The following is a 1153433-nucleotide window of genomic DNA, read 5'->3' on the forward strand; positions in this document are numbered from 1 at the left end:
AAATACTATTATTGTAGCTTAGTATGGAGATGGATACAAGAGATGTTGAGAAAGTCAAATCAACAAGATTCAGTCAGAGAACAGATGTGGAGGGAGGAAGGATTTGGAGTCTGGAATCACTTCTGGGTTTCTTTCAGAATTAGAATATTGTATGTCATAGAGAATATAGAGCGAAGGATTTGGAGAAGGAAAGACAATGATTTCCATTTTGGTGAGGTTACATTCATGTTGCCTGTGGAGATCCAAGGTGAGATGAGCTACAGATCATCAGATATATGTGCCTGGAATGCAGGAAAAAGATCTGGAGGTACACATTTGGGAATCAATACACAGGCAGCAGGTAAATCTTTAGGCATGAATGAGATTATTCAAGGTGAGACTATAGCGTGAAAGGGGAAGAGGGAAGTGGATGTGTGGTGACTGAGAAAGAAAGTAGGGTGGAAAATTGCACCATATCATTCTTCTTCCATTTTCCCCATCATTTTGGCCCATGGGACCACAAAGATAACAGTGCAACTTAATAAAAGCTCTATAAACAGAAAAGATATGTTTGCTATTCAGGCCCTTAGGCCACTCCAAGGTAAGTGAAATGGTGAATCTTAGAAACCTCCCTGTGATCTATCCTGACAATGACAATGGGGAAATCTCTCTAACCTCATCATATGTGATTGTGTGTAATACCAGTGTATGTATAATTGTGTGTAATACCAGTACAGTTATAATTCAATATTTAAAAATTAGTTATATTAAAATAGGACTTTGAGTTTTGGAGCACTTCTGGTTATTAAAACTTAATGCCTTAAATAATTTAGAAACTACTGAACAGGAATACCTCTGAATGTGATTCTTAGATATAGCAATTTCTTTTTCCAAGTTAAAATGTGAACAAACACATAGTACATCTTACAGCAAGAGAAAAGTTAAGAGTGGACATATTATTCAAAAGATTATCTGTTTTCGTTACCAAGAAGAAAGAAATATCTTTTTCGTCACAGGAAGAGAGAGTATAGGGAATGCATGATCATAATGTATAGATGAATTATGACAAATGAAGGTGATAGGAGAATTCCCTTGAGTCAGGTGTGTGGTGAGTTAAATCACGCAAGCTATCTGTGATGGTTGACACATGATTTGGTGCAGGCATTTCTTAGTACTAATATTTTTCATGCTCCTTCACACTTATTCAAACACTGCAGAACTTCCTTACCAGCAATAAGAGGAGTTTTTAGCTTGCTAGAGTACCATATTTCACTCAGTACTGATCAATAGAAACAGTACCATTTTCCACATCTGAGATGTGAAAGCTGATCTCCCTTGTCTAAGGCCCCGGGCAGGGGCCTACTTTTCTACAATGGGTCAATGAACAGGCGGGAGAGAGGGAGGAGGCCGCAGCTTCTCAGCTAGAACAGTTAAATCAATCTTGGCAAATCGAGTAACATGCCTCAACCAGGCTACTCTTATCTCCATGTGGTCAATTAGAGAAAAATCTCATGAGGAAAGAGAAGAAAAAAAAAGAATGATGTAATTTCTTCTCTAGCCTCCTTGGCATGATTCATATGAATATTCATTATTACACATGGGAGGTATATATATTATCAGATCTGGGCTTAAATATAGAGGCACCTTTGTAAGGAAAGAATAATTCAACATAAACTTTGTATTTGTCTTAAGGAGGCATGAAATATTCAGAGCTCATATAAATTTGGGACATAGGCATATGCCACACTGTTTTCAAATGTTTATTTTCTGCTCTATTCCCATAATTGTCTAATTTTGGCAGTAACTATTTTTGTCTTAAAGTGAAAACATGCTTTTGATACAAGTAAGAAAATTATGTGCGGTAACTTCAAGTTAATTTTATAATAAGAAATATGTATTAGCATTAGGTAATATAATTAATTTTTATGATTTTATTTTTTAACTAGAAGTCTTTAAGAAGGCTATGCTTTTGTCTTCATTGCACTACTTAGTTATTTTTATAAAAACAAAGATTTTCCACGTCACATTTTCAAATATCTTAGGAAAAGAAATTTTCAAAAGGATTTTAAAGCATTGACAAATATGTGGCAAATTTTATTTTAAGCATATTTTTAAAATATCTATTTTACTGATGAATAAATAGGAGATATTTAAATGACATTTCAAAGTTAGACTAGAACTAGAAAGAAAACTGGGACATACTTTTAAGTTCTCTTTAACCCTGACCTATCCTACTACAGACCTATATGTGAGCTCTGCTTGGATGTCTAGTGTCTCTATTTAATATGTTACAAGTGGAACCTATCATTATTTTCTCCCAAACCTACTCCTTCACTACTCTTCTTCATCTTGGACTGTGGTATTACCATTCATCCAATAACTTAGGCCAAAATCTTGGATTCATCTTTTATTTTCCTTCCTTCATTTATCCATCTTTCAGCAAATCCTGTTAGTTCTACTTCTAAATATGTAAATAGAATTTTTTGATATTCCGTTACATTCAACCTAGTGTAGGGCACCAACACCTCTCATTGAGATCATTGCAGTAACCTCCAAATGTCAAGTGTGTGCTAAGTTCAATAATTCAAGCTATCTCATTGTTATTTTTGCCCTTCTACAATCTATTTTCCACTCAGTGGCCAAGTAGTATTTCCTGAAACAAACAAACTCAGAACCAATCACTGATCCATGTAAAAGTCTCTGCCTTTAGAAGAAGTCTTCTTAACCTGGCCTATACACCCTGCATGATCTGTCCTCTGCTTTTCCCCTCTAGCTGTGTCTCTTCTATTCTCCCAGTAGTACAAGTACTTTCTTTTTTAAAAAATTTTTTAAGTTTATTTATTATTTTGAGACAAAGATAGAGTGTAAGTGGGGGAGAGGCAGAGACAGCAGGAGAGAGAGAGAATTCCAAGCAGGCTCTGCATTGACAGGGGCCCAAACTCATCAATCACGAGATCATGACCTGAGCCAAGTTGGACACTTAACCAACTGAGCCACCCGGGCACCCCAGACAAGTGCTTTCTGATTTGCTCACCACTTTATCCATGGCAGAGTTCTGAGCATGAGAGTAGACACTCAATACATTTGTCAAATGCATGAACAAATATTTTATATATTTTTCTGAGCCTAAATGAAGTTCTCCTAAGGCTTTGGTGCTAAGCAGAGCTCAGATTAAATCCTTACATGGGTGTTCATTTGAGATTTTGGTATCAATAATCACTGAATGAAAGCTTAGGGCAGTCAGGGTTTGCTTTGCAACCTGTGCTATGCCCCTTCCTCGACATTTCCTGTAGACTTAGCTACACCTGGGCTCTGAGATCAATCCTGAGTTAAGATAGGAGTGATTCAAGGGCCTGGCAGGTGACTCAACTTGACGGTTCCTTCCTATCAGTCCCACTATGACTTTGTGAATTTCTGCCTTATTTCTAAGCCCAGGTTCATATCTTGATCCTTGTTTTGTTACTGGATTTTAGCCTACTTTCTTCTGCTTCAACAACTGCTCAGTAATCCCCTTTTTCCAATTCCATGATCAAACTATACTAATGTCCACTTGAGGTGACCTGTATTCAACTTTGTACCATATTGGAATCATCATAGATCTCTTCTAAAACTGATTTAGGATCCTAGCTGAGATCCCATAGTACCAAAGCCATCCAGAAGAGAATGAGTGAACAGTCATAATGTTGAAACTAAGCCTTTAGAAAACACCCAAAGCTATTTATGCATAAATCATGTGAAATCTCTTACATGCAATTAAAAAACAATTACAACAAAATCCCATGGTGTTCAGTATTTGCATAGTTCCAAAATAGTCCTATTTCCTTTAAAGAGAAAAACCTGAGTGGGGAAAGCTACATGGTAATATATTTATTCCATATGTAATCATTAACAATATTTCACTATGGCCCATTTTTGGGTAAGTTGTCAATACCTCAGGATCTCCAAATTAAGGGAATTAAAAAGAAATTGATTCTAGTGAAGGTGTATGGCCTACAAAAAGCTGATGTAGGAAACAAATTAACTTATTTTCAGAGCTAATCCTTTTAAGCTTGAAGGAAAACCTACCTCACATTTCTTAATCAGTATCTTCTGTAAAGCTTCTTCCCTGACAGAGATAGGAATTTGGGAAGGGATAAAGTGAGCTGTCCTTTCCAACACTACAGCTAAGATTTTCATCTTGCTAGGGTCTGCAAAGCACTCTCAAACTCAGCAGGAAAATATTGAAGTTAAGTTTTGCTATCCCTTCTGATTTTATCAGATTTTCATGCCACAGAGAACAGTGAACAAGCTAGAGAGGCAGAGATAAATGAAAATTCCCTTTGGTGAAGGGAAAAAGCAATCACTACTAGTGTTGTAGTTTTTTTTATTTTTCTGCTGATGACAAAAGGAAATGGTTTAGTACTTTGTGGGTAACTATTGTGTCATAAGGGAAACATGCTATTTAATTTACTTGTAGATAAAGTGTAAATTAATAAATTATAAATGAATCTCTTTTTATCAACCGTTGAATATTATATAACCCTATCATTTTAAGTTTTTATCCCTCTTTTTCTTGAGAAAAAGCATAAGAACCCCAAGAAATAACCCTTTGGTGCTTGTATTATCTGCTTGGGCTGTCGTAACAAAATGCTATAGACTAGGCAGCTTAAACAACAGGAGCTTATTTGTCACAGTTCTGGAGACTGGAGGTCCAAGATCAAGGTGCCAGCTGGGTCAATGTTTGGTTAGTGAGAACCATCTCTTTGGGTTGCAGACATATACCTTCTTGATGTGTCTTCATATGGTCTTTCTTTAGTATATGCAGGTGGAGAGAAAGACATAAAACAAGCTCTCTGGTATTTCTTCTTCTAAGAGCACCAATCCCATCATGAGGGCCCCACTCTCATGACCTCATCTAAATCTAGTTACCTACAAAAGGCATATCCCAAATATTATCACATTGGGGGTTGGGGCCTCAATATATGAGTTTAAAGAGGGACACAATTCAGTCCAGAGCATTCAAACCCTAGACCCCCAAAATGCATGTCCTTCTCACATGCAAAATATATTCATTCCATATTCACAGCCCTTAAAGTCCTAATTTATTTCAGCATTAGTTTTAAAGTCCAGAGTCTCATCTAAATATCATCTGAATCAGTTATGGATGAAACCTGAGGTATGATTCATCCTAAGGCAAAATTCCTCACCAGTTGTGAATCTGTGAAACTAGACAAGTTATGTGCTTCCAAAATACACTGGTGAGACAGGCATAGGATAGACATTCCTGTTTTGAAAGAAAGAAACAGGAAAGAAGGAAGGGACTGGGTTCCAAGCAAATCCAACACCTAGCAAGACAAATTTCATTGGATCTTAAGGCTTGAGAGTAATCCTCTTTGGCTTCATGTCCCACCTTCCAGGTCCACTGGGTTGGCAGGGTCACCCCCATGTCTCTGCAGGATGACCCTGCTCCTTTCACATTCTTATTTTCAGTAATGTGTTCCTCATTTTCATTTGTGTCTTGACAAGAATCACCCTTAAAATCCATGATTCTAGCATGTGCCTCAAAACTCCTCCAATCACTATCATCCAGTCCCAAAGCTGCCTCCACATGGTTAGGTATTGTTACAGCAGTACTTTTTTACATAAAATAATTTTATGAGACCTTTTGATAATGACACCTGGGAAGTTACAGTCATCAAGATGATTTTAGAAAATCTCCTATTAATTTGTACATACCCAGAGCCAAATGAACATTGCAAGAATAAAATTAATCCAAACCTGAAAAAATATTATGGATTTCAAATAAAGTATTTTTATCCAAATAATAGGATCTGTGCCTACAGAATGATGTAAAATTGGAACCACTACTATTTTATTTCCTCATTGGTTAGCATTTAAAAATCAAATTTATATGTGCACATAGTTAAATGAGTCAATTAATCCTATAAGATTTATTAAGGTAAGCAAAGACTTCATTTCCCCCCTTATATTTGGGGGAAGCTGGTTATGTTAATAGATGATAACAGTTGATAAAAGAAGGCAGAGCTAATTAACTCCTGTTTTGCTTCTATTTTCTCTAACATAAACAATGGTTTTAAAATGGGAACGTACTTATTAAATAACATGAAAAATATAATCTATTGTAGGTTAAGATGCAAAGAGAAAATAACAGCCTACTTTAGATGAATTCAAGTGTTAAAGCCTTAACAATTATATCTAAGGATGCTGAAGAAACTTTTTATGTTCATTTCAGAATTCTTTGAAATTCCATGTAACCACCGAAAAGGGGAGAGTGAGAGAATGAGAGATATGGAGAAAGAGTAGGTCTAGGATAGGTAAATGTCCTAATTTTTTTTAAAGAGGGAAATGCCTGGTTAAATTCTTAAGAGGATTTTCCAAATTCATGAGCATTTAGAAGCAAATGAGTGGTCACTAAAAGCCAGTCTGATTTTTCTCTCCGTGGATTCCCAGAATATACAGTGTATAGGGGAATATAGTTAGTAGCATTGCTTTATTTTCTCTGCTCTGCTCAAAACTCTAGCTGCCAACATCCCTTCAGCTTCATCCAAGGACTTCTCAAGAAATCTCTTTTCAATAAGTTTGGAAACACATGGTATAGTGATGATACAGGTAGGCTTCAGTAAACCATTTGAAAACATCAGAATGTCTTTGTGACTAATATGGAGAAATATAGGCTGAATGATAGCACAGTGCAGTGATCCTGTGGTTATGCGAGCTGTCATACTTTCTTCCTCCCTTCCTCACCTATAAAAAGGTATCAACCACCAAGAGAACTGAGTGAATCACAACTGTTGAGATTTCAGGCATCAAGGAGGAAATGGGGAGACTTTTTTTGCAAGGGTATTGTTGGCATCCCCTCAAATAATATCAAGTTGGCAACTTCTTGGTTATAGTTTCTGAGGACAGTATCCCTTGAGTAAATATCTTGAAAGCCACAAAATGAGCTTTGCAAAGAATGAGAAAAGCAAAACAAAGGAGTGTTTCATATTTAAGATTTAAATCTCTGTTCTTGGACCTGTGCCTAGTTCTAGCAAAACAGCAATATCTATCCAACAAATCTCATACAGACTATCTACAGAAATGTTGATTTTCCAATTGAATTATAAATACATAATTGAAAAACTACTTTATTCTTCTTATACTTCTTTTTAAAAAGCTCTTTAAAAAGTTAAATGTGCTTTATAAGTGTCATCTCAGAAAACTTCTCATTTTAACCATGGAAGATAGTTTTCTTTTATTATAATATTTTTACAAATGGAAAATAGAACATTGCAAAATACGTGAGTTGACCAAGATGACTAAATGAAAAAAACTGGCATAGGATCAACATTTCTCCTCTTCTTTTCTTGTGTAAATCTCACTAACCTTTTTTTCTTAATGAAAGTTTTCCTTAACAAGTATTTATCCAGGGGACACTGGCATACAAAATGCTTTTTCATTGTGATATATTGCTATATTTATGGAAGTCTTGCGTCTATGCTCTGACAATTTTCAAAGAGGAGAAAAAGCAGTTTGGTTCACTATTTAGGGTGTTACTGCTTGGTTGTGCAGTTTTAATAAATCCTACCGTGTTGTGGTTCAGCTTTATTTAGTTTTGTGCTCACCCAAACTCTTGAGAATAAACCAAATGGCTCTCTCTCTCTAGTGCTGTTTTAGCTCTGTGCCTTGAATGGAAATTAAATGCAAATGCTTTCATTGCACTATCCCCTTGTTAATTTATCACATGTTTAAACACAGCAACATATTGGAAAACCTTGTTATTTCGTAATCTTCAGATTCTTTGCACAATGATATTAAGAACAGAATAATGAGTAAAGATAAGCCGATGGGAAGCACATGTCTACAGGGCAACTGGCAGCAGTCCCACAGCCATTAGTCTGTGGTATCTGGTGAAACTGCTAGAGTCAGCTTGCACTCCAACTGCATGACAGAGCAAAAAAGAAGGAAGAAAAATATCCCTGAAATTAAAGGAGGTGAGCCTTGAAAGCACCACTTTCAAGCCTTAATTATGCTCTCAAATAGTTTATTCTCTCTTTTAAAATGTATGGTCTGATAAAACTCATGCTCTGCAGCAGATTTTTAGTTAAAAGTTAATAAGGGATGATGATGATGGTGATGATGATGATGATGATGATGATGATGATGATGATGATTTTAGTAATGCAGTAACAATACAGAAGGCCAACTTCTAGGTAAAGATGAAATTAGAGAAGTGTTTTTCAGGATGAAGAACAAGATCTTGTACTCGAGAACACCCAAAAAATATTTGTAGACTTGATTGATGGTGAATGAGAGAAGTTAAGGGAATTAAAGTGTTCCTTTGTTGTCTTGATATATTGAAGGTAGAAATGCTAATCATAACCAAATGTTGGTGATCATGTGGGGTTAAATTCATGAGCAAGGATATGCGCTCAGTGATGATTATACACCCATGGAGAAGGAGATAAAGAAAAAGTGTAGATTTTTCCTTGTCTTTCTTCTTTCTTAGTACATGTTTTTATTCAAATTTGGAGCTCCGATTCATTAGATTTGGTTTTAAAATGTGTTTTCAAATAAGCAAACATCACCCAGTATGCATTTAGATAATATTTCACAAATGGCTGTATCCTAAAGTTACTTTACTTAATATAAACCATTTTCTTGGACTTTACTCAGTCTCTGTATCTCAACAATCGTGTTTCAAGAACAGCTAGTATTGTTTTCAGCAGATTTTTTTTTTTAATTGGCAGAATATCGATGAGCTTGATTGCATGTTAGGTCATTTTATAATGGCATTGCTGACCCTATCATCTATTTTTTAAAATATTGACCTCTGTGATGCCTGTCTCTCATTCTTAAAATTTGAGTTTAAAATCTGGGTCAATACATAAAACAAACAATTCCTAAAGGCAGTTTTTAAAAGTGCTTTGTGCGCCTAAATTCTATTTAAAATTTTGTCTCTGCTTACATACTTCTCAATACCACATTATATTCCTATTAACTGGTTGTTTCCCCAACCCCTTTCCATTACTACCTACCTACCTATCTTCCTCTCTTCCTTCCTTCTTCCTTTTCTTTCTTCCTTTCTTCCCTCCTGCCTGCCTTTTCCCCTTTTTTCCAACATGATGGATGGTGGTATCATCCACTGAGATGGGCAAGACTGAAAGAAAGAGTAGTCCTTGAAGGGGAAATCAAAAAGTTTAGTGTAGATGTATCATGTTTGAAATGTTTACAAATCTCCATGTGAAGATGTTAACATGCAAGATATATAACATAGGAGTCCAGAGGAAGGGGTTGGCCTGTAGATATAAATTTGAAAATCAACAGTGAACTAATATGTGTAAAGCCACAGGATTCAATACAATCATTTAAAGAGTGAGTGCAGATGATGATATGATACCCTACATGGAAAACGTGAAAGACTCCACCAAAAAACTACTAGAACTGATACATGAATTCAGGGAATTTGCAAGATATAAAATCAATGTATAGAAATTGGTTGCATTTATATACACCAACAATGAAGCAACAGAAGGAGAAATCAAGGAATCGATCCCATTTACAATTGCACCAAACCCATAAGATACCCAGGAATAAACCTAACTAAAAGGTAAGAGATTTATATGCTGAAAACTGTAGAAAGCATATGAAAGAAATTGAAGAAGTCACAAAGAAATGGAAAAATATTCCATGCTGATGGATTGGAAGAAAAAAATATTGTTAAAATATGGATACTACCCAAAGCAATCAACACATTCAGCGCATTCCCTATCAAAATAATACTGGCATCCTTCACAGAGTTAAAACAATCTTAAAATTTATATGGAACCACAAAAGACCCTGCATAGCCAAAGTAATGTTGAAAAAGAAAACCAAAGCTGGAGGCATCACAATTCTGGACTTCAAGCTGTGTTATAAAGCTGTAATCACCCAAAGAGTATAGTACTGACACACACAAAAAAAACACATTAATCAATGTGACAGAATAGAGAACCCAGAAATGGACCCACAACTATATGGCCAACTCGTCTTCGACAAAGCAGGAAAGAATATCCAATGGAAAACAGACAGTCTCTTCAGAAAATGGTGTTGGGAAAACTGGACAATGACATGCAGAAAAAAATGAACCTGGACTATTTTCTTACACCATACACAAAAATAAACTTAAAATGGATGACAGACCTGAATGTGAGACAGGAAACCATCAAAACCCTAGAAGAGAAAACTGGCAGCAGCCTCTTGACCTTGGCTGCAGCAACTTCTTACGAGACATGTCTTTGGAGGGAAGAGAATTAAAAGCAAAAATGAACTATTGGGACCTCATCAAGATAAAAAACTTCTGCACAGCAAAGGAAACAATCAACAAAACTAAAAGACAACTGATGGAATGGGAGAAGCTAGTTGCAAATGACATATTAGGTAAAGGGTTAGTATGCAAAACCTGTAAAGAACTTACCAAACTAAATACCCAAAAAACAAATAATCCAGTGAAGAAATAGCAGAAGACATAGACACTTTTTGAAAGAAGACGTCCAGATGGCCAACAGACACATGAAAAGATGTTCAACATCACTCATCATCAGGGAAATACAAATCAAAACCACAAAGAGATACCACCTCACACCTGTCAGAATGGCTAAAATTAACAACTTGGGCAACAGATGTTGGCAAGGATGTAGAGAAAGGGGAACGCTTATGCACTGTTGGTGGGAATGCAAACTGGTGCAGCCACTCTGGAGAACAGTATGGAGATTCCTCAAAAACTTAAAAATTGAACCACCCTGTGACCCCACAATTGTACTACTAGGTATTTATACAAAGAATACAAGAGTGCTGTTTTGAAGGGGCACATGCACCCCAATGTTTATAGCACTGCTATCAGCAATAGCTAAATTATGGAAAGAGCCCAAAGACACTGATGTCCATCGACTGATGAATGTATAAAGAAAATGTGGTATGTGTATATATATATATATATATATATATATGTGTGTGTGTGTGTATGTATATATGTATACATATGTATACATATGTGTGTGTGTGTATATATATATATATATATATATATACACATACATGGACTATTCACCATTAAAAAGCTAAATCTTGCCATTTGTAACAATGTGATGGAACTAGAGTATATTATACTAAGCGAGGTAAGTCAGAGAAAGACAAATATATGATTTCACTCATATGTAGAATTTTAGAAACACAACACGTGAACATAGGAGAAGGGAAAGAAAAATAAGATAAAAACAGAGAGGGAGGCAAATCATAAGAGACTCTTTTTTTTTATTTAATTTTTTTTAACGTTTATTTATTTTTGAGACAGAGAGAGACAGAGCATGAACGGGGGAGGGTCAGAGAGAGAGGGAGACACAGAATCTGAAACAGGCTCCAGGCTCTGAGCTGTCAGCACAGAGCCCGACGCGGAGCTCGAACTCACGGACCTCGAGATCATGACCTCAGCCGAAGTCAGACGCTCAACCGACTGAGCCACCCAGGCTCCCCAGGAGACTCTTAAATACAGAGAACAAACTGAGGGTTGCTTGAGGGGAGGTGGGTGGGGGGATGGGCAAAATGGGTGATGGGCATTGAGGAGGCCACTTGTTGGGGTGAGCCCTGGGTGTTATATGCAAGTGATGAATCACTGGGTTCTACTCCTGAAACCAGTACTACACTGTATGTTAACTAACTTGAATTTAAATAAATAAATTTAAAAAATAAAAAAAAGAGAGTGCTGTGAAAAAAGAGAAATGGCTAAGGACCAAACTTAGGGTGCTCCAACATTTAAAATCAGGAAGGAAAGAGGAAAAAAATATTTAAATGTATTAATACAATTTTATATTAAGGAGTTGCCTATCCTATTGATCACTTGTCGTTATTTATTTTGGAGTTGGCATGGGACATGGTTTTCTCTTTTTAGAACTTGAAAAATTTGCTGTCTAAAGTCTACAGAACGTGTCTGATTCAAGCGGTTTGGTCCACTACTGTGAAGCAGATCCATATTAGTTGGTTGTGAGGCCGTTTCTTATATAATGAGGCTTCCCAAGATTTAGCCAAGTAAGGTACATTATCAAATACCAGAACTACAGGTGTCAGTATATGTCAGGTGGAAATGTAAAATGCAATTTAGGGATGAGACAGGAGTGTCTGGAGCTTAGAGTCTCACAAAAGTGGAAAGGTAAAATAGACAGGAAGTGAGATAAACAAAGGTAATAGTGGTAGGGTCAAAATAAAACTGTCTGACATGAGGCTGGTAGACTGAAGACCGGTAGGTTGTATTCAATCTCTTGAACACATTCTGGCATATGCCTTTCAAGCCATGCTTGAAACAGCCAGATCAGATCAGAGAAAACCTACCATCAGCCTTTTTTTTTTTTTTTTGCATTTCTAATTTTAAAGTGAACAGTCATCTTCTCCCAAATGTTCTCACTTTCACTTCTGATGGTTAGAGTCATGTCCACTGCATCCTTCTAAGGGTAAGACTCAGATTCCTATTTCATTAACATGGCTGTCAGCTATTCACTGGGTGCCGGGCTGGTATGTGCACATATATCAATTCTTTTAGGGATTACATTGTCATCTTGGCTGAGGTAGAATTTCATATAAATAACTTGTATTGCCACAGTTTAAAAGCCATGTGTAAATTTCCTAAATCCTCTTGTGTGTAATATTTGCCTAATAGTTTGTCTCATCTGGAATATTTGAAAATTTAGTTCCGTATGATTTAGATGTGGTGTCACAGGAAGTCTTTGCAGCTAATTTTCTTTCTCCGTGCAGAGAAGGACATATCTGACATAATATAACCAGTCATATTGCCAGGGTAAGAATAAATAGCAAGCTATAAACAAACAAATAAGAAATCAAGTCATAAAGGGAAAGAGCACTAGAAATGTGGCCAAACACTGTTATTGTGGAGGGACCTGAGACTGGCATTAAATTAAACAAGTGGGCCTTTGACTATGCTGTGCAAGTGATTATCTCCTCTGAGAGCAGTTGTTCCTTCCTGGGTTATCTGGGTCCTTAGGGCTCTTGTATGATCTAGCAGGGTCAGAGAATTGTTTTCAAAAGTGTAGGAACAGAAAGAACATCTTAACTTATCTTGGACAAAGCTTTGCATGTTTGCCCTTAACTTCATATTCCAATATACCCTATCATTTCTGACTGCCTTTTCTGACCCTGACACTTCAGTGTGTTTATCTAGCCCCAGTTCTGTATCCCCTTTCCAGTGGGATGTTGGTTATTTTATCATGAATTAATACTATGACTTCAAACTAGAATGCATGAGTAAATCAACACTTACCCACTACATGATGATTCCCTATCATATTCCTGCAGTGAGCCTGGTCTTCTGGAGAGATGAGATGAGCAGGAGAGAAGCCATAACCTCCATATCCCTCCCACCCCCGACAATGACATTCCCCATGTCTGCATTCCAGGAGCGTGGACACCCATCATTTCTCATTCTGGGTTCTCCAGTTCCCCTCCTGTTGTATACATCATGTGAACCCATGCAATAGGCAACTGCATGGTTTATTTACTTGATCTGGACCAGCAGGAGAAACAAAGATTCCATGGAACTCAGAAACTCTGATGTGCACATGCTTAAGTTATCTCCTTTGCATATAAGTCATATTCTTCCCCCTTCTTTGTCTCTAGTGAAAACTTCCCTCAGAATACCCCAAGAATAATAGTTTATAATTTGGGGTACTTATTAAAATCACCTGGGGAACTTATAAAAGTCAGCCTTTGAAAATCTCCCAAGTAATTCCAATACGCAGCCAACTTGAGCTCTATTGCCCTAGTCCTTCTACCAAGTTTGAGCTAACAAGGCCAAGAGTAACCATGCCTCTAATTATCATCTAATTATTAATTTGCATTTCCTCATGTAATGTCATTATGATTGGGTGGGGGCAACCAGGGGTGGAACATGTACAGCTGAGTTTAAGACTTTTGCCTCTACTTGGTAAAATGTCTTTCGGTGTTCTTGGCTGCTGTCTGTCACTTTTGAGGTTAAAAGAACGCAAACCTCTCCACACTTCTTCCAGTTTGCTCTTTTTGTTTTGTTCTTCTTGCTCCACCAGGTCAGGCTTTCTAGAAATTCTGGCAGATGATCTACAAAATTTCCCCAGAATTTACGGGGAAAGCTTAATGCTTTGATGACGTTCCTACCTCTTGACCACTTGACTTCCTTCTCTGATCGATGTTTGCCTCTCAATAGTAGATAACATTTTACAAAACAGAGTCTTCTGAGGAAAGAGAATACAAGAAACTTTGGCTGATGAAAGGGTTGGTGATTTGAAAAATGCCTGTGCTCAGGGAGTTTGTTACCTCCAGGATAGTGAGGGTTGAAGGTAGCTTGGGCTGATTTCTCTTCAAATTTGTATCAGTGCCTAACCAGGACCTTTACCAGAATTGGCCTCAGAACCCACAGACCAGGCCACCATCCTTGAGAATTGGCCTGCTTTGACCTTGGGTGGGTTCAAATTAGGTCAAATATTGTTGGTTTCACAAGGCCTCCAACTATAGCTGGGACCTCTTCTTGTATTCACACTGAAGCCACTTACGGCATGGTTCCCTTTGAAACATCAAAATTGGCTCATCCCATAACCACACATATTCATTCTGGGGTTATCTCTTGCCTAGCATCATGATCTGTGCTTCTTATTATGAAAGGGGACCCAGACTCCACTGCTTACCCTATTCAAACTTCATTCCATCATAAACCAGCTCTCCTAGATCCTCACTCTCTTTATAGAATGTTCTTGCTACTTCTTTCCCAGAACTAAAATATGGCTTTTCCATTAATTTATCATTTCCACTGTGTCCCTTCAAATGCAGAGAACCACAGAATTGCAGGATGTTGTCAGTTTTCTGCCTTCTCTACAAAACAACACCTATAATTCCATGCTTTTCTTTTTTACCTTCATGAAAAAAGATGCTGCCACTCGGAGCTTTCTGCCATCTGGAACGACGTCCTCTGGCCCTCTTAATCCCCGTCTTCTACTTTCCTATTGGGTAGTCCCTCATATTAATTAAAAATGCACGCAACTATTTTACCATCATCCTCTTGCTTGCAAACACAGAAAAATGAAAGCTTATATACTATAGATAACATGTAAATATTAGAATGTGTTTTTATTTTTTGTAAGTGATATCATTTTGCACTCTAACCTTCATTGCCTTCATAGAGGGAAAAATAAAACCAGGAAAAAATGCTGTCAAAATCTTAAGTGCATCCTTCTGATGTATGGAGTCTTTTAAAACTTTTAATAGTAATTTTTGTGTTGTTTCAGAGTCATTTGGATAATTGATCATTCAAGTCAAAGTTATACTCCTTACCAGGGCAATTTCTCCCCTTTCTTTCTTTTCTTTTTTTCCTAAAGTTTATTTATTTATTTTGAGAGAGAGAGAGAGAGAGAGAGAGAGAGAGAGAGCATGAACAGGGGAGGGGCAGAGAAAGGGAGAGAGAACATCCCACACAAGCTCCATTCTTTCAGTGCAGAGACCAACATGGGGCTCAAACTCATGAACCTTGAGATCATGACCTGAGCTGAAATCAAGAGTTGGACACTTGGGGCGCCTGGGTGGCGCAGTCGGTTAAGCGTCCGACTTCAGCCAGGTCACGATCTCGCGGTCTGTGGGTTCGAGCCCCGCGTCGGGCTCTGGGCTGATGGCTCAGAGCCTGGAGCCTGTTTCCGATTCTGTGTCTCCCTCTCTCTCTGCCCCTCCCGCGTTCATGCTCTGTCTCTCTCTGTCCCAAAAATAAATAAACGTTGAAAAAAAAAATTAAAAAAAAAAAAAAAGAGTTGGACACTTAACTGACTGAGCCATCAAGGCACTCCAATTCCTTCCCTTTCTTAAGAGCAGTTCTCTCCTTTCCTCTTAAGATCGCAGATATTAACAGACTCTCTGGCATGGAGGCAAGGGCTCCTGGTCTGAGCTTTCCCAAGGCCATTTCTAGCTTTAAATGCAGTGTGCCTAAGTTGATCTTACCTCTGGGCATTGGTGTTGGCTGGGGTGCAGCTGACTGCATCTGGTTCTTGCAGAAGGTATCCCGGCATTCATGGAAATCATTGGTGCCCAAAACAGATTCCATTTGCATGGGTCTTACATTGTGGTTTTCTCATCCTTAGCCCAGGCCCACTTCTGGTTCGCTGGCTCTGTCAGCACCTCTGTGTATCCTTTGGGGGAAAATTCGGGAGGCCTCAGATGCTTCCTCTGTGCCACACTGGAGAGTGTGCCACTGAACTTCTTTTACCTTCCTTTGCCCTTTCTCATCACTTGTCACAAGGTCTCCATAAGACTTCCAGCCAGAAGGTAAAACACAAGCCTCCCTCTGCTTTTAACTTCTCAAATCTCTGATTTCTGTGGGGATTTATGCCTTTTGTATCTTCCTTTCTTTTCATCTATACTTCTCAAGTGAGTGGCTTCTGCTCCCACCATGTTACTAAGACTACTTTTCATAAGGTCATGAGTAATCTAACTGCCCTAAATTTTTTTTTTAGTATTTTCAGTATTTTCTCACTGCATCTCTCTGCTTTGTTTGACACGCTGATTCCTTTATTTTCCAAACTCTGTGCTTTGCTGGTTCCACTCAGAACTTTTGGCCTATTTCCTATTTTGTTTTGCCTTTTATTGCTGGTGTTAATGAGAATTTTGTCCTTGAATTGTTTCACCTCTTATTATGCTAAGTCCAGGAAAAGGGGACGTTCTCCCTGGGTGATTGCTTTTATTCCCAGATTAAACTACATTCTTTACACTGCTATTATAAAAAAAACAACAACAACAAAAACAAACTAAAAAAGTATATCTCCAGTTCAGAACGTTCCTCCAAACTTTAGACTCATATATTTAACTACCTCCTGGATATTTCCAGGCCTTTCAAACTGAACTTGTACAAACTGAACTCATTATCCTTCCCAGCTTCTCAGGATGTATTTTTCAGTCTCGAATGACACCACTTTCTCCCTAGCCACTAGGGTTAGAGTACTTGGGAGTCATTTTTTGCTCTTTTAATTCTTGTATCTCCTATATTCTCACAGTGAATCACCAAAGCCTGCCAAATTTCTTCCTATTTTATACTAATTTATCAATGATCTTTCAGTCATCACCTGTGTATCTATGTCTGTGTATCTATGTATCTACATATCTATGTATCATCATATATCAATCATCTTCCATTATTTGTGTATGATGAAAATTTTTCTCTCAAAGTTTACATATTATTAAGTGGTTAAATGTAAATACAAATAAAAATTTAGGAATAGGGACTTCTGGATGGCTCAGTTGGTTAAGCGTCCAACTTCAGCTCAGATCATGATCTCACAGTTTGAGGGTTTGAACCCCACATCAGGCTCTGTGCTGACAGCTCAGAGCCTGGAGCCTGCTTTGAACTCTGTGTCTCCCTCTTTCTCTGCCCCTCCCCTGCTCACCTACTGTCTCTCTTTCAAAAATAAATAAACATTAAAAAAATTTTTGGAAGGGGGAAAAGAAATAGTATGTAGCTTGTAAAGACCCACATTGTAATTATTAGTGCTATAATTAAGCCTCAAAGTCAGTGCCAAACTTTTGGGTAGCCAAAGCAAAAATGAGATTAGGTCAGTTACCTAATTCTTTTTATCAGAGAAAACAAATTTTCGTAAGTTGTAAACTCTGATTAGCTGGTTTTGTGTTGGTAAAGCTATGTTTATCTTTCCCTTTAACCTTAAATTGCCCTTTTAACCAACTCTCCTTCCAGGGCAAATCTCCTTGGGTACTTAGTGCTCCTTGAGCATTTGAAGACCTCTCCTTCTCAAAAAAAAAAAAAAAAAAAAAAAAAGAGAGATCCTTCCCCATTTTTCCCAGTCTGTTCCAAACTTAGGGCCTAAGTTCTTTGCTTATGGGAGCCCCAATCCTTCTCTTTGTCCTGCAGCTATGTTTTTTGACCTTGTCTCTGTTTCTTAAAAGATCAAGTCTCTCTGCAACTCAGCATTTTAAAACTGTCAAACTCAATTTCTAGCAGATGTCTACATGTTAGAGATTTTAGTTGAGGTCTAACTTGTATTCTCTTTTGGATTAAGACATGCCTAGACAAGTTTGTGGGTCCACTGGGGCTGGCTCTCTGGTGCCTTATTTCATAAAATGGTGGGGAAGTCTTTGATGAAGAACTGTGCTTGCATTAATGCCAGAGGTAGGATATGAGAGTGCCATTTACAGTTATTATTTGTGAATGAAGCAAATAGAGTAGCCTTTAGGGAGATGCCTGTTAGCCTACATCTAGGCATGGAGGATAGTAGTGTCTCCTGGCTTACAGCAAGGAGGCCACGCGTATACAGCATCAGCATCAGCTATGCCGTCCTCTCCACTGGGAACACTGGCTGTGATGTGCCTTTGCAGAGGCTTCCAAGTATGGGGTGGCGGTGGAGAGCTCAGGCTGGGGTGCCAGACAGAGGTGGATTGGAGTCCTGGCTCTGCTCCTTCCTTCTTTGTAGCCTTGGGCAACTTCCTTTACATCTCTGACCCTGTTGTTGTAAGAATTAAAAATCGGTCATGTGGAGTACTCAACATCTTATTTGGCATATAGGTGAGGGCTGAATAAGTGGGAGTTGTTATTACTACTATTATCATCATCATCGTTATCAGGTATCATTGTAGGAACGAGGAGCAAGGGAGGAGGAAAATGGTAAGCTGCATGGGAGATGAAAGGTTGGCTTTCGGGGTTCAGGTGAGTCACACATAAAGGTTTTATAAACTAATTGAGGAAAGGAGGTTGAGGAAGGTTAGGATTCTTGGATCATATGATGTAAGAGAGCTGAAGAGTTATGTGATCTTATTTCCTATCTGTACAAAATGAATTATGGCCAGACTTAGGGGTATGGTTATAAATGTTAGGATGAAAAATGGGCCATCTTATATTCTAGAGAGTTTGTTTGTTTAGGTTTGGAACTGTTTCTGAAATTGGCCTTTATCCTATGAATACTGTCTAACCTATAAATACTACATAATACTTGACCTTTTATAATATTTTATAGAGTTGACCACTCCCTCTTTCTTGAAATTGTCTCCTTGCTGGAGGCTTCTACAAAACCATTTTCTCCTGGTTTTCTTCCTACCATTCAGATCCTTCTTTCTGGAAGTCAATTTTTTCCCCTTAAGTTTCTCCCTTTTTGGGGGTGCCTGGGTGGCTCAGTCGGTTGAGTGTCTGCTTTTGGCTCAGGTTGTAGTCTTGCGGTTCATGGGTTGGAGCCCCATGTTGGGCTCTCTGCTGTGTGTGAAGAGCCTGCTCTGGATCTTCTGTCCCCCTCTCTCCCTTTCCCTCCCCCGCTTATGTGCACGTGCTCGCTCTCTCTCTTGAATAAATAAATGAATACAAACTTTAAAAAAACTTAAAAAAAAACCGTTTCTCCCTCTTTGAAGCTCTTAACTATCCCTATGTCCCAGGACTATGTTATCTCTTTGCTCTTCTTATCTTTTAATGATCTGCAGGACATGCCAAACCTATGGCTTAAAGCACCATTTATAGGCATATGACTTGCAAATCTATTCCAAAGCCTGACCCCTCTCCGAGTTATTGGGTCTATATACCCAATCATGGCAGGTTGAGCAAAAAAGGCTTTAAACAGAATTGGTGGAACTAAACTGTAGCTATAGAAACAAACAGGGAAATTTCCATTTACACAGGGGCCCATTTGGCCCCTGATATGTTTCAGCCCCAAGTTTAGGTGGAGGCATCTTGGTGGAAGTGTACACATACTGGTCCTGACAGCTATGTCAGATGGTTTCTACCACTTGCCAGTTGCATAACCTTGGGAAGTTACTTAACCCCAGAAAACTTTCACTTGGTCATCTTTAAGATAGGGAGAATGTAGGGGCGCCTGGGTGGCGCAGTCGGTTGAGCGTCCAACTTCAGCCAGGTCACGATCTCGCGATCTCGCAGTCCGTGAGTTCGAGCCCCGCGTCGGGCTCTGGGCTGATGGCTCAGAGCCTGGAGGCTGTCTCTGATTCTGTGTCTCCCTCTCTCTCTGCCCCTCCCCCGTTCATGCTCTGTCTCTCTCTGTCCCAAAAATAAATAAACGTTGAAAAAAAAAGAAAGATAGGGAGAATGTATATGCCCTTTTTAGCCCAATGGATGCTTCCAGGATCTACATATATTCTTTTGTTGTTAGATTTTATAAGTTTTCTTCATAGAGTATTTTACTTTATTTATTTATTTAAAAATTTTTTTTAATTTACATCCAAATTAGTTAGCATATAGTGCAACAATGATTTCAGGAGTAGATTCCTTAGTGTCCTTTACCCATTTAGCCCATCCCCCCTACCACACCCCCTCTACTAACCCTCTGTTTGTTCTCTATATTTATGAGTCTCTTCTGTTTTGTCCCCCTCCCTGTGTTTATATTATTTTTGTTTCCCTTCCCTTATGCTAATCTGTTTTGTCTCTTAAAGTCCTCATATGAGTGAAGTCATATGATATTTGTCTTTCTCTGACTGACTAATTAGCATAATACCCTCTAGTTCCATCCACGTAGTTGCAAATGGCAACTATACATATATATAGATATATATACCATATCTTCTTTATCCATTCATCCATTGATGGACATTTGGGCTCTTTCCATACTTTGGCTAATGTTGATAGTGCTGCTATAAATATGGGGGTGCATGTGTCCCTTCGAAACAGCACACCTGTATCCCTTGGATAAATATCCAGTAGTGCAATTGCGGGGTGTAGGGTAATTCTATTTTTAGCTTTTTGAGGAACCTCCATACTGTTTTCCAGAGTGGCTGCACCAGCTTGCATTCCCACCAACAATGCAAAAGAGGTCCTCTTTCTCCACATTCTCCCCAACATCTGTTGTTGCCTGAGTTGTTAATGTTAGCCATTCTGACAGGTGTAAGGTAGTACCTCATTGTGGTTTTGATTTGTATTTCCCTGATGATGAGTGATGTGGAGCATTTTTTCATGTGTCAGTTGGCCATCTGGATGTCTTCCTTGGAGAAGTGTCTATTCATGTCTTTTGCCCATTTCTTCACTGGATTATTTGTTTTTTGGGTGTTGAGTTTGATAAGTTCTTTGTAGATTTTGGATACTAACCCTTTATCTGATACGTCGTTTGCAAATATCTTCTCCCATTCTGTCGGTTGCCTTTTAGTTTTGCCGATTGTTTTCTTCGCTGTGCAGAAGTTTTTATTTTGATGAGGTCCCAGTAGTTCATTTTTGCTTTTGTTCCCTTTGCCTCCGGAGACGTGTTGAGTAAGAAGTTGCTGTGGCCAAGATCAAAGAGGTTTTTGCCTGGTTTCTCCTTGAGGATTTTGATGGCTTCCTGTCTGACTTTGAGGTCTTTCCTCCATTTTGAGTTTATTTTTGTGTATGGTGTAAGAAAGTGATCCAGGTTCATTCCTCTGCATGTCACTGTCCAGTTTTCCCAGCACCACTTGCTGAAGAGACTGTCTTTATTCCATGGGATATTCTTTCCTGCTTTGTCAAAGATTAGGCGGCCATATGTTTGTGGGTCCATTTCTGGGTTCTCTATTCTGTTCCATTGATCTGAGTGTCTGTTTTTGTGCCAGTACCATACTGTCTTGATGATTACAGCTTTGTAGTATAGCTTGAAGTCTGGGATTGTGATGCCTCCTGCTTTGGTTTTCTTTTTCAAGTTCGCTTTGGCTATTGGGCGTCTTTTCTGGTTCCATATAAACTTTAGGATGATTTGTTCTAGCTCTGTGAAGAATGCTGGTGTTACTTTGATAGGGATTGCATTGAATATGTAGATTGCTTTGGGTAGTATTGACATTTTAACAATATTTGCTCTTCCTATCCAGGAGCATGGAATCTTTTTCCATTTTTTTTTTTTTTTTGTCTTCTTCCATTTCTTTCATAAGCTTTCTATAGTCTTCAGTGTATAGATTTTTCACCTCTTTGGTTAGATTCATTCCTCGGTATTTTATGGTTTTTTTGTCCAACTGTAAATGGGATCTATTCCTTGATTTCTCTTTCTGTCGCTTCATTGTTGGTGTATAGGAATGATTCCTGTGTGTTGATTTTATATGCTGCAACTTTGCTGAATTCATGAATCAGTTCTAGCAGTTTTTTGGTGGAATCTTTAGGGTTTTCCATACAGAGTAGCATGTCATCTGCGAAGAGTGAAAGTTTGACCTCCTCCTGGCCAATTTGGATGCCTTTTATTTCTTTGTGTTGTCTGATTGCAGAGGCTAAGACTTCCAATACTATGCTGAATAACAGTGGTGAGAGTGGACATCCGATTTGTTCCTGACCTTAGGAGGAAAGCTCTCAGATTTTCCCCATTGAGGATGATATTGGCATTGGGTCATTGATATATGGCTTTTATGATCTTGAGGTATGATCCTTCTATCCCTACTTTCATGGGGGTTTTTATCAAGAAAGGCTGCTATATTTTGTCAAATGCTTTCTCTGCATCTATTGAGAGGATCATATGGTTCTTGTGATTTCTTTTATTGATGTGATGAATCACATTAATTGTTTTGCGGATATTGAACCAGCCCTCATCCCAGGTATAAATCCCATTTGGTCGCGGTGAATAATTTTTTAAATGTATTGTTGGAGCCAGTTGGCTAATATCTTGTTGAGGATTTTTGCATCCATGTTAATCAGGGAAATTGGTCTATAGTTCTCCCTTTTAGTGGGGTCTCTGTCTGGTTTTGGAATCAAGGTAATGCTGGCTTCATAGAATGAGTTTGGAAGTTTTCCTTCCATTTCTAGTTTTTGGAACACCTTCAAGAGCATAGTTGTTAACTCTTCCTTAAGTGTTTGGTAGAATTCCCCTGGAAAGCCTGACCCTGGACTCTTGTTTTTTGGGAGATTTTTTATTACTAATTCGATTTCCTTACTGGATATGGGTCTGTTCAAATTTTCTGTTTCTTCCTGTTTCAGTTTTGGTAGGGTATATGTTTCTAGGAATTTGTCCATTTCTTCCAGATTGCCCATTTTATTGGCATATAATTGTTCATAATACTCCATTATTATTGTTTTTATTTATGCTGTGTTGGTTGTGATTTCTCCTCTTTCATTCTTGATTTTATTTATTTGGGTCCTTTCCTTTTTCTTTTTGGTCAAACTAGCTAGTGGTTTGCCAATTTTGTTAATTCTTTCAAAGAACCAGCTTCTGGTTTCATTGATCTGTTCTACTGTTGTTTTTTTTGTTTTGTTTTTTTTTTTTTTTTTGGTTTCAATAGCATTAATTTCTGCTCTAATCTTTATCATTTCCTGTCTTCTGCTGGTTTTGGGTTTTATTTGCTGTTCTTTTTCCAGCTCTTTAAGGTGTAAGGTTAGGTTGTGTATCTAAGATCTTTCTTCCTTCTTTAGGAAGGCCTGGATTGCTATATACTTTCCTCTTATGACCGCCTTTGCTGCGTCCCAGAGGTTTTGGGTTGTGGTGTTATCATTTTCATTGACTTCCATATATTTTTTAATTTCCTCTTTAACTTCTTGGTTAGCCCATTGATTCTTTAGTAGGATGTTCTTCAGTCTCCAAGTATTTTACAGTATTTTACTTTAAAGGGGAGAGGGTTCTATATACAATTGTGACCATGTTGAGGAATATCTTTCATTGGCACTATTTTGTTTTAAATTATTTCTTCCCTATTGGTTTAATCTAGCTGTCTGGAGCATGTATTGTGCTGTTTCCTTGGAAACCAAGCCTTTACACTATTGCTTAGAATGTCCCAAGGTTGTCCATTATATTCCATCACCAACTTACCCTCAAGAAAGCAAGCATCCAACATATTAGAATTGGCCTATAACCTCTAGCAATCTGTTACCTACATTAAAAAATCTGATATGGTTTTTCATTTATAAATTGTTTTTTAGATTTTTCTTTCTTCGTTGGCATGGAAGCAGAATTTCCCCCACAGTTTTTCTCTGAATGCTAGTCGTTGTAGTCTCTAGTGTTTATGACCAAGAAGTGTATTTTCTGTTGATGAAAGAAATAATCCAAAGATGTTCCCTTCTTTTAAGCATGCTTGCTTCAGCAATTCAAAGTAGGTGGGGAGACTTTCCCTCTGGAGTTTCTAGTATGCTCAAACAATGAAATAGGTTGAAAAGAAAATTTTAACCTGCTATCTTCAATTTATCTAAGCCTGTTTTCCTTTCCTTACCATCCTGCTTTGTGGGGAGTCTGGATTCCTTGTTCTCAGTAAAAAGATGGTGATAGCCTTTCAAACCCTCAGTATTAGTCTTCTTAATGTTTATTCATTGTTAAATCTGTTTATTTCCTCTGGCCCTAAGCTCTACAAATATATGGTATACATGATGTATACACCTCATTGCCCTTGAGAAAATCACTTTCTGCACTCTCAATTATTGGTATATGAAAAACATGAATGCTGATAAAAACAAAAAACAGAATTAAAAATAATGTTCTACTGGGATATGCCATTTAATTGTGTTAAAATTACAAACATGTCTATTCCTGGTTCCTTGTCAATGGATTTTGCTCTGCTTTTCCTAGTGATTTTTCCTTTTTTTTTTCCAAATGAACCCCTAAGTTGATCTACATATTTACTAGTTTCCAAATATGGCTTTTTAAATCATTAAGTTAACTTAAATAGATATACATTTAGGGCATAAACATTCTACTTGGGTGGATTAGTAAACATGATATTTATAGTACTTTAAGCCAAGTTCTCTTTTGAAAAATAAAGTAGTATATGAAGGAAATGTAGTATAAGACATGCATATAGCTATTGGACTTGCTTTTGAAGTCCTCTGTGTTAGCCTGTCTTGGAGCCTAGAGAAGAGAGTCAATATACTGTCAGAGAAAGAGCATTGCTCTGCACGTTGACATATGTGCATGATCTCAGCTGGGCCATGTACCAGCTATGTGACTGACTCATTTACATCCCCTTCATGGATTTCAGTTTCCTCACTTATAAAAGGGTGCAGGCTGTTAATATATTTCCCATTTACTGACAGGGTTATTATGAAGATTAGAGGAGAAAAGCTATAGAAAAGTACTTTACCTCAAACAGACTATGGAAAGAAATAAGAAATCTTGGGTGTAAGCCAGATCATGTACTGAAGAGTTTAACAAGTCCAGGGAAGAGTTACCATATTACCCTTACTACTTTGTAAGTGCTCTTAGAGCTAGCATACATGTCTTCCACTTTCGGCATCTCAACCCTTCTCAAGCTTTAAGGAGTTTTCTCACTTGCTTGTGAAACACAAAGCTGTCTTCTGCATCCTTTTTCTTTTACAGGTTGTCCTATCACGTGAGGGGCAAATAGCCTCTTTCCAGTCTTGCCTGTTCTCAGCATTAGTTGGAGAGAATTTTTCCATATCATATGTCCATGCTTTCCTTCTCCCTATACCTGAACTCATACTTGGAAGGCAGAATGATACTGTGAAAAGGGCACGGGACTGACTGAGATCCGGGAAGTAGGTTCCAGTCATGGTGCCAGTCATAGCCAGCTTGATAATAACACTTGCATGGCATGGAATCTGTCTGTGCCTCATATTTGTAGAGTTGCAGAATCTCTGAGTTTCAGAGAGAATAACAACAGCACAAGATCATCGGTGTATCCATCCTTTAAAAAATAAAAACCTGTTTGGGGCGCCTGGGTGGCTCAGTTGATTAAGCGTCCGACTTCAGCTCAGGTCATGATCTCACAGTTTGTGGGTTCGAGCCCCACATTGAGATCTGTGCTGATAGTTCAGAGCCTAGAGCCTGCTTCGGATTCTGTGTCTCCTTCTCTCTCTGCCCCTCCTCTTCTTCTGCTTTGTCTCTCTGTCTCTTAAAAAATAAATAAATGTTAAAAAAATTAAAAGTTAAAAACCTATTTAATTTTTTACTCAATATCTCCAATAATAGGGATGTGATAGGCATGTGATGTGATAGATTTAGGAGTCAGAATTAAATTTAAATCTCTGATTAGCTACATATTACTTGTGTGACCTTGGGAAAGTTATTTATACCCTTTATGCCCCCAGATTCTTCTCTTTAAAATGGAAATAATAATATACAAGATAGGGTTGTGGTGAGGACTGCATGAAATGATGCATGTAAAGCACTGGCACATGGTCAGGAACTCAACAAATGGTGATGGTGATGGTTGTTTCCTTCTTCTTCCTCTTCCTCCTTCTCCTCCTCTTTTCTGTGTAAAAACTTTTTTTATAGTTTATTTATTTTTGAGAAAGAGAGAGAAAGAGAGACAGAGCATGAGCAGGGGAGGGGCAGAGAGAGGGGGAGACACAGAATCTGAAGCAGGCTCTAGGCTCTGAGCTGTCAGCACAGAGCCCAGCATGGGGCTTGAATTCATGAACTATGACATCATGACCTGAGCTGAAGTTGAGTGCTTAACCAACTGAGCCACCCAGGTGCCCCTCCACCTCTTTCTTTTCATTATTCCTGGTACTATGTGGTTTCAGACTCAATGAGCATTGACAGCGATGGAAAATTATTCCCTTCTAAGATAGCCCACTCTTAATTTTGTAAAATTATGATGGTTAGAAAGTTTTCTTCCTAGTCAACACGAAATTACTTCACTTTATCTCTAGACATTCTTTTGTCCAAATTCTGACCTCTCAGATCATGACTGCTCTTTGTATATTTGAATATGGCTATCATGCACCCTATATTACTCTATTCTCCTCTAATTTCTTTTTCTTTCTTTCTTTCTTTCTTTCTTTCTTTCTCTCTCTCTCTCTCTCTCTCTCTCTCTCTTTCTTTCTTTCTTTCTTTCTTTCTTTCTTTCTTCCTAGAGAGAAAGAACATGAGGGGGAGAGGGCCAGAAAGAGAGAGAATCTTAAGAGGCCTGATGCAGGGCTCAATGTTACAACTATGAGATCATTGCCTGAGCCGAAATCAAGAGTCCAATGCTTAACTGACAATGCCACACAGGTGGCCATCTTCCCAATTTCCTTCAGTCAACTTTGATATACCAATTTTCAAATTACCTTTGAACTTACATGAACTTGATATCAACGCTTTTAATCAACATTTATATACTACGATGTAATCGTCTTTATTTCTAAGACCTTTAGTGATCCTTCAGGCTAATTTTCCCTTTCTGTGTCTGGAAAGGACCAGAGATCACTCAGAACATGGGTCTATCCTCATTTATGTCACCAGTTCTGCCCACTTTGATTCTGTATCTGAGAGCAGACACTTTTTTTCTTTAAGCTTACTGTGTTCTTTATACAGTTTATGGAGAATATAGGGTGGCATTTTTGATTCTATGATGATTTTTGTACAAACAAATGTGTGGAAGCACTAATCACATTTTTATGTACCCTAAAGGGTTAGATTGACTAATCAAATTGCATGTTTATTGTGTCCTCATGAAATTTGGACCTTTAAAACTAACATACGGTTTATCAACAGAATAAGCCTGTAAAACAGAGAGGTTGTAAGCATTACCCCTTCAGCTTTACAAAGATTTGAAACCGGAGGCTTCCCAGGGGCAATAATCAAATGACTTGTACAGTATGGTTTCTCCCAGCTAACCAGCCAGTGGATGGGTTTGTATGTCATTGCAGACTGGCCAATTTTGAAAACATACGTTCTATCCTTTCCCACAGAATCACCCTTTATATATTTGAAGACACAATTTTGTTTTTGTTTTTCTTTTTTTTTAATCTTTATTTATTTTTGAGAGGGGGAGGGGCAGAGAAAGAGGGGGATAGAGGTTCTGAAGTGGGCTCTGTGATGACAGCAGCGAGCCTGATGCAGAGCTCAAACTCACAAACCATGAGATCATAACCTGAGCTGCTCAATCAGCTAAGCTACCCAGGCACCCCAGAAGACACAACTTTGTACTTCACTTTGATACAGGGCAGGGAATTGGTTTTACTCTCCTTCGCATATCTTGTTCTAACATAAGACCCAACTCCAAACTTTCGCTCACTAAATCTTGTTAAATTGAATTGAAACAAGGACTGTAAGAGCTGAGTGAACAGGTGAATTTAGTTCTGAAGGAGACAGAGTATATAGACATCCATAAGGTGCATTATATTACCTGGAGTTGTTAAAAATTTTAAATCAGGTTGCCAATTCATATTCTTTATTTTTATCAGTTGATTATAGCATACATGGATCAATTTTGATTATATCTAAAGCCAAAATAATTCTCCAAATTGTTTTAGAATTCAATATTTATTACTATTAAATAATTAAAATATAATAATTATACTTTTCCATTTTTTCCTGCACTCATCATTAATGGTTACTATAGCATTGCTTATGAATCAAAGATGCCTTAGGTATTGTTTCTTGTTGAAAACCTTTCTTTCAATCATTTGTTTCAACATTTGTAGAATTCGCAGTAGGAAAAGGCAACATGAAAACAATACTTACTAATTATAATCAGTTTCTATGGGAGAGGAAAGGGTTATTTTTTATTTATGGCCAAGGGTAGCCACAAAACTAGAAAGGTTTTCTTTATCTACAACTATTCTTATATAAAAGGGTTACATATTTGAGTGATTGTTCAGTAAGTAATGGAAGGATACTATAGAAATAAAGGGTACATAATCTTTCTTAAATGCTAGATCCACAAAAGCTTGCTGTGTCTTCACTTTCTGAGTGAAAACTCTTTGTTCCAATGAGCAGAAAGAATAAAACAATATTTTTTGAAGGACCCTAGAGAAAATTCATTGTACTGGTCAGATGAATTGCATTCAAACAATGGATGTTGTGAGCATGTGAATCATTCCTTTCAACTCTTTAGTGCTAATTTTGCTATGATCTTTTCAAATACCTGTGATATTGTACTAGTCCACAGTCAATAACACTAGGACTCTTTTCTGCCTTAAAGGCAGGTAATAAAACTAGGATCTAATGGTCACTTAAAGACAGAAAAAGAAAGAGAGAAATGGACAGATGTATTTGACCTTGGTCCCCGTATTTTCCGGCTATTCCTTTAACCCATATCCTACCTAATACCTTTCTCATCAGGGACTGGTTTGGTGTAGTCCCAGACTGAGGCTCCAGAAAGAATTTATCTGAAAATCATTAATTGCTTGCATAATCTGGCCTAGGATAAGACTTCATTAGGACCTCTGAAAGGCTGGAATATTCAGTCGTTCAACAAATATTTATTAAGCACCTACCATGTACCAGACACGGTACAACCTTAGGCAACAGGAACCTCTGTGTAGTGTACCTGTATAATTTTGGACTACTTAGCATTTCTTCGTAGTTCTCAACACCATCATAATTTTGTTTTAGAGAGTTACCTCTCTCGCATGTGTGTAGTTTTGAAGGGCAGGAAAATCCAGATTTGTACCTCTTCCTATGGAATTCAGTGGGGCTAGATGCTTTCGGTCCTCCCCCTTGTTTGCCCAAGAGAACGCATTAAACCTCTGTTCAGCTAGTCAAATGTCTGTCCTGGCCTTGAATTTGAATTAGCTGAATCAAACACAGAAGTGATCTTTGGCACTCACTCATGAGGACATAAATGTTTCTACTACGAAGCCATTGCTGAGATTTCTTTCCCAGCCCTCCAAACTCTCTTGTCCACAGTGGAAACTTATTCTGATCTTCTGTCAATTCTGTGAGTATATTAATCCTACCCTCATATTCTTCCAATACATTCGTATGTAGAAGTTGGGCAGAATTCACTTCAGCTAAGGGCCTTTACTGACGTATCCTAGCCCAGAGCTAATGACCACTCTGGTATCCCAAAAGTTCCAAGGACAAAGCATTGCTTTAGAGGGGTTCAAATGACTGACTACCCTGCTTGTATTCATACATGAGAACACCTAAATTGTACCATATCGTGGATAGTGAGGGCTCAGCATTTCATAGGATGTTTGACTGACACCAAGAACTTAGGCAAGTCTAGGCAACAAAGTTGTTTTCAATAAAGAAGATAACAAAGGGATAGGAGGTTCTATGTCCTAAACAACTATCAGCAGAGGGAAGAAGGCAGAGGTGAAGACATACCTTACCGGCCTGTGTGAAAGGAAAGAACAGCAAAGCCTAGTTCAGCCTCAGGATGAAAAGGACTGTGGGAAGTGAACACAGACATTGCAATAGTTTCCAGATGGGACAGAGAGAAAAAGGGAAAATGAAATTCCCACAAGTCGTGAGAGAGTTGTGTGGAAATATGAAGGAGACAACTGCCAAATTTGGATAGTGACATGGTCAAGGCCTTGTCCCTGGGGAGTCCATGAGCCTATTAGCAATCATGCTTTCTTGGGAATGTTCACTTACACAGAGGCTTGTCTTATCTGCCCACACACAGACACTCTGGGCCTTCCTTGTTTTAGGCCAGATCCTATAGGGATTGTAGAACAGGGTACTTCCATGGCCTTACCTGCATGTGTGTGTGTGTGAGAGAGAGAGAGGTGGAAAGTGAAAGATGAAAATACAGACAGAGATAGAGACACACAGTGAGAATGAAAATGTGTATGAAGGAGAGATGGAGAGAGGTCAGAGTTCTAACTTCTCAGGACTTCATTCTTTTCCTTAAAGAGAAAACCTCCTCTGTAGTTCTTATGCAGTCTCTTCAAATCACCCCCTTTCTCTTGACCCCTCTTTGTTGCATACCTGCTTATTCTCCCTGCTCCTCCAAAGCAAGGCCCTGGTCCTCGAAATTTGCTTCTTCCTGTAGCAAATTTTGTTCCTGTCTCCATACCTTTCCTTTACCTTTCTTGGGGGACTTCAACAGACTCAATACTTGCTCATTTCTTCTGCCATGTAAGTAATTATCTTAATATTTTATTCAGTGAGAAAGCTATTCTAGAAATCTAATTTTCTTCCTAAGAATTGCAGAGCCAATTTGGGAGCTTCAAACATCTGTAATCCCAGGACAACGTTAGGGATTAAAAAAAAAAAAACTGAGACATATAAAAATTTCAAAACCATAAAGAACATTTGCAAGGTGAATGTCTTCTCATTCTAGATATTTTTATCTCTCCAGCACAGTTTCGCGGTAGCTTTTCCTTACCGTTCTTTTCAAAGCACTTCTTTGCAGTTACTGATTTTCAGCCTCGGTGTCTTTTCAAAGATGCTTTTCTGGGGACTGTTGATTTCAGGCCATTTCAACTGCATGAGTTATGCAAGTGTGAAAACTTTTTTAGTTCTAAAAAAAGATGCTCCAGCCTATTTTTTTGTACTCATAATAAAGGCAAAAGGATAAAGACTGAATTTGGGCATTGGTGGAAACTTTGCAAGGAAAGGAAGAGCTGAAAAAATTTGTATCCCAAATCAATATCACAGTCAAAGCTAGAACAGAGGACTGATGACAAATTAACACTCCAAGATATGCAAGGAACCACATTTTTATTATAGTTAAATTTACATTTTTATTAGTATCACCCTGGTTTTGCCTCTCAGATAATTTAAAAAAACACACAAAAAGTTATATTGAGTATGAGTAAGAAGTTATATAAAGACCTAGAAAATACAATGTATGCAATGAACAAAATGAGTATTTATCAAGTTCTAAAAGTGGTTTTTTGGTCAATTAATATTAGTTCTCCAGTAAGCGCATTGCACTGTGGGACAGTGCCTTTGAGAAATTTAGAATAAGGGAAATTTAAAATTTAACTACAATCTCTGTAGAGATTTAAATACAGTGTCTCCTGTGTTTCTTGGTGTCTATGTGTATATACACACACATATTTAAATGAAAGCTTAAAACATACCTTATATATAAGACATACATATAAAATATATACGAACCATCGCTTAGGAACTTTCTAGGCATTATTGAATTCCCTGATATCTCTTAGAAACAAAATATCTGTTTCTAATAAGCTTATTTATATGAATGCCAAATGAAATAAAATGTCACAGGCAAGATGCAGAACTCATTGAGGAGTTTGTTGACTATTTTACCAGTGGTTTTTCCATGTCTGGTGTTGATTCTATTAATGAAGAACATGTGTCCTCTTACACTTAATTGTGGAAAACTTCATTATCAGAGGTAGAAATAGCACAAAGATGAACCTCTGGACATGGATTCCCTCTCCTTTGTTTATCAGCATAACCTAGTCTGGATTTCCTCTCTCATCTCCATAGTCACCATCACAAAGAGGGCAGTGACTGTCCCACCTTAGAATCATGGAGTTTTCTTACTTTTACAATCTAAGTTTCTCTATTAGGATCATTCAGCTGCAAGTAACACTTTTTAAACAAAAGAGACTTTAATTTTCCTACAGAGTGAGAAGTCTGGGAATAGTTGGTTCTAGATTTGGTAAAGAAGACCAAAATTCATATCAAGGAACAAGGAGTTAGTCCTGTCTTTCTTCTCTGTCATCCTCAACTTTATGTTTGGTTCTTAAACTACAAGATGGCCACTGAAAAAGCATCATGGCCTCTTGACATGATGTTTGATTAGGAGCACGGGCTGGGGAAAAGAGCTCTTCTTGTTTCAGGAAGACACATTTCTCCCAGAGGTTCATTATTAGGCATTCCTTCATGACTCATTGGCAAGAACGAAATCACATATTCTGCCATTCCTACCCCCACAGCTGCACAGAATATTGGCGAAATAGCTGGCTAGCAAAGGAGAACAGGGTTTCTATGATTGGATTAGACAAACCAGAGTCATCTTCTGACGTTGAGCACATTGACACGCCCCCACCCTGCACCATTATGATTCCTTTGGCAAGGAAGAAGTGGGGAAGTCTGTTGAGTAATTACGTTTTGTCAGTTTCCCAGCTGTGATTTCCATGACATCTCCCTCTGTCTGATATGACTCAGCAATGGGAATCTTTTGGATGTTCACCTTGGGTTCTAGCCCTCCACTCAGGAAACCCCCTCATTATTGATTCAGAGAGAAAAACAGGTCTAACGCATCATTCCATAGCTCATCACATAATTCACAACTTCATATTTATGTGCTTTCTCAACTCATTTTTTTTAAACCTAAGAGGTCTAGTTTCAAAAATGCACCTTTATCTTTTTTTTGCCCGCAGCTATGGCTGCTTCTGTCTGGGTACAAAATAAAAGGGACAAAACGTCTGTGTGTCTGGTAACTTTTGGTTGTCTCCTCTAATTTCAGGACCCATAAGCCTCTGCCAGGAGATAGCTTGTGATGTAGGTCATCTATATTTTCTTGTTTCTACTTTTAAACACTCTGCTGGCTGTTCTACCTTTCCCATGAATGTTTAATATGTGTAATGATCCTGCCAGAATTGATTTTTCATTATAGAGGCCATTTTCCAAAGAGGTTTGTCACTATTTTTAAAATAGTATTTTAGCATGTTTATAAAAGACAGTTCTAAACTCAATTTTGTGCAACAGTTTTTTCACTGATAGAAAAAAGGATTTTTTAAAGGTATTTTACATTATTCATGTTACTGATAAGTTGGAAGGTTTGAAATTATCCACTTAGGTTTTAGTTACATTTTTAACAATTGATTCTTTAAATAATTGAAAATAGCTGGTAAGTTATTCATGTTCGAGGGTGTTATGTAATATTTACAAATCAGTGATTTGCCATCAACATAATACATTCCATCTAGTGACCAAGCCTGAATATTCTTGCCATCTAAAATGAAGAAAAATGTGGGTGGCTCAGTCAGGTGAGCGTCGGACTCTTGATTTCAGTTCAGGTCATGATCCCAGGATGGTGAGATGGAGCCCTGCATTGGGCTTTGTGCTGAGCATGGAACCTACTTGGGATTTTCTCTCTCTCTCTTCCTCTGCCTCTTTCACCTGATCGTGCTCTCTCTTGCTGTCTCTAAACAATTTTTAAAAATTATAAAATGAGGGGCGCCTGGGTGGCGCAGTCGGTTAAGCGTCCAACTTCAGCCAGGTCACGATCTCGCGGTCCGTGAGTTCGAACCCCGAGTCAGGCTCTGGGCTGATGGCTCAGAGCCTGGAGCCTGTTTCCGATTCTGTGTCTCCCTCTCTCTCTGCCCCTCCCCCGTTCATGCTCTGTCTCTCTCTGTCCCAAAAAATAAATAAACGTTGAAAAAAAATTTTTAAAAATTATAAAATGAAAAATGAGATGTGAATGAGAATGAATGTCTTAGTTTTGAAATGGGTGTTTCTTTTACTATTTTATATTAGAGCTTTCTTAATTGGATTTAATTGTTCTTTCTTCTCCCATTATTTATTCATCTTCAATTTGACTTTCATTGCTAAAAGAATGACTGGCTTTCCTATTACATTGTCTCTATTGCCTTGATCACCCGAAATCAGGTACAGGTGTCACAGTTAGTTCTTAATAGGAAGATTCAAAAAGTGGCTGGTGTTGAAGAGAGAAATAGGACTATAGAGGAAGATCCCAATTGCCCTCTCTGATAATTTATTATTTAAAAAAATTAAGGCTTTTTAAATATGGGGAGGCATCTTTACCCCCTATTTCTCCACACACCCACTCACCTTCCGCATACAAAATTCAAAAGGACTTACAGAAAGAAAAGAAAGATAGCAGTTATGGTTTCTTGGACCCTAAATCTTACCTGCAGATTTTTACAAGGAAATGGAGGAAAGAATAAGTCATTATTTCTTTCCTTCATGTTCTTCAGAGCCATGCATCCCAAGCTATCATAGAACTTAGCAAAATAGCTTGGATACTGATTGAAGAGGCAGACTCAGAGTCTAGAAATGCAAAATAACAGCCCATATGCCAAACCACATGCATTGTAAGGCTTGGTACTTCTGAGGGAAGATTTAAGAGGCGACAAAGAATTCCAAATTTGGAACCCACAGAGACATCTGGTATCTTAGAACTTTCCACTTTCCCTTGGCAGATATTTCAGCTAATTTTCCCACCTTGGTCAGAGTGTATAATTCTTTCTTAAGCTTATTTTAATTTTAACATATTCTCTCTATTCAACTGTTACTGTGAAATGGCCCTACTCTCAGGACCAGCCACTTAATTTTAGCACTTAAATCATTTAGCAATTTCTTAGAAGAACAAAAATAAGGGGGAAGAATTTAATTAACATAATGGGTACATCATCAACTTTTTTGTGACATTTATGTATATTTCCAACACTTGGTCATCAAACAGATGCATGTGGGAAAAAAATGACAGATGAATCAAAATGTAGAAGAAAACACTGCATTCCGAATTGTGATTTTCATCATCAGTGTGCATGTGATGGCTCTTCAGCTTCAAGTAGATATTACCAAAACTATCCAAGGAGGTATCTTCATTATGTTGTTGCTTTTTACAGACCAGTCACTGGTAGCTGATCTGTGTCTACTTGAAGAATTCATTGATTGGGTCCACATTTGCTCAATGTGGATAGTGGGATGGGAAGGGGATTTGAGATTAATGAGGTTTTGGGCCAGTTACTGTGCAGAATGTTCTAAGGGGTGGGGAGGGGGGAGGAGTTAAGATGGTAGAGAAGTAGGGGAACCCTAGGCTTTCCTTGTCCCTCAAACAGAGCTGGATTGAGGTCAGATTACTTGGAACACCCAGAGTGTCTGCAAAGTGGCAGAAGGATTTCGATAGTTGGAGAGAGACAGCATGGTAGGTGCGAGGTATGTGGAAGTGAATTGAGGGAGAGAAAAATTGCGGTGGCGCAGAGGGAAGAGAACACTTTTCATGGAGAGACAAAAGGGAGAGAAATAGAGAGAGATTGAGAGAGTGTGGCATTGGTTTTGCACAAGAGGAAGAATGTACTAAGGGGTGCATACAAGGATTATTGAGTAGCAGTGAGTACTTAGTTGAAATTCAATAGTATAAATATTCAACCATCCCTAGTCAATGACAGTAACAGTATCCTAGAATTGTGTTTATTTTAGAGCTAAAAAGGACCACCTAATTGAACTTTGCAGCTTACAGATGAGGAAACTGAGGCACAAAGAAGCTAAATGAGTGGCCTGGGTCTACAAAGCAAATGGCAGAGCAATTCTAATGCCTACACCAGATCTAAGGATAGTGTTTATAGGGATTTCAAAGTATGAGTAACTTTAAAGTAATTGAATTTCAGAATTTTCCATGGATTCTCTCCCTCTCTGTCTCTCTCTGTCTCTCTCTCTTTCTCTCTGTCTCCATCTCTCTCTCCCTCCACCCTTCTGCTGTCAAAGAGAACCTCTTGCTGGAATTTGATCTTGTCTTTGCGGAGCGATTTCTTGAACTCCTGTGTCAAGTCTTATCAGAAGCAAGAGAAAATGGCAAACATGGGAACGTATGTATCATCAATACAGCTGACCAAAGATTTACAATTAATAGATGGTCTCTTTTGTTTTTAATATCTACATCTGTATTTATCATTTGATAAATTTAATTTTCTCATGTTCTAAATTCATTTTTAAAAATTGCCACTTTCCTGAGAATCCTTTACGAAATGGTCTGAAGGGTAAGTAGTGCCACAACTCCCGTTGGACCCCTGCTTATCATTGGTACCACTTACATAGCTGCAATACCGTTGAATGTGTGCCCACTTCATACTTTTGTATCATGTGTCTAACCTGGTGGACATTGGGAACCGTCTAGTGTGGCTGACCCTTTGATCCCGTTTTCTAAAATGGGATATGCTCTAGGTTAAAGTACAAACAATGATGGGTAATCAGTGCTACATTAAGATATGACTTAGAGATTCCCTTGTAATAACACTTAATAATATAGAAGGATATTTTTTTAATGTTTATTTATTTCTGAGACAGAGAGAAACAGAGCATGAGTGGGGGAGGGGCAGAGACAGAGGGAGACACAGAATCCGAAGCAGGCTCCAGGCTCTGAGCTGTCAGCACAGAGCCCCACGCGGGGCTCGAACTCACAGACTGCGAGATCATGACCTGAGCCGAAGCTGGACGCTCAACAAACTGAGCCACCCAGGAGCCCGTGGAAGGATATTTTAAGTGTGAAAAATATTTCATAAAATAGATACCCCTAAAATATCCCTTTAGAATTACTAGTCATTATTTTTGGGTATTGAGATTATAATCATTTAGATATATTTTATATGTATATTTCAAAATTTCTACTAAAATGAGTCCCATTTTAAACAAGAAAAACATAAAATATTATTTTCATTAAAAGAATAGCCGGGGTACCTGGGTGGCTCCGTCGGTTATGCATCTGACTCTTAGTTTCGGCTCAGGTCATGATCTCAGAGTTCATGGGTTCACAAAGCCCCTGGTCCGGCTCTGTGCTGACAGTGTAGAGCCTGCTTGGGATTCTCTCTGTGTATCCCTCTCTCTGCCCCTCCTCCTCTTGTGCTATTTCTGTCTCTCTCAAAATAGATAAATAAACTCTAAAAAAATAAAAAATACCAGGTGAGTGTAAAAATTAAAGCATAAAAAAGGACATCTCTTTGCTCAAGGTAACAAATCATATGAAAATATATTGTGGCTTGGAGAATTTGGATGAATTTTAAAGAGAGTGGAGGTAAAAGTAACTATATTTTTCTGGTTGGTGTGACAGAGAATGTTGAGACGAGAATAACAACGTGCGCAAACAGAAAGTATCATTGGAATAATGTTAAGGGTGATAAGATTGAAACAATATTGTCTATAATAACAAAGTACCTAGTTTCTTACATGGAAACTCAGTTGATACTGTACTAGAAACACATGGGGAATATAAATAACCTGAAAATCAGATGTATGAATCAAATGGAGTAATAATACTTCATAGTTGGGAAGCATTCGCTTGTCTTCATTATCACTGTTTCTTCACATAGAATGGTGTACACAGAAAGTGCTTCTCTAGGTAGAATCCCACATGTTATAAGACAGCAGAGCAGTTATTTTGAATGTTCCTTTAATGAAAGAGGAAACGTGCTTGAAGAGAGCAGATGATCTGCTATGGCTGAAAAGGTCTTGATATCTTTTTCTAACCTTATGGTAAAAGTACCTGTTCTATATTTTTGTGCATAGGTTTGTATTTTGCCCTCCCTCATTCTCTTTTTGTTAACTAAAATGTTACCCTTATTCTTTATATACGGCTGTTTCCAAATCCTGCCTTACTATTCAAACTATTTTGATGAAAAAGAAGGGTGATATTTAAATTATTTGTCAACCGGAATGATGTGGGCAATAACTAATCAAATTGATTACTAGAATAGGTACCAATTCATCAGGATGTTCTACAAACAAACGCCATAGCCATGTAGGTATGTTTTAGCTAAATATCAACCTGCCACAGAAAACCCAACCCAAACAATGTTAAGGAATTCTGGGTAATTTTTTGACACACACATCTGGGCTGTCCAAATGTGGACTGTTTTTAGACACAACAGGATCCAGGAGCACAAACAATGTTGTCTCTTTCTCTTTGTTCTTCTTTTCTCTGTATTAATTGCAGTTTTAGAAGGGCTCTTACCTTGTGGTGCAAGATGACTTATAATGGCTCCTATTTCCTTAGGAAAAATGAGTATCTCTGTTGGTTGTCTGGTAAAAGTCTTGGGACTAATTTCGAATTGACTCTGATGAGTGTCCATCTTGTGGCCAAGGGGCTGTGATACAGTAAGTGCTGAGGACGGAATCCAACTCCATCCAAACCATCAGACTAACATTGGGGGAGGAGAGTTTTTGAAGGAAAACCAGGGCTGTACCCAAAAGAAGGGGGAAAATTAGTGACCAACTGTGGATGTCTACTCCACTCTGTTGCCTTCGAGCTCTCATAAAACTTTATTACTTTAAGTATTTTTCTAAATTATCAAATAAATACACTCTCACTTAGAAAGCTGAAAGATAAAGTAAAATATAAGAACAAAGTAAAAAAAATGACATGTTACTGAGTTAGAAATGAAGAAAAAGTTGTAATGTCTGTAACAGCATAATTCATTGCAAATAGTGAAGTGCAGAAGAGTTAGCTTACTATGACTTAAAATCTGCCAAATTGATTTTATTCTACTCTCTAGTATCTTTAATGTTTTCCTGTGTAAACACAGTTTTTATTATGGCATTATAAAATAAGACCGATAATAATAAGACCAAGAATTGTTTTTCATAGTGTTACTCGAACTTAGTGTTTTTATTTATTTATTTATAAATTTTTTTTTAATTTATTTTTGGGAGAGAGACAGCGTGTAAGCAGGGGAGGGGCAGAGAGAGAGGGAGACACAGAATCCGAAGCAGGCTCCAGGCTCTGAGCTGTCAGCACAGAGCCCAATGTGGGGCTCCAACCCACGAACTGCAAGATGACAACCTGAACCAAAGTCAGACGCTCAGTGGACTGAGCCACCCAGGCTCCCCTAGTGCTATTCTTTTATTAAAAAAAAATTTTTTTTAGTGTTTATTTATTTCTGAGACAGAGCATGAGTGGGGGAGGGGCGGAGAGAGAGGGAGACACAGAATCAGAAGCAGGCTCCAGGCTCTGAGCTATCAGCACAGAGCCCGATGCGGGGCTGGAACTCACAAACCGTGAGATCATGGCCTGAGCCGAAGTTGGTCACTCAACCGACTGAGCCACCCAGGTGCCCCCCTAGTGTTATTTTTTAAATATAAGGTAGGATAAAGTATATAATTTGTATACTGAATTATCAAGTAAATATTAAGTTACATATATACATATACATATAAAATATGTATATATATATACATATGTATATATATAAAATACACACACACACATATATATATATACATATAAAATACACATACTACATACTTTAAATAATGTATATGTTATAAATGTGAAAGACAGGTAAGTTGCATCCAGAAAAGTTGGTTCCTAAAATTCCAAGGTGTCATTAAATCTTAGGAAATTGTAGTGCCACAATCATATATGTCTTTGAAAAAATACTCTGACCAGATAAACCTAATACTGATCCCTGTGCTAGCTCTGTTGGCCTAATACTTAACATTTTAAATTAGTGTTTTGGGGCATTAACCCAAATGAGTGACCCTTTTTGGGATTCTTGAGTCAAAAAGTACAGCCATGACTGAACAAGAACTTTATCTTTGACAATCCGCTACAGCACTATCTAGTAGAAATGTAATGAAACTCACAAATATGCACTACATATGTCATTTAAAAGTTTCTATTACTCACATCAAAAACAAGTGAAATTAATTGTGAGGACATATTTTATTTAACCTAGTGTGTCCAAAGTATTATCAACATGTAATCAATATAAAACATTTTAATGACATATTTCACATTCTCTTTATCATGTTAATTTTTAAAAATCCAGTGTGGATTTTATACTTACAGCACATCTTAATTTGGACTAACTGCATTTCAAGTGCTCAATAGACACATACGTTCACAGATCTACTAGGCAAGCGAGAGTTATTTAGTCAATAAGCCAAGATGATAATGATGATGATAATAATAAAAATCTGAATAGAGACCTGAATTCCTAGTGCATTCCTTGACAATTTTAGTCCTCAGCCTGACTACATAAAATTGGATCGACCATGTGAAATTGGACAAGATTATCTGTTGAGGTTGTGTAAGCAGGCTACAGGGAATTTTGGCTTTACTGTAAACTATTTTCATGTATGTTACTTATACTGAATTTACACATAACTCATGTTTGTAAATTTCAGGTACCCAACATTGTTTAGCTAAACATCCTTACCCTTAATTCCAAAGCATAATGATTTAAAGTCAATACAGTCACTCACAACATACCCAGTAGCAGCAAGGGAAAGTTCAAGGTCTTGGAAGTACAACAGTAGGCTTCAAAGTGATGAGTAGGGTGTTGTTTTCCTGGTATAATGGCATGTTATACACATTGTAATCAATAAAGGTACAGTTGGAGAAAGACTTCTGCATCTTAGCTTATTTTAAATGGCCTCTTTTAACACTTGTTTTATTTAGGTCATGAAAAAAGAATTTTAGTATAAACCAATACCCAAAAGTTGTGGCAAGAAATGAGCTTGGTTCTGAATCACTGCAAATCTGGGGAAGTATGGGGAAGATACAATAGACATATAAGTTGGTTTTATGTTTTTTAAGAAATAAATCTAAAGCTAGTTAGGTGGATCAATTACTTAAGCAAATTTATTGGGTTGCACTGTACATATATTAAATGGAAAGAGTAAGTGGGACAGGCCTATATTTTAAACTAATGCATAAAATCAATAGGTACCAAGTAACTCTTCAACCTGACTATATTTATAATGACTTCATGTTCCACATTTACCAAAATTGTTCCTGTTCAACTGTTCCTGTTCCATTTTACCTCACTTTTGGCTTAATAAGCATATTCCATGTCTAAGATATATCTATTTCTATCTCAAAAATCAACAAACAATACCACTTAAACTTTGGGAAAAGTTTCCAAGCTAGATCCAGTGGTCATGAAATTTTCCCACATAAGGTAGAATTTGGAGCCAAGAAAAAAATATTTATGTTCAATGTCATTTTTTCTCCAAATTATCACCATGCTTGCTTACCAGGATCTGGTATGGATTTAGATTGTTATTCCTTAACTACAAGAGAGAGTACATTGATACCATTTCTGAACTGGGAAAGTCATATCACAAGTGTTGAATGAGGTATATACATGTTAGCATATATTATGAGTACTGAATACTTGCCAGGCTACCTTGAGGAAAATATTTATGACAGAATTTAGGAATGCTGGATATTGTATTGACTCACATATATTAAATCTCAACAGAAATAGAGATTCTTTGTCTTATAATTTATGGCACTTTATTGTTTTTTTCATTGTGGAAAAATTTTTAAGAAAAAAAATGTAGCTAACAAAAAAAACTTAAGTCCCACCTAGCAAAGTATACCCAAAAGGAAATTACAGTACAGGTAAGTTTTAAGTCAAATCCTCACCAATTCCTACAGTATTAGTAATGAGTCTCAATTTTCAAAACTCATTTTTTTTAAAAGCTTAAACTTAACCTAAAAGATTTTAAAGGAAAATAAACTAGAATGAACAAACATGAGAAATGTTTGTCTTTGAATGAGGGCTCTAGCACCTTGAGTTGTCCAAAAAAGTATGTCTCCCCAATGTGTTCATGGCAATGTGGTGTAAAAGATCCATTCAACGTACTTAAGACCACTTTAACTCAGATAACATCACTCTGAAATACACAACCAAAATGTTACTTGAGAAAAGCTGAAAATAGTTTTAGTTTACTCATTATCACATGCTAGAAGAAAGTTTGCATGAGAAAACACTGCAAAGGTAATTTTTTAATCCAGATTTCACAAACTCATGGTGCAAAATGGGTCCCACAGCTTCTTCTAAGAGTAATAATTGCTTTTCACTGCTTGTTGTATGCCTGTGAAAATTTGATTGCAATAGTGCAAATGTTCCTACAAAACTAATCATATCCACCCATGCTGTTCTGGCCTCAATAGCCAGCCCCATAACAGCCACTCACAGACTGGCTCTCGAGGCCACTGTAAGTAGGCTGGGCTGACACTCCCATGCCTTGCATCATCTGGCTGCTATACGCCCCATTGCTGGCCCCAGGAGTGGAATTCAGGAAAAGGTCTATGTGCCTGTGTTGCATGTTGACCTGGTCTTTGGACATAGCTGCCACAGCTTTTTCGTGAGTGGCAAACTCAACATCAGCTCCGCCGGTCACGCTTCCATCAGGCCCAGTCTCAATATGCACTCTCACAGGGTTGAGCGGAGAGAAGTTGTAAGTGTCGTTCTCTGTGGGTGTGTATGGCAGCCCTCTCATGTGGACACTGTCCAGTGCTACTCCCGACAGTGAACTCCCTGTCTCCATACCTGTGGTCATCCGTGCCTGAGGGACAATAGCTGAGGTCTCTCCCAAACACATCAGTGGTAAGCTGTAGCCATCGCTGAGGCTGCCGTTGTCCTCAGAGCCCCGATAGCCTGCACTATAATCACCAGACCTCATCCTCTCCGGGCCCGCTTGCTTGATGATGCCAATACACCTCCTGGCTGTGCCAGGACGATCTTGGGGCCTTGGCCGCTGTATAGACATGAACTTCACAGGGGGATCCGAGTATGACCTAACTTCTTCCTGACTGCTTTTGAACACTTCAGCATACCTGCACCTTATTCTCTCCTTATGCTTCCTTAGGGCCTTCTCAGCTAACTCCTGTGAGGCAAAACTACACAAAGGCTTCCCCTCTAATCTTGCCCCTGAGGTCCACAGGCAATGTGATCCTGCTTGGCATAATTTCCAACCCTGAGAACTGAACAATTTCTTTTTTGGTGCCTCCAAATGGGGGAGCTCGAAGCCGCACGAAGCCATCATTGGCGGTGTCAGCACCGTTTGGACCACGGGGCTTCAACACTCAGTCCATCTTGGTTTTGTGGTATGCTTTCCCTGTCTTTTTTAAGGGCCGTTTTTACATGGCCCTTACCACTCTCACCAAAAGCCTCACCACTCTGCCTGCCTTCTCTAGAGTAGATGAAATGAACACCTGCAGCCCCATCATGTATTGTGCAGTCAGAAAGGAAATTCTGCACATCCTCAACAGAGCAGGATCAGGGCAGGCCACGGAGCTTGACCACAAAGCCTTCACCTCCCTCGGGCGCAGCCTCATGGACACTTGAGAGAACAGAGGTCAAATAAACTTGGATGCAGCTTTTTTGTGGCTTAAAGAACAACTCTAGGATAAGGGTGGGATGCCCACAGTTGGAGACACTTCTGGTAGGTGACAAATTGCTGAGGGGAGCAGGACTGGTCAAACAAGTGCAGTTTACAGTCAAAGAACCCTTAATTCCGCCTGACGCTTGAAAACGCAGAGGGCTCCAGGAAAGTCCAGGTGCATCTCCTTCTGTTACTAGCCTGAAATGGAAACTCAACTAGCTGTAGGCAAAGGTTTCATAGGAGGGTTGAAACTGAGCTTTTAAGCTTGCAGCCCTCGGCCGCCAGGGGCGCATCTGAGCAATGTGTCTGTGGGAAGCACAGTGAAGGTCACCCGCACTGACAGGTGCAGGAGGAGCTCACTGAAATAGGCTGACAGCAGGCTTGTGACACTTTCTGAATGAGAGGATGAAAAGCAAGAATCGTCATCAATTATGGAAAATTATCCCTCGGAAGTAAATATTCCCTCTTTCTAATTCTCTTCATTTTCTCCACCTGGAATTCCAATGATAAAGACTTTAACCAATTCTCTATGACTTTTATCCTCTCAAAAATATATTTTGGGGGCCTGGGTAGCTCAGTTGGGTGAGCGTCCGACTTAGGCTCAGGTCACGATCTCACAGTTCGTGGGTTTGAGCCCCGCATTGGGCTTTGTGCTGACAGCTCTGAGCCTGGAGCCTGCTTCAGATTCTGTGTCTCCTTCTCTCTCTTCCCCTCCCCTGCTCGCACTCTGTCTCTGTCTCTCAAAAATGAATAAACATAAAAAAAACTTTTTAAAAATGTGTATTTTAAATATATATATTTTTAATTTTAGAGAGAGGGAGAGAGCACTAGCAGGTGCGAGGGGTGGGGAGGGGGAGGGGGAGGGGAAGGAAGAGAGAGTGTAAGAAAGAGAAAATCCTAAGCAAGCTCTACCGCTGAGCAGAGCATGGAGAGGCACCTCTGTCCTGTCTTTAATGTGTGTGAGTGCTGCATTCTGGATGATTTCATCAGATCCATCTTTCAGTCTACTAATTATTTATTATTTTAGCTCTGCTTAATCTACTGTGTAACCCATACAGTTTAAAAAGAAACATTTGTGAAAGGGAGGCCTGGGTGGCTCAGTCCCTTAAGTCACCCACTCTTGATTCCGCCTCAGGTCATGATGTCACAGTTGGTGGGATCAGTCCCACATAGAGCTCTGTGCTGACAGTGCAGTGCCTGTTTGGGACTCTCTCTCTCTCTCTTTCCCTTCCCTGCTTGTGAACGCACAGTCTTTCTCTCAAAATAAATAAATAAACCTTATAAAAAATGTTTAAAATAAACATTTATAAAGATCTTTGTATGCTGAGTTTTTTATATGGTATCTTGTTCTTTTGAAGAAAACATGAAATACGCATACATATGAGTGTAGAGCTTATTAATCATACTGAATATATTTTTCAGTGGGTTGCTTTCGGGTGCTACTTTTTCAGTTTTTTATTCTTTTTTGTCTACTTCCTGTGTTTAGAAATTATATGTCCTCTGGCTAATCATTTAGTGGTTAACACACATTTAATTGTGGTAAAATGACATTACATTCATCATAATCATTTTAAAGTACAATTCAGTGGCATTAACTATATTCACAATGCACAGCCAGCCCAAATTGCACACAATGTACAATTAGAACTATATATTTCCAAAATTTTTCATCACTCTAAATGGAAACTTGTACCCACTAAGCAGTCATTCCCAAGGTACCTGGGTAGCTCATTCAGTTAAGTGTACAACTTCAGGTCAGGTCATGATCTCACAGTTCATGGGTTTGAACCCCGTGTGGGGTTCTGTGCTGACAGCTCAGAGCCTGGAGCCTACTTTGGATTCTGTGTCTCCATCTCTCCCTGTCCCTCCCCTGCCTGTGCTCTGTTTCTCTCTCAAAAATAAATGTTTTAAGAAATGTAACCAGTCGTTCCCAATTCCCCTCTCCCCCCAGCCCCTGGCAACCACAAATTAACTTTCTGTCTCTGTGGATTAGCCTATTATGTACATTTCATGTAAATGGCATCATACAGTATGTGGTCCTTTGTATCTGGCTTGTTTCACTGAGTGTAAGGTTTTCAAGGTGCATCCATGTTGTAGCATGTATCAGTAACATATGCAATAATTGTCTTTATGGCTGAATAATATTCTATTGAATGGATATCTCACATTTTGTTTATTCATTTATCTGGTGATAGACATTTGAGTTGTTTTTACCTTCTGGCTATCGTAAATAGAGCTACTATGAACATTCTTAACTTTTTGTTTGAACACCTATGTGTAATTCTTTTGGGTGTATATCTATGAGGGAAATTACTGGATTATGTGGTAATTCCATGTTTACATTTTTGAGGAAGCACCAAATTGTTTTCCACAGCACTGTACAATTTTATATTTTTACCAGAAATCCATAAGATTTATAGTTTTTCTACATCCTTGCAAATACTTGTTATTTTCCTTTTTCTTTTTTTTTTTTTTTTTACTACAAATAGTTTCTCAGTGTGCTTTTCATTTGCATTTTCTAAATGACTAATTCAGTTAGCATGTTTTCATGTGTTTGTTGCCTATTTGGATATCTGGAGAAATGTCCATTTTTAAATTGGGTTTGTGTCTGCTGTTGAGTTGTAAGAGTTCTTTATATACTCTGGATACTAGATGTTTATCAGATACATGATTTGCAAATATTTTCTCCCAGTTTCTGAATGGTCTTTTCACTTTTAGAGTATCCTTTGATGGATGAAAGGGTTTTTTCAAATGTTTAAAGTTTATTTATTAATTTATTTTTTGAGAGAGAGAGAGAGAGAGAGAGAGAGAGAAAGAGCACAAGTAGAGGAATGGCAGAGAGAGTGGAAGAGAGAGAATCCCAAACAGCCTCCGTGCTGTCTGCATGCAGAGCCTCACGGGGCTTGATATCATGAACTGTGAGATCATGACCTGAGCTGAAATCAGAGCCAGATGCTTAACTGACTGAATCACCCAGGCTCCCCTATGCATGAAAGTTTTTAATTTTTATGAAATCTAGCTTATCTATTTTTTCCTTCATTGCTTGTATTTTTGGGGTCACATTTAATAAACCATTAACAAAGGGGGACTTAGGTGGCTCAGTCTGCTAAGCATCAGACTCTCGATTTCAGCTCAGGTCATTATCTCCTGGTCCACGAGTTCGAGCCCTGAGTTGTCTGAAGCCTGCTTGGTATTCTATGTCTCCCTCTCTCTCTGTCCCTTCCTCAGCTCATGCTCTGTCTCTCTCTGAAAATAGTAAACATGAAAGAAAGAAAGTAAGAAAGAAAGAAAGAAAGAAAGAAAGAAAGAAAGAAAGAAACCAGTGACAATTGCCAAAGCCAAGAAAATTTTCCCATTTTCTTCTAAGAATTTTATTGCTGTAGAGCTTAAATTTTGATCTGTTAACTATTTTGAGTTAGTTTTTGTACATCATTCTTTTACACGTGAATATCTAGTTGTCCCAGCACCATTTGTTGAAGAGACTCTTCACCATTGAATAGTCCTATGGAACTTGTTGAAAATCAATTATAAAGCCTCTCTTCTACCCTACTCCCCCCCAAAATTGCACTCCCTAGCTCTCCCTCCTAGGTTTTTGGCATGTCTTTTGTTTGTCCCAGCTTTCTCCCCTAGCCTCCTACCCCCAGGCAACAGCAACCTGCTCATTTTATTTGTTTTCATTGTTTTTGAGGACCACATAGCCACTCCACTCTGATAGAGTTCAGAGTTAGGCAAAACAAAGGGGAGACTCTTGCATAAGTCTTTGAAGGGAACTCTAGCAATGTCAAAACAGAGAAACACAGTTCCTTGGGAATCAGACCCTTTCTGTTCTTCTGGTTCCAGGTACCCACCCTGGGAATGCAGGCTGCCATTTTCAAGAATGCCACCATGACAGGAAAGAGGATGGAGCTAGAAGTTAGAATATCACAAAGAACTCTTACCTTATTTTGGAGGCTTTTCTGCTGGCTGAGTCTGTGCTTGGTTGCTGTAGACCTTCTGTTCTCTTCCAGGGTTGTGATTATAACAGGGTTTGTTTAGTTTTGTTTTGCCAAACATTTAGGGGTTTAGGGGCAGGATGGCTCCTGGAGGTCCATACTCTGCCATATTTTCTTCTATCGCCCTACCCAAATATTTTGACATGCATGTCAAATTTAACAAAGTCTAAAAGATTTTACCCTTCTCTCAAAAATATAAGGTTTTAAAAATGCTTTCATTCTAATTCCTCCTGCCCAACTTACAGGCTATTTTCCTCCATTATCTTAGTTTTTGGCTGCTTATATATCTTCCATGATAATAATGGTTATGATAATGGCAATGAGGATGATGATGACTGTTACAATGCTTAATTAAATTTTCTCTTATTTGCCAACATAATTCCTCATTATTCCATGGAAAATCACAAAGTCTCCATATCTTCACAGTCCGATGTGGTCGCCATTAGCCACATATGGCTATTTTACACTTGAGATGTGGTTAGTATGGCTGAGGAACTAAATATTGTTTTATCTGAGTCAGTGTAAATTTATATTTAGAAAAAAAGGAGTGGAAAATCATTTTCTGTTAAACATGCATGTAGTATTGTCATAGGACTCCATTTCACTTTAAATGTCAGCATTGCAATTTCACTGTGTTGTAAATATAAAATACACACTGGATTTCAAAGACTTATTACAAAAAAATAAATGTAAACTATCTCATCAGTAATTTTTTATTACTCAGTAATTTTTTAAAATGATATTTTTAATACATTTGGCTAAATAAACTATTAACATCAATTTTTCACCTTTTGTTTTCAATGGTCATAATGTGACTACCAGAGAATATAGGATTACGTATATGTTTCTATTAATAGTGCTGCTCCAATCAATGTGATTTCCATCTCTCTGATATATATATAAAATTTAGAATTTCCCTTACTGAAGGTGACAAGCTCTCTATGTTGTCTAAAATGTCTATTTTATTTTCATATTTCAAAGATAGTTTCTTTGGGTATAGAATGCTAAGTTGATATTTATTTTCTTTCAACACATTAAAGATACACCATTCTACTGTCTTCTGGCTTATACTGTTACCTTCAGGAAGTGAACATTCAGCCTAGTTGCCATTTCTATGTTAACAATCATTCATTATCCTCTCGATAGTTTTAAGATCTCCCTTAGGTTGATGTTCTCCTGTGCTGTGTCTAGATGTAGATTTCTTTTTATTTATCCTATTTGGAATATATTGGGTTTCTTTGAACTGAGGTTTTGTGATTTTCAATAATTCTGGAAATTCCAAACCATATCTCTTTACAGAGATCCTCTTTCCCATTCTTTCTATTTTTCCCCTTTTGGAACCCTAAATAGATATACATGAGACCATCTATTTCTAGATTTCATGTGTTTTCACTTTTCTTCATAGTTTTTATTTATCTTTCTTAGCTACATTCTATTATTCTATTGTTTAATCAACACTGAGTATTTTTATTTCATCTATTGTATATTTTACTTCCAGAAGTGCTGTTAGGTTCTTTTTGGTCATTTGTTGCTCATATATTCAAGCTTCTCATTTAACTCTTTAAATATGTTAATTATAATATTTTTCTATATCTGACATCGTCACTATCTGATTTCTGTGGGTTTGTTTCTGCAGCTGTTATTTCTACTTGTTTTCATTCATGTTATCTTCCTTTTCTTAAAATGTATTTTATGAGGGGTACCTGGGTGGCTCAGTCAGTTGAGCATCTGACTTCACCTCAGGTCTGATCTCACTGTTCATGGGTTCCAGCCCCGCATCGGGCTCTGTGCTGACAGTTCAGAGCCTGGAGCCTGCTTTGGATTCTGTGTCTCCCTCTCTCTCTTCCCCTCTGCCACTCACACTCTGGGTCTCTCTCTCTCTCAAAAATAAACATTAAAACATTTTTTTAATGTATTTTATGAAATTTAAGTGTAAGCTGCATTTTTCCTAGGACTACATCTTTAGGAATTTTTTGAAACTCAAACAAAAGGTAAAATCATCAAAGAGGATTCTTATTTGCTTTTGCCAGCCACCTAGGGGACATTGTTAACCCAGAACCACTTTAATTTTTCCACTTAGGTATTTTTTATATCATATAAGTAATATGAATGTGCAACAAAACCTGCAGGTGTATTGGTTTATGGATACAAATTTTTTGAAGAGGATTTTTTTCCTCCTCCATCAAATGGAAAGGCTGCATTAGGGCAACTTCCTGGCTTTCTCCTTCTATGTAGCGGGTTTATTTCTAATTCATTATTACACTGATAGAGGTAGGCTGTGTTTGTGTGTGTGTGTGTGTGTGTGTGTGTGTGTGTGTGTGTGTTGCAGTTTAAGATCCCTTATTAGGTTCCTAACTCAGGTGGGCCCAAAACTCCAACTTTTGTTACCTCATGTAGAAGAGTCTCATGTAGAAATTGAAATGAAACCTCAGGGTCTCCAGGTGGGCAACAGAAATCTTCAGGGCAACAGCCAGTTTTGGTGTCATTTTCCTTTTAGGATTTCAATTTTCAGTGCATTTTGAGGACCTGCAAATTCTTTGCTTTTGTGTCAGTGCAATAATGTGCTAAAAATATTTTCTTTATATAGTATCCAGCATTTAAATGCTTTCAATTAGTGGATCATTCAGTGTATTTTGTCTGTCATAATGTTAGGAAATAAAATGATCTTTTGTTCCTTTCTCATGGATTTCATTCCATCTTTTATTTCTCATGTATTTTTAACATAATTATTTTATAGTTTATATCCAATAATTCTTATATCTAAAATTTTTGACAGTCTAATTCTCTGTGTTGTGCTTTTGTTGTTTCTGTTGACCCTTGTTCATGGGTCAACCTTCTTTTCTCATGTGTTTTGGATGGTGAAATATGGGTAGCAGGGCTTCATATATGGGAGTCTTGTGAGGGAGACATCCCTTCATGCAGGATTATTTTCCTCTTTTAGGTAGCGTGGCCATTTACCAGTCTGGGCTATTTTAAGTGTTGTTGCTTTGGGCTTTCTGGGATTATATGTGTATAAAATCCAACACCAAACTCCTTTGAAGGCAGGCCTGAGCTATTAATTCTTTGACAGTCATGTTATACTCCTGCTCAGAGCCCAGGTTGGGATTCATGCATTTTCTTGCCTTCTTTTGCTGGTAGTAGGAAGTCTTGGTTTGTGTCTTGTTTCCTTGAGGATATAGCCTTCCTACATCTGTGCTTTGATCTCAACTGCAAGTCCCTCCTGGCTAGTCCCCAAGGTCTTGCTTGCTTCCTATCCCTCTCATGGCTGCTAAACGTTAGCCTCTTGGTTTCAGGATCAGGAGAAGGTACAAGATCAACCCTGGTTTACCATCAGTCCATCTTGCCACTCTGATTTCCAGCAACCTGGTCTGTGAGGCTTTCTAGTTCCTTTTATATCTCATTGTTGATTTATTTTCTCTTTCTAAATTTATTTTTGACAGAGATTTATTTGTTTCATTATTTTGACCCAAGAATCAGCTCAGATTTTTTAAGATTCCACTGTTTTGCTGTATTCTGACGTTAAAACTTAATTTTTTATCCTGCTTTTTGTTTTGTTTTGTTTTGTTTTTATCTTTGTTATTGTTCTTTGTTTTTCTTATTAATTATTCCCACACTTTTGCTTGTAAGCTTTCCCACACATTCTGTTTTGGATACATTTTGTTGGCATATATTGGCTGTCTTCACTTAGCACGTGTTGCATATCTTTAAGTCAACAACTAGTGGAATTAAAACGTGATATATATTGTTCAAGTAACTGAAGATGAAAACTAATAAGCATAGTTTATGTTACAAAAGATTAAAACAGTAAGTGAAAGGAATCACAGAACCTACTTTCATTAAAGGGAATAAAACATTTGTTATCTACCAGTTTATAGAAGAGGGAATGGTTTGAATCTTTATTTAGTATAGAAGTTTAAATAACTTATAACTGATGTATTTCTTTAAAAATTTTTTTTTAAGTTTCTTTATTTATTTTGAGAGAGACAGAGACAGTGTGAGTGGGGGAGGGGCAGAAAGAGAGGAAGAGAGAGAGAGAATCCCAAGCAGACTCCATGCTGTCAGCACAGAGCCTGATGCAGGGCTCGAACTCACAAAATGAGATCAAGACCTGCACCTAAACCAAGAGTCAGATGCTTAACTGACTGAGCCACCCAGGTGGCCCCTATAACTGATATATTTCATGCTTTCTATTCTTTGCTTTTGCTTTTGCCTTGTTACTGGTTTTTGTATTCTGCTTTTTGCTAAACTAGTATGACTATTTAGATTGTATTTTATGACCAAGAATATGAACACTTTGTAGAAATATTCTCCTGACACTTGAAAATGAAGATTTTACATAGCTAACTATATATTTGTTCAATTTATTTAATTATATTATTCTTCTGTATGTGACTTTCTATCTTTGTAGATATGTCAAAGGCAGGAAAAGGTATATTAAAGTCTCCCATAAAAACTATATTTTTGTATTTTTCTCCTTGTTTTGCAACCCGTTTCTGATGTGTGGGGTGTGTGTATTTGTGAATCTGGGACCATAGTTTACAGTCTGTTAAGGTTCATGATTTTTATATCTTTATTGAATATTGTACCTTTAAAAATTTTTTTTAATGTTTATTTATTTTTTGAAGGGGGGGAGAGAGAGAGCAAGCGAGTGTGCATGAGCACGAGCAGAGGAAGGGCAGAGAGAGAAGGAGACATAGAATCCGAAGCAGGCCTCAGGCTCTGAGCTGTCAACACAGAGCCTGATGCGGGGCTTGAACCCACGGACTGTGAGATCATGACCTGAGCTGAAGTTGGACACTCAACCGACTGAGCCACCCAGGCATCCCGAATATTCTACCTTTTGATTTTTAAATCTTGAATTACATAGTGTTTTACCCCCCACCCCAAATATTCAACCTATATTTATAGCCAATTGTAAATATCAGAAGTAAGGTATCATCTTTTATATTTTCTTTATGTAAAATGAGAAACTTAACACACCTTTACCTGCTTTCATTCATTCAATCAAAAAATACTTCTTGAATACCTATCATGATTCCCTAGGCACTATTCCAATTGTGAAAAATAAGTATAAAAGTCCCTGCCATCTTGGAGTTTAATTCTAGTGGAGAGAGACAGATAATAAACAATAAGTAAGCAAGTAAATGACCATATTTCATTGATTCAAAGAAGTATATTTTTTCCCCCACAATTTAACGTCTTTGAAATCAGGATGTCTTTACAATGGATGATTCATCATGTTCAATTGGCTGTGCTTTTTTGGGTAGAATATTTTAAAAATGGTAAGACTCGGGCGCCTGGGTGGCTCAGTCAGTTGAATGTCTGATCTCATGGTTTGTAAGTTGGAGCCTTGCATCAGGCTTACTGCTATCAGCGTGTCAGGGGAGATCCCGCTTTGGATCCTGTCCCCCTCTCTCTGCCCCTCCCCCACTTGCACTCTCTCAAAAATAAATAAACATTAAAAGAAATGGTGAACCTTATAATTAGTGATGTGTTATATTAAATGAAATATTATAGTATATCCAATGGTGATAAATGCTATGGAGGAAACGAAGGTGGAGAAGGGGTATGGACATTTCTGGAGAAGTGTTGCATTTTTAAGTAGGATGATCAGGGATGCCTGCCTCCCTGAGAAGGTGACTTCTGAGCAAAGACCTTAAAGAGATGAGAGAGTGAGTAGGACCACTGCGTGCAGTTGTGCAGGTCATACACTGCTTTACTTTCATGATTACCATTCATATGGATTATGTGAAGAGCCTTACAGCTATGTTCAATGCCTCTGGGAGGGAGCCATGTGGATATCAAGGGGAAGTAGGGTCTAGGCAAGAGTACATCATATGCAAGGGTACTGATTCTGGTGGGCACCTGGCATTCTCAAGGCACAGGGTGAGTAGGGGGGGAAGTAGTAGGGGATGTCAGAAGTCAGTAGGGGCCAACTTTTATAGAGTCCTGTAACCACATTGGGACTTTGACTTTTACCTTGAGTCAGACGGGAAACAATTTGAAGATGTGGAAAAGGCAACTGATAACATCTGACTTACATTTTTGAAAAGGACCACACTGACTACAGTGTGAAAAGAGACTACAAAATGGGACAAAATAGGATACGATGAGATAGGTTAGTAGGCTTACTGCAATAAGACAGGTGTGAGACGAAGGTGCCTAGGTGCAGGGGATGAGAAGTGGTCAGGGTCTGGGTACATTTTGAAGGTATGTAGGGCCACAGCATTTGCTTATGGATTAAATACAGGATGCGAGTCAAAGAGAGGCGTCAAGGATGTTTCCAGGTTTTGGGGGTCTAAGCAATTGCTCTCACTTCCCTGTTTGTTTATATAATCTAGGGTTTAAAACACAAATTATACATATAAAATTACTTTTTAATAACATATATTTTTGTTGAAGTACTGTTACAGATATTTATATTCAGTTTTGTAACAAAATTTATTATGCTTACATGGCACTAAGTTAAACTGGTTTTAGTTCCTATCTGCTTTATTATCATTCCTTGGTTTCTAGATTTTGCTATTATTTGAGCTGTCTCAATATTGACCTCTGTCCATAACGTTCTACTCTGTATTTTGTTATTAACAATTTTTAGCTCAATATGGGATAGGATGTATAGACAATGAGAACAAGGACAATGACACTTTGATTTCCTCTGTCTACCCATATGATAGAAAGATAGATGTTTGGTTTTCTGCTTGGTATAAACTGTTGTTTCTGAACCAGGGGAATGACAGAAGATGGAAAAGTGTCATCTATCTACGTATGACTCAGCCCAGCCCTTTCCTGTGGTGTAACAGGGGTAGGTCACTGATTTGATCTTTCAGTCTGGTTCCGTTGACCTTGCAATGAATAAATTTCCCTGATTCTGGAGGCAGAGTGATTATCAGGACTTGTTCTTGGTGTTGCTCTTTCTTTTTGCCTTGTTCTTTACCTTCACGTAATCTCATGCCGTGATGGTGCAATGTGTGTGTTAAGGGTGGTTTGTTAGACGTTATTTTAAGCTGGAATTCAGAGTCTTTAAATTTAAAACTAATTTAACAAGCTGCCTTAGTTGAAGAAGGCACCAGCTGAGAATAACTTCACTTGTTAAAGGGCCTTTATCTCCATTGGACTAGCAGGGTTTTGACTTAATATTTCAAAATGGCACTTTTGTCTTCCTATACAATTGTCATGTGGAGCATTTTTGGGAAATTATGTCTTGTGTGACATCATACATAACACCTTACTCCTTTCTCCTACAAAGACATTTAGTTTGCGTTTCCCTGAGCAGAATTTGAAAGTAAAGCTACTCCCATATATGCAAGACCACATTTGGATCCTGAGGGAAGTCTATTGCTTTCATGTAGACCCAGAGAATTAAGAAGTTAGTTCAGAAATTTAGGAGGTAACATTTGAATAATATAATGATGTGGTTTGTAGTCAACACCCTGCTCTGCCTCGGTTGTTCTGTGCATTGTCATGTTGAGGTATTATGGAAACTGCCTATATCTAAGCTCCTTGAATACAAGTGGAACAGCAAGTAACACTGGCTTTGCACAGTCCCCAGAAAGCCATCTCTAGGAATATAGCTTTTATAGCATATATATAGGAACAGTCAGTTCCTATATACTTCTGTATATATTTTTATTCCTGAATTATGTATGGGCATGCAGTAAGTATTCTGGGGTGAGTCTTTACAGACAAAATAATATTGTCCCTTTTCAAATGTTGGACACGGCTAGTGCCAGCCCACCAGGAAGGCCTGAAAGCCTAGCCATCTGTCAGCAGAAAGAAAGAAGTGTTACCAACTGAAAGCGAAATGGTCTTTCACTGAGAGGAGTTCTCCTTAGGATATTCTAGTCATCTTTTGTGAGTTTTGCTCCACTGAACAATAAAACCAAAGCCTGCTTAAGCATGGCTTCATGATTCTGCAATGAAGATTTTCTCTTATGGGTGGTTGTACGTTGACAACATTCTATTAAATGACCTTTTCATGTAAGTTAAGTTTAATGGGATCAGGAAATTGGTAGCTGTATACCTGGAATTGCTATTCCCGGAAAAACTTTAAGAAAATATTTTAATATCTGATGGAAATTACAAATAGCCACTCATCCAGAGGACATTGATAGAAGGAGAGAAAATGGGAAAGGATAATGTCAATTTATTTTTATTTCTTTGTTCTTCCCTAGGAAGTAATATGTGGTTGAAAACTTGGATGGATGGTGAGGGTTTTAGGCCATACTGTGAAACTGTTCTCTTGATTAAGCAATCTTATTTACAAATACAAATGTTATTTCTATGCACCTTCTATGTTTAAGTCCTCTTCTACATATTATGAGAACTTAAAAAAATGTTTTTAATGTTTATTTTTGAGAGAGAGACAGACAGTGCAAGTGGGGGAGGGGTAGAGAGAGAAGGAGACACAGAATCTGAAGCAAGCTCCAGGCTCTGAGCTTCAGCATAGAGCCCAGTGCAGGGCTTGAACTCACAAACCGTGTGAATGGTGACCTGGGCCAAAGTCGGACACTTAACCAACTGAGCCACCCAGACAGCATGTATAATGAGAACTTAAATAACAAACAACAAATATTAGAATAGTAGGAAGAAAGGTCTTTTTTTTTTTTTTAAAGAAAGTTTATTTATTTTGAGAGAGAGAGAAAGAGCACACACAAGTGGAGGAGGGGCAGAGAGAGAGAGAGAGAGGGAGAGAGAGGGAGAATTCCAAGCAGGCTCCTCACTGTCAGCGTGGAGCCCCATGTGGGGCTCGAACTCACAAACCAGTAGATCATGACCTGAGCTAAAGTCAGATGCTTAAGTGACTGAGCCACTCAGGTACCCCGAGAAAGGTCATATTTTATACAAACCATAGTAGAAAATAATCAGAATCAATTTGCATGGTCATTCCTGTCTGGTTGCTAAAGAGATTATTTTATTTTGTGGAATGGTGGGGACTAATGTTTTCTAGTTTTTATGAAAAATATGGTTAATTTTCTCAAGTAAAAATAAAGAACCTAAATATTAGCATTACAAATCCCTCAATTGCCTTAATCTTTATTGCGTACTATAAACAATATGCATAATCTTCCATAAATGTCTCTCAACCTCTATAACTTTGGGGAGATTAAAATGTTAAATTTCAATATTACACTTCAAATGTTTGAAGCCTAATAGATAACTAAATTAATGAGAACACTATGTGCCATTGGACACATTGTGGCTTTCTCTCTTTTGTCAATATTGATTGAAATGGTTGTGGAAAGTGGCCAAATTAGACTAGATCTTTTAAACAATAGAATGTGTAAGAATAAACTGTATTTACCTTTGGGAAGCATTAAGGTACATGATTAGAAAAACAAGGTCATTCCTATCTCTTGTTCTTTGATCCTAGTCTCTGTTGGTGCTTTGTCCTGCTGTCATAGCCTAGTAACCTGCTCTGGTGGAGAAGCCACAGCTGCCCAGCTGTGCTAAATTATCTCCAGAATTCATTCTCCATCTGTGGACACTGTAGAGCCTATCATTATAGCCTTCTTTTAGGAAAACCTGTACTACAAAGACAAACTCACAAGGCAATCTCACAGATCATTATTCACACTATAGAGGATTTGGGGCAGTTGGGATTTGCAAAGGGAGTTACCTTGTGATTCCTGAAAAAATCAATCTCCTGCGTCCAATAAAACACAAATTGACTGCTACATTTTTTATTTTTTATTTTTTTGGGCAGAATTTTCAGCAGGACTTACTGAGCAAGTAAGTAAATTGAATTCTTTCTAAGCATTTTTAGAAGAGAATATTGATTGTCACTCAAGAGATCCTCAAAATTGTTATTCCTTACAATTTTATGTCATTCAGATCTTGGGCAGGAATTTAAATCCAGATATTAAATATTTATTAATATTTCTTTCTTTGCTGGATTGCTTCCATTACCACCAAAGGATGGGTTTTGGTCCAGGAAAGTGATCGTTATAGCTTTTTAGTGGAATGACTTACTGGTTTATAATGTGAAAAGTCATCAAGAAACCTGTAGAATATTGGATGGCTATTCTTATAAACATTACTGTCTCCTATAAGTTACTACACCCTGAATTGTAATTGTCTTTATTTTTTGTGTTCATGGGCTTACATATATGCATGTGCTCACACACACACACACACACACACACACACACACACACACTTTGTATAGTCATTAGAGTGGGTGTTAAATTGCTATATTCCTTCAGTTAAAAAAATAAGGGTAGGAGATTTTCATATCTAAAACCTTAATATTGACATCAATGAAGTATGCACATGGGAATGTGAGCTATAGACTTGGGTCTTTTAATAGCAGTTGCTGGCTTGGAATGCTTTCTAAGGCCAGGTTCAAATCTGTTCTAAGGCAAAAGAAGATGTTTACCTTAAGAATCTAAGGCACAGGAGCTCAACTGGAGACTGTTTGCTGCACAAATAAATGCTAATGCAATGGAATGTTATTTGCGTCAGTCTATTCCTAAATACATTAATTTTCTCTTTTGCTATTCCAAATGTTCAATTAAATTCTTCAGCCTCTCCCCCCACTTCCCCCCTGCCCCCCGCCTCAACCCGCACCAGGAGCATAACTTGAACATAGAATTAGTTCCATCTGAAGCAAGACTTTTAACCTGTTGTTTCTTGGGCTGCATTTGTACATTTCATATACCAGTTTTAAAATGATTCAATAGTGAGTTTGCAAATCATGACATAAAGTAATACCATTAGTGCACTGAAATATGTGGCTAAATGAATGCTGATTTTTAAACCAGGATCATCTTTTAATTATCTTTCAATTAAGTTTTTTTCTAACTATAAACTTTTACAGCACATTTTTAGTCTGTATCTATTTTCATATTTATTTATGCTACTGAAAAGAAACTGCACTAAATGAAAAAAATGGATTTAACATAAAGACCCAGGTAGAGCTATGCAAATTGGAGATATAATAAGACAGTATAAATATGTATCCTTTTTTATGGAGCTAATGAAAAGATGTTGGGATTTTATTGTGCTTTTATTTTATAAATTAATGGACATTGTTATCATTTGAATCGTACTTTGGAGAATGCTTACCACTTTTTTTGAAATGTCTGTTTCCTACAATATGTCTCTATTAAGAGTTAACAGATTTATGTGGCACTAAAGGAGTAAAAAAATAATGTAATGAAGAGCCATCTATCATTGAAATAGACTCTCCTTTTGAAAGCTCATATTGGAAAATCTGAGGCAGAGTGATGTAAACAATATCTATAAACCTTGAACTTACAGAAATGATGAGTTACCATTTTTATGGAATCAAAATCAAAGGCCAAAAAGGAACAATTTGAGGCCATCAAAAAATCAGGGTCACTGCTTCATGTGCCTGCCCTGTTTAGACAACGGGTGAACTTGCTTCCATTCTTTAGTCTTTGCTGAAGGAATTTCAGTGCTTTATATAGGAATTTGATGCTCCATGCAACCAGAAGATTTTTACTTATATGAAAACAAAGTAAAACATCTCTTTATAATTTAGGTATGGAAAATAAATTTATAATAGTAGTGCATGTAATTATATATATGTTATGTAAAGCAAAAATACCTATTAAGATTAAAGGAGTCTTTGTAGACATACTACATGTAATGTGTGACTCTTGTTTGGATTCTGATTCAAAATGAGGTCTGAAAGGACACTTTGAGATACTGGGAAGATTAAACATAGTTTAGAATGTAGACAGCATTAGAAAGACTGTATTAAATTTTTTGGGTACCATAATAAAATAGTGACTAAAAAAATCCTTATCTGTTAGAGATAAGTAATGATGTATTTCTAGAAGAAATGATTTGGTGTGTGGGATTTGCTTTAAAATACTCCAGAAAAAAATCTGGAAGAAAGTTGAGAAGCAAGAACAGGAGAAAGTCGTTGGTTCTCAAAGCCGAGCAGAAACATCTGAAATCTTCCATAATGAAAAGTTGGGGGAAAAAAAAGCACTCATGTCAGCATATACATATTCAAGGGAGTATTATCTTAAAAGTCATCTTGGAAGGTTGTATGCTTATTAAATAGTTATTCCAGCAGTAACAACACCAGTTAAAACAGCTCTGAAAAGCGTCATTTGCAAATGTGCTCATGACAGTGGAATTCTCAGTATGTGGCCCACATAGCTCACGTCAGGGTCTGGGTTTCCCCGGGGGAGCAAGGTACAGAAGGGAGTCCTTTGTCAGCAAACATACTGCATCCAAAGGTAAGAGGGGATTTTTAAGTCAGAGTCTATTTGGAAAAAGAGTAGTTCAAACATTGGAGAAATCATTGCTAACTTTCAGTTCAAAGAGTCAGAAGCGGAATCCAGTACTGGATTCAAGATCTATGCATTGGAAACAGTGTGGAGATTGAGAGAAAGTTGAGAAATACTATTGAACTCAAACAAGCTAAGTAATCTAATGTTACTAGATAATAATGAACACCAGTAGGGTGTCTGTTGCTCTATTAGGTGTGCTGGTGGATGGGCGGGGGATAAACAAAGGAGCCAGCATAGGAAAATTAGACACACTCCTGTAGAACTGCACTTCACTTTGGAGCTCAGGGCATATCACCCAGTTTGCTCATCTACTTCTGATCACTGAACTTAGCTCTGAATGACTATTGTCAATTTTCACAAATTAGACACACCCTGAAGAGATGAAGCTTTGCCAGTCTGCACGATATTCAAAAGAATATGCCCCAGGTTCTGAAGCCCATTCCCAAATGAGGGTTTGCAAAAGACTGGAAAATAGAATCCTTGCAATAAACATGCAGCTTCTTTCCTTAAAGAGAACATAGCCTGTTTATGTAATATAAAAATTCCATTATGTTTTTTAGAATTCAGCCCTATCACTTTTAGTTATAGCTCATAATTGTTATTTACTGCAATTTCTAATTTAAAGATGTTAAGAGTGGGGTGCCTGGGTGGCTTAGTCCCTGCATCAGGTTCTGTGCTGGCAGTGCAGAGCCTGCTTGGGATTCTCTCTCTCCCTTCCCCTCTCTCTCTGCCCCTCCCCTGCACGCACATGCATGTGTGTTTGTGTGTGTTTGTGTGTGTGTGTGTGCGCGCGCGCGCACGTGTGTGCACTCTCTCAAAATAAATAAATAAACTTAAAAAATAAAGATATTAAGATTAACTAGCATAACTAGATTATAATAATTCATAGGAAAAGTGTGTGGGTGTGTCTGTGTGTGTGTGAGAGAGAGAGAGACAGAGACTTCTACTTCATTGTCTTTGAACAGCTGGGGAGTTCTATCCCCTTACCTCCTACTCTAAAGGAGGAACCTATCTTGGTTCTTATAACCTTGACTCTATCATCAATTCATGTGAGAAGCAACACTAACTCATCTAAAAGGTTGCCATATTCATTCATTAAATGTCATCTGCCTTGCCATATATCACAGCATGAGAAACCCTTACCTTCCGGTTGGGAACAAGAAGGATAAATATAGTCACTTCCTTTCCTTCCCTTGGAAACTCTGACCACCTAAGCAGACAAAGATGAGGGTGCAGCTGATAAATACAAAGCTTATGCCGACACACATCCCCATTAACACATTAGGCAGATGAACAAGAGCCCTTATGACTGCAGTCTAGGCAAATCACTGCGAAGGGGCCCTTGATCCTGCAGGTCCCTCTTCTGTCGCCACCTACATGAGCTGGAGACCACTTTGCTAGTGACACTACTTTGGGGAAAGGAGGGAGGAAGACATTATTAGCAAGAGTTGCTTCTTCTTTGTAGTTCTCACAGTTCTCTTGCACACCTGACATCTGACACAATGAATGCATTATCAAATCATTAGCCCCCATCAAATAGGAGGTGACTGCATCTTCTGTCTGTCAATGCTGTATAGATCCAGAAGAGAAGCAGTTAAGTGTTAATGGATTTGCTTTAGGCATTTTACAACCTATTGGTCCTAATTAGACTGAAAAAGGGTTGCTATAGACAACCTGGAATTTAAATAATGTATTTATTCTCCTTTATTCTTCTTAAACATTTCATCGAGAACTTAGGGGAAAAAAGAGAAATATTGTGAAACAGTGTAATTTTGCTTTTTCAAAACAGAGCCTAAACCTCACTGAGTTATTCTGTGCCATTGATGACGTGGCTTAGCAAAATTTTAAAATAGTATCTTGAGCATAGTGCACTCAAGAAGCTTACGTGAAGTATCACCTAAACAATGAGGTTGCAAGAGAAATTTGAATTGATCACTAGAAACACAAAGCCAGTTGTAGAAAAGCAGAGATTCTCCAAACAAGGAACAGGGATGGTATCTGAAAGCAGCATGGGTCCAAGTAGCCTTAAGCCTGAAGAAGTAAGAACAGAGGGGTCACTTATTATACGAACTTTAATGAGCTGTCTTAAAGCAGCAACAGCAGAGGTCTTTTGAAGTACCCAGAACCCTCAGAAGACAACATTTGGAGAGATATACAGACATTTGCAATAATCAATAGGAACAGTGGCAAAAGCATTAATTAAAGCTGTTGCAGTTCCTTGCAATCCAAGGAGGTTGAGATTTCAGATAATTGTAGTACAGTAAATGGAATAAGGAAGCCAAAGCTCTTTGTCTCAGATGCAGGCCAATTTTCCATGCACAATCAAATTTTACTTCTTATATCCCCTAACAGCTGCTCTAAACCCACTGAGGATTTGGAAGTCATGATACAATATTAGTAAGAAAATTAGAGTGGTAGCAAATCACAAGTTGCTTTCTGAGCAACACAGTAGGAGGTCAGTTAATATTAAATATCCATAGCCTGTGTGCACACACTCACATTTCCTAGGAGACTCTAAGCAAAATACAGCCTTTGGGGATACACACTTAGTAGCTTTTGCATAACAATAACCAAGATGCTGATACCAGCTAATGAAATTCTGATGCTGAAGAAGGGCCCCAAAGGCTCAGAACAAAGGCCTCTAGGAAAATAGGGATAAACTTCTTATTTAAACAGTAAACAACCAATCTCATATATTTTTTCATTTAACATATATTTATCGAGGGCCTTCTTCCTATCACTTTGGATAGGCCCCAGAGAAGTCATGGTGAGAAAATACAGACTCTGTCCCTGACCTCAAGGAGTTTAAACTTGGAGACAGACTTCAATGAAACATTCACATAAATAAGTGTATATTTACAAGCTGAAATTACTTTGAAGTGACGGTACCTGGTGCTATAAAAGCATCTAACAGAAGACACTGACCTTGACTATGAAGGGTGAACAGGGAATATGAGGGATGACCAGGAATTCTAGAAGAAGAGGAATTGAAGAGAGTTCTTGTTTGAAGGGAAAGTATGTGCAAAGAACCTGTGGCCTGAAGGAGCATAATGCTTTAAGAAACTAAGATAGGACATTTGGGGACAGAGAGCGAAGAGTAAGATGTAAAATGAGGTGGAAACACACAGGTAGGCACCAGACCATGCAGGGCATAAGAATATTCTATCCTGTAATTACAGCAATGGGAAACCATTGAAACTTAGGTAGATAGTTGTTGTGAGCCTTTTGGAGTGATCACTTAGGATAAAGTGTGAAGAATGAGATGGAAGAAATCAAGAAGATTGCTATAGGCAGTGGCTCAAGAAAGAGGATGGCAGTCTGGACAAAGATGGTAATGAAGTATGTGGAGAGCCATGAACAATTCATGGAGAGATATTTAGGAATTAAAATAGGAATTAAAGTTTTAGATATGAGAGGTAGTAAATGAGAGGGAAGTGTTGAAGATGAATCCTAGATTCCGACTTCCTTAATAGGATAGACAAGATATTATTTCCTTGAATAGACATCCCTGGAAAAGTAACTGGTTCATTACAAGTTCATAAGTTTATTACAAATACATTGAGTTTGGGGGGTAACTGATGCACATAAGTGGAGATTTTTCATTCCTATTAGATATTTGGGTGTATAAATTTGTGTGACATTGAAATGAAGCTAGTAATTGAAGTTAGGGATGTACATGAAATCATCAATAGAAAGAGTAGAAAGTAAAAAAAAAAGAATATGGCTATGACCAAGTCTAGAAGAATTGTATTATTTAATACAGTGGTCCTCAAAGTGTGATCCCTAAACCAGCAGCATGGGAATCACCTAGGAATCTATTGGAAATACAAATAAAAAATTCTGGGGGTGAGGTTCAACAACATGCCCCAAACATGTCTTCAGGTGTTTCTGATGAAGTTTGAGAACCACTAATAATGGAAGGGTGGAGGAGACATGTCTGTAAATATTACTGAGATTGAGATGCTTAACAGATGACAAAAGGAAAACCAAGAAAGTCATTAGAGCCATTAGGAAAAGGGAGGAAAGTAGTTCAAGGAGAAGATCAAATTCAACAGATTCAAATGTCATTGGGAGATCAAGTGAAATGGAGATACTTTCGACTCTAGAGAAAGCTGTTTCAATCAAAGATTGAGATGAAAATATACTGGAGAGATTTTGAAGCATGAGTGAGAGGGGAAGAAGGGGATAAGTATAGACAACTCTTTTTTTTTTTTAAACTTTGGATAGACTGAATCTGGAGGAGAAAGTGGAGATGTGTTTTAAAATATTAGTGTCATGAACATGTTTTAATGCTGAGTGAAATGATCAGCTTGAAAGAGAATGCAGAGGAGACAGAGGTAGTATATCAGTAATGAGGGTTCTTAAGAAGGCAAAGGGTATGGGTTCCAAAGCACAGATGGAAAGACCGTATTCAGATCCACTTTCTTATAGCTTACGGATGAGTAGAGGACACTGTCTCATCCCATTCTACTTCTTGCTTACTCTGTTCAAGCCACATGGACTTTTTTGTTGTTCCTGAACATGTAATAAAGTTGCCCTTCTTCAGGACCTTAGTTCTTGCTTTCCTTCTTGATCTTCCCATGAATGACTGGTGTCATGTGAGTCATAACTCAAATGCCTTCTCCTCAGAGAAGTTTTCCTTGACACTATATCTTGTGTTGCCATCCTCTCTCACCATCTCTGATCAAAACCTCATCCATTACCCTATCTCTTATTCCTCACAGCACTTTTCCCTCTCTGAGGGTATCTTGGGTATTTGCCCACTGTCAGGGAACACCATGGGACAGAAAGACTTCCCTGTTCACGGCTATAGCTCTAGAGTTCAGGACAGCACCTGGAGTGTGGTGGGCATTCTATAAACATTTGTTGAAGGAAAGAATAAGAGAATGGGTGCAGAAATATCTATCTGTTTGTACATTCAATAGAGGGAGATGAGGTGGAAGGGTTTCTTTCCACTAGATTTTATTTTCTCTCCAAGTATGTAAGGGAGGTCATCTTCCAAGACCAAAGGTCAGAGGAAATTGAGGATGTTGATTTGCTGAAGAGTGGAGAATGTTTTAGCTAGTCCAGTCGGTGAGAGACTGAGTAGACTATATAATCCAGGAGTTCCAGGTGGTATTGAGAATCAATTTGAGAATGATAACCATGAACTTAGAGCGGGACAAATTGCTCTGCTGAATGACTTTCTCCAGTGATACTCAGATAAATGGGAAGACACAGGAAAAGCTGATAGTACATTGGGATTGGTGTTTTCTCAGGTGGGGCCAGAGACTGTAGAGTATTAGCAAGAATGTTACTGAGTACCAAGGACTTTAAAGGGTTAGAGAGTTTAGCAGGAATAGTTGATCAAGAAACATGGAAGTTGGGAAAGTTGTAACCAAAGATCAGGATGCCCAAATTAGACATGTTCTGAGTCACGCTTTCATGATGACAGGAAGAGTGTGAGGTTGAGGTGGATGTGGGAGAACTCATTAGAAATAAAGGTCAGTGAACTGAGTTTTTCACTTCTAAAATCTTTTGAAGGCCCGAAACATCTTATAAACCAACCAAATATTTCAAATCATAATACAAAATACTTAACTAAAAATAACAACAGGTAAAAAGTGTCTTACCATAATGCTACCATGCCATTTTTGTGTTGGTCTTAAAGTGGCATCTCTGAATTATGAATGATAAAGTAAAACCTCATTACCTCATTTCACTAATTAATAATTAGTGATAAATTATTTAGCTGGGCTGATACTTTATTTCATTAGTAAAAGCTACAGAGTAAGAAATGGATTTGTATATTGATTCTATCACCTTTCTGTGGGTCTGTTGGCCTTGGGCTAGGTTCCTAACTACTGAGCCTCTGTTTTGGGATTTGTAAAAAGGAGGAAAAATTAAATGTCACACAGCATTATTGTGAGGTTTAAATGAGAACATGTAGGTAAAAATGTCTATAAATGATAGTTGTCATACAATTAGAAGGCCTTAGACTCTATAGAAAAGATATTTGTTATGGAAATAAAAATTATAATAAGACTCAGCCAGATGCTTATCTTTCTTACAATTTTTAAACCTTCTTAGAAACATTGTTTACAAATAATGCATATAATAATTATCATTCTTCATTAAAAATTTAAAGTGGACCAAAATAACTGTCCTGTTTGTCAACTGTACCTAAAATTTATGAAAATGTATATATTAAAAAATACTTTATAATCTTGATTTTTCCTGATGTCAAAGAGGCTTCTTTTCTCAGAATATACACTTATTTTGTTATTCTAAAATATGGCAATTCTAGCGCTATGCCTATGTGTGGGTAGGGGTGTGTGTGGGTGAAGGGCGTGGGTGGGTGTGTGTGGGTGAAGGGCGTGGGTGGGTGTGTATATATGTATATCATATCTGTGGCTTCTATAACTTTTTTTTTCACATAAAACTTGATACTCATAATTTTTATTCTCATCTGGACTGGTTTAATTATTGAGGCATCGATTTTCAATATCAATAAATAGAATAGATCGATACAACGTGTTTACTCAGATCTATGGTCTGACCAGCTCTTCCAAATCATAACGTGAAACACTTAACTGAAAATGAGAACACAGCATTATTACATAAAATAGACACGGAATATTTTATTGCACTTTTGTAGTACCTTTTTTTTTATTTTTAGGGAGACATGCATTTACCCAAACCTAGTATTTGGTGTTGTGAGCAGAAAGAGACAAAAGCGAAAGGTAATTTATTGTTTTATCAAGGGATGAGGACAAACCTCATTTTTACAATATGACCAAGATTCTAAAATAACTCCAAATTTTCTCCTTACTGACTTGACAACATGTGCATACCTCCCCCGCACCCTTTTTAGTTGGTAAATCAATGGGATAGAATTGAAAGCAGACTAATGACTCCTACGTATGAAAAATTATGTCTGTCTGCTCTCCAGTGTGTGTTGTCCACGCACTGCCAAATGAAGATGCCACTTGAAAGTTCCCATGAATATTTGTTTTGATTACTTACACTTAGGTTGTCTCGAACTATTAAGAGCAGGAAGCTGTTTTTTTCCACATCAACTCACTAGAGTCTGAGCTCACCTATCCATCAAGTGAAAATGGTATTTAATTGGCAGCTGCTGAGAAAGTTCAAAGAACAGTCATCAATACAATTTCCCATGCTGTAGCTGTTGCCTGAATGAGACTTGCCAGGATGCCGGCAAATGTGAACCAATTTTCAGTAAACATTCTGTTATTTTAAAATCCTTGGTGAGGAAATTCTTAATATATGTTTTTTCCTCCTCGTATTTTTGGGAAATATCTCACTCGGGAACAATACAAATCTTTGTATCGTAGGTAGGAGTAAGGGAAGTAGAATATTTAAATGTTGACAGAAGGGAAAAACAGGTTGAACACAATAATATTTGTAACAATGATGCGTGTTTTTCTTTTTTCCTTTCAAGTTGAATACAAAGTAGGAAATGTAATTAGGTGAACTAGGTTAGTTTCTTATTAATGCTGTCTGGTGATTGAAAAAAGCAATGATGCAAATTCTCCTTCATGTTTTTCCAGCTTGTTTTGGAAAATCCTAGTACCTTGTCAAACATCCGTGGTGTTCCAAAAACTGAAACAGGATAGGTGAAGAGGCCTGTAGATAGGCTTCACTGTCCTCCAGGCCTTACTTTATTTAAAAAAAAAAAATTTTTTAACGTTTATTTATTTTTGAGACAGAGAGAGACAGAGCATGAATGGGGGAGGGTCAGAGAGAGGGAGACACAGAACCCGAAACAGGCTCCAGGCTCTGAGCCGTCAGCACAGAGCCCGATGCGGGGCTCGAACTCACGGACCCTGAGATCATGACCTGAGCCGAAGTCAGCCGCCCAACCGACTGAGCCACCCAGGCGCCCCCAGGCCTTACTTTAAATGACTCTCTCAGCAATGCTTACTTCACTTTGGAATCTTTTTCCACCCTCTTCAGGGAAAAGAGCCCTTATGTGTCTGATATTCCCGGTGTCTGGCATCCCTACTAGAACATAAGAGGCATATAATAAATACCTGTTAAATGGATGAATGAATGAGTGAACTGCAACAACATATATACCATCTAACCTCGAGTTGAAATACAGCCCTGTTTCAATCATGAAGTCACATCTGTATTGATAAAACATCAGAGCTGCAATGGCAGGGGAAGGTCCATGTGTCTTGTTTTGGTCTAACCATTGACTAGGAGGCCTTAAAATGGGACTTTACAGGCTGATTAAAAATATCTATGTGATGACTTGGTTATTATTTATAAAAGAGTAAGATGTACGTGAATGATGGTATGAGTTATTTACGCAGTTCTAATTTTCCACAAATATTGAGCATTTGTGGCAATGAGTAGAAGTTTTAAAACTGAGAACAACAGGTTTTTTTTTGTTTTGTTTTGTTAAGTCTGAAATAAATAGGGCATCAGCAAAGCCATCTGAGGATGCCTTGCTGCCTGAGTAAGAGGAGGTGGGAAGACACATTCTAGAATTCGTATCACTTAAGCCAAGGCAGGAGAAACTCCTGCCGAGGATCAAGTTTGGATTTAAATTTGATGGGAGAAAATAAATGTTGGCAAAGCTCAGAGAGGCTAACAGTCATGGATTTGGGCATCCCTCATAGATCCCCAGCAGAGGTTTGAGTATCAAATTTGAATAGGATAAAGGATTTTTATTTTAATAATTTAATAGTTTGTCAGACACATAGAATTTGGGGAAAAGGACCATTTTCATATTTCACCATGACGTCAATACCTCTGTTGGATTGAAATGTCTCAATCATGTTAATTTTACCAAATAGCTCTTTAATATAGTGACTATGTTTGTCTATACTGCTTTTGGTTTGGCCTCCTTTATCTCTTTTACCTGGATCACTGGGTAGCCTTCTGACTGGCTCTTATTTGATTCTCTTTTTTTCATTCTTCAGTAAATTTGCTGCATTCATTGATGTGATCATCTAAAACAGGAACTGGCAAACTCTTCCAACTGCTGTTGTAGTGTGTAAGTAGCCATAGACAATACATAAATGAATGAACATGGCTGTGTTCCAATAAAATGTTTTCTATGGGCATTGAACTTCATATAATTTTCATGTGTCACAAAATATTATTCTTTTGATATTTTCCAGACATTTAAAAATGTAAACAACCCATCTTGCTCGTGGGCCATATAGAAACAGGAAGCAGGCAGCCTTTGGCTGGTAGACCATAGTTTGCTGATCCCTGTTGTAAAGCAAATTTAATTATAACTTCTTGACTTTCTATCTTTAAGTGGTAAGTTAGGTTATTAAATCACCTGCTGTGACAGTTGGCCACTATACATTGGCTTATTTTTGTGTACCAGTCTAAGTGTAATTAGGCCAGGGTATGTGTGGAAGCCCTATGGAGCTGGGGACCCAGGCATCTTCACTCTAGTTGGTCCTCAGTGTGCTGCCCTCATCTGCATGGTCCAAGTTGCTTCACCATCACTAAATTTACATTCCCAGTGGGAAGGAGAAGAAGGGAAGGAGAGGGCAAGTTTCATTTTAAAAGCATGACTTCAAATTGCACATATTACTTTTGTTCACTTCACATTGGTTGTAACTTGGTCGTGTGGCCACCGCTAGCTATTGAGGGAAGCTGGCAAGTACATTCTTTATTCTTTGCATTGAAGTGTCCAGTTTACAATCGTGCATGCTAATAGTATGAGAAAGAAGAAGGAATATGGGGGAGAGGGCAACTAGTGGTATTTGTTCTCTCTCCATTGTATTCTGAGGTAGTACCCTGGCTTTACTAACATGGCTCGATTTCCCATTCCAGTGCAATTTTCCATCACTTCCCAGTTTGAATCTGTCCCTTGCTAGAATATGAGCTGCCTGAGGGCAATATTTTATTTCATCTTTGTATTCCTACTAGTGTCACTTAGAAAAATCTCCATCTATATTTGTTGAATGAATAAATGACAGGATGCTTTTGCCCAGCAATATTAAGCTGGACTTTGCTGGCTGTCAGGAGTCTATTAGACCGTGTGAAATGAAAAGGAAATAGGATTAGTTAGGGTCCTCTGGTTGGAAGGAAAGAAAATTCAGTCTCAAAAATTTAAATAAAGTAGAGCTTATCAAAACTATACTACCGCACTCACAAAATCAAAAGAAATGCTTACAAAAATAACCAGGTAAGAAAGAAGCAAAGGTGCATGGAAGATCTTCGAGAGTTCTAACAATGGGTGCCCCAGCTCTAATGTCTTCAGTCTCTGTGGGTCTTAATTCAGTTTTCAGACACCTGGGAGAGGGAGGATGACTGGCCTAACTTGAATCAAAACCACCTTGTGCATAGGATATGGTGGAATATTGTCAGTGATATTTCCAACAAAGTAGAATGGAGTGGGTAAGGGGAAGTTCCTTAAAGAAAGGAGTTCATTGCCTAAAAACAACAAATAGAGGATCATCATAAAGGTTTTGGGCAGCAATAACATTTCTACTCCACCACTGCTCCTTGGAGATGCTACTCTCACTCTGCTGTAGAGATAGCGTATTGGTCTTGAAACTCTATTCTGAAATTGTGGCATGGGGGCTGGAAGGCAGTAGACTTTCCTTTCCTAATTTGTCATAAGAGTCTTAGCTCATGGAGATGAAAGGCTCTGTCCCCGTGAGTCTTGCCAGGGTATCCACTGCGAAAATTTGCCAGTCTTTCCACTATACTATCCAATACAAAAGAAGGATAAAAATGTAGAAAAATGCCTGATGACCTCCCAAGGAGAGACGAAATGCAAGAAATGTAGACTTCTTTTTTTTTTAATAGTCCTTCTTGGATCTAACTATGAATCATTGATTCACCTTTTTGATTCGGTGGTTTCTCCAACACAGGAAATAGAGACCATACTGAACAACCTTATTTTTGCTGCTGTGTTGTTATTGTTATTCTTCTTCCATAAACTCAAAGAAGAAGGATTTATTGTAAAATTTATATTTATCCAAGATAAAAAAAGAAAACTATAACTTCATCAAAATTGCAGAAAATATATATAACAAAATATCTTGAACATAAAAGTGACATCAGGATTGAGACAGAGAATGAATATAAGCAGGAATTTAGCAAAAAGCATGAGAGACTAAGCTAAAATTCGACTTCAGAGAGGAGACTCTTGGACAAAGATGTCCCTAGAATTTCTTGGACAATGACACAAGGTTGGTTGTAGAGCTTTGGAGGGGACCAAATTATCCTGAGGGAAATTGTGGGCAGACTCATAGGAAGCTGCATTAGGTGTAGCAGATACAGGCAAATGGACTACACAGAAAACGATTGAATACACTGAAAAATTACATAAAATGTCATCCATTGATCAGTTAGGGTTCATTCAGTGCAAGGAATTAAACACTACATCCCTTTAATTAGCAATCTATGAAATACATATGATGCTCAAGGTTGTTAGAAGGAGAGAAGAAGTAGGTTCTAGGATGGGCCTCCAGGAATAACTTCTGGAAGATTTCATAATTTGTTTAGGGGAGATAGCACCTTTAATATTATAAGTGGTGCTATGAGTTCAAGAACACACCCCATAACTTTGATACCAAATTAGTCATCTATAATGAACCAGTTCTGTAATGAAGCTGCTGCTGTGGACAACTTTCTCTCATTATCCAGGAATCTAGAGAATGGGCCCACAATTTTGATCCAAAGATTAGAATGAGATGACACGATCATTTCTTAACAACTGCACAGCTGGTAAACAGATTCTGAATCGTTGCCGAAAGTAACTTCCTTTTCCGCGACATTGATTGCCAATAAAAAGACCTAAGAAGGAACAAGACAATTTTTTCACCTGACTTTGTCTTCCAAATTTCACATAGGAGCATCCAATTGACATAACTGAATTTGCATGAAGAATCTTAGATTCAAAGGAGTCTAAATATTTTAAGTTTTCCAGCTTCTCCAACTAAACGGAAGATAGAATGGAGCTTGAAAAAGCTAAAGCTAACCTCCAATACCACATACCTGTGATGTTTACTTATCCATATTTATGTATACGTATTTGGTCATGTGGATGTATCATTTGTACCATGTGAAGCCTAACTATGCCTTATATGCTTGTGCTCTGTGTGTATGTGTGTAGTACTTAATTAACCTGTAACTGAAATGATTTCTGAGGAAAATAACACCTATAGGAAAAAAATATATATTTGTAGCTAAAGAGAGAAGTGAAGCAAAGTTGACCTTCTGTGTGGCTTAGTAACTAATGCATTTATACATAAAACAGGCTAATTTTTAAGAAGAGCTTCCAAAAGTCAATAACCTCCACCTTCAATGATTCTTTGAGTCTTTTATTTATAGATTGTCTTTCCCACTCTCATTTCCCCCTTACATCACAGGAACTCTGGCCTAATGTAAAGTGCTTCATCCTTGTGAGGTATCAGCTTGCCCTTTAGTTAGTCTTCTCCTTTATGCAGCAATACAGAGCAAATATAACCACAATGAGCTAATTTTTACCTAATTTCCTTCTCCCAGGGAGCAAGACAAGGGACTGTAGTTTGACCTCAATAAAACAAAATGGATTTGTATTAATGGCATACTAGTGAAAATCCATTAAAGTCATTTTAGATAAAAAAAATTGTTGAGATTTTCAAACCATATTAAGGTTTTTAGTATAAAATAACTTTATAATTTTTCTTATCACTGAAATAAAATTAAAGTGGAGTTCTTTTCTCATTTCTCTGGTTGGAAAAAAAATGCGAAGGGTTTGGGTTAACCACCCTACTGAGCTGAATGTACACAAATGCAAGTGAAGCTTTTCAAGATGCTAGGGGGCGATTCATCCAGGAAACAGAGATTCATTTGAGGCTATTCTTTAGCAGTACTTTTTGAGCCTAGGGGAAGCAGTACATTGGGGAAGGAAGAATCATGCTTGAAGAGTAAAGGTTCCCAGATGTCTCAGATAAACACAAATAAACAAACATAAATATTAATAACTTTTTGTAAAATGAGGTGATAAAAGGATTAAGAAGGAATGCTGTGTGGTTGTTGCCACTGTGGGGATTTTTAATTGGCTTTTTCACTCAATGGAAGATAAAGGCCCTATTTAGCTCCTTTTCTTCTGCCTCAGAGAATGTCTCAAGACCCTTTTGTCACTGCAGGGCAAGAATATGTATCAGGCAGACTGACCGCAGAAGGGCAGAAGGTCGTCAAAGCTAGAACAGAGAAAAGCCATTCCAGGTTAATAACTAATTCATGGCCAGCATTTTATACAGCACATTGGTTGGAGAAAATATACTTAGGAATAAAAAAAAAATGGGTAAATAATTATAAGGCAAATTTCAGCAAGTCCACAAATGGAGATTGAAAATGATATCCTCAAGGCAAAAGGGTGACATCCCAGAATAGGGCAATGTGGACCAGTAGATGCAGGACGCTGTGGCAGAAACTGACTAGATACAGCTGTTTCAAATTCTTTCCCTTGGTATTTTGCTTTTCTAAATCTCTCTACCCATTGCATGTGATTGAGCTCTGATCAACGCATGCGGATAAAAGGGGTTCCTGCCATTATAATAAGAATGTGCAGATCCCTTTCAAATTTTGCTCATTAGCTGGTGTGCATCTAGAAATTCTATAGATGGGCTCTGAGGTTTAGTCACTACTAGATAGAGCCCAGCAGAGCCACCAGTTGGAAGGAGCCTATAATGGTGTGGAGTGGAAGACCCTTCCATCTCATTCAATCTGTATTAATTGTGACCCAAGAAAGAAAGATACCCTTCTTGGATTAAGCCACTACAGCCTATGGGTTGTTCATTGCAACAATCAGCCTAATAATAAATCTAATAATTAATAATTTGATATTATTATTAAATTTAATATAATAAATCTAACTAATAAACCACAGAATAGCAGAACTTGGAAAGATGCAAGAAGAGATGTTCAGACAAAAATACAGAATAGAAACTAGAATAGACCGGAGAGTTACCTGATAAGGATTTTCTAGCAGAAATCCTTGGATAGTGTTCACAATCACTAACCACAAAATTTCATAAAATTTATTAAGTTCTCATTCAACTTTTAGGTTTACTTATTCTCACTTGACATTTTGTATTCCCTAAAGTGTTCCAAATTGAAGACCCTCTCCAGATTTTATTAAATAATTAAATCATTCTACCAGAAGTGGAAATTCCCTGAAGTGAGGTTCTGATGCTCCCAGTAGAAATATCATACGAGTATAGTATGCATTATGAATGCATGCTAAGATGCCATCAAAATCATTTGTTCATTCATTTGTTCATTCATTCACTCAATCAACAAACAGAAATGAGGAATACAGGTTCCAGGCACAATTACTGAGTGGGTGGGAGAGAAGGGTGGTGGCCCCAGTACCCCACCTGTGTTCCACACCCCATTATTAGTACACTTTTTCATTTCAGTGTAGCATTTTGAATGGTTGCTTCTGAGTCAGTGACAATAGTTTTGTTCACTTTTCTCTGCGATACCCATGTCTTTGACACTCAGCAGTTTCATAGAAAACAAAGGATATAAATCCTAAAAGACAAGACTTCAGTGAAAAGCCAAGTAAAGATTGGTAACCCCAGTTTTCATCATGATTTTTTTGTTTCTACATGTTATTAGTCCCCTTAGATTATTATGCTTACTTGAGTAAAAGAGGCCAGCTCAGTTACCTGTGCTTTCTAGGATGTACACAAATATGATATACAAATAGGATGTTTATTGGTCCTGAGTAAGAATGCAAGTCAGAGGATAATATCTTTCATTTGCAAGTTTGTAAATGATTTCTTTCAAGTTCAAATGTTGAAGCAACAATTTTGCTGCAGACATTTTTGAATGTGAGATTGAGCTTTTATTGCTTGAAAAGGAGTCATTTTTATACAAATAACAGAGCAAAACACCAGGAAACTTGATACAGAATCCCCAAATCAATTTTTACACCGGTTCTTCTCCCCACCAAGAAAATATCATAATTTTTCTTCTTTAGAGTCAGTATTAATTAAATTTCCCTTTAGCTTCTACTAGTGCTCTCTTCCAATGTCTACACAGGAAAAACAAAACAAAACATTTCTTTATATATTGTAATTACTCTTGCTTAGGATCTTCCTCACTAAAATTTGTTTTATGTTCTTTATGTAGATTGCATTTAAAAATTCAATTCCTTGAATAAATATCTTTATTGAACACTGTGTGCCAGGAGGGGTGCTGATGATCATTAAAAACGCTATGGCTTTTCCTCATGGAATGGGGGTGATGATATTTATCAAATAGTCACATAAATAAAATGACTACTTTGATAAGTATAATGAAGGGGAAACACATGAAAAAATGAGAGCTGGTGAGTGAGCTGAGTGCTTTCCTGAAGGATGTGACCACACAGCTGAAATCTGAAAGAAGAAGGAATAGAGTATCCTTAACCACTTGCAAGGTAGGGTACTTCGGGAGTCAGGGGTGCAGACAGATTTTCACCATGTTTTAAGTCCTTGAAGTGGAAGGAAACAAGAACTTATTGGAGAAATCAGAGGAAGGGGCATATAGTAGATCACAGAAAGCTAGAGAAGGTGGGAGGCTCTGGAGAAGGCATTTTCATAACATGGAGGCACAGAGTTGTTTCCCAACCTCCCAATAATAATGAAAAAAACCATTGATATGATTAAAACTTGGGGGTGGGGGTCCACCATATAATTTGTCTTTGGCTTATTTTCTCAGTTCAAGATATTAGTTTTAGAAAATTAATTATAGTATTTCCTGTCATAATATATAGTGAAACACACAAATATGAGCTACCCCAGACATAAAAATAGGGTCAATTTCACTCTCCACAGGAGCAAGAGTATTCTTTTTTCAGAAACAACAGGATTCGGAATTGAAGAATCAAGGCACAATTTGTGCATACTGAAACCTTACCAAAGCAGAGATAAGCCAGTCTATTCTAAAAAGTATTATTGCTTACTCGAAGGACCTTTAAGGTCTTTTCATTATCATCTTGGGTAAGATCATTCAGCTTGATGGGAGATTGAGTGTTGTGCCTAAGAAAATACTGTGAAGATGGTAATATTATATTCCCAGTGGATTGAAAGCTGCAGTTTCCGTGAAATTATGTAAAACATATCAGGGAAGCTCACCCTTTATGGCGATCTATACTCACAGATTAAATTTTGTTGATATATGTGCAATAGAATGGAGAGATTGAATAATGAATTATTTCTTGATATTTCACATAGAAAGAGAGGGACTTTTAACAGTTGTCTAAGTGTCTGAACTGAAAATGTAAATGTGGATTGGAAAGACAAGATTGGCAGGATTTCTACTCAGAAGAGGAAGTGGAGAGTTTCATTTCTTTTCTACCCTAGAAAAGGGCTCTTGGCTATATCATGGACAGCAACCTGGCAAAACTAATGTCTTCAGTCTAATGCCTACTCTGATACAAGGTGAGTAGCAAAGCTCCAATGCTTGGGAATACAACAGCAATGAGATTGGCAAAGAACCAAAGGGAAGAGCGTGACACTGTTAGGGACAACCTGGAGTTGTATGCATGACCAAGAGATGATTGGCCTTTCCTGACTTATTTTTTGAGCATTGATTTATATGTGTGGTACATAGTTTTTTCTCTTCCTGTTTTTCTCTAAACTAATTTATATTTCTAGATTCTATTTTTCCTAGAATGCTGTTATATAGGCAATTAAGGTACTTATATTTTCCATGAAAATGACTTTCCCCGAACTTCTCTCACCCACTAAGAGTAGAAATCTGATATTTGTGTTGTTGGAAGAAGGGAATGTGCTCAAAGGTGTTTGGATAGGCTCTTAGTTTTTGACAGATTTCATCCATGGGAATTTTTTACTCATTAGTACACCTCATGGATTCAAGGATTCAGATTCCTGTCTTTGGTAATTTTAAGGTGCTTCCAGAGAAAAATGCTAGTTCTTTTCCTGTAAGGCTTGTATTAAGTGCAAACACATGGAATCCTAGCCTTCCTAAATTGAACAAAATCTTAGAAGTCATATCATCCAGCCTCTTGGTTTTAAATTTTTGAGAAAAATAAGGTTTTGGTATAAACAGTCTAATGAAAAGATAGCTGAACTTGAAGCCAGAATAGTTGTTTATGACTCATCCATTGATTCACTGTGCACTGTTTGCTTGGCCTTTAATCTGTACTATATTTTGCAGTAAGCATATTATGGGAAGACCCACTAATCTGTGTAATCTCAGACAAATTATGTAAACAGAGACTCTGTTTCTTTATCTTTTAATTGGCAATAACAATAATAATCCCTTGTGGCCAGATTGGGTCGGAGGGAAAAACAAACAAGGTGGACGGACAAAAGGTCCTTTGCAAATCCCCTATGTTTCTGAAACAGCGGATGGCACTGACAGAGACCCAGGGCAAGGTTGATAAAAAAGAGTTGGTGGTTTCTACCCTCCTTTCTGCAGTAAGTAGAGAAGAGTTTGCAACTGCATCTCTTAGCCTCTGGCCTCTGGCTAAAGCTGAGGTTTCTCTAGTTTCTTCCAAACTTTGGAAGTTTATTTGGGGGAAGGACTATTGGTTTTACTGTAAAAGGAGTGGAGCTGAGTTTGAAGTTTGGTTGTACCTATCAGCTGTTTGACCTTGAGCAAGCTTCAATATTTCTTGAACTTTGTTTTCCCATCACTATAATGGGGTTTTAGAACATCTGTATGCTTTAGCTAAAGCAAAGAGATATAGAAATGCTTTCTTTCTCAGGGCACCTGGGTGGCTCAGTCAGTTAAGCTTCCGACTTCAGCTCAGGTCATGATCTCACGGTTTGTGGGTTTAAGCCCTGCGTTGGGCTCTGTGCTGACAGCTTGGAGCCTGGAGCCTGCTTCAGATTCTGTGTCTCCCTCTCTCTCTGCCCCTCCTCTGCTCATGCTCTGGTTCTCTCAAAAATAAATAAACATTTAAAAAAATAAAAAAAAAAAAAAAGAATTCTTTCTCTTACCTCTGCTGGGCTTAATCTTTTATTAGGTAAAGTTAGTTGGGTAGTATGATTTGGGAGAAGGTCTAAAATATCTGAGGGGCCCTTGGGTGGCTCTGTTGGTTGAGCATCCGACTTTGGCTCAGGTCATGATCTCATGGTTTGTGAGTTTGAGCCCTGTATTGGGCTTGCGGCTGTCAGTGCAGAGCCTGCGTCAAATCCTCTGTCCCCCTCTCTCTTTGTCCTCCTGCTCATGCTCTCTCTCTCAAAATGAATAAATATTTTTAAAAATGTTTAAATATCAGCTGATATTTCTCAAACTTCCACAAGTTAGGGAATATAAAATGATACAAACATTGGAAAACTGTTTTACTAGAAAGTAAATATACACCTACCTTATGGCCCAGATTGATCCCCCAAAAGAAAACATGTGTCCACACAAAAATTTCTGCATGAAAATTCAAAGCAGTTTTATTCATAAAAGCCCCAAACTGGAGAGAGCCAAATGTCCATCAACAAGTGAATGGATAAATAAACTATGGTAATTCCATGCAATGGAATACTATTCAGCAATAAAAAGGAATGAACTACTGAATGCATTTACAACAGCATGGATAAATCTCAGAAATACTATGCAAAGTGTAAAAAGGTCAGATGCACAAAAAAATATATCTTGTATGATTCCATTTATACAAACTTCAGGAATAGCTGCAATTAATCTTTGGTGATAGAAATTAGAACAGTGGTCGTTTAAAGGAAGGTTAGAATTGATTGAGAGGTAACCTGAGGAAACTTTCTGGGGTAGTCTAAATCTTGAGTGGGATGGTAGTTACATGAATGTAGTTAATACCAAACTCTTCATATTTTACATTTAAGACTTGTGTATTTTGCTGCATGTAAAATTTACTCAATAAAAATGTATCCACCAGTAAAGATCCATTCAACTTGGCAAGTTAAAGAAGAGGAAGCAGGAAGCGAGAAGCAGAGTGAATCATTCCCTTCCTAGTGTGGGTTAGTTTATTGTTTTTGTTATTGCTTATTACTTTTTATTATTATTGTTATTAGTTTATTGCTTTTATTAGTTTTATTGGTTTTGTTGACCAAGAGAAAGTTTAGAACTTGAAACACTTCTATTGAGAGTAAGCTTGGAGTTGGTGAGTTATGCTGAAACTCTGAAAACAAACATTTTCAATTTTATATGTATATGGCTCTAATGATCATCCTAAGGTATGTTTGGAGCGATAGGTCTCACCTGAGATGGTGCGTATAGGTTAGAAGCATGTGAGCTTTTTGGATTGCCAATTACAGGGAGTATAATTAACTGAGGGTCGCAGGTGTCAGGCTCTGATATTCACCACCAAGTTTGTGCTGAGGCCATGCCTCCCACAGGCTGTGCTCAGCCAATAACTAAACACACCTGGGATGTTAAGGCAGGTCTCTCCCTGGGAGGGATGGGTCTCCTCTAATAGGCAACTTTGGCTTGAGGACCTTCCCACCCATCTCCCATGACCTTTCCAAACTTCTTTTTGAGTGTCCTGCTAAGACACATCCTACCCTCCTCCCTTCTTTCTCTCTGCTCCCTTTCCACTAGGGCACACCTATGTCAACATCTCACTGCCCTCTCAGACTCTCCCCATTTTCTCTTACAAGTGGGTCCCTAATAAATTTCTTAAATATGCCATTCTGTCATGGTGTCTGCTTCTTGAAAGATCTGACAAAAGCATGTGTGTTATGTGTGTGTATGGGTGGAGGGAGGGAATCAAAATCTTGTGGTATCTTCTAACCATTCCCAACCTCCTGGCCCATTTCTGTTGGATACCCACAGGTTAACAGAATCGTTAAATTTCCAACACTGTGACAATATTATAAAACATTCACTAAGCCCTCTCATGCTCTTTCTTACAATAAATCTGTAGCAGAAGGCCAAGAGAAGCTACAGCTAAAAAACAGTTCTTAGGCCATTCATAATATTTAATTAAAGCTAAATTTTCACCTGTTTTAAATTTTGCCTGCTTTCTTTCAGGTCCTGTGTTAGCATATGTAGTTGTATTGTGTACTTTTATTATGTGCTAGTGTAAATCTAAATCTGGCTTATGTATACCTCTACATTTTTTCCTTAAAAGATAATTATTTTTATAATTATAGTGTACATATATAATAAGATACATTATTTCTCTCTGAGAATAAAATTTAAAAGGCCCTCATAAGATAAATCTAAATCTGGCTTATGCATACCTCTAGATTTTTTCCTTAAAAGATAATTATTTTTATAATTATAGTATATATATATATGTATATATATATATATATATATAAAATAAGATACATTATTTCTCTCCAAGAATAAAATTTAAAAGGCCCTCATAAGATAAAGTTTGAGTGAGCTGATTATGGTACACAGAACATTAAGAGTAGGGCTTGCTGAAGATTATTCATTAGTAAGCTATTTTTAAAAATATGCTTCTTTTTCCAAGCTGTGAGATGATACCTACATGAGTCAAATGACTTGATTAAATCCACTCAGAAGATTTGGAGCAGGTTAGGGTTAATCCTGTTGGAGACCATAGTCTAAAAGAAAAATGGGAGAACTCTCCTATTAAGTATGAATGATTTGTGCTTTGATAGAAAGGGCTTTCTTTAAAAGGAGACTTGAGGTTATGTAAAATATTTCTGAAAAGGTACCCTCAAAGCTATTAATGCTGAGTGCTTCTGAGGACTGAAACAGAGACCTGGGCTTGGGAAGAAATTTATACTTTGCATCCTACACTCCTGTTTGCTGTTAAAAAAGAAAAGAAAAGAAAAAGAAAAAGAAAGAAAGAAAGAAAGAAAGAAAGAAAGAAAGAAAGAAAGAAAGAAAGAAAGAAAAGAAAAAAACAGAAACCATGTGAATATCTTTTTAAATAAAAAAATATTCAAATAAAATCTAAGACATGCAACAAAGGATGTAATAAAGATATAATTTTGGTGAATTCCATTTACAGTTGTAAATGGAGAGCAGGAAAATTAATAAATGACTAGACATCTTCATGCTAACCTTTAGAAGAAAGAGTATGACTATTGCTAGAGAAATCAAGAAGGGGATTGTTCATTTATGATATATTATATTTAAAAAGGCTTTTTACACAAATCATGGTTGTAATTCTATAACTGAGTCATTTGGTGTCTACTGGTGATTCATAACTTACTGGATACTCTGGTTAAAATGTCAACACTGCTTAGAATGAAAATGCAGTGGTACCAAAAAGAGAACTGCAATATCTTGGGGAAACCAGCAGACCATTACTCTGTGACCAAGCTCTGTTAAGTGAGCATGATCTCATAGTTTTCTGTGGAATCAGTCTCAGTATGTATGAGCGTGATTAATATCATGCATTATGAAAGCTAATGCTGTGTATCTCTAATGCTCATGACTCTATAACCACAGATTAAAAAAAAAATTAACATGCAACACATATACAGGGATAAATTTCAAAGAACACTTACACATTCAGGAGCAACTTTATAAAATGGGTGTCATGTTTGTTTTCTTTCACTAGGTTCCAGAAAATCTTGATTTTAGAAATCTACAGTTGATTTTTTTTTTTAAATCAACAAAAGGATCTGAATATCCAGCTGTGTTCTTTTTTGCTTTTCAATTTTCCACCAGAACTCAACTGTGAATTGTATGGTTCCTAAAGCAGGATGTGATTCAGCTGGATCTTTCCACCAGTCTGCTATAGACCCAGTGGGGAAGGCCCTGGACAGGGACTAGAAGATTATTTTAGTAAATCTGTAATTCACAACCTAATCTCCTGATGCCTCATTTTCTTCCCTGCCCTTTCCAGAGCATTTGTGAAACTAATGAGGTGATAGATTATCCAGGAAGTGTTTTACATTCTTAGGAAAAGGGTCTGATCTGTGAAGTGAGTAGAATGGTAGCCCCGCAAAGGATGCATCCACACCCAGGACCTATGAATAGATTTAATTTTTTAATTTTTTAAATTTAAATGTTTATTTATTTTTGAGAGAGAGAGAGACAGAGAGAGAGCACGCACAAGTGGGGAGTGGCAGAGAGAGACACACAGAATGTGAAGCATGCTCTAGGCTCAGAGCCTGATATGGGGCTCAAATCCATGAACTGTGAGGTCATGACCTGAGCCAAAGTCAGACTCTCAACCAATTGAGCCACCAGGTGCCCTGAGACTTTATTTTTAAAAGGGATTTTTGCAGATGTAATGAAGGATCTTGAGATCATCCTGGATTCTCCTGTGAGCCTTAAATCTAATGACAAGTGTTCTTATAAAAGACAGAAGAGGAGGGGTGCTTGGATGGTTCAGTTGGTTGAGTGACTGACTTTGGCCAAGGTCATGATCTCATGGTTCAGGAGTTCAAGCCCTGTGTTTGCAGAGCTTGCCTGGGACTCCCTCTCTCTTTCTCTGCTCCTCTCCCACTTGTTCTCTCTCTCTTTCTCTCTCTCTCTCTCAAAATAAATAAATAAGTAAACTTGAAAAAAAAGAAGAGGACACAGAGAAGACTGTGAAGATAAAGGCAGAGATTGGAGTTCTGCAACCATAAGCCAAGGAATACCTGGAACCACCAGAATTGGGGAAAGGCCAGGAAGGATTCTCCCGAATCCTCAGAGGGAGTGTAGGTCTATTGACACCTTGATTTTGGACTACTTATTTCCAGAACTGTGAGAGAATAAATCTCTTACTCTAAGCCATCAAGTTTGTGGTAGTTTTTATGGTAGACACAGGAAACCAATACCTCTGGTCCTAAGTTATCATTGTTATCTGACATATAGTAGTGATTAAGCATGTGAAAATTATTGGGAAAACTATACAAGTGCTATTATAAAGGTGGTATGATGTATGACAGGTTTTCAGTCGGGGTTGATTTTGCCCCTAAAAGACATCTGGCAACATCTAAAGACATTTTTTTTTTTGTTTTGGTGGGGGAGGGGCACTGCTGGTATCTAGTGGGGAGAGCCAGAATGCAGCTAAACATTCTGAAATGCACAAGGCAGCCCCTTCCCCAAGTAATCACTCAGCCTACAATGTGCAGGGTGCTAAGACTGAGAAATCCTCATGTATGAGAAAGCCTAGCATTCTGAGATTAAAACCTTAGTTCTGCTCTGAATATGTGAGCAAGATGATTTACTCCGGGTAGTAGACCTTTTGGAGCTTTGTTTTTCTCATCTGTGAAACACTGTGATATTGATACTTGACAGTGCTGTATCAAGTGCCAATGAAATAATGTCAGGTCTTTAATAGTAATGGAGAGGATTTCATTATTGTTCCTATATATCTTTCGTACTAACAAAAATAAACCTTTGATTTTTAATTAATATAGCTAGGAAGACCACAATGAATGGATTCACTGGGCCTCAGGGGACTCACTTTTATATGTTTATGGTTATTATCTCAAAGAGAATAGTTCTCAGAAATTTCATGACTATTACTGTTTAATGATGTTTTTCAGTGGAAAAGATACTCTGGAAGTGCTCATAAAGTTTCTCTGGGGAGCTTATAGTTTATGTCAGATGAATAACAAAAGCAAAGCCAAATCGAGGGTTGGACAGAATTTTAATGTAATGCATATAATAAAAGCAGAGATAGCACTATGTAGCTTTTAGTGCTTTTTGGTATATTTCTTTCTAATAATGATTATTACAACAGTCCTGCGAAGCTAGTTGGACAAGAGTTATCTTCATCTGACTTATGAGAAAACTGAGGATTGGGGGCGTAATGTGCATAGTCAGCAAATGGCGGAGTTATAATTAGAACTCAGGTTTTTTCATCCTTACTCCACTACAGAGTATCCGTAAACACCAGCCCTTTAGAATACGGTTATGATAATGATCACGAAGTGTGTCCAGAAAAGTGGATATTTACCTGAGAATAAAAGGCAAGAAATTATTTGATAGACATTTCTAGGAAGAAAGATTTAGTCATTAAGACAGACAGAAAAATAATTAACCTTGTTTTGAAAGCAGGCTAGGAAAATTTCTGTGATGACCAGTTCTGGACCTTCTTAGCAGAACGTTTAGTGAACACCTAAAGTATGATGCATAGTGTCTCAGACACAGTGGAAGGGCAGAAGGGAGAAGAAATAGGCACAATTTTTTATTCAGAAGGGTTATATACTAACAAAAAAAATCATTTAGATCAACTTAGGCCAAAAGGGAATGGGATATAGAGAATGAATACATTTAAGGTGGTATTTTTCAAAAATAAGATTCATGAGACTTATACCTTGAGATATAGTTCTTTAAAAAGTGAAGGATTCTTCTTTGGTTAGACAAATTTGGGACTAAATATTTTGCCATTGATCCTAAGAGGAAATGTGTGTGCATGTGTATGTGTGTGTTTGTATGTTTTCAGTTTTAACATCTCTGAATTCAAGATGTGTCTTACAAATACAATCAGCTGACTAGCAGGTTCTAGATATGCGATATATTTGAATTCTTGGCTGGTTGCTAAAAATTTCTTTGACATCTAATAAAGAACATGCCAACTTAAAAATTTCCAAAATAGGTATAAGTGTCTTAGAAGCATATTCTAGAGATAATAGTGAAACACTTTTAGGAAATATTGCATTAGGAGAAAATGTTGTCTGGAAAAATGATAGTGAAACTCAGTTGAAAAGTGCTTCAGAAAAGTCAGACTTTGAATGTGAAGAAATTTGTTAATAATGTGATCAGTGACTTTTCCTTATACTTTCCTTTTTATATATGCATGTGAATGATACATGATCAAGGCTACCTATAAATCTAGAAAAACTCAGTATTTTAAAAATCATAAGTGACTCAAAAAACATCATTTCCTATTTACTTGGCATTATTATTACCTGTCTAGTTGTACCTAAAGTGATACGTGTTAGCATTAGATGGCATTTAGGTTCAATGAAATGTGATATATTTCCCTCTTGGAATATATAGAAGGGTATATATACTTCTACCTATTAGCATACAGAGATGCTAATGATTAGTATATTAAAGACTCTAAGAAGTTTTATAGTAGAAAAATTAATTTTCACATATATTTTATGATACCTCTCCTTTTTCTATAAAACTTACATCTTGGATGACTTAATTTTGTGTTTTCCTATCAGGTCGTAATACAACTTTGAAAAATACATGCAATATAGGCCTACCTAACTTTTAAAACCAGATTTTTTTAAAAAAAATTTCTTACTAGCAAAGCAGAATCTCAGGCCCTCAGGCCCCGTCCCAGACCCAGTGAAGTCGAGTCTGCATTTTGACATGATCCCCAGATGATCTGTATGCACATTAAATGTGAGAAGCACTTCTTTAGAATATTTTGAAGTCTTGCCTATAATTTGTGTTACTGAAGAAGAGTACAAAAGAACCTTATAATTATTTGACATTAATACTTCAGGAGAGACATAATAGGGGGATTGTAACAAGAAATTTTTTTTTAAAGAATTCTGCATAAGATTTGATGAACAATTTTGCAATGACAAAAAAGAAAAAGATTATCTTCAAGGGTCGCCTGGGTGGCTCAGTCAGTTAACAGTCCAACTCTTGATTTTGGGTCAGGTCATGATCTCACGGATTGTGGGTTCGAGCCCCATGTTGGGCTCTGTGCTGACAGTGTGGAGCCTGTTTGGGATTCTTTCTCCCTTTCTCTGTGCCTCTCCCCCACTCAAGCTTGCTCGCTCTCTTGTTCTTTCTCTCAAGATAAACTAATAAACATTAAAAAATGATCTCTGATTTTTTATTCTTAGAAAATTTCTAGATTTATCAGTTTTGAAATAATAATACACTGCAATGGACACCTGCTTATCTTTAAGGATTAACAAGAAGATGTCTGAAATTTGTTTTACAAAGAAACCTTACAGATATCAGTCTAAGCACCTCCAAACGTTTTAACATTTACTTAGAGTAGATTTCATAACTGGCCTATGATGACGTGTGGCCAATAGTCATGACCATTTACTAATAATATCTTGAATTTTCCAATGCTAAGAATAACACTCATACAGCACTCTATTGTTTTTAAATCAGCTTCACATACATCAATAGCCCAAGAGATTCTTTCCGTAAACTTGTGGAATAGCTATAGGGTATTTCTTCTGAAATACTTTTACAATTATTCCTTCACTTGTATTTTCATCTTTTTAAGTCAGAAAAGTCAGCTTGAATTTAAACATCATAAATATTTATTAACACTGTTCGAATAATTTTATTATTTTCAATTCTTTTTAGTTCTGCGGCCCACCAAGAGTAGACTGGCTTGTTGTTGTTGAGTGAATTCTATTCTGCTTTATATTTAATGTGGCAACAAAACCAAAAATTGCTGCCTTCCTTTTCAGTCTACCTGTCTCCTTTCGGTGTGCAATAGGGATATATCCACGTGTGATTCAGTGGCATCTCTGCTTCTGGTTTCTGGGGAAGTAACCATACTTAGTAATTATCACCCAAAAGTGACTGGCTATTGGGCAGAGATGGAGTTGCTGTTGTATCTGTACGTCTAGGATAGGATTTAGTTGTAAGAGCAAATCATAGCCTGTCACACTGTAATTTTATCTTGCCCACGGGACATTTAGGCTCAGGAGGTTACCCAGGGATGCCAGGGAGCAGCTGATGCAGCTGAGACTGGTTCCCTGTCCTAGGGAATTGGGCTGCTCATGTTTAGGGGGATGACAAGGATGAGAAGGTACTTGTCTTGGTTTAGATAAGGCAATATTTTCCTCTGCATACAGGAAATAAACTACCAGTTTAGAATGTTGCATTATTGGGGTACTGGGGTGGCTCAGTCGGTTTAAGCGACTTTGGCTCAGGTCATGATCTCATGGTTTGTGATTTCAAGCCCCGCGTTGGGCTCTATGCTGACAGCTCAGAGCCTGGAGCCTGCTTTGGATTCTGTGTCTCCCTCTCTCTCTGCCCCTCCCTCACTTGTGCTCTGTCTCTGTCTCTCAATAATGAATACATGTAAACAAAAATTAGAATATTGCATTATAATACTTGGTATTTAGAAGAGCTTAGTAATGCAAGCAATGAGGAAATTACTTGTTGGTAGCTATTCTACTTCACAGATAGATTTTTATACTTTTTAGCATACATCAGTGTGGTATGAGGCAAAATGATTTTGGGGGAGTAGGAGTATCGCTGCTATGAGACCAAACCTTTAAAAATGTTTTATTATAATAAATGATGTGAACAACATCTGGTTGTTTTTTAGAGAAGATTTGAAATTCCCTGGTGGATTTTTTAAAATAATTTATACACATAGAAATGGGTCAACAATTAGGCTGATTACTCAGAATTTATATTTCTTTGTAAAACCAGTTAACTGTTCACAAGGGTATAATGGAATGAAAAAGACTATGATTTACAAATGCAAAGCCATAAAAGCAAAGGGCAGGGAGACAAGGAGAGCTGATAAAGACCATAGACTCATTCCATGCATAATTATATGAAATTAACTCTTTGAGAGAGAATATAAAATTGCAAATTATTTTTAATTAATGTTAAAATTTCAACTTTTTTTTTTAATGTTTATTCATTTTTGAGAGACAGAGAGAGACAGAGCATAAGCGGGGAAGGGGCAGAGAGAGAGGGAGACACAGAATCTGAAGCAGGCTCCAGGCTGTGAGCCATTGGCACAGAGCCCGATGCGGGGCTCGAACTCAGGTACTGTGAGATCATGACCTGAGCCAAAGTTGGATGCTCAACCGACTGAGCCACCTAGGTGCCCCAAAACTTCAACTTTTTAACACTTACCATTGTAATCACTCAGGTTCTATCATAACCCCTCCAATCTCTCTCTCTTTCTAGGTTTCTTCCCACTTTTAAGTAAGTACTTTGCTCCACCTTGTTACAATAGAATAAAACAAAATAAAAAAAACCCTAGCTTGACCCTACTGTTTCCCGAGGTACCGCTTTATACTGTTCAGTTCTTTCCCTGCCAAATTTCTCTGTCTGGTTTCCACACCCTAGGACACTGCCGGAAATTTTTCTTGAAACATTTCATGTAAGTAAAAACACCTAGCACATAGTTGGCATTCAAACATTTGTACCTTTTCCTTTGCGTAAAATCCAAGGGTTTACTTTCAGACTCTGTCTTCTCTGATCCCCCCACGACATTCAATGCTATTGACTTCCATCTGGTTGAATTTCTCTTTAGGTTTTCCATGTCATCTCTCTTTTCAGATTTCTGTGTTTAACTGGCATTCATTTCCATTTCCAAGTCAACACTGCCCTGTCTTTTTGCCCATACTTTCTTTGACCTCTTTGATGACCCATATTTTTCATCCTACTCTTTACCCTAAATAAGCTCATCCATGAGGCTATAATCCTCTAGAAGTGAAATACTCCCAATTCTGTGTAGTAACTTCTAATCCTCAACCATGCTCTAAAACTGTCTATTAGATATTCCCACTTGCAAGTTCTACTGTTAACTCAAAACTAGTATTTCTCCAACTGAATTAATTTCTTATCCTAAATCAGCTACATTTACTTAACTCCCACTCATTCATAGCTTCAGCATTACTCTCATTGCTCAGACTTAAAATTTTATTTCACACTTGACTTTATTTTTTTCTTTCCTTGTTTTTATTTTTTGGTCTGTTAAGAAGTCTAATGCATTTTTAGGTTCAGTAAAGCTTTTCTTGAGAAATGACTCTATATCAACTAGAGTCGATATACCATCATTTCCACCCCCAACACCAACGTTGATACTTTCTCTAGTATTTGTTAAATCACAAGACACTTACTTGACAAATAGGAGACACCTTTCAATTATGTTAATATGTGCAGAATAGAATATCATATTTTACCTTTTTATTAAATCTCTTTCAAGAGAGGTGCCAAAATTTTGCCTTGGAATCATAAAAGGTGTCAACAGGCTTCATCTTCCTACAAAGATATACGGGTTCTTCAGTAGTAGGGTAAAACCACCTTTGATTCACAATGTTACCTTCCTCAGAAGAGTATTAGCTTTGTGTTTGGAGAATATAAGATGAAAAACCGCCTGACACCTGGGGAGGGAAACTGAAGTGGTCTCTGGGTGGCTGACATGGAACCAATCTGGACACCAAAATGTTGAAATGAAAGCTACATGCGGTGGGAGGCATGTAGTGAGGGCACTTTATTCTCGTGTAGCATTGAGGGGGTAGGTTCCTGCTTCCTTGCAGAGCCACAGTGGCTTGCACTTGGATCTGGATTGTCATTAATTCAGTGGTGGGTTGGCATTGACTCTGGAATTTTGTAGAACCTAGCTTCAACTGGGCCAACCATATAGCAGTGAGAAGCAATGCACATGACTTTAGTGTTCTTCCTGTTCAGGTGTGCACATTGGGTTGTATGAACACTGGGGGTTATGGTTGATGGGGCAAGGGAGGGTTCTAAAGAAGGTACATGACTACCTATAAATAAAGACATTAAGGGCTCAAGATATTATTTGGAAAAATGGATGAGATTTTATTGTATTTACATTCCAAGTTTTTAGGGCATTTTATATTAGTTTCTTGTGCAAGCACACTATAATTTATCAGGAATACAGGTTTGCTCAGGATGGTCTTAGTTTACAACAGTTAAACTGGTGTAGTTTTGAATAATTTTCTCTTTTACCTTCAAAGATTTCCTACATTGCAAGATATAGCATTACCCTCTCTAAAAATCTCCAATTCTGTGGGTTTGGGTTGAGGAGTGGCTTTTTACATCCCATAAAGTCTCTAGATCTTGGGACTTCGGTCCTCAGACAAAAAATGTCTTGTATATTTTGAGTCTGCATGCATGATGAAAAAGTTATACTTGACCAACAAAAACCTACCTAATTAACGAGCTTCCCACCAAGGACCAGGTGGCTGCCTCACACGTCCATTTTTAGGCAAGGCAAAGAAGGAAAGCAGGTTTCCAGCTTCTTCCATCCCACCCAATGGGTGGGATGTGTGAACTCTGCTCTGAGGTGTTTATTTCACAAAAACAAGAAGTATAGGATAGTTCTGTAGTGAAGGGGTGGGCAGGATAATTCATGCTTTTGAAAAACAGAGTTAAGGCCCACTAGCAAGACACAGCTCAATGAATCTCAGGCTCTCATCAACTGGATTCACCTCTCTCTTTTTTGGGTACATGTAAGAATGTTGCCTTTAGCTCTTTTTCCTCACAGGAGGAAATTTTATGGACAGTCCCCAAAATACATGGTGTATGCTCTTCAGGCTATGGTTTCCTGTTGGTGTCCTTGTTCCCCATATATCTCTTTTCTGATATAGTCTATGCTTAATCACTGCAAATGTAAAAATGAATTCAGTTGAACTTTCAGGGCTCTCTACTATTTAGACTCTGTTTATGACCATAATCTCACCTATCTTGTTATTATAGGCCCTGATCAAAGATTGCTTTTTTCCTACCAGTACAGTCTCAAATTTCATGGGCATGGAATTGAGCTTGGGATCTGGTGAAAATGAAGATTCTGATTCATGGGTCTGGCTTGAGGCCTGAGATTCTGCATTCATGTCTAGTTTCCAGGTAATGAATTTGCTCCTGGTCCTCTGTACTACATTTGGAGTATCAAGGCCGTATATAGCCCAATTAAAAGCTCATTTTAAGCCCATTTCCTCAGAACATTCAAATTAAGTGTTGCAAAATTGTCTTTGGTTGTTCTTAATGGCAGACTACTCATTTGTAGTATATCTTCTCAAGTATTACTATTTAAGTGCTTCATTTTCACATGCTGTCACCCCCGGTAGACAAAAAGTTTCTTTACAGCAAGAATTGTTCTCTGTAACTTTGGCAATCTCTTCTAGTGGGGGGTCACACTCCCACATAGTAGGTCCACAACAGATTTGCTGATTGATTAATCATCCTTAAGGAATGCCTTCTTACCATTCCATCCCGTGAGAACTCCTGAGATATATTTAAATTTACACTTTGGCAACAAAAAATGTTTTAAGCAAAATTATAAACTATAGTAAATGAGGAAATCTCAGAATACAGAAGAAAATGTGTATTTGAATTATTAAATTACAATGCTTATGCAAGAAGTAAAGGCCTTTGTTATATTAAAGATAATATAAGTCCAAATAGGCTTTAAACAGGACACCTGGGCGGCTCAGTTGATTATTTGACTCTTGATCTCTGCTCAGGTCATGATTTCGTGGTTCTGAGATTGAGCCCCACGTTGGACTCTGCACTAACAGTGCAGAGCCTGCTTGGGATGCTCTCTCTCCCCCTCACTCACATACTCTCTGTCCCTCTCAAAATAAAGAAATAAACTTTAAAAACAAAACCAAAACAAACAAATAGGCTTTATGGACAAGGTTAGGGGAAAGTATGCATTAATGTATTATTGCTTTGATTACTTGATATGTACTCTGGAAAACTCACAAATCATGAAATTATAGGTTATAATCCTGATGATTATTTCCAAAATTATTTTAACTGATTCTTAGACACAAATATGATCAACTTGTGTGGGTAGATCACATCCTTATGGAGTTCCTGTTAAAGAGTTTTGAAGGATTTCAATAGTTAGATGGTCTACAGAAATAACATGTAAACTCTCTTCTTTTTAGAATTTGAAACAGAGTTGGAAACCTCCCACAGACATCAGGATATAACAGCCTGTAGAAGGGCTGGTGAAAAGTTTAGGGAAAAAGAAAAAAGTAATAAAATGGTCATAAATCCTGACTACAGACTTTGGATCTCAGTTTTCAAATGAATATATTGATTGAGTCATTTCCTATAACTCTCAAAGGTAGTCAGATGCTCTTGAGTAAATTTTATGGATATATGTGTTTCAAAATAAGTGCTTTGCCAGGGGTTTACACTTGCCTTCAGTAGAACAAATATCTGTCTGTGATAACTTTAAGCTTTTCCTCATCACTTCTTAAGGATCTCAGAGTTCAGGAAATAAATTGGAAGAATGGCATATTTTCTTATCATTTATACAGTATACTCTATGAGATTTTTGTTCAATTTTGCTTCATTTTTAAATTAATGAATATTCCTTGGGCATGTGCCAAATATTCTTTGGCATAAGAATGGCCAGCAGTCCATTTATATTTCTGCACTCGAGCCCTGTTTGTAGCATTGGTAAGAAAGAACTGGTTCCTTTCTAGATGTTTTCAGATACATTAGTACAGATTTATTGTAAAGGAGATAATCATTTATCTTCACCAGCACCAGAAGCCATCATTCTAACTGAATACTGTATACAATTAAAGGTGGGAGACTTGAATAAACTTTGATTCTTATGCAGATTGATGATAACTGGTATTAACACAGAACAAACATAGTTGTTTGACAGGAGTAACTGCCACCTTTTTAAGTAAGACTCCTGATTAAGCTGGGAATAAAACTGGCTTCATAAGTGCTTATGACTTCAAGTTTATAAATTACTAGAAAAACCTCACTAGTCTGCAAAACATCAAGGAGACAGACATTAGCATTTCACATCTGCTTTCCTATGACAGTTATTACAGGAGCTGAGATATGACTCCTCATTCCCTGTCACGTGATTTCAGTCCCTATCCATCCTTTTAGGATCTCGGATTGCAGATTGTGACTTGAACCAAGTGTTTGTGCAGAAGAGCTATGCTGTGAGTAAAGTGTCCGGGGTTTCAAAATGAAGTATCTGGGTTTGTCATAAGCAGAAGTGGGGTACTTATTAAGTTAAATAATATGTTCCTTTTAAGAAAGAGGAAATATTTAAGAATTTTTTGAGAACAGGAAGTCAAAGCCCATGTGTACATACATTCTCTCATACACATGCTTATGATCCTATTTGGGGGTCAATAAGGAAGCATTTAAATAGTGGATTTTAATGAAATATATAAATCAGAAATATAGCTCATTCTCATCAACCATGTAGACTGAACTCCACGTGTAATATATTAGAACTCAGGTTTAAAAGTTTTTCATTCAGTAAGTCAGATTTATATCTAATCTATACTATATAAAATGTAACATGTAGGTTGAATATTTTGGGATTGCATGTAGTGACAGGTAGCTGTGGAGTAGATGAAGTTAAGGAAACAAGATGTCTTCATCTTATATTTAACTTATTATTTTGCCTGAGGGCTGTATCCTCTATTTGTCTGTTATTCATATTTTTTTTATAATAAGTTAATTTTCCTATGTTTGATTTCCTAACAGCTATGGTTAAGAGGGCATTTTGTGAGTGGAAGGAGCAAATCAATATGCTGGTCTGTGCTGGTGTTTTAGTTCCTAAAGGCACCTTGCCAAAAATATCAGAAAAAAACCAATAACCCATAAATGAAAGCTAATGAAATTCCTCCCCAAACTGGCCTTAGTCAATCCCTTGGTATTAGAAAAAGTTATACTCTTGTCGCCATGCTTGGTGGAATAAAACTGAGTACAATTTTACTAATATCTGTCCACACTCAGTTACTACAAAGGTTCAGGACTCTTCCCCCACCCCCCACCCCCCACGCCCCCATTCCATATAACTTCCAGTAGGACTTGGAACTCTAAAGACATAGAAATAAACAGGGTTCCCATTAGGGGAAACAAATTTTGCAAAAGATCTGTTGATTCTAAGGGCAGCACTCTCATGTTTCTGAGCTTTTGACATATTCAACTAGATTCTCTACAGGGCTGAATAATTAAGGGGTGATACAACCTTTTCATTTAGGACTTATTTTGTACTTATTGAGTTTTTCTTGAGAATGCGCCTCTGTATTCACTGATAAGTGCAATTCAATGTATGATTCCTCTCCCTATATATTGAACTACTCAAACAGAAATTCCCTTACCTGATTGTTTCTGAAAGGAAAGGAGAACACTCTTCTCTTGGTGTGTCTACCTTGCAAACACATCTTGAGATTTGATTTGCACTGTTAGTGTGAGGCAAGAAGTTGGGAACTTTTTCTAACTTTATCTTTTCTCTATATCCTCTGGCATGTAGAAAAAAAATCACTCTCTGTTCCATTTGATTTTCATGCTACCTAATTCTTCCATTTTTGCTTGTTTCCTCCAAAAGATAAGAAATGTGTGCAAGTCAGGGTTGACCAAATACTGGAAATCAGAATCTCTTTTTTTTTTTTTTTTTCTCCCTCCTACTTAGAAAATCTAACAGAAACAGAGCAGGTGCCTTGAAGAAATTGAATACACCTGGTTTATTTTGCTTCCATTTTTTATTTGTTATTTATGGGAATGTGGGTCTGCTAGGGAATTCTAAGTCATAAAGCTTAAGGCAGGTGCCAACTTCCTCTTATTCATGATCTGGGTGTGACTCAGGGGTAGGGATTGATTGTTGCAGGGCTTTTTAGAGGAAACCTTACCATGGGTTAGTAGGATCCGCATCCATGCAAATGTAGCATCAGGAAGGACATTTTAACGGGTCAAAAAATTCGTGAGAACAAGTAAAGGTGACTTAATGATGGAAAAATACAATACTGTGGACATAACATGGTTTTAAGGGTTGTGTACACTCTACATTTTCTAGAGGTTGATAATTTTACTGTCATAGTTGGCAGTGCAGAAAAGTATAAATCTCATACTGGTATTCAACTGAGTACCTCTGAGAAACTCACACAACTGCCGATAGCTCTTAAACCTGTCCTTAAAGAAGGTTCTTGGTGCTGCTCGTCTCCAGACCAACAATAAAGGTTGTTACGAGGCCTCTGGGAAAGAGAAATGTGATTCTGAGCACTGATGAGCACAGAAATGCAGGACTCACAGCTGGCCAGTCTTGCTCATTTTCTTCTGGGCAACCAAGGCTATAAACAAGGGGGAGTGGGAATGGCCTGGAAATCAATTTGCGGAATATTAAAAAGGTCACCATGGTGCAGAGAAATACGCTGCAATACTTGGAAGATATGATGGGCTAGACGTGTGTGCCACATCTTTAACGACAATAATTGTTACACAAGAGGGGGACATGTCGCCAATCTCCTGTTAATGGTTCTTCAGAACAGACCGAAACCTATTTCCAGGACCTTCATTTTGAGCTCTTTTTCTATTGTGACTTTGGGTAACGTATTTTGCAGCACTTTTGTTAACCAATTCTTTTTCAAATAAGCTTTTTAGTTTGAAAAAATTTTAAACCCACGGAAATGTGACGTCTATTACAACTCGCATCTATTCCCCTATGTCACCTTTCATTAACGTTTGTCACATTTGCATTTTCTCTCCTGATTATATCTATATCCAATCTATATATCTATATCTATATCTATATCTATATCTATATCTATATCTATATCTATCTATCTATATATATGGTGAGACACTTTCTTATTTTCATGTACAAATAAGAAACAAACCTTCTTATTATTAAATATTTGTTGTTGTGGCCATGTCCGTGTAAGTTCAACTGACTTCTCTTAAGAACAGGAACACTTTCTTATGTTACCTCACTGCTACTTTCAAATTCTATTTTTAAGAGTCGTCTGATTTGAAAATTTAGCTTTTTATTACCTTTTCCAAGGAGATCAACTCAAAAATGAAACAACCCCAGGTGTCTATAAATGACACTGTCCAAATGAAGCCCACCTTGTCATGCACAGCAATCTCTTTCCCCAATATTCCTACATGCCTTTTCTTGTCATTATCTTTATCTACTTTTTTTTCCTTCTACATTTCCTCATCACAATTGATATTTTTAAAGGCTACTTACTGCAGTTCTCCATTCACCTAAGCAACTTAATTACATTTCTTGGAACTGCCTTGCTTATTTAAGTGTATATGCCTATAAAAAGAAATCTATGTGACATTTTGCAGTTTGGCGGTGACTATTATTTCCTTCAGCCTGGGTAGGAGGAGACTTCATTCAAACTTTAAGAGCTTTCCAGAGTAAGCAGTTCAGTAGCTGATGTAGTAATTAACATTGTGGCTATTTGAAAAAGCACAGGCAAATACAGGCTGGTAGATCACCCTTAGAAAGCCTTTTCTCTTGTCAGCAACTCGGCACCTGATGTTGTGGCTGGCAGCTCTTTCGACCCTCTCCCAGGAGCCCTCATCGGTTAAATACAGAAATGCCACTGATCCTAAAGAAGTCTCAGAAAGAAAATGCAGTTTAACAGTCTATTTCAGAACTTTTTCAAAAGCAATTGCCAAGTAGAGAGGCAGGGTCTCCTACTCTAAAAAAAGAGCTTATCCCCAAAAGAGTCTCTCCTAAAGGATCCAGGTTAGTAGCCTGAAATCAATTCAAGCAGCTAAAAGGATGAAAGGAGATTTCATGGTCCGGGGTGTCTTCTTTTGAGTCTCTGGTTGGGGGTTTTCTTTGGCTGCCTGACTAGAGGCAAAGATTAGTGACACAGTGCTTGCTTTCAGTGATCTGTGCTTCTATGCTTTTCCCTGGAAGGAAGCCCAGGCTGTGGGAACGGGGGTGCTTTTAACATTTGTAGGTTAGGATGGACAGGATTTACATAGCTACATTCACACCAAGGCACCAAGAAGAAACAGTATTTACTTTTTGAGAATGACCAGGGTTTTCTTTCTTCTTAAAGCTACTACAGGAAGAGTAGCCTCTTTGGGGAAGGTAAATGGGCTGATTGGTGTAGCCAGAGAGGGCAAACTCTTCATCGGCTTTTATGCTCTAGATCTGGTGGTTTGGTTAGAGGAGGGAAGGGATCATGTTTTTTTTTCCCTAAAGTTTTTGTGCAATTTAGTACAATCACTGAACTCTTCACAGCCGTATCTATAACTGTGGTGCCTGTACCTTTTAGTTCTGAATACTGATTTTTTTTTTTTTTACCCAGTATGTAAGAGTAGGTAAAAACAAAACAAAACAAAACAAAGCAAAATAAAACAAAACAAAACATGTCGCATACACAATCATCCCATAACTTTATACTTTGGGGAATTAGGTACAAGAAATTTCTTTTAATAAGCTTGGTGCGGCCCCAACACATTGGTTTCATTTTGGGATAAGTTCTCTGGGAGAGCAGAATACATGCCCCCAAAATGTGCCACTTTGGCATGTGGAGGATTTTGAGCTGAAGGTAATTAAGACCCAGCAGACTCAAGGAAAACTTTTTTTTTTTGCTTCTCTTTTTTAATTGAAAATAATTTAGATAGAGAGCTTGTACCAGGACTGTATATGAAAGATAACTTTTTACATTAGAAATATTTATCTGTGTGGCATGGCAAACGTTTGTTTACCAAACATTTGCTCTTCTCATCTTCCTGTGAATTGTCTTCTTCCCCTTTGAAGCCCCAGATCCCCAACCGCTTCTCCTTAGCTAGTGCCTGTCTTTGGGGTCTTATACCTTTGGGGCTCCCATACATACGAAATTTGTTTTTTTCTTGTTAACCTGTCTTGGGTCGATTTGATTATTAGACCCACCTAAGAAGCCAGAAGGAAAGAAAGGAAGTTTTCCACCCCTGCAGTCCCTTTTGAAAACAAAAAAATGAAACAAATTTCAAGATTCCTAATAATTATAGGGATTGGCTCATAATGGGACAGTGGTTCTCAGAGTGTGATCCCTGGAACCACAGCACCCTCATCACTAGAAACTAGAAGTGACGGTCAGGACCACCATACTTAAGAGCTCAATAGCAGTTTGCTAAAGGTCATGCTGAATTCTTAAATCTAAAGGAGAATGATGCCACTAATACCGTGTTATAAGGCAGTGGGTCCCAAAGTTCAGTGTGTCTTAGAATAATTAGGAGGACTTGTTGAAATACAGAGTTCTGGAACTCACCACAAACATTTCTCATTCAGTGGGTCTGAGGTGGGAGGGAGTCAGAATCTGCGTTTCTAACAGGTCCCCAGATGGTGCTGCTGTTGTGGGGACTCTGCTTTGAGAACCATTGCTCTGAGACAGGTTTTCCTCAATAAGAACCTCTGCAGTGAGTGTGGGCGTGGTAGCCATTAAAATTTCTCGGGTGATCTCATGAATAGCCAGCTTTATGTCCCACTGCACATCATCTCAAAATAAGTGGTTCTCGGTACTGGTTGCCCATGAGAATCGTCTGGAAATCTTTAAAAAAATCCTGACACATAGGGGCACCTGGGTAGCTCATTCGGTTAAATGACTCTTGGTTTCAGCTCAGGTCATGATCTTGCATTTTGTGAGTTCAAGTTCCGTGTTGGGCTCTGAGCTGCTGGTGCGAAGCCTGTTGGGGATTCTCTCTCTCTCTCTTTCAATAAACAAACAAACTTAAAAAAAAATTCCGACATCTAGATGCCAATCCTGGAGGTTCTGATATAGTTGTTTTGAGATGCAACCTGGGCACTGAAAGTTTTGAGAACTCCCCAGGTGGTCCTAGTATGCAGCTAAAATTAGGAACCACGTCCCTTAAAGATACCCTCCAGCTGTCAGAATTTCATGATGTTAGCATAGTCCTATGTAAAGGACACAACACTCAAGGAAAACAAACATCCCTCTAGGGATACAAACATTCAGTCTATAGCAAGCATGCAAAGCGTTTAACCTAGTATCTGATACATGCAATAAATATTAATTCTCTCTTCCCCTCTGTCCTAATATTATTACTACTTCCCTTATGTCACTCTTTTGTCTTTGAACATCATTAGAATCATCAGTGATGAAAAATGTCATCTCACCCTCTCTCCCCTGCCCCCATGTATTGAGCTGCAACTTTCTGACCAATGTGCTAGGCACTTGGGGATACAGGGATAAATAAGCTACAGTCCCTGCCCTTAGCTTACCCAGTCTAATGAGGAAGGAGACAAATAAATATGTAAGTATTATACTTAAGGTGTGAAAAGTGGGTACAGAGGCAGCACAAAGAGTGAGACCTAAACTCAGATGTGGGACCCTGGAGTGTTTGGGGAGGCACCCTGAAGTTGTTTAGTTTTAGGGGTTGAGCAAGTTACCCAGATGCTGTACTGGGGGCATGGGGGAGAGTGGAGGGGAGAACATTTCTGGCAGAGAACAGCCTATGCAAGGTGGGGCTGAGTAGGTGCTATTTGGGAAAGCATAGCATAAGTTAGTAAGTTCACCTTGCTTGGGAACTGTGGGGCAGGTGTGAGGGATGAAGCAGAAGAAATAAGCAGGGGCCAGATCATCAAAGATCTCTGCCAGTGGTTCTCAAAGTGTGGGTCCCAGACTGACAGCATCAACATCACCTAGGATCTTGTTAGGTTTACGCATTCTTATGCCTCACCCTATTCCTTAGTGAAAGGGAAAAGTTGAGCATGAGTATGGGGCCTAGAAATCTTTTAATAAGGCCTCTAGGTGATTCTGATGCATGCAAAAACTTGAGAAACACTCTTCTATTCCATAATAAAAAAAAATGGCCATTTTCCTTGAGGAAATGGCGAAGTATAGAAGAATTTTATAATTTTAGATAGGACTACTATATTTTGAAGGCTTGCTCTGGAAGTCAGGTAAAAGACAAGATGCATGTATGGAGCAGGTGTGAGTCCTGGGGGTAAGATTGTCTGGAGAGGTAAAGAAGAAATTTAAGACACTTGAGTTAGAATGTAGCCTCCGTGTTTGTGTAGGGCTCATAAAAATATATAAGGTCTAAGATATAGGAATAATATATGACTCCTGCCCACAGGATGTTGGTAATTTAGACTTCGATTTATTCCTTCTGAGAATACTTTCTATCAACCCCAAAGAGTGTCATTCACATTTATTGACACCACAGGGAGAGCCTCCTTATTGCCCCCTCCCCCCAGGAAATTTGTGTTGAACTGGTACCAAAAAAGGCTGTTTAGTATATGAAGCAGTGAAAGGTGATTGTTTGAACAGCAAAATAAATTGATTGGATCATAATTTGATACTCCAAATAAATATGTGTACATTTATAAACACATTCTTTGGGCTGTATGTGGGGAACAGCACAAATGTGAGCCGCATTTGCAACGGCAGTGAGAGAAGTGGCCACTGAAAGCTGGTATAGCTAGGGATAGCAAAGGGCCAGACTCGATGCTTCTTTCTGCTAGATTCTTGCTTATTCGCAGCAACAGAAGCAAGCTTGCATTCATGGCTGTAGAGAAAAGGTGCCAACTGGAGGGTGATCTGTCGGAGGACACTTAACTAGAGGCTGGAATATACATTCAAGCCTGTTCTCCAGGGCTGAGAGGGAAGAGAAAAGGAGAGGCTTCCTTGGTTGAGAGAGGAAGAGAGAGAGAGAGAGAGAGAGAGAAAGATTTTTCAAGACAGTTGACAGCTGTATCTTCCCGCCACCACCTTCGCTCCAAACCCATGTGTCTCTCTGCTTGGTGTCTGACATAAAACAAGGAATGAACCCGCATTTGTCTCTGTGCTTTCAATGAAAAAAAGTCGGTGCACAAGGACGAAAACGAGCGCAGCTGAAAATAGGTGCATGACTTGTTGAGCATACAAATCATTTCCCCCTTAGTCTCCAAGGGAGGGGGGAAAAAAAGCCCTCTTACTCTCTCCTTGCAGCCTGTGTTCTGCATTCTGGAGAGGAGGCCGAGGCAGGTCTTCACGCACTCCCGCCGCCGTCCCCGCACGAAACTTTTCTCTCCCGGCCTGCTCTGTCCCTCCCGCCCGGGCAGAGACGGTGGGCGCCCAGCGTGCCCCTCTGAGGGCACGGGCCCCAGACCCCGAGAGGCGTCTGTCTCTTTAAATTCCAGCTGCGCGGTCGGGAAACAGCGCCACTCGGCGCCCAGGCCGGCTGGTGGCTGCGAGCTCGCTCGCGCTCTCGCTCCCGGCTGCGCGCCGCGGAGGGCTCGCTCGGCCCGCGGGCTGCTCGGCGGCGGCGGCGGCGGCGGCGGCGGCGGCGGCGCGGGGCGGGGAGGCGCGGCCCGGCCGAGGAGGGAAGAAAGAGCGAGCCGGGCCGGGAGAGGCGCCGCGCCCGGTCCCGCGCCCACGCTCGGCGGCCCCAGCAGTTTCCTTCGGGGTGACGAGGATGTGCCTGGGCTGCGTTTTTTTTTTTTTTCCTTCTCAAGACGATTTCCATAGTAACCTGATCAAGTGGCTCAGTATCGCAAACCTGAGGATTTCCGCGGCCCGCCGGCTTGACCTCAGTCAGGTAACGCTGGGCTCCCGTTCTCTTCCATTGCAAACCGCTGCGCTCCTTCCAAACTTCCTTTTGTGGAAAATCGCCCAGCCCGACGCAGCCCGGGGTATTTGCAACAGCGTGTTCCTTCCCAGGTGCCTGCCACGGGTCTCCTTCCCTGTGCTCCTCCAGGACCTATGACCACATTATTAAAAAAAAAAAAATTTTTTTTTTTTTTTTTTGGTCGTCTCCCTCCCCTTTTTGATTTTCCCATCTCTCGGCTTTTCCCTAGACTAGTGATGGGGGCGCCGGGAGCAGTCGGGGCGGGGGTGGCTAGCGCGGTCCAGGGAGTGGCGGGCTCGGCTGGGCGGGCTGCTGGGGGCTACTTGGGGCATCTCGGCGTGGCCTGCGCCGGGCTGGGGTCGCGGGGAGGGCTGTCCGCACCAGGGCGGCGCACCGGGGGAACCCCACGGCTCCAGACGAGAGAGCGAGGGAGGCAGGCTTGGGGGCGATGGAGCGCTCGGCTGGGTGGCTGGCGAGCGTCCAAACATCATAGCTTTCCTTCCTACTCCCCCGCCCCTCTTCGGGTTTCTCTCTTTCTCTTTCCCGTTCTCATTTCTTTCTTCCTTTTCTCATCATCAGCTCCATTCTGTTCCCTCCCTTCCCTCTTTTTCCTCCCCTCGGTTCGTTTTTTCGTCTCCCTCTTAAAAGAAAGGGAATCGTTGGTAACCCTTCCCTTCTGCCAACATGGGAAGAGCCGTGAAACCTGCAGCGTGGCCACCTCAGCCAGGTCGTTTTCAGACTTGTCCTCATCCATCAACATATTTGTTTCCTGAGTCTATTGATCTCCCTCGATTCTGCAGAAATGCATTCTAAGCTGGGCTGTATGTCGGAATCAGAGTTCTGCAGCTCGCTTCCGTGCTCCAAGTATGACATGTATTGTAAGGGCTGAATATGTTTTTAAATCCTCCTAAGCCATGGATGTAAAGAAATCTTACGTTTTTAAAAATACGATCTTCTACAGAAAGTCTCAAATTATTGATCTATACGTACTCTTCTTTGAATTTTTAATTTTCGGGCACTGGAGAGATACCCCCCTCCCCCTCCCCCAGTTTATGAGGAACATGCAACTTCTGTTGCCTTAATTATCTCCTCTTTAACCCTCATTCAGTTTTACACTTTCCAGTTACATGAATGAGTGGATCATAATTAAGGTTTAGAACCTTGCTTCCTAAAGTCCCAGCTGGCTGAAGTGGCATCCTCTGGTAGAAGGTGTAATAGAGTCAAGCGGGTAGAGGGTTCAGACAGACCATGCCAAGGAATAGAGAAGGCATAGCAACTCCTGTGTGAAAGACATAAGACCTAAAGACTAGATTCAGACTTTAGTCCTGAGGACACGATAGTACAATACAACCCGACTTTTGCTTTGGTTCTTAGCATGTGTAGAGCTGTACTACGTAGGTCTAAGTTAAAACTTATTTAAAAGTGGAGCCGCTCTAGTATGGAACCCGTTCTGCCTTGTTTATGTTTGAGGTACTTCCTCACTATGGTTTTATTTCTCCTTGAAACATGAGATGTCTGTATCATGTGGAAACAAAGGGATAAGACAGGACAGCTTCCTTTTAACCAGAAATAGAAATTTTGTGGATTTTTGTTTCCCGAAAGATCTAGTTGTTACGCTCTCAAGTTTTCCTGAGGTCGAAAGATTTCATGGGTGAAAACAATGCTAATCAGTGGTTTTCCTCTGGTCTGTTTCAGTGGTATATAGTTCATATAGAAAAAGGTCTCTGTTTTAGTGAGGTCCCCTTGCCTCCTTTCCTTTGTCTGCACAATTGTTTTTAAATTCAACTATCATTGGATCTTGGGGCAGAGAATGGATCAGGAAGAAGAGAAACTACTGATATATTGGGAAGTATAACCGATAATTCTAATCAAGAAAAGATCATTACTGCCATGCCACTCCACACTGTTGGCTTTGTTTTTACCCAATTAAGAAGCTGTAGGTTTTAAATGTATTTTCATCTTCTTAATTCTACATCTAATACTTTTCATACCGTAGGTCATGTTTATCCAGTTCAGATGAATATTTACAGAAGACTTAAAATTCCCTTGCCAGTGAAATCCAAAAAAGCATGTGTTTTTCTTTCAACATTTTCTTCTTCCTTCTAGTGAGCAGTGATAGTAGTAATTAATGGTCCTACGTTGTTGTTTTCACCTGACTTCTGATGTTTGGTGTTTCTTGGTTGAGTGGGTTTTCTTGACGTATGTACAAGATGTTCCTGGCGGACTGCATGGCACTTGAATGCACAGTTAATTATATATTCAATGAAATGTTCATTTTTCTTGCCTTTGGTTTCAGAGATGCCATGCTCACTTGTACATTTAATATTTTCATGTGACCGCTCCTCTTTTTGCATGTGTACATGAAGGATTTAACGTGAAGTCTGTTCTGATTAATCCTTGCATGATTTGAAGTTAAATGGTGTATTAGGGACACGTCATAAATTATTTACTTATTTTGAATACATTGATCCCCAAACCGTCTTTCCTCCTTGTGGTTGCATCTATATGTGAATCATTTAATGAAAGGTTGGTAATAATGAGTTACCTGTTTTATGAAAGGGGGAGAATCCCTCAAGTTTACTTACTTCAAGTCCCCATTTTCCTGCAGAGGGATTAACAGATGTTTTTGATCTGATATTTTAATAGACTGTATTGCTGAGCACTGCTAATTACCGAGAATATATTTTGTTAATTCTGAAAATGGTACAAGATAAGACATCTTTCAGGTTGTCTGGAGGGCTCCAAGTGACTCATCCTTGTTACCCATGGCAACAGGAAGTGGTTGTCCTGGGTGCAAGCCGAAGTGTGGACAGAAATCCACACTTTGTGATCATTCAGGGACTTGATAGGAAAAGTGTGTTGGCTCCTATGAATACTCTGATGTAAACTTTCTGACTTCACTCAGAACACTGATTCCCAGGCCTAGGTTTGCAGTTCTCCTTAGCTCCTTATTTACTTGAGGAGTGTTCTAAAGTTCTCAGAAAACACCTGAGTTTACTGTTATTTTTGTAAGAGAAAAGAATTTATGGAGACACGTGCATATGTGTCTGACTTTGTGTGTAACTGGGATCATTAGGGTGAGAATATCACCAAATCAAATGAGAGTCTGTGAACCTTAGAAATGCTGGGAGTCAGGGAGCTATGCATGAAGTAGAAGCCAAGAGACCAAGGTTATATATTCCTACTTGTCACTGGATCACAGTTACTCTTGGGATCGTCTCCTTATTCACAGATATTACTTAGTTTTGTTTTATCCAGGGGAAAAATGGGCACAATAATCTTGTTTTCCTATTTTTGAATTCTCCAATATATGCATATATGACATATATACATAGGTGTACCTTTGTAGCCTGGTGGATGCTAGAAGATACACACTGCACACATTGAGAGGCAGCAGACAAGTGTTCCGAATAAAGGAAATCTTTACTTGTGCCATTGACAGATGGGTAATGATGCTGAATATTTCTTTCCATTCGGGAGAAGGTGATTACTCTCTATGTTCTATGGATATGGGTAGTAGATGCTTAATGGCTAATCACATAACCTGGTATCCAGAACTGGACAATCCTAGCAGGTACCACCCTTTTACTTCAATGCAAGTAAGTAATAAATTTCTCCCACTTTAAAACAAAAAACAGTGTAAGGTCTCCTCTTCCAACACCAACCCCCACCCTCCCATTTTGTAAGGAAAAGTAATTTTCTGTAAGGTTAAGTGGACCTCAGGGTAGGAAAAAAATCCCCAGAGGTATCTTTCTGCCCAGACTTCATTTTTCCTCCCAAGTCTGACTGTCAACAATAATATCTGATATGAGCCTCTGGTGGTGATATTTCCGTAGGTCATCATCCTTCTCTGTCCCAGATGAAGTCTCAGGACAAGCAATGCAGTAGCATAGATTCTGTGTTTAATGCATCATTCAAGGTGGTTATGTAACTCAGCAGTCTTGTTAAAAAAAACAAAAAAACAAAAAAAACCTCCAAGTCTTTAAAAATTATACGTGTTTACTATTCTCTTATCTTAAAATGATTTTACAGTGTTCAGAGAAAATAACCCTGGTCCCTGTAGGGATTCAAAAGCTGCTTGTTCATGTCATTAGATTAAACAGCGTTTGTACAATGATACTTTTTGTTAAACTATGCAACGTTTTCATAAGAGCATAGCGGTTGGGACAATTGCTAGTTGTGCTTGTTTGGATAAGTACTTGACAGAATGGGGACCTCGAGATTTCACGATCTGGAAACGCTGCCAATGCACAGGGCCAAAGTTTTTTTGAGAAAAGAAGGGAAAATCCGTGTTTTGACAAGAAGTAATTTGTAACACTTCAGGTGTAGTCGGGAGGATTTGAAACAGACTCGTGTATTTCTTTAGTCTTGATTTGTATATATTTTTATGTAGTCCATTCATATGTTGAACCATGGGCCTCCTATCCAGCTTTCAGTTTTCTCTACTGGGGAACATCAAAGTCTCTAACCTTACTTGGTACCTTTTGGTAGGTTTGTAGGGGTAGCACTGAGGAAGAAATGGTACCTTTTTATATGCTAATGTTGCAAATACAAGTGAGACCGCAAAGTCAGACCATGAGGACCTTTTTCAATCAAAAGAAGCGTTGTTATTGAACACCTTCTTACATTACCTTATTATAGGGAACCAAACATGATGGCTACTTGATTTTATTGCCCCATTTTAAGGCAGCACTGCACAGCACTTAAAGATGTAGCTTCTGGAGTCAACTGCTTGAGTTCGAATCTCAGCTCTGCCACTTACTGTGTAGGTTGTCACTGGTAATTTTCTTAATCTGAATCTGTTTCCCCATTTGTAAAATAGTTGTTTAGAAGGATTTTTGTGAAGATTAAACGAGAGCCTCTATTAATTTAATATTTAGAAGTGTTCCTGGCATGTAGTAAGTCTTCATTGCACATTCACTATCATTATTGGTGTTGCTGCTGCTGTGGCTGAAATGTATCAGAAGGCTGTAGTTATTTTTATTAGATTTATTTTTCTTTCCAAGTCTGATATGACGCATACAGAACACTTATCTACATAGGAGCTGTGCCACTCTGTTTCTTTCCCTCTTCTCCCCAACCCCAACTTCGCTTTTCCCCATAGTCTTAAGCTGGAAATACTGACCAGGTGCCTGGGAGAAAATAATACAAGGTTTTTTTATTTATTTATTTATTTATTTATTTATTTATTTAAAAAAAAATTTTTTTTTTCAACGTTTATTTATTTTTGGGACAGAGAGAGACAGAGCATGAACGGGGGAGGGGCAGAGAGAGAAGGAGACACAGAATCAGAAACAGGCTCCAGGCTCTGAGCCATCAGCCCAGAGCCCGACGCGGGGCTCGAACTCACGGACCGCGAGATCGTGACCTGGCTGAAGTCGGACGCTTAACCGACTGCGCCACCCAGGCGCCCCTTTTTTTTTTTTTTTTTTTAATCCATTCTTCTAGTTTCCAGAAAAGTTTATCCTATTCTTTTTTTTTTTTTTATGTGTAGCATCAAGATTATCCATGGGTTTTTTAAATTCAGTACTTGAAACTTGAAATCAGGATTAGCTCCAGTAGTAGTATGTCTGTTAAACAACTTAACAAGCATAAAATTCCTACCTTTGGTATACAGTGCTTTTTAGTCACAACGATAACAGACTACTGTTACCCTAATGTAATCCTAAAGCAACAAGCTTTTGCTAAAGAGAGTTGCTGGACAGTTTTTGTGTGTGAAGTTATTTAAGTTCTTATGGATGAGAAGATGTCACTTGTTTAAAGATGTCATGTTTCATCTTGGCTTTTTATCTTTTGTGAGTTCCAATATTAAAGCTGTATTGAATAGGTAAGTTTCTTTATATATTAAGGGAATGTCTTCATCTGTAAAATGAATGTATTGGATTAGTATGCTTAAGTTTTTTTTTTTTTATTATTATGCACTGTTTTGAATAAACACAAAAGTGGAAAGGATGGTATACTGGATTCCCAAGGACCTGTCATTCAGCTTCAACAAAGTAGGTGACCTCTTAAGATCCTTCCTGATTCTCTGATTCTCTGACCATGGAAACTAACTTACTCAGGTTTTGAGAATCTAGAATATTTGATTTTAAAATAATATTGTTACTACTATCAATAATATGAATCTGAGATAAAAGTTACTAGATTACAGGACTGAGCATTTAATGGCAAGTCAAAATAATAGACATATCATATTTAAGAATCGTTATTAAGGAATTGGGCTATATAAAACCAGTCTGAAACTATATTGAGTGTTATCTTTCATTTGGAAGCTTATTTCAAGATTGCAGTAATAGCCAGCCTGCAGATGGTCCCCAGTGGTCATTGGTTGTTGCTATTCATGCCTTTCTGAAGTTTCCTCCTACATTGTACCAGGGTTGTTCTGTGTGATCTATAGGGTATGACGGAAGTGATGGCATTTGAATTGTGAGGCGAAGCCATAAAAGCCATTGCCACTTTTGCCTTGTTCTCTTGGATAACTCACTTTGGGAGAAACCACCTGCCATGTGGTGATGACATTCAAGCAGTCCATAGAGAATTATGTAGAACTGAGGCCTTTTGCTAATTGCCAGCAGTTTTTCAGTTTACCAGCCATCTGAAAGGGGTCCTTTAACCCTGGGGAAGTACCAGATAACTGCAGTGCTGGATAACACACTGTATACTCTTGAAAGACCACAAACCATCTAGTTAAGGCACTTCTGAATTTGTAACTCACAGGAGCTGCATGAGTTATTAAATGTTTACTATTTGTAATGGCTAAATTTTGGAGTAATTTGTTATGCAGCAGCAATATAAAAACCTTAAACTGCCTTAGGATTATTCTTATAAATACTAGTTACTGTTTTATAGATACAGCTAATAGAGTTCTGGTTGACAGAATGCTGTTTAAAGTCTACACAGTGAGTTATTGGCATCTTACCCTTTTATACTTTAACTCCTCAGAGTGACTCTTTTTTGGACATTATCCATAATTAAAGGAGCAGAAGACACGATGTTTCTTCTTTCATTAGTTGCTAACCTGGAACTTAATCCCAGCCCTTCCTTTTGGCAATCGTATATGTTAACAATTCTACTGTTGTGGAATTTTGAAAGAAATCAGGGCTGGGGGTTGAGTACTGGGACATGTTTTAGCTTATATTTAGGTAAATTTTGAGATAGTATCATAGTCTACCTTCAGGTTACCCCCAGCACACACGAAGTCCTTAATGATGTAAGCTTTCATTGTCCTACAGACATTTTTTCTGTTGCCTACTAAATAAGGTAAGATTAAAGTGCCCAAACTATAATATGCCCCAAATGAGACCCTGGTAACATTGTCTCTTGTAGCCATTCTTTATGAATTTGTATTTCAGGCTTTTGTGTGTATTGCTGGATTTCCCTTTTTAAAAAATTTTTTTTTTCTTTAACTTTGATTTTTGAGAGAGAGAGCAAGTGGGGGAAGGGCAGAGTGAGAGAAATACAGAGTCTGAAGCAGGCTTCAGGGTTTGAGCTGTCAGCCCAGAGCCGGACACAGGACTTGAGCCCATGAACCGTGAGATCATGACCTGAGCCTAAGTCAGACGCTTAAGCTTAACCCACTGAGCCACCCAGGCGCCCTTGGGTTTCCTTCCCTTCTTAAGTGTGGTTCTGGATCATATGTATCGATCTGTTCTTCTCATTGTTTATCTCATTAAAAGTTTAATGAACTCTAAAACTTGGATATTTATCATAGGTAGAATAGGTTCTATGTAAGTGCAAGGTTTTGATATATCTGAAAACGTATGGATTAGAGAACCAAGAAAAGACAATTCCGTCACTTTTTACTTAATCTGTTTTATCTATGTAAATTACCATCCATAAAAATTTAAAAGGTGACTGAATCCTTAATATGTATAAGTTGGTACTAGGAACCTTGGAGAATAAATACTAGGAAGTAAAGTTTTTAAGACTTTAGATTGGTGTGAGTGTTAGGCTCTTTTCATAAATGAGCCACCAGTCTTATGGTCTGGAGCATCAGGTGTTAGTACTTTTGCTGTGTGATTTGTTAGGTAGTATAATTAATAGGATTCTTGCTCCTGAGAATTTTTCAGATCCGTGGTTATCTTGGGATGAAACAGTAATGGTGTTCACTGACCTACACCAATATCATGCTCTCTGGGAATTGAAATTGATTTTTTTTTGGGGGGGTTCCTTGGCTATTTGAACAAACCTCACCTGGGAGGACTCAGAAAACCACTAAGCAGCCATTCAGAAATTAGTTTTTAGGCCCTCGGAAATAAGTTGCATCACCAGCCTCAGGAGAAAGTTAATGAAGTTACTAGTTTTTTATGTTTGAGCACAGTGTGCAGTAAGAACTACCTTTAGAATCGAGAATAAACAAACAGATCTGATTTTTTTGTTCTTTGTGAAATGTGTAGAAATTCAACCACTCCATGTTGCCAGTAAAAAGGATCTACAGCAGATGTGTATAAAGTCTGGGAGTGTTTTCTTAGATGTCTTTTGATAAGTGTGCTTTTGTGTATTTGATGGATAATGTGTCCCATCTTGTGTGCTTGTTGTATGTGCTATGCACATGTGGCATTGCATTAATTTACCCTACCCCATGATGTAAACATGATGTTTAAACAAAAGTAAAGTTTATAGATATACATTAATTGGCTTCTATGCTGTGATGAGGATATCAGGGGTACAGAAATGAGTAAGACAAGGTCCCTGCCCTGCCTTAGAGGCAGTTGAATGTGCTTAATTTGAATTTATTTTATTTTTTTTTATTTTTCAGAGTGTTTAGCTGCTTATTTATAGCTAGACTTCACAATTTATAATGGTGAAGCCGCACTCAACCTAAGATCAGGTTGAATTATGTTACCATAATTGAGAGTTATCCTGAGTTCTACACTGTTAATGAATGCTAATGCTCTTTTGAAGGTCTCCTATATATGGCCTCAGTAACCACAAAGGCTTTTCTGCCTCCAGCAGATAAACTCTCAATAATGTCACAGGAAGTTGCATTAGAAATTATGCCATTACCTATAGCTTTTTCCTTTTTTGTGAACTAACTAATAATGTCTCTTCAGGGTATTCCCTATAGGGCAAATGTCTGTATCATACTTTGGAAATGCATTTCCACTCTGGTAGGGAAAAAATACATCTCATGAACTTTTAAACTTCCTGATGTTAGTGCTTGTTAAATGTAGAGTTTAAGAATTGAGGTGGGATTTCTTTGGTAGTATGTTAGGGTCCCAGAAATATCTGAATCGTCCTTGCCCTTCCCTCCATCCCTGTGCAAGGACCCCAGGGAAGATCTTTGCATGCAATAGCAGCCGAATGGTAATCAGAATACCATTTTATTAACGCCTTGAGATGGTGCAATTTTCCCTTGATGCAGGCTTCTTTGGAAGATGGTTTAGAATACATACTTTAGTCTTGAATCCATATATGTATATATATTTAGTCTTGATATGCTCTGGTCTCATCACAGTTTAGGGAGTGGAAGTCAAAAAGAGAAAGAGGGATCCTAATTTAACTCAATAGCCATATAAAACCCAGAAGTCAAAGGAGAGTGAGAGGGAGTAGACCTTGATTTTGTGCTCTTTAAAGCATAATCACTCTGCCCACTAATAATTAAAGTTAAGTCACTGTTTTTGGATCTTTCCTAATAGAAGAGCAATTCCTCCTTTGAAGGGAGTGGTCAGAGGTGGCTCTGCTGAGGAAGGAGAGAACAAACAGTATGGATAAATTATGGCACAGGTCAGAATCTCTTACTGAAACCCTAGGGATAAGTATTTCAGAATGTGGACTTTCTTGTATTTTAGAAAGAAAATAGTGTGTGTCTGTGTGTGTGTGTGTAGTGTACACACACACGCGCGTGCACGCACACACACACACACACACAGTGCATTATGTAACAATCTGACCATGGCCTGGGGCAGTGTCTCTTGGTTCAATAAATGACTATTTCTGTAAGGAAATCCATAAATAATCAGAATAAGTGGGAATAGTAGACAGAAGAATGCCCCTCTCCCAAAATACCACATCCCAATCCCCAGAACCTGTGGATATGTCCCTTTTCATGGCAAAGGGGACTTTGCACCTGTAATTAAGGTTTAAGGGGTTTGTGGGCCCAATCTAATGACATGGGTCCTTAAGAAAGCAGAGAACCTTTCCCAACTGTGGTCAGAGGAGATGTGATGATGAGAACAGGGTCAGAGAGGTGTGACCTGTCTTTGAAAATGGGGAAGAGGAGCATGGGTGAAGAAACACAGGTGGCCTATAGAATCTGAATAGGGCAAGGAAACAGATTCTCACCTAGAGCCTCTAGAAAGGAATGCAGTTAGCTCAGTGAGACCCTGGTTGGACTTGAACTCCAGAACCTAAAGACAATACATTTATGTTGTTTTACGCTGCTAAAACTATGGTAATTAATTATAGCAGTGATAGAAAATGAATATGGTGAGAGAGACTATATAGCCTTATTTTACTTTCTAAAGTGAAATGGGTTATAAAAACCTTGTTGATTTTCAGAGCTTTCACTATATGAATTGGATTTAGGGATTGTGGACCAGTAGAGAGAACCAGGAATCTTGATGTTTTTACTGGATGACTTGACTTTGAGGTTTCCACTGGATGACTTAATGGTGTTTGAATTTTTAGCAGTGGGAAGAAGAGCTTCTTAGAAGAAAGCCTTTTAATTGTTACCATCCTAATCTTTGAGCCTTTGCTGATTTCTTTGTATTCATTTCTATTGCCTTCCTGGATCTTACAATGGTTGATGGTTGATGATGGCTCTGGTTCACTGTCAATCAGATCAAGGTAATGTAGGTGAAGGAACTCAAACTCCAAGGTACTATGCAAATGCACATTGGTCCTTGTTGATTGTGTTCATTATTATTGAGCAGCTGCCTCCTGTCCTTCCTTCCTTCTAGCCTGGTAGGGGGTTAGAGGGGAAGAAATACTGCAGGATGATTTTGTGAATGTGGCAGCAGCACTGTCTCTTCCTCTGGGCTGCCAGAAATCCTCTCCCCTCTACTATACCTCAAGTTGCCTACAGTGTGTGTGGCTACAAGGTAGGCAGCACCTGGAATGAATGTCTTATCACAGAAAGGGTGGATACCCTTGGGCTCATCCATGTACCTCATTGTCAGCCATTTACCTTTAATTACATTAAAATTTTAAGTAGAAGAACTCTCCATATTCTGCTTCTTCTCATGGCAGAATCCAGGGCAAAGTCTATGTGTAGATGGTTTATAGAAAATCTTCCACGAGGTATATGAAGTGCATTTTAGAACATGGGGCAGCAGTTTACATAAAAATACATTGTTTAGTTTCTTATGATGTTGTGCTGTTGTATTATATCCCATTATTATGAAATGATTGTAGTTGTCGGATTCACGTTTGAAGGTTATTCCATGAAATCTTTCAGAATAATGATACTAGATCTGAGTCAAATTAAGATGCTTAACCTCGAGCATGTCCCTTGCAGTGTCCTTGATTTGTAGCTGAATCTCTAGGATCATCAATTGTCCTATTGATTCTTTTGATGTCCAAGTGCTGGGAGAGTGAGTCTTACTTTGTTAGGTGCCTGGTGTGTGTGTGTGGTTGTGTGAGGTTGTCTTCCTGTTTGATCTTCATTTTCAGTAAATTGGTAGGTTTTGAGCTGTACTTAATGATCAAATGTGTGAATCCAAACTTTATTCCTTAGTAAAGACATATCTCCTTTTTGCCCCAGTGCCTACATTGCCCTTATCAATAACACAAGACTTTTCTTCATCAACATTTTCAGTAGGACATTTTAAATCTTTTCTTAGCTTTTTGGCAAAAGTGATTGCCATTCAAATACAACTTTGCAACTTGCTCTAGACAAGTACCTGTTTTGAGACCTCATGTCTATGTAATCAATAATAAGATTTTGCTATTTATGCACAATTTTAAATAGTTTTATTTAGATCAGGGCCTAAGTGAAAATCCGGCACATTGGAAAAAAAGAAAAAAAAAAATAAAAAAAAAAAAATTTAAAAAAAAAAAAAAAAGGGGCGCCTGGGTGGCGCAGTCGGTTAAGCGTCCGACTTCAGCCAGGTCACGATCTCGCGGTCCGTGAGTTCGAGCCCCGCGTCGGGCTCTGGGCTGATGGCTCAGAGCCTGGAGCCTGTTTCCGATTCTGTGTCTCCCTCTCTCTCTGCCCCTCCCCCGTTCATGCTCTGTCTCTCTCTGTCCCAAAAATAAATAAACGTTGAAAAAAAAAAAAATTTAAAAAAAAAAAAAAAAAAAAAAAAAAGAAAATCCGGCACATTGGGAACTCTGGAGAGAAATTTTGTCCCTTGAAATCTATCCTGTAATTGCTATGACACATAATCATAAGTTTGTTTCAACACTTACTGAATACTGAATTTTAATTCAAGTGTATATTTAAAAGTAGTTTCAGAACCTGGAGAGTGCCTTATTCTTCATGCCACGATGTATTGGGCTCTGGGCTATGTGCTAGAGATGATTGGGGAGCGAAGGATGTAGCCTTTGCCCTTAAGGGAAGGGAAGGGAAGACTTGTGGAAAGGAAAACGTGGCAAGTTCTGTAGACAAGTATAAGGATCCACGGAGGGGAACAGATAAAGGAGGGGAAGGCTGCTTCTGGATGGGGAAAATGCAGTATGCTTGATGGATTAAGTGGCTTTTGACCCATGAACACATGCAGAAGTACAAGGATGGATATTGTTATTGGGAAATGGGGTAGTAAAGTATGCAAGTAAACTTGAATCTGCTCCATGGCATACGGATCCCTGGGATTTGGCCCTGCCTCCTCTTGCGTCGGGTCATCTTTATCTCCCATTGAAGGCGAGTTGAGCTATTTGTAATTTCCTATAAGTGTCCTGCTCTTTCCACTTTGGATCTGTGCTAACAGGTACAGTTGCTGTACAGTGAGCTTTCCATATTGAGTTTTTTGTTTTTTTTTTTAAAGAACTCCCCTTAAGATGTAGGCATTACTCCCTGTAAATCACATCTTGATAGTTGTTCAGTCTGGCCAGCTACAAAGTTTAAGAGTTCCAGAGTTCGTAGTAAGGGATGTTTGTTGTTGAACACCACTAGTGCCTTTTATGTATTTGTTCCTTTGTTTTTTCCTGAAGCTCGTCTATTGCTGAAAAGGCACTGATGGCAAAGTAGCTGCTCTTAAGGATCTCACTGCTGGCGAGACCCTGAACAGTAGTTTTAATGTGAAACTTTCATAGCCAATCTAGATGTGTTAAGAAGATGCAGGGGAAAGCACAAGTGGGAGTGACCATTCCTCCTGATGGCAGGGCGTCAGGGAAGGATGCCCAGAGCGGAGATGCTTGAACTGAGTCATGAGAGATGAGTGGGAACCTACCAGATGGACAAAAGGGAGTAGGATGTTTCAGCATGTGACTCCACAAGTGGAGAAAGACCTAGGGGAACATGAGAAGTTTGGGAACAGTCAGTCCCCAGGAGCAAAAATGTGCGCATGGGTCAGGTGCAACATGGTGAAGCTGGAAGGGGAGGCAGCCCAGAAAGTGTATAATTCTAGATGAAGGAGTTTGTACTTTATTCTGGAGGTAGAAGCGATCATTGAAGAGTATTGAACAGGGATGCCATGTATAGAATTCTGTTTGAGAGGGGATATCACAATTACAAGATGGTAAAATTGTTTAGTGCAGAGCAGTACCAAATAAAAAGTCTAGTCTTTCAATATGATAACACTTCTTAGAGACTTTGTATGTGGACAAGTGATTCAGTTTCTCCAGATCTTAGTTTCTTCATCTGTAAGTGGGAATGATAATAGCACTTGTCTAAGAATTGAGGTGGCAATTAGGTGGACTATTGTTGCTAAATAACCCAACTGCGTAGTAAGTGTATAATAATTAAATTACGTTTATTATGCATTTTGATTTTATTAAGAATAGTGAATAGGTGTCCAGCGAGAGGTTGGCAGTGTAGAAACAGAATGCTTCATTAGAAGTCAAATGCAGTGTGTATTATTTTAACCTCACAACAAAGGCCAAAATCCATAAGCTGAATTTTAAATATTTTTTGAAATCTGAGATTGTCCTGTTTACCTGCCTGAGGAAAGAGCATTGGAAAATGAGATGTGGTATAAATTAAAAAGGAATCGCTAATGTGGCCAACGGTGTGTGGAACCCTGACTGGAATTAGTCAAATTTGAGTGAGGTTATTGCAATCTCATCCCATAATTAGCATTATTGTGTCCCTATATCAGTAATGTAGAGTCATTTCATGAGGCAATCTACAAAAAACAGGGGATGTTTAAGGTTGAAAGAGTTTTCCTCTGCCATGACTCAGTTGGTCCAGAGAAATGTGAGCTGAAGCCTAGGGCACCAAAATGGTATAAAGGTTGGTCATGGCTTCTGCTGGCCTTTTAAGGCTGAATAATTGTCAGTGACTTGTGGATAACCACAAAACTGTGTTTGAATATTCACTCGAAAATCATTCACATTATGGGTCAGCAGATAGTAACCATTTTTAAATGTAATAAAAAATATTTAGGAAAGACTAAGACATAGATTTAGTGGTTCTGTTGGTAAAAATGTGTGTATCAGTGAGTACAAATATTTCCTAAACAAAAACATTCTCACAGTATCAGTACTCTTGTATACCAAGATGTATTATATATATCGTTGGTCTTTCTGTTAGTAAAATACCAAATGATATTTTTACAAGATAGGCTATGAAGTATCAATCTATGGTTTTATTAATTGATAATTATATTTTCCTTGCTATTTTAAAAAGTGTTTTGAATTATCTCCCTATTACCGTAGCAAGATTTTTAAGGTAATTACCATGATAATTTCTTTGGCTGAGTGTGGTTTTATTTCACTGACTCTCCAAATGATGTTGAAACATTCTGTTTCTAAACAGCAGGACTTTTTTTTTTTTTAATTTTAAGTGTTTGTAACTTCTTATATAATCTAATAGAAAGGTGAAGTCAGACCTTGGTCTTTTTTGTTGAGCAGTTACTAAAGATGGAATGATGAATGATTGTTACTCTCTCGGTCATGTGAATCACCAGTACCAAGGAAGGCACAGTCTAGAGAAGTTTTTAATGATGAGTTGGTGCCATTAATGAAAAAGAAGTGGGTGGTAAATTATAGATCCAAGCCCTTGAAAATTAACCTCTCGCTCGTGTTATTAGTTGGATTTTTTGCCTAGAGCTACAGTTTAATTTTTTTGATAAAGCCATTTATTGCCTTCTAAAACATATTTAAATTAGAAAAATACTTCTTTTGTGTTGCTTACCCAAAAGGAGCAATTTACCAGTGGCCATGTTATGGTTGTTTTTCTCATTTGCATTCTTAACCCCCTCTTAGGGCTCTTGTTTGGAGCGGGTATAGATTTATTTGTAGAGGAGGACACATTGAATTGGATTTAGGATTAAATGAATTCCATGAATTAGAAGGATGACCTTGTAGACAGAAAAAGATTTCATTACACGTCTTCCCTGCTTCCACTATATTAGAATTTGTGTTGTGTGCCTCATGCTTAAACCTTTCGTGTGTGTGTGTGTGTGTGTGTGTGTGTTACATCAAAAGAATAGATGGAAATTCAGCACCCAGGCAGTGGACAATAAATTGACTGAGTTCTAATTGTGAAGATTGTAGTACTGCATTTCATTTTCCCTCCTGTCATTCTCAGCAAATAATTCTATTTACATTTCAGCCTCCAAACATCTTTGTTTGGGCATGATGGGAATACCATGCGGGCAAATGGTTTTATGGTTAGAATGCTGGTTATATGGATTTTTATTTCTTGTGTGTGTAGCCAAGTAGTGTAAAGTCTGGTGTTTTGCTCAGGTATTGAAGCTTTGCAGGACTGAGAGAGGATAAAATAGAGGGGGATGGAAGAGTGGAACTGCCCGTGTCTTTTTCTAGCAGAAATAGGGTTCATGGCTGTATGCTAGAAGGGGAGGCTTTGGAAGCTTCAAAAGGATCAAACCAAATAGCAGGTTCTAACAATTTACTGCTAATTGATGAGCTTTAGGTATAAGGGTGTGCAATTACATGCAATGGCAGCCAACTGTGGGTTTTTTATTTTTTTAATTTTTGTTGTTGTTAAGTTTATCTGACTTTTAAACCAGATTCATTTGCTATCTGTTCAAATTGGTTTTATTCTTCACGAGGGCCTGATTGATTTGACCAAGGACTGCACCTTCATGATAGCTAGCTGTTGACAATGGGGGGTAAATTAAAATAGCCTATGGCCAGGTCAGACTATCTCTGAGAGGTAACAGAAGAGTCCCTTAGGCCTGGTGACTCAAAGTGCTCAAATTCTATTTTCTACTCTGGTTAAAAACAATTTTAAAAATGGTAGCCTTTAAAGTATGTGAGATACAATAAATTGTTTCCTCTTTCTACAAATTGGTTTAGAAAAAATCTTTAGGAAGTATACAAAAAAATATGTTCCCATGGCGGTTTAATGTTACCAGGAAATCACCTAGTTTGTATTTGTTGCATTGTTGCATTTATATGGTTAGTTTGGCATATAGTAGTTTAAAGTTTGGAAGGATATAGTGCCTGTATTTGCTCCCAATTTATAGGCAACTAAACTGAGGCTCAGAATAAAATTCAATGGTTTATTTGAAATCACAGAAGTGATTACAGTGGAATTAGAACCCTGTTTCACAAACGTCTAGACTTTTGAATTCGCGACTGTGATTAAGCAAGGCATGTAGTTAGTTGCTCAGGCAATGGCGCAGGGATTCTATTACAAATTATTTCTGGGGCCTTCTCAACCATGATAGGTCTTTAGTTATGCCTCTGCAGCACTGAGGGAAGCCAAACATATTTTAAAATCAGTAATGACAGTGGAAGGAGGAAAACAAGAAGCCTGATCTGCTTATTTTACTAGGCACAAACGGAAGGAGCTCTTCTTTTAAAACACTTTTCTGTTTGTGTTTTGGGATCAATGTGTCTCATTTGTGACATAGGCTTCTGTAAAGTCAGTAGTTTGAATGAATGGTGAATTATAGTTACACAATGCAGTCTCTTTCTTCTATACATCATAAATCGATCAAATTTGACAATTTTTGTTTCCATTCTTGCTGAAAATGATCATTGTGGATACTTTGCTCAATTTCCCCAAGAGTATATGACTTAATATTATCATTTTTTTTCGTTCTTGAAAGGAGCTAATAAAACCTGCCTCTGGGATGAATAAATACATTATTATAGGTGTTGAAGTTGTTTAAATAGGAAATATTTATCCCCTCCTTGAGTGAAGCTATATTATCCCAAACATAAACATTGTCAATGAAAGAGTTTGAATGTGTCCTTCAGTCAACTCAAGATCACTTTGTATAGCTAGGGCTCAGTCAAATATCACTTTTAATCATTTAATTACATAAAGGAGATCAGGTTTTCCTGCCAAACAAATGACTGGGGAGGAATAATTCTGTAAGTGGACAGTCCTGCATGCCTCCCCTCCCCCAAACAAAATAGTTTTTTGAGGAAACAAGGCTCACAAGGTTAAAGTTGTATATGCCTTAAATTTTGGAATACTCATTACTTTAGAAGGACCATGGGAACATTTTATTGTATTTAGGAAAGAAAATTAGTTTGGCATTCTGCCCCTTCTCTCCCACCATCCCTGCCATTAGATTCTTGAGTCTCCATGTGTCCCTTTCTGTATTAACCTTTCTTCTCCAATTCTTCCAGGTGTCCTTAGGCTCCGAAGGCCAAGAACACAACCTTCTCCTTGGTGGCAACATCAGTTTGTCATAGGGACAGTATCCTGTGTCTCCTAGAAAACCGTTTTCAACTTCCTGTGGTTCTTTTTTTCGAAGCCATATGCTTGCATAGGGCTTTAGATATTCACAAAACCTTATGCAGTTTACACAGTTAATCATATGTATGTTCACCTCATTGAGGCCCAGTGAGGCTAAGAGATTTGCAGAAGCCATTTTGGAGTGGAGATAGGAGTGCTGGTCTGATCTTAGCATTTAAACTAGGAAATTCAAAGGTAGAACAATTGCCAGGGTGAAATAACCTATTCATCTTCCTTGTTACAGTGTGGTCTCGGTTGCAATAGGAAGTCCTGTCTCCAGCATCTGTTACCCTGAGCACATGCAATAAATATTTTCTAAAGCTGCAAGAGTTGGGAAAGTAACCTATTGTTCCACTGCAGGGACTATTGAAAAACATGGCAGAGCTTTTCTCATCACTGCTCCATTGCTTATTGCCTACTTCTACTGTTGAGTTTTTCTTCTGTCACTAGTAAGGTTTCAGGTGAATATTAGGAGATGAGTAGAGATTGACAAGATTTTTTCACATCAGCATGTTAGATTATTTCTGGGAACCTGAGAGTGTACGGTATTGGGAGTATATTGGTAAGGGGCTTGTAACCCTTGTCCAATTCTCTCTGCATTTGTGTTTTCTAGGCAGGCCTCTGGAGGTAGCAGGGCTATGCTGAGGTGATATGGCTGGGTCAGCATTTCCAGGGTACTGCATGATTTCATCCTGACTGAGGTTCAGAAGTCTCTTTCCCCTAGCTACCAAGAAGTCCTGTTGGGATGTTAATGGCCCACATAGGACTTGTTCCTAAGGATTGGGTGTAAAAACTGATCCCTTTTCAGGGAGGCACAAAATAAGGGACGCCCCATACACATATGAGGTCACGTTCTGAAAGGCAAGGATAGTGACCATGTGGCATGTCAGGACTATCAGCCATAAAGAGTGGTGCACCTGCAGAAACATTTATCAACTCACAGTACTTTTAAAGATGGGAGAAGACTGTAGTAAATGTGTGCCCCGAGGTTCATGGAAACCGGTAGGAAAGTGCTATGAAATCTCACCTGTCATCCAAAATCTGAATGCAGATTTTGCATTCAACTTCATAATTTTTGTGTTATTGGTTACATTACTCAAAAACATAAAATTGAAAATGTAGACATAAGAACTGTTGATACTGGAATTCTCCTATCCTTTAGTGCATGTTTCTGGATCATCTTCAGACAGTTTTTATACCTTAAGTCCTAACTCTACTGAAAAAAAAAATCCAACACCTGGCATAACTTTTCGAAAGGACCATACATGCAGGCTCTATGGTGTTTGGTTAATACCCAGGGTAAAGAGTCTGTGTGTTATAAGGGAAAATTTCCATTTAAATTTTTTCTATGCCCATTATTAGGTTATAATGGAATCATTTCCCCTGTTGGTGAAACATATTAAAACAAAAAGCAAATAAAACATTTATTTGATAAGAGAATAGTACCATACAGGAGGAAGACTTTTATGAGCTACGTTCTGATACTGGCTGAACCATGTGAAAATGTGGGGTCTTAGGCAGATCTATGACCTTTCTGTTGTGGGTGACTGCATCATTTGTTGTCCCTTTGTGGAGGTGCTTTTCAAAATTACAGTGAGTCATCAGACCTGAACCAGGACTGTCCTGGGCAAACTGATTACCCTTGCTTCAGTTTTTTTATGTTTGTTGGTGAAATGAGATGGGTGGATTAGGTTAGATATTTTTAAGCAGTTTTTCCTTCAAGAAGCCCAATTATAAAACAAATAAGAGGCAAGTTCAATTTGAAGCATGGGCAGGGGGCAGGGCTCCAGTTCCCCACCCTCCCACCCCTGCATACTCCGCCCGAAGATCCTGAGGGATCCCTGGAGCAGTTTGAAAACTCTCACACTCCAGTGTATCCCACCCATCATTCGCCTCTCGCTGGTTTCCTGTGTCCCATCTTCAGGACAGGAAGGCAAATGCCAAATCTAAGTATTGGGCCAGTGCAAATCCTAGGAAGAGAAAGGATGTAATCTCACCTAAGGCAACAAGGTATTCCTTTTGGGCTTCATCGTCTTCTTTCTGCTTCCCCTTAACTATTTGCTTTTCTCAGGGGTAGGAGCTTGGGCGAATTTTGTTTCTTCTAAACTTACTGTTTTTTGTTGGAAAGACCTGAACCTTCAAAATGTAATTTTAGGGGTGGAGACATAGATAAAGCCTTTAAAAACAAATATTAAACGAGGAATTCTTCTGTGTGTGTAGGAAAGTGATTGGGCCATTCCCTGACCCTCCACACTCATCAAGAAGAACATTCCAGTGCTGAGACCACAGGTCAGACACAATGTAAGTAAGCATAAGGCTATTTTCAGGGAGGTGTATGAAGGTACACAAGAAAAGTAATAACCTTGACTTGCCTACTAATTTCCCCAGTGCAACTAATGAGTTAATTCTATCATTTGCTCTTTATCTCCTTGTTTCTCTGCTGTATTCTTTTCTCTTCCCAGTCTCTTTAGTGCAGACATCTCCTCCATCTTCCTGCACATCATTTGGAGTGTTGTTCCTAAGATCACCCTAATCGCTGTGTCTCGACAGTTCTCTCAATTAAAGCTGCCTCTCCTCTATGCCTGTAACATCCAGACAGTAGGAATCCAAGGTCCTTGCAGAGGGTGGGGAATTAAGTCCCCCCCCCCCCCACCACATCACTGTTGTACTAGCAGATAAGCGGCTGAGAATGAATGTAACACTCCATCCACACTGGACGTTAGCTGTAACAAAGGGGAGCAGAAACCAGCTTCTGATCACTCCTGTATTTGTATTCCCTCATTATTGACTGGGGCAGGCTCTTGCATTTTTGTGTGTCCTCCCTTCTCAGTGATCATTGGGAGGTTCCTTCACATGAATGTCATCAGATTCGTAGGCTCAGTGGTCTTAGACCTGACCTGAGGCAAGTGGACATTTTTTTTTTCTGTTATTTCTTTTTAATGTACTATTTTTTTTTTTTTTTCTGATTTAAGTTCTAGCACTGCCTTGGGCTAATAATATTCCCATCTAGGTTTGCTCATCTTTGGAATTCAGCTGCTTCTTGGTTGATGTTCCCTCCCTTTCCAGTGCATTTAGTTGTCTGGACTATTGCAGGTGCGATTATCTGAGAATGAATGGCTAGAGGATGATCCCTATCTATAACTGTTTGATATGTGGTAGGAGGCATCCATATTGCTACAGGTAACAGACATGATCTGCAGTGGAAAATTAGATAACTGGTTTCTTGGAGAGGCATGAGATCGCCCTGGTTATGGACATCTCTCCACAATAATTCAGCAGCCATCATTTATTCCGTGTCTAATGTGTGCCATGCTTTATTCACATACTTTCCCACTTAATATATCGATATCAGTTGTTGTTAGTATCCTGTTGCTGCTGTAACAAATACTACCAATATAGTAGTTTAAAACAACCATAATATGTCACAGTTAGGAATTGAAAAGGTCACAAATTTCTTCTAGTGATGGAGGTCAAAAGTCCTAAAATCAAGGCGTCAGCAGGGCTTTGTTCCTCCTGGAAGCTCTAGGGGAGAGTCTGTGTGCCTGCCTTTTCCAGCTTCTGGAGGCTGCCCACATTCCTTTGGCTCATGGCCCCTCCTCCATTTTGTAAGCCAGAAGTGGGTCATCTTCAAATCTCTCCTCTGACCCCTGCATTTGTCCTCACCTCTTTTTCTCTGATTCTGGTTCTCCTTCCCCCTCCTTCTCTTAGAAGGACCCTTGTGAGTCCACCTGGATAATCCTGGATAATCCTCCCGTCTCTGGATCCTTTATTTAATCACATCTGCAAAGTCCCTTTTGACATATAAATGACCACAGGATTAGAATGTGGCCCTTTTTGGGGGCCCATTATACTGTCACAGGAGGAAAGAGCTCCTACCACTGGAACAGTAGCAGTAGTTTACAAGTATGAAGTTCCTACTCTTCATCTTACTTAATTTTCATCACAACCATGGGAGGATGGTATCTTATGGTAAGGCACCGAGGCTTGGTGAGGTTAAGTGACTTGTCTAAAGTCTTGCCACTTGCCACATGGCTGCACGCAAAGGATTGTGGTCCAGGCTCTTTGATGCCGGTGTGCATACTCTTAACCACTCCGCTATTCCACGTTTATTACCTTTCGGTACAGACAGGCGTAAATGAAAACAGGGTGTTTTCTCCGGCTCACCCAGGTAGTCGATAAACAGGGTCACTATTCAGACTGGATCTCTTGGGTTCCAAAGCCTCAGTCTGAAATGCTGTTGGCATGTGCTGATATTATACCTTTGTTCTACCGAGATTTTTGCTTTTAGCTGTGGTTCCCATGACCTTTGTTTTGTTTGTTTGTTTGTTTGTTTTTTCCTTTCCGGATTGTGCTTATTTATCGGTGAAGTCTGGTGGAGAAGGTTGTCACTTAGGTCATGATGTCATGTTGTTGACAGTTACTGGGCAAAGGCCTTTGGCCTGAAGCCGCTGAGCTATCCTGGTTTGTGGCTGCCGCCTGCTCTCTTCAAGTGGAGTTCTTGGACTGGCTTATAGGTTGAGGTGACCACTGCTGCCTCATTTGGAGCAGAGACCCTGACTTCCATTGAATTTTAAACACCGTCTCTGCAATGGAAAGCTAATGTTTTATGGAACCAGCCCCAATTTAGTTACCATAACAACTTGGTAATACTCCTTCTGTCTTGGCTTACTGCCTCAGAGTGTGATGTACAGCAGTCATTCTGGCCAGCTGAAATGGGCTCTCACCTTATTCTTGTCAGGCATATTGATAAATAGCTCTGTTTCATGACACATTTCAAAGTCATCACTTTTTTTTTTTTTTTTTTTTTATGTTGCTGACCTTCCCTTTAAGCTTCAGGTTGTATAAAGAGAAGCTGCTGGAGTCACACCATGATTGTGCTGCTTTTTTGTTCCTGAGCTATTTTCTCACAAAATCCTATGTCCATGTGGTGGGGGAGGGGGATAAGGAGTGAGATAAGTAGATGATTGTGTTCATATTCTTGGAGCAGACTATCGTAGAATCATAGCAGTGTCTTTATGTCATCTGCCAAAAAGAAAAAGAAAAAAGCTTGAAATAATGTTCAATTTAATCTCATTCTTTATGCAGTAAATTTGATGTCCTCTGGAAAAGGTGTGGGCAATACAATCAAAGAGAGGGTTCATTTCTTTCATTCAAGCATTTCGTATGCACTAAACCATTCATGTCTAGTATTGCCTTGATAATCAGTAACCTGTAGCAGAATTTAAATTTTGCATAGGAGAAATAGATGGGCTGGGGGAATTTGAGGGGAAGCAGACATAAGGATTTTGTCTTGTATTCTAGTAGGTAGGAGAGTGTTCTCTGTTTCAGGAAGGATTAATAGGTATTCCTTGGAGAGGTGGGGAGGAAAAGGCAGGGTAATGATGCATTCTTTATTCCTCTCTGGGAGATACAGAATCTATATTCACATTCCAAGGCTCTGAAAAGTCCAGCAGCAGAGAAACCTATTTAATTAACTGTTTTATTCAGCTGTGGGGGCTGTAGGGGCCCCCTTTCCAGCAGAGCATCTGTGAATATCTCCTAGAGCACGGGGAAAATGGTGCTTTAGAACAATAATGATAAAGAGGAAACCAAAGCCAGGATTTCACCTTGTGTTCTTAACCATTTTTGTAGTGATTCAGCTATGGGGAAGACTCAATACTTTTATTCTTCGTTATGAGCTGATGTGTTGTCTTCTCCCCTCTCCACATGTTTAAAATGGCCTTTCCTGTGGTTTGTGCCTTTCAGGATTCCATATATGCATTGATTTTGAGCAATTTGTGTAACATTCTGTTCACCTTTTCTTTCTCTAAATATGCAGCTTTATTGTTAAGATTATGAAGTTTCCTTGGGAGAATTCTAAGAAAAAGTACTGACCATTTTTATGGGATGGTTAGAGTTGAGGCTTCTAAGAAACAAGTAATACATCTACTGAAATCTGTATTTTTATCCTAATGATTTCATGTAAAAACCTGGAAATTTAATGGTTAGTAATAAATCCTAAGCTTTCTGTGCTTTGGAGAGAATCTCAATAAGTTAGTTAATATCTGTCTTCTAATGTTGCAAAAACCTCATTACCTAAAAACCGGAGTTCTTCAGTGTCATCAAGTAGGAAGACTGGCTGTAGAACTTGGAACTCTTGATTTCTGAGGAATGCATTTCCTTGTTTTGTTATTGGTAATTTTCAGCAATTGAACTAAGCAAAAATACTTAGCGAAGACATATGAAAACCCTCTTGATGGCATCCTTTCTTGAAGAGACAGGGTGGAAAGGTCTGTGTCCTCCTTGATGTTGGTTCTTTTTTTTTAATTTTTTTTATTATTTTTTTTAACGTTTATTTTGAGACAGAAAGACAGAGCATGAATGGGGGAGGGGCAGAGAGAGAGGGAGACACAGAACCGGAAGCAGGCTCCAGGCTCTGAGCCATCAGCCCAGAGCCCGTCGCGGGGCTTGAACTCACGGAACGTGAGATCGTGACCTGGGCTGAAGTCGGACCCTTAACTGACTGAGCCACCCAGGCGCCGCGATGTTGGTTCTTTAATATGTTGACTGTTTAAGATATCTTATTGAGGATGATTTTCAGTGTATATGCCTATCCAAGTGTTAGTTTTTTGTTTTTTTGTTTTTTTTTTGTTTCAATCCAAAAGATTGGAAAAAAGCATATTTGAGTAACTGGGTATGCAGGAACAAAGTTGTTGTCTACTATTTACTTCATAGATGTTCTGAGATCCATTCCTGGCCCAGCTGGCTTGCTGGATTAATTGACCACAATCCCATGAGTGCTAGTGGTCAGTGTATTGTATGTGATTTAGCAGAGTCAGTAGCTTTTCTAATTCAGAACAGCTTTTGTGTACTGTGTTGTCTACCCATGGTTCACATTATCCAAATAACAATGCCACACCATGATTTTGAGGCAATTGGTAATCTCTGTCTGATGAAGCTTCCCTATGTCTCATTTGTTTGAATTTAATGTGCCTCTTTGTTCCTTTTTAATTTTTTTTTTCAACAACAGCATTGTCTGGCATTTTTAGGTAATTGATTTTTGCATTTGCATTTTGGTTAGAAAAATGGCTGTGGTTCTAAGCAAGGGGGTTGGATTCATCCAGCACTGTCTATATTGTTAGCCAGAAGAATTGTACATTAGAGTAACTTGATAATAGAGCACCCAAATGTATACTTTCATTGAAAAATTTCAAGTAATTTTTCCTTTGGTGATACAAAATTAGAGCTAGTGACAATCAACGGATGATAACCCAAAGTGTTAACCCGAGATGTTTTGAAATATTTGGGTTATTATACACAGCTCAGGGAAAAGAAATAGCCATTCGTGTGTGTGACTGCTGAAATGCTGACCTTGTTTATTCTCAATAAACATAATAACTAGTTTCATATGAGTACATAATTTCTTGGAAGAAATTTGGAAGAGCTGGAGTAAAGTGGAATGTACGTAAGACCTATATATTTACCCACCAAAATATACTTCCTGATACAGTCACTCAATTTTTATTTTTAGGAGGGAAATCAGATAAAGACAATGTGTTAAAAATCTTTCTTGGCTTCAGGAATGTTAGTAGTTTGCATATTTTTTTAGGTGCTGTTAGCAGGGTTACTCATTTCCTGGCATGATTTGGTGCAAGTATGTCTTCATGAAGATTAAAATGAGAAGGAAAAGAGATCTAAGGATTGGGCTTCTTGGAAATTATCTCCCAAGGCACGGGAGACAAAGAAATTCTCTATGTTGCTTCAATGAAGCTATAAAAATAAGACTTGCTGTGGGCATGAGTAGGATCAGAACCCAATGAGAGTCAGTTAGATGTAATAAAGACAAGAAAGAATTTGTTACATTGTCATTTCACATACTTTATTTTTATTTTTGTCTTTCCTGATTAGATGCTGGGAGAAAGCATCTGATGTATGTCATTACATCTTTGTGTGTATGTCATTGAATATTTGTCATTTAATCTTTGGTTAGTAGGAATATGATTTAGCTTTTCCAGTCTGATCAACATTTTTTGTCACTGATAGAATTGAGCTAGTAAGAATCATACCCTGGATTGTGGTGAAATTCACTGAGTTTTAAAGTATGCCCTTTGAGTGGGTAGCCAGCCTCTCCTTTTAAACACTCCATACTCTCCCAATAACTTCCAGAGAAAGGGTATGCACTGTGGGGGCCTGAAGGGGGGGGGGAAGCCTACATTTTGACTGTCATTTCTTGATAGGTGGTGGTTTCTAGGGTGTGGGTAAGGGCCATAGTAGTTTTCAGAGATACTTGACTCTTGTAGGATTTGTCAGAGTTTTCAGGAGGCAAGCAGAGGTGAAGCAGGAAGGCATGTGTAGGGTACTAAAATTGTGTTGGGAGTGCTAAATTGTTGGAGCCTAGAGCACATGGTTGGAAAGGACAATAGTTGAAGTCTCCAAGGGCAGACAGGGACCACACAATGCAGGGTCTCACCCCCTGTGCTAAGGATTTAGGGTCTGTAGCATTGGAGAGAGTGATAGGCCTGCATTTCATAAAGATAAATTTGGGAGATGAATCCAAAGAGGGCTGAGGCTTGAGAGTAGGGGTTTAGTAATGACATAAGGAGATGGGGGTCTAAGCAGTTCCACTGCTAAGGTCATAGCAGTGGAAATGGAGAGGGAGGGAATGGCTACTGAGAAATTTGGGTGCTGTGATTCTAAAGACTTCGTGATGTATTAGAAAGGGGGAGTGAAAGATTGTGGTGTGAATTAAATGAGATAATATATATTTTTCATGTATTTAACACAGTACCTGGCACATGGGAAGCACACAGGAAATGAGAACTTGTAATTCTGTTATCAACACAGACAATAAGAAACCTGTTGGAGGTTCCTGTTTCTAGTAACAATAATACAGGGCTTCTACTCTATAGTCCCGTCTCCAAATATGCACGCTAGCAGATTTCATACTCTTATTTTTTGCTTGTTAGCGAGACTGTGGCCACATTGTATTCACTTTACCTGATGACTTGGCAGTAATACCGGTGCATGCTTGAAATCCAGCTCAACTGTGGAGCACATCTGTTTACCTTTATGCTGTCATTAAGGGAGAAAGGCCCAATCCCACAGTCCTATTTGATTATTTGTCTGAGGTTTTATCCTGAAAGTACTTTCTTTCCCTTCATGTCTTCAGAGTTATATTTTCATTCTTATTTCAGATAGGTTTCTTCCAGTTTAGTAAGTTAGGAGATGAGGTTATTCATAACTCTGTTGGTAGTTATGGCGAACAGTTCTTTGACAGGATGTTTTTGGTGTAAAACTAGTGAATTAGTGTAATTGGGCTGCCATAACAAAATGCCATAGACTGGCTTATACAACAAAAACTTCTTTTGTACAGTTCTGGAGGTAGGAAGTCCCGGTGAAGTCCAAGATCAAGGTATCCAGGGATTCTGTTCTTGGTGACGACTCTCTTCCTTGCTTGGAGACAGCTGCCTTTTCCCTGTGTCCTCACATAGAGGAGGGTGCCCTCTCTTTCCTTCTTATTATCCCTTCATGAGGGCCCCACCGTCACGACCTCATCTAACCTTAATTAGGCCTTCCAAAAGTCCTATTTACAAATACCATTATGTTGTGGGGGGTAGGTCTTCAATGTACAGATATTGGGTGGGGACACAGTTCGGTTCATAGCAACTGGGATTCAGAAATGTGAACTAGGGTGTTTGGAACTCTTATGCCTTATTTACTTTCTACCTTTTACAGATTTGCCTTGATGATTGTCTTAAAGCTGGTTGTGTTGGCTGTTTAAGATGTCTTAAAGAGTCATTCATTAGCCATTCATCAGATAGTTATAGAGCTAGGATTCAGAAGTCAATAAGATAATTTTGCCCTTAAAAGCTTTTAAAGCACAGCTGTAGTTTCTTAACTGGAAGGAAACCCAAACAAATGTGCCGATTGTTATGGGAGTAATTGTCTCTTAGGGGGTGGGAATCAGAGAAGGTACAACATCAGGATCTTGGCAAGAAGGTTATTCTCTGGAGATCGTTTTCAAGGCCAATATAGTACTTTATGTGCTGCTAAAAATGATATTGTGTCATGCTATAGTTGTGTCCTGTGATTAAAGTAATGATGGAATTAATCTTCACTACAGGCATGGATAATTTCCCTTCAGGTGTGGCCCTAAATTTAAAGGAAGCTGTTAATTTAATTACTTTGTTAGTATAATTTTTCTTTAATGCCAAAACACATTTTCCCACATTTTAAGATCTCTGAAATCAAGATGTATATTACACTCAATGATGCATCTTAATTGGCACTTTTTTCATTCCTGTTAGAGTATTTTATTTCTTTTATATTGTTTCCTCTTTTCTTATAATATTATAGTACATTTTATGGTTGACACCGAATATTCATTGAAATACAGTTGTAAAAGCTAGACTAATATGTACCTGAATGAGCTGTTTTCTTACTATCTCATTTAATGTTTACAATGACCTTATGAATTGTGTTTAATTTATAGAGGATTTGGTGATATTAAGTTACTTGTTGAAGGTCATTTTTTTCTTTAGTGGTTTAAATTATTTTCTTCATGAAATATATACAGTTTTTTTCTTAGCAAGATCACAAATCTTCTAGTAATTCTCCAAGACTGCATACTTTAAAGGAAAATATTGATGAGTTTTGCTCTGAATTTCATATGAATTTAAATGATGTAGTTTTCCTGGGGGAAATTCTATCTCCTTGTTTGTATTTGCAGATGTTCCACACACAATACAATATAGTAGTCTTGTCCTTCAACTCTATTAGAAGATGAAGAGTTCTTTCAGGACAGCTGGATTGACAGCCCTGGACCCTGGCTTCCTCCAATTCCAATTTTAATTCCATAGCTGGAGTGGGGGGTGGTGAATGGCTCAGTCGATTAAGCTGTTGATTAACAGCTGTTGATTAATCGACTGTTGATTTTTGATTCAGGTCATGATCCCAGAGTCCTGGGATCGAGCCCCATGTCAGGCTCCATGCTCTGTTTAAGATTCTCAGTCTCACTCCCTCTACCCCTTTTCCCCGATTGCCTGTGTGTACATGCTCTCTCAATCTCTCTTGCTCTCGCTCTCAAAAAAAAAAAAAAAAATTCCATAGCTGGGACTCCTCAGCTCTTGTATGTAAGATTATTTTCTTCCTAGTCTCTGAGGGGATTCTCTTTCTTAGAGGGAATTTCAGAAACCTAGGCAATTATCTTGTTTGGCTTAGCATAAAATTAATCATGATTCTGGTCTTGCTGTTTACAGTGGCTGTGTTCTGTTCGCTGGGTTCTCTTGTGAACAGGCTTCAAACCTAGTATAAGTAGCTTGAGTCTACATTTTCTCATTATGCTAGAGCTTCTGTAATGGTTCTTTGCCTGAATCTTCCAGGATCCAGGGCCTGCCTGCCTTGATCCTCCCTAAGGGCTGTGTCTCCTGTATCTAGACCTGCTGTCTAATGTTGACTACTTGGATCCATATTCTGCCTTTCTTTGGGAAATTGCCTAGGGAGCCCCTCTGGGATTACCTGGCCCTGTTTCTGGTGGATGGGGTCTGGGTCTCTGTTCTCTCTATTACCTACCCTGGGCTCTGATTCAGATATCCAAGATCATGCCTTGAATACTACATAGATCCGTCTTAGTTATTCAAGGTTTTCCAAAATCTGCCTCTCACTTTTCTTTCCAACAGTTTGCACTACCCGGCACTATCAAACTTCTTTACAGTAATTTGTTTTTACTGTATTATGATTTTTGTGTTTGTACCTTTGTCTAAATTTGTCTAGTATACTCTGAGCCCCTTGAACACAGGACCATGTCTTTTATATATAAAAGATAAAAAAGATCCCCCCATAGCACCTTGCATGTAGTAGTAAGCAGAATGAGTAAAGGGTAGAGTTAATGACTGTTGGGCACCCAATGTTTACCTGATGACTAAAAGCTTGTAATAAACAGACAAGCATTCATAGGAAGTGGTCCTTGATCACATGATCTGTGCTTTTATGGGGCCATATGTCTTGATTTTGGAACGGTGCTCTTTAGCTTTTAAGTATTTGCTTATTTTTGATCCATCTAGTGTATAATTTATTAACTTTCAATAGAGTTTGGTTGTTTTTTTTTCAACTTTTGAGGTCATATTTTACCTATGATTTACACATGAAGTATATATGTTATATAGCCTTTCTATATAAATGCATGTTTAAAATGATTTAAGCTTTTCAGAGTTTAAGTACTTTAAGAACCTTTTATTTTTTTTTATTAAATTTTTTTTAATGTTTATTTTTGAGAGAGAGAGGGAGAGAGACAGAGTGCAGGTGGGGGTGGGACAGAGAGAGGGAGACACAGAATCCCAAGCAGGTTCCAGGCTCTGAGCTGTCAGCACAGAGCCCGACATGGGGCTGGAACCCATCAACCGTGAGATCACGATCTGAGCCGAAGTCAGACGCTCAACTGACTGAGCCACCCAAGCGTCCCTTTAAGTACCTTTTAAATGTGTCACTAGAATATAAGCTTATGAGGGCAGTGGCTTTTTTAGTTTATTTCTACATGCTCCGTTCCTGGAATAATACCTAGGTACTCAACTATTGACTAGTAGGTGGCCCATAAATTGTGAATAAATAATTATAATCTCTGCTTTCCTGAGAGGAAAAAATCAGTGTCTGAAAATTCTTCAGATTTCATATATTGCTTACAATTTGATTCAGCTTTAATTTCCAGGTTGTATGAGTTTATAGACTCTTAGGTTTGGGAGGGAACTTAAAGCTATATATAGTCCAGCTTCTCTACTGTGGATCAGCTAACAAGTGAGTATCATACATGTCAGTAAGTAGAATATTTAGTTCAGAAATTGTTACTGGAAACCTAGGACTGTGACACTAGTGAGGAAAGACCAATTCCTCAAGCACTTTGCCCCTGTGCCCCCCACTTAAAGGATTGTTTATATGGGGACTACAGAAAATTACATTAAAGCGATTTGTGATGTCCGCTAAAGGTGCACAAAAGTGGCTTGTTGCTGATTTGAGAGATCAGAAGCAGTTCTTCTGTTGTGTTTATTCTGTTTCTGTTCCATCTTTTCTGCCAGTGGAAAATGGCCTCAGGATTAGGAGAAGGAAAGGGATATGAAACATTTGAGTTGTGTTTGGTGCCATATTGAATATTTGGAGCATTTATTTGCTTTGTTCGTTTGCTTAGCCCTATTTTGATTAAAACCATATTTCTAGAAAAAAAGGAAATAAATACTAATAACTTTTGTAGTTGACCAGTTGGCATTGGCACCAAGTAACGGGGTAGCTAATTAGTCCTTAGAGTGTTTGAGAGTAGAGTATATCATTTTTCTATTCTTGGTTAATGATTTCCAGTGATGAAATACCGTCTCTCTGGTCCAGAAACACCTGCAGTGTTATGGAGTCGTTTCTCTTAAGCTTGAATTTTCTCTATAACCTTCTTCTCAGGTGTTCTTTCAAGATGATCTTTCTACACTAACTTGCAAAGCTTTCTCTGTCTTTAAATGATGCTAATTTTTCAAAATAAAAATTTCCCTTATTTTCATGGTCATTTGTTTGCATAAATCTCTTACCCATTGTTACTAGTCTGATGTCTGGTGCTATCAAGAGCTTGTCTAATTCCCCTTGCATATAGCTCCTTCCTTGAGTTTCTTGGTTTCTGGAGAAGCCAACTACAGACCTCCAGCTACTTCTCACATTCATTTGCTGGACCCCCTTAGTTTCTTAGTATCTTTAGATTAGGTATATCTCTTCTGTTATAGGTATATCTCTTCTGTTATTTATTTTTGAGAGATTAAAAAAAAAAGGACGACATGAGCACAGAGTCATTATGTTCTTGGATATAATCATAAGGGTTTTTCTTGAAATAAGTGAAATTTTGTGTGTCATGAAGTAAAATTTTTCTGTTAACAAATGAGGCAAACATCCTTTTCTTCAATTTGTAGTGTGTTTGAAAATGGTCTCTAGGCCTCTGTCTGTATCTACTCTTATGATCTTTACAACAATTCCGTGATCATGGGTTTTCCCTCAAATATAAACATTTACAAACAGAAGGGACATAAACCTGAAATTGCATAGCTGAGACTTAGTGCTAGAAAGATTGTTTAATAATGTATTTAGCATACATAAATGAGATTAAAAATGAGAAGCTGTATCCTTTGCGTTTGCTCCAGCCCAATTCTTGTTTGTTAAAATGAAAAATGGTTCAGTCTATTTTGGAGCATTGCCATTATAAAAATAAATGTCAATATGTTGCGTACTTGCAGAGTTTTAGCACTTATCTACAAAATGCCAAAGGATGACTACACCAGTACTTCTGGGTGTGGGCAGTGTATTCACAGAGGAATGACCTCGATTACAAAAATGTAAGCTTGTGCTTGGCCTTAAAGGAGTTTCCCCGATGGGAAGGTTATTTGATGATAGCAAATGCATTCTTGATTGGTGAATTCTTAGAAGAAAGATAGGAACAGTTTAGGTGGGGAAGTATTTGGTGGTTTTCTCTCTACCACTTGCTGGCATCTAGTTCCCAGTCTTCTTTCATTTTCCCTCTGGCTTTTCTAACTTTCTCTTCAATCCTTTTTTTCCCCCTGCCTTGCACTGAGCAGTGTGGGTATTACTTTGTCCCAGTGGTGGCATAGGGATTTAATAAGATTGCTGACCTCTGGGCCACAATGACTCTTGCCTGGATGACAGTTGTTAACTCCTAGTGGGCTATGTAGGTAAGAAAAGTGAAGTGATAGAATTCACAGGAGCTGCTGAAACAGAAGGTGTTGAAGACGGGGGACCTCTGTCAACACTTTTTTTTTTCTTTTTTAGCACTGGGTCTGGGTGGGTAGTGATGTAATTCTTTTAGAATTAAATAACAGGAAGGGATCGGTAGATGTGCCTTCCATCTTGCTTTTAATCACGTCTTCACTACACTCAAGGCCTTACATGTGGCAAAAAGGAACGAGAACAGGATAAAGAGGTGCTGAAAAACCATTTGTGTTTTTCTTGTTCTGTCTTTGGAGAAAGGTTTCTGGTTTTGGGTGTGGAGGTGGAGCTGCTATATAAGTGATGAGAATTGGGACCTGGAGGGTGGGTTTGGATGACCTGGTTCTGGGAGTGTTGGGGCTGAGGCCATAACTTCAAGGACATGAGCAGAGTGGAGACCTTTAAGAAAATATGAGTTCACTGTTTGCACGAGTAAAGTTAAGCCAGCTTTGCAAATTATGTATTTCCCTAACTTAGTCCTGTTGACAGTAGAACCTGCTATGAGGCATACCAAAATTTCTCTCTAACTTTGGGAATTCTTACTACCAAATATATAGATACAGTTTTTTTAAATTAAAGATTCCATTCTAGAGGCTGATATCTTGTGACTTCTTAATACCTTATAATATGAATTCTCTCTCTTGTGTACCTGATTCAAAATAAAAAGCTCCTACAAGCTGTCCTACAAGGTACCTGTGAATTCCTAGTTGTGGCAACAGGCAGACCAGAATCAGTTAAATACTGCTTACTGATAGGTAACCGTTTTCTTTTTTTTTTATTTTTTATTTTTTTATTTTGAGAGAGAGAGAGAGGGAGGGAGGGAGGGGCAGAGAGAGGGAGACAAAGAATCTGAAGCAGGCTCCAGGCTCTGAGCTGTCAGCACAGAGCCTGATGTGGGGCCTGAACTCGTGAACTGCGAGGTCATGACCGGAGCCAAAGTCAGACACTTAACAGACTGAGCCACCCAGGTGCCCCAATAGGTAACCATTTTCTATAAAGAACTGGGAGCATAGTGGGTAAGTAGGTAGTTTTCCGTAATCAATGAGTTTTTTATCCAGCAAAAAATCAAGTAAGTAATCAATTTCTGTCCCTCTGCCCCTTCCCCCTCCAAATACTTGATTAGGATATATGATTTGAAATTTGAAAATACTTCCTGAAACTATTCTGGAAATATTTCTATTCCAATTATTAAAAATGAAAAGTCTTTTGGTTTATTTGATCTTCCTCTCTGTCCCATTCACCAGTAAAAAAAAAAAGAAACTTAGTATCAAGTAAGCATTTGATTAAGTTAGCAGTGATTTATGGGGAGCTCATTAACATACTGCACAGACAGGAATTATACAGATTTGATGAATCAACAAAGCAGAAAATGGAAAATACATTCCACTCCTGAATTTTTAAGTGAGGAAGAATATATCCTTGGCCATGGTCATCCTTTAATATCAGTCCTACAAAAAAGAAACAGATTTTCACTTGCGCTGATCTATTATGCTGTGAAAATACTGTGTGCATTTTCATCCTTAGAAAAGATTTCTGCAAACAGAGTTCTAAGAACTGAACATAAGTGATTGTGGAGATTGTTTTATTTATCCCTAAAAGCAATATTCTTCATGTTAGAGCAAGGGATTTAGATGGCAGAATCAATAACTTGGCTGCCGTATGGGACTTGCTTATACACAAATTAATGTATGATGCTTATGAACTTGATAAGCTTGAAAGGCCATATTCTCTTGGTCCTTTGTTGCCATGCAATCAAATGAAACATTAGATAGAAACAATGTAAGGGAATGAAACGATATGTATCATAATCTTTGGGGGATGTTAATTCACATGTGTAGTGACGACAGCTGATATCTTTGTACTAGCTAGTTGCATGGCAAACTCTTGAGACAAATCACTGGTATAACGTGTGATGTGTTTTCCTAAAGCAAAAATCAGATAAAACCTGGTAGTTTTTTTTTTTTTTTTATAAGAACTCCTCATTCTTTGGCATGTATAATTGGAAAGCATTGGCAAATAGACACTGACTATGAGATTCATTTCCTGAAATGCTCTTTTCAGAGTTCCATGTGAAAGCGTTAGCTGTGTCAATTAGTTGAGATGAAATGACATAATTTATTGACCTGTGGTGATAACTTCCTAAATACATTGAACATTTGGCGCCATATAACTGAATGCCTTGCTAATTGCTCAGATGCATGCCTGCTTTCGTAATCAATGCGCTACTTGGGCTAGCCTCAGCAGATTTATTGCCTCATTTTCTGTTTCAGACTGCTTAACTATTCACTGGGTGGTATCCGTGAAAATGACAGTCCCTAAGGATCAGAATCTGCGTGTCAGAGGGCAGAGGTCTCTCTGTTTCATGGCTTTGGAATCACTCTTTCATATTCTAAGGGGAAGGCAGAACTGGCAATTTGCATTTAAAGCACTGCTCTCCAAGGTTACATTCTGTTGAGTATATATTTCAGATAGTGGACATTTATCATAGTGTAGCTCTCAAATCTGAAATTGCTGCTGAAGGTATAGCCGAAGAGCCATCACAGTCTTGGAGAACAAGGTAATAAATCAGAAGCTGCCACATGATCACTATGGTAACCGTCAGGCCCTGTCACACTGCAGGCATTATTGAAGGGTAGGTTCAATGTTCAGCTCATCAAGTGTTTGTGATCATAAACCTATTGACACTATAGATTTGATATGACCATATTATTGTCTTTGTGAATTGAAAGGGACTGCTATCATATTTCAGGTAACATTTTGTGACTGTAGATTTGAATCTGGTTGTCAATGCCAATTGGTTTAATACAATAGTATGTAGTTTTTAAAGGTAAAACCTAGTTTTTCAACATTGTGAAACTAAACGTTTTTTTTCTAATGAGACCATTCATGCTGAGCTGAACCTGTAGACCTGTGTAATTATGTATCCACATTGATTCAAATCACTTAATTTGAACATTTTTTTTAATTTTTTTTTTCAACGTTTATTTATTTTTGGGACAGAGAGAGACAGAGCATGAACGGGGGAGGGGCAGAGAGAGAGGGAGACACAGAATCGGAAACAGGCTCCAGGCTCTGAGCCATCAGCCCAGAGCCCGACGCGGGGCTTGAACTCACGGACCTCGAGATCGTGACCTGGCTGAAGTCGGACGCTTAACCGACCGCGCCACCCAGGTGCCCCTTAATTCGAACATTTTAAACAATATTCAACACTGTTATTTGACACAATTTCTTTATCATAATTTTCAGAATTTATAAACATGAGATCTTGCAATAATGATTTATGCTTCATTTTTAAATTCATGCACATAATTGTTTTTTAAAATTTTATAACATGACATTTAGATATAGGTAGCATCTTGATGAACTTGTTGGGAACCATTAGAATACAAGGCCAACATCCTGAAAGGTAATTATTTTTGTTTATAAGAACTGTGCATTCCTGAAATCATGACAGCTTTAAGTAAATACATACATTCTCTAAGAGCAGAGTTCATGTATCCAATATATTTTATATGAATTTAGTGAGTAGTAGTATTTTTCAATTACATTTACTTATAATAGAAGGTGATTCCTCAAAATAGTTTTATCATAAAATTTTTTAGCATTTTATTTAAGAACATAGATTTAGAACTAATCAGAGTTGGGCGGGGGGACCTCACATGCATTATTATAATAAAGTTAGTATTTTCATAATTATAATTGCATTTGAACATCTTTCTTCAAACTGAACCAAAAGGGCATTACTAAATGTTAAAGGCAGTAACTATGGTAATTCCCTCTCGAGAAAGACAAAAACTCATTAAGATCATAATAAGGTAGTCACTTCTCCACATTCCTCAGAAGGTTTTGAATTTTCTTCCTTCTCCTTTGTTTTAAAAGAGTGATCGAACATGAAGTTGGTAGGCACATATCCATCATGACATGTTGAAAGCCTCCTATCCAACTTCCTATCCAAGGATACACATTGTAAAGTTTGTTCTGAGGATAGTACTTAGCTCTCTGTGTTGGAAGGCAGGAGGAAATGAAGGACAGAGGGAAGGGACATTTGAACATTTCCTGTCTCCTTTGCTGCACAGTGCAGGAGTTTGGAATCACTATATTTAGTGACTAGTAGAGGACGAGGCACTGCAGATATTTAGCAGTTTTCAAAAAAAAAAAAAAAAGATTTTTTCCTGCCATCCTTCTTTTTATATGAACGGCAGCCTACGGCAGGGGCCTGTTGCTACTGAAATGTAGTGCAACTCGGTGATATGGCCTGTGCAGTAGAGTGTGAACTAGATCATGAGTGCTGCTGTTTCATGTGGGATGCTGAGCAGCTGGCAGATAGGAACTACTTTGCACCATTTATGGGCTGGAGTTAAAGTAGTAGGCTGGAGAGGAAAGACTTAGGGCCAGTCGGCTAGCTTCTGAAGCTCTGTCTGAAAGTGTTTATAAAGGCAGCAGTTATGTCCTATTTGTTATCTTCACTGAGTTCACTTTTCCTGGTCTCCGTGTCCATTATTCTTATTACGTTATTACATTAGGTACTCAGAAGCACTTGCTCTAGCATTTTTATACATTTTGAAGAAGTCCAGGAAAATTACACACTGTAAAGGAAGAAGACTAACACTTTTCCCTTGCCGTGTGCTAGGTACCATGGTAGGTATTTGCATCCACACTTTAATCCTGAGAGCAACCTTAAGAAGTGTTACAGTTCCCGGTTTTAGTGATAAGAGGGTTGGGCCTAAGAGAGATTAAATGTGTGGGAAGTGGTGGAGCTGGATTTGCAACACGATATTCTTTGGTGCCAGAGTCTATGTTCCTTCTATTTTTCGTGTCCTGTTTGCATGGATGTTCAAGAAGGCATAACTTCTTCCAATTGCTTTTTTATATTCTTTTTGTTATTGTGGCAAGAGCACTTAATATGAAATCTACCGTCTTAACAGTTTTTTAAGTATGCATTCCGGTATTGTTACCTACAGGTGCCATATTGTATGCCAGATCTCTAGAAGTTCATTATTTTGTACACCTGGAAATTTATACCCGTTGAATAGCAACTCCCCGTTCCAATCTTCCCCTAGTCCCTGGCAACCGCCATTCTACTGTCTGCTTCTAGGAGTTTGACTACCTCAGATACCTCAAATAAGTGGAATTGTAGTGCTGTGGCTGGCTTATTTCATTCAGCATAATGTCTTCAGGGTCATTAATGTTGTTCTTTGTGGAAAACTTTCCTTTTTTTTTTTTTTTTTTTTTTTTAAAGGCTGAATATTATTCCATTGTATGTACGTATCACATTTTCTTGATCCATTCATCTCTCAACAGAAACTCCAGCTGCTTGCAAGTCTTGGCTATTGTGAATGGTACTGCAGTGAATGTGGGACTGCAGTTATTTTTTTTCAAGATCCTGATTTAAATTCCTTTAGAGGTATACCAAGAAATGAGATTGCTGATCATAGGGTAGTTCTGTTTTTTAATTTTTTGAGCAACCTCCATATGGTTTCCCATATGGCTACACCATTTGCATTCCCATCAACAGCACACAAAGGTTCCAGTATCTCCATGCCCTTGCCAAAAAAATCTTATTTATTGGTTTGATAATAGCCATCCTAACAGATGTGAGAGATGATATCTCATTGTGGTTGTGATTTGCATTTCCCTGAAAATTAGTGATGTTGAGCATGTTTTCATGTATCTGTTGGCCATTTGTATGTCATCTTTAGGGAAATGTCTGTTCAAGTGTTTGGCCATTTTTAATTGGGTCATTGATTGATTGCTATTTGGTTGTTGGCATTCTTTATCTGTTTTGGATATTAACCTCTTACCCAATATGTGGTTTGCAAATATTTTCTCTTCTCCCATAGGTTGTCTTTTCACTATGTTGATTATTTCTTTTGCTATGCAGCAGCTTTTTATTTATTTATTTTAAAAGATTTTTTAATGCTTATTTATTTTTGGCAGAGAAACAGAGACAGAATATGAGTGGGGGAGGGACAGAGAGAGAGAGACCCAGAATCCAAAGCAGGATCCAGGCTCCAAGCTGTCAGCACAGAGCCCAATGTGGGGCTTGAACCGTGAGATCATGACATAAGCTGAAGTCAGACCCGTAACTGACTGAGCCTCCCAGGCACCCCTGAAGCAGCTGTTTAATTTGATGTAGTCCCACTGTGTGTTTTAGCTTTCATTGCTTGTTTTTGGTCCTATCCAAGAAATTACTACCTAGACCAATGTCGTAAAGTTTTTGCCCTATATTTTCTTCTAAGAATTTTACAGTTTCAGTTTGTTTAAATCCTTAATCTATTTTAAGTAAATTGCGTGTGTGTGTGTGTGTGTGTGTGTGTGTGTGTGTGTGTGTATGGTGTAAGATAAGGATCCACTTTTATCCCTTTGCTTGAAGATGTCCAGTTTTGCCAGCACTGTTTGTTGAGGAAACTGTCCTCTCCCCATTGTGTTTCTTAGTACTCTAGTTGAAGATCAGTTGATAAGTATGCCTGAGTTTATTTCTAGGTTCTGTCTCCTCTTCAGTTGGGCTATGTGTTTGTTTTTGTGCCAGTGTCATACTGTTTTGATTACTATGGCCTTGTAATATATTTTGAAATCAGAAAGTATGATGTTTTCATACTTTCATACTTTCAAAGTATGATGTTTTCATACTTTCATACTTTCAAAGTATGATGTTTTCATACTTTCATACTTTCAAAGTATGATTTTTCATATTTCATAGCCAAGGGATTGTTTTGGTATTCAGAATTCACTTGTGGTTCCATATGAATTTTAGAATTGTCTTTTCTATTTCTGTAAAAAAAATAACAGTCATTGGATTTTGATAAGGATTGTAGATCACTTTGCGTAGTATAGACACTTCAACAATATGAAGTCTTCTAATTCAAGAACATGAGAAAAATAAAAGGCATCCAAAGCCAAAGGAAGTAGTAAAATTATCTCTACTTACAAATCACACGATCTTATATGTATGTTGAAATCCCCAAAGATTCTACAAAAAAGTGTTAAATTAATTCAATAAAGGTACAGGATACTAAATCAGCATATAAAAATCAGTTGGGTTTCTATACACTAAAAATGAACTATCCAAAAAGGAAATTGAGAAAACAATCTAAGCGCCATAAAGAATGAAATACTTAGGAATAAACTTAAGGAGATTAAAGGCTTATACACTGAAAACTGCATAACTGAAAGATATTGAAGAAGACAAGAATAAATGGAAAAGCTTCTTTTAGCTTTGTTAGTGTGTATTTGGATGTTTCTGCTGTTCATCAGTTTCTATAGAATTACATTCAGACATTGTGTCTGGTGCTAGAAAATCTGTCCAAATTGAGTCCTCTGTACTTGAATGGACTCAGACTGGGGTAAGAAGATCATGACCTGAGCCAAGTCAGGCACTCAACTGACTGAGCCACCCAGGTGCCTCGTAAGCCAAAAATTTTAGATGAAGGTTAGTATTCATTTAATGCACTTTCATGTATATAATTATTCAGTTGATAGTGTAGGTGACATTCATACTAATGATATTTATATCTTCTTTCCCTATTAGAGATAATTGCTGTCTTCATTTATGCATTTAAAACTGAGCTATTACTTTGACCATTGGATGCAAATATGGAAAAGAAAATGAGAATGCACAATTCTCCCCAAATCTAAATCTGTGCTAGAGCCCTGAGAGTCTTTCACCATCGATCCTGGTGTCTGTGAAGGAGAGAATCCTGCTGATCAGAGTCAGGAAGACAGAGGCTAACACGCTAATCTCTAGTATTTCTCTAGGAATTGGTCATACCTCTGTGTCTGCTTTTGTTGATTTGCTGGCCTTTGTTTTCCTGTCACTCTCACTCTGCAGAACAACATCCTAAGATTTGTACTTTGTACCTTCTGTCACAATAATGCAGTATAAACCTTGCTATCCAGGGAGGGGCACTTGTGTCATTTCGTCTGGTTTGGTACTGTTACGTTGGCCTTATAAATGGCAGCCTCCTGACTTGTCCAGCCCAGCTCCTGGTGCAATTCGGGAAGCCTGTAGATACGGGCTCAGGTCTCCCCTGGTGTGGACAGAGGCAGCCAGCATACTGCTGAGGGCTGCTACATGGAGGCGTTACGGTTACAATCATGTCATTGCCAGACTGTTTAGTGTTCTTTTGCAATAATGGCAATCATTTGATTAACTGAAAGATCATTCTCATAATAAAGGATTAGTTTTTTTTCCAAAAAGCATATTAAAATGTTTCAATCTTGTATTAACTTTATTTGTTCAATACTGTCAATAGTGGCTTCTTTTTTTACAACAATATTTAAAAGGTTTCAATTTTGCAATAACTCTTATTTGTTCAGGGCTGTCAGTTGACTGTTTTGGTTTTTTGTGTGTGTGCTTTTTATTTCAAAGGCTGCTGGATGTGTGTAGAAAGCAGATAAAATTCTGTAGGTTTTGTTATCTCAGGTAATGCTTAAAACAGAATTGCCATGGTAAGTCATGTTTGGGTAGAAATTCTGATGACATTGACTTTTCTTCTGTCATCCCTATTCGGCTCTCAACAACAGGCAGTAGCTTGAAATTCTTGTTCTCTGTTAGATGAGAACTCGCCCTTTTTCTGAAATGTTTGATTTACCTTGGCTTTGCCTTTCCAGTGGTAAACAAATAAGCATTACTGTTTGCAGAGCCAGACTAAGATTAAAACAGGCCTTTTACACTTAGGCATCTTGATCCTTGTTATACGAATACATGCATTTTGCTTCCCTGCTTTCTAAGAAGTTGAAACAGAAATATACATAATTGATGACCTAGGGAATTGTGATTAAGTGCTTGATGTGTGTGTGCTTGCCTATTGGCTTCCTTGTTTCAAATGTAATTACTACATTTCCTTATAACATTTGGGAGAACTGTAGCTTAAATGAAAGGCAACAGGAGGCTTAGGATATAAAAGCTACTTAGTTTTGAAACTTCTATATATTAAAAGTCACTTTTTTAATGTGTTGATCTATGAATTATGACAAATGGCATCAGCACAGTCAATGTTCAGAACAGCTCCTGGCTTCGCCAAACTCCCTTATGCTGTCCCCAAATTCCCTTTGTAATTAAACCCTTCTCCTGCTCCTAATCCCTGGTAACTATAGATTTGTTCTTCCCTATAGTTTTACCTTTCTCAGAATGTGATACATAAATGGACTAATATGTAGTCTTTAAAGTTAGAGCTTTTTTTCACTCGGCATGATGCATTTGAGATTCATCTAAGCTGTTGTATCAATGGTTCCTTTTTTATTGTTGAGTAATACTCCACTGAATGGGTGTACTATAGTTTGTTCACTCATTTATCAGTAGAGACTTCTAGGATGTTTCCAGTTTTGGGCAGTTATGAATAAGGCAGCTGTAAACATTTGCATATAAATTTGTATGTAAATGTAAGTGGTATCTCTCTTGAATAAATACCTAGGAGTGTGATCGTTGGATCATATGGTAAGTGTATATTTACCTTGGTAAGACATTGACACTTTTTTTTTTCAAAGTGGGTGTAACATTTTGAACTACTCCAACCAGCAAAGTAATGAACTTCTCAGTTTCTCTGCCTCCTTGTCAGCACTTGGTCCTCCTTCCCTTCCCTCCCTTCCTTCTCCCGCCCTCCCTTCCCTTCCTTTCCTCTCTTCCAGTTTCGCTATTCCACTGGGAATGTAGTGTCTCATTGTAGTTTTAATCTACATTTGTGCTTTACTTGTGCTTCTTATCTGTATATCCTCAGTGAATTGTTTGTGCAAACCTTCTGCACATTTGAAAACAACAAAGTTATTTTCTTAACAAGTGCTGCTCCTATATACCCTGGATATAAGTCCTCTGTCAGTTATGTGACTTGAAAATACTTTTTTCTCGGTCTTGGCTTGTCTTTTAATTATTTTAACAGAGGCTTTTGCAGAGATAAGTTTTAAATTTGAAGTCCATTTTAACCATATTTTCTCTTTTAAATTGTACTTTTGTTGGTATATCTAAGGATGGTTTGCCTAACCTGGGGTCAAAAAAAAAAACAAACAAAAAAAAACCTCCTCCCATGTTTTCTTCTAAAAGTGTTTTATAGTTTTATAAATTACATTTAGGTCTGATCACCCATTATGAGTTAAGTTTTGTATAAGGTGTCAAGTTTTTGGGAAGGCTTTTTAAATTTATTTTTGTTTTTGTTTTGGATGTAGATGTTCACTTGTTCCAGCACCAATTGTCAAAAAGGCGCTTCTTTCTTTGAATTGCCTTTGCATCCTGATCAACATTGATTGTATTTGTGTGGTTTTACTTCTGGTGTCTTTACATTGTTCCACCTAAATGTGTCTGTTTTTGCAGTGTGATATTCTCTTTATTACTATAGCTTTAGAGAAAGCCTATGAATCCGGTGCTATGAGTCCTCCAACTTTGCTTTTCAAAATTGTTCGTGTTATTTTGGTTCCTTTGTCTTCTCATAGAAATTTTAGAATCACCTTCTAGACAGTTATAAAAAAATTCCTCCTGGGGCTCCTGGGTGGCTGAGTCGGTTAAGCGTCTGACTCGGCTCAGGTCATGATCTCACAGTTTGTGAGCTCGAGGCCTGTGTCGGGCTCTGTGCTGAGAGCTCAGAGCCTGTTTAGGATTCTGTGTCTCTCTCTCTGTCGCTCCCCTACTTGCACTCTGTCTGTCTCTCTTTCAAAAATAAATAAACATTAAAAATTTAAAAAAAAATTCCTCCTGACATTTTTATAGAAATTACATTGACTCTATAATGCAATTTCTATAGATAAATTTGGGATAGTCTACATGTAAATAACACTGAATCTTTTTAATATTTATTTATTTATTTATTTATTTATTTATTTATGTATTTGAGAGAGACAGAGCATGAGCAGGGGAGGGACAGAGAGAGAGGGAGACACAGAATCTGAAGCAGGCTCCAGGCTCTGAGCTGTCAGTGCAGAGCCCGATGTGGGGCTCGAACCCACGAACTGTGACATCATGACCTGAGCTGAAGTCGGACACTTAACCGACTGAGCCACCCCGGCGCCCCAACATTGAATCTTTCAATCGATGAACATGTTGTATCTCATTAAAAATGTTTATTTTTCTTTCATCAGTGTTCTATAATTTTTCGGCACATAGATACTCCATATTTTGTTAAACTTTCATTTCGTCTCTAAATATGTGGAGGGTGCTGTTATATATGGTACTTAAAATTTTTTGATTCTAGTTACTCATTGTCACTTAGGCTATCAGTAATACCAATATTATTGAATTTTGCATTTTTACGTTGTTTCAGGTGACCTTATGAAACTCACTATTAATAGAAGCTTCTTATGAGGATTTTTGAGATTTTTCTATATAGACAATCATGTTGTTTACCAGATAGGAATAGTTTTATCTCTTCCTTCCAATCTGTATGCCTTTCTTTTATTTCCATCTATTGACCTTATTAGGACTCTGAATGAGATGTTGAGCACAAATGGTGAGAGCCAGTATCTCTATATTTTTTCTCAGTGTTAGAGGAAAGCATCCCAGTCTCTTAGAAAGATTGATGCTAGCTGTATATTTATTTGTGGATGCTCTTTGTTAGATTAAGAGATTCCCTTTTTTCATATTCTGCTAATATGATTTTTTTTTCTTAATTGTGAGTGGGTGTTAAATTTCGTCAATTTTTTTTTTCTGTATCTGCTGATGTAATAATGGTTTTTCTTACTTAGTCTGCTAATAAGGTAAATTACTTATTTTTAGAATGTGAAGTAGGCTTGTATTGTTGGAAGAAGCCCTAATGTAATTATGAAGTAATTATGAAGTAATGTATATACATACATACATACACACACACACATATGGGGTCTGTGTGCAGATACACACACATATAATATTTGCTTGAGAATTTTTGCATCTGAAGAATATCTGTACTTTTTTTCCGTGTCTTTGTCTGGTTTTAGTCTCAGTGTAATGTCAGATCCTGTAATGAGATGGGAGGTGTCTTTCCTCTTCCATTTTCTAAAAGAAATTTGTGGAGTTGTTAGGACTTCTTCCTGGAATATTTGGTAGAATTTTCCAGTAAAACCGTCTGGGCCTGGAGTTTTCTTTGTTGGAAGGATTATGATTATGAATCGAATTTTAAACATAGTTTCAGATCTCTTCAGGTTATCCTTTTCAGTTTTGATAGCTTGTCTTTCAAGGAATTATCCATCTCATTTTGCTTTATTAGAATTTGTCTTATTTGAGGTTCACTGGGCATAGTGAATCTGCAAATCACTGCATTTTACCAAATTTGGGATGCTGTTTGGGCCATTCTTTCTTCCAATATTTTTTTCTGCATCATTATCATTTCTCCTCTCCCTCCAGGAGTCCAGTGACACAAATGTTTGCCCTTTGGTTTGTCCCACATGTCTTTGAGATCTGTTCATTAAAAAAAAATCCAGTCTGAAGAACAGAGAAGATATTTCTGTTGCTTTGTCTTCAAGTTCACTGACCATTTCCTTTTTCATCTTGATTCTACTCTTGATAAAATCCACTCGATTTTTGAATTTCAGAATTTTACATTTCAGGGTTTTTGTGTGTGGATGTTTAAAAATTTTTTTTGCTCTTGGGTCAACATAAGGAGATAAAGAAGGAAAAACAAACTAGTAAATGCTCTCTTTTTATGGTTTCTTTCAATTTCATTTCAAGAGTATGTTCATAGATACCACAGTTGTAATTGCCTCTTTAAAATCTTCATTAATTTTAAGATCAGGATCATCTTGGGCTGACCCCTATTGTTCATTCATTTCCTTGTGAATTGGTCAGAGTTTTCTGGTTTTTTATATGTTGAATATGTTTGGATTAAATCTTGGACTTTTGGGATATTTGATGAGACTCAGCATCTTGTTAAAATCCTCCTGAGATTGGTGACTTTTTGTTCTTTGTTTAGCAGGCAGTCAATCCTGCTAAAGTTGTACCACTTCATTGGGTGATTTGCTCTATGTTCCATTTTCTAAGCCTTTTCTGTGCTGTTTTGGATCCATTTTGTGCATTTCCCATTCTTTTGGGATGTGGGTGGTAATTTTAATCTTAGCTTAATTCTCAAAGCCTTTGTTAGGTTTCTTTGTGTCTGTGTCATGAAAGCACTGGTTGGGGTGGACCTGGGAGTATTTACATACCGCATTAGGGGATCTCCTCTCCAGGTCTTTCCTCATTGGACTTTTCCAGTACTTTCGGACTCCTAGGATCTCTGTTTCTTTGGCTAAAAAGGCTAGTGTTGCTCTCAGTTTACCACCCTTTGCTGTTGTACCGTTCTGACTATCTGGGCTGCCTTTGGGATTGAGCAATGGGGGTGTGGGGGAAGTTTGGGGAAGACAGGGACCAGAAGAGAGATGCTGACATTCTCACATTCTTAAGATCACTTGGTTGGGTTCATCAGCTCCATTCCTTAGAATCAAGAGATAGGCATTTAGAATCTGGAAAGAAAACGTGTGTCAAAGGTGTGGCAGTAGTGCAACATCGTGGCTGCAAGTGGTCTCTAAGCAGGACTGGGGGAGGGAAAAGGAAGGATTCCTTCTACATTCTTCTGTTCCCAGGGGTCCCTTTTCCAGTCCTCTGGAGAGAAAAAGAGAGGCTTTCTCTTGAAGTTCTCTGCCATCTGTATCCACTGTATATTTCAGGGACTCAGGCCTAGCCTTGGGTCAAAGCCAGAACATAGAAGATCTAGAAACCATCATTGTACTGGTTGTTTCTTAAGTTTTGACTTCGCTCCTTAAATCATTTGCTCTTGTTAATTTTTCAGAGTTGTCAGGTAGCATTTTGTGTATTGTCCAGAGTTTTTAGTTATAATCAATGGCGGGGAGAGAGAGAGTATAGTGGACTTACTCTATCTTAGCTGGTATCAGGAGCCCAAAAGAATGTTTTTAATATTAAATGTTATTTTATTTGCCAATCGTCAAATAACAAATTACAGTAACAATATGGGAAATCTGGGAAATACAAAATTAAACTACCCATAATCTCACAACTTAAAATTAAGTACTCCTAGCATTTTTATGTATACCCTGTCTGCTCACTTTTAATGTATAGGTAGCTGTTTTTCAGAAGCGACTATATTCTATACACTTGTGTATCTTTTTTCAGTTATTACAAAGGAAGATTTTAAATGTTATGAAAATTACAGTGAGTTTACAATGAGTTCATTGAATAAATCCCTTATAGTTTATTCAATTTTTTCCCTATTGTTAGACATTTGTTTTTGAAGTATTTGCTACCGTAAAATTGCTGTGATTAACATCTTTGTGTATAAATATTTCCCTAAATTGAGATCATTCTTTAGGTTGGCTTTTTGGATGTATAATTAAAAACTCATAGGATATGAATGTTTTTGAGGGATTTGTTACCTAATTGTAAATTGTACAATACTAACTATCCCGCTGGCAGTATTTAAGAGTGCCTAATTCCTGGCAATTGAGGTAGCCCCATATATCTTCTAGAAGTCTTTATTGGGGCCCTGTCCATTCCCTTGAACCTTATGGACTTAATCAAGACCCCATTCACTATCCGGAACACTCCTATTCCGTTTTTTTTTTTTTTTTTTTTTAACATTCATTTTTTGATAGAGACAGAGTGTGAACAGGGGAGGGGCAGAGAGAGAGGCAGACACAGAATCTGAAGCAGGCTCCAGGCTCCGAGCTGTCAGCACAGAGCCCGTCATGGGGCTCGAACTCACGGACTGTGAGATCATGACCTGAGCCGACGTCGGACACCCAACCGACTGAGCCACTCAGGCGCCCCTGAACACTCCTATTCTGAACACTGTCTTACTGCTGTGCCTTAAAACTTTATCACATGTTGCCCTGGTGCCATAATGACTTAGGCAAGACTTGTGCTATTTGAGACAGTCACTTGAGAAGCTCAACTGTAATCACCTCACTTTCTTTTTTAAAACCTATTAGTCCTCTGTTGCCGATGGGAAAAAGTCCAAGTTTCTTAACATGGCACAGAAAGCATTTCACTATCAGCCTTGTTTATTTGTGATGCTCCATTTCTTACCATTCTTGCATCACAAGTTTGGTTTGAGGCATACTCAACTGTTTGTTCGTATGTTCTTTCTTGCCTTTGTATCTTTATTCATGGTCTTCGTTCCCATGTCCTGCCACCTTCTTCTTTCCCCTACCCCTGCCACATGATTCTGATCCCACACAAATAGAAGCAGACACACACACTGGCAAGTTCCTTTGTCTTGTATAACTTAGTTGGTGTGTCACTTCTTTCTTCAGAGTGTTTTTTTTTCCTGAACAAACCTCTGTTCCACTCCACTCACTACAGTCGTACATATGTTTGTTTAAGCTGTATTCACATTAGTTGCCTATAGATTTTTTCCTCTTCAGTAGATCATGAACCCTGTAAACTAGAGACTTTTTTTTTTTTAATACTATCAAAACCCAGCACAATACCTGATGGATGCTAGGACTTTAAGAAACACTGATTAGTTGAATGAATGCATATGCATGCATGAATGAATGAATAGCTCTGAAATATCCTTATTTTTGTTCATTTTTCACATTTATTTAGTGCTTTAGAAGAAAAAGCACTTTGTTGTTGTTTTTGTTCTCAGGTGTGAATATTTGTTACTGGTGATGATGGTCAGTGACATGAGGAGCCCTCTCAGCATTGCCCCATTGTGAACATAGTTCTTGATTCACAAAGTTCAAATGGAGACCGATTCTTGAGCACTTATGGCTCTGGAATATGGCAGCAGTACACAAATCTTTGTATATTTGTGTTAACTGATGTTGTGTGCCATGGAGTAAATGCTTTTTGTTTTCTCTTTTTTTCTCCACACTCCCCTCCTTCAAGTTCTATATTTTGTGTCTGTGAAAACTTCAGGATGTATGGTTAAAATTATTTTAGAACTAGTCTGTTAAAGAGCTATGAGAACCATTTGGTTTCACTCTTGCAAAGTAAAAACAGATTAAAAATTATAAAATGTGTAAGTGGTTATTTAGGGAAGGGCGTTTGAGACTGTAAAATTATTTACGTGTAAAAATATTACTTAGGCTTTCTGATTTTTTTCTCTCTCCTTAGTTCACTAGGACCCACCCAAACTCCATTCAATACAGATTTTCATACTTTCAAATAGGTATTCAGTTTAAGGTAAACATCCCATAAAATGAAATGTAGGCAATTAAATAAAGCAAAATATAAAGCAGGAATAATGTGAGAACAAATCTCACCTGACTGTCCCAGTACATTCATTTTCTTTGGATCTTAACCCCTTAATATCACTGTAAGGTAAAAGTCGGAATTGTCATTTTCACTATTCCTTTTTTTCTGGTATTGTTTGTCATTTTCCCCTATTGATAATTATCCTTCCACATCCTTCCAGAAACACCAACATGGGACAGACATGTACTGTTTTCTTTGCCCACTTCCTAAAATATATTATGTGAGCTTGGAATTGGTGTTAGGTGGTCCTGAGTTCTTATGGCGTGGACTCCAGCTCCTGTTATCTTTGGACCCAAGGTGAGGTTCGATTTAGCATCCACCAGCTGGTTTGGTCTGTATTATCATTCATTCACACACAAAAAAAGTGTCCATTACTGTTTTACATGGTGAAAAGGCACAGGGTCTGCTCTTAGGGAGCTCACATGGGAAGCAGCCCAGTGATGAAGTGACCAAATCAACGGGCAATTGTAGATGACACTGTAATGTACAATGTACTGGCAGAAGAGTGAATGGAAGGTTCTTTGAGTGCATCTAGAGTAACTTTGGTGGATCAGGAATAATTTCTTGGAGGCAGTGAGAACTAAATGTTGATGTTACTGAGTTATAATTTGGGATATAAAAAAAATCCTTCTGTGCTTTTGGATATGGGTGTTTAGCTCTTAGCACTGGGTTTCCAAGTATGTCCTTATTAGTCTGTACCTTACTACTCTACCAATCTGTCCTCTCTCTCTTCCTGGCATTGTATCTTTAACACGATGGAGCATCCGAAGAACTCTTCTTGGAACAAGTAACGAAATCCATAAGGCGCATTTATGCAGGGCACCTAGCTTTATCCCTCCCTCTCTGTATTTTTAGGCCTAGTGGGAACAGTATTGCCATCAGTGTTTGCCAAGTGCAATTGCCAGGAGGAATATTGCAGGGGGCTTGTTGTTAAGGTGAGGTTATGTGAGGCCCAGCTAACTCTTTGGCTATTGACAAGTTGTAGTTTAAATTACTCAGGGGGAAAAGAGGGAACTTTTGTCAGCAGTTTTGAATACAGGAGGAAGTGTTGTCTCTAGAGAAATTACAATTTAAAGCATGCTGTTTTTCATTTTGGAGCTGGGCCTAGTAGCTGTGTATATTTTTCCTTCCTCGCTGGGTGAATGACACTCTGTAGCACTCCAGCAAATTGGGGTGAGGCTTTTAGATCCATTCCCATGGTTCTAGCTGGCTAGCTGCAAGTGCCATGTTGACCACACATTCTCCCCTTGAACCGTACAAGTACGATAGGAATTGACATCACTAAATAAGCGAGGGTATGTTGGCCGTGTAGATCACTTCTAAAAAGGATTCTTAAGTATAATTTTTTTGGGGGGGGTACATTTAGACAGTTGTAATCTGTTCATAATTTGGTATAGTCAGTGGTAGTGTAGACTGTAGATCTACATTATCTGGGTTCACATTCTGGCTCTGTGTATCCTTGATAAGTCCATTATTTTACTCATGTGTAAGGTGGGAACAGTAATAATGACTTCTTGTAAGAATTAAATACATGAATATATAAAGCACTTAAAATATTACCTGGCCTGGAAAAGTGCTCAAGTGCCATTAGAAATCATTAAAAATTAATGAACACTGAATATATGGCATCAGAGAATGAAGAGCAGTGGGAATGCTTAGGGTTTTGTGATAAAGATCTGCAGAGCATTCAGGGTTGCTTTGTGGGAGGCATTGTATACATGTTCTGAAAAAATACTGGAGTCTGAGAGCAGTTTCTTTAAACACCGCTATCATTCTGGTTTTTCATGTAAGCCTCCTTTCTCCATATCCAAGGAAGCATTTTGTCCCTTGGAAATAGCTCATTCCTTTATCACCGTTAGTAATCATATAAATTAATTGGAATCACCTTTGAGGTGTTTGTCCAGCGGTAGCCTGTGGCAGCCTTCTGGAAGAGTCTCCTCTTAAAACAGGCTTTATAAAATAAAGCTTGTTGCAGAGTGTTTGTTTGCCCTCTCCTGTATGTTATTTATGTACTTACTCTGTATTTCTTTGGAGTGCCTTCTTCTTTTTGCCTGAAGTATGTTTTTGTGAATTGAAGTTCTCCCTTTGTTTATAACCTGCATTGGGATGCATTTTGTCCTTCGAGTTTTTCCTGTCTCATTCCTTTACCAATTGGAGGAACATTTTTTCTTCTCAGTAATAAAATGAATCTTGAAGTGAACGTAATTTGGTTTTTACATAGTCTTGTTCTTGTGTTCGCATGTGAGCAGTGAGTGAAGTTCAGGTTCAAGGACAATTGTTGCATTGCATGTGGTGTGCAGCTTTGAAAGCAGTATAAAAGCATAATTGCCATTTGGTGAAATTTGACGTAGTCCTCATCACTACAAAAGTTCTTTTAAAATCACCAGGTTAGGTTCTTTACTGAGTGCTTTGTTCTATATATGGGTTCTGAATGTATGATAAATGTTTTTTTAATTTTTTAATGCTTATTTATTTTTGAAAGAGAGAGACAGAACGTGAGTGGAGGAGGGGTTAGAGAGAGGGGAGACAAAGAATCTGAAGCAGGATCAGGCTCCATGATGTCAGCACAGAGCCTGACAATGGGGCTTGAACTCATGAACTGCATGATCATGACCTGAGCTGAAGTCAGATGTTTAACTGACTGAGCCACCCAGGCGCCCCTATGATAAAATTTTTAATGTCCATGTCTCATTATATATATTGCCTAAACTAAAAGGAACTTTTTATTATGTGTCATTTTGGTCTCTATTCAGGGGAGACCAAGAAATATGCCCTTATGGTTGGCTTAAACACACCTCAGATCAAAGTTATTAAGCTTTCCCTATAATGTCCTTCCCATGGCATATATGGAAAATCTTACTTAAAAGGATTCTTAGTAAGGGAAAACATTCTGTAGCAGCTAGTAAGAAAATTTTGGTAAGGGTTCATTATGTAGGTACAATACAGTCTCATTTTTCTGTATGTAATGGAATTCAGTTTATTTATAAACTCATTTCTCCAATGTTTTCAGATACTGGCCCCTTCCACATAAGTATATTCTTATGTGCGGTCCCTTGGTATGGACTTTTTCTGTTGAGTCCCCTTAATTTATACCTTTTTTATTGATCTGGCAGCTTTGAACACACTCAGCTTATTTTTGAATGATCCTTGGTTCTTCTAGTATTTTTTTTTTCCTTCCTGAGATTCTGTAGAGTATAGATATTGTTGCTGAGTTGTGAGATATCAAATGGGTTGTTAAACATGGAAGTGCTTTGTTTTGCTGTTTCATTTACCTCAGCAAACATTTATTAAGTGCCTATGCTGTGGCCAGGTTACCTAAATACAAAAGACAGGTCCCTGCTTTTGAGGTTCAAAACAGTGGTGGAGATCTCTGTAAAGGTAGAATTTCTGTACACAATGGTAATCATAACGATGGAAACATGTGGCAAGTGCTCTACGAGCTCAGAGAAAGGTCGCGCATGTAGCCAGCTTGGCAGCCAGGAAAGCTTCTCTGGATAAGCTAAGTCTTAAGGAGGACTAGGATTAACTAGAGAGAAGCAATGAGCCTGAGCCTAAGATGTAGGACAGAACTCTAGTCAATGGGAATGATTTTACATAGTTGTGTAAAACATGAGAGTATATATGTGGTCACTACAGGATGCAGTTATCTCTGCTATAATGGGACCTATGCATTCTTAAAAATCACTGTTGCAAAATTACACAGTGAAAAGCCCCAAGGTCTTATGAGGAAAAAAGGGGTCAGGGACAAACACTAAAAACCCTTGTGTCACCGAAGAAAAAAGCTAGAACCTAATAAACCTGAATACAGTTTTACACGTTAAATGGTCCAGAATTGTATGAATACTTCAACAAACCTGGTGCAGTGCCTTGCAGAAGATCTGAAAGATCTGAAATTTGCCTTTTGAAGCTGGCCTGAGAAGAGCTGCAGCTTGGGAATGATGGTGAGGCCGCGGCAAGAGGGCTTCTGCCCGGGAGTGAGAATTGTAATACCAGCAAGTGGCTCGTGAGACGGCAGCTAAGGGGTGGTGGGTGTCGAAGTGTGCGTGTGTGTGTGTGTGGGGGGGGGGGCGGTGGTTGGTTTTTTTATTTATTGTATTCCTGTGTGGCTTGGTTTAATTGGGTACCCTTCTCTTTGTTCACCCAGTCTTTCCCAAAGATGAAATTGCACGGAAGCAAATGCAAAATTTGGTTATGCTAAATTATTTCCTGATATAATCTGTCATGTTGGGACAAATTCGTGTTTTCAAAGCCAGTGCTGTTGCAGAAGTGACTGGCTTGTACTGGGGGAGGGTAACAACAGATGTCTGCAGTGGCCAGAAAGGTAGGGTGCGGCTCCGGCATAGGGCTTCCATCTCTGTGTGCGGCATCTTTTTAATATTTGCAGTTGAAGATTGTTGTGGTTTCTTTAAATCTCTAGCAGATTCATCATATGATCTTTCATGATGTTACTGGCTTTCCTGTCCATTCTTTTCTCTTCAGTATCTTCCTTGCACCCCACTGGGAATTTTTACTGTGATCATATTATCTGTTTCTGACCCTTGTCGCTCCTGAGAGTGGCCCACTTTGTTGTCAGTGGCTGGGCTTTTTCCTTGGCCTTCCATCATCTCATGTCAGGCCTTTTTTACATTAGTGCAAGGGCTGCTGGGAATTTAGTTCTGTCCTACAACCACCACCCAGATCCTGCTTTCCCCTGAGTGACCACTTTGCTGTGGTTTGGTTTCTGTGCAGATTGGTTACTTGTACTTAATACGTCGCTGCTGGTATGTTTCGTGCTTTTTGAAAATTTACCCTCATGTGCTCACCGCTTGAAGCTGTGCTTAGCAATTACAGCGGACCTGAGGGGAATTAGGAGTTCTTTTAGATCATATACCTATGTAGAAAAAGTGAAATCTTGCATGTCTGTCAGCTGATGATCATTTAATTTTCAATAAGTAGTTGCAAACCTTTCCTGAATGTGTAGTGTAAAGACAGGCACAGCGTCACATAGTTTACCTGGATACTTTTCTTTCATCCTCACAGTGGTCCTAGGACGTAGGTCCTATTATCTTCTTTTTTACACATAAAGCTACTGAGACACAGAAAGTTAAGTGAATTATCTGAGGTCACACAGACACTTGTTCAAGGTCACATGGTAGAGTGCCTATAGGAACCTGGATAGTTTGATCTAGACCCTACGCTTTAAACCATCATTGCGTAATTGACTTAGTTTCTGTCAAACACTACTGTAGGCACCTTGAGCTTGTACTGGGAAGAAGGCCTACCTCAATGTAAAGGACCATGATACTTGGATAGTTTACAAATCAGATCTAGTAGCAGCTAAGTCTCTGCCCTCAGTTACATAGATGGATCGTTCATCACTTTATATGTTGGGCATTCATTAGAATATTTTAATAGTACTTCAATAGTTATTGGCTAAATTTTTCACCTGCATTTTTTATAGCATTTTTGTTGTTGTTGTTAACTAAACTCGGTTTGTAGTGGTAACATAGATGGTGAGGGGAGAAACATGACCTCTTTCCTATTATGGGTTATAGAGCCCTTTCATGTATCAAAGCGTAAAGCCCTAATGTACATGCTGAGGTGGGGTTGGGGGCATGTGTGCAAAATAATCATAAGAAATGTGCTCAGATATGAAATAGGGGAGTTCATAACTAGAACTAAATCAACTACTTGGTTCTGTGTTGATAAGCAAAATAATAAAGATGGAAACTGAAAACAAGGAAGTTCTAGCGCCATCTTGTGGAGAGATCACTGCAGTCAGGTTCTGCCCCTTTGCCTGTGCTTCTGCTGGTGGAGTGTGGTGATGGGGTGCTGTTACCACGTGGATGGGGATGTCGTGGCATGCCTGTGCTGAGCACCTATGTTTCTAACCAAATGTTGGGCTTCTAAGAGGTAGAGATGATGAAATTAGATATCAAGCATACTGGGTAACCTTGACAGTTTATAGTGCCCTTCTATATGTATTATTTTATTTATTGCATATCTGTAAGGTAGGCAGGGAAGCTATTATTCTTACTTAATAGGTGAGGAGATGGGTTAATTGACTTGCCCAGGGTCACAACCAGTAAGTGATAAAGCTGTGACTTGATATAAAATCTTTTGTGTCCTAATCCAGGGGATTTTCCTGTTGTACTGTGTTTTTCATAATGCGTGAGACTGTTGTATGTGCAGGCAGCGGCTGCTTCAGACAATTGCTTCTGAAGCTTCTTTTCCTTATTATTTTGTAGTATTTTGATGCCTTCATTATTTTCTGTATTACTGGAGGTCTGGGATCTGAGGGCTTCAAATTCTTGTCAAGAAGGTCCTAAATCTGTTCTTAGAGTTAGATGCATAGAAAGTGACAAGTCCTTAAATATACAGAATCTTTGTTTAGAATTTGCCGGGCAATGATTTTTAGCAGGGAGAGGGAAGCCCTTTCTATCTGAAAGGGAGAGAGAGGTTTCATCTTGATTTTTGACAGAGCAGAGGACTCAGCACGTGATGAAACCATGCTTTGCACTGGGCTTTTGTTTCTGTTTCAGCTTTGTGGACTTCAGGTGTTGGTTGGAGTCTTAGGAAAGTCTCTTACTGCAGATTCTGTATCCCCACTAGTTTCTTAGTCGACTGAGATCAGGGCATCTGTGGGTCCTGTTGGTTGCTGTGTTCTCAGCATTTAGGAGGCACTCAAATAATTGAGTGACACATGAAGTAACTTTGGTTATTTTCTTTCTCTTGGATCAGTGCTCTGATTCATTAGGAAGTTAGTGGGGCACAAGAGTGGAAGCTAGACTCTGGGGTCAGGCATACTTAGATTTGATTCCTAACTGTGGTCCTTCTGATAGTACCTATCTCTCTCAGGTTTTTCAAATGAAGTACAGTTGACATACAATGCTACATTAGCTTCAGTTGTGTAACATGGTAATTTGACAACTGTATACATAATACTCTGCTCACCACAGCGTAACTATCCTCTATTTCCATACAATGCCATTATAATACTATTGACAATAGTGTCTATGCTGCACCTTTCATCCTTGTGACTTATTTATTTCATAACTGGAAGACTGTATCTCTCACTCCCCTTCACCCATGTTGCTTATTTGCCCATCTTGATTCTCTCCTCCAGCAACCATCACTTTGTTCTCTGTGTGTATGGGTTTGTTTTTGCTTTCTGTTTGTTTGTTCATTTGTTTTGTTGTGTAGATTCCACATATAAGTGAAAACATTGGGTAGTTGACATTCTCTGACTTATTTCACTTGGCATCATACCCTTGAGGTTCACCTGTGTTGTCACAAATTTGAGCCTTGGGTTTCTTAATTGTAGAATGCATAGTTTATAATGACCACGTAGTACTGTGCATGTAAAGAATTTGGCACATACTTGGTACACAGTAACTTTTAAATCAAGGCTAGTTGATATTGTCATAATCATCTGAATTCATTTGGACTTCCATACTTCTCATAGAATGGGCTAAAAATTCCAAGGTTATAATTAATGTTCGCTTTTATTACATCTCTAAATATGGTTTTTAAGATTTTAGTATCAGTCCAACCCATAATTATTCATTGTGTCAAATTGCTTTGCATGTTTGAGTGCCACTGTACTGACTCATGCTCATTTTCTTTGGTCAGTTGAGGATGAAGCCTTGGATATCAACTAGAGCCTTTCACACTAGTATCTACATTTTTGTATTGACAAAATTTTGGGGAAAACATAGGCCCGATTCTGGGCTGTGCAGATGAGCAGAAGCAAAGTGAAATCTCTGGTAAACCTTTTTGTACCTGGTAAGAGAACCTTGTTTGATTGTTCCTGCAATCATTTTCCGTATCTTACAGAAGTCTAGGCCAGAGTTACTCAACCTTAGTATTGCTGGCGTTCTGAGCTGGATAATTCTTTATTGTGGGTGGCTGTTCTGTGTGCTGTAGGATGATTAGCAGCATCTCTAGCCCCATCTGCTAGGTGCCAGAAGCATTCCTCCCCTCCCTGTTGTGACAACCAAAAACATCTTCACATTGTCCAAATATCTCCTAGGGAACAAAAATCAGCCTGGTTTGAGAACCCCATATGTAAACCTTTCTATGTTAGTGTCTTGCCAGATACTGTCTCCTTTCAACTAATGACTGACTTTTCTCCTTTAATTTTTTCCTTCTTCCTGTCATTCATTCTCAGCTCACTTCTTTTCCCTCTAAGAGTACCGATTTGCTTAGGTTCAGGGAATTACTAAAGTGCTCTCTGTGAGTGCAAAGGTTTTAAATTCAGAAATGCTCAGTGATTATAAGTCTCAAGGGTCATGTTTCCCAGAAAGTAAAAGTAGTAAGTATTTCTGCTTCTCTTTAGCAAAGGATATTGTCCTTTTGAAGGAAGGATAACATTTTGTCAACATGGAGGCAAGTGACGTTTGTCTTGCTTTCTGTTCTTTCTTTTATTTCCCAGTGCTCCCTTTCCAAAACTTCAAACTTAATCCTACTTACTTCTTGTAGTGTACAACCTTTTACTGTCCATCTTCAGTATACAAGGAGTTCCATATTTATTGGAAATCAGTTAATGATTAGGAGAGCCAGATGATCAGTCAAATTTGTTTGAAATTGGAAATAATTCATAGGAGTCACTGTATTGGGCATCTTAACATTTGCATTTTCTTAAAAGTATAGCTTGCTAACTTAAGTCTCATGGGCTTTGCCATAATAAAACGAAGAATTGTCAGCGGACGATATTTTCAGATATGAGTCTTCCCTGCACTTAGTAAGTCATGTCTCCTCAACCACCGTTTTTTTTTTTTTTCTATATACAGAAAACCAACATACGTTTCAAGAGTTTTCAAATAGAAGTTGTCCCACTTTCTGGCTATCCCTGTAACTTCTTGGGAGTATTTTTTTTGCTCTTGGTGGTGGAATGCTGTTCCATGTTCATGGTCTGTGAGTAGATAAGGATGTTGAGCGGAAGGACACGTTGTATATCCATGCAAGCTGCTGGAAGATAGAAAACCAAATTTTAAAATTGTATGTAAATGATGTGGCAGGCTTTGTAGAGGGTAGGGGTACAGTTCTGGTTCTGGGAATGCGTGAATTTATTCTGAAGATTTAAATAACTCTAGAGGAGAAAAGACAGCTGGAAAAATATATGTGGCCGAGTGGAGGACATTATAAGGAAGAAGATTGGGGGTAGACAGACTAGACAAACATTTGCTGCCTTGTATATAAGAAGAGGTCTATGAAGATTTATGTATTATCTGTAGAAGGAGAGTATTGGCCTGCTTCCCTCTGAGTCTAGCACTCTGTTATTACTAGATGACATTCTTGAAGAGCTGGGAAAGGGGCGGTGTTTGCCATTTAATACCCAAAATGCAGTAGGAGCTCTCTCCTCTCTGTACCTCATTATAACAACAATTATGTAGCAGAGAGAACTGCAGAATGAGAGTTGCCTTAGACAAAAACCTGGGCCTACTTCCTCCTCTCCTTGGGTATGGTCTATGCTTGAGTATATTCTGTGCTCATAGACTTGAGACCTGCACGTATCCAAGTTAAATTCAAAAGTGAATCTGTCACTTACAGTGTTTTCATGGGTTAATGAGGTTTCTTAGGTCTTGCTTTATTTCTGGATGTCCTAAAGTAGCCTATAATAATATAGCCACATTTAGGATCAATATTGCCTTTCATTATTTCTGAAATTTGTATAGGACTATCTTCAGGAACATGGCAACAGAGTGGGTACAGAGACAGAATGGCCTACAATCACAAATGGAACATTACATTAAAAAAAATAATTCTTCAAAAACCCTCTGTTAAGTGCATACAACATGCGATGCATTTTGCTATGTGCTGGGGCTGTAAAAGAGGAAACAAACAATCAAACAAACACAACAGCAACCATTTCCAAATTATAGTTTGCTTTTCTCAGTTTGCAAAAGCATGGTGATTAGTTAGAATAGAACCAACGCACAATACTAGAAACCCTGAGGCTTGGAATACAAATGCTCGTGAGGGCCCTTTGCTCTGGACATCTCTCCACATTGGGTCAGCTGCAGAGGAAGTTACTGCGGGCAGGAGAAGCGGAAACTGCTATGTCCATGTGGCCTCGAATGCCTCTGGATTCATTTTATGTTGTTCTGGATAGATTCTTGGAACCCTGCCCCATTTAAGCTTTTCGGAAAGCTTGATTTGGGGTTCAAGTGCCACATGCGAGGGGTGTGGTTTTTGGATCTTCTCTGGAATGTGGGAATTGACAAAAACAGATGAAAATTCTGGGGCAGGCTTTGCTGTCCTAGAGGGTCCTCCTACCGACTAATGGTTCACCTGCATGCTTTTGCTCTTAGGGGTTTTTCAGGCCGAAGTCCACCCTTCTCAATCTTCAAGGAAGTTCTGGCAATCCCAAATGGGCCAAGGTTGGGAGAGGGGCTCAGGACAGGAGGGTTAGATGCAGTTGTTAATGATGGTTTAATATAGTCGATCTTTAACCTGGTAGCAAAATGTCTAAATGGCAAAGGGATTGATTTCTTTCTCTGTCTTGCAGCCCCTCTGTGACCTTGGGCAAGTCACACTTCCTCTCCAGGACTGTTTTCACATCTATAAAATAAGGGAACTAGAGTAGGAAAATTTCTAAAGTTGATCAAAGGAGAAGTACCTCTAATTCTATGTCTTCTTGGTAATTCTCTTTTGAAAGGATAGGAATGGATCTAAAGCTGTCTCCTAGGACCCTATACTGAATCTTGCTTGTAAAAGTTTTACTTGTTTGCACTAAAGAGGGTATCCTTTCAGGATGAGAACGAGCACCCATAAGGTACATCAATCAGTTTCTACTGCAAAGAGCAAGATTCTTCTTGATTCTTCTTGACTCTTCACTGATTCTTCTTATCACTGGCATCCAGAATAGTGACAATGAAATGGGAAAGAATGAATCGGGTAATTATTGCTGCTTGAGCAGACAGAGGAGTATGGCTTCAGAGTTCCTGGATACCATTTATTACTGTCTTGTCATTGTTGCCAGAACTGTGAAGAAAATGCAGCTAGGATAAGAGGTGTTAGAGATAAATTTTTTTTCAGGCACAACTTTATTATATTTTTCTTTTTTTCTTTTTGTTCTTAAATCCGTAAAAGAAAGTGGGTTCTAGAAGCTGCAGTGATCTAAGCAGCAGCAAGTTTGTGCATTCGTCTTTTTTTGGTTTTCTTTAAATTCGGTTAAATTTCCATACTGCTGGCACACCTCACTTGCACGCAGTTCCGGACCCTACATACTAAGTGTAGTAAAAAGTTACCTGCTCCCCCTCTGGGGTAATTACTCTGGAATAATAATTTTCACTGAAATCTAACCTAACTTCGTTAAGGGGACTGTGACAAGATTATAAATGATATGATGAATGATATCAACAAGTTATTCTTTCTGTGTGGAAATAAAGGGGTAAAAATGGGGAATGGTATCCAACTTGAGAAAATGCAGGACTGGTTCGAGATGAAAACACCAGGATGTCCAGAGAAATGATTATGTATAAGTGGTAAGTTCTGACTGAAGTTGTCATCAGCCAGTGTTTGATGCATAGCTTTTCTTTTACAGGAAAAATAAAAGGTAAGTACACATTGCTGTTGGCATCAAAGAAGCAATCTGAATTTAAAGAGCTGGAATCTTTTTTTCTTGCATTATCTCCAAAGCTGTCAGTGATGTAAATTATGATTGCAGAACTTCTATTATTGTGGCAGTATTATAAGCAGGAAGAATATAGCCGTATTTTCAGATCCCAGGTGGAATATGTCTGACTGGCACTTACATCCCAGATTTTGATTTATAAAAGCAAGAACAAAATCATGAAGGGAGTGTACGTGTTGCCCCACCTAATGTCATTTTTTGAGTTACATCCAATTTTATAACTTCAGTAAAGTTTTTTCTGTTTCCCTCTTATTTAGAAAAAAATAAATGCAATGCTATCATTTTTAGAAAGAAAATTCCAGAGTTGAGGATCATGAATGACTTATTTACTTTAAAAATGAGAGTTTCCAGAACAGTGATTAGAAAGGTTTCTAATTCTACATTAGAAATGTGGGAATTTTCTTTTATGCTAGGCATACTTGAAAAAGTTATAATTGTACAGTTCATAGGAACCAATTAAAATTGGGTCATCTGAGTTTTATTCTCTTCATGGCAGTAGAAACCTTACATGTTGTGATATTTTGATTCTTCTTTTTTTTTTTTTTTTTTACTTGCAATCAGAATGCCAACCATTATCGGTTTTTTAAAATAGTAGTGTTCCCAGACTTAATGTAGTTGAAACCATTCCCAAGAGACACATCTCTTAGCCCTTGATTAAACTCAGTTTTACTTCTACCTTGTTCAGACGACTGAAATGGAAATAGGGATGTTTAAACAGGAATGTAGTGTCCAGTAATCACGAGTAATCCTTCTCCAGTAGTTTTTGCTGGAAACATCTGGAATATGACTAATGGTTTGGGAAATAGGACCTATGAGTAAAAGTTAACAGGAATTGAAAATTATTTCACATGTGGATAAATAAATGGTGATTTAAATACAAATTGTCAGTTTATGAAGAACAGTTGGAAGGAGGACAGTAAATGTCATCTATTTTTCTAAATAATAAAGAACATACATAACATCAGGAGAAATTTGTATTAGGACTAAAGACGAAGATTTGTAGCAATGGCCCAGAGAGATGTTAACTACTGTAGTGCATTAGAAAAAAGACCAATAGTTAACTATTAATAAAGTATCAGGATTTGATCTTGGACAAAATTATTTCCAAGATCAGTTGGAAAAGTTTTTTCATTTTTCAGTGAAGTGGTAAACATGCCCCCATAACCCATTTCCTCAACGTTTGTATCGCTTTTTTTTTTTTTTTGATGTTGATTTGTTTTTGAGACAGCGTGAGTTGGGGATGGGCAAAGAGAGAGGGAGACACAAAATCTGAAGCAGGCTCCAGGCTCTGAACTGTCAGCCCAGAGCCCTATGCGGGGCTCGAACCCATGAACTGTGAGATCATGACCTGAGCCGAAATCGGACGCTTACCCTACTGAGCCACCCAGGTGCCCCAACATTTGTATCACTTGTATCCATTATTCTGCCCAGGTGTGATAAAGATCAGGTATTCTTAGAAGCACATCTGAGGTACATAGAATGGTTGTGTTAGCATACAAATTTCAGGGGTCAGATATTCTCTTGGGTCCTGAGCTGAGTATGCTGGAGGTGTTCTGGCAAGAAGTAAACCACAGTAAGCTGTTTGTAACTAGAAGCAGTTACTAATGTCATGAGGCATGAAAATATGCAACTAAGGGAGGCATAATTTGATGTAGAGGAGTTGTGGGCAAAGAGAATTCATTGGTTTGAAAAGTATCATTGGAAATGTATTATTATTATAATTTTTTTTTTTGGTAATCAAACTTCCACTGCTTACAAATATGGTACACGTTAGGAGCTCAAATTAAAATGTATCAAGAGCAGTGTGTTGGACACAATGTTCGTATATTCTTGAGAAAATGTTAAACTCCTTGAAGATATTTCTTGGTTTAATGGCATTCTTTTTATTTCTTAGGATGATATTTCATGATGTACTTTTTTTTATTCCATAAGCACCTCTTTTCTTCCTCTATGCTTTTGTGTGGGATTGAAATAAAATAAAAAAATTTAGAGCTATACAATGCTGTCAGGCCCACAATGAAATCTAGCTTTATTTATGTGTGCTTCAAGGGTTTAGAGCAGTTTGAGCTGCTGTGGTGTTAAACATTGTCTGATACTCCCCTCCCTTAAATCCTTTGAAAAGAGCAGATTTTTTATGTTCATGCAAAAGAGCCCTTTAAGGGCTCTTTCTTAAAGGATAGTGAAGGAGGCATGTGGTTTGCTCATATGTGGGATTATTTTATTATATGTAACCTTTGCAATTGTTAAAGGAAGAAGCAGCCATGGAGTAAAGTAATACTGAGATGTTTCCCATAAAGTCCAAGGGCTGTACCATTTAGGAAATTTGCAAGAAACCTTAATCATGCCTATAAATATGTGACCGATGTATTATGGCATAAATGAGATCATAGTATGAGAATGGAACCCAGATTATATCTCTCAGTGTATATACCTAACATAAATTACTTTAATTGAAATGACTGGGCAATTTAAGGTTTTCTAATAGCCCAGCTATAGATGATGAGTAGAGTGAAGATTTTTTAATGGGGCTTCATGACCTAAAGTATCTGAACTTTTCCCATAGAGAATAGCTGCCTTGATCTTACATAATCACAGCCTTACATTTGTTTTGGGATGTTGTTGGTAACATGTGGGAAGGGACAAGGGCACCTCACATTTAGTCGGAAGAGTAGACACTAGAAGAGTAAGTGAGGCCTAACAATTAGAGGACTGTTAAGGTCCAGGAAACTAAAGGATGTATAGGAAAATGCTCTTCAAATTAGCAAGACCTGTAGCCTGGGCATCACCTGGGAGCTTGTTAGAAATGCAGAATCTGAGGAACAACCCAGACGTAGTGATTCAAAATCTGCATACACACACATATGCATGCAGATTTATATATATATGTGTGTGTGTGTATATATATATACACATATATATAAATATAAATACTTAAAAAGTTTTTTAATGTTTATTTTTGAGAGAGGGAGGGAGGGAAGGAGGGGAGGGGAAGAGAGAGACTGAGGCACAGAATCCAAAGCAGTCTCTAGGCTCTGAGCTGTCAGCACAGAGCCTGACGCAAGGCTCGAACCCATAGGCGGTGAGATCATGACCTGAGCCAAAGTCTAATGCTTAACCGACTGAGCAATCCAGGTGCCCTGCAAAATCTGCATATTTAGCTCCTCAGGTTGTTGGTATGTGCTGTGTAGACTGAATGATGTCCCCCCCCTCCCCCCCCCACCTGCCCCCCACACACCAAATTCATATGATGAAACCTAACCCCCCTTGTCATGGTGTTTGGAAGGGGAGCCTTTGGAAGTAATTAGGAAGTGGGTCCTTCATGGTTGGGATTAATGCCTTCGTAACAGAGGCCCCAATTGGCTCTCTTGCCCCTGCTGCTGTGTGAAGTTATGGTGAGAAGATGCTGGTCTATGAATCAGGAAGCAGATCCTCATTAAACCCTAAATCTGCTGCCTTGATCCTGGACTTCCCAGCCTCCAGAATTGTGAGAAATAAATTTGTTATTTATAAGCCTTCCAGTCTATGGTATTTGGTTATAGCAGCCTGGACTAAGGTAATATGTGCATGCAACTTTGAGGAACAGTGATCTACAGAATCCCTCAGATGGAATGGGCCTTAAATTGAAACTGAAGTTAGTGTATACAGAGTGGGGCATCTTGAACCTAGGATCAGGATCAAAGGGAGGGTATGTGTGTTTGGATTTGTTTGTTTTAGTGGTGGGGAGGGTGGGTTAAGGGAAAAGATGGTATCTTGAGTGATTGCCATGGTTAAAACCTCCATTATTGCTTGGCATTTGGTTTTATGGAGTGTGCATGAGGGACCTTGTTTACAGATAGGGGTGAAACACACACTGGATGACGATGGAGTCTGGCAGTTATTAAATGTCAGAATAGATCAGAGACTTGGAAGTCTAGTGAGAGCAGAAGACCCCAGCTGAGTCAAGTTTGGGGAAATGAATGCTGTTGGCTGAAGGTGAGGCAGCCTCTTGGGAGCAGAAAACCAATCAAATCTTACTCCCAAGAGAAAAGGCATTTTACTGGTGGGATGTTTCCTGAGTCTGGCTTAGCTGTGTTCATCTCTCAGGTCAGATGAGGCACTATTGCATGCACGTGTTCCCACCAGATGCCAGTAAGCCTGGGACTTTGAGGCCAGGTCCAAAGATGGAAACACTAGTAATGCACGAATTAGGTTTTGCTAAGTTGATACATAAGAAACAAGAAGACATACATTTTCTGTCGGAAATAATAGGAAGCCATCCATCTCCTCGTTGGAGAAATGTCAATAATTATTTTTTTAATTTTATAGTTTTAAATTTTAATTAAAATAAAGGTGTAATATTTATGTTGGTTTTTGTTAATTTTGCTTAAAAATGCATACATGTTAATAAAGAAAAGAATAGTGAGTAAAAATTTAAATCAGTCTGTACTATAGTGTGAAAATATTTAGTGGGTTGTTACCTCTTTATCTACATTCCTTTAAATTTCATTTACTTTTCCTCTCCATTGGTGACCATACCTGAGGCTTTGTCTGTAGCTTCCCATATTTGGGGAGGAAAAAGAATCTTATTCATGATAGCATTTGAAATTTTCAGAAGAGAACACAAGAATCTTTTAGTAACAACAAATATTTTGAATAAAACTTGTACAGGACTTCTTAAAACTGTAATAAGGACCAAAAGTCGAGATCTTTCTATGAACTTCTAGCAGGGTCGGCAGGAAATGAGGAGCTGGGTTGCAGTATATTTTGGTCTGTGCCAATTATGTCAATGAGATCAGAGGTATATATAAAATATATTTTTAGTGGTTGCACAGCACTTAAGCTGTGGCAGTCCTTATCCTACACTCTTGTGGTTTAGCTTGGCAGATCTGAGATGGGATGTAAGCCACAAAGGGCTATGGTTCTTAAGACAAAATGAAGTCATACGTTACAATCAAGGATAGGGAGGTGGAAAATCAACATTTCCCAATAGCCAAGCCCTTCACATAGAAATTTCAGATATATTTCACTCTTTGTGCCTTTATAGCCTATTATAACTCTGTAAAGATTGCCTTAATTTCTCTACCTGTGGATTTATGGGACTAAGTGTCTTGCCTTTGTTCATGTTCAGGGGGCTACCCGGTGCTGTATGGAGTCCTCCGAGGCAGTGACCTCTCACTCTTCTAGGTATATAGTGGGTGTTACATGAGTAATTCTTTGGTTGGGTGCCCATGGTGCAACTTGTTGACAGTGTAGCTAGGGAGCAACTACTGAGGTCATTCAGTTGACCGGAGTAGGGAGTCTGGTTTGAGAGAGAAATATGGAGAAGTGAGGAGACTGGGTAAGACTCCAGACAAACATGGAGGCTGACTCTTACATCATTAGTGACCAGGCAGATGATGGCTCCACCTCTCTGGTGCTCACTGCTTGGGATGCCACAGTAGAATATGGCCATAGGAGCTCTTGGATTATGACTATGTAGGATGACTGGGAGGCTGCCTTAGGTAAGTTAATGTTTCAAATTGGAAAACTGGAAAATTGGAAAATTTATCACCGGAGTGTAACCATCCCTGGTAAAGGATGCTTTGTTGAGATAAGTGAATCTTGTTTGTGTTCTAATTACCTGTAAGTGTTAGAATGAGAAAATACATGTGGTGATATAAAAACGAATGGAGATGTTCATCTTACGGTTGATTTTATTGTGCTTTCCATTCAGAATCATAATTATGCCTTGTTTCTGGGACCTGATTATATCAGAAAAGGTCATAATATGAATCCCTTGTAGAAAATGGCTATTTTTTTTTAATGTGAAAACATATCGGTCTTTTTCTTTTTAAAAACAAATTTAACTTTAGAGAGCAAGAATGTGCAAGTGGGGGAGAGGGGCAGAAGGAGAGAGAAACCATCTAAGCAGGCTCCATGCGAAGCGTGGAGCCTGATGCAGGACTCGATCCCATGACCTTGGGATCATGACCTGAGCCAAAATCAAGAGTCAGCCATTCAACTGACTGAGCCACCCAGGCACCCTGATATTGATCTTTTTTAAGGGATAGATTGGTTGATAAAAGAAAAAAATACCCAGGGGTGCTTGGTGGCTCAGTCAGTTAAGCATCCAACTTCGGCTCAGGTCACGATCTCACTGTTCCTGAGTTTGAGCCCCGTGTCAGGTTCTGTGCTGACGCTCAGAGCCTGGAGCCTGCTTCGGATTCTATGTCTCCCTCTTTCTGTGCCCCTCTCCGACTCATGCTCTGTCTCTCAAAAATAAATAAATGTTAAAAAAAAAAATGCCCATCCATTTGAGACATTTTCTTCTTGCATGTTTCTTGTTTTAGCTTCATCTGAGCCAGTATTCTGTGCCCTGTGCCCTGTGCATTTGTCTATTATTCCCTCTGATCTGGAGGTACAGGCCCAGGTTTAAATCAATCTCAACTGTACACATTTATTATAGGTTCAGGAAGGGGAGCTGGAGACTATCCTCTGAATAATCCTAAGAGGTTTTTTTAAATTGTTTTTTCTTTTTAAAAGACACTAAAACATATCCTAAATTATCTCCACTAGGATTGGCTTTTGTTTCTGGTCATAGATAATTGAAAAGTAATCCAATTGTTATTTAAAGATGGGTTTGTTAAGATTTACCTGGTGGTGTTTTCTAAGAGAAAAAAAAAAAAACATGTCAGCATTAAATTTGTTATTTAAGTATCCTAAGAATATACTGCACATTACATACTAAACTATGTTTGTATGTTAAAAATGTCTAGACTAAATTTGTTTAAATGCATATAAATATACAATTGTCTTATATTAATACCTCTGATTATTTTTGGTGCTCATGCTTTGAGCCACTGTTTTTGAATCAGTTATATGTATATTTGTTTTTTAGAGACAGATGATTGTTCATGGGAAAGAGGCACATAGCCTTTTGTCTTCTGTAAGTGAATTCATGGAATGCATTTTAGAAATGGATTTTCTGTGGCAAGACTTTATCCGACACATTGTTGAAACTTTTATTAGTCAAGCCTTACCATATTTCCATTTAGCACATTTATCCCTCCATTTAAACGTTAGGACATGAAGAGAATTTAAATAGCCTAGAAAATTTACATATATCTATTCAAGGAATCAGGATACTTCCTTAAAAATTTCTTACTTGACCTTGTAATGAAAATTAGGTGGCAAAAGGTGATAATTTGTTAACAGGATAGTGTGGAGTAATGGAACTCTAGGGCACCAGTGACCGGTACAAAGAGTAACGATTTTAATGTGGATTTATTTTTTGGAGAGAGAATATTTAAGGTCCCATCTCTAAAAACTGCCTTGACACTAGCTCTTAATTCAATTATATTTCTGCCTAAAAGCCCTTCATGTAATAATCAATTAGCAGGCCAAGCTGGAGGAAACCTCGCTGTGTGTAAATACAAAGAGCTCGTGTCTCTGTGTGTGCTCCACATGCCTGTGTATCAGTGGAACGGTGGGGCATGGATATGTGTGTATGTATGTCCTTGACTGTGTGTGTGGTGTGTGTATCTGTTGGGGGGAGGGGAGGGTCTTTGCTCCTGAAGATGCTTTGTAAATGTCTTTTGTTTTCATGTATTTCTCTTTCCCTTTGTGTGCAGTCCCTTGGATTCTCCTCTGCACCATTGCCCTAAGTGACAGCCACTGGCAGTAATGAGGCTGCACGCTCCACTATAATTGAACCCTGTCAGCGCTGCCCATTAAGGCCGTGGTGTGCATGCCAGCTCTTTAATCCCAGACCCATTTCTTCTCTCCGTCATTTCCCTTTTACTCATGGCACCGGTTCAATTTCCTGATCCCCTCATTGTGCACGTGGAGGTTCAGGAATGGAGAGTAATTGGTGTTGTTGCACCCGTCTTAAGAAGCAACCCTTTCAATAAAGACATGTTCACATCTGCAAACTAAGATCATTGTGTCATGATTGAGCATTGTTTGGGCTTCCTAGATAGTCTATTTGCAGTTAGATTTCTTTATTTTTGGTGGATTCAGATGCAGAATCTCAGACTCTCACAGTTGCGTGATAAAAAGACAGGTCTTTATGATGGAAAATACGCACATTTAATTTGCTTTTATATTAAAACTAATTAGGTATTGTGAAATCCCAGTATAACATAAAACTTCAAGGGATTGTTAGTTTTCTTCCACATGCCAGCATAAAAATAACAGGCTTCTTGATTAATACACTCCTGGTTAGTCACAATTTCTGAGAAAAACTTCTTTCTTCAGATAGTTTTGTTAAGTGTTACAATCTCAACATCAAAATAGTAACAGAGGAATACCAGCATGCTTTCATCTTTACTTTTCTTCTACAACGTGTTCAAATTTTGTCATTGTTTTCGTGTTTGTGCTTTGCGTATATGATCCTTTTACGTGTTCAAATTCTCTGGTACGAGCAGAGATGACTTAGTTGTCACACGGTAACATGTATAACTCTGTTTAGAGTCCAACTTTCATCTCCTTATGCTAAATACACCCTTATTTACACTCAAAATGTAATTAAATGAAATCCCTTTTTGCATAATTTTGAATCTAATCTAATTGGGGCTTATCTTTTAATGTGTTTTCTAAGTAGGAATCAAAGAAAATCTACTTTGGGCCTTGGTAAGGGAGGCAGTTCAACTCAAGTATCACCTAATCGAAATCCAGAAACGTTGACAATGATCCAGCCTCTATAGAGATAGTGAGGGGAAGGGTGTAGGAAGGTAAATGGGAAGAGGTATTGACAAGAATAGTTTAAAAATTCAGGTGACTATTTCATGTAGAAATTAATAGAGTCAGATTTATCAACATTATCACTTGCTTCTAGATAACTTTGAAGTTTTGCTTAATGAAGTGGGAACATGTTTTTAAACAAATGGAAATTCTCGATATTTAGTACATGTTGTTATCTGTTAAGTTATTTTGTTAGGCTAGCTCAGGTCTGAATAGTCTAGGACTCACTTTCTATAAAAGTAAAAAAAAAAAAAAAACAGAAATAGTTATCAGGAACAACAACAACAACAAAACCCAGAAGTCAATTGCAACTTGAGGATGAGATTTGTTTAATGTTCTGTATTTGATGTTCTATATTTGCTGTAGTTGAGTGTTTGAACACGGTAAGACTTTTAATCACAATTTCGTCTAAACAATGAAAATTCTGTGTGGGTAGAGATTTTTGCCTCTGTTGTGCTTCTAGTTCTCAAAATGGCAGAAACAGTGCTCAGTAAATTTTATTGAATTTATTAATTGATTCATTTTATAATACAGACAAAAAGATTACCGTTACAACAAAGGTTTTCAACCTAGCTTCTTCATGGTATAAAGCAAAGAGGAAGTTGTAGCAGAATAACCAGAGAAGATACCCTTTTATTATCAAGAAAAAATGTATGTCCAGGATGAAACACAATCTCTAAAGTAAACTTTTAAGCTTTCCACAACCAGCAGACTTTGGAATTGTTTCTGTCCTTAAAATCACATGTCAACATTGTTTTGAACTCTATACATTTTTCTGATAATTTTTATTTGTTTCACTAAATGTTGTCAGGAAATATTTTTTTAAGTGTATTTTTTGAGGATGAGAGAGAACACGCATGTGAGTGCATGGGGAAGGGACAGAGAGAGACAGAGGGAGGGAGAATCCCAAGCAGGCTCTGCACCCTCAGCACGGAGCAGGATGCTGGGCTAGACCTTGCAGAACCATGAGATCATGACCTGAGCCAAAATCAAAAGTTGGATGCTTAGGGGCGCCTGGGTGGCTCAGTCGGTTAAGTGGCTGACTTCACCTCAGGTCATGATCTTGTGGTCCGTGAGTTCGAGCCCCGCGTTGGGCTCTGTGCTGACAGCTCAGAGCCTGGAGCCTATTTCAGATTCTGTGTCTCCCTCTCTCTGACCCTCCCCCGTTCATGCTCTGTCTCTCTCTGTCTCAAAAATAAATGTTAAAAAAAAATTAAAAAAAAAAAGAGTTGGATGCTTAACCGACTGAGCCACCCAGACACCCCTCAGGTAAGATATTTTTTAAAGGTAACAGTAATAAAAATCAAAATTTAGTTATGTAATCTCTGTTAGAGGCAGCATAACATGTACTTGATTTTTTTTTCTTAAGAAAACACAGTTCAGAAAAGTCTCTTTAAGATGATGCAGTTAGTTGAGCAATGTGAAATTGGCACATTTTTACATGAAACCTACCAATTTATATCTTATTTCTAGATGATGAGGTCAGAGATATTTTTCTCCTGCTCCTTTCTCCTTCCCCCCCACTTGCTCCTCTGTGTGTTTGTGTGTGAGTTTGTGAGTGTGTGTGTGTGTGTGTGTGTGTGTGTAATGGGTGGTGGTGAAAAATTTGAACATGGAATAGGGAGCCCAGCACCGGTCACATGGTTGTAAATAAATCAACAAAAAAACAAGAGTGCTTCAAGTCTCTTTTTATCCTAAAAGAGGAGTTAAGGTGGCTGTGGGAGTCCAGTGGACTCCACCCTCTAATTTCAGGGCTCTCATTGATTTTGGTGTCATTAGCAATTTGACCCTTGATTATAACCATATGACTGGGAACTTTGACCAAGATAGAGAAGTGATCCAATGTTTTTTTTTCTTTTTTTTTTTTTTTTAAATAAAGGCCCAATTATAGTGAAAGGAAATAAACATATGTTATATGTCTTGAAAAATGCTTGAAGAGTTTGTTATTGTGGGAGTTACAGATACTGTTTAAACGAAAACTCCGTATTGAAATTTGTTGCATTTTGAATACTTATGTGAAAGAAGTCATCAGCAGATGATTTTCCTGACATTCCTTCTCCTCCACATTTTTTATCCCAAATTTTTGAAACCAGCCACTATTATATCTGTTGCAGATGTCACAGTTATGCAAGGGTCCTCACACAAATGGGTGTTTCAGTGCCTGAACCTCTTGGAGCCTTAGACCGTGTTGTCATAGGAGTGGATGTATTCTCTCAAGGCAGAGGCCATGACTTTTGCAGAAAAGATAATTAGACTAAAAAAAACCCCAACAAAAACAGACAAATGTACCTATCTTCCCCCTTTTCCTGCCTTTCATTTAGGCTCAAGCAGACTAATACCACCAAGGTCTCATTGAAATCCAGTTTTTTTTTTTTTCAATATATGAAATTTATTGTCAACTTGGTTTCCATACAACACCCAGTGCTCATCCCAAAAGATGCCCTCTTCAATACCCATCACCCACCCTCCCCTCCCTCCTACCTCCCATCCAAAAAGCTCATCACATTCCTCTGAGACTCTCCCTTAAGACCTTGCTGGCCGCCTGATTTGCAAACGGTTATATTTTTAACAAGAGCGTGACCTAGACTAGGGTCTGTTGGAAATATCTTATAAATCAGAATGTAATTGACTGTCAGTAACTTAGTTGGGTGGACAAGTTGTTTGGGGGAATCTAAGGTCATGTCTGTTAGATGATGACTGACATTAGGTGCAGTGGCCACTAATACACAGATTCTCTGTTGACAATTTGTTTCTCATATCTTACTTAAAGAGCTGTCATTTCCACTGACATGAATGAGCTCACCATCCATTGTATACATTTATGCATTAAAAATTGATGATCTTATGAATCTTAAAGAACCTTGTTTACTGTGCTGGGATTGTTGCCCATTAAATTAATATGATATGACTGTTTTTGATTTGCCTACGTTTTTATTTATAATAATATTTTTGAAATATTCTCTAGTAATCTTTGCTAAGAATATTACCCATTGTATGGTCCTTCCACCTCAGAAAAGAAGGAACATATTGCCTTTTTCCTCAAGCACCTCACCTTTAGCCCTTCAAACATTGCTTAGAACCTGACTTCTGAGTAAGATAAATGAGTAACTTTTCAGTGCATTATCATATTAATACTGTTGTTAGTACAGTATTAATTACAAGACCAAAATTTTACCTGATGAGACTCATTCTTCTTAGTTTTTTCACACATTGTGTTTTTTCTTTAGTATTGAGCTCTGGAATTCTTTTTTTTTTTTTTTTTGTTGTTTTTTTTTTTTTTTTTTTTTTTTTTTTTTTTTTACCTTACTGGGTACTTGAGAACAAATCCTTGTTGTATGTTATTTGTTTATATGGTTGGTTTCGTGAAGGAAAGGTTAAATTTTGAAAATCGCTCTCAGTAGCCATTGCACCAGGTTGTTATTTAATGGATGGTATTTGTTGATGTTGAGGTATAAGGTAAAAATATGAGAATCTTGAGTACTAACTTCAGATTTGTAGTTAAAAGTCTGTATATTAGTCTTCACTACTTTTGGGGTAGGAGAGGTTGTAGCTTTTCTCAAGGGTGGTTTGGAAAGGCTTTAAAATATCCAGGTTTTTTCAGAAATATTTCCTAAACTTTTAAGAATATGCACAAAGATTTGACCAGAAGAATGTCTCCCCAGAGAAGAAAATGAGAGGGAAGGAAGAGTAATTTAACTCTTTAATAGTAGAGCCATTTCTTAATTTTTCCATATTTATAAAATGAATGCCATTCACATAGCCATTCATTATGAAGCTGTGTATTCTTATTTATACCAATAACATTAGGGAAAATGTAGCCTAGAGTATAATTCTATGTTTATTGAAAAAACAAGCATCTTGAAGTACATGCACCAAGGTACAAATGGACATTACATGTGAACCGTGAGGATTATGAGCATTTTTTGCATTTGTCTTTAGGTGCCCTATCTTTTCTAATCTTTTTACAGTAAGTGCATACTCAGTTGGTATTAAAATGTTGTTTTTCATTTAAGAGCCCTTCACATTATTTAAAAACCTATTTATTGAATGCTTCATATCTGCCAATTCTGTTCTAGGTGCTAAGGGCACGTGAAATAACAGCTGATTTTCCTGTCGACATTATATAACTCTAGTGAACTTGCTGCACCGATTAGCAGCCATTCCCTAATGAACATGCAAAAAGGCTATTACTTTTATTGTCTTCACAAAATGAACATGGGTATTTTCTACAGACTTGTGATTTTTATGGCCAAAGGTATTCCTATTGTTAGTGGTGGTTAAAAGATGTGGAGAACCATCTTTTATTTTCAGTGTTTTATTTGTAGAGTTCAGCCTTGTTCCTTTCTGAAATTTTAGGCCTGGAGGTTAACCTTGTCAAGACCTTGAATATACAGATCCTACCCTCTAACTTAGGCATAGTGTACACTTAAAAATCTCTGATTGCTTTTAAGCAAGGAAGTATGATTTTGTAAAAAGAGAACCGAGCCTAATTAGTAATTTCATATACCAAGTAGACTGGTGATGTATTTCATCATGGATTTCATTAGTGGTGAGAAGGAGAGCTTCGCCAATCACAAAACTTATCTAAATTAAATTCTAAATTAGCTTTATAATAAAATTGTAAATGGTATTGCTGTAAGACTCTAAAATACTGTGGTGTCCTGTCAATGTTTTCTTTTTTTAAATTTAAATTATGTCTTATACTGATGTGTTTGAATGGCAAAACAACCATTCTGCTGTTAATAGACTGAGTCTCATCTTAGAGAAACATAAATAACTTCTTGCAAATGAAAATTACTTGAACTATTCCGTAATAGTTGTAATAAATGTACTGCAGGTTAATTTTACTTAGTACTTAACGGTATTTTTCAAATGGCTGAAAAAGCAAGATCTCTTGATTAAATGCTTTAAGAGAGTGATTTCGTACACTGGTATTCCACAAAGCACTATTTCTTGAGATGTGGTAATGGTGGTGATGTACAGTGAGGGGTTTTGATACCAAAAATAATTGGGAAATACTATATGCTATGTTCTCTTGGAGATCCAAAAGCATACAAGCCTTGAAGGCTCTGGGAAGTCATGCAGTAAAGAGGCCAATTTCAATTTTGTTTAATGTTTCTTAAACTTATTTATCTAGGAAGTTTTTACATTTCCTAATATGCCGCACTCTGGTATTCTATGAACCCTCTTTGGCCGGGATGATTTAAGTTCTAGAGTAGTGCTTCTGAAACTACTATGTTTAAGTGTCAACTTTTAACATTCTAATCTGTCATTGTAGACAACTGGTGATGACTAGTATATATATATATATAGCTTCTACCACGTGGGTCTGACAGTATTTGAACTGGCTTATGTGCTGTTTAATACGATGAGTCCAGTGATCCTGCAGTTGGATGTTACAACAATGTCAAGTCACAGTAATATTTTCTAAATGCTCATTGTTACTTTCCTCAATTCTGTACCTCCCTCATTTTAGACTGGTAGTGCACACTTGCAGACCAGCACCGGTCATCATAGTATACTTAGAGTAGTGTGTGTCCAGAGCCTCACTTAAGGTTAGGTCTGCAGACCAGCCATATTGGGATCACCTAGAGTTTGTTGGAATGCCATACCTCAGGCCTTCACCCATATGTGTTGACTCAGGAATCTGCATTTTAAAGTCCCAGGTGAGTCCATGCACATTAAAATTGGGGAAACGTGAGTTTAGAACTGTGCTATAATAGAAGTAGAATGCAAACCACGTATGTAATTTTAAATTTTCTAGTAGACTGGTTAATTTTATATTTTTTACTTTTTTAACTTTCATATATCTCATTTAACCCACAGATAACCAATAATTTTAAGTTGAGCATGTCTGTATGTAACGATGATAAGATATTCTATATTTTTATAAAACATGCCTTTGAAATTTGGGTATTTGCGTTTACAGCACATCTCAATTCCTGCTGGCCACATTTCAGGTGTTCAATGGCTACATGTGGCCCGTGGCTATCTGTATTGGACAGCTCAGGACCTGGCATGATATCTGCTTAGGAGTTGGGAGAGAATGTTGATTGAAGGTCAGCTATGTACCAGCTGCATTGCTGCCTCATAATGTGTAGTAGGATAGGTAGTTTTGACAGAACAGCACTTAGAACCAGGTTTCTGACTCCTTGGTTTACCACTTTCTCTTTAGCTCTTGAATGCTTTTATATTTTTATTTTCTTTTATTTTTTTGTGCGTCTCTTTACGTGCTTTCAGTAGAATTAAAAAATGTTTATTTATTTATTTTTTTTTTTTGGGAGAGAGTGAGAGAGCAAGCATCTGTTCATGAGCAGGGTAGGGACAGAGAGAGAGGGAGAGAGAGAATCCCAAGCAGGTTCCACGTTCTCAGCACAGAGCCTGACCCGGTGCTCAATCTCAGATCTCACAAACCATGAGATCATGTCCTGAGCTGAAATCAAGAGTCAGATGCTTAACTGACTGAGCCACGCAGGTGCCCCTTTCCCAAATGTTCATAAGTCTGTTTTAAATCCTTCCTGGAAAAAGTTCAACTTTAAATAGATAAATAATCAAGACTGAGTTTATATTATTTCTTTGCCCCTCTGATAATTCCCTGACTATATATTTTTTGTTGTTGTTACAATTTGTAATTTTTTTTTAAATTTTTTTTTCAACGTTTATTTATTTTTTTATTTTATTTTATTTTATTTTTTTTTTTAAATTTTTTTTTTCAACGTTTATTTATTTTTGGGACAGAGAGAGACAGAGCATGAACGAGGGAGGGGCAGAGAGAGAGGGAGACGCAGAATCGGAAACAGGCTCCAGGCTCTGAGCCATCAGCCCAGAGCCTGACGCGGGGCTCGAACTCCCGGACCGCGAGATCGTGACCTGGCTGAAGTCGGACGCTTAACCGACTGCGCCACCCAGGCGCCCCACGTTTATTTATTTTTGGGACAGAGAGAGACAGAGCATGAACGGGACACGGGCAGAGAGAGAGGGAGACACAGAATCGGAAACAGGCTCCAGGCTCTGAGCCATCAGCCCAGAGCCCGACGCGGGGCTCGAACTCATGGACCGCGAGATCGTGACCTGGCTGAAGTCGGACGCTTAACCGACTGCGCCACCCAGGCCCCCCTACAATTTGTAATTTAAATCTACCTTGGGAGAATTGGTCAGATAGTTTTCCATTCTAGAAATTCTTTCTCCAAGTTTGGTGGAGAGAAGGATTTGGAAATTGAAAGCAGCTAGTCAAATGAACTATAAATCACAGCACTTTTCTATACCACGTGGACCAGTGTGATTAAAAATACGGTTGATTCCTGGTGTCCAGGAGATGCAAAACCTGAGTGTCCTTGGACAACAGAACAACCACAGGATGCTGAGGTTGATGCTCTATCTACAGAATTCATTACCACAGGTTGTGTGAGAGTGGTAATTACAAGGTCTCAAAGCACAAGAGCATGAAGGACAAGTACTTAGTTATTTTCTCCTTATGTGTGCTGATTGGGTTTCTGAAAGAATCAAGAGAAAATATATAAATTATTTCTTGTACTATCCCCTAACTTCTATTTATGAGGCTCATAAAATCAGAATATCGACTCTCTGCACCTCTTTTTTTTAAGTTTATTTATTTATTTTGAGAGAGCAGGGGGAGCCCATGAGTGAGGGAGGGGTAAGAGAGAATCACAAGAAGGCTCCGCACCATGGGCTCATGACCTGAGCTGAAATCAGGAGTCAGATGCTTAACTGACTGAGCTGCTGAGGCTCCCCTCTGTGTGCCTTCTAAATAGGAATTCTACAGCTACTATTGCATCTGTTACCTACTGCTTGCTTTATTCGGTGAAATCTCCCAAGACAGGTGGTGGGATTTTAATTAAGCACCCATACTATGGGGCACCTGGGTGGCTCAGTTATGTGTCCAACTCTTGATTTCAACTTAGGTGCTCATCTCCTGGTTTGTGATTATTGACCCCTTTGTTGGGCTCTATGCTGACAGCATGGAGCCTGCTTGGGTTTCTTTCTCTGCCCCTACCCCTGCGTGCTCGCGCGCGCGCACTCTCTCTCCCTCTCTCTCTCTCCTCCCTCTCTCTCTCTCTCCCTCTCTCTCTCTCTCCCTCTCTCTCTCTCTCTCTCCTCTCCTCTCCTCTCTCTCTCTCTCATCTCTCTCTCTCTCTCTCTCTCTCCCTCTCTCCCTCTCTCTCTCTCTCTCTCTTTCTCTCTTTCTCTCTCAAAATAAATAAATAGACCTAAAAAAAAAAAACATACTATGCTGTAGACTCACATGGAAATGTAGCAGATTGGGAAAAGATTGAATCTAGGAACTCTGGGCATCTCAGGTTTTAATCTTGGTGTTCCATCAAACCAACTTTTTAAAATCTCAGTTTCCTGATCTGTTAAAAGGAGGATAATACAAAACTTCCAGGATTAAACTGAGAGGAGTAAATGAAACAATATGTTTTAAGATACTTGGGCCAACAGAAATTAGTTATCCATGCTTTTTCCTGAGGAAGAGAGAGAGAAATGGGAATTTTCACATACCAAGGATTGGTAGAAGCTTAACCAGAACATGCGTTTTGGAAGGCAGTTTGACAGTCTTTTGACATAGCAGTATTGCCATTCATGTACTTGTGTAGCAGAAGAGTACATTCTTGGGATCTATGAACAAGGGCGCTCATGATAGGATTGTTTTAGATAGCAAGTCTAAAACTGTAGACAACCGAACTGCCAGTACATTAGGAACTGATTAAATTATGGCAGATCCCTACAGTGAGATGTACAGACATTACAACAACTGACAGAGACCCTTGGGAAGATGTCCAAAACCTATTAAGTGAAAAGAAATTGCAGGATGCTCTTTTTTTGCACAGAAAATATATAAAAGAATATGCAATTATTAAGTGGGTCACCCCTGAGAAATAGAAATGGGGTCTAGAAGAGAGGAGGACTTGATTTTATCCCTTCTGTATGGTCTGAGAGTTTTGTTATGAGCAGGCATTACTTTTCCAAAGTATTTATATCAATATTTGTAATAGGGGATGTATTGCCTTCTAGCTAAGTACTCTGATTGTTGGGTGAAAAGGCAATTTGGGGGAGGGAGCTCAATATTACAGTGGAGTAATTTTGAAATTTTGCCGTGCGAGAACTAAAAAACCAATTCAAAAGCCTGTGTACTCTGTCGAAGTTGATTCAGTGTGTCAAGTTTGGTCTAGGGGTGATTGTTCTGGAGCTTTTATATTAAACAACCCGGTGTTCTACATTGTGATTCAAGCGTTTTTGTAATGACTTAATTTGGTATTTTGCAAGGATTCAGATGATTAAAGTGGATGCGAAAAATGCAGCCTTAAAGTCCTATCAATTCAGTTTCTCCTCACCCATCAATGTAATATATACTAACGAGGCCTGACTTCATTTTTCCAGAGGTCAGTTTCTAACTCATTTTATTTGCACTGCATAAAGAAAAAGGAAATTCAAAATAAATTCAAATTGATTTATTATAGGAGGGGCATACTCTGAATGAGTTTAGCTAAGTAGATGCTAAAACAAATGTGGCTTACAAAAAAATACAATAATGTAAGGATTTTTCCTAATCCTGATTAGATTTTAAATTGCCCTTTCAGTAGTTTGCATAATTATAAGGCACTGCCATACAGTGAGTAACAATAGAAAATAACTCATTAATGCCTGTTTCTCTTTGGCATTGTTCCAGGCCATGCAGCTTGATGTTTACCGAGCAGACCGTCTGTAGCATTTCCCTGTCTGATATGGAACATCAAAGATTGCTTGGATTTCTCTGTACTCAGACATTCCTGATTTTGTCTGAAGTGGTAATATCCCGAGAAGCCAATAGCAGCATGAAATTTTAAGTATTTTGGCATTTCCTAGTTCTTGTATTATTTTCAAACGCAGTGATATTGGAGAAGTAGATTGGGATTTCTTGGCTTTTAAACAAAGTGAACTGTTACAAATGTAGTTTCTGAGCCCAAGGTCATAAGGTCATTACAATGCTGGTGACAGAACTGACTCACTTTCCAGAGCTAGGTTTTTAAATATCCACCACTGACAAGCCACAGTGTTTGTTTCATTAGCATTAGTGCATTTTCAATGGTGCTGATACATTAGATATGCATCTCTAATAAATAATGAGATGTAGAATCTAGAGTATTGGAATTTTATTCTTCACTGTGCAGTATTTTTCAATACAGGTTGTGCTTCGCCTTAGTGCATCAGGAAATAGCTGTAAATATGGCTGATGCCTTGCAAATACTTACCAAATAAGCAGTTCCTATCTTTTAAAAAAAAATTTTTTTTTTTACTTCTATTTTTGAGAAACAGAGTGAGACAAAGCGTGAACGGGGGAGGGGCAGAGAGAGTAGGAGACACAGAATCTGAAGCAGTCTCCAGGCTCTGAGCAAGCAGTCAGCCCAGAGCCTCATGCGGGGCTCGAACCCACCAACTGTGAGATCATGACCTGAGCCGAAGTCGGATGCTCAACTGACTGAGCCACCCAGGCACCCCATCAGTTCCTGTCTTAATAGTCTTAAACTGTTGCCAGCCTCTATGGGGTTTAGACTGATCAGCCCACTTAAAAGGAGTGGAACCAAGGGTGCGTGGCTGGCTCAGTCAGAAGACCATGTGACTTTTGACGTTAAGGTTGTGAGTTTGAGCCCCACATTGTTTTTAGAAGCTACTTAAATGAACAAATAAAGACTTAAAGAGTAGGACCCATTGATATATGGACCTGAATCCAAATGTGGGCCCTAAAATGTATATTCTTCATGGGACAGACTATATGGAACCAGTAAAGATGCTCTTCTTCGAATAGTTCAGTACTAAGATAGGGAGTAAATAGTAACACAGTCTTAACCAATCAGCCATTTTCCATATAAATCTTTCCACTGTTCTTTACTGGTAAATGTTTCATTTACCTATTTGAACCACTCAGGAATAGTTATTCCTTAGATCTCTGCATTTTTTTTTTTTTTTTTTTTTTTTTTTTTTTTTTTTTTTTTTTTTTTTTTTTTAGAGTTAGCAAGCATGTGAGCAGGGGAAGGGCAGAGAGAGAGTGAGAGAGAGAGAATCTTAAGCAGACTCTGTGCCCAGCACAGAGCCCAATGCAGGGCTTGATTTCATGACCTGAGCTGAAATAAAGTCCAATGCTTAACCTACTAAGCCACCCAGGTGCCCCAATCTCTGCAGTTTTTAAAAGTTCTTTGGTTGGTTATGTCTGCTTAAAAAAATACATTCATGTTGTCACTATCACCCAATGATGGTTGGGCATTCAACAAGAATTACATAGTTGTTAGATTTTAAGTTTTTTTCTCTTATTCTGAGAAAGAGAACATGCACATGCGAGTGAGGGGGGGGGGCGCAGAGAGAGAGGGAGAGATAAAGAATTCTAAGCAGGCAGTGCAGAGCCCGACATGGAGCTCGAACACATGAACTGTGAGATCATGACCTGAGCCGAAATTAAGAGTCAGGCACTTAACTGACCAAGCCACCCAGATGCCCCATAGTTTTTATATTTTTATGAGCGAGTAGGATATATATCATAATGAGATAATATGTGTGTGTATATACACTCATAGACACTGCCTTTGTACAATAAATGTTGTCAATATTAAATTGTATTAGTAGTAATAACTTCAATGTATTGGGTATAGATAATTAGTTTAAACTTTGATTTATTGAACTGGAAGAAGAAAGCTCATCCTTTCTCTAACTTTTGACCGTGACCACCAGGCCTAGACATTTGTACAACATCTTCTTGGGAAAATTACCCCCTAGGTTCCTCAACCAGATGTGTGCTTCCCCATTGGCATCTGCGTACTTTCTGGCCCTAGTGGGTATGGGCCCTGGATAGCCATGATGACCAGGCCCGTAGTTAACTTATGTCTCCCTAAAGGTGGAAGTCACCACTTCTGAGGTAGGACTGGTAAGAGGAATACTTCCCTTTTGATGATACCTGATTACATGGAAAGGTAACCAAATTCAAAAAGCAGTTTTTCTTCTGGGCCTCTTTATTTCTGAATTGTAGAATCAACTTTTCTGTCCACATACATGGATCCATGGATCCATCAGCCACTATGTACCTTTCTGACTTCTTAATAACTCATGCCCTTAGTTTACCCTGTGAGGAATTGCATTTTGTGCATTAAGAAAGTGAAAAGAAAAACCTCAATCAACACAGAGTAGTATCTCTTTAAAAAACATATGCACACTTGTGGTTCGATATCTAATTGTTTTACTCTTGTGACTGTATTTGTTGGCTTTAAAACAAGCTGACCATGACCTAGGATTTCAGAAAAGGATAATTCTATCAGCATTCTACAGTAGCTACTGTGAAATATGGAAAGACTAATTCTTGTACGTAAGTTTTCTGGATGTGTAGAGTATCACGCATAGTAAATCCAATGAGAATGTTGTGAGATCCTTTCTGTAGAGGATTACTCTTTCAGAGTAATGCTCATCAGACATTGATAAATATATTTTCATTATCATTTCCCTTGATTTTTATATATTCCCCAAAAGATACGGATTTGCTAAATGAAATCTAAAGTTCAACTTGTTAGGGGTGCTGGGTGTTTAAGCTTCTGACCCTTGATTTTGGTTTAGGTCATGATCTCACGGTCATGAGATTGAGCCCCATGTTGGGCTCTGTGCTGGGCATGGAGACTGCTTAAGATTTTCTCTCTCCCTCTCCCTGTGCCCCTCCCCTGCTCATGCGTGTGTGCACATACCTTCTCTCTCTCTCTCTCTCTCTCTCTCAAACAAAACAAAACTCCACTTGTAAAAACAATATATAAATGATCCTGTTATGAAAGATGCTGTTAAAGAAAGTAATTTATTACTGGCATAGTTCATTATATCAAACCAACATATAAGAAAAGATATAAACCATGTGTAGATGTACCATCTGTGTTAGTTTCCTAGGACTGCAGTAACAAGTATCAAAAACAAAGTACCAAAACCAGAAATTTATTGTCTAGCAATTCTGGAGGGTAGAAATCTGAAATGAGGGTTTTAGCAGGCCTGTGCTATCTCTGAGTGCTACCAGGAACAATCCTTTATTGACTCTTCTAGCTTACGGTATTTGCCACCATCCTTGGTGTTCTTGGCTTCTAGATGCATCATTCTAGTCATGTGGCCATCTTTTCTCTTTGTGATTTTTTAAAAAAAAATTTTAATATTTATTTTTCAGAGAGAGAGAGAGACAGAGTATGGATGGGGGAGGGGCAGAGAGAGAGGGAGACAGAATCTGAAGCAGGCTGTAGGCTCTGGGCTGTCAGCACAGAGCCTGATGCAGGGCTTGAACTCACAATCCGCGAGATCATGACCTGAGCCAAAGTCAGATGCTTAACCGACTGAGCCACCCAGGCACCCTTTCTATGTGTTTTTACTTCATCTTTCTGTGCATGTCTTTTTCTTTGTCCAAACTTTTTATTGTGTTAGCACACCAGTCATATTGGCATACCCTAGTGACCTCATTTTAATCCTATTTCCAAATAAGGTCAGGTTCTGAGGTATAGTGGAAGGTTAAGACTTCAGCATACCTTTTTTTTTGGGGGGGGGGGGGCGGAAATGATTCAACCATCTGCTGCTAGGAACGTGGATGGTGTTTATTCATTTAGAAACTGTTTACTGAAATTAAGTTATAGGATACAGACGATAAGCCAGGTAGTTGTAAACAAACCTCTGAATAATCTCTATTACTATTCATTATTTATTCAATTATTTAAATAAGATAGAGAAATCACATAAATTAAAGCGGGAGCAGAGTTAGCAGAAGTGTGTGTGTTACGAATACCGGTGCCATGAACTAATCAAACGAAAAATGGTATCAAATGAGAAAAGGTTTCAGTGCCTAATAAATCTATAGAATGCTGGGTTAAATAGGTGATGAAGGGTTCTTTACTGAAAGACTGTTCAGAGCCTTGACTATGCTATTGTGCTTTGAGAATATCCAGCAGGAGGGTACAGTGTTTCTCAAACTTACTTGACCACATAACTCCATATTATCAATCATCTCAAGGAATTAAATTCCTAGGAAAACACTGGAAACTAATTTAGTGTCAAACCAAAATGTAGTTTAGAGAGCAGATCACTTGCTTTTAACTGGATTTTGGAATACGTCAAATTTTCTGGATCAAAGACAGAATTCTGTTCACTAGTAAGTATTTTCTTGAATCTGTCATGAAAGAATTTGCACTCTCTTCACAAAAATTGAGTAGATTTACATGAGAATTTTGTAGATTTCTGTGAAAATCTTTGGTCTGGTTTCAAGGGCTCTGAATTATATTTGTAACTATTAGATTACTACACTTCTTTAATGATGTTTTAAATATTGTTCCAAGCCTTGAAAACCTGTATGTCTTGTATACTTTTGAGACAATACCACATTACTGTTTATATCAATGTGAGGAAACATGAAGCTGTGCACCAAATTATATTAGGAAAATCTTACAGCAAATACACTTCGATTAGCAACTTAGAGCAGGAACAATATCTGAACTCCTATTCACTAGGATAATTTTGGAAAATGAGTTGGCTAAGTGGTAATCTTAACAGCATTAGAAACACATATAGGCTGAGAGATGCTTAAGTGAGCAGCCTGGCCCTATGCAATTTGGATGGGATAGGAGTTATGGATGGGATAGGATTGGGATGTTTCTAGCTCTTAGAGACAATTGTTTTATTACATTTTTCCCCCTACCTTTTGGAAACCCATTTGGAGTCATGAAGTTATGGCCAATCTGAGGAATAGTGGAGACTCTGAGACCTAATTACCCTCCCAGAATATGGGATTGATGGTGAAAATTTTGTATGGCTTCCCAGGGACTGAATCCCCCAAGAATCACTAAATTGCTCTGCGCATGGTTTCTTAATCATATTTCCTGTCCCCTAATTCTTTACCTTCAGTGTTCCATACCTATGCATAGAGCTTAGTGAGGCCACCCCACCTCAGTGGTTCCACAAAAGAGGAGATAACATACCTTCTCTTTAACCACGGGTCAAATAACTGCAGGATTAAACATGAATTCTTTTGACGTCTAAGCCCCAGAGTAATGATCTTCCAAACTTCCAGACTCCAATATCTCATTAAATGTGTCTGTTTTGAATTTTGTGAACGTCATTGCTATTAAATAAAAAAAATCCTCCTCGTTGATGTTTGTTTTGTAGTCAACAGCATAATGGTCAAAACATTCTATGTGCTGGCACAGTGTTGGTTGAATTGAGTGAAAAAGTTCCTGGAGAGAGAGAGGGAGAGGGAGAGAGAGGAGGAAGTGTGTGTGTGTGTGTATTCCGCCCTACCCCCCCCCCCCACACACACACACACAGGAAAGCTATGTGAGTGCTCTGTGGAGTCAGACAGCAGTTTCAAAGGTTACAATGTTCCAGAAATTGAAAGCCACTATAGTAGACAATGGTTCTTGGTGGCTTTCTTGGGGCTTCCATTGAGTCATCCAGCCTTTGGTGTTCTTTGGTTGCTGAGTAATTCTGGAGGGCTTGATGGGTTCTTCTGTTCCACCTTAATAATGTCTCAGTTTCAAAAATGAATGTAGAGACTTCTGTATTTTCTAAAGAGTTTTATTTTATTTATTTTGAGAGAGCAAGTGTGAGTGAGAAACGGAAGAGACACAGAATCCTATGCAGGCTCTGTGCCGTTAGCGCACACCCCCAGGTGGGGCTCAATCTTGTGAATCGCCAGAGCCTGACCTGAGCTAAGACTCCTGTATTTTTTTTTTAAGTCTGTCTCTTCAGATTAGCAGCATAGAAATGTAAAACATTTATTATTATTGATGATCATCTTACTCAAAGCTACCCCCTGTAAAGGGAGAAAACCAAGAACTTTCTATTCATTAAAAAGCTTCTTAGGGAAAAGCAGAGGACATGGAAGCAAACTGCCCTCCGCTGTGACAAACCAGTATTTCCTCTCTACTGAGCTCCAGTAGCAGATTGTTCTTAATATCTGGCTGATAAATGGAAATGCAGCTCATTTCAAAAACGCACAACATTGACTAGTGTTCAAACAGTAGTGACTGGGTGGAACACTTAAGGATTACAGGCATTTTCTGACATTTTGCAAAAGAAGGTAGATTTGGGGGTTTATTGAAGAATACCATTGTACTGTGCATTCAGCTTCTGGGAGGAATGACCATGTAGTTGATTCATTCCCGAGCATGAATCCACAAGACACTGTTGTTTTTATTGAGATCATATGCATAAGTTTTTGTTTACTTAAGTTATCCTCATTTAATTGGAACAGCTGTGGAAATGTATTTTGTTCACTCAGCTAAGCTTAGAGCAAACTTTTCATTAGGAATCCCATTGAAGACTGGAATTGCTCCTTTTCCCTTAAATCAAGACTTGTAATTTTGAACACAAAGCATTAAACGGTGATGTCCAAAGCTTTAGGTCTTCCATTTTGTATGTGTAACTCATCGTTACCCAAGGCAGTTGTCATTTTGGGCAACGAATTAAGATGCTTAGCGTGGGCGACTTGATGTGTCTTCTGCCCAATCCAGAATGTCTTGAAGCATTCCAAAGTGACTTTTGTGGAGAGGTAGTACTCTAAGTCATACCAAATTGTGAGATAGCACTTTTGTTTGGCAGGACTAAAACCATAACGCATACAGAAATTTTTACCAGAAAAAAATATATTCTGACGTGGCCTATAAATATTAAGGGGATAGAAAAAAAAGAGCTGACCATAGTACGTCTGAATGATTTGTTGTCACTTCAGGCCATGAGTTCCTTGAGGACAGGGATGTCAGAGACTGCTCATGTTGCTGACTCAAGTAGTTCAGGTTGAACAACATCTTCAGTAATTTTGAGAGGCTTTCTCAATAACTAGTGAAGTTTTACATCTGATTCATTACAACTTTAAAACCTTAGTTACAGACTGAAGTGGTATGAATATAATTTGACTGCGATGGCAGTCACAACCCTGTGAAAGGAGAAAGACAAAGTTTCCTCTCCGTGTTTCGTAAGAGGAAAGCAACAGGAACAAAGAGGGTGCGTGGTATTTTCAAAGCTGCAGCTATGATTTACCTCTAAGAATCTACCACTCTGATTGACCTCATACACTTTATGAAAAGAATAAACTTTCCAACAGTCGTTAATTCTTTGCAGTTACCTGTGAACTATAAGAAATGAATTCTATGTGGTTTACTGGTTTTAAATGTATTAAAACTTGGAAAAGTAGAAAGACACCAAATAGGAATTTTATTAAAAATGTTTCAGTTTTGATAAGTTTAATTACGTATTGATTTAGTTAATTCTCTGGATATTTTTGCCTGCTTGTACTTATGAAGTATTTGGATGACAGTTCTACTTCCTTTACAGAATTGAAGTAAGTGAGGTATAATGTGTATGAAAACAACTGGAAAAATATAAGGCATGTCAACATGGCTTATTTCTAGGTGATTGGAACACTGATACTAGCTTTTGTGCCTCTCTGGATTTATTTATTTTTTTTTCCAATTAGAAAATAAAAAAAAATACAGCCATGTAAGCCATTATTATTTTAAAAACTGAGTTAGGTAAACTGTCTAGACCCTAATGCATTCATCCATTGCAGTGTACAATTCAGTGCTTTTTAATAAGTCTATAGATTTGGGCCACTATCACCACAACTCAGTTTTAGAAAATTGCCATCAACCTCCAAATCCCTATGGGCATTCTTGTAGTCCATCTCAGTTTATCCAATTACTGATAGACTTTCTGTCTTTATAAATTTGCATTTTCTGGATATCTCATATAAACGTTATCATGGAATGTGTATATCTTTTGTGCCAGGCCTCTTTCACTTAGTGCTACCTCAAACATAATGCTATCAGTAATTCATTCCTATTTTATTATTATTTAAAAAAAATTGTTTATTTTTAAGAGAAAGAGACAGAGTGTGATGGGGGAGGGGCAGAGAGAGAGGGAGGTACAGAATCCGAAGCAGGCTTCAGGCTCTGAGCTGTCAGCACAGAGCCCGACACGGGGCTCGAATTCACAGACCGTGAGATCATGGCCTGAGCTGAAGTTGGACGCTTAACTGACTGAGCCACCCAGGCGCCCCTATTCCTATTTTATTATTAAGTATTGCTCCATTTTATGGATATGTCACATTCACTTACATATGGACATTTGGATTATTTCCATTTTGGGGGCTATTACGAGTAATGCTGCTATGGGCATTTGTGTACAAGTCTTTGTGTGAACACGGGTTTTCATCCTTCTTGGATTCCTAGGGGTAGAATTGTTGGATCATATGTCTGTTGCACTTTTAAGGAACGCCAGTCTATTTTCCAAAGTATTTAGATCAGTTTCCACCAGAAACATACAAGTGATTCCAGTATTTCCACATCCTCGTCAACATTTGGTATTGTCTGTCTTTGATTTTAGCTATTTCAGTTGATGTATGGTGGTGTTTCATTATGGATTTAATTTGCATTTCCCAATGAATATTGATGTTGATCACCTTTTCATATGCTTATTAGCCATTCTTCTTTGGTCAACTATCCATTGAATTATTTTGTCAATTTTTAAATTGTTTGTCTATTTACTGAGTTTTAAGAGTTCTTTGTCTACTCCAGATACAAGTTGTTAATCAGATATGATTTACAAATAATTTCTTATAGTGTCTGGTTTGTCTTTTCATTTTCTTACTGGTGTCTTTTGAAGTGAAAAAGTTTTTAGCTTTAAGTCCATTTTATGAATTTTTTAATTTTAGGGTTTGTGATTTTGGAGTCAAGTTATTATTAATTGGTATTATTATGTATTTTGAGTTCAGCATCCCTAGTAACTTCTGTTTAGGTAATTAAAAGATAAAAAACGAAACTTAATAAACTAGGGCATGAAAGATGTCCTGTGAGAAATTTTCTTTATAAGAAATATTAAGGGAAAGAAATCTGAATTGATACTTAAACATGATTGTGAACTCTGTGTTGGCATCTGGGAATACTGGGTACCTGTGGATAGTGCTGGTGCCCAGGGACCTGGCTTCATTAATGACCAAATCCTTGTACTGACATTGGTTTGCATGAGAAAAATGATAAAAATTCTGTGGGAGAAATACCCACTATATGCAGTCACTCATAGCATGAACACTCTTATGTTCTAGTTCTAACATATATAAGCTTACTTTTTTGTTTTTTTTGAGAGAGAGAGAGCATTTGCATATGTACACATGTGGGAGTGTGGTGGAGGAGCAGAGTGAAGTGAGGAGAGAGAATCCCAGCTAGGCTCCAGACTGTCAGGGCAGAGCCCCACACTGGGCTTGATCTTATGAAGTGGGAGATCATGAACGGAGCCAAAATCAAGAGTTGGACACTTAACCGGTTGAGCCACCCAGGCGCCCCACACTTACTTTTATAAAGAGCAAAATATGGGGTTTAACACCTTGCATAGATTATTCTGGTAAGAATGTGTCTCCAAGAAGTGTGTTTTAAAAGTCTTTAGGGTTTGTATTGTTTTCTTAGTTATTAAAATAAAAGAAAAGGTAAAAGATATTAATGATTCTCGAAGCTCCTTTTCAAAAGCGGAGTCTCATATAATTTAATTTCTTGCATTTCTTACACGCAGTGACACTATACTATAGATTTTATTTTTCTCTCACTCTTAACCAGCATGCTGGTAATAATTAATACCAGGATTGAGTGATGCCTGTGGCAGTCATGGCAGAGAAGTGTGCTGTTAGGGCCTGTTGTAGAGGATGCTGCTGCTGAAGAGATATTAGCATCAGGACAGAGGTAGTGCAGGGAAGAGAAGATCTGTCTTCTCGTTGCTTTTTCTGCCTTCTTCTATTAGGCCCACATCAAAACTTGTCTAACCCCTTGGTCTTTGGGTGAGGGCTTTAAGCTAACTTTGATTTGATTTCTAGCTCTTGTAGTTACTAGCTGAATGACCTTGGATGGGCTATTCAACCTCGTAAGCCTGCGATTTCATTGCTTGTAAAACGGGATTGCCAGAGCTACTTGCATTGAGTTTTTTTAAGTAGAGAAAATACACATAGATCACCTAACATCGTGGTTAGCATATGGTAGATACTTGATTGGAAATTGTTATTATTGTTAATGTGTTATTTTCTAGATTCTTGATGATCCAGAGAACTCTTACGTACAGAAATATGAAGGAAAAATGATCATATTGAAGGTAGAACAAATAGACTGATCCCTATAATAAAACTTCAGTTTTTTTTTTTTTTTTTTTTTTTTAAAGAGGTGTTGCTAATCTTTCTGTTTTTCCAGACATGAATTCATGCAATTCTTTTCTCAGGATACATATTTTTCTTTATATCCTTATAAATAGAATCTCTAAAAAGTTTAATTGGGTGGCAGAAAGACTCTGGCATGAACGTAGCCTATACTGATATTAGTCATTTGTAAAAGCTGTGGAGTCTTATGAGGTCTATGGGATTTCTGTATTTGAGTTATTTATTTTTTCTACACAAGGACCCTCAAAAATTACAAGGTCAGAGGAGCCAAGACTCCTGTGTTTGCTTTTTCTGAAATAGCACCTCATTTGATACTGAGTATGCAACATTCTTAAGCATGAACATGAAATTCTCTCTTCCAATCAATTATTAAAAAGGTGCTAAGATCCTGAAACTTTAACATAAAGTTAAAATTCTATTATATTGCGCTAGGCAAAGTTCAAACATCATTAGATAACTTAGACATGAAGTGAATAATTTCTCTCTTGATATGTGTGTATCATTCATTATTAAAGTGAGTAATTTATTTAATTAACAGCTGCTCAGAGATTGGTTTTTCTGTCTTTTAATTTTATCAAAAGTGTAGGAAAACTGTAAGATAAAATGACTGTGTGTTCTCATGCTTAAAATTCCTAATTTCTCTCCAACATATATTTCCCCTCATAATTACACATCTAAATTTCTGAGCTAAAGTACAGATTTATCCATACTAATAGAAGTAAATCTTTCCTTTTGAATTATTGCCTCTTGTTGAATATTGTAAGGTATTTAATTAGTTCTCCTATCTACCATTAAAAATACTGCTGAGATATCTTGACAACTAAGGCACATTATGTATTAAAAAACACTCCCAATTTATATGAATTTAATGTACGTGCAAGTATTAAGTATTAAAATTAGTTATTGCGACATGTAATCCATATAAGCAGGAGCAGACCTTGTATAGGCACTACTCCATAAATGGGGTGTAGACCTTGCTATGGCTCCTTCAGGAGAACAAGTCTCTCCCATTAGCCAGAGGATCAAATCTTTGCTTATCCTCACTGGCCCAAGTCAGACTGTCCTTCCATTGAAGGACTTTTGTTTTTTGAAGGATACTTTTGATATTTGATCTTTTTGTTAATGTTTTCAGTATTCACTACTCCAGACAAAAGAACTGGGGAGTCATGTCATATATTTCTGCTTGTAATTGAGATGAGACAAAGACAGGAGAGATGTTGGCTGTTACAAGTGGAGTGATGGACAGTGTTCTTTCTTAATGCCTCATCAGCAGCAATTATAACAAATTACTTAATGCACTCATTAATATACTCAAAACATGAATAGTATTGCATGTCTGTTTAAACACCACCTGGTGGATATCAATAGACCACCAATGATCCTTTGACCATATTTTGATAATCACTGGTTTAGAACTTCAAATGCTTTGGAAGTGACACAAATAATTTAATTTTGATTTAAAAATATTCTAATGAGCTATATAACTGCCTGCTATATTTGCAAGTAGAATTACTTTCTGGGATGTTTACAGAAATAGGAAGCCATTCATATTTCATTGTTGGTGCAGAATTTTACCTTTATGATATATTTATTTTTGGAGTCAGAGCCAAAGATTTTTCTAGTTTCTTTTGAATGATCCCATATACTTAGTTTCTTCCATTTGATCAGTATTGTGTTGGTTAAATTTCTTACATTGACTCCTGAGAAAATTGCAATGAGCTGAGCATTTTAATGTGAAAAGGCAACTGAGAAAACTATGCAGTAAATAACATTTAGGATATAATAAAATGGCTCCAAGAATGGTTGTAAATGCTTTCTATTTATTTGCCCCTATGTAGCTGAGATTGAAATACATCAAGCTTAAGCTGGAATCACTGCTACTTTAGTCATTAAACTACAACATGTGGATGCCACTTTATTAAATGTCCTTTCAGAGAAGACATCCAAACAATTTTTGCACTATCAAGCAATTTTCAGACACATAGAAGCATCAGATAACTTGAAAATATTTTTAAGATTAGGAATTTTATTAAAAATGGCCCAATGGAGCAAATCAAAACTCCACAAATTTGGATCCGCAAAAAGATGAGAAAGATGAGTAAGATAATGTTCTATGTTGAAAAATGTCTTTGGCCAGGCAGTTCACAATGTAGATAGGTAAGTACAACCTTTGGGGTCCTGAAGAAGAGAGTATTAGGGAACTAAAAGGATCGTGTCTAAAATGAGATTTATGGTTTAATGAGCGGTTAATATTTGTTTTGCTTTTAAAAGCAGAGCCATATGCTAGAATTTATGTATTATGTTAAAATAAATTTTCTGGAAATGCTGGCTAAGTTTCTTCAAGCCATTTTGGGGGAAAAGGTCAATGTTTTTCTGTAAAGAAAACACTGTTTGCATGAGGATGGTACTTCGTACACACCACATTTGCAGTGTTAAGTAGGTAATCAGAATGACAGTTCATCCAGTAATCATTGTTCTCTAGGCTACATATAGGAAAAGAGAATAAAACTCCTCCAGGCACTTAAAAGACAAGCTTAAACCCCATGTACTCCTCCCTTTTCCCCAAGGGTGGATTCCTAGCAGTTTTAGATTTTTGCTCTAAACAGTTTGAGGAAACTTACAGCACATTATACTTTTCCAAAGAAAAGATGCTTTCAAAGTGTGTTGAGTTTCTAAACAAGGACTAGATAGGGGTAGCAAACAAGGATGTAATAACATTGAGTTTAAACTAAAACACTATGGTCTAAAATACTAAAATTACACTTTTCAGCATGTGTTTTGGATTTTAAAATAACCATATTTCTATTGTGTAGGGAGTTTTAATACATTATAAATTAAATACATGCATGAAGTTTGATATACTTAAGGTAAATATTAGCAGGTATAGTTGTTAAATAATGGATTGTCTGTGATTTCCTTGCCTGAGCATTTAGAAGAATGATCAGTGATATGACTTGATTCCTTGAAATTTCTTTAAAATTGGTCACTCCCATTTGGTTGCACGTATTCACATTATTTAAATCTCACAACCACGTGAGGATGTTTTAATCCCTTTGACCGTTCAGGAGACCCAGGCTCAGAGAGTAATTCATTTACAGCACATATGTTTTAATTAAGGTATTTTTGATTCCACGTTAATTAAAAAAAAAGCCCTCTCAATCTATCATAAGAGATGTTTGTGGTGATGAAACCTCATGTACACTGAAGGCTTGGGAATGAAGTCCATTTGGACGATCCTGTGCCTGGCTTTGCAGACTGGTAGCTGATTGTCTCAAGTTATTTGAATAAAGGTAAACCATTCACTTGTCACAAACATGGCTGTAGGGGCAGTAAGATGAGGTCAATTCCAAATAAGGGAGTGTGGATAGGATTGGCATGTCACAATAGAGCTGCTTGGAGCAGGACCAAACTCCACCTGCAGGCTTTCTCATCCCAAGTCAAGGCCTCCCTCCCATGTACTTGGGGTAAAAGTGAAGTGATGAATGATTCATTTGAAGTACTTTGAATAATTTCATGGATCCTAGAATTTTAAATTTTGATCATCCTTTTAAATAAAATATAGGACCTAAATATTTGAAAGCTTTCAAGATTTTAGGTGTGAAAGTTTGAATAGGATTTATTTTTTCTTTGATTTTTCCCTCTCCTCATAAATAACATGAATAAAACTTAGGAAAGTTAAATAAAAACATAAGAGCAGAGAAATGGAGTCAGACTTCTTTGCTACAGTATTCTGGCTGTAGAGCATGTGTGTATGTTGTGAAGAGGGTGACAGAACCATAGGATGCTTGTATATTTATTAACCTCCAAAATTTAAGCTCTGATGGAAGCATCCTGTATCAGCATAGGCTACCGTATGCTGCACTAACAACCCTCACATCTTAGCTCTTTTTAAAAATAAAAGTTTAGGGGCGCCTGGGTGGCGCAGTCGGTTAAGCGTCCGACTTCAGCCAGGTCACGATCTCGCGGTCCGTGAGTTCGAGCCCCGCGTCGGGCTCCGGGCTGATGGCTCGGAGCCTGGAGCCTGTTTCCGATTCTGTGTCTCCCTCTCTCTCTGCCCCTCCCCCGTTCATGCTCTGTCTCTCTCTGTCCCAAAAATAAATAAACGTTGAAAAAAAAAAAATAAATAAAAATAAAAGTTTATTTCTTAGGGAGAATTTCTGTTGTGATTCAGCTGCCACATGATTCCACATTGTCTTCAATTGATTCCCTGCCTGAAAGGCAGGAGAATATTGCTGGTCTTGGGGCAAGAGAAAGGGTTAATGCGCAGTGCGCTGGTTCATAAGGCCAGAGATGGTGTCTGTCACTTCTGCCTAGATTTCATTGGCCAAATCAGATCATGTAACTGTGGATGAGTTAAACTGGTAAACCTTTTTGCAGGAAGGGGCATCACGGAGGGTGCCATAGAGCAAACATGTAGATGAACAGAAATCCCATCTGCTACAACCCCCTTCTGACATCTTCCCTCATACCCCAGAATCACCAGAGGCAAGGGGGCCTTCACTGACTTTTTTTTTTTTTTTGTAAAGTTAGTCAAAAAGAACATATAAAAGCTTATATACTTTTATAGCATGTATACATGTACGCGTATATGTGTATATACACATTTAAAAGCTACATTTGTAGTCTTGAGATTTATATTTTTACCCTTATCAAGACTTCCTGCCTCTAGAGGGCCTGGGTGGCTCAGTTGGTTGGGTGGCTGACTTCAGCTCAGGTCATGATCTCAGGTTTGGTAGGTTTCGGCTCTGACACAGGCTCTGTGCTGACAGCTCAGAGCCTGGAGCCTGCTTCGGATTGTGTGTGTCCCTCTCTCTCTGCCCTTCCCCTACTTGTGCTCTGTCTCTCAAAAATAAATAAATGTTAAAAAAAATTTGTTTAAAGACTTACTGCCTCTCATCATCAATATTTATTAAGCATTTGCAGTGTACTAGGCACAATAGAACATACAGACAATATTACCCCTGCTGTTGAGGAGCTGATGTTCTTAAAGAAATACACACACACACATACACACACACACACACACACACACCCCTCTTCATTTTAAAAACAGACTTTACTTTTTGGAGAAGGTTTAGGTGAACAGCAAAATTGAAGGTGGTGTAGAGATTGCCCATATATCTCCTGCACCCATAAATGTATAGCCACCCCCCCACCATCATCACCATCCCCCATCAGAGTGATAGGTTTATTGCAGTTGAGGAACCTACACTGACACATCATTATCACAAAAAAATCCACAGTTTACATTAGGATTCACTCTTGGAGTAGCACATTTTGTGGTTTTGGACAAATATATAATGGCCTATACCCATGTTGTAATAGTATAAAGAATAGTTTCTCTGCCCTGAAAATCTCTGTGCTCTACTTTGTCCCCATCCCCCCCCCCCATACCTGGCAACCAGTGATCTTTTTACAGTCTTCATAGTTTTCCCTTTTCCAAAATATCATATCGTTGGAATCGTATAATTTATAGCCTTTTTAGATTGTTTTTTTTTTTCACTTACTAATATGATTTTTGTTTCCTCCGTGTCTTATTCATGGCTTTATAGCTCAGTTCTTTCCAGCACTTATAAGCCTTGACCATTCGCTTATTGAAAGACATCTTAGTTGCTTCTGATTTTTGGTAGTTAAGACTAAAGCTTGTATAAACATCCGTCTTCAGGTTTTTGCGTGGATGTGAATTTTTCAACTGCTTTTGGTAAATACTAAGGAAGGTGATGGCTGGATCGTATGGTTAGGGCATGTGTAGTTTTGTAACAGACCACCCAGTGGTCTTCCCAAGTGGCTGTACCATTTTGCATTCGCACCAGAAGTCGATGAGAGCTCCTGTTGCATCACATCCTTGCTAGCATTTGGTGTTGTCAGTTCTGGATTTTGGCCACTCCAACAGGTGTGTACTGGCATCTCATTGCTTCAGTTTGCATTTACCTGATGCCGTACGATGGGGAACATTTTCTTAGGCTCATTTGTGATCCTTCTATCTTCTTGTGAGGTGTCCGTTAGGATCTTTGACCCATTTTTTAATTGGGTTGTTTTCTTATTTTTGACTTTTAACAGTTCCAGTCCTTTAGCAGATACATCTTTTGCAGGTGTTTTCGCCCTGTCTTTGGTTTGGTTTTTTATTCTCTGGACAGTGACTTTTGAAAAAAAAAAAAATGTGATTTGAATGAAGTCCAGCTTTATCAATTCTTTTTTTTCCCCATGGATTATGCCTGTGGTGGTACATTCTGAAAAGTCACTGCTAAACCCTAGATCATCTAGATTGTTTTTATATTATCTTCTAGGAGTTTTATAGTTTTGTATTTTACATTTAGGTCTGTGATCCACTTTAATTTTAGTGATGGGTATAATGTAATACCTAGATTATTATTATTATTTTTTGCATGTGGATGTCCAGTTATTTCAGCACTATTTTTTTGAAAAAACAAACTTTTAACATGACATTTTTGTTAGATGTTTTCTGCAAAGTTCTGAGGAAATATTCTGGAGGGTGAGCTTTGGGTATACCTTAGCCCCATCATTATTAAGAGAGTAGAGGAAAAAGAGGATTATTGAATGCTAATTCTGTATTAGTCATTATACTATATAGTCCATACATGTTATTTAGACTTTGTAACAACCTGAGTTGGGTATCGATCTACTCATACACTATAATTTGAGATGCAGAGCTTGAATACTGCTTCTAGCTGGGTTCTCTTAGTACACACATGGCAAGAGCACAGGCTCTGGGAACAAGCCTGGATCTGAATCTGAGGCTTGCCATTTTCTGACCATGTGACCTGTCAGGTTATGGAACTCCCTGTTTTCAGTTTCTTAGTAGAATGTGGGTAGCAATCATGTCTATCCTGTAGGAGTTTTGTAAGCATTAATGCATGGGAAGTGTTTACTGCCAGGCCTGGTACACAGTGATTGTTCAATAAACTAGACGTTAGCTGTCACTCACTCCCAAACATGCCCATTCTGTCCATCTGGTTATACTGGTCCTGAGAAGTGAAACAGCAGTGGTGTCATAGACCTGGTTCTGTGGCTTGGGGAGAAACTGTCCAGGTTACATCTCGGGAGCTGGGACTCGGGCTCTTCCACGTGGAGACATAAAGTAATAAAAGTGGTATAAAATGCAGTAGAACACTTTTAAAACATATGTTGCCATAATGAAATAGTAAAGAAGATACCATGGTAACTGCAAATGGAGGACTAAAGCTCAATGTCAATATAAGACAACATCTGTCAAGATTGTAGCAAACTCTAATTAGCCTATTTTTCATAAATGAAAATGAACCCATATCTGCAAAGGATTGCCAACTGTTAATACACCATTTCACCGAAGCACTTTGTTTCATAATAGACTTGTGGAAGGATGTCTTAATCTGATGTTTTGTTTGGGATTTTTTTTTTTTTTTTTTTAAGGAAGACCTCAATGTAGTGGTTTCATCCGTAGCCAGTCTACAGACCTCTAGGAGTCTGTTGTGTTCAGATAGTTTTAGTAGCTCATCTTTGTGGAGGACTCACCAGGTGCTGGGTTTATCAAGTATTTGCTCATTTAATCCCTCCCAACAGTCCAACGAGGTAAGTGCTGCTGTCACACCCATTTTACAGATTAAGAAACAGAGATACAGAGAGGTCGAGAAACAGGTCCAAGATCATATGCCTGATTGGTATGTGATTGTGGCTGAACTGAGATTCATATCCAGGTGGTTCTGCTCCCAGAGCCTGCTTTTAAGCACTCTCTAAATCGTGTGTAAATCGTTTTTATTCTCGAAACTCTAAGAGGAACTATGTATTTATCAAAGTTACTGCTGCATACGCTATTTAAACATCCTTTACTTTGGGCTGAAATTACTGCAAATTCTTTTGAAATACAGGATCTAAGGGGGAAAGGAACAAATGGGAAGACCTTGCTGAGGAACTAGGAGATAAGACTAATTGCAGGAGGAGGTAGGAATTGACAGGCACATGAACTGAACTCAGTCTGTGTAGGTGTTCGTTTACATCAAACGTGTTGTTTAAAAAAACTTCAAGTTTGGATACATGTAGTCAAGATGTGCATTTAGCATCCTACCTCATTTCCTATCCTACCCGCGTCCTCTTCATTGAGGGTGTGGTCCCTGTAAAGAGAGGGTCTAAGTCAGTTTTCCAAAGTCTTTGTTGCTGTTAGTTTTTCATTGAAAATAGTTCAGCATTTCTTTTGTCCTAGTTTTTCATTTACTGAACTTTTTGAGACAAGGTAGCTTTAAGTACTATAGTGTTTGGTCCTTGAAGTTAGGAAGTTGTGTTCACTGTACCTCTTTTGCCTATAATGTGATGAGCCAATTAATATCTTGATTAGTTAATCCATTCAATAATAGTGGCTTGTAGGTTCTATAAAGAAAGATACCTTACAAAAGGGGGCTAGAATTCTAGCAGCTGAAGTTGGACAATTAACTCTTACATTCTAGCAGGAAATTCTCCGCTAGACCTTGTTCATCACCAAAGTAGTTTAGTAGAATGTAAATATAGCACTAAAATTTAAAAAGACAAAAAATGACGTTTACCATTGCATTTTTAAAAAATCCTTGCATGTACTTTGACTTCTATGTGAAAATCAAGAGACCTGGGCAGCACTTACTGCTTTCATCAAGCATTTTGAACCTTGTTGCCCATAGATATCGTCACATCCTGTGGGGGGAGGTAAGGCCGTAGATATTTATATGAAATGTGTGTTTCATTGCCATAAGTTCAGTACATAAAGAAGTTGCTGAAAGGCTCCTAATTTTTTAAAGTTTATTTCATTATTTTGAGGTGGGGTGGGGGAGGGGCATAGAGAGAGGGAGAGAGACAGATCCCAATCTTTATCAGCACAGAGCACGACTTGGGGCTCGAACTTACGAACTGTGAGATCATGACTTGAGCTGAAATCAAGAGTTGGATGCTTAACTGACTGAGCCACCTGGGTGACCCAAAAAGCTCCTAATTTTGATTATAAGAAATTGTTACCTTGGTACCCTGTTGAAGCTTCAACTTTATTGTAGAACTGTGGCTAAATCGCCTCACAGAAAATGTATTTTCAGGAAAGAGGTTGAGAAATAAATACTGAACACTTTTAGTTCTAAAGAAATTTTACTTTATTAAAATTTTTTTAAATGTTTACTTTTGAGAGAGAGACAGAGTATAAGCAGGGGCAGGGGAGGGGCAGAGAGAGAGGCAGACACAGAACTCGAAGTGGGATCTAGGCTACGCATTGTCAGCACAGAACCCTATGTGTGGGGCTTGAACTCACGAAGTGTGAGATCGTGACCCGAGCTAAAGTCGGACGCTTAACTGACTGAGCCACCCAGGTACCATGCTGCCCCTCAAATGCATGGGGTGCATTTGAGGGGCAGCATGGTATTAAGGACACAGACTCTAGTCTCACACTGCCTGAGATTGAATCCTGGCTTGGCCACTTCTTTGCTGTTAGTCTCTGTGCCTCAGTTTCTTCACCTGTACAATGAAGATAATACAGCACCTCTCCTCATGCAGTTGTGGTGAGGTTAACCTGAGTTTAATATATGGAATCTGCTTTGAACAATGCCAGGCACTCACATATTAAAAAGATATGAGTGTTAGCCTTTATCATTAATGTTATCCTCAATGAGAACATCCTTTATTCTTTAATACCAGAAAAGACAGACAACACTACAAGTATCTATACAATAGAAAATAATTTATTTTCACATTCCTCATAATGAAGAGTCATCAAGGGAAGTAATCTCTGCAGTCCTTGAGAAGGAGTTTGTATTTACAAGCCCAAGTTATTTATGAAGTTCAAGCATCTCCACATTGAGGTCAAGGTTTCTGACTATGAAAGCATTCCTATCACATTTAAGGAGTACTCAGTTATGCAACTATTTTGAATGATACAGAACTGGATTGTCATCTTTTTATTTTTTTACCATAATTTTCAGAAGTAAAACGTGATGGCAAATAACTCTATAGTTGATAAATGAAGGAGAAATGAATGTAAAGGTTTTCATACCCCATGTATTCTGGAGCACTGATAACGTTAATTGTTCCACACTGGCACAAAGTGCTGGTGTCATCAGTAAGAGCTGAGAGTAGGTCCAAAAAAAGAATGAAGCCAGTATAAATTTTGCAAGTGCTCACTTCTTAAAAAATTTTTTAATGTTTATATATTTTAGAGAGAGAGAGAGAGAGAGAGAGAGAGAGAGAGAGAGAGAGAGCACGACCAGGAGAAGGGCAGAGAGAGAGGGAGACACAGAATCTGAAGCAGCTCCAGGCTCTGAGCTGTCAGCACAGAGCCCGACATGGGGGCATGAGCCCAGGAACCATGAGATCATGACCTGAGCCGAGGTCGGACGCTTAACCGACTGAGCCTCCCAGGCGCCCCTGCAAGTGTTCACTTTTGAATGGTAATCATTGCCTAAAGTTCACAGCAGAACTGTTAGCTTCACTCAGCATATCTGGAGTTCGTGATTGAGTTTCAAACAAAAGTCCAGTTTTTGGATGTTGACACACTGAGAAGAGTATGCAGTGAGCTAAGGATTGACAGTTGTACCTGAGGATTGACAATAGTCATTACACAGTTATGCAAACTCTGTAGCTTCCTGTATCACCATAATTGCTTTGGGGCCACAACACTGCACTATAAATTGCTCTGGTGAAGAACTGTAAATTTGGCATTTACTTTGGGCAGGAGGAATCCATGAGTCTGTGTTTTTCTCTGGGCCCAGGAGACAATGGATAGGGTTAAGTAAGATAGAAATAGAGAATAAGTGGGAGTTTTCTGGCTTGTGGACTCAATGGGGAAAGTGAAACAGTTCAGGCAGGAGTTAATTTTTCTATGGTTCTTCTATAGCAAAACTGTAAGTGGTCTGTGTAATAGGGGAAAGAAAAAAAAAGTAGCTCTATTTTCACCACCTCCTCCAGCAGCTTGTAGACTCCTTATAGAAACAAGGTACTCACTAAATTCTACTTACTATCCTTTGCACTCACTCCCTACTTGTCCCGTTTGGGTGGAAGAGGTGTGGAAAGCCATGAAAATAACCATTATTAAGTTATCTTGCATTAATAAACATTTAAAATAAACTTAGAATGTTCTTTTCCTGTTGATTTGTATGATTGGAATTCTCTGTGATGGACTGTTAACATTGTTTTCAAGGAGATATTTTGATATCTTAATTTAGCTTGTGTGAGATCTTGTCAATGTAAACTTTGACAACGTTTCATGCTCTTCCAAAGTAGAAGCTAGATTTTTTTTTTTTAGAGTAGTTGCTGCTTGTGCTGCAATTATTTGCAGTTCCTTACCTATGAGCTTATTTCTTGATTATTTCTGGCCTTGTTTCCTCTTGCATCTAGCAAGATATTTGGAATAAACCTTATTAATGTCCTGTGGGCTACATAACATGTGTTTGATTTCTATTTCATTACCCACAATACCTGGTAGTATTGGGCACTTAGTAGGTGTTCAGGAAGTATTTAATTCATCATTTATACTTTCCGACTATTCAAAGAGGAATTAGGGATACCTGTTACTTAGATTTAATCCCAAGAGAACTTTTTTCTTAAGTTATCTGTGGTAAATGGGGTTCCCATCTGCCTCCATTGTTGGGGTATAAACCTTTTGCTTGTGATTACTAGCCTTTTCTAATTTCAAAAGGATTGGACTCCATTCCTTATGGTTAGTCAGTTGCTTGTTTTAGCAGAGGCAGTATACAGTAGTGGCTGAGAACATAGGCTAATCCTGCTTCTGTCACTTAGCTGTATGACCTTGGAGGTCTTAATAGCACTTAACCTGTTGTTGGGAGAACTAAATAGATGTAAATAACTTAGAAAAGAGCCTGGTACACAGTTATGACTTTATTTGTGTTAGCTTTAAGATTTTTCTTTAAATTTTATTTATTTTAGAGAGTGCCTGAGCAGGGGAGAGGGGCGGAGGGAGGAAGGGAGAGAGAGAGAGAATCTCAATCAGGTTCCACGCTAAGCCTGGAGCCCTCCACAGTGCTCGATCCCACAACCCTGGGATCATGACCTGAGCCAAAAGATTTGGACACTGAACTGACTGAGCCACTCAGGTGCCCCTGTGTTAGCTTTTATTAGCAGCTTTTAAAAGCCGAGTTTGTGACCATCATTTACTTTTATAAGCTATTGGAAAAATTGTCTGGAAATGCAAGTGCCTTTTTATTTAGACTAGTTAGAGTCTTTTGCAGTGTGTTTAATTTCCTTGACCTTGGGTTCCTTTCTTTATCAGAAGCCTTTTTCTCTAAAGATTTAACTCCCAGGAAGGATAATAATATTTATGTTTAGAGGAGACAGGCTAAATTACAGAACATTCCTGATGTTCACCAGGTTTTTCCAGCACTTCATTGAATATAAGTTGATATGACCCTTGATAATACTAGTATGTAACCAGTTTAGACTTGAAGATTAGGAATTGTTGTTGCTTTCATGAAAAAGGAGTTTGGGGTTTTTCTTTTTAGCTAAAACAGTTTATTTTCTACAAGAAGAGCACTGCAGCCTGCTCTTTTCTTTTTTAAGCACTTTTAGACTATTTGATCTTTCTTAATTCTTTTTTTTTTTAATTTTTTTTCAACGTTTATTTATTTTTGGGACAGAGAGAGACAGAGCATGAACGGGGGAGGGGCAGAGAGAGAGGGAGACACAGAATCGGAAGCAGGCCCCAGGCTCTGAGCCATCAGCCCAGAGCCTGACGCGGGGCTCGAACTCACGGACCGCGAGATCGTGACCTGGCTGAAGTCGGACGCTTAACCGACTGCGCCACCCAGGCGCCGATCTTTCTTAATTCTTAATATTGAGGTATCATAAAGGAATTCATCTGGCTTTAGTGAGTATGATAACATTTAGCCAAGCACTATAGAAAGCCATTAAACATGGCCTTCTAAGGGTCTGTGTAGAACATTAGTTGAATATTTTAGAAATAGATTTTATAGGTTAAAAAAGTACCTTTTTCCCCCATTGGGTCTACACACATTTTAAATGACTTAGTTTTCATATCCTGATATTTTTGAAGTGAATTGATTCAGATCCATTATGAGGACTAGGGTTTGTATGGCCTTTCTCTTTAACTCCAGGGAAATCTGCGTAACTTTACAACTCATCTATGATGCCAAGTTATCAATTAACTGTCAAGTTTGCTGCTTTAGAAATCAAACAGCCTCTAAAATCCAACTCTAAATCTCAATAGATTTCTTTCTAACCACATCTGAATCATGGTCCACTGTTCTGAAGTGCTGAATTAAATCAACCACTGACTCTACTCCTCACTGTCAAAATGAAACTTCTAGTGGATCAATTAGGAAATGTATTGATTTTTTTAAAAAGGCTCTTATCCTAGTTAGAACTTATAAACCACAAGAGTATCTCTATATATTTATGTACAGACTTGATCTGTAGCTCAGATGGTTTCCCAGCCTTTGCCAATATGATTCTGGAGTACAATTTGCAGTGAACTATGGTCTCTTTTTTCAATGGGCCACCCATGAGTATTCATTGCTTAATGCAAGCAGGAAATAGAGGCACCATATTTATAGTGGGCATTTATTTTTGAATGCTACATTTCAAGATTAGAGATAGTAAAGATTTTAAAATAAATCCACTTTGCTTATTTACAATCTCTATTCGTTCTTGTCTGAATAAATTAATTCAACAGGTATTTTAGGTTACTCATAGTCCAAATTAGAAAAAAAAAATCTATGTTCTGTGATAGTATTTACTAAAAGTGTTTTCAAAAGCATTAATGACTCAATCATATTTGTTTTTTACTTAAAATATACCTTATTCTGAAATAAACATATACATAAAATGCATAACACAGTTGGATTGATTCCATATCATTTTATTTATATTTCAGAAGTGATGCTTATGACTTGTTGCCTTTTCCCCTGTGAACTCTGGCTTTATATAATACAACTACTTTTATAATGGACTGTCAAAAACCAAACAAATGAATATGGCTTTAAAATAATCATCACGTGGAAGGCCACACACTTTTTCAACAAATGTTGCTATCTCAAATGTTTTTGTCAGTGTTTTGGAATTGCCTAGAGTTTGAGTATACCAGTTAACTTCATAGAACTGATTAACTTTTTACTAAGCTGTGGTACCAATCTCATTCATGCACTTTTGTTTGAATGACTTGGCTGTAACCAAATGTTAAGTCCATTTTGAAATATGCAACAGTGGTATATGGATTCTACAGATAGTTCAGCTTTGGGGCCATAATTATTGATGACTCTGGAGACTTTTATAAATATAAACAGCTTTGCCAGTGTTCAAGGAGGCCAAAATTTGGAAAGGGTGCAAGTTGGCTTTTTGCTGGATAGGATAGGAGAGGAGGATATTGACTGAGCACTTGTTACCTTACCCCTGTTCTGATTATTTTCACTTTCTTTCCTTCTTTTGAATTTCTTAATGGTGTTGCCTAAATTCTCAGAAATGGTCTCAGATCTCCTAATGAAATACCAGATTGGCTTTATTTCGGGGGGAGAAGAGGGAATGATGGAGTAGCCAAACAGTCTTTCATACCAAATTCATCATCTGGACAAATGCTCATTTGCAGGAGAATGTAAATTTATTTTTAGGTAGTTGACTCTACCCAGACTTTAAGGGAAAAGAACATTTTTCTGTGTAATTAATGGCTGTAGGAAGATATTGAATCTAAAGCTGAATTAACCTCTCATGCAATGGTTGTGATTTAAGAAGTAAAGTAATTAAACAAGTAAAAAAATATTTATTAAATGTGAAATTGTCCTGGTCATTGTTGAAAACTCAAAATCTGGGCATTCTCTTTGTCTTCATATAATGAAGATGTGATGGGGATGTGAACATGTAAATCACAACATAAGAGCTAAATAACAAGAACTATGAAAAATAGCAGAAGGTGTTTTACGATTTATTGATAACACCTTACATCTGTTTTGTGTTTTGTAATTGTCGGACTACTTCCGCGTACGTCATCTTGTTTGCTTTTCACAATTACCAGGTATACAGGCTAGATGTTATCTTCATTAGATGATAAGTAGGCCTGAGAAATAGCCAAATTATGGAAAGAGCCTAAATGTCCATCAACTGATGAATGGATAAAGAAATTGTGGTTTATATACACAATGGAGTACTACATGGCAATGAGAAAGAATGAAATATGGCCCTTTGTAGCAACATGGATGGAACTGGAGAGTGTTATGCTAAGTGAAATAAGCCATACAGAGAAAGACAGATAACATATGGTTTCACTCTTATGTAGATCCTGAGAAACGTAACAGAAACCCATGGGGGAGGGGAAGGGAAAAAAAAGGGTTAGAGTGGGAGAGAGCCAAAGCATAAGAGACTCCTAAAAACTGAGAACAAACTGAGGGTTGATGGGGGGTGGGAGGGAGGGGAGGGTGGGGTGATGGGTATTGAGGAGGGCACCTTTTGGGATGAGCACTGGGTGTTGTATGGAAACCAGTTTGACAATGAACTTCATATATTGAAAAAATAAAATAAAATAAAATAAAATAAGTAGGCCTGAGATTAAGGAGATGTACATGAAGTCATAATTACTAAATGTAGTACCAGGGGTCAATTCAAGATCTTTAAAAAATGAACTTCAGTGTTCAGACTGACATGTGCAGAAAAAAACTTTTAGAAATGGGAATATAAGGTGGATCTTGAAGAAGATACAAGTAGGATATTCTGCCAAAATATGAAAATGAGAAACTCTGAGTAATATTCTACAATACAGCTGCGAGTCGAGGTAGATCAGAAGCTTTACTTCGGGGCCTGTTGAGAGAAGATTTCCAGAAAGGTGATTTGGGCCGAGAGCAGTGATTTTCAACTGTGGGTGAAAGTTAGCAGTGTCTGGAGAGGTTTTTGCTGTTGTAACTGGAGGGGAGAGGTGGGGCTGCTGGCATCTAGTTAGTGCGGATGAAGATGCCTGTAAATATTGTGCAGTCCACAGAACAGAACCACATCACAAATGATCTTCTGGCTCAGAAGGTCAATAGTGAGGCTGAGAAATGCCGAACTAGATTGCAGAGGACCAAAATGTCCATTCAACGACTTAGAAGTTACCCCATATGTATTAGGGGGCCATTGAATTTTTTGTAGTTTTAACTAGGGAGTGCTGTACCTAGTGGAAGTCGGTCAGAAATGGTAATCTATGAAATAGACTGGATTTTCTAAGTTTTTCGACAAGAATAAAACTCTAAACTTCCTTATGCACACAGGTCTACAGAGGAGACAACAAAATCATTTTATGATGTTTTGCAGGGAAGAGATGGGTCTTGAAAGGTACCGAAACCTTACAGACAAATCCTTTCGAGGTGTGTGAGATAATGAGAATTCAGCTCACAGAAAGATGGGATTGAATAGCCAATGTAGGTTTCTTTCACTGAAACGACGAGGGAGGCTGCTGTCGCGCCCAGCAGAGCTGAAAGGGCACCATCAGGCTGCCGATGCCTATAAATCACAGAGATGGTTTATAGCAAGGGCAGACTGTGCTGACGTGATCGATGCTCTCCAAACCATCAACGGGTCATTCCTCGTTGTGATGAGATGTGAATGCTGCCAGGGGTCATGAGAATCTTGGATTTATCCAACCATCCTGGATTCTGAATAGCTTCATCAAGTGAGACTTCTCACAGTCCCAGCCCCCATTTTTAACCTTCTGCCGCATGAAATTTCACATCTATGAGCTACAACATGATGAAATGTAGAGGCAAGCGTCTGCTACTTCTGTAATCATCTTCCAGTTTCTTTTCCAGCATTTACTTTTTATTTGCAAAATGCTAGATTTCATTGTCATTCAGCTTCGTGCCAAAAAAGCTTGTTCCTTTCTTCTTTGCTGTTACATGCATTTCTCTATAAGACATTGTCATGGGAAAAAATTATATACTAACAATGTAAAGGTGTCTGTTGCTTTAATGGTATAGCAAGAAATGAAAGATAAAGGCCAGGTTATCATTTGATGCTGTGTTCGATACCAGGATTAATGAATGTGTTGCTATACCTAAGCAACTCCCCTTTGGGCCTGCTCTCTGGGAAGACTGTGATTTATGTGATACAAACCTCTCCCAATTTAAAACCAGTGGGTTTTCCATTATCTAGGATAGGCTACCATTTGCTTTAAGCAAAAGTACACATTTACTACAGCTGTAAACCACCTTGAGGGCCCAGAAAATCCCAAACTTTATAGATTGCTTTAAACTAATTTAATCCTAGAGAAAGGTCAGTCTGCAAAAATTTAATTTTTATGTTTCCAAATCAGAAGGCAGAGAAGGTCTGTGTCCTGAGGCATATGCATTAGCTCTAGGGCTGGTGGGAGTGGGGGGAGGTGCGGTCATCATCTTTTATTAATATTCTCGGTTTTCTGTGGCTTTCTTTCAAGTTTGGCCAAATTCATCTCTGGACCAATGCTCATTTGCAGGGGAATGTACATTTACTTTTAGGTGGTTGACTTTACCCAGTCTTTAAGGGAAAAGAATATGACCATTACTCAGGAAGATACTTTAAACCTTTTAGGTTTACTCAAGAAAATCACAAATGCAGGTGGACAAATGACTTAGGAAAGCATGGAGTGAAGTAGGTGACCCTTCTTTTAGGTGCATCAACTCAGAAGAAATCTATTGTAAATGCCAGACATACACCCTGTGATAATGTGAGGTTAGCACAAATTTAGCTATTAGAATAAAATGGCTTGCTGAATTTTATCAATTACACTCTTATTGAATACACACCTATAGTTATTAAATATCATTTGAATGTCAATACATATTGCCAATTGAATGTTTTCCTTAATATTATGACTCTGACAGTTCTCTCCCATTCTGAATAAATATTAAAACATTTTTTTAAAAAAATTTTTTTTTTTCAACGTTTATTTATTTTTGGGACAGAGAGAGACAGAGCATGAACGGGGGAGGGGCAGAGAGAGAGGGAGACACAGAATCGGAAACAGGCTCCAGGCTCTGAGCCGTCGGCACAGAGCCCGACGCGGGGCTCGAACTCACGGACCGCGAGATCGTGACCTGGCTGAAGTCGGACGCTTAACCGACTGCGCCACCCAGGCGCCCCTAAATATTAAAACATTTTAATACAATCAGCCTGTATGGTTTATGGTTAGGTTTAAATTTTCTATTTTTATTTTCTCACCTTCTACTTCAACAAAAGTTAAAGGGTTAGATAAAAAAGAAATGTAACTAAAAATTCACAGTCACATTACTACTTGGCAAACTTCAGGAGTTCTGTACATTGCATAGTCAGTTTTGGGAAGACCATTCCTACTTTGAATATGCTTGAAAAAAGACGATAATTTGATTTGGAGAGTGTAGGTTTGCTCTGTGGGAATTTATAACTTAGAAGAAAGTAAAACATGCCCAGGAAAAGTCTTAAAACTTCTTAAGAGGCCTGACATTGTTTTGATATACTTTTCAAAATATTGCTGAAGAGTCTTGTATGAATTTTACGCCACTAGACTTGATGAGAAATAGAACTGCGGTTAAACAGCACCCAGGTAATATTAAATGATATGTAATGGGATTGGGTACTGCAGTTTTTACTTGTGTGAAATTTTTTATGCTCTATATTACTGAAAATGGTTAAATGTAGTATTGTCATTTCTATAAAAAGGCATTTGAACCTTGAACATAAGTGCAGTCTCCAATTACAGAGTAATACTCATCTTGCTTAAATGATGCTTATAGACTCTTTTTTTTTTTTTTTTCAATATATGAAATTTATTGTCAAATTGGTTTCCATACAACACGGAGTGGTCATCCAAAAGGTGCCCTCCTCAATACCTATCGCCCACCCCCCCTTCCCTCCCACCCCCCATCAACCCTCAGTTCTCAGTTTTTAAGAGTCTCTTATACTTTGGCTCTCTCCCACTCTAACCTCTTTTTTTTTTTTTCCTTCCCACATAGACTCTTCTTCAGAAAAACTATTAGCCAAAGGAGTATAAAAAAATGTATTTTTCCTTTTTCTTTTGGTTTTGGGTTCTAAAATCTAGAATCAAAGGAGAGATCAATATTCTTAAACTGTGTGGGTTTGTATAACTTAAATTATAGTAATATGATCTGGGGCTATTACATAATGAGGTAATTATCAACACCATGTTCTATGTGTCTTTTAAAATTCAGTAAATGAGGGGCACTTGGGTGGCTCAGTCAGTTGAGTGTCCCGCTTCAGCTCAGGTCATGATCTTGAGGTTTGCGGGCTCAAACCCCACATTTGTGGGTTCAAACCCTGGTGATAGCAGAGAGCCTGCTTTGGATCGTCTGTCTCCCTCTCTCTCTTCCCCTCCCCTGCTCATGTTATGTCTCTCAAAAATGAATGAACATTGAAAAAAATTCATTAAATGAAAACAAAGTTTTAGGCAATTCATGCTTGTTGAGACATAACTTAGTTGTGCATTGAAGTCCAAATTATTGTCAACATCTCATTTAGATAATCTTAGTCTTCATAAATAATATACTTAAATAATCATTTGCTAAATGATATTTAAATGTTTGCTAAAATGTAAGTCAGTTTGAGTGACCCCCTTTGCCTTTATACTGCATTGGTTTATCTTTGATATATGCTTTGATACATACTTAAACACATGCTTTTCACTGAGACATTTTCTCCCCATTTATTTAATTTTACAAATCAGTTTGTGTAAAAGAATCATGATGTTTTAATGCCTACTGACGGTAATACCATAGATATTAGAAGAATGGAGCTTTGACCTCGAATAATAGAAATAATCATTTATATAAATTTTAGTGTACTCTCTGCCAGCATGTAATAGATGGGAAAAAATATTTTGGTACATTCAAATTGCACTTTACTATAGCCAAATTTAATCATCCCTGTTGCTTTCTTGTGTTTACTTCACTGTGAGTATGCCTGTACTCATGATGGCTCTCTCTATGGCCAGCCACCCATTGGAGATGGTCAATGTTGCTTTTCACAGAGATGGTTGTGCTAGTTTTCTATTAATGCCATACCCCATTACCACAGATTTAGTGACTGAAAACAATATCCATTTATTATGTCACAGTTGTACGGGATAGAAATCTGGTTACAGTATGGCTCAGCTGGGTTCTTTGCTTACGATCTCACAAGGCCTTGTGTGTCAGGTGGGCTCTGTTCCTTTCTGGGGATGGGTCCACTTACAGACTCACTCTGGCTCTCCTTAGAATTGTAGGATGGAGGTTACTCTTTCCTTGCTGGCCATCATCCAGGGGCCAGTCTTTGCTGCTGGAGTCTGTCAGCGTTCTTTCATGTGCTTTCTGGGTTCCAGGTGTCTTTTCTTAGCAACAGTGGGTCCGGTCTGTCTCATACTTCAAATCTCTCTGACTCTAGCCAGAAAAAGTTCTCTGTTTTTTAAGAGCTTGTATCATTAGATTTGGCTCACCTGGGTGATACAGTTTAATGTCTCTCTTTTAAAGTATGTGACCTTAACCACATCTGCACAATCTCCTTTGCCATGTAACATATTCACAGGTTCCAGGGATTAAGGTGTGGGCATTCTTTGAGTGTCATTCTGCCTAGTGGGATGGCAATACTAACAAACCAAAGAACTACCTTAGGTTCTCTTCAGTCTCCTTCACTAGCCAGTTGTATGAACTTGATCTTTCAGTTTGCTTATGGGTATGTTATGCCATGAACTCTTAAAAGTCCCTTCTAGTTGTTTACACCATGAAAGTGTGGACCTATCTCTCCACTTGCCTTCTTTCATTCTTTATTCTTCTTTTTTCCTTCATATCATTAAATTTTTGCTCAAACCATTTTATTTTCTCTATTATATTGGTTTTCACATTCCTTTGCCTTTTTTTTTTTTTTCCCTTTAGTGTTTGTATGCAATTCAAGGGACTCTTGGCTGGTAAGAGATTTTTTTTTCTTCATATATCATTTAATTGTAATATCTAACCTGAATCAGATGTGACACTCTTTATAGCCTTTATTCCAGTTGATGTATGTTGTAAGTGTTGCTATAGGATATTAATGTGTTTGGCTGTAGCATGATACTCTAACCTTGCCAAGACTTGTGTAATAGATAGGTTATTGCCATATTACCTTCCTAAGATCTGAAAACTTTTGAGTTCTACAACAATCTGACCTCCCATCATTTTGGATAATGACAGCTTATTGGGTGCAGTAGTCCTGTGTTGCCACAGAATGCCATGTGGTGTCATGACCTTCTTTCCCTCTTTAGGATGCCAGGTGTCAGATACTTGTATTAAATTAAAATCAATCAGATTTGTGTTTTGTTTAACCTACTTCTGAAAATTGCCCACCCCTTGTGCTAATAACACATGTTGCTTTTGAGAAGTAATGCCACAGAGCCAGGCCAGAGAAATACTCCAAGAGTCTGTTGCCAGAAACTATTGAGACACACAATGTGCAATAAACCATGGAGGGGAGGGGATCTTTATCTTTCAGGGATACGCTTGATTTTCAGTTAATAAAAAATTCGGGCATTGTTCCAGAATTTAAATTTACAGTCACACATGAATTTGAAAGTTGGAAGATTGTGCTAATCATGGTAGATTGCCATAAGATGCACTGGACCTCTCCTATGCTAGATAAAAATTGTGATGGGAAAATTTACTGTGTATATATAGCAGTCTTGCTAATTTACTAATTTGTTTCATTTAGGATGTTGAAAATAATGCTTTTCTTTAGCTTATTCTTTTGTCTTGTATTAGCTACTGCTAACCCTTCATCTACTTAATTTCTTCACTTGATTTTTATTATATATTTTTTTTATATTTTTGAAGTTGATCTATTTTGAGAGTGAGAGAAAGTGCACAGACACACTTGGAGGAGGGGCAGAGAGAGAGAGAGAATCTCAAGCAGGTGGGGCTAGATCCCATGACCGTGAGATCATGACCTGAGCCAAAATCAAGAGTTGGATGCTTAAACCAACTGAGCTACCCAGGCTTCCCTCTTCACTGGATTTTTGAAAGCCTAAGAAAAGCTCATTCACAAATAAATCTGGCTGACTTTTAGATTGTTAATTTGCAGATAAGTAATTGCATTTATTTTCTGGCCATGTTACACAATTAATATTTAAGCCTAGAATCTTGTATGTTGGAGCTGTTGACACAGAGTTAAATATCTCCCAGAGTAAAGGCCACTGATATGTAAAAATTCCCTGCCCCCACCCTTATCCTTACTGGAATTTTACCTGATAAGCTCCAGGTTAGTTTTGTTATCTATAAGCCTCAGGCTCTTGTATTTCTATCAGGATTTATTAGGCTCTGGTCCTGAGAATGTTGCTTGCATACCATGAGGTACAGACTACAGGATGAGAATGGACTATGAACTTGTAGTTTGTTATTTATGATTCTCCATGATTGCTGCGTTTTAGTTATGGTTCTCCCTGTCCTCCCCTCAGAGTACTAAGGGAAGGGGATAGTGGCATGGTTGCTATTGTTACTATTTTTCTTTTCTTTTTTTTTTTTAATGTTTATTTCTGAGACAGAAACAGCATGAGTGGGGGAGGGGCAGAGAGAGAGGGAGACAGAATCTGAAGCTGGCTCCCGGCTCTGAGCTGTCAGCACAGAGCCCGATGCAGGGCTCAAACCCACAAACCTTGAGATCCTGACCTGAGCTGAAGTCGGTCGCTCAACCGATTGAGCCACCCAGGCTCCCTGTTACTATTTTTCAAATAACCTGTTGACTGATTTCTAGACTGAAATAACCTTATTTGGATATACAAATACTCCTTTAAACGATACCCTCTGTGGCAAATGATTATTGTCTAAAATATGACTAATCATAAAGTTTTGTAACAGCATTGTAAATAATTTGATATTTTGACTTTCCTTTTCTTGGATGACTTCTTTTCCATAGAAAGCAAATAGTAGGTACAATGAAGAAATATTTTTTGCTACTTGTCCAGAACATTTTCACTTCTTTTGGGTACAGAACATTTATGGGGATTGAAATGTTGCTGTGTTCTCTTAGCCATCATGAATGTATCACCTATTAGTATTTCAAAATGACGTTTGAATCAAAATTATCTAATTCCTTTAAAAATGTTTATTTTTTTCACCTTCTGTATATTCAAGCTTAAGTTTGTCATCTAATGATAAAAGTAGCACTTTCTTGTTTTTGTCCAAAAACCTTTATCTTTTAAGCTTCAAGATGCGTGTGTAGTACGGGTGGAAATTAGAGTTCTGGTGTTCTATGATTTGAGTGGTCTTCAGGTTACCAGATAATTCACTACACTTTTGATCAGATGTTTCTTCAGTTTTTGAGCATAAAGAACCACTCCTCTTTACCCCAGTGGTTCTCATAGTTTGGCCTGAGGATGTCTGGAGGCCCCTTTTCCTCCCCCCCCCCCCACCTCCCCAGATTTTTCTGAGGTCCACAAAAGCTTTCCTTTTGCAACTACATATCTCTGTGAGGTTAGATTATCTTCATATACTTCAACAAAAACAATATATCTCAATAGAATTCAGCTGGCTTTTATGAAGCCAGACAGTAAAAAGATTTACAAAAATGTAGAACAAAACAGCTCTTTTCACTAATTATTTTTGTTTTAGAAAATGTACTTTTCCCTAAAAGATACGTATCTACATTTTAACATGCAGTGGGCATAATATTGTTATTTAAAGTGCATTAACAAATATTTAAATGCTTCTCACTTTTCATATTTATAGCAAATGTTGATAGATAACAGCCCATATAAATAAAAGATTGCTGTGGTCCTTAACAATTTTTAAGGGTTTACAAGGCTTCTGAGACCAAAAATTTGAGAAGGACCTGCCTTATACACTTTCATAAGGCCTCCTAAACCTTCATTTCCTTGAATTATTTTGAGTTCTAGCAATTGGATATAGGAGGCTTTATAAATATTTTCTCTTTAGTGTCTGATACTTTTATGTAGTTTTCTGATCTAAAAGAAAGATCAGAAGGGCAATGCTCTGTTTTCTGATAGATCCCCAGGAATATCTGACTGGTTTCAGGAGTTGTAATGGGGAGGGGAGTTAGCACAATGTTGGATCTGCAACTCTTCAAGTCAACAACGAGCAAAGGAAAGAGAATGTTGCATACTCACCTCTCAACTTTACAAATCTCAACATTTTGCTATATTTGCTGTTTGACTCTGACTGTTCTACTTCTTTCTTCTTGTAAGGACCCTTGTAATTATATCAGGCCATCTGGATAATCTCCCCATCTCCAATCCTTAATCAAATCTGGAAAATCTTTCTTGCCATGTAATGTAATATATTCACAGTTTTCAGGAATTAGGAGGTAGATATCATTGGGAGGCCATTATTCTGCCTTGATATCAAGGGAATACATGTCTTTAACTTTACTAGGTGTTACACATTGCTCTCGGAAATTGTTCAGCTAAGTTTTTCTCCCACTAGCAGTTTAAGAATTGGTCACATTCCTTGTCAACAACTAGCTTATCAGAATTTAATATTTTTATTACTTTTTGGTATAAAAGACTTTATATTTTCTTTATTGTTAGTGATATATTGTGTAATCATTCTCTTATAAATCACTATCTTACAAGTATAGTTTGAATTATTTTGGCTAAGATGTTTTTTTGTTTTTGTTTTCTTGAGAGAGAGAGAGAGAGAGAGAGAGAGAGAGAGAGAGCAAGCAGGCATGATCAGGGAAGGAGCAGAGAGAGAGGGAGATAGAGAATCCCAGGCAGGCTTCATGCCGTCAGCACTGAGCCCAGCGTGGGGCTTGAACTCATGAACCGTGAGATCACAAGTTGAAAATCAAGAGTCAGATGCTTAACTGACTGGGCCACCAAGGTGCCCCATATTTTGGCTAAGAATGTTGGCTCACATTTCTTTGCACTCACATAGCCTCTTGCAATCTTTTTGCAGGTTATTTCTGTGATTGACAGTTTACTAGCCAGAAATACTTAGCATAATCTGCAAACAGTAAGACATTCATCAAGATGAAAAATAAAACCAATCTCAGTTTTAATGAAAATTGAAATTAATCCAGAGATTTACCAGAAAACTACTTCTTATAGAATGCTATTGTTTGTAAATGTCTCCTTGGTGATTTGAAATATATACATTCATAGACCTATTATGGTTATATACATGATTATAGTAAGGACATTGTTGCTTATTGGTCTTAGTCAGCAGGAACTCTTCCTGTGCTGCCTGACTTACATGAAGTCTGTGTCTTTTGTAGCCTGGCATTTCCCGTAGTCTCTTATCTGATTTCCCTTCCTTTAGTGTCATGCACTGTCTGCCCAATCTATACATAGTCCTGGTGCCAGAGTCATGTCTCCAAAGCATACCTTGAAGAAATTCCTCCTGCAGATATCCCCAACAGATTTCATAACATTTTTTAATTCATGGACCCTTTTAGAATTTAAAAACAGTTGTAGATCTGGGGCACCTGGGTTGTTCAGTTGGTTGAGTGTGTGACTTCAGCTCAGGTCATGATCTCATGGGTGGCGAGTTCAAGCCTCGCATTGGGCTCTGTGCTGACAGCTCAGAGCGTGGAGCCTGCTTCGGATTCTGTGTCTCCCTCCCTCTCTGCCCCTCCCCTGCTCACACTCTGTCTGTCTCTCTCTCACTTAAAAATAAACATAAAAAATTTAAAAACAGTTGTAGATCCTTTCCCAGTGTGTATATATGTGGGTGTATACACACTCCCACACCCACCCACACACACACACACACACACACACACACACACACACACAATGTAATGATAGTCTCAGAGTGTTCAGAGACTACATGTAGGGTCTGTGTGTCCCAAATTAAAACATCTAACTTGAAGGAGAAAAATGGAACTGGCTAGCCCACGATCCTGTCAGGATGCCATTTATGATCTGATCCCTAGATACCTGCCTCTCCAGATCAATTTCCTACCACTATATCCTACATTAACATTTTACTACTTGAAATTCCTCATTCTGTTCTTATCTGTTGAAGCTAGCTCTGGATTAGTTTATAGGATCCTGATAGCTATTTCTAGATGTCTGATGGCCATATTAATAGGTAGAAAACTTTATGCCTTTGCCAAATGCTTTACATAGCTTTCAGTGATTTTGTTTCCTCACTTTTTACTCTTAGTAGCTATTTATCTGTATGTTAGATTTGAATAGTTTTCATGTCAGCAGCTTTGGGCAATGGAAGACTATTTCTTTCATAACAAGTAAAAGACTCTTTGGGATAATTATTTATTGCTCATTGTCTTCCTTCCTCCCTCCTTCCCTTTCTTCCTTTCTTCTCATTTCTTGATTTCTTGCAGTGCTTCACAAATCATAACTTTTGTGTGCTGGACAATGGGAAACCTGAGAGCCAGTATAGTTAGTGGTTATGAAGATGTGTTCTAGGGGCGCCTGGGTGGTTCAGTTGGTTGAGTGTCTGACTCTTGATTTCGGTCAGATCATGATCCCAAGCTCGTGGGATTGAGACCCGTGTCAGGCTCCACGCTGAGTTTGGGGCCTGCTTAAGATTCTCTCTCTCTCTCTCTCTCTCCCTCTCCCTCTCCCTCTCCCTCTCCCTCTCCCTCTCCCTCCCTCCCTCTCTCCCTCTCTCCCTCTCTGTTTCTCTCCCTGTCTCCCTCTGCACCCCTCCCCACCTTGTGCACACCCAGTGTCTCTCTCTCTCAAAAAAAAATAAAGATGTGTTCTAAAGCCAGATGGACTATATGAATCCACATCCTGACAGTTGCAAGTTTCGGAAAATGCATTGCAGATTGGTTTAATTAAGGGCACTTGTTTTTACTCACGTAACTAAAAGTCTGGTAATATGTTCTCCTTGGGTATGGTTTGATCTCAGCTATAGCACCATTTATCTGTGATTGTCTTATCTGTATCCTTATTTTTGAAGTGCTTTCTTTGAAATACTTTCTTGTGTAGGAAAATGGCTGACCTAGTTCTGGGCCTTACACACTATACCATGCAGTCTGAAAAAGTACAAAATGCTCTTTCTCAACCCTAGAATGGAAGTCTTAGAATTTATTTTATTTGGAACGACTTAGGCTATGTGCCAACCCCTGTGGTTAAGGAAATCTCATGTACTAGTTGGCTTATAAAGGGATTAGTGCTCATCAATAAAACAATTGTCTTTGAATAAATAAGTAAAATTAGCATATTTAACAATGAATGTCTGGCCAAGAATATTTGAAATCAAATTAAATGAATAGTTTAAGACCCTACACTTTACTTGGTAGACTCTCATCAGAAAAATGTCTACCTCAGATGGTTATGAGTGTTAAGAAATGTGAACAATCTGAGATTCTACCCTACTTGGCCAGCTGATAAGTTAGCCTGCTACAATTCATGTTTGTTGGAAAAAGGCACAAGACTCCTGAATCAGATACAAAGAGTTTTATTACAACGATAGCAGTGGAGGAGTTTTAGGGTTTGCACGAGTTACCTCAGACCCTGTTCCCACAGGGCAGTGCAAAGAGGGCCAGATGATACCTGCACATGCAGTGGGTTGCATTATATAAAAGGGACACCCCAGCCAAAATTAGGGAAACTGAATCTTTTATTATGTTCTCTAAGCAAACTGCCTGACCTTTGCCTTGGACAGAGTCATTATCCTTATTATACTGGACAGTAAACAAACCTGCCTTTTGCTCCACAGAGAGATAATGTTTCTGTCTTCTAAGGCTGTTTTCTATACAAACATCCTTGAAAAGATGCTGTGAAAAAGTGCTGTGAAATGTATCTCTGACTTGAGCCGAAATGATCAATGATACCAACTAGGCCCTGGAAAACATTAAGGTCAGCTGCAGCTCACTGACCAAGGCTGTTAGGGATGACAGAGCTACCCTAGACTTACTCATTTTGGGCTAAGGCATAGTATATACAACAAAGGCTGCTAGAACAGTCTAGAACAAAAGCTGTTAGTGCCTCTGCTCGCAAGACATGCGTAAATGTAAGGGACCTGTGGAAATTGTTTCCCAATAATATCTATCCCGCATTTCTGCTCTCTCTCAGGTTCTGGAGACTTGACCCATGAGAATGCTGCACCATGGGCTGTTCTAATCTGGCCAACAGAAGTTGCCGCAAATCTGTTTAATTCATCTTATGTGGTATTTAATTAAGTCTGCTCTGAACAGGATTCCAAGTAGGGCAACCTCACCATCCAGGGGTCCAACCATACCCTACAGGGTCTGAAACCTAGCTAGCTGAACAAATCCCATAAAGCATCAGGGTAAATGAAAACCTTGTGCTTTCTCCTTAAGTTTCTGTATTGACCTTTCCACTTGATTTAGCATTGATTCAGGCATGGCAGGATGTATTGGTGATTGTATATACTGTGCCTTAGACCAAAATGAGTAAGTCTAGAGTAGCTCTGTCACCCATAACAACCTTGGCCAGTGAGCTGAAACTGACCTGAATGCTTTCCGGGGCCTAGTTGGTATCATTGATCACTTCAGCTCAAGTTAAAGATACATTTCACAGCACTTTTTCTAATTAGATGGCTCCTGGGAAAACTGCCCCCAGAGTGTGCATAAATAACATGTCAGTTATGCCTCTCGGCCACTCCCCCAGGTAATATGGATTTCAGCAGTTTCCTGAAGGTTTTTTTTATTTTTTTTATTTTTTTATAATTTGTTTTTGAGAGAGAGAATGAGCAGGGGAGGGGCAGAGAGAGGGACACACAGAATCTGAAGCAGGCTCCAGGCTCTAAGCTGTCAGCACAGAGCCCGATGAAGGGCTTGAACTCAGAAACTGCGAGATCATGACTTGAGCTGAAGTCGGATGCTTAATCGACTGAGTCACCCAGGCACCCCTCTAATGGTATGCTTCTAGAGGCAGTTGTAGGGTTGCTTAGAATCTTCTGTGGCTTCCCATATTTAAAAGATTCTTTGAATCCTATGTGATCTGGCCTTTGTCCAACTTACCAGCTTTATCTTGTCCTAGCTTCTCCCTCAGTCTCTGTATTCTCTAATTCTCTTGTATTTGCCATGCTCTCTCTTCATACATAGCCCCTGCACCAGCCGGGCCTTACATATAAAATGCTGTGAGTTTCCACTTAACTCTATCCTCTCCCATCCCCATTATCCTATTGTACTAGATCTTGTACTTTTGAGGTGTTATGTATGTACTGCTTCATAGTACTTCTCACAGTCTCAGTTTGCATCTATTAGAATTCTGTTAGTGTCAAGTCATTGCTAAACTGTATGCTCTGTGATGGCTGGGAATGCATTTATTGTTGCTTATCTTTATATTCCTGTAGCTTCCTAGAACAATGTCTGGGAAGTGGCTAGTATTCAGTAAATATCTATTAAGTTAATTAGCGTTTTTTTTTTTTTTAATTCACAATTAAATATTTGGAAAGGATATTGGTGTCAAGCTGTTGGGCAATAATTGCTCATGCATCAGACGTGGCTCACCATAGTTGGCTGTAGCTTGATTGGTCAGGAAAGGAGATCCAGTCATAAGACACCCAGTAAAATACAGGATGGCATGATTAACAAAGAAACAATGAAGGTGGGCCAAAGAGACTTTTGCATCACTTAGGGAAACAGGGCTTAAGCTTGAAGAGTATAGAATTTGCTTCCTTGGACTCCACAGCAGTTCCCCAAATGTGCAGACAACAGTTAATGAAGAGGTGACCTAATACGTAACTAAATCCCAGGCTACTGGAAGTGTTAATAGAGAAGTCCTTTAAAGACCTGTCCTGCCAGGTACAGGAAATGGATGTTGGATGATTCTGTTCCTAAGCTGGTTCCTCAAGGGGTTCTGGGTAGGGAAGGCCTCCTGGTGATGCCTAGGAGTTGGATCTGTTCTGTCAAATGAACGATAGTGATAGTGTTCTGCCATTCCAAATTTATCTGGAAGTTCTTTTCATTTTACTTGCATTTCTAGTTTTTTTATTAAGGTAGTTTAGGGAATTGATTAGATAGTGAAACAAAATGTTTATTTTCAATTGTTTGTCCATGTCTCTGCAAGCTGTTCCAAGTCAGGCACTCTTATTCTCTGTGTCTCATTTACGTGGGATAGTGCCTAGGACATACGGAGTAGTGACTCCATGGGCTTGTGTTCTGGGGGGCTCCAGAGAGAGACCGTCTAGTTTCATCCAAGCTCTGCTGCTTCTTGCTGTATAGCCATGGAAGTTGACTGAATCTCTCTCCTAGCTTTAGCTTCCTCATGGAGATAATAAAGCTTAGAGGGTTCTTGGGAGAACTGAATGACATAATGTATAAGAAGCATTTAGAAGGTGCCTGGCATATATTTAATGGTCAATGAGTATTAACTTTCATTTTTAGGAACATAGCATCACACATCTATATTTTGAATAGAGTTTGGGAATCTTAAATCAGTTGGAATATTAATACCTACGTTAGGACAGGTAGTGGTAATTGGAAGGTGAGAGGCTTACTTGGGCTGTTCTTCTTCAAGTGATGGCTCAGGGAACCAGAATCTTCTCTCATGGTTCTGTCTACTCTCTAGAGCCTCCTTGGAATTCTAGCTGCATCCCCCTATGCAGCTGGCTGATGAGTGAAGAGAGAGACTAAGCAGGACGATGTAGGGGCCAAGTGTAGCAGTGACAGAATTCTTTTCTACCCATGTTCTCTTGGCTAGAGTTCAGTTACAGAGCCCCCTGGAGATGCAAGAGTACTGGAGATTGGAGTCTTGGGTACCTAGGAAATGCTCTGAGGAACTCCCTGTACTTCTACTACAAGCTTTTATTAATAATCATCAAATATCCATAATTAGCTTGAAGTAATATCATTTTTACTGAATGTAACCTAGTTTTGTTGATGTTCCTCTTGTTTTTATTCCGTTTGTTTTCACAGACTGCCTGGTATGGCCATGTCCTGGCCATGGGCAGATTCAGTTTGACAGCTGGAAAAACAGTAGGAAAGCTAGAAAAAAGAGGGGGACCTACCTCCAAACAGGCACCATGAAATTGTTGAAGCCATTTTGTGTCTTGGAAATCATAAGAGCTGCAGAGAAATATCTTTATGAGGTCTATTGATTTGCTATTCAATTCTCCTTTGACTATAGTTTTACATAGATCCCGTTTTATACGTTAATAAGCTCTAGCAGCTTCATATTTGACTTTGAGATTCTAGTTAATCTAAAGCTTTATCTGGTAGGAATATATATATGCATATGTACATATATATATATATATATATATATATACACACATATATATATATATTTATGGTATGTCTTATTTATTAGCTATATTATATGCTGTTAGCAGTTACTTTTCTATAACTTTTGCTCCACAGGTCAGATACTATCTCCACTCCACCAAGTAGAGGTACTTAATTCCTACACTAAGGCATTTAACCATGTTAGTTTGACATCCACAGGCTCGTTGGCATTATTTTTAGTCATTCTGTATTCTCTCTGTATTCTTACTGCATTTGATGAAGAGGGTTTTGGATTCCCCAAGCTAAGAAACAAAAGTGGCTGAGTGTCCTCCTTATTGCTTTTAAACCTGAGGGATTATCAGATGCATTTCAACTCCGTAAAGCTCAAGGCAATTTAATAACTTGCACACTCCAAATCATAAGAACATATAAAACAACTAGGACAGTGACAGCTTAAGTAGGACATTTCCTTTCTAAACACTGAGAAGCAGCAGCGTTAGACTGAGTCATAATGGAACTGAAACTCTGCTTCTACACCTTGAACGTTTGCAATCACTGAAACTATTTGTAGCAACTGGCTAGTGTACCTTTGAGTCTAAGTGCTTTTCTTATATATCATCAAAAGTATATGTGATATATTGATAGTTAGAGTGATATGTGGGAAAACTTAGATCTGGGTCATAAGGTTATGTTAATATTTCTGCCTCTTAGGGACACATGCTTTTATTGATGTAATCCCCTGCTGTGGGACCTCTGCTCTGGGAGCAAGAAGCACACCAGAGTTGGGTGCAAGCCTTAAAATTTCTCCTCCTTGATTTTAGAGAGCTCTAAATTGAGATCATAAAACTGCAGTGTGCCTGGTGAATATTTTTGTGTTAGGATTCATCATATTAGGATTAAAGGCTCTTATGATTGAATATATTTGCCTCTAAGCCATATTCTTTCATATTCTGTGTCCCAAGGACTCCTAAAAAATGGGCTGAAGTTGAAGTTAAAGTATTGTAGCTTTTATGTCCATGGTATCCAAGTAGCTCTTTATTCAGCTGTATTTAGTGACCACATCCAGGAGCTGTTTCAACCAACTCTGTGTAACTAAGATCATCTTAAAGGGGTTTGTTTATCAGCAGGAAACTTTCACTATTCAGTAAGATGTCAAGGGCATGTTTTTGTTGGTGGGACCTTTCTAAACCTTGTCTAGAACCTGAGGATTCAGAAAGAATGGCAGTGTTGTTTTTCTTTGATTTATTTTTTTCTCGACTGTTGTATTTTTGTGTTTTATGTGTGCTTAGCAGCTCTGTGCACAGTTTTATTGACTTCTAAACTAAGCAAATAGAACAAACTCTGGTGGTATAAAGTGCTAAGTGAGTGAGCCACAGGGAGCACATTATAAAGGCTCTTCACTCACTCGGCTCTGGCTGCCAATTTGCTTTCAAGTGCAATTCAGGAAGCCGGTTATGCTCTATCAAGCCCTAAATAATCTAGGCCTTGTTCGCCCTGGAAATTAGCTGCTTTTTATACCATCACCACAATTAATCGTGGCCCATCATCCTTATATCCTATGTGGGGAGGTTCTGTAAATACTTTATTTGATGAACTCTTCCTACACCCTGTCCCCTTGTTTAAAATGAGCGGTAGTGTAGAGGAGAGTTTACGAGTTGGTCTATTTGAGACTGGGGTTCAAGATTCAGTTTTACTACGTAATAGCTGTGGGATGTTGATCAGCATACTATGACCAATGTTACCAGTAATTTTAAGAGCAAACACATACCACTGTGTGTCAGATACTGTTGTAAGTTTTAACATATATTCTTTCAATTGTCGCTCCCAACCCTATCCTGTAGGCGTTATTATTTTCCCCATTTTGTAAATGAGGAAACCAAACATACTGAAACTCTGATTCTCTGATTCCTCAACTGGAAAATGAGAATAATAGTATTCATGTAATAGTAATATGGTAAGGATTAAATGAGATTTTGTTTATAGTAGTGTCTTTCACTAAATATGTACTCAGTAAGTATTGGCTATTAATATTATGGTCACAGTTGTAGTAGGTTCTCCAGAGTAACAGAACCAATAGGATATATATCTCTATATTATATATTATAATTGATTAATATAATTAAGATGTATATATGAATATATTGTGAAGAAAATAAATACATGTATGTGTGCATAAGTTTATTGTAAGGAATTGGCTCAGGCGATTATGGAGGTTGGGAAGTCCCATTTCTTCAGAGGTGGGCTGGTGGTACGGGACACTCAGGGAGAGGCAGTGCTCCAGTTCAAAGGCTGTCAGGCAGTAAGAGTCAATGTTGCAGATGAAGTTTGAAGGCAATTAGCTGGAGAAATCTCTCTTACCTGGAGGAGGCTCAGCCTACAGTCTGTTCAGACCTTCGACTGATTGGATGAGGCCCACTCATGTTATAGAAGGCCATCTGCTTTACTCTGATTAAAATGTTAATTTAATATTAAGGTGTTCCCATTTAAATGTTAATCTCACCCAAGAACACCCTCATAGAAACATCCAGGATAGCATTTGATCAAATATATGGGCACTTCATGGCCTAATCAAGTTGAAACTTAAATTAACCACCATCACAATAGTTTATCTAATTTAATAATCAATATGATGAGTATATTTTTCCATTACATATAATCTTCTTAGGAGACTGACCATTTCTAATGTATTGTTGATATTTTAGAGCTTTATTCTTACCTGAGATAATGTCAGGGGTGTGTGTGTGTGTGTATTTTGTTTTGAATCTAAAATCATCCATTTCATCCACGCAGACAAGGAGTATCCTTCTTAACTCCTGGATTCCTGGGAATGTGGGTATCCATGAGGGAATTTGAGCAATGACTCTATTTTGCTCCAGACGTGACTATTGTTAGGAGAGGATGTACCTGTCATTAGTATGAGTTTTCTAAGGCTGAGACCCAATAGAGCACTCTTGGATCAAAAATATACTTGACCAGGAGGTGGTTTTATTCATTTACCTTAGTATTTGGAAGAACTCAGTTGAAGTCCACACTTTTCAAACTGTAGTTTGATGCCTCTATTTTAGTTATTTTTTATTATTTATTTATTTATTTGTTTGTTTATTTATTTATTTAATGTTTATTTTTGACAGAGAGAGAGAGAGACAGAGCATGAATGGGGGAGGGGCAGAGAGAGAGGGAGACACAGGATCTGAAGCAGACTCCAGGTTCTGAGCTGTCAGCACAGAGCCCGATGTGGGGCTCAATCTCACGAACCGCAAGATCATGACCTGAGCCAAGTCAGATGCTTAACCGACTGAGCCACCCAGGTGCCCCTAGTTATTTTTTAAAAAGGAGAGGAAATGGTCCTATTTGTCAAGCTGTCCATGTTTTATGATCTCTCGTCACTGGAACAGCATCTAGTTATTTCAAGGCCTTGAAATGGACCCTGGAAGATGTAATTTAACTAACATTGTGTACAAACACGCAGCAACCATAATGAAACATATTTTGTCTGGTTCTCTATAATCACACAGTAACATGTATCTTTGTATGCAATTGGAATAATTTAAAACAAAACACCATTTAATCAGAAGACATCTGATAATTAATCACTTCTTATATCTGCATTCCCCCCCACCCCAGACTTGTTTACAAAACCCGGGCTTCTAAACATTCACTTTTATTCCATTCGGTTCATTGTTTTTTAGTACCTTTTCAATGCTCAAGCCGGTCTTGAATTTAATCTTTCGTATAATAATAGTTACATTATTATCAATTATCATGTAATTATTAATATTAATATTAATTATATATTAATATATATAATAATAATAATTTTTACTGAAGCTGTTTTTGGACCTTCAGAATCATGCTAATACTGAGATTGTGGATTGTAAAAAAAGTCAGAAGCAGGGATGAAATATTGAAAATTTGACTCCATTTAGCAGGTTGGATCTCTCTATTTAAATAGAACAATAGGATATAGTGAATGGAGATGTCACTATCTTACATGGAGGAAGCCAGGGTAGAAAAATTATAAAGAGAAACAGTAAAAACAAAAACAAAACAAACACCCACAACATCTTAAACAAAAGGCTAATAATAATCCTGCTCTTCTGTCAGTCTCTATTTTACGCAAAATAGGTCTGCCTAATCTTCTACTGAAAATTCTTTCAGTAAACAGCTGTAGGAAGGGAAAAGGAAAAAAAGAAGACCCTGTTACTAAAGAAAGTTTCCTTCTAGCAAATATAGTGCCCAATCTCTCTCTCTTCAAAGCAATATGGTGCCCTATTGTGACTTTCTCTGTGTTACGGGATTTGTGTGTAAGGATTCCCAGTTGATTCCATTTTGTCAGTAAGATGCCCAGTTCATTCTGCTTTGTCTTTGGCCAAAAAGAATGTTGCTTTCTTACTCAGAGACTGGCATGGTACAGATTTAGATACAGTGCCTGCTGACTCTTGAAAGGATGCATCTAATAGTTCTACATCCAGGCAGTCATTCTGTACAGAATGTGTTTAGAGTTTATCAGTGGCTCATTATGACTCCTTAATGATGGGGACCCTCTGGTGTTGGGGTCCATAGTCTTGAATAAGGACTAATTTACCTGGTTAAAAATAAGCAGGCAAGCGGGGAGAAGATCAAAGGGTAGATAGAGTAGAATCTATTTCTGTTAATCTGGCTGGCTGGCTTCTTGCTTGTTTGCTTGCTTTTCTTTCTCTTTCTCTCTCTCTCTTTCTCTTTTTCTCTCTCCCTTTCTATTTTTTTACAACAATGTCCAGCTATAGTGACCCTGCAAATAATTTCACAGGTTGGCTTTTGCTGTTGACCTCAGGAGTCTTCTTGACAACTGTCTCTAACAATGAACTTGGGGGAAAACTTCGTGGTTTCCACCCCATTCTTTGCTTGGATAAAGTCCCAGAACGGTGATTGTCTAAACTTAAATGTGATAGCTACATACCATGATGAGAAAAAACCCAAATATTAACTGTCAGCAAGGTGAGATTGTTGCAGAGGTTTGAGAGAATAGACAAATATGGCAGCACATTTTTCTATACTCCACCACAATAAAGAATGCCTGTGCTAAGTGATGGATGTTCTTGACTGAGCCTTACAGCTTCTGTACAGCCGTGAGAAGCAGAAACCTCTCCCTGAAGATTCATGTCGCATATTAACAAAATAGTTTCTATTGGTACCTACTCTTCTGTTATGATAATTCTGGGGGAGGAGCTATTCCAAAGGCCCTTGGGGCTCCTTTCTGCCTTAGGGCCTCTGAACTTAATATTCTCTTCCCCAGAAGATGCTGACCCAGATCTTCTCTAGGCAGGTAGCTTTCTGCTGTTTGGAAATCAAATATTTACTTTTCAGACTCCTGGCCCCAGACAAAAGTGGCTCTCCGTGTCACTCTGTCACTTCAGCTCTGTTTTATATAGCTTTATGTTAAAATGTAACAAAACATGTTTTAGCAGAACACTGTCACTGTTTGTGTGTCTATTGTCTATCATTCTCCATGTCACCACTAGAATGAAAGATCCAGAAGGAGGGAGCTTGCCTTTCTAGTTGGTGCTGCGTTCCCTATATATTTGTATAGTAGGTGCTTTAAAAATATTTGTTGAATGCGTTGTTGACACAAGGAAAACAGAGCCACCTCAGGGTTTTCATTTGTAGCTTTTCTTTAAAGATTTTGTTTTCAAGTAATCTCTACATCCAGCATGGGGCTCGAACCCATAATCCTGAGATCAAGAGTTGTGTGCTCCACTGACTGAGCCAGCCAGGTGCCCCTCGTTTGCAGCTTTTTATGAGTAACATGAATAGCACTAGCAACAACACTCTCTAATGTATTATGAGGGCAGCGTGCCAGGCGTTATGACTCAGCACAGTGCCTTACCTATATTTTCTTATGTCAACCTCAAAATAATCTGAAAATTTAGACACCGTCATTACTCCTGTTTTATGGAAGCAGAAACGGAAAGGTTCCTACCACTTGGCAAAGCTCCTGTAGCTGGTAAGCAGCAAAGCTAGGATCTGGTTAAGTCTTTGCAGCTAACTGCATATTTCAGGTCCAGAGGCATTTTTCTCTGGAACATGACACAGTTTATGAGCTTTGCTTTTATATGAATAATTAAGAATACTTGATGTTTGGCAGCATGATGTGCTATAATAGTTTCAGAATTTCATTCTGAGTTATATTGAATGACAGGGTCTCTGACAGTGGCTCTTTGTTCCCATATAGACACTGCAGTCCACGTTATTAACCTTTTGTAGACTGTGCGAATGGTGATTTTTATTGTTTGGGGCATATTTTGAAGCAAATGTTTTCTGTCTTCTGTCTGCTGGCAAAAGTTTTCTGCTCGCATGTATCAATGATTTGCATAACAAGATGCCCCTGTGCTTTTTGAGGCTTGTAGTGGTCTTAATGGTTAGAAGCAGCTTTTTAGTTGTTCCCACATTTAGTCAAATGGGGTCCAGCCAAGAGCTTTAGGAAGAGTTTACCTGTGATCTTCATATATAACCCAAACACAGGTAATATATTCTGTTAAAAATCCCTCAGATCTCACTGTTGAGACATTTGCCAGGTTTGCGTCAGATATACGTCGCAGCACCCTGCTGTCTATAAGAACGATACTGTGGAATGGAAAATGTACCTTCATTTGACCCGTAAAATCACTGCCCTGATATTCTGTGATTAGGGTGGTAAGGGGGCTTAACATGGTGGGTATGGGATGGACTCTCAGAAAAACATCAAAGTAGGTAGCTCCTCTGTCTCCCTTCGTAAATGTAAGGATGGTGAAAATACTGCATTTCTGTATATTCTGTAATGAACAGAATTCCCATTTGTGGAATGCAGTGGTGGGGTGGGAAGTTCCAGCTCATTTAAAAATTCCATGTGCTTTCCTTTCTCCACAGTTGTGCAGAGCTCCCAAGGTTATGTACGCCAGTAAGATAATGATGTAGGCCCTCTTGACACTGGCGATTAGTATAGTGGCAGTAATTAGAGGGATACCCGCATTTCTAGGCACATGTTTCCTTGGGATCCTCACTCCATGAATTCCATACTGTAATTTGGGGTTTAGGAATCTTAAGCAAAGTTGAGAATCCAGGAGCCGTGTTACACAGGACCTCTTCTCTTCTTATGTCCCGCACGGCAGTTCCCCTACTGAACTCTGCCACGTCCCTAACGGAGAACATGCTGCCAGTCACCAGACCTCTGTCCCCATCTCGGTCTCAGGAAATCTTCCTTCCCACTTCAGGTCTTCTCACATTTACTTTCAATGGGCCAATCCGTATTTCCAGAATAAGGAATTACAAAGGAACACACCTAATTTAGTATTTCAGTGGATTATTTTGTCACAGTAAACTGAACACCTTCTAGGAAGTGAATCCCAGGAAGCAGTGTGTCTTATGTCCACCTACTTTATATAACAAAAGAGCCATTTTGAAGAGAAAGCTGAGGTCTACGTGATAGCTAGGATGGAGATTTTAGTAGGTTTTTTATCCCCAATTGTTCAGAACAGGGTTCAAGATACTGCCTTGAAAAATGCTCTTGACATAGGAGCCCTGATTTCATCATGAGGGAAGTTATATTGGGTATCACGAAAACACCAATGAACAAACCAAGGAATGCATGTTTCTTTTACTGGGAAGGCCTTTGTGGCTCCCATATTCCTTTGGTTGATCCTTCTTTCCATGAGTGAACAGACAACTAAAGAATTCAAAACGGAAAACATTCTCTAGTAACACTGAACCACAGAACTCAGTGACATGTGTCATAGAGCAGGTGGGTGGTAAGATGGAAGGAGAGCACCACTATACCCTTTCTGGTCTCCTCAGAAATTCCATTCCTTGGAAGAGCTATTTCTCCCACTTAGAGGATTGAAAAGGCAAGGCTGGCAGATATTTGGCCATTATAATAGCATAAGCACCAGCTGGCTATAGACTCATATAAAACATACCTAGAAAGACGGCTTTTTATTGATATTCATGTACAATTGATGAGAAAATATCTCCTCCCCCCCCTTTTTTTTATTAACAGCATTCTAAATATTGTCAGATGTGTTTGGCATTTGGATAAGAATTAGTATCAGTCACATTGTTTACTTGTGACTATTCTCTTGCCTTGCTTCCACTGTTATTTAAGCCTTATTTCTAATTTCACTTTGAAAAGCACATGAGAATGGAATTAATTTTGCTTTGATCTGGGGCCTTCTCTGATGACTGAATACTATAATTTACCCAACGCAGTGACTTTGATATGTTTTTCTTGGTTAAGCTTACATAGGTATTACATGTCACAACTGGTAGGGCTATAATAATTTTACTGTTCATTGAATGTCAAATTAAAAATGTATATGAGATAGCTAAGGATCCTATCCCATTAATTATTCTCTTAGGATTTCTGAAATTCTGTGTTAATGAGCTGTAACAGTCTGAAGACCAAATGCCTGAATGTATTAAAAGGAAGAGTGAGAAAACCTGCAACCTGAAAATTGCTCATGAAGAAGAAATAGCTAAAAATAAATGTGGTGCGATCATTTGACTTTTTTTTTTAATGAGGAGGTTGGTCACTTTTGGAAATGAAGATCACTCTTGTATTCATAAGTACCAATCTGTGTTGGTGGCTGTAAAATCCTGTGCATTGTAAAAACAAATCTATTCTCTTCATTGAAATTCAGGACCAATGAATGAATGAGTGAACGAACGAACGAGCCAGTAGGTTTTTTATTCTGTTGTTCTCATCATTCTAAAACTGGGGCAAGTTATTTGTTTCCCTGAACCACTATTTCCTCATTTATAAAATAAAGAAAATGGCTCCTACCTCTTAGTGGCTGAGACCTGAATAAATTGATTTACATAGAATTGTTATATGTTTTCTAAAGTGTTTCTTGCAATATAGTTTTTTTACCCTCCCATTTGTGTTTGAATACTATTAAAATTTCCCGGAAGTCTATAGCCATTCTGATTCAACTGGAGGAACTTTGTAGAGTATGTTTATTCTCTGTGTTGGTACTCTTCTAGTTCATCGAAGGACAATCTGATAATTGTTTTTTCTATTTTTGGATAGGACTAGTTTATTGTGATGTGTAGCTTTAACAGTTTATTTTGGGGGATGTCATAAGAATCCCAAAGACATTATGGAGAGTTTGAGCTCAGTAGTCATGGTGACATGATTTTGCTGTAAGCAGCCAGGTGGTCCCATATGGCAAAGGACCACTCTAAATGAAAGCTTTATCTTTGAAACTGTAAAGAATCTTCATTTTTAATCTCTCATTCATTTTCTCATGTGAGTCCCCAGAAGCTTTACTCAGAAATTTGTAGATGGTTATGCTTGCCTGGATTTCTCAATTATACGGAATTAGGATATGTGGCTTTATTCTGAGAATGAATTATTGCAGAGGAGTTACATGATGTAAGCCTGTATTTACTGTTGGAGGAGCAGTGAACATTTTATTTCATCTTATTTTTGTGGACTCTGAAAAACTAAGAGCAAAAGGATGGCAGGAAAGTTACATGGGCTAGAAATGATGAGGAGCCCGGGGTCAAGGCTGACGGATTCTTAGATATCTGCATTTTCTTTAATGAATCTTTAAATGAGACATTAAAGAATTAGACATTAAAGAAATTTAAACTTGAGGACACTTCTAAGCACAATCCAAATTACTTGGAAAGGGGAGCTAGCACTCAGACTTCTTTTACGTTTTGAATAACCAAGAGGGAGTACATTCTGCAGGTGCACCAGCATGGACTGCCTTTCAGTGACATTGTTATATTTTTAGCTCTGTTCTTGCCTCTGTGGCATCCCTACTCCCTTACCTTTCGGCTCACGTTAAATTTTTTGCTGAATGGTACTCTATCTGATCTTACATCTTAACCAGAATATACCTGTGGTTACCAGGCAGTTTCTTTTCTTTCGTTTGTTTAAAATGTGTTAAAAGAAGTTTCCATATTCTTTTATTTTTTAATTTTTTTTAACATTTATTTATTTTTGAGAGAGAGAGTGTGAGTGGGAGAGGAGCAGAGAGAAGGAGACGCAGAATCTGAAGCAGGTTTCAGGCTCTGAGCTGTCAGCACAGAGCCCGATGCGGGGCTCGAACTCACGAACTGCGAGATCGTGACCTGAGCTGAAGTTGGACGCTTAACCAACAGAGCCAACCCAGGCGCCCCCAAAGTTTCCATATTCTTAAATTTCACTGAAACTGTGCATCCATTTGAAGGCAGATTTTCCATGAAACTACCAAAGCTTAAACATCAGGGCCTCCTGTTTGTATGAGCCTTTACCTAGGCCTTCATAAGGGCCTACACAATAGTGTATTCATAATTTATTTTTATTTTTGTAAGTTTATTTATTTACTTTGAGAGAGACAGAGACAACATGAGCGGGGGAGGGGTAGAGAGTGAGGGGGAGAGAGAGAGAATCCCAAGCAGGCTCTGCACTGCCAGTGCAGACCCCACAAGGGGTCCCAAACTCATGAAACCATGAGATCATGACCTGAGCCGAAACCAAGAGTCAGATGCTTAACTGACTGAGCCAACCAGGTGCCCCATAATTTTCTTCTTTTAAGAATTAAAAAAAAATTTAACATTAATTTATTTTTGAGAGACAGAGAGAGACAGACCATGAGCAGGGGAGGCAGAGAGAGCAGGAGACACAGAATCTGAAGCAGGGTCCAGGCTCTGAGCTGTCAGCACAGAGCCCGACTCGGGGCTCGAACTCATGGACAGTGAGATCATGACCTGAGCTGAAGTTGGACGCTTAACCGGCTGAGCCACCCAGGCGCTTCCATAATTTTCTTCATTTAAAGGAGACTCTAAAATTGCTTAATATTTATGCCCCACAAGATCTGAATATGCCCCAAGTTCTATTGCCAATACTACTGAAATGTGGTTGCTAACATTATCAGTAACTACAGGATTTAAGGTTTTGCCTAACTGGGCTTCCTTGTATTTTATACTATTTATTAATCTCTTTTTCATGAAAAGCTTTTGCTTTGGTTTGTATTTTTCCCAGTTAGTGTGGTTTGTTGAAAGTTCCTCCCCATCTGAGATACAGGCTGTTTTCTTATCATCTCTATTGGCATTATCCACTTCTAGTTCTCCCTTCTTATTCAGTTTATACTTTCCATGTAACACACACTTTCTCACGTCTTCAACCACCCCCAATTCTGTAGTGTACAAGACAGTAGCCACTAGTCACATATGGCTACTTAGCGGTTGAAATATAACTAGTGCCATATGCTGAAAAAATATTTTGGATACATTGGTAAAATAAAATATAACTTTATTTGTTATAAATATGTTATAACTTTAAAAAATGTAGCTACTAGAAAATTTGAAATTTCATATGTGAGATGCATTATATTTCTATCTGAGAGCACAAGAAGATGCTGATGGCTGCCAAATCTCTGTCTCCAGTCCAGACCCCTCGATGGAGTTTCAAGCATGAAAACCCTGCTGGTATCCTTCTGGCCAACTGAAGAGGCCTCAGACTGAACCTGTCACCTTCGTAGTCAGATGCTCCAGTGTTCTTTATGTCCGCTGGAGGAATGCACTGTCTGTTAATTCACCCAAAGTAGAGACCTGATATCATACTGGATTCCTCCTTCTTGCTCATGCCCGTAACAAGTCCGTCAGAAGTAGTCAGATCTTAAAATTCCATTTCAACTGTATCTTTGTAATCCTCACCATATCTATCCTGGTTTGAGCACTCATAATTTTTTTTACCTGAACTATTGTAACAACATTCCAAGTGTGTTTCCCATTTGGTACCTCTCACATGTATCCTTCGGTGACTGATGCTTTGTACAGGAGAGGCAATAGAGGCAGACTGTTGAAAAAACCAAAAGCCATGAGGCTTATGAGAGATGGCCATAACTGTGTGAGCGGAGAAGCACATGCTTCTATTATAAGGCAGGTGCTTTATGTGGAATGGATTGCTGTATCAAATCATTAATCGCTAGCCTCGAATTGCCAATCCAATCAGAAGATAGGCAGGTTTCTCCAGTCTCATGACCCAGTAAAGTGACTCTGAGTGCATTTTTTCCCCTTACAACAAAACTTACAAACATTTTTATGTAGGCTTTGCTCTTCTCTTTGCCATGCTCACTGGCAGCTGCTTATGTATACCACAACCATTATGTTAATACCTTTCTGTTGCTCCTCTTCTACGATGTCTGCTTTGGTGACTATTTAAGTTAAAAGTGCCTAGAATATTGAAAGTGAATTGTACATGGGGTGTGTTGGAAATTGAAAAAAAATTATGATGATGATGTCATATTAACCTTAAGGCAAACACTCTGAAAAGCAACATTAATTTTCAAATAGTGGAAGGTACTTGGTGAGAAACATTGAGTAAAAAATTGACCAAGTATCTTCTTTTTTTTCTTTTTAATGTTTATGTTGAGACGGTGCATGCATGCATGAGTTGGGGGAGGGGCAGAGAGAGAGAGTGAGAGAGAGAAAATTCCAAGCAAGCTTCTCAACATCACCCCAGAGCCCGACACAGGGCTCTATCCCATGACTATGAGATCATGACCTGAGCTGAAATCAAGAGTCAGAAGCTTGATTGACTGAGCCACCCAAGTGCCCTTAACCAAGTATCTTTTAATTTGTTAAGTGTTACATTGAAGTTCTCCTCTTTTTGGGCAATGAATGAATTCATCAGTACCTTCACTGATTTTTTCCTCTTCTGGATCTTTACATTTTACTGACTAAAATTGTTACCTGGCATGTAGTGATCCAAAGTGAGGTAGAAATACTAGAGATTCTACACTGTCTTTACCTGACTTGGAGAAGGAGGGTTGCTTTATGCATAGAAAATGCTCAGCCTAGTAAAAACTTAAAAGGAGCCTTTATCTTTCAATATAAAAATAAATGATCTTTGCTATAAATCATGAATGCAGTGGTACATGGTTGTAATCATGCTTTGTCTTTCAAAGGTATAAAGGATCTCTGTTCTCTAATGATGACCCTCTACTCTGGTGCTCTCCACTTCAATTTAAAATTTGTATCAAATATGCATTCAATTATTTAGATTTCAATACAACTTAATAAGTATTCTTATTAACGTTCTCTCTTGCAAACCCTTCAATTTTACTTCTGTGCTAAACCAGGCTTGCTGGGATGATTACATTAATAATACATCTCTATCCAAAACTGAAGTGCCGAGTAGAGAACATGCTAATGGGTTTCATTGATTTCAACTTGGAAATGGGTGCAGGCAATCAGAAAGCAGGTGCAAAACCTGACTAGCACTGAACGACTGGGAGAATATTGAGCCAGGATCCGTGGCAAGATTCATGGCTGTGATTTGAGTTGGAAAAATGTTAAACATAATGAAGTTAAAGCGATTAACGCCTTCTGGGAGAAATGTGAATGCTTCATTATGCTTTTCAGATGGTGGCTTTGAGGGATAAGAGTTCTACATTCTGTCTTAGTAATTTTATTAGTTTTCTTCTATTTTTCCTTCAAGTTAGCTGCATATAGACTCACTCTTCGTTTTCTAAAAACTTGGAAGATGAAGTTAAGGACACAGCTTAAAACATTCAAACAATCATACTACCCATGCACTTTTCTTTTTTTTTTTTTTTTTTTTTTTTTAATTTTTTTTTTTTTTTAACGTTTTATTTATTCTTGAGACAGAGGGAGACAGAGCACGAATGGGGGAGGGGCAGAGAGAGAGGGAGACACAGAATCGGAAGCAGGCTCCAGGCTCTGAGCCATCAGCCCAGAGCCCGACGCGGGGCTCGAACTCACGGACCGCGAGATCGTGACCTGGCTGAAGTCGGACGCTTAACCGACTGAGCCCATGCACTTTTCTTTAAAGTGATCTGGAGTTAATTTCACTGTTGGTAAAACTGCTGTGTCATTAAAGCTAATTCTGTACTTGAGTGTATACTCCTTTGTATTTATTCCTTTATTTCTGGCCCTAAAAATGAAAGAATAGATGATACTGTGCATAAAAAGTGATTTTAGAGTAAGTTGGAGAGAAGGGCTTCTTAAAATGCAAGGCAGAAACAGTAGTAATACTCCTAATTTCTCTTGTGTTTTCCTCAGTCCGGGATTCTCTTCTTTTTGAAGTGTGCCCCTTCTGCTTCATATACACACTTTCAGACACTGTACTTCTCTATAGTTTTTGCATGGGTAATAATTCAAGTGATTATCATCAGAAACCTTCAATAACACATAGAAATGGACTCATTCACTGGAAATTTAATAGGTTCATTTGGTTTCTTCAGACAGCTTATGAGAGGTGCTTGGAGGAATAGACTAATAAGGCTCAGGCCTCTGTTCTCTACCTGGAAATATCCCATACAATTTAGGAACTGCTATATGGGCATGGTCGTTGTAATTTGGAGCACACGCAGAGAATCTGCCTTACCTGGGTATTAATCCCCGCTTCAACGACTTGCCGGCTCAGTGACTTTGTATCTTAAGAAATGGGGCTAATATTAATACCTATTTATAGAGTTGTTGTGAGAAGGACGTGAGTCAATTCACTTAGATCTGTTGGAGCAATGCCTGGCACATGGTAGGCACCCTGTGACTGTGAACACGTGTGGTAGTAGTTGTTGCTGCTGTTACTGCTGCTGCTACTATAAGATCCTCTTTTCTCCTTTACCAAAAGTGGCCTTACATCCTGACCCAGTTCCCACTGTCATTCATTCTAGCCAAGTCTCTTTGTTTTGCACGCCTGCTAAAATACCATACTACATCTACATCACTTTTCATTCCTGAGAAATTTGAATTTGACATTTTGATGCTATCTACTAAATCCTTATGAGGGGGTATTGATAATGCCAGGTAATGCATTGTATTCGCTTTATTGAATGAGAAGGCTGTCTGGCTTGAGCAAGGACCCAATCTACCTCAATGCTTGATTCTTACACTGGGAATGTTGGAAGTATATAAAAAATAATTTGGGGGAGTGCCTGGGTGGCTCAGTTGGTTAAGCGTCTGACTTCAGCTCAGGTCATGTTCTCGTGGTTCTGTGAGTTCGAGCCCCACAGCGGGCTCGCTGTTGTCAGCTGGAGCTGAGCCCTCTTTGGATCCTGTCTCCCTCTCTCTACTCTTTGCCTGCTCATGCACACTCTCTCTTTCTCTCAAAAATAAATAAACATTAAAAACAAGAATAATTTGTTCACAGACGGGATTATCACTCCTGAGGCTGCCTTCCTGAATCTTCTCAGCTATTATTTTACTGGTATAATTTTAACTTTTGATGGTCGTGTATGTGTTGAAAGAAAGGAGGTCTTTTTGGTTGTTCATGCCACTTCCAGTTTGTGTGGTTTTAATCAGGTACCTTAACCTCTCTATGACTGTTTTCTAATCTGTAAAATAAGAAAACAAATAGTATCTACTTCATAGGATTGTAGCTAGGTTTTACCGATTCAGTGAATATTTTGTCCCTGATACATGGTGTGATCCTAATAAATTGTCACTAGTTACATCAACCCAGAAAGAAACATATTTCATAGCCCTGTTCTTGCCAAGATTTGCCAAGTCCTTCAGGCTACTTCTTGCTGTAGCACTTGGTGAAGGAGCATTAGAGCCACAAATGGGAAATCTGTGTAGACGTACCCCAGACTGCAGTGGGCGCACAGTCTGTTTGGTGGACCACACCTTCTTCTTTTCTGCCACCTGTCCATGGCTGAGAATGATCCAGATTCCTTCCACTTTTTCACACTTGATTATGAATATTAATTTGTTAATGTGTTCAACTGTAAGCATTGGTCTTGGTGAGCCAGTGTTCAATCGTGGCTTTCTTCAGAAAAGGGTAGTGGGGTGCCTGGGTGGCTCAGTTGGTTAAGCGTCCGACTCTGGCTCAGGTCATGATCTCACAGATTGTGGGTTCAGGCCCCGCGTTGGGCTCTGTGCTGACAGCTGGGAGCCAGGAGCCTGCTTCCGATTCTGTGTCTCTCTCTCTGCCCCTCCCCCACTCATGCTCTCTCAAAAATAAAATAAACATTAAAAATTTTTTTAAAAAGGGTAGTATTTTAATATGTAATAACTAGAGCAAGAAGAATGTGAAGAGTAATAGTAGATGAAGAGGTAAAAGGCAAGCATGATGCACGGTTGCCAGTATCTTTATTCTACCAGAGGAAGAGTAGCAAAGCAGATTCTCACAGATCCACATTCTTGATTAATGACCAGTTAAAGCCTAAAGCCATCCTGGTAAAACCTTTCATGTGGTTCTCCTCCTGCTGATAACTAAATAAAAATGAAGAAACTTAGGCCTATTTCCCTGTGTAAAACTTTGACTGTAACAAGGGCAAACCCAGAAGTTCAGCCATTAGGTCATCGGACTCAAATCATTCCCATGTGAATTTGTCTTCCATACTGGAAAGTTCTTAGTGTCATTATTAAGCATCTTATGAAACTCTATGTCATTGTTCCTTAATTCACTTGATCATAATGTTCATCAGAGAGTTGGTGAGGTGTAAATGAAAGGTGAAATTATCTGTGGTTAAGCTGCCAATACACATGCTACGATTTTCAATTATATAATAACTTCTCCAATTAGTCATTTTAATTTCTAAAGGCAAGGGTCACAAGAACCCATTTTCCTTGAATGAATAAGCACTAGGAATATCATTTGAGGCCACTGCATTAAACAGTAGTAGTCCATTTTTCTACCAGTGCAGAGAATCCAAGAAGCTTTGGGAAATAACGGTTTCGTTTTGTTATGGCTGTCTGAAGAAGAAAAAGCTTGCGAAGCGTTGCCACATATTTCTTTAGCTACATTTGGGAAAGAAATTCAACTTGGTCAATTATGGATACGTATACTCTTCACAAATATTGTTCCTCTTTTATTAGATATTTGTAGACATGTTCTTAATTTTGTAATACTATAGTAGATTAAATGAAATGTCGGAGAATACCTTAGTAATACCACTATTAGAAAAAAAGATTTACTACATGATTATATACATACTTATTTCTAATTTTTCTCTTGCTACCGTGAGTGTGTGTATGTGGACACATGTGTATGTATTTGTGTTGACTCAAACACTTTGTCTTGGATTCCCCTCAACCATATTTCAGTTGAGGGACAATCTGTTTCTTATTGATACTTGACTATAGTTTTCTATTTTTGTGACCTCACTGGTGTTTGTAGTGTCTCTAGAAAGTATCATATGCTAAATTTGTTTTCCTTCCAAATCATTAAATTAAAAAAATGAAACAACAGACCCACGGCTGATTTGCCCAGTGAGCTGATTGTTGCTACAGGAAACAGATAGTATCAAACCGACTTGATGAATTTTCCACCCTCCCAGTCTCTTCTCCCTTTTCTCACCCATTGATCTTCAATTGAATATAATTTGGGAAATTTTCACATCTCATTGTCTGGGGACAAAGAGGCCAGTGAGAATCTATAGCACAAATAATTCATAGTTTTAATAAACACTATTTAAAGAAAAATCCAGAGTCCTGTACTTTGGCATTTGTTTATCATTCATTCATTCAACAAAGAATTACTGAATACCTGTGTTCAGATAGGTATAGCATAGATAAAATCCTGTTTATGGAATGTAACTACTTGAAACTCTTTTCAGTGTGTCCATTCTAGATTTGTGTACAATACAGTAAACATACTTTCAGGTATATCCTATATGTGAAAAAATACAGAAATTAGAATACAGCAACACAGAATATAGAAAAGAATTCATGTGTATAGTAACAAGTACTATGGTACTGTCACATTTTCTTTTATATGCATGTGTGTGTGTGTGTGTGTGTGTATATATATACATACATACATATACATATATATACACACACACACACACACACATATATATATATGATATTGTTATTGCTCTACACATTTCACATAGGCTTCAAAAACTGGAAATAATTTATTATGTGCTTTTATTTATCTTGCAAGGTCTAGAGTTATTGTTGTTGTTGCCTTCATTTCAGTTGCTTTAGTGTATGTCTCTTGACAACTACTGTTTCATTTCTGAGTATACAGATATAGATCCTGTGCAGACTCTTGCAGGTACTTCCAAATGAATAGTGAAAACAGGAGGTGATGTGTGAAATGCTGCAGCAGTATCGATTGCCCTGCCACACGAACAGGAATAAACCAAATTACTGCTTTTATGCAGGCCTTTTATAATTATGGGCAAAGGCCAAGGTTAAGCTGGAAAGTGAATTGCTTTCAGAATACTGTATGACATATGGATTTTTCAGAAAGGATGGAGATTGAAGACTTGGAGAGATTGTGAACTTTGCCCTGTTACACGGAACACATTTGTTTGACCAAGATTAAAAATCGGTGGTAACAGGCAGACATACCTTCTTATTAAATGCTATCTTTTCAATTGTAAACAAGGTGGTTAAAAAATCATTACCAAAAAAAAAAAAAAAAACAATCACATAGTTGGTGATCAATACATATTACTGACAAAAGTTTGTGAACTGACATAAGTTGACCAATTTTAAGATACACCAAACAAAATACTGGGAAAATATTCCAACCATTCAGGTTGATAACAGTTTGAACTCTGTCTTGTATCCTTCCAAATATCAAATAAAAAGTTTCCAGTTTCCTGCTTTGAAGTTTCCTCAGGATTCTTTTAAGTTCTCAGGAATCTAAATTCTTCATATGTAAACATTGCATTTGCTTGCAAGCAATAAAAAAATAATCATGAATTTGTATGTGATTATATGATACCCGAGATATTCAAGGCATTGCTTCTAATCATCAAAATGTTAAGTCAAATATTTTTCTTTTGTTTTTCTGTAAACCGTTACTTTCCCATTTTTTTTCACATTTTAGTCAAATGTATTAGAACAATATAGAGATAACCTTGTTGACTCTGGTTCTAGCAGTGACATTTGGGATGGAAAACTTGATAGGCAATAATTTTTACTATGTTTTTAAAGGAAATCTTTATGGTTTGTGGTTATGGCCCATCCCACAAATGTCATCATTTGATTGTATTCTTCCTTTACATTTGGTCTTATGTTTTATATTTAAATGTCTTATACATGATGGTAAACTTCTTCAGGGCAGGGATCATAGAAAATCCCAATAATTGTCAGCTTTTCTGAGGCCAGTGCTCAATAATACAAATTGTGTCTTGCTGAGAGAGAATAAGAAAGGAAAAGAGAGAACAAATACCAAGTCCAACACTGTTTCAAAAGGCCACATGGCCCAGAATGAAGGGGCTCTGGGGTAGGAATATTCCAGTCTCCAGTGCTGGACATTAGTGACAGGGGCAGTGATGGAAGAAAAGGTCACATCAGGAAAGCAGAAGAGGCAGCATTAGTGGTATAAATGGAGGAGGAAGGAAACAAGGCAGTGAGTAATAGTAGTTTTTCACATCCATAGATCGGAAATGCACGCTAAGTCAGATACGTATTGCCTGTAGGTGAAAGATTATGACAATACAATACTATTGTAGGATTAGCTATATAGTGAATAGCTATTGATTTACATTATCTAGACCAGCACTGTCTAGGAGAAATATAATACAAGCTACATATCTAATTTAAAATCTTCTAGTAGCTGTGTCTTAAAAGCAAAAGGAAACAGAGGAAACTATTTTAGTCATATAATTTACTTTACCCAATATTTCCAAAGCATCATTTCATCATATAATCAAATGAAAATTAGTCAAATACTTTATATATTTTTTGTACCAAGTTTTAGAAATCTGGTCAATTAACAGTGTGCATCTCCATTTAGACTAGTCGCATTCCTAGTGCTCAGTATCTCTACACGGCTAGTAGTGACTATACTAGACAGTGAAGGTACATGTGTGTGTGTTTTAAATAAAATGTGTTCTTTCTTATATTCTAAAAATGGAAGTGTACAGTTTCTGGGCATTTTTCACATTTGTATGTTTCCATTTAAAATCTTAGGATACTTTCATATATAGGATGGAAGTTTATAAATTTTAACAGAATAGGCCCAGTGTTATTGAGGTCACACTGTGTCCTTGGGGTCTTACCCTGGCCATGAATAATTAGGAGCTCTGGGTAATCCCTGAAATTATAGCTGAAATTCTTCATGTAGATGTATGATATGTACATGCAAAGGTTCCCATCCGCTTCTCCTGGTGAAGGGGGTCTATACCTTTTATTCGTCTCTCCAAGGGATCGTTATACTCCCATCACCCCACCAAAAAGAGTTAAGAACTTTTGCGTGTTTATTTGCTTCAGGTAAAGAGACCAAATAGTAAATTGAAGTTAGTGAAATTAAAATCAGGACTGTGGTTGATACTGGCTAGAAAGCCTGCCGTGATGACTCTTATACACATTATAACAAATACATAATTAGGTGTCTATGGGTCTGATGCACAGAATGAACGAATTAAATTATGACATTCTACAATATTGTATTCATCATTAAAATTTGACAAGTAATTGTTTAATCCTTTACAGTTTTTAATGAGGTATTTACATAACTTGTAAATGACACATTAATTAACATAACTTATCTGAGGGATCCACAGTTTTGTTCTTTAATGACACATTTCTGGCAAGGCTACCTATTCAAAGAGCGTGATGAAAGTAACTTCAGTTCGTCCAGGATGCTTCATTTCTGATTTAGCGTATGCTATATGCTTTCAATCTAACTGTCCTGTGGGAGAAAAATTGTAATTCTCTAGTTCTATCATCTGTGTTCCAAAATCTCTTATTTTGACTTAAATAAATCAGAATTATAGTCCCACCTTGATGGAATTTGGGGTGAGGCGAGGTCTGTATTCCATTTTCCTGCAAGAGGTGTCAGGCGCTAAAGTCTTTATCCCTTTATTTCCCTTTTCCTTTTCTGAATAATTCCCCATTTGTAAGTGCATTTGAATTGCAGAGACTGGAAAAAGGTTTTTTAGCAATCTGTAATTATTAATTGATTACCTTTATATTATACAAGCTCCCTGGTGACTTGGCTGGAGAGAACTGTAATAAATCCCAGCATTAACATAAATTAATCATGAAAGAAAATGTGAGATATGTGAAGAGCTGGAAATGAGATTAGAGGTAACAATTTTTTTTTTTTTTTTGAAAATAAAAACAAGAGCAAAGGTTCTATCTCCCATGCAAGGAGACACAAGAAGCAAAGCCCAAGGATTGGGTAGTGTGAATGTGAGGAATGGGTAGAGACAAGGGTCCAGGTTGTGTGGACAGACTGCCAGGGAGGTGGAGGACAGTGACAAGCCAGTTAGCAGATCAAAAGATGAGAAGTGAAATTTAGTACAAAGCCATTTGGGAAGAATTAGAATGCAGTATAGATCATGGTAGTAGAGAAGAAAGGAGGAAATTACACAGGATAAAAAAGGGAAAATTCAAGAGTGGAGCTAAGCCCCACAACCTGACAAAGCTGGCTGTCCCGAAGCAGAGCTCTGTCAGGAGGTTTTGATGGGCTCTCTTCAGGTGGCATCTGTCTCCAAACCTCCAAGTGATAGAGGCTGAAGTCATGGTCGTAATTACGAGAAACGGATTTGGAACAGTAATTGTATCTTAGTCTGTTTGGGCTGCTATAACAAAATACCATAGGATAGGTGCCTTATAAAAAAACAAATGTATTACTCAGTCCTGAAGGCTGGGAAGCAAAAGACCAAGGTGCCTGCAAATATCATGTCTATTGAGGGTCCACTTCCTGGTTCACAGATGGGTGTCTTATTATTGTGTCTTCATGTGGTGCAAGAGATGGGAGTGTAATCTGGGGTCTTTTATAAGGGCACTAATCCCATGCATGAGGGCTCTGCCCTTGTGATCTCATCACCTCCAAAAGGCCCTACCTCCTTTTTAAAAAAAAAAAAATTTTTTAACGCATATTTATTTTTGAGACAGAGAGAGACAGAGCATGAATGGGGGAGGGTTAGAGAGAGGGAGACACAGAATCCGAAACGGGCTCCAGGCTCTGAGCTGTCAGCACAGAGCCCGATGTGGGGCTCGAACTCACAGACCGCGAGATCATGACCTGAGCCAAAGTCGGCCACTTAACCGACTGAGCCACCCAGGCGCCTCTAGGCCCTACCTCCTAATGTGACATTGGAGATTAGGTTTCAACATAGGAATGGGGTGGGGGGCACTGTTGGTCTATAGCAATTTCCTTCTTTCTTGTGATTCTACTGCAGGGGTTAAGTTTGGAAATCACATTGAATATGTGGGTGCACACTCACATGCACAAGACTAAAATCTTCAGGGGATGAATGTCTTGGAGGTGCTCATCACCTTGGTAGTGCTGCCATGCCTGAATCTGACAGATTTCAAAGGAGTCCAGAAGCTGATGTGTCAGGGCCTTTCCTGTAACTCAAGCAGATAGGTTTATGGAATGGGGGCTATGGGTAGGAATTTAACTGTAAGGTGGTCAGAATCATTAACAAGGGGTTGGTTGATAGTTTAAACATCTTTAACACCATCACTGTCTTTCTCCTGCTGACCATTCCTTGCATGCGTGCGTGTGTATGGTGTATGTAGAATAAATAATGGCTCAGAAAGTGGAATGTGTTGCTACGTTTGAACTAAGCCAACAGTTAGATATATGGACAGTCTGCTTGAGAGTTGATTTATTAGAAGGCGTTTAACAGGTCTGATGCTCATATTTTTATAGCAAATATTGATGTATTAGAAGTAGAGCCAGAAAAGTCTGAATCCAGACAGTTTCTGCAAGAGCAGTCAGAAATTGCTTTGTGCTCCAGAGTAGACAGAAAGGAAGACTGCTGTCAAAAGCTCGGTAGTATTGGCCTTTCCCTTACATTGCAAAGACTGGTTTGCTTCCTTTTGATAAAGGAATTCATCCGGGATCTCAATAAATTGTTCTGAAGCTCTGCACTGAAAGTTCTCAACAAAACTTTGATCAACTTCTTCCCCCCTGCTACAAGCATCAGAATCTTCTCTAGCCTGTAGTACTTCTAAGACCACCGCAGTAAGGTTCTAAGAGACAAGATAAGTAGATAACTTGTTACAGCTCCTTTTTAGCATTAATCGACCTGGCTTCTTACATCCACAACTTCCTAGAGACATTTGTAACCGATAAGTTTTAGAGTAAGTACATCATTACATTTTGAGTTCTTTTTTTTTTTTTTTCCAGTTTTATTGAGGTACAGTTGATACAGAACAATGTATAAATTTAAGGTGTACAACAAGATGACTTGATTTGGGGCTCTTTCTTTGGTCATTTATTTATATATTTTTTCTAACTGCATATCTTTTTTTGAAATATAGACTCCACATATTCTGGAAGTTGGAGCAATGTTGAATTGCCTACTATAACATGGATATGTCAGTCATTCCACCCACCGTTTATATATTTGACTGAATGTCCCAGGGGGATAATAAAGCTGTGTCTTATTTCTAGCTACTATCTGGCCTTTCAAGAAGGAAAATGTGTGCTGATGAAGTCTATGGTTTTTAAGAACATTATAACAAAGTAGGTATACAAGTTCACATTTCCTGGCACACAGGAATAACTGACCTCTGACATAGCAGAAACTGTTTTTTTTTTCCCGTGGTCCCAAAGCCTGATGTCACCAAGTAATGTGCATAAACTTAAATGGTGATCTAAGCCATAAAATGCAAAACCTGTCTATGTCATCTTTACTTCAAGATACTAAGTAAATGCCGTGGGGATTTGTTTGTTTCTTGTTACTTGGAAAATGGAATCTTAGTAGAATGTAAAGAATCTTAATAAATAAGATTAATGAAAGTTGGTAATCAGTGTATCTTATTCTGGGTAATAAAGTTTACCAACAGAAAAAATTTCTCTCCAGTAACCTTGTCAACAGTAAAATATTTATTAGTCTTCCTCATACACATGGTTGTATTCATTGGGAAAGGATTTTCTTCTGCTCAATATTTCAGTAGGTTACATATTTTCTCCTCTGCATGTGGTATATTTTAAGAGAATATTGGCTTTGTTGTCTTAAAATACTGTGTGTCTAGAAACAATATGATGCTTCAACTTCAGCCAAAATATTTGCATTTGAGAAACAGCCCATTTGTTTTATTAATTGTCTTCTATTTCTTCCTGTGTTTGGTTACTTACAAGCTCAGTCAAAAAATATATTAATGGTGCTAAGGTCTTGGATGTGGTATCTCAAACCAGTTGGATTTGTGTGCATTTTGCAGTGCTTTAGACCTACTGTTTTTGCATGTCCAATTGTAGATAAAGGGCTGAAAGGAATTTTAAGGATGGCATTCTCCTTCTAATTGAGACAGAAAACTGTGTGATCACTTATCCAATCTTCTTTTCACTGAATAAGGGAAAAACATATTGATTGTACTCAAGGTCTGAACAATTGCTCATCAGAAAAAAAGTAAAAGTACCTTTTCCTCTGTGTTTCCAGATATTTTATGTGGCGTAGTGTATTAACAATCGTACCTGCTGATGTAAATTTAGAGACACTTACCCAAAATGTATTCTAGGAGTTGAAATGTATTGAGTGTACTATATTTTAAAAAGTAACTAACAATTTACAAATAACTTTTTCCTGTGTTCCCAACTCTTCATTTACATATATACAACTATGTTGTGTGTGTGTGTGTGTGTGTGTATATATATATATGTATGTATGTATATATATATACATGTATATGTATATACATATACGTATATATGTATGTACGTGTATATATATGTATGTATATATACATACACACATGTATATGTATGTGTATATATATGTATAAGCATACATGTTTCTTGGTACTGCAAAGTTGGAAGATACAACTGAATGCTACTGATTTAGATAGTATGTGAATGATAAATAGAAACTTAAAAACTTAGGTCCAAAGAGGTTGTGGATTGGCAGAGTGGTTTCAAGAGAATTCAGGTTTAGACTGAACCTAAGTTAAATAAAGTTGGGGTAGCATCTAAAGGAGTGTTTCTTCTGTATCCAATCGCTCATATACTTGCATCCATATTTCCTGCGTGTTCTACTCAAAACCATTTAACTCCCTACAGTGAGATGCTTCCACATCCCCATGGCTGTGCTTACTAGTGAAGTTCCACTGGTCTATAAATGTACATAGAACATCTGACAGCAAGACATCCAGCAAAGTAGCTTTTATGGAGCCAGAGATAATTCAGAAAAAGAGTATAGTCAGAAATTAAAGGAGCATACTGCTCTCTGGGCATGAATATAAATTCTAGGGAGAGGGCCACTTTTTTGTGCCTCTTTTGATATACCCAAAGGAAATGAAATGAGTACCTTGAAGAGATACCTGCAATCCTGGTTTATTGTTCCATTATTCACAAGAGCCAATGTATGAAAGCAATCTAATGAATGGATAAAGAAATTGTGATACATCTATTATGTCTGTGTATCTATAATGTTTATATATGTCTATATAAATATAAGTATATAGATATGAATAGACATATATATGTATATAAATCTAGAATGTTATTAGATATAGAAATGTTTATAAATGTCTATATTGGTGTGTATATAAATAAAGATATTATGGAATATTATTTAGTCTTAAAAAGGAAATCCTGTCTCCATTCCATCAGTTGCCTTTTATTTTGGTGATTGTTTCTTTAGCTGTTCAGAAGCTTTTTATCTTGATGATACCCCAATAATTCATTTTTGCTTTTATTTCCCTTGCCTCTGGAGCCATGTAAAGTAAGAAGTCACTGTAGCCTAGGTCAAAGAGGTTGCTGCCTGTTTCCTCCTGCAGGATTTTTTTTTTTTTTCCAACGTTTTTATTTATTTTTGGGACAGAGAGAGACAGAGCATGAACGGGGGAGGGGCAGAGAGAGAGGGAGACACAGAATCGGAAACAGGCTCCAGGCTCCGAGCCATCAGCCAAGAGCCTGACGCGGGGCTCGAACTCACGGACCGCGAGATCGTGACCTGGCTGAAGTCGGACGCTTAACCGACTGCGCCACCCAGGCGCCCCCCTCCTGCAGGATTTTGATGGCTTCCCATCACACATTTAGGTTTTTCATCCATTTTGAATTTATTTTTATGTATGGTATAAGAAAATAGTTCAATTTCATTTTTCTTCATGTTACTGTCCGGTTCTCCCAGCACCATTTGCTAAAGAGACTGTCTTTTTTTCCATTGGATACTTTTTCTTGGTTTATTGAAGATTAGTTAGCCATGTATCTGTGGGCCAATTTCTGGGTTCTCTATTCCATTGTTCTGTGTGTCTGTTTTTGTGCCAGTACCATATTGCCTTAATGATTACAGCTTTGTAATACAGCTTGAAGTCCAACATTGTGATGCCTCCAGCTTTGGTTTTCTTTTTCAACACTACTTTGGCTATTCAGGGTCTTTTGTGGTTCCATACAGATTTTAGTGTTGTTTGTTCTAGCTCTGTGAAGAATGCTCGTGTTATAAAGAAGATGTGGTATATATAAGAACAATGGAATACTACTCAGTGATGAAAAAGAATCAAATCTTGCCATTTGCAACAAAGTGGATGGAACTATAGGGTATTATGCTAAGTGAAATAAGTCTGTCAGAAAAAGATGTCATATGATTTCACTCCTATGTGGAATTTGAGAAACTGAACAGATGATCACAGGGGAAGGGAAGGAAACATAAGATAAAAAACAGGGAAGCAAACCATAAGAGACTCTAAAATATAAAGAACAAACTCAGGGTTGTTGGAGGCGAGGTGGGTGGGGGGATGGGCCAAATGGGTGAGGGGCATTAAGGAGGGCACTTGTTGGGATGAGCATTGAGTGTTATATGTAAGTAATGAATCACTGAGTTCTACTCCTGAAGCCAAGACTATGCTGTATGTTAACTAACTTGAATTTAATAATAAAAAAGATTCTATCATTTGCAATAACAGATAAATCCAGAGGACATTATGCTAAGCGAAGTAAGCCAGACACAGAAAGAAAAATGCTGCACGTTCTCGCTTGTATATGGAATCCAAAAAAGTTGAATTTATAGAAGCAGAGAGTAGAAGGATAGTTGCCAACGGGGAGATACTGGTCAAAGGGTACAAAATTGCAGTTAGGTAGGATGAAAAAATCTAGAGACACAATGTACAGTATGATGAGTATAGTTAATACTGTACTCACCACTGGACATTAGCTGAGAGTAGATTCAGGTGCTCTCACCACATACATAAAAGGTAAGAATGATTGAAGCAGGTGGATAAGTTAATTAGCTTGCCTATGGTAATCTTTTCACTATGTCTATCAAAACATCATGTTGTACACCTTAAATGTGTATACAGTTTAATTTTTTTTAAAGAGTGAAATCTTTGATTCTTGCCAAATTAAAGGAAGAAACAAACTTCAAGTTCACCAGGGGTCTATGAAGCTAAGTTGCAAACCGTAGTAAGCTACACAAATCGCAGCTCCAGCCACGAGGCAACGGACCACCCGCCTGGGCCTGTCTTTAAATGTGTGTGGATCATATAAGAGATTCTGGAACTTCATTATGTTCTTTTAACAAATGGCATCATTTCCAATAGAATATAACTTGGAATTTGGAAGCAAGATTTCCTCCCAGTATTTTCCATCTATTATCATTTTTAGATAATAAAGATATTTCCTTAAAAAGAATAAATATTTTCATGTCTTGCCAATTACCCTACAGGCAGCTTACTCAGGTAAATGCTAATGTTAAAATCAGCAGCAGTGGGGGGTGCACCTGGGTGGCTCAGTCCATTAAGTGTCTGTCTGACTTTGGCTCAGGTCGTGCTCTCACCTTTTGTGGGTTGGAGCCCCGCGTTGGGCTCTGTGCTGACAGCTTGGAGCCTGGATCCTGTTTCAGATTCTGTCTCCCTCTGTCTCTGCCCCTCTCCCCCCTCTCAAAAAATAAATAAATGTTAAAAAAAAAATTAAAAGAAGAAAAAATCAGCCAGCAAGTCAACTGCAGCTTTGTAAAGAAATATGAATAGAGTTGGCCCAACAAAGAAATTTGGAAGAGGAACTATAAGACATCAGACCGTCACCCTCCTATTAGGTCGGTGCACCAGATCTGAGAGCCAGGTAAGTACCAAATGCTGCTGCTAAGTTAAAGGGATATGTCATGTAGGATGAGTCCAAGAAGTATCTTTTGCTCCTTTTCCAGAAAAAGAAAATTCTAACCAAATCTTTCTTACTGGTGTTTAGTTGAAGATGTGTAGGATGGCACCCTTTGGGATCATACTTGTTTTAAACCAGAATTTGCAAACTTGAAGCCAAGAGATTCAGCTTGTCTTACAGAGATGCTTAGGGAAAAAAAGTAAGCTGACAGTTGAAAATGAGAGGTTTTAATTTAAATACTTGGGTTTTTGACTTCCTAGAAGACTTGGAAGATGAACCATGCAGAGCCTGCATTCCTACATGGCAATATTTTCCTGAAACTCAGTATTACTGCCATTTTTATTTACTTAAAAAAATTTTTTTAATGTTTATTTTTGAGGGAATGAGAAAGTGTGAGCAGGGGAGGGGCAGAGAGAGGGAGACACAGACTCTGAAGCAGGTTCCAGGCTCTGAGCTGTTAGCACAGAGCCTGATGCGGGCTCAAACTCAAGAACTGCGCTACCATGACCAGAGCTGAAGTTGGATGCTTAACAGACTGAGCCACCCAGGCGCCCCAATATTACTGCCATTTTTAAAGGGAACATGCCCCATAACTTTCTGTAGTTTCTCTAAAGCTGAGGCCGTGTGTAGTGGTGTGCTTGCTGATGTGTCCTACTTGGCTCTTCACAAATAAAAAAACCCGATTTATAACGTTTTATGATTTTCCAACATGGCGGATTTTAGGTTACCAATGCTATGTCATTTAACAAGGAATAGGGAAGACAGCCATACAGTTTGGTATGAGCTGGTTCTAGAATACCATGGGTAGTTTTCACGTATCACACTTAGATTATTTTTCTCATAGTAAAGAAATACTTCTTTATTCTTTGTTCCATCAAAATTGGAAACATAAAAGACAATTCAAAAGACTACATGTTTCAAAAAATAAAAAGATGTGTCATTGTGATTTACTATCCAGATAGCTGGCACAATTTATTAGTTTGTGGTTCCTGTATGGGCCCTCTGGGCATTTGCTACCTATGTCTAAGGGACCCTGAGGACATTTTGTGGATTCTAGGGAGTTTTAGGGAGGCTGTGCTGTAGTGGAAAGAACACCAGATAAGCTCTCAGGGGTTCATATTTTGATCTTCTACTAACTTGGTTGTTTGATCTTCAGCAGGTTATTAACCCCCTGGGATGTTTTGTATCAGAGACCATTGGAATTGGAGGGAGCATAAGAATCCTTGTCTAACCAGCTGTAATGGACGCAGCTCTGTGCCTCCCCAGGCCTTGTTAACTTGCCTAATGGAAGGTCTCAGCACATTGTCACCACTTTATCTCATAATAGTCTGCTGGGATAAGGCCTGGCCACAGTAGTCCTGACACTCAGGTCCAACTTCGGGGTCCAGGCTAACAAGACTCATGGAGGGTTCTCCTAAAACTTCCAGGCTTAGAAGAGGTGCTATGTAAACAATTCCTAGGTTTTGGCTTCTGCTCCAGCAGTTATGCAGAGGGCAGGATAAATGAAACAGGAAATATTAGAGGGTTTTGACTTGGGGCTGACTCAGACCAGTGAGGGAAAAATGACTGGAAGAAATATGTAGACAAAATGCTCTCCTATCTGACTGACCTAAGGGGCTGTGTTTCCACACAGTATCCATATCTGAGGGCATCTCTCTACCATGCTGGAGTCATGGCTGTGTTTTCTTGAGAAACTTTATATAATACCTTCTCTTCCACCTTGTATTTTCTTTCTCCTCTTCCCTACTTTTTCCTTTGCCTTGGAATCCTACTTTCCATTTAAGCTTGATTCTGAAATATTTACCTCAGACATGGATTTTTAAAGAATAAATATTTATTTTTAAATTTTAATTCCAGTGTAGTTATCATACAGCGTTACATCAGTTTCGCTGATGTGTGTACAATATAGTGATTCAACAATTCTAGACATTACTCAGTGCTCATTGTGATAAGTGTTCTCTTAATTCTCTTCTATTTCACCTGTCCCTGCATTCACCTTCTCTCTGGTAACCATTGGCTTTTCTCTATAGTTCCGAGTCTGTTTTTTGGTTTATCTCCTTCTTTCTTTGTGTGTTTTCTTTCTTAAATTCAACATATGAATGAAATCATCTAGTATTTACCTTTCTCTGACTTATTTCACTTAGCATAATATACTCTACTATCATCTATGCTGTTGCAAATGGCAAGATTTTGTTCTTTTTTATGGCTGAGTTACATTCTCTTGCCATCTTCTTTATCCATTAATCTTTTGATGGACATGTGGGTTGTTTTCATAGTTTGGCTATTGTAAATAGTGCTACAATAAACATGGGGATGCAAATATCTTTTTCTAGTGTTTTTATATTCTTTGGGTAAATACGCAGTAGTGGAATTAATAGATCATATGATAGTTCTATTTTATCTTTTTGAGGACCCTCCGTACTGTTTTCCAGTGTCTATACCAGTTTGCATTCCCACCAACGGTGCACAAGGATTCCTTTTTCTCCACATCCTCGCCAATACTCGTTGTTTCTTGTGGTTTTGATTTTAGCCATTCTGACAGGTGTGAGGTGACATCTCATTGTAGTTTTCATTTGCATTTCTCTGATGATGTGTGATGCTGAGCATCTTTTCATGTGTCTATTGGCCATATCTTCTTTGGAGAAATGTCTGTTCTTTGTCTTCTGCCCATTTTTAAATTAGGTTGTTTTTTTTATGTTGAGTTGTTTCAGTTTTTTATATATTTTGGATACTAGCCCTTGTCAAGTATGTCATTTGCAAATATAAAGAATGAAATATTTAAAAGAGACTAGTATCTCTCAGGATTAAGATACTAGTCTCTAGGGCACCTGAGTGGCTCAGTCGGTTAAGCATCTGACTTTGGCTCAGGTCGTGATCTCGTGGTTTGTGAGTTCGAGACCCACGTCGGGCTTGGTGCTGGCAGCTCAGAGCCTGGAGCCTGCTTCGGATTCTGTGTCTCTGTCTCTCTCTGCCCCTCCCCCACTTGTGCTCTGTCTCTCTATCAAAAATTAATAAAATGTAAAAAAAAAAAAGATACTAGTCTCTTATCCAAACAAATTCTAACAGATGACTGGGTGACTTCTACTTGAGTAAATATTTACTATATTCTAAAAACTAATTTAATTGTTAAGTCAGGATTTCAAGAGATATAGAAAATAAATGTAATTCCTATTTCACATGTGTTTAAAGATAGAGGAAGTATTGCACAAAAGGTTAAGAGTAGGGACCTCTGGAATCAGAGAGACTTGGGATCAAATCCTCTTTCTTGTACTTGCAAGGTGTGTGATTTGGGCAAAGGTACAAATTCTCTCCCAGCTTCAGTATTCCTAAAATACAGGTCTATGACAATTTGATTCTGTATCCCTGGGCCTTGTCTGACACTGTCAAGGTATTGAGGGACTTGGCCATTGAGTGGAAAGGAGGGGAGAGATTGGAGGTGGTTGGTGAATGTGTGGTCCCGCTTGCTGCTAAGCACTTTGGTGTCAAATGGGTTCAGGTAAGGAGATGATCAGACAGTAGAGTCTGTGGTTGAGACTGGAGTTAAAAAGATTACGGTCAAAACTGGAAACTGCAGTTGTGCTTTTCAGATTGTCAGCTGAAAACCAACTAAGAGGTTAGTAAAGGGCATCCAGGAATGTAAGATAAGATGAGATATGACAGCTTTGCCAGGAGGTCGTCTTGGGGCTGTGGGAAACGTAGAAGTGGAAAAACACATTTTGGTTTCTCTCCCCTCTTTTTAGCCGTAGCCTGGGGAAAGCCTGTAAGTTGGAAACATCACCTTAAATATTGTGTTCTGTTTCTTCCAGGCAATTTAGTAAGCCCTGTTTTTCATTTTGAATTACTGAATATTTCATTTACAATATCCAAAATTCTAAGAGGAGGAAAGAGATGAGAAAGAGGAAGAAAGGAGGGAGAGAAAACATCTCCAACAGAAATTCATTTTCTGGCTAGCTGATGTCCATTAAAAGGAATTTTTTTGTTTGTGGAAAACTACCCATTATCATATTTTATCAGGTTATTAAGTATTATGAAGTTGGAGCTGTGTGACAAAAGACATTTGAGGTTAAACTATGTTTTAGAAAATATTTATCTCTGTTGTAAAACATCCATGCTATATAAAATTTTTTGAACTACTCTCCATTATGTAGTATTTTCATTTTACAGAGAAGCAAATTAGTATTAGCATACTTTTGCATAGCTCTGTGTGATTCTTATTCATGTTTATATGACTTCAATTTATCAGGACTTTATAGAGTCATAACAACTTACTTTACATGAAATATATCTAATGGACAGGTTTGTTAAGCTGAGCTCTTAAATGAAGATGGGGGAATGACAAGAGACTTTTAACTTCGTATATTGCCAGACTAAAAGTTTCCTCTCTTATTGCACCATAAAGGCGAAATCTCAATGTTGTATTTGGGAGTGGGAATAAGACTTGGAATGAAGCATTTGTGTGTATGTGCTTTGGTCTTTATGAGTTTAGAACTACTGGTATGCTCTAAATTCTTAACTATATTTACAGTGATAGGGAGAGGAGATGATAGAGCATATTGAAAAGCCCTTAATCATTCATGCATTCATTCATCCATCCATCAACTGCTTATCAAGCAACCATTTTGGAATTTGGAAACCATTGTTCTAGTGACCATTTTTAGGCTTGAATTGAAAAACAAACAAAACAACAACAACACATTGTAGAACTGAAGTATTCACGTATCATATATGACTTAATGTTCAAAGGCAAAAATCAAGTAAAATATTTAACACAAAATAAATGGCTAAAAGCTTAGCCCAGCCTTATTTTGTGGAAACGAAAAGAATGATATAATTTGAGAATCTATTTTCGGCCAAGTTCATTACTAGTAATTTTTTAGAAACGGTTTCATTTAATCTATAGACCATGAGAGGTAGGTGTGCTGTATGATGAGGACTGGTGGAACAAAGCTGATGAACAGGCCTCTGCCCTTGCCCTCAAGGATTTTATACTCTCATGGGGACAGATAGGGATAATTTAAATGTAACATCTCAGTCCCACAAGAATATTAATCCATGCCTATTGATCTATATGAAGTGAAGGAGGAGGTCACATGCCAGACACATCTGACTCAGCCCAGGTCAAGTCAGGGATACCGTATTTCATCAGAATGTGTATGTGTGGGGCTAAGTAATTTGTCCATGGTTAGTATCTTAAAGGGATATTCTGCAATTTGGGTGCTGCAGAATGGGAAAACTGAGATCAGCAGATATAGGTATGTTATTCAATATCTGAAGAAGGGTTAAGAATGAAGGATCAGAACTACCCAATGGCATTCCCTATGGCCTTGGAATAATAATAGTATTGGGACATATACCCAGTACAGGGGAGCTAGTGAGAGTTGTGGGGTAGCTACCTGCCATGTTTTTTGGACTTAAAACTGATGAGTAGGCACCCTGAGACACAGAGATAAAGTAACAAGACAAAGGTAACACAATTATTAAGTTGTAGGGCCAGGATTACTCGAGTCCCTGCTCTTAGCCATAATATTAAACTGTCCTTTTAACAACTACAGGTATTCTATACCCATTTTATAGGAAGAGAAACCTGAGGTTTACAGAGATTAAGTATGACTTCTTGCTTGAGGTCATATAGCTCATAAGTGGAACCCACTGGGCTTAATTCCATATTGAATTTTCTCTGAAGCCATACCACACTTTGGTTAATTATTTTCAGGAAAAACATTTTTTACTTCAATGGTGCCAAGTGTAGGTTATTGTTTCTGGCGTATAAATTGTCCAAATTCACATGAATAAGATTAAATAATTCTTTTCAACGGTGCAGCTGGGAAGACAACTTGAATATCATTTTGGGGGCTAATTTGTTCTGGCAGGCCTTTCAAGAGGTGGTATTGTGTGCTAGGGGGGTGATAATAAAGGATGTTAACGTTTTCCTGGCCCAATTCAAGATTTGTTTGAGTTCTCTGGTACAGAACTGTGTAGGCTCAGCTTTGTACTGGGCTCGTCACTTGAGTGATTCCTACTTTTATTCCTTTAGAAAAACTTGAGCCTTCTCTCCTAAGGCATCTTGACAGCTTGTTGAGAGCTGAAGTGACCTTTCATTTGGGTGGAATCAGATGCCACAGTTTTGGGGTAAAGTGGCTACTCGCCTCTTCCCTCTCTTGTTTCTGAAGGCTTTTACTCTCTTTCCAATGGATAGTGTTATGTTTGTTCTTTGGGTACTCACTAGAAACTAAATCCTGAATGTACTGCTAGGTAGGTTACTTTGAAAATACAGGATACCCACAGTATTTTAGGCAGTATTTCTGAATGCAGGCTCTTATGAGATTGCACAGGCTACTTATCCATGAAGCTGGCCCTGATTTTAGAAAAATTATCTGAGGTAGTGATCCCAAATACCTGTGTTCTGGTGCTATTCTGTAGCGAAACTTTTACAAGTTATGGCAAATAGGAAAAACACATGTTAGAATAATTTGGTTATCAAACATTTGATAAAATTTACTAAAGGATTAACCTGTTGACTTAATATTCATACTTTTTTTTCTTTTTGCAATTCAAATAGCCTTTCTTTTTAAAGTAATCATGATAGACATAAAAATATCCCTGTCAAAAGTAACACACAGAAACCCCTTCTACTTGTGTTCTTTTCTGAATTTACTCAGTAGAAATTCCCAGTGTCTTGAAATCACAGGTCAAAAGTACCTACAGACAATATTTCTTTGCATTCAGTAAATTCTTAATTATATATCTTTAAAAAAATTTTTTTTTAACATTTACTTATTTTTGAGAGAGAGACAGAGCATGAGCAAGGGAGGGGCAGAGAGAGAGGGAGACACAGAATCCAAAGCAGGCTCCAGGCTCCGGGCTGTCAGCACTAGAGTCTGACATGGGGCTTGAACTCACAAACCGCGAGATCATGACCTGAGCCGAAGTCTGACGCTTAACTGACTGAGCCACCCAGACACCTCTTCATCAGGTTATATCCTAAGGAATATATTATTGAAACTTATGAAATTATTTACTGTATGTCTTTAGTCTTCATCAAACACTTTTATAAGAAATGGCCTTAAAAAGATAGTATTAGTCTTCATCAAACACTTTTATAAGAAATGGCCTTAAAAAGATAGTTTTCCCATCCCATATTCAAGAGATATTTTTTCATTTCATTTTCAACATCCCCCTTACATATAAGGATTCACAAAATGCATTCTTCCTAGGACTCAATGCCAATAAAATCTGCCTCTCAAATGAAGTTGCCTGCAAAGAGTACTATAAAATCCATCACAAAATTTTAGCCAAGTGCTACATTTGATCGTGAATGGCAGAACCGTTTTGTACCATTTTCCTAGTATCTTTCTTCACTTCTTTTATTTATCTTTTTTATTTTTTTTTATTTAACTTTATTTATTTATTTTTTTAATTTACATCCAAATTAGTATATAGCAAAGCAATGATTTCGGTAGATTCCTTAGTGCTCCTTACCCATTTAGCCCATCCCCCTCCCACAACCCCTCCAGCAACCCTCAGTTTGTTCTCTGTATTTATGAGTCTCTTTTGTTTTGTCCCCCTCCCTGTTTTTATATTTTGTTTCCCTTCCCTTATGTTCATCTGTTTTGTCTCTTAAAGTCCTCAGATGAGTGAAGTCATATGATTTTTGTCTTTCTCTAATTTCACTTAGCATAATACCCTCCAGTTCCATCCACGTGGTTGCAAATGGCAAGATTTCATTCTTTTTGATTGCTGAGTAATACTCCATTGTATGTATATATGTGTGTGTGTGTGTGTGTGTGTGTATATATATATATATATACCATATCATCTTTATCCATTCATCCATTGATGGACATTTGGGCTCTTTCCATACTTTGGCTATTGTTGATAGTGCTGCTATAAACATGGGGATGCATGTGTCCCTTTGAAACAGCACACCTGTATCCCTTGGATAAATGCCTAGTAGTGCGATTGCTGGGTCGTAGAGTAGTTCTATTTTTAGTTTTTTGAGAACCTCCATACTGTTTTCCAGAGTGGCTGCACCAGCTTGCATTCCCACCAGCAGTGCAAAAGAGATCCTCTTTCTCTGCATCCTCACCAACATCTGTTTTTGCCTGAGTTGTTAATGTTAGCCATTCTGACATGTGTAAGGTGGTATCTCATTGTGGTTTTGATTTGTATTTCCCTGATGATGAGTGATGTGGAGCATGTTTTAATGTGTCAGTTGGCCATCGGGATGTCTTCTTTGGAGAAGTGTCTATTCATGTCTTTTGCCCATTTCGTCACTGGATTATTTGTTTTTTGGGTGTTGAGTTTGATAAGATCTTTGTAGATTTTGGATACTAACACTTTATCTGATATGTCATTTGCAAATATCTTCTCCCATTCTGTCAGTTGCCTTTTAGTTTTGCTGATTGTTTCCTTCGCTGTGCAGAAAGAAGCTTTTTATTTTGATGAGGTCCCAGTAGTTCATTTTTGGTTTTGTTTCCCATGCCTCTGGAGACGTGTTGAGTAAGAAGTTGCTGTGGCCAAGATCAAAGAGGTTTTTGCCTGGTTTCTCCTTGAGGATTTTGATGGCTTCCTGTCTGACTTTGAGGTCTTTCATCCATTTTGAGTTTATTTTTGTGTATGGTGTAAGAAAGTGGTCCAGGTTCATTCCTCTGCATGTGGCTGTCCAGTTTTCCCAGCACTACTTGCTGAAGAGACTGCCTTTATTCCATTGGACATTTTTTCCTGCTTTGTCAAAGATTAGTTACCCATACGTTTGTGGATCCATTTCTGGGTTCTTTATTCTATTCCATTGATCTGAGTGTCTGTTTTTGTGCCAGTACCATACTGTCTTGATGATTACAGCTTTGTAGTATAGCTTGAGGTCTGGGATTGTGATGCCTCCTGCTTTGGTTTTCTTTTTCAAGATTGCTTTGGCTATTCGGGGTCTTTTCTGGTTCCATATAAATTTCAGGATGATTTGTTCTAGCTCTGTGAAGAATGCTGGTGTTACTTTGATAGGGATTGCATTGAATATGTAGATTGCTTTGGGTAGTATTGACATTTTAACAATATTTGTTCTTCCTATCCAGGAGCATGGAATCTTTTTCCATTTCTTTGTGTGTTCTTCAATTTCTTTTATCAGCTTTCTATAGTTTTCAGTATATAGATTTTTCACCCCTTTGGTTAGATTTATTCCTAGGTATTTTATGGTTTTTGGTGCAACTGTAAATGGGATCAATTCCTTGATTTCTCTTTCTGTTGCTTCATTGTTGGTGTATAGGAATGCAACTGATTTCTGTGCATTGATTTTATATGCTGCAACTTTGCTGAATTCATGAATCAGTTCTAGCAGTTTTTTGGTGGAATCTTTAGGGTTTTCCATACAGAGTAGCATGTCATCTGCGAAGAGTGAAAGTTTGACCTCCTCCTGGCCGATTTGGATGCCTTTTATTTCTTTGTGTTGTCTGATTGCACTTCTTTTAAATGGTTTCTGATATCTCAGAAATTTGTATTTTAACTGCTCTTACTCCATTTTAAGTGTTCTGACATTTAAAATTTTTCAAATCTATCCGTTTCTTAAGCTATAGGTTGACTTAGGTAAGTAGTCAAAAAATAGTAGATACTGTGTGACAAGGGCTGTGAGTGTAGAGAAACATTTTGATGAGCTTGTAGAGGTTGGGTAATACTCAAATCAAAGTTACGTGCGTTTCCTTCCTGGCACCTCCTGTATCTGCATCATTAGCATTTTTCTCATATGGTTGTGCCAACTAGTAGAAGGAAGAAAGGAAGGAAGGAAGGAAGATGAGGATGACTTAGCTTCTTGGGGTATGTGTGAATTCCAGGTGCTGAGACATTGATGATGAGGCTGTCGTTCTTTTTCCTCTGGTTTGGAGTCAGTGTGAAGTGTGAAGTATTATTTCTTTATTCTCTGGAATTTAAGCTGCTTCTCTAAATTGTGATTTCAAACGTGAAGAGTAATCCTGGGTTCAGCTTGAAAATGCATGGGCAAAAACTAATGTGTCTTGAGAATACTACTGAAGGGAGCCTCCAGCTGGCCTGGTGTTACCTCACCTACCTGCATCTTAAACATATGATCATACGAGTGTTTCCTTTAGGTTTTTAATGGTGACCTATAGTAAAACAGATAAAAATTCAGTGAGAAGTTGTCTGTAATCTTAAGAGAGGCTGATGTACATTTTTCCTTGAATTTTCATGGTGGATTGCAGTGCGATATCCATTAGGAAACACTTAGACTAGTGGTTATGCTTTCCGAAAGAGAGGGAAATAACTTCATTCAGTACTGCATGTGCTGAATTGTCAGGAATTGTCCATCAAGAATTGTCCATAAATTATTTTATTTAGTTTTCATAACTTCATGAAAATATATTATCTCTAGTTTTTATGTGTTGGAAAAAGAGGCTTGGAGAAATAAATTGCCTGATCTGACAAGGCAGAACTAGGAATTTCTACAACTATAATGTGACTGTAGAGCTCTCGGATTTCCTCTGATTCCAGAGACTGCACACTTGTCCTTTAGAGTAAGGTGGTAGCTGAGTTGGACATCTGAAGCCTTTAGGCAGCTTGCGGGGAGGAAGTTGATGATGTTGGCTATTGTATTACAGATCTGTTGCACCAAGCCATACTTCACTGCATAAAGACTTACCTACCAGAGCCAGCCAGCCCTCATTAGAACTGTCAAAGCTCTTTGGAAAGCATACTAGTCATCTTTGAGAGAAACAAAGTTAGGAAGGTTTGGATTTAAGAGGAGGCATCTTTCTCCCAATGGCCTGTGTCTGTGACCTCTCCTGCCTTCATTTGGAAGAAAAAAAAAATCTTAACTATGTGCAGAGTACTGTGCCATATTACAGCATCCTGAAGATACTGTAATAAGTGCATGGTCTCATTTCTCAATGAATTCATTGTTTATTGGGATAAATTAGTAAGCTGATAATCACATAGCTAATTCATTAATTAGAAGTGTGATGAATGCTGTAGTGGAGAATGACAGGATGTTATGATCATGTAAGAAGTCTGACACTGAGTAGTGGTCAGCTGAATGAAGGGAGTGGGAGGAGCTGAGCATTCCAGCCAGAGGGTCCAGATAAGTTATAGAAGAGCCACATGGAAATAAGCAACACATCTGGTAGGTTGCAAGATGCCAGCATAAGAGGATCACGGTTACATGGGCCATCAGACACTTTTAGTTAATAGTTGTGGTAGCTCTGAATTCCATCCTTGCCCCAAGTAGTTTTGTAGCACATAGTATAAGCTAGCACAGTACCTGCATATTGTAGGGGTCGCATGTGTTTTACCTGTTACCTATTGCTGTGTCATAAATCTTTCCCAACCTTATTAATTATCCTTTTATTAATTAACCTTTTATTAATCAGCTCTCAGGGTTCTGTGAGTTGACTGGGCTCAGTTGGGTGGTTCCAAGAAGCCCAGGTAGAAGCTGCAGGACTTTTTCTCTGGTCTTGTAAGTTCCAGAACTTCACTTCTGCCATATTCTGTCAGTCAGAAAAATCACTAAGGCCAGCTCAGATTGAAGGGAAGGGGAAGTAGACTTCACCTGTTGGTGTAAGAGTGAATAGGTCACATTGCAGGGAGAGCATGCTGGCGGGAAGATACTGTTACCACTATCTTTGAAAAACACAATCTGCCAAGCTGAAGAAAGGAATTGGATGCTAGTCAGGACTGAGATACGCCCAGGAGGCTGGTTTGTCTGCTCCTTATGGTCTCAAGTTTCTGATCTGATTCATATTTTAGGAACTGCCAAGATTAGATACGTCTCCCTTATTTAATCAGATCCTACTCTGATTCATTTAATCCCTATGAGATGGCATTACAGCATACATCCTTGCCAAGTATTTTTGATCAGCTTATATTATTTCTCTAAGTTTTTAAAAAGATGCTAGTGAAATCTAGACTATCAGAGTTCTTTATCTGCCACATTAGGTTGTGGTAAGGTTGCCAGTGATGTACTCATTTTTCAGCAAGCAACATGACAGCAAAGGCTTAGGGTGCTTACTTTAGCCTGAAGCTGTTCCACTACTTTAAGGACTATATATTCAGTAGTACTTTTTTTTTTCTTTTAAAAAAATAATGTTTATTGAGAGACAGAGAGAGTGCAGGCAGGGGAGGGGCAGAGAGAGAGGAGACACAGAATCTGAAGCAGGATCCAGTCTCTGAGCTGTCAGCACAAAGCCCAATTCAGGGCTTGTACTCTGGATCGGTGAGATCATGACCTGAGCCAAAGTTGGATGCTTAACCTACTGAGCCACCCAGACACTCCTATTCAGTAATCTTTGATAACAGGACTGAGGAGCAGCTGTGTGCCAAGTAGCATATTCGTGCTGAGGATGTAAATATTAACAGAAAAATGTGCAGTGCTGCCCTTAGGAGTTTCTAGTTTCAAGACTGGTTAAACATTCACACAAATGTGAACTTACATCTCAGACACAAAGGCATGTAATGAAAAAATAACTTGATTTAACAAAGATATAGAAGCACCTACTTTGTGCCAGGCCTAGGTTAGTTTAAATTGGTAGATGATGGTTTCTACTGTGGTTAATGTGTAAAGGTCACTAACATGTTTCAAGGAGTTTGGGGGGGTGACCTGAAAAATTGTAAGATTCTGACTAGGTAAACTTAAGAAAGAAGCTAAAATAGGGATTTTATAATGAAATATTTTTGAGTGCTTCTGAAGAGTTTGCTCCTCATATTAATTTTCATGGACAGCTGTGACTGAAGCATGATGAAATTGCTTAAAAATGGTGTTTCTTAGCAGATTCTGTCATTTTTATGACAAATCTGCCCACTTTTCCCCCTTAGAAAATAAAAGAAAATAAAGTTGTCTTTCTGGTCCCATAACTTAGAAGTGTTTCCATCCCATAAAATAAGTAAAGCTACTTCTTTGGCCTTTTGCTAAAAGAAAAAAAAATGCTTAGGGATATTCTTTAAAAGGCACAGTGGCACTGTTTAGAAAACTAAAACTTTTCTATTTGGAGCCTTGAAAATCTGGCTTTGAATTTCATCTCTACCTTTTCCTAACCAAACATCCTTAGATGAGTTCCTTAGCACTCCTGAGCCTCTATTTCCACTGTCTGTAAAGTCAGGTAATAAGATTTTATTTTTATATAAACTGCACGACACTATGTAAAGCATTACAGTGTCACACAATTATCATTTAATACTACTTGGCACCAACTGGGACTGTAGAATGTTAGGTTTCTAGGTAAAACAAAAGCCTTTGTATCTCCTGTATGTTATATTTTATTTTAAGGTCAATAATTGATTTCAAAATAATACTGGACCTCCAGATCAATTGATGTTAGGGCTGGTGGCCATTTTGCATGTGAGATCATCTTTAATATGGTCTTTGGAGTAACATTAATTTGGTCATCTGTGGATTCAGTGACTAATCAACTTATTTTTCTTTATGATCCTAATACACAGAGAGTGCTTGATATCCATATATAAAGTTGGGTCGAGAGCAAAAATTGGTATACTATTAAGCTCTTTACTGATCATTATCTTAAAAAGTAGTCTCCATTCAAACATCTTTTATGCTTAATGATGCCATCTTTCCCTACACCTGGTGTCAAATTCTACAGTGGGCAGTTACTTGCTGAAATCTAATGTAAATTCAGTGTGAATTCTTGGGAATGGAAATGATCGTTTTTTTTAAGTGAATCAGAAATGAACAATGCTTTATAAATGTTTTCACGCATTTTTTTTTCAGAAAAAAATGTCTCTGAAATTTATATCTGATTTATTTTTGGTCAATTAAAAATATAGGACTTATTTTCCTTATTTCCCCCCCCCCAATATTTTTAATCACTAATTAAAATATAAACTTATTTATATATTTTAATTGACTGCTTTTGGTAACATTATCCTGTAATACAGAGCACCTATTCTATACTAAATTAGAAGCTGGCTCAGCTGGTTAAGCGTCCAACTCTTGATTTCAGCTCAGGTCATGATCTCACAGTTCATACCCTACTTTGGTCTCTTTGCTGACAGCATGGAGCCTGCTTGGGATTCTCTCTCTCTCTCTCTCTCTCTCTCTCTCTCCCCCTCTCCCTCTTTCCCTCTCTCCTTCTCTCCCTCACTCCCTCACTCCCTCACTCTCTCTCTCTCTCTCTCCCTCACTCTCTCTCTCTCTCTCCCTCACTCTCTCTCTGCTCCTCTCCCATTTGCTTTCTGTGTCTCTATCTCAAAATCAATATACTTAAAAAGATAATTTAGAACCTGGCATCCAGTTTACCAGTGTGGTAGAGGGATGATAGGGATCAAGAAAAGAAATTAAATTTTGAAGGATAAAGTTATTTTCAGGAAGTTTAAAAAAATGGATTTCCTTTTCTTATTTATGTTAATTATATTTATTTATTATAGTTTACTTATATTTAGATTATTTATAACATATACCAAAAAATAAGGCAGCTTCTTAAAAATAGTTATTAGTTTACTCTGAATTTTTGTTACTGAATTTGGGTTGTTCAGTCATCAGTACTTTTAGGTCAAGACTCGAATTTGAAGAAGACTCAGGGAGGATTGGATAAAATTGGGTTTCTTATATCTTGCCCTTGTTGCAAACATTTCAGTTTAAGTTATACCTTGATCAGTATTTCCCCTGACCCATGGTTCACAAAAACTTCAGAATCAACTGGGGAACTTCATAAAAGTTCTAATCCCCAGACCTCACCCAGTCCGTCCTTCCTTCCTTCCTTCCTTCCTTCCTTCCTTCCTTCCTTCCTTCCTTCCTTTATATTAATTTTTAAAATGTTTTTATTTATTTTTGAGAGTGAGAGAGAGATAGAGCACAAGTAGGGCATGGGAAGAGAGAGAGGGAGACACAGAATCCAAAGCAGGCTCCAGGCTCTGAGCTGTCAGTACAGAGCCTGACACGAGGCTCGAACTCATGAACTGTGAGACCGTGACCTGAGATAAAGTCAGATGCTCAACTGACTAAGCCACCCAGGTGCCCCTCACCCAGTCCATTTAAATCAGAATCTTTGGGGGGGGTAGGCCTGGTTGCTTTTTAAAATTTTATTTTATTTAAATTTTTTTTTTCTGTTTTATTAATTTTTGAGAAAAGAGAGAGCATGAGCAGGGAAGGGAAAGGAGGAAGGGTGAGGGAGGGGCAGAGAGAAAGGGAGACACAGACTCTGAAACAGGTTCCAGGCTCTGAGCTGTCAGCATAGAGCCCTATGTGACGCTCAAACCCATGAACTAAGATCATGACCTGAACCGAAGTCAGATGCTCAACCAACTGAACCATCCATGTGCCCCTAGGCCTGGCTACTTTTTTTTTTTTTTAACGCTTATATATTTTTTAGAGACAGAGACAGGGCTTGAGTTGGGGAGGGGCAGACAGAGAGGGAGACACAGAACTCTAAGCAGGCTCCAGACTAAGCTGTCAGCACAGAGCCAGATGTGGGGCTCAAACCCACAACTGTGAGACGATAACTTGAGCTGAAGTTGGAAGCTGAACTGCTTGAGCCACCCAGGCGCCCTTATGCCTGACTACTTTTAACACTTGTCCAGGTGACTCTAACGTATGACAAGGTTGGGAAATACTGACGTGGCAGATCCTGACAGTGGAATCACTCCTAAGGGGCTCTGGGATGGCAGTTAGTAACCGTCCATTTCCTGGAACCCATTGTTCACAAATGTCTGCACCATTATTCTGTTCTCTGCTCTCAACTGTTCTTCCTATTGCTCCCACTTAGAAGATGTAAGTGTCATTATTTAGAGCACAACTGGCCCCAGGATGCAGTTTTAGCAAGATTCCAGCTTGGCTGCCATTATTGACTAGAATTACTTGCGATAGAGCCAAGCCATTTTTCTCTCAAACTCAAAACTTAGTGTCATTGCAGCATGGTGAGGATGAAACAGCTGTCTAATGTTCTTTCTACCCCCAGACCCTGATGTAGCTTTTTAGCTATTATATATTGCCCTTGAAATGGACCACTATGAGGTCATGCTGGGAATTTTGGTGATTTTACATCAAGGAGCCGCCCAGACAGGCTGTGAAGTGAAAAGACCCAGCTGCTGAGGAGGATGAAGCTGCCAGTAACAGCTTTTGGTTCCGAAGCCTGGAACCTGGTCTGTCTTGTTCACTGTGGGGTCCCTGGCTTCTAGAACAGTATCAACCACAGAGTGGGCACATGATGAAAACTTGTTGAAGGAAGACATGAAGCATGAAAAACCTAAGTGCTTAATGGCTTTGGGAAAGGCTTTTAGATACTGTCAGCCTCCCCCCATACTACTCAATAATAATAATAATAATAATAATAATAATTGTTATTACTGAGACTTTACATATACTGGACAATGCACTAACTTATATGTACACCTACATACATGGGCACACATAGGGACCCAGAAATACAAGTATGTTACTTCCTGTTTACAACTCATAATAATCATCTTAAATAATTGTTATTATGTATTATTGTCCTGCCAATTTTGGGGACACTGAGACTTAGGCCAAATAACACAACCAATTAAAAGCAGAAATGGTATCAAATTTCACATCTTCCAATTCCAAGGCTGCATGGTAAAATCACCAAATGAGGCTAATAAACTAGGTCTCTAGGTTCCTTAAACATTTCCTTTCCAGTTTCCTTAAACATTTCCACAAGCTTCAGCCCTTCATAGCAGTTACAAATCCATTCTCAGAAGTTACCTTATTCCTGCATCTGTTCACCTGCTGCCTCAGTTAGCTTCTAAGTTCAACAAGAGAAGGAAATTGGTTTTCTTGTTCACCGCATAAGCATCTAGAGAGTGGTTAAGTGGGTGTTGGATGAATGAGTAAATGAGCCCACTCTCTTCTATGGTCCATGTTTGATTGATAAGCCTCACCGTCTAGTTGCTCAATCAAGACAGCTGGAGATTATCTTTGATCCATTGTTCATCCTCATTGATTGCCCGTGATTGGCCAAGTTATGTTTACTTCTCAAATATTACTCAAATCTGTCCCTCCTCTCCTTCATTTCCCATGCTACTGCCTTAATTCTGGCACTTAGTGCTTCCTCTTTTGTGGTAACATTCTGATCTGTTGTCTGGACTTGAGTCAGCTTCTGATTCATGAAGCTTCTAGTGTGGGCTTCTCAACTGGGGAAAATTTTGCCCACCAGGTGAGATTGGGCAATGTCACAAGACCTATTTTGTTGTCACACCTGGGGATTTGCTACTGGCATCTAGTTGAGAGAGGCTATGGATGTTGCCGAACACCCCACAATGCACAAGACCGCGCCCCCAAATGAGGAATTACCTGGCCAAAATGTCAGCAGTGCAGATGTTGGAAAACACTATTCTAGAGAAGGTTACTAAAACTTCTTTCTAATTTATGTATAGTCAAACCCTTTTGATGACTGGTCTCTGCCAGTAGGGTAAAATACAAAGTTCATAGCATGCAGAGTATAATTATGATTTGCTTCCATCTTACTACTTCAGCAACACCTCTCATTCTTCTGCCATATGTGCGGTGAAACTCCAGTTACTTTAAGCAATTTGCATGTTCTTGAAAGCTTTCAAGTATTTCTTATTGTTGATTTGTTAAAACTCTCAGCAATCTTCTGAGGTGTCCTCTTACACTATCCTAGTTACAGTACTTGGGTTAACACTGAATGCTCAGTGTGTGGACGCTATGGTAGGCATTGAGGATTACAGCAGTAAATACAATAAACGTGGTCCCTCACTCTTGGAGCTTCCCATCTGTATCTACTGGAGTTAGCTAAGAGTTGTGTAGCACTTAGAACTATCAGTTTACCATTATTAAGGCCATTAAATACAATTGAGTTGTCACTTCAGATAAAATGAGCAAGACGTAAAAGTCATGCTCTGTTCACAGCAAAATCACATTTATTTATCTTAAAAAATGTGTGTATTTTAAGCAGTAAATTTCTTCAAATCAGGTTTCAAACAAGATCCATTCTTTGTATTGGGTTATGTCCTTTATCTGTTGTAAGTCTTTTGGGTTCTTTTAATCTAAAGACCAATTTCTTTCCATCATCCCTCATTTTCTCTCCTTCCTTCCATCGTTTCTTCCTTTCTTCCTCTTCATCTTTCTCTTCATTTCATTCTTCTTCTCTTTCTCCCATTCTGCTGTTTTGTAGAAGCCATCGGTCAGTTGTCCTATAGAAAGTCCCATATTTTGGAGTTTAGATTTCTGACTGCTCCTTTGTCTAGGTACTTAACTTATTCCTCTATTCTTCATGTTCCCTTGTAACTAGATATTAGATAGAAAAGCTTAATTAGACTTAAGTATCTTTTTTGCAATTATATTTATAACTAGTGCTGTGTATTTCACAGTTCATCATATAGGTGATAAACAATGTGTGGTTGCTGCACCTTTAATGATGCTTAAATTGGGTTTGGATGGTGACAGGTGACAACCTGATATCTTCCTTGTAAACTTTCCTATCAACTTTGCATCTAATGGTTTTACCATTCATTGAAGAGCATTGTGTGACTCAGTTAATTAGATATTTTAAAATGTTGGCAGTCTAATTCTTCTATTCTGTTTGCTTTTATTAGGTAAAATTCCTTTATGTAGAATTTGCATCGTGGTTACTGTGAAATAGAATTTAAACAAGATCAGCAGCATAGATTTTAATTTTCCTCTTCAATCATTAATTCTATGAGAAATAATTTAGTACCTTAACATTCTCTGGTGGTATCTAATTAACTTTAATTTGTTTTTTTCTTTATCCTTCCTATTTATTTTCTTCCATAAGTATTATTATGAACTAATAGCCCCTTTATGCCTATATCTCTTTTTAAATGCATGGGGCTCTAATATTTAGTACAAATCTTTGTACATAAGCAATGGATATTTGTGGGTTTTTTTCCCCTGAAAATTAAAGGAATAATCATTGTTTTAGAATTTGGGTACGAGTTTATTAGGGGATGAAATAAAATAGTTGTTACTTAAGACAGTAGATCTTGTGCCTGTTTTCTTGGATCCAGTAGACACACTCTGACACGTACTAGACAACAGGCTAGATACTATTTTTGTTGCAGATTTACTTTTGGTTATAATATCTGTGAATTATTTACAATCAAATACCGCTAGACTGTGCAACTTACTACATAATTTAGAGATGTCTCAGAAATTACACCCTTGGTGGGAGCTCTGGGGGATGATTGTGGGTCACTGTGGAATCTTTCTCACATTATATAATTCCCTTGTGTGAACAAGCATTAGAGGACCTTGGTCAATGACATTTTCTAGATGAGCTGATTATAAAGGATCTAGCCAAGTTAAAACAGGACCGTGAATTCAGAGTAGTTGTTTGAAGTTTTGGTTTTGCTGTTGATTTCCTAGACATGCTTGACCAAATCTTTTGATCTCCATTTCCCCCAATTTTCCCGCATTTAACAAATGGTGTTTATGACAGTCTACTTACCTTTCAAAGGTGTGGTATAGTTTAATCAGTGTTATAAAAATGCATAAGTTTTAATTGAGTTTCAGTATCCTAGTCCTGTATATGTTTTGCTGCCAAATAATTTTACCTGGCTGGTACACACTTGGGAGTTTTTCTGTGCTGTTAGTGGACTGTTACATAGTTGATCACAGCTTAAATTACCTTTAATTATTGGAAATTGGAACACAAGGAATGATGTGGCTTCTTTTATTTGTCACCTCTCAATTTAAAAAATTATAATGAACGTAGTTATGTGAACTGGCAGTAATAATGAGCTTACTGAATGCTCCCGGTCCTTGTCTGACAGCTTACACCAGTGATATTTTCTTTTGTATCCAATTATTTTCTCTTGATTAAAGTTGACTATGTTTTTGGATTATCTGCTTTAAAATATTTTTAAGAGTGATACAATTACTTAAATAAAAGTAACTTCAATTTATTGATTACTTACTATGTTCTTGGTCCTATGATATTGTACCTAATTTTAAAAATATGCCTTATAATTAATTAATTTTAATTTTTATAACAGCCTAATGTGTTTCCAGAATACATTTAAGTATTATAGAGATTTAATAATTTTCCTAGTGTACCATGTATAGTTAGAAGTAAAGTTGAGATTAACTAAAGTCTGCTTGACTCTAAAGTTTATGCTCTTAACTATAAGCTACTGTCATTTTTGAAAAAGACCAATTCTTTTCCCACAGAGAGCTAGTAAGTCATCTTTTCCAACCATAATAAATGCTTGTTGATATAAGTGAGCATATTTTTATAATATGCACATATTATGTGGCCCTTGGTAACTTATACACCCATTCCTTAGTATCCGAACAGCATGGCATAAAACAAAGTGTATGGCCCAGGATCATTAACAATACATTCTACTCTTAACTTGCTTAACTTGCTCTGATCTTCAACAGACATTGAAAGAACCTAAAGATATAGCCCATAGAATTTATTCACTTTCCCTTTTCTCTTACAGCTCTTTTCTCCAAATCCCCCAAATTCCTTGTCACAACCTGCCTTTTAAAAATATTCCCTCTCTTCTGTTTTGGTTCTTTCAGTTTGGGAGAAAATTCCTTATATTTAGGAAAGAGGTAAGGGAAAATCAAATTTGTGATTTCAGCAGTGACTTGCAGACTTTGTTGACTGCATATAATAAGTGAAAAGTGTTGGAAAATAGTGCAGTGGCTTTAACACTTCTATGTTATTCCAGTTCATTCTGCTGCACCCTTACCCTGCTCTCTATCCCCTTCCCCCCGCCTATTTAAAAATTTCGGTTATGACCCATCCACTTGATTTTATGATTCATGAGTGGGTCATGGGCAGAAGCAAGAAACTCACTTAACACAATTATCTTCTATTGGAGAAAGAGAGAAGTCTATGAACATGGCTCAATTACTAATTTTGCTCCTATTATCCATATACATGCATGTCACATTAGTTGTTTTGCTAAGAATTACTTCAGTGGGAATTTATATTTTGAAAAGTCATATTAAAGTGATTATTAAGAAAAAAAGGATAATGATTAGGTCAGAGGGGAATGAAGTAAAACACTTAGAAAATAATAGGATTAAATATGGATTATGGATTTAGTATATTTTGTTTCATTTAAAATGTGTTTGGTAGAGTTGTTTGACAACACAGGAGGGTCCATGGGAAGGAGGGTAAAACACAGTGAACAATTTTAATGGGGAGTAAAATGACCAAGAGAAATTATAAGTATTAATATGCATGTTTTATGACAGACAGTGAGAGAAGTGTTGGTGAGAAGGTTGGGAAATTGGAAACCTCATATATTGCTGATGGGAATGTAAAATAGTGTAGCCACTTTGGAAAACAGCTCAGCACTTCTTCCAAAGGTTCACGTAGACTTAATATTTGGTGCAGTAAATCCACTTCCAGGTATACTGTTGACAGCAATGAAAATATATGTCCACCCAAAAACTTGTTCACAAATGCATGTTCACAGAAGCATTATTCATAATAGCCCCAAATTGGAAATAACCCAAATGTCCATCAAGTGATAAATAAAATGTGGTATATTCACTCGATGAAGTATTATTCAGCAATAAAAAAAAGGAAGTGGTGATATATGCTGCAAGATGGATGACTTTTGAAAGAATTATGACAGCTGAAAGAAGCCAGTCACAAAGGGCCACATGTCGTATGATTTCCTTCTCAAGGAATGCCTAGAATAGGCAGATTTATAGACATAGAAAGTGGATGAATGGTTGCCAGGGCTGAGGGTAGGGTGGGGCATGAACAGTGGCAGCTAAGGGATATGAGGTTTCTGTCTTGGATGACAAAAATGATCTAAAATTAGATCATGGTAATGGTTGCACAACTCTGGTAATAGACCAAAACCCACTGAATTGTGCATTTTAAATGGGTGAATTTTATGGTATATGAATTATACTTCAATAAGGCTGTTGAAAAAGGAAATACATGTTTTGGAACTGAGTGGAAGTATGAAATGAATGGTATCATTTGATGAATCAAGTGATCGTTTTTATGTTTTTGAATATTGCCTACTTGTTTTTCATAGTAGAGCCCTTGCTCAAGGTGCCTTCACATTGTAAAGAGAAAATTCAGCATAGCAGTTTGGCTCAAGTTTGTATAAAATCTGCATGCATAAGAAGAGAGGCAGTTAATAAAAAATGATATTTTCAGAAGGATATTTAAAACTAATTCCAATAAAATGGCAAAAATAGCTCAAGAGCAGAAGGACAGAAACTGTAAACTGAATTGTTTTCACAATGTAGACAGTACATCTCATGTTGCTAATTTTGATCCAAGATTTTTATAACTTCAAAATTAACTTTTTATTTTGTTCTCATAATTTAACTGGGGAGTGATTGCTTCTGTCTTGCCAATAGTTTAACTGTGATCTGAGGTAATTTGGAAAAAGACATTGGGGTTTTCGTATCATTAAAAACAGTAAGTTTAATTTTAAATAAACTTCATTTTTTTGGGAGTAATTTTATATTTGTAGAAAAGTTGTGAAGAGAGTGGACAGTTTCCTTAAACCCTTACTGATGTCCCTTAAGGTTAGCCATGGAATAAGTACTGGTCAAAACTAGGAAATTAGTATTAACTAGCACACTGATAGTAACTAAACTCCAGAATTTATTTGGAATTCAGTGTTTTTCCACTGAGTCCTTTTTTTTTTTTTTCTGCCATTGCTTCAATCTAGGTTACCCCATTGCCTGCAATCATTATGTCTTCTTAGTCTCCTCTCATTTGTGACATTTTTTTTAGTTTCTCCTTGTCTTTTGCATGAGCTTGACATCTTTTAGGGGTAGTGGTCAGTTATTTTTTAGAGTATTCCTTCACTTAGTTTGGTCTGATACATATTTTTTATCGTCATTAGCTCTGAGTGACGAGGGTTGGGGAAGAATATCAGAAAGGTGAAGTTTTTTCCCGGTCACCTCGTGTCTGGAGATACATGGCATCAATATGACTTACTCCTGGTGGTAGTAATCTTGATCCCTTGGCTAACGTAGTGTTTGTAGGGTTTCTTCACTGAAAAGTTACTATTTTCCCTATCCGTATCCTATTCTTGGGAAGTGAGGAGCCTAGTTTTATATGATAAATGGACTGCTTCATTTTTATTTCCCTGTATTTTATTTAGGCCCCAATATGTCTTTTGAATCTGTGCGGTAGGGTGTTTCTTTTTTTTAAATCTCTACTTAAAACATCTTGTCCTTTTTGTGACAAATTACAGTGCTTCTTAATCAAGTGAATTTTGATTTTCATAACACATGAAGATTCCACTCTCAGTTAGGTAGTTTTTTACAAGTGACAGTGAAGATATTAATACAAGATGAAAATTCCTATACCAAAAGGAATATATTTTTAGGGCAATCCAATACAAAAGCTTTTCTGTGAGCGCTGTTTCATACAAACACTAAGGCAAAAACACTCTACCATAAATGGCATTTTGCACTGTGTTTGAGTAGATAGGTAGCTCTAATTTTCATGTACATTTTTTCATTCCATTTATGGAATTCTGTTCTTCAAAATGGGAGTGTTTCAGTTTAATTTACTCCGTGCACTTTATAATATAAAGTCCTGCATAAAAAATTGTATTTTTTGTCCCAGAGACATGATGTGTTAAAAACCTGCAGGACTTCTCCTATACAAGGTTAATTCCTCTTAGTTTGCTTCCTTCCTTCCTTCTCCAAGAAGGCTCAGCTTTAAAATGAGCATGTGTGGGGGTGCCTGAGTGGCTCAGTCGGTTGAGCATCTGACTTCTGCTCAGGTCATGATCTCACAGTTTGTGGGTTCAAGCCCTGCATCGGGCTCTGTGCTGACAGCTTAGAGCCTGGAGACTGTTGCGGATTCTGTGTCTCCCTCTTTCTGCTCTCCCCCCACTCATGCTCTGTCTCTCTCCTTCAAAAATAAATAAACATTAAAAAAAATTAAAATGAACATGTGTGCCCAGGTGCCCATGTGTGTGTGTGTGTGCGTGTGCGTGCGCGTGCATGCACGCACATGCATTCTTGCACTCTCGGGAACACACACACACAACGTCTCTTGAGGCTTAACATCCCATGGTTTCTCTGTCTGTCTCTGTCTCTGATTGTATCTCTACTTTTTTCATTCTTCTCCTGAATCTCTTCAGAGGTTACATTTATACTTCATGTCACTAAATTGTACATTTAGAAATCGGTTAAGAGGGTAAATTTTGTTGTATCACATTAAAACCTAAAATAACCAACAAGAGGTTACGTTCATCTCTTCTTTGTCTTTATTTGCCATCTCTAACCCACTTTCATTCTGAATTGTACTGTATTCTCTCTGCTGAAATTATTTTGTCTGTGCCACCAGACATCTCTAATTTCCAAATCAGATGGGCTTTCTCCTACTGGACTTTGACAGTTACTGACATATGGTGTGTATTCAATAAATATCAGTTGATTGGGTGTTAAGGGAACTTCTAACTCTCCATAAAATATTGGTATATATCGAAATACCTCTCACAAATGTGCTTTCCTCATTTGTTTAATTTGTAATGACTAGTTTCCCCCATTTCTGTGTGGTACCTACTCATGTATGTGAATAAAACAGGAATATCTGGTATAGTCAGCGTCACAGCTTTTGCAATGTATATTTGATTATTGTGAACTTTTTGTTCTCCACTGATAATTTTAGTAACTGCTTTGGGGCCTGTTTGGTTAGTCCTCAACAACAATATCACTTTCCACTTTCCCCTTTGGGTCCCCAAAGGCAAATATGTGCTTGTTTTGGACCAGAAGGAGTATACCAGAATAGCTATATATTCTCTTCCCAGAATAGCCCCCTTGTTCTCTTTCCTAGGAAAGCTCAGTCACCTGAACTAAGACATCAATACTTAAAAATGAGGCAGTAGTTGTATCCTAGGTCTTATAGTGGAGGTAAAGTAAGGTAGGTCTCAGAAGCATAAAGAGTAACCAGACCTAACAGGGTAGGGTTTTTAAGCAATGTTAGAGAGCCTTTCTCTGGTCAGCGCTTATGTTGATAAAAATTTCCCCAGGCCCAGATAAGGACTCATAATGGGAAACTTGTGCATCTTTAATATAAAGCCAAGGTGCTTTTCACAGTGAAATTGTATCTATGTTTGTAGGGTCCTAGTGGGTCTGCTCAGTGGTTACCTCCCTTTCTTCTCTCATAATTATATCCCTCTTTAAACTTCTTTATTTCAAGACACATTGTAGAGAGAAATGGAATTATATATTCCTATTGGAGAGAGGTGCTTAGCTCTAAGCTCAGTATTGTCAGCATTTGGCTGGGCCAAGAATAATACTAATATATATCAAAAATAGTAGCAGCGTCAACAGCCATTTATTGAACCCAGACCATGTGCTTATGAAAGTCACCCAGGCATTTTGCAAACACTCTAACATCAGGGATCATGTCCACTATATCACCACTTTCGGCAGAGTCACTGGGACATAGAAGGCAAAACTTTTTCTCACCTTCAGAACCATCCTGAACAGGTCTATTATAGTTTCTCTTGTATAGAAGGAGAAACTGAAGCTTACAAGTAAATAACTTGCACAATGCCATTCATTTAGTAATTATAGTGTCAGATTTGAGCTCAACTATATACAGCTTCAAGGCCAGGTATGTTTGCACTATTTCATGGTGGCAAGCGAGCAGATGGTTAAAATAATAGAAGAGTGAGTGAATGAATACATTGCTCTAGCCCTATTTATTTGTATTTATTTCTCATCCATCCCTAGGCTACCTTTGCTTAGAATTAGAGAATTGTGCTTGCCACTGTGTAGAAGACAGCTTTGATTTCTGCTTCCTTGTTCTTAAGATCCAGAGCATCTGTGGAGGTCAAAAACAAAACAACAAAACAAAACAAAAAAACAGTGGGACCATTGGACTCCAGGAATGTGCTCACATTGTGGAGGCCAGCCTTCTTAGGTAGCTACAGATATGGGAGCTTTCTGTGTCTCAGATATGGGAGCATGTTCCGAAGGTGCTCAGAAATATTTTATCACCAAGGAACTGGGTAGGTGAATGAATGGTCCTTCTGTCAGGTGCCCACATCACTCTTGGTGCTCTGTGAGTTCAGCTTCCAAAGAGTAATTCTGCTCTTTGCTTTGTCTGGCCCAGAATCTGGCTAACTGTCCAAACCTGGGGAGCTCACAAATCAAAACATCAATTTCCAAGAAGAGTGGCCTATTTAAATTCAATTCCAGGAAGGTACCGGAATCAGGGGGTGTTTAATAGGGCAGGTCCGAAAAAAAGACTGAGATAGGCAAGGACAGGAAAAGGGCATTTCCGGCAGAGAATAATGTGTTTATTATCACAGTTGGGTAACTTTAAATTTTGATCCTTCTATTTGTCTTTCTGCTATTTTACTAGAAATTGCTAAGGAAAATTGGCCAGAAAGTAGAAGAAAAGGCCATACATCATCTAGAAGTTTAATAATTCATATTTGAGTCTGAAAACTTGCCTAATTAAGATATTAGATATTTAGATGGAATCAAATATGGAAGCAAAACTAAAGTAGCCAACACTCTGAGAGTGCTTTTGAATGACTTGTTGAGTGAGAGAAGCTTTTGTCTCTTGGAGAATCTTTTGCAGATTTGCAGCCCAAGAGAGTTCTGGTGCTAACGAGGCTGGTCTAATATTACTTCCCATTTGTTAGAGGATTGTAGTTGGTTAGCTGGAATACAGTATTTCAGTTGCTAGGCAAAATACGTCTGTTGTAAGCAGTAATGCTTTTACATATATTTATCTGAGATTTTGGAAGAAATTAAATTTACCCTGTCCTCATTTACATCTCTAATGCATGCCTTTTGACTGTGCTGATTCTAAAGCATTGGTTATGATGCTGTGTTATGTTGTTAATTTATACAGTAGCTCACTGTTTATAGACCATTGGCTTCTGGGATTTGAGGCAGTTTATGAATAGAGTATACTGCTATTGTTTCTATAACCTCTTGTTTAAATCAGTAAATATTTGAGATTGCTGAAGGAGGATTTTTTTTTTTGAAGATCACTGAATGTACCTTATTTTATATTAAATCATTGGCACTTTTCTTTGTGTCTTTCTTTATATGTAATAACAAACAATTTACGAAAAACTTGTTCTCACAAATTTTCTTTTGTATCAGTTTTATATGTCTATTCAACTTAATAACTTTATGAAAATGAAATAAGGCTATGTCTTTTAAAGGCATCAGGTCCTCATTAATAGTGTTTTGGAAGCAGTTAAAAGTATGTATGTTCTGAAGCTGAGCTTTCAGAATTCTTATACAACTTTAATCATTTACTGGCTGTGAGATTTTTAAGCAACTTAGACATCTTTGTGCCTTAGGTTCTTCAACTGTAACGAGATTATAATAGTACCTACTTCACTAGTCTTGTTCTAGGGTTAAATGAGATCTTTTTGATAATGTGCTTATGTAGAACAATATCTGCCACATAGTAAACACTATTTATATAATCACATGTCTTTGAAGTTTAATAGTTTCTGTTTGGTTTTGATTGGTAAGTATATTTCTAGTAATCAGAGTATTTGAATTAGACTATTGGATTATTGATTAAGCAGGTTTTCATTTACTGTACTTACTTGAGATCTTATTTCAACAATTTGTAAAGAATATTTTTTGAGAAATTCCAAAGGTCTTGTGCATGAAGATCAAATATCAAATAGAAATATACATTTATACATGCATGAAATCATTTAGTCATATTGTATTAATTGGAAATGTTAAACTATTTCAGCCTATTTCATCTTTTTGCAAGGTTTTCAGGTTAAAGTGCTTCACTTGGAAATTATTGTTAAAACTGTATGCTGTATTATTTTCTTATTTTCCTTGTTAATCTTAGCCATGTCCTTAATAGATGGGCACTTTACAATGATAAAATCACTGAACTAGAATCATTTATCTTTTATTTTGGTAATTTATGTTTTCATATTTGTGCCTGCTCTTTAGAGGAATATTAGGAAAGTAAGTTGTATGTTTGAAACCTATAGAATCTATTTTTTTAAATGTTTATTTATTTTTGAAAGAGAGAGAGTGAAAGGGGAGGAGCAGAGAGAGAGGGAGACACAGAATCTGAAGCAGGCTCCAGGCTCCGAGCTGTCAGCACAGAGCCTGATGCGGAGTTTGAACCCATGAACCATGAGATCATGACCTGAGCTGAAGTTGGACGCTTAAGTGACTGAGCCACCCAGGAGCCCCTTATATAGTCTATTTTTAGGTATATGATATAAAGTTCTGAGAAATGGTAATACCTTGATTTTGTAACATGTTGTTAGGAAATGATGTATTCTAGATACATATATTTTTAAGGTGATTTATTCCCCTTTAATGTATCCTGTTTACCTTGTCTCCTGAAGCAGTGTATAGTGAATATAAATTTTTCCTTTAATACAGGGTCATCATTAGAAATTTTTATTATTATGCTGCCCAGTGACAAAACACTGTTCTCAGGATATATTAAAATATGCAGTTCTGCTTGACCATGTACTAAATCAGTCCAGACAGCTGTCTTTTTGTGAATTCTCATGTCTACTGTTTTTCCTTACCATTGGCGATATGCTAACTTCTAGAAAGCCAGTCCTCTTTATTTGTTGGTTCTGACTATAAGCCATGCTATCTGGAATTGTGTCTAAAATAACGCTAGAATAGAGGTTGAGTAAGGACTTGATGTTTTCTCCTCAAGTGCAGTTCATAGGATGAGGTGTTAGTGTGGGTAGAGGAGATATTAGCTCCCTTAGAGAGCTCTGCTGGAAAAACTGCTTTTGATGTCTGGTATGCTATCTAACATACAACCAGAGGAGCTTTATTTATTAATTTAAATGTTTCTTTATTTTTGAGAGAGAGAGAGAGCGCGCGCGTGAGCGCGCGTGCGGTGGGGAGGGGCAGAAAGAGGGGGGAACACAGGATCCGAATAAGGCTCTGTGCTTACAGCACAGAGCCCATTGCGGGGCTGGAACACACAAACTGCAAGATCATGACCGGAGCCAAAGTTGGATGCTTAAGCAGCTGAGCTACCCAGGCGCCCCCTGATTTATATTTTAAATAGATGGCTAAGTGATGAACTTGAGTATAAATGTGAACATTACACATATATTGAGTAGATTTGTTAAGTCTGTAAATAAGAGAAACAGAATTCTGAATTCATAAATTAAACATCTTAAATATAATTATGCTAAAACTAGGAACAGGTATAATACATGTTCTGGAGGAGTCCCTCTCCCTGGAGATATTTCACGGCATAACTCAAGAATTACTGTCTGTTATTTTTAGCCAGCACTTTGGTGGTAGAGGCTTTATGGGTCAGATGACTATTTGAAAACTTTTTGGCTCTGCCTTTGTTCTCTATGTTGGATATGAACATTGACAGATTGATTCATTCAATGATTTTTCATGATTTTATCCACTCAATTAAAGGTAGTGTGGGAGGTACTGGAGAGGTAACTAAAACATATATGGCCCTTGCCCTTCTGAAAAGGGGAGGAAAATAATCATGTAAAAGAATCCATATTTATCAATTGTAATAAGTCTTATAAAAGTATTGGGTGCTGTGAGCTTAAATATTAGCAAGAAGAGGTAATTTAGATTGGCAGTTTAGAGGTGAGTTGGTGATCAAGTTGGTATCTGACAGGTGAAGAGAAACTAGAAAAAACAATGCTCCTAACAGAGGAAGCAGTGTGGGGAAACTCTTAGAGATGAGAAAGAGCTTGGCCCATTGTGAGATCTGAAAGAAGGCCCAGGAAACTGGAATGCAGTGAGCAAGGAAGAGTATCCTTTATGAGACAGAGATGGACACGTGTGTCAGTGATGGGTTGTGAAGAACCTTGGAGGCCATTGGAAAGGTTTTGAATATTTCCCCAGTGTAAAGACATTGAAGAGTCTTAAGTAAGGGGATGGCATCACCAGAGTTTAAAAAAAAAACAAAAAATTTTCTTCTCTGCTATTCATTGATTAATGGAAGTTGGAGACGGTGTGAGGAAGTGTAGAGACTGGCAGAGAGGCTATGGAAGTAACAGAAGGGTGGCGAAAGTGATGATGGGCATAAGTGGACAGAGCCAAGATACACAGACCAAGTCCTCAGTTCCATTATCTGTAAGGTGGGGATAGTTGCTGTGTCTGGTACAGAGTTTCAGGTTCAGTAAATGGTATCTTTGTTGTTATTTGTGTTATCCAGTGGAATTTTACTAGTTGATTAGTTAATTGAAAAAGCTGGCTAAGGAAGGAAAATAGTAAATAATACATAAACACATTCTGTATTTTAACTTAAAATATACAAATACTCATTGCTAATCTTTGAATGTAGTGTTGGGATCATTTGCTGAATATAAATCTGTGAATTGCAGTTCTCAGTTGATTTCATTTGGTTTGGTTTTGTATGATGCAAACCCGTAGATATATCCTCTGATTTACTGGTGTTGTTCACTGATGGTCCAGCAAGAATTTAAAGACATCTGTAGATGTCTTTAGAAAGCAAGGATGAGAACAGAGAACTTTCTATTTTTTTTTTCCAGTGTGTGATTTAAAAACAATTCATAAAATAATTTTTCTTGGAAGTTTTTAAAAATATTTTACATAGTTTTTGTGGAATTAAACGTTTTAAAATTGAAATTTTACCAGTTTATATAGTATTTAATTAGAATATGTGATTTCAGTAATAAGTACATACTGATATAAGCAGATTTGGAAAAAAAGTATAGCTGACTTCTGGCATTGATATCATTTGACTGGAGGGAATAATAACGTAGGGTGATACTAGAAATTAACTTTGTACTGGTGCAAACATTCCATGTGCCATGGCCATTCGTCAGTGTCTTTTTATAGAAGCAATGGAGAATATCAGTAAATCTCACAAGTAACTGGAGAATAGTTAAGAGTGCTTTTACCGGGTTTTGGAAGTACTATTGATGGGACAGACCTTGATGAGGTGAGGGAAAGGAGAGTTCCAAGCATGTCTCCCATACTTCTGTGTAAGCAACCATTTTGAAGAAGGAATTATTTATCAAGATGGTTGGGAAGTTGGGGGATAGGCTCCAAATGTAGTTTCCAACTTAAGATGCCTGGAAGACATTCAAGTAGCATATTAAATAGGCCCTTGGCAGTTCAGCCCTAAATTTTAGAGTGATCTTGGCTGGCTTTGCTTTCAGAGCTGATGGGGAAGTGTGAGGAAGGCTTGAACCAAGACTGAGTGGCCCATGTGCCAGGCTGAATTATATAGCATGTGGAATCATGGTGGCTGCAGGCCAAGTGGTGAGAAGGAAGGTCTGAATGGTCCTTGTGTAATGAGGCAGAGTGACGTAGCTGCAGAAGTGGATCTGACTGCTGGGCACAAGGGTCAAAGTGGAGCTTCAAATGCAGAAACTAATCAGAAAATCACAAGTCTGCAGAATTAGTAGATAAGAAAGTGCGGCAAAAAACAAATTAAGGTAAACGCTTCAGTGGTAAGACATAAAACTGCTGGGGTATTAGAACACCATTTTTTTTGCATTGTGGTGATTGAACAGTGTGTAGGCCAATATGAGAACACCTCATACACAGTCAACAGGCATAAACATTGATTTGATTTCCTAAAAGTGTCAGTGGACTTTTCATAGTGCAGCCTCAATGCAAGGCTGCTCTTATAATCAGTGGTATGCGTTTATGGACGTGTTAGCTTCTGCTAGGGGTGCTAGATAAAGAAAGCAATTCTGAATTCCCTAAAAAGGGCCTATGCTCTTAACCTTGGTCTTATTAACATTATTCTGTAACAATATAAACAAACTGATCCTACTGATTTATTACTCTGTATGTGCAACAATACAGACATTTGTTATCACCAGTGCCTGCGAATCATACTGATGTCCAAATCATTCCATTGTGTCGGAATTCATATGGAAAACACAACATATTTAGAAACTGGTGGAAATTATAATTAGATCTGAAAGTATCTTGTCAATCAAAATAAATATTGTGTTGTTTTACCCAGCTGAGTTAAGTGGCAAATTGTGGTAAGGAAGGCAGCGATTATTTTTAGTCGATGAGTATAACTAATCTAGCCTCTCAGTATAGGGTGGTTGGGCTGTGAGATGAGAGATAATTTGGCTGACTGGCCACATGATGGCTTGTTAAATAATTTCAAACACACCAGATTGAAGATTTTCATTGATTTCCCATTTCCTGGAAGACTGGAGAGCTGAATCTGGGTATCTTTTCTTTTTGAAGAGGCAGTCTCTTAAAGGATGGTTTCTTCCTTCTGATGTGAATATTTATGTATTTAATGTTAAAACTGGAAATAGCCATGATTGATTTTTTTTTGAAGAACTTGATATCTTACCTACATAGTGAATTTCTTAAATGTTTTAATCTTTACAGATACTTGATGTTTATTAAATTTTTTCTTTACCTATTTTAAAAACACCCCTGAAGAACTGTATTCTGTATGAAAAATCTGTCAATATCTCAGGTTTATAATACATTTTTTTCCATTTTATATTTAGAAGGAGCCATACATCTCGTATGAGTTAACAGCTCTCTTGATTCCCTTTCTTGGGATCTGGTGCCATCATTCAGTCCCTTGCCCAAAGTGGAAAACTGGGCTTCATCATTGACTCCTACTTTGCTTTCTTCTATACTTAACTCATTCTAGAGTCTGCTCAGTATTCTCTGTCTTCATAGCCTCTACTTAATTCAGCCCTCTGCCTCTGCCCTACATTGTTTCAGCGGCTTTCTGGATTCTCTCTGCCACTACTTTTCAACTGATCCTTTCTCCGTTAGACAGCATGATGTATAATCATGCCATCTCCCTGCTAAAACATCAGTGGTGTTGCCGTTAGGGGAAGACACAAACTACTTAACATGTTGTATAAAGTGTTTTGAGGCCTGACCACCTCCTGTTTCTTCAGCTTCAGACTCCCTTTTTATTCCCTCACATTCTAAGCTCCAGGCCTACAGAAACTTAGTTTATGTTCTCAAATGTTACATGCCTATGTGGCAACTCCATCTTCACGCATGATCTTCCTTTGGTTTACTGTCTTCCTACCTTCTGGCCTTCAATGTAGGTGTCACTGCACAGAGGAAATTTTCCTAGAGCAACACAGACAAGATTATGTATTCATGTTACGCATACCCAGTGCAACCATTTCATCCATATTGTGGCACTTTTTATTCTTCACTGCTGTTGCGTCTTTACTTGTCTGTACCTCCCAATAGACTGTAAGAGATGAGACCGTATCTATTGTTCTGGTTATCTGTTGCCACATGTTTTAGTTTTGTTATGGTGGCATCCCACTTCTGGGAACCCAAATCTGTTCCAGTTACTATTACAACAGGTAAAAAACCCTTAAAACTTAGTGGTATACAACATCCATCATTTCATATGTTCATGGCTTATATGGATAAAAATTTGGACAGGGCATAGTCCAGCTATGGAGATGACTGGTCTCTGCTCCACAGTGTCTGAAGCATGAACTAGAAAGACTAGAAGGGCAGGAAGTACAGGATGGAATTGTGTGAAGGCTTCCTTCCTCATGTGTCTGGTACCCAGACTGAGAAGACTTGAAGATGTGGTTCAGTCAGGGTTGTCAACCAGAGTGCCTACCTGTGGCCTCTCAGTTTGTTCTTGGTATCTTCAGAGATTCAACTTCAGAATGCCAGATATGTTACATGCCCTCTCAGGGCCCCAGGATCAAGTCAGAAGAAAGTAGAAGCTGCATACCAATCTCAAAGCCAGCTGATTGTCAACCTTAATCCACCAACAACTTGAATTTCCCCTTGTCATATAACAACATATTTATAAGTTTTGGCAATTGGAATGTTCACGTCTTTGGGGACTATTGCAGTCAATCCCACTCAGATTCAAGGTGACTCTTACCAACAGGGACTAGGTTTTGAGACTTGGCACTGGTCAGAAAGTCCTCTCATGAATGGACCCAAAGTCCTTACTCACACAGAGACTGAATCATCGCTCTGAAGAGATCAGAGCCTGAGACTGTATTCTCGCCTCCATTGGTTAAGGCAAGAGGATATAGATTCACTCGTTGATAAAAAGAGGGTCAAGTAATTTGTAGCCATATTTTTAAGTTACCACATATGTTTTGTTCATCATCATTCTGCTTCATTGTTTAACAAATAATAGGTACTTAATGAATGCAGGGCACTTAATGTTTGTATCATGATTGAATTGAATAATGTCAATTCTTATGAAGGAGTACCAGAAAAAAATGAGCTATGAAGACTAGGAAACAAGTTTGTGCATCTAAGGAAATGCAGAGATTTTCAGTGGTTATCTCTCTAAATAAACAGATATGTTCAGTGACTAGTAATGAGAAGCAATGATGTGTCAGAGTTATTATTGTGAACACCCCAGGGAGGCATGCTCATTTATGTGTTGTGATATCTCTGGTCTATAAAAAACTTAAATACATAAGACGTAGCGAGAATATATGATAAATATAACAAGTGTAAGTTTATGGAAAAGATGAAATGAGAGAGGAACCAAAATGGACATAAAACACTATGGAAGTTTTAAAATTATGTTATGGGCTGAATTATCCCCCTGCCCCCAATTCGTATGTTAGAGCACTAGCCCCCATTGTGACTGTATTTGGAGACAGGGCCTTTGAGGAAGTTATTAAGGTTAAGTGAGGTGTAAGGGGTGACCCCAATCTGATAGAACTAGAGTTCTTATAAAAAGAGGAAGAAACATCAGAGAGATAGCTATGTCTGTCTGTATGCACAGAGGAAAGAGCATAGAACGAAACAAGAAAGCGGCCACCTACAGGCCAGGAAGAGAAGGCTCACCAGAAGCCAAGACAGATGGCACCTCGATCTTGGACTTCTAAGTCTCCAGAACTGAGAAAATGAATTCTGTTGTTTAAGCCACCCAGTTGTTGGTGTTTGTGATGACAACCCAAGTAGACTAGAACTTGTATTTAAAAACTAAATGAATAGATTGAAGCTAAACTTTCCAAAGGATTAAGTCAACTTCAAGGACTTCATTAACTGGTGATCATAGAATATGTTTACTATATGGTGGTGATTGTTTCTTTTTCTTTTGTAGAAATGTGGCTCCAGGAAGTAAGGAATTTGAATCTTTAATAACTTTGGAACTTGTAATCTTATGGCAATAGGTCACTTCATCAGGTTAATGTGGTAGTTCCTGCATAGTGGGCCTCCATTCACAGTATTTGGGTGGGGGGGAAAAAAAAACTTGTTAACTCATAATTTTTTCTTATCTTCAAATTGAAAACACATGCCAATATTCATTTGTCCCCCTGGTTTTGTTATCCTCTATGATTAATGTTCCCTTGAAAAGGGCTAGAAAAGCAGTTTGTCTAACTTCAATCAGAAGTGTCTAAGTAATGTACACATGTACAGAGTTCTCTTAAAGTTAGTGGGGTGGTGTGTCCCAGATAAAGAGATAAGTTATGATATTAATGATATTAGAAACCACCTGCTTAAACAGGTTCACTAAATCAAGCAATTGTGTAATTTGTCTTAACCCAGCTATTAAACAGACTCTCATAGATGATCAGTTTTTATTCATGGAGAAATCATACTAGAAAACAAGATCAAAATCGCTGGTCATGCCTTTGGAATTAACTATATAAATGAGGGTTCATTTTTTTTTTTTTCAAGCAGTGAGTTACTGTGGTTAACTCAGTAAATAAATGCATTTATTTGAAGTTTAGGGTATAGTTCCCAATATCGAAAGTGATAGTATAAACCAGGCTTTAGATAGAACCAGGCATACTTCTATGGCTCATGGGAACAGCAAAATGTCAATCCTCTTTCTCTGGCAGCTTTATGGTGTAGGTGAACTTAAACTGCTTACCCGCCCTTGTACTCCCTTATGTGAATTTTTTTTTTTTAAGATTTAAATTTTTTGGGGAGAGGGCAAGTGGGGGAGGGGCAGAGAGATGCTATGAAGCAGGCTCTGCCCTGACAGGCTGACGGAGGTGAGCCCAGTGTGGGGCTTGAATTCATGAACTGCAAGATCATGACCTGAGCTGAAGTCGGAAGCTCAACCGACTAAGCCAGCTAGGTGGCCCTCCCTTACGTGAATGTCTAAGAGACAGAATTTTAGTTTGCCTGACACCTTACCTGTATATAGATGGCAAGAAGAAAGAATCAATGATGAGACCTTGAGGCATACCTTGGGAGTCCATAGTGGAAGAATCACCTTGATTTATTGTTCCACTGAAATGTCACATAGGGAAGGAAACTTGTTTCCTAAAATGAACTAGATACTCTTAGCAAAGCAGATGCCTTTCAGACAGCTTCAAGGCAAGAGCTATTCACTATACTGTTTCATTTGTTTGTTTTGTATTTATTTAAATTCAAGTTAGTTAACGTACAGCATATTAATTTCAGGAGTAGAAGCCAGTGATTCATCACTTACATATAACACCCAGTGCTAATCCCAATACGTGCCCTCCTTAATGCTCATCACCCATCTGGCCCATCCCCCACCCATCTCCCCTCCAGCAACCCTCAGTTTGTTCTATTAAGGAGCCTCTTATGGTTTGCCTCCCTCTCTGTATCTTATTTTTGCTTCTCTTCCCCTGTGTTCATCTGTTTTGTTTCTTAAATTCCACATCTGAGCGAAATCATATTTTTGTATTTCTCTGACTTATTTCACTTAGCATAATATACTCTAGGTCCATCCATGTTGTTGCAAATGGCAAGATTTCATTCTTTTTGATCACTGAGTAATATTCTGTTGCATATATATGGCACATCTTCTTTATCCGTTCATCAGTCGATAACATTTGGTCTCCTTCCATAGTATGGACCCACAAATGTATGGCCAACTAATCTTTGACAAAGCAGTGAAGAGTATCCAATGGAAAAAAGAGGGTCTCTTCAGCAAACGATGCTGGGAAAACTGGACAGTGACAGGCAGAAGAATGAAATGAGACCACTTTCCTATACCATACACAAAATTACATTCAAAAAGGATAAAAAACCTAAATGTGAGACCAGAAACCATCAAAATCCTGGAGGAGAAAACGGGCAGCAACCTCTGTGACCTCAGCTGCAGCAACTTCTTAATAGACATTTTTTGTTTGTTTGTTTTTAATTTGAGGGCTTAAAGGCAATCTGGCTTTGCATAAGTAGTCCTGCTTTTGCTCATGGATCCCCTTTAAAAGAGTCAACACCATAGTAGAACCTATAAGTAAATGAATACATGCGTTTTAGAACTTTCTAGTAGTGTTGTGAAGAGTCAATATATTATGGTTAGCACAATACCTAGCAAAAAAAAATTAGACTTTAAAACAAGCCTTGCCTTTGAGATGAAAATTGTTTTAGGGTTCCTACCAGTTTAAATAGAAGATTTAGGGATAGAACCACAAAAAAATCTTATACAAATGAGCTATAATTGTAAATATATTTAATAAAATAATTAGAAAACTCAGTTACAATGTCAGTTCTCTCTATTAAGGAGATACATTTGCCTCTAAGAAGATAGTGTTTAACAAGGGTGTCAAGATAATTTAGTGAGAAAAGAAGAGCCTTTTCAAGAAATGGCGCAGTGACAACTGGATATCTACATATGAAAGAATGAATTTGAACATTATTTCATGCCATATACAAATATTAACTCAAAATGGATCATTAGACCTACATGTAAAAGTGAAAACTATACAATTTTTTTTCTGTAAAACTCTTAAAACATAGTAGTAAATTTCCATGATCTTGGGTTAAGTGGTGGCTTCTTAGATTTGACATCAGAAGTATAAGTAACAAAGGGAAAAATAAATTCGACTTACCAAGATTAAAAATTGTGTTTTTTTTTTAAAAAAAACACCATCAAGAAAGTGAATCCACAACCTACAGTGTGTTTTACTTACTGTATTTTCTCCCACAGAACTATTCCAACTCAATAAGACAAATATCCCAATTGAGAACAGGCAAAGTACTTGATATTTTTGTAAAGAAGGCATGCAGACATCCAGGAAACACCTGTATATGTTATGAGTCATCAGAGAAATGCAAATCAAAAGGAGATACCACTTCATGCCCAGTAGGATGGTTAAAATCAGAAAGATAGACAAAAACAAGTATTGTGAGGATGTGGAGATATTAGAACCTTCATATATTGTGGGTGGGATTGTAAAATGGTGCAGTCACTTTGGAAAACAGATTAGCAGTTCCTCAAAATGTTAAGCAAAGGGTTACCACGTGACCTAGCCATTCCACTTCTAGGTATATACCCAAAAGGAATTTTCCACACAAAAAACTGTACATGAATATTCATGGGAGCATTATTCACAGTAACCAAGAAGTGGAAACAACTCAAATATCAATCACTTGATGAATGGATAATGCAATATTATATGAACCATACAATGGAAGTTTATTTGGCATTAAGGAATGAATTAGTGATACGTACAACAATGCAGATTAGCCTTGAAAACATGCTAAGTGAAAGAAGACAGTCATAACAGGCCACATACTATATGATTACTTATATGAAATGTTCACGTTAGGCAAATGCTCACAAACAAAAAGTAGATTGGTGAATGCCAGAGACTGGAGGGATGAGGACATGGGGAATGAATGACTGCTTATGGTTGCAAGGTTTTTTTTGGTTTTGTTTTGTTTTGTTTTTGTCTTTTTGAAGTGATGAAAATGTTCCGAATTATGTAGTGGTGATGATTGTACAGTTCCATGAATATTCTAAAAACCACTGACTTTTGTATGCTTTAAAAGAGCAAATTTTATGGTATGTGAATTACACGTTAATAAAAGTGCATATGAAAAGTGAGTTTAGCCAATAATAAAGGCTCCATGCTTGAGATTCTTTTCAAAGAGAGTTTGAATGCATATCTATTTGAATATTTTGAGAGGGATGTAAATGTCATTCTGTATTTTTAATTCATGTGTTGTATAATTTCTTGGATTCAAATCATGGCAATAAGGTATCACAAAATGTTAAAATGTAATGCTGTGTGTCAGCTATGCTTGAATTTAAAAGTGTTACAGTGAGGAGTTAAGTAAAAATACTTAATATTTTTTCAACGTCATGGGCGCCTGGGTGGCTCAGTCAGTTAAGTGTCTGACTCTTGATTTTGGCTCAGGTCATGATCCCAGGGTTGTGGGATCAAGCCCTGCATTGGGCTCTGCACTGAGAGTGGAGCTTGCTTGAGATTCTCTCCCTCTGTCCCTGTGCCCCTCTTCCACTCTCTCTCTCTCTCAAAAATTAACATATTTTTCAACGTCAGTGCACATGCATAGGAGTGAAAGGATGTAGAAGCAGAGACTGAAGGAAAAGGAGAAAGACGGATTTTGCTAATAAATCTTCATTTGGGTTTAATATATGTCTACATGTGGCTGTAAGAGAAACTTATTATAATTTTTGATATAATGTTTGGTAGAAGCCAAAAAATTTAGTCCGACCAGCTATGTTCAATATTTATGTTCACTGACACTCAACATAAAAGTGAAAGAGGAGGTGAGTATAGTCCTACTTTTGTATTTGCTTTACCTAGAAATTGGAAAATAATTGGTAGGAAAAAGAAGGTATACTATGACCTATTTAAGTGCATAATGTAAAGAAAAATCTTATGCCACAATTACTGCATATCTTTGCCACAATTGGCATACTATTTTCAGGTAAAAACATGGATATTGTAAAATTTCTGATTACCAAACAATACATTACTAAATTCCCATTTTTTTTACTGTTTATATAATCAAGATATATTGGAGATGCAAAAGAATTGGAAACAGAATTTTGAAGAGATATTTGTGCACTCATGTTCTTTGCAGCATTATTTAGAATGTCCAAGAAGTGTCCATCAATGGGTAAATGGATAAAGAAAATGTGGTGTGTGTGTGTGTGTGTGTGTGTGTGTGTGTGTGTGTGTGTACGTACAATGGAATATTGGAAGGAAGCCTTTTTATATGCTGAAATATGAATGAACCTCGAGGACTAAGTGGAATAAGTTAGTCATGGAAGGATAAATACTGCATGATTCCACTTATATGAGATACCTAAAGTAGTCAAACTCAAATAAATAGAAAGTAGAATGTGGTTACCAGGGACTGGAGGAGAGGGAGAAATGGGGTGCTATTCAAGGGCATAGTTTGTTTTGCAAGATGAAAAAGTTCTAGAAATCTGTTGCACAACAATATGCATATAGTTAACAGCATAGTTAACTATAGTTAAGTATTTTATACTTAAAAATAGTTAAGGTGGTAAGTTTTATGTGTTTCTTTACCACAAAAAAAATTCCTAAAATAAATGTACATCTGGAGCACATAGAAAAGGTATGACATTGTATTTAGAGCCTTTCTTTCTAATGGTGGGTGGTAGGGATATTTTCTCCGGAAACTTGGATAAAATTATATATTTTATAGGTAAACAATAAAAAGGGTATTTGAGTAAAAACTTCATTATGAAAATTTAGAACTGCAAATTTTGAGCTGGAAAAATTTTACTTTATAGAGAAACGGCCAGAAAGTAAAAATTGCTATGCTTATTAATCCAGGAGATTTTTCTGTTATGAAAGTCTGATCAATAGGTAATATCTTTATGTTTAAAAACACTGGATATGGATGGACAGGTAGAATTCCAGACTGACTCTGTCTTAGGTAACACACCATCTAGTGTGGGGAAACAGATGCCTAAACAATTAACGGTGTTCGCAGCGAGGGCACAGAGAGCTCAGATAGAGATACAGTCCTGGAGCAAAGAGGACACAGTGATGGACTCTGCTCAAGGCACAGGCAACGGAGTCATTATGGTAGAGCTGGGATTGAAAGAATGAGCAGTCTCTTCCGTGGTAGGGAGGAAAAAATGCCCTTAGGTAAAGCCCTGGAGTCATGAAAGTAGATCATGCCTTGAGGATGATGAGAGGTGCAGTGTGTGTAGAGTTTGAGGTGCAGAAATGAGAACATTTGGAGCCAGAGTATAGTGCCCTCCAATGGGATATCCTGTGCACTTCATAATTTGCTCTTTAGGTGTTGAGGAACTGTGCTATCAGTGACTATAATAGCTGCCATTTACTGAAGGCTAACCATGGACAAAGAATTAAGTTATTTGCATATATTATCTTATTCCCATTTGGTAGGCAAGGAAGCTAAGGTGCCCGGAAGTTAAGTAATTTAATGTCACGTAACAGATGACTTGGAGAGCCGGGTTTGGAGCCACATAGTGTCAAATTCCAAAGATTCTGTTCTGAAATTATATAATGCTTGACAGCTTTCTGTGACAGTATTTAAAGAAGGGAAATGTAGGTGAATGTGAGATGTGTTTTTGGAAGGTATTGCAGCAATAATGTGGAGAAAGCCCTGGAAGAAAGGAAGGTTACAGCAGTAATGCAGGTGGAAAATCGTGAGTCTGCATAAAAAGCATTGGTGGGAAGTTGTTGAATCTAAAAATGGTACAGTTCTGAGACGTCACTCTCCTTAGAAGCTAAGAGGTTTGCCTGTGAGGTAATGTGTGCATATATATATGCTAACAGAAACACGATACCTCTGAATGAGAGAGAAGACCATTTCCTCACAGAGCATTTTAGCAACACCACTCCTCATGCTGCAATTCTCCATAGGGCAGTGAAATGCAGACTAGATATATCTGTGCATGCAGGGACTGCACCAAAGGAAAGGAACCCCCCCAAATTATGAAACTCAGAGTTTATGTAGGGCAGCAAGCATATCAGCCCTGAGTCCCCCACAGAGAGATAAGTCCTGTCTGGGGAGGGGAGGGAAAGGTCCCTAGATTTTTATTACCCTTTAAATGTACGCAAGTGGCTCTGAGGGAGATAAGCCCTTAAATCTCTCTAGAAAAATTTATCTCTAACTTCCAATGTGTGGTTACTGTTCAGGCATCCTTTAGCCTAGCTGCCAATAATTTTTACTCAAAAGGTTCTGAATGTGCAGAAACGTGAAAATATTCATGGAACATAGTTTCTCAACAGTAGTATGAACAACCTATTGACAGTGGATAGAAGTTTTATATCTTTTATAAGATACTTCCACAAGCTTTAAAGAAATCCTCTTGATTATTCAAGTTATAGTTGTTGTATGTATATTCTTAATTTGAGTACCAATAAATTATGTTTGAGAAGAATCCTATTTCTTCTCTACTTTGAAAGTTGCTGGGGCCATACTGATTAGTGGTTCAGAGAAGGACCAAGGAACCCTGCTTTTATTGAGAAACCCAGGCAATTAACACAATTTGAGGAACACAGCAACATATCTCCAGAATAAATTGCATATAATAAAGTTACATTGGATGTGAAATTTTAAAAAGAGAGTTTCCCTATTTCGGCTGATAATGTATATCATAAACTCTTCTCTAGAACACATAGTGGCCCTCAGTTCTGTTTTCCTTAAAAAATAAAAAGATGTGAAGATGAATTCTTGTTTCATAGAGATTGTCTAGGCAGGTACCAAAAAGAAGAAATTCAATAACAGCATTAAATCAAGAGCACATTGAACCAAGCTGAGTCTGACATTTGGAGAGTTTAAAAAAAAATCAGTTTCTAGTATAATACAATGATCTTTCATTTCCGACTTTGTGTGTGTGTGTGTGTGGATGAGGGATGTTGGTTAAGGAATAAGTATCAGGGAGGAAATAGGATGGAAGTTGGAAATAAGCAGGAAATAAAAATGAAACTTTCAAGGATTTTTAAATCTTGGTTTGACAGCAGGTAACTTTTCCAACATGTTACATGCAAAATAAAACTGTTAGGTTTTGTTTGTTTGTTTGTTTTCATGTTTCTCCCTCCTTTTCTCATTGCCAGAGATGATATTAGCCTTGATCCTATCACTTACATGTTAGAGAGGAGAAGGATATCAATACCCAAAACCAAGAAGTGCATGTTGGTTGAAGACCAGACTTCAATGTGTAGATCTTTTTTGCTTTTATACTTTTTAATTGGAATAATGATAAAATAGCAGTAAGTGTTGTTTTTTTAAATAAAAAGTTATACTGTTCTGTCACCATCAATTTGCTTTTCTGTATTACCTTGCATTTTAGATATACACACACATCCACACACAGCAATGTTTTGGTAGTTATTAAGTACTTAATACATCTTTCCTATTAGCATTGTATTTGTTTTTCAAGGAGGTACAAAAAGCTCACAATTGAATACTGAAAATTTGATTCAGGTGTACTGAGTGTTTTTAAGTCTGCCGGAGTAACCCTAGGCTAACATTAGTCCTGCCAGTGACACGTTAAAGTAGTAATAGGCATAAAATGATCTCTTGCCACAGCTGTTAGGCAAGATGAAAGTGCCAGTTTTACATTTTTATGTTGCTAACCTCATAATAGTAATTTTATAAGATGCATGTATAAGCTTGATTGTTGCTTCATCAGAATAATTTATAGTTTCTTTAAATTATCAATTATTTTTGCATGTGTATTCATACATGCATAACAATTGGAAGAGAAATGATTTTGATCTGTAAGTCAGAAGATCCTAGAACTGTTAAAAGCACTCAGACCTCTCCTGTATCTGGGCAAGTCTCCAATTTTGGTGCCGAGCCCGGGATGCTGCTTTAAAGTGGAGGTTCTTACCCATCTCGGAAGAATCTGGTTTAGTAGGTCAAATGTGAGGCCTACTAAATTTACATTAAAAAAAATATTTATTTTTGAGACAGAGAGATAGAGTGTGAGCAGGGGAGGGGCAGAGAGAGAGGGAGACACAGAATCTGAAGCAGGCTGTAGGCTGTGAGCTGTCAGCACAGAGCCCGAGGCGGGGCTCGAACTCACAGACTGTGAGAGCATGACCTGAGCCAAAGTCAGATGCTCAACCGACTGAGTCACCCGGGTGCCCCCTAAATGTGCATTTGTTAATTTTTTTTTAATGTTTATTTATTTTTGAGAGAGAGAACATGAGCAGGGCAGGGGCAGAGAGAGAGGGAGACATAGAATCCGAAGCAGACTCCAGGCTCCGAGCTGTCAGCACAGAATCCTATGTGGAGCTTGAACTCAAGAACCGCGAGATCATGACCTGAGCCGAAGTTGGACACTTAACCGACTAAGCCACCCAGGCGCCTCACAATGTGCAGTTTTTAAATGTGCCCAACTGATTTTGATGCATGTGGTTGTTGGACCACATTGAGAAAATACCAGCTTAGAGCTCATCTTTTCAAGCACTTAAGAGAGAAAACTGTGGACTAGGGAGAGTAAGTGACTATCAGGAAGGCTGCAGGTGGCAAAACACATCTACCACTGGGTTAAACAATAAGAAATTTTGCTGTCTCATGTAAAGGGAAATTCAAAGGTACAGTGAGCTTGAGGTGCAGTTCAGTGAGGGCCCCAGCCCAGATTCTTTTGGTCACTGAGATTTTTCCTTCTCCTTGTGTGACATCTCACAATGCTTCTCGTAGGGGAGCGAGATGGTACATTTGCCATGTTTCCTCATTCATATTCAGCAGTCACTTCCTTTGATACTTTTAACCTTTCTTGAAACTTCCCATCTTATTGGCCAGAACTGGGTCCCAGGGCCATCTCTAAAATAATTATTGATAGAGGAAATAGAATTACCATGATTGATGTATACTAATTCTTTCTTAGACTTGGAGCTGAAGTCAGATCCATGATCTGCCTTACCTACTACTCAGTGGGCAAAGATGGAATAAATGTGGTAGCATTTCAAAGCTAATAATGCCTTGTTTAAGAAAAGAAAGAATTCTCTTGAACTTAATTTTTGATTGAAAGTATACAAATAGTAGTGTATCTCTATTCTCGAAACCTTTACTGTTACCATTCTTGTTCCTTTTCCAAACATTATGCTTGGTAAATTTATTCCAGGATAACAATGTAAACTCCAAACTTTAGTGTTTTCAATATGTAAGAAAGCACCAGAGAGTTTTAACAGTATTTAACAAAGGTTCCATTAGGAAATTTAATTAATATATCACACCAGCTTGCTATTCCTGTTAAATTTCATTATTGACTCTATTGATATGGCAGAGACCTTATCAATGCTAAGACTATGGTGTTGAACCCAGATTTTCAAATCCTTGTGCCCATGGAGTGTGCTTTTTCAGTTGTGGGTTCCCACATGTATGCAAGTAATTACAATGTTGTTTCAGTTCAGGCTGCTGTAACAACACAGACTTGGTGGCTTAAATAACAGATATTTCCATTCTAGAGTCTGGAAATCTGTGATCAGGTTACCATGGTCAGGTTCTTAGTAAAAGTCCCCGTCTTGGTTATATCCTCACAAAGCTGTTCGTTGGGGAATGTACTGAGAGAGAAATCTTGTCTTTTAGTATTTCTATTAGCGCATTAATCCCACCACTGGGGCTTCATGACTTCGTCTAAACCTAATTACTTCGCAAAGGCTCCACCTCCAAAAGCCATTATGTTGGGAGTTGGGACTTCAATATATGGATTTGAGGGGTGGAGACACACACATTTAATACATATGAAGTATAATGTAGTAATTGCTATAATAGGAAGAAAGCAGCAGGTGCTGTCGAAGTTGCATTAGGAACACTACACCAAGAGTGAGAGGTCAGTGTCAGGAACCTGGAGGGAGTGAATTTAAACCAATGCCTGACCTTTGAGCAGAATTTAGGTAAGAAGGGATAGAATAGGGAGTTTCCAGGGGAAAAAAGGCAAAAACAACATGGTTTGGTTAAGGGAATTTGGCATTCAACATTTCACCATGTCAGTGTGTTTGGAGCAGAGATGGAATAGGTTAAGGTGTGGAGTAACCAGTGATGAGGGTGAAGAGATACTCAGTTCCAGATTCTTAAGAACCTTTGTAAGTTATACTGCAGAGTTGGGATTTCATCTGAAATAGTGAATTTCAGAAGGGTTAGGTAAACCATTTGGAACGTTCTTAGGGATTTCATCTTGGGGTAAATAGGGAGCCAATGAATGCCACTTAAAAAGGGAAGTGCTGTTATGGAATCTGTATTTAAATTTTTTTTAATGTTTATTTTTGAGAGAGAGAGAAAGAAAGAAAAAAGAAAAGAAAAGAAAAGAAAAGAAAAGAGAATCCAAAGCAGGCTCCAGGCCCCAAGCTGTCAGCACAGAGCCTGACACAGGGCTTGAACTCCTGCACCACGAGATCATGACCTGAGCCCAAGTCAGCCACTCAATCGACTGAGCCACCCAGGTGCCCCTGGAATCTGCTTTCAAAGGTGACTCTCTGTGAATAGTGGATTTCAGAAGGGTTAGGTAAACCATTTGGAAAGTTCTTAGGGATCCCTGTGAGGAATGAAGGGGCCTTAAGGTCAGTCTGAGGCAGCAGAGCCATAAAGAAGTTAGGCTGAAGAGGAATTTAAGAGACTGACTCAGCAAGCCTTTGTGATTAAGTGGATATAGTAATTTGGGAAGAGGAAGCCTTGCAGGATTAATGCACAGGTGTCTGACAGGGAAAACTGTGTAGCTGTTGGTGCCGGCCACTGTCATGGCCATAAATTGAGTGATGCCTATGGATCCTTTCCAGCCCAGTGGTATCTTTAGGACTTGAAGATAAACATGAATGGGCCAAGTGATATATTTTGCATTATGTATCTTTTTTGTTCTTAAGTTTCCAGTTTTATGTCAGTATTGCTAAAATATTACAAACATTAAAAAATATTCATACATATCTTTTCAAACCTTCCTTGAAGCCCTTCTGATTTCTGTCACTGAAAAAACAATTATTAACTTTCTCTTTGGCACTTGTGTATTGCCCCATAGCTATGTCAGTTTTGAATTGTGTTGGGGTTTTGCTTATATTTTCTTGTGTCTTTGTTTTTGATTTGTCCTTATTGCCTTCATTATTAGGCGCTTGGGAATGCCTTATCTTGTATTCTTTCTGTGTCTTGTTAAGATACCTGATTGTTTTGATTTAGGAAAGGTTTTGACCAATTAAAATGTCTATAATATAGAATATGAATGTGGATTCTGGCAAGGGTAAACATGTAAAGTTAGAACAAACTTATACTCCAGACCTGGGAGGTGAGACATGCTGGAAATTATTTCTATTCCCATTAATGTGTAAAGAAGCTATCAGAAAATTATTGCATGTGTAATTATTTGTTACATACCAGTTATATACAGAGGACCTTGTTGGAAGTACTTGTTGAATGAAGTATTTGTTGATAAAGGCTTTTGCATAGTAATTATTTTCTCATTACTGCAATGGAGAGAACTTTCTGAAATAAAATCAGGTCTCTATCAATAAATCCAAGCCAATCAGACTCATCTCACTCAGGTGTTTCATGCTGCTGATGGCGATCTTGAAATTTCTTGTCAGCTGTGAAAAATTTTACTGTGGCATCAAAAAAACATTATGAAGAAAATGTATGATAATTCTTTCAATTTTCTAAGTTGAGCATAAATGTTGTGTCCTACATACACAAGCTCTTCCATGCTCTGATTTAGTATTCAAACCCTTCGAATCTTATGTTCTCAAGTTTTGCAATCATTTTTCCTTCAAGGATCTCTTTTTTTGTTCAGGTTTTTATAAGGTACCTGGGATACCACTGTAGTTTATGGTCTTTAATGTTTTTGACAAAAAATACATAAAAAGAAAGCAATTAAACTCTTCCTTTCCTATAAATCCTATGAATATTTTCACTTTTAGAAAAACTTGCATTATGAATACCGTTTGGCTGAGTGTTTAAAGTTTTGAGCCGCAAGGCCGTATTTGCTATCCTTCTTATTTATTTCTTATCTGTTGAATGTGTTATCTCAGAGCCAGTGTCTGTGGCCAGATTGCTCTTGTTTTTTCTTTGAATGTATCTTTATTGGAATGATTCTTAGCCCCATTGTTCTGTCTTTTATTATTGACGGGTATGTGCTGAGTCATTTCAACTGACCCTGCAGGTCATTATTTAGCTGTGTTTAACAATGTGTTAGGTAATTATATTTGTTCTATTTGTCTTAGTCTCTTCAAGACCATAATGAGTCTCATCTATATGTTTAAAATCAATTATCTTTAATTTTATCATTAACTCTTTGTTGTAGTCAACTTTTGTAATTTTCCTTTACATTTTTGGAAAGCCTGTCAAATTTGATAGCTGTTGATTTGAATTTTACAGCATTTATTACTTACTTTCTCTAATGTTCATTTGAATTCCACTGTGGCTTTATAAATGACCTATCATTCTTTTATCTAGCCCTGTGAGTACATTATTTTGCCATGTTAGCATTTATACTAATTAGGATGGATTAGCCTACGCAGTAGGAATAAATAACCAAACCTGTAAGTCTGTAGCTCAATGAAAATAAAAAGTGTATTTTTTTTCTCTTGCTGCACTTTATCTGAAGGTGGCAGTGTGCTGTGTTTCACACAGCCATTCCATGACCCAAGCTGATGGAGCCTTACTGCTAGTTACCCACACCATCTGGGATATGTTACATTTTCCGTCATAGCACTGTGATTGAGTTTTTCTGTCTCATTGGCTGGAAGCAGGCACTTAGCCCAGCAAACTATATGTACCTGGAAAGAGTGGAGAATTAGATGTGAGTAACACTAGACATCTCAACCAGAGAACTTAGGAAATTAATGGCTATTTTAAAGTCTGTTTGTTTGTTTGTTTATTTAGAGAGCATGCACATGAGCAGGGGAGGAGCAGATAGAGAGGGAGAGAGAATTCCAGGCAGGCTCCCTGCTATCAGTGCAGAGCCCGAAGTGGGGCTTGGACCCACAAACCGCGAGATTGTGACCTGAGCCAAAACCAAGAGTTGGAGGCTTAACTGACTGAGCCACTCAGGTGCTTCAGTGATTATTTAAAAGAAATTGTTTTGGGTGTATAAAGCAGATAGTGTCTAAATCTTACCTGTGTTTTGTGTTTCTGATGGTAAAACTTTTTTAGAGGTATGATTGTCTGCTTTGGCAGAATCTAGAATACAGAGTATTAGAATATCATGTTTTAATCAATGTATTTTAATATACTAAAATGACAGATATAAATATTCCAGACATCTTAAATTGTTTTCCCAGGTTGAGTACTAGCCAGTCACCCCTATGCCATTTATCGGGTTGTTTCTTCTCGCTTATTTGAATTGAATGATCATCTTTGTATACTAAATGCTCATGTATTTTAAGCACCTGGTAGGGAAAAGCATTACCTTTTTTTCTCCTGAAGTTTTGTTACTATTTGTATATATTTAACCTTCAGGGGAATTTTAGAATCATTTTCTCAGTCTAAGCTTTCTGAAAAGATGCACGAAGTGGCTGCACCTCATCAATATTCATAATTAGTAGAAAGTCGTAGAATTATCTTTTGTGGAGTCAGATTCCTAGGTTCTAATCTCAGCTTTGCCGCATAACAGCCATATGACCTTGGGAGAATACTAGACTCTATATCTCAATTTCCTCATCTGTGAAATAGGGATGATAATATCATCTATGTTACAGGGTTATTATAAAGGTAAAGGGTCAGTAGAGCTCTTAGTACAATGTCTGATATGTATTCTGTTAGTGGTTTTTTAAATATAAATAAAGTAAAATTAAAAATGTTAATGCTGGAGCACAATTGAAATATGTGAGGTTTTTGAGAATACTATGCATGAAGAAATACATTTGTTCACCCTGGAGGAAAAAGACATCATGTGTGAATGTAGGCAGTATTGTTCTTTCTGGTGTTAATTTTCAGGGCCGATGAATTGTCATTGTACCTGATGTGATATGTGAAGTCTAATCTGAGATTAGAACATTTGATATACCTGAAATACTAAAATTCTTGTCAGCAGACCCATACATTCTTGGGGAAAGGCTACCCAACTCCCAGCTTAAAAGCGTTGTTCTTTATAGTAAAGTTTGCCTCTAGAGGTCTGTAAGTACTCATCTTTAGCAGAAATAAACTTGTAGGTTGTGAATTTTTCTGACCAAAGACAGCACTTTATTAAAAAAGAAAATAACTATGTGCAGGCAACCTCTATATTATTTTGAATGTTTTACTTTTATGTCTGTTTGTTAAGCTATGCTAGAAGTTTTATGTGATTGTAAGATTGTTTAAATATAGGGTTTTTAAAAATCAGACTTTATCTTGAAGCATCATGAGATTTACAAAGGCATAGCAAGATCGGACTAATGTCCATTTTACATTAATATTAAAATACGGAGGTGTATGAACTGAAATGTGGCTATATTATTTGCATTGGCAACTGAGACGTCACATGAATCATTTTCATTTTTAAATGTTAAGAATCCTTTGCCTTCCACCGAAATAGCAAGAAGTATAGAGATAAACTATTTATTGCTGTGCTAGCACAAAGCAATATACCTTTTTTATTACAGAATCAGGCAACAATCCTCTGAGATTCTTATTGAAGTAGAATGGAGTGAATTTTTATTGATTTGTTATTTCATTTAAGACATCATTTTGCCCTCTTGCTTTCTTGTAGTATGAGTGTTCAATAAATAATACATTCTCTCTTGTACATGGTGCCACCTAAGAATTTGTTTGGCTTGAAATAAAACAGGTGTTTCTACAGCCCACTGTTCTGGGTTCTCTGTCGTTTTGCATACCAGCTGTAAGGACTGATCTTCTTAATTATTTTATGTGATGTGAATTCAGGTTTTGATAATAAAGGTGGTCTGGGGTCGGTAGCTGAATGCCCTTTACTCGACGGCCATGTTGTGGACATGTGCTGCTTATATTGTCCCTGGCTGATGTGTGGTGATGGTAGCTGACCTCTGCCTGTCGTGCGTGCCTGGTAGCCGATCGATGGAATCACCTCAGAATGATGATCAGTAACCGGGCCTGAAAGCAACCAGATGTAAAAGCAGCTTTGCAAGTGAGACCCACGTTTCATGGTTTGATTCAGCAGGGAGCATGGCTGTGACACAGCTGTATTTTCATAATCCAGAAGACGAGTGACAAGACAGGTCTTTCCAGAGAGGGTTATTCATATATTTCATCATTGGTTCCTTTTGGTTTTTAATTAGAAATCCTAGCAGTGTCACTTTTTGATAGTTTCAGTTGGATTGAAAAAGAAGGCAAGAGGATGCAATTCTAAATTCTTTTTTTTAATGTTTTATTTATTTTTGGGAGAGAGAGAGAGCGTGGGCACGCGCGGAGGAGAGCGGGGGAGGGGCAGAGAGAGAGGGGACAGAGAATCTGAAGTTGGCTATGCACTGAAAGCAGTGAGCCCAACGTGGGGCACGAACACACAAATTGTGAGGTCGTGACCGGAGCCAGTCAGACGCTAAACCTACTGAGCCACCCAAGTACCCGAAGAGGATACAGTTCTAAAATGGCAGATAGTAGGATTTCAGTGAGTATTTAATTGAAGTCAGGATTAGATTAGAAAGCATCTTTGGTTATTTCCTGAAGCTCATTCCTCTTTGAAACTGTGAACACTGGAACTACCCGATGAAAATGAATTTAAATGGGAGGTACCACACCCATGTCAGGTCTTATGATGCCCCATCTCAAGCCTTTCTTCAGGTGAGGAGTGCTGCTTATGGAGAAAGGTATGTGGTTTGTATTACACTGATTGCATTAAACTAGGGGTCAGATTTTTGTTGTTAGCTCTCAAAGTTTTGGAGAAAATATGTTCATTTTTATTAATGTATCCCACTTGGTCCTTCACTTTTTAGTTTAATTTTATTTTTTAAGTTTATTTACTTTTGAGAGAGGGCACACGAGCCAGCGAGTTGGGGAGGGGCAGAGAGACAGGGAGAAAGAGAATCCCAAGCAGGCTCTGCATTGTCAGCATGAAGCCTGATGTGGAGCTTGAACTCACAAACTGTGAGATCATGACCTGAGCCAAAACCAAGAGTCGGGATGCTTAACTGACTGAGCCACCCAGGTGCCCCATGGTCCTTCACTCTTAAAAGAACCTCAGTTTACTATATTCCATACTTGACCCTTAACACAGGTTGGCCCAAGCTGGAAGAATACCATTGAATACAGTGAAAACACATGTCTTCAAAGGTGCATTTGGAATGATGGGCCTCTCTGGGACCCTACTTACTACAAATCACCTTTCGTTTTCCAACAGGTGGCTGATAATGGATTTACATAGTAGTTTTTTTTTTTTAATTTTTTTTAACATTTATTTATTTTTGAGACAGAGAGAGACAGAGCATGAACGGGGGAGGGGCAGAGAGAGAAGGAGACACAGAATCCGAAGCAGGCTCCAGGCTCTGAGCTGTCAGCCCAGAGCCCGACGTGGGGCTCGAACTCACAGACCTCGAGATCGTGACCTGAGCCGAAGTCGGACGCTCAACCGACTGAGCCACCCAGGCGCCCCTACATAGTAGTTTTAAGTAAAAGCTCATTTTACTTTCTGCTTAAGACCTGAAATTAAAAAAAAAAAAAAAAAAGTTTATTTTGGGAGAGAGAGTGAGCATGCATGAGTGGGGGAGGGGTAGAGAGAGAGAGGCTGAGAGAATCCCAAGCAGGCTCCGTAATGTCAGCACAGACCCTGACATGGGGCTCAAACCTATGAATCATGACATAATGATCTGAGCTGAAATCAAGAGTTGGATGCTTAACTGACTGAACCACCTGAGTGCCCCTAAGATCACAAATTTAACATGATTATGAAAAGGGTCATGGCACTGGGGTGCTTGGGTGGCTCAGTCGGTCAAGCATCGAACTCTTGATTTTGGCTCAGGTCATGATCTCACAGTTTGTGAGATCAAACCCCGTGTCAGGCTCTGTGCTGGCAGTGCAGAGTCTGCTTGGGATTCTCTCTCTCCCTCTTTTTTGTCCCTCTTCCACTTGTTCTCTGTCTCTCTCAAATAAATAAGCATTAAAAAAAAGGGTCATGGAATTATAACCTTTAAAAAATAATGTATATTTCAATTAACAAAAAGCACTTTTTAACAAAATACATATTTTGAAGCTACACTGTGAATTGCACATAATTTTCATTAGTCTTTAAATACGTAAATACCTTAGATCATAATTCCTTCAACATTTGAATTCTTTTTGGATTGCACAAGGACGTGCTAACGATGCTAATGGTGATACAAAACAGGGAAAACCGAGAAGACAGAAGGAAACTAAACAGCCAGGTATTGAGGAAGAAATCAGTATTTTAATCCTTATTTCATGTGTTGTTTACTGTCAGAGGAAGGCCTGTCCATTCTCCCAAGTTGAAAACAGAAAGATAATTGAAACAAGCAGTGTTAGTAAGAGATCTCTAATGCCAAGTCAGTAAGTATTATAATCATGCTCTATATTTCTTATTAATATTGGTTTACAATTTCTATTTAGTTGTTAATGGTCTCTTGGTACTGCCTTGGATTCCATATTTTTTTGATAGCATTTACTGTTTTTTTTTTTTTCCGCTAATATAAAAGAAAGAAATTGTTATGTTAAAAACTTTGGGAAATATTTACAAGAAAAAATTAATGAAAAGCATTTGTAGGAAAATGATAAATGATGAAGTTTGCTTCAAAATGATTTTAAATGAGAAAAGAAATGGGATCTAGTTGAAACTGTATTGGCCATGATAAATTTTGGGTACAAAGAGATTCATTATACTGTTTGCTTTACTTCTGTATCCTTTGAAAGTTACTATAAATAAAAGCACCTCTAGTCCCATTTCTCAGACATAAATGTTTCTTCTTCTGCAGATATACACATTCATAAAAGCACATTATACATATTCACAGTTTGAAATTTAAACAAAATTGGATTCCTGCTCCCCCAGCGGGTGGTATATTCAGGAGAGACTCCAGTAGAAACTCTGAGTCTGGTAGAGATCAGGATTGCTCTTCTTAAATGTTCTTGGCAGTCTTGTGTACAGAGCATTCATTTGAAGCTTGTGACTTGTCATTGATTGGATGGTCAGGTTTGGCGAGTGACTTGTGTATTCAGTTCTGTGGGTTCAGCCCTAAAACACCATGAACGGCTACATACATTGACAGTGAACTGTTGGAAAAACTTAGAATTTGCTTGTGTTTGGTACTGCATTTAGACAGCTTGAGTATTTTCCATAGGATATGTGGGAAAAAATTAAAAAGCACGGAGGCTACCTCATTCTCATCATCTCTTCTGTGTACTCCTTCTTCCTCTGAAAGAAATGGAGGGGAAACTGAGTAGAACCTTAGAATGGTTTAACTCTGAGAGCAACATATGAAAGAACTAGACTGCCACCTGCTTTGCCTTTCCCCAGCCCCTCCATATCCTCCACCCCAAGCCCCAGCATGTGTCAAGTTCATATGTACAAGTTCATTTACATAGTCCAGGCAATAAAAAAAAGTATTTTCTGAAACATAACATTTCCAGCACAGATCTAGGTAACATGACTCAAGGGATCCTCTAGGTGCTACTGATACTTCCAAAATGATAATCCCTATACAGACATTTAATTATAAATCTTTTATTTGCTTCAAAAGTATCTGAAGTATCTTAACTTAGCTCCTTGGAACATATTCACATTCAGTTCATGCTTTGCATGAATGGTTTTATCTTCTGGAGGTATGTGAGAAGCATTCTCAGTATATTTGGCCCTCATCAATGCTAATTTGCAGAACACTGGAGGAAGGTTTAGGTCCAGGTGTGGAAAAGAATCACATTGATTATGGGAAATTCATTTTGATTCATGATGCAAATGGCTGCATAATTTTAAAAGCCTTTTCTCAGTGGAACTCCTGTTCCTAGGACTAGCCTTCCTTTGCATGGGTAGGCATGGGTAGTCTTTGTTTCTTTTTCTTTTTAATGTTTATTTTGAGAGAGAGACAGAGGATGAGTAGGAGAGGGGCAGAGGGAGAGGGAGAGGGAGAGGGAGAGGGAGAGGGGGAGAGAGAGAGAGAGAGAGAGAGAGAGAGAGAGAGAGAGAGAGAGAATCCCAAGCAGGCTCTACACTCAGAGCAGAGCCTGATAGGGGCTCAATCCCAGGACTGTGAGATCATGACCTGAGCTAAAATTAAGAGTCGAACACTTAACTGACTGAGCCACCCAGGCGCCCCTGCATGAGTACTCGTTCTTGAATACTTTTTTCAGTACATTAGGCAAATACAAAGTTCTCACCATGCTAAGTATACCATTCCAGATACCATGAATTCTCCTCATGCCTATTTATTTTAAACATTTACCCTTACTAAATTTGTGTGTTTCTACACTGTGATGATAAGGTTTGATGTAGCGCTTGTGAAGCAGTTCTGGGCACTGAGCTCTGGTGGCAAGACACAAGAGAAACGGGGAATATGATGCTAAGGGAACAGTCTACACTGCAAAAGCATTGGTGAATTGCATTGTAGAATTTTGGAGCAAACAAGATTTGTGTGTCTTTAACAAAGTCAGTGACCCATGTTTGTTTATGGCATAGGGCAGAACTTAGGATATTTTAAGTAATAGCAGAATATTTTAAATCCTAACCTGGGTTTTAAAAGCCCTATATTTTTAGATTTGGATTTATTATGAATTATACTCACAGGTTAGTTTGGTTTGTGGCTTGGGACTATTAAATGACATCAGTGAACAACCAGAATTTATGATTAGTGATTTTTTTTGTTAATGTCTACTTTAAAAATCTGTGCTTGGTTGACTACAACTAAAAACGAAGTGTTTTTTAGTAGTGTTATATTCTATCATAATTTATATTTTTTGCTGTAATTGCAGTAAGATATGCCAGCATTTAGTAAAAATCTTAATGTATCCTCCAAATATCATTTAATGTTGTCATTGTTTTGTCTACTTGTATTTTAATTTTCCGACTGAAACCCTGTAAGATTAGTAAAATGATCATGTACTTTGAATTTTCAGTTGTTATACAATAACTAAATTTCTGTTGAAAATTTTTACTGATTCCTGGACCCAAGTAAAATGTAGCAAAATATTTTTTTAAATTATTGCCAGATTCTTTTGTCCAGATCCTCTGAGGCCAGCAAACCTGGACTATTCCCAGCATTAAGCTGGTAGCTTACTAAAAGTAAACGCTTTATTGAATTACTTCTTGGAAATAAGGAATTTCCATTACTTCAAAAGGATTGGTTTTTTTCTTCTTTTTCTTCTTCAGGTTTTTATTTAAATTCCAGTTAGCTAACATATCATGTAATATTAGTTTCAGGTACAGAATTTAGTGATTCAACACTTGTATACAACACCCAGTGCTCATCCCAACTAGTGCCCTCCTTAATGCCCATCACACATCTAGCCCATCTCCTGCCCACCTCACCTCCAGTAACCATCAGTGTTTTCTCTGTAGTTAAGAGTCTTGTATGTTCATCTGTTCTGTTTCATAAATTCCACTTATGAGTGAAACCATATAGTATGTGTCTTTCTCTGACTGATTTATTTCGCTTAGGATAATACTCTAGCTCCAAGATTTCATCTTTTTTATGGCTGAGTAATACTCCATTGTATATGTGTACACACACACACACACACACACATGCATATCATGTCTTCTTATCCATTCATTGGTCACTGGACATTTGGGTTCTTTTCTGTAATTTGGCTATTGTTGATAATGCTGCTATAAACATTGGGGTGCATGTATCCCTTTGAATTTTTATTTATTTTTTTTGTATCCTTTGGGTAAGTTTCTGGCAGTACACTTGCTGGATTATAGGGTAGTTCTATTTTAAAATTTTTGAGGAACCCTCATACTGTTTACAGAGTGGCTGCACCAGTTTGCATTCCCACCAACAGTGTAAGAGCGTTCACCTATCTTGCATCCTCGCCAATACCTTTTGTTTCCTGTGTTGTCGATTTTAGCCATTCTGACAGGTGTGAGGTGATACCTCATTGTAGTTTTGATTTATCTTTCCCTGATCATGAGTGAGGTTGAGCACCTTTTCATGTGTGTGTTACCCATCTAGATGTCTTTGGAAAAATGTCTGTTCATGTCTTCTGCCCAATTTTTAACTGGATTACTTGTTTTTTGGGTGTTGAATATATTAGTTCATTATAGATTTTAGATACTAACCCTTTATCACATATGTCATTTGTAAATATCTTCTCCCATTCCATAGGTTGCCTTTTGGTTTCATTGATTCTTTTGCTGTGCAGAAGCTTTTTATTTTGATGAAATCCCAATAGTTTCTTTTTGCTTTTGTTTCCCTTGCCTTGGGAGATATATCTAGTAAGAAGTTGCTATGGGCAATGTCAGAGAGGTCGCTGCTTGTGTTCTCCTCTAGGATTTTGATGGTTTCCTGTTTCACATTTAGGTCTTTCATCCATTTTGAATTCGTTTTTGTATATGGTGTAAGAAAGTGGTCCAGTTTCATTCTTGTGCATGTCGCTGTCCAGTTTTCCCCAAACCAATTGTTTTTTCCAATTGATATTTTTTTCTTGCTTTGTCTAAGATGAGTTTACCATATAGTTTTGGGTCCATTTCTGGGTTCTCCATTCTGTTGCATTGATCTATGTGTCTGTTTTTGTGCCAGTACCATACTGTCTTGATCACTACAGCTTTGTAATAAAACTTGGATTCTGGAATTGTGATGACTCCAGCTTTGCTTTTCTTTTTCAAGATTGCTTTAGTTATTTGAGATCTTTTGTGGTTCCATACAAATTTTAGGGTTGTTTGTTCTAGCTCTGTGAAAAATGCTGGTAGTATTTTGATAGGGATTGCATTAAATGTGTAGATTGCTTTGGGAAGTACAGACATTTTAACAATATTTGTTATTTATGGGGTGCTTTGGTTGCTCAGTCGGTTGAGCGTCCAACTTTGACTCAAGTCATGATCTCACAATTCATGAGTTCGAACCCTGCATCGGGCTCTGAGTTGACAGCTCAGAACCTGGAGCCTGCTTTGCATTCTGTGTCTCCCTCTCTTTCTGCCTCTCCCCTGTTCACGCTCTGTCTCTCTTTCAAAAATAAACATTAAAAAATTAAAAGAAAAAAACCAATATTCTTTCAATCCATGAGCATGGAATGTTTTTCTATTTCTTTTGTCCTCTTCAATTTCTTTCATCAGTATTTTATAGTTTTCAGAATACAGATCTTTTACCTTTGGGTAGATTTATTCCTAGGTATCTTATTAAGGTTTTTGGTGCATTTGTCAATGTGATCTATTCCTTGATTTCTCTTTTTATTGCTTCATTATTGATGTATAAAAATGCAACAGATTTCTGTACGTTGATTTTTATCCTGCAACTTTACTGGATTTGTATATCAATTCTAGCAATGTTTTGGTGGAGTCTTTTGGGTTTTCTGTAGAGCACCATGTCATATGCAAATAGTGAAAGTTTGACTTCTCCTTGCTGATTTGGATGCTTTTAATTTCTTTTTGTTGTCTGATTGCTGAGGCTAGGACTTCCAGTACTATGTTGAATAAAAGTGGTGAGAATGGACATCCCTGTCTTATTCCTGATTCCTGGCTGTGGGTTTTCCTATATGACCTCTATTATGTTGAGGTATGTTCTCTCTGTCTCTATTTTCTTGAGGGTTTTCATCATGAATGGGTATTATACTTTGTCAAATGCTTTTTCTGCATCTATTGAGAGGATCATGTGGCTCTTATCCTTTCTTTTATTAACGTGGTATATCACATTGATGGATTTGTGAATATTGAACTACTTTTGCAGCCCAGAAAAAATTCCACTTGATCATGGTGAGTGATTCTTTTAATGTACTGTTGTTGAGAATTTTTACGTCTATGTTCATCAGGGATATTGACCTGTAGTTCTCTTTTTTAATGGAGTCTTTATCTAGTTTTTGAATCAGCATAATGCTGGCCTCTTTGAGTTTGGAAATTCTCCTTCCATTTCTATTTTTTTGGAATAATTTAAGAAGAATAGGTATTAACTCTTCTTTTATTGTTTGGTAGAATTCCCCTGTGAAGCCATCTGGCCCTGGACTTTTGTTTGCTGGGAGATTTTTGATTACTGATTCAATTTCTTTGCTGGTTATTGAACTGTTCAAGTTTTCTATTTATTTCTGTTTCAATTTTGGTAGTTTATGTTTCTAGGAATTTCTCTTTCTTTCAGATTGCAAGTTTGGTGGCATATAATATTTCATAATATTCTTTTACAATTGTTTGTGTTACTGTGGTATCGGTAGTTATTTCTCCTCTCTCATCTGTGATTTTATTTATTTGGGTCCTTTCTCTTTTCTTTTTGATAAGTCTGGTTAGGAGTTTACCAATTTTATTTTATTTTATTTTATTTTTTTCAAAGAACCAGCTCCTTATTTCATCTATTTGGTTTTTTTTTTTCAGTTTTTATATCATTTATTTTGCTCTAATCTTTATTATTTCCCTTCTTTTGCTGGATTTAGGCTTTGTTTGTCTAGCTCTGTTAGGTGTAAGGTTAGTTGTATATTTGAGGTATTTTTCTTGCTTCTTGAGGTAGACCCGTACTGCTATATACTTCCCTCTTATGATTGCTTTTCCTCCATCCCAGAGGTTTTGGAGCTTTGTGTTTTCATTTTCATTATTTATTCTTTAATTTCCTGGTTGACCCATTCATTCTTTATGAGGATGTTGTTTAAACTCTGCGTATTTGTAGTCTTTCCAAATTTTTTCATGTGGTTGACTTCAAGTTTCATAGTGTTGTGGTCAGGAAATATGCATGGTATGATACCAATATTTTTGTACCTGTTGAGGCCTGACTTGTGACCTAGTATATTGTCTGTTCTGGAGAATGTTCCATGTGCACTTGAAATGAATGTGTTTTCTGCTGCTTTGGGATGTTTTGCATATATCTGTTAAGTCTGGTCCAGTGGTGTCTTTCAATGCCATTGTTTCCATGTTGATTTGTGTGTCCCAGGCATTTTTCAGATTGCTGTTTTCGTGCTGTCTGTCTCTGGGTTGCTTCCCTGCCTGGAGCAGCACAATGCAATTTGGGCTCTGTCTCAACCAGGTCTGCTGACTTTTAATACTCCAAACTTTAGGACCTGGTGTGGGGGTCCCTGTGCTGGTCTTCTGGGAGAGTATCTTGCTGCATTGGGATGGATGCAGGTTTGACTGAGAAGGACAGTCCGGCCAGAGCACAGGGGCATGGAATTTGGAACAAAGCAGGCTAGTAGTGCTTGGGTGGCTCAGTTGGGGAAGTGTCCAACTTCAGCTCAGGTCATGATCTCTAGGTACAAGAGTTCGAGCTCTGCGTTGGGCTCTGTGCTGACAGCTCAGAGCCTGGAGCCTGCTTCAGATTCTGTGTCTTCCTCTCTCCCTGCTCACATTCTGTCTCTCTCTCAAAAATAAATAAACCATTAAAAAAAAAAAACGGGCTAAACAGTTGGTGTCCAGGTTAGCCTCCCTCATCAGGTGTCTCTGATCCTAAACAGGAGTGGGGGGTGGTGGGGAATGGCATCCACTGACTCCTTTATCCCTGGAGAGGTGTCTGCAAAAACCATCTCTCACAGATGCAAGAGAGAACAGTCTCTCCTTGTGCACCTTAGGCAAACCTCAGATTGCAGTGTCTGCCCTGGGGTTGTTTTATTACCTTCTTTGCAGGTGTAGGGCAGCGTCCTCAGGGCTTTATTTCAACCAAGCCTGCTGACCTCTAAAACTCCAGTCTTTGAGCCCTGCTATTTGCAAAATCTCATGAAAATCAGACCCACTCCTTTTCCCAGCCAATGGCTTGTTGGGTAAGTGTTCTCCTTATGTGTATCCCTGTGCCCTACACTTGCTCTCACCTTTTTCCCTGACCAGGGTTTCCCTCCCTCCATAGCACCTGTGATCCATTTCTCCTCCAAACCAGGTCTCCCCTTCTACCTTCTTTGATGTGGCCTTTTCTCTCCTTCTAGTTGTGCAGTTTGTTCTGTGAGTCCTCAGGTCGATTTCTTGGGTATTTGATATTCATGTATAGAATGATTCGATAGTTATCTAGCTGTGTTTGAGGGATGAGGTGAACCTAGGGTCCTCCTCTGCAGCTATCTTACTCTCTCAGCTCTCAAAAGGACTGATTTTTAATCAAGGTCGAATTCTAAAACATCTTTTCAGGATTCTGTGTTTGATTTCCATGAATTTGGTTTCTGAGGCCTTTTCCTTTTAATAATTTTCCTTTCTGAATTCGGTTTTCCTTTACCAAGGGGAAAATATTGCTTTCCAGATTAAATGATAATCTGAAAACCAGAATAATAGAGGAATAAAACCTTCTACTTCTCCAACTTGGCTAAAAGAACTCCTTTACTTTATTGTATTTGAATCAATAAAACATTTGTTACTTTTTTTCGAAAACTGAGCATGCTTACTTACTGAAGAATCAGCTTGGAGTTAGTTCTCCTTAATTTGCTCAGACCAGGTACTGGGAAAAGGTCTTTTCAGAGATGTGGAAGGTATACCATTTGTTTCATAAAATTACTTTGAGTTTCCTTGGGGAGGCAGGGATTTGTTGTAATTTTCTTTTATTTACATGTGTTCTACGGAAGTTTCAGGAAGGGGAATTGGAGCAAATATATGGGATTATAAAAACCTAGAAAATGAGACAAACTACATCTCTTGATGACAGATGCAAGAACTTCATACTGGGATGTTGCTGAGTGTTTCTAGGAACCACGTTTGGGATTATAAAAAAATGGGAAACATAAATGAGTAACAAGCAACAGCATCTACTCTCAAGAAACTCACAACCTAGTGAGGCACCTGTACTTGCTGTTATCCCCCATGGGGCCTATGTCACCACATTAAGATGATACACTGTCACTTTACTGACTGCAGTCTTTCTGTATCTGCCAATTATAGCAGATGATAAAATGATATTCCTCAGGCCCAATAATATCAGAGCCAGTAGTTTGGGCTCATCCAAAGCATTGACTGATTAGTGAATACAAACTTAACATGGTTCCTAGCTTTTATGACTAATACACAAATACTAAATGAACACATGAAAATATATCTATTAAGGTAATAAGAAAGATATTATATAAGGAAAAGGTGACAAGTGCTTACATGATTTAATTCATTGTGGTTTTTTAAATGTTTTTACTTATTTTGAGAGAGAGAGTGTGTGAGTGAGGGAGGGGCAGAGAGAATGTATAAAAATGTCCCTTGGGCATAGGAAAAAGGGTTCAGATTCACTGATGATTTGGTAAATGCCAATAAAATAGTACTGGGATACTATTTCTGAGCCATCAGGTGAATGAAAATGAAAAAGTGTGATGACCTATCCCATTGGTGAGACTGTAAGTAGGTGCTCTCAAACATTGCTGATGGGAATGTAAACTGGTAAAATGCTTCTGAGTGAGAATTTAGAAATACTTGGCAAAGTTACATATACTACTACCTTTTGACCAGCAACTACACTTTTAGGACTCTCCCCAGTAACTACATCTACAGCTTTTTGGAAATACCTATACAAGGTTCCTCAGTGCAACTTAAATTAGAATTGGAGAACACTGGAAATGACACAGATGTTGACAAATGCAAGAATGGTTGAGTAAGCAATGGTATATTTGCCCAGTGGAACACTATACAACTACAGAAAGCAAAACAAAAACGAAAAGAAAGTGCAAAAGACTGTACTATGCAACTCTTTGTATCAGAAATAGGGAGTATAAGAAAATATAGTGTGTCTGTTTATTTGTCCCAAATAAATTTAGAAAGGATAAAGCAGAAACTGAGATTATTACCCACAGAAGATGAGTGAAAACAGGGTTGAGATGAGAGTGATCCGTTTCTTAATATAGATTTTATATAGCTGTGAGTCTTGGAAACATGGTGATCCTTCATGTGTCTTCCCTGAGATAAACAATTAACAGGACGTGGGGAGAACCCAAAGTGGAGTTTAAAGAGTAACAAATGAATATAAGTGTATTGTAGATGAATGGCATCACTACACTGATGATGGGGAAGGAAAGATTTAGGCAAATTGTGAAAACAGTATTTGGCTATGTACTGTAGGGTTTGAGACAAAAATGAACATAATTCAAATATTATACTGCAGTTAATTGAGACATTTCTCAGAGGCATCTGGGTTGGAAATTCTAAACTACTTCATGTGTATATTAGAACTGAGTAAGTGAAGAACTATATTGTGGATAAATAAGAGCCAGGTTTCTTGGAGAAAGAAAATAGAAAAGAGAAAAGAGACACCTCATATGAACCCATGGTTTTGGTGAGAATCAGAGCTATCAGTATGATCTCATGGTTTTTAATATATAAGTAATTAGAAAAATGCAGACATAAATATAGATGCATGTATATATGTGTGCATGTATGTTGGTGTGCATACTTATATTTCCATGCTTCGTCTGCTTGAAAGTGAGACTAAAAGTGGGAGAGAGATAGAGAATCCCAAGCAGGCTCTGTACTCGGCGCAGAGGAATCCAGGACCCTGGGATCATGACCTGAGAGCCAAAGTCAAGAGTTGGACACTCAGCTGACTGAGCCACCCAGCCGCCCATAAGATTTTTTTTTAATGGGAGTATAGTTGACAAACAGTGTTAGAATAGTCTCATTGTACATAATACATAGTGATTCAACAACTCTATACTATATTCACCACAAGTATATCTACTGTCTGTCACCATTCAGTAAAGGTAAACTATTTTAAAAGCTTTTTTAAAATTTTATTTAAATTTTAAATTTAAGTTAATTAAAATTAAATTAAAAATTAAATTTATTCAAATTTCAGTTAGCATACAGTGTAATACTAATTTCAGGTATACAGTGTAGTGATTCAACACTTCCATACAGCCCCCACTTCTCATCACAACCAGTGTACTCCTTAATCCCTATCACCTATTTCACATACCCCACTCCCCACTGCCCTTCTGCTAACTATCAGTTTCCTTTCTGTAGTTAAGAGTCTGTGTTTTTGGTTTGCCTCTCTCTGTTTTTTTTTTTTTGCTCACTTGTTTCTTATATTCCACATATGAGTGAAATCATATGGTATTTGTCTTTCTCTATTTCGCTTAGCAAAATACGCTCTAGCTACATCCACATCATTGCAAATGGCAAGATTGCACTCTTTTATGGCTAATATCCCATTGTGTGTGTGTGTGTGTGTATGTATATATCTCTTTTTTATTCATTCATCAGTTGATGGACATTGGGCTGTTTGCATAATTTGGCTATTGTAGATAATGCTGCTCTGAACATCAGGGTGTATGTATCACTTTGAATTAGTATTACTAATTAGCATTAGTAATTAGTATTACTGGGTAAATACCTAGTAGTGCGATTGGTGGATCATAGCTTAGTTATATTTTTAACTTTTTGAGGAACTTCTATACTTCCATACTTTTCTTCCAGAGCAGCTGTACAAGTTTGCATTCCCAACAACAGTGCAAGAGGGTTTCCCTTTTTTCACGTCCTCACCAACATCTGTTTCTTATATTGTTGATTTTAGCCATTCTGACAGGCGTGAGGTAATATTTTGTAGGTGTATCTCATGTCTTCTGCCCATTTTAATTGGATTATTTGTTTTTTGGACGTTGAGTTTTGGAAGTTCTTTATATATTTTGGGTACTAATCCTTTATTGGGTGTTTCATTTTCACATATCTTCTCCGATTTCATAAAAGCACACTTTTAATTCAGAATCAAGCTGCCTGTTTGTACCGTGTACTAAACAGATGACCTTTGGTAGACCTCAGTTTCCTTCTCTGTAAAATGGAGAGAATGAAAATCTCAAATTCTCAGGTTTCAGTGAGATGGTAATGATTCTGGTACAAAGCATGGCTTATAGAAAATGTTGTATGTTTGAGCTATTATAATCTCCATTCCATTTGAAGGAGAACTTAAGGCTGAAAAATAACTCATCCACTGGCGGCAACAGTACATATTCTTCTATAGGATCACCATTGAAGCACAGTTTCAGTCAGAATTTATGTTTCTTCCTTTGAGCTCACTATGTGTTTTTAGGTCCTGGAAGAACACTAACTAGTCCTTAGAAGCAAATCACAGAATTATGTTTATTGACAAGCTAAAGAAATTTTGTGTAGCATTGCTAAACAAATTGAGTGAGAAATTGCCTTTATGAAAGGCCAGCAAAAGAAAATGTATGTAGTACCTTAATATAACCATTTTTTAATCAAAATGGTACTCTGCCTTGTAAGCTAATGTTGCTGAAATCATTTATGTAAGTAGAATGTGTGTTCATATTTTTACAGAACTAGGCAGATATTTCTGCAGTGTTTCTTGTTTGCAATTAGATATACTACTCATTGGAACCAGTGTTTTCCTCCAGAGAATAGCATCAAGGTCACCTGGTTTTGGTTGTTCTTTTTTTGTTTTGTTTTTGTTTAAAAATTGTATCATGCTAGTTGCTCTCTACAATTTGACTGTCAGGGTTAAAGCCAGGCCATTTAATGAGGAAAGTGATGGCTTCGTTTTTTAATGAGCGGTAGATATAAATTTATTCATAAGTTAATACAGGTTCACCACTGATGTCCAAATAAATAATTCCTTCTGCCCCTGTCCCTGTACTGGAAACTTTTTTCCTTTTCTCTAGCTCTCTGTGTCAGGGGTTGCAATGTCAAGTGCATCAATCATGTTTAGAGAATAAGTAATTATAATAAATGTGTGGATGACTAGTTTTAAGACAATAGCAAGTGGCATAAGCCGGCTTATGGAAAATTGAGAATGCATGGTTTGCCTAGTGACAATTAAAAAAAACCAAGAAAATAAAACCATAGCACCCTTCCTGACATCCCCACACCCTCAACACACACTCTCTAATACTTAACCTTTGGCTCAGGTAGGCTGTCATTTTACAAGCATTGTTAATGTCCTTTTTCTTTCTTTAAGCTGTAGGTCTATCAGTCTTCATGGACACTTTCCCTTGGTTTCTTCTCACTTGAAACTACCCTGGTTTTACCAAAATGTTACTAATGCAGATAATCGGGATCAGAATTAATTTCACCATTTTCAACTCTTTTTTTCTAGAATACATTTGAGAACGTTTCATTTTATTGTGCCTTTATAAAGTGAAGTTAATTCCTGGCATTTAGTAGGTGCTCAGTGCACATTCATTGAATGAAGAAATACCTGACTTGCTTTTATGAATAACAAGAACCATTTGTAATCAACACATTTATTACTTGTAAACAGATTACGTGTAGCTGAAGTGCTTGGAAGCAGCTAGTTCTTACTAACATACTTTTTATACTGTTGGTTTGCTCTGAAATCTTTTTTAAAAGTATTAAAGAAAAATTAAGTCCAGTATAATTCTAATTTCTAAAATATAAATTCTGTATCATGTGGATGAATTAATGGTGATTCAAAAGTTTTTAAACACTCTGTTTCCCCTTTATCAGGTAGTCTTTCTTGTTCATTATCTTGACCTATTACATGAAGAGCCATATTTTCAGAAACACAAGCGTAGCATAGGCCTTTACAAAAGAAATAACTATTAAATTTCTTTTGTTGGATAATGTATTCTTCCTCTCTCCCTTCCTGTTTCCTTATTTCCACAATCATTCGTTAAACTATGTGCTAAGATAACTTACTCCTGAAGAGTGAAAATAAGGTAGTGTTAACTGTTTCTTAAGTGACTCATTGTCTAGAGAGGTACTGCAGTGACTGTGAATATACTTATTTGATGATATTTCATGTTTCTCAAAATATTTGTTTTCAATGGATCATGAATGTTTGTACACAAAAGAATGTATCTTCGTGTGTTTTTTTATGACTTGAGACCTAACATTTATAAGCATATTAAAATGAATTATTAGAGTTTATCGAAAGCTATTTCATAATGCGATTAGAAGTCAACGTAAAACTAGACCATTTGAAAATCGACAAGTCGTTTGAAAATCGGGGTGCCTGGGTGGCTCAGTTGGTTAAGTGTCCGATTCATGGTTTTGGCTCAGGCTACCATCTCGCAGTTTGTGGGTTAGAGACCCACATCGGGGTCCGTGCTGTGCGGAGTCTGCTTGGGATTCTCCCTCTCCCTCTCTCTTGGCCCCTCCCCCACTTGCACTCTCTCTCAAAATAAATAAATAAACTTAAAAAGAAGATTGATGAACTGCATAAAACATACAGTTTATTGACTACTTTGTGCAGTGGCATGTTGTATATGCCAGCAGGCGCCGAAACTTTTATTGTGTTTTCTTTATTCAGACGTTACCAGTTCAACAACATTTCACTGATGTATGCGAAAACAAAACAGATAGGTTTTCAGCGTGTGGTGATGACATTCCAGTAGAGAAGCAGAGTAGTGTGTGGTGCTATGGGATGATGGAGCCAAGGTATCCTTCTTGTATCTGTCAAGATAATGTGGTGATCAGAAATTCCAAATGGCTTAACAAAACACAGGTGTTTGTTTGTTTGTCTGTTTGTTTTTCCTCACTTGTATCAGCGTCTGATATGCGTCAGGCCACTTTCCTTGTTGACTTTGCTTCAACTGTAAACTGAGGGATTCAAACTCTTCCCGTGTCAATTGCACGGATGGGAAAGAGTGATCAGAACTCACACTCATCTTGGACTGTCCGCTTCCAGAGGTGAAACCTCACTTGTGCATCGGTGAAAACTAAGCAGTGTATTCCCAGCCCTGTGACTGTGAAATGTGGTCTTCCTGTAATCACAGGAGAAGAAACTGCTGTGAATGTAGAGATTCTACAACTGCGAATAGTGAGCTACAAAAATTTTCTGCTGTTATCAAGAAAAAATATGCACAAAGAAGTGGTTTTACTAGACACCAAATACTACTGACTGTTCACTAAAGGGTTTCTCTCCCATCCTTTTATAAATCTCATCACATAAAGGAGTGACTCTCCATTGAGTGCTGGTCTTTCTTTGATAACTCTGTTCAAAATATTCCATTGGACCCTCTAATAGAAAATTTCCACAGTTTTATAGGCTGGGTAGACTTTTGATTCTCTAGTTAACATGCAGTTTGTGATATTTAATAAGATAGCATCTGTTCCTTTGTGTTGCACTAGTGTCCAAAGATAGGATATTATAGAAATTAAAGTGTAGACCATTGGGCTATAAAATGGTAACAAATCTGGTTTTAATGATCTGAAATCAGGGAGGGCTCAGAACACCTCTTAGCAAGGAGAATGTCCTAAAAGTTGCAATGCACTGATCAAGATAGCCTTGGCTAAGAAAGTGGCAGAAATTAGGAGGCAGTGTATGAAATCTTAGAATATTAAAGTTGTAGGTGTCCTTGAAGATTGTATATTGTACCTTTTTTATTCTGAAGATCAGAAAATTGAATTGAAACCATGATGAGTTACACATAAAAGTTTTGAAAACTTAATTCCCAGTTTGTGAAGTCCACATTGTTTTCTGTGTCATCAGTATTCTTTTCAGTATTGCATGTTGCTTCAATAATGTTGCCCAACTTCACCCTATGCCCTTCCTCCCAAATTCAATAGCTTAGAAAAATAAGCATTTGTGTTCTTGTTAATGGAATGGCCATGCCTCATCTGGGCTCGTGTGGTTTTGGCATCATGGTTGGATACATGGATATGAGTCTCCCTTACATTTCCCCTTTTTTCACGGACCAGTGGCTACCTGAGGCATGCTCTTCTCATGGAAGATTATAGGAAGGCAAGAAGGCAAGCTGATTTAAAATCTCTGCTTGCAGTGCTCTCTTGGGCAGCACTTATACTAAAATTGGAATGATACAGAGAAGATTAGCATGGCCTCTGTGCAAGGGTGACACGCAAATTCATAAAACCCCTGCTTGTGTTAATTCTCTCTCTTGTGTGCGCTCGCTCTCTCTCTTGAGCAAAGTCAGTTACTTGGACAGATTCTAAGTATTTGGACAGGGGAGATGAGAGAATATTCACTGAAAACAGTCCAATCTATCATGTTCTCTATAAGGCCAAGATTTCCGAATTTAGGGTAAAGGAGAATCTGCTGTAACAAAAGTACTGTGGTTCAAACAAGATTGATGTTTATTTTTCACTCTCATAACAATTTAGAGTAGGTCAGTGTTCCAGGGCAGGTTAGAGGTTCTGTTCCAGGGACCCAGATTCCTTCCATTTCATTGCTCTACCATTCCATAGGGTGGTGTCCTTGTCACATGACTGAAGCTGTCTGACTGGTACAACATTACATTGTAGCCCATGGGAAGGAGAAGAGAGAAAATCACTACACAAGCAATATCCTTTTCAAGTCCGTGTTTGAAAGTTGGTATGTGCAATTTCTGCTTGCATTCCATTGACCATAGCATCATAGAACGGCAAGACCTAGCCACCAGGTAAACTGGTTAAGGCAGTCTCTGATTTCTGCATAGAAAGTTACAATGCTGCCTACAGTTAGAACCTTGAGGATAAATAGAACGTGGACATTGGGTGACAGCAGTCTTTGCTCTCAAGATAGTTTGAGCTAATTACGTATACGATGGAATGAGCATGAGTGGAGAAGATGAGGAATGCTCCTTTTGCCTAGGGAGAATTATGTAGGTAACTACCTTCCACAAGAAGAAAACTGGAAAAAAAATTAAAACTTTTTTTTTAGCTCACCAATTCTCAGTATGTTTACTTTTATGATTACCTAGAAAAAACGATTGTCTATTTGCTGTTGTAACCAGAAACAGCCATTGTTTCACATCTCCCTTAGGCGAGCCTGTATTCTGTAAATAACCAAGTCCATGTACAGACTAAATGTAAGAACCTGATTACATAAAAAGTTTGATTAAAATTATAAAATAAGGCACTGGATTTTTAAGCATACGTCATCATTTTATTCACATAATGTGTGCCATATCATATGGGTTATGACCTGAATTATTGCGTGTGTGTGTGTGTGTGTGTGTGTGTGTGTGTGGGTGTATGTATGTATGTGTGTTTCCTTTCTCTTCAAGGCTTAGAAACTCCCATTTCAGAACTATTACTGAAGATTGAATTGATGTCAGCCAGGAAACTGTAATTTCCTGTCACTTGGCCTTGAATTACTACTTTGAGTGTGCAGACAATAAACAATTTAGCTAAAAGATGCAAGCTTTTTTCCTACTTATCATTAGTACCTAAGAATATGAATGTTTTGTACTGTTCCATCTCCATTACACATACACTTATTGGCTCAGAATGATATTCAACCCTCCTTGTGTACTTTTATCTTGAACTAATCAAGTCCAAACTTCCTGCTGCTGAAAACCCATGTATGTTCTTTTAAAGTGGGCTACAGAGCCAATTCATCTGATAAAGCAAATAACCTACCATTTCCAGTACAGAAATGAAGCAGAGAAGCCATGTTGCAAGGAACATAATGTTTTCCCCTGCTGTTTTTATTTGTTCTGCATATTTCAAGTGAGAAAGATGGAATTTTACAAGAACTTCATTTGTGAAGGATGCAAGGCAGTTATGTTTCTTTAAATACTTTCCCCGAATACTTGGTACACGAGAGAGAAGCTTGTTTTGTCTTACATAATTGGGTTGCAGTTTTCTGAAAACTAACCCACAAAATTTGTGTTCTATTAGTGTTGACTTTCTGGTTGCCGGTTTCGCTACGATGCCACAAAAAGGGATTCATTTATTTGTTGGGGGCGTTTATGGGACAACCAGTAGCACCAAGTCTGTTTAACTGGGTGTAGCTGAATCAAGTGAGCTTAAAGATTTCATGGGGTTAATGTGATGGGGTCCTCGGCTGAGGGGATGAACTGGGAATTCAGCTTAGGGGTTGGGACTAGGGCAGAACCTCACACATCTTTTCTCTCTCTGGTCCAGGAACAATCTCTGACACCTAGGAAGCTCTGGGAAAAGAAAAAAAAAATGTTATTAAAGCCAGCATACCAAGGAAGGAGGCCATCTTTTCATGAGAAGGGACTTGAGCTGACACTGTGATCAAGTCAGTCATGTTCCAGGGCCACTTGGTATGGTGACGGTAACTGTCCACAGGAGACGTAGGGACAATTTTTCTTTGCTCTGGATTGTACCAATGCATTGTAAAGCATTTATCATTCTTCCCCTTCCTCCCAATAAATGCCAGCAGCACTCTTGGGACAACCAAAAGGAACCCCTTGTCCCCGACCACATTGTCAGATGCCACGTATGAGGAGGTCATAGCTCTGCAGAAACTTACTGGCTATACTCCCATAGTTACTTGTTTGGTTGATTGATTTATCTATTATAAATAAATACTTTAATAATGTCTTTTTAAAAAAACATTTCTTGTTTTTATTGTGAACTGTTTTCAGTGTTAGGAAAACCAAAGTGAATAATAATGATTAACTCTTGTGTACTCAACATCCAGCTTTACTTCATTTTAACATATTGCTTTAGACACTTTTTTTTAAGTACGTGGAATACTGCATCATTATTAAAGCTTCCTTTGTAATCCTCCCCAACCTCATTTCCATGTCTTCACCCCAGGAAAAAACCTGCTGTTCTAATTTTGGTTTCATTACTTTTAACATGTTTTTATGCTTTTACCATACTTGCATGTATTTCTAAGTGGTATTTAGTATTTCTTTATATGTTTTAAATTTCTTATAAATGGTATCACACTCTATTCCTGCATAATTTCCCTACTTGATGCATAAGTATGCTACCAAGATTTGTCTATGTGGATATGTAGAGCTTTGGTTCATTCATTTTAAAAGCTACAAACTATGTCCTTATACAATTATATGCCATAATTTATCTAAATTTCTGGTTCTGGATATTAAGTTTATTTTTAATTTATTATCAATGCCAAGGATGCTGTAATGAACATTCTCATACACATCTTTTAGTGAATGGGTTTCTCCCTAGGAATTCAATTGATGCATAGTTGAATTTTACTAGATTTTGCCACATTACTCACTACAGTGCTTGCACTAAACCAGCACACCAGGTACCTACCCACCATCAATTCATGTAAGTTTTAGAATCATCACATCTTTTCCATCAATTGCTGTTGGTAACATTTAAAAAATTTTAACAATCTGTGACGTGGGACATAACATCTTTTTTAAAAAATTGTATTTTCTCACTTTCTATTTCTCATGCGTATTGACCATCCATATTTCCTCTTGTAGGGAATGTCTATTCATATACTTTGTTCTTTTTTCTATTGGGTTGGCTGTCTTTTTGATTTTTAGTTTTTTAGTAAGAATTTTGGTTTTCATTTCTACACACACACATGCGTATACATATGTGTTGTAAATATATTTTCCCAGTCCCCGGCCTTTCTTTTCTATGTCCACTTTTTGTTGTATAGATGGCTTTAGTCAATTTTATCACCCTCTTTATTAGAGTTTATATTTTTTATATATTATACAAGAAATTTTTTTATGCTAGCTTTATTTTTCCTCATGTGGATAACCGATTGTTCCAAAATCATTTTTAAAATTGTCAAGTCTTTTTTATTGAATTGCATGTTAATATTTGTGGGCATATCTATTTCTAAGCTATATATTTTATCTCAGTAATTTATTTGTCACTTTCCTTGTCCCTTTGTCATTGTTTTTTTATCAATTATGTTATCTTTGAAAGCATCCATTTTTAAAAATTGTCTTGGCTAGTCTTACCCTTTTGTCCTTGAATAAGAAGTTAACATCAGCTTTTTAAGTTACATAATAAAGTTATATATTGACATTTAGGTTGGGAACTGAAATAAATAAACTTATGAAATAATTGGAGGACAACTGATATCCTTATGATATTGAATCCTCCTACACATTAACATGTATTATCTCTCCATTTATATAGTTTGCATGTTTTTAAATTAAAATGATTTTCTATGTAAAGATCTAAATATAGTTTACTAGTTTGTTTCTCTGAGGACATTGTATTGTTTGTTTTTCTTACTAATGGAATTTGTTTTGAAATTATATTTTCTGTCACTGTTTTTATTGTTGCTGATCTAAAGTTTTTTTTTTTTTTTTTTGCTGGTGCATTATAAATAATCTTGTTTAATCTAAATAATTTGTTTATAATTTTTCTTAATTGCTCTTTGTAGTCAATATTATATGCAAACTTTTTTCCTCCTTTCTTATCCTTATATTTATTGATTTTTTTTGCCATACCATGGCAATGAGTGCCTATAATATAGCAGTTTATTGAAATGATGATAGCAGGCATCTTTATCTTATTTTTTTATCTTTATTTTATTTTTTTAACTTTGTAATTTAACTTTATTTTTTATTTTTAAAAATTTACATCCAAATTAGTATATAGAGAAGCAATGATTTCAGTAGATTCTGTACTGCCCCTTATCCATTTAGCCCATCCCCCTGTCCCACACCCCTCCAGCAACCCTCAGTTTGTTCTCCATATTTATGAGTCTCTTTTGTTTTGTCCCCCTCTCTGTTTTCATATTATTTTTGTTTCCCTTCCCTTATGTTCATCTGTTTTTTCTCTTAAAGTCCTCATATGAGTGAAGTCATATGATTTTTGTCTTTCTCTGACTAATTTCACTTAGCATAATACCCTCCAGTTCCATCCACATAGTTGCAAATGGCAAGATTTCATTCTTTTTGATTGCCGAGTAATATACTCCATTGTATATATATATATATACCACATCATCTTTATCCATTCATCCATCGATGGACATTTGGGCTCTTTCCATACTTTGGCTATTGTTGGTAGTGCTGCTATAAACATGGGGGTGCATATGTCCCTTTGAAACAGCACACCTGTATCCCTTGGATAAATACCTAGTAGTGCAATTGCTGGGTTGTAGGGTAGTTCTATTTTTAGTTTTTTGAGAAACCTCCATACTGTTTTCCAGAGTGGCTGCACCAGCTTGCATTCCCACCAACAAGGCAAAAGAGATCCTCTTTCTCCGCATCCTTGCCAACATCTGCTGTTGCCTGAGTTGTTAATGTTAGCCATTCTGACAGGTGTAAGGTGGTACCTCATTGTGGTTTTGATTTATATTTCCCTGATGATGAGTGATGTTGAGCATTTTTCATGTGTCAGTTGGCCATCGGGATGTCTTCCTTGGAGAAGTGTCTATTCATGTCTTTTGCCCATTTCATCACTGGATTATTTGTTTTTTGGGTGTTGAGTTTGATAAGATCTTTGTAGATTTTGGATACTAACCCTTTATCTGATATGTCGTTTGCAAATATCTTCTCCCAGTTTGTCGGTTGCCTTTTAGTTTTGCTGATTGTTTCCTTCACTGTGCAGAAGCTTTTTATTTTGATGAGGTCCAAATAGTTCATTTTTGCTTTTGTTCCCCTTGCCTCCAGAGACGTGTTGAGTAAGAAATTGCTGCAGGCAACTTGGAGAGGTTTATCATTTAATATATGAAATTACTTTTACTATATTTACCTGTATTTATAAATACTACCTAGTAATAATTTTAAACTTCATATAAATAGTATTCTATGTATTCTTCTTATAGTTCATCATTAAGTATGATATTCTCTGTTAGAGCTACTTCTTTCTATTTATATTTTCTTTTTATATTTTAATCATGAATGGGAATTGATGTTTATCAAAAAATTAACATTTTTTGTGAGTCATATTGTTCCAATAGGTTTCTATTTTTATAGTGCTGGATTCCTTTAGTACATGTAACACTGGAGTCTTTGGTCTGGGACACATTATTGGAAGGGCAAGGAGAACTTCTGACCCCAACATCTCCTTCTGCTGGAACAACTTTTTACCCTGAAGGGTTATAGGATCCATCCTTTTCTTTGGGCCTGGATCCTCTTCTTTACACTTTAGATCTACTGATTTAGCCACGTAAAGAATATGTAACAATTCAATACCAGAATTTAAAGAGCAAACAATGACCATTCACCTCTAATACTTAAAATTCCAAAAGCAATTTCTAGTCCTTTTTGAATGGTTTCTGGATCTGTGATTTGTTACTTCATCGGTAGTCTGGCACAGGAACTGTTGATTCTTTTTCATTCTCTTGGACTTGAATAGAGGTCCCAGAGCCTGGGGAAAATATGTGAAATAAAGCAAACTTTGTTATTTTTCTATTTGTAAAAGTGAAGAGTCCAGAAATCCTGAATTAGGATACTGAGCTTAAGATAGTTAGAAATCCCCCTGTAGAATTGGGCTTTATTTTGGTCAGTACATGAATTGGGATCTGTAAGGAAACCATCCCCTCCATAGAGCAAAAGAATGAGTTACCTAGTGCTACTTAAAATTACACAGATGGATCTTCCAGATTTAATGTTGAAAAAAAAAAGGAAAAAACGTACAGGTACATGCTGTATAATTCCACTTAATATGATAATTTAAGACCAAATAAATCCACAGTGATAAAACAGAGTAGTTGTTACCTATTAAGGGAGGGAGGAATAAAGGGGTCTTTTGGAGTTCTGGAAATTTTCTCTTTCTTCATATGGGTGGTGATTAACTCAGTATATCATATGCTCTACAATTAAGATTTTTGTGACTTACTGTATGCATGTGATACCTCAGTACAAAAGAGTATGGCTAAAATCAGAAAGGGCTTACTCTTCCTTCTAAGTGATACATATGTTTTTTCATAGGATGAGACAATTTTGGAATAACCTTTTTAGGTTTATGAGAGATTGTTAGAATATATGTGTATGTGTATATGCATGTCATATGTTTTCTTCAGAATCACATGAATCCTTTAATGAATGGTGAGCAGCTTCCAGGTGTTGTGTTATAACTTGGGGATTCTAAGAAAGTATATCGGGGCTGACAATCTAGTGAGGATAAGTAATTAGGGATGTGTGAGGGCAGGGGGACGTATTTAATGCCTCCTAGAACATTGGGGAAAAAAGTGCCTGACTTGTTTGCAGTGGACTTGGGGGCACAGAGTGAAACCTTCTGAAGACATAGACTTGAGTCAAATTTTTAAGGATAAATAGAAGTCTGACAAAGTGGATTGTGTAGCATGTATAGATATGTTAGTGCTAAAGGTATGAAATGGCATTTTGTCCTCAGGGCTAGTTTTATTTTTTTTTTTTTATTTTATTTTTTTTTAATTTTTTTTTTTTTCAACGTTTATTTATTTTTGGGACAGAGAGAGACAGAGCATGAACGGGGGAGGGGCAGAGAGAGAGGGAGACACAGAATCGGAAACAGGCTCCAGGCTCTGAGCCATCAGCCCAGAGCCTGACGCGGGGCTCGAACTCACAGACCGCGAGATCGTGACCTGGCTGAAGTCGGACGCTTAACCGACTGCGCCACCCAGGCGCCCCCTCAGGGCTAGTTTTATGATATAACCACAACAAAATGTAGAAGCTGAGAAGTGTTCATATATTAAATTAGAAAGTCAATTTCATTTTTATTTGAGAGAGAGAGAGAGAGAGAGAGAGAGCGAGCGAGCAGGAGAGGGACAGAGAGGGAAAGAGAGAGAATCCCAAGCAGGCCACATGCTCAGTGCAGAGCCCGATGAGGGGTTGAATCACACAACCCTGGGATCATGACCTGAGCCGAAATCAGGAGTTGGACACTCAACTGACTGAGCCATCCAGACACCCTTGAAATTAGAAAGTTTAAAAGGGATCATGATGGGAAAAGTTTTGAATGACATGCTAAGGAATTTTTATTTTTATTATTATTTTTTGGCTTTAGATGGTAGGGAAGCATTGAAGATTTTAATTAAGTGGTGTGATTGGGGTTAATTTTGGCAGTATTTGGCAATTTGGATCCTCTCCCTGGAGTTCTTTCCTTGGTGCTTTTTATTACTATAACGTGTATGCATCATCTCTGTAGACCAGTGATTCCTAAATCTACATCTCTGTTCCAAACTTCTCTCCTATGTCTTCAGACTCCTTAGCAGAATCAATTGTTTTTCTGTCCTTGGATGCAAATTTCAGTTGTTTCTTATCACTTTATGTCACAAAACTTCACCTTACAATTTACACTATTTATTCCAATATATTTATAAACATATGTTTCTTCAAAAGCTTTTTCCTCTTGACCCAAACCAAGACTGACTACAAGTGCTTCTTACTACTACATTCCTGCTGTTTGGAAAGGACCTTTGTTCATCACCTCCAGGCACAATAAGGTCTCTGTAGGAAATGGGGAAGAGGAGAGGTACAGAGAGACATTTTTTTTTTTTTTTTAACATTTATTTATTTTTGGGACAGAGAGAGACAGAGCATGAACGGGGGAGGGGCAGAGAGAGAAGGAGACACAGAATCGGAAACAGGCTCCAGGCTCTGAGCCATCAGCCCAGAGCCTGACGCGGGGCTCGAACTCCCGGACCGCGAGATCGTGACCTGGCTGAAGTTGGACGCTTAACCGACTGCGCCACCCAGGCGCCCCGAGAGACATTTTCTTATTGGCTGATCCTGTGGTAAGGTGGCTTCATTCTCTAGGCTGGGGGGATATTTAAACTGACTCATTGTTATTTGCTTGAGATATTTGGAGATTTCACTGTAGGGTATCTTTGTGACCTGAGTAATCACATCTCTCCTCAGTTTCTTTCCCCAGTGGTGCCTAGAGCTGCCTCCTGGAGGAATCACTCACTTGGCAAATTATTCTTTCAAGCAGAGCCCCTTTTATAAAAAGATTCAGGCAAACATTCCTACCACAAATTCCATATCTTGTCTCTAAGATTTGTACATCTTAGATCTACAATCAGAGAAGACTGTGGTTTACTTCTCAGATGATTATTCTAGCCTGCTGCCACAGGTCCCTTTACCTTGCTTAGGTAGTGGACTTCTTTGTCTCGTCAGCTGCAGGGAACATACATCGGTTGCTCCGGACAATACAGAAACCCCGTAAGTTCTCTAGAAAAATAAAACTATTTATATTTAGGCATTAAGAGACTTGATTTCACTACCGAATCCAACCACTGAGTTATACTGAGTAAGAATGGCAAAGAATTAGTATGATATATTGACCATTAACTTCATATAAGAGAGTAACCTTTTTGAATCATTTTAATATACATAAATTCACTCTTTTCCCCTCCACTCCTTTAGAATTTTTAATAAATGTTTTTTATTCCACAAAAGTAAGAGGTCATATTATATTCTTTATGCATTTAAAATGAATCAAAGCCATATTCAAATTAATTTTTATTTGTACAGTATTCCATTAATTAATTCTATCCACATGAAATTGACTTTTATCCTTGATATGAAATCATCAGTATTCTAAAGTGTTGATGTTGGACTAAATTGAAGAGTATGCTGATACTCATTAGTTTTGTTTATACCTGACTCCTTACTGAACTGTAATTTCCATAAAGACAAGGGATGAATTTGAAAGTTGACTGTGCTGAGTGCATATTAGGCACTCAGTGCTATGTGTCTTTCATATGTCTTTAGTGCTATAAGGGAAGATACTAGCTAAGGTGGATAAATTTGAATAATGTAGAGCATTTGTGATGCTTTGGCAATATTATTTCATATCAGTTTCAAGAAATGTGCATAACAAGTATGGTCAATAGGCTATAATAACTCATTAAGGAAAATGGGAGATATGTTGGAAGTCTAGAGATGAATACATTTCCTGACACTTGATAGACCATGTATTTGTAAGGTTGACGTTGTTCTCAGGCAAAATTCTATCCCATAATCAAACAGTTGGTCATAACCTTAAAAAAGAATGATGCCCACTAATAACAGGTTCCATGAGTCTAGGATACTTATTTGTTCCTTATTAGGAGCACCGTTAAAGGGAATACTAAAGACAGGATGTATCTGAATTTTTTTCTTAGTGTACTTTTTTCTCCCAAAACATACTAGACATCAAGAAAACTGCACAGAATGTAAATTTACAGCTCACTGAATTGTTACAAAGGTAGCATCCATGTAGTGCACCCTCAAGTCACAAAATGGAACACTAATAGCAACTCCAGTTAAATTCCAGTCAAAACCCTTTTTATCCCCCTCACCAAAGGTAACCACTATCCTGACTTCTAACCCCATAGTTGAGTTTTACGAATTTTTTGAACTTCTATGAATGGAATCATGCAGTATATATTCTTGTGGACTTTGAATTCTTAAAATTTTTGATATTTATATTGATAAGTGTCTCTAGTTTTCTCATTTTATTTAATGTATGTTTATCTCTTGTATAAAAGTGCCACAAGTTACTTACCTATTGTAATGTTGGACTTTTGTATTCTTTCCATATTTTTGGCCATTCTGAAGGAACTGTCCTGCACATTTCTCTTCATGCACTATGTGTACAGTTTTGAAAACTACAAGTCTAGGAGTATTACTGCTGGGCCATACTGTATGTGTATCTTCAAACTTGTAAGATTTGCAATTAACAATTTTTGGTAAAAAAAAAATTGTTACCATTTTTGAGTGTGTGTGTGTGAAATTACTGTACAAATTTATATTTTGGCCAGCATATTTATGTTCTTGTTTTTCCATGTCTTTGCCAGTAGTTGGTATTGTCATTTTAAAACATTTTTTCTAAGTTTTGAGTTTCAATTCCAGTATAATTAACATATGATGTTATATTAGTTTCAGGTGTACAATATAGTGATACAACAATTCTATATATGACTCAGTGCTCATCATGATAAGTGTACTCTTAATCCCTTTCACCTATTTCACCCATTCCCTCCCCCACCTCCCCTTTGGTAACCATCAGTTTGTTTTCTATAGTTAAGAGTCTGTTCCATGGTTTGTCTCTCTCTCTTTTTTCCTTTGTTTGTTTCTTAAATTCCCCCTAAGAATGAAATCATAGGACATTTGTCTTCCTCTGGCTTACTTATACCGTTTAGCATTAGACTCTCTAGCTCCATCCATGTTGTTGCAAATGGCAAGATTTCATTGTTTATGGTTAAATAATGTTTCATTGTGTGTGTGTGTGTGTGTGTGTGTGTGTGTGTGTGACACCATGGAATATTTATACACACACACACCCCACCTCTTCTTTATCCATTCATCTATTGATGAACACTAAGGTTACTTCCATAATTTGGCTATTGTAGATAATACTGCTGTAAACATCGGCGTGCATGTATCTTTTTGAATTAGTATTTTTATATTCTTTGGATAAATACCCGGTAGTGTTGGGACGCCTGGGTGGCTCAGTTGGTTGGGTGTCTGACTTCAGCTCAGATCATGATCTCACGGTTCATGACTTTGAGCCCCATGTTCAGCTCTGTGCTGACAGCTCAGAGCCTGGAGCCTGCCTCAGATCCTGTGTCTCCCTCTCTCTCTGCCCCTCCCCCATTCACACACACTCTCTCTCTCTCTCAAAAATAAATAAAGATTTTTAAAAAATTTAAAAAAGTACCCAGCAGTGTATAGTAGTTCTATTTTAATTTTTTGAGGAACCTCCATACTATTTTCCACGGTGGCTGCAGCAGTTTGCATTCATACCAACAATGCATGAAAGTTCCTTTTTCCCCACATCCTTGCTGATGCTTGTTGTTATGTTTTTGGTTTTAGCCGTTTTGACAGGTGTGAGGTGATTTCTCATTGTAATTTTGATTTGCATTTCCCTGCTGGTAAGTGATATTGAGTATCTTTCCATATGCCTGTTGGCCATCTGTAAGTCTTCTTTGGAGAAATGTCTGTTTATGTCTTCTGCTTATTTTTAATTGGATTATTTGTGGGTTTTTTTGTTTGTTTTTGTTTTTAGTGTTGGGATGTGTGGGTCTTTATGTGTTTTGGATACTAGGTCTTCATTGGATATGTCATTTACAAATATCTTCTCCCATTCAGTTGGTTGCCTTTTGGTTTTGTTAATGGTTTACTTGGCTGCACAGAGATTTTTATTTTGTTGTGGTCCCAATAGTTTATTTTTGCTTTTATTTCCCTTTCCTCAGGAGACGTATCTAGAAAAATGTTGCTACAGTCGATGTCAGCGAAATTACTGCCTGTGTTCTCTTCTAGGATTTTATGGTTTCAGGTCTCAAATTTAGGTCTTTGATCCATTTTGAGTTTATTTTTGGGTATGGTGGGAGAAAGTGGTCCGGTTTTACTCTTTTCCGTGTAGCTGTCCAGTTTTGCCAACATGATTTGTTGAAGAGACTTTTTTCCCTATTCCATTTTCTTACCTTTTTTTGTTGAAGGTTAATTGATCATAGAATCACGGGGTGTTTCTGGGTTCTGTTCATGTTTGTGTCTCTTTTATGTGCCAGTACTATACTGTTTTGATAGCTACAGCTTTGTAGTTTATCTTGAAATTGTGATACTTTCAGCTTTGTTTTTCTTTTTCAACATTGTTTTGGCTATTTGGGTCTTTTGTGGTTCCAAACAAATTTTAGTGTTACTTGTTCTACTTATGTGAAAAATGCTATTGATATTTTGATAGGGATTGCATGAAATGTGTAGATTGCTTTAGGTACTGTTACCATTTTAACAATATTTGTTCTCCTAATCCATGAGCATGGAGTATCTTTCATTTGTGTGATCCTCAATTTCTTACATCATCAGTGTTTTATAGTTTTCAGAGTACAGGTCTTTCACCTCCTTGGTTAAGTTTATTCCTAGGTATTTTATTATTTTTGGTGCCATTGTAAATGGGGTTGTTTTCTTAATTTCTCTTTCTGTTGTTTCATTATTGGCGTATAGAAATGCAATGAATTTCTGTACATTGATTTTGTATCCTGGACCTTACTCAATCCATTTATCAGTTCTGATAGTTTTTTGTTGTTGGTATTGTTAGGTTTTTCTGTATTTAGTATCATGCCAATTGCAAATAGTGAAAGTTTTACTTCTTTGTGATAATTCAGATGTCTTTTATTCCTTTTTTTTTTTTTTTTTGTCTTACTGCTGTGGCTCGGAATTCCAGTACTATGTTGAATAAAAGTGGTGAGAGTGTCTTGTTCCTAGTCTTAGAAGGAAACCTTTAAGTTTTTCACCATTCAGTATGACATTAGCTGTGGGTTTTTCATATATGACCTTTATTACGTTGAGGTATGTTTCTTCTAAACCTTTGTTGAGGGTATTGCCATTTTTGAAAATCATAAACCTTGGTTTACACTAGCATTTTCCTAATATAAATGAGGGTGTTTACTTTTTCATGCTTGTTGGCATTTGTGCATCCTCTTTTCTTCTCACTTTTTATTTTTAAATAATTTCAAATTCATAAGAAGTGGGGGGAAAAAGTACAGGGAAGTTTTATTTCTGTACCTAGTTTCTCCAGTTGATAACACTGTGTGTAACTATAGTACGTATCAAAGCCAGTAAATTGACACTGGTACAGTTATAAGAACGTATTCATATTTCACCAGCTTTGCACTCTTTTGTGTGTGTATATAAGTTTATTGAATGTATAGATTCATGTAACCACCTCCACAATCAAGATAGAATTATTCTATTAATATAGGGCTTCCTCACATCACACATCCTTCTCCCCACCCTTCTCCCCACCACTAATCTGTTCTCCATGTCTGTTACTTTTCTTTTTGGAGCACCTATTCAAATATTTTTGTCTGTTTTTTTTTTTGTCTTTTCTTAATTTTTAAATGTTTTTATATGTAGTTATATGTATAACAAGTACCTTTTCCTACTCTGGGTTGCATTTATATTTTCTTATTGGTGTAATCTGATGAATAAAAGTTCTTGATTTTAATATTATCTTAGCTACCATGTTTTCTTTATGTTTAGTGCTTATGACCTCTTGTTTCTCTTCCTTCAGATCATTAATATGTTCTTGCAGAGGCATTATTATCTTGTCACAGGTATATGTACAGTCCACCTGGAATTGATTATTGATGTGAAGCAGAGGTCAAATTTCACTTTGTACCCACATGAATGTCTAATTGAGCCAGAACTCTATTGAGAAAACTTCTTCCTTTCACTTTGCAATCCTACCTTTGCACTGAATCAAGTGACCCATATGTGTTAAGAGTTTGTTTCTGAGCTTCTGAATCCATTGGTTAACTTGTCTATCCTTGCATCAGTTATATCCCGTTGTGTTTACTGTTGGTTTATATTTCTCAACATTTGGCAGAGCAGATAGTTGAAACTTGTTCTTCATAATGTCTTGGATTTTCCTGGTATTTTGCTTTCCCATATATATTTTAGAAGCATCTTCTGATGTTATAAAAACAAAACCAGGAATTTTGTTTGGTAATGGACTGTGTCTACAAATTTTTTAGGCATGAATTGGCATTTCTGCAGTATTAAATCTTACAGTCCATGAATATAGCATAGTGCTCCATTTATATTTTGATTTTTTGATGTTTTATTGCTTTATTATAAAGTTTCAATCATCTTTTATGAGATCTACTCCAAGATATTTGATATTTTTAATGCCACTGTAAATAGTATCTTTTTAAAATTTCATCTTTTTGAATATTTGTTGCCATTATAAAGGAATATAAAGGGATGTTATGCATTGATTTTGTATCCAGGAAATTTGCAAACTCAATTATTAATTCTAGTAATTTAACTCTTGATTCTTTGATATTTTCTGTATACATCATCATAACATTTCCAAATAAAAGTTATATTTCTTCCTTTCCAGTGCTTTCACTGCATGCCTGTATCCCTCTCCTTCCCTTTCTCTTTCTCTCATACTTTCTTGTATCACTGCATGGTAGGACTTTAAATACAATATTTACAATATTGAAGAGAATTTACATTGGTAGTTATTTATGTGCTGTCCCTGAGCAGATGGAAAGTCTTTAATTTTTTACAAGTATGATGTTTACTATAGATATTTTGTGAATACACTTTATCAGATAAAGGAAGATTATAGAAATCCTTTTCTAGTCCTCCTTTGCCAAGGGTGTGTGTGTGTGTGTGTGTGTGTGTGTGTGTGTGTGTGTGTTTGCGTGATGAATCAGTGTTTAATTTGTCAAATTATATTTCTGCACCAATAGAGATGGGCATATCATTTTTCTTCCTTATTTAATTAATGTGAATTATACTGATTCATTTTCAAACCTTAAACCAATCTTTATTCCTGGCATAGGACCAACTTGGAATTGGTGTATGATCCATCTTGTACATTGTTGGATTCAGTTCATGTTCCTTTAGGAATTTTGCTTCTGTGTCCATCGGTGAGATTGGCTTGTAATTTTCTGGATTTTAGCAAGCATCTTTTGTGTGCTTTACAAGTCATTTTATCTTCTTCCATCCAAAGTGCTTCTCTTAGGGGATTTGCTGTTTTAGATAATGATATTATCCTTCCTGTGCTAATAGGAATAATGCATCCTTACATCACACACCCACACTCATGTCTAATCAGGTACCATTTCCATCAACTGTACCTTTAAAATATCATATTACTTAGTTTTGTCATTCTTTCCATTTCATCAGCTCCTGCACTAGTTCAGGATGCCACTGTCTCTTTATTTGATTGTTGAAGCAGTATCTATAAGGTTTTTCTGTCACAGGTTTTGTTCCCTCCCATCTATCTTGCATATTGCAGGTAAGATGAACTTTTAAAACCACAAATTCTATTATGCTTCATTTCTTCTTAAGAAATTTCAGTGACTCCTCATCGAATTACTCTGAGCTCATATGGGCCATGTGTTCTCTCATGTCCCAGCCTTGGCCCATGCTGTTTTCTTTGCTGGTAACATTCCCATTAGTACATAAACTAGGTGTACCTCTGCAGCACATCAGAGGACTTGAGGAAGGAACAAGACTTGGGGAAATAATGGCTAGACAGGAGACTGTATGGAAAGGTACAAAAGGCAGTCAGGAGCTGATTTTTCAGACAGTATCTATTTAGTTTATCATTTATTTTATGCTTGGCCTGGCATGTTTTGTGGGACCTGGCAGTGAGGTTCTTCAAAGGAATACATCATGCCGAACCCTGGTGCTCAGCTCTTGATAGTGTAGTTAATGAGTCATGTAAAAAGTGAACCTCTTAAGTAAATAACCAGGGTGATGGGGAATTGGTGAAGGTGTAGGGATGGTTAACCTGGCTAAGGTGCTACTTGAAGACTTGTCAGATACAAGGGGAAATTAAAAATGTTTTGTGTACATTGATGACTACAAGGATATAAATAACCACAAATACACAGAAGTATTTAGGAATGCAGAATTGATCTCCAAATTAGGAAGACTTATTTCAAGGCCAGAAATTTAAAGACTGCTTCCATATGGAAGGAACTGCCTCCCAAGATAACTGTTTTCTCTTGTGTAATGTACTTGGGCAGTGGTTGGTCAATTATGTTAAGGGATTTTATACATTAGGGCAGTGGTTTGAAGACTCAGGCCATATACAGACTAAATAAGAGTCTTTGGGGATGGGACATAAGAATCAGTAATTTTTGAAGCTTCCCTATGACTCCAAAATGGAGACAAGTTTGGGAAGCCCTACAGTAGTGGGAGGTCTCAATTCCTCAGTGGTTTCCTACATCAGGAGTGTTTCAAGGAAATGAATAAAAAAATGTACATTTCCAAGCACTCCTTTATAGCTTCTACATTAGTCATGTTGGGTGGACCCAATAAATCTGTGTAATTAAGATTATTTCCAGATTATTTCATTTTCTAGCAGGGTTTGGAAACCACTGGCTTATATGACTTTTTAAAGGAGAAAATTGTGCATTCATAATTCAGCAAGGCACCTGACAAACTAATTTATGGTATGCTTGTGGACAAAATATATAATATGAATTGAGACATCTATGTCTAGGACAAAGAATGGGTTTTGTGGGACATCTGGCTGGCTCAGTCGGTTGAGTGTCTGACTCTTGATTTCAGCCCAGGTCATGATCCCAGGGTCGTGGGATTGAGCCCCAAGTTGAACTCCCTGCTGAGTGTGGAGCCTGCTTAAGATTCTGTCTCTGTCTCTGTCTCTGTCTCTCTCTCTCTCTGTCTTCCTCTGCCCCCACTCACATGCTCTCTCTTGCTCTCTAAAATAAAAAACTTAAAAAATTAAAAAAAAGAATGGGTTTGGGTTCAAAGTTATCTGAATTCTAATTCTAGTCCTGTTACTACTTACTAGACTTAAAAAATTTGCTTACCATCTCAGTCTCCTCATCTTAAAATAGAGTAATAATAACAACTTTATAAATTCATTTTGAAATTTAAGTTATTTATGAGAACTGTCAGTCTAACATCATGTCTAAGTATATTGGGCTCGTTTTAAATTCTTTAGTTCTGTGAATACTGAAATTAATGAGTGGATCCATGGAGCATATACGCATGTTTGATGAGTGTATATGTATTCCCTATTGACTTTTAGCTTTGATGTGCTGTGAATCCCTACTTTTAATATTCTGCTTTGAGTCAGGTTGTAATTGGTATTTTAAAGGCCAGAGGGGTAAAGAATAATGCCTTTCACCAGCTATTGCTTTTATGTGAAATATAATCCATGCCTACATTGTTTTTCTAAATTGCACATTTTAGGTAATTTTTCATTAATTATACTGTAAATGACGGGGGTGAGAATTAACTGTGTACTTTTTTTTTAATCACAGGTTAAGGGGAACTGTGTAATTATTTATTAAAATGGAAAACTGTGAAGAAAGAAAAAGATAGCAGTTGGAGTTAAAATTCCTGGATGAATATTTTGCTTTTTGAGACATCAACATTTAAAAACGATATGCTGATTTGGAAAGTCCTGGGAGTACATTGCAAAATTCATCTTTTCCATTCAATAAATGGACTTTTTAATCACTCCTTGGAGTTGAGGAAGTTCGGAGACAGTGTGTGATGGGAAATGTGGCATGCCGGTGTTTTCCTGGTGATTGCATCTTGGATTAGGTTGCTGCCTATTTGAAGAGATTCCATTTTGAAAAGCAAGAACCCACTGTGATGGATGTCTCTTCAGAGATGAGCAGACATGGGAAGAATCCAGTGAGTCACAAGCTAGAAGATCAGAAGAAGGTAATGCAATACATTTCTTTTTGCTTGGTCCTTTTTGTTTATGCTTAGCGAGAATTTTCTGAATTGCAAATGAATGTGGTTTAGGAGATAAAATAACATACTATTTCATGGAAATAAATCCCTCCATATAGCCATGTATAGCTTTGGGTCTGGATCTCATTACCAGTTGGTGGTTTTGTTTCTGAAATCTTCTGAATTCATCCATCCAATAGGTTGGCAAAGGATTCTGTGGTGTTCTCTCACTCTTGACTGTGTTCTAGTGACCTGCTGGCCTGACCTCGTGGAACAGTTTTCTGAGATCCAGGATTAGGTATGAGTCATGGGGCATTGCTAGAGTAATGGAGCAAGTTAGAGCGCTCCTAAAAGAGAACACCTGCCTTGCTGCCAATAGAAGGTGTAGTTGGCATTTGAAATTCTCCGATTTCATGTCCTTGGGGCACATCAACTTAAGCCTTCTCATTTTTACAGCCGGCCTGGAAAGAGAGTCATGAGGAAGCTGTGAGCTTTGGTGTGACTCTTCATGTGTGATATCAAAGGAACTAATGGAAAATATCAAAATAGTGCTGTGCTAGTATTTATTTTTAAATGGGGTTAGAGAGGTTCTGGGTGAGAAGCTGGGAATTCAATGCTGAGGTTTGCACTTAAGCCTCATTTTTCTACCTTCTTAGAAATTCTTACCTGCTAAACTGCTGTGCTATGGTGAGAATCATCCAGAGAGTACTTACTAGAAGGGTCAAAGATGGTACCAGGAGAGAAATCCCACTCTTAATAAAATATATTATCTTTTGTGGTGCTTTCATTGATTCCATTAGTATAGGAGAGGTGTGTGGGGACCCAGTGGCTAAGTCACAAAATCAAGGAATAATGAGATAATAGAAAGGATATTTTTAGTTACACCTGGATCTAAGGGCATGATTAAAGTTTGTGTTTACATCTGTCTTAGAAATTTGTTGACTAGTCCTTTTGTACTCCCAGGAGACAACTAGCTCTTTTGCAGTTTTGGAGGTAGGAAGTTTCGAAGAGGCCATGTAGACAATAGCTTGTTAATTTGTTCTGACGTTTTGACGAGTGCCACCAGAAGAGGGGCTACAGTGATTGCTGTGCATCAATCCGGGCAGAAATGGATGGATTATTTATGCCCAACTGGTTCTTTCATTGGGTTTACCTGCAGTATAAGTAAGTCTTGGAAATACTAAGTAGCATAAAATCCAAGATGCCTAGAGTCAATTTCGACTTCAATGTGGATATAAATTTCTGCACAAATAAGTGTGTTACCAGGAATGTTGTTGGTGTTTCAATTGGTCAGCATTTTTTTCTTCCGCTGATACTAAGGGTGTTATTCCAAATAGATGGCAAGATTAGTTTCCATCTAAACCACGCTCTGAAATTTCTTAACTACGGAGGGGCTGTTTTATCATTTTCTCTATCTATAATTTTTATTTATTTAAAAATTTTTTTCAACGTTAAAATTTTTTTTCAACGTTTGCAGAGAGTGCAAGCGGGAGAGGGGCAGAGAAAGAGGGAGGCACGGCATACGCAGGCTCCAGGTGCTCTGAGCTGTGGGCACAGAGCCCAACGCGGAGCTCGAACTCAGGAACTGTGAGATCATGAACTGAGCCGAAGTCGGACGCTCAGTTGACTGAGCCACCCAGGCGCCCCTCTATCTACATTTTTTTTTAATGTCCTTAACTATGATGGGTAATTTGCTTACTGTATTAGATTGGTTAAGAGGGAAGCAAGTAATAGGTAAGCGGTTAATAATACAGAAATCTGACTTTTGGAGGAAGTCCTGCTTTTCTGGCGGGAAAGAAAAGCACCCCTGCAGGTGCTATCATTTTCTTTCCTGAATAAGAGATTCTTTCTGCAAACACAGAAGGGATTGCAAGCTGAAGAATGGAATGAATTCTTCAAGTAATTCTGAAAATTCCTTGTATGAAACTTTAAACAATGGTCTCTAATGAGGCTTAGTTTCCCAGGCCAGTTCACAAAGGACTGTTCAGCTCATAAATAATAGTAATAGAGTTTAGGCAAACTATGGAGAGCCATGGCTCTGTGGGAAAATTAAAAAGACCAGTGTGGTAGTGTGGGACAAGAGGATCCCCATTCAACTGTAGCCTTCTAGTCGGTAGGGAGATGGGAGGAGGCATGAACATTTTCAGTGAGCATTATCAAGACAGAAAATGGGATACTAATGATTTCCTGGGTGTCCGATTTGTGTGAGCATTCACACTGAGTCAGCTAGAAATTCAGATGTTGATCGATTAATTGATAAGGACTTAAGATTCAGATTGAAGTGTCAGCAGGAATCCCTAGTCTCAATGACAGTTTTTTGAGTTTACATTGAGGAGAAAAATGAAACGTAACATCATAAATCTTCGTAGACTAAACTCTGGGCACAGCCCTGCCACCACACAATTGCCAACAGAGATTATAAAATCATTCATGCAATTACTTCGAGTGTTTGTAGTCCTTTGTGATGAATTAATTTAACAGGCACAGCGTTTCACAACAGTGAAATAAAATACATTTATTCCAACTCGTGACTTAATCCAGAGGTGAAGCATCTTTTTGATACTACTGAAAAAATGTGTTCTTCTCACAGTGTTTGTGGCCTGCGGTAGATATTTAAAGCAAGACGCATGGAACTGACTTCAATATAGGCTCCTATTTTGAACACTGCCCCGCTGATTTTTTTGTTCAGTCTACAAATAACTCGTTAGATTTTTGTTCTTTTTTTTTTCTTTATTTATTTTGGGGGAGGACAGAAAGGGGGAGAGAGAATCCCAAGCAGGCTCCATGCTGTGAGTGCAGAACCCAATGTGGGACTTGATCTCATGAACTGCGAGATCCTGAACTGAGCTGAAATCAAGAGTCAGCCACTTAACCCACTGAGCTACCCAGGCACCCCATTAGCTTTTGTTCTTGATTTAAAATGTATGAATTTGTACTTAGTGTGCTCTACTTCCAAATAGAAACCGTTAGGATACTGGGCACATGAGTTTGTATGTGTGCGACTCTGGTGAGTAGGGAATGTCAGGGAAGAGGTAATTTATGGAGTGCTTACTATACCAGGAGCATGCTTGGTCCTTTCCAGTTCATGAAGAAAGTGTCTTTCTATAAAGATGAAAGGTGGTTTTACCTTTTCCGTCTCTCCTTAAGAAATTTGGTCCTGTAAAATTAATGACAAGTTCCTCAAAAATATATATACAATATATATGTATATAAAATATACAAAAATATAAATAAAATAAAATAATATATATACCATTATTCAAAATTAAAGCTTTCAAAATGTGTGTGACTCCTTAGGCTTCTTTAAAATAATGCCCCATCACCTGACTAAATCTGGAAAACAGATAAAGTTAAAAGGTATCATATCTACAAGTCCTATCTGAAGAACTCTTCATTATAATAAACCAGAGATGTGGATCTTATAGGAGCTGAGAATACTTCTAAGAATCTCAACTCAACCTGGATTAGTGTAGGGGTAGGTGGAATTCAATTCTCTTTTTTATTCCTGTGATTTTTATCAGTGGAATGGTCAGCGTTGGCCCATTATCCTGCACTTGGCATTCTCTTTTTGGAATGTCCCAGATGGGAAAATGATCCTGGCATCTCAAAGCTCCTGAATGCCTATAATGAGGTGTTTTATTTTTGAAAACTTGACCTTTTGACCCATGTTTGCTCCTTGTGCCAGTGAGTTCGGGATATTGCTTTCCACTAATTTTATTGCTTTGTGGGATTCTTTCTGCAGAAGCCCCTGGAACAGTGAAAGCCCAATAGGTACAAACGTCACTTCTATTTAATTAATTGTGAACTTGAACTGAAAAGCAGAGCTCAGTAGGTTTTACTGTCACTCAACTGCAGCAGTTTGCAGTTCAGACAGCCCTGGGACACTGCTTTATTGGTCCATGAATATTTTGTGTATTAAAACAAAGCATTTGTCATAGTCAACAGTTTGCTAGGTTGTGCTGAAAAGGGTAACAGGGACACACATTTTGAAATTATGGCAATGAAATGCAATAAATATTTAGTGACCTGTTGGAATAACTTTGTTTTTCTGTTCTCTGAAGCAGAAAGGGATGAAGAGTATTACTGAATATATGCAGAGATATTTACATTTATGGAAATGTCTAAGATTGATGTCATATGATTTTACTGCCTAAAATCATATCTTTTACATATTAGTCAGCATTATTTTCACAGTGCCTTGCAAAAAGCTCGAGATAAATTCTAACACATCATGTCTTCTTAAGAGATGGCAATTATTTCAAAAGTAACACAATCGAGTGTAGTGAATGGGAGTCTGAGATGTGGAAAGTCATGTAAAATGAGAGAAATGATTGTATTAATTAATAGAAAAGGGGATGCTGATATGGACAAAGCTTGCTATTTTAAGGGCAACTCCAGTGATGTGGACTTAAAATCAAGTTTAGATAGGGGTTAGAAAAAGCATCATCTGCAAGTGCCATTGAGGGCTTCATTAGTGTCTCTTCCCATAGACTAGTTTTGTTTGTTTTTCAGTTGACATCAAACCGAAAAGTGTGGTCCAGGTTCATAACTGCAGACAACTATGTTAGGCTACTCCAATAATTTTACTGAAAACCTTGCTCATAATGATTACCAGTGCTTTATAGAGCAAAAATAATTTATCAGTTTAAATGTAGCCTAATTTTTCATTTACTATTTTTCTTTTAGTGTGCTGATTGGGATTATCCTCACAGGTGTTGAGAACTACTTGAAATTGTTGATGTTGGAAGCTGATTAAAAATCTGTGTTCTTAAGAGAAAATGTGAAGATAAGTCACTAGAGAAGGCTTAGAATAGATCTAGGCATTTCATTCATTCTTTGATCTTCTTGAAGGATGGACTCATTACATGGTGCTTTATTTTTATAAATCTGCCTGACTTCTTTTTTGTTAGTATGTCTGAGATATGTTAAAAGGTCCGTAAGGGAGCACGAGGTTTCTGAAACAAAGTCACATCATTTATTAATTATCCAATGTGAAGCATGAATGCTAATGTGAATCGATTATCTGTGGGTTTCAACAAAATTGATGAGTCATCTGGTTGCTGATTAGCCAAATTTTTAATTTTTGAAATTCATTGAGCAGGTATTCGGCAATGATATTATATAAATCTGGAATCCATGTGGAGACACAAATATGAAGGCCACGTTCACAAAGAAACTAGTACTGGAATTGTGGCATTCTGCGATCCTGCCCCTAATTTCTGCCCCTGTTGTGTGTCTTAAAAAAGCTGCTGCAAACAGCTGTCTCCTAGCCACTTTACCTGGAGTTCTCTAAGAATGAATTAGATAAGGTGGGCTCTTTTTCTGCTGAGCAGTGATTCTAGAAACTTCTCTCTCAGATGTGAACATGGATAAAACTTCTTTTAAAGCTTCTTCTATCATAGCATAGGTGGTCCTCAAATAGACCTCTTCTGAAAGTTTATATGGCCACTTGCCTTTTTGGTCCTGACCACATACGTTTTCAGTGTAAACAGTATTTGTGCTAACAGGAAGAATTGGTAATAGATAAAAGTGAATATTGTATACCATGCTTAATGGTTCTACTCCTTGGTTCTAAACTAGACCATGTTCTGTTTCCTGATTGGTGAATTTTAGATGTCAACAGGTGTAATGACTGCATAATCTTCATAAGAATAAACAGATACAACAGGCCCAAGATGGATGAATGATACTTGAGTGGTGTGATACACATTTTGAGCATTTTGAAGGCAAAATTACATGTTAGTTGTTGTTTGGTTATTACTTGTCATTAATTATGTTCTCAATGATAATAATGATTACTAAGATATAAAGTTTAGTAAGTTTTAATTCCTGTTTATTCTTAAATACTTTTTTCTGTTTTGGTATTAACATGTGAATTCTGGCTTTTATCATTCCATAAAGGAATGACTGAAACTAATTTTTTCATCTAAAATATATTGGAAAAATGTGACCACATGCAATACAAAAAACTTGGAATACATCAATAGACTGACTTGCTCTTACCTTTCAATACATATATTATTATATTTTTATGTGTTTATATCTAGTGTGTGTGTATACATACACATACAACTTTTTAAAGCAGACATTATAATATTGTGTGGCCTGTTTTGAATGGCCAATCGTATCATTGTCAGTGTCTCTTTAAAATTATGTTCCTAAAAGGATTGAGACTTTCCTCCATTTGACCACATGAATAAATACTTTTGAACATAGCACAGTCATTTTATTTTTTAATTTAATTTTATTTTTTTAAAGTTTTTAATGTTTGTTGATTTTTAAATTTTTTTAACGTTTATTTATTTATTTAAAAAAATTTTTTAAACTTTTTTTTTTTTTTTTCAACGTTTTTATTTATTTTTGGGACAGAGAGAGACAGAGCATGAACGGGGGAGGGGCAGAGAGAGAGGGAGACACAGAATCGGAAACAGGCTCCAGGCTCTGAGCCATCAGCCCAGAGCCCGACGCGGGGCTCGAACTCACAGACCGCGAGATCGTGACCTGGCTGAAGTCGGACGCTTAACCGACTGCGCCACCCAGGCGCCCCAACATTTTAAACGTTTTTTTTATTTATTTTTGAGACAGGGAGAGACAGAGCATGAACAGGGGAGGGTCAGAGAGAGGGAGACACAGAATCTGAAACAGGCTCCAGGCTCTGTGCTGTCAGCACAGAGCCTGACGTAGGGCTCAAACTCACGGACCGCGAGATCATGACCTGAGCTGAAGTCAGACACTTAACTGACTGAGCCACTCAGGCGCCCCATGTTTGTTCATTTTTGAGAGACAGAGACAGAGCGTGAGTGGGAGAGGGGCAGAGAGAGGGGGAGGCACAGAATCTGAAGCAGGCCCCAGGCTCTGAGCTGTCAGCACAGAGCCCGACGCGGGGCTCGAACTCATGAAGTGTGAGATCATGTCCTGAGTTGAAGTCTGACTCTTAACAGACTGAGCCCCCCAAGCACCTCATAGCACAATCATTCTAAACCAATAGTTCACCTGTGTCCACTTGCCTCCTTCGAGGTTCCAGGTAATTATAAAAGGGTAGACTGAGAATTCTACAAAGCTTACCCTGAGGTAGCCACATGGACAAAAAAACCTATAAATGCACATAAAAATACCATTAAAAAGCGCTGAACATCAAAATCGGGGACGGGGGGGGGGGAAGACTTGCTCATTTCCATGGGTCAAAGATTTGAGATTAATCATGAAATCAGAGTACATGTTGGCACCAGAATGGAGTGGGAAGCAAGAACATGTGTAAGCAGAGAAGAGTCAGAGTGGGATGCCATGAGCTAGGAGTGGGATGATACGGGGAGTGCAATGACTTGTCTGGTTTGTGTCTTGTACAGCAGGCTACTTGCTGGTGAGCAGAGCCATCTGATTTAATAACACGAGGACAGGGTGGCAGCATTTTTTGTTTTTTTCCTACATGGGGACTGACCAGATGTCTCCCAGACATGATATTCAGTGAATACACAAATGCCTGGGACAAGAGTTACATGAAGCAAAGCAGATTTGATGATATGTTCTAAAAGCACCGGACATAAGAAATTCTGTCAGTTTTATATGCAAAGTTGGGCAACTTTTATGAGAAATAAGCAGAAAATCATCAAGTCTTCGAAGTATGTTCTGAGGAACAGTAACAGTATTCTAATCAGAAATGTATAAGAAATGCAGAGTCTCAGGCCCCACACCAGAATTACTGAATCAGAATGTGCATTTGAACAAGATATCCAGGTGGTTCATTAATGCACAGCAGTATTGGAGAAGCACTGCCCTAGAGATCATGCCTGAGAGCTTCTCAATGGGACTAAGCTTTTTTTTTTTTTTAATATATTGTGTTTATTTATTGTTAATTTGCATCCAAGTTAGTGAGCATATAGTGACACAACAATTTCAAGAGTAAATTCCTTAGTGCCCCTTACCCATTTAGCCCATCCCCTCTCCCCTCCCGTAACCCTCTGTTTGTTCTCCAGATTTATGAGTCTCTTCTGTTTTGTCCCCCTCCCTGGTTTTATGTTCTTATTGCTTCCCTTATGTTCATCTGTTTTCTATCTTGAAGTTCTCATATGAGTGAAGTCACATGATATTTGTCTTTCTCTAACTAATTTCGCTTAGCATAATACCCTCTAGTTCCATCCACGTAGTTGCAAATGGCAAGATTTCTTTTTTCTTTCTTTTTTTTGGTATCTCATTTTTCTTTCTTTTTTTTTTAATATATGAAATTTATTGTCAAATTGGTTTCCATACAACACCCAGTGATCATCCCAAAAGATGCCCTCTTCAATCCCCATCACCTACCCTCCCCTCCCTCCCACCCCCATCAGCCCTCAGTTTGTTCTCAGTTTTTAAGAGTCTCTTATGCTTTGGCTCTCTCCCACTCTAACCTCTCTCTTTTTTTTTTCCTTCCCCTCCCCCATGGGTTCCTGTTAAGTTTCTCAGGATCCACATAAGGGTGAAAACATGGTATCTGTCTTTCTCTCTATGGCTTATTTCATTTAGCATAACACTCTCCAGTTCCATCCACGTTGCTACAAAGGGCCAGATTTCATTCTTTCTCATTGCCACGTAGTACTCCTTTGTGTATATAAACCACAATTTCTTTATCCATTCATCAGTTGATGGACATTTAGGCTCTTTCCATAATTTGGCTATCGTTGAGAGTGCTGCTATAAACATTGGGGTACAAGTGCCCCTATGCATCAGTACTCCTGTATCCCTTGGGTAAATTCCTAGCAGTGCTATTGCTGGGTCATAGGGTAGGTCTATTTTTAATTTTTTGAGGAACCTCCACACTGTTTTCCAGAGCAGCTGCACCAGTTTGCATTCCCACCAACAGTGCAAGAGGGTTCCCGTTTCTCCACATCCTCTCCAGCATCTATAGTCTCCTGATTTGTTCATTTTGGCCACTCTGACTGGCGTGAGGTGATATCTGAGTGTGGTTTTGATTTGTATTTCCCTGATGAGGAGCGACGTTGAACATCTTTTCATGTGCCTGTTGGCCATCCGGATGTCTTCTTTAGAGAAGTGTCTATTCATGTTTTTTGCCCATTTCTTCACTGGATTATTTGATTAAGCTTTAGTTACCCACTGTTGGAGTAAGATGTCCTTTATTTTCTGTGTTCTGGTTCCTATCTCCCTTCCCAACTTCTCTCCCAGTATTTCCTGGCATCATCAGCTAAGTTAACTACTTGCACTTGAATCATTCTTTCAGGTTCTACTCTGGCAGAAGCCTAAACTAAGACATTCTGTATCTGGGGTTCTGGAACCAATACGGTGTATTTGTTTCCATCAGCTAGTGTTGGACTCTAAGTTAACACAGTTATTTGGAATTTAAATTTTTCAGGAATTCTTCTATCTCGTTTATTTATTCCTATTTTATTTTTGGATATCCTAAGTGCACACCCAGATAATGGTGGTGTGTTGGCCCTCACTTGTACAATATGGCTGGCCCTGACTTATAAACACTCAATTAACAGATGACCCACTCACAGGACAGCTGCTGCCACCTCCCACTGCCACCCCACTGTCAATGGCCTCTGCAGCACAAATTGTCCTAAGAAGTTGTTGAAGGAGCTGTGAGCTCCTTTCCCCATCTCTTGCCTTCTTCGACCTATTCACTAAAAACCAAAACACAATTATGAGACATTTACTGAATCTATTGTTTGGCGTGGGTTTTTATATGAAATCTTCCTATTCACTCCTCTTTTCCTTTAGGGTTCCTTGCTGGGGAAACTAAATATACACAAAACAATGTCTAAGTGGGAACAAAGAACTAGCTTTATGAAAAGAGCATGCATGTAAATGCTCCCAAACTCTCCTAAAAGTAGATCTTCTCTTAGATGCTATGGTGCTTCGGTTCCTGAAGCCAAATGTGGGTTTCCTACTACCCTCAAAACTTGGATCACTGCTCCAGTGAGCTGACCTGAAAATACTAACTATGTTAGTTGTGTGGATGAAGATGGACAGAGAACCTACCCAAAGAGGAGGATTGTGTAGGGGGGGTTTATCACAGATGAGCAATACGGTGGAAAAAAAGAAGTGATGATGCCCATGATCTTACCTTTAGTAGAAAGAAGCACTGCCCAATAATAAAACTTGGCCCAGTATTTCACTCGTGACCTCACCCATCAGGCTAGCAACGTCTTTGGGAGGATCTAGTAAAAAGTAGTGTAGTAAACAGTGAAAAGCAAAGGATCTAGAATAAGATGCCTGAATTTGATTTCTGGCACTTACTGAAATTACTCAACTCTGTCCTCTCCTAGTTTTCTCATTTGTGTTATTTTATAAAATGAGAATATTTAAAACAATTATATATAAAGCATTTGGAGCAATGCCTTGTACCTACAAAACACTCAATAATTGGTAGCTTTGGGGTGAACTAAAGAGTTGGGCATGGTTTATTTTCCTGTGCGCATAGGCCAGAATGTGAGTTAATGGGCACAAGTGTTCCTCCCTTCTCATCACTTGACTTCCTATGAAGTCCGGAAATGCTGGTCCTGAATGACTTCCTGGTTAGTTGTAATCACAGCAACTCATTTTAGACTTCTCTCTACCATCTGTGTTTAACAATTTAAGCACTTATAACATTAGGCTTCCCAAAAATGTGAAGGGCTTCTTTATTAGGGAGTGGGAACAAACTCTCCCTCCCTGCTCCCAAAAACACCGAAGTGGAACCAACCAATCCTGGATTATGCACTAGAGCTTAAGGTGGGTGGTGGATCTGAGCATTGTTTCTTGACTTATATTAAACTTGGTGTTAGTAGTTCATGTGAGTCCAAGGCTTAGTTTGCCTGTGTTCTGGAGAGAGTCTGAGGATAGTTGGTACCGAGGGAATTTCATCTGAAAGTATGGATATCAGGTTAACTACGTGTGACTAGAGTTCAACCCTAGAGCCAGTCAGAAAAGATGTCTGTGAGTTCAAAGGCTTTAATTTTCTTAGGATGACAAGTTTGATAAACCAAAATATTTTCTGGCCATGACATATTGATAAATACAGAGTTATCCTTAGCTCATGGTACATTTTAAATAAAAAAGTATTTTCTAAATCCTAAATATTTAGGATGAGTTTTGTTTCTGTTTTCAAGAGGATATAAAGAACATTGAACATGAGGAAAATTCTCAGTTGATGCAGGCTTTATTTCTTTCATTACCAATGTGAGATTGAGAGCGTAAAAATGTATATAAATTTTTTTTAATGTTTATTTATTTTTGAGACAGAGACAGAGCATGAACGGGGGAGGGTCAGAGAGAGGGAGACACAGAATCTGAAACAGGCTCCAGGCTCTGAGCTGTCAGCACAGAGCCTGACGCGGGGCTTGAACTCACCGCGAGATCATGACCTGAGCTGAAGTCGGCTGCTTAACCGACTGAGACACCCAGGCGCCCCGTAAAAATGTATGTAATGAAGATATGTGATGAAGCAAACATGGTAAAATGTTAACCATACATACCAACTAGTGGTATGTATAAAGGTGTTTACTGTAAAATTGTTTAAACTTTTCTGTATGTTTGAAGATACATATAAGACAACATGGGCAAATATATTAATAAGTGATGTTTGCCATCAAGGTATTAACATTCTAGTAGCATATGTATAGTTTCTGTGCTTTACTTCCTTGAGCTTGATTATCCTCGTCTGTGTAACTTGGGGATCAAGGGAGCTTAGAGGTTTTTAGAGGGAGACTAAGGACTGCTATTTTATTAGTCTTTCAGCTGCACTAGGTAGTTTTTCCAATTGGCCTGGGTCCTAAGCAGTGTTTCTTACATGATATATATAGGAAATGCACTCACAATTTTCTACAACTGACTTAAAACTCATTTAGAGGATCCATCCCCATATGTATTGATTTTCCTTGACTTAAAACTAAGTTCGATATATTCAATCATTTGTATGTTTCATAGACACGCACAGTTATTGTGCTTTAATTTGAATCTGGAGATGTCCATTCCAAGCATTAATACAGTAAAAATAAATACCTTTTTCTCATTTTTAGAATCATTCTTTATGACCAATTTTTCGTCTTTCATGGAATAAATGCTTTTTTTAATTCTTTTTTTAAATGTTTATTTTTGAGAGAGAGCACGAACAGGGGAGGGGCAGAGAGAGAGAGAGAGAGAGAGAGAGAGAGAGGAGACACAGAATCCAAATCCAAAGCAGGCTCCAGGCTCTGAGCTGTCAGCACAGAGCCTGATGCAGGGCTGGAACCTATGAACTGTGTGTTCATGTCCTGAGCCGAAGTCGGATCCTTAACTGACTGAGCCACGCAGGAGCCCCTGGAATAAATTATTCTTTATAAATGTTTCTTGACACATATTACAGCAGAGCATGTACTTGTTAAAAATCCATTGAAAATGTTCAATGTTACATTGCTTGTTTAGAAGCAATTTCTTATGAGCATTTTTACATAATGGTAAAGTGGTTCCTTAGTGCCTAATGGATATACTTTTTTTTTTTTAATTTTTTTTTTAACGTTTATTTACTTTTGAGACAGAGAGAGACAGAGCATGAATGGGGGAGGGTCAGAGAGAGAGAGGGAGACACAGAATCTGAAACAGGCTCCGGGCTCTGAGCTGTCAGCACAGAGCCCGATGTGGGGCTCGAACTCACGAACCGTGAGATCATGACCTGAGCCGAAGTCGGCCGTTTAACCGACTGAGCCACCCAAGCGCCCCCCAATGGATATACTTCTATAGTGTAGGTAGAAGGTTCTACATATTGCTTGCTATCTTCCAGGTTTTGATAACTCATCAGGTTTTGAGAAGTCATTGTTTCAGAGACAGAGATGGAGGTTAGTGGATTCAGGTTAGTAACGTTGCTCTTTGTTTTACTATATATTGCATTGTAGCATAATATTTTGTTTGATGATGGAAATTATCAAAGGATCAACCACAGATTTAAGAGATATTTTGCGATCTTCAGTGTGTATTTGTGTATTTATGGAGTGCCTACTAGTTCTCTGTGGTAGGCAACAGTAATACAATTTACTTGGTTAACTGCATTACTAATGAATGGATGTATCCATTTGTATCTATCACCTTCTCTTTGCATAAAAAAGTGGGTTAGGCTCCTAACTAATATCTGAATAGCAAACAATCTGTAGTTTGCAAAGAACTTTTACTTGTGTTTCTGTCCACCCTCGCAACTCAGTGGAATTGTAGGTCCAGTAATTTTATGTCCATTTTAGCAATGAACTTGTCTCAGATGAGAGAACTCACCGGTTGCATCTTTTTATTGTGCTCAGTGATTTATTTTTATTTTATTTTTTAAAGATTTTTAAAATGTTTATTTTTGAGAGAGAGAGAGAGAAAGCCAGCACAAGCCGGGGAGAGGCGGTGGTGGGGGGGGGGGAGGCAGAGGATCAGAATCAGGCTCTGTGCTGACAGCAGAGAGCCTAATGTGGGATTTGAACTCATGAACTGTGAGATCATGCCCTGAGCTGAAGTCGGACGCTTAACTGACTGAGCCACCCAGGTGCCTCAAAAACATGTAACTTATTAATAGGTTGTTAAAAATCTGTTTGAAAAATGTAAATCTATGAAGACTTTTTGTTTTCATGTTAAATTTTATTCTAGGTGGGTGTGAGTATGATACACTTTCTTTAAGCAGATGTTTTTCGAGAGCTACTCCCAAATGACTTTGAAAAGATGTGAAAAATGAGGGTCCAGATTTGGGAACTGCAGTTAACCTGGTTTAGTCACGTTAGACTTGTCACGTTTGGGAAGTTGCACTCAACGTTCTCCATCTATCTTATTAAAGGTGACTGATTTCATTAAGTCACATTAGGAAGCTTCATTTAATTGTTAGGAAAATATGTTGTAAGGGACACAGGTCATATTTAAATTTGATAGACTACATGGAGAAAAATTATTGCCAGTCTACACAGGTGGGGCCACACTCCCTCTCAGCTTCTCAGTTTTGCCAGCCCGTCAGCCACCAGCTAACCCACAAAGCTTGGCTACCTGGTCCCCTGGCTGTGCCAATGACACATGTGAGTACACGCAGGTATGTAAGCCACCGAGCTCTCCTGTAGTGAGGCAGGATGTTCTGTTGGACCACATTCACATTCAGAATCTGCTTACCAGGGTGGAAATGAATGGGAAGTGGGGTCTGTCCCAGACATACGCCTGCTAGCCATTGTAAGCCATATCTACATCATTTTTGAGAGAATATTAAAAAAAAAAGGTTATCTGCCCATCTTTGGATCTAACTTATAGTGTGTTTGATTTATCTGATGCAAAATGAAAATGAGAATAGTGTTTTATACAAACGGCCCTTCTGACTTTCTACTTTGATAAATATCTTTCAACAATGCTACAGTTATGACATTTTCCTAATGTTGTTGTTTTCACACATGCTAATGGCTCTAAGGTATTAATCCAAATGGGCACGTTTAGTTCTGAGGCAAGAATGTGACTGAAACTACATGAATTCACCTGAATACTTTCCACTTTTTGCTGCTGATAGTTAACTTTATACTTTATAGTTTTTATTAAAATTAGGTGTTTCCTCTGAAACTCTTACTGGCTGCTTGATTAAACAATATTGTTAGGTGCAATGTAGTAGTTTTACTTCATGCTGTCTCGGTAAGAAGGGCTTGTATCTTTTAACAGTTGCTGGTCTTGGCAAATTGTAATGCTTGCAAATAACAGATAAACAACACCTTGTATGTGCTTGTTATTCTCTAATTAACACTGGGAAAAGATTTAGGGTTAAACTTGAAAAACAACATAATGTCTTAATCTGCTTTGCTTTGTAAAATATTTTCATAGAATCATGAACCGATGCAGTGATTTCCACATTGCTTTGGGGGGAAAAGTACAAAATAACGTTAAATAAAAATGTGCTTTACGTTTCTGTAATACTTACCATTTTAGAAATGTCTTTCATATCCTTATCAGGTGCTAAATTCGTGTTCCAGCTAAATATACGATACTAAGAATATCCATGGGTATAGCCATAATTTTCTTTTTAGCACATCTAGATTTATCACTTACCTTCCTAATACCCTCCAGTGACCTTCTGGTGCATTTTGAGTACAGTCTGAACTCCTTAACATGGCCCATAGGGCGCTGCATAATATTTCCATTTTTCCCCCAAAGTCATCCTCTGCCACCTTTTCTCTCCCTCATTCTGTCCAAGGTGTGTTGGTGATCTGTCAGTAAGTTCTTTGAACAATCAAGGATTTTCTCACTTTCAGGCCTTGGCATTGACAGCTCTTTCTGCCTAAAGTACTCATTGCTCTATTTTTTGCGTGAATGACTTCTCATCATTCAGGCATAGGGTATTAATGTAATTTCCTCCAGAAAGTGCTTTCCCATCCACTCCATCACTGTGTTCTGTTGATTTTCTTTCTAGAAATCCTTTCAATGTTTCCTTCTTACCCACTTAATGGCTTGCTTGTTTATAATCTGCCTCTATTAGGTTAGGGACACTGTCTTGGTCAACATTGTGTGGGAAACCTTGCATGTGATACAAACTCAAGAACTGTTGCTGTGGAACAAAGAAGAAAAATCTATATGAGTACTTATCAAATTGGGGTGCAATTTTTGATAAAAGGCTAAAGAAGAAAGCTATGAATCCCTGTATTGCTCTCAGGCTAGTATATTGTTAAATAAGAAAATAGGAAAACTTTAACTCACGACAAGGGCTTTTGGGTTAGAGTAAATGCGTCTGAGTATTATCTGCCTAAACACCCTTGTGTCTTTATTTCTATGAAGGAAGACTGGAATTTTCAAAGCATGACTCTCTGTGCAGTTCCTTTATTTTCTACTAACTCTCTGAAGCCTTCCAGCTCTTGAAGATGAAAGAAATGGTAGGTTTAAAAGTTGAACAACTTTCATTCCAAATCATCTAGCTATTTGTTTATGAGTTAATCCACGATATTTTGTAAGCAAAAGAGATGACATCTTTAGGATTTAAAATTGCTGAAAACTAGTAATACAGGTACTTATGTGATATTTGGACAATCTCCAAGCAGTATCAAAAATTAAGGCTAACATTAGTTAATATTTAAGGTTTGATTGTTTTTACTCACAAACATAGGGTAAAAGGATAGTCAAATTTTATTTAAGTTTTGAAATGATTATAAATGCCCTTATCTATCATATTATCACAGACACTAGTTATCAACTTCTGAGTAGTATTCGAGAATTCTGATGGCACAGTTGAAAGTGGAGGAGGGTAGGGGCACTCCTCCTTACCCACCCAAGTAGAGATAAACCCCAGTCTCATCAGTCTATGGCTTTGTGTTTTACTGCCAGATGGTGCTGACAGGTGTTTCTTCATTGCCTAACTGGTAATGCCTGCCTATTGGTGGTTCAGGATGTTTTTTGACAGAATATGATCCTGCTTCCTAGGGCCAAGCTGGACTGTGCTTTTGCTACTGTAGCTGTAGTATTCAATGTTCCTCCTTTTCAGGTCACATTCAAACTCACCTCTCAGGTGTCAGCCAGCACCAGGACCCTGCATCAGATCTGTTTCCAGGGTCTTTCCTCTCTAGGCAGTTACCCGTAGACATCAGCTACCATTTTCCTTTCCTACCAACAAACACAATTTGCTTGATTATGCACTCTTTAGCTGGGTAGTTGGGTTCTAGTAGAACTTCCTTGGACCCTAGATGGAGTCGATTTCAATGACTCCAAGGTAATTTCCAGCAGTTCACTTGCTAAGTAAGAGAAAACACAAATATGAAAAACTAAATTAAAATACTCTTTAATTAGCCATGCTACTATATAAAGTACACAAGTTAATAGGTTTGTTGATTTACTTACCTCTGTAGTATTAAGCATGTCCATTCTCAAAACTTCCTGTAATATTATAATTTATATTGGCCACCAGCTCCTTGTACATGAAGTCTATTCTGTAAATTGTTATACTATCATTTGGCCAAAAGTATTAATATCTTTCCTTGAAGAAGGATTTTTATTTTCGGCAGTTAGGAGAGCACTTTCCTGGATAAGAAAATATAATTATCCCTTTTTATGCTTGTTTTATATGGTTAGTTTCTTTCCAGTATTCAAAAAGACTGGGAGTCCATTAGTGCACAGTTTTTTTTTTTTTTTTTTTCAGAGATAATGGGCTTTTCATACTCTTGTTTACAAACATAATTAAAAATAGGCTTTTGTGGAGAGGAACTTAATTCTAATAGAATGTTGATTAACTGAAGTGTTTAGTTTTTTCTAAAAGTCTCAGAGAGCACCTGATATAAATTTAGGATTATTCTAAGAGAAAGTAAAGTTAGAGCAGCTACTACAAAATAGAAACTAGAGCTTAAAAATTATTTGAATGCTCTGTCTGTGCTTGCTGGTGCAGTATCCACTAACCATTGTAACTATTACAATTTAAATTAATAAAATTAAATGAAGAATTCAGTTCTTCAGTTGCACTAGCCATATTTCAAGTGCTCAGTCATTGCTTGTGACTAGTGGCTACCCTACTACAAAGTATATTTACATAATTACAGAAAGTTCTGTTGAATATTTCTGCTGAAATACTGTCCTGGTTAGAATGTAACATAGAATAAGAAGTTAGGGGAATCCAAGAGTTAGACTTCTTGTCAGAGGAACAAGAGCAGTAATGGAGGCATTTTTTCTTCTTTTTAGTGCATAAAATTGGAATGGGAAGCCACTGTTGTTCCATGATAAAGGAACAAAGGGGTCAATAACCTTTTTGCTTGCCATAAATTTAGTAGAATAAAGTGTTTGCAAAGATCTTAAAAGTCAGACCAATTACCAAGTTTATCTTTGAACTGTTTATCTTGTTTATTTTTGCTTAGATGGATTGCTTCAAAGCACCTTACCTTAAGAAGCCATATACATTGAGCAATGAGTGGGATAACCAGTTTTGTATTCTATATAAAGAAAAAAATGTGAATTATCACAAGTTAGTATCCATAATAAATTATTTGACAGCAAACTTTCACTACTGAACCAACATGAAGACTTTCCAAAAATGCTTTCCATGACCCTGGGGGGGAATTGAATATGGTTTCAAATCTTAGGACATGATAAGGTTGTCAGGCAACAAATTAGCATCCAGGCAAAAGTACTGAGGTCAAAAAGAATCTTAAAGTACTTGCAAAAATACATGCATAGTAGTCTTTATCATTTTAGCAAATGATTTAACATCATGATTGTGTCCATTTATATTGTAGTTCAATCGGCCATATATATTTTATTGTGTTCTTGCCAAAAGATAAGATCAACAGAGCCATATGTTTCCTAAGCTCCTCTTGGACAGAAATTTTACTAAAACCGGACCAAGTAAAATATTACCTAGTCAGCTAAGGGCATCATTAGTTAAATTTGTGTTTCAGGCAGTGTTGTTCCAAAATAGGTATTATCAATAAAAGAAAAAAATATGATTTAACACACCATTGTTTTCTGTTTGATGAGAAAAACAAAATTAAGTAAATTTGATACTTAAAAAATTTTTCCAAATTTTATAAATTAAAAAAAAATGTCTATTTTTAATTTTTTTTTTTACATTTATTTACTTTTGAGACAGAGAGAGACAGAGCATGAATGAGGGGAGGGTCAGAGAGAGAGGGAGACACAGAATCAGAAGCAGGCTCCCAGTTCTGAGCTGTCAGCATAGAGCCCGACGCGGGGCTCGAACCCACTGACCGCGAGATCACGACCTGAGCCGAAGTTGGATGCTTAACCGACTGAGCCACCCAGGTGCCCCTAATGTTTACTTATTTTTGAGAGAGAGAGAGAGAGAGAGAGAGAGAGAGAGAGATAGCGCAAGCAGGGGAGGGGCAGAGAGAGAGAGAGGGAGGCATAGAATCCAAAGCTGGCTCCAGGCTCTGAGCTGTCAGCACAGAGCCCGACGCTGGACTGGAAGTGATAAATTGTGAGATCATGAGTGAGCCGAAGTCGGACGCTTAACCAACTGAGCCACCCAGGCGCGCCCCTCCAAATTTTAAATCCCTCCTCGTCTCAATGTCTGGAGAGCCAACTATAACAAATTCCAAATTTTAGATCCCTTTTGGAATGGAGTTGTAGTTGGCTCTCTGGACACTAAGCAGAAGAGGTGGGAATTGGGCTACAAGTTAGAATTGCGTACGACAAAGTAAAGCTTCAAGGTGATTGGTAGGAGCAAGCTAAAGACACTGTCCATGTGGGGGATACTCCAGCGCTTTAAGGTAAACAGCCCAACATCCAGGAATCTGAGTGGCTCAAGGTGGTATAGGAGCATCAAGCCCCATCAAAATCAAGTAGCCCAGGTTACCAGGAGGCTGGAGATAAAATATCTAAAAACTGAAAGAAAGATTGCTTTAGGAAGAAACTTTTTATAATTTTTCCCCTGTAGAAAGGTGTTAGTGGCATGAAATAGTAGGAAAAACATCGGCCTTGACAAGAGGCTGATGATAGTTCAAATCCTGGCTCTCTCAGCAGATCTGTGAATTTAGTTCAGTGAGTTAACCGTAGTGAGATTCAACTTTCTTCATCTGTAAAAATGGGTTTGTAATGTTAGTTCCCCTTTCCAGAACATAGCCTGCTTAGAGACTACTAGTCAGCAAGCATCATCTTCAATAAGGAAAATGTGGATGCTCTTTTTAAATCACTTATATTATCTTTATTGTATAGATGACAAAAGTGACATTAGGAGTTCCAACAAATACATTGAATATCCTCATAGAAAAAAGAAATCTGCAAAAGTATACTTTCTTAAAATTTGCAAATAATATTTCTCCATGCTTGGATCAATAGAGTATTTGAGTGTGTGTGGTATGGGGGTGTTTACTGTATTGTCCAGAAAGTACATTTTATAGATATCATACATACTTCACAGACACATACACATACATACACTCTGTAGTTGTCCAGTTGGGAATATCTGAAAATGACAGGTAAATTTATAATCAGAGAAATATCATATGTTACAAAACTCTGCTCCCTTAAGATATAAAAGTATTAACTTATATGGGGGTCGTAGTTCAAACGAAAATGAAAATTACACTCTTCTTGAAGTCATGTGCCGGTGTTCTCATGGTGAGAACTTAATTTTGTTCCTATTTTTTGGACTCTTGTGACTCTTAGTTGAGTAGTGTATAGGGTGTTGAGGGATTGCTGCTGCTCAAGTCCCATAATTATGGAAGAGGATAATTGTCCACAGGTCACTGAGAAGAGCCACAAAACCCTGTCCCTGACAAAGAGGTCAGTGGACTTTGGAGAATAGAGTTTTGACATAGTTGATGAGTTTGAAGTTTACCATCAACACATATAAAGTCCTTCGCTGAAGACTTACCCAGTTTATTTTTTTTACACAGAAACTGTATGAAGAACCACGATAGAGGACATCTTAAACTGACCCTGAATTTAGTCATCTACTACGTATGTTTTACAAAGAATAGAGGTTAAGGCACAGGCTTTGGAGTCTGACAGGCCGAGCGTGAACACTGGTTATGCTCTTTCCTAGCTGCATCAAACTGATCAGGTGGCTTAATCTCTTCATGCTTCCGGGTCCTCATCTACAAAATAGGGACAGTAATAGCCTTTCTTCAAATGGTTGCTGAGGACATTCAGAGAGATAATTCACATAAACTTGGAAAAAGACTAAGCATTTAGTAAAGATTAGATTTATTGGCTACTATAATTCCTGAGTGATACAAGATTAAAACAATCTTAAAGCTCTATGGAGAAGAAAACATTAACTATAGGGCAGTTATTGGAATTACCAGAAGAGGTTGTGTACCCAAATCTGCATCTGGCATTTTAGGTCAACTGATGGCAGGACCTGCAAAACTGGAGGACAGGACCATGGGTGTTTCGACAGTGATAGGGTAAGCTCCTGGCCTTTTGCTTGGGACCTCCATGATTAAGATGAGAAGACCCAACAATAGATTCCTCGGCAGGAGGAATGAAGTTAAGACCTCACACTTGTGGTTTTAATTATTCACATCCGTGTGCTCATTTATGGAGATTGATCATCAAGGTTTTATATATAGAAGCTTAGATGGAATTTGTGAATAGACAGATTTTGCAGTGATTAACAACCTGTTGTAGAGTCCTACAGATCTGGATGTGAGTGTCAAGATTACTGCATCTTTTCCATGTGGTCGCAGCTCCTTTAGCCTCAGTTTATTCATCTGGAAGAGGGGGGCTTAGTAATATCCACCTCGTTAGGTGGTTGTGATAATAAGGGTGACAGGCCATGTAAGTCCCGTTGTATGATGCTCGCTGCTCATTTAAATCACTGTCTTCTTAACAAAGTCCCTCAGTGAATTATTTTCTATTTGAAACCTTATTTCTTAAAAGGAAAGTGGTTATTAATTTAGAAATCTGTTACTTTCATCCATCTCAAGCACTTTGGAAGATATTTGTCTATTTTATTAACTCTTGTGGACAATGGGATAAGTGTTATCCACCAGATTTCCTCTGTAGGTTTTTAGGATTATTTCCTGTGGGAAACTTTACAGCATGGGAAATACTTGTGATGTTCCTTCTTTAATTATTTTGTGCCAACTCCGAAGTTGAAGATATTCCAGGAAGATGTATAAAATATGTAGTCAATAGTACTAAACTCTACACAGATGGAAGAAGCTGATGCTTAGAGAATTACTAACTTTTTGAAGCAGCCAGTGTAGATAAATTGAGTGATCAGGAAGCCTTATACATAACAATTTGATTAGTCATATTCAAATGTGTCAGTTGATTTCAAAACCATTTAAACATATAGCAAATTATTCTAGGTTTGCCTATCTAAAACTGAGTGCACCAGGAGGAAATCCTATATAAAAATATATTATTTAAATATAAAATAAAAAATATATTTAAAAATATATATGTGAGCTTGGATTTATGTGTGTGTGTTATATGTCTATTTCTATATGTATGTGTGTGTTTGTATGTATTAAAATGTATTCATATGTGTATAAACACAGCATCATACTTGATATTAATACTAATAAGAAAGTCTCCCCAATTTTTAGTAACATAAAAGGAATGTTACACATTTCTGAGATGTTTTGTGAATTATATACATTTTTCATTCTGTGGGAGCATGTCTTCTGAAATAAGATTCAGTGGTAGATTGCTGTGTTGTTGTTAGAAACTAGACATTCTGGGCCTCTTGTTGGGCAGGCTCTGCAGGTGCTTTGCATGGTGTCTGGCTCTAAAACCAGCTTTGGATCCTGCCTAGCTCATTGGGCTTTCCTCCCAGGTTTTCTGATCAGAAAACTGAAGGCCAGCTGCTGCCTGTCATTAGGAAGCTTAGTGAAAGTCAACATGGGACTGGAGGCTGGCTGGGGGCAGATGGGGCACTGTCCACACTCTGACTGAAGGTCACCCAGAGAAAGACTTTCTAATGCTGCCTAGGACTTGCTGCATAATGTGTCTGCTCTAAAGCAGCCCCAGAGAGGTAATAGATCATTTTCAGAATGTTCTGTTGTTGTAGATAGATGTTATATCTGGAGAATTTTGAACAAGGTTTGGAGTGAGAGAGTGGTCACTCTTTGATCTCATGTAAATATTATTATAGCTGAATCAACAGATTCCTTTTGTGTTACTCTAAAATTTTAATTGAAGTATCTCCCTATCCTTCCCCTTTCTCACCATGCCCACCCAATGTCTTTTGTAATATAGCCTTAAGGGCTGATTTATTTTCTGACCTTCCTTAATGAAGATAATCAGATTTTGCCCTGGAGCCTAACAGTTGTTCTAGTCTTTGGTCTGATATCTTGATTGGTGCTAGGACATATGTTGTGCTTATTTACAAATGCTAAATTGCTACACTTTTCTAAATTCCTCTAAATATTTTGGCTGAGTGATTTCCTCTGGCAGTTGATTAGCCAGGTTGCCCATACACTGGGTATTGTGAATTTCTTCTCCTTTTATCAGACTATTTTATACAGTGTTATGTGTTGTGTAGCAAAGCCTATTGAATGAAAAGAAAATGCTGACATTTGAATGGAAATCCCAGAGGGCTCTGGAAATGCCAGAGGAATTCTACAAATACCCTTTCTCAGTGGCCTACACAATTGGGATCTAATTCTTCCTGGGTAGCAGATGGAGGTGGTAAAAACTGAGCTTCTAAATGGCCTGAGTCTCTGAGTTAAAGGGGTTGGTGCGGTGCCATGCAAACAGCCCCGCTTTTTTCCAGCCTGCAAAGAGGATGGAAGCCAGCATTCAGACAAGACTGAGCCTCTGAGAGAAAAGAGAAACCCAAATCGCCCTTGGGTGTCTAGAAATGATTATAGTTTTAAAAGTAATGGATCTGTTGAAAAGGAATGCCAGTGTTACACCAATGCTATTAACACTCATTACTCTGTGGAGTATGCATGTGTGTATATTTTTATCCCTTAGGTTTTAAACAGTAGAAAGCTGATTATATTTTATTCTAACACATTAACTTCTCTCTCTCAATCTGTCTCTCTCCCCCTTTCCCTTGCCTTCCCTTCCCTCTTTCCTAATCTCTTCCCCATCTCTCTTTTCCCCTCTCTTTCTCTCTCCCAAAAAGCCAAAAGGTATTTTTGTATGTGTGATTTTTTTTTTTTTTTTTTGGCGGGGAGGGAGTATTTGGGGCAGGAGGAATAGAAATTAGGCATTTATAGCTTGTTTAAATTGTCTAATGTCTTAATGCTCTTTTCTCAATATTTTACCTTCTCTGTAACGACACATGATTCTTCTACCTTTGTAAGCTTGAGCACACAAAACTTACATATATACTGGCACAGCGTCTGTTGCATGTTTAGTTACTAATTTTTTTAACAAATTTTACATAATTTTTATCTCTTCTCATTTTCAGCAGATCTACTTAATGCCAATGACTAACAAATTCATAAAAGGAAAATCTTAGTAAGTCCCCTTGCTGTTGGAACAACAATAAAAAGATGCTAGTAAGTTTTGTCTTTGAGAAGAGGAATTATGGGTATTGTCTCACACATTTACAATTGCAGACATTTTATTTAATCATCTCTATTGCTCACAGGGGAAGAGGGGGTGGGAGGGAGTAGCTGGTATACACTATTGAAAATATTGTCATGGAAAAGAGAACAGCCACACAGAATTTTATAATCATCTTCTCTAATCATCTATCTGTGCTAAGAAGAAAGAAAAAAAAATAGCTTAGCCTTTCTTCCAGTGCTTAAATAAACGTGCCCAATTATTTTAACCAGTTTCCACTGACTTGTCAAAAATCCTTGTGTACAATAATGGTCTGCCGGCGGCAAGACTGGACAGAAATACTGTAGAGTAATTGATTTTGTTAGTTGAACATCTGGCAGAACAGCCTGGATATTTACTTGGAAGGAATGTTCCCCAACCGGAGGAAGTTCACTATTGGGTTTTAGGGCACTAAAGTGCCAGATCAGGCTGCACCAGGCATAAAACACACAGACGACAACAGGCAAGTAAAGCAGTAAAAGAAATGAGGAGAAGAGAAATAAGGAGAAGAAAATGAGGAGGAGAAGGAACACTTTGCACACATGGACTAAAGGTTAGAGGACATGTTTTCCAGGACTTCCTGACTAGAGTTCAAAATGGAAACCAGGCAATATATAGTAGGATAATTGTTTTACTTCATATGGTTTGTAATTAGCTATTCATTTTCTTAAATGGGAGTGTTTCTTTAATAAATGCCAGTAAGGAAAACCCAATTGTGGGGGGAAGAATCATTTATCATTAAAATATAATCTTTGTGGGGCAACTGGGTGGCTCAGTGGGTTAAGCATCTGACTCTTGATTTTGGTTCAGTCATGATCTCATGGTTCTGTGGGATCAAGCCCTGCATTGGGCTCTGCGCTGATAGCACGGATAAAATAAATAAACTTAAAATATAATACTTACAAAATATAATACATCTGTGATGTTAGATACTGTTGAATGCAGTGTGGTACTGATTATGATAAACACCATCATTTGGTTTGTTTCCTGGCTGACACGCCTGGCGTGTGTATCTGTCCTTTTTGTGGTTTAGTTGTTATTCTCGTAAGTGTATGATTTTGACAACCATAAGAAGTTCACAGTATGTTCTCTCTCACCCTATCTGATTTCTTTAAGCGGACTATAAGTTACAGATTGTGCTTCAGACCATAAAATATTGCTAGGGATATTTTTGTTGTCTATTTAATTCTAAGGATCATGTGGTAGCGTGTATATTCTTCTAGGACATTAAGAAAAAATGTTTTCCAAGGAAATGGTCCCTTGTGCTATGCACAAACGTAGGATATGTTGGCATGGCCTCCTTATTTGTATTCCTCTAAATTGCAGTCGTTAATTCATTGTACCTACTAAGATGGACTCCCCAGTAGATTGAGATTGTCTTGTGGGTAAGAATGTATCTTACCAATTTTTATACTCTAGCCCAGTTGCTGACATATGGTAGTTATTAAGTGAATACTTATTGAACAAATTCCTCCATGATTTATATTTATTTTCAGCACATCTTTTATCATGCCGAACAAAAGTTTGTGAAAGAAATAAGCCGTCATATTACAAATGTGAAGTGTATTTGCTTTGCTAGGTATATGTATAATTTGAATATTTGTCATATTCCCATAACTCTAATTGGCTCTGTGACAGCTACATTTGTTTGGCGGATAAATAATAAGGAACATGAAGGTAATGCACTGAGTTTTATTTTATTTTTTATTTTTTTTTTTATTTTTGGGACAGAGAGAGACAGAGCATGAACGGGGGAGGGGCAGAGAGAGAGGGAGACACAGAATCGGAAACAGGCTCCAGGCTCCGAGCCATCAGCCCAGAGCCTGACGCGGGGCTCGAACTCACGGACTGCGAGATCGTGACCTGGCTGAAGTCGGACGCTTAACCGACTGCGCCACCCAGGCGCCCCCAATGCACTGAGTTTTAAAAGGATTTGTTTCACGGAGGGGGAAATTTACTTTAACAACACTGGATATTCACTGAATGTATAGTTTTACTCACTTGGTGCATTCTGGGAATCTCTGAGCAATGTGTAATTTTAGTCCTATAACTAGTGACGAAAAGGTTGGACTCTGGGGCCAGACAAGTCTGAGTTCAAATACCAGCTCTACCACTCTCCTGGTTATTTGGCATCAGACTGGAGGCTTAATCTCTCTGAATCTCTTGCAGTCAATGGGCATAATAATAGAATCCGTGGATGGTTACTAGTTAGATAAATGAGGCAATGCATTTAAGCCTTTAGAAGTGCATGATGTATGGCAACATGTTGAAAAATCATACTTTTGATCACTTGAGCAGATTAAAAAACTGGTTTTACTTTGTAAAGACTCCTCATTTGATCAAAATGTAGCCTTTTATCAAATAATTCTTAATATTTATTGATTGGAATGTTATATCATAAATATTTTATGCTAGAAATAATAGTAAAATAAAATTTTAAATGTAATGCTACCAAGATATGTAATTCACAGCTTAGATCCCAAGTAAAATTGCATAAAATCTTATTCTCAGATTTATTTCTGAACATTACATGTTACTCCAGTTTCATAGGCTATAGAGCAAGTCAGAGTATTTTAGCATGCCTTTGTATTTTCAAATTAAAGATTAAACAGTCTACTCATGAGGCAGTCATTTTAGATACAGCACTAGACGTTGAGAGCAGAGGATGCAATTGATACTTTCTCAGCTTTCAACGCACATGGAGAGGAGGAGAGAAAACTGATTTAATAGAGTAATCAATGAAACTAGACAAGCTTATATAATACACGGAGGTAACAAAGAGAAAATAGTGATTAACTACTGAAGGGGTGGACATAGGTGGCTATTTTGTTGGGATACAAGTCAGAGTTTTTTTTTTTTTTAATTTTTTTTAGTGTTTATTAGTAATGTTTATTACTAACATTTTTTTAATGTTTAATGTTTATTACAAGAAAGAAAGAAAGAAAGAAAGAAAGAAAAGAAAAGAAAAGAAAGAGAGGGGAGGGACAGAGAGAGAGGGAGACTCAGAATCCAAAGCAGGTTCCAGGCTCTGAGCTGTCAGCATAGAGCCCAACACAGGGCTCGAACTCACAAACTGTGAGATCATGACCGGAGCCAAAGTCAGACGCCAACTGACTGAGCCACCCTGGTGCCCCAGTCATGGTTGTTTTTGAAGATGCAGAGACATGAACCAGGTTGGTGTGTTTGTGCCTCTATGTGCAGTATTACTTTGCCAGAAAGTAAAGATGATAGGTGGGGTGGAGAGAGAGAAAATACAGTTGTTGGTAAAAATGAAATCGTGAAGGGTCTCTCAGACAAGGTGGGTGTGGCTACTTCCCCGTGCAACCACCGATTCTGTTCTGTAATTCAACAACATGGAAGGATGAACACTTTATCAACTCAAAGAGCAATATGCTGGTAGAGATCTGTGTCCATCATTAGTCTAAAATTGGTGAGCATTTGCTGGGCTCACGATAGATGGTGATATGTAACATGAAATACAAAAACCCCGAAATGACAATTAGTCCGTGTTAATGATATTTAACATCTAAAGTGACAACTTTCTTCAAACTGTTCTCTATGGGGTAAGTTTGACATTTCTGAGGTATGTTATTGTTGACTTCTCTGTTTTCCCATATCAAATTGCAGTGGCTCCTGTTCAGTCCTAGCCATATGATATGAAATGATTTGTTTCTATTCCTGTCTCTTCCACTAAGGCAGGAAGTTTTGAAAGCTTCAGTATACAGAGCAGGTAATAAATATGCAAATTCTTTATCTTCAGGGGTTAGTAATTTTCAGTGATACTACGAAAAATATCACTTTTAATCACTTGAATAAGATTTTGGCGAGCATAGACATTATGTATGGGATTACATTTTAGAGAATCTTGAGTTACTCAGTTGTATTTTCAAGGAGGAATTTCAATGACTTTTGTTCAAAAGTCACTGAACAGATTTTGGGTATTGGGTGCTGTCCTGAATGGCAGGATATAAATATGAAAATATATGTTTTCTGATCTCAGATAGTTTCCAGTTTCTGCCTTCTTATACATGCAAACAATTGAAATACAGTAAGAAAACAGGTGTGTTCAAAATGCAGTAAGATAAAGCTGTGTCCAAGTTAACCTGAGAGGAACAGAAAACTTTGACAGAGGATGTAACATTTGACCTAGTAGCGAGATAATAGTTTTCAGGTGGGTATGCGGGGGACAGATTGGGTTGGAATTAGGCTTGGCAAAGAAGAAAGCCTCCTCCCATCTCTGACCAGGTAGAAGAAGGGAAAAGGAAAGGGAAAAGGTGGGAACAAGATAGGTGCAGATGTGATAAATTTATGAGGAAGGCTGTAAGTACTGAAGAAATGCATGCCTGGTAACCATTGTCTTTCAGTTTTATAAAAAATCATGCCATCTTCCTGTAAATAGCTTAATTTTTTTGTAAGTTATGTAGCCACATACATACATTGTGGAAAATTAAATCATTTTTTCTAGAATGTTATTTTACCTCCTATTTTGTCAGTGGAAATTTTTGTTTCATGATAAAGTGGCCATTTAAAAAATATATGTGTTAGTCTATAGTATCATTTTAAATAGTTGAATAGTCTTCTTTTTGTGGACGTATCCCGATCTAATAACCATTTCATTATTGTTTGGAATTTGATAGTTTCAATTTTTATTTGTGACAATTATGTATTATATCATTGACATTTTTCATAACTAAACATCTGCTAAGTATTTCAACATATCCTTCATTTTTAGGATAAATTTGTAGAAATGGAATCATTAGGTGATAACGCATACATATATTTGAAGGACTATATCCTTGCCTAATTAGTCTCTAGAAATTGCATAACAATTATAAGCATAACATTTTATTAATTTGTTTAAAATTAGCTTTATTGCAATATTATACAAAGTACATATTTAATGTATACAATTTGAATTAGGTTGTATCTATTCATACACCCATGAAACTGTTGTCACAATCAAGGTAATAAACATACCTCCAATGTTGACTCATGCCCTTTTTTGTTTATGTGTTAAGAACACTTAATATGAGATCTGCCCATTTTAGCAAATGTTTTCATTGCATGATACATTCTCATTATCTATGGCATAATATTGTACATCTGATCTCTGGAACTTCTCATCTTCCATAACTGAAATTTTATACACACTGAACACCTTCCTCTCCACCCGCCCCTGGCAATCTTCATTCTTTTCTCTGCTTCCATGAGTTTTATTATTTTAGATACCTCATATCATTGGAAATATGCAGTATTTATCCTTCTGTGACTGGCTTATTTCACTTAGGATCATGTACTCGAATTTCATCCATGTTGTCACATATGGTGAGATTTTCTTCTTTTTTAATGGTGAACAATATTCCATTGTATGTATATACCACAATTTCTTTATCCATTCATCCACCGGTGGACATTTAGGTTGTTTCCTTGGCTTGGCTATTGTGAATAATGCTGCAATGAACATGGAATGCAGATGGTTCTTCAAGATTCTGATTTCAGTTCTTTTGGATATATATCCAGAGGTGAGATTTAAGCATGACTTGTGCATATTCTACTATGGGACAATTTATTTGGTATACTTACCAGTAAGGTGAATTATAAGGTAATGCTCATTCCATTTACTAAAATACAATTTGCATACCCCAAATTTTTCATTAGTCTAAAACAAAACAAAATTTTGTAGGCTGAAAACCATTCCAAGATAGGATATTTAATGTTTTGGTAGTGGTGACATATATTTGTTCAAATATTTTAAAACACTTGTTTTTGGGGTGCCTGGGTGGCTCAGTTGGTTGAGCATTCAACTTTGGCTCAGGTCATGATCTCAGAGTTTGTGAGTTCGAGCCCCGTGTCGGGTTCTGTGCTGACAGCTCAGAGCCTGGAGCCTGCTTCAGATTCTGTGTCCCCCTCTCTCTCCGCCCCACCCCTGCTTGTGCTCTGTCTCTCTCTGTCTTTCAAAAATGAATAAACATTAAAAGTTTTTTTTAAACACTTGTTTTTATCATCACTTTCCATATCTCATACCTTTCTCAGCTTATTTCTTTAAACATATTAACTATTATTTTTAAAAAGACTCAGATCAGGTTTCCTTCTCTAATAAAATGTTGTGATTTACACTTGAGAGAAATTTTTAATTTTTAATCTGGTTAGTCTCTAGTTTATAAGGAGCCAAATATGAACAAACCTTAAGGAATATAGAGCAGGAAGGCACATTAGTGATTATCCAGTTTAAAGTCCAGTCCTTTTGCACTGTGAATAGAACGTCAATTTGCAGAAATATTTTGCCATTAGGCCGGTAGAACAGCTTTTTAATTATTAAAGAAGCCTGTCAGATCTTTGAAAAACTACACAACATCACAGATTTTCTTCTCCTTTGTAGCCGTACTAGCTGTCGGAATATATTTAGAAACATTGATGCTTAAGCAAATGTGTAATACATGTGGTCAAAGTAATGCAGCCTAAGTGTAAGTTTACCCCAGGGAATATAAAACTAGAGTTTTGATGTTTGTGTTGAAATATTTAGTACCCAGGCCAGCTCTAGGCAGAATCGGTAAAGCTTATCTTGGGCATTCTCATCTTCTTTCAGCTTTCTACGTAGGATTCCTGATGTACTGGGTCTCTGTTTCTGATCTAGTACTGATCGCTGCCCCAGTACATCTCAATTCTCTGTTTGACTGAAGTTTCCAAAGCAGGTCCTTCTGCCCTCCTAACTGTCTATTCTCTCTAATTAATCCTGCAACCTTCAAGGCTTTCCCAAGCTTCAGATCCAACCTGTGAAGCAGGAATTTTGTAGGACAATGGGGTATGGGCTGTTCAGGGATGGGGGGAAGCCGTAATGTAGATAAGGTCTTGAGATCAGACCAGAGACCAGAGAATTTAGCAGAAATGCAACCAGCGGGTGCATTATCTCTGAAGGGGGAAAAAAAACGTCATAGATCAGGGAATGAGTATGTAAACTGAAAGGTAAAAGAAACGCATCCATTGGATGGCAGAACTGGAGAGAAAAGGACAGAAATTTGGCCAGGGAGATCACTCTGGTTTATCCCATGACACGTGGTGATAGATTACCTTTAGATAGGGATGAATGTGTAGTTCAGGATCCATCTAGCAGATATTGGGCTCTGGCTTCCAGTATCTTTACAGGTATCTCTACAGGTTTCCATATGCTGGGCCTTAAAGTGGCAGACTTCTGCCAGCCATCCTGTAACCCTTAAAACTGAATAGATTATTTCTGTACCTATTACCCAGTTTTAGAAAGGTATCCCTATCAGATAATAGTGAGAAAAAAATACAAATAATTAGCCATCTTGCTGTTCCTTCAAGTAGCCTAAGACCCTTTTTAGCTTTCTTTTTTTTAATTTTTTTAAAAATGTTTTTGAGACAGAGAGAGACAGAGCATGAATGCGGGAAGGTCAGAGAGAGGGAGACACAGAATCCAAAGCAGGCTCCAGGCTTTGAGCTGTCAGCACAGAGCCCGATGCAGGGCTCAAACTCACAAACCGCAAGATCATGACCTGAGCTGAGGTTGGACGCTAAACGCTCGACTGACTGAACCACCCAGGCACCCTGGCCCTCCTTAGCTTTCTTTTCCCTTTTGTTTTTGAAATGGTAATAACAGCTAGCCCTTTTATAGTGCTTAGTGTGGAGGTTTCTGTTTTAACTGCATTGTATGTAAACTTATTATCTATTTTCATATTTATAACTTACTACAAATCCAAAGTCATGTTATCCTCACAAATACCATATGATTAAGAAAACTTATTATTCTGACTGCAGATGAGGAAACTGAAGCACAGAGAAGGTAAAGTGATGTGGCCCGGTGAATGACATGCTACCGGTTTGTGGCAGAGTTAGGATTGGAAACAAGCACTGTGGCTTCAACGCTCATGCATGCGCTTTATGACTTTTAGGCCACTGTCTCAATTAATGTTTTTCCCTTTTATCACCAGAATGAGAGAGTATGATGGGAGGAGTCCAATCTGAATGTAAGGGAAGGCTCTCACCACTGTACATTTTTATACTGGTAGGATGCTTCCTTATGTTTATTACATCGATCTTTGCAGACATACTGAACTATTGAAGCATTGATTCAGTTACTCCAAAATATTTATCATTGTCCAATACATGCCAGGGTGACCAAGTTACAAAGATGAATAAGAAATGCTTTCTATTCTTTAGAAATTTAGAGTAAGTCGGAAATGCTTTCTCTTCTTTAGAAATTAGAGTGAGTCAGACACACAGACGGGTAAATTAAAATATGATTTATTGCTGCTGTTACATAATAGAACACAGATAATAGAGCAATAATCACTAGTGGGAGATTTCGAAGAGTCTTCATTGAAGATAAGACATTTATAATGGGATGTAAGGGTTAGGTAGGTGTTTTCATGACTAAGAAGAAAGGGCAAGGGGCATTTCAGCCGAAGAGACTCCATGAGTAAAGGTATAGTGAGGGTTGTAATAATTATGGAAATAATGGGGACTTCTGTGTGGCAGGAGCATGTGGTATGTCATGAGGAATGGTAACAAGTGAGAAGGATTTCAAAGATCTGTGTATGCCAAGCTAAGAGATTAGGGTAGTATTTGGTACATATTGGGAAACCTTCAGAAGTTTTGATGCAGAAGAGTGATATCAAGAGATTTGTTTTATAGGAAGATTATGTTACTGGCTGTTGGAGAATAGGCCACAATGTAAAGGGTATCAGGTAAGACTTAGAAAATTCTAAGCCAGACCCTTTTATATCTAGAGTTCGAGCAGGGTCTGTGCAGTTAGAAAAGAGGAATTGAATTTGAGATATTTTTCTATGATAGAATCAGTAAGATTTGATAAATGATTAGAGGTAGAGGATGAAGTATATTGAGGAACAGTGCCTTTGAAATTTCTAGCCTTAAGAAAGAAGGAAATCCTGCCATTTGGAGCCATGTGGAAGAACCTAGGAGACATTATGCTAAGTGAAATAAGCCAGTTGCAGAAAGACAAATACTGGTATGATCTCTGCTATATATGAACAACTAAAATATTCAAGCTCATAGAAGCAGAGAATAGAATGGTGATTGCCAGGGTTTGGGGGGGAGGAAAATGGAATGATGTTGGTAAAGGTGCATAAAATTTCAGTGATGCAAGATGAACTTACGTACAACAATACAGTTACCAATACTATATTGTATACTTGATATTTGCTAAGAGGGTAAATCTTAAGTGTTCTCACCATAACAACAACAACAAAAAGAATGAATAACTATATGAGGTTATAGATATATTAATTAGCTTGATTGTGGTGATTATTTCACAGTGTATACATATATCAAATTTCTATGTTGTATACCTTTAGTATATATACTTTTAACTGTGAATTATTGGAAAAAATGCATACATTTATTTCTCTTTCAGCCAAACAATCCAGATTTAGCAGTCTAGAGATAATATGGGCTTCTGTGGTATTACGGATGTAGATATATTTTTGTTGGCTTCTCTCCCTTTTCTCAGGGTGATAAAACTCCATCCATGTGGTTGAAGAGGTCTCATTGCCAAGAGTTACCTCCATAATTCATGAAGTAGGAAGGAGCAAAGGGAGAAGTGGCATGGCCAGGAAGTCTCCTCATATTCCGTTGACCACAACTTAGTCACATATTTCTAGAAGTAAAGAAGGCTGGGAATGGTTGCCTTTATTTTGGATGGCCATGAACCTAGCTAAAAATTGGGAGCTTCATTGTTAAAGGAAGAGAGGGAGAATGGATATTGAGGTACAATTAGTAGTTTATCTACAGAGTATCTGATGACCACACTAATAGCAGTCTGAGATGAACAAGGGAGAACAGGTTTAGGGAAATAATGAGTTCCATTTGGATATATGAAATTTTAGGTGTCTATGAGACCATCTGATAGGAATTCTTCTTAGGAATTCTCATTAGGATGCTCTTTCAGAGTTGTGGAACCCATTTCACTATTCCTGGAACAGCAATCTGCAATATCCCGCACATATTACTGTGGCCATAAAAGTGATTCTACGCTGTAGCCTCCTACCTATCAGAAAGCAGCTTTCAAAATCTGAGGGTCCAGTCACAGTGGCCTTCATCCATGGCCTCAGTCTATTGCTTATTTTATTCATGGAAGCAAAGACCGCTGCAACAGGTGATTCTAAGAAATTTTGAAGCACTTAGTGCTCAATTCAGAGAATCGAATGATACAGTATCTTTCAGTTTCTCTCAATGATTTATCATTTAGCTTCCTCAAACAGAGTCCACCCCAGCAGGGAATGTACACGTTACGTTGAGATTGCCTTCTGTTATATTTCTATTTATTGTCATTGAGGAAATGGGAGAATCAATGCTGTGAGATCCCAGACCTTCTGATGCTGTACATGGTGGTTTCCAAGGCTGGTAGACTTTAGTATGACTCACTGGCACTGGCCCTCAGGTTCACCTGTAAGTACAACAATTTGAGCTTATTGGCATGTGAAAAGCAAGGATGGAGTGGTGGTTGAGAAGTAGGAAGTGCTGATGAGAGATCAAATAAGGTGAGAACTAAAACTATGGAATGGAGTATGACATTCATGAAGTCTCTGGTGATTTCAGCAAAAGGCACTCTAGTGCATTGGGATTAGTAAAAGCTGAAGGACTGTTGGGAGTAATGCACACTGAACTGTGGATTAATGAAAATAAAAAAAAGTGATAATAGAAAATTTAGGTTATGCTTCCATAGATTTTGCTGATGAACAGAAGCTGGAGGGATAGTCATGATGAAGGGGGTGAGATGTGATAGACCGTTGAATCGAGGGCAAATCTATAATGAATTATATTTTTCCTTCTGACTTCCTCCTTCCCTTACTTATTTCTAGTCAGAGTTTTTTTTTTTTTAGTAAGTTTATTTATGTATTTTTAGAGAGGGAGTGTGCGTGTGAGTGGGGGAGGGCCAGAGAGAGAGAGAGAGAGAGAGAGAGAGAGAGAAACCCAAGCAGGCTCCACACTGCCTCACAGAGCCTGATGTGGAGTTCAGTCTCATGAACCGAGAGATCATGACTTGAGCCGAAGTCAAGAGTTGGACGCTTAGCCAACTGAGCCATCCAGGCGTTCCTTCCCCGTGTGGGAGTTTTACATGTACTTACAGGCTGATAGGAAGAAGCCAGTGCAAAGGGACAGCTTAAAGTACAGGAAGGAGATGTTTAATATATAGAGGAAGTCTTTCATAAGAAAGATAGGAGCAGAGGGTGTAAGAAAATAATCTGTAATGGGTAAGTTTAGAGATGGAGTTTGAAAAGGTAAGTTGGGAGAGTTCCTGTTTGATATTTTTTTTCTCTGTGAATTAGAAAGCTGGCTAATCAAGTGAGTATACGGGACGGTTGGAGTGGAGAACCTAAGAAGAGTGAAGGGGCTGTAAGTAGATGCAGAACTCAGTGCAGACAGAAGTGATGAGTCAGAGCAGTGCTCTTGGCTTACATGGAGGTAGAAACCATCCTACAACCAAATGGCATAGATGATATTCTCCAGCAACACTTTCAATTGCAAGCATTCAGGACAGAACAATTTCCAGGGCATGCAGGCCAGTGTTTGTAGCAGAAGGACAAGAGAGAAAGCGAATCAAGAATGCTGGAAAATTTGTGGTTCTATACCTACTGATACCTTAGTAAAAGTATAAACAGAGGTGTCAATACAGTACCTACAACAGTCCCTGGCACAGAGAAGTCACAAGTAAATATTCTTCAAATAAATGACTGTTTTTTCCCTCTAGGAATCATAAATTTATTCTTATATATTTTGGGGGGGGACGCATTTTGAGAAAAATAGCTCTCTAGAATGCATTTGAGATGCACATTGGGCATTGGATTATGTGTGGCTTTTTCTTTGATGACATTTCCTTCCTGTTGAGTGTTTACTAGGCTGTTTAGCTTGTGCCGCTATGGTCCTCAGTTCATTTATGTTTCTGTTGCCCTTATTTAGATAGACATGTTTAAACTCTGTCTATAAATGGTGCTTATTGGTAAAATTCCAAGTAGGTTGGGGGATGTTTAAGTAGCATATTATGAAGATTTACTCACTATCTCTCACAGAACTAGACTCTTACATTAACAGTGCACTATGTGTAGACATAAACTTTCTTCCTTTAAACTATAAATAAAGGTTTGTTTAACTATTTCAGATTGTGCACTTAAAAAATGGTTGTTTGCTTTAGGATTTGACCTATATTGCTCTTCTTTATTCAACATTTACTGAGAGCCTAGTATTTAAGTTATAATGTAAATTATGAAAGATGGATTGAGGAGTCAATACTTAGGGGAGAAAGAGAGAAGAGTCTGTATCATCACTAATGATGAATCATTTCAAAAACAGTTCAGTTTTCTCTGCTGTAGAAGTGTCTCCTAGCTATAGCTATTCTAATATTCAGAAATTCTAAATAATTATAATAATTTATGAGATAAATTAGAATCCTGCCTAGCAAGATGCCTTATAGTCATTCATTTGGTCAAGTATTTGAGCTTGCTTAGTCTCAGTCTCCTCATCATCTGTAAAATGGGAATAATCATTCCAACAAGATAGTTAATAACACCCTATGATAATTACCTCTAAATATTAGTTTTCTTCCCCACTTTCTGGTTATACTAGAAGATTCAGTCAGCCAATCCATTGATTCTCATTATATTCCCTTCTCAATGACAAAAACAAAAACAACAACAACAACAAAAAAAAACAAAAACAAAAAAAAAAAAACAAAAAAAAACCAAGGGAGCAAAACTCCAAACTGGTTATATTTGTACAAATCCAAATAAGAAGAGTGGTATTACAGTTCTTTATTGTAGCACATTAATTTGTATTGGGACTTCTTTAACATGTTCGTATTGTGCTCTAAGTTTAAAGATACAATCTTTTCCTAGAGGTAGGTGCATGAAATAATTGTATTTCCTGAAACTCTGATTACTGTAAAAGTGCGCACTCTGGAAAAATAGCAATAACCAGCATTTGTCTTGAGTGCTTTATAATCTTTAACTTGCTTTCATATCCTGTATTGGATGTGACTCCACAGGGAACATTTCTGTCATACAGAAATGTATTTTAACACCCAACTATTTTACCACCTTCGCTTTTTAAAATAGCAGTTAATTTTTGCCTCACTGAATTTGTTGACTTTCAGGTCCTCGGAGATTGCTTCTTAAACACACCACAGGTAAAATAAATTACCTGGTTGTGGCCTCAGAGTCAGTACTTTGCATTTTGTCCACTGCAGTGTCCTTTCATGCCACACAATAAATGACAATCTGTTGCAGGAATGAGTTGGTGATTTCAAGGGGCTAATATTGGGTGAAAATATTAATATTTAGCATTTAAGCCACAGGCATGTCACATTGAGTGCAAAGCAACTAGCCACACTGCTAACTGGCAGATGGTCATCCATAAACCAGTGATGGGGTTTAGTCTGATGTTTGGATATCAAGTTTTTAAACTTGTTTTTATTGAACCAGTGCTGGAATGGATGCCCTTCCGTTTTAGCATTCCATTATCCTATTATAGTGTTTACCTTCTTAATTCACTGCAACACTACTGATTTAGTCTTTTTAACTTTTCTGCTAGAATATCAGCAACTTCAGGGCAGAAATTATGTCTCATTCCTTGCTGCAATCCTAGAACCTAGCACAGAGCATGTGCTCAGTGAACATTTACTGAATTCATTAGTCGTATGTTTTTAGTTGCAGGGAAAGGGGAAGCCCACTAAAAATGCCTTGAACAGTAAAATAATTTGACTTAATAATTGAGGCCCCATTTGATCAAGACTGCCTCCACCTCTTTTTGCAGTTTATTTGGCCCTTTACAGCTCCAAGCCAAAACTTCAGTCTTCTGCAGGCTTCTCTCAGGGAGACCTTCCATATTTAGAGCAAGACATAGTCTGCCCCAGACTGCTACGAACAGTCCTAAAACTCACTCCAACTGGACTCTTTTAGGTCACATGCTGTCCTTGAACCAATAACTATCATCAGATACAGAATACACTGATCGGCTTTGCCACGATTATGTGTTCTGCTCCTGAAAACTGATTGCAGTCAGGGGACAAATAAATGCAAAAAAAGCTATAAAAAAATTCACTACAATTAATTAATGGATTTCCAAGTCTCTAGTGTATTTTAATGAAATATAGGGGAATGAAACATTTTTTAAAAGTTTTAAATCTGAAGAATATCGCCCTTCAATCGTTTAAAATAGTTGCACCCCTGTTAAGACAAGTATATTTCAGTCTGTCCATAATACTTCTGCCTGCATATAATTACCTGAAATCCAAGACTTACCTTAGCAAACGTTCGAGTGGGCAATTGTCTTCATGCTGCAATTTAGGAAGAACCTTTCACTGCTCCCAAATCCTGTCAGTCTATGTCCTTGAATCTATGAGGGATTGTAGCCTTCAACAAGGGATGCTTTTTTTTTTTTTTTTTTTTTTTTATAACTAGATGAGGGAAGGCAAATCTGGGACAGGGAACATTGAGGGAATTAAACTTTGCAGACTCACATTTTTGCCTAGACCTATGCCAGATATTTCTGATTTCTTAAAAACATGATTTTGTTTGAGCATTTACATTTTGAAGGAGATAGATGAATGAATGAAGTGTCTAAGAGAGGGGATTGTAGCCAGGAAGCCAAAACCAATATTGCGTGGTAGTGCTAACTTTATATAAAACTGAAGTCACACACATCTTCTTGTAGACTGTGTGCTTATCAAGCCTTTGCCTCCATGGCAGTCCCTCTTTCTTCTGTTTCAACCCCATGCAAATCCTATTGCCTGATCCATTTTTCTCTTATTCCCACATTGGCTTGCGGTATCATTTAACTATTTTCATTTGCGTGTTTTGTCTCCCTAAACAGAATGTAAACATTCAGAGAGCAAGAACTTTGTCTTGTCTTTCTATGGAATTAACTCCGGCGTTTCGTAGAGTTGCTCTGTAAATAACTGGTGCTGAATAAATGCTTGTGGGGATTGGTTCATATCATCTATTGCACAATGATTGGGGCAAAGATGATTGGACCACAGTGATGTGAAAATGTTTGCCTAACATTTTTTTTTTTCGCTGTGAAACTCTGATTAAAACTTAAATATTGACATGCACAGAAAAAGATCCAATAAGAAAGGAGACTATTGAAAGGCTTTAAAAGGGAACGGAACCATTGAAAATACATTCATTGCTTTTTTGATGCCAGGTTTCTAATGACTTTCAAACAAATAGATAATAAAGGAAGACATTGTATGGGTGTGTCAATGCATTTATATTGCTTCCATAAATCTGTAAAAATGTTGAGATATGGACAGACTATAATGTTATTCAGATATTTTTCTTAAGCAGATGCAGGGAAAGGAGGAAAGATGGTACAATGTCATTATTGTTCCCATATTTGTTGTAAACTGCGAAGTCCTTGTCTTTTGTGAACTGTCAGCTTAGAATATTCCGCCAAAAACCTTCTAAAGCAAGTCCTTATTAGAATTAATCACAAGTGTCAGCTGAGACAGTATTATCTTTTCTGGGTAATTTAAACAGACTCTTATGTACTATATGCAAAATACTTGCTTTGTTTTAGATGCAGAGTTGGGCCATAACAAGATGCTGGTATAAAAAAAAGAGTATCTTTGGCCCTGCTGGGTCTCAAAATGCTAAGCAGCTGAGGTCACTACTTCTTGTATGTTGTAAAGATATTTTGTAGGTCTCCGACTTAATTTGTCCTGGCTGGTAGTAGCATGTCTGTAGTCACATAGACCTATGGATTGCAGAGTAAACTGGGAATTCTCTGTTTTATTCTCTTCGTAGAGTCACTGGCCATGTACCATCAGTTCTTTCTTTGAAAATCCTGGCCATCTCCTTTTCTGATGTGTAGTGTGAAATACTGGGGATGAGGTATATACCCGGGAGATGTATGACCTTGGTTAAGTCGTCTACCACTTTTTGGTCTCATTTTCCCTACTCTTAAGGTCCTCCAGCTCACCTTCTCTGAATCCTCTACAAACATCCTTCCTGTCCTTTTGCTATATTACACTTACAGGTGGTAGTAACCTTTAATCTGGTACCTTTGCCCAGATCTCTGCTCCTATAAGTCAGGGCTCCTGACCAATGGCATATAAATATTTCTGAAGCATTTCCTTATCTGCTCACAAAATCTTCAATACTGGCTATTTTTCAGTAATTCATTGAGTTGGCACCGGTATGATTTGTGCACATTTCTATACCTGGATGTTATAGGTCAACAAAAAGGTTAAAGAATCCCAACACTGAAATGACTTTTTGTGACTCCCCACTAAGGTCTGACACCTCAAACTTGAATTTAAGGCTGTCAGCAACCTGGTCTCAACTGAAGTTTCCATTTAAGCCTCCTCTACTTCAGTAGTTCCCGAACCTTGCTGCATAGCAATATTACCTGGAGAGTTTTCTCTGCAGATTGAGAACTTCAGTATGGAACTGAAAGGTGTTTTTCTTTTCTTTTTATTTTCTTTTTTTTTTTTTTGTAATCCATTCTAGATGATTCTGACATTGTGAATCCACTGTTAAACGTTTGAAAACTGGTTTTGCCTCATTATACCTTTACTTATGATTCTCAGACCTCAGTCCACATCAGAATCACCTGGAATGATTATTAAAATTTAGACTGTAAGGCTTGTCAAAATTAGGATTTCTGACTCAGTAACTTAGGGTTGGAGCCCAAGAATTTGTATTTCTAATTATTTCCCATATGATGCGGATGGTGTTGGTTTGGGGACCACACTGTGGGAACCACTGGTTTATGCTAGTCCCTTGCCCTGGAATGCCACTTTCTTTCTTTCTTTCTTTCTTACTTTTTTTTTTTTAAATTTTTTAAAATGTTTTATTTATTTTTGAGACACAGAGAGACAGAGCATGAGCAGGGGAGGGGCAGAGAGAGAGAGGGAGACGCAGAATCCGAAGCAGGCTCCAGGCTCTGAGCTGTCAGCACAGAGCCCGATGTGGGGCTTGAAGTCACAAACTGTGAGATCGTGACCTGAGCCGAAGTCGGACACTTAACCAACTGAGCCACCCAGGCACCCCTAGAATGCCACTTTCTAACACTAACATCTTTACCTACCAACATGTTCATCAACATCATGATACTGCCTTCATAGATCAGTTCTTGAAGTCCCAGATAGAAGGGATCTCTTTGGCTCATATCCTGCCAACACTTTATTCTTGCTTTGATTTTCACTATTACCATACTTGGATTATACTTAGATTGTAAGCTCCTTGAAACTTTATCTCATTTCCGTAAAACCCCATTATCTGTGGTTCAATGATTTGCACAAGAGAGGGAAATTCAATATACATATTTGAATGAATGTCAACCACTTGAAAATTTCTTTTTCCACATTTTTTTTTCCTTCTTTTGCTCATGGCTTCATTTTTTAAATCTAATAAGGCATTCTTGGAGTAATATTTCTGTTTAAAATTTTAAAAGGCCCTGCTGAATACTATTTTCAGGAAGATAAACTATGCCATTGAATTATTGATTTCTAAGATACACTAATTATTGCCTACATTTTAAAAAGAGTGTTTCTCTTAGTCACTCTTAATTAACCTCAAGTGCCATCACTTACAATACATTTTGTTTGAAGTTATCTTTTGGCCATGGTCCCGCTACTGCCCCCCTCCCTTTTAAACTACACCTTACATTTGTTCTCTGTGTTTTCTTTGTCAGGTATCTGGATAGGTAAGTAGCTTTGGTATTATATGGTATTTTGTTCAGTCTGTTTGCTGCTGGACGAATTACAGAAAGTGGCCATCACTGACACAGTTCACTCAAGGCTAGAATTGTAATGTTGGAAGAGATCTGTCAGGACATGGAATCCGTTTCACATTTACAGATAAGTAGGCTGAAGCCAGGTAAGATGGAAAGAGTTGCACTGGTCACGGATAGAATGGATGACGAAGCTGTAACTCTGTGGTTGAGATCTCATCCTAGAACTCTTTCTGGAATCACTTGGATTCCATTTATTGAGACTCAGAGGAAAATTTCAAAGAACATCTCCTAAGTGCTTGGAACCAAGGCTTCCTCCCTCCTGACAGCATGGAAAAACTTTGTCAAGTTCTGCAGATAGAACTGGAAATGGGATCCTAGTCTCCATGGACTCAGAAGAAAAGCACCTCTTGTTGGCTTTTTATTTGGAAAGTAGAATATTTTAAGAGGCAAGTATGTTAGATCAAGGATGTGTGTGATCTGTACACTTTTAGAAATAGACAAGAAAGTAGAACAAGAGACAAGTAAAGACTAAACTCTTGAGAATAGAGGATGTCCAATTTTCAGATGATTTTTATTTTTTATTTTTTTATTTTATTTTATTTTTTTTCAATATATGAAGTTTATTGTCAAATTGGTTTCCATACAATACCCAGTGCTCATCCCAAAAGGTGCCCTCCTCAATACCCATCACCCACCCTCCCCTCCCTCCCACCCCCCATCAACCCTCAGTTTGTTCTCAGTTTTTAAGAGTCTCTTATGCTTTGGCTCTCTCCCACTCTAACCTCTTTTTTTTTTCCTTCCCCTCCCCCATGGGTTTCTGTTAAGTTTCACATAAGAGTGAAAACATAAGGTATCTGTCTTTTTCTGTATGGCTTATTTCAGTTAGCATCACACTCTCCAGTTCCATCCATGTTGCTACAAAGGGCCATATTTCATTATTTCTCATTGCCATGTAGTCCTCCATTGTGTATATAAACCACAATTTCTTTATCCATTCATCAGTTGATGGACATTTAGGCTCTTTCCATAATTTGGCTATTGTTGAGAGTGCTGCTATAAACATTGGGGTACAAGTGCCCCTATGCATCAGTACTCCTGTATCCCTTGGGTAAATTCCTAGCAGTGCTATTGCTGGGTCATAGGGTAGGTCTTTTTAATTTTTTGAGGAACCTCCACACTGTTTTCCAGAGTGGCTGCACCAATTTGCATTCCCACCAACAGTGCAAGAGGGTTCCTGTTTCTCCACATCCTCTCTAGCATCTGTAGTCTCCTGATTTGTTCATTTTGGCCACTCTGACTGGCGTGAGGTGATATCTGAGTGTGGTTTTGATTTGTATTTCCCTGATGAGGAGCGACATTGAGCATCTTTTCATGTGCCTGTTGGCCATCTGGATGTCTTCTTTAGAGAAGTGTCTATTCATGTTTTCTGCCCATTTCTTCACTGGGTTATTTGTCTTTTGGGTGTAGAGTTTGGTGAGCTCTTTATAGATTTTGGATACTAGCCCTTTGTCCGATATGTCATTTGCAAATGTCTTTTCCCATTCCGTTGGTTGCCTTTTAGTTTTGTTGGTTGTTTCCTTTGCTGTGCAGAAGCTTTTTATCTTCATAAGGTCCAAGTAGTTCATTTTTGCTTTTAATCCCCTTGCCTTTGGGGATGTGTCAAGTAAGAAATTGCTACGGCTGAGGTCATAGAGGTCTTTTCCTGCTTTCTCTTCTAGGGTTTTGATGGTTTCCTGTCTCACATTCAGGTCCTTAATCCATTTTGAGTTTATTTTTGTGAATGGTGTGAGAAAGTGGTCTAGTTTCAATCTTCTGCATGTTGCTGTCCAGGTCTCCCAGCACCATTTGTTAAAGAGGCTGTCTTTTTTCCATTGGATGTTCTTTCCTGCTTTGTCAAAGATTAGTTGGCCAAACGTTTGTGGGTCTAGTTCTGGGGTTTCTATTCTATTCCATTGGTCTATCTGTTTGTTTTTGTGCCAAAACCATGCTGTCTTGAGGGTTACAGCTTTGTACTAGAGGCTAAAGTCTGGGATTGTGATCCATCCTGCTTTGGTCTTCTTCAAAATTACTTTGGCTATTCGGGGCCTTTTGTGGTTCCATATAAATTTTAGGATTGCTTGTTCTAGTTAAGAGAAGAATGCTGGTGTAATTTTGATTGGGATTGCATTGAATGTGTAGATAGCTTTGGGTAGTATTGAAATTTTGACAATATTTATTCTCCCAATCCATGAGCACGGAATGTTTTTCCATTTCTTTATATCTTCTTCAATTTCCTTCATAAGCTTTCTATAGTTTTCAGCATACAGATCTTTTACATCTTTGGTTAGATTTATTCCTAGGTATTTTATGCTTCTTGGTGCAATTGTGAATGGGATCAGTGTCTTTATTTGTCTTTCTGTTGCTTCATTGTTAGTGTATAAGAATGCAACTGATTTGTGTACATTGATTTTGTATCCTGCAACTTTGCTAAATTCATGGATCAGTTCTAGCAGACTTTTGGTCGAGTGTATCAGATTTTCCATGTATAATATCATGTCATCTGCAAAAAGTGAAAGCTTAACTTCATCTATGCCAATTTTGATGCCTTTGATTTCCTTTTGTTGTCTGATTGCCGATGCTAGAACTTCCAACACTATGTTAAACAACAGCGGTGAGAGTGGACATCCCTGTCGTGTTCCTGATCTCAGGGAAAAAGCTCTCAGTTTTTCCCCATTGAGGATGATGTTAGCTGTGGGCTTTTCATAAATGGCTTTTATGATGTTTAAGTATGTTCCTTCTATCCCGACTTTCTCGAGGGTTTTTCTTAAGAAAGTTTGCTGAATTTTGTCAAAGGCCTTTTCTGCATCGATTGACAGGATCATATGGTTCTTATCTTTTCTTTTATTACTGTGATGTATTACGTTGATTGATTTGCGAATGTTGAACCAGCCCTGCATCCCAGGAATGAATCCCACTTGATCATGGTGAATAATTCTTTTTATATGCTGTTGAATTCAGTTTGCTAGTATCTTATTGAGAATTTTTGCATCCATATTCATCAGGGATATTGGCCTGTAGTTCTCTTTTTTTACTGGGTCTCTGTCTGGTTTAGGAATCAAAATAATACTGGCTTCATAGAATGAGTCTGGAAGTTTTCCTTCCCTTTCTATTTTTTGGAATAGCTTGAGAAGGATAGGTATTATCTCAGCTTTAAACGTCTGGTAGAAGTCCCCTGGGAAGCCATCTGGTCCTGGACTCTTATTTGTTGGGAGATTTTTGGTGATTGATTCAATTTCTTCGCTGGTTATGGGTCTGTTGAAGCTTTCTATTTCCTCCTGATTGAGTTTTGGAAGCATGTGGGTGTTTAGGAATTTGTCCATTTCTTCCAGGTTGTCCAGTTTGTTGGCATATAATTTTTCATAGTATTCCCTGATAATTGCTTGTGTCTCTGAGGGATTGGTTGTAATAATTCCATTTTCATTCATGATATTATCTATTTGGGTCATCTCCCTTTTCTTTTTGAGAAGCCTGGCTAGAGGTTTATCAATTTTGTCTATTTTTTCAAAAAACCAACTCTTGGTTTCGTTGATCTGCTCTATAGTTTTTTTAGATTCTATATTGTTTATTTCTGCTCTGATCTTTATTATTTCTCTTCTTCTGCTGGGTTTAGGCTGTCTTTGCTGTTTTGCTTCTATTTCCTTTAGGTGTGCTATTAGATTTTATATTTGGGATTTTTCTTGTTTCTTGAGACAGGCCTGGATTGCAATGTATTTTCCTCTCAGGACTGCCTTCACTGCATCCCAAAGCGTTTGGATTGTTGTATTTTCATTTTCGTTTGTTTCCATATATTTTTTAATTTCTTCTCTAATTGCCTGGTTGACCCATTCATTCTTTAGTAGGGTGTTCTTTAACCTCCATGCTTTTGGAGGTTTTCCAGACTTTTTCCTGTGGTTGATTTCAAGCTTCATAGCATTGTGGTCTGAAAGTATGCATGGTATGATTTCAATTCGTGTATATTTATGAAGGGCTGTTTTGTGACCCAGTATGTGATCTATCTTGGAGAATGTTCCGTGTGCACTCGAGAAGAAAGTATATTCTGTTGCTTTGGGATGCAGAGTTCTAAATATATCTGTCAAGTCCATCTGATCCAATGTATCATTCAGGGCCCTTGTTTCTTTATTGACCGTGTGTCTAGATGATCTATCCATTTCTGTAAGTGGAGTGTTAAAGTCCCCTGCAATTACCACATTCTTATCAATTAGGTTGCTTATGTTTGTGAGTAATTGTTTTATATATTTTGGGGCTCCTGTATTCGGCGCATAGACATTTATAATTGTTAGCTCTTCCTGATGGATAGACCCTGTGATTATTATATAATGCCCTTCTTCATCTCTTGTTACAGCCTTTAATTTAAAGTCTAGTTTGTCTGATATAAGTATGGCTACTCCAGCTTTCTTTTGGCTTCCAGTAGCTTGATAAATAGTTCTCCATCCCCTCACTCTGAATCTAAAGGTGTCCTCAGGTCTAAAATGAGTCTCTTGTAGACAGCAAATAGACAGGTCTTGTTTTTTTATCCATTCTGATACCCTATGTCTTTTGGTTGGCGCATTTAGTCCATTTACATTCAGTGTTATTATAGAAAGATATGGGTTTAGAGTCATTGTGATGTCCGTAGGTTTCATGCTTGTAGCGATGTCTCTGGTACTTTGTCTCACAGGATGCCCCTTAGGATGTCTTGTAGGGCTGGTTTAGTGGTGATGCATTCCTTCAGTTTTTGTTTGTTTGGGAAGACCTTTATCTCTCCTTCTATTCTAAATGACAGACTTGCTGGATAAAGGATTCTCGGCTGCATATTTTTTCTGTTCATCACATTGAAGATCTCCTGCCATTCCTTTCTGGCTTGCCAAGTTTCAGTAGAGAGATCGGTCACTAGTCTTATAGGTCTCCTTTTATATGTTAGAGCACGTTTATCTCTGGCTGCTTTCAGAATTTTCTCTTTATCCTTGTATTTTGCCAGTTTCACTATGATATGTCGCGCAGAAGATCGATTCAAGTTACGTCTGAAGGGAGTTCTCTGTGCCTCTTGGATTTCAATGCCTTTTTCCTTCCCCAGATCCGGGAAGTTCTCAGCTCTGATTTCTTCAAGTACACCTTCAGCACCTTTCCCTCTCTCTTCCTCCTCTGGAATCCCAATTATGCGTAGATTATTTCTCTTTAGTGCATCACTTAGTTCTCTAATTTTCCCCTCATACTCCTGGATTTTTTTTATTTCTCTTTTTTCTCAGCTTCTTCTTTTTCCATAATTTTATCTTCTAGTTCACCTATTCTCTCCTCTGCCTCTTCAATCTGAGCCGTAGTTGTCTCCATTTTATTTTGCAGCTCATTGATAGCATTTTTTAGCTCCTCCTGGCTGTTCCTTAGTCCCTTGATCTCTGTAGCAATAGATTCTCTGATGTCCTTTATACTGTTTTCAAGCCCAGCAACTAATTTTATGACTATTATTCTAAATTCACTTTCTGTTATAATATTTAAGTCGTTTTTGATCAGTTCATTACCTGCTGTTATTTCCTGGAGGTTTTTTTGAGGGGAATTCTTCCATTGCATCATTGTGGATAGTCCTTGGAGTGGTGGGGAGCTGCGGGGCACTTCCCCTGTACTATCTTGAATAACTTGCGTTGGTGGGCAGGACTGCAGTCAGACCTGATGTCTGCCCCCAGCCCACTGCTGGGGCCACAGTCAGACTGGTGTGTGCCTTCTCTTCCCCTCTCCTAGGGGCGGGATTCACTGTGGGGTGGCGTGGCCGTCTGGGCTACTTGCACACTGTCAGGCTTGTGGTGCTGGGAATCTGGCGTATTAGCTGGGGTGGATCGGCAGGGTGTACAGGGGCGGGAGGGGCAGGCTCAGCTCGCTTTTCCTTCAGAGATCTGCTGTGGGAGGGGCCCTGTGGCACCAGGAGGGAGTCAGACCCGCCAGAGGGATGGATCCGCAGAAGCATAGCGTTCGGTGTTTGCGTGGTGCAAGCAAGTTCCCTGGCAGGAACTGGTTCCCTTTGGGATTTCGGCTGGGGGATGGGCGAGGGAGATGGCGCTGGCGAGCACCTTTGTTCCCCGCCAAGCTGTGCTCTGTCGTCAGGGGCTCAACAGCTCTCCCTCCCGTTGTCCTCCAGCCCTCCTGTTCTCGGAGCAGAGCTGTTAGCTTATAACCTTCCAGATGTTAAGTCCCGCTTGCTGTCTGAACACACTCCGTCTGGCCCCTCTGCTTTTGCAAGCCAGACTCGGGGGCTCTGCCTGGCTGGCGGGCCGCCCCTCCGCCCCGGCTCCCTCCCACTAGTCCATGCAGCGCGCACCGCTTCTCTGCCCTTCCTACCCTCTTCCGTGGGCCTCTCGTCTGCACTTGGCTCCGGAGACTCCGTTCTGCTAGTCTTCTGGCGGTTTTCTGGGTTATTTAGGCAGGTGTAGGTGGAATCTAAGTGATCAGCAGGACTCACAGTGAGCCCAGCGTCCTCCTATGCCGCCATCTTCCCAGGATCCCCCTCAGATGATTTTTAAAAACGTCATTAAATTTTTTAGCTCTGCTTTGTAGTAATATTCATGTTTGGTAATTTCGAGTACTTTAATAATATTTGGGGGGCACCTGGGTGGTTCAGTCAGTTAAGCATCTGACTTCTGCTCAGGTCATGATCTCCATGATTCGTGAGTTCGAGCCCCACATCCGGCTCCATGCTGACAGTTCCAAGCCTGGAGCCTGCTTCAGTTTCTCTGTCTCCCTTTCTCTCTGCCCCTCCCCTGCTCATACTCTCTCCCTCTCTCTCTCCAAAAATGAATACACATTTAAAAACATTTTTTTTAAATAATTTTTCATTTTAAATGCCAGTGTGAGAAACGTTTGTCTTATACCTAATAACCCACATCAGAGGGTGAACACAAAATACTTTAACCAGAACATCCTGCAGGGCAATGGTTGCCAGTGAAGTCTCCCTCTTGACAAGCAATTTTGCCTTCTAATTTTGTTTATTTTAATGTTCCATTTTGTTTATCTTTTCCTTGTGTCAGAAAGCTTTTCTCTTGAGTTGGAGAAAATTAGTTGCAATGTATAGATTTTTATAATTTACTTTCAGAGAAAAAGGAATTATAATTTCAATTGAGTTTGATGAGACTGGCAAGAAAGTGAAATACTAAAAACAAGTAGTAGCTATTTATCCTCCTATAAAATGTTTTCTTACTTTAAAGAAGTTTAAATTTTATTTTAAAAGAAATATGTGCAAGTGCATAAAATTATATAAAATGAAAAGTCTTTTAAAAATCCTTTGTCAAGCCCCAGTTCTGCCTCCAGAAGCAACCATTGTGAACAGGTTTTTTTTTTTGTATCCCTCCAATTTATGTAGTACGCACACACACATACACATACAGCAGAAATTGAATCATGCCATACAAAACCTTGATTTTTCCTGAAATACTTTGAGAATGCATACTAAAAAATGATCAACAAAACTGTTATAATTAAAGGAAAGGAGAAATAAATAATTGAGAATCACTTATCAAGTATACTTTTTTTTTTTTTTTTTTTACCCCGAACAGATTAAAAATACTTTATCCATTGGGAGAAAAGGGACTGAGCTTCTTTTCGTATTTTAAAATGTTGATTCAGGAAGCTTTTATTTATTTATTCAAAGACATTTGCTACCACTCATGGCTTTTCAAAGGTACATAAATGCTGTAAATGAGCTAAGGAGATAATGATCCCAGAAACTTCATATCAGATATTTTGGATTGTATTTATTGATATGATTTCATTGTACATTTCTATTTTGATTCTTATTTAAATATTAAAAAATCATTTTTAGGTGATATTAGAAAAGATTAGACATTATCATTTCATAATCCCATAGTAAAAAGTGTGGACAGGCTTTTAGAAGCGTAATTGATAGAGAAACCATTTCATATTACAGTATTATTTTAAATATACAGGACTATGTGAACTGGGTGGTTATACAGCCAATATTTGACCCTCATGGAGGAAGAATCACTTTTCAATCACTCATGTGGATAGTGCCTCCAATCACGATCTGCACTTGTAGAAAATATGCAATTTTGAGTTTTAATAGAGTGAAACTTACGTATCTGATCCACTGTTGGATAAACAAGTAATGTCTGTCATTATGCCTTTCTTCCTGGTAGACGTGGTTATGTGAAGGCGCATAGTGTGTGCCTTCCCACAGGTCAAGGACCTTGTCACGTTCCCCTTGATTTTGCAGTCTCTTGTCCTCTGAATTAGTGTTTCCTTACCCACCCTGGATGTGGGAGGCAGTAGGAGAGACTGGGAATCTCCTTAGTTATATCATTGTTACTTTTCCAATGTAATTTGGCTTAATGTGGACATGCATTTATTTAAATTTATTGCTACTTGTAGATTCAGAAGGTACCTCAACAGATTTCGGAGCAAGGAGATATTTTTCTCTGATGCGACTCTATTCATACAATTACAGTTTTCCAGAAATAATATTTTCTTTCTTTTCATTTTTAAAAGTACCACCTCTGCAATTTGAAGGAGCCTTCTTTAGCAGCAATGATCAATCTTTCATTGACCACTGGACTTACCTTGCTTGGGAGCAGAATAAGTAGATTTTATTAATCTGTTTATTGGTTAGTTATTTGCATACTTTGCTCAGAATAGAGTTATAAAGAATGCAGTGAGTAGATTTTATGCACATATGAGTCTTCTACTGTTTTAAGTTGTTCTTTGTTTAAAAGGAACTCAACAACTTTCATTTCCCTTTACTGGTGTTTTTGGTGTTGAAGGAAATTGATTAAATTGGTGTCTAATTAGGGAGCATTGGGAACATTGCAGTAAAGAGGGAAGTCTGGAAAGTGGAGTTAGTAACCTTTAGCCTCAGGGAGGGGTAAGCAGCCTTTTTTTTTTAAAGGGATTCTCTGTTCTTGAAGTATGCCATTTCATTTCCCATTTTTTTATTTTGCTATTATTTGATGTTTACAGAAAATTGTAGAGGGAAATTCTTGGTATTAAGTGCATCCAGTATCTTTCCAGTACTTTTAAGTTAGAAAAGGATTATTGTTTTCAGTATTTGTGGGTGAGGCTGGAAGAGTAGTTTGTGGAAAATAAATGGCCTTTTCACAGTATAAACCCACATACACTGTCATTTGTTTTTATATTTCATATGGTAATTTGCTGAAGTTTTAATACTTCTTTGTGGGGTTGTCTTTTTGTGTGTTAGAAACTTCAGGATTTTTCTTCAAAGAAACCATTTATTTAACTGCAAATCAAATTGATCTGATAGCTATTTATTCACTTGATAGGTGTCCAAAAGAACTAAGTGGCCTGGTTCTTTTTTTCTTCCTCCTGCTGTAGGCTTCTTCTGTATAAGTTAAGTGTATTATCCTATAAAGAGGAGCCTAGGCTTTGGACCAGGCTCCTGCAGTCAGGGCCTTGCTACTTTATTGAACCTGGGACCTCAGCAAAACTATTTTGCCTTTCTAAGACTGTTTCTTTTTGAGCAAAACATTGTAGTATATTGATTGGGATGTTTCTGCATTTCTTACCAATGGCTTGAACTAAATAGGTGTATTCAGTAAATAACTCTCCTTCCAATCAACCTTTGATTTTTATGTTCTAGTGTTCTCTGGGGTCAGTGTTCATCTTCCCAGGGATCATATTTTCCAAAGTATTGCTGTCTCTCTCTTGCCCTTTGAAACTATGTTTAGTTTTACTACTACTTAGGATGTAAAACACTATGGAGTTTGGAGATTAGTGGAGATTCCTTAAATATTAATAAATGTATTAAAGTTTAGGAGGAGATAAATATTTCGAGACTAGCTTGGTTTGTAACACTGCTGATATATTAGGCTGGGCAATGAGCTGTTGTGGGTGGCTCTTCCCCACATTATGGAACGTTCAGCAGCATCCCTAGCTTCTACCCACTAGATGTCAGTAGCATCACCTTTCCAGTTGTGACAGCCAAACATGTCTCCAGTCATTACCAAATATCCTTTGGGAAGCAAAATCACCCTTAGTTCAGAACCACTAGTCAACAGGGAAAGTAAGTCTGGGCATATATACCTCTTAAACACATAGCCTATCATTATGCAAGTGTCATCCTTTATTGTGACGTTGGGAACACCATGTCTTTTTTTTTTTTTTTTTTTTTTTTTTTTTTTTTTTTTTTTTTTTTTTTTTGATAGAGTGCTGGCAGAGGAGAGAGGCAGAGAGAGAGAGAGAGGCTCCATGCTTAGTGTGGACCCCAATCCAAGGCTTGATCTCATGACCCTGGGATCATGACCTGAGCCAAAATCAAGAGTTGGACTCTCAACCGTCTGAGCCACCTAGGTGCCCCAATCCTTTGTCTTCTTGAAACTTTTTGTCCTCAGTCTGAGTATACTAGTGTGAAGCAACTTTGTATTAATATTTACAATTATCTATCAGTAGACTATATTTCAAATCAGTTATTTTAAATATAATATATATATATGTATATATATGAGCTCCTCTATAAATCAGCACTGTCCTATGTAATGAGTATTCTGATGAATATATAGGCAGTGTTCATTTAGAAGTTAGGAGCTTAAGCTCTAGAGTCAGACTGCCTGAGTTCGAAGACTGGTTGTAGCATTTCTGGCTACATGATCTTCAACAATGACTATCTCAATTTAATCGTAAATTAAATGGTAGTACCATTTACTTTCATATACTTGCTAATAAAATTAAACAAAAACATAGATATAAATCACTTAACAGTACTTGATGCATAGTAAGTGCTTAAAATATCTTAGTTGTGTAGACCTTTTCATTTTCTGCATCGACAGCATTATTATCAAGGGTCCTGTGCTCATTAAAGAGAACAGCCCCTAATTCTGAGTACAGGGGTGGTAGCAACATCAGAAGGCTTCCTGGCAAAGATAAACCCTGAGGTGTGCCCTGTAGATCTAGGTCAGCCAAAAGATTAGGAAGTGAAGAACAGGGTGAAGGGCACGCTGGCAAAAGTATTACATTTTCTTTTATGCATAATCTGATATAGAAACAGGTGAGTCTTATTTGTTTCTTTGAAATATTTCAAAATGCAGTAATTTCTTTCAACTTTTATTTCTCAGCTTGCAACTCTTTCTAAGTTTATTTTGCTATTAGAAAAGTGTTATCAAGTGTTCTTTACACCAGTGAAGTATTGATTTTAAATGAATCCTTTATTTTTCCTTGAGAACGATATGATAGTCTTATCTGATTATAATATTCCTTCTGAATCCTAACGGTTCAGACTGAGGGGAATCTAGGGTTACAGACTGAGGAGAGCCTGGTTATTTCCTACTTTTGTTTGCTTCTTTACAAATAATGTTAAAGTGTAGGTTTCATCTGATAGAGGTTTTTCTGTCTTTTAGCTACCTTATTTATTTGTGAACCTATAAGGGATCTAATTGGTGGGTGTTGGGGTGATGATGGGGTTCAGAGCCTACAGTCAAGAAAGAATTCTTGAAGACATCTTTGGTGCAAAAAGGTGATTTTATTAAAGCATGGGGGCAGGACCCATGGGCAAAAAGAGCTGCAATGGGGTTGTGAAGAACGGCTGATTATACACCTTCAGGTTGGGAGGGGGTTAGGGACAGCGTAAGTCTCTAAAGAATTTTGGAAGCAAGGTTTCCAGGACCTTGAGGGAGCCAGCTGTTAGGAAAATGTCATTTATTACCATTTAGTAAAACCTCAGTCATGAGATCCTTCAGATATATATTAGGGACCATATGCTTGGAGTATAATTGCCAACATATACTTGGGGGTTAAAAATAAAGGAGGTTTGCAAAGGAATTTTTATGTGTTTAATGAGACTCACAGGATCCTGGGGGGGGGGGTGGTCAGGATAATGTTAAGCCAATGTTCCCTTTTGCCCCTAGCAAAGTGTCATCATCGAGGCAGCTGAGCTCCTAGAGGAAGGTCACTCTGCCTCTTTCAAGGACTTGTCAATGGGCTGTAAGCATTAAGGAAATTTAATTTTTCATTTTCCTTTGTTTCCCACATCACCATGGCAAGCACTTAAACCCCTTTACATCTTGATAAAGGTGATATTAGGGCTTCAGAAAACGGAGTCTGTAGGTTTCTGGAGATCAGGCTATGGATAAAATTGCCTTTTTCTTGCAGTTTCCTAAGTTATCCGTAAACTGAAGGAGACTCCTGTCCTGCATGACTGTGATCTCTATCAGTCAACAATTTTGTTTTCTTTCCTTCCCTTTGTTCTTGAGCAACAGAAGTGTCTGAGTAATATCATACATATCCCACCTGGGGAGGGGCAAGGTACTGTTAGCCTGTACTTTGCCCTCAGTTTGCCTTATGCTCCCTCATCATTATCATCATTGGGCAGTTGCTGATGAATGCTTAGCTGCCCTCATGATTCAAGGATAATATTCAAAAACAAGCCATACCTCTTCCTAACATTTATATGACATGGTGCTCTCTCCAACATATGTGTTGGCTTCTGTGACCCATACCTAACCCATGGATTAGGTGAGGGCAAGTTTACAGGTGAGGAAATTGGGCTCATAAATGTTACTTGTCTAGGATGATGCGATGTCAGAACTGGGCAGGGAAACCAGGTCTACTTGACCCCAAAGCCTGCTATTCCTATTACATATACAGTTATGTTCAAGTGTGCTCTATGCATTCGTATACCTCATTTTCAAAGACCTCTTATTAGCTATGAAGATAGAATGATGTTCTGCAGAACAGTTCAATATCTCTTCTTCATTTCTTTTATATTTTATAATGCTAGGCTATTATTGAAGGACTAAAACTACTGATTATTTGAGCTTGTAACTAGTTTCATTACTTTATAAGTCAATAAGAACAGTTAGGATCCATTGTAACATTGACACAATTCCAAATAATCATTTATCTTGCTCATTCTAGTTAGCTTCCTGAGGACATCTGTGACTTTTCTTTTTTGACACATTTCATAGTTTCTCTCACCAAGTTCCATACCTACTAGAAGCTCTTTGGACAACTGGCTACTGAATTTACCAGAGTGGACCAGATAGTTTTAAAATTCGGACCGTCTTGTAAATTAGGTGATTGTGGTGTCCAGCCTCCAGGTATTCCCCAGTAATTCCTATTCCCTGATATTTAGGCCCTTGAGCAGTTTCCTCCCATATGGAATAGGGATGACTCATATAAACAATAGAACAATGCTGGGTAGTAAAACTCATTATAAGCTTCCATCCTGCCCTTTTGGATCCCTTGTTCTGGGGGAGGTCAGCTGCCATCTTACAAGGTATCTCTGTGGAGAGAAGCACACTGAGGCCTACTGTCTAGACCATGTAAGTGAACCATTAAGGAAGTGAATCCTCCAGCTACCGTCAGACCTTCAAGTGACTGTGAACCCTGGCCTGCACCTTGACTGTAGCATCATGACAGATACTGAGCTAGAAGTGCTCAGCTAACCTGCTAACAAAGTCATAACCCACAGAAACCACAAAATAATAAATGTTTATTGTTTTAAGCCACTAGGTTTGGGGATCATTTGTTATATTGAGCAATAGTACGCCTATGGAAGGATTTTAAACTTCTTGATAGTCAGATACTATTGAAACACAGGTGGAATATTAAGTGCTCTGCAGATTGTTTTGTCTTTTTGAAATGGAATATGATTTTTGTTTATCTGTGCTCGATATTATAAACAATGATTCTATAAATTGTTTTTTTATCATTAGTCATTAGTGTTTTAAATTTAAAATAAATGAGATATATGGAAAGCATTTATACAATAAAAATGTTAAACAATTGTAAACTATCAAAATAAAGTCACTTCTAAACTCTTGTAATGTGTTTTTATGTATTCGTAGGATTTCTCATAATATTAACAAAATAACTTGAAGAGATCCCCCCTTAAAAATGGTTGCAATTGTTGAATATTACTTGTATGTTAGTATTTTATACAATTTATTCATTAATTTTGTAATGCCTAAAAGAAATACAGGCAGAAGAAAAAAGGAAGAAGGATACTACAGTAAATATTATCAGCCCTTGTCAACCCATTGAGAATTGAAAGCACATCAAGTCTAAATAAACCGATTGTCGGTAGCCTAGAAGAGGTACCTTCTAGTGTTAAAGAGGCTTTTCTGTATTTAAGTTAGTTGTATTGTCAGGCTAAGCTTTGTGTTATGTAACCAAGAACTGTGTTCTTGGTACCTAAGGAATATTAACTTTTACTCGGGAGATGGCCTCACAAAATAAGAATCTTAACATAATCATTAAAAATACATTTTTATAAATCAGTTTAGTAGTGTATTGAATACTCTTAGCATGACACACTTCCTTCATAAAAAGAGTTTTATTATACTTTGCCATCTTTTGAAAAAGTGGTTTATCACACTGGCACAACATGATCACGGCCAACCATGATTCTTCATGCTTCCTCAGAAAATAAAGCTGTCCTTATCCCCACCCCCTTAAGTTTATGAATGCTATTAAAAGCCACAACGCTTCCTGAAATACTTAAAAATAGTGCACATCGATCAATAATATTTTTTAGATTCTATGCACTTCTGCTGATGAAGGTCATAAACCACATCAGACAGATCCAGAAAATCAGATTGTCTTTTCTACTAGCCCTTTGTTCTGACCAGAGCAGTTGCATTTCGTTATTTCCTCTTCCTCGACAATTTCCTCTAGTGGTAAAGTAAATAAAGCACATGTATTAAAAATATAGCTGTGAATCTGAGCATAGATTCTTGTCTTGAGCTTTGATTGCAGGTGTGCGTAGCCTTCTAAACGGGCATTCCACAGTTGCTACAGATGGTGTGTCGGTCCTGTCAGCTGCATTCACACATGATGTATGACATTAATTGTTTTTGGACTATTGAAGGAATAAATACTTTTGCTATCACAGGGAACACGTGGGAAAGAAAAAATGAGTAAGTAGAGATGTCATGGTGTGAATTACTTTTTTTAAATCACCATTTTTATTCATGTGTACCTCTTTTTCAAAAAGAAACACGAGGCATTCCATTCTCAAAATGACTTTGGAATAGAAGAGTTTTTAAGGGAAGAAGGGAATTGCAATTTTTGGATAAGAAAAATGTCCTAAGTCTGTCTGTCAGCCTGTCTCTGCTTCTTCCTTCCTGTCTCTCTCTCTCTCTCTCTCTCTCTCTCTCTCTCTCTCTCTCACACACACACACACACACACACACACACACACACACACACACACTAATCTGGTTTGGAAGTTTTCAAATGTTTAAACATCCCTTTTGGGTAAAGAATTTTTTTTAAAGGATGTGAAAGATAATTCTGAATTTACTTTTACTGTTTGTAATTTAAAATATTTAATATAAAATTAAGGGTGTTTCTCATTCAGGAAGTAACTTTTAGTCCATATCATAAAATAAAGTATAAATTTTGGGAACACTTCAAATGTTACAGTCCAAAGCTGAAATTCAGCCTTTCTCACCTCCTGTTCCTAGCTTTGCCACTCCCTGGCTATGAAACCTTGGGAAACTTACTGATTATCCCCATCTCCCTGAGCCTCATCTTTCTGGTCTCTGTCATGGGGTTCTATGAAGATTATGGCTGATGAAGACTGGTTGTCACATGTTAGTATCATATGTAGTTAGTTGCTCAATAAATATAGTTGTTTTTGCTAATCATGATAACGTTAGCAGGTGTTGCTGAGTCAAAAGTGCAGATATACAAATGGAATCCATTTACACAAAGGTATACTTGTGCTTGTGTTCTGTCTCCAAAATTACACTTCAGATTTTGAACATCCATTTTGTGAACTTTAAAGGGAGAAGGTAGTTAGCTGTTGAAAGAGTACAAAAGGAAAATATTTTGGTATTTATATCAAAGAATTGAACAGTTGAAAATTTAGCAAATTATGAAAACCTAAAGTCATCAAATATTGGAATCAGTTAAAAGAGTTGAGAGACATAAGTGACGTATAAAAGTTTGAAACAGGCACAGATGTGGCAGTGTGAAGGGTAGAGAAGTTGGAGAAAATGAGGAGGAGTGAAATGGATGGCTCAGATTTTCAAGGCTCTATAGATAAGCTGTTCTTGAAGGATTGGATTTTTGATGTATTTGAGTTCATTCTGAAACTTAGTCTTTCTGTGAGATGTATTAGCAGACAATAATCTTTTTCATTTACAAGTTTATCACTTATAAAATTACTCCATATATGTTTCATATGTGTGTGTGTATATATATATATATATATATATATGATATAGATTAATATATATATAAATCAATTGCTACAAAATCCTAGGGGTTGGTTAGTTAAGAAGTCTTCCTACAACTGTTGGGCCCTATTTTGTTGCTGTGATTATAGACTCACACATATAAGCAATGCCCTCCTATTCAAAACATAGAACAACCAATCAAATCTGAGAAACGAACCACTGTAGCCTCCAGGTTTTGTTTAAATCCTAAGGAGGAGGCTAGAAGTATGCAAATACAGCACCATTACTTCTTGCTCTCGCCACAAAGCTCCAATGCATATGCCACCTTTGAGCTCAACAAGGCTTATCAAAAGATGACCCCCCCCCCCATTACAATCACATAATACACATTTCACTGTCCGTTACTATTCTTTATATCTTAGAACCAGAGAAATAAGATGTGGGTGAATACCATATACAGGCTTCAATGGGGATGGGGAATGATAGACATGTTCAGATGTAAGGTTCATAGTCTGCTGACAATAATATTTTGGCCCCCTTGTCTTTGCAGTATATAGTGCTTTCCCCAGTCATTATTATTATTTCATTATAAAGATCAGGAAATTGAATAGAGGAGGCAGGAGACCCTTGCACCCAATTTCAAGCCTTCAGTGGTTTTCCACCAAATCACATTGATCAAGGTCCATTGTGCTTTGTATGATAACCATATGAATTTTTCATTGGAAGTTGGAGGAGAAATGATCATGCAAACACTGAGAAAACATGATGCATCAGCTAGTTGTACTAGTTCCAGAATATTTAGAAAAGCAATAATGTTCTTGTATTTTAGTTCCTGACTTTGACACATTGTGTTATATTAATCACATTAAGTTTTAGATAGAGAATTTATGAAACAAAGTTAGATGATATGTATGTGTGTATATATATATATACACATGTGTATCTATAATTTATTAAGTTTAAAAAATTTATTTTTCCACCACATTATCGGGTGTTATAAACAATACTGAGATTTAGATGCAGATGTAGCAATTCTATTATCATCTAGATAGGTACAAAAGTCCATATTTGTATGTGCCAGAGAATGTGATTTACCGACCGTGATTTTTAGTCAATAATGTTTGTAATGCAATTTCATGTTAGGCAGTGTCGTAATAGAAAGTGATGGATACAAAACTATATTGATGGAAGTGTGACTTGGCAAACATTGAGGAAGGGAGAGGAATGATTCATCAACATGTCTCCTTTAGATGTCTTTGTACAGGATGGGCTTTGAGGCCAGAACACATTAGCATGAATATGTTCTTTTCAAATTAAAGTATAGTACTTTTCTGTTACTGAAATCCGATTTTTTTTAATTCTAAATTCTGTAAGACCAAAAATAACAACAATAAATTTAAAGATACTAAAGGTCTGTTTTTACCCAGTGTCTTTTAGGCACCAGAGGACCAGGGACATCTTGATTAGAATCGCTTCAGGAGGTTAATCTGATAATATATACAATAGATTAAAAGGAAACAGAATTAAGTCAGACTGGGAGGAGAATATTCCAGAAAGCCAAAAGTGAAGCTCAAGGTCTTGTAATCTATCACAGGTTCTTAACCGTGGGCATGTGGAAATGTTTGGAGACGTTTTTAGTTATTACAATGCCTGGGAATGCCTCTGGTATTGAATCTGTGGAAATATGGAAAGTGAAACATCTTCCATTAGGAGAGGTCACCTGCAGAACAGAGAGTTTTCCATTCCAAGTTCAGGCATAGCCCTACAGTGAATGGCGGAACAGAGTCAGTGGGGGTTTGGAGGGTCTACTCGGCAGCATAACTAGGGATGAGAAAGGTCAGGACACTTTTGCTTTTTTCTGTGCACCATTATTAAGGTCTAGCATTTCCATAGACAAAGGGGTCTTATGCACTTGTTTTCACCTTAAAGAATACTCAAATGCCAGGGTTTTCCTTGAGTTTTCTGTTGGAAGAGAATCAGGATAATTCCTATCAGTAACATTAAGACAGTTAAACCTTTAAATATCGACGACATTTTCCAGAGGAAAATTATAGATAAGAATATCTGTAAAAAACTTAGTGCAGAAGTTTAAGAATCATTCTCCTTAAAGAAAATATGAAGACAACAAATGAGATGGATTCCCTTCTACACTAGAAAAATGATTATGAGAAGAAATTTTGTATTTGACTTCATCCATGCTTTCAACAGATGTGTTCTCAGCATCCGTTGTGTCAGGCACTGCTCTAGCATTGAAGCAGGTAGCAATGTCTTCTGCGAACTTACATAATAATAAGGGAGACAGTAATAAATAATGTCAGGTAGTGCAATGATGGAAAGCATTATTTTAAATGGGCTGGCCAAGAAAGGGCTGAGTGGGTGACACTTTGAGTAGAAACTAAATAAAAGGACACATGCCAGCAAATGAATATGTGAGGGGAACACAGTTCAGCAGAGATTAGTGAAAGCTCTAAGCACAGCTGGTCATGGTGAGGACCAGTAAGAAGACCACAGAACAAGGGGAAAGCTGTAGAAATAAAGTTGGAGAAGCAGCCAAGCTCCAAACATGCAGGAACTCCATGGTAGCCCGTAAAACAGCTTTTATTCAGAGTTACCTTAAAAGCCACTGGGGGATCTTGAGTGTAAAAGGGATGCAATCTGACAAATGTTTCCAAATGCATCACTCTGTACTCTTTGTGGTTTTTGTGGTCTGGCCAGAGTGGAAGCAGAGTCTGTGACCATAGCCGATGAATGATGAAGGTTGACCTGGGCCAGATGGAAGGACAAAGTTGTAAGGTGACTGCTGAAGGTAGAGTTTTTGGGATGTGTTGATGGTTATAATGTAGGCTGGTAGAAAAAAGAGAAGAATCAAGACTTGAAGGTTTAGGAATTACCCTCAATTTATGGGATGCTCACTTGAGAAACACTGTATTACAAAATAAAAATGATTAACTCAGTTACATTATCTATCAGATTGAACTTCCTCAGGCCTTTCCAAATATTGAGCTATTACTCAAGGCAGTCATCCCTAATCCTCAGGGCTGTTTTAGTGACCTCTTCTAGATTGAAGATTTTTCTGACCATTGACTTTGGTTTTCCATAGGTTGGTAGTAAAATAGGCAATATGTAGGATGAAGTTTAAAATGCATGTAAGAAATACTTTATTGGGGAATGAAGTATAAATAATAGTGAAGTTGTTAAGAGTGTGAGTTCTAGAAACAGACTGTCTGGGTTTAAATGCTGACATCACTGTTAATGAGCTTTGCAACTTTAAGGAAATTACTCTCTTTTTCATCATCTGTAAATTAGAAATAATAATATTGGAGGATTGTGGTGAGGATTTAGTGCTTTCCTACATATGTAATGCTGTGAGCAATGCTTGGCACATAGTAAGCTCTTAATAAGTGTTAATTATTTTTTATTATCTGTTAATACTATTGCTGACAAGAACAGATATGTAGTGATTCAAATAAAAAAAAGGCAGCTTCAGAAACAAAAGGAACAAATAATCCATGAGCTGAAAAAGCCAAATGAAAAATTGAAACGGAGCTCTACATAAAAATAGTAAAAAACAGACTCAATAGATAAAGTCATAAACAAAAAGTTTGAAATTATATCAGATTATTGGTGCTAACAGCATGGTTTAAATTTGTAACATGAGAAAAGAAACACAATATCAGGAAAAGACACAATTTTTCAATTATTATTTGTATCATTAAACTATTATTATGTTACACATTGCTGGGTTTTTTCCTTGTTTTGAAAATTGCTTTTCAGGAATCCAAAATCTAAATGTACCTTTTGCATTTTCCAGGATTTTAGATTTCCTAGTGTCATTCTCAATTGATGGGGAGTACTAAATTGAATGTACAAAGTAAAACTTAATTGCTCATATGTTTGAAAATAATTTTATCATTTTAAAGAAAGTTCTTAAGAATGCGTAAAACAAGTTTTTAAGATCTCTATTAATATCTATAGTACTTAGTAATAATTTAATCCTAGTGTAGAAATAATAAAGTTGTGAAACATGAGGCCTGGCTTATTTTCAACCTCATAAATACTGTCTTTCTTTAGAGCCTTGTCACAAGATTCCAAGTGGCTGAGATTGAAGTATTCAATAAATATTTGCAGTTTGATTAATGTTTAATTATAAACTTCATGTGCTAAATGAAGTAAAATAGAAATTTTGAGAATGCTGTATGAATCACAAACAGCAGAAAGTAATGTGACTTTTAAGTTGTAATTGCAGTAAGTGGCCTTTAGTTTGACATTTTGAAGTTGACCTGATAACATCGGGATCATCTACCAATGTTTATCCATATACATTATTTAATGTGCGTTGTGATTGGACCTTGGGAGTTTCACTTGTAAAGTTGTGGGTAAATAGGGTTCTTCTCTGGTTCTCTTGATCCCTTGCTTAGACTGTCGCAATACCTTTCTCTCTCATTTTTCCCTAGAATAAATTTTCAAACATTAAATATTCCATAGGACGTACCAACTTCCATTTCTAAGTATTATGCTATTTATGCAGTAATATTCTATTTTACTGTCATTATATACTATATTTGTTAAATATATGCCATATTAACTTTTGTACGTCAGTTAAAAGCTCACCTTTCTGCTTAAAATGACATTCTGCTTGTTACTCTGAGTTTTGGGTATGCTAGGAGTACCATGCTGACCAAAGCTGCTTGGGAGAACACAGGAGGAACTAAACTAGAAAGAATGACTGCTTGACAGATAGTTGCAAACAATAGTACTAGCATTGTCCAGTATTCTTAAAAATTTCCATTTTGGCATAACCAAGGTCTTTTTAAGGGAGTCTGTGTAGGGACCAGCTCATGATAACAATGGTTCCAGAAGGGGTTGTTGGAGGAAGCGCCCTAGGTTTCGCATAGGAGGTTATGGAACCTAGATGAGAGAAAAGCAACACTCACAACCTGGACACAACTCTAGGACTCAACTGATGGGGGTCACGGTTAGATAGGGAAGCTGATGCCAGATTCTCTTTCAAATACTCTGTGAAGTTCAGAGTGTGAACAGCAGGCCATCCAACTCCAGATTCCTTTCGCTCATGGTGACGGAGCCTGTTCACTCAGTGTCTGTACATCTTATTGGTGGAGTTCAGGGATGGGGCTGCGCCTATGGATGAGTGAGTCATTACTTGTGGCAGCTCTGTGCACCTCAGTCCGCTGGGGGATTTACCATGCTTCAAAGATGCCGGCTGAAAACCGTTTGCATCGGTCTCCTGGGCTAGATTTCATCTGTTTATCTTCTGTGTTACCAGGATCCTGCTTTTTTCCCCTCTTTTATGGTACTTAGTAGAGTTGGCTTTGCAACAGAATAAAACCATGTACCTTCAGATCAGGCCTCCACTTCTCCCCAGTACCCCTCTCATAGCAAGCACTTAATACGTGACTTTTGAGTGTGTTGGGTGTATGAAATATCTTAATAAAGTGAGGAAAAACCAAATTTTTTTCTTGACCACATTTTCCGAATTGTCTTAACTGCTGGTCTTTGAGGTTTTAGGCTTTAATAAGCCTATCATTCATGCTAAGATATATGGGAGAAAGATACATCTTTTATTGCTTTATTTCAATAAAATTTGCACATTCACACCTGATGAGTTAATCATCCATTTTCAGGCCTCATTCACCTTATGCATGCTGGGTGAACAACTTGCTGCTCATTAAACAGATTGTACATTAAAAACTATAGAGTACAAAAGCAGAAATATCATACATTTGGTGATAATTAGTAGTGTTCATTTCCTTACTAAGTACTAGGGCATACCACACTGTTTCCATAGCAACTTCTATTCTGTTCAATTAACTGCCTAATGTGAATATATGAATAAGTTTCTGTGTTTAAGGAAAAAGCCCCCAAACAATGGGGTAATTTAAGAGTTTACAGTTACGGATATAAGCTTGTTGGTTTTATGTTATTTTCTGCTTTACTTTTGGAATCATATTTTTAATGTTTTCAGGTTCTGGTCATAACCAGAAAAAGCATAAGGAATGAATGAATTTTAATGAGTTTCTAAATGGCCTACTGAACCAGATTCTCCTAGTCCCTAGCTACTCCCTGGTTGTAAATTATGCAAATATACAAGCTGCCTTAACTCTTTCAGGACACTAGGGTACCATTTGGCAAATAGCAACTCCAGGGAAGTAATCCATCATGGGGGGGTAGAAATAAAGAAAGAAACAAAGGCCATTTCATAGCGATTAAATATGTGTTGCTTTAATGTATTAAATGTCCCTGGAAAGCAGGATTTGCATTATGTTAATTTTTCTGAAGAGAAAAGCAGCTTAGTTATTTTCAGCAGAGTCTCAGACACTGTGGCTGACAGTATGGTGTAGGAGGGCCAGCAATGACTTTAGAATCTAAAATCTCAGTTAGAATTCTAAAACCATATGCTAAGTCTGGGACTGGAAACACCAGCTTCCCTCATTGTGAGGATAATAATATTAACCCTGAATAGCTTCTTACTGTATACCACCCTGTACATGATTATATCAAGGTATAGTAATTATGAGTTAAGAACCATTGGCTTCTTGCTTTTATTTGGTGGAACCTCAGAATTGATCAGTTTGGACCTTAAAGAAAGTAATTTCATACAGTTCAGTTTAATAGACAGGAGAGAGACACTGAGGCACAGAAAGATCAAGTAAGGAAGACATCTAATGTCATAGGGCCAGTCATTGTATACCAGGGCCCAGGGCCTATTCTGTTCTCCTAAATCACTAAAACATCCTGTTTGTCTAAATAGCCAGTATAACCTGGTACATTGCAGTCACCCCCAAATTGTTACACTTTGTCCTTTTCTAGTCAATTGGCTGGATCATGAATTGAGTGTAGAAGAGTGCACAAGTAACGATCTGTTTTGCTTTGCCTGTGTGATTTGGAGCTTTGTGGAAGGACTGAGATTGTGTTGGGAGTCGAGAAATTTGTTTCGTATCCTACTCATTCCATTAAGAAACACACCTGGGAGCTTAACCATGTTATTCCTCCATTTATCTAACTGTAATAAGGATGGCAACATATGTGTGTTTTTTCGAAAGGGTTGTAATCTTTTGATGTTCTTTGTAAAAAAGTCAATAATAAGTGTACATTTTCCGTACATTTATATATATCGTTGTCAAATGTTTATTATTATATCTATTATCTTTACTGACTCTTTCAAAGAAAAAAAATCTAGGGGCACCTGGGTGGCTCAGTCAGTTGAGTGTCCAGCTTCGGCTCAGGTAGTGATCTCACTGTTCATGAGTTCGAGCCCCGCTGGGGCTCTGTGCTGTCAGCACAGAGCCTGCTTTGAATCCTCTGTCCCCTTCTTTCTCTGCCCCTCCCCCACTTATGCTCTCTCTTTCAAAAATAAATAAAACGTTAAAAAAATCTAAAGTACATCCCTTATCCTACCAGTAATGAAGAGGCTTTTAAGAGCAATATATAAAGCTTTCCCCCTGTTCTATAAAGCTTTATATATAAATTATATTTGTGTTGTCTTGTTTTATACTTTAATAGAGGACTTATATATTAAAATAAGGCACATAGAAACGTTTTTGGATAATAATATACTGAATATATCTTGGGAAATACAAACATGTATATCCCATAATTTAAAATTTTTTACTAACATTTAGCATTAAACCTACTAAGCACTCAGAAATGTTAGCTCATTGCAACTGGTCTTCTTTTATATAATGATACTAATTTGAACAAAATTATTTTTCTAGAGAGTTCCAATTTTGATGTAGAGGTTCATTCAGAGAGAAATAAAAACATGTTTCTATCAGAATAAACACACTTATTAGGTGAATTTTATCAATTTTTTATAATATGCTAGGCAGTATGTTAAATGTTTTACACATATTAACTCATTGTATTCCTAAAGGTTGTGTTTCATTGTTATCTCCATTTAGTATCTTAAGTCCAGATCCCAATTGTACTACTCTATGAATCCGAAACTATTTAACTATATATACTTTTTTAAGCAGAGAAAAGGGTTCTAAAGAATTTGTCACCATTATAGGAATTAGACTCTTAAACACTTTTTTTCTTAATGCTTATTTTTAAAGCCAGTATATACCTAATAAGGAATAGCATTTCATTTTCTAAAGATAATCTATAATTGTTGCATATCAAGTATTCTTAATGAAGAAATTAAAATAAGTAATTTTCCTTTAAAAAATTGATAATTCTGATAAAGTTCATAAAAAATGTTCATCAAAGGTAACTATATATTTTCTTGACACTATGCTAGAAATAAAGTCTAAAAGATTCAAAGCACTTTTCACATGTTAAATAACCTGCTTAAAAAACTTAAAGGAGAAACTAAATAAATTAATTTGCATCCCAGAATAACATGTTCTTATCGAGGCTGGAAACTGTGGAGTTAGCATTGAGCAGTTATTTTTAAAGTGTTAGGTAGTTCTTGTAAACATGAAGTTCTGTCAAAAAATATCTCAAATATAAACCATTATTTTATTCATGAAAGCGTTTGCAAGATAACGATTTCCATTTGCTACGTATTTCTAAGGATATGTTTACATAAGGTAAAATATGCTTATTTTTTTTTCTATTTGTAAAACAGTATTATTGGAGTGCTAATTGGAATCATGTCAAATTTATTTATTTTGAAAACATAACATTTTCATGATAAATCTTCCCATTCCAGAATATAAAATGAATTTCTAATTGTCCAGATCTTGTTTTAAATCCTTCTAAATTATTTTGATGTTTTCTTCATATAATTCCCATCTGTCTTATAAAACTTGTTTCTCAGTGTTTAATGGATTTGTTTATGTAAATGGAATATTCTTCTGTTTCTTTTTTGTGTGTATTTTAGTCTTGTTTCCAGCCACCTTGGCAGATCTTCTTATTAATTCACCTTGTTTTACAAGAATCACTTTTTGAGAGATGTAAAATGAGATATATTGTTACAGAGCTTGACTGGTACTTGGTTCAGAGCAAGTCCTCAGTGAACAGTGGCTGTCGTCATCACCTGAGGTTCCACTTTCAGTCTGCATGGTCCTTATCTATATAACATCCCGTTCAGCATTAGTTGCATGCATTGCTATGTTGGTGTTTTGATCAATTTAATTTTACATAGCATTTATCGAATATCTGTGATTAAATGCTAATTGCTCTTGCATAGATGATTTTTATACTTTTATGAAGTAGCATGAGCAGCATGTCCTTTGTTCTAGTTGCTGTCATACCATAAACATTGCTACGAGGGGGACCAATCTGTAAAGTAATCTTGACTTGGGTCCACAACTAGTGTAATTAAGAAGGTTATAAAAAATGTTGAAAAAGAAATGCCCTTTTCTTTGCAGCTTGTTCACCTTTAATCAGTGACAAATTTTGCCTTAAGTACACAAAAATATGTTTTAATATGTAAGATATGAATCTCATGGTGTGAAATTTTGTAATAAGTGTGACCTTTTTTTCTATCTTAGACTTGCTTTAAAAATATTCTGTTTATGTCAATGATGAAAATTCCATATTCTATTCTTATGCATTCTAAGGCTTTAGCAGTAATTAACAGAACACATTATCTCTATGACTGATAAAATTTACTAAGACAATAAACGTCTAAAAAAAGAAATGAGAAAATCTTTCATATCTAAAGATTTATAAGCAGTGATCTTCATAATCTAACCCTAGCAAATATTATTCTAAGGATAAATTTGCCTTCTAAATGAGAGGAATGGTTCTATAAGAATGAGAAATATAATTTAAGTTGGGAAAATATATGTACATAAAATTTTCTCCTGGGGCGCCTGGGTGGCTCAGTCGGTTAAGCAGCCGACTTCAGCTCAGGTCACGATCTCGCGGTCCCTGAGTTCGAGCCCCATCTCAGGCTCTGGGCTGATGGCTCAGAGCCTGGAGCCTGTTTCAGATTCTGTGTCTCCCTCTCTCTCTACCCCTCCCCCGTTCATGCTCTGTCTCTCTCTGTCTCAAAAATAAATAAACGTTGGAAAAAAATTAAAAAAAAATTATCTTCTAAAAAAAATTTTTCTCCTGAGTTGTTTATATGACAGCTTTGTGTTAATAGCAGTTGTTCATTGACAACAGCAGCAGCAGCAACAACAACAAATATGAAGGATGTTCTCAGATGCCATAAGCTTTCATAACAATGACTTTACCTAGTACCTCCTAAGTTGGGATTGATTAACTTCTCTAACTTACTGAAGAGGCACCTTAAAATTGATTAAAGAGCATTTGACTGTAAAAACGAATACTGTCAGCTAACATTTATTGAACACTTAAATTTTTCTAGGCTCTGAGATTGAAAACTATGCTTGAATTAACCACATTTAATCTTCTCAACAAAAACAGTGTGAAGTAGGAACAATCACTATCCCTATTTTGAAGATAAAGATATTAAAGCTATGAGAATTAAATAAACTTTGCAAAGTTACAGAATTAATATAATGCTCAAATCTTAGTTTAATCTGGGCTTCCTCTTGCCCTCTATTCTACTTAATTACCACAGAAATAGTGACATACTTTTACTTTAAAAATATTCTACTGGGGTGCCTGGGTGGCGCAGTCGGTTAAGCGTCTGACTTCAGCCAGGTCACGATCTCGCGGTCCGGGAGTTCGAGCCCCGCGTCGGGCTCTGGGCTGATGGCTCAGAGCCTGGAGGCTGTTTCCGATTCTGTGTCTCCCTCTCTCTCTGCCCCTCCCCCGTTCATGCTCTGTCTCTCTCTGTCCCAAAAATAAATAAACGTTTAAAAAAAAAATATTCTACTAATTTATAGATATGCAGGGACTCATAATAGATTTAATATGTAAAATAAATCAACTCTATAAATGTTTGACTTTGAGATATTATGCTTGTGATAAAACTTGACTATACAATTATAATATTTAAACCATCACCAGGATGTAAAAAATTATTAATGCTACTTTCAGTTGTAAAGATTACGGATTTATTAGAATTTTTGCAGGAAAACATCCCAATGATCAGGAAAATTGTAACATTTCTTCAGTTTTTGATGTTCAAGTCTAGAATCAAAGCAATTTACAATATTGACAGAAATACAATGTTTTTCAGAGATGTAGATACTTTAAGTCATTTTTATCATACGGATAGGTAGCAATTTCTGTAGTCTAGAGACTGTCCTAAGCACTTTAAAAATATTAACTTATTTAGGGGCACCTGGGTGGCTCAGTCAGTTAAACGTCTGACTTCAGCTCAGGTTATAATCTCCTGGTCCCTGAGTTCGAGCCCCACGTCAAGCTCTGTGCTGACAGCTCAGAGCCTGGAGTCTGCTTCAGATTCTGTGTCTCCCTCTGTCTCTGCCCCTCCTCTGCTAACACTCTGTCTCTCTCACTCAAAAATAAACGCTAAAATTAAAAAAAAATGGGGCGCCTGGGTGGCTCAGTCAGTTAGGCGTCTGACTTCTGTCCAGGTCATGATCTCGCGGTTCGTGTGTTTGAGCCCCATGTCCGGCTCTGTGCTGACAGCTCAGAGCTTGGAGCCTGCTTTGGATTCTGTGTGTGTGTCTCTCTCTCTGCTACTCCTCTGCTCATGCTCTGTCTCTCTCTGTCTTTCAAAAATAAATAAACATTAAAATAAATAAAAATAATTATTAACTTATTTAATCCTCCTATTCACCCTCATGAGGTAGGTATTATTATCCCCCTTTTAAAGAAAATAAAATGAGAAAAAAAAACTTGCTCATGTTCATATGGCTACTAAGTATGGCCATTGGATTTAAATCTAGGCTAATTCCAGAATCTGTGCTGAATTCTGCCTCTCATACGTGTCTTCCAAACACCTAATTCAATAGTTCAGTCAGTGTTTTATTTTAAATATATTGCATATATTTCACAGTGTTCTATGTTCTATTAAATTCATGTATGCCAGTTATAATTTCAAATAATGTCATTATTTTTAAAATTATACTGTGATAGGGCAGAATCAAGCTTTTTAAATAGTATTTCCTTATTTGACTACTGTTGTAGAAAATTTTTGAATTGACATTTTAATTAACAAGTCAAAGTTTCTCAACAGACACTATTTGCTGCATCATAAAGCAACCTTTGTGGTATATACTTTGATGCCATTTGTCATCTTATTTGTGCACTAGAGCATAGAACATAATGTTTCTTGTCTATGGGGATTTCTTTAGCAATTGATCATTAATTGAAAAGCATAGCAGAGCTAAGTCTTATGAGAGAAATTAATGTCTTGTCCCAATTAAATGCATTAATTAAAATAATAGGATCTTTGGATGATTTTTATGAATTGCCAAACTTCATTAAGGCAGTCTCTTGCCAAGAATAATGGGGAATTATTTCTCCTGCTTTGTTTGAAAGCAAAGGACAATTTCTTGGAATTTAGCTTTATACATCTTGCCAGCCCCAAGAAAGGATAGTTCTTTGCTTTACTACATCATTATTCTCTTTAAAGTCCAGGGATCTATGTAGTATACTTATTTTTAGCTCACTACCACCTCACGCCTATTCTGTTCTTCATACCTTTTCTTTGCTGTTGCATGTAGTGTGGGAGTCTGCTTCCTATAAGAAATTATGGGTCTCACATGTGTAATGAGTGTGCTCAGTCTTTCAAACAGAATCTAGAGACCATACTGCATGAGCTGCAATTCTCTCATTTACTAAGTACCTTCTCAATATTCTGAAAATAATGATTGAAAAATAGAGCAACTTAAGAGGATTCTTACACTATTTTTTGAACTTGAGACATGTTTATATACTAATAATTTTGCCGCCATACTTGAATAGATTAAAACTCTCCAAAGAACAACAAAATCAGTGATATTTATAGTGCATCACCATAGAAATGTCTGCAATGGCTACATTGTAGATATCATGAGCTTGTTTAATCTTGTGTCTCTATTTGAATAGAACCATTTTTAACCTTGAACCTGCTTTTTAATGTACTTATGAGGCAGTGTTTTCATACTCTAGAAAGGATACAATATTGATTTGGACCAATGCTATAAATATATATATTTTTTACCTCCACTATATTCCACATAGTTCTATTTAAAGGTCATTGATGTAATGGTATGAATATTCAGAAAACAATTTTTTTCACATGAAAAATATGTGAAAACTTTTTCACATGGTGGGCATATGGCACAATGAAACTTTAGAACCACTGAGGTAGATTCAGCGAAAACCCCTGTTGAGATAAAGTTTGGGATAACTTTATCCCATGTCTCCGTGTGGTTGTGGATTTCTAGCAGATGTAGGATCTGTAAACAAATTTTTGTTTACCTTCATGTGTAAAGGACTATGCGAGATTTCTTCATTTGTTAATTTAGTCCGTTAAGCAGTTTAGTCTAGATGCCAGGCACCTGTCTAGGTACAAGTGACTCAGAAATGAACAAGATAGAACCACTCTGCTCTTTTGCAATTTACAGTGGAACATTGAAGCAGAAACTGAGTGATTCATTCATCCATTTACTTAATACATTTTATTTTTCTCTGTAGCGTTCTTTATGATCTGATACATTGTAAATTTACCAGTTTGTCTGTGGACTGTCTCCTCCATCCAGACTGTAATTCAGCGAGGGTGAAGATTTGTCTACTTCGTTCATTGCTGAAATGTCACTGCTAGAACAGTAGCTGCCTCATGATATGAAGACAATGTCAAAGGAGAAAAATGATATTACTATTGCTATTTAGCTATTTATCTATCACTATTTATCTATTAAGTATGAGGGTGCTCGGTGCCAGGTGTAAAGATGAATAGGAAACACAGGGATTAGGAAAGCCAGTGTGACAACAGGCATCTTACTGAGAGGTGGTTAAGTGCAATGGCAGACAAATAACTCAGGTGCCTGGAGAAGTGAAAGGAGGAATAATAAGCTCCCATGTCAGAGGTGAAGAATAGCTTCCTAAAGGAAATGACGTCTGACTGACACAAGCAATCAGTGGCCTCAAAATCCAAGACTCTAGGTTTAGTGTTAATTCCTTCCCTACCTGCACACCCCATATACAGCCTCAGTTGCACACATAGAAATGCAGCGCATGCACAGTTGCTTGGATGTCAGACAGAAAGCAGAAACCAAGTCTGGCTGGAGGCATAAAAAAGACCAGGAGAACCGTTTGACCCAAGCATTCAAAAGGGGGCTCTGATTATATAAAAACGAGTTGAGAGTAACCCCCATGGCTGAAGGAATGGCACAGGCAAAGGTACTTGTATAGCATCTTCCAGACCATCATCTAAATTCTTAGATCCACATCTTAAGAGATTAAGGTTTGTTGATGATTCTTACAGCAGGCACCTTCCCCATTGTACAGATATGCTTCCTTTGTTTCCTTTAACTAAACATTATGTTATTAAAGTGTTCCAGAGAAGCAGATGATTATAATTGCCAAGTACACTGTACAAAAGAAAAGATGTATTTGGAACGCTAATTTGGAACGCTAATCACAGAGACAGAGCAGACAGAAGAAAGGGACTTATTTTGCAACACACGGAAAGAAGCAATTCCTTGGTGGGAGATGAGTAATCATTTTGCAAAGGAGACTAGAGTAAAACAAAACTTTCTTCAAAGTGCTCCTGATGAAGAAAATATAAATTGCAAAAACATTTTGGAGAGAAGTTTGGTAAAACCCAGTGATCCTGAAGTGACCCACGAGTTTCACTTCTATTAGGTTGAACTGTCTGAACCTGCTGATATGTAGCTGTTTTTAAACTTCAAAAATGGCAGTTTCCTGTGGCTTAATGGATAGGTACATAATCATTACACGTTCCTGTATACAGGTATATATCTTAGAGAAATTTATCCACGAATTGTGGCAAGAAATACAATTGTGGAAGCAAGACATTGGAAATAATCTAAATGCTGTCAAGAAGAGAATACATAAATTATGGCATAATCATACAATAAAAAGAGTTAAAAGGCTAAGTCTTTAACATCTTTACAGTAAAAAAACGGAATTAGGGGAATGACTTTTTTTTTTTTTTTTTTTTTTTTTTTTGGTAAAGGGAGAGAGGCGCCTCTATGCATTAAGAAGGCTTTAAATGTCTTAGCTGGTACACCAAATTATATTTTGTTCTGTGTCTGCATCAGCTAAAATCACAGTAAGCTGAAGTCATTAGTCTTCTGTTCTGCAACCAGCTGTAGACTTGTAGCACGTCTTTCTTTGCTGAAACTGGATAGACAGTTTTTTTTTTTTTAAATCTCAGAAATTTGAGAAAGTTTGGGACATGAGATTTTATCTACATTTACCCTTATTCCATCCTTCTAGAAACACTTGAAAAGGCACGTGATCAGAATCAAGTCACTGCTTGTTTAGTGCTGTTTCTGATTCTATTATATTTGATATAAAATGAAGTGATTGATTAACATTTTATAGCTCGTCCTATTGTTAAACTGTACTAACTTTAAGGGATGGAATGAAGTAATATAGATACACCACTATTCCTACTAATATTACTACTGTATTATGTTTTACTACTGCAGAAAAATAAAGCCTGCAGTCAGGAAATTGCTTGATTTAAAGGCATAGCTCTACCTTTCCTATGCCATATAAAAGAGAAATGTGGTTTTCTGTACCTTAATTTACAGTGTACATCCCAGCTTCTCTTAAAACAGATGGGGGAATGCAATAATATTACATTTGGGGCCCCCACAACCAAGGAGAAACCTGGCAGCTGTTCAAAAATAATGATATAACAAAGAGAAGAAAACAGATCCTGATTTTTCCCTCATGTAGGACTCTCTATCACTGGCCAAACAGAGATTTTGGCCTATTTGAAAAATTATGCCTATTTGGAAAGGCATACTAAATAACATTAAGTGTTTCAGCTTTGTCCGGTAAAAGTAAAGTCCTGATTTCAAAGGAATTTCTCTGGAACAGTATAAAAGCCAAGAAGCTGCTGGAATTTATTATCAAACAGGATCTGATCTGGAATTATGCTATAATTCAGCTGTAGTTTGAGACCTGGTCCTTATTACTTTTTCAGAAATATACACAGGCACCCATACATACATAGACACCCCTAATCTTAATTAATTGAGCTCTTGGTTGGTGTTTTAAGTCAGAAGCATCAAAGGTGGTGAACACTGCAGACAAGCAACTTAATAGTAGTATTTATATTTCACAGTTTGTGGAGTCTTAGAGTATATTACTGACTGGTTATTAAATGGTAATAGTTGGATCAGGGCCAACGTGATTATTCAAGCCTTTCTGCTTCTTGAATAGGAGCATGGCACTCAGGGAAAGAGATATCTTCTGAACTCACTACTGTTCATCCAGTTATGAAGAAACTGTAGAAATCTATACCCATCAGGGCCCCTAATATATGTCATAAACTTTTGGTGACAGTTTGTTTTCAGTAATTATCTTACTTTGCCTCATGCATGAAAGGTAGACCTGATGAGACCTGCTCTACTTTCTCTGATGTGAGCATCCAGAACTTTCTACCTTTGCTGTAAGGTTCATTGGTTATGGTGTCTACTGGGGAAATACATTTTTTTTCTTTTGGAGTTGATTATAAATCCTCTGATTACACCATAAATTGTCTCTGAGGTCATTAATTCTTCCAACAAGTCATAGAGTAAGCCATTTGGGAACTAGGAAATTACAGGGAGGTGGTCTAGATAGAATCAGGCTCAGATGATCTGTTGTAATCATAGATTATCCCCAGTATCTGGGTTTCCTCCTTGCTGGTCCATCCTCAATTTCCTAAATAAATTTCAGAATACAATTTGGGTTAGACCCTGTTTAAACCAGTGGCTCTGCAGAGAGACCATTGCTACAACAGTGGACCGAGAAAGGAAATGAGAAGGTCATTCATTCATTCAGTCAACAAATATTTATTGACCACCTACTATATGGGAGCATTCTAAGTACTGAGGACAATTTAGTGAGCAAAACATAGGTTATTGTTGACCTTAGATTGTTCAAAATCTGATTATATTTATATATGTTAGTTTCTATGTTGAGTGTTAGTAATAAGAGAGAGATAATTGGTTAAATGTAACCTCTGTGTGGTAATACGCTATATGCTATGTTATCTTTTGTTCAATTGTTATTATTTCAGGTTTTAATTTATCTTGTTTAATTAAAAGGCATAAATTAGCACATAGTGTTTTCATCAAATTATCAGCTGAGTTCTTGGATTATCTTTGATTCACAAAGTGCAATTCAACATACAGGCAGAGTAAATCAGAAATATAAATACAAACTTTCAATATGAATTTTAAAATAAAAGCGAAATTCATGTGCATTGTAACTATACATTAATATGATCTTATTATAATCTTATTTAAAAATGACTGTTACAATAGACTGAATGTGAGCGGTCTTCTGTAGTATGACAACAAGATCATTTTCCCTATATCATTTTCTCTCTGCTCTATGTTGTATGACTAAAGATTTTTACATATGCCTTTGAAAATGAATGGTTTAATAGTTCTTTCTTTTAAAAATGACAGTATAGGGGCGCCTGGGTGGCGCAGTCGGTTAAGCGTCCGACTTCAGCCAGGTCACGATCTCGCGGTCCGTGAGTTCGAGCCCCGCGTCGGGCTCTGGGCTGATGGCTCGGAGCCTGGAGCCTGTTTCCAATTCTGTGTCTCCCTCTCTCTCTGCCCCTCCCCCGTTCATGCTCTGTCTCTCTCTGTCCCAAAAATAAATAAACGTTGAAAAAAAAAATTAAAAAAAAAATGACAGTCTACACATTTGTTTTCCCTTGCAATAGTTTTATTTTCTTTACCAAGATGACCTTGAGTTCCTCTTTTATTTCACTTTGGGCTCCTTCATGAATCATTTAGCCGGAATATGCCAAAACATAGATCTTTTTGTTCAGATATAATTAGAGATGGTGTTTAATTTCTGTGGCATGGCCCTGGTATCCTTCCACCCTGTCTTTGTCTTGTAAGTGTGTCTCCTCCATATTTGGCTCATGTCAAACCTTCTGTTTCTTCCTCTCTTTAGGTATTTTCTAAGTCCAGGCTTTGCGTTGGATTCTAGGGATACAGCAGTAAACCTGTTAATCAAACCCTTCTTGGATTTGATGATAAAGCAATGTTCCTTACATAACTAATTACATATAGTAATTTAATTTCTTGTTTTAGTATCTTTTAATTTTTTTTTAATACAGAGACAGAGCATGAGCCAGGGAGGGGTAGAGAGAGAGGGAGACACAGAATCTGAAGCAGCCTCCAGGCTCTGAGTTGTCAGCACAGAGCCTGATGTGGGGCTCCAACTCATGAACCGTGAGATCATGACCTGAGCTGAAGTTGGGCCCTTAACTGACTGAGCCACCCAGGCGCCCCTAATTTCTTGTTTTAATATCTTGAAAAAAGTATGAAGTGTATTAAGAGGTGTATTGGGGAACTTACCCTAGGCTGTAGAGAAAGGGGTGGATCAAGAAAGTCTTTCCTGAAGATAAACCATTTAAGCTGAACCATGAATATTGGAAAGAATAAAGAACCCTCCTGATGAGAAGAATCTCTGATTGCCACTCCTCTGCTGTCAGGAGATATTTCACTTGATGCTGAGTTTCAAGTATAGCTGGAAACCTTGTTACTGGGGATGCTGAAGTAATCTAATGAATGATTTGAAGAGAAAAGATTTAAGTGCAAAACTCCGATGGAGAGAAGAGCATTTTGTTCATATGTTATGAACTATTATGTATTTCTATATGTCCTTGATATGACTTGTTTAGTGTGGCTTATTACTTCAAGTTAAAATTACATAAATTGTGACTCACTTTTGTAAAAGGATATTTAGTTTCAGGGGGAGAATAAGCTTGAAGATATTCTTGGAGGATGATATCAGTTATAGGTAAGCGTTAGTTAATGACTTAAAATTCTAATTTATGGTATTGCTTAATAACAAGCTAATAAGGATCATAGAGATGGCCTTCATAGTACATATGATTAGGCCAGTGAAAAGGATTAAAAATCAAAATAAGCGTACTGATCATGATAGGCACTGCTTCCAAAGTTTCCACCAGTTTTCAAGTGATCTGACCCAATTGAGTAAGAGCACTGAGGATTGAAAACATTATATTCTTATAAATTTTTAGCAGCCATTGTAAATTTAGACGAAATTCATCCAGATAACTAAGACTGTTATTAAAAGTGGCAGGTCCTGGGGTGCCTGGGTGGCTCAGTCAGTTTTGTCTGACTGCATCTATCTATCTATCTATCTATCTATCTATCTATCTATCTATTTAATTCAAGTTGGTTAACATATAGTGTAGTATTAGTTTCAGACATCACTTATATATAACACCCAGTGCTCATATCAACAGGTGCCCTCCTTAATGCCCATCACTCATTTAGCCCAACCCTTCACCTACCTCCCATCCAGCAACCCTCAGTTTGTTCTCTGTATTGAAGAGTCTCTTATGGTTTGCTTCCCTCTCATTTTAGCTTATTTTCCTTCTTTCCCCTATATTCGTGTGTTGTGTTTTTAAATTCCATATATGGGTGAAATCATATATTTGTTTTTCTCTGACTGACTTATTTCGCTTAGCATAATACACTCGAGTTCCATCCATGTTGTTACAAATGGCAAGATTTCATTCTTTTTGATGGATGAGTAGTGTTCCATTCTATGTATGTATGTATATATACACACATACATATATATGTGTGTGTGTGTGTATACACACACACACACACACACACACACCACATCTTTATCCATTCCATCAGTCCATGGACATTTGGGCTCTTTCCTAATTTGGCTACTTAGTTGATAGTGCTGCTGTGAACATTGGGTGGATGTGCCCCTTCAAATGAGTGTTTTTGTATCCTTTGGATAAATACCTAGTAGTGGAATTGCTGTGTCGTAAGATAGTTCTATTTTTAATTTTTGAGGGAGCTCCATACTGTATTCCAGAGTGGCTGCACCAGTTTGCATTCCCACCAACCTTGCAAAAGGATTCCCCTTTCTCCACATCCTCACCAACATCTGTTGTTGTCTGAGTTATTAATTTTAGCCATTGTGACAGGTGTGAAGTGGTATCTCATTGTGGTTTTGATTTGTATTTCTCTGATGATGGATGATGTTGAGCCTCTTTTTATGTGTCTGTTACCTATGTGGATGTCTTCTTTCAAAAAGTGTCTATTCATGGATTTTGCCCATTTTTTTTTTACTGGATCATTTGTTTTTTGGGTATTGTGTTTGATAAGATCTTTCTATATTTTGGATACTAACCTTTTATCCAATATGTCATTTGCAAATATCTCCCATTCTGTCAGTTGTCTTTAAGTTTTATTGATTGTTTCCTTTGTTGTGCTAAAGTTTTTATCTTGATGATGTCCCTGTAGTTCATTTTTTCAACGTTTATTTATTTTTGGGACAGAGAGAGACAGAGCATGAACGGGGGAGGGGCAGAGAGAGAGGGAGACACAGAATCGGAAACAGGCTCCAGGCTCCGAGCCATCAGCCCAGAGCCCGACGCGGGGCTCGAACTCACGGACCGCGAGATCGTGACCTGGCTGAAGTCGGACGCTTAACCGACTGCGCCACCCAGGCGCCCCCCTGTAGTTCATTTTTGCTTTTATTTTCCTTGCCTCCAGAGACATGTCTAGTAAGAAGTTGCTGTGGCCAAGGTTATTTTGGCTCAAGTTATGATCTCAGGGTTCATGGAACCAAGTCCTGTGTTGGGTCCCGTGCTGACAGCATGGAGCCTGCTTAAGAATCTGTCTCTGCTTCTCCCTCTGCCTTTCTTCCTGCTCATGCTTTCACTGTAAGTAAATAAGTAAGTAGAAAAATAGTCAAAAACTTAAAAAAAAGTGTCAGGTCCCATCTTAGGTGCATCAAAGTACAAATATATTGCACATTGCTGATACATTTTACTGAAGAATGCCTGAGAGGACCACAGTACCTTAGAGTCAAATGAATCATAAGACCTTTCTACTTTTCTGCCCAGATGTTTGCATAATTACATACTGGCAAACATAGCTCCATCAATTTCTTTAAAAAATTTTGGCCATTAAAACCCATGGGAATTCCCCATCATATTTATATTGACTTTAAAAAATATTGAAGTAAAATTTCTTTTTTCTCTGTGACCCCTTAATCCTTTCATACCTGTGCTGACTGATAGATTCTTGGGTTTCCTCCTCTGTGTTGGTGATTAGTTTGCTACTCCCAATATATTTTCCCATGCTTTTTCTTTTAATAGTTATTGCTGCTTATGGGTGATGATTGCAGTAGATTACATTATAGCCATAGGGATTTTAAAATACCTTCAAATATACACATACCCCCCCCCCCCACCACCAAAGAAAAACCTCTGAAACCGGGTCTCTGATTAGGGAAGCCTTTGCCCTTAACCTCCTGAACCCACATCCTTAAATGGTGTATATGTGCATATGAACAGGTGACTATCTCTTCAGTGTTGGCCAGCGTTCCTTACATATGTTAAGGCTCCAGGGGCTAGAACTGGAGTATCAGCTGAACTGGTATTTATTTTTTAGATTACTGCAGTTACATACAAGAGAATACAATGTGGCCATTTAAACAAAAATTGAATTTGTGGAAAGGATGTCTGGTAGCTCATGTAATAAAAGGAATAGCTGAAGATCCAGGCTTTGAAAAAGAAAGGGTCAGAGATGCTCTGGGCTTTATATCTAGCAACTCACATCCAGGGCTTGCAAATCTAACTTTAGGGAGAATCTAGTTAACTTGTATTCAGTCAGCTCTCTAACTGTGGCTGGACAGGTACTAGTATGGAAAGAGTGGCTTTCAAAGCAGTAATGAGGGTGTGATGACCAGAAGAAAGCAGAATGATACAGGGAAGGCAAAAACGGTAGCTTTCTGCTTTGATTTCTGGGATTAAACTCTCTGGAATGTCCTGGTCTCTAATATGGGAAGAGTAGTACCACTTACTTCTCGAGTTGCTAACAGTAGTGAAACTAGAAGCACTTAGAACAATGTTTAACAAATAATAAGCACTCGATTTCATTATCATCTCCATTTTATAAGTAAGAAATTATGGTTCAGAGAGGTTAAAATAACCTGCCTAAAGTCACGCTAAGGGAGTGGTTGAGGTGGCATTCAGACCATCTTATTACAGAGAATTCACTCTTTTTTTACGTTGTTTATTTTTGGGGGGGGGGAGAGACAGAGAGTGAGAGTGTGCACAAATGGGGGAGGGGCAGAGAGAGAGAGAGAGAGAGAGAGAGAGAGAGAGAGAGAGAGATACAGAATCCCAAGCAGGCTCTAGGCTCTGAGCTGTCAGCACAGAGCCCTATGTGGGGTCTGAACTCAAAAACCCAAGATCATGACCTGAGCTGAAGTCAGATGCTCAACTGACTGAACCACCCAGGCACCCAGAGAATTTACTCATCAACACCTTCCCACATTGTTTTGAAGTCCAGAGAGCTTACTCCTGTAAGGTCAACTTTCTCTTTATTGTAGTATTTCTTCTAACAGCTGTCATTTTTTTTTGTGATTTTTTTTACATTTATTTATTTTTGAGAGAGACAGAGCACAAGTGGGGGAGAGCCAGAGAGAGAAGGAGACACAGAATCCGAAGCAAGCTCCAGGCTCTGAGCTGTCAGCACAGAGCCCAACGCCAGGCTAGAACTCGCAAACCATGAGATCATGACCTGAGCCAAGGTCAGATGCTTAACTGATTGAGTCACCCAAGTGCCTCTAACAGCTGTCATAAAGAAAAAGTTTGAATTGTACTCCTTCACTCCATACAACCTCAAATTTTAACATTTTTCGTGAATAGCATATATTACAATCTTTTTTAGAGGCCAGTAAGATGATCCCCATTTTACAGATGGTGAAAATAACAGCTGAGAGAGGTTAAATATTGTGGGTCAAGTTCACAGAGCAAGTAATGGTGGCAGCTGAGCTTTGAGCTGAGCTCTGCCCTATCCCGGAGCCTGTTGCTTTGACCCAGCTTTACTGCGTTCTGGAAAACAGAAAAGTGCAAGAGTCTCCTTTCCTTTCGACTAACAAAGAACGATCTAAATAAAAAGAGCATCTGTTCAAAAAAGAATATGTAACCAGCATACAGTGAAGAATGGAAGCTTCTATAGCAAAGTAGTATTTGGATATGTGTTTTGAAGTTCCAGACAGTATTCTAGATCCTTGCACCGTAAGATACACATTAAATCCATAAGGTACATGTTAAAATTATCTTTATTTACAGCGAGGGGCACTTAACACATTAATTTTGATACTTCCCCAGGATTATTTAGTATGTAGGTTGTGGAGCCAAACCTGTAGGCTCTGTGAGGATAAATCCAGTTACCTAATTTGTTTACCACTTTATCAGGGTACTCAATAAATAGGTGTTGAATACATGAATGTCTTTAGGCCACAGATCCCAAAGTTCTGAATTTTTTTTTTTCTTTTTCAGTCTTGTCAGAAGCAGTCAAGATGTGAGCAATTAATAGGAGTAATTGAAAGTCAAACTAGAACACCAAAAAGATGTGTGTCTGGAATACCAAGTAAAAAACACATACCCATCAAAAGGCACCCAAAACCATAGGCTCAAGGCCTTGTATTAAAAGATTAGTCAAATACTTGAGACAAAAATATAATCTTTGATTTTAGAAAAGGATCAGAAATAAACCTTAGGGCCAGGAGAAAGTAAATGTTATGTCCATCTTTGATAAAAGAATGATTTGTGAGATTATAGACTGTTCAATGTAACTTCCACACCAGCTGGCAAAATAGTAGAGCCCATTAGCAAGCAATCAGTGTTTGTCAAGCCACAAATGCTGTAATCAGCTTGACACTGAGAAATGAAAGCAATGCTAGAAATTTCCGCTTTTCTTTTATGAAAGAGTTACAGATTTTATACGAGGGATTCCAAGGTATTAGTATTTTTTTAAAGTGTGCTCAATGGATGTTATTAGGATTAATGGCTGAAAAAATTCATAGTCAAACTTTAAGAAACTCTAGAACATAAAAGGTGAAAGTCCTCTTTACTATAGGACTACTCAGAACCTTTAATTTTGTTTATTTTTGAAAAGGGTTGTAGAATGCAGCATTGCTAAAACAAACCCTACCATGACTTGAGAATCTTATGTACCAAATTTGCAAAATACTTAGGTGGACTTATACTAACCCTCCGTTTTGGACTTCTTGGCTGCTTTAGGGCAGGTGCTGTCCCTGTTCCTCTATCACTGATACCTAGCTTAGTATCTGATACACACAGAGTACTCATGGGGTATTTATTGGCTGTATGAATCACTGATAAATACTGAATAGCATCCTAAAAAAAATGATGGGCTACTTAATATCTTGATGATATGATCTAACATATATTTGAAAAGAGGAAGCTGACTAAAAACTGGATTAAAATTACTCTCTTTGTCCTATTAGATTTGAGAATGGAAAGTCTATTTTCTAATTATATTTGATAATAAAATTTAGATTAACTGAAAATGTATAAACTTCTTGATATTTTCATGTATTAGAAATATCTTCAGAACCAACTTTTTTTATAGTCATACACCCTTATTGATTTGTGTAAAACAAAAGTTATAGCACCATTTGTTTTGAGTTTCTTCTTGACATGGGATATTGCTGGGAGGAGCCTCCAGAAGGCACTTTTGCCAGAGAATAGGTGTAGTGTTTTTGTCTGAATACTAAATAATGTATATATTTTATATTTATAAAAATTATATATTTATATAACATTTAATATTTAAAATATTTATATTTTATATTTGCAAACATGATTTTATTGTATAAAATATATGATTATGTGTATACATATGCATAAATGCATTATAGCTCTTTATGCATACATACATTTTTATGTTTGAAAACACGTATATGCATTTATATGGGAAGTATATTGGAAAAATTTTTGGTTTTCTAAGTGAAGAAAAACCATGCAAATGTCGCCTGAAGTAAGAAATGTCCGATAGACATCTTATTTTATGGTAATTACATAAATAAAATTAATGCATCAGAAATTACTTATAATGGGTGGAACGGAGTCTAATTGAAGTTTTACAGTCAGCTATCACCATCGTTTTAAAGATATGGCTTATTGCATGGGATAGAAAAATTTTACCAAGATGATTCCCATTTTTTCATTTTGAATTTAAGTCAAATATTGGGATATCATAAATATCACAATATTGGGACTTTGGAAGAAAATTGGAAAGAGTCACATCTGTGAACCAGTTCTGTATTTTTCAAATGGATTAGATATTTCCTGATTTTTTTTAATGTTTATTTATTTTTGAGGAGGTAGGGAGAGAGAGCTTGCATGTGCAGGGCATGCTCTCGCAAGTGGGAGAGGGGCAGACAGAGAAGGGGACAGAGAATCTGAAGGGGGCTGTCAGGGAGCCTGATGAGATCATGACCTGAGTCAATGTCTGACATGTAACCAACTGAGCCACTACAACGCCTCGATATTTCCTCATTTTTAAAGTTTATTGATTTATTTTGAGAGAGAGAGAGAAAAAAAAAGCATGAGTGGGGGAGGGGCAGATAGAGGGGGAGACAGAATCCCAAGCAGGGCCCACACCAGCAGCTCAGAACCCAGCTGTGGGGTGGAACTCCCAACCTTGAGACCAAGACCTGAGCTGAGATTCAGAGTTAGTTGGCTCCACACACTTGGATGGCTCAGTTGGTTTGAGCTTTGGACTTTGGCTCAAGTCATGATCTCACCCTTTGTGAATTCCAGCCCCACAACAAGCTTGCTGCTCTCAGTGCAGAGCTGACTTTGAATCCTCTATCTCCCTCCCCCTGCCCCTCCCCCACTTGCATGGGGTGTGTGTGTGTGTGTGTGTGTGTGTGTGTGTGTGTGTGCGCGCGCGCGCGCGCGCGCATACTCTCTTTCTCTCTCAAAAATAAATGTTAAAAAAAAGAGTCAGTTACTTAACCAACTAAGCCACACAGGTGCCCCTCCTCATTTTTATACTGTAAGGTTTGTATGTGAATGCTCTAAAGATATTTATTTCAAACAACTTTGATAAGAATAACTTACATACTATAAAGTTTGCCATTGTATTTGCAGCTTGACCCTTTGGAGGAAATACATACAGTCATGTACCATTACCTCTGTCCAATTTTAGAGCATATCTGTCTTTGCCCAAGGTTCCCCTGTGCCCATTTGCAGTCAGTCCTCCTTCCCATCCCTGGCAAATTATTTTCCAAAGTGGGCGTACCATTGTACATTCCAACCAGCAATGAATGAGAGTTCCAATTTCTCCATATCCTCAACAAAATTAGTTATAAGTCTTTGATTTAGCCATTCTCCTGTGAATAGCGGTATCTTATTGCAGTTTTAAGTTGCATTGTATAATGACTAATGCTGTTGAGAATGCTTTTATGGACTTACTAGCCATTTATATGTTGTATTCAATGAAGTGTATTCAGATCTTTTGCCTCCTTTGAGTTATTCATTGAATTATTAGAGTTATTTATATATTGCAGATAGGAAAAAATTAGTAGATATATGAGCTGCAGTGTTTTGATTCAGCTTGTGTCTTTTTACCTACCTAATGGTGTTTTTTTGAAAAGTTTTTAATTTTGCTGAAGTTCAATTTAACAATTTATTTCTTGGATGAATCATGCCATTGGTATAACATGTAAGAAATGTTTGCCTGATCCCACATCTAAGCATTTTCTCCTAGTTGTCCTCTTTTCTTCTATTTCTTCCAGATGTTTTATAGTTTTTTTAAATTTTTTTAACGTTTTATTTATTTTTGAGACAGGGAGAGACAGAGCATGAACAGGGAAGGATCAGAGAGAGGGAGACACAGAATCTGAAATAGGCTCCAGGCTCTGAGCCGTCAGCACAGAGCCCGACGCGGGGCTCGAACTCACGGACCACGAGATCATGACTTGAGCCAAAGTTGGCCGCTTAACTGACTGAGCCACCCAGGTGCCCCTATAGTTTTAAGTTGTACATTCAGATATATGACTGATTTTTTATTTTTATTTTTTTATTTTTGAGAGAGAGAAAGAGAGAGAGAGAGATAGCAACTCAGAGAGGGGCAAAGAGAGGGGGAGACACAGAATTCGAAGCTGGCTCCAGGGTCTGAGCTGTCAGCACAGAGCCCGACACAGGGCTCAAACTCATGAACTGCGAAATCATGACCTGAGCTGAAGACGCTTAACTGACTGAGCCACCCAGACACCCCTATGGTAGATTTTTAGTTTATTTTTGTATATGATGTGAAATTAGAATCTAAGTTTATTTTTTTCATCTAAATATCCGATCATCCTAGTATCATTTACTGAAAAAGCTTTTATTTTTCTCTGCCCCTTGAGGTGCCTTGGTGCCTTTATCAAGAATCAATTGACATAATTAGAGGATGTATCTCTGGACTTTCTATTTGGTTCCATCAATGTGTATGTTTATCTTATGAAAATAATATCCTGTCTTGATTACTCTAGCTTTATATTGACTTTTGAAATTAAACAGCATAAATCCTTTGACTTCAACCTTCTTTTTCAGAATTATGTTAAATATTCCGAGTTCTTTGCCTTTCCATGTAAAATTTAAGATTAGCTCGTCAATTTCTACAATAATGGTTACTAGGATTTTCATAGAGATTCAGTTAAATTTTACTGAGATCACTTTGGAGAATTGCCATCCATGATCTTGATTCTTCCGATTCGTGAACATGGCATACTTCCCTTTCTTAGGGGTCTTTTAAAATTTTCTCAGTGATGTTCTATAGTTTTCAGGTACAGGTCTTGCATTTTTGTTAAGTTTATTCCCAAGTACTTTATTCTTTTAATGCTTTTGTGAGTAATTTGCTTTCTTAACTACATTCAGTTTCTTTGTATTATAAAAAATGGATTTTTTACATTAATCTTGTATCTTATAAATTTGCTACATTATAGAACAAATGTCCTATTAGATTTTTTTCATCAAACCCTTAGGACTCCTTAAAAGATATGAATGTCTCTTAGAAATAGCCTGTATATGCTCCTTGGGAACAGATACCCATGTCTGTCACATAGTGATTGTTGAATATGTGCTTGCTGAATGATGGAGTGGATTTTTGCATGTTTCTCCAAAGTATTATGGTTTCTCTAACTACATTTAATAGGTATTTTAGCTTTATAAAAATGAGATTTACATAAAAGCTTGATGATTATATATTTACATTTCATGACAATTAGATTGCATATGTTTTTTGTGTTACACTTCATTCCTAGGCTAAAGAGATAATGTGAAAAAAAAGAAAAAAAATCCGCAAGTTGGCAATAAGATAGATTTATTTTATCCAAGAGCATTTTGGTGATAAGAGCCACCTTTTACTTTTTTTTTCCCAAAAAGGTGAGCATTTTAAGTCCATATGTGATCAATACTAAATGCATTAAGAATGAATTCCTTATTGTCAAGTTTTGATTTCATGAAAGAAAAATGCTTATGCCTTATCACGTTTATTGCATAATTTACAATTTATAGCAACAATGTATCTATTGAATTTTCACTTAAATGTTATAAATTACACTGTTTAAGGATACATTGAGTACAAATCTTTTTTATTCACTTGGTTTTTTTCTTTCCTAAACTAACATCCTGAGTCAGTTTAAACATCATACATTTTACTAAGATAATCTTTTTTTTTTGTGCCTAAAGATTTTTAATTACATAAAACACAAACATCTGTTTTCTACACAGTATTAGTTGGTATAATGCTAACATACATCATAATCTGACTATGTGAGATATGTCAAAATATACCTCACTTTTCAAGCCAAAGACAAGTTTAAGGAGTTTTCAATTTGTCAGCTCTGAAACTGCATCAATTTGAAAATGAAGGACACAAAGGAAAAAGTAAACAAACACAAACAAAAACATACAAAGCTATCTTTTTCAACTACAAGTAAGGCTTGTATTATCTGTGAAGCAACATCTCTTTCAAGTGTGTGGAATGAGCTTACACCATGAGTACATGGGTGTATACCTACAGCTGTGCTCAATCCCTTCTGTGTTCTAATATGATACCCAGTGTATAATCAACATTAACTTAAGGGCTTTTACCAGATACATATCCCTTCACGTCACCATTACTTCCCAACCCATTTCTCCTTACCACCTGCCTTATGTATTTGTTGCCACTGCTCCCAGAGGCACCTGTAAGCAACAGATAAGAGCCAGGACTTTGGATGGTATTACCTAAGTTCACATTTTGGCTCAGTCACTTCCTGGCTGTGTAATCACGGGCAGTTTATTTACACTGCCATGTTTAATGCCATGTTTCCAATCTGCAAAATGGAGATAATAGTAGTACCTAGCTCCTCAGGTTGTATGAAGATGGAAATGTGTTTATCACTTTAGCCCTATGTGATATGTGTGTATGTGTATGTGTATATACCTATATACATATATATACCTGTGTATATATGTATGCACACACAGACACAATACATATGCAGAATACATGTGCTTGTATATCTGTGTGTATATGTATAGATAGGTAGATGGATACTGTTTTGAATAGCAATTACTGGTACATAATAAGTGATTAGTATATTTTAGATATTATTAAATCTGGTTGCTCTGATGTAATATCTCTCAGAGTTCCTGCTGTGTAAACCATTTTTTAATTAACCCTTTGGCTAGTCTGATGATAGTAGGCATATGGGAAATGAAGTCAACCAAATAGACAAGCTATGAAATTATTCAGGTTTTGGTCCTTGCCAATGGTAAAGTACATACATGCAATAGCTAGTAATATGTTTAATGAAGGTTTTTGATCCAAGTTATTTTAGCAATGTAAGAGCCTTAACATTTTTAAATACCCATGAAAATCATCCTGCTGAACATGTAATTTTCCAGGCTTGCACCAAATAATTGTGATATTCAGTGAACAATGAAGTTCCATTTAACTTATTATTGCTTTTATTTCCTTAGAAGAGTAGGCTAAATAGTGGATTGGCATCCAGTGTTTCTTCACAATTCTTGAGGATATTTTAAGATACTTTTTTTCTTTTTGACACCTTTAATGTGCACTTGTAATTTTATTAAAGAAATAGGTAATTTGACAGTCTCATTAATGAAGACAAATATGATCTAGTGAGAATATATTATTTTAATAATACTCTGCTAAAGTCACAGATGACACTGTTCTCACAGTGCTGTTATATTTGCTAATTCATAATATTTGTTGAACTTTAAAAGTAAAGCACTGTATTACTTGATGAATCTTTTTTCAAACTTATTTATCAGTTAAGATTTGATATCTTAACTGTCTCCACTTACATATGTTTATTTAGGTTAAAAAACAAAAATTAAAAAGCACCCTGAAATCTTGTTAATCTCTGTAGATTCTTGTCTGATAACACATTATCTTTGTACCTGAAAGATATTGAGTGACAGTTCCTGAATTCAGGTTTTCAACACTGTGCTGTATTGTACTTCACAGTTGTAACTTGTGTCAGCACTTCTGGAGTGGGGATACCTGAGGTTCTGTGGTTGGTTTGTGGACCCTTTTGAAAATCTGTGAAAAAATGTGTGAAAACCCTTGACTTTTTCCTCTTAAGCATATAGACACGCATGCAGATAAAATTTTACGTCCCTTTACATCACTGGATCCCTTAAAGCTCAATCAAGGACATACTTACTCCATAGTATACTTCTTACTACTTTATGAAGCCCAATTCTATTTCTGTGTAAATCAGAGACATTTTTCAGTAATTCACAATTTCTTGTATTTAGTCAGTATCGCAGAAATTTTACTGCCTTTTTGGTTTTACATTTTTAGTACGATGGAACAAATCATTATGGACGTGTGTCATTTCATATTCATTTTTTTGTTTGAAGATTAAAATTTTTATTTTTTTAAATAAAAAAAAAAACACCAAACACTTGTTGATTTTTGAGAGAGCACAAGCAGGGGAGGGTCAGAAAGAGACAGAGACACAGAATCCGAAGCAGGCTTCAGGCTCTGAGCTGTCAGCACAGAGCCCAATGTGGGGCTCCAGCCCACAAACAGTGAGATAATGACCTGAGCCAAAGTCAGACGCTTAACCGACTGAGCCACCCAGGTGCCCCTGAGGATTAAAATTTTTATTAAAAAATTGTGTATTACTCTGGAAGAGAATAGCATCCTTTCTGAATCATATTTTCCTTATCTGCAAATAGTTTGCTTTTCTATCAGGAAGTTGTGAGGAGGTCTTTGTTATTGGTCAAATATCCCAGTATCTTGGGAAAATGAAGACTGTTTAGAGTTCACATATCTTTAAAATCTTCTATGTTCTGAAATTAAGTTGTAAAATAAATCTTAACTATTACACATCGACTGTGTGCCAGTCTTTTATACTTGGCACATTTTTGACATCATTGCATTCATTTTCATAAAATCCCTAGAAGTATTGTCTTAGTCTGTGCATGCTGTTAAAATGAAAATGTCATAGCTTGGGTCACTTAAACAACAAACACCTATTTCTCCCAGTTCAGAAATCGGGCAAGTCCAGGATCAGGGAACCAGCAGTTCCAGTATCTGGTGAAGACAAGCTTCTTGGCTCATACACAGCCATCTTGCTGTGTCCTTACATGGCAGAAGGGAGAAGAAAGCTCTTTGGGGTCTCTTTTATAAGGGTAGTAATCCCATTAATGAATGCTCCACCCACATGACCTAACCACCTTTCAAAGATCCCACCTCCTAATACCATCACATTGAGGTTTAGGATTCAACAAATGAATAGGGAGGGGGGGATAAACATTCAGTCTATTACAAGTGTACATGATTATTCCTATTTTGCAGTTGAGGTAACCGAGGATAGGTTGAAGTAACTATCCCAGGATTACTCAATCAGTAGTTACTCAGAGGACAGTTGGGGATCCCAGCCAGTTTGTCTGATTTTTTTGGCCCGGATTGTAAACATTCCACTGTAAGCTAAACTGATTTGCCTAGAATTACCGAATTGATGTTACTTTCATAATTTCTTAAGTCAGAAAAGAAATACACATCATATGATATCTCAAAGTCCTTGTAATTTCACTTTAATTCATTTATTCAATAAATATCTAGCTAGTTTTTGGATTATCTTATGTGACAGTTAAAAAAACAGGAATCTATGAAATTAGGTTTATAATTTATTGCTCATAACAAAGGCACAATTTTTGTTTCTAATGATCTCTCTACAGATTTCCATATTCTTTCATATATATTCATGGAGACACACCAGCCCCAGGTGGCTCCCGTCACCTGCCTGCTTAGTTTATTTAAGAGACTTCTTTATTGTGTCTTTCAAACTACCCATTAACAATTTCTTTTGAAATTACTGGCAGAACAGTGGTCTTTGATTTGTGACATCAATAACTCTTCTGTTAAACCAAATGCCTTATACATACTAGACAGAGAACAAATAATTGTACAATTAATGAATGAATTTATAATGCTTAGATTGCACAAAAAGTCAGATTACTTACATTAAATGAAGGGACACAGTAGTTTAATCTGTTGTGTGTTGAAGAGGCCAAACGTCTTGAATATTGTCTGTTAGGAATATACTGCACAAGAAAATGATAGTTTCAATTTAATGTATTCTGAGATTGAATTCAAAGATTGTAGACCAAATGGCTTGTACTAAGTAAGTCTAAATATTCTGCTAAAGTATTAAATTGAATTATGAATTAAATCCTCTTACTTAAAGATATCTATTGTACTTCTGTGAAGTTTATTCTGTCTGGATTAAGGATTTTTGTTTGATATAGAATTCTGCCTTGATATTCACATCAGGAGGATAGATTCTGTTTGAAAGAAATTCTTGTAAGGTTGATTTGATTCATTATACTTCTGTTGAACATATTCTATACTGTCATGGTTAGGTAACAGTGGGTTTTTCGTGGAAGTAGATTTGTTTTCTGGGTGTTTCCTAGTTAATTTCTTAGAGAAGTCAAAATATGTAATGGTCACCTTAAAATGAGGGTATCGTACACATTAAGAGTTTATTAAGCACAAATTATGTAAACTAAAATGGAGTTTGTGAGGATTGAGTACTGAGTTACTTGGAAATAATAACCTCAAGTTTAATTTTCAGAATGTAAAGAGGGTTTGTTAAGTTTCCATTCTCATGGATCATGTGAAGTGAGGACACAAGGAGTTTTGCAATACTAGTTGTGGTTAGTGTGAAAATGGATTTAAAAATTTTATGACTATTTTGAAAGGTAATAAAAAAAGTAAAGACTTCCAAAAAATGCATGCCTTTTCTTTTTCCTGTTCTTTTCCCCACTTTAAAAAAATTGATATGTATTTGAACATTAATGATTCTTAGCTTTGTACAAATGAGTAGTTATTACTTGAAAGTGTTTTCTTATATTTAGTATTAATCAAGTATATTTTGCTATATAAATTCTATTTTTAAAAACATTTTTTACACTTACTAAATCAGATATCAGTTTATCAACCTATTAAAAAAAATAAGTTTATTTTGAGAGAGAGACACAGAATGAGCGGGAAAGAGGCAGAGAGAGAGGGAGAGAGAGAATCCCAAGCAGACTCCACACTGCCTGTGAAGAGCATAATGTGGGGCTGGAACTCACAAACCATAAGATCATGACCTGAGCTGAAACCAAGTCTGACACTTAGTGGACTGAGCCACCCAGGTGCCCCAGGAACATCAATTTGTTTTTAAAAGGAAGCTTGATTTTGTTTGTTTGTTGTTTGTTTTGAGAGAGAGAGGGAAAGAGAGACGCTAGGCGGGATCAGAGAGAGAGGAAGAGACAGAAATACCAAACAGGCTCCAGACTATCAGCGCAGAGCCCGACGCAGCCCTGGAACCCACGAACCTTGAGATGATGACCTGAGCCGAAATCAAGAATCTCGTGCTTAACTAAGCCACCCAGGCACTTGGGAATATAATTTTTTTTCTCATCTTTTTGTTGAAGGATGTTTCTCTCTTCGAGATTAAGAAAACTCCATCGATAATGAGTTTTAGTTTCAGTGTTTATACATATATTGAATTTAAAATTTACTCTCTTACAATCAGATTGCCTTGCAAGAGCCTTGTATTAGTGTGCTGGATGAATGATTCAACAGAGTTTAATAGCTGTAATAGCAATTTATTATGATTCATTGAAAGAAGAAGCATTAATAAACACTACTGGTAACTATTAAGATTTTCTTTTATACCCAAAGTATAACATATATTTTCACATTCCTATGTCAACTTTTAAGCATGAAATCTTTCTTGAGCCAATGAAGGTATTTATCTCAGAGAATATTAAAGATGCAATAATTTATTGAACACCCTTCCAAGTAATCTGATTCACACACAGCATCAAATTTATTTGGAAGTGAATATTTATTCCTGTATTTTTGTATGGTGTGTTTGTTTACAGCTCCTCCTAAGATTAAGCTACTTAGAAATAAGTGATGAGGTAGTTGGAGATCCTTTTCTCATGGGAAGGATTTCATCAGGGAAGATTCATTTCTTAAACTGAAATTCATGGAAGAATTTTAAGCAAGGTCTCTTTCATATCTATTTTTCTTTCTAATATACTGTAGTCAGTACCTAATGTAATTGTGCTCTTTAACATGGTATTTGATGTTCATTTTCAACCTTTTGTGTCAAAAGAACAAGAATTTGGTTAGCCTTAGATTGTGAATATAGGTTTTTATTAAACATATTTACAACTCCCTATATTCTCATTACCTAATTTTAACATCCAAATTAATATCCCAAGTCATGAGATGAATCATTATTTCCAAAGGGATCTTAAAATACTATTAAGAATGTCATAAAATGTTGTGCCATTTAGCTGTCTCAGAGAACCGTAAAATCTATGTTTCTACATAAATGTAAAATTGGTGAACAGATTTATTAGGTCTTCATCTTGCAGCGTTGGCTTTAGGCCATCTTAGTTCATGTGATTTGGGCCCTATTAACTAAAAAAGAGTTTGCGATTGTTATGGTCTGACTGTATCTCTCCCCCCGCTCCCCGAAATTCATATGTTGAAATCTAACCTCTAAGGTTATATATTGGGGATAGGGCCTGTGGGAGATGATTAAATTAGAAGGATGTAGCTTTCCTAAAAGGGATTAGTAATCTTATGAAAAAGGTCCTAGAAAGATCCCTTGCCCCTTCCACAATCCTAGGATACAAGAAGTCTGTAATCCAGAAGAAAGTCTTCACTAGACCATGCTGGCACACTGATCTCAGTGTGATCTCACTGATCTAGAGACTTCCAGCCTCTAGAACTATGAGGAATAAATTTCTGTTGTTTGTAAATTACTCAGTCTGTGTTATTTTGTTATAACAGCACAAACTCACAAACACAGTGATATTCAGTGGGCTGCCGACACAGGCAAAGCTAATAATACCTGTGTTTCTCACCTCTCAATTTTACATTCTAAATCCTACACAAGTTTTCTTTGGACAATACAGCTAAGGGTCAACTACCAAATGCAGACATTTTCCAATTATATTCAATTTTGGAATATGTGGGTTTTTTTTTAAATCTATATTCTTTTATGCCCATACACATTTGTTTGCTTAATTTTTTTTGAGTATCCACTGTATGTCCTAGACAGTATGTTTGATAATGAGGCTACATTGGTGACCAAGTCAGACCTGGCCTCTGTCTACATAGAGCTTAAACTTTAAAGGGGAAGACGAATGAATGTTGAATAATTAAACATTCGTTTCAACTGTAATAAGAGCTACAGGAGAAGAACAGGTGTCAAGAGCAGATCTAATAGCAGGACCTGAATTTGATGGGTGGTCAAGAAAGCGTTCCTGCAGAAGTAGATCTTTAGATGGGTACTTGGAAGGAGAGGGAGTAGGAGAAGAGCATTCCAGGCAAAGAGGGAGTATGCATGAAATCCTCCAGGCATGTAGGACTTATTTACACATACTAAATTATTCATGCTACAAACCACATGTGAAGAAAAATGTAGTATTTTATATCTTTCATCATTATTGTGGTCTTTTTTGTGAGTATCTGATTATATCAATCTGAGTTCAGCCAGAGATATGTATTAAGAGATTTATCGCATGTAATTGGCTTACACAGTTGTGGGGACAGGCTGGGTAAGTAAGGCAAATCCATAAGGTAGGCTTTCAAAAAGGGCAGAATGAAACTCTGAAGAGGAGTTAAAGCTGCTGTTTAAAGGCAGAATTTTCCTCAGCTCTGCTTTTACGACCTATCAACTGAAAGGCTCACCCAGAATAGCTTGGATAATTCTTCTTACTTAAAGTCTACTGATTATGGAGTTGAATTATATCCCCCAAATACCTTCACAGCAACACCTAGGTTAGTGTTTAATTGAATAACTGGGAACTCTAACCTGCTCAAGTTGACGCATGAAATTGACCATCACACCAGTACAATTTAAATTTGTCCAATTAGAACATTTAAATGGTCCTTTTAGGTAAATTTCAGCCTCTCATTTAGATAAAAAATGTACTCAAACTACCTCCCTCTCACCTACTTCTGTGTCTGTGGTGACATCCAGGTGTCAGGGGGTGAGTGTTCTGAGAAGGTTGTGCCTTATGAGATGTGGGGAGGTGTGGGCAGGTGTGGGGAGAGGTGTGAAGTTCCCTCTCATGCTTGTCTGTGTGTACATGTGTACACTAGCTGGAGTTTGTCACCTCCAGGTTCTTGTTCCCAGTTTATGGGGTTGATGCACGCTCTTCTGTCCTGTATATGGGTCCTGGCCAATGGTTCTAGACTCCTCTCAGAAGCTAGTAATGTAGACCTCAAGACCTCTCTTTACCTGCCATTTGGCCCTTGGTCTGGGAGTTTCCATAGTCCCTCACTCAGCAGAAGGGGTCAGTGGTAAACTGACTGGTTCTCAACATATCCACTTCACGTGAGAAGCCTCTTCCAAATGCTGGCTTTAAGACTATCCTTTGTCGGACGGGACTGCACCACTTTGATATTGTTGCTCCCTCCCTCTACAAAGGGGGGCCGGCAAGGTGGTATCCTCCTATGGCCTCTTTTAGGCAGATGATAGGCTATCCTTTGCGCTTTCCCCTGCAGAGCCAACTACATATCTTATTTTGGTTTTTATTTTATTTTACTTTTTCCTTCCCACGATCTCCTAAGGTTAGAAAGGTGTGGGCGCGCGCTCGCTCTCTCTCTCTCTCTCTCTCTCTCTCTCTTTCCCAGAACTTTCTTGTGTGGCTTGCAAGCCTAACCTTTTAATGTCTTTTGAAAGGCATAATTCAAATATCGATTATGTTATCCTTCACCTGGGGATGGATTGAGGAGAAAGGACTTATTTTTCGTCTGTTGGTAAACTGTTCATTAGGGTTAAGGAAAGTTAAGTACGTAGAGGTGAGATGAGGATTGAATGTATTAGAGGTGGGAGTAGGGGAGTGAGGAGTGCATTCTTGAAGGCTTTGCTTAGAGCCCCAGCATTTAAATGTCAGCTAGATAGAAATGTTAATTAGATTGTAAAAATGATTTCTCACAGCCATAAAAATTCCTAAACCAGCACAGATGAACGTGAAGTATTTCTACCAGTGGTGCGCATGGATTCCTAATGATTCATTTATTTTTTCTTAATCCATCCCCACATTTAACCAAAGGCATTTTCAGCCTGAGTTATTGAAGAGATGGGTTTAGTTAGCGGCCAAGAAGTAAGTTTATTTATTCAACAAATATTTATTGAGTGTATCTAGGTGCAGCCTATAATATGAAATCTGAGTCTTCGTTTATAATTGGCTAATTAGCCATTTTACAAAGACTTATTCTTTGAAGAATGTAATTTAGATAGATGAAAAAGATAGGATTTCACATATTTTGTGATCTGTTGGAGCAGAGGCAGGGCTGACTCCATGGGTATACTTAGATGGGCCCACACTTTAAAAAAAAAAAAAGGTGGGTTGTGCCTGGGTTGCTCAGTTGGTTAGGTGACTGACTTGATCTCGGCTCATGTCTCAGTCTCAGGGTCATGAGTTCAAATGCCCTCTTGGGCTCCACGCTGGGCATGTAGCTTACTTAAAAAAAAATAAATACATACAAAATAAAAAGAAGGGACCACTCTTGGTTTAATGCTCTGCTGCTGCCATCTTAAACTTCTCCATCTTTGAATAAGGGTCCCCACATTTTCATTTTGTGCTGGTCCCAGCATATTGTGTAGCCTGTCAAGGGCAGAGGGATTGATCTTTTAATCCTGATGACACTTGTGAGCACTTAGGTTGGTTGGCTAAACTAAACCTTATTGCCTCATCTGTGAAATGGGGATATACCAGCACCTTCTCAGGATTGCTGAGAAGATAAATGTGTGACTGCTGTGATTTGTGCATTGCTCAGCGGTTACCAAGCTTGCAGTAAACCTTAGCAGCTGCTACCACTGTCACTAATACATAAATGAATGTGTTTTGGAGCCAAACTACGTTTCAGGTCTGAACAACCTACTAAAGTGACAAGTAAATTTCATTGCTCTAAAGTAGAAACAATATAGGGGCACCTGGGTGACTCAGTCTGTTAAGCGTCTGAGTTCAGCTCAGGTCATGATCTCATGGTTTGTGGGTTCAAGCCCCACATCAGGCTCTGTGCTGACAGCTCGAAGCCTGGAGCCTGCTTCGGATTCTGTGTCTCCCTCTCTCTGTCCCTCCCCTCCTCATGCTGTCTCTTTCTATCTCTCAAGAATAAATAAACATTAAAAATATTAAAAAAATAAAGTAGAAACAATATAAAGTCTTTTAAAAAACATCCGTGGTATTACCCTAATATTGCCAACCTCTTTATTTACTGCTCACTGGTTAGTTTTTGCATAGCAAGTAATAGGTCTCCTCCCCCCCCCCCCGCCCCCCGCCCCCAACAGATTTAAATTAAGTTTAGAATTGTTTTTCTTGCAACTTTAAGATTGCTAAATAACATGGTTTTTTGAAGGAGAGGTAGCAGGCTCTGATATTAGGCCTCAGCACTGGTTTGCTGTTAGGGTTTGGCAATATTGCTTGTATCTTAAGGAACTAATATGCGATATAGATTTATAAATAAATTATACATAAACTATAAATAGAAAAGGACAGAACTAATGGACAAATTGGAGTGGTAGATTAGGAGGAAGGAACAGACATAAAACAATAATGCTATATTTTAAAAAAGTGTAAACTATTTGAGAAATGATTAGAAACAGAATACTTAACCCATGCAGGATACTAGAGGAATGGATAAATGAACTTTTGTCACCACTGAAGCTTAAACATTTAAACTTGCAATGCTTGCTTTAACATATTTTAATGGAAAGTAATTGTTTCTATGGAAATCTTAAGTATTGCAGACATCTGATTCAGAAAATAGAATGTGTTAAGCAATGTGTTTCTTTTATGAGTTACCTCAAGGTCATCACTGGGAATATCATGCTTTATTTTTATTAGAAAAGATTTTTAAGTTTATTTATTTTGAGAGAGAGAAAGAATGAACAGGGGAGGGGGAGAGAGAGAGGGGGAGAGAGAGAAACCCAAGGAGGCTCCATACTGTTAACACAGAGCCTGATGTGGGGCTCAAACTCACCAACCGTGAGATCATGACCTGAGCTGAAACCAAGAGTCTGTGCTTTACATTAAGCCACGCAAGTGCCCTGGGAATATCATGCTTTAAAAGTGTTTTCTCTTCTGTTTTCTCCCCTCCCTTTTTTTAGTGTTTTGTTTTATTTATTTTTTTAAAGTATATTAACATACAGTATTAGCTTCAGGTGTACAATATAAGTGATTCAGTAATTCTATACATTACTCAGTGCTCATCATAAGTGTACTCTTACTCCCCTTCATCTATTTCACCCAATCCCTCTCCCCCACTCTCCCCTCCCCTCCCCCCCCCACCTTCTGGCAATCATCAGTTCTCTATAGTTAAGAGCCTGTTTTTGTTTGTTTGTTTGTTTTTGTTTTGTGTTAAGTTCTTAAATTCCACATAGTTTCCTAATGACTCTTAATTGATGCAAGTGGGTCTGTTTCTTCTGCTTCTCCCTTTCTCAGGATTTTTAAATACATTTGATTCTAATCAGTCTCTTTTTGGGGTTAGAATTAAGAGAGTTGTGAAAATGCAGGAGCAGTACCTTAGCCATCTCATACCATATGGTACCCTAAGAAAGAGAAGTCTCCTCCCAGAGAGATCAGAAGTAAACAGAAGGACAAGGAGGAAAGAGAAGAGATGTAGAGAGTGTGCCCAGATTCCTGAAGGCTTTCTGGCTTCTGTTTCTAGAGCCTTGCAAGGTCCCGCTTCCTTTGAGCTTCTTTAAGTATCTCATTATCTTTTAAGTAATTGCAAACTTTAAGAAAACATATAGTTTGAATTTGCATTATTTTATCTGTGAACCAAAGGCATCTGAAAAGTTATTATATTAGTCTGCTAAGCAGTTACTATTCAATGTTAACTCATGTGAATTTGCAATTCACTAGCTCTGGGTCTTTTCTTCCTTTCCTTCCTTCCTTCCTTCCTTCCTTCCTTCCTTCCTTCCTTCCTTCCTTCCTTCCTTCCTTCCCTCCCTCCCTCCCTCCCTCCCTCCCTCTCTTCCTTCCTTCCTTCCTTCCTTCCTTCCTTCCTTCCTTCCTTCCTTCCTTCTTTCCTTCCCCAAATTCAACACTTTATATTTAGCTCTGTTAAATTTCAGTGTTACCAAAGTGATATATTTGAATATTGAATAGTCTGAGATGATGAAGATGTCCGTTAGTGTTAGAGCCCTAATAGAGGGTCTGAGGAAACTGAAGGATAGGATGAGATGAGGAAGACTTGATAGGACTTGGTGTTAGCTGGAAGTGATGAGATAAATGAGAGGTTGAATACTCAGGAGAACTTACAACTGAATGGGTGGAGTTTGATGACATTCACTGAGATAGTACATGTGAACAGGACGATGAGTTCTTTCTGGTCATGATGAGTGGCTTCACTTGGAGGAGGTAAACTTAGGAGTCTGGAGCTCAGGAGAGAGACCCAAAAGACAAAATAGCTCAAGAGCTACCCACGTTTAAGTGATTGTTCACCCCAGGGTGGTGAATGAGCCTGCTCAGCAGATGTATATAGTGTGAGAAGAAAAACGTAGAGATGCAACTGTGAGGGACACCACAGTGGAAAAACAGGACCAAGTGCTGAGAAGTAGAGGAGTAGTAGCCTGAGAGGTATGAGGGAAGTAGGAAAAGACAGCATCAGAAAAGACAACAAAGAGGTGTGCTCAAGAGGGAATGGTCAACATTGTCAACTGACATTGAAGTCAAGTGGGATAAGAGGTGATGCATGCCCATGAGCTTTGATTACCCAGAGGCAGTTGCTGACTTTAGATACAGTAATTTCAGATATCAGCAGGAGGAAAGCCGCAGTACAGAGGACGTATAAGTAATGGGCAGTGTGGAAGTGAACACCACGCTATTTGCTCTTCAGAAGCTCAACTGAGACTGGAAAGAGAGGATTTATATGTATAAGAGGATTCCTGGGTGAAGGAAAACCTTTTTAACAATAGAGATTATGTGCTACTCATACTGAAGGAGGAAGGGAGCTCAGAGGTACAAGGGAAAGGGGAGATTAACTGATGGAGGGAGAATATAGGTTCTGGAAAATAACAGGTTCTGGAGATCCAGTGTCTGGATGAACTTCTGATAAAATTCAAAACACATACTTTTTAGGGGCGCCTGGTTGGCTCAGGTGGTTAAGCGCCTGACTTCAGCTCAGTTTAGCCAAACTCACGGTTGATGGCTTCAAGCCCCACATCGGGTTCTGTACTGACAGCTCAGAGCCTGGAGCCTGCTTCAGATTCTGTGTTTCCCTCTGTGTCCCTCTGCAGCTTGTGTGCGTTCTCTCTCTCTCTCTCTCTCTCTCTCTCTCTCTCTCTCTCAAATAAACATTAAAAAACAAAAGACCCCACATACTTTTATGTTATTGGGGAGGGATGCAAAAGGCATGGGGGGTGGGAAACAAAAATATTCTCCTTTCAGCCCAATGGTGATATTTTCTTCCATGAGGAAGGAATATTAGAGTAACAAAGCTTCATTCTACCTTCTTACCCATACTTTCTCAGGGAAAGTGGGGGGCATAATTTAGTTAATTTGTGACTTTGGAAAAACTAGGTGTTAATATCCCACTTTTCTTCATTCATTGCTACTGTGAAATCTCTCTCTGTTCCTAAGTTGGTAAAACTGCTTGGTTTTGGTTTTCTTTTCAGTAAGAACTTTCAATTAAGAACTTTGAGTCTTACATTTCAGCCATGGTTGCCAATGTTAGCTTCAACAATAGGAAAAATGATAATTTTTGGACTTCATTGGCTTAATCTTATTTCTCAATTGGCTCAGTATTAGGACTGGAAGTATCCCTTGGTGCCCCTTATTGATTTTTTTAAAAATATAATTGATATACAATGTGACATTAATTTCAGGTATGCACCTGATTCACAAGTTTATATGTTATGCTATGTTCACTTCACGTGCAGATACCGTCCATGTGTCCTGATACATTGCTATTACAGTATAATTGACTATATTCTTTTTTAATGTTTATTTATATTTGAGAGAGAGACAGAACACAAGTTGAGAAGGGGCAGAGAGAGAGGGGGAGACAGAATCTGAAGCAGGCTCCAGGCTCTGAGCTATCAGCACAGAGCCCCACATGGGGCTTGAACTCATGAACCACATGATTGTGACCTGAACCAAAGTCAGACACTTAACCGACTGAGCCACCCAGGTACCCCTCATTGACTATATTCCTTATGCTATGCTTCTTATTCCTGTGATTTATTCATTCTATAACTGGAAGCCTGTATCTCCTAATTCCCTTGACCCATTTAGTCCATTCTCTACCCCCCCTTCCCTTCTGACAACCATCAACAGATTTTTCTTTTAAGATGTGTGGAAAGCGGTTAATAATTGAAGATAAAATATTTCCATACATATATAAAGGTAACAAAGTCTTGACCCTTCCTTAGAGGAGGGGTCAGAAATGGAGTAGAATCTGAAGAGTGAGACAAATGTGGACACATAGGAAGAGTACTGATTGGCATTTTACATCCAGCTAAGAAAATTTATTAAAATAGTTTTCTCTTTTATTCTTTACCAGGGTGACCAAGGTTATAAGATAATGTTTTTTTGTTCTTTGTTTTTAACTTTTTTTAATGTTTATTCATTTTTTGATAGAGTGCGAGTGGGGGAGGGGCAGAGAGAGAGGGAGACACAGAATCTGAAGTAGGCTCCAGGCTCTCAACTGACAGCACAGAGCCTGATGTGGGGCTTGAACTCACGGACCATGAGATCATGACCTGAGCTGAAGTCAGACGCCCAACTGACTGAGCCACCCTGGCACCCCTGTTTTTGTTTTTTAAGTGACATTCATTGCTAGATTTCTGGCCCTGGGATCTTCTCTATCCTTTCTTTAACTTTTTCTGAAGTTTTGTTGAATATCTAAATATTCCTGGAATTTCTGTCTTTCTTGTAATTAGCTCCAGGATTGCCTGATCAGCTCTCTGACGAGCTCTTTACTTTAAACATCTTTTCATTTGAAAATATTTAATATTTAATTTTGAAAATATTTCCCAACTTCATCTCTCTTCAGCACAATAACATTTAAAGTCTAATGAAGAATAACATTAAGTTCAGTAAACATACTTTGGATGCCTTTTGGTGAAAGGCAGGCAGGTAACATTTATGTTGATGATATCAAATATCATCACAAAAAATACCTTTTTGTGAATGGTGCAGGAAGTCCTTGACATTCCTTTTGTGTCCTGTAAGTGCAATGGACAAAGAGCATCAACGCATAAGGACAGTAACTAGAGTGTATTTGCAGTAAGGTGAATGCTTATTTTATTACAGAAATGTCTGTTTAAAAATTTAATTCAAAAGAGAATCTTGCCTGGATTTAATCACCTACATTTGAGTGGCATTTGCAGTTGTGAAGAGGTAAGAGTGACCAGTATAACGTGTTAAAAAATTAGCTTTTTTTCCCCTAAATAGATTTCTGACCTAAGGTGTCATGTGCCCCTGGATATTCTTTTTCTTTTCCTTTTTTTTTTTTTTTGGTGGTATAATTTAAGACAGTCAAATTTACAAGATCCTAGGAATAGTTTGATGAGTTTTGATAAATATACATAAACCATCTAACACCTCAGTCAAGATACAGAGCATTGCTGCCTTTCCAGTTTATCCCATTCTCCCCAGAGCAGTGACATTTCTGATTTCTTTCTTTATAGAATGGTTTTATTTGTTCCTTTTTTTTTACACTTATTTATTTTTGAGAGACAGAGCACAAGTGGGGGAGGGAGAAAGAGAGAGGGAGACAGAATCTGAAGTAGGCTCCAGGCTCTGAGCTGTCGGCACAGAGCCTGATGTGGGACTGGAACTAACAAACTTTGAGATCATGACCTGAACCGAAGTTGGACGCTTACCCGACTGAGCCACACAGGTGCCCCTATTTGTTCTTGAATATTGCAACAATGGATTATACATTAGGTATGCTTTTATGTTTGGCTTCTCCTAAGAATAATATTTTTGAGATTAATCCATTTGCTGTAGATCAGAAGTTTATTTTTTTAATTTCTGAATAGTCTCTTATAAATAAGTTACAGTTGTCCTTTCTATTGCTGTATGTCTGAGTTGTTTCCAGTTTTAGGTTATTTTGAATGAGATTACCATGAATATTTGTGTTCAGTATTTGGGAGACATCTGTTTATTTATTTTGGGTAAATACATTAAGAGTAGAAATAATGGGGGCGCCTGGGTGGCGCAGTCGGTTAAGCGTCCGACTTCGGCCAGGTCACGATCTCGCGGTCCGGGAGTTCGAGCCCCGCGTCAGGCTCTGGGCTGATGGCTCAGAGCCTGGAGCCTGTCTCCGATTCTGTGTCTCCCTCTCTCTCTGCCCCTCCCCCGTTCATGCTCTGTCTCTCTCTGTCCCAAAAATAAATAAACGTTGAAAAAAAAAAAAAGAGTAGAAATAATGGATCATAAGGTAGGTATATGCATAATTAAAAAATAACCTGCTGAATGATTTTCCACAGGTGTCGATTGGTTTTATGCTTCCCCCAATAATACCTGAGCGGTCCTGTTGCTCTGGATTCTCTCCTACATTAGATGCTATGCCCCTCTTGAATTGTAATATTCTAATGAGCATGAAAAGATATCTTGTTACGGTTTTAATTCACGTTTCTCTGATAACTGTGATGAACTTGTGATGAGCTTGTTTGTGTATGTTTTTTGACATTCTGATACACTTTCTTCTAAAGTGACTCTCAAGTCTTTTGCCCATTTTTAACTGGCTTGTTTGAGCATCATCGTCATTATTTATTTGCAGGTATAATTTAGATAACCTGAATATAAGTGTGTGATTTGCAGATACTCTTCTTCTATTTTGTGGTTTGCTCTTTTGTTTTCTTAATGGTGTCTTTTGTTGAGCAGAATTTTGATGAAGTTGTATTTATTATACGTTTTCAATGGTTAGTTTTCTGTTCTAAAGAAATCATTTCAGACTGGTCACAGGATATTTTCCTGTAGTTTTGGGGCACCTGGTTGGTTCAGTCGGTTGAGCTCCCAGTTCGTCATTTTGGCTCATGTCATGATCCCAGTACTCTGCACTCAGCATGGAACCTGCTTAAGATTCTCTTTCTCCTTCTGCCCTTCTCTCCCATATGCACACATGCTCTCTCTGTATGTATGTATATATATGTGTGTGTGTGTACATATATACGTACACACATATGTGTGTGTATATATATGTGTATGTATATACATATATGTATATGTATGTATTGTATATGTGTGTGTGTGTGTGTGTATATATATATATATATATATATATATATATATATATATATATATATGAGAGAGAGGGAGGGAGGGAGGGAGGGAGAGAGAGATAATATTTTCCTACGGTTTCTTCAATGAGCTTTGTGGTTTGGCTTTTACATTTAGGTTTATAGTCCAGACTTAATTAATTTTTACATATGGCCTGAGGTATGAATCATGTTCAGTTTCCACCCCCCATACAGATATAGTTTAGCAAAACATGTTGGAAAGACTTTCCTTTCACCATTGAATTACAATTGATACCCTTGTCAAAAATCATTTGGATTTTAATGGACTCTTAACTCTGTTCCATTGATCTGTTTGGCCTTGTGTCGGTACCACACTGTTACAATTATTTTAGCTTTATGTTGAGTCTTAAGATCAGAAAATGTTAATCCTCTAGTTTCATTATTCCTTTTCAAGATTCTGAAGCTATAATTTTTATTAAGAATCACTTTATGCTTAATGTAGATCCTATTATTCTTCTAATTTTATGAATGTGTTACTGAAGGTAACACATGTGTAAACATGCATGAATCTTTTCACCATGTTCCCGAGAAGCACTATGCGACATGCCATGAGATTTGTAAAGTGTCTTAGAGCCATTCTTTTGTGCAGTGAAACAGGCTTCCTGATACGTGTGCCATCTGCTGATCAGTGTTTCCAACTGCATTATCTGATGATGAACTCTTAACTGTCTTTCATCTCTTTGTTCACCCAGCATCTTCAAAGACAGATTCTCCAGCCCAATATTTATCACACCCCAAACACACACACACGCACACACACCCACTTGCACAAATTTGCTGCTGTTTCTATATCTCATTTTTATCTTTGCTTCCTATTTACTTTTACCTTTTCCACCCAGTAAACAAGTTTAAGACTTTTTTTTTTCCCCCACTCCCTTCCCAAGAGCCTTTTGGAATGGCCCTGAAGATTCAAGTCTCCTCTGAGTAAGCTTCAGAGAACTCTAAAAATGCCTTTTTGTCAGGTCATTGCCAATTGTTCCAAGCCTCATTAAAGTGAATTAATTTTAGTGTTTTTAAAGCTACTCTATGCAGTCTGAGCCTAATGGGGAGTAGGATCCATTAACAACTTTGCAAATTGTTTTTGTATATAATAATTTATAAATGGAAAAAGTTAACCACATCGAATATATTTTTCTTCCCTGTACTCTTGCCATTTAGAATGCTTAAAAGACTTGAGAAAACTTTGACAATGTTTACTAGAGGCATGGAGCTATTACTGACCAGGAGAGTAGTGTTTTTGTTGTTGTTGTTGTTTTTGTTTTAGCATTGCTAACTAAATATAAATGTCTAGTTTTTAAAGTCACTATTTAATTGGAGAGAAAGATATTGATTTAACTATCTGGATGTGGAATCCCTCTTGCTCCAACATGCCTGATTCTAAGTGTCCTGACATATGACTATCCAGAGCCTACCATGATGATTAAGCTCAGCCATAGTGATTATTAAGGATTGTTTATCGCATAAAGTTAGAGACTTTGTTCTAAAGTTGGTTTTGTACTTTGTCTTTTCTTAACACAATTGTTTTATACCATATATATACGTATATATATGTATATATAATCATTGAATTATCAGATTTTGATTTGTAAGGCTACTTTAAGACTCAGAGTTGGGGTGCCTGTATGGCTCAGTTGGTTAAGTTTCTGACTTCGACTCAGGTCATGATCTCACAGCTCATGAGTTTGAGCCCCGCGTCGGCCTCTGTGCTGACAGCACAGAGCCTGGAGCCTGTTTCAGATTCTGTGACCCTCTCTTGCTGTGCCCCTCCCTCACTTGTGCTCTGTCTCTCTCACCCTCTCAAGAATAAATAAACATTAAAAAAAAATAAAAAAAACTCACAGTCAATGATGAAGCTACACATAGCGTCCCTGAGTGCCGAGTACTTTGCATGTATTATTTCATTTTATTATTAACCTCATTTATAGAGATTACACAATGCTTATGTGGCTGATGTAACTTATCCCAAATCATAAGTACATGGCAGAGGGAAGCCAGTGTTTTAATCATGTCCATCTGACTTCATAACAAGCCCTTACAACACAATACTGCCTGTTTCTCTTTTTTAGACATTTATTCTCTTAAAAAAACTTTCCATATAAAAGCTCTGATGAAGTTTTTAAATCTCAGTTCTTTTCTAATTAAGATTTATGTTGTAATATACAAACATAGAGTTGTAGGAGAATAATAATTTTTAAAAAGCCTAGTTGTGTATACATGTCCAAAATGCAATGCTGCCTCTTAGTGGGGTCTTTTTCCATAGCAGTCTTCACATCCTCACTATCCATTAGCCACTGTGCATCTTACATTAACTATGTTTATAATTTCCTGAAAATATTAGCATATGCATAATTTTATTTTTATTTTTTGAGTTAATGAGATATAATTGACTTATAGCATTGTATAAGTTTAACATATACAACATAGTGATTTGATACAGGTACAGAATTTGATTTTTCTAACTGACATTTTCTCATGTCTTATCTTTGGTCAGCCCAGTTTTCTACTTCAGTAACTTCAGACTGGAAGAACATGAGCCGTTGACATGCAGTATTCCCTTCTTTAATATGACATATAATCAGTTTCAAAAATAGAAAAAAAAAGTGAGCTGGTGCGTTTTATCATCCCAGGTCTAATATTTGATTTTTATTAGGGATATTCTTCATTATTTGGATATACTTCATGTTCATATGTGAGAGTGTGTATGTGTGTGTGTGTGTGTGTGTGAGAGAGAGAGAGAGAGAGAGGGGGGTGGGGAAGCTGTTTCAGAACCCTTATTTATCAGTGAGTCCTTTAACGTGCACTTTATCCTTCCTCTGAGTCTATACCAAATGCATTTCTGAGAATCCAATATATAAAAAGTCCTCAAATGTCTGAATCTGTAGACAATCCAGGGTTTGGAAATAGACCCAGGAAATACCTAGGGGTAATAAGAGTGACTTAATTAATCAAGTTTATATCTGCCAGAGATTTATGTGGGCTATTTAGTTGCCCCAAAACAGGCCAAGTATGAGTAAAAAAGAACAGCACATGGAAGCATTCTAGCATAGTAAAAAGGGAAAATCATGAGAAAAACTGGCTTCTTAGGCTCTACCACTGAACAGTAATATGAATATAGATAGGGTCTATGAACTGTCTCTACTAAAGCCGTGGTAATGCCTTTCTTGATTATAAGCTACTTGGAGGTCAGGACAGAGTCCCATGTATCACCTTATTGCATAATAACAACTTGTAAAAACATCAGTACGTCATACCCATTTTTGACTGATTATTTCTTCAAAATTATTTCTGTATATAGTATACCACAATCCATATCTTGATTTTTCCTTGTATCTCCAGAAGGGTCAGATTTTAAGCATATTATAAATACTGCTTTTACATGAAATGTTTACACACTTTTTATTATTATTATTATTATTTTTTTTTATATATATATGAAATTTATTGACAAATTGGTTTCCATACAACACCCAGTGCTCATCCCAAAAGGTGCCCTCCTCAATACCCATCACCCACCCTCCCCTCCCTCCCACCCCCCATCAACCCTCAGTTTGTTCTCAGTTTTTAACAGTCTCTTATGCTTTGGCTCTCTCCCACTCTAACCTCTTTTTTTTTTTTTTTCCTTCCCCTCCCCCATGGGTTCCTGTTAAGTTTCTCAGGATCCACATAAGAGTGAAACCATATGGTATCTGTCTTTCTCTGTATGGCTTATTTCACTTAGCATTACACTCTCCAGTTCCATCCACGTTGCTACAAAAGGCCATATTTCATTTTTTCTCATTGCCACATAGTATTCCATTGTGTATATATACCACAATTTCTTTATCCATTCATCAGTTGATGGACATTTAGGCTCTTTCCACAATTTGGCTATTGTTGAGAGTGCTGCTATGAACATTGGGGTACAAGTGCCCCTATGCATCAGCACTCCTGTATCCCTTGGATAAATTCCTAGCAGTGCTATTGCTGGGTCATAGGGTAGGTCTATTTTTAATTTTCTGAGGAACCTCCACACTGCTTTCCAGAGCGGCTGCACTAATTTGCATTCCCACCAACAGTGCAAGAGGGTTCCCGTTTCTCCACATCCTCTCCAGCATCTATAGTCTCCTGATTTGTTCATTTTGGCCACTCTGACTGGCGTGAGGTGATACCTGAGTGTGGTTTTGATTTGTATTTCCCTGATAAGGAGCGACGCTGAACATCTTTTCATGTGCCTGTTGGCCATCTGGATGTCTTCTTTAGAGAAGTGTCTATTCATGTCTTCTGCCCATTTCTTCACTGGGTTATTTGTTTTTCGGGTGTGGAGTTTGGTGAGCTCTTTATAGATTTTAGATACTAGCCCTTTGTCCGATATGTCATTTGCAAATATCTTTTCCCATTCCGTTGGTTGCCTTTTAGTTTTGTTGGTTGTTTCCTTTGCTGTGCAGAAGCTTTTTATCTTCATAAGGTCCCAGTAATTCACTTTTGCTTTTAATTCCCTTGCCTTTGGGGATGTGTCGAGGAAGAGATTGCTACGGCTGAGGTCAGAGAGGTCTTTTCCTGCTTTCTCCTCTAAGGTTTTGATGGTTTCCTGTCTCACATTTAGGTCCTTTATCCATTTTGAGTTTATTTTTGTAAATGGTGTGAGAAAGTGGTCTAGTTTCAACCTTCTGCATGTTGCTGTCCAGTTCTCCCAGCACCATTTGTTAAAGAGGCTGTCTTTTTTCCATTGGATGTTCTTTCCTGCTTTGTCAAAGATGAGTTGGCCATACGTTTGTGGGTCTAGTTCTGGGGTTTCTATTCTATTCCACTGGTCTGTGTGTCTGTTTTTGTGCCACTTTTTATTATTTTTTAATGTTTATTTTTGAGAGAGAGCGAGCGAGAGCGAGTGCGTGCTTGAGTGGGGGAGGGGCAGAGAGAGAGAGGAAGACACAGAATCCCAAGCAGGCTCCAGGCTCTGAGCTGTCAGCACAGAGCCCGACACGGGGCTTGAACCCGTAAGCCGTGAGATCATGATCTGAACAGAAGTTGGACACTTAACCGACTGAGCCACCCAGCCACCTGTTTACACACTTGTAATTCCAGTGGAATATAAATATTGTAGCAAATTGAAACCCACTGATTATCACTTAAATAGTATATCTAAAAGCTCAATTTTAACAGATGAAAATTTTAAGTTATGTTTGCTTCGTCAAATTTTCCTTCCAATCTACTTCCCCTCACACAATTATTATCAGTCCACAAAAGTTCAAAACAACATTAATATATTGATAGATGCACAGTAACTGTTTGTAGAGTTGATTTTTATTAAGGACTCAGGAAAGACAGAGTAAGAGCTGTCAGATATGTGACTAGAAAAGTAGAGTATCTATAAAAACCAGTGGTCAAATACAACACAATTATTATAAGAAATAATTTATTACAGTTAGTTGTATAATTGTGGAGAATGAAGTTTCGGTAGAATGGAGTCAATGGAAGTTAGATTATGGAGAATATTAAAGACTGGTGGTTAATGAAGAAGGAGAGGCAGCAGAGGAAAAGAGTCACTGAAATTGAGATTTGTGAACATGGGGTACTGGGAGGGAAGTGTAGTGAAGTGTTCTGAGCAGCGTGTTATATAATCAATAATTTCTAAGAAGTGATAAGCAACCAAGTGAAATAGGAAAATCTGAATTATTGGTGGGCCAAATTTACATAGTTTCCTAGCTTTTTCCAAAAGGGCTCTACTGAAGCCAGGATAATAGAGAAAGTGGAAAACAGGGGTCATCCAGAATTTAAGACTGGAATAGCAGGGTTGAGGAGGCGATGAGGTTGAGGGCGTTATTAAAGACCTCATCAATAAGACTGAATATGGAAGATTTCAACACACACAGCAGACTATTTCCAAGTATTAACAAGTCTAAAAAAGATAACATTTCCTGCTGAAGCTGCTGCTTCTTTTCCGAGCAAAATATGTTATTCTCATGTCTTGAACATCTGCTGCTAGTAGAAAAAAATCTAAAAGCTCAACTCTATATACCAGTGTTCAAGTCAAAGCAGCACTAAAATCTCTGAATGAATCAAGATGAGCTCATCCAAGAGTCCGTTTTAGAAAATATCTAGTCTTCTACCAGTGGTTGGAGGGCAATAAAAATTGTAAACTAAAAATAACAACCTTTTTCAATGCTGTACATGATGTCATCTGCTATGTATAACCAATACAGGAGAGCCCAAATTTCTCTAGGCAGTGACTTTTATGTCGTATGTTTCAGGAAGGTGGGTTAAGATATCTGTGAACTTGAAACTTTTAATGAACTAGCAGATGGTCGTTACCTTAGCAACTGTAGCGGTGCACTATACTTAGATGTTTTTCTCTGAGAGCTGATTGCAGAAACACTATCCTGGTGTTCAGATGTAGTAAAGTGAAGAAAGAAATAGGAGCCTAAACTGAGGTAAGGGTTTATTACAAAGGTCAACATTTCCGAATGGCCATTGCTAAAGTTGAGCTTCTTCTTCTTCTTCTTCTTCTTCTTCTTCTTCTTCTTCTTTTTTTTTTTTTTGCTATTTTTGTTTAATTTAAGAAAAAAATGGTGAGTCAACATTTTTACGAATGCCTTTATTTGGTACTATTAGAATTTTATTATACAATTTAATATTTTAATATTTTCAGAAATCACAGTAGGGCTAATTATCAGCAAGTCAGCAATTTCGACTTTAGAGTTTTATGTATTAGTAGCAGTCTCCATCTCCAAGAGTGATGATCACATCGAAAATAAGTATGATCATGAGCAGGTCTTTTCTCCCTTTGCCATTCTGAAATAAAATTGAACAATTATCAATACTGAGTTGTTGTTGTTTTTTTTTTTTTTTCCTGTCATAGGTAAGTGGTCCTCACACTTAGGGGAATATTAACATTTAGCATTAGTAGGTTTTTCAGGGGCCATCTATACCAGAGTGATTTATGGTGTTTGATAAAATGCAGATTTTCAGGTCCTTAAGCACTCTGACTCAGTGATGCTGAATATGAATACTTTGTGATTTCACAAGTTATTCTGATACAGATGGTTCCTAGATAACACTTGAGAAACAAACTGTCTCAGCTTGATGCCCCAGGGAAGTCTTGGGTCACTTTGACAAATGAGAGGCTTCACAGGAGGGAGGTAAATTTAGTGTTGATGTTGTGAAGCTTGGAATATAAAATCACTACTAAAATTTTTAGAAAATTCATTGTTTGAAAATGATAATGCTTGATTGCCATTACCAGCAAAGTAATTAAAATACAATAAATCCTTTAAAATGTTTTGGTCCTTTGTAAACATCATTCTGATACAAATATATTTTAAATTCCTGAAACTTACATTTTTATTTCTTTCTATCTTAGGGGCATTCTTATCTTATTCTGCTGTGTATGGGGCAGTGTGGGGGAATGGAAAGAAGCTGGGTTATGTGGCCAGATAGCTATGCATTTCATTTCTTATTTTTTCTTCCTTCCAATATTTTATTTAAATTCAAGTTAGTTAACGAATAGTGTAGTACTGGTTTCAGGAGTAGAAGTTAATGACTCATTTACTCCAGTGCTCATCACCAGTGGCCGAAGGATGTCAAGCAGGTTTTCTAACTTTCTAGAGTTAGTTTTCTCCTTCATTAAAGTAATTGTTTGGGAATAATAAATAATAAAATATATGTGTGTCTAAAATAATATTCACTCAAAAATTGCCTCTTTTTCCTTCTTTCCTTATGTGAAAAGGAGAACTCATTCAGTGTTAATTTCTTGAATTTATGCTTAGTAGGTTCAGATTACTAAAATTAAAGCAAAAGTCTTAAACCATGCCTAAATATTATCAATAAATTGTTTCTAAATTTGTTTTGTCCTATTTTTAAGTTATATCCATTATTTTCCTTATATTAATCTTCCAGTTCTAAGCTCAACTAAATATCATTATTTTTATATTGATAATAGAATCATTAAAGAAATAAAGATTCTGGATGAAATAATACCAGAAAAAATATTATTAAATCACAGTTGTCTTACAGACAAATAAGAAATAGATAAAATTTCATGCAGTTAAGGTAGGATCAATCCATTACTCTTTGTTTTCCTAGAACCTACCAGATTGTTTTGATAAATGGTTTGAGTGAATAGTCAGTGAAGCCTTGGTAAATGACAAATGAAATCAGATTAAATGAAACCTCAATTTAATGAAGTAGAAAGTTGACTACTCTGTGCGTGTACTGAAAGGAAACAAGTAACACTATCCTGATAGGGATTACGTGAATGAGTATCTTTCCTATCGTGTCTTTTTTTAAATTCAAGAACACTGAAAATAGTACTTACAAATACAAAATTACAATTCTGAAGTAAAAATAAAACAGTAGCAGAGGAAACCAAATAGTTAGAAATCATAACATGGAGAAGCAGTTGGGAAAGCTAGTCAGAGAGACTTGATCATTCTGTGGCAAGTTCCTTAGAGCCATTCACAATCCATGATTGCCGTGAGTTATGGTTTCAGAATTCAATTAGTGTATGGCATTCCCTTATGAATCAAATCCTTTGCTTTTGCTTAGTTTATTTGAACCTGCATCTTTAGTAATTTAGGTATTACAATGGAAAGTTAGATGGCAGGATCTGGCATCAGCTCTGTAAAAGGTTTAATAGTGCTATTTCCTAGGAGGAAGTACCTACAAAACATATGAGATTGAATACATAGGGCACCATTATGAAGCTAAAAGTGAGTTTCCAAAGAAAATAAATAGTTTATCTCACAAATTTAATCAAAAATCATGTGATATTTATGTTTTGAGTGTTTTTTAAAGTTTATGTAATTATTTTGAGAGAGAGAGAGACAGCGAGCAGGAGTAGGAGAGGGAAGGGGAGAGGGAGAGAAAGAATCCCAACCAGTCTCCATGGTCAACACAGAACCCCATGTGGGACTGGGTCCCATGACTCTGGAATCATGACCTGAGCTGAAATTAAGAGTCAGATGTTCATCCGACTGAGCCACTGAGGCACCCCTATGTTTGTGTGTTTTCATTTGTTAATACAACTTTGTATGAATGACCAGATATTAATAACTGACCCTTTATGACAAATGTAATTTTTCTGTCTTCGAATTTTCATGTAATCCTGTAGCTTTATTATTTATTGTATTTTACTACTGTTTTCATTTATGAGTGATTGGTTTTTTAAAAATTGTTTTAAAAATTATTTTGAGAGAGGGGAGAGATAGAATCCTAAGTAGGTTCCAGGCTCCTCACTGTCAGCACAGAGCCCAATCTAGGGCTCGATCTCGTGAACCTTGAGATCATGATCTGAGCCGATATCAAGAGTGTAACACTTAACTGACTGAAACACCCAGATGTCCTGAGGGATTACTTTATACTAGATAATACTCTGAGGTTGGTATCATTATATCATAATTTACGCATGAGATCATTGAGGCTCAGGAAGTAACTTGCCCCACATCGTACAGCTAGTAAATGCAGGATCCTGGATTTGAAATCATATGTGTCAGAATTGAAACCACTTAGGCTCTTATATCACTTTCCTATGTCAAGTTTAAAATTAAACTCTTATCCTGTTTGAAGATAGGTACTATACCTTTCTTGCTATGGTGTCACTTTTAGCAGTGTTTCTAGATGCTTATCCATAGATGCCAAATGTATCCAGCTCTCTCCAGTGATGCTAGTACACAACTTAGTTGGGAAGTTCCTATGCCCAAGATTGTGTCTCAGTAAACATTGGACTAAATAAATGAAAGACAAGGATAGGAGTACTGAGAGTACTAAGGGTGAAATATATTCATTCATACAATGAGTCTATTACTTCATGGGGATGCATTGATTAACTTTTAATGTTACATGAGAAATCCATAATGAAATATTTTACATTTATGGTTGTACTATATGTATAAGGACTTATTTTATAAATATTGCTATTTTGAATGGATTAAGACTCCAGCAACTTGAGTCAGAGGTGCTGCTCCATCATTTAATAGCTTTATGGCATTGAGTAAATCATTTCTTTTTTTTTAAATTTTTTTTTCAACGTTTTTGTTTATTTTTGGGACAGAGAGAGACAGAGCATGAACGGGGGAGGGTCAGAGAGAGAGGGAGACACAGAATCGGAAACAGGCTCCAGGCTCTGAGCCATCAGCCCAGAGCCTGACGCGGGGCTCGAACCCACAGACCGCGAGATCGTGACCTGGCTGAAGTCGGACGCCCAACCGACTGCGCCACCCAGGCGCCCCAAGTAAATCATTTCTTGTCTAAGCTTTAGTGTTCCAAATTTGTAATAAGGAAATGATATTACCAATCCTTACAGGATTGTGTTAAGCATCAGATGAACTCATTGAAGCTCTTTATTGAGCATGATATACTACATTCTTTGAACCTAGCACTATATACTACTCATACTGTGTCCAAAAACTCCTTTCCATCACCACCCAGCACCATTATTTAGTGATCGTTGTGAGCTACAGTGAATGCTTAGAACAAAGAAGCAGGTTTAGCTATTTATATAGAGGTATAGTAATTATATTTCCTTCACTCGTTCAGCTATTCATTTTTGGTTGTTTATGAATGATATTATGGTATAAGGCAAAATAAGAAAATATGTGATTTTTTAAAAAGACAAGAATATGTTTCTGCCCTTATGGAGATTCATAATCTGTTGGGAGAAAGAGATGTTAATTAAGGAATCATAGAAATTATCTTATAATTATGGTAAGCCTATAAAGAAGAAGTACATAATTTTAAGAACATAGCAACAGGGAGACCTGATCTAATCTGGGAGGTCAGTGAAAGCTTCTCTGAGAAAGTTATGTCTGAGTCAGAAACTGAAGAATAAAATTTAACCAAGCACATATGGTGGCAGAAAATTAGTGGCATTCTTGTTAGAGGAACAATAGATACAAAAATCCTCCAAATGACAGAACGAAAGGCAGAGTGTCCAGGATATGGAAAAGGAGAGGGTAGGGAGTCTGGGCCCAAGCCATGGAGAATTCTGAGATGTGACTTCTAGATTCCTATATGCTATGAGCAAGTACACTATACCAGTGTCTCAGCCCAGGAGCCCGAATATCAAGCCATGAGAAAATCATGTCCTCCTTTCCATCTATAACCTTCTGTCCCGTATAATCCAGTCTGTAATCTAGAAATCACTTGGACCAAGATCATTATCTAGCATCAGTTGAATGACTATGTTGTGAAACTGCCATTCTATGCTAAACATGAAATCACCCCTAGGTGGGAGTGCCTTTATTGACACCCTGATACTTATTATGCTTTCTAGTTACCTGCTGGGAACTCTGGGAAATCCTACTAGAGTTAGCTCTTCATACTGTTTTGGTGGAATCTTGGGACTGAACAACTTATTCCACCCTTTCTTCTGACATGATGCAACACCTGTTACCATCTGCCACATACCTGATTAGCACTGGTGATACCAGGCTCACAGACTTACTCTTCTCTCAGTCATCACTCCTTATGACTTTTTGGACCACAGAAGTCCATTCATTTTCTTTTTCTATGTGCCCTTTTTAATTTAATGTCCTTCAAATAAGAAGGCATCTGCCTCTGCTTACAACCTTTAATCCCAACTGACGCAATTGTTCTAATTTCTAAGAAATTAGAATTCTATTTCTAAGAAATACTTAAGATGCTCTCTTATCAGCAGGATAATTGGGACACCTTGCAGGGCCCTGGGCTTTTGCTATAGCAGCACAATCCCCTATTCCATTCTTAATATCAAGATTTTTATGGTTCCTATATATATTCCCGTTTTCTTTTCTATAATCCTAGGACCTGAAATAGAATTTTCTTATTGAATGTTGTCGTGACCAATATCTTCTACCACAGGAATGGTTGTAAATGGAGTCCCTTTGTCTTTTGAAGCTCTAATGTGTCATGCACTCAAACCTTTACAACTAATTTCAGTGTCTGTCCCATGTGTTGACAGTTGAAAGCCAACTGCCAAGCAACCTTTAATATGCATGGTCTTTCCTTGAGCTGTCTTCAGTTTTGCTAGACGTCCTCTGTAGTTCATATTTATTAAAGAAAAAATATTCAGACACTTTAAAATGGTACAGAAGACTTCAGTGTGGACTCTTGCAGTAGGTGTCAAGACTGTTGCAGTAAGGGACAGAGATAGGGCTTAGCTTTTATTATTTCTTTTAATTTTTTTGAGTTATTCATTTTGAGAGAAGAGAGAGAGCACAAGTCGGTTGGGGGGGGCACAGAGAGGAGAGACAGAATCTTAAGCAGTCTCCACACCATTAGCACAGAGCCCAATACAGGTCTCTAACTCCCAAATTGCGAGATCATGACCTGAGCTGAGATCAAGAGTCAGACGCTTAATTGACTGAGCTACCCAGGGTTCAACTTTCAATGTAACAATGGCAACTGGGGATTTACAGCCAAGGAGCAGGGCAAGGGATCAGTGGATGAAAAAGACTATGAGGAGACATCAAGGGTGCAGTGATTCTTGTTAAATGGACTTAGGATTCTTTCTGCACCTGGACCAGGCAGACTGAAGGCAGGCACCAAGGGTGAGTCCTAGTCAAACAACAGGCTCAGAGCAGCCTGTCTAAAGTTTGGTCAAAGGGAGTCTTTGTCAATGTCTAATCCTTGGTATTTTTTTCTATTTGTATTCTTTTTTTGTTTACTTATTTATTTTTGAGAGAAAGAGTGTGAGGGGGCAAGGGGTCGAGAGAGAGGGAGACACAGAATCCGAAGCAGGCTCCAGGCTCCCAGCTGTCAGCACAGACCCCGACATGGGGCTTGAACTCACAAGCTGTGAAATCATGACCTGAGCTGAAGTCAGACATTTAACTGACTGCCACCCAGGCATCCCTTTCTATTTGTATTCTTGTCTTTCCCCAACTGATAGCTTTCTGAGCTAGCTAAAGTTGGGGACTTTGGAATCAGAAAGACCAGTGATCAAAACACATACCCACCACTTATTCCACCACTGACAGTTTATTGCAAAGTGGATATAAAATAGTATCTAATATACAAGGTTATTAAATTATATAATGTATTCAGTAGAAGAGTTATTTAAAGATAAAATGCATGCAAAGCACTTAGCTCATTGACTGGCAGGCAGTAATCATACAGTAAATGTAACCTTTTATCAAGCCTCCAAATCATCATAGAAGCTCTCTCTCTTCCTGAATGTAAGGTTTTTAGAAACAGGGCTCTGTCCATTTGGACGCCAGTGTATTTCCTAAACATAAAACAACGCCCTTAAAACAATAAATATTTGTGAAATGAATGAATGTAAAACTCACAAACTCACATTTCATCCATATAGAAATGAAAAGGAAGAAAAACTTTGGCCACTGCCTCCTGAAAAGATTTGCTACCACTCCATATAGTCTGAGCCTATAGCCTAAAAAGATATCCTTTGCCCATATACCATCCTTCATGGTACTGTTTTGAATTAAGATACTCCTATGCTAAACCTCATTGGGTTTGATGAAACAAACCACTACGTTAGAAAGACTCATGCGGTAAGCGAGGCCTCTGGCTGGCAGCCATCAAAACATGAGGCCCTCAGACTAACAGCCTACAAGGAACTGAATTTTGCCAACAACGATGTGAGTTCAGAAACATATTTTTCCCCGATTGAGCCTTCAGATGTGACTCTGCCCTTGGCCAACACAGCAAGGTCTGTCAATGCAGCCTGGTGAAAGACCCTGAAGGAGAGGCCCCAGTTAATTAATTCTGCCTGGTCTCCTTCCCCAGCAGAATTGTGAAATACTAAACATGTGTTATTTTAAGTCACTAAAGTTGTGGTGATGTGTTAAGTTGCAAGAGATGATGAATACATCAGGTTAGCCTTTGGCAACATTGGGAGGTTAAGTAAATAGCATAGAGTTCTCTGTCTTAACTTGCTCTCTCACATTTTCCCCTAGCTGTGCCTCTACCTCAGGCCCCATTCTCCATGGCTGTATTATTCTGAGTAACACATGCTGGAACAGCCTCCTCATCCCTAGAGTGAATTCTTTTCTAGGCAGCTGCCTTCTTAAACCACATCCTGGGATTGGAACTTTAGGTGTATTAGTGGAAAGTGAGGGTTACTGATGGAGCTGATGTATTTTTCACAGAATGAGAACTCTAAGGGGAATTTTTATTTTATTTTTAATTTAATTTTTGAGAGAGAGAGAATGAGCTGGGGAGGGGGCATGGGATAGGGAGAGGGAGAGAGAGAATCTTATGCAGGCCCCATAGAGTTCGATGTGGGACTCTGTCTCATAACCATGAGATCATGACCTGAGCCAAAATCAAGAGTGGGACACTTAAGTGCCTGAGCCATGCAAGCACCCCATCTAAGGGGAATTTTTAGATGATTCCATGTCTACTCCTCAACATAAGCCATGACACTTTCCATCAAAGAGCTCAGTATCTAATATAGTAAATGAGGGCCTGAGGGCCATTTAGTGCTCTCTGAACTTTCTGTAGGAGCTGTGGCCAGCACAGAGGGCCCCTTAGCTAGGTGCTTCCTGAGTTTAGAAACCTTCTCTGGCTTCCTAATCAGCAACACTGACTCCATCCTAAGTAAGAATTTTTCGTAAGTCATAGCCCTTGTACTGAAGATATTTTTCAACATTGTTAAACATACCTAAAGTAGCCTTTCTCTCTTGCTGTTGAGTAAGAATCTTCTTCCTCTCGGAAGCACATGATTGATGCTCTTATTCATTCTCCTTTCTGACATGTGGCAAAATGCCGAGCTTCTTTAGTGCAAGGGTGATGCTGCTTTCTTCCCGTTATCTCTAGTGACTGTCCTTGTGGCTGAGACGTGATAGGTACAAATGAATTTGCTGAATGAGTAAATAATGACAAGGAGTAAGGCTTCCTTACACTTAATCTGTTCACCTGTTTATAATCGAATGCCGTTTCAATATACACATGTTAGAAATGAGTGTGCTTTATCACTAACTCCTCCTTGGTTATAGATTTTGGCTCATGCACATTCTCTAATTATTTCCAACCACTACCAGTTCAAAATCAGCACATGTTTAGCTCATTAGCTTCATCTTTGGTGATATAGTTGAAAACCTCTTGCTGGTACCCTACCTCTCCAGCAGCTGGGCTTTTCACCTTTTGCTGAGCTATATCTCTCTGCGTCTGACCCAGTTTCCTTCTCCCAGAGGAGCAGCACATGTTGGGATCTTGTGTAATTCTCCTGGCCTGGGGTAGCATGGAATGAACTCCCACAGCCTTCCTACCTACCAGTTACCTCTCTCTTAAGGCTTCCTTGAGCCCAGTACTCTCCCAGCCCTCTCTGTGCCTCTAGATCACCATCAGTGTCATTGTCACCATCACCATCATCCAACCCCTCTTCCTTCTCCCGACAGCTGCCCTCAGTCTTGTCTTGGGGCATGTCCAGACAGTGATGGACAGTTTGAAATGGCTGCAGCTAAATCACTAAGCACATTAGCTAAAATTAGGCACATCGGAGTCAGACTGTCCTAGATACAAATCCTGATTTCTTGTCACTTATAACCATGGCTGTGTTGCTTAATCTATCTTTCTCAATTTTTTCATCTGTAAAATGAAGATGATAATGTTTTATTTTTGGTTTTTTTTGGACTCAAGTTCCTGTTTCCCACATTTTAACCTTTCAGGAATATCCTATTAATTTCATGTTTTTGTTGTTTCAGAATCAGGTATACTCATGGACTTGCATTCCACTCTCATTCCCTTAATCACTCATGAATTAAATAATTCTTTATAAGTGCCTACATGTGGCAGATCTTATGACAAACACCATGGATAATAAGAATAGTAAGATATTATTCTTGCAGTCAAAGAAGTTACAGACTGAATGAAAGGAATGAAGTTATATACGGTGCAAAAAGAAATAAAACATGTGCCAGAGCTTGAGAAGAGATGGGAACAATTAACAGGGAATTCCCAAGGCCTTCCCAGAAGAAGCTATCATTGAACTTGACCTTGTAAGATGGGCATTAATGTAGAAGTTAAAAAGTGGTGGAGATGATAGTCTAGTAAGAGAAAACAATTTGCTTTAGGTTGCTTATTTTTCTAACTTCTTCAGTTAGAAACCATTCATTTTTTCCAATATAAGCATTTAAATGCTTAAATTTCCCTCTACCACTATTAGAGTTGCATCTCACAATTTTTCTTATGTAGTATTTACATTACCCTTGGGTTCCAAATATTTCCTAGTTTCCATTGTGATTTCTAATCTCTTTTTTTCTGGTTTTTTTTTTTGTTTTTGTTTTTGTTTGTTTTTTGAGAATGTTGTTTAATTTCCAAATTTGAATGGTTTTTCTCTATGTATCTTACTGTTAATTAATTCTTAAAATTCATTTATTTTAGTGGCCAGAGAATATATTTTGTAAGATTTAATTTTTTTTTTTTTTTTTTTTGGAATTTATTAAGACGTTTTATGGCCTACCGTATGGTTTACTCTGGTGAATGTCCCATGTGAGTGGAGCAAAAAAATATATATATTCTTTAGTTATTGGGCATTATGTTCTATATATATCAGTTAAGCTAGTTGATAATGTTGTTCATTCTTTTTATATCCTTATTGACTTTTTCTAGTTCTGTCAATTATGAATATTGGGGTATTAATGTCTCCAAGTGTGAGTGTGAATTTAATTTCTCTATTTTACAGTGATGGGTTTATGCATTTTTGAGGTTCTATAATTAGATACGTGAACATTTAGGATTTTCTGTCTTTTTGATTAATTGACCCAATCATTAGTATAAAATATCCTTCTTTAACTCCAGTGAATCCTGTCTTGAAGATTACTTTGTCTGACATAAATATAGTCATACTTACTTTCAGTTTGCATATTATGTACTTACTATTTGCATAGTGTAATCTTCCGATTTATTTTTCTTTCTTTACTTCCTACCTTGATATTTTTCTACTAAAAGTCTGTCTCTTGCAGGGGCATCCTGGGTGGCTCAGGTTGTTAAGCATTGGACTCTTGATTTCAGCTCAGGTCATGACCTCATGGTTCATGAGATCCAGCCATGGATCAGGCTCTGCTTTAACAGACTGCAGAGTCTGCTTGGGATTCTCTCTTTCCCCATCTCTCTGACCCTCCCCTGCTCGTGCACATGTGTATTCCCTCTCTCAAAGTAAATAAATAAACATTAAAAAAAACTGTCTCTTGCCAAGAATATAGTTTAGTTTGGCCTTTTAATCCTGTAGGACACTTTCTGCCTTTTATTGGAATATTAAGTACATTTACCTTTATTGTATTTATTTTTACACCTGAGATAAGTTTATTATCTCTGTTTTCTTTTTTTTTAAAGTTTATTTATTTCTTTTGAGAGAGAGAGAGGGGAAGAGAGAGAGGCAGAGAGAGAATCCTAAGCAGGCTCTGCACGGTCAGCATGGAGTCCCATGCAGGGCTTGAACCCATGAATTGTGAGATCATGACCTGAGCTGAAATCAGGAGACAGGTACTTAACCGACTGAGCCATCCAGGCACCACTTATCACTATTATTTTCTATTTGTCACATTTATTTTCTCAGATCTTTCCCTGGTTTCATTCAGATTAATCAAATTTTAATACCTTTTTACTATTATAATTCATTTACTGGCTTTTTTTAAAATTATAGTTTTCTGATTTTCTTTTTCCAGTAGTTGCTCCAGGGATTATAATATTCATCCTCATCTGTCACAGTCTATTTATGGTTAATACTGTATCACTTCACATAAAATGTAACAGCCTTATAAAAGTATACTTCTACTTATTCCTGTTCTTTGTGCTATTGTTGTCATATATTTTAGTTCTATAAACATTAAACATTCCACATACAATATTATTGCTTTTGCTTCAAATAAACAAGTGCCTTTCAAAGAAATTAATGAGAGAATAGATAATGATTTACGTTTACCTGCGTATCAGGAATTTCCCTTTCTCTGTAGCCTTTCTGTAATTTGAGCTTTCTATCTGGTATTATTTCCTTTCAGCCCAAGGATTTTCTTTCAAAATTCTTATAATGTGATGGTCTACTGGTGACCAAATGCCTTCAATTTTGTGTATATGAAAAAAATGTCTCTTTTTTTTCCTTTTAAAATACTTTTTAACAACAGGTTTATTGCTATATACATAAAAGTCATTCTTTCGACGGTATAGTTTGATAAGTTTTGGTTAATATACATAGTCAGATATCTATCACAACAACCCAGATATAGAATCCCTTAATCCTGAAGAGTTTTCTTATGCATCTTTGAAGTCAGTCCCATTCTCCCCTTCTAGGCCCTGGCAACAGCTGATATATTTTCTGTCCCTGAAGTTTTTGTTTTTGTTTTTGTTTTGTGTTTTACTCCACAGTGTTATGTAAATGGAATCATATACTGTATAAGATCATGTGTCTGTTCTTTCACTTAGCATATTTTTGAGATTCATCCATGTATTGCATATATCAGTAGTTTAGTTTTTTTGTGGAATAATATTCAGTTTTTAAAATTTACTATAATTTATCCATTTATCAGTTGTGGGTATTTGGGTTGCTTCTGAGTTTTTAACTGTTCTGAATAAAGCTTACATGAGCATTTCTATACAAGTCGTTTTGTAGACATGTTTTTACATTTACCTTGATAACAAACTAAGAGTAAGCTTTGTGGGTCACATGGCAACACATGTTTAACTTTATAATAAACTGCCCCAGTTTTGCAAAATATCTGTAACATTTTCTATTTCCACAAATATTGATGGTTCAGATTTTTGAGAGAACCATTTGGCCTGCTTTCAGCCATATGTGCATACCTTGGTCAGAACAGGGTAGAATTCCCTTTTGAAATTTCCACAAAGTTAAAATCAATGAGAAGGCAGTAATTCTCCAATGAAAACAAGATCCTGTCAATAGAAGAATGACTGCTGAGCAGGTAAAAATAGTGGTATTTTCTGCAGTGTAAGCCACTGAAACATGCCACAGAAGTAGACTGTTGGCTCACTGGACTTGACTTTGATACTGCTCCTAGACTTCCCAGTCATCATTTGCATAATCTTCCACACCACGTTTGACTTCTCTGTGTTACTTTTCTCTCCCTTGTGACACTAGAGGAATGGAATGGATGATGTTGATGAGATCAGTGCCATTTTGAGCTGAATCTGAGCCATAGAGATGAATTAAACATGTATTGAATGAACTACTTTAAAAGAATGTGTAGCTGAAGGTCTTCTCTATTTTTTATCTTTGGTTCATTGTAACTTTTAAATTGGATAAAGGACTTTTTTCTTATTAGTTTTAATATATAAAGCTGTTAAAAAGGTCTAAGGTTCGAAATCTGTGTGTGCCTGTGTAATACTTTAAAGTAATTGGCAAGTGATTCATAGATTGGATTAGTAGCAATAGTGCCAATCTGGAATTTATAAGATATTGTTAACAGAGCTTCCATTTTGAAGCACCAAGGAAAGCTGCCTTATCTTACGTGCGATTCGGTCAAGCAGGCCTGATTCCTATTTGCTTGATTTCCAAACTAGTATTGGGCACACATGCTCTGAAAATCCCACAGTCATCCGGCAATCGTTGCTCTTAAACTCTTTAAAAATTTTATGCCAGGGGCGCCTGGGTGGCGCAGTCGGTTAAGCGTCCAACTTCAGCCAGGTCACGATCTCGCGGTCCGGGAGTTCGAGCCCCGCGTCAGGCTCTGGGCTGATAGCTCAGAGCCTGGAGCCTGTTTCCGATTCTGTGTCTCCCTCTCTCTCTGCCCCTCCCCCGTTCATGCTCTGTCTCTCTCTGTCCCAAAAATAAATAAACGTTGGAAAAAAAAATTTTATGCCATTCCACAAAAATTGCCTCATGGAAAGCAAAACTTATCATCTTTTTTTCAGAGGAAAATTGTTCCTGTTAATGAGAATTTTCCCATCATTGTTAATTACTAAGGGCATTAATAATAATGAAAATCCAACCTTTGATATTTGCTGAAGTGGAGTGAACTAGACTCCACTTTAACAAACTGTACATTACTAAACTAGACTAGATGAAGCTGTATTACCAAAAATAAATAAATAAAATCTAATGCCCTAAAGAAGATGTATAAGGGGCGCCTGGGTGGTGCAGTCGGTTAAGCGTCCGACTTCAGCCAGGTCACGATCTCGCGGTCCGTGAGTTCGAGCCCCGCGTCAGGCTCTGGGCTGATGGCTCAGAGCCTGGAGCCTGTTTCCGATTCTGTGTCTCCCTCTCTCTCTGCCCCTCCCCCGTTCATGCTCTGTCTCTCTCTGTCCCCAAAATAAATAAACGTTGAAAAAAAATAAAAAAAAATAATAAAGAAGATGTATAAGAACTTTTTTATTTCCAACATTTTGAAGATTTATTCATCTGTCTTGCTTCCATTCTGTCCTACCAGATCAAAGACTTTTAGCCCATCTAGTAATTTTCAACTCAATGTGAGTTTCTGGAATAGCATTACTTTTTTCTATTTGAATTTCAAATCTGGTATATGTTTGTGAAATAAAAGATTTTATGATACTATTTTATGATACTATTTTAGAAACTTGATAGTGAATAGTAAGTCATTTTTAAGGTGCAAGAGATAGTGATAAGCAGAGTGGAGAAATCTTATTGCTACCCTGATATTACTCTAACCCTATTTCTTATACAGATAAGGTGAATGGATCTTTGTCATATTTAAGTGTGTATTAAACAGGATCCTTTCTCTCATCATAGTGAAAGAAATGACAGCTCATTCTAGCTTGAAATTGAGAGGGAATATATTAGCTAACAAAACTTAGAAATTTAAAATTATGAAATGGCTTTAGACCCAAATTTCCAAAATTATATTTTTAGGATACTGTCTTTCCAATCTTAGGATTACTTTTCTCTATGGTTCCATTCTTGGGCACAGTTATTTGGGGGCAGGGGTGGTGGTGGAAAGGAGATATACATATATATATAAATATATATATAAATATATATATATATTTATATATATATGTGTATATATATATATATATATATATATATATATATATATATATGGTTATCAGCAGCTCCAGCCAGATGGACTTCATTAGTTAGTTTCACCTGGGTCATTTGGTGCCCCTGGGTTCAAGGATGGATTTAGTCCCTCTGAAATCATGGGTACTATTCTGAATTCTGAGAACAAAGAGTCCAAATTTATGCCATCATAGAGCTTCTGTCTTAGCCACAGATTGAGGAAGTAGAGCTCTCTGTTATTAATAATAGAAATTTCTTAAAGCTGGATTAGAGTTGCTATTTTTTCCCTTAGTCTTATGAATTTTCCGACACAATAACCATCTCACTTCTGATTTTAAGTTGCATACTTTTTCACATGTATTTATTTTTTCAATTAGAATGAATCTTTGATGTGTTTATCCACTGTGATTGGGTTTTCCTTCCAGAGCTATTATAATAGAGGGTGGCCTTACAGTCCATGATATCTGTAACAGAAAATATGATTCTTTTATAAAGACAAGACAGTTATTATTAAACAACTTCTAGCTTTTATGATTCATAATTCAAATCAAAGAAGATTACCCTGTAGTATAGCTAAGAGATATGAATTAATAAAAAGTTAATGAAATTTCAGGTAGACCTATCAGTGTGCAAACTACTCCAGAAAGCCTGGTTAATCATTTTGGGAACTAAATTAACAACAGATCTCCATTACAAATGCTGAAAAAAATAATGTGACTTTATAAGTACACACTATATTTCCCAAAAGTTGTTCAAAGAATTTGAGATACTTTTCTTATTACACATAAAGAGGCTTTCTTCAAAGTAGGGGCCAACTCAACATGTTGACCTCCATTCACTATTGAGACCTGCTTTGAACCTCTACTTTTACTGTGCAGAGTCAAAGACTTGCTAGTAATAAGTTACCGTGATTATCTTGATTAGTCCTGATCAGTTTTTCCTAGAAAGCAAAAGATAGACCCAGAATGAGAAAACCTGGAAGAGAAAAGGAATGATCTTTTTGCATACTGATTTTAAGCAGATCTGTATATGTATGTTTTACCTGTTTGGGATGCTTTCCTTTCCTTTGTTTACTTACTAAACTCCCACTCCATTTTTCAGGGACCAGTTTGAATTCTACCTTTTTTCTTTTACTGCGAAGTAGTTTTAATTTTCTTTTCCTCAATGCTTCAAACCCCTTCATTTACACTGACTGTGTGCGTACTGTGAATCTGCTCTGTAAGGCACTGAGTGTATAAACGTCAAGCGCCTTTAAGAGTCATGCAGAAGAGAGGAAGGGGAACAGTATTTACAAGTAGATACCAGAGATATTGTGGGCCTAGTTCCAGACCACCGCAACAAAGTGAATATTGCAAGAGTGCCTGGATGACTCAATCAGTTAAGTGTCTGACTTCGGCTCCGGTCATGAGCTCACGGTTCTTGGGTTTGAACCCCACATTGGGCTCTGTGCTGACAGCTCAGAGTCCAGAGCCTGCTTCAGATTCTGTGTCTCCCTCTGTACCCCTCCCCTGCTCATGCTGTGTCTCTCTTTGTCTCTAAAAAATAAATGAACATTAAAAAAAAAAAACTTCAAAACAAAGCGAATCTTGCAATAAAGTGAGTCAAATGAATATTTTGGTTACTCACTACATATAAAAGTTAAGTTTATACTATAACATCTGTTAAGTTATATGCAATAATATAGCACAATGGTGTTATAACTAAAAAAGAAGAAGAAGAAAAAGTACTTTACCTTAATTTGAAAAATACTTTATTACAAAGAAATGCTAACCATCATCTGAGCTTTCACTAAGAATCTTTTTGCTGGTGGAGGGTCTTGCCTCGACCCTAATGGCTGTTAACTGGTCAAGGCAGTGGCTGCTGAAGGTTGCAGTGGCTGTGACAATTTCTTAAAATAAGACAGCAATGACGTTTGCCACATACACTAACTCTTTCTTTCATACTAGTGATTTTTTTCTAACGTGTGATACTGTTTGATAGCATTTTGCCCCAGTCAAGTTTCTTTCAAAATTGGAGTCAGTCTTCTCAAACTTTCTTGCTGCTTTATTGACTAACTTTATGTAATATTCTAAAACCTTTGTTGTTATTCCTACATTCTTTACAGCATCTTCACCAAGAGTAGATTCCATTAAAAAACAAAACAAAACTCTGTTCATCCTTAAGAAGCAACTCCTCATCTGTTAAATTCTTATAATGATAGTTCAGCAATTTAGTCCTATCTTCAGGCTTCATTTCTAATTCTGTATCTCTTACTCTTTCCACTATATCTACTTTCCGCTGAAGTCTTGGACCCCTCAAAGTTCTCCATGGGGGTGGAATCACTTTCTTCCAAACTCCTGTTCACGTTGTTATTTTGACACCTTCCCATGAATCACAAATGTTCTCAATGGCATTTGGAATGGTGAATCTTTTCCAGAAAATTATCATTTTACTTTGCCCAGATCTATTAGAGGAATCACTCTCCGTGGCACTTATGTGGCTTTACAAAATGGATTTGTTAAATAAGATTTGAAAATTGAAATGACTCCTTGACCCATGGGCTACAGAAAAGATGTTATATTAACAGGCATGAAAACGTTACTGTTATTGTACATCCCCACCAGAGCTCTTCCGTAACCAGGTGTATTGTCAAGGAGCAGTCATATTTTGAAAAGAATCTTATTTTCTGAGCAGTAGGTCTCAACAGCAGGCTTAAAATATTCTGTAAATCATGCTGTAAACAAATGTGCTGTCATCCAGATTTTATGGTTCTATGTATAGAGCACAAACAGTAGCTTTAGTGTAATTCTTAAGGGCCCTCTGATTTTCAGAATGGTAAATGAGCATTGTCTTCAATTTAAAGTCACCAGCTGCATTAGGCCCTTATGAGTGAGTCAGCCTATCCTTTGAAGCTTTAAGGTCAGGCTTTGACTTCCCCCTTTTAGTTATGAAAGCCCCAGATGGCATTTTCTTCCAATATAAGGCTGTTTCACCTACATTGAAAATCTGTTGTTTAGTGGCGCCACCTTCACAATTATTTCAGCGTATCTTGGATAACTTGCTGCAGCTTCGACAGCAGCACTTGCTGATGGACTTTGCACTTTTATGTTACGGAGGTGGCTTCTCTACTGAAACCTCATGTACCAGCCTCCGCAGCTCTCCCGTCTCTCAGCCTTCACACAATTGAAGGCAACGTTAGCTCTGGCCTAAGGGAATGTTGTGGCTGCTTTCATCATATATTCCGACCACTCAAACTTCCTCCGTTTCAGCAGGAAGGCTGCTTTGCTTTCTTATCATTTGTTCACCGGAGTAGCGCTTTTAATTTCTTTCAGGAACCTTTCCTTTGTACCCACAACTTGGCTGCCTATTTGGCACAAACAGCTTTCAGCTTGTTTGACTTTCAACACGCCTCCTCACTAAGTGCCTTCGTGGCTAGGTTTTGATTGAAAATGATATGTGTGACTGTTCCTTTCACCTGAACACTTAGAGGCTATTGTAGGATTATTAATTGAATTAATTCAGTATCTTGTTCTGTCTCAAGGAATAGGGGGCCCAAAGAAAGGGAGAGATGCAGGGAATGAGGTGGAGCAGTCATAACACATGCAACGTTTTTTAAGTTCATTGTCTTATGCCCCAAAACAATTACAATAGTAATATCAAAAATCGCCGATCACAGATCACCATAACGAATATAAGAGCAATGAAAAACTTTGAAATCTTGCGAGAATTACCAAAATGTGACACAGACACAGGAAGTGAGCACATGCTGTTTGCTGTTGAAAAAATGGCACTGATAGACTCGCTCAATGCAGGGTTGCCACAAACCCTCAATTTATAAAAACAAAAACAAAAACACAGTATTTAACTTGGATGTAAATTTTAAAACACAAATTAAAGGCAAATTTTAAAAAAATGCAGTATCTGTTAAATGCAATAAAGCAAAGTGTCATAAAATGAAGTAGGCTTGTGTATAAATTCAATGAAGTATATTAGGTGCCATAAAGATATTTGCTTCGTACGGAAAGGGATCACATCAAACATAGTGTTTTAAGCTATAAAAACTCCTTTACGTATGAAATTTCTGCTTACTTAAAAATGAGTTACTTATATATCTTTTTGATAATTTAAAAAACTGAGGTATTGAGAAATTAGGTAACATGCCGCTGTCCTGGTCTGGCAAAGGACTTTTTAATGCAAGTACACTGTCTTGCATTTATCCAACCTCCTTGCTAAATTGCAGCCTTCAACGTGATTTTGTATTTCTGGCAATTAGCATTGTGCCTGATATGGAGAAAATGCTGAATAAATTTTGTGTACTTACAAGGTTTCTGTTTTCCTTCCGTATATATTTTCAAGCTATCTATTAATCTGTCTCTGTTCAGTTTGCCAGTATTGAAGACTCAGCCAAACCTTATAGATAGAGTTATATGATATGAATCTAGATAAACTATACAGAATCTTGAACCTTCTAGAGGACCTACTACTATGGGCATCAGTGGAGACCAATATCAGCTTGCATTACTCTTTAAAGTGACTTGTTTTCATAGTAGTGCATGTCTTAGCTGCATTTTGAAACCCAATAGTTATTTAATAGTTCCTAGCAACAACAACAAAAAATCAACCAGTGATTATTCTTATTAGGGTGTGCATTTTTTCTTTTTAAATATCCTAATGTATTCCAAACGTACCATACTTCAAATCATTAAAAGTTTAGCTCTCTCCAAAACACTTAAAATCACTTAAGAAATGAAATGCTTGTGTATGGACTCTCTCAATTATGACCCCCAAATTACAAATCTGATCATAGATTTAGCTTGTGAATCTAAAACTTTTGAGTTTTCCTGGACTTGATTTTGAGCAACTGTTACCTGTTTGGAGCTCTTGAGAAATAATTAACATTTTGGATGCCCTGTGCTTTACCAATTCAGTGGATTAAAAGCAGAAGTGGAAAACTGAGTTCAAGTTTGAATTTGCCAGTGTTCTTTGTGAATTTGAAACTCATTCGTCCCCTGTACCAATTTTTACATCTGGAAAATGGATGTTAATGTGATTTATGCTCCCATAGGTGCCAGTAGAAATCACTTAAAAGTGATTGGAAATATATTGCACAATTGTAATTTAATGAACAAATTAGGAGATGTTGTTCTGTACTTTTTAGAGAACAAAGACCTGAAAGAGTATCTCTGACAGGACTTGAGTTCTTTGTTTCTGCTTTCTTGAATCTTCATAGAATTCCACTGACATATTAGAAAAATAGCACTGTGTGTTACTTATATTTCTAGAAACAATCTAAGTGTTTTCCTTGTTCTAGCTCTTGGCAGTGGATTAAGTGAACTAATCTAATATGCTTGGCAAAATTTCTTTGAGTAGGGTTTTCCTTTTTTGGCAGCTGCCTTTAAACATAGTTTAAAAAAAATTATTTCTAAGAATTTTTATTCAATTTTTATTGGTCAGAACTTTTGTACCATGACATTTCTTGATTCCATCCCAAACCAATGACCTTATAAAACTACAAACTGACTTAAAACACTTTTCAAATACTGTGTCACTTTGCTTTTCTCAAAGAAATGAAGTAACTGAAAATTGTGTGTTTTGGAAATAATTGCTAGTTGAACCGGTTTGGTACACAACAAAATTATTTGAGTGCTTTACATTTTGTGAAACATCACACCCGCTTAGAATGGCTAAGTCATGTGCATCCCTTTTGTGATTTTGCATTGCAAGTGCTAGTGTGAGCCACAGAGACTCATAGGGACTCACAGAGACTCAACTTTTGTTAATGTGGTCTAACCCCATGCTTCTGGATTGAAGTAGAAGGTGTTTGTTTGTTTGTTTGTTTGTTTGTTTTAAAGCTATGGCTTCTGCCCTGACTTTCATTGTCTGTGCATCACTAGTCTCCAGGGAAGTTCCTAGTCTTTCTTTGTTTTTGTATTATGATTTTCCCTCCCTGACTTCAGGGGTCAAAACTGGAAGAGTATTGTGCCAATTTTCTTTTCTCATCTCCATACTTCTGAAATCTGGGAGAAGAGGCAAGCACTTTGACCTTGAAATTATAGCTTAAGTACTGGAAGGAATTACAACTAGGACCTGGCCTCTCGTGGGTGTGGCGTCGAGTATGTTGTCAGGGACAGGTGAGGGAGGGACAAGCGCTCCTGATGGCTTGCCAGTCTTGTTTCCTCAGCTGCCTGAAGTGAGTCAGGATGTCAGTGGCACAGAGGATCTTAAAAGGAGGGAGGTATCCACAAACTGGAAGCTTTTGTCTAGAACGATGTCTTCTCATTGGTGTGAATCTAGTGATAAGTTTTTTATCACCATCAGCTGGGAGCTGAAAGAAGGCAGCTGTCCCTCCATGCTCTTGGTGCCTGTGTGTGCTTTTTTCTGTCTTTTCCTCCCAGGGGTCCATGCTTTAAGTCCCTGGACTTTCTTCTCACAGAGGGAGGACATCACAACATGAAAGCTATGTTTGCTTGTAGTAAATCAGACACGGTTATTTGGTTATACTTAGATGCAGGCATGCAATGTTTAACAATATGTTTGGGGACACTGCTCTCATTCCCTCTTTCTCAATCCTCTCATCTTGAACACTACTCCTGAACTAAGCTCTTTTCCAGCCCTGGGCTTTGGAAGAGAGGCCTTCTTTCCAGTTGAAGTATCCTCTTTTAGCTGGTGGGAAGCTGCCATCCCGATAGCCACTAGGCAGCCACTAAATGAGCTCTCAGGAAATTCTCTGCTTAGTCTTCTGTACTCAGCCTCTATACCAACCAATAGATCTGAGGTTCTTTCTCCTTCAGTTTGATCTTCCTGTTTCCTATTCATTGCCTCCTGTATTTGGTTTTACCATTTCTCTGGCGGGCTATTTCTAGAGCCCTCTATGTCGAGTGAACTCAGTCTGTCTTCTCTCTTTTTTCCTCAAAACCCACAACTCTATTAAAAAGCTTTTAGTTCTTTGAATTAAGTCTGTCTGCATCTGTCCTTCAAACCCCCAGGTTATTTAAACCACCTGTAACTTGTAAAAACAAACACTGGTTTTAGCCATCCTGTGTTATTTTCTATTATTGCATTTTGTCATGTTTAACTTCGGTCTATTCCTTAAGCTACAGTCTTCTTTTCAGAAAGAAAGAGATACTCTTGTGAAAGTAAGCAGCAGAGACTAAGGGGAACCCAAGAGAGAAAAAAAATGCTGGACCAATGAAAGAAATTGGAGGTTAAGGAGAAGGGGGCTATCATTCTATGTTTGTCCCTCATGAATTTGTTCCACTTGTGAGAGCAGTCAGTCATCATTTCCAGAAAACACCAGTTTAAATGCACACAGGCTCCCTTCAAAGTGAAATATACTAAAAGCCCCATCCTTACGTTAAAACTCCAGAAACAGGAAGATGCCAATCACTGATGAGTTAGGAACCAACATATTTTGAGGTCCAAAAAGTGTTCTTAGTGAAAGGCAGCTTCTAATTAGAATTAAAACTCCAGTAAAGTATATATTAACCTAATGTCCTAGCCAGAATATATTTATAAGGAGCCAAAGGTGCCTACAACCTTAGTTTTGCCTGTTGAATTCTTACTCACTGATGGTTGTAGTGAGTCCCAGCTATGGATATTTCTTTTCAAATGGAGCTCATTTTAATTCACATAAAAGGCCAAACAATGCAGATCTCTCTGAGATAGCAACCATTGCCTTGCGGTTCTGTGGACTAGAGTTTGCATGGAAACAAAACGAACTCATACATACAAATTACTCATGTTGATGAACAGGCAAGCAAGTGGATAGAAATCACTTAACACAATTACTCACAGTTATATTTCATAAATCATGCTCTATGGCTAATAGCTGGTTTTCTCAACAAAGTGAACAATTGGCTCAATCCTGTGTGGACGTCTGTTTCTGTGATGGTTCCAGAGTTCACAGTTGCTTGTGGCTGTGGCCCCAACTGCCTTTAGTTAAGATATCGACTGCCCTACCGCCCCTCTGGAGTCAGGGTCCTAGCTCCAGCCAGCAGGGCTTTGTTTCTTCCACTTAAGACAGTGCTAGGACCAAGAAATGGCCTTTTCAGTTGGTTACATTTCATCATTTATAAAAACCATATATCTTCAAACAAAAATCTTCTACAAGATTGTATATCTTCTACAAAAATAAGGTGTGTTCAGAAGTTATCCAGCCATGCTGTATATCTGCACCTATCTATTCCTTTAGTGATGGAGGTTTAAAATTTGGCTTATCATGTATGTTCATTTTACATCCTGTTTTTAACTTGTAGAGTGAACAGTTTGCCAACCTAAAATATTAGTCTGAAACTTTATTTTAATGATATGTCTGTTCTTAATTTCACATTTAGGTGAAAGTCAGTGGTGTTTAGTGAAATACATAGAGTATATGAAGCTCATGAAATGTTAAGAAGCCCTCCTGTTTATTTTGTTTTACTCTTTATCGTGTTTTTAAAGTTTTTTTTTTTTTTCAACGTTTATTTATTTTTGGGACAGAGAGAGACAGAGCATGAACGGGGGAGGGGCAGAGAGAGAGGGAGACACAGAATCGGAAACGGGCTCCAGGCTCTGGGCCATCAGCCCAGAGCCTGACGCGGGGCTCGAACTCACGGACCGTGAGATCGTGACCTGGCTGAAGTCGGACGCTTAACCGACTGCGCCACCCAGGCGCCCCATCTTTATCGTGTTTTAAAGCTTCATTTAATGATCTTCCTTAGATCTTTTCTATATGACCTTTTGAGGTTTTTATTTCCCCTGTTCCATCCTTACTTTTTTATCTCTTTCCATCCTAAGATTCATTATGGATTTATACAAGCCAGAAATGGAAATAAAACAAATGTGTATAATATCTTGTGGTGGCTAACGGCATGGATGGTCTTTGCAGTCAGACGCCGTGGATCTGAATCCTACCTCTAACATTTACCAGTTCAGTTGATGTTGTGGGCTACGTAATTATTTATATTTATTTATTTAATTGTTTCTAAAATGAGAAGGGTAATATTTCCTAGCAAAATCAAGTGCTCAGTTGGTGTTAATTGCTATTAATAATAATAATAATAATAATAATATATTACAACATTTTTGTATGAAGGAAATACTTTATCTTTTTCTGCATGGCAGAAAATGTCATTCAGTTTTCTAGAGATAAAAAAGATGTATTTCTCTGTTTTCTTCTGGGAATATAGTTTGTTATATGTGTAATGCATGGCTTGTGATTGATATTTGGAGAAATTCCAAGGAAATTGATGTTACAGGCTCTGCTTCTCAAAACCCTGCTCAAAAATTGAGGATAGAAGGCATAGAGATGTCAAATTTTTGTCACTTAGAAGTGTGAGAATTGAAGCTCTGAAGAAATAGCCAGAATAATACCACATGAATGGGTAGAGAAGATTCAATGCAACCCTAAACCATACTCAAATTTACCCTTGGAAATTCATCAGTTGACACTGTATTTTGTTGTTCTTTTCACTTGCTAGATGCATGCTACATGTGCCAATAAGCCCTCTGCACAATCACTGCTTGATAGATCTAGTTCCTGATCTGTTGGAACTTGTTCAACTTTGTGTCCTACAGCCTCTCAAATCTTTTTAGAATTGAAGGCACAGGCCCATGTGTGGGCTAGATTCCATTCCTATTCCTCCCATATAGATTTGAATGAGGCTACCTTAAAACATTACTGTAGTACGATTAGTAATAGGCATCGGTCCATTAGATTTTGAAGAAAATGTTAAAATATATTAGTGTCAATATCATTTACCTATGGCTTTGTTTATAATAAAACTTCTAAACATCTCTGAATCCAGTTTTTATTGTGCGATTGAAAGATTTTGCTTTCAAATATATTATGTGCTGTCTAGAGGGAAATTTTCAGTTATTTAATTCCCTCCTTTTATAAAGTATCCCTTACAATTTGGGAATCTTTACTATTTGAAATAGACTATAGGAATTAAGTCTATATAAAGGTTATTAAAAGTTCCACTTGGCATAAATAATTGAATAATATTGGGGCACTGGGTTGACTCAGTTGGTTAAGCATCTGACTTCGGCTCAGGTCATAATTTCATGGTTGGTGGGCTCAAGCCCTGTGTTGGGCTCTGTGCTGATAGCTCAGAGGCTGGAGCCTGCTTCAGATTCTGTGTCTCCCTCTCTCTTTGCCCCTCTCCTGCTTGTGCTTTGTCTCTCAAAGGTGAATAAATGTTTAAAAAATTAAAAGAATTAAATAATATTTATATTTATAACATACAGATTTTTCAGATCCCCCAAGTATCTTTACTTAAAAATATATTTACCCACAAGAATTTAATTTATATTAAGTGCCATATAAGTGTTGATAGGTGGCAAGTCACTCTTGGTAGTAATTGGATCTCCCACTGAAATTGTAACCACAACAACTAGAAGGCATGAGTTATAATCTTGTCAGTAGAACTGTTTGGTAATCTGGCAATTGTGATGTTAAATCCATAAGACAAAAGGGAGCATCATAGGAAGTATGATTTGAGGATTAAATTTGAGTAAAATGTATCTTTTTTTAAATTGAGATACAATTGACATAAAACATTGTGTTAGTTTCAGGTGTACCATATAATGCAATTATGCTACTAGGTATTTACCCAAAGGATACCAAGTACTGATTCGAAGGGGCACTTGCACTCTGATGTTTATAGCAGCATTATCAACAATAGCCAAATTGTGGAAAAAGCCCAAATGTCCATTGACTAATGAATGAATGAAGAAGATATGGTACGTATGTACAATAGAATATTATGCAGCCATCAAAAAGAATGAAATCATGCCATTTGCAATGATGTAAATGGAGCTAGAATGTATTATGGTAAGCAAAATAAATCAGATAAAGATAGATACCATATGATTTCATTCATATGGGGAATTTAAGAAACCGAACAGATGAAATAGAGGAAGGGAAACAGAGAGGGAGACAAACCATAAGATACCTTTAACTATAGAAAACAAACTAAGTATTGCCAGAAGGGAGGTAGGTGGGGGATGGACTAAATGGGTAATGGGTATTAAGGATGGCACTTGTGGTGAGCACTGGGTATTATATGTAAGTGATCAATCACTAAATTCTATCCCTGAAACCAATAGTACACTTTGTTTTAACTAATTAGAATTTAAATAAAAACTTGAAAAAGGGGCGCCTGGCTGGCGCAGTCGGTTAAGCGTCCGACTTCAGCCAGGTCACGATCTCGCGGTCCGTGAGTTCGAGCCCCGCGTCGGGCTCTGGGCTGATGGCTCAGAGCCTGGAGCCTGTTTCCGATTCTGTGTCTCCCTCTCTCTCTGCCCCTCGCCCATTCATGCTCTGTCTCTCTCTGTCCCAAAAATAAATAAACGTTGAAAAAAAAAATAAAAAAAAAAAAAAACTTGAAAAAAATAAACACACAACATAACAATTCAATATTTGTCTATATTGCAGAATGATTCCAGAATAAGTCTAGTTAACATCCATTATGATACATAGTAACAATTTTTTTTGTTGTAATGGGAACTTTTAAGATTTACTCTCTGCACACCTTTGAAATATGCAATACAGTATTATTAGCTAAAGTTTTTATGCTGAAAATGTACCCTATCTTTATTATACCATTGAAAATGACATTTGTAGTCAATGTTCATCAATATATAGTTGATGTAGAGTGAAATCTAAATTTTTTAATGTTTATTTTTTGAAGGAGAGAGAGAGAGAGAGAGCAGGAGAGGGGCAGAGAGAGAGGGAGACACAGAATCTGAAGCAGGCTCCAGACTCTGAGCTGTCAGTACAGAGCCCAACTGCAGGGCTAGAACTCAGAAACTGTGAGATCATGACCTGAGCTGAAGTAGGATGCTTAACTGACTGAGCCACCCAGGCGCCCTTGATACAGAGTGGAATCTAATCCTAAGTAAAAATGTCCACATTTCAGCTATTAAAATTAACTTTGAAACTTTTATTTCTTTGTTTTATATTGTATCTACTGCCTATTTTTATTACTTTTGAATACAAATGCTCATTATTTTAAGAAATGTTTAGAACAACAAATATTTATGTCTATTTGTATAAGGTAGTTATTAAATTATTAGAATATTTATTTAAAAATTTATATTTATTTCATACAGTATTAAATATTTTTAAAATTTGTAGCTGGTGAAATATAATTATTACCCAAAAAGAAATAGGGTTAATAAATTATTATAACATAGATGTTATCATGAAATGATATCAGTGAAATGAAATTGACCATTACTGAGGACACTATTTTTTAGATACATTAAACCATTAATGATATTTGCAGTAAAGTCCTTTTGCCAATCTTTTGTTACTATACTGCAGGATGTCTTATTAATTAAGTAGACACATATGGGCTGAATATCAAAGCTTTGCTGACTCAGCTATTTTTTGCTTCTTGTTGTGTATTTTCTCTGCATAGTATGCTATTTTTCTGAGTGAAGAAAAAATTATGGTAGACTTTAGTCCTTGTCAGATGCCATTTATTTGTATTATGAGGGCATGAGGTCTTTATAAAATTATTTTTTTTTTAATTTTTTTTAACGTTTATTTATTTTGGGGACAGAGAGAGACAGAGCATGAACGGGGGAGGGGCAGAGAGAGAGGGAGACACAGAATCGGAAGCAGGCTCCAGGGTCTGAGCCGTCAGCCCAGAGCCCGAGGCGGGGCTCGAACTCACGGACCGAGAGATCGTGACCTGAGCTGAAGTCGGACACTGAACCGACTGAGCCACCCAGGCGCCCCTATAAAATTATTTTTTAGGTACATTTATAGGCACTACTTTATACCTATGCTGCAGATTTTCAGAGAGATGTAGAGCTGAAGCCATTATCCAGATTTAGAGGCAAAAGGAAAATCACTGTATTTCACAAGTACAGTATATTTACAAGTTATATGTACAAGGTGCAAACCTATACCTGTAACTTTAAACTTGTTAGAATTTGTCAGACTCTTGTAATGAATTTCAAACAATCTCATTTTTCAAGTTTCTTTCCAGAGTGGAATCTTGAGGTCATCAGTATTTTTTCTTCTAAATAAGAGTTTATATACTGTAATATCTATCGGTTTTTAAAATAAGTTTTGCACTTCAAGAAATCTAATTGCATTTCTCAAAAAAGGAATAATAAGATTTTCTTTTCTTTACACATCTGAGCAGTTGCATTTGTCCAATCTAGAATACAGTCACTGATTTAGAGGAATAGAAGAAATAATCATGACCTTTAGTTTTCCTGCACATTTTTCAGTTATGACATAAAAATTTATAAACACCTTATCTAAGCAACTGAAATCATTTCTCATTTATAAGTTCCCAGAGATAAAAAATGGCAGATTCATAAATGCTGGATGTCATTGGGAAAATGATACATCACTTTCTCAATGATAGAGAATTTTAATTTGGGCAGTAAATTGTGCTTTGTAGAAACATGTACTTTATATGAAATATTTATTTAAACGTACATTAAAACAAAATTATGTGTAACACTATACTTGTACCACAGAGAAAAAGAATGGGCAAGAAATGTTATTGTTCTCAAGAAACTTGTGTAATGGTTAGGGAGAAATTATTAATTATAAGTAATATAGGGTTGGGCAAAGTATATTGTGCAAAATAATCACTAATTCTTGTGTTTCTATATTTTTTCAAAGGATTAATAGTTTTAAAAATTCATTTTTATATTATTACCATCATATAACTAAGTTTATATATTACTCACATTTTATGAGCTGTAAATATAGAAGAAGTACAAGTGAAATTATTTTTTCCCCAGGATCACATAGTAACAAATCGATTTACCAATGAATGAATCTAAATGCCGAGTTCTTCTCATGGACTGAAACCATGGATAGAATCCTAGACTTAACAGAGTTCAACAGATATAACTTAATTCTAAGCCACACTACTTACTATCTCCTTACTTAAGAATTCTGTGCCTTAATTTTCTTACCTGCAAAAACGGGTATATGTACAATTATCACCACACAAGATTTTGATGAACATTAAATGAGATATGATTGAAGGAAACTAATGTGTCAAACAGATTAGACACTTCTGCTGACAGCAGAAATCTTATAGAACAAAGCTTTTAGGAAACTGCCTCTTAAGTTCATTATACAGTAAGCATTGTAGTAAAGACTAAAGCAACTGTGCTATGCAGCTTTCTGAAAATTAAACACGTTTGTGCATGAATGTATGCATATGTGTGAATGTGGGGAATTATTGAACATCTAATTTTTTATGCTTCCTTTTTTTAATTGTAGTAAAAACACATAACATGTAATCTACCCTTTAAAAATATTAAGGGTACAGTATGCTATTAACTATATGCACATTATAGTACAGCAGATGTCTAGAACTTTCTCATCTTGAAAGACTAAAAGTCTATACCCATTGAACAGCAACTTTCCGATTACTCTCTTCCTCTAGCCCCTGTCTACCACCAATCCTTTTCCTGCTTCTGTGAGTTTGACTGCCTTAGACACCTCGGCTAATTGGAATGATACAGTATATGTTATTCTGAGAGTGGCTTATTTCATTTAGCATAATTTCTTCAAGGTCCATCCATATTGTAGCATATGCAGGTGTTGGTGGTATAGTGGTGAGCATAGCTGCCTTCCATATTGTAGCATATGTCAAGATTTCCTTCTTGTTTAAGGCTGAATGATATTCCATTGTATGTACGCGTCACATTCTCTTTATCCTTTCATCCATTGATGGATGATTGGAGATTTCTATCTCTTGGATATTTTGAATAATGCTGCAATAAATACGACAGTGCAGGTAACTCTTTGAGAGCCCGCTTTAAGTGTTTTTTGGATAAGTACCTGTAAGTGGGATTGCTGAGTGCCATGGCAATTCCATTTTTTTTTTTTTTTTGAAAGGAAGCTCCATACTGTTTTCCATAGTGGTTACACTATTTTGCATTACCCCAAACAGTGCACAATGTTTTAATTCTTCATATCTTCATCAACATTTGTAATTTTATTTTGTTTTATTTTTATTTTTTATAATGGCCATCCTAACAGGTATGAAGTGATAGCTCTTTGTGATTTTGCTTAGCATTTCCCTGATTATTACTGATGTTGAACATATTTTATATACAGGTTAGTCATTTGTGTGTCTTCATTGGAGAAATATCTGTTCAAGTCATTTGTCCAATTTTTACTAGGGTTATTTGTTTATTTACTGTTTTATTGTAGGCATTTCTTACATGTTTTGGATATTAAAGACCGTGACAAATACATAGTTTGCAAATATTTTATCCCATTCCATAGATTGCTTTATAATCTGTTGGTTGTTTCCTTTGCTATGCAGAAGCTTTTTTAGTTTAACGTAATCCCATTTGTCTATTTTTGCTTTAATTGCTTATGCTTTTGATGTCATATCCAAGAAATCATTTCAATGTTATGTTCAGGCTAGTGTTTAAAAGCTTTTTTTTCCTGTGTTTTATTCTAGGATTTTTATGGCCTTAGGTCTTCTTTTTAAGCCATTAATCCATTTTTGAGTTCATTTTCATGTATGGTATAAGGGTCCAGTTTTATTTCTCATGTGAATGTCTCGTTTTCCTATCACCATTTTGTTGAAGACTATCCTTTCCCCATTGTTATATTGGCACCCTTATCAAAGATCATTTGACCAAATATGTGTGGGTATATTTCTGGGTTCTCCACTCTTTTGCATTGGTCTGTATGTTTGTCTTTATGCTAGTACCATACTCTTGATGACTTTTGCTTTGTAATATGTTTTGAAATTAGAAGGTGTGAGGCCTTCAGCTTTGTTCTTCTGTCTCAAAATTGTTTTGACTCTTCAGGGTCTTTGGTGGTTTCATATTAATTTTAGGATTTTCTTTCTATTTCTGCAAATATACATTACAAAAAAATAAACCGGGTCTCTTGTAGATAGCAAAAAACTGGATTTTTTTTTAATCCACTCAACCCTTCTGTGTCTTTTGTTTGGCAAGTTTAATCTGATACATTTGATTATTGTTTGGTAAGGATTTGCTATTGCCATTTTGTTAATTGCTTTCTATCTTACAATTATTTGTGTCATTTTCCCTCTCTTGCTTTCTTCCTTTCTGATTTGTTGGGTTTTGTGAAGTGATACGCTTTGATTCCATTTTCTTTTTCTTTTTGTGTATTTTCTATAGATATTTTCTCTGTGATTCCCATGACACTCCATAAATATCATATAGTGCTAACCATATTTTTCAAGCGCATAACAACTTAACTTTAATTGCACACAAAGGCTGCTTTTTTTACTCCTCATTTTACCCACACTGTGTTATTGATGTCACAAATTACATCTTAATACATTTCATATCCATTAACATAAGTTTGTTGTTATAGTTATCTTTTACACTTTTGTCTTTTAACTTCTCTATACCAGAGTTAAAAGTGATTTATGTATCACTATTACAACATATTCTGTATTTGTATAAGTTTCATAGTGAGGTCTGAGTCTGATTTAGAGATTGGTGTTTGTTTATTGTTTTGTTTTGTTTAGTTTTTTTTTCTAATACAATTAGAGGACTTGACCCAAGGAATTCACTGTAAGCTAGGGAGCTAGGGACAGTCATTCAACATGTCTGAAATTCTGTTCTGTCATTTGTAGAATTTGAACACTAGTCAAATATTCACCATTACTTTTGTAAGTACATTGTAAGGGTATAAAACACTAAATGAATTGTACTGATTGTGTGTAATGACTGTAGGATATATCCTGAATATGTGGATTTTTTTTCCAACCTAATTCATACAGTTCATTTTGACAGCTGCTATTTTCCCCTCAGTATTAGCATTGCAAAGACATTCAAGTCTACTGCAAATTCTGAGTAATTGAAATTTCATTGTATCTTCTCTTTATGTTTGGCTTACTGCCCTCACATGTATGAATGCATCTATATCCACTTCAGATATGTTAAATCCTAAAATTCAGTAATTTAGGTAGATGTTTTACATTTAAATTAGTGCTACCTGTAAGTAAGAAGCATGGATATAAAAACATGAAGCATTGAATCAAAAGTAAAAAGAGTAGCTTTAGTTATTTGTTTATCTTTGCTAAATCAGTAATTCTTATTATTTTTCCTTTATATTAAGATAATTAAGTATTACATTCAGGATCTGGAATGCTGAAAGCCATATTAACTTCTACACACCCATTTTTGGAAAGTGCTCTGTAGGAATGTAGCAATTACCTAGTACATTTCCTCAAGGAATGCAAAGCAGATTGTGACTATTATCTGATTCATGTGAGGTAGCATACATTTTCCTTTATTGAAGATCGCAAAGTCTATTAATTGAAGGAAAATTCTCTTCAGAGGCTTTTCTGATTCAGGAAAACCAATCCAAACCAGGTCTGAAAACTGCATTGTTGTGGATTTTTGTGGGTAAGACATGGAAGAATAGCACACCTGAAAGAATTGTGATTTTACACTGTAGCAACAATTGCCATAAACCATGTGTTCTGTGTGTTGAAAAGGAACTGAAACCCAACTCAATTTTCTGTTGGACAAATGTTTGCACTGAAGAAAACAACGATGAAACCCACGAACAACCCTTTCAACATGCATGTCTTTGTGTATTCTCTTGTTTTAAGAGTGGGATTTCTATAGAAAATGAAAGACATGGCAATTATTTCAGTCATGTTTGGTAGTATTTTTCTACACTATCTACTGGCCTGTGACTGACATAGTTCATTTGATAGGAATTATAAAGCACCCCTCCTTCAGAAAAAGGGATTCAAGACTTCCTGTGATTAATATACTTGTACCGTTTTATGAAAAGTGTGTGCTGTGGATTTATATATTAAAGCACCAGGTAGTATAAAAATGTTGATATGGTATGTGATAGCTTTCAGATTTAGAATATTTAAACCTTGCTTCTACAAAGCCTCATGCTGGTAATGCTGTTTAGCAATAACTTTTGATTACTAAAGGGGTATGAGAATTTTCTGTGTTTTAAATGGGCAGTATTCGTATTACACATAAATTGCAGTGATGGAAAAAAATGAAAACTATTTTGCTATAGTCTGGGAGAAATTTTGTTAAATAATGTTATTATATGGGTCATTGAGTTCTTTAGAGTCTTTTGAAGAGCATCCAGGCTATTTCCATGCTTTGTTTATATGGGGAAATGGTTTAAATAAAAGAATGATCTGAACTATTTTTGAATTAAGCCAAATATTTATCTTATGGCATTATTGATAGAAATTTTGTCATGTTCCTTGGAAATCATGAAATGTTTATGGGGATAGCAATTTTCTAGCCAAAACCTTACTCATGAAGTTCAGTTCTCTGACTTTAGGAACGATTGTGCTTTTTCTACTGCTTTGCCATGCGTACTTGGCATAGACCTCAATGAGGCTCGGTCCAGATGAATGTATACAGTCTTTCTTTCTGCTGTGACTGAATACACGAACATTACCGTAGCTTTTGTGTGACTGGTTCTAGTGATTTTCTGTGTTTCTGTCTTTCAGATTCTTACTCAGTATTCTCTTAATTTGTGGTCCACTCTGCAAAATATGTAGCTTTGTATGTATATTGTTGTCCGTTCTTCAACAGATATCCAATTGTCTACTATGTGCCACACACTTCGCAGAGTAGTAGGATGCAGAGGTGACAGTGGCACGGTTGTCCCTCTTGGAGATGGTGTGATAGACCAAACCATCTTTTCTCAGTCCCCTTCCTTTCCCTGCCTTTTATTGAAATGCCCATCAGTAAACTACACTGAAGGGTAAATCGCTGTATGCCTTAGCCTTTCGCCTTTACAGAATTCATGCCATTTAATTGTCACAGTTAGTGGTATCAGGAAGTTTTGAAAATGTTTGGACATATAGGATAGTGCTGCGCTGAGGGATTGTGACGAAGAGATGTCCTTAAAGAGGCTGGCAGGATACTTCGGCCATGTGGAGTCACTGAGCAGATATTTAGCAAGTCACACACACTCTGTGCCCAGTACTCTGTAGGCTGTCAGGAAATCAGTAATAAACAAGGTAGAGATGATCTCTGTCCACTTTATGTAAATAAATTTCACATTTCAAATTATGACAGATGCAATGAAGGGCTTGAATCTTCTGGCTCATGCATCTTATCCCAGCAGGAAATCCAAGTACAAAGGCAAATTATAATTCCTTGTTTGCTTAATGATCATGGGAATAGAGGATTAATGCGATTAATGGGCAGATTCTGATCACTAACCATCTGATGCCCTTTCTGTGTCTTCATATACATTTAGGGGTTATCTTCTTGGTAGACTTAACATTTTGTACCTATATTTCAGTCACAACAGATACCATGATAGTTTGATTGTTTCATTTCTGCCTTTTGCATACAGTGAATCATACAGTGAATGCTTTCAATATAGTGATGAGTCTTTTTCATGCTAAATTCCCAATGTTTAGTCCTTGATATATACATGATTTTAAGTAATGGATACATCCATTCATTCAGTTATTCATTGAATATGAAAGCTCATAGTTGTCTCTGACTTTAAATTTTTTCTATTTGTTACTTAAAAATTTGCCAAACAAATGATTACATCTTGGTATCCATTCAATGGAGATAATAATACTTATCTCATTATCTTACTGTGTAATCAAATAATATCATGTGTATGACATATTTTAACATTATTCCAGGTATTCATATAAGATCTCAAGAAATGTTATATATTAATGACACTAAATAATACCACATTCTAAATCTAATGAGGAAAAGTTTGGCACAGTTCTTATAAAAATGCTTCTTTTATATATAATCCCAGGCTAAGACTGTATATATGGGTACTTGTGTATTTGTGTATAGTCTTATAATATTTGATCCTGCTTTTTTCCATTTTTTTTTCTTTTAAGAGCAGAGGTTGAGAAAACTCATGATGCCTACAAGTAAATTAGCTCAAAGATGTTCAATTTTGGAAGGAGACTTTAAAGTAATCCTTTGTGATATGCTCGTATTATGATTGCATACTTGGAACTACAGAAAAAGTTAAAAATGTATTTAGGCTGATTTAGAAGCATTGAAGATGTTGAGTAATACCTTAAGTGTTAAAATTTGCAGTAAATTATTTCTGTCAGTGCTACAGGATTCAGCAATACACTGTGTTTGCCACCAGAAGGGGCTGGAGGGAAATGAAACCAGCTTCAATGAATGCTTTGCACTAGGTTTTTCCCTTTATTCTTGGTGTTCTCTCTCTCTCTAGGTAATTTCCTGTGCTCAGTGGCAGATTTTCATATGGTTTTGATAGGATATTTATGAAGTTTCAGGGAATTGGTCATATGCACAAACAAAAACAGATTCCTAATCCGTTAACCAGGAAATAACTAGAAAAGTCTTTAGGGAAAAAAAAATTGTATGAGTTATTTAGGAACATGACATTCACATAATTGATAATATTTTATACTTCTGCTTAAAAATTCTTTCATGTCAAGTTTGTGAAGAAAGCTTATGTTTTATGCTAATTTAAATTTGAAAGCTTTAAAGGTCAATTTATCTTGCACTCACCCTATGATGGAGATGAGAATTGTATTGCTGAGTGTATAATTGTGGAGTGCATTTCCTAATCTCATAAGTGAATTCACTATCCTTAAAGACTTTGCTTAAAGTTTACTTGTTTTGGGGGGGGGGTGGGAAGGGTGCAAGAAAGGTGGTTTTATTGAAAGCACGGGAATAGGACCCATGGGCAGAAAGAGCTGCCAAAGTTTACTTAATGACCAGTTTGCCAAAAGCTCAGTCCCTTTGGGGTATTTTTATAGCCATTTAGGTGTTTCGTTGTTATGTTTTGGGTGTTTTCAAGATTTACATCTATTCATCCAACAGTACTTCTGAATTATTGTCAACAACATAAATTTATCAAATTTGCAGCACTTTGTAATGTTGAGATTGCTTCCTACCTTTATGGACATTTTCCTATGTTATCTGCTTTTCAAACACTTTTCTAAAAAGTTTAAAGTTTCTAGCAATAAATATAATTGGTATGGAAAAAAAAATCTTTCCTAAACTATCAGGTGTCCATGTGTATTTTATTCACACAGTATATTTCAGACAGTTTAAGCATCTAGGAGATGCTGGTAGTATTAAAAAAAAATCATTGTGGGGCACCTGGGTGGCTCAGTCGGTTGAGCTTCTGACTTCGGCTCAGGTCATGATCTCACCGTCTGTGAGTTCAAGCCCCGCATCGGGCTCTGTGCTGACAGCTCAGAGCCTGGAGCCTGCTTCAGATTCTGTGTCTCCCTCTCTCTCTGACCCTCCCCCATTCATGCTCTGTCTCTCTCTGTCTCAAAAATAAATAAACATTAAAAAAAATTTAAAAAATCATTGAGGATTTGCCTTTTCTTTCTCATTCAGTAACTATGACATACTTCATAGATTCCAAAATCCATTGCTTGTTTTAGTACTGCTCTAAAGGTGCAAGAAAATGTTAAAACCGTAAAAGGACAATAGTATTATCCTGGGAGCTATTTCTGTCTTTCAGTGCTAAAAGTCATCAAGCTGTATAGACATTTTCTAAAGTCCTTTTGTAATATGAATGTACCTGATGAAAATGTATTCATTCATCATTTTAGCAAGAAAAATTATGAAATTTCTCTGGATATGTTCTGTCTACATTTTTACTTAACATGTCTTTGGGGAAAAAAATGCGTGCGTTTGTGAGCCAGATAGTTTCTCCAGATTTTTTTTTTTTTTTTATTTCATGTGTTGAGTAGAAATATGGCAGTCTGAAGCACAGTGTTAGAAACTATACTGATCAGATAGGACAAAGGTAGAGAAAATACAAGTTGCGGAGAGCTTGTCCGCAAAACCATATAAAATTTGAAAAGGAAAAAATACGTGAGAAGTCTCCTCTTCACAAATATTCTCTTATGTTAGCTTCCTGTTGCTGCTGTAACAAATTAGCTACTGCAGACTAATGTCTTAAAACCCAAAAGTATTTTCTCTTAGAGTTCTGGAGGTGAGAAATCCAAAATGGGTCTCATTGGGGTAATATTAAGAATGCAAGACTACATGTTTCCTGGAGTTTCTGGGAGAATTCATGCTCTTGACTTTTTCCACATCTACAGGCTGTCCACAGTCCTTGGCTCGTGCTTCCCTGTGTCTTCAAAGCTAGCAGTGGCTGCTTGAGTTTCTCCCATGCAGCTTGACTCTCGATCTGACTCTTCTGCTTCCTTTTCCAGATTTAAAAGACCCTTGTGACTATATGGGGCCCAACCAAATAACCAAGGATAATCTCCTCATTTTAAAGTCAACTGATTAGCAACTTTAATTCCCCCTTTCCCACAGAATGTAACATATTTACAGGTTCCAGGGATTTGGGGAAGGGGCCATTTATCTACCTGCCACATCTATCTTCTGTTAGAGGACTATGTATATAATTTGTATTTTTGTCTTTTTCACCTGTAGTTCTGATTTGCATTTTCACACATCGACACTTTTTAGTGTATATTTTTTCACAGCGACAGAATACTACATGACAAGAATTTACCTAATTCATTTGCCCACTTACCTAACGCTGGCCATTTCACCAATTCAAAAAATATCTATCGTGTTCCAATTATGTGAGAGATGTTCTGCAAAGAAATGTGGGTTTAATTATAAACACGAAAAAGCCTCTGCCTTTGAGGAATTTATGAGAAAATGGAGGAGAAAAGAGTAAGAAATTAATTAAAATATTATTAATTAAATTCCAATGTAGGCATGAGAATAAAGAATAGGATTCCATAAAAATGGAAAGAACATTGCTCATGTGGGGAGTCAGGTATGAGTTCATGTGACATTTAAGCTGGGACTGGAAGAACGGATGGATCTATACAAGCACAAATAAATACCACAAATCAGGAAGTAGCTTGGCAAGTTGGAGGAATCCGAAGATGTCAGACAAGTCTCCTCCTTGTGAGGATGAGATCGACTTAAGATAAAGATAGAGAGGTAGACAGAGTCCAAATCATATAAGGCTTAACACGTCACAGTAAGAATACTGAATTTTGTTTTATAGACGGGAAAGCTATTGATTCCTTTTAAACAAAGGAGAAATCCAGTAAGGTTGCATTCAAAATGATCCCTCTGGCTGCAGCACTAACTAATCATGAATTAAGGAAACAGAAGTAAAGGGGTAGCAGGGGACTGTGTTGAGAAATGTCCACAGTTTGTTAATGGAATTGATAGTGACAGTGGCAAGAATGACCAGCAGGTCATTTACTTGAATAAGTATAGGCAGGGAGGAAGCAGTTGTGGTAGGAAGATTGGCTTCGGCCTTGAATATATGGAGTTTGAGAGGCCTTCGAGTTGTAAGCATGGAGGTTCAGTGGTGAGTTTAAGAATTTATTCAAGATCTCAGAGCTCACTTTGGGCTCGAGCTACATTTGGGGGAGTCTTTAGTTTACAGAAGGCAACAGTAAGCATAGCACTGAAATTAAGAGAGGGAGGAAAAGACATTGCTTCCTATTTTAGCTCTTAAGAGGAACAAAAAACATTTTTTGCAAAAATAATTGTGTTTTGCATCATTTAGAAGTAATATTACCAAATTGAAGGTATAACTGTTTCAATATTAAACTGAAGCTTACACGGCCAATAGGCAGACAAAATTAGGGAAAGGCATTCCAGAGAGAACAGCATAAGCAAAGGCCACGAGGCATGGAGAATGTATATGGTTCAGCAGAGTTTGGAAGACTCAATATGAGGAACGGGAGAAGAAATAATACTGAAGTATTTAACACGGGCCTGTTTGTAATGGGTTCTGTTGGTCATGGTAGGAGAATTCAGTTTGCATATACATGAATAATATTTATTTAATACTTATATGGAGATGAACTTGTTCTAAGAATTTCCTGCTTATTAAATCAACAAGTCTATGAGGTAATTAATGTCATTACTCTTATATCTTAGATCACTAAGGCACTCAGAAGTTAAGTAACTTGCCCTAGTTTTTTTAATTTACTTTTATTTTTTTTTTAATATTTTATTTATTTTTTGAGAGCAAGAGACAGAGTGTGAGTGGGGGAGGGGCAGAGAGAGAGGGAGACACAGAATCCGAAGCAAGCTCCAGGCTCTGAGCTGTCAGCACAGATCCTGATGCAGGGCTCAAACTCGGGAACTGTGAGATCATGACCTGAGCTGAAGTCAGACACTTAACTGACTGAGCCACCTAAGCACCCCTAACTTGCCCTACTTGTATAGCTGCGGAGTTACTGTGCTAGAACTCAAGTCCGGGGAGTCTGTATTACATAGTGGACAGCCACTGTTGCCCAGCATTCTTACAATTACTCTTTTTTGGGGGAAACTGCTCCCTTGTTTATACTGCTGGCAATCATTTCCATTCTCACTGGCTATCAGAATGGGCAATGAACTCTAGCCGGCCTCATTGGTATCTTACTGTAGGATTTTAAAAATTAGAAATAAAGCAGTAGAGATCCTTGCTTCCCTAGTAGCAAAGCTGGTGCAATGTGCACTCCAGTTTCCAAGTGACTGTCATTCCAGTGTTGGGGACATAGTGTAGTTCAAACATCTAACACACCAAGAAAAGCATAGAAGAGATCTTAGAGAGTCTATTGAAGTTCTTTCGAACGAACCGCTGATTCATTCCGGTATGATGGGGGCAGGCATCCCTTCCAGCAGTTGGGTCATATGAATTAAAACAAAAATGCCTAAAGTTGCATGAGTTGGTTACTATGGCTTGTGAGCAAAAATGTTTCATTACTTTTCAACAGGCAACAACATAAAAATTGTTTGGGATTGCTCTCACTTGTAGTAATATGCAAAATGCAAGACTAGAGACAGAAAGAATATAATTGGACTATTTCTGTAGCCCAGGTAAATTGATGAAAAAACGGAGTAAAGCATTAGCACTGAAGGTAGAGAGGAAACAGATCTGTAAAACTCATTAATTCAGCCATACCTATTGAATTCTATTTTAATTTAAATTCAAATTAGTTAACCTACAGATTGGGAAGGGTAAGGGACATGGAGGAAATACCTAGATCTTTGGCCTAAGTGGTGAGTTGGAGGCAGTGATGGCTTGAGGGTGGATGAAACAGCCCAGTTTTGTAAATAATGCCCAGAACACACTTGTATATGCTGATGTGAAGAGAGGCCCAGGCTTGATATATATAGGTTTGGACAGTTATCGGTATATTGGTCTTAGAATGTAGAATGCCCTTATTGATCCTTGCTAAAACAGTTTTAGTGGCAAGAAAGAGATAGAAGCCTGATTTCAGCATTGAAAAGGAAGAGGAAGTCTTCTACTTAAACATGAAAGATTGAGTTCGTACGTTTACTTTTACTTCCTCTGAAATTCCGCTAAAGTGCTAGCAAAGATAAAAACCTACAAGGTAAAGAGATGGGGGGGACTATATGAGTGAGATCTATGGCATGTGGGAAAGTGAAAAGGAAAATTGGTCAACAGAGTACAGAAGTTGAAATACAATTCGTTGAAGAAGGGAGAGCCAACAATATACATCGTTTTACCTTAGGATGCTAAAATGGCTCAGGAATTGCAGGTCACAGGAATCACTGAAAAAGGGGATGAAAGATAGCTGAAATTCAGACTCGCTCCACAGCGATGTGATAAGTCTTCTTCAGTCCTGAAATAAGGAAGGTGGTTTACTCACAGGTGAAATTGAACCAGAAATAATATGACTTCAGGATATCACACACAATACAAAGCCTGAAAGAAGGTAATCCATTGATGAGGTAGATCCTAAATAGAGAAACATAAAATCCTTCTTTTTCCAGGATGCAGCATCCAAGCTTTTAACTACTTAGAATGATAGAATTGTTTCTCAAGAAAGGTGAGTGAAGGATAGAAGAGATTTCTAGATGTTGACATCTGGAGCTTCTGTGATGAAAAGATACAGACTCTGCTCGCTTACTTTCCTATAAGACCCATGAAGCAGTAACGTCTACTCATTCATATTGACCTCTGAAATCTACTTTTATATGCATCACTTTAACATAGACTGCCAAGGAATCGGGTATTTGTGAAATTCCTTTAATGTGAAACAAAATATATGGGCAAAAATCAGGAAAAATAGTTACGGAGAAATGAAAACATTTGTAATACACATAGCAAAAATAAATAAATAAAAAGTTTAGATAAAAAATAGAATATACATGAGAAAATAGGATGAGATTTTTTTTAAAGAGCATTTAGGGGTGCCTAGGTAGCTCAGTTGGTTAAGGATCCAACTCTTGATTTTGGCTCAGGTCATGATTTCACAGTTTGTGAGTTCAAGTCCTATGTAGGGTTCCATGTTGACAGTGTAGAGCTTTCTTGGGATTCTCTCTCCCCCTCTCTCTGCCCGTCCCCCACTTGGTCTCTCTCTCTCTCAAAAATAAATAAAAATTTTAAAAGGAGCTTTTAGAGAAAAATAAGATTTTTAGAAATGAAAATGTATGATTCTGGAAATAAAAAAAAAGAAATAGTAATGTGAGGTTTAGTAGTTAAAAGTGAAGAAGACACTTAGAAAACCTAAAAATAATAACAAAAAACCCAACAGCAACCCAAAAGACATAGAATCATAATAGGAAAAAAAAAGAAAGTAAACTAAAAAGTCTAGTATCCTAATTAACATATTTAATCAATTTTTATCAAGCATCATTATGTGCCATTTATTGTTCTAGATGCTGGGGACATCTCAGTGAATAAAATAAAATCCTATTATTAGGAGTCCCAGTAAGATGGCATTCAGAAAATACAAGTGAATAAATTAAGAATGAAATAATTTATATATTGAAAAATCTGACCTAAATATTAAAGTTCCAGATTGAAATTTCACATCGAATAATGATTTTTTTTAAAAGGCGTGTCATCATGAGATTTGAAGAATCAGGATAAAGAGAATATCTTAAAAGCTTTCAGAAAGGAGGATAACTTTCAAAGAAGAATGTCCTTAAACTTTATTTTTTTTTTTTCAACGTTTATTTATTTTTGGGACAGAGAGAGACAGAGCATGAACGGGCGAGGGGCAGAGAGAGAGGGAGACACAGAATCAGAAACAGGCTCCAGGCTCTGAGCCATCAGCCCAGAGCCCGACGCGGGGCTCGAACTCACGGACCGCGAGATCGTGACCTGGCTGAAGTCGGACGCTTAACCGACTGCGCCACCCAGGCGCCCCCAAAGAAGAATGTCCTTAAAAGCAACAATGCTAGCAGTACTCATAAGGAATTTGATATTATGCTAATTTCTGAATTATATGAGGATTAACAACAAAAGAAAACTTACAAATAATAAATCCCATAAGGGGTTAATATCCAAGATACATAAAGAACCTACACAACTCAATACTAAAAACAAAACTAAACAATTACAAAATGGGCAGAAGACCTGAACAGACATTTTTTCAAAGAAGACATACAGGTGGCCATCAGGCACATGAAAAGACACTCAACATCACTCATCATCAGGGAAGTATAAATCAAAACTACAATGAGATATCAATATCACCTTACACCTGTTAGAATGGCTAAAATCAAAAACAAGAAATAACAAGCTTTGGCAAGGGTGCGGACTAAAAGGAATCCTTGTGTACTGTTGGTAGGAATGCAAACCCGTGCAGCCACTGTGGAAAACATTATGGATGTTCCTCCCAAAGTTAAAAATAGAACCACCATATGATCCAGTAATTCTACTACTTGGTACTTAACTTGAAGAATACGAAAACACTAATTCAGAAAGATACATGCACCCCTATGTTAATTACAGCATTATTTACAAAAGCCAAATTATGGAATCAACCTAAGTATCCAATGATAGGCAAGTGGATAAGGAAGATGTGGTATAGATATACAAGAGAATATTATGCCCCATAAAGAAGGATGATATCATGCCACTTGTGGCAACATTGGATGGATCTAGAGGGTATCATGCTAAATGAGATAAGTAAGACACAGAAAGACAAATATCATATGATTTCACTCCTATGTGTTATCTAAAAAAGAATAAACAAACAAAAAGCAGAATCAGATCTATAAATAAAGGTAACAAACATGGTTGCCCAAGGGAAGGAGGTGGGGGGGGGGGTTGGCAAAATAGATGAAGGGGAGTGAGAAATACAAGATGCCAGTTGTGGAATGAGTAAATCACAGGAATAAAATGCACAGCCTAATGGATATAGTCAATGATATTTTAATAGTGTTGTATGGAAGATGGTAGCTACACTGATGAGCACAGCGTAAAGAATTGTCAAATCACTGTTGTACACCTGAAACTAATGTAACATTGTCAACTACCAACATTAAGACATAAACAAAAAGAATGGTATTTCAAAAAACATATTGAAACTTTACCACTCACATTATTTACAGTCTATAAAATGAAGGGATTAGGTCAAGAATGAAGATAGCATGGTGTTCATGAATAAGGAGTCCTAACACAATAGAGGAGTGAAGGTGATTTCCAGAAAAAGGAAGTTCAGGACAAGGATGATGCCTGCATACTAGGCTTGTGCATTAGCTCCTCTTGATTGTTGGAGTAGGAGGGAGGGCTCCAGATGAAGGTCTTTCAGAGGAAAGAGAAGGTGGAAATGTTGGGTTATCTATCCTGTGTGCTGTATCCCAGAGATTTACAGAAGAATTAGGAACATAGAAAACTATGCAGATTTTTTTAAAGAGGCAATTAATTCCAAGAAAAACGAAACGGTGTGTAACAGAGTAAATAATTTTATGATGTGATACATGACCTAGCAGTAAACACAGTTACTTGGTTACTATAATATAAACACTGAATATAGATTTCTATCCAAACTATGATTGGAGAAAGCTCATCAGGGAGTAAAATTTGGACTATGAGAGAGAATCATTCTCATCTTCCATATAGGAATTCAAGAGATGGTTGAACTTTGAAATAGTAAATAGCCTGGATATTGTTTGTACATTTGAGATAAATTCTAGAAGAATTACTTAAAAGAATTAAAAAATAATTAAAATAGTTACCTTTAAGGAACTGAACTCAGTGATGATACAGAGGACTGTTGTCATTAAAATGTTTCAAGTAGTATTTGATTTCTTAAAAGGTTTGCATGTAATATTTCCAAATATAAGATGTTTATATTATAATAATTAAAAGTTAGAGAATGGCTGCTTGAGGGAGATTGCAAATATAGCACAACTGTAGCTAGAATTAAGTTGCGAGGGGCAGAAGAAAGAGACGTGAGAAACCATTGCTGCATTTAACACTGAGGGGAAGGTTGATTTTAGTATGGAGAGGTATGAACTGGTTTATAGGATACAGAGACGGAAACAGAAGTGAAGAAAAGAGTATGCAAACAAAGCAAGAAATAAAAGAACACACAAATTAAATTTCCTAAGTAGTAAGGTTTGCATTGAACCACCAAAAAGGATTGGGGTCACTGCAAATTTCTTCCTCTTTACCAGGGTTCCTAGTGCCTTCTCCCTGCTTCCCCCATCCCAAACTCAAGAACCTATTCTGCAGCCATGTGCAGGAGTGATGAAGTAGGGCTATATCAGTTGATGAAAATTTCCTGAAAAAATATATGGCCTTGAAATGGAAAGAAGAACAGATGGGGAGGGATTTATGAAGCTTGACATTAACTGAACTTGAGAAGAATATGCCCTCACAGAGGACATTCCTATACAGAGAAAGATTTAAGGAGAGGCTCTTTTCACTGCTGCTGAAGGTGTTTCCATGAGTGAGTGGTACTAAGCTATAGGACCTCAACATTGCATCTAAGTTGCTTGATTATTTTTGTGAAGTACTCCCCAAACTTAGGTAGAATTCAGCACTTCCTATAGGTATTAATACATATAATTTTGGTGATTATTGCTAACATTTACTGTGAGGCTACTTCTGGTCTTATTTTCATTGCTTTATATTGATTGTCTCATGTAATCCTCACCACAACTCTATGAGATAAAAATGGCTTTTTTTAGGATGTATTTTTATTTTTTTAGTGAGAGAAAGGAGGAGAGAGAGAGAGAGAATGAATGAATGAATTAATGAGTGAATAAATGAATGAATGAATATCTTAAGCAGGCTCCCTGCTCAGCACAGAGCCCGATGCAGAGCTTGATCCCACAACCCTGGGATCATGACCCGAGCCAAAATCAAGAGTCGGATGATCAACCGACTGAGCCATCCAGGTGCCCAGAGATAAAAATTGTTTTCATCCCCATTTTACCAATGAGGAGAACAAGGCACACAGGGTTTAATTGGCAAATGACACCCAGCTAGAGAATGGAGGAGTTGACATTTAAATCTGTGTGTCCTGACTCCTCAGCCTGGTTAGTGTGGCTAGTCATTATCTATGTCACCTATAATTACATTGTCGACAGAGGAATAGCAAGCACACAGGGCATGAAGGTGAAAGAACAGAGTATACTTGGGGAATTGAAAGTAATTATGTAGAGTGAGAACATAGGATGTATTGTGCACACGTTAAAGATGTATGTGGGAAAGTGGTAGAGAAAATCAGTAGACATCAGAGAAACTGATTCACAAAGAGCCTTGTTGTCATATTGAAGACCTGTAGGCTTTACCCTGATAGCCAGAAGGATCCACTGAAAGATTTTAAGTGAGAAAATAATGTGAATGGAGAAAGGGTTCTCTGACATTGTAGAAGATTGTTGGAAAGATCTAAAGAGGGGATGCAGTGATGAGAACATTGAAGAGACTGACACTGATTGAGGTAGAGTTCCAGTAGGCGTAAGAGGAGGGAATGGATATGAGTGACAAGAAAATGATATAATCAGACTTAGTGGAAGAATGGGTAGGGGAGGAATGAGGGTATGACTCCTTCTTTTTTGGTTTGGGTAGTTAGGTGGGTGAAACACTATTCACCTGTATAAGAATACCAGGAAGAAGAGCATATGAGAGATAAGGAAAATATCAGTTCAGTTTGAAATGTATCAACTCTGTGTGACCTGGGAAACTTCTAGATAGAAATGTGACCAAAGGGGTGCCTGGGTGGCTCATTCGATTAAGTATCCAACTTTTGATTTCGGCTCAGGTCGTGATCTCACAGTTTTGTGAGTTTGAGCCCCGCATTGGGCTCTGTATTGACAGCATGGAGCCTACTTGGGATTCTCTCTCTCTCCTCCTCTCTCTCTGCCCCTTCCCCACTCATGTTCTGTCTCTCACAATAAATAAATAAGTAAACTTAAAGAACTGTTCACAAGTGCATCAGGATGAAAGTCAGAACTTGGTGCAGAAAATCTAGCAATCTGTCAACTTGATAGATTCTCTTTTTTTACATCCTGTCTTCTGTGAGCCAGTCATTTTTTTTCCTCTGAATTCTTGCTATATTTGTGTTTTCATCTGCATACTTAAATTGGTTCTGAGACCCAATTTCAACATGTGTGTGTAGAGGATTCTCCCCATACTTGCAGCAAGTAGTTCTTGCATCCCAGCAGGACACCAGCCGGATGTCCAAAAATTCAACTCAGTTCTAATGTTACTTACCCAGAGATAGCATCAGATTCCACAGGTTAAGAATTAAGTCTCACAAGACTATCCCACCACCCCACCACATGCACACACTTCAGAGGCAAGAGCCCAGGCTCTTACCTGTACTTCTGACCTACTCACTGTAGACTGGAGGTTCCCACGACCCCATCCTTAGACTTCAGAAACCGGTTACCAGTCTGGGTTGTTATCTCTGCTTCTGTGTGACTGGCTGCAAATTAGAGGTTCCCATAACCTCCTTTTTGGGTTTAAGTAATTTTCTAGAGCAGCTCATAGAATTCAGAGAAACTTTCACTTACTGGGTAACTGCTTTATTATAATAAGACATAACTCAGGAACAGCCCGATGGAAGAGTTGCATAACGCAAGGTATGAGGAAAGGGGCATGGAACTTTGCAAGCCCTCTCCAGGCATGCCATTCTCCCTCATCTCCATGTGTTTACCAACCCCAAACTGCTTCCTTTTAGGTTTTTATGGAGGCTTCATTGCATAAGACACGATTGATTAAATGATTGGTCATTGATGATTAATTCAACCTCCCTCTCTCCCCCATAGAAGTCAGGGGGTAGGACCTCTAATCACATGGTTGGCTCCATTGGAAACCAGTCTATCAGTCTCTCCTTCCACGCTTTGGAAATTTCAAGGATTTAGGGAGCTATGGATGAAGACCAAATACATATGAGAAATGTATTCATTCATATGAGAAAATATATATTTCTCATAAATCACAAGATTGCAATACTTTTTTTTATCTTCATGATGAACTTGAAATTACAGGCCATGTCCATTTGTCCTTCTAATTCCCTAGATTCCATGTGTATGCTACCTGCCTGATAATCTCTAGGGAATATCTTGCTGATAGCTGGATCTATACATGTGAAATACCTGGCATAGAATGAAACAATTTTTAAGGATTGTCTGATGACCCTTATAGAAGTCAGAGTTACAGTAAGTAAGTTTGAGGTTTTCAATTTGCGTACTTGGATATAATTTTGCAGCCTGAGCAGATGATCTACAACCTGGCCTCAAAGATCTGTATGCAGTAAATTGTAAGATGTGCCTTATTTTTTTTTTTTTTTTAACCTCCAAATGTGGAAGGGATGAGTCAGCCTATCTTGAATTTTAAACTGCCAGTTCCAGGGACACTGCACAACCCAAAGCCGTGCCTCCAGCAAATTACTATTAAATATATTCTCTGCTAGGCAGGACTGCCTAATATGTCAACTGTGGCCAGTTCCTTTAAGTAAAAGCAAACATCAGGAAGCAAAAACAACAGAATTACTACTGAAGAGAGTGGAAAGGTTACTTCCTTCATTTGCCTTTGAACATCTGATGTTTTTGTTTTTGTTTTGTTTTCCTGCTGGCCTTGACGTTTTATAAGAAGAGGCATAAGTAACTCATTTTACCAAGGACAAGATGAAGGTGAATCAATTTTCTCTCTGAAAAAGCAAATAGTATGCAAATCGATGTCTAAATGTCAGTGAGTACACTGTGTTTGTTCACTTGAATGGTATCATAAACCTTCCTTTGCACAGATACCAGGAACATGAGATTATTCACCTAACTACATATATTTAGGCACAACAGGATAAAGAAGACATTTTAAACAAAATAAATGGAAAATTATGCAGAATGTGACAGAGTCTTTTAAAGTCTTATTCCTATTGAAAATGAGTGTGCTGGAGATTTGTTTACAATGTCATTTTAATAAGAGTGCTAGAAAATGATATTTACCTTCGAATATAAACACTTAGTTTAATTATTCTTAAATAGGATTTGTATGTCAATGCAAGCGAGTGTGTGTGAAGAATATTATTAATAAATAAGTTACCCTAAAGGAGAGTGCAGGTCACTGTTCACCATAGGAGCTCAACAATGGTTAGCTGAATTTGAAGGATGTAAAAATAAGAAGAAAAACATGTTAAACTCTCCTGTGAGCTGAAGATGCCCCCTGGCAGGAGCCCATTATTTTTGTTTTAGGTTGATTAAAGACTTTCTTAGTATTCAGGGTGATTGTTTATCTTGTAAAAATTTTTCTGTAGTTTATGTACTATTAGAAATTATTTTATCATTAATATCAGAAATATATATATATATATATATTTATTTTTGAAAGACAGATTATAAAAACCTACTTCCTTACTTTAAAGTTTGATTTTTCATACCTGCCCTTTGAATCTGCTGTTGTAATTCCAAACACAACTGTTCATAAAAGGAGGTGCTACGTGCAATGAATGAGTGAATACCACTACTTAAAAATGTAGCAAAATGTAGCATTTGCTTAAAAATGAAGCAAAATCTTTAAAATGTTTAAAAGAATTATCAAAATGACAATAGAACGTTTTTAACACCACCATTCCTAGGTTTGATTAGTATGCCTGCATCCCTCTGATGTCTACACTTCCCATCTGCTACCCAAAGACAGATTCTAAAATGGATTTACCAATCTTGTTAGCCATTCAGCTAACTATGTCTTCTTGCAGTGTATCTTCATTACATTTTGCAAAGACACTCTGGAAAATCTGTAATGCTTGTAGTTGACCACTATTACATTCTGTATAACGGATCCAAGTAAACATTGTTCAGGTAATATGGATTAGAAGCTATTTCAGAAAGAAAGGAAGGAAGGATGGAAGGAAGGAAGGAAGGAAGGAAGGAAGGAAGGAAGGAAGGAAGGAAGAAAAGGGAAGGGAAGGGAAGAAAGAAAAAAAGAAAAAAAAAAGAAAAACTTATTTGTTCAGTCTTACCAAATAGTCAAGTAACGTTAAATCAGTTTTCTCCTACTGATGGTCAACATATACCACAAATAGATGTGAAAACCCTTCCCAGATCCAGAAGCTGTTTTATATTTTTGTTGAAATATAATAAATACCTCAAAACTTAATATCTTCAAAAAACAATCATTTGCTCGTGATTCTGCAGTCTGGGTTGGGTTCAGCTGAATGGTTCTTCTGCTGGTCCTGCTGGTAGTAACTAATGTGGATTTATCCAATTTGCAGACTGGGACCTGGGATCCACTGGACCGGTGAGACAACATAGCTTTTCTTTCTTCTATGCAATCTCAATACCTCTTCTCTCCATGAGGTCCTTCTGGAGGAGGTAGATATACTCCTTACATGTCAGTTAAGAATTCTCAAGAGTGCAATTTAGGCTTAGGACAGATTATAGTTAAAGTGAAACACAAGTTCACAGGGAGAGAACTCTGACAAAAGCACAAATACTGGAATTTGTGAATCATTGGGGTCCACTAATGTAATATAAAGAATACTAAATTCAAGATGCAGTGTGTATGCACACAGCCCCTAGGTGGCACTGTAGGTCACTATAAGAGTCTTGGCTTTTGCCCAAGATTTAGGTCAATGAGTGACATAGTCAGGTAAGTCTCTTGGACAGTGCTGTGGAGGATGGATTTTAGAACAAGACTAGTGTCAATGAGGCCAATTCAAAAGTAGTGCAGTAATCAGGTAAGATGTGCTTTGAGCCCAAAATTAGGCTACTTTTTTTTTTCTCCTAGAATTTCCTTCAGCCTTCTCTTAACTCTGGGAGAGGATGAAGAAATAAAGATGTGGGGTGAAAGACAAATTTAGGATGGTTCTCTGTGTGTTAACACTATCCAGTCAGATCAGGGAGGCAGAGAGAACATTAAAAAAAATCTCTTGGGGTGCCTGGGTGGCTCAGTTGGTTAAGCATCTGACTGGCTCAGGTCATGATCTCGCAGTTCGTGGATTTGAGTTCCATGTTGGGCTCTGTGCTGACAGCTCAGAACCTGGTCCCTGTTTAGGATTCTGTGTCTCCCTCTCTCTGTGCCCCTCCCCTGTTCACTTGTGCTTGCACGTTCTCTCTCTCACTCTCTCAAAAATTAAAAAAAAATTAAAATCTATTGACTTTGATGTTTCTTTGGAGGTATAGGCAGAAATATGCACTAGGCACATGACTATGTGGGTTTGGAAGAAGAGAGATCTAGAATGGTGATAAGACTTAGGAGTCCTTAGCACAGAAATGTTTCTTTTGAAGGCTCAGGAGAGATTGAGCTCACCCAAGGAGCTGTCACAACAGGAGGAGGGAAGTATATCAGGATTCACTAAGGGTCATTTATAAACTCTACATTCTAAAACTCTACCCTGTCTCCCAACATCACAGGAGTGGAGAAAGGAGCATGTGTACTTTGAAAAAACTCCCAGGTGCTTCTTTTATATTTTCTCCTCTCCCTGGAGATGTGGGCATTGATACTGTTGTAAAATCACTTCAGGAGATTCTGATATATGCCCAGGATTAAGAACCAAAACTAAAGGCATATAAAAAGGGAAGAAGGGTGAGTATTCCGTCTGGGGAAACAAAAGTCAAGGGAACAAGGCCAGACTTGGTAACGTTATCTACAGATTGCAGGGACAACTAAAGAATATTAGCAACTGTCACAAATTTAAGGCTAAGCTTTGTATATGTTATTTCTGGGAAGGACTTATAGGGATTAATTGGGCTCTTCAGCTACTAGTAAACCCTCTGCCTTTTAGGAATTCAACGGTCATTGCTTTTCTGAAAGAAGTGTTTCCAGTATTTTCCATTGATTTGATGATTGAATCTGATCATTTTCTAGAAAGGTTCAAGCATGCTTTCCCGTGATTTTCTAGTCCTTTTCGGGTGAAAGTTTCACTACTTCTCCTCTGAGCCTTTGCTCAGAGCCTGGAGCCTTTTCTGTCTTGTCTTCCCTTGATACCTTGCCCCATCCCTTTTAATGTGGGCATCCTTTAAGATTTCCTGTCTTCAAGTTAATCTTCCTCCTCACATTCCTGAATGTATGCTTTAATTTTAGCTTCCTTCTCTTTATTCTGTAGTGAATCTCTCATGATAGGGAGTCTCATCTGCTTGGATTCTGGATTGCAAATCAAATTTAAACTGGTGATTATGGAATTCTTTCTTGGGCTTGAAAAATCTCTCTCAATATTCATCAATCTTGTCATCTCCTTTTACGTCTTTACCTTTTACATTTTCTTTTAAATGTTTATTCTGAGAGAGAGAGAGCATGAGAAGGGGAGGGGCAGAGAGAGAGACAGGGAAGGAGAGGATTTCAAACTGTTTTCATGCTCAGAGCAGAGCCCAACGTGGGACTAGACCTCAGGAACTGTGAGATCACGACCTGAGCTGAAATCAAGAGTCGGACACTTAACTGACTGAGCCACCCAGGTGCCTCTACCTCTTTACCTTTTGAACTTCTTAATTTTTACTTTTTTAACTCTACACTTCAGATCCTGATCTGCAAAATGGAGACAGTTGTACTGTCTTCCTGGCAAGGTAGTTGGGAGGGTTATGGAAAGTATTAGGTATAGAGCACCCTCTACATTGGTGGTCGCTTAGCAAGTACTCTGTAAATATTAGTTATCACTGGCTTCTATTGACACTTCCTTTTTTCTCCAAGTTTATTAGCTTTTCTAAATAAATTAGCAAAAGTACAATGAACGGGAGCTGGACCTAAAAGTGTGCAAGTGGGTGCACATACACACACACACACACATATATACATACACACATATATCTTGATTTGGGTGGCGGTTACCCAGGCATGTACATAAGCCAAAGTTTACTGAGCTTTATATTCAAGACTTAATGCATTTTCTAGATGTAATTATACCTCAGTAAATTACTTGGGATAAAAAGTGTAATTGGAAGTAGAATAGCAAAGTGGCTCATGTTGTGGGTTCTGGAACTGGGTTTAGGTTCAAATCTTGGCTTCGGTACTAATTGTGTGATTTGAGGCAAGGAATTGGCCTCTGTATTTCAGTTTCTTCTTTAGTTAGATTTTGATAAAAATACCTGTCTGATAGGGTTGCTGTAAACATTAAAGGGGGTAATTTAAAGTAGTGCTTGGCACATCTTACATAGTACAGAAATGTTAGCTTTTAATTGTTTTTAAATATATTTTCTTAAAACAAGGGCATTACATATTTCTAAATATGTATCGTGTTCTGTGTAATCCCATATCTTAGCATCTTTTTTTAATGTAGAGAATAAGGTTTTATACTGTTTTGTTATCTCTGTGTATGTTCACCAGTGAAGCATGAAGCTACATTTACTAAGAGCAAACTCAGCATTCATTGACTCAGTGGATATTGACAATTAAGGTCGTACCAGATTAAAAAAGAAGACAGTTTTTATTGGAAAAACTGATTAAATTGGGTGTTTCTAGCTAGTAGTAAAAATTGTATCTTAGTGATTTAATCCAAATCCACCCAAAGCATAACTACTCCTTTAGCAGCAAATTTAAAAATGATACAAAAATAAGTTTGTGAGAAGTAAACAGATTTTATTTTAACCTCAACTATTCTACTCAACCTTTCAGATCCCAGAAAATTACAGTAATAATAAATTGGAATAATGTCAGATGATGGAAAATTCAAATCCACACGGATAATTGTCTCTCTTAAGTAGTGAGTGGCTATGGTTCTGGAGCTTTAAACATTGAGTCTAAAAGACAAATGTCCTAGCGTTTTATAATGATTCACACAGTGACTTTTTTCACTATAATTTTAAATTGTTTAATCAAATCTTAATACAAAGTGTAAAAGCTGTTTGAGTCATTTGTATGAATTAGAATAATGTGATCAATGCCTTAAAAGAAAATTTATATTAATTTAAGTTGATAATAACCATATTATCAATTAATAACATTATCTATTTTTTCAGTTATACAATCAAGAAAAAGATGCCACTTTATTTCTAGTTTTGGGTTGGGAACTTATAAATACCTTTTATTATTGCCTACCAATTATTTTCAGTTCCTATTCTTGGTAGATTTTGCATGTCTTTCTAAAACTTCCACAATGTAGTTATTATCTCTATGTAGACATGAGAAAACTAACATAGCACTCAGTTTAATGCTTAAATATGTTTCATTGGATCTGTGGACATTTTCCTCTTTAATGTAACATTTCTAATATGTAGAAAACTGGTACAAAGTATCTGAATAAAGACTAAGAAAATATCCATTTAGAAAGCAATAAGATGATATATAACAGAATAAAGACCATCAAAGAAGTCAAAAAACACATTATTGGTTGGAAGAAACCTGATTTTGCCAAAAAAAAAAAATCTATGGGAAAATGTATATGCTATATATTGGGCTAGGGGTTGCTCTTTTATAAGTTAACTTTGAAAGGGTATGTTAAATAATTCATTTTGGAAAAAAAAAACAGGATAACAATGGAATTAGAACTCATCATACATTAATAAAGGCATATTTCCAGCTAAAGGAAGTATTTCACCTGTCATAATATACTGCTAAATCCCATTCTCAGGTTAAGACCACATCTGTAGTACTGGATGCATTCACAGGGGACATTTTCTAAAAGAATAAATGGAAGGGTAAGAGGTCTTGAATGGTCTTCAGTGGAGAGAAGCTGCCGTGATTACCCTGAAAAAGAGAAGGCTAGCCAGTAGACTACAGAAGGCAGAAGTAGAACACATGAGTGAATAATGCTTGGAGGTGAATTTCGGCTCCTGGAAGAGAAGCCTCGGCTCTTTTTGGCACTCTCCAACCATGATGCAAACTTGTGTGCAAAGAGGTGAACTCCCAAATGCTGTGAATACTTTAGCAGGGTGAGGCCGTGTCAGGGATGTGAGGATCAAGGTTGGGAGAAAAGGGCCAGAGGAATCCTGAGCAACTTTCTGGCCCTTGGTTTTTCAGATAAAAAGAAGTGCCTGGAAGTTTGCCAGGTGGATTGTGTGTTATTAGATTAAGAGAGTCCAATATCAAAAAAAAGATAGTTTATGGGGAGGGGTGCCTGGGTGACTCATTAGGTTAAACATCTGGCTTTTGACTTTGCCTCAGGTTATGATGTAATGATTCATGGAGTCTAGCCCTTCATGGGACTCTGTGAGGAGTCTGCTTGGGATTCTCCCTTTCCCCCTCGAACTCATGCACTCTGTCTCTCTCTCCCAAATTAAATAAATAAACTTAAAAAATAGTTTATGGGAAAAGTATTCCTTAAAATGTCATTCCTCACTGGCTGTAAAGATTGGAACTAATATTTGTTGATTTTAGAAATAATGTTAACAGGGGCTCCTGGGTGGCTCAATTGGTTAAGCATCCAACTTTGGCTCAGGTCATGATCTTGCCATTCATGGGTTCAAGCCCTGTGTCGGGCTCTGTGCTGACAGCTCAGATCCTGAAGCCTGCTTCAGATTCTCTGTCTCCCTCTCTCTCTGCCCTTTCCTCTCTTTCTCTCTGCCTCTCCCTCACTTGTGCTCTCTCTCTTTCTCTCCAAAAATGAATAAATGTTTAAAAAGTTTAAGAAAATAAATAACATTAACAAAATAAAATTGGCACACATAGTAAGAGAGAAGAAAATGAGAAAAAAATGGAGAAATGAAACGAAACAGAAAATATATAAAGTATGATACACTTAGCAGTTTTTATTTTTTTGCTCACCTATATCAACTTATTCATTACTTTTCATTGTTATAAATATAATAATCTGAAGTTTTGGACTTAGGTTGTTACAGCTATTAATTTTTACATTATATATATACATTTTATACATATGTACTTTTAACTTTTTGTACTGTTTTAAGTTTTGTTTTTGCCATGCCTACTACATTTAGACAACTTTTACTTAACTTATTTTTATTCTCATTGCTAACATTTCTTTCTTGTTCAAGAACTGTTACATTTGAATCATTATTCAACTCACCTAAGTAAGGTACATGTTCTAATAGTTTGATAAATAGTTTGAATTACTGATAATGTCTTTATCTTACCTTTATATATGAATAAAAATGTGGTTAAATAGAAAATTATTGGTTGGTTATTAAAATTGTAGACACTGGGGCATCTGGGTGGCTTGGTTAAATGTCCAACCCCCATCCCTGCTTGCACATGCATGTGTTCTCTCTCTCTGTCTGACACACACACACACACACACACACACACACACACAAATTGTTGGCATTGCTGAATTTTATTTAGGAATTTTGTTTTGCAGATGAGTATGATGGCAAATTAAGGTCTGTCTTTCTTCATTGATAACTAATTTTTTATGACTTCATGCTTTTTGGCATTAATTGATCTTTATACAATAGAAAATGTAAAAAGTGGCTATAAGCTCTTATTTAATTAATTTGAATTCCTTTGTTAAGAACATGGTGATCTCTTGATTTTCTTATACAGCCTCACAAAATTTGCCTTAAAAATTACCATTTATTCTTCAATAAATATTGAGGATCTTATTGCTTATTTTTATTGTTTCCTCACTCATTACACATAAAAATCTTTAATTAGTGACCTGCCTGTGCATCCTTTATAGAAATTGTCTTCCAGCTGTTTTTGTTTGTTTGTGTTTTAGAAATAGAGAATAATTATTAGGAATGCAAACAACTTAGAACAAAGGATTTTTGAAAGAGGTAAATGAAACTATTTATTTACACTTTTTGATTTTAAGACCTGCTATAAAGCTCCTGTTATTAAAATGGTGTGGTGTGGATGAAAGCACAGATATATACATCAGTGGAAGGGAACAGAGCATATAGAAACAGACCCACACATGGTGAATTGATTTTTGACAAATATGCTGAGGCAGTTGATGGGATAAGGAAAGGTTTTCAACAAATGTTTCTCTAACAATTGTACAGTCTTTTGTTTTATTTTGTTTTGCTTATAGAGAACCTAGTCTTCCCAAGCTGAAAACCCTGGTATCTCTCCCTCAAAAATGCCTGTCTTGTCCTGGTTTTTAAAATCTTAGGTTTCTGCAAAAGGGGCTGTAGAAGTGAGTGAGAAGCCTCATGTATAGCAAAAGGACTTCTCTATTTAATAAGTGGAAGCGTATACAGGACACTGAGTCTTTCTCCTGGGTCTATTTGCAGGGAGCTTGTAAACAGTGGAGCTTCCTAGGATTCTATATATCTCTTTGTTATGCTCAGATTTTCATTGTGGTGTGGGATTTTTTTGTTTGTTTTTGTTCTTTTTTCCCCAAGTGTTTTTAATGGTATATTTATTGATTTAAAAAAAAGTAGGGGGGAAGGTATGTCACAAAATGAATAATAATGTTTGAAATATTTAAATATTTATTATCAGAAATCATAATGGATTTTTGAAGATAATGAACTTAAAAGAGTGCAGTGGTTCTAAAATAAGTCCTCAGAATGTCCTTTGATGCTAGATAATTTCATCTGTCTATGTGTGATTTGCATTTCAAGGGGTGAACAGTAACTATATCTCTGCATCTTGTTTTGGAAAATGAGGTGTTAAATAAGTGTGATGAGGAACTCTCTAGTGTAACCATATTTTATTTAAAAAAACTAGCAGTCTAGGACTAAGGTATTGTCTTTTGTTTAAAAACAAGTGTTGCAGTAATTTTTCTGATTTTCATATCATTGGAATTTATCAAACAAGTTACTAATTAAAACAAGCACTTTATTAATGGCAAGTATTGTATCATCCATTCTTCATGAAACTGAGGCTATCTTCTGCCCTCTTATTATCCCAGTAGGAGTTTGGACCACTTAGCCAGGTGGAAATCATTGGTTCTTTTGAAAGCTGGAAATATATGAGTTAGTTGGATGGGTGAGAAAGACATGATGATAAAGAAGCAAAGTACAATTGATGGAACAAATTGCCTAGAAGACTGGGGTTAAGCCCAGGAGCATAGATAAAATATATTTCCTTGGAAAGGAGCTGAATGAAAGGATGTGTGCAGATGAAGCCAGCTATATCTTCAAGTGGGGAGAAAGGAGCTTTCAAGGTGCTATCTACAGAAGTCATGATCTAAATCAAGAAGGAGAGTTGTATGCTTAGTAAATAATCCTTGAATGAGTTGAGGGCACTTAGGGAGGAGAAGACTGAGAAGATTTGAAGATAGTAGGAAAGTTTGGGCTCAACTATGGAGGAGAATGCAATCAAGACTCCATTAGGACTGAATCAAAGGCTTGCTGAGTAATCATGAGGTCTATGTGGAGTTACATGCATATTCTAAGTCAAACAGGATAGCATTGTACCTTTCTGGTAGTCCTTGATATAGAAGAACAAAACATAAATAAATCAACTTCTAAAATAAATGGGACCTTGATGAACTCTCAAGGAATATGAGAACATGGATCTATATGGGAAAATGGATTAGAGATCAAGACAGCCCTACTCTGAAAACTTAGACTAGACATCCATGCAGACCCCACAAGATTAGCTAAAGACCTAAGGTCAAAATATAGGAACATACCCTAGGATCCATTAGTAAAGAGCAATAGCCTGATTCCCAATTGGCAAGCTGATAATAACAGTAAAATAGCAATTAAAAGAAAACCTATTGCTGTAGTACAGCTTCTACTATTACTCTTTGTTGAGATCTACTCTGTATATTTTACCTACATCACAGGTTGATGAACATTTTCTTATAGAACTAGGTAGCGTATATCTTTGGCTTTGTGGGCCATGTTTTCTATCACAACTGCTCAAATCTACCATCAGAGCATGAACACAGCTTTAGTCAATATGTAAATGCATTTACATGAAAACTGCAGGAGGTTGCCCAGAAACACTAGGAGAGCCCCATTAGAAATCAATGCAAAGACATTTCCGTGTGAGCTGTGATGTAAATCCTTGTAAAAATACAGTTCCTAGCCTATGTTTTTTTTCAGTCTGTGTACAGGTATGTATACTACTGCGTGAGTGTGTGTGTGTGGTTGTGTGTGTGTGTGTGTGTGTGTATGTGTGTGTGTACATTATATTACATACCTAATACTGTTTCAGGCCTTACGAGAAATACATAGAAACAAAGGGAATGATTTGTCTTCCAAGATATGTCAATCTATTTGGAGAAGGAGTTGGAGAGAAGAAGATTGGGGAAATAGAATTATAAGATATCAGATAGTTGGACAATGAGTTATTGCTAAAAAATGTGACTAATGATTTTGAGTGCAAAGTGCTTATATACCAAACAGGAAGAAGATTTCTCTGTTTTTGGACTTAAAGTTTAAGACAGTAGCCAACTGGGAACTCTTTTTCTCACATACAGCATTTCAGTTACTCTCGTGCTTTGGAAAGATGAAATGATGACTCATTTTTCCAGGATTATTATTTCTACTGCTTAGTTCTGTGAAATGCCGTATAGTCTGAATTGTTATTAAAGTTTGGAAAAATCGAAAAATTAAATAAACACTTTTCAGACTCAGTTGCACTTTTACACCCAAAACATTTGATGCCTTGAAAGTAGTGTCTTGCTATATATTGTAGACTCTTTTATTCCTTTTTTTAAAGTAAAAATTTATTGAATTATGAGATGCATTTATGTGACAATAGATTGTCTGTTGATTACATTCTGTCAAGTTTTGCCTAAGAAAAATAAAGATGGTAGATAAAATCTATGCAGTGTTTGTCAGATTAAAAGAAAACTCATTCTTGTTGGGATGAACACTGGGTGTCATATGTAAGGGATGAATCACTGGGTTCTACTCCTGAAGACAAGACTACACTGTATGTTAACTGAGTTGAGAATAAATAAAATTTGAAAAGTTGAAAAAAAAAAAGAAAGCAGCATGTAAAAAATAAATGACAGTATTATAAATTTTCCAGTGCTATCACTTCTTACTAGTGATTCTTCAGTCAAACACAATCTGTGATTCTTAATGGAAAATTACAGCATCAAACATTCAGTGTCATGGTGGTGTCTCCACAAAGCTGCCTGAGCAATCTGGTTGTCACAATCAATATACACGTTCCATCTCCATTTGTGTTTTGCTTTATTCATTGTCAGATCCAAGATTTCCATTGTTATAGATGACAAAAAAATTATATATCAAGATTGTGGGTAAGATTCAAATTGGCCTTATAAGTTGATGCATGGGTGGCTCAGTCAGTTAAGAGTCCGATTTAGGCTCAGGTCATGATCTCATGGTTTGTGGGTTCAAGCCCTGCATCTGGTTCTGTGCTCACAGCACAGAGCCTGGCGGCTGCTTCAGATTCTGTGTCTCCCTCTCTCTCTATGCCACTCCCCCACTCTTGCTCTGTCTCTCAAAAATAAGTAATAAACGTTAAAGACAAAACAAACAAACAAAAATTGACCTTGTAAGTTGAGATAATTGTGATATTAAGCGTTTGCTAGAAACCATCCCACGTTGTTTACAACAAATTCTATGTTACAAAGTGAAATGAGAAAGATTCTCCCACTACAGTCTTACTCAGAACTCTTGAAAAGAAATGTTATTATTTAATGATGACAGGCATGATGAAGGAAAACTTGATGTGAACTCCATTTCTAAAGAGTGATTCTCATCAGACTGTGCTGATGGACATCAGATGAACAGAGAAGGAATATAAAGGGAACGTTACATTTCTAACAGTTCTGTTATTTTGAGGGATATCTAAACATCAGACTGTGAAGGCTTCACCCTGAGACTGGGTTTAACATTCATTTTTTTAAAATCTATTAAAACTTAGATAAAGGCATAAAAGATATTTAATCAGCTTCTGCAGATGATAGAAATATAGAAGGGAGCATTGATATGATGGGTGAGAAAATCAGGGCACAAAGTCAATAGCTTAAGTTGACAGACTGCATCAAATTATGGGATTAAATTTAAACATAAATATTTATTTTAAAAATCAATTTGGGGGGCGCCTGGGTGGCTCAGTCGGTTAAGCGTCGGACTTCAACTCAGGTCACGATCTCCTGGTCCGCGAGTTCGAGCCCCGCATTGGGCTCTGAGCTGATGACGGCTCAGAGCCTGGAGCCTGCTTCCGATTCTGTGTCTCCCTCTCTCTCTGCCCCTCCCCCATTCATGCGCTGTCTCTCTCTGTCTCAAAAATAAATAAACGTTAGGGGCGCCTGGGTGGCGCAGTCGGTTAAGCGTCCGACTTCAGCCAGGTCACGATCTCGCGGTCCGGGAGTTCGAGCCCTGCGTCGGGCTCTGGGCTGATGGCTCGGAGCCTGGAGCCTGTTTCCGATTCTGTGTCTCCCTCTCTCTCTGCCCCTCCCCTGTTCATGCTCTGTCTCTCTCTGTCCCAAAAATAAATAAACGTTGAAAAAAAATTTAAAAAAAAAAAATAAAAATAAACGTTAAAAAAAATTAAAAAAAATCAATTTGGGCAGTTTTAAGATGGTACAGGCAGAGCTTTCTAGCAAATGATGCTTTTTAAAAAGGTTAAGCTGGGGCTTTTTTATATGACCAGAATGTTCATATGAGCCACTAGTGTGAAGCTGCTGCTAAAAGTAAAAACCTTAGACACAATAGAAACATGGGAAAGATCAGAAGAGGTTATGGACACACTGCACTGGATGATATTTAGGCTGCATCCAGAAGGTTGTACTGTTGTCTGTTCGCCACATTTTAAGAGAGTCCTCAGTAAACACTCAAAAGGAGGCTGACCAGTTCTTTTCAAATATTCAGATTACCAGTGGAACAGATGCTGGAATATTTTCTTTCAAATAAAAGCTCCAAGAAGCCAACTTGATTCTCCCAAAAGTCATGGGCTCCTGCCAATTGAGAGATACAGTAAATTGGATTCTTTGGTTTGGTGAAGATGAAATGGAATAGCTTCTATTTTCTCCTTAAAAGTCAAAGATGCCATGATTATTTTAATACAGGTGAAAATTTTAAGAATGCAAAAAGAAAGATGGCCCCGGCTTACGTACTGAGATGAGTATGACTGGGCTCTCATTTTTAGTGAGATTTCTGGGTGTACTAAGTAAAGCAGGTTGTGTGGACCTCAGGTCTCCAGTTAAAGACCGGAATGGCCTTCACTAATTGTGATACACAGTGACAAATGATAGACTAGACTATCGCAAGGTATACCATTAGCATTAAAAAGGGGTCAGAAATACTTTCAATGGATTTTATCACAAATCAGGTAAACAAAAAAGGTAAAACAAAAAGCTCACAAGAAATGATAGTATATCCACTTTGAAGGTTTTCGAAAACTAACAGGCATGCAGTTTTTTGCTTTATAGTTCACTTAGAATTGAAAACGAAGGTGCCGCTGGCTACATGAACACCCTTCTAATTTGCTTAGTGATTGCTACAATCTCAAGACTAATTGTAAGAATTGTCTGGAATTCTCTTTTATTTTAGGGGTGATGGGCTAAAGAGTTCTGTTGTTTGTAACTTCCCAAAGAGACAGTAAATCTTAGTTTGAGCAAGTTGATTGTGTTGTTTCTTTAGAATCTATTAAGCATATGAAAGTTGAGTTTAGTGTGGGGGTAGGGGAAAGTAAACATGGGACGCTTGACAACAAAGATGACTAATGTCTTACGCCCTTCTAAGCCTCCCGACTTCAAAAATACCAGTCTTGTAGAGAGCTGTCTTTGAAAGGATTCTTCCCCCCCCCCCACTCAAATCCAAATCCACCCCAACCAGACACACACACAGATATATGCATACTTTACTTTCATAATCTAGAAATGCTATAAGAAGCTGTGAATACGTGTTATGTTATTAAATCGCACAGTACAAATAACACATTGTTCATGTTTTATTTTTCCTTTCACAACTCAGTTTATAGTCAGTCGTTCTGTGACATTAACACGTTGCAGTTATTCTTAGTTTGTTATTAAAGAAAATCTTGGAAATATTAGATATCTTCAGGGAAGTTTTTTTAAAAAACATATTACCAGATGGGTGGACATTTATCCTTTCCAAGAATATAAAATTTGTGACTCATTTTTATCTTTGGTTTTCCACTGTAAAGAATGGGTGTCAGCTTCCTATGTAATTTTGATTTGTTTATCCAGCAGTTTTGTTTGTCCGTGCAGTCTTCTGTGTGCCAATTGTGGTCAATATTTGGTTTCCATAAAAGGTATGAGTTTTCTTTGAGGCTATCTTTCCTTGCCATTGCCAAACCCACAACTGATGCACCATTACTTTGACTTTTGTTCTTAATTTAAACTTGGCATAGACCCTCTCTTTGGTGTAAAACATGAAACAAACTCCATTTTGACATGGAATCTGGGGAGGAAACTATTTGCTTGACATTCTCTAAAGGAATAGATAGACAGGATGTTTGTGTTGCTCTTACAGGAACAGAACTGCTACCTGAATGTGCTGTTATGCACAAATCCAAGGGTTGGCACTGCTATTGAAGAAAAAAGAAATCTAGGCAAGAGTCCATTTTCCTTAGTTTTTAGGTAAAAGCAGATAAATGCAAAATGTCTCAGTTTAGTGGAATGCACAACAATGCGGGAAAGACACTAAGTGCCCTTAAGTCCAATGCCTTTCCATGCTGCAATCCCACAAGACTCAGTATTGTATAGGATTCAGATACAGATGGCTTGAGTTTGAATCCTGGTTCTACCACTTCTGTGCCTAGACAAGTTGTTTCACCTCCTTGAGTCTTTGTTGTGTGAACTCTAAAATGAGGTATCAAAAGTTTCGACTTCATGGAACTTTTGTAAGGATTACATAAATTAAGTGACCTAGCACAGTGCTTGGCACAGAATATCATCTTCCTTCTCCTCATTTCTCAAAACTGAATGTGTGAGCTACATTCCGTTTTGACAAGACTTGGGATTAAGGTCTTTAGAGAGCTAACTTTGGCTTTTCTGGCTTCATTACCACCCTGCTCTAACTTCCTAACTCATTGACACAGTCTTCTACTTCTTCTATAGCAAACTGAATGATGACCTTGTAGCTTCAGAGTGCTAATACACCTCTAAGATGTAAAGCTTTGAATTACATTTTAGGCATAAGTTAGGTTTGGTAAGCTCAGTTCATCCATATTTTGGAAATTTTTAAAACTATCTTTAAGAGCTATGGTGAAGCTAGAAATTGAAAACACATAGAAATAGTAAAAAACGAATTGCTGTCAACCTTTACCTGTCAAATCAATCCATTTATTCATATTTATTGAGTGTCTAGAACCTACGGGGTGGAAAAAACTACTTATCATTTTCATGAGCTCCCTGCCTTGTACATTGTAGGCACCTAATAAAATTTGTTTTCAACTGAAGTTTATGACCAAGGTTTTCACAGTAAAGGTTCCTTTTAAAATATTCTCTAAATCTCTTCTTTGTAAAGTAGATAACCAGTCAGAAGTGGAGAAGTAGCAATTGCTGAGCTTAGCAGTAGCCAAAAGCAAACTTCATCCCTAAGTCTAATGACAGCTTCTTGGATGCAGCTCATGTGTGTTTCTTTTCTCTCTTTTTAAAGACAATCCCTAGGTCTGGATCTACTGCTGATTCTGCAGTTTTTACTGGTTAGGTCATATTGAGAATGATGATAGCATTAAAAATGAAGTGTTGCATTCTTTTTTATCCTTTACCACAATTTAGTAAAGGGAGAGAAAAGGGGGAGATCTATTGGCATTGTTCTACAACACCAGACTCATAGCTTTTTAAGAAAAGGCACCAAAGTTGTATGCACTACATAAAAAAATTCTTGTCTAAAGCAAAATTGCTTTACAGATGGGGTGCCTGGCTGGCTCAGGGGGTAGAGCATGTGACTCTTGACCTCACGGTCATGAGTTGAAGCCCCACATTGGATGTGGAGCCTACTTAAAAGAACTGTTTTGCAGATGAAGATAGTTAGTGATTACTAAGCTAATAATGCATTGAATTATATTTGAAGAAGAATTGAGTAAAATATGTTCTGCCATTCTACTCATGGATCACTAACCAGGATGTAAATTTCTACACATTGATCAGACTGCCATATTTAGTGCAATTAAATTTCACATAAGTAACTGAGATTTTGAGTGTGTGTGTGTGTGTGTGTGTGTGTGTGTGTGTGTGTAAAAGAATTAGGCTAGGTACACTTGAGTTTGTTTCAGAAACAATGATTTTAGGTTTATCACTGAAATTATTTAATAAATACTTCTGAATGAGCTTCTCCAAAGGCATCTCATAGACATCTTATCGGCATCTCCTCCTTCAGTATCACCAAAACTTTCTGTCAGTTTTATTCATTTCAAACTCCTATTTTAGCCATTTACTAAAGGTTCTTCACTGTCCTCAAGTAGATGTTGACATAGCATTAGTCTACAAAGCCCACAGTCTACATGGAACCAGTATCAAAGAAATGAATTGAATTATCCATCGGCCTAATTCCCCATTTATGCTCACATGGGAAAGGGATAACAATATATGTGAAAGTCCTTTTAAAGCTATACCCCAGTACAAGCTATGGCTGTTATCGTTTTCCCACATTGGATTACTATGATGACCTTCACTGCTCCTAAAGAACTACTTTACCTAGTCTTTCTTTTTCATGGTCTCAATTCATAGCACATAATTGTAGCTCTCGATTTTTGTATAGTCTGGACTTTGAGGTTAATTAAGTATCTAATTCTTATCCACTAAAACTTGGACAGCTACAGAAACAGGTTTCTTAATCATAATTTCTGGTTTCTTGCTGCTGCTAAAACAGGCAAGAAGGCAACTCTGTTGACTAGTATCAGTGAGACTTTGTGAAATCCTAGGAAAATGTTAATGTTCCTTTTGGCTATGCTTCCAATGAATTAGCTGTTTATGTGAAACGTTGCCTGAATTGCTCATGAGACCAATGATTCTATGAGGTTTTTTTCCCCCTGCCTTGGAGAGCAGTGCTACTGAAGTCATGCTCCTTCTCCTTCTGTTATTTTCCTCCTGGTTTTACACTAAACCCAAAGACATAGTCAGATAATGGTTGCTTAAAAAACAAACAAACAAACAAAAACATATAATTGTTGGCATGAAGAGAGAATCTTTTATCAGGAGACTTAAATATGATATCCTGCATGATTTTTAAAAATTTTTTTAAACTTTATTTATTTTTGAGAGAGAGAGAGAGAGAGAGAGAGAGAGAGAGAGAGAGACAGAGTACAAGTGGGGAGGGCAGAGAGAGCGAGGGAGACACGGAATCTGAAGCAGGCTCCAGGCTCTGAGCTATCAGCACAGAGTCTGATGTGGGGCTTGAACTCATGAACTGAGAGATCATGACCTGAGCTGAAGTTGGATGCTTAACTGACTGAGCCACCCAGGCACCCCTCCTGCATGATTTTTATCAATATCAGGACAAGTTTCTTTCCTGACTTTAAAAACAAAAATCTTGTAATTTAATTTTCCCTCATTTCTCAGTTGGTCATGAAGGTAGACCTTTTGATACAGATGTGAACCTCACCATCTTGATGTATTTAAGTCTCTTCCTTTTTCCCCCTGAAATCTACCCTATTCACCAAGTTTCTTTTTTTTTCCTAATAGGCTATTTCTGACATAGATACAGTCTCTTATATTACAATCCATAATTTTCAGTTTATATTTTCCTAATAAGTCCCAAGATATAAGTGAAATGTATGACTTTACTATAGACTACAGATATTTTGACCCCTTTGCTCATTCACACCTACTATGTGCCAACTATGTGCTGGGCACACAAAGGGCACAAAGCCCTCTACGTATATCTGGTGGGAGTTACAGTCTCCTCTTTGAGAGACTCTTGGATAATAAACTTCAATAGTTTTAAATAGTCAAAATTTGAAAGTATTTTATAAAATATTTAAAAATAAAATGGTGTAAAAAATCTTCATATGTTTATTTACTTAAAAAAATTTTTTTTAAGTTTGTTTTGAGAGACAGAGAGAGCAGAGGACGAGCAGAGAGATAGGGAGAGAGAAAATCCCAGGCAGGTTCTGTCCTATCAGTGCAGAGCCTGGTGCGGGGCTCAAACTCACAAACCTTGAGATCATGACCTGAACCAAAATCAAGAATTGGACACAACCAACTGAGCCACCCAGGCACCCCTAAAAAATCTTCATATGTTTATAGGAAAGCATAGGAAAAAGTCTAAAATACTTAGAATGGTCTTTGGAACACAAATATCAACTTTTGGGGTTCCTAGTTGGCTCAGTCGGTTAAACGTCCGACTTCAGCTCAGGTCATGATCTTATGGTTTGGGAGTTGCAGTGCCGCGTAGGGCTCTGTGCCGACAGCTTGGAGCCTGGAGCCTGCTTCTGATTCTGTGTCTCCCCCTCTCTCTCTGCCCCTCCTCTGCTCTTGCTCTCTCTCTCTCAAAAAATATATAAACATTAAAAAATTAAAAAAAAATAAATATCAACTTTTGATTCTTAGCACCATTACTGAACAGGGACAAATCATAATTTTTCGATTCTCATTTTGTTCTTTTTGAAATATAGAGGTACCAAAGTATTCTCATGGGGGTATGTGAGGACTACGTAAAATTATATGCAGAAAGACTACCACAAAGTAGGTTCCTAATGCATTGTGCCCTTTATTATTATTCATGTTATTAAGAACAAGAGCTTATGGAAATTAAATAAAGTTATAAAAATTTGAAAACCATAGGATAGAATCATCTTGTGCAATGTTGGCTCAGATGGTTTGAAGTTTATTAATATCATGCTTAACTGTTAAATTTATTTTTGAACTTTCGGTTCTCTCTCCTATCTCCAGGAAGCATGTATTTTTATTTTTTCACCCAGTATGTCGTCCTACTTATTATTCTGGATGTGAGAATAAAGGAGTGCTTGGAAATATCTTGATTATCTTGGCCATTCTCTTGTTACATTCAGTGATGTCAGTAAAACAAGCTTCTTCAGGAGCTGTGTAGCTTATGAGTTTGGAATGCCGTATAAAAAAGAAATATCCATAACTCTAGGTTTTGGCTAAAGATTATGTAAAGATTCTTGGTTGGCTGTTTGTAGGGATTGAGTATTTCAGTAATGGTTTAAAATTGATATTCTGAGTTATTCTCATTATATTATATTCTTATTTTCTTGTTTGAAAGTAAAGTGTTCCTAACAACTAAAATGTAGATGTACTTTGGAAGTCTTTGAGATAGATGATATCCACAGATTCTCCCCATCTATATTTAGTTGGTACATTGTAGCTAGGCTAAAGAAGACCTTTCAGTTTTCAACTTACTTTACTTCCCCCCTTTACTTCCATTAGGTGACTTTGCAAGTTTACAGAGTGGGAATGAATTAGTGAAATCTAAGCTTAATTACTTGCCCATGTTAAATATTGTCTGAGGTTCCTCTTCATCCTGGGACTCCCGCTGAGTCCCTTATCTGGGCCATGCCCAGATTATAATAAAGGGAGATTGTAAGACTACATCCTGGCTCTTACCGCTTCTGTGCCCAGCAGGCATGTGTCTCATTGCTCTTTCCCTCATGTTTTGTTACCCCAAATCAGTCACATTGCCTGAAGACAACGCGATGGAAGGTATAATCTTCCTGCAGCCATGGGCCTGGTGGGATGGTAATTGGGGACCTTGTGGGGGGGCAACCACCTAAACATTGTTATCTTTACATGTTGAAATGTGCCTTCCTCTCTCTAATTCTAAGTGGTCATGTACTTATTTTGTGAACATATATCAGATATCATCTGCTATCTGTTCCCCATAGTAATTGTATAAACTTTAATATGAAGGATAAAAACTGAAAGAAAAATCTATTGACATTCTTAGTTCTTATTCTCTGTTATTTCTATACGTACTGAATGATTTTCTTGTTTTCCTTGAAATTTTCATCTCATCCACAGTTTATGATGCCAAATTTCAAATGACTTGGATGTTTTTAAGTGAGAATAGGATTGGAATTCTACCCCTTGATTTATTAGCTATGTGATCTTGGTCAAGTTATTTATTCCCTTTGACCTTCAGTTTGGTCAACAGTAGAGTGGAGATATTAGAACTTTTGGGATTAAATTACATAAGAAATATGAACCACTTGATGGGATGTGTGATGCATTAAAAATCCCTGTGCAAGTCATATCTTGTGTACTTCCATGAGAACCCTGTAAGATGTCTGATTTCACTCAGAATTAAAACAGAAGTCCTCTTTTGTTTTACACACTCTGAAACAATCTGGCTCTATGGCTCTCTCCCTTGCTTACTTCACTCCAGATATCTTGGACTTCTTGATAACCCAAAACATGCTCCAGGCTTGGTGCCTTTGCCACGATCCTTCCCACTGGAATGTTCTTTTCTAAAAAATATGTATGAGGCTTATCTTATAATTTTATTCTGCTTAAATGCCATCTCATTAGAGAGGCCTCTGACCACTCTATATAAGATATCAATTCTTCTATCACTCGGTCCTCTTACCTGGACATATTTTTCTATTTTGATTTCTCATCACTTTGACATGCATATGTGTTTGCTTATCGGTTTATGATTTTTCCTCCCTACAAAATTTAAACTTCTTAAAAACAGAGACTTTTTTTTCTTTTTTAAAAATGTTTATTATTTATTTTTGAGACAGACAGAGCATAAGCAGGGGAGGGGCAGGGAGAGAGGGAGACACAGAATCTGAAGCAGGCTCCAGGCTCAGAGCTGTCAGCACAGAGCCCGACACAGGGCTTGGACTCACGAACTCATCAGGACAGATGAAGTCCTGAAGTCAACACTTAACCAACTGAGCCACCCAGGTCCCCCCCTTTTTTTTTTTTTTTTTTTACTGTTCACTGTAGCATCAACAATGGTACCTGGCCCATAACAGGTACTTAACCAATGATCAGTAAATAAATGTATCTTACAATCTATCACTCAAGAGAATATATAATAAAACTGACCAAAGAAAGCCAGATAGGAGCTCCACATCCTTTTATCATTGTATGCACAAAAGCTGGCCTAGAAAAGATCACTGAGACACACGAATTGAATGTATATATTTATGTCCCAAATCACTAACCAATTAAATGCAGTCTAAATAATTAGAAATTGCTTGCAGTATAAAGAACTATAAAATATAAATGATTATAATACTTTTTTTTTTTTTAATGTTTATTTATTTTTGAGACAGAGAGAGACACAGCATGAACGGGGGAGGGGTAGAGAGAGAAGGGGACACAGAATCGGAAGCAGGCTCCAGGCTCTGAGCCATCAGCCCAGAGCCCGATGCGGGGCTCGAACTCACGGACCGCGAGATGGTGACCTGAGCTGAAGTCGGACGCTTAACCGACTGAGCCACCCAGGCGCCCCGATTATAATACTTTCTATAAGATTTTATTTTACATGTTCTTTACTAGGATAGAAACTGATTTGTTTGGAATGGAAACAACGCTTCAGCCAATGAGCTAAGGATAAGAGGAAAATTGATTTTTTTCCCTTGGAAAACAAATGAGAGAAAAACATCAAATAGTATTTTGAATTCAGAGCAAAAAACTCAATAATAGGAAAGCTGACTTTATGATATTTGAAAAGTTTAATAATCTAAGGCTTTTTATTTAATAAGCTAAGATTTTTCATGTAAGCCAAAGCACCATTTCAACATATCATCAATATAAAAATTGTTAATGAAGTCATTTGTATTTTTAATACTAGTTCTTTGATATCCGATGTGTATTTATACTTGCCACATATCTCAGTTTGGATTGACCGCATCCCAAATGATTAGTTGCCACTTGCGGCTGGTAGCTACCGTATTGAATATCACAATTCCAATCCAACCTGCCTTACCATTATAGAAGATGATTTTTATAGGGTGGCACCTTTAATCCACTGCCAGCTTGTTCTTTTTTTCCTACAAGTTTATAGGCAAAAACAGTGTTTCATCATTTTTAAATTCCAGTTTGGACTAGTAGGAAAATTTATCATAACTATAACCCTTGTGTACTAGGATTATAGTAGTTGCTTTATCAATGTTCTCTAGCTCTTCACCAAAAAAAAATGAGTGTTAAAATGAAAGTGGGGAACAGAAACATTGTAAAATTTGCCTAAATTTGCATACTTTAAAATGGTGGAGCTGGGATTCAGTTTTGGAACTATCTTACTTTTTGACTGGTTTAGGTATGTGTGTAGATCCAGGGGTCTTGAAATCCCAGAAAGATATAAATTGAACTTAATTTGATAGGTAATAAAACTGTGTTAACTGAAATATACGTGAGGCTCTGAATATGATCCTCTGACTCTTAGAGGACCTCTTATTCTCAGGAAAGTAGTTGGTCTGCCCAGTATTGCTGTTTTTCTGGAATCTGGAGCTCTGTCATGTAACTTCTACTTAAAGTTTTGCTTCAGTATCCAGTGGGTTTCTGCATGTAGCAGATACCCAAAGCACAATTGCAAGTTTTTTTTCTGTGTGTGTGTGGGGGGGGGGTGTTCCTGGGATCAGTTATATGTCCGAGGGAACTGGAACCTTTCTAATGGTGATTTGAACATCTTAGACTTTCGAACATTGTGAACATCAGGAAGGTCTCTGGTGTAGAATATGTTTAATGTTTTGAATCTTGATTAGAATCAGTATTAAATACAGATATGGCAGGAAATATCCATGTTTATGAGGAAAGCTGTGTCTTTTAAGTCCTGAGTAGCAATGTAAAAAAATAAAAAAGACGACTTTTGAATCTTACTCCAAAATATTTTTCCTTTTGTCAGGATTTTAGTTACACATTCAGGTGGAGATAATTTTTAGGCTGAGGAAATATCTTGGCCTTGCTCCCCATGTCCCAAATGGAGTAGGAGTGGGCAGAAGGATTTCTGGGGAACCACAGAGCAGCATGCAAGTTTGCTTTGGAGACAGGGTTTCTTGCCATAAATGTGAATTTCAAAGTAAAATGTTAACCTTCATTAGCATCTCTAAGCCTTCTTTGTTGATTTTGGCTATTGTTTAGTGTCACTTGTATTAGCAGCAGTTGAAGAGCTTGAAAAGGCATTAGTAGTCTGGTTTTTAATATTGCTTGAGCTGTCAGTAAGTAGAACTTCAAAGACATCATTATGAAGAAGTTGTATTGAAAATGAATTCCATTTTAGATGAAATTCTTGGTGAAAGCAAAAGAAACATTATCAATCATAATAAGGTTTATTATGTGATTTTTTTTTTTTTTTTTTTTTAGTATTGACTTATAGGTTGATCTTAGTACAGTATGAGTCCAGGAAAACATGGAGCATACAGAGAGAGAGAGAGAAAGGTAGATGATCATAGCACTGGACCATTAGAGTGCCACAATTTTACCAAGCTCAAGTATGAATCAAGCAACTGTGAGTACTAGGAGGTAGGACCATAATTAGTTCAGAGTGACAGGGTTTTCCCAGAGAACTGGACTTTTAGAAAACGATTATGTAGTGGCAAGCCCTGACCACTTTAAAAGCAAAATTGAACACACCCCTCTACTTGCTGACTCTCTGACTTAAGCTCACCCCCAGGCATCTAAAATTGCTAGTCTCCTCTCTACGAGGGGTCCAATCATTGGGCACATCAGCAGGAAGTAGGTATGCAGCAGGTGGCAAGTACTCTGTGTAGAGTGAAGATGGGGTACATACAGAAGCAAAGTAGTCTTCCACAGAGAGTGCTTTATGTAAAGTAGAAGGGTTTCTTGGTGCCCATCCCTGGATGCATTTCGAAGTAAGGTCCTTGTCCCAGAATGGTTTAAAACCTTAGGAATGGTAATGAATCAGGGAAGCAGCACAGGAAATAGGGCAGTAGCCCAGTTCTTTTTACAGACTGCAATAGGGAAGATCAGGAAAATTATTTTCCAATGCATAGGTCTTGGGTAATGGAAGAAACTATGGGCAATTTAGGACTCTGTATGATATAAGGAGCACTATATCTTGGAAGTGGACCGTGGGACCATAGGCAAGTACTGATGAGGTGATGATAATCTGAACGAAGATTGACCCAGGCACAGAACCTGCAAAACAGATGTAATAGTGAATTTGCTATGATTGGTTACTATGGACATAAAGGATACATTGGCTCTACATTAGACCTATTAGGGAGACAGAAGGCATATATCTATAGATCACCCCTTAAGGCTGTTCCTAAATACAATGTGAAGAAGAAAAATAATTTACCATTAAAAAAAAGCTTGTCAGAGATTATATTAGTACAGTGCCTAACACGTTGACTTAGCCTTCCTTTCTTTTGCTATTCTGGTCTTCGCTAGGTTGATGTATGTCAAGAGAATAATAATATATAGTGGCCCTCTTAATAATCCCATTGAATTCACATTCTCTTAGAAGTCAAACATAAGTTAAAAAAAAGAAGAAATGGAGTAATTGAGAATATCTTAGGCTTATTAATAGTAGCAGCAGTGGTGGTAGTAATAGAGTAGTGATAATAATAATCGTTTTGTCCAGAATACTTATAATTATACCTGTAAAGTGATTAAATTACTGGCTTTTTCAGAGGAGAGAAGAATGAAGGAAATAGAACCCAAGTATTTTTCAAACAATATTCAACATAGTTTCTCATGTTAAGTAGAATCACACAATCTTGGCACAAAGCAATGTGGTTTAGTCAGCATAACAGTAATGAAAGAACAGAGACTGTTTTAAAAATTCTCTCAAGGAGTTTTTTTTTTTCAAAATTGACAGATACTGATATTTGAAATTCATAAATTTCTATCAGCTTCATGTTGATTTTGAGAAACACTAAGCAATGCCTTATAGAAACCTGAAGTTATATAGAAACCTCTTTGAAACCACTTTGGACATTCCACTGTCTCTCACTGAAGAAAAAGGTATCTAAGACCACTATAATTTAACAACACCTTAAAGATCATCTATTTTAATCTGCTACATGGTGAAGCTATCATATCCCAACATTGTTGATATTTGATCATTGTTGCCTGAACTTTTTTAGCATGGAAAATGTTCAAAAGATGACTATTCTATGTATGAACAGGGATATTTGTTACAAAGTTTTGTTTTTTTTTTAATTCAACAGAGCTCTTCCTCCAAATTCTACCCATCTCTTCATGTTCTTTATTGTTAAATGCACAATTTCTGGCTAATTGATTATTTCTCACTGTGAGAAAGAGTAGCAAGGCTGTTATTACCTTCAATCCCACAAATCTTCAGAACCAATTTGTATTGAAACAGTATGAGTCTTGCTTCTGTAGCGCATGATGCCATTCAGTTAATGATAGATCATTATTCATGACACTGTTTTATCCATTGTTCTTCCTATGAACATTGGCTTCTAGTGGTTCCCTCAGAAGTTATTTCTATGTACAGTGATAACCATGAAAGGATGTCTTATTCAAAGTATGGAGGGAGAGGTGAACCATAATTTGTGTTCTTGTCATGGTACATTTACTATTCAGATAAAATTATAACTGGGGTTATATATATATAATATATATATATATATTATATATATGGGTTATATATATGATATATATCATATATATATGTTATATATTACATACACACAACCCAGCTATACTTTTATTAAACAAACGGACTTTAAAACAAATACTGTAGTAACAGACAAAGAAAGGTGTTGCATAATGAAAAAAAGGTCAGTCTAACAAGAGGATATAACATTTGTAAATATATACACCCAACATAGGAGCACCTCAATATATAAAGCACTTATTAACAGACCTAATGGGAGAAATAGACATTGAGACAATAATACCAGGGTCTTTAATACCCCAGTTACATAATGGATAGATCATCCAGACAGAAAATCAATAAGGGAAAATTGTCCTTAAACAACGTTAGGCCAGACGATTTTAATAGATATATACAAAATTTTCCATCCAAAGGCAACAGAATACACTTTCTTCTCAAGTGCACGTGAAAGATTTTCCAAGATAGATCACATGTAAGGTCATAAATCAAGTCTTAATAAATTTACGATTGAAGTGATACCAAGCATCGTTTCTGACCACACTGGTATGAAGCTAGAAATCATTTCTACAAAGAAAACTGGAGAATTCACAAATATGTGGAAATTAAGCAACATGCTACTCAACAACCAATGGGCCAAAGAAGAAATCAAAAGAGAGATCAAAAAATACCTTAGGCAAATGAAAATGGAAATATAGCATACACAAATTTATGGGATGCAGCGTAAGTAGTTCTAAGAGGGAAGGTCATAATGATAAATGCCTACCTCAAGAAACAAGGAAAGTCTCAAATAAACAATCTAAGTTTACAACTGAAGGAACTACTAGAGGGAAAAAAGGAATAAACTAAAGGTAAAACCACTAAAGGAAAAAGGCAAATGAAGCCCAAAGTTAGTTTATGGAAGGCAATAACAAAAAGTAACTTTGTTATAACGGATATCACAAAAATAAAAAGGATCATAAGAAACTAAAATGAACAATTACATTCCAACAAATTGTAAAACTTAGAAAAAAATGGATAAATTCCTATAAACATACAATCCACCAGGACTGAACATGAATAGAAAATCTGAACAGACCAATTATTAGCAAGGAGATTGAATCAGTAATCAAAAACCTATCTGACAAAAGTCCAGGGCCTGACAGCTTCATGAGTGAATTCTGCTAGACATTCAAAGATGAATTAATACTAATGCTTCTCAAACTCTTCCAAAATATGGAAGAGGAGAGAACTCTTCTAATTACAAATCCAGCATTACACCGATACCAAAACCAAAGATACCACAAGAAAATAAAATTATAGGCCTGTATCCCTGATGAACATAGATGCAAAAATATTCAGCAAAATATTAGTAAATCAAGTTCAACAATATAGTAAAAGGATCATACACTGTGATCAAGTGGGATTTATGGTCTGCAAATCTGTGAATGGCATACAACACATTCACAAAATGAAAGATAAAAATGACAAAGGATGCAGAAAAAGCAATTTGACAAAAGTCAATATCCATTAACGGTAAAAAAAAATCTAAACGGATTATTGAGGGAACACACCTCGATATAATAAGGGCCATATTATGACAACCCCACAGGTAACATCGTATTAAGTAGTGTAAGTAAACCTAAAAGGTTTTCCTCTATGATCAGGAATAAGACAAGGATGCCCACTCTTACCTTCTTATTCAATGTGGTACTGGAAGTTCTAGCTAGAAAATTAGGCAAGAAAATGAAATAAAAAGCAGACTGGAAAGAAAGAAGTAAAACTATCACAATTTGCAGATGGATATTGCATATAGAAATGTCGTATATAGAAAACTCTAAAGACTCCATCTCAAAAAGCTTTTGTAACTAATAAGAGAAGTCTGAAGTTACAGCATACAAAATCAATATGCAAAAATCTGTTGCATTTCTACACTCTATTAACTATCAGATAAATTAAGAAAACAATCCCATTTACAATTCTGGTACAATCCTATGAAAGAAACACCACACTGAGCAGTGGAGGGGTCCCTTACCAGGCTGCTTGCCCATAACTACCACAAGATCATTAAGCCCTGAGATAGATGTGAGTCCCTAAGCTCTTCAGAGCATCTGGTTGACCCCATACTTGGGATAAAGAGTTGGAGAAGACCTTAAACAGAAGAAACAGGAATGCATCCCATGTGGTCCGGGGTGAATTTGGAATGCCATACCCAGATAGCACTGCAGACCCTGGTTAAGTTCAAGGCACTAGAGAGGAACTTAGGTTAATTTAAAACTAGAAAATTTGTTTTAGTTTTGCAAGATGAGTAGTTTCTAGAGGTCTCCTGTAGTACATAGTACCTAGAGTTAATAATATATCTGCATTTAGAAGTTTGTCAAGATGATACATATCATGCTAAGTGCTCTGACCACACACACATAAACACACACACACACACACACACACACACACACACACGAAGGAAACTTTGGTAAGTGATGGATAAGTGGTGGTGATGGTTTCATGGGTTTGTGCATATGTCCCACTCATCAAATTGTATACATTAAATACGTGCAGATTTTTTTATATGTTGATTTTATCTCAGAAAATGAGATAAAACTATTTTAAAAAGAAAAAAAAAAAAAACCCAAAACTTCAAGGAAGTAATTTCAAGTGTGGAAGCCAATGAGGGCTTGGGCCTGTCTTGTCCAGCTGTAAAAGGTGGTATTACCCACTATAGCTGTTTAATTATGTGACAATAGTTTTCTTTCTTCCCTAAGTCATCTTTTCTAAACTTGTCCTCCTTGATTTAACTATTGCCACAAGTGGATGCATGCCTCCTGAAATGTAGCAGCATTTTAGATGCCGCTCTTTTATATGTGTGACCATCTGTGCTCATGCACTGCCTTTTCTAATTAAGTTGTACATAATATCATCTGCGCTGTTTATGTATTTGTTTGGCATTCATGTACAGAGTAATAGAATCCATTCAAAGTCAATAAAATCACCCCAATTGTCACTTATCAAAGGCAAATGTTATCACATAGGCAGTTGTAGAGATTTTGGTGCATGCTTTAAGATCCACTCATAGGACTCTGGCCATTTGGTAATTGACAACAGTCATTGAAGATTTTGAAAGGAAGATAAAAATTAGTATTTTTTATCTATTTAGGGATTTAAAGACAAATTTAACCCTGAAACGTTTGAAGATCACTTTAATAAAGTTCCAAAATAGACTTTAGCCACACTTAAGTTGATATTTCAGTGATTTAAACATGACATTAATTTTTTTTATTACTTCATGGCATTAAAAAAAAAAGACTCTTTTTAAATTGGTTTTGCACTGGTTTTAAACCCAATAAAATATATCATTGTTGTTAGAATTATTGCATTTTGTTCTTTATTTTACTCTCTCACGGGAGGTCTATGCCTCTGAATTACCTACAGGATCTCTCATTTATAAATGGAGTCACTGGGTGCATAAATTACTATATATTCATGTCAGTGTGTGAGTGACATTTGTAAAAGCAAGTCTCATTGTTTTGGAAGGTATCCCAGTTCATGTAATGTATACCTCATCCAGGAAGTGTTTGCATATGCACTAGCAAACCAGTCCTCCTCATGCCCTCTTGTAAAATCTGTTAATGGTGTGTTGTCAGTTATGCTAGGTTAAGAAACCTGTTTAAAAGTTTTCATGAACATAAAATGTTATGAAGGCTATTAAATTTAAAAATGGTGTTTGGAAAGTGGAAATCCCCAGAAATCCTAATCTTTTAAACTTTCTTCTTTACTCAAATCTTGTTGGAAGAGCATAGTATTTTCATACCCTGGGTTGAAGGAAGCTTTCTGACATCGGTCTTGCTGCCAGACCTGAATTCCTCAGGCCCCAAAGTTCTCTGACCTTCCTGAGACTCTTAGCCACAAATCCCTTTTTCAGCCACTTTGGCCTCAGCTCTGTGCTGTATTGCCTCTCTCAATATCAGTGTCGGCTGCTTGTTCCCATAACTGCAAATTTGCTCACTGATCACACTATCAAAAATTGATTGTGGGAGGGTCTCTGAATTCTAGGTACCATGACAGTTACTGAGGTGATGACCATAAATGATATCTTTTGAGATGCCTTTGAAGAGATTCTACTGGAGAAGAAGTCCAAATTCAAAAGAATGTGGTAGGTGCTGCAGACTCATGAGGACAAAGAAATAGCAGCAGCTGAGACTGCTTCAGACATTCAGTTAGGATGATTTTTAAGCTAAATTGCCAAGAAGCCAAAGAAGAGAAGGGCCATCTGAATAAAAGGAATAGCAGGAAGAAAGATCTGCAGTTCCAAAGGAGCACAGGGTATTGGAGGAGCAGTATGGCTGGAGTGTAGAGTTCACATGTCAGGTGGTAAGATCTGAGTCAGGAGAAGTAGAGACAGTACAGTTGAAGAAAAGGAAACAAGTTCCTCATGCAGACTGAGAGTAGAAAGAAGGCAGACGATGAAACTTTGAGGAAACTGACTAGAAGCGATGAGGGTATCAAGATCAAAGAATGAGATAAGGAGAATCAAGAGAAAATTATAACACAGAAATAAGAAGAGAGAGGCACTTGGGTGGCCCAGTTGGTTGACTGGCTGGCAGCTGACAACGTGGAGCCTACTGGGGATTCTCTCTCTCTCCCTCTCGGTTTCTACCCCTACCCCTCTCATGCATGCACACACTCAGGTGTGCACTCTCTCTCAAAACATAGAAACATCAAGAAAATAAGACAAAAATGTAACAAAGGAGGAAGGAATCAATGGTGAAATTTAAAGGAGGGACATCAAACCAAATGAAAAATGTGAAATGATTGTCAAATTTCAGAGCAAGATCTATCGCAGATGACTGGTTGGGAGAGAAAAATTGCTTTAGGGTGGGAAATTTAAGAGATGTGAGAAAGAAGAGATGTTGAGTGGTCTCATTTCTTGAAGGAGGAAAGAAAGGAAATGACAACTGAACACTTATCTAGGCAGGCTTGTATTGTTGTTGTTCTGCCCAGATAGAAAAATTTAGATCACATTTATCATACAAGAGAAGAGAAGGAGCTGGAGGAACAGAAGACAGTGAAGACACAGGAAATAGAAGAAATTATAATTGCTTTTAAAGGAGGTGCGGAAAATCTGTCAGTTCCTTTCACACATCAACACTACCCTTTTCTCTCTCTCGTCATTTCCTTTCCCAGTGAAATTTAACTCCCCTTTTGGCACAACTGTAATTCACCGACAAAGCTATTCTTTTATCTCAGTCTCAGAACCTGGCTCACACTTTGCTTAGTGGTTGGCCCATTTTATTTCCCGGTTATTGTAGCCTAATACATATTCATCTGATTACTGTCTACTATAGGTAATGGCCAAGATAATGCTTTTAACATTCAAAAAGGATGATTTTAGTATGAAGAAATATATTGATAGCTGAAGAAAGAAAAAAAAGGAGAGCTACATGGCCTCAAGACAAGATACTTGAACACACTGAGCTTCAGTCCTCTCCTATTTTTTTTTTTACTTTGTTATAAGTTTTTAGGTCTGTTTCAGGTTTACAGTAAAATTAAGGAGGTTACAGAGATCACTCATATACCCTCGCCCCCACACATTGATAGCCTCCCTCATTATCAACGTCATTCACCAGAATGTGCATTTTTTTTTTTTTTACCAAGGATAAAACTACATTGACACATCATAATCACCCATAATCAATCCATAGTTTGCCTAAAAGTTCACTCTTGGTGTTGCACATTCAATGGGCTTGAAAAAATATATGACATACATCCATCATTAAAATGTACAATATTGTATCATTGCCCTAAAATTAAATGCCCTCTATGCCTTGCCTAATCATTTTCCCTACCTCTGCCCCTGGAAATCACTTTATCTTTTTATTGTTCCATAGGTTTTGCTTTCTCAGAATGTTATATAATTGGAATTATATATAGACTTCTCAGATTGGCTTCTTTCACTTGGTAATATATATTTAACTTTCCATTATGTCTTGATAGCTCATTTCTTTTTATTGCTGAATAATATTTCATTGGGTATACCACAATTTCATTTTTTCATTCACATTCTGAGGGACATTTTGGTTGCTTCCAAGTTTTGGCAGTTATGAATAAGGCTACTCTAAACATCTACCTATAGGATTTTGTGTAGACATAAATTTCCGACTCCTCTGCGGTAAATTCCAAGAAGAGTGATCACTGATTGTATGGCAATTGTATGTTTAGTTTTATAAGAAATTTCCGAACTGTCTTCCAAAGTGGCATATCATTGGGCAGCACCAGCAATGTTGAGAGTTCTTGTCACTTCACATCCTCATCTGCATTTGTTGTCAGTGTTCTGGATGTTGGCCATTCTAAGTATGTAGTGGTATCTCATTATTGTTTTAAATTATTCTCTATTTTTATAAGCTTATTTATTTTAAGAGAGAGGGAAAGCATGAACAGAGGAGGGCCTGAAAGAGAGGAAGTGAGAGAATCCCAAGCAGGCGCCGTGCTATCAGCACAGAGCCCAATGTAGGGCTCGATCCCAGAAACCGTGGGATCAGGACCCAAGCCGAGATCAAGAGTCAGACACTTACTGAGACCCTCATTATTGTTTTCATTTCTGCGTTTCTGTGATGTCCTATAATATGGGGAATGTTGTTATGTGTATTTGACATCTGCATATCTTCCTTGGTAAGATGTTTATTAAGATCTTTGGCCCATTTTTCTATTTGGGTTCTTTGTTTTCCTGTTGTTGAGTTTTAAGATACCTTTGCATGTTTTATGTAATAGACTTTTATCATTATTTTTGAAGATTCTCTTTGAGTGTGTAGCTTGCCTTTTTATTTTCTTGGTACTGTCTTTTGCAGAGTAGAAGTTTTTCATTTCAATGACTTTTAATGTGACAATGATTTCTGTCATGGGATGTGTCTTTGGTGTTGTGTCGAAAGCATCACCATGACAAAGTCATCTAGGTCATCTTCTAAGAATTTTCAGTTTTGTGTTTTACATTTATGTTTGTGATCCATTTTGATTTAATTTTTGTGAAGGGTGTAAGTTGGGTGTCTCCTCCTACCTATAAAAGTAACTCTTTTGATTACATTATACTTAAGCAGTATCCCAGCTTAAAAATTTGAGGATTCTAAAATTTGGAAATTAAGAATTTTATTAAATGGGAAGAAATTACTGTTAAGAGGTATGGTGGAAAGTCAGAGAGGTAGGCTCCAATCATGGCTTCTGGTGTGGTGGTTTTATACTCCTATCTAAGTTAATTAAACTCACTAAATCTTAAAATTTTTTTTTTCAACGTTTATTTATTTTTGGGACAGAGAGAGACAGAGCATGAACGGGGGAGGGGCAGAGAGAGAGGGAGACACAGAATCGGAAACAGGCTCCAGGCTCTGAGCCATCAGCCCAGAGCCTGACGCGGGGCTCGAACTCACGGACCGCGAGATCATGACCTGGCTGAAGTCGGACGCTCAACCGACTGCGCCACCCAGGCGCCCCTAAACTCACTAAATCTTAATTTGACCTCTCCATAATGAGTAGGTGTATAATTTCCTACAGGACTATTATAAGAACCACATGAGATGATCTCCGTAAAATAGCCAGCATAAACATGGCACATTGTGGTGCCTGATAGTATTTGCAACTCTCATCTTCCGTAAGTTCATTTTGCTCATTGACGTTGCTTTATTTAGGAAAATACTAATAGTATACATGGAATGAAAATTTACTATGAATTAATATATGTTCTACATGAATTAATATGTCTAATCCTCATTAAAAACCAATTATTTCCATTGCCATCTCACAGTTGAGGAAGCAGGCATAGAGAGAGGTTAAATGATTTGCTCAGGGTAACTCCTACAGTAAAGAACTGAGCCCCAATTTAACTTCAGGCAAGTCAGTTCTAGAACCTTTGTTTTTAACTACCACATATAGTTGCTGTATATTTATGAAATAATTCTTAGTCAAATCTGTGTTTGATATAAATTACATTTGATACAAAGCTCACATATATATGGCTTCCAAGCTTTCAAATATAATTTCTACTATAACTTTAGACATATGTAAAATGCACAGTTTGTTAGTAATAACTAACAGAAGAGCCCAGCTCCCAGAGTGGGCATGCCATTTGTCAGAAGCATTTTCTGATAGTACAATAGTTACTGTATTTGAAAAGAGGAATGTTGATCTGTTTTGTATAGTTAGTCAGATAACTGCTTTGACATCTGAAACTTTTTCTGTACATTTCCTTGCCCTGAAAGAGTATATTGTACATTCACAGCAAAGAAAAGTTATAGGAATTCTTGACGAGACATTCTCATTATGGGATAATAAATATAGGTATTGCATTCTTATAAATTAGTAAGGTAAAAGCTGAATCATTATAATCATTTAGTAACAATGTCAATTAAAACAACTTATTTTGTAATTAATGTTTTTGATATTAGTGTTTTAAATATACTGCCATTATACAAAGTCAGCTGACTCAACAAGGAAGTGATTTTTCTTTTTTCTTTTTTTTTTTTTTAAAGTTTTATTTATTTTTGAGACAGGAAGAGACAGAGCATGAACAGGAGAGGGTCAGAGAGAGGGAGACACAGGATCCGAAACAGGCTCCAGGCTCCGAGCTGTCAGCACAGAGCCTGACGCGGGGCTCGAACCCATGGACCGCGAGATCATGACCTGAGCGAAGTTGGCCGCTCAACCGACTGAGCTACCCAGACGCCCCAGGAAGTGATTTTTCAAAATAGTTACCATCATTTTTACCAGACATTAATTGAGCGTACCCTATATTGATTTTGTTTCTAGTTAATCTGGTAGTGAATATTGTTAATTTAAATTTTTTTTTCAACGTTTATTTTATTTTTGGGACAGAGAGAGAGCATGAACGGGGGAGGGGCAGAGAGAGAGGGAGACACAGAATCGGAAACAGGCTCCAGGCTCTGAGCCATCAGCCCAGAGCCTGACGCGGGGCTCGAACTCACGGACCGCGAGATCGTGACCTGGCTGAAGTCGGACGCTTAACTGACTGCGCCACCCAGGCGCCCCAAATATTGTTAATTTAAAGAAAAAAACCTGCCAGTTCCTATTTTGAAATAGTAGCTTATCATCAGTATGTAAATGATGATAAGTGAAATGAATGTTTGATCAGTAACTAGGATATTTGAGTTACTTGAGTTACTTTCTGTTAAAACAGAGTTAAGGAAATAAATAAGAAAGGGAAGTTGCCTTTTTAGAGAAAGTGATGGCTTTGAATTTGGGTATGTTGTATTTGAGATGGCAGTAGTCATATGAAAATGTAAGACACAGAACATCTGTTAGGACTAGAGTTCTAGATTTGGCTTTGTTTTGTTTGGGAGGGGGGCATTGGTAATATCAAGAGTCTTAGGATGGGGGTTGTGTTCTCTGGTTTTTGACAAAGAATAGTGGCCTTGAGGAGAACATTCATAGTGAAGAAATCAGAAATTAGGAAGCTAAAATGCCTCTGGCAATAGAGTAGATTGTCAGCTTACAGCCTTACGATGGAGCACTTCTAACTGAAGACAAGTCTGAGTTAGAGACCTCCAGAGGTTTGCCACTGAAAGTAGCCTTGGAGATAGATGTCACTGTGGTTGAGCATGTCATGGAATCAGGCCAATCAGTGAGTTGTCCTCCCAGGTAACCAAGAGAGTATTATTTAGTAGGGACTTTTGCCTGAACTGCTCTAGAACTCTTGAGAACTCTTGAGAAAGTTGAATTTGATTTAGAGGAACCTTGCCCTAGTGGTTGCCCAGAGCTTCAGATCTGAGTAGTTAATGATAGAGTGTAGCGGCCACGCCTACAACACAACTTCCGGGGCCTGTCTGCTCATTCCTTGCTTTTATCTGAAGTCTAAGACTTCACCATTTGGTTTATATTAGCCCAAAAGTCATTATATATGACCAAGTATGAAAAAATTTATACCATTTATTCAACATTGGTATCTATTAATAATAGCTAATATTTATCATCCTTTTAAGATGTACCAGATACTCTGCTAAGGACTTTGCATGATGTAGAACTTAACATCAGCCTTGAATTGGTTAACATTGTTAACTATCTGCATGGGGATGCTGGGGCTTGGAAAGGGTATGTAAATTGTTTCAGGTGACAGTGCTAATTCTGGATCAAGCCAGTATTCAAACTTAGGTTTGTCTGATCTCTAAGTTATACTGATATTTCAAGAACTTTGTCTGCTTTGTACTTTCTGAACCACAGATCATAAAATGATGAATGATTTATTTTTTATTAAACATTTTTTTAACATTTTTCATTTATTTATTTATTTTTAATTTTTTTTTAACATTTATTTATTTTTTGAGACAGAGAGAGAGAGAGAGCATGAACAGGGGAGGGTCAGAGAAAGAGGGAGACACAGAATCTGAAACAGGCTCCAGGCTCTGAGCTGTTAGCACAGAACCCGACACGGGGCTTGAACCCACAGACCGCGAGATCATGACCTGAGCCAAAGTCGGACGCTTAACCGACTGAGCCACCCAGGCGCCCCAACATTTTTCATTTTTGAGAGACACAGAGAGAGCGTGAGTTGGGAGAGGCAGAGAGAGAGGGAGACACAAAATCCAAAGCAGGCTCCAGGCTCTTAGCTGTCAGCACAGAGTCTGATGTGGGGCTCGAACTCACGAACCGTGAGATCATGACCTGAGCCGAAGTTGGATGCTTAACCAACTGAGCCACCCTGGCACCCCTGGATGATTTCAAAAGAAAAATAGGGGAGATTTTTAAATTTTTGAAATCTTTTAGTTAATTATGAAAAAGCAATGACTTATGATCAAACTAAATCTTTTTATTCATTCCATTTCAACTCTACTTGTCACTTATTTTATGAATGTATGTCTTTGTATAAGGAAATTTCAGAAGCAGATCCTTGCTAAGCCTAATGCTAAGTGTTAACACTGACAGTGACTTCTTTGAACAGAATTAGTAAGGAGATGCTTGCAGGTAGGGAATTTTATATTACTTGAAAACTGAACTGAGCTTTTTGGTTTGGTTATCCTTTTATCTTAAATTTCAGTTCTTGGTTTGAGAGGTTCTATTTCAATGGATAAACCTCACAGTCACATGAGAAGCTGTTTTAAAAGGAAAATCCTTGATGGTTCAAGCAGTTGGAATCTGTGTTGAATTCTAACTGAGGTTTAGGATGACTGTTGATGGCCAAAATGTGCTCGTGGGACACACATGTTACATGATAGCACCCAGACTTGACTTAATGCACTAAACAGATTGCTAGTCTTTCTTACCAGCTGTTCCTGTCTCCTTTAGTTGTTTGCATTATGACTATTCATGAACAACAGATAAATCTGTATGTTTCAAAAGCTTATATATTAAATGAAGACATTGTAATAGTGAAAAAATAGGCTGGTTTCTGAGATTCTGTCATCCTGAATTCTTAATCATCCTTGATGACAGAAACAGGTGAATGCTCCTATTGGCTACAAAGGCATCCTATAAAATAGATGACATCCTTACGTGATATATATCTAGTTGGCATGCTCTTCAGTAACAAAACAATCAGAGATTTCTTTTCTCCCCAAAGTGTTGATTATTTACTGTGGCATCTTATCAGAACTCCCTTTGCCACAGCCATCAGTTTTGTACTGTTTTCTCTAGTGATAATGCTCGAAGATAAGAATGTATTGAAATTATTGTAGACAAAAGCCAAAAGACTATGATCATTAGCACCTAGATTTCAAAAGAAAAGCGACATAGAAAATGTCATTTATATTGGGAAAAAATGTAGTTAATGTCTCTTTTATTTGACTTTGGTTTTTGCAAGATCTTTTATGCATTTTAAAGAAAGTTAACTGCAAACCATTCTGTTCATTCCTTCACAGATATTTATCAAGTACTTACTAAGTGCTAGGAACATTTCTACACACTGAATATATACAGTCTCTGGCTTGGTGGAGTGGGAAAATAATTCTTTGTCCTAATAGAGTTTAAAATTTAGTAAGGGAGTCAGATTATAAATGAGATAAGTAAAGTAAAATACGTAATATGTTAAATGCTGCTGATAAGAGCTATGGAGAAACACAAGACAGGAAAGGCAAACAGAGAATGCTACTGGGGGGCATGGGGAGGTGCAATTTTAATGGAAGAACTCTCACAAGTTAGTTTTCAAATATGCATTTTGACAACTTCATATGTAACTTTGCCTAGTGTACACAGTATATAGCTTTGATATTTCACCTACTTAATTTTTTTCATCTATTTATTTTGAGAGAGGGAGGGAGGGAAGGAGGGAGGGGGAGAGAGAGAGAGAGAGAGAGAGAGACAGAGAGACAGAGAGAGAGCGGAGGAGGGGCAAAGACAGAGGGAGAGAGAGAATCTCAAGCAGGCTCCATGCTGTCAGTGCAGAGCCTGGCCCCAGACTGGATCTCATGATGCAGGGCTTGATCTCATGACCGTGAGGTCATGACCTGAGCCGAAATCAAGTGTTGGATGCTTAATGGACTGAGCCATCCAGGTGCCCCACACCTATTTACTTTTGTAATTACACTGTATCTTATTTTAAAATCTATGTCAACCAATCACTGCTGTCATATTAATGAATTAAAAAAGACAGTAGAATTTGGTAGATTCACAGGCTACTTTTCTACATTAGAATCTAATTGTCATTAGAATTGTTCTATTAATCACTATTAAGTTTTTTTGTTTTAATGCCACAAAGTCTGTTAAGTCTTTGCTGTACTTACCTTGCCTGTTGAACTCATGATAAGAAATGGGTCATGGGTTAAAAAGGCTTGAATGTGCATAACATGTTTATATTAATATTACCAAATCATTGTGAATGAAATGGTTTTCTGGAAAGTTACGTAACACATTCCAGTTGTGATTTTAATGCTCAGGTGAACAGCATGCACGGTTGCTGATCTGCAGAAACTAGAAAGAATAAACTTGTCATCTACTCAGATGCTCAGATGGTAATACTCTTAAAAACTGCACAAGGACTAATAGGAAGTGCCTTTTGTTATCTAATAATCGCTTTGATCCACTTCCGTTAAGAGTTAGAGTGGACTTTTTTAGCCTCCCTAAGTTGATGCTGGTCCTATCTTTGCTTACCTTTTTGTATAATCACTTCTCAATCAGGAACACACAGTAGCTGGATTCAAGGCACTTCTCAGAGGATATTATTTTGATACTACTGCACCAAAATGCTTGTCAGAACTGGAATGAAAGTATTTATGGACAATTCCTTGAAGGAGATACAGGTCATCCACTCCTCTAGACTGAGAATTACAAACTAAAAGGACTAGAAAGACCAAGGAAGTATCAAAATTGAATGAAGGCAACCATGTGACCTGTGGCATGCTGGAGGTCACATGCCAATCTAAGCAACAGTTATTCTTCCCATCACAAAACAGTCTTGTAGGTTGACTCCTGCAAGCAAATGATTGCTTTGAAACTCTGCATTCAATAGACTGTAATCTCTCTCTGATTAAGAGGGGTGGCAAAAGACTATATATCCAAACCACAGTATTCTAATCTCTGTTAAAATATAATTTTCTGAACATAATGTATTGTGAATCCAACAATCTCCACTGAAGAAGTTAAAAGATAAAGATTTATGAAACATATGGTTCTTTTTACTATATTTATATACCACAGTGTCCTCCTATGAGGACCCCTGGGAGAAATTTCTGTCTAGTCTTAGTAGCAGGATTAGTTGTGCTTCTACTGTGAATAAAATAAATAGATTTGCAAACTGCCATTCCATATCAGGAGCTGGTGGCTTTAGGCATAGATATTCTCCTTGAAAGTGTCTATTTGCTCTCTTGCAAAAGTTAATCTAAATTCATGATCAAGCTCTAGTCAACAGATCTCACTGCAGTGCATACTTGTCTTTAACTTCACTTTTCACATTATCTTTCTTATCCTCATTTCCCTTCAACTTAATTTCTGTATTCATTTATTTAGAAATGTATATCATGTTTTATTATATATATGTATATATATATACACACACACATATAATATACATGTAAATATGTATATATATTCCATATATATATTCATATATATATATAGTCTAAAGACCACCTTAGAATTTGGGGAACAGATGAGATTAAAAATAAATTCAGAAACAGCTTCCAAAATCTATGTTGGTAGACATATTTCTTTCTCACAATAGCATTGCACTCTAGTGTATTATGAGGTAGGTCACAAATGCCAATGTTTTTGTGATCAACCATAATAAAACAAGAGGAAGGTGTTTACATTTTGACATTAATTGGTGATAATTGGGTGGTTCTTATAATGAGATCTTTAATAAGAGCCTTGTTCACTTTCTTCAATGTGATAGAAGAGGTACATTTACATCTAATGCTGGGAGTTGCATGTAAACAGAAGGTAATCCTTTTATACTTGATGGTTACTAGTCCTTGTGGTAGCTTTGCATGAATTAAAAAAAGGACATCTGGTCCTCCCAGAGGATACAGCTGAAGGTCAGGACTTGTGCTTTGTGTTCAGAGCATGAAAAGGATTGTAGGCCCCATCTCTCTTTGGCCAGGAATTATTGGGGAAAATACAACTTGTTGGACCATTCACAAAAGGTCTGCTAGTGTGTTACATGTGAATTTCAACTGCCACCTGTGTCTGACCCAGGAAAACAAAGACTAAAAGCTGATGGGGTAAATTCTAGCTTGGCAACATTTTATAATCATATAAACAAAAATATGCAGCCCTAAGCTCACAGAAAAGGAAGATAGGCAATAGGTTGCATATATATTACAAATTACATTTTTTGATATGTATTAACCTCTTCCTATATTTAATAGCTAAATCCTTTTTTGTGGATCACAGACCTTTTGAAAATCTGATGAAAGCTATGGTCCTTCTATAGGAAGACACACGAAGGTATAAGTTTATAGACTTTTTATTGAATTTCTGAAAGTCATCGAATGTAGGAGACCAACTCAGTCTATTGATAATGGAGAACTTATTCATTCAACCATTTGTTCAATACAAGAGTGATGATGACCTCCTTATGAAGGTACTGCACCTTTCTGAACTCACGCCTCAAAATCACCAATCCCTAAGCTCATTAAAGCCATGCTGTGTGATTGCACCACATATGATATGGCTTCTGTGTAAGTCTAAACAAGAGCAGAGAGTTTTACACCATTCAAACAGAACTTAATAGGAATAAATGTTAAGATTCTTTTCCTTATCCATCTGGCCCAGTAGTTCAGAGTCTATTTTGCATATTCTAATGCTTAACAATATGTTTAATAGGAAAGCAAGAATTATAAAAGCCGTTATACATTTATTCCTTGAAATATTATGTGGTCATTTAAAAGGATATTTGAAAAGAATTAGTAATCACCTAGGAAAAAAAAATGCTTTGTCAAACTGTTAAGGTAATAAAGCTGATTCCATAAGAGTTTCAGCAGTATGATTTTATTTTTTTTCTTAAAAACAAAATTACCAAAAGTATTAGTGATTCTTTTTGGTAAAATTATAGATCATTTTTGTTATTTATACACTTTTCCACACTGTTACAATGAATGTGTATTATTTTACATTAAAATTGGGAAACAAAGTTCATTTAAAAATTATGGTAAGTAGTTTGCTAGAACAAGGAAAGTGTATTAGTCAAGTAGAAAATTTTCTTTAGGCAAAAGAATTCTGAATCCTCACTAATAAATGTGTGTGAATATATAGCATCAACTATCCTCTTTGGGACGAAGGAGACAGAGTCAATTTTCCTAGTAATTATTGAAATTGGATGTCTCAAATGACTAAATTAAGTTGTGATATAAAATGTGTGTTGTATTTTGTAATTTTCTCAAATTAGTAATAAAACACATGTAGTGTTCATAGGCTTTGAAAATATAAATTAAAAAAGTCTCTTAGGTACAAGCCTGTGTCATTCTATAAAAGTGAGAATGTATTATTGGAATCCATACTTAAAGTTTGTTTTTGTAGGGACACTTTTATGGCAATTGGTCACATTGTTTCTGCTACAAGTGTCAGTTTTGGATAAATGTTGTGCAATCACTGAAATTTGTGGTTTGGGGTTGAAATTTTGTCACAACCCTGAAAAATCACGCCCAGAGGGTATGGATTAAATTTTTGGCCTTTACTCATGAGTTGGGTGAAACCAACACTAAAATAACATCTCAAGGGGTATAAAACTAACCATTCCAATAAAATGGACATATTCTGAAATAGAATTCAATATAGCCTGTATATACTCAGATCATCCAGGACTGCTGAAGAAGAGAAATTTCAACTACTTTAAACTTCTCGTTGGTAAGAACTGTGTACAGCTGGATCACCATGTATCACAATTCCATGAAGTTCAATGTGAATAAATATGAATGGTACCTCTTGGAATTGGGCAGACACTGGATGGAATTAAACAGACAAGGAAGACTTCATCAATAACTATTTCAATAGGGGACATGACTATTGCGATAAGGTCACAGGCTATGTAATAGAGGAGAGAGACTGTTTTAATTCTGCTGAAAGAAAAGATGATAGAATTTTTAAGCTCTGATCTGAGCTAGTGGAAAAATCCTGGAGGATGTTAGTGGAGAAGCTGGTCACCATAGTTGCTAAATGGCAGCTTATCTAAATTAGATTCCTACCCTCCCCCAGAGACTGGGAGATTGAGGCTCAATCCTTCTTGATTATGTTTCAAAGGTATGGCTCCCAGGTCCTTGAGAAAGACACTCTTAAATAGTAGAATAGGCTAGTGGCCAGAAAAAGGGTTACATCTAAAAGGGGCAGAGAAAGAATTTACAATTGTAAATTTTCTGAAGTAAATTCTCTAAGAAAAGAGAGGACAGAAAAAGAAACATGTCTAAAGTTTAATCAAGTTACAGGGTTCCTTTGGGCCCTCTTGGTCATATTCATTTTCTCTGGAAGCAATGTGGAGATAGAAAATTTAAACCATAAGAATTGGCTTTTATCCTTGACTCTGTCTTAGGTATACTTTTTGAGTGTTGGTTCTTCTCTATTAGTTGTTTATACTGCATCAAAATTGCCACACACTTAGTGGCTTAACATAAATTTATTTATCTCATAGTTTTTGTGGGTCATAGGTCTGTTTAGGATCTGTTGAAATCACTGTGTTGACCAGGACTGTGTTTTCTTCTAGAAGCCTGAACTAGGGAAGCATCTGCTTCCTCTCCTTGCCTGTTTCTTGGCAAGATTCTTGGCAGTTTTCTGTAGTTGTAGGATTCATACCATCTTGGTTCTTCAAAGTGAGAAAGGGGAGTGAGAGATACTAGGGAAAATTGGCTTGCAGGAAGTTTTGTATATTGTAATCATAGGAACGACATCTTTGCTGTGGCCTGTTGGCTAGAAGTGAGTAACGTGTCCCATGCACACTCAGGAGAGGTTTTTAAACAAAGATGTGAAGCCTAAGAGGCCAGCCTAAGTCTGTGTGCCACATCCTACATTTGTAAAATCAAAGCAATTCACTTGTACTAAACTTTTAGATCCATAGTAGTACTGCAAGTTGCTTTTGGAGCAATTTGGCAATGGATGGTGAGCTCTGTTTTAGAGCTCTGGTTCTCTATGCCTACTCTAACCTAAGCAGCATGTTGAGATTTCTTATGTACTTACTCTTCCCTTCCCTTCCCTTCCCTTCCCTTCCCTTCCCTTCCCTTCCCTTCCCTTCCCTTCCCTTCCCTTCCCTTCCCTTCCCTTCCCTTCCCTTCTTTCATGAAGTTTTTCTGTTCCCTTAAAATATGTTTTAAAAATGCATTAGACCATATAATAATTGTGATCACCTTAGTTGGAAAAGTTATGATTCAAATAAAATTTAAAATGAAAACTTGCTTCATTGAATTAAAGCTTCACCTCATGAATTTGACCATAATTATGATGTGATTCATCCTAGAAAGAATTCAAGATTCCCTGTCTTGAGTGAACAGCCTGTAACCTGGTAGCTTACTTTGCACACAGACACATAGAAACATTTCAATCAAACTTTTCTGCACGGTTTTTATCCTCTGCACACCCTTGAGTTTTTCATAGCTGTATCTTCTCCAGAGGGATCATGTCATTTGCAACAGGAAAGCCTAAGAAACTCCTAGTGGCACTTAAAGGAGTATCCAGATGAAAAGAGACCAAGTCACATGTTGCTATCATTCTAGAATATTTATTACATAGTTGAGCTTTCCACATCTGAGAACACACTTGAATATTTTCCTCTTTTTATTTGCAAAGTTATCTTTTCCATCTTAGTGTGAAGTCCTTACTGAGACGCTGATGCAATGTCCCATGCTGTGTTTACAGACTCTCTGGAGGTAAAGTGGAGGTGGGGAGGGAGCACGGGAAGAAGCAGTTCCTTAGCAATTGTTTTTCTCATTATGTTGTTAGGCGGCCCATCACCAATTATCCTTGGAAAGTATTTTTTTAAAATTCATTTATATCATCAAGTCTTTCTGTATATGATTGTTTATCTGTTTTTCAATTTGTAATAGGAAGGACACCATTTGAAATGGTGCTATATTAACTTCAGTTTTTGGCTCTAGATTCCAACTGCTGTTTAATATCTTGCTTTTTAGGGCTCTTGGAGCCAATCCTCCCCTTTGTACTTGTAAAGTATAAACACATGACCTTTCCAGGCCTGGTAGGAGAACCTCCCCAGATGGAGCACATGAGGCTTGCAATTAGGAAGGAAGAAGAGCAAGTGCAGATTTGGTGGCTTCTGATGGCCAGCATCTGACAACCACACCCCCTTCCCTCAGGATGTGCTGGGAATATGATCAGGCAGGGGTGCACTGAAGTGACTCCAGCAGTTGAACAGTTGAGCCTTCCACAGAAGTGTTTGATACGCAGTGGGCATATGGAGAAGAGAAGACCGCAATGTGAGCCTCTGAGGAACTCAACATCCAGTTGGGTTGGAGAGGTATAAATTATGTAGCAAGAAAATAAAGTGATCCAGGAATTAAAATAAGAGGCAAGTTATTTCACAGTCAGGGATTGTGGCAGGCTTCATGGAAAAGTATGCCTTTGATCTGGGTCTTATAGAAGGAGTAGGACTGAATATGGAGTTTATAAGGGTGAGCATATTTTACATTAGAGGAAATCACCTTGATAAAATGATTGCCATCTAAGTGTACAGCTTATTTGTAGTTACATGCATTTTAATTTGCCAGGAGTTCAGGTTCCATGTGGCTGAGAGAGGTGAGGACAAAGGGAGGGATGAATCTCCAAAGGCATATAGAGGCAAATTATGGAGGACTCCATCACCAGCTTAAGATTTGCTGACTTTTTCATTGCTGTGGGGGGGGGTGAGGCAGGGGGGCAGAATGGAGTCCTACTATAGTCATTAAAATAACAGATTTTGGGTTCAGAGTAACTTGGTTTTCTATTCTGATTCTGTCATCTACTGGTTATGTGAACTTGTGAACTTGTGTAGTATATAATGCATCTGACCTTAAGGGTGTTTTTTTTCCCATCAATAAATGAGGACAGTAATGTCAATTTAAGAGGGAAATTCTGAGGATCGAATAAGATCCTCTACCTTAAATTCTTAGGCTAATACCTGCTGCTCAACACTCTGTGAGCTGTGATTTTGATAAATAGAAGGATGGCAATGCAACAACCTCAACACAAGTATCCTCCTCAGTTGTGGATGTGAATGTAACATCCCCTATCTCCCAGATAAGTAGGAACTGACCCTGCCCAAACCAGCTTATTGCTAAATGGATGAGAACACTGGACTGAGCAGGGAGTCCAATGATCTCATGGAGAGCAACTCAAGCCAAAGTCATATAGAATGTGTAACAGAATTATTAATGAAGAAAGGGAGAATCTAGAAGGCAACAAGAAGCATAGGGAAACTAAAGAAGATAGAAAGTCTGTGGAATTCAGCCTAGAATGAATTCCTTGAAGTGACAGGGCTGAGAGAGATTTTTATGTACCTACCATTCTGAGTTGCTCAGGAGGGAATAGGCACTTTGCTGGTCTGGACAGAGGGAATGATGGCTCTTCATTTCTTCTGTTAACCTGTAAGAGTCTTTCTGAATATCAGCAATGACAGATTGAGGAACTTATTGACATATTAAGATACACACCATGAATGGAGGCTCAATCTATATACTGATTAGAGTCAGGATCCGAAAGTGTTGGTAGCTGGGTAGATAAAACTGTCAGAAGTTAGGCTATGCATGGAGCACAAAGCCAGGACACCATAACTAAAGGAAGAACAGGGGCACCTGGGTGGTTCAGTCGGTTAAGAGTCTGACTTCAGCTCAGGTCATGATCTCACAGTTCGTGAGTTCGAGCCTCATGTCAGGCTCTGTGCGGACAGCTCAGATCCTGGAGCCTGCTTTGGATTCTGTGTCTTCCTCTCTCTCTGCCCCTCCCCTGCTTGTGCTCTGTCTCTCAAAAATGAATAAACGTTAAAAAAAATTTAAAGGAAGAACAGTATAACTAGTATCATCTAAAGCATAAAGTTACTAAGCTAAGGGTATGTTAAGGTTAGAGGTTAAAGACGAGAGTCAGCACTAGAACTCAGCTCATGCCCAAAATTAGTTAATTTGGTCATGAAGCAGTTGCTTGAATTAGTGTCTTATGTTATCTATGGTTTTGTATGGCTGGAGGAGCAGTAAGTTGGAAGGATCAATTTGGGTGCAGTTGATACTGGGAGAGGTATCAGGGAATCTTAGAATCAAGTCATAGAGGCTAACTCACAAAAGCAAAATGGGAATTAATAAGGATAATGCAAGTTCAGTGAGTCAGTGGGAAGCTGGAGGTCCAGACTTGGAAAATGAACAGGAACCACAGGCACAGCAGAGGGGTGATCAGAAGGACATGTGGTTTTTATGCCTCCACTCTGACCTCCAGCTGTCCCCATATTAATTATGGTATCACTTACTCATTTAAAAACCTGGGAGAACCTCAGATTGACCTCTGCTCTTGACTGGCCCCTGTCCTGAGCAAGGTAATGAACATATTCCTGTTTTGGCTTCCTTAGCGAGAAGTAAGCACCATTTCCCAAAATAACGTGAAATGAGAAGAGATCCCTTAAACAGAGACTGGGATGCTAATTGGAAAAGAGTAGTTGGGGTGTTAGATGTCTTCTTAGAGGCACTGAGGTAAAGAAGTACGAGGAGGGGATGGGGGAACAAAAGAAGATAAAGGGATAAAGAAAGAAGATAAGCTTCTCAGAGACAGTTTTCAGTAGTGTTAACACAGCACTGTATTACAGATGAGTTCCACAAGAAGGTAAACACTGAGCTGGTCCTGAAGGGTCAATGGAGAAATAAGAAAGGGGACATTCCACAAAGCAGGACCAGTATAAGTAGGAGCTTAGTCTGATGACAGTTACTACTACCTTGTTTCTAAGTATATTAGTATGTTTGGAGTGCTGGGTATGTGTGAACTATTTACTCTTTGGCTTTTCTTTCTTTCTTTCTTTCTTTCTTTTCTTTCTTTCTTTCTTTCTTTCTTTCTTTCTTTCTTTCTTTCTTTCTTTCTTTCTGTTTATTTTTGAGAGAGAGAGAGAAGAAAAGAGAGAGAGAGAGAGGCAGAGCACAAGCAGGGGAGGGGCAGAGAGAGAGGGAGTCATAGAATCTGAGGCAGGCTCCAGGCTCTGAGCTGTCAGGTGCTGGTCTCGAACCCACGGACCACGAGATCATGACCTGAGCCCAAGCCACTCAGGCACCCCTCTATGGCCTTTCTAATGAAAGGAATAATGGTAGGGTGGTGTAGTACCTTCAGGATGCCTTTTATCAGGCGCAATTTGCAAGGCACATACTTTGGAAACCCAAGAAACCTGTGGTCATCTCTCCTCCTCTTTTACTTCTGGTACAAATCTCTTACTAACAGAGCCTGTGTATACTGAGATGAAGAGATGTTTGTCATATTAAACCTTAAACAGTTGAAGGTTTAGGAGGAGCTGAGTGACTTATTTGATGAGTGTAGATTTATAAGAATTTGGGCTTGGAGTATGGAATCAAATTCTCTCACCTAACCCGTGGGAGCCCATGAAATCTTTCCAGGAAAAATGATTGCAGTTGAGATTTTAGCCAAATAGTACCTCTTAAAAAATCTCTATTTAAGTCATTCCTCAACAATAACTGAATATGTCTATTTTGTTATGCTTCTGACTGCTATGTGGCACTATTTATTTCTTTTTGAGAAGTATGTGGTAGAGAATAAGATAATTCTGATTACAACGAAGTGAGAGGACACTCATGTTATTTTATTTGTTTTGTCCCCTCAGTTGAAGCTTTGTGATTTTGGATTGTTCGTCATATACCCCTTTGCCTGCTATCATTTCCAAATGGTGACTCTTATACATGTATTTTAATATTCTTCATATGTCGTTTTAATGTTGTTCATCTGTTAAGGCTGAAGTGACTTTTTGTCTTTGTAACACTAGGATAATTTAAAGAGAATGTTTCTGAAGCATCATTTTATTTCATTGTAAATTGGGCCAAATAAAATATTTTTGTTCATTTGGGCAGCATGTCAACAGCTATGTATTTCAAACAAAAAGTGTGATTTCTTTTAACATTTTCAAGCAGTTCAGATGGAGAGGACCCTTGAAAAAGTTCCTGTTAAAAGTGATGTTGAGAGTTAGTAGTACAGATTGGAGGATAATATGGAAAAAAATCTCTGAATGTTTAACCTTCTCCTCTTTCCTATCCCCACACTGCCAGCTTCTGTCCTTTCTAACTGCCCAGGGTCTGTCTTTTCCAATGCTACCCATGATGGAATTAAGGTCTTAGAGAATCACATTTTCTTCTAAAGGATGTCTTGGCCTCAGTCTCTCAGCACACATCATCCACAGTTCTGTCACCACCTGTTGTACCTCATTACTTACAAATATCTAAGAAGAACTTTGAAGTTTTAGAACTATTCATTACTGTAGGTTGGTTAAGAAGTACAGTAAAACCTTGGGTTGTGAGTAACTTGTTCTGCAAATATTCTGCAAGATGAGCAAACATTTCTAATAATTTTTAAACATTTTTTAAAGTTTATTATCTTAAAAGAGAGAGAGAGAGAGAGAGAGAGCGAGCGCGTGCACATGTGTGAGCGGGGGAGGAGCAGAGAGGGAGGAAGGCACAGAATCCGAAGCAGGCTCCAGGCTCTGAGCTGTCAGTGCAGAGCCCGACATGGGGCTTGATCTCCCAGACCACAAGATCATGACCTGAGCTGAAGTCGGACACGTAAGCTACTGAGCCACCCAGGTGCCCCTCTAATAAAGTTTAAGTTGATAAATAAGTGATGTCTTGCAATATGTGTAGTATATGGCACCAAATTTCACATGATCACAACTGAGCCAATGGTTCTTGAAATTATCTTTGATATATGAGTGCTTTCGGTTACAAGCATGTTTCTGGAATGAATTATACTCACAAACCAAGATTTTACTGTACATGCTTTATCCTCCCATCTTCTTGGACAATGACATCCTGAGCCAATGAACACCAGTGATAACTAAGGAGGAGAGAAATTCTTATTTGTGTGGTACATATGTCCCACCTGTCCTTTAAGACAGCAGCACCTGGATAGATGTTCAGAGGATATCTTACCATAGACAGTGATGTGATCAACATATTTTATTGGCATTTGCTGCTTCCGCCATATTTGTTGTCTAATGGATCTGAAATCATCAGCCTCCGCCTGGTAGCAATTCCTGCAGCTAAGTTAAGTAGTTTTTAGAAACAGTCTTTGGGGAACTATTTATCTAAATGTAATTTACCAAGCTGGTTTGGTAGATTATCATGATATTAATATCAAGTATACAGTTCAATAGTTACATATGTATGTATATATGTACATTCACACATATATACACACTAACACATTTTATTTTTTTAAGTATTTTTAAAATTCATTTATTTATTTTGGGAGAGACAGAGACAGCGTGTGTGGGGGAGGGCCAGAGAGAGAAGGAGAGAGGGAATCCCAAGCAGGCTTTGCGCTGCTAGCTGCAGAGCTAGATGTGGGGCTCGAACTCATGAACTTGTGAGATCATGACCAGAGCCGAAACCAAGGGTCGGATGCTCAACCGAATGAACCACCCAGGCGCCCCACATATGCACACATTTTAAAATTATTCATGGACTTACCTTGATAATGCTTAGGTCTACGTTTAAATGGCAACATGTTGAAAATATTTCCTGCATTATAATAATGTTTATTAGCGCTGTTATTTTGAGGCAAAAAAAACACAAAAAACATAAGAGACAATGTATTAGAGTTCAAGAATATAGACTCTGCAGCTAGATTACCAGTGTTCAAGTCCTGATTTTACAAGTTATTAGTTCTGTGACCCAGAGCTATTAGCTCTATAACGTTTTTGTGCCTTGTTGGCCTCAACTATAAAATATAAACTATGGATAATCGTCATGGAATTGTAGACCCAAATAATGTCCTTAGTGTGGATTTTATGGAGGTGTATTACATGAGCATATATACATCTCTTTTTTTTTTTTTTGTTATTAGATAGTGTTCAAAATGTTGATGTGTTCTTAATAGAATTAGAAATCCCAAATGTCAGAAAGAAAAACAACAGGTGAAAATGCACCACATTCAATTCTCATTCTGTAATAGTCTTCACCTTAAGTAAAAACTGAGTATGGATGGTCAGCAGAGAGCATGCTGGGAAGACCCGTCCCGTGCTGGTCTCTCTTGTGTGGTCTTGGCCAAGTTCTTAACCCCTCTCTACTAGTCCTGTTGCCTCATCTATAAAAATGCTCCCTTGGATTACATGATCTCTAAGGTGCTTTCCACTCTAAAAGTCTGTGAATCTTTCAGTATACTTTGACATAATGAGTTTTACACATGGAATACTCTTGAAAGCATTTAGCTTTTTTTTTTTTTAACAAAGAGTTTTTCAGGTGTTTCCTCTTCTTCCTTCCCACCTCCCTTTTCCTTCTCCTTCCTTCTATTATGTAGAATCTGTAGAGATTCCAAACATGACTACTGCTTTTAGGATGGTGAAATAGTAGGATTTCCATTTCTAAGACACAGTAATTGAGATTCCATGAGATGAAATCCTTATAGTAGGTTAAAGCAATCTTAAAACACAAAATTTAATGTTCCTCCTCAGTGATTCATTATCCTCTCTGTTCCTTTGTTCCCCAGACTCAGTCCTTCCCCTACTTTCCCTTACCTGATGGACATCTTTCCTACATCTATCTCAGCCAGAGTTCTGGTAGCCATCAGAGAACCGTCCCTCTTACCTCCTGCCGCATCCACAGTAATTCAGTAACAGAAGTCATGACTATGTTACCTAACTTATCTCATACATTATCCTCTCCTTTCCCTTTCTGTTGCCACCACCTTAGCTCATGCTCTAATCATTTCTTGTGTGCATTATTTCAACTAACGTATTTCCCTTATTCTGATCTCAGATAGCCCCCATAAATTCTCTACTTCTCTGCCAGAGTGGGATTTCCTGGAATGAATGTCTGATTATCATATCCATCCCCTAATACACTTTTCTAGTTTCTAACTAGCTCTTCGTTGAATGCCTCTTACCAAAGTTGTCACTTGATTTACTAGTCATTAGCCTCCCCTTCCCCTGACCCTCTCCCCTTTAGCTATGATAGCTATTACTGAACTACTTTCTTTTCTTTAGTACTTTTTTGTTTGCTTGTTTCTGGTACCTACTGCCCAGCTTTATCCTCCTGTTCCTACCGTCTGGAGTACTTGTCTTCATCTGCCGTGTAAATGCTCAGTTAGCTTTTCAAGATTCAGCTATTTCAAACACTTTGTGAAACTTCTTTTCCTGCTACACCATTTCAGGCTACCAGGAATAAGCTTGTCTTTGGTGCCTCTGCTGTTATTTGTAATAGAAATACCCATAAAAGAAATGATGGCAAAGTTACTCACTAAACAGCTGAGATGCACAGTGGACACAATGTTTCTTTTGTTGTTGTTGTTTTTGTTTGTTTTTAAGTTGGGTTCGTCTCCTTCGCAAAGGCCCACAGTAGAAAAAAAATAGGTAAAATATATAACAGTGGCTACTTAAGTGATTCTCAGCATCTCTGGGAGAAAGTATGCAGTCTTGGATATTTCAGTTGTCTGCCCCTATTTTAGGGGCAATTTTTCCTAAACTAGTCTGGGTGTGAGGTGTTGAAGAATGAGTGAGTTGCATAATCTTATGGGTAAACCTTTGGGGTTCTTGGGTACTAAAGCTTCTGGTTCCTCTGGTCCCTGAAGGAGTTCCCTTGTTCACCTGGTTGCTAGCCTTGCAAGTGAGGACAGCTACTAGCATAGGTTGCGGACTGGCTTTGTGACCCACCTTTGTACCCTGGTTGGCTAGACCTTTCTTGTCTTAGAGACTTGCTGGCCTTTGAGGCTTTGCAGCCTCCTCTCTCTGGATCTGAGATTCTGGACTTTTACCCAGTCTATGGGATTTACCTCCAAGAGTGCCCTTAGGCCCAGTAACTTAATTCAGAGTCCAGGCAATGCAAGAATATTCAGGAGTGCCAACTAGAGCCTACTGCACTTGGCCACACCACTCTGGGAAACCTCTGCTGACTGAGGCCCACTTTATGTTTTTCTCCACTTATTTCATGTTTTTAAAGGCATTCTTCTCCACCACCCCCTTTTCCACATATACCCTTTCAGTGTGTTCCCAAAGAGAAAAAAGGCAACAACCTCGATCTCAACGTAGTGCTTTCTTGGTTCCTCTAGGACAACAAAAAGGTCTTCCTTTTGTGTTGTTACTCCTTCTTTCTTGACTCCCTTTTTTTTTTTTTTTCAACGTTTATTTATTTTTGGGACAGAGAGAGACAGAGCATGAATGGGGGAGGGGCAGAGAGAGAGGGAGACACAGAATCGGAAACAGGCTCCAGGCTCTGAGCCATCAGCCCAGAGCCCGATGCGGGGCTCGAACTCACGGACCGTGAGATCGTGACCTGGCTGAAGTCGGACACTTAACCAACTGCGCCACCCAGGCGCCCCTCTTGACTCCTTCTTATGGAAAGGGCTTAATGGTAGAAAAGAATAGAATGTTTTCTTGTATTAGGGAACAGATTCTACAATAAGATTGAACATGCTTATCTCTTAGAAACTTACTGAGTGCTTTAAATATATTTTCTCATTTAGTTTTCATGACTCCCTATGACATAGCTGCTATTATTATTATTGTTATTATCATTCCTATTTTACAGAGGCTCATAAAAGGCCATTAGTATCCCATGGTTCACCACAGGCACATTGGCAGAGCCTAATACCTGTATGGACTACTCTAAAAGCCTCCTAAGTACAAGGTACCTTACATGATTTCATCAGTATTATCCAGCACTATTTTCAGTGTCACTCTGTATGCTACAGCCAGACTCACTTTTTTTTATTCCCCCAAATTGTCTTAATTATTTTCTTTTTTATTGTTATTATTATTTCTGGACCATCTGCTGTTCCTTCTATTTGGAATTCTTTTTCCTTCTACGTGCAGCAAGTATAAACCTCAGCTTACAAACTCGGGTGGCAAGAAATAAAAGTCTTTATTTTATAATTCAATTTTGTTTATCTTTTAACCAACCTCCTGTCAATCCTGCAAAGAAATAGTTTTCAGCCTTTCTTGGGGCCCCACCATGGTACGCTCACCTACCATGGTATCCAAGTAACATGTAGGTCTAAGGCATTACATGTGGATCATAGTGGCCATGAGAATATACTCTCAGACTACAAATTACAGGGAGCATTACTGACCAAAAGCCCCTACTGCTGTGGTTTGAAAGCCACTGACACATTTATACAAGTTTCCCAGGGGCTTCTCCCAGCCAGTGAATAAGTGTAGCAGGGATATTCAGGCAGACCTATTTCTGGAAGACATGGGATTTCTTTGATAGACAGATTTGGTTCACAGACACCCGAACAATCTTGCTGAACCGTTCTTCCATAACACCGCAGGCTAAGGCATTGCTTCTGTCAGCCTTCCTTCCCTCTTTCCTCCATTGGGAGATAAGACTTGTATTACTGTCTGAAGATAATTACAATCTTTAAGGCTCCCTTCCTATTTTCTCTCATAAGTGTTTCCCTTAGTAAAATGTTGGCATATTTAAAAATTTTTTTTTCAACGTTTTTATTTATTTTTGGGACAGAGAGAGACAGAGCATGAACGGGGGAGGGGCAGAGAGAGAGGGAGACACAGAATCGGAAACAGGCTCCAGGCTCCGAGCCATCAGCCCAGAGCCTGACGCGGGGCTCGAACTCACGGACCGCGAGATCGTGACCTGGCTGAAGTCGGACGCTTAACCGACTGCGCCACCCAGGCGCCCCAAATGTTGGCATATTTAATCCTGTCTTGGTATCTGGTCTGTTTCTAAGAAAACCATACTAAAATATATGGTATTTCGTTATCAAGTCGTCCCTTCCTACCAGAAACTACTAAGAGACCTGTCTCTCAGTGGACATGTTACCATGGTCCTTCAAGTCTGCTGGCTCTTGGCTGTTTGAGTCCATGATTCCAGTGCGAGAATCTTCTGAGAGGTTACCTATGGTCTTCTGTGTCTAGTTACCCTAGGAAGTTAAAACCTTTCTTAGGCTTTGCTAATGCCAAACTGCCCTCACCAATACATCAAATGAGGCTACCTTCTATGAACTTATATTTTACTGGGGAGAAAACAGACAAAAATGAAATGAATGACTGAGCAAATAAGTAAAATAGTTATAGCTAGTAATCAGTCTTATGAAAGAAAAAAATATATAAGTGTAATAAAAATAATTGTGTAATATTGCATTGAAATCAAGAAGGGTTTATTGAGAAGGTGGTATTTTGCTTAAGATTTGAAGGAGAAGTGATAATTATTTCTTAATATCTTCTGTTTAACATATAAAGTTATAGTTTCCACCTTATATATGAAGAAAAACATTGAGCTTGAGGTCAGGAATGTAATACTAGCCAAGTCTTCTTTTCTAAGTATCTATAAAATCTTCAGCACATAAATAAAATTGTTAGGAACTCCATTATCTTATTGTTACTTAAATTAAGTGGTTTTTAAGATCCTTTCACCTCTAGTAGTCCCTAAGTCAAGATCAATCAGCCACCCAGCTATAGATCTAGAAGATTGATCTTGCCAGCTATCTATCTAAAACCATGCTCTTTAACATCAACCTTTATATTTTTCAGAGCATAATGCAGCAAGGTCAGAGGTATTTGGGTTTGAGTAGTGGTTTGCTTTCATGTATAATGTGTGAACTTGGTTCGAATTTTCAAGTATAAAATGAAAATAATAGCCCTTTCTCATATTGTCTATGAGAGTAGAGATTATGTACATACAATTCCTAGCACAAATGAACTAGATGCGAAATAAACATTTTAAAGTATGCAGTTCAGAGACATTTAATACATTCACCTTGTGCAACTGCCAATATGATCTATTTTTGCAATCAATTTTTAAAATGATTTCTGTAACTCTGACAATCTTCTATCCTCTATTATGTACTTAGAAGAAATTATTTTTATCACTTTTTGTGTTCACCAGGATATATTTGATTTATCTAATTTGGGAGAGCAACACTGGTATATAACATTATAAAATTTTCAGGTATATGACATTATAATTTGATACTTGTGTATACTGCAAAGTGATGATCACCATAAGTCTAGTTACCATCCATTACCATACATTTGAGCCCCTTTACCCATTTTACCCACCCCCAAAACCCTTTCCCTTTGGTAATCATCAATATGTTCTTTTAATCCATGTTTTTTTGTTTGTTTTTGTTTCTGTTTTAGATTTCACATATAAGTTAAATAATTCAGTATTGGTGTTATTGGCCTTTCTCTTATTTCACTTAGGATAATACCTTTGAGGTCCATCCATGTTGTTGCAAATGGCAAGATATCTTCTTTTTTTATGGCTGAGTAGTATTGTGTGTATATCTATTGTCTATCTATATATTTCATATCTTCTTTATCCATTCATCCATCATTGGATATATTTTCTTTCTCTATCTTGGCTATTGTAATGCAGTCAACATTAGGTGTGCATATGTTTTCCAATTACTATTTTGTATTCTTCATATAAATACCCAGTGGAATAGCTGGATCATATGTTAGTTTGGTTTTAACTTTTAGAGACACTTTCATACTGTTTTCCACATTGGTTGCACCAATTTATGTTAGGTGATCATAGGATTTTTATCTTTTGTTTTGTTGATGTGGTGTATCACATTGATTGATTTGTGAATGTTAAACCATCCTTGTATCTCTAGAGTAAATCCTACTTGATTATAGTGTATAATCTTTTAAATTCATTGTTGAATTTGCTTTGCTAATATTTTGTTGAGAATTTTTGCCTCTGTGTTCATTAAGGATATTGACTTGTAATTTCTTTTTTGTGGTGTCCATGTCTTGTTTTGGTATCAGGTAAGGCAGGCCTTATAAAAAGAATTTGGAAGCATTACCATCTTTCAATTTTTTGGAAGAGTTTGAGAAGCTTAGGAATTAAGTTTTTGAATGTTTGGTAGGATTCACCAGTGAAGCCATCTGTCACTGGACTTTTGTTTGTTGGGAGGTTTTTGATTACTTATTTAATCTCTCTTTTTAAAAAATTATTATTATTTTTGAATTCTTTTATTGTTTATTTTTGAGAGAGAGACACACATATACATACAGAGCATGAGTAGGGGAGGGGCAGAGAGAGGGAGAGACACAGAATCCGAAGCAGGTTCCAGGCTGTCAGCTCAGAGCTGACATGGGGCTCGAACCCACCAATGGTGAGACTATGAGCTGAGTCAAAGTCAGACGTTCAACCAACTGAGCCAACCAGGTGTACCTAATCTCTTTTCTAGTAATTGATCTGTTAAGATTTTCTATTTCTTCATGATTCAGTATTGGTAGATCATATGTTTTTAGGAATTTGTCCATTCCTTATTAGGTTGCCTTATTTATTGGGATGTAACTGTCATAGTGTTCTCTTATGATCCTTTGTATTTCTGTGGTATCAGTTGTAACTTCTCTTTCATTTCAGATTTTATTTATTTGAGCTCTCTCTCTCTCTTTTGTTTTTTCTCTTGGTTAACCTAGCTATAGATTTGCCAATTTTGTTATCCAGTGAACCAATTCTTAGTTTCATCGGTCTTCAACATTGTCTTTTTAGTTTGTATTTCATTTATTTCCACTCTGATATTTACTGTTTCCTTCCTTCTACTAACTATAAGCTTCTAATGTTCTTTTTCTATATCTTTTAGATGTAGAGTTAGATTGTGTATTTGATATTGTGTCTTGAGGTAGGCCTTAAGATACTTTCACTTTTTAAAAATTCTTTTTTCTTTTTGCTGCTTGAACTGAGTAATTTCCACTACCCTGTCTTCCAGGTTGCTGATGCATTCTTCTACTTTATCTAATGTGCTTTTGAATGTGCTATATGTATATATATATACATGTATATTTATTTTTGAGAGAGAGAGAGATATGTATACATTTTTAGTTTAGCTCCTGTTTTCTTTAGCTCTTGGATTTCTGTTTGGTACTTTCTGATGTTTTACATCTCTTTTGTTTAAGTTCTCACTTTGTTCATCCATTCTTCTCTTGAGTTTGGTGAGCATCTTTATGATTATTACTTTGATCTCTTTATCAGGTTGATTGCTTATTTCTCTTTCATTAAGGTTTTTTGTAAGGCTTGTTCTTTTTGTTTGGAATGTTTTTCTCTGTCTCCTCCTTTAGTTTGATTCTCTATACTTGTTTCTGTGCATTAGGTGAAACAGCTACCTCTCCCTGTCTTGAAGGAGGGGCTGTGTATAGATGAACCTTTATGTGCAAACTTGCCCTAGCTTTTGGTTGGTTCTTGGACCTTTGTGATTATCTAAATCTTGATAGGTCCCAGTTGTTAAGGGTTTTCCAAGACCTGTCTGTGTTTCAAAGGAAGGGGTCTCAGAAAATGCCTACTTTCAGGCTAATTGTAAACCAGATTCTTAGGCAGCAGATTTTAATGTATGTAAATATAAAGTGTCTCTAGTTGATTGCAATTGTAAACCCTGCTGATTTTCAGACCAAGGGGTCTGGAGCTGTGCCCTGAGTGAAAGTTGCAAAAATTATGGCTTTAGATGTGTATATAAGCTCCTTTTTTGGAGATATCAGTGAGCCTTGGTGGTGCCATAATAGGGCACTGATATGATATTTTCCTGCCCATGTTTTCTGGGGGCACCTCTGCAGCCTTGGGATTTGTGGCAAACCTGAATGTTGTCCCTCAGGCATGATGATGAGAATATAGGCTCTTTTCATAGGAAGACTGGGGATGTGTTTCAATCTGCTGTTTATGCAGTGCCCTGGAGGTGGTATCCTGCCAAGGACTCTTTCTCTGATTGTTTCAGACCTGTGGGTCACAGAGATACACTCTCCTTTGGCCACCACAGTCAGGCAGTCAAGGGGCATACCCTGTGTGGGCTATTTGTGTCCACTGGCTGTGTCATGCTGAGGCTGGGTGTTCCCCAGCTAGACTAGGGTAGGGCATGCTGCCTCTATGGTTCATGGGGGCTGGGCACTTGCTACCCAACTGCAGAATACAGACTTTTGATTATTGTACTGTACAGCCTCACAAATGTGCATATATATGTATCTTAAATATTAAATGATTATAATATCTTACCTTATTTTTAGTTATTAATTATAGTGCTATTGCATTGTTTGTCACAGAATCTCCACATTAATCTCAGGGAATACTGGGAATCAATGTCATAAAAAATTAATGCACAACCAGATTAATGTGCTAATAGGTTTTGTTCTCACCATCACATCCACTTGCTTTCTGAGAGGTATAACTTAATTAAAACATGTCAAACTATGGGTGAATAGTAGTTTTATAATAACGGACTTGTAGTCTTGTGGAACATCAACAGCAATGTCATGAAATGGCTTTCGAGGCCTTGAACTTGGCAGCCACTCCAAAAATTCAATTTGGCTTGCTAAGTAATGGAAAAGCCAAAAGTGAAAAGGGTAAAGCAGGAAGGGACTAGCTGTATTTATGGGTGGGCTTTAGAAATGAAACTGTTCCCAAAGCAGAAATGGAACATGGAACTCAACTCCCAAAGCTAATAAACTGAGGCATTCACATCTACAAATCACCCAACTTCAGTTTGGCTGCTTTTGTAGGAAAGTGTTTTCTAATATGGTGTGAAGTAAATGGGTCCTAGTGAATGTACAATGGTCTGATGTTCTTGGGACTCATGTTTCTATTGAGGGAATGTGAAAATTATGATGGTTTCTAAATATTTATAAAATATTGAGAGCTTTTGCACCCCTCCTCCCAAAGTCATTAGCTTGATATCAGCCTTAGTTTTATAATATTTACTAACAAAGAAAATAGGCATTTTTGTCTTTTGGTTAAGTGCAATAGGAGGAACTATGGTTTATAAACAATTTATAATTTTACTTAGACAAAATTATGTAACTGTAATTTTAAAATATAAAGTAAAAACACAGTTTGACATGTGTTGAATTGGCCTATATATTACAGTTTATATCAGATTAAGTTGTGAAAAGTTAATTGGGAATATTTTTAAGATCTGCTTTTTAGTAAATACAGATTTAGGAGATAAACCCATGAATAGAAAACTTTTCATTTATTTCTAATGCTCTTTATGGAAGTTAGATGCTAGCACTTATTAGATTTTTCTGTACTCTTAAGTCCTTTTATTCATCCAGGATTCTCCTCATCACTTTTAAGAACATTATGATTATTCAGAGATTATTCTATGATTTTGTTAAAGAGATAATTATGGAAAAACATGACAACCATCTTTTCTCACCAACCTGATACCTGTTTCTTTGCTTTGAGTATTAGAGCATTAGAGTACCTGAGCGTTAGAATCTGGGAGTGCCTGGGTGGCTCAGTTGGTTAAGCATCTGACTTAGGATCAGGTCATGATCTCATGGTTCGCAGGTTCGAGCCCCCACATCAGGCTCTGTGCTGACAGCTTGGAGCCTGGAGCCTGCTTCAGATTCTGTGTCTCCAATTCTCTCTGCCCCTCCCCTGCTCACGCTCTCCTCTCCTTCCCTCTCTCTCTCCCTCTCTCTCTCTCTCTCTCAAAAATAAATAAATATTAAAGAAATTAAAAAAGAATCTGAAAAATATGTACTTTTAAATCCAGATTCTAATCTAGATTGACCTTGGGTACACCACTTAATCTCACAGAATCTAAGTTCCAACAACAACAACAACAATGACAAATATATAATATTTGATACAACCTCCCTCCGAGTGTGGTGGTGAGGATTCTGTGAGCTAAGTACATGAAAGCTACATGGCAGGGTGGCTGTCACATAGACATTACTCAGTAAGTGTTAATATCTTTCTCCCAATTATATGATCACATAACATACTGTATATATCATTTCTATCCTCACATAGCATACATTAAACAAAATGTGAACAAAACTAAACCTTAACTGAAAGCAGTTTTGGATGTGTTATGGATATTAAATTATTATGGGAATTTTAATTTCCTCTCCTATTTTGCAAATCCACATCTTCACCATTTCTTTGTATTTCTCTCACACATATGTACATCCAGACAATGAGAAGGATATTTGTTCTTACCACGATCTCAGAATCTCTGGAAATTTCTGTTTTGAGAGCATGTACTTCTACAATATGGATTTTCAGAGACTTAGCATTAATTTGTCTTTTTCTCCTATAGTTTGCTTAGCGAATAAAAATTAATCTTGGGATATTTTTTCTTTACACTAAAACTCTGAAACAGTAATGTGTTCCATCCAAATTGGAAAACTAGGTATATAAAACTTAAATTTTGCTTTCTTGGGTTTTGTTCTTACTAATACAACATCTTGGTGTGCTCACTGTAAGTTGCTTCCTATGACTTCAGGTTATTACCTGGTAGAACTAAGACCTGTCCCTAATGCCCTAGTTACTCCGTTCTTCAGCTTTTGTGTCTAACACCCTTGGTGCATCAGAGACCTTCATGTTCCTCTCAAATGATTTCTAAATGAAAAGGCCCTTATCTTCACTTCCTTTTCAGTTAGTAAGTTACTGAGTGAGATATGTCATCTTTTACGTCTCTCACAGTTTATGGCACTTTTGTTCATAGTTGCAGACTGAATATTTAATAAATGAGCAAATGTATGGATGGCCCCCTCTTGAACACAGAGATACAAAAGTAGGCTAAAACATTATTTAAGATAATCCATCTTTTAAAAGAGGCCTCTGTACTTACAGTTTTTGCATAAATATAAGAATATGAGAAACGATTCTTCCCCATAGGGCTTGGGATATATTTTGATGCTACCTGTATATCACCTTTTTCTTCTCTCTTTGCCCAACTTAGCCTAGATGTCCAGGAGTTACTGGACAGGAATCAGGTAAAAAGACGTGCATAAATTTTTATAGCAAATGTAGTCATCTCACAATAATTGGCTAATAGAAAAATGAAACGTAGGAGATTTGAGAAGTTAAGTGTATCATTAATTTTATATTACATTAATTGTGTGGTTTACATTTATAGCTCAATGAATGCTATCTGTGATTTTTTAGGAAGGAAATATGGAAAAAGAAGAAATGTTTTCGCTATTATCCCCAGATATTCAAAAGAAAAACAGAACTCTTCTCTGAGAAATTCAAATAATTAGTTTCTAGAAACGGATCCTAGAGTAATGTAAATGTGCTTGACGTAAACTACATTAATGAAACCTAAAAAGAACTTTAAAAGCTACATTCTTCTTGTGAACTCAATACTTGCAAACCCCTTATGATAATTTAAAAGGGTACATTTATTATATAAAATTCTATGTTCAATTACATTTTAATAACAAATATCACACTGGCTAGCTCTCTTCCTTGCTTTATTTTTTATGGTTTAGCCAAGGAACCTGAGGAGTTAGTTACTCTCTTGTTTTTGTAGTTATGAAAAAAATTGAGAATAAAACATACTTTGTTGATGTGAGTTGTTTATTCTTTATATTTGAACTCTGTCATTTAAATTGGGTTAAATAGCTAATTTCCATTTCACAGCAAAACCACTGTTGTGTGGCTTTTTCCACGGTGAATTACAAATCATTTTGGCTTTAATGTTTGGCAGATATGTACTTGGTTTTTATATCAGATCTGCCTTTGGTTGGGTTCCTGGTTGCTCCAATGCAGCAAAAATTGAATTGCCAAATATTTTTATTGGCTTGTCACCTTTGCTGTTGTAAAAATATTAAATCAAGGATCTATTAAAACCAGATTCTGAAATGCCTGACTATTCAAACTGTTCTGCTCAGGATTGATCTGGGTTTTGCCTTCTTTTTCAGCTGAATTTTATTTCTGTTGGTCTGTTTTCTGAATTTATTAGTCATTTTATACATTTTTTAAATAAAATCTGTTACATGTTTTTATACTGATCAATAATCTGATCTGTTCTTAGTGAAATAAGTGATCGGTTTAAGAGGATATTGCATGATTTCACTAATAGACTGAGAACTGTTTTCAAATTAGAAAATATTTTAAAAATTAGGGCAATGTTGCAGCCCAACAAGGGTTTGAACAGATGTTCATTTCCAGGATTAAAGAGTTTTTAGAAATGTTAATTGGTGTAGAACTAAGAAATTTCAAGTACAATGTCAGCAGTGCACTTCATAAAAATGTTTTAATTCTTTTTACTTAACAAATATTTCTGCCTAGACACTATGAAGAAGAGTAGGGCAATATTCCAATTAAGTTGTTTTTGTTTAATTGTCACTTACAAGATTTCTTTATGTTAAATCAGTTTTTTGAAGTTTTTAAACATTTATTTATTTTTGAAGGGGAAAGAGACAGAGAGTGAGCAGGGGAGAGGAGCAGAGAGGCAGGGAGACACAGACTCCAAAGCAGGCTCCAGGCTCTGAGCTATCAGCACAGAGCCTGATGCGGGACTCAAACTCACAAACCATCAATTCATGACCTGAGCCATGTGAAGTCAGTTGCTCCAGGGACTGAGCCACCTAGGTGTTCCAATGTTAAATCAGTTTTCTTATGTTTTCTTATTTTAATTCAAAATGCCTGCTCAAGGGTGGGCTTTAGCTCAAGCGGTTACTTCGCATGTGGTTACAAAATACCTGCTCATTTAACAAAACAAAACAAAACAAAACAAAACAAAACATAAACACTCTCTCTTTAAAACATGCAAAGTTTTAATATTTAAATAGCTTTATAATCACATCCCCTTGATATGACTACTGATAAGAAAAATTCAAAGCAATTAGATTTCTTAAATGGAAAAATTTAACCTTTTTAATTTAAAAGATGTGTCTCAAAAATGACATGGGCACCTGGGTGGCTCAGTTGGTTGAGCGTCCAAATTCAACTCAGGTCATGATCTCACAGCTTTAAGTACAAGCCCCAAGCCAGCTTTAGCTCTTCTGTCCCTATCTCTCTCTGCCCCTTCCCCGCTTGTGCTCTCTCAAAAATAAATAAAATAAAATTTAAAAAATGACATGAAACACGTATAGTAGATGAATTTTTAAAACTTTAAGACTAAAGTCTTAATTAGGATTGTAGTTATTAGGTACTATTACAGATTTCTCTGAGTACAGTTTTTCATCCTCTGTTCTTATTGTCCATGAACATCTATTAATCATTTATTATTCTTTCATTCTTTCAGTATCACTTAAGAGCAGGATAATTTACATATTTTCTGGCCATGTTTTCTAGTATATAAAAGCTCCTGACCTACAGGATGTTATAATCTAATTACAAAAACTAATTACAGTTATTAATAATTAAGAGAGTATAGGGCTGCCTGGGTGACTCATTTGGTTGAGTTTCTGATTCTTGATTTTGGCTCAGGCCATGATCCCAGAGTCATTGGATCAAGCCCCATGTCAGGCTTTTCGCTGATGGTGCAGAGCCTGCTTAAGATTCTGTCTCCCTCTGCCCCTCTCCCCTGCTCGTACATGCTCTCTTTCTCTAGCATTAAAGAAAAAAATGAGAAAGAGTATATGATAAAACACATATGAAGAGAAGACTTTCGTGACCACCATGGTGTACCCAGTCTCAGGTTATTTATTTAGTTTTATGTCCTCAAGTAATGTTTCTTTTTATTAATGTGCTTTTGTTGATTTGGTACTAGGCTTTCTTTAGCTTGATTAAATAATTCTTTCCAGTTGTCAGAATGAGTTTACCAAAGTTTTTCCAATGCCCAGCATCTAGTGGGGTCTTAATAAATATCTGCTGACTGAGTGACTGAATGTGAAATACAACATAAACACTCAGCCAAGTGAAAGTCAATTTGGATTTGGAATTGACAAGGAAGGTCTGAGTAAGTAAGTGGCATTTGAATTGGCTCTAGAAGAAAAAGACATGGATAAATGGAAAGAATGAAGAGAGACATTCACTGGGGTGGTAGAAAATCAGATAACACGATGTTAACCATTTTAAAGTGAACAATTCAGTGGCATTTAGCACATTGACAATGTTGTGTTACCAACTCTATCTAACATTTTCAAACACTTTCATCATCTCAAAAGGAAACCCTGTATTCCTTAAGCAGTCCACATTTCCTTTTTCTCCCCAGCCCCTGGCAACCACCAGTCTTCATTCTGTCTCTATGTGTTTACCTATTCTGGATATTTCATAGAAGTTGGAATCCTATGCTATACAACCATTGTGTCTGGCTTCTTTCACTCACCATGTTTTCAAGGTTCATTCACATTGTAGCGTATATCAGTGCTTCATTCATTTTTATGTCTGCATATTTCATTGTATGTATGTACCACAATTTGTTTTTCCATTCATCCATTGATGCACTTTTGGTCTGTTTCCACCTCTTGGCTATTATAAATAGTGTTGTTATGTGCATGTGATTTTTTAGTATCTGTTTTTAATTCTTTAGGGTATATGTCCAGAAGTGAAATTGCTGGATCATATCTTATGACATGATAGTGATTTTAGGACAAATTATGACCTAATATTTATTGGCTATCATAATAAAAGATTATTTTGTGAATGTTAAAACTCTATTGAGTTTAAATTTTTGCATTAATGGAAAACTTGGTTTCAAGTTTATGATTGTTTCTTTCATAAACATATTCCATTGTAATTATTTTCTACTGCATATGAGTTTAAAATAGAATTTACTTCTTGCTTTGTTTGAGGCCTTAAGCTTTTTTCCTTAATACTCTAAATCAGCCGTCTCAAGATAATTCTTAACTTAGGAGATGCTGATTAATTCAGTTATGAGCCCTGATTCCATTGTCATTATATTTTTATTTACCCTCAACCTTGAAATTTCTTCGTAATATTCAGCAAATTGGTAAACGTAAGCATAGAATTTTTTTTCCATTCTCCTTGGATTTTTTCATTCGTGAGATGTGTATTTTCCATTGTTTTCTTTTACTGTCCCTAGCCTGAAATAACAACTCATATCCTGTTGCTAAACTCCATGCAATTCAAATTCTTTAATTGGAACAAACATCAACTTCCAGTTCTATTCCTTCCACTTTCCTTATACCCTCCTTGGACTGGAAATATCTGGAAATCTATTCTGATGGAAACCCAACCAATTAGTCAAACATGAAGATAAATAAACAGTGAAATGCTATTTAATAAATGACATTTCTTCCTACCCTGATTTCCATGATCACTTCAGAGATCAGAGATTTAGTTGCAATAAAGTATTAAGGAACTTTATTTCTGATGTAACAAAAATCACATTTGATCACTGAGTTAAACTCAAAAATTGATACGGGTATTCTTTGTAGATAAAGTTACCAGCGTCTTATTGGTAATGAGATTCTCTCAGCCATTGGCACCTGGGCAGTTTATGTATAAGCAAGGAACCTGTGTGCCTTGAACAACTTTTGTTTCCACCTGCCCCAAAGAATTTATTACTAATACTTTTGCTGATAGTACACTCATTTTGCTTTTGGAGACCAGCCATTGCAGTTAGATACTGTCTTGGTGGGATGATATATCAAGGAACTCGACTTTCCTGGCTGAGGGATAGGAATGTGACCCACGTTTTGAGAATCAAATTTCTTTCCCAGGAATGTGATCTTTGAGTAGAGTAAAAAACAAATCTGGAATTGATCTTAGGAGGCCCTGAGAGTGCCCATTAGTTCCTGCCACTCATATCAGCAGGCTTGATTGATTTACTTTTTCTGTCAGTTTTGTTAGCAACTAACTCTGCATCCTCCTTGCAATAGTTATATTCCCACATGAAGGGGCTATTGCAAATTCTACAGCTATCCCACAGAAAATAGCCTGGGAGAAAGAAGACCCCATCCAAATAAAAGGCTTTAGGGAAGACCAAATAAATTTGTATCTTAAGAGTTCGTAAAGAAGTATTAGGATATGAGTGGTCAGCAACCACATGGCCAGTACTAGTTGGTTCATATGACTAATACCAAGCACTCAAAAGATTAGAGGCTGGCGCTAATCAAAAATATTTCATTGAAGAGAGGCAAAATCTAAAACTTCAATGTCCTCATATCTATCAGTATTTTTTTTCGGCATTTAATGTAAATACATCTAAGTTATTGTCAAAAGTAAATCCTGTTTCTTGCTCTTCTCTTTATGGCACACGAAAGCCAGAGTAAGGTCCTGAGAGCAGCATTTAGGAACATACTATCAAAGCAAATCCTCAGGACCCACCCATATCTACCATTTCAGAGACTCCCGGGGGGTGGGGTCCAGCCGTCTACGCGCTTTAGCAAACCCTCCAGCTGATTCTGAAGCCTGACAACATTAAAGAACCACGGACCTAATATCACGCAAGAGGTTCGTGGACACTCACAGGTCTAATCTTTCAGAGGCAGTGATGTCTCAATGCCTAAGGAGACTCATGGTCTTTCATATGTCGAAAGAAATGTGATTTTGGGAGAACATCCCGACAGCTCTTAACATTTCCTTCCTATGATGAATTGCTCAATAATCCTTTGGGAAGATGTGGTCTCCAATTCAGACATTCTGCTTTCTCTGCCATGGTCTGGCATTGAACTCTGCTTCTACCAAACTCTACACCATGCAAATTAAAAGAGAAATAAATAAAGCAACACCAAAGCAATGGAGATCTTCATTTGAAATGTTATACCAAGAAAACAACAACTGGGAGAGGAGGCTGAATTCAAAAGGATCGGCTGGGTTAGAGCCAATAAAAACAATTGATGTGTAGTAAGCAGAGGCAGTTGCAGAAGAAGGGGAAAAGACAGGGTTTTGTGGAAAGGACTAAAAAACTGTGGGGAAGTAGTTTGCAACCTGAAAAAGTGAGTCCTCAAAAAGCAGGCCTACTTTCCTCCTTCATTAAACTGGAATTGCCCATGAGTGGGACTCACCTGTGATTAAAAACCAACAACAGCAAAGTGGTAAAATACTGGATGTACAAGCTTTAAAACAAGACTATTTCTAAACTTGTTCACGATTATAATTCTGCTGCTGATGCTGTCAATCAGTGAGGCTGAAAACTTTTTTTTTTTTTTTTTTTTTTTTTTTATTAAAATTTTTTTTTTTCAACGTTTATTTATTTTTGGGACAGAGAGAGACAGAGCATGAACGGGGGAGGGGCAGAGAGAGAGGGAGACACAGAATCAGAAACAGGCTCCAGGCTCCGAGCCATCAGCCCAGAGCCTGACGCGGGGCTCGAACTCACGGACCGCGAGATCGTGACCTGGCTGAAGTCGGACGCTTAACCGACTGCGCCACCCAGGCGCCCCGAGGCTGAAAACTTTGAATACCTTCTTGAGTGTGCATCCCCAGTTTTGGGAGAGGAAGAGCAATTTTTATTTTCCCGAAGAGTTGAGATGTATGCAGTAAGATGTACTGACTTTGCCGTCATTTACATTGGCACTGCTAATGGAAGGGTCCTTGAAAGCTGTCAGGGAGGGGAATCGTTCTGAACATCAGAGTATAACAGTGTAATAGACAAGGTGGTGAGGACGGCTGTTGGAAGGATTACACGTTTCTTGAATTTTAGTTCTGGCTGTATTCACTGCAAGTCAGATGTTCTTCATTATCTCAAAGTAAAATTTTAGGCTGAATAAATAAATAATGCAAGAGGCAGATAAATGGCAGACAGTAACTTTAGTCATAACTTACTATTTAGTTCACTGCAGTCTTGTTATTTATGGCATTACAGTTACTTGTGTTGTTTATTTAGAAGCAAATGAAGATATCCCTTGATCAGGAGGATCCTAGAGTGGGCAGCAATGCAATTACTTTAAAAATCCAAGTGGTAAACTTAAAAATCTTGTTCTCTGAAGATACGGCTATGTGATTATGCTACTGTTTTCTCATTGCTAGGATTATAGTATATGTATTTTCTGGAACATATAGTAAATATTTGCCTTGCCTTTTCAATGTTTGGTGAGGCTAAGTGTCTCTACTATGATTATCTAAGTTAAATATAATGCATTAAAAATTCCTGGTATATGCCCTAATGAATAGCTTTCCAAATTATCATGAATATCATCGCCAGTAAGTTGCAGCTTTTAAAATTATGTCATAGTCTCATATAATTATCACTTTATATTAGAACTAAAATGCTCTAATATAAGTGTGGTCATGGCTTCCTGAGATGTCATAATTCATCAGATCTTTTCTTTCGTACATCTCATCTCCACATCCTTTTTGAACTGTACACTGTAATTTTTAGATTGCCAAGTATGATCTATCAAAACTAGAACTTGGGTGTGGTACTTAGCAATTTGTAGATATTCCAATAAAATAATCATTTGATGGCTAAGGAAAACTGCATAATTTTCTAATGATAACTTTTTGTATTTTGGGACCTCTTAATATAGAAGTGTGTACCAGGGGAGGTGAGAAGCTGAAATGCACTGTATTATATGTTGAGCTAGTCTCATATATCAAGTGATTTTAGAGGACAGGGAGTAAAAGCAGCAGTATTGAGGAAATATAAGATAGAATTTCAAAGGCAGGAAGAAACTTGAGGCAAGAATAATTAAGAATAGATTGTTGGAGATTTGTGGATAATTACGACGCGTTACGGAGGAGATGAAAATGGTAGTCCTTGGAAAGGGATTAAAAATAAAGTCTCTTAAATATTCTCGAAGCAGAAAGTCTGGTAACAGACTGGTATTTTATGATCTATCATAATATCAATATATCACCTAATGTATTCATCTATGTTTCCAGATGTGTCAACCACCCTCTACTATGATTAATAGGTAAACAAGTACGTTAGCTCCATCCAAGAAGAAGGTGTACTTTTGCAAAGAAAAGGAATTTGTCAGCCTTTTGAAAGGTGAATATACTAGAAAATCACTGTTCTTATTTTCAGGAAGGAATTGGTACTGGGTCTGTGTTTTCAGATAGGCTCTAAGATGTTGGAATTTATTTCCTTTTGCTTCCTTTCCTATGAGTGTTTGTATCATTTAGGACTGTCCAGGAGTCCCACATCTGTATTCAGTGAAAGCACAAATGACTAGAAAAATGGAGGGTGAAAGCACCAGGTAGCCTCTGAGAAACATGATTATCTGTATCAATCTTGTACCCAACTGCGGACCTTGCAGTCCCCTAGCTGTGTTCTTGCACCCCTCTGCACATGGCGGGCTTTGAACATTGCTTACAGGCACACTATCTTGTTCCACTTTGCTTTATGTTCACTTTGTTTTATTATTTACCACCCTTCCACTTCCTTCATTAGGCCAGGATCGGAGAAAAAAATAAATTTTATATTAATAGGCAAATATGTAAAAACGTTTGAAATAAGTAATGTGGGTTCAGGGCTTCATATTTCAGCTCAGTTGTAAACATCTTTATGATCTCTAAACGAGGGAGAGGATGTTCATTGTTTACAAGTGAACTATTAAAGCTAGAAGTTCAGAGAGAGTGGTAAAGTTTCATGGATGTGTTACAACTCTCTGAATTCTTCTGGTTAGCAAACCGAATTGGGCAAAAGGAGACCGCCAGAGCTGGTATTTTACCTACTACTATCAAACTGCGCTTGTTTCTTTTATTTTCATTTTCTTCACTTCCTTTCCAATTTATTCAAATACTCTTGCGTCTTCTGATTGGCTATTTATTGACCCTTAATCCTAGTTTACCACATATACTTTGGTGATACATTTATGGAATTTTTGTAGGCGCTCAGATGCGTAGGAAAAAATGGCACCAGTAAAATGTAAATGGAGAGAAAGAGAAGAAGCAAACTTTAAAGCTCATCTAAATGGGGCTCACCGTTTTACCATTGCCTGAAATTGCTCTACTCCCTTTAAGATTTACTGGTAATTTCACACTTATATTGAATACTCTGTGAAGGAATAATAAGCCTCATTCTTTGTCAGAGATGCTTTGTTTAAATCAAATCCTCTACAGAAAAACTCAAGAGGAAAAGCTGCTGAGTTTACTTAATATTAAAAAAAAGTCTTTTTTTCCCCTTTACATTACTTGTTGATTAAAATGCTCTGCAAAGTTCTAGTGATTCTGTCAAGACCACACTGGACTTTCTTTTTACTGCAGAGGCAAATGTTAACCTCTCCTGAGGTTTTTCTAGCAAAGCATTTTCTTCTTTTCAGTTCTTAGCTTTGCCAGATGTGCAATTAAATGGCCATTTCACCTTTATTATAGTTTTCATGGTGTGTTATTTTCATTATTTTTCTTGTTTATGTACACTGTAGCAGTTATGGTCTCCACATGCTTGCTATGTATGATAGCTCTTAAAACCCAGTTGAGAGATGCAAGCTGGTGGGGAAAAAATCAGCACTGGTTTCCCATTTATCTTATTTTAACCCTCAGAGGGAAATTCAGCTGGGTAAATGTGTTTCTAAGAATCTTTTAGTGATCAGGCAGTATTTTTGTGTATTTCCTCAGCAGTATGAAGAGGCCTACATCTGTAGAAACTGATTTTATCATTTAATAGCCTCAGGCTATTGAGAAAGTACAAGTAAGATGCAGTAAGCAGGTGAATTAGAAGCTGAGGTCTGGTGAAATTAATGTGTAGAAATTAATGTGTAGGGTGTGTGTGTGTGTGTGTGTGTGAGAGAGAGAGAGAGAGAGAGAGAGAGCGAGAGCGAGTGAGCAGGAGAAAGTTAAGGATTCCTTCTTGATGAATATAAACAAAAGGCAATTTCAAAGGAAATGAGAGTTTAATAATTTAAATAACTCTTAGTAAGACATACAATTGAATTTATTTTTCCTAATGTTATTCTCAGAGAAATCCCAAATATCTTGTTTCATGAGAATCTGGAATATGTACAGTAGAAAATGCAAATATGCCATTATTTCAGAAAGAATTACAGATATAAAACTTCTAGAATGCACATACTTTCAGGCATGGTTTTTAAAACTGTCCTATGAAAATGATATATTTCTAATGAGCAGTTTTAATGTTTAATAGGAAACAGGGAAATTGGCTTTATGGGAGAAGAATCTGTCCCATCCAATTAGAATTATGAAACTTTCCATTTATGTTTGTTCAAAGAATTTTGTTTTGCTTTGTTTGCCTGTTTTTTGTCAGAAAGTGTGGAAAGTTGGCTGTGTTATCCCCAGGAATAAGAGTATATGAATGCTAACACCATTTGTTTTCAAAGGTCTCATGTAAAAGTTAACACTTCTGTTAGGAAAGTCTGGAATAAATCATTATATTTGCAAGAATGTAGGTTAGTATCTGATGGTGTCCATCAGCAAGTGTTGATAGGAGAGGAGAAATAATAGATTATTTTTCATTTTTGACATTTCACCTTTCATCCTACATGCATCTGAAAGAAGAAACTTTTGTCCTGTCAATTCCAGAAATATATTTTTATTTTACTTATGATAAAGAGTATGAAAATAAATATACCTATTAGTAGCCAAGTTTAATTAATGAAAAGCTATATTATTTTCAAAGTTAGCAAATTGCTTATTTTCCTAAATCTATATTCCAAGTTCACATGTGATCTGTTTTGTACCCATTGTTGATAGATTTCAGCCCATCCCATTTTCAGCAAATCGAATGGTACTTTATTTCATTTTATTTTGGCTGTGCAAATTTCCTCCATATCCTTAAAATCCATTGCAGGCCTTTCCAGTGACTAAGGCGGTATCTGTCAGTGATAGTAGAATTGATTGATTTCAAAGCTTCTTGTTGCTATTATAGAACTTGGCAAAGAGAAGACTCATGGCAGCTATAGATGTATCTGGGAACTTTTTATGAGGCCAGTGGGAATCTTCTAAATATTTTTAGTGGTTCTCCCTCACCTCACTCCTTTTGCCTTCATGCCTGAACTGAATACTAACAAAACTATGGTATACATATGCTACTCATCCTGAAAGTACAAGAGTTGACTAATCATGAGAATTTTAAGCTGAGGTTAGTAAGAGTTGAACTTCCTCTTGTATTAGATGAAAATCTAGTTTATCACCAGCTACTTAATAGCAGATTATCAGCATTTTTTTTTCTTCACTCTCATTTCTTGTAAGTTTGTGGACTCTCTCCAATTCATTAAAAAATTTAGCTATTGAATAAAGAAAAATATACTGAAATTTTGGATTACCAACCTTAGTTATCCATTTTTTTCCTATCCTCATCCTTGCCCACCCTCTAAAGCTTATAAATATTTTGTGGAAGCATTGTAGGGGAATAAGAAACAGAATGTTGTAAAAATATATAGCAAGCAAATATTGGTGCAGGGTAAAAAATTAAGAAAACAAAACAAACAAACAAAACTCATGGTCTTAGCCTAAAATTACAACTTTGTTAAAAACTCTATATAGAATGAATATATTTGAATATATATATATATATATATATATACACATATATATATTCATTCTATATATCTTGATAGTGATAAAAAATTTCCTCAATTAAAAGTCATCTTTACAGAAATGTCTCATATTTTTTCAACATTATTCTTTTCTATTCAGTTATTTTTACTTTTCAAGCATTTAAAACAGGAAAGAGGAAGATATTTTAGGGTAACATACGTGTTGTTCATAAAACCAATAAGCAAAGTATATATAAGAAAGAGACAGAAGTCTCTACTGCTGTCAGTAATCATCCTTTCTTTGTGAACTTTCAAGAAAAGAAACCCTTGAGACTCAGACAATATGGAAACGAAGGGAATGTATATATGTGGACATCAACATTTTAGTGAGAAAACTGGCAAAGAAAACAGATGGCAAGGTCAGGATGATAATAATGTCAGTAAAAAAAGTCTTTAAAGACAACTATTCTGGTGAAGGCAGATAAAAAGTAAGAGGAAAACTTTGAATTCATTCATTCATTCATTCAGATTTTTTTTTCTTTGAAGGGTATACTTGAAGCTTGCATCTTTTTATGGTCTATTTTCTGCATATTTCTAAATCTAGTGGATTAAATGTTCCTGATAGAGAAGCATGGTTCTCAGTTATTGGTCTCATTTTCTTTCTGGCCTATTGAAAATAAGTCCATTGTATACAGCTGAGAATAATGTGCCTTGCACCACTCCAGATGTAGAAGGTACTAGAACCACAAGTGGTGGCCTTGGATCACTATTTTTACCCAGTGGAATAAACATGCCTATAATGCATTTGTAATTTTATGTTGCTGACCAAGCAGCTGAATAAAACACTCAGAATAGTAGGAAGTTAGTTAGTAGACCCCATGCTTTCCTTTTCACACTTTCTAATCCCCCATTCTTATTTCCATGTCTTAGGTAGGTTGAATAAGGAGTTATCCTGCTGAATCTCTCAATAGCCTCCTCCTTCCCCACTCTTCTGGCCCCATGCACACAGCTATTTTGAAATATCCCCAGAGTTCGCAGGAAAATGTTGCATGAGTTGATAAAGACCACCTTTGTGAAGCTGTTGGTTCGAGTGGGTTTTCTGGGTGGTCTTGTAGAATGGATATGAATGTTAGCAAACCTAAAATTCCCTTTGCTGCAACTAAGGGAAATATCTTCTGATCACAGGCAACAATTCATTTAATTCATCTTTGGGGTGGAAATTACAGGTGATTATATTCCTACCCTGGGTTAAAACTTGAAAATAAATAGCTTAAAAAGAAAACTTAAGAAAATATTTCTTTTCAGTTCCTAAAAGGAACCTGAGGCACCGTCAATATATCTGAAGTGAAACAGAATAGTTAACATTTTTACTCTGAAAGAATAAGGGTGATGGTTATATTGCCTGGCCTAGGGTTCTTGGGATGTGAGAATGTGCAATGTTCCAAGTGATTTTCCTAAAACTTCTTCACAACTATAAGGTACAACCTTTGCAACAAACACTTTTTTTTTTTTTACCTTTTAAGCAGTTATATTTCGGTGTGTCATTCCTTTTTATTTTCACCAAGTCTTATTTATATATAATATTCAAAGCTAAGCTAAAAATAATAAAAGTGGCAAGGGAACAGTAGTGAAAAAGATACTTTCATAAAACACTATTTTATATATTGTTATGGCTAAAACTATTTGGCTGCACTTTCCAGGACCAAGCTCTCATGATTTGGGTTAAGGTGCTCTTATTTATCTTTTCAGTGCAATGTATTTTTGTACATGTATGCCAACAAGAATAGTTCCTTCAAGTGTAACTATTTTAAAAGTTGTCAATGTCCTTTTTGAGAGTTTCTTTAGATTTGTAAGATCTACTGCCTTGTTGGGGCCCTGAAATTTATCTGGCAAGACTATCGAATAGATTTTGTTTTAATAAAATAGCTGTCCTTTCTCCAGATGTATGTATTTTTGACTCTGGGGGATGATATTCTAAAAGAGAGAGTATAACATGCAATGCCATTTCAAAGCTCACTACATTTGCTTTTCATTATGCTTCATGGTTAAGCGGCCTTCTGAATTTGATGAATTTTATTTGCTCAATTAACTGCATCAGTAGCATATTGTAAGGAAGCCTGTAAGATGGTAAATGTATGCTGTAGAGCAGATATAACCAGCTTCCACCTTTCCTGAATTGTTCCTCATTTTAATGGGCATCATGTGCATTTCCAAATGCCCATTAACTGTTTTATTATTGGCTTCTTTGTATTCATCACCTGCCTTTATGTTTTAGACAGCTGGCTTACCTTCTTTCCCCCTGCTCAATACTATAATAAAGGCATATCTTGGCTTATTGCCCCCTTAAATATACTGTATGGCTAATACTTCTCTATGTATCAAATTTTTCCCGGATCCCTGAAAAAAAATGATGCCAATGGGGGTTCTGGCAAGAGATATTCTAAAATAGACCTCGGTGTTTTAAGTGTTTCAAGACAAGTCTGGAGAACTGTTTTAACTCCATGCTCACTATGTCTTATATTATTTTTTTAATTTTAATTTTCTCATTAGATTTGGAAGGCTATCTGATTCAGTCAGTCAAACACTTTGCAAGCTGTTAGTACAAAATATTTCTTCTCTAAGGTTTAAGGGAAGTTCTTAGCTAGGTGAAGGAAACTAACAAACCAATGGAGGTTTTTGAGGTCTAAAGTGAAAACTAGTAACACCCAATGTTTTCAGGATGGATTGGAGAAAAATAAGAATTAGGAGTATAACTCTTTACTTATGCTTCTAACCATTGTAGATTAACAGGGGTCTGATATATTCTCATACATTAAAAAACTAGCATCTGGCCAAAGTATATAACACAACATTATGCAGCCATTGGACAAAAGATAGCATAGGTCTATGATCCATGAGAGAAGGATAATAAAAGGAGAATCCTATTATTGTATCAGCTGAATTTCTGATCACACAGTAGGGATGGAAAATTTAAATGGAGTCCGGGAGTTGTGCTTGAATATACACAAGCACATTGATTGAAATCAAAGTTAAGGGTAGTCTAGAGGTCTAAATTTTTTCAGGCACATTACTAGAAAAGAAGGAACTGTGGAGAGAGAGAGAAAGAATGAGAGAATGAGAATGAACACTCAAAGATTAGATGTTTCCTCCACTGTTTCATAGAGGACATAATTGTACATGTCTGAGAGGAAATAAGAAGACCAAGGAAGAAAGCACCAGAAAAACAGATGATAAACCATTCCAAGAACTCACACGAGTCTAGGAATACGTGGTATTTCCCCTAGCTAAAGTAGAGAGACCAATTAAGTCTTCAGGCATTTGTTAGAGTTGAAAAAAGTATATTTACTTAGGAATGGAGTTACATTAGCTCTAGACAATAAGCTCCTCTATGCCTTCTTTAACATAGCTTATAAGAACATCTCAATAGTGGCTGAATTGTGTACTATTACAAAGTCAAACACACCTTGAAATCCAGCACAGAACATACAGTAAAAATGCCTAACATGCAGTAAAATATTACAGTGTATCAATGACTCATATCCAAAAGGGAAAAAGAAAGAAAGAAAGGAAAGAAGGAAAGAAGGAAGGAAGGAAGGAAGGAAGAAAGAAAGAAAAGAAAAAATCCATTAATAGAAACGTGTGAAAATTAAAGAGATGATGAAATCAATGGACAAGAAAATTAAACACATATTATAAATATGCCTCTAAATTCAAGAAGGTAGAAGAGAACATAAATATGATGAGAAGAGAAATGTTAAATATAAAAGACACTGTGTAGAGCCTCTAGAGTTGAAAAATGCATTATCTGAAATAAAATTCACTAGATAAGCTTAAAACAGATTAAGTATTATAGAAGTAAAGATTTGAAAAGTAAAGTGAACTTGAAAACATAACAGCAGAAATTAATGAATGCAAAATGAATAAAAGAGCGTTAAAAAGGTTTAAAGAATAAACATAATATTAGTAACCTATGGAAGAAAAGCAAATGGTCCAACACATGTGTAATTAGAGCCCCAGAAAGAAAGAGGGAAGTAGACCAATATTTTTAGAAATAATTGTCAAAAATTTCTCCTATTTGACAAAACTATAAAGAAGTTCAGTGAACACAAAACAGAAGAAATATATAAAAATTAGGTAAAGAAAAAAATATTAACAGAAACTGGATAAAATAGCCACAATACATAGAGAGTAACAGAGATCAGAAATACAACAGACTTCTCATTGGAAACTATGCAAGTTAAAAACAATACACTGGCATCTTTAAAATACTGAAGAAGGAAAATTGCTAACTTAGTTTAAAACACTGAATTGATCCAACCCAGAAATTGTCCCACAATGATATGGTAAACTAATCTTTGATAAAGTAAGAAAGAATATCCAGTGGATAAAAGACCCATCTCTTCAACAAATGGTGCTGCAAAAACTGGATGGTGACATGCAGAATAATGAAACTGGACCACTTTCTTATACCACATACAAAACCAAACTCAAAATGGATGAAAGACCTAAATGTGAGACAAAAACCATCAAAATCCTAGAGGAGAACACAGGCAGAAACCTCTTTGACCTCAGGCAGAGCAACTTCTTACTAGACATCACCAAAGGCAAGAGAAACAAAAGCAAACACAAACTATTTGGACTTCATCTAGACAAAAAACTTCTTCACAGTGAAAGAAACAATCAGCAAAACTAAAAGTCAGCCTACAGAATGGGAGAAATTTGCAAGGGGCATATCTGATAAAGGGTTATTATCTAAAATCTATAAAGAACTTATCAAACCCAACACCCCAAAAACAGATAATCCAATGAAGAAATCGGCAGCAAACATGAATAGACACTTTTCCAAAGAAGACATCCCAGAGGGCTAGAGACAAATGAAAAGATACTCAGTGTCACTCATCTTCAGGGAAATACCACAATACCACCTCATACCTGTCAGAATAACTAAAATTAACAAACAAGAAACAGCAGATGTTGGTGAGAATGAGGAGAAAGGGGAACCCTATTGCACTGCTGGCAGGAATGCAAAGTGGTGCAGCCACTCTGAGAACAGTATGGAGGTTCCTCAAGAAACTAAAAATCGAACTACCCTATGATCCAGCAGTTGCATTACTAGGCATTTACCCAAAGGATACAAAAATACAGATTTGAGGGGGTATATGCACTCCAATTTTTTTAGCAACATTATCAACAATAGCCAAACTATGGAAATATCCATCAACTAATGAATGGATAAGGAAGGTGTGATATGTATCTATCAATGTGTATCACGCACAATGGAACAATGCTCAACCATCGAAAAGAATGAAATCTTGCCATTTACAATGATGTGGGTGGAGCTATGATGTATTATGCTAAGTGAAATAAATCAGTCAGAGAAAGACAGATCCTACATCATTTCACTCCTATCTGGAATTTAAGAAACAAAACATGAACATACAGAAAGTGGAGGAAAAAAGAGAAGAGAGGGAAACAAACCAAAAGAAACTTCTTGTTTTTAATGTTAATTTTTGAGAGAGAGAGAGAGAGAGAGAGGAAGTGGGGGAGGGACAGAGAAAGAGAGAGAATCTCAAGCAGGCTTCTCACTGTCAGCCTAGAGCCCAATGTAGGGCTTGAACTCACAAACCATGAGATCATGACCTGAGCCTAAACCAAGAGTCAGATACTTAGCTGACTGAACCACCCAGGCACCCCAGGAGTGTAAATGATAGAGAACAAACTCTGGTTTGATGGAGGCACTTGAGTGGGAGATGGGCTAGATGGGTGATGGGTATTAAGGAGGGCACTTGTGATAAGCACTGGGTGTTGTATGTAAGTGATGAATCACTGAATTCTACTCTTGAAACCAACATTAATTACACTGTATGTTAACTAAATACAATTTAAATTTATAAAAAAAGAAAAAAAATAACACATTGAAATGATCAAAAGAATAAAGGGGAAAAAGAATAAAAACAAATAGAAAACTAATGGTATATGGTAGACTTAAACCAATCATATTCATAATTACACGAATTTGAAATGGCTTAAGTACTCCATTTAAAAAACACAGATTATCAGAAAGAATAAAAGAATAGGATGAAGTATGCATCATCTACTGGAAATCCACTTTTAAGTATAAAGATACATATTTAAAGTAAAAGGATGGAAAATTGATACCAAAAACTTATGAAAAGAAACATCATATATTGCCAAAATAAACTTTATTATAAGAAATATTAACAAATATAAAGGAGGACTTTCCATCATGTATGTTAAAGGATTCAATTCATCAAAAGGAAATAATAATCTTAAATGAGTATAAAGCTAAGGATAAAGCTTTAGAACACATAAAGCAGAAACTGACGGCATTGTCAAAAAAACCAATATTAACATGTCAAAAACTATGAAGGGTTTGAGATTTTACTCTGTTTGCAAACTAGTAAGTTAATGTGGTGTATCTTCATAAAAAGTGCCACTGACTCCTGAAACACTCTACTTGGCAGAAGGGATTAAAGTCCTCCCTTAGAGACCAGTGATGATTTATTACTTACAGCAACAGCGGTGGCCAGAATATCACATCTTTTTGTACAGGTTCCTCAAGCCCCAGTTTCTATAGGACAATGTGACAAGGACTAGATGATGTCTGCACATGCACTGCATTGGGTTATAGAAGAGAAACTTTGAGTCTAGGGAGCACAAATCTTTTATTAGTTATGAGCAAAGCTTCCTGACATTTTTATCTGGAGGGAGGCATTATGTTTATTATAATGGGCAGAAAATAAGCCTGTTCTTTGCTCCAGAGGGAAACATCATTTTTATCTTTCAAGGCTATTTTTGTCTATCTTCCAAGCTTATTTGCTTGAAAACAAGCAAAATTCATGAAAACATAGTTCAGCATAAAAGTACAGTTAGTTATGGCCTCTGGTAACACAATTGCAAAAATGGCGAGAAATATACCGAGAATTTTCTCTTAAACAAGACAATCTGCAAACTGGGAGAAAATATTTTTGAAATGTATATCTAAGAAAGGATGTGTATCCAAAATATGTAAAGAGCTGTTTAAACTCAATAATAAGATAAAAAAAAGAGCAAACATTTTGAACCGACATTTCATGAATGATGCTATATGGATTACATGACAAAAAAACATAAAAATGTACTCAACAGAAATAAGTTATTAGAAGAGTTTAAATTAAAACTGTTCTTATATACCACTGCACCTCACTAGAATGGCTAACTTTAGAGACTTACAGTATGAACTACTGACGAGTATGTGTACAACTGACAACTATCCATTGCTAGTGGAAGTTCAAAATGCCATGTTTTGGAAAGCGGTTTGGCAGTTTTTTATACCATTTAATATATACTAATCTAATAAGCCAGCAATCCCCTCTGAATTATATATCCATAAGAAATTATAAACGCAAAACATATTCAAATATTCATAGAGCTTTATTCACAATGTCTCCCATCTCATAAACAAGCTGTGCCATATCTTCACAATGGAACACATCTCTGCCATACAAAAGAAAGATAGCATGGATAAATCTCAAAAGCATTATGCAAAGTGAAAAAGGCCAGACACTAAAAGACTGCCTAATTTTAATTAAATGGATTCCTATAAAAAACAAAACTTGTGTTCGAGCATATCTCTTTGGTTGCTTGAGTTGACACTGGAGCATTGCCTATAAGGGGACATGAGAGATCCTTTTGGGGATGAAGGAAATTTTCCAATCTTGCTGTGGTTCTGGTTAAATTGAATCATTTCTTTAGAATTGTTGAATTTTACGTGTAATTTTTACTTTAGTCAAGCTGTTAAAAATAGGAATGTGACTCTCTTATTTTAGCAAACATCTGAGTTGACTAACCAGTCCTATGTTTTTCTTTTAGCAAGAATTTTCTTGATGTTGTTTGATAGTCAGTTATTTTTTCTTTCTCTCTTATAAATAAATAGTTCGTAAATTATAATTCGTGAGGTTTTGTTATTTATTTTTAAAATAACTCATGTTAAAATTTAGCCAGGTTGGAATTCTCTTATTGCCTAAAACTCTACCTTGATTTTGGAAGGTCGTATGTTTTGGGAAAATGACAAGTAATTTATCTCATTTTAATTTTCCAGATTTCCCCCCTGAGTTCAGTTCTGGTGACGCTTATGATCCTGACAAAATTTTTTACTTATGCTTTTTGACCTTACCTCAGTAATTCTCAGGGTCATTTTATGTCTTACCACATTAATGGCCAACATTTATTAGCCATTTTTTATGTGGTGGATTCTGTTCTAATGGCTTCATACATTCATTTCTTTTAAGTCTCACAGCTATGTTGTAAAAGAAGCAAAATTATTTTTTCCCATTTTATAGATGACGAAACTGAGGCATAGCAACTTGCAAGTTCATATAGCTAGCAGGTGAGGAAACAGGGATTTGACTCCAGTCGATATAACTGTAGCCTTTTCCCTGAACTGTCAATCTACTAATCCTCCAAAACAGAGATCTTGAAGTTTAGTGTCTGGGAGAATCAGTTTATTTAAATTCTATTGTCAGATTTTCTCCCTTGCCCTCATGATTCTTATTTGGTGGGTTTAGGATGAATCCAGTAATCTGTATGTTTAGCAAGCACTCCAGGTGGTGGTTTGTTGAACCCAGTTTGAGAAACCCCTTTTTCTGTGACTTTAAGCTAAGTGTCTAACTTTTCTGGACCTTTGTCTCCTATTTAAAGGTGATGTTCTTTTAGGATGGAATGTGATGACTACTCCTGGCACGCAATTCATTCTCTAGAATAAGTTAATTTGCTTTTGTTGCTCTTGGTGTAGGTGTTATTTCATAGAATTAGTCAACAGTGGCAACTGTTTTCAACCCTATCTTTCAGGGAAATGATATTATCCAATAAGCAAAAGGTGTTTCAAAGTGAAAAGACATCTTATTGAATGTAAATACTTTTTTTCCAATTTGATTATATCGGGAATTATAGCATGTTCTGCTCCAGCATATGTTTCTAAAATACCACCGAGCTCATTTGCAGTTGGTAAATAGAATTATGCTCGTATAATGTAGAAGTTGCATAGCCTTAAGTATGATTTATTCTAGTCCAAAGGAGGCAGAATAGAGTTAAATTATAACCTTGGGCAGGAAAAGAAGTCCTCAAGTTTGATACTGAAGAGTCAAGAGGAGCCCTTTTGGTTTTAAGAAAATTAAAAACAAAACAAAACAAACAAACAAACAAAAACAAGTGTCTGTGCATTTGGGGCTCCCTGGCCAGAGGTACATACCCCTCGTCTTGTGTGGTTCTCAAATATTTGCAGACTGTACTGCCCCCTGTGCCTGTTTCACGGGCGAGCCTATTGGCTCAGAGTTTGCCTTCCACCTAGATTTTTCCCACCAATTGTAATAAAGTATTATCATCACTTCTTATCAATTGTATTTTTTTAAAACTCTGGGCTGGACTGCTTGCTTGGGTGGTCCAAATTGTCTTCCAAGGTACCAATATTATTTTTGCTAGTGATCTGTTCCCAAAGTTGCATGTTTTAGTGGTCTTCCCAGAACCTATTTTTCCCACAAGTTTTATTATTTTGGTTATGCCATTTTGTCTGCAATGTGGGGATTTCAAGATGCATATACATTTTTCTTAATGTTTATTTCTGAGAGGGAGAGAGAGAGAGAGGTGGAGACACAGAATCTGAACCTGGCTCCAAGCTTGGAGCTGTCAACACAGAGCCTGATGCAGGGCTTGAACTCACAAACTGGGAGATCATGACCTGAGCCAAAGTTGGACGCTTAACTGACTGAGCTACACAGGCGCCCCACAATACATATATGTTCTTATTTACTTTAACCCCCTATTTCAGGAACATGAACATCTTCAGCTTTGCAGTATTTTATAGTCTTTGGAAGGGACAGTGTGTTAAATGGTTTGTTAATTATAAAGTAACTTACTTCCTCAGAGGGATCACTTCGTTTCTCATTCCCACTAGTGTTGTATTTGTTTCTTATTATACCATTAAATCCCACTTGAGTTACTTTCTTTTTTAAAGTTGGCAAGATTTCTAACTCGTATTTGAATTTCTTCTATGCTTATATCAAAAGAACATATAAATTCAACTTCAGTTATTAGCTTTTATCTGTAAATTACTGCTTCTTACTTAAAGTTATTTAATATTTTATAGAGCTGGAAACAGTAGAGAAAGAAAATAATTGACTATAAAGAGGTGTTTTCGACAGTAATAGTTACGATTCTTGTAATTGCTACCATTTATCCAATGTGCATTAAATGTCCACTCATTTTTCTATGAACTTCTCTTGCAATATTACTAATTCTTAATATATTTAATGAATAGAACAGAGATTTTCTAAATAAAGAAAAAAATGAAGGGGCGCCTGGGTGGCTCAGTCAATTAAGCATCTGACTTCAGCTCAGGTCAAGATCTTGAGGTTCGTGGGTTTGAGCTCAAGCTCAGAGCCTGGAGCCTGCTTCAGATTCTGTGTCTCCCTCTCTCTCTCTGCTTCTCCCCCACTTGCACTCTGTCTCACTCTCAAAAATTAGTAAACATTAAAAAAATTTAAAAAAAAAGAAAAAAGGAGTCCACCTGTGTCTTTTAGATTCTTCAACAGAAACATGAGGAATATGAACTAAGTGAATTCCTATTACTAGATAGGAAATTGCTATTGAAATCTCAACACTGTCACATAAATATTATATTTACGGAATGACAGAAACTTATCTAAGTGTAACTACTTTACAGACGATAATGCATTCATGACAGATGTTTTCTTAAAAACATACCCCTTGCTTTTGTTATAGTTCCTGACATGTTTTTTTTTTCCCAGAAATGGAACATAATCTAACCAGAGTAAAATAATTTTATGGAGAGAAGCAGCATTATTCGTAGCCACAGAATATATATTTGGGTATTTATTACCTTAAGATTTTAGTTTGGACCTGAAGAGCTCGAATAACAGCATTATTTTAAGTTGTTTCTATGATGTTTTTTGAAGTTACTCTAAGTAGTAAAGGCTCTTCCAGTTCCTAATTCTATGACTTTGGTCAGATTACTTAAGAGAATCTGAGTCTTGGTTATCCTTTCTATGTAGTGGAGAAGACAAGTGTGTGTTCTTGAGTCATTTCATTGGCTAAATGTGGTAATACATAAAGTACTTGGTCCAGTAACTGCTCTGTAGTACGTTCCACCTACATGGAATAGCTGTGAATTTTTTTAATCACTATTGGTGTTAAATTTAGAAACAATGATTACTGATAGCAAATACGATTGCTGTCCATATTTACTGTGTTTTCATAACCTAGGCAGGTATAGTCTGCTGATTTAACAGCTTTGGCAAGTTGCACTATTGCATGAATTTAACTTGATTTCATGGGATAAAACAGAATGAGCACCGTGGTTCATGGCTGTCAGTAGTGAAAAATAGCTGGAAATCAGACAAACAGCTTCATTGCTGAGATTGTTTCCGGGCTAAAAGTTCTTCCAACAGCTGTTTGTTTTGGCCATTAATCGTGTTCATTCTTTTTTTTAAACTGGGGGAAATATGATTTTCTTTAAAAAGAGAAGATAGGCTGGTTATTTCTGAAGTCAGGAAGGACTCCTGTCCTTCCACTATTGTGGTCTTTTGGCTGCCTTGACAGTTGGACTGAGGACGTTTCCTTTTGTTTCTCTCCACTTCTTTATTCTCAGTGCTCAGACTCAGACTGCCGTGGTAGGAGGGAAAAAAAGCAGGAGCTCTTTAATCCTAGAGAAGGAGCTTTGTAGCAGTTACCTTCAAGAAAAGTTTACTCCCCAAAGGAGTATTTAATATTACATAGACACTGACTCACTGAACAGAGAGAGAGAGAGAGAGAGAGAGAGAGGTTGAGAGAGAGATGAGAGAATATGAGAATTCAAGCCAGCAAGAAAGAAAGATACTTAACTGAAGATGAAGGGAAGTTTTGCCTCTTCCTGGAAGTTATATTATTAGGTTTTTGTTTTTTTTTTTTTAAACCATGATGACTGCTAGTTTTGTTTAAAGTATTTGTTCTGGAAATACTAAAGTTGGAGTCTACCAGACTGAGGTTAGAAGCATTTTCTTTGGCAGCAAGAAGATACTTTTATAGAAGCCATGCCTGTACTTGGGGTTGCCTCAAAACTGAGACAGCCAGCTGTTGGGTCAAAGCCTGCTCATACTGCTCTTCTGATACCAAATCTTGGCACTACTGGGTCACAGCCCTATTCTTCAAGACCTTTGGAACTTACTGAACCGGAGAGCTCAATGCTTTCTTGTCAGCTCACATTAAAAGCAACCTGTGAATTTGGAGAGAAGAAACCCCTCCAAGAGAAAGCTAAGGAGACAGAAGACAGTAAGGTTAGTGGCTGAAGGTTACTTGAAGACTTTTGAATGCAAATTTCCTTTTAGGTGGGATGTAAAGCCTGTTGTGAAATGGGGAGTGGTAGAGGAAATCCGGAGTAAGAAAGTAAGTAGTTTGCATGACTGAACAGCTAAATATTTAGCATATGTAAAAGTGTATTGATAACTTACAGTGGTAGAAAAGTCATGAACAAATTTCTCTGAAAATGCATGTTTGTTATCACTGAGTACTTCTTGATAAAGCCCCTAGTTAGTCCTAGATATCTTTTTCTTCATTTCTAATAACCATAACCAATCACAAATATGAGAAAAGAGGGACCTATTTTTCATGCGTATTATAGTATAAAAGAAGGATTTATCTGTAAAAATCCATATACATGCCATCACTTTTTTCTCAATGTCATTTGCAGTTTAAACACTTTCTGCTTGAAAGTATGTATCTTAGAATGCTTACTTCATTGCAATATGAAAAAATGAAATATTGTTTTCCTTGATATTGTACATTTGTCTGGATTTTTCACTTGTAAATTGAAACCCTACTGTTTTACTTATTACTAACATCTTTTTCAGTCATTTAATTTATGATATTTTGGGAGCAGTGGCTCCTAGCTCTTGGTGTGTAAGCCATCCTGCACGTTTTCTCCAGATGCTGAGGGGTAACAGGGTCTTTCAGTTGCTGAACTTTAGGGGGATTCATTTGTACCTTGATAAACATCACTTTTTAATGCAGCGTTAATCAAAGTCAGCATTCTCACCTCTGGCTTAGGAAATGCTTTGATTTTACTTTCCCACCCAAATGTAATTTTCAAATGACTTCAGAAAAAACTAACTTTATATTGAAATAAAATCTACAAGTTAAAAAGAAAGCCATCCCGTTTGCCTGAAAAGTCCACCTGTTCAAATCCTCTAAGGAATAGCCAAATGCAACTTTTTCCCTAAAGTCTTTGCTAGCTACCCCTTACCCTCCTTTCCTCTCTCGTGATTCTTTGCCTGTAGTAATCCTTAAGGCACGTTTATTTACACTGTGTTTTAATTATCTGGATAATTTATTTCCATTCCCACTGTGAAAATATGTAGATGGCAAGGCCTTATTTATGCTATGCTACAGCTCCCTCTGCCTAGTGCTTTCTGCCTAAAATTCAATAGTATTTGAATGGATTAATACATTAATGGATGAATCAATGAATGAATAATTATTCTGAGAAAGATTTGGTTAAATTCATTACTCTCTTTGTATCATTTACTCTATAAAATATAGGGTTTAGAGTGAATGATTTTTAAAGTATTTGTAGCTCTCAAGTTATGTTATTCCTTCTGTGTTTTAAGAAAACATTAGAAAGTCACACAAGAAAAATCAGTTAAAAAATAATTGATTGTAGGCTTATAGTTCTTAGTCCAATATAAGCAATTCAGGGTAAAAGTAGAGAAGTATAAGTTATCAACAAAAGACTAAAAATATCTACCTTTATGCAGATAATTAAAAGCAAATACCCTATAAGCCTGTTCTAATGTTCTGTGTACCCACAATGACTCCTCTGGATTAGATGGAAAGAATAGGTAGGCCCTTTTTCTTTGCTGACCATGGCTAACATCTGCAGGTTTAGTCAAACTTCCACTTTGCTAAATGGCCCTGGCCTAAGACTTGTGCACCATAAGTACTGTTTTCAATCCAATTTGGTTGACCTCTTTGGTTAACACACATATCAATCACATATCTGATATTCCAATAAGACTCTGTGGTAAGCAGTGTTGTATTTATGGGATGTTTTTTAACATGCTACTTATCAGATTAAAAACTTTTTCAAACAAATTTAAAGAATGACTTGTCAGCATTTCAGAATATTTCTCAACGTTACAAAAAAGTATATTTAAAGAATTTTATAAACCTTGAAAAAATAGAACTGAAGAAAAGAGCAAAAATGACCAAGGACGTTGTATTAGAGATAATTAGATCTGACTGCAAAGAGTAGAAAACATAACAATAGGATAAACAACATAGTAGTTTATTTCTTTTTCATGTAAGGAATATTTGGAAGTAAGCAGTCCATAACTGATAAAGTGGCTTCATGCAATTGTCAGGGAATCCATCTCTGTCTTTTGCCCATCATCACCAGTTTGTGGCATCTATCTCTCAGTCTTGAGTGGATAATTTGAGTTTTGTTCAATTAGAAGGACACCTACTGTTTCATTAAGGATTCTTCCACATCCAGTTGGCCTGTGTACCATTCCCAGGCCTTATCTAGCTGCAGTGGAGACTGAAAAATGTAGTGTTTATTCTAGGTAGCCATGTGCCCAGCTAAAAATTATGGGTTCTATTTCTAAGGAAAAGGAGACCCTGTACGGTACCCACAGTAGGTGGCTATCATTAAGAAACATTTATGTGGTGCACTTTGCTAGTCCTTGCACCAAATAACCTTATGGTATGGTTAGAGGAAACAAATCTATATGTGACTGTCAGAAATGTGTCTTCAATCCAGCACTCCCTTCTCCTATTCTTGTTACTGATTAGTGTAAATACCACCATTCCAGTCACCTAATCTTGAATTCCTAATCTAATATCTGGCAGTATACATTCTGTAACTTGCTAGAAATTGGGGGGTTTATCTCCATATTAGAGCTTGGGTTTATTCCTTTATACACAGTCTCATTTACTGGCCCTTGTTACATTTCCTATTTATTATTGCAATAATTCCATAGTGATCTCCCCTCTTCTTGTGGCTCTCCACTACATACATACAACACATTCACCATCCTGCTTACTGCTTGGTAAATTTGTCACTTCTGGTGTCTTAGAATTCTTTCATTCAGGCATTACATTCTCCAATTGTTGACACCTCTTCTTCTTCTATTGTAGTTCCATGTAGCTACTATTTTCCAGATGTCTCCTTCCTGGGTGTCCCCAGTTGTTCAGAATGCTTAGTCTCACTATCCTTTACCAAATAAATAACATTAGTTCCAGATTCCTTGCCACATAAATTTGGAAACTCCATCACCATATCTCAAGGACTTATGTTTTCTCTAGATGTCTCTTGTTCTGCTTTCTTTACTTCTTTGAATTTTCCAGTGCCTCTCTTCATATGGATTGGTTTTTCCATTTTTCCTGGGCATTCATCCAAATAAGGAAGAGAGTCACTTTGCTTTGGAAATTTTACTTAAGAATCTAGAGATTAAAGCTGAGAAAGGGGGGTTCTATTTTTGTCACAGCTTAGCAAATCACATGTAATTAAGGATTAGACACATGCTTGTTCTTCAAAGTCCCCTGGCCATACCTACCACTTCCTTCAGCCTCCTTCCCCCTTGGTCTGCCACCTCTCTTTTACCTCTCATTTTTACTCTCATTTCAGTTTCTTTCTAGTTCTGGGCTCACTTACCTTTTCCCTCTTGAATTACCTATGCAAACTCAAGATTCTTTACATTACTATCAAAATTAATTTTTTGAACACCTACTTTGTGCTTTATGGGAAATTTCTTTTTTTTTTTCCCCCTCATGACATCTCAGAGAAGGCTTATGTATTATCCACATTGACAGAGAAATAAACTCAGTGGGAGACATTCATAAGATCAGATGGTTAACTAGTACCAAGATCCAGAATTTGAATCTAGGTTTGTTTCTACAAAGGTTTTATTTTTTACTTTTTATTTTATTTCATTTGTCTGTTGCATCACGCTCTCTCTTCATGGTGTAATTGCAGTAGTTTTTCTAGATATGCCCTACCTGCCGAATCTCACCCATTCTTGAGTCTGTTCAAAAGTCAAAGAAAAGAGTAAACAAATTGTTGAGGAGGTTAAAGGGAAGGAAAGTTTACATCCAGTTGGAGAGATCTAAAGGAAATTCTAGAAAGAGTAGTTGCCTTTATGTCCATGTTAGTATGGACATTTTTAAGGACAATTAAGGTAGAGATATATTCTTAACATTTCATTCATAGAGTGCTAGCACTAATGGTTTAAAAACAGAAGATACTTAAGGCCTTACATTGAATTTAAAAAAAAAAAAAACATGAAGAGCAATATAGACAAGTAAATATATTATATGAATATTGTTGCTAATGAGGGCAATATGTTTGTCATATTTAAGGGATGAAAGAAATCCAATTTGGATGGAGCATTCAGCAAAGACTTCATCAAGTATTTGATATTTAATGGGCAGAGAGGACCCAGATATATGGAGCAAAAAGCATTTGTTGGAGAAGATGTTTGCACAGAATGCCCAGTGAATAAACCTTTATAACTTGAGGAGACTGTTTATGGAGAGGAGCAGGTTCTGGTCAAATTATACCTGGAGGCAGACTTCATTAGTAGACGTTGGGGAAGGCTCTTATGTAAGAATAGGACAGAATTACGCTGGCAATGATACTTAGGATAAATCATTACAGAGAAGGACAAATATTAATTAATGTTTACAGAGGTTTGTTATATGCCTGGTAGTGGGCCAAGCACTTTATGGAGTATCCTGTCAGTCGTCACAATAGCCTTATGATATAAGCACTATTGACGTTTTCATATCATAGATAAAGAAACTCAGGCAGAGAGAAGTTATATTACTTACCAATATCTCAGTGCTAGAGTGTGGTAGAAGAGGGATTCAAACCAAGGCTGTGTGCTTCCAGAAGACATCACTCTTAACTACTAACACTGCAACAGTGAAGATTTTGCTGTGTCAGGGGGAGAAAAGAAGGGCTATTGATTGACTTGATTTCTATATAGACGAGTAAGGTTTGTTTTAAATATTTGGTTAACACTGCTAGTGAATTGCAAATACATCATTGGTGTGCCCAAGTGCCTAGAATTATCAGAAGACAATTAAATTGACACATGGTCTCTACCGAATTGCTCCAATAACAGAAATAAATATAAGAAAGGCCATGATAGGATTATAGCAGCAGATGTCAATAGAGTCGAATCTGGCTCTGGCCTCCAGCTGTTTCCTTCTTGGAGAAGATGCCTGATTGCTGAGGACTGTCGACACTCCTGTTGGCTGGCTCACATGGTAGCACTTCCAGAGCTCGCCAGGCCTACAGCTGCACAGGTCAGCCCTCCGCTCCCTAGATGATTCCGCCTTCCTTGCCTCTTTCTGCTGTGCTTGCACATTTACTTATTTGTACTTCAAGAAACATGGTTGTTTCTTTTTCTAGTTATGGCTCATGTTCCAAGTTTCACAGTTAAACTGTTGATGGTCATTTTAATTGTTTTTGCCTCTGTGGTAGCAATGGTATGCAGAATGTTGTAATGATCCTTGAATTTTAACATTTTCTCTACTGGAAAAATGCTAAGCTTTTCAATATTGTACATTTATTTCTCTTGAGTAACCATTCGTAGAAATGTAGCAATTTAATACTCTTGTCTGTTATTTTAGTTTGTGCTTTCCAGTCTTTAAAGAATTATATCTCATGCTTTAAACTACGAAATTACTAAATATTCTTGGGTAAATTAAAAGTGATTAAGTGTTATTAAGAATCCCATACAATTTTTTTTCATTGTTCTTCAGGTGTCAATATTGAATATATATTTGATGCCAATTTGCAGAACATGTCCTTCTGAGTTACTTAAATGTTTATGGGACTATAGATATGTTTCTCTTCTTTAATATAAATAAAGGCACTAAGTATGTTGTAGTAGAAATATAAAATCAATAGACATTTCATTAATTTTTAAGCAAAATTGCTTCATGGCTGCATGCTATCACATCTCCAAGAATTATCCTCAATCTTGAACTTAATGTATAAGGTGGCATAGTTAAAAGAACACCACATTGGGTGCTCAAAGATTTGAATGAAACTTCTGCTAGATCCTGAAAGGATAGCAGGATATCCTGAAAGGATAAGTCATTTAAACTCTCTGGACTTTAATCTCTGTATCCTCTAAAGTGAAGTTAATATTTCTTGATAAATATTTCTTAAAGGTAACATGTTTATTTCCTTTCTCCTTCTTGCCAATTTTGTCCTATCCATTATCTCTTTTCTCTTATTTTTTTCAATATCTTCCTCTCCAATGGATCCTTTGGACCAGGATTTTTCAAACTTGGCACATTTTGGACCTGATAATTTTTTGTTGTGGGGGTCATTCTTACTATTATAGATTATTTAGTAGCATCCATGGTATTAGTGATTACATACCAGTACCATTCTTCAGTTGTTACAACAAAAATGTGTCCAGACATTGTGAAATGTTTCCAGAGAGAGGCACAAAATCAGACTCAGTTGAGAAAACAGTATTTTACAGTCAGCTTCCAAAAATACTCATGTGGTGACTTTTTTGCCATTGTTTAATACTGTAGTGTGATTGACACATTACATTAATTTCAGATGTACAACACAGTGTTTCAACAACTCTATACTTTATGTTATGCTCACCACAAGTGTAGCTGTCATCTGTCACCATACAGTGCTATTATGATGTCATTAAAATATTCCCTATGCTGTATCTTTCATCCCTATGACTTGTTCATTTCATGAATGGAAGCCTGTACCTTCTAGTTCCCTTCACCTGTTTTGACCTTCCCTCTAACAACCACCTGTATTTATGCATCTGTTTCTCCTTTTTGTTTATTTGCTTATTTGTTTTGTTTTCTAGATTCCACATATAAGTGAAATCATATGGTATTTGTCTTTCTCTGTCTGACCTATTTCACTTAGCATGATACCCTCTAGGTCCATTCATGTTACAAATGGCAAGATCCCATTCTTCCTTATGGATGAGTAATATTCCATTATATACATTATATATGTATATCTATGTATATACACACACATATACACATAAACACACACCCCATCCTTTTTATCCATTTACTGTCGATGGGCACTTGGATTACTTCCATATCTTCACTGTTGTAAAATAATGCTACAATAAATACAGAGGTGCATCTATCTTTTCGAATTAGTGTTTTCTTTGGGTAAATACCCAATAATGGAATTACTTGATCATATTGTCTTTGTATTTTGTTTTATTTTTTTTTTACATTTTTTTTAACGTTTATTCATTTTTGAGAAAGAGAGAGGCAGAGCATGAATGGGGGAAGGTCAGAGAGAGAGGGAGACACAGAATCTGAAACAGACTCCAGGCTCTGAGCTGTCAGCACAGAGCCCGTCGTGGGGCTCGAACTCACGGACCCGAGATCATGACCTAAGCCAAAGTCAGACGCCCAACTGACTGAGCCACCCCGGTGCCCCTATTTTATTTTTTTTTGAGGAAGCCCTGTACCGTTTTCCACAGTGGTTGCACCAATTTATATTCTCACCAATAGTGCATGAAGGTTCCCTTTTCACATCCTCACCAACACTTGTTATTTCTTGTCTTTTTGATCATGTATCTGTTGGCCATCCATCTGTATGTCTCTTTGGGAAAATGTCTATTTGGGTCTTCCGCCTATGTTTTAATGGTGTTGAGTTGTATAAGTTCTTTATATATTTTGGATATTAACCCCTTATTGGGTTTATCATTTGCATATATCTTTTGCCATTCATTAGTTTTCCTTTTCGTTTCATTGATGGTTTCCTTCACTGTGCAAAAGCTTTTTATTTTGGTGTAGTCCCAATAGTTTTAGTTTTGCTTTTGTTCCCCTCGCTTGAGGAGACATACTGGAGAAGTGTTGCTAAGGCCAATGTCAAAGAGATTACTGCCTATGTTTTCTTCTAGGAGTTTTATGGTTTCGGGTCTCTACTATTTTTTAATATTAGTATTATTTCCTTCAATCTGTTGCAGATGGTCACTCCTTTTTTTCAACTTTGCAAATATATATCTTGAAAGGGTAGTTTGTATTCAATGCCAAGCTTTCCCGATTTCTGACTCCCCTTCTGTTTTCCTAGAGGTTACCAACAGGTTTTGAAAGACATCTCTTCTTGGTTAATATTTCTTTTGTATGTATATATGTATGTTAACATTTTAGCTCTTGTTTTCATCCTGTTTGCAGCACTTGACATCTGCTAAGCACAATTCTCTCTTTGGAACATTCCAATATTTACTAGCTCAGGGACCTTGGTGAGTCAATTAATACTGAAGTCTTAGTTTCTCCTTTTATAAAATGAGGATAAACTGCTTCATAAAATCATTTTGAAGAATAAATGAGACATTGCATATAAACTATATTTCAACAGAGCACCCAATATATAGTTGGTGGTGAACATTCATTACCTATGATATAGTGTTATAAAAATATCTAGCAGTTTAACACAAAAATTCATGATGTTAAGAATTGGTAGTAGAACAAAAGAGGCAGTGATTAATTGTCCATGCACAGGGAAAATAATGTGTCAGCCATATTTTGCTGAGTCAATTTGTTTAGCCAAATATATTTGGAAAAAAGAACATTTTAGGTAGGCTAGCATTTACAAAGATGTATAATATTGTGCTGTGTTTAGAACACTACAGATTATTCACCAATCCTAGAATGCAGGATGCAAGTAAGAGAGATGAGGTTGAGTTGAGGCATGAGGAAGATGGCCATTAGATTCCAGTAAGCTGTTTGAACTTACTTTTTAGCAGATGGGAGGAGGGTGTCAACATGAAATGAGTAAGTCTGTATTTTAGAAAGATAATGATGAAATGAAACTTGGGAAGATTCAGTTAAAGGGAGAGAAGTTCAAAAATACAGAAGAGGAGACGAGTGCGGATAGAGCAAAATCTTGACTAAAATACAGAGCTTTAGAGCATTGGAAGAAGGACAAATCTAGTAAAGGAAGCTATCGATGTTTGGATTCATTTATTAATTATCACCAATTCACAAAAGTTTAAGGCTTGAAGGATAAATGCATTTTTTCAAACAAAAATTTACATTGTACTTGGACATGATAATTTGTGAGCTTGGCAGCAATTAACAAAGCTAATGATAAGCACTAATACTTTTTGAGTACCTACCACATGCACATCCTCTACATAGTTTATTATTACTATGATTGAAAGTCTATGGGAACTGAGTTCAGATTGGTGCCAAAGTGTAGCAGGAATTTCAACGTAGGTGTATTTGAGTCCTATGTCAGTCTCCCTCTCTATTTCTCTCTGATTAAAATTCATAAATTAGAGTTAAAAACCAATGCTATTCTTTTCTCTCTTTGTGGATATTGAGTCACATATGGGGTGAAAAAAAGAAAGAAAACTATGGATCCTTGCCAGTAGTAATGAATTAATCTTTCACAAGTTTCACTCTTAATTCTTCCTTTCCCCCCAGCACCCACCGTTGCTCCATTTTGGCTTTAAAATGTGCCTTTCTTTGGATTTCTAGTCACTCGGGCCAATAGGGAAATTCAATATCTGTGGGAGAGTTCATTAACTGGATACATGGCAGGAATTCCCCACTGTTCCCAGTAAATGGAATGATTTGTTAAAAAGTGTCGCAATTCTGCCTGCAGATAAAGTCACCAGATGAGACAGCATTGTCAAACATTTACCATTTTCCCAATAAAATAACATGATGTAGTCTCCATAAAAGAAAAGAAACAAAACAACAAATCATTACTTTTCTCTATATTTCGATGTTGTAAAGAACTCTTTTGTAAAACTGAAAACCTGAGGGGGGCAGGTTCACAATTTTCCATCATGAAATGTGTTACATTTTATAAACCATCAACATAGCTTTGTGTTAAAGTAATTCTAACTGCTCTAACACATGAGCTCAAGGTCTTAGTGGCTCAACACAGTAGGAATTTACTTTTCATTCATTTAGCTGTTACATATAGTGGGGGCTTGAGGAACTGTGGTGCATAGGTCACATCTGGGCTGGCACCCAAGTTTATTACGTCAAGTTTTATTGGAACACAGCCATGCCATTGGTTTGTGTGTGGCCTATGGTTGCTTTTGTGCTATAACAGCAGAGTTGAATGGTTACAACAGAGACTGTATGGCCTGCAAAGACTAAAATATATACTATCTAGCCGTTTACAGGAAACATTTGCTGACACATGCATCTGATAATTCAGGAAACCAGATTCCTTCCAACTTTTGGTTCCATCATCCCACTTCTAACCAGCCATCAGTGAAAGAGAGAAAATAGAAGATTGCTTAAGAGACTTAGAAATTTCACATGTCACCTCTACTCAGTTATCTTCCACATTGTCAAGCTGTCCAGGGCACACTGAATAACTGGAAGACCATCATTACACTCAGGTTACTAGGTGTACAGAAGGAAAATCTTGTAGTTAACTCAGCTTAAAAAAAATAGACCAGGCACATCTAGATAGAAGTATCATATAACAAGCTCACTGTGGGGGCGCCTGGGTGGCTCATGCAATTAATCATCTGACTTCGACTCAGGTCATGATCTCATGGTTTGTGGGTTCGAATCCTGCAACCTGCTTCAGATTTTGTGTCTCCCTCTCTCTCTGCCCCTCCCCAGCTTGCACTCTGTCTCTCAAAAATAAATAAATGTTAAAAAATTAAAAAAAAATAAAAATCTCCCTGTGTTCTCATGACTCCTCTGACTGTTCCTTACCTTACAATTTTGTGAATCTCCTTCAATTTCTCCTGTTCTAATCTGCTGTTCCAAACTCAGATCCGGAAAGCAACTCTACCTTGGTTCTGTGCCCTTGTTTCTATTTGCTTTACTACTCAGTTTTTAGCATTCTTCTTTTGCTGGTTCTGGAAACTCTCTATCAGTGCTGGAAACCAGAAAAACTAAGGCAGTGTAGGATGTGAATTCTAGAAGTGACCTTGAAAGAATCCAAATGGAGTCAGGCATCACAGCAGGAGGGAGGCATTTGCTGACTTCTAGATATGGTCCAGTGGGTGGCGGCATAGTTGTCTGAGGGAAGATCTGTTGTCTTGGCCTAGAGATAGGATGTAGCTTTGGTCAGCACATTGCAAATTGGTTCCAAAGTGGACCTTGTGGGAATGTGTGGATGGGTCATTGACAAACCCACCACCAGCCTTGAAAGAAGCAACCTACTGATCCTTTCGGACCAGGGTGAGCAAATATAAGAAGCAGTACCTGTAACAACCTCTTTTCAAATGAAAGATAAATTTCTAAATTACTTAATCGGTCTTTAGATTTAGTGTTGCATATGGGACTATCTCTACTCAGTTTTCTGTTTCTGTTTGACAATCAATTTAAATTGCTCCTTTTTTAAGACTCTAAGAAATACACAGGTTGTGTATTTCTCCTCATTGCCCCTGAATGCTCTCATTTTTAATACAATTTTCTGTGCTTTCTTTTTTGGAAAATTTATTGAATTTCTACACAGTGATATTTTTGTCAGAACCTTTCATGTTATTATTTTGACCCATATATTTTTTTGGATTGTATTTCACATTTCCTTTGTCTCTAAACCATCTGCTTTTTATAGCTGTTTCTTCCTTCCTGTGGCTGACTTTTTGATATTCACACTTGCGAGTTGCTTTCTTCCATTGAACACAAGGTTTATCATCTCCAACAATATGTTCTCTCTGTTTTTTCCCTCTGATTCGGGCTAGACCCATTGTATTCTAAAACCAGCCTGCTATTTCACAAATGTAAATCCCTCAATGGCTACTTCTAGGTATACCTCATGGATTCTAGGTGGCTTTTCTTGTGTTTGTTAGTCATTCATCCAATCAACTATTTATTGTCCACCATTACCTATTTATTGCATACTTGTCATGCAGAAGGCAAAGTGTGTGTGTGTGTGTGTGTGTGTGTGTGTGTGTGTGTGTATAAAATGAGCTTATTTTAGCATGATAGGCTTTATGGGAAATATACTTGCAACAACCAGGACTCTTTTAGAAATGTATATTCATTCTTTTTATGGCAACATTAAATTTTTAATTGAGACAGAGATAGAGCATGAGCAGGGGAGGGGCAGAGAGAGAGAGGGAGATACAGAATCCGAAGCAGGCTCCAGGCTCTGAGCTTTCAGACAGAGCCTGATGTGGGGCTCGAACTCACCGACTGTGAGATCATGACCTGAGCCAAAGTCGGACGCTTAACCAAGGGAACCACCCAGGTGTCCCATTATTCTGTTTTTTTGAATTAATTATGAATTTTAATTTTGTAGATGAAAATATATTTTATATTAGTCAATTTTAAGATATTGCCTCATTTAATTAAGAATTTATCATCAGACATTGTCAGTTTTCTATTCAGACAGAACAATCTATCTTTTGTTTAACAGCAATTATTCAGATTAGAAGTAATTTCTATGGAAGTTCTGCTTTTCAAAGAATAGTGATTTTTTTTATGAGGCTCAAATGTTTACATCTGTTCCTTCCTTATCCATACAATATTTAAAAAAAATGTTTATTACTTTGAGAGAGAGGGAAAGCATGATTAGGGGAGGGCCAGAGAGAGAGAACGAGAGAGAATCCCAAGCACTCTCCATGCTCAGTGTGGAGCCCTGAGCCTTAAAACCTTCTATTATATTTAAGAATCATAATAGCATAATATCATTCACTGTAAGTTTGTGGAAAGCATTTAGTAAAATATTTAGCTTGTTGGAAAACATTTTTAACTTTTATTTTTAAGTTTGTGGTGAAGTATAATAAACACGAACCGAAAGATATACATATCATAAATGTATAGCTCATGAATTTCCAGAAACAGAACACACCTGTGCAAGTAGCGCAGAACAGGAAACAGGCATTGCCAGCATCCTAGCTCAATACAGGACCCTGGGATCGTGACCTGTGCCTAAATCAAGAGCAGGATGCTTAACTCACTGAGCCACCCAGGCGCCCCTTATCCATACAATTTTAACTCATGTTGACAATAATGGATGTCCTCTCTTCTGTTTTGTGTGAAAGACTTAGAGCTGTCAGTAAAACGAATTTCCAACGTAATTTCCAACATGAGTCCTATGGGTCCTGAGTTGAATAGACTGATACCTTGAGGTATGTGCAGTTAGTTCTTTCTACACCACAAGGAACAGGACTTTCATCTTTCTGCAGCAGTATACTTCTCCTCTGTAAGACAGACAGGATGTGGTCTGGAAGAAAGTCCCCACTTTAACAATAGACCATTGACAGAATGTTTGGGAAGCTAGAAAAGGAAGAGAGCATCTGTCTACACCCAGAATTATCAGAAGCATTTGTGTGTGTGAGAATCTTAGGTTTCAGAAATATGTTTTTTTAAGGGCACCCATTTTCCTTCTCTGTTTTTATTGGACAAGAAGAGTTGCCTTCAAGATAACAAAACATTTTAAAATCAGGGGAGGAATTGCATCACATTTTGTCTAGTTATCCCGGGCAGAAAATTAATTCCCTCAGGCACGAAACACATTTTGTTTAGCCTTTATGTATGGTCTATGTAAATCTAGCTGAGCAAATTTGGAGGGAGAAGATAAAATGCAACTGAAAGAGAATGTTGGGGAGAATTCAAAGGGAAAGAAGTCTTTCTAGGCAGAGTAACCCAGGTGCTGACTTTACCTACAATTCATTCTGCTTGCAGTAGGAGAAAAGATGCACAGTAGAGTGTGGATGTCACAAGCACTGACATATCCTTTTCTTCTTTCCAGACTTGAAAAATAGTAATTCAATGTAAATCAAATTTACTACCTTAAGAAGTTGCAAGAAAATCTTTGTCATTTTATTCATGTTCATGCTTTTCCTTTTGTAGCTTATTTTGCTTCCCAGAGGAAAGTTCCTGTATACACCACCCTGTCACAACGTTGATTTGCATGAACGTATCCATTTAGTGCAGCTGCCATTAAGTTGAACATAGAGTTAGAGTGAGTGCCAATGCCTGCCTTGTCTTTTGCTTTCTTCTTTTCAAATGTGGTTGTGAAAAACTTTTGTTCAAATGTCTTACCACCTGGCTCCTCTTGTGGATGTGTTGCTAGTCTCCAAAGGACTTGGCAGTGGGGTACTTCCTGTTCAGCAGGCTTTCATTTACAGGACATCTGTAAAACCACAACATGAATAGTCAGAATAGCAAAAACGGTCTTCTAATGAACGTAGTAAAACTTCAGAGCAAATTCTTGAGCCAGGAGAAAGTGTCCCAAAGAGCAGATGTAATTTAGGATGAGTAAGACATAAGTCAAGGTGTGGGTCTTTTACTCTCCACCAGAAAATGCTTGGATTTCCTGGCAATGCAATTATGTAATGACTGTGGTTTTTTGTGGTGTACTTTTTTTTTTTTTTTTTTTTTGTCAACTGTGTCTCAGACAGGGAGGAAGAAAGAACCAATTGGGTTGTGTAACTTTATAAATAGAAACAGCCATATTGAAATAACAAGACTGCTCTGAGTTAAGCTGATGAATTTTGCTTCTTGCTGCAAACTCAGGCTACTGAATGAATATAAGATCCATCCTGTGGAGTAATTTCTTAGGTTTGACCAAGAATGTTTAATGGGAAAAATCAGCAAGAAGTTCTTACCCTCCTTCCATTATACTCCCAAATATTTTAGTCCAAATAAATCAAAACCATTTCTCTGTTGGAAGTAGTCAAGTTGGAGACACACAGGAACTTTGTCCTCTACTACAAATAAGGAATAATGAGCTCATACTATTTTTAATACAGCCCATAATTTACTAAACACTGGGAACAGTTTATCCTGGCAGTGGCATAAAGGATAAAGAGGTACCTACCTTATCATCTGTGGAACAAAATGTGCCCTACATTTTTCATATGTTCTGGAACAGTAGGTGATTTCAATTCTATTGCCTCTTTAATTTAGAGGGCAGAACCCAGGTAAATAGAGAAAAATCTCCTTGAGAAGGTCCAAAAACGTTAGTCTTCCCAGCATGATTCCATTCAATTGGATATATGCTCCAAAAGAGAGATTGTGCTATGTTTGCCAGTTAGCTGAGGTTTATAGATCATAGGTTCTGAACCTCTCAGTGATTGTATAACAGTAGTATTTTCTTTGAGTTTTGTGGCTACGAAAGTGATACCAGTCCTTCCTAGATACTGTTGAGAAATTAGTCTTTCCTAGCACAGCTGCAGTCTTGGTAATTTCAAAGTTCTCCCTAATCTGATAGAAATGAATGTTCTCATTTAATCCTTTACTGTAAGGAAAGGCCTATTTGATTCAAGTTGACATCCACTGAGATGTCGAAAGCAATGTATTTTTTGTAATTAAAGTTTCAAATGGATAACATAGTGATTAGACAAGTCTATACATTATGCTCTGCTCATGAGCGTAGTCACCATCTGTCACCATACAACCCTATTACAATACTATGGACTCTGTTCTCTACGCAGTACCTTTCATCCCCATGACTTAGTCATTCCATAACTGAAAACCTGTACCTCCCACTCCCCTTCACCCATTTTGCCCATATCCCCACTTCCTCCCACTTCCAACCAACCAATTTGTTCTCCATATTTATGAATATCTTTCTGCTTTTTATGTTTGTTTCTTTGTTTGTTTTGTTTTCTAGATTGCGCATGTAAGTGAAATCGTATGGCATTTGTCTTTCTCTGTATGATGTATTTCACTTTACATAATACTTCTAAGTTTGTACATGTTGTCACAAATGGCAAGATTTCATTCTTATGGCTGAGTAATATTCCATTATATAAATTTTTATCCATCTTCTTTATCCATTCATTTGTTGGTGGACACTTGGATTGCTTCTTGACTAATGGACATAATCATGCAGTAAACATGTGGGGAGGGATATCTTTTTGAATTAGTGGTTTTGTTTTCTTTGGGTAAATACCCACTAATGGAATGACTGGATTGTATTGTTTTTCTATTTTTAAATTTTCTGAGGAATCTCTGTACTGTTTTCTATAGTGGCTGCACCACTATGAATTCCTACCAACAATTTATGAGTGTTCCCTTTTCTCCACATCCCCATCAACCCTTGTTATTTCTTGTCTTTTTGATACTAGCCATTCTTACTAGTATGAGGTGATATCTTATTGTGCTTTTGATTTGGATTTTCCTGACAATTAGTGATGTTGAGCGTCTGTTCATATGTCTGTTGGCCATCTGTATGTCTCTTTGGGAAAATGTCCATTCAGGTCTTCTGCCCATTTTTTAATCAGATTGTTTTTTGGTTTTTGGTTTTTTTTTGGTGTTGAATTATATAAGTTCTTTATATATTTTGGATATTAACCACTTATCAGATATATCATTTGCATACATCTTCTGCCATTCATTAGGTTGCCTTTTTGTTTCCTGATGGTTTCCTTCACTGTGCAAGAGCTTTTTATTTTGGCGTAGTTCCAGTAGTCTTATTTTTGCTTTTGTTCCCCTTGCCTGAGGAGACATACCTAGAGAAATGCTGCTAAGGCTGATGTCAAAGAGATTACTGCCTGTGTGGTTTCAGGTTTCACATTTAGATCTTTAATCCATTTTGAGTTTATTTTTGTGTATGGTATAAGAAAGTAGTCCAGTTTCATTACTTTGCATGTAGCTGTCCAGTTTTCCCAGTTCCATTTGTTGAATCTAGTACAATGCCCTGCACGCAGTAACAATTTAAACATAACTGTTGAATGGAAAAATTGACAGTGATGTTTGTAATTTTTTTCTTCTACCCCATGGTTTACCTCATGTCTGTATTTCACAAAGAGCTATCCTACATTTTTTTTTCATGATGGCTTGGATATAAATTTTGGCTCTTCTATCCTGGTGTATTTCTGCTATTTCAGTGATTCAAGGCCAAAATATTTATAATTTTGGCCTCAGTGTAGTATACTAGTCCTTCTTGAACAAATCTACACTAATTCAGTGGTGGTCTCCTATGTCTCTAAATCTGCCTCACGAAATATTACATATTAATAGTGGAAGGGAGAGTAGAGGATCTCCTAATCCAAGTATCTCTTTTTTGCCCATTGGTAAAATTAAGTCCCAAAAAATTGAAATGGACTGTCTTAAACCAACTTCATCTTAAAAAGTGAATGTAAAAACCATGATCTGAGAGTCCTATTTGTTGATAACTATTACTTAGGTTATTCTAACAAACCTGTTTAGGAAAATGAATGTAACTTTAACATCAAATCCGAGACTCATAGTCTCAATAGCAAACCAGCCATGGCTTTGTGCTGAAGAACCACTAAGGAGATGGAATGTGTTCAAGTCATGCTTCAACACCTAAAAGCATCTTGGCATTCTTTGATATCCTTTTCAGTTAGAATATAAATGGTGAGATCACTTTATTCAGTAACAATGTCCATGTGCTATTGCCAGGGTAGGTTTATGGATGTTAATAGAGTTTTCCTTGTCTAGGGTGATGTATGGTCTGAATCTTCCTCTAAATAATCACAAATCCATTGTACTGTAGTAAATTCAGCCAAGTGTATTGTAATTTATATGTTTTACTTAAAGGGCTTTAAGACAGTACTTCTTAGAGATACAAGAAAATATAACTCAGTAGTTTCTCCAGCATATCTCTTCTTGCTCTCAAACCTCCATTCTTGCTGATGATGATAGAAAAGGAGATTGGTAAGGATGGGAGAAACCTAATTTGATCTTTTTTTTGGGGGGTGGTGGTAAAAAAGCCTCTTTAAAGATAATATGTAGTATTCTGAAGGTCAAACTTCTTGTCAGTGCTGTTTTCCTTTCTTCATGAAGTTTCTCATCTTTTTTCTTATTTATAAAAGGTCATCTGTGGATGTATGGATGCAGTATGTTTAGGGAAGTCTGTATGTCCTCAGGGCAATTGGTGCTGGAGTGAGAGAGAAACTCTGGTTTGCTTGCTACCATCTGGATCCTTGCTGTTCTGTGCTGAGATAGTCCCATATGTCTGGTCACTGGGCATGCTGTATTACTCTTGGTTAAGACTTGGCCTTTGGGTACTGTGTGGACACCCATTGATGGCTACCATTGCCCAAGTTCTCTATCTACCTGTCTTCATGTCAGCTCTCTTTGGGTACACTAGTCTGCTACACTTTTGCTTAACCCCATTGGGATACATAGAAACTTCTGCATTCATATATATCAGGAATGCTTTCTGCAGCTCCACTTGCCTAACCGTGCCCTGTTGCCATTTTTCCCTGTACTGTGGCTATTCACAAAGGGCAAAGGGCATGCTGCATTATAGATGGGAAACAAGATACAAGTACTCTTAGGTTTCTCCCTGATCTTCATCCTACCTGGGAATTTTTCTTGTTTGATAGTCATGGGACGGAGTCAGGGGTAGTTCAATAGTCGGGTACGGAGACATCAGATTCCTTCTCAGATTCTAAAGCTGTTTTATATGAGACCTACCCCTTCTGAATCTCTTGTCTTCTTTCCTGCTATTTGTACTTTTCTTTATCTCACCCTCATAGTTAGCTTCTCTGAAAATACCTCCTGCATCCTCTGTGTTTTGTTTTATCATACAACTCTGTGTTCTGGTTTTTCATTTGATAGGTAAAGGTTACACTTTTGCAATATGGAAAACACTTTTTCTTGTTCAAAGAAATTTGTTGAAAAGCCTGGCTTTCAAGACTATTTTGTCACTATGAACTTAAAAATATTTGATATAAAGTTGAGCCATGAGTTTTGTTGTTGTTGTTAGCGGCTAAATTGTGTCTTCTTGAAATAATAAATGTCATCCTTTCAATGGATGGAGGAACCAAAGACCAGCTAAAAAACAAAGATAAATAAGGACAAGAATATGCTGTTTTATGTCTCAAAAATATATTCCCTTTTATATAAATATAGGGATGTATACATCATGATATGGTGAAATTCACAACTTATTGTATTTTTCCCCAACTTGCATTGTAGAATATTGAAAGCATTTTTTAATAGTGGTCTCAATATCTATATGTAACTCATGAAACACCACTGCTGATACTGGCTATCACTCGTTAAATAATTCTCTCCAGACACTGTTGGGGATACTTTAAATGCATTTCCATTTAGGCTTTTTGTGTACTATTAGGCATGTGTTACCGACAAGGAAAGCAAAGAATAAAGGAGCCAAGTGACAGGAGTCAAATGACCCAGCTACTACTGCCTTTTATGTAATTCCTGTGGATTGAATAGAGGAATAAGAACTATTACTGTAGAAGCAGAAATTGAGTGAAAACTTCATCTGGGAAATCAGAGCTAGAGGATAAATGAAACGACTCTTAGGAAATAAGAGGTGATTTTTCAAAGTATGGGTAATCACGTAATTCAGGTTAGCAGTAGACTAACTGATCTTAAAAATGGAATAACTGTCCTAAAACTTTATATTCTATTTAAGAAGGATAATAGCCTAATATCATTCACTGTAAGTTTATGGAAAGCACTTGGTAAAATATTTAGCTTGTTAGAAAACATTGCTAACTTTTGTTTTTAAATTTGTAGCATAGTAAACACATAAATTTGAAGCACAGTAAACACAAACCAAAAACATGTATGCATATCATAAATATATAGTTGTTGAATTTTCAGAAACAGAACACACCTGTACAACTACTGCAGAACAGGAAACAGGCATTGCCAGCATCCCAGAGCCCCCTCATCCCTTGAGTTCTAGTGATGGAAACCACTATCCTAATTTCTAACAGTGTATATTAATTTTTGCCTGTTTTGTCCTTTATATACAAGGAAAATTATGAAATATGTATTCTGTTTTACTTCTTTTATCCATCATTATGTTCGCATATGTTTGCACATTGTTGTATCTGGATTTGAATGGTTTGTGCTAATGGATTCATGTTATTCCAGAGTGTGAGTTTCTGCCAAATTTATTTTTTTTAATTCTGGCATTAATATAGCCAGTTAGGTGGTTTGTAGTTTGGGCTTTGTGAATAATGCTGTGAAAATTCTTGCACATGACTTTTTGTGAACATATAAGACAGTGTCTGTTGGGTAAATACCTAGGAATGAAATTGCAAGGTCATAGACAATGCATATACTCAACTTTAATGGATACTACTTACCACTTTGCATTACCACTTATTGTTCCACATCTCTGCTCATACTCGATATCCTTATGGCTATGACACCACAAATTCTTAGTATCTTCTGGGTAGTGGGATTTCATTGTAGTTTTTTTAATATATATATATTTTTTAACGTTTATTTATTTTTGAGACAGAGAGAGACAGAGCATGAACAGGGGAGTGGCAGAGAGAGAGGGAGACACAGAATCTGAAACAGGCTCCAGGCTCTGAGCTGTCAGCACAGAGCCCCATGCGGGGCTCGAACTCACAGACCGTGAGATCATGACCTGAGATGAAGTCGGACGCTTAACCGAGCAGGCCACCCAGGCGCCCCTATATATAAATTTTTTAATTTTATTTATTTATTTTGAAAGAGGCAGAGACAGTGCAAGTGGGGAGCAGCAGAGAGAGAGAGAGAGAGAGAGAGAGAGAGAGAGAGAGAGAATCCCAAGCAGGCTCTGCACCGTCAGCTTGGAGCCTGATGTGGGCTCAAAGTCAGGAAACCATGAGATCATGACCTGAGCCAAAACCAAGAGTCAGGCGCTTAACCGACTGAGCCACCCAGGTGCCCCTCATTGTAGTTTTTATCTACATTTTCCAGATGTCTAATGGCATTGATCATCTTTTCATATATTTAATTGACCATTTGGATATCCTATTTTGTGAAGTGTTTGTTTAGGTTTTTTCCTCACTTTTCTAATGAGTGATGAGTCTTTTTCCTTAATGGTCTGTAAGATTTCTTCATATTTTCTGGATATGGCTCCTTTGTTGGATACACATTTTGTCAATATCTTTTCCCACCTTGTGGATTGCCTTTGCACTCTCTAGGAATGTTTTCTTTTGAAGGACATAAGTTCTTAACGTAATCCTTTTCTGCGTCTTGTTAAGATTCTGCCTATTCAAAGGTCACAAAGCTATTCCATGTTTAAAAAAAATTTGAGATAGAAAATTGAATATGTGTAGTATATTTGATAGCTACTTTTATGTATTTACATATATTTACTAAAACATACAGAATTATTCATGGTATAGAATCGAGATTATCTTGTCCATATTTCTAAAAATTAATGTCCATTCTATTTTGTCTCATATTATTTCTGAATTCGTGAAGTAATCTGGTGAAATTTCTTATATTAATGTAGGACCCCTTCAGTTAATTTGACAGAATCCTTCTGATGAAGAGGGGTTAGTGTCTCACGAAGTACATTTTTTCTTATACTGAGGTAAAAACTGCCTCTCTGTAATTTTCATTTACTAGTTCTCCTTCACTAACGTATTTTTTTCGTTTATTTATTTATTCAACAGATATTATATGAGTCATATTGCATCCCAGACTTTATAGGTGTCAGGAATACAAAGGTGAATAAAAGTCTGGAAGAGTGCAGCCTTTGACTTGGGAAGCAGGCATGTGAAAGGACACATTTTTTTACAGCTCATAGCTTTACAGGGCGGTGGAAATATGAACATGCCTCAACTTTTTCTCCACCTTTTGGGGCAAAAGCCTTTAATTAGTCCATACATTATATGGATTCTTTACCATCCTGGTCATTCTGCTGTAGAAAGAGCCTAATTAGTTATTGACATCTTTAAATTTAAAATTAAAAGTTAAAGAAAGCTCCAGTCCCAGGATTTTTTACCAAGAAACACACCATGATTCCTGTGTGGGAAACCAGCCTGTTTCTTTTGATTCAACCAAAAGAAGTTTTATCATCTTTTCAGCACTGTTTCATACTATTTGTACATACTAAATTGAATTTAAAAAAAAAATCTCCTAGATCTTATGATTATTGTCAACCTGACCTGACATTTTCACGTAATTTATGGACATACAAAAGTTACTTGTCATTAGAAACCTTGCCTTCCAAGAATATTTAATGATGTAGGACTATATTTTTAATATAAAGGTAAATGAAAAAGGATATAAAGCTGTCTGATCACTGTAACCCAATTGTGTGCGTGTATGTGTTGTCTATGTTGAAATAATTAAAGTTAAATCACCAAAATATTCATAGCATTTTTCTTTGGATAATAACATGGGATTTTAAATCCAAGTACGCTAAGTTCTCTTTGTTTACTTATCAATCATGCTAGCCATTTCTACTACCTTTTCTAATATTTAAACTGAATGGGATGCCATCTAATTCTTTTAAGTATAAGCATCTATTACTTAGAAACACTAATTAGTACATCCTTTTGAATGTTCCCTAAAATTATTTATGTAGACAGTGGTCTGTTAGTCATCACTCTTTAATTATAATTATCTAAATATTTTTGAAATTATCCAACTCTTATATTGTATAGACTGAATTTTAATATGTTTTTGTTTAAAAATAAATGATATCATCATCAAAAATTTTTGCTGAAATCAAAATATTTATGTCTTTGTCACTTCCTTGGCTACCAGCTTTGTAACACTGTCACAAAAGGAAAGAAGTTTAATTTGCTAGAATCTGTTCTTAGTAAGTCTGTGATATTCCTAAAAATATTACATTATTTTTTAAAAATTTCTCATAAAGTGTTTGTTTAATGACATTGTGATAGAAAACATTCTACAGTAATTTGCAGTTCCCTCCTTCAAGGCAGGGTACAAGAGTCTCTTTATCTGCATCTTGAACCTGAGCTGGCCTTGGGATTTGCTTTGAGCAATGGAATGTACTTGACTGACGAGATACTGGAAATTCTGAGCCTCGGTTTCAAGCTAAATTCTGTATCTTTTCCACTTGCCTTTCTTGGGAACTGTATGTGAGTAAGCCTGGGCTAGCCCACTGGCTAATGAATGGCATATGACCCAGGGTCCTACCTGACAGCTAGCTAATGCTAGACATATGACAAAATCATCCACTACCCAGCATACCAGCATATTGAAGTTACCTGTGTGAGATTGGCCAAAACCAAGTGAATGACATCTGAGATGATTATAGCCCAAATTGTCAACCCATAGTACCATGAGCTAAAAAAAAAAAATCGTTGAAGTCACTAAATTTTTGATAGTGTATTATACAGCAAATGCTAACATACAGATATGTACTGGATTTCCATAATAATGCTATGAACTTTATTTGCACGTAAGTTTTATTATTAAAATTCTTTCTCATAAATTTTGGAATATTGTTAATTTCATATCAATATAATTTTTTCAGAAATCCGATTTATTCTGGCACCTGTGCTATGGAGTGAAAGGAGCACTATATAGTTATTTTTACCTTTCAGAAAACGGTAGGGCTTACAGGTTTTGGTCTTCTATTTACTAGAGGATTCTTCCTATTATTTCTTCTTGTAACATGTAGCTATTTAAATCTGAGTGAAAATACCACTTTATGAGGTGATAATGACAGGGTGAAAATTAGGAGGAAATACTGATAAATTGTTCATAAATTCTGAATGTTGGCTGTTGGCATCCTCTGAGTCTTGAGGGCTTTGTTCTCACACAGGATTCTTTGCCTTTGTTTTAAAGTGTAAAAATACACTTTGGAAGCTTAGATTTATTTGAATTAAGACTACATTGGGCTTATTTTCAGCTTACTATAATCTTTCAATTAAAGTTTTTAACTCCAGAAATAATTTAAAAATACTCTCTTGGAATATTGTCTAGTCGAAAAATGTCACAGTTTTGAATTGATGTAGCAAAAAGTAAATTAATAAAAATAATATTCTCACGATTAAATTATTTTATAATGTTTGGGAATATATAACATTAAAATGTTAGGTTGAAAAGAGGGAAAATGTAGTTAATTATCCACATCCTTTTTCTGAATAACATTAAATAATTGAATATTAGGGAATGCCTTTTTAAAAATTTTCCCCCAGATTGTGTGGAATTATGTGTTCTACGGTCTGAATAGTTTTTTTATTTAAAAAAAAAATTTAACGTTTATTTATTTTTGAGACAGAGAGAGACAGAGCATGAACAGGGGAGGAGCAGAGAGAGAGGGCGACACAGAATCTGAAACAGGCTCCAGGCTCTGAGCTGTCAGCACAGAGCCTGACGCAGGGCTCAAACTCACGGATCGTGAGATCATGACCTGAGCTGAAGTCAGACGCTTAACCAACCAAGCCACCCAGGCGCCCCCAGTCTGAATAGTTTAATTTGGCAATAAGATGTGATATTTTCTGAATATTAGCTTTACACATCTTGAGTGGTTCTAAATTTTTACTTACTTTGGACAATGAAAAGATAAAAAGGATTAAATTCTAACTGTTTAGACTTCACTTAGCATTGTTGAATATTTAAAACTATTTTTCTGGCTTTGCTTTGAATAAATCTTTAACGTTTTTAAAACAAATATATTGGGGCGCCTGGGTGGCGCAGTCGGTTAAGCGTCCGACTTCAGCCAGGTCACGATCTTGCGGTCCGTGAGTTCGAGCCCCACGTCGGGCTCTGGGCTGATGGCTCAGAGCCTGGAGCCTGTTTCTGATTCTGTGTCTCCCTCTCTCTCTGCCCCTCCCCCGTTCATGCTCTGTCTCTCTCTGTCCCAAAAATAAATAAACGTTGAAAAAAAAATAAAAAAAAAATAAAACAAATATATTCATTTGATAACCTGAAAAATAAGATACCAATTGCGACATTCAAACTTACTTGTTTCTGATAAATCTGAGGAGTAATTCAAGCATGAATGTTGGAACCAGACAGTATTATATACAAATTCCAACCCTGCCACTTATTGAAGGAGTAATCTTGAACATATTTTTTAACCTCTCTGAGTGCTTGTCCTTTGTCTCCAAAATGGAGCTTATAATATGCCTTTTATGAATTTTTGTAAGGATTACATATCTTTTTACAGGGCCTGGAATAAAGTGGCCCTTTAATAAGTGGTGACTATTGTCACATACTTCAAGATTGTGGTTTCAGTTTTCTTTGAAATTATATGATAATCATGGAGGGTTTTTTGTTTCTTTTTCCTTCCTTTTTTGTTGTTGTTGTTGTTTTGTTGTGATGATGGTTACATGAAATAGGAAAGTCGAAACTAAAACATTTCAAAAATATTAGGTCTCATTAATTCAACTACTAAAATTAAAGTGTAATCAATTCTATTTCTTTCAAATATTCAGCAATACTTGTAATGATGAATATTCAGGTTTCATCATTTTGTTTCCCAACAGTTCCCTTTCTCTGAATTTTAAACTATTGTCTTTAGTTATATATGATATTTCTTGGATTTTTTTCAAGGACAAGAAGAAACAAGGTTTTGGGAAAAAAGTCTGCCTTGTGTAATATTTTCCTCAAAGGAATTAATCATAGTTGAGGGTTGCAAAAAGTTTAATTAAATCCTCATATATAAAAACATGTCTTGAAACTGGGGATAATAAAAATCTGTATTACACAGATGAAATATATAGATGACAAGTGACCACCCCTCACATGTACATACTTAAATTTGCTATGGAGTTGGTTACATTTTTATGACACAGACTTGATGTGTTTTGTTATTGTTGTTTTGTTTGTTTATTTGTTTTTAATATCTTGTAAGGATAAAGATTATATGAGTGATAAGAAAATTCACATTACATACCAAATGCTACCCCTGTAATTTGCCAAGAATAAAAATACAGTTTGCATTTGAGACAAAATACAATCCATATTTATTTCATGGGCTTAGGAATTTCAAGGGGTCACTTCTATAGGAGAGTTCCAAGGGAGTTAGGAATCTGGCCTGTGATTTTTACTTTTGGCAGTGGCTTCTAAAATAAAACACAATAGCTTATAATATTTCAGAAAGTTATCCATCATCCACATTGTAAAGTACATTGCAGTATTTTAAGCTCTGGAGTATGGCTTGAAAAATTCACTATTCATGGGAGGTGGAAAACATGAAAAGAAAATGAAAATGGGAGACAGGAGGTTTGGGGGGGATTGGATTCCATGTGTTTGAAGAATTTGACTCTGAGTACATATGTTCCAGGAAATGTTTTGTGAGGACTGTGCTGTTAATTAAGATTTCCAGAGGTTCAGCAATACCTCAGGTTCTCAGGAAGTATACTGTTTATACCCTCCATGTTAATATCTAAGACTCCAGTTGTTTACATACATGATTTTAATAGAGATTTACCAGAAGCGTCAGTGAGAAAGCAGCTCTGTTGAAGAGAGATCGGGAACTTACAGCCATATTTTATTACCACTATCTCATTGTGGTTTTTCACACTGTGGGAATTCGACTTCCAGAAATAGGGGAGCTTCTCTACTTTCACTGTAGTATGACCGCTTTTCTTCAGGGAAAGCAAAAGTTCACAAACCAAAAGTTTGCTCATGTTAAACCCCAGGAAAATATTTAAAAGGAAAATCCTGCACCATAAGCATGCTTATCCATATAACCATAGCTGCTCTACCAAAGCCCAAACCAATTGGAATAAAATCTAACAAAATCTCATTAAGTATACAATTGCACGTGCAGTGTTTAGAGAGGATATGTTACCTTGTATAAATTCTGTTACAGTTTTCTACTGAGAGAGATGCAAGTTTCTTTACCCCATATGATTATAAGATAAGGTTTTAAGATTATAAACCCTTTATGTTGATTGACTGGCATTATGTGTTCACAAGTATTTCTTCTAGTTTATTTTCATTACAATTATAAAAAATGTAGACCTTTATTTTTAAATGAGTTAAGGGTGTGTCATTCACAATGACGTCGTTTCAGCCACACTATCAATGAATGAGAAGTACAAGTCAGTATCACCACTGTTCGAGATCTCTCTTCAATCTTTTAGAGAGAGGAGAAAAAAATATCAATTTAGTTGTCATTATATTTAATTCATGAAACTCTTTGTATATTTTTATCAGACTAATAAACTTCCCTTTGGAATCGGTTATGCTCTTGTTACCACCTTAGAAATTATATTGTAAATCCCTGAAAGTTTTACTGCAAACGTATCTCAGAAATAACCTGACATCTAATGCTAGTCTTAGAATTATTCAGTTTTGTCTAAGAGAAATACATAGTTCCTTGAAATATAGCTTTTGGCCCCCAGGGCGAAGATTGTCTGATAGAGTAAGTAATTTTTCAGTCTTAAAGAAAATCATTGTGACTCTATTGAAAGAACAGTTTTTTTGGTGATAGCAAACACTATATTGATAACCTTTTTGCTGTATTATTTCTGCTTTTCAAGAAAATGTTTAAAATGATAACTTTGCCTTGAATTTGAACTTTGACATGCCTCATAATTCTTACATTTATCCTATTCTTCTTTTGCCTACACTGTCACCATTTTCATTTATTTTATGCTTAGTTCTATTTCGTCATAATTTAGATCAACTTCTATTAATAATAAAGCGCGTTTAAAATGTTTTGCTGTTCATTAAAAAGAATGTGATTGACCTACATGTACTAATAATGAATGAGACTCAGGTCTCAAGTGGAAAAAGTAAAGCGCAGAACATGGTGGGTAGTGTACTTCCATTTTTGTAATCAAATACACAAAAAATATATTTATACGTACAGGTACATATATATTTATTTATGTACAAACAAGCTTTGGAAAGATACCTAAGAAAATAGTAGGGGCGTCTGGGTGGCTCAGTCGGTTAAGCATCTGACTTCAGCTCAGGTCATGATCTCACCATTTGTGAGTTGAAGCCCCATGTTGGGCTTTGTGTTGATAACTCAGAGCCTGGAGCCTGCTTCCGATTCTGTGTCTCCCTCTGTGTCTCTGCCCCTCCCCCGCTTGTCCTCTGTCTCTCTGTATCTCTCTCTCTCTCTCTCTCTCTCTCTGTCTCTTTCTCTCTTTCTCTGTCTCTCAAAAATAAATAAAATGTAAAAATAAAATAAAATAAAAAAGAATATAGTCGGGGAACCTGGGTGGCTCAGTTAAGCCTCTGCCTGGCTCAGGACATGATCTCACAGTTTGTGAGTTCGAGCCCCATGTCGGGCTCTGTGCTGACAGCTCAGGGCTTGGAGCTGGCTCTGGATTCTGTGTCTCCCTCTCTCTCTATCCCTCCCCGACTGGTGCTGTGTCTCTCTCTGTCTTTCAAAAATAAATAAATGTAAAAAAAAAAAAAAAAAAAAAAAGAATATAGTAACAGTGATTACCTCTAGGGAGGAAAGGGAAACCGAGAAGCTTAGGGGTCAAGGGTAGAGGGGTGCTTACTTTACTTTTATATATCTATAGATACATATATGTCAAACATATACATAAAAATACACATATATTTGTACATATAACACATACATATATAAATGTGTATATATATTACTATACATATAAACAGATATACACATATATAATATGTATTGTTAACCTTTATTATGTATATTAGTTAAAATTAAATAATTAAAATGTAGCTGATGTTTAAATAATAACTTTTACATCCTTTTTTATACTTGAATTAGAAATAACCATATCCAAAGTAGTGCTACACCAAAATTGATAATCATAAATATTCAAACAAAATAATAGTTATATTTATTTTTCTAGTTGCTAAACAATATTTGTCTTTTTTTTAATGTTTTCTGAATATAGGGCAAAAATTGCAATTATTCAATAAAGCATTACTACTTTGAGATTGCAATAAATTGGCAGTCTTTTATTTGAATAAAATACAACACTCCCAAGTCTGTATTTGACATTTAAAGAAAATAAAGTTAGTTTTTACTGTCAAAATATTAGGTGCAGATGTGAATGCCTAAACTCAGGTTTAAACTTTTATGTAGAGCTCCATATGGGTTTACAATCAAATGCGAAGGATTGCTGGCAGTGTCTCATACAATTTTGAATGGCAGTGAACTTAGTATTTCAGTAATCCTTAGTCAAGCTGTTTTAATTGGCCTATTGAAGGGAAATAAAGGGCTTGAGGATCAAAACTATCCTTCACGGAGTGGGTAAACTTGATCATTTCGTCTGAATTATTTGGCTCTACTCTACAATATTCATCTGAAGCATGTTTGTGAAGAAATGATGAGTCATTTAAAAGCATGGCATTGGAAAATCCCATTAATTCCTTTTTTTTTTTTTATCATGGAGACATTTGTTCTGAGCATTCATGAGCTCAGTTCATGAGAGTTCAGCTGGATGCCATAACCATGGTTGTCTCCTATGTAGTAGAGATAAAATTAACCAATGAGCACAAAATCATATAGCTCTGTGGTATTTACCGGGGTCGTGACTGATTACATCATTTTTCAGCTTAAAAAGAGAAACATTCTTCTTTTTTTATTTTTTTCCTTCTGTTTTGTACAAATAACTATGTACATCTGTCTGCATGAGCTCTCTTACTTAATCAAGGTTGTCTAGAGGTTTTGTGACTTTTTTCTCCTGTCCTCCTATTATATGGTGTCAGTCATGATTAGAGAGGACAATGTTTAATTATTGCCATTTATGCTCTGGTCAGATACCAAGGAATCTGGAAGGAAGTTCCAATGAAACCATCTTGTATATCTCTCTTAAGAGCACATTCAGAAATGCTTCAGCAAGTAGAGTTTCTTGTTGTATTGTGGAAAAATAAAGCAGATAAATAATAAATGAAGTATGGCCCATGGAATCTCCTCGACATTTGCAGCCTGCTATGTAAGCAAAAGGATGTGTGTTTTAGGATTCCTATTACCTCCTGGCCAATATCATAGAAGCCTATTGAGTTTTAAATTGTTATGGTTGGGGAGGGAGTAGATTATGGGGAAAACAAACAAACAAACAAAAAACACCCCAGAATCTTGGAGGAGGCTCTAAAGAAACTTTCTGAGATCTTAAGTAATTGTCTTAAGCTTGTTTACTATGATATATTCTATCATATAGTATGTGTAAATTCTGTAATTGTAAAAATGAAGTTCATTCTTTTGAGCCATTAGAAAAATAATCCTTCTCTTACCAGGCTAATATTAATGTGAATAAATATTAGGTTGGATTTCAATCATTTTTGTTGACTGACATAGAAACTGTGTCTAAGTACCTTTAAAATATACAATCAAAGGTCAAGAAAGAATTCCACACACGAGAAAGATAGTGTTCTGCTGTCTCATTTCTGACATGTTCTCTAATTTTTCTAGTGTATAATGTTGTGATGATTGTTATTTTAAATAATGGGCAAATATAGTTCTGTTGAGGTTTCTCCAGATGTGGGACACACATTAAAATGAATTATATTTCTGTTCATGGGTGTTTGGAGGAGTATTGAATAAAGTAACAATTCATTTTCTTTTCTATATCATTAAAATAATGTTTTTTAAAGTACTTTTAAGTGAACTGTAAAGAAAGGAGCAATTTATCAGTTGTCCCCGACAAGCCTTTGGTCCAAAGGAAAACTTGGCGTGCCACTTTAATTAGCTTCATGACAAAGGTAATGAGGTATCTTGCCCGCTTGAATCAGTTCTGCTTGTCAATAAGATGAATTTGTTGAGCGTTTTTTGATGCCAAAGGAGTTTGTGGGGAGGTGGAGAGAAAGTTGGAGAATCATCTAAAACTGATTCTGCATCCACTGTGGCCAGCCTATAGAATCTGTAGAATAATTTGAGAGTATTTACTTTGGCTTGATGTTCTGTTTTTGAGATGGAACCAAATGAGAAAACATTTATTAAATTAATAATCCATTCTGTAATCCTTCCTAGCAAGCCCTAATGAGTATACTAAGTGAACAATAAAAAGTTATAAAAAAAGACGTTATTATTCTCTTTCTGTTTGAATTCATTAAATAAATGCAAGTACAAAGGGAAAGCATTGTTTCATTGGGGTGATGTGTGACCTTTTTTTTTTTTAACATTATTTTGATTAAATAGCTTATCTAATGTTTCCATATTAATCAGGCAGAAGTTTCTTGGATGAAGTAACTATTTATTTTAAAACTTGAGTGGGGGCAGGATGAAAGGGGATACTGTCACACTCAATTTTAGAAGGTCATGAAACCTTTGCCTTCTTTTTTTCTCTCATCTTGAAGAAAGAACTGAACTGAAGTATTCCATTTCTTTATTTCTATTATATTAAACACTGCATGTTACCATTCCGAATTCCCTTTCTTCTTTGTTAATGAAAACTCTCTTTTGCCAGTGACTTGATGAACTGCATGCATATACTTAAGAAATTGACATCTTGAAAATCTTTGTTAAATTATTTGCAGCTGCTCATACCAAATACAACAGGTTTCTATTTAAAATGGGAGGGCTGGCAGTGCAAACTGTCCAAATACTGGAGAAACAAAATGTAAAGTGTAAACAAATAACACTTCTGCTCAAGATAGGTATATCAGAATACATGCTTATTTGACAAGGTTAACTTTTAAGTAATTTTCCTAAGGATTGTTACGATGACTCATCTGTATTTAAGGTCATAGAAACTCAGTTCTCTTCACCAATGTCAGTATATATGTGTGGAAGACCCTCTGGGTACTGGTTAAACTTTTGCAAACCTTCCAGGCATTGTGTGTGTGTGTGTGTGTGTGTGTGTGTGTGTGTGTGTGTGACAGAGAGAGAGACAGAGAGAGAGAGAGACAGAGAGAGAGAGACAGAGAGAGAGAGAGAGACAGAGAGAGAATCCCAAGCAGGCTCCACACTGTCAGTGCAGACCTGGATGTGAGACTTAAACTCACAAACCGTAAGATCACGAGCTGAGCTGAAACCAAGAATCTGACGCTTAACCAACTGAGCCACCCAGGCACCTTTACCCAGTTATTTTTGATCCTTTCATAGTTCCTTCTTTATAATCGCTGTTCAGTGGACAAATTAAGTTCTTTCAGCTTTTTTTTTGTTTGTTTTTTTACTGACATAAATAATAGCATAAGTTATTCTACCGAACATTTTAGCAGGTATTTTTAAAATCTGTTGGTTTGGGTCATGACATATCTAACTCTTTAGTTTTCTTTTTACTATGATTCTTTGCATTCATTGACATAAATGCGTGTAGGGTTTATTTTAGTTAGCAGTGTTCCTATAGTCTTTAAAGTATTCTTTTGTTTAAAAAAGTTTAAATTGCGTGTATAAGGAAAAATCCTATAACCACAACAAATCATGTTTGAAGGCTACATTAAGTATCTGCAGACCTTTGAAAGTAAGGACATTTAGAGCTAAGGTTAAAGCAGTTATAGACCATTTCCTCACAGTTCAGTGTTTATTTTGTTTTAAATAATAGATCTATTAAACCGTAAGATAAGAACAGGAAACAAAAATCATTTAAAAGAGTCCTGTGGGACAATCAAGTTAATAGCAACAGATCTCCAAACACACTCACTCACTCTCTCTCTCTCTCTCTCTGTGTATATATATGTGTGTGTGTATATATATATATGTGTGTGTGTATATATATGTGTGTGTATATATATATACATATATATATATTCATTTTTTATGTATATGAAAAAGATGCCTTTATGTATGTATATAAGATGCCTCTTATAGCAGAGCCTATAATATAAATGGGACAGGACTGACACATCTTTGGTACATCTTAGAAGACATGTAAACAGAAATATTTATTTAAATACCATGATCAGGGCATCTCTAATTTGATTTGTGCTTTCATCCTGCTACAGCTCCTTCATGTACCCCTTATTTATATCTTCTTTTCTTTCCATTTTCAGACCTTTACTGAAGGACTGGCAAGTTATAGTATTTCTTCTATCCTTTTCAGTTCCTCATCTTCTCAGAAGTAGGGCCCAATGCCTCAAAGTAGGTTTCCAAACGCATCAAAGATGTAATGAGTTGTAATTTCTGAGATGGCCAAGAGAACACAGATTATGTAAATTCTGTGGCTAATCTGAATCGAAGCAGACTCCTCTCAGAAATACATTCCAGCACCGTCTCGGCTCACCTCCTGAGCAACCCTTTCCTTTCGTAAGTCCCCGCTACCCATCCAGTGTATATCATGTTACCCTTTTAAAATTTCCTTCACAGTAGGTATTTCAGTCTATAATTCTCTTATTCATTTTCTTGAAGAATGTATGTACTATGAGGGGGAGAGGCCTTACCTGTCCTATACTTTTCCAACCCTGGCCCCTTTATGTCCTAAGTAGTGTCTTGCACAAAGCCAGTGCTCAATAATTTCCAATAAATAATAAATGAAGGAATATATGAATGAGCTAACCCAGGAGTAACCCAATGAAGGTTCAGAGCACTTACTACTCTCCTTGCCAGCGTTGCTGGCATCAGGCATATTTTATGATTTATTTTAATTTATAATGGACACGAAATGTCTCATAATAAGACCTATGAGAAGGGCATTTGTATTGTTAACATATGATGAATTTAGATGAAATGTGAATCGTTGGTGAGGAAATCTAGAATATGTTTATTTACATTAGCCTCTTGTGTAAAAATATGATTAAATGATAAGTTATTCACTCAGCAGTTCAAAACTCTTTTGTAGTTAACGTGAATGAGTCTGTATGTTTTTATCCTATTTTACTTTTGTGTGAAAGGAAAATCTGATATGTGAGACATTTCCAATGAATAAGAAAGAATAGATGTTTCCCTTTACCCTCATAATGTCTGTGTGACCACTGAATATTTCAAGTCCTTTTCCAACAGGCATAATGGAACTTGTTTTTGTTTTCTAATCTTCTATTATTACCAATATCTTTTACAAGGGAGAATTTGCACTTTGGAACTATGACTGTCTTTGAAGTATATCTGAGATGTGCTCGTTGGTTAATGTTTGATCCTTAAAATGTATTTGGTTACTGCTCTTGGTAGTAGTAATAAAAATTGTGTTCTGTTTAAATTTGTTGTGTATTAAAATTTAAGAAAATAATGTTCAATAATAATATTTAGGAATGTTTATAAGTTGTAAGATAAATTATTTTTTAAAACTTTTTAAATGTTTATTTGTTTTAGAGAGAGACAGAGTGAGAGTGGGGGCGGGGCAGAGAGAGAGGGAGACATAGAATCAGAAGCAGGCTCCAGGCTCCGGGCTGTCAGTGCAGATCCCAGTGTGGAACTTGAACCCGTGAGATGTGAGATCATGACTTGAGCCAGTCGGTTGCTCAACCGACTGAGCCACCCAGGCACACCAGATAAATTATTTAACAAAAACAAGTGAACAAAACTTCCGCTCTATAACTTCCTACAATATATAAACAACTGTTCTCTTCCATATGCATATTTTTTGTCACTCTAATCTGTTTGCTTAGCGACCACTACCTACTTCTCCCTTTTTCCTAAGTTTTGATGTCTCTTAACTTGTGTATAATATAGGTGATCAATGTTTGCCTTTATAAATGCATAAAAAGACAACACGCTGCTCTTAGGGATGTTGCTCATTGACCTCACATTATACAAGTTTGTCAGCCTACCACTAAAACAATATGTGATAACATTTTTTCTATTATTGTTTACTAAATAGATTTTATATAATGTAACAAAGTTCTGAGCATATGGTTTGAAGGCAGAAAAAGCAAAAATCTGTATCCATAAGAAGAAGAATTTTTGAATGTAGTGAATTGAAATTGAACAAATGAGACTTAAGTTTCAATTAGTCTGGGTTTGAGCATTCATACAATGATACCAGATGCAAGAAAGGAGTCTTTTTATAGACCTTGGTACAGTAGGAATGAGTTAGCTTCAGTGGCTACTGGCTCATGCAAATTCCACAGGCCTCCTGGTCTATGCAGCCACAGAGGAACTTTGATTTGAATCAGAGAAGGAAGATGATCCAGCAACCACAGGATGCTGAAGCAAACATTTTTTTTCTATCCCACATCAAGACCAATAACTAAGATTTTATACAGTTTTAATTACTATCATAGAAAAATGTTGAGAAGTGACTTGAGATAGTTTTACTATGTTGGTTAGTTACAAAAAGTTTGCCTTTTTTTAAAGAAGAGAGTACTTAAAAAAATTTTTTTTTCATGTTTATTTGTTTTGAGAGAGTGCTTGGGTATACATGTGTGCACAAGTGGGGTAGGGGCAGAGAGTGAGAGTGAGCGAATCTCAAGCTGTCTGCGTGCTGTCAGCACAGATCCCGAGGTAGGGCTCGACCTCACAAACCATGAGATTATGACTTGAGCCAAAATCAAAAATCAGATGCTTAACCACTGAGCCATCCAGGCGCCTCAAGAAATTTGCCTTTTAATTAGAATTTAAAATCTTGTAAGTTTGAGGCATAAATGATATATCAGTACTGTATATTCCTGAATAACTTAGGAATAACTCCTGTAATAGTTTTAAATGGAAAGAAATTCTCTTTATATCCAATCAACGCTTTGGTTTATAGATAAATCATTCCATCGAGTAACCAGAAACATCCACCCGCAATGAAGATAAATTGTGGAAAACCTCTCACCTATACTTAGCTTCCTTTTCAATGTAACCAAATAGAACTATGAAAAGATAAACTTTTTCTTTAGAACATGCAAATAACTTGGTGTAAATTAAACTCAGTAACGTGACAGTCAAAGCAAGTAATACCTTTAACAGTTTAAAAGATAGCCAACATTTAGAAATGACAAATGCAAATATTGAAGGTGGAGATGGATGAAATCCAAGGTAGTATAATTATTCTTTGTTCTGCTGGACCATTGTATTTATTACATGTTGGTTCCCATTAATCTTTTCTCTAAAAGTGTGTCTGGCATATCTAAGCTGAAAAACATACACAGGGCTTAAGTCATGTTAAAAATATGTAGAAGTTGCTATTAAAAAACAGGTTAGTACATAAGGTCCTACAGTTATTTAAACTAAGTGAAATCAGCATATAGTTGAACCTGATGGTTACAAGGAGGTGAGTGTTGAATGGCCCTTGAAAGTAATGAATAGATGGATGTGAGGAAAGGAGTGAAACAGATGTGCTTTTAAATAGGATCAGACATGTGGAATATTCTAGAGTATAAGAATAAAATGTGACCGTTTCCAAGCATGGTAGCAGGCCATTCCTAGAGCTGTGACACTAAACCCTTGAGCAGATCCAATGGTGTAATGAACACTAAAGCAATCAGTTAGAGTAACTGTAGTATAGCAAAACAGAACAAAACACCAAACATTTTTTTAATGACAATAGAGTAGATGCTAAGGTACTATTGTGAGCCCACTTCTTAGGCCAAAAACAGTGTAAAAGGTATGTAGTCTGCAATTTTGCACTAAGCTGACCTAGTAGATTGCAGGGTGCTAAGGCCACTCAAGTACGGACGTGTGTCGGTGAGGCACTGGAGAAGATTACAGTGGAGTCTGTTCACACCAGATACCATCCTTCATCTCAGCCAGACCCTGCATTGTGGACTCATCAGTTCGATGGTAACCAAAGTTTGAGTCATTTTCTTTTAGGCTTCAAACTTTGCAGAGAGCTGTTAAAATTAGGAAGAATTTGAGGAGAATAAACAGCATGCTGAGATCACTGAATTATAATGAGAGAAACAGAGCCAGGGGAGGCATTCCTCTGGACTAAATATAGGTCTTCCTAAAAATTTCAACTCTTGGATGAATCCTCGTCAATTAAATAATTGTATGAATGCTTTAACATCACTGTGTGAAAACTACCCTTGCAGGTCAGTACAAGCCATTTAAAGTAATCATTTAAGAAGAGAGGGAATGTTCTTCTCTATTAGCTGAGAATGTGGAATACTAATTAATATGGGGGAAATGAGGCCAAGCGGGAAGAAGCTGGGCTTTGGACAGGGATGACTGAACCAGGGTTGCCCCTTATCAGCCCTGTGACCTCGGGCAAATTGCCTAACCTCTATAAGCATCAGTTCCCTAGCTGTTATAGGATTCCATTAAATAACGATATAAAGTTCTTGACATATAGTAAGTAAATACCCTATTTGGGGCCATAAATATCAAGTAGAAACAATATTGTATTGAAAAACATGTTATGGTGGTGATGTTTCTGGTGAAACTAATCATCCAATGTAATGACAGTTTATATTCATGATCATTTACTAAGTAAATGAAAATTTGTCTTATTAGATGTGATCCTGGTCACGTGCGCCATTTTGAACATAGTATGCCCCCACTTCTTTCCTCATGATTTTTGGAAGTGCCATTATTATTTGAAGATTTCATCCCTTGCTTTTCACTTGGTTAACTCTAAGTCATTTTCAGATTTTAGTTCAGACTTCACTTCCTCAGGGCCAACTTCCATGACCACCTGCCTCCACTCTCCAAATCCAAATCAGTTTCCTTTGCTTTGTACTCTCTTTTGATATCATGTTCTTTTCATTCAGAGTCCTTATCTCGTTTTCTTAAATTTTGTTTGAATTCTATTTGGTCTACATACAGTATAATATTAGTTTCAGGTGTACAACTTAGTGATTCAACACTTACATACAACACCTGGTGCTCATCAGAAGTGTACTCCTTAATCTCTAGTGCCTATTTCACGCATCCCCCCATTCACCTCCCCACTGGTAACCATCAGTTTGTTCTCTATTGTTAAGAGTCTGTTTCTTGGTTTATCTCTCTTTTTCCCCCGTGATTGTTTTATTTCTTAAATTCCACATATGAGTGAAATGATACTGTATTTGTCTTTCTCTGACTTATTTTGCTTACCATGATACTCTCTAGCCCCACCCATGTCATTGCAACAATCTTTAATAACATACTGATTATAATTATTTGTTGAATATCTTTTTTTCACACTAGGCCGGATGCTTTATGGGTGCAAAATTTGTGATTTTTTTGCCCAAAAATGTATTTCCAGTGTTTAATGCATACTAGACATACAATGTGATGAATGCATTAATGCATGATGTGTACCTTCAATTCTATTTTGCGTATCATTTTTGTAATGGATATAAAATAAGTAAATACACGTATAGTCTTGTTACCCACTTCAAAGTTTATGTCCATGACAGTTTACTAATAAAATATACAAATATGTACTGAAAAATAATATATATATATATATATATATATATATATATATATATATATAAATAGAATATATGAAAACTTCTAATAGTCATCACATCTGTGTACTTTTCAGGAAAGAATATATAGAGGTAAAGTTTATATATTTTAGGTGATCAAATAAGTCAAAATAAAGCCTAGAAAATATTTTTAAAGGAAATTTCTACCAAAAATTTTCTAGAAAACAATTAGCTCCTTATTTGTGAGACATTAGGAATCAGAAATAGGGAGAAATATTGGGACTGAAAGTGAGATTTTTAACATTTTTAACAAGTCAGTAAGTTCATCATGGTGCTTCTGTTACTGATGCCAGAGAACATGTGGACAGGGAGTGTATCACACACTGGGGAACGAAAAGGAAGGGAGCAGACTGGAAAAAAATAACCAGTGTTTAAAAAGAGTTGAGAAGAGAAAGCCAGACAGTGGCAGACCTGACAAGAAGAAGCTAATCCATGAGGATCTAACAAACCAAGCAAGGAAGAGGGTTTAAATTAAATTCTGAAAACAACAGTCATTTTTCATAAAATTCAAGTACATTGATCATTTTTACTTAGAACCAAGGTGAAAGCCTATGTAAACATGGCTTCCTTTTCGACATTTTCACATTGCTTCTGGATTCTGTCCTATCCTTAGGGTTTTCTGGGGAAAACAGGGATAAAAAAAATTGCACACCTGTGCATGGGCATGCCCACATGTGCACCAAACGGATGTGAGAAAGATGAAATAATCTAGCTGCGAAAGCAAGTGGTCCATGCTAGAGGTCCATTTATGGTAGTTCCAGCTCTTGAACCTAAGCATTTACAAGGGTATTGGAAGTGTATATGCCCAGCTTCACTAAACCTTAATAGCTTGTGGTCCATTTACATATGTGAAATACATTTCAATACAGATCTAAGCAGATAGAATTTTATATAAGAAATAACTTTTATAAATCAGCATGCAAGAGGAGAATCCACTCTAGAAAAATTACTTTTGAGATTTTCCTAATTGAAGGATAGCACACATGATAGTTTTGTGTACTGTATTTGCTTGCAGTTTATTGATCACGTTTTTTGTCTAGAATGGGAACAGACTGCCATTTCTTTAACTGAATATGAAATAAGGTAAGCCTGTGTTTGAGATCAGCTAATAAGGAAAAAAGGAGTCCTACGTGTTGCTGCCTAACTACAGTGGAATATATGTTAACTTTACCTGTATTATAACTTTAGTGTGCGTGCTAAACTTCGGAAAAACAAAAAGATTTAGAGAATGAAGAGACCAATGAGGGTAGCGGTTAGTGGAAATGCAAACGTTAGAGCTGAGGGAGAACCTTGAAATGTTAGTTGTTTGGGGAAAGAACATGGCGCAAACATGTTGTTTGCGACAGAGGCCTCAGGTTCTGAAAAGCCGTGGTTGAAGATTCTAGGACCCCAGGCCAAGTTCTGGGATAAAATCATTAGTTCATGACATTCCTGCTGAACAAGAAAATGTATAATAGAGGCATAGATACTGAGAAAAGTCAATTGAAACATTTCATTTGTTTCCAGCTGAGGCCTTGGCCACTTGCATCTTAGATAATGTTTGCTAAGATTTTAGTATGTCTCCTTTATATGTTTTGAAACTTCTAGAACCCTCTAAATAATGTAATTATGGCTCTGGTTTAATCAATGTGGAGTTGATTTTTATATCATGTTTTTAATTCTCCTATTGTGTCGAGTAAGTATAATGTATGCTCATTTCAAAGAATTTGAAAACTATGGAAGAAAGTTTAAAAAGCCTGTAACGTCACGTATCAGATACTAATCTGTTTTAACATATTAGTGTATTTTCAGTTTTAATATGTATGAAGATATATATTTTGTATATATCTTATAATATCCTTTAATATTCCTTAAATGTTTCTGCATATCCATTCATATTTTGAGGAACTTGATTTTAAATGATTGAAAGTGTTTCTTCCATAGATCTGTTAAAATTTATTTCATTACATGGTTATTATTTAACATTTTTTTATATGTTATATTTGCTTATAACTTTGTATAATGTCTTAGTAAAGAACCATTGTGGATTTTTTTTTCCTTTACGGTAACTATCTAGAAGAGCCACACCGTGTTAACATTTTTAAAAATATAAATTACATTGTATTATATTATAACATATTAGATCATACTGTATTATGTGAAATTTCTCTCTATTGTATCAATTTGTTCTTTCAGTAAAAATGTGTAAGAGTGTTCATTTCTTTATAGCCTAGTCAACACTAGGTGTTAACATTACTTTTAAGTTTTGCAAATGGGATGAGTAGATTTTAAGAACACCTAAGTTTACTTGCATTGTTTTAGTTCCTAGTGAATGCTTTTTTGTGTCTAAGATAGAAACTCAGGGATCTTTCAGAATGGCTTCATACTATAATTATCATTTGGGAGCTACTCTGAAGCAAGTTACACTAACCTGTGAGGCTTTAGATGTATGATCTATAAAATGAGGCTAATATTAGTAGCCTATCGTACTATATTATTATAATGAGTAAATTATACATTCGGAGGCACCTGGCCCAGTAAATGATTATTTCATTCTTACCCTCTATCAATTTTGTTGCTCTGTTTGGAGTTAATAGCTTCCATGAAAAAAAGACAAAAATAGGGGTGCCTAGGTGGTTCAGTTGGTTAAGTGTCTGACTGTTGATTTCAGTTCGGGTCATGATCTCATGGCTCCTGAGTTTCAGCACTGCGTGCTCAGCGTTTATGGTGCAGAGTCTGCTTGGGATTCTTTCTCTTTCCCTCTTTCTCTACCCACCCCTCGCCCTTGCTCTCTCTGTTTCAAAGTAATGAATAAACTTAAAAATATTTTTAAAATGACAAAAATATGTGTAGAGAAAATTAACCAAAGTGACACAACAAATTTATATTTCATTATAGGAAAAACACATTTATTTTAACTTTATAAATAGTAGTTGTTTCACAAGAGTAAGGGTTTTTGTTTGTTTTTGTGTGGCAAGATTTTAGCTGCCATCTATAGAGGTAAAAGGGAGCTCTTTGTGGTTATTTGTTTGTTTTTATATAAAGGAAGACATTATAAAGTATATTTTCTCCAAAAACATTTTTTTGGAGATCCCCTTCACCTTTAAATTGTCAAAAGGTTATAAACATTAGAATTGCTATTCTTGAACATTCCATACATAGTCACCTCTGGACCTTTGGACTGATTATGTCTGGACCTTTGGACTTAAGTGTCTTGCCCACAGGGTGCCTGGGTGGCTTAGTCGGTTAAGCATCTGACTTTGGCTCAGGTCATGATCTCCTGCTTTGTGAGTTCTACCTGTCGGGCTCTGTGCTGACAGCTCAGAGCCTGGAGCCTGCTTTGGATTCTGTGTCTTCCTCTCTCTCCGCCCCTCCCCTGCTCACACTCTATCTTTCTTTCAAAAATAAACATTAAAAAATTAAAAAAAAATAAATAAAATGTCTTGCCCTTAGCTGTTTACAAGGTTCATTCCTTTATTTTATACAGTTTTCTGTATATTTATTTATTTTATTTATTAATTAATTATTTATTTAATTTATTTATTTTGTACAGTTTTCTGCTCAAATGGCATTTTTTCTAAAAGATCTTCTCTGAGTATACTTCTGAAAAGAACATCTTATAACTCTTCAACTCATTATCCTACTTTATTGTTCTTCATAGCACTTATAAATACATTAAAATTATCAATTAATTTTCCAATTACAACGTTAGTTCTGTGAGAGCAAGGAGTTTGTTTCATTCACTGTTGTGTTCTCAGTGCCTAAAACATTGGCTGGCATAGAGAACATGCACAATAGATGTTTATTAAATGAATCTATGAATAAATGAATAATTTGAATCTAGTAAAAATGAATAAAACAGGTATCATTTGATTATCTAAATAGATAGTATTTTATTATATTCCTGCTCATAGGAGTTATATATTTTATTGACTGGAAATATTTAGGCTCTGTGCAAATTACATGCTAGATAATACATTTCAAACACATTATTAATGAGTGGTCCACAGTGTGCTTTTATGTCTCCATTCATAGTCTTGTCCAAAACCATTATTAATAAGTGGCCTACAATATTCCTCTGCCTCTATTTGTGTGTTCCTCTATCAATAAGCAATACTTACAGCGATCCATATGATTTCCTCTTTGCCTTCATAATCTTTTTAGAAAAATATGGTGTATTGAGGATGCAACTTGGCATTTCAGGTTTTAGTCTTTTTCCAGGACATAATGGCACCACGTTCTGTTATTGGCCTTCTTTCCATCAAATTCTAAAAGAAATAATGTAGGTATGAAAACAAATATGGAAATATAATTGGTTTACGGTTCTATCATTATTTTATAGTCATTGTTTTATATGTTATATAATTTTTTTTTTTTTTTTAGATTTTATTTATTTTTGAGAGACAGGGAGAGACAGCATGAGCAGGGGAAGGGCAGAGAGAGAGAGGAAGACACAGAATCAGAAGCAGGCTCCAGGGTCCGAGCTGTCAGCACAGAGCCTGATGCGGGGCTCGAACCCACAAACCGTGAGATCATGACCTGAGCCGAAGTCAGACACTTAACTGACTGAGCCACTCAGGCGCCCCCCCCCCCTTTTATTTTTTTAAATTTTTAATGTTTTTTTTAATTTTATTTTTTAGACAGAGACAGAGCATGAGTAGGGGAGGGGCAGAGAGAGAGGGAGACATAGAATCTGAAGCAAGTTCCAGGCTCTGAGCTGTCAGCACAGAGCCCCACGCGGGACTTGAACTCACGGATGGTGAGATCATGACCTGAGCTGAAGTCCTATGCTTAACCGACTGAGCCACCCCAGCGCCCCATATATTATATAATTTTACTGTGTCACAAATGGTTTCATAGCCAATTGTTTTGGATACAAAAGTTATACTAGTTCACCAAAGTTGAAGTTGGACCTTCCTACCATATGTTATGATTATGCAGATTGGCCATTACCCTTCTCCGTCTTTAACACTGATGGGATAGAGGAAAGCTCATGGGAAATAAATAATCCATATAGCTCTAATTTAAAGACCACTCAGAGCCCTCATGGTAGTCAGGGCAGGAAGATGGGAAAGTGGGATCAACATGATAATAATTTGAATTTATTCATGAAAGAGATGAATGGCCTGTTTCATGAGGAATGAGTTATTTTTTATTAGTGTGCCTTTAACCAAATTGAAGAGTTGTTCATGGTTTTCAATAATGCATACACACATGCATTTAACTTAGTTGGAAAGTGTCACGAAGTATGATGAATCTCTTTGTAACATCATTTAAATATAAAGAGGAAGATAATTTTCCATTAGCAGAAACTATTAAAGACTAAAGAAAAAAATCATAGTTAAAAGCGAGTATGTTTTTAACTGTATTTCCCGTGATCAAATTTAAGAAATACTGATTATTTGGGGCACCTGAGTTGCTCACTCAGTTGAGCATCCGACTTCGGCTTGGGTCATGATCTCCTGGTTCTTGAGTTCCAGCCCCACGTCGGGCTCTGTGCTGACAGCTCAGAGCCTGGAGCCTGCTTCGGATTCTGTGTCTCCCTCTGTCTCTGCCCTTCCCCTGCTCACACTCTGACTCTCTCTCAAAAATAAATAAAGATTAAAAAATTAAAAAAATGGGGCGCCTGGGTGGCTCAGTCAGTTGGGCGTCCGACTTCAGCTCAGGTCACGATCTCACGGTTGGCGAGTTCGAGCCCCTTGTCTGGCTCTGTGCTGACAGCTCAGAGCCTGGAGCCTGTTTCAGATTCTGTGTCTCCCTCTCTCTCTGCCCCTCCCCTGCTCATGCTCTGTCTCTTTCACTCTCAAAAATGAATAAATGTTAAACATTTTTTTTAAAAATTAAAAAAAAGAAATATTGATGATTTATAAGTCATTTTTTGACTCTTGGGTTAGTGTAAAAGTTAATATGGTGAACCAGTTTGTCAAGGCTGTCCGAACAGTAGGTTTTGGCTGCTTACTTTTTTTTTTCCTGCTTTATGTGTTTCTGATGAAAAGTCCTTTTTCTTCCTTCAGTTCTCCATGAAAATGATCATGAATTCTCTGTGCATTTTGAAAGATAAGAGAAATCATCCTCTGTGTCCATCATGATCGTGCTTGAGAATTGTCTTAATTTGGTACTTTGGGAAGATGGAGGAGGGCCCTGAGTTCAACTTGCCCCTGGATACAATTAGGTGACACTCACATCAGTGTAAATAACCCAGAAATCGACCGGAAGACTGGAAGAACAGAGTCTCTACAGCTAACTGAGAAAAGAGCCCACAGTAAAGAGGGTAGGAAGGGCAGATATACGTTTGGAAACTGAATTGACCCATGGGACTGTCCATGGGATGGAGGGATGCCAGGGGTGCTGAGAGGGCGTGAAAACAGACCCTCAACACCAGGCACAGGGAATCCACATGGGGAAGACAAATCCCCATAACATTTGGCTTTGAAAACCAGACAGGCCAAATTTTCTGAGTTCATATAATCAGCAGGGCTTAATACTAAAAGTGGAACTTTAAAAATCAGCAGGCTGGTCTCAGGAGAGCTGGGAGGGCAAAAGGAAACCGATTCCTCATCCTTAAAGAGACACCACAACAAACAGCCCACAAAGACACAGCATAGAAGTAGCCATTTGAAAGTGCCTGGAGTATATGGGAGGGAGACTTTTTTTTTTTTTTTAATACTAATCTCAAAGTGTTCGTTAGGAAGGGCAGAAATCCTTGGGAGACTTCTCTTGGAACAAGGAAGCTGGCTGGTGCATTTCCTTGCCTGCCTCCCAGCCTAGACACGCAGACACATACAGAAACCAGTATCATACCACATTCCCCACTTAAGTTGCTAACAGCACACTCTCCCCCTATGTTCTTCTGCAGAGATACCTCTTTCAGCCAGGCCTTAGCTCCAGGTCCCCTCCCACAGCAGACCCAAGCAAACCTTGCCAAAAATGTGTACCATATTCCCTCATGCTTCTGTGGAATGGCCTCATCCAACTCAAGCCACCTTGGTCTCCAGGGAAAGCAGGTCCCCTCCTGCAGTGTACCTGCATGGACTTTGCTGGGACTATGCCCTGCCCCCACGTTCTCCTGCAGACCTGCCCCCCTCCAATATGCCCTTGGCCAAAGCCCATCCAAAGCTGAGCCTCAAGCCTGGTGGTGTGCAGTCAGCCCCAGCAGGGGCCAACATCGTTCCAAAGTGATCCTGTCTCAGGAAGAGGGGAAAATAATCACACACACCAGTCTGTCTGGGACCCAGCACAGGATTGGGGGCCAGATGTCTGGTCTGACTGCAGGCCCCACCCACCAGCTGAAGTTTCTCAGGGGAAGTTCCCCTGCAGTTCAGAGCCACCACGTCTCTGGCAAACACCTGATCTGATTCAACTTAAACCCAGCGTGGCCCCAGACTGGCTCACTAACAACCCAGTGACCAAACCCTGCCCACAACAGGGAAAGAGAACCACTGCAGACAAATGGACTGAAGGCAAAAGTATCTCAGCCACAGCAGGAGGATGCATACAACCCACATGGGAGACACCCTGAAGTGTCAGGTTCTAGTGAACAGGGGACAGTGCACTGCAGGGCATCATAGGGTCTCTTATAGTAATCAAAATGTATGATACTGGCACAAAAATAGACAAATAGATCAATAGAACAGAATAAGGAACCCAGAAATGTACCCATAATTATATGGTTAATAAATCTTTAATAGAGGAGTTAGGAATATGCAATGGGAAAAAGATAGTCTCTTCAATAAATGGTGTTGGGAAAACTGGACAGCTACTTGTAATATATGAAAGTGGACCACTTTCTTATACCATACACAAAAATTAACTCAAAATCGATGAAAGATATAATGTGAAACCTGAAACCATAAAAATCCTAGAAGGGAGCACAGGCAGTAATTTCTCTGACATCTGCCATAGCACTATTTTTCTAGACATGAGAGGCAGGAGAAACAAAAGGAAAAATATTGCAACTATATCAAAATAAAAAAATCTGTACAACTAAGGAAACAATCAACAAAACAAAAAGAGACAAGCTTTTGAATGTGAGAAGATAGATGCAAATGATATATTTGATTAGTACCCCAAATTTATAATTAAGTTATAAAACTCAACACCTAAAAAACTCCACAAACCAGTTAAAAAAATGGACAAAAAACATGAACAGACATTTCTCCAAAGAAGACATACAGATGACCAACATACACATGCAAGGAGGCTCAACATCACTCATCAAGAAAATGCAAATCAAAACTACAATGAGATATCAGCTCATACCTGTCAGAATGGCTAAAATAAAAAACTCAAGAAACAAGTGTTGTCAAGGATGTGAAGAAAAAGGAACCCTTGTTCACTGTTGGTGGGAATGCAAACTGGTGCAACCAACCACTGTGGAAAAGTATGGATGTTCCTCAAAAAATTAAAAATAGAATTACCATATGATTCAATAATTACACTAGTATGTATTTATCCAGAGAATATTAAAACAATTTGAAAAGTAAATGGACCCCTATGTTTATTACAGCATTGTTTATAATAGCCAAAATATGGAAGTATCCCAAATGTCCACTGATACATGAATGGATAAAGAAGTGGTATATATATATACACACACATACATACAATGGAATATTAGTCATAAAAAGGAATGAAGTCTTGCTATTTTCAACAACAGGGATGGATCTAGAGGATATAATGTTAACTGAAATAAGTGAGAGATAGACAAATACCATATGATTTCATTTGTATGTGAAGTTTAGGTAACAAAACAAGGAAGATAAGACAAAAAAGAAAAAAACCAAAAAATAGTCTCTCAACTATAGAGGACAAACTGATGATTACAGAGGGGAGGTGAGTGGTAGATGGATGAAATATACGAAGGGGATTAAGAGTACCCTTAAGAGCAATGTATAGAATTGTTGAATCACTATATTATACACCTGAAACTAATATAACACTGTATCTTAACTGGAATTAAAATTTTAAAATAAGTAAGTTAAATAAAAAAAGAAATTGTCTTAATTTGAAATTGTCTGATTTGGATATCTCACGAGATATTTAGTATGCTCCGTGAACCTCTACAACCCTTTCTCAACAGTGTGCAGAAAATTCACTGAGAACTTTTAGGTGCTATTTTACATTTACTTATCATAAACTACTGCTGTGTTATATTTTAAGTTTCATAAGAAATGCCAGAATATTTTAAGCTGTACCAAGTTTACAGTATATACATTATGTACATGAATGAATATGTCCCTATTATTTTCTCCCTACTCCTGCTGATTCCATCTCTACATCAGTATCTTTGGGATTTTAATTCCACTTGTTAACTATTGTTAAGTTAGTAAATGTATTAAACTTAATAATTCCAGTGGTCTTTGGTCACTTGTATCTCTTTTAACTCTTTTAATCAGTTTTTAAAATATGAGAATACATTTTCTACTAATTTGTTCTAATATGGTTAGTATATTCATTAGCTTTGCATGTCTGGAAATAATTATGAGTTGCCTTTATATGTAATTAATAGCTTGTCTGGATAGATATAAAAGCCTAGATTTATATACTTTTTTATCAGAGCTCTAATGACATTGCCAGGTGTTTTCTTACATCTGATTTGCTGGTAAGAAACCTGGTAACAATGAATTTCATGCTTCTATGTAGATAATCCATTTTTCTCTAGAAGTATGTTTTCTATATAAATTGATGTTTCTTTTCATTGTTTCCATACACTGCTTAAAACACTATTTTATTTTGATTTGGGTTGTATTAGAGGTATGCTCACAATCCTATGTGGTATTTAGTACATTTTGTAAACCCAGAGTATGTCCCATTATTGTTGCTGTTGTTTTTGCTACTTTAAATAAACCCCCTTGTAGTACTGTGACATATGATGTTGCTACCCCCTGAACATAAGTGAGATATATCTAATATTCCATTTAATAAAAATAGGTCCCAGAGCACTCTCTGTGACACCTGTGATGACCTTAAATCCTATAAAACCAGACTAAAAAACCTGCCAAAACTCGTCTGTTATGAGACTTGTAACATGATAAGGGGATGGATTTCTTGGCTACAGAGGTTGCCTCCTCGCATATAGAACCTAGGAAAGAAAAGAAAGGACAGAGCAGATTCCATTCACGTTGTGGCTGCACCTGGCACATCCATTTGTAGGCATCTGGGGACTTTCAGAGTTACCTTGAATGTATTTTCAAAGATTCCATGATCGTGTTAGATGCTGGTGGTGGTGACAGTGACACTAAAATTTGGGAATCAAAAATTAATGTGATCTTGGACTCCTGGGTGGCTCAATGGGTTAAATGTCTGATTTCAGCTCACGTCATGATCTCACAGTGCACGAGATTGAGCCCCACATTGGGCTCTGTGCCGACAGCTCACAGCCTGGAGCCTGCTTCAAATTCTGTGTCTTTCTCTCTGCCCCTCCCCCGCTTTCTCTCTCTCTCTCTCTCTCTCTCTCTCTCTCTCTGTCTCTCTGTTTCTCTCTCTTTCTCTCTCTCTCTCTCTCAAAAGTGAATAAACATTAAAAACAAAATTAATGTGATCTTTCCAGGTGGGAATTTTTAGATAAACAAGCGGATAGGCTAGAATAATCCATACAGTAATGGATTATAATTGGAGATACCCATTTGAATTCATGTTTAGCTTAACATAAATACAGATATTTAAATATAGAAATATTTATAGATACACATAAAAACATGGGGTAGTATACACACATACATGTTTCTTTGCTCTGTCAGTTGAGAGGATCTGAATGCAAGGACATCCCAGTAGTAAAGAGCATACCTACCATGCAGATCTTGGTTTTTCACACCATTCTCTAATCAAAGCATTGGTGAAGTGGCTGGTTTTAGAATAAGAAACACATACAATGATGGTACAGCATCTTGTAGTGCCATAAAATAAGGAAGTCACCAAAACCCGAAATGAGTATATCATTGGTGGCAATACATTAAAGCGACATACAAAAGTCAACTAAATGAACCTCCAATTACCAAAATTGAAATAATTTGAAGAATGAAATAAAGTATTATTGTTTGATAGCTTATAGCACAATATAAAATTCCCATGAGCCAATGCTAATATAAAGAATTGAGTAAATAAATAAATGGGGAGAATAGACAACTCTCCTATGCATAAGAATTCTAAATAAGTTACATAGGTACGCCACGCTAAAGTGGAAAGCATAACTCCCACCTTCTTAATTGTGGGCTAAATGTAGTGACTACCTCCCAAAGAATAAGGTATGGGAAGTAGGTGGGGAAGAGGGTTAGGAAAACTTAACAGTGGAAAAACCTGATGAACACTACTTCAGTTAGGTGACTAAAGTCAACATCAAAAGACATCAAAAGTCCTAATCACGTTGGTAGTATTAACCTTTGATATGAGAAATATAGCACTTTTATCTTTGTGGTCTTTCTCTCCCAAACCTTCATACCAGTGTAATTATGAGAAAAACATCAGACAAGTTTCAATAGATGAATATCCTATAAAATGCCTTACCAGTGCTCCTCAAAACTGTCAAGGTCATCAAAATCAAGGGGAGTGTGAAAAACTGGGAAGAGCCAAGAGAAGCCTAAGCCGACACACCATCTAAATTGTATCATAGTGTGCCAAATAAGATCCTGGAACAGAAAAAGGACAATCATTCAGAGCTAAGGAAATCTGAATGAAATATGGATTTTAGTTAATAATAATGTAGCAACACTGATGATTCATCAAATGTAACAAATATCCATAGTAATCTAAGATGTTAATAGTAGACAACATTGGGTGCTGGGTATATCGGAGTTCTCTGTACTATCTTCTCAATTTTCTATAAAACTAAAACTGTACTAAAAATAAGGTCTTTTTAAAACAAAGTTAATTTGATCTGTGATATCTCTGTTGGATGGAACTTAGACATGCTGACTATATTTAATTGCATAATGGTTTTCAGAATTCCCATTGTTTCTATTGTCTTTGCTGTAGAAACAGCCTTTCTCAGAAAAGACCTGAATTGCTTTCTGAGAATGGCCGAGAAAATTTAACTATATTAACCTCGTACAGTTCAATAAGGTGTTTATAGGAGGGAGACCCCTATTTGTAGATTTCTGTTCCTGGTTGAGCATATTTGTGTCTATGCCTACGTGCCCTTTGTCCCAGATAGCATTTTCTTCATTTTTACTGACTCTTGCAAGAGAGAGCAGCCCTCGAACCGAAGAATTTAACAGTGCCTCGAGGTCAGTTGTACTGTGCCACCCACTATATACAGTTGATGCCAGAGGAACTATTTATAAGTTAGGAAGGGAGAATTATAACAGTTCAGATTAGGCAAGTAACTTTCGAAAGTCCCCAGGGTCAAAAATTTCTCCTCCACACTTTCAGGGAACCATAGGGTTTTAGCAGGTATCTAAATCAGCTGTCTGCGTGATGTAAAATTCATGTTCACAGAATTCATATTAAATGGGAATTAAAATAATTTTTGCCCCACAGAGCTATATAGGCTAAATGAGATCATGATGTGAACGTTATTTTACAACTATAAAGTGCCTGTATGTAGACGTACATAATTATTATGTGTAGTTGTCAGAGTTCACTGCCTCACAAGCCAGTTTGGTTCACTGTTGGTTAGCTATAACTTTTTAAAAACCACTTTCTCATGTTAAGTCAAAGTCATCTTTTCCATAATTTGTAGTACAAAGCAAGTGATAATGAAGTCCCATGGGTGTGGGTTCAAAAGCTGGCCTTCTTGCCTACTAGCCAGGACCTTGGATAAATTACTTGAGTTCTGTGTTCTTGGTTTCCTCATTGATAAATAATGGTGATAATCTCTTCCTTTCGTGGATACCATAAATGAGATCATGTTTGTAAAAATGTGCCTAGCTTCAGTGCCTAATAAATGGTAGTAGTGATTATTAATATGAGTTTTCCTTTTATAATTCTGCAATGGGTTAAGAGTGATTAGGAGTCCCAAGCCTTTCCAACTTCCCAATGAATGGCACTTCACAAAAACCTGTCTGAACCTCCATTTCAAAGTAATAAAGATGTAATAAGTGGAATAATTCTGTTCCTTTTATTGTACTTCTCATTCTGGGAAGACATCAGCAGGGAGCCTGAGGGAGGAAACCTTTCTTTAGCAAATAACAGATGTCTCCTAGTGGAGTCGTGTCATGTAAAATGCGATTCCCCCTAATTGTGAAGAAAATGGGCAATTGTGAAGAAAATGGGCAATGCAGTTACTTTATAGAGACTCTTTTTTAAGCAGAAGGAGGAGAACCCTGAAGGCAAGTTGGAATCCTTTAAACTTCTCTATCTACAGTCTCTATGAAGCATTGCTGAGACTAATCACTGTACAACTTTAGTATATATTATCTACATAGACAGCATGTGAATGGCGCCCTCTGGATTCTTACAGTTCTTGGATGCTGTCATTACCTACCTTGCCAGTTAATGATATTTAATAATTATCTTTAAATCAAAATACCTAGATACTTGTGCATGCAACTTTCATTCAGGTTAACTCAGTGAATCTCAGGTAGAAATATGAGTGCATAAATATGCGTATATTATGGCCATAACATTTTTCAAAGGAATTTTTATTGTAGTGATTTTGACCTGAGGATCTGGCTTTAAGATTGTGTTTTCTCCCTACCCCACTCCAGTGTTGACTGCACTGTATTCCCAGGTGAAACCTCAAGCCACTACAGTGTTTACAAATACTTAGTAGCTCAGCTGGACTCTTCCATGAAGTCTGAGGATCATATTTAACCATCCATTAGCATTCGTTGAATATAGCTGTCAGTCATTAACAGCTTTCCCACTGGTCAGCAAAATAATTTGAAATTATATTTCATTTGAAAGCTATTTTATTCTAACATGTTTGCTAGGAGAGAGCATGCAAGAGAGAGCATGTGCATGGACTAGCATATTTCACATTAAAGAGAATTAATTTCCTTTTTCTTTTTCTCAAAGATGGTATCGGTTTTGCTGTGACCTATATTGCTCAGTTTGTTTTTCTGTTTCTCCTTTCAATTTATCACAAGGAAATCAGAAATACAGGTCTAGCTGAAAATCTTTCCTAGAAAAGATTGGTTATTGTTTCCTGCCATTATTTTATTTAAAAAGTAGAAAACAAATTACATTTGGCCACCTAAAATTTTTTTTTTCATGTGATTTTATAGTAACTTCAGATAAAGTCCAAAGCAACCTTCTGGGAAGCCCAGCCCTCACTGTAGCCTTGTTCTCTTTTATAGCTCCTTCAAGTCATGGAGACACATCTGCCTTCTGAGACCAGTCAGTTCAATTAAAGCTGGGTGCCCTTTAGCATGGTGCCTAAGAGCAACTATACGTCTTTATAAATGGTAGCTCTGATTATTTCCTTATTTCTTCAATTCTCAGATTTACCATCAGTTTAATGAAACTTTAGAGGGAGGAAAAAAGTATTGACAACGCCAAATAATTATGAGATGTTCCCATTTTCCGAAATGATATTGTGAAAAATTATGTCTTATCACAAGTATGGTGATAAGGATGAGAATGGTGATAGATGCAGCATTTATGGAATCTTATCTTGACTGTTGGAAAAAGTTGCACTCATAGAACACAACATCTGTGACTAGGATATCATGTCAAATTTTGTGTCTTTTGCTTTAAGGTAAAGGAGTCTAAACAGCTAAGAATTTCATCATTGTTTCTGAAAATATAAGATGATTCCTATACAGATTAAGAAAAAAAACAATTATAATATTAAACTTTCTAGAAGTTAGTAAGTGTTTTGTTATAGTGAAGTATGACTGGGTTTCCCCATATATGTCACAAGGTTGGAACAGCTCTCTTAGAATTCAGTCATCTGATTATACAAAAAAGTCAATCTGAAGTCTAAGAAAACCAAGAAATTTGCAGAGGTTGCACTGCTATTTGTTTTTTGGTTTTGGGGTGTTTTTTTTTTATATAGCTAGGTATGTATATATGGTGTCTTATTTTCAGGAAAAAAAATGATAGTTCACAACACTACCTGGTGCAGAGAAGTGCTCAATAAATGTGTGATAGTTTGTCGTATATAGAAATAATAGTCATGTTGTTTATACATGGAGGTTGCTTGCTTTTTATGGTTTGTATCTGCCGCAGAAGACTATTTTCATGGGGGCAGCTCAGTGACTCAGTCAGCTGAGCATCAGGCTCTTGATTTCGGCTCAGGTTTGTGGGATCAAACCCCACGTGGGGCTCTATGTTGACAGTGCGGAGCTTGCTTGGGATTCTCTCTCCCTCCCCTCTCTCTCTCTGCCCCTCCCCTTCTCATAGTCTCTATCAAAATAAATAAATAAACATTAAAAAAAAGAGTATTTTCATGAATCAAAAATATAAGGTTATGCTATGATGTTCACTTCAAAGTGACTGCTAGTATTCATTCTAAATTTACCTACCGATGCCCATTTCCTTCATGTTAACATGAACTTCAATATATCGGAGGGACCACATTCCTAAAAGAGCATTGCTGAAGCAAAGTGAGTCATCCCCTAACTGTCCTGTTGCTTAAGACTAAATTTAATCCAGACTGAGATACAGCTCTAATTTCATGATCTTCTTCACCTTTCCTGACAATGGAAGCAATGAAATGTTTTCATTTAAGAATACTTTTATTTAAAGAAACAATCCATATTTTTTTTTGCCAATTCCTCCTCCCAGTTAAAAGCAACATCATTTATGTATTTATGTAAACCAAATATCTAGTCCTCATTCCTGGTATCAAATCAGTCACCGAGTCCTAGTATTAAGTATTTTTTTCAATCCTGCCCTCCCCCTTCTATCTCCATTATCACTGCCCTAGTTCCAGGCATTATTTCCCATCTTTACTCCCTAAAAACACCTTTTTGATAGTCTCAATTCTGTCTTACTACCTCCCAGCCAATCTTTCACCTGCTGCCTGAGAAATGTAGATGTGACCATACCACATCCATGTGAATGTTCCCTCTTGCCACGGGTGAAGTCCCATCTGCACAGCATGGCATCCAAGAACGCCACGATCTGGTCCCTGCGTTCATTTACAGACTCATTTCCCTGCTCTAGTAACACTGAATGGCTTCTCACACAACCTGCTGTTTAGTGGTTAAAACTTCCCAGCTCTTCTGAACTTCCAAACCTTCCCCTACTATCATTGCAATGGATGTGGCTCTGTCCTAGACTTATGTTATACTGAATATACATTATCCATCTCTTAGTCTAACACAGTAGACTATAGGAGACCATGGTTTATTCATAATTTTCCAATAGGTGTAATTTATTTATTGTAATTAAAAAATCTCATAGTATAGTAGAAGAAAATTATAGTCTTCACATGAGCATAAGAAATAGTGCCTAATAGTTATACCATTCATATGCATCTGGTATCTTTTTCAGAATATACAAAGAACAGGTGTTATAAATTTGGATTGTGTATAAATATATGTAGTAGATACCTCTCTTGTCCTGTAACTATCTGAAGCCTGGCTTGGGTAGCTATTTAAAACTGAAACCATACCTAGTGGGAGGAGAAATAAGAGGAAAAACCTAAGAATGATAGCTAAATCTTTATAATCCTTGTAATTTTTAACTGTATGTGTATTAGTCTCATATGGCATCATTTTATGAATTATTGTTCTAAACAAATTATAATTAAAATTCAATCAAATCTCAGCTTTGACTAAGTATTTTTTGATGAATGAACTTTTTGTGTGAGAACTTTGCTATTTGCAGCCTATTTTTATTTCATTAGTTTCAAAGAAATTACAAAATAAAGATAAATATAGTTTTATGCCTTAGCTCATGTCTGCTTCATATCTGGCTATCCATGGTTGGATTTTTTTAAAAATGTCTATTTTTTACCTTTCCTTTTTAATTGCGAGAATATCTGTTTTGCTTTGACATTTCTACAGTACTTCTTAGGGTAAATAACCTGCTCTATTTTGACCTAGAAAATATTCCTAAATCTCACGATACGAACTAGAAGATTAGTATTTAAACCATGTAGATGACTTTTTGCACAAAGTACTCCACGATAAGTGTTCATTGGATATATCCCAAAGTGTCTTTTTTTTTTTAATGTTTATTTATTTTTGAGACAGAGACAGAGTATGAACAGGGGAGGTTCCGAAAGAGAGGGAGACACAGAATCTGAAACAGGCTCCAGGCTCTGAGCTGTCAGCACAGAGCCCGACGCGGGGCGTGAACTCTCGGACCGTGAGATCATGACCTGAGCTGAAGTCGGACGCTTAACTGACTGAGCCACCCAGGTGCCCCTCCCAAAGTGTCTTAAAGAGCTATATGTAAACCTTGAAAGAAAGCTGCAAGTTCTTATGAAAGTATCTTCAAATCGCACCAACACCTAAAATGCCTGTAACATTTCAGAAACTAATTCAAAGGGAAGTTGTGGTGCCCAACACCACACACACACACACACACACACACACATATATATACACACATACATATACATATATATGTACTTTATTATATTAATAACATAATAAATTATTTAATAATTTAGACACAACATGGTTCTCCAAAGCAAGGGTGGTTAGTCAAATATTTTCTACCCTCTCTTAAGCAAGATTATCCCATTTTATAAGTAGGTCTCCTTGTTAAGTTAGTGTTTGTAATGAAATATTAGAACTTTTTCTTAGTATTACGGCTTTAAAGATAGGTAAGTGAAACCAAGTGAAATGACAAAATATATTTTCCTGGTAATTTAGATATGGTATCTTGTGTATCTATGTTGTGATTCAGTATGAATTTACTGCCAAAGTTCATTTTGATATTAACTCAGTAACTGTTTCTGTGGTGAACATTGTTTGCATATTATGTTGGACTCAAAATATGCCATAAAGTGCCTTGTCTCATATTTCCTTGCTTATATTCTTGACGGGTAATATATGTCTATTTGGTGGTAGTGGCCATCTCACTCTCAAATGTAGGCCTATTTTTTTTTTTTTTGAGGACTCTAATGAATTTCCAGTCTTATTATTTGTGACTTGTTACTTTTTTTGAAACAGTAACAACCTAATTTAAAATGATTTAATATGATGCACTATTTCATGTAAATCACAAACAGATATAGCAATTTACTACCTTCCATGAAACAAGTTGAGGTGAGGGATCTGTGTGCAATCCCAAAAGTCAACAGCTATACAGATGGCATTGAAGTCTAATGCAGTTCTTCCAATCTAATGCACTCTGTTAACACTGTGCTGCCTTCCAGGGATGAACCATGTATCTTAAGTCCATTAGTTTTTCTTCAACTTAAAGCTGTCATTGATCCCATCATTCTCTCCTCTTTGCTGCTCTGTGACCAGCAGGGTTGCAGGTATGATTTCTTAGCTAGTATAGTAGAAGCCTTTGAAAGGGCAAGTCGCCCACTCTCTTGGGTTCATGGGTTTAGAGGAATTGATCTACATGCAAGGGTTTTCAAACTTATCTGACCATGGAACGCTTTAATGATGATAATATTTGGTCAGGGTATTATATTAACAATATACCCGCAGGTGATAAGGAGAAATGATCCAAACTAATCTTAAAATAGAAAGCAAAAATGGTCTTATTAAAAAATTGCTTAATAAATTATCACAATATGACTTATGTTTAATGTACAATAGAGATGTGGAAGTTGTAAGCCAGTGACATAGCCTATAGTCACTGAGTAGAAGAATTCAGTGCAAAGTTGAGTTCATTAATGCTGTCTAGATCTTGCTGGTGTAAAATTATTTCTTGTTGCATCAAATAATCGTGAAAGATTTCCCTAAGTTATAGAGGAGGCAAGCTCAACAGACTCTGAATTCATTTCAGCTTTACAATTCATTATCTGTATGATTTGAGAAAATTATTTAAATCTGTTAGTCCCCATTTTCTTTATTTCAAAACAGGAATAATATTGAGAAATTAGATTTCAAGTGCTTAGTACATTACCAGGTAAAATGCGAAAATATATGTTATCTATTATAAAGGTAAAGGAGAGGGAGGTGATAATTATTGGATAGATGACTAACTTGAATATTAGTTAAGTAACTAAAGTAGCGGTGTTCGTAAGTGATGAGTTTCAAGGTAATCATTTACTGCCTTTCAGTGACTATTAATATCAAACTGGGTGTTAGTTTACTGAAGAACAGTGTTTGGAAATACCAACATGGTTATAAGAAATTACTCTACATTTAACTGTAGTGTTTTTTTGTTTGTTTGTTTGTTTTCCTTACATGGTGTGGAAAAGGTCTTTGTGAATATAAAATAGGATTCAAAGGAACATGCAGGTACTAATCAATGAAAGTTAGTATCTTTTTTTTTTTTTAATTTTTTTTTCTAACGTTTATTTATTTTTGGGACAGAGAGAGACAGAGCATGAACGGGGGAGGGGCAGAGAGAGAGGGAGACACAGAATCGGAAACAGGCTCCAGGCTCTGAGCCATCAGCCCAGAGCCTGATGCGGGGCTCGAACTCACGGACCGCGAGATCGTGACCTGGCTGAAGTCGGACGCTCAACCGACTGCGCCACCCAGGCGCCCCGAAAGTTAGTATCTTTAAAAAACTCAAGAATGAAGTAAATCATACTGTAATTTTTTTTTAATAAATATTCTATTCTTAAATTTTACGGAGGTCCCACTCTATCAAATTAAATATTTTCTTAGGAGTTTACTATTAAGTCATACTTCCTCTGCTGTTCAATAGGAAGTTTTTCCTCAAGCATAAAACTTAGGAGAGTGACTAAGATAGTTAAGAAAGAAAAAAAAAAAAAAAAAAAAAAAGAAGAGACACAGTTGAAGTCCATAATACTAACACATTTTTGTTAGAATTGAATTGCATAGAGTACTTATAATGACATTGTCTTATGCACATATTAATAAACAATCTTAACCAAAATGAATTGATAAAAATAAATCTATTAATATAAACAATCAGAGAATCAATCTAATAGGGTAATTTTTAATTAAAATTGTGTAGGCAAGCTTAATCTGACTTGTAAAGGGTGAGATTTGCTCAAAGATAAAATCTAGGGTACAAGATCATTGAGTTAAAGGGCAAGAATGATACCTTGCTCCGATAATACTTCCGAATAGTGACTTTGGTAACTTCAATCAGATTTTTTCCCAGGGATGTTTAAAGCGATGAGTTTGTCAGAGCCAGAGAAGCATCTTCCTCTTAATTGTTGGCATAAAAATGAAAACTTCAACTGTAATCATAAGTCTCCTCTAGTTACACTAATGCATTCTTTAAAAAAACCATAGACCAGGGGTGCCTGGGTGGCTCAGTCGGTTAACGGTACAACTTCGGCTCAGGTCATGATCTCGCTGTTCATGAGTTCGAGCCCCACATCGGGCTCTGTGCAGACAGCTCAAAACTTGGAGCCTGCTTCGTATTCTGTGTCTCCCTCTCTCTCTGCCCCTCCCACTCATGCACTGTCTGTCTGTCTTTCTCTCTCTCAAAAACATTTTTTGAGTCTGTAAGTAAACATTTAAAAAATTAAAAAACAACAACAACAACATAGACCAAGAACTGCTTATTTCCTACAAAAAGTGCCTAGTATGATGTAGGGCAACTTATTTTTGCTCATCATTGCTGCCTTCTTCCTCTAACTTCTTGACAATTTACCTGGATTCTCCTTTCAAACATGTGATTTGATCTGAATTCCAGAACTTCAGCTTCCTATTTACCTCCTGACTTCCAGAAACTACAGCAGCTTAATTGTAGTCTGGTTGACATTGGAGCTTTGCCCAGATATTTTTCCAATTAACTAACAAGAGGGTGTTGTCACTGTCCTCCAGGATGACAATTACGAACACAACCTGGAAAGGTTTCTATCCCTAAAATAAGACTTAAAATAAAGTTCATAAGCCAAGATAAAAGTTATAGAGAATATATGTCTGCTATATATTTTTAAATCTCGCTCTAAGTGTTATTTCATGTTAAGATAAAAATGACAGTAATTTGGGTTTGGAGAACAATAATCTGCTAGAAAAACAGACTTGATTATTAGGGAAAAAATTCTTAGGACCTCATTATTTTAATCAACCCTACCAATTGCAGTTAGTGGAGTTAGAAAGAACAAGGCAATATCCAGCACAAGAATTGTAAACTCAAAGAAATGTCTACAGTGACCGGACAAGAAGAGTAAATGTGTAGAAAGCAACCAGGGATGTTGAAGAGAAGTGGCCAACTGACAAGTGCAGGCTCCATATTAAAAGAGCAGCTCCAGCTCTGTATTGACATTCAAGAATATGGGCCTGGTGTTCCTAGAAATTCCTGGTTCTCAAAAGAAGCCAGAAATCTGGAATTTTATGTGAAATATTCTGAGTTTTAAAAACTAGCCCAGATATTTTTAAAACACCGTGTTTGTCAAACATGGCATCTTGGGAGGGCTTACTCCAGTTTTCTACCTCTGGTCTAGTAGCAGATAGTTCTCACATATTCCTATTTTCTCGTCATCAAATGTCCCATTTGTAGAGGAGTAACTCATTAAAGTATTAGCAAATATTTGAAATAAAATAGGATCATGAATCCTGATAGAAACAAGATAAGGATAGCAATATTTCCTGAAAAGTATGTATTTTCACAGATTTATCCACTGGGGCCGTGCATATCTAGGACCCTAGACACAAAGTACAATGAAGGGAATAGAGATACAAATGCAAACAAAGCCAGTAGTAGGAACAAAATGGGTGAAGAGTCAACAGAGAGTTGCTGGTTTGTCTGGGGCTGACCGGATTTTAAAATAGATTTTAAAAAGAACGAAATTGCGGTGCACGTGCATTTTGTGGGAAGGAAGGAGGAAGGGAAAAGTAGATTGTGGATGGTAGAATTTTCAAAACTTGCCAATCATTTTATGGTAAACAATAAAGGGAACATTGTTTTGATTCTCAAACATGCTGTAGCATAGAAAACCTAAAATATACTCTCCGAATACAAGATAAGCATTTTGATTAGAACCTGCCTTCATATTATTTTGGGTTTGATTGTGGTTGTTAATGTTCTCAGCAGTTCTATTCTCAATGCAAAAGTTTATTTCTGAGCTTTTGAGTTTTATATAAAATATATTAACAGTTGCATATTTTCTTAACTTTTTAAAAGTATGTGCTGTAAGCAGGCATTATGATTTTGTTTCAAATCTGCCTTCCTTCATTGCCATTTCACTCTATACCATGTATATATAGATGTAAAATTCTGTCTGGAAACATTTACCCAAATGTTTCTTTTTAAATAAAAGGCACAGATCTGATAAAAGTCATATGTCATTTTTCTTTGCAAAGAGCTCATAAAAAGTATAAATTATGATTTACAACTACTGAAAGTGGGATTTAATTTTATGCTGATCTTTTGAGGCAAATTTAGTTTCCTTTTTTATCTCAATTTCCTGTAAATAAGGAAAAAAGGACACTTTTATGCATTTATTTGTTTATTTATGGGAGAGAGAGAGCGCACGTGAGAAGGGGAGGGGCAGAGAGAGAGGGAGACAAAGAATCCAAAGCAGCCTCCAGGCTCTGAACTGTCAGCACAGAGCCCAGTGTGGGACTTGAACCCACAAACCGTGAGATCATGACCTGAGCCAAAGTCGGACGCTTAACCAACTGAGCCACCCAGGCGTTCCACTTTTATGCTGTTTTTTAGGACAATGGAAATATGTCAAAATCTGAGAAAGTGCTAATGTTAGAAACTTAATGAATTAAGCAATATATGGTAAGGTTGCACTTTTAATTTTATCATATCTGATGCCAGTAACCATGATCTTTTCAAGAGGCAGTTCACTGTAGCCCCATCTAATATTTCAGTTCTTCGGTTTACAAAGTTCATCTAAAAGATTGTGAACTTAGGGGCTCACTGTAGGTAGATATATAGTACATGGATCTGCCTACACGGGAAAACCAGTTTTATGGTGGAAACATTAATGTAACAAAACAGAGCACCACTAAAGGATTCCAAAACAATGCCCTTGATACTGAGTCTCTGTTTTCCATTAGAAATTCATTTCACATTACTGTTTGCCGGGCTGTGTCCTAGGTACTCGAAATCAGTAGTTGAAATAGACCAGGTGTTACAAAGTCAAAAATTTAAAGGGGATTGACAGATAATATAAATGATTAATACGGAAAATGTCTACAACGTGATACAACTTGGATAAAGTTTATTTTCTCAGTTTTGACAGAGACATATATTTCTCTACTGAACAAAATTAACTTAACAATTGTATGATGCTTAGCAAATGGCTCCTGCCTCTATTAGAGATGTACTTGGTAACCAAGGGGGTTGTGGGGGATTGGAGGGGAACATGCCTTCTCTAAAGGGGTGACTTTCACTCGGTTCCAGCTGATTGTTGACGTGTAACACTTCAGACCCAGTGATGCCATCTCTCCTAGTATTTTAAACCAGGAAACCCAATCTTTGGGTGAAATCTGCTTTTCATTTTTATTACTACTTTTCAATGTTTATTTAGTTTTGAGAGAGAGAGAGTGTGTGTGTGCATGTACACAGAGTGGGGGAGGGGCAGAGAGAGAGGGGGCCAGAGGATCCAAAGTGGGTTCAGTGCTGTCAGCACAGAGCCCGATGCAGGGCTTAAACCCACGAACTGTGAGATCAAGACCTGAGATGAAGTCAGACGCTCAACCCAACTGAGCTACCCAGGAGCCCCTGAAATCTGCTTTTTTAAATGTGGACTTTAAACTGTGTGGATAAAACAGAGGAAAGCTACAAGAGGCCAATGAACAGCCACAGAAAACCCCTTTAGGCTCTCAAGTTGCTTATGCACCAGAACCTCACTGATTAAACTGTGGTCACTGGACACTGACCAGAGCATCACCTGTGAGTTTGTTAAAAATACAGAATCTCAGGGGCGCCTGGTGGGCTCAGGCAGAAGACCATGCAGCCCTTGATCCTCATGGTCATGAATTCGAGCCCCGTGTTGGATGTAGAGATTGCTTTAAAAAATAAATAAATAAAATAAAATAAAAATAGAGAATCTCAGGCTCAGCCCCAGACCTTCTAAGAGCTGCATCTGAAATTCAGATTCTGCATTTCAACAAGCCCCTGATGATTTATAGGCTCGTAAATATTTGACAAGCTTCAGTCTAGGAAGGCATCAGAAAGAACAAATTGATTTTTCTCTAAAGGCTGTGACTTTGAATTGTAGGTCCTTCCCTTTTTCTTCTTGTGCTTTACCCATGCCCATTATTGATTGTCACTGATACTTGGTCTGTCCTAGACAACAGCTCATGTAAACTCTCATAGAAATAAATCTGAAGCCATTACAGGGTGTTTCATTAAATGACTAGTGCTTACTGTCACATCACATCCCTCCTTTAACTTGATAGAAAGTTTGAATATTTACTGGCATTCTTCATGCAGTGTTAGAGTTCTGACCTCATTCTCTCTGTTGTCCTTTCTTGCCTTTTTGCTTCGTCTCTGCTTTCTCATATTTCTTATACCCTGGAACAAAGGGGCCTTTTCCTAGCTAGGCTTTGGTTACACCTTTGTTGATTTCAGTTGCAAGTTACTTTGTCACAGCAATTCAAATTGTAAGCCTGTAGCCCTGTTAAGTACTAATCCGGCTGTTGTGGCTCCTTCTTTTGCATTATTTCTCCATGAATTGTACCTGTAGTTTTTATCAGTGAATTCTGGTCTCCTATTTCTTATTTTTGCTTTATATTGTCATTTATGTGTGTGTTTGGTGGGGGAGAGGGGATTTGGCAGGTGCGTGTGGGGTATGCATGTATAAATGTCTGTGTTAATTAGTATTCATGTTATTGAGAACACTGAGAATTGTACAATTCTAATGAAGTCTCAGGGGAGGAAATCTATGTATTTGTTATGTATTCTCCTCTTGTTGAGCTCACCTTCCTGTTTTACACCCCTTTGCTTTTTCATAACTCTTTCACCAAGTAATCCACATCTGACCTAATCCTGGGGTGCTTTAAATCACCAATATTTTTTTAAATGTTTACTTATTTATTTTGAGAGAGAGAGAGCATGCATGAGCAGGGGAGGGGCAGAGAGAGAAGGAGAGAGAGAATCCCAAGAAGTCTCTGTGCTGTCAGCACAGAGCCCGATGCAGGGCTTAATCCCACAAACTGTGAGATCATGACCTGAACCGAAATCCAGAGTCAGTCGCGCAACTGACTGAGCCACGCAGGTGCCCACCAATGATTTTTATTATAAATACCTAGTTTCACGTGGCATTTATTGATTTTGAGATTTATATTCCATTTATTTCCTAAAACAACCATTACAGGTTGGATAACTGTATTCCCATTTCATAGAAGAGAATATGTAGATTATGGAAATTAGCTAAGTAGACTAAGACCACACACTCTTGAACTGACACTAGATTTCTGGCCCTTGGTATTTCCTTGTGAGGGAGGGGATCATATCCTATCACTCTTTCTCTCACAAGCATGGTAAAGAAGGTTTCTTACAATACATTTCATTTCATCTGTCATCAAACTAGTCAAACTCAGTGAATATCAGTTTTTTATTCAGTTAAAAAAATGTGGTAAATATAAATTAAAGCATCAAGTTACTAGAATTTTCTGACAGATCATACATAGAATGTAAGAGTAAAGGGTAGTCAAGGATAACTGCTGAGGTTTAGATGGACCAGTTGGAAGGGTACACTTGCTATAAAATGAGATGGGAAAGAATGCATGACAAGCCAGTGTGACTGAAGCAAGGCTCAACAGCTCAGCTGTGGAAATGTTAAGTCTGAGATGTATGCTACATCTTGAGAGAAAGAACCCAAAGGCTATAATGATATCTGTTGTAAGGTGTTGGCTCATGATGTTAGCAGGCTGAGAAGCCCCTCTGCCAACTGAGAGCTGGGGACCCAAGAAATCTGATGGCATAGTTTGAAGGTCTGAGAGCCAGCCAGCCAGTGGAATAGGTTCCAGTCTGAGTCTGAGGGCCTGAACCAGGAGTCACAAAGGCAGCAGATCAATGTCCCAGCTTAATCAGATATGCATAGCGTGAGTTCATCCTTCCCCTCTTTGTTTTATTCAGTCCGTCAAAAGATTAGGCGATGCCCACTCACATTGGAGAGGACTATCAACTCAAAATTCCCTCTGGAAAATTTCTCACAGACACACCTAGAAGTAATGTTTTAATAGGTATCTGGGCATCTTGTGGCTCCATCCATTTATCACGTGAAATTAATCATCACAATATGCTCTTTGGATATCCGAGTAGAAATATTGGGTTAGCAATTGGAAATATGCATCTGGACTTTGGGGTGGGGGAGGGTGATAACTATAGTTAATCATTTTGGAGTAATAATATACGGGTAGTATTTAAAGCCAGGCAACCTGATGAAATCTCCCAAGGGAGAGAGTGTTAATTGAGAAAAGGACAGGTTCAAGTACTGAAACTAGAGGAATGTCAATGTGTAGGGGTCAGAGAGATGAGGAAAAAACATCAGTGGAGACTAAGAAGCAGGGGCCTGGGAGGCAGGAGCAAAACCTACGAATGTGTCATCCTGGAAGCCAAGTCAAGAAGGAGCTCAGGAGAAGAAAATGATCAGCTACATCAAAAGCTGCTGACAAGGCAAGTGGATAAGAACTGGCCAGCAGATTTAGCACTTGGAAGTCATTACTGACCTGGACAAAGGCCGTGGATAGGGAGGGATGGAACATGGAGTCATAAAGTGCACGGGCAAGAGTTTTGTGAGGATTAAATTCTAGGGATTCAGGATCACTTGTCCAAGGCTTCTTGAGGAAATAGATTTGAACTGATTCTTCCTGAAGGTTTAATGTGAGTTTTGGAGTGGGGAAGCATATAAAGTCTAAAATTTTCATAATAGTTGAATCACCAAGGGAGGCATATTTTAGGTGTTCACAATTTTAAATTTTGTATACTTTTTCAAAACAAACTGTTCATTTCCTAGCTACCAGAGACCCATAACTTATTAACTTAATTTCTATTCCTAGTATCTTTTTCTTCTCTGTGTTCTGCTATGTGGTAATTGACCTTCTTTTCGTTGGCTACTCTCTTGAAATCTTGACCATCATTTTGCTCCCTTCACGTCCAAATTTGCTAAATGGACTTCTCAGTACAAGAGCCCATTTTGTTGTCATCCAATTTCTTCTAATTTAGAATCTCATTAAGGCTTCCATGCAGGTTGGGCCTGGTGCCTGCCTCTTTGCTTCTTTATGGAGAGAAAACCTGACAGTCGTATTGCTTGATTCCTTTGAATAGTATTATTATTTATTATATATAAAACAAATGTATATATGTATATATGTGTGTGTACATGTATATGTATATATATATATGTGTGTACACACATAACAAATATACACACAGTAGTACTTATTAGATTTACTTTAGAACTACTGCCAGATTTTCTTAATTCTTCCCTAACTTATTTTGGGCTCAGAGCCAAAAGTTGTTGTCATGACTCTTTCATTATACTTTTATCTGCTCAAATTTTCCTTCTATACTTTATCTGCCCAAGAGCTGTTGTTCTTCTTGTTGTTATATTCCTTGTCTCTGATTCAGATCCAGACTCAGCTGTAGCTGCCCTTTTCTACCAGTCTCAGCTGAGCTACCCTAGTTCCTTAAAGAGGCAGCTTCTTTTCTTTAGTTTCTGTTTGGAGTCCCTGGATTTTCATGAATATGCAACTCTGAAATTCTCCAGTAATGTCTTTCTCCTTGGCACATGGAGTCACCGTCTGGCTTCACCAATCGTCGTCCACCATATGGATGTCCATACGGTGCTTGGAGAAGAAGGGCTGGGGCTGCATCATAAGTGATCTTATAATAATTGTCTTTACCTTCAGTCCTGTCTCTGAAACAAGTGATTTCTATTCTTATTTCTTGTATTAAATTGTAGTTGTTCTAAATATTACCTTCTGTAACTTTGACTAGATATTTTATTGATAGTGAAACTTCTCTGAATTATCTTTATTACTTCATCATTAATTAGGATGGTGCTACAACTGAAATTGGCTTCTGGACTGACCATGCTGACTCTGTGAAATTGTTCCACCAATTCAGTTTCACAACACCAGTAGTTTGACGAGCTGATCAGCCATTAGATGGAATGAACTATTTTGTTGTTTTTATGTTTTGTAGACTTTGAGACTGGGGCTATGAAAAATGCAATAAAGATGATTCCAAAAGGTAGGTGGTCACAAAAACCAAGCAATGGGGAATAGAAAGGCACAGCAGTACTTATTACATTTACTTTAGACCTGCTGCCAGATTTTCTTAATTTTTTCCTAACTTATTTTGGGCTTAGAGCCAGAAGTTGTTGTCATGACTCTTTCATTATCCTTCTATCTGCTCAAATTTTTCTTCTACACTTTATCTGCCCAAGAGTCAGTGTATGTTTTCCTTCTGTGCTGGTATCGCCATATGGTTGCATTAGTTTGAGCAAGTACCTTAGTTTTAAAAATACTAAGAAAGGGGCACCTGGGTGGCACAGTCAGTTAAGTGTCTGACTCTTGATTTCCACTCAGGTCATGATCTCATGGTTTGTGAGTTCAAGCCTGGTGTCAAGGGCTCTCTGCCCCTCTCCCCACTTCTCTCTAAAGTAAATAAACATCTAAAATCCCAATGCTTAAGCAATGCCACACCAATTTAAAAAACATACTAAGAAAAAGATCTGAAAAAATTATGTATTTAATACACAAGTCAAGGAATGAAAAGTTATTCTCATACTTACTTACGGTGATAGTAAATCCAGTATGCTCTTTCCCTGGTCTCTAAACACCTTTGGATATATCTGAAATTATCTCATTAAAAACTCCCCTTTTGGCATAACAAAATGTTATCTATGTCTTCAGGGACCTGGTTCTTTTTAAATGCCAACTGGAATCTCAAAATTCAGTTTAAGATGAATAAATGTATTACAAGCTATAGAAATTACTTTGGGGAAAAAAAACCCCAAAATATATCATTTCTATTTCTATTATTTACTGGTAGTGTACAAGTGGGAATATGTTTTTCTTTTCCATAGATTTTTTTTATGTAGTCAGTGAATCATTTTGTTTGAAAGAAATTATCTTTAGATTCTAGATCATTTCCTCAAGTACTATACTTATAGAAGGGGAAAAAAGTGGCATATAATTTTAAAAGTAGAGAGGCCTTCAAAATGTATAAGTCAAATTATAGGATGGCAAGAACCTAGAAAACCTGAGTGATTTGTCCAAGTTTGGTGCCATAACTACTTGTATTTTTTTTTCCTTTTTCATATTGACTTTCAAATAAACTAAGTTTATATTTTCAGTTTACATATTCAGTTGTATATTTACATGCAGTGGATTCTGTTTCCTTGCTTAATGCATTTCTCACTCTTGGGGGTTTTTGAATTACTCAGAAGGCAATTCAGAATCTAGAAATAATAAGTTTGTCATTTACAACTTATTGTTTAATAAAAGCTATATTATCTGTGACTGCCCAGACCCATAAAAATGTAAGCACAAATATTACCACAGTAATTAACTTAAATTTTTTTAAAGTTTTTATTTATTTATTCATTTAAGTAATCTCTACACCCATTGTGGGGCTCAAATCCAAGATCAAGAGTTGAATGCTTTTCTGACTGAGCCAGTAGGTGCCCCTACAGTAATGTAGTTTTGTGTGTTGCTCACAAAGGAAACTTTGAGCTAACTGGAACATTTGGGTTGCTGATAAATTCTGGAGTAGACCTGTCATGGGTGCCTGTTTGTTTCCTTGACTTCTCTGAGTGCTTTTCCCACAGTCTACTGAATAGGTAGCATGCTGTGCAACCTTACCCACTCTGGTAACTTCTGATTAAAGGGTGGCTTTTTGATGCAAGCCCATTCTATTTCTTTTGTCTAGAAATTATGGACCACGAGTGTAAGTATTTAGGTAGAGTTACTGGTATATTAGTTCAGAAATATCAGACCTGGATTTGCCATGGATGTTAAGAGTAGAGAAGCCAATTTAGGCCCATCAGCAAAGAATGAAGATGGGAAGATATTAGAGAGAAAGAGAAACAGAAAGAGAAAGAGAGCAGAGGAGAGGAGAGGAAAGAGCAAGCTTTTATTTCCAAGGGCTTTCTAGTTAATTTCATTTACCTGCTTATGGGTTTTCCAGACCCAGCACAATGACCTTAGGACAGACCTCTGCATCTTCATAATAAACTCCCTTTTCAGCTAAATCTTTGCATGAGTTTACGGTTATTGCAATCCGTATAAAAAAGTGTGTGTGTGTGTGTGTGTGTGTGTGTGTGTGTGTGTGTGTGGTGTATTTTGTTTTGTTTGTAATTTGAATGACATATTAGGACAACCATCAATACTGCCAGGAAGGAATGATTACTTGAGGGAATGGACTAGGTTTAAAGGATTAAAAAATAATCTTGTAGCAGTGTAGCAAAGTATTAAAACTCTGAGCCAAACAGCCTGGGTTCAAATCCCATCTCTACCATACATTAGGTGTCTGATTTCAACAGTTTTTTTTTTTTTTTACATCCCTCTCTGTGTAAGACAGAGATAAAAATAGTACCTACTTCACAGAGTGGTTGTGAGGACTTAATGATTTAATTCATATAAGGGTTCAGATGATTATTTGGCTCACAGGAAATCAATATAGATGTTAGCTATTAAACTATTATTACTATATAACACTTTAATAACTGGAAGTAAAATAGCTAGCATTATATAACTTTAAAGAGAATAATGATTTCACAGTGATGAATAGCTACATAAAGTTAGTGGTCTGTGTACTAAACACAATGATTGCCACATAATTTTTTTCCATAATATCCTGGAAAGCCAGAAATAAACTACCCCCATGTCGAAACTATAGAATTGTGGTTAACCATAGTTTTTGGCATATTTTCTTATATTTTATTCTTATTTTAAAACATAATGAGGTTTTGTAGGTAAGTACCAATCACAGATTATATGTTTATTTGTCAGCAGGATGTTTCAAAATAACTTGTATTCAGAATTGCTTGTTTCCACATAGACTACTAATTACATATTGGAAAATATACATAAATAATTGCCATACTGTAAGTATAAAACCACTGCATATGCATCTAGAAAGTATTGAAGCTGACATATTTTTTATGGCTTCTTACGGGCTGAATATATTGTGCTTCACTGAAAGCTTAGATATCTTTATTTATGTATTTATTTATTTATTTCAGAAATATAAAATGTTTTCCAAATGGGCATCACTTATCAAAATGTGCATAAATATGTTTGTTAGAGGAAAAAGAAACAATGAAACAAATATTTTTATGAGCAATAAAATGCAGCTTAAAAATAATATATTCTTGTTACTTTCTGGCTTCTGGTGTCTAAATAGTTTTTGGTGATCATATCATTTTCATTTCATAATAATGGTTTGATTTTACACTGTCTTTTGAAAATGGTATTCATCATAAAAGTGTATGCTTTTTCTTGATAACTGGCTTAGATATAGCTAAAATACCTTGATTAATGGATGGATTTTTTCCACCGCCTCACTATTCACAGTGTTTCAGGGAAACATTCAGCACATCATTCTAAGGGATTTTCTCCTTTGCATAATTTATAGATCAGATTGCTCCTTATGTATAATAACAGCACTTTATCCTTGCCCGTGAAAATAGATTGAACAGTTTATATTTAAAGATTTTGAAAGTAAAAACAAACCCTAAATTCCACAGTTCAGTGAAAAGAGCATAGATGTGAAAATTGCATACTGGATTCAATAACAACACTTCCATTTGTTGGTGGGCACTACTCAAGATACTTAAGTTCTCTTAGCTGCTGTTTCCTTATCTGTAAAACTTGGATAATAATATTTGCCTTGAAGTTTTGTTGTAAGCATTAAATTAGGTACTAGATATAAACCTCCTAATATAAATACTAACAAGGGCTTATACTGTCATTATAAGATTTACATTTGTAGGTGCAGGATTTTGCAACAGTTTGATAATTAAAGATGACATAAATTTTAGAACAGGAAATAAAAATCAGTAAATGTATCGGAACATATTTGGTTGAAAAATTTTCAGAGACTTTTTTCTTTTTTGGCTTTGCTGGAACATCAGTTCAGAGAGGCATGTTTCCATCTATGTAATGACTCTATTTCACCCTGGTCAAGGTCGGTCAGCGTGAATAGTGATAGGAGGAAGGATCACAAGAGATGCCAACTGAGTGTGTAAAAAGGGAAATCATGTTATAAGGAGATTTTGGTACTACCTGCTGGTGCTTGTAGTCACAAAAGGAAAAGCAGATCAGCTTGTTAGTTCTCTTATAAGTAGAACTTGTTCTTTTTTGGAACATTTTATTGGAACATATGACATACTTTTCTCTTTTAAAAATCAGCTACTGGCATGAAGTTCAGCCACCTTTTGTATGCATCATCCATTATCTAACATGATTCAATGGAAACGGAGAATTTATTTTCTACTTTTCTTGTACAAATAATTTTTCATGAATACTTTAGATACAATTGTAGCAATTGGAATAATTGCACCAGTTTTTATGACTTATCACAGATTCTGTTGAAATTACTGGACTAGCCTCAGAATCTACAGTTACAATGTATGTGTTTAAAGGTATCACAATTTACTTTCAACACACAAAAATGAATGCCTAAAAATAGGTTTAGTGTATGTTTCTCTTGGTGGGATAGATACCTTTAGGGACAAAGATGTATAATCATATTTAAGCAATAATTTAAATGCCTTGTTGTTGTCATTCTTTCTTTAAAATTTTTTTAATGTTTATTTATTTTTGAAAGGGAGACAGAGTGTGAATGGGGGAGGGGGAGAAAGAAGGGAGACACAGAATTGGAAGCAGGCTCCAGGCTCTGAGCTGTCAGCACAGAGCCTGACTCAGAGCTCAAACTCAAACCATGAGATCATGACCTGAGCCAAAGTTGGATGCTTAAGCAACTAAGCCACCCAGTCGCCCCTTGCTGTTGTCATTTTTGAGACATCTTTGCAATGTTCTTACTATTTTTATTTTAAGGTTCATTTTAGAACAACACTATTTTATTATTAACACATTCTTAAACTATGCTTCATAGAGAGTTCAATTACAGAGGACATTTGGGGTATTATGTTTAACAGATTGCTAAAAATTTAGTATAATCTAAAACTCTCTCTTGTGTATGCCTAAATATATGTTTGCCCTTAACTTCAGCGACTTGCTAATGTATGGCCACAAGAAGCATTAAATCTTCCTATCAGGGAAACTATAGTTTCAACGACTTGCTCTGCACTTGAAATTAGTGACACAGAAAGCCCAGTGCACGCAGACAAGTGACCTCTATGGAAAGATAGAACTGAAAGCACACAGGCCATGCCCTATAACAAATATGTTCAGAAGGGTCCCCTGGAGGTCAGAGAGAAAGTGTGCATCCTGATAGGATGGTGATATGCTTCCAAAGCTGTTTTACTTGAAAGCTGAGGCAAGGGGGAAAAAAATGAGAAATGATAAAAACCATGGAGAGAGAGAGATAGAGGGCTAGACAGTGAGGATACTTATAGATGCTAATAAATAGAGACAAACAACCGAAGAGGTAGAAGGAAGATCCCCCAAATATCTGTATTTAGGATAGAAGTGAGTGAGTGGCTGGCTCTCTTTTTATACTTTTACTAGCCTGTAACATATTACCTAGGAAATAGTAGAGGCATAATAAAGAGACTGTGGGTGAGTGAAAGACTAAATGAATACCCTTAGGGCAATGTGGTGTCATGTCAACCAAACATTGGCTGTAGAATAATTAGGTAGCAATGTGTCTGTGGAGAGAGCAAAGAGCCATCTTAATGAGAAAAGTGATCCAGTCCCTTAAGACTTCATGGTAAAAGAAAGTCAGATGGGTGGTCTGTCCTAGCTTTTGGAAGATGTAGAGTTTCCTTGAGGAAATGGGATTAGAATCTGCCATTTTCATAAAATGTACCTAACCTACTGATGACTGAGATCATGAAATCTTGCCACCAAATAGTTATAAAACTGTTGAACTATCTTGCCAAAATTAAGATTTCCAATCTTAAGCCTGTGTCTGTGCTTCTGTTAGAAGATAAACTAATGAGGACAGATTATGGGATATTTTGGTTTATTATCAGTTTCAATTCAAAGAGTTGCATCTTATCCTGGACTTTGTCCACAACAGCTTGGCGAATGATGTTCCATCCTATGTGTGAAAACATATAATCATTCCAACAACACTTCTCTAATTTCTTTTTAACCTAAACATCATCTATAGACTCATCGAGTGAGTATTCACTCTATTGTTTGCCAAAAAATCAGTCCTTTGGACTTGAGAAATGTATTTGAAACGAAAATTATTTATAATCCCCCTGAAAACTTTTCATTCCATTACAAAATGTTTTAATTTTAATATAAAAGTAATGTTTTAAGTCACCTGTCAGTAGATAAAGTTGATTTCCACAGAGGATGGACCATGTTAACCAAAAAGATTCTTATACCACTGATGACTGTATGTTTTATAACTCCAGGGCATTCATTCCCCAGGTTCGGAAATATAGACTTTGTAATCAAGTAGTTCCATTTTTAAATTAAGACTGCCTTTTACTTGCTGTGTCATTCTTAAAAAAAAAAAAAGACAATGTAATCTTAGCTGCATCCCCCAAAAGAATATTCTGTAGTCCTAACCTATTGTACCTGTGAATGTGACCTTCTTTGGTAATAGGGTCTTTGCCAAAGTAGTCAGGTTAAGATGAAATCATACTGGATTAGCGTGGGCCCTTATCCAGTGATTTGTGTCCTTTTGCGAAGAGGGAAATTTGGATACAGGCACACAGGGAAAGACAGTGTGTCCATGGAGGCAGAGAATGGAGTGATGAGTCTACAAGCCAAGGAACACTTACTGACCCAAGTACAATAATATGGTCTTAATTTGAATTGACTTGTTCCTAGTAAACAAAATCTGATTGCTGTACACATCTTTTAATTTACAAATGATAACAAATCAGTTGTTCAATATTTCACACATCAAGCTAGTGATCTGCAAGACATTTTCCCCGGTTTTGAAAACTGGATCGATCTCTATTTCTTATACTGGGCTTCATGCTTTCTATAGAGATTTTACAACTATGTTTCCTCAGTTCTTTCTGTTTATTGTACATATCCTTTCTGAGTCTGATGTGGATCTTGGGTTTGTCATACAGCTTTTTGTTTTTCAGCATTGTGCCTAATGTATAATAAAGATTCATTGAATTTTGACTTTTTGTTCTTAATTCTTTGTGATTCTTAATCATATCTAGACCCGAAGTTCCCCTCCACTTCTGAGCCATGACATGTTAAGGAAGCCAAGTTGAGGTTTTATGATGCTCTGCTTTTAATTGAATGAAAATTTCAGCAGATGTTTAGCTGGTTATTGCTTCCCATAATTTTTACATTTTGTATCTATGCCAACTTTTTAAACTGCTTCAAGGGAGAATCATCTAACAATCTCTTCTATAGACTAGTACTACTTGGTCTTATTGGCATGTAAAGACAGCATGCCTTTGATTCCTAGAACTTCAATCATTTACTCACTCATCAAACAGTCAATCAGTCAATCATTTGAGAAGGTGGAAGATGTTTTTGGAGGTACACAGGTGACTGTACTGCTCGTACTTCAGCTGGCCTCTGAGTTTAGCGGTTACTTTGATACCTTAGTGAGGAGTGCTCTCTAGTGTTTTACTGCAGATGTTTTGATGTCATGAAATTGCAAGATAAATGATTTTGCCTTGATCTGAAAATTATACTGGAAGGACAACTTCTTGTTTTGTGATTCCATTAAAATAAATTATGGTCCCAGGAATGGAGTAAATTTCCTCAAAGGATTTGTTGGTGCCCAGTGGGATAACCTGTGTGTCTTGCTTGTTTCTCATCCCCTTGCACAAAAATAGAGATGGGGTTTTGCCTAGTCTGTTGCAGACTGAAGTGAATAGCTTGTAAAAAGAAATTTTCAGATATCTGCTCACATTCAGAAAACAGATATTTTTAACTTAAAACTATACATGAAAACCTGTTACCAGTGAGGAAATGCATAAATGTTTTGTCTTTGTTTCATGATCTGGAGTTTTCCATTTTATGCCTAATGTGTGTGTTGTAGCATACATATTATTTACAGAATAGATTATTTGTAGGTTTTAAAAAATCCAAATCGAATACAGTTCATTAATTTCTGAGATCATTGAGTTTAGTTATGTAATATAAGTTCAGGAGCTAGGATACATCTTTTTCATTCCAGTTGTTAGAATCTTGAAAACACTATAAAAAAATCTAAATGTCTTCCTTCATGCCTTACAATCCTTCTCCCTTCCTGAGCTCCACAAAGATTTCTCCACCCTGGATTTACTTCCTGACCAGCTGCAAATTTTCTTTGACTCTTGCCTCCTCCCAGAGTCAAGTAGCTTACTTTCAATGTGTAATTGATTTTTATTTTTAAATGCGATAGCGAACGCATCACAGAATTTCCCATTACGTACTTTGTGCAGAAAAATGCATCACTAAGTTGCCATGTGTGTGGATGACTGAATTAAACCTCACACTTCCATGACAGTTAAAACTTCTTCCTGGCGTTGCATCGAGCTGCACGCAGAGTTTGTTTAGGGCTTCTATGAAATTTCCACTTGTATGGCCCTCTGGAGACTTGTCAAATAAATAACAGATGTAGAGATTATCAGTTACTGTTGAATGTTTGACAAAAACAGACATGCAATCCAGGCATTTCCCACTGGGTCTTTTCATGTTAAAAGAAAGAAAAGGTTTTCTAGCCAGAATCAAGTAATTCAACTAAATACTGTATTGTTTGCATCTTTTACTGTAATTATTGCCATTTTTTATCTGCAAGAAAATGTCAGGATCAGAAAGGTAAATTTTCTATGATCTTTGGAGATAATTACTTTATCTGGAAGAAATAATCACATGGACTGCAATGTTGTCCTCTCTGGTAGAGCTGTAACAATAAGGACGTTGTAAGATCGGTAAGATCTTTACTAGGTGTACTCTGTGGTGTCATGCATTCCTCATCCATTCATTTTATCCCATCAATATTTGTTTATCCCATCTTGTTCAAGCCACTGGAGATACAGCGATGAACGAGGCAGAGTGACGAATGATGTGAAGCTTACATTCTACTTGAGGGGATGGAGGGAATTGGGAGACAAGTGTATGGTGTATCAGGTGATGGTAAGCACGTGAAGAAAATGAAGCAACATATGGTGTTAGGGATAGAATTGCAGTGGGGAAAGTATTTTATCCAGGAATTTCAGGAAGGCTTCCCTGAGGTTGTGACATCTGAACACAGACGTGAATGAAATGGTTACGTGAACGATGTATTGATGGAAGCATTATGAGGGAAGAGAGGGATCAGTGAAAGCAATGCCCTGAAGCTAGCCTGGAGTTATGGAAGTTGTCCATTGCACAGGTTTTCTTAATGCAGAAAATAAAGAACTATCTACTATTTGAAGATCATTGGAAAATATGTACAACTGACTTAATATTTCATTTAGAGAAGAGGAGAGAACAAATACAGAGGACTGTTTAGAAGCAGAAGACTAAAACCTCTTTCTGATTGCACCTTGTGGGAGTCCAGCTTTCAACTGAAAGGCCCAGGAAGCAAGGAAGAAGAAATTATTAAAAGCCTACCAAGAGAGGGACCTATGGTGTAGAGACCATATTAGAAACAAGAGTAGGTGGGTGATGGGTATTGAGGAGGGCACCTTTTGGGATGAGCACTGGGTGTTGTATGGAAACCAATTTGTCAATAAACTTCATAAAAAAAAAAAAAAAAAAAAAAAAAAAAAAGAAACAAGAGTAGGGGCGCCTGGGTGGCGCAGTCGGTTAAGCGTCCGACTTCAGCCAGGTCACGATCTCGCGGTCCGTGAGTTCGAGCCCCGCGTCGGGCTCTGGGCTGATGGCTCGGAGCCTGGAGCCTGTTTCCGATTCTGTGTCTCCCTCTCTCTCTGCCCCTCCCCCGTTCATGCTCTGTCTCTCTCTGTCCCAAAAATAAATAAAATTTGAGAAACAAGAGTAAATAAGTTCAGGCATCAGTTGAAATAGGAGGAAGGCGGGTTTTCCATACATCTTAGTATACATTTCAACAAAAGTACAAAAAGCACAAAATCAACCTCATATCTTTTTTTCTGTTGTATTAAAAACTATTTTACTCAGTGAATGCTTTTGGGTGGCAGGTTTGCATCTTACGCAGTGGGTGTGTCTCATTTTCTGTGACCTCATATCCTGCCAGCTCTAGCTTCCATCACTTACATTTTGCTTCTAGGATTCAGAATACCACACTTAATTTCCCTCTTGCTGAATAGCTTCCTGCTCTTGCTAACACCTGGCTTAAATGTTCCCTGTTTGTCTTCATGACTGTTCCATCACGTTTGTCAATGGCCCCAAATTTAATTCCTTCTATGTAAAATATCTAGTGTGGATTCTATTTTCCTTACTGGACCCTGACTCATGCAGTGATTTTTTTTTGCATCTAAACGCAGGGACCAGGTTGCCTTGCTGGCTCAGTCGGTAGAGCATGTGACTCTTGATCTTAGATTTGTGAGTTCGAGCGCCATGTTGTGTGTGGAGCATACTTAAAAAAAATAAAAATAAAGGTAGTGATCAAATGGATCCTTTCAATTGATAATGTCTATTATTTTTTTAATATTCATTTATATTTGAGAGAGAGAGAGAGCACGATTGGTGGAGGGGCAGAGAGAAAGAGAGGGAGACACAGAATCTGAAGCAGGCTCCCGGCTCTGAGCTGTCAGCACAGAGCCCAACACAAGACTCGAACCCACGAACCGTGAGGTCATGACCTGAGGTAATCACGAAGTCGGATGCTTAACCAACTGAGCCACCCAGGTGCCCCGATACCTTCTATTCTTAAAGACAGAAGGCATGGGATGGCATTTAGTAAAGCTTTCATCCACCTATATGCAGTCAACAGCATTGTTTTCAGACAGGAAGATCAACAAATTATATAAAGTCCAGATTGAACTCATCAAAATCAAACATTAGAGTCTTATTCCTAAAGAACAGTGTTCTGGCATCTGTCCTTCCATATGGAATGGTCAGTTGTGATATTTCTGTCTTCTCTCTGGACCCTAGGGATTCCCCTTGCTTTCATTGTTAGAGTTCTTCCTAAATGAAATATATTAAACACCACTTTACAACCCTTCCTTTGGATAAGTTTTCATGGTCAAGGCTACTTTATTTTAGGAACTGTATTAGCATGCTTATTAGATTGACATTCTGTTAGCCAGTGATCCATAAACAGAATCCATTTGGCTGAGTATGGTTACAGTCTGTATTATGGAGATCATTTATGCCAGCAAGTCCAGAGCTATTAGCTACTGAGTACATCCACACCTATTTTGAGTTATTAGAAAACGTATTAGGTAGCTTTTGATACAAAACCAACTGACTCCCAACTCCCTATCTTAGGACAACAACCATCTGTTTGGTTCACAACTTTGTGAGTTTACAGTTGTGCCGGCCTCATGAGGGCAGGTCCTCTCTGCTCCGTGGGCTCATTCATATTTGTGGTCAGCTGCCAGCCAGCTGGGTAACTGTTTCTAAGGGTGGTGTTTGATGGCTTCATCTTCTAGAGCTGGGGTGCCTGGGGCTTCTTGCCGCATGGTGTTTCCTTGAGTAGTCCAGACTTCTTCACACGGCAGCTCAGAGTTCTGAGAGTAGCAAACAGGCAGGGCCCATTGCACAGGGGTTTTCCAGGTTATGCGTATGTCATGTTGCCAAAGTCACACTGAACAAAGCCAGTCAAATAGCCAGCCTCAATTCAAGGATGGAGAAATAGACTCCATATCATTATGAGGAAAGTGACAGTTGTGCCCATTATTGCAAAAATTACCAAAGAAAACATATACAATTAGCCAAGTGATTTATTCATGCCAGGGGAAAGAATGAGCCAGAGGGCTGGTTTGTAGGGACTATAAGAGAAAGGATATTTTCACAGATAATAAGAAGAAGAATTGGAATCTTCAGTGATTGAACTGGGGAGTGAAATTTAGGTTTAGAATGAGTATGACCATTACAGAAAGAGAACAAACGGAACAAATATTTGGTGCCCATGGGCAAAAAGAAATGGATGCATGGAGAGCAGGATCTTAATCATGGATTAGTCTGAGATGAGATTCAAAGTGTGGTCAAAGATTTCCTTTTTATGCTCTCTTGACCAGGCATCCACATGAATTGAAACATTGGTCAAACCAAATAGTGTAAACATAGATGAATGAGCCTGTATAGAACTTTCGTATCAGAAGACTCACATGAATGTTACTGAATTAGACTTCAACTGTTGGGGTACAGGTAGAAAAGGAGACTTCAGCTATTGGGGTCCAGCTTAGCTTATGAAAATGCTCACACCTCATTATCACCAATCTGCTTAAGTGGCAGTGGGGATAGCAAGGACTATATCATGTCAAATTAAGCCATGACCTTGTGTCTCATTTTTTAACCCCCTTTTTTATGAGTATAATTAAGAAAAATACTCTAAAATCTATGATTTAGCTTATTTTGTAACCTAAAATGTTACCTAGCAACCACTGAAGGACATCTTTGTATATTTCAAGGCAAAATAAATCATGTTAATTTAACAAACATCTGTTTTCTTATAAGAATAGATATGTTTTCATCCAGACAATCTGCATGTACACTGTGCTTAGTGGCAGTTATACTCCCTTAGCTTAAATTTGATCAGATCAACAGAATTCGGGCTCTCAGAGGGCCACTGTTAATTCAATATGAAAACCTAATTGAGCTTTGATTGTCTGGTGGCCTTTTGTCACTGTTGGACCTATGTGATTGCAATTTGAAGGGAACAACCCATGGTTTCTGTAGGCGACGGAAAAATTATTTATGTTTTATTTTGGAAACCACACTGTAAAATGGCAGGTGGAGGACTTACCACCATCTAAAGCAATATTCACCGAATGCCTTTAAAACAACGCGTATTAGGAAGAGCTCCAGAGTTTGTTAGACTTGGTTAATAGTCTAGGCTCAGCCATTTCTGACCACTTCTATATCGACCACTTGCTTAATATCTCTAAACTTAGTTTCCTCATCTGTAAAATAAGAGTAGTGATAACACTGTTTTTAATGCTGTCGTTTTGAGGATTGCATTAACTGTACCTGTTAGAGCATCGCACAATGCCTTCTACATGGTAAGATCTGAATACAGTTTATTGTTACTGTTACTATTGCTAATGTACACATATAATTAATGCTCTTAAACTCATAATTAATATTTAAATAAAGAATACCATGCTACATATTGTACTTAATTTTCTCAATTGCTTCATCCAACTCAAACTGTTTTCTTTTATCTGAAAAAATTGGATTTTGTTTTAAGAATGGTTTAATATTGGACATGAAGAAAATGGAATTGATAAAATTAAAAATCATACAATAAAAAGCCCAAAAACTATAAAATGAATTAAGTCCTAACTGACCCTTTTACTTGCAAATTTCATAGAGTAAATAAATAACTTCACTGAATTTTTCTTGAAACACAATTGACTTGGTATTATGGGAACTTAAAGTTTTACAGGCATGTATACAGTTGACCCTTGGACAGTATGGGAGTTAGGGGCCACCCCCCTCCCACACACATTCTGAAATCCACATATAACTTTTGACTCTCCAAAAATCTAATAGCCTCCTGTTGACTGGAAGTAGTACAAGGGCAAGACAAGGACAAAAAGAAATAGTTGATTAATACATATTTTGCATATTACATGTATTATGTACTGTATTCTAACAGTAAGGTAAGCTAGAGAAAAAATGTTAAGCAAATCATAAAGAAGAGCAAATGCATTTACAGTACTGTATTGTATTTACTATAAAACACCTGTGTTAAAAGTGGATCCGTACATTTCAAACCTGTGTTGTTCAGAGGTCAGTCCTATTGTGAAAATTAGAACCGGCTGAAAGACAAATACAAATTGAACTCACTTTTATGCCCCATTACTCAAACGCTTAGCTCATGTACCCAAATATTCGTCATCATTTTAGACTTGATTTGCAAGCATAAATCCAAATGTTAACCATCAATGTTTGTCAAAAAAGTTCTATTTTAAAAATTACACTTGAGATGCTACTTGTCTTGGGAAAGAAAAGATATCAGAGAATAAGATGGCATTAATGACCATTTTTCCTTGTGACTGGAAAGAGTGTGAGACCTTCAAATATCACCATTCTATATTCTTTGGGGTTATCTTCCCACACCCAGGTCCGCAAAGGGAACGGAAGGGCTGTTGGTAATTCCGAGTAGAGAATTTTTGTTAGGAAAAGTGGGTTTTTAATTATCTCATTATAAAAACATGAAAAGGATACCCATTTTCAAGGCTCAACTGCCAGTGAAGAAGCTGAGATTTAAGGCTTGAGTTATGTGAAATATTCAATAGACATCTTTTTTTTTTTTTTAATTTTTTTTTTTTTCAACGTTTATTTATTTTTGGGACAGAGAGAGACAGAGCATGAACGGGGGAGGGGCAGAGAGAGAGGGAGACACAGAATCCGAAACAGGCTCCAGGCTCTGAGCCATCAGCCCAGAGCCCGACGCGGGGCTCGACCTCACGGACCGCGAGATCGTGACCTGGCTGAAGTCGGACACTCAACCGACTGCGCCACCCAGGCGCCCCTCAATAGACATCTTGACAGAGGCTTAACCTTATATTTAGACGAGTTTGAAAAAAGATGTGAATTTTTTTCTCATTATGAATTTAGTAACTGAGGACATGTATCTTCAAGATACGGAATTCTATAAACGTTAATTTTTTTTTTTTCAACGTTTATTTATTTTTGGGACAGAGAGAGACAGAGCATGAACGGGGGAGGGGCAGAGAGAGAGGGAGACACAGAATCGGAAACAGGCTCCAGGCTCTGAGCCATCAGCCCAGAGCCTGATGCGGGGCTCGAACTCACGGACCGCGAGATCGTGACCTGGCTGAAGTCGGACGCTTAACCGACTGCGCCACCCAGGCGCCCCTATAAACGTTAATTTTTATTCAAATTATAATTCGGGATTTTAGAGACTAACGTTCTTCTGCTAAATTAATACCAACTGCAAATCATTTATGGAGTCATAGAGATGATGATCAACATTTCATCTTTATTATGCACAGAACTGTTGGAGAACTATAGCCATGGGACAGTAGGGCCCTTTATAATTCCTACAGCCACGAATTAGCTCTCCGTACCCAGTCATAGAGACTGGCATTGTGGAATAACCAATAAATTGTTACTGCTATTAACCCAAATATATTAGAGCCAGAAACAAAACAAAACAAAACAAAACAAAAACAAATGCTGTTTTTAAAAGCTGCAGCTTGGAACTGACTTGAGAAAGATTGTCTAACAATAAGTTTTTTCTCATAGCTAAATACCTTTACCTTGAATTTAATGAGCTTTCTGATGTGAAAAGATGGAAAAAAACTACTGAAAAATATATGGTTAGAGTGACACATTCTTAGGGAAAGCAGTTATTCCACAGGCATATAAAGGGCAGTACAAGGACAAACACCTTGGAAAATGTAAAGTTACCTTTTTTATTGTTTATACCAACAGAGAAGATAGTATGGTGTCGTTGAAAATGCATGGGTGTTAGAGAGAAGCTGTTTCTAACCTGGCTCCTTGACTCACTGTTTGTTGACTTAGGACCAGTTGGTAAACTGATCTGATCTTCGGTCATCTCCTATGTAGAATGAATAGACAATGCCCGTCTCATAGGATCCTTTGGAGAATAAATGATACAAAACCTGTAAAGTGCCTAGCACGTGGGAGGAAATGCTGTACTGAGGTGGGGTGCCCTTCATGACTTAGTGGGGACTGTGGCAATTAGATCAAAGCTGTATCTCTGAATCTTTGTGTCAGTAAATTTGCAGTGCAAGAGCTTCTGGTCCTTGGCTTAAAGGAAGCTGCTGCCTCCGTTAACCCTGAAGACACTCCTTAATTCAGCCATCAGTTCCAATTACCTGCTTTCCCTGAAGATGCCAGAGTACCTACTCTGGGATGGCTCACCGCCACTGTGTTTGAAAATCTTTGAGCTGTGAACCACTGCTTTGCATTCGATTCTCTAATTGCTTTTCTGTTCACTGGGCTCCTGTGAACATCCTGCTTCTCATGTGATCCTTTGATCTTTTAGTTACTCACCTGCCTCTGCTTTCTGCTTCTGGGAAAATCTCTCCTCCGTGTTTGTTCTCACTTAGCAGTCCCCATGTGCCTGCTGTCTGTTGTTATCCTACAGAAGTATCAGTCTGACTTTCTTGACGTCAATGGGCCACCCCCAAGTACTTTGCCCTTGCAGGCCATGTGCCAACTTTGGCCCCTACCTTTGTCCAGAGTTGGCTTATCTCTTGTCAGCTTGACAGGAGTACCTTGACCTATGTGTGGTCCAAAACCATCTTGTTACTTGCGGCTCTCTCTATGGGAATGATGGTAAATAGAGTTCATATTACTGATTTGAATTCAAAGTCTCACTGTACAATTTTTCCCCCTAGAAAGCCAAAACATACTCTCAAAATATTCTCGCTGATTTCTTGGAATACCTGAATGGTGATGCTTAGAAATCAGTTTTACTTATTTATGAAATATAGCATTACAGAATTTTCAAAATATAAAATTAAATATAAATTAAATAAACATAACAAATTAAATATAAATAGCGTATACTTATAATAAATATACTTATAATAAAAATAAAATTAAAATCTTTAAAAAATTCCATACATCTAATCACTTCATTCCAAATACTGGTATACCCTGCATTTACTTCTAGTATTTTTTATATGCACATCTGAAGATGGTTTTATAGTCTACTTTTTTTTTGCATTCTCCTTTTTCATTTTGCTGTACAAATATCATAAGTTTTATTTTTCATGGCTACTCAGTATTTCATAGTGTGAATAAATAATACTTAGTAATAATTTCCCTATTATTGGATATTTCATTTTTGTTTTTAAATACCATGATTAATCTTTTTTTTAAAATTTTTTAACGTTTATTTGTTTTTGAGACAGAGAGAGACAGAGCATGAACAGGGGAGGGTCAGAGAGAGGGAGACACAGAATCTGAAACAGGTTCCAGGCTCTGAGCTGTCAGCACAGAGCCCGACGCGGGGCTCGAACTCACGGACCGCGAGATCATGACCTGAGCCGAAGTCGGCCGCTTAATGGACTGAGCCACCCAGGTGCCCCAATACCATGATTAATCTTATCAATGGTATTTTCTTGGCACAAAAATGCACATAAAGAGGAGAGTAAAGGAATGTCACAGGAGGATATGGCAAACATAAATCCAGTTTGAGAAATTAAAAAATACATTCTCTATCACTGCAGAATTCTACCAACTGGACTATGACAGTGAAGAATTCTGAATTTTAAAAGCCACTCTTTATGGGGCACCTGTGTTGCTCAGTCGGTTGAGCTTCTGACTTAATTTCAGCTCAGGTCACGATCCCAGGGTCACGGGATTGAGCCCTGCACCCAAGTCTGCACTGAACATGGAGCCTGGTTGAGATTCTCTCTCTCTCCCTCTGCCCCTCTCCCCACTCAAGTTCTCTGTGTCTCTAAAATAAAAAAATAATAAGAAATTAAAAACCCATTTTTTTGTGTTTACATACATTTTAAGCCATTGAATTTAATTTCATATGCAGACGTCCGAATTAAAATAGAAGAGAGGCAGCGATGGATTTAGAAATTGATCATCTTCCAGGGGTGACCGGGTGGCTCCGTTGGTTAAGTGTCCAACTTTTGATTTTGGGTCAGGTCATGACCTCACAGTCATGAGATTGAGCCCCGCATCAGGCTCTGTGCTGACAGTGCACAGCCTGGGCTGACAGCCTGCTTGCGATTCTGTCTCTCTCCCTCTCTCTCTGCCCTTCCCCTGCTCACATACATTCTCTCTCTGTCTAAAAATAAATAAATAAACATTTTTCAAAAAGAAAAAAATAAGAAGGACTATGATTATAACACCTACTCTGTTCAACTCAAAAGATTGTGGGGCGCCTGGGTGGCTCAGTCGGTTAGGCGACCAACTTCAGCTCAGGTCATGATTTCATGGTCCGTGAGTTTGAGCCCCGAGTCAGGCTCTGTGCTGACAGCTCGGAGCCTGGAGCCTGCTTCGGATTCTGTGTCTCCCTCGCTTTCTGCCTCTCTCTCTCTCTCTCTCTCTCTCTCTCTCTCTCTCTCTCTCTCAAATAATGAATAAATGTTAAAAAAAGAGTATTGTGAGGAACAAAAGACGTGATCCATTTGTAAATTCTAGAGGAATTAGATGTAGAGATATTAGATGTTTAAATACTTAGTCCTGTTTTCATCATAATTTGTTGAAACAAGAAAAACACCAAAATATTATACCAAGTTTCAGGGATCCTGGATAAGAAAATTTAACCAATCTATGCCCACACCCCCACCCCAGGCCCAATAGTAACAAACTCAATAGAACTGCTGTGGGGGTCCAATCTTAGAACTTCAGAAAGAAGAGAGAGGAGTTCCTAGTGATGAAGAGCTTGTGCCCAAAAGATGCACATTCAATGAATTAATTAGAAGATTTCCAAGAATGAAGAGAAAGTCCTTGGTAAGGATTGTGGTTCCAGGACGTTGGTCTCTGGAAGGGAAATAACAATATTGGGAATGGAAGTTAGCCCTCTATTGGACTCATTGTGAATGCTTGGACATAGGGGAGTGGTTCTTCAAAGAGTCTTTGGCTGCAAAGAGAGTGTCTCTGTAATTTAAATTAATGCCAGCCACGGGGTGCCTGGGTGGCTCAGTCAATTAAGCATCTGACTCTTGGTTTTGGCGCAGGTTATCACAGGTCTTGAGCTCAAGCCCCACGTTGGCTTTGTGCTGACAGTGGGGAGCGTGCTTGGGATTCTGTCTCCCTCTCTCTCCCTCTCTCTCTCTGCCTCTCCCCCTCTCGCTCTCTCTCTGTCTCTCTCTCAAGATAAATAAACTTAAAAAAATATTAAAAATAAATTAATTATTGCTAGCCTGTAACAAACTCCTAGATTTCAGTGGTTCCTCACAATAGCTGTTTATTTGTCATACACACAGTCCAAGGTGTTTCCTGGTTGTTGGGTATGGAGTTGGGATGTTCTGTTGTGTAGGGTCATTCAGAAACTAACACTGATGAAAACTGCCATTTTTATTATGTGGCTTTTATGTCCTCTTTAGGTATGTGTTTCCAGCCAGCCCGAGGGCAAAAGGGATAAAGAATAAGGTGTGGGATATTATATGGGTCAGGCTTGGAGGAGATTCCTATCACTCCAGCTCACATTCCATTGGTGAGAACTAGTCCACATGTCCCCCCTTAAATGTAAGGAAAGGAAAGCTAGAAATGAAGTCCCTCTCGGGGAACAGGGCACTGGGTGGGTCAAGGGGGGCTCAGTCGGTTGAGCATCTGACTCTTGATTTCAGCTCAGGATTGAGCCCTGTATCAGACTACGTGCTCAGCGTGGAGATTCTCTTTCTCCTTCTGCCTCTCTCCTCTGCTCATGCTTGCTTTCTCTCTCTCTCTCTCAGGAAAAAAAAAAAAAAAAGTCCCTGTGTGAGAAATTCCTTGCTAGAAATGTTCTATGCCTGGAAGGTAGAGCACAGATTTTGCCAAACAGCAGCTAAAGTGTAATAGGTTCTCTTACAAGGGGTGGCTGTGAGAAGACTACCCGTCATAAGGAGGCTGGAGGGGCATTCCTGGTTGGATCAACTCTTTATAAAATGTGAGGAGTAGTTGTACAATCATCCATTGTCAAAATACACAGATGAAGCATTATAACCTTTCTTGAAATAGACTAGGTAATACATCAGAAATGGACAGGGAAGAAGTTCAAGACAAGTTTATTTCATGGTAACAAATTAGTTTCTGTGTTTCATTAAGGCAATTTAAAAACAAAGAGTAGTCTCCCTCACTATGCCTGTGCAGTATTATTTGACCTTATTGTATGTTTATTTTGGGGGAATGTGGTTTTGAATGTTATTCATGGGTAACATGTTATTGATTATAATAATGATGCCTTGCAATGTGTAACACATTTTGCTTTTGCAAATGTTTTCTACACAGTTAATCCTCATAACAATCCTATGAGAGAGGCTGAGTAGATAAGGATGTGATCCTTGCATGAAAAAAGAGGAAACTCAGGATCCTATAGTAAGAGGTGAGACTGGGAAAGGAGCCTAGAATTTCTCACTCCAGGCTCCATACTTTCCACTTCTGACTCCCTTCACAATTTATCTTTTTTCTTGGAGGGGTTAGGAGCTGAAGAACGTCAACTTAGATCAGCCTCCCTTCTTAGTGAGTTTAACTGACTGAGTCATCCATGTTGGATGAATGTTTCACACAGCCTTTCACATACCTCTTAAGGAACAACTTCAATCACGGGAATAGGTTTTATAAGGAAAACAGACTGTAAAATTTGGTTTATGGGCTTGAACTTAAAATACTGGCCGATTTAGAATCTTTCATTGTTATTTGCTTGCATTTGTATACAAATACAATATAAAATCACATGGTGAGAAAACTGTTTTTGTTCTCTTTTTTCCCATTTTATTTAATGTAGTGCAATAATTTCTAAGGGCTTCAAATGGAATCCTTAGCAATCTGGCAATAGGGGTACATTTAAAATGAAAGAATTTCAGGAAGAAATACGGAGGTTTTTAAGGTGGCTGCTAGTGTGACGATTTCTAAAGTCTTGGTGCTCTCTTAGTTGTCAGGAGACTACTAACGCGGTTGTTTGATTCTGTGAGCTGTTTTATTTGCACTGTGACAAAGCTGCACAGTCGCAGCCGTTGGCTGATGGTCTTGAGTTACGTGGCTCTCTAGCCCCTACCCGTGGTGATTTGGAGCTATAGCATGTCACTGCAGGAAGAGAAACCACCTGCAGGAAGCGGACAGACCATTGTGTCTGAATGGAGTGTAACTTGGATCTATCGAAGTGTCTTTATTTTATTTATTTATTTTTTGTAAATTTATTTTCCCCTCAGAGTGTCTTTAGAAAACAGCCAACTGGATGGCAGATCTCACCATGTGTCACTCATGTACATGTGTGTGTATTTTATTATAATTTGTGATAGCTTCAAACATTTCAAATTATTTATGGAAATGGAATATGTTCTAGTAAGGGTCAACAAAATCTTCTACCTAATGTTGCATTTGCTTAGAGTTACGTAACAAAAAAGGAAAGAAAGATGTCAAGAAAACAAATATTTTGAAAGGTCTCCTTTTTTCCTCCCAGAAATGTTACTCCTGCTGCCTCTCCATGGTTGGATGGATGTATTATAACCCCTAGGGTACTGCATTTGTATTTCCATTACTTTCCACTGTGGCTTTTTAGCACAGCAGGGAGTGTGTTCTCTCTCGGCTTCCAAGTTCTGTGTTTTCAGCCTAAGTAAATGTGAACTGCTCCTTCTTCACCTCTTTCTAAATAAAGAAATGATTTTCTTTGGAAAAAAAAAACTTTGAAATAAATGCCTACCTCGATCTGTAATAATTTAAAGGAGTTAAAACATGAGGATGAATGTTTTGCCAAGAGCATTTATAATCAGTATTTTATGGGCTCCATGTGTTTTTCTTGGTAGCAAGAAACATTTAGGAGGTAAGGGGCAATAGTATATAAGCCATTAGTCTTTTGTTATCTTTCCCTTACAATGAAATAGCATTCTCTTTACATTAAAATGCAATTTAAAGTGTTAGAAATTTGTGAACAGCATTCATTTATACCTTTGGTTCTTAAATACTAACACACAGCAGAATCACCTGGAGGCCATGTTAAAACTCAAATTACTGGCCCCCTTTCCAGAGCCTTTAAGTCAGTAGATCTGGGGTGAGGACTGATAATTTGCATTTCTAACAAGTTCCTACAGGACTCTGATGATGTTGGTCTGGAATGACACTTTGAAAACCATTGGCTTACACTAAGCGTTTTTCTATTAGTCAATTCCTCACTGCTAATTATTGGTATGTGATTAGAAATGCCCAGTTCAGAAGTCTAGAAACTCTGAAATGCTAAGACTTAGACATATTTATTCTCTCTTAACTTGATGTTTCATTAACATTATCTTCTCACATATTTTCTGCCATGTTATTTGATGTCTGAAGAGTGGTTGTTACTATTTACCTTGAATTCATTTGCATTATCAATTTACATCAATTGCAGAGTGTGATAAAATGAAAGAAAAAGCAGCTCAGGGCGCCTGGGTGGCTCAGTCAGTTAAGCATCCGACTTCAGCTCATGTCATGATCTCAGGTTCGTAAGTTCGAGCCCCACGTCGGGCTCTGTGATGACAGCGCGGAGCCTGGGGCCTGTGTCAATTCTGTGTCTCCCTCTCTCTCTACCCCTCTCCCACTCGCACTCTGTCTCTCTCTCTCTGTCTCTCTCTCTGTCTCCCTCTCTCTCTGAAAAAATAAATAAACATTAAAAAATTAAAACAAAAAAACTAAATAAAACAAAACAGCAACAACAACAAAAGAATCTCACGTAACATGCCTTTTCCCCCCTAGAAAAGTGTGAGTACTAAAAATTATTTTAACTGTTTTTCTAAAATACTCTTTGGTACAGTTTAATATGCAGATTTTAGCTCATGTTGTCACCTGCATTATTAGAATTTTGCAAGCTGTTAGGATGCATTCCCCATAGAGCATTCTATAAATGCCAGACGTTGTGGCAGTCAGATAAAGGAGGTTTTTCACCATATTTTGAGATAGATGTCAGAAACATTGGAAATAACTGTAGGAGGCTGAAATTAAGGAAGGCTCATAACTGAAATATTACCTTTTGTTTGGGCTTTTGAGCCAGAAAATCTGGGATCAGCGGTTACTGTTGTGACGTGGGGAAAATACTTCGCTTCTCTATTTCAAGATCCTCATCTCCAAATGGAATGGAGCTCGTAGGGAGCTTTGAGGATTGAGTGAGTTAAATCACTTTACATGTTTAAAACAGTGCTTTACTCTCAACACTATTATAAATAGATACTACATCTTGGAGAAAGAATTCTGTATATCCCCTCCCCTCAGTCCCTTTTTTGTCATACTGCTGGTAGCAGTAGAAATGCAACTGAAGTTAAATGAAATAAAATCTAAGTTAATACTAGAATCATGCTACATAATTATAATATTCAACTCCCTTTTCAAGAATTCCCACAATGCCATATTGTCTGTAGAAGAAAAAGTCATTAATAGGCACTGTGCATTTAAGATAGGGTAGATGGTTCCTCATTATATATTTAATTTCTGGCATCGTGTTTGATAGATTGTCTATACTGATAATGAAATTGTCCAGGATGTTTGTTAACACTTAAGGTTAGGGGAGAAGATACTGACTCAGGAGCCAAAGTATTCGTTACATTTGGAGTAGTAAGGATTAGAGAGTGACACATATGTCTACGGTCATACCACCCTGAACATGCCTGATCTCATCTGATCTCAGAAGCTAAGCTAAGCAAAGCAGGGGTGGGCCTGGTTAGTACTTGGATGGGAGAGTGCCATACATGGGCTCAAATGAATGCTGAGAAGTCTTCGCAAGAATATGGGAAGTGATGATTTGGATAAAGAGTCCAGTGGGTGCACTACCACTCAGTAGGTGAGATGGGGGAAGACTAGGCAGTCATTATTGCAGAGATCTAGTAGGTTCTCAAAATTGGCTAACCTATTCCCTTTTTCCTCCCACCTTCCCTCCTCAAGGACAAACTATGCGTCTTATCCTTTTAGTGTTGCCTGTAATACCCAGCATAGCTCTGCTCAATCATTGTTGGCTGGTTTGAGTTGCTAATAGGATGCCACAGTTTATATATGGCCTCAGTTATTTTTCTCTGTAAAGAAACCACAGGTGAAAAAGATTAGAACATACTATAGTTTGCACAATAAGCCCCATCCTTTCTTTTCCTACGAGCTTACACTGAGGTCTATATCTGTTCATCTAACAGATCTAACATCTAACATCTATTCATTATAGTCCAAGCTAATAATTTGTGGCTATAAATTTAAACAGATAAGTATCAATATAATTTTGGTTCCAGTAAAATCTGAAACTTGAATTAAGGGGTGCATTTTATAGCCACATATCAAGGAAGAGGATGAGTAGGATTGCCTGCATCAGAGTTGAAAATATTGATGTTGATTACTTGTTCCATCTGGCTTATGGTCACAATAAGTACAACAGACAGTTTAGGTGTATTGTTAGATAGGAATTAACTCAAAGAACTGGGAAACTTAAATGCACTAATAATGGAAAGTGATATTTATGCATGTAAATGAAGTTTAGTCATGTTTACTTAAGACTGGTAATCCCTTCACAGGGAATATATTATTAGTACTATATGTGACATGGACTGGAATTTTAATATATTCATCAGCATTAGGGTGTTTTCATCTTTGCAAATAAAATCAAACCTTTTTTTAAAAATATGAAAGGTATTGGGGTACCTAGTTAGCCCGGTTAAGTGTCCAACTCTTGATTTCAGCTCAGGTCATGATCTCACGGTTCATGGGATGCACCCCCATGTTGGGCTCCATGTGGAGCCTGCTTGGGATTCTCTCTCTCTCACTTTCTCTCTCCCTCTCCTCTGCTCATTCAGGCTCGCTTGCTCTCTCCCTCCCTTTCTCTCTAAATAAATAAATAAATATTTAAAAAATTAAATAAGAATTAAAACATTAAAGGATTATTTATATTTTCTTAAAACCTAAAACTGAAGTCATGCTTAGAGTACTATTATATTAGCCTGTCAAAATCACCACACACAACTGTACAACTCTAAGTGTATCCTTAATACGGATCACCTAAAGATGGTCCTATTATAGGCTATAAGCCAGACTTTTTTTTGGAGCCTAAGTAGGAGACACCATGATTATAATTTTCTCATATGCCTCCCAATTTTCCTCTTTAATTGTATTTACCTCCTTCTGCAGGATCAAATTACCAGCCAGAGAATATGTGCAGTCATTCTTTTTCTCTGCTTGCCAAGTGGCATTTTATGTAATTGTCCCATATCAGCTTCTCCAGCCCACTCTCTCTTACCTGCAGGTGTGAGGTTCTGTGTCACTTATGCAGGATATTCAACTGTCAGGTAAACTGAGTGATTTCTCTAGTGTTAAAAGTTACTCTTTTCTCATTAAAATATACATTAAAAATAATAATTTTCTTGAAGTTTCCTTTTGCCCCTGATTTTCACTCCATTTTATTCTGACTTCTTTTTGATCTGTTTATCTAGTACCGACAGTTTATTTCAGAGGCTTTCATAAAGCATTTGGTAACCCGCAACTCTGTTCATACATACGCACAATCCTTAACGTCCTGGGGGATTCACTATAGGCTCCCCACTGGCCAGCTGGTTGATGGACTGGGTACCTTGAACTTCAGTGCCTGTTGGTCTTAGGTATGATCATTGTAGTCAGAGAAAGAGTTTCCATTTGGGGCTGGAATGAGGGTGGGAGACACACCACCCTGCATTTCTGAAAAAGAAGGAGCCTAGAAGGGAAGACAGTTGCTCAAGTCTTTATATCAGGAAGCATAATTTCACTTAACCACCGGTTTTCATTCCCATGTCTCCACCTTCCTGTCTGACTGATAAGTCAACGCTGGATTTTCCCTGGTCAACATTTACTGGCTCTCGATGGAGCGAGGGGGAGGCACGTAACCATAGGCCTCTTCACTCTGGTCCACCCCACCTTCCATCTGGTCTGATGCCCACACTTCCTGAGCTCTTCTGGGGTTCTGTGGGAAAATCTGTTTACATTGCTCTGATATCTCCCTCTACAGGCTCCTGTGGTTTATTCTTCCTTTGTTCCCCTTTGCTAAATCATTTATCATTCTTTCATCGGTTTTCTGTGTCCACGTATTGTGGTCATGGGAAATAGAGTTTGAGTTTTATGTACTTATTTAATTAATTAATTTATTTATTTGTATTCTGGCTGTCTGGAGGGAAATTTTCTAGAAAATACAGGGCAGAAAAGTACTGCACCTTCTAGAAAGTGGAAGTCTTACACTAGCCTCTTAAGTAGGCTCCCTTTGTTCAGTTTTTCTCTGCTCGAAACTATCCTCCATAGCGGCACCAGAGCGGCAGTTAGAAACACGGCCAGAGCTATCATTTTTATATCCCTATATATAAATAAGCTAACATTCACCTAAAAATATTGAGGCAGCCCTCTTGTATTTATATATGACTCCACCTGATTCCTATTCTCTTACTTCTAGTCTTTCTATGTGCCTCTTCCCCATGCTGTGACCAAATGGAATTATTCAATATTCAGTGAATTCTGCATGCTGTTTCATACCTGTGACCCTTTGTAGATTTCGTTATTCCTGTATCTGTCGGTAGAATATACTTTCCCCTTCTTTCTGCTTATCAAATATCATCATTTTGTGTGGTTTTCCTCAATCTTCATTCTTCTAGAACCTTCATAGCCGTACCTTCCTCTTTTCTTTCCTTTTCTTTCTTTCCTTTTCGTTTTTCCTTTTCTTTCTTTCTTTCTTTCTTTCTTTCTTTCTTTCTTTCTTTCTGCCACTTTTCTTGAAGCCAATTCACTTTTAAAAAGAATACATTGGCTTCATAAAGAGGCTCTTTTTCTGAAAGTAAATGGAGCTCTTGGGTGATTTTTAGGTAGGAAGGTAAATTACTTGATCAGATTTGCATTTTAAAGTCATCACTAGCAATAGTGTATAAAACAGTTTATTGCTTAGCCTGCCTACATTCAGACTGTTTTTAGGACTGGTAAAGCAATTTGGGTGAGAGATGATGAAAAGCTGAACCAGGGTGATTATAGCAGTAATGGGGCAGAAGGGTCAAGAGGCATTCAGGATATAGAATTAACAGAACTGGGTCAGAGATTGGATATGAGAAATAAAGAAAAAGTTAGAGGAAATTATCAGAATCAATTTTATGTTTTCTTTAGAATTTTCTTGCCTTTATAGACCATTCACGAATTTTCTGGAGTTGTTGAATCTTTAATAGTCACTTTTAAATCAACCTTTAAACTTGAAAAAAAAATTTTCTCACACAAACTTAAAGTTTTATTTTTTTGCAGAATCCCCAAAGATTTAGATGGAAAAGTGAATGCTTTTCAGTACTTTTGGGGGTTATAATTAATGGTTATAAATTTAATGACCCCTCTAAGAAGCTGTTTTATATATTTTATTCAATTTATTTAAACTATACAGAAACTTAATTTTTTAAAACAATTTTTATTACTGAAGAATAGCTGATGTACATTGTTATATTCGTTTCAGGTGTATAGCATAGTGATACAACACATCTAAACACTACTTAGTGCTCACCATGACAAATATACACCATACAACATTATTACAAATTATTGACTATACTCCTAGTGTAATACTTTTTATCTCTGTGACTTATTTATTTTATAACTGGAAGTTTGTACCTCTTAATCCCTTTCACTTATTTTACCACCCCCCCCCACTGTTTTCCCCTCTTGCAACCACTAGATTATTCACTGTATTTGTGGATTTGTTTCTGTTTGTTCATTTGTTTTGTTTTTTTAGATTTCGCATATAAGTGAAATCACAAGACGTTCGTCTTTCTTTGTCTGACTTATTCCACTTAGCATAATAACCTCTAGGTCCATCCACGTTGTCTCAAATAGTAAGATCTCATACTCTTTTATGGCTAATATTCCGCATATTTATCTATCCATCTATCAACAGAAACGAGTTGGCTATTATAAATAATCCTGCAACAAACTTAGGGGGCATATATCTTTTGAAATTAACATTTTCATTTTCTCTGAGTAAATACCTATGTGGAATTACTGGATCATATGGTATTTCGATTTTTAATTTCTTGAGAAACCTCCATACTGTTTTCCACAGTGATTGTGCCAATTTACATTCCCACCAACAGTGTATGAGGATTCCTTTTTCTCCACATCTCTGCCAGCACTTGTTATTTTTTGTGCTTTTGATATTAACCATCCTGACTGGTGTGGTATCTCATTGTGCTTTTGATTTGCATTTCCCTGATGTTGAGGATATTTTTATGTCTTTTGCCATCTGGATCTTACCTTTGGAAAAGTGTCTATTCAGGTCTTCTGCCCATTTTTATGTGATTTTTTTTTTTTAATTTTTTTTTCAACGTTTATTTTATTTTTGGGACAGAGAGAGACAGAGCATGAACGGGCGAGGGGCAGAGAGAGAGGGAGACACAGAATCGGAAACAGGGTCCAGGCTCTGAGCCATCAGCCCAGAGCCCGACGCGGGGCTCGAACTCACGGACCGCGAGATCGTGACCTGGCTGAAGTCTGACGCTTAACCGACTGCGCCACCCAGGCGCCCAGTTCTGCCCATTTTTAAATCAGATTGTTTTCTTTTTGATGTTGAGTCCTACACGTTCTTTATATATTTTGGATATTAACCACTTATCAGAATTAATTTGAAAATGTCTTCTCCTGTTCAATAGGTTGCCTTTTTATTTTGTTGATTTTTTTCACTATTCAGAAGCTTTTTATCTTGCTGTGATCCCAATAGTTTATTTTTGCTTTTGTTCCCCTTGTCTGAGGAGACATATCCATAAATATGTTGTTAAGGCCAGTGTCAAAGGCAGAGATTACTGCCTATATTTTCTTCCAGGAGTTTTATGGTTTCAGGTCTGACACTTAGGTATTTAATCCATTTTGAGTATATTTTTGTGTATGATGTAAGAAGCTGGTCCAGTTTCATTCTTTTGCAGATAGCTGTCCATTTTTCCCAGCACCATTTATTGAAGACTGTCTTTCCCCCATTCCATATTCTTGCCTCCTTTGTCATAGGTTAATTGACCATATACACCTGGGTTCATTTCTGGGAAGTGGATCCTGTTCCATTGATCTATGTGTCTTATTTTGTCCCAGTACCATACTGTTTTGATTAGTATGGTTTTATAGTATATCTTAAAATCCGGAATTGTGATACCTCCAGCTTTGTTATTCCTTCTTAAGATTGCTTTGGCTACTCAAGGTATTTTGTGGTTCTATACTTTTTTAGTTTAGAACTAAACTATATTTGTTTTAGTCCTGTGATTTTGATATAGATTTCACTGAATCTGTAGTTTGGTTTGGGGAGTACAGACATTTTAATAATACTAATTCTTCTAATCCATGAACATGGTATATCATTCCATATGTTTATGTCTTTTTCAATTTATTTTATCAGTGTCTTAAAGTTTTCACAGTATAAGTCTTTCACTTCCTTGGTTAAATTTATTCTTAGGTATTTTATTCCTTTTGGTGCAATTATACAGAGATTGAGAAACTCCATAAAGAGCCAGCATTTACCTTGATGTAAAAACAGAAATAAATTAGCTGAGTTCAACCATTTACTTGGTGAATCTGTTACATATATTACGATGATCTCAACATTACCAAAAGCTTTGAATGGGTTCACTTCCTACTAATACCACGTGGTCCTCAGTATTGAGAATTCTAGGTCTGTAAGGGTCATGAAATTTGACTCATTGGATCTGGTGGTCATGTTAGTTCTGTAACATCAACGAAAGATTCAGTCTGTGATTGGCTTTTTAAACTAAAAATAGCATGTCTTATGTCTTAATTCCATGTTGTAATTTTCCAGCCTTCTTTATCCAGTATTGCATACATTCATGAGTTTTTGAGTACTAAACTTAGATGTGCAAAATTACAACTTTTAAAAATAATAAATATGTAGGTCCACCTCCCAAGCCTTTCTTTATGTGCAGTAGTAGAAAATTTATTTCTCCAAATGCAAGATAATTCAGTCACTTCTGGTTTAAAGTTCAGTCTTGAGGAAAAAGTTCATTCAGTTCCAGATTCTTCCCCTTCCCCTGTGCATCTTTTCTCCCTGGAATGACTGGTTCAGGTTGGTAAGCATGGTTACTAATGATCATAGCACCATGATAGTTTTCATCTTTGTGGGAAGAATACTTATGTCACAGTCACATTTCCCTGATCCATTTATTTGTTAACTTTATGTAATTTGTCTTACACTGCTTTCTAAGATATAGAAGCCTAGTTATTGCCATTGAATTTCTTTGTTTTCAACCCAATTTCTATCTGTTAAAGATTTAAAAAATCCTATATGATTTCTCAAAGTTGATAATTTTAACATATCAGAGAGTAGTATTTTATAGGGATATATAACTACTGCTTGAATGTTGGGAAAAAACTAATGTGTATAAATATGTGCAGGGTTAAAACTAGCTCAGCTAGTATGTAAAAATCATGTGACTACATTTATAATATTTTCTAACCAGGTTATAGATTTTCATCTTTCTATTAAAACAACCTCTGGGGTTAAATGAAGTCTGTTTTTCTTCTACTACTTCTTTAATGTCTTTGATCATTTAATACTCATTAAAATATTGTATCTCTTTGAAATATTTATATATCTCAGAGTAGTATATGCAATAACAAAAGTACTCATAATTATTTTTATATTGCGTTTAGGTTATTTATAATACACTCATCAAATGCTAAATTAAATATTGGTTTTAAAGTTCAGGGGCAGCTTGCTGTGATATACAGATGCTGTTTGTTATATTGTCTGTAGTAAAAAAAAAATACTATAAACAAAAGCTTAAGACTCTGTGGAAGATCAGATCTTCTGATGTTGTTTTACTATGACAAGTTCACTGGACAGAAGCAATATGGTGTCACATATATTGCCTTCTATTTGAACCCATTGTTTTATAATGAGAAAAAAAAACACTGTAAAAGAAATATAAGAGCAAATGGCTAAGCTAAGGGATCATTACATTTTGGAAAAGTTTTCCTTAGGTTAACTACATTTGGGCAAATAGCTAAGATTTAAGGATTTGAAATGATAATCATTCATAATCATTATATTTAATATAAACTCATTATAATTAATATAGATGTAGTTTACATTAAAATAGTAATAGTGAATAGTAATATTTAACATTTAACAAGTACTTATTAAGTGAAAGGCTGTGTTCCAAAACTATAAATTCATTCAATCCTTACAATAATCCCATTAGTATGTAATACTATTGTTGCCATTTTACAGAAGAGAAAAACTCTGGAACTGAGAGAAAATAAACATTCAACCCATGTTCACACGGCTTTTAAGAGTGGGGCAGAAATTCCAACAATATGGAATATTTCTCAAGGAGTACATAGTCTTGCATAATAGGCCTTAAAATTCATGCAGATCAATATGAAATATAAATTATGCCACAGTATCTTTGATTTTATCATAATGAATTACTGTAAATGAATTAATACATATATAATTTTACCTGAACTGAGTATTCCTTTGTTAAGTCTAATCTCATTAATTTTCTGAATCTCTAAAATATAATTACCATATCAGATAACATTATATTTATAATATTGCAGTTAAAACAGGTGAGGAAAATTGACTCCACATATTTAGAGATAAGTTATATTTAAAGCTTCAGCCAGACCTAGATGACTGAACATTAATTTATGATTAATTTGATATTGTTCCCCATCATATCAGTCTGTTCACTAAAAACCTATAGTTACTTTATAGCATAATCCTACAAAAAACATTACCACTCATTTTGTATCTCAAGTGAAGCTAAGTGGTTAAATATTGTGATTTTGTGTGTGTGTCTGGTAATGAACCAAAGGCAACTTTGGAGTTCAGATCCAAAATCTTGACATGATTTTGCCATTCTGTTGTATTTATTTGAACAATAGATTCTAATGTGACAGTTGATGAGGTTGTTGGTATCCTCTCTCACTGGAGTAGTACAGGAAGTTTATTGATGCGTTTTGCATATATTTAAATGCCATGTGTCCTTTGCTTGAAAACTGTCTCATTAAAGATACATCTCATATTTCCACTTATTTCTTCAATTTACATATATAAAATTTTAAAAGGCAAAAATAAATTTATGTGTAATATTAAAGATATACTTATAAGTTACTTTGTAATTGTTTTATATTTCATCTAGATAATAACATCCTTTCCAAAGGAAAGGTCTCAAGTAGGGTCTTATAGGGTCACAAGTATCTTTTACACATGTTTAAGAAAGATAAGTAAAGCATAAGGACTTTTTTTAAATGGAGATTTATTTTTAGTTTATTCATATAGTCCGAATTGGTTTTGCTGATTGCAACTAAAGTCAGAGATTATGGTCTGAGCAATGTTTCACATATTAAAGATGGTATACAAGTCAAAGCACTTAGGCTTGGGATTCCTCTGGAAGAAATCTGGACCAAGTGAAAAACATTTTATGAGCTAAGTCAGAGGCTTTTCCAGTCAGTCTTGAAGGCAACCAGCTGGCTTCCCATCTGTTTCCTTACCTAAGTCCAGGAGCAAGTTGGATATAAGCTAAGGCACTGTTGACATGCATTTGGAGAATGAAAGTGTTCTTGTTTTCATTTCTAATATATCCCATTCTGTGTATATTTAAATAAGTTTTTTTTTGCCTAATTTAATGCCATCATAAAACAATGCATGTAACCTAGAGTTTGATGGGGGTGGTGTCACAATGGAGGCATTGCAAACCTGAATGAGAACATGGCAGCCTTAAACTAGATACCTTCCTCTGAGTTTAGATGGCAGACAGATCTGTGGCCACATTGAATTAGAAGGCAGGAGGTGTCAGAGATACAAGTAGTGGCAGAATTAGCAAGGAGCACGTTTAAAAAAATTTTTTAAATGTTTATTTATTTTTGAAGTAGATAGAGAAAAAGAGAGAGAGAGAGAGCACGAGTAGGGGTGGGGGCGAAGGGAGGGAAACACAGAATCTGAAACAGGCTCCAGGCTCTGTCAGCACAGAGCCTGATACAGGGCTTAAATTCAGGGAATGGTGAGATCTTGACTTAGGCTGAAGTCAGACTCTTAACCGAGTGAGCCACCCAGATACCCTAAGGAGCACAATTTTTTCAGTCTTCTGCCAATCCTCTAAAATTTTTAACCTCTACAAAACAATAACCTTAGTAAATATTTGTTGGAAAGCCATCATAGCAAAGAAAACTAGATGCCATAATGATGATAATAATAGCAGACATTTCTTCAGGGCTAATTCTGTGGTGGATACTTTACAAGTGCTGTCTTATTTAATCCTGCCATAACCCTCCAATGTAGGTATTAATATTATGCTTATTTTGCAGATGAGGAATTTGAGGTTTAGAGAGGATAAGAAACTTGTCCAAAGGTCCCATAGGTGGTAAGAGGTCTCCTGGGCCTCAAAGCCAGGTCTACTGACTCCAGAACTCATGTTCTTCATCTTTGAGGGATCCTTTAAAGTCAGCCAACCGGTCCTTGTAACTCACTGCCAATGGAGACAGTGGCAGAAATCAAGTCTGGCTCAACCTGAAATTTCTAGTAGAAGGCCAAGCAATTAATGTTATCATTTTCCTGGTGTGTAGAGGGGAAAGTCCTCAATGTTTTAGATTTTCAACAGTATACATCCTTGTAAAAATAAATTTTCCTATTGCAAAATAGTAAATACAAGTAGAATAAAATTTTGAGGCAAATGACCCCTGAATAAAAAAAAAAAGTGTCTATCTAGAAATTGTGTGTTTGCTTTCTAATTGAGCAGTTATGCAAGTATATTTTCTTATACTAATATCTTTGGTATAAAGATTATGAATATGGTGAAAGGAGGTGTAACATTGCCATCTCATTTATTTTTCTTATGCAACTGGATGCTTCCAATTGTTTATACTCTTTTAGGAAACTTAACACTGTATTGCATTAAGGTTCTACTTTATATTTTCTAAAATAAACAATTTCTTTGACTATACTGTATTTTGGAATGTTTGTACCTAGGATTCATTAAGAAAAAAAAAAAAAACCTAACAGCCCCACTTAGGTTTGGGTCCTATAAAAATAGGAGCATGAAAGTGTGAAAGATACATTTTTAAGGCTCTCTCTTATAACTTTATATGTAGTAGAGACAGATTTAAGCAAATTAAATATCTTTCAACAGGGGTATTGATATGTACAATATAATATCAAAAATAGTGAAACATTGGGGTACCTGGGTGGCTCCATCAGTTAAGCATCTGAATTTGGCTCAGGTCATGATGTCATGGTTCACGGGTTCAAGCCCCCTGTCAAATTCTGCACTGACAGCATAGAGCCTGCTTGGGATTCTCTCCCCCACCCCTCTCTCTGTCCCTTCCCCACTCTCTCTCTCAAAAATAAATAAGCATTTAAAAAATATCTAAAAAATAGCGAGACATATGTATGTAAAATGGTTATAGCAGTGTTACTAAAATACTGTTACATAGAAAGTTGAAAAGTGCAGAACGATAAGTGAAACTTGAGACATTTTTGGTTAAAAATCCTATCGTGTGTGCATATATGTGTGTGTAATATGGTGTCATGTGGTCCAGTGTGTAAGCATAAAACAAAATTCTAGACCTATTCATACCAAATTATTGAAAAGCGGAAAAATTATTGAAAAGTTGTGAGGAAACTTTTACTTCTTAGTTTCTACACTTCTGACTTATTTTGTTTTATTTTTATGAAAACACGTATATTGGTTTTGTTAGAAGCAAAAAAGTAGTATTTTTTTCCAATTTTCTTGGCCTTCTAAAAGATGCAAGTTACGTCTTCAGTTTAATTGTCCTCATTAAGGCTTGCTGCCTTAATTACAGATTTTCCAACTGTGCCTGATTCCTTTGCCACTCTGCCCTTCTGTACTGGTATTCTCTGTGGGGAAGGCCCTTCCCTTCCCTTCTTATGCCCAGGTTCCATTATGTTCCCTGTTCTAATTCCAGTGCTTCTCTAACACACTTTTATATGTATATTTCTCAATCAATTCCCCTCCTCTGTTATCATTTCAGACACTGTGTTCTTCTGTTACATATTACATACCATAGTTTGCCTTGTAATAAACTTGACTAATGTATCTGAAAGAGCCATCTGTAAAATTGAAACATCTTAATGCTTATTTATTTCCTTATACTTAGATTACATTACCTTAGGGGTGTCCCATAACATTTGAAAAATTAGTAGATTTTTATTTTTGTGGCAATTTTTGAACAATTCCAGCTTTTCTTTATATCGTAATTTACTTTGAGTCACTTCTACTTTATGACAGATTGCCAATCTTGAGATTTATAATCCACTCCTACACTCTAGGTTGTGATTTCTATGTAATAACTATATTTGCTTCCTCTATTTTCTTATATAAACACATTTCAAGAGGTTTAAATGGGAGATGGCAGTCCAAATAAAATAACTTTGGCATTTGCAATTATTTTATAACACGATGCCAAAATATTGTCACATGTAGTATCTCACATGACAAATCTAATAAAGTGTTAGAGAAACAGAAATTTTTATAATAGGTTCCTGTATAAATCAGTACAGGTGATTTCCTTTTACAAGGACAGGCAGGATTATTTTCAATAGGACAGAAGCAGGGGAAAGAGTGAAAACCCAACTGACTTGCAAACAGGAGTTTCCTGGGTAGTCATTGGGGAAGGGAGTTTTGCTGTGTCACAAGTGACTAGTCCCTGGTTTTGAAAGAGAGTGACTCATCCTCCTTTGAAACAAGAGATAAGTGGGAGAGAGAGCTGTATAAAATTATTTTACAACTATTTCCTTTTGAGCTATGACTTCTTAAACTGGAATGTGATCCAGAATAGCTTCCCTTTGAATCCAACATTTGTCTTAAGCATTTTTATTGTCTCTATTTTCTCTCACACCATCTCCCTTCTTCTCTCCCTCTGTTCAACAGATTTACACTGACTGGGCCAACCACTACCTAGCAAAATCAGGCCATAAGCGGCTGATCAAGGATTTGCAACAAGACATTGCAGATGGAGTGCTGCTAGCCGAAATCATCCAGATCATTGGTAAGACCTGCCCTCTGGGAAAAACCATGAAAGTCTCTCCCCCCCCCCCCCCCCCGCCTTGGTCAAACACAATTTAAGTTGTATGCATATGAACTTAGTCCCTGTGTCTCTGAGATTAATGTAGCTCTCCCGTGATTTAATTAAAAATGTTTATGTGAGAATGTTTGAAAAAAGCAGTTTGGCTATACTTTTAAATGGCTAGAACTGTGTCTTTACATCCACTGGATTGTCAGAAATGAACGCTTCATTAAACCATATGTCTCCCATGTGTGCATTTCGTTAGCTAGGGCAACTCATACACTCTGAGATTCCTTGAAACTATATCCTGATCCAGCAGGGACAATTGTGAAAGGTTTCATGTCAGCAGTCATTTGGCACAGGCTAAAGTATTAGCAGCAACTTCCTTCTCACTCACTTTTTTTTTTTTTTTTTTTTTGCCTGATTTGTGCATATGGAATTGGCGGCGGCTAACAAGTGTGTCCTCTTGTACGCGGCTGGGGAGACAGAGTGAATGTAGCAGCAGCATTGTGCTTGTTTTGGTTTTGGTTTTGGTTTTTGTGTTTTCTTAGTCTCCTTTTTTTTTGTGTTTCACTTCATTGCTTAAGCATGTCATTCTTTTTTTCTCTCTTTTATTTTATTTCTTGGCTTTAGCAAATGAAAAAGTTGAAGATATCAATGGATGTCCTAGGAGTCAATCTCAGATGGTAAGAATCAAATTTATTTTAAAATATAATGCTTACCTTCACTTTTGATTACACTGCATTTGTAAATGGACTAGAAATTTCTTTTGCATGCCTTCCTGCTTAAGAAACCATTTGATCACATTCTATCATATGTATTTCTTTGGGTGCAGTTTATGGGCAAATGATAGCATCAGCACAGCTGAATATGGATGACTCCTGAATAACATGTCTCCAGGTGTTTTATCAGATCCTTGACTTTTTGTTGTTGTTGCTCTGATGGCTGAATAATTTAATACTGGTTTTGCTGGCAGTAAATCCCATTTCCAATTTTAAGTGGAGCCTTTTTGTCTGAACAACTGGTTTGAAGAACAGAGCTGGCCATGTGCATCTGAAAAATACATAAATAGTATTTTCCTTGTTCATAACAAAGTCCAGTGTAAACACAGAGACTCTTCAGCACTTTTGGAAATAGCTCCAAAGGCATGCTGCTGGACGTTTTCTGAACAGTGACTGATCATGAGATATGATTCATAGCCTTTTTCAGAAAGCTGTTGATCTAGAGGTCTGTGCCTTTCCCATCTCTCTTTTTATCTTTACCAACTGGTAAAGTTTAAAGTTTTATAATGAAAAAATAGATTGATAAACTGCTGAGGTAAAAACTTACCCCTCTATTTATTAAATAGCCACAACTGAAGTTTCTAGGACAACCTGAAATACAAATGCCTTCATTAAAGTTATATCAGCAGATATAATCAGGAGTGATAGCCAAAACCCATCAGATGAGGCTTCCTTCAAAACTCTAGCACAAAATAGACATTTTAAGTAAATGTAATGACTTCTCAATTGTCAGGGATTGGAGAATGAAAAAAAAAGAACTCTTTTGATGTGCTGACTTGCTTTACTTAATGTCAGAAAACTGAAATCCAAAATAATAAAAGGAATTTATTCTTAAAGAGTGATTAACGAGCATGTCGTGTGTGTGTGTGTGTGTGTGTGTGTGTGTGTGTGTGTGTCTGTGTGTGTGTGTATGTGATTAATAAACACTCAAAGGCACTATTACAATACATAAACCCTGCATAACTGTTGTGAAAAAAATCTCAGTAAAAAACAATTTTCTGTAAAATAATTCAGTTTTAAGGGGACTTCTTGATCTAATTATTCTGGGCACAAGCATGGCACTATGGAAATTAATTATAATTTTACTGAAAGCAATTTTAATACCTTCAGACCCTGCTAAAATAATAGCTGTGTGATATTGGAAAATGATGTAACCTCTCTGAGTTTCAGCTTTTTCATCTGTATAATGAACCCTAATTAGGATATGATAATGACCTATAATTATGGATATTCTTTACTACCAAAACTGATATGGAAATATAATAGTGCTGCTATAAACTTTGTTAAGACATATTCATGAATTAACACATGTTAAAAGTTTTTTAGAGCTTTATATTAAAAATCTGTGTAGTCCCTGAATATCATATTTTATGTTTCTTAAACTCAACACTTGGGTTTACTTTCATTATTTCAATTATAAGGAGGTGTTGGATAGTAAAATAGGTCTTGTCTGTTGCCATTCCAGTTTGATTCTGATTACAGAGAATCCAATAAACAGCCAAGCTAATATTTCATGACAGAAAAAACAAAACAAACAAAAAAAAACTACGAAGTTCATAACTATGGATAGGAATATAGTCCTTATATATTTATCTGAAACATCTGTACCGAAGATTCTACAAATCTGTGAAAACATTCTCATGAGTATTAGACTCTGTTAATTTTTTATTACTTCCTAATCCTTATTAGCCCCCAAATGTCATGTAACATCTAGTATACATGTCGTGTTGATATTTCTGCTTTTGATTAACACACACACACACACACACACACACACACACACAAACACCAGAAAAACCAAAGCCTGAGGGATGTAGATGCTATGAAAAAGGTAGTTTTTCCAGCCAAACAGTATTAGTTGGAATCACTTTGGATTTTGAGTTAAGAATGACTTGTATCCTCATTTTTTTCTGATGTGGTTGAATTTTGAATCTGAAGTTGACATGCCCTCCATGTGTTGATTCAGAATAATGCATATAACAAAAATAGAGCTTTTTAGTTGAATTACTTTTGCCTCTATTCCTAAGAATTGGCATTGGCACTATATTATTAATGGATAAAAATCCAGACTTTAACTGAGACAAGAAATTAGGGGAAAGAGAATTATGACAGAGTATGACTAGGCTTATGAAGTTCTTATAAATTTCATATATCTATTCCAAACAGGATGTTGCCTGTTTCTTTATTGCTTAACAACCAAGAGGTGAAACATTAATAACAGTGAGTGCTATCCTTACTCACAAAATTGCTTTGACCACATCCTTTTGAATATCTGATTTTTTATGGTGCTTGCTGTTTGTGTGGAATAAGGAAAGGTAAAGTAAAAATTAGGTATGCTCCTGTTTGTAGTCACAAATTATTTAAATTTCAAATTTGATAGCTTTTATTGGATTGTTTTAAACCTTTAAGAATACAGAGTCTCTTGTGGTATGAATCTACAATATATTGATGAATATTTTGATGAATAGTAGTCAGGTAATTCATATTTAGCCAATATTTGCTGAGCACCTGAGCTACCAGATTGAGGAACCCTTGAGGATCAAAGGAGCAAATATTGAAATAAATAATAGCAACAGTGTTGCATAGATAAGAACAGAAGTACTGTGACGGGAGTCCACTGTGGCTTGAGTGCAGTGAGGTGTTTGTATGGGACGATGGAAGTCTGATCACACAGGGCTAAAGTATGGGGTTGGTTGAGGAGCCTTTTGAAGACTTTTAAAGCTGAATGTGGCATGATCCGATGTAAATATTAAAAAAAATCATCCTAGGTGCTTTCTGGGAATTGTAGAATATGTGTTAAATCTTCATTTGGATGTGGGAGATGACGAATATAGGGAGGATGAATGTTCCCACAGTTTCTCCTGAGAAGTTACTATTAGACGTGATTACTACAGAGGGAGAAAACAGACTAAAGGTAGAAGGGGGAAGATGACAAATTCATACTTTGAAAGTAAAGTTTGATCTATCCATTGGAACATCAAGTAGGAGGTGACTTCAGGCAATTAGGCATGTGTTCCTGAAGGTCACAATAAGGTGTTAGGTAGAATATAGCTAGTGCACAGGTAATGATTGAAGTCATGGAAAAAGGATGAGATTTCAACAGAAGGCCTGTATAAAGTCAGGAGGGGAGAGATTTGAGGTTCTCACACTGGGGAATATCAATATGTATGTGATGAGCAAAGGTGTAGGAATCAGAAATAGGGAAGAGTAGTGAGAGAGTGAGCCCATCTTTAAGAGGATGGATCCACAGATGGGGATTATTGATCCTTAGGGTAGCTAGAGTAGCTTCAACTAGAGTACTTGGACTAACCCAGTGAGATGGGGCAAAGTAAGATGAGCAGAATGTGGTGGATGTTGTCAAATGCTACTTAGCCAACTAGTTGGTGTACCTCAACAAAGAAGTTGGTTCTAGCAATTAGGCGGGCATTAATGACCTTGATGCAAATGTCTTCTGTAGGGTGACCATGTGTTAATTAAGGAGTAAGAGAGGTGCCCCTGTCTATTGAGATTTGGATAATCTTTCTAGGAATTTCCTGTTGAAGAGAAAAACAAAAATATATCTATAGTTTGAGAGGAAGGAAGGGTGAGGGGAGCTTTTGGAAGGTGGGAAATAGGCAGAGGAGGAGGAAGCAGTAAGGAGAGAGAAGAATCCAGGGGACTGGGGAGACAAAAGATGATGCCAAATCCTAAAGCAAGTGGCAAAGGAATAAATTTGAAGTCTGTGTAGAAGATTAAAAAATTTTTTAATGTTTATGTATTTTTGAGAGAGAGAGACAGAGTGCTAGCAGGGGAGGGGAAGAGAGAGAGGGAGACAGAATCTGAAGCAGGCTTCAGGCTCTGAGCTGTCAGCACAGAGCCCAACACGGGGCTCGAACCTGTGAACCTCCAGATCATGACCTAAGCCAAAGTTCGATGCTTAACTGATTGAGCCACCCAGGCGCCCCCTTGGTAGAAGATTTAATGTTGGAAAAGAATGAGGGTACATTTTCCTTTGTGTCATGTCACGAGGGGATATGATTGCATGGAATGAAGGTACCTGAAAATGGATTAAATAGAAATTGAAGGAATTTATCAATAACATAACTGCAGAGTATTAGAGAATAATAATGTGCACTTTTCCATGGGATTCTCTAATTATAATACCTTATAGAAAAACTCACGTATGTTGTCTTGAAATAGATGAAGAAAACAGTAATTCTTTCAAGTGGGCCAAAGAACATATGTTTAAGAGAAATATGAGCTAGTCAATGCACCAATTTATTAGTGTAATTTTTGGAAGATTTTGATTCATGTTTATTCTAAGTCTCAAAGTCATAGTTATCTTCCTTAATGAGCTGAGACTAAACTCATCCTGAAAAACAGAACTCAGTTTGAAGGAGCTTATTCAACACTATATTTAACCTTATCCAAAGATGAAGTTACTGATATGGATAGCACCTGTTGAGTAATTTCTAGGTGGGTGGTTTCAGAATTCAAAATATATGCTGCATGCCACACTTTGGTGAGATTACGCGAGGAAACAAATTAGTAAACTATAAATACTAGGAATGTCCAGAATGCCTAGCAGATTAAAAATAGCAGAAAAATGCCCAACATGTATTTGAAATGCTGAGGCACAAGTGCTAGGTTCTTAGACAAAAATGTAAGACACGTTGGGGAAAAGTTGTTTTGAAGACAAATTTTCCTTTAGTTTAAAATAGACCGTTACATTTAAGGATCTTCACAAATGCGGTAGAGGGATTAGAAACTGTGTTTATGTGAAGTAAGCCAAAATTCTGATTCTACGGTATAGCTGAGGATGTGACAAATGTGCTTCACAGCCTGTCCTTCCTTTTTGCTGGCTCCTCCCATTATCTCACGGTAAGAGCTCCATTGTTTTCAGCCACAACTTTCCATCTTCTTTTGAACATACCATGTTGTTTAAAATTTTCTGAGATGGTGACTTGGGGAATGTTTATCCCTGTGCCTCTTACCCCTTTTTGTTCCTAGAAGATAAAAAAAAAAACAAACAAAAACAAAAAATAGGTTCATTCTCCCTTAACTCTCCAGTTCCAAGTCCCACAACGTTGTGACTTCCAGAATAATAACATGATGGATTTTATTGGCATCTTTATCCCATTTCAATAGTTTGCACTCATCTGTACAGTGAAACTATTCTTCCTAGTAAACATATTTGGTGCTTTTATCAGTATTCTGTCCTTTAAAGTTTTAATTATTTTAGCCACTGCTTGTAATTGGTTCTCTCATAAAGGACCTATTTAGGTAAGATAGGAAGATGAGGTTTCTAACCAAATAGGGAAGAGATAAAATATTGGAATGCTCTTAAAGGTTTAATAAAATCTTATAAATGGCACACTGCAGGATTCTCGCACTATGACTCAGAGGAGTGGAATATTGCTAAGTTAGTCCATTCACATGATCCCCTGCCATTTTTGAAACTGTTCATCTTCTGGAATGGCTGGAAAAAGATAGCTTAATGAAGACAAATGCTTTACTACAAATATAGCTCTGATCTCTAACGAAATGCTAAATGGAAATTTCTACTTTGAGGTTTTCTCTTTAATTTCATTATTTTCATATAGGCTCACACTTTGGAACAAAAGAATAAACTACCAGTGTTAAGAAATGTATACTTAAGTTATTACAATATCCTGATGATTTTTAAAACTGAATGTGTCTCTAGAAGTTGCTCTGTGTACTAGCATTTAAAGTTCAAGCGAAGGACTTGAAGGATTGAAAGGAGGGGTGTTACACTGAAAGGACAGTAGTCACTGGAATTCAGTTGTCACTCTGTGACCGAGAAAAATATCCAGTGAATGCTCAGTCTCTGGTCATTTCTGCATTGAGGAAATTAGACCAATGGAACTCTGACTTGCTAGATTGATTTAAAAACAGCAAACACCATGGCTCCTGTTCAGTGTTTTAGAGGTATATTTGGGGTTTAGCTCTTTATAGCTTTTTAAAAGTATATTCATAGTAAGGTGAGAAAGATATTTCCTAAATTATATTAAATCCAATTTAAAAGAAAAATGGTAATAGCATGAGAATTATATTTTTATGGGAGTTGTCTGGTCTGCCATTAAATTAAATAAATGTTGGGGCACCTGCGTGGCTTAGGCTGTTGAGCATCCGACTTCAGCTCCCAGGTCCCAGTCTTGCAGCTCAGGACTTCCAGCTGCTCATCAGGTTCACTGCTGCCAGCCTGTTGGCGTGGAGCCTGCTTCGGATCCTCTGTCCCCTTCTCTCTGCCCCTCCCCTGCTTGCTCTTGCCCCAAAATAAATAAATATTAAGGAAGTTAAATAGATGTTGAGAATACAAGAATGCTTTTCTGTATTAACTTTATATTATGGAATACACATTTTAAATGTTCTCATGAATATCAGTATTTAAATTGGTTTGTGCTATTAGTAGGACAAATAGAAATTGGAATAAAGTGGGGTTCCTGGGTAGCTCAGTTGGTGAGGCATCCAAATCTTGATTTCAGCTCAGGTCATGATCTCACAGTTCGTGGGATCGAGCCCCACATCAGGCTCTGTGCTGAGAGTGCAGAGCCTGCGTGGGATTCTCTCTCTTCCTCTCTCTCTCTGCCCCTCCTCCACTCATATGGATGCTCCCTCTTTCTCTCTCAAAAAGAAATAAACTTTAAATTTTTTTTTCAACGTTTTTTTATTTATTTTTGGGACAGAGAGAGACAGAGCATGAACGGGGGAGGGGCAGAGAGAGAGGGAGACACAGAATCGGAAACAGGCTCCAGGCTCTGAGCCATCAGCCCAGAGCCCGACGCGGGGCTCGAACCCACGGACCGCGAGATCGTGACCTGGCTGAAGTCGGACGCTTAACCGACTGCGCCACCTAGGCGCCCCAAGAAATAAACTTTAAAAAACAAAGGAATTGAAATAAAGTAAGTAACTTTGCAAAGAATTTATCTATCTATCTATCTATCTATCTATCTATCTATCTATCTATCTATCTATTTAGAGTGTGTGAGCAGGGGAGAGGGGCAGAGGGAGAGAGAGAATCTTAACACAGCCTCCGGCCCAGCACAGAGCCCAACTGGAGCTCTGTCGCATGACTCTGGTATCATGACCTGAGCTGAAATCAAGCGTCAGACCCTCAACCAACTGAACTACCCAGGCACCCCATTTATTTTTTACAAAGAATTCTTTTTAAATAAAGTAACAATTCTGAATTGGATTCTGGATTCTGTATAATTTGTTTTTCTTTCTTTTTGGAGAGAATATATGTTTTTTATTTTATTTGAGGAAAATTAGTAAGCTTTATATATGTATGTATAATAACCATTGTGAACTATAGTTAATATTTCAACTATATATTTGAATATCAACCACTTTCTTAAACATTTAGCATGTTATTTTTCCTGATACATTTAACTTAATTGCTGTTAATTGTTTCCTACCTCTAGGCCAATATCCCAGTAAACACAAAGTACAATCATACCTAGTGTTAGAAAGCGTATCTTGTAACAATCCTTTCATAAATTTAGTTTTTATTACCTTCAATAATCTGGTCTTTTTTAAAAGGACTTTCCCCACCATGTTTTTCAATCCCCTTCTTGAAATGTATTAGAAAATTACCACTTACAGGGGCATCTGGGTGTGTCAGTCAGTTAAGCATTGGATTTCGGTTCAGGTCATGATCTCACCATTCGTGGGTTCGAGCCCTGTGTCGAGCTCTGTGCTGACAGCTCAGAACCTGAAACCTGCTTCAGATTCTGTGTCTCCTTCTCTCTCTGCCCTTCTCTTTCTCTCTCTCTCTCTCTCAAAAAAATTTTTTTTAATTATCACTTATAGTAATCAGTGGTAAAATACCTAACAGTGGAACAATTTTATTTTTTTAATTTTTTTTTTTTTAAATTTTTTTTTCAACGTTTATTTATTTTTGGGACAGAGAGAGACAGAGCACGAATGGGGGAGGGGCAGAGAGAGAGGGAGACACAGAACCGGAAACAGGCTCCAGGCTCCGAGCCATCAGCCCAGAGCCTGACACGGGGCTCGAACTCACGGACCACGAGATCGTGACCTGGCTGAAGTCGGACGCTTAACCGACTGCGCCACCCAGGCGCCCCTATTTTTTTAATTTTTTAAAGGTTTTTTTTTTTTAGTGTTTTTATTTATTTTTGAGACAGAGAGAGACAGAGCATGAGCAGAGACAGAGGGAGGGGAAGACACAGAATCTGAAGCAGGCTCCAGGCTCTGAGCTGTCAGCACAGAGCCCGACGCAGGACTCAAACTCACAGAGTGTGAGATCATGACCCAAGCTGAAGTCGGACACTTAACTGACTGAGCCATCCAGACACCCCAATAGTGGAACAATTTTAAAAACTGGTAGTTAGGCAAATAATATACTAAGATATGAGACCATTTTAAATAAGAACTCTTTTTAAATCTGTTAAAACCTATTAGATTAAATGATGCTCTAAAAATTACTTCTATAAAAAGAGAAAAAGGAAATGAATTAAGGAGAATCTTATTCATCTGATCTCAGTATAATCATCTGAAAAGTTTATTTTGAATGAGATAAATTATTGGAAAGTCAGTAGATACACCCAAAGTAGCTGCTTTATTAATTATATTTAAATGATTTTAATATAAAGTCAGTTAAACTGACAGATGTGGATAGACACAGACAAAAATACATCGAATGCCTCTGAAAAATCATATTGCCCAATTGATTGTGTTTCAAACACAATCATGTTTCAAACCTAGCAAAACATTTTGTGAAATCATATCATAGAAACCAAATTGTACAGCATTCAGCAATATCAGCATCACTTACTGATCGACATGAATGATTAAATGTCAGTCATGTATATTGGGTGCTATGCTAGATGATTGGCTTGCAGTTTTTACGTAGTATTTTAGCAAACAGACAAAGGAATGGGGTGTCACTGAGCCTGCCTGGAGAAGAGCCAGTGTTTGGTCTCATGTTTATCTGAGTCAAGACCAAATTGCTTAAACTTACTAATAAATAAGCTTAACAGAAGAATTCAAGTCTTTGGATTTTCAACCCCTCTACCCCTCCTCCTCCTCTTTCTATCCTTCCTCTTTGTCTTCCTCCTCTCTCTCTCTCTCTCTCTCTCTCTCTCTCTCTCTCTCTCTCCCTCTCTCTCTCTCTCTTCCTTCTTTAATGTTTTGGTCCCTCTTTTTTCCCTACCCCCCAAGCTTATAATATACATTATTTTTCTTTAATATCATACTTATTTTTCCTACGTATGGAAGGAATATATAAACTTTGGTTAGTTTGGGAGAGGGTGTGGGTATGTGAGCTAAATAAGAGTGTATAGATTTGTGGTAACATTATGCATTTGGCAAATAATTAGTTGTTATAAGTAACTTTAGTCCTATATAGAAGTATGCGTTATTTAAGTTTAGAAAAATTTTATAACCTCATAGTAAGATTCTTTGTTTTGTTTTGTCTTCTGAAGCAAACTGAAAAGTAAGAATTCATTAAAACCCACACAGTATATCTTCAGGTCAACGAATACTGTGGTAATCTTTATAATTTTATATTTGTAAAAAATATGAAACATTTATTATTCTCTAATTACTAGAATTTTAAAGAAAAAATAATTTATCTGATAAAATACTAATGGATTTTCCATATCTGTATCCATACCTATATATATATGTATATATATACACTATACGTATACATCTGTCTAATCACACATACACACATAGATTCTGTTATAGAATATATATGTTTACATAAAGCATTTCTATTATGGATATAATATAATATATATTAGATATATCCACGTATATGTAGATATACACACATACACACATACACGGATGCCTAGTATGGAACTCGGCTCTTTATAAATATCTTTAATCCTCGTATATTATGTGGAAAATATTTTTAATCCCATTTCATGGATAAGGAAGCAGAGGCTTCAGGAGAGTAAAAACTTTGCAAATTTTTTACCTTGTATAAGTTGCATAAGTAGGATGCTAACCCAGTTTTACTTGACTGAAAAACTTTCAATTATTATACTTACTGCTTAATTAATAAACTGACTCCTTGCATCTAACCACAGACCACTCAGCACAAAAAAAAAGGGATGAGTGAAACAAAATTACTATCCCCTCTGCCTCTCTCTATCCCACAACACAAAGTAACTTGAAATGCAAAAGGGAAGTGGGTGGGTTAGCATTGCAGTGACAGGAGACAACTAACCAAACTGCATGTTTTACCTTCCCTCCCCAAAGTCTTAACAAATCAAAACTCAGAGGGCAAAGCCTGGAAATGTGCCTGCTCACGGATCCCAGCTCATCCTTAGCCTTGCTAAAGTTTATTTATGTCTACTGCTCTATCGAGTAGAAAATTGTTTTAATTACCTCTGGTTGCTGTTACAAATTATCACAAACTTGGTGGCTTAAAGCAAAAGAAATTTAAGCTCACACAGTTCTGGAGGCCAGAAGTCTACAATCAGTATGACAAGGCCAAAATGAAGGTATCAGCAGTTCTGTGCTCCCTTCTGAAACTGTAGGAGAAATCCATTCCTTGTCTCTTCTAGCTTCTGGAGACTGCCAGTATTCTTTGGCTTGTGGCCACATCAGTCATTCTATATGTCAATATGCCAGCATATAAAAGTACATTGGATATTTGAGAATTAATTTGGAAGCATTTAAACTTTGTGAACTTAGAATTTATACAGAACGAGTGGATTTTGCATACTATTTCTGTCTTTCCCCTCATACTACACAATTTCATCTTTACATTCAACCAGATATTTATTGAGCACTTATTTTGTGCCAGGCACTGGGTCCTGGCTATCTGTCAGTCATGTAGAGAGCTTGAGTCAGAGGCTGGAAATGTCTTAGTCAGAATGTCTAAATTACATGGAAGTGCCTGAGTGGCCCAGTGGGTTAGCATCTGACTTTAGCTCAGGTCATGATCTTGCGGTTTGTGAGTTTGAGCCCCACATCAGGCTCTGTGCTGATAGTTTGGAGCCTGGAGTCTGCTTCAGTTCTCTGTCTCCTTCTCTCTGCCCCTCCCCCATTCATGCTTCTCTCTCTCTCTCTCTCTCTCTCTCTCTCTCTCTCTCTCTCTCAAAGTAAATGAGCATTAAATTAAAAAAAAAAAATTTACCGTTTATTTATTTTTGAGAGACAGAGCAAGACAGAGCACGAGCAGGGTAGGGGCAGAGAGAGAGGGAGACACAGAATCTGAAGCAGGCTCCAGGCTCTGAACTGTCAGCACAGAGCCCAACGCGGGGCTTGAACTCACAAACCAGGAGATCATGACCTGAGCTGACGTCGAATGCTTAACCAACTGAGCCACCCAGATACCCCTAAAAAAATTTCTTTTAAGTGAATGTCTAAATTACAGTGGTAGAAAGCTTAGTGTGGAAGAAAGCTCAAGTTCATTGGAGACTGGCAGGGTTGAATTTGAATTCTGGCTCTGCTATTTTATTAAATATTTTTATTAAATATTAATATTAAATTTATTAAAAGTAAGTTATCTTTCCAAGTCTCTATTGAATAGGAAAAATTGTATAAAATTTACTGGAGTTGATGGTGAACATTAAAAGGGTTTTGCATTTGGAGTAAATAACCTATGTGCTTAAAACTCTGTGTGAACTCCCTGTGCTAGGTCATTGAGAGGTGGAGAAAAGAGGCTTCTAAGCCATTTTCCCTGCTTCCATTCGTGACATGTAGTATAGAGTTTTTTCCAAGTGGGGCTTTTTTTGCCTAGTATGTTGTAAAGGCAATATGTTAAAAATGACATTTTAAAATGAAATACACTGAAGTATAATTTTGAAAAATCAGAGTGCATTGCAAAGAGTATAAATAGAAAATGATGTGTGAAACTTTTATTACTATCAATAAATCTGTGTATGTGCTGTGTGATCATGTCTTCAAAGCAACACTGCGCATTTCTTTCTTTTGCATAAAACACACCATTAGCTCCCTGGGCTTTGAGATGAGCCCAGACTCCCACCAGGGCACGGCACATGTTTTCCAGCAAGCCTCTGTCTATCTCGATGGCCTTCTCTCCTGCCACCAGATTCTCCAGATTTCAAGATGCTTATGCCTGGAGTCCCTGCTGCATGATCTTTCCTCCTACTTTGGATCTTGAAACGGATTGAACGTTATCACCTTTTGGAGTAGCCTTTATTCACATTGGTAAACAATGAAGTAGTGAAGAAAGATTTAGGTGACTTTTACTCTCAATATTCCCGGCTCTTCTGAATTCTTTGTCAGCCCTTTAACTTACGGTGTTTCTCAATCATGGCCAGTTCAGACAGTGTTCCTTCCTTGGATTCACCTCATACCACATCCTCTTATTTGGTTAACTCTTCCTAACCTTTCAGCGACTAGCTCAGTCTTCCTTTTAAGGAGAAAAATGTGGGGGTTAATGACATGGCTCTAGTTTTGATATATTCTCTCTTTATGACTTTGAGGCTGTCAGTTGAATGCTCTGATCAGCATCTTTCTCAGTATAAAATGGTATAGTAATGGCAACTTCAGATGAAGATATCTAAGTGTTAGTTAAGTCTTAGTTACTGATAACTTTCTCCTTCCCTAGTTACTTGACCTCTGGTCAGGAATAGGCCTTTGTTCATGCTTCTCCAGGAGTCTGTGGTTTTCTGGCCATAACATTCCTTGCATTACATCGGAATTGCTTCTCTCTCCTATAAAACTATATATTTTTAAGGACCCAGACATGCTCAATGAATAGTTAATTGTCAAATACATGAATTAAAATAAACATGAAGAATTTTAATCAATGCAGAAACATGACTGCATTTTTAAAATTCTCTAGATGAATTTATATCTGATTAAAACCTTTGGCTAAAATTTATATTACTATTTGAATTTCGTGATGGGACAGGAGTTCACGCACACTGAGAAATTTTACCTTTTTTTTTTTTTTTGGTTGAAATCACATTTATTTCATTTATATAGTGACACTACCAGTACACATTTATAATGAAAAAATAAGAGTGTAGTTAATAAAAAATAGCGCAAGTCACAAGAGAATGTACCATCCAGAGATAACAAAAGTTAAATTTAGTCTATATTCTTGTAGACATTCTCTATGTATGATTCATAACAGCATTATCTGGCACTTCAGACATGCCCTAACCGGGATGCATTGCATTTGTAGAAAGAACTCAAACTTTGAAGGATTATGTCTGCTACCTGGTTTACAGTTATTTAACTTTTTATACTGCAGTGTTTTCAGAATCCAAGGGGCAATAGAGGCTTTTCAATTCCAGCTAAAATTCAGCTTTGTAAACATAACTGCAGAGAGTAAAGACTGGCATGCTCTTTTCTCATGGAGCAATTTTGCTCTTGGGAACTCTGATGGGCATGACCGGCCCTCCTTCTGATACCTGTCTACCTTATCAAAGTCAAACTTAGCCCTCAAGTTTAAATGATTGTTCTTCTATGAAGCTTTTCCCAGGTCTGTAGTGAAAATTGATAAGTCCATTCTCTCTACTGCCAAAAAATATTGTTTATAATCCTTTTTTAGAATTTATCATATTATGCCTTGTGTTGTGATGGTTTATGAATCTTTTTTTGTCTCCAGCTATTTTATAAGCTCACAAAGGCAAAGACTTTATAATTCATTTTTATATCCCTTCACCATCTAGCAGAGCTCTTTGCATGTAATAAACAGTCAATCGTTGCTGAATGAATTTCTCATTCATTGTTAAGCGTTGGTGCTGATGTTAAATTTAATGACAAACTATAAAGTTGATATTAATCATACCCAGATATTTAGGACCTAAATATATTTTTCATTAAGTATCGATAACTAAAAGTGAAAGAAACATGTGAATGGACAGGATAGAACCTTGTTAATATTGTGAAAGATGTCTCCAGTCAGACTTTCCAAAACAGACTATACCAGTTTCATGGTAAAAATACTAAAAGGATGGGTGTCATAAAACATGCAGCTTATAAAGAAATGTGGTAATTAAAATTCTGCATTTTTTGGAATAACTTATGAAAAAATATAAATATTTCCAATATGTCCTCTCACTACGTTTAATGTTGAAAATATATATTGACCCTCAGGGTTAAAAAATTTTGAAGGCACAAATACACTGATGACTATCTACAGCTTTTGTAAGTGAAAATAATGAAAACCCTTCTCTTCCTCATTTGAAACCCAATTTGTGATTTAGCAATATGCATGCTCATATTTAGCAAGTTCACAAGGCTCAAGATAAATGTACATTTATAAAATTAGATGATCAGCGAAATTTGTTTTTGAAAAATGCCTTTGATTTTTCACAAGAGTGTGGAAAGTATTGCAAATGAGTCAGTGCTCTTTAGAAAAGATCCAAGGGTCATGGCTATGTCTTGAAATTCATGTTTGCAACACTGAGCATAATTCCATGCATAAAATAAGTTGAATAAATGCTTGATGAATGAGTAAGTGAAGGGTTTGATTTTATAAAACATAAACACAATTAAATGATAGTGCTCCAAAATACTAATATTAATTATACAAATAGAAACTACTGAGGTAAAAATATGAACCAATTTCTATTGAATTTGTGTCTTCAGTAAGGAAAACATACAGCAGTCTATTTTTGTATTTATTTGAGGAAAGTTGTCTTTTTGTTTAGACATTGTGATAACATCAGATATTTTCATACAACCAAAAGCCTCAAGGCTCAGTGCACCCAAGCATTTTGAAACCTCTGACTAGATCTTATTGACTGGATTTAGAACTTAGAAATTGGATATTATTGAGTAGATTTATAACTTAGAAACTTTGTTTTATTTTTATTACAAAGTCAATATTTTTATATATTTTATGTGGCCATGCTTAAATTGAACAGGAAGAGGGAGGCAATATGGGTGTTCTGGGCCAATGAAACGTAAGCCATAAATAGACCCAACAAATTGTGCATGACGTAGTAGTAGATAAATGAATAAAAGTCTTAGAGTGACTAGGAGGTATGGATGGGACTTTTTCTTGAGCCATATGAGAAGGGTGGTGCCCAAAGAACTGAGAATGAATTTTTATGTATTCCTGCTATAAGGGATCTATATAAAATACCACAGGCATAAGATGTAAAATGCATGAATTCTATAGTATCATGGTCATCCTTGACTCCTCACTTCCTCTTACAGGCCATATCTTCCCACCAGATTTCTTTAACTTACGTCCAGAATCTGGCTCACCTTCACAGCCACCACCATTGTCTTAAACACCATCGTCATTCACTTAATTACTTGGAACAGCCACCCATCAAGCCTTCATACAAGGCACCCATTATATGCCTATATTTTCAATAAAATAGGGGCTGATCATTTTATTTTTATTTTTAATTGAAGTAAAACATACATAAAAGAGTGTAAAGTACTCTAATATGAATTGAGGTTAATAAAAACATGGAAAGTATAAAAAATACTCCAATCTCAAGTATATAGGTGATTGCTTTTTTAAAATGTATATACCTGTGTTGTCACACTCGGATCAGAACAAAGGACACTTTCAGCATGCCTGGTCCCCTCCTGCAGATTTCCAGACTTTACCCTTCCAAAGTTCATCACTATTCTGATTTTGTTTTCATTATTTACTTTTACACATCTTGGATTTCATGTAAACTGGGGATAAAAAGTATGCACTCTTTTATTGGCTTCCTCTGTTCATCTTTATATGAGATCTCTGCAGGTCAGTTGCTTAATCTGTAAAGAGGAAGGTAGGCTGACCCTGGGAGCTAAAATCTGACAACAAATTGATGTTCAGCCCCAACCCACAGAATTTCTGATTTATATTGTCTGGAGTCAGGCACAGAGAATTAGTATATTTTTAAAAATCCCAAAGATAATTGAACCTGTATACTCTGAATCAAATGATGTCTCTCCCCTCCCCTTTCCTCCCCATTTCCTCCTTTTCTCTCCCCCCACCACCCCTCCACTCCTTTCTTCCAAAAGTACAGGGATGGGCTGGCCACTGCTCCTTTTTACCTCTATTCTTCCTGAAGTGTGCACTGAGCACCTATCAGATACTAAACACCATCTTAGGTTGCTGAAACTACATGAGTCAACAAAATGTAGTTCCTATGTTCCAGGGGCTTGAAGTCTCAAAAACCCCATGCCTGAATATATAAACAAATATCGTTGAATATATTATAATAGAGTAGGCTTTAATAGTCCTACTGGAAATTAAGTATTCAACTACTTGTTCTATTGCTGTTACTTAACTACTATACCAGTAATACAGAACTGAATTAACTATCTTGAATTGTTGGTACTCATAATGAATAACTATAAAGGAATATCCCAAAATGTTGAATGCCCCTGATAAATCGCTATGTAAGGAATATAGAATGTATTTTAAATATTTTTTTCCTCTACTCTTTTAGGGCCCTTTTATTTTCCTTTCTAATTTATGGTGCATGCTGAAAGAGCTCTTGGTCTCTGATACCCACTCCGGGCACCAGTTTGTTTTTAAGTGGTTTCAAAGGTAGCCAAAAAACAAAAACAAAAACAAAAAACAAAAACAAAAAACCTATCTTACATTCTTAATTACAGACTCTATCTATTAACCTTTTGTGGTTCTTACAGTGAATTAATCTGTTCAGGTATAATAAAAATAACTGAAATTTAGGCAATAATAGCCTGTGAACATTTTGCTGTAAATTATGTATAAGTTTGGATCAGGAATCTTCCTATTTTCTGTAAAAGGTATATAATTGCTATGGAGTTAAGAACAGCAAGACTATTAGGGTGAATGTTTGAAAATATTCAGTTCAATTCTCTTTCTCAGTATTAGACCACAGTAATTATTTAGTGTGTTTTTTTTACTTGTTTGTAATGGTCCTGGAAAAAAAGTTCAAAAGAATATTTTAGATGGATACAATAGAATATCATCTTTTTCCCATTTCTTTTCCTTCCTCCTCAATTCCTTCCTTCCAAGTCTTATTTTATAGTAGCAAAGTGAAATGTAAATAAAGAATGTAAAATATATTTCAGCACCTTAGCATTATTGGATATTCACATGCTAATGAGCAAACAAGGTCTGTTTGATCCTGTTGGACTTAGTGACTTCAAATCTATTGTTTCAATAGAATAATTTAAATAAAACTTACTTTTTGTTTTTTAGTAAAACTTATTTGGAAATAAATCCGTAAAATCATTTTTCACAAAACAAATGTGTAGATCTTGGCTGCATTTTTAAGCAAAGAATATCTAATTGAATGTTATTAATTTAGTTTTGCATAAAATTACATTTAAAATGGAATGTAAATTGTTGTCCATTTTATAAGGACAGATTTTTAATCTCTTTTTTTTTCTTTTTCTTTTCTCTAAGAGACACTTTGACCTTGCTGTGAAGCTAAGCTAGAGAGGACATTGGCAGAACTTTGTATGTCCATATGCATAGATTTGGATGATAATTTAATATGACAGAAAACAATACCTTGCCAAGGATTAACTTTAAATCTTCTATTTACTTTAGAACTCCAAGATTTATGGAATACCAAAACAACCCAGGGAGATGACTCATAAAGAAACAGGACTTTCTAGTTTCCTATACTCTTTTACAAATTCTTAGCTGTTTAACTTTGTTGTATAACATGATGGTCAGTATTGAGGTCAACCTGTAAAGTAACATAAATCAGTCATTTGGGTTTTGTTTGTTTGTTTGTGTTTTGTTTTATGTTTTTTGTTTGCATATCATTCTAAATGGTTACAAGCTAGTAATCATGTCAAAACTAACTGTTTAAAAGCCATGGCATCACATTTTTTTTTTCAGTTGATTTATTTATTTGGAAGAAAGAGCAAGCAGGAGAGGGGTAGAGAGAGAGGGAGAGTGAGAGGGAGAGAGAGAATCCCAAGAGGCTTCATGCTGTCAGCACAGAGCCCAACGTGGGGCTGGAACCCATAAACCGTGAGCCGAAACCAAGAGTCAGCTGAGCTACCTAGGCACCCTGGCATCACAATTTTACGTTACAAAGACAATACCTATATTTATTTAATCAGAGGAATATACAATTGTAGAAATACAAATACAGTTTTAAAAATAAAGACTTGCTATGATTTAAGATGAAAACTCGCTTTATTTCTTTCATGCTGTATCAACCCTTCTGGCATATTACCAAATCTCACTGATTGAATCTCAATTACCTACATCCGAACATTCCGTAACTTGCATAAGCAACAGTTTTCTTCTATGGATGCTTTCGTTGAGACTTATTTGTGAAGCACAAAATCCAGATTTATGTTAAGTAGGTGGGTTGCTAATTTGTAAGAATGCCATTCTTGATCAGGCCTCTATGAATTGTTTGTAAATACCACACTGGACAATGCGAGCTTTATATTCGTTCTTCAGTTAGCCGGAAAAATTCTAGTTAAACTCTGGTAAAGATCTGTAGTATGAAATGAATGTAAAGTATTCATTCTTTCTTTATCTTACTCTCTGGTTTCATTTTAGCTCATTTGTTTATTTAAAAATAACCCTCTAAGTTGCTTTTTCACTGCTTTTCATATTACAGATTGAAAATGTTGATGTCTGCCTTAGTTTTCTAGCAGCCAGAGGAGTAAATGTTCAAGGTCTATCTGCTGAAGGTAAGAAAAGGCATAGTTGTCACAAATAACACCTAAGTTTGTAAAAAAAAAAAAAAAAATTTTTTTTGTATTACAAGAAATGCAAAGTGGGAGCACAAAGTTTCTTAATATATAAAGGAAATCAGTAAAGTTTCCAAAATAATAGAAACATAAACGCAGTGGTTATTAACCTATGCTTTAATTATTTATATATGTTTCATATTTTGCCAAAACTGTTACTTACATGAATAAGTGTATGAGAGAGGAGTAGATTAACAAAAAATCTTTATGTTATTGCCAGTGTATAGTATTTTTGGAGTCTTAAGTAGAGGGATAGATGTATACATAGATAACACTGTGTAATAGTGGACCTAAATACAGGTAAAAATAGTATAATTAATTTGAAAATACTATTTTGTCAATAAAATTTCTATAATATAAAATTGGTAGTCCTAGTTGGAATATTTGGTGAGCTTAAGTTACGCACCATGAGGTCTTAAATAATTAGCACTAACAATATTTAATAATTGTTATATATAAAAGCTTTAAAGTCATTAAAGGCTTAAAAGATCATCATTAAAATACAGAAAAGTGGGAAAAGACTGAACTGGTACTGTCATTTTTTTTTTCTGAGACTTTCTCTTTCACATATATTTTTAGGAAAACTTTTCAAGTGTTATTAATGAAATCTAGTTGTTAAAATTATGAAATAGCAAATCCTTTGAGATCTGCATTAACAAAAACCATCTTATTAGAATGTTAATTTATATATAAAAATTCTGCTTAATACTTGTATATACTCTGACAATTTAGATCTGTTAATGTTTTTACTATGATTATTTTCTCCGAATAGCCTTTTACCCGACACATACTAGAAATATCAGACACCTCTGTTTTAAAATTTTTGCTGTCATTGGAAAAAGGAATTATGTGGCTTCTGAAATACAGTGAACATTTAGTAGAATTATTGAGCTTTCCCAATTTTTCTTCTATATTTATTTTTGTTTTAAATTTCTTTTATCTTTTATATTTATATATGTTGCATAATATTAAATTACTCATTTGGTGGCCAACAAGTTTAGGTTCAAACCTAACTGATGGTTCTATAATTTTGAATAGAAGCTATAAAATTCCCCAGGAAAATATTTCACTTTTTTAGTGGTTAAAAGCAGGTTAGAAAGGCTCCAGTTTGTTCCTTTTATGTCTCTTCCTTTTCATGGGACATCCTTTATTAACATAAACCCATTGGTCTTCATTTATCTTCTAAAAGTATTTGAATGCTAAAAATGATTTTCTAGGGGCGCCTGGGTGGCGCAGTCGGTTAAGCGTCCGACTTCAGCCAGGTCACGATCTTGCGGTCCGTGAGTTCGAGCCCCGCGTCAGGCTCTGGGCTGATGGCTCAGAGCCTGGAGCCTGTTTCCAATTCTGTGTCTCTTTCTCTCTCTGCCCCTCCCCCATTCATGCTCTGTCTCTCTCTGTCCCAAAAAATAAATAAATGTTGAAAAAAAAAATTTAAAATAAAAAAAAATGATTTTCTAAATTAATTAAATATGCATATTAATAAAACCAGAGATTTTTTAAAACCGCTATGATCATCCAGGGGTACATGGGAACATTAATACTTTCTTACTGTAGCCTCTTATCGATCAGACTAATTCTTCTATATCATGGCCACTGTGAGAAGGTTTGGCGGGGGCAGGATTCTCATTCTCATTGTATATGAATAATGCCACTGTGGACTCCATGTGACATTTATAAACCATCAGAGAGCAAGAAATCAGAATAGTTTGTTAATGTCCCTACACTACAAAAAGGAGGCATAAAACCCTGACCTCACAGGAGGATGTATATTTTATTGCCAACAGCATGTTTTATTTAGAATGTGATTATAGGTTTCATAGCCTTATTTCAGACTTTACTTCCATCTCTACTCCTAAGTTTTAAGTTATAACTACAAGAGAAAAAAAGCTAGAGTCAGATTGTAGCTTACTTTGTACATTTAACTTTTTATTCAATATTAGAAACGTTTATAAAGGAGCTTGATGTATTTCTACTAGGATTTATACATTTACATTTATTCAGTTATGTTATCTAATGTCATGGTCTTTATTATTTATTAATATATAACATGAGTTATAAATAAAAGAATTGGAGTATTAAAAATTAATACGATGTTGACTTTATGATATATATGTGTACTATATATCTATCTACGTCTATCTATATTTATAGATAGATAGCTATATTAATAAATTTATTGTTGGGTGATGTAGGACTGCTATAAATCCAGTTGCCATTACAAAGTACACCCATACCATCCTGATTTATAATGCAGGACAACCAACATTTAGGTGGCTTTTTTTCTCCACTTCAGAGCCATCACTATGTTGATAACAGCTGTGTATTTGTGAGGGCAGCAGAATGCTAAATCAAATGATTAGCACAAGACAGCCCATCCGTTTGTAGGAAGAAGCAAACTCCAGAAAAATTGCAGTTAAGGATCAGCAAAGAGCATTGCTCATCCAAGTTTTGTTCTCTGTACCCCCCATCCCGTGACTCAGTCCCTGAAGCTCCAAGCTATTCGGAAATGCTACGTGTCAGAAATTCACAAGTGACTGAGAGACTCTAGTTGCATTTCCATCTTCACAGATTTAGTCTAAGACAATGGCAACCAGAATTTCAGTTGTAAAACAAATAATAAAAAGGAAAACCACATTCATCTGTATGTTTTTACTGTTTGTGTATTTTCCCTTTGATACAGAAATAAGAAATGGAAACTTAAAAGCCATTCTAGGGCTGTTTTTCAGTTTGTCTCGCTACAAGCAGCAACAACACCATCAGCAACAGTATTACCAGTCCTTGGTGGAGCTTCAGCAGCCAGTCAGCCACGCCTCCCCTCAGGCAGAAGCCAGTCAGGCCAAAAGCCAGCAAGATATGCAGTCCAGGTAAGGAGGGAAGCAGAGATGTGTTTGAAATCAACGTGTCTAGATACAACTCGTTTTTACATGAGTTTTTGTTTGTGAGTTTGAAAAATCGATTTATGTCGTTGTATCAGTGTTATGATATTTTTTGACTAATGTGACACAAGTTAAAACCACTTTTCTTTTGGTTGGATGAACAACATTTATCACTTCGGGGATGAAATATTTATGTTTGTTTTTTAGAGATGATTATGGTTTGTATCAAAGTGTGTGAAATGTCTTTCTTGTCAGCGATGCGGCAGGTTATTTCCTTCTGCAAATTATTACTTAGAATGTGCTATTGAGTCCTACTCTGTACTCCTACTCTCTACTCAATTATCTTTGAGTCTTTTGATAAATTCATTAAGTCTGTCAAAAGTTTCAGATCTGTTAAACATAGGGATTTGAGTGTTTGGGGACATACTGTTTTTAATGTGTGTGTGTGTGTGTGTGTGTGTGTGTACTTATAAACACACATGTATGTGTTCGTCTGACTTGATACTGTTGGCTCATTGTAGACACAGCCTGGGGTGAGGTGTTGACAAATCACGGCACCTTCCTTACCCTTCTATTACTGCCGTTTTCCAATTTGGACTTTCTATCAGTCAGGGTTCAGCCAGAGAAGCAGAACCAATAAGGGATTAAAAGATTTATTGTGAAGAATTGGTTTACATGATCATGGGGACTCCCTAGGCAAGTCTGAAATCCTAAAGGCAGCCGAGCAGGAAAGGCAGGCTGAACTTCTCTCAGCATGAGCCAAAACTTTTATATACAGGTGGAATTTCTTCTCTCAAGTAAGCTTCCATCCTGCTCTTAAGACCTTTCAAGTGGGGAATCAGACCTACCCAGATTATCTCGGATAATCTCTCTTAAAGTCAGCTGCTGTGGATTTTAGCCACATCCACAAAATACTTTCACAGCAGCACCTAGATTAGTGTTTGATTGAATAAGTGGGACTGAGTTGACACATCAAAAAATCATCACAGAATGAAATTAAGTTAACAAGTTTCATGCATACTGCTCATTTGTTCCTCATCAATGACCAGGGTATCAGGTCATTAGCTCTATTGTGTAAATAGCTGATTGTTTTTCCTTAGTGGGGTGAATGTCCAATATGAAAATACTCACCATGTTGAAGAGTATATATACATATCAAACATATGTAAATATTTAACTTTTTCCATCTTAGAAGACAAACCTGAAACTTAGTAACACTCAGTTTACCTTGAATTTGTTTTTGATATTTAGTATCGACTCAAAAAGTTAAAGTCCAAATTACATTCACAAAGCACACGCCCCATCTTTATTGTCAAATATTCAGCAGTTCAGAAATCTTCTTCTCTTTCACCTGTCAACTAGCCCTTTCTTCATATTAGGCAATATTTCTTTTCTCTATATGAACATGTAAACTCTATTCCCTTTGGCAGATTTTATTCACTAATGAATTATTAAATCGATATAGAAAAATTAGAATTTTATCAAAAAATATAGGGTATACTACAGAGTTCATGGAGTGATAAAAGATATTTCTCATTACTCAATGCAGATATGTTTCTGTTCTTTAAGCTCGTCTGGGCTATTTATGATGTAAGTGAAATTATGCAAAAGTCAAAGTGAAAAAAAATACGGAGTAAGTTCTTTGGATTTCCTTAAGAATGGAGAGGAGCGGGGGAAGGAAATAGCTTTTTATTATGTATTATTATTTGGAGGAGTTGGTAGAAAGAGATCTGGGTTGTAAAAACTGCCAGAAATAATAATTCCTAGAGTTTGGTGTAAGTTACTTAAACCACGGACAAAAGGCAGGAATAGTAGTGGAAAAAACATAGGAAGTTAAGTGGTATGTATTGTAGAAAACATGTGACCTCTGGAAGTGATATGGAGTATCATTTGTCTTTGCTTTACCTCATTCTATTTCTGTATCTGCCATGTGGAATTTCTTGCCCAGAAGTTCTCAGTGGTTATGACCCTTTTGGGGAGATTGTTTTTCTCATTCTTACTGGATATGCATGACTATTATGGAATTGTGTTTTTTTAAGATACAAAACCCTATATAGTAGGCATGGTAATTTTACACCATTTTGGGGAGAGCCTGCTTATTTTTTTCTCTGAAAGGTTTTGAGGAGTATTCTTTTCACCGGTATCCTTTAAGACTGAGGCACACTCCTAAATAATTTTTTCTTATGATAAATTTAATTACTTTTAATTACTTTCTAGACCAATAATTTATAAATGTGGAGTACTTGCTGTAGTAAATATAGCACTTATGTCTCTGATGTAGAGGGGCTACAAGTCTTAATTTTAATAGAATTTATTATATGTTTTGAAGAATATTATTTCAAACATTAATACTTATTTCCATTTGTATAGATTTGGTCAGAGAATAGCCTATGAATTAGAATTTATGTGGACTTATGTACAACAATCGTTGTATGTATTTTTCAAAAGCCCGTAGTGATAATATACATAAGAAAGGATATCTACTATATGTCTTTATAGTAGAACCAAGATAATTAATGCAGAAAAAAATAACCCAGTGACACATTTATCTTCATTCTCCTGAAGTGTGAGTCATGAGTCATGATTTATGAAGCCTTTCTGTTGATTCTAAATCTCTTCCCAAGTAAATAGCTTAAATAACTGGTTGCTATAGTATTCTGGATATTTAGCCAGAAAATGTTCTTATATTTTTCTCTGTCAACTCCAAAAAATTTTAAGGGCACATTGTTTCAGTTCAGTGAGAGTTTTATTTTGTTTTATTCTTTTTGTTTATTTAAAATAAATTGATGTAACTGTATATATTCCCAGAGTATTTTATACATTAAGAATTTGTAACTTGGTTTTGCTATTTTAAAAATAGCTCCAAATGTTTTCAATCATTTGGAACATCTTTCATTTAAACAGACACTTTGACCTAAAGGTTAATAAGTATACAAGAGAGAAAATAAAACATGAACCAAGAGGAATCGAGTGTGGGTAACAGAGTCTCCTTTTTTGGTTTCTCAGCTCTTTCTCCTCTTTCGTGTGCATGTTTGTGGGTATGTAGGCTCACATACATGAGAGCATACCTGCGTGTGTGTGTGTGTGTGTGTGTGTGTGTGTGTGTGTGTAAGTGTGTGTATCCTGCTTAGGTGGCAACAAGAAACTTGCCTCTAGAATCAAACTGCCTGAACCTGGATCCCAGTTCTCCCACTGCCTAATTGTGTGGCCTGGGGCAACTTGCCTGACGTCTCGGTGAAAGAGACGTTTCACCTGAAGTTTTTTTTTAGGTTCACTGGGTCAGTACAGCATAAGACACTGTGAACATATCTGGCACAGGTCACTCTCTGCTCAAAGCCTTGCAATGGTTTCAAATAGCCCAGGTTTTCTCCCACCTTAGGCAATGTGTTCTTGCTGATCCTTTGCCTGGAATACTCTGATAGCTGCTTGGCTAAATCTCTCATCTGCCTCAAGTCAGCCGCTCATCTGTTGCCTTCCCACTGATGCTTACCTAACCACCCTTTTAACCCTGCCTGCGTCCCATCTCTGCTCCCCATTGCACTTCGCCATACTTTTTCTTTTTTTTCCTTAGCTTAGCCTTAATCAACCTTTAACCTCAAATCACTTCTTATATCCGTTATTTATTATTGCCACTTCCCTCTAAAAGGCAAGCACTATCAGTACAGCAAGATTTGTTATATCTTAATTACTGGTGTGGTAGTACTCGTAACAGTAATAATAATAGTAATAATTATAATAATAAGCACAGGGCCTTACACATAGTAGTTTTCTACGATTATTTCTGAAATGAGATAATGTAAGAATTAACAAATCTGTGTTCCACCTGTTTCCAATTTTAAATAGAAAGATGGGTAGTTGCAAGTGTAAGTAGTTCCAAATGACAATTGTGTATATTTATAAAATTAGTAGAATAAAAATAATTAAACATATCCTTGACTTGGGGTGGTCATGTTATTAAAATACAATTGGTTTCAAAATGATGTACAGTGGAAATTCTTATTATTCCTGGAATTATCCATTTGTAGTATCTATATTAAAATAAGGCGGGGACTCGGATTGTAAATTTCTTAAACGTTCCCCGGGAATACTTGGTTATATCTGGAGTGATAAAGCCTTGATTAATCAAGACTTCACTTCTCAAAAATGTGAATATATTTAACATAAAAATTAAATTCTTTTTGTCAATGATGTTTGGAAGGACTTTGCATGAGTAAAGATTAAAGATCTTGCTGGATTATGTAATGTAAAGCATCCTATTTGCATTTATTTAATGTGAATATAAGACTAGTTCCTCCTATTTTTCTGGCTTTTCTTTTTATTTTGAAAATAGTAAAGACCCTTTCTTAAACCAACTGGAAAAATATGAGAAATGTTTTAATAAAATTGATAAAAATCTTTAGTAAGAGTTGAAGTCATCGTTCTTTTCTGTAAATTTGAACTAGAAGATCAGAAGATACTATTTCTTTTTCTAGAAAAAAAGTAGAGAAGAATGCTTTAATTTTCAAACTCAGAAAATTCATTTGATCAGTAGGTATGTTTTGGGCATTCAGGTTATTTCTGCTAATCATACTTTTCCATGTGTTGAGTTTTGACCATAGAGTTCTAGTTGACATGGAAGATGACAGGAAGTTTAATTTCACCCAAATCTTACACAATGTCTGACACATGAGACCAGCCAGGAATGAGCAGAATGCATATCATGAATGGATAATCTTCCTAAGAATATCTGGTAAATCATTGTAGTGAAAGAAGATTATAAAACAAAAAATTATTTTTCTTATGTCTTGGTCCAGCTATACATGAAGTGTTAACATGATACTATGTGTAAAAGATGATGATTTTTATTTGCTAAAAGCTTTAAGAAAGAGGGTTTTTTTTCTTAAAATGTGGGCCTTTTTGCTTAATTTTTATCCAGATGATTAAATAACTTTCCTTCCTGTTATTACATAGTGAATTTTACCAACTCGCAAATAGTGATCACTGAATCACATGAACAGAGATTTCATGTTTTATAGAAATAAAACATGTGAAAAAGAAAAGAAATTAAGTGTAAAAGTAGAAATAGGTAAGAAATCACATAGATCATAGAAGTAAGAAAGGCAGCGACGAAGATATATCTTTCTGAACTACCATAACAGCTATTTTGAGAATTGGGGAGATTATGATTTCCGCAGCTGATCATTTGCCCTTCTGCTTCTCATTTGTAGGAGAAAATCAAATATGTGTCCACTTGCAATTTATACGAACTTTCTCAGAGGACTCGCACGCCAAATAGCAAAATCTATGGACACGTGTTCTTTGAGTGACTTATCTATTCCCTGTGCAGCCCCTTGAAAAGGTTCCCGCGACCCCCGCCACACACGTTGCTCTTGGAACCCTCTTTCCATTGAGGACATTTGCCTGTCTCTTTTCCAGGAAACATCATTTCCTTCTGGGGGATTCACTCAGAAACTGGGACGGCTTACAGCTTTTCAGCCTGGGGTTATAAATCTTGCAAAGTATATTAAGGAAGTTTAATTTAAGATGACAGGAAGGCTCTGGTAATTTAAGCCCTCGTGAACCTGGCTTCAATTAGTTTCTTAACTCAGCTCTGTGTTGTGGCCTATAGTGTGCTCTTCAAAAAAGTCAGTGAATCAATTAAACTTTAAACAAACGAAACGCAAAGGACATTTATGAATATTTTTTAAGTGGGACTTTTTCTTTTCTAGAGAGGAATAATTGAAGGGATAGAGAGTTTTTGTTAATTGCCTGATTTAGGAAACCAAGAGAGTGCAATAATAAAAGAGCATATAATACGCACATACACAGTTTGCTTACGTTGTGCTTTTATTTCACTGCTTAAAAGGCTTGACGACTACTCATACTTCTGTTGCTATAGATGAAGCAGCATCTATACAGTTTTGGTTATTTTAGAGTCAGGCAAACGTGGGTTTAAATTCTGCCTGCCAATTCCCAGTGTTGTGGCATTGAGCAAATTATTTTAACCTGTTCAAATACCAGTGTTCTTACCTCTACTATTGGAATGGAAGTAACTGCCTCATGAAGGCATTGAGAAGTCCTCAGTATAAAGTATAAAGTGTATATCATGTATAAAGTGCCTCCTTAGCACAACACTTGGCATGTAATAGACACTCAACTCAGCTACTGACGCTATACCTTCTCCCCCTTAAATATCGTGTCATATGTATAATAAAATATATTGACCCATGTTAGAAACCTCAAGTCAGCCTTGTCTCTCCCTTCTCACTTTCTCTGATCACTTCTGTCCATTCCACTTCTAACTTGTATTTAAATATGTGAAAGTAATTCAAAGTAATAACATCCTCATTATTAAAAACAACGGCCTGATGCTCAGACCGTCTCATGCCCAGTCTGATAAACCCTTTAGTTATTATTAAAGAGGTAAACACTTTAATTATTTCAGGTATTTCCTTTGGTAGTTACTCCCATATAGCTAAATAAAATACTTCTACACTAGTTTTTATTCATTAATTTGGTCATTCTCTTTTGATTCACACACTCCCCATCTCTCCCATCCTCCATTAATGTGTTCCATACATATTTTTTAAGCACTTAGCATTCTTCAGACACTCTTCTGGGCACTTGAGATACAGCAGAGGACAAAAGAGATTAAACAATCCTTGCCCTCTTGAAGCTTACATCTACCCTAGTGATGGGAGACAATAAAAAATTAAAATATGTATCACTAACTGGACAGCTGATGGTGGAGAAAAACAAACCAGAAAAAAAGATGCTGTGTAGAAGCCATATTCCTGCAAATTTAAATATGGAGCCCTCACTCAAATGACATTGAGCAGAGGAGGTAAGAGAATCAGCAGTGTGGCTATCTTGGGAGAGAGAGTTTCAAGCTGACAGAAGACAAGAGCTGAGACCTTGAGTTAGGAGCTTGTCTGGTTTATTTTAAGAAGAGTAAATAACCCAGTTGGGATGGATCAGAGGGAAGGAGGCAGGAAAAGAGTAGGATTAATTCAGATGAAGAGCAGGGAAACACTAGCGTGATGTGACCCTTTTGCCACTGCAAGGACATTGGATTTTATTCCAGGAGAAATGGGAAGCCACCATATTCCATAAAGAGGGGTAAACAGGTATAAAAATCAAGGGGTCACTCTGGCTGCTTTGTTGGAAATAGTTTTTAATGGGGAGAAGGTAAAAACAAGAAGGGGAGAAGGTCATGGAGAAAAGCTTGGAGTACCATATTGAAAGTGGAGAGGAAGTTAAGTTCAAAATATATTTTGAAGGCAGGGTCAGTAGAATTAGCTGACAGATTTGAAGTGGGATTGGTAAACAGAGAGGAGATTCTCATTGGAAAGGCAATTCCATTTACTGCAAAGGGAAAGAATGTGGGAGGGGCAGATTTGGTATGGAGAAAGATATTTACTTATCGACATGTCAATTTTATGATGTCTACTAGGTATATACAAGAGGAAATACGAAGAAGGCAATTGGAATTGCAAGACTGTATTTAAGGGACAGGTGTAGGCCATATATGAAAATTCTATGAATACAAACATATAGAAATTATAAAAACTGTGAGCCTAGATACAATAAAGTCACCAAAAATCTGTATGCAGATGAAGAGAAGATGAGGACTGGGGCCAAGAGCCAGACTGTATTTAGACGATGAGTGATTGCAAGACCTGCTAGAGGAAACTAAAAAAAGGGCAGCCTGTAGAGTCAGAAGAAAACCAGAATTTGTTTGCCTGGAAAGCAAGTGAAGAAAGTAGGCTAAGGAGAAGGAGGAGATTAATAATAATAATTTATATGTAGCCCCAGTCACCATTCTAAGTACTTTATATACTTATTAATTATTCCATTCCTCACAGCAACCCTCTGATATAGCTATTGTAAGTAATCGTAGTTATCAGATTAAAAACAAAACTGGAAATCGAAAGACCAATTAGATTGCACAAAGTTTCATGGTTACTAAACTGTATATTTAATCCAGGCGATCTGGGTACAGAGTTTGTGGTTCTAACCATTGCCTACCTACCTGCAGAATGTCAACTGCCTCAAAAATTGCACAAAAGCAGGATGAGCACTGAGATCTGATTCCGGGATTTTTCATTGGAGACTCTGATGAGAGCTATTCAGTGGAGTGGTCACTGTGGTAACTTGATGAGAATCAAGGAGAAATGGACAATCAATGGAAAAGGAGAGAGAGAGGAATTAGAGGTGGTCATTAGTGTGTGGACAGGTCTTCCTAGGATTGCTACTAATGTAGTGAAATTTCACTCTTTTTAGCTCTTTTATTGTTTAACTTTGTAACTTTATATAATGAAGGAACATCTTTGCTTCTCTCTCACTCAACTGTAGAATATCTTTGGGTGTTCTGTATTATAAAATATGGCTATTAACATTTCTATTCAGTTCTCCGCCTCCACTAACAATTTCCATCCTCTGTCATCTGCACTCTTAAAATTAAGGCTCATAAGATTTACATTCTATTTTGTACAGATTGATTCCAAGATTTTTCAAACCAATGGAGTACTTCTATAATGGGTATTAGAAATATGTTCTGCGGAATCAAAACATATACTGTGATTCTTTCCTTTTCAACAGCTGTCTTGAGTTTCTATTGAAAGTTGATATTTGTTTGAATGCAGTCAGTAACTAATAGACAATTTTAAGAATGGTCCAGGATTGCTCTGTGCTGACAGTGCAGAACCTGCTTGGGATTCTCTGTCTCCCTCTTTATCTGTCCCTCCCCCACTCACCCTGTCTCTGTCTCTCTCAAATAAATAAACTCAAAAAAAATTGAAAGAATGAGCCAATGTTCATTTAATGATGCTTTAGAAGGATGAGTCCAGGTGTATTGAGGAACCCCTCCATGCCAGCATTCCTTTTCTTGGATTATTCAGTTGTTGGTAGTTAAAATTGCTTCTTGTTTGTTTGGAAGGTTAATTCATTGGTTTGTTTATATCCGGCCATAGAGCGGTCATTGATAGTGATTGATGTGGATATTTGATTAATCTCCTTTTTGTAGTCTCTTCATTTTACCTCCAATTTCCTAGTCCAGCTTTCCTCCTTATTCTTCTAGACTGAATCCTCCCTGCATGTGTACACTGGGATGAAGCTTCTCTTCCTATGTGTTTTCCATTAACATTACTCCCTTTATTTTCAGTTTTTCAAAATCTGTTGAAGTCTCTTGTCCATTGATGGCTCTTGTCTTCTATCCTGTTATTCTTGATGTTGTGAATTTAAATCTTCAATATTCCCTTTTAAGCGTGCTAATGGCATCACATTAGGGAAAACAATAACATGAATTTGAGTCTCAGAAGGCATGGACCGAATCATTTTTGGTTCTGATAACTTTCTTTTTTTCTTCTTTAAAAAAAAATAAAAATCCATTAACTGAGTCTAAGTCTCCAGATGGATAATAAAAATATTGTAGTTCTACCCTACTTTTTCGAAGGAGTTAGGAGAATATAATGTATAAAGTATTAGACTGCCTACTAATTTCGATTTTAACTTAAGACTTATGTTTTTTGACATAAATGTATAAGTAAAAACAATAGTTAGCCAGTGTTTTATAGTTTGCTCTTAAAACAACCAACAATATGATTTGTGTATCATCGTATCCTGTGACTCAGGATAACTTGTAATTTATTTCTTCAACATTTTACCATAGGACATTTTCACATCCTTTTTATATATTTTACAAACATTGTCTCCCAAACACTAGATGTTGTTTGGTTCGATTTGATTTTTAGTACGTATGGGGGCACTTCTCAAATAGAGCACTGATAATGTAGACTTAATTATTATACCTCCGGTTTTTATACCATATGAAATTATTTTATATTAATCTGTTTTCCACTAGAGACTGCATTCAACTTACTGACTTAACAATAGAGAATGCAACTGTCATAATAACTATAATAATCATGCCAGTATGACCATTGAATTATTTTCCCGTAGTTAGAGCTACATAGAAAACCAAATAGTAATCAGGGGATGACAGGGTGAGCACCAAGTTAGATTTAGGGGACTTGTAAACATTTCTGTAGCTGAGACAGTCTTGCCTATGAGACTTCAACCATTAGTCAAGGGTCCCTCCTTATCATAAAGCACACTGTTAACATTTGCCTCTTCATATTCCATTTCCTGAGCTTCCCCTTCTGACAACCCCCACAGGCTCCCCCTTTCTGACTGACCTCTTAGTCTGAAAAGATGTACAAACACAACCAGCCCTCTTTCCCTGCGAGAACTGTCAGGTAGACTCTGGACCAAAGCTCACCATCAGAGATATTTTGAGACCACAGCCACTCCTTCATAACATGAAACTGAATGTATTGATGATTACATTTGTTTTGCAATAAATTGAGAATAGTCCAATTATAAGAACCCTAAAAAATTGACTTTTTCCTAGATCTTCAAACTGTATAAGCATTCAGTTACATAATTATTTTATAAGTATAATAAAGTCATTTTCAGAAACATGTACTAAGAAATAGTTAACACATTTTGTGCTTATTAATAACAACACTTTTTAAGTCTTACAAGTATTAAGTAATTCAGATTTTTCACTAATCAGGGTAGTCTTTACCAAAGTAGTCAGGGTCCTGTGTGTGTGTGTGTGTGTGTGTGTGTGTGTGTGTGTAGTTGCATTAAAATGAACTTTTGGAATGGAGCATTCAATTTATTGTAATACAATTTTACTCCATGCTGAAAATTATAAGTGGCAAAGATCCATGGAGCAAGATAGTGCTTTGAGCTATGTGTAAGTAAAAGCATTGTTGGGAAATTTCATTTATGGTAAGATTGTGAGAGAAATATGAGCCTGGTTTCCTGAGTTGCCCTTTATCCTGAAGTTCTACGTTCCTAAAAAAGCATGAGACTTTGATGCGGTAATATCTTACACAGGCATCTCCCTCTCTAGTTACCGTTTTGAGATCCCACAAAAACAGACCATGCAGGTGGCCTTATTAACTGTCAGTTGAAATTTAAGATAACACAGAGGTTATAATCTATTTACATACCATATGTCACTAATGGGATAAGTTATCACAGTAACCTGTCTCACATATAATCAGGATGATATTTCAGCCACCCAGCTACTAAAAAGAAACACATGTGGATGAAAGCTAAGTTTCTGACTCATCTATGGATTAGGCAATAACTGTTTTCAGTGATGTCTCAGCTAAATTGAAGCATAGGGACAGAGTATTTTTATCACATACTCTGATGGTGAGTATAGTTGTTGCAGAATATCTTAAATATTTCTGAAGGAACATATTTGGTTTTGAGGAGCAAAAGATATTTTTACAGAAGTGGTTGAACACCTTCATCTTTCTTAGAGCCAATAGCTTGTCAGTTACCATTTTATAACACTGCACAAGGATCCTATAAAAGGGAAAATCTTTATAATAAAGGAAGAATTTGGTGTAGAGAATTCTTTGAATCTTAATTCTGAATGCATGGGTTTTTATCTACTCTTATAAATTATAGGATATATAAGGATATATATTTTAATCTATTTCAGTCTTAAAATGTTAGTGGATGTGCTTTCCTATCTTCAAAACTTTTTATTTTGTTGTATCTATTGTTGTCTAAAAATCTTTTAAGACTTTGTTCCCATGGACTTAGTTATAATATATGTTGGGTGACTTCTTCCAGATCTCAAGCTATTTTCAGTGTATTTGGAAGGGAATAATTTCTAACTTTTTAACATGATCACAATAAAAGTACAATTGGGATTTATAAATTGTCCACTAAAACCCATATCCAGGAAATTTCTTACTTTCTATTTTGTGATTTCTTTGTAGGTCTCCTTGGTCCCTTGGGAATAGTGCCATTAAAAAGACAAATGTGATTTTATGATTAAGTGTGTTTTTCTCTTTCTTTGAGAATCAAAAGCACAAAATGTCTGACTACATAAGGATTCTGTAGAGGGATTTTTACTCATAATATGTTTATGTGACTATAAGACTTAATGGCAAATAGACAAGAGAGGAAGAAAGGGTGCTTCCAAAGTAATTTTCTCTCAAGTTTCTTAATATAGATGAGGAGTTATAAGAATGTATGTAGATGAAAAATTGCCTTTATATTCTACCTTACTCTAAAAAACTTATTCAATCACTTTTGTATTAAGTACCTACACTTTAACTCTTTTGTGCTTGATTTTTGTTTTAATGAGTACATCACCGTGCAGTTGGGCTTAGTCAAAGAATGCTATATGGAAATGAAATGAAATATTTTAATGAAAGATGATATTGTTCCTAATGATTCTTCATATGTTACATTAGAGCCCAGTGTTCTTTTTCATTGGTGACTTAAAATTTCAGCTGTGACCTTTTAGCAAACAAAGAGTCAGTCCCCACTGTGTGCCAAGAATTATGTTCGATGTGTGGTTGAGATATGGTGATGATTTTACCATTCAAATTGCTGACAATGTAATAGAAACCCTAGATATTTAAACAGATAGTTCAATCAGGGTTTGCTAACTAATCCAACAGAGTTACTCAGTGACCGCAGTTAGAGGAAAGAGCTCATATGAAGTCACTGATGAATTAAATGCCATTTATATTCAGGAAACTGCAAGTATGTGGACAAGGAAACAGTGTGAATAGAAGTGTGTTCTGAGTATCCATTGCTGTTCAAAAAAATATCCCAAATATAGATGTGCAAAGCAATAACCATTTGATTATACTCATGAATTTTGTGAGCCCAGGAGCCAGACAGGGCACAGTAGAGATGGCTTGTCTCTGCCCCACAGTGTTGAGGACCTCTACAGGGAAGGGTGGAGTGGCTGGGGTGTTACAGACTGCTGGGAGACAGAACATCTGTTGCTGGAGAACCCACTTCCAAGGTGACTTTTTCACTCAATGTGTCTGGCAGCTTAGTGGGAATAGTGATTACACAAAGCTTCCCCCAGCACGGCAGTCTCAAGGACATTGTACTTCTCACATGGTGACTTGTTGGTCAATGGAGTGACAAGCCCACCCAAATTCAAGGAAAGTGTCAGTGGAACAAAGATTTCACCTCTTAATGAAAGGAGCATCAAAGAATTTATTATAGTTCTATGTTTAAATTGCCACAGGGTGTGATGAAAGATAAGACTAGAGAAGCAGGCAGAGGTCAATTTATGGAGGCTTTGGATGTTATGTCTAGGAGTGGGGACTCATTTCTTGAACGATAAGGACAATTGTCTTGGAGATTTTTTTTTTTTTTAGCAGAGAAAAAATGATGCCATTTATAACTTAGGAACATGACCTTGGTGACAGAGTAGAGAAAAGATGTGCATTCGGGGGAGGATTGGGAGGGACCCTGCAGCTATAGTGGCAGGAAAATGAACAGTGTAATGTTAATAGACATGAGGTTCTGACTAGGAAATGGACTTGGGGATTGTTTGGAGATAAGGGTGAAATAAAATTATCATCTTTCTTTCTTTCTTTCTTTCTTTCTTTCTTTCTTTCTTCCTTTCTTTCCTTCTGACTCATTGGATAGCGATATATTTCAGTAAGGAAAAAAACAATACAATCATCAAAACAGATGAAGGAAATGGAGAGAAAAAAGTTCAGCCTTGGCCTTCAAGTTGATATTTCAATGGGACCTCTAGATGGCGGTGTCTTATGTGTGGCTCTGGAGCCCAGTAGAGAGGTCAGGGCCAGAGATGCAGGCATGGGAACTTTGTTTAACCATGTTTTATTGATTGAAACAATAGAAGTGGAAGAGATTGCTCAAGGAAAAAGGATAAAGCTGGGGGGAAAAGGGAGCAAACTCAGAGCAAACTTCGGACAACCGCATTTGAGAGACTTCCTTTTGATTGTTTTGCAATACATTTGGAGTTATGGTAGTTTATTTGATATCTTCTTAAAGACAAATTGTTTTTGTTGTTGTTATTGAGGAATGCCTCAGCTTTTGAGACATTTTAACCTTGTCTTTCAAATTGTGAAATCTAGAGTACAAATCTTTTTTTTTTAATATTTATTTATTTTTGAGAGAGAGGGGGGCAGACTGCAAGCAGAGGGAGTGGCAGAGGGAGTGGGAGGCACAGAATCAGAAGCAGGCTCCGGGCTCTCAGCTGACAGCACAGAGCCCGACACGGGGCTCGAACCCACAAACCGTGAGATCATGACCTGAGCTGAAGTCCGTCGCTTAACCGACTGAGCCACCCAAATGCCCCTAGAGTACAAATCTAACAGAACTGTGGTTGAAATATTAAAGTAAATTTACTATATTTTATAAGCACATCAAAACTGTATTTTCATCTAACCACTATATTACAAACTTAACATTTGTTAAATTCTGTATTTGACACACTTTTTGGATTATGTACAGTGTTGAGAATTATGGGTTCTGAAAGTCTCCCCCGTGCATGTTACTTTGGGAATGTTGTTTCTTGGATGTCCTTTGGGGACCTACAGGGATTCATACTGTTGAGTTCAGGAAACAAGAAGAGTGAGTAGGATCCAGGGGATGTTGGAGGGAGAAAAGGACTTAATTTGCCTTCCACAAATCATGGTCCCAAAGTAATTATAAATTTGGAGACCAAGAGCCAGGGTTAAAAGCTCAACTACTATACTAAGAGGTCCATGCTTGTGAGATTTAAGAGTAAGAATGTAGTAACCTCAGAAGTGTTAGGTGAGAACCAAAGGGCATGGCGTAGGGAAGACCAAGCACAAGAGAGCAGAGGAATTGTAGGGATCGAGGAACATAGTTATGTTGTACTGAATTCACCAGAATATTTAGAGGTTCCTGTGAGGACTTAGTTCATTCAGGGACTCTCAAATGTACACCTGAATCCCACTGAATTTTCTTTTCAACTGGCATAGCACTTATGTAAGCCAGACACCATTTGAAGTGATTTACAGTTCAAACCTTATAAAAACTTGAGGTAGGCAAAGTTGTCATCCTCATTTAACAGATGAGGAAACAGGCAAAGAGAATAGAAACAGCTAAGCTGGGATTTAGATAGAGCAGCCTGAGTCCAAATCCTGTGCTTCTAACCCATATACTAGATTTTACTACTGACATTGGAGTTTAATAATTCAGAGAAAATGAAAATTTTAATGTATCACTTTTATGTACCTGCCTAATATTTGCATGTTGCTCCTTTCAAGCAAGTAAATTCAATTTCCATTGAATATCAAATTATACTTTTTAGAAAGGAGTTTGAATTAGTATATTTGGTTTTAAGTGTTATACTTCTCACAGTAAAACCTAAACCATGCATGTGTAAATCTTATTTTTCCAAATTGAATTTTTCTAGCCCAGTGCCAGTACATATGGGCGGTCAATAAAAGTCTTTAATGATTAATTAACCTGTTGATTAAATCAATACATACATGCTTATTAGAATAAATACAACATAAAACTGAATCAAATTTCATAATATCCATATCTGCCTTCCACTGTAAAAACTCTGAGGAATGTGCAGTCAATTTCCTCTTAAAGTGATCTTGACTTTAGCTCCACTGTAAAGGTGAGTTTATTCACCACTGAGTATACATCTTCCCAGTATATCCTGTTAATTCATTCACCCTGTGACTAGTGACATGATTGAGAAGTCGAGTCTTTATTTTTTCCATTCATACACTATGCCAGGGATGTTCAGTCTGCTTTTCCTACTCTGCATGTATGTAACTATCCTGTGTAACTCAAGCCAGAGAACCAGGAGCCTTCTTAAATTCTTCCCTTTTCTTCAGTTCCTCCAGGTACAATTAACTTCTCTCATTAATCATTTACTTCTGTTTCCTGTGCCTGTCTTCATTCAGACCCTCTTCAAATCTAGCCTGAATTATAGCAGTGATTTCCTATTTGGTCTCTGGGTTCCAGCCTTGACAAATACCCCAACTTTCTTCCTCCTCTAGTTCCTCCTTTACACACCTAAGAGAAAGTCTCTCTAATCTGAGAATTTATCCTTTATTCTGCAGTCAACACCTTTTGGTATTCCCTACTGCCTCAGGACAAAGGCCCAACTCCTTAACAAGTTGCTGTGGTTCTCCAGGTTCTTAACTGGGCAAATCATGGGTGTTAAAAGGATATTTGTAGAATCAATAAATAAGAATAAAATATTTTCAAATGTCATAATAAGTATGTTCAATTATCGTAATGATTAAACACAGCTCAAATATGAGTTGTTTCAACTGATATTTTTTTTAGAAGAAACTTCATAATAGCCGATGTAGATAAAGTGACAGATTGTGTGAGACTCAGATATTATGTGTTGGTAACTTGTAATGATTCATGTGTTCTTTTTTTATGGGTCCAATTTGGTTTTGAAAATAAAAACTAAACATTAAGATTTTACATAATTTTTAATATTATGTAACTTTCAGTTCTGCATGGAGTTCTACTGTTCCAATAACTATAATAGAAATAGAATCTTCTATAAAAATCTGTACCGAGCCACTCAAATCTTCTTAATGTTTTGATGAGACAATAAAGAGATTCAAATAAGTTTTTATTCTCATTCTAATTCTCTCAATTAATAAATTCTCTCAATTCAGGCAAAAAAGATTACCTGAGTCTTGGCCAAGGATTTTGGAGCTACCACAGGGCTCAATAGGAAAGAATTATGTGATTGACTGGTTAATCATCTGTGCAATGGGTATGGGAGCAGGAGGCTATAATTATTATGCCATATTTCCTAGCCCTGATTAAATGTTGCTTAACAATTTTAAAAATTATTTTAATGTTTATTTTTGAGAGAGAGAGAGAGCGCACTAGCACGGGAGGGGCAGAGAGAGAGGGGCACAGAATCCATGAAGCAGGCTCCAGGCTCTGAGCTGTCAGCACTGAGCCCAGTGTGGGGATCGAACGCATGAACTGTGAGATCATGACCTGAGCCAAACTCAGATGCTTAACTGACTGAGCCACCCAGGCGCCCCTGTTGCTTAACAATTTAAATGATATTGTTTACGTGGAAGAATTGTGAGGAGAGTTACTTCGGTACTAAAAGTATCTTTCTCTTTCAAATTGTATTATTGCCTATTCTAGATTTCTATATAAAGTGACCCATTGAAATAAATTATTAATATTACATATCTGAGTGCTAAAGAATATATTTTGAAAGTAGATGTCTTTGATACTGGAAGAGTTGCTATTTGTAGCAGCAATGAAATTGTTGTTGTTGTTGTTGTTGTTGTTGTTGTTGTTGTTATTGTTGTCTTGGAGATATAAATCCATAGGGCAATGAATTAATAGAAAAAGAAGCATTAAAATATTGCAATTAGTAATCAGTTTGCATGAAAACGATATAGTATAATAGAGCATAGCACAGATTATATAGTATCTAACAGACCAAAGTTCAGATTTTAGTACTGTTATTTTTAAGATGTATAATGTATACAGGTAAGTGAATGTTTAAAATCTTTAGTGTCATAGTTTCAGTCAGGGATAGAGTCTCACCTTTGCAGGACTATTGTAAGGAACAAGTGAGAAAATAAATGTGAACTGCTGATCACTTACTAAGGACACAATGAAAATGAGTGCCTTTTTGTTCCATCCTTTAATATACTTCCAATATATCCATTCTTAAAACGATTCCTCCTGCATAAAAGTTGGGGATATAACATACCTTTGTTCAAAAATAACACTCAGTTAATATCAGTCAAGTATTTAGTGATTAAACACATATCACCCCCATGAGAGGAATTAGAATGCAAAAGTTGACGTAACACAATTCCTGTCCTAGTGAATGATACATCTGCTCAGGACACAGGCAAATATCATGATAAATTCCCATATTAATCTAATAATTAGAGAAGAATTAAGACCTGTGGACCATGGGAACATGAAACTAACTTTGGGAAACTTGAGAGATGCTTCAACAAAAGGTGACATTTGAGCAGGATTTTGAAGCAGCGGTAAGGTTTTGTAATATAGGGAAGAGAAGGATTGGTCTTTCAGATGAAGGAAACCTCATGAAGAAAGCCATGGGCCCGTGGGAGAAGAGGTTATAGATACGGAGCAGAAGTGCGGTGACAGTGGAGAAAACGGAGCAGAGATGTGCAGAGGAGACAAAGCTGTAAGAATCTGAGAAAGCAGAAAAAAACGCTGCACACCAAGTCACAGGGCTTGGATTTTACCCTGTGGGCAATGAGGAGTCAATAGCAACTTCAGGAAAAGGGGTTGACATTCATTCTGTCTTGGGAAAGTTCATTCTGTTGATTATGAGAAGAATGATCTGATTTGTCTGGAAATAAAAAATGGACTGATAACAAAGAAGAGCTGTTATTAGGCTCTGTGGGAGAGATGACTGACAGAGAAAGCAAGTAGTAGGTAATGACTGAGACAATGCCATACTGTCCAACAGAAAAAATGCTGACAGTCAAGTTACATGACAAAGAGGGAGGATGGTATGAAAGAAGGAGAATGAATTGTTATGAACATTTTGGGAATATCTGGGAGAAATCTAGGTGATAGATCCAGGTATAATATCTAGGGGATGTCAAGATGATATTTAGGAAAGGAAAGAGACCTCGAGGTTAGGGTTGAGATTTGAGTATAAAATGTACACCTGAGGTAAAAAGAATAGAAGAATAGATCGCCTGTTGCCTAGGATTACAATTTTGAAAATATTCATGATAATGGTACAAAATTTAGGGGGTGGAGATAGTCGATCTACATTTGGGAAGGAGGAGTAGCTGGAGAGGTAGCTGTTTCTTTAGGAAAGCTATGTGAGGTGAGGATTTCTAGAAGGAGGCTATCAATAGTATCTAAAGCTGTTGCAGGATAGGAGATGAGGCATGGCTTGAGATGTTTAGATTATGCTGTTTGACTTTACAGAATGGAAGGTGGGTTTTTTTTGTTGTTTTTTGTGGGTTTTTTTTTTGCAAGATTGCACATTTGTGAGTATTCTGTAGAGCACAGCCTTTTCAATTTTATTATGCGTAAGAATCCTGTTAAAATGCAGATGAGACCTGAGGGTCATTATTTTTTAAAAAGTCCCAGGTGATGCCAGTTTTGTTGGTCTTTGGACAACACTTTGAGTGGTCAGGTACTAGCAGTTAGTAAAAATGGGTAAGTCACAATCAGGATCTGTTTACTCTGAGAAGCTTTCTATCCTCATAACAAGTGGATATTATAGTTCAACATGGGCATTTGCGCTGAAGTTACATTACAAAGGTCTGGTAGTTTGGATCTTTCTGTGTGTTGAAGACCAGATGAGTTTTATTATTTTTTTAAAAATTAATTTGACCGCCTCTAGTTTCTTCCTCTTGTCTTCCATGTTAGGGAAATAAAAAGCATTCCCTTGATATTTCACTTTATCAGCTAGATGAGCAGATACTTCTTTCAGTGGAACGCACAATAAGTCTCAAAATATTTCTTTTGTGCTTCTGTTTCTGATATTTTTATCATCCACTAGTTAGAAGAAGTCTCACTGAACAATCTTTCCAGGAAAAAAATACATACTCTTCAATCCAGATGTTTTAAAAATTCCTAGTTTAGGGGCGCCTGGGTGGCGCAGTCGGTTAAGCGTCCGACTTCAGCCAGGTCACGATCTCGCGGTCCGTGAGTTCGAGCCCCGCGTCAGGCTCTGGGCTGATGGCTCAGAGCCTGGAGCCTGTTTCCGATTCTGTGTCTCCCTCTCTCTCTGCCCCTCCCCTGTTCATGCTCTGTCTCTCTCTGTCCCAAAAATAAATAAAAACGTTGAGAAAAAAAAAATTAAAAAAAAATAAAAATTCCTAGTTTAATGATGTTCTGACTGTATTTATCTACTGCATCTTGCCTCAGAGCTGTGTCTACATGTCCCTTGTGTTTGTTTTACCAATAAATTGCATTAGCTGTACCTCCTCACCTGTTCTATTACTAGACTGTTTGTACATCTGAAACTTGGGATATGGTATTACAAGCACCGTGGAGAAAATAAGGAGCCGAAGGCATTGTGGGAAGTACTGGGGGTTTGAGTTAGTGCAGTAAACAAGGAAATTGAAAGAGAACATACATGCAAATGGACTTATAGAGGCTGAATCAGCGTGACAGCCTATTGAATGCATATCTGCAATAATTACAAAGAAAAAGAGAAGAGTCAACTGTTGAGGTTTCAAGCCCATTGGACTAAAGAAAATGATGATCTTATGAATAGAAATCAAGAAATTAGAGGAGGGATCTGATTAAGACCTGGGGGATAAAAGAAGGAAAATGGTGTTTAATGTGGTGACTTTGAACGTCATGGAAACGGGCATCTTTTACTCAGTTATTGTTGAGGGCTGGGGGTGCAATGCACACATTAATTCTATTTTATAATAAATTTTATTTAAAATATTAGCTAAGAAATGAATTGCTAAGTGAAAGAATGCATACAAGTGTGTGAGGAGAGAGGGCATATGAAAAATCATGCCTTTATGACCTTGATAAAGGAAAAGGACCCAGTGAAGGAAAGAGAAAATGGATAATAATGATGGTGGGCAAATCAAGTGAGCTCACTGGTGCTACACTCTATAAAAGAGAAAGATTCCAAAAGGCAGAGTGAGCAATATGGCCAAATACAAAGATGTTAGAGTATGGTGAGAATTAAAGAAAACTCCGTGTTCTTCACATAACAGTTTCACAAGTGCAAGGGGAGCAGAACAGAAGCCAAGGGTCAAAGGAGTAAAATATGAGGGTTTGGTGCAAAAATCTAGGCAAACATAGAATATTATTATCTCATTATGAATTAGAAAACACATGGGCCATAAAAACCAAACTGATTTTAGCAAGTCAGTTGACCTCTCTAGATTTTCTCCCCCTACCCACTTCCCTCCTAGAAATTATTGTACTTCTTTAAAATCATGGAAGAAACCCCTATGAGGTGTCTTCGGTTCCCTTAAGAAGGATTTATTGTTTCATTGTCATTTCTCCAGCTCATATGTGTGTTCAATTTTGGAGAGTACAGGATAGGATATAGTAGTAAACCTTGAGGTAGGTCTCTTTCTCTTAGATTCACAAAGTAGACTGAGAAGTTCACAAAAAATATTCCTTCACTTTGGGTGCTTTTATTTTAAATTTAGATTTTAAATTAATATCTCATTTCATTCACACACTTTGGTTTTTATTTTTAAATTATTCTCTGATGTCATTGTCACCCGAGGTAGTTTCAGCAGATGGGGCCAGTTGTCTCAGTGTCCAGGGGAGTTAGAATGCAGATGTTATTATGTGCAAATAATAATAATTCACATGTCACATGTGAAAAATAAGTGCTATGAAAAGCTCCTTAGCTATGCGGATTTTATCCTTTTCTACCCAGGCAGTGTCTAAAAGGTCTTCTTGCGCCCTAGTGGAGGGAGAATTAACTTAGGAAGCATGTCAACACCGTAAGAAATCCTTGCCTTGACTAAAATCCCTGTTGCTTGGCAGCAAAGCAACTGGATGAACTGCATCAGGGCTCTTTTGACCCTTTTACCCCGTTTCTAACACCACCATGTTGTTCCTGTTTCCCTGGAGACTTTGGAAACTATATGCACATCATGTACGGTCCTCACAGTTCACCTGAAAAGTGATTCTCCACTCAGGCATCAACGCATGACCATTACAGGGTATCTGAGCATGTTTTAGGTCTAGTTGGGTCTGACCATAGCCTGCAAAACACTAATTTTCGGAACATTCAGGTAATTCCAAAATTAGCTTAACTTCAAGTGCAAAATTTCATTTTGTTTGCAAAGTATTCACTGCTCTTTAGAGCTCGGTTTAAATAATGCTTTGTTTTGTGTCTTGGAGTGAAGATTTTTATTTAAAAAAATTATTAAGAATTATAGTTCAAGAATACCCAGAAGTTGTCATTAACAGTTGTCGAGTTTGTTTTTGAAGAATTTAACTCTAGTTTAATCCATTTGACTTTTGCATAGCTCTCTCTTTAGAGAAACATCTTGTATTGTTCACTTCCTTAAAACATTCTAGGTGCATTCAAGATACAATACATTACATTTGTCAGACACCAGATGTTTTAGTCATTTGGTTTTCAAATAGCATTTTGGTTAAAGCATCAAATTAGAAGAACTTGTTAAAGAAAATAATGACTCTTACATGTTTTCTGTTCATTTTAACCTTTTTGAGAAGGAGATCTTTGTACCATGTAAAGTCAGACTTTAGCTTTCCTGAAGTTTTCATAGTCATTTACAAACATTGAATTTTTTGTGCAATGAACTACTACTTAAGATAATATGAACGATATCACACAGCCATAATTTTAACGTCATTGATGATACCGTGACAAGGGGTGCATGGCATTATTTCATAGTGTGTTCATTAATCAAAGTTCATGGTATATGTGTTGCATTATCATAATTTTCTAATTAATTTATTCTTTATACATGCTTATACATGTTCCAATTGCATTTCATTAACTCCTAGTTTTCTTGTAATTTTGTGCTTTCTTTCCATGTTCAAAGAATCTCTTTAATTCAATTTCTCTGTTTCTCCTCATACAGTCTGGCAGCCAGATATGCAACTCAATCTAATCACAGTGGAATTGCAACCAGTCAAAAAAAGCCTACTAGGTCAGTTAATATCTCTAATTTATTGCTTGTTAGTGATAATAAAGTAACTGCCCAGTGATATTTTGTCCTATCATTCTAAATTTTTTTTCATAAATCACATACTTCTGGATGAAAAGTTTAGAGGGATGAATTCCTCCAACTGGATTTGCATACACATTCTCAGGGATGAGCATGTCTGTGTTAGATCATTAAATGGGTTTTGGCTTCTTCTGTTTTGGTTTTATTACATATAGTGTTATAACTGGGCTGAAGTCTAGCTTCTAGGCTTAGAGAAAGTCAAGGAAAACATGACTTTGAAGGCCCCATTCTTTCCAGGTTACAGAATCTGGAAGTCACACAAGAATGTGATTGCTTTTTGAAATGGGCATGCATTAATTACTGCATGTTTTGAAGCAGAATTGAGGAATATTGGCAGGTATTTGTGGGTAGGTTAGCACCAGGTCACCAGGTTAACCTGGACTGTTCTTTTATCTATAATAGTTTAAATTGTTGCTTCTTTATGACATACATATTTTAAAGACAGTCTGTTATAGTAAATGACTGCATTATGGAAAATACTGCTTTATAACTGATGCTGAAAGTGATGTGTTTTTAAAACTGTTAAGTTACCAAAGGCACAATGGTGCAGCTGAGTGGAGCCACAGCAAATGTGTTTTGCACCCCTGATTATTATGTGATTATATGTGCCACTTCTCTCACTGGAGGAGTATCTCAGGGGTGGCTTCCTAATCACTGCTCTGATAATGTATCATACATACTATGCACTGTTTGACCACAAGGACTGCTTCTGATGCCTTGACTTGAGGTATGTTCTTTTCCCCTTGCCCTGGTTTTCTAAGTTATGTTCATTTCCATAGTAATTTAAACGATTCTGGAGAGAAAAATGTAAAGGGTATTTAATTCAAAGTAAGAAAAATGATATGAATTCAGATGTGCAAAGAACAGTGACCTGCCATGTACAATAAGCATTTTTTATTACCACTTCTAAGGCTCATGCATATAAAATATACTTCAGTACTTTGATTTAATAGAATATCTCTCTCTCTTGTCTTTTTTTGGCTTCATTCTTATTTCTCTTTTTATTACTTTGATGAATGATCTGGAGCTCTGGCTGCCTGTCACATTAGGGTAATGAGAAGAGCAAATGGATTTTTTAATTTGTTTTAATTTGTTCTTCTGAGAACTGAAGATCATTTGGCTTCATGGGTCACGGTAAAGATTAAAATGTATTTTAATTGCTTTCTAGAAACAGGTCAAGTTTCATTGCAAGCAGGGCAAGTTTTGTGACAAAATGTGTTTATACATGTGAGTTTGGAATGAACTTTCTAAGTCTGTAGCTGTGTCTGCAGGAGTAGTTCTCAGATTTATTATGATTGGGACATTTGGCCAAATTAATTAATTGAGTTCTTTCTGCAGAGTGCAGTCACTGGTACTCAAAATTCTTGGTGTCTGTAGTTAATTGTGGTGTCCTTACATACCCTGTGGATCTATTTGAGCAAAAGTTAATGCTGGAATCATCGAAAAGGTTCCAATCTCATGTGTGAGGCAATTTCTAATTGGCAAAACAGCCGAAGGAGCTATTTATTAGCCATATGTATTTAAACTCCAAAATGCAATCAACATTTTGAAATTACCAAGTATTCCAAGAAAGCAGAACTTCTGTTTTTAAGCTGGTACTTGAGTTTTCCTGATGTTCATTCCATGTTGCAATACCTGTCGCTATTTTTTAAAGGTACCTATAGTATTTAAGAGTTTGATTTCCTAATAATCTATGGAGATAATGTACCAATTATAAAGGTGAGTTAAAATACGAATATAGTAACAACTTATCTTGAAATCATGATATATTGTGCATCAATATAACAGTTATTTTTATTTTATACTTTCATTTTAAAAATATAGTATGAGAGAACAGTAAAAATTTCAGTGCTTCATTTTCAAGTTCTGGATTTTTTTCTTTTAAAATAGAAAATGTCAGAGAAGTACACAGTGACATTCACACGATGGCAGCAAATGCTGGCAAAGATGCTGACATCCTTTAAGATCATGTTTTTAAATATGACCTAGGATGCCAACATTGGTTCCTAATGACTAGTTTTAATTGATACAGATTGTTTATTATATATACAATATGTTAATAGTATAAAATAAAATATAGTGATTGTATGTTTTAGGCACAATTCATGAAATAATTGATACTTGAAATTTTATTGTGGAAACTACTTTAGCAGTGAAATAAATTATCCACATTGGTATTTAGTGTTAGTCCATGTAAAATAACTCTAAATCACACCCTAATGTGAAACTTACCCTAATTTTAAGACAGTCTGTCTGTATTTCCTTGTGGTCTGTCTTCCATACACAAAGAATAGCTAAAGTTACTGTCACTGTAGGCGTATTTTACATTATCATTCTGCTCATAGAGATTTTCTTGTTCTGAGACCTTCATCTTCTCTTGTTATATCACCTCTGTGATCAGTTGGCCACACTTGCAAGATAACCAGTAGAGTCTTTGTACTTATTTTTGGTAAAACAGTTACAGAAAAAAAAAATTGAGGCAGACCAATGAAATATAAATTAATTCATGACCTTGTCTCTGCACCATGTTTTAATAAGAGTAGTTTACTACCTTAGATATACTATAAGCATTTGCTGTTAGCAGTTTTTTCAGTACCTTTATTTTTCTTATTATCAAGTTGACTTAGGCTACAGCTATGTAGGATAAAAACAAATGCCCCATACATTGAAAAGAACAACTTAATAATAACTGCAAATAGGTGATTAATACCCTGAGAACATAATAAATTTGTGTTGTCATTTCCCTTGCTTTTCATGTAATTGTTATAGTACTTTTAAATCAAAGTTTTATTACTATTACTATTATTATTATTATTATTATTATTATTAGGGGTATGGTAAGAATGACTTTTTAAGTTAAAGGTCACATTATTTCTAATTGTTCTACATTGTTAATATCATTTGAGGACAGACTTATTGAAGAGTGAGACAAGATTTTTTCTGAAGATTCTTAATCCTTGTGTTTAGCTATTTATCACTTAAGCCACCAATTTTCTGCTAAATAGATTTTAGAACATCCTATATTGTGCCTTTCCCATTAAGGCTTCCCTGCTCAGAACCTCCTACCCCTATCTTTTTGCAATATACAATAATGATGTAATTTTTCTTATACTATTTCAGGCTTCCAGGTCCCTCTAGGGTGCCAGCTGCAAGCAGCAGCAGTAAAGCCCAGGGAGCCTCTAATTTAAATAGGAGAAGTCAGAGCTTTAACAGCATTGACAAAAACAAGCCTCCAAATTATGCAAATGGAAATGAAAAAGGTAAGTGTTTGCCTGTTACATCATTATGGCATAAGGCTAAGGTATTAGCCTTGTAAATTACATACTAAGTCCAATATTTGAGCAGTGTTAATGGCTTTTGGAATGGAGTTCTTACCAGCACAGTTTCATGTTTTCAAACTGCCCCCTCCTGAATTATAGCTTTCTTCAGGGCTTTTCATTCTAAAGAACATTTTAAGGAAGTAGACTCATACATTCTAAAGTGTTTAATTGTAGAGGTGCCTGGGTGGTGCGGTCACTTAAGCATCCGACTTTAAGGGCTCAGGTCATGATCTCGCAGTTCGAGTGGGTTTGAGCCCTGCGTCGGGCTCTGGGCTGACAGCTCAGAGCCTGGAGCCTGCTTCAGGTTCTGTGTCTCCCTCTCTCTCTGTCCCTCCCCTGCTCATACTCTGTCCCTTTCTCTCCCTCAAAAATAAATGACACATTACAAACAATTTAAAGTGGTTAATTGTATACCCAAGTCTAAAATCTTTCTCCCAAAAATATTTTCTCCTCTTTTGCCTTCTCATGTTTTATGAACAATTATTATAAATTGATAAATTTATATTAAACTTATTTGAATATTTAGCTTCAGTTAACATAAATGCCATAAGTCTTTTGGGCAACAGAAATTGAGGCATAATTAGGATAGATATTTAATCTATCACAGAAATAATGTGACCTTAGTTTTCCCTAAAGAGACGAATTATCCATGTTTGTTTTATTTTCTTGAAGAGTGCAGAATGGAAATATCAAATCACAAAATCATCAGGAAGAAAGGGGGCATAGTGGAAGTCTGTGTTAAAGACAAATTATATTCTCACTAGATGATACACAATTCTCTGTATTGTGCAGTGTGCATTTAACTAGGTGCTGGCTTGATACATTGCACTGTGGAGCATGACACAAGTGAGAGCACGTTCAATGTATATCAAAACCATGAGGGAATCAAGAAACTCTACTGTTATAGGCAGTGTGACTGTGTGAGGGACTAAGGCCTTCGGGTGGATTTTGTGGTAGTTTTTGCAAACCAATACAATTTTAACTTCTCTTTACAGTATTTAGCTTTCCATGCAGCAAAACATGAAGTCCATAAGTGGAAAATATGCTTAGTTAATAGAATAGCAGGCAAACTCAGCCAGATAGGAACTTTATCGCTCAGATTAGATCATATCAAATTGTTTCATAAGAGTATCTGATTAGACAGCTTTCTCTAACTTACACATGAACTGACAGATAATCTGTCAATTGGACATTTTTTGTGAAGATTTCCCAGCCATTAAAACAAAATTGGAACAGAGGCTCCTGGGTGGCTCAGTCAGTAAGTTTCTGACTCTTGATTTCGGTTCAGGTCATGGTCTCATGATTCGTGATATGGAGCCCCAAGTGGGGATTCTGCCCTGACAGCAAGTAGCTTGCTTGGGATTCTCACTCTCCCTCCCTCTCGCTCCCCCTTTCCTGCTCATGCATGTCCCCCCCCCCCCGCTCTCTTTCAAAATAAACAAATATTTAAAAACAAACAAACAAACAGACAAAAAATTAAAACAGACCGTAAATCCCTGAAGGCAAAGCAATGTCCCTGGATCCCTGCAATGCCCTCTGTTCTTGTATCAAATGGAACAAAGGAAGAAAATGATGTATAATTGTAAGTTAGGAATTTCTTTAAAGTATAGAAGAAAGCTTCTGATTCAGGAACCTGAGAAATATTACTGAAGATTTACACTTTTCCTGAGGAAAGGGGAGACAACAATTTTCTTTGTTGTGTGACTTTCCTAGAAAGTGTCATACAGAGCCTGAATGTGCTATGAAATTCTAAGGGAAAGTTTGTTTAGACATAGAGATATGTTGAATGAACTCTTCATATATCCAATTTAACTATGAGATTATATAATTATCTGAAATTTTTGCAAGAAATGACTAATAACATTGGCAAAGAAATTTAGAAATGCTTTGGATGAGCTAACATTTTGATATCATGGTGTATCTGAAGTTTTCAGTCATGTGAAATTATTTTCTGTATTTCTAGTGTATAAAAGTAAAAATCTAAAAGTAGACAAACATTTCTATTTTTCCATAGCCATTCAACCAACCTCTCTTACATATGTCTAGGAAGTAATGCAAAACTAGGATGTAGCAATATTTACAACCACCACAAGGTGGAGACAGATGACATACATTATGAAGTTTTTGACAACGTAAAGCAGATTTCCTCAGATCCATAACTGCAGCAAAATATCAGAGTTTTCATTACTTTTGATTCCAACTAACTAAAAGTTCTAAAGCATTAAGGTGTGTGATCACACCTTCACAAATATTATAATATGCCCAATATAGGCATTAGATGTCTGAAAACTGTCAAAAATGACTGAAACATAAATTGCATCATATGATTGCTACATAGTATTTTCTATTAATACGGAGTTACAACTTAATGAATACATCCAATATCAATGTTTCTATTAAAAGATTTTAGTTATTTATTTATTTATTCATTCATTCATTCATTCATTCGTCTATTTCAACTAATCACACCCAAGGTGGGACTCAAACTCACAACACTGAGATCAGAAATCATGCACGCTACCAACTGAGCCAGCCAAGCATCCCCCGGTGTTTCAAAATTAATCATTGTCATTCTATTTTATATTTCTAAAATATTATCTTAAGTTATAAGAGCAAACAAAACAATAACAAACATCACAAATGAAACCATTTATACTTTACTCTTTAGACTATTAGAGTGGTATATTTTTGGGGTAAGAATGTTTTATTTACCCTTTTGTCATGGATATTTACAGTGGTAGTGTAATTTATATAAAAATGTAAGATTCCTTCTGCTGACAAGCTTATCTCTATCACAGACTAGTTTGCATACATATCCTAAATATGATCAAGTAAGGGGAACATTAAATAAGATTTTTCAAAGGTTATAGTGTTATAAGGACAGAATTCAGAAAATACTAACTTGAGTATTCTAATTAATTGCTCTTCCTTTCTTAGTTATTAAGTTGTAATATTTAAGTTTAATAAATTAATACATTTTACTTGAGGTATTATCCACATTATCCACAACATGCTCCCTGAAATGCTTCTAAGAGGAAGTATACTTTCTACTTTCTTTAATAAGTCTTGGGTGATGAGTTACATGAACACTTGAAGAATCTCTAGAATTTGTAATAGATAATAAAGATTTATTGACAGTGAAAACAGGTTCATTTCTCTATTAAAAAAACATACTGTGAAAGCACAGCTTTTCACATGTATGGCACTGTAAAACTAACTTACTTGCAAACTGTGTGACTTATCTAATGAAAGGAAATCAGTAGAGAGTCACCAACTTCCAAAGATATATCTAACATAATTTTAATAATAAAACAATTCAAAAAAGAGGGTGCTCATTTCACCATTTTAGCAAATGAATTAAATGTCTGTGAGCATGGCCATAGATGCTTGCTTGCAGAGAAGGCAGGAGAGAAACGTTGTCACAGCTGGGGGCAATGCCATTTCACCCTCTGTTGAAATTGAAAGTGGGAACAATTTTTCAGACCAAGTGGGAAAATGAAGATAGCTCTGTTTGTAGAGAAGCATTTCTTCCAAGAGTCCAAATTTCTTCTCTTGGCGACCTGCCATTCAGATACGGACATCGAATAATACGTTCCGACCCCAGCACTTTGCCCATACACTACACACAGATCTATGCTGTAAAAAAAAAATAAATACCCGTCTTGTGATCTTGTGAAGATGATGCCCTGGTTCATTTAGATACACACTCTATATGCTTGAAGCAAACTATCTTAAGAAATCATTCTTGTTGTATAAAATCTGGGTATTAAATCTGCAAAAGGTGACACAGTTTAATATTATTAGGAACGTAAATATCCCTAGCTTCACTTGGAATTCAGTTTCTGAAATATGATCTGTAAACAATTACTGCTTGACACTTTGTTAGCAGAGAATTGTTTTTCTGTGTTGCTAAGAAACATGCCACAGTACCAGAGGGCATTTTGCCATCTTTTCATTGTTTCTCCCAAGTGATTCTTACGTTGTACCTGTGTATCTACTAAGGAGATGTCCTTTCTGTTCTCCTGGATCCTAATGAAGTGTCTTCTGGTGTGGACGTGTTCACTTTCATTTACACTCAACATAGTTTTAAAAGGACTGATACGGAGAATTTGGCAGCATTGGAAATGAACTTTTGAAAAGTAATGAGCTTTTGTAAAGCTTAATGTGAATGTTGCATCAGTCATGGAATGTTGACTGCTAAAAACTATCTGTTTCTTAAGTACTTTTTCCTTTTTTTTTTAAATGCTCTGAATTACTATAGCATTAAAGAACTAAACTGTTGTATTTTCTTTTCAAGATAATGCAATTATCTTTTACTTATTACATTGCTTTACTAGTGATTTATTTATGTGTTCCACCATGACTTTTTGCTTTATTTCCTTGATACTTATAGAAGCCTAAAATATAATATTAAATGAAAATTGCAGGTTAATCTTAGGGATTTTTCATGAGGTAACATAATTCAGTATGTGTATTAGATGATGTGAATCAATAGACTTGAGAATATATGTTGTTTCCTTATGTATAAATGCTCCCATATTGAGGTGTACACGTGTTATTCATGCCAGTACATAAATTGCATACTTAAAAAAAAGTGGCTGGCGAATAGAAATTTCCCTAAATTTCACAATGCTCCACAAAGTGGCACTGTAACATTGCAAGTGGTACGATATGAGCATGTGCAGAATGGATAGCACCTCTAGGGTTCCGGTAATACCATTCCATGTTTCTGTTAAGTCATCATAAAGTTGATGATTGCATTGCCTGTGCAATCAATGCATCAATTGCATTGATGATTGCCTGTGCGTGGCACAGGCAACTGTTTATGGAAGATAGTGTGGTGAGGTGAATAAGGGGCCAGTTGGTTACAAGACATATTTGGATTTGAATTCTGCATTTTTTTCTTTTTACTTTTTAAAATGTTCAAATGTGTTTTGATATGTTATTGTGAAATGCGAGTCTAAATTAATTAATTGCCAGGGTCACATCGATAAATCATTTTCTTCCTTTCCCAATGACCTGTGATGTTAACGTTGCCCAGTATTTAGCAGGGATCCTGTGTATCAAGGAGTACAATGTCTGCTATGCAGCGAATACTTTCCAACGAATGGTGCTATTGTCATCATTTTGGTTATTTTGGTGTTACTTTGTAAGTTGAAAGCCAGTTTGCTTCCATCTAAGCAACATACTCTTCAGGGAGGAAGAAGAGGTAAATAGGTTGAGGACCATCCCTGTCACCTCTCTCAGGGTAACAGCAGGCAACATGGGGCTAAACTCTAAAGCTAGCTGCAGTTCCACAGAGAAATGTCTTATCTAAACTTAGCCATTTGCCTGTGTGACTGCCACACTTATCAACATGTATTAATTTTAGAGCTAGATTGGCACTTTTTTCCAGGTCATCAATGTTATTTTTTTTTTTTAAGATGAGATGACTAAAAATTAACTCTGTCAATGTACGTGTTTTCTGAGCATGAATTAAATACTATTCTTATGTCAACTCAGCCGGGTGGTTCAAGTCGAGTGCCCAAGGAGTTAGTATATAATGTACCAAGTAGAGAGTGTCTCCTATACTGTTCTCCCCATTTGTATTCTGCTTCTTGAGAAAGAAAGACACCATGCTTCAAGGAGGTACCCAATTAGCTTCACTATTGTGGCAAACGTGGCTTTCTAGAGAGCCACACCAGCAGAATTTCTGGGCATGCAGCGAACATATGGGAAAAGAAAGAGAGAGTGAAGAGCCTCCAAAATTTGGAGTCAGAAAAACCTGAGCTCTAATTTTGCCTCTCTCTTTTCTGAGCTTTACTATATGTGTGAATTGGAACAAGTTACTTTCTCTTTTAAGTTTCAGTTTTCCCATTTATAACACGAGAAATCATAAGTATATTACAGGTTATTATGGGTGTAAGTGAGATCCTACATATGAAGAGCTTTAAACGTGATAGCAAGTATCAGAGTACTTGGAAAAAGTAAACAGTTGATAAATAATAGTATTTGGTTGTAGTGGGGTTGATGATGGTGGAGGTGGAGGCGGAGGAAGGGGAGGAGAGAAAGGAGAGCAAGTGGGAGCAAATGTCTCTTTAGAGGTTAGAGACAAGAAGCCAGAGCTGTAGACATAGGTCCTGTAGATTCAAGACAGATCCATTGCAAGAATGCCCTTAAATATGTGCATTGGGTAGCTGTTCCTTTCCTCATACCCAGATAACAACCCGTTCATAGTCAGAAGCTGAGTTATCAACACTCAGAAATATATCCGTGAGACCAGGCTATTTAATATTGAACATGGAAATTGCACAGGACTAGAATTCGTGGCGCCCTCGGAGCTACAGACCCTCCCATTTCAGTGGCTGCTGTTGTGCAACCTTTATTGTGAGGAATCTGGGGAGACTCTTATTATTCCAGTGCCTTCCTGATGCACAGCAACCTATGATTTGCCCTCTTAATGAGACCCAAAGCACCTCACTGCTGCTCTATAGAGAGAGGCTGGGGACAGATTTAGAGTGGAGCTTAGACAAGTGTCTTATATGTGTGTACTCATCTGAGAACAGTTTTACAGCTGTTGCTGTGATGGTGACCATGGTTTGGATGTGGATGTCATAATTTGGAGTCCCTCCTGTCTCATTTTTGAGAGTGGTGATGTTGAAATTCCTCTTCTGTACTTGAACTGCTATAGCAGTCTATCTAGCTAATGGCAGAACACTTAAACATCCTGGTGGATTCTTTCCTACCTTTTCTTCTCATTCCCACCAAAACTCCCAGGCACGCAGGGACAGGAGTCTCCCAACTTCTTAATTGAGTTGCAAATACAAAGAGGATACACACTATATGTATGGCCGTCAGGAGAACCTGACGGGCTTCTTTTGTTTGCCATATCCCTAGCCACACATTGCCAAGCATCCCACAAATATCGAACTGGCCGAACTCTGAAAGTTCAGAAGGCAAAGAATATTAATACTGCACATCTATGGAACATGTGACAAATTCAACCAAATTGGGTACTGGCATAAGAAAAATTCTTGAAAACTGATAATGTCAGCAACTGCCAGGATTTCCGAGTCTGTTCAACCTTTGTTACTCAAAACATGGTTTGTGACGCAGCAGCAGCAGCAGGAGCATCTGGAGCTTATTAGAAATGCAGAATCTCAGGGCCCATAGCAGATCTGCGGAATCACAGTGTGTTGTGTGCTCAATAGGATCCCCAGATAACTTCGGTGCCCATTAAAGTTTGAGAACCTCTATGGGAAACACTTAGGGTGTTAGACATTCTATGCATAATAACAGACTTGGTCTTTGCTTTAATGGAACGCAAAGTGCAGTATAGGAAACAGGCAATTACACTCAAGTAATAATGGTCATAAGGGAGGAAATAATAAGCTATGGAAAAATGTAAAGGAGCCACCCGACCCAGACTTGATGCTAGGATGATCAGAAATGGGGGTGGGGATAATGTTTTTGTGTTTTCTTTTGTTTTGTTTTGTTTTGTTCTGGTTTTTTTCCAGAGGAAGTGAGGTCAAAGTTGAGACCTGACCACTAAATAGAAATTATTCTGAAGAAATATTTGGTAGGCATTTCTACCTGCAGGTAGATTCAAATTTTGGTGACATGTTGTCAGTCTCTGAAAGGGATCTTAACATGTGAGCGAAATAAATTTGGAACTACCTGTACTTAAAAGAGATTGAAGTAAAAGATTGAAATCCATTAACAGAGAGTGAATGTATTTGAGACTGGTTATTTTGAAGCTTGTTAGATTTGTTTGTCCTGAATTAGTCGATACCCCTACTGTTTTTCAGAATACCTTAGTGTTTATATACAAACCTAATGGATTTCTACAGATATTCTAGAAATGGACACAATTACAGATATTACCTGAATATTGAAAAACATCAATTTATCATCATAGGCTGTACAATTTAAATATGCCATGTAAGCATTTTGACTTTTCAGTAGACTCTTACATTTTAACATAAAGTATACATGTACAATCTTACAGTAACTTTTGCCAGTTGAAATATGGAAATGTAGAAAGGTAATGAGAGTTAGAATTAATGTTGGTATACCAATTTTTAAAAGAAATATTAAAGAGGGCACTTGTGATGAGCAGCGGGTGTTTTGTATAAGTGATGAATCACTACATCTTACATCTGAAACTAATATTACACTGTATGTTAACTTTAATTTAAATGAAAATTTGGAATAAAAAGTGAATATTAACTATAAAATGCATTTGTCTATTCTTGTTAATATAAATTTCACAAATCTATTATCATTTTAGGCACACTTATTTTTTTTTATTTTTTTTTTCAACGTTTATTTATTTTTGGGACAGAGAGAGACAGAGCATGAACGGGGGAGGGGCAGAGAGAGGGAGACACAGAATCGGAAACAGGCTCCAGGCTCTGAGCCATCAGCCCAGAGCCCGACGCGGGGCTCGAACTCACGGACCGCGAGATCGTGACCTGGCTGAAGTCGGACGCTTAACCGACTGCGCCACCCAGGCGCCCCTAGGCACACTTATTTTTAAAAAGCTTAACTCACACAAATACTTAACTAATAATTTAACCTATTTTTGTGTCTCTAATTACTTTCTCTTTTTTATATTAGTTTCCTTTTCTGAAAAATGGTTAAAAGTAGTTTTTGGTACAAATGGGCTTGATTACACATTATTTTCCCTGCATTTTGAAGAACACATTTAAAATAAAAGTATTGTAGTTTTATAGTTGTAAATATTTGATGAAATTGAATGGGCTCTAATTCTTGAATATTAGGAAAAGGATATTATTTATAAAATATTTCCTTTGGACATTTCATCAAAAACAGCTCTGCATTTATTTGTCAATGTCTAGTGTGTTAACAGTGCTAAATGATGCCTCTGTTACATAAATATCTAATTTAATCATTGATCATTTCATGTCTCAAAAAAAAAAAGATGAAAGAAGGAGTCATTTATGGTAGATGAAATTTAGAGTAAATGACTTGACCAGAATTATACTGTTCCTCAATATTAAATAACATTTATACTGAGGTCTTTAAACTCCAAGCTCAGTTCTTTCTATTCTATGCCCTGTTATAAAATATCTTTTTTGATTTAGTTTTTCATCCTTAAAAATGAGACTTTTTATCAGGCATTAATCAGTGTTAAAACAGTCATATAACAGTTCATATCATAATCAGATTTCTGAGTGGAAAGTAAGTAAAGTGAGTAAACACATGCATTATAAAGTACTTTTTTTTTCATAGCCACCCCCCCCCCGAAAATAGCTTGATTTTTTTAGTAGTCTTTAGAGTTTGTTCACATCACTTCAGGAGGTATGTTAGTTAAGGGCACCAGCTCTGAATTGTGTTCAAATCCAGGATGAGTGACTTTGAACAAGTTATGAGTTTTTTATTTGTGAAACAGGAATAATATCAATACATACCTTATGGGGTTGTTATAAGGATTATATAGTATATATGAAATTTATGTTGCATATATAACATATGTTTTATGTAATATATATTGTATGTAATATATCTAAGTATATATTAAAATTATATGTAATATGTGTGATGTGTAATATATGTAATATATAACATATATTTTATGTTACATATGATGTATATTTATATATGTTATATATAATGTGTGTGTCTATATATGTAACAGTACATTATCTGACCCATATAAGCATAGATTTCCTGCTTTTTTTTTAATTCAGATTAAAACAAACAATACTGAGAGCTAAATCATGATTCATAAGCACATTTAATCAGCTGACAAAAAGCTAGTCTCCTATAGGTTAAAGTGATTTCTCAACACTTATCATACAACGTATTTTATAAAACTATATGGAATATCAATTTACTGCTATGAACTACAGCAATAATTGGGAGAAATACAAAGAACTGCTTAAGGAAAGGATAGTGTTTTCTCTTTGGATGTGTATGACTAGCGAAGTTCCTTTGGGTTAGGAAAATTTTAGAAGGGAAAATAATTGTTTTCTAAAACCAGTGGCTCTCAGATCCTGAATGTGTGATACGTGGTACAAAGACAACCATAGCACAAGAGTGATCGATGCCCCATAGCATGTCTCTTTTCTGCTTACAGGAGAGATCCTTTCCTGTGTCTGTCGTTAGCAGTACTCTGTGGTGTGAAATAAACGATCAAAAGTCATCAGCCTTTTCTTGATCATTTTTTTCTTCACGTCCAGATTCCTCCAAAGGACCTCAACCGTCTTCAGGTGTAAATGGAAACACACAGCCCCCTGGCACTGCTGGGCAGCCGCCTGCCTCCGCCATCCCTTCCCCAAGTGCCAGCAAACCCTGGCGCAGCAAGTCCATGAATGTCAAGCACAGCGCCACCTCCACCATGCTGACCGTGAAGCAGCCAAGCCCAGCCACCTCTCCCACACCCTCTGCAGACAGACTGAAGCCGCCTGGGTCAGAAGGGGCCAAAACAGCTCCCTCGGGACAGAAATCCATGCTTGAAAAATTCAAGCTGGTCAATGCCCGGACTGCTTTACGGCCCCCACAGTCTCCCAGTTCAGGACCCAGTGATGGCGGGAAGGATGACGATGCCTTTTCTGAATCTGGTGAAATGGAAGGTTTTAGCAGTGGTCTGAATAGCGGTGGCTCAACCAACAGCAGCCCCAAAGTGTCACCTAAATTAGCTCCTCCAAAAGCTGGAAGCAAAAACCTCAGCAATAAAAAGTCTTTGCTACAGCCAAAGGAAAAAGAGGAAAAGAACAGGGACAAAAATAAAGTTTGCACTGAAAAACCAGTCAAGGACGAGAAGGATCAGGTGACAGAGACGGCTCCAAAAAAGACCTCTAAAATCGCAAGCTTGATCCCAAAGGGTAGCAAGACGACAGCAGCCAAGAAAGAAAGCTTAATCCCCTCTTCCAGCGGCATTCCCAAACCGGGCTCGAAGGTGCCAACAGCAAAGCAAACCATTTCATCTGGCAGTGCAGTGAGCAAAGAGTCAGAAAAATTCAGGACTACCAAGGGAAGCCCTTCCCAGTCCTTACCTAAGCCCGTTACCACTGAAAAAGCAAGCACATCCAATTGCCCTGCTCCTTTGGAAGGAAGGGAAGCCGGCCAAGCTTCTCATGCCGGTTCCTGTGCCGTGCTAGGGGCACAAGGCAGTGGGCAGACTGCGGGGAACGGTGCCGTCCACCTGCCTCAGCAGCAGCAACACAGCCACCCCAACACTGCCACGGTGGCTCCATTCATTTACAGGTAAGGTGGCCCCTGTTGGTCCACAGCTGTCATCTCCTGCAGGCCTTCATGCTCACAGTGTAAGAAACACGGTTACTAGCATTGTGTTTTGCGGTGGTCACTTTGGAACAATGTTTCATCCTGAAGATAAAGGCCTCGAATTTCATCTTTTAAGAAAAACGTAACCCGTATTCTCTAGTCCTATTCCGCTTCCTCTTCCCTTCTTCTGCCCTCTTGTCTCCTCTTTTCAAGAACTTGAGGCTTTAGGAAGTTAACTTACTTGTTCTCAAAGGTGAAATGAAACCCAGATGCCATGACTTTTCCCTGTGTCTATTACCATTTTTATTATCGGTCTTTTAAAACAATTCTCAGTTTTATAACGTTTACAGATAGTTTTCTTTTCACCCTTGGGAGCAAGTACACCCAAATGCCTAAAGGGGCAGACTGTAGAGTCAGACACACGTGGCTTTAATGTCCTGCTCTGGCCCGCACCAGCTTTGTGACTTTACGACTCTTCGTCTCATTTTCTTCAATTGTCAAATAGGAATAATAGTATCTACCTTAAAGCGCGGAGAAGAGTAATAGGGAAAATTCCTATGTTTGCTATATATTCTGGAACATTGTAAGTGTTTGTTGAATATTGTTTATAACGTATTGGTTTCCCAGCATACAATTTATATTACTTTTCTCTGGCTAAGCGTTAGTTTCTAGGCACACATAATGATCTATATAATTGTTATATTTGTGCTTTATTAATTTGTTCTTGCATTGTACTTATGTGTATCAAAATATGCCAACATGTGCTATATCTTAAAATATTTATTCTATACAGTTATAAAAATGGCATGTTTTGCCTATTGTGTGGGTTGTCTTAATCAATTAGAAATATGTCAGTCACTGCTTTGCCTCCATTTTTATTCATGGTCTTTTCTGCCAGGAGATGCTTAGGGAGGGATAACGTCTGCCCTTTTGGCAAGTTGGCAGTTCAATAACAGGAAAGACGTTTTCTGAATAGGAGGCAGTACCTGCTATAATTAAGTCAGGGTCAATATTATATAGCTTAATAATGTATTAAATTTATTAAATGTATGGGTTTTTTTTTATGTAAAGAAAGTAATTATGAGGGTTTGTTTTCCTTCAGTGAAAAACCTGAGTGCTTTTCTGGTGCTTTATATACTCAGCGAAGCAAATTTAAAATTACTATATCTCAGCTTCTTTTTCAAGTCTGCTTTTCTGCCTTTAGGAGCAGTAATTCATTTAAAACCTTTGTATTTGGATCAGATGGGACTCAGCTCTAACTCCAGAGTCCCTGTGTGACAAATGAGAATTGAAGATGTCAAAATCATAATCCACATTTCACATATGTGAGAAAAATTATCAAGTGTTAAGTATGTCACACTCAGCACACATGTGCATCTCAAATGTATTCTGTAGAAGCATCAGTCATCTCAAATCACCACAAATGAATTTCACAGGAAAGCGTAAATCTAAGCAGAAAGATTGTGCCTGCCAGGTTAGCAAGCATGTTTTTAGAAGTGGCAACAGGCTTTTTTGGGGATTTTTTGTTTGTTTATCATAAAGTGTCCAGTGGACACAAATTTGGTCGTTTCCATTTGAAAAATGCAACTCTCACTATTAAAAAGAGGAAGCAGCACAGCCTGGGGGTTTAAGTATGGATCAGTTGGGTGACCTTGCCACATTCTCCTACCTCTTAGTTTCTGTTTGCCCCTTTTAAGATGGAGATGATAAAACTGAGATAATACAGCCAAGTAGCTAAGACTATGGGCTGTGAATTCTGCCTGTTCTACCACTGTTCAGAAACAACATCTTGTGTTGGTGAGTAGATGACCCCAGGAGCCAAGTTGGCTGGGTTGAAATCTTGACAATGTCCTTTGTTAGCCATGTGACATTGGGTAATGTATTTAAAGACTCCGAGCCTTGATTTCTTAATCTGTAAAATGGGGCTGATAATAAGAGAAGCTGCCTCCTAAGGCTATTTTGAAGATGAAATGAGTTGATATTTATACAAGGCTTAGGATAGTTCCCGCCACATAGTGAACAGTCTTCCCCAAATTTCAGTGTATAATCCTGTGAAGTATGGTGGGTAAGAATGTCCACTCAGGGTGTTTTAAAGATGAAATAAGGCAACCTCATGTAAAGATTTTAGCACAGATCCAGATTCAGAGTAAATGGCTTATAAACATCACCAATTAGTGGTATTATTATGAATAATATAAGGTAGTTGAAAATAAAACCGTCTGATTAGAAAATTACACGTCATAGTCTGCGTATGAGGCAATAGTTGCTGGAAGTCTCTTATAAATTCAGAATAATTTTGTAAATGATAATGTAAATCCCCTCAAGGTAGATCAATCAATATTTAAGCTTTTTAACTGTCAGTGAAAGATATTTATATTACAGAATCATGTTGTTTGGATTAGGTAACCCTTGATTTACTTTTGACTCTGTTGTTCCAACCCCATGTAAGAATTCTTCCTGCAAAATGCCTGACAGACTTTTCTGGATTGCCAATTACTTGATAACAGGCATAACTGACTATTTTATAATGTTCTTGAGTACTTAGTACAAGTCTGTATTTCACAAGATTTATGTTCATTTTCTCATTTAAACTTTATCATCAACAAATGAGGAAAAATGTTATCTCCATTTCACAAAGATGAAGAATCAGAGATTTCAAATCAGAATAGTAATTGCCATTTAAAGTCACAGGGCTGGTAGGGGTTTGCCTTTGAACTCAAATGTGCTTAGACCTATAGTATCCCCTTCTTTGTTCACCAGTTCTTCCTGCAAGAAATAGTTATTAGAAAGATTCTGGCCAGAAAAATGTCTATCATAGATTGCAGAATTCTTAATCAGAACCCATTTATGATAGGAAGTGCCAAATTGCTTTCAAGTTGTGTGTGTGTGTGTGTGTGTGTGTATAATGTATATAGTTTTGATATTTAAAGATAATTTAATAACTTCTATAAAATGGGAAGATTTATGGCTGAGGGTGATGTTTTTCTCCTTTCTTCACCCTGATTCTAGGTCATGCTAGGCTATTAATTATTACTTCTGGAACTCTAATATATGCTTCATAATACTCTTTGTTACAAATTGAATGTCAGAGTTCTATAAATATAATGTTGAGTTCTGGAAGTTAATGGATTTCATATTAGTCCTACTTCCTATACAATGCAAGCATGTTCTAAATTAAGTTTTTGTGACTCATTTATCTCTATAGTGTGATAAAAGTAGTTTTTAAGTTAGTATATCTTTATCCATTTAATGAGTGGATATAGCTGAAATCAAAAGTGGAAAATTTTAAGAAAGAATGTTTTAATTTAAAATAAAAAGTTCCCAATATTTAAACCTATTTGAATGGAATAGACTGCCATTGTATTAAGCCGGCTACCAGAGATATTTAAGATTTGGTAGAATGGTGAGGCGCCTGGGTAGCTCAGTCAGTTAAGCATCCCACTCCTAATTTTGGCTCAGGTCATGATCTCAGGGTTGTGACATCGATTCCCACATCAGGCTTTGTGCTGGGTGTGGACTTTGCTTAAGATTCTCTCTCTCCCTCTACCGCTCATGTGCTCTCTCTCTATATATATATAAGAAAGAAAGAAAGAAAGAAAGAAAGAAAGAAAGAAAGAAAGAAAGAAAGAAAGAAGAAAAGAAAAGAGAAAAGAAATATGGGTGCCTGGGTGGCTCAGTCTGTTAAACCTCCAACTTTGGCTCAGGTCATGATCTCACGGTGAGTGAGTTCAAGCCCTGCATCAGGCTCTCTGCTGTCAGCACAGAGCCCACTTCAGATCTTCTGTCTCCCCTCTCTCTGCCCCTCCCTTGCTCTCTGTCTTTCTCTCTCTCTCAAAAAATAAATAAATGTAACGAAAAATAATAAGTGGTAGAATGACAGGTTGCCATTGTTTAGGTAAAGGGAAAACACCAAATACGTTTTCATTTATGTACTCATCATTCATTTTGCAAATACTATGTATTAAGAACTACAAAGATTTTTTTTAAAAGACTTTGAGTTCCAGTGAGGGAAGGAGTCAAACCATAAGAAACTCTTAAATATTGAGAACAAACTGAGGGTTGATGGGGGGTGGGGGAGAGGGGAAATTGCGTGATGGGCATTGAGGAGGGCACCTGTTGGAATGAGCGCTGGGTGTTGTATGGAAACCAATTTGACAATAAATTACATATATATATTGAAAAAAAAGATGTTGTTTGCAGGGAGTTCAGTCTATTGGACATAATGATAAAATATAATAAAAATTAAAAATCATTGCTGTTATGGAAGTATATACAAGAAATAATGTAGAAGAGAGTAGAGGTTTGGGATGTGGGATTACTGAGTGGAAAATTCAGAAGAAAATTTGGAAAGAATCCATATTTTACCATTGATTTTCAATCACTCTCTCCCTGCACATCTTATTTTCAGTTAGTCCTATTGGCTCTTCCCCCCCAAAACATACCCTCAATCAGGCATTTCTTTCCATTTCCACCCCCCTCTCCTGGTCCAAGTCATGTCATCACCAGTACTTACCTAGTTTCCAGTGAGTCTTCCAGATTCCACTTCTGGCCCTTTCCAACAGCATTCTTCACACAGCAGGGGCTCTAACCTCCTAAAAGTATACATTATATATGTCATTCCAATTTATGAGACAATCTATTGGATTTTCACCACACTTGAAAACAATGAAACCCAGACACCTTGCCAAGACCTACAAGTCCCTACATAATCTGACCCTCTATCTAACCCACAGGCCACACTCATACCATTTCTCCTGTAGGGAACTAAACCCCTGCCTTCGTTCTGTTTCTCAACACACTAACCTATTCTGCTTTGGTGCCTTTGTCATAGATGATCTCTCTACCTGTGACAATCCTCTTCCAGAGCAAAGCAGGCTACTTATCATCAGATCTCTGCTTACATGCTACCTCTTCACACAAGCTATCTCCAGCCATCTAATCCAAAGAAACATTCAGTATGCCTTTTGCCAGAATTCTATGACATCATCTTCTTATATTTTATTCATAAAGTTTATTATTATCTGCTATTATTTTTTAAATATTTATTTTGAGAGAGAGTGAGAGAGAGAGAGAGAGAGAGTGAGAGAGAGAGAGAGAGCGCTCAAGCAGGGGAGAGGGGGAGGGAGAGGGAGAGAGACAATCCCAAGCAGGCTCCATGCTGTCAGCACAGAGCCCAATGTGGGGCTTGATCTCACGAACACTGAGATCATGACCTGACCGAAAACAAGAGTTGGATGCTTAACCAACTGAGCCACCCAGACACCCCTGCTATTATTTTGATAACTTATTAATAAGTATGATTTCATGGCACCTGGTTGGCTCATTCGGTTAAGCATCTGACTTTGGCTCAGGTCACGGTTTGTGAGTTCAAGTCCTGCATGGGGTGAGCTCGAGCCCCACTTCCAATGAGCAAGAGCCCTGCTTCAGGTGAGCCCCCCTTCTCTTTTTCTCCCTCTCTGCCCCTCGCTCACTTGCTCCCTCTCTCAAAAAAAAAAATTCAGCCACTTCCAGCTATAAATAACAAGCTCATTGATACCAGCTCTTATATTTTTTATTTAGTAGTGTAATGCCCAGAACAGAACCTACTTACCATGGGCACCATGTGAAATTATTGAATGAAACACCATCAACATGGTTTAGACTCACCTGCTATAGATGAATAGAACAATTAGCAGAAATGTATAATGAAACAGAGAAACTTCTGAAATCTCTTACCTCCTACAAATGAGCTAGATGGTTTAACTGAAATATAAACAGCTTTAAAATATTTAAAGAATGAAATTTCTTCTCTTCAGGACATTCATTCACTTATTTTGTTCTTCTTCCAGTAACTCCCTACTAAAATCTATTATGTATAAAACATGAGGATAGAGTGAAACATGACACATCCCAAATGTCATTTTCTTTCTGTTGTCCACAGTATAGTAGGCAAGAGACTGATTCAAAGATCACTACAAAATGAAGCGAGATGTCTAAATCTCTCCAACAGCGAACCGGATTTGGTACATTGAGACTTCAAAACATGGAAAATTACTGCTAGGTGTCGGAATCAGAGAAAGTGGCACTTGAACTGGGTTCTGAAAGATAAGTGGGATTTAGGCATGCCGAAATGAGGGGGACAAGGAAGGAATTGCAACACTGAAGGAACCATATAAACAGGATGAATACCAGACGTGTAGGGCAGTCAGCAAGTAAAATAGATTTCCTGGAAAATGAAGGTTGATTGGAGCCTAATTGTAACAGAAATTATTGAATATCAGGCCCTTAGACTTGTGTGTGTGTGCGTGTGTGTGTGTGTGTGTGCAAGAGAGAGAGAGAGAGAGAGAGAGAGAGCACAAGTGTGTGAAGCATGATTATGAAAATTGCTGTGTCTTCCCTGTGTAAGTTAGATTGTTAATGGAAGACAACAGCATAGGTTGAAATGCTCAATGGCTATATGAGGGAGAAATTTCCTGACTTTCAGAGGTAGCTTTGTTAAGATTTGAATTAGAGGTCCCAATTACAGGAGGAAAGGAAAGGGAAAGAAGAGCGTCGTTCAGAAAAGAAGCTTTTCATTCTTCTTGTTCTTTCTTGGTATTCTTTCTTGGTTTGACTCTATGCTGTCTTCTTCAAACTTGTTTTCCTCACCTGGAGTTCAAAAGTTACTACCTTTGCTCTATTTTAAAAAAATGCCTCCCCTCTACCCACATGTCATTTTTCTTACATAGCTTGTATATTCATCGCTTTAGAGCTATAATTCCTCATGATGGTAAAGACATATTAAGTCAAATAGTGAAGTAAATAGTCAATTAAAGAGAAAAGAGAGACGTGTACATTTTTGCCAAACCTCAGTCTTTTTAGCAGCCCCCAATAATTTTCAAAAGAGCTATTAACCAGATTCTTAACTTGCTATTTTAAGGTCCACCTTCTTTTCCTTATTTTCTGACCACGTGTAGTAAATGCCAAGAAAACAGTGCATTGGATATAAAGCAAACATCTTAAGGCAAAGGGAGTAGAATCAGGAGTGGGGGTCGTTTGCACTTGCATGCACATTTGTGCACACACACACGCACGCACACACACAGAAAGAACCCAACACATAGATAAGGCAAGACACTGTTATACAGAGAAGAAAACCGTCATACATCTTAAACCTATGAATTAAATATAGGAGGAGACCCTCTATATACACTTGAATTGTAAAATTAGGTCAGTAAAGTCTGAATGTAGAGGTTTCGTTTTTTTTCTTCACAAAATGTATCTTATACAACAGCATCATGGGTTCTCAGGAGACATTTTTGTTGTAGCCAGTTTTTGTGAGAGTTCAGATTTGCCTAGGAAGTGACAAGAAAAACTGACACTTAAATATACTACGTTCTGAAAGGTAAAGAATGCAAAACATTAATTTTGAAAATGCTTACGCACATGGTTTTAAGTTTGGCTAATTTGTTGAACCAGTAAACTGAGTAGGAGGAGCTGTGAGTATACCAAGATTGAAATGGAGAGCAGATAACCATCATGCAGAAAAAGCTTTTGTAAGCCCTGCAGCTACTATTACAGATTATGCTGCAATTGTGGTTTTATGTGAACTGGGCATAATTGGTCATCAGTACAAAGTGCAGCTTATTGAATGCCGGCCTTGAGAGCTTGTCTTTTGCTAGGTTTGAGATATATATGTGCATCGGGTAGCAGTTTAAACTCCTTCGCACAGCAGTATTTTTAAGATGGAATATAGAGACACCACTAGAAGAGGGCCTGTTGTGTGGGATAGTGCTAGGAGCTGGCATTCTCTCAGCGGAGAAGCTTCATCAAATACCTTCTGTAGTTGGCTTACGAGGTTTGCTGCCAGATTGCCCAATCAAACCACTGCTGTTTCTTCTTTCTATATTTTATTTGCTCTTGGAAAAATGTTAAGCTTACAGAAAATTTGCAAGAATAGTACAAAGAACTCCCATACATACTTCACTCACGACAGCCAGAGACTTTTTCAAGTTTCACTGATTGTCCCAGAGATACCCTTTGACCAATTCAGGATGACTGTTGTACCAAGTTGGCATTTCTGCCTATTTTCCCTCAATCTGGAGCAGTTCTTTGATCTTTGCTTGACTTGCATGACGCTGATGTGGTGAAAATAAGCATTTGTAGACTGTTTCTTAATTTGGGCTTGTCTGATATTTGCTCATCACTAGATGTGTATTATATATTTTTATTCAGAATGCCACAGAAGTGATGCTGTGTTCTTCCCATCGCATCCTATCAGATAGCAACAACACTGATACTTCCCATTTTGGTGATGTGAAATTTAATCCCTCGATTAAGATAATTTTGCCATAGTTTTTCACTCTAGAGTTTTCCCCGTTTGTATTCAATGAGTATTTTTGTGGAAAGGTATCTTGAGACTCTTTGTAAAAATTCTGTTCCTGGATCTTCTTTTGCCTCTAGGATTCAGCATCCATTGAGATTTTTTTCCATAAATTAATATTTTAGTTGAGTGGAGGTCAAATGACTTCTAATCCTATCATTCCTTCCACATTTCTGCCTTGGGTTTCTTTATTAAGAGACGCCCCTTCTCCTTTGCCTTTTCCTTCTCCCTCCCCCTCTTCCCCTCTCTTCAAATTGTATGGATTAATGGATTCCCATTGTATTAAGCGGATTCTAACCCATTGATATGACTATTTTAATGCTTAAATTTTCTCAGGTTTCACTACTGGGATCCCCTTCAAGCTGGCTTCTGCCCCATTATTCTTTGAGAACTTTATTTCTTTTCAGCTCCAGGTGTTCAGGCTCATCTTGTACTCTCCCTATCTCTTGGCTGCAGCTTTTACTAAGGAGTCCTGGTTTCTTTTTGTAGACAGTGATATTTAGAAACCAAGACCTCACTGCTCCCTGGTTTCCTAAATGGTAAAATATATGTAGGTACACACACACACACACACACACACACACACACATACTTATACCATTATTTATCTCAGTGTCTGTGAGCTATCTATGATATATATACACACAGACAGATAGTCCTCCACTTAAAATGGAGTGAAAGCAAATACACACTGAGCAGAAACCATACTTTTGAATTTGGTTTTTGCCGGGGCTAGTGATAATGCAGCACTGTCCTCTCTCGTGATGCCCGTCAGCAGGCGGAGCCTCAGCTCTGTCAGCCGGCAATCACAAGAGACCAATGCATTGACAACTGTTGTGTCTCCATACGACCGCTCTGCTTTTCATTTTAAGTACAGTATGCAATAAATTACATGAGGTATTCAGCACTTTATTGTAAAATAGGCTTTGTATGAGATGGTTTTGCCCAACCGTAGGTTAATGCACGTGTTTTGAACACGTTTAAAGTAGACTAGGCTAAGCTATGATGGTAGGTCAGTTAGGTATATTAGATTCCTTTTCAACTTACAATATTTTCAACTTACAACGGGTTTATAGGAATGTAACCTCTTCATAAATTAAGGACAATACATAGATATGTATGCATATACATAATACATAATTTATGTATATACACACACACATACATACATATTTCCTTTCCATACTTGTATTTCCTTTTGTTAACTGAGAAACTTGGCTCACATTATTCTCCATATATCTTATTTGCTCAACCCATCCTGAAATAACAAATTTCCCATCCACACTTAGTACTCTTCCTCCTGACTCATTTCTGTCCTTGGCCCTAGGTGTCACTTGTCTGCCTTCCCAACAGGAAGGAAAGAAGAGAGCAAAACCATGGTGGTTTTAGAAAGATATTTACTTTTCTTTGCCCTTGTTTGATTTATAAATCAAACTATTAGACTATTAATGTTGCTGTCTCAACCCAGCTGTATTTGTGCTTACATGTGTGACTATATCCATATTAAGATGAATCCAGGGGAGGATATATTTTAATATAAATTAATGAGCAAACACTCATATTTATGATATTTGAAATTTCTACTTGATAGTATCTAGGACTTACTGCTGAAGTCCTTTGAGTGGTATATGTAATAGCTTCTTTTTTGTAAGAGTACAAATTTAAGGTAGTAAAGAGTAAAGAATAATATTTAAGATAGATCAGTAGCTATTGTCATTTTCAAATACTGTGTGTTATTCACTTAGTGACTGAAGTATCTGTCAGCTAAGGAGACCTCAAGTGTACTAAAATAGTGTCCGGAGGCATTTGAATGGTGTTAAACTGGAGGGTAGTGGTTAATAGAACAGTGTTTAGAGGTAGCCAGGGTCACATATGGGATAACTATCTACCAGCTTGTTATATAAGGCAAATTATTAAACCTCTAGAAGCCTGAATCTATCTACAGCACCTATATTATAGGTGTCTTAATCTGTTTAGGCTGCTGTCACAAAAATAGACCTGGTGGCTTAAACAGCAAACATTTATTTCTCATGGTTCTGGAAGTGGGGAAGTCTAAAATCAAAGTGCTGGAATTTCCAAGTCTGGTGAGAGCCTGCTTCCTGGTTCACACATGACCATTTTCTCACTCTGCCCTCTCATGACAGAAGGGGTGAGGGAGTTCTCTGGGGTCTCTTTTAAAACAACACTAATCCCAGGCATGAACGTTCCACTCTCAACACCTAATCAGCCCAAAAAGCCTCCACCTCCTAATACCATCATATTGGAGATTAGTTTTCAATGTAAGGATTTGGGGGAGGAAACAGACATTCATTCCATAACAATAGGATTGTTGGGACATTTAAGTGAAATGCCATCAGTAAAATACCAGGCATAGTATTTGGCACGTGGTAAGTGCACAGAAACAGGAAATCACTTTTGTGTTAATCATCAGTGAACTCTATGCTTTTCACCGCTACCACTCTTAGTAAGAGATACTAACCCTGAGAGCCTGGCTTGTTAACACTCTAAATATGGTGTTTTTGCAATGCTATATTTGACAGTTTCAGTAGGTACTTGCGACGTGTTGACCATGTTGTAAATACCCAGTAATTAGTCTGCACAATTCAGGTCTTTTAAATATTTTACAGGAACGTCATGACACTTATTTTTGTTTCCTTTTTCCAATCAGAATGAGGAAAATGTAGTATCAGTTTATGTTGGAACGGTGAATGATGCCACTGCATTATTCACTGTGTCTGTCAAAATGAACCCTTTGATTGGAGAACACTATTGATTCTGAAGTCTTCATAAATTGTTTCATGAATCAACCCCAAGCCCTTTTATTTTATCAGAGTGAAACATGCACAAAAAGAGAGGACATGTTGGGAGTCTTCAGAGATTTAACTGAACTTCTTTGATCATTTGTATAAAAGTTAAATCTTTACCAGTTAGCAGTGATTGCCCCTCTGGAGACTAGAGTTAAAATTTGAATCCACTCTAAAATACAATGAGTGGAAATCTGGAGAAATGGATGGTTTGTAACATATGTAGACCAGAGACCTGGATCCATTTACATGCACATATGAAACGAGATGTCTTGTAGGTCCTTTTTATAAATTATTTAAAATTTAACCCTTTCCATGTTCCTTTCCTTGATCAATCTGCTTCCCTATTGTTGATAATTTAGGTAATACCATGGAAAATACACCAAAGAACTTGAAAATAAGGTAAATAAGATTGTATCCTGTCGGGGCGCCTGGGTGGCTCAGTCGGTTAAATGTCTGACTTTGGCTCAGGTCATGATCTAATGGTTCATGAATTTGAGCCCCTCATTGGGCTCTGTGCTGACAGCTCAGAGTCTGGAGCCTACTTCAGATTCTGTGTCTCCCTCTCTCTCTCTGTTCCTCCCCTGCTCACACCATGTCTCTCACTCTCTCTCAAAAATAAATAGGATTAAAAAAAATCACCTCCTGTAAATTAAAATAAAAAAGATAATAAAGCGGGAATCAGCCAGAAATACACACTGACAGATTTTTAAAACCAAAATAAAATGAAATGTTCTAATAGATCACTGAGCTGTCAGAAGTGTGCATGCTTAAAAATATATGTATATTTACTTATTTATTTTTGAGAGAAAGCAAGCACACATGAGCAGGGAAGGCATAGAAGGAGGGAGAGAGAAAATCCCAGCCAGGCTCCTCACTGTCAGCACAGAGCCTGACATGGGGCTCAATTCCATGAACTGTGAGATCATGACCTGAGCGAAAATCAAGAGTCAGACGCTCAACTGACTGAGCCACCCAGGTGCCCCTAGTAGTATGCATACTTTTTATAAGAGCCTCAGATAATAGGGCCTGAAGACAGCTGATGGAATTGAGTACCAAGTCTCAAACGCTGAGGAAGATAGCTACCGTCAGCTCCTGAGCATCTTTTTAAGATCTGTTTATTCAGAGCAAAGCAGAATTTCTACTCTCAAAACACATTCAAAATACATTTTTACTTGATACAGATTTTTCTAGAACTTTTGTAACTAGCATGATCACATGCATTCAGGCTCCGGTAACAGCTACTGATCTTGTTCTCGTAAGAACCAATTGGCATTGGGCTATAGCCAGCCATCAAAGTGAACTACTTAATGTGACTCAGCTTCTGAGAGATCAGTCTATGAATACTGAGTCTGCAGGACTATAGGCCAATCCTGGCTCACAGCCAGTTCACCAAGGCACCCTGCCTTTCTGAGGCTTCTTGGCAGACAGCCAGTAAAGTTTCCCTGGGGTCTCCAATCTCACTACATACTCTCCATTTAAACCTCTTCAGCAAGTAATAAATATCCTTAGAAAACTTCAGCGGATTTTAACCCTTCATTCAGGGACAGTAGGCTAAGGAACAGGTCAGGGAGGTGCAGTGGCCCACAAGAAATAAGCCCAAGTAGAAGAACCGACTGTAGTGGGCTTTAGCATTGAGGAAGGTGGGGCTATCAAAAGACAGGGGATATAGGAGAACCTGGAGGCCAGAGAAGAAAAGAAATGAACTACTATTATTAGTAATAATAACACTTGAGTTCAAATTACTTTGGAAGGCACATATTTTTCTTTCATACATGAGCAAACTGAGGTTTAGGGAGGCTAAGTAACTTAGCAAGGTCACATGAGTTAATAACTAGTTAGTTAGAGACCCAAGTTATACATTGCATATACCATTATACCATGCTTCCCTCCATATGCTGTACTCTAATACTATTTTATGACGATGGCTAATAAGATTTATTCTTTTATTTATCTAATATTTTCTCAGTGCAATACGTTGCGAGACCAAGGCTAGGCGTGGGGTACAACGGCGAGCTTAAACGTGGGCAGTGGAGTCTAGTTTGGGAGATAAACATTGATCAAATAATTAGATTTTGCATTGGAAGTGTACGAAGTACTGTCAAGATAGATACAGAGAGTAGATAAGTACTTACAATTTGGGACTTTACCTGAAAATTAGAGATGGTTCTTTAAGAGTTACTTGAACTGAAGGGAGAGACTTAATTGGATGAAGAGAGAAGGAAAGTAATGGAGTGTAAAAGCCCGGTTGAGGCAGGGGGCTATGAGAAGTGGGTAGAAAATTCGTGTGACCACAGAGACGAGAGATAAGAAGCCTCACATGCAAGATGGTACGGGAGAGGCAGACAGAGATCAGACCACACAAAGCCACCTTATAGTTTCCCTAAAGGTTTCATCCAGGATACTATGAACAAGGGACATTACAAGTTTAGATTACAACAAAAGATTACAAGTTTAATTCTGTACATGATAGATTTGAGATATCTTGTGACAATTAAGAAGTAATGTCAATTAAATAGCTGTGCTGTACATCTGGAATTCAGTGGAAAGTGCTGGGTTAGAGCTAGAATATGGAATTCATGTGTGGCTAGGTAATCATGAATACAGTGAATGTGCTTGAGATCATCTAAAGAGACTACAATGAAAACTGGAAAAAGCTTAAGATACTGCTTTGAGGAATCCACAGTTTTGCCCTCTGTATCCCCTTCTTTTCACTACCCAGAACCACATTTAATGATTGGGTAAAAGAGAGCAAAAGAGGGGGAAAGTGGCATCCAGAGAGAATGGGGAACAAACTGGAAAGTTTTTGTCATAGAAGCCAGGGTAGGATGACTTCACGAAAGGAATGATGGTCTGCTGTTCTAAATGCTGCCAAGACATCAAGGAAGGTAAAGACTAAAAGGCGTTGATTTTAGCAACATTGAGGTCTTTACTGGCCTTTATGTTATGTCCTTTCACTTGAACGGTATATCCTCTTTCTTAATTTTGCCATGCTTTTTATATTCAGTTTCAAGTTAGAATAAAATAAGGACAGTCTGCTAGAAATCAACAGAAGCCATTTATATGAATTCTCACTTAGCTCTTTCTTTTGTATATTAATTCCTATATATACACATTCGTCCATACATATAGGATAATGTTTTCCACGATTTCTTAAAATCCTAATGAGCTTTTCAGAGTTTCTGGATATGTCATTTCATATAAAGTATTGTGGATATCAGTGATTACACTTTATTTTCTCTCAAACAACACGAGGACTTAGAATAAAAGTAACATATTAATTAAACTTTGATTCAGGGGTACCTGGGTAGCTCACATGGTTAAGCGTCTGACTTTTTTTTTTTTTTTTCGGCTCAGGTCATAATCTCACTGTTCTTAAGTTGCAGCCCTGAATCAGGCTGTGTGTTGACACTGCAGAGCAGAGTTGGTTTGGGATTCTCTGTTTCCCTCTGGTGCGCCCCTCCCCCCTGCTTGCATAGATGCGCATTCTCTCTCTCAAAAATAAATAAATAATACATAAATAAATAAATTTTAAAGAAATTGATTCGGAATAAAAAGCATACTGAATTCCTCTTTCACATTTTTGAATATTCTGTATAGTTTTTAAAAGTGAGAAATATTTAGTGGTCACTCACCGTGGTCCAAACCCAGTAATACAAATGGGACTTCAAGGTTGCCTCCTCCTGTATCTTAGTTCATCCTCTAGTTTTTGTTTTTTTTTAAGATGTGGTGGTTCGGATCAAATATATGTGGATTTTGAAGCTGCATCAGGAAAGATCATGCCTCTTATAACATTTGCTTGTGCATAAAAGAAGTAATGCATGAAGATTAGAATATCAAAATATATGCAGTCCATTTGTTGTGTACTTTTATCTGATGAGACCTACTCTCTACATGTTAATCACACACACAAATACATAGCCGCGCACATATACACACACAAATATAAAACATAAGGTAGATGAAATTTTGATAATGAGAATTTGGTTCTGATTGACTTTGGCTTTTCTGAAATTAAGACATTATAGCAATGTTTACGGCTCAGAACAAATTCAACATTAATTTTTTACTTACACTTTCTGTTTTAGGATATATTTTCTAGAATTTTCATGAAAAAAAACTATAGGGATGCTTTCAGTATTTTTATTCGTTATTCTCACAAGAGTGCAATTTAGCCAGACTTTATCTAAAACTGCAGAAAAAGTTGGATCTTTTCAAGTTTTGTGCTTCCCCCCAAATGTAACTGTTGGTAATTACAGGCTTTCAAATGTAGAAAAGGCTAAGAAATATGATTTAATATCTCACTCCTACTTGGGTTGTATATGAAAATAAGGATTTTCTCTTACAGATAGTTTAGGAATGTCGTCGTCATAAGGAAGTGCTTACTTGCCTTAATAGAAAACTTGACTTCTGCTTGTACTACAACAATAGAAATGTTGACTTCTGCTTGTACTAGGGAATTTTGAGTCACTGATGACAGCAATTGCTATTTGTTTCTGTCTTTTTGGTCAATTTCAGATCACATTCAGAAAACGAAGGCACCTCTTTACCATCTGCTGACTCCTGTACCAGTCCTACTAAGATGGATGTATCATATAATAAAACTGCTAAGCAGTGCCTAGAGGAGATATCTGGTAAGTGACCTGACTGATGGGTAGGACAGACCTCAGAATTTTTGCAATCTCTCCATAAGTCTTTTTAATAAAAGTCATCTGTGCTGTACTGTTTTTTCTTAAGCATAAATGGACTGTGTGCATCTTATGCATCAGAGATTCTTAGATATTTGTCTACTTTGCTCAGGGTGATCTCTTTGTTGTTCTGTGAAGAATTTTGTGAAGAATAGTAGGGCTTTTAGAGGCTGAGGTCTTCAAGTCATTGTTGCCCTTAGTCAAGTTCAATATAATCATAGAAAACCTGGGGAAGCTTCATTGTTAATAAGACAGCCCTTGAATATATTTGGAGATTTTAAAATATGTTAAGGATCAGATGTCAATACAAATGTTCCATGGCCAATCCCATCCTGTTCTGTCTTCAGTTCTCTACTATTTAGAACATTCCTACACAATGGCTCCAAATGTGTATTTAGGAAAAATTCTAATTATGGAAATACTTCATTACATATAAATAATGTAAGGAAAAAACATATATACAATTTGTTAGGTTTGTAAGTATATAAAACCAGCTTCTCTGCTTTAGTCCAGTGTGTTTTTGTAGGACCCAAATGAGTGTAGGCATATATGGAAGGCCTTTGGTGTAATTATATTATATATAATATATAATATATATTAATTAATACTAATATATATAAAAATCTGTATTCATGAGCAACTAAAGAATTTTTTAGAAAAACATACTAAGGGGAAAGAGAGTTTGAGGACAGTTTTTCTAATTCTAAGAGTAAGAATTCATAGAAGTAGAGGTATTCTCTTATTCCAATAAGTTTCTGGTCAGCCTTTATATATTCTGAAGAAAAAAAAATGAAAGAACTATTTAATTTTTTAAAAAAATTGCTCTAGTGCTCGAAAGATTCAAAATATTGTCCTGAAGTTCATGAAAATAAACATATTACAAATTTGGGGGTTAAAGAGCTTCTTTGGCAGAAGCTCTTTGGCAGATTTGAACACTGTGGCAGGCATTAGCCATTCCTGCAATATCCACCAGGAGATATTGATCCCGTTGACAACACAACATTATGAGGGTTCCTTTGGAATCATCAGTGGTATCATCAGGCATCAGAGGTTTTGTGTGAAGATTGCAATGGGCCAGTTCCGGGTAGAGGTAGATATGGTAATGCTAAGACATAGCTATTGGGATTGTATTTACAGAATTTTCAAGTACTTGGGGGAAGTTTTGGCTTTCCCATAGCTCCAGATAGTCTCATAATGAGAATGATGATGCATATCTGTATTGTGACTAGATATTTTTAAAACCTGGTGTGGCATGGAGATGCATATACTTCACACATTTCTTTATTCATGAATGTCTTCAGTTATGTATCAGTATGCCTATGAAATACCAGAGCTCAAATATGTAGGATAAAATGCTTTTATACAGTTTGAATTTTAGGTTTTATGGGAATTTCACAAAGGAACATTGTTTCTTTGAATTTAATATATCACTGAGTATCTGTTTAAATAAATAATCCACATGTGAATTTTTCCTCCAGTTTCTTACTCTGTCCATCATTTGATCATTTCTTTCACATTTTTAGTTGATATTTCCATTTAACGTTCTGATGTTTTTAAATATCACACTTGAAAGTGGGGGGCACCTGGGTGGCTCAGTAGGTTGAGCGTCAACTCTTTTTTTTTTTTTTAATTTTTTTTTTTCTTCCAACGTTTATTTTATTTGTAAGACAGAGAGAGACAGAGCATGAATGGGGGAGGGGCAGAGAGAGAGGGAGACACAGAATCAGAAACAGGCTCCAGGCTCTGAGCCATCAGCCCAGAGCCTGACGCGGGGCTCGAACTCCCGGACCGCGAGATCGTGACCTGGCTGAAGTCGGATGCTTAACCGACTGCGCCACCCAGGCGCCCCTGAGCGTCAACTCTTGATTTAGGCTCAGGTCATGATCTCAAGGTCGTGAGATTGAGCCCTGTGTCAAGCCTCCTGTGGGGCTCTGCAATGAGTGTGGAGCCTGTTTAGGATTCTCTCTCTCCCTTTCTGTGTGCGCCTTCCCCACTCTCTCTCTCGAAGTAAATGAACATATTAAAAAATAAATATAACACTTGAAAGTGAAATATAAAGTAGGCTTTAACATAATATAATAATTTAATAGATTTATCACAAGGTATAATATTATTTTGCATTTTTATTAATTATTTCTATAGAATAATAGATTCAAGTCTGTGATTTAGATAGGAATAAAAGAAAACAGCATAAATGGTGAAATGAGTCTTTTCCTGATTGTGTCATTTCTGTTAACATTTGTTTAAAATGATAATAAAAATAATAAAATTTATCTCAGTGCAAGCTTGGGATTTCCCAGAACAAAGATGATATTCATTTATGATTAGTAGGGTAAAAATTGAGTACTATAATTGGAAGAACACAGATGAGAGTATACAGGTAGACCAGTGATGAGAGAATGATTAGCATCCCCTGGCCTTTCTTCCAATGAACTTGTCTTCTAATCCCTCCTGAGCTACTTATTTTCACTGGCACACCCTTGAGCTGAGCATCATCAGAATCTGTGGCTTCTCTATCAGTTCACTTCTGTGCACCCCATTCTTACTGATTAAATCCTAGCTTTTCAGTGGTCTTCCTTTTGTTCCATGACTCTACCACTGGTTCTGCTAGGATTTCTAAATTCATTGATCCTACAGCTTTTTACTGACCCTCACTAAACTCTTCATATTCTTTCTTACCACCCAACCCCCCTTAATCAAGTGAATCCCTGTGGTAACTGAATGCAATTTGACTTTTGCATATACTCTTTACTGTTCTTCCTCTCTCACTTCATTTGATGAAATCACAGACGTGGTTACATTAAACTCTCCACCAGTTCCGTACCAGAAGTGAATGAACCTGGAGAAAAAAACATGTCCCATGTGGATGTGATTCACTTTACATTTATGATCACCAACCTCAAATGAGTATTTGTTGTGGCCGAGCAATCATTCTGTATTTCCCCAGTCCATTCACTCTTTTTTTTTTTTCATCTAAGACCCCTCTCAAGTTCTTAGATGATAATTTCATGCCTTTTCTTCTCAAACTTACCATACCAACTCTCCCATCCTCTAACTGATGACCTTGATGTTGACTTCACTGAAAAAAAAAAAAAATTAAAGCAGAGAGAAAAGAATTTTATACAACCCTGCCATCACATCTACCTATACACAACATTTATACCCATTCTTACCACCTTTTCTTGGATTACTTTCTCTTCTACCTCCTTAAGAGCTCCCTCTACACCAAATCATTCTCTTTAGTCCTCAGGATACGACATCTCTCCAGTTTCAATTTTTGAAAAACAAAAAAACAAAAAAACAACTTCTCTTGACCCCTCCTTTCCTTCTTTCTTCTCTTCCTGATTTCTGTTGTTGCTACTTACTACATTCTGGCTGCTAGAGAAACCATAGACCACAAAATCACTGGAAATTATTGCCAAGCCCACAGAATATTCCTTTGAAGACAAAATGAATTAAGGGAAATGAAATGTTCTAGGAAGTAGAGAAAATAATTTTGGCCCCTGCACTGTCATTATTTAGCTGAATTGTTCCTTCGTTTCCTTTGTGTGTGTGAGAGAGAGAGAGAGAGAGAGATGACTGTAATACTTAATTAACTCACAGGATTGTTCTAAAATACAGTTTCATTCATCCATCCATATTTTCAGTAATCTTCACCTGGTTCCGTATACATGCCAGTCTTTCCAAAGGTTGGGAAGACAAACATGACTAAGACATGAGTCCTCTATAGAAGAGTAAGAATTAAACTTTAACACCACAAATAATTAAATTACTAGATGCCTAGGAACAACTAAATTAGCTGTAAAGAGTTATATAGGGCTTAAAATAATATTCCAGGAAGAAATAACTTCAGTAAAAACAATTTGAAAAATGAAATTCTACTTACCTTATTATTTTCATTAGTTTCTTATTGTAAAACTGGGCACTCAATTGACTGAAATCTTGGTAACTCGCTGGTTTTCTATAATAAAAAATATCAATGCTATTGCTGTTGTTGAATTCATACTGCTAATGGTTGGTGTGGCATCCTCCCTGGGGAAGAATTCTGTTCTGTTCTCCAAGGGAGGTAGACTTAATGGTATAGAACTCTGATGGATTTAGTCTTGGCAGGATAAGATCCAGGTTTTATGAATTTTTGAAGCCTATGCAATTTGAGGGAACCTGAAAATAAATGCAAAAACAGAAATATAAAATTACATGTAGTATTTTAGGAAGTATCTTAAGCTGGTTAGACCTCTGTATCTTAAGAACATTTGGCTTCACAATAAATACACCTTGATGTCCTGGTGTACTTTTGCCTGACCAGCCTCCCTTACCCCATCTGCTAATAATAGCACCTTAATATTTTTTTTTCTTTTTTGGTGGGGGAAACCATTTCCCTATCAATCAATCACTGTCTAAGTGGCTCAAGTGAAATTGACCCAAGCAGATCAAATCAAAACAATCTTTTCCCTTGACCACAGTAACTCTTTCAGGAATGGACATGTGACCCAATTCAGTTTAGTCAGAACTAATGAGAATAAATCTCAAAACTTTCCCTAACACTGTTAGAAAAGAGACAGTTTATCCACGAGACCTAAAGCTATCAAAAGAAGCAGGTAGCTGCTGGCAGTTACCTTCATCCTCAAGTGAAACAAACATTGAGAAAACGGAACTTAGAACAGAAGAGAATGAGCTCAAGGTCATTGTAGGGGATGTCTGAGCCTCTGTGAACAAGCCATGCCTGATACTACTATCCTTCCCTCCACCCCTGCACTCTTCCGCAAGGGGAAGGAAAATCCCTGTTTGTGCTTAAACAATGTGAAAAACATCCCTATTGCATGACCTACAAGATGTATGACACATAATGGTTGGTGATACTGTTAAGGAGCAAACCTGAGTGGTTCACACTGAAACACAGGTTTGCTAGAGACATTCACTAAGTCAGGAAGCTTAGGTGTTTACACTTTGATCTACACAGTAATTCACATAAAGCTATATAAAACACTGTCTTTGTGATTCAATGGTACTGGAAGTTAAATGTAGTTAAATTATGGTGTGAAGAAATGTATCAGAAATGAATAACAATAAAATGGCATACTGAAGAAAACTCAAGATTTTTACAATTTGGAGACCTTATATCCCTCCGAAGTCTTTTACATATATCATTCAAGTGTCCTATTATTTGTCATTTTCTCAAGGGAAAAAACCTAATGATATTTACCCAATCTAATAATGGTGGTCCCATTAATTATTACAGTCAGGTGGAATGTTATTAAATAATTTGTGGCAACAGGTGAACAAGCTTCTTGCTTCCAGCCTATCCTTTAAGATTCATGCCACAGCCTTGATACTGTAAGTCCAGCCAAAATGATGGTTCAGATATTATTGTTTTGGCTCGGGTTTCATTCTTACGTTCATTGACAAAAAGAGTTTGGCCTCAGAGACCATCCCATTCATTGAGTGCCAAGAGATCCTGCCAAACATAAAGGGAGCTTTATTTTTTAGTCCACGGGAATCATTCAGGAAAGATTTTAGTTTAGTTTTTTTTTTTTTTTATATAGGTTCACACTTGCCCTTTTGTGTGTGTGTGTGTGTGTGTGCGTGTGTATGTGTGTGTGTGTGTGTATGCGCATGCATGCACACACACATAAGGCTTTTTGCCAACATGTATAACATTTGTTTAATGCCCTTTTTAATCTTTATCTAGAATTTATATTCAAATGAAAAACATTGAAAGATGCCAGGCTGACTTAATATTAGCAAAGCTGGCATACCATATGTAAAAAAGTAATAAAATAATTTGACAAATTCGGGAAATCGTTTTAGACATAAGGATTTAAGTTAAGCAGAAGGATAAGTTAATGGTTACATGTGTTTTCTTTTCGGATGTACCAGACTTTGTCTTGAATAATGGTCACTATCTGGTATTTAAGACCTTTGTAAATGATCACTTAAGTCGCATTTTTCTTGAATTTTTGTAAAAATTAAGAAATCAAGCTCAGGTAATTTAAATCACTTAAGGTCTTTTACTTAAATAGTCACTTTACAATTATGTTTACTAAAACGCTGAGAAACATTCCTTTTTAGAACATTACAGTAGCTATGCTTTATGTTAAGTCTTGGCAAAATCAGAGAGTTTTAGTACTGATTGTGAATATTCATCTCCTAAGCACTGAAGCTTCTTCCACCTCGTGTAACATACATTTATAAGGGTGAATACAAATAAGTATAATTATACCCATATATGAATGCACATCCGAAACAAGCAGGTATAGCTACCTCTAGAGAAGCAATGAGTGGGATCCCCATTGTTGTTCAGGGTAAACTGATAAACTGATGTCGTTCCAGGGGAAAAACTTCTGTAGCTGTGAGTTGACAACAATGTTTTTAGACAAACAAACAAAAAAAGTACCCTTTTGAGGTTTTCTGTTAGGGTTATTTCTTCAAAATAACTAGCTCCTCCTTACCAGCCCCTTCCTGGGTTCACCCCTACTGGAGGATTTTACTTCCTGACCCACTGAATCGGGAGGGCCGGTGTGATTTGATTTGACCAATGAATGCGAGTGGAAAAATGACATGGGCCGTTCCTGAGCAGAAGCTTTAAGAGCCAGTGCTAAGATCTCTCATGTCTTTTTCCTCTGTCATAAGATCAACATGTCTGAAGACTGGTATTGTGCTTTTAGCATGGGTCTTAGTATATAGGGTCCCTGAATCAGAGCTGCAGCCAACAAAGTGAACATTAATGTGAGCAAAAATGCATCTTTGGGTTTGTAAGCCACTGGAATTTCGAGAGCACTTGTAAATTTAACATAACTTAGTCTAAGCCAGAATTTCTCCACCTTGGCACTTGTGATATTGTAATCTGCATAATTCTCTATTGTGGGGGGAGGGGGTGTCCTGTCATTGTAGGGGGTATGAAAACATCATTGGCCTCTACCTACTAGGTATCAGAAGTACCACACTCCCCAGTTGTGACAACAGAAAATGTCTCCTGATGTTGCTGAATGTCCCCTAGGGGGGAACCAGTTGAAAACCACTAGTATCAGCCTAGGAGTTAACAAAGTGGAGTCCCAGAGCCAACAGTACCTGCATCACCTGGAAATATGTAAGAAATGTAGAGTTTCAAGCCCCTTTCAGACCTGCTGAATGAGTAAGGATGGGGCTGGGGCCCTGCAAGCAATAATTTAATGAGCCCTCCAAGAGTTCTGAACATGAAAGTTTGAGCTAGTCTAAACGGACTGGTACACAAACTCCTTTGTATAAAGAGGACATAATTGTTGCTTTCCATTATTTTGATGTCTTAAGCATAAGAATTCCCTTTGTGTGTGTGTGTGAATCTAGAAGGCTTTCATAAGTCTTATACTACATGGGTGCTTTAGTGTAATAGACGTCAAACGAAAGTGAAGTATTGTAACATCAGTATATTTACTGTAGTCTTATAACCTGGTGATTCACTAGGTCACAGTAATTGCAAATAAAAAGAAATGTTTTGCTTAGGAATCAAAAGGGGAGCGGCATTTTGATCTTTTAAAAAACTCTTTGTAAAATGATTGTTTTTATAAGGATAATCATCAGTTTCTGTGATTTGACATTTGTACCCTCATTTAAGCACATTTTATAACAACATTTATAAATTTTATAAAAAGTTTTTTTAATGTTTATTTTTGAGAGAGAGAGAAAGAGAGAGAGAGAGAGAGAAAGGGAGACAGAGTGCAAACAGGGGAGGGGCAGAGGGAGGGAGACACAGAATCAGAAGCAGGCTCCAGGCTCTGAGTGGTCAGCACAGACCCTGATGCGGGGCTTGAACTCATGAGCCTTCAAGCCATGAGATCATGACCTGAGCTGAAGTCGGCGGCTTAACCGACTGAGCCACCCACGTGTTCCAAAACATTTATTTTTAAAGACAGATGTATTGAGAATCAGTATTCACAATCACAAGTTTATGTGTTTGCTTCATTGCAAAAAAATTTTTTGGAAATAATTGTGATTTTCATTTAAATTCCCTTTTATATATGTGTGTAAAACGGAGGATTTATGTATGATCTGTCTTGAGCCTGGGTAGAAGAATTAATTAACTTCGTAAAGTAGATTATTATCATATGTAAAGGTGTAGGTAGTGTGCATTATAATGCTAATTTCTATAGTTAAGAAATTGGGGTGTTTCCCATAGTTGAGGTAGGCGGTATGAAGTAGACTCAGAAGTGATTAGATGATATTAGTTCAGAAAATGACAGGGACTTATGTAACAGAATGGCACAATTATTTCTACGTATTTCTCCATTTTCCTCCTTTTAATATGGAATGTTTATGGGCAGAAAACCTCAAAAGAAAATTGATAGTACTTTTCTCCTTGGCTCTAAATGGTACACATGGTCCCTACTACACCTAATAAGTGTTTTAAAAGTTTTCCTGGGGCACCTGGGTGACTCACGTGGTTAAGGGTTTGACTCTAGGTTTCAGCTCAGGTCATGAGCTCACAGAAGGTGAGTTTGAGTCCTACATCGGGCTCTGTGCTGACAGTGTAGAGCCTGCTTGGGATTCTCTCTCTCTCCCTCTGTCTCTGCCCCTACCCTACTTGCTCGTGCTCAATCTCTCTCTCCCTCTCTCTCTCTCTCTCTCTCTCTCAAAATAAATAAATGAACTTAAAAAAAGTTTTCCTAAAATCAGATTTCAGGGTGCTGGTGTCGTATATATACATAAGCAGTGTGAGATAAATACAATAAATTTATCTTGTAGGTTTTCTGTTTTTATTAAAATATCAAAAAGAAAAGAGCTGATGATGCTACAGTAGGTTAATAGAATAGACCAAAAAATGCTCAGTATCAAAAACCATATTTATATTTTTTGTCACATCATTATAGTCTACTTACTTGGCCAACAACTTTTAATTTTGTGCTTTGAGTGAAAATACTGTGTGTGTGTGTGGGGGGGGGAACCCTCTTGTGTTATTTTCTTGGCTATTTTTTCTGTAAAGAAATCTTGATTTTTATTGTCGTGGTAGGATTTTACAAAATAGTTTCGGAATAATAAGCCCTTGAGAGATGAGGTGAAGTCTTTCCCTTTAAAGCATTATCTGCCAGCCAGTGGAGAGTGTCATGCTACGTTTTTTAGGTCCTTTACACTCTTGAATTTGATTTGTGCTTTTACAGCACAAATCCCAACGTTCAGAAGGCAGATCTGCCTGCTTCAGCTGCCTGCAGCTACAGAGAATTAGTCTGTCATTCTCCAGAGTCGGAGAATGTGTGTGTGCCAGTGTGTGTGTGTGTGTCCGTGTCTGGGGCTGGGTGGCCAGGAGTGATTTAAATGTGCATAGGGGTGAATAGTGTAGCATCTCATTCAGGCTTGGCTTTGAAACCTGTGGCATTCTGGGCTGGACAGCCGCTTCAGTGCTTCTGTTTTAATTTAGCAGGATGTTTGCTGCCATGGCAGCCAGCAGCATCCACTGCAGCAGCAAGGAAGGGCCATAGATCTGAGAATGCAGGTGGAATACTAAAACACCAGACGCTCGTGCAGCACTGGGCTTCAGTGCTTAATTTCTGCTCTTAGGGGGCTCTGCTGTGGAGGCTGTACATGCTGCGCTGTGTCAGCTCATCTAGAGTCAAGGGCTGCAGACCTAGATCAGTGAAGGGCTGGTGAGAGGTAGGAAAAAAAAAAAAAAAAACATGAGCGAGATCACTGGTGCTTCACTACCTCGCGTTTGAGAACATAGAGGTGGTAGAGGGAAATGTGGACCCATCGTCCTGCTGAGATATGTGATTGGATGAAGACTGGAAAATGTAGTTGGCTTCCTGGGCTACTTTCAGCTGGAGCCGTGTCTTTGGTGAACTCTTTTCTGCTTCAGATACGCTCCAGCAAAGTGTTTGTAAGTACTGCTGATTAGGGGGAGAATGTGGCAAGCTAAATCGTGGGCAACTGACTGATTGTACTGTCGCTCTAGAATCTTATGTGAATGTTGGAGCCTGCTGGGGCTTTTACTAAAGTGCATGTGTTAATTAAAACCAAAAAGCGCCGGTTGCCATCTCCGTGTAAAAAGACAATGTGAAGTCCAGTTGAAAAGAAGAAGCCCCTAGAAGAGCCATGCAGCGGCCGGCTGAACTCTCTGTGTTTCGGAGCAAAGAAGTAAGGAGAAAGGGAGCCTGCCTTCAGAAACAGAAGTCTCTGACCAATCTTGCCCTCACCAGCGAGGGGGACAGGAGACCCACTGTGCGCATTTCCAACTGGTTTGGAAACGCTGCAAAGGCCAGCCAGAGAGAATCCGACTATGCAGAGAGGCGCTCGCTGTCCAGATTTCTCTCGCGCTCTGTGCAGTCCCTGTACCACGCCAGTGGCCCCGGCGCCTGGAACCTCCTGCCTGCCGGCCAGTCGGGCAATGAGGGCTTGGAGGACTGGTCTTCCAGAAAAGGCTTGGAAGGGGAGAGTGATGAAGACAGCAGGTCCGAAGATGAGAACGTGTCCTCCAGGCAAAGCAGCATCAGCAGAAGCTGGGCTGAAGAGGAGGGAGAAAGCTGCCTGCGGGAAGGCACAGCTCATCTGGATGAAGACGTGATCCTTACGATGCTGGGTGACCTGGAACAGGCACTTTACACTGACTTGTTAGGTAAGTCAGGTGTGTTCCTAAGATGAGGAGGGGATTTGAAGAAGCTGCACATTTGCATTAGCCAAATAGCTTCCATTCTTCTGACTGGATTTTTAAACTGTCGTTACTCAAAAAAAATTTTTTTTAATTACTTGTTGTGATTATTGGCTTTGTAAAGCTAAGCTGTGAGAACCGGGTGTAAAGTCTATTGGAGGAAAATAATTAGCAGTCTGCCCTGGGCATTCTTGGCCTGATGTCCTGGATATTCTAGATATCTATAAAGGAGTGGTAACGTCTTAAAATTCCGACATGTTTTTTTACTTAGTAATTAACGGGGCCTAGTTTTTTAACTTCCCTCAAGGTGACCTCGCCACAAACATGGAATGAACAATGAAGGGTCTCTTGGGTAAATTTGTTGTAAAGTTGGTTTTCTTCTACTGCCTCAGTGGCATCCACATAGACGGTCCTTGTTTGTGCCTCAGTGATAAGTACCATGTATTCTAGGAACACTTCCGGAAATGCAGAGGTACCTTTTGACAGCTTTGCTCACGCACTACTTTTTGGGGGCAGGGGGTGGTGATTGGCAAAAAATTCTCCTGAGCGTGTACGTTGTAACGATTGAAACTGCTATGTAGATGACCATGAACTGTTTGTTCCCACAAAGTGGGCTTTTTGATGACATAGGTCTCAGTGATAACTTCTGACATAATCTTTAGTTAACTAGATATGGAGATGTCTGAAGTAATTCTTCAATGTTGTTTCGCTTTCCACTTTGCTGCCTGCCTAAATAGCCAGACTGCATACATGTTGGTTGTCATGTCTAAATTGAGCGCTCTACCAAAGGACATTTATATCACACAGTTCCTTCTTCAAAAATCCATAAGTTTTAAACCACTGACTACGTCATATTTGGTTACCATGTATGTTTACAAAAACAAAACGAAACAAAAACAAAAAACACCTCCCTATAGGACCCCTCACATGTAAAAGAATTAAACCTGACCAGTGATCTCTTTGTTTCTGATTCATACAACTGATGCTAAATGTAGATGTGTTTTTATTCTGTATGTAGACCCTCCTATTACAAGATGTTTTATGAGGCTCTCCGGAATCTTAGTGAACCAGCTTTAGAAGAAGAAAGCCTAGAGAGACAGCAGAGGCAAATATTGCTCAATTTTTCATGTCAGTTTGGCTTTAAAAGAGTAATGTTTCCACAGTTGTGGGAATAGTGATTCCTGAATCTGAATCTGAATACACCAGGTGCTCAGACATAGAAGATTTACTTCTTCACCATTGTGTGATTTCTGTGATGAACTGTTTCTCATAAAAGACCTCTATGCAGTACAAAGGCAAGAGAGGGAGTAAGGATCTTTTTAATTTTTTTTTTCATCTTCTAAAACTGTGGAATCAAATAATATTCATCTTTTGCCTTTAAAATAGTAGCATTTGTCTTGTTCTAAGTACCTCTTACATAAGTATTTTCAAAGATATGAACAGAGAGCAGTCCCCCGGCAGGATTTGTTGCTTGCTCTGGTAAATTATAGCATGCTGTGCGTGGGTGTATATATGACATTCGCCTTTTTGTGCATAAATAACTTGGAGCATTACTGTCAGAGGGCAGTCTCTCAATAGAAGTCTGTATGTTCCAAGGTTTTTAAACCAAACATCTGCTTATCATATTTATGGGGTTATTCTTTTTAAGGCTTCCCCCCACCCCAACTTATGCCAGTTTTCGAAAATGCAAGTGAGAAAGTAAGGAAGAGTTTATTCAAATAGTTGTGACGTGAATAATCATGTCAGGATAATGAAGCACTCCAATGCAGTTTCCTAAATAATGATGCATGTTAAGTTGGTAAATATATCCAAGCCCAGAGCACACGGGAATTTCAAGATTTCTACCACGTGCTTGACTGGGTTCTGCTTCTGACTCAAAATGGCCTCTTCCAAGTGAATTTTTAGACAGAGTTCCTTGAGTTCCGCTCTTTAAACTTGTGTATCCTAATAGACTAGACTAAGGTCTGTGCTATAACTTTACAGGGGAATTTTAAAAGATAACTAGCCATGTTTTTGCTATTTTCTGCCCAAAATATCTGGCTTGAGATGAGTTGAAAAATTTCCATCCAACTCATTGTTGGGGTCATCTACAAAATTAGGGTTCTCAAAATACATCAGGCAGCTGTACTCTAAATAACATTTGCAAAGTGGTTGGTGTAGAGGATATAATTCTTTGTGAACCAGGTTCATTCATATATAATTTGATTTCCTATTAAAAGATGACAGTGCTGACAGTCTTAATTACAATGTATATAATTAAAGCCTAAAATGTAAGAGCAGGACCACATATTAAGCAAAAATGCAGAAGCCACTATTTTTCCTGAGTGAAGCCTCTTGAGTGTCAGACAGGATAGTAAGGCCTTACGCACATTTTCCCAAATGGTATATATTCTGTGATTATCTTCGAGTTTTTAACATTGTTGTAAACTGCTTTCTCATTGCTTATAAAGTATCCTTTGTAAGTGGGGCTAAGAGTAGGGCTAAACTGAGCCTTAGTGGAACAGAGATTATGAAAGTGAGAGGGGATATAACGCTTTTGAGACTAAATTAATTTATCGTGTGTTTTTTCTACTAACTTTTGTTGTTACTGAATAATTCACTTTATTTGTGCTTTTACATTTGGCCTTTTCAGTTGAACTTCCTTTCTCTCCCCCAATCCTCTAGACATCATTTGGATACACATTTATAGGATGTTTTAAGATTTGTGCAATCCTGAAGGGGATTGTAGGTGTATTTAATTGTATTTTGCCTTTTATGGGTCATTGAGAACATTTACTGTGATAAATGTTGATTTGGTTGTTATCTTTCTTAACATGAATGAGGCAGAAATTATGTTTTGCTCAATAAGGACCAGGAGAAAAGATCCATTTGTCTGATTGTCATGAACAGTGCAGTACCCTATGAGCAAATATTATGAAAGAATAAAACCAAAGGAGGGAAGAAGGTGTGGTTTTGTATTATGAGAGAAGCTATATAAACAAAAATGGATTCAATTGGAAAAATTTAGGATCTAAGATGCCTGTTGGATTGGAAGAAGGACATTTAAAATGAGCTGAGGGGTGCCTGGGTGGCTCAATTGGTTAAGTGTCCGACTCTTGGTTTTGGCTCCGGTCGTGACCTCTTCGTTCATAGGCTCGAGCCCCACATTGGGCTCTGTGCTGACAGCGCAGAGCTTGCTAGGTCTCTCTTCCTCTCTCTCTGCCCCTTCCCCCAAAAATAAATAAACTTTTTTAAAAAGTAAAAAATAAATAAATAAATTAATTAATTAAAGGAGCTGGGGTGCCTGGGTGGCCCATTCAGTTAAGTGTCTGACTCTTGGTTTTGGCTCAGGTCATGATCTCATGGTTTTGTGGGTTCGAGCCCCACATTGGGCTCTAAGCTGACAGAGTGGAGCCTGCTTGGGATTCTCTGTCTCCCTCTCTCTCTACCCCTCCCTGACTTGCACTGTCTCTGTCTCTCTCAAAGTCAACTTAAAAAAATTAAAAAGTATATAAATAAAATAAAACATATAAAAGGAGCTGAAGAAGATGTGAAAAAACATTTAGTGAAATGGAATGTCTGAAAACACAGTGTTTCTATTATTTATATTAAAAAGATATTGAGGGGCGCCTGGGTGGCTAAGTTGATTAAGCAGTCGACTTCGGGTCAGGTCATGATCTCGCGGTCCGTGAGTTCGAGCCCCGCATCAGGCTCTGTGCTGACAGTTCGGAGCCTGGAGCCTGTTTCAGATTCTGTGTCTCCTTCTCTCTGACCCTCCCCCATTCATGCTCTGTCTCTGTCTCAAAAATAAATAAACGTTAAAAAAAATTAAAAAAATAAAAGATATTGAAGAAATTAAGATATCAGTGTTATTACGTGAGTTGACAAGTGGCTGACAGGCAGCCTGATTCCAGTGTAGAAGTTCTCACAGAGGGAAGGGGACCAGGGCCCGGGGACATGTAAAGGTATATTCTACCACCTCGTGTAAGGTCAATGACTCCATCCCTTCCTCCTTCCAGTAAAGGTTATCTCAACAACTCCCTCCTTTAAGTCTTGTCATTTCTTGGGGGGCCTGGGTGGCTCACTCGGTTAAACTTCTGACTTGGGCTCAAGTCATGATGTTGCAATTCGGGAGTTCGAACTCCATGTCATGAGTGCAGAGCCCGCTTGGCATTCTCTCTCTCTCTCCCTCTCTCTTTCTTCCCCTCCCCCACTTGTGCATGCTCTCTTTCTCTCAAAAAAAATAAATAAACTTAAAAAAAAGAAGACTTGTCATTTCTTACCATCACTTACAAACTTAGGTATATTACTGTATGAAATCTTATATTCTGATATTGGCTTTAGTGCTTCTCTGATTTTGTCCCATTCTTCACTATTTCTTATGCCCACTTTGAGTAAAATCTCTTCTTGACCTCTGACTTTCCTTTGGCTGTAATTATATTCTGCCCTTTAAGATTTTCCTTAAAAAATCCTTCTTTGTCTTCAGGGTTTTACCAGATTATTTTGAAGTAAAAGGTAGGCTTTCTAGCCATTTCTAAAATATGATGTTATATTTATGAGAAGGATGGGAATAAGTTCCAGAAGTATCATGATTAGAATCTTAAGGGTTATTAGCAGTTCTGAGTCGTAAAATGATGTTAGTTTATAAGGTTAAGGATTGTGTTAACTTGAGTTAGTGTAGGAAAAGTTGATGCCATGTGCATGAGGGTACAAAATATATTTTTCTAGCTCTTGAAAATATATTTAAGGACCATTTTTATACTTTCAAGTTTGAAATAATAATGCTACTTTTAAACATATTTTAATCATTCAAATAATTTATAAATTAAAAAGTAGAAATTTACGGACTGGAAGCAAAATGATGGTTGTTTTGGCAACCATCCAGGAGGAGGAATAATGAACAATGTAGTAATGTTTGGGTGAAGAAGAAAATAGAGGACTCAGTAGTTGTGTCTTCTGTTATTTAACTGCCCATGGTGAAGGTAGTATAAAGTTCTGTCAGTTTCAGAGCCACTAGGACCTCTGGATGGAAATGAAAGGGAGGCAAATTATTCATCCTCAGAAATGTTTTCACAATTAGAAGTTACTAATAGAAGGAGCCATCTCTTCCTGAAGAGGAAGGCTTTCCAGTCTTAGAGGTTTCAGGCAGAGGCACATGGCTGTCACCCGTGTGAGGCAGAGATCATGTGAGGCATAGATGAGTTTCCTCACTGGCTGAGCTAAGAAGAAGCATTCTCTGGAATCCCTACCAACTCTATGATTATACTGTAAATGTTAAATGGGTGTATTCATTGCGTATGTGTCTTTTTTTTTTTAATCTGGCATAAATTCTGAGGAAGAAAATGAACACGTCAAATACGTACTTCTATTCTTGAAACCGATTGTAGATATGTATCTTGACTTGTCTATAGTGGCAGTCTTCATACTGGAGTTTAATATATGCTATTTTCTACCTTCACTTTCCCTCCACTTTTTCCTTTGCTTCCATTCCCTTCTCCTTCCCACCATCCCCTTCCTTTGCCTTCCTTTTCTCCCCCTCTCCTTCTCATACCTCCCCTCCCTTTACTCTATCAGTGCCCCGCTCTCCCTTCCTGTCCTCCCTTTACTCTATCAGTGTCCCTCTCTCCCTTCCTGTCCTCCTGCATCTTTCCTTCTTGTTAAAATTTCCCATCACGGGACATCCTTCTGAGCCCAAACTGAACAGAAGAGAAACTGTACTTCCTCTGCCATCTCCCCATGTTCTTCTCATTATCCAGATAGACAAGTTTCAAATGGCCACTGGCCTGGAAGGTGTTACGTCGCATAATCAAACTGGTTTTCTGGCACCTCTACCTCCAAATGATGGGTAGTGGTTGTGTAAGGCCAGCATTTGTCACACTGGCAGAGCTGCTTGTCTCGTGCCTATTAAACACATGCTGACTTGAGATGCCAAGGACTTTACTGGAACTGTAATGTCACATGTGGATGCTGTGAGTCCCTGTGGGAAGCGGGGAAGGAATTGAGAATAAAGCTATCCAATGTTGTGAATTTTGATCCATGAGTCTAATAAAATAAAGGACTTACAAATGTATTGCTTCTAAAAGAAAAGGCCTCTATCTTACTCCCCAGAGTCCAAATGTATAATTGCTACCAGGTAAGTTTATCTTACGATTCTGAATATACCTAGAAATAAGTAATTATGGAGATAATTAGAATCCCAATAATTTCAGTTTTTTTAAATTAAGCTCGGTAACATGCAGTACTCTACAGTGTATTGCTGAATTAATCACTGTCACTTTGCAATGATTAAGGTCACAAATCTATAAAGTATTATTGGATTATCATCACTACTTATCATCAATTTATTACTTGTAATGTCACATTTGTTTCTGTTCACATTTTATTTGTAGAAAGGAGAATCATAATTTTCAGATAATAGGCATTTGGAATGTCCTACCTTTATTTTATTTTTAAGGAGAGGAATTTGTACTACTTATCTATGTATACAGTTATTCTGAGACCAGGAAATGACTTGACTAACAAGTTTATTATTATGTTACTTTTTTAGGTGAAGATCCTGAAACAAGAAGAATGAGAACAGTTAAAAACATAGCAGACTTGAGGCAAAATTTAGAGGAGACTATGTCCAGTCTTCGTGGGACCCAGATAAGCCACAGGTTTTTTTTATTTTTGTTTTTTGTTTTTTCTCAGTTCTACATTTCTTTGGGCCAATAAAGACAAATGACAATTGAGCACTAACTTCTTATAATGATAAAGAATTTAATTTTCCTTAACTGTTTTCTCACTTAAATTTTACATGACATTCAACTGGTGACTTCTTAGCACAAACCCAGGGACTTTTTTTCTCCTATCCATCTCGTCTTTAATAGAGTGTCCCATTCAAACTGAATTAGCTACTGAAATTGCCACCATCACTACTAAGTAGATTTGCATGCCTGTGCCACAGAACGGCGATGGACGTTGCAGTTGAAATGCATCTGGCAGGGGGGAGGGGAGGGGAGAGAGACTTTCAAGAATAATTTTGGTCAACTTCCAGAATCGTTCTGAGAAGCTGTAAGGGGTTCGGTTCAGGGTTTGTTGAAAGTGTGAAACAAAAATTTACTTTATCTAAACTGTGATGATGGCTTTTCTTTTGAACGCACGAAAGTAAAACAAACAAACTTCAGAATGCCCCTCCCACATTTTGACCTCTGCAGAGGTGTCTTGCATCTCGTAAGAATGACGAGATAACGTCTCACGATGAGTGCATCATTTGGCTTGCGTGAAAATGGCATGCTTCTAAGAAACTCTAGCCTTTCCAGTCCTCATGTAGTGCATTCTCGGTCTATGACCCCAAGTGAATCAGAGTATAGTGACTTCTTCGCTTTGTTGACAGCACCCTGGAGACAACATTTGACAGCACTGTGACAACAGAAGTGAACGGAAGGACCATACCCAACTTGACAAGCCGCCCCACTCCCATGACCTGGAGGTTGGGTCAGGCGTGTCCTCGACTTCAGGCTGGAGATGCCCCTTCCCTGGGGGCTGGTTACCCTCGCAGTGGTACCAGCCGACTTATCCACACAGACCCCTCGAGATTCATGTACACAACGCCTCTCCGTCGAGCAGCTGTGTCTCGACTGGGAAACCTATCACAGATGGACATGAGTGAGAAAGCAAGCAGTGACCTGGACATGTCTTCTGAAGTTGACGTTGGTGGATACATGAGTGACGGTGATATCCTTGGGAAAAGTCTCAGAGCTGATGACATCAACAGTGGGTAAGTGGCCCTGGGCTCTACCAGCATTATGCAAACAGGGAGGGTGGTCTCCTAAGATGCATTAGCTATAGGAAGGGTATATAGGTGAGCTCACAAAGTCATTAGAAAACATAATAAATCAAAGGTTATTTGGAGGTATATCAGGCCCTCTCGTCTGCTTATTCCTGGAAAGTAAAATATCTAAAATTTCTATAAAATCTTTCCATTGTGAGCCATTAAATTTTTCTATTGTTAGTTTAGAGAAACAAATGTGCCCTGGGCTTTTCAGAGTGATTTTCACATGCTTCTTAAGTAACAGATTTTGTAGTGAAAGACGTGGGAAGGGGACAGGAGGAGTTTTGCTGAGCTGCTGCAATTTTTTTTTTTGTTTTGTTTTAATTTGACTTATCAAAGCTGCCTATAACTGCTTGGAGGAACAAATATTTTCTAGCATTCTTCAGTTATGTACCTCAAATTGAAAGCTTCAATCTCTTTTGATGATATTTTTTTTAAATCTTAGCCTTTGTTGTCGTTTTTTTTTCTTTTTTCTGTTTCCTATCATATTCCAAAAAAACACTGTTGTGATTATAAAACTTTTAAAGATTTTGGCAGTTTGGAATATTTAGTTCAATCTGAGGATGAACGAAGGCAATAGGAAACTCTATTAAAACTGCTTCTATTAATTGTAATTCCCTACAGACAAGAAAACTGGTCTGAGCTGACCACAATTGTGTAATGCTGAAGAAAGGCTGGACTTGCATTAGAACCAAGATATATCTGACTTCAAAACCTAGGGTCTGTGATATAACAAAAAGCTTCCCAATCAATTTTGTCATTCTCATGGGAGTCTGGGTTTTGACTTATTCTTTGTCCTTAGACATCTGAGAGGACCAGTAACGGAAATCATTCTCCTGTATGAGTAACCCTGACTTCATTCATGAAAGGAAAGGAAAGGAGAGGAAAGGAAAGGAAAGAAAAAAAGAAAAGAAAAGAAAAAAGAAAATCTTATTTGAAAGGTGACAAGACCTTAAAATAATTCAGACAAGCTTTAGATCAGATTTATAGCTCTGCTCTGTATCCAGTGTTTCCTTGTGACCACCTTATGTGGTGGCTAAATTCCAACAATTTAGAATTAGGGAGACGGATGGTGGTCAGTTAGGGTAGGAAATAGTTGAGTTGCCACTGGAGTCAGAGTGCAATTTAAATTCCTTTTGACCATAGCTATCTGTGGACCGCTTGGGGCCTTAAGGTATCCAAACTCCTTTTTGTTATCTGTAATAAGGATAAAATGGCAGAATCTCTCCAAAACCATTAGGAATCGAGGAAATAATCTACAAAATTGTACTTCCACAAAGTCTGTCACAGTATGAGTGTTGAATAAATGTGTCACTATCATAATTCCATTTATTATCATTCACACTCATACTGATTTATGGATGCTATTTTTATCATTTTTGTACATGTTAGATGCCACCTAGGAGGGAGTGCCCAGTGTAGGGAGCATGGTGGCAATGAAGGAACATCTAAGGCATGAACTTTTTCTCCCATCTCTCTCCTTTCTCACCCATTCTTTCCACTCTCCCTCCTATATCCTCTTTTTTCTTTCTTTGTCTCTTTAAATGAGAGCATATGTGTGTATTCATTTTTTATATTTACTACTGGATGAAGATTTAATTATACACATAAATATCATATTTATACACACATGTATATGCATATTTATATATACAGAGACACATATACATATACGTGTATATATATAATATACAGACACATACACAAGCCGTCAATCTCATTATTTACAGTAGTTACATTCTATAAAATCACTACATACACTGAATTAGTGAACACTGAACCATTGCTCCTAGGGGAAATACAGATATAGTTCCTGTGATCTTTTGGTCATAATAGTTTCATCAAACCATCAGAATATAGTCTTGTTGTATGTGTATTTCAATTTAAAGCGAGCTTATTTATTAGTACATATTGGGGATACATATTGTAGATTCATTATTGTAGATATTATTAATACATATTGTACTGTTAATACATATTGTAGATACATTAACATTGAGCTCATGCCTAAAAGCAGTATAATCCATGCCTGCATGAAGCTCATCTAACACATATTTTTCCATAAGGCACATCGCAGCCTTCCTACACTTGGGAACACAAGGGCACTTCAGCACTACACTTGGGGGCCATCTTAACACCAGAATCTCAAACAGGAAGCACAAAAATGTGAAAAATGTGGCTCTAAATAGACTAAAGAGGACACATTGGCAGTAGGAGAGCTGAATCAAGAAGGCAGAATATCACCTTATTTGACCTCAGCCTGGAATGTCCTCATGAGCAACTTAAATTTCTCTCTGTTCTGTGCCTGTCTGTGAGTGACCATGAATATGTTGCAATTATTGATTTGGGGCTTCAAATTTTAGCCAGTAAGCAAATTTGCAAATGTGGTATTTATGAATAATGAGGATTGACTATATTTACTTATAAACAAGTAAAATGTTTATCTGGAGAGGGAAAGCATATCTTGGGAGCAGTTTAAACCAGAAATCAATGGACATTGACAATGTAACATGTGAGTCATTTCAAAGGTCTTGTACAGAAAAAAAACTGAGGTAAGAGTTCAGAGTAGGGAGAAAGTGCTAAATACAGGCATGAAATAGAAAGGAGGAAATAAGAAAAGGAAATAGTTTAGTTATAATCTCGATTTATTTTTTTTATTTTTTATTTTAGAAAAAAGACAGAGCAAAGGAGGCGCAGAGAGAGAGAGAGAGAGAGAGAGAGAGAGAGAGAGAGAGAATCCCAAGCAGGCTCTAAGCTCAGCTGGAGCCCAAGGCAGGACTCTATCCCATGATCCTGGGATAATGACCCAAGCCAAAACCAAGACTCTGATGCTTAAACCACTGAGCCATGCAAGTGCCCCTACATTCTCTCACTGAAATAGCTATGGGGGTGCCTGGTTCCGTTGGTTGAGCACCCAACTCTTGATTTGGACCCAGGTTATGATCCCAGAGTCATGGGGTCCCTCCCCACTCTCTCTTGTGTACTCTGTCTCTCTTTCTAAAAAATAAAAATAAATAAATAAATATCTAAAGAGGAGGGAAATGTAATAAGAGCATGTTTGTAAGAAAAGTATAAATATTGTAGAAAGAATGTCATTTGATAAACTTCACTAAAAAAATAATTTTCAAAGTCACAGGGACACTTGGATTGGATGATATTCACTGACCTTTTCCCCAACTGAGATTCATGGAATCTGAGTACTTAATTTTGAGAGATAGGGACTATTGTGACCGGACCTCAATAACATTATGCTAAAAAGTTTACACAGTGTACTCTAAACAATTGAAGCAGATTATCGAATAGTCACAGAATAAGATATGATCATGATTTTTGAAAACCCCCTTTAGGGTAAATCTGCAAAATGGATTGAGGGGAGCAGCTCTGACGGCAGGTTTCAGACATTACTGCAAAAGTCCACGTCCAAGTTTTGTAGTCCAGAAACATGACAGTGGCCTTGACAGGGGTGAAAGAAGGAAAGAATTTGAATGGGAGGTACCAGAGAGGAGAAATGTATAGAATTAATGATAGGCTACTCATGAGGGCTTCAGAGAGGCAGAGAATTCAGATACGATGCCCATTTTGTAAGCACAGGAGGTAGGAAATGATACCTTTAGAGAAAATAGGCAGACAGAGAGAAATGATTTTTATTTTTGAGAAAGCAGAGAGGAGATGCTGAGTGTAGAGTTTCCAATGTAGATTTGGAGACAGTGTGGTATAAAAGTTTGTTGTTGAAAATGCAGAAGTAGTTTTCGGGGTAGAGCTACGATGGAGAGTGTGGTCTCAGAGAAGACAGTAGAACTTGTGGGCATGAGGACTCCTGGGGAAAGAATGGAGAGACAGAAGAAGGATCTTCAGCTGAAGTAAATACGGGTGTATGTATTCAAAAAATATCTCTAAGTTCATCCTATGTGCCAAGCAGCATTTTGGGACCGTGTGTGCAGTGGTGAGCAATAGAGACACAGCGCCATGTGACTTACGTGCAGCCTTTTTTGTTTGTTTGTTTGTTTTTTAATTATCGTCAAGTTAGCTAACATACAGCGTATACAGTGTGCTCTTGGTTTCGGGGGTAGGTTCCTGTGATTCATCGTTTACGTATAACAACCAGTGCTCCTCCCAACAAGTGCCCTCCTCAATGCCCATCACCCATTTTCCCTACCCCCCGCCCATCAACCCTCAGTTTGTTCTCTGCATTTAAGAGTCTCTTATGGGATTGCCTCCCTCTCTGTTTGAAACTGTTTTTCCCCTTCCCCTCCCCCATGGTCTTCTGTTAAGTTTCTCAAGTTCCATATATGAGTGAAAACATATGATACTTGTCTTTCTCTAACTGACTTATTTCACTTAGCACGATACCCTCCAGTTCCATCCCTGTTGTTGCAAACGGCAGGATTTCATTCTTTCTCATTGCCAAGTAGTATTCCATGGTATGTATAAACCACATCTTCGTTTTTAAAATATTTTTGTAGACACTCGTTTATTCAGTGAACAAACGTGTCCTATATACACACATGTGTGTGAGTGTGTGTATAGATTCTTGGATCAGGAGTTTTTCCTTAAGGTAATTTTTTGAAACAGCTGAGTTCTGTATGTAATAATACATATTACAGGCATACTTCAGTTGGGAGTGTATACCATATAGTCTCTCAGAGAATAAGATGGATGGAAGTTACTCTGCTTCTGGCCCACCAGGTTTCCAGTGTCACCCTGAGCATTGATATTCAACAGGCAGATGGAAAAAGAGAGGAAGAACTGCGGTGTGAGAATATTCCCTACGTACGATATCTGGAGGTTGCACGTATGACTTCTACCCACACTTCCTTATCCAAAACGGCTCTGTTGCCACATCTAACTGTGAGGGAGGCCAGGAAATCTGGGTTAGTTGTGTGCCCAAGAGGAAGAGGAAGTTGGTTGAGGAGGGCTAGCTAGGTTCTGCTGAATTCACTCCTGAGAAACACAAAAAAAGTCATATCCATTGTCCATCCTACTTGTTTCATACCTCAGTGGAACCCATTTCAGGCTTCTGTTCATTTTTGTTCCTCTCCGTGTTTCAAATGAAGTCTTGGAGTGTTTTACAAATGGGCCCATTTAAGTATCATCACTGGTTCACATGTTTTATTTTTGTCATCAGTATTCAGTATATTTAAAAAAGGCTAAAAATAACACAAATCCTGTATGAAAACTTTCCCTGGTGTGGTTGACCTGTTTGGCATTATACATTTTCTCTTTGCCATGGCAGAGTACAGAACATGGACATGTAAGAAATGACTCAGAATGCTGTCCCCTGGGCAGAAGGTGACTAGCTGTGATCAGCAGGTGGTATGGCTGGTTTCAACTCAAGTGGGATTGAGGGGTCTTGTGTGGAGGACATCCCACGGTGTACTGCACTTAATTGCTCACCAGTCTACACACAAAAAAATTTGGCGTCTCTAGGATGTAGCCTGATGCTTCAGCCTAGAATTAAAAGGTGGGAAGACAAGAGGACTAGAGACATCCCAGGAGAATTTTAATTTGATGATGTTTTAAGCAAGAAAAAGGGGCATAGAAATTGCGCTACGATTCATGAAGAAATTGAGTCACAAGGTTAATTTTCTGTTCCCAATTTTTAAAAAGTACGTTTCACTGATTAAAGGGACAAAGAGCTCAAAAGACATAGTAAAGAATGAAGGTGTTTAATTTAGGATTTTTTTTTTCTCCTGTAATCACAAGGAATGTCATGAAGTGAATGGGAATGGAGTTTCATTTTCTCATGTACCTTAAGTAGAACTCTGAAAACTAGTTAATCGGCATTCTGAGAATTCAGAATTTCCTGAAGCATGTAAAGACTTATCTCTTTCTTCTCTTTTTAAAATTACTTTAAACACTTGGGGAATGTGAATCTGCCAGTAATTAGGAATTAGAGAAAGCCTCTTGCTTATAATGAGGCCCTGAAAAAGTCTCCATTTATGAAGCAAAGAAAGAACATGCTGGAAAATTGGGGAGAAAGTTACATATTTTAACTGGGTGGAAATTGAAGTTATCTGCAGATGTCACAGTGTAAATAGCTGGGCCAGAATATAACCTGAAATTCTACTTAAAGTCACATGGCCCAAACACAAAGTAATTTTAATTCTGGGCAATTAACTTTTTGGAAAGGGAGGTGAGTGCTTTGATCCTTCTCCCTGGATCCTCCCTCAATTCACACTTAGTAAACTTGGTGATAGGAAGTATGAGTAACATTGGAAAGGGCAGGGTTAAAGCAGTGAGTTGAAAGGGTTTATATGGCAAACCACAGATTCCTAATCCTAATGCTTCAATTAATTGCATATTCAAGATATGAGAGTTATGTTTAGTGAATGTGGAGATCCTAATGGAAAAATAGCTGGTAATAATAGCCAACACTTACATAGCACGTACTAAGTGCTAGACAATGTTCTATGCATTTTACATGTGTTAACTCACATATGATTCACCATAACTCTAACAGGGAAGCCTATCATTACTGTTTCCATTTTATAGATGAAACAACTGAGGCCTGGATAGTTTAAGTGACTTTAGCTAGAACTCAGAAAATTTGTTAACTGGCTTCTGGGAATTCAAAATTCCTTAAATCATGCAATGCTGGACTTGAACCTAAGCAGTTTGGCTCCAGTCTGTACTCAGCCATCATGACATACTGACCTTGTGAGATTGTCTCCGTGTCTGCATGTACACATTTCTCTCCTAGGAGTTGATTTTTTATAATATAACAGAGCTTCACAGCAAGCATTCATTATTGGTATAGTTTTTTATTTTTTTTTTTAAGTTAGCATATTTGATTTAGGGGACAATACTTAATATTATCTGTGTTCAGCTAAAGGAAGATGCTGAACTAGAGTGCCTTTGAGGTTTAAAAACAAATCCAAAAAACTTTAGATGTCTCGCATGTTCATATCATTGAAAAGTAGTTCGTTGTAACAGTCGCTGATAAGAAATTCGAATGTAAAAACACAGAATTCTAGTAAGTTGTGGTGTATGCATCGGTTTTGAATCTTGCCAAATCCCCACAAAAACAGACAAAGCACCTAAACAGCAAAGCAAAATCATAATTATTGTTTATACATAAAAGATGATGACAGGGCGTCTGGGTGGCTCAGACGGTTAAGCGTTGAGTCTCAGTTTCGGGTCAGGTCATAATCTCATGGTGTTGTGAGTTCGAGCCCCATATCAGGCTCTGTGCTGACAGCTCAGAGCCTGGAGCCTGCTTCTGATTCTGTGTCTCCCTCTCTCTCTGCCCCTCCCCACTCATACTCTGTCTGTCTGTCTCTCTCTCTCTCTCTCTCTCTCTCTCTCCCCCTCTCAAAAATAAATAAAAACCATTAAAAAATTAAAAATAAAATGGATAAGACAATGATACACATGAGAATAGCTGATTATAAAAATGTAATTTTGAGTGAAGGAAAGAAGTCACAAGAAAACATGTAGTGTGACTCAATATATAGGAAGTTCAAATCCAGGAGATGCTAAACAATTTAGTTTTAAGGATACATGCCTATGTGGCAAAGATATAAGTAAAGAAATGCTTACAAAATCCAGGACATTAGTTATCTCTGAAGGGGAGGTTTGGGGATATGAGGGGTGGGAGGCTATATGGCCATTGCAAAAACTGTAAATGTCCTATTTCTGAAGCCAGGTAGTAAGTACATGAAAGTTGATATTATTTTTATTATTATTTGATATGTATTTTTATACCTTATATATCTGAAAAAATATATATCTCCCTCTAATTTTTTTTTCAAAAAGCATGAAATTGCTATGATGGTACAATTGTATATCTTTCTGTTCATTGAGAAATGAAAGTAGGATTAAACAATATAAAAAATAAGATTTTTAGGGGAGCCTGCGTGGCTCAGTCAGTCAAGTGTCTGACTCAGTTTCGGCTCAGGTCATGATCTCATGCTTTGTGATATCCGTGCAGAGCCCACTTGGAATTCTCTCTCTCTCCCTCTCTCTCTACCCTTTCCCTGTTCTGTCTCTCTTTCTCAAAATAAACAAATTTAGAAAAATAAGATTTTTCCAAAGTTTCTCTATTGCAGTGAATTCCAGACATAATTAGAGCATAATGATACCGATTCACAGATTTGAACAGACTCCATCTTGTAATAGCTGAGTGTGGTGAGTGACGAGCGGCACGTATCTATATTGTTGATTGGGTAGACGGTGTCTTTGCCTTTAACTATACTAACACACACACAAGGAACACGAGCCTTAGTGATGAAGATAACATATGGTCAGTTTATACTAGATTTGAGATGCTTATGAGACATCCACGTATCCATGCCTTGGAAGCAATTTAATACCTTATTTTACAACAAGGTGAAACGATATGGACTAGAAATACTAATTTAGGTAATAGACACCTAAGGCAAATATGCCATAAGTATGCAAATTTGCCTGTACAGAAAGCAGCAGAGTAGCAGTGTAAGTGAGGAAGAATTAGGAAATGCTTTGTGAGACTATTTTTTCATGTGAATATTTTTTTATTTAAAAAAAATTAATGTTCATTTATTTTTGAGGGGGAGAGAGAGAGAGAGAGAGAGAGGGAGAGAGAGAGAGAGATGAGTGTGAGCAGGGGAGGGGCAGAGAGAGAAGAGAGGGAGACACAGAATCCGAAGCTCAGGCTCCAGGCCCTGAGCTGTTGGCATAGGGTCTGACACGGGGCTCGAACTCATGAGTCATGAGATCATGACCTGAGCTGAAATCTGACACTTAACCGACTGAGCCACCCAGGCACCCCTCATAGCTTATAGAATTTGAATGTGACTAAAATTATTCTAATACTTTCACATTTTGAGATAATTTATTTTTTTTGTCAGTAACCTTCACGATTCTTTTGCAGTTTTTTTGTGCTAACAATCTTCCCTGTGATTGTTATCTCTTCTTAAACTCATCTTGGCTGTCAGTTTTGCAGTTTAGATATAATGTTCTTAGGAAATCATTTTTCAAATTTTACATTATTCTTTCAAAATGATTCCCTAACATTTATAGCTCCCAAGACTATAGCATAATTCTTGTAGAGGAACTATAAAATTCATGTTCTTTTAGATTTTTAAATCCTCCAGAAAGAATGAAAACAAGGAAGAATTGCCAAGATAATTTAAATCAGAAATTTGTCTTGTGTGATGCCTGTATGTTGTTTTTTTAAATAACAAACTCATGGTGGGATGCCTGGGTGGCTCAGCCAATTGAGTATCCGACTTCGGCTCAAGTCATGATCTCACAGTTCGTGGGCTCGAGCCCTGCTCAGGGTCTGTGCTGACATCTCAGAGCCTGGAGTCTTCTTTGGATTCTGTCTCCCTCTGTCTGCCCCTTCTCTCTCTCTCTCTCTCTCTCTCTCTCTCTCTCTCTCTCTCTCAAAAATAAACATTTAAAAAATAAATAACAAACTCATGGTTCTATTATGAAGATGCCCTATCAATGTTCCAATGAGAGTATCTGTAGACAGAGGAATTAGAACTGACTCATTTTTTTTGTTTTAATTGATACCTGTTGGTACCTATTTGATATTACTTGGAAAATCGAGGAGCCCAAGAAAAAGGAATATCCTTTAAAATACTTTTTGAGGGCCGCCTGGGTGGCGCAGTCAGTTGAGCGTCCGACTTCAGCCAGGTCACGATCTCGCGGTCCGTGAGTTCGAGCCCCGCGTCAGGCTCTGGGCTGATGGCTCGGAGCCTGGAGCCTGTTTCCGATTCTGTGTCTCCCTCTCTCTCTGCCCCTCCCCCGTTCATGCTCTGTCTCTCTCTGTCCCCAAAAAAATAAATAAACGTTGAAAAAAAAATTAAAAAAATAAATAAAATACTTTTTGAAAAAAGATTTTACTAAATTTATTGAAGTTTTAAACATTTTTTTCCTTTTGCAAATTAGTTTTCAAAGCAGTTGACCTTTGTCTATAGAACTTACTTTTCTGTAAGTATTAAATAACTGAAAGGTTATGTTTCTAATAGAAGTGATCTGTCATCTTATTTCTTGTTTCCATGCATCACCATCATGGGTAAAGTTGCCCCAAGATCTGCTATGATGCTTTCTTTTTACAATATGGAAGACTTTTAAGTTCAGCTGAACAAATGTTCAATATATTTGTTGGTCCCAAATGATATACAAAACATTGTGCTAAACACTGTTGGAGATACACAGATGAATAAGCAGATCAGTGAGACATACATGAAACATAACTTGTGTACATTGTTATAACTTCCTCCAGAAACTAAGTTTAGGATTAAGCATGTTGGTAAAAAAGAAAATGAAGAAGAAGAAGAAAAAGAGTGTCTCACTTGTCTGGAGAGAAGATTTCTACTACCCTCAACCTTTTATTTATTTTTTATTTTTCAGAAAGAGGGAGAGAGTGTGCATGCATTCATGCACCCAAGAGCAGGGATGGGGCAGAGAGAGAGACAGAGACAGAGACAGAGAGAGACAGAGAGCATCTTAAACAGGCTCCACACCCAGTGCAGAGCCTCATGAGGAGCCTGATGTGAGGCTTGATGCAGGGCTCAATTTCAGGATGGTGAGATCATGACCTGAGCCAAAATTAAGAGTTGGATGTTTAACCACTGAGCGACCCAGGTGCCCCTTCCCTCAAACTTTTACAACACAATTTTGAAAGAGTGAGAAAAATATTTGCCACTAACTAAACGCTTTTACCTTATTACCTATATTACCTTATAAGGATAATTCAGAATGACTTAGTGTTGTTTTGTAAATAAAATGCATATATTTCCTTTTCAAAATATGTGGGAGAGACTTTGTGAATCAAAAGTAGTTACTAGTTATAGGGCTCTCATATTAAGAGCTCTGGGTATTCTTCCTTTAATTTTCTTAAAAATCTATCTGCAGATTTTATTCTTCCCAAATTCAGTGGAAGAAATTGAGGCACAGGTTAAGAAACTTGTTCAAGGCCCTTCAACTAGTAAGGGCAGAATTCATAATCATCGAAGCAATTCGCCAGTTTGATAATCCTAGCTTTAACTATTTGGTCAGTCTTCAATATGGCCGTGATTGAATATTTTTTTTATTCCAAAAAGTGAAATTGACTCCAATTTGCTTAAACAGATTGGGAACATGATTGTAAAGAAGGATATCTCTTAGAACCCAAGGACAAGTTGAAAACACATGGCCAAGTGTCTGCTTCCTTTTGTGCATCTGTGCCATTGTTTTTACTTTGCTGACCAACTTTCTCTGTGACTCCTTACATCTTGTGGAAATAAATACATCTCCTTAGTTTTCATGATCATCACCTCTATTCGCATAGAAAGACTGATGACCTATCTTTTAATCCTAGTTCTCAAGAAAGAAAAATTTGATATATAGCCCAGCATGAGGCTATATAAACAATGTGTTCTAATCCTCCATAGCCAAGGAAGGAAGATGACCATTAGTAACATGACGATTTGGGTCTACCATCCCTGGGCAATGGTGATGGTCCCATGATGACAGGGAAGTATCTCTCAAAGGTATGAAGTGGGGCAGTGTGGCCCTTCAGTTCAGACAGTAATGCATGATGGTTCAGATCATTCCTAGATTTATTTCTTAATTCTGCTATGACTGGTTGAGTAACACTGGGTGACTTAACCTTCTCATGTTCACTCATTTTATCTCTAATGGGACAGTCGTAATGTTATTACATGTAAACTATTTAGAACAGTTAATGGAAGCATTTTAAACAATGCATCTAGGCTATTATTTTATCATAGTGGCCGATTGGTAGCATACATTTTACTTATCAAAAAAATTCATCTAATTTTAAGTTTAATAATATTACATTACTCCTGTGACCTTCAATCTTCAAAAATGAGATTTACAAGATGAAATGATCTTGCTCTTACTTTGCTAAGAGTTATATTATCTCCAAGCTTGTTTAAAATTTTGATAACCAAAGGGAAATAAATGGAGGTTTTACATAGGCTAGTTATTTGGTGTAGCAAGTAAGATTGGTTTCCTAATAAACTTGAAAAGATGCTCTAACTTTTCCTGGTGGGTAAAATGTTTATATAGAAAAAACTGTGATAGGGCACATTTACGTAATTATTGAAAATTGTGAATACTTTTTATGAAACTAAATTATACAGATGAGATCGTTTAATTTTCTGTTGATTAATGACACATTTGTTTTCAGGTACATGACAGATGGAGGGCTCAACCTATATACTAGAAGTCTGAACCGAATACCTGACACAGCGACTTCCAGGGATGTCATCCAAAGAGGGGTTCACGATGTGACAGTGGATGCCGACAGGTAATGCTGTCAGTAATGTGATGGTGAGAAGTGCATAAAGCAATTTCCTGAGTGAGATCTGAGAAGTTTTACAGTATAAATGAAAGCACTTCTAATATTTATGTAATAGTCGTTTTGGAATATTTTAAAAACTAAGGTGGAGTTTCTTACAAGACGTGTTTAGCCCTGTATACTTAAAACAAATTGCACTGGTGAGAATATCGAACAAATTTCAGTTTACATGGTGGCAAATTTTAATATCCGTAAAAGCAAAATTGTAAACATAGACTTACATTCTTTACTTGAAAAGAACCCTGGCTAATAAGTTCCTTTCAGTTCAGATATTCTCAGATTTACCTGGAGGCTAATGATACAAAGATTGAAACATAATTCAAATTATCAGGTACAATAAACAGGATGCTTTTCTTGAGGGGTTTGTTGAAAGCATAAAACTCTTGCTTTAGGCTAATTTCTGTGTTGTAATTGTTTCAGATTGTTTAAAGATGTGTGTGTGTGTGTTTGTTGCATGTGCTAGTTATTATTTTACCAGGAGTTGTTTTGTCACTTTGATCACAGTCACTGCTGTTAAAGAATCTTGTTCTTGTAAAATACTATTGTAAGGCATACTTCTGACCTGATTTTTCCCTCTCATCATTCAGAATTTTGACTTCATTCGTCAGGAAGGGATTGTCGTTTCCAAAACTATGATATATCAGTACCTAGAGTGGTTCTTTACTAAAGTCAGCATTTATGAAGACAAAGGGTTGTGGCTTCATGTATCTGCATTCTGAAATAAGAACTGTGTACAATTCATTGTGCATTTCAACATAGACAACTCTAGAGGCTAGATTCTGATATTAGTCGTCAGTTTCTCCTCACTCAAATGGTGTTGATATATTGGCGGGGGGATGGATTGAGGGCTCTCAATACGCTTTAAATAGATATTCAGTTGGTCCTTCTGATTTAAATCCTGCTGTCACACCCATTTTCAGAAATACCATCACTTGTTACATATTTGGGGGTCTTCTCTGGGTTAAGTTGGCTGCTTCTCAGCTTTTCTTACCATGTGTTCAGAAAGCTGCTTTCTCAGATCTGCGTGAGGGTGAGGTTGAGGGTATGTGCCTGGTATCCTGCAGTTCAGAGACCTGTCCAGGGGGTTACAGCTAGGGTTAGGCTGGGGGGTATGAGTTAGGGGTTTGGATATGTGCCTGGCATCCGTAGATCAGAGACCTCTCTAGAGAATAAAACCTCAGACATCTGCTGGAGTGAGAATCGACATGGCAGCCATTTACGGAGCTGAGGCAAGGAGGGGATTTGGGGTTCTGAATACTCTTTAAATGATGCTGTTGATATTTTAACTCCTGTTGGCCAGAGGGCAGTTTCCCCCAGGATATATATATCCTAGTCTCCTAGTCTGCATACCAGCTGTGTGTGAGAGAATCATGTGGTTACAAAAGGAGTATGAACAATTTTTGTTTCCCTACCCCTAACCTGAACTCCTCAACCATTTTCCCTTGCTGACTCCTTCAACAACCCTGGACTTCTTTCTGCCCTTGAATTGATGCTTCCTCCGCCTGGAATGCCCTTTTCTACATTCTCTACATTGTTTTCTCCATCATGACATTTCAGTTCAGCTTTATGTTTCCTTCTCAGAAAAATGATTCCACAGAGGCTAGAATGCATTTGATTTCCAGTCACTTTCTTACCTGTGACCTTATATTATTTTCTTCAGTGTACACATCCCTTCTTTATATCATACTTAGTTGTATATGCGTTTGTCTTATATATTCCCCATTCCAGTGTAAGTGCATGAATGCAGAATTTTGTCATCATTACACTTTGAGCCTTTAACAAATGCTATGGAGTGAATGAACCAAGGAATGAATATAAGCTCTACATTCATATAGACTAGCAATAGAGTCCAACTAGGTACACAGGCAAATGAGGCCAGGAAAGACCCAACATACTGCAAGGATATCGTATAAGAGAGGGAATGGGTTATGTAGAAATACAGGAAGCAGTGATTTGAGGGGGAAAAATCTACAGTGTGGACTACATTTTGAGACTAATGACCTGCACATTCTTAGCAGACAGTGGAGAATATTAAAGGAAGGGGAGAGTCTATTGGTCTTTAGGAAATGAGATTGTGGGATCAATACAGAGGTGCCTTATTTTGGAGACAGTTGGGATAACTCTCCTACTCCTTTAAGACTCCAGATTGGGGCCTGGCTGAGGAGCCTCAGAGCAACAGAAAAACCCAGATGTGTGTCTAATAAATTGGGGCCTGTGAAAGCAGCAGGTCTTAACGTGTGGTAACTGCGTCAGCAGCATCAGCAGCACTTGGAACTTGATAGAAATGCAGATCAGCTCTATCCAAGACTTACTGAGTAGGAAGTGCCGGGGTGGGCCCAGCAATCTGAGCTCCAGCAGGCCCTCCAGGAGATTCTTGTGTGTGCTCAAGTTAGCGAATCACTATCCTAAAATTAACAAACAGATGCCAGGTGTATGAAAACACGAACACTTAACATAAACATTTAAACATTAAAAAATGACATATTGAAGTTTTTATTCACTTCATTAGCTGTGCTGTGTCAAGGGAAAGACAACATAAAAACAACAATGGCACTAATCTTTAAATTAGATCAAATAATGACACGTTGCACCAGAAATAAATTGTCTCCATTCATTGGATTCAGCTTCTGAGAATTGCCTAAGAGGTTTGTGAAAGAATTATATAATTTAAGGAATACAAAAACCACTTTAGTCACTTGTATATATTAAATACCAATAAAGTCCTAGGGAAAATCCTGCTATCAACAGAGATAGGAATTTGTCTTTTATTATAGATAAGTCCAAAGCTCTTTTAAAATTCTGTGTTCAGGAAGTGAATCAGGATATATATAACTTTAAAAATGCAAGTGCACCTGGATGGCTCAATAGGTTGAGTGTCCAACTCTTTTTTTTTATTTGACATTTCCTTTAATTTATTTATTGTTTAATTTCCCTCCAAATTAGCATATGATGCAACAATGATTTCAGGAGTAGATTCCTTAATGCCCCTTATGCATTTAGACTCTTCCCCCCTCCCACAACCCCTCCAGTAACCCTCTGTTTGTTGTCCATATCTAAGAGTCTCTGATGTTTTGTCCTCCTCCCTGTTTTTATATTATTTTTGCTTGCCTTCCCTTATGTTCACCTGTTTTGTATCTTAAATTTCTCCTATGGCAAATATCATATGAGTGTCCTGCTCTTGATTTCGGCTCAGGTCATGGTCGCAGGGTTGTGGGATGGAGCCCGTGTTGGGCTCCATGGTCAGTGTGGAGCCTGCTTGGGATTCTCTCTCTCTCTCCTTCTGACCCTCTTCCCTGTTCACACTAAAAATAAGTAAGTAAGTAAGTAAATAAATAAATACATAAATAAATAAAAGAGTTGTGTAAGTCCTTCTGTTAATTTAAAAATCTCCTTGTACAGGGTGTTGTTTCATAAAGCTTTCTTAGTTCTGATATCCATTCCAAATAAGATAGGCAAGAATAGCTATAAGGTGATACCTTTTGCTCAGTTTTTCTTAAAAAAAAATACTGAGAAGTTCTGTACTTAAAAACTGCTTAACTTTTTTTTAACTCATTGCTTCCCAAAAGCTTTTTTTATCACTCACTTTTTCCCCTGCTTTTTTCTCTATAACAATTTATTTTTGTGATATTTTGAGAAATACTATTTTGCTTAATGCCTTCGTTTAGTGGATCTAATTGTACAAGGACTTAGATCTTTTACCTCCTGTATTTATGGTGTCCCAGCTATCTTAGTCAAGGTTCTTTTAAATAATATGAAAAGTATTAGTGCTTGGTTCATTTTAGCAAATTGGCAAATGTAAGGCTTGCAATAATTCACTGGTAAGAAAGCTGAAGAGCAAAAATAAACCCAGCAGTTAAGTTTTCAAATTTCTTAGGTATTTTTTCTATAAGCTATATCAATAAAAAGCACTTACATAAGAGCAAAGTAGCCAGCTGGCTAGGATAGCAATGGATTTGAATTGCTTGTGTTTTTTTAGTGAAGGTTATAAGGTTCCCCTTTGATTAACGTCTGGTTAAAATCTGATGGGCCATAGACAACAGCTGAAATCTTCTTCCCAACAATTGAAATGGCCCCAAAGTAAAGAGGAGGGCTTTGAACAGATAACTATGGTATATTTTAAGTATTTTAGTACTCAAAGATACTGCAGTTCGTTCATTTTCCATATCAATCCAATACCAACCCCATTTCTTCACTACAATGACTAAAAAAAAGATTACAGAATGGGACTAATCTTTGTAGACATGTTGGAGATGCTTTGGGAACTTCAGAAATAAACTCATAGTAGACAAAATGTGAGGGCTTTACCCATTTGACTCTGGTTATAATGAAGTCGATCCTAATTCATATACACTTATACAATTGGGTTGCACTATATTTGAAAGGTAATTTGAGGGGAAAGTTGGGGAATAGCTGTTGTTTGGGTTTTTATTAACTCCTTTTACTGTCCTGACACTAGTTCCTCTGCTAGCATTAACAAATATTTGATTAATAAATTTATAATTACCTCCTAAGTGCATGACAGCATAATAGCACCTTGGGTAAAAACAGGACAAAATAATAAAGATGAGAGACCCTGAGTTTAATGGTCAGACAATGCAATATAAGCAAAAAATAAAAGTGATAATAAAATCGAGTCAGTTGTAATAGATGTATATACAAAGTACCTTAGAAGCACCCCAAAAGGAAGTAGTTATTCCTACCTGGGAGAATAAGGAAAGACTTCAGAAAGCAGTGTGATTTAAATGGGGCAAACATAAGACTTTTTGACATATGGCCCAGGAGATGGCTGAAGAAATGTGGGGGTGGAGAGCATAGAAGCATAGAAGAGTTTAGTTTAAGGGCATGTTACAGAAAACCAGATGTGGGCCATTTTTAAAGCAATGAAAACAGATTTCATAAGGAACTCTAGTAATAGGGGAAAAGAGATCTTCGTATACAACTGAGCTCAGTTCTGAGTACAACAGGAACAAGTGGGGATTCATAGCCAACAAGCAGAATGGCGGGGCGTGGGTCAGTGGATGGAAAATTACTGAGAGCAGACATCAAGGGAAGGGGAATTCTTATTAAGCCCACTTAGGATCCCTGCTGAAGACAGCCCAGGGTGATCAGATCCTGAGCATGGGGGATGAGGACCACTATCAGATTATCACAGGTGCTCCGATATCAAAGGCAGAGGATTCTCTCGAAAATGCCCTAGTAGGCAGTATTCTTGCTAAAACTGGGCTTTGGAGGCCCAACAATGGATCAAAGTCAAGGCCTAGTCCAAGAAGAGACCTCACAGGAGATTAACTAAAGTTTCGTCAAGAAGAGAGTCTTTGTCAGACCCGTTAATGATGTGATTTTGCTGGTGCATTGGGAATGTGGGCGAGGGTGACAAGAGACAAAGGACCTGGAGGAACTATAAGTATAAGGGGCTATTTTACTATTTTAATTCATTTTATTTTTAAATTTCAAAGCAAGAGCATATGTTATCATTACTGTATTTTAAAAAGAACTCCCCACAGCAAATAGTGAATAGAGATGGCACAAAGACAGGCAGACGGCTCAGGAAGTGACTTCAAGAGTCCAGTGAAAGAAGATGAGCTCCCAGCTGGGAAGCTGGAATGGGGGCACCATTTCTTCTTGTTTTATTTATTTTTTTTAATTTTATTTATTTATTTTGAGAGAGAAAGCATGAGTGGAGGAGGGGCAGAAAGAGAGGGAGACAGAATCACAAGCAGGCTCCTCACTGTCAGTGCAAAGCTCTATGTGGAGCTTCACTCATGAACCTGAGATCATGACCTGAGCCAAAGTCGGACGCTTGACTGACTAAGCCACCCAGATGCCCCAGGGGCACCATTTCTAAAGGAACGTGGGTTTGGTCTGTGGACAGTACTCTGCTTATGCACAAAATATAGCAACTGGGTGGCTTAAACAACAGCTATATGATATCACACAGTTCTGAAGGCGACACATCCATGGTTACAGTGCTGCAAAAGTCATTATCTCGTGAGAGCTTTCTTCCTGGTTTGTAGATGGCTACCTTCTTACTATGTCCTCATACCGCCTTTCCCCTGTGCTCCCTCAGGGAGAAAGAGGAAGATGCCTCATGTCTTTTCTTGTTCTTAAAAGGACACCAGTTCTATCGGAGTAGGGCCCTACCATTATGACCTCATTTAACCTTAATTACCTCTGTAAAGGCCCTACCTCAAATATAGTCACATTGATGAATAGAGTTTCAAAATTGGCATCTGGGGGGAATGGGGCACAATTCAATTCATAACACTGTATCATTCTGAGGTGGTTTTCTCCTTAGAGATATAGGTTAGTCCCTGTATAAATGCTGGATTAAAGTACTGACTCTATATAGTATGTCTATTATTAATCTCTAATCCCTCAGGGATCAGGAAGATCACAGGAAATGAATAAAGCAGAAGGGTTATGTTCAACATGATCAATCTGAAGGAGGTAGGCACCCTTAGCTCTAGAGGCTGCTGCCTGTGGAAATGCAGAAATGTGGAAAGGAGGGGCTAAAGACTGCCAAGCCATTTGATTTTTCAAGTGAAGTCAGACTCTGGACTTTTGTGAGAAACCTTCCAATTTTTAAATATCTGTAACTGAACCTTAATAGGTCTATAAGATAGATAAAGATACACATTTTCTTCAATGGCAGATAACGTAGGAAACTACAGAGAAGCTTATATAAAGCAAGAGACAGTGAACGTTCTCATGTATGGTCATGTAAACTCCTAGTGCCTTAAAGATTCCCACAGAGATAACACTCTTGATGATATTGGCTGTACGGAAAGAAAATGCCAGCAGTCATGAGAAGCCAGCCTACCAGAGGCAAGTAATTGAGGCAAACCTATCTGAGCACATTCCCAAGTTTGCAATGCATGACAGGACAATCTCAGGTCAGTTTCCCAGCCTTAGCATCCCTCCATGGAGCTGGCCGGAGGCTTATTATGATGATAACTAATTAATTTAGTTTAAACCGCTATGTGAATGAGCGCTGTGAAGGCTACGAGCACATTTGTATCTGTGATGTGGAGTGGGAAAACAGGCACTGAGAATGAACCCTTGGCATTTAAAAAGTGAAGAAAGGGAAAGTAACCATTGGCGAGAGAGAGAAAATAGCTCCAACACAAAGCTGAAAAACAAATGGGGTTTTCTGATATTTTTGAAATGGAGAGTAGAGGAAATGGGCAACAATGTCAAATTCCATGGGCAAATGAAGTTAATTGGAGAAGGTTTATGCAAAAGAATAAAATAAAATAGTATGAAACAACATTTGAGATGATTGAGCGAGGTATAAGCAATAGCCTGAGTTACTCAAGTAAAATGTACATAGAAGTCAAAATTTGGTTAAGATGGATTATCCATGTGACCATCAAGTCCATATAATGACAGAATGAGTCTCAAAGGAGAGGAAGATAAACCGCCAGGTAACAAACTCTTTTTTGGAAAATTAACAAAATCCCATGTATTGTAATGACAAAGATACTATTCTCCAGGTCCATTTTGGATTATCTATTATGTTACTATCTAAAGTATATTTTTAAATACAGTGATTGTTATTTTGAATTGTAAGCTAACCAATTTAACTGTTGACATTTTTACTGATTTCTGCTTGTTGAACCATGACCTTTTGAAAAGTAAAAGCATAATACATCATAGAAATTATTTTTGTAGTATATTCACTGATAGATTGGTTTTATTTGTTACACTATAGTCCGGATGCTGAAATCGTGGCTGATGGAAGAGTTTACAAAAGGCATTAAGGGACTGTCGTGATTTTACATGGCTCTCAGGTTATCAGTCATTATAACTCAATATGTTAAGGGAAGCCTAGGATGAAACGTCTAGTCGTACTGAATCCCTTGTTGTGGGCAGTCAGGGGCTTTTCCTCTGTCCTCTTAGGTTTAGAGTTTGGGGCCTGCAAATACAATGACAAAAGGAGATTATTAAAAAAAAAAAAAAAGACAGATTTTTTATTTGCATATGTATGTGGGAAACTGACAGAAAGTGTGATTCAAAGAGGAAACTAGAATTTGGGACTAAGTACCATCTATTTTCCCCCCAGTTTATTAAAAAATAATTGACCTACATTGCCACATATGTTTAAGGCATACAGCCTGACAGTTTGGTTTGCATGTATTGTGAAATGATTGCCACATTAGGGTCGACTAATATCCATCTTCTCATATGGATACAAGGAAAAGGAAAGAAAAGAGGAAAAAAAAATTCTTGTGAGAAGAACTCCTCGGGTGATGGGCATTGAGGAGGGCACCTGTTGGGATGAGCACTGGGTGTTGTATGGAAACCAATTTGACAAAAATTTCATATTAGAAAAAAAAGTACTCTTTGGATTTACTCTCTTGATAGGACAAGGGGAGAGGGAGAAGGGCACTTGTGGGAAGACAGATGACTTCTGGAAAAAATAAATGGACACTTAGAAGAAGAGAGATATGTAGTTTCATAACCATGTCTAAGTGATTATTGTCCTTACTTCTCATCTCGGGTGATAGGATTCAAACTTCTCTGGTTACAGAACTCCCAGGGAGGGGATTTATGACAGTTGAATTATTTTGGGAGGCTCTACTTTTAGGCAATAAGAAAAGTTCAGGGAAAAAAATCCAACAACCTCTTCACAGTGGTATATTCTGGGTCCCTTTGCCCTAAATCTACAGTTGGTATCAGTGTGCAGAATACAGTACTGCCTTTACAAAGGGAGCCATGCAACATGCAAATTCTCACAAATCCTGTGAAGAGTTAGTTCTAAGAATGGGAGGCCTTTGATATTTCCACAACTTGTCCAAATAGGAGAAGTGAAGGCAACAGAGATTTCTCCTAAGCCATCAAGCAAATATCTCCATGGGTCAGATTCATGATGCTTCTCCCTAGTGTGTGTACATTCTAATAATTCATTCTATTCTGTGTTGATTTGTCCTAGCATACTCACAGAATCAGTAGAGTCCCCTATCTTAAGTATTTCCTTCATTAGCTGACTAGCTTTCCGTTGTAATTAAAAGCAAACACAAAAAGGATTAATAGGCTGAGATGGAAATAGATAAAGTAAATATAATTATTTCACTTCATAATCAGATGGTCTGCCTTTTTTGCTCTTGTTTCTTTACTCTTAAGTAGAAAGAGACCAGTGCAAAATATTAGAGAAACAGAAAAAGTCTGATTTGTCCTTTCAACTTCCCTTTGACACCCTGCTCACCACTGCAGGTTTATGAACTGCTGCTGAACTTCTTTTTGGGGTTCCAATTCTCAGAATTAACTGACCTCATTGTGAATAGTCGTATAAACTTCCAGTACTCTTAAGTAATACCCCTCACAGAATTAATTCACACCGGAAGCACTATTGAGAACCTACCCTCTACCAAGCACTGTGTTCAATCCTGGGGACCCTGTTTTCAAGGGAATTAGAGTACGAATTATTAAAGTTTAAAAGGCCATTGAGATTGAAAGGATAGTGGGACAATACAACTAGCCCGGGCTATAGATATTTTTGTTTAGGATACTGCTTAATGTTTTTCAAAACATGCATACAGGTGACTTTAAGCTCTCCCACCTCCTGACATTAAAGTTGGCTGAAGCTAAACTTTACTATTATAGAATATTCTTCCCATTGAAGAGGTATTCCTCAGTACTCTTATATATGCAGTAGTTTTACCTTATCTCCCTCCAAAATAATTTGTTAATAATCTTATGAAGATGGTAATGAGGAGAAAGAAGGGGAGGAGTCAAGGTTGTTATGATAAAACTTAGCTGTAGTAGCTTTCAGCATTGTGGACTAGTTATGTGTAGCCAACATGCCATGTTACTTAAATACATTGTTACAATGGAGATATCACCTCACACCAGTCAAATGAACAAATCAGGAGACTATAGATGCTGGAGAGGATGTGGAGAAACGGGAACCTTCTTGCACTATTGGTGGGAATGCAAACTGGTGCAGCTACTCTGGAAAACATTGTGGAGGTTCCTCAAAAAATTAAAAATAGATCTACCCTATGACTCAGCAATAGCACTGCTAGGAATTTACCCAAGGGATACAGGAGTGCTGATGCACAGGGGCACTTGTACCCCAATGTTTATAACATCACTTTCAACAATAGGCAAATTATGGAAAGAGCCTAAATGCCCATCAACTGATGAATGGATAAAGAAATTGTGGTTTATATACACAATGGAGTACTACTTGGCAATGAGAAAGAATGAAATATGGCCTTTTGTAGCAACGTGGATGGAACTGGAGAGTGTTATGCTAAGTGAAATAAGCCATAGAGAGAAAGACAGATACCATATGTTTTCACTCTTATGTGGATCCTGAGAAACTTAACAGAAGACCATGGAGGAGGGGAAGGGAAAAAACAAACAAAAAATTTACAGAGAGGGAAGGAGCCAAACCTTATTAAGAGACTCTTAAAAACTGGGAATAAACTGAGGGTTGTGGGAGGGAGGGGAAAGTGGGTGATGGACATTGAGGAGGGCACCTGTTAGGATGAGCACTGGGTGTTGTATGGAAACCAATTTGACAATAAATTTCATATTAAAAGATACATTGTTACATTTTATCTTTACAACAGCCCTATGAAGTTTTGTTTTGTTTTGTTTTGTTGCTGCCACTTTATAAGGCTAAGAGTTCTTAGATTAATAAACTTGCCTATAGACACTTTGTTAATTAACTGTAGTGGTAAAATTTGAATCCAGTTCCTGTGCTCTATTATTTGTAATATCATTAATTTAGAAAAAATTTTTTTTTATTTTTTAAATGTTTATTTATTTGAAAGAGAGAGAGAGAGAGAGAGAGAGAGAGAGAGAGAGAGAGAGAGAGAGAGAGAAAGACATAGAATCCGAAGCAGGCTCCAGGCTCTGAGCTCTCACCACAGAGCCCGACACAGGACTCAAAGTCATGAACCGCGAGATCATAACCTGAGCTGAAGCCGGACACTTTGACTGACCCACCTAGGTGCGCTAGATAAAAGTTTTTTGTTTGTTTGTTTGTTTTTAATTTGCCTGGATATACATTTTCTGATTTTGTAAATTGTTTCCTTTTTCCCTTTGGTCTAAACATATCTGTAAGATATGAACAGGTTTATGTTTTTACTCAACTTCATAAATGTTGGTTAAGTTCCCTCAGTATATAATCCTATTTTACTGCAGATTTTTGATAAACCTAAAAACAGAACTGACAGAACAATATTTTCACATGTGTTACAGCTTCTAAAATGCTGGCTAGTCTGTTAACATGAGTAAAGCAATTTAGCAGTGTTTTGTTCATATATATATATATATATGTATATGTATATATATAATCTATCATAGTCTTAAATCCCAATGTCTGTTGAAATATCTATTTCTAACAGGCTCAAGGAAACATTAGAAAAAATAGAAAAGAGAGAAATATGTTCAGCTTATATACAGGAAAATATTAAAAGAGTACTTATGTGAAGGGAAAAGCAAGGTGGGATTTTCTAGGACATGAATTTTTTTTTCATAAAGAGCAAAATATAGGAGAGACTATATCAGCTAACTTAACTGTTTAATTTGATTCAAGAGGTTGCATCTATACATGAATCACTTGCGTATTTTTTTTTCCCCTGCAAGAACTAGGGATGAGTTCTTTTTTTAATAGACCAACTAATGGAGTGAGACATTCAAGTTGGGATCATTAAATTGAGAGCTTCCGGCTGGCAGCTGATAAATTCTGCATCTTGCTCACTCCAGCTGTATAGAGTGGGCTACATGGACTTGTTTAATAGTCATGTGTGCTTCGTTTATATTCTTTTTCCTTGCTTGACTTAATTTGTGTTTGAAATGGTTAAAGTTATTTGCAGCGAGCTGCGGTTTTTTTAAGCATTAACAGAGCTTCCATATGTTTTTTTCAGATAAGTTGCAAATGAAAGTGTTTTCATTACAAATGAGTGCTTATTTTCTGAATTAAATAGTTATTTTGTTATTTTAAAGCTTTTCTGTGATTACTGAGGAAAATTCACAGAATACGTATAAGCATAAAGAAGAATCCAAAGTAATCCATTACCCTTCCATCCCCCAAACAATTGCCTTGACAGATTTCCTCCCAGGCATGTTCCTCCCCTCCATTTACATAGTTTGGGTTGTACCTTCTATACGATATATTATCCTGCTTGCTTAACTTACATAATAAACAATACACATAGTAGTAAATATTATTTTAAATTATGACTTGTAGTGATGGTATGCTATTCTGTCATGGAATGAATTATATCTAAGGAGTTTGTGTAGTCAACCATTAAATTTAAGATATTCATCAAAGTTCTGGTTTAATTGGTAGTCATTAGCAGAATCTTACCTATCTGATTGTATGTTTATATCTATGTATTTTTTTCTAAAAAGATTAAATTTTGAACTTATAGAAGATCCCTAAGATGTCTACATGGGCATGTTTGTGTATATGTATGTATGTGTGTGTGTGTGTATACACGTACACATATGAACATTTGGAATTTTATTTTATTTTTCTGTGTAAATATCATTCCTTAAGATTATATAAATTATTTTCATTTTAGATTTTTTTTCTAATTTCAAGTATATATTTAGGGCTTTGTACACTATTAGGATTCATGAGTTTGTTATAAATTTAAAATATTTTGTTAGCCAGGGGCACCTGGGTGGCTCAGTCGGTTAAGCATGCAACTTCAGCTTAGGTTATGATCTCACGTCTCATGGGTTCGAGTTCCACATTGGGCTCTGCACTGACAGCCTAGAACCTGCTTCTGATTCTGTGACTCCCTCTCTCTCTGTCCTTCCCCTGCTCATGCTCTGTGTCTCCCTAAAATAAATTAACATTAAAAAAATGAAAAATTAAAATAAAAAAATAATAAATAGTTAAAAAAATTGTTTTCAGCCAGATTTTGCCGCTGACAAAATAGAAGGGAAACACTATTGACTGAAACTGTGATTCTTCTTTAAATTTAATTAAATGTTTTTATTTATTTATTTATTTTTAAATAGAATTTATTGTCAAGTTGCCTAACAGTATGCTCTTGGTTATGGGGATAGATTCCCATGATCCATGGCTTACATACAAACCCAGTGCTCATCCTAACAAGTGCCCTCCTCAATGCCCATCACCCATTTTCCCCTTTCCCCTGCCCTCATCAACCCTCAGTTTGTTCTTTGTATTTAGGAGTCTCAACTTAATTAAATATTGGGGCGTACTTTATTTCTTACAGAATAAAACCTTATTATTTGTTTCTCTAACAGTATATTCTACTCTGACCCCAGCCGATTTGTCCCAGCCATGTCCACTTGATAACCAGGATATATACTAGCTAAAATTAAAAATAATTTGGGGCAGGTGAAGTAAAATGACATTAATGTATATTTTTATTTTGAAATCTTTTCCAGCTTCAGTTTGACTCAGTAATTTAATTGTCCCCTGACCTTCTTTTCTAAGCCAGATTGATCAGCTAATGGCTAGAACAGGTTGTTCATAGTAAAAACCAATAGAAATGCTGTTCTGATTCCAATTAACCACTAAAGTTTTAGAATAGGTTGATGCTGTTGATTTTATAGCAGGAATATTTTCAGATTCAAATATCATGCCAGTCCTAATGCTATTAAAAACTGTCCAAATATTTTAGTGAAAAGATTTTCTTGAATGTATAAAGCCACAAGGGCCAGAATACAGAGGGCAAAAATGGTAAAAACAAAACAAAACAAAACAAAAAACTGTGAAAGTGGCAAAACAGAGGAAGAATGAAGACTGATTTAGCAGCCCCAGGAAAGCATTGAGTGAACTGTAGAACACTGTGGGTAAGGTCAAGAAGCGATGCAAGTCACATTGTAGGCATGTGGTAAGGCATGTAGGTAAGGCCAAAAAGCTTAGGAATTTTAGGATTGGTTACCTTGGGATATAGGGATGAATGTGAAGTAAAAATGGAAGGAATTGTATTAAAACGTTTTTAAGAAGCAATCAACCCCCAGATTCCCAGCCAAACACATGAAAAACTAGGCAACTGCCCCTGTTCAAATATCATAGCAAAAGATGAGATTATTCTCTGGAGCGGGAAAATACGGAATCTTGGTGGGATGACCAGGAAGTAATTAAATACATTTTGTGTGATAAACATGGAACTTTCCCCCTTACTTAGCCCCATAATCATGGCAACCAGGTGTGACTCCACTCGATCAGCACCATCATTTCCCCTCCACCTTTGCCATGTATCTGCCATGTACTTACCATAAGTCGTTAAATAAGCAGTATACATTTGGAGAAAATATCGTATTGTGAGATAGAATTTAGTATAATTGGTTATTTAAAAGGGTTTTTGAGTTTGGATTCTTGGTTTGATCACAGCTAAGCTAGTGGCCTCTCAGCCTCATTTTGATACTTACAAATTGTATGAAATACTAGTAACAACTAGTAATAAATACTATTAGGTCTTTCATCATTGTACCTGACAGAAAAATCCTACCCAAAGTGGTTTAAGAAAAAAAAAATGCATTGTTCCGATAACTGAAATGTCTATAAGTAGTTCTGAGTTTAGATGTGGCTGAATAAAGTATCCAGTTTTCTTTATCAGTTGGCTGGGCTGTGGTATTTTGCATGGGTAGGCTTAGTGCTCCTCTTATTACGGCAGCTTATTCTCAGTCCTTACATAATTCAAGGCTCAAGTCCAATGGGGGAAAAAGCATGCTTCTGCCAGATTCCTAGAAATTACAAGGATTGGACAGGCTATCATATGTGCATTCTTGAACCCGTGAACACAGCCAAAGACGCACATTAACTGCCTAAGTCTTTTCTTACATCTTAACATGCTTACTCTATACAGTTACCAGTGCACCCTTTTCCTCCCTCCCTTCTCTTCTAAACCTGGGCATCCTGGCTTCTGTTCACAGCTTTACTTGGTCTCAGGCCTTGCCTGGCCTTACAGTTTACACTTTGAAAATATCGAACTCTTGGGGAGCCTGGCGTGGCTCAGTGGGTTAAGTGTTTGACTTTGGCTCAGATCATGATCTCACGGTTCATGGGTTTGAGCCCCACGTTGGGCTCTGTACTGACAGCTTGGAGCCTGGTTTGCATTCTGTGTCTCGCTCTCTCTCTGCCCCTCCCCTGCTCACGCCGTGTCTTTCTCTGTCTCTCAAAAATAAATAAACGTTAAAAAAATAAAAAAGAAAATATCCAACTCTTTATCCCCTCACCAACTCTGCTGTTTTGTGCCTTTGCTTAGACCTGGAATCCCATATTCAATCTGGAATACTCATTCTGTTTTCCTTCGTAACTCTTACTTATTCTGCAAGATTCACTGCAGATGTTGTCTCCTCTGTGAACTCCCCTCAAAACCTTAGCAGTTTCGGTGCACCACCCCTGTGAACTAGGTTGTACTTCAACTTTATAATTTACTATACTATTTTGAAGATTCTGTTTATGTCTCTGTCTCTCCCAGAGGCCTGTGATGTATCCAAGGATAGGGACTATGTCCCATTCATCCCTGTAACCCCAAATCCAAATGCAGTTCTTGTTACCAAATATACATCCATTGTCCTGAAACCCCATTTCATCATGTGCATCCTTGTGTTATATAATGCCCTACATATCATATCAAAAATATTTTTCCGTACCTTATGTGACTTTATATTTTTGGCATTTAGCACTGAGCCTGATGCCCTGCTGAATCTCAATAAATATTTATTTAAATGAATGAATAGATGAATGCATTGATGCTTTATTTTGTGGAGAGGTTTTTTTATTTTTGTTTTTTTAAAGCATAGGTCTAAAAAGAAAAATGTAGTTAAGGTTGTTAACACTTGAAGGCACTATGGAAAATAATTTATTATGTGTGAATGTCTTCCAAAACCGTATCATCTAGATTATTGCTATTTTCTTCTTTAAAAAAAAAAAGACATAAGTGGCGTATAACACTGTATATGTTTAAGGTGTACAATGTGTTTATTTGATTCTGGCTGTTGATCTTTTAAAAATTTTGACCAAGACACTCAAACCAGAAATTTAAATAGCAAAGTATAATACTAGGCCATCTGATGGCGATTTTCCTCAAAAATCCTGAAGTATATTTTGATTTTGTCTAAAACAACACAGAACTGATCTCTGAGTTTAGAAAATTTATAGAGTAAAAGTATAGACTTTTGAAATTTGGTGTACATGTAGTTTATATTAATATTTCTGGAAAAAGCTATAATTATATGTGTATGGACATTTCTACATATCTCAAGTTATCCCACGTTGTCATTTTTTGTTTATTTCTTGATACGAATTCTGCAAAGTGAGGAAAGTTGTTAAAAAGACTTATTCTATGAATAAAATTAGGAAGGGTCAGTGAGGTTAACTGAACTTGCAATAATTAAAAGGTAGGTTGAAAGTGAGCTCAACTTGTTCCTTATCTAGGCCAAGGATTAGCAAATATTTTCTGGAAAAGATCAGACAGAAGATATTTTAATCTTTTCAGGGTGAGATGTAAAATCAAGAAATCGGATGATAAAAGGAACAACAAACGTACAAGTATTTTCAGCTCTGTCAAAATGTAAAGGCCAATCTTAGTTCACGGGGTCTACAATTTGGATTTGGTTCGCAGCCATGGATTGCTGACCCCTCTTCCGAGCCACTCTTAGGCCTGATATTTATTCTCTGTATGATTGCTAGGGTTGCCATAACAACCCTAAAGTGGGTAGCTTAAACAATAGAAATGTGTTGTCTCACAGTTCTGGAGGCTAGAAATCGAAAACCCAGGTGTTGGCAGGTTTAACACTTCTGGGCCGTAAGCAAGGACCTGTTCTAGGCCTCCCTTCTCGGCTTGTATTTGTTGCCTTCTCTCTTTGGCTTTACGTTGTCTTCCTCTGTGTGTGTCTGTGTCCAAATGTCCCCTTCTTATAAAGACGCAGGTCGTCTTAGATTACTGCACACCCTAATAACCTCAGTTTAACTTAATAACTTTGTAAAGGCCCTATTTCCAAATAATGTCACATTCTGTAGGTTAGGACTGAGGCACATTATTTTGGCTGGGGGAGGGAGTGGCATACCATTTGACCCTAACACTCTCATTCTCTTTATACTACATCAAACCCCATTGCCAGGAGGTAAAGTAACAGGTATGAGTTGTGTCTCATTCTTTCTGCCCTTCTGAATTTAAAGCCATAGCTTCTTTCTCAGAAACCCTGCAGCACGGTAACAGACGACTAAAAACGGAAAATGGAAAGACGACCCTGTGAGACCTGCTGCCTCAACCTTACAAAGCACCCAGAAGAAAATGGGGCATAGTCTCAGTCATCTGAGTGTTTAATCATTTTAGCGAATGGGCTAAAATTATTTACAAAAATCGATTATAGGAAAAAAATTAATTTTGATTATATTTCTGATAAATATTCCTCTGGTTAAGAGCCTCAACTCACTGGTTCCCTAAGTCTATCAAGAAGACTCACACAAATCACATCCTCCTGCGTCCAAGCAGCAGACAGAATTGACCCTAAAATAAATCTGTCATTTGAAGTCCCCAGCTGTGAATATGCCTTGTTGTTAGGAAGTGTCAGATCTTTTGTCGTTAGAGCTGTCACAGCAGGCACAGTCTACATGCCATTGAGTCTTACAACCAGGTTAAGGGTGGGTTAGTGCAGGAATTCTAAAGGATTTTTTTAATGAAAATACTGTGTGTGTTTCTTAAATATAAAGACTTAGATTGATAGCTCACATACCTGAGACTGTCTTGAGAAAAATTAGTCCATGGAGATCAATTTTTAAAGAACTATGCTTTGAAACAAAGCATGGTATCATCTTCCTTTGAAGCCTACCAATGACTTATGTGTTATTTTCATGACTGATGAGTTTTTTATCTGCAGTAACAAGCAGTGTTTTTTTGGTATGTGTTGTTTGACATCTGGTGTTTAACATCTGCTTCATCATTTCAAAAACATCCATGGTCAGTAGGACCATTATAGAAAATACATGAGATACACGAAAAGTATTTACCTCATTTCAAGAACAATGCCCCCTTTTCCCTGTCTTCACAGAAGAAAGTGTCGATTTTTAAAAATGCTCACTTCTGTAAAAATAAGAAAACAAACGTGAATCTTCTTCAGTTATAGAATGGTTAGATACCCTGGTGCACTGATCGGATCTCTCGAATGGAACCATCTTCAAAGAGAACACCGGGAAGTGATTAGGCCTGTTCACCAAGTGGAATTTCTATCAGTTCCATGGAGGATAAGTGAGGGCTATTCCCTATAAATGGAAGAAGGGGAAGGAGACTTATATTTGTCTAACTACATAAAAGATGCTGTGCTAAGTGCTTTATGTTACTAATCGAAAATATTACATTCTGCATTTTGCAAATAAGGTAACTGAAGCACTGAGAGTGAATACATTTATAATATTAAATGGGTTCATTTAATATTTTAATACCTTATGAACATGGTCCTTCTTACACACACACACACACACACACACACACACACACACACACCCTGTTGATAATAGATCGCAGACTGTATCCACACGGGCTTTCTTTCCTGACATTTCTGACTAGAATAGTTTAAGGATGTGGTATAGTTCAGATTTTTCTCACTTGAAATTATCTTTTCCATAGTATATACTCAAATGGTATGGGTTGAGGTATAAAGGTACAAAGAAAGTATGAGAAGAATATCGCATCCACTTGATAAGCAGGCATCAATTGTAGAACAGGCCTCTTTCTCTCATTTTCTAAAGATCAGTAGGAACCCTTTTGTAAAATTAAGTCGTCCGTGTGATATATAGAGTGAGCTGTAAATTAACTTTTAAATGTTTTTTTTAATCTTGAAACATGCTTTTAAAATAAATTTTCACCTGCATAAATGCTCTCTTTGGATTAAAGGCGTAATCACTACACTTTGAAGAGATACTTTCCTTAACTTTCTGATTCCATTGTTATTGTAATAACGGCAACTCATTAACCCAGTGGGTGTCTGTATTGATTATGATTTTAGATTTTACTTTTTCCCACTATAGTTTAGTTTTTATCTAAAATAGATCATAACCCTTGATTGGCTGCCGCCTTGGAGTTTTTCCAAGCTCCTGGAGTCATGGTAAGATAATAGTGTTGAAATTGATGCTGGTAGTCACTAGGGACCCTGGACTTTTTTCTCCTACTGTGGTGCTCTGTTTCACAGAGCGCGATAATATGTGTAGCCTTCAATACAGAATTAATCATGAAAGTCAAGTGCATACTGCAGGTACAATCAGCCCCATCTAATTATCTCAAACTTGTTTGTCTTATGACTTTATTTAGCAGAGCACACGCATGCGGTAATAACAAATAGGCTAATTCGAAATCCTGTCAACTACAGGCAATTTAGTAATCATAAATGGAGTCTGGCGCATTTTAGAGATTGTATGTATGTGACAAGCTAGAAGGTCTGAAGGGGAAAAGCAATAAGGCAGAAAATAAAGGAGTCTCAATTGGTTCCCCCCCGCCCCACCTCAGGAGAAAAACCTATCAAGTTATAGGAGTCTTTGTTTAAAGGGTATATGAAGCATTCAGTTACTTAAAGTGTTATAATATCTCTGATACCCTATGAAGTGTGTAACACATAATGTGCTAAGAGAGACTGAGGTTGATTTTTCAGATTCAAAGGCATGTTCTTAAAGGAATATCTATTGATCAGAGTCAACAAACATTATTAAACCTTTTATTGCGCATAGATAGGCACAGCTAATGAGCCTGTTAGTTTAGCTCTGCAAGGCTCAGGGTGGGCCTCGCACAGACACAGGTCTTGGTGCTCAGCACAGCTCGAGGGCCCCAAGGTACCGACTGCAACCCTTTGTGGGATGTGAATGGCAGGAGATGAATAAAGGAAGTGTATGCTGTCATTAATGCCCCTCTCAGCTTATTTTAGCTGTCTGTCCTCCTGACAGTCTCTTGCTCACTGTCAACGATCATTCACTCTCCTTGTCTCTTGCTTTCTCTTTGAACCTCCCTGGCCAAGACCTATTTATACATAGCGGGTATTTGAGAGGGGCAGATCTTGAAGGAGGAGAGTCTTGTCTGAGGTGCTCTGCTGTTCTTCTTATGTAGAAAGGATACTGTTTTTCCCTGTCCCAGGAGAAGGGCCTAGGGCTACTGTGTGTCCTCCCTGGAGTCCAGCGTCTCAGTGCTGAGTCCTCCACATTTCTTGGTCCCTTTCCCTTTGGAACCCACACTGTATTTTTACCTCTGACTACATTACACAGAGAATTTTCCATTTCAAAATGCCAAGCTTCCTAAAGCCGGGACGTTAATTAGCTATTTCCCTGGGTGCTATTTAATTTAGTTCATTCCCTGGCATATGCACATTTTCAAATATAAATGTATAGGCTGATGAATTATTTTCACTCAACTGTTTTGTCAAATTAATGACCTGTTTTGAAAAATATCTGTGCACAAGTTTTAAGAATAGCATGTTCTTTCAGATAGAGTTCTGTGCTAGGCCCACCCTGAGCCTTGCAGAGCTGAACCAATAGGCTCATTAGTTGTACCTATCTATGTGCAATAAAAGGCTTAATAATGTTTGTTGACTCTGATCAATAGATATTCCTTTAAGAAAGGTAAACACTCTCCTTCCTTGAACACATTTTCCCTCCTTCTCCTCCCTGAAAACATCGAGTTTTAAAAGACCATCCGTCTACATCACCTACCTATCATCCCTCCTTGGTGTTGTAATTCCAAGATCCTTAAGCCACTCTCCCTTAGTTATTCAAGATTTTAACTCCCATGCCCCCCTTTTTGGTCACTTTCTCTAACACTGCTCCTGCCATAATATGATATCAGTAGCTACATATACTTTGCAACAGCCTAGCTTCTCAGAGCCTTGGCACCTTATCCTCCAATGATCTTGCCTTCTACTTGAGCTTAGCCACACATTCCCACTGTTAATAAAAGCTTCACCCTCTCCACTGAAATGATTTGGAGTATCATATTTCAATAACTGCTTCTACTTTTCCACTTCACTCTTTTTATTATCCCAGCATCATGAAAAATAGTCTACCAGCACCTGCAGTCCACCGATTCCAAATTTGTCAGAATCCCATACTTTCACTGCACCCTCAAATTCTTCGTTGTAAAGGTTAGAGTCCATGGTCCATAAAGAAAACTCTCTTTATTGGATATAGACACCCCTCTACTCCACTTCCTCTTTCTGTCTTTGCTTAACTGGCTAGCAGAACTTCAACCTTTAGTTAAGCCCAACATTTCATCTGTTCTGCACCTTCCCAGCTGAATGTGATGAGAAAGTTTGAAAAATCTGACAGACTGGTAGTAATCCCAAGTGGATTTCTAGTGTCCCCAGAAATCCTACATTTCCCTGGTCCACTTATTCTTCCATTCTCTTGACAAATAATTCACACTTGTTCTTTCTCCTCAAACCGCTGATCTCTTCTTTCCATTCTGATTCGCAGTTAGCATGTTTAAGATTTCTCTAAGACAAAAAAAAAAAAAAAGCAGTTCAAATACAGCTCTCATCACCCTTGCGACCTCCTTGCTTACAACTCACTTATATTACCCCTGTTGCTCTGTAGGAACTGTCTCAGGTACTATACGAGGCCAAATTCTCCAGTTAGGCACTGGGTCCTATCCCCTCTCTTCTGCTCAAAGGTATAGCTCCATTATTTCTAAGCTTTCTGCTATCATCAATTTGTGTTCGTTTCTTTCTGCTAGGGTATTGGCATCAGTGCACCAAAAGGTTGAAGTTTCTCTGTCCCCACAAACAAAATAAGGCAAAACAAAGCAAAGCCCTCTCACCTAATTCCATATGGCCCTTGAGCCTGCCCTCTTTCTCTGTCCTTTTTATTTTAACCAAAACTCTTGAAAAGAGATTTTTTAAAAATTATCCTGCTATCTCCAATTTCTCTCTTTCTGTTGTCTCTTAAATCCACTCCACTTTACCCCAAAAGTGTTCTTACTAAAGTATTAAATGACTTTCTTAGTAAGGTTAGAATGATTTTCATTCACATCAGACACATGTTGCTAAATCCCGTGGTTACTTCTCATTCCTCTTCTGATTGGACCTATAGCACTATTTGAAAAAATGGTTACTTAGTCTTTTGTGAGACCTCCCTCACCCCAACCTTGGAGAATCATTTATGGTCTTTGAGTAGGAACGTGAACTCATCAAATTTCATTTGAGAAAGAGTTATCTTGATAGACAAGAAATTAGAAAAAAAGACAGGCATAAAGAATTGCAGTCATCAGAAATGGGTGAGGTAGTATAGAATAGTGGGGGTAGTGGTAATGGTAGTATATAAATAAATATAGAAGCTACATTGCAAATGTAGAACTAAAGAAAATTGCAATGGATTTGATATCCAGGTAAGAGTAAGACAAAAATCTCTAATGGTAGTAGCAAGAAATAATCTAATGTCAGTGGCTTGTCATAACTAGCATTTATTCCTTGTTTTCAATGCTTGCCAAATTGTGGGTTGAATGCTGTGGCCTGACTTGTTTTCTCATGCCTAGATCTAGACCAAACAAGTAGCCCCTGTTTGCAATATCTTTTTTTTTAAGACAGAGAAGAAGAACAAGAGAGCTGAGAGAAACGCTCATTGCTCCCTAAAGAATGTAGGATATGTCATACCTGCTTCCATTTCATTGGCTGAACACATCACATGGCCAAGATCAAAGTCAAGGGGCACCTGGGCGGCTCAGTTGGTTAAGCGTGGTCTTTGGCTCAGGTTATGATCTCACTGTTTCTGAGTTTGAGCCCCACATCGGGTTCTATGCTGACAACTTGGAGCCTGGAGACTGCTTTGAATACTGTGTCTCCCGCTCTCTCTGTCCCTCCCCCACCCAAGCTCTCTGTCTCAAAAATAAAATAAATGTTAAAAAAAAAAAAAGATCAAAGTCAAACCTAGACATGTATAAACCACATAAAAGGAAGAGGGTATAGAACATTTATGAATAATAATGCCAATTATTATAATGATTGTGGTGATTCACACTAGTTTCTGTCCACCTAAATGATTGTCAAAATAATGGGCAGAAATAGAAAATCTAATAGAAAGGATGGATTTGGGAAGGAAGAAGATGAATTCAGCAAGAAATATATATTATACAGGTTGAATATCCAGGAACATCAGGCAGACAGTTTGAAACGAAAATTTGGCACTTAGGGAAAGATCAGGGCTGGGGATTTTGAACAAAGCCAAGAACAGATCATTGGCAAAGAAAGATGAAGGGTGTAACTATAAGAAACAGAGTAACCTGGTTCACAAATTTAAAAAAATCCAAGCTCAAATGTGAAGTAAAATGCGTCCTGATAGACATGTGGATTGGTGATCCACTATTAAATCACGTCGACACACTCAGCAATATGTTCCAAATTACGTGAATTTATCAGAGATACAATATGGCATAGAAATTGAAAACACATGCTCAGGGGTCAAAGATAGGAGTTTACCTTCCCCTACCGCCATCTTATAACTCTTTCAGATTGAGCAAATTACTTCATTGCTCTAAACCTGTTTCTTCCTCAACAAAATAGTAACAATAACTTTTACCTTATAGGATTGTTGAGAAACTTAAATGAGATTATGGCTGTAAAATGTTAAGGCAGCCCCTGGCTTGTTTTGAATATTGAATTGGTATTAGTAGTATTGTTAACGATTACAAAAAGAAAACATTGACTCTGATTTTGTTTACCTTTGCATTTCTAGAAGCCTTTCCCATAAGCATATGTTCTTTATTTACTAGTGTTAAAGATTCATTTGACAATTTAACAAGAATGCCTGGGATTTGTATTATTAGCCAATTATGTGAAAAATGCAAATAAGATTAAATTCAATTAGAAAATGTATGCAGGACTTTGAGTAATAACATATTTATTTCCAGATTCATTACACCCAAATGCTCACTTCTTGTTCCTTGCAGGAGTATGACTGTGCAGCATGCATATTTATTGCTACCGATATTTTATCACAGTGAAATTAGGAAAGACAATTTGGACAATGTTGTTACTATTTACCTTCACCTTCTTAAGCTTTATGCTTAATGAAAAGTCATATCGTGCTGAACAATTTTATAGTCCCCCATTGAGGGACTATTCCATTTAGCTTGAAGAAATAATGAAGGCAACTCTTAAAAGTTGGCTAGAATTAAACACTTGAAAAGATGTATCTATTTCACGCTCGGTATTTCCATAGCCCACTTGTGGCCCAGATTCGTTTTTGCATTTCATTCTCTGCCATCACTTCTTTCCATTGAAATATGGTTTCCATTGAAAGATATCTGTGTGTTAAGGATATAGTGGTTTCTTTGGCCATCTTTCATACTAGTAAAAAAAAAATAGTCTTTAGTGAAGAACATTCCATTTGCGACACCAACACTTTTTCCTATTTTTGAATTAAATGCCTATAAAGTCTTCAAAGTTGTCAATGGTACAGTATGTATTCTAGAGCCTGGGGCCCATATTGTTCTTTTATTTTATCTTGTGGTTTTCCTGTGAAATGGTTTTTGGTATTTATTTTCTTGAAGCATCACTAGCCATTTGTTAGACTGCAGGGCTGATTAAAACCCAGACTCCCATATGAGGCCTACAGATGTCATAGAATTAGAGGAAATTAGCTTCAGGTCTGGCAGTGATTTTCTAAAAATGGTTCTCTTGATCTCACTGAAATCGGGATTTCTTTGCTGAGCTGCCAAGATGCATAAATCTTCTATGAGAGCTGAGTTTGTAACAGACCTTGACATGTATGATCTAATTCTAGAAATCAGACTTTTAGCTGAAAATCAACAGCCTCAGGGAGGATTAAGGATGTTGTTGGTATCCACGTGTGTATTCTATCTTCTCCTACACAAATGAGCTTAGAAGGTAATTGGTGTATTCAGAAGGAGCCCCAAAGCATCTATACGTTAACAACATAATCCCTCCAAATTACAATGAACAGCCAAAGAAATGGGTATTTAGGAACTGTGGTGGTGACCTGGGTGGGCTTTAGCATGCGGTTTTAAATTGCTTGATTTTTTTTTAAATTTGATGACAGCTGTATTAGTGGATGGTAAAGTAATCTAACTATGGTCAAAAAGATTCTTCATAAAGTAGAAGGTCTCACCTCTTGTCTGTTTCTAGAAATAATAGTTTATAACATATAAACACTAAAATGAATTGTGTCTTTTGATTTTTTTACCTTGTAAATTATGCAAGGTATTTTAGAATTACAATGGCCAGCTGATTATTTTGCATAGTCTTATACTTTTTTTTTTTTTAATTTTTTTTTTCAACGTTTATTTTTTTGGGGACAGAGAGAGACAGAGCATGAACGGGGGAGGGGCAGAGAGAGAGGGAGACACAGAATCGGAAACAGGCTCCAGGCTCCGAGCCATCAGTCCAGAGCCTGACGCGGGGCTCGAACTCACGGACCGCGAGATCGTGACCTGGCTGAAGTCGGACGCTTAACCGACTGCGCCACCCAGGCGCCCCTAGTCTTATACTTTTTATTTAATTAGGATATATTTATTTTCTCTAGTTTTATATAAGAACTCCTAATAGAATAATAATTTGAATATTCACTTATAGATCAACATGATTAATACAAACTATTTTTTATTGCAAAAGTAATAGGACATCATAGGAAGTTTCTGCTCAATTAAAAAAAAAAAACAACACATCTCCTCAAACACAGTTGATGTTACTCTTTTTCTTTTAGTTTCCAACCTTACTTCCTATGCATATTTGGGTATTTATTTATTTATTTATTTATTTATTTAGAGAGCAGGCACAAGAGCAGAGGCGGGGCAGAGAGAGAGAGAGAATCCCAAGTAGGCACAGTGCTCGATCCCACGAACCACGAGATCATGACTTGAGCTGAAACCAAGAATCAGAATCTTAACCGAGTGAGCCACCCAGGTGTCCCCCCCCCGATTTGTTTTTACATATATAGTATATAAGCTTCATTAAATTTTATATATTGGTTATTCACCCACTATATAAATCTTTTTATGATGATAGCAATAATATTATAGATATATAATTCATGTAATATATAAAATACATTAAAATCAATTTGTTAATGGTTCTGAAATGTATGTGAAGAAAAATAAATGTATAGCATATTATAGACAAAAGATAACAGATTAAAAGGTAAAATTCATTCAATCATTCTTTTCTTTCCAACAAAAAATAAAACACTATTATTATCCAATGTGTGAATGGATTGTCCCTACAAACAGGGCATTCTCAACTAGGCAGACCCAATGATCGCATTAGTTTTGCAACTGTCCTTTTAGACTTTTAGAAGTTTGTTGAAATGCACGAGAGTATAAACTCACAGGTGATGCTAATAGTGTCCTCTCTAGAAGAGAGAATCAGATCTTTATACCATTTCTGTCTCTTTTTGTCCTTCTTTTGCGAGAAGCTCAGGGAGCAACTGAAGTCCTCTAACTCAGAACTTCATGTAAGTGCAATTGCCCTTTTGACTACTGATCTCTCAAGGTCCTCCTTCTCCTAGACAGCAACTACTTGCTGGGGTCCCCAGAGAATTTGAAAGTCACCCAGAATCTGAGACCATGATCTGGATCAAATCACTACATAGTGGAACCAAAGACAAACTGTACCAGCAAAGATGGGGTCCAAGAAAACATCTATGCATATTATAACCTCCTAAACATTTCCTCCTGGTGTTTGAATTAGTGCTTTTAGCTTTTGACCTCTCATAAGAAATTGTGCAGTTCATTGATAGTAACTGCTTATTGATCTTTTAGAATTCGAGATTATGAATGGACTCTACCTCCATACATTTTGAGATCAGCATAATAGGCATGATTGTGTGTTGTACTCTCTTTGCAAATATGGCAGGGAGAGTAATTTATATTTGTGATGTAGTGCACTGGCTCTTCTTTGTTCCCTCCCACTGCCCTGCAGAAAAACAACTGTGTAGAATTCAACCCATTTATAAGCTCATATTTCTTCCCTCTGAGTTTTCAATTCAAGTAGAAATAAAGCTAATACAGGTGAAATAAACAAGAAAGAAATCAATGCTAAGCCATATGGTGAGATCTTCAGATGAACTTATAACCATATTAAACTTCATCTTAACATACTGAAAGAACCAAACATACTGGTGTTTCTAATTTATCAAAAAGTAGTCCATAGTGTCCTGAACAGTTTGTTTTTTTTCAAATATATACTTGGCTTTCCAAAGGTTTTCTTTATCTAGTTTCCTTCCCTTATTTCTAGATGAAATAAACTTTAGTTCAGTTATCTGATTAGCTGGGTTGATGGTTTTTAGGTTTAGCATTACGAATGATTTTTTTTTTTTATCCAATTGAATATTCGATTTGAATGTACCAGTTAGTAACAGAATTAAAAATAGAAAGTAAGACTTTGGAGTTATGATGAGATACTAAGTGCCTTAGGAAGTTTTTTTTTTTTTTTCCCTTCTCCCTCCTTACCATATGTAGGTTGATACCTGTGATCCCCACCATACATCGATCCTGCTTGACCATTCTTCCTTAGCCACTATATCTATCTCATCTAATAAAAAATAATTTCAGATCCAAAATGCCCTAGTGTATCTATTCAACCTCATCTTCTATTCTTTTTCAGTTTACATCTTGATTTCCAGATGGACTGGTGTCTACAGTCCCTCTATGCCTTTGCTCTCTCTTCTGCATCTACTAAACATTACCCACTTCTCAAACTCTGATATAATCTCTCTCTCTCTACTCTCCACTGCCTGACTTTTATATGATTTTGTTTACTTATTTTATTAATTCACCTCTGTCACTTTTTTGCGAAATTAGAATCATAACATAGGTTTCTCCTTCTCTTGTATCTCCACTATCCCCTGCATCAAGTGATGGCTACTGTACTTTGTATACAGAACCATCCAAATATTTTGAAAGTTGAATTAATTTGCAAGTGTTCTTACAACCATGCTCTTTGCTTTGAGTACTGCGAATGAATGTAGATGGTATCATATTAAGCAATAGAAAATTTATAGGTGTTGAGATATTTATCTAAGATTCAAATATAAGCTTATCTGAAATTAAAGCCTCGGCTACTAACATTAGCCACATTACCTAAAGATGCCTGTCAAATCTCACTATAGAAATTGTGTCTTAAATGATTCCAAACTGTTAGAAAAATATGAAGTATAGGATGAATGAGCTTTTTGGAATATTTTCCCAATGGTCACGATACCATTGACATTAACTAGAGCTTTGTTGTTGGTATACTGTGAACTTTATTCTAGAATAACCCTGGGCTCTTGCTTTGTATGTTCTTAAAATAACCACCATGTGGGGTTTTTTGTTTGTTTGTTTGTTTTAAATTTTCTCTAAAACAAAAACTGCTATGGCTGACACATCATACAACTGTCTTTATGACCTATCATTAAGGTGCTAAAGAAGACCCTGTAATAGTTGCCTTCCTTTTTCAAAAATTCATTGATTTTAGAGATAAATGTTAAAAAGATGTGAAAATACCCTCCATCTTTTCATGGGATCCATCCTTTCACTTACAAGCTCTAACAATAAAAGTGAAAGATGAATAGTATCTTGCAAAGTGTCAGAGTTATTTTTGCCTTCTCTCTCTCTCTCTCTCTCTCTCTCTCTGGGAATATATCTAAAGAGATTTGGCCTTTTACTCAAGTAACTATGATATTGGAAAATAGCATAAAATAATTGAAAAGAGTGTGGTTTACATTGAAAAATGCCTTTTTGAAATACAACTGATTACTAACCTAGTTAATCAAGGAGACTCTGCTGAAGATATATGCCTGAAGTGTTAAAGATCATAGGAATAATACCTACTGATTCGTATTGATGTTTTGACGTTTATTTAAAAGCTCTTTGATGATAAAGCCTTCATTTTGTAAACTTCAAGTTGGCTTCAGGAGATGATTTTGCTGGGTTCTTTAGAGGTGCATTATTGGCCCTTTCTTGCTAAAATAAATTGTTCTTTGATTAATGTTGAAAATTCTTAAACTGTTGAAAATTACTAATTCAGCAACTGATCCTATGATAAATCCTCATTACTCAGCAGATTCAACTGACCGAAAACTTAACTCAAAATAAATCTTAAAACAATGTATTAATCATAGTACAGCAAGAAATTTATCTGTTAATGGGCTACATTTCTTGTTCAGTTTCTCCTTTTCTTCCTTTTTGACTTCTTTTTAAAGCCAGGCATCATATAAAGAAGCACTATCATGCTCAGTCCATTCTCAAATTAGCTCTCACTTAAAGAGCGGTAATTATGATAAAAAAAGAAAATGGTATTTTGATTTTCCTAATATTTTTTCAGCCTTCAGCATTCATTCATTATTCTTTCAGCAATACACAAGCTACTATATACAAAGCACGGGGAATACAGTAACACACAGGATGAACCAGGGGCACAAATTCCATTTCACCTGGTTTTTTGCTGAATTTCCTGAATTTGTGGAAAGTTCACATTCAAATTCAAGGCCATTTTAAGTAACATTGCAAATGGAGCCTGTGTAAATGGGAAGTTGAGAAGGCTAGGAGAGATCAGCCCCATATGAGATAGTTGGCTTATATTGAAGGAGCATTGTAGTATATAAAATAAACACATCTTGAAATATGTGCTCATGTTGGTATGGTAATATTTTTCTAATGCAAGAAAGAAACTCACCCTTTGAAAGTGTTTATTATTTTCCAAACTGTCTCATCCATGCTCATGTGGACCTTAAACCAAATTCTAAGGCTATTTCCTTCTAAGGGGATGCAAACATTGTGTTTCTCCCTGTTGCATAGCACAGAGAAGGTATGTATTTGACTTTCATATATTGATTAAGTATTAGCTGGTTGGTTGGTCAAATCCCCCAAAGAAACTTGCCTAGTCATGTCTACTTCCTTCAGTAATTTTCATTTGGTCACATCCTAGGTGGCTGGATTTTGTTCTGTTCATCTTTGTAGGCTGAGTAACTGCCGAGTAAATCCTTGGAGGAGGATAAATAAATGAAAGAAGAAATTATTTAACAATAAGCAGTGAATATGATGCATTGAATAAAATTCTCAAATTTCTGTGGCCAAATCAATGACTGCCTTTTTGTGAGAATAACCAGATTCAGATGTAAGTTTTACATAATACATTCTTATTCTTCTGTTATTTGACTGAAAATAAGCAAAAATTCAGGTTCTTAGTTACAGATGTTTACCATCTATCTTTTTCTCCATCCTATATATGCATCAAAGACAAAATCCAATTTTTATTTACCCTTTTATAATCCGTAGTTAGTACCAAGCCTGGAATATAGTAGGTGCACAATAAATCAAGAATGGAATAAAAGAACAGAAGGGGCATTTTCTGCTTTGATTAGGAACTCTAAAGTACTCTACCTCTAATAGTATACAAAGTTGTGATGGAAGTAATATAACAAATCCACACACATACACACACACATACGTACTTACATACATATATACATATATTACATATTTGGAAATAAAACAAACATTACCATGGTATAAAGATTTGCAGAGCAGTGGAAAAGCTGTGGAGACTAGAAGCTATAAACTCTGTACTTCAGTTTGGCAAAACAAAAGGACTCTAGGGATTAACAAAAACAAAAGGACAGCAGAGCATTAAGTGGAAAAATAGACAAGCTTTTTCTTGCCCAGTAAACATTATCCCCTACCCAAAATCATCTTTACTTTTACATTAGGAGATATATTAATTCCAGAGCACATTCAAAGAAATTTTGTTTAGTGACATGAGTCTTAAAAATAATTGGGGCGCCTGGGTGGCGCAGTCGGTTAAGCGTCCGACTTCAGCCAGGTCACGATCTCGCGGTCCGTGAGTTCGAGCCCCGCGTCAGGCTCTGGGCTGATGGCTCGGAGCCTGGAGCCTGTTTCCGATTCTGTGTCTCCCTCTCTCTCTGCCCCTCCCCCGTTCATGCTCTGTCTCTCTCTGTCCCAAAATAAATAAAAAACGTTGAAAAAAAAATTAAAAAAAAAATAATAAAATAATAATCATTTTATTTTATTCCTATTTTTTAAGAAGTTCTAAAGTACCAATTTCAATAGAGAGGATTAGTCATTCATGCTGTCTCCCTTCACTTAAGAGGTTATTAAAAACACTACAGATATTTGTGAAGTCTTGAGCCAGCTGAGAATTTCCTTCTAAGATGCAACAATGAAATTGGCTTGTCCTTAATCCCAGAAACAATCTAGAAAATATTAATTTCAAATGCCTTACATTTAACATTCTGTCCAGGTTGTTAAGTAATGGGCTGTTTATTTTTAGTTGAAATGATTCAGTTGATGTAATAACATTTTAATGAGAAGAAAATAATTCCTCAAACCAAAAATTTGTACTTGATAGACTACAGACAATTACTGAGATGACTGCAAATTGCACATTTAAACTTTGAGGACTACATTAACCTTGCCATATCATTATCAATATCCTAAAGTACTTAATTCTTTGAAGTCGTAATTATAACACTTCATAAATACACAGCTATAAGTGTGTGCTATTATATTCTTAAGAAAACTCAGGAATATGGTGAAGATTGAAGAAAGAGATTGAAGAAAAAGTAAAGGTGTTTTGAATTGCCAGATTATAACTTAGAAACATATAACACCTTGTATCGTGCCTTGCACATCAGAGATATTACAAAGTATGTCTTGATTTGTTATAATTGATACGATAGCAAAGCGTGTCATGCTATGCATTTACTCTGTCAAGACCTTGCACACTACATGAGACCTCAGTTCCAGAAAGTCTTGCAAGTTATGAAGATGGAATAAGAAGATATTCCAGTTTCTGGAAGCAACTTCTGTAAACTTCCTCAACGAATTCAAACTCAAATCTTGACAGAAGAGTAAAGGGAGAGAGAGAACATGAATGAATCTGGTTTATAAACAGAATGGAAGTATTCCTGATGTTCATTTCAGCACTTCACTCAAAGAGCCCACCCTCTGGAGTGAACACAGATGGGAGAGTTATATTTGTAGTTCACTTAGTCTTAGTTTCTACTTGTCTTCTCTAGAGTGAGACAAACAATGCTTCTAGTATTGGAGATTCTTTTCTTTCATGTATTTCAGCCACTCGGTAGAACTTAGCTACTTCACAGAGACTGAACTGAAGAAATTGCAATATGTTGTAATGAGATTGAATGAGACCATCTAGGGAGGAGGTAGGAGAAAGAAAGGAAGATCAGAAGAAAGACTGTGGTGTAGGAATGCCAACATCTCTACCATTTGCCTCATTTGAATTCTTACTGCTCTGAAACGAGTCTTTCATGTGTGCACATTTGAGGAAAAAATTAACAAATTATTTTATTTTCAGAAATTTTTTTCTAAAAGATAACCAGGGATTAGAGGACTTGTCATTTTTTAGGTTTCTGAGCCTGAAATCCCCCAATCTTGTATAAACCTATTACTAATATAAGTTAGGGTGTTTGTATACATGTAAATACACACACATATATAGGCAAATACATATAAAGGTTTACAAAATTTATCATGTAATCCGAAATCTGTCCATAAATACCTGCGAGCAGATCACATCCCAATGAAAAATATAAATAAAATATGCAATATCAATTTGGTGAGAGAAGTGCTATAATGAAAATTAAAAGTATTTGAATTGGACACTCTCAGAATACATAAGAAGGTCATTTAGAGTCTGAGGTGTTTGAAGGTTTTTGAGAAGGAAGACAATTTAACTGAGGACATGTGCCAGTCTGGGAAGAATGTATGTGTAGAGAAATGTATTAGTGAATGCTTGAATTCGTCAAACAGAGAGAACACTTGAAGTACAAAGTAGCTCAACATGACTGTATGCAAGGAAGCAATAGGGAACCAGGCTGAACCATACACTTTCAAGGGTCTTTGTACCATGCCAAGTTTTACAAACCATGTTAAGTAATTTATTCTGGGTCTTTGGAGGATACATTGGAAACCCGGACCCAAGGCAGGGATAGCAATTATGAGGTGGCAGTAGTCTACTGGGAAGTGGTTAGATCATTAATTAAGAAAGTGGCAGTGGGGGTGAAGAGGTGCAGTTGGAGGGACTACAGATCAGATTGAGCTTGGGTACCAACTGGATATAGATTAAGGTTATGCAAGATGGAGAAATGCAGGTTCTTGTCTTGAGCAAATGCTTCCATGATAGTACCCAGGACGGTCATGCAGGATTGCACAGGTTGTACACAACCGAGTACACATGGCTGAATGACTGTGTAGCTAAAACCTAGACCACACTACTTTCAAAACCATGTTCCCATGGAACTATATAAAAGTACTTGCTACACAGGCTATGGGCAGCCCTAGAAAGAACCCATATAAAAAACAGGAGATAGAATAGATTGGTATAAACCCTACTGATAAAATTCAGTTTGATCCTAACATTTTACCTGATTTCTCCTTGAGAAGACTATTTCATATATATTATTACTGAAATAACACAGAGTGGTATTAAATTCACTATTTGGAAAAAAGAGATAGAATTCTCAAGACGAATCCTATGAATCAGCACCACATAGGATATGCCCAGCCAATGGACTTCCCCCATACTTATAGGATACAACCTGGCTCTTCTCTCTTGAGAAGAGCAAAGAATAACAACATACCCTGTATCCCAAACAACCAGGAAAAAAGTTGCTTTCCTCCCCATCTTTACATCATTCTGCCAAGCCCTTCTGTTTGCCTTCACCAAATCCTGGGAAGTTGATTTCTGTTCTAGTGATATAAATGCTTCCTTTTTCAGATGAAACACTGCTCCATTTGCCAAAGCCTTTTTTTTTTTTTTGTAAAAATCACATCTGGATATCACATCTTTTCTTCTGTTTATGTTTTGAGTCTTTTCAACTCCTATAAATCTGCTAATTTTGCACTGTGCTAGGACCCAATGACCTCTCTCTTGCTTGCTTCTGTTCTACCGCGACTTTCTTCTTGGCTGTGTCATGACTCCACTTTGTCTGCCTGGGGTGAGAGATGGTCTGTTGACCAACCACTGCTTCATCATTTTTAATGTTTATTTATTTATTTTTGAGAGAGAGCAAGAGTGAGCAGGGGAGGGGCAGAGAGAGGGGGAGAGAGAAAGAGAATCCCAAGTAGACTCTGAGCTGTCAGCGCAGAGCCCAACACAGGGCTCTAACTCACAAACAGTGAGATCATGACCTGAGCTGATATTGAGCTGGATGCTTAACTGACTGAGCCATCCAGGTACCCCTGCTTCCTCTTTTAAGCATCATATTTTATGAATCCTCACTTCCTGCTGGGAAGAACACAAATAAATCTGATCAGGCATTATGGTTTGGGGTTAGCAACAAAAGCCTATCTGGAAGAAAGCAGAAAGCAAATGAGAGTGTCAAGGCACAGCTCAGAAACATCAACCCAGGCTGTGAGAAGTGTGATGGTTGACCAGGAGTGGCTGGCAACACTTCAGACCTGGAGATAGTTTAGGCAAACCATCAGCACGGGGTCGATGCCTGGGAAATCTCAGGAAACTGACACCTGACCAGGGTCTTGTTGTCACCTCAGCCTTGCTCTTCCAGTTTAATTCTTTTCCTGTTACGGCAGTTCACATGTCATTTTTTGCATTTTTTTTTTGTCTTCTCTATCCATGCACACAATACGAGGAGACAACAGTTAGCTGTTTGTGATAGGAAATATAAATGACCATTTTGAAAGTGTGCCAGACAGGATCTGCTGTAAGTTGTCATTATTACTGCTGCCATCTGTTGTTCTTCAGTGCTGAGATGTGATTTTTCCTGGCAAATGTCTCTCTCATTGTGAACTATCTTTCACCCCTTCCAGAGATCTTCACTCACTAGACTGACTCTTTTAAGGAATGTTCAAGGCAGTGTTCCCAATGTTTTAAAATAGAAGAATCTGGGATGTTTTTATATTACATATTTTATATATCTCAAAGCAAAAATATTTCTGATTATTAATATTTTTTCTCTTAAAAATATTTTAATGAATTCTTATTACTTTAGTGTAGGCTCTATCAAGCAAGATAACACAGAACAGATTTCCATTTTCAACCTTGTTCGCAGTTAGGTTTGTAGCTAAGTTGGTGAGCTTTGTCTAAGCTCTTTTATTTCTATATAACGTTTCTCTTTTCATGCAACCTTGAAATTATAGTAATTTGGGTATTTCTATTCTTCTGAAAGAAATAACTAATGCCAAAAATATTTCAAGTGATAAAGGTTTTTGAGAAGGGAGACAATTTTGCTGAGGGTTAATAGCTATGATTGCTATTTATTAAGTAAAATGCCTATAACTAAATGTTCAGATATCAAAAAAAAAATAATCTGAACTCTCAAAAGTAAGAATTACACATTTTCCACATTTAAGAAAATGTTGTTTCTCTGTACTATCACATTGATTTCTATATTCTCAATATCTGCCATAATGAAACAATTCAATAAATGTTTCATGCATTACTGAGTAGAACTACGGATGGTAATATTTTTTTTAGAATAATAGCTAACTTCTATAATTTGGAGGTTTTTAAAAGGTTTGAATCCTTAGTTAAGTATATATTTTTAAGTCATAGTCTGCCTTAAAAAAACTCATTATAATAATTAGGGCAGGGGCGCCTGGGTGGCGCAGTCGGTTAAGCGTCCGACTTCAGCCAGGTCACGATCTCGCTGTCCGTGAGTTCGAGCCCCGCGTCAGGCTCTTGGCTGATGGCTCGGAGCCTGGAGCCTGTTTCCGATTCTGTGTCTCCCTCTCTCTCTGCCCCTCCCCCGTTCATGCTCTGTCTCTCTCTGTCCCAAAAATAAATAAACGTTGAAAAAAATTTAAAAAAAATAATAATTAGGGCAGCATGGTATTACTAGAGAAATCACCAACTAGGTCAGTGGAACATATTTGATAATCATTAAAAATACTCTAGTATATCTCATATATTAAGACTTGATAAGTGAACCATAATAATAAATAGAAATAAATATTTATCAGAGTTTCTCGCCTTACCATAAAAATGGAATATCAAAGAAGGGGAAGGAAGGGGAATAGAATTATATGCACAAAAATTCTTGGGAGAAGATCTTATAGAAGCAAAGATTTATAGAGTTGGCTATAATATTTTTGAACCCTACATATTAAAATACCATCAATCAAAGTAAAAACCAAGAAACGGAGGGGGAAAATATTTGAAGCAATTTGTAATACATAAAAATCTAATACAAATGAGGTGTTTAAACTCTGTTGAAGGAATACAGAAAGGACATAATTTAGGGATATAAAAATAGCCAGCATACCTATAGAAATTTTGTAATCTCACTCATAAATTGATCAATGTAAATTAAAAATACACTGATCAACTATTTCACATTTGAAAATTTTCAAATTACTGAAGAAAACCACAATACCTGAAACTACCCAGGATTTTGTAAGGATATCAGTGTCATATGACTGGCAAGAATAGAAAATGATGTGTTCTTCAACTGATATGCTGCATCTGCAGTGTTTCAAATGTTCATATCCCATGAATTAGTAATTCTCTTTCTAGGAATTTATCCTAGGAAAATAATAATAAATGTAACCCGATATGTCAACGTAAATGTTCAAAGGTATTCATTGCAATGATACTTAAAGTACTTAGAAAATTATAAAGTTTTTTATATTTCCTAAAACAGAAATGATTAAAAATATAATAGTTCATATAATACACTTACGTCAAAAGTATTTTAAGGACTTTAAAATCATTACAATGTCACATAAAACAAATGAATAATGAGCAAATATTATAATCAGAAGGTCTCAACCAGGTAAATTTACACCTGTGCATATAATACATCCAGGAAATGAATGGATAGAAATCATCAAAATGTTAATGGTGGCTACTGTTGGGTGGATGGCAGATGATTTACTTTGTCTCTTTCATATTATTTATGAACTGCCTAGTTTTCCACAATGAACGCATATTGGTTTTAAAATTAATATAAGAAATAAAAGGATACCAATGGACCTTAATTAATCCTTGAGTTAACTTTCATTGCGTATGGTATATTCTCAGCTTATCACTAACAGAAGCTTTTAAATAAACTTGTACCTATTTCAACCATATAATAGCATCATGCAAATGAACACTGGAGGAAGCTAGCAAAATTACAATAAGCATTGTTCCAGTAATGTGTTTCAGCAAAGTAATTTTAAGTAAGGTTATTTTATCTCTTTGATTTCAGCTCGTATTATAATAAAAACAAAAATAGATGTTTCTTATCTGCCTCAGATATCATTAAAACATAAAAATCTGCCTGACTGCATAAATTCATTTCAAGCTAACATCATTCATCATTTAACCAAATCTGCCTAGGGCTTTCTTTTATAAAGAACAGGGCCTTTCATTTTTCATTTATCTTACCTTATCTGATGCTACAATAGAATAAATCTTCATTATTTGTTTCCTAGAAGAAAGAAAAGGGAATGAAAAGTTCAGTGCATAGAGTTTATTGATTGCTCTCCTTACCCAAAACCCACATGGTATTAATATAGTCTCTATAAATATTTCATGGATAAATACATAGCATTTTGTGCATACTAAAAATAATGAAAATGGAAAGACTTTATATTTATATGAATTGCCAGTTTATCAAGGGTTATACACTTAAATTATGATATAGTAAATTCATATCAGTTTCTCTTGGTATGTAAAAATAATGGTACTAAGTGCAAACTGAATTTGGGATTAAAATTATGTCTTGAATCCTATTGATGGATGCTTTACTTTTCCAAAAAAATCACTCATGTCTCTATTGCCAGTGGAAAGTATGCAAAAGATCTAAAGTCTTTTTCTTTTTCTTTTTTTTTTTCCTCTTTTACCACATTCCAACTAAAAGAAAAATCTCTATTCGTGGAATATTTCTGAGACCAAATGTTTGGGATTTTTTTTCTCACACTGACCAATTCTCTCGCCCCAACTGACTGTCCTATAGTTGAATTCAAGTCAGTTTTGGCACAAACTACCTGGAATGAGTGTCAGATCCCGTAAGTTGAGGGCTCATTCCCTAAGACTTCCCCCACTTAAATACCAGTTGCAAGTCTAGGCCTCCTGTATTTTTGACTTACTGACTATAAGTTGGGGGTTCCCATGTCTCCCTCCATAGGTTTGATAATTTGCTAGAATGGTTCACAAACTCAGGGTAACACTTACTTGTAATTACTGGCTTGTTATAAAGGATATGACAATGGATACTGAACATCATCTGAACATCATCTGAATTGAATGGGTACATAGGGCAAAATATAGGGAAGAAGCCCAGAATTTCCATGCTTTCTCCCAGCACGCCATGCTCCCAACACCTCCCATGTGTTCACCTTCCTGGAAGCGCTCCAAACTTTGTAATTCATGGATTTTTATGGAAGCTTTATCACATAGGCATGATACATTATTAACTGAATCTTGTGCCTTTTTCCCATCCTGGAGGACAGAGGTGTGGCATAAATCAATAAATGATCTGGTCTTATATGGTCACAACATTAAGGCATTAATCTGTGATTTATTCACTTATTCTTTAAAAAAAATTGTTTAATGTTTATTTAATTTTGAGACAGAGCATGAGCGGGAGAGGGGCAGAGAGAGGGAGACACAGAATCTGAAGCAGGCTCCAGGCTCTGAACTGTCAGCACAGAGCCCGACGTGGGGCTCAAACCCACGAATCGCAAGATCATGACCTGAGCCAAAGTCAGACACCTAACCGACTGAGCCACCCAGGCACCCCCTGTTCACTCATTCTAACGCTTAAATGTGCAAATAATTATAAATTGGGGTAAAAACAATCAGTGAGCTATCCAGGAGCCAATCAAGTGTTCCGTCATTAGAACAAAAGATGCTCCTATCACCCAGGGAATTCCAAGAGATTTAGGAGCCCTGTATTATGTACTGCAGTCAAAGACCAACTATTAGAACAAAGATGATCCTAGTACCTTATCACTCAAGAAATTACAAAAGTTTTAGGAGCTCTGTGTCAGGAATCCAGGATAGAGACCAAGTACATAGAGACCAAATCCCACCTTTTCTACCTCCAAATATACCTTGAAACTGCCTTTTGTTAATTTACTTGTATCCTGTGATCAAAAACTAAAGAAAGTCACAAGAGCCTCCTCATGGAGCTTCCTGCATCCAATCTTACTTACCTCCAATATATTCAAAAGACTAAAATAGTTGAAAACTATATATCAGCTCATGTCATTTTACTGCTTAAAGCTATTTGATGACTTTTTATTGTCCTTCTAAGGAAGTCTTACTTCTCAGCACTGTGTGTAAGACCTACTTTTTCAATCTCAGAACTTCCCTTGCCTGCTGTACCTTGACCTCTGTTGCTTCCAGGTTTTCACACTTGCTGTTTCCCCTTCCTTTAATGCTCTCTCCCCCACCACTTTGATGGAGGGCCTTTCTTCACCCTTCACTTGTCTGCTTAATGCTTATTTAAAATGACCTCCTCAAAGCACTCATTCTTTCTTCACCCAAACCTTAGCAGGTCCCTCTCGTTTTTTCTCTCACTTTTTTCCCCTTGATTTTTTTTTTTTATTAACCACAATTTAAGATTATTTGCCTGTTTAAGGGTTAGGATGAGTGAATGAATCACAGACTAAGGCTGTAGATTGTGCCTATGTAGGACTAGATCATTTATGCATTTATTTCACAAACATCAAGAACCTTTCACGGGCCAGATGCCAACCTGGGCACGGAGACTCCAAGAGACAAGCCACTCTCCTTGCCCTCAACCATGACTTTGTGACTGAAATTGCTTTGTAAGCAGATCAACTGCTGTACAATGGAAGCATGCTAGTAGTAAACACAGTGTAGAAGAATTAAAGTTTGCTTGGCAATCACAGGAGGCTTCATAGAGAAAATGGCATTTCAACTGAAGGTAAACCCACTACTCAAACTCTACTGTATCGCATAATTAATGAAAAGTGGTAGGATGAAACACTTTTGAAGGTAGAAGCTAGAACAACAAAAAAAATCCTGCAATTAAAAACCATAACTATTTTATAAATGGAAGAGAATATTTTAACATAAAATTATAAAATTATTTTTAGTATGTTGATGTTGTTATATAGTTAGGGTTTTCCAATTCAGAAGTCCCTTTAAAGACTGGTTCTTTTTTCTTGGTAATAATTTTTTTCCAGGGAAATGCTGAATAAATCTTTGTTGGAATACACTCCATTGCTTTCTGTCAATGACCCTGAAGTACTACAGAATTTACACTTGAGTGGTTGCCATGCTCAAACTTGACAGGTAGTGTAGTGTGTTTGTTGATTAAAAAAAAAAAAGTATGGTGTAGGTCTATATGGTTTTGTGTTTATTTAGTTTTGAGGAGAAATTAATTGATTTAACATATTGATAGCAAAGCGCAAAACCTACCCGGCTGACTCTTAGTATTTTTAAAATTATTATTGCAAATGTCATTGTGTCAAAGTATATATTAAAGGTATCTGTATCTCCTTATGTGCATTATTTGAATTGCCATAAATAATGGAAATAGAAAACAAAACTATCCTGAAACAGGATATTTTTTAAAGTGGTGCTTTCCTTTTGTTTTCAAATGTTATGTAGTTTTCCCCTAGAAACCAGAAGCATATCCAGAAGTTTTTACACAATGATTTCTTGGATAGCTAAGGTTACTTCATTTTTCTCTTCATTCAATAATTGTTATTAGTCTTAAGAAATATTTAATAAAGTACTTAGATTTTATACTTTGTCATATATTGTTAAAAGGTTTGCCAATTTTTAGGTTGGAAGAGAGCAATATGTCTATCGCATGAGAGTTTTTACAGTGCCTAAATACATCTACTGTGTCATCCTGTATATATGAGTGTTCACAGGTCTCAACACTGAGATCAACACTTTACATTTTCTACATTGATTACAAGTGGCAAACATGACTCCAGAATTTGCATTTCAGTACTATATAAAAATGTTGAGTTTGCTTAACCTTTTTTTTTAATTAACATTTTTAAAATGTTTGTAATCTTGAGGTTCTTGAAAATGGGACCAAATGTATATGAAATTTAATTTAGAATTCAGAGTGAGGTTGTGGTAGGGGAAGGATTTAGAACTTGGTGTAAGACCTGTCCAATAAATCAAAGTGATGTCTTAGGGGACTGAGAGACATAAGTGGGGGTGGCACCAAGGATCTAAAGCATGTATAATAATCTATTCATGGTGTATCCAGAGTCTAACTGGACAGTTACTGTCAGCATAAGAACTGGGTGGATATCATTGGATAGTAATGAATGAGGGAGTGTGATGTGCTGGTATCTGGAGGAAGAATTTATACTCTTGAAACACTATGGCATACCTCAGGCAGTTGTTCCACCAGCATCGTCCTAGAAACACTCAGATACTGGCAAAATTTTATAATATCTACAGTTATGTTTTCTAAACAGCCATGATATATGTAATCAAAGACTCAAGAAGATATACATTGTTTATATGGCTATTTCTTATTTTAACTTGTAATAAAACAAGCTAACAAAAAAGTATATCGTTAAATGATTTGGACTAAGAAGATGTTTTTATAGAAATCAAAAATAATGTCACCTTAGTAGACAACATTCTCATAACTGGAACTGAATTGGGGTTGGCACACAGTACTACAGGAATTGTTGGTGAACCCATGTTCATTTATTTATTTATTTATTTGCCTATTCATTTGTTTGTTTGTTTTTAGTTTATTTTGAGAAAAGGGGAGCGAGCAGGGGAGGGGTAGAGAGAGAAGGAGAGAGAGAATCCCAAACAAGCTCTGCACAGTCAGCGCCAAGCCAGGAGATCATAACCTGGGCTGAAACCAAGAGTCAGACACTGGGGCACCTAGGTGTCTCAGTTAAACATCCAACTCTGGCTCAGGTCATGATCTCAGTTTGTGAGTTTGAGCCCTGCATCAGGCTCTGTGCTGACAGCTCAGAGTCTAGAGCCTGCTTATGATTCTGTGTCTCCCTCTGTCTCTGGCCCTCCCCCACTCATGCTCAGTATCTCTCTCTCTGTCTCTCTCTCTCTCTCTCAAAAATCAATAAACATGGAAAAAATTTTTTTTAAAAGTTGGACACTTTCTGACTGAGCCACCAGGGGACCCTCATTTATTTCATTAATGGAATATTTAATGAGCTAGCAAATTGAGATTGAGGTTACTATTGAATGCCTGAAGTATAGGAATTAGTTATTTATTGAAAGAAAATCTCCTTCTTACAGGTACAGGTATAAGTAGGACAGTTGACCTTGCAATATGAATTGTTGAAGAGCGTGACCAAATACCTCCTGTATGAATTGCTAATACACCCAAAATAGGATTGTGTTGAAAAATTACCTGTAAATAGGACTAGCATTTTAAATCTGCAAACTTATTTTAACTATTTTTCAGTTAATATTTCAGAATTCTTCATTGTAAAAAGCAGAAAGAAAAAAAAAAAGACCTTGAATGTATAACACATTTGTTTTCAATCAGGTCTACTCTTTTTATTATTATTATTTTATTTATTTATTTTTGAGAGAGAGACAGAGAGAGAGGCAGAGAGTGAAAGAATCCCAAGCAGGCTCAGCATTGTCAGTGCAGAGCCTGACGTGGGGCTCGGACTCACAAACCATGAGACTGACCTGAGCTGAAATCAAGGGTCGGACGCTTAACCGACTGAGCCACCCAGGTGCACCTCAAACAGTTCTACTTCTAAGTGTAAATCCAGAGGTGAACATGAGGGTCACAGCTACAAGTGCACTACCAGATAAGTAAAATAGATACCTGGCCCCACTGAGTTATTGAACATTTAAAATATACATAGCAGGGGTGCTTGGGTAGCCCAGTAGGGTAAGGGGCTGACTCTTGGTTTCAGCTTGGGCCATGATCTCACAGTTCATGAGTTTGAGCCCCTCACAGCTGCTGGTATGGAGCCTGTTTTGGATTCTCAATCTCTCCCTCACTCTCTAACCCCTCCCCTGCTCATGCTGTCTATCTCAAAATAAATAAACTTGAAAAAATAAAATAAAATATATATAGTAAAAGGCATGCCAAAAAATCATTTTCCTCTTAGAAAACTTAGTAATCTTGTGTATATCTAAATTGTAATTTGTCAACAGGCTAATTGGCTACATTTTTTGTTTTTCCCCTACAGCTCTGAGTTTTGACATATGTATCAAATCATGTATGTCCACTATAAATCTTCCCACACTTCTGACCACTGGCCATCACTGATCATCCTGTATATCTGTAGTTTTGCCTGTTATAAAATGTCACATAATTGGAATGTATGTGAATGTTCTTAACAGCTTCAATCATAGTATTTCAGAACTGGGAACAATCCAATGTGTAAATGCAATCTGTGTGATAACATCCATAGATCTGCAATTTATAGAGCTGTCCTAGATCGTTGAGAAAAATTTAGCAGAGTGACAGATCTGTAACTTGGAGGAGAAAAAAAGTTGCCCTTTTATAAGGACTATCATCAAGAATTCTTAGCACATCTTAATGAAATTAAAAATGAAAGGAGGGAGAAAATATATTGATGAGGCTTGAGACCTACTACTCAGAGCCAATTATAAGAGTAAATTATCATTTTTTTCAGGAAAAAGAACTCTATTTTATGAAGCTTTTCAACTTAATTAAGTGTGCCATAATAAACAAGATTAATTGCATCCTGGCTAGGGAGAATTCTGGTATCTACAAAATCAAAGATGAAAGTCAAAATCACAGAATAGATTCTGGAAATAATGTTGTCATCAATCAAAATTTGTTCCTTTAAGTTTGTTTACCAAAAAAAATATGTTAAACAACATTTTCTCAAAATCTACGTTTATTATTGGATTCAATTCAATTTAGCATTACTGGATCGAAGCAGCATTTTCAAAAGTAAAATCGTTTCCTTCATTTAACAAGCATCTACTAGTCATCTGTTCAATAGTAGACACCATGGTAAGTGCTAGGATTATAAAGATAAATTGAATACAGTCCCTGGCTTCAGGTAATTCAAATCATGATCAAGAATATAGAAAAGTACAAAAAAATGTGTATCACAGGCAATATATGCTACAATACAGTGATTAACATAGATTTCATCTGATCACTCTATGACCTTCCTATTGTGAAATAATTCTTCAACTCTGAAAGTGAGAGTAGCTTTGACATGCCATACATACATTTAACACACACTTCTATTACAACACTTACCATTTTATATTGTAATCACTTGTTTAAGTTTTTGTCTGCAACAATAAACACTGAGTTCTTCAAGAAGGGGGGCTATAATTTATTCATCACTTAATGAATAAGAGCAGATACTTACTAATAGCTTTATGGAAGGAAGGACAAGCAGAGGCAGTGGATATGTGGAACAAAAGGGTGGCACAAAAGGGTGTTACCTGTGGCCAGGGGGATTTTCAAGGTTTAGAGACAACTAAGAATGGAGCCAAATGAGAGAAGAGAGGCAATAACACTTATATTTCATGGCAGAAATGTTAATAGGTAGTGTCAATAACTGAAAGGGAGAAGAATTTTTAAAGAGAAATTATGTAATCTAGGCAGAGTGATTTGAAATGTTGACAGGACATCCACAACAAACTGTCCAGTAGAAGGCTGGAAATGCTGATCTGGTAGTCAGGAATAAGTCTGATTAAAGATGTGAATCTAAGTGTCCTAATGATACAGGTGATATTGAAGTTGTGGAAGACTAGGGAATTTCCAAGGAAGAAAGTAAAAGATGAGTTAAGATTAGTTTCTGAATATTGAGGAATTCAAAAGAATCCCAAATAAGAAGAAAAGGTAATGGGTTTGGAGGGATCTGTGAACTTTACAAAGAGCCTCTAAAGACTCATCATTGATATATTTCAAGAGAGAAGGGGTGAAAAGATGGGAGGCAGGGGAGCATAATGCTAATCAGCTTTGGGACAGAATTCCTGCGTTCAAATCCCAGCTCCATCACAGGCTCTTAGGCTCATCATTTAACCAACCTGAGCCTCTTAATCTTTTTAAAGCTTGTCTCATAGTTTTGAGCATTATATAATATAAAGTAACTGGAAGAGTGGGACACATAGTAAGCATTCAATTCATGGATTAATTGACCTCTGTAAAAACAATTTCAGTATTAGGAGAAAGAGTTTGGAATACAAAGGAAGAAGAGAAATAACACTATGCTTCTGGAATTTGAGGAAAATGACTTCTTTTGAAGTTTTTATTTTAATTCCGATTAATTCACATACAGTGTTACATTAGATTCAGGTATACAATCCAGTGATTTAACAATTCTGTACATCACCTGGTGCTCATCACAAGTGTACTCATTAATCCCCATCACCTGTTTCATCCCCCTACCTATCTTCCTTCTGATAACCATCAGTTTGTTCTCTAGTTAAAAATCCTTTTCTTGGTCTCTCTTTCTCTCTTTCTCTCTCTTTTCCCCATTTGCTCATTTGTTTCTTAAATTCCACATATGAATGAAATCATGGTCTCTGACTGACTTATTTGCTTGTGTAGGATAGTTCTATTTTTAACTTTTTGAGGAACCTCCGTACTGTTTTCCTGAGTGACTGCACCAGTTTGCATTCCCACCAACAGTGCACGTGGGTTCTTTTTTTTCCATATCCTTGCCAACGCTTGTTGTTTCTTGTGTTGTTGATTTTAGCCATTCTGATAGGTGTGAAGTGCTATCTCATTGTAGCTTTGATTTGCATTTCCCTGATGGTAAGTGATGATGAGCATCTTTTCATGTGTCTCTTGTCCATCTGGATGTCTTCTTTGGAGACATGTATGTTCATGTCTTCTGATTATTTTTAATAAGATTATTTCTTTATTGAGAGTTGAGTTTTATAAGTTCTTTATATATTGTGGATAGTAACCCTTTATTGATTATGTCATTTGCAAGTATCTTTTCCCTTCTGTAGGTTGCCTTTTATTTTAGTTTTGTTGATTGCTTTCTTTACTGTGCAGGAGCTTTTTATTTTCATGTAGTCCCAATAATTCATTTTTTTCTTTTATTTCCCTTGCCTTAGGAGACCTATCTAGAAAAAAAGTTACTACAGCCAATGTCAAAAAAGTTACTGCTGTGCTCTCTTCTAGAATTTTTATGGTTGCAGGTCTCACATTTAGGTCTTTAATCCATTTGAGTTTATTTTTGTTTGTCATGTAAGAAAGTGGTCCAGTTTCATTGTTTTGCACGTGTCTGTCCAGTTTTTCCAACACCATTTGTTGAACAGACTGTCTTTTTTCCAATTGCATAGTCTTTCTTATTTTGTGAAAGGTTAATTGACTATATAATTGTGGATTCATTTCTGGGTTTTTATTCTGTTCTATTGATGTATGTGTCTATTTATGTCCCAGTACCATACTGTTTTCATTACTACAGCTTTGTAATATAACTTGAAGTCTGGAATTGTGAGGCCTCCAGCTTTGCTTTGCTTTTTCAAAATTGCTTTGGCTATTCAAGGTTTTTTGTGATTCCCTACAAATTTTAGGATTGTTTGTTCTTTGAAAAGTGCTGTTGGTATTTTGATAGGGATTGCAATAAATCTGCATATTGCTTTGGGTAGTATAGACATTTTAACAATAGTTGTTCTTCCAATCCATGAGCATGGAATGTCTTTCCATTTCTTTGTGTCATCTTCAGTTTTTTTCCCAGTGTTTTATAGTTTTCAGAGTACAGGTCTTTCACCTCTTTCATTACGTCTATTCTAGGTATCTTACTGTTTTTGGTGCAATTGTAAATCGGATTGTTTTCTTATTTTCTCTTTCTGCTTCATTATTGGTGTATAGAAATGCAACAGATTTCTGTACATTGATTTTGTATCCTGTGACTTTACTGAATTTGTTTATCAGTTCTGGCAGTTTCTTGGTAGTCTTTTAGGTTTCCAGTATATAGTATGATGCCATTTGTAAATAGTGCAAGTTTTACTTCTTCCTACCAATGTGAATTCCTTTTATTTCTTTCCGTTTCGTGCTTGCTGTGGCTAGGACTTCCAGGACTATGTTGAATGAAAGTAGTGAGAGACAACATCCCTGTCTTGTTCCTGACCTCAGGAGAAAAGCTCTCAGTTTTTCCCTCATTGAGTATGGTGTTAACTGTGGATTTTCATATATGGCCTTTATTATGTTGAGGTATGTCCCCTCTAAACCTACTTTGTTGAGGGTTTTTATCATGAATGGATAGTTTGTCAAATGCTTTTTCTGCATCTATTAAAATGATCATATGTGTCTTATCTTTTCTCTTATTAGTGTGATGTATCACAATGATTGATTTGCAAATATTGAACCACCTTTGCAACCCAGGAATAAATCCCTCTTGATAGTGGTGAATTATTTTTTAAATTTATTCTTGGATTTGGTTTGCTAGTATTTTTTTGAGAATTTTTGTATCTATATTCATCAGAAATATTGGCCTGTATGCCTGAGTGGCTCAGTTGATTAGGCATCTGACTCTTGATATCAGCTCAGGTCATGATCTCATAGTTCATGAGATCAAGCCCTAAGTCAGGCTTTTTCCTGACAGCGTGGAGCCTGCTTGGTATTCTCTGTCTCCCTCTCTTTCTGCCCCTCCCCTGAGGGGGATTTCTTAAATATTTCTTAAAAAAAAGAAATACTGGCCTGTAGTTCATTTTTTTTTTTTTTTTGTGGTATCTTTATCTGGTTTTGTTATCAGGTTAATGCTGACCTCATAGAATGAATTTAAAAGTTTTCCTTCCTTTTCTATTTTTTGGAATAGTTTGAGAAGAGTAGGTGTTAACTCTTATTTAAAGTGTTCAGTAGAATTTGCCTATGAAGCCATCTGGTCATGGACTCTTTTTATTAGAACTTTTTTTTTTTATTATTATTGGTACAATTTCATTGCTGGCAATTGGTCTGTTCAAATTTTCTATTTCTTCCTGTTTCAGTTTTGGTAGTTTATATGTCCCTAGGAATTTATCCATTTCATCTAGCTTGTCCAATTTGTTGGCATATAGTTTTTCATAATACTCTCTTAAAATTATTTGTATTTCTGTAGTGTTGATTGTTATTTCTTCTTTCTAATTTGTAATTTTATTTATTTAGATCCTTTGTCTTTTTTTCTTGATAAATCTTGCTAGAGGTTTATCAATTTTATTGATTTCTTTTTTCAAAGAACCAGCTTCCAGTTTCATTGATGTGTTCTATTGAGTTTTTTACTTTCTATATCATTTATTTCTGTTCTAATCTCTCTTATTTCCTTACTTCTGATGGTTTTAGCTTTTTGTTGTTGTTCTTTTTCTAGCTCCTTTAGGTGTAAGATTAAGTTGTTTATTTCAGATTTTTCTTGCCTCAGGAGGTAGACCTGTGTTGCTATAAACTTCCCTCTTAGAATTGCTTTTGCTGCATCCCAAAGGTTTTAGACTGTTGTGTTTTCATTTTCATTTGTTTCCATGTTCTTTTTGTTTCTTCTTTTATTTCCCAATTGCCCTATTCATTGCTTAGTAGCATGTTGTTTAAACTCCATGTATTTTTGTCTTTCCAGATTTTTTCTTGTGATTGATTTCTAGTTTCATGGAGTTATGTTAAAAAAAAAGATGCATTGTATGACTTCAGTCTTCTTGAATTTGTTGAGACTTGTTTTGTGGACTAATATGTGATCTATTCTGGAGAATATTCCATGTGCACTTGAAAAGAATGTGGATTCTGCAATTTTAGGGTGGAATGTTCTACATATTTCTGTTAAATCTATAGGGTCCATCCAATGTGTCATTCAAAGCCATTGTTTCCTTGTTGATTTTCTTTTTAGATGAACTATCCATAGATGTGAATAATACAATACTATTATTGTATTATTGTCAATTATTTCCTTTATGTTTGTTATTAACTGATTTATGTATTTAGGTGCTTTCATATTGGGTGCATAAATATTGGATTTATGTTGTTATATCTTCTTGTTGGCTTGTCCCCTTTACTATTATATTGTGCCCTTCTTTGTCTCTTGTTACAGTCTTTTTTTAAGGTCTTGTTTGTCCAATGGAAGTATTGCTGTTCTATTTTTTTTTTTTTGATATCCATTTGCATGTTAAATATTTCTCCATCCCCTCACTTTAAATAGGCAGGTATCTTTAGCTCTAAAATGAGTCTCTTGTCGGCAGCATATAGATGGGCCTTGTTTTCTTTATCCATTCTGTCACCCAGTATCTTTTGACTGGAGCATTTAGTTCATTATATTCAAAATGATTATTGATAGATATGTGCTTATTGCCATTTTATTACTTGTTTGTGGTTATTTCTGAAGATTTTCTCTGATCCTTTCTTCTCTTGCTCTCTTTCATGGTTTGCTGGTTTTCTTTAGTGATGTATTTGGATTTCTTTCTCTTTATTCTTTGCATATTTCTTAGTGGTTTTTGATTTGTGGTTACTAGTAGGTTTATATGTAACATCTCCCGCATATAGCAGCCTTTATTAAGTTGATGGCCATTTAAGTTTGAACCCATGTTTAAGGTACATGGCATTATATTTTGCATCCTTTTCATTTTGTGAGTTCCTTGACTGTGTTTTTATAGAAATATTCATTTTTACTGCTTTTGTGTTTCCTACTTTCATACTGTTATTTTTGGTCTTTCCTTTCCACTGACAGTGTCCCTTTTAGTATTTCTTGCAAGGCTGGTTTCGTGATCATGAACTCCTTTAGTTTTTATTTGTCTGGGAAACTACTTATCTCTCCTTCTATTCTGAATTACAGCCTTGCTGGGTAGAGTATTCTTGGCTTCAGATTTTTCCCATTCAGCACTTTGAATATATCATGCTAGTCTCTTATGGCTTGGAAAGTTTCTGTTGAAAAATATGCTTGTAGCCTTAGGAGATTTTCCTTGCAGGTAACTGTCTTCCTTTTTCTTTCTGTTTTTAAGGAGTTTTCTTAATCACTACATTTTGCCATTTTAATTACAATATGTCTTGGTGTAGACCTGCTTTTGTTGATTTTGTTGTGGGTTCTTTCTGTGCCTCCTCGATTTGGACATCTGCTTCCTTCCCCGGATTAGGGAAATTTTCAGCTATTACGTCTACAAATAAATTTTCTGCCCCCTTTCTCTTTGTTTGGAACTCCTACAATACAAATGTTATTATATTTGTTGGAGTCACTGAATTCTCTAAGTCTATTCTCATTTTGCATAATTCTTTTTCCTCTCTTTTGTTCAGCTTGATTACTTTCCATCGCTCTCTTCTAGGTTACTGATTCATTCCTTTGCTTCTTCCAGCCTGCTGTTCATTCCATCATTAATTCTGATTTCACTTATTGAGCCCTTTATCTCTGCTGTTATTCCTTATTTCTGTGTTTAATGGTTTCACTGATGCCTTTTACTCTTATTCTCAAGCCCATCGAGTATCTTTATGAACATTACTTTCAATTCTCTATCAGGCATGTTCCTTATATCTGTTTCACTTAAATCTCTGGCCACAGCTTTGTTCTGTTTTTTCATTTGGAGCAAATTCCTCTGTCTACTGATTTTATCTAAGTCTCTTCCTACTTCTCTGTGTTAGAAATATCAGCTAGTCTCCTGCTAATAAAGATAATGGCTTTATGAAGAAGAGGTCCTCTATTGCCCTGCAGTATGATGTTCTCTGTCTCTCAGGGCCTGTTGCTTTAGGGAGTGTCTCGAATGTGTGCTGTGTGCACCCTGCTGTTATGTCCTCGCCACTTTATCCTTCAGACCAGTCATCTGCAGAGTTTTTCTTTGTTTATTCCTGGAGACCTATTGCCACTGTTGCCGGAACTGAGGCTCTGCGAAACTCCCGGGTTGAAAGGCACAGTATGGAAAGGTGTTTCAGCCAGTCTTCTGAGAGAGGGGCCTTCCACGTTGGGACAGAGACAAGTGTAACTGTGAGGGGTGGTTCCACCGAGCAGGGGAGTTGGACTAGGGAGAGGGGCTTGGTGTATGGAAGTTAGGTAGCAAGCGTGGACACTGCACTGGTTTCCACAGGTGGCTCTGTGCTTGTGCAGAGGAGCAGGAAAAGGAAATGGTGCTAGCTAGTCCCTTTGCTCCTGAAGGGGTCTCTCCATGAATGCTGCTTCTCTGGGACACACTCCAAGAAGAGCAAATGACCTCCACGCTGTGTGCCCCAGGCACTCTTCAGATTTCTGTTTCCATGCTATATGGCCCCAGGCTGTGTGCCCTCCCCTCTCCATAAGAGCAGTGCAGTGCCCTCTGGGTTCTCCCTGAGGCAAGCCCACTGACCTTTAAAACTCCAGGCTCTCAGCCCTGCTCCGTGCAAGAACTCCTGAAATTCAGCCACTCTTGCCTTCCAAGCCAATTGTTATGGGGAATTGTCTTTCCTGTGCACACACACTTGTGTGCTACTCTGTCTCTCCCACTTCTCTGTGACTGCGCTCCCTTCCCACCACAGTGGCTACAATTGATTTCTCTCATGTGTCCACACTTTCTACCTTCATTGATGAGGCCTCTTCTCTGCCTTTAGTTGTAGAGTTTGCTCTGTCGGTCTTCAGGTCATTTTCTGGGGTAGTTAGCATGATTTGGTAGTTATCTAGCTGTATTCAGGGATCAAGGTGAGCCTAGGGTCCTCCTACTTTGCTGCCATCTTCCTCCAAACTACAGGAAAGTTACTTTAGGATAAAACAGAATTTCTAAGTAGCCCTGAGAAATCATAACAATGATTTATTTTATATAATCAAACGTATTGTATGTAATAAAATATGTATTATATTAGTCATTATAATTAGCTGACTTTCTTGTATTTTCCAAAAAAAAAACAATGGAGAAAACATATATTTAAGTAATATAAAGTCAAGACAGATATAGAAGACTATGAGGGTGGCAAGAACTAGAAGAGTAATGGTTGCACTATTATTTTAGTGTTCCTTTTGCTTCAGCACCTTTGCATCTTGCATCGCTTGGTAAAGAGCTCACTAAAATTAAAAAAAAAAAACAACAACAACACAAGAAGGCTGGTAAAAATGTGTAAGAGGAACTCTCTATAAAGTTGACATAAAAATTAGGAATCAGTAGATTTTAGCTTGCTGGAAATATGGAATATTGTGGTCAAAAAATGTGATTGCAGAATTTGAAATCTTGGAAGAGATGGAAAAGTATAAGGTATTATAAAATAGTTTATGGAAGTGATTCATTTGCTTCTCACACAACACTATGAGCTAGTAAAGTCAGAATAACAAGTGAACATACTAGCTGTGAACCTCTAAAGAAGACTCACATGAAAGACTTTAATTTTTTTATTGGGCATAATTGACATATAGAGTTATATGAGTTTTAGGTGTATAACATAAAGACTTTAATTTTATGACTCTATTTGTCTTTTTATTACGCTGAGCTAAATTTGGAAAATTTTTCTTTATGTTCTTATAACGATCTATGATATTTAACTTATTAATTAGATATATTTTACTATGCTTTTTTTTTTTTTTTTTTTTGAGAGAGAGAGGCAGCGTGAGCAGGGAAGGGGTCGAAGAAAGGGAAAAAGAGAACTTTTTTTTTTAATGCTTCTTAATGTTTATTTATTTTTGAGAGAGAGACAGACAGACAGAACATGAGCAGGGGAGGGGCAGAGAGAGAGAGTCACAGAATCTGAAGCAGGCTCCAGGCTCTGAGCTGTCCTCACAGAGCCTGACGCCAGGCTCCAACTCACGAACCATGAGATCATGACCTGAGCCAAAGTCGGACACTTAACCAACTGAGTCACCCAGGTGCCCCTACTTTTCTATTTCTAGATTGCAATGTTTTTATATTGTTTGGGATTCTGTCACTTACATCATCTAAACCACCAAGCTATTGTGTTCATTTGAGATTTTAAATGGTTGTAAAATATAAGTGATGGTTATGATTACCATAAGAGTTGTGGCATTTGACTTTATAGTCACTGATGCTAAGATTGACAGTGGAAGAGGCTATTAATAGAAATACTGATTCTGGACACACCTGGGTGGCTCAGTTGGTGGAGCATCCAACTCTTGGTTTAGGATCAGGTCATGATCTCATGGTTTGTGAGATGGAGCCCCATGTCAGTCTCCACACTCACAGCATAGAGCCTGCTTGCAATTCTCTCTCTCCCTTTCTTGCTGCCCCTTCCTGCTTGTGCTCTCTCTCTCTTTCTCAAAATAAATAAATAGACATATATATATATAAGTTGCCTGGAGAGTAAATCTTAAAAAGTTCTCATCACAAGACAAAAATTTGTGACAGTGTGGTGATGGATATTCCCTAAACCTATGGTGGTAATCATTTTGCAAAATATACCTATATCAAATCATCATTTGTATACCTAAAAGTGATATAAGGTTGCATGTCAATTATATCTCAATTAAAATACGGTCATTGATAACAATCTGACTTATAAATATCTTTGGTAATCATGATGCTTTATGCTATCAGTAGCTAATATTGCAAACAAAACACAGCAGGGGCGGGATCATCATTAACAGTGTGTATACCAAAGTAGGAAAAGTATCAGTTCCTCTGTGGTTTGCTTATGCTTTCTTTAAGGATATTCTCTTGGGGCACCTGGATGGCTCAGTCGGTTAAGTGTCCAACTTTTGATTTCAGCTCAGGTTCGTGGTTCGTGAGCTGGAACCCCGTGTTAGGCTCTGCACTGAGCACGGAGCCTGCGTGGAATTCTCTCTTCTTCTCTCTCTGCCCCTCCCCGGCTTGACCTCTAAATAAGTAAATAAATAAATAAAACTTTAAAAAGGATATTCTCTTAATATATGGATTACTTGTAGAAGGTTTTTAAAGCGACTTGTCATTTAATGAGACTTAACTTTTGTCTGCCTCTAACATATGTATCCCATGTGGCTGACTTTGTTTAACAGAGCACAGGTAAGCAGCAATACATCACAATAGACTGAGAAACAGACAATAAAGAAGAGAACCATGTCCCACTCCTTGGAACTGTGGAGCTGCTCTTCTCATTCAAGTTACCCTGCTTATCCTACATTACTTCTGCATCATCTGGCACATTGACTAAATGAGGTTGCACATGTTAGCCTGCACATGAATATTAATATAGCTTATGTGATTGTTTTCGTCTTTAGATTAAAAACAAATGTATTCAGAATTTCAGATATTTTTCTTACACCCCAATGGATTGCTTTGTCCATACTGTGTGGCAGGTGCATTTTATTTTGGAATCTATGGCTTTGGTAAAGAGAAGTCTGTGAAGAGGAGGGGTGGCATGGCCAGATGTGAATTTTTGATCATTTTTACCCAAATTTAGCAATGAAGTTGTATTGAGAAAGACCAAAGGCAGGAAGGCCAGATAAGAGGGTATTGTCTATTGTCCAGGCCAGAAATTGTGAGGTATGGCAGGAGTAATGATATGCTAGAAGTGAAACTCAATGTTCAAAAGTTGGTGAATCATTAGAAGTAGTTACTAAGGTAGGAGGAAGAATGAAGAATTACTTTGATTCCTAACTAAAGCACAGTTCTTTTTTTTTTTTTTTAATTTTCAGAACAAAGAACAAATTCTTATATGCAATGTTGCTTTTTCCAGGGGAAAAAAAGTCATTGTTAATTTTGTTCTTTCCTAATACCATGCTGTATTTGTAGTGGTGTTTTCATTCATTCTAGAGACACTCCCTTGGAGGCCAGATTTGCGCTGATTCTTTGCATATATCAGATGAGGTTCAATTCTTATTTAATATGATTCTCCAAAAATGGAAAGTCAATAACTTTTCATCATGAGATTTAAAAAATGAGGATCATCCTTCCAAGACATGATAAGTGTTAGATGGAAATATAGGTGACTTCCTTATGCATCCTGTGTTTAGTTCATTGCTGCTGTGTGTCTTGCCTTTAGCTGGGATGACAGCAGCTCTGTGAGCAGTGGTCTCAGTGACACCCTCGATAATATCAGCACAGATGACTTGAATACGACATCCTCAGTCAGCTCTTACTCTAACATCACTGTCCCTTCCAGGAAGAACACGCAGGTGAGAATTGCCTTCTTTCTTTTTCCAGTGCTTCTGCCGGTTTCTCCCCAACCGCCCTCCCCCAACTATTTATATTGGATTAAAATGTAGCACAGGGGTACCTGTGTGGCTCAGTTGGTTAAGCCTCCAACTCTTGATTTTGGCTCAGGTCATGATCTCATGGTGGTGAGATCGAGTCCCACATCAGGCTGCATGCTGAGCATGGAGTCTGCTTAAGATTCTCTCTCTCTCTCTCTCTCTCTCTCTCTCTCTCTCTCTCTCCTCTCTGCACCCCTCCCCCATTCACATTATCTTTCTCTCTGTCTCTAAAATAAAATTAAATATATATATATATATAGCATGACCCCTTAATCTGAAATAATTGCATAAACTGAAGCAGCTTGTGTATATGTATTTTTTTCTATTGATTATAAGCCAACCCAGAAAGACTTGTTTTTACCATATCTGTTTTTGTAATATTGATATTTTTTAACTCAAAAAATATTTTAATAGTCTAACTTTAAATAGTTCTTCATTAATTTTGTATTGATCTCTGAAATAAATTACTACATCTCTTGAGAATCGTAAATCAAGAATGGATATTAGATAATTAAGTTTTATCTTGTCTTACTTTTCCTTGTTAGATTTGACATAGAAAATTTCTTCCTCTCTGGAGTATGTAATTGGGGTTTTCTGCACATATTTATTCCGACATTCTCTAATATGTGCAAGTGAGAACTATGTGACTAAAATTAATGAAACTTAAATTAAGAAGGCAGAGATAAAAATAGGAGTCTCTGGGATTCTTTTGAAATATAAATCAGTGCTGCTTTTTTTTTTTTAACCAGTTATCTGAAAGTACATTGCAATGCCTATTCACACTTCATAGATTTTTCTGCACAAAGTTTCTTTGTAATATTTTCCTCATAGCTGAAGACAGATTCAGAGAAACGTTCTACAACAGATGAGACATGGGATGCTACCGAGGAGCTGAAGAAAACAGAAGAGGACCTCGACAGCCATGGGGATAGCGGCGGCAAGTGGAAGGCTATTTCCTCAGGACTTCCTGAAGACCCCGAGAAGACAGGGCAGAAGGCCTCCCTGTCCATCTCCCAGACAGGTTCCTGGAGAAGAGGCATGTCTGCCCAAGGGGGAGCGTCATCTAGGCAGAAAGCTGGAACAAGTGCACTCAAGACCCCTGGTAGGCTTGTCATTTCACAGCTGTTATGCAAAAAGGTTTTAATTTATAGCTTCCATTCAGTCTTGGTTCTCTTTAATGATAGCTTTATTTTTTAATTAAATCCTATTCTTCTCTGTATAGTTATTTTTTTCCTATGTAAATTTCACATACTTTACCATAGAAGTCCACATGAATACAACAATTTGGCATTCTCTAGAGAGCACCATCATAATTTGGGGCTATTGAGTGTCTATTCTGCCACTGTCATTTCTGTTCGTGTGCAAATAAAAGAAGTCTGCCTAATAAAAACAAGATTGCATTCTTTCTGACTTCCTTATGAAAGTCGAGAATATTTATGGTAAGCATACCTCTAATTTTTACTACCACCACTGAGAGGCAAGAACAATCACACTAATCTAATGGGTTGGAATTCTGGAGATTTGAAACATCATTTGTGAATTACACTTTATGAAAGAAGAGAGTGAAATAATTCTGCCAAATTTTACCATCTTTTTTTTCTTTTTTTTTAAGATTCTCTCCCTGTTTTTAAAATGGTGCCTAATTTTATGGGCACTTAGTTAGTTAAGTGTCCGACTCTTGATTTCTGCTCAGGTCATGATCTCATAGTTCGTGGGTTTCAAGCCCCACGTCAGGCTCTGTGCTAGGAGCACAGAGTCTGGTTGGGATTCTCTCTCTCCCTTTCTCTGCTCCTCCCCTGTTCATGTTCTCTCTCTCTCTCTCTCTCTCAAAATAAATAAATAAAGTTAGAAGAAAGAAAAAAAGGACACGGTGCCCAATTTTAAATAATGCCACCTGAATTAGTGATGTACCAGGGTACTCTAAATATAATAATCTTATATATATTCAAGTGAATTCTTTTTCTGGCACTTAGCTTGATAAGATTAAGTGCTATCCTGATAAAAGAAGAGAATTGTGAGATAAAAGACAATAATAAATTGCAAAAATATGTGTTTCCATTTTATCTCCATCACTCATCACATTTCCTCTAAGAGCCATAATTTTATAGCTTTGTACTCAACCCTGTCAATATATTAATCCATATTTCGGAACTGAAGTAACATAAAGATGTGTTCACATTTTTTACACATGGTTTAGAGAAAGAGTATTATGAAATCGAAGCGTGCCGGCATGCATATTTGTGTATTTCTCATTAATTAGGGAAAACCGATGATGCCAAAGCTTCCGAGAAAGGCAAAAGTCCTCTAAAAGGATCATCTCTACAGAGGTCTCCTTCAGATGCAGGAAAAAGCAGTGGAGACGAGGGGAAAAAGCCCCCTTCGGGCATTGGAAGATCTACTGCTCCCGGCTCTTTTGGATTTAAGAAGTCAAGCGGGGTAGGCTCATCTACTATGATCACGAGCAGTGGAGCCACAATTACAAGCGGATCGGCAACACTGGGTAAAATTCCCAAGTCGGCTGCCATCGGTGGGAAGTCCAGCGCCGGGAGGAAAACCAGTCTGGACGGCTCACAGAATCAGGACGACGGCGTGCTGCACGTGAGCTCCAAGTCGTCCCTGCAGTATCGCAGCCTGCCCCGCCCTTCCAAGTCCAGCGCGAGTGGCATCCCTGGCCGAGGCGGCCACAGGTCCAGCACCAGCAGTATTGATTCCAATGTCAGCAGCAAGTCGGCTGGCGCCACCACCTCGAAGCTCAGAGAACCTACTAAGATTGGGTCAGGGCGCTCGAGTCCCGTCACTGTCAACCAAACAGACAAGGAAAAGGAAAAAGTGGCCGTCTCAGATTCAGAGAGCGTTTCTCTGTCAGGGTCCCCCAAATCCAGCCCCACCTCTGCCAGCGCCTGCGGGACACAAGGGCTCAGGCAGCCGGGATCCAAGTATCCTGACATTGCCTCACCTACGTTCCGAAGGTAAGAGTGTGTAAGATGATGCTGGGAAAATAGAGTATGCTATGCCATAGGAGACATGTAAACCGTGTGTCTATAAAATATGTGTGTCCAAAATCCTATATCCTGAGTATATATACCCTACATATATATTGTAAGGTATGTATAATCTTAGAATCTTTTATTTAGTTTCTGAGTACAGTGAGTTTTAAAAAGCTGGTTGTGTAAATAACTAGCAAAAAATAAAAAATGGAATTCATTTTGAGAAATGCTCAAGCTTCCCAGTTCCATTCTCATCTAATATTAGCAACATAAAAACAGCATTTATAAGAAACTTAAGAGCAGATGGCAATACCTAGAGGTAGTGATAAAATAAAGTGATCGCTTATAAAATTTCCATAGATTTCCATCTCTCCACAATTACAAATAAAGCAAAATGGGCCTTTATGACTGTTGGTATTTGTTTCCAGTGTTTATTATCTTGCTGGCTCTTAATGAGTCAAATGATCATGAACATAGACGAAATTGTTTTTCTTGTAAAAGATTACATTGGACAGATTGATGTAGTACCCGATCTTGACAGATTAATGAAAATCAAGGCACGATATCATGGACGGAATTTGAAAACATTTGGATATTTCACACAGGGTTACAACTAAGGAATGAGCTAGATTTTCTAGCTTCATCGCTTTCCTTTATATGACTGATAAGCAGCATAACTTAGTGTCTATACGAGGACTGTCTTCGATATTAAATATGTGGAATTCTGCTGTGAGATATCATTGTTTTTAAATACTACTGTGTTTTAAGTGGCAGGGAAATACATGTGGTTAAAGACTTGCGACAACTGGTTGAACCTCTCTGGGTCTGTTTCCTCATCTATGATATGATAGAGTATGATTTATAGTTCATTACGTGTTAAGTATGTTTAATGTTTGTTTTTATTATGATGACCAAACTGGGAAATAAAGGGTCTTGAAACATTTACTTTTACATTTCAAGCAATCTCAGTTACATGATTGTTTGAAAACCTGGAGGTTATATTCCTCAGTAGCAATATTAATTCTGAAAAACTGGCTTTTTGAAATGTTGAATCTCATCCGAAAGAATAATGACTTACCGTGGGAGTAATTATTTCTCTTGCTTAAATAAAGCCAATAGTGCCCTCCAGTGGCCCATTACCTATGAAACAATTTCTCATATTCGTCATAAAATACTTCACTGTAGGAAATATGGATTTCATTGCAACTTAATTAGTTAGTAATCATTATGCCATTACTCCATATCACTTTATTTCCATATTTACATAAATTCGATGATATCATCTGCTTCATTTACAAAACTAAAATGTTTTCTGAACTGAACTCCAACATCCAAGTTAGCACCACCTCTGTTTCAAATCACTATTATAAATATGTATTTGAATAGCACTGGCAACTGACATAAAACCCTTTGGTCTTTCTTGAGGAAAACGCACACAAACCAACATGTTGCCAACAGTGTCCAATCTTGTTTCTAACCAACTGCTCTCTGACAGCCACTCAGGCCACCAGCCACATAACATAACCTCCCGAACCTTGCCTTAAGCATTCCTTTTAGATTTTGAACAGACTGTTACAACAAGAGAGAAAAAGAGAGAGAGAGAGAGAGAGAGAGAGAGAGAGAGAAAAGAGAGAAAAGATTTTAAGTGTTATGTACCGAATGCGTAGAAGTTGTTTCATTATAATGGCTCTGTAAATAGGTACCAGCAAATGTGCTCAAGCTCTCTTTCTTGAAAGACTCTCATGATCACTTAAACTGTGAAAGCCTGGGACTTTCATGTTTGATCTCCTTTTGTTCTGCCCGCTTCCCCCCACCGCGCGGGCGGCGGCCCAGTACCGACTGACCCTTATGGTGATACGAGACATTTTTTGGCACGACATTAAGAAGTGCAAGCTCGTAACGTTCGTTGACACGGAGATGGGAAGTGCTTGGTGGCTGGGCACACCGAAGCACGCTTGGCTCTGTGTACTGTAACCCTAAATATTGAGTGTGGATGTCGGTTTCTTGGAACAACTGAAGTTGTTATTTGTTTTTCTTTTAGGTTGTTTGGTGCCAAGGCAGGTGGCAAATCTGCCCCTGCACCTAATACTGAGGGTGTGAAATCCTCCTCAGTAATGCCCAGTCCTAGTACCACTTTAGCGCGGCAAGGCAGTCTGGAGTCACCGTCGTCTGGTACGGGCAGCATGGGCAGTGCTGGTGGGCTGAGTGGCAGCAGCAGCCCTCTCTTCAATAAACCCTCAGACTTAACTACAGACGTTATAAGCTTAAGTCACTCGTTGGCTTCCAGCCCGGCGTCGGTTCACTCTTTCACCTCGGGTGGTCTCGTGTGGGCTGCCAATCTGAGCAGTTCCTCTGCCGGCAGCAAGGACACTCCGAGTTACCAGTCCATGACTAGCCTCCATACGAGCTCTGAGTCTATTGACCTCCCCCTCAGCCATCATGGCTCCCTGTCCGGACTGACCACAGGCGCTCACGAGGTGCAAAGCCTGCTCATGAGAACGGGTAGTGTGAGATCTACTCTCTCAGAAAGGTGAGCTTTCCTAGAGGCATCGACGAAGTCTTCGCCGCCTCCTCCCTACGCTGCGCCTACCCTCCTGCCCCACTAAATTCCCTTGAGGTCCATGGGAGAGCCACTCCGCAAGGGAACAGAGGATTCAAGGGATGTGAGATTAACGGGCCTTTGGTTTGCGCATATTACCAAGTATGTAGAAGGGGGGAAAAAAAGCCATCACGGATAGGATAGTTGCATAATTAAGTTTCTTAATATGAATGCGTACATATATGCCAGATAGGCGATTTGAATAAAATTCAAAGCCTGTGTTTGTGTATTAAGTGATGTCTTCTCCAGACATGTTAACGATTTGGCCTGAGCTCCAAGATAACAGAGCTCCTTATGATAATTTGAGTATTTTTAAAGACCGAATGTAAATGGATTTGACAATCATGCTCTGAGCAATATGTTAAGTTTGTTTTATTATCACTTCTCTGGGAAAATAGCAAAAAGATCACTGGAGAATCCTAGCTGAATTGGAAAAAAAAAAAAGTCAATTGTCAGGTATGAATGCTTAGAGAAAATTAGTAGCAGCAGTGATATTTTTAATAGACCCCTTGAGGTGCCTGGGTGGCTCGGTTGGTTAAGCGACTGACTTTGGCTCAGGTCATGATCTCGCAGTTTGTGGGTTCGAGCCCCATGTCGGGCTCTGTGATGACAGCTCAGAGCCTGGAGCCTGCTTCAGATTCTATGTCTCCCCCTCTCTCTACCCCTCCCCTGCTCATGCTCTGTGTCTCTCTGTCTCTCCATAATAAATAAACGTTAAAAAAATAAAAAAAAAAAATAGGCCCCTTGAGAATAAATCACATTACAAGGTGGTTCCCATTGGTTTAATGAGATTTTTTTTAACTTAAAAAGAACAGAAGAAGGTATTCCTTACCTAATATACTTACCAGAAAGTGTCACTGCTGACCAAAATGCCTTTAAATTCTCTCACCCCAAAAATCCTTCCTCAGATACTTTGGTACTGACTCTTTCCCCCAGGAAAATGCCCTCAAATGGCCACTTTCTCCCAGATTAACTTAATGTTATTTGTTTCTTGACACATCTACAACTTTTCAGAAATGGTCTTGGCCATATGTCTTAATTATGTTATTGGGGAAAGTACCACTAGCCGATGAAAATGCCTCAGATCATTTCCTAAACTTTTGTTCAGTCTGTTAGTCATTCTGACATATCACGTCTTTTCCAGACTTCCAGCCTTATTCCAGAATCATTTTTTTAAAGGTCAACTAAAGCTCTTACCGCATGGCACTGGCTGTCCCTTAATCCGGGATTTCCCGTTGCTCTTCTGTTTCTCTTGCCTTTGTAAAATGCTGAGCATTGCTTCCATCCCACTGTACATCCCTGCCCCCTCATGGTACATGGACAGCAATGCCCATAAGACATCCCCCTGACCCAAGAATTTTAGAACTGAAAATTTATGCTTGATAGTTCCTATGGCGGGCTGCTAATTACAAAATAACATTTTTCTGCATAAATAAATAACTGGGCCAAGAGACACAAGACAAAGAACTGGGTAATAGAGATTAAACTGTAGGTGTTTGCATCTATATACCTTCTAGTTTTCTAGGCATAAAGACCAGCTGCATACCCAGAAAACAATGGTTGTAAGTACTGTTTCATTTCATTTTCTATCTCAGAAGTTAGGCTTTCTACAGCATCTTAGATTTGAGTTTCTGCCCTTTCAGGTGAATGGGTATGTCATTTTCAAAACTTTTAACAAGTAAATCAAATTACAGCAAAGCCTTGGTTTGCAAGTATAATTCATCCTGGAAACATGCTTGTAATCGAAAGCACTCATATCAAATCGAATTTCAAGAACCATTGGCTGAGTTTTGATCATGTGACGTTTGGCATCACGTACTACTCGTGTTGCAAGACCTCACTTATTTATCAAGTTAAAATGTATTAGAAAGGTTTGCTCGTCTTGCAGAACACTTGCAAAACAAGTTATTCACAATCCAAGGTTTTACTCTATATTGAAAATCCGTTAACAGTCTATAGTTTGTATCTTTGATTGTGTACTCATATGTTATATGAGAAATCCAAATAACACTTTTATAACCAAACTAAGCACCCTGCAAATAGGTGATTTTTTATTAACCCGAATCACCTTCCAAAACACTGATTTTTTTTAAATCATAAATATGGCTGCAACAAGTTGACCCTTGAGCCATCAACCTATTTCTTTGGCATTCAGATATCAAAAACAGTCAAGTAACTATTTATAACCAAGTAACCGTCAAATCAAACCAGATGATAACATTGAGGTTTATAGGTATAAATGCAACGTTAGTATTTTACTTTGATTTATATTTTAGCAGTAGCCAATATACATTTTCACTTAGAAATACACCAGCAAATATGCAGTTACTTATTTTCCTTAAACAAATCTTTTGTTATTATTGTTGTTCAGTTTTTGAAATAGACCAGTTTTACCAATGGAAGTATCCCAGTATTAAAAATATAAATAATTTTTCTAAAATAAATCTTAAATAGACTAATTTTATTTTTTTAATTTTTTTTAATGTTTATTTATTTTTGAGAGAGAGAGAGAGGCAGAGCACAAGCAGGGGAGGGGCAGAGAGAGAGGGAGACCCAGAATCCGGAGCAGGCTCCAGGCTCTGAGCTGTCAGCACAGAGCCCGACGCGGGGCTTGCATCCACAAACCATGAGATCATGACCTGAACTGAAGTCCAACGTTTAACCGACTGAGCCACCCAGGTGCCCCAAAAAGACTAATTTTAGGTAAATGCATATTTTGCCCTGGATTTTTAGTGAAATATACTGATGAATATTAAATTTGAACAATAAAATACTTTCATAGGTATAATATGTGATATAAATATTAATTAGTTCCTCCTAGTAAATTACTGGATCAAAATAATTTTTGATATGACAGGTTGTACTTTTCCTTTCTTGGAAACAAAACTGCAGGCAGTAGCAATTTATTCTAATCCTTTAAAGTGCATTCAAGAAAGTTTATGATCTATTGAAGAGAAAATTAGATCCTATCAGAGATCCTGGCTTAATTCTAATTAAGCAGGGAGCAGCATGTTGGGAACCCTAAAGAAACCAAAGAGCCATCTGAGAGAAAGTGTGCTAGAGTATAAATATTTAAAACAAAGTAACTAGAATGATATGATAGAGTTGTGTATAATTCATGCCTTACCTGTTTATCTGCAATTTCAAATATTTTATTGATATATTCACATCTCAATGTTATTGAATCAGTCATTTTTTAATTTAAATTCCTCTTCATTAAAATGTCGTAAAATAATAAATAATAACCAAAAGCTCTTCAGTAATTTTCTCTCTAGCTGCCCCAGATCATTGATGGCCCTGGAGCCACAACCAGTTTACGGTTATTTTGTTTAGTTTGTTTTCTTTTTTTATAAAATAACCAAACTGTAAAAATAATTTTGAGGTGCCTGGGTGGCTCAGTCAGTTGAGCATCAGACTTTGGCTCAGGTCGTTATCTCACAGTTCGTGAGTTCAAGCCCCACATCGGGCTCTCTGCTGACAGCACAGAGCCCGCTTTGGATCCTCTGTGCCCCTCCCCTGCTTGTGCTCTCTCTCTCTCTCTCTCAAAAGTAAATAAACATTAAAAAACTAATTGAAAGTAGTAACCACCTTTAGAAATTGCTGGCTTGTTTTTACATATCACATGGAGCAAACTTGCCTGCACAATTCTGCACAGCGTCTATTGCCTTTAAATAGACAGTACGTGACCTCCTCAGACTGCTGGCTGAGAGCCTTACTTCCCTCGTTCCCACTGCCTGCTGGCCCTGCAAGCAGTGAGTTTGTGACCTTTCGGGATATGTGAGAAGTGTCTACATTATAAAACCATTAATATCCAGATTCAAACAGATGTTTCTACTTCAAGGTTTAACTTATATTGGTAAATTTAAATGCATTTTTTCTGAGGTTTTTTTTCCCATTAAATTCTCTGTGTGCTAGAAACATATACATGTTCTACAATTGATAATGTTGGCAAACAATGCCTCTTTTCAATTTCCTCTGCAATATTAAGCTTTAATAAATTTGCACACAAGACAAAGGTCATCTTTAAAATGGCTTGTGACCATATTAATGCTTTAGCACAACCGTAGTTCATATTTACAGGTTTTTCATATTTGTTCAATACGATTCCTTTTTGTTTGCCTATCCACACTATTCAAAAAACTTCTGTAGTCAAAACGTACACTAGAACTAGCCTCTACATAACTGAGTAATTACCTTAGGTGGACATTCCCTATCAATAAAGTCATATAATGCCTTTGGTGGCTTTCTACAGCAGTGCTAAATAATGGAGTACCCACAGAAGAAAACATTTTAGCTTTGATTTTGAGTGATTGATTTTCAAGTCGATGTGTTTGCATTTGTGTTATATCATTCCCATCATGCATATCCTGTGTATTTAATTTTGATCATTGGGGGTTCTACTGGAAGAGAGCTATTATTCTGCAAATTCAAATTAATTTTATTCTTTGGTTATCCACATGCCAGAGATTATAACAGAAATCCCTAGACTTGTCCCGTTTAGCTGTTGACACCCTCTTCTATTTTTAGAGAGGCCATTTCTCATTTTCTCCAGACACATCCTTTCATCTCTTTCTATGACCGATTGAGATTCTTTAAAATAGTGACTGATACAATGTATAGCCTTTGAAATACCTAACTTATAATTTCCAAAAGATGGCATAATTTCATTAAGTATTTAAATAAATGGTGCCAAAAAACATGACGTTTCAAGCAGATATTTATTACATATTATTTTTCTTCTCTTACATGCAAATAGAATAAATCTGCCTTTGTTTTTCATAAAAATAATCTGAATACAAAAGTAAATATCAAATGGTGTTTTACCTCTCCTCTGTCCATTAGAAGTAGTCACTTTAACTTAGGCAGAGCAGATCTATCTGATTTCCACACATGACTCTCCTACATATGAAATCACAGTGAGAGTCTAGTCAGTTGCACAGGGAAGCAAAAACTACCATAGGAGGAAGTAAATAGAATCTACTGGGGAATAATGTTAACATGTCATTTAATCTACCTGCTCATGATCCTGTCACTAAATTGTCATTGAATGTGTTACAGCAATGGACATCTGGTCACCTTTAGTTGTCCTTTTCCAATAAGTTAAACATTAAATGTGTGTTACAGAAATTTTATTTTGTGTAGTTTAGTGAATCATTTTTGTTGGATGTGTAATTTTGAGGTTTTTGTTTACATTATGTCCTTAGGGATTTTCTTTGTTTTAACAGCATGCAGCTTGACAGAAATACACTACCCAAAAAGGGACTAAGGTATATATTTCTCTCAGCACAATTGCTGCCTTTCATTGTTGTTATGTAAACTTTGTGTGCTGTCTCTCTCCCTCTTCTTTCTTTGTTTGCAATGACGTATCTGCCATTGAGGATGGCATCACTTTTCATCCTGATGTTTTCTCTGGCCTGAGGATTTGGTGGGATAAGCCTCAGGTTAGAGATACCTGTAGGGCTCAAGACTCATTAAATCCAATGTAAATACCATTATTTGGGGGGTAGCAACATTTGGTAGATTTCAGAACCCAACTTCTGTAAATTAAAAAAAAAATTGACTTCCCTAACTTTAGCATCTTGGAGGCATATGCTTGCAAAACCTCAACCCATATAGTCTACAGATGTGGCCAGTTAATGTTGAAAGGTTGAAGGATGCTCTAATTTGAATCAAAGAAAATATATTTTCATCATCAGAGGACAAATATTGTAATTAAGGTATGAATTTTTACAGAATCCTTTCGGTAGAAACTCAAGAATTTTAATTTCTGTTTTTCAGGAGTGCTGGTCAATTTAGATATGAATTACTCCAGTATTACGTAATAATATCAAAATCATCATTCAGTTCATCATAAAAACTAAAATGAAAATTTAATCCATGGCCATCCTTTACTGTACACTCTTATCTGAGGAGAGGATATAAAATGAACTATGAATAGAGGTATAACACATATGAACACAATGAGTTGACTGTTCTTTGATGCTAAGAACTTACTTACTCTGGTGAAAATGAGCACTGGCCAAATAGGTCTTTCCCTGTTATCTTTTTTTTCCCCTCTTCAGTCCCTGAGTAATAGCAAACAGCTTGTAATTAATTATTCCATTTCAATATTTTGCTTCAGAAATCTATTTTCCACTAAAGTGAGCCCATTTTTTTTCTTTTTTAAAAAAATCTGGACATGATGTCAAGTGGCATTTTAATGAAATAAATGTTTATTTTATTTTTTTCTTTTTTTTTTCCAAAAATGTCTGTCAGTTTGTGTTCCATTTCCTGTGCTTTTCTGTATCCATCACTTCAGTTCTCTTGGCTTCTGGCCTTCCACTGTCTGCCATATTTAGTCCATGCTTTCACCCTCTTCACATCCTTCCAAACACTGTGCTTTTGAGTCCTTCTCAATTAACTTGGCTGTCTGCTCATTGCTTATGATTTTCAACTACATATCTCACAGAAGCATAATTTTCCTTTCAAAATCCTTTATTTTTCTTTTCCTGTGAGATTCAAACAGATGGTGTCAGATCATCTGGAAGAACTAAGCAATTATAATTAGATTCAATCTGTTGGAGAATGTTGTTCAATCTGAATAGTAAGCTCCTCTCAATTGTTTTCTTGTCCTGGTATTGCCTTGCCCTTGTAGATGTGCTTACGTGTCTTAGCTGTGCTGTTTTGCAGATATACCCCATCGTCTCGGCAGGCCAACCAAGAAGAGGGCAAAGAGTGGCTGCGTTCCCATTCCACTGGAGGGCTGCAGGATGCTGGCAACCAGTCACCTCTGCTCTCCCCTTCTGCCATGTCATCTTCTGCGACAGGAAAATACCACTTTTCCAACTTGGGTAAAATAGCCTAAACCCAATTTCATCGTGTTGTTTTCACCACTTACCCTCACAGGAGTCCTCGAATCTCTTAAAAATTCTTCCCTTAAAGACAAGACAAAGATACCTCAACAGTACCTGTTATTTGTTTGATGGCTTACTGTTCACAAAATACTTCCCAAATGTTATGCAGGTTATTGCTCATGACAACAATGTGACATAGGTACTACTGTTGTTACTTTACAGTCTAGGTCCGGAGGCACAGAGAGGTCATTTCACGCAAAAGAGGAAAAAAAAAAAAAAAAAAAAAAAGAAAAGTCTCTCCACTCATCAGGGGCACCAGCAGTAAGTGATCCCAGAACACCTGACTTCAAGCCTGTGGAGTTTTCTCAGAGTCCTCTTAAAAACCAATAAATCAGCTCCTTATTTTTTGTTTAAAATGTTTTTTTAAAGTCCTTAGCAGAATTTCTCATACTTTTGTAGAGAAGCATAAAATATAAAGAAAAAAAACAAACAAACCCATAACTCCATGACTCTAAGATCGCTTCTTTAAAAGTGATCAAAATTAATACCATTTTAAAGCTAAAACTGTCCTTTAAATAAACAGAATTCCATGGGAACATTTTTGGATAAGTGCAATGAAAAAAAATGATAACTTAACCATTGGGCTACTTTGTGTGCTTAGCATCATTTGTATGACATATAGCATCATTTGTGTAAATGTCACAGAAAACATTGGGAAGCATGATAAAATAAAGAAAGAAGTCTAAACGTACCAGCTATAATTTGATAGAGCCAATGCTTTTAAAAACAGATTTATGTTCTATAAATTTACATATAAAGTAGTCTCATTTTTTTTTTCTTTTTGCTTCAAAACTTTTTTTTTCTAATAACGGACCCACCGGTTGTCCAAATTCTTCAGTAGTTTGGACTTTCCAACATTTTCAGTCCTGTGAGGACAACAAAGGCTATTTCTTTTCTCTTGTAACTCTTCCTGCTACACAGAATAAGCCTCTGGCGATGAGAAACCATTATTTCAGTCATGGTTCCATATGATCTAATGAATTCCTATTAGACACAAAGTTTTTGTTGCTACACATATACACCTACACAGTGATGAGACTTCTTTGCCTCATAATGGCAAAGAATGGTATAGCTTTTACTTACTTTGAATTGTAATTATAAAACATAGCAAGAAGCTTAGAATTTTAACTTCAAAAATGGATTGAAAAGGTTTTTTATGGAGTCCTAGAAATATGAAATAAACTCTAATTTTATGCAACATTTGCAACAAACCCAAACCACCTGGAATGCTGTTTGCTAGGTATCTTATGTCTCCTACCATTCTTTTTAATACCTGATGTTAATTTGAGTAATTGAATCCTTACCCCACTATTTTTTCATTTATATTATTCTGATGAAATCCATCTGTTCCATTATTATTTGGGAAAAAAAAAAACCCTCACCACTTACTATGTCTGACCTCGACAAAGTCATTTAGCCTCAATTTTCTCAACTGTGAAATGGACCCATAAGACCTAGGTTATATTATGAGGGACTGATTTAATGTATACCAAAACTGAGGAGAGTATAAGACTTGATAGACTCTGTTACCTCATCATTTTTATTAGAAAACATGCCTTACATTATCAGACACAATAGCTGTAGATTTCAAATTGATCTTACTGTCTCTACTCTCATATTCAATGTTTTCACTCATTGATACTTATGATGGAAGACCTTCCCATACATGACAACATATTAGGCAAAACAGTGGATACTATTAAAATAATCATAAATAAGGATTATTTTATCATTAAACTTATAAAAATACACCAAATGGAATTTTTTAACTTGAATATGGGTTCCATTGTCTTGCATTTTGCTTTGGTCATCATTTGTTTTCAATTTTAATATTATCTCTTCTGAATGATCAGCAACTGATTACTACTAACAGTCAGCATTTGCAATGTGTTTATTATTCCTACCTATTAAAATATATTAATAGATAAAATTTTTAGAAATATTGCCATAAAAAGTCACATATAACAAACATAAATTTAAGAGAACTGCAGTTACATCATTATATGTAGACTACCATAAGCTATTGCCAAAGTAAACTGTGGTTTGTGTGCAATTCCCAGCATGTATGTTACCTATAATAGAAACTGTTCCAATCAAGAGAATAAATCGGAATAACTTAGTAAGCAAAATACATCTTTGGATGAAACTTTATTTACTCTTGATCATTGTCCTTGCAAGGCATCTCATAACCTGGTGAGACTCATTGTCATGTTGCTGTAAGTGACGATTACTCAACTTTATTTCTCACCTTGCTGCAGGTTTAGCATGTAGGAGCATTACTATCAGCCTCTCACCTATGTATTTGTGGACCCTTTTGCATACAGAGGATTGTTTATAAACAACTTTGTGTGGGAAGTTTCTATTTCCCTCTCCATATTCACCTTTCAAGCTATTTAGAATTAACCCCATTCTTCTATACTCATGAGAGCATAGAATCTTGGAGATGGGAGACATCTACCTATGTTTCAATTATTCATCTTTTAGTTGAATTCTTAGGACATCTCTAGCTTCTAAACCCACCCGTAACAGAAACTACCTAAATGTAGATATATTAGACTTTTGAAGTTCTTCCTTTAAAAGATCAAATAAAATGTTCTTGAATCTCTACCTAGTTCTTAGAGTCCCAGATTCCACAAAATAAGTTAAAATTAGCGTTCATATGAATATTCTTATTTTAAAATAATATCATAAACCCAGTAACTAATATGTCAAGATATAGTAGCAAAGTCAAGGGACTCTGAGGTATTTAAAAACCCACTCCATATTTCTATTAGTTCCTATCTCCTCAAATCACCACTAATTAACATTTAATTTAATTTAAAAAGTGGCTTTGCTCTGAAAATAAGGCAAAGTCAGTGGGTCCCTTTTCTCTAATATATTGTCACATCTACATCTCTCTTATTTAGAAATTTGGATGTGTCTCCTGGATTTGAATGGGTCCTAGAGGTCATTTATTCTGCCGTTTTTTAAATTTATAATTTGTGAAGAAATTGAAGGGTAGAGATTGGAATATTTGCCTGAAACAATTGGAAAGCAAGGCCACCATTAGAAGGCTTGTGCTAGTTTGTGTCCCATTATAGAAATTCTCTTTTTCCATCATATTTTTGTCTTCTATTTTATAATTTTTCTTGGTTTATTCACATATTAATTTTTCTACTTTTCAGTCAGATGCCCAGCCCCCCTCCTCCACCCCCTGTGGCCATTCTTGCATTCAAGGCCATGCCATGTTGATCTTTCTATGCAACCACAGCACCAAAAAATCAGACCTGTCATAGATATTAACTGAACATTCTTAAATAGTATAGGGGTATAGTTCCAAGGGATACACTATCAAAAGTGTTTGTAAAGGCAAATTAGTTGCTTTAAAATTCACTCTAATCCTCATTCCTATTTCTTGAATGAGTTAAGTCCTATGTTTTGAAATTACAGAAGGACAATTTACTTGGCTAGCTCTGCAGTCATTTTGGTAAGAATTATGCAAAGCCAAATAGTGAATAAGATGTCTTTCTAACCTCTAGATATGTATTGACATAATACATTTATTTATAAATGTGTTGAATATTTCATTCATTTAGCAAAGAGACAGTTCATACTGTGAACATAGAATAGGATGATTTACTCCAATCCAGGTACTTTAAACATAAATATTCAAGTCTAGAATGTTCTTCAGTGTTATCTTTTCACAGTCAGTCAGCAATCAGATTGAATTAGTCACTGCTGGCTAAAAAATCTCTCTGTCTCTGTCTCTGTCTCTCTGTCTCTCTCTCCCTCTCCTCCCTCCCTCTCTCCCTCCCTCGCTCCCACCCCCTCACTCCTTCTCCTCTCTCTCCTTGGTCCCCCTTCTTTCTTTCCTTCTTTCCTACAGATTGTACACTTTGCAAATCCATAGTTTCTTTCACTTTTTATTATATGTAATATGCACTCACAATATAATTCTAAGTCTTGTATTTCTTTCCTTTTTTGTCCTTTTTTCAATCCAGTCCACAACTGCTCTATCAGAGGATTGTTCTGTGTATTAATTCATCAATATCTATTAAATATTCAGCATAGTTCCTGGAAAATAGAATGCATTCCCTTTTGTCTACCTCATAGTATATAGGCCTCCTATTTTACATTGTTTTGAAAGCCAGTCATTATATATTAAGAAATGTAGTGCCTGTGTCAAAAAAAAAAAAAACCCTGGAGATTTTGAAATGATATCAGATGAATTTTAAGCCAATGACATAAATTCTTTAAGGCTTTGAAAGCACCCAGCAGCTTTTGTGATTGCTTAAGAGGTTCCTGCCTGCTTCCCCAGATACTTACAACAGCTTGCTTGTCTTAAATATGAGCATTTATGATATATTTCTTAATTTTCTGCTTTGCTTTTACTCCACATTTAAGTTAGTGTTGTTTCAAAAGAAGTTGTACATTCAGTCAGTCACATCTTTCTTTAAATTCATGACCATCATTTGGCCTAAAAAATTGAGTGTTATGAGAACTCTGGCAATTGGCACTAAGTACATTAATTTGTATTTCAAATTATGAACATAAGGTACTGCTTGGGAAACATAACAGGTTTGTACTTCTGACAGTCTTACTATGGCACTGTGGTCTTAGACACAGCAGAAAAAGTGATTGATTCACCTTATGATGAGCTATAAATACCATGTATATTACGTTTCATTAAAAAATTATTTTCTTCTCTTATAACCTAACTCTGATAGCAGTGATGGTGCTGACCATGAACTGACATAAATTCAGAACTCAAAATGACTAAAAGTCTTTGGCTGGGAACTTCAAAAGGATCTTCTTGGGAAATTTAGATTCCTTGTGTTTCCTTTTCATTTTTGTTTTTCCCAGATGTATTCTTCTGTAAAAGAAACCTGATGACTCTATGAAGGCAGTCTTTTCTTCTTAATTGCCAGCAGAATATACTTGTTACTGTATTTCTAGCATAAATAGGAGAGGTTGCTTGGTGGCTTTGTTTAATGTTGCTTTAGAAATCGACATATTGCTTGCCATGAAAGTGTTAGGAGAAAAGAGGGACTCCACTGAAACTGTTATCGACCATTTCAGAGGCAGACTCTCAGCCTACCTTAAATAGAGACACCTGTTAAAATCACATTTCCGTAGAATTGGGGTCACATTCTCACTCTCCATCAACCTACTATTTTCATCATCCAAGCCTCAGAATAATGAAGCTGTGTGTGCTTTGTTTTTCAGTGAGCCCAACCAATCTGTCTCAATTTAACCTGCCTGGGCCCAGCATGATGCGCTCAAATAGCATCCCAGCCCAAGACTCTTCGTTTGATCTCTACGATGACTCCCAGCTTTGTGGGAGTGCCACATCTCTGGAAGAAAGGCCACGTGCCATCAGTCATTCAGGCTCCTTCCGAGACAGCATGGAAGAAGGTAGGCGAAGGGGGAAATAAAGACGGAGTTAACTTTATTTAACTCAGAGATGAAAACTGTCACATCAGACACATCACAAGGATTTCTGAAGAGTAGATAAATGAGTAAGTATAACTCTCATTTAGGGAGCCCTGAAGCTTGAAGAAGTTTGAGTCTGCATTACCTTCGGTTTCTTTTCTTCTCTTTTTTTTTAGTGTTTATTTATTTTTGAGACAGAGAGAGAGCAAGAGCGGTGGAAGTGCAGAGAGAGAGGGAAACACAGAATTGGAAGCAGGCTCCAGGTTCCGAGCTGTCAGCACAGGGCCCGACCAGGGCTGGAACTCCCGAACCCTGAGATCATGACCTGAGCTGAAGTTGGAGGCTCAACCGACTGAGCTACTCGGGCACCCCAATTACCTTCTGTTTCTCTATGCATTTGCAAATATGCCAGAAATTGTTTTGATTATTACTTGGTTCTAGAATAGTTCAGAATAAATTCAGTGTTTTCATAAAGAAATCTTCATAATTTTAGAGCCTGTTTGTCCTGGTGTGTCAAATATCAGAGCAAATGTTTTGTTTGACATCTCAGTTAAAGAACCATAAAGATACATAAACCAGAAAAATTATCTTATGAAACTACCACACGTTAACAACTTGTATTCTCAGAAACTCCCTCTGGTGTTAATTTCTGTTATCATATCATATTTGAATTCATATTATGTCTACTTTTGCTTCATAAGTTTCATTTCCTTATCCAATGCAATAAGGTTCTATGTGAATATTTTATAAAAATTCTATTTGAAAAGGCTTCATTGATATTTAAACATATATAATTTTCTACACTATATAATCTCAAGTGTGAAATTTGATAATATTTGAGAGACTGCCTCTTTGATTTAATGAATGAGTTTTTGAAGTATCCATAAAGGAAAATTGTGGCACACATATTATAAAGCATATCAGCTATGCATAAAATACAGGTAAACATAAAAGTTTGAACAGATCACAATAAAATCAGACATAAAATCAGACAACTATCCTAGTCCTTAATAATAACATAGAAAAGAAGGACTCCAGATCTTAAAACATACCAGGTTTTAAGCCTCTGGCCACCCATTTATTTGTGGTATGAACTTGTGCAAGATTTTTAACTTTATCAGTCCTAATTTCCTGCAGATGTAATTTTACAGGTTTGTCGTGAAAACAAAATTAGGGAACAGTTTCGTTCATTTCTCTTTCACCTTCCTGCTTTCTTAGAGTCTTTTCTGATTAAAAGTTTAGATGGTTATGGGGGCACCTGGGTGCTTAGTCAGTTAAGCATCTGACTTTGGCTTAGGTCATGATCTCATGGTTCATGGGTTTGAGCCCATATGGAGCTTGCTTGCTTCAGATTCTGTGTCTCCCTCTCTCTGTCCCTCTCTCACTCGTGCTCTCTCTCTCAAAAATAAATAAACATTTTTTTTTTTAAGTTTAGATGGCTGTGAAAATTGATTTAATGTTTTCAGGCCACCACTGTATGCTTAATTTGCTGGCACTAATTTCGTTGACCAGCATTGCCACTACCTTCTGTGATATTAAGCAAACCACTGAGTTCATTGTGACAGAGAGTGGATTATATCCAGAAAGTCTGCTGATTGTGGCAGAATAGATAGACAGAATTGACCTAATTGGCAATATAAAGTCATAGCTTTTTTGAGATGATTCTATCACTCTCTTCACAGACAGGCATCTTACAATACTGTGAAAATAATTTGCCAAGCATACTGATGGCTCTCTAGGAGTGCTCATTTACAGATAGAATACTGTTCATATGCTGAGAAAGTCTGGCCTTCTGTGTATGAGGATTAAATAATCTAAATGGCTGAACAGCACCCTGAGTGGGCAAGATGGCTTCTTGATGCCCATCCATTGAACACTGAACAATTATTATTCTTACAATATGGTCTGCAGTCAAGGGATTATTGAACTATTGAGATGGGAAGGGCCTTATTGATGCCCTCCCTGCTCAATGCTCACAGTGAAGATCAGGAACGTGCCACGAACTAGGAGTCCATAGACCTATAAATAGTAAGTAGCAGGAACAGACCAAAAACTGGGATCTCCCAATTCATTGCCCGCCTGCCTTCTGTACACCGTGTTGAAAATCTTAGTCCATTCTGGTGTTATTAGAGGTTGAAAGAATGTGGGATTTTGTTTGGTTGTTTTGTGTTCTTTAGATGACTAACATTTTGCACGTCTCACACAGTGGTAGGAGGTGCTCCAGCTGGAGATCTGGGGGTTGTCCTTCTTTCCTCTTTGACCAGCATTTATAGTCAGTCAGTTTTAAAGAGGTTCTTTCTGATGTCCCTCAAATTCATCCCTTTCTTTTGAGCCACACTGCCACAATCCTGCACAGCTTTGCCAGCCTTTCCAGACCAGGTTGTGAGCACCTCCCTTGCGTCCTTGCTGTACCCCTTGTATTGCTCTCAGTAGTATTAATGTTACTCTTTTATAATTATCTTCTTAGTTGAATATCTTTCTACTTCTTTTCAAGCTCCTAGGATTGTGTCATAATTTTTATAGTCCCAGGATCCAGAAAGGACCTGTCACATTGGGTGGGACCAACTACTATTTAATGGATGAGTATGCAGAAATAACTTTATATTATCCCACAATGAAAAGAGGAAGGGCTTTTCTATAACTGTAATTAAGCACAATTTTATCTACCTTTTGGGCTTAACACATTAGTTGCCGAGAAATACAAAGCAGTCTACCACTTGCCTACGATGTTATTTTGGTATACCTAGATAGAAGCCAGTACCCAATTTCCATTCTTAATTTCATTGAGACACCACCTTGAAATAAGTAATTTTCTATTACTAAAACTACAAAAGAAACAATAATTCTCCATTTAAATGAGTATTATCAACTCATCACAGATAATGTTGAAATAGCAAGTTAAATAAAATGCTTATGTCCCTGAAAGTATATGGAGAAAAAACATTGAAAATGGACCTTTGTTGTATATAAATGAAATTAAATAAATAAAGAAAATGTATAAAATAAAGAGATTTTTTTAAGTTCATAAGTTTATGGCAACTTTAGGTTTCCATGATTTTCTGGTAATTTATCATGTGGAGGTTTACTGTAACTTTGAATCTGTCAACAGCATGCCTACAGGGCTTGTATTGGCCAAATCCTCTCTGTAACGTGATGAGGGAGATATTTTAGGAGAACAGGTATGGGACCTTCCCATGTCTCAACATTTTGACCTCCAAGAAATAGCAGGAGAATTGTTCTCAGATCTTTGTATCTAGCTGTATTATTTTATTTCCCTAATTGCCTAGTCTCCACTTTCTAGCAAAGGCCGGTGTTTCTGAGCACGCTTCATTATTTTACCTCTTGTTCGTTTTTGCTTTTTCCAGTTCACGGCTCTTCATTATCACTGGTCTCCAGCACTTCTTCTCTTTACTCAACAGTAAGTATCCGTTGTTAACAAGGAGCTTCTGCCTCGGCCAAGCACACAGTGATTAAATAGGTTGACATTTACACAGAAGTTGCACAGTGAAATGAGGGCATACGCTCAGCTACCATAACCAATAGCTGGCGGGTGCTTTCCCGGACCTTCTGTGGCCCAGTTTTATGCGCTTTCGCTGGACTTTTGTGTACTTATTAAAATCAATGAGTGCATGAAAAACTGAGTTTCGTAAAACCTCTTGGGGTATAACTGGGAATCGCTGAAACCATGTACTCTCCCATAAATTTATAATATTGACTGGTTTTCCTTGTTTGGTTCTCTGAGCCATGACTGGTAATTCTTCAATGGTATTTTCTCCATTTTCTTATTTTAATTTTTCAAGTTCCTCTGTGCCAAAGTGTAAAGGCGTAAAAGGCCTAGAGACTCTTAAAAATATATATCTTCTGAAATAGAATGATTTTTAAAACTATTTCTGCAAAGAGAAAAATGCCGATGTTTCAACTTATTTTCCTGATGTGTGCAGTTATAATCTGTTTTTGCCAAGATGAGCTTCCTGTCCACTTAATATAATTTCATTTTTTTTTTGCAAAAAAAAAAGAAGAAAATCTATAGGATGTTATATTTAATAGGAGGGTTCCTTCATGCCTAAGTAAAAGTGAGGTGTATTTCATTTACTGAATCTCACTGAGACTTCAGCAGTGCAAATAGTTCTTAGCCAGAGCTGAGGTTCATAAAAAGTTCAGTCTTGGCCATCACTGAGCAATTAAGCCTGATGGGCAACGCTAATTGTTTCACTCATTTCATTAAGCTTAAATGTTAGGGCCCTCATTTTATAAGCTCATCTTACATATTTATTGCTTTGGATAGTTACACAAGATCAGAAATATTACTGGGAAAAGCAATATTTTTCTCATCATGTCTCCTTTTCATGATTAAATTTGCCAATTACACTCTGTAAATGAAGAAATCACTATTATTGTTTAAATTTAATCCTTTAGGCAAGTGGATAAGAAGTAGAAAGGTGAAATGTTTTGGCAAAAACACATAAAAGAACTGTGTTAACACTTAACCCTCCTCATTGGCCCGGGGCCGCTGTGTGCTCAGGAGATGACCTCTGACCTAAAGCATTGTGGCCGAAGTCCCTACAAAGCATCAAACGATGCAGCATGATCGTAATATTTTAAATATATGCAAAACCACCATTTGGATAAAACTGCCTTCATTCAGCCTGAGAAAGATTCCAGAAGAAAAGGAGCTTGGTTTGAGGGAAAACAGATGGCTGATTAGTATGTACCAGAGTCCGGTAGAACTTTATGCGACAATAAGAAGGTTTTCTAGCTGCACTGTCCAGTACAGTGACCTCTGGCCACATGTGGCTATTGACTGTTTGAAGTGTGGAGTAACAGAGGAACTGAATTTTTAAGTTTAATTAATTTAAATTATTTAAATAGGCACGTATGTCTAGTAGCTTCTATATTGGGTATTGCAGGTTCATAAGGAACAAGGGGCTTCATTTTAATAATTGTAGATAAGTAGGAGTAGATGTCGTACGATAAGGACAATCAGAAAGCATACATGAGGAGTATGTAGTAAGAGTGCAATATGTAATAGGAACAGAGACGAAAGTGACTACATACATATACTTATATGCCAAAACTTAGAAATGAAATATACCTTTGTGTTAAGTGTGAAAAGAATGTATTAGGTCTTTAAGCCACAGAGATTGTACGTGGTTGTCCTGAAAATGATGGAAAGTATATTCTTGAGTTCACAAATAACCTATAAACAATTCAAATAAATGCATATTTGGAGGACTAATAAAAAGAAAAACCAAAAATCAAAGATTATGAGGAGTCATTCTGACTTCAGTCCCCCATTATCATTCACCGAGATTCCACTGACAATGAGAAAATATCTGTGAAAGTATTTTTTAAACCATGAGGTAAAAAGTCAATTTGTCATTATTTTTCATGCCTTCTTAAGGACTCTAGATCAAGATTCAGTTGATTTGCATTCTTGCCTAACTCTATCAGCAGTTACTGTGTGACATCAGAAAAGTTGCTAAGTTTCTTTGGACTATACCTGTAAAATCAAATTGGAAAACAACAGCCAGATCTATCCCATCTGTCTCAAGGGTTTTGTGTAATTATTAGGGAAGACCAGAAATGTTGTATACCAAAAATAACAAAAATTATAAATTTTTGATACACAGTGATTCTAGGAGCACCATTTATATCATAGTTGATGTGAATTGCATCTTTTGAATTTATGCAGTGTAGTAACATAGCTGTGCATGGTTATTTCCTTCATCAAATAATTCAAGTGTCTAGGGGGAGAAAAAGTTCTTTTTTTAAGTAGTATATTAGACACTATCTGCTCTTACTAGACAAAATACTGCTCTCGTCAACCATGAGTATAAACCATGTTTACTCTAACATTATCCATATAACATTAACACTTATACAACTTACAGAATTATATATCTTGCTGGATGTATTGCACTTCAAGATATTAAAACAAAATAATAACAATAGCCTGTTGCAAAGAACATTTGCCTATAAAATCACCAATCTAACAAGTCTCATTGGAAGGATTCTTTACCTATAGATCTTTTAATGCTTCTACAACTTACAGTTTGGTAAATTTTTCAAAAGTATTGTGTTGTACGGGGCGCCTGGGTGGCTCAGTCGGTTGAGCGGCCGACTTCGGCTCAGGTCATGATCTCACGGACCGTGAGTTCAAGCCCCGCATCGGGCTCTGTACTGACAGCTCGGAGCCTGGAGCCTGTTTCGGATTCTGTGTCTCCCTCTCTCTGACCCTCCCCCGTTCATGCTCTGTCTCTCTCTGTCTCAAAAATAAATAAACGTTAAAAAAAAAAATTAAAAAAAAAAAGTATTGTGTTGTAAAGTTGAGGATTATCACCTGATAGAATATTCCTGAGCAGAAAGGGAATTTGCATATTGATCAGAAATCATAGGCCTGATCTTGGGGCACCTGGGTGGCTCAGTTAAGCATCTGACTGACTTCAGCTCAGGTCATGATCTCACGGTCTGTGAGTTCGAGCCCCACATCAGGTTCTGTGCTGGCAACTCAGAGCCTGGAGCCTGCTTCGGCTTCTGTCTCCATCTCTCTCTGCCCCTCCCCTTCTCGTGTTCTGTCTCTCTCTCTTTCTCTCTCTCTCTCTCTCTCTCTCTCTCTCTCTCTCAAAAATAAATAAACATTAAAAAAAAATCATAGGCCTAATCTGATCTGCCAAGTTCTTACCTTTGGCAAACTTAGAGTTTGTGTGCTTCTTTTAAAATCCAAGCCAACACTGTGAAATCCAGAGCTTTTATCTAAAAATTCAAATTTCTAAGTTCTTTTTAATGTAACCTGAATATCTAGTAACACTGAGATGAATTCCTCCAGGTTTACAGTCACTTGGCATCATCCCTTTAGATGCTGGAGTGTATTCTCAGGCCGGTTCCCGCCTCCACAACCTTTTTTTCTTCCTGACACTGAAGCTGAGTTCGGGTTCTTAGTTATTATTGTGCTGTTTAATTTCTCAAAGGAAAGACATACTCCTTATTATCTGTGTCTTTATGAAAAGTGGGGAAAATAAAAGCCTAGGGAGGCTGTATGATTTTTTTTTAATTCCCAGAGCCTTTTATATTCTTTATATTCCTGGTCCTTTTAAGCACTGAAATTGTTGATCCTTGCAATAAATAGCTTTTTTTTCTGACTGGACTTGTATATTAAAAACTTGATTGAATCTTTTTTGTACCTGGAATCTAATTTATATTGATTTAATAAGAGCAGGGGCCATGTTTGGTTTGTTGTGGATCCCTTTAGCATATTTCCTAACACACAACTAATACTAAAGTAAATTTTTTTTAGTAAATTTGAATGGGTGAATGAAAGGCTAATTAATGATTTATGGAGTAAAGAATCATCTGATATAATTTTATTTAGACAAAATGTTTTATACTGTCTACCATTCTCCAGACATTGAGCTTGGTTCAAAACCATCATTTAAAAATGGCAAGTAGTCATATTCCTTCATGATGTTATTAATTCTGCACCTGAATTGCTGAAAGAAGTATAATATTAATATTCTGCCTCAGTGCTTCCACTTAATGGTAACACCTACCTAGTACTAATAGCCATGAGGTATGAAAGAAGGCAAAGATTAAAGGAAAAGATAGTTGTGAAAATAGAGCAATGAGAAAAATCATTATATACAATCCATATGGAATTAATATGTAATGGTTATACTTATGAGTATTATAAATAACTTATTCAAGGTTTTAATGAGAAATATGATGAATATCTTTCTTGACTTTTTTGTTAAATAGGATGCATTGCGTTTTTTAAGATACAAATTATTTATTATCAGTTTTATATAATGCTAGCAGGCCTTGAAGCAGGATTTGGGCAAAATATAGTGGCAATAAACATGCCAAGTTCTAGGGAAAACAAATCGTCATAGCTAATTGTGCCGTATATCTTAAGGCAAATAACTCCCAGCTTTCTTTAAGATGAAATTTCCATCTTAAAATTAGTTCCCTACTTCCGATTCAAACGCCAACTGTTGAGGAAACCTTAAAACTATTAGAATTAAAAAATAAAATCTTCACTCAAAAATTAAAATTGAGATGTAAAATATTCAAGCTTTATGTTAGCATTTATTTTTAAAACACAGTTTGCTTATAAAGGCTATTAGGATTTTACTATGTAACCACTCTGTTATTCCAACACAATATTACTAACGATACATTATTTTTAAGAGTAGAGAAAATACAGGAAAGGGAAAACTCAAAAATGCTTATGCATAAAAAATACCTTGATGTTTATGTTGTTACTTTGTTTTATTGTATATTTTCTAAAAAAAAAAGAAAAAAAGTGGTTCAGGTACTTTTGTATCAATCAACCAGGAAATGTCCCCAAAAGAAAGATAGGAAATGAGATTTTTTTTAAATTTTTTTAGCTTCGAAATTGATCAGTGCAATGAGCGGATTTGTACTGTTCAGCGGTATTATTCATTCTCCACCTTTTTCCAGAATAAGGGAGCTTCCCAAATGTAATGGTGCACATAACTCATTTTCTGGCATTTTGCAGCCCAGCACAAAGAAGAAAAACAGAGCTGGGAATTTTCTGCAACTGAGTCCAAAACAGCCTTCAATTTCCTAAAGCAGTCCTTATTTGCATAATGTGTATGACCAAAGATGTTTGTCAGCCACTTTCATCACCATCTTGACGCGGAGAATTTTAATGTTTTGCTGACTTGCAGCTCAGTAAACTTAATAATCATTAGCGACAGTAAAAGAAGACAGAAACTAATAAAGTGATTTTACCCAGTTATCAGTAGAGGTCAATATTTTCCCTCCAACTTTATTTGGCATTTTTATGATCTGTAAATCACAGAATAAAATTCTGACTCCCAAGTCGTGGCTGATGATGTCTATAATATCATGGAGTGTATTTTCTAATATGTATGAAAAAGTCCAATATTTCATTTTTTCCTACACCCATCTTTTTTAGAGTGAAATGTTATGATTACTTTTGTTTTTGTTGCTTATGGTCTGAATCTTAGAATAACATTGTCTTTTAATTCTAACTTTGCTTTTAAGGCATATTATATATCCATGAATCAAATAACCTACATTTTCAAAAAATTTTATCATTTGTATATAAGGAACTACTCATTTGCAATCTTAACGGTTCCTGTTATAATAATAGAATATTAGTCTAATATTTAAAACATGTAAGTATAGTATAAATATAACAATAATTTATAATACTATGAAATTTTAACATGTATTTTACTATAATAATAATAATTTATAAATAGTCTTAGGTTGGATCATAATATTTTTAATACAGTACAATTATACATTTATACTTGTGGAGCAAAATGACATTAGTCACTTATAGTTAATTTTTTTTCCTTTCGTCTTTTACAGGCTGAAGAAAAAGCTCATTCAGAGGTAAAATTTGTAGCATTTTCATATTCCACTCTTTGTTTACATCTGTGATGAAATGAAGGTACCACTAGAGGGCTGTGTGATACAGTAGCATAGCTCTCCAGCACTGCCAACAGAAGTGATCCTCTAGTTGATAAATGGTCTCGGATATTTACTCTTAAGGAAAACGAAAGGAAGTTTTTAAAAGCAAACTTACCTCTTACATTCTAGAATGGAGTTTTAGATCAACAACCAAAAATTTGCCTGTAGTAGTAAGCACTCATTAGATCTGATGAATGAATGAATGAATGAATGTGTGGTCTTTCCAATTCATTGTAGTCTCTTTTCCCCAAGCCTGTGAGACTAACTGCATAGGATTAACGAAACCGTTGAACCTTAGGCATCAGACCTCCATAACAGAGCTACCAGCATCACAGTCCATCTGTTTCATGCCGGGACTTTGCCGCTCTAATCACCGCTTCATGTCTAATGTGGTATATTGTTCTAATCACACACATTTCACAAATGCACTTTGTCTCAATCATGTACCAATCAGATTGCAACCTGGAGAGAGTATCCTTTTTATTTCACTTTGTAAAAGAATTTTCCTCTCCAAGGAGAGCGGGAGGACTTTAATTAGGACTTTATTCAAGGTGTGGTAATGATATTTGATTGGTTTACACCGAGGCAGTCAGACCACAGAGAAAATCAATGTCTTGGCAATAGCCTTTGCAAAGGATCTCTGCCCTTATTAGCCCTTAAAGGAAAATTTATGCTATGCTTAAAAATACTGAAATAGTATTGATTATAGCATTTGATCTTTATCATTGCTAGACCAAAAAGTTAGTATGTTTTTTGTTTTTTTTTTTTTAAACCTAAAGTGTTTTATTTACATTGCATGGACCTGACAGTGCTAATTTGGTCATAATATGGCTGCTGAGATAAACAAATGCTGCCTATTTGCCTGATTAGTCCTTACCCATCTCCCCTTTTTGTCATCTCTGCCTCCTAATGGATCACGGTTTTTAAAAAATAATTTCCGTTCCTTTAAGGTTTCCTGGGTTAATTTGTAAAGGATCATGTAATAGAGGGTATTATCTTGAGAAAGGCTCCTTAAGTTTGTATTGGTTTAGAATAAAGTATATGGTCTGTTTTCTGGGACTGTCTGTGGTCATCATCATTTGAATGCAAGTCAGTGCAATGCTATTTGGGGCTAGTGTATCTATTAAAAAAAAAAAACAGGAGTGAAATGGGATCACATTTGCTGAAATTATATAAATGTTCACCGTCTCTGCTTCCAGCTTAAAATTCACAAGGTCTTTAGAGTCTCTCAACATTGACTACCATTTCTTTTCTGCCAAAAAGTGGGGGAGAAGACGCTGAACTGTGTCAAGAATGCTCTTTCAAACTGAGACAGTATTCCAAAAGTCCAACCACAACAATAGAAGATTTCTTTTTAAAGAAAGGAGAAGAATTAGAATAGAATGTTTAGCATCTAAGTAACTAAAATCCCTGGAGACCAGAAGTAGACCGGTAGACTTAGTCTCAGGTGACTGTAGATGTTTTACCCTTACTAATCGCTGTTTACATTTCTTAGCAACATGAGACACAGTTTTAACTGCAGAAAGTGCTTACATTAACAATTTAAATGTGATATGAACTACTCTCTTCCTCTGGTTCAGTTTTGGTACAGTGTGAACTTAGCTAAACAGGTAGACATTTTGGCATATTTATTTTATTGGTTTATCTCATTATTTGAACAGCATTACTGATTTTTTCCCCTCTTAAGCTATGGTTAATCTATAAAACATTTTTAGTCTGAGCTAATAGTAGCTCAATGAATAAAAGGCATTATAATAAAGATTTGGGAAGGCATCTCTCAGAATGTTAGCCATTAAAACTCCAGCTAATAAAATTATTTTCAAATATGGAATCATTACACATTGGATCGGAGCCAACTTTCAGTGGCTAAGGGATAGTCTAATGCTGGGAAGTTGCCAAACTAGAAAATTTTAAAAAGCACATACTAAAAAAAACAAAAAAAAAAAAACAAAAGTATTTTTTTTCTTTGCTAAAACTCCATGCCAACCTCCATGCTAAAACTTTCAGTACATTCCTTTAATTTGCAAATTTGAGGGGCGGCCGGATGGCTCAGTCGGTTGGGCATTCGACTTTGGCGCAGGTCATGATCTCGTGGTCCGTGAGTTCGAGCCCCGTGTCAGGCTCTGTGCTGACAGCTCAGGGCCTGGAGCCTGCTTTGGATTCTGTGTCTCCCTCTCTCTGACCCTCCCCCCGTTCATGCTCTGTCTCTCTCTGTCTCAAAAATAAATAAATGTTAAAAAATTTTTAATTTGCAAATTTGAGTCCTGACCTTGAACATAGTCACTTACTTCTCTTCTTATACATGGTATTTGACTGTTACTGTATAGCTAGTGTTCACTTTTCTTTGGTTTTTCAGGAATTGGTGCTGATACACTAATTAAGGGGCTGCATGAGCGGAATATAGTATTTGCTTTCTTGGATTGAATTCTTAGTTTTAAGTAAAAATCCACTAGCTTATTGAATTGATTTTTTTTTAATTACATTCAGCAAATCCATAAACTGCGGCGAGAGCTGGTTGCATCGCAAGAAAAAGTTGCTACCCTCACATCTCAACTTTCAGCAAATGTAAGTCACTCGTGATTTATTTGATATATTAGAATAGATTTTTATATAGTAAATGGAATAATTTTAGTAACAGCCTCACAAACTTTAAGTGTCCAAAAATAAAACAGACTTCAGTCACTCATACAAACGTAAACTTCCCTGCATGCCAAGTAATAAAATGTAAACCCAAATTGACGTGGTTAAAGGGCTTTTGTTTCTTCTTAGGTTGGAAACATTAGTAAGAGTTACAAGGGCTATTTCTTTTCTTATGTCTTATTTTTATTACTCTCCGTAGATATTTTTCAAACCACAATACAGTTGGTGGTTGACAGCGATTAACTTTGGAAGATAAAAAATTCTATGTGCCCTGCATTCTTCAGCACAATTTATTGGGCAATTAGTTAAGCACCCAATTAATTATAAAAAAATTAACTTAGGTCTACATTTGGGTATCCAAGCTATATTGGAAATGAGAGAGAGTTCCCTAAAAAAACCTGGGCAGTCTTCTCATAGCAGTTTGACCAGCTGAGAATGGCAAAAATGATGCCAATGAGACCATCAATAATATTAACATTTATTGAATATCTTTCAATGTGCCAGGAATATTCAGAATAGATGCAGAATAAGAAAGGAGAGCCTGTGACATTGTGCCTGGTCCTAAGGAACATTAGTGTTAGAAACACCAGTGAGGGGTAAGGAAGCTCCCACTGTTTTGCCATACGCCCTGCCACCTGCACTCAACATTAATCTGCTCAGTTGAAGTGTGTAGCTCTGGGCCCTTCCTCTGCCTCACCACTCTGCTCTCCATTGAGGTTTTCTATCTCCTAGACAAAGCATGACAGGGCAAGAGAGAGCAGGTGTAGGCCCATGGGGTACGAGCTGATTAAGAGAGATTTTAAGGATAAAAATTATTGTGCAATATAACTTCCACAGTATAGAAGTAAGTCTTTTTAACCCACCATGTATTCATTTCAGCAGTGGATTTGAATTGATTTATCTTTTCAACGTGGGAAGAATCAAATTAATTTGGGGTTGGCTGTATTCATTTTTATCGATGTTGTTAGGGGGTTGTTAAAAATAATGGCAGGTTTTAGAGAATTTTTAGGCAGTACTGAAAGAGGACAGAATTATTTAACCTATATTTTATGTTTAAGAATAATTCTTAAAGAAATAGTTCAGAAGCAACTATAAATTTTATACTATAGGCTAGATGAATAACACTGTAAAACACTCAGTCTAGGTTCCTGACTCAGCACCCAGAGAACATATTACAATGTAAATGCCAGAAACACATGAATTGTGTTTATCTGCAATGAAGAAGTCTCAGTGATAGACCCTATGGATGGAGAGTCAAGATATTTACAGATGTCTTTAATGATTACTCAGGATTTTATTTTATTTCATAAATGTCTCTTGCATGGGTTTATATATTCAAATGTTAGGATGATAAATGTCTGCTATACATTATGGAATTTGGGCTTTTACACGGTATTTTTAAAACTATTTCCATTTAAAACGCATTATATTAATATTTTGTTAAAAAGGAAAACTCAAACTAAAAAAATGGATGCAATAAAAAGTGTATATTTGTTTTTCCCTCAGACACTCCCTTCCTAAACATGGTTGTTGGTTTCTTTTTTGGGGGGAGGGTATAGTTGACATACAATGTTACATTAGTTTCAGGTGATTTCCCAAGTTTATACATTATATATATACTATATACTGTATCACTATATACATAGTGATTTGTATATATCACTATATACATAGTGATTTCCCAAGTTTATACATTATTCTATGTTCGTCACAAGTGCCATTACATCTGTCCCATTACATCACTATTACAATATCACTGACTATATGACTGTATTCCTTATGCTCTGCTTTTTATGATTGTGACTTACTCCTTCTATAGCTGGAGGCCTGTATCTCTCTCTCCCCTTCACCTATTTGCCCAGCACCCCCACACCCCGTTCCCCTCTGACAACCATCCATTTGTCTCTGTAGTTACAGTTCTGATTCTGCCTTCTGTTTGTTCATTTCTTTTAAGATTTCATGTATGAGTGGAGTCATATGGTTTTTGTCTTTCTCAGTCTGACTTATTTCACTTAGCATACCACCCTCTAGGTCTATCCATGTTGTCTCAAATTGCAAAATTTCATTCTTTTGTATGGCTGTGTAACATTCGATTGTTGGTTTCTTATGTATCCTTTCAACTTTGATCTTTTTATTCCCATGAATACATAGATGCAACACACACCTGCAAAGGCTTGTACACACGCACACAGACACACACACACACACACACACACACACACACACGAGCAACCAAATTTTAACATAAGGGAACAGTCCTGAAATTTGACTCTGTGCCATTGTTTGGAAAGGGAGCAAAAATTTTTTAAAGTTGTCAGCCATTGGCTACCTACCACTTCTCCTTTAATCATGCATACCACACTGTTTTCACTGATGTGTTTTCATGACTTTGGCTCACATATTCTCAGCTGAGCATTGATATGACCACCAGAGGGTGAAAATTGTTTTTTTGTGGTTAAAAAAAAAAACTTACTCTTTTTATGCACAAAGCACAGATATACATGGAAGCACAGATATACATGGAGTGCATAAAAAAGTATCCAGCATATCTCTGGCGCTAAAATGTCATGGAGGAAGGGTGCTATTAGAAGAAAAAGCATCTATAATATCTCCTCAAGGAATAATAATGAAAAAAAAAGAATGAATACAGAATTAGAGGAAGTAGTGTCAAATAGATAATTTTGTTTAAAAAGTGCTAGTCTTAGAGAAAATGCCCAAATGTATCCAGCTTCCTCTGGCTACATCTATGTTATCATTAGCAAAACTTTTTGCACATGAAAAGGAGCCTAAAATTATATCCTATTTTTCATGCTCCTTTTTTTTTTTTTTACTTCATAATGCATTTTATAAATCTTCTGAAATCACCTGAAGGTCATGACCTTAGGGTTCCTGGGCTTGAGCCCTGCATCAGGCTCTGTGCTGACAGCTCAGTGCCTGGATCCTGCTTCTGATTCTGTGTCTCCCTCTCTGTCCCTCTCCTGCTCAAGCTCGCTCTCTCTCTCTCTCTCTCTCTCTCTCTCAAGAATAAATAAAAATTAAAAAAAAAAGGAAAGGAAAGAAAGTATGTGGTCGGACCTTCACTAAATCAATACCCCACACATGCACAGGAAGAAAACAGAAGCCCCACAAGCAAGCAGCTGCAAATGTATAGTCACATCATACAGTCAGGTGCCCCCTGGCCTTTCACTCACACCTTTCTGCAGCCAAGACATGTGGGAAGCATTTCTTTGTGTTCTAATATATTTTGTTGTACAAATCTCAGCTCTTAGATCATCTAGAATTAGGTGCTGAGGCTAGTTATTGTTACCATTTTTCAAAGGTACCACTGAATGAACATGTCACAAAAAAAAAAAAGGTACTTATTTTTTTCCTTTCAGCACATTGGTCTTTTAGCCCCAAATCTGAAACGTATTATTTTGTTTAGGATTGTGTCCTGTTTTTTTTTTTTTTTTGCTTTATTTAATATTTTTATATAACCTGGCAGTTACTCTTGCTTTTCTGCATCTCCTTTAACAGAAAACAGTTTTGCATTTACTAACAATGACAAAAACTGAAGGGACAATTTTATAATGTGTAAAAGAAATGTGAAACCTTAATTATGATAGTTTCATTTATTTTCAGTTCATCTATTGATTTTCAAAAGTAAAGTCACAGATATATATAGATATATATAGATATATATAGATATATCTATATATATCCACAAAAATCTATGTATATTTTTTGGTTGGTGGACCATTACTAAATTCTGGGGGAACAAATATAATGCAGGCATTTTTCATAATATTTCATCTTACTGTTTAGCAGTACGATAATTCTCTTTACATGTCTATTCAGATTGTATTATAGGATTCAAAAACTGAAGTCAGTATGTATTAGAAATACCATCCGTAACTACTCTTCAGTCTTGCTTATTTTATTACCTTGACAGACTTCACCTAACACACATTGGGATGTAGTCATTATCATATTGACACAATTTTACTCTGGCTTTCAAATTATGCAGCTGGTAATGGAGAAGTAAGACCCAAGTAAATCATGATCAGTAGTTCCTCTAAAAATCCACAATTTTTAAAAAGTCATAATTTTGTTAAGGTTTTCAGACAAGATATATTGTCCTATAGTTTAATCAGTTTTACTTTCCATTTTAGTTTCTTTTATTTGTATCTTGTACTCTTTCCATTAATCCAATTGGTGAGAAGTTTATCCTTTTATTGCCTTCAAAGTAACAAAGTTAGTAAGCCAAGACAAATAAACTTAAAAGCAGTATTTCACTAACATACCTCTAACATATTTTTCATGGAGAATGATGTGACTCAAAATGTTCTTTGGTAACCAGTTATACATGTCTTATGAATAATTAATGAGTAGCAATGTTCCAAAGATTGAAAACTGACATTCTCATAGTGAACATTTTGTATTAATTAATAGCTACCAGTTATAGGCAATATATTTATAGCTACAAAATACAGACAATATATTTATTCAGCATACTCACATTCCTATATTCTTTGTCATTTTAACTCCCATTCAACTGATAAAATATGCATAGAAGGTAAAGTATAAATTTTCTTCTAGTTTTTACATCCAATAATTAAGCATTACAGTTGTTTGAGAGAATTAAAACTGCAATATTGAGTACATTCTTACATTTCTTTTAGTACATGTTAACAATGGTTTTCGGCCAGAATTTTCACTATTTTAAAAGAAAATGAGCAATTTTATTTTAGGATTTAGAAACCTATTGTATGCTCACAGCATGATTATTGATTATAATCTAAACTAGAATCAGCACAAAATGGTCAATCATAGACAAATACATTATAAACCACATAGAGCAATGCATTACAGCAAAATCTAACTCCTGCTGCTTACCACTGGATGAATCTCAGAAACTCAATGTTAAGCAAAAGAAAAGTCACAAAATAATTGTGCCATATGATTCCACTCTGAAAGTTTTAAAAATAGACAAAGCTAAAACATAGTGTTTAGGAATGCAAGCTCAGTGGTGCAACTATAGAGAGAAGCAAGACAATAATTACCACCAATGTTGCGATAATGGTGGTTATCTTTGGGGCAGGGAGAGGCGACAGTAATAGGGGAGAGGTAAGAGAGAACTTCTAATATCTTCAAATGTCCAATTTCTGGACTTGGCTGGTGACTGATGAACCAGTGAGCTCTGCATTTTCACTTTGTTCAATTTGAATATGGCAGGAATTTTTTTTACATTAAAAAAGTTTACGCGTGAGAGAAAATGCAACATAACCTTATGTTAATTTCTGAAATATTAAGTCTGATGTAATGATATTCCTTGCCATTGAAAACATTTTAAACTACAGCTGCATTTTCACTTTGTTCACTTTTAATATGACAGGAATTTTTTTCACAATAAAAAAGTTTACGCGTGAGAGAAAATACAACATAACCTTATGTTAATTTCTGAAATATTAAGTCTGATGTAATGCTATTCCTTGCCATTGAAAACATTTTAAACTACAAGATACAATTCCTTTTTTATTTTTTAATTTTTAAAAAATTATTTAAACTCATTTTTGAGAGAGAGAGAGAGAATGAGTGGGGGAGGAGCAGAGAGAGAGGGAGATAGAATCCAAAGCAAGCTCCAGGCTCTGAGCTGTCAGCACAGAGCCCGGTACAGGGCCAGTACTCATGGACCACAAGGTCATGATGCTTAACCGACTGAGCCACCCAGGCACCCCTACTATTCCTTTTTTTAAAAGACTGTTATTTTTCCAATTAAATCTGCTAATGAACCCTGGAGTATAACTCTCAAGGGTGTGTGTGTGTGTGTGTGTGTGTGTGTGTGTGTGTGTGAGAGAGAGAGAGAGAGAGAAAGAGAGAGAGAGAGAGAGACAATTTGGGGGAGAGGGAGAAAGAGAGAAGAGGGAGTGGAAAAAGAAAAAAGAGTTGTTCTGGTAGACTGAAGATTAATAGAAGTATTCTCCACCAATTATCCTTCTCTATATAGCAATGTCAGGAAAAGAAAGGGAGCCCAGCCCAGCATAAGCTCAGAGCTAAGAACAAAGACACCTTTGTGTCGTGATGCTAATGGAAGGGACTTGTACATTCTAGCTGTTGGCAACAATGAAATAAACCTCTAGCTCTTACCAATAATGGAATAAACCTCTAGCTGTTATTAATAATGAAATAAACCTCTAGCTGTTACCAATAATGGAATGTTTCTAGTGCCCTAATTCCTTGGACTCCTGTGATTCATCTGATAATAGTTACCTCAGCGTTTCAGCTCTGCTAGAGTTACAAGGTGATGTATTTTAAGAAGTCCTTTTACTCCCTTTCCTCAAAGAATTAATCTTTTGCCGAAGATTACCAAATTTCTTCCCACACATAGTTCATTGTAGATGTAGGCTGTGAAATATTCCATCATTGTACCTTTGTAAGGGCACAATAAGATTGGATGAGTGTGAGATAACACCCCTATAGCTCTCCTCAAGCTACCGTGAAAGCTTGAAGGACCTCTTCTTCGTGCTTAATATTCTGTGGGTGAAGCTGTTGGATAATGGCATGCCGACAGAATTGGGCCTATTTTAGAGCTGTAAGATTGTCAAATACTTCTTAATCATAAGAGTTATGGTTTTATACAGCAATATGTATAATTCCGGGAGATTTAAAATAAAACCCGAAAGCCATGAAAACTTAAATAAAATATGACTGAGTGTTATTTCTAGCCGGCCAACCTGCACTTCCTTAGTTGAAGGGAATAAAGTAGAAATAAAAGCCATTTTATTAAAAAGAGTTTGGAGAATGAAGACAACTCTTTTCGACTGAATTCTTTGTAAGCACAAAAAAAGGAAAGATAATGTTAAAGCTGTCAGCAGATGTCTGACACTTGAAGGAGAGTGTCATTACAATAAAGGAACTAACAATATCTCCAAAGGTCATCATGCAGGTATAAAAAGGAGAAACATTTGTCCATTGACTATTGCAGTGACCTCCCCTTGAGCTTGAAGTCTAAAAACTTGGCAACTCAGAACTTTATTCAGCATTTTGGGTGTCAAATCCTCTGTGAGATGCAGGCCGGAAGGTGTTATTATTTGCAAAATGCCACCCTTTTCAGAAGTTGAACTCACATTAAATGTCAAGAAATGGAAACACTGAATTTAAACTGAAGTTTAGAAATAATAAATAAAGATTGATGTTAAAGGAGAGTCATCACTGAGAGCTAACCAAGATGGTCATAGTATTTAAAGAATTAGAACACCTGAAGTTCAGCATTTTATAAAATGAAGAGTTTTCATCCATCTGCGTAAGGTCCTGACATTTAAAATGTGTTCCTTCTGTTTTGTTCACAGGCTCACCTCGTAGCAGCTTTTGAAAAGAGTTTAGGGAATATGACTGGTCGACTGCAAAGTCTAACTATGACAGCGGAACAGAAGGTATGTTCAAGAATCACCACAGGGGATTCAAATAAGACAGCAAGTTACATAGGATGTTTAAACAATGCCTGAGATGCAGCTCCTTAAATATAATGCTTCAGAGGATCCCTTCCTTATTAGATTGGAACAATGACAAGATAATACATTTTCTTGTCAGATTTTAATTTTTAAAGACTTATGATTCAGATTCATCTATATTAGAATACACACACACACACACACACGCGCGCGCGCGCAAAGTTCTTTCTAGGCCATCTATTTCACTTCTGACTAGACCCATTAAAAGAATACCAAATGTTTTAAGAAAGAGAAGCAGTTGTATAGCGGAAGAGTTAGAATATTCCAGGAACAATTTGTTATGCAGTTGACAAGAATTACAGTCTGACAAGAATTTTCACAAATTTATGGTCTGTAAACCCAGTTATGGACCATGGCTATAATCTGAGATAGGCGTGAGGAAAGTCTGGAGGAGAGTGAGGACTCTACAAAGTAAAGGGACTCAGGGTACAGCATCTGTGAGATGAGACTGAAACACTGATCCTGAGCTGAAGTTTAGAAATGCGGAATGCTAAATGAAGATTTGGGTCGTTTGCACTAACAAGGACTAGTTGGCATCTGGGGATGCTGTCTTTGAAAAGAAAAGCTAATTTATATGAAAAGCTTTAAAATAAACCTGACGGGTTTTTACAGAGTGGGAGAAGGAATTCTAAAAAGAAAGAAACAGAATTTAGGTCACAAGGCAGACATATCAAAAAGGTTCACATTGCCTAGAAAGAGTATGGACAGTTTCCATGGGGTGACCAGTAACTTACCTCTCTGCCATTATTTTGGCCCTAACCTGGGTCCTTGGATGGGTGTCAGAGACAGATGCAGTCTCTAAAATTGTATGGAAACATTTGTAAAACCTGCATATGTGCATGATCTGAGCAGATGTCCAGTTTTCATCTAATTTTCAGAGATCCAAAATCTGAAAAGCTTTGGCTGTTTTCAGTATCTGTACCTATATCTGTCCCTAGAGATGGCTTCAGTTTTGTCTTTAGTTTCGTAAAGTATGTCATTAGCTTTAGAGAGCTACATATGTCACCATTGTGTTCGTTTACCAATTTTTACATTAAAAAAAAAAAACAACCCTGAATGAACAGCCCAATTACACTAAAGAGAAAAATCAAATATTCCTCTTATAGCCTGGTGTAATTAGCAAACTCTAACGTTATTTGCCCTTGTCTTCGATGCTCCTGTGTCACAGATTTCCCTCTTGCCCATGAAAGAGAACACTATCCATCCCTGTCAAACCTGTTCTGTAAGGGAAGGTGACAAATGCCTTTTGAGCACAGGAATTTCATCTTAATCTTTTTTGAAGAGGAGAGGGGCAGTACAGTTTACCACTTCACTATGTAACCTAAGAACTTGGCAAATAGGATTACAAAGGTCTTTTAGGGCAGCCAAGTGGGAAAGAATATAAGGAAGCTTGAGTGTGGATCTCAGCAGAACCTCTTTTTTTTTTTTTAAAGTTTATTTATTTATTTTGAGAGAGAAAGCATGCACAAGCTTGGGGGGGGGGGGCAGAGGAAAGAAGAGCCAGAATCCCAAGCAGGCTCCCTCCATGCCTTTAGCACAGAGCAGATGCAGGGCTTGGACTCACAAACTATGAGATCATGACCTGAGCTGAGATCAAGAGTCAGCACTTAACTTAGCCATCCAGGCACCCCATCAGTGGAACCTCTGTAAGGGCTGAGGAATTTTCCTTTTCTGACCCTCAGATTCATCATTTTATTTATTTATTTATTTATTTATTTATTTATTTATTTATTTATTTTAAATTCATCATTTTAAAAATCAGGATTATAATAACTACCTTACAGAAGCATTATGAGGAACAAATAAGGTACTATAGAACACTACATACAGTGGATAGTCAAAAATGTTACCTTTCTTACATTGCTTTCCTTTTTCCCCTTAAGAGAATCAGGATAAACCAAGTTTATCATTGTCCATATGCCAGGCATATCACTAGAAATCATAGCTAGTATTTAAGTCTCATATCTTTAAGAAGTCAAAATTAATGTTTTTCACCCCCCATATTTCCTTTAATTACTTTATATTTATAAGTAAAATTTCTTACAAAAATTGGAAAACTACGCAGTTGTTAATTTTTTCATAATGCCTATGAATAATGCCCAAATATTTTCAAATACATCTGCATAGTACCTGGAATTTTAAAATTATCCATAACGTAACATTGCCAAAATTATGAAATTTTCTCAGAAGATGCCATGATGTCTGAAATTGCCTTGCCCTTTTTTAACTGAAAATAAAGTGATTGCTTGTCTCATTGCAAGCTGTATGCACACAACAGTGTTAGTAAGTAATTTATTTTATTTATCTGAGATGTATAACTTGCCTATATCCAAGGTGGTTTTGGGAATCATAAAATTAATTGTAATACGAAATGGCACAACTCAGTAACAGAATCTAGTGAAAACCAGTAGAAGAATGTATATAACAAGACACCTGAGCCTATGTAATTACTACTGCAAAGCACAAAATGGAATTGAATGTCAAGGAAGCCAGCACACAAAGGGGGATTGCTTGGCATGTGTAGCTCTCATTTTCTGACCAGAAGAGTATAATTTAGATCGGAGAGACAAACTTTTTGGCACTGAATTCAAGGACAAATTTATTGTAAAGTTTTTAAAATTGGGGTCATGGAATAACAAAAGACAAAATCGCTGTTCAAATAGACATTTCTCTAAAAGCTGAGGGCATAACATTTAATCATATTTCAGTAAAGTCATTTCTTCAGGGAGCTGAGATAAAAGGGTATATTGCTCTCTGGTGATCCAACAATCCTGGGAAAAAGATTAGAGCATATAGAGCAGAGGTTTTGAAACTCTGTTCTTGGAGTTCCACGGCTCATTTGTCCATTTAATCATTCACCAAAATTACATTGAATTTCTACTCTGTATAAGACACTGCTCTAGCTACTAAGAATTTAGCAGTGAACTATATGTATATGACATATATTTTATAGTGTACATATATAATATATGCATTCTATATATGTAAACTGTGTATAACTGGTTATAAGAGTATATATTCCAGTAGGTGACAGATTATGATAAAAATATAGGATTTCAAGGGACACCTGGGTGGCTCAGTTGGTTGATCATCTGACTCTTGGTTTTGGCTCAGGTCGTGATCTCGCAGTTTGTGGGTTCAAGCCCTGCTTGAGATTCTCTGTCTCTCTCTGTCCCTCCCATAGGGTAATTTGAATCCATAAATTTTTCATGGATGCAAGTTACTTATACTACTGGGATTTGATGAACTAGTGTATTTTCTTAGAATCAGGGCTGGCTGGGTTCTTTCAGTAGAAACATTTACAAGATTTCAAGGCACACACACGGGGATGGGGAGTAGGATGTGTTCAAAGAAACTACAGCTAGATAGTGTAAGATTAACTGAATGTCAGTGTGATGAAACCAAAGACAGGTTTAGCAGAAATTTTTAAGAACCTTGCCTAGAAGGTCAAGTTGGTTGATGAGATTTATTGCCACGCTTGTAGGAAATTTGCAAGTTTCCAGGAGAAACTTGGAAAGAGGTCAGATGCAGTTAGGAAATTAGGTTGGAGAGGATACCGAGCAAGGTGAGTATTGTGACAAACTATTTGATCATCTCATTTTGAAGCATTCCAAGCCTGACCTTGATACTTATTTAGCCTCAGAGACATGTAAAAAACAATTGGAAAAGATACTGCCTCCATCCACCTTCTTGTACACAAGAAACTTTCATGGAAAACTGGAATTTTACATCAATGGCAGGTATTTGGGACATCATTATCTACAATAGCTTATTGTAGGTGAATGGATTTTTGGTTCCCAAGTTTTAAAGTACCACGTTTGAAAAGTGAGAAACATCAATGAAATATGATCTGATCATCTATTCCCAAGATCCTGTACAGAATTATCCTAGCCTCAATCTTCTCCTTAGTATATATGAAGAGAGTAGGAAAATGGATACTACTGAATTAGAAGAGACTTTAAATCCTTATCCTGATGGCATATACATTTTCCAGTTGTTGTTTTTTTTTTATTTCCTGAAAGTGGAATATTCTTAAAACTCAAGTATCTTCTATTTGGTCACTTTCAAAATAAAGACACTATATGAAAATATTGCAGAGTATCAAATGATTTTATATTTGGCTATTTCTAGAACTTGCTTCTAATTATACGGCAAAAAAAGAGGAATTCATAATTGTACTTGGAAGCAGCATTGCAATTTCCAAGCGTTATAAGCACCTTAGAAAAATATGGCTTAAAAATAAATGTGAACAATCAATTATAATTATGAAGGAGAAGAAAAGGAAAACTAAAAATAAACTATTTAAAAACAATTTATATGTCTCAGTCAAGTTTTCACTTTCAAGTGCCTTCTATTAATCTTTATATACTTACTACTGGAAAAAGAGAGAAAGGATAACCCTGACTTTGTTGCCAACCCAAGGAAATGATTTCACTGATTTAGCCATATCCAGACTTTCTGTTTATAATGAATAATAAAGTCACTGATGTTTTTATATGGCACCATAGGTGATCGAACACCCTGTTGTTAAAATATAAGTAGAATTGAAGCTTTACATTATTCTTAGGCGATAAACACCTGTTTAACATAGACCAGAACATTTGAGCAAAATCACCCCAACATTTACTGAGATCCTAAGTCAGGTGAAAAGATAAAGTCTACAACAGCTAAATAAGCTGAATGCTTTAAATGATCTGGAAGCACAGAGAAGGGCTTTAGTTTTTCTGAAAGGCAAACTAAGAGGTTTCAAGCTCATTCTACCATGGCCTTTAATGGTGAGAAAAATATTTAAAGCAAAGGGAAAAATCATATGGGAAGACTCAGAGAAAAGGATAGCTGTAGTTTGAAGTGATGTGGAAGATGGATCTCATCAACTGAAATAAGAAAGAAGGAAGGAATTTTTGCATGTATATAGAGATACCTAGTTCAGGTTTGAACAGATTATCACTGTCAAATTTACCTATCTTTTTAATTAAAGACACTGGAATATTTTATAGGTGCTTGCATGTACTTATGAAGTTCCCCTAAAGAACTACTAAGATGAATTTGGCTAAACTAATTTTTTCATGTATGTGATTTCCCCAAACTATATAATGGATATATCTGTTACCTAGTTATTCTTCCTTTGGGTCTACTGTGCCATGCTGCATAATAACTAACGTGCTTAATATGTTTTTTTAGAAGATACTTAGTTTTAAAAGTGAGCATTCTTCTACCTCACATTAAAAGCTATTTTCTGAAAAAGCAATATTCCCTGAACATTCCACTTGTAATCTTTGTTATAACAGTTTTGAGAAGAGATTTCCGTAGAAAACATTAAAGTTTAGACCCTGAAATAAGTCCACTTACTCATAAAATTGAGTATGAGATCTCATTTCCATTTTACTTCTTTCAACTTAAAGCCACATATTTCAGCAAATTTTAATCCACGGTACAGGCACTGTTGATTTTAAATTCAAGGATGAAAATCCGATTTTAATCAAAATTTAACTTGTATTCTAGTTTACACGTTGTAAAATTACTCTTTAAATTATGTGATTAAGTATGTACAGTAGATCTCCTTTTGTGAATAATTTTCTGGTAAAGGCAGAATGAATTTTCAGTAAACATTTTATCTACTGGGAAATTTATTTTAAATGGAAAATACGTTAAATTTTGGTAAACTTACCTATTACTAATTGAGCAAGGGAAAAAATTTAGATAGAACTTGGAGAGACAGAAATTATGACGAAATTTGTATTATGACAGTGGAACTTTTCCACAAACCTGTTTCTTTTGTGAAAAATACATGCAAATGAATTACAGTCAAGTATTTAAGGATCCATCTATGAATCCACAAGATTGTTACTGATTTTCATTATCTAATTCTTTGACTTACGAACTATTAGAAGTCTGTAAGAGGGTTTATTTTTTTAATATCTGTGTCCATTAGAAATACATCAGATATCCAGTGACAATAGTTACAGGATGTGCTAGGTATCTATTCCAAACTTGGATATCATTACAGTTAGCATTGCCCCCTTTTTTTTTAAGTGTCTAAGTTTCGAATAGTCTCTGGATGTTCTCATATCTGAAGCAGTTTCCTACAAAGGCAATGTTGTGATCTTACCTTTTTTTGTATATTCGGAAGACAGAGAGTAGGAATAAGCTACTGACTATGGAGGGAAGAACCCAAGCCTGATTCTTTGGATTTCTGCCAACGATGCTAGAGAAAATGATAAATGACAATTACATTACCTAGGAATTCTCCCTCTAAGAGGCTGACAAAAATTCTAATTTTTAGAGTTGCTATCACGGCCAAGAATTCTGGATACTCCTGGTTTGGGGGCTCCCGATGGAAATACTGCCAATGCTAGAAAAACACTCTACTTCATTTTGCAATGAGGCACATGTCTTCCTGATGCTGCCTCGTAGTCACTTGTGGTTAAATAATTCATTTAGATAACTGTGAAAGATCATATTTGTATGTTCTTTGAGACACATCTTAAAGTTACCCTAAAGTTACCCTAAGTTCAATAAGAAAACAGATGTTGTATAAAAACTTGGTTTGTAAGCTGCCTTTTTTTTTTTTCTTTTTGATGAACTATTATTTAAGGAATGTACATTGCATATATTTCTATTCACTTTAAAAAATTCCTGTGTTGTTTTGGCTTGGTAAAATTGAGGTCTCCATGCTAAAAATCTTACTGGATAAAAAGTAGCAGAATCTAAGACGACCATGATTTGCAAAGCAGAATTTAATAATATGATATTTAGTAGCAATGAGTTAGGGATGAGTACCTCTTTTTATACTTGGGTGTGAAGAATCAATTCCCCAAGTGCAAAATCAAAGAGACAAAATCTGAAGTCATTCATTCAGGGTTTCCGGCTGACAGTAAAATGCAGTCTGATTCACCAGTACAATCCTGATAGCTAACCCTGTGATGTAATCTGGTGGTATTCATAGGTTTGGTATAAAATGAACCATGTGACATCTTGCTTTGTGTTGAACTGTCCAGCTTTAGGTGCCACCCTTTGAAAGGAATAAAGACCATTCAGGTCACATTCATAAGAAAATAGCCAAGGCATTTTTTTGTTTTTATTCTCCTTTACATTTAACTAAATGAGAAGTTGTTAAATGCAACTTGACAAGGTTAGTCAGGCATCCAAATCTCAGGACGTTCGCACCACGTACAATTGAACCCAGTTGGTAGTGAATTATAAGCAAGGACATTTTACTTTTTTCTCTCTAGGTACTAAAACCTCTAAATTCTATTTGTTTCACAGGAGTCTGAACTTATAGAACTGAGAGAAACCATTGAAATGCTGAAGGCCCAGAACTCTGCTGCCCAGGCAGCTATTCAGGGAGCACTGAATGGTCCAGACCACCCTCCCAAAGGTATATTTAGAAGTATTGCCATTTTTCATTCAATGTAATGAATATCTATTTGATTCATTAGAGTGAAGCTGCTTTTACTCAGTGGCATTGTCCTTTATAAGGAATAAGTTGGTATTAAGGCAGTCAGAATCCCAGAATTTAAGAACAGTAGCTTTCCTCATCAAATAAATTTTTAATTAAGTTTAAGGAATTTGCTTCTATAGTAGGACACACCTTTCTCTCCATTTGGTTTGGTGAAAGTGGGGCTGGAGAGGTTGGCTAATACATTTATCTCTGACTTGAAGCAAAACAAACCCTGTAAAGACCATCAAAGTCTAGATCTGTAAAGAAAATAAATTAATTAATATGGTCAAATTCCAAGGAGAAGGTGTGTGGAACAGCTCCTTCTGGGTGGAGGCATTAAAAAGGGACACTTCCTATGAAAATGCTAAAAACAATAAGAAAAAGGACTAAAAGTTAGTCTACTTTTAATTATTACTATGCTTTGTCAGTTCTAAACAATAATAAGATAATCTCCTTTGCCATTACCCCCACCCCTTAGTTTCCCACTGTAGAAATGCTTTGTGTTAATGTCATGTCAGTTTTTTCTTTGCATAGGTTCTACTTATTCATGCCCTACCTCTTTTCAGTGGCATTCAACATGCTCAACTCTCCACCAGCTAAACAAATGCTTTTATAAATCTTGAATGCCCTATCATGTATGTTTCCATTTCCAGGGGAATTCTGGGAACATTTTATGGAATCTTTTAATGTCTCCAGCAGCCAGTCACACTTTGGACTCCTGGAGTGTGGCATCTCTTACCATCAACCCAAAAGGGTTCTCTCCAGGATCAATAATGATTTACACGACACGAAACCTAGTACCACATTTAAAATTCTTACTGTATTTAACATGCAGACCGCATTGTATACTGATGTCCATTCCATCCTAATTGACACATTAATTTCTTGTAATGTTTGTAATATTCACATTCTTAGTTTTTTCTCCTGCTGCTTTGAAATCTCTTTGAAAGTTTCTTTTGCAGGTTTACTCATTTGTATCGTTTTGTTGAATGCTGATATTTCTTAGAACCCAGTCCTAAACTCTCTTCCATTATGATTTTGTGCATTGTGATTCCCTTCTCCTATCTAAAAATCTATAAACTCATCTAATACTCTAGCTATAATTATCATTTATGCATTGATAACTGTCAAAAATATTTCTTCAGGCCAGGCTCATCTCTTGAGTTGCAGATCTATAAATCGAGCTGCATAAGAGAGAGCTCCACTTGGTTATCTTTGGATGTCTCTTTGTCATGTTAAATTCAACATCTCCAAATTTGAACTTGTCATCTTCCCTCTCAGACCTGCTTTGCCTTCAGTGTTCCTTGCCTCAGTAAGTGGCACCACCATTCTTCCATATAGCCAGCCATAAACCTAGATGTTCATTCATATATCCTCCTCTCCTTATTCATTAAATCACCAAGTTCTATTGATTCCACCCCTTAAATATCTCTTGGATGTGTTCCCTTTTCTCAGATCCTACTATTACCATCCCTTAATTTCTCTTCGTCATCTTTGTTCACTCAACAAATATATAATGATTATCAGTTATTTGCTAGACACTGGTCTAGACCTTATGCTTTGCTTTTTTGTCACATTGTATATTTCAGCTACCCTGACTTCTTCTAATTCTCTAAAAGTTTTTTGTATGTTCTGTTTATTTCTACTTAAAATTTTCTGCCTTGTGTGCTCAGCATAAAAACGTTTTGAGACCTAAGAGAGTTAGCCTAAATATGCCTCCTTGACCCTTAAAATTAATGAGGTCCCCTTGTAGTATGTTTCTGGAGATAACTGTAGTTCCTCTATCAAAATTTGCATTGTACTTTGGTGCCCTAATTTATGTAAGGTCTGCCTTTTCTAATTAATGGTAGGGTGGTATGTTTTCTCAATCCAAGTGACTGTGGGGGTGCTGTACACATAAAAGGGGTTTATTTGAATTTTAATTTAAGAAAATACAATTTTTGGTGTGCCTGGGTGGCTTAGTCCATTAAGCATCCAACTGTGGCTCAGGTCATGATCTCACAGTTCATGGGCTCGAGCCCTGCGTCAGGCTCTGTGCTGACAGCTGAGAGCCTGGAGCCTGCTTTGGATTCTGTGTCTCCCTCTCTCTCTCTGCTCCTCCTTTGCTCATACTCTGTTTCTCTTTCTTTCCTCAAAAATAAATAAATACTAAAAAAAAAATTTTAATAATAAAATTAAAAAATGCAATTTTTTAAATACTAGAATTCAAATTTTAGAAAAAAATTATAAAGTGAGAGATACTTAAATTGAAGGACAAACTAGTCCTCTAGGGGCTACTTCTGTTAGGAATTTAACAACTTTCCATGCGGGGGAGTTGATTTATATGCTACATGGAAAATTACTGCATATTTAAAGCTTATCTTAGAGCTATAATAAAGCAGCTTATGTTCTGAATCTTCATGTTGTAAATAGGTCCAGAGAAGGGATTGAAAAAGACTTAATCCTTTCTTTAACACAGTACAAGTCACTGAAGTAAAACTTTCTGGAAGGATTCCTTTTATCTTAGGCAACAAGTACCCTAATGTATCTACTGGAATTGAAAAAAGGAATTCCTCTGCTCACTAATGTGGGAGAGGTACATAAAATGAGTAAAATTATAAGTTAATATTCAAATTGGTCAAGAAAGATTAAAAAATATTTTTATAAGATTTAAAACTGACAAAAACAAATAATTATAAGTGTATATAGGATATTTATGTTTCAATAATATGTATTCAGTGAACACAAACTGATTCTTACTATCTTGACCATTGGCATCACATACAGAAAATAAAGTCTGTTGGACTGTTTATGTATCTTTCCATGGGTCATTATGGTGATTGTATAAGCTATAAGCTATAAACTTATAGTCTGAAATCATATTGAGATTTGGTTTTCGAGAGCTTTACACATTTATGTCAGGTAAATTTGTAACATGTAGTCTTACAATATATATTTGGAGTGAGGCAACTGTTTTATAGACAGGTCAAACTGAGACAAAATCACGTAATTAATGTAACTTTCTATTTTCTATGTGTTCATCCCATTTATTAACAGAGCCTGATAAATAATAGCAGTCTATAATAGAATAAATTTATTTATTCATGCACAAATGTTATCTGAGTAGCTGATATATACTAGTCGCTCTGTTAGATCTTGAAATACAAAGATAAAAAACAAAGCCCCCTACTCTCAAGGACTCACAGTACACTGCCACAAAAGGTTATAAATATGTCTCTGTGTAAATTTAATGATATAGAGATACATACATATAACCATATATGAAAGGTAAAATAATAGAAAATTTTACTTTTATTTTTCAAAATATACTTTTTTTAAGTCACTACCTCTGTATATAAACATAGAATAGTTTTTTCTTGAGATGTACCAATTTAACAAAACACGTAGTAAATTGCTATCAACAGTGAATACATTTTTAGGAATGTTAGGCAAACAGTTGTGCTGAATGAATAAGAATAATATTGCCCACAAGCACTTATCGATTGCCTACCATAAGCCATAGTGTGCACAAGGTCCTGGATATACAACGGTAAACAAAACAGATATAATCTTTGTCTCCATTAAACATTTACACTTGGGGCACCTGAATGGCTCCATCAGATGGGCGTCTGACTTCAGCTCAGGTCATGATCTCACGGTTTGTGAGTTTGAGCCCCACATCCGGCTCTCTGCTATCAGAGCAGTCTGCTTTGGATCCTGTTTCCCTCTCTCTCTGCCCCTACCCCACTCTCTCTCTCAAAAATAAACATTAAAAAAAATAAACTTTAAATCTTGTGGGAGAGCGGAAAATTAGCAATTGTTGTGATCATAGGTATAGTTGAATATGCATGGCAAAACAGTTATAAGTTAAAAAATGGACAAGAATTAGTGCTATAGAAAGCAAGGGTAGCAGGGATCCTACTGGAGGTGCATAGTCAGGAAAGGCCTTTCCCAGATAGCAACATTTAAGGGGAGATCCAAGGAACAATTATCAATGTATATGGCAAATATTGAAAGAGGAGTATTCCAGAAGAGTCTTGAGATAGAAAACAGACTATTGCCTTTATGGAGCTGATACAATGAGCAGAGGTAAAATAAGAAGAACCAGGTTAGAGAGACAATTACTGACCAGATTACTGAGGGACTTTTAGGCCATTTTTAAGAGTTGAAATATTTTCTTTCTTCTTAAAATGGTAATCTACTAAAAAGTCTGAAGTAAGGGAGTGATGATGACATTTTCCTTTTAAAGATTTCTCTAGCTACTGTTTACAGAATGGTTTGAACTTGGACAGCTCTTCTTGCTGTAAAGCAGAGAAGCGTTAGTAATAGCTTCAGCTGGGGCATCGGTGGTAAGAAGGGTGGGAAGTGGGAATGAATGGATGAACAAACACATAACTGAAATACAGACTTTTAAAATAAGCTTCTCCGTTCGTTCATAAGGTTCACATCCATTTGGTCAACCGTTCTTTTCCAAGCTCTATAGTGTCACATGTACTGAATCAAATACTTACAAACACTAGCAAGAAATTGTTAGAGATGAATAAAATAAATTCCTTTCATTCCATGATATTACTGAAATTTGCTTTTCAGTATAATGAATTCGGTTCATAATATTTCAACAAGTATGTTTTATGCCCAGATTCTCTCTTTATTCTTTATTGGTGAATGCATTCATAACTGAAGATAAATAATACCTACAAGGACTACTTTTGACCTATGATTATAAGAATTTACCTCTCTTCTCAAATTATGAAGGTTAATCAAAGCCAAATACAATTTATTAATACTGGATATAATAAAAACTCTTGAGTACCTTAACATCCAGTACCATTGCTTTAGTTGTGAAAGTCAATTACTAGGAAAAAACCTAAAAAATAATGTATCTTGATCACAAAAGCTTATAGCCAAGCACAGCAGAAATGTAAGATACAAATAAGTACCAACATATTCTTCTTTTCTTTATTCATACAACTTCTAGTATTAGTTGATTAAAAGATACTATAAATGCCTTAAGTTGCGACATTGGTAATGTTTGGGGCATGTAAACACATCATTATATTTTAAAGCACTTTTAAGAGGCCACAATCTACAGAGTCTGAAAAATAGTTTTATTTTTGGTTCCTATAAAATTTGTTAGCATATTTAATATCTTAAGGGGAAAAAGTTGAGGTATATGTTGATATATATGTATATGACTAAGGATGGAGATATGTATACATAATATTACATACCCACACACATGTTCACTGATTATATGTTTTAAAAGGAACCAGTTATAGTTCCATTGTCATGGGGCATTGTACTGTTAAATACATCTGTCAACTGGAAAGCTTTGATTTTATACTATTGTTTCTATGGAAACTTTTTGAAAGCTATATAGTGATTTCTGACATAAGTTCTACTGAAATTTTTTGCTCGGCTAGTCTGCGTTGATGCCAATTAAATATAATAATAGATTTGACCTTAAAGTAGACTGGGCCTTAAAAGTAATTTTATGAATTGGTAGTGTCTCCGCTAACACTTAATATTAGTTCACTGTAAGCAGTAAGTAAAATTACTTATTTAACTCTCAGTAAAATTTCAATTTCAACAACTGTAAATTAATCTTATAGGCTGATTTTATGGAGTAAGTGGATATCTTCAAAATGTGAATAAATGTCAAAAGTTTTTTTTTCAAATCGTCTTGTGTGACTAGAGAAGCACTACATGCTTTGTAGAAGCATGGCAAGCCCGTATCACGTGGCAGTTAGCACGACAGACATTACAATCTGTCCAGGTCTCGGCTTGGCTCTACTGTGTTTCAGCTCTGTAACTCTGGTCAAATGCTTTTTAGTAATTAAACTCATTTCAACACTTTGCTTTAAGAATGAAATTAAATAATCCCGGGTCAGAGTCAACACAGAGTAAAAGCTAGGTTTGTTATTACCTGTGGTTATTATTACTGTCACCATTACTATTCCACGTCATGGGCAGGGATTATGATGCGTTGTCTTAAATATGTGCTCCATTTAGTGTATACATGTCATCTACCCAGATTCTCTCTTGAGCGTCTTCCCCCCACTGACTCTTTGACCTCGGTCAGGTTACTTCTTTGCACTTCAATTTCCTCATCTGTGAATTGAAGTGCTTAAATGACTTCCAAGGTTTGTTTTGGCTCTATCATGGTATGATTCTATGAAATGGAAAATTAATATACTTGGCTTCGGTAGCTGTATCCAAAGCACTAATATTAAAAAGACACAATTAATTCTCATGCAGTTATGAGTTTCCATTTACTCCATGGGAGTAATCATTTGGAATAAATCACTTGGAAGATCTGTTTGATCCAGGTATTCAGTGGAAATCAGTAGCATAGCATTTCATTTTTGGGTAAAAACTCGGAACTCATTAAACCACCAATGCTACAGACTTATATGAGATGTTCAATGAATCTTAATGAAGATAACGCATTTAATTAAAGCAAATAAGGTTGTATTTTATTACACTTAAAAACCAAAGCTGCCCTGAAACGATTTGCACAAAGCCGTGTTGACTTTTATTAGCAGACTTCCTCTCAGGAAGCCTAATGGTCTTATTTGTTCCCAGTGAAAGTGTATGAGCTAATGTGATATTGTCTATCTGTTGCTAGATCTCCGTATCAGAAGACAACATTCCTCTGAAAGTGTTTCTAGTATCAACAGTGCCACAAGCCATTCCAGCATTGGTAGTGGTAATGATGCTGACTCCAAGAAAAAGAAAAAGAAAAACTGGGTAAGTAAGCCACGGTCATTTCATCTCATTCAGAAGCATATTATTGCACAATGAGTCAGGTTTTTGTTTTTGTTTTTTCCTTATGAGATTTAGGAATCTGTAGCGGTTTACAACGACTGTCATTCAGGTAACTGGCCCCTTGAATGCCGGACTCGTCACCAAAATTAGGGTGGCATGGTACTGAAGTCAGGACCAGGCTTGGGTTTGAATCCCCACTCTGCCACTTACTACTGGGACCATAGGCAGGCTCCTTCACCCTTTGAGGGGGCCTACATTTTTCCCATCTGTAACAATAGGATCATCAACACTGACTTTATAGAGTTGTTGTAAGGAAAAATAAGATAACGTCTGTTAGTAAATGACAGGGCAGGGATTTATCGTGGAGGAGAGAAAGAAGGAGAGATTGTGGGAGTGGTGGTGGTGGTGGTGGTGGTGGTGGTGGTGGTGATGGTGATGGTACTGATGGTGGGGCTGGGGGAAGAGGAGAAGAAATAGATTGTAAAAGTAGGGAGAGAAGAAACCTTGACGGTCTTCGCACCTCTCACTTCAACAGGGCTTATAGTGTAAATAAAGCTTCGCCTCAAGAGAAATGAACTACATGAGTGTCTGCTTTCTATCTTTTTTTTACCAAGAGAATATAGCAGAAACAGAGAAATGCTTCAACAGAGCACTGCCTTACATTTGCTAGAGATTTAATTTATGATAGCACAAAGCATTTGCTAAAAAAACAGAGAAGATGCTATCACAGCAAAATGTTTAAAAACCACGAAGTAAAGGGTTTCTTTGAATGCCATGAAACAAAGGTCGATTTTTGAAACAAGTACAACTCTTGATGAAATCCAAAACGTTAAACCATCAGAGGATTTTACTGGAGTGCCTACTATAAATAATGAAAGAAATATTTTTTTTGTTTAAAAAAATGTTTATACAGGTAATATTTTAAAATACTGATCAGCCTTCCTTCCCTTGATTTGTAATTCCACACTCTTTCATGTTTCTGCAAGGTGAACTCTAGAGGAAGTGAGGTGAATATAAACCGTGGACAATTTGGCATGCATCTATAAAAAATACCCTACCTTGGCATGAATGCTATTCATTTTGGCAGTAGGCTTTTTATACCTTTTAAAAACAGATTACCTTGTATGTCTTTTCTTTGTGTCTTTTCATTTTAATCTCAAATTTTCAAGAGAAGAGGTAAAACCATTTTCTGAATAGCGCTGTAGGGGATACCAATTCTGGTTTTGAATAGTACGGGAATTGAAAAATTTGAATAGAAAATCACAATTAATGAAGTGTTAGGTGAATTTGATTTCATTTTGCTTTTTAAGTTTATACTGTCAGCAGGACATGACTTGATTGTAGCGCTAAAGTGGCCATTTAAAACAAATTGCCTTGAAGAGAGAAGCATTGGGAGTGGAGATCCCTTCAAGGTACTTAGTTTTAAATGAGTGCTCTGACAGCCATGCCCTTGACCTTGCACTATTTGAAAAGCCTTCCGTGTTTGCGCTGCGCTGGATTAATATAAGAATAAGACAAACCACAAAACATGGTATTTTTTTCTAGAGATACCGTGCTGCAACTCTTAATCCTCTGCTTGTACATACTGACCCCAGGCAGTGGCTAGGATAGCATCTGCAAACTAACGCCCCAAAGCAAAATTTGCCAAGTGCAAATAGACAAGAAAGGTAATTTCTGTCCTCTTTGCAGCTGCGAAGCTCATTCAAACAAGCCTTTGGGAAGAAAAAGTCCACCAAGCCTCCTTCCTCACATTCGGACATTGAAGAGCTTACAGACTCATCCCTTCCAGCATCCCCTAAATTGCCCCATAATGCAGGTGACTGTGGGTCCGCGTCCATGAAGCCCTCACAATCCGCCTCAGCGTAAGTCACTCCGTCGGCAGGATGCTGAAGTATTTTTCAAAAGCAACTTCGGGCCAAGCCCATGTTTGTGTTCTAAATGCAGTCCGGTTGTACTTTCACAGCGGCAACACCATCTGTGCCGATCGTTTTCAGATCTTCCTTAGAACTATGGACAGCATTTGTTTCTCCTTTGCTTTTCACATATTAGAACTGGCATGTTTTTGAAGTTCATTCTCCACTTTTATGAGTCATTTGTTCTCACTTCTTTTCACTTGCGTTTGTCCGTGTATCTGTCTCACTGTGCATTCAATGCAGGTCACCCCTTGTCTGGCCACCAAAGAAACGGCAAAATGGCCCTGTGATCTACAAGCATAGATCCCGGTAAAATGGCGTGTGATGCATGAAATTTGCAAAGACCCAGATTCTAACCTAAGCAGCGTCTGCTTTTGCTCTTTCTAAAACCACTCACATGCATTTCAATGATAAAAACCTCTGGCTTTCTCTTTTTGAAGTCAAAGCTGTTTTCCTAAAACCAAGCTGTAATCCATTTGTCTTTAATTCCACGAGATAATCTAGCATAGCATTTTTATCGTTGCTCACTGTTTGTTGTTACAAGAATGAATGAAACCTTTGGATGTAGAACATGTACTCGGATGTGGTGATTCCTTGTTTTAGATACTATTTCAATCAAATTTTCTTGACTGTGACTAGCAGAGAACTCTCACGTAGCACAGAGCCACTAGTAGGACCATTTAAGACATTTGTAGATCCTAGATAATTCCATCACGTGTATAGGAAGGAGGAACATAACACTATCATTTTGGTAAGCAACAAACAAAGCAAAAATGTAGTCCTCGCATTTTAAATGGAAGAGATACCAGTTAATATAAAACAAGTTCTTTCACCATATTTCCTGCAAAACTGCCCACAAGACAACAATAACAAAATAATAAGGAAATAATGTATATGACTTTTAGGTAGCCCTCGACTAGCCTGCTTGCATGGGTTGAAACCTGTGATTTAGCTTCATTAGTCCCATCTCCTAAATCAGCTGAGCCTACCAGGAGGGTTGTATAACCCTCCTCCATGAGTTAAATATCCAAAACTAATCTCTCTGATTTATTTTCTACAATATCTATATTGGATTTTCATGGTAACTCGAAGACATTGTTGTGGCAAATAATGTTATTCTTCGGTGGTTTACAAAAAAAAAAAGAAAAATCAATGTTTTAAGAATATCATAACTGCTTTAAAAAAAGAATGTTTCATAAGCTGCAAATAGAGATTTAAGTCCCTTGAACAATGGTAGAATGAAATGGTGTCATACTATGACTCCACAGCCCCATGAATATGAGCAACAAGGGAATTTTGAAGATTACTTGGTATTCAGTAATAATGGATTGTTTTTAAAGTTCAGAAAATAGGAAGAAAGGATTAAAGGAAAAAGCTACTGTTTTCAGTTTTGAACCTGTGAATGTGTTGCCGTTTGTAAAACTCTTTCTCCTTCTCTTTAGGTGTTGCTGGTAGCAAATAACTTCTGTAGCTGCTGGATAATATTGCAGCTCAGCCTTAAAAGAAGCACTGCTTTTCCGAATCCTCCGGCTTTCTCCTACCGCTGATTTTGTGTTTGTTTCCTTCTTCAGGATCTGTGAATGCACGGAGGCTGAGGCAGAGATAATTCTGCAGCTGAAGAGCGAGCTCAGAGAAAAGGAATTAAAATTAACAGATATCCGACTGGAGGCCCTCAGCTCTGCTCATCACCTTGACCAGATCCGAGAAGCCATGAACCGGATGCAGGTCAGTGCTGAAACACCTTCAAGGAACAAAGAGGAGAGATTTAAAATATTGTTTATTTTCCACTCTTGGTTATTATAAAAACAAATCTCACTTTTAAACCCACTGTGGAAACACAGTCTGTTTATTCAGTCTTTGCACCTCATTTCTTAATACTGAATGGAGCATTTTGTCAAATCCAAGGCTGGAATGAGGAGTACAGACTGGCCAGTTGCACTCAAGGGCCATTCAAGACACGTGTACTAGTGATTGGATTCACTTGAGGGCCGAGTTTTTAAAGGAACCACTACAACCCTTGTGTCTACACTTTTCCACGATTTGCCTTTGTGTTGGTTTTTTTTTTCCGTTCTTTTGACATCTGACTTTCAATTACTTTTACCTATTTTCTATTGGGAAAAAAACATAATGAGGAAACTACAGAAATTTAACACAAGCCTTCTAAATATGCAAAGTAACAGTGGTGTGGAAGGCCATCTGTAAAAGTAAAGCTTTTGTATTTTGGGGAAGCATCTGAAGGCTAATTTCAGAACCAGGCTGGGCTCAGACTAAGTTTTCATTTTATTATTGTAAACCGGTCATCACTCCGTACCACAGTTGACTGAAATAAGAAAAACTCACTGCTGAGCAGATTTATCTGCTACCATATGTATTCATCAAAAGGTTCTTGTTGTTTTTATGAGCTTAGTGCTCCATTTTGAAGGAACAACAACTTTTCAGATGTTGGCTGGAATTCTGCAGTAATGTTAAGTCACCTTATTGATACTGTTTCTGTTTTGCTCTGGTTGTCGACTCTACGTGAGTTCAGACTATTACAAATGACGTTATTTACCTGTGAGATTTAACAATGCATTTAAAATGAGAAATTTTGCAAACTCTTCAAATATATGACTCTTGATTCAAATGGGACCAAGTCCTAGAAGACCCCTCAAATATATGATACATTCAAAAAGTACTTCTATAAATTCTAAGGGTTAGTGCGTCTATATTCGTGAATACATGAATCTATGTATGTAAGAAACAGAGACTAGGTTAATAATTTACCTTCTTTGGAAGAAAATCCTGTTTTCATAATCTATATTTGTTTACTTAACATATCACCACATGCTTTATTTAATAAACAAAATAATTACCTCTGATGAAAGAGTCGGTGCCATTTTCTCACACAAACTGGCCGGATTTTGTTTTCCTGTATTTTCCGTCTCCACAACAGAATGAAATTGAAATACTGAAGGCCGAAAATGACCGCCTGAAGGCAGAAACTGGTCACGCAGCTAAGCCTGCTCGTCCACCGTCAGAGTCCTCAAGTAGTTCGTCCTCCTCATCTTCACGCCAGTCACTGGGACTTTCTCTGAACAACCTGAATATCACAGAGTCTGTTACCTCAGGTAATTTTGTGCACACACCTGCCTGAATGACATCATGCCTATGATTTCATGAGGGGAGAGGGGGCTGGCATTGGAGAATCGTGCCCACCGCTGTTCTTAAACTCACTCTCCTAAACATGTTAGCACTCTGAATTCTCAGAAATAGTCCTATTCTTCTCCTAAAAATGTATTCTACTCTGTTATACTTTTAAAAGAATATGCTCTGTGAAAGAGTGACAGACGTAAGACATAATGGTTTCCATATCATTTTAAAAAATTACTTGTGCTTGAGAAATACTTCCTTGGTGATTACAAACACAATAAAGAAATGATATTCTCAGTGGTGATCGTTAGTATTTATGAATATAATGCTAATAATCCCACACAGTCGTACAGTATTTTAAGTGTACAAAGCCCATTTACGAGTGCATCAGGACCTGTTCCTAAATTTGACCAGATGATTGTGCATGACGTTACCTGGACAGAACATAATGCTAGTACATCACAGTTCTATTAAGTTTTCAACAAATGTAAAGAATTCACTGGATTCTGTTATTGTGTGCAGCGGTACTAATGATGGAACCAGGGTACAGTTTTACTTCATTGCAAATAGAATCATATGACATAATGTTGTCTCCGTATCTGATGAACTATCATTTATAAAGTATAGAGCAGTGAATCATTTTATGTACATAAGATTTAGTTTAGGAAAGAGTTACATGAAGATCTGTGGTAATTGCAAAGCATAGCCACCAGATGACGCTTGGAAACCAATGATATGCATGTTCCTGGATAACTTTGGATTCCATTATACAACTATATAGTTCTTCCCGGCTTGCCTTAAATTACACTAAAATAGAGATGAAGAAAAGAAACAGAGATACAGCATGCTGATATTGATGAAAATTTGTAATAAGTCATACCTCTTCTAAAAAGTCAGAATGTTAACAATTCTGTTACATCTGCTGTTCATAATGTAAAATGAAGGGCTTAAATATATAACTTGCTTTCTTCTTAGAAGAGGCAAGTGGCAACTAAAAGACAAGTAGGAACTCCCTGAAATTCAGGAAAACACTGTATATAACATTTGGCAGGTATTGGGGGAGGGAAATGAATTCTGAGACTAAGCATCAAGTAAAACCAATGTTAGTAGCCAAGAAGAAACAGAGAGAAGTCATAATTAAACGAACTTAAAAATCATTCAGCGGAATCAAACTATGGGACTATGGTCGTAACTTGAATGTGTAAATTGTCTGTAAGGTGTCATCATCCACACTCTTCAAAAGATGCCAACAAAGAAAAAAAAATAAAAACTTAAATGTATAGATTCTGGTGGCCCTGAGCAAAATCCTATATGTTGTCCGTGATGAGCCTAACAGAGAAGTCAAAGTAGGGTCCACAGCCAAAGGCAGTCAGTGTCTGTGTCCTCGCTGGACTCCTTAAGGAAAGACGAGCAAGGGCTGGTACCTTACACGATGGCTTAATGGCAGGATTTCACTGCTTGTTATGTGATATTGTTTTATCTCATGGAAATACAGTAAAGTTTAAAGGAGGCACAGTTAGTACTAAAGATAGTTTAGAAACAGAAGCCTTCTAAAAATGAAACTAAAAATTCATGTCTAGGAAAAAGTAAAACTCATAAAGATAAATATAAAATATAATAAAATTTATAATCTCTGTATTCATCAGCCTGAAATTACTGATGTCCGTGAATCAGAATTTGGGGCGAATGTTTTGAGGGGGTTTCAAAGATGTACTTTTTAAGTATACATTTTATCTTTAGTTCTATATTATTTTATTTCCTTAATCATTTTTCATTAGTGATAATTGTATCTGAATTTAAAAAAAAACATTAAATCACATGACTAGGGTACTGTTTTCATTGTCCTCACTCTTGTTTAGTGGATTCAGAATTAGAAATCAAAAATGCCTTTATGCTGTGGCTTTTTAACAAAAAAAAAAAAAATTTCTAGGCTTCATGATTAATTTTTTTTAAAAAAGGAGAGAAGTAGGCAGGAGAGTGGATAATTGACAAACTTTCATTTCCTGAAATATAACTACACATTCCATACATCTAGTAAAGACATAAATTTGAAAATACTTCATTTTTTTTTGTCATAACTTCATTGGATTGTAACCAAAATGGCAGATCTTTTTATTCTTCCTTAAAATATTGACAGAGAACCATAACTTATTTTCCATTAAGGAAACCCCACAGAGAACCCTTACCTCAAATTTGCTGGTTTTCATTTTTTTCTTGGAGTTGTTTCTTCAGGTGATCATCCTATCGATATGGTGAGGACAGGAGGGGACACGGAGTGAGTCAGGATGTACTCCTCCCACTGTGCGGAGAAGGGATTACAGTGAACACCTGCACAAAGTGAATAGTGGTTACAACAGCTGGCGGTATTAAACACTGGGGAGACAGTGTTGTAAAAGCATTATCTCTTATGGTCTCAGTAACCCTATGAAGTAAGGGCTGTTTGAGCCCCATTTTACAGATGACGAAACCAACACTTAGGAAAGAAACTATAATGATTTGTTCGAGATCATGCAACTAGTAAGATGTAGAGTTAATATTTGAACCCAGGTCTGGATGAATCCAGTATCTGACCTTTTAACTCCCATACTCTTTTCCTTTAAGTAGCCGTATGAGAAGCCAAGGACAGTCATTCATTCATTTACTGGTTGACATGTACGTCACTGCCTTCAGGAAGAATTTCACAGTTCTGGCAGTTTTTTGTTTTTTTGTTTTTTTTTTTTTATTAACATTTTTATTTATTTTTGGGACAGAGAGAGACAGAGCATGAACAGGGGAGGGGCAGAGAGAGAGGGAGACACAGAATCGGAAACAGGCTCCAGGCTCCGAGCCATCAGCCCAGAGCCCGACGCGGGGCTCGAACTCACGGACCGCGAGATCGTGACCTGGCTGAAGTCGGACGCTTAACCGACTGCGCCACCCAGGCGCCCCAGTTCTGGCAGTTTTTAAGAGTGAGCATAAAGTGAAATGAGAAACATGCTCCAAGACAAACTTGGGCAGAGAAGTAGATCAGAAATCAGGTTAAATACCTTGATGTGGAGTACTAGGCCACTCATGATCTGGCCCTTAGCTACCTCCACATCATTCCGTACTAGTCCCCCCAACCCCTTGATCTCCACCCTCCTACCACCCAAACCCTTGAACACACACACCTCTTTCATCGAAGGTTTTGCATCTGTTCTTGTTTTCTGGACCTCTTTTCCTTGGTCTTTACTTGCATAGCACTTCTCAGCCACCTGGTCTTATAGAACCTCCCCATGGAAGCCTTCCAGGATGCCCTATCTGTGTAGAGCAGCCTCCCTTCAGTTACTCTATTTCACTGCCTCATGCCTTTATTTCTGGCACTTAACACATGCCAAAAGAGCAAGAAATTCATTTTCCTTCTCACCTTTTCACCTGAATGGGTATTCCTTCCCAATACCCAGCACAGTTCCTGGTATCTTTTAGGCTTAAGAAGTATTTTTGAATATTTATGAACATTTAGAACTAATTGAGCAAAGTACTAAAGAGATAGATAATTTGGTCATGGGATACCAGAAATTTACATGCATGCAGCCAACATAAGCCACTCTAAACTTCTAAGAAAAAGAGCAAGAAGATTAAATGACACTTAAAAAAGGGTTTTATTTTTGACTGAGATAAGCAAAAAAGTAAGAGATTGTGAGGATGTTGATCTGGCAAAAGAATTGAATTTCCAGTAGGGAGATTGTCTTTCATATTTTAAAAATTTTTGGCAAAAATATCCATTTTCCTCAAAATCTGTGGATTTTTTTATTGTTATGATCTTAAGGCATTTTTTTTACTCTTTGTGAAATGACATATTCTTAATTATTAAGATAATAGAACCATTCTATTTTCAAAAACTATTTGATTAAATTATTGTTTCTCTGCGAGTACATTCACAGCCCTTCTCTCTATAAATTTAGTCACAGTAATTGACTCCCCTTGTCACCAGGCTCATGTGCTCTTTAGCACGTAACTGAGTTCCTTTTTGCACAAAGCACTATCTTCATATTAAACATGGCTCTATAATAACATTATCCTCAAAGCCATATTAAATGTGGCTCTATAATAACATATATGTGGGATAGTTGACGTTAATAATTATCCAAATTGGATGTTAATCTCATATGGTATAGTTTGAAAATTAATCTTCAATTATATTTAAAGGCTGGTGCTTGCAGGTTAGCTAGCTTTATCAGGCTTCTGTAAGTCTTAGCTGATTACTAGAAATACTGTTTTGGTTTTAAAACCATAAGCATAAACGGTACAGGAGAGTGATAATTAATATACTTCTATAGGGAAGTATAATGCTGTGGTTGAAATTCAGTAACAGTACCTAATAATTATAGATATAAGGTAAGCAGTAATATAGCTGGATATATGCCAAATGCTTGGCAATAATTTTAGTTGACACCCAATCTCAGCACCTTAGCTTTCATAAATTACATGGGTATTGAGCTTGGATATTTTAGGTTGGATGGAAAAACCAAATGGCTTTTCAGTGTGTCACAGTTGCAATGATGGTAACTGAATATTACCCAGGTATTACTCAGACGTGTGTGCAATAGGAAAAGAAACCCTTCATTTCCCCATCTGAGGGCAATGGCCCAGCATGTGAGTGAAGATCTTTGGAAGCAGAAATAAATTCTTAGACTGAACCTTCAGCCCAACCACAGTAATTCATCTTCTTGAAAGCTGAGATTTTTCAAACCAGTTTGGCTAGAATGGGAAGCAAAAAGGCCATATATTCCTACTGATAGATATAAAACTGTGAGGGAGAAAACAATGATAGTAAACAATTCCAAGCCAATATGACTCTATTGTGTGTGTGTGTGTGTGTGTGTGTGTGTGTGTGCGCACGTGTTTACTTACTTCTTTGAAAATTTGGTAGATATTTTGCTCGACGATGCTGGTGATACAACTGGACACAAAGATGGCCGCAGTGTGAAAATTATAGTCTCCATAAGCAAGGGCTACGGCCGAGCAAAGGTATGTTTTTAATCTTAAATTCTAAATATTCCTAAAGGATGAACATGACCATGAATCAAATGTATCTTATATTGGATATTTGTCCTGGTAAATATGCTATCAGCAGTATGTATCTTGTCATTCACTTAATATGTCATAAAAGTATGAAAGTTAGGGACTCAAAAGAAATTACATCATTATATAGGTAGAAATATGTCTCAATATCTCATGTTCATTCACTGATGACAATAGTGGTTGTCAACCACTCTCATTTCTATAGCTTCAGAAAAGAATCATTATTTTCTTTGACATAAACATCTTGTCTAACATTCTTTTGGTATCATCTGTAAAATACAGGGGATATTTATGATGTGTAGTAACACGTTACCAGGGTTGTCAATATAGTTTTTGTACAAAGAAGAGACTATATGCTAGATGAACATTCTAGACACTAGAAAGATGTATTTACTGAACTTAGTATGAAAATTCTATTGATGCTACCTATGTGTCATTTATAAGCAAAGTCTTAGAAGATAAGGCAAATATTTTAATTTTTCTGGAATCAATTATTGCTATCAAATTGACAATGTCCTTGTGACTCAAGTCTTTTTTGAAAACTATAAATATTATTTCAAGTTGAGTTTGTAGTCGAGTGGCCAAAAATACAAATCTGCAAGTATCTGAATTTGTTCCCATCAAACAGAAAAACAGAAAAGTCCTTTGGAATTTTAAAATAGTTGAAATATTGAAGTTTAAAAAGTAAGATAGCACTTGTGAATTTTTACACTGAGAAATATTCCAAGAATTCCAATGCCATAAACTTTCTTCTTGAGCTGTAGATTTTTGCTTGATTTTCCCAAGTGGGTCTTCATGTGAAAGATTCTAATAGTCTCAGTGAAGCTTAAGCTATCTCTAATTTGAAAGCAGCTACTTACAAAGCATTGTATGAACACATTTGTTTTGACTGGGTTATAATACTACTAGAAAGCAAGTTTTCTATTTTAACATAATTCTAAAAGGCAATGTTTTTGAACATTGAAAGGAATTGTTTTAGTCTTCTTGGGCTGCCATAACAAAATACCATAGACTGGCTGTATTACAGATCAAAAATTTATTTTCACACCATGGTAAAGTCCAAGACCAAGGGGCTAGCTAATTTGGTTTCTAGTGAGGACTCTTTCATTGCGTTGCAGATAGCCATCTCTCAATATGTCTTCACATGTCTTTTCCTCAGTGTGTGTACTTGGGGAGAGGGAAAGTTGGGTGTCTCCCTCTCCCCACCCCCCGCCACTTATGAGGTCACTAATGCCATCATGAGAGCGCCATTCTACTGACTTAACCTGATTACCTCCTAACGGCTTCATTTCCAAATATCACACAGGATTGTGTCTTTAACATGTGGATTTGGGAAAGACACAAACACTCAGTCCATAAGAGTAGTAAAAAAAAAAAAAAAAAATCACAATGGTTTGTTGTGAATTTCTTAACCTTTTCTGAAAAAGGTATTGACTTCTAACTTGGATTATATCTAAATAGTGGTAATAATCATTTACCCTTATAGAGGCAAATGTTATAGATGAAGAAATCAAGGCCTCTTGATGAGATGGCTAGGTGACTTACCTAAAGTCACATTTCTTAAGTGAGGTGGTAGATATTGTGCATTGTAGAATCCTTATCTTCTAATATCTGATTCAGTTGTTATTCTACCACCTCTTGAGGATAATACAGTCAGTGACTAGAACCAAGATTGTAACATAGCAACTAGCTAATTATATCTACTGGAGTCATGATCACTATTTTATGTAACCATTTCCAGTCATCATAAAAGAGGCTCCACTCAGACTATAAATCTCAAATTGCTTATTTGTCCAATATATGTAAAAAGTCCTCAAAATCCCATCCCACAAAAAAAGATAATAGGGGCGCCTGGGTGGCTCAGTCAATTGAGTGTCCGACTTAGGCTCAGGTCATGATCTCACCGTCTATGAGTTTGAGCCCCGCATCGGGCTCTGTGCTGACAGCTCAGAGTCTGGAGCCTGCTTCGGATTCTGTGTCTCCCTCTCTCTCTGCCCCTCCCCTGCTCGTGTTCTGTCTCTCTCTCTGTCAAAAATAAATACACATTAAAATTTTTTTTTCGAAAGAAGATACTAAATTTGGGACCATTCTTTGCTCGATAAAATGGCTCCTGTAGGATCCCTGACATGTTCTTGTAGTAAATTTTTTGATAAATTCAAAGTGGAAACTGTTTTGTAAATATGTGAAGGCCATGCTACTGTGGATAACTTAGTTTTAAAAGCTGGATTTGATATCATCTAAATCAATACATGAAAACAACCTGAATTTTAGACTTAACAAAGATCAGGCCACAAAATTAGTAGGAGGAAGTTGTAGGTCTTATATGAAATAGTTCTCTTGCCTCTCGATCACCATTTCCCTTCTACCAAGCTGCATCTACTCAAGAATGCACCCACTGCATTAAAGCAAAAGACTATTTTCCCTATTACCAAACAGGTCATGAATTAGTTTTCCATACCACTTTATCTCATCTCTTTCTTTCTTGTTTTTGTTACTATTGATGTTACTTTGTTTGTTTGTTTAGTTAGTTTGTTGGGATGTGTTTTATTTTATATAATATACCATGCAGGTCTGTTACAATAAGACCTATAGGCTTAATAAACATTTTAGTCCTTAGTAGTAGTACATTAATATGTTTTAGTAGGAAATGTAGTAATAAGACATATGACTGGGTTTTATTCGGTTCTTTTTGTTCTTATTTAGGAACAGAAGTCTCAGGCCTATTTGATAGGATCCATTGGTGTTAGTGGAAAAACCAAGTGGGATGTCTTAGATGGTGTAATCAGACGTCTCTTTAAGGTAAGTTGTACAAAATTTCCTGATACTAAGTTTCACATCTGTTTTATTTTACATGCTTTCCTTAGCTTTAATAACGTGGACTTTGCTTTTCCTACCTCCCTTTCAAATAGTAAGGAAAGCTTTCTCGTTGTGCTGTGTGATATTAATAATTCTTATTGCCTATTTCAAAAATCTTGACAGCTAGCTTCATATCCCCAGGAGTTTTGTATTTGTAGTAGATGAGTTGAATCTCTGTTTTGACTTCCTTTTTTGTGTGTATCATTTTAGGAATATGTGTTCCGAATTGATACATCCACTAGCCTTGGTCTGAGCTCGGACTGCATTGCTAGCTACTGTATAGGAGATTTAATTAGATCCCATAGCCTAGAAGTGCCTGAACTGCTGCCTTGTGGATATCTTGTTGGAGATAATAATGTCATTACTGTGAACCTGAAAGGTAAAAAGAAAAATGAAAAGAAAAACACAACTGTATCTTTTAGCCAACATTTCTTTCTTCTTTCTTTCTTTCTTTCTTTCTTTCTTTCTTTCTTTCTTTCTTTCTTCCTCTTTGGTTGCAATTTCACTTCAAGGTTTCATTACTTGAAAGCTCTCTTAACCACATCAATGGTTTTAATATGAAACGAGACATACTTATTCTTAAAACACTAAAATCTTACTAAAACACTAAAACCCTACTAAAAACACCAAAATTGAAGTAAATGAAATTCTTTGAGTTCTGGGATGTGAAATTTTGAAGATTCTCTAAGACTGAAGAAGAGGAATGTGATGAGGGAATTTCAAATTTCTAGGTTTTCTCCAGTACCATCTTTCATTTAGGGAGGGTTCAAAGAATTCGTTGCATATCCCAAAGTAATATATTCATCACTGTATCTTTGATTTTAAAATCTGTGTGTGTACCCAATAAATACCCACTGGGGATAGAGAATAGATGTTAAGAATCGGGGATGAGAAATTCTGTTTGCTTTGGATGATGTGATTAATTATAGGCAAATGGAATATCTAAAGTATACTTGTCTCCATAATTCCTTGCTCATATATGTTAAAGAGCCAGAGCACATCTACATAAACTGGATTAATAGAGGAATTTGCCAATATTTGATTTTGTGATTAAGGTGCTTGGGTTAGTAAAAGGAGATACTGTTGCTCTGCTTCTTAATTCCTTGCCAAATATCACAATTTCTATTCTTCAAAAGCTTAAGTGGTTGTACAGCTAGGATTTGTAATGAGAGATAGGAGAAAACAAAGAGAAGGGAAAAATAGAAAGAAAAGGGAAGAATGTACACATATGCTTTAATATTTACACTTATTCTTTTTTTTTTAAATTTTTTTCAACTTTTTTTTATATATATATGAAATTTATTGACAAATTGGTTTCCATACAACACCCAGTGCTCATCCCAAAAGGTGCCCTCTTCAATACCCATCACCCACCCTCCCCTCCCTCCCACCCCCCATCAACCCTCAGTTTGTTCTCAGTTTTTAACAGTCTCTTATGCTTTGGCTCTCTCCCACTCTAACCTCTTTTTTTTTTTTTTTTCCTTCCCCTTCCCCATGGGTTCCCGTTAAGTCTCTCAGGATCCACATAAGAGTGAAACCATATGGTATCTGTCTTTCTCTGTATGGCTTATTTCACTTAGCATTACACTCTCCAGTTCCATCCACGTTGCTACAAAAGGCCATATTTCATTTTTTCTCATTGCCACGTAGTATTCCATTGAATATTTACACTTGTTCTTAACAAAACTATCACCTTCAAAGGCAAGGAAAATATTATGATAGAAATGATAGTAATTCTTCCATTTCTGTCTGGAAACCTACTTGGGAAACATGAAGTAGACAATAGAGCTAAGCCTGAACCAAAGGAAACAGCTAACTTTCTTTGGGATGTTCACTCTGCCTTATTACTGATGTGTTCGTTTGTTTGTTTATTTGGGGGGGGGGCTAAAACGGCAGCACATGGTTGTGAGATAGAAATATCAAGGAAAGAATTTTACAAGGCCTGCATCCCTGAAACTAATAACTCTGTTGTCAGCACTGTATTTTAAATCCCAGCTTATGTAGAACAATAAGGCATGCTATTCCCTTTGTTTCTTCCTTCAGGGGTAGAAGAAAACAGTTTGGACAGTTTTGTTTTTGATACACTGATTCCTAAACCAATTACCCAAAGGTACTTTAACTTGTTGATGGAGCATCACAGAATTATACTCTCGGGACCTAGTGGTACTGGAAAGACCTATTTAGCAAACAAACTTGCTGAATATGTAATAACCAAATCTGGAAGGAAAAAAACAGAGGATGCAATTGCCATTTTTAATGTGGACCACAAGTCAAGTAAGGTAAGTCACAAACTCCTAAGAGAACTGTCATTGCTTACTTATGGATTTAAGTGTCTTAAGCAATTAAGCTATAAGATTGTGTGAGACCCATTACCCAAATTGAACATGGAGACATATCTATCTGACTAAAACTGAAATCTGATGGATGACATAACCCTGTTTCATGAATCTGAGCAAGACTGATATTCAGTAGCATTCACTTATCAGGCAACTTCACAAGCATTGGGAATATACAGAAGAAAATGACGGTCTCTATTGTCCGATTTCTCTTAGCCATCCATTTAAGAGGTGTTGGAGTAGAAAGAGATCCATGCAGAGTTCTATAGAAGCAAGAGGGAAGAATAACTCTTCTGTAAGAATTAGAGCTTTATAAAAAGTTAACTTGACCTGGATCTTAACAAATAGGTGGGAATAAACTGGGGTATTATAACAAAGGGGATATGCGTATGATTAGAATAGTCTAAGCAGAAATTCTGGGAACAGCAATTTGCTTACATTATATTTCTATTAGAATTTCTGCTTAGGAACCTTAGGAAATTGAACGATATTTCATGTTGCCATCAACTAAGTTCTAATGTACCATAATAATCAGCTTGAACACTCTCAGCTATTAAATAGGCATGAGGAAGCTATAAAACCTAGCCAGTAATTTCATATATTATGAATAGAATAAGGAATCCTAAACAGAAAATTGTTAATGTTTAACATATTCCTGACATTATAATATTTTTGCCTGTAATAATTAATTACTTCCTCAATCAATTTAACCTAAGCATCTCTTAGGAAACTGTATCTGTTATAAGCAATAACTTGATGGAAGCCACATGATATTGGGTCATGTTATTTTTCCAAAGATAACCTGGTTAGATGATCCAAACTGACCCAGTCTCTCAGAAGCTTCAGCCCTACAAATTTTCAGAAATAAACACACGAAAGCAACCCAAACCCACTGGATTCTTGAAATAAACCAGACGTATAGCTTAGTAAACAAAACATTCTTAATGGTATGAATAGCTATATACTAACAAACTGGACAACCTAAGAGAAATGGAAAAGCTTTTAGAAACATACAACTTGCTACAACTGAACCAGGAAGAAATGGCAAATCTGAATAGACCAATTACTAGTAAAGGGATTGAATCAATCATCAAAAATCTCCCAAAGAAGAAAAGCTCAGGACCAGATGACTTCACATGTGAATTTTATCAATCATTTAAAGAACACCAATACAAACTCTGCTGAAAATCTGAAGATGAGGGAACATTCCAGAACTCATTCTATGAGGCCAGCATTATCCTGACACCACTAGAAAAGAAAACTACAGGCAATATCCCTGATGAATATAAACGTAAAAATTCTCAATAAAAATACTGGCAAATCAGGGGCGCCTGGGTGGCTCATTCAGCTGAGCGTCCAGCTCTTGGTTTCAGCTCAGGTCATGATCTCACAATTTATGAGTTCGAGCCTCCTGTCGGCTTGGAATTATCTTTCTCTCCCTCTCTCTCTGCCTCTCCCCTTTTCTCTCTCTCTCACAAAATAAATAAATAAACTTAAAAAAATACTAGCAAATCAAATTCAGTAGCACCTTAAAAGGATTATTCACCATGATCCAATGGGATTTACACCTAGGATACAAAGATAGTTCAGCATATAGAAATTAATTAATGTGATGTGTCACATTCATAGAATGAAAGAGACCAACAGGTCATATGATCATCTCAATAGATGCAAAGAAAGCATATGACAAAGTCCAACATCCATTCATGATAAAAACTTTAACAAATTAGGCATCAAAGAAAAACATCTTAACATAATAAAGGCCATACAGACAAGCCAGTGGTTAACCTCATACTCAGTGGTAAAATTTGAAAGCTTTTCCTTTAAGATCAAGACCAAGACAAAGATGCCCACCCTCATCACTTCTATTTCACATAGTACGAGATATCCTAGCTAGAACAATTAGGCAAAAAAAGAAGGGGAAGAATAAAAGGTGTCAGAATTGGAAAGGAAGAAGTAAAATCATCTCTATGTGCAGGTGACATTTTATATATAGAAAATCCTAAAGACACACAAAAAAACTGTTAGATCTAATCAATGAATTTAGTGGTTGCAAGATATAAAATTAACACACAGAAATCAGTTATGTTTCTATATGCTAACAATGGATTTTCGGAAAAAGAAATAAAGAAGTTGATCTCATTTATATTAGCATCAAAAACAATAAAATACTTAGAAATAACTTTAAGGAGATAAAATATCTCTGCTCTGAGAACTACAATGCATTGATGAAAGAAATTGAAGAAGACACAAATAAATGGATAGGTATCTCATGTTCATGGATTAGAAGAATTAGTATTATTAAGGTATCAATAGTAGCATAAGCCATTATAGATTCAATGTAATCTCTATCAAGATTCGAATGCATTTTTTATAGAAGTCAAAAAAAAAAAAAACCACTCATAAAATGTATATGGAACCACAAAAGACTCTGAATAGCCAAAGAAATCCTGAGAAAGAAAAACAAAGCAGGAGCCATCACACTTCCTAATTTCATCTCTACTCTATAGTCATTAAAACAGTATGGAACTGGCACAGCAACAGACATGTAGAATTGACAGACACAATGAAACAGAATCAAAAGCCTGAAAATAAATCCAAGCATATACCATTATCTAATGCTGGATAAGGGAACCAAGAATGCTCAATGGAGAAAAGACAGTTTCTGCAGTAAATGGTGCTGGGATAATTAGATATTCACATGCAAAAGAATGAAACTGGGCACATATTTACGTTACTCACAAAATTAACTTGCAGTGCATTAAAGATATAAAAGTAAGACCTGAAACCATGAAACTCCTGGAAGAAAACATAGAAATAAAGCTCCTTAACATGGATCTTGATAATGATTTTTTGGTTAAGACACCTAAAGTACAAGCAACGAAATAAAAACATAAACAAGTGGCATTATATCAAGCTCAAAACGTCTGTACAGCAAAAGAAACAAAGTGAAAAGGCAACCTACAGAATGGGAGAAAATGTTTACAAACCATCTATATCTGATAAGGGCTTAATATCCAAAATATGGAAAAAACTCATACAACTCAATAGCAACAAAACATTTGACCCAATTAAAAAGAGGACAAGGGACCTGAATGGATATTCTCCATAAAAGATATACAAAAGGCCCAACAGGTACATGAAAAGATGCCCAATATCACTAACCGCTAGGGAAATGAAAATTAAAACCACAAAAAGGTATCACCTCATGCCTGTTAGAATGGACATCATCAGAAAGACAAGACGTGATAAATACTAGTGTGGAAGTAGAGAAAAGGGAACCCTTGTACACTCTTGGTGGGATTGTTAATTGGTATAGTCACTATGGAAAATAGTACAGAGGATCCTCAAAAAGGATAAAAAATACTGCCATCTGAGCCAGCAGCTCCACTTCTGGGAATATATGCAAAGGAAATGAAAACACCAACTCAGAAACTTATCTGCACCTTCCCATGTCCATAGCAGCATTATTTACAATAGCCAAGACATGAAAACAACTCAAGTGTCCATGGAAGGATAGATGGATTTAAAAAATGGTATATTTGATGGAATTCTAATAATATAATGGAACATTATTCATCCATAAAAAAATGAAGAAATCCTACCATTTGCTACAACATAGATGGACCCTGAAGTCACTATGCTAAGTGAACTAAGTCAGAGAAAGACAAATATGTATGATCTCACTTATATGTGGAATCTCAAAACAAAACAAAAAAATTACCTGAGGTAGAGTATGGAGAGATGGAAATTGTAGGAAAATGGTTAAAAGGTACAAACTTCCACTTACAGGGTAAATAAATACTAGTGTTGTTATATACAACATGATGACCATGGCTAACCCTGCTGTATGATATATAGGAGAGTTGTTAAGGGAGTAAATTCTAAGAATTCTCATCACAAGAAAAATTTTGTTCTTTTTTTCTTTTCTTTTTATCAGATCTATCTGAGAAGGTGGATGTTAGCTGAACCTGTTGTAATCATTTTACAATATGTATAAACCAAAACATCATGCTATTCATCTTAAACTTATACAGTGATGTATGTTAATTCTTTCTCAACAAAAATGTTCTGAATGAAGTAGTTTTTTAAGTCCCTATCACTGACCACCTGTGGAATATACAGCAGATTGTTGAATTTCCTTTGCCATGGTTTTCCCAACTGTAATATGGTCATGGCAAAAGCTAAGTGTCTGTGTGTCTGTGTGTGTGAGAGAAAAAGGGAGAGAAAGAGGGGAGCAAGGAGAGAGTGGAGGGGAGGGAGAGAAAGAGGGTAAGGGAGAAAAGGATTGAGAGAGCAGGGGAGGGACAAAAGGAAGAAGAGAGAGAGAAATAACAGTACAGGTAGCAAACACAATCAGTATAAGGGTTGCCTGCAGTTATTAATTATATAATTAATGTAAATAGCTTTCAATAAATATTTCTTTCACAAGTACAGACCCATACAGACACCAGCCCCCAAACACACACATAGACCTTTGTTGAAAATTATCTTGTATGTACTTTTCACAGAGAACAGTGATGTACATAAAACATGCTGGGATCTCTTAAAGTTAAATAAACGTTATAGCATGAATTCTGAATATTTCCTTGGAACTCAGCACCATTCGAATTGTGGTTGAACCACCCATTTTCATTTCAACTAAGGAGAGACATGTAATCTGCGGCAGAATATTTGGCCCTTCTCTCAGCAGAAGTAGGAAGAGCTCAGTTGTTTGTTTGCTCCAGTCTACGTTTTTAATGCTTCCTGTGAATCTTGGGTCTCCTCAGAACTTTACTTAAAAAGCATTTACCACCAGTATTTTTATTTTCAGCCAGAATGATGAAAGGATTATGTCCCTTAGCCATCTTCAGTGTGTTCTTTGGATTTCCCCCAACGTTGTTGTGATAGAACTCTTGAGAGTTTCTTTATGAAAGGCAAACAAACAAACAAATAGTTGTAAAAGGAGAAGAACAGAGTTATTACAACTTCTTTTGATAAAATTGCGGATCACTTAAAATCAAGTTTTTAATCAACTGGAGTGATTTGGGCTTCATTAGGATGTAGTTTAACATGGCATAATATAGTCAGTTAATTTATACTAATAAAATGTATGCTTCTAAAATTACTTACACTTAATTTGCACTTATAAAATTTGCCTCACACCCAAACCCACTATTATATATATGTTCTTTTTATTTCAGTTAAAAAAAAAGGCTTAGTGTTTGGGGATGTTCTTAATAATATTATATAAATCTTTAAAAAAAATTTGACCAAATATTACCAACACTCTTGTTTTCTTCTTGTTCTGAATAAAATCACTTGTGTCATTAATGGGTCAGTTTAATGTTTCTCATTACAATATAATGAAAAATCATTGCCGAGAGCATTGGAACAGAATGAACGATGCTAGGAAACAATAATAGGAAAAACCCGTGGACAAATCAGGTGGCATTTGGCACCAAGAAAGCACAAAATACAACTAACAAATGTTTATTGTTTCTTTCTGTTTGTAAGATATGAATGAGCTGTGGGGAGCGCTGGATACAATTCTTGCTAGAGAATTTAGCCAATTCTTGCCACGTTACCAGAGAATCCACAGTGGTTTTCGTTTGCTTTGCTTTGCTTTTTTGTGAGGTGGGGGTGGTGGGAAGGCTATAAAGGACTAGGGATGACTAGCTGAGACTGAGGGACAGCTGCTAGCAGTGTGGAGTTACTAAAGTAACGTGTGAATGAGGCATGAAATAATAGACCCCATCTCTGAAAAATGAAGCCGTGTAATGGCTGACGTGCATTATGCTTTGCTGCAGATAACACGGAAGAGACAAAGCCAAAAGGCACTTGCGGATTAAAAAAAATCGAACAATTAAACCATCAAATGGAAAAAATCTTTTCATGTGTTCGGTACCTCTGCATCTTACATTCTGTCCTCTTCCCATTGTCCCAGCCCTCCCTCAAACTGCCAGCTGGAATATTTTGATCGAGAGCGGTACACATAAACAATTACACTTTGTGACATTTGATATAGCGGGCCCAAAAGGCTAGAGATGGATTTAGTAAATAATACGTGGCCAGCTGAGAACACTTGGAATGTTAGGTAGGAAAAGATCAGAAAACTGGACTTGGCAGATTCATTTTTGATGTGTCTAGAGTCAAAACCAGAGAAAGCAATGATCAACAGTTTTTATATAACTGCAGGTTTCCATGTGTATTTTCAAAGTATGAGATTCATCTCATTATCAGTGTCCATCTGGTAGATATACCTGTTTTCCTTTGCTTAATTAGATCTTGGACATGAAACTTTTAATGCTAATGCATCAATACTTCAATCTAACATTTAAACCCAATTAAGCTACAGCGGGGATCCTAAAGTGATTTCAAAGGGGTCTGAGAAAAACTCTTTTAAGTTATATGACAAAATTATTTGTGTATGCGTATTTCCACTCGCAACTGGTCTACAGCTTTCATTAGGTACCCAAAGAGGTCTACTACCTTTCTCAAGATGAGAGAATTATAACAGAATCTAATGGCCCTTCTTTTCCAAAATCACTCAGTGATGTCTTAATTACCAAGTTCATTGCCCTTGGCATCTTTTCTCTCTCTCTGGTTTTTGCTGATGTATAGCAAATTGCTATAGGTAATCTTCCCTTTCTAGAAATCCCTCTAATTTTCATGATTTATAATTCTCTCCGGGTTTTCTTCTTTCCCTCTAGTAAGCTCTTTAAAAATCTCATTCACTGACTGTTTTCCTTCACCTACCAGTAAATGAAAATATACCCCAACATTCTATTCTCTCCCACTTCTGTTTTCCCCTGGATGACTCTCCTGGTTTCAACTTGTGTTGACTCCAATTGGACACTGTTAGCCATGCCGACTCTTCCAAATAGTAGGCCTTTCTCTTAGCTTACACATATGTTTCTATCAGCATACGAGGTGCATATATTTAGAAAACCCAGTTTCAGCTCTGAAAAATATTAAATCCATCTTTTTCCATCCATCTCCAGTACCACCACCCTCCCACCCAAATTAACACTATCATTTGGATGACTGCAATTGTCTTCTAATTGCTTGATTCAGAAGTTCTATTAAATTTTCCTTTTCTCGGGGCGCCTGGGTGGCGCAGTCGGTTAAGCGTCCGACTTCAGCCAGGTCACGATCTCGCGGTTCGTGAGTTCGAGCCCCGCGTCAGGCTCTGGGCTGATGGCTCAGAGCCTGGAGCCTGTTTCCGATTCTGTGTCTCCCTCTCTCTCTGCCCCTCCCCCGTTCATGCTCTGTCTCTCTCTGTCCCAAAAATAAATAAACGTTGAAAAAAAAATTTAAAAAAAATTTTCCTTTTCTCTTTATGCATTTATGCCTTCACCTCATGGAAAACAGAATATTTTTCCACTGTTGAAGTCTGACTGCATTAAAATCCTGCAATGTTTTTCCACTGCTTTCCATACTAGATCAAAAATCTTCCCACACTTCTACTATCCCTACTGAATCCCATAGTGTCTCTTGGCTTCAACAATTTTGTTATTCTCTTTGACTGGTTTCTATTCCTCCTTTATACTATACTTAACCATACTTTGAAATCATGATCCTGGCTACATTGCTCAGAACCCCAGACAAACATTCAATGTTTCTTTGTTGCCGACGGGAAAAGTCCGGTAACCTTTCAAATCATTCAGGGTTGCAAACTCTTCTTTCCAATTTACTTACCATTATTCATATACGCAAAACATATTCTACTAGTTCTTTCCTGCTTGGATAGTACGTGTGTGCGCGCGCGTGCTTCGTCCTTTGATTATTCTTCTCCCTCTAATTGGAAAGCTCTTCTTCCATTTTTAAGTATCAAAACATTACCTAATATTAAAAATAAAAGGTTAATATCAAATAATACTACTACCAGGAAGTCTTTCCTAGCAGTACAAGTAAGGTTTACATGCTCTGAACAAAATCTTATGTGTATGCTTTTTTGATATATTTTTACTGTGAATTTGTTTTGTTTTGTTTTGTTTTTATACACACACATGTGTAACCCTCTATTCTAGGCAATAGGCTCTTGAATGTTTTTCCCATTTCTAATTAATCATCATCTCCTTCATATTTGTGTTTCCTTTGATAAATAAACTGCCCTTTCCCTACTGAAAAGAACATGTCAATGGTTCTCATTTGTTTATATAGTAAGATCCAAATTTTTCTGCATGGACTCAAAGTTTTTCTATTTTCTTTTTTATTGCAACCATCAGTACCATGTACCATTTCTCTTGCAACAACAGAACACTTATTTCCCCAAGCACATCATATGCTCATACCGTCCAGCTTTCACTCCTTATTATTTGGACTTCAATAATTTGTCCCCATGTACCCTGTTGTTTCCTGAACAACAAGCCTGGATCAGGTGCCTCTCTTAAATGTCCCTGTAGTGTTTTGTGCATTTCGTTAACCACACTGTGTTTTTGATTTACTTGTTGACCTGCCTTTCTGCTTATCAACTCTGAATTCCTGGAATGCAGAGATTATCTTGGAATCCTTAGTGCCAGAGTACCTGGAACATAATAGGTGCTTGCTAAAGCTATTTTGAAAGGATAGATTAGCTACATACTTTTCATTTGGAAGCCCATTCATTGTTCAAAATTCATCTCGAATTCTACCTTGCTCTGGAGTCCACCAGGATCCCCCAGTTGGAATTAATCCTTTTTCCTTCTACAGGCCACATCCCTCTTTTAACCTTTCTCATGGGATGTTTTACATTTCATTTTGTGAATTTATTAGTTGTGGCTGTTCCTACCACTCTCCCAAGTTCCAGCATACCTCTTCTGGAAGGTTTTCCTTGATACCCACTACCTAGGCAAAATCTCCTCCCCTGACCTCTCACAGCTCCTAATACACTAGTACCTTGTTTTCAAATGATTTATCATATTTGAATTTTAGTACCTAACGTGACATTCTTAAAGCCTACGAGGGAAGACTTTTTTAACCTCTATGCTCAAAAAAGCACTTGATTCAGTTCATAATTCATGTTAAACTAACTTGAGCAGTGATTCATTATTTTTGTATACCCCAGGGGTTTGTCTAGGACTAAGAACGTAATAGAGAGGCAGTCAATATTTTATAAATCAATGAATGACTTAATATAGTTAGATTGTTGATATAAATTCCATTTTTGTCTTTTAAGGTAAATGAAATTCTCCAGGCCATTCATTAGTTTGAACATTTTTTTTCTGTATTCTCTGATTTAGGCAATATTTATTCAATGTGATTGGCTCAATATAAGATTAATAGTGGATTAGTTTTCCTAACAAATTTTATATTTAAACTTAAATGAATATATTACTAAATGCCTCAGAATCCTGGCCATTGCTTTTATCCTTTTCTCCTTTCTTTCCAAGTTTATTTTTATTTATTTTCAGAGAAATGGAGAGCAAGTGGGGGAGGGACAGAGAGAGAGGGAGACAGAATCCCAAGCAGGTTCCACACCATCAGCACAAAGCCCAATCCGGGCCTTCAACTTACAAACCATAAGATCAAGACCTGACCCAAAATCAAGAGTTGGACACTTAACTGACTCAGCCCCCCCGGGTGCCCTTATCCTTTTCTGCTTTTAGTTCTGAAAATGGTATTACAGACAGAGAGAGGTGGCATCTAGGGTGAGGAGTTCAGGTATTTACTGGCAGGCAAAAATTGGAATCATGGAATTGTTTTTTAACCCTGAGCAAGATTTACAAATTGAAAATGTCATTGTAAATATGCAAATATTATGGAAATGCTCTTACTGATTAGGATAATTCTAAGAAAACTAATTATGTTCCTGGTCTACCCATCTGTGAGAGCAGTCAAACAGTAAACCGGTTATCATATTTAGATTAAAAGCTATCAGAAAGGAATAATACCTGTTAAAAAACTCAAGAAGTTCAAGAAATGCTGATGTCAAGTGACCCAGTGAAATATAAAAATTTTTGTCTTTGTTTAAAATCACGGAAGTTTCATGCAGATTATAGATAAGTAAATAACCACACTTTTGGCTACGTCCTGGGGCGGTGCTTTCATGCATCCTATCAAAATAAATTGGAATTAAAATAGTTGAAGTATTAGCACAAACTTAGCTGTGCCATTTTGGATTTATTCTAGCTTTAAAATTACAAGGTTTGTTTAAATCCACTTTTATCATTTTAATACCAAAAGCAAGAATGGTATTTGTCTTGATGTTTGTGGTTTATTGTAAGAGCTCATATCCAGAATTCTCTCTCTCTCTCCTTCACTCTTATTTGTTTGTTTGTTTGTTTGTTTGTTTGTTTTGCTCTTTCTGAAGGGGAGACAACAACTGGAAAACATGCTTTTGTGTTTACAGTTTTATATTTGCTGCAGGCGTTGTGTATTGGCTTTTCTCTTTGCTCGTTTCTTTATAAAATATATCCTTTCAGCATCATATGTTTTTTTGTTTTGTAGAATAAAGTTTTATGTCACTGGAATGACCTATGGGTTTTTAAAAGATACTGGATGGAAGACAAAGTGTGCTCTTCCTAAACGATGGATGAATTGCTTACCACTGATATAAATTTATCATTGATATTTGTTTTCTTTTTTTTTTTTTTTCAAGGAGTTGCAACAGTATCTAGCTAACCTGGCTGAACAGTGCAGTGCTGATAATAATGGTGTAGAACTCCCTGTTGTAATAATTCTTGATAATCTTCATCATGTGGGCTCTTTGAGTGATATCTTCAATGGTTTTCTCAACTGTAAATACAACAAATGGTATGCTTATGAAAGGTTTAAATGATGAAATGATAATAAAATTTGCTTTCTTATGCCTTTAAACCTTTTAAAACCCATGGTTTCCAGTGGATGCTATTAATGTGAGAAGCTTCATTAATATTATAACGCATTTTTAAAAACTCCCTGTGCATTTTTTCAAACGTCTGTTTATTCCTTCAACACTTAGTCCCAGGCAACTTTTATGGAAACATGTTTTACTTGATGGTGTTAGCTTCTACAGATATGCTGAAGGTCTGGGAGACCAGTATCCATGACAGAATGGATCGAGGAAATGAAGAACTAAAATGAAGCTTTAGGGCTCTGGTTTCATTTTTACTCCATATCAAAGTTTCAATTCATCCTTCCCATAAAGATAAATTTAATGCATTCAGATATATCTCTTTCCATTAATGAGTCTAATTTTTAACTATTTACTCTGAAAGTAAAAGGTTGAAGTCGGATATAAAAAAATCTGAAAACCCACTAAAGAGTCACTATAGTATGGCCTCTAAAGAAAGGGTATACATGAGCAAGCTAAATATTAGTTTTAATGGTGCAAATATCCCAATTAATCTCTGCTAGAGATTTTTTAAATGCTAAAAATAGATCAGCATAAGCACTGAAACAAGAATGCAAATTTTCTCATGTTATTAAGAAACTTTAAAATATCTATGAAATAATAAAAAAAGGAAAAATTAATGCATTTGATTATAATTGTAAGAGCCATAAGATATCATAGTGAAATGAGGCTACTGTGATTATTCTATCTAACCTTTTTATCTTATAGATGAGTAAACTCAGACTCAGAAAGGTAAAAGAATTCTCTTAGGATGCCAGACCTGAAATTAGACTCCCAAATCCAAATTTCCGCTCAATGATCTTTGTTATTTTTCAACCTAACATGACAGTATTACCCTTTTAAAGCCTAATGTTAAAATGGAATAATCCATATTTACCTAAATTTTTTCTTAAGGCAATTTTAATGTACTAATCTCTTTTACCTTCAGTACATCCACACATTTTATTTTATTTTCCAGTCCATATATTATTGGAACAATGAATCAGGGAGTTTCTTCATCACCAAACCTAGAGTTGCATCACAATTTCAGGTAAAGATAAACCGAATGTTTTACTTTTATTATTATTATTTATTTTATTTTTTTGTAGCATCTCTTTCTCTTTGCTTTCGGTTAGTGTTCTTCCATTTGTACATTGACAACTCCTGCCCATGGTGACCTGTGGTATGAAAATAATTCTCACTTCTTCTGACATTCTTTCTCGAGCAGACGTTTTGTAATCCTCAACCATAATCAGAAGTGTTTCTTTAAAAACAAGAGAGAGAGAGAGAGAGAGAAAAGAAAAGGAAAGAAATGTTTGTCCTGCTCGCATTGTCACCAGCTAAAGTAGAGCATTTTTCTTCTAAGTGTGAGGAATGTGAAGAGAGTTCCTATTTCAGGATTTGTGATTCTCCTACAGAAGACAACTCAGCGTGTATACTCCCACTCACTTCTGACACACAAGAGCTTCCCTTTAGCTCAAAAAGAAAAGTTAGTTGCTTTATATGCCTCTAATGCTAATGGATCTGTAACCCCCTTTGAGCATTAAAGTGAGCCACCAATTAAAATAGGAACATTCTTAATTTTAATTGGAAAGAGAATGCTGTGGGCTTAAAACTTAATTTATTTAAAGATTTATGATTTTTTTTTCCTTTTTGTAGGTGGGTGCTATGCGCAAACCACACAGAACCAGTGAAAGGATTTTTAGGCAGATATCTTCGAAGAAAACTGATAGAGATAGAAATTGAAAGGAATATACGCAATAACGATTTAGTCAAAATTATAGATTGGATTCCTAAGACATGGCATCATCTCAATAGTTTTTTGGAAACACACAGTTCTTCTGATGTTACCATTGGTGAGTTCCAAAATTGCAATATGCCATTTTCCAGGAACTAAGAGTACGGTGCTGAAGATGGCCAGATTGGATGGTAGAAAATAACAAGTGAAGCTAATTTTTTCAGGCTTCCAAAGATTTAAGTTTTCTCTTTCCCTTCTGAAAGTTTGCCTTCTTCTAAGCTTTATATCTCTGATTACATTCATTTTGGCTGACAATTATGGTTTCCTAAGATTTGACTGAAATCAAATAAGTTTAACATAGACAAATATTTAAAAATCAGATAATCATTTGAAATAGTTATCTGTTTCAAGTCCTTTCTTATGCTAAAAACAAATTTTATTTTATTTTTTTATTTAAAATTTTTTTTAACATTTATTCATTTTTGAAAGGCAGAGAGAGAGAGAGAGAGAGAGAGAGAGAGACAGCATGAATGGGGGAGGGGCAGAAAGAGAGGAAGACACAGAAACAGAAGCAGGCTCCAGGCTCTGAGCTATCAACACAGAGCCTGACGCGGGACTTGAACTCATGGACTGTGAGATCATGACCTGAGCCGAAGACAGCCACTTAACCGACTGAGCCACCCAGCCACCCCTAAAAACAAATTTTAATCAGTGATTCACATCAAATATAGTTGTGAGAGAAGATTTTAGTTAGAAACACTTTAGGTGTTTTATGGATAATTGAAGTTGTTTTATATTTTTCATTGAGATAAAACTGAATTACTTCCTGTTAGTTGACATAAAGATGTTTATTTTTCTATTCCTCCTTAAATTGCATGTATAAAAGTCTCTTTCCCATACTGATGGATCATAAAGATGCAGTTAATAAGATACAATGTAAATGAGAAGAAGAATTTAACATTTGAGATCAGAAGACCAAAGCTGAGTCCCGTTTCTGCAAATAATGACATATTTTATATTTGGCAGTTTATTTCAGCTCAGTTTCATTATCTGTAAAATGGGGCATGGGGTTTGGATTATGACATGTAAGGTTTCTCCAACTCTAATATATTATATTTTAGATTAAGATTTTAGGGTCAAAGGAAGGGGAATTCAGAAGAGTGAGTCATCAGTAAAATGTACTTTGATAATAATCAAGCTGGGCAAGATTATAATTTCTTAAGAATCCTGCAAGGCATATTATTACTTCCCAAAAAATGATGTCTGAATATTTATGTGTTCAGGTTGTTAAATGTAATGCTTCTCAAAAATGGTTTGTTTTCTTCTTCTTAGGTCCCCGACTTTTCCTTCCTTGCCCTATGGATGTAGAAGCTTCTAGAGTTTGGTTCATGGATCTCTGGAACTATTCTTTGGTTCCTTACATTCTGGAAGCAGTGAGAGAAGGTCTTCAGGTATAGCACTCAACTTTCTTTACTGTTTAAAAACAAACAAATAATATCATCCTTTTGAAAGCCAAAAACACTTTTTTCTCTCAGTATATATACAGAAAACTGAAGGCATGAACTACATAAAAATACTGGGAAAATTCTAAAGATCAGCTAATATATCGCACTTTATTTATCTATGTGTTCTCTTCTGAGAGTAAATATGTAGAAGAAAGAGAAAACACTTATTCCAACAACCACCCATTTAAATCCAAATTTATTGCCATGGATAATAGCAGTTAGTTGATAGCCAGTTAATTGGACAGTGCTACATCTTATAAGACAGGCATGTTTACATGGGTCTTGAACACTTATTCTTTTATCATGTAATTTGCAGCAAATAGTTTTTGCTTACAGGTTCCCTGTTTTTAGCATGTTTCATTTTTTGAAGCCCTTTAACGTCACTTGTAAGATCCTTTACTATCTTGAGGGAGTGCTCTAAATTCTAAGGCAGTTGACTTTTTAAAACCTATGGTAGGGGAGGGCCTGGATGGCTCAGTCGGTAAAGCGTCTGACTTCGGCTCAGTCTTGATCTCACAGTTTATGGGTTCAAGCCCTGTGTCCGGCTCTGTGCTGACATCTCAGCACCTGGAGCCTGCTTCAGGAGATTCCGTGTCTCCCTCTCTCTGCCCCTCCCCCACTCATGCTCACTCACTCTCTCAAAAAGTAAACAAACACTAAAAAAATTAAAAGTAAAATAAATGAAAACTATGGTAGGATCGAAAAGAATGAAATCTTGCCATTTGCAGTGTCCTTCCCCTTTCTTTCCCAGCATGCTCTCCTCACCTAGTATAACAGTCTGGCAGCATTTGGAACCATCATGATGGTTCTGGTGAACATGATAAATATTATGTGGATGAGGATGTTCAGAGATAATAACCCTAGAGAATGCTATCAACTGGTTTGCAGATTTAAATAATCCATTTTCGTATTTTAAGAGTATGAGCCAATCTAGCCCCAGTAAATGGTTTCAACAAAATAAAAGACTATACCAAAGGTTTCTGTTTTTTAAGTATAATATATCACTTTTCTGGATTCCTCTAAAACTATTAGGCTAAGATGTGAGTCTCTCAATTTCAATCATTTATGCAAAAAAAAATTATATGAAAATGTATAATATTCTAGAAGTCATAATTATGAAAACTAATATCTAAATGAATTATATGCTTTCTTCAGATAGTTTCAGTATTAATAAGCTATCATCCAAGTCTTTATATATAAAATTCTCTTTATTTTGTACTTGCTAATACATATAAAGAAAAAGAAGCTTTTACAAACTCAAAAACATTAATACCTAAGAATACTGAGCTTCCTTAGATATCATTTTTGAAAAGGGCATAAGTTCTAGGGTGCCTGGGTGGTTCAATCAGTTAAGCATCTGACTCTTGGTTTCTGCTCAGGTCATGATGTCAGGGTTTATGGATCCAAGCCCCATGTTAGGCTCCGTGCAGACAATGCAGAGCCTGCTTGGGATTCTCTGTCTCCGTCTCTCTCTGCCCCTCCCCCACTCATGGTGTCTCTCTCTCTCTCTCTCTCTCTCTCAAAATAAATAAACTTAAAAAAAAGTACCTAAGTTCTTTTTTTTAATATTTTAATCAGTATTATTTATAAAACACTATTCTGAAAATTATAATTTTATACAGCTTCCATTTAGGCAAACGTATGACCATTAGAGTAATGTGTTTCCCAGACTAAAACTGGGAGATATTTCAAAATTACTATTTTTTTAAGTTCACTTATTTTGAGAGAGAGACAAGCGTGCATGCACACAAGTAGGGGAGGGGCAGGGAGAGAGAATCGTAAGCAGGCTCAGCACTGTCAGTTAAGAGCCCAATGTGGGTTTAAACTCATCAATCTACATTCAGTCATGACCTGAGCCAAAATCAAGAGTCGGTCACTTAACCAACTGAGCCACCCAGGCACCCCTCAAAATTATTTTTGAAGAGGGGTAGAAATGTCTTGTTTCTTGCTGTGGGTGTAGATGTTTAGTAATAGGTTAGTGTGAATACTAAATCAACCATGATGCGGGGAGTGTAGAGGGGGAAATCTAACACAATGGAGAGATAAGAAATCCAGAAATCCATTGGCAGATGATATTCCTGGGGTGGTCCACATATATGTTTTCTGTAAGAGCAGGAAGAAAAGGAATCACGTGTGTTATAAACCATTTCCTTGGATTCAAAACCTTGAATTAGAACAAGAGGTGAAAAAACAAAGCCTGACTGCAAAGATGAAAATCTGAGTTGAGAGGAGTGGAAAAATTTCTTTTTAAATGAATGCTTTGATGAGGAACCATATGGGGATACTCTCTGCCAGATGTTCTAGTTGGAAAAAAAAAAAAAAAAAAAAAACCTCTGGTGATAACAATGGATTCTGATTTTTATTCTGGTGATTCTACCTTTCTTGAAATGTGAACAATCTACTTATAGTATTCTAAATACTTAACTATATCTCCTTTCCATTACTTTTATATAGTATCTATTTTACTCTGAAATATAGAATTGGACCTATTTAGCATTTTATTTTATTTATTTATTTATTTTAATATAAAAACATTTCTTTTTTTTTTTTTACATTTTTTTTTTTTTTTGAGAGACAGAGACAGAGCACAAGTTGGGGAGGGGCAGAGAGAGAAGGAGACACAGAATCCAAAGCAGGCTCCAGGCTCTGAGCTGTCAGCACAGAGCCTGATGTGGGGCTCAAACTCACAAACCATGAGATCATGACCTGAGCCGAAGTCGGACACTTAACCGACTGAGCCACCCAGGCACCCCAATATTTAGCATTTTATTAGCCACCTCCAATTTTGCTCTCCTTGGTGATTCATTAAAAGGTTGGCATCAGTTGATTCTAGACTTTCATATTCTTTTTGTAACATATATTTTCCAAGAAATATAAATTTTCGTTCAATTAGCTTAACTTGTATAGCATGCTTTGTCTTACAGATCTATAAAGCAGGTTTTTAACTAGAGAAAACTTTTGCTCCAAAACAAGAGAACTATAAAAAAAAAAAAAAAAAAATCTAGGATTTCTACTCCTGCCATCATCTCCCAGGAAATACACAGATATCAGGACCTGGCCTCCTCTCTCTCTCTCTCTCTCTCTCTGTCTCTCTGTCAAGTCAAGGCTGACACAACCCTGCATAGTTCCTCCAGGAGAAACCCAAAAGATAATTCGAAGGCAATCCGTGTGTCTTTTATGGTGTCAATGTCCACCATTTTGCTCTTGTCTAACTGAACCACAATAAGCCATAGAGAACAGCTCACAGTATGCTATCTGGGACCAAATATGCACCTGGTAACCAGGATTGCCCTCAGTCGAGCAGGTCAAGGAGAAAGGGAAGTACATCAAAGAACAAGTTTGCCCATGTTACTGCTGTCTCCTCTTCATTTTAGCTTGTCTTTCTGTCCCCCTGCGGCCTTGTGATTGTTTACAAAGTCCCCTCTACCTCTTTCTCTTCGGTGTGCCCTTCTTAATAGTTTCATTTTTTCTTCCAGCTTAAAAAACTTTTAGCATATCTTGTACTCGTCTTCTCCCCTCGAATCCACTGCCAGTACTTTAACAAGGCTTTATTATCTCTTTCATACTGACTCTCCTTCCACTTGAGTCCTTCCATTTCCCATTTTTCTCTTCTTTTACCACTGACCTTATAAATATATATCTAAAAAGAGTTTTTACGGGGAACAATGAAATTATTGGGGGAAATTAATCCAAAGAAAATGGCTATCAGAGAAAGGATCCTTATTTTCAAAGAAAGTTTGAGTAGAATGAGGTTGACAGAGAAAAAGTCTCTTATTTGATTTATCATCTTCCCAAAGTGCACTTTAGTAGAGAACTCTGTTTACTGTCTAGCATGCCTTGTTTCAGTTCTCCCTCACTGGAACATTCCTTTCTCAGCTGTGAGTTTTCTTTTGGTTAATAAAATTACTAATGAAGATAAATGTGCGCCGTGATATTTATATGCGTTTTACATAAACCTCCCTCACCCTGTCTCCCAAATGGTGACCACCTAGCCCAAATGGTCAGCTTCATTTTGTTTCTCCTTCAAGTTTCAAGAGAGATATGTACACAGATGTGTATTTATAATCTGAAAAGTTGTATACAGACACAGTCCGCTTGAAAGGCCCCTAAGAACTCAGGGTGCAAAGGAATCAGTAAGTTAGTGTCACCTGTTTTACTGAATAGAAATATATTTTATATTTATTAAATATGTAACCATTTTTTAGATGTATGGGAAACGGGCACCTTGGGAAGACCCCTCAAAGTGGGTGCTTCACACATACCCATGGAGCTCAGCGTCTCTGCCTCAGGATGGTCCAGCATTACTTCAGTTGCGACCAGAAGATGTTGGGTACGAAGGCTGCATAGCCACTAAGGAAGCCACAACCTCAAAGCACATTCCACAAAGTGACACGGAAGGGGATCCTCTGGTAAGAAACTGATGTGTGATCCTTCTAATATAAGTTTAATTACAGTGTGTGGTCATCACTATTTAGTCATTTGTACCAAGGATATAGTTATCTTAGGTAGGATTTGGTACTGTCCTGATATAGGTATTTAGTTTTAACTCTTACCTTTGGCCTGCTTTCATTGGGTGAAATTCTTAAAGGCCAACCTTGAATGCTTAAAAATCAAGAAACACTAAAACTAGGCCGTATTCTATGACCCTAATTTTTATCTCATTAGGTGTAAAACTGTGTAAATAAATTAATAAATCTTCGACATTACAGACTCAATTCACTAGGTATTTAAGAGAAAACTGAATTTTGTGTTTAACTTTTAAAAAAGAAAATAATGTAACATACACTTGGAGAACTAAAGAATATTTTACATATATCAACTAGTTTGACTAAATTTAGAATTAGTCTTTTGTTGCCTGTGGTAAAGAATAAACTGACTTGGAAATCAAAGGGGACTTATTCTCCCTGTCCTGCTTAATTTGCAATTGTGTGTAGCTTAATAAAGATGAGTAAAACTCCAAAGTATGAGTACTCTGAAAATATTAAGTAAAGGGTATTATTAGGAAAATATTTTATCTTTATGTATTTATTTTTTTATGTTTGTAGATGCATTTGTATAGATTGGTATCAAATGTAGTGTGTTTATTAGCTTACCATTCTAAAGAAATCACTGGACTTGCACATTCCATACAGAAAGAAAAGATACTGAAAAAAAAAGCCATTTTGCTACTTAAAACAAATGAACAAAAAAGAAAATGATTAAAAATCATAACTTATGATTATACCCAAGAACATAAAATGACTTGATATTTTATGGAATATTCCTATACCCTCAACCCCAATACATATACAACGTTATCATCCCAGATGACCATTTTTAACATTTTGGGGGTTACATGTGAACAGCCTCAGAGATTTTTAAGATCTTTTCCCCAGCAAAGTGCACTCACACACAGGAAAATTTGTGTACTATTTCAAAGGCTTCCATAGAGTCATGGAAGTATACGTATAGACCTGCTTAGAGTCCGGGGGACTCCTATATAGGACTTCCTATATTGGACTTTTGCTCTAGACCATCAAATCCTTAAGGGCCTAGACTTGTATTTTTATTACAGGTAGCTGGCCCTTTAGCTTGTACATAGCTTGAAATCAACAGTGGTGGAGGGATTGGTTTGGATGCAACATAATTGTGAGCATACACTAATTAATTGCTTATAGAATGGTTAACATTTAACAGTAAATATAAGCTTTAGAGTACAAGTATGGGTTATCACATATGAATTTTTTTTTTATTACTTCTAATCTTACCTTTGTAGTGTTGATAGACTGTGTCTGCAGTAGGGAGAGGTTTTATAGCGTTTGTTTTGAGAATTATACTGTAGAGTAAGTTATGCCCTCAGCTTTCCCAATTCCCACACTCCTCATCAGCTAAACCCATCCAGCAATCTTCCCTGGCTCTGAATGCTCTTGTCTTCTAGTGTGGAAAAGAGGTCCAGAATCTCCCATAGTGAGGGAAAATTAGTGTTAAAAAAATCTGATTCTTAAACAGCTGCTCAACTAAATATCTCAAGAAACAGGGATTATGAACTGTTAAATAGCAGAAGACTTATCTAAAAGTAAATCTTTGGATCAGGCATATTCTGATAAAAAAATAAATATTCTCTTGATCTGCTTTTATTGTAGTTCTATAATTACTAGCATCAAGTAAAATATATTTGCGGTCCAATCTAAATAAAAAGTATTTGGAAAAAAATCCACTATTTAATGTCAGAAATATATATTTGGATATGAACAAGGATTCAGGTTTTTGGTGCATCTCCCAGTGTTTGATTCATTATCAATAAACTCATTCATAGTTCCATAAGTATTAATAACTATGTACTCAGAGCTAAGACCTGGTGGTCAGGACATAAATAAAATATCATTTCTGATCTCAAGAAGTTCACAGTCCATTAGTGGAGAGAGATGTCTACTTATATAAATTATAGTTAAAGAATAGTAGTCACATGCTAGGTGAAGTTGTGAGTCCATTGAGGAAGTGATTAGAAGAAAGCTTCACAGAGAAGGAGATACTTGAGCTGCATCTGGAAGGATGAATAGAAGTTCATCCTTGGCTGGAGAACATCCAAGATCAAGGAAGCAGCAGGGGAACTGTGAAACAGTATAATAAAAATGATGAGTTTAGGAAGCTATATGCAGATTGGTGAGATTAGAACAAAAGGGGCAAGAACAATTGAAGCTACAAAAGTCTGCAATTGCTACGTTATGCCCAAGGCTTTTTTATCTCTGAAGGAATCACACAGATAATGAGGCATTACCAAAGGTGTTTGGGCAGGGCACTTAACTTACCTTAGCTAGATTTGCAAGTTATAAAGATCACTTTGGTAACAGAACAGAGGACAGATTAAAAGAGAGAGGCTGGAGGCTGGGAGCCCAGCAGATTTGTAAATAGCAGGGGTGATAAGGACCTGACCAAGGACAAGGCAGAGGAGAGGAGGGAAATTCTTGTGCAGAAAATAATGATTTATCCCCATGACTATTGGTTCAGATGTAACCTTGCCCCCTCTTGTAATCTCCTTTGACCTGAACTGTGAGAAAGCAAAGTAAATCCCTTGTGTACATTTATTATGGATCTGAGACTTGGAACTTATTCTAACAAAATGTATTTACTATATGGCACAATTTTCATAGATTAAGACTTTAATAACACTTCTGTTATATCATAAAACGTTTATAGCATTCAGCATCCAAGCGATTTGAAACATTTATGAGTGAGATAGAATAATAACCCTTTAAACAGACTTCATTTACAATTTCTACTCTTAGTAAATCAGGAGGACGCTCAACACAAAATTGCGTTTCACAAATTCTCTTTACTCAAATGTTTGAACATACAGCTGGCGACTAATGTGGGAGGAATTGACACCAGAAAGGAGAGAGACAGTATGAATGTGAATGGAGGTTAGGGTGTGTGGGTGACAGAGAGAGAGGGAGAGAGGGAGACAGAGAAAGGAAGCGTTGATGGAGATTTGGCTTTTTGCCTTATTGGGTTTGAGAGATTGTCACTACTTTCAAATCTGTATGTAGCTGATTGAATAAATTCAGAGAGTTAGACTAACAATTATGTTGAAAAATATTGTCCTGAAGAATATGAAAATGACTTTAAAATGTGCTATAAACTGTGAACTTCTTGGTGAGAAAGGCATACTTGCTGTAATTGGTGATTATCAGTTTATCATTTATTTCAAAAGCATTTATTGAACACACATTTTACACTGAGCCCGCAAGCATGCATAGCCTAACGTATCACTAAGGGATCCTTTTTTAAGATTTTTTTTTCTTTTGGATCAGATTCTCTATTTCTCTAGGTTGGAAAAAAAAAAAGAACAACTTTGATGACTTTATAAAATAATACATTAGTCTGCATTAAACAACAGAAAGATGATTACAATTTATAGAATCCCTCGACAAGAAAACAAGTCCACTCCTTTCATGAAGACAGGTGCCAGTTTTTCTGCGCTTTCTCAAATGGTTGCACAATCCATCCACAATTTGCTTTTAAACAATTCTTCTTTTGTCTCCAAAGTGGGTCTGCAGATCTTACCACAAGCCAAGCAAGGTGGCTGCCTTTTATTTTGTAAGACATGGAAACGCTAGCTGTCTTTCTCCCCAGGTGCTTTCACGCATATGCCCCTTTTACTGGAACACATATTACCATTGTCCTATCAGCTGGGAGACCTGAGACAGCTGCTGCTGTTCCAGAAGGCGGCTCTTGTTTTCAGTGGCGTAGCAATCATATTTTAGCCAGAAATTGCAACAACGTCAGAAACTTGACAGGGATTCTTTCCTTCTCCCTCTTCCAACACTCATGGTCGGCTTCGTTCACTCACCTCCTTGGAGGTCAGCTCCTGAACAGCAGATGGTGTGCTTGAGTGCGGCAGCTGGCTTCATTCCCTTCCGTCCCCTCCTTCTCTCAGGGGAGCGCGAGTGGGCGCCAGTGTGCGCGTCTGCGTGTGTATGAACATTCACGACTTTCCGTTGCCATTCAATGCTTTCTGCTTCTCCCCGCCAAAAAGCTAGGCAGCTTGGCGAACTCTCCAGCAAAGAGCCCAGATGTCCAGCTGTGATAGGGTTTCCTTCCCAGTCGCCCTGCTGGAGCAGTATTCATTCACGACCCCAAATAAAAGAGCTGTCTCCAGGCCCTGTTTTGTCCTTATGGTTTGGTGGCGTAGCCGTGTTTGGGAGAAACCGTGTAGGAGCTGGAGGCAACTAATAAAAATCTCAGATTGTTTTCCCGTTTCACTTGGACGGGATGAGACGGTGCCTCCGTGTGGCTCAGGGCCGTGTGTTTTGTGGGGCTGGCTCGCTCACTGCATCACTGCCTACATCGATGTCTCTTTTTCTTTCTTCAGATGAATATGCTAATGAAACTCCAAGAAGCAGCCAATTACTCGGGCACACAAAGCTGTGACAGCGATAGCACCAGCCACCAAGAAGACATTTTAGACTCATCTCTCGAATCTACTCTCTAGAGGGTGAAAAAAGTTAGGGGAAGAGACTCATGCTTTTTCGAAATGTGTAAAAAGTAAAGTATTTTCACTAAACCACTGCCAGTATGAAAGCACCCTGTCAGGGGCCCTGACCCAGAGTTGTGGTCTCCAAGGAGGCAGCTGAACCGAGTCTGAACCGCCAAGATGCTAAATTGAGATGGGAGCTTAACTTTATTTTGTTTCTAGGCATTTTTATATCCGTGGAGTGACGTACGGCTCCACTGCTCAACTGGAAAGGACCCTAATGACAGGGCAACCGAATAGATTGCACACGGGATAGCCAAACTGGACTTTATTTTTCTCCTCTTTAAAAGTTTACAGTGCAGACCTTTTTTTGTCCCCTCCTTTCCGTTTCCTCTGACGGGCCGTCCTCCCCAGGCAGCGCCCCTTCTCCGTCCAGCCTCCTTTGTGCCACATGGTGCTGGTCCCAGGGCTCCAGTAGTGTTCGTGTGGTGCGCTCACCCCATTGCAAAATGCAGCCACGAGGCCAGCCCTCCATCAGCACAAAGGGAATTGTGCTACCGCCAGGAAAACACTACTGCGGCGAGCTGGATACGTGCCAATGTGATTCCTAACTGCCACGTTCACACGATGTGCTCCGCCCACTTTTCCGTGTATGAGTCACAGGTTTTATAAGGTTGTTTTTACCACAGTGGTCTTTGTAAACCACCTGCCCACTCCCTTAACAAGAGTTTTATACCAATTACTAGTCGACACTGACAAAAGGCTTTTTAGGGCTTCGTTCGTTTGAGCCTTTTCAGTGAAAGAAGGAACATTTCCTATGGTGCTGTCTCACTGCCTTAAAACAGATTTCTACAACAGTTTAACAGCTGGTTTAAATCCTAAACCACTGGTAATTTCCACTGCCTTTTCATTTACAACCAAGCAATGCCAGTTAATACAATAGCCTCATCTCTATAAATCTTTTTTTTTTTTTTTTTTTTTTTGAAGAATTGGTTAGGAGAAAAAAAAAATCAGTATTTTTACCTGGGGTGTTTAGATTGCCCTTTCTCCAAAATGTTCAAGTAACCCGGAAACCCTCTCTGACCGTCACTTAAAAGCGAAGACATGTGGCTGAACTCCATCCAGTTATAGGCAAGAGAGTTTTAGAAGGAGGGAGATTTGGAGATGCAACATGAGCACAACTGTCTGGCTTTCCTCCCCGATTCCTTTTCTTCTTATTACTGTTACTCTTAGTTTTGAGCATGTCGTTTCGATTGCTATTGTCGTACACGAGAAATTCAGCATTAAAGAACACTGAAGCAGTGTAGTCACTGTGGAAGAGGAAGCATTTATACTGTAAAAGAAGGTTAGATTTGCACAGTCTACTGGGTAGGTATTGTAAATAATCATTTTAAAAACTCGCACAAATCCAAACAGACACACACGAAAATGTATCTTATCCCGTTGGTGTTAAGCGGTGTTTCGCTTGCTGAGATTTCCTGTACATTGCGAACAAATACAGAATGCAAACCCTCGAAGCTGTTATTATCCGGCGTGTTTGTCCTGTACTTACAGTTGTTATGACTATGCAGGAGCTATCAGTGCTAGAGTGAGCATGCTTCAAAACTGTTCATGAAGCCAATACGTATTTGGAAAAGAAAAATGTCCAAAAGTGCATCTGTTGTGGCAGGCTTTAAAGAGAGTGCATGAAAACTGATGGGAATCATTGGAGAAGTTACCACCATCCACAGGACGGGTCTTTAAGTTTTTAGAACCGAAGGGCTAGGCCATGGTGTAGACTTTTTCTATGCACGTGAAAATATGTTGCTTTCAGGAGGTGCAATTGGTGCTACTCTCTGTGACCACCCGTGGGTCAGTTGCTCTAGAACAATAACAACACAAGACATCTGTGCAGTTTTCAGAGTGTCTCTAAGTCTCTAGGTCCTACCCGGTGCTATTGCCCTAAGGGAAATCTGAACCGAATTTATGCACATAGAATTGTCACCCTGACTTTGAAGCCTCAAACATGGATCAAAGCTGTTTTGAAACATCACTATATGTAGCTGGATGAGTGACTAGTTGCCCTTGTATAATACGTGATCTAAAACAATTGCTAATCTTTCCCTGCCATTTCGAGAAACACAATCCAAACATGATCATAAACAGAAATCCCTGCAATACATCCCAGTAGGTTCACCTAGTTTACAACTTAAACTAGTTTGTGAAACATTTGTCTGTAAACATTTTATATTTTGTACATTTTTGATGTAACATATCATGTAAATAGGCAGAAACAGTGAAATAAATCATCCGAAAAGTTTTGTAGTCTTTGTAAAGCCCTGACAATAAGTACTTGGTGTCAATGGACTTAACTGGATGATGTATTTTCTATTGGTTTATTGTTCCTCTAGCTTGTAAACCAGCTTGCATATATTTTTTTGCAAACGTGCACCCTGTATCTGTCTAAATTATTACTTTGCCATTAAAGTGGAATTATTTATTGACAACGAGGTGTGGTGTCTGTGTATGGAGAAAAACTGAATAACCATGTGCCAAAAGTGTCAAGCTTTCAAACGTTGCTTGTACTAATACGCCATCAACAGGGATGTGTGTAAATTTTCATTTTTTATATCTTACAGAAAGAATCACATAGGTTTTAATAAATAAACTAAGGGTACTAGAGATAAATAAACTGAGGGTACTAGAAATATTTTTTAATGAAATTTATTCAGTGAGTATTTTTAGAAAACTGTGACTAGTGTAAATGTTTGATTATAAAATAAGAATTGATATAAAATAGAATATTGATATTACCTAAATCAACTTAAGTGTTTGTGTATATTTCATTAAATCCTCGAGTTTCTAAAATACTTATTTTGAGAGAGAGAGAGAGCATGTGGAAGGGGCAGAGAGAGAGGGTGGCTCTCTCTACACCTGGGTGGCTTGGTTGGTTAAGCGTCCAATTCTTAGGCAAACCATAAGAGACTCTTTTTTTTTTTCTTTTTAAGTTTACTTTTGAGGAGGAGGGTGGCAGAGGGAGAAAGAGAGACAGAGAGACAGAGAATCCAAAACAGGCTCTGCGCTGTCAACAGAGAGCTGGCTGTGGAGCTCCAACTCACGAACTGTGAGGTCATGACCTGAGCCGAAATCAAGAGTCAGCCACTTAACCAACTGAGCCGCGCAGATGCCCCAACTATTAGAGACTCTTAAATTCAGGGAACAAACTGAGCGTTGCTAGAGAGGTGTTGGGTGGGGGGTTGGGCTAAATGGGTGATGGGCATTAAAGAGGGCACTTTTTGGAATGCGCACTGGATGTTGTATGTAAGTGAGGAATCACTAAATTCTATAGCTGAAATCATTACTACACTGTATGTTCACCAATTTTGATTTAGATAAAAAAATAAATACTCTCAAAAAGAACAAAAAGAAAAGAAAAGCATCCAACTCTTGATTTTGGCTCAGGGTCATGATCTTACGGTTTTGTGGGTTCAAGCCCTGCATCGGGCTTTGCAAACTGACCACATGGAGCCTACTTGGGATTCTCCCTCTCCTCTCTCTCTGCCCCTCCCCTGCTCATGCTCTCTCTGTCTCTCAATAAATAAACTTTAAGAAACTCAAAACCCTACTTATATTGGGGCACCTGGGTGGCTCAGTCAGTTGAGCGTCCCACTTTGGCTCAGGTCATGATCTCGCAGTTCATGAGCTCGAGCTCCACATCAGGCTCTGTGCTGGTAGCTCAGAGCCTAGAGCCTGCTTCAGATTCTGTGTGTGTGTGTCTCTGCCCTTTTCCTCCCCACCCCCCTGTCTCTGTCTCTCAAAAATAAACATTAAAAATGTTTACAAAAACCTACTTATATCATCCAAATATACATTATATTTACTGGAGTTGGAACCTAAGGTATTTTGAAAAAAAATTCTAATATAAAGGGAGTTTTTATAATCTCAATTAAAAAATTAGGCACCCCCCAAAAATTATTCTGCTTTAACATATTTTAGAACTAAAAGTTTAAAAGAGGATTTAATGAGGGGCACCAGAGGGGCTCAGTTGGTTAAGTGTCTAGCCCTTGATTTCGGCTCAGGTCATGATCTCACAGTTCGTGAGATCTCACAATTCTCTCTCTCCCTCTCTCCCTCTCTCTGCCCCTTCGCATCTCACTCTCACTCACTCACTCTCTCTCTCTAAAAATAAACTGAAAAAGAAAAGGATTTATCTTTTAATTTAATTTCCTCATGTAGAAAAGAGAGAGTAAGGATACCAACCTGTAGGGCTGTTGGAGGACTGAGTTAAGATCTGTAAAGCACTTAGAACAATGTCTACATTCATGGAAACTTGGAATAAATGTTAGCTGCTGCAATGACACGGCCATGGTAAGAATTATATCAGTAGTATAACATATTCTCAGGATTCAATTTGTAAACTGGTAATATTAGAGTCTTGCTAAAAATATGTCTTCCATCCAGTTTTCTCACCTATAAAGTGGGATAATTATAGTATCTATTCATAAGATTGTTTTCAGACACGGATAGAATGAATGATCACATGAATTATATTTGAATTCGGAGAAATTCAAATGTCTTCATTTCAGCCTTTTGGATTTTCACATTTAAAAGGCCCTATGTTTTTATAAGAAATAAGCCACCTTAAAAATGTCTAGTTCTATGTCTTTGATCAGTGAAGATGTTTAAAAAAGAAGTTTCCGTTGTGTTTTGCTTTATTGGGTTGTAGGGTGGCACCAACAAGTAAACTATTTCATTACAGAGTGCAATATTATTTTTAGTTTAGTGGAAATGATCTGGATAATGATGCAGAGGATTTCTTCGTGAAGTATCCGTTATCTCTTAGGTAGGAGTTCATCAATAAGAAAGCATATTCATAGAAATTAAACATAAGACATTCTGAACTATTATCTTAGTAGAGGAAAATGAAAGTTGTCAAGCTGTTTTCCACAAAATTGTAAAAAATAATAATAAACTTTTCCTTTGTCACTGGAACTTTTAACAATTCACCTTAATATTTTAGAATAGCATATTAAGTTGATGAACAACGGAGTAAATGATTTTTTACATTGATTATATGTTAAAATACTGTTAATATATTGGGTTGTATTAAGTATAGTAATATAAGTAATTCACCTGATTCTCTTTACCTTTTTAACGTGGCTGCTAGAAAATTTACCATTAAATATATGTTGCCCGTGTTTGTGACACACATATTTCTATTCCTGTCGGATAGCACCAGTATTGAAAGACTGATCTTTATAAAATGTAAACGTGATCACACACCCCCTCTCTTTTATATTTCATGTTAACGAATAAGATTCCAATATCAAAGGACAATTCCTTTCTCAACTTGGATTTTGCTTCTCCCTGAGCTGCCTTTTTCACACATCCAGTGCCCCTATTTTGGTTCTGTTCTCTGTTGTAACCTATTGCAGACCTGGAAGTAATCACTGAGACAATAACCACAGCTTTCCAGACAATTTACCTATGAGCATGTGTCAGAGTTTTATTATAATCTTGCTACATGGGAAAAACCTCTAGTGGGCCAATTTAAAAGCTTCTCTCCTTCACCCTTGATTGTCGGGTGGAGGCAGGAGTGACTGGTTTCCCAAGACCAATATTTATCCCATAAATAATTAAACAATTATGGAAATTGCGAAACAAATTACCAGAGTTCTGAGCTATTCAAATAAGGAGATTGCTAATTATATCAAGCGATAACATTTTGTCCCAGACTAGGTTTGAAACAATATTTCTTTTACAGTAATTTACTTCCTTTTACCCCAAGGCCTTTACATAGTCTCCAATCCCATTACCTTAGATAAGCCTTTCTGGTCCTCCAGACTAAGTCAAGACTGATTTATTTGCTTTCCTAGAAATTATATATAATCATCTTACATAATATATATATTTTACAGGCTTATACCACTAATCATGCAATCTCAGGGCTTAGAATATAGCAATATAGTGTATTCTGAATGCATACATATTGAAAAAACTATGTACATGGAGATAGCAACGGAACTTTAGCTTTTGTAAAACAAAAACACTGAACCCAAGAAGAGCCACTATTACAGGTGAGGAGCTTCCTGGGAAGCCATATAAATTAAAATCTATGACCAAGAAGGGCGCCTGGGTGGCTCAGTCAGTTGGGTGTCCAACTTCAGCTCGGGTCATGATCTCACACTCCATGAGTTCGAGCCCCGCGTCAGGCTCCGTGCTGACAGCTCTGAGCCTGGAGCCTGCTTCGGATTCTGTGTCTCCCTCTCTCTCCACCCCTCCCCTGCTCATGCTCTCTCTCTGTCTCAAAAATAAATAAAAACATTTAAAACAATTTTTAAAAAAAGCTGTGACCAAGGAAGGAAGTGGATAACCTGAGGGTGTGTGTAACCCCGTACAGACAAAATACTGCCTCCCACTTAGGATTTGTTTTCCCTTTAGATGTAATGTACTACCATACTTTCTACCAAGTTTTCTTTTTCTTTCAGCTTTTCAAGTTCTTTGAAGATGACTTAGTTATATATAGTACAATTTAAGCGTGTGGGTTTTGGGGAAATGGATAAAACTTTTGGAAGTGTAGTGCTAGAGCCTAGAAGACAAGTGGAGGCTGAAAAGATCAAAATAGGAATTCTTCACATAGAAATGAGAAGTGGAGTTGTGAATTTCATTCTGGGATGTTTTCCCACAGGAAAGATGTTGACCAAGTCAAGAAGACTGGGAATAAAACTTGAGAGGTGTAGTGGACATCTTTATAGTTCACTTGGCCTTTATTTTCCAATTTGCATAATATATCTATGCCCATTTAATGTGACATTTATAAAGAAGGGGTATAATGTAATGGAAAGACCATTAATTTGAAGTCAGAAATCTGTATCCTTGTGATGTTTTGTGATTTGTGCAGGAAGAATCAACTAACCCATCATCTGTGTTCATCTAGGTTTTATCCCCTAAAGATGGTGATAGATAATTAAATACACGTAATGTAACAAGTCATTCTAGACATCATTGTGATACAAAGGATGTGTATTTATCAGTTCCCAAAAACCATATTCCCAGGGAATAGTAGAAAATCTAGAAGTCTAGTCATAGTCCATCCATGAACACTTGAGTCCTTGTATTTTCAATAGCTGTATTCAGTGTGTCAATTTGAGGCAGCTGGGTATAAGATGTCCAAGGTATAGAAGCTGGACCAAATTCCCAAATGGTGGAATGATCATTTGCCTAACATGAGCACCTCTCCGAAGGTGAGTTGCCTAGTTCCCAAATGGCTGTCCTGGTAAACTGCTTTCATTCCCTTGTCTAGCCCTTCTGTGAGTTACCACTGGTTGTACGGACTGGCAATCTCTGTAGTTGGTTTCTGGTGGGCTAGAAACTCTGAGAGTGATGGGGAAATGCAACCAGGAGCCTGGTATTGGTTGAACTGTGAAGGTCAAAAGCAAGCACAATGAACAGCCAGAGTCAGGCTCAAATTGATTGGAGATAAATCCTCCAGTCTGGCCACTGGAAGCTAGAGGAGGGTGTTTTCCATACCAGTGATTTCTCAGAGGAGGGAAATACACATGGACTATGTTTGCTGGGAGGCCTCATATTCTGGACTCTTGCAGCACCTATGATAGAAATATGAGAGCCACACACACAATTTAAAATTTTTCAGTAGCCATATAATATTAGAAAAGTGAAATTGATTAGAACAATGTACTTTATTATCCTAACATATCAAAAATATTATCATTTCATCATATAATCAAGCTGAATGTTACTTTATTTTATTATTTTAATTTAAATGTTTATTTTTGACAGAGAGAAAACCACAATGCGAGTGGGGTGGGGGGTGTGCAGAGAGTGAGGGAGACACAGAATCTGAAGCAGGCTCCAGCCTGAGATGTCAGCACAGAGCCCAAGGCGGCCTCGAACTCAGGAATGGTGAGATCATGTCCTGAGCGGAAGTCGGATGCTCAACTGATTGAGCCACCCAGTTGAGCCATTCAGCCTCAAGCTGAAATGTTTTAAAGAAGATGTTTAATATATTTTGCATTTTCTTTTATTTTTTAACTAAGTCTTCAAAATCCAGAATGTATTTTATACTTATAACGCATGTCAATTTGGACACAATCTTTATCAGAAGAACCAGATTTGTACTTAGAATTCAAAAATGTACAGTTAAAAAGTAGATTCACATGGGCAACTTATTCCAAACAGAGTTAACATAAATTGAGCATGAGTTTTAAGGTTAGATTTTTGATAATTACCATTAAGTTAAAAATTAAGTTCTGGGGTGCCTGGGTGGCTCAGTTAAGTGTCTGACTTAGGCTCAGGTCATGATCGCACAGCTTGTGGGTTCAAGTCCCACACTGGGGTCTACGCTGACAGCTCAGAGCCTGGAGCCTGCTTCGGATTCTGTGTCTCCCTCTCTCTCTCTGCCCCTCCCCCATTTGCTCTCTCTCTCTCTCTCAAAAATAAATAAAAACAGTTAAAAATTAAAAAAAAATTAAGTTCCAAATTGCTATATATATATTTCTTATTCTGCAATCCCACGATAAAGGATGCCTACTCATCCTACATTTGGATAAAGAAGGAACTTTCCTCAAATTGTTTTGTTTTGTGTTTTGTTTTGTTTTTTTTTTTTTGGCCTGTCAGGAAATGATTCTCTTCTTGAGATTAAAAACAAACAAAAAAAGAAAGAAAGTGTAACCATTCAAAGACATTTTTAATAGTAGAATGGCCCCCAAAGCGAGATCCGAACTTCACTGCAAAACTATCAATAATATTGACATATATTAATGCAGAGAATGTTTTAAGAGATTAGAGACAGAATAAGAGAAATATCTACAAATACATGAAACATGGGTTTGTGTACTAAATATGAACGAGAAGAAGCAGATTAAAGCAGTGCTTTCCCTGATCTGCATAAAATATCCCTCAGGGCGATTCACTTTCCTTGCCCACATTCACTGTTCACCAAACAACATTCTAATTGCTAATCTGGTTTCCTAGAAACCCTGAAACCTGTATAAGTATTTCTCAAATATTACGTGGTTTTTTTTTCCCCTTATATATTGAAGTTCAGTGATTATTTCTTTCCTTGACTACATTTTTTTAAAGTTCTGCTCCTAGAAATTTAGTTCATCTGCAGAAGCCACAGAGCAGACTATAAAGAACATTCCGCAAGTAGTCCTCTTGCTAATGTAGCACAGTAATTAGCCTTTTCTTTTTTTAAATAGTGTGCTCTTCAGCTGTTTGCTTTTTTTTTCAGCATCAACCAAGAGTTTTATTAACGAGCTTGAAAAAAAAAAAAAAAAAAACATGTCCGTCATACTGGTGGCACATTCAGAAATTTGAAATTATTTTTTTTAATTTTTTAAACGTTTATTTATTTTTGAGACAGAGGGAGACAGAGCATAAATGGGGGAGGGTCAGAGAGAGGGAGACACAGAATCCAAAACAGGCTCCAGCCTCCGAGCTGTCAGCACAGAGCCCGACGCGGGGCTCGAACTCACAGACTGCAAGATCATGACCTGAGCCGAAGTCAGTCGCTCAACCGACTGAGCCACCCAGGCTCAGAAATTTGAAATTATTAATAGTCCAAGCACACATTGGGGTTGAAGTAAAATGAATTGACAATCCTACCAAATAAAATTATAACTGGTACTAATGTTGTATTAACTGTCAGCCTGAAAATAAAATGCCATTGGCATAAGACACGAGTGAAGAGGAAAGTTTCTGGGTGACCAGCTGGCATGAGAATGATTCCTGGGTTGCTCCTGCAGGACACCATGGATTTGCAGTCTGCTCTGGAAATTTCCTCCTCACAGAATGAATTGCAAAAGATATGCAGGACCTTCAGAGAACTAGAAAATAGACCATGTGCAAACAGATGAAAACATTTTTCCAGCCAAGCAAATATTGATACTGCTAGAACCCGACCTGCAGTTACTGTGTGACCATTAATTTCAAAGAAAGGTCAAGTTGCAGATTTTAACATCAGTAAGGCAAAAGTGGGACAGGAGTTTGAACATTGTAAGTTTGAACATTCTATAGAAAAATGCCATAGGCAATTTTACATTACCTTTCATTGAGAAATCAACCCAGGGGTTAATTTGAAGGGGGGGGAAAAGATTTTGTGGCCAAAGAAATTGTAACTTCTGTAACGTTATGATGTGTTAATAATATCATAGAGATATACCTACAAAGTAGTGTATCCAATTTTTAGAAAGTATTAAAAAATTATGTTAAATAACTTTATATAACTCTTCCAATAAACCTAAAGAACAAGTGGAAACCTAGAGTAAACTCTACTGTGCAATCAAAGGAGAACAAGTTAATTAAATGCATGCCTTGTTTAATATGCATAGGACGCTAACAGGAAAATGCCAAAAGAAACAACAATGATAGTGTGACAGTTATATTTTATGTAAGTTTTAGCACTTCCAAACAGATACCAAGAATCCTCTGTGTTCTCTAAAGTTATGATATTTGTTTTATTTAATGAACATCCATTATCTTATGACTCCGCTGCATAAACAAATGGCTAATTTTGAAGGCACTGTAAGTGCCAATGAAAGGAAATGTTTCTCCTTGCCCCACATTTTGCCCTTAGGCCATAGGGAAGAGACATTTCACCTGGGAAGAGCAGTAGAAGGACACTGCATCTTCCCCTCCCCCCCCAAGGGTGAGGGGCTTGTGCAAATAAAGTCCTAATATTCTGGAAAAGAAGAGTGAGGTGTGGCGGGCTGGGGGGTGGGGGGGTGGGGTGGGGGGGCGCTAAGCCAGACCCCAAAGAAGTTGCATTTGTAAAAATCTCACATGAAGATTATGACTCGGGTTACCCTTAAAACTTCTCCAAGGCCCTAACCTGCTCTTAAAAGCCCTACCCTTCACTTGAACTTGCCCAGAGCAAGAGTAATTTATGTGAATAAGACACGCAACTGTTCACATTTATCTACCAGAGGGCAGACCAGTCGCTTAAATCCGCTTGTGTGCAAATCCAGTTTACCAGCTTTCAAGCAGTAAGCATCCTTGGGCAGAGTCTCTGAAAGCAGTGGGAAACACATACTGGGGAGACGCTGAATCTCCCCCAGCTTTTTCACCCACAGCTGAGTGAGTCCAACTGTCTTTTGTCTTCAAGTTGGTTGTGTCAGGGGGAGCATAGTTGGGAAATCTTGGTAGCATCTTTAATAGAACTCACATAGGCCCACTTTTAACTATAACAGAAAAATTTGAAAAGAAAAGGAAGTAGTAAGATACTTGAAGCTAGATAGCTATCATGTCTTTTCAGTCGTATCTGTCCCTTTGCGTCCTTGAACAGTGCCTTGAACACACTAGGTGTTAACTACACTGAATAAATGAGAGTCTTCTAAGGGCTGCAAGAGAAGGTACTTACTGATTAATCATATTTACATTTAAGGAACAGTTTAGCCAAAGAATGTTGTTACTGGGTCATGAAACGAGAACAAATTTATTCCCAGAGCCACTTGGAATAATCTTCCAAAATTTGTTTGCCAAAAGAGAAACTACCTCCTATGGAGTTTTTAAACTTTCCCATATTCAGTACTTGGTATTCAAACTAGAACACTTTAGGGATGCAAATAGTCACCATTTATTTATTATTTTTTTATTAAAAATTGTTTCGTGTTTATTTATTTTAGAGAGAGAGCACATGCGAGTGGGGGAAGGGCATGACTTTCCTTTGTGCTGACAGCGGAGAGTCTGATGTGGGGCTCGAACTCATGAACCATGAGACCATGACCTGAGCTGAAATCGGATGCTTAACCGACTGAACCACGCAGGTGTCCCTGGTCGCCATGTATTTAAAGATACATCCTTGTATCCTCGATCAAGAATAAATAAAACTGATTTGTTTAGGGGGACATTAAAGGGTTTTAAGGACACAAGTATCCCCAGTTCATTCTTAGGGAAAAAAAAACGTTAAGGAAATTTCCCATCCTTTTGATTTACCTCAATGACCTAACATTTACCTCAATGACTGAATATACAGAAAATATCCACAAAGCCAATAAATTGTCTCTATTAATGCACTCATGCATTTCTTCTAATGCTTTCACCCATTAGCCAAAATGTGGACAATTTTATTTGCATTTCAAGTCGAAAGATTATTTCTTTTGAATGCCTTTAAGTAATGAGCATGAGAAGCACCGTGCATAGTTTGTTACATTAGAAGATGGAGGAAAGCTAGACCCCCTTCCATCTGAACCGGCTCAGCTCACCTTAGTTACACCAGAGCTTGCAAACTAATGCCTGTTTGATTGATGTGTACTAACTGATCTACTAACAATTTTTAAAATAATTTTAATTGCTTTCTATATTACTTTCCTGTTGCTGGGTAATAACCACATAGATAGCAACCTAAAACATCACCCATTTTTTAGCTCACAGTCTGTAAGTCATAAGTCAACCGGGCTCCATTGGGTTCTCTGCTCAGGGTCTCACAAGACCAAAATGAAAGTGTTGGCTAGAAGGAGCTCTTGCTTGAAAACTCCAGGGAAGAATTCATTTCCAAGCTTATTCAGGTCTCTGGCAGGATTCAGTTCCTTGTGGTTAAAGGACCAAAGTCCCCATTGTCTTCCTGGCTGACAACCTGGGACTAATCTCAGCATCTACGGGCTTCTCAGTCCTTGGGTTCAGCCTTCTATAGTTTAAAGGCTACCAAAAGCCTGTGGTATCTTTCTATTGCTTTCTTCATTAGATAGTATGTGATGATATTAGGCCTACCTAGATAATCAGCCTTCTGCCACAAGATGTAAAAGTCATGGGAGTAATAATACCTCATCACAGTAATGGATACCACCCACATTCTAAGGGAAATTATACACATGTAATTATACACGTGGAAGAGGATCATCAGGGGTCATTCTTAGAACTATGCCTACCACACTTACCAAACTTCAACATCAGGGTATAGATATCCACATATCTGATTCCCCTTAAAATCGTAATTTCCAGCAACATTGGGCCACATTCCACTGTTACGACTGGCTACACTTGATAAGTGACGATGTCTTTCAGAGGAGCATTCTCCAATGGATTGTACCAGCCCCTATTAGTGCACGTCCACCTGGTTCACCCTGTACATATTTTAGTTTTCAACAATTGCATTATGCAATAAGTAACACTGCAGCGCAACATTTCTGACAGAATGCATAGTCATACCTCTTCAAGCCTAAATTTATCCAGGAAACTAATCATCTCAATGCTATCTGCACTTTAAAGATAATGAGACCATCTCAAGCTATACACTAATGTTCCGTTTGCCTCTCAAGACTGATTCTTGTAATAACATCCCAATAACTTAGTAATTCTGAGCATGTTCTGTCTTTGGGGCTGATAAGTGAATAATATTGCACAAATGAAGTGCTACCACTGAGTTAGCCCATGCAAAGGACACAAATGCACTCTCAGTGGACAAATGTATTCCCGTGTAATCATGCCAGCAGCAGAAAATGGAATCTGTCATAAAAAATAAATTATCCAAGAGTCAGACCATGTTCACACAGCTTGGCACTAAATTTCATTTTCCTTGTTCTTCAGCTGAGAGTCTAAATAAACACTTACGAAACAGTCTGAAAGATCGCATTGTTAGTCAAAGTTGGATTCTACAGCCTCTGAATTCAGATGTATGAAACCATGGCAGTTGGGAGGCCTGCTGCTTCTCATGTGCTGGTTTCTCTGTGATCACGCCCTCAGTCAGATTTTCCGGTTTCAGAAGGCGTACAGGTGCAGAGAGAGGTGGTGCAAAGCGAGTTGGGGGTGAGTGTGGAGGGAGGTTGGGGTCAATGAGCATTAAAGTAATGGGATTAGCTACAGTTGTGAGCTAGATTGTGGAGGTTCGACATGTCAAGGTAAGAAGTTTGGAAATCATTCTATAGTGAACAGGGATCTCATTTAGAGTACCAAGACAGTACAGCAGTTAGAAGCATAACCTTTGGGGGGCACCTGGGTGGCTCAATAGGTTAGGTGTCCAACTCTTTTTTTTTTTTTTTTTTTTAGTATTTATTTTTGAGAGAGAGACACACACACAGAGTGTGAGCAGCGGAGGGGCACAGAGGGAGAGAGACAGGATCTGAAGCAGGCTCCAGGCTCTGAGCTGTCAGCACAGAGCCCGATGTGGGGCTTGAACCCATGAACCATGAGACCATGACCTGAGCTGAAGTCTGATGCCTAACCAACTGAGCTACCCTGGTGCCCCTAGCATCCAACTCTTGATCTCAGCTCTGTCTTGATCTCAGGATCGTGAGCTCAAGCCCTGTGTTGGATTCTGCACTGGATGTGGAGCCTACTTAAAAATAAGCAAGTAAATAATAAACAAATAAATAAATAAATGCTAGATTTAAAAAAAGAAATAGCAGCAGCAGCAGCAGCATAGCCTTTGAAGCCAGATTGTGTGGATTCAAATGACTCGGGACAAACTATTTTTATACTGTGTCTTAATATTTATATGAAATATTAATGAAAGTATTAATACTATACAATTATATTAACAGTATTAATATTAATATTTCATATAGACATTCAGCTAAGCTACTTTCAAATTCTTGACTATGTGAGCAAATAAACGCTTGTTGTTTTAAGGTACTAAATTTCATGGGTAATTTGTGATGCAAAAAGTTGCTTTAGTAATATTTTGGAAAGCCAACATTTGACAGGTATTCAAAAAAAAAAAAAGGTACAGCTGTGCTGGCTATTACAGCAGCTGCCAGCCACATATGGCTATTTAAATTTAAATTAGATAAAATTAAATAAAATTTAATATTCAATTTGCCAGTCACATTAGCTACATTTTAAGTAACTCTATAGCCACATGTGGTCAGTGGCTATTGTATCAGATAGTGCAGATATAGGAAATTTTCATGAGCTCAGAGGGTTCTACTAGGTAGTATTACTCTGGAGCAATGAGGCTCAAATTGGAACCTGCAAAGACTTAGGAAAACATGAATATATTTTTTTATTTTTATTTGGATTTAAATATATGAGATGTTTGGCATGATGATTATTTTTTAAGAAATAAACACCTTCTGAATCATTTAGACAACCATCTTAAAACCAAATACTGTAAATGAATTTCTGTGCTTCATTAAGACCTTGAATTTGAATGTTTATAATGGAGTTCCAAGCAGGCAGTGCTGCTCTAAATGTTGAGGGCTATTGATAAAAGAACTAAGTCAAAGCCATTTTATAACAATGGGTGCATAACATGTTGGTAACGTTAACCCCATCATGTCAACCATGCTGAAATAAAGGTTAGTCATGGGAAAACTGGTTCATCGTCATAACACTTTGAGCATTCAGTGATTTACTTTGAGCAAAACAACATTCTCTTCATATGATATTTATTACCTTAATTTGACTATTATTGATTATATAGTTTTTTTTTATATTTGTAACTGGATAGTGGTTATGAATACATAGTTTTATTCTTATCCATTATTTTGTCTTATTGTAGAAAAAATTATTATGATCATACCAGAATTCCATGATATTTTTCTCATTTAAAAGTGATGCCTCCATAATTCAGATCCGAGGGGAAAAATCCTAGAGCTATTTTATCTATCTCGGTTTGCAATTCCCTATTTCTGCGTATCTCAGTTTCAATTTTTCTTCAACTTTTTATTCAAATTCTAGTTAGTTAAATAGGATCATAGTGATTTCAGGAGTAGACTTTAGTGGTTTATCACTTACATATGACACTCCATGCTCATCACAAGTGCCCTCCTTAATCCCCATCACCCATCTAGCCCATCCGCCCCACCTCTCCTCCATCAACCCTCGGTTTGTTCTCTATCATTAAGAGTCTCTTATGATTTGTTTCCTTCTCTTTTTTCCCCCTTCCCCTATGTTCATCTGATTTGTTTCTTAAATTCCACGTGTAAGTGAAATCATATGGTATTTGTGTGGAACCACAAAAGACCCTAAATAGCCAAAGCAATTTTAAAAAAAGAATAGCAAAGCTGGAGGCATCACAATTCCAGACTTCAAGCTGTTTTACAAACCTGTAATCATTAAGACAGTATGGTACAGACACAAAAACAGACACATAGATCAATGGAACAGAATAGAAAACCCAGAAATGGACCCACAACTATATGGTCAACTCATCTTCCACAAAGCAGGAATGAATATCCAATGGAAAAACGATAGCCTCTTCAACAAATGGTGTTGGGAAAACTTGATGGCAACATGCAGAAGAATGAAACTTCCTTACACGATGCACAAAAATACAATCAAAATGAATGAAAGACTTCAGTGTAAATTCTTAAGCAAAAGATTTTGATTAGCCTAGCTGGAATCATGTATCTTCCCTTGTCCAGCGAGCTATGATCAAGACAGCAGGTTCACAGTAATAAAACATTTCTATCCAGCCAACTCATATTAATGGGTGTTCTTCACAAAGAAGATAAGTTGGGGAGATAGCCCCACATTGCCATGAACAGGGTTATTAACCATTAGGTATGAGGATACTGCCTAAAAAAAGAAATCTCGTTTTCCTTCCAGTAAGCAGACTTACATTTTAAGCTAGGACTTCAAGGAAAAGACTGCCTAAACCTGAATGTCTCCGCACAGCAGATTCCCCCACCCCCCACCCCCACAGTAGCAAGCCCACAAGGGAGGAATTTTTAAATGGGGAACCTCTCCTTGTACTTCACAGCATATCCAGTAGGTGGCCCTGCCTATGCTTTCCCTAATGCATGTAAATACGAGTGTTTCTTTGATGATGCATTTCAAGAGCTCTGTGAGACACCTAAAAACTTATGCAGAACAGGCTTCTAAAGAGAGAAAGGCTTTTGATGAATGAACTAGAATTATATTAAGTAATCGGCACACCTTTTGTTATGATGATTGTGTCTTGGTTTTTATTGAACTGAATGAAAAATAGTTCTGAATTTCTCCCTCAGGTATGCACATGCCATTCTTTCCAGTAGCTCACAGAGCTGGGTCAATCCTTGCTGGGTAAAACAGACTGGACTTGGGACATGCTGTCTTCTCCAGTGTTCTCTTTTTCCTACCTGTGCAATGATGGCCTCCCTTTGTTATTGATGGGAGCAACCAAACTTGCTTTAGTAACTGCTGTTCTGAATTTCTCTGCTCCTGCTTACTCTGTCCTCTTCTCCCTCAAATCCATTTACAAAAGTCTCTGTCACCTCCTTCCACTCTGCCTTGTCAGCTCCCCACATTACACTATGTTTCATTCCTGTGTAGTTTATTTCCCTTCAATTACACTTAAAACCCAAACCTGTGTTTCACTTAGCTTCTGAGAAGTCTCTCCAGGTTTTTCCTCTTGAATGTTGCAATTAACTTTTTTTAGTAGGTGCTACTGACTTTCCACTGTCGTCCATTTCCATGGTAATTCTATCTTTGTGATAGGTTAACTCAAAGAAGAAACAGGACCTGGCTTCATAAGTTTGAGTAGGGGAAGTTCCCATTTTCTCACTAAATTATTTCCTGATGCTACAGAATAAATTGCATCCCCTTGAAATGTATTATATTTCCCATAGGGGCAGTTTCATGACTGGGGATGTCACATGTGACAATGGACACTTAGTTACATATAAGACGTTTGCATCAGAACCACTGTCATGTTCCTACCTATTCTATAACTTAGAGCAAATATACCTGATTCTTTGGGAACTCCAGTAAAAAATGCAATCTTACTGTGCTTTCTAGAGCAGCTCTCTCCTTTCATTTTTTTTTTTAATAAAACTATTTTGTCTGTGTGTCCAAACATTCATCACTAGGACACTCAATAGTCAGGTTAAAGTACTTAGCATAATGCCTTCTACCTATATAATAATTTAAAGTAATAAAATTAGGTGGCAATTCTCTAAATGGGCACAATTGTATCATACTTATTTCTAGTACAAAGGTGTCTCCCATTCCTTAAAACATTGTCAAAAACGAAACTCCACACACTGAGTAAAACAAAAGCAAAAGATGAGTTTGTTGCAAGGGTTTCAATCTAAAGACTCAAGGCTATGGGAACAATGAGTTCTTAGTTGCTTACAGCTGGAGTCTTCACAGGGCAAATGCGGAAGTTGTTTGGCTTTTCTAGCTGATTGGTTACCCTAGTTGTCTTCTTCCTCATTTGGACAAGGCTGGTTGCGTCTGGGAAATAAGGACGTCCAGTGCTGGTACAGACTTGGCGTTCAGGGACTGGCAGGTGTCCTCCGCTGATTTCTAAAAAGAGCTGTAAATTCCTGCAACTTAGGTAAGGCTAAATTTTATTTTCTTTAATGCCTGCATTGGCTGCCTCCATTTTATTCCCAGTATAAATGACTCTGTGTTAGTTTGTTTCTACAACATTAAAAATTAAAACTCTACTCATGTGTAGAGTTGGATCACTGGGTAATGAAGGACCTATTGAAATTTTATATTGTTAAAAAACTAAAATTCAACAGAGTAAACCCTAAGGATTTTGTTGGCTTCATTCAATGATTCACGAACTGGGTAGCATCCAATCTAGCAGATAGGAAGGAGTTCTAAGGAACTGTACAAAAGAAAGACTTCTATAGGCAGAAGGTAAGTGTGAACAAGGAAGTTATGGTAGACAAAGAAGCGAGTTGGTCACTGCAAGGTCATTTTCCATTAGGGGATTGTAGGGGTATATGAGGCAGATTACCTAACTAGTGCTGATCAGGTGATTCAGGTATGACTGGTTTAAGATTTTATTTCTGGGAGAGCTGAAACTGATTAAGTTAAGCCTTGGTATGGTGATATGGGGCATAAAGGGCTCCATTTTTTGGCCTGTTGTCTTGTTTTTAACAATATGCTTACTAAAATAAACATAAATTAAGAATGGCAAATAATATTTTTCTTGACATTTTAGAATACAGAAGTTTTATTTTAAAGAGCCATATCTTTTGATTGTTGGTTTCTTTTTTAAAAAACTATCCAAAGAAGTTTATACAGATAATTTGGCCATAGTCAATATTCAGAATCCTTTCATTGATCTTTTAGTGATATTCACATCTGTGGTCATGCTTTTCAAAATAATCTCTGAAAGATTGGAATTATTAGTAAGGTATGTTAATAGTTAATGGGAGTTTCTAGAATGCCTTTTGGCAATGAATATACTTTTACATTTTGCAGTTGAACTGACAATTTCTCGAAGTTACAAATTCAAAAACCACATTTTTTTTGGCCTTTAAGCTATTTTTCACAAATTGTATGTCATTTATAGATCTAAAAATTGTATTTGAGAAAGAGCAGTCACCTTTACTCTTTTGCTTATTCTTTAATTAAAATTGATTAGCTCAAGTCTATGATTTAAACTCTCTTGAACAATCAATTCCTTGAGCAACTTAGTTAATTAAATTCCCTTAAGTATTTTAAACAGAATTTATAAGTCTAATATCTTCAATTTGTTGTAAGCACTGACCTGAAAAACAGCATTTGAAGATGTCAGAAATGATCTACCTGCTCCGTGCCTGAGTTTGAAACTTATTTGTTTATATTTCGGTTGATTAATTTAACAAACACTTTATATAATGCTTAGTCTCTCTCAGGCTGTCCTGCCAAGATGATCTTATTGTCAGCAGATCTCTTACTCTGAAGGTTACCATATAAACAATTCACTCCTCTTCCCCTGGAAGGCAGGGGACAGGACAGTGTAATTATCTCCTGGAGCTTCTGCAGATGAGAAGGGGAAACCAAGGGAAAGACATTCCCTAACTCACTTGGTCAGCAGACACAATTGCCCAAACCTCCAGTTTTGTATGCTTGTTCCTTTTTGGGCTTAACCATTAAAACTATTCTTAAACAGGTCTGTGACTTTCTCCATCAGTGGAGAACATCAGCCTGTGATGTCAAAGACAATTGAACCTGATGGAGTTCTAGAGACAAGGGAGACATTATTCAAGGCTATTACAATAGGAGTCAAGGTTATTCCAATAGGAGAGAGGGAATGAACTAAATTTCACTGAAACAAAAGGTGGGAGAGTTTTTAAGCACTGGAGTGAGCTAGGGGGAAAGTAGTGGAGAATCCTAGATGTCAATGTGATTAGGCCATCTGAATTTGCTAATTGGTGCTTATAAAGTTAGGCCCCAGTCCTCTCACAGAGAGTGGGAGACTGAGACCTTTCTTTCTTTCTGTCTTTCCTTCCTTTCTTATTTTCTTTCTTTCTTTCTTTCTTTCTTTCTTTCTTGACCATCTTTCTTGATGATTACATTTCAAAAAGGTGGTTCGCAGGTCTGAGAATGGCATTTCTGGGTTGTAGAAAATTTATATCTCAAACAGTCAAAGAAAGAATGAAGTAAATGCTCTAAGAAAAGTGATGTCAGGAGCCTATAGTTAGGAAGAAAACTGTCTAAAATTTAGTTAAGGTGGATGTATTGGTTTTGCAATCAGAAGATTCAGAAATGCATGAAAACGGGCGCTAAATCAAATCTGAGTCAATCCGTATCCAGGCAGAAAGAATGAGGAACAGGCAGCTTGTTCTCTTGTCCAGGCTAATATTTGGGAGTGCCTAAGAGCTCTTTGTACAATAGATCACCTCAGAGCTATTCTATTCTTTAATGTGCTTAAAGTTATGACTATATCCTTCTGTTTCTTCCTCCCATTTCTCAAATGCTACTTCATCCTTTTTTAGGAGGTACTGAGAGAAGTGAATAAGAACAGAAATGTATATTGATAGTCATGATACTGATATATTTAGCGAGTATTATAAAGGGTGCCAATTTGTTTCTTGACTGTAGTGTAATTGTAAATGAACTACGTTCTATGTTCTGAGAAAAGGGGGAACAATTCATATTAAGGATAATTCATGCCTAGAGAGTTTAATTTTTTTGAAAAAAAATTTATTCAGTCTTCTTCATGATATACCAGCTTTTGTACCAACTTGAAATTTAATTTTTCAGTTCTTTTATGGCAGCTAAACCTACCAAGGGCAAAGTCACTGGTTTTGATTTAATGAAAGCAGTGGGTATCTCACAGAAGGTGAGACAAGGTGGATTCTATTCATAAGGGAGGAAATTAAATTTTCAAATTTTGATTGATTCTGGAATCCACACTTTTTTTGTGATAAGTTGATAAGATACTTTAACTGAAGAAACACTGAATTTAATAAAGTGCAAGTGTAAGTATGCTAATTGAAAAAAGTTAGAAAGTGTTAGAAAATCAATTCATTTTGTAAGTGCACTGATAAAGAAGGCTCTGCAAGGGGATTTATGTAAATGTAATGAATTAAAGCATTTATCTTGCAAACTTGATAAACAGCAGTAGGCACTTTAGAGGGGGGAAATAATTAGTTCCTCAGCTCTCATGTGTACCCAAATCATTGTTACAATTATATTTGTTTATTACTTCAAAATGACTTTTTCTTTCAATGCAACACAGACTTAGAAACCTATAATCACATCATTTTTCCCTAATAATTTTTGTTTATATTTAATGTAGGGGATGGATTCCCTCTTTAATAATGTTTTTGGCCCTTTTGTGTCTCTCTCCTTAAGAAGACACAATAATGCTGAGAGTTAACTAATTGTAGGCAAGATCATTTTATAAACAACCGTTCCTCTTTAGCCCTCTACTACATTGTCTAAATTGGAATTGATGATTTTATTTTTTAGAGTGAAAATAAGGTCTGTTGCTTCCCTTAAAATTTCCAATGTCTCTCCATTATCGTGCATAAAGTTCCCATAAGGCATTTTATATTCAGCTCCTGCAAACTAATCCAAATTCATCCCACACTAATTGCCTCCACCTTGAACTTTGCATTTCAGTCAAATAAACTCTTAGGTCCCTTCTAGAAGTTGTTGATCCTATTGGTGCACTGCTTCTCCATAGAATTCTGACTACTATAGCTCCAAAGATTTTGGCCATGTGAAGCTGAAATGATGTCACCGTTTCTGCCATGGTAACTAGGGCAGGAGGTGGCTGGTAGGAAGAATTAGGAGGTCAGGTTTGACATACTAACTTTGAGATATGGGTTTGACATCCTAGTAGAGATGCCTGGTGAGACGTTCCATACACAATATGTTGTTCTGTGGAGTAATCATGATGTGGAAATGTGGGGGTTTGGAGTGAATGGTCAAGAGAGAATTCTTGAGGGATACCTGGGTGGTTCAGCTGGTTAAGCATCAGATTCTTGATTTCAGTTCATTTCGTGATCCCACGGTCGTGAGTTCGAGCTCTGCATTGGGCTCCCCACTGAGTGTAGAGCCTGCTTAAGATTCTCTCTCTCCCTCTGCATCTGTCCATCCCCCTTTCTCTCTTTGACAAACACATAATTGATTATATACTTTCAAGTTGGGATGGAGTTAGGAATAGTGTAAGTCTCTAAAGAATTTTGAAAGCAAGGTTTCCAGGACCTTGAGGGGGCTAGATATTTTTAGGAAAAGGTCATTTATCACTGTCTAATAAAAGCTTAGTCATGAGACTCTTCAGATGTTTATCAGGGGGCCATATGCTTGGAGGATGATTGTTATCACATATCTTGGGGGGTAGTGAAAAAGGAATTTTCCAAAGGAATTTTTATGTTAAAGTAGACTTACAGGATCTTGGAGGTAGGGCTAATATTAAGCTAAGACTGCCTTTTGCCATTAGCAAAGTATTAAAATCAATGTAGTTGAGTTCCCAGAGGAAGGTCACTCTACCTGTCTCAAGGACATGTCAGTGGCCTGTAAGTTATTGTTAGTAAATTTATGTTTTTTTTTTAATTTCTTTTGCCTTTGTTCTCCACGTCAATCACATCTGGATATTATGAAATCAGACCCTCTTCAATGAATAGGACTCCATGTAACTAATTCAAAACATTAAAGGAAACTAAAATAACAAAAAGATAATCTGTTTTACTTACTTGGTCATCTTAAACTTTTAAGTAATGTTCAGTTACATATTTCTTCTTGACCTTCTAAAAGAAACAGGTGATTTTCCCCCATATCTTCAAATGTATATTTGAATGCTTTTCAAACAACTGCTCCCTTTCAAATAGCCTTTTAAAGTTTGTTTATTTGTGAGTTCAAGGCCCTCCTTCTTCTGTGAATCACAAAGGAAGCCCTAAAGTGTTTCAGTGTGGGAGGCAGATGGGTAACAGGAGATACTGTGCATGAGAGAAAACCTATAAAGTTTTTGTGAAGTAAATGCCAGCTTCTAGATGACATGACATCTGAGATTAAATCCAAATTGGCAAGTTGTCACAGTGTAGATGGTATGGGAAGCCACGCTACTGGATGAGATCATGTTGGGAATGAGTAAGGGAGAAAAGAGAGGAGTCCAAGGACAGAGCCCTGGGGCACGCTCACATTTAGAGTTCAGGAGAGGCAAATATACTTAATAAGAGAGTATAGAAAGATAGGAAGAATTCCAGGTAGATACCAAGAGACAAAGGTATTTTATAAAGAAAAGATCATCAGTGGTATTGAATACTACTGACATTTCCTCTTGCACATCTCAGTAGTAATTCATATTCATCCTCAGCTCTGCTAAGTTGGGCATGAAGGGTGCAAGAATATGCTACCTCAAAATAAGCCTCCTGTCATTTGGATTGTTTTGAGTTAAAGGCAATTGAGAAGAGAGGCAGAAAAAGCTTTTTACCTTCCCCTAACTGTCTAAGAATAGAGTATACGTTTTCCCCTTTGTAAAGATAATTTCTGTTTGTAAAGAAAATCTGCTTATCAGGAAGGGAGCTACTCATGGAGGCAACTTTTATTACCTGAAAGACTTACCTGCATACTATTTTTTTTTTTTGCAACTCTTACTTACCATACTTTCCTCCCTTCCCTTTCCCATAACTTGTCTTCCTTGTCCAAAACCCCCAATCTCCTCTTCCTTTGTTCAGCCTAGGTGGAATATAAACATCAGTCATCTGGCTGCCTCCTTGAGCCACACGTTTCCTTGTGAAGTTTTGCGCATATTTACTTAAGATCATATTTTCACTTATTAATCTGTCTTTTCAGAGTTTGATTCATGGGCCCCACCCATTGAACATAGGAGGATCAAGGGAAAAGATTTTCCTCCCCCACAGGCGCTTTTTCCCTATTGCCATATTTCTGTGAAGGGAACCATAAGCAATGCAGTTACTCAAGACAATAACCTAGGAATTATTCTTGATTCCTACTCCTTTCTATCTTCAACTCCTATTCATTACTGAGCCTTGTTGACTTTATCTTTTATTTTTTTTATATATATATATGAAATTTATTGACAAATTGGTTTCCATACAACACCCAGTGCTCATCCCAAAAGGTGCCCTCCTCAATACCCATCACCCACCCTCCCCTCCCTCCCACCCCCCATCAACCCTCAGTTTGTTCTCAGTTTTTAACAGTCTCTTATGCTTTGGCTCTCTCCCACTCTAACCTCTTTTTTTTTTTTTTTTCCTTCCCCTCCCCCATGGGTTCCTGTTGAGTTTCTCAGGATCCACATAAGAGTGAAACCATATGGTATCTGTCTTTCTCTGTATGGCTTATTTCACTTAGCATTACACTCTCCAGTTCCATCCACGTTGCTACAAAAGGCCATATTTCATTTTTTCTCATTGCTACGTAGTATTCCATTGTGTATATAAACCACAATTTCTTTATCCATTCATCAGTTGATGGAGATTTAGGCTCTTTCCATAATTTGGCTATTGTTGAGAGTGCTGCTATGAACATTGGGGTACAAGTGCCCCTATGCATCAGTACTCCTGTATCCCTTGGGTAAATTCCTAGCAGTGCTATTGCTGGGTCATAGGGTAGGTCTATTTTTAATTTTCTGAGGAACCTCCACACTGCTTTCCAGAGCGGCTGCACCAATTTGCATTCCCACCAACAGTGCAAGAGGGTTCCCGTTTCTCCACATCCTCTCCAGCATCTATAGTCTCCTGATTTGTTCATTTTGGCCACTCTGACTGGTGTGAGGTGATACCTGAGTGTGGTTTTGATTTGTATTTCCCTGATAAGGAGCGACGCGGAACATCTTTTCATGTGCCTGTTGGCCATCCGGATGTCTTCTTTAGAGAAGTGTCTATTCATGTTTTCTGCCCATTTCTTCACTGGGTTATTTGTTTTTCGGGTGTGGAGTTTGGTGAGCTCTTTATAGATTTTAGATACTAGCCCTTTGTCCGATATGTCATTTGCAAATATCTTTTCCCATTCCGTTGGTTGCCTTTTAGTTTTGTTGGTTGTTTCCTTTGCTGTGCAGAAGCTTTTAATCTTCATAAGGTCCCAGTAATTCACTTTTGCTTTTAATTCCCTTGCCTTTGGGGATGTGTCGAGTAAGAGATTGCTACGGCTGAGGTCAGAGAGGTCTTTTCCTGCTTTCTCCTCTAAGGTTTTGATGGTTTCCTGTCTCACATTTAGGTCCTTTATCCATTTTGAGTTTATTTTTGTAAATGGTGTGAGAAAGTGGTCTAGTTTCAACCTTCTGCATGTTGCTGTCCAGTTCTCCCAGCACCATTTGTTAAAGAGGCTGTCTTTTTTCCATTGGATGTTCTTTCCTGCTTTGTCAAAGATGAGTTGGCCATACGTTTGTGGGTCTAGTTCTGGGGTTTCTATTCTATTCCATTGGTCTGTGTGTCTGTTTTTGTGCCAGTTGACTTTATCTTTTAGATTCCTCATGAATCCACCATTTCTATTTCCATTTAGACTACTGTAATAACCTCTGTTCTACTGGTAGCCCCTCAGATTGGTTCTCCACACGATTCTTTGGAAATACAAATCTAATCTCCAGTGACCCCCTCAATAACCTTCAATAGTCTGCAGTGCATTTAAGATTAAGACAAAACTTTTTAACATGAACTACCTATACCTCTAGCTTTATCTCATCACACTTCATTCCTTGTTCACTCAGCTCCTATCCCACTGGCCTTGTTTGAGTTTTTCCCACTCACCCTTTTCTTTTTCTTTTTTTTAAATTTCAAGTTTTTATTTAGATTCTAGTTAGTTAACATATATGGTAAAATTGGTTTCAGGTGGAGAATTTAGTGATTCATCAGTTACATGTAACACCCAGCACTCGTCACAAGTGCCCTCTTTAGTACCCATCACCCATTTAGCCTATCCCCCTGCCCACCTCCCTTCATCAACTCTGTTTGTTCTCTATAGTTAAGAATCTCTTCCTGTTTCCTTCCCAATCTCTTTTTTATTTTCCCTTCCCCCTATGTTTATCAGTTTTGTTTCATAAATTCCACATATGAGTAAAATATATGGTATTTGTCCCACTTACCTTTTTCTTACTAGGTTTTTGCACATGCTGATCCCTGTGTTCAGAACACTTCTCACATCTCCTTGTTAATTCATTTTCATTATTCATCTCAGCATACATCTAACTACTTCAGTTAGCCTTTCTTGAGTTCCCTAACCAGTTTAAAATTCCCCACTTTGTATTTTCTTAGCACCATAGCCATTACATACTTCAGCAGCATTGTAGGCTTCTTGATAATGGTTTACATAGCCTCAATAAAGACAGGGTTGCAACCACCTTTTTGCTCTCCATTTTTCTGATTGGTACATAGTAGGCACTCAAATATTCATTGAATGAATAAAGATTGAATGCTTTCATCCAGGATATAATTGTTTCTTTATTCTTCTTTTCTGCCACCAGACCTTTAGGTCCTGGAAAGGAAATCATTGTGTTCACTGAACTTAATCACATAAGCTCAGCAGTCTACCAGTAAAGATAGGCTAGGTTTTGCTGCAGTAATAAATATTCCCAAATGATAGAAGCTTAACACAACAAAAGTTTGTTTCTCTCTTGTTTAGTAAATAGCCCTAATGACTATAGCATATGGGTTCTAGTGTATATATGGGCTAGACACAAAGAAATCAGTTGACCAATAATTCACAGAAAAATCAGAGGAGAATTAATTCTTTATTTAGGTAACAATCTAAGGATGACTTTCATCACTTTGATACTACAAAAGGTAATCACTTAAGGACATGTCCAATAGGTAACACAGCCATGTGGGAAAGCGCACAGGAGTGCAAAACCAGTACTTGGAAAATTATAGCTTTCAAGGAACTGCTAGAACCCAAGGAAAGAACTTTAGGAGTTACTCTAGTCTTCCAGACAGCTCTAAATTGCATGTTGACAGCAATGTGAGTTATGCTGGCTAAAAATAAATAACAGTCCTTGGTCTTCTTGTTCTCTGCTCTTCATGGGTTATTAAACAAAACAGGAAATTAAACATAGGAACCAACCCAGTGTTTTCACTTGACTGGATTCATCACACCAAAATGATTTTACCAAATAAGATTTGTTTTATTGTTGCTGTTGTTGTTGTTTTGAAATATTTGTGGGTAATAAAAAATTCTCAGTGTAGGCGGAATATTCCTAAGTGCTAAGAGACAAGAGGAAAGATACAGCATAGTCCTCACTTTTAAAATACCACAAAAGTGGGGCACCTGGGTGGCTCAGTTGGTTAAGCCGCTGACTTCTGCTCAGGTCATGATCTTGCACTCTCTGAGTTCAAGCCCCACATCGGGCTCTATGCTGACAGCTCAGAGCCTGGAGCCTGCTTCAGATTCTGTGTCTCCTCCTCTCTCTGCCCCTCTGCCTCTCGTGCTGTCTCTCTGTCTCTCTCAAAAATAAATAAATATTTAAAAAAATTTTAAATAAAATAAGATACCATGAAAGTACCAGAGAAAATGGTTATTTGAAGGTAACTTGTAGACAAAGTAGAGTGCTATGATTAGCACAAGAAAGGTAAAAAAAAAAAAAAAATAGTGCCAGGGGAAGAAAACAATTAAATTATAGCCAGAGTTTAAATTAATGGTTGCCAGGTCTACACCATCATTTCTTTTGTTGTTATTGGTTTAAGCTAAAAACATACTTTTTAATTACAGTCACATATTTATTCAGATTGTGTTTAAATCAAAGAAGATTCATACAAATATTAAAACCCTTATATGATACCATATTTGCTTGTTTTTCTGTTTTCCTACAAAAGTATGAAATTCTGATGGGCGTATTCTCCTTTCTCTCTTTGTATATAATTTTCAAATAAATAAATGAACATTTGAGTGGAAAAAATGAGAAGGAAGGTCAGAACAGTAGATAAATTTCAATTTCTTCACAATTTGTCTAGTTCTGAACTAGTCCTAACTATCATTACATATGTTTGCATTCTGATACAGACCCACATCAGAATCAGCAAGTTTTTCTTGCGAACTGAGTCAGAAGGTATTTTAACTCTTATTTTTTAAAATTAATGCTGTTGGATCCTGGTGGAGATAGAGAGGATTGGGAGCCACAATAGATAGCGAGAGAGGCAGAGATAAGAGTGAAGAGAGAAATAAGCCAGAAAATTAGTGTTGAAGATTCACAATGAGGAAATAGATATTTCCAGTGAGTAAGCACCTCCCGTTTGATATCACTGTTAGGTTTATATAACTAAGTACAGAAGAGGCTTCCAGGTGTAGTCACACAGGAAGTTGAGTCATGGCACGTTAAAACTGAAAGCAGTAAAAATTATTATCAAAAGCCAACTTCGTCTCCTATTACCATTTCTTCTGTCCAAATCCTTGTACTTGGAATGAAGAACTTCTCTAAATTTTAAAGCTTGTTTTAACTTTTAAGACAACAGGATGTGAGCATTTTACATTACATGAAAGAGAAAGAGCTCAAATAGAACACGCTTTAATTTTTTTTCTTTGAATACATTTTCCACTTGTATAAAGAAAAACTAAACCTTAAGATTAGATTTGAAAAGTTGTTCTTATAAACTAGCCAGTGTCAGTTATGTTTCTTTGATTACAAGCAAGCAGAACTTGATTTTGGTTATCCTGAGCAACAACAAATGTATTGGGTAGCTACCGGGCAGCAGGGTATTCACTCAAAAGAGAAGCCAAACAACCAGGAGTCTTAAAAAATAGATCAGAGGATAGTTCCAATACTTTGGGTTGCAAGAAGAAACAATAAGATTATTTTGGACATTGCTGTTGAGATAAATCAGAGCTCAACAATTTTTAAAAATAATGTTTGAGGTAATTTCAGACTTACAATTTTAGAAAATTGGCAAAAATAGGACAGAATTTCCATACATCTCTTCCTTATAGCTCTGTACCATACTGCAACTATTAAAACCAGGAAGTGAACACTGGTGTAGTCTTAACTGAACGAGATACCTTATTTGAATTTGGCTGGTTTTTCCACTGATGTTGTGTGTCTATTCCAGAATTCCATTCAGAATCCCATTTTATTTTAAAATGAAAAAAAATAACATTTTATTTCTCCTTAGTCTCCTCCAGTTTATAAGTTCCTTTGTCTTTTCCTATCTTTTATAAGTCTCTCCTTGTCCTTCATGATCTTGACACTTTTGAAAGTTATCAATTAGTGATTTGTCGAATGTTCTTGAATTCATGGATGTCTGAAATTTTCTCATAATTGAAGTTATATTTTTGAAGTATACCACAGAAATGATATGTGTCCTCCTCGATACATCATATCATGGAGTTCGTGATGTTGATATGTTTGATTACTAGGGATGCTGACCTTGATGGCTCGCCTAAGGTGGTTTCCGTTGGATTCCTCCACTGTAAAATTACTGTCATTTCCTTTGTAATTAATAATTATCTTCAGGAGTCACTCTGAGACAAATCCACTTTCTCTTCAAAATTTTGACCAATAATTTTAACATCTATCAGTTGATCTTATCTGCAAAATGTTATTACTTTGGTGTCTGTCAATGGTGATTTCATATTTCTCTCTATGTTACTCATTGAAATTTTGTGTTCAAGAGCTATCTTTTTTCCTAATGTGTTTATTTAATTGTATTTATTTGTATAAATATGGACTTGTGGATTTTTATTATTCCACAAATATTTGTTTTATTGAAGTATATTTGACATACAGTATTGTAATAGTTTTAGGTGTTGATAATAGTGATTCAATATTTTACACATTATTAAAGGATCCCCATGATAAGTCTGGTCACCATCTGTTACCATGCAAGATTATTACAATACTATCGACTATATATTTCCTATGCTATACATTATATCCCCATAACTTATTTATAACTATATCCCCATAACTTATTTATATTATAACTATAAGTTTGTACTTCTTAATCCTCTTCACCTATTTTGCCCACCTCCCTAAACTCTTATTCTGGGAACCATCAGTTTGTTTCTAATATCTGTGAATCTGTTTCTGTTTTGTTTTGTTTTGTAGATTCCATATATAAATGAAATCAAATAGTGTTTGTCCTTCTTTGTTTGCTGTGTTTCACTTAGAATAATATCATCTAGATTCATCCATGTTGTCAAAAATGTGAAGATTTCCTATTTTTTATGGCTGAGTAATATTTCAATTTTTATATATACCACATTTGTTTTATCCACTCATCCATCAATAGACACTTAAGTTGCTTCTATATCTTGGCTATTGTAAATAATGCTGCAATGAACATAGGGGTGCATAAGTCTCTTCAAGTTGAGGTTTCATTTTCTTTAGATAAATATTCTTAAGTGGAATTGTTGGATCATATGGTAGTTCTCCTTTTAACATTTTGGGGATATTGATTTTTTTATGGGTTATAATCTAATGTGTGTGTGTGGCCTCAAATAGTTGGGCTTAGGCCATCAGAAACTTACTTGGATTGGTGCCTATGTTTTTGACAAGTCTCTATCTTTTTTTTTAAACACTTTCATACTATCTCTTAACATGTATTTTTCAGGTTCGTCTTATATTTTCACTGCCCCGGTCCTGAAACCAACTATTTCTCCAAGGATCCTTGGTTCCCTTTATTGAAGGGAGTGTTTAGAAACCAGATCTGGGTGGGGCACCTGGGTGACTCAGTCAGGTAAAGAGTCAGACTCTTGATTTCTACTCAGGTCATGATGTCACAGTTGCTGAGATTGAGACCCATGTTGGGTTTTGTACTGACAGCACACAGCCTACTTGGGATTTTCTTCATCTCGCTCTTTCTTTCCCTCCCGTGATCACATGCATTCTCTCTCTCTCTCAAAATAAATAAACCAAAAAATAAAGAAACCAGGGGCTCCTGGGTGGCTCAGTCGGTTAAGCTTCCGACTTCAGCTCAGGTCACGATCTCACGGTCGGTGAGTTCGAGCCCCACGTCGGGCTCTGGGCTGATGGCTCAGAGCCTGGAGCCTGCTTCCGATTCTGTGTCTCCCTCTCTCTCTGCCCCTCCCCCGTTCATGCTCTGTTTCTCTCTGTCTCAAAAATTAATAAACGTTAAAAAAAATTAAAGAAACCAGATCTGGGCATTATGTGTGCTCATTGTTACTGATATATCATTGCTTTCCACCTATTTTCAGACAGAGCTAAGGAACACATGTATGAATACTAATTCAGGCACACTCAAATATTTATGTATCTATCACTTGGACATATATTAAAGACCATGAGTTTTCACTGAGATATTGAATTTTTAATCCAACAAAAGCTTCATTTTTGGCTTTCATCCTTTGCTTTTTATCTTTGTACTCCAACAGTGACAAACCTGGCTCTTACTACCTACCATATGTTTACTTATTTGTTTAAATCTAGTATACTTAAGAATTGTTTCTGAATTTCTCACTCATATCTCTGTAAGAAACATTTTTATCACTGGATCACAGCACTTATACACAGTTTTTTTGGCCTTGAAGTATCCCAAGTTATATACGTAAGTTCTTTTTTTCCTACCTCTCTCCTACTGCAAATAAATGTGGTTGCTCTTCATATGACTCCTATAATAGAGTTCATTTGTTGGTGTTTATATTCTATTTTGGGTTCCTCCCCAACCTCACTGGTTTTCATTTGTCTCTTTTTTGAGTATGTGAAACATTACTATGGATCTACACATCAGAGCTATACCAAAAAATACCCTCAGAGAAATGTGATTTAGTCCTGTTCCTGCTACCCTGTTGCTTTCCCGCCCCCCTTGTTGCCATCCCTTTCCCTCACTCTTTATAGGTAATCAGTTCTTCTTAGTTTCTGGTTTGACCTTCCAGTACTGATTTTGCACAAATGAGCTTATAAATGTGTATTTTCTTAGATCCCCTGTTATCTTATGCTTTGTGTTTTTCACTTAACAGCATATCCTTGAAATCATTCCATATCAGTTTGTAGATGTCTTCCTAATGCTTATATTATAGCTATACAGGACTTGGATCATGTGGATGTGGTAGAGTGTACTCAACCACTTTCCTATGTATGGATGGATGTTTATGTTGTTTCAGTATTCTGTTCCTACAAACAATGAATGACCTGATGCATATGTGTTTATTCTTGGTGGTGTCTTTTTACAGCAGATTTCTAAAAGTGTGATTGCTAGGTTGAAAGACGTATGCGTATGCAGTTGTGTTGCGTATTGCTAAATTTCTCTCCAGAAGGGCTGTTACGTATTTGCATTCCTACCTGGCAATTTCCCGTGACAGTCTCACTGACAGAATGTTCTATTGTATTTTTTTTGCAGTGTGATATATGAAAAATGATATTTTAGCATTGTCTTAATTTGCGATTCTTTCATTATGTGTGAGTTTGAACTTTTTTTCCTTGTGTTTGAGGAGAATTTTGTGTGTGTGTGTGTGTGTGTGTGTGTGTGTGTGTATTGACAATTGTTTGTTCATATCTTTGTGACATTTTTATTGGGTTGTAATTTTTCTCTCAATTTTAAGAGTTATTTATATGCTAGGGACATTAGCTGTTTGATATACATTGTGAATAATTTCTCTCAGTTTTCTTTATGCTTCATTTATGGTGGTTTTTTTCATGCAAATTAGAAAAAAAAAAAAGAAAAGAAAACAACTACAGTCAAGTTTACCTATCTTATTGCCTCTGGATTTTGAGACACAGTCAGAAAGCCTTTGCTTATAATGAGGTTAAAGAGGAATTCATCTTTGTTTTCTCTTATTATTTTTTTGGTTTCATTGTTCAATTATATTCCTGATTCATTTGTTGTTTATTCTTGTTTATGGTGTGAGATATGGATCTAATTTTATTTTTTTCCAAATGACCCCTTACTTGACCCAGCACTATTTATTTCAGAATGTCCAGCTTCACAGCGCTATCTTTGTCAGATTTTAAGTTTCCATTTGTTTGTGTCCAGTTATGGACTTTCTATTCTAATCTACTGATCTATTTGTCTAGAAATGTACAGTAACACACTCTTATTTATAGAGACTCTATAAGAGTATGTTTTAATATCTACTAGGCTAGCCCTCATAAATTTTCTTTAGCCATATTTTCCAGATTATTCCTGCATGTTTGTTTTTCCATATGAATTTTAATAGCATATTATCTAACTGCAAAAATAGCTTATTTGCATTTTTATTTGGATTGCATTAATTTTATGAATCAACTGACATCTTTATTTTGAGGCATTCTATTCAAGAACAGGACATGTCTTTCCATTTTTCATATCTACTTTATGACTTTTGGGAGTATTTTATAGTTTTCCTCATAGAAATTTTATACATTTGGTATTAGATCTATTCCTAAGTAGTCTATTTTATTTGATGCTCTTTTAAATGTAATTTTCCCTCTACCTTTATGCTTAACTTTATTACATGTGTATATGAAGGACATTGATTTTTCATGTTAATATTTTGTTTCTTCACTAAATTATCTAATTGTTTGAGTTAGTTTTATCTGATTCTCTAGGGATTTTCAAGTGCACTATTTAGCTGCAAGTAAAGATAGTATTCTTATTTTTATCCTTTTGTTGACTTCTCTTGTGTAATTATTTTGGCTAATAATTCTAGTACAATATCAACTAACAGAAGAGATAGTAGAAATGCATGTAGTATTTTCCCATTTAAATAAGATAATAGCTTAAGTACGGTACACACACACACACACACACACACACACACACTTTAAAAAAAACATGTATGTGCAAATTCTTACTTGGGTTTTTTTTTTCTTTTTTTATTTATTTATTTTTTTTTAATTTTTTTTTATTTTTTTTATTTTATTTTATTTTTTTTTATGAAATTTATTGACAAATTGGTTTCCATACAACACCCAGTGCTCATCCCAAAAGGTGCCCTCCTCAATACCCATCACCCACCCTCCCCTCCCTCCCACCCCCCATCAACCCTCAATTTGTTCTCAGTTTTTAACAGTCTCTTATGCTTTGGCTCTCTCCCACTCTAACCTCTTTTTTTTTTTTTCCTTCCCCTCCCCCATGGGTTCCTGTTGAGTTTCTCAGGATCCACATAAGAGTGAAACCATATGGTATCTGTCTTTCTCTGTATGGCTTATTTCACTTAGCATTACACTCTCCAGTTCCATCCACGTTGCTACAAAAGGCCATATTTCATTTTTTCTCATTGCTACGTAGTATTCCATTGTGTATATAAACCACAATTTCTTTATCCATTCATCAGTTGATGGAGATTTAGGCTCTTTCCATAATTTGGCTATTGTTGAGAGTGCTGCTATGAACATTGGGGTACAAGTGCCCCTATGCATCAGTACTCCTGTATCCCTTGGGTAAATTCCTAGCAGTGCTATTGCTGGGTCATAGGGTAGGTCTATTTTTAATTTTCTGAGGAACCTCCACACTGCTTTCCAGAGCGGCTGCACCAATTTGCATTCCCACCAACAGTGCAAGAGGGTTCCCGTTTCTCCACATCCTCTCCAGCATCTATAGTCTCCTGATTTGTTCATTTTGGCCACTCTGACTGGCGTGAGGTGATACCTGAGTGTGGTTTTGATTTGTATTTCCCTGATAAGGAGCGACGCGGAACATCTTTTCATGTGCCTGTTGGCCATCCGGATGTCTTCTTTAGAGAAGTGTCTATTCATGTTTTCTGCCCATTTCTTCACTGGGTTATTTGTTTTTCGGGTGTGGAGTTTGGTGAGCTCTTTATAGATTTTAGATACTAGCCCTTTGTCCGATATGTCATTTGCAAATATCTTTTCCCATTCCGTTGGTTGCCTTTTAGTTTTGTTGGTTGTTTCCTTTGCTGTGCAGAAGCTTTTAATCTTCATAAGGTCCCAGTAATTCACTTTTGCTTTTAATTCCCTTGCCTTTGGGGATGTGTCGAGTAAGAGATTGCTACGGCTGAGGTCAGAGAGGTCTTTTCCTGCTTTCTCCTCTAAGGTTTTGATGGTTTCCTGTCTCACATTTAGGTCCTTTATCCATTTTGAGTTTATTTTTGTAAATGGTGTGAGAAAGTGGTCTAGTTTCAACCTTCTGCATGTTGCTGTCCAGTTCTCCCAGCACCATTTGTTAAAGAGGCTGTCTTTTTTCCATTGGATGTTCTTTCCTGCTTTGTCAAAGATGAGTTGGCCATACGTTTGTGGGTCTAGTTCTGGGGTTTCTATTCTATTCCATTGGTCTGTGTGTCTGTTTTTGTGCCAATACCATGCTGTCTTGATGATGACAGCTTTGTAGTAGAGGCTAAAGTCTGGGATTGTGATGCCTCCTGCTTTGGTCTTCTTCTTCAAAATTCCTTTGGCTATTCGGGGCCTTTTGTGGTTCCATATGAATTTTAGGATTGCTTGTTCTAATTTCGAGAAGAATGCTGGTGCAATTTTGATTGGGATTGCATTGAATGTGTAGATAGCTTTGGGTAGTATTGACATTTTGACAATATTTATTTTTCCAATCCATGAGCAGGGAATGTCTTTCCATTTCTTTAAGTCTTCTTCAATTACCTTCATAAGCTTTCTATAGTTTTCAGCATACAGATCCTTTACATCTTTGGTTAGATTTATTCCTAGGTATTTTATGCTTCTTGGTGCAATTGTGAATGGGATCATTTTCTTGATTTGTCTTTCTGTTGCTTCATTGTTAGTGTATAAGAATGCAACTGATTTCTGGACATTGATTTTGTATCCTGCAACTTTGCTGAATTCATGTATCAGTTCTAGCAGACTTTTGGTGGAGTCTATCGGATTTTCCATGTATAATATCATGTCATCTGCAAAAAGCGAAAGCTTGACTTCATCTTTGCCAATTTTGATGCCTTTGATTTCCTTTTGTTGTCTGATTGCTGATGCTAGAACTTCCAGCACTATGTTAAACAACAGCGGTGAGAGTGGGCATCCCTGTCGTGTTCCTGATCTCAGGGAAAAAGCTCTCAGTTTTTCCCCGTTGAGGATGATGTTAGCTGTGGGCTTTTCATAAATGGCTTTTATGATCTTTAAGTATGTTCCTTCTATCCCGACTTTCTCAAGGGTTTTTATTAAGAAAGGGTGCTGGATTTTGTCAAAGGCCTTTTCTGCATCGATTGACAGGATCATATGGTTCTTCTCTTTTTTTTTTGTTAATGTGATGGATCACGTTGATTGATTTGCGAATGTTGAACCAGCCCTGCATCCCAGGAATGAATCCCACTTGATCATGGTGAATAATTCTTTTTATATGCTGTTGAATTCGATTTGCTAGTATCTTATTGAGAATTTTTGCATCCATATTCATCAGGGATATTGGCCTGTAGTTCTCTTTTTTTTACTGGGTCTCTGTCTGGTTTAGGAATCAAAGTAATACTGGCTTCATAGAATGAGTCTGGAAGTTTTCCTTCCCTTTCTATTTCTTGGAATAGCTTGAGAAGGATAGGTATTATCTCTGCTTTAAATGTCTGGTAGAAGTCCCCTGGGAAGCCATCTGGTCCTGGACTCTTATTTGTTGGGAGATTTTTGATAACCGATTCAATTTCTTCGCTGGTTATGGGTCTGTTCAAGCTTTCTATTTCCTCCTGATTGAGTTTTGGAAGAGTGTGGGTGTTCAGGAATGTGTCCATTTCTTCCAGGTTGTCCAATTTGTTGGCATATAATTTTTCATAGTATTCCCTGATAATTGTTTGTATCTCTGAGGGATTGGTTGTAATAATTCCATTTTCATTCATGATTTTATCTATTTGGGTCATCTCCCTTTTCTTTTTGAGAAGCCTGGCTAGAGGTTTGTCAATTTTGTTTATTTTTTCAAAAAACCAACTCTTGGTTTCGTTGATCTGCTCTACAGTTTTTTTAGATTCTATATTGTTTATTTCTGCTCTGATCTTTATTATTTCTCTTCTTCTGCTGGGTTTAGGCTGCCTTTGCTGTTCTGCTTCTATTTCCTTTAGGTGTGCTGTTAGATTTTGTATTTGGGATTTTTCTTGTTTCTTGAGATAGGCCTGGATTGCAATGTATTTTCCTCTCAGGACTGCCTTCGCTGCGTCCCAAAGTGTTTGGATTGTTGTATTTTCATTTTCGTTTGTTTCCATATATTTTTTGATTTCTTCTCTAATTGCCTGGTTGACCCACTCATTCATTAGTAGGGTGTTCTTTAACCTCCACGCTTTTGGAGGTTTTCCAGACTTTTTCCTGTGGTTGATTTCAAGCTTCATAGCATTGTGGTCTGAAAGTATGCATGGTATAATTTCAATTCTTGTAAACTTATGGAGGGCTGTTTTGTGACCCAGTATATGATCTATCTTGGAGAATGTTCCATGTGCACTCGAGAAGAAAGTATATTCTGTTGCTTTGGGATGCAGAGTTCTAAATATATCTGTCAAGTCCATCTGATCCAATGTCTCATTCAGGGCCCTTGTTTCTTTATTGACTGTGTGTCTAGATGATCTATCCATTTCTGTAAGTGGGGTGTTAAAGTCCCCTGCAATTACCACATTCTTATCAATAAGGTTGCTTCTGTTTATGAGTAATTGTTTTATATACTTGGGGGCTCCGGTATTCGGCGCATAGACATTTATAATTGTTAGCTCTTCCTGATGGATAGACCCTGTAACTATTATATAATGTCCTTCTTCATCTCTTGTTACAGCCTTTAATTTAAAGTCTAGTTTGTCTGATATAAGTATGGCTACTCCAGCTTTCTTTTGGCTTCCAGTAGCATGATAAATAGTTCTCCATCCCCTCACTCTGAATCTAAAGGTGTCCTCAGGTCTAAAATGAGTCTCTTGTAGACAGCAAATAGATGGGTCTTGTTTTTTTATCCATTCTGATACCCTATGTCTTTTGGTTGGTGCATTTAATCCATTTACATTCAGTGTTATTATAGAAAGATACGGGTTTAGAGTCATTGTGATGTCTGTATGTTTTATGCTTGTAGTGATGTCTCTGGTACTTTGTCTCACAGGGTCCCCCTTAGGATCTCTTGTAGGGCTGGTTTAGTGGTGACAAATTCCTTCAGTTTTTGTTTGTTTGGGAAGACCTTTATCTCTCCTTCTATTCTAAATGACAGACTTGCTGGATAAAGGATTCTCGGCTGCATATTTTTGCTGTCTAGCACCCTGAAAATCTCGTGCCAATCCTTTCTGGCCTGCCAAGTTTCAAAAGAGAGATCAGTCACGAGTCTTATAGGTCTCCCTTTATATGTGAGGGCACGTTTACCCCTTGCTGCTTTCAGAATTTTCTCTTTATCCTTGTATTTTGCCAGTTTCACTATGATATGTCGTGCAGAAGATCGATTCAAGTTACGTCTGAAGGGAGTTCTCTGTGCCTCTTGGATTTCAATGCCTTTTTCCTTCCCCAGTTCAGGGAAGTTCTCAGCTATTATTTCTTCAAGTACCCCTTCAGCACCTTTCCCTCTCTCTTCCTCCTCTGGAATACCAATTATGCGTATATTATTTCTTTTTAGTGTATCACTTAGTTCTCTAATTTTCCCCTCATACTCTTGGATTTTTTTATCTCTCTTTTTCTCAGCTTCCTCTTTTTCCATAACTTTATCTTCTAGTTCACCTATTCTCTCCTCTGCCTCTTCCATCCGAGCTGTGGTGGTTTGCATTTTGTTTTGCATTTCCTTTAAAGCGTTTTTCAGCTCCTCGTGACTGTTCCTTAGTCCCTTGATCTCTGTAGCAAGAGATTCTCTGCTGTCCTGTATACTGTTTTCCAGCCCAGCGATTAATTTTATGACTATTATTCTAAATTCACTTTCTGTTATATTATTTAAATCCTTTTTGATCAGCTCATTAGCTGTTGTTATTTCCTGGAGATTCTTCTGAGGGGAATTCTTCCGCTTGGTCATTTTGGATAGTCCCTGGTGTGGTGAGGACCTGCAGGGCACTTCCCCTGTGCTGTGGTGTATAACTGGAGTTGGTGGGCGGGGCCACAGTCAGTCCTGATGTCTGCCCCCAGCACACCGCTGGGGCCACAGTCAGACTGGTGTGTGCCTTCTCTTCCCCTCTCCTAGGGGCACCGACTGTGGGGTGGCGTGGCCCGTCTGGGCTACTTGCACACTGCCAGGCTTGTGATGCTGGGGATCTGGCGTATTAGCTGGGGTGGGAAGGCAAGGTGCACGGCGTCAGGGGGGGCAGGCTTAGCTCGCTTCTCCTTAGGTGATCCACTTCAGGAGGGGCCCTGTGGCAGCGGGAGGGAGTCAGATCCGCTGCCGGAGGTTTGGCTCCGCAGAAGCACTGAGTTGGGTGTTTGCGAGGAGAGAGCAATTTCCCTGGCTGGAACCGGTTCCCTTTGGGATTTTGGCTGGGGGATGGGCGGGGGAGATGGCGCTGGCGAGCGCCTTTGTTCCCCGCCAAACTGAGCTCTGTCATCCGGGGGCTCCGCAGCTCACCCTCCCTTTGTCCTCCAGCCTTCCCGCTTTCCGAGCAGAGCTGTTAACTTATGACCTCCCAGACGCTAAGTTGCGCTTGCTGTCGGAACACAGTCCGTCAGGCCCCTCCGCTTTTGCAAGCCGGACTCGGGGGCTCTGCTTGGCTGGCGAGCTGCCCCTCCGCCCCGGCTCCCTCCCGCCAGTCCGTGGAGCGCGCACCGCCTCGCCGCCCTTCCTACCCTCTTCCGTGGGCCTCTCGTCTGCACTTGGGTCCGGTGACTCCGTTCTGCTCTTTTTTCTTTTTTTAAATAATGGGTGTTGAATTTTGTCAAAGGTATTTGTAGCATTTATGAATATAATCGTAATTTTCCCCTAGAAATAATATAATATCTGAAATTAATAGATTTTTTTAATATTAAGCCAACTTTGCATTCCTAGAATGAATCCTACTTGGTGAGAGTGTATTATTTTCTTAGCCCTAACCTCCAATATTTAGGATGTGATTCTAATATTTGGGCCTTTAAGGAAAAGATTAAATTAAAATGAGCTCACAAGGAGGATTGGCCTATCTCTTCTGTCACTAGACCCTCTTCCTTATCTCTCCGACCTCATATGCTACTCTGCTTACTCACTTCACTCCAGCTATACTGGCTTCCCACCTATTCATTGAATACATGGGAACATGCATTTCTCAGCACTTTTGTAATTGCCATTCTGTGTTCATGGAGACATCTCCCCCCATACACACAGGAGCATGGCTTGCTTTTTTACTCTGTGGTAGGCTCAGTAATGGCCCCCAAAGATACCTGTTTCTAATCCTTGGGACCTGCAAATGTTCTCTTACAAGGCAATGGAGTTTTTCAGATGTAATTAAATTCAGGATCTGGAGATGGAAGGATTATCCTGAATTATCCAAATGGGTCCTAAGTATAATCATGAGTGTGCTTATAAGACGACGCAGAGGGAAATGAGATGCAGAAAAAGCAGTACGAAAGCCACATACTGTATTTCTGGCTTGAGAGATGGAGGAAGGAGCTCTGAGCCAAGGAACGTAATCTAGAAAGTGGAAAAGGTCAGAAAACAAATTCTTCCTTAGGGGCCCCAGAGGAAGCGTGGCCCTACTGACACCATGATTTCCTCCCAGTGAAACTGATTTCAGACTTCTGACCATCAGAAATATGAGAGTAAATGTATATTGTTTTAAGCCACTCGATGTGTGATAATTTGTTACAACAGCGATAGGAAACTCATATACCAGTATTTGCTTAAATGTCACCTTGTCACTGAGCTCCTCTCTGGCAGCCTAATTGAAAACTGCAACCTCCATACCCCCTCTCTATTCATTTTCCTGGATTTTAATTTTCTCTGTAGCCCTTGTCATCCTATTAAATAATTTACCTGTTGTTTTGGTTGTTTCTGTCTTTCCCAATGAAGGTATGTTATATGAGGGAAGACTTCGGTCTGCTTGGTTCACTGCTTTGCGTGCAGCACCCAAATAGTATCTAGGAAATAGAATTTTCATTCAGGAAATTACATTGAACAGATGTATATCTCTTAGCATTGGGTGTGTGCAAAAGAAAAGGAACACAAATCAAGAATTTATCAAAGATATAGTAGACTCTGACTTGAGAGTGTGGCAGTCCTGAATAGCCTAAAATGAAAGAGGGAATTTGCCTACAGGAGGATTGGATGGATGGATGGATGCATGGGTGGATAGATGGTTAGATGGATAGATAAATCCTATTAATTGTGTTTCTCTGAAGAACCCAAGCGTGTGTGTGTGAGGGCGGGGGGTGTAAAATAGATCTGGGAGATCTGTTATAAGGACTTGTGTCATGTGACTGAGGTTGAGAAGTCCCAAGATCTGTATTTAGCAAGCTGGAGACCCAGAAGACTGATCATGTAAGTTATATCTGAGTCAAAGTCCTGAGAACCAAGAGAACCAATGTCTCATCTCTACCATCAGGCCAAAGTAGTACCTTTTTACACAGCTTTTTTGTTCTATTTAAGTCTTCAACTGATTGGATGAAAGCCATCCACCTTAGGGAAGGCAATCTCTTTTACTCTATCTACTGACTCAAATGTTAATCTTATTAAAAAGCACACAGAGATACTCAGAAGAATGTTTGCCCGAGTGTCCAGGCGTCCATTTTTTTTGTCCTTTGTTTTTTTGAAAATTCAAAACTATGCATTGTATGCAGCGTTGAATATTGTGACCACAATCTTCCCAGTATTAAGAAAATCTAAAGACCCTAACGCAGCTTTATGTGGAGTACAAGCTATGATTGGTTTAAAAGTGGGTGTTTCAGAAAACCTTGTATTTAACTGAAATATATTTAAAAACAGATGCAAAATATACTCAGTATTTTTGTTTGGGTTGATAAAATGTGCTTACATTAAAATGGATAAAATTACATGTTAGTGAAAATCTTTTTAAAAAAGTTGACAAATAAAATTAACCGTCACAAGTCCATCTCTTTTCAAACTGGTACCCATACACATCTCCTTAAACCATACTTAATCTTCAAATAGAGACAATGACAAGGTAATAATGACTAACATGATACAACTATTCTATGTCCTACATCTGCTTTACCCAGTCTACTGATTCAGATGCTAATCTCATTCAAGAACTCTCACAGACACACCAGAATTATGTTTGACCTAATGTCTGGGCATCCAGTGGCCTTGGCAAGTTGACACATAATATTAATCATCACAGGGTATAATAAACTCTCTGAATGTAGTGGACTAAGATGGGGGTGGGGGACTGGATGTGCTCAAAACTAAAGGTCTCCACTTTTCCTTCTTTAACCGTTTTGTCGGGACTCCTTACAGAAAGATTAGCTCCAGATGGGGAGGATTAGGATACATTCTTTGGGGGCAAAAGCAAAAGAGGCAAAATAAATCCTTGTAGCTCCATTTATTTTTTATGAGAATGTGATGGGAGAAGTACATAATTTCCGTAACGGAAGAGCCCAGCATGCAAGTTCTCTTTTGAAGTAGCAGAGAGAGGAACAACTGCATTCCTTTCAGGACTGGTGCAGAACTCCTTCTAGGGAGAGAAGAGTCATGTTTGGTTATAAATATGAGGATGAGGCCCTTTAGGCATGAGCAGCTGTTTTGCAATAAAACAGAGGGCCAGCTAAATTGTTCTGCAACAGAAATTATCTAAAACATTGGGTGGGAGCTACGGCCGAGTGAGTTTGGTTTGAGGAAAAAGGGGGCAATATGGTGCAAAGCTAAAATCCTAGTAAAAAAAAAATGATCACTGCAAATTCCCTGGATAAGCTCAATGACTTTTAGGGCTAGAGATGTCTAATAGTCAATGTTTTTCCTGTGCAGTTAAGTAAACCTACCTCTCCCACTATTGTCTCTAAATTCTTAAGTAAAAACTGAAATATTTGTCATCTTGGGCTGGAGGAATTGGGGAGAATAAATGTATCAGTCTGTGACTAGAAGAGGTTGTGGGGTATAGAACAAAGTATTATATACATGGTAGACATAATTTGGAATGGAGATTGACAAGCAAGCTGAAATAATATGGAGAAATGTATCTTGCCCTCCACATCTCTACCCAAATAATCATAAGGGATTTGAGGAATTCAAGCCAATGTCCTACAAATAATTAAAGATCTAACCACCACAACCAGCTGGACAAATTAAGCATTTCTAGATGTTTAGACTACAAGAAACATTCCTATTGCAGTTCTGTATTTGGCTTTCTAAAAACATGGTTGGCCTATATAGGAAGCCACACCTGGGGTGAAAGTCAAAAGGATTATGAAATCTTGCATGGGATATTTTGGTCCACATTCCTTTCTTTCCTCTTAAAAACTAAGCTCTGGCACATTTGTTCTGGGTTGTTTTCTCTTCCTTTCTGTGGCTCTGTGTACATGCTGTTGCTTTTGTATTTGTGCTCAGTGCTGTGTTCTCTGAAACTTGTATCAGTCAGAGCCTTCCTTTCAAAACAGAACTGACGTGGAGAAGATCTGGAAGTCCACATTGGGTCTCACTTGGAGACGTGCTTGGAAATCAAACAATCAATGCAAACCATGTTATTAATCAAAATAGGCTCAAAGGATATTTGCCTGGCAGCACTGGAGAGCAGTAATAAAATTATATAAATGCCTGTGGGTAGTTACAGATGAAAAAAATATTTCTTTACTTGTACAACGAGAGATAAATGGTAAAGCACATTAGGGTTTGAAGGGCCCTTTTGGAGAAGAGCTGTCAGAGTGGCCATTTACATACCTCAGCTGGTTGTCAGAGTCTTCTGTGCATCCTAATAGCTCCTCTGCTGTGACTGCCAGGGACTGTCATTCACATCTCATAAAATAAGCTAAGAGTCAGCATCTCTTCATTGTTTCAAACTGGAGGCTAAACATTCTTCAAGGCAGTGACACCTGGAAATGAGAACTAAGTTATGCCTAGGATTTGGAACACAGCTGAGTCTTAGTTTTTTTGAGTCTTTCATTGGTTCATTCATTTAGCCAACAGATTCTTCCTGAATTCATCATAGGTACACACTTCTGCAGGATACAAACGTGACTTAGATGCATATTCTTATATAAAGGAACTTCCAATTCAAAATGAGAGAAACAGTATGTACACATATAGTCAAAAGTGCCACAGGTCAGAAGTTAAATGTTATGAAACTATCACTAGGTGTATTATTTTAATGACTGTCCTTATTTTGTCTTTAGGGACTGCCATGGATAAGGCACTATAGATAAGAGGTCTATGCTTCCTGCCCCCAATTTTTCACCTTTTACTGATTCCTCAACCCACTGTGGTCTGACAATCACCCTCACCAACCCATAAGAAATGTTCTTTACAAATAACACCAGTGACCTCCTATTGCTAAAACCTTCAGTAGATCTTCACTCTTCAAGCAACTTGATGTTCATATCTTCACTTCTTCCTTTATTTTCTGCTCAGTCAGTAGTTACAAGATGGACAAACCTTTCCATCAATAAACTGGTTTCACCCTCAGCTTCCAAATTGGGCCTGTCCTAGTTTTTCCCCCTGGCTTACTGACTTCTTTTTTCTAGCTCTCTCCACTGGTTCTTCTCCCTAGGTCTGAGATGACAATGAAAGTGTCTCCCCAGTTTTTATCTTGGCATCCTTTCCTCCTCTCTACTCTTTCCTGCTCCCCTTTCCTTGGAAAACCTCACACATGAACACAGCTTCTTCTATCCGCTTTATGCTGTGGACTTCCAGATTTCTATCTTTAGTAGTAACATTTTTGTGTATTCTCTATTTCTAAAGTTCCCAGTGAGTACATCCTCCTAGATAATTCTCAGGCATCCCAAACTCTTAGTTTTAAAATTAAACTCATTAAGTTCTTTCTATCTGTACTCCCCATCTGCCCCAATCTTCCCCAATCCTATCTCCCTTATCTCCAAATGATTCTACCATAGTGACAGCAATGGTTAAGCCAGAAAGCTAGGGGTCATACTTCCTTCGTTCTGCTTGACTCTTGTCAAATCGTTAATATCATCTGAACCCACCACATCTTCGTCTACAGAGTTAATCATGGCCCTCGTTATATTTTACTTAAACTTTTGAAATAGCTCCTAGTGAATCTTTTTATTTCTTAGCTTCTCCTCCAACCTGCCCTTCACACTGGTAGCAGAATTATCTGTGAGAAATTTCAAATAGTTGAAGTGGCTGCCAAGTGGTTACCTATGTCCCTATGTCCTGGTGTTTCTTTCCAGAACAATATAGATCAATAAGGAGGGAAGAATAAAACTATACCAAAACAACACCTTCAGCATAACTTACAGAGAATAATAAACTTATTTATAATAAGTAAATTCTAAGAAAGCCAAAACTGTAAATCCAAGTTGAGATTTCTAACACTTCAGTACCTCCTACCCCAAGGCCTTGCGGTAAGCAAAGGAGGCCATGAACCATTATGGAGGGAGAAGATGGGAACTAGAGTTAGCCTAGAGTTGATCCAAAGCTACTGCGGGAAATGTCAATTCCCCGTAGGAGGTCTGAAAATACTAAACTTTTGCCCAGTAGATCCGAGTGTAGACCGCAGGAAGGAGTTTGAACATTTGTGAGATTTTGGGGGGCAGTCTTTGAAAGGTATAGCTTCTGGGGAGAAAAAGGCAAAAGGGAAGGTAGAAGTGCCACTTGGCGATTAAGTGGTGTCTTAGTTTGTTCAGGCTGCTATGACAAAATCCCATACACTGGGTGGCTTATACACAACAGACATTTCATGTTTATAGTTCCGGAGACTGGAAATCTGAGCTCAGAGTGACAGCATGGTTGGCTTAGGGCCCTCTTCCAGGTCACAGACTTCTTGTTTTATCCTTTCATGGTGGAAGAAGTAACATCTGTCTCTCGGGGGTCTCTTTTATAAGGGCAAGAATCCCATTCATGAGAACTTTACCCTCATGATCTAATCACCTCCCCAAAGCCCCACCTCCTAATTCCATCACTTTGGGGTTTAAGATTTTAACATTGGTATTTTGTGGGGGACACAAATATTCAGTCTAAAGCAACATGTGTAAAAATTTCCCCTCAAAAATAGCTATCTTTTTCATCAGATTTTCAGAAACATCCATCAGCCGAAACAGCTTAAGAACCTTTGCTTTTTTTTTTATTTTAAAAAATTTTTTTTTCAACGTTTATTTATTTTTCGGACAGAGAGAGACAGAGCATGAACGGGGGAGGGGCAGAGAGAGAGGGAGACACAGAATCGGAAACAGGCTCCAGGCTCTGAGCCATCAGCCCAGAGCCCGACGCGGGGCTCGAACTCCCGGACCGCGAGATCGTGACCTGGCTGAAGTCGGACGCTTAACCGACTGCGCCACCCAGGCGCCCCGAACCTTTGCTTTTGATAGAGGTAGGGAAGGTCTGTCAAGATATGTCAGTGCCTTGGGAAAAGAACTATTAGAAAAACACCATATGTGCTTTGGAAGGAAGTGAATCAGTGGGAGCATTTATTTCAGATGGTCAGGCAAAGAATAAATATATCCACGATAATTAGACTAAAGGTTTATCAGTGAGGACTGATACTGTGTAGATTACCAGATTAAGTCTAGATTATTCTGCCTGGAGAATGATGAACAATGAGGAAATAATTTCAAGATACAAGAAAAATACTGAGAGATGATTTATTTCTGAGCTAGACTAAATGATGGAAGGCTGACAATAGGCATCCTATATTATTATACAGAAAGTACATAATAGCATCAGCTATTGGACTATAGCCACAAGGACAGACTGGGCTATTTGTGGTATCCTACCAGGGAATGAAATTTACCCAAAAGATGAATCAAACATAGCATATTTGTTTTTGAGTTTTTGTTTATTTGTTTGGCTCCATGTGGAAAGTGCTCATTAATCTACCTAATAGCAGGGTTACTATTATTTCACAACAATATTTTGTAGATACCAGAGGCTTGGCTATAGAATTTCTATATCTAGTTTCATAATTATCATCATTATTATCAGGGCTAACATTTATTTGCTCCGTGTTTCTTACTGTAATATGAAGTTAAATGCACTATCATATTTAATCCGTAACAAAAGTCCTCACGTGATATATGCTATTATATCAGTTTCGGGGAAAGGAAAACTGAGTCTGAGAATAAGTAGTTCAGTTCCCACAGGGAGTACACACCTAGGTCTGTGTTATGCTGAGACCCATTCTGCTATGTTTCTGGCAGTTTATTTCCATTTTACTTCTGAGGGAGCATTGGACAAGAGAATTAGCATTAAGAGAACTTGGCATCATCTCTTGCCTGGAAACAGTGATTCAGAATGATGTATACTCTGAAAAAGAATGAAAAACGTTGATGAGGATTTGCATCAAACCTCAAAAACATTGCAAAGTAGCACAACAGAGCAGTCCCAGGGGAAATTGCAAAGGGAGGGGGAAAGAATATGCAGACTTCGAGAAAAGGAGAGAAAGGAGGATGGAGAAAATAGAAAAAGGAGAGTCAGTGAGCAGGGACTGAAAACGTCTAAGAAGAACAGGAACATGCTGCTTCCCCTTCGTCTCCACCCACAGAAGCACTTGGGCTGAACTGTGTGAAAATCTGTGAAGGATTGAGGAAAAACCCACATTTTATTATCATCTCTTCTAAGTTATTTATTGAGAATTATTATAGAAATGAAGAAAACCATTTCCTTTCCTATATAGTTTTCTGCAGTTTCCTAGCTTTTGGACCTTTTACTTCATAAATTTTTGTTGATTTATGAACTCTCCAAAGCATAATTGTTTAAGCATAATTTTTAACTACGGGCTTAAACTGTTTTTCCTACATATTTTGTGTGTAACTTTTAAAAATCATTTCCTTTAACATTTAATCAGTACAAATAGAATAAAGGAATTTACATATTCCAGAACTATAGATAATTCCCTTGTCAATGAGTTTTAAATAATAGAATTTTCTATCCCTGGCAATTGGCTAGCAATAATAATGGCAGCTTCTGAGTGCTGACAATGTATCAAGCACTATGCTCAGAGTTTAACATGTATTAACTCATTTAATGAGCAAATCAGCACTACAATCCTGTGGGGAACATTGTGGTAGAGAAGGCTGGTTGCCTACAAATCTATTTTTCCTTTTCTCCTTTGCATCCAAACGTTATCTAAGTGACACAGCCCTTGCTAAAGGACTCAATTTCCAAGCCCACCTTGCACCTTCACGCACCCACGTGAATGAGTACTGACCTGTAGGGTGTGCACAGATCTGCTGTGTGAAACTTTAGGCCATTGGGAGATCCTTCTTTGTGAACCCACCCTCTACCCCCACTTCCTCTTTTTTAACTCTGAAATGCAGCGATGATTGCTAATGGTTCAGTCGCTAGTATGGGCCATGGTAGCTTGAGGATAGAAGCCAGTGCTGAGCATAAGTGAACAGACAGATCAAAGAATCCTGGGTTCTGGATAACTTTCTGGAGCCATTGTACCAGTTGTAAACTGCTTATATCTGTACTTCTTTTACGAGAGAGATTTAACCATCGATGTTTAAGCCATTGTTGTTTGGGAGAGTCTTTTACGTGCTATCCCACAGGATTCTTAATTGCTATGCAGGTATTGTTATCTCAGTTTTATGGAAGAAGAATCTTATAGCTTAACCATGTTATGAGGCTTTTATAGTTTTTGGGTTCAAACTAGAGTCTGTTTGACTCTAGAACCCAACAATTTGCTACTAGATTAATATTGATAGTATTAATTTTATTAATAAAATTAATTTTAATGTCAATACCCACATCATGTACAATTCAACAGCATTCTTTTCAAACCAGTAATAGTACTTTATGCAGGGGTAGAGACCATAGCTAATCAAGCCAAGGTCGTGAATACCTTTCCCAAGGAAGTTGGACTTATTTCAGTAGCCACAATCTGTTGGTGCCTTTGGCTATTCCTCAGCCCATGCCACAAGCTGCCTAGTAATCACAGAGGAAGCTGGATTAGGGTGTGCACAACTGCTCACCACCAGTGAGAAACAACATAGAGTACTGCCCATGAGGCACTGTATATGTGTGCGTTCACCAAAAGATATGTATTCTAGACATGTCAATCAGTTCACCTGCTGCAATCTACTTTTCTTTCTTACATATCCTCGACTGTAACCACGCCATTTACTTCAAGACCCTCTCTGTCCTACTCCTGCTCCAGAGGCTAATTGGACTATGGCAGCACATAATATTAGCCAAGCCCTCCATAGATCAGGCTAAGTCAATTAGATTGTCCGTTCTAACAAGAGAGACCATAGCCTTCCTTGTAACGCCTAATGGTTGTGTAATTTCCAGATTTGAAGTCATCTATATTTCGTGTCTATGTAAAACTTATAAATAGCCGAGAGAAACTTCTTAGGCAGAAGAATGAAACACATATAAAAGAAAGGGTTTAGACAACACACAGTTGTGCTAGTTGAAAGTTCATAGCACCACTTGCATGATTACCTTCCGTTTATTCTCAAGATTCCAACCTCTGCTTCATTTCTCAGAAGCCTTTGCTATACGCTCAAAATCAACTGAGCTCTGCATCTAATATTTCTACTCTGTACAATTTTACTACTTTTAAAGTATTTTCAATAATTGGCTAATGTCTCATTTTTCTGCTGCTTAGACAGTCCCTGGAACATAGAGGTTACTCAATATATATGTGTTAGAGACACTATGACCTGAGAGAATGAGGTAGTTCTCTTAATCCATGACGTTCTTGTCATGGTCCCAGTTAGATATAATTGTACTTTGGTTTCTATTTCTGAGTGTCCAATAAATTACAATGTTTATGATTATCATAATAACCCTACTTTCTCTTTCTGTTTTGGCTTAATATATATCTGTTTCTTGAAAACAAAGGAAATATAATTAGAGAAAATGTGTATAAAATAAATAGGCGGTTAGGTAAACAAAGAAGGGAAAGACCAAAAATTTAGAAAGTGGAAATTGCATCATGTGAAATAGTAGAGATATTTGGTTCATTCATTAATACATGTTTAAAATGAGTGTAATTATGATTCCTATGATAACATTGTATCAAACTTCCATTTAATGAGCAGTTAAAGAATATCCTTTGACTCCACACTATTTTTAATAAATGGTGACATTCAAATTGAAGAATGGTGTAGATTTTCTTCATTGATCTTTTTTTTTCTTATCCCAATGAGGGAGAGGTATAAGAATTAGCAGTGCCAGAAATAAGTGAAGAAAACTTATAGGAATTGATGTTTATTAGAAAGTTCACATGGGTGACTGGCATGCCCATGAGAACCTCCTGACTGAGGAAAATAATGGTTTAAAAGCCTCTGTTCAGCCTAGCAACTTAAATGTGAATTTCCATTATATTTTGCAAATTCATTTAGATATAAATGATAAATAATAAAAAATCATAGATCAGGGTGGCAGACAGGGAATAAACAGGTTTGTGTCTAGCACTTTGGAAGAAGAGGTTGACTAGAACAATTTAAGCTAAGAGATGCCACACCATTGCTTTTCTTGAAATCATGCTTCATAGGTAACAGATGGCACAAAATCAATAGCTGATTAGAGAATAACACTTGGCATTCTATCTTGTGGGTGGGAGGAAAAGGGTGTTTAAATTTTAAGGAAAAAACAGCTCATAAGCAAGATTGGCATACAAAGACTGAGAAGAATGCTAAAGGAAAGAATCACTTTCTTTCCATTTAATGTCCAGAAAAGAAGTGAGCAGAAATCTGTTTGTCACAGCTTAAGTCAAAATGATAATTTCCTATGGGCTTATTTCCTAGAGCTTATTGTTTAATTTCAAATTATTGGTACTACTGGGGCCACATTCCCTCTTGGGTAAACTTACATGACCATTTCTTTATGTGATTTTATATATGGAAAAAAAAATCAAGGACTGAGGAGACAAATGGTGCTCAAGCCCCATCAAGGGACCTTATTGTCATTTCACTAGCCATCTTGTTATGCTAAATTATACGTCTTCAGGGGAAAAGTTCCATGAACTCTTGTCTGTCTTCCTCTTCTCGTCTCAGGTTATTCATGCTGAGTTTATGTAGACCCGCTCTCTCAGGTGTGTTGTGTCCCTTCCTCTTCTACCTTTCATCATTGCCAGATAGCAAATATAGAAGAGAATGTTCAGAAATAGTGATAGATGGCCTGTGGACTTGCTTGTGTGTGTGTGTGTGTGTGTGTGGAGAGACAGAGACAGAGACAGAGAGACAGAGATTGAGTTATGGACAAGGTTTGAAGTTAGTTGATACTAAGACTAAAATTCAGCAAAACCCAGGAGTTTATATAAGAACCTTGAGTTTTTGAAGGTGTATATGGCAAATTAGCACAGACTTTATAAAGGAAATATTCATTACCTCTGGAAAAATGCAAAATCAGATTCCAGTCTAAGAAATGTGGCAGGCAGCCAGACATTTGTCTGTAAAAGTACAAATGAGATGTTCATCTTGAACCAAGATCGGGGAGAACAAATGGACAAGAAATACATGGGTGTGTGTTTGTCATTACTGCCATTCCGTTTTCTTCAGAAAAGCTTTTATGACAAAACTTCTAATGCTGTTAATCTTACAGGCAGAGGACCAGAATGAGGGATCCCCTCTGAAGATCTTTAGCTTTTGTTGGAGGGACCAAAAACAGTGTTTATCATTTTGAAGTTGAAACTGTCCTGCTTATAGGTCTTCTATTAATGGCCTCAGGTATGAGATCTGAGCCCATCTGTAGTTAAGAAAGGTAATAGAAACTCCCTAAAAGTACCTGGAGCTACATCTTAGTGTGGGATAGGTTCTAAAGTTAAATTTAAAGTGAAATTCTCATATATCCAAATTTAGGCAAAAGTAGTTTTGGATTTTTATGTCACTCAATTTAGGTTATGTTGTCCTGCAGTAATAAGTGGCCCCCAAATTTCAACCATTTAAACACAAAGATTTATTTCTTTTTCATGTCAGATATTGGTTAGATTTACTTGCAGGTTGATTCTATGGGTCTCCTTCATTCTGGGATTTAGATTTCAGGAACAGCTCACTTCTGGTACATGTTATTTTCATGGTAGAAGATGAAAGAGCCAAGGGGAAACCATTTGATGACTCTTTAAATTCAGTTATAAAAAATTTCACCCCTGCTTGTGTGCCACTGGCCACAGTAAGTCACATGGCCAAGGATGAAGATGATGACAGTGGGAACTATATCGCTTCCACTGGGAAAGATGTGGCAAGTCACACGCACTGAGTGGGGGTGTGTGATGCTATTATTGGGAGTTGCAGAGAACAACAGGGAACAGAATGGAAATCTGTAGCACAAATGGGATCAACACAATCGAAGCACAATGTCCCTTTGGAAGGTGTCACTTTGGCGATATATGATGTCTTAGTATCGAGTGATGTAAGATGCCTTAGTTCCTCCATATGTGTACCTGATGAAGCAGTTGTATTTGGGGAAGTGGAGCATGAGCCTTAACACAAGAACCACACCCACTTCTCTGGGAGAAGTGCTGGTTTTGGGGAGGCAATTGGGAACCAAGACTGACTAATTTATGGGAGATTCACCTTTCTCACTTTATATTGATTCCAGGACTAATCTCCATTGATTGGAACAGCAGCAGAAAACTTCCACACTATTGAATTTGTTTTCCTTTTCCTGTCTCCTCATTCTTGGTCCACGTTACTGCTTCTCTGTCTTACCATTTCTGAAGCCAGAAATGTGGGACTCATCTTTGCTACTTCCTTCTTCCTTGTTCTTCATTTCCATCTATTTTCCTCTGTAAATAAGCATTTTTATCCCTCTCCACTCCCACTAAATTGGTGCACAGTGCCGTCGTCTTCCTGGACTAAGCAAAAGTCTACTTCATGGTCTCTCTGCTTCCACTCTTAACAATCAATTCTCCACACAGCATAGAGAGAGGTTTTCTTAGAGAGGTAAATGCTGTGATAACATCTCCTTGCTTAAAACCCTCAGTGATCCCCTATCACTCTTAGAGTATGGTCTGAGCTCCTTAATGCCACCAACAAAGCCCTCCTGATCTGGCCCCTCCCAGCCTCATGTCAGACTTTTCTTTGCCATTGCTTTCTCTAGCTTGGTCACAGTGGCTTTTAGTCCATTTTTCAAGGTCTTCCTACTGCCTCTTTCTTCACAGTTTTCACACCCAGTGTTCCCTATGTCTTGATCAAGATTTTCCTTACCCTTTCCACCTGCTGCCCCCACTTAGCTGATTTATATTAATTGAGAAAAACATAGGTTAAAAGTCAGTTCCTTAGAAAAAACTTCCTTCCTTGCCAGCTACGATGCCCTTGGATAATTCTTATGATTTTCTTCTCTAGCACTTATGAAGAAATATGCATTTGAATGATTTTTGAAACCTACTGGATATATGAGTGTGGTTATTTTTTGCCATGATTTAAAATAAAATAAAAGGAGTCCCTCAAAATCTACCTTCAAACCTTTCCCCTCTTGGATATAAAGCTCTTGTATGGACTCCCCAAAGAATTTGCCCTGAATATTGCAGGTTCCTCAAAAAAAAAATTTACTGGATGCCCAGATATAAACTTGTATCATTATATTTATTTCAAAATAAATCTTTTAACAGAGCAGTTTAAAAACAATTAAGACATGGTAGTCAGCACAAATAATTTCTAAACAGGCATTTTCTGTTCTCCTGATAGTGCTTACGTGCTTGGGAACAGGGGAAAAATTAAAACAGATTTAATGTAGTAGCATTACAGCATCTCCTTGGCTTGTCACTGGGTTATAAAAAGGAATCTTCTGGGTACATTCTGAATTGTCTAAGGAATCAAGTGGAAAGAGACTCTTGACTGAGAGTCTCTAGGTATATGGCTCCATTGTGCTCCTTTTATAATTAGTAGTCATTTTTTTTATAGGCTCCTTGTAAAGTATGAATTTATATCAATCAATAGTAATATAATTTAGGGGAATTTTGAATATGCCTACATTTTGTTTCCCAAAGCAAGAGCCCATTCCTCAGGTTTAATTGCTAACAAAAACACTTTTAATAACACTCACTGGAAATACGGTGTGAACTGGCATGAATTAATGCTCATACCCTCTTTCTCCACATCCCCCTCATTTCTGTTTGTTTTTAATGAGCAGAACTATCAAGAGATATTGTTCTTCACTGTTCCCGTGAATATGGGAAACGGGTTCAAAAGAAGTTCTTTCCCAACACAGAAGTAGCAATATTTCTTTTTTTAACATTTTTTTAATATTTATTTATTTTTGAGAGAGAGGGAGAGACAGAGTGTGAGCAGGGGAGGGGCTGAGAGAGAGAGAGAGAGAGACCCAGAATCAGAAGCAGGCTCTGAGCTGTCAGCACAGAGCCCCACGCGGGGCTCGAACTCACAAACCATGAGATCGTGACCTGAGCCGAAGTTGGACGCTCAGCGGACTGAGCCACCCAGGCGCCCCACAATTAGCAATATTTCTGAACAAACTTTTTGACTTCTGAGAAATCACTGTGTACCAAGATATGACCATAAAAGCAAGGTAAAGCATACCAGAAAATTACATCTTTAAGACCTGAAACTGCAAGCTCTGAAGTAGAGTTCACTGCAGGAAAGCTGACGAATTAGTCATTTTCGGACATGCCCAGCAGACACTTGGTGAAGAGGTTTCATAGCCAAACTATATTGCCATTGTATTTGAAAATTATTATCCCCAATATTTACTTCTTATGGTAAAAGACTCACAGCATATGCTTTCTTCCCCCTTAAATAGAATATTCCGCTGATTTTCTTTCTAAGTACACAAGTCAAATGTTCTTGTAACAGAAAGTGACTAAAGCCTGTGAAATCTTTAATTGGTGCTTAAATTCAAGCAGCTGTCTTTCTGCAGATAGGCTGGGCCTGGGAGAACCTGACTAATGTAATGTTCAGGCTTTGTTCAAAGCAGCCTCCCCCACTGTATCTCTGGAGCTGAGATTTGCATGTTTTCCCCAAGTTAGCTTCCTCTTTTAGAAACCAAAGTGTGTGTGAGAAGCTTCTAATATAAAATGCCCATCTTGTTTCCTAAGCTGAAGTCAGTCTCGGCTGAAATATTATTGCTTGAGTTTGTACCTGTAAGCTGATGGTGGACAGGGTTTAGCCCTTAAGCCCAACAGATTTTATTTTTTTTTTTTATTATTTTTTTTTTTTTATGTTTTTTTTTTTTTTTATATGAAGTTTATTGACAAATTGGTTTCCATACAACACCCAGTGCTCATCCCAAAAGGTGCCCTCCTCAATACCCATCACCCACCCGCCCCTCCCTCCCACCCCCCATCAACCCTCAGTTTGTTCTCAGTTTTTAACAGTCTCTTATGCTTTGGCTCTCTCCCACTCTAACGTCCTTTTTTTTTTTTTTTTTTTTTCCTTCCCCTCCCCCATGGGTTCCTGTTAAGTTTCTCAGGATCCACATAAGAGTGAAACCATATGGTATCTGTCTTTCTCTGTATGGCTTATTTCACTTAGCATCACACTCTCCAGTTCCATCCACGTTGCTACAAAAGGCCATATTTCATTTTTTCTCATTGCCACGTAGTATTCCATTGTGTATATAAACCACAATTTCTTTATCCATTCATCAGTTGATGGACATTTAGGCTCTTTCCATAATTTGGCTATTGTTGAGAGTGCTGCTATGAACATTGGGGTACAAGTGCCCCTATGCATCAGTACTCCTGTATCCCTTGGGTAGATTCCTAGCAGTGCTATTGCTGGGTCATAGGGTAGGTCTATTTTTAATTTTCTGAGGAACCTCCACACTGCTTTCCAGAGCGGCTGCACCAATTTGCATTCCCACCAACAGTGCAAGAGGGTTCCCGTTTCTCCACATCCTCTCCAGCATCTATAGTCTCCTGATTTGTTCATTTTGGCCACTCTGACTGGCGTGAGGTGATACCTGAGTGTGGTTTTGATTTGTATTTCCCTGATAAGGAGCGACGCTGAACATCTTTTCATGTGCCTGTTGGCCATCTGGATGTCTTCTTTAGAGAAGTGTCTATTCATGTTTTCTGCCCATTTCTTCACTGGGTTATTTGTTTTTCGGGTGTGGAGTTTGGTGAGCTCTTTATAGATTTTAGATACTAGCCCTTTGTCCGATATGTCATTTGCAAATATCTTTTCCCATTCCGTTGGTTGCCTTTTAGTTTTGTTGGTTGTTTCCTTTGCTGTGCAGAAGCTTTTTATCTTCATAAGGTCCCAGTAATTCACTTTTGCTTTTAATTCCCTTGCCTTTGGGGATGTGTCGAGTAAGAGATTGCTACGGCTGAGGTCAGAGAGGTCTTTTCCTGCTTTCTCCTCTAAGGTTCTGATGGTTTCCTGTCTCACATTTAGGTCCTTTATCCATTTTGAGTTTATTTTTGTAAATGGTGTGAGAAAGTGGTCTAGTTTCAACCTTCTGCATGTTGCTGTCCAGTTCTCCCAGCACCATTTGTTAAAGAGGCTGTCTTTTTTCCATTGGATGTTCTTTCCTGCTTTGTCAAAGATGAGTTGGCCATATGTTTGTGGGTCTAGTTCTGGGGTTTCTATTCTATTCCATTGGTCTGTGTGTCTGTTTTTGTGCCAATACCATGCTGTCTTGATGATGACAGCTTTGTAGTAGAGGCTAAAGTCTGGGATTGTGATGCCTCCTGCTTTGGTCTTCTTCTTCAAAATTCCTTTGGCTATTCGGGGCCTTTTGTGGTTCCATATGAATTTTAGGATTGCTTGTTCTAGTTTCGAGAAGAATGCTGGTGCAATTTTGATTGGGATTGCATTGAATGTGTAGATAGCTTTGGGTAGTATTGACATTTTGACAATATTTATTTTTCCAATCCATGAGCAGGGAATGTCTTTCCATTTCTTTAAATCTTCTTCAATTGCCTTCATAAGCTTTCTATAGTTTTCAGCATACAGATCCTTTACATCTTTGGTTAGATTTATTCCTAGGTATTTTATGCTTCTTGGTGCAATTGTAAATGGGATCATTTTCTTGATTTGTCTTTCTGTTGCTTCATTGTTAGTGTATAAGAATGCAACTGATTTCTGGACATTGATTTTGTATCCTGCAACTTTGCTGAATTCATGTATCAGTTCTAGCAGACTTTTGGTGGAGTCTATCGGATTTTCCATGTATAATATCATGTCATCTGCAAAAAGCGAAAGCTTGACTTCATCTTTGCCAATTTTGATGCCTTTGATTTCCTTTTGTTGTCTGATTGCTGATGCTAGAACTTCCAGCACTATGTTAAACAACAACGGTGAGAGTGGGCATCCCTGTCGTGTTCCTGATCTCAGGGAAAAAGCTCTCAGTTTTTCCCCGTTGAGGATGATGTTAGCTGTGGGCTTTTCATAAATGGCTTTTATGATCTTTAAGTATGTTCCTTCTATCCCGACTTTCTCAAGGGTTTTTATTAAGAAAGGGTGCTGGATTTTGTCAAAGGCCTTTTCTGCATCGATTGACAGGATCATATGGTTCTTCTCTTTTTTTTTGTTAATGTGATGTATCACGTTGATTGATTTGCGAATGTTGAACCAGCCCTGCATCCCAGGAATGAATCCCACTTGATCATGGTGAATAATTCTTTTTATATGCTGTTGAATTCGATTTGCTAGTATCTTATTGAGAATTTTTGCATCCATATTCATCAGGGATATTGGCCTGTAGTTCTCTTTTTTTACTGGGTCTCTGTCTGGTTTAGGAATCAAAGTAATACTGGCTTCATAGAATGAGTCTGGAAGTTTTCCTTCCCTTTCTATTTCTTGGAATAGCTTGAGAAGGATAGGTATTATCTCTGCTTTAAACGTCTGGTAGAACTCCCCTGGGAAGCCATCTGGTCCTGGACTCTTATTTGTTGGGAGATTTTTGATAACCGATTCAATTTCTTCGCTGGTTATGGGTCTGTTCAAGCTTTCTCTTTCCTCCTGATTGAGTTTTGGAAGAGTGTGGGTGTTCAGGAATGTGTCCATTTCTTCCAGGTTGTCCAATTTGTTGGCATATAATTTTTCATAGTATTCCCTGATAATTGTTTGTATCTCTGAGGGATTGGTTGTAATAATTCCATTTTCATTCATGATTTTATCTATTTGGGTCATCTCCCTTTTCTTTTTGAGAAGCCTGGCTAGAGGTTTGTCAATTTTGTTTATTTTTTCAAAAAACCAACTCTTGGTTTCGTTGATCTGCTCTACAGTTTTTTTAGATTCTATATTGTTTATTTCTGCTCTGATCTTTATTATTTCTCTTCTTCTGCTGGGTTTAGGCTGCCTTTGCTGTTCTGCTTCTATTTCCTTTAGGTGTGCTGTTAGATTTTGTATTTGGGATTTTTCTTGTTTCTTGAGATAGGCCTGGATTGCAATGTATTTTCCTCTCAGGACTGCCTTCGCTGCGTCCCAAAGCGTTTGGATTGTTGTATTTTCATTTTCATTTGTTTCCATATATTTTTTGATTTCTTCTCTAATTGCCTGGTTGACCCACTCATTCGTTAGTAGGGTGTTCTTTAACCTCCATGCTTTTGGAGGTTTTCCAGACTTTTTCCTGTGGTTGATTTTAAGCTTCATAGCATTGTGGTCTGAAAGTATGCATGGTATAATTTCAATTCTTGTAAACTTATGAAGGGCTGTTTTGTGACCCAGTATATGATCTATCTTGGAGAATGTTCCATGTGCACTCGAGAAGAAAGTATATTCTGTTGCTTTGGGATGCAGAGTTCTAAATATATCTGTCAAGTCCATCTGATCCAGTGTCTCATTCAGGGCCCTTGTTTCTTTATTGACTGTGTGTCTAGATGATCTATCCATTTCTGTAAGTGGGGTGTTAAAGTCCCCTGCAATTACCACATTCTTATCAATAAGGTTGCTTCTGTTTATGAGTAATTGTTTTATATATTTGGGGGCTCCGGTATTCGGCGCATAGACATTTATAATTGTTAGCTCTTCCTGATGGATAGACCCTGTAACTATTATATAATGTCCTTCTTCATCTCTTGTTACAGCCTTTAATTTAAAGTCTAGTTTGTCTGATATAAGTATGGCTACTCCAGCTTTCTTCTGGCTTCCAGTAGCATGATAAATAGTTCTCCATCCCCTCACTCTGAATCTAAAGGTGTCCTCAGGTCTAAAATGAGTCTCTTGTAGACAGCAAATAGATGGGTCTTGTTTTTTTATCCATTCTGATACCCTATGTCTTTTGGTTGGCGCATTTAATCCGTTTACATTCAGTGTTATTATAGAAAGATACGGGTTTAGAGTCATTGTGATGTCTGTATGTTTTATGCTTGTAGTGATGTCTCTGGTACTTTGTCTCACAGGGTCCCCCTTAGGATCTCTTGTAGGGCTGGTTTAGTGGTGACAAATTCCTTCAGTTTTTGTTTGTTTGGGAAGACCTTTATCTCTCCTTCTATTCTAAATGACAGACTTGCTGGATAAAGGATTCTCGGCTGCATATTTTTGCTATCTAGCACCCTGAAAATCTCGTGCCAATCCTTTCTGGCCTGCCAAGTTTCAAAAGAGAGATCAGTCACGAGTCTTATAGGTCTCCCTTTATATGTGAGGGCACGTTTACCCCTTGCTGCTTTCAGAATTTTCTCTTTATCCTTGTATTTTGCCAGTTTCACTATGATATGTCGTGCAGAAGATCGATTCAAGTTACGTCTGAAGGGAGTTCTCTGTGCCTCTTGGATTTCAATGCCTTTTTCCTTCCCCAGTTCAGGGAAGTTCTCAGCTATTATTTCTTCAAGTACCCCTTCAGCACCTTTCCCTCTCTCTTCCTCCTCTGGGATACCAATTATGCGTATATTATTTCTTTTTAGTGTATCACTTAGTTCTCTAATTTTCCCCTCATACTCCTGGATTTTTTTATCTCTCTTTTTCTCAGCTTCCTCTTTTTCCATAACTTTATCTTCTAGTTCACCTATTCTCTCCTCTGCCTCTTCCATCCGAGCCGTGGTGGTTTGCATTTTGTTTTCCATTTCCTTTAAAGCGTTTTTCAGCTCCTCATGACTGTTCCTTAGTCCCCTGATGTCTGTAGCAAGAGATTCTCTGCTGTCCTGTATGCTGTTTTCCAGCCCAGCGATTAATTTTATGACTATTATTCTAAATTCACTTTCTGTTATATTATTTAAATCCTTTTTGATCAGCTCATTAGCTGTTGTTATTTCCTGGAGATTCTTCTGAGGGGAATTCTTCCGCTTGGTCATTTTGGATAGTCCCTGGTGTGGTGAGGGCCTGCAGGGCACTTCCCCTGTGCTGTGGTGTATAACTGGAGTTGGTGGGCGGGGCCGCAGTCCGACCTGATGTCTGCCCCCAGCCCACCGCTGGGGCCACAGTCAGACTGGTGTGTGCCTTCTCTTCCCCTCTCCTAGGGGCGGGATTCACTGTGGGGTGGCGTGGCCCGTCTGGGCTACTTGCACACTGCCAGGCTTGTGATGCTGGGGATCTGGCGTATTAGCTGGGGTGGGAAGGCAAGGTGCACGGCGGGAGGGGGGGCAGGCTTAGCTCGCTTCTCCTTAGGTGATCCACTTCAGGAGGGGCCCTGTGGCAGCCGGAGGGAGTCAAATCGCTGCCGGAGGTTTGGCTCCGCAGAAGCACAGAGTTGGGTGTTCGCGCGGAGGGAGCAATTTCCCTGGCCGGAGCCGGTTCCCTTTGGGATTTTGGCTGGGGGATGGGCGGGGGAGATGGCGCTGGCTAGCGCCTTTGTTCCCCGCCAAACTGAGCTCTGTCGTCCGGGGGCTCCGCAGCTCACCCTCCCTTTGTCCTCCAGCCTTCCCGCTTTCCGAGCAGAGCTGTTAACTTATGACCTCCCAGACGCTAAGTCGCGCTTGCTAAGTCGCGCTTGCTGTCTGAACACAGTCCGTCAGGCCCCTCCGCTTTTGCAAGCCGGACTCGGGGGCTCTGCTTGGCCGGCGAGCCGCCCCTCCGCCCCGGCTCCCTCCCGCCAGTCCGTGGAGCGCGCACCGCCTCACCGCCCTTCCTACCCTCTTCCGTGGGCCTCTCGTCTGCACTTGGGTCCGGTGACTCTGTTCTGCTAATCCTCTGGCGGTTTTCTGGGTTATTTAGGCAGGTGTAGGTGGAATCTAAGTGATCAGCAGGACGCGCGGTGAGCCCAGCGTCCTCCTACGCCGCCATCTTCCCAGAATCCTCCCAACAGATTTTAGAAATTTGGACGCTTACTGCCGTGTCACCCTCACTTTCACTGTAGAACAGTCATAAGAAAGTGCTTCCTAGCGCTTCCTTTTTTTTTTTTTTCATTTTGACAGGCTTTCAAATTATTATGTAAACCATGCTTTTGTTGTCTTTGAGCTCTAAACCACATTGATTTAGGAAAGGGTTTCATGTAATCATGGGAATGAAAGGGGTTTATTCCATCATGCTGGCCTGAAGTGAGATCTCAAATTACTCTGCTGGACTAATAAAGTGTCGCCTGCTTTAAAGATGCTCAGGGAGCCAATTTTAACCCCTTAAACCACAGACAGGATCAGCAGTATCAGCTCCACCCGATAGCTTTTTAAAATGCAAATTACCTGACCTCTAGAATCTCCAGTGCTGGCTGCATTTGTGTTTTAACCAGTATTGTGAGTGATTCTCTTGTCTGCTTAAATTTGGGATGGATGGAGCTGCACAACAGATCAGCTATACATGGTGGATAGGTCAGAGTGTAGACTGTAGAGTTTAGATCATCTGAGTTCAAATCCTTTTTGGGGGTCTGAAGTTTTCCTATATGCACTAACATTGTATACATTGCCAAAATGTTCTGCTCTGATGGATCTTTTCTTTTCATTGAATCTTGGTAACCAAAAGGGCCAATTTTCTCCTTTGGAAAGTATTTCTTAATAAGCTGCTGCAATCAAAAGCCAAGCAAAATGATGGGGCGCCTGGGTGGCGCAGTCGGTTAAGCATCCGACTTCAGCCAGGTCACGATCTCGCGGTCCGGGAGTTCGAGCCCCGCGTCAGGCTCTGGGCTGATGGCTCGGGGCCTGGAGCCTGTTTCCGATTCTGGGTCTCCCTCTCTCTCTGCCCCTCCCCCGTTCATGCTGTGTCTCTCTCTGTCCCAAAAATAAATAAACGTTGAAAAAAAAAATTAAAAAAAAAAAAAAAGCCAAGCAAAATGAAAAGTAGCAATGAAATATAATGCATTCTAAAGTAACAGTTATTAATAAATTCTTTGCTGAGATACATGTATCTACTCTTTTAGAAAAAGAAAATCGTTTGAAAACAGGACCTATTATTTGTTAATGGCATATAACTATCAACATGATTCACAACTAGTTGGGACAAAGCAGTTAAACCACTGCAATTGATAATCACAAATTTTAGAGAGTGATTATATCTATATAATATAAAATCTGTGATCACACACACACATATATATGTATATGTATATATATATGTATATATATATATATATACATATATATATATGTATATATATATATATATATATATATACATATATATATATATATTCATGCTGCAAGAGTATTTGTAAACTTATGGCAAGCAATGTGGTTTTGGAGAAGAAAAAATTTGACATAATTTTGGTTAACTTGGTATACTGGTATTTGCATATGAACATTTTTTTATTTCTTTAAGTTTCAAGTGGAAAAATAAAAATAAACATATCATCTATATCTTTGCCCAAGCCACAAAGAAGAAAAACAAAAAACAAAAAAACCCAAACACAACAACATGTTAGTAGATCAAAGTAAAGAACTGAGTTGTGCAATATTCCCCCATAAAAGGTGTGTGTGAGGGGGGGCAGGATCCCTTAAATGAAATAAATGAAGTAAGCTTTAAATAAAGTTAGCCTGCTATGACTTGTTCCATTTTGTCACAAGTCACAGCACTTAAACAATTAGTTTGGAAATTTTTGAATCAGAACCACATAAATTCTGACTGTAGGTCAGGTAATACTCAGAATATAGATACCATGTAAGCAGTGAGGGCATTTCTCTTCTCACTGATGTTGCTCTAGCACCTAGGACAGCGTCTGGCACAGAATGGAATTACAACAAATATTTCTTGAAAAGTGAATGAAAAATCTATCCCTGTTTTCTTTTTAAAAATAGAAAATCGGCATTTGCCACATTTCAGATTTCCTGCATCATTCCCAATCTCTGTAATTCTAGTTTTTAATATTTATAATATTTCAAGGGCATGCACACAAAAGCATACAGTATGAACATCAGTGGGCTTACCGTCAAGATGATGAAATAAAACACTACAGATACTTTTGAAATTGAACTAACCGCTGGGTTGAATGTTGTTTAAATCTAGTTCATCTTTTAAAAATAGTTTTACCAAATAATATGAACACATAAACATATATAAGTTATTTGGTTTGATTTGAATGTTTTATAATTTTATATAATTTGTATCAAATTATACAGGCCTCAGGCAACTTCCTTTTATTTTCTCTCTTTCAACATTGTATTTGTGAGATTTATCTGTGTTTATAAGATGGCTCTACTTTATTAATTTTTACAACTATGTGCTATCCCATTGTATGGGTACTCCAAATATGCTTCTCCTCTGATAGATTGGACTTCAGTTTTCTGCTGTTATAAACAATGCTGAAAAAACATTCTTGTCTCTGTATTCCAATGATAAGTGTGTGAAGGTTTCACAGGCAATTTTAAATTTATATTATTGCTAAATTACTCTCCAAATAAATCGCACCAATCCATACCTCTATGAGCACTACGTAAATGTCTCTACTCTCTTAAAAACTTGTATAATCTTAAAAAAAAAAAAAAAACAAAAACAAAAAAAAAAACTTGTATAATCTTCAGGTGGCTTAAAATTTACTAAACCCTCTTTAAATTTTTATTTCGCATTTTCAGAAAAACTGAGTAACCCTTAATTTACTTATTGAACGTTGTGGATTTCCCATCTTTATTGTCTGTCCATATTATATGCTCAGTTCTCTATTTTATCTTCATTTTCTCATTAATTTGAAAGTTTTAAAAACATCTTTTGGTAATAATGCATTATCAGATGAATCATTGCATATGCTTTCCCCTGTACTGTTGTCATTTCCATTTCTTACAGTGTCTTGGATGTGCAGAGACTTATCATTGTTAATGTAATCCAATTTATTAGTCTTTTACTTTATTCCTTCTGCTTTTTGCTTCCTGTTTACTCAAAAGCTTGAAAAATGTTTTGTCTTTTATCAGAAACATTGCAGGGGCGCCTGGGTGTCTCAGTTGGTTAAGTGTCCAACTCTTGATCTCAGCTCAGGTCTTCATCTTAGGGACATGAGTTAAGCTCCATGTTGGGCTCCATGCTGGGCATGAAGCCCACTTTAAAAGACAAAAAGCAAGCAAACAAACAAAAAACTGAGGCACCTGGATGGCTCAGTCAGTTAAGCATCTGACTTTGGCTTAGATCATGATCTCATGGTTTGGGAGTTCGAGCCCTGCATTGAGCTGTCTGCTGTCAGCACAGAGCCCACTTTGGATCCTCTGTCCCCCAATCTTTTTGTCTCCGTCCCTTACTTATACTCTCCTTCTCAAAAATAAACAAACATTTTTAAAAATTAAAAAAAAACAAAAAGAAACATTTTAGTGTTTTACTTTATACAATTAAATATTTATTCTATTTTAAAGCTATATTCCTATACAGTATGTAGGAATATAATTACTATTTTTTCCTTACGGATGAATTATTGTGTCAAGATCATAACACATCCTTGGCTCACTACTTACTAATGACACTTCTACCATTTATAATTTGTGAAAATATGAATACATGTTTCTAGACTATTCTGTTGGTTTTCATTTAGCCATATCCCTACAACAATGGCACATTGGCTTAATGTCTCTAATTAGGTCTTGATAAGTAGTAGGGCAAGACCCCCAACTCTTGTTTATTTTCCTTCTCAGATTTGTCTTGACTATTCTTGGCTTTTTACTCTCTGACATTAATTTAGAATTAGCTTATTAGGTTTTGTGGAAAGCCTTGTAATTTCGATTATAATTTCATTAAATTTATAGACTGATATTGGAAAAATTATTTGCTTTATGATACTGAGAATCCTTCTCCATTTGCAATATCTCTCCACTTACTTGGTATTCTTAAATGTCAGTCAATAAAATATTTTCAGTTTTCTCAAATAAGTCTTAAACATCTTTGCTGAGTATTCTTATATACTTTATGTTGACTTTTTACTAATGTACATATCTTTTTAAGTAATTGAAAAGTTTTGTGTTTCTTTGTGGTATATAAAAATTATTTTTATATGCAAATTTTATATTCAGATTATTAGCAGGAATGGTTTTGTTCTTCCATTTTTTATTTTTTGTTAATTCTCCTAGACTTTTTTTCATTCTAGATTTTTTATGCAATCATGTAATCTAAATGCAATTTTATATGCAATCATATAATCTTTAAATAAGTTTCCTCCCAATCCTTAATACCATCATCATTAGCACATTTATCATGCTTCTCCTTCTTCTCATTTTAGTATGATGGGTAAAATCTCTAATATAACTTTGAGATGAAATGGCTGTGATAGATTGACACAAAATGATCCCCAATGAACAAATTCTTCTCTGTACTCACACCTTTGTGTAATCTCCCACACTGAATTTGGCCTAGTATTTAGCTTAATTTAGATTTTTTTTAATGTTTATACTTTTTGACAGAGACAGAAAGAGAGAGAGAGGGAGAGAGAGAGAGAGAGAGAGAGAGACAGAGAAAGAGAGAGAGAGAGAGACAGAGCGTGCGTGAGTGTGGGAGGGGCAGACAGAGAGGGAGACACAAAATCCACAGCAGGTTCCAGGCTCTGAGCTGTCAGCACAGAGCCCGAGGTGGCCCGAACTCACAAGCTGTGAGATCATGACCTGAGCCAAAGTCGGACTGAGCCACCTAGGCATCCCAGCTTAATTTAAGCTATAGAATATCGTAGATACAGTGGCATCTGAGTTCAAAAGCCTACACTTGAAAGCTTGCAGTTTCTGCTTTTGTCCCCTGAGATTTCTGAGATGCGATGTAAAGGAGCCTGAGCAATTCCACTGAAGAGGTCACATGGAGAGAAGGACACTAGGGAGTGAAAGCCTATCCAGGGAGAAAGTGCCTACAAGTAGCGAGAGAGGACCCTACTATCCCAGGGTAGGAACTGGGCATGTGAGCGAGAACATTTTGAGTTCCTTCTGCCAAACTAAAGCCATATTAGCGAGCCCAGCTGGGACTTAGGTGGAGGAGACAAATCATCCCACCTGAGCTCTGCCCAGTCAATTCACAGAACCCTGAGGATGAGTAAATCATTGTTTTCATAAAGCACAAAGTTGCGGGGCCATTTGTTCACAGCAACGGGTAACTGTTACGGTGGTAATGGTGAGATTCTTCTCTTCTGGTGACTTTAAAGAAAATCTTTCTCCTGTTTTACTTCTAAGCATAATGTTTTCTGTAGTTTTCTGGCAGGTACCCTCCAACAGGTTAAATAAGTTTCCATTTCATCATAGTTTTCAAAAAGTTAATTTTTTCCAAATCTCTTTCTCATTTCTGTTGCAATTATGTTTTTTCCTTTCATCTATTAGCATAATTAGTTACATTTTCATATATTAAATAATCTTTGCATGTGTATGGTAAATCAAATTTTATGATATTTTTATGTACCTTGCTTCATTTTCTTTGACAATATTTTATTTAGGATTATATTATCTATGCTCATAAATAAAATTCTTGCATTTTTTTTTCCCCAGTTGTTTGTATCTAGACTTGTATTAAGGTTTTATTGTCCCCGTACAGTGATTGTTAATATGGGCATCCTTTGTTATCAATGTCTAATATGTACCTGGATATATGTTAACCTGAACATTCTTGCATATTCTATTTCAATTTTTAAATGGTACACAAAATGCATTCTCAGGCCACCCAGAGCCCTTAGTCAAGTTACTCCACATACCACTAAAACCTTGATATAAGGCTTTTTGTATAATAGAAAGCATCTAAAACCATTTATTCCATTATTTTTACTGTTAAACAATGATGCAATGTCAGATGGAAATGACATTTGTAATGTATACATTCTAATAATGCATACATACATTGTATGTTCTATAATATAATCAACAAAATAGTAGGTTATAGATAACTAATTCCAACCAGATCCAGGTTGATACTATACTAAGTTGCTCAGTATAAGCAAACCATAGTACCCAGGGAATATATGGGAATATGTAGCAGTTGTGCAGAGTCATTTAATGTAATAGGAGATCAAAATACTATCCTCGGGAGACAATCCAGTATAAAATGAAGCCACATTGCCTTCTATGGCCTTGCGTAGTGTATAAATTCAGTACTTTTTTTGGTATACAAATATGGATTTTTTTATAGGGAGTTTCAATTCAGGTAGTAAATTTGGGCAAAAATTTGCAATTTATCGTTTTGAATATTCATATCAGGAAAAATTGTGTAGTGAGGTATACTTGTAAAGCTCTGGCTTGTTTAATAACTTTAAACACGCAGCATTTTCACATTTGAATATTTTGAATTTATTCTAATTTCTATTATTTTTTAAATTTATGAGCTGCTTAAAAAGCTCTTCATACTTTTCAAATGTGTGTGTGTGTTTTATTTTTTTATTTTTATTTATTTTTTTATTTTTTAAATGTGACCTCAGACAAGTTGCTTAACATCTCTGTGCTTCAGTTGCTCCCTCTTTTATTTCAACGTTTATTTATTTTTGGGACAGAGAGAGACAGAGCATGAACGGGGGGAGGGGCAGAGAGAGAGGGAGACACAGAAACGGAAACAAGCTCCAGGCTCTGAGCCATCAGCCCAGAGCCCGACGCGGGGCTCGAACTCACAGACCGCGAGATCGTGACCTGGCTGAAGTCGGACGCTTAACCGACTGCGCCACCCAGGCGCCCCTGTGTGTGTGTTTTTTAATGTATTTCCTAAGTTATTTAAAAATAATGTATACCTAAATGAAGTTCTTCATCATTAAGAATTTAATCTATATGATACTTATTTTTGGTATTTGTTTGAAAATCATTTTATTGTTTGGTGCATTATAAGTTTTTTTTGTACATGTATCATGTGAGTTTACAAAAACTGTAGAGTCTTTAATTCTTGGCATGGATAGTTCTCTATATGTGTCATCAGACCAAATTTGTTAATAGATATGTTCAAATCTTTTATATTCTTATTGACTGTTTATCTGCTGAATATTCCAATTCCCGGAGGAGGTATTTAGATATTTCTGTCTATGATAGCAGAATTTCTAATTTTTCTAGATAATTATCTCAACTGTATTCTGAGATTTCTTCTTAGGTATATGCTGATTTTAAATTGTCATATTTACCAGTTAAGTATTATTTTTATTACTACATAGAGACCATTTTTTATCTCCTAATTGTGCTTTCTATCTTAAAGCATATTGTGCTTGTCATCAATGCGGTCATGCCAGCTCTCTTCAGGCTAACATGTTCACGGTATTTTAACATCTTTTTAAAATTTTGTATCTTACTCTTTTTGCCAACCATTCATTTTTATTGGTCGCAATTAGGTTCTAAATAATCTCCCTTGAATAAGTCCCCCTCTCTTCAGGAGTTTTAATTTTCAGCAAAGCTAATATAGAACCTGTAAGACCCTCTTTTTTTACTCAAATGATTCTTTCAACATACTACTAAATCTTACTCCTGAGAGAGTTTCTTATTCCCCATTTGGTGGTCCTAATCTTAATTTTGCCCCTAACTCCAGGACTAACCCTGTGATCTAACCTCTAACCCCATAGCAAAACCTCACTGGGGCAATCATTGCCAATATATATACATATGCATACACATATATACATATATATACATAAATATATATATAGGAGGACATATATGGATATGTATATATACACATATATACATATATATGTACATATATATATATGTCTCCTAGATGTATGTATGTATGTATATGTATATATGTGTGTGCATGTACATACACACACACATAGGTGTTCTTCAGTAATCATTACTTCTTAAGACACTGGGTTTTTTAGGTGAACATGAAACAATTCCATTCTTTGTAGGTCTGTATGTCCTTTTAACACTGTATTCCCCTCTTACAAAACTCTGTAAAGTCTACACATCCATTTTAATTGTTTTTTTCTTAAAATTTAACATTCACATTACTTGGGACCTGCACAATAATATATATTTGCATCTGGGTTATAAGTGTAATTAATGATTTTTGGTCCAATTGGTTTCTCATATGACTCACTAGCACCTCCCACACTGTTTTCCTTCCTTGAATATCATAGCCACTGTTTTCCATAGTAAATTGATTTACATATTTATCTAGATGTTTTTCTCCTCCCTCATCACATTTAGTTTCAGTTCCTCTTGATTAGTTTATCTAGCCTCTGGGCAAACACATTCTCCAAGGAAAAAACAGAGCTTGATAAAGCTTGGAAAATAAGATGAAAATAAGGAAGGCATTCTAGGTAAAATGGATGGTGCAGAGGTAGAAACATAAATATGTGACTAGAGGACATTATGTGAATAATTGCAGTATTTATGAAAGAACACTAGGAGCTTAGGTAGAAATGGTAGGTATAGGCCACCAAAGTAGCCTTGAATTTCAACTTAGAAAGTTTAGATTTATCCTGTAGATTTAAAAGTTTTATCTGAAGTTAAGCAGTGTTGCTCAATGACATCTAAATAAATTGCTGTGCAAATGGCATGTAAAAGACATAAGGGATAAAAACCAGAGACACAGGTTTGTATAAAAATCCGGACTGCTATTCTAGAGAAAATGAATAATAAGTGAGGAATTGAGAGGTACCAGAGTGGCTTAGTGGGTTAAGCGTTCGGCTCAGGTCATGATCTTATGGTTTGTGAATTCATGCACCCGCCCCCCCAAAACCCCACACCAGGCTCTGCACTGACAGCGCAGAGGCTGCTTTGGATTCTCTATCTTCCTCTCTCTTTCTGCCCCACCCCCCCACTGGGCTCTCTCTTTCTCAAAAATAAATAATACACATTTTTTTAAAAGTGAAAAATCAAAAGGATAATGAGGAAAATGGACAAGACTAAAGTGAAACAGATAAGAAGGAAGAGACTTTGGTAAGATTTTTAAGCTTTTCAACTTTGGGGGAAAATAGTATCACAGAGACACATAGGAGGTTACATAGGAAAAGTAATCAGAGGTTAAAGGATGAACTTATATGTGTTACACATGGTGAATTAGAGGCATATTCAAGTAGACTTGGATGAGAAATCTATTAAACAAAGATGCTTTGTACCAGATAGAGTTTGAGAGACAAACTCAGGGTTTTCTGTATTAGGAAGCACAGATGTGTGATAGTCTAAGAAGGATGCCAAATCACATTTTCAGTTGCAAGTGATGGAAACCTAACACAAATTAGTTTAAGCAATAAAGAAGATTTACTGGAAGGGGACTGGAATGGTTCACAATATGAAGGAACAACTTAAGGACTTGAGCACTTCTGGAGGTTTAAGGAATAAAAACCGGGGCTTGGCCACAATCAAAACTTTTCCCTTCTCCCTCTCTACCAACCCGGGTCTCTCTTTGACTATCTCTCTTTGATGGTTTCTTTCTATAATAGACAAGTGTTTTCCTTGTTGTAAAAATTAGGGATTATGGAATAGTTTTGGAAGCATATTATTAGAGACTTTTTCTAAAGAGGAACTTCTAGCCTTGGGTCCATAAAATCTGGCAAAGGGCTGATTGATTTGGTTTGGGTCATGAACCTATTTCTGGGCTACTTGCTGTGGTCAGGAGCAAAGGACACTATGACCAACATTTATCTTTGTGAACAGGAAGGTGGAATGTATCATTATGGAAAGTGATGGGGGTGGGGCGACATGATGTCTACTGGAAAAAAACAACTACAGATGGCTCAACTTGCACTATTTTATGATACGATAATGATTAAAACATGTATTTACCTCTTTATCACTGTGCAGGATGTTAATACCAATGCATGCTACACTAGGTAACTGGCAGCAACATCAATAATAATTAAAAGAAAACAAAATGAAAAGCTGATGGACTGACACAGAAGTAAAAAAGAATGTAAATGAAATGGCTATGTACTGTGTCTTAGAGCACATCTATATGCCACTTAACCGAGTAAGGATATCATCAAAGGCATTGTCTTTTCTTTGAAATAATTAGGATCAAACATAGGGAGACATCAAAGAAGAGGTTTCAGGATGAGCAAAAGAAAGTCTGCCTTAGGAAGAAAATTGCTTGTTATATAGCATTAGAGTAGGATGAAGTCAAAAGCATGAAAACAATAATCCATCAACCTATGATAGCTTGGCTCTGAACAAGTCAGAAAGCCAATGATCTAAGTTAGACTCATCTGTAACGAAAGCCATGAAGCAATTGATGTCTATGAAAAGCAGAAATCATGGGGAAGATTAAAGGCAGTTAGAATAGAAAAAAAAAAAAAAAGAAACACATTGGAGAGAGAAACAGAAATGGAACTATTGAGTCACCATTATGTCAGGGCATGAGATATTTGAGTTAATTGAGGTGCTGCTGAAGTTGTTTTTATACATTGAACAGCATCTCCGTTCTCCATAAGGTCTGACTATATGGCAGCTGGGATTGCTTCCTTTAGTTCTTACTTTTTCCTATGTGTCCTTAGAATAGACCTTAGTAAGTGGTATCATTACATTTTACTTGTCATTGTTTTTCAAACAATCTAGGGTTTGGGGAGCCTAAGAAACAAAAGTAAATTCTCCACCTGAGTTCCGAACAACTGAGATATATGGATGAAAGAGTAAAGCAGCATTATTGATAAGACTGATATTGTGGATGGTGGCTTAGAGCTGAAGGAAGGTGGAATATCTAATACAGAACCAGAGAATTAGATAGACTTAGCCACAGGCAACCCTGGCTTTAGGGCTAGGCATTCATGCTTAGGGTATGAACATAGAGAAGCAAAGCAAGTATGTGTATCCTGCAAACACTGTGGTTCCAAAGAGAAAGAGAAGGTGAAGTGAGTGAACTGCAAAATAAACAATAATTTTAAGTCATCATTTACACCTTGGGAGAAGTGAGTCATGGAACAGAGAAAGGCTAGAAATGTTACCCTATTGGAGTCTCCTCCATAAGAATGGGAACACCAGAAGAATGAAAAAGTATCCTCCCCACCCTCTCCCAAATAAAACACATTTATTTACTCTGTTTTAGTCTTGTAATTTTTTATAAGTCCTAACTCTGTCTTGTATTTTTGACATGAGCAATTGTCAGAATATATCGTATTATTTTGTAGATATAAAGACTGAAAGACTAAGTCTAACAAAGTATTAATTTCTTTTTCATTTTTTCAAAATAGGCATAATCACTAGGTAATGAGAAAAGTAGATCGTTGCTTGGAAAGAAAACAAAAAGATGGTGGTGGTACTAGCAGAATAGAAGAACTGCTTTTGCTATGTGGGCTTTGGAAAGTTTAAGAAAAGAGCATCAAAACGTAATGGGCTGGGAAGGTCTATTATGAAGGAGAGGGCAAGCCCATGGGCAAGCAGGCCAGAGTGTCTTCCTGAGTTCCACTGTGCTCATGCATGGAGTTTTCAGAGGATGAACTGAACCTAGATAGATCATAGGTAGTAAAGTACAGATGGGTAAGTTGGAGAGATATCCCCAGTTCTGAATTTTCCTCCTTTGGAAAATTCACTTAAATATGATAAATTTGGGGCCAACTTTTCCTTACCAAAAGCTGCCCAAAGATCCCTTTCCTCTAAGGCCAAGACTCAACCAAGGGATGGGTGCTAACAGACTTTTGAGTGGGTAACAATTTGTACACAAACTTCAGGTGGTGTGGAAATTTATGAGAGAACCATTGAGAGGTAATGTTTCAGTAGAGTCTGGTATTCATGCAATGCCAAGTGGCTAACAACTGTAAGTTGCTTCTTTGATTGTGATATTTCTAGATTCACTGAAGCTTGGTGCTTCTTCCAGCTAACCAATACTGTTTTTTAATAATTTTTGAAAATGTGATTAGATGGTGAGATCACATCTGAAGGAAGCCTAGCTTCAATGGAATAACCTCAGTGATGTAGTGTTTCCATCTCAGGTGTTTTTGGCAATTGTTAATAGGCAAGTCTTGGCACAGGTGGTTAATACTGACCATAATGGCTTAAGTTTCAATTCCCTTCCAGTGAATTCAAATCAAATGTCAAATTCATGGAGAAGAAATTGAAAAAATTCCAAAGGGTGGAAAAGATGAATTAAGACCTATGGGCACCTGAGTAGCTCAGTCAGTTAAGCATCGAACTCTGGCTCAGATCATGATCTTGTAGTTCATGAGTCCAAGCCCTGTGTCGGGCTCTGTGCTGACAGCTCAGAGCCTGAAGCCTGCTTCAGATTCTGTGTGTGTCTCTCTCTCTGCCCCTTCCTCTCTCTCTCAAAAATAAATAAATATTAAAAAGGTTTTAAATCTAAATTAATGTTCTGCAGGATTTGAGGGTGTTGAGTTGTATGAAACAAAGATTGTGTTTTTTAAAATTTTTTTCAGTGACAATAAAATTGTTAAGTAATTGTTGTATCCTAACAGAATAATTGGGTACAGTTTGCTTCCCAGAAATTATCTGGTACTTATTGAAGATGAAGTTGTGACCACTCTAGAAAAGAAATACTGCTAGAAAACATTAAATTTTTAAGAGAGAAGAAAATGTTTGTCACTTTTTAAAACAAGACAAAGTGATTTTTACTTGTATTTTCCTTTGCTGATCAATTTAGGACTCTAGTTCTTTGGTGTGACTCATGGTCTTTGTTTTAGAAATGTACTGTTTAGACATTGTTGGGATCTTGGGAATTTTCTTGGAGGAGCTATTCCTAACAACTACATCGAGATAAAAAATCATTATATACTTTCTTCAATAACTTTCATTTTGATGACGTTAAATATTTCTTAAAAGATTTCTTTGCCTCCAATAGGACCCAATAACGTTTTCCAGAAGGGGCTCTCTCAAGAATTTCAAGAGGGTCTGGGGAAGTATCTGTTATGCATCGGTTCTAGTTTATATGAAAGAATATTAGATATTAGTCTCCTATGTAAAAACTAATCATGGAATATTTACGTTTATCTTGCTATCTTGAGAATTTAAAATTCCTAGTTTCTAAAATATCAGTCTTCAGGTATACAAAGTTGAACTGATGTAAATGAGGATACCTGGCTGATTAAAAATGCATAACACTGGCCTCTTGATGTATGTAAAGCATTCTCCCTGATGAAACTTCTCGTTAATGTCAGTTGAGAAGGTATTTAGTGCTCAGACCTCTATTCTTTAAAGTTGAGAGGGTCTTTATTTGGGCGAAAAAAAAAAATCAAAGCATATCTTTGCCGCATTGTTGTGCTATCTTGGCTGCCAGGTGAGGTAATTTTGCTAAGAGGATGCTGATTCAGAGTCTTGCTTTCTTTCCTCACTCTTCCAAGAGTAGTGATTTTTCATAAGCCCAAATAGAAGACTGAGATAGGTGGGTAGGTTATCAACCTCTACTTGTTGTACTTTCATTCGTTCATCAAGCAGTTGTGAATGTTTTGTTTTGTTTTGTTTTAAGATAGAGCAAGATCAAAATACCACAGCCTTATTACTAATAAGTTGAAATAGAAAATGTGCTTTAGATATGTATCTACAATCAGACTTCCTCATATTTTTCCTTCAAAATAAAATCCATACACTCAGAAATGCAGACATCTCAGAGGCAGATGCCTCATTGACAGAGGCAGAGCCTGCTTTCAGAAAGCAGAGAAACTGTGCATCTTGAGGTGAAGCTGCTAGAAAGAAATCTTGGGGCAGGGATTGACAGGCTCGGTTTCTTCCCCCTAATTAACCAATTAGATGTGTCACTATCCTCCTTGGGAAGGAGCGGGCTCCATGTGCTTCCATGTTTTTTCTCTACTAGTTGTGCACATTTTCCTTCATTTATCTGAAAAGTATGAGATAGAGACTTGACTTCACCTCCTCATCTCTGCCCTTTTCCAAGTATATGTTCCAAGTCGACAATTCATTAGGTGTTGTGAGAGATGAAGGTAGGAAACTCAGATTCTCTGCCCCTAAAGCAATCTGGTATAGAAGGGAACTTGATGCCCAAAGTGCAAAGTGTGAAAGAGACATGTGTTATTACTTCTGGCATAAGAGGGACATCAAGGTAGGGAGAGCTTTTAAGCTGGACTTTGAAAGATAAGTAGGATTTAGTCAGGAAGACATAACCAGAAAGGCATTAAAAAATAGGAACAAACACAAAGTAATAAAAAATCAGACAACAGTTGAATTAAAAAAAAAAAAAAAAGATGGATGAGGGGTGCCTGGATGGCTCAGTTGGTTAAGCATCCTACTTCAGCTCAGGTCATGACATCATGGTGCGTGAATTCAAACCCCGCATCAGGCTCTTTTCTGTCAGCACAGAACCCACTTTGGATCCACTCTTCCCCCATCTCTCTGTCCCTCCCTCACTCTTTCTATCTCTCAAAAATAAATAAACATTAAAAAATAGTTGAGAAGATGGATGCAAAGCACTTTGAAGGAAAAATAAGTTATGCAACAGAAATGGGGAGAATAAGATTACATATATCTATATATATCTATATCTATATATATATATATAGATATAGATATATCTGCACACACAATAAGAGTGAGTTTTAGAATGTTGGTATGCTGGATTTCATACTGCTGGATTCAACTATTTAAGAACTACTCACAAAATTTCATGGCAATTCTAAATGGCGTTATTTCTACCTCATAGGTTTGTTCTGAATTTCACAAGTGTGTATGCACGTAACACTACTTAAAATAAATATTGATTGTGTGGCCTATGAACTTAGGGTTCAGATCATTTAGCTAAAGAGCAAACCCACAAATCACTTCCAGAATAATGGTTGATGTGAAAATAGTTTAAAATAGTCTACTATCCTCAAACCAGAAAGTTAAGATTTTGTGCCCTCAAAAGGCTCTAAGAATACTGAGTCCCTCTCTGCAAAATTTTAAATTGTGGCAGATGAGAATGAGGAAAATAGAACACCATATTGAACTTTCTTCAGTTCTCAAACACAGACTTTTGTTTCAATCTCAAACTCTAGCTTTCTGCCTGGAGTGCTTTTACTTTAACTGTTTCATGACCACCTCCTACTCCTCATTCATGTCAAAACTCAAACAATACTTGCTTAGAAAATCCCTCCTTGTGGGGCGCCTGGGTGGCTCAGTCGGTTAAGTGTCCGACTTCGGCTCCGGTCATGATCTCACGGTCCGTGAGTTCGAGCCCCGCATCGGGCTCTGTGCTGACCGCTCAGAGCCTGGAGCCTGTTTCAGATTCTGTGTCTCCCTCTCTCTGACCCTCCCCCGTTCATGCTCTGTCTCTCTCTGTCTCAAAAATAAATAAATGTTAAAAAAAGATTTTTAAAAAAAAGAAAATCCCTCCTTGAATACTCTGAAGTTGTTTCCCTCCTATCTTAGACACCATGTTACAGCATCATGTTTTATTGTCAATCAGAACACTTGGGAAATTACCATCTTTCATCGTCAACTAATATTTTTTTTTCTGTCTTCTTCCTCTATGCAGAAATTCTTTGGGGTTAGGTAATGTTTCGTTTCCCTGTGTACTACTTTATTCCTGACACACAGAAGAATTCCTATGAATCAACGTATTATCAATAAATATTTGTTGGATGAATGAATAAATGATTGAATGTATGAATGGGCCATCTACTTGCAGAACTGACAGGTGTAAATCCTACACCTTGACTAATTTGGGAGCAGTAAGTTAATCTTTGATACATCCTTATGGATAAGATGAATCCTTAGAGTAATTATCTACATGGTTCATTTTGTTTTCAAAGAAAGATGTTGAAGTAAACGAAAAGGTTAAAGAAAAAGCATTTCTATTGTTCTCACTCTTTGGTAATTTTCCCGTTTTTGTCTGTCAGAGCCTTGCTTTGCTTTGGCAGAGGTAGTTCCTAGTGTATATAAAGAACTGATGGGGGGCGCCTGGGTGGCGCAGTCGGTTAAGCGTCCGACTTCAGCCAGGTCACGATCTCGCGGTCCGGGAGTTCGAGCCCCGTGTCAGGCTCTGGGCTGATGGCTCAGAGCCTGGAGCCTGTTTCCGATTCTGTGTCTCCCTCTCTCTCTGCCCCTCCCCCTCCCCCGTTCATGCTCTGTCTCTCTCTGTCCCAAAAATAAATAAACGTTGAAAAAAAAAATTTAAAAGAACTGATGGTTGATGGCTATATCAAGAAGCACCTGGATATAGAAAAAGCCAACCAATGAGTTGCTTTCCCAATGATGCCATGCAACCAATGAGGCGAGTGATTGCTCTAAGCGGCCACATTTCCTTGATTCATCAGGGCATAACTGCTGTCCTGTGCCCTTGCTGTAGAGTATCATCCCCTGAGAAAGATACCAGAGAGTGGATAAAACTCAAGGAAAAGAGTAACAACAAATAAACAAAAAAGTTGAGCTGAACCTTCTAAAAATTTGTACTGCTGTCTTATCTCTTGAAACAGTTGTGAAAAACATGAGACCTTTTAATGGAACTTTTAGGCCCGTGTTATGTATCTCTGCGTACCCGAACTCCTATGACAGTAAGGCCCATTCCAAGTGGAAAAACAAACAGACAATCAAAAACAGATGGACCTGAAAAAAACTGAGCAACCCAGCATTTTTTACTATTTTGTTAGTCATTTCGAATTTTATAGTAAGCATTCATTATTTTTAAGTTCATTTATTTTTGAGAGAGACAGAGACAGAATGAGTGGGGTCGGGGCAGAGAGAGAAGAGAGAGAAAATCCCACACAGGCTCTACACCGCCAGCACAGAGACCGATGCGGGGCTGGAACTCACAACTGTGAGATCATGACCTGAGCCAAAACTAAGAACCAGTGGACTAACTGACTGAGCCACCCAGGCGCCCCTATAATAAGCATTTGTTTAAAAGAGCCCAAACACCCACATTAATCCTCAACAGATGAATTCCCAATCATATCGTTTTCTGATGCTTTTCCCACTATACTAAGAAGTTGAAGGCAATTGTGATTCAGAAGCTACAAGTAAAAAATATTTGAAACTAAACTTTCATCAGGAAAGACCTTTATATATGCCGAGCGCAAAAATGTTTCTGTTTTAACAAAGCATATTTTTAGGAAACAAATAGTAGTCATTTGAAAACATTTTCTGATGCCTTAAGTTTTTAGAATTTTCTTTTTGGCCACTATAATTTAAGATTATTAACTCAAGGTTATTGGGTAACTATTGTTCTAAATTCTCAAAAATAATGTTTGTGCTCTATCCAAATGTTACACTATCCTAATATGACATGGCGTGAATTCACATGCCTCAGAAAAAAATATTATATATGTAATTATATGTATAATCTGTTACTTAGATATTGGCAAGGAAGAATAAGTGTTGGAAGAAAAAGAAATAAATTTTAATGTAAGATGCCTGAAGAGTTTCAAATTTAATTTCTATGTCAAAGGACACTAAAATATTTATTCTTGGAATATAATAAACAAGAATTCTACATGGAAGCTTAAATGTTTCAAAAGCCATAAAGGATAATACAAAATACAAAATAAAAAAGTGTTTTTGGCCAATGCAATTTTAGGAACCAGTGATGGAATTACAAGTGTTTATAATTGGCATAATGTGTTATTTCACCATTTACTATTTTTCTGTAATAAAAAGGGAGATGACAAAGCATGGTTTCCAAAGAATGAATTTATTGCATTCATAGAAGCACTCAATTACAAAATGTTTGCTAAATCCAAGTACATGGAGAGCTAAAGTCAGCTTTTAGTTGTTCATACTCAGTATCCATAATAATCTTTGAGATCAATTGCAATTGTGATTCCTAAGCAAGAAGGGTTTGCTGGGAAACGCAGTTTAGATGAGAAGTCTAGAAATCAATATGCTAGCATTAAATCAGGTCTCGTCTCTTTCCTGAGATTTTGTTTTCTTTTTTCCTAAACTTGTGGTTTTCCCCTTCGCTTATGATCTCACTGCATTCGCACTTTGTGGTTTTTTTTTTTTTTTTTTTTTTTAGAAAACAATATTATTGTTCGAAGAAACACTGGTATGCACATGGAGCCCTCCTGATTCAGTTATGCAAGCTTTAGAATGTCAGCCTGCTCTCAGCTCTAAAATTGTATTTGCCTCGCTGCATTATTTCTTTTTCGCAAGGGCCCTCGTGCCTTGGGATCCGGCCCCAAGATGGAAGTTTTGAGAGAGCTAATCATGAATCGTAATGGTCGGAGGAGTTCGGAATAAATGGATGAGAACCTATAACAGCACCTTCGTGTTACCATAGAAAAGAAGTGGTCTTTGGGTGTTTGGTTTGATGTCTGATTCCTCCATTGACTGGTGACAAAACAGTCAGTAGAGCTAGAGTGTAGAAAAAGAAAACAGAAGTTTTGCCCATAAAATCTTGACTGCTTCAGGGAAGAAAGTGCATTTCCTTTAGTATTCATGGGAAGGAACTCTGGCTTGCTCTAAGACTGGTTGTTATTTTACAGTTCATTAATCACTGAGGGTAAAGGGCTCTGGAGGAGCGGAGGGAAGCTGGGGTCAGCCAGCCAGCAGACAGCCCACGGTAATGACAGTGTTGTGGAGGTCTCCGGCTGAGGGCAGCCAGCCCAGGCACAGGGACTGTTATGATTAGTCACCGTAACCGGTTTGGCTCCGTGTGCCCTCTGCTTTCAAAGAAAGCAAGGCTTAAACTTTCAAGTCCCCTGATGTAAGCATCCAATGCAAATAGATGTCTCAAAGTTACAACAGCTGAGAGGGATTGAAGAGATAACGAGTGTATCAAAAGGTACAATAATGTTCCTTTTCCTTAAAACAGTTGCCAGTTGATCTGCAAAAACGTTGCAGATTTGACAGAATAATTATCACTTGTTCAATATTAAACATACATACAATTATTGTACCACAGGTATATTCTTTTAGTTTCCCAATTTTTTTCTTCTTTCTCTTATTCCTCCCTGAACTCAATCTGCAGTAAACATTATATAAACTTGATTTGCAGAGCTCTTATGGTCAGAAATCCTGGCCAAAATATTGGGACTGTAACTCGATCAATATAATAGTTGAGTATATTTACAAAAACAATAAAAAAAAAAAATCTAACACTTTCTTTGTAAAAGCCTTAAAAGAAACACATTTCTTCTTTCAGGTAAAAATTCTTTATAAATACCAGGAAAGTGCCCAGAATTGAATGCCTTTCAAATAATATCAGACATTTTCTGATATATGACGGTTTTATTTAAAGGCTTTGGTGATAGTTTTCATGTTATAAATTTTGCCATCAATAATTTCTATTGTTTTGTGTCCTTATATAAAGAGCATTATATTAATAGAAAACTCAGTATTACACATATTTGAGATTTTAGTTGAGAATGCATCATCTTTCATTTAGCACTGAATAGGAAGCTTGCTTTTGCATTTCACGATTAGGAGTTTTGCTAAAGAAAATGGATTATTCAAAGTGAATTGTTAAGACAATGTGTTCTTTTAAATTTTTTTTAAACATTAAATTTAAGGGAGCAGAGGGAAAGAGAGAATTCGATGTAGGCTCCACGCTCAGCATGGAGTCCAATGTGAGGCTCGATCTCACAATCCTGGGATCATGACCTGCTTCAAAATCAAGAGTCAGACACTCACCTGACTGAGCCACCCAGATGTTCCACCAAGAAAATGTTTTAAAAGAACTAAAATATACTGAATATTGTGTTTGGAAACATAAAATGTAGAAGTATGCATTTACTTATGAATAATTGAATTCCTAACTATAAACCCTTTATAATGTATTTTAAATACCTATAATGGACACTGTTAACCTTTTGCAGTCATTCATTATGTTTGAAGGAGATAATTTTTTGATACATGGTAACATAGCATCCCTCTTTGGATTAATTTTTTTCCTCATTGAGCATTCAATAAGTCTATGGAGAGACACATTTAAAACTTATTTTGATATTTATCTTCCCTGAGGGAAATTGTTTAACTATGACAGTGATAGGATATATTATCTGGTCTTTGCTTCATTTTTTTAGACATTCTTTTATTCCTACCATTTTAGAATAATGCTCCATTAGTCAGCTTGGCATAGATTGATAACAAAGAGCCTCCAAATCTCAAAGGCTTACAACAATAAATAATTTTTAAAATCACATGACATGTTGCCTTCACTTCGGCTGTGACTCTATTTCACATCTTCAATCCAGGACAAAGTTGGAACAACAGACCTTAACATCTTAGTACATGAAGCTCATTTGACAGAAAAAAAAAAAAAAGGAAATGAGAAATGGCAGAGCCTCATGAAGGATCTTAATATTTTGCTCAAAAATGCCATGTGTCAGTTTCACTTACATTGGCCAAAACAAATAAGATGGCCTGATGTGGGGTAGAGAGCATCTTTTTTTTTTTTTTAATTGAAGTGCAGTTGACATATATTATTAGTTACAGGCGTACAACATAGTGATTTGACAATTATGTACAGCACAAAATGCTCACCATGATAAGTATAGTTACCATCTGTCACCATACAAGGTTATTACAATATTATTGACTATATTCCTTTTGCTGTCATTTTAATCTCTGTGACTTACTTATTTTATTGGTCTTTGCTTTCTTTTTAATTTTTTTTTACATTTTTATTTATTTTTGAGAGACAGAGAGACAGAGCACAAGTAGGGGAGGGGAAGAGAGAGAATGAGACACAGAATCCGAAGCAGGCTCCAGGTTCTGAGCTGTCAGCACAGAGCCTGATGCGGGGCTCAAACTCATGAATCATGAGATCATGGCCTGAGCTGAAGTCGGACACTTAACCGACTGAGCCACTCAGGTGCCCCTTGGTCTTTGCTTTCTAGTTCTCCTATAATACTATATGGATCCTAGAGGACTCCCTCTTAGGCAGCCTCAAGCCTTCAATCAGATCTTCTACCTGCCAGAACTCTGATCAACCACAAAGGCACATGTATCTGATAGAAGGGAATTTGCGAACTTTAAAGTTTGAAACTTCATAGATACAATGAGGGGCTTAATAAACCAAGAGACATGGAGATTTACTTAGGGGATGAAAATTACATAGACCAAAAAGTGGCACCTAGACCAACCTGCAGAAAAGCTGGTCAGTAGAATCAAGCTGCTTCCAGATGTAAATCAACTCATTTGGTAGAATTCTTATTCTTGGTTGGAAGAGTTTTGTTTGTTTGTTTGTTTTTGTCTGAGCTACCCTTTGCTTCTCCTGTCTCCCTGACAACTATTCAAATTGTTTGCTGATGTCTGGGTTAATTCTTATATAACAGACCGTAACAAACATTAGTGTCTTCCAAGTTTTGCCTAGAGTAATAGAAAAATCCAGCAGATAAATTATGGGTAAGGGAGACATTACATTTGTAAAAGGTTTCACCACAGGAATTCTTTAAATATTGTACTTCTCTAATGCAATTGAAATAATTCAATTAACTTTAAAAAAGACTTTCAGAAAGATATCCATATTTAGTTTTAGTTAATGCTTGTCATGTAGCTATTAGCACAGTGGTAATGTTTTGAAATTACACGAAAACTGAGGAAGCTTTCCAAGTCCTCTCAATGTTTATAATTTGTCAGGTTTAGAAATTTTGTGGAATTAGTCAAAAATATTTGTGGAGTATTTATCATATAAAAGGAATTGGCAGATTGAAAACATATATATGCATATACATATACACTAACATTAACATTTGGTTTCTTGTAAAATATACATATATTTACTTTCATTTCATTTTTGAAAATAATTATGAAAAATCATTGAAAATCCACAGGACTGGAGATTTGTACATGTGAAAACTTTTTCAAGAATAGTACAGTAGAGGTTTTAGGTATCTTAAAGAAGAATAAATTAATGTTGATTTTTGGCAAAAAATTTAGAGTAGATGATTAAATGTTTTTCCTACCAGCTAAGATTTTGTTTGGTTGCAAGTAACAGAAATTGGACTACCGCTACTTAACCTAACAACATTTTATTTTATTTATTTTTTGCAAAAAGACGTCTCAGTCTAGACATTTATGCTAACTCAATGATGCTGAGTGATCTGGGTCCTTCTGTTTCTCATCCCTCATTTGTAGCTTTCTTCCTCATATTCCTCAGATTGCTGTTCTACTTCCAGGCATCACGACTGCAGAAGGTGTTTGCCCGCCATGTGGATTCCTTTTCATCCAGAAAACAAAAGCAGAAATTATCTTCTGCTTGCATCTCAAGAGCCAAGACAATGTGACATAACTATCTTCCAGATACATGTTACTGCTTCTCACCTAGTGCTTACAAATTGACCATCATTACATTTCTGCTTTGCTTTGACCAAACTTTAGTCTGGCTTCTGTCTTCTCCACAGGGCCCTGAACATCAGTTCGACCCCTAAACAAGCACTAAAATGCTGAACACACTCCCCCTATCAGCTTAGGCGGCAAAGTAGCTGACCACAGCAAGACAGGTACTCTGTCAAACTGCACAAAATAGGCAATCTCCCTCCTTTTGCCAACTTCTTCCTTACAGCTTACCCCTCCCTCTATAAGAAAAGCTTTTCTCTTTTTGATTTTGAAATGCTTCTAGATTTCTGAGATCAGGGAGCTTTTTCTAATGGAATAGTCTTTCTTCTAAATAAAGTCTCTTCTTATCTAAGCCTGGGTTTGTTTTTATGACACTTGGCTTTCTGGTTTGGGTGAGTAGAGAGAAAGAAAGGTAGTGATATTGGGTATTAGATTGACCATGTAAAGCATCTACTGAAGTTTGCAAGTACTTAGCAGTGTTAAAGCAGAAGCTGGCCTGTTTGCCAGCATTGTTATATAAGGAAATCATTCATACATTGAAAAGAGGCTTGACCCAGATGATCTGAGTGTTCCTCTCCAACTCTAGCAGAGTACAATTCTAAGCATGATTCACATAAACCCCAAAATCAGCTTTCAGGCAGAGATCATATCTAATTCTAATCAATTGAGAAAATATTTAGGAACAATACAATTTAAATTGGATTTTAATCATGTCTATAATTTTAATAGTTGAGACAACAGCGGTGCATATTTAGTCAGGAATATATTCAGGATTTATAGTTCATTGCCATGAAGCTGTCTGGATCCTGTATTTAACCACCAATGATTTTCCAAGTGCCTAGCTTTTATAAGGATAATAACTACATTCAAGGTTCCCATACAGGCCAATATTTGACCCCCAAATATACTTTTTTTGGTTTAAAATATTGCACTTATTCCCATTTTAGTTTAGTCTAGTCTTGGAGAGAAGATAAAACAAGTATGCAGTTTTCTCTCCTTCAAGGAAGCAATGTGATAAAACTATATCTTGAGCTCATTGAAAGTAATTTAAGTCATCTAAAAGTGTCAAATATCTAATAAAATTTGGAACTAGGATAAGAAAAAAAATCCTTCACTAATTCTCTGGAAAAATAATCCTGTTTTATGTATGCTGAAAGGTGTTAATGCAACTTTCAGGCAGAAGATATATATGGTTCTGTGTCTTAGCAGAAATGAATGCAATATTTGTGAAAAAAATAGAGATTGTTAAAAAATACATTGGGAAAACTTGAAAAATATTATTTTTCTCAACACTTACCTCACTTAACTTCATAAGCACTTTTCAGTCACATTAGCTTATTTGATTGCTTTCTGATTGGTTAAAAAATATCACAATTTTATCATATACTTGAGAGTCTATATTGACATGTCATTTTAATAAAAGGGACAGAAAATCGCTTTGGTAGTTTTTACTTAAGATTTTAACCCTATTGTAATATTTTTCTACTTGCTTTTAAATAGACTTTCATATTTTCTGGCTTCCAAAAGCAAATATTTTTGGGCATATACTCTACAAAACATTTCTGCTTGGTTCTAGGAATGAAATACTTGTGTCCAACTTGTATTTATGAAAATTGTTAGTAGAAAATTTATGTTGTTGAGACATGTAGTAGAATATATTTTTCTCTTCAGAAACATGAAGCTCCTTTTATTGATTTGTTTATGTTTTGAAAAGATAAAAAAAAATACAGCAAGGTACAATAAGTAATATAACACAAACCAGTATGCCCACTACACAAAATTGGCCAATATGGACATGTTCTGCTTTCTGTATAAATATGAATCTGATTTCTATCCACTTATTCATCTTTTGTATACTTTAATATATTTTTTTCTTTGAGTATCTCACACAATTTTTGTTAAACTTACCCCTAATAGGTACTAAAGGTAAATAGAAATTTCTTTGCTACTGTGAATGTTCATGTCTAGTATAGCACTTACTAATTTGTCATTGCTTATTTATAAGAATTCTAATGATTTTGGTATGTTGATATTATATCCAGCAAACTTACTAAACTCAGATTGTCTAAGATTGTCTAAGATTGTCTTAGATGTTCTATATAAATGACTCTTCTGTAACTCCTTTTTAAATTTGTATGCTTCATATTTATTTTTCTTGAATTAAATATTGGCCAGGACATCCCATGCAAAGTTCAATAATTGAATGATGATAAAACACTTGTTTTATTTCTGACATTAGTAGGAATGACTCTTACATTTTACTTGTAGGGATAATATTCCTAAAGATTTTTCATAGTACTTTATTAGGTAAAGATGTGCCCTTCTACTCCTAAATTGCTTTTTAAATAAATGGGTGCTGAATTTTCTAAATGATTTTTTTCCTGCACCTATTTTTCTCCATCATATGATCTATCAGTTTAACAGAGCCATATTTTATATTGAACTGCTATTTTTTTTTTAATGTACCAACCTTGCATTCCTGGAATAAACATTCATGGTATTTTTGAGTTCTTTTAAATTCCACACTGAGTTGACTTTGGTTTCTATATTTTCTTTTGATTTCTTCATGTATTTTGAAAGGTTAGATTTAACTATTATACTCTTGCCTAATTCCCATGTATTCTATTTTAGATTCATAAAATGGGTAAGGTATTTTTCCATAATTTTTTGTTTCTAAAATAATTTGGTAGTATAAGGATTACTAATAACTTTAATATCTGGCAAAACTGACAGGTACAATGTTCTGGATCTACTGCCTATTTTAGAGAAAGGTTTTTAGTTTATTATTTTTTTTCCCAACCAGTTCAGTTTATTCATGGCTGCTGGTCTAGTCCACTTTTTGACTTATTAAATCAATTTTAGTAACTTATTTTTATACAAAATTGCCTATTTCAGCTATCTGTTCCAATATGTTCACATAAAGTTATTTGTAATATTATCTTGTGATAGAACAATAATCTCTAATGGACTATTACCATTTTGTTTCTTGAAATTGCTAATACTGTTTATTTGTACCCTCTTTTTTTATTACTATTATATATATATATATTTTTTTTTTTTTTTTTCGGTAATCAATGTTGTTACTGGAACCCATGCCTAAGCCTGTCATGCGTGTAATTTTGTAGCCATAGTAATTATTTCAGGAATGGGCACTTGCCCTAATATGTGACCGTGGCAAAGGGGGAGAGGTTTTCCGGACCCCTTCGAAAATATGGGCTTTCCCTCAAGAGATAGATACAAAAAGAGGTGACTTGTTTCTTCTGAGCATTTTTGGGCAGATTTGTGGTTCCAAACTGCTCTAATCCTATTCATATCATCCCAATCAGAAAAGGCACTGAAACAGGATGAAATAGTCAAGCAAATATCAGGGAGATTTAGATTCAGCTACTAAATTAAATCAACAATCCTATCTCTGAGCTTTCAGATAAGTGAGGCAAAAAAATTTCTTACTGTTTATGGCACTTGGAAAAAGTTTTGCTTATTTATTTTTTTTTTAATTTTTTTTTTCAACGTTTATTTATTTTTGGGACAGAGAGAGACAGAGCATGAACGGGGGAGGGGCAGAGAGAGAGGGAGACACAGAATCGGAAACAGGCTCCAGGCTCTGAGCCATCAGCCCAGAGCCTGACGCGGGGCTCGAACTCCCGGACCGCGAGATCGTGACCTGGCTGAAGTCGGACGCTTAACCGACTGCGCCACCCAGGCGCCCCAGTTTTGCTTATTTAAATCCTAACTCTTGGACCTCTATTATTTCTTTTCTGTTATGTCCTTTAGCTTTCCTCTATTTTTTTTTCCCTTAGCAATCTTTGTTACAGTTTCCACATAGTTGCCTCTATACCATAATGTACATTCAGAAGTTGGTCAGTAAATGTTTTCCATGGAAAGAAGAAAGCCACCATTTTTCTTCCTCCCTAACTCCATATTTGTAAGTTCTCCATCAAAATTCTCCGTCAATGTCCCTCAAGGCCGCTGGCTGTTCTCCTTGCCCAGTGACACCACTATGGGTGGCCAAAAACATCTCTAGTTTGGGTGATCACAGGCCCCGAGAACTAGACTCCTTGACTGGCCACCCTCCTTCATGTTACAAACAGCACAACTAGACAGATTGTCCTAAACTGCAAATCTCTGCTACTTTTCTGCTTATAATCCTTTAAAGGCTGAATTGTCAGGAAATTTGTTGCAAATAAGAGCAACCGGCTGTGGCTAAGACTATCTTACAGGCACATTCTTCTCTGATTGACTGAGTTCAACCCCTCATAGGACCCTAACTTTCCAGGGTTTGGAGGAGGGAATATCTCTATGCCTTCCTTTTGGGAATTCTACCAAAAGGAAGAATGTTCATATAAGGCAATGTCAAATTGACAAATGAAAATCAACAGTGGTCCTCAAATTCTCCAGTCCAAACTGCACAACATGACTTATAAAAGAAATAAATTGAGCTGCCCATGTTTTTGTTGATTTGGAAATGTTCTTCTGGCTCTCATTCACCTTCCAGTTCTCAGCTTAGAATTTGCTTCCTTTCACTGGAAGCTTTCCTAAAACCCTCATGTCCAGGTTGGGAGTTCTTGTATATTCTCATAGAACAAGTTGTACCTACACCATCTTTATTATTTTAGACATAATTCTACATCTCCTTCAGTGGACTTCACACTCTTCTTTATTTCTTCCTTGCACATAAAATGATGCATAGCACAACTACACACTCATTAAACATGTATTGAATAAATAAATAATGTATATGCGAGCATTCAGCGGAATTCCTAGAAAATAGTATTCAGTGATGCTCTTTCTTCCTTCTTTTGTTTTTCTCCTTCCTAAGGTTGAAGTTGAGATCTGTTGCCAATGTGAACACAAACCCTGATGTACTAAAGGTGAACCTGGGACAGGAACGTTGACAGCCTTTAAAACTGACCACAATAATAATTTAATCCCAGTAATGCCTGTTAGGATTTTATTTTCCATCTAACCAGAAACCCTGGGTGTGAGGTCCAGGGTATACCTAGGATGCTTAATATCTTGCACGGTGTGGTAGCCTGTATTCTTTGCGATTAGAGTTGCGTCTTCGTGTGCTGGTGGAGACACATGCCAACTGTGTAGATTTCCTTGATTTTACCGTCTTGACCCCAACATGCCTTGCATGATGGATTTACAAATGATGGTCATTTTCTATCTTACTTGGTGATAATTGAAGTTTTTCCCTTCTACATAAAATAATTTGGATATTTTTTTTTTAGTCAGAAACTATTATTTTCAAAATAGACCTCTGTAACTTTGAGAGGCAGGCTATATGGTGAAAATTACCTCATCTATTTATTCAGTCGATCTTACGTTAATTAGCATGCTGGGGGACCTACTAAGTTTTAGGCACTGGAATAGGCACAAATGGTACTGAAGTAAGTAAGGGTCAATCCCTTTCTTGAGGGAGACAGACACATAAACCATTCATCCTAAAACAAGCAAACAAAACAATGAGTAAAGTGGAAGTACTGAGGAGAGGTATCCCTGGGTAAAGGCAACAGTAGAAATTCTGTGTTCTTGATAGTCAAAGAGCGATAAGGCATAACAGAGTTTAATTGAAACACTAAGTCTTTCCTTGTTAAGTTCTCTAGTGCAAAAGAGGTCAGCTGTGGAGAATTAGTTAAAACAAATGTCAGCTGTATTCTACCTACGAAAATCAGACAATAATTGTGAAAGCTTTTGCTCAGAGGTATCTAGAAAACAGAACATTTAAAATCATAGTAACTGTGGACATAATTTCTAAAATAATTATTACAGATATTACTTATGAGCCATTAGGCATTAAGTAGAGGAGTTAGGGAGAGTTTCCTAAGAATGACTCAAGATCCATGTGTTCCTTACTAAAAAAATAAAAAAAGGCATAAAAACATAAAAGAGTGGCTTGTGTTAATAGATACACAGTACTAACAAGAGAATGACTTATAGGCCAGGAAGCATTTATTTCCTTTTTAATTTTTTTTTAATTGAAGTGTAATGGGCCCCTTTAATACGTGTTCATGTGTCTGCCGGTCCACACATCCCACCCTTGCACACACAGCACTCAGTCAAGGTCTCTGGCAACACGCATATCCAAAAGCCCACTGCAAACTTCCAACCACCTCTTTGGTGGATGGCGCCTTCAAGGAGGTGAAGCTTTCCAACTACAGAGGGATTGGTCCTCTTTCTGTCTGTTTGCATCGTGGAGATTATCACTTTCAGAGAGCATGCTGAGGACTTCTCCAAGCTGGGCTGGGAGGTGCTGGGGGTCTCTGTCTACTGAATTCACCCACCTGTCTTGGATAAACATTTCAGAGAAGGAAGGAGGTTTGGGCCTCCTGAACATGCCTCTGCTGGCAGAAATAACCATAAGCTTACCCCAAGATTATGGCATACAGAAGGAAGATGAGGGCATTGCCTACCAGGCCTCTTTATTATCCCCAGCAAGGGTGCCCTTGGCCAGATCACTGTCAATGATTTGCCTGTGGGGTTCCATGGACAAAGTTCTGGGACTGGCCCGGGCCTTTCAGTACTCAGGTGACCATAGGGAAATCTGTCCCACTGGATAGAAGCCAGGCAGCACCACAATCAATCACGACGTGGTCAACAGCTAGTAATACTTCTCCAAACACAGCTAGGCTGACAGGTGGAGAGCTTGGGCTCTAGGCCCCCACCTCTGCCCCCACGTGGATACCGCTGCTGACCCATGAAAGGCTAGATCTGCCCCTTCAAACCCTGACCCAGGAAGGCTGGGCCAAGACCTTCTCTTTCTTCTAGCTGGGAGCTGGTGAGTGGTGACCCCCACCCTCAAGCCCACTTAGCTAGGCACAGGCCTAGAGGTGACCAATGAAAAATTAGGACAGACATAATTGCTATCCAGCCAGCTAGAAGTGCAATGAACATGTAGTGTTAGTTTAGTTTTAGGTGTACAATATAGTGATTCAGCAATTCTATACATATCTTAGTGCCCATCAAGCTAAGAGTACTTTTTTTTTAAGTTTATTTATTTATTTTTAAAAAGCGATTGAGAATACAAGTAGGGAAGGAACAGAGAGAGACAGGGAGAGAGAGAGAATCCCAAACAGGCTCTGCACTGTCAGCACAGAACCCAATGCAGAGCTCAAATTCACAAACCATGAGATAATGACCTGAGCCGAAATCAAGTTGGTTGCTTAACCCACTGAGCCACCCAGGTGCCCATGGTAAGTGTACTCTTAAACTCCTTTATCTATTTCGCCCCTCCCCCTACTCATTTTCTCTCTGGCAACCACCAGTTCTCATTATTTAAGAATCTATTTTCTTTTGTCTCTGTCTTTCACTCTCTCTCTCTCTCTCTCTTGTTCGTTTTGTTTCTTAAATTACACATGAGTAAAATCGTATAGTATTTGTCTTTCTCTCACTGACTTATTTCACTTAGGATTAATAGTGATATATATGTATGTACATATGTACATGTGTATATACACATATACATACACACACACACACACCTCACATCTTTATCCATTTATCTATGGATGGACACTTGGGCTGCTTCCATATCTTGGCTATTATAAACAATACTGCAATAAACATAGGGGTACATGTATCTTTTCAAATTAGTGTTTTCATTTTATTTGTGTAAATACCCAGCAATGAGATTACTGGATTACATGGTAATTATATTCTTAATTTTTTGAGGGGCCTCCATCCTGTTTTCCATAGTAACTGTACCAATTTCCATTCCCACCAACAGTGAATGAGGGTTCCTTTATTTCCATATCTTTGCCAGCCCTTGTTACTTATTGTCTTTTTGATTCTAGTCATTGTGACAGGTGAAAGGTGATACCTCATTGTGGTTTTGATTTACATTTCCTTGGTGATGAATGACCTTGATCATCTTTTCAAGTGTCTGTTGGCTATACGTCTTCTTTGGAAAAATGTCTATTCAGGTCCTCTGCCCATTATTTATTTATTTAATTATTTTATTTTATTTTTTATTTTTTTCAATATATGAAGTTTGTTGTCAAATTGGTTTCCATACAACACCCAGTGCTCATCCCAAAAGGTGCCCTCCTCAATACCCATCACCCACCCTCCCCTCCCTCCCACCCCCCATCAACCCTCAGTTTGTTCTCAGTTTTTAAGAGTCTCTTATGCTTTGGCTCTCTCCCACTCTAACCTCTTTTTTTTTTCCTTCCCCTCCCCCATGGGTTTCTGTTAAGTTTCTCAGGATCCACATAAGAGTGAAAGCATATGGTATCTGTCTTTCTCTGTATGGCTTATTTCACTTAGCATCACACTCTCCAGTTCCATCCACGTTGCTACAAAGGGCCATATTTCATTCTTTCTCATTGCCACGTAGTACTCCATTGTGTATATAAACCACAATTTTTTTTATCCATTCATCAGTTGATGGACATTTAGGCTCTTTCCATAATTTGGCAATTGTTGAGAGTGCTACTATAAACATTGGGGTACAAGTGCCATGAAAAGATGCTCAATGTCACTCCTCATCAGGGAAATACAAATCAAAACCACACTCAGCTATCACCTCACACCAGTCAGAGTGGCCAAAATGAACAAATCAGGAGACTATAGATGCTGGAGAGGATGTGGAGAAACGGGAACCCTCTTGCACTGTTGGTGGGAATGCAAATTGGTGCAGCCACTCTGGAAAACAGTGTGGAGGTTCCTCAAAAAATTAAAAATAGACCTACCCTATGACCCAGCAATAGCACTGCTAGGAATTTACCCAAGGGATACAGGAGTTCTGCCCATTTTTTAATTGAATTAATATTATTTTTGGTGTTGTATAATTTTTTTATATTTTTTAATATTAACCCCTTATCAGATATTTCATTTGCAAATACTTTCTTCCATTCAGTAGGCTGCCTTTTTGTTTTGTTGATGGTTTCCTTACATAGAAAACAATTTTTAAATTATGCTAAAATTGTAGAATCTTTCAGTATATAGAGTTTAAACATTAAATACTCTATGTTGTCAATATTTTATAACATTTCCATGAATGCCATAATAAACTGTATTATTTATCTATAATTCCTCCTTTCTTCTCCTCCCTAGCATGATTCATTGTGAGCCTAGTATACTTCCTTGTGCCATTGTCTTTGACTTGGCCATGTGACTTCATTTGGTAATGAAATGAAGGTGCATTGAGAATATACCAACCCTGAGTTGAAGCCACAAGAAACATTAAATACTTTTGCTCGCTTTTCTTGGAGTCTTCCATCTCAAATAAAAAGCACTTGACCTGAGTACATATTTAGTAGACTAGAATGAGAAAAATGTGGTCCTGAATCTAATCTTCAGTGTGAAATAGAGCTTTCCCAGCCAACCTACAGACCTGTAAGCATGAATTAAATGCTTGTTGCTCTAAGCCATGGAGATTTGGGGATAGTTATACAGCGTATGTCAACAGAAACATGACAAATACATATAGCTATTTCACTGCCTCTCAAATATATCTTTGTATGAGGATGATGAAAAGTATTAAGCCGGTCCTAGATACTGTTTTAGACACATAATATAATTATCTTATTAATAGTATAGCTTAGTGATTAAAATATCAGTTCATTTTTTAGCTTCATCACTTAACTACCTGTGTGTCCTTGGGAAAGTTAACTTAATATTTTAGTGTCTAGTTTTCTTGTTGATAAATAGAAAAATAATAACAGATTTTATCTCACTAGTTCTTTTATGGATTATATGAGATTTAAGGAAAAAAAGAAAAATTGCTGGATACATAATAAGTATTCACCAAATGTGAGCTAGTATTATCTTAATACTCTGTCATAGACCAATGAGGCAAGTTTTATTAAACAGATTATAAAGATTAAAAATTGAAGATTTGTAATAATAACTATTCTTGCATGGTTTTGAACTCAGGATTATTTTATTATAAAGTCCACACTTACTGCACAGACTTGTGAGTTAGAAATCTTTTTATCCTACAGATTCTACATTTAATAAAATATCTTAAGGCTTTCTTTTTTGTGTCAAGTTGCTTTTGGACAAATGTATCTAATTATATCAAATTAATCTAAAATATGTGGAAAAATCTAAAAAATGAGGAATAATTCCTATGAGAAAATGTAAAAGGAAGAATATTTAATCTGAGGAGAAAAGGAGAAGAGGAAATTTGGGATCTCTTTCTGATTATATAAAGCATTTTAAGAAGTTGTGTTAGTTTTTTAAACATAAAAAGGTAAAGAGTATCATAAACCCCAGTATACCCATAACCTGATTTTAATAATTATTAATATTTTCAAAGTATTTTTAAATATAAATGCTAATCACAAGATGTGAAAAGACAAGTTAATTCTACTTTGCTAGGGATAAAAAAAAAAAAAGTGAGTTGTCTATTGCCATATAGCAAATCGACCCAAAGCTTAGTGGCTTAAAAAAACACAATTATTGGGGCGCCTGGGTGGCGCAGTCGGTTAAGCGTCCGACTTCAGCCAGGTCATGATCTCGCGGTCCGTGAGTTCGAGCCCCGCGTCAGGCTCTGGGCTGATGGCTCAGAGCCTGGAGCCTGTTTCTGATTCTGTGTCTCCCTCTCTCTCTGCCCCTCCCCTGTTCATGCTCTGTCTCTCTCTGTCCCAAAAATAAATAAACATTGAAAAAAAAATTAAAAAAAAAAAGAACACAATTATTATCTTAAAATTTCTCTGTTTCTAGAAGCTGAGCACAACTTCACTGGGTGCCACTCCTAAAGGTCTCTCTTGATGTTTTAATTAGGCTGTCAGTTGTGGTCTTATCTGAAGGCTCAAGTGGGAGAAGATTTACTTCCAAACTCAGTAATATAGTTGTTGGTAAGATTCAGTTCCTCACAGGATTTAGTTGTTTGATGGCTTGTTGGCAGAAGAATTTCCTCATTGTTGTTGACAGGATTTAGTTCCTTAACATTTGTTGAGCAGAGACCTTCTTCATCTCCTCTCCATAGGGCAGCTCACAATGTGGCAAATGGCTCCCCTGGGAACAAATGAGTAAGAGAGCAAGAGAGAACAAGCAACAAAGTAGAGACCATAGTCTTTTCTACAACTTTATCTCATAAATGACATTCTTATTAATTTCAGTATATTCTACTTGTTAGAAGGAAGTCAGTAAGCCTAGCCCATACTCAAGTGACGCAAGGGTGTGAATACCAGGAAGTTGGCTGTTGGCAGCCATCTTGGAGGCTGCCTTCCCCAGGTTAGGTATAACTTTAAAGCAGAAGATGCCTAAAACACCAAGTCTATAAATATAGAAAGTGGAAATTAATAAAAATTCTTCTCTGACTTATACAAATGTGTGTTTAACAGGTGGCAACAGGATTCTGGCCCTGGTTGGGGGGTCCACATTCACAAAGCTCTTTATGAGGATATCATTTTTTATCTTAAATCAACTAGGCCAGTGTTTTTCTTTTAGGTATCCTTGAAATCCTTGGATGTTGAGAAATGCTTTCTTGATTTTCTGCTTTTAGAAACATGAAGCTAATATGGTTTATAAAATCTATCCTTCTAGGCCATTTAAACAGTCAAATCTTAAAAAAAATGTTAAATAAATCCTTGAATGAGTGAATAAATGAAACTCATTTGCCTATCAGGCATGCTGATATGATAGGTGTCATTTAGGATTCTTAGCTCTGACATTAGTTATCTGAAAAAGGAGGTTCTTCTTGAATGAAAACAAAATATGTTGCCTTGTACTTTCTTACAAATTTTCCATGGACTGCAATATCTAGGAATTGACTTTGTATTAATGTTTTTTTTTCCTCTAAAATAAACACTAATATTCTATTTGCATTCCTATAAGTTCTCCTTAAAATTGTATTGATATTTTGGCTACATTTAACTGACTTAAAGATTTTCTAAGAACAGTGAAAGGAAAAATTTTACATCCAGGCTTCAGTTATGTTTTCCCAGTGATTGATGACATTGTGAAGTTAGATTTTTACTTTCCTGTGCAAAATCAATTTTTCAACTAGAGTAACCTGCAACTGTAATGACTTTGGAAAAATCTTTCTGGTTTCATGCTGAGATTCCATTAGCTGCATTTAGAGATAGCTATATACACAGATGCACAGTACCAATGGAATGCTGTTTTTCTGTAGTTGCCCCAAACCATTCAGTGGCATAAAGTTTGAACAAGTGTCCTAAAATGACAGCCTTTGTAGAGCTTTAAGTCTGGAACAAATGTTGTGGTGTCAATTAATGCAGTTGTCTTCAAATCCATAAGCTTATTATTCCAGAGTAAATGGTTTACTTGGGTAACTTCCAGAAATAATAAGCTTCCAGTACCCAGTGAATTCTCCCGCTAAAAATGTCCCTAAAATATCTATGGTTGAGAGGAAGCCAATTCTTCATTGTTTTTTTTGGAAAATCAACAATGCCAATGCAAAATACATGTATCACATTTCATAAATTAGAAGGAAGTTAGTGTTAAATTTTATTTGAAATTTACCAAATTTTAGCAGTAATAATTTTATTCATATGGCCACATACTCTGGTGTGAATTAGTTCATTTAACAACTGCAGCTGAGTCAATCAAAGATTTTACTAGTAGCATTTATAGTAACATTTATAATTGTCATGAAAGAAAATTGAGAAGTAAAATCTCAAATCTCTGTAGTTACAATACAGTATTTTATATAAATGTTTTTCATCTCTTTTCAAGACTCTCTCTTTGGTTGCATCCTCTTTCAGTAGCATGTGTTTAAAAGAAAATAAGTTTTTTGATCAATTAATCCCCTTGTTTACACCTTGTTTACATAATGACAATATTTCTACTAATTTTTTCCACAAAAGTTCTTAAAATCACCAATATTCTCCATCCCATATATTCACAGACTTAGAATGTTTAAAAATTTGGGGGCACTTGGGTAGCTCAGGTGGTTAAGTGTCACACTCTTATTTTCAGCCCAGGTCATGATCTCACAGTTACTCAGATCGAACCCCATGTTGATTTTAGGATTCTCTGTCCCTCTCTCTGCCCATCTCCTGCTTATGTTTTCTCTCTCAAAATAAATAAACATTAAAAAAATTGTTCTGAAGATGACAAAAGGGAATTCAACTTAGTATCTCTGGGGGTGGGGAATGGCAGTGAATAAGTCTTGCACAAAGCATGCAACATGAAAGAAAATTTGTGAAGAAATGTTAAAATATCCAGAGGTGAGAGCAGAGAGAGAATAGTGTATGACCTTGCATTATCCATCCAACTGTATAGCAGGGCCGCACAAAATGCCATTGAAGTTTCCCACTGGATACAACTCCATCATACTACCTATTAGGGTGGTGACAGGCTTTCTACTTAGGTTGCCCTTGTGAGAAACCCCTTAGAGTATTAAATTCAGACTTGGACAGCACGATACTAGAGAAATAGAAAGACTGAAGGGGGTTTTAAGAAAACAACACATTGTAGGAAATATCATAGGATCATAGGGCTGAGAGAGACCCAGAAAGGTCATCTAATCTCTCAGCCTGCCTCTGGGCATGATTGCATTTAAACGATTGAATCTCCTTCGAGAAAGGAAATGGTACAAGATTTCTACTGTTTTTAATATTTCAGATGCGTATTTGGGACATTTAACCTAAACTCATCAGACTAACTTTTTTTTGTTAAATTAAAAAAAATCGCAGTGAAGTGCACATATTTTATGTTTAAAGCTCCACGAGTGTTTATAAATGCATACACTAGTGGAATTACAAACCAGGTCAAAACATGTACATTCTCAGCCTTCCAGAAGCCTCCTTGAATCTAGTACAAGTCAATAGCTCCCCCATATAAACACACTGAAAGTAACTACCATTTTATTTCTATTACTACTAATTAGTTTTCCTATTTTTGAACTTCATGTAAATATAATTATTTTTGTTAGTCTTTGTTTCTGGGTTGTTTGGTTCAACATAATGTAATTCTGTCTTGAATGAAGGAATTTGCTTTGTTGTTACTGTTCTAGGACATTCTGTTAAATGAATATAGCACAATTTACTTATCCATCCTATCGTTGATGAGTATTTATTTTTCCATTTTGTCTACTATGATTAAAGTTGCTTTGATCATTCCTGTATATGTCATTTGGTACAACTATCTATGTGTTTCTATTGGGTAAATACATAGGAGTGGGATTGCTAGATCACAGGTTATGCGTATGATTAATTTCAGCAGTATCACCAAACTCTTTCTCAATTTATATTTTCACTATCAGTGCATAAGAATTTCTGTTCTTTCAGTCTTACCACTACTTGGCATTGTAAGTTATTTTTAAATTGTAACCATCTTGGTAGTATGCATTGATATCTCATGGACGTTCTAACTTGCACTTTCTTGATGACTAATGAAGTTGAGTATCCTTTTGTATCCTTACTGTATATTTTGATAGTCTCTTTTTAAATACCTACTCATGACTTCTGCTATTTCTAATTGTGCATTTAAAAATCATATATATATATATATATATATATATATATATATATGTACGTGTGTATGTGTATGTGCATGTATCATTTTAGATCTGAGTCTATCTTTGATATAGGACATCCAGATTTGCCCTGGGGGTTACTCCATGAAAGTCAATTTAAAAAAGAAAGAAAAGGGGGGAGTGGGAGAGAAGGGAAAATGGGTGATGGGCATTGAGGAGGGCACTTGTTGGAATGAGCACTGGGTGTTGTATGTAAGCCAATTTGACAATAAATTATATTAAAAAAAAAATAGACCTGACAACCAAAGTCAAAAAGAAATAAAAAAGAGAAAAAGGAAAGAAAAAGAGAATGTAGGATTGCATGAGAACACATTTCTAAGGAAGGCCTGAAATTGATGTATATCACTTCTATACACATTTCATTGGTCACATTTTAATTTAGCTACAAGAGTACCGTTAGTTCCAGAAAAACATAACCTTATTGGTTAACCTTGATATAGAGACTGTAAGTTGTTTGAATACCTAGTCAGTCTCTGGCTGGTAGTGAAAAATATTCTGCAGAAAAATTTTTAGCAAGCAAGGTATATTAGTGCCATGATTAAATCAACCCAACTTGCTAACTGGAATCCAAAACCATGTCTGTGTTTACCATTCATTGCTGCTTTTAATCATATGTAATATATACTTTTTAATGAATGCATTTCATCTAACATTTTGTTATATTGAACAAATGTTATATAAATTCTTGTTATATTGATTTCTCAGTCTTTTATAGAATCCCAGAGTTGAAAAAGACCACAGAGGTCATCTGGTACAATCCTTATCCATGCATGAATCCCCTCCAGCTGGTTAAACTAATTTTTAATTCCAAAGCTATTCTCCAAGCTTCTAGTCATTTCATCAGCAAACTTAATTAACAGGGACTCTATTCAATCTATTGACTCATGAGGCCAGCTTAACAAAATTAATAAATATATAATTTGGCTGACTGCACAGAGAGGTGAAAGATGTGGGAGTAATGTGCATTACTTCAATGCCTATAATTCCTTTCATAACATTACGAAGCAGTATTAGATAATCTTCAATTCACTTTGCCATTAAAAAAAAATGTGTCGTTACAACAGCATGCTGCTGGGAGATGAAAAATAAAATATTGTCTTGTAAGTTAAAATGTGCTAGATGGTGAATTAACATTTCAGATGAACCATAGTAAGCAAAAAACAATTCAGTAACTTTATGACTTTTCTCTTGAAAAAATGTACCTTTTTTAGAAAAGTTATTATGCTTATCGATGATCATTGGCCAAGCTGCCAATCTTAGGTCGTACTGTTTATATAAACTATAATATGAAAAGTATGCCCTGGGGTCGTATAGTTCACTGACAATTATTCTTCACCAGTTTATTCATATTCAAATCTCAACAAAGAGTAAAATAAAAATTTGGATATGTATTATGCAACATTTGAAATTTAAATATAGTAACAAAGATCCCATTGAAAATATCTGAACTCCAGTTATACAGTGGGTTGGATAATTTATTTTTTTTTAAGTTTATTTATTTTGAAAGAGAAAGAGTATCTCAATCAGGCTCTGCACTATCAGTGCAGAGCCTGAAGTGGGGCTTAAACTCATGAACATGAGATCATGACCTGAGCTGAAATCAACATTTGGGCACTTAATCAACTGAGCCACCCGGGCACCCCACTTTATTTCATATTAATGAATATATCTTATATGAGCATCATGACAGTTTTCAGAAGTCATACCATATCCAGTGAAGATCACTGACTGATCAGTTGCATGTGAAAACTTGTTTCCTTGCAGAGGCACAATAGGACCCATGCTATGATTGATAATATCTGTTACAATTTACCAATAGTGTAAATTGGGATTATGAAAAAGTAATTTCACCAATTTTTAAACTTTGTATTGTTAAAGTATATTTTTGATGGCTTCCAAGTGGCTTTTTCAGACACAAAAGATTATTCAGTGGTCAATTTTGGTTTTAAAAGCTATATTTTATTTATAAAAAAGCTAGGGGAAAAAAGAAGCTAGATCTTCCTTAAGGATTTAATCTTAGTTTATAAATATTGTTATTTTGTTTGTAAGTCTAGTAATTGTGAACAATCACTTGTAAGAAGACATTTGATTAGTATGTTATCACTTTTATAAACTTGGAAAGTTAAATGCTTTTAAACATTTTAAGTTATAAGGCGCCTGGGTGGCTCAGTCAGTTGAGTGTCTAACTTCAGCTCAGGTCATGATCTTGCAGTTCATGAATTCTAGCCCTACATCTGGCTCGCTGATGTTAGCCTGTCAGCACAGAGCCCACTTCAGATCCTCTGTCCCCCTCTCTCTGCCCCTCCCCTGGTTGTGCTCTCCCCAAAATAAATAAATATAAAAAGAAAATACTTTAAGTTATAATTATAAACTTTAAAATATCAACTAAGAGATTGAGAGATAAATCTTGAGACATAAGTCTTAAGAGATAAATTCATTCCAAATAATTTAGGAGTGTCTCCACAGGACAAGTTTTTTAGAGTTGCCTTTTTAGTTGATATTATTTATCAACCAGAGTTCTAATCCAGGGATATATCATCCAGGTGCTCAAAAGTAAGGGGATTTTTGTTGTTGTTTGGCATTCTTTTGACTGCTTCAGTGAAACCCCTTCTGAGAGCCGTTTGCTACTGAGAACGTTAGTCAGGTAGCACAAAATGGAGGACTTCAGTCTTAATATTGTCAATTTACAAGTCAGATTAGAGTCTCTAATCTTCAGTGAGGTAAGACTATGCCACCAGTTGGATATAACTAATGTGTTTCCTCAGTCATTCAATTCTGAATTGTGTATACTTTTCTTTCTTATCTGTTGGAACCATAATTTCTACAGATAATAAGCATATTAACTAACACTAGATATTCTTCACAGATATATTTGTACCTTACATTCACAACTGTTAAAGTCATCCTACTGAGATAAAGTCAATTATGGGGATTAAAAGGTAAAAACATCCACTTATAACACAAATAAGTCATGAGGATGTAATATGCAGCATGGAGAATATAAATAATAATATTGTAACAACGTTGTATGGTGACAGATGATAGCTACATTTATTGTGGTTATCATTTCATAATGTATATAAATAATGAAGTATGTTACTATGTTGCCTCACCGAAACTAATGTGATATTGTATGTTAACTACAATTCAGTAAAAAAGTTTAAACTAAAACCCAATATGTACTAATTTTACATACAATTATCTGATGTATTCATTTCATATTATATGCACAAAGGTTGGGGTGGGGGGAGGTAGGGAGTCGGGATACAGAAATGAAGTCACTCTTGATCACCAAACACCTCCCAGTTACTATTTTTAGATTTGGCTGGTATTTCATCTCTCTTATTGTTCCAGCTATATCTTGCAATGGACTTTCTTAAAGTAGTAGGAGTTTTCTACCAAGCAGCAATAACAGCCAGAATACATCCAGAAAAGACACCTCCTTGTCTATTCAGGGAAGGCATCATACCAAAGCACAGTTTGAATAAAGAAGACTGAAGAAGTCTATTCTATGCAGCCAATTCTCTGGTGACCTGGCTTAAACCAGGGGTGGATTTTAGAGCACTTGGACTCATGCTTCCCAAACTAGAGTACCTTCCAGATGACACTCGTGGAAGCATGACAATGAGTTTCTACAAGATACTGTTGTTTTCTGTAGGATAACCACAATGCATTTCACTTCAATGCAAATTTTCCATGAGTATTTAGAGAAAAATGGTTTTGAAAGCATATAGCCTTTAAAAGTATTTTAATACATGCTCATATGCAGTCAGTAGAATCCTACTTTATTGTGTCGGCCAATCTCATAGATGTTTTTTAGCAGTGAGTGGTTTTGTGATACTAGGGAATTCTATGGAATAGCTGTTACCAGTGTGAACAGGGTGCACTAGTGTAGATTAAACGAAGTCTACTAATGTATGGCAGGGATGATCTGGGAAGATTTCTTGCTGAAGTGAGAAAGGTAGAAGGGTGATCTTGAAAATCTCTTTTGTAAATGTTATCACCTTATGAAATCTTAAGTTCATAAGGTTCAAACCTTTAGATCACCTTAAGTTTTGGTTTTAACTACCTAAAAATAAAACAAGTTGACTCTCAAAAATCCATTCTTCTTCCTGATTGTAGATCAGATCTTTTGGTCACATGTTGTATTGCTTTTTCTACTTTCTCATCAATAAGAGTATCAAATAGTCTGCGACTTGTGATTCGGTTGCATTCATAATTTTTCATTCACAACACTTCATTTAAAACCTGTTAACTTAAAACAATAATTCAGAGATTTAGAAAGTTGAAGAAACTTAGAAGTATGAGAATGAATCTGCTAAAATGTGTAACAACACCGTAAGTTTAAGGAACATTAAAGTTTTTTTTTTTTTTTTTAATTTTTTTTTTTCAACGTTTATTTATTTTTGGGACAGAGAGAGACAGAGCATGAACGGGGGAGGGGCAGAGAGAGAGGGAGACACAGAATCGGAAACAGGCTCCAGGCTCTGAGCCATCAGCCCAGAGCCTGACGCGGGGCTCGAACTCACGGACTGCGAGATCGTGACCTGGCTGAAGTCGGACGCTTAACCGACTGCGCCACCCAGGCGCCCCAGAACATTAAAGTTTTAAGACAACAGCAAAGAAGATGCTATCATCATTCCAATTATAACAGGTGACATGATGATAAGTGGCAATAAACAATTAATAAAAAGTAGGATGTGTTTACATGTTTACTTAAAATATGGATACCAAAGGGGTGCTTTGGTGGCTCAGTCAGTTAAATGTTCAACTCTTGGTATTGGCTTAGGTCATGATCTCTGGTCATGGGATCGAGTCCTGCATTGGGGTCTGTGCTGAGCATGGAGCCTGCTTAGGATTCTCAATCTCTCTCTCTCTCTCTCTCCCTCTCCCTCTCCCCCCTCCTTCTCCCTCTCCCCTGCTCATGCTCGAACTCTCTCCCAAAATAAATAAATACTTAAAATATCAATACAAAGATGAAAATAAATCAGCCTCCTGAGAAAAAAAATTATATAAATTTATGTCTTTTTGTAGTATATAAATGATAATCTGGACAATTTCAATAAAAACCATCAGAAGATTTTACAGATAAAGAGAGAAACATACTGTTTATAGAACACAATAAAATAACTTAATAAAAATAGCAAATAAAAAATTGCTTAAAACTTCTTGCCATTTTGTCCACTAAATTTTATTGTTTAATATATTGATTTTAAGAAGTTACATGATATATATCACAACTTAAAGAATTTTTAACAATTATAATCATAAAGTGTCAATGATTTTAAAATGCTTCTTAATTTCAAATATACCAATATATTAATATAAACTATATATAGTTTCTTACGGGAGGAAAAATCATTTTTAGAATTCAACATGAGATCTCAAAATATTGAAAAGGAAAGAAAACATTGCCTATTATAAAAATATGATACTTAATGTGGGTTTTTCTTAATTCAGTCTTATTTCTGGAGTTGATAGATATGCTTGCAAGCATCTTTAATGAAACAGATAAGAAATTTTTTAAAAATTACTTTATGAAAAGATAAAATCTTTGTGTTTTAAAATAAACACACAAATGTATATTATGTAATAGAGTACAAAAAGATTGTAAGCATGATACACCTAGAGTTCTTTTGAAAAGACTTTGAGAATTACTGATTGTAAATAATGAGTAAATTTTTCATCATTTTAGAAATTATTTAAAATAATCTTTTAACATGTTTTGAGTGGTGGCTAGTTAAACATTATTATATTCCCTGATGAGTGAAAATTTGTCTGAATGAGTGAGAGGAATGGCTTTATAAGCATGCATGTATCCTCTTAGTTTCTGATTTTCATTAATTCAACAAGTATTTAGTACCTCTATGCCAAATAGTATAGTGAAGACTAAAATCGTAGTTCTCCCTATACTACCTGGTGCTGAAGGTACATTGATGCAGGGTTCTTATTGCAAGGTATATAACATATCACAATGAGAGAATCAAGGGCATAAAATGTATCATTTAAAAAATTATGTGATAAAGGGTATAATGCAAAAAGAATAAGGTGGTGAGGATATGATAGAAAATACTCTGGTTCTCTCCAGAAGGTGAAATACCCTTGGCTTGCAGTGCTGTTGGTATCTTGAAGACACAGAGATATAAGAAAACATGACCTATTTAGTCTGATACTTTAGTCTAGCTAAAGATGGAGAGCTAGAAAGTAGCATTGGCACAAAAACAGACATTCAGATCAATGGAACAGAATAGAGAACCCAGAAATGGATCCACAAACGTATGGACAACTAATCTTTGACAAAGCAGGAAAGAATATCCAATGGGATAAAGACAGTCTCTTCAGCAAGTGGTGCCAGGAAAACTGGACAGCCACATGCAAAAAAATGAACCTGGACCACTTTCTTACACTATACACAAAAATAAGCTCAAAATGTATGAAAGACCTAAATGTAAGACAGGAAGCCATCAAAATCCTCAAGGAGAAAGAAGGCAAGGACTTCTTTGACCTTGGCCACAGCAACTTCTTACTCAACATGTCTCTGGAGGCAAGGGAAACAAAAGCAAAAATGAACTATTGAGACCTCATCAAAATAAAAACTTCTGCACAGCAAAGGAAACAATCAGCAAAACTAAAAGGCAACCGACGGAATAGGAGAAGATATTTGCAAACAACATATCAGATAAAGGGTTAATACCAAATTCTATAAAGAACTTATCAAACTCAACACCGAAAAAACAAATAATCCAGTGAAGAAATGGACAAAAGACTTGAAGAGACACTTCTCCAAAGAAGACATCCAGATGGCCAACTGACACATGAAAAAACGCTCAACATGACTCATCATCAGGGACATATAAATCAAAACCACAACGAGGTACCACCTCACACCTGTCAGAATGGCTAACATTAACAACTCAGGCAACAAAAGACGTTGGTGAGGATGCGGGAAAAGAGGATCTCTTTTGCACTGCTGATGGGAATGCAAACTGGTGCAGCCACTCTGGAAAACAGTATGGAGTTCCTCAAAAAACTAAAAATAGAACTACCATATGACCCAGCAATTGTACTACTAGGTATTTATCCAAGGGATACAGGTATGCTGTTTTGAAGGGGCACATATACCCCAATGTTTATAGCAGCACTATCAACAATAGCCAAATTAGGGAAAGAGCCTGGATGGATGAATGGATAGAGAAGATGTGGTATATATGTGTATACACACACACACACACACACACACACACACACACACACACACACACAATGGAGTATTACTCAGCAATCAAAAAGAATGAAATCTTGCCATTTGCAACTACATGGATGGAACTAGAGGGTGTTATGCTAAGCAAAATTAGAGAAAGACGGATATCATATGACTTCACTCATATGAGGACTTTAAGAGACAAAACAGATGAACATAAGGGAAGGGAAACAAAAATAATATAAAAACAGAGAGGGGGACAAAACATAAGAGACTCTTAAATATGGAGAACAAACAGAGGGTTACTGGAGGGCTGTGGGCTAAATGGGTAAGGGGCATTAAGGAATCTACTCCTGCTATATGGTAACTTGGATGTAAAAAGAAGAAGGAGAAGGAGGAGAAAGAGAAGAATGGCCCCCAAAGATGGTCACATCCTAATCCCTGGAATCTTCAAATATGTAACCTTACATGACAAAAGGGGTTTTGCAGATGTAATTAAATTAAGGGTCTTGAGATGGAGAGGTTATCCTGGATTATCTGGGTGGCCTGATTACATTGGGCCTTTTACTTGAAAGAGGGAGGTAGTAGATCAAAATCAGAGAGAGATTTGAAAGTGCTACATTGCTGGCTGTGCAAATGGAGAAAGAGGCCATGGACTAAGGAATGCAGGAAGCCTTTAGAAACTGGACAAGGCAAGGGAACTTTTCTAGCGATTCTCCCGTAGAGCATCCAGAAGGAACACAGCCCTGCTAACACTTTGATTTTAGTCCGTTTAGTCCATTTTAGTCCATGTATTGTGTAAGATAGTACATTTTTGTTGTTATAAAAAAAATAATAAAAAGAAGAAATAAAAAAAATAAGACAGAAAATTGGATTGTTAAACAAAAAGAAGAAGAAAAAAAGAGAGTAGTGTTACAGGGATAATCACAAGCCAGGTTAAGTTTTACAACCATGTCAGTGAATTGTGACTTTACAATGTAGCCTTAACAGGGCTAAAAGAAGTGTAGTAAAAGATAACAATGAATATGATCAGATATTGCAGGTGCTTTCAAGATCTGTTAATACTAAAATTGGCCCATGCACCAACAGGTCTTTGTTTAAAGAATAGATGAAGTGTTCTTTTGTGAAGTAGATTACCCCCCTTCTTTTTTTATCATTCCACTTAACAGATGAGGAAACAGACTTCAAGAAATTGAGTAATTTATCCATATTCACATAATTATGAAAAGATGAATCTGGTATTTAGTGGGTTAGAAATCCAGAACCTGAGTCCAGAGCCTCTGCTCTAATATTCCCACTCAACTGCACACCCTAACCAGAATCATTGGTATCATCTGAAATTTCTTTGGAAATACAAAATTTTAGGCTTACCCCAGCCCTGCATTTTTACATCTTCAGGGAAATTACATGCACACAAATGTTTGAGACCCACTGCACACTGCTTCTGCATCCAAGATGCGTTTGGGTGGAGGTAATTCTGGGTTCATAGAATACCTTATGTTCCTATGGCTTTTGTTAAGATTTTTTAGTCAAGGTCAGAGGTTACATCCAAGCAATATCAATAAATCTGGATGAATATAAGAAAATTCATCCTGAATATTTTGTTTCCACCCTAAAATGATTGTCGTGCTTCTGCTTTATCCTCTTAAGTAGAGACACCAGAATTGCAAGTTCTGTAGACTTCACAGATCCAAATGAAATAATACAGCGTTGCTGTGTAGATGTAGAGATGTAGATGTAGAGATAGTGCTGGATGTAGAGAGATCTGTGAGGTGGTACATGGACACAGTGTTTCATAGCAGCGACTGAGAACATGACTCCATGTCTAGTTGTCTCTCAATCCTCTGATCAACTAAGATCAAGCGTTTTTGAGACTTCGTCCTATCACTTTTCTACTACTCTCTCTTTTACAAAGGGAGAAATAGCTTTTGACAGACAAATATAACCAAGTAGGTTTTTAACCATTGTTTTGTTTTTATTGCACTTTTACTTATAATTATTTTCTGTGTATAGTTTGAAAGTGTGGTAGATTTGAAACTGCCTTTAATATACATTTTAAGTAAACAATTATCAATTTTAAAGAAAGTGAGACAATAACAGTAGAGTTGATACACGGAGAAGGCAAAAACGATGATGAATGTGTGTTAATACTGAAGTGTAAGACCACTGATGTCTAGGATCATCAGCGTTCAAAAAAACATACTAAACACACAAACGTAAGACAGAATTTAGTCTCCAAGAGTTTTAAGCAAGTTTAAGAATTCTTTTCAATGTCTTTTATTTATTCCCTTTGTTTACAGTAGGGTATAAGCTGAATGCCCTTCTAACAGGGTCTGGGTCGTCATATGACTCTCTGCTCTTCCTTCCACCAAGATGACACCTGGCTGGAAGCGGAACACAGTGCACTTGGTTGAGATCAGGACACATATTTCCTTTTGACAGGAGCACAGATTTTCCCCTCTCTGAGAGGATCCCTAAAGACAGCAGCTAGTGACTGCTCAGCCTCACCTCTACCACATCCCTGACCTTGTCCCTTTTGGAAGAGGGCTAAGAAATTCAGGAATGAGACAAAGCTAGAGGACATACTATAGAAAAGATCCTTACAATAGAAAAAGTGCTAAAGAAAAATTGATGAGATATATTATCATTGTTGTAAGAAGAAAATTATCTTCCCCATATTTTAGTACCCAATAGAATAAGGGAGAGAATTTGGACTCTGATTTATAATTTTTTTCTTAATCTAAAGCTTATTTAAATAACAACTAACTCCTATTTATAGCCACAGAGATCTATAAATCACTATATTTTTTAATGCTGAGGAAAAGAAAAGATTACTTCTAAGTGCTTCAAATCCCAGCAGTGTTTTTAATGAACCAAGCTTGATTTTAATCAATACTTAAGCTATGAGGGTTTTATTTTTTATTTTTTTATGGTGTTGCTTTTAGATTTGTGTGCTTGCAAAGAGATAATAGCAAATGTCATGCCTGGAAAAAGGAAGTGACTTTGTTGCTGCAAATCAATAAGAAGCATTGTCCGGCTAAGTAGGACAGATAAAAATGAAAACAAATGCCATTTCCCAATCTTATAAGAAATCGCCATTGTGATGCGTCCTGTGCAGGTGGGCACTGGAACGTGTAGACTCTGAGCCTGGAGCTTTAGGAAGTTTGCAGAAATCTTTTTCAGGTTAACATGAATCTAGTGGAATGCATTCCAGAGCTAAACCTGTCTTTAATTGTTAATCTCTTTTATTTGTAGACCATTTTATTGTGTACCAAGTGCTTTTACCTCACATTACATTGTTTAAATCTTACAACGATCCCCACAATCTGGTAAAGTGGGGTTTATTATACTCATCCCACAGATGGAAAATTGGAGATGCAAAGATATTAAGTCATTAGCCCAAGGTCATAGATACTGGTATACTGCCATACAAATGGCAGACCCCAACGAGTACATAATTCATGTGCAATGTGAGGAGAGAGAATGTAAATTTCCTAGCCAAAATTTTCTCAAAGGTTATGTTGAAGAGTAGGGACTAATAACAATTGCACTTAGTTTCACATATAAAACTAATTAGATGTAAATTAATGTTTTTAAGTCAACCTAATCATTATTAATTTATTCAACTAATATTTATTGTATGCTGACTACTTGCTAGATGCAGTTCTGACATTGAGAATAGGGCAGAAACCAAGACAACAGCAGTCCCTAAGCTTGAGAAATTTAGTCTAACCAACTACGATTAAGCATTTTCCTTGAAAATTTGTAGCTAGTTTTCTATTGAAAACTAAGCATAATCGCTTGGCATAATACATTCATATTTAAAATGAATAGATTTACTCTCTACTTTTAAGAATTTGTCATAAATAATCAGACATACACACATAAAGATGTATACACTAGATGTGCTCACAATTTTATAGTAACAAAAATTTGAAATACGTGCATCAGTATAGGATTGTTAAATGTGATACAATCGCACAGTAAATATTATTTCATTATTATAAATTATTCTCTTGATTGATGGTTATGGATATTAAAAATTGCCCATAAGTGATAATTATTTGTAACAAATAAGTTAGAGTATGTAACTTTTGTTTTATAAAATTTATGTAATGTTCTTAGTATGTGTAAACATAACGGATTTTCTGAAAAAATAACCAAATGTTAGCTATTATCTCTGAATGGCTAGATTTCTTGTTTTTGCTTTCCTTTTAAGCTTTTGGTATTATTTCATTTTTTGGTAATAAGTATATTGTATTTTATGATTAACAATAATACCATTTTACTTAAATGTAATTCATTAAATATCAATTATTTAAAGAGCATGCAGTCTTGCAATGAAAAATAATTTTAGGGGAATTTTGGAACATATCTTTATGATCTAAATATGCAGTATTTCTTGCTTATAATGCCTTGTTCAATTTTTCAGATGATTTTGTTACTTGAATTTGGAGTCCATTAGATTATAGCATATATTTTATGTTAGAAGTTTATATTCTTATTCTTTTATTTGAACTTGGTTATTCCATGGACTGCATTATACTCCCTTCTTATGGTTAGTTTCTGACTATCAACATTTTCTACATGGAATTAAAAGGACAACTTCTCTTTTCAACTACCATCAGAACCATGCTAAAACCTCTGTGAGGATTTTTGATTCAGTGTTTATATTTCTTTTCAAGTAGTATTTTCCCACAATTTCAGGTACAATTTATTCCACTTTCTGAGGCCTGGCCTTAATGTATAAAAAAAAAAATCAGTTTTGTTTTGCCTGAGATGAATGCAGAAAAGAAAATAATCTGTTTATTTAATGACTTGACTAATATAACACAAAAATCCTGAAGCTTTTATTCCTCCTTTGGGAATCTGAGTTTGGAAACGTTGTTTTAACCTTCTACTCAGTAGAAACTTCTGTAAAATCTCATGTACAGTCTTTAGATTGCCAAAGGTGAAGGCTTGGTTCTGTTCTTGACATGAATGAACAGATGATCTTTATTGACATGGTACAACATATCACCAAAGATTGTCTACTATATCAATGCCAGGGGCTGGAAAAGGGGGACATAAATGGAGAAGTCATAATTTTGAGCTCTCAACCTCAGGACTCTGGTGTGTAAAGCTCTTTAATCTCTGTGTTGAGAAAAACACAGAGGGGGGAATAAATGTGTGGTTTGAATTCCCAACTTCTAAAATAGGGAGTGATGCCCATTTCATATTTTGACTTGGTCCAAAGGATCTCTGTTTTGAGGCCAACTTTTCCACATATTATATGTGCTTTAAATGGGAACTAGCAATTATGACTTGTCTTGGTCAGAGCCATTTAACCTCATATATACATGTAATTACCTTTTTAGAATGACATTGCCAACATTTTGTACACAGGGATGGTGACATTGACTTGTTCATGGTGGCTGCTGGAGCCTGATGAGGAAGGCTTTGAGGGCCAGCAGGAGCTCATTGGCAGAGTACTAAAATCCATCAGTGATGTCTGCCATCTGCAAAAACACCCCGCATTTGCCCTCTGTTGAAGTTGCCAACTGGCAGTCTACATTCTGGAAAGTTACACGAACCAGGCTTCCTTGACTGGTTTAGAAGAGAAATCCTTAAGAATTAAAGTATTAGTGAAAATTATTATTTTAGGGGGAAAAAAGAGGCAATTTTCTGTGGGGATTAAGAGAACAAGACTCAAAAAAAGAGAGGAAGGAAGGAAGGAAGGAAGGAAGGAAGGAAGGAAGGAAAGAAAGAAAAGAAATAGAGAAAGAGAGAAAGGAAAAAAGAGGACTCCAATCTAGGTCTATCTAATCTGTGTGACTTGAACAAGCCATTAGAATTCTCTGGGTTGCTGTTTCTTCATTGGCAAATTGGGATGGTAATTGTCTTTCCTCAGAAGATTGTTGTGAGGATATTTTCAACCTTTCACTCTGAGCCATGTACTTTGTGCTACACATTATATTTGTCTTTAGTGAATAAACTGAGTTCTAATGGATAAAATAGATCCGATGGATTAAAAGTTTAGTGGTTGAACTAGATTTTAGTAGAATAGCAAGAGTGGTAAATGGTCTTTTACATTGATAAGTCCAAGTTTGTCAGCCTTGGACAATTTTGGCCAAAGTTACATTAATATCATCTCCGTAGCAGTGAGCACAACTGGTGCATAGATTTTGATTATGAGGGCTCTTGGGAGACATGAGTGATTCTAGGACAACTCAATAAATACATATGAGCTGGAGCATCTTGTAATTCCAGTAAGTAAGGCAGTATTACCACACACACACAATGTGATGGGAGTATGTCAAAGTGACACAGGAGCCAATTGTTCTATGATTTTGGTGACTTTTTTTTTTGTTCTATGTCTGCCTATGTCTGAGATCTATAATTACTTTTAAATTATTCATCATTATGGCTTATATTTTTCATAGCTTTGACTCTTTGAGAGCTTTTGCAAATTTCATCAGAATCTCTCTGCAGGCCTCATCCTTAAAGAATAATCTGGTTGATCTGCAACTTGACCATCTGGTTCAAGGAATGCTTTGGGGGCAGGGCTTTTTGCTGCATAGACCAGTGGCCATCCTATAGTTTGGTAGTCAATGACATAGCCAACATGACTGTAGGCAACAGGACAGTGAGGGATATTCATACCAAATAATTCTGAAGAAATTTCAGATTGATTCCTGTCCCCTTAGAAGATTCTTGCAGATATCCTGTGGGTCAGAAAATGAAGGAACTTTTTCGGGCAGTTACCTTTAGTTAAGTGGAATAAATAAGCCCACCAACCCAATCAAGGAGGGACACAGGGACCCAGAGCACAGTGAAACAAGGCTTTAATCAATGTTCTTGCAAGAGCGAGTGTCCGATGGACAGGCACACTCAGGGCAGTTACAACAGACAATTTATCTCCTAGTGTGCATGTCCATCCCCGGATTCCTCATTGGTTGAGTACTACAGAGGTTACAGCCCTATCTGGAGGTCACCTATGCCCATGTAAGGCAAAAAGTAGTCTGACTGGAACAAATGTACATTCCCTGAGGTGACACAGAGACTTTCATTCCCTCCTTCATTTGTTCTTTGGTGCATGCTCATTGCAAATCCCGCAAAAGTAAGCCCAAAAAATGAAGAGGGAAAGAACCAGGAAGTGAAGTGTCTAAGGGTTTGGGACTCCATTGTTGGGGGGAGTGGAAAGTGTCGTACATATTTCCAATAGGTTGTAAACCTACTGTTTACTAGACAGCACAGCTTTTATTTGGTATTTCTGAAAATGAATCATCATTCTTATATCTCATATTAAGGATGGGGGCATTGTAGGGGTGCCTGGGTGGCTTGGTCGGTTGGGTGTCTGGGTGGGTCATCTCAGGTCCTAATCTCACAGTTAGTGAGTTCGAGCCCTGTGTCTGTCTCTGTGCTGACAGCTGGGAGCCTGGAGCCTGCTTCAGATTCTGTGTCTCCCTCTCTCTCTCTGCCCCTCCCGTGCTCAAGCTCTGTCTCTGTCTCTGTCTCTCTCAAAAACAAACAAACATTAAAAAATTTTCTAAAAAAAAAAAAAAAGGATGGGAGCATTGTAGGCTATACTCCTGAATGCCACTTGCCTATGCCACTACCTTCAGCAGAAAGCAGCAATGGACCTGAACATTGTCTTCAGAATGGCCTGTGGGCACTGCAAGTGATGTGGTTTTGGAGTGGTGGGGGTCTGGAGCTGATGGTCAAGAAAGAATTCTGGAAATGTCTTTGGTGCAACAAGGTGATTTTATTAAAGCCTGGGGAAAGGACCCATGGGCAGAAGAAGCTGCACTGGGGTTGCAGTGGGTGACTGATTATATACCTTCAGATTGGGAGGGGGTTAGGCATAGTGTAAGTCTCTAAGGAGTTTTGGAAGCAAGGTTTCCAGGACCTTTAGGGGGCTAGCTATTGTTAGGAAAACAATTTGTTTATTGTTTTTGTTTAGTAAAAACTCAGGCATGAGACACTTAAGATGTATGTTGGTGGGCCATAAGCTTGGGATATGATTGCCAGTCTATATCTTGGCAGGGGGTGGGCGGGCGCAGATAGAAATAAGGGAAGTTTCTGAAGGAATTTTTATATGTTAAAGTAGATTTACAGGATCCTGGAGGGTCAGGATAACGTTAACCTAAGATTCCCTTTTGCCCATAGCAAAGTGTCATCATCATCGAGGCAGCTGAGCTCCTAGAGGAAGGTCAGTCTGCATCTTTCAAGGACTTGTCAATGGGCTGTAGACAGGGAATTTAATTTTTTGTTTGCCTTTGTTTCCCGTATCAGCAAGTGCACTGGTTATTTTTTTATCTCTCTCCTACCTTTGCCATTCCTCCCAAGACTAGAAATAAGTTAATAATACAGTAATAAAGTGTTTGTAAAGTTTGTTAAGAATTAGGGCCCAACTATGCATACAAGGCAGTTTTGTGATAGGTGCACAAGGAAGCTTGGAAACCACATATTCCTTAGAAAACCCCAGTGACGGAAGAACCAGTAGGCTCTGAGCATGGGACTTTTATTCCTGGAGTGAGATATGCCATTAGAGGCGTATGGTTTTCTCCTCTTTTTTACCTAGATGTTTTTTAGAGGTCCTATTGTGCAGTCACATTCCTTTCATTCAGATTCTTTTCCATCATTAGCAGTTCATCAGTGGTCTTCCTTAACTCCATAATACTCCCCCAGCCAAGAGGTTAAGGCTTCTAAATACAGCACTGTGGTTTATTCTGATTATTTAATTTCCATCATTAATAAGTTGCCATTTTTATGATTGCAAATTATTTCATGCCTTTCAGTTTGAGTTTGATTCCCTCTGTTTACTATGTGTAACTAACTAAATGTGTAACTAACATTTTTTGGTGTGCACTGGGGGAATTTTTATGATGTTTTAACTAAAAACATAAATATAATAAAAACATTTGACTCCATTACTACGTATTATAATTATTGGGATTTCATTAAACTGTGTTGTACAAATATGACTTCTAAAGAATTCTCCGTAATAGAGATTGGTTTCCTTCAGAATTTGTATCAAAGAACATCAAAATCGAGTCTAATATTAGAAAGGAACTCACAAAAGAAGGCCAGAAATTGTAATTTTCTACCAACTCCATCTAAGGTATACTCTGTTAAATAAAGCATAAAATTTACTGGCAAACGTAATGCTATAAGATTCTATATATACTCAGGGTATTTTTGACTAGTTTTTCTTCTTATTTTTTATAGTTAAAATTCAAATGCTAAAAGTGCATTTGCATTTTTTTTTTTATTTAAAAGGTATACTGGTTAAATTTTACACACTGTGATGATAAAGTTTATTTTTCACCTTGATGTGACCATGGAGACTTGAATATCTTCTTTTTATTTCTTCTCTGAGATAAATTCTATTTCATCAAAGCTCAAAGGTAATAAAGACCCCAAGCACTGCAGTACTTATTATTTCTTTAAGTGTAGAATTGGCAACAATTCCAATTCCAGTTTGAAATACACACACACACACACATATATATATATAGTCCAGCAAGTTGTATCACATATGAATTTACTCATGTGGATTATTTATTGAAAACAGGTAATAATTGCTGTTACTGTTATTATTAAAGATGAGTACTTGGAACCACATTAATGATCTTATATTACATAGGGCTTTTCCAAAGTCTTAATGGATGTGTTTTGCTTTTTTTAATAAATAGAATATTTAAATGCATAAAATTTAAATAGATGAGCTGCTTGAATACTATTCTTTCTAAAACAGAATTCTTTCCCAAGTTGTCTCTATTAGTCCCTCATTATCTCTGACAGCTAATATTTACTTTGTATCCTCAAGCACTTGGCCAAGAGATAGAAACCATATTAGGCTCAACCCAACTAAAGGTCTAGTTCTAAAATAGGGAACTGTTGTCAGTTTTATCAATTCCCACTTGGCTATCTGAGTCATGTCCTACTTGTGTTTCCAATGCGACCAACATCATTCAGATCTTTGCACCCTTCTTCCCTAATGTTTCAGTAGCTCTTTGAACTATTAGTTCAATAGCCTTGAACTATTCAAGGCATCCTACTCATGGCTTCCAAATTAACATATTCAAGCACATTTTCCAATCATGTAACTTTCTTACACATGAAAAGTACTACTGAATAGTAGTAGTTTAATTAATGTAGTCATTTAATTAAGTCATTTAATTTAACTCAATGATTATTTAATAAAGAGATACGGTAAGTACTCACTAAATTAAGGAATTGTGTTCGGTCTTGCTAATATAAAGATGAATAAAAGAACATTCTTGGCTTTGAGATGTTTACAGATTCCTGGGGAAAAATATGTAGTATTTACTATGTATAATTTATAGAAATTAAATCCATAATGTATGGCTATGTTGATATGCCTGTATGTATATTTAAATACACATATAGACATTATGAAGTGACACAGAGTTAGGATATGTAGAGTGGGTATAAACCTGAGTCCACAGATGATTCTTACATTTAAATAAAAGAAATGATTTTTAAAAAATTAAAAAATAAAAATTAAAAATAAACCTGAGTCCAAAATAACATTGTACCTCATCTAAACATTCGATTTCCAGTTTGAGCTTTCATGCTACTCACATGACAGAACTGTAATAACAGGTTGAACCCTGTCCCCTTCACTAGGGTTGTGGATAATTCTGGAAGCTTATGTACTATCTCTGCTGTAGACTCAGTGTGTCTCCCCAAAATTTCTATGTAGAAACCTCATTCCCACTGTGATAGTATTCACAGGTGGGGCCTTTGGAATGTGATTAGGTCATGAGGGCATTGCTCCTATGAATAGGATTAGTGCTCCTGTAAAGAGATCCCAGGGGAGACAGCTGGAAATCATGATTGGCAAACAGGCGCCAAGGCCCATAAGGACAGTAGGACCAGAAGGAGTCTGATGGGAACCACCATTTCAATCTCCTCATCAGTGACATAGGTCTGGAAAGCTCTGGCTCTAGGAATATGATCTGGTAAACTAGGGCAGGGCCTATCCAACAGGCCAGGAGGGCCCGACTGAAGGCAGGTGTGTGGGTGAAAACTACGTAGGTGCCTGCCTGATGACTCAGCATTCAGGCTCCTTAAGATCAGTCCTGGGTCTGGGGTAGGTACAAGTAGGTCATGTCGCAAGTAGGGGCTTCTGGGGGCCACACCTGGTGTGGTCTGCCTGCCAGTTTCTATTTTAAAAAAAGGAAAGAAAATATAGACACCCCAGACAGCTTCCTTGCTCTTTTTGTGTGAGGACATGGTGAACAATTGGCCATCTATGAACTTGGAAGCGGGCTCTCCCCAGATGCTAAATGTGACTGCATCTTGATCTTGGACTTTGCAGCCTCCAGAAATATGAGAAACGGTCACCTAGTCTATGGTATTTTTGTTACAGCAGTCTGAAGGGACTAAATAAGTCCTGTAGAGGGGCTGCATATGGTCTTATGTGTTGTCTGAGTATGCAGATATTCACTTAATTGACCCGTCTGGTCCACACAAGTCTCTTAAAACATGCTTTATTCTTGTTTACCTGGCCACATCAGGTCTGATCTGACAGTCTTCTAATTTTTTCTTGTTACTCCTAATTCTGTGTCTATTCTCTTCAACCTACCTTTCTCAAAGAATTTGTTTGTGCTTAAAATTCTCTCCTTCCCCCTAAAGTGACTACAAAGCTTTTACAAATCGCCGCTAAGTGACTTCTCTTTTGCTTTGCTTTCCACTCCCTGAGTAGGAACTGAACAGCCCAATCACATGAGTAGAAAGGCCGTGGGGAGGCAATGTGTGAGGGCAGAGCAGGAGCCAAGAAGCAGAGGGTGAAAGAGGAAATTAGCAAGGGGGAAATTATTTACAATTTCAAAAATATTGTTCTACCCTGCATGGTAGACATTAGAGATGTAACTGCATACTGGTCCCTATGTACTACAGCAGGAGTTGTAACCCTATCATGTCACCTACAACACTTTTCAGAGCCATGGGCAGAAGTGGCATGTGCCATAATGCAGAGGCCCTCAGATATTTCCAATAATGCCAAATATTAACAGTATTTATGCATTTCTATCTAATTACATTAAACTCAGTACTGTTAGCTGAGGTCTCATATTCTAGACACCTCTTAAAGAAACTTTTTCAGAAATCTGTAATCTGATACAGAACTGAAGCCTTTTATTTTTAAACCAATATCCACCCTGGTGTATTATAAAATATTGGTCAGTTAACCATGAGCGGAACTCTACGATCTTGATGCTCACTATTGCTTTCTAATCTGCTAACACAGATGATGATGGTAAGGATGATAATTCTTTTAACTTCTTTATTGAGTATTTTGTTCCAGCCATAAATAAAATAATTTTATATGAATTACCTTATTTGACTCTAATAATGATACTGGTATACTTTTATTATATTGATTTTATATATGAAAAATTAAGGCCTCAAGGGGTAAAATAACTTATGCAAAATTACAGTTAATTATCTGAACTCTACTTTTAGACCCCAGCAATTATGTCAAGTTTTGGGGAGGCCGTGGAGGGACAAATGGACATAGTTCATATATATCTCAATCGTGGAGTGTTGCATATTGAGAATAGGTAATGCATCTTAATCTTTCAGCATGTTGACTGGACCTACAAACAATTCAAGCAACGTTATTAAATTTTTCTTGAAATGATTTGGGAGTAACTATACGTGGAATAATAGTTGTGCAAAGATTTTATTTCAGGTATAAATAATGTAGCATAGGTGGCGTTGAGGCATTACATCTCACAAATTACTAGTGACCAGTGATGTGATTAATCATGGTGTTGCTGCCATGGACGAGAATATTGCTTGGCTCTCTTTTTACCTTCTAATAACCCCAGTTACCTTTTTTCTTCATACACGCTTTGTGATCCTTTTTGCCTCCCTTCTTTTTATAACGTAATCTTTCTCTCTCTCCCTCTATCTCTGTGTCTCCCCATCCTTTTTGCTTCAGATTGTCCAGCAATTTTCCTTTGTTTCTCTTTCTCTGTATCGCCGGTCTCCTAGCCTGTTAGAATTGGTGGTAGCGTTGCATTTGGGAGCATGCCCAGGATTTTTTTTATTTTTCACATAGAGCCTTAAGGATTGACTTTTCCCACCAAGATGTTAATTGGACAATATAAATTTTAACAGATGAAAATAGGTGGGAACACTCTTCTGGCCCTAAAATTCTGAAAATTCAGGAGGAAATACTTCAATTCAGGTGTAGGAAAATTGTTTTTCATTGTGAAATCATTTTTCTAAAAATTACATTCACATCGAGATATGTTTCATAATAATAACTTGCTATTATGATGATAATGATGATGATGGAGATTATGTTACTTCTTGAGAACAGCTATGTTCCTCTTCCTTGTGTTTCTAACATCCAGCAGAGTGATTGGCACATGGTAGGTGCTTCAGCAAGTATTGAAGAAAAGAATACATGATAATTAACTATAACTGCAATAATTATGTAAGTATTAAAATATAATAATAATTACAGTGCGTGAATCTGTACTCTTTTTTTGGGCAATATACCTGTTGACAATGCTCAAACTCGGGTCTTATCTAGTCTGGGAGACTTGTGGATAGAAATTCGTACATACATGTACCTCATAAATGCATCCCAAACCTAATTTAATCAGTAACTTAAATACTTGCCTCCTTCTGGAAGCCCAACGTTGATGGCACTATGCATAAATCCATAGGACTCTCCAAAGAAGCCCAACACAGCTGCTTCATTGTCTGAGAATGTCCCAGGATTAAAGCTTTGGGGACTTTCTTTTCTGTTTGCAGCCATGTTTTAGCTGGCCTACTTGAAATATTGTTAAGAGGCTTAGGAAATCCATAATTATTATCTGAGAATTCTATGTTTATATTTTTGGTTATAGCAAAGAGACATTAAAATTTGGCTTATAAAGGACTCTGAATGACAGATTATTAATATTTTACAAAACCGAAGATCAAATCCAGAAGCAAAGGAGTTTATTACCCTTACTAAAATAAAATTACTAATGTGCAAATATGAGAAAGGTCATTGTGTTTGATACTTGCATTATGCATAAAGAAATAACGCTTCTTTTGAAGTGCTTATTATAATGATTTGCCATGGGACTGAGTTATGAAATCACTGTGTATAATTAAAATACAGTCTTTGTGTCCTATAGTAACACACTAGAGGTTTAATACGACCTAGGACACACCCTTGGCTATTGTGAACATACTTTATGTTTAGAGAAGAAAAAGGAATTACCTATCTATGCACCAGATGAGTAATCTCGTAATAAAACATAATTGCCATGAGACAGTTGACATCTCAATATGATCTGATTTCTTCCTATCTGGTACAAGATTATTCCATGGGCTTTACCATGGGAGTGTTACATTAGAAGGTTATAGAAAAAAAAAAAAAAAACAAAACAAAGAGTGGTATTGTGATCTGATCTACAAACTTAGAGTCCGAGCACAAGAATTCACATTCTGATTTTCTTTCTTCTCCTTCTGATGAAACTGGGCAGATATCAACCTTCCTGAGGCAACAATTCCTCATCTTTAAATGGTGGAAACAGTATCTGCTCACCTAACACACACACACACACACACACACACACACACGCACACACACAAATACTTCTGGACTGAAATAAAAGAAATAAATTGTAAAGTGACATAAAATGCTGGTTAAACGTCACAAGTACTAATTTTCATTATTACAAAGGACTAATAAGAGGGAGACATTCTCTGTGACCGCACTAAGGTAAACATGGCTCCTAACATACTTGCTGACTTCTCTATGACTCTTGCAGAATCTGTTACAGTTCTGAACGATATTTGTCCAAACGTGATTTTTTTTTAAGTTTATTTATTTATTTTGGGAGAGAGAGACAGACACAGAGAAATCGCACGAGCAGAGGAGGGGCAGAGAGACAGAGGGAGAGAGAGAATCCTAAGCAGGTTCGCACTGTCACCACAGAGCCCTATGTGGGGTTTGATCTCAGGAAACGTGAGATCATGAGCTGAGTTGAAATCAAGAGTCTGTTGCTTACCCAAATGAGTCCCCCAGGCGCTCCTGTGAAAATGTGGCTTTGGTTTTAGTTCTTAATCTGATGTTTTCAATTTTTTGTGTGTGCCACTCTTTGGGAACCAGGCAGATTTCCCAAGCATTTTACCATTTACCTTTTAGCATCTATGCAAGAGACTTATGTGTGCTATTTTTGAAAGGTTTCTGAGGTAACACTTGGACTAATTTTATCCTTTCTATTGATTATTTTCGTTGGTTCAGTTAAGAAGTTGCCACATTACTTAGTGAGTCCAAAACTGAGTATCCTGTTTGTGTATCTGTAATAGGTAATGGATAATAATTATCAGCTCAAGGCCAGCAGTATTCACTTGAGAGTAAAAATTATATTGATTTTCTGACTTGATTAAAAATACCTTCTTCAGAAAACGTTAGGACAATTTCTTCTACTTCTTCTTTCTCTTTGTAACTGTCATATCTCAGTTCCACAAATTCAGAGTAAAAATGAGCTTAGAGTCATATTGAGGACAATTATCTCGATATTATATGTTTAGTTATTTAAATCATTTCTGTACTTGAGAAGATGTGGAATCATTTCTGTACTTGTGTACTTGAGAAATCATTTCTGTACTTTCTTAATTAATGAAATTATTTTCTATATGTTTTAATGAAATAAACCTTTATATCCTGTGCAGGCACAACTAGAGTATTTAACAAAATATCTGGAGAATATGGATTTAGCAGTCCTGGATTACCAGTTGTGTAACCTGGGGGAGTTAGCTAACCTCTCTGACCTTCAGTTTTCCCTTGCGTAAAGTAAGAGAAGTAATAATACCTTATCTAGTCACACAGATTTGTGGCAGAGAACAAATGATGCTTATACATTGTATGTGGATGTACTATAAAGTATTACATATGATACATACTTTTTTTTTAAATATGAAATTTATTGTCAACTTGGTTTCCATTCAACACCCAGTGCTCATCCCAACAGGTGCCCTCCTCAATGCCCATCAGCCACCTTCCCCTCCCTCCCATCCCCCATCAACCCTCAGTTTGTTCTCAGTTTTTAAGAGTCTCTTATGTTTTGGCTCCTTCCCTCTCTAACCTTGTTTTTTTTTTTTTTTTTTTCCTTCCCCTCCCCCATGGTCCTCTGTTAAGCTTCTCAGGATCCACATAAGAGTGAAAACATATCGTATCTGTCTTTCTCTGTATGACTTATAACAGTGGGTATCTTTATCACACTACAAACACTTAAATACATTTCAATATGAAATACATTTCAATATTTTGAAATGCCTTTGTTGAAAGAAAGGCTACCAATTTCTGGCTATCATTTTTGTTTCTATACCTCTGTATAAGTAAGCATCATTTAGTATTTGATCTCCTGTCTTCACTTCTTATAGTCTTACTGGTTGAGATTTTCTGCAATTCACTAATCCATCTGGCCCTGACTGTCTCCAGAATCGTATGTCTCATTGTGGATAACTGTTAACAACATTCATCCAATCACTCATGCCCGAAATAGTTCCTCCTCTTTAACTTACCAAGGTTTGTTAAAGTCACCACTCAAAGAAAAAAAAAGTTATCTCTCAAAGATTTCCCAAATCTTTTTATAGACACTCTATGTGTTCAAGTCTCTTCTACTTGGACTGTTAAAATAGCTTCCTCACCTCAGGCCAAATGCATCCTCCACCATTCTGCTGGAGTGATCTTTCTAAAACACTTTGACTTTGCTTTCTCACGCTTTGTAATTTCTTGATGGGTTCATGTACTGTATAGGACAAAGTACGGATTCCATATTATGGCAAACATTTTTAATACTGTTTTCCCATCTGCACTTCACTCTAGGAATACAGACCTGGTGGGATTTCCAGAACAGGGTATGAATTCCCCAGTTTTGTATCTGCGTATGCGTCCTTTCCTTGAAATAGTCCCCCTCCTTTTCATCCCTCATTGCCTGGGAAATTGTGTGCCTCAAACATAACTTCTTCTCTGGAGTTTTATCTGTACCAAGAGGCTCTTGGAGGCCTATGCTTCTTTGTGATTTTATGGACTCTTTTACATTTCAGGACGAAAGCCCTTAAGTCAATTGTAATATAATTATTTTTCTCACATTTGCCTTCCTCTCTAAGCTGAGCTTATTTTTCTCTGATCTTTTTCTCTACTAAAAAATAAAAATGCTCATTACATGTTTACTGGGAGAATGAAAAATGGCAATGCAGTTTAGCTTTTCATTTCTTATCACTTCCAAAACACTAAGATAAGGAGAAGGCAAGGAAAATCTCGGGAAGAAGGGAATCAGGGTAGGCTGCCTCTTAGCCTGTTTGTTTCCTGCTTCAAAAGAGATTCTTTTTGGCTCAGGCTGTTTGTGACAAGTTAGGGCCTGTTCTTTGTTCCTCTCTCTCTTTTTTAAAAAGCATATTTGTAGACATTATTGTCTAATGAATAATATATCCAAATAAATATCTGTGAGGGTTCAGATTAGCAAATGGCTTGTCGTAGAAGCATTAAAAACTAGTGATTCTGACAAGCGACACATCATTTTTGAACAATAGACTCTATTTCTCTAAAGATTTTGCAGTGAAGTTCACAGTTAACACAAGCATTAGATAAAAACATTTTAAAGGAAATCATATGTAAAATTTTTTATGCTAGATCATTTGCCTGACATTATATCTATTTTTTAAGACTAAAAACAAACATCTGAGTAATAAATTAATAAGATTTAAAAGCAGCACATTGTTATCAGAGAGCCCTGAAGTACAGGGTATGATCATATTCCAGAAGCCCACGATTCATGATGACAGGGAGCTAGTATATCATATCGTCATGGCAACAGGATGTCTTCTTAGGTTTAAATTTGTTTGTGTTGCAGATCCATAACTTTAAAAGCTTATCCAAAGCTTTTAAAGAACAACTTGTATCACTTCCATGGTTCATGCTGTATGCTAAAAATTCATGGCTATTTTGCAAATGGTAATTTGAGTGTTCTTTACTTTTGTTCTTTTTGTCTACAAAATGCACAGTTATCAGACTAAAATGGTTATGCTTGACTGTTTTGTTTTTTTTGTCACTCACGTTGCTTCAATATAGAAATGTAGGGGTAATGATTTTCCTCCCCATATTTGCTGTACAGAGACTCTGGATTTATGTTTTTAGATGTAAGTACATATATTTCTTCACTGAGGCAACAATGATGAAAAGCAAACAGCTATTTTAACGTGCTGAATATTCTGAACTTAATAAGCCTCATGTGTTGTTCAAAAAAGCCAAACCCATGCAACACTCTCAATTCTTTCTGACTGGCAAAAGCACTTCTTTTGCCCAGAGATTCTCTGTAAACAATGAAGATAAACAATGATCAATGGTCCTGTTCACTGCCTAGCAAAATGTCCTTGACACCCCTCCCATCACAGCACAATGTGGACAGCTGGGTCCTCATTTAAAAGCTGGGAACAGAATCCGGGAAGTGGGAATCACAAAGGGTGAGAAGGAAAGAGGAAGGGAGGATGGAGGGAGGAGAGAGAGAGAGAGAGAGAGAGAGAGAGAGAGAGAGAGAGACACACACACACCAAAGTGAGAGATCTGCTTATGGTTGCCTTTGCAATTGTTAACCCGTTAAGAGTTAGGGATGGAAATTTCCCACATCAATATGCATTGCATTATTCTCTCCATTGAAGCAGATTGTTTTTGTAAGTTACCTTTGTCTTTAAAGAAGCATACAGATGAGGGTGATGGAGGGAATGCGAAATAGAGAAGGTGCTCTGTGATGGAATTAATACTGAATTAAAAGGAAAGGCATCTGCAGAATAAAATAACTAAGCTGGAAACTAAACTCTGCAAGTGCTGTGTTCTTTTTTCCATTGCCAGTTGTTTGTCTCAGTGTATACATACATGGGTGATGAAAAAGACAAGGTGCAAGACATCCAGTAGGTTTTTGAAATGGATCTCAGGTGTTTTTTTTGTCATGTTACTATTTTTGTTGCATGATTTTTTTTCTGCTTCTTCCTGGGTATGACATAGATGACAATAGTTAAAATCTTCGAGTTCTTATGTCCATTTATCTACTATTAGTTGGCCAAATGGAATGACTTTCATGAAGTCCATTCTAGTATTTGTAATTTGATTTTAAAAACTCAATTAGTGGGTCTGATTGTCATTAGTATTCATAACTCCTTCTGAAGATCTTAGCCATATGCTTTAGGAAAGAAAATGGGAAGTATTCTATCAGATAAGAATTGAGAAGCAACTCTTTGTTTCGTCACCAATAATTAGTCCTTCACCTCTAATGTTAGGAAATTGACTAAGCTTCTAACATCCCTGGTGAGGATGCCTATTGCAGAAACATAGACAATAACATTTAAATATCACATCAAGCAAGATGTTCAAGGGCAGGATTTACTCTGGTCCTGGGTGCAGATTAGACATTTCTTTTTTAGTTTGTTCATGCCTGGGATTTATGACTATTATACACATTCAGTAGATCCCTGGTGGCCTGAGAGAGTGAGGATTTATTCTCAACTTGCAGCTTGTCCTAAGAAAATTGCTTTTGGTGATGGAAAGGGTGTGTTTTTTTTTCCTTTTCTTCACATATTTCTTTTGGTAGTATCATAATATTAAGAAGCCATCCTTAGAGCATTTCTCAAAGAGCTGGGATTTTATATGGGCTGGAGAAAAGGTCCAATCTTTGTAAAGTATAGCTGGATCCCTCTCTGTTTCTTCTCTCTCCCCCAACCACACTTGCACTAAGGGAAGACCAAGTTCAAACTCATCTGAGGGAGAGAAAATTAGTCCCAGATAAAGAGACCATTTCACTTCCATCAGAGACTGAATTTATGAGAAGTATTCAATCAAGATGTAGTTGGTTGAATGGTGCTTCCTGCCCTTTGCCTAAAAGATACACACTTGTCACACCCTTGGAAACAATTAACGTTACCTTACTTAGGAAAAGGATTTTTGCACATGTGATTAAGTTAATGATCTTGAGGTGAGATTGTCCTAGATTATCCTAGTGAGCCCTAAATCCGACGATAAGTGTCTATAGAAGAGAAAGAGGGAGATTTGAAAGAGCCAAACGGGGCGGGGGGGAAGTGATGTGACACATAGGCAGAGATTGGAGTGATACAGCCACAAGTCTAAAAATGCCAAGTGCCACCAGAAACTGAAAGAGGCTAGGAACAGAAGAGTCTTTCTTAGAGTCTCTGGAGGGAGCACAGCCCTGCTGATTCCTTGATTTCAGGCTTATAGCCTCCATAAAGGTGAGAGAATAAATTTCTGTCTTGTTTGATGACACCAAGTTTGTGGCAATTTGTTACAACAGCCACAGGAAACTAATCCGTAGAGGATCATGGGATGAAATATGTGATGTACATGCAATATTTGAGTATGTGGTAGGTGTGGCTTCGCCAGCATCCCTCCACTCACCCATACCCTTTGTCAGCCTGTGCAGAGACCTGAGAGAGCACGAGCTAGTTGGAAACTGAGGAAGCCATCTCACTGGCTTTGAATTATTTCTGTTTCCTTCTATAAACACTCTCTTTTGGCTCTTAGGCATCATCCCATTCCAAATCCACCCACTTCAGCATCAGTGGCTTTATTTCTCATGTATATCCTTCCTTCTGCCTTCCCCTCTTTGCTCTCGTTATCAATCCCAGATTTAGGTTGATAAAATGTATTTTCTTCCAGGTAAAATGTTGTGTCTCTTAAAACCTCTGAAGGTTGTTTTTGTTTGTTTATTTGTTTGTTGTTGTTTTTAATCAAGGCTCTTGCAACTGCTGGCCCTTGCTGGAGAAAATTCTAGTTTAAGAACTGATCATAGCATAGAGGAATGCCAATCAAATGGAATATACAGAAAAAGGATGGCTGACAAATGTAAGCTCTCCTGTTTTTAGTGATGTGTGTATTTTTTGTCCTCCTGTGATTATCAATATCCTTTATGTAATATATGTAAGCTAGTACCTGCCGTCCTCCTAAAAATCATAGCAGACTGATTTAGACAGTAACTGCTGAGTTTGTTTCTTTCCAGCATTTTTAAGTCGAAAAATGTTGAGAGATTCTGGTCATAAATAATAGAAGTTTTTTGACTTGTCTTAATAGCAACAAATAAAATTTCCCGAGCATTTTAGAAAATAATTGACTTAGACGAGATAGAGTGCTTATGCACATTTGCTTTCACAGCCAGGGGACAAAGATAGCACTGTAACTGCAGTGGTTTAAAAGGCTGGACAAAGCTGTTAGCTCTTCTGGCTTCATCCTTTACCACAATCTGATATATAAAAATGTAGTGACAAAGATTAGACTTTTATATGTGGTAGCTGATGAAACTGACTTTTTCTAACTATATATTTTTGATGGTGTGTATAGAGCATGGAGACTGATGGCTAAAGATGGAAAAAAGAATTGAGAAAAGAGTAGAGATGGTTAAAATGTCAGCAGATAATGAGAATATGTCACTATTATGCCTCCCGTGGGAGTACCAAGTAAAAATCCCATTTATCAATGATGCAATTCTTACGCAATTGTTCTGTTACATAATAGTTGGGAATTGTATTAATAACCGAAAGCAATTCTAAGTCTAAGCAGGAATCTGTGTAATAAGTAAGCTCATGATCTTTGGAATCAGATAGGATTAAAATGCTGGCTCTGAAACCGATGTTGAGATTTGTGTGTCATCTGACTTATTTGTGCCTCCTTTTACACATTTTCATTGGGTACAATACATCAAAGAGTGGTGGAAATTAAAGGAGGCAGCAGCAAATAGAGCAATGGTTGTCATGTCATAAGTGCTCAAAAAATGTGTATTATTGCTATTTCTCTCTATCAAACCCTGGAAATTCTCAACTATCTTACATAAATGCATAAAAGATGAAATGGAATATGTAAATTAATGCGTTAAGCATTTTCTGCCCTGCTCAAGGTCTTAACACTAATTTAAGGAAGCATTAAACTCTGGAAAGGGGACTGACTAAAACACAAAGAAAGAAAGTAGTTGTCTATGGAGTGACTATTAATTTAAAAACTAATAAATAAAAATAGGAAATGAATGAAAGTCAACTTAGAAAGCTAACAGCATGAAAGAATCCTTTTTCAACAGAGATCTTAACTTTACAACAGTTATACTCTACTCCAAGATAAAACATAAAAGTATAGTGAATTATGGAACTTCCCCACGATATCTGTTTTTAATCTTTATTTTTTATGAAATACTAGGATAATCAGAGATAGGAGGAGGAAGAGAGCAAAGAGAAAAAGCAATCAGCAGAATTTCATGGCTCAATGATGGGACATGTTAGAGATGTACTCCTAATAAAAATACTAGGAGACAAATTCCATTCTCTTTATAAATGAAGGAATTGTGGCATTGAGAGGTTAAATTGCTTGCCTCCTATCCTCAGATTATAAGTGGTTTCAAAAAAAGTGCTGTTCACTTTATGAGAGCGTAGGGTTGAGTTGATAATAATGAATAGGAAATCTGGGGGACAGTTTCACCTGGAAGAACTGGCCTTTCTCTTTCTTTTATGCCCTGAATTTAGTCATCTTAATGTTCTTATTTATAAGCATTCTAGGTGGTATTATGGGGAAGAAAACACTCAATATATGCTTCTATAGGAAGGAAAAGAAGATGAGGAGGAACCCTCTTCTCTCCCTTGGATTAAAATTCCTATGTAACTAACTCAGTAGATGGGACATTACCTCATCAAGGCTCATCTCAGATGTCTGTTCAGATATCCTGTTATTTTGTATAATTCAGGAATTTAGGCAAGTAGGCCAACAGGTCTCATTTTCACATGAAGCAAGAGATTTCGGGCTTTCAAAATCTATGCTGTTAGCAAAAATTACCATTTTTGGGAGGCAGTAAAATAGTTTGCCATTAAAGAGTGCAGAAAATAATTTGAAACCTTGTTCTTGGTGGATACCCTAAAGCAGTGGGCTTCTGAAACTGTGTTCCCCCTGCCAAGGCAGCATCAACATCACTTGGTACTAGTTAGAATTGCAGATTTTCGGACCCATCTCCAGAATCAGAAACTCTGGAGGTGGGGCCCAGCAATCTGTGCTTTAACAAACCTTCCAGGCGATTCTGATTCAAGCTAAAATTTGAGAAGCACTGACCTAGAATTGCAAATGAGGATTTCAAGGGAGGGAAGGAGATGAAGAGAGATCCACAAATCCTGCTGCAGAGGTTCTTCTTAAGGAAGAATGTGAAAGGGTGATGGAAAGACAAAGAGAAAGGTCATCTCTCATAAAAGTCTTTTGGAAATGACTTAGACATACGTTCAGGGCTCCAAAGGTAGACTTTTGCCTTCGCAACACCTTGTAGTGGAGGAACTCAGAGGACTAGAATGGAAAGACATAATGCAAAATACAAAGAGAATTTCAAAAGAGGCTTGCACCCACATTCTTCTTCCTAATGCAAACAAGAACAGAAATCTTGGAATCTTGGAAGCATTGCAAAGCCAGTGGAATGAGCATAAATTGCTCCTATCTCCAGACCCTTTCAAGGGGCCTCTGAGTTAGCGCTGCAGATGTCTGTGCTGTGATGTGGCTGGACTGTGTTCCTGACGACTGCCCTCTCACCTGAGGATGAAATCTGTTCCTCTGCTATTCTGCCAGATGTGGCTGTGCAACTCGGTCTCCTTTGTCATTGTTTTGTGAGTTGTTGTTCAGAGCCACCTTATTTCCATTGTTCAACACCCATCAGGGCACTTTGAAATAAATGCTGACTACCTGTGCCCTCTGAGATTTCATGTTGGCTTTGAAGGTCATGGATGTCACTACAGATGTGATAGAATAGAATCATGGAAACAGCCGGAGTCTTTGAAGTCTTCTAATCTGAACTCCTCACATTTCAGATGAGGAAATGAAAGTATGGAGAAATTAAATGACTATTCAAGGCCACACAATAACAGAGGCAAAGCAACTCCATATTTTCTGGTCTTAATTTACTCAACAACTACTGATTAAGCATCTTTTACGTGGTAGGCAGTACGGGAGAACAATGACGAATGAGGACTCTTGTCATCTAGTGGACAAGCTAGAGAAGAAAAGCAATTATGTGGAATATAATAATTTTAATAATAAAGTAAGCCTGTGATGCTATATGACGGTATAAGTGGGACACCTAAGTCATCCTTGAAGAATGTTAATGACTGCTGTGGACCAGTGACAGTTCCATGCCTTCCCTTCCATTCCTTTTGGATTGGGAGTATCTTTTGCCCTCATCCTATGCTTGCCTCACCATTGTAAGTTGAGTGTTGGTGGGGGACAGATAAGCAAAGAGCCTTGTTGGTTCACAGGTCGGCAGATTGAGAGGAACTGTGCTCCAGGAGCTGCATTCGAGGCTGGTTTAACCATTACATGGTACAGCTTCCTGAGGTTTGTAGAATAAATGCCCAGTCATCAATAAAATACAGCAGAAGTGACATACAAGGACTTATAATGTTAGTTCATTAGAAACTTACTGTTTTGATCTCGACTTCTGGCACCTCACTGTGCTTGAGATGCTCCCTCTTGGAACCCAGTGTCCATGCTGTGAGAACCGAAGCCCCATGGAGTGGCCACAGTAGACAGCGCTGATTGAGCTCCCTGCCCACAGCCGACATCAGCTGCAGCCATGTGTGTAAGTCAGGCTGGACGTCTAGCCTAGTGAAGTCTCCAGGTAACTGCTGCCCTGGACCAACATCTGCCTGCAGCCGCATAGGAAACCTTGAACAAAAACTTACCAGCTGTGCCTGCTCAACCTATAATACTGAGAGCGGTACCAGTAACTCATTTTGAGCTCCCAACTTTGCTATATGACAGCAAACTGTTTTGTTTTCTTAAATTCCACCTATGAGTGAAATCATATGTTATTTGTCTTCCTCTGACTGACTTATTTCACTTAGCTTAATACATACCAGCTCCATCCGCGTCATTGCAAATGGCAAGATTTCATTTTTTTAATGGCGGAGTAATATTCCATTATGTATGTATGTGTGTGTATGCACACACATACATACCACATCTTCTTTATCCTTACATCAGTCGGTGGACATTTGGGCTCTATCCATAGTTTGGCTATTATTGATAATGCTGCTGTAAATATTGGGGTGCATGTCCCCTTTGAATCTGTATTTTTGTATCCTTTGGATAAATACCTAATAGTGCAGTTGCTGGATAGTAGGGTATTTTTATAAATGGCAGCCTCTAACAGTGTGGTAAAATTCAGAGGAAATGGAAGGTCCTACGATAGTGGTTGGGAAGTGTTCAAACCATCCACAAAGAGAAGGCCAAGATAGGAAATCTGCCTGGTGCCTTTTTTAAAAATAGCAACTTTCTTGAGATATAAATGATGTATACTAAAATGCACCTTTTTAAGGTTAATAATCCAATATCCTTCCACAAAAGTGTGTATCCATCACCACTGTCTAATTTTAAAACTTTTCTTTAGCCCTTTCAGAGACACCCTGTACCCTGTAGCCATCACTCCCCATCATCCTCTAGCCCCTTAGTCTCTTTTTTTCACCTGTTCTAGAAAAGGGAATATTACTTTCTCTTTTTCTTCTTCAGACGATTAACAGGTATTTAAGAGCTATCAGAATGTAAGTGCCATGAATACAGAGCTTGAATCTGATTTAGTTACAGTTGTGTCCACCATAGCAATCACATGGTAATGACACTCAAAGCATATTTGTTGCATGCATAGATGTGTCCTGTAAGTGATCTTTCTTACTGTGACTAAGAAAGTAGGTTTTTGTAATTCCTCAGAATGAAAGCCTTTGTTGAAACCCTCATTGGAAAAGAGTTTCTCTCCCATAGTGTGTAGGTGGGAGCAAATTATACCCTTACTTCCCCATCTCCTCTGCAACATGCATCAACAGTTACCCCAGAAATGTAAATTTCTTGTTTCTTTACCAATGAAGCTATGTGAGGGTGTTGGGGTTAGGAGCTGCAAAGGACACATTTTCCTCTACTATGAATAGCATCGATGTTGTTATGAACTGAATTGCATGTGTTATGTACCCCCCCTTCCCCCTGCCTGCCTTACATGTACTCCATTTTGTTGAAGCCCTAACCCTCAATGTGACTGTTTTTGGAGATAGGGCCTTTAAAGAGAGAATTAAAGTTAAATGACATCATAAGGATGGGACTCTAGTCCAACATGACTTGTGTCCTTATAAGAAGAAATCTACAGAGACAAAGCCAAGTGAGAACCATGTCTGTGAGCCATAATGGCTTCCCCATGTAGCCGGAAATATTCAGGATGCAGCCTCATCCTTTAGCCTGCAGATAGAGTTTGAACTAGCCCTCGTGTTTCTCACAGGGAAGATCATAGATTTTCCTCTCTGCTGCTCCATTATTGCATATGAGTTAAAAGGAAAATATTGCATGCTGATTATTTAAAACATGCTTTTCATTAAAAAGTAAATACTTACTGTGCATCCGAGGATAAGTTTAAAACTTCATATAATCCACACAACCTGAAGAACAGGTTTGTTTTGAATAAAGGCATTAAAATTCCTTTGGTAAAATGTGAATTAAAAAACTGAAAAATAGCCACAAGACAATGTGAATAAAGTATGTCATCCTTACAATAGAAGCTTTATAGAATTTTGAGATAATAATTTCCTCTTATGGTAAAACTTAGTAAACACACAATGTACCCAAGCTTATATAATAAGTGTGGAGACAGTGAGAATGTGAAAAACACAGTAAACAGAGAGGCAAAGTGGAAGGCAGAAACACATTACTGAGGCAGAGATTCAGATGGAATTACGATGAGTAAATGCTGGGCTTGTATCTTTTTAGCTGTCAGTGTTTCAACATTTAGTGCATTATTTTAGCAATATAGCATACATATCTCAAAAGTGACATGAGCCACTATTTACTTACAGATCTATAATTCTGGGAACTAGAAGGATGAACAATAATTGCCTTTGTGTACCAAAGCTGTCAACTTTTGGAGGTGCAAAGCATGCTAAAATGTCTTTTCCTAAGTTCCTCATAGTAAAGTTTTGCCAAAGTTGGAAATAATTGCTGTGAAATCCTAACTCTGGTAAGACATTCTGGGAAAGAATATGAGGTTCGACAGAAATGGAGTGGGGCTGTTGCAATTCCTATCTTGCAGGGAGATAGCATAAATTCTATTCCCAGATAAGGATATAGGGACTGAAGCTTCCAATGACTTGATGAGGGTGACCCCATAATAAGAAGCAAAGAATTCAACCCAAGGCATATCTAATCTCAAAGTCAAGATATTTTCCCATGATACTTGCCATATGGCCAGAATGTTCTGAGACTTCTGAGGGCTTACTAAATTGTCAAAGGGCTCCTGAATAAAAACATGTAGTAGGTATTGAGATTCTCCCTTAATCCACTAATTTGGGAACAGATTAAATAGTCACACTAAAACATAGAAGATATGCACCATAAAAGCTTATTGTCCTCATCATTAGGGAAATACAAATCAAAACCACCTGTCAGAATGGCTAAAATTAACAACTCAGGCAACAACAGATGTTGGCGAGGATGCAGAGAAAGAGGATCTCTTTTGCACTGTTGGTGGGAATGTAAGCTGGTGCAGTCACTCTGGAAACAGTATGGAAGTTCCTAAAAAAATTAAAAATAGAACTACCCTACAACCCAGCAACTGCACTATTAACATTTATCCACAGGATACAGGTGTGCTGTTTTGAAGGGACACACGCACCCTAATGTTTATAGCAGCACTATCAACAATAGCCAAAGTATGGAAAGAGCCCAAATGTCCATTGATGGATGAATGGTTAAGAAGATGTGGTATATATATACAATGGAGTATTACTCGGCAATCAAAAAGAATGAAATCTTGCCATTTGCAACTACATGGATGGAACGAGAAAGTTATTATGCTAAGCAAAATTAGTCGAAGAAAAATATCATATGACTTCACTTACATATGAGGAATTTAAGACACAACACTGATGAACATAAGAGAAGGGAAGCAAAAATAATATAAAAACAAGGAGGGGGACAAAATATAAGAGACTTTAAATATAGAGAACACACTGAAGGTTGCTGCAGGGGTTGTGGGAGGAGGGATGGGCTAAATGGGTAAGGGGCATTAAGGAATCTATCCCTGAAATCATTGTTGCACCATATGCTAACTAACTTGGATGTAAATTAAAAAATAAACAAATTAAATTCTTGTTCTCTCCAGGATGATGACTGTAAACCACTTGCAAAACAACCAAATATCAAGCATGTATCTGAAGAATCTTGTATACAGAAAATACTCCGCACTAAATAGGGCAGTTCTAATCTATTTAAATAGACACAACTGATCAGAGACTCAATAAATCCACATCCATTTTCTTCTCAAGAGACTTAATTTGAGGAAGGAAGAGCACCATGAGTTTTTTTTTTTTTTTTTGAAGTGAGGGCCCAAACAGTTTCAAAACATTGGTTTTGTGTATTTCTTGATGTTCCTTGGCAGCATGGGCCTCATATTCCCAGCGGGCTGGTTAAGGAGAAATACTGAAATGTTTTGCATGAGGAGTAAAACCAGGAGTTTCAGAAAGTATAGCTTAACATAAATACCAAAATAGATTATCAAACATCGTGCTATCACCAAAGTTAGTGTTATATCGTAGCACCATTAGTGAAGACAGAGTTGTGTTGACTAATGTGAATAAAGACATGATTATTGATTTTATTTTTTTTATTCTGCTTAATTCTTATCATCTGGACTCTCCCAGTACATTAAAAAGACAGATATGGTAGCTATTCCCTTGTTCCCTTCTCGGGCTTATGATTAGATGAGAGAACTAAAATCCATTTGATTAAAGCAAGTTTCATTACATGGAGCTGATTCACTAGTTGATATCCAATAAGATCACAGCATAGATAAATATCAGTGGCTCTGAATCAACCTGAGTCACATTTCAGGTGACAATTCACAGAAATATTCTCTATCTTATTTGATAGTTTTGTGATAACCTGGTGAAATGAATCAAAACTGGCTACTACATTTGTAGGATATAATAATGACGTAGTCACAAAATATAACAGAACTCAAAAGAAGAAGAAACATCAGTGAGTAGGTACTAGTAGTAAAGATAATAATTTACAGTAGGAAAGAAATAGCTTAGAGAAAGAGTAGAGCATTTTTTAGATCCCGACATAAATATAGCTATTACTGTGTTTCTCTGGTGAACAACTAATCCTTTTTACCAATCTACTAAAATATGCCTGAATTGTCACATGTAGCACTTGGAAAATAATCCTTCCATTTTAATTTCCATTAGTCAAAATCTTTATGTTGCAGAGGAAGCGAATTTTTACCTTGATCCTCTTAGGGTTTTTCGTCTGGGCCTGAGAATTAAACTGGCAAATGACAGATTAACAGAAGAAAAGCACACACATTTATATTAAGTTTTATGGGACATGGGGTGATCATAAAGAATGAAGACAAAGAAATGGCAAAACCTACTTGCTTTTAATATTAGGTCAAACAAAGATAATTGTGAGGAAGCTAAAGGCAGATAAGAATTATTTTAACCAGGCATATAAAATTCTCTATCTCAACTTCTTGTTCCTAATAAGAATGCCCCTTTGCTTCTGGTATAGGCAGGACATCTTTCATATTGGAATTTCACCTGCTTTTAAGAAAAAGATGGGAGGCCAGAGTGATTCTCTTGTATTTGGTGTTTTTCAAGTGCCTTTAACTCACAGTAGTCAGTATGAAAAGCAGCATATTTTGGGGTGACACGTTCTGAACTCCTTCACTGTATAGTTTATGTGCATATTTGATCATTACATTTTAAAGACATGTTGAGAAGCTAAACAGGATTTGTACAAGAGTGACAGTGACATAATGATTAAAGGCCTGAAAAGTCAGTCTTACATGGAAAGGTTAGAAGAATTGGCATTTAGCCTGGAGAGGCGTAATATGATTACTATCTTCAAATAGATGCAGTTTGTGTGTGCGTGTAACATTGTGGTAGACTACAAAAATTGGTTACCCTGTGGAGAGAATTTATTACCTATTCAGTACATAGTTTTTGAAAGCTACCAAATGCCAGGCTCTGGATTAGGTAAATAAGTCATTTTCTTTCCTTTAAGAATTTCACAGTATAGGATGCTATACTGATATAGACGAGAATAGTTGTATTCCTTAGGGTAAAGGCTAAATTGCCTTATCAATGAGATCCTCAAATATTGTTATTCAAATATGCTGGGATTCAAATGTTTTAAAACTTCATAATCTAGCCAGTCACAGCTAGGTGCGGCAAACTAACTCAACCTAGGAGGTGGTAGGGAACATGTCCTTCGATTCTATCCCTCCTCCCTCAAAGGTAGTGTATGGTTGAAGCTAGGTCACTACCCACTCGTGGAAGTTGATAAAAACAACAAATGGATGGCATCAATTTCATTCAAAGTAAGTGAGGAGGCAGTTGCCAGTAAGCTCACATTCCATTGTTGTGACTTTGGTCATACGACCATACCTTGCAAGGGTATATTGTTTCGAGCTGGGTAACCACATGCTCAGCTACAATCCTATTATTATGGAAGAAGGAGAAAAGGATGTTAGGAAACAACTAGCAGTTTTCCATAGATAAGAAATATTATCATAAATATTAGCATATCAGTATTTCCATTCTTAAAAATCATGTGGAGAGCAGCTAACAATGCTCCTGGATAATTAAGATATACTTTACCTGAAGTCCCAATCTGCCTATACCAGAAGCAGAGTTGATCTTGTCTATACTAGGCGTAAAGGTGTTCGGGTTATTTTTGACCACTTCTGACAATTTGTTTCTAAACTCTTCTTGGCCTCTGAGGATTTCTGTCTATAGAATTGTAGAGAATACCTAAAATTTCTTAAATTCTATAAGTGAAAAGTATGACCAGAGTGAATTCAGTCCTGGATCTCTCTCTTCATCTGCCTGCTATGAGGCTTCTGGTCCTAGAGACACTTCTTTTCCCAGCCAATGAAGGGGACTATAACCAAGTTGTTCTGCTTTTGTAGACAAAGCATTTGGGTCACCATATTCTCTCTCAACATCTAATAAAATTCAAGCACGGAATTTTATTGAAATCTCTCTACAATGGATACTCTTCATCTACATTTTTTTTTTTTGGTATTTAGTTTAAATGGGTATTTTCTTCAAAATCCTATCTGATCCTGACATCATAGGCAGTACATTGGCAAGGTCTCATATGATTTAATAACACTGTCAGACTCAGAATTAATTTAGTTCAATTCTTACAGCTCAAATTCCACAAGCACTGTAACAAACAATTTTATAATGCATGGCAAGCCTATTAAAATAATCAATCCAAAAAACCAGACTCTCAAAAATCCTTCTAATGAAATTGTTTGTAATTTATTTACAAGAAGATATTATTTCAAATAGAATAAATCATATCCTACATCATCTTGTAAGTACTGTATTTTTTTTTTGCAGAGTGACATATATGTCCTACCGGTGGCTCAATCTTATAACAATAATTGGAGACAGGAATTCTTTGAAAAAAAATTTTTTAAATGTTATTAGATTAGATAAATGGACAAATACTTATTATTAGGTCGAATTTTTAACTCGTATTTGTTCATGTCTAAAACACAGTGATTAAAGATATATATTCACTTAATAGACTCTTTTGCATGAAATGTCCAGTTAATTTAGTTAAATAATCACTCTTCTTAAAAAAGTCCAGTAAACTTAAACAAAATTAGTTTGACTACTTTTTGAACTGACTGAATAATCAAGTAGTCATTTGGAGCAAGATGTTCCTATCAATTGTGTGTATAATTAAAAGTCAGTATATCTTATAGTCTCAGTTCCACTAACTCCTAACTAATAAAGTTATGATTTACATGAGCTTCAGGAATTGAAACTTAAATTATATATTACAAAATATAGTCAATATCTGGTCAATTAAATTTCTGTGGCTAAAATATGGCCTCCTGAAACTTTACATATTCCAAAGTTATAGCCTTAGCACTTGCAAAACTATTTTAAATAATCACAGAAGAAAAGAAAACTTAATGTACTAGGTACAGCTAGACCTATGCACAGAGAAAAATTCCTTCTGCCCTTTTATGCTCAATTGAAGTGATTCTTTTCAAATTTGTTTGGCTATTGTTTAATGCAACTATAACAAATTTCTAAGTAACTGACTCAAACCTGTTACTAGAGTATCTACAATATCTGATTGCTGATCAACTTTTTTCCCATCTTTTTGATTTCCTGACAGTTGCCTAGAATAATGCCAGTATGATTGGGATAAGATTCAGCATTTTAATGTTGAACTTCATTGCTATGAGTATTATAAGTAACTATGTTCTTATGTTTATGATAGTGTAGATAATGGAAGTATGGAAAAGCTACCACATCTGGACTGCAACAGGACATTTAAGAGGATTTATCATGAAAACCTCATGTTTAAACTTTGAGTATCAGCAAAAAGAAGTAACTTACTAAATGAGAAAACAAATTACAACAATTGCTAATCAGAAAGGAAGTATCCATTGGTAGGCTTGAGGGTATGTGATCCAGTATTGTTACTCACAGATAGGGGATTTATATAGGCATATTCATAAAATTGTGATACAAGATATAGATTTATAAATGCAATGTATTTTTATATCAAGATGTCAAATGCCATGGCAGTTTTTTGGGCTGAATCAAATAAATCAAGTCCAGGACTTCAACTTTTTTTGTAACATCACCCCTTTCCCCATTGAAAGAAGGACAGTGAGATTGAGATATGGCTCTGAACCAAAAAATGACAAAAAAGACTTTGAAATCTAAGTGAAATTATCCAAATTGGTATAATATCTCAAATCAGCCTGGGCAAGATGACTATTTTCATTAGTCAGTTTATGACCAGAATTTTGATTTCCTATGTATCTTTTTTTAAAAAAAATTTAATGTTTATTTATTTGAGAGAGAGAGAGAGAGAGAGAGAGAGAAGAAGTGTGAGCCGGGGAGGGGCAGAGAGAGGGACACACACAGACACACAGATTCTGAAACAGGCTCCAGGCTCTGAGCCATCAGCACAGAGCCCGAAGGGGACTCGATCTCAGGAGCCCTAAGGTCATGACCTGAGCTGACCTTGATTTCCTATGTGCATGCCTATAGTAAATCACACAGTGAAGAGACAAAAAGAAGGATTGAAGGCACTAGGGATGTTCATGCTACAGAAGAGAAGATTTAGGAGAGGCAAAAAAAAGTTTTCTTCATTGTCACAGGATTAGAGACTAAGCTTACTCTACATGGCTCCAAGGGTATAAACAGGAAACCAAGGGTTAGACAGATTTAACTTTGATTTAAAGGTGAATTTTGTAAAAGAGTTGTCCTGTGCCAAGATAGAGTCACTGAAGAATAATGGATTCCTAATTTGGGCGTATTCAAGAATAGGCTAGACCATTATTGGGTAAATATATAATTTTAGAAGTTCAACTATTAAATAAATAAGATAAAATGATAGATGATATCCTTTCCGAGACTCTAACATCCATCCTACATATTTTATAAGATTTTTCTGGAGATTAACTGAGGTAATAAACATAGAAGTACTTATGAAAAACTTATGTTTTGAGGGAAGAAGTTTAAGTCTTTAATTTTAATAGTTCAAGTTCCAAGTTATACAGAAGCAATTTAATATAACTTAATTTTTTCGAAAAAGTAGTGAAATTAAAATTTAATAATTATCAATCTTATGACGTAATTGAAAATGTTGATAGAGCCTTCTACAATTAAAAAAAAACTTGTAAATTCTTTTTATAAGATATAATAAGATGAAAATAAGACAAAATGGAAAGCTATTTTACTAGATACAAGCAGTTAACATCTATATTATATAAAGAGCTCACATAAATATACATTTTAAAATTCTGAATGAGAAACATGGAAATAATAGAACAATTTTCACAGAAGAGTAAACAAATATTAAATATAACTGCATGGAAATAATTATAGTAACAAATGTTGATTCAACCTTGAGAATAATTCTACACCTATTAAATTAATAATATTATAAAGATGATTTTATCCAAGTACAGATGAATTTATTGGGAAGGTTATACATATAAACTCTTCACAAGGAATTTGCAAATTCTTACAATGTCTTTGTGAGACAATATTATAACATGATCCTTCATTTGGTATTGGAAGATAGTTCTTCACAGGACTCTCTCATTTCTGTACATCTTGTGAACAGAAGCACAGATGGCTTTTTTTGTGGATAATCTTTTTAAGGTTGTTTTATAGCAAATAGCCTTGGAAGATAGGGATAGTGCCTTTTTACTATTGAGTATAATAGAAATAATATCGCCCCCTGAGGCAAAAGGCAGCTGCACTTATCAGCCATTATAAGAAATTTGGATTATTAAGAAAACTGAGGGTTCTTCTCCTGTAACACAGCCCATTACATATGTAGGTGTTACCTGCCTTTTTTTATGTCACCCTGAGGGAACTGGGGCTTGAGGAACTGACACATGAAAATTTATGATATTCTGGGTATTTCTGTTTCGGTGAGTAATAAAGTATCATAGGTCTCTGATCCAGGAGTCTTCGTGTGTTCTGCCAGCATCCATGAAACTATGGCAGTCTAACCTGTTTGTTTGGAAATCTCATTTCTTGGCTTTTGGCAAAGAGAAAATGCAGTGTGATTTAGGAGGAGCCTAAACTTTAGAATCAGACCATCCATATTCAAGTTTGATCTCTGCCACTAGATAAATCATAAAACCTATCCAAATCCCAATTTCCTCATTTCCAAAATAGAGGATAAAAATGCTTAATTTTTAATGTTTATGAAAACATTAAGTGAGAAAATGAAAGCCACATGCTGATACTTTTCCTGCCACATATAAGAAATATAATTAGGGGCGCCTGGGTGGCTGAGTTGATTAAGCCTCTGACTTCTGCTCAGGTCATGATCTCACAGTTCGTGCGTTCAAGCCCCGCAATGCGCTCTGTGCTGACAGCTCAACGCTCGGAGCCTGCATTAGATCCTGTGTCTCCCTTTCTGCCCACTCCTGGTTGCGCTCTGTCTCTGTCCCTCAAAAATGAATAAATGTTAAAAAATAAAAACAAATATAATTAATGCTTATCTCTTGTCTTTCCCTCCCTCTGCCATCCATCATAATTGTTATCCAACATTTCAATACCGTGACAAATAAATGCCCTATCAATAGAAAATAATTGGTTGCTGTCTGTGTAATTGTAATTCAGCTTAAGGATATCAATCAGCAGAAGATGAACTTGTACTCTATTAATAAATGGCATTTATTGCATATTAGTCTCTTTTTTACCGACAAGATCTGGAGGTCTGCTGCTTGGCAAGTAAGACCATATTTTGGTCATGTAATATGTAATATGTTAAATATGTAATATGTTAAAAGCTTTCTTACCAGTAATGAATCAAGTTCTGAAATGTTCCTATACTGTGTTAAGACCAACTGCAAAAGTGTCTGGAGAGACACATGTAACTTGACAATCCTATCAGGCAACATCTTAGTAAATCTATCCTAACCAGGCTAAGTAAGGATAGGAAAGAAGGTTGCATTTGCTTATTTGTGGGTTTTGTTTGTTTTTTGTTTTGTTTTGTTTTGATTTGTTTTTGCCTGAGGTATTTCCTATCTCCTCAGGTCTCTGACATTACTCTCAAATTATGAGGCAAATTTTTCAGCAAAATTATCTGAAGTACTTATTCTTTCTCATCACGTCTGCAAGACCTGGGTATCTTTCAAATGACTCTTCCATCTGTTTCTTCTTCTAATGCCAGGACCTCCATCCTCTTCCTTAGAGTTATATTTCCTTTTGAACACTAATTACTGCCTGGGACGTGGCTCAAGTTTGCCTCCCTCCCTCTGACTTGGTGACTGTGCCACGCCAGATTCTCTCTAGAGCAGGGAGGTCATGTGAGTTCTGTTGCCCTGTTTCCTCGGCAACCTTTAATTTGGTTCCATCTGGGTCTCGCTGACTCCCAGAATTCCATGTTGTCACAGCCCAATTTACATCATTTCCCCTCTAGGCTGGGGCATGTTATATTGGGGGAGAGCAGTGAAAACAGGAAGAAAAAAAAATCCAACCATAGGATAGTGGCTGAGTCAATTATGCTATATGTACCTTTTGATAGATCATTGTTGTTTTTCTTTCTCAGTCTTTGCTATATTACAGAAAAATGTTAAAAGGACATGCCATATTGTACACATGCATGTAAATTGGCAGAATAAATTTTTAGTAGTTGGGATGGATGGATTGAACAGTATCTGCATTTTTGTTTTCAGTCATTGTCAAGTTGCCTCCACAGGGGTTGCACCATTTTACTCCCACTAGCAATATATTAGAGGAATTATTTTCTCACAAACTGGCTAAGAGAGTTTGCTATAAATTTTAGATTTTTGCTCTATCTATATAGGTTAAAATTATATCTTGGTATAGTTTTTAGTTTGCTGTTTTGTTTTTAATTATGAGAGAGGTTGATGATGCTTTCCTATGTTTAAGAGACTTTTAGCCTATAAATGTTAAGTTCATATTTTTTGCTCATTTTTCTAATGAGTGTTGTTTTTTTTAACTTCTTAATCCACCAGGAACTTCTTATCTATTCTTTTTGTGAGATATATAATTTGAAGTTTTGTTTGTGATTTGCTTTTGCTTATAGTGTTTTTCATACAAAAGAGCTTTTAATGACTTCTGGAATTGAGGTCATACTTTGGAAGGTTTTCTCTACTCCAAGACTATGAAGAAATGTGCCCATATTTTTTTTCTAGTATTTACATGGCCTTGTTTTCTCTTCTAGACTTAGGTTACCATCTGTTCTGTTGCTCTGTAACAATGTGATAATTTACTTCTGACTCAATTTGGGTTCTCAATAAGGAGTCAGTTCATAGTGTAGAATACAGACATAATAAAATGAATTTGAGTTAATAAAGTTATGGTTTTAAATTCATTTAATATTGGAAAAATAAGAAAGACTCCAACATATTATAAAAGTGAAACAAATGATTTCTGTTGACCATTTCTGGACAACTTGTGGAAAAAGTAAGGGTATCTTTGGAGTATATATATATGACTACATTTCCTGTCTTTCAAAGTAGGTTGTTTTTGATTTTGTTTTTGTTTTTTCTGGGAAAGACATGGTAGGCTATTTTCAGACAAGAAAGGCCCAGAGTGCTTAATTATCTCCAGGTGTATTCCCAGTGAGGCCTAGAGGAGCATGGTCAAAAGCACAGCACACTAGGTATATCTCCCCATCAGTTGCTATTTACCTCTTAGCTTCAGTTTCCTCATAGGCAAACTATGGAAAAATGATGCCTTCTTCATAGCACTGAAAGGATTAAATGAGATGAAACAAGTACAGTGCCTGGCATATACATATCGTATATTATTCAATAAATAGCTCTTATTCGATATTGAAGCCATTTTATTTTAGATGACTCCATATTTTTAAAAGATGGAAATATTAATAACATACACATTTAGTTCACCCAAAGTAAAGGCAGCGTTGAGGATATATGACAAGATAAATCTTCAAATGTATTGTCTCATATCACTGATTGAAAATGGCAACTTTAGTCTATTAGATGAGGCCTTGGAGATACTCATCTTCAAAGTTTCTGGAGAATAACCTTGCAAGAACTCACTGGCTGGTGACAGTAATTCAGTTAGTTCTACATCTTTCTAGTGGAATCTAGAGTAACATATACAAAACCAGGTGATAAATTTTGAAAAAGTCCCTGGTATGGCAGTGCCGTGCATTTTAAGTGTACATCAAGCCTTCTGGAGACAGTTTTGAGATGGACGTTCAGTGTGTCGGTGTCACATTTTTAGACATGTTCGCAAGGTCTCATTTTTTTTTTTTTTTGTCTCTTCATTCTTGCATTTCAGCAGCTGGAAATGGCTGTGCTGCTTCAGAACCCTGTGATATCTTTTTACTATACATTTAGATTTTTAAATGCCATTGTCACTTGCTGAATGCATTTGTAAGAAATGTGCAAATCAGCAAGTCTTTTTGAAGTGTATTTTGGCTAAATTATCTTTACTTAATGAATAGTTCCAAAACAAAAGGCACGGGTGATAATCATTATCCTTCTTTTGTTCTTGCTACCTTGGCAAAACTACAGGAGCCAATAGGAAACAGACAATTGTTCTAATTTATGAATAGTAATGAATTTTTGTTACCGTGGCTTCTAGAATTTGGCTTTGTTCACGCTACTGTTGGAGAGCTAGAGCTGTTGAAATATAAGTGGTATAGTAACAAAATGAAAATGCATTCACAAATACGCATAAATAACACCTTGCTCAGCCAGTAGCCAATTATTTTCTGTTGATAGAGCACTTATTTCAGTGGTGGTATTGAAATGTTGAATAGCAATAAAATTAACATTATTAAATGTCCCTATGTAATTATAAAAGTGTTTGTGAACTGTTACCATAAGAAATACAGAATGCAGCATTCAGCTTTAACATTCCTGAGTTGAGTGGATTTTTAAAAAATCATGAACTGCTATGATATGATCCTTCATTTCCTCCTGTGTTTAACATGGATAGTAGTACCTACCTCATTAGATGATTATGGGAATAAAATGAGAATTTGCATCTAAAGCTAGAAATACAGTGTCTAGTTTATAGGAAGCACATAATTCTAGTTATTCAAATAAAGACAGAAAAAAAAGAATGCATGCTTGTGTTATAGGCACAGATACCTGATTTGTATCTCCATATGTGTGTCTTCATAAGAATTTATTTTAGACATGACACTTACTGACATACTTTTATAGTTGTAGATTAAGTGGTTGATTTAATAAAAAAATCATCAAAAAAAACCCCATATATATTTACAACCAGATTTTTGTTCTGAAGGTCTGTTTATAAATCTATTTGTACAGTGGCTCAAGATTTACAAAAGATAGTTTAAGCTTATAGTTCTTTGTTTAAAAATTTTTTTTAATGTTTGTTTATTTTTGAGAGAGAGACAGAGACAGAGACAGAGCACGAGCTAGGGAGGGGTAGAGAGAGACAGAGACACAGAATCCAAAGCAGGGTCCAGGCTCTGAGCTGTCAGCACAGAATCGAACGTGGGGCTTGAATCCACAAACTGTGAGATCATGACCTGAGCTGAAATCAAGAGTCAGGCGCTTAACTGACTGAGCCACCCAGGCACCCCAAACTTGATGTTCTTTAAGTTTATCTTAGAGTTGTGCTATCCAGTAAGATAGCCACTTGCCACTTATAGTTATTTAAATTTAGACATAAATTAATTAAAATTTAATAATATTTTAAAATATTTATTTGCAAAATAATATTTGATATTTATAACTCTATTAAAATTAGCAATTTCTTTAGTCATCCTAGCCATAATTTACAACCCTTAATAGTCACACGTGGTAAGTGGTTATTGTAGTAGACCACGAAGATACAGAATATTTCCATCATTGCAGAAAGTTCTATTGGCCGGTGTTCCCTTGCAGAATTTACAGATCTACTTCTATATAGATGGAGAAAGAGACTCTGGCCTTCTGTGGCTTGAAACATTTTTATAACCAGACCCTTCTGCAGTCTTAAATTTAAGGTTTTGAATGAATTCCCAACCTTCTCCTGCCTTAACATTATACTAATTGGCATCTGGCATTAATGCTATTACCTTAATTCAGTGATCCGCAATCTTGGGAGTACATTAGAACCACGTGGAGGGATTTAAAAAAATCTAGATAGCCAGGCCACATACTACATCACAGTCTAATTAAATTAGAATCTCTGATGAGGGGCAAGCAGAAATCAATATTTTTAATGCCCTCACAATGAATTCAACATCTGGTGAAGTCTGTCAACTATGGATCTAGCCACACAGATCTGGTTTTCCCATTTCCCATTGCTTGGTAATTATGTGTGGTAAAGGCTGGTAGCTCTTTCCATACATTGCATGATTTACTCTTTTTTTTTTAAAGGTAATACTTCCTACTATTACTTCTTTCAGTACATGCAACATTATTTTCTCACAGATTGCTGAGTTCTATCTTTTCTATTTTCATTCCAAATCAGAAGTCTTCTTTTCCAAGAACTTTTCACATTCTCACTGCTTTTGTATTTCTCAAAGTTGGTAAGCATAAGTTCATAAAATATGTAAAACCAATTCTAAACAGGAAAAAGCTCTCCAAAATAGGTGGAAGAAAATGAAATAACCTTATACTATCCTTCCTCCAAATGCTTATAAAGAGTTATGGTACTTTTGCCGTTGAATGCAGCTTTTTAACATGCACAAAACTTCTTTATTTAAAAGTTCATGAGTATAGGAGCTTCTGTATTGACATTCTTCCAACCAAAATAATTTTCTAGGAACAAGTTTTAAAGTACCTCATTATTTTGGGAAGACTCATGGTGCAAGAAAGAGTTTATATTGAGAACTTTAGGCAAATGCTAGCATATTCTTAAAATAACAGGTGAGGAAAATCTGTGGATGGTGATAATTGAGAAATACACTTGTTAAATAATATTTTAAGCCCATGTGCCACTAAAAATTGTATTTTTTTCATTTACCAAAATAAACTCATATGTCAGAAACTGCTAGATTTTGCCCACTATCTATTCATTTCTTGCATAATAATAACACTTATAGTTGAGCATATTAAGATTTTTTTAATGAGGAATGGGAAAAAATGAAAACTTTATATATTTAAAGGACCAAATATCATATATATATATTAGAGACAGAGAGAGAGAGAGAGAGAGAGAGAGAGAGAGAGAGAGAGGATGAATGCTGAATTATTATGGGGGTGAATGAATATAATAGTTTAAATATTGGTTCAGCTCAGTAGCAGAGAACAAAGATAATAGTGGCTTGATCAAAAAGGAATTTTTTCTCTTTCATGTGAAAGCCAAGGAACTCAGTCCTGGCTAGCATGGTAATTCCACAAATATCAAATATCCAGGCTCCTTCTATTCCGTTGCCCTTTCATCTTACAGCTTCCATCTTATGGTACAATATGGATTTTGCTAGTCAGAGAAAAGGAGAATAAAAATGGAAAACAGAGGGCGTATTCGCTTCCTTTCTGGTCATGATTTGGAACTCGTACATGACAACCCCATTCACATTTTATTGGCCAAAACTTAGTCTTGAGGCCACATGTAGCTGTAAGGAAGTGAGGGAATGTTATCTTACATTAAGCAGATTTGTGCCCAACCAAAACTCCTACTATTATGTAACAAGGAAAGAGTGGATTTGAGAGCACATTAGTCTCCACAATAACACATTCAAACATCCAGACACATAGTCCTCCCTCTATCTTATGCTTGCTCCCTGCACCCCTCCTCAAATGTGACAACCATTTATTGAACTCAGCTCAAAATCCAGGATTTCTTGAGAATGTATAGTCTTTCTCTTCAGATTTCACACCACAATTTCAAATAAAGATTTCATCCATGGTGGTTTGGAGTCTGGCTTTTTGCTAGGAAGAACCCACACAGAGTTAATTAGAAGGAAGAAAGCATCAAGTGTTCCTGTTTAGACATCTTCTGAAAATATTATTGTCCTGTTTGAGCTGCTATTTTATATTTCTCTAAAAAATGAAAGTTATAAAGACTGACAGTGAAATACCACTAAGGGTTCCATTGTCAAATTATATTCACAAAATCCAGAGATCTGACCTTGTATCAAACTTTTCTATAACTCAAAGGAAATTGAGGTGAAATACGGTGAAGTTTGCGACTAATAGCAGTTTTCTATGCCTTTTCTTAAAACGTTAGTATCCACCCTGCCCCAGATTTAGTATAATTCTAAGTGATGCATGTAGGGCATTGCTGACACAAAGAGAGATGTGATGGTCATAAAATTCTTAATTTTATACTTTGTTAATTATGTAGCTGGCATGGCATTTTATAGCTGGCCATGCCTCATAAATTCATAAATTCCAGGTTTGTTTACTATTAACAATCTGAATGATCAAGATAGATTCTGTTAAAAGCATCTAGAGATAAGAACTCTCCATTACCTTTCTACCTGGAACTACTAGTAAGATGTTTAATTAAAATGCTTATTTAGAGATTTAATCAGGTCATTTTTCCCAAATAAAGATGGCTTTACATAAGGGGAAAAAGTAATAGATCGAAGTGTGTACAAATGTAGAATGGCTCCAAAATTGGTTCAGAAACTTTGTCATAATATCAGGGACTCAAGTTCTTTACCCCTTTCTGCTCTGCCATTTCAGTGTGTTGGCTTCTATCCATAAGTTTGTTTCCTCATGATCACTAGAAGGCTGCCATATTCTCTTTTTATGAAGAACAAAAATGTTTCTCAGGAACCTATCAACAAACTTAACCATGGATTTCATTAATGAAGATTGAGTCATATGCCCATGGTCTACTTTAGAGATGTGGAGTGACTATGTGGCATTTTTCACCTCTATAATGTGGAAAGTAGGATCTACCAGCAAAGAACAGGGCAGAGAAGGGAATGTCTATTTAAGCAACTGAAAAGTGTCCTCCTCCGCACCTTATAAATGTCATTTCTAATGTGAAATATAAAGAGCAAGACTGTTGTCATTTTTTTTTTTAACTCTGCACGTCTTCCTAGCCCAGAGCTTATCTCTTATACTGAACTTTGATGAAATTTCATTTAAAATTGCCATTGACTGGAAAAATTGAAGGCTACCCATGAGAACTCACTCGTGGAATTAACTCAGAAGATCCTTAAATCAAATTAATCTCTAAGCAGAGATAGAAAGCAAGTCTCAAAGATGGTTAAGAAGGATTTTTGAATTAGTGCTACTATATTGTCCTTATTAGTAATTCACCACCACTATGAACAGGTCTATAATTTAAAAATCATGCTGACGTATGTAAGCCTACACATATTATGTGAAAAATACAAACCCTAGGTGGTGTTATTGTCATTATGCTTTAGGATAATGCCTTATGCTTTAGGATAATGATATGTACCTTTTAAGTAGGCCATATGAAACATTATTCTCTTACCATTTAAAAAATATTTTAACTTTCTGTTTTCTTCTTCATTAGTGTTTGTAACACCCCTTAACTTGATTAATGCTCAGTATACTCAGTAACATTTGCTCATATTAAAAGAAAAACTGTATTACCCTCTTTGCTCTATAATTGGAGCTCCCACCTCCATGAGGAAATTTTGGATGAGTATAATGGGGAGATATAGCTGAAAACCAGTATCTGGTATAATAGTAATTCCTCAGCACACTGTTATTTTGACAAAATTCTCAAATTGATAAAATTGTTAACTGAATTAATTCTACCTGGTTGTTTTCAAATAAATGATTGCTTAGTCTTGGGAAGTATTTTCATTTCATTATTGAATGCTGCCCCAAGATTGAGGGTTTCTCACAGATTGGTAGAAGAAGAGAGAGTTCTAGTTCATAGGCTGTGAGTAATTTATTGGAAGTAAGGAAGTACCACTACCTTAATGCAGCTATAATGGTGGAAATTCAGAAGCAAGAAATAGTACAGTGGAGGGAAGGATGAGTTCTGAGCATATGGAGTCTTTGGGAAAGCTGGAGAGAAGACAGTTGTTAAGATTCGGTGAGAAAGAAGAAGATATCAATACTGGATTTGGGGAAAGTAGAGTAAGGGAAGATTCAGGAAAGGAACGTATTGGTGGGACAAATATTGAGATGGTTAAAGTCTATGTGATATAGAACTGGAAGATAGAAGCATTAAATGATGGACAAGATCTGTCTTATCTTCCCAGCTTTGTTTCATATGTTTATTATTTTGTCCTTTAAACACCTATAGCACTTTGCACATGTAAAGTGCGCATGATTCTCTTTTGCTGCTTTAAACCACCACACCTACACTTGGAGCTCACTGCATAAAAAGGAAAACCGATGTCTCATCTTTAGCTGCCTTAGATCTGAACTCACTTTGCAAGTTTACAAATCGGATCATGTCATATTTTTGCATAAATGACTGCATTGGCTTTCCATTTGTCCTATGAGAAAAACCGAAATTCAGAAAGGGACCTATAAGATTCTGCATGACCTAATTCTGCCTATCTCCCCAACCTTATCACTCCCTGTTTCTATAAGCTTCTCTCTTCCCCTTTCTTTGCCCCTGGTTCACTGGCTTGTTATCTGTTTCTTCAAGGCCTATTTCAGGGTCTTTGTGCATGGTCTTTCTTCTCTTCCTTTGTGCCTCTTCTCCTCCTCTTTCAGACTTCAGCTCAACATTCACCTCCTCCTTTCACAGCACTTAACAGAATTGGTAAACACATATTTGTGTAACATTATTATCTATCTCCATTGGAACCAGGCTTGAATATATTTCCAGGAATCGTAAAAGTTTGGACACGTCTAGCATGCAGTAAGAGATTTAGTAAAAACATATTTGCAAAGGGCAGAGAGTATCCTTAGAGAAAACTCATTTTAAGCAATACATTCCCAATGGAGGAGGGATAAAGCAACTCTTCTCCAAAGAGGCACATCTGAATTACATGGAGGTGGGTATCCTTAGCTGTCGTGTAGACTGATACACCCTTCTCCAGAGATGTGGCCCAGTGAAAGCACACATTAAAGTAGTTTAGCTATTGTTTGTCCATGATGGAAAGATGGTATATATTTCAGGGGTGGGAAGTAGAAAAGATCCAATACCTCCTCTCCATTCTGCAATCTCAGTTTCTTATTATACTGAAGAAAATAAAAAGCAATCAGCAAATAATTTCCATCACATCTGCCATTACATATCTACTATTACCATGGATTAAATGCACTTGCCCTTATAGAAGACTAACTCTCTTGTTTTCTCACTTGATTTTTATCCCCCCCCTTTACCTAAGAATATTTCTCCATTAGTTTTCCTTTCTCTGTCCAGTATTTTCATTTTTTCCCCATTTTACTGGGTCAGTCCCATATAAATAAAACACGCTGTGATAGCAATCATGTTAAAAACAAAGCTACTTCCTTGACACAGTATTTATCTGTAACTATCCCTCTACCCTGCCATTCTCCAAAATCCTATTCAACAAAACTCTATGAAAAGGTCTATAGTCTGTCAAATTTTTCTCCTCACATTTTTCCTTGAATTTTCTTTAATTAGTATCTCACCCATGCTATCCCTCCAAAACACATAAATGTTACTAAAGACCTCCAAATTGCTAAATCCAGTCAACTTCATCTTGTGAAAAATCTTGAAGAGAATTTGACACTTGATTATCCCTTCCTTCTCAAAACAGGTTTTTCATACAGCTTTCAAAACACTATAGTTCTCTTTTCTTGCTGACCTTTCCTCTGAGTCTTTTTTATTGGTTTCTTCACATTACCCTGACCCCACAATGCTGCAATGCCACAGAGCTCAGTTGAACTTGTATAGCTATGCCCACTCTCTAGAAAGACCTTATACAGCCTCATGGCCTTCAAAAAGTCTGAAATCCATCAAAGATTTCCAAATATATATACTTAGGGACATATTCATGTAAACTACTTGCCTTTCAACACCTGGACATCCAATAGATACCGCAGACTTAATAAGTAAAAATTCATGCTACTAATGTTCTTCTCTCTTCCCCCAACCTGCTTCTACCGTGCAGTTCAGCAGCTGTGGAAGCCCCTTTAAGATGTAGGTCAGGTCAGGTCACTCCTTTGCTCAAGGCTTTTCAACTGCTTTCTTATCTTACCTCGAGTAAAATCCAGATTACTTATAGTGGCTTATAGACACCTGAATCAATCATCTCCTGCCTTTTACTTTTCTGGCCTCGTGTCCTACCACTATGTACTGTGTTTCCCCCAATTTCATATTTGTCTGCGTGGCATCCACTAATCACAGGGACAAATTAATGGCCAAGCCTGCTTATAACCCTCTGTAATCCAGTTTTCACAGGCACCTGAAAACTGTATTGCAAACCCTCCAGCCATTCCTGAGCCCATATTTCCTGAGCCTCCTATACCTAACTTCCACAGCAAGCCAATATTTCTCCTGCCCCAAACCAAATGAGGGCCAGACATCAGAAAACTACAGACAGCCCCAATGTTCCAAAATCTGCTAGAAGTATTGAAACTAGCCAATCCTAAGCTGTTTACCCTTCCCTGTCTGACCTTTCACACAGAAATCCCAGTGACAGCTGTGTTCTGTGCTTTCCCCTCACTCAATCCTCCACCTCCTGATCAACACTAGTCTTCCCAGTGTGGCTTTGTGTGGTGTAGCATGTCGTTTTCCCTGGAACTGTCAGCAATGAATTCTTTCACTGATACTTTCCAATCTGTGTCATCACTAGGTCACCTTAATAAATTAAGACCCAGGCACAAATCACATGGTTACCTCACTTACTCCCCTCCGGCCTCATTGGCCAATCTTTTTACTCTTCCTCAAATAAACCAAGCACTCTCCCTTCTCAGGTCCTTTGTCCTGCTCTTTCATTTGCCTGGAATTCTCCTCTCACATTTATTCACATGGTTCAGTACTTCTTTTCTTTCAGGATTTGTTCAAATGTCATCTTATCAGCAAGGCCTTCACTGAGTCCCCCTTAAAGATAGCCCTTCCCCTTCACCCCACCCCAACCCTAAGTTGACACTATCCTCCTTAGTATTCTTTGTTTTCCCATAAAATGTCATCTGAAGTATCTCCTATTTGCTTTTCTAGAAACATAGCCAGAACATAAGCTCCATGAGGAAAAGAGATTTGTTCACAATATATCTCCAGGGTCTAGAACAGTATTTGGAAGAAAATAGGTTTTCAGGAAATATTTATTGGTTGGGTGAATGAATGAATGAATGAATGAGTGAATGGAGTATGGCCACTTCCAGGTCAGTTTAAGACGTTATGAACAATAAGTGATCGGAAACTAAATATTAACACTTGTCCCTGTATGCCTGCTGTAATGATCCCATCTTGTCCCTATTCCTCATCAACCATAGGTAACACATGCTTCAATCCAATATGGGAGGAGATTGAATACATTTAAAAGTGAAAGAGAAAAGTTAATTACATAGAAAAGGATTCCCATGATAAAGTAATAACTAAAGCAACAAAATACAGCAAAAAAGGGAGACAAATAGTCCCCTGGGGCTACCCTTGGCTGGCTGATCGAGTGGCGGTAGCATTCAGTAAGACCCCAAGGGGCCCAGGTGACATGAAGACACTAGAAATTAACTGGCATTCTGTTTGTTCCAGTATCTTGCAACAGGATGTTGAATTGAGTTATGTTCAGAAATGTGACATAAAATGGAAACAAAAATCTGACACAAGTCCTGATGCTACATAGTATGTTGAGGGCTTTCCTTTCACAGATGGTGCCGGCTTCTCTGTCACATAGAGAAACATAAACTACTCAGATGTTTTCTTTCTAATATTCATATACACTGGGTAGTATACCATGTTATACTTCCTCTTCTTTCTAGGTGGCAACAAATTGATCATCATATGATTTCTTTATTTTTTCATTCAGATATAAAATTTAATTTCTGGATTAATTCTCCCTCCTTTTGTCATGCAAATCTTTCCCAAGATTGAGAACTCATTCTGGCCCCCAAAATATACATTTTTACATATTATTTCCAGCCATATATTTTATATATAAACATTGAGTGATTCTATACATCAATATGCAGATAGGCTTTTTAATGGTTGTGGTCTTTGGTGGTTTCTCAGCTGGGTTACTAAAACCTAAAACCAAGGCAAGTGATTACTGCTATCTCTTTAGTTAATCTGGCGTTTACAGAGTACAATTTTTCATACTTGACCTTTAAAAAAATTCATTAAATGAAAATTTATTAAATGTTGTGTAGGCCTTGTTAGATACCATTTTTAAAAAATGTTTATCTTATTTTGAGAGAGAGAGAGAGAGAGAGCACGCATGCGTACAAGCAGGGGAGGAGCAGAGAGAGGAAGAGAGAATCCCAAGCAGGATCTGGCTGTCAGCATGTGGAGCCTGAAGCAGGGCTTGGTCTCATAGACCCTGAGATCATGACCTGAGCCAAAATCAAGAGTTGGGTGCTTCAGTGACTGAGCCACCCAGGCACCCCTTTAGGTAACCTTTTACAGCAGAAAGAATAAAACCATGTACATCTATACTGTTATCCAGTTGATATGGTTGTTAGTGTTATAAAACTACATCATTTAGAAGCTCAAATACAAGTATGAACACAAATGACTGATTGTCAAGTAGAAACATCAAATTAATGTGACAGGTGGTTTCAGCCAAGCTATTTCTCCCTTCAACTGTCTTGTTTGTTTTTCATTCCCTACTTTCACTTCCTTAATTTTGAGATTGGTTGGCTCTCTTCTCAACCATCTCTACCATTTTTCTTTTTTAATACTCTTTTTTTTTTTTAATTTTTTTTTTCAACGTTTATTTATTTTTGGGACAGAGAGAGACAGAGCATGAACGGGGGAGGGGCAGAGAGAGAGGGAGACACAGACTTTTTTAATACTCTTTAATATAGCTAATAGGAGAATACTTCTACATCAGTGTACTAAACATGTATGTTCCTGCTAAAAATCCTCTGAAGGTGCCCCATTGTCAGTAAAATAAAGCCCATTCCCTGGTATGGAACCCAGGCCCTCCCAGTTTCACTCCCCGGAGCTTTTATCTCTTGCTTTTATCCTTCCTCTGCATTGCTCTTTCCTCAAATCATGATGTGTGTCGAACTTTCTACATGATCTGAACTTTTTTAGAAAACCTCTGTGTTTTGCTCAAGTTGTTTTCTCTGACTAAAAGGTGTGGATGCTGTTCTTCTTTTAAAATGGCCACCTCTAGGGGCGCCTGGGTGGCGCAGTCGGTTAAGCGTCCGACTTCAGCCAGGTCACGATCTCGCGGTCCGGGAGTTCGAGCCCCGCGTCAGGCTCTGGGCTGATGGCTCAGAGCCTGGAGCCTGTTTCTGATTCTGTGTCTCCCTCTCTCTCTGACCCTCCCCCGTTCATGCTCTGTCTGTCTCTGTCTCAAAAATAAATAAACGTTAAAAAATAAATAAATAAAACGGCCACCTCTTTCATGCAGTCTTCCTCCCTACCACTAGTTAGAATTAGCTGTCTGTAATTTTTACCTGTAGTGTTTTCATAGCACTTAACAACATTCATCATTTCATTTTAATTGCTTATTTCAATTGCTTATCACATTTCACATTAAACTACATGTTTGAAGCCAGACTATTTTCCATCCGTAGCCAGTTTTGATCCTTGAATATAAAAGACCCTTAAATATTTATCAAATCAGAAAGGATATAGTTATATTTAATATAATGAAGTTAAATAATCTTTCCTGTCTTCATGAGCATCCATATGTTTGATTTATTTTTTACTCTTTTCCTGTCTTTGAAGCAGCCTGGCTAGGAACTAGCACATACATCTCGCTGACAGGCCTTCTGTCAACATTTTCTCAGAGAGATCTCATTTTGAATTTTTAATGTCTCGGTCTAGTGTAGTATTGAGTAATACTACATTTTTAAATGCAGAGATCATAAGAATCGGTGATTAATAATAATTAATTACTTGGTAAATTGCCAGGTAAATTGATAAATGTAAACACACTCCCCACAGATGATTGCCTCATTTTTTTTTATGTCTCTCATTGTGGCCTCAGTTTCCTCTTCCGAAATATGACATAGGTGATCCCTTCCAACCTGTGCGTCCTGCTCGAGTAGTATTGTCTGTCCAGACCTGGTTCAATTTTGCCACTTTTATTTTCATATTCCAAAGTTGATGATTAAAAACGGAGTAAACAATCATGATAGAAACATTGTTTTCATTAAAACAATGATCATAGTATTAACTATCCAGCCCCTTTTGCTGGAGGACAACAGATGGACTCTCGGGTGGGCACACAGTTCCACACCCGTCCTGAATGAGCGAGCCAGCTTGCCAGAATCACCTCTCATCTGTCTTGAGAACTGATTGAAATTATGGATGGGAAACGGTTTAGTAAGGCCTAACGCACTCACCACATCTAGGGGATCATTATTATTACTGTTGTCATCAGCTTTGTAGTGTGATTATATGGCCGTGCCTTTTTGTTTTGAACAAATTTACTAGCACTTATACATCTGAATGAGTTTTCGCCTCTTCAAATAATATTTAGGAAGGTATTCACTTACTGCAACAATGCTGTTATTCTTCAAACATGATGTAGAATCCATTCAAAAATAGAGAGTCATTGATAGTGGTCCCATGGTGACTTTAAACAAAACTAGTTGTCTGTATGGCATAATTGTACACATTAAAGCTACATAATGCTAAATACATAATTCTGGACAATTAGAAATTTAATGAAGAACGAAGTAGAGATCGGGAACTTAACTTCACAATAAAAGAGACTATTTGACTTTTTTTTTTTTTTTTTTTGGTCGTCTGACATGATGCAGTAAGAACTAACTATACAATACAACCTATGAAATATTCTCACCGTGAGTTTGAACCTGAGTCTGATCAGCGTCTAGCTCTAAATACCAAATTAGAGGAGAAACACAAGAGAAAGAAATATTAAATGGTAAGGAGGAGATACAGTTAGCAAAATCCACAATTCAGATGATTCTATAGGACAAATAATCCATTTTCTTTGACTAATCAAAAGGAGTAGGGAAAAAGAAAGAGGACCTAGGAATTGTGAGAGATTGAAAGAAATTTAAGTGACAGATCAAACAAGTGCTAAATTTAGTTGAACTTGTGTGGACACTAAATTTAAACAAATCAACTATTAAAAGACATTTATGAGACAATTGAGGACAGTTGAACACTGATGGGATATTTGATAGTATCAACAAATCAATTTTGTTTTGAATTTACATGTAATAATATAAATGGTTTATTGTTATATTATGAAAAGGTGTACATTTTTCAGCAGTACATACAGAAATATTTACTAATGAATGTTACATTGTTTAGAATATGCCTTTGTATGCTCTAACAGTGTAGAATGAAAAAGGGAAGTAAAAGAGGAGAGAAGAATACAGAATATGATAATTGAAGAAGATGAACTATGTGTCAATTGTTACTAATTATACTGTTCCCTCGAATTTTGTATAGATTTGAAAATTTTCATAGTAAAAAGTTTAAAATAAACACACAAAGTAGGCATATAAAGAGAAGAGGAGTGAGAATATTTCTGGACTTCACAATATCCCGGATAGCCTCCTGCCCTTGCGTTGCATGAGATATCCTCAAATGTGTCTCTTGAAATTAAATTTGCACCGAGGTTCTATTTGCCTCGGTGAATCCCTAATGAATACATTGAGCCAGCCAAAAAGAATGCTCATGAGCTTCCTTAGTAATCATATTAGAGAACTAAAAATGTTTCAGTCCAGGAACACCTGGGTGGCTCAATAGGTTAGGCGGCCGACTTCAGCTCAGGTCATGATCTTGTGGTTTGTGAGTTCTAGTCCCACATCAGCCTGTCTGCTGTCAGAACAGAGCCCGCTTTGGATCCTCTGTCCCCCTCTCCCTCTGCCCCTTCCCTGCTCATGCTCTCTCTCTCTCAAAAATGAATAAACAGTTAAAAAATGTTTCACTCTATTTTAAAAATACTCTATAAAAAGTAATGCTTTATATAAATATCACTGTTTCCATTAAAGTGTCAATCATAGTCTTAGATACATATTGGGCATATTTATAATCTAAAATGGAATTAAATAAAATTGAGACTATTAGAGCATCACTAAGAGAAAAAGAAAAAGCTAGAAATACTCAAATCAGTGATTCTCAACCAAGGATGACTTTGCCCACCAGGAGACATTTTGCAATGTCTGTAGACATTTTTGATCATCACAACTTTGGGGAATGAGTGGGAAGAACCAGGGCAGGGGCGGGGTGGGGGGCGCTACTGGTATCTAATGGATAAAGGACAAGGATGCTGCTAAACATCCTGCAATGTACAGGACAGCCTCCTTCCCTGCCCCCACATACAACCAAGAATTACCCAGTTCAAACTCACTAGTTAAGTGATATTACTTTAAATGTGAAGCAGCCAGACACTCCTCGAATTTCTTCATTTATTTTAATACCTCTTAATGTGTCGATCACTACATACATTGTGTACATCATACATGAAAATATAGAAAACAAATCTATTTTTTGTTTTAATTAAGTTTGGAAAACAGATAAACTGTAACCCTGAAGAAGATAGTCAATAATGATCATTTTTCTAGCAAATCAAAAACTGCTTTTTGCTACCTTTAAAATTATATCTTTTCACACATTTGGAGTCACTAATCTTTGCTCACTTGATGAGTTATAAGTAGTAATTTTTTATCTGTCCAAGTTATAGGTAATTACTATATTGATTTTCAGCTGACCTAGGACATGATTTATCAAAAGTGTGAAAATGTGTATTTTAGATGTTTCTAGTTGGAGCTTTATTTCATTTTGCAGCCTCTAGACAAATACTATACTAATCATTTAAAGACTATCAAAGTTGCTTCAGTTATCTCTTATAATAACAGTATAATTTTCATTTATAATTAGCACAGAAAATGTACTGTTAAAAAAGCAGCTTCTTGTCTTTGTGGCGTCTTAAAAATTTAATTTAGAAGATAAATTTCTTATTTAAAAAACCAATATGTTTTTCAGATATTAAAAGGAAAAGAAGAACTAATATTCTTTCCCTTACTACCTATTATTGTATAAATAATATATGTCACCTTTTAGCGGGGATGGGAATACTGTTACTTAAGATACTTAAAAAATACTTTATAAAAATATGCCATGAATTTAAAGACCTACCCACAGGATATTTTACTCTTATAACCACTCTTATGATTTTCTTGTAATTCTTTTCCCAGACTGATTCTTGTAGACACGTGGTTATATGTGAGCATTCTCTTATATTTTAGATATGTCTTTTGTAAATGATATTGCTACATTTTACTTTCTTATCCTATCTTTCTCTTTCAACTGCTGAATTTAGTTTATTTTAAAATAAATGGTATATTAATACCTGCAACCAATCTTCCATCTCATTGTGTAGATTCTTCTTGTGTGTTTTCCCTTTATTTAGGTATTTCCTCGTTATTTATTGCTTTCTTTTTTTTTTAATTAAGATTTTTGTTTTTATTTTTTTTCACGTTTATTTACAATTTTTTGAGAGAGAGACAGAGAAAGACTGTGCACCCTTACTAACAAGAGAGGGGCAGAGAGAGAGGTAGACAGGATCTGAAGCGGGCTCTGTGCTGACAGCAGAGAGCCCAATGCGGGATTCGAACTGACAAACCATGAGATCATGGCCTGAGCTGCAAGCAGATGCTTAGCCGACTGAGCCACCCAGGCACCCCAAGGTTTTAGTTTTAAATTCTATTTTGCCCCCTAATTAATTTTGGGAAAACACTTCCTATTTCTGTTATTTATTCATCCTGATTTTCACATGCATGCTTAAAATCTGCTGTTAATACCTCCATGATATTCTTGGACCTTAGAAAATTTTACAGTCACCCCAGTCTTACATGTCATTAATTACAAAACTATAATCCTAACTTCCATTTTTTACCACAGTCTAAGTGACTTAAATAACAGAAATTTGTTGTCTCAAAGTTTTGGATTCTAGATATCCAGAATCAAGGTTTGGTCGGATTGGTTCTTCCTGAGGGCTGGGAGAGGAGGATCTGTTTCAGCCACTCTGCTTGGCTTGTAGAGGTCATCCTTTCCCTATGTTTCTTTGTATCACCTTCCCTGATTGCATGTCATTGTGTCCAAATTTCCCCCTTTTATAAAGACTCCAGTCAGATTAGGGCCCACCCCATGACCTCGTTATGACCTTGATTATGTCTGTAAAGACCTTATGTCAAAGTAGTGTCAAGTTCTGAGTGACTAGAGGTTAATGATGACTTTAATATGTGAATGCTAGTGGACACAGTTCAACCCATAACACTACCCGAATTTGACATTGTTGTGATGATAACGATCAGCTTTTGTTGTTAATGTTTCTTTAAATTTATTCATGGTCATTTTCTTTGCTCTAAAATGAAATGTTAGATTCTAAGATGTTTCTGGATCTGTTTCCTTGCTTTCCCCCAAACAAGTGGTTTTAATGAGGTTTTATTTGTAATAAAGTACTCACCTTTATCTGAAAATGTCTGTAATTTTGCCCTAGCTCTTGAATGATTGTTTATTTGTGGACTTGATTCTGTGTTGACAGTTAATTTATTTTGGAAGTTTGAAGGTTTTGTTTTGTCTTTTGGCTTCCTTTGTTGCTATGGGAAGTCTTTTTTATTCCTATGTGCATATTACATCTTTTCCCCATAATTACTTGGAAATCCCCCCATTTTTATCATGTTTTTTAAAAAATGAAATGTTTATTATATATATCTCTATATATTATATATATTATCTATATTATCTGTATATATTATCTATATAATATATATATTATCATTATAATATATATATTATCTATGTATATTATATTTATTATATATATAGAGAGAGAGAGAGAAAGAGAGAAGAAGGGAGGGAGAGAGAGAGAGACACCATGGGGGAAGGGCAGAGAGGGGGGGTGGAGATAGAGGATCTGAAGCAGGCTCTGCACTGTCAGTACCCAGCCAGATGCTGGGACCGAACTTATGAACTATGAGATCATGACCTGAGCCAAAGTCAAACACTTAAGCAGCTGACCCACCCACGTGCCCCTGAAATCTTCTCCTTTTTAAAGTGAATTTTGAGTGTAACAAGTTTAGGTTTCGATTCATTTTTATGCATTCAGCCTGGGATTGGTTGAGCTCCCTGTACCTTAAGAATCATATCTCTTTAAATTCTAAAAGGGTTCACACATTATTTCTTTGAGATTTTGTTTTTCCTTGTTTCTTTGTATTCTGCTCTTTAAACTGGAAGACATGTCTCATCCTCTCTCATGTTTTTTCTTCTTTGTTTTATATCTGTCTCTATTTTTCTGTGATTTTTTAAAATATTTCTTAGTTTTTTTGGTGAATGTATTTCTGTATTTGTAAGTATGTGCTGAATTGTATCTAAGGTACGGATTTGTTTGCTAAGGTTTTTTAAGAAAATTCAGTTTTACATAAATGTTCATCTTTGCAGGGCTCAAGACAAGTGTGCAAATAGAAACCTATATATTATATCTCTACATATTTAAAACACTATAGGCCATTAAATGAAATAAGTTCTATCTTCCAGTCTTAACAAATAAACCTTCATAATGATGTGAAAGGCCAAGTTTTGAATTTAGAATGCTTGGACTCTTCATTTTCTGTGCTACAAAGAAAGCCATCTTCTGGCCCTAGGGCCCCCGGCCTTGTCCTGCTCTCCTTCTCTGTCCATAATTGCATCCATCCCATAATATGGGGGAATCCCCTCAGGCATGTGTTGACATGGCATCCATGCATCCAGGCTCCATCCCTGACCCTATTCACAGCTTTCCCTTAGACACCCTTCCAGCCTAGTGATATGAATACCAGTTGCTAAATCTGCTCTTAGGATGATCAACACAAAGTGTGGGACAGGTTAAAGCCACATAGACATGGAATTTGGGTTCCTGTGTACCCGGAGGATGATCTAGAAGAAAAGGATGAGAGACTCCAACTGGGCAGGTCTCCTTGAATCCATATTCCCTACATTTTGAAGATGGGTGTGGCAGAAAAAGAACCATTTCAGGCTCTTCAAAGTGCTGTACTCGGGCATAGGCCTCTCATGCATAGACCTAGAACCATTATTCCTGGAAAATAGAAGCATCCTTATCAAGACCTTAAACAATCAGGAGCTTTTTCTGAGCCCACCACTTTACTAAAAGTAATCTGCTTGTGGATAATAAATACAACACATATAGCCAATATATATTTAATAATTTCTATTTGCAAGGCCCCAAGCTTGTGTTTTTTATATATTTTCTCATTAACATCTCTTGATTTAACCACTTCCTATCTATTTTTACCATCACTGATTCATTCAAGCCTTTACTATTTTTTCCTGTACTGCTGGAATAGTTCTCTGAGGGGTCTCCCTGTTGTATCTATTCACAATTTATTTTCTGGCTCTTTGTTGACTTTAAGATGATAGTCCAACACCTAGTGTGATTTGCAGAGGCATTTGTGATATCATCCTTTACCATCTTTCCTACCTTAAATCCTTTCAGCCCATCCTTACATCTTCCAGCTATATCAACGCATTTGTAGTTCCTCAGATATCCTTTTCTATTTCCTGACCCCCATCTCTTTCCTTTCTCTGCCTTTTTCACATTTCTCTATGTGTTACTTGTTCTATGAAGACTTTCCTTGATAAGCTGATGGAATTCTTTGTGTCCCCACTGTATGCCGAGAGATTGGGGAGTGTTTAAAATGGATTATATCTGGGGTGCCTGGGTGGCTCAGTTGGTTAAGCAACTGACTTCCGCTCAGGTCATGAACTCATGGTTTGTGAGTTCGAACCCCACGTCGGGCTCTGTGCAGACAGCTCAGAGCCTAGAGCCTGCTTCGGATTCTTTGTTTCTCTCTCTCTCTCTCTCTCTCTCTCTCTGTGTCGCTTAAAAATAAATAAACATAAAAAAAAAATGGATTACATCTATTGCCTCACATGTTTTCCCCCTGCTGGACTATGGGCAACTTGTTTTGACGGACTGTGGCCTCAGATGTTAGTACTTTGTGATGTACATACCAAATAGTAGTATTTTCTGAACAAGTAAATAAATAGCAATACAATTCGATCTTGCTGGCTGATTAATCCTAAGATAGATCATTATAGCCTGTTTTGTTTTTTGTTTCTTGTTTTTTGTTTTTGCTTTTGTTTTTGTTTTTTTTTTCTTCTTTCTGTTTGAGTCTACCTTGCAGGATAGTGTAGGGAAATGCAAGGTGCAGGAAAAAGCAACTGGTTATGAGGAGGACTGAGTTCCTTAGGGTTTCTTACATCATACAGACCTGGCAGGAGCTTTGTAGCTGAGTCAATTCCTCCAGGTACCCTTTGTGGAATAACTTTAAAATCCAGGTTCTTTCTCAAGAGAATGTGGTTTGTTTGTTTGTTTGTTCCAAATTATCTGTCTTTAATATTAGGAAAGAAATCAGACATATTATAGCAGAAGAGAGAAATGCTACCTCTTATCAGTCTGGTTCAGAGAAGGCCTTAGGCAAATCTTCCCAGGAACAAAACAGATTTCATTGTTTTCCATTATTGTTCCTTATTACTGTTATTATTATTGGTATATAATGTATAATGATGTGAGTGACTTTTGCTATGTGCTATGGCATATGCCGTTTCATTGTAAACGTTAGAAGTCTTAGTTTTTATGGATTAAAGCCTATCTGAGGGGAAACGGTGTATGAATGATAGCTGTAGCCAAAGAAGCTATAGAAATAAATGTAAAACTCTATTGAAATTTTAAAAAATGATTAATTTACCTATTGTTTCCTCTATTATGTATTTTATTAGTAAACTCAATACTCAACCAAATATTATATCATTACATTCTTGTCAAGACTCATAGGACCATTCCGATGACTTCTCCACACAGCTTTATAATGGCCAATTCTAGACTCTTCTGGAAGGATTTTTGATGGCTTGGAAGATAGCTGCTAATCACCAGAAATCTTCTGTTTTCTGCTAGCTGCCAGCCCAGGAATGTCAGGTGATAAAACTTGGTTTAGCGTCAGAATCTGATACTTAAAGGTGCCTGTTACTTGGCTTGGGCAAAATCTCAGTCTTTACAAGTTAATAAACATGTTTACCCAATTCAGCCCTTCTGCATTTTATAAATCTGGTTGTAATTGTATCCAAATCAACTTTAAGTTTAGAAAATGCCTATGAGTCAGAAATATGAGATGTGAATGTTTAAAGGTGACTTTCCTGTAACACGGTGTGTTAAACATTCTCCCCCTTCATACTCCACCCCCTTCTGCTCCTTCCTTTCTCACTCCAGGAGACTGTGTGTTCTGTCTGTTACAAGCACTTTCATATTCTTATGTTTACGAGCTCACTCGAGAAGGCTTCATCAAGGCATTATTATGTATGGTGCTATTCTAGACACTGGCATAAATGAGATGAACTAGGTACAGGCAACATTCTTAACTCATTCATGGTCTTAAAAAAAAGGCAGTTATGAACCCAAACAATTATAGGGTGCGCATTAAGCACAAACTGCAGGGAAGCATGAGATTTTAAGGGCACTTACAGGAAGGAAGTAGCAGTGGGGTTACTGAAAGCAGGAAACGAATTACAATTAAAGCAGATGCTGTGAACAAAAGTTTGAGCTAGAGCTCTATGATGTTTAGGTTGATTGCTCATTGCTCAAGTTTCAAGTACAAGGTAAAGAGGGATGGGATTTGAAGGTAACATTTGTGTGCATAGATGGAACTAATGTGGGTCACTACGCAGGTTGTGTGAGCCAAATAACCCAGGTAGGTCAGCTTAACTCCTCTCTTCAGTGGCCAAAGGGGAGTTGGGTTAGGGGTAAAGGAGAGAGTGAACATAAACGAGTAGTGATTCTGAAATATAATCACTTAAATGCCATCTGTTACGAATTACTGCTTGTCTTCTTATATGTGTTAGAAGAAAAATGTGCACTTTATGAAATGGCATCTTCTAATGGTCAATGGTAAATTAGTTTCTAGATATAATACCTTATTATGCCAAAATACTGGAAATAGTACAGAGGTGAGAGTCGATTACAGAGTATGGCTGAACTGAAGAAGAATGAAAAGCAATAAATATGTTAAGATACAGTCTTCATGACTATGAAGGGGGGCTGCTTCATTACAGTGGGAGCCGCTGGAGGAGAAGCCAAGATTCTTTGTTAGCTTGTTATGATAGGCAAAATAACACCTTATTACTCTGAAATGGATTTGCTATTTTAGATCTGCTTTGGAAATACTTATGAGATATTGAATTTGTTATTTCTTTGACTAAAAATCTTAATGGCATATGCTATTTTATTTTTATTTTTTGACATATGCTACTTTAAAAGCAATTTCATTTAAATAACCATAACAATAATAATTTTTAAAAAAACAAAGCATCAACGTTCAGCACTACCACCTTCTCTAAAGAGTAAATATATTACTTCAAACTGCATTTTTAAAACAAAATTTTGTCTAAAATCCCTTCATTCATTCATTTGCCTAAAGTTCATGTTTGAACTTGCAAAAGCTTGTTCACTGTTGAAATTTTCATCTACTCAGAATCAGTGTTTATTTTCCTCCAGATTTCATATAAATCCAAAATTGAAATAAAAAAAAATCAAAAGGAAAATAATTACTTTTTAAAATTATACATTTATATATATTTTTTTGTATTGTGAAGCCATATGGAGTACACCCTCAGATCTGTTCTAAGAAAAAAAAAAAACAAAAAAAAAAAACAGCTGCTTTTTCCTGTCCTAGTCATGTGCTGGGGATAAATGCATTCTGAAAAGGACTAGGATAAATGCATTCTGAAAAGGATAAGATTGTGAACTCAGAGGGATCCTAAGAATTTGAGGCATGGTAATAGGGGTATTATTATTTATTTTGAATAGCCAATGTAGTAGACTGTAGTTAGCCTGCAGAGTGTGAAACCCATAGAAACTCATTCACAGCCATGTGTTTACATGTCCAGGTACTTGCACTTCTAAGCTTTTTATATTCAAGTGTGAAAGACTTAGTTTCCAGTTAGAGGCTGATGGGAGAGATTCATTTTCCCTTTCTTCTCTTTTGGGCTTGTTGTTTTATCTTGTATCTGGGAGTAGGCTTGTGTTTTGTTCCTGAAATCATCCTACACCTGTGATTACATGTAAGCTTCCTTTAATAATCAAGAATGAAAAGTCTGAAGCTTAACTTTGCCTTCTAGACCCAGATTTCCAACTGGTGGTTTTGATGCATTAATGAATCGAGAAATTAACTTTGTGGGTTTGACTAGCACTTTTCTAGAATGGACTCTAGTAGAAAATACCAGAGGGTAATACAAATGTTAAAGCAGGCAGTTAGTTACGTTCTGGAAGGATGTCTGGAGGCCAGTGAAGAGGAAATCCTGGCCAGCTATAAGGAAGTCAGAGAGGCCTGTCCTGGCAGCACTTTGAAACAAAACCACAAGAAACTGGATCAGACCAGACAGACCCAAGATTGCTGACAAAGTAGGCCAGAGTTCACATTATTCCTTCATTACACTACATTAACATGCTAAAATTATGTCCCTAAGGTGCCCTGACAGGAAACCCCTGACCAAATAAGGAAGAAACACCTGTACCCCTGCTTCAGAGAAATCCCCGCCTCAAGTAATGACTGTTCCATCTTCTTATTAACAACTGTCAATAAAAGATAAGCTCCGGGGGGGGGGGGGCAGCTCTTTCTTGAGCTCACCAGGTCTCACATCTTGAGAGAATACTTTCTCTTTAATCAACATTCCTTCTTGTACTGCTTGTCCCTGTGTTATGTCTGCCCTTGAATTCATTCTCATGATAAGACCAAGAGCCATTAGCCATATTTTTTAGATGGGCTGGTTTGAGGCCTCAGACTCAAGGTGCTCCCCTGGCAACACAAATAGGGTGGGTTTCATGTTATTCAATTTCTGTTTCAGTTATACATACAAACGAATGGAAAAGATTTCTAGATTCTCCCTAGATACCTATTCTTCTCTTCTTAAATAATAAATAACTACATTTCAACTACATTTCCCAGCTACCCTGTAGCTGTATGGGCTTAAAGTTTTGAAGGGTACCATAATATGCCACCGCAAAATTGACTCTTTGGCATATGGATGCATTTTGGGCTGAGAGCCATTGAACATCAGCATAGACAGGAAAAGCTCTAAAAATGGGGCACACATTTTCTCCCTGTAAGGGTATTTACATTCGTAAAAGTTGTCTCCCTCTCCCATACCAGGAAGTGGAGGACTGTTAACAATTTATCAATGGAAAAGGTGCCCACTTAAATGTGTATGCCAAATCTTAATAAATCATTTGTTTACCATGCTTATCTGGTCACCTTCCCATAACTTAAATCCCCTGCTGCCCCAAACATCTTTTCCTTTGTTTAGGCTAAGGTGGTGCATAAGCCTGAGTTCTAACCAGCCCCTTGGGTTGCACATTGATGGGTGCTTCCATGTGCATTAATGTGTATGTTGGAAAACCCAAGGTGGATAGAGGAAAAAGATTATTTTCCTCTCCTACAACCTAATTGTGGCTAACAGGATATAAATGGAAGTGAGGTGTGCCACTTTTAGGTTGTGTCTTTGAGGGAAGGAAAAGCAACCTCCTCCTTTCTCTCCACTTTAGCTACAGTGCACACATATTGATGCCAGCTGGAGAAGCCAAACCACTAGATAGAAATCTCACACTGAGAATGGCCAGACAAGAAGATCGAATGAGCCTGGATCCCTGATTATTATGGAGCCTTTACATCAGCCCGTGACTCTAGCTAACTTCTAATTAAGAGATAAACAATTCTCTTGTTGAAGCTTTTATTATTTTGGATTCTAACCATGATTGAATTGATGTATCAATTAGTACAGATCATGGTATCTGGGAGTGGAGCTGTAGAAACAACACCTAAAAATATTATACTGGCTCAGTGATTAGGAGGGATGGAGGGAAGATGCAAATGTTGGGCTAGAAAGCTGTTGACAATACCTATATTGTAATAAAACATTTGCCAAATTACTTGGAGAGATCCTGGATGTAAGACTATGTGCCAACCAAACATTAATACTTTTATTACTTATAGGCTGTGTAGGCGCCCCAGGGCAGGTTGCCCCAACATGGGTCACTTTGGCATGGATATTATTTTGAGCTAAAAGTAATAAAAACCCATTAGATGCAGGAAGAGCTTTTTTCCTGGTCCTCAACTGCCTAAATTTACATTGGCAAGGACAGCCTGTACCAGGCAATCAACAGAGACTTTCCTTCACCTAAGAAACATATCTGCTAAAAGGGCAACCTTTGTTTTTCATAATATCTCCTTTTACCTTCCTGCTAATGGACCTTCTCCCTTATGTATCCTCAAACCCTTTCCCCTTCTTTAGCTCATATCAGCTTCCTGTTGCCTCATTGTCTTTGGAATTTCATGTTTGTGCAGATTGCCTGCAGGTACTCTTATTAAATTTTATTTTCTCCCGTTAATCTGTATCATGTCAATTTAATTCTAAGTCCAGCTAGAAGGACCTTGTAGGGCAGAGGAAGGTCTTTCTCCCCAATAACTGTTTATATTTTTTAAATTAAAAAAATTTTTTTTTCATCACTTGACAGGTCCTACCAGAGAGGTGAACTCAAGTTATAATTGGCCACTTGCAAAGAGAAAAAGAAGAGAATGAAGCTCTGGGAAGGTAGGCTTTCTGTTTCTTTGGCCTGCAATCTAAATTGAGAGTCTTATAATGCAGGGCCTTATAAATCAGTTCTGACAGGAAACAATGCCATTTGTGCCCAAACTGAGGCAGTGATAAAATGAGTCTCTAAATCAAGAAACAGTCTTTGCAGGAGATAAGACTGGACAAACCGTTAAGACTATCAGACAGTGGGAGCCAGCCCAGTGGGAAACATTAGATTAAAGATGTTGCCTTCCTACTGAAGCCAATTGTTTTATTTGGCCTGAAGGTAGTCACTATTAAATTGAGCAAGAGAGTGATTGACAGGGCACAGAAGCAAGTAAACAAAAGACCAGAATTGTCAGGCTAAAAAGCAGTGTACTGATGAGAACTTTGTCTTTATTTACTTGCAACCGGAACTGCTAGAAATAAAGAATCTGTTGACCTTCTAAAGTTTTTCATTTCATTGTGTTACCAAAGAAATTCTTGACCTTCTAAAGTTTTTCATTGCGTTGTGTTACCAAAGGAATTGGGGACCAAGCTTGCGAAATTCTATTAGCGTTCACCCCTTAAAACAAACTTTATCTCTCTAAACCTGTCCAACCGGCAGGAAGCAGCCTTCTGACATTTTGAAGTTCCTAAGTTGGGAATACTCTGTGATGTGTACCTCTCATGTGGCCATGAAAATAATGGAGAAGCCAAGTCAAACATTGGCAAGATAATGACCAAGAGGGTATGCCCCAGAAAATGGAACCAAAGACTGCCAGATAGTTTAACGCAGGAAATTACTGCCATGATAGTGAGTTCAGTTACTGTGGTGTTCTCCTTACTCTTCCCTTTTCAGAATTGAGTTCAGTGTGTTGATCTTGTTCCTATTTACTATTGTGTATTAGTCTGGCAAGTGGGGCAGAAACTCAATTTTGATTAATAGATTGTCAGTTCATGCAAAGCCACTCCCAGTTTTGATGGGAGTGCACATCACCCAGAGATGCCAGACTTAGAACAGGATGCAGGACCTACACGAGACTTTGGGGTTGTCTGTCTTGGAGAGTGGAAGGGAAGGAGGATGTTCTAAGATGAATGGGAAGGGAAACGTGACCTGGATCGACTAGGATGGCCAAGACTGAAGTAGACTCCCTATCTGTTCTTTTCTGTTGCAGAGAAAAGTCACTTGCCACCAAAATTCATGTTCCCATTCATAGTACACACTTGGTCTTGGGAAAGGGATGCCCATTTAGGGATTACATTTTCTAGCCCCTCTGATACCCGATGGGATCACATAACTACTTGCCAAAGAATGCAAGTCCACTTGACTTGTGGAGTCTGTCCTTTCTTGATCAGGTTGTTTAAGACACAGGAATACTTCCGTCTCGTGCACTCTCTCATGACTGGAAAGGAAAGGACAATCCTTCCCTCACCCCCAGCCATCGAATCCATGTATTGAAGATGACAGAGCATCAGCCTGAGTTTCTGAACAAATGCTAAACACAACATGAGGAAGAAATTTTTATTGTGTTTGACCGATTTTGCATTTAGAGAGGCCTGTCTTTTTTTGTTTTTAAGTAGCAGCTAGTCTCACCCTAAGATACCTTTTTACATGTAGTAAAATAGTAATAGTAATAGTACTTTGGCACATGGCCATCCAGCTCAAGTCTGTATTTTCCAGTCTTTTTTGCATCTGGATGTGACTACATGACTAAGTCCTGCCAGTCGGACATGAGCTAAAGTGGTATATGTAACTTCTGTGGCATGTCCTTTAAGAGAAGAAGTATATCCTCCTTTTTATTTTTTTTCTTTCCCCTAATAGAGTCTGGGCATGCTGATGGGAAGTGAAACACCCAGGAGCACCTGGGTGGTTCAGTCTGTTAAGTATCTGCCCCTTGATTTTGGCTCAGGTCATGATCTTATGGTTCATGAGATCTAGCCCTGTGTTGAGCTCTGTGCTGACAGTGTGGAGCCTGCTTGGGATTCTCTCTCTCCCTTTCTCTCTGCCCCTCCTTCACTTACACTGTCTCTCTCAAAATAAATAAACATAGAAAGAAAGAAAGAAAGAAAGAAAGAAAGAAAGAAAGAAAGAAAAAATATTTTAAAAAGAAGTGAAATACCCATCATACACAAAAAGTGGTCTGATCAGGAAGATAGGACACCAAGATAAAACAGTGTAGGCCTAGGTTGCCTGTTTGGAATTTCACATGGGAGAGGAACTTTTCTCTTATTTAAATCATTATTATATGAGAAGGCTCTCTGCTACAGCATATGAACAGATAGCTTACCTTATGCATGTACATGTGTATGATTGACAATAAAACTTATTTTTGCGGGTTGCAGTTTTAAAAAATTTACATTGTTCCATTGTATTAATAATTCCATGAATACTCTTTTAATCTGATGTCCATTTATTTCTCCTATGCCTCTCTTCTTTATGGCGCCTCAGCAGTTAAAGGGCTCATAAACTCAGTGCCTCTCTATGGTAATTGTGCTGTCAACCTCCCCTAGAAATGACATTTGTAGTCATGTAGGAGAGGTAAAATAATTTCTCCTTAAACCTTCTAGGTTCGTGGCTGAGACCCCCTGTAATGAAAAGCAGATTAACAGGAGAAAAATAGGAGTTTAATAACATGTATACGTCTTGTATAAATGGGAGAGACCCAGGAAGACCGAGTAACTCCCTGAAATGGCCCAAGCCACCACCTTATATGTCCTCTCCAGCAGACAAAAGAGGATGTTTGTGAGGGCTGGGCGGGCACTTTTGGGGACTTGCCAGGAAAGGCATAGTAAACAAAGGTATGGTTGTTATGCAGATTTAAGTAGTTGCCTTTTCCATTGAAAGCATTTCTAGAGATTTGGTCGTCCTTTTCCTTGTTGAGAGAAGAAGTAGGCCTTGCAAATGGTGATTTCTCTTATAAACGTTAATGTCTCTTACAAAAAGGTATCTTAGTTTTTGGAGCTTTTCTTGTATCTGTAGTTTCTCAAAAATAACCAGCTCAAAATAATCCTTATGCCTAAGTGGCATATTTTGGCATGGTAAATTTTGCTCCCTTTTATCAATTTCTCCAAATGCAAAATGCTTTGAGCTCTCTGGTATGCAGATTTCCAAAGGTTTGGCTAAGGGAGTTAGGTATCCTATCTATTATGCCTAAGAATTGGACAGATTGGACAGATATAGGAAGCCATGGGGAGAGTCACAGGATGACTCAGCTGTTTCCTATCCTGGGAATCTTGTTGATTGAAGAATAAGGTTTAGGACTTTTGAATTTTAATTTTAGGTATTTATTTAAATTTTTTTAATGTTTATTTATTTTTGAGAGAGAGAGAGATACAGAGTGAGAGTAGGGGAGGAGCAGAAAGAGAGGGAGATGCACAATACGTAGTGGGCCCTGAGCTGTCAGCAGAGTCCAGTGAAGGGCTTGAACCCACAAACCATGAGACCATGACCTGAGCCAAAGTCAAATGCTTAACCGACTGAGCCACCCAGGTGCCCCTTGAATTTTAATTTTTGTTCATATCAATAAAGTGCCCAGTCCTTTTTGAATAGGAATAATGTAAAAATTGATGAAGGAATTAAATGAGCAGTGTTACTGATGCATATAAAGAGGAAGTAAGGTAAAAATCAACAGAAAAAAATGAAAAATGTGTGACTACATGAAGTTACGTTTTTTGATAATTTATGATTTATTTCTATTTCTCATATAACCCAGATGATTAGCTGTCTTACTAAACAGAGGCCAAATTAATGTGGTTTAGGTTTTCTTTTTTTTTTTAATTATAATGTTAACAATACATCAACCAATATTTTTTTTAAATTTCCTTTTTTTAAAAGGCAGCAGCTCTGGACCTTTTTGGAGATAGATATCAAAGACTAATAAAGGATAAGTATAGTAGTTTATAAAATAAGCACAAAAATCAATCAGTTCACTTACTCTTTTTCCTTAATATTTACTTACCTTCCACCAACAACAAAAGAGATGTAGAATCTTAAAGTCAATACTGTTGACTCACTTGTACTTGTGTTTTACTCCTGGGAGACTGGCTAAGTGACTATTTACAAGGTTGGGAAGCATGTATGTTCTGCTATATTATTGGGAACAGGATCTTGCAAGCATGAAGTCATTCCATTGGGAGATAGGGACTTGTGTCTCTTGGATCTACCACTATTAAGTTATATAAAAGGGCAAAGTGTCGCAATATTTGGACCTCCATTTCATCACCTCTGCAATGAGGAGCTTATGCTAGATGAGCCCTACAACTCCTTTGCGTTCAAATTATGCCTTAAAGGAAATAAAATGTCATTAAAAAAAGAAAGTGACACATCATAATAACAGAACTGATTTTGAAGGAAAGGAATGGATTTAGATGTATTTATTTTACGTGTGTTAAACAACCCCAAGTATAGCACAGGACTTCACATTGTCTCTTAGAAACATTCTCATGGCTCTCGATTTCTTCAGATTGTTGTGGAGTCTCACCTCCATCTCGGCTCAACAGCATACGACTGTTAAAATTTTATCCCCCAGATGGCAGCACAGCATTCTAAGTTTAGAATGGTCTGGTCCAGGGCTCTGGCAAAAGGCAATACAAGCTTGTCTCTGGCACATTTATGTGCCACGTTTCTTCCTTTTGGAGGAAATATGCTACGATTCTGATGTTAGGAGACTTGAGTGATCAGAGACAAATAGCTCATTTTGAAGCGAACACAGCACCTATCCAATTGCATGTTTGTGTAGTTCCACTTCTGATAAACAGTACGGAAGACAATCACACAAAGTAAACTAATGAAATGATGGGAGTTAATATATATATATATATATATATATATATATATATATATATATATATATATATATTTGGTTGAAGAAATGACCTGAATTTTTAATTTTTCTTTGCATGTTATTTTATCAGAGTTTGAACATATTTACTAAATGTAATAGGATTAAATAACTGCTCAGCCATTACTTTTAAAGGACACAATTGAAATGGATAGGATCTTCTATCACCTCGGCTGCAAGCTGCTTATGCTATGACAGTTGCTAAGACTTGCTTAGGAGACAGATAGAAACAAACGAACAATATAGCTTCACAAGGTGAGCATGAAAGAAGTCAGGGGAAGATCCCTATCTCTGTTTTATGATTCAAAAGCCAGTGGAATCAATTGGATTGAAACAATATCTGGTCCTTTGTATGATGGCCAAAGAGATTAGCATGAATCCTTTAAGTTTCCAGTATATAGGGAGGAAATTAAACATTATACATTCATAACACTAAAACAATGCTCATTGGTAACACCATGAAAATAGCATAAATAAAGATGAGAAAACAAAGTGTAAAAAGGCTATAGAGGACCATCTTGAAAATAAGAAATATTTCATTTTGATGGGCTGTAAAACATGATCCTATTTGTATGTTTTAGAGATTCCTTTACCTTTAGGTTCAATGAAGGCTTCTTTCCAAATAGAAGGGAAGCAAGGAAAAAGGAAAATGTAGGCCCAAACATGTATGTTAGAGACGTTTCACATTGGGCTAGTTAGGAAATACTGCTTAATCAAACAATATGCGATGTCACTGAAGAGTTTTTACACAAGACAGGGACAGTCAGATTTATTCTATAAACACAGGGTTCTGGTAGCACTATGAAAGAGAAGTTGAATGTAGAAGGAACTAGAGACAGGGAGATCAGAGATGAGCAAGGAAACACAGTCCAGAATAATAGGAGCAGCCATCATCATAGCTTGCAAATAATGACTGGTTGGCTTGCCAACAAATTTAAAAATTGCATGATCTACACAAAGGCCCTTTAGTAGCCTGCAAATTTTTACATGTTTTTCCCATCAGGATGCAGATTCCCTCCCCTTCTCCTGTCCACATAGCATTCAGATGCCAGGTTTAAATATTCTACATAGAGGGGCCCCTGGGTGGCTCAGTCAGTTAAGCGACTGACTTTGACTCCGGTTGGTCATGAACGTAAGGCCTGTGGGTTGGAGACTCTTGTCCTGCTCTGTGTTGACAGCTCAGAGCCTGGAGCCTGTTGGTTAAGCATTGGAATTCAGCTCAGGTTATGATCTCACAGTTGGTGGGTTCGAGCCCTGTGTGGGGCTCTGTGTTGACAGCTCAGAGCCTGGCGCCTGCTTCGGATTCTGTATCTCCCTCTCTCTCTGCCCCTCCCCGACATGTGCTCTGTCTCTCTAGAATAAATTAGCATTAAAAAAAAATTGTATGCAGAATTAGCTATATTTATCAACAGGTGTCTCCTTCCTGCCCCACCAACACTTTATACCCAAACACAGGAGAAACCTTATCTTTTCTTCATAATTGCAGTATGTTTGCAGGAAGATTGAACTGGTTGAGGCTTATAAGAGCAAACGTTTTTTTCTCCCTTTAATTGTTTTTGATGCCGCCATCAGTGATAAACTTGAGCAGCCAGCAGAGGGCATGTTAGATGGAGAGAGTACAGTGTCTGCCTTGCCCATTTTTTTCTGCCTTGTTTTCCCTTTCCACCTGCCTCTGATTTGTTTCTTTCCCTCCATCGTCAACTTCTTTTTTCCTCCCTTCCTTCTTCCTAAATTGAATCAAAATATTTGAAATCTTTCCTCTCCTTCCCTCTTCTCACCACTAAGACCAGAGGGGTCTTCATTTGGCTAATGGGTCTCACTGTTCTGAGCAAACATTGTGATCTGAAATAAAGCAACAGGCAGTCCAGATGGGATAGTGGTTCTTGCTCCCTGTTGCAATCGTGGAAGAATTGCCTGACTTACTGAGTAGAAACAGTATAATTTGAACTCCTGAATCTTCACTAGAATGAACTCAATTATAAGTCTCAGGAAGAAAAGCCACAAATGGCCTCCACATGAAGCTCTCTGTAGGAATTTTTCCAACTCCCAGCTTTGATCAGAAGACTGTAGTTACAAGAAAAGTTTTATTCAATGAGAAAAGAACCAGGAAATAACAGACCTTCTGGAAACCAAGCTCACGATCTATCTCTGTGGTCTCTTGGTTACTCTCCTGGGACATCTGTCTGCTTACCCACTTCAACAAACTGGCTCTATTTACTTCCACCTGCATGTGAACAAAGGAGTATGCTCCAAGCTCCTAAATCGACGTGTCCTCAGTTCCGGAGGTCAGCAGCAAGAGGTGGGAAACTGGTTAAGCAAGAGTGAGGTACTGTCACCCTTGGGCAAATTAACTTGAGTCCTGGAGTCATAAGACATGGCTCATAGAGACTATATTAGTTATGGTGTGATACTGCCATGATAAAAAAAATAAAAATAAATCAAGGGATTTTGTGACGTCAGCCTCTTTTCTGGTATCAGAGCTCTCCCCTGGGTCTTCTGCAATGGGAAAACCAGTAAGTGAAGACAGAGAGCAGGTAGAGGATCCCCTGGAAGGGCTTTTAGGCCGGAGGCTTGGAAGTGACACTTACCACTTCCACCTCCTTTTCATTGCCAGAGCTCAGTCACAGGACCCATCTAAGTGCAAGGGAGGCTGGGAAATTCAGTCTACCACGAGTCTAGGAGTAAAGGAAATGGAATTATCTTTCCCACAGGGACCCGTCTTCGTTGGTCAGCAGGGAAGTTGTCAGAAAAACAGTGCTGGGCAGATACCCCAAAGACGTCTTCTATTATGAGACAATTGTCTGGCTTTTCCTGGGGCTACAACAATGCTTCAGTCAGCCTGCTCAGTTTCTGTAGCCTTGTCTGAATTACTTGTTTCAACCGAATGATGTTATTTTCTTACAGCATTCAAGAGAATTAAAAAAATGACTTTACTTCCTTTCACCGCTACTCATCTAGGTTCTCAGATTGTTTATTGGTAATCTCTATTTCTTTTTAATGTCATCTCGAGGGGAGAAAATCCTATTTCAGCCAAGAGATTTCATTCTGTAATTACATCACAAAGGATCACTTTATAAGGAAGGCGTTGACTTTGAATTTCTGTCAGCTTCAATTTACGTAGATGGAAAACTATGGAATATATACCATAAACAACAATCTTTTTTTTTTAAGGCTTTGCAACCAGGAATATTTCAGCTCTCTAAGTCAGCTGACAAGCTTAGGACCTGGTGCTCATCAATCCTGTGCCTGAATAGTTCAACAAACACTTTGTTCATAGAACACAAAATGGGTATGATATTTCAGACCATAGGGAACAGAGCTGTCTCGCAAAATGAGGTTCCGTTGTTTCAATATATCAGATTCCCTCCCAACCCCCAACTAATCTAGCAAGGCTGGCTCCAATTGCTATGTGTGCTAAACTTCAAGAAATCTATAACAATCAAACCTTTAAATTACCTCTTCTGTTTAACACAGATCTGCCAGGGAATGCACTGTGGGAGTGTAGAAGGAATCCTAGCTGTTAAGAACCATGTTGCAGAAATGTGATTTTCACTATTACTACCACACCAGTAGTAAAAATTTAGGAAATGAGCCTTTTCGTCTCTAGTTACCCATCTCTGCTGCTAAAGCCAAAAAGAGGTCCCATTGGTATGCAATCTCTTGAAGTCCAGAGTGCACTGTAGAAGCATATAGAACTGCACACTTGTGAGCCTAAAGCTACTGAATGCACATGTTGCTATGTAGACAGAAAGCTAATCCCTAGATTGTCTTTAAAGAATCCAAATTCCACATCAAGGCAATATGCCTAAGCTTATGCATTTTCTAAGCCACTTAACACATTTTAGAATAAATATATCAGATTTTATAGACCAGAGACACCTTACTAGAGACAACTTGTTACATTGATGCAAGGCTGAAAATTGATATTACGAGTTTGTTTTGAATTATAAACAATATGTTTAAAGGCACCACAAATCCTACCTCCCCATTCACTAAACCAGGAACCTGGGAGACACCCTTTTCTCATCTCCCCTACCAATCAATTATGAAGGCCTACTGAAGACTACTTTCTAAAACTCACCTGAAGAAATCACCTTTTCTTCCAGCTGTCCTGCTATCACCTCATCCAGTCTCCAACATTTCTTACCCAAGAGCCTTCTACTTGCTACTCAAAGTGAGGACCTCAGTTCATTAGCTTCAGCATCACTCAGGGGCATAGATATAAGAAATCTCAGCCTCCACAGAACCTATGTATTAACTGCATTTCGGCATAGTCCCAAAATAATCTATATGCATGCTACATTTTTTAAATTTTTTAAATTTTTTAATGCTTATTCATTTTTGAGAGAGAGAGAGAGAGAGAGAGAGAGAGAGCAAGGGAGGGGCAGAGAGAGAGGGAGACACAGAATCCATAGCAGGCTCCAGGCTCTGAGCTGTCAGCACAGAGCCCCATGTGGGGCTTGAACTCACAAACCGTGAGATCATGATGCAAGCCGAAGTCTGACGCTTAATTGACTGAACCACCAAAGTGCCCCTATGTGCATTTTAAGAAACACTGACATATCTTCGTTCCTCTGACTTTATTTATCTTCATTCCATTCTGAATACCAAAGCCAGAGCAATCATTATAAAACTTAAATATGATCATGTCAGTATCTTGTTAAAACCCTTCAATTTCTTCTCCTTGTCCTTTGACTAAAATACAAAACCTTCAAATTAAATCATAAAGCCCCTCATGACCTAGATCCTGATTATTCCTCCCATCCCGACCCCAGCTTCATCTCAATAACACTTTCCCTTCACATACTACACTGTAGCCATCTTTGTTCCAAATATGGCCTTCTCTTTCTCTAATGGGGTCTTTGCACCTGCTGTTCCCTAGTCTGGGATATTCTTTCCCTCACACTGGTCAACCTCAGTCCTTTAGAATTCAATTTAAATGTCAGTTTAGTAGGAACCCTACCCTCAGACCACCTAGGTCTCATAGCATCATTTCTTGCTTTGTCATAATTCTCAATATTGTATCAACTTGTTGAATACATAGACTTCCAAATAAACTTTAATTTCCATGGGGACAAGGACCATGTCTGTCTCGTGCAGAGCAGTATCCCTAGTGCTTAGGACAGCAACTGGCACATGGCAGTTGTGAAAGAGCAACCAAATAAAATACCTTCTCAAAAAGATGAATGGGCAGCTTTCCACATCCTTAAGAATAACTGTCTTCCAAAATTATGAGATGCTGTCATGGGGAAGATAAATCAGATGTATTCTGATGGGCTCCAGAGGGCAGAAAGATATAAGCAGGGCCCATGAATGACTATACCACTATATCCTAGCATTTTGTTGGAGCCAAAATATCTGTTGACTGGATGAACCAAAACTAGTATGTAAAAGTTTTAGGAAGAGAGAAATCATTAAAGTAGTCACTCAGTATCATTTGCCAGGTAGTAGTCATGGAATGGATTGTTTTGTGAGGAAGTTCAGATTGTATGACTGTTCAAAGGCAGGGTATGGAATAAAAAATTCCTATCTTAAGAAAGTATTTGAAGTAGATAATCTCTCAGATACTTTGCAACATTAACAATTATGTTAATCATAAGTGCTAGCCTTAATTTTTTAAAACAATGTAACTCATACTTGTGAATGATGGTGTTACTAGTTTTATGCAGAGACTGGTAGTAAGGGGTGTTACTTGGCATAATCAAAAGGACATTGACAAAAGGACAAATCTTTCCCTATTTTGTTGTCATTAGTCATCAGACTTCACCATTAGAGAGTCATTCGTTAGAAAATGTTCCTCTCCAGGCACCAACACTAAGAATGCAAATGTCACAAGGAGAGGCAACATATTTAACTATTATCCATAATTTTTATCTTTATTTGATTTATTTTATGGTGACCCATTCTTATAGTTGAGAGTAAGCAGTAGAGTGGATAGGGATAGTGTGGTAACATTCGGAAGGTAAGAGGCTCTGGATATTATTATTTATTTAGTCTCAGCTAAAATATTTCTCCATCAGAGATGATCTCAGATACCTCCATCTAAATGATATGTCTCTCCATGGGTTTCTCTCTTGTATCAACTTTCGTTCAATGAAGATGTATTTATCGAGTTCCTGTTATGTGCTAAGCTCTGTTCAAGGTACTTTGGATACATCATTTAATCAGAGACAAAAACAGACACACATAACCACCCTTGTGAACTTCGCATCTTAGTGATGTGTGTTCCAAGGACCAGGAATGCCGATGTCACCTGGAAACTTGTATGAAATATAGAACGTGGATATTTCCCAGACCTACTGGATTATATTCCTCCTTTTAAGGAGATGCTCGGATTACACAAACATCTGGATGTTTCAGTTTGAGAAATACTTTTCTGGTGTACTTGCCCTTTATTTTGGACTATTTTCACATGTTTAAGTAACATCTGTTTAATGCTTAAAGCCTGTTTGGCCCACTAGACTAGAAGCTGTATGAAGTCAGGGACGAGTGGGCAAAGATGGATGAGATAGGGAAATGTCAGTAACAAACTTCATCTGTTATTCAGCTCTAACAAGGCACAGACTTGGCTCTGCCCAGACTTCTCTTTTCATTCTCTCTGGCTAATTCACTTACTGCCCAACGGGCAGGGCAACTGAAACCTTTGTAGGAGAATCAGCTAACACTTGTGAGTTCCTTCCCACCTTCTGTCGCAGCTCCATCATCTCTTGCATTTTTAAAACTTGCATGAGAAAAAATTTACTAGCGGGGTGCCTGGCTGGCTCTGTGGGAAGAGCATGCGACTCTTGATCTTGGGGTTGTGAGTTCGAGCCCCATGTTGGGTATAAAGCTTAAATATGCTTAAAAATATGCTAAAAGGTAAATATGCTTAAAAAATTACTAGCATAAGAACATTTGTAATAAAAAATGATGGTGTTAATTGCTGTGGATAAAAAAAAAAAAGGACTTCTGTGGTTTGTGTTACATGCAAAATCAATCTGGTAGTCTTGCCTCTTTGTTCATCCCTACAAATCTCATCTAAGAGTTTCTTTTCTATTCTAGTTTTGTAACATATCTCTTTAGCGTGGACAGTAGGCTTTGGTGGCTGATAGGGTTGCCCCTACATTGTACCTTCTGTAACCCATACTTCATAGGAGTTGGCAAACTTTGTCCCATGGGCAAATTCTGACAGGCTGTCATTCCCCATCCATTTTTATGTGACCAGTGACTCTTTTTCATACTTTTAAATTGTTGGAAAAAATCAGAAGAGGAGTGATATTTCATGACACGTGAAAATTATATGAAATTCAAATTTCAGTGTCCATAAATAAAGTTTTATTGGAACACAGCCATGCTCATTCATTTGCATATTGTCTTAGGGCTGCTTTCATGCTATACTGACAAAGATGAGTAATTGAAACAGAGACCATATGGCTGCAAAACCTAAAATATTTACTATCTGGGCCTTCACAAGAAAAAAAATTGCCAACTTCTGCTCTATCGTACTATTGTCCAGTGGAAATATAATAAGCCACCTGTGGCATTTAAACTTTTATGATAAGTACCTTAAAATGTTTTTAAAAAGGTAAAATTAATTTTAAAAATATATTTTAGTCACATATATCCCAATCATTATCATCTCAATATATAATCAATATTAAAATTATTGAGATGTTTTACAATCCTTTTTTGTGCTAAGTCTGCAAAAACCCAGTGCATATTTTATACTTCTGGGACAGCATAATTCTAACTCACCACTTCTGGGACAGCATAATTTGAACCTCACCACATTACAAGTGCTAATAGGCCCATATGGCTGGAGGCTCTATTTGCAGCCCTAGAGTATGTAGTTAAAAGTTGACTCATTTACCTTAATTATAGGACAGGATTAAAAATTATTATAATATTAAAATTACATATCATTGATATACATATGGTAGACGAAGTTCATACCTCATAGCTTAACGCAGCACTACTCTAACCTATCAGGGAGGCAAAACATCATGGGCCCATGGTAAATAGCATCCTAAAAGCGAAGTATCCAGATTACCTGATTCTCAAGTTTGCATAACAGAAGAGAATTTTTTCCCTAAAGTTTCTGTAGTGAGGCATAAAATTTTGGTAGGATAGAATCTCTTTGCCAGGGGAAAAGGAGATAGACTTAATCTGTGGTTTAGAGTTTTCTGAATGCTCTGTAGAAATGAGTGGTAGAGAGAGAGAGAGAGAGAGAGAGAGAGAGAGAGAGAGACAGAGAGACAGAGAGACAGAGAGGAGAGAAGAGAGAGAAATCATCTAGAAAGTGCAGTTGTAGCCTATTGCTTAGGGTAATCCATTTTAACTAGACCACTGAGATGCCCACCTGCTATTAAAAAAATGTTTGAATTGAACCCCTTGAAAATAGGACACTGAGGGTATTTTAAATATAGGCCACCCTTTACAAAGAAAACTATTTTTACAGCCTCCTATAAGGCAGTGTGGCTTGCTTTCAATGTCTGGAATTTCTTTGCTATTTAGCACGCAGAACAGCACCTGACAGCCTTCCCAGCTACTAAAGGAAGGCCTCCGCCTTCATCCTTCCTTCACTTACCATCTGTTCTTTTTCAGAACCACAGGGCCTCAGCTGTGCTGTGGAAATTGACAAAGGTAATGACTTCCAGCGCGGCTTCTGTTTCCTAGCACTAGGTAGCTCCAATTACCTTTCACTGTCTCAATTTACCCACCTGTTAAATGGGGATAATGATGATCAAATGAGGGGCACTGCAGAAGCAGGGGTTAGAAGTGTTTGCCTAGAGGAAAAGAACATGGTGTTAGTATGGTAGAAAAACAGAAAATGTCCTTTGCTATTTAGCAACTCATATGCTTCCCTGCTCCAAGAGATCTAACCTCCCTTAATTAAGTTTGGCAACAAATGGGCATCTCCTTCAGGTAAAACCTGCTTCATAACAAAAATAAGAGGATTTGACAAGGCGCTGGGACAGTTCCCAGTTCAGGGCAGGGCAGTAGAAGATAATTCAATGAAAGAGATATAAGGTCTGAGAAGCAAAGGATAGCTCCTGATTTTACACAGCAACAAAACATGTTTCGAAGCAGGCAAAAATGGGCATCAGACAAGAGGATTTTCATAAGGAAAATGTGCTCACACCTGAAGAGGATTTGAGGTTTTTGTTTGTTTGATGTGCCCTATTCTGTGCTGACAAAACACATTCTTTTGTATATTATTCTTTGTGGTTCTTTGCTCTTATGGCCCTGAGCCCTATAATGATGTATCATTTCTACTGAGGGCCGGGTGTGCCTGATGATGGATGAGAGGTCCCACAGTGAAGGAGATCCATCATCCGCTATACTTGAGTTAATTGAAGTGACTCTGCCTGTGGCCAGTTGTCTGAAAGCACACTTTAAAAAAGAACCTGGATGTGGCGTGACATGTACTTTATTTCTGGAATGTGGCTGACCCCCAATAAAGACCTTAAGTAAGCCGAAGTAAAAACCTGTAACCAAGTGGCAAACTAAAATAAGAAACAAAACCATGAGGAGGTGACCTGTGATGATCTTTGGACATTCGACTGAATTCCGGAAAAGAGCAAAATGTGAGCCTGAAAAGTGCTCATTTCTCCTAACTGGACTGTAGAGCTGTCGAATATGTCAGAAAGAGCCCCTTTGGGAAACTTCTGAGTTTTATAGCGTAACCAGTGAATGAGTTTTCATAGAGCGTGATCGATGAAGATATTTTCATGTATCAGAGTGATTACATAATAAAAACTAGAGATAGTCCTCAGAGTTTTCCACTTTGGTATGTAAAATATAAACCTTGCTCATTTGAGATCAGCAAAACTTGACATAGAAGAAATATAATAAGCCTGGGGGGGAAAAAAGATTCTAGTTGAGGTTACATTACTCTGTGGGTAGGTAGCCTTGAGGTGTTCATTTTCCCCATCCGAGCCCCTGTTTCCCTTTTTCCGTGAGTGGGAATTGAACCTGATGTGTTCCCAGGCTGTGTGGTGTGGTATTGGAACCGCCCACCACGTGTGGCTCTTGAGCTCTTCACATGTAGTTACTGAGAGACTACCTTTTAAATTGTATTTAATTTTAATTCGTTTAAATTCAAATTTCAAAACAAATGCAGCATAAATCTGTTTGAATATTGATTACTTATTAAAATAAAACCTGTTTAAATATTGTATTAAAATTCATTTCTCCTGTTTCTTTTGACTTTTTCTTTAAGATGGCTATTAGAAATGTTAAAATTGCCAATGTGGCTCTCTAAGTTCTCTTGGACAGTGTTGTTCTAGAGGAATAATTTCCATTCGTATCCTACTTTCATGAACATTCATAAAAACGGCTATATCTGTTCCACAAAAATATTAATGAGCTATATTTGTTCTCCTTTCTATAAATGTAGATTTTTTTTAATTTTTTCCACTTTAAACATCAAAGCAGTTTTCATAAAGGAAACCCATATGTTAGATGAACAGGAGTAAAAATATCACTTTCCTTAGGAATATAATCTCTTTGGGGCACCTGGGTGGCTCAGTTGGTTAAGCGTCCAGCTTGGGCTCAGGTCGTGATCTCATGGTTCATGAGTTCGAGCCCCATGTCGGGCTCTGTACTGACAGCTCAGCAGCCTGGAGCCTGCTTTGGATTCTGTGTCTCCCTCTCTCTCTGCCCCTCCTTTGCTTGCTCACTCTTCTTCTCTCTCTCTCTCTCTCTCTCAAAAATAAACACTAAAAAAATTTTAAAAAGTAATATAAGCTCTTTACATTTACCGTTAATCAAGGTCTCCTCTGAACCACCACGAGGGACACTTATCTCAGATTTTACTTCTCTCCTTTTAGGAACATGCTTCCGACACATCTTTTAGAGATTCAAGACTACCTTCAGGAGAGTTACTAAGTGTAATAGTCCTCTCTTAGTTGAAGGAAAAAAAAGCGACGAAGGTTGGCCCATTCTCGTAATTTGGGGAGCATAAGTTTTCTGGATTTTGAAAAAAAAGATAGATCTGCTTTTTATTCATCATCAGGGAGGATCCTGGTGCTGCTGGGTCTTCAAGAGGAGTGTCTCCACCTTTTCTGTGCAGCCTCTGACATTTAAAGCCAGGGCCATCCAGCCCATGTCAGAGGCGAAAGCTGCCAGTTCCCAGTTTCATTGGCCATCTTCTTCTGGATGCCATATTCATGGCGAGGGATTAAGATCTGCATGTCATGATGCCCTAAAGATAGTACAGAAGAAAATGCATTTAGACAGATGGTTCCACGTGGGCTGTAGCTTTCCAGAATAGCTGAGATTGATATCGAGGCTGAAATCAGGCATGGTTATCAAATGGTTATACTTATCAATTCAGATATTATTGAAGATAATACTGCCATATGAAAATACTTTCTTGGCCACCTAGAAGTTTGCCCTCAGAAAACATCCGTATTCCAGACATCTTATAATTGATCATCCAAATTGGAAGCTTTGCCCCTTTCGTTCAGAATAGTATACTCTATTTTTGAAGGTTGAGACTACTTTCTTATTTTATTTTTTTGTTTCATCTTCATGCTGAAAAAAACTGGGACTTTTAGGATTCTGTGGCTGCCCCCGAATAGTATCTAATCAGCATCCTTCAAAGCTCTCTGTTTTGTCTTTATCTGGTTTTTTGAGGGAGAGAAGCCTAGCTTCTTTTCTGCATCTATTTCTTACTTCTAATCATTGTAATTTCAACTAAGTTCCTCAAAGACCAAGAGATTTCCTTCACCCTACCTGCTTTTGAAGAGCTTCTGAAGGTTAATCACTCAACAGTGGAATGGCATTGCTATAGGTGACTGCTTTTATATCTTTCATTCATGTATATTTTATTTTTCTGGAAGGAGAAAAGGTAGGAAATGGTTCATTGAACTGAGAGTGTTTTCTAATTTCTACCCCCTCCCCTTCTAAGGATGATAATTACTAAAAATATCTTTTTCTAGGACAAGATGTTTGTGTATCCACGACGTTAGGACTCTCCTCTATTTGCTGCTGACTTCCATCTGAGGCATTTGAGCACGGACTATCTCTTGAAGAGGAAATCATTTTTCACAGGCAAGTCAGAATGACAGACCTTGCAAATAAAGATGTTGTGTTGATACAGATATGAAAACCAAAGCCTACCCGCAGCCACAATTAGGTGTCTAGTTAGCAGAGTATCTACTAGTCTTTTTGAAAGCTGGCCATCTTTCATCTAAAAATAGAAGATGAAAAATTATTGGTGGGACAGACCATCTTTTTAGACATAGCATACAATTAAGGCTTCCATAGTGTGGCTCAAATGGAGAAAATATCTTGATATTTTAATTTTATTAATCTGGTATAATTTGCCGGTTTACTGTCTGACATTTTCTAACACCTAGTGAGCAGGAAAATCCATCCATATTTTATTTTAAAAAATACTTATTTTTTTTAACTCTGAATCATTCTCAGAAAGTGCATTCTGAGGTTCTTCATAATATTTTTAAGAGGAAAGGCGATAGAGTAAAACATGTCAATTCTCTTCTGAGGCTACTGTGAAGTTTATTGCTGTGACTGCTATGACTATTATCTCTCCTCTCCTCTCCTCTCCTCTCCTCTCCTCTCCTCTCCTCTCCTCTCCTCTCCTCTCCTCTCCTCTCCTCTCCCCTCCCCTCCCCTCCCCTCCCCTCCCCTCCCCTCCTCTCTCCTTCTTTCCCTCTCTCTCTTTCTTTCTCTCTCCCTCTCCCTTTTTTTTTCTCCCTCTCTCCTTCCCTCCGCTCTCTCAGGATTACTGATGCTAATATTATTTCTTTCCCATACTGCATAATTGTGCATATGCACGTCGTCACCTCCTTTTAGTTTAGATATGATCTATCAGACATGTTATATAGCAATAAATAAAACAAATAATTCTCATAAGTCACAATAAAAGCCCATTAGCAACTACTGGAAATGAAAGGAATACTCAGCTGTTTACACTGTAAAATCACTCCTCAGTACCAGCACTTCAAGTACAAAACGAGAAGTGAAGTGGGAAAATTTGGGCTTTGAACCAAAGAACATTTTGCCTGCATTTAATGTTTTTCATTGGACCAGGGAGCAGTGCTTTTTTTGTTCGTAGGAAAAAAAAAATTAAATGTACGTGCTTCTTACAGAAAGTGGAATAATTATATGTGGTTTCACCAATTATGGTCTTCACTCTTGGTTCCCTGTATGAAAATATTCTAAAAGGAGAAAGCTCACGTTATTACAAAGTCATGGCTTAAACTTGGGTGTGATCATTTTATTTAACAGCCTTGGATAAAATCTGGCTAACAAAGGGAATTTTTAAAGCAAAACGATTTCTAGGTCTTGTTGCGTGACCACAATAACAATGATTTGTTCACTGTTTATAATTAATCCCTTATAATAAATTAGCTTATTGAATAAATTCTTTTAGAGGTTCTAGTGTGTGAATAATGGCTAGTTACTCCCTTGAAATAAATTGTCACCTATTTTCAAGGCATACTAATGGAGGGCACATCAGACAGCATAGGTTAGGTGATTCTGCGCTAGCAACAATTACAAAGTATTAGTGACTTAAAAAAACAAAAAAGATGTATATCTTTTTCATGCTACATATCTGTGGCAGTACCGCTGTGGCCACACTCCATATTGTCTTTATTATAGGATCCATGATGAGGTAGCCCCTCCTTGGAACACTGCCCACTGACTGAGTTGACAAAGACATTAGAGAACACACAGACCACGCACTCACCCTTAAAGTTTGGTTCAGAAGTGACACCCATCACCCCACTCACATTTCATTGGCCCCAAGGAATCACATGGCCAATTTGTTAAGCAGGGAGGGGATAGAACATCCTTCTGCAAGAAAGAGCTCTGGGAGGAGGCACCAAATATGTGTGGACAGAAATAAAATCTACCTCAGAGATTACATATCTTCCTCAAAGAGGGGGATGGGAATTAAAAAAAAATAGTTGGTTCCTTTATGGTTTTACAAACTAATTTATCTTGTAATTTTTCACCTTACATACCTAATTGCCTCAATTGCATGTACCAATAGGAAATCAGCATGTTTATATTTGTAAAACCTAAATTAGAACAAAAGTGTACATAATACCCAAATGCTTAGAGTAGGAAAAAGGCAAGTTGTAAGGTAAAGGGAGGGGTGGGATCTGACTGTCCCTCCATTAGGATTAAAATTAAAATAAGATTGTTATTGGCCAATTTACCAAATAAAAACTTGGCACATTTCTGTCCTAGAGAAACTAAAAGTTCGGCACAATTATTCATTTTTAATGAACTGTGCTGTAGTTCAATATTCTTTTGGGTTAAAATATGGAGTATTTATTTAATAACATTTATTTTGAAGAGCTATAAATAGGGAAACAAATTCATAGGAGTTTCTAATCCTTTGCCCTTAATATTTGGTTTAACAATTGTGAAAGGCTCTATGAAGAATTTATACACTTTAATAGACATTTCTTAATAAATCACCAGTATGTTTTGACACAGCAATGCCCAACATTGGGAACTTTTAGAGAAATTTACTCACAATTGGAGGAACATATTCATATATTCTCTATTTCTGCATCTGGAGATCATGTTATGTAATTTGGCATTAATATTCTTATCCCAGGCAATCTGTACGAGGATACTCCTGGGAAACTCCCTCCTTAGTTCTGGATTCATTAAATCATCACTCATTTCTTTATCTTCTTGGAATCAGAGCATAATGTTAAAGTTTAGCTATAGGTAATCATTTTTTACTACTTGATGAAGTAGGGACTTTTGTTCAGAAATTCAGCACTAGTAAAAGGTACTTTCATAATTACTTGGTAAGAATTAGCCAATGTTTGTAAGTGCTAGACTTGAAGGTTAAAGTCATTCCTTAGGTGTGTGGAAAGAGCACCTCACTGGGGAGAAGCTCAGAGGTTCTGAGAATTTGAATCAGAGCCAAAAAAAAAATTGAAGAGTACACCTAAATTGACAAGTTGCATCACATGGACTTCATTCTCTGGCTGTAATGTTTGTGTTCCTGTGTATCTTATTATGTATTTATGGAGCATGGCTAGGATGTTTGGTGATTTATAACAGCATAGATGAAACACAAATCTTTACTCTCAAGAGCTCAGAAACCAAAAACCAAAAACTATAAAAACTCCTAAAAACAAAACACACCAGTGAATATGCAGTATCGTAGGAGGAAAACGGTGCCCGTATTTATTTACTTTTAACTTTTAAATCTCTATTAAATCATCTCTGTGCAAAATATACGCTGTCATGCTTTCTTTCTGGCTTATCTTCACTGCAGAGTTGTGGAAAGGACAGATAACTGTTTCTTTTCTCCACAATGTTCAAGGTTATCAAAGCAGGACCTCATCTTGTTATCCTCAATATTAGATTTAGAAATTGACTTTTATTAGAACAGTTACTGCTTATCTTATTTTGCATGAAATAAAACTCTGAGTTTTTAAACCGTCATGCCAGTTTACAAATATCTCACCTGCAGTAGCTAATGTGTCTTTAATATAATGGGCGAATATTTTGCTATCTTCAGTGTTTTGGTTTGAATTGTGTCATTTTATATATGAATGCAAGATCAAATGAGATGCCACAATCAAGGTTTAGAGTTGAATATTCAAAACAGGCTAAGTAAAGAGGAAGGCCTTGCAGATAAGGATGAAGAACAGATTTCAGATTGTGGAGTGCAATAAAGTATTATGGATGCCACCCTAACTCTACCAGAGGGACTTGGGAATTTTCATGTTATGCATATTAGTATTTTGTCTTTGTGTTTGAAACCAATTTTTTACTATCAAATTCAGGAAATGAAAAATGCATCTCACTGTATAAGTATGTGAAGCATAATGTCGTATGGACACGAGTGTGAGTTTTGAGGTTCAAATACTTCCTTAGTTCTTTGAGAAGTTAATAGTTAATATATATAATTATAAATTTTTTAATATGTATGTTTATTTATTTGAGAGAGAGCATGCATGCGTGAGAGAGAACAAGCAGGAAGGGGCAGAGAAAGAGAGGGGACACAGAATCTGAAGCAGGCTCCAAGGTCTGGGATATGGGGCTCAAACTCTTGAACCGTGAGATCATGACCTGACCTGAAGTTCGACGCTTAACTGACTTAGCAGCCCATGTGCCCCTAATTTTTTTTTTTTTTGAGAGAGAGAGAGAGAGAGAGAGAAAGAGAGAGAGAGAGAGAGCATGCACATGGGTGAGGGAGAGACAGAGAGAGAATCCTAAGCAGGTTCAATTCCCAGCTCAAAGCCCAATGTAGAGCTTGATCTCAGGACCATGAGATCATGACCTGAGCCAAAATCAAGAGTCAGCGGTTTAATCAGAGAAATTAATATGTATAAAACACTTGACATATAATAAGTAGCCACTTACTAGTTATATCATTGAGCAACTGTTTTGGCGTCTCTGAGCTTTCCTTTTTATATCTATTAAATTGGATTAATGGTCACTTCTCAAGATTGCTATCAGGATTAAATGACTATTGACAATGCCTAGTGATGTTTCTCACAGTTTGTAGGTATTACACTAAATCTAATTGTCATTGGTTATGAATTTTTGAGTTATTCAACTCGCTTTCAAAACTAGATTGAGGGTCAGAAGTTCTGGTTTTGTATTTCAACTCGGTCACTTGCCAGTTTCATTTTCTTGGGAAAAAGATGTAACCACCTCATTTAAAATATGAAGATAATAATAGCACGTCTCGAAGCTTTATTATGAAGTCTAAACAAGGTCATGCTGTATGAATAATGGCTGAAGAATTCTCCCACAACTGTGGATTGAGTACTTGCTGTATGATGTTACTCTTTTAGGTTTAGTAAATTAGATGTGATTTTTGACCTTAATTCATGCTATAATAGGCGATCATTGATGTATGTTGAATTTGACCCTACTAATTCATTCTTTCTTTCATTAAACAAGTAATATTTTAGTACTTTTGATTTGTATCTCTAATCCTAGGTTTAAGCTCAAGGAAACTTTCAGTAGGTCATGGCCAGGTCTGCCTAGCAAAAAAGACCCTAGACTAGAAAGATTCTATGTAATGTGGAAAACCTCTCTGTTTGAAAACTCTGGGATGCAAAATCCTATTTCCTGTGACATTTGTGGAAATTGCACATTGAGAAAAACCATCCTGTTGGTTTCAGGTAACTGATCGTTAGGCACTTGTTAATTGATTATCATGGTGATGATGTTACTTTTCAAGAATAATTAAAAAAATGATAAAAATTTAAGATGGAAGCTATTTGATGCTCCTCTGAACTGGCTGGACCCTGGATGCTGCACTAACTGTTCAAGCCTACCCAGGGATAAGAGAACTTTAAAATCTAATCCTTAGTTCTAACTGGCTAAGGCACATTATCTTTCTCTCCTACATAAAAAAACTGTTTCCTAGCTTAGTATGGGGTTGAGGGGGCTATTCTTGCTGATTTATTTATTAATATAAGATAGCTTGGGCTTCCATAGGAATGTATAGAACTTGGATTGGATCCCTTGTATATGCCTCACTCTTTTACCAGTAGGCATCCAAGGATTTATTTCCTGGATAAAAATTGGAAGTGCAGTATATCCTCCTTTCAAATTCCAGTTCTGTTTTTTAACCAGGTGTGTGATTTGGGACAAGCCTCTTCATTTCTGGTAACCTTAGATTGTTTTTTGGTTTTTTTCATCTGTAAAATGGTAGAAAGTAAAAGTAAAAGTTTCCAGTCGCTTAACAGAGTGACTGGTACAGATTAAAGATGCAACAAATGTTAGCTATACGGTCCTGATTCCAGGAAAAGTAGGAAAATAAGATATAGGTCATTTGAGGGAGAGATACCTATTCTCAGTAAGAATACATAGTTAGAAAAAATGGCATTTGTATGGTTTAGCGTTAATCACTCTAGGTCATAAGAATTTCCAAACTGATGATACAGAAGGTACTTGGTCTCCCACACTGTGCCTGTGCCAGAGCATGAGCTCTGTATAATTTCAGGAGACACCATTCATGTTACGGATCGAGCAAATGATGCCTTCCCAGAGTTGGCAGTGCTCGGTCTGGGTGGCTGTGCATCGTAGCCCTGCCCATAATAGCACTGAGTGCAGAATTTCACAACTGCACACCTAGTTGCAGAAACTAACAAAAGTATTTTGACTGACTCAGGAAAATATTGCTGGCAAAGATATTAGTTTATGTAGACTCAAATGCTTTCTATCCCACAGAAATGTCCACATGTGAGAGTACAGGCATTTATATTTCCAGTAGAGAGTATACAAATTGTCTTTGAATATACTCAAAAATGCGATCACTTCATGATTAACAAGAGAAAAAAATATTTCCCGAAGGATAATAAAACACAAAAGTCCTGAAAATTTTTATTTTTTTCAAGAAAAGGAAATTAATTATAAATATATTTTTTAAGTGTATTTTTATTTTTGAGAGAGACAGGGACAGTGTGAATAGGGGAGGGGCAGAGAGAGAATCCTAAGCAGCCTCCGCACCAACAGCAGAGAGCCCAATGTGGGGTTCATGCTCACAAAACTGTGTGATCATGACTTGAACAGAAACCTATATTCAGACCCTTAACCAACTGAGCCACCCAGGCACCCCCAAAAAAGGAAATTGATTAACATGGGTTGATGAGTTGCCATGAACAGTTGACTCTTCCTTATGAGTAAAGAAATATCAAATTCTTGAAAAAAAATGAATTCACATTTGTTTTGTTGCTTTATGAGCATCAATTTATATGATACGTCTTTTTCCTCTCCCTGAATTTTATACAGGCAATATATTTCACCACATAACTGAAAAGGTATTGTACTTTTACAATCGTAATATATAGACCAGAAAGTAGTATTTAAACTGAGATTTAGCATTTCTCTCTTGCTTACATAATGTATATATTTGTAAGTTTGTTTTTGAGAGAGACAGAGAGAGAGAGAGAGAGAGAGAGAGAGAGAGAGCACGCGCACATGAGCAGCAGAGGGGGGCAGAGAGAGAGAATCCTAAGCAGGCTGTGCACTATTAGCATGGGGCCTGATGCAGGGCTAGAACTCACAAACCGTGAGATCATGACCTGAGCCGAAATCAAGAGTCGAATGCTCAACCTACTGAGCCACCAGGCTCCCCAGCTTACAAATTTTTATCCTGAAGCATAAGCACAGCTCCATGGACTGATAGTTAAATGAGAATGGGAAGCTACAGTTTTACATTGAGAACTGATTGAACAATAAGCTCGGTTAATGTAGAAAACCTGTCCTGGAAGCCTTCACTCAAACATTCCCTCATCACTGTATTGCTCTGGCCATAACGTATTGTTTTTTCATGTGTGTTCTACTGGCATTTTATGTATGCATTTATTATATTATCTATACTGTTTATTACTTGTGTGTCTTTCTCTTTTAGTGTGTTGTGAGCTTGTTCTTATTTTGAACTTTTTCTCTTTAAAATTCATTATTCCCAAATTTAGTGCTGTTACACCAGCTAGGTTCTTAAAAATGGTTGATGAATTGAATAGTAAACGATACTGATACTGCTTCTATAATTTAGGAATTTTCTAGAGATAATAACCTTTCAGGGACAAAATATAATTATTATTAGCTCCATTTTACAGGTGAAGAATGTGAGAGAATTTTATGGGCTTCACCAAGGTATACTGCGTCTAGGTTCATATGGTTAGGAAGTACAGATTTGGGACTCAGATTTGGACATTCTCTCTCAGGCCTTTTCCTCTGAGTAACTGAAATATAAGAGCTCCCAATTGATAAAAATATTCATATTTGAATTGGAAAATATGGGTAAAGTTTAAATGGTTTTTAGGTTCCTTAAAATAAGAGAGCATCAGATAAAATATTATGACAAATAGAACAAAAACTAAAGAGATTTAAATGGCAAAGTGGTATGGATTTAGATCAATCTGTTGTTTTCAAAGAGGAACACTTCTAAATTTGGGGTGAAATTATTACATTGTTTTAGTTAATTGTTTATATACTCCCTTCATTTTTATAGAGGAAGAAAAAAATGATTTATTTAACAACTTACTTCCTTAACATTTTCTGACATGTTCCCATGTTGAAATATTACTGGATCATGGAATTAGAAGACAATGTATTCCTTCACTAGATTATATCTTTGGATAGTTCAAGAGTTTCTAATAGATAATAAAAACGGGTCTTAGTGGATACCATGAAAGTGCAGAAAGATTTTGCACACATATGTAATATGCATTTTTCTGGGAAGAAGTTTGTAACTTTGTTGAGATTCACAAAATTGTTCATGATCATGAAGAGGTCTTGTAGAGGAAAGTGCTTTGGCATAAAAACTGTTTGGATCCTATTTTCAGGTTCTTGCATGTAAGTTGCTTACCTTAGGGCTGATTTGCCATTTGCAGATTCTTGCATTTAAGTTGCTTACCTTATGGGGCCAATGAGGAAATTAGATGATACAGCATAAGTAAAGAACTGGTTTTGGAAGGTGTATGATACACGCAATCCAGAGTCGTTCTCAATGTCATTCATTGCCTGGGGAATAAATTCCAAATTCCTCAGCTTGGTATTCAAGAACATGCAGGATGTTTATCAACCCCCCTTTTCTGGCTTCCTTTTCCCACACTCTGTTCTCTAGTCAGACTGGATTGTTCAATCACAAGGACCATATCTGCCTTCTCACGCCTCTGGGTTCTTGTTAATGCAGCCACCATGTCCAAAATCCATCCTGCCAATTTCTCTTACCTATATTTTGCCCACATGTTAAGGCCCAATTCAAGGGCTCCTACCTCAATAAAACCTTTTCTAATTTCTCTGTGAAGAACTATTTTTTCTTTTTTTTAATTCTCTCAATTTCATAGCACTTTGTAACCTCTCATAATTTTGAATATATTTTACTTAACAAAAAGGATATATGTGTATCCCTTAATTTATCTTAGGCTATTTTCCTTGGGTTTGAGTTTGCTTAAAACCCAGAAGAACCTGAATATATATTTGTGGAATTACTGAATGATTCTGGTCAACTCCATTCCTAGGCAGAAATAAATCTCTAATTTTCTAAGCATGTGTATACATCTATATTATCCTATAGTGAGCACTTACTGTAAGTCCTTTATGAAAGACATAAAATTCAAATTCAAGAAATAAAATATTTCCTTTTCCTTCAGAAGAAACTATAATGGAATTCATGTAGCACCTAAGTCAGCATCTGAGCCTGCACATACATAGAGTCCTAAGATAATTCAGATTTGCATGCTAAAAAAAAAAAGACATCAGAGTATGTTTTATAAAGTTAGTTAACCTTGCCTTCAAAGTAATAAGACTTCCATTAATATTAACTACAGAACCTATAATTGTTTTCCTCCTTTTACTTTTGGCCCATTAAAATGAGTCTTTTGTGAAATAACTTTTGTTTCAGAACTGGCTGTCCTGACTTCCTAATCAAATTACCACCCACTCCCTTCCTTGCAAGCTACATCTCCCTGATCTACTTCGATTCCCAACCCTCTTTGTTTGCATTAGCTGAATATTTCAAGAGAAAATGTTCCAGGCAACACTATTGTAGAATATTAAGAAGAAATATCTTGCTAGTGGGAAGCCATTGCTATTTTAACCTCTCATAATTCCACATAGAAAGGACAAAAGTTCAAGAGTTTTCTTTCGGTTAAATAGAAACCTGTAAAATTATGACCTATTTATAATTAGTTTTAATAGTGTGTATTGATTATTGGATACTCTATAGATATATTAGGTATGGACCTTTCACTTTTATAAAGGGTCTTCCCTTTTGTGTAGCCAGAAACTCAACTTTAACTATATCCCTATCTTCCAGAGGTCAACACTTGGTAAAGAATTATCTGTCATAGTAGCTAATCACCTTTAGTTTAGTTTTTTTTCCCTTTCCACCAAAATGTTTTATGAAAAAGAGAGAGAGAAATACAGAGTGGGGCATGGGGAAGACAGGAAAAATTGTGTTGGGGATAGCACTCAGTGATCTTAGGTAGAATAAATTCCTTGCCTGTGATGAAACCAATCAATCTCCGGAACATTGAGAAACTTATTTATTGATCATAAGGAACATTGCAAGGAAAAAGATATTAGGAGAGATTAAAGTTATCACCAAATAGTTCTAGAAATTGGCTTCGCTCTCTTGAGTTGCTGCACATTGTCTTTATCCATTTATCAAAACACTGCTTCCAAATACAGGTAAGATTGTAGGAAATAGAAAAAAAAACACACATGTGCATACAACACACACACACACACACACACACACACACACACACAAATCCCCAAGAACCTTTAAATGGGCAATAAAATACTTTGATAAGAATTCCTCTAAATCTTTATATTAAGACAATGGTTTGTTTAAAAGAAGATGAGATTTTGATAAACCTTGATAAACCTTGATTTCACCGCATTAATCAAGTAGCCTCTGTCTGAAAAAGTGAAGGCTGTACTAGGATATTTTTAGAACCATTTTATCATACATTTCATGCCTTTACAGCATGTAGTTGCTAATTTTCCTAATAAGGTCACCTTTCAGTAAATGGCATGTTCTCAAATTCATGTGGGGAACTTGCCTAAAAATAAGGCCGATTCGTGTGAACTAAGGATCCTTATATTATCTCACCTGTCTTTCTTATTTCAGTATTACCAAATCAGAGGAAGAAAGTGGCTTTGTCATCACTTATTCATATTAATTTCTGTGTCATTCTCTGTATAGTCCAATAAAAGAAGTAAGTGATATAGGAATTAGCTTGCTTAGGTTTCTTGCCTTTAGAGATCTTCAAAGGTAAAGACAATCCCCACCCCCCCCCCCCCACACACACACCCAATTCTTCTGTATTGATAAACAGCAGGGCAGCACAGCCTCTCCCTAGAAAAGGAGCTCAATAAATCTTGTTATTAGGTGACTGGAGACACATAGTCAAATGGGGAAAGATTAAAGAAATGTTCTTACCTTCTCAACTCAAGGGCAGGCAAAGTGAGAAGGTAGGTCTTGTAATCTAGCTGATGAGGAAGGTGGTAGGAATCAAAGTCTCTTTCATTTGGAGAGCTGACAAAATGTGTTCCTAGCATTTTAACCTCAACTGTGCCCTAATATATGGACTTCGTTATTTTGCTAAGCAGCAGGAGGGACTGGTGATGACTTTCTTCGAATGTCTTGGCTAAGGTCTTCTGCCGACTTGTAATTTTCATCCCTATGTGAGTCTCTTAATAAAAATCCTAAACCTTTTACCTCTGAACAGTCAAAAAACATATTTCACTCTGAAAAGTGTTACGGTTTCAAAGAAACTTTCTACTGAAGATAATGAGTGTTCTAGAGCGCTAATTGAAACAGCAGGAGAGAATGGTTACTTTCCAAATATCCCAGGGGAGTCCTGTGTGCCAAGGTAATGACATGAATAAGCTAGACCAATGGACTTTGGTTTCTTAAGCCATAGGTCGACTACAGAAATTTTAAGGAAGAGTACTTTTTCATATCATAAAAATTTAATAAACACCATTCATAAATTAATACTAAAAATCTGTTCAACCCAGATGAAAGGACTCTACCATATGTTAGTGTTTCATTTGTTTAGAATCTGAGGTATAAATACTCTTATTTTGATGCACAAGTTTTCTTCGATATGAAATAATTAGTGGATTCTTCTGATTTAATTCATATTTTAAGTATCTGAGTGATACACAAAAAAACTATTTTGTTCTGAATTGATGCATCTGTGAATCATTACTTACTGAACACATACTATAAAGAAAACAGTAGCCCCGCGTCAGGCTCTGGGCTGATGGCTCAGAGCCTGGAGCCTGCTTCTGATTCTGTGTCTCCCTCTCTCTCTGCCCCTCCCCTGTTCATGCTCTGTCTCTCTCTGTCTCAAAAATAAATGAACGTTAAAAAAAAAATTAAAAAAAAAAAAAAAAAAGAAAACAGTGAGGTTGCAAAGATGGATTAGACGTGAATCTTGATCTCAAGAATTTACAAATCAGAGGATAAAATATGTACGTACAAACTATAGAGAAAGTATAAAATGATATATGCCATATAAAAACACAAAGTGCTACTTATTCCAATGTATTTGGTCAAAACTTTGATGAAAACGTATTATCTAGATTTTCTTGACTTGTAAATAAACCTTGCTAAACATTATTGGCTATTTGACATTGGAAAATTTACAATTCCTCTTCCTAAATATTACTCCTCATTACACAACAATATAGAAAGCAACGAAAGTGAAATGAATTATTTGTAACCGTACAACAATACATGTAGCAATAATCATGCTGAGAGTAACTAGGTTCTGCTTACATAATTGAGGTATTTCTATATTGTATCTTAGGTACTCTAAAATAATCAATAACACATCTCCCATTCAATTTTAAGACAATATAATAAGATCACAAATTTGAGTGGGTCTTAGTGTTTTGAGGACCTGAATTATTTGTCATTATAAGAACAAAATAATTAATAATTTGAAATTATTGTCAATTAAAAATAACTTACTTAATACACATACTGATTGCCAGTATTTCCATTGCTTTCAAGGAACATGGTATTTACCAAGGGGGAAAAAATTTTTTTTTGAACTTCCTTCACTAAGGACAATTAACATAAAAGAAATTAAACCCAAATAAAATTAGCGCACAGAAGTGAATTTGTGATAGATAGGAATTAAAGTGGAAGCACTTGGGTTCAAGTCCCCACTGTGTGCAGTAGACAAGTCAATCAGCACATTGAAATCTACAAACCTAGTTCACAAGGTTGATAGCATTAACCAAAAGAGAGTTGAGAAAAGTACATAGCAAACATTGGTTGTTTTGTATTTATCATTATTATTTCTCTGAAATTATTGTGCATTTAATATTATGCTTATTTTTATCCCTAAATGGAGTCTACTTTTCAAATGGGTAATGGCCTCTGAGTATTGTCTTCTTTACAGGAGAGAAATCACCTGTCCTCCTCCAGTTTGCTGGTTATTCTCAATTAACTCTGGAAGAGACAGTTTTTAGATTCTCATGTATTATATTAGTTTACTAGGGCTGTTATAACAGACTACCGGAGACTAGGTAATATTTTTATTACCAGAAGTTTTATTTTCTCATGATCAAATTGTCTGCAGGGTTGGTTCCTTCCGAGGGTTGGGAAGAAAGAATCTATTTAAGGAATCTCTCAATGGCTTGTAGACGGCCAACTTCTCCCTGTGTCTTCACATGGTTTTCGCTCCTTACATATCCATGTCCACATTTTCTCTTCTTACAAGGACACTAAATTGGATTAGAGCCCACCACAATGACCTCATTTTAAATTAATCATGGTATTAAAGACACTATCTCCAAATACAGTTACATTCTGAAGCACTGGGATTAGGTCTTCAACACATAGTTTTTGAGGAAGGGGACACAATTCAGCCCATAGCATGTATTATGATGGATTGAGAGAAATTTATATAATTTCTGTGGCAAAGATCGGCACACGGCATTAGATAAGATCTAGAAATCAGATTAAAATATGAATATATATACATATATATGTATATATATATATATGTATTTCTTACTTGAAAATATTCTGTTGTGTTCTACCTGGTGAAGTGGAATTATTGTTACAAAATAGGTTCCTTCAATGATCCAAGGAAAGAAAGGTGTCTATTCAAATAGCAAACATATCAGCAGGCATCTAATGCCAGTCTAGTGCCCTCTGGAGATGCTCTATATTGGCTTGCGGTCTATTTTCTTCTAACCATATGGTTTTGCGCAGATGATTTAGCACAAAAATAACCTTCTTCAGTGAATAGTGGTACCGTGTGCAGAAAGCATGCCCTTCCTTTTTTAACCACTCACAGAGATGTAACCCCCACAGGAAAGGCATCTGTCCTCCAGCAACAGTTCAGAATATGGAGGTTATAGATTTGACAACTCACTGAAATGTCACAAAGAATCATTTTCTAAACAGAAATTTGCCATTTCTCTATATTGAAGTTCAGAACTTCACAATGAGACACAAGTGTTTTCTAAATCTGTGGGGTTGAATTTAAATATAATTTTTTTAGCATTTTAATAAATATTTTTTTCTGCTGATGCATTAAGCCAATGCAAAATGATATAGCCTACTACTTTCCCCCCTTTTTCTTCTTTTATTTGTTCTTTACTTAAAGAACAGAGACTTGTGGGTGAATAAATACTTTCAGTATTTAACACTATGCTGCCACAAGAAGTTATACATAATAGTGCTGTATGGTCCTGACTCTGTTTCTGGCTTTGTTGCATAATTCCTTTGAGACTAGAAGAAAATGCAGTATTTTTCAAACCATACAATTTATGTTTGTAAAATGAAGGCAGGGATTGTAAATTATGGCAAATAGCTAATACAGAGACAAAATGTTAGAACCAACAATGAAAACCAAGTCAGCTCCCTGTGGGCTCATTTCTATGTGACAGGAAAAAAGATCCTGGTTAATACGGGTTCTGTTCAATTGTTCACCAAATATGTTGTGCTAGGCATTATTCTATATTCTTAGGATACACCGATGAATAAAACAAAGACCTTTATCATTGCAGATTTTATATTTTTGTAGGAGAATATCTGCAATAAACAACAAACATAAAAAGATATATAAATTACATAGTTATTTTAGAATGTACAATAAGGAAAAAGAAGAGAAAGTTAAGGCTAACAGGATGTTGTGTTGGGGATGAGGGTTTGAATTTCAAATGGGTGGTCAGGATAGGGACTCAAAGGTTATTGTAAGTCAGATCATTTTCTGATAGAAAAAAATAGTGCCTGAAACAAATCATTTTATTAAGTCTCCTTCCTTAAAGACAGAATCAACTTTCAGAGTAAGGTATGAAAAATTTTGCAAAGTATGTCTAGTGTTTAAGATATTTTACTAAATAGTGTGTGTCTTCCTCTGTTTAATAAATGGTAATGCTTTACTTCTGTAGTTTTCCATTGTCCCTAAGAAACCTGGTTTGAACTAGTTAGCTAACTAGTTTCCCATTCCCTTCTCCGAACTTTAAACCTGTGCCTCACATTTCAGTTCTATATCTTTAGATGTGAGAATGCCACTGATACTGCAACATCACAAGGCATTTGTTTCTTCCAGGCAACCCTCTGTAGTCTTTATTCATTTTTGTCTAGATGCCGTGTGACATGAAAGGGAAAGAAGGCCAACCTTCAAAATAAAAATTATCAATGGTAATGTGTTATTGGAACACCCCAAGGTGCATATTCTCCCAGGTTAATTTGCTGTTAGCAGTGCTGATGTCACCAATTCACGGTTTTGTGGCTAGGTCTTAAAAGAAAGTACCTAAGCCCATGAAATGCTAGCAAAAGGGCAAAATTGTGTTTTTAACAAGAGAGGCAAAAGAAGATAGAGAATCACAGAAGCAGAGAGGGTACCTTTAAAATATACAATGCTCTATGAAGCTGGCAAAACATTATGAGACATCTAATTTCAGCTGTCAAAGGGGCTCACATTGATTTTTAGGTTCATTATATGCACTCTTAGGGTCCTCTAAAAGGAGTCTTATTTATTTGGCTCTTATATAACCTATCTTTCTCAGGAGAAAGTTAATAGTACTTTCTAGTAGGAAAATAGCACCTTAGTTTGGACTGGAATCATTGAGAGTCCATTTTACTTCTGTTTAGATTCAAGAAAATGAAAAGGCTTTGACTTTTTCAGAGTAAAGAAGTCAACAGAAGTCCAGGAACCCTAAATCACTGCTCTAAGTGCTAGCCATTTGTGTCTAACTGTGCATACTTTTGTTAGTTAGTGTCTGATCTATCTATTTTCTGCCTCCCCAGCCCTGATTGCTCAAAACTACTTCTGGGAATAAACAGAATATCATGACTCAGGTAAAAATAGCTCTTTTGTACAAAAGCATTTAAAAATTGGCCAAAAATTAAACCCAGACCCTGATCAAAAGAATCTGTTTAGAAAATATAATGTGTACTTATGGATGACTCAGTTCTGTTGTTGCAAAATATTCTTTTCTTAAAATACCTTGGCAGTAGTTTATTAAAACAAGCCATTTTACTATCTTACTTTCACAATATGGCATAGTTATTCTAATGGTACTCATAAGTGGAAAATGTAATTGTTTTCCTTTGGGCATTATATTTTCTTTTGTCATTTTATATTAAGTCTATTTATTGCAGAATGAGGGGTTTGTCTTTAGAGCTCTTGTAATGAGTTTAATGGGTAATTTCAACTTCTGATGTGGTGTGCAGCATAATCCCAAATGTTAGACTCTAGAATCTAATCATGCTTTCACTGGCCTAATTGTCTAAAGATACAACAACAGGTCAAGTAATATTTTATAGTTTAATTAATTACAACAGAGACAGAACAATTTTGTAAAGTTCCAAAAAAATGATTGATTTTCTGCAATCAACGAAACCCTCACAACGGTGGGAGTATGAGTAACCATTGTGTTTATTAAGTCAAAATGTTGAAGCTGTGAATCCCGACACATAGCTGGAACAGGGCAGTTCTGGGGTTTGCATTACATCTCTCAGATCCCCGGAAGTCTGTTTCACATGTTCTGCAATATTACCCACTTGTGTGGATTCTGAACAGATTTCATGAGATTAGGAGGAAGGATAGATGATGCAGAGAAATATCTTGGAATTCCTTCTTTGCATGTCCTGGAAATCTTTCAAGGCAGCTAACTTTTGGGAGTCAGTCTCAATTCCACAGACACAATAGGACCTCTTTCAAATGCACAGCAATTCTAGAATGTCAGAGGAGACATCTTGGGGATGATATTTTGGCTCTTTGAACTCAGTAACTCCTGGGACAAGGATGATATGCAGAAATCTTGTTAAAGGAAGAAAAAATAGGCAGTGTGGAAGAAGTACTAAGCAAAGTCCAAAAATTGATGACTGAAAAATAAGCCTAAAGTTTTCTTAGGGAGGCACACTTAAACAACCTCTTACCCATACTATTAAAAACCATCCTATTCCAGAGGCCAGTCTAGAAGAGGTCAAAGAACCATTAGTAGCATCCAGTTGCCTGGACCAATATAAGATGTGTTTTTCCTTCCCAGTGTTTAAAACTCCAAATGAAACTTTATATCATGATAAAAATGATTTTATTTGTGCTTTGCAGACACGTAAGAAAAAAGTATGGGAACTAATGCACCTATAATATGTGAAGTGCTCTTATATATGTTACCTAATTTCACCACACATAAACTCCATGAGTTAAGTACAATTTCCTCCAGCTTAGACATGAAGAAACTGAGGTTCAAGTGTCATGTGGCTTTGCCAGTGACAGAACAAAGAAGTGGTGCAGGTAACCATGAACCTGGTTATGAAGCTTGTACTTTGGCAACTTCAAAATGCTGGTACTGTGCTTGGAACTTGAGTTAGATTACGTTATTTATGTCTTACAGCAAGTTGTGACACTGACATCACTGTCTTATTATTATCCCATTCTAATAATCACTTTCCAGAAATGGAGACAATTTCAGAGATGTTTTGAGGACTGGTTCCCAAAATTCAGGGACTCATCAGAATTGAATGGCACATTTTTAAAACTTGACTCAAGGGATCCATGCCTAGATATTCTTATTTAATCAGTCTTTACTGAGGTATTTAGAATTTTTTTTTAACTTTCTCAGGTGATTCTAACAAGCCACTAGGGTTTGGAAATACTGACTAGTGGGCACTTAATAGTTGGAGGAGTAGGGATTTGAACTCTCGTGTATCTATGCTCTACCATGGTGTGAAGCTGAGATATAGGTCATGTTTGTATGTTATTATCAGTTTATTGACACTGTGTAACTTAGTGTTGACACTGATGCTCTGTAAGTATTTACCACCTGGTGGTTAATGGACACACATACAATCCATGTCCCGTTATTTATTGTTGTCTAACAATCTTACTACAAATGTATCAGCTTAACATAACACATCTCGGGAATTCTACTTCCATGAAGATAGAGTAGATGTAACTTTTCCTATCCCTTCTGCTAAGTAAAAGTAAAATCCTGGATATTGTATATAAAGCAGACAGAAGAAAACTGAAAGATGGAAAGAAGAAGGAAGACTGGCTAGGGAACTCAGGACCTAAAAATTGACATGGTTGTGACTTTTCTGGGTTTTTTTCCTCTCTCTCTCTTTTAAAGATGCCCTTACTTATTTTCCAATATGATAATTTATAATTTAATTATATTTATATTTTTAAAAAAGTTTATTGAGATATAACTTACCATACAATTCATCCATTTAAAATGTAAAATTCATTGGTTTTAACTATAATCACAGTTAAGGGCACCCATCACCACAATTTTAGAACACTTTCATTGCCACAAAGAGAAACACCATATTGTAATTTAACTGTCATCCGCAACTTCCCTACCTCTTAAGTTCTAAGAAACCATTATTATACTCTCTTTATCTACAGACTTACCTAGCTTGAGTATTTCATATAAATGAAATCATATAACAAGTGACTTTTTCCCTGGCTTCCTTCACTTAGCATTGTATTGTCAAGGTTCATATATGTTGTGGCATGTATCATGACTTTATTCTTTTTTATGGCTGAATTGTATTCCCTTGTATGGATATGTTTATCCATCTATTTGTTGACTAACATTTGGATTGTTTCCACCTTTGGCTAACATGAGCAGGACTACTGGGAACATTCATATATTAGCTTTCATTTGAACACATGTTTTAAATTTGGGGGTGTGGTACATGCCTAGGAGTAGAATTTCTGGGTCATAGGCTAATTTGATGTTTAATTTTTTTGAGGAACTAGCAAGCATACACTTTATATCCTAACAACTTATGGTTCCACTTCTCCACATCATCACCAACACTTGTTTTTACCTATTATTGTTAGTATTATTATTCTTATAGCTATATTAGTTGGTGTGAGTGCTATCTTATTATTGGTTTGATATTTATTTCCCTGATGATTGATGATGAACATTTTTTATGTGCCTGTTGTCCCATTACTATATATGTGGGAAAACTTTTAATCAAGTTTTTTGCTTATTTTTGTAACTTGGTTGTTTGTCTTGTTTGTTGTGTTGAATTCTTCATGTGTCTGAATACTAGAATTTCGCTGGATATATTATTTGGAATCAAACTGGAAATTGACAACAGAAAAATGACAGGAAAATTTCCAACACCTGAAAAACTGAATAGCACATTTCTAAATAATCCTTTGATCGAAGAGAATGTCACAAGGAAAATCTAACAATATACACTGAACTGAATGAAATGAAAAGACAACATATTAAAATTTGTAAAGTGCAGTTAAATCAGTGCCAACAGGGAAACCTACAGCATTAAGGAAATATATTAGAAAAGAGTAGAAGTTCCAAACCAAGAAGGTAAACTTCCCTCCTATAGAACCTAAAATAGGAAAAGAAAAATAAGCCCAGAAGTAAGCATAAGGAAGGAAATAAAGATGAGAGTAGAAATCAATAGAACGGATTGAAAAGAGCAAAACAATAGCAAAAATCAACAACACAAAGGACTGGTTCTTTAAAAAGATCAATAAGATAGGCAAATCTTGAGCAAAACTGACAAAAAAACAAAAACAAAAACAAAAAACAAAAAAAACAAGGAACCAAAGAAGACACAAATCACTGGCATCAGGAATGAAACAGGGTATATCACTATAGATCCTGAAGACATTAAACAAATAATAGGGGAATGCCACGAACAACTCCATACATACATATTTGAAAATAGACACATTTAAAAAAAAGTACAAACTGCCACAATTCACTCAATAGGAAACATGGAACTAGAACAGCCCTATAAATGTTAAGAAAATCGGGCACCTGGGTGGCTCAGTCAGTTGATTGTCGGACCTCGGCTCAGGTCATGATCTCGCAGTTCAGGAGTTCAAGCCCCGAGCCCCGTGTGGGGCTCTGTGCCAACAGCTCCGAGCCTGGAGCCTGCTTCGGATTCTGTGTCTCCCTCTCTCTCTGCCCCTTCCCCACTCATGCTCTGTCTCTCTCTGTGTCTCAAAAGTGAATAAATGTTAAAAAAAAATTAAATATTAAGGAAATTGAGTTCACAATTTAAAATAAAAAGAAAATCTAGTCCCAAATGGTTTCACCGGAGAATTCTACCAAACTATTGAAGAAGAATTAACACCAGTTCAAAACACCTTCCAGAAAATAGAAAAAGAAGGATCATTCCCAATTCATTGTGTGAGCTAATATTACTTTGCTACCAAAACTGGACAATGGCACATAAGAAAAGGGAATTATAAACTGATATCCCTCATGAATTAGATATACAATTCCTTGAGAAAGTATTGGCAGGTAGTATTTAGTCATAAATAATTATCCATCATGATCATTTGGCTTTATTACAGGATGCAAGGCTGTTACAATATTTGGAAATAAATAAATAAATATAATCCTGCATATTACCAAGCTAAAGGAAAAGCCACATGATCATATCAGTCATTTCAGAAAAAAAAATTGACAAAATTCAGCACTCATTTATGATAAAATCTTTCAGAAAATTAGCAATAAAGGAGAACTTCCTCAACTTGATAAACAACATCTACAAAAATCCTGCACTAAAATTATACTTCACAAAGAAAGACTGAATGCTTTCTTCTTAATTTCAAGAATGAAGCAAAGATGTCTGTTCTCATCACTCTTATTTAGCACAGTACAGGAAATTTTAGCCAGTACAAGAAGAGAAGGAAATTAAAAAACATGCATATTAAAAAAAAAAAGAACTAAAACTGTCTTACCTTATAAATGACATCAAAGTCTACATACATTATTCCAAGAATTCTTAAACAACAACAATTTAATCAACATCATAGGATACAGGATAAATGTACAAAACTCTATTTTATTTCTAAATGCTAGCAAACACAGGGACAGAATTCCTAAAACAAACAAACAAAAAGAATGACTTAGGTATAAATCATGTACAGGACTCATGATGAAAATGACACAATGCTGATTAAAAAAATCATAGAATCTAAACAAATGGAGAAGCATATTGTCTTCATAGATTGGAAGGTTCACATAGTAAAGATGTCAGTTCTCTCCAAATTGATATACAGATTTAATGTGATACTTACAAAAATCCCATAGTGACATTTCATAGAAATAGACAAGATTATTCTAAATTTATATAAAAGGCAATGGACCTAAAACAGGTGATCAGTTTTGTAAAAGGTGAATAATGAGGAGGAATCAGCCTACCAGATTTTAAGACTTAATATATAACTCTAGGACAAGAAGACAACATAAGGTTCCTTATAGTGATGCGAGTTTTTGTACCTTGACTGATCAATGTCAGTATCCTGTTTGAGATATTATACTGTAGTTTTTGCAAAAATTTCCATTAGGGAAAACTGAGGAAAGGATGTCTCTGAGGCACTTCATACAACTGCATGGGAATCCACAACTGTCTCAAAATTAAAAGTTTAATAAAAATATTTGCATTAATTATCTTACATTTTCTGTGGGTTAGAGCTCTACATATAGCTTAAGTTGGTCCTCTACAAGGCCATAGTCAAACTGTCAGGCACGGCTGCATTCTTATATAAAAGATTGATAAATGTGCTTTCAAACTCAGGTAGTAATTGGCAACATTCATTTTTTGTGGATTGTTAGGCTGAAGGCTTCAGTTTCTTGTTGGCAGTTAGAGGCCACTTTCAGTTCCTTGCCAATATGGCCACTTGCTTTATTAAAGCCAGTGAGAGAGGGTGACTCTTAGCTGGACAGGTGTCATAACTTAATGTAAGATAATCATAGAAGTGACCTTCCATCCCCTTTGCTATATTCTATTGGTTAGAAATAATTTACAGTATCACCACACTGAAGGAGAGGTGATTGTACAAGGTTATGAATACCAGAAGACAGGGATGATTGGAACTATCTTAGAGTCCTGCATATATGTTTATATACAATCCTTTCAAAAATCATAGGTTTTGATGTAATTGGGAATGTGTTTCTTACTTCTTAAGTACTTGGCAACCGTACAGGATGATTTAAAGTATTACCACCTATGTTCTACATTTAGAACATCTACAGTAGAGTGTGGAACTGAAGGAGGCTAAAATATTTTTATCATAGGAAATAAAATGTATAAAAGCAGGCTGGGAAACACTGCATCTTATGTACATTGGATATTTGTAGCTTTTGGTACCTCCTTTAGACTTATAGAGAACTCGTTATGTTGCTATGTTTGTAACTTCGTAATCTGGACAAGTTAACGTTGTATCCCCAAAAAACAACATTATCACATGGAAAAGGTTTATCCTTTGGAAGAAACTTTTCTACCACATCTTACCTTTGTAGCAAATACTGTCCATTTTAGGGGTGCCTGGCTGGCTGCTTTGGTGAATGATCTCAGGATTGTAAATTCAAGCCTCATGTTGGGTGTACAGATTACTTAAAAATAAAATCTTTAAACAAAATTGTCTTTTTAGAAAACTCAGTTGACTTAAGAAGCTTAGAAATCTCTTCAAAATAGAAAAAAATATTCCAAATTATTATTATTTTCTTTTTGTAGAGTGAATCTATTCAAGTTCCTGGTGACCTAGCAAATATTCAAAGTACAATTCATCAGTCAAGTCCTAAATTTTAGGTTTTTGTGAAGATTTGGATTTGTAACTTATCTTTATGTACTATAAAATATTTCCTTTTTAGAAAATTATGATGTGACATTTTTCATTCCTCCTATACCTGTTGGGTACTCCAAGATTTCTTAAATATTCCTTATGGGGCCTCTGAGAAACATTTTCAAATATTTATTAATGTTGAAATAATGTAGATCACCTGGAAATAATAAAACAAAAACTATCATCATCATTATAACATTAATAATTCACAAAAATAGTAACTGGTATCTGAATAGCTCTAATCTCTTTAACAGAAAATGTGGAGATCAGAAATGAACAACTCCTTCTGCTTTTCTTTTTCCCAAAGAAGAAAAAAGAAAGGTTTTCCTTCCTCTAGTACATTTGGAAAAAAAGAGATTTGTCTCATATCCCTGATGAGTCACTCTCCATATGGCCCTTGCTTCTGTGTGTTGCCTGATCTAACCATGCACACTGAATTTTCAGGCTGCTTTGCACCCAGCTGATCACTGGCCCCTTTTGCCTTATTCCCCATGATACTGCTAAACCAAGACTGCTGTAGGGACCACCTTCTACTAAAATTTTAGAGGGGTCTGTAGCCCAGTACTGAACAAAGAACAACTTATGTCCATTGTTATAATCAGGGTTTTTACGAGTCTTACTAGCTTTCTCTCTGTTGGAGAATATATCCTTGACCAGGATTCTTATCTGGCCTCTGGTCTTTGTCATAATGCTGGGCCTCCACTCTGTGGCCTTGCCCATCTCTGCAAAATTTCCTCCTGCATCCAGACATGTTTTATTATTATTATTATTATTATTATGCACAGCACTCAGCTATCCTCCTAAAACATATCCACAAGGCCTTAGCTTTCCTAATTCTAAAAGCATTGGTTAGATATTTTTCTAGATAAAAGTAATTCTTATCTAGAATTTTCCCTCCAGCTTTGTAATGATAACCACTACCCTTCATTGAGACATAAAATGCTGATAAATATTATTTATTGAGCTCTTTAATCATGCTATGGACCTCTTTATGTATTTCACACTCTACATATTTTGAGTCATTTAAGTTTCAAAATAACTCCCTTATTATTCCATTTTAAAACACAGTGATTGTGAGAAGAGGCTATATGCTTTAAAAGCATGTGTATCCTAACAACACTACTGGAGAAAACATTAATTGTCCCCAGGTTTCAAGAGTGGGCAACTCCTATATACGGAGTTCCATAATTTCTCTTGTAAGTAGGACAGCCAAGTATTTCTGGCTACAGAATATCCCAAATTAATCATGAGACCTCACTACAAACAAACCTGGATTCCTAAAAAAAAAAAAAAAAAAAAAAAATGTATACTTTTATGATATTATCTGTTGTGGTACCTAGAATACTGTCTACCCTATACCCCAAGATGTCTATATCCTATTTCCAGGAACCTATGAGTAAGATTACAGGACAAAGGGAAATTAAGCTCATAGAAGGAATTATTTGCTAATCAACTGGCCCTAAAATAGAGAGATTATCTTCGATTATTCAGTAGACTCAATGTAATTAATAGGGTCTTTTAGGAAGAAGGAGAGAAAGGAGTCAATGTCAGAGTGATTCTATGTAAGCAACACTTGATTGGCCATTACTAGCTTTGAAAATGGGAGGAAGATATGAACCAAGGAATGCAGGCAGCCTCAAGAAGATGGAAAACATGAGGGGCGCCTGGGTGGCGCAGTCGGTTAAGCGTCCGACTTCAGCCAGGTCACGATCTCGCGGTCCGTGAGTTCGAGCCCCGTGTCAGGCTCTGGGCTGATGGCTCAGAGCCTGGAGCCTGTTTCCGATTCTGTGTCTCCCTCTCTCTCTGCCCCTCCCCCGTTCATGCTCTGTCTCTCTCTGTCCCAAAAATAAATAAAAAACGTTGAAAAAAAATTAAAAAAAAAAAAAAAAAGAAGATGGAAAACATGAGACAATAGAATCTTCTCTAGAGTCTCCAGAAAGGAGCAGAGCCCTGTTGACACCTTGATTTAGCCCAATGAGACCCATTTTTGGACTTCTGAACTTCAGAACTGTAAGATAACACTTTTGCATTACTTTAAGCCACAAAGCCTGTGGCAATTTATTGTAGCAGCAATGGGAAACTAATACATCTGTTTGACTTGTTATTATCTCTTATTTCCTGTTTCCAGTTTGAAAATTACGCTTTATTGATGTCTCAATTGACATATGATATTGATACTGTTCCTCTTTCACAATTTTCCCTCTCCTTGACACTTTCAAGTAGAGAACTTGTATTTTTTTTTCTTTTTGATCCTAACAAATTCCAGTGCTCATTTTACTTGCCATTAGCAAAACAAAACAAAACAAAACAAAACAACTCAGTCTTCCTTGACATTTAGGCTTCCAAATTTTATTTTAGCCAAAGGCAATAGAAGGTATGGCCACCAAGGGCTCTTTAGATGGAATGAAGCTTAGAGGAGGTGAAACATAAAGACTGTGGAAGATTTTAAGGTATACGTTATCTAGGTATAAAGGGGAGGGAAACAGAGTAGAGTCAAGGCAGCCAGGTGCCACAACATAATCCAATACACAAAATGCTCAAAGTGGAAGATCACTGGAACAAAGTAAGAGAGTAAGGTATGAGAGATGGGGAAATATCATAATATGTCAGATTGTATAGAGGTATGATTGCCCTTTGAGAAAACTTGGATTTTATCTTGGAGGCCATGGGGAATCTGGGGAATGTTTAACCTAAGAGGAACTTGACCACAGTGGAGTTTGGAAAGCAAATGGTGGTGGCAGTGCAGTGAATGAAATTATGCAGCAAGCCTAGAGGCAGGCAATTGTGTCAAGAGGCTTTTGAAGTACACTAGGAAAGGAGTAACGGTAGGTACAACATATACTGGTGTCCTTTGGGGAGGTGGAAAGAAGTAAAGAGATTTGAAAGACTTCAAGAAGACAGAATCAATAGTATTCAACGACGAAATGTGGAGTGTGAGAAAGTGAAAGAAGTCATGTTGCTGGTGTGGAGCAATAGAATGTATGGTGTGTTCACCAATCTGAGAACGCAACAGGTTTGAGATAGAAGATGTGGTGTTCAGTTTCAGTTGAGTTTGAGTTACTCTGGAACATTCTATTGGAAATGTGAATCACTGTCACTTTCTTCTGGATTTTTACTCTGTGTTCGTACAGAGTATCTGTAAATTTCAGGACCCACTCCTTGCAAACTGATAAATGACCTGTCTTCCTTTGACATGTATTGTGTCAGCCTCTGCCAAGTGATGTGTGGTCATGTGCATACCTCTTTCGCTAATTCAGTTCCACTTTTTTTTTATTTAGCAAATTAACAAAATAATTAAACATTGAAACCGCATGAAAACATAGTGGGAAACCACATGCAGGCTTGATATTTAATAAAGAAGTAATAGTACAAATTAAAGTTTAGGAAATAAGAAAATGATACAACTGAAGCAAATGTAATAGACAATGATACCACAAAGCCTGTAAGAAGTCACTATGACATTTGGGACAATTGGTGTAAAGGTTTTGTTGACTGCTTCAATATTGTAGTTTGGCCACAACAAAAACCAGTGAACAATTTAATAATGTCAGATCAATGACAATAGAACCTGTTAATCTCAATCTACTTACTGTTTTGCTTATTGAACTGACTGGGGTTATATTTGTACCTCACAAAGTAAAAATGAATTATTGAACTTGCTCTAGTATTAAAGCTCTAGTATTAAATCATTGTTAGTACCTATTGAGGATTACCTATGAACATCTGGTACTATACTAAATGTGGTAGGAAATTAAGAAAATTAGAAGATGGAACCCCTGTCCCAAGGGAGCTTACATATCTTTTAGGAGAGGAAAGGTTAACAAGCACAGGAAACAATTAAAATAAAAAAAAATAAATAGAATCGATTATCTATGTATCTTATATATGGAGAATTCAATAAATGCTAGCTGAATTCATCTGTAACATTTTATTTTATTATTACAGCAATTCTAAAGAGCAAATGTTTATTTGCTTTATGGAAATAGAACAACTGTTGAAAAAAATCTCATATGTATTACATGAAAGTTTCTAAAAAGTAAAGATAATATGCTGTTTAGGTAACTAACCAAAGTATCAAGAAAGTATATCTACTAATTGCTGATTGTTACATTTTTAGTATGTAACTTTTGTATAATTCAAGAATATCCTGTAACAATGAGAGCGTGTACTTAAGCTAATATGATTTTATTCAACGTTTTTTATTTTTGGGACAGAGAGAGACAGAGCATGAACGGGGGAGGGGCAGAGAGAGAGGGAGACACAGAATCGGAAACAGGCTCCAGGCTCCGAGCCATCAGCCCAGAGCCTGACGCGGGGCTCGAACTCCCGGACCGCGAGATCGTGACCTGGCTGAAGTCGGACGCTTAACCGACTGCGCCACCCAGGCGCCCCAACTAATATGATTTTAATTGAGGCTTGGGGGCCTTTGAAAATGTGCCTCTATAAACAGCCCCAGGAACAATGACTTCCTACAAGGGGAAAGATGGATATTTTGAGTCTGGGAGAGGCTGTCTAGCATGTTAGTCTCTGCGCTGCAGAGAAAATCCCTGGCATGCTTTTAAAAAGACTGATTTTTGATGTAAAGGCACATTTAACCATAGCTTTGAAAGTCTAAAAATTGTCTGTGAGGGTTTGCTTCTTGGTGGATTGGAAATCTACTAGTATTAGTAGTCAAGAGGTCACTGAATAACAGAAATCAAACTTTTCAAGTGTTCTGATGCAAAATTTGATGGGACATACCAAAGTACTACATTTCTAAGAGCACAGCATTGAAGCTCCACTAACAGAAATAAGACTAACAAAATACATTCTTATGAACATACTATTGTGGTCATGGTTCCTCCATCTTCTAGTAAAAGTTAACCAACGCTGTAGACATTTCAAAAAAAACCCTGAGCTTACAAAAACATTACCATCTAGAAAAAAACTTGGTGGCATGGGCCATAATGTTCAGTGATTCTAGGTTCATGCACACCCACAGTAAAACAAGGTATGTGCTTTATTCCTTATCATTCAAGTCGTACTTCTGTACATTTGTAGTATATTGACAAAATGTCCTAACAGCCCACAAGACAGAGTAATTCCTTTTGTGTCTTCTCTCAATTGGTTTTATAGTGCTAATTTCTGAAGCGTTCCCCCTCTTTTTTAGCTTGATTCCATTTTCATTAATTTTCCTCTCTGTCACCACAGTACACTCTTTAAAATGCAATCCAAATCATGTCACCTACTGCTTCAAATCCTTCTATCAACACTATTACCATGAAGCTAAATCCAACACCAGAAGCTGTGAACTGAATAGGGCAAATTACTTGGACGAGCAGGCAGCGAATGTATGCTAGCTCCCACACTGGCCTCTACACTGCTCCCCCCCCCCCCCCAAACAAGAGATGTGGTGGAACCAACCACGTGGGATAGCAGTTGGGGGGTGGCAGTTTCTAGGGCACGTTTGTTATACCAGGAGTCCAGATTAAGCTGGTTAGTTTTAAAAATGCACAATATAGTTGAAATTTTGCCCAATGTGTTATTTTTATATCTTATGCGCTTATATTTATTTATAATTTCTACTCAAATTCAGGAAGAGTTAAGTTTGCACATAATAATTTACAAATAACTATTAAAATGAAGACATAATGAAAGATAAACGATATGTGAAAAAGAAGACGTCATTTCAGTTACCTTTTTGTCGATGTACATGGACTCCTCCCTGTTTTGCCTATCCTGTGTATTAACATGACTTCTTCAAGGATATTTTTTCCTTCTCATTTCCCCTAATTTTTGTCTTTAGGATTGGCATCCGTTTGTATTTTATTCCTATTTACTTCATTTTTTTTAAGTTTATTTATTTGGAGACAGAGAGAGACAGAGCAAGTGGGGGAGGGGCAAGAGAAAGAGGGAGAGAGAGAGTATCACAAGCAGGCTCTGCGCTGTCAGTGCAGAGCCTGACACAAGGTTCAAACCCACAAACTGTGAGATCATGACCTGAGCTGAAACCAAGAATCTGACACTTAGAGGACTGAGCCACCCAGGCGCCCCTAGTTTCTGTTTACTTCTAATTTCCTCTGTACATCTTCTTTTTAAATGTGGGAGTCCACATTCTTCCATGAATATGTAAATAAGTGTCATTACTCTCCACAGATACTGTATCTCTTTACTTTTCCTCTTCACAAAGTCACTACAACTCACAATCTCATAAAAAGAGTTCACAATTCTCAGGAAAGAACCTAGGAACTTTCCTTTAATAAAATTCATGCCCTTGACTCATAGCACTTCCTTTGCTATGTTGATGTCACCTGTCTACTGACCAGAGAAGGTTTTAATTCTTTCCTCACTGATTTCAACCTTTGCTTCATAATCCTTTACTCTAGCCTGTATTTTGACCCTGTATCTGAAACTACTAATTACCTTACAATTATGTAGATTTCCAATATGCACTCTTCATTTCCTCTTTTGAATAAAGAACCCCATTATATTTGTAGTGCATTGTCAACCAGCCAGGGACTACATATCTAACCTTCTTTGCAATTGCTCCTTTCTGCCATCTTCCTCAATGTGCCATGTGACCAAGGTCTGGCCAATGGGCTATGAGATAAGAACTGTACTGCTTCCAGATCAACTGCTTACCCTACGCTTCCCTTTTACTGCTTCTTGAAGACTATTTAGAAAAGGAAAACAGCCTAGGGATGGTAGAAGAACAAAACAGAGAGAAGCAGAATTTCTGGATTACTTTGTGGAGCTAACTGCCTACCCACACCTGCCTACATTTGAACTGTAACTTTAGGGAGCAGTATACTTGTTTGTACAAGTATATTTTGGGATGTGTTGGAAAAGCAGCTTAGCCTGTACGCAACCTAACAAAACATCTTGAAGATAATGCTGAAATCTCTGAGAGCATATTCCCTCTGTCCAAAGACTACCATTTCTTTTTCTGTCTCAGCCACCTACATATCTTAGTATTCTCTGTACTCCAAGAAGTAAAATATCAAAATCTCTTCTCTGGTTCTGATCATCTATGCACATTGGTCTTTGTATACTCTAACTTACTTCCAAGCACGGTCTGCTCAGACTCGCTTAGTGTAGACTGACTTGCTTCTTTATCTACCTGGATGCCAATTTAAGATACCAAAAGAATAGTCAAGGAGGAAAAAGGGAGCATCTGTTTGGAAAAAAAAAAAAAAGAAGAAGAAGAAGAAGAAGCAGGAGGTATTTGCCAATGTCATATGCTACTGAAAAGTCAAGTAAGATGAGATGTGCCTGTTATAGGAAGGTTGTAGATGGACGTAGAAAGCTCAGGGGTGTGGTGCGTATACTCTGAGGATTTACTTGGAGGAATAAGGAGACACAAATGATGTTAATTCTAGAGAGCTGGAAATGTAGGGGAAGAGAAAGCAAAAGATAATAAATGTTACTTTATCACATTTCAGGTGGGAAATTCTCTTGTCCTCCTTACTCTGTAGCTCCATTTTTGTTTCCTCTGTTTTTCCCCAACACTTTCTTTTGTCTTACTGTTCCACATAGTGCCATGTGTCCTGGCATCTTTTCCAACATTCTCTCCCCGAAAATCACCACTGATCGAATCCCCAAGCGCTCTGATCTGCATGGACGTCATCTGCCTTAGCCATTCCACATTCTTTTTACTTTATTCTTTTTGCCTAGATTTTTAAAAAGTAGGCTTAATTTCCCTATTGACAGAAACAGTATCTACTAACTATAAAAACTTGGGAATGCACATAAAGTCATTAGAGTGACTCATAACTTTCAAAACAACCACTGATAAGGTTATTATGAATTGTTTAGGTTTTCTTAGTGATCTCTTATATGATCTATTTTCAGAAATGTTTCCCTGGTTATAAAAATTTTGTTTTTTTTTTATTTTTAAGGTAAAAATATATAAGCTCAATCCTACCAAGTACATTGTTAAAATACTTCATATCATTTTTTATTTAATATAAGAAATAATAACGTGTGTTAAATCTGCCCATGATATGGTACATCTGTAAAGTAACATTGGGCTACTACAGATATTATTTTATGTATTTTGTTGCCATTTAAAGAGGACAGGATATTCTTTCATATTGCCTTCATTTATGTTATGCTTCATTTATAAAATACTTTGTTCATTTAGTGCATCATATCATAAATTATACATTGTTTATTATGAATGGTGTTACCCTGGTGTTTCAAAATTCTGTTTGCTTATGTGGATTTTCCCATTATTCTAACTTTTTACATGCCATTTTCGATTGTTTCCTTTCATCCACTTATACATTAATTCCCTTATATAATATTTATTCTTGTGTCAATTTTGTGTGTTGCACTAAAGATATCATCGTGTATAGGACAGGCCCTGTGCTTGCCTTTACAGGGCTTATAGCATAGTGGGTGATACAAACAAGTAAATGGGTGATTATAACACAATTGATAAGCATGGTAATCGGGAAATGCTGTGTGCTGTGAAACCATACAATGTGTCTCTGAATTAGAAGTAAAAGAAGTAAAAGACTGGGCTGCCTGGGTGGCTCAGTAGGTTAAGCACCCGACTCTTGGTTTCAGCTCAAGTCATGGTTTCATGGTTACATGAGTTCGAGCCCCACATCAGACTCTTAGGATCTTCTCTCTCCTTCTCTTTCTGCCCCTCCACCTCTCACACTGTCTCTGTTTTTCTCAAAATAAATACATACACTTAAAAAAAAAAGAAAAAGACTAATGAAAGATTTCTGGAATGGTTACAAGGGGAAGAACTCAGTGCAACAGGTAAGGAATAAAACAGTGAACACTAGACAGGTTGAAATGACCCTTTCAATTGTATGGAAAAGGTTGGGCTTTATCCTAAACACACACACACACACACACACACACACACACACCACAAAAAAAACACACAAAAAAACCATGAATTAACGGATTCATTCAAATAAATGAAATTATGGAAACAGCACTTTAGGAGAGATCATTCTAGTCTCAATGTGGAGCTCAACTTGGAGAAATGCAAGAGGAGCAGTCAGGAAAACTATAGGAGGCTATTTAAGTAATCTAGGAGAGAGGTAATTATCACCTAAGTTAGGTGGTAGCTCTGGGAATAGAGAGAACTGAAGCATTTGAGAGACATCTAGGAGGGAAAGTTTCATCTAAATGAGGAGTCTATCAGTAGTTAAATGTATGAGGCTGGAGCTCAGGAGACAGATCTAAGTAGGAGATCAATATTTGAGTCATAAACCTGTGTGATAGATATTAACTGGATGGATGGATAGGCTCATCCAAGGAAGGTGTGTAGAATAAAGTCTCCAAGACAAAATCCCAGAGAATGACAGCATTTCAGGATTTAAGACAGTGATTCTCAAGGCAGAGAAAGGAATGGCAGTGGTGAGGTGAGTTGGGGTTTCTCAGGGATAAGAGAATGCCCAGGGAAAGAGTAGAGAATCTATAGTTTTAAAATAAACAACACATTATTCCTTTGTCTTCTTTCCAGTCATATTTCATTTATTTTTGACATTTCAAATATTATTCTTAAAAATAATAAGTGAAAATAATAAGTGAAAATTTTAGGCTAAACACAGGAGGTAGGTAGGTTTTAAAGAGCTAGGCAATAGAACAAACTTAGCCAGAGAAGTTTGGAGAAGAGAGTGAAGGACTGAGTAGCTAATGGGAGATGATTACATATTTGAGGGCAGAATTTGGCTGTGAAAAGAGGAGAGTGGTAATGAGGTAGCTGAGAGGCGAGGCAGGATTGAATCAGGGAGGTGCATCCCAGAAATGGAAATACCTGAGTATGTAACTACTGAAGAGAAGTATTCACTAGAGGGAAATAAAGTATAATCTATAAAACAAGTCACTGTGAAAGAAGAAAAGGAACCTCAGAGCACATATGAGCATTGTCTGTAGACAAAAATTGTAACATGTCTTCCACTGTAACTGGAGGGAAGAAAAAAAAAGCGATCAAGTTATATGTGGGTTTTAGGTTTGGTGACAAAAAGTTTAGAATTAGGGGGGCCTGGGTGGCTCAGTCAGTTAAACGTCTGACTCTTGATTTTAGCTCAGGTCATGATCTCAGCATCCTGAGATCGAGCCCCATGTTGGGCTCCACACTAAGTTTGGAGCCTGCTTGAGATTCTCTCTGCCTCTCTCCAACTCACGTGTGCTCCTAAGCACATGCTCTCTCTCTCTAAAATAATAATAAAAAATGTATGCAATTAAATTTCACTCTTCCATTTTATCTTAGAGATTCCACCTTTTTATACAGAAATTTAAAATATTTTTCATTGTTCTCAAACCTGTTATGTTGTCTTAATTTTATTTAAGTAGTCCCCCTTATCTGCAGTTTCAGTTACTCAAGGTCAACCAGGGTCTGGAAGCAAATGGTCATCCTTCTTATAAATCCTCACAAGGTCAATAGTAGCCTAAGCCATAGTCACAATGCCTAAATCATTCATCTCACTTCATATCATGATATAGGAATTTTATCATCTCACATCATCACAAGATGGAGAGTGAGTACAGTACAATGAAATATTTTGAGAGAGAAAGACCACATTCCCGTAACTTTTATTACAGCATATTGTTATAATTGTTCTATTTTATTATTAGCTATTGCTGTTAATATCTTCCTGTGCCTAATTTATAAATTAAACTTTATCACAGGCATATATGTATAGGAAATAGACATAGTACATACAGAGTTCAATACTATATGTGATTTCAGGCATCCACTAGGGGTATTGGAACGTATCTCCCATAAATAAGGAGGGACCACTATGTATATATATGTTTACATATATGTATGAGCATTTGTGTCTGTATAAACAAATGTATTTATGAAAGTATCCATGATGGTGTATGTATGTGTGTGGCAGAAATATATATATTTGTGTTTGCATGTGTAAATGTCTGTAGGTTCCAGATAGCTTGAAAGTTAAGAATAAATAAAAATAAATAAATAAGATCATGCGTTTCTAATCCTGGCCTCACTATTTACTAGGTTTGTGACTTTGGGCAAGATACCTCATTTCCTTAAACTTTGCTTCTTCATCTGTGATAATGAAATAAGGAAAATACTACTACTATATATTTCATATGATAATTTGAGGATAAAATAAGATAAGCCACACACATAGAAAGCAGGGCACATAATACTCTCTATGTTAAAAATGTTATTATTTTTTATTTTTACCCTTTCTATATTAAATATACATATTTTTAAATTTTTTTAATGTTTATTTTCGAGAGAGACAGAGAGAGAGAGAGAGACAGAACATGAGTGGGGGAGGGGCAGAGACAGAGACAGAATCCAAAGCAGGGTCCAGGCTGTGATCTGTCAGCACAGAGCCAGCCATGGGGTTCGAACCCAGGAACTGTGAGTTCATGACTCAAGAAGAAGTCAGAGGCTTAACTGACTGAGCCACCCAGGCACCCATCTATATTTTATATTTTATTGCTTCCTTTTATTTTTTGCTTCCTTTTATATATCTTTGCTTTATGAAGACTCACTTGTTTTTTTATTTTTTTTAACGTTTATTTATTTTTGAGAGACAGAGAGAGACAGAACATGGCGGGGGGGGGGGGAAGGGGCAGGGAAAGAGGGAGACAGAATCTGAAACAGGCCATAGGCTCTGAGCTGTCCGCACAGAGCCCAACGCAGGTCTGGAACTCACAAGCCACAAGGTCATGACCTGAGCCAAAGCTAAACTGACTGAGCCACCCAGGCACCCCTCATTTGTTTTTTATATTATGCATATATTTTGAAATTAGTATCCTATTTGTAATTCAGATTATAAAAATAATCTTAATTCTATCTATCTATCTATCTATCTATCTATCATCTATCATTCTCCATGTTGAATGAATAAAGCTTCTGTTATCTTCTACATCATCCTCTGCCTGGTTTAAGATTATACGCCCAGCTTTTAAAAATGTTAAAAAATATCTTTCAATAAAAACTCTGTAAGGTTAATATTTCGCAAACAAATTTGCCACACTTTTAGTTATATCTCTGTATTTTCTGTACATTTAACTCTTTTCAATGCCTATCACTAGTTTTCCTCCCCAAATTTACCATCCTTGATCTTGTTTGTTTCATCTGTCAATTACCTATGACTTGCTTTAGACACACTTTTTCAAAATAGTTTATTTTATGAGACCTTGTCTAGCTCTTGCCTTCACATCTGGAGGGCAGCTAGGCAGAATGTGGAAATTATGGGTCACAATCTTTCCTTTCAACCTCTAGGGGTGTTGTTCCCTTGTGCTCTGGCATTTGGTGTTTGAAAAGAATGTTGGGCCAGTCTTACATTTTGCTTTTTTTGTGTCTGGAGCATTCTTTATGCTTAGAATTCGCTAATGTCACCAAGCTATTTTTTGTTGTGTAAATGTTGTTATTAATTTGCTTGGAACATGACTAGTCTCTCAATCTCCAAATATTGATTATTTTTTAAAATTGCATAATTTTCTAGAATTCCTCTTTGATTATTGTTACAACGGACTTACTCTGCTTTCTTTTGGAACTCTATCTTATATTAGCTGCATTTCCATTTGACTTGCCATTATTCTCATTTTCTCTGTCAGTATACTCTCTGCCCTTTTCTTCTGGATTCCTCAGTTTCTTCTCAGTCTTGTCCAGTAAATTGTTAATTAAGTTTTCTGTGATGTCAAGTCTGCTAATTATTGATTCAGACTAAAGTGTTTTTTAATTCAATAAGTGTACTGTTTACCAACAGTTTTTCCTCATCTTTGTCATCTGTTTCTATTTCATATGGGCATTGTTTCACTGATTTGTTTGTTTCTGTTTTTCTTTCTACTCCTTAAGAAGAATGTGAACCTACTGAATCAGGCACTGTTGTCCTTTTCTTGCATTGAAACCCTTTCTTACATGCTTTTTGTTATTTTTCTTCTTTTTTATCTTTTTGGTTTCTTGTTTTAAAAAATAAATGTACATTGGGGCGCCTGGGTGGCGCAGTCGGTTAAGCGTCCGACTTCAGTCAGGTCACGATCTCGCGGTCCGTGAGTTCGAGCCCCGCGTCGGGCTCTGGGCTGATGGCTCAGAGCCTGGAGCCTGTTTCCGATTCTGTGTCTCCCTCTCTCTCTGCCCCTCCCCCGTTCATGCTCTGTCTCTCTCTGTCCCAAAAATAAATAAAATTTGAAAAAAAAATTTTTTTAAATAAATGTACATTTAAGATAGTTTTATAATTATAAAGTGCTCTGGGTTTCATTACAAATTCTCACAATTCTCTATCTAAATCCTTCACAAAGGACCCCATCAAGTTGCCAGTGTTTTAATCTGCCTCCTGAAAATCTTAATAGAATGTCTCACTTTTCACACAAAATTAACATGCCCAGACTAGACTAAGAATCACCTTCTTCCCCTTCTGAACTCCCACAACAACTATGCTATCATTCTGCCAGTCATTCAGGTTTAATTGGAGTATCTTTTACTTTTCTTTTTGGCCCTTTCGTAAGGACGGTTTCCTGTATTACAATGGTTCGTGTGGTGTTTCCTTCATATTTGTGCTGTTCTTTCTCATGTCACAAGTTAATAACTATTTTAATAACTATTTGGTCTTGTCCTGCTTCAAAGCAACCTGTGTAATATTATCAAATTATTCAACTTGAATCATGCATTCTTTAGAAGCTTTTTATAACTCTTTTTGCTTACTGAATTAAGTACCTCTTCCTCCCCATGCAGTCAAGACTTGTCAATATTGATCCAATCTACATGTAAAGACCTATCTTCCACCAGTTAATGTGTACTACATTCTAGATTGATCTACTGGTCTGCAAGAATGTCTGTGGCTACCCACCTACATTCCCAAAGAAGGCATTCCTTTCCCAGTTCATATTTTATTCTATGAACTTATTGAGGTTCTATTATGAGGTAAGAAGGCCTAGTTAAGTTATTAGAAATTAAAATGTAAATATAATGTATCTTAACTAACAGACAATTCTGACATATATAGCTCATACTATAACATAATGATAGCCCAAATCAAGTGCAGTGAGAGCACAGAATAAAAGGAAGAATGCTTCCAGGGAATTTGGATAGGCTTCACAGAGAAGGTGATTTTAGAGCAGTAATAGGAAACCTGAATTTGAGTTTACTATTCAGAGAAGAGTGAAATGGTATTCCATAAAGTAGAGATGATGTGAGAAGAGTAACAAAAAAAAGAAAGTATAATTTATGATATATTTGGGACAAGATATATACTCTAGCATACTCATCTTTGAAGTATTTACAAGGTTTAGAACATGATCCGGAATGTATTATGTGCTCAAATAGGTATTTGTTGAATAAATGAATGAAAGACTGCCAGACGAAAGTATTAAAGGTACATAATGGAAGATAGGATTGGAAACAAAATATGAAGCTGTATTGTAAACGGGTGAATGCTAGCTCAGAAGTGTGGGCTTTATCTTATGAGTAATTGGGAATCAGAGACTTTTGCACATGGAATTGAATGTTAAAGTGAAAGTTTCAGCCATCATTTCAACAATATATGTACCATACCAGGTACTGAACTAAGCAGTAAGACAGACCATCCTATAGAATTTTCAAAAACAAGAACTGGCCACAAGCCAGCTTAGCCACTCTTGAACTGGTCGAAAGGATATCAAGTAAACATAAGTTTCATTGAGTGGAGACTGTTATGTGAGTCTCCGTTCCATCCATAATAAGGAGAGTTGGGGGGGGGGGTTGCTTTTCCTTCACCTCAAGTCAAAAAGTTGTGTTTTAAGACCACTCCAGTATTTTCATAGGCACTTTCTGCAATGTGGAGAGAGGTCATAGACAGAGTGGGCAGATAGCTGACTCCCACTTTCAAATTCTAAAAGCAGAAAAACAACTGGATAAGTAATCTAATAGCTAAAGGAGAAGCTATTTCTTGTTGTAGCAAAAATGATTGAATGCTTGAGTGTTTTCCAGGGGCCCCAGATAGGTCAGGAACTAAAGGAAGCCTATGGGTATTATCTTAGATCTTGTGTAAAGGGCTGCCTGCAGGAGCAAACAGACATCACTTTCTGGAATCTGGATTATGTGGGATGTAGAAGGAATAATTGAGCACTCAGTATAAAGATGCTTTTGTTTGGATTTAGGGAACTGCCAGGGAGAGATCATCAGTGATTGAGCAATCTCCAGAGAGCCCATGAAAGCACTAATGAGGGAGAGAGTCTGTTCTGAACAGCTGCCAGGCCCACTGAATGCAGCTCAGGACAATAAGTTCTGCTATGCCCTCCATTCTGCTCTGTCCTTCCTGGACTTAACTCTGCGGTGTTCAGAAACTAATGTTTTCAAGCTGGGCCGAGGAAAGGATAAACTCAACCATCTCCCTCTCTTTATTGTGAGCTCCCTTCTCCTCTCTGCACCAATCCCCCACCCCTTACCCCCTCAGTGGAAGGGTACATGTCTATGTTAAATCAAGTTGTACTTAGTATTTTACTTATAAAACTGGGATAGTAACTTTGTTTAAAAGTGGCCATTTCCTTAGAATGACCAAAAAAATCATGAGACTGTCTGATTTTTCATCCAGTGGAAAGAAAACAACTAAATACAAGGACAATGTGAAACTAAAATAAACTTGTTTTATGATCACATCTTATGAGTCATACTTACCCACTATATGGTTACATAGAGAAATTTTATGAACTTAGCTGTGTTTGAGAAATATCTTCCACATGCTGAAGAGTAATAATCTGAAGTAGGATAGATGAATCAGGAAGACCATCTCTTCCTGTCAAAGTTCTTCTTTATCATCAAGTTATCACCTCATGCATTAAGTCATGAGTGCTTTTCTTCCACTGCCTTACTCTCCATTCAAATCTGATCGCTTATCAATTTATTCAGTAGGTATTTATTGAGCGAATACTATGTTTCAGATATTGATGTGATGCTTAGAATGAATCAAGGAATTAAACTAGTAAAAGTCCCTATCCAGATGGGGTTTATATTCTATTTGGTAGAGATGGACATGATACCTGAGTACCTTTCACAGTACACTAGAAGATAATAAGCATAATACCATAAAGAAAACAAGAGAGTAGGATAAAAGAATTTGAAAAAGATGTATTGGAGATAGTACCTTAATTTCAAATACAAAAGCCATTAGGCCTCCTTTAGAAGATAAGATTTGAGTGGGTCTTGGGAGATGTGAGAAAGTTAGGCGTGTGGATATATGGAGGAAAGAACCAGTTCCCAAGGCTTAATATGGGATAGAGTTTGGTGATTTGTGAAACAGTAAGGATCCTTTGCGGCTGAAGAGAGCAAGCTGGAAGATTGTAGTAGATGAGGTCAAAGATATAATAGCAGCCAGATTGTGTAGGACCTTGAAGCTCATTGCAAGGACTTTGACATTTATATTCAGTGAGACGGGAAGTCATTAGAAAAGCTCGGCAGAGGAGTGACATAATCTGACTCATGTTATAAAAGAATTGTTCCTTTGATCTTTGGTAGCCTTTATTGTTCATAGGACATTTACCATAGCTGATTTTTTTTGCAGTGTGGTTATTTGCGTGTAAGTCTTCTCTTCCAAATTATGAATTCACAAATGAAAGAGTCTAGGTCTTACTCAGCTTTGTATCACTTATAGTGAGAAGCCAGTACTTTGCATATAAATGATACTCAATCCACATTTGTCAGAACACAGTTTTACATTCCTTTCGGCAAGTGATACTGATATTGTCTGACATTCAAAGAATTATTTCATCTATTAGAATAAATATCTTATTATTCTGGACTCATTATTCTCTTATGCCAAATAGCATAAAATTGACTATAAAACTGCATTTTCTATATGTTTGACTGTAGTATACAGCTCAGGTCATTCTACTCTATCCTGTTATTCTATGTGATCATGAACTGTTTCTTTCTCTATCATTGCAAACTGTTTAATCATACGTGGATTTGATTTTTTTTTTAATTTTTTTTTCAACATTTTTATTTATTTTTGGGACAGAGAGAGACAGAGCATGAACAGGGGAGGGGCAGAGAGAGAGGGAGACACAGAATCGGAAACAGGCTCCAGGCTCTGAGCCATCAGCCCAGAGCCCGACGCGGGGCTCGAACTCACGGACCGCGAGATCGTGACCTGGCTGAAGTCGGACGCTTAACCGACTGCGCCACCCAGGCGCCCATGGATTTGATTTTTTAATTTGTTATTTTCCTTCTTTATTTTCTGGGTCTTCTATACAGCCCTATCTCCCTAAATATCTTATTCACTGTTAAATCCTTAGTGTCTAATTCACTGTTTGACGCACAGTAAGTACTCATAGACATTCTTAAGTGTATAAAAGAATCAAAAGTGTCCTGTTATCATAACACTCTTACAACTAGAAAGGTTCATCCAATCTAATGTGAATCATCCAGGTTTATTTCCATATGTCTCCTGGCTAGAGTCAGATGTGTAGGGTAAATCATGGCATTTCCATTACTTCTGAAGAAGAAAAAAATAATGAAAGAAAAAAGGAAGAAGAAAGAAAGGGAGAAGAGAAAGAAAGAAAAAAAGGAGTGAGAAAGGAATGGAGGGAAGGAGGGAGGAAATGAGGGAGAAAGGGAGGGAGGTGAAGGAGAGCAGAATTTCCCACTCCAAAATATATCTCTGTAGCATATAAGGGTTATTTTAAACTAGGATATGGGAGAAACTCTGAAAACTAAGTAGAAGTGACCCTTTTGTCGGAGACATTTACATTTATAAGAGAATCTTCCTTTGTAAGGGTGTCTCCCTTTCTGTACCAGGAAGAGAAGAATGACTAAATCTCTAGAAATTCTATCAATGGAGAAGACTGCTGGCTTAAATTTGCATGATGATCATACCTTGTTTGCAGTGCTTTGCCCAATAACCTCCAATGATCAGGCCTCCCACCCCTCACAACATCTTTTGTCATTAACTGAGCTTGTTATTTAAGGTGGTGGCTTGGGCCATTTGGGGGAATTACTGTTTCCTGAGTATTTCACATGTATACAGTAGGTATACATGTTATTTAACTTGTTTGTTTTTCTCCTGTTAATCTCTCTTTATTACAGGGGGCAAGAGAGGGGTGGATCTTAGCCAAGAACCTAGAAGGGTAGAAGGAAAATTATTTCTCATTCCCCTCCAAGGAAAAGAGGGAAAAAGGAAGGAAAGCAAATTTCTCATTGCTGTTGAGGCGAATTTTTTACCCATATCCTTTTAAGTTCCCCACATTACTCTGTATACAATATTGCTTTGTACCTCACCATTTTTAATGGTTAAACAGTGAAAGGTACATTATGAAATAATACTTTCTGACTTGCTTGACATTGAGTGATCAAAAAAAAAAAATCATTTCCCAGTGGGATTCTTATTCTGTAATAAAGAATAAAAAAAACTACAGCTGCTTGTCAAAGAGTTGGTAAGATTTACCCAGCCTCTTTTACATATTAGGCAGCAAACATGTAGAACATAACAGCTGAGAACCTAGTGATTAATGTAGCTGACTGTGGAAATCAACTCCTGTGAACTCGCTTCATTGTAGAATGCTTCTAGACCAGAACCTAATAGGCACTTTGGTGTTTTCATCCAGTCAGCCTGCTGTGTGCAAGATGAATTCAGGTTTAGATACATTCATTACATTTGGAATTCAGAGAGCTCCAAATTTTAGATTTGAACAATTTATGTTCATATGACTTTATAGATAGTCAGAGATGGTAAGGCACTATTTCTAGGGAGATAAAAGGAGACTTTAAGAAATCAGGTATTCTAGGTCCCTTATCATTAAAACTCCTAACATAAAGAAGGCACCATGGCCATTATTTTGATTGCAATGGAGAATGCACGATTTCCAAAAACATCAAAGAACTGAAATCTTATCCTGCCGACATCTTCTTGTAAGGTGTCAAATACATGTTATCTGTGGTTCTTTTCAGAATCTTACATGATAAATATAGCATTGGCCTTGTCCAAGAGGTAGGGAAGGAATCCTGCAGCAAAGCATAACAGAAAGGCAGAAATAGAGGTCAACAGACCTGCTTTTCCCTGAGAAAGTATAATCCAACCTTTATGAACTAAATTATCCAGACACTGATCATTTGCTCTATTAGGTATACATTAAAATTAAAAAGAAAAAAGAAGGAAAATAATAAAATAAGCCTTTTTACTGAGTCTTTATCAACAACTTTGTTGACATGAATCAACAATTCCTTTTCATGATATTATCTTGTTATTGGTCTGAATGATTTTTGTCTATCTTGCTCAAACTCTATTATTGGTAACACTTACTTGACTGTATTTGATTCAT

General features: G+C 37.1%; 1 protein-coding gene, 1 non-coding gene and 2 pseudogenes across 4 annotated transcripts; 3 read left to right on the top strand and 1 right to left on the bottom strand.

Annotated features, from left to right (window-relative positions):
* Nucleotides 1–42071: 42071 nt before the first annotated feature.
* On the bottom strand, nucleotides 42072–49800 carry LOC115518765 (annotated as a pseudogene).
* Nucleotides 49801–316652: 266852 nt separating this feature from the next.
* LOC115519539 lies at nucleotides 316653–316759 on the top strand. The gene has a single exon (XR_003970547.1). It is a non-coding gene; the product is annotated as a U6 spliceosomal RNA (small nuclear RNA).
* A 17497-nt stretch (nucleotides 316760–334256) lies between these two features.
* Nucleotides 334257–930478, top strand: NAV3 (neuron navigator 3). 3 transcript variants are annotated; one of them, XM_030323286.1, is made up of 38 exons: nucleotides 334257–334653; nucleotides 677187–677304; nucleotides 677956–678008; nucleotides 696596–696668; nucleotides 699409–699592; nucleotides 721978–722046; nucleotides 725245–725384; nucleotides 735629–736655; nucleotides 752337–752452; nucleotides 769645–769753; nucleotides 770473–770856; nucleotides 783035–783154; nucleotides 837861–837993; nucleotides 838903–839173; nucleotides 840332–841040; nucleotides 843100–843588; nucleotides 848883–848924; nucleotides 850327–850487; nucleotides 855756–855944; nucleotides 859328–859380; nucleotides 865323–865346; nucleotides 867912–867989; nucleotides 875393–875476; nucleotides 882821–882932; nucleotides 889603–889724; nucleotides 891432–891604; nucleotides 893227–893380; nucleotides 894588–894762; nucleotides 899676–899773; nucleotides 902531–902626; nucleotides 902894–903062; nucleotides 904727–904962; nucleotides 915581–915735; nucleotides 916773–916844; nucleotides 917453–917649; nucleotides 918864–918982; nucleotides 923242–923445; nucleotides 927888–930478. In XM_030323286.1, the coding sequence occupies exons 1-38, from the start codon at nucleotides 334582–334584 to the stop codon at nucleotides 928005–928007; spliced, it is 6900 nt and encodes a 2299-aa protein (XP_030179146.1). In that variant the 5' UTR covers nucleotides 334257–334581; the 3' UTR covers nucleotides 928008–930478. The 3 variants fall into 3 exon arrangements, with proteins under 3 accessions (XP_030179146.1, XP_030179147.1, XP_032449904.1); XM_030323287.1 differs by lacking the exon at nucleotides 848883–848924; XM_032594013.1 differs by lacking the exons at nucleotides 334257–334653; nucleotides 677187–677304; nucleotides 677956–678008; ... (5 more) ...; nucleotides 752337–752452; nucleotides 848883–848924 and adding an exon at nucleotides 761790–763085.
* Nucleotides 930479–979858: 49380 nt separating this feature from the next.
* LOC115518766 lies at nucleotides 979859–1017685 on the top strand (annotated as a pseudogene).
* Nucleotides 1017686–1153433: the final 135748 nt, after the last annotated feature.

Source organism: Lynx canadensis, chromosome B4 (assembly GCF_007474595.2).
Source record: "Lynx canadensis isolate LIC74 chromosome B4, mLynCan4.pri.v2, whole genome shotgun sequence".
Classification (NCBI taxonomy): domain Eukaryota; kingdom Metazoa; phylum Chordata; class Mammalia; order Carnivora; family Felidae; genus Lynx; species Lynx canadensis.

Bases quoted from the DNA above. Each gene is read 5' to 3' on its own strand.
- NAV3 (XM_030323286.1), top strand. From the start codon at position 334,582: ATGGATGTCTCTTCAGAGATGAGCAGACATGGGAAGAATCCAGTGAGT. The intron at 850,488-855,755 runs GTAAAATAGCCT...TTTGTTTTTCAG, and splicing joins ATACCACTTTTCCAACTTGG to TGAGCCCAACCAATCTGTCT. The intron at 889,725-891,431 runs GTAAGTAAGCCA...TCCTCTTTGCAG, and splicing joins AAAAGAAAAAGAAAAACTGG to CTGCGAAGCTCATTCAAACA.